Below are 1,153,433 nucleotides of genomic sequence, written 5' to 3'. Positions count from 1 at the left end.
AATCGAAATGTCATTTGCTTGCAACATTGCCACTTTCACTCTGTAATAAATTGGCAGGTAGTTAGCAAACAAGAGTGGGCAAAATTAAGTAAGAGCAGGGGCAGCCGCAGCCAGCAGTGGGAATACCTGCAGGGCGGTGACATGGGGAGGGGGAGGGGCAGGGTGGGGGGTAGTAATGTATGGATTACGGAGTTTTACAGGTAAGTAAACATTTAAATAAATAAAACGAATTTCGTTGAGTGCAATGCATCCCCAAATGCGATACAGTTCGCGCAACAAATTATTTTTATTTATTTAAATGTTTACTTACCTGTAAAACTCCGTAATCCATACATTACTACCCCCCACCCTGCCCCTCCCCCTCCCCACGTCACCGCCCTGCAGGTAATCCCACTGCCGGCCGCGGCTGAGCAGGGGGTGACTTCAAGATATTTTTTATTTACCAATAGATTTGACACTGTTCAATGAATCTGTGTGTAAACTGGCTGAGGCTCAGAGGGCGTTATACATAAATGTAACTTACACTTTCAAGTAAGGTTACTACTGTGTTGTATTCACAAACTGCACTTTTGTATCAATTAAGGCTTGTGTAGTAAATTACACTTTTGTACCAAGTCCAGCATTGCAATGACCAACTACAAGAGCTGCAACACCCTCCCACAGAAAATAATGGAGATAGGGACTTAACATATAACATCACGGGGGCGTGGCTAGCCAGCCATGATGGCGGTCGGAGGCAGCCAGAGCTCCGGTGCCGCCTGGGGGTTGTCGCCCTGAGTAACGCTTCTGGAGGGCCCTAGGAGGTCCCTGCGGACAGGCCTGGACAGGGCTGTTCCCCCGAGGCCCCCGGGTGCCGCCGGGTGCTGCGTAGAGCCGCGGAACACCGCGGAGGAGCTCGGGCCTGCTAGGACCTACTTCCTGAGACGGAGCCGGGGGCTGGCATACTGACCGGGCCGATCTGGGAGAGCGGAACGGAAGTGCCGGTCTCGGGCCTGGTGGTTTCACGTCGGCGCTCGGATTCTCTGAGCGCTATTGGAGCGCGGCGATCCCTGAGATTGGACCACTGATAGCCAGCCGCCGGGTGATAGGACTGCACGGTGGGGCGGTTGCTCCGGAGGGTTTCGGTGGGCGCGGCGGACCGGCCCAGCTGGTGATCAGGCCTTGGGATCTTGCTGGCTTGTGTGGCGCCCTGACGACTGAGAACCGGGGGTGAAGAGACGAGGCTGATAATGCGCCGTGGGGGGCCCTTCTCCTTCTTCCCGGCCCCCCCTCCCCCCTCCTCCTTGCCCCCCCTGCAGTTGCAGCAGCGACGGAGATCCCTTGCTAGCTGCTGATGTCGGCCGCTGCTTGGTAGGACACATCTACGGACAGAGCTGGGGCATAACGGAACATTAACTGCTGCGTTGGAGGGTCGCAGAGTCCCCCCCCCCTTTTTTTTTCCTGCGCCCCCCTGAGGGAGCGCCTTACAGGATCGTAGGCCGGAACCACAGTCGGCCATTCTTCGGACAGCAGGCAAGTGAGCCGAGGGGGGGAGGAGAGCGGCTGTGAGTCTTTGCACGCGTAGTACTGACGCTGGGTTGTTGTGGGGAGCCCTGGAACTGTGCCCTCTGCTTTGACACAACGGAGCCCGTGGTGGGGTGTGAGGAGGTGCTGACCCCACGGACTGTTTTGGTTTACAGCGCCTGAGCCGGCCAAAAATAAACGCGCAGTGCGAGGGTCCTTCAATCGAGCGGGCCATGGTCCGGAAGGGGGCGAGGACGATGGAGAGCCGGGACGGCTCGGTCGCTGTGCAGCAGAAACCGGACTCCGAGGCTGGAGGGGCCCTGTCGGGGGCAACTGCGTTGAACCCCTCTGGGGATCACCAAACAGACAAACTAGATTTGATTCTGAAGGAGATTAGGGATTCCAGATCAGCAATGGAGTTACAATTAGGGGCCCTTACTACCAATCTCTCCTTACTTAAAGCGGACCACAACAAACTGGCTGATAAGGTAAAGGATCAGGGCATTGTGGTGGAGGATCTCACCCCGACGGTGGCGGACCATACTACGTGCATCCAACAGTTACAACAACAGGTTGCCTCCTTGGTGGACGGCGTGGAGGACGCGGAAGTCCGTAATCGCGCAACAACATCCGCATCATTGGCCTTCCGGAGAGCTGTGAGGGGCCCCGCGCTGCGGACTTCATGGAACAATGGTTCCGAGACCACGTCACTGTGGAGGGCCTGTCACCACATTTTTGTGTGAAGAGAGCACACCGGATCCCCACTGGAAGACCTAGACCAGGGTTCTCGCCCCGTCCTCTGATTGTACGGATACTTTACTATCGGGACAGGGATATACTCCTGCAAAAGGCGGGGGAGAAATCCCTTATACAATTTGAGAACCGCCGCATTTCTCTGTACCCGGACTATACTAATGTGGTACAGAAATGGAGATCCTCATACCTGGAGGTGAAGAAGAAACTCCAAAAGGCCAAGTTGAAGTATGCGTTATTATTCCCAGCCCGCTTGAAGATCGTGTATGACAAGAAAACGCACTTCTTCGAAAGCCCCGCGGATGTGGAGGAGTGGCTCGAAGTGATGGGCCTCGAAGGTAGTCAAGAGGCGAATCTGGACGAGGATGCTGGCGGATCTCGGAACGGCTCGGACCGTAGCACTGGACGTTCTCCGGCCCCAGAGAGAAGAGCAGGACGACCCGTACCATTGAGGGAGCAACAGAAAGATGACCAGCTACACGCTGTTGCACAGGTGGGCAACTTTCGGGATAATCAAGAGACGATTAACACGGACACGGACAACAGCACGATTCATTCAGACTCGGAACATAGTGTGCTTTTATTCCCGACTGTAACACCCAGAGCGGCAGATGACATGTTGGACAACTGAGAGTCTCTGAATCCCGGCTGAGAGCAGACAGCTCGCTTGCAGATTTTGATGTCCTTTTTGTGACACATTGCTGCTGTTTGTGAATTTATGATGCGGGGGGACCCGGGGAGGACTGGGGAGTAATTTTTTCTAGTTTAGATCCTATGAGGTGGTTCCCGGAGTACGTTGGGGTTTGCACTGTATGAGTCCCGATGGTGAGCCCACCTTGGCTGTTGGGTCCCGATGGACTTTGAAGTCCCCCCTTAGTAGGGTCCTCCGGAAGATTAATGTGAAGGTTCTCCTGATGGTAATACCCCTGGGCTGGTAAACCGTTGAGCCAGCTGCACCCAAGTGAGCAATTGTGATGACTAAGACGGTGCTTGGCCGCCCCCCCACTGGCGCATGCACCAGTATTTGGATTGTTCTGTTTAAGGTTTTCTTGTTCGGCTCAGCAATGTTCTTATGCTGCACCAAGTTAGTTCTGTTCTTGGGTGGGAAAAAGTACGCCTCCTGGCCGATTTGGACATTATATATTAGAAAGGGGTCGGTAACACTTTGGGTTCAACCCAAACGAGGTTATGGCTAACACAATAGGGTCCTACAGCCTGGCTACCTGGAATGTGCGTGGGCTGGGGGCAATTCAGAAGAGGCACAGGATACATGTTTTCTTACTGTGACACCATGCACAAATTACATTCCTGCAGGAATCTCACCTAACAGCATCTGACATTCACACGCTGAGGAAGAGGTGGAGGGGTACCATTTACTCCACTTCCTACTCTGCCTTTTCTAGGGGGCGACCATTTGGATACGTCATGGAACACTGTTTGTTGAAATAGAGAGGAAGGTTGATGATCAGGGGAGGTAAGTCTTGGTGAAAGGCACACTAGATGGCACGCTACTGGTCCTTGGCAGTATTTACGCCCCGAATTTTGATCATAATACATTCCTGTGTAAGGTGGGACGGGCGCTGTCAGATTGGGTGGATATCCCCTGGATCCTGGGCGGGGATTGGAATATGGTATTAGATGTGGGCCTGGATAGGTCGCACCCTCCACTCCAGATGGCTGGGATAACTAAATTGGCTGAGACATTCCGGGCCTGGGTTGCGGGATGGGGGCTAGTGGATACCTGGCGAGCATTACATCCGACACACCGGGAGTACTCTTATTTTTCCCCCGTACATAATTTACATACCCGAATTGATAGGTTCTTGTGTTCCAACTCCCTAGTAGTGTCCAAGATTAACACATCAGAATACTTAGCTAAAACTTTCTCAGATCACAGGCCTTTAACGCTTGCCTTCTCTGGGGTAGGGTGCCGTCTCCGGTGCCCACCTGGAGACTCAATCCAACGCTTTTGGAAGATGCCCCATTCCGCACATCCCTGTCCGACACTTTAACTAATTACTTTAGAGATAATTGGGACTCAGCGACGTCTAATTTGGTGGTGTGGGACGCTATGTAGGTAGTACTCCGGGGTGCCGCCATCGGACAATTAGTGGGAGCCCGACAAGAAATTCATAGGAGACTCTGTGACGTTTAGAACCGCCTGCAAATACTGGAGAGGGAGGCGAGTGTTGACCCAGAAAAGAAATGGGACCTGCAGGCTGGAAATATAGAGCACGCAGAACTGTTAGAAACGCTGAGGACCATTGACTATAAAGAGTATTTGCGCCGTCAACAAGCTGAAGCCGATAGGTCGGCGCTTTGTTGGCCCACCTGGTACGCAACAGGCCCGACCCCCCGGTAATAACACAGATTCGTAATGGGTTAAGCGACATCGTGGCTACACAGTCTGAGATTAATAAGGCGTTCCATGACCACTTGCAAGAGTTGTATGCTCCCTTCCCCACGGGGGACCAAGGGCGGATTAGGGAATTCTTACAGGATCTGCCCTTCCCGGCACTGTCTCGAGAAGTTCAAGACGAGGTGGACGGTCCCATTATGCAACGGGAAATCCGAGCGGCAATCCGATCCCTTAATCACAATAAGACACCGGGCATGGACGGGCTCCCAGTGGAGTTTTACCAGACATACTCTGAAACCCTGGTGCCCATCCTAGAACAGATATATAAGACATCCTATGCAAGCCCTGGTCACGTCTATACCAAAGCCTGGTAGAGATACGCTCGAACTGACCAATTACAGGCCTCTGTCGATGCTCTCAACGGAGTACAAGATACTCAGTAAGGCCATCGCTCTGAGGATGCAACCCCACCTCCCCGCCTTGATACACCCGGAGCAGTGTGGTTTGCTCCCGGGCAGGTGTACGTCCCAGAACACGCGGAGACTCCACGCTCTCATGACTGCCACACCACAGACACTCCCTCGGTCTGGCTGTATTGCGCTGGACCTTAGGCAAGCGTTTGACTCGCTGTCCTGGATGTTCATGTTTGAGGTACTGAGACGCTTTGGTTTCCCAGACTCTTTCTTAAAATGGGTGCGGTTATTATACACGGATCCCTCGGCCCGAGCACGCACCGGTCGGTACATTTCAGAGAGCTACCCGGTGTACAGGGGCACCCGGCAGGGTTGTCCCCTGTCGCCCATCTTATTTGTCCTAACGCTAGAGTCCTTGGCCATAGCCCTTCGGGCTCGTGAGGAACGGATGGGTATTTCCATTGGAGGGACGCATAACGTGATATCAATATACGCAGACGATATATTATTGTATTTCCGTGATCTAGCGGAGGATCATTCTGCGATAGCCGACATTTTCCTCCGCTTTGAGGTGGTGTCTGGCCTAGCTATTAACCCTGGAAAATATGTTGGCTTTTAATTCAGGGAATTACTGCACCATCCTCTTGTTCACTTCGGGGGGTACCAGATTCCAGTAGCCCAACCCACGTTTAAGTATCTGGGAATTCAAGTTTATAGAACGCCCGAAGACCGGATTGAGGGCAATGTTCGAAGGGCCATCACTAACCTCCGCAGTAGTGTGGGGTTCTGGACGTCCTTGCCCCTGTCCGTCATGGGCAGAATCGCGATCTCAAAGATGGTCCTGCTCCCCCGCATGTTATATTATTTTGTTAACCTGCCGGTCATCCTTCCTCAACAGATCTTCAGTACCTTAAATACGATTTTGATCACTCTTATCTGGGGGTCCGGGCGGAGACATATCAGCCTCCGAAAGCTCCAACTTGATACCAGATCGGGAGGTCTCGGAGTGCCGGACCTGCGAGGATATTATTATGCCAGCCAACTTCAGTGGCTGGCGCGATGGGTGGCAGGCAGGAATCTGCATGAGATTAATTTCACGGCGGACCAACTGGCACGTGGCGAGTTACACTCCCTGCTATTGCCTAAGGCCAGGATTCCCCTAGATTGCCACCCTCTTCTACGCACGGCTCTGATGTGCTGGAGGAAGGCACTGGCATACACTTCTACGACCACGCCATTCGCAGAGAATGTTCCTTTGTTGGGCATTCCGACGCCACAGCGACGACTCAGCCAACGTAGGCTACGGCCCTGGGCGGAAGCTGGAATAGAGGATATAGGGGCTTTTTTGGGGGATGACACTTTATTAGATCATGAATCCTTTCTGCAAATCACGGGGGCTCCCCACCGGTTATACTTATTACATGCCACTGTATCACACTACATAAGACGTACATGGGCCCCACAGCGGATCAAACCTGCACAACATGAACTGGTGCATTTAATCTATTATATGGGGGCGGGTGGCCACTTGTTGCGATGGCTCTACACGGGGATCAGAGAACATGCCACCAAATCCCTGACCACACTTAGAGACACCTGGACACAAGACACGGGGGAGGTCTTATCGGACTAGGCATGGAAGGTTGTTCTTGAGCACCCCAGGAAGGTGTCTAGAAATGTCAAGTTTAAGTTTATTCAGGTTATGGTGTTACATAGGGCATACCTTACACCCAAAAGGCTACAAAGAATGTTCCCGGATTCCCCCCACCATTGTCCTTGTTGTCAGGCTGAGCAGGCTGGCCTCCTTCACATGCTCTGGGCATGCCCGCGATTACTCAGTTATTGGAGGGCAATCTGTCATATCCTACGCACTGTCACCGCCCTGCCGGTACCAGAGGAGGCGTTATATTGCCTGGTGGGGCACCGTAAACGTCAAAAACACCATAAGGTCAAACTGAAATTTCTGGACCTGGCACTGTTACTGGCAATCAGAGCTTTGACAATGCGATGGAAGTCCCCCAGACCCCTTGGAGTAGCGGTGTGGCAATCTGACATGCTGAGATGGGGCAGGGCAGAAGGAACGGCCTTACGCCGGGAGGAGGAGAGAGGACAGCGGAAATATCCCATTGCACAAGTCTTGGAACTTATGCTGTTAGCAGTGGAAGAAATGGAAATAGAGCCATCGCAGGTTAATGGGCTATAAATGGAAGACCTATTGGAGATTATTGGAGTATGCTGGATTAGGGCATAGGATTAAATGAATGCGCAGGTGGTCCCTGATGTGATTCTACACAACATATCAAGGTGACCCGTCATCTGCGGCACGAAGTGTTGCCAGTTGGTACTAGGGTGCCGGGAGACGTACAGGATGAGGGGTGGGGAGAGGAGGGGGTGGGAGGGTTCAAGGGTACCTTTTATTGCTTGATCTGCAGGATACGGCTTCTGTATAATGATGTGGTGCGTAATGATACACCGAATATATGCTCCCAATTCATTTTCCTGATCGCTACAGCCAATGTAATTATACAGCCAGTGTTGTTTAAGCCGGTTTGGGAATAGTAGGGGCGAAAAGTTAAAAGACTATTTCATAACTGATGAAAATGACGAGATGTATGTTATTATGCAGTCGCAAATAAAAAGTAAAAAAAAAAACATATAACATCACAGGAAATAATGGTAAGTTAATTTAAATAATGGAAAATAGTTAAACTTAAACATGAATATAAATTAATGTTACAAAATCTGTTAAAATAATAAATATTTATAATTTAATTAAAAAATATTTAGGTTATTATGTATATTCTAATTAAATATGTAATATTTTTATATAGTTGTTAACATTACTTTATGTTTATGTATATTTTTTACTGTTTAAAATAATGTATTTCATTTTAATTTAAAATTATTTCCGAAGGGCTTTTAATTTTAAGACTCTATCTTCACTATTTTTCACAGGAGGGGTGGATGTTGCAGTACTAGGGGTTGGCCATGTGTAGTGCTGGATGTATTACAAAAGTGTAAGTTACTATAAAAGTTCAGTTTGTGATTTGTGAATAATAAAAAGGAGTTATCTTACTCAAAAGTGTAAATTTACTGAAAAGTGCAGTTTATGAATCAGGCCCGGAATGTGTAAGCATCTCTTTATTTGCTCACTTTGATTCAGTTTTATCACTGGAGGATCAGATTTAAAGGGGGGTCAACAAGTGTTCATTTGCTACTACGTTTTGCACAATTTACTTAATCCACATGGAATTTGGTAGACATATAGCATGTTTAACTTTCTGTTATATCAAGACTTGAGCAGAAATGCTATGGGGGGGTGGGGTGGGCACAAATAAATGTTGGCAATAAAAGACTCAATCATGATTACCTGTGAGACTGTTTGATGAATCTGTGGGAAATTTGGTACAGAGTTTGCAAATTAGGCCCAGCACAAGCTCAGGTGGGCCCTATGACCAACTCTGCTGCGTGTACCCATAAAGGTTGAACGCACGGGCTGGCTTAAGGCTTCAAATAGCACGAAATGGGTACATGGCTTGTAAATGTGGTACATCCTACATAATTGAATTTTATTGTAAATCCAGAGTTCAAGGTTGGTTATGATTCAGTGAGCATAAACTGAACAGGCTTTGACATTCACCAGTTAATGGAATGCAAAACGGTTATCTACAAATAGCAACATATGAAGGAGTATGAGTTATGGTTGGCATTGTATTTTGCACACTTTAACTGGTGAATTACAGGGCTCTTTGGATTTGTGCTTACTGTACCATAACAAATCTTTAACTGTGTTTAATTAAGTTAAAACACAGTCACAGGGGGCGTGGCTTGGATGGCAAAGCAGACGGGTGCCTAGGTCCGTTACCTCCGCATCCCCGAGGATAATTTCGCCGAAGAAACACAGCGAAATGAGCACAGACCAGAGCCTAAACTAGATATAATATCGTCGGAACCCGAGGGGCAGGCACCAGAGGGCGACTGTTTTGACCGCTGCTGTCAGCAGGAGGTCGATTAGGTCACTATCGCTTTTGGAGTCGATTCCGGGGGACAGGAAGGCGGCTACTAGCCCTAGGAAGTCGTGCTGAATTGGGTGTCCCATTATGGTATTTATGAAGACTCTTATGTTGTCCCAGAAAGACTCGAGTTTGGGGCAGTAGAGGATAAGGTGAGCAAGGTCTCCTTTGTGTTTATGGCAGTTCCAGCATTTGTCGTTGTCTCTGAGCCCCATCGCTGTCAGTCGGGCCGGGGTCCAGTATGCTTTGTGGAGGAGCCAGAATTTAGTTTGGGCTAATGTAGAAGATACCTTGTTTTTGGATGCTGAGGTCCATAGTCGGGCCTTTTCTTTCCCACTAAGCTGTCTGGTGAGTTGCGTTTCCCAAAATTCTAAAGCTTTGATGTTTAGTTTTGATGTTACCGGGCTGAGGAGTTTGTATATGTGCGATGTTTGGTGACCAGTCTTATTCAGATTCGCCATATATAGGAGGATTGATGGTACCTGCTTGCTAATTCCTGCTCTTGTGATTGCCGCCTTTATTTTTAGGAAGTTATAAAACTCAATATCTGGTAGTTTGTGCAAGAGTTGTAGCGTGTGGAACGTAAGCGGGGCATTGTTTTTTTCTAGCTGGTTGATCGTCGAGATTCCTCTTTCGTACCAAGCTCTGTTGTTTAGTACCTTGTCTTTGTACTTGATTCTGGTGTTGTGCCAGATAGATTCCCTGTTCATGTTTTTAATGCTCCTTACCATCTTTTTGTCAACCTTGAGCAGGGCGTTTCTGGTGTATTTAAATATAATGTTGTTTGCTTCGGGGTGTTTATTAGCAGTAAGTAGCGCTAAAGGGTAAAGGGTCAAGGCCTAAAATGATTTCTCTCTCTAGTTCCAGCCACACCGGTGTGTACACCTGGTCTGGTGAGACCCAAAATATCCCCTGCTTGGCTAGGCAGGCGGTCTGGAAAGTTTTAAAATTGGTGATGTTGAGACCCCCTAGTGTTTTGTTTAGTCTTAGTCTTTGCAGGCTGATCCTGGGCTTTTTGTTTCTCCAGAGGAATTTATTGATCAGGTTGTCTAGTTTTTTGTGGAAGTCCTCAGTGGCTAAGAGAGGGAGCATGCTGAGCAAGTAGTTGACCATGGGTGTTATCATCATTTTTATTTTTTCCACCCTGCCCCACCAGCTGATGAATTTTGGTGACCATGAGTCTAGTTTCCCTTTTATTTTGTTTAACATGGCATTTTCGTTGTAGTCCAGTGTTGATTTTAGATCCTTACCAAAGTGTAGGCCCAGGTACTTTAGGAAGTTTTTTTGCCAGACCAGTTCCGAGACCCCCAGAACTGCCCTGGTTGTGTGTACGTTTAGGGGTTTGCATTCAGACTGGTCCCTATTTAGTTTATATCCAGAGACCTGCGCGTACTCCTCGATGATGGCCATCAGGGCCGCTATCGAGGGGCCCGGGTCCTGTGTCGTTATTAGTATGTCGTCGGCATAAGCCGCTAGTTTAATAGTCCTCCCCTTGACTGGGATTCCTTTTATATCGCTGTTGTCTCTAATCATGGACAGGAGTGGTTCCAGGCAGAGTAGAAACAGTGCAGGGGAGAGTGGGCAGCCTTGTCTGGTCCCTCTGCCCAGGGTTAGGAGTTCAGAGGTACCCCCGTTGACCACCACGCGGGCTTTGGGTTCTCTATATAGTGCCATCACCATTTTTATGTAGTTTTCTCCTAGGCCAAACTTCCGCATGCATTGCTCATGGAAGGGCCAGGACACTCTGCCAAAGGCCTTCTCTGTGTTGAGGGCGATCATAACTGCTGGTTCCGCGTTGGTGGAGGCATGGTTTATTTAATGACACAGGAGTCTCGTGTTGCCTTGGGACAATCTATTTTTGAGGCAACCCACCTGGGAGTTATGGATTAGGTTGGGAAGCTGTGACTTTAATCTACCCGCCAGGATCTTTGCGTAGATCTTGCAGTCTACGATGATTAGTGAGATGGGGCGGTAGTTTTGCGGATGCTGTAGGTCCTTGCCTTCTTTAGGGATGACTATTATGTTGGCCTTGGTCATTGAGGTAGTCATCTTACCTTCCTGAGTGCAGTGTGTGAATACTTCTTCCATTGTGGGTTTGATTAGTTGGAGAAATTGTTTATAGAACACTGCTGTATAGCCGTCTGGACCAGGGGCTTTGTTGTCCTTAAGCGCTGCTACCGCTTTTTCTATCTCTGCCCCTGTTATATCTTGTTCTAGCAGCGCTCTTTGTGTGTCGGACAGTTTGGGCAGGGTAAGTTTACCTAGGAGGTTAGCTCCCCCGTCCCATTTAAGGTTGGTGTCCTCTCTTTAGAGGCCCTCGTAGAAGTCTTTAAAAACCTTGAGTATACCTTTATTGGATGTCTGGGATTTCTAATTAGTGTCTGTTATTGCTGCAATTGTATGTTGTCTCTGCTTGCATTTCAGATATGTCGCTAGGGCTTTCCCTGCCTTGTTTGCTGAGCATAGGTTTATGGCTTTATATCTATTTATCCACATGCCTGCCCTTTCACCTAATATCTTATTAAGTTGTTATTTCTTTCTGGCAAGTTCAGTGAGAGTGTTCTTGTCTTCTAGGTTTGTTATATGGTTTGTTTCTAGGTGTTTAATCTGTGTTTCGAGTTCTAGTACTTTTTTGTTTCTTTCTCTGTTCATTCTAGCTTTGATGGTGAGTAGTCTACCCCTGAGAGTGGCCTTCATGGCGTCCCAAAGGGTGTCTCTTCCAGTGTCCCTAGTATCATTGAATTCTAGGAATTCTTTTATGGCTCCTTCAATTTCTGCTATATTGGCCGGGTTCTTCAGGATGTCACTGTTGAATCTCCATCTACGGCTTGTTTGGTCATTGTGTCTCCCGCTGAGGGTTAGGGTGACATGCGAGTGGTCTGAGATAGTTCTTGAGCCTATTTCTGTGTGGTCGATGAGGTGTGAATGTGAGGCTGAGATGAGGATGTAATCAATCCTGCTGTATGAGTTGTGCGGGTGTGAGTAGAAGGTGTAATCCCTTGTGTCTGGGTGTTGGAGTCGCCAGGTGTCCCTAAGTTGGAGTTTGGCGCATAGGTTCCTCAGTGTATTGCTCCCTTGGGCGCCGTGTGTGCCTCTCTGTGGGTGCCTGTCTGTTGTGTAGTCTAAGATCTGGTTGAGGTCCCCTGCTACTATCAGAAGGTCCTCCTGGGGAAACATACTCAGTCTGTTCTCAACGTCCTCCCAGAAGGCTTTGTCTTCACGGTTGGGCCCTTAGATGTTAGCTATGTTGATCGACTCCTCCCCCCGTTTGAGGGTCGTTAGAAGGAGCCTCCCATCATCGTCTGCGTGTTGCTCCTGTACCACTAGTCAGGCTTTTTTGCTTATAAGCGTTATTACCCCCCTCTTTTTGTGCACTGCCGGGGAGCATAGGGTCTGTCCTATCCAGTTCGCCCTGAGGAACTGAGCGTCTGATGCTGACGGGTGATCGGCTGTAAACGCTAATGTGGTAAATTCTTTCTCCCCCCCCCCCTGCCCGCCTGGCATAGTGTCCGTACATTTAATCAAGAACAACAAAAAACAGTGGTCAAAGGATATGCTGGAGGGCCTGCTGCTACTTGGTTTTGTCCCTTGCTTGTGGTTGTTGCTGCGTCTTGAGGTAGGACGGTTGATTGAGGTAGCTGATGTGAACTGATGTAGGACGGTTAGAAACTTATTAAGAGGTATCTTATTGGCCGCTCTTGTCTTTAGACAGGTGAGAATCCGGGTATGTTAGCCCTATTTGGCCGTGGCCCCCCCAGTCTCTGTGCTGTCCGCTGAGGCTCTTCGTTTCGATGAGCTAGGGTTTTGAGCTTCCATATCTTCTGGCGCAGGGCCTTGCAGGTACCATCTCAGCACGCTGGGGTCGTGGAAGACTTGTGTCCGCCATTTGTCCGTTATTCTGAGCCTGGCCGGGCCAGGGAAGCTGAAAGTAACGTTGCTTTTCCGCATTCTCTCCCTTAGGGCTAGGAATTCCTTTCTGGTCTCCACTGTTTGCCTTGAGAAATCTTGTGTGATTATAATTTTGTTGCCATTCCAATTTAAGTTCGGGTTCTTACGTGCTACTGCAAAGATTGCTTCAGTTTGGTTAGAGCGCAGTGGTCTGCAGATGATTGGTCTTGGTCCTCTGCCCTGAGGCGGTTTGGCAGCCGGCACTCTGAAGGCTTTGTCAACTTCGAACTGTCTGTCAAAGTTTAGCCCTGTTAGTTTCGGTAGTAACTCTTCTATGAGGGCTGCGCAGGAGCCCGGTTTCTCTTCCTCTCCTTCTGGTACTCCCAGCAGTCTTATGTTGCCTCTTCTGCTGCGGTCGTCCTGGTCCGCGAGCTGTTTTTGGAGGAGGTTGGAGATGTTGGAGACGGACTACAGGGACTTGTTTGACTTGAGATTTTCATCCTCTATGTCGCCGATGCGCTTCTCTGCAGCGTCTATCCTGTTATTTGCCTTGTGTTGGTCCGCCTTTATGGCAGCCAGCTCCAGTTGCATGTTATCTATTGTCTGTTTGGTGGATTTGGCTAGGTCATTGCCTTCATTGATCTTTTTGAAGATCATGTCCAGCGTTATTTCGTTCTTTTGTTTTTGTGGTGAGTCTGTGAGGTCTTTCCTGTACTTCTTTGCCTCACTGGATGATTTGCCCTCGTTTCCTGTCATCGTTGCAATCCCCCTTTTGACTTGGTTGCTGTGAAGTCTGCCGGTTTTCAGCTGTGCGGAGACTAGTTTGGGAGCTATCCCCCTTGTTACTGACCGTTCCTTCTTGTTGTCCTGGCGGTCTAGCCTGAACCAGCTTGGTTCACGTATGCTCCTTGTCCTGGTCTTTTCTCCTGCCAGCTCCACCTTTGTTTATATCGCCCTCTGTGTTGTCTGATCCCCCCCTTCAGCTTTGTTGGTGGGTTGATTTGGGAAGTCTGTTTCGGCTCCTGCTTGGGACCTACCTGGGCACGCACAAACCACCTTAGACAGAGACCACTAGCCTCCCCACAGCCTATACATTGGCGTGCGGCATATGAACGACCACGCCACACTTTCCTGCCTGCTCTTCCCTTCTTCTCTTTCCCCTATCCTCCCCTTTTCTCTTCTTTACTTTCCTCGCGTGAGGGCTGTACGCAGAACGGCCGTGTGCCAATGTAAGCCAGCACCATGCCAGACAACGAATGTAACATGCACCTAACTATGTCAACCTTATGCCCACTGTAACCTTATGGTACATAAGACACCAGTACTGCCTTCCCTTCATATGTTCTGTTAAAATCTCTTTAATAAAATCTTTTGAAATAAAAAAAAAAACACAGTCACACATATATACACATATGTTCATTTAAAAAAATTGCCAAGCTATCCATAGCTTATGACATCACCGTTTTTGTAACAAATGCAATTTCAAATGCCATAAATGACCTTTTTATATATATCACAATAGCATTAACACTATTAATGAGACCACTATGAATGTTGAAGTAGTCATTGTCTTGAGTATGTGTTGTTATTCAATGACATTGTTGTAAGAGATTGGAGTATTAGTTGAGGGGGTTGAGAACCCACCTCAAATAATAATCACAATCCTTGTCAGGGTGACCCACAAAAGTCACTAAATTAACCTGTGCTTAACCCTCTGATTTGGCACAAAATAGTCAGGAATAACTTTGAGTCAATGTGTAAAGTATTCATACAGTACTCACACAGTAATCAAATGAAAATAAAATACAAGAAATATCTGAACCAGTTTTGAGAACATTTCAATAAATAAAAAGACACCAAAACAACATAAATTAAATCAGTAGTACCTAAGTTATTAATTGTTAAAGTTTATGTTTCCAAATAGTGCCAAAAAAGCATAAAACAACAATCTCAGTCATCTGGATTGCACTTGACCAGGACAAAGTCAAAATTTAAGGCTGACCACAATAGGGCGCAGGTTAGATATAGGGACCATCATGGTGAAAAGTTTCACCTTCATACTTACTCTCTGGAATTGAAGTCAAAAACCTTCAGGGGGGGGCAAGGCAGCAGGCTGCGGATGAAGAGGGTTCCACATCGTGGGATAGCAGCTCAGCAAGTTCTTTGTGAAGCTATTGAATTTTATCTGGAAAAAAGAGAGCAGAAGCAATTTGAATTTTGCTCCCAGAGAAGGGCCCTCCCCGGCTAGATACTTTTCACGTCTTCGCCCAGGGAAGATTTCTACCTTTGGACGTAGTCACTTTTTGGGAGTTTGGATTCTTCCACTAGGGTGTGGCTGTAGGCTGTAGATGTAAGGGCTCCAGCAGGCCAGACACCTCCTCGAGGCCATGCTAAATTGGATTTGCTACTATGGAGAAGAACATAGAAGTAGCTACCTAGATCTTGGGGCCCAGTAGTGATGCACCTTTGTTGGATCGAATCAGGAAGTTGGTTCTGGTTCCCCGTCAGTTCTCAGAGCAAAATGTTGTTATATAGTTTCTAAGTCTCAGTTTTCAGGAACCTTCAGGAGGAGTACACTTTGACACCAGCCAGGGGTGCAGGACCTTGGGGATTGCACTTGGGGGTCAAATCTCACTCCTGTAGAGGCCAGCAGCAGCGTTCTGGTCAGGTCCAATTTGGACAGTTCAGTTGAGAACTTGTGTCCCCGGAACACAAACAGGTCAGGCTTAAAATCCTAGGAGTCTACTTATTTGACCTAGATAAAAGAGGTCTAGTCTTCAAAGTTCTTCTCATGTCACAGACAGGTCCATTCCTCCTCTGTTCATACACAGGTGAAGAAATGATCTGAGAGGGAACTGGGAATGCCACATGTATGCACAGTGACAGCATATCAGAGAGGGAAACTTCTGGCAACTCCCTAACCCCTGAGATAAAAGTTCCCTGTGGTAACAGTACCCACTTTTGCAGCACACTCTTCCTGTACCCACTCAGATGTGTGGCTATGATTTTCTATTGCATATATGTTTATTACATTTTTCAATAGATGACAAAACTTCATCACAAAACAAAAGGCACAGCAGGTAATAGTGGAGAATGGTCATATTTTACAGCGTAACTCAGACTCATTACAGAATACATGAAAAAAGATATCAGTGAAAAAGTCTTAACCTATGTCAAGAACCAAACCAGAAAGCCACAGGCCCCAGGCCTTCTGGTGTTTGGGGACACAACTTCTCCATTTATAGATTTCTCTATTTGCCCTGCAGCAATAGTCCATCACTTTTCCCCCGGTCACCATCCTGGGGAGGTCTGAGGACCTTCTCCTCCTGGCAATGCCCCTCTTGGTGATTAAATACTCCATTCCCGCTTGAAAGCATTGATGGCTGGTGTGCCACCACTCCTCCATTATCCTCAGCACTGCTGATTTAGGATCCAGGCTCGCCGTGATCTGAAGGAGGCATGCTATCTTCATATAGACTGCTGAGGTGTGTCTATGATGAGGGCAAATCCTCCCTTGTGGTCACTCTAAACCAGTTCTGGGGAAGCCACTGCCACACACACTTCGGTTTAAAGAAAGGCAGGCTTAGCTGTGGACTACACCTGCCAGTACCAGGGTATGCACTCTTTGAACCCCAGGAAGGGGATGGCACAACCTCCTGGGCTATCTTGCTCAAGGAAGAAAAACACTTCTCCACTGTCAGGGAGAAATGCACATACCATCACAGGAGAGCCATCAACAGTAAGGTGACACTGGATAGTGCCAGAAAGACACATTTGGCAGAGAAAATGCAACTTTCTAAAATAGTGTAATGTCCAAAATAGTCATATTAAATTGGATCTTCAATTAATTTTGAAGTGAGTTGTGGGATCATAGTTCTAGCTGCTCACAAACTGAACTTACGCATTACAAATTGCTATATTGTACAACAGAGTCTTTTATGGCAATGCTGGCCTAGCCACAGTGAAAAATGACTTTGAAAGTTTAATATACATGCCCCACTTTTTAGATACCATGCACACTGCCCTATGGGCATTTAGGGCCTACCTTAGGGATGAATTGGAGGTACTAAAAATGAAGGTTTAGGCCTGGCCAAATGTTTATCTTGCCAGGTTGAAATGGATATTTAAAACTGCACACACAGGCCTGGGAACATGTTGTATAGTGCTACTGCAGTGGGTGGCACAATGAGTGCTGCAGTCAACTTGTAGCATTAATGTACAGGCCCTATGTACATGTAATACCATATACTAGGTGTAGGAAAGTAGGATCTGCTTTTATGATTTCCCCCACTTTTTGCCTGGTGCTATGCTGTTTCTGACTAGTCTGACTGGGATATTGCGAAGCAGAAACCCAGTCTCTGTGCTTTCTCCCGTAAATTGATACGGTAATTACTTAGGTGCATCCCAGATTGGACACTGGTGTACCCGTATCAGTACCTAGTATATGGTACTGAGGTACCCAGGGCATAGGTACACCAGGGGTACCCCATGGGCTGAAGCTGTATCCATTATGCCACCCAAGAGGGACAATTCAAACTGTAACTACAGGCCTGCCATTGCAGCCTGTGTAAGCTGGTGCTAGCACCACTTACGAAATATATAGGTTTCCTTATATCTAAGATCACTGCACTTAAAACCCATAAGTCACCCCTCAAGCAGATCTCTCAATCCTGATGGTAGAATGCTCAGTTCTAAGTGTGAGGGTGCCCCTGCAAGAGCAGGGCACCCCTACAACCTTCGGAGTCTATTATACCGGGTTGTAAGAGCATCAGCCGTTACGATACATAGAGTGGCCATGCGTCATTATGCGATGACCATCTATAAGCTGACTGTAACAAACCCTATCATGTTTGGTATCAAACATGTTGTAATAGGGTATGATTCCATGCACTGTAAAGCTCCTCTGGGAGACCCTCAGTGCTCCCTGTACCGGTCTTCTAGACCCGGACAGCACAACATAGCTTCTGATGACCAGAGACACGATTCTGCACTCCTGCTGCTGAGCCAAGCTTGAGCAGTCGAAGGCAGAACAATAGGTATCCTGTCACAGGGAGGTATGACCACCTCCCAGAAAGGGGTTAGTATATTAGGGCAGGGTGGGAGCACTTGCAATGCCACCTAGTCTGCTTGAAGGGCACATTTGGTGCCCTCCTTGCATAGTCCAGTTCAAACCATCTCAGGAAGCCGTTGGGTTCCACTCCGGCGTGCAACTGGACAAAGGACATGGGAGTACCCTCCCCACTGTCCAAACCCGTCCCCTAGGAGGGAACGCTGAATTGTCCCAACACTTTCCTTAGGATACTCAAGGGCTTACCTGTGAGTAGGTCCCTAGATTCGCCGTGAGACAAGATTCATATCAAGTCACCACTTCTTCTTTGACCTTCTGGGCACTTTGGACTTTGCTGGACTTCACACTGGGTATCGAGGCTGCAACTGGGAAGTCTCCTTCTGCTCCTGGTCTCATAGCCCTGCTCGTCTGCTGCAACATCTGTGCCTGTGCTCGATACAGGAATCTTCCAAAACCTGTGGGCTTCCAAGACACCTGAAGGAATCTCCCTTGAAGTGAAGGAGTCACTTCCCTGCATCTGCAAGCATCGCAACAAAGTTGACCGGTCTTCAGATCCTGGGCTCCCACAGATTCCAAAAGGCTCAACCACACAGGTGATGGTTTTTCACATCCCTCAAGTCCTGCCATGTGCGCTCACCAAGTTTGAGGCCAGTATCACTCATCAAAGCTGCAGAAACCAAACCCCTGTGCACGGAGCCGACTTGCCGCTGCAAAGGCTGTTTGGCTCTCTTCCTCAGAGATCTTCAGGCTCCAAGTAGACTCCACCTCAAGCATCTTCTGAGACCAAAATCTTCATCTCATGGCATCCCTTACACCAGTCAACCCCAGCTGTGCATGGGCCTTTACTGTGCACAGAGACGGTTGGCAAAAAGTTGTAGAGCTCAGTCATTAATAGAGACATTCTTTTTTATAAGAATGTTGGTGGTTCTCAACAGAACTGACCTTCTTATGGGAGGGTTAGGAGTTTTCATATTTTTGTGTTGGTATACTTTTTGTGTTTTTTACTGTTTTTACAACCTTTTTGGCAAACAGCAACTTATAATGTTTTTAACTGTAAAACAAGTTATGTTATTTCCTTATTGGTGGAAATTCCTGAAGATTTCTTCCAGTGATTTCCAATTCTGGAAATGTTTGCCCTACACCAGATGTTGGTTTTGCACTCCATGCACCAGAGAGTGCAAACACTCAGGTAGATATTGCTTTTTTTCTGTTTTCTGCAGCAGTTCTTGAGATGCATTTTTATGTGTCTTGATTTTCTGGCATTCTGGTGTTTCTTTTTTCTTTGCTCCTCAAAGAAACTTGTATTTACCCTTTTCTGATTTGGCTTGTGGTGCTGTTACACTGTGGAAGTCCTTACAGTGTAGTATCTTCTGCCTCCTGCTCAGGGTTTAGTCACACAACTGACAAGTGACCCTTTGGGCATTTAGGGTCCATTCTCTAGAGGGAGGTGAAAAATTCTCACTAAATGGAGGCCTTCGATGTTCCTTTTTTTGTCCTCTGATGTCCCGCAAGTGCAGAGAACATCTCTTTCCTCTTCTGGAACTTGAGAAAAGCAAGGAACTCCTTGAAAATTGTTTCTGCTATTCTTTTTGTTGCAAAGTAGCACATACACTATTTGTGATCTTCACGTGTGTCCACTTCTTCACAAAATGGTGGGTGCGCCTCCTTTTGTGTGGAGGGCTACCTTTACTTTTAGCCAATTAAAAGCTCAAAGTGCCTTTCAAAATGTCAAACAACTCTCAGCTACTGGTCTGCAGATCTGGAAGAACTGCCCTCTTTTTGACTAATGTTCTTTATCTGTTTATGGTTCTTCCAATTGCCCCTTCCACCTCATACTTTAACAAATGCATGCACGTGTGAATGGCCTCTCTGAAGTGGTTGGTCGGATAGGTTGGTCCTGTTTTGTGGCTTTGAAACAAACCCCTTGCATGGAGATGCTGTTCTTTGCATTTCTTTGTATTTCACTAATCACTTCTCATATTGACTTCTCTCAACGTCCTAAGAGGGGTCTTGATTTAATAGTGGTCACCTGTTAGACATGGAGACAGATTGCTTTGAGGGTGGATACTCAGTTTACTTTTGCACCTCAAATGGATTCATAGTGCTTGTTTTTTTTCATGTTTGATAAATTGATCCAGGGCTGATTGGAACACTTTACGGGCCACTGATGAGGATACCTGCTCATTGATGGAGGAGTTTCTAAGGCCACCCTTATCAAGAAGACTGGTGCTGCCCTGCACACCTTTCTTAAATAATAAACAAAATGAGGGCGACTCTGAGGAACTATTGGCTTGACTTCCTTTGGGCCCGTTCCATATATCCTCTATAGTTCCATGTATAACTCAGTCCATCAAAGTAGAGGGTAGTTTTGTCAATGTTTCTAAGTGCAAAACAATAAGCAGATTGTTGAACATCAGGTGTGGGCTCTGGGATGTGGGTATGGAACAGACATTTTCTGCAAGGTTTGGGGCTAAATAATGGCCTACAAACCTATCCTTGAGAGCTAACCTTCAATTAACACACAAATAATAAATATGCACTCAGGCTGTATTATACTCTGGTCTGCCTTCACAGAAATGACCTTTTCTGGTCCAAGTATTGCCCTAGATGCTTTCCCTTCGGCTAATGTCATTCAGCTGGCTTGACACTGCCGACTAGGTAACTCCTTCTAAAGTGCCTTAGCCAATCTACTGTCTGGGATACCCTGCTGCTAGATGTGGCCCTTCTCACTCCCTTCTTCGTTAGTGTAAATTGATGGTGCTGTTCTGGCATGTGTTTGATTCCTCAGATTGAATACTTGCAGGCTCATAGTAAGTCTTGCTTTGTTGGAGACCATGCATGGCACCTTGACTTGAAGCCTGATGGCTAATATCCTTTATTGTTTAACCCCACTGAGAATGCATATGCTGACAGAATTGTTTCATGTATGTTGCACACCTATTGATGTTTGGTTTGAGTTCTGAAGAGTTGGTCGGGGGGGGGGGGGGTTTACCGTCGGTCAATCTGCATCTGACACTTTGAAACTCCTAACTTGTTTTACATACGTTTGTAAATGTCATACCTTTTTATGAAGTTTGAATTGGCAGTTCCCTTAGATGACTACTCGAGAAGGCCCTGTCTTATTTTTGCAGCATTGTATTGGTTGCTGTGCCAAATGTTCAAATGATTCTTCATGCCTAAGGTTCCAAACAAATATATTTGTAAGTACCTTGGCAAAACTCCTTGAGGCACAAGTTGCAAGTGACCACTTCTGTTGACACTTTCTTCTCCCCAGTTGGAAGAGAAAAGAAATTCCAGGCAATGGATACCTCCCTTCTCCTCCTGATGATCTTGCTGTGGTATCTCCACCAGATGCCATGTTTTAATTTTGCTTTTGGTTTAACTCACCCCAAAAAATGGAACTCTCGAAATAAAAGGTCAATGTCAAGCACAGAATTGTCACACACCCATGTGCAAGTTACTAATGAGGTTAATGGGGACCCCCTCCAAATAGAGCAATACAGTCATTTCAACCAATCAGATGTGCTTACTGTGGCTCACAGGTTCTACTGTATTATTTTGAAATGTTACATGCAACTGCACCTGAAAATATGTAAGTTAAATTAACCGTAGAAGCTCACTGAAAAAACAAAACAAAGATTAAAGTTGAACTATTTGTGAAGAAGCTAGTAAGATGATAACTTGCATTAAAAAAATTAAATTAAAAGTAAAAGCACTGTTGTTTAAAAACAATAAAACCAAGGAAATTCACCAGCTATACATAACTGACATAAGTATAACTTGCCCCGCTGTCATGCTCCACTTATGACCTTACATATTACAACACTGATGAGATCTGAAATCTATGGTGGTGCAAATTATAGATGTCAATACTGTATAACTGGCAAATTTCCCAGTTTTTTTGTTTTTAAACTGTAGTGTTTTTCAGTTAATTACTAAGGTTTTTTTTAACATAAGTTAAAATCTTGCTACCCTTCTCACATATAATTCCACTTTAATCTGTGTTTTTTTCAGTAAGTATATAACACACCCACATTTATACATATATATGGATGAATAGATAGATAGCTAGCTAGATAGGTAGATAGATTCCATCCGTTTTTAGCAGTTGAAATGTTATTTATTTTGCTTCCATCCACCACAGTCTCTACAGCAAGGGAAAATGGTCAACCCACTTCAGCTATGTGCTCTTTTCATAGTGAATAACAGTTGTATTTGTATGTGTGCACATCCACGTAGAAAATAGTCCTGTTTTCAATGTTGCCTCATGGATTTTAATTATCTTTTCAATGTGTAATTTTACTTTTTTGACGACTTTAGGCACCCCACGTTTAGATTGCAGTATTTTTACTTTATACTATTTCTGATTTTTTTACGTATACTGCGGATGTTTGCAAAATAGAAAAATAAAAAAAACACTGCAGTCTTCCCAATGCCAGACCTAGTTGCGTTACCATTGCTTGTTTATATTGGATTCGAGTGGACGTTTTGTAGTTTCATCCACCGATTTCTTCCAGCACGGCGTGCTGCTGCAACGTACCAGAGAATACTTTCTGCTGTTTGGGAATCCTGCTGTTATCCTTGGTTTTGTAGCCCAAGCAGTTTAATGTTTTTTTAACAAAAAAATGAATATGTATTCTGCAGCTTTTGATGGGTTGATTGTTAAGAAGCAAAACGCAGCTGCGCGCGCGTCCTCCGAGACAGCGCTAAACTGCTAAATGAACACTTCTAGTGCTTTCGTGTTAGCCAAGACGGCTCTCCATCCAGATGAACCACAATTAGTCAATAAAGATGGCTCCCGGTGCACATGATCTGAACAAGTCAGAGATAGGCTCTACTTGGGACTTAAGTATTGGCAGGGAGAGCCTGCGGGCACGACCCGCTGCTGCTTGCGTGATTATAATATTTCCCCACAAAAGGTTTTAGAGCCTCGCAGTGAGTGAGAAGCGGTGATCTCCGCGTACCGCTGGTTACACAACTATCAGAAGTCAGTCGAGTATATCAAACAACATACCTTACTTTACCGTGTTTTTTTCCCAAAAGAATGCTGAGGTTACCGGATTTTTGAAGAGGCCTCATTTGAAGATTTTCCTTTTAAGTTCACTTCTGTGGAAACACAGCAATTAAGCACTTGGGATTGCTCCTTGCTGCATTGCAGCAGTTAGGGATGTGCAAAATATGTGTCATTTGTTTTCACGCACTCACGCGAAATTAAGGCACAATTACGCGAAATTGTGCAACATGCCAATTCATTCTTTCGCGCTACATTTCAGTGCGCAACCCACCCTCATGTCAATGTTTAGCTCAAAGTTGCATTTATACAAAAGCACCACAAACAACAGCCGCTTGTGTTACGATGTTCTTAGGCATTTGGTGCACATTTTTTACCACGAATTATGCATTCGCTGTATTCAATTTTTACATTGAATGGGGCGTAATTATGCAAAGTGCTGCAATGGTGTAATTTCAGGTGTTTCATGTAACAAGTGTAACGTGAAATTCCTGAAATAATGTGAGTTGCACCAGACTCATTTAAATCAGCCTAGGCGTAATTTTATTCACGCAAGGTGAAACACTCTTGTCTAAAAATAAAAGATGCAAAAAAAACGAAAGCACTGAGGCAATTTTTCAAAACAGTGATGCAACGTAGCCCTGCGCTGCAACTAATGTTGCTCCGCTGTGTCAAAGGGAGAGCATTAGTTATGATTCAAGTTAATGCTTAAGCCTCTTATTTATTGCTGATCCACTTACATTTCTCTGTCACTCTTGCATTTATACATTGTGTACATGCCATGTATAACTATATGGTTGGTGTACGCCAGCTCCTAAAAACTTTTAACTCAGCATTTCTATCCATAGTTGTAAATATCGTATCTTTATATGAAACAATTTTCTACAAGCATTTTACGAACACTACGTAGACTACCACTCTTCATTCTCTTCATCCACGTCCATTTCAGTGTAGGTTAGGTATCCGAGGAAAGTAACCAGTACTTCGCAGAGCATTACACTGTCTGGTTGCACCACATATTGATTACCAATATTCTATGGATAAGTTACATATTGTACATGCATAGAACGTGCACGTGTGCACAGCTTGGACTGCTACTTTTTTAAGACTCACGATCACCTCTGGCTATGTACATCATGACATATTATCACCTAAAATGATGTCCCATTTTAGGGTTTTCATGTGGGAAATGTGGCATAAGCAGCATAATAACCATCACTCTGCTTCCTTGTGCATTGGAGTAGGTAGTACATCATAGACCTCAGTGCAAGAAAGGAAATGGAGTACATGCCATGCTGCTGGAACTTTGAAATACAGCAAAGACCAGGGTTTAGTGGGCCCCTCCAGCCTCTGTTGCCTGGTACCACTGCACCTGTTGCACTCATAAAAGCTACGCCCCAGGCTTTGTACCTGTATTCCCCGCTTTGCTACCTCCAACTTGCAGCTAGTGTTAACAAAACATTGTAATTCCAAGCAAAGTCACAAGATGTGCATGAAAGTCCAAATAGACACAGAGTTAAAAAATGGGGTGACATAAGGTTTCAATTATTTTCATGGATAGCGTGAAACTTCCAATTAACAATTTTTCAGATACAATGTCACAAAAATAAAAATATACCTATCAAACTTACCTTAAATTAATAATAATTAAAACACTATTTGTAAAGATTAAATACATATATTTGGCTCTGTCTTCCCTGTAGCGTCTTCCCCAGCCCTGGAACATGCAGATAGATAACGCCACACACGGAAGCTGCAGTTACACATTTCTGTATTCTCCAAAATCAGTTGCGCTCTGCTCATTATGTCAAACTTCCCAGAACCACACCCTAACACCTTGCACGCATATCACGTAGTTCCTGTCCAGAGTCTGCCCAGAACCACAAGGGTTCTAGTGCGTAATGGCATCAATATGCTACATCTCCCCCTTTGTTAAATAAAAAGTAGGAGGCATCATTTTAAATCACATCTCCTCAATCAGTCTGTGAGGAGCTCACGCTTGTCTGCTGGCTCGGGTGATTGAGGTTCACCCTCAACAGGCAACGGCAGCACAAGCTCAGGCTCTGGAGCCGGACCTGCGGGTGTGATTATCTCCACTGTAGCTTCAGGAGCTAGTGAGTGTTGAGATAGGTGTTTAAAATGTGATGTGTCCAGAGTAATGGATTTTTAAGGACGATGTGTTGTCACCATGTGTTCCTTACACGTCACTCCCTGTAGAGGGTCAGAGGCGAAAGGAGTGTCTGTCTTTCATTCTGTCTTTGATTTACCAATACCCCGTCTCCTTTGTCAGAGACTGTTTCCTGGGCTTGGCACCACTGATCAGTGTACTCTTTCATTTTACTCTTACGAGTAGCGTAGGTCGCATGAAGTTTGCCAGCATTCACGGATCGATCTGGTGTCAACCGAGGTAGTTTTGTTCTTATGGCTCTCCCAAATAATAAGGTAGCTGGGCTCTCACCCGTTGTGGAATGAGGAGTTGATAGATAAGCTCAGAAGCCCTGGCACATAGCTTTGCTCAACTGTATTTCTTCCATGGACGCTCAATGATTTACCCTTTTGAGGATACCAATACATCTTTCAAATAAACCATTGGCTTGGGGCCTGAGGGGTGTACCCTTTTGGTGTTTGATGTTGAGCCATGCAAGAAACTCTACGAACTCCTTGCTGTTTAATGGCAGGCCATTATCAGATTTAAGAATCTTAGGGATACCCCAAGTTGCAAAGATGTCATAAAGCTTTTCTATGACTTTATCAAGAGTCCTCAAGGACAGAGTTTCCACCAAAGGAAAACGTGACTACCATGAGGTTATGTCCTTCTCTTTATGTTCAAAAGAAGTCCACAGCAATCCTCTCACAGGCATGGACAGGAAGGCCAAACATACTCATAGGGTGCTGCATTATCTTGGGGGACAGGCAATTGTAGATGTGGCATGCCTTCCGGTCCTTTTCTACTCACTCATTTAACAGATGGAACCACAGTCTGTCTCCCGTTGCTCTTTTGGTGCCTACAATGGCACAGTGTCCTTCATGGGCCAACTCAGTGACCCGTTGCTTCAGTTTCTCAGGTAAAACGATTCTCGAGCATCTCAGTATTATGCCTTCTTGTGTGAATGCTAGCTCATCTTTTACCTTTTTGAGCTTTTGGAAAACAGTATCATCAGCCAAAGGCCATGCGCGTCAATTCCATTTATAGGGTTTCAATTAGTTCTTTAACAATAGTCCCGTTTTGGCCTGCGCTGGTGGTAGCAATGATTTGGTCCATAGACAAGGCTACTAGTGTGTTGGACTTCACAAAAAAAATGAGATATTCCTGATCTGTCCTTGATGTTCAGCTAGGACTATGGAGCAGCACTCGTGAAAAGTAAGTGGCTGGGTTCAGATCCTTCCTAGTTTGGTGTACAGTCTCATAGTCATACACAAGCAGCCTCAGCCCCCAACGTTTTGATGAGAGAAGTCATCTTAACCTTCAGGTTCCCAAAAATAGTGAGCAGTGCCCGATGGCCGTGATGATCGTAAATCGTTTCTCATAAAGGAATACATGAACATTTTTGCAGGCCCACACCACAGCCAGACTCTCCTTATTTGGCTGAGAATAGGCACATTCTGTATCAGACAGGTTTTGAATATCAAAGGCCCCAATGTGTGTCTGCGCATTCAGTTGGCCATTATGTCATGCATGGATTGCCCCCAACCCCTCCTGGCTCGCATCTACCATGACACTTGTATGCAGCTTGGAGCCGAAGTAGGCTGTTGCAGATGCATTCTCAATTTCGTGTTTGAATTCTTTGAAACTCTGATCACATTCAAAAGAGCATTGAAAAGGACCATTCTGTTTTATCAAGCCTCTCAATGGGGCACTCACTGTGGCAACATTTCGAATGTATCTTGAGCAATAACTGGCACTGCCTAGAAAAGATCAAAGCATGGTGACATCTTGGGGGAGGGGATTGGGGATGACAGTGCTTGTACCTTGTCTAGATCTGGAGTCATTCCCCCATCAGAGAATATTTGCCCAAAAAACCTAAGTTTGATTTTGTGAAACTCGCATTTCGCTGCATTCAAAGTGAGACCTGCATCATCAAGTAACTGGCACACTTGAGTGAGGGCGTTGTTTTATTCTTCCTGGGTTCTTTCAAAGACCAGTACGAGGTCGCAGTAATTTAAATCATGTGCCACAGGTTGGATTATTCTGTGGATAACATCCTGAAATATTTCAGCAGCCGACAGCACTCCAAAACTCAGTCTCTTGTAACTGAACAAACCAACATGAGTGGGAAAAGTGGTAATATATCTGCCATTCTCTTCTAATTCATGTTGGCGGTACCCTTTGTTTAGGTCAAGACGTGAAAAGATGTTAGCTCTATTCAGTTGAATGAACATGTCTGCTATGTGAGGACCAAGGTGTCTAAAATGCTCTGTTTGGCTGGCACATATCAACACAATGCGCATTGCTCAACTACTGTCCTTTCATGGTACAACTACTATGGAGGAAAGCCATGGCGTGGGGCCTGCGGAATGCTCAATGATGTCATGGTTCAAAAGTAATGCCAACTCTTTCTCTACAGCTTCTTGCAGATGAAAAGCAACTCTGCGGTGCCGTTGGGTAACTGGATGAATGTGTTAATTTATATGAAACTGTGTTTTTATTGCCTTTAGTTTTCGCCAGCGATGAAACAACAATGGGAAATGGCTTATAATCTCAGGATGCGCACAGAGGTTGTAGTTGAGAGATTAATCCCATACGAGTCGCTGTGGCAAAACTGAGCAGACATGCACTTGAGGAGGTTCGTTGTAGGACATACTGGTGGCTTGAACCGATGTTGTACCTTTGTGTCTGAAGGAGTGAGGTATGGCACAGGTGAGCGACTGTTGAACTTTTTCACTGGCATGATATTGATTGATGCCGCCCGTTCATAATGAAGGATATGGGGTGACCGTTTACCTTCAATGTAATTCTGGTACAGTGTCCTAAAGAAGTTCTGCGGTCTGTTAGGTGAGTTATTTTTGAACAGGGGTTTTCTTCACAGGCAGCTTAACCCCTTCTCTGCGGGGGTAATTCCCCCGCTGTGCTGGGGGTCCAGGGGGGTGCACACAGCACCCTCATGCTCATGACGAGCTCAGCTCGTCATGAGGCACAGTGCTCCTGTACTCATGACGAGCTGAGCTCGTCACGGCCGCACCCGTTTTCGTGGAACATTCAGCACAGCAGGGTAATTATCCCCGCGTGTGAGCGTTCCAAGGCCCATGACGAGCTCAGCTCGTCATGAGCACAGGAGCACCGTGCCTCATGACGAGCTGAGCTCGTCATGAGCATGCAAGGTGTTAACCCACATCTGTATGATGACGTTTGGTAGACATCAACAGCACGCACCCATCTTCATCGCTGGTGCTCGATTGAGACAGTGAGGTACCTTTGTACGATGAACTTGACAACCATCCCTTTTGCTTGGTCTCCACGTTATGTAACAGACATTAGTGAACCCTATCGAATGTCTTCTCAGCATTGACTGTCGGGAGAAGGAAATCCAGTCTTGTGTGTTCCACCTTATTAAAAAGGTGCAGAATGTGCGGCATGTTGTCACTGCTCTGCCTACCTTGGGCGAAACCGGCCTCATCCGGGTCAATGATGTCCGGCATTATAGGGCCGAGGAGAGCAGCTAGAATGCTTGTAAAAAGCTTGATATCGATTTTTAACAATGATATCGGGTGATAAGAGCCACAGATTTGCTTAACCTTCCCCAGTTTCTTGATTACTACGATAGTTGCTGCCAGCATATTCGAGGGTACTAAGCCAGGGCTCACAAATTAATTAAAATGCTTGCGAGGTCTAGAGCCAGGACCTAACAGAATGACTTGTAAAAACGACCAGGGAATCCATCTAGGCCCAGGGATTTATATGGCTTGAGATGGGAGATAGCGGAGATGACCTCCTCCACCCTGATCGGGGCATCTAACGCAGTTGCCTGGAAATCATTCAAACTTGGAGTATTCATCCCTTCCAAATAAGCCTCTATGTGTTGCATTGCTAGTGCTTAATTCTCGCATATCTTTGCATAAAAAGTGTGGAACTCATTTGCTATCTGCTCATCTCCCACTATCTCATCTCCCACCTGGGATTTCAGTGACTGAACACTAGTCCGTTGTCTCTGGGTCCCAAACTTGTTTGCTAATAACCTCCTAGATTTGTCCTCCCCATGTAAAAAGAGGGTTTCAGGTGGAGGGCAGCATACTCCCCCTTTCGATGTCAATCCCTGCCAGTTGAGCCCGTGCCAAGCATAGTTGGGGCCACACCCTGGAAGTCCCTGTGCGACTATGTGTGCGTTCCAGTTCCCAGACTTGGGCTGTCAGCTGGACCTGTTTCTCTCTACATGCCTTATTATCGGCTGCTGATATCGCTATGAGGTCCAACCAAACTACAACTTTCAACTCCTCCCAGAGTGTGGAGATAGTGATATCAGGGGTATTGTTCTGTGCAAGATAATTGTGGATGGTGTCTGTAAGTTGCTGTACAACTGCAGGCCTTTGCAGCAAGGTCTCCCTTAGTCGTCAGGTCCCATATTGATGTTTCTGCGGCAGGACTTCCAAAGTGAGAATCACTGCATTGTGGTGTTAAAGCTGCTGGCTCTATCTCTATGCCCTGTGTGATGAGTTGGATCTCCCTGGTCCCTAGTATGTAGTCCAGTTAGGCATAGGTTTTGTGGGAACGTGAGTAGAATGTGTGTTGGGTAAATTGTGGGCGTGCTTCCCTCCAGAGGTCTAGTAATCCGATTTCCTGCCGCTACTTGCATCCTCCCTTAAAAAGAGCTTTTGCTTGAATAGACCTTGAGCCAGACCTATCTCTGTCAGTGTCGAGGACCATATTCAAGCTCCCCCACCAGCGTCATGTGGTTGTGTGTGGACATAATCTCTGAGATCGCTGTCTTGAGGAACTGCTCTTGACCCGTGTTTGGGGCGTAAAGGGATCCCACTACACGGTCTGGCCCCCAATTTGGACTGAATGTGCTAAAAATCTGCATTTTACCCCTGCTATTTTGGGGCCCACCTTTCCTTTAAACCCTGCTTTTTTATCCTGGGCAGAGAAGAAGAATTGCTGTGGGAATGCTTGTGCTTTAAGGCGGTGGCAATCTTTGCTTAACAAGTGAGTCTCCTGGAGGAGGCAAATGTCCGCCGGTCAATTTTGTTTTTGTTGTCCTGCGGGGGCCCCTAGAATATAATTGAAGTGTTCCCTTAGATATTGAAAAATATCCGAGCCCTCTGCCTGTGACGGAATTCCTTTGACTCGGATATTATTGTGCCTAGAGCAGTTCTCTATGTCCTCAGTGGGCACCTGTAGCTCAATTTGTTGTTCCCGGAGGCAAATCACCTCTCTTGTTGCAGGGACTCCACTTCCTCGTCTTGTGCATGTTCACAGTCTTCCACAACTGCCACTCTATCCCCTAGGGAGTCTACCTCCCGCCAAACTTCTTTGATGTCACTGGAGAGTTCCCCTCGAAGAGTCTGAATGTCGTCTCTCAGTGAGGCATATTGGGGATCCGGTCCAGCAAGCCGTGCAAGCCCAAAATGCTGTTGCCCTTGTTGAGTGGAGGTTCTTTGCCCTAGGGGAAGCTCGCTAGGGTTCCAGATGGTCTTCTCCAGGTAGACCAGCCACACTCCCTACATCAGCTATGAGGGCCCAGTCTCAGCCGCATTGTCCGCAGCGTTCCTTCTGCCCCTCTGCAGTCCAGTGCCCGAAGTGGTGCAGCCTCTTAGCTCCTGGGCCCTCCGAGGTCCAATAGAATTCTGCAATGGATCGCACTCCGCTAGCCCCTCCTCCGGGTCGCCCCTAAGCACTCTGGTATTTGAAGTGCGTGTAGTTCGAAGAATAGAAGTCAAGTTCATAAGTGGTTCACCAAAGTTGGTGCGAGTAGGTACTCGTTGTTCCCAAAATCTCTAGACCCAAGACATGGCTCGGGTTTCGGGATAGTTTCCCTCATCAGTAGAGAACAAGTATGGGGTGGATGAGAAGGCCGCCAAGTAACCGTCACAGGCCTCAATGCCTCTCTGGCTCGCAGGGCGTCTCCAGAAGCTCGTCAGCTTGGCGCTCAAGGGAGCGATAAGTAGAATTCTGCAATGGATCGCACTCCGCTAGCCCCTCCTCCGGGTCGCCCCTAAGCACTCTGGTATTTGAAGTGCGTGTAGTTCGAAGAATAGAAGTCAAGTTCATAAGTGGTTCACCAAAGTTGGTGCGAGTAGGTACTCGTTGTTCCCAAAATCTCTAGACCCAAGACATGGCTCGGGTTTCGGGATAGTTTCCCTCATCAGTAGAGAACAAGGTCCAATAGCCCCAACTCAGGTTGCTTCGGCCCGGTCTGGGTACTCCTGTGTTTCTGTGGGGCTCGGGGTTCAACCAGCCACTCCCCGGGCCATCTCTCAGGGGACTATTTCAGGATCCTACTTGGGCCTCCCGTGTGCCGCAGATCAGGATATGTCGCAGGTTAGGGACCGCTGCTCTCCTTCTCCACTCCTACTCCCTGGTGTCAGTGGCAGGCCTCAGCTGGCTGTCCCCACCTTCTTGCACGGCCAAGTGAGGTTCCTCTTGGCCTGGAGTGCCCCTCTGTCTCCCTCCGCTAGGCCACAGTGTGCCCCAGAAGCATGGGGCCTGTGGTAGGCCTTGTGGCATCCGGTCTCCCCTCAGCACACACGCGGACGAACACCCCAGTCTGGCTGCTGTTGCTGCCTGCGCTCATCGGCATGTGGCCGCAATGATTTGATGCCTTCTGCTCCTAGAGTGTTGGCCAAGCTCAGCCGCAGCCCCTTGCAGTGCTGCTCTCACCTCCCATGCAGGCTGTATGCCCCGTAGACTCCCTCCACTAGGCTGCGGCGTGTCTTGTTAGCATGGGGTCAACGGTAGGCCTTGTGGTTCAGGCCCGGCGCTCCCAGATCTCACCTACCACACCCATGGGGAAGATCACCCCAGTCTGGCTGCTGCTACTGCCTGTGCTCATGGGTGTGTGGTCACAGTGTTTTCCGCTCCCGGAGTGCTGACTGAGCTCAGCTGTGACTTCTCGCAATGCTGCTCTCACCTCCCATACAGGCTGTATCACGCAGGCCTCGGGGGCACCGCCCCTCCCCGGCTCCATCCGCCCTTTAGCCTCTCGGGTCGCCTCCGCCCTAGTCAAAGGCTCCGCCCCCGGTTCGCAGTAGCTCCAGCTGGGGACGTCTCTTGTGTTCACCCGCTGGGACTCGAGCTGCTTCCTTCCAGATGTGGCCTGAAGCTAGGTGCGGCGGCCACCATTACATCTCTGTCTTGGCTCGATGCAACCGGTCACAATGCTGCAGCCACTACCGCCAGAGACAGTGTGATTGCTTTTGTAGGAGTGACAGATTTGAGAATGTGGGAACGCAGTAGAGATCGGCTGATCTCACAGCATTTAATAAGGTAAGAGCACATGCCTAGAGGAGGCGGATGGAGACAGGGGTGCTTATATGGTCAGTAACTAAGACAAATGTATTTCTTTTGTGTTTTCCAGCTGTTCTGGTCCTGATTAGAACCTCGTTTGTGAAGGGGTTTGAAACACGTCCACCCTAGTGTTGTGGCCAATCAAAAAGAAAAAAAATTCTGCAAAAGTTCAAAGTGCTTGATTTAGATAAACTGTTCCATGGTTGGCCCTGTTGGATATTGAACTTTTTTTGTAATTGTTTAATTTGCAAACTTTTCAAGTCGGGCATGTGTGTGCTGGTTTGTGAGGGTAGTGTATTGAAGGTATGATTGATATGTTCATTTGATAGAGAAGGTGGTTTGCTGAGAGTGCGCTTAAGCGAAGTCTGCATGAATGAATGGATGTCCTAACAGAAAGTCTAGGGGCAAAGGGAGCTTGGATGCTGTTTTTCTAAATTTCTAAATTGTTTGTATTTTGGTGCTGGTAATTTATACATGTGAATTATTACAAACTTTTTGATTAAATCTAACAGAAAAAGAGGTTATCGGTGGCATTGTTTCATTTCGATGCACTGTGAATAGTTGAGCATTAGCATTGGCACTCTGTTGTTATTTAAATTAAGTGGGCTGCACCTTGCTGATCCAGAGCCAAAACCCCTCATTGTTTTTTTAAGCCATTACCGCCAGCACAGGTACACAGACAAAATATCGAAAATAAAATATCGGAAAGACAAAATATCGAAGTTAAAATATCGAAGGTAAAAAATATTGGGAAGCAAAAATATCGGACACAAAAATATCGTAATAGGTAAGTAAGTATAAATATCGAAAATAATAATATCGTATGACGAAATATCGACAATACAAAATATCGTTTAGTAATGGATAAAATAAATAGTATAGGAAAAAATATAATAATTGTACATAAAAATTTGATAAAAAGGTCTATATTACAAAATTACAATATATTTAATAAAAAAATATTTTTAAAAAACATATCTAGTTTTAGTAGCGGGTAATTGGGTTTATAGGGGATAAGGGTGGGGAGTGTATTAAAATGTATGTAAAAATACATAAAATAAGAAAAAATATTTAAAAAAAGATAAAATTTATATTAATATTTAAATTTATAATATTTTAAAAATAATAATAGATATCAAGTTTTAGGAGCGGGTTATTGGGTTTATAGGGGATAAGGGTGGGAAGTAATTTAAAATTAATTAATAAATTAATATATGTATGTAAAAATTTGTTATTAATAATTCATTAGTAAATAATTAATATTAATTAGTTAATTAATGAATATAATTTTGGACATTAATTTATATAATAATTAATTGGTAATTAATGAATAATTAATATTAATTAGTTAATTAATTACTATAATTTTTTACATTAATTTATAAAATAATTAATTGCTAATTAATGAATAATAATTAGTTAATTAATGAATTTAATTGCGTAAATAATTTGTGAAAATAAATCATTGGTAATTAATTAATATTAATTATTAAATTAATTTTTTATTCTAATTTTGGACATAATTTTAAATAATAAATAATTGGTAATTAAATAATTATAAATTGCTAATTAATTATTATTAATTAGTTAATTAATTAATATAATTTTGGACATAATTTTAATTAATAATTAATTGTTAATTAATTATTATTTATTTATTAATTTATTAATATAATTTTTTACATAATGTTAAATAATAATTAATTGGTAATTAAATAATATTAATTAGTTAATTATATTAATTAGCTTCATTTACTTTAATATATATTTTTTTCTTATTGTAAATTAATTTGGAAAAAATAGTATTAATAATTATATTTATTTATTTACAGGTAATGTGCTAATATATTAAATTTATTGTTATTGTTAATTAATAATTCATTTGTAATTACATAATATTTGTTATTTTTGGGTAAAGGAGTATTGTTAGAGTTCTGGGTCAGTTTTCTGTACTTGGTTAAAGGGGTATTTTTAGGGTTCAGGGTCAGTTTTCAGTTTTTGGGTAAAGGGGTATTTCTTGGGTTCAGGGTCAGTTTTCAGTTTTTGGGTAAAGGGGTATTTCTTGGGTTCAGGGTCAGTTGACAGTTTTTGGGTAAAGGTGTATTTCTTGGGTTCAGGGTCAGTTTTCAGTTTTTGGGTAAAGGGCTATTTTTTGGGTTCAGGGTCAGTTTTCAGATTTTGGGGAAAGGGGTATTTCTTGGGTTCAGGGTCAGTTTTCAGTTTTTGGGTAAAGGGCTATTTCTTGGGTTCAGGGTCAGTTTTCAGTTTTTGGGTAAATAGGTATTTCTTGGGTTCAGGGTAAGTTTTCAGTTTTTGGGTAAAGGGGTATATTTTGGGCTCAGGGTCAGTTTTCAGTTTTTGGGTAAAGGGGTATTTTTAGGGTTCAGGGTCAGTTTTCAGTTTTTGGGTAAAGGGGTATTTTCTGGGTTCAGGGTCAGTTTTCAGTTTTTGGGTAAAGGGGTATTTTTAGGGTTCAGGGTCAGTTTTGGGATTTTGGGTAAAGGGGTATTTTTAGGGTTCAGGGTCAGTTTTCAGTTTTTGGGTAAAGGGGTATTTTTTGGGTTCATGGTCAGTTTTCAGTTTTTGGGTAAAGGGGTATTTTTAGGGTTCTGGGTCAGTTTTGGGTTTTTGGGTAAAGGGGTATTTTTAGGGTTCAGGGTCAGTTTTGGGTTTTTGGGTAAAGGGGTATTTTTAGGGTTCAGGGTCAGTTTTCAGTTTTTGGGTAAAGGGGTATTTTTTGGGTTCAGGGGCAGTTTTAATTTAATGTAAGCTGGATTTGGTATAGTAATAATTAAATTATTAGAGTCCAACATATACTCACATTTAATATACAGTGCAAATTTTCTCATAAGATTGTTACATTATAGTAAGATAATGATACAAATAGTTCAACATGATTGTAGAATATATGTGTAGGTGATATAATTATACCAATAGGATATTTTTGACCGATTAATAGTGTGTCTATAGTATTAATGTAAGTATTGTGTGTTTATTTAGATGTGAAAACATATAAAACGTTAATTAATTATGCAAACAGATGCATATAAAAAGTCGATATAGCTGATAATCCAATATTTAAGTGCACGATATTTTTGATGTCGATATTATAGTTAATGTCATTATTTTTTGTAGATAGCGATATTTTTGTTTTCCGATGTTAATGTAGTCGATATAAAAGTAAACGATGTTTTTGTATATCGATATTAAAAAATCGATATTTGTGTATATATCTAGTTAAGTATAGGAAGCCGATATTTTTGATTTCGATATTTTTGCTCCAATATTTTTGTACGTCGATATTGTGAATGTCGATATTTTGTCAGACATTCGCCAGCACACTCTCGCTCAAAGGCATGGCGCCAGATGGTGGTCTCCTCTGGGATTCATCTATTGGGGGGTCACCTTATGCAAGCAGCGGGCAGTGGTGGACCGGGAGCAGAGGACAGACACGTCCTATTCGCTCGCCATCTTGGCCACACACACATATCTTTAGTCTCCAACATCAATTCACACTCTGCTCATTATGTCATACTTCCCAGAACCACACTTTAACACCTGTCCGTGCATATCACGTAGTTCCTGTTCAGAGTTTTCCCTGAACCACAAGGGTAATAGTACAAAATGGCATCAGTATACCATATTCCCTACTTCTTTCAATTGATAATATAGCAGGATGGTATTAATAAGCTAATAACGACGATTCCTTTTTTAAGGCTGCAATGTTTTGCTATTGTGGACCAGCGTTTTTGCATTTCTTTGATACCTAATGATGTCTATCCTCCTAGGATTAAGAGCAACATTTGTAATTGTGTCAGTATGTGAAGTAAATACACTGCAATCAGTGAATGCCAGGTGTTCCCTCTAACCAACATGTATGTCAAACACTTGCTTGTTAAGTGACATACTGTGCACTTTATTGATCATTGCTGCACTTCATAGATTCCTTAAAAATGAGATGCAGCCACTGCTCCAAGCCTTAGCTCAAACGTGTCACTCATTTTAACAAAACCTACTATCTCCAGGTCCACTCCTTCATCCCAGGCATTACACTCATGAGGTTTGCTCTCATGCTTCCCCGAGTCAGGTACTTTCCAGTCCTATCTCAATCTCTAAAATTAAAAAAAAAATACTCCTTGATTTTCACATAGCTAGATAAAAGGACCACCTGGTTAGAAGAGAGGGCTCAGGAGGATGACGGAGGTGGCGTTATGAGGGAGTACGGGCAAGACAAAGAACATAACAGTGGGAAAAAGGAATAATCATGAACATAGATGTAAGTTTGAAGGAAGACTGAGGAGAAATAAGATAATAGAACAGCAGCATAAATAATAGGGGAACTGAGGCAGAGATAGAATAGAGAGAATGAGAAAGGTGGAGATGGTTAAAGAATAAGATATCGGAAGATACCATTGATGTAAAGATAGTGGTAAATGAATGGCAGGTAAAACTAAAGGTAAAAGACGTGGAGGTGGGGGTTATGTCTGCCCAGTTTGTCACAAGTCATCCCAATGAAAATGTCGTATTAAGGGCCTGCCCAGCACATTCAGTGCTTTTTGCTAAGAAGTACCCTGTAAACTGAGCACAAATATGGCCAAATATATTGTAAACTTGGAAGGACTCTAGCGACATATCCACCACTTGCGGGAAAGGTGGGCATTTTGACCTTTGCCCAGTATTTAAACCACTATCAGTCAAAGTCTCATACTATGTATGTTTTTCCATGGCATTGCAGAGGAGGTCCTGTTTACCAGTGTTAAGGCGGTGCCTACAGTGTATTCGGATTTCTGCTAGACCTCTCCAGCATCAATATGATCTAAGTTTCCAAAACCTGTGAAAAAAAAGGAAAATTAGGAGACGAAAATTAAAAGAACGGGCGAATGTCATAAGGTAACACATGTGCACAATACCAACTTACCTGGGCAGATTTAGCAACACTTAAGCACTTTGAGCAAACCTGCAAAAGGAGGCAAAGAACATTTAATTTTTTTTTTGAGTTCAAATAGAATTTTATTAGGAGAAACAAAATTGGTAGTACAAAATTGAAATGGTATACAGTATCAACAACAAGTGTAATAAAGTAGTAGAACACAGTAAATATCAAGGGGGAAAGGACGCGGAAGGGGCGAAGGAAGAAAAAAAAAAAGAAAGGGAAAATAAAAAGTGAATGAGGCTAAAGGCACAAAATGTACATTGTGAGAGGCATAATAATGTGGGAAACAATGCAAATATACGCAAAAAAAATAAATGTTAGAGAAATATAATGAACGAAAGGTTACTCAAGGGGGTTTCGAAACTTCTTGTTGAATTGGGGACATATGAGAGGGACGCTTGGCACAGACATCCAGATAAAGTGTGACAGGAAGCCATAGCGCATGCCTTTTCGGGGCTAGGGTGTGGGGATAAACAAAGGCAGTGTCCAGTCTATGGTTATAACACACATTAAACCACCAAGCTTTGAAAGTAATACTCTTTGAGTCTTTCCAATTCACAGTAATCTGTTGAAACGCAACAGCTAATAACAAATCAATAATATGAACATTCATTTCAACTGCGGACCAAGAAGAAGAAAGGGAGCCAAGGAAGAGGTCAGGAAGAGAAAAGGGGATACAAGTGTGGAAAATAGAGTTGAGTTGATTCCATACTCTAATCCAAAATGCGTGCGTGAGAGGACAGAGAAAAAGCATGTGAAAGAGCGTGGCATTGGGGGCAGAACAGGACCAACAGGTTTCCGGGATCAAAGGAAATCTTCTATGGAGAATAGATGGCGTGTAAAGAAGTCGATTGTAGATAAAGAAAAGGGTTTGAGTAAGGGAGGCAGCTCTAGAGGATTTGCAAAGCTTAGTCCATATTCTATCCCATAGAGAAGTGGGCCAAGAAACGGCAAGGTCAGATTCCCATTGCTCTTCTACTGTGGTTTTTGGCCGAGGCGAAGGAGGATTATGAAAAGAATGATAGATGGAGGATGCTGAAGAATTGGAGCGTAGTTGAGAGTGTAGAGAAGAAAGTGCGGAATTAGCAACGGTAGTAGGAGAAGAATGAGGGAGGGAGTCAAATGCAGACATGACTGCAGTCTTGAGTAGGGCGTACTTATGAATGAAGGAGGGGGGGAGAGAGAATGTACGGCTAAGGTCAGAGAAAGTTATGAAGGTAGATTCCGTGAATAGCTGGGAGACCCAGATTAGACCACGCTGCCGCCAAGTTTTCCAATAAAAAGGTTTCAGGTTGATAAGAATACTAGCATTATGCCAGATAGTGGTGGTAAGAAATTCAGTGGTGGAAGAGGGAGGATCTGGAGTGGAAGCTAAAAGTAGTTTCGCAGTGTATTTATGAATGGGAGAGGATAAGAATTGGGGTTTACGGGAAAAGGAAAGAAATTCAGCGAAGGAAAAGGGGGAAAGAGAAAGACGTTCAAGTTCAGCCCAAAGTGGGAGAGGTTCGAGAGGATCTTTGAGCCAGATAGAAGCTTGTTTCAGAAGGAAAGCTTTGTGGTAAGCAGGGAAATTCGGAAAATTAACCCCGCCTTCCGATTTGGGGAGGCGCAATCGTGATAAGGACATGCGCGGTTTCTTGCTAGACCATAAGAAGGATGATAAGGTGGTATTGATTTTTGCAAAAAATTTGGCAGGGATGGAAACAGGGATATTAGAAATGGTGTAGAGGACGATTGGGGAGAGCATCATCTTGATAGTATCAAGACGGCCCCACCAAGAGAGATAGAGGGGGTGCCATCTGGAAGTAAGGTCCGTTAGTTTCTGGGTACATTTAGTAAGGCATAATGAGATGGTGTCTGGGATAGAAGGGGTGATATGCAAACCGAGATATTTTATGTGGGTAGGACTCCATTTAAAGTTGGACGCCGCAAAGTCCGGCTTAAAGGTGAATTTAGTGAGGGGAAGAATTTCACACTTATCATTATTCAGTTTATAACCAGAAAGATGGGAATAAACGTTAACTTCGGCAAGGAAAGCTGGGATGGAGACAGATGGGTTCGAGATGAATAATAAAATGTCATCTGCGTAAGCAGCTAGCTTAACTTGAGAATGAGGAAGAGGAAAACCATGGATGTTTGGATTTTGACGGAGCTTGGATAAAAAGGGTTCTAGGGCAAGATTAAAAAGAAAAGGGGAAAGAGGGCATCCTTGCCTAACGCCTCTGCGAAGGTTAAAAAAAGAGGAAATTAGGCCATTGGCACAAACTGCTGCTCTAGGATTGGTATAAAGGAAGGAGATGAGGGAAATAAAGTGAGGGCCAAACCCAAACCATTTCAGCGCAGAGAAAAGAAAAGACCATTCGACCCTATCAAATGCCTTCTCGGCATCTAAGGCGATCGCGGCAAGGGAATCATTAAATCGTGATGATTTAGAGAGAACATTAAAAAGGAGTCTGGTGTTATCTGAAATAAAGCGGCCTTTAACGAATCCTGATTGTTCAGGACCAAGGAGATCAGGAAGAAAAGGATCTAATCGGATGGCTAAAGATTTGGCATATAATTTATAATCAATGTTGACGAGTGAGATCGGTCTATAATTCTTGCAGTGTTGGGTGTCCTTCCCTTCCTTCGGTATAATACATATATAAGCATCTGCAAAGGAACCTGAGGAGGCTCCACTGATTTTGAAGGAATCAAGAAGGTGATGCAATTTGGGTAATAATATTTTGGCAAAGTGTTGGTAAAATTCGACAGTAAAGCCATCTGGGCCAGGGGCCTTGTCTTTTTTGAGAGAATGAAGTGCAGTATGTAATTCTCGAATGGTGAGGGGAGTTTCAAGGGAGGACAAGTCAACAGGAAAGTTGGGGGGAGGTTGAATGTTCGTGAAAAAGGAGGAAAGAGAATGATCAGAGGGTTGAGTTTCAGATGAGTAAAGTGTAGAATAGAAACGAGAGAATTCCTCCAAAATAGCAGTATCATTATGTTGCAAAACAGAATTAACATCAAAAACAGACTCAATATTCAATTTGTTTTGTTTAACTTTCAGATAATTGGCAAGGATTCTCTCCGCCTTATTTTTTCCCCCATAAAATTTCGAACTGGATTTTAACAAGTACAACGATGCATCTTCAGTAGACTGTTTGTTATAATTCATTTTTGCATTCACAAGGGCTGTTAAACTGTCCTGGGTATGCGAGGTGTAAAAGGAGTGTTCTAGAGCTTTGATCTGAGATAAGAGGTCAGTTGTGCGCTGACGAGCAAGCCTACGCTTAGCGGCAACATGTCTGATGATAAAGTCTCTGGCCGCCGCTTTGTAAGCATCCCAAATAGTATGAGTAGCTAAGGAGGGGGTGTTATTGATGGCAAAAAATTCAGAAGTAAACTCAATAAAGGAGGCAGTAAATTTGGGATCTAGAAGAAGGGAATTATTAAAGCGCCATCTTTTAGGACCGGTGGATTTGGGTAAAATATCAATCTGAATGAGAACTGGGGCGTGATCAGAAAAAACAATGGGACCAATCTCAGCCTGGGTGAGGGATTGGGAGATATGATGAGAAAGAAAAATATAATCAATACGTGATTGGGAATGGTGAACCGGGGAATAGAATGTGAATTCTTTACTGGTGGGGTTACAAATGCGCCAAGCGTCGACCAGATTGTGCTGGGAGATGGCATGTGTGAACAGCTTATGGGACTTGTTAGGAGTGAAAAAAGATTTGGAGTGTCTGTCCAAAAATGGATCCAATGGCATGTTGCAATCACCTGCTAAAATAAAATTGTCATCAATACATTCAGTAATACGAGAGGCAAATGTATTCCAAAAAATTGGATTTCCGCCTGTGGGGGCGTAAACATTAAGCAGGGAAAGAGGAACACCTTTGGAGGACAGCTTGACAAATAACCACCTACCATCAGGGTCAGATTCGGAGTGCAACACAGAGTGGGAGAAGGACTTGCGGAGTAACAAAGCAACACCATTCCTTTTGCCATCGCCAGGAGCTGAGAATACCTTTCCTACCCAACCTCTCTGTAGTTTAGCAGCCTCAGTATCAGATAAATGGGTCTCTTGCAAGAAGGCGACATCTATATTTAATTTAGCTAAATGAGAAAGGATTTGTTGCCTCTTAATGGGCGAGTGTAAACCTTTAACGTTCCAGGAAACAACGCGTACTGACATCAAGAATAATTAGAAAGTGGAAATGATAAGAAGGAACATAAGAAAGCCTCAAAAGAGAAAAGAGAAGAGAAAAAGGGGAAGAAGAAGGGAAGAAGAATGTAAAAAGAAGGAGGAGAAAATGTTGGAAGATAAGAGAACTCGGAAAAGAGTGCAGCAGAAGTGATACAAGAGAAAACTACAGGGAAAAATAGATACTGTAGGAAAAGTGGAGAAAACTGATGGGGTGAAGAGGAAAGGAAAGAAGAAAAGAGCCAGAAGAAGAGAATGGCAAGAAAAGCCATGGTGAAAAATTTGAAGAAAAAGAAGAAGAAGAAGAAACATATGGTAAGAAAATGGAGTTGTGAGAAGGAAAGAGAGAAAAAGGCGAACCAAAAGGAGAAGAGATCACTAGAAAGAGGAGTGAAGGGAAAACAAATAGAAAAAGCAGCGTAAACAGGACAAGATGAAAGATACAGAACTGACCAAAAGCAGAAAAAAGGGAAGAGAACATGGAAAAGGAACATGTAAGGGACAGAGTCAGGTAAACAAAACCGACTAACAATGATGAAAAGACTGGTAACTAGAGGAGAAGGGAAAAATGGCCAGATACTTACAAGGGTGAAGAATGAGGGTACGAAATCTGGAAGGAGGACGGAAGGGATGAAAACGGAGACAAGACGAGGGGGGTAAGGCCAACCAACGAAGGGCAGGAAACGGGGCAACGATACGTCCAGCCAGGGAGACAGGACGGGGCGCGAAAACAGGGATCTGCAAAAAGAGGGAAAACAGCACAATTAGATGAGAAGAAATATCACAGAGAAAAACAGTAAAAATAAGACAAACGTGTCATAAGATGCAAGAGACATTAAAACAGGGTCTCAAGCAAAAAAAAGACTAAACATGAACCAGGTTAAGGAATAACAATCAGTAAAACGAGAAAAACAGGGCTTAAAAAAGGCAACAGAGCATCAGGAAATCCAGGGACAGCAGTGCAAAAAAGTCACGGAGGAAATTATGATGAAGAACCGGAGCCGGAGAATTCCATGTTACCAGGACCACAGGAGTTGAGAAAACTACGAAGGCGCACTGGATCTTCGTAGGTCGTGGTCTTGTTGTTGTGGGTAACCTTGAATAGGCAAGGATGAAATAGGCCATATCTTGCTCCAATAGAACGAAGTTCTGCTCTCATGTCCAGGAACGCTTTTCGTCGACTTGCTGTGGCTTTGGCGTAATCTTGGGCGAAGAAAAGTGTGGAGTCAGACCAAATTAGGCGTGGAGAAGCTTTAGCTGCCAAGAGGACCTTCAAAAGATCCGTGTATTCCAGAAAATACATTATGACACCCCTGGGCTTCGCAGTTGGAGATTTAGAAGAGGGAAGTCGACCAAGCCTATGGGCCCGCTGAATGTTGAGCGTGGTGTCTGCGGGCAGATGCAGAAGCTTGGGCAAAAGGGACTTGAAGAAAGTTATAGGATCGTTCCCCTCGCTACCTTCTTTCAGGCCGTAAAGACGAAGATTATTGCGCCTATTTCTATTTTCAAGGTCTTCCACCTGCTTCTGGAGGGAGGACAGCTGTGCATCCATGAAGGGAATTTTGATGGCTGACTCTCGAAGAGTTGAGACAGATTTTTCCACAGTGGAGACTCTGGCATCCATTTGAGACCAATTGTCAGTGAGCGTTTGCAACTTGGCATTAGTCTCTTCCATATATGGGCGCAATGCTCTAATCTCCTCAAGTAAAAGCTCCATGGAGATGGTGGAGGGGGGTAAAGTGGGAGACGGGGGATTTTTCTTCAATCTCTTTGGAGTAGTTTTAGAGGAGTTCTGTGGAGAAGGATCCATTGCGGACACCGAGTCCCCAGTGTGAATGGACGTAGAAGCTTCTAAATGAGCGAATTCTGAGAACAGTTTGGAATTTTTAATGTAGTTGCGCTTGGGGGTCTTTCCAGTAGTATTCGCCATGCAAGCGTGCGTGGAGAGGAGTACAGAAGGCGCACGCACAGAGTCTAAACAAGCCAAAAATGGGTTATTCAGGCAAAAAGCGACCAAAAAGCAAGGCAGGGAACTCAAAAAGAGTCAATGTGCAGCGAGGAGCAAGAAAAGCAACAAAATGGCCAAAGGAGAAAGGAAACTCCTAGTGTAGGGCGCAAGAATATTGCCCGTGAGGAAAGTACATCACAAAATGGCGTCTCGCCCTGAGGAGAATGCGAGGAGCCAGAGGTATTGCATTTGTGGATCCAAAGTTCAAATAAAAGTCACCTTAAGGAAGTCACAGCTGTCTCCATACTCGTAGTGCCGAAGTTGAGGATCCTGGAGGCTGCGTGACGCTGGAGAAGAGCTGTGAGGCGTCGATGCGCAGCTCCGCGATGAGAGACAAAATGGCGGTCGCGGCCGCTTCAGAGCCGCGACCGGGATGAAAATGAACTGCTGCGGGAATAATGGCGTCACATCAGCGCAGGAGTCAGCTCGCTTGAAGCCCGGCTCTTTCTCATGCCGAACGCTGTTTCCGCTGTGGAGATTAAGCAGCGCAATCCGCCTGTCGGCCCCGGCGCGGACGGAGCTCTACCGCCGCACCTCCATTCGGTTCGGGCGCTTAGCCACGCCCCCCAGAACATTTAATTTTAAGGTAGGAATACTTATCAATACCTAAGACTTGTGACAGTAATAACAGTAATCGATGTCAAGTGGCATCTAAAGTAATCTTAGTCTAATGAATATATTGTATGCAGGATACCCTCTGACGTCCTGAAGAACATTTTTAAAGATTGAGTTAATTTCGAGGAAAACATAAGGCAAATGAATATGTAAGTAGAGAACGAGATTACAAACAGATTACATACTAAAGCAACAGAAGTATATTTCCCTGTTACATTTATCTAGCATGAGAATAAAGACAAGTGCCTAGTGATGGCCCAGTGAATTGAGGACTCACCAGAAAATAAGTCCTGCAACCCAGTCATCATTTCTCTCCCTCGCTCTCTCTGTCAGCCCATTCCCCTTCCCTCTGACTAACTGCAAGATCACAACTGACTCTGGTGTCAGTTGTTTTGAGAGGGAGGTAGGAGCCAGCATCTTGTGTATCTAGATCACTACTTCAGGATTTATCAGCTCTAACCAGGTTAGTTCTTGGTTCATGACAGTGTGTTAGATGGGAGGAAGGAATGAGAATGATAAAGAGAACCACAATGACATAGGTGCTTGAAAATGTAATCTGCAATACCACAAACACAGTACTGCTGTTCGGTGCCATATTTGTCATGCTTAAAATGCTGTCTCTGTAAATAGCAAAAAACACAGTTGATGGACAGAATGTAGAACAATGTCATACATTCATCCCAGTACAAGGATCTGGGCCTAAATCTATCGTTTTTTTGCACTCCACACCACCCTGGGTTAGACACTGGCTATATGCAAATCAGCTCTGACCCTGTGCCTCATGGGAACAGTCCAGTCCGAACTACCAAGCCATGTCTTTCCCAGACCGAAATCAAGCATCCAAGGACCGGTTTCTGGCTATCAGCCTTCATCAGCCTGGATAGCTTGACTCCAGTGGTGTGGAGAGCCTGGGACTCACGTCTGAGCATACCCAGCCCACTCGGGGTGAAAATTGCAAAAAACACAGTTGATGGACAGAATGTAGAACAATGTCATACATTCATCCCAGTACAAGGATCTGGGCCTAAATCCATCGTTTTTTTGCACTCCACACCACCCTGGGTTAGACACTGGCTATATGCAAATCAGCTCTGACCCTGTGCCTCATGGGAACAGTCCAGTCCGAACTACCAAGCCATGTCTTTCCCAGACTGGAATCAAGCATCCAAGGACCGGTTTCTGGCTATCAGCCTTCATCAGCTAAAGAATGGTGATGGATTAAACCCAGATCTTTTGACTGGGTGTGAGTGTTTGATTGATTCAGATGCTCCGTCCGTCCATCAACACCCCCTTTTGTACCGCTTTTGGCCGCCATAAGTGTGGCAGGGTATGCTCAGACGTGAGTCCCCTGCTCACTTTGCCACTGGATTCAAGCAAGCCGGGCTGAAGACGGCTGGAATGCCAGACACCGGTCTTCTGAAGCTTGTTTCCGGTCCAGGGAAGACATGGCTTGGCAGTTCGGGCTGGACTGTTCCCATGAGGCACAGGGTCAGACTGATTTGCATATAGCCATGTCTGAACTGGGGTGGCAGAGTGGGCTAAAGAATGGTGATGGATTAAACCCAGATCTTTTGACTGGGTGTGAGTGTTTGATTGATTCAGATGCTCCGTCCATCACCACCCCCTTTTTTACCGTCTCTGTAAATAGGCTGCCAACATTTCCTTAGGATTGCTCTACTAATCAAATGTGTGTATGTGTTTCATGTTTATTGCGCCATACTTTTGCCCTATCTATTATAAAACAAATAGATGGCCCATGATGCATATGTCTCACCTCCCGTAACCGTCTAGGAAGCAGAATCCCCATAGTGGATTATTTGTTGCCCCAAAACTCCTTTAATGGCAGCTACCACCTGTTCCTCAAGATAAAGCTTAACCGATTCCTACCTGATCAATGGCTGAGTTCTAAATAATTGGTGTATTTCATCTGACCACTAAACAACTCTCCTGAAGAGTATTTCTCTAGCCTTTTGGTCCCTCATGGTATCATGGTGTTGCTGCATCAGGATATCGCTCAAGGCATTTCCCAGACCCAAAAAGCCATCTGCCTAATCTCAGCTTGGGGGTGATGGTGCACCTGCGTTCGGGCACAGGTGGTTGGCTAGAATTCCATTCCAGAATTCTGGAATGCCAATTTATTTGCATGCATCCTGCTATTTGGAATAAGGGTCCAGTTCACCTTGCAATTTAATTTGGGAAATCATTGCTGAGTCTTGATTGGTGAGTCAGCTGGACAAGATCTGGTAAGCTCTTCTAAAGAGAGCACCACCCCTCCACTGAGCTGGGTTGGTATCAGGAATCATGTCTTTCTTGCTCATGCCAATAGCTATATCTGTCTTGTTATTTAAAAAAGCATAGACTACCAGTAGAAATCCCCTGATTTATCACCTTATAGCTGAAGCATCTTCTTAAATCTCTTGCAAATCCTTAAAAGATCTTTGAGCAGACTTCTTTGTTGTGGAAGGTTGCTCTAAAATATCAACAAAGAACTGGTAATACTCTGCTCAACTTGGATTTTTGTACTCTCCACTAAGTCATTTTCTTGATTAGAAGGCATGTAGATGTGGACGAGCCACTGAAAGCTCAAGCCAAGATGTGTAGCCTGACTGCCGAATATGGCAGCTGAGTGGCCTCCGCCCCAGCACATCAATGCTGCATTAATCCTACCCTAACCAGCGCATTGAACATAATCAGAGGGGTTGGCCTGCACCTTATCTGAGGACAGTGATGTCCCAAGGGCAATGGCGGAGCCCCAAGTGTCATTTTGCCCAGAGCTTGAGTGGTGGCCTGGGCTGAGACAGTGCACAGCTGTATGCCACGTAGTGACCTGAAGGATGAGGTGCATCAGGCAGGCAGGGGTGTGCTTGAGAGAGATGGTGGATACAAGCATTCCAGAGAGTCTGTTGGCTGGTGGCTGGTTGAGGCGGTGGGTCCCCGACACAGATGTTACCATGGTGGAGTGCAGTTGGCCTGTGGAGACATTGCATTGGCCTGCTGATGGGGCTGATGCTGTGAGTTCCCGCAGGTCCCTGAAGCTGAGCTGGCCTGGGCAGCCGTGGATGAGGTGCTGGATGGAGTCATCCTGCCGGGGCACATCACCTCCAGCCTGGTGTGGTCATGAGGCTCAATGGAGCAAGTGGTAGGGTTGGCCATGTGGAGACCTGGCAGAGGTCCATCCTGCTGAGGAACTCTTCTGGGCCTATTGCGCACTGTTCAGCAAGGAGGCCGCACCCACCTTGCACTAGTCTGGTGAGATTGTGCATTAGCACCCGCCTATTCCATCAACCTCCACCCCTTGTGACCTGGGCTACTTAGCTAGGCCTTGGTGACTCACAGACCATTTCTAGGCTTATATGAGCAGGGTGCAACTAAGTATTGTGGTGCAGTGGCCCCTGTCACGCTATAAGAAATACTCACATGACAGTGGGACACCTGTTGACCACCGTACATACAGTATGGCGAAAGACAGGGTGGGGCCAAGTCAGTTCTGGAGGGCTCCTTGCAATCTGAAGAATTAAGCTCCCAGGGCACAATACTCCATGCTATCAAGGGATCTCATGAGGATCTCAACAACAAGTTTGGCGGATTGTGAGTTGAGCTGTCGCTTCTCTGCCAGGACCTGCGAAACCCATTGGCTCATACCAATGAGGCTGAAAGTAGAATGCTGACCGTGGAAGATGAGATTCGCCCTGCAACCTCTCAAATCAAATTGTTGCAGGCACTGACTTACCAACTCAAAAGTACTGCGGAGGATGCTAAGGGCAGGTCATGATACAGCAACCTCAGGCTTGTGGGGTTGTCAGAGGGTGTGGAGGGCCAGTGGATGGAGGCCTCTTTAGCTGACTGCTTCAGATCCTCGATTGCACTGTTTCATCTTTGAATGGGACCACAGGGCCCTTGTCTCTAAACCTTCCCCTGTGGCTCTGCCTTGCCCCATCATGTCACATGGTCAGGATAGGCCTGGCTAGAAACGCTGCCATTCACATGGTCACGTTTGTTAAGATGCCTTCCTTTTAATACACAGTCACATTTGACATACATTGCATGCGTGAACATGCAGGATAATATTACCTGAATCTGCATTGCTTACATTTTCACTTTGTAGGCTCACTATCATGACACCTTGAACATTCACCACAATGGATCAAGTTCACTGCACAAATGTTATTTATGTTATTTTCCAGTAGGCGACAATGCTATCCTGACATTCACTTTTGCGATCAGGTTTGCAAAGAGATTGCGGACTATGCTAAACATTACACCTTCCCTGATATCTGGCACACTATACTCTGTAAAGTGATGAAAATCGTGCTGATTGGAAGAATAATATTATACATGGTGGGGCAGAGACTAATAGAGAGGAGATCTTGAGCGACAATAAATTACTTTCCTAGACAAGGAGGGACAGGACTAATTGATGGCTGTTAGGCAGTTTCTGAAGCAGTGGTTCATTGCTGGCACGAAAACGGTGCTATCTGCAACACAACACAGAATCTATGAATTTACTGTTTATTCTAGCAAGCTTATCTACTGGTTGGCATGCGAGGAAGCTGGGTCCAGACTGGTGCTAATGCTCAGAGATATTGAAGGTAGAGTGGTGCATGATACCCAGGGAATTTCTGAAGCATTTGCAGACTACTATGTGGCACTCTTTATAAAAGAACCCTGTTTGGCTTATTGGAAGATCACAACCCAGGCTCAAGGTATCTGATAGAGCCCATGCTCATCCCGGGGACCAGATGGACATAGACCTACCAACTGAAGAAGAGGAGTTAAAGTTGGGCTTGCAGTCTATGACTGTGGTGTTGTGTGGCGTTTGGAGCTCCGAGTGAATTTTCCCGATTCATACCCTTATATAGGTACAATTCACATTGCCCTTATATAGGCATAGAAATCAATCCCTTATTTTGGCATAGCCCATGCTACCCAAATACAGGCATGGCTACTTCCACCCGTACCAAACGTCACAACGATTTCTTGGGAAATCAGCTTACGCAGTTAGGGAACTTCCCCTTGCTTGAATATTGATTTGTCTAAGAACTCATGTACTTTGCAAAGAAAAACTATTCCCTTGGGGTTCTTTCCTGACGTTCATATGCCCAACTTTACGTCAAACTATGGCATTCCTAAACACCTTCAAGGTATAAATATACCTTCACTTGCTATAGCAAGACACGGTGGTTCGGAGCAGTTCGACTATCTACTTGCCCGATGCAGCTCGCTACAGCAAGTGCAGAAGGAAGCCGACTCTCCAGCTGACGCACTGATCAAGAGGCTGCCCTTCTCCTGCTACGAATCCAGCTCCAGTGTTTCCAAGCTACCCTTGCAGGGTGTTGGGAAATCGAGTCCCGAGACAGAGATACCAGACCTCCTTCATTCTAAACCAAGGTATGGAGCTGATTAAAACCTAGAGAAACCTTTGGTAGATTCTTGGCAAAAACAACTAAACCTATGCTATACAATACGTACTTCTTCCCTCGTACTAGACTTAGTTTAGGTACATTGGGGTAGGCGTATTTTAAAAGCACCAGCTGAGTATTTTAGTCAATGTTATTTATGTATGTATTTTTATATGGCTTATAAACCATACAATGTTTTTACAGTATTATTTTATAATACTATTCTCGCTGTACGCATTATACTTTGGATTCTGCATAACGATTGTAGCAGTTCACTTCTCTTGTATGAGAAAGAAGACTTTTCAATAAACCTTTTTATTGAAAACGCCCGTCTCTCTATTTCTCTACAACTCTGTTGAAACGAAGCATGCATGATTGACTGAGTGAAATACTTATCTATTGTTTCTACGACTCTGAGAGATATATTTCTTATTCTTGGGAAACAAAGTTGTTATGTTTATGCAGTTGTCAGAAACAAATCCCTTCTTGTGTATTCCAGAAAGTTTCTAGTGACCTCTGAATTAGCTGGCACTCACTATTAAGTTTAGTATATTCGATAGAGACCTAGTCGACCTCAGTCCTATGTCTAATCTATAGGATACATTTTTCCAATGCGCAGAGCCTATTGGGAATATAGGAACTACACTACAGTGGGGAAGGCTCCGGGTCCCAATTGATTCCCGGACGAATTCTTAAAGAAATTCGCTGGTGCCAATGATCTAGTGTTGCTTGCTGTTTTTCGGGAGACACTTTGCACCTAGTCACTCTCAACAGATATAAGCCTAAGTGGAGCCACAGTGGTAGCCCTTCCTCAACCTAGAAAACCATCCCATGACTATACGTCCTAGAAAACGATTCCCTTAATCAATAGAAAGGCCATGGTGCTGGTGAAGGTGATGGCATCCCAGCTGGCGAGAGTAAAATGCTACTTTATATCCAGACATCAAGATGGCTTTATGCCAGCTAGGGGAACCAGGCATAGTATCAGATAGATGCGTAACGTTGTGCAAAATAGTGTGTGTCTGTTGTAAAGTGCTTTTATGCCTTTGTGTAAGGTTCACAATATGTATAACTGACCAAAATAAAATGTGGATTCTCTCGATCGTTCGCACTTTCCAGGCATTCGTGACATAGCATTAACCTTTAATACTAGTGGCTGAAATGCACAGTATGAAAATCGAAATTCTGGTATCAATCCCTGTTTCCCTGCTTGGCCAAATTGTGTTATCCTAAGCAAATACTTAGTTTCTCTGAGCTTCTTTTTTGTTTATTATCACAGACAAAAGCACCTTCAAATATTTGACTTCAGGAGGCGCACTGTACAGAAACCTCAGTTGTGACTGATTTTATAGCATATAATGTTTCTCCATCTATAATAAACATCCAAGCAACGAATAAGGTATACGTGACATCTAACTCGCCTCTAAGTGGACTAATAGCATTTTTATCAGGGTGGATGCAATAATTTTTCCAGTTCATGTTTTGAAAATCTCACCTTTATCAAACACTTTTCAAACAATCGGATGTATTAAGGGGAAACACTTCGGTATATTAAAGATGTACACTTTCTTGATTTTTGAAAAAAAAACGTATCATATTCTAAAATGATGCTTGTTGCATTTTTTACATTGCAAATATTTTCGAGGCTCGGCTCGCGCACAGACTCTTAGACCAGAGCCAACGCTTGGCTGGCCTCTGGCTTGGCTGTTCCGTTAATGTGTTGGCTCACCCACCTCTAAATCCATGTAAAACTGTGGGGCATATTATCAACAGAGGCGATAAAATTATCGCTTGCTTTATCGGCAGAAAACTGCCGCTAAAGCGGCTTTAGCGGCAGTTTTCTGCCGATAAAGCAAGCGATAATTTTATCGCCTCTGTTGATAATATGCCCCTGTATACCTAACAATAATGTAAAACCACTCTAAATAAATAAAACACACACACGCACACGCACGCGCACGCACGCACTCACACGCACGCACCCACGCACACACACGTGGAAGTTGCAGTGACTGATTTTAAGCACTTCATCTTTCTTTGAGTAACATGAATACCAGCCGTGCCACATCCGAAATGTGAAGGCGGCATGAGGAGTAGGAAAAGGTACTTGGACACCACCACCTGCAAGAGAGATTCGGTTGCCTGCGCTGTAACCAAAGATCAAAGGGCATACCCAAAAAAATCAAATGAAATTTAAATTCAGCTGTTGCAAAAGTGCCTAGTCTATGTTCTTGGCTGACTTCGTAGAGATATAATGATAATTTGGAAAATAAAAGACATTTAAAAACTCAAAATCTGTCTGTGCACACGGTGTAGAAAGATACCGATGCGCGACCCAAGCATTTTTTTAATGGTTTATTTTTGTGTTATTTATTTATTCAACTTTGCTGGGTGCAAAATGGAGTATGCTCGGCGTGGAATGGAACACTTCAGTACAATTACTGAAAGTAATGTGATTTTTCACTCCAGATACGTAGACAGAAAGGTCAGCGGGTGAGAGCTTTTATAGAGCAGATATTCAAGCTTCCTTGACAAACCTTTGAAACGTACACGAACCGGCCAGGTGAACGAAGTATAGCGTTCCAAAGCAATTAGGAAATTATAAAATGTCCCATTGAGCTGATGCATAATTTGTTAAACATGCAACTATTAATGGCGTATAAGTGTTACAAAGGGAAGCAAGCAAACACGTTCATACACAGGGGAGTGCTCATTTGGAAAGTTATTTTTAAGCCTGGGCAAAGACCTTTCCAAAAACGTATTGTTAAATTTGCAAGTTATTTCACTTTCCTGTACCCGTGTGAAAGTTATGACTTTTGCCGAATTTTACGTCACATATATTCTTACTAAAAAGTAGCGCAATGCCTTTGCATAAGATACACTTAGCAGAAACACTTTAGGACATAATTTAGAGTTTGACAGGATCCACGTACAATTGGCTGTTGTCCCACTCTCCACAGTTCATGGTTACCCAGCCTCGTTTTGAAATGGGGCATCATTTCCTGCCACTGTCAAAAACCATTGACTTGGCCAGGTGTGGTGGCACTGGCACGAGTCCTGTGTCCTTGCCGTTGGTGATGGCCGGGCTAGCAGCTTTCTCTGACGTTTCAAGCCCCTATGGCCAAAGATGGCGTCACAACAGAAACCTATGTCCTGTCTGTCACTCATTTTACGTAAACAGCACCGCCATGCCAGGTATTGTGTCCCCGGCAAGAAAAGAGCAAAATGTTCTTGAGGTGCAGAGAAAGAACCTTTCTTCACACCCGGGACATGTCATTTTTGCTTATTTATTTGATTTTCCAGAAACGAACTTCTACTTTGGAGGTTTATTTTTAAAATGTAAAAAGATTGCAAGGCAGGCTTAAAGAATCCGGAGGCCCACTCAGCTTTTCCATACTAGGGGATGCTCTTGCAGGAAAAAGATCACTGCTAGAGAGGCGGAAATGTCTAAATGATGATTGGCCCACCTCTATAGGAGGCCCTTAGTGTTCTTCTCCTGCACAATGCCACTGTGAATAGAAACATTCCACATTCGTTAACCTAGAGGACAAAATGTCTGGGTACATTTGCCATTGTGAAAAGTCAGGAGGTGAACTTGAACTAAAACATTCTGCATCTATTTCCCATCTTGGCTGGGTTTTACTAGAGTGAAAAAGTGTTTATGCTTTCAAAAAATAAGAATTTGCACAACCAATTATGAAACAAAAGATAGCACATTACTCATGGTGAAAACCGGCAGCATTGCAAAACTCTATGAATTCTTCTCATATGGTCTTTTATAAATGACAGTTTATTCATGTTCCTCATAAACCACATAAAAACATTCATCATCTTACTTGGCTAAACCAGGGCACCTATCTTTTCCACGTGCCCTCCCCCTACTGCCATCTCTTAGTGCCCTGATTTAAAGCACATCTGTATGCCTCACCTCAAGTGATGTTGAATGCTAGTGCTTTCCATGATTCGTCGTCATTGCATGATAAAGCGCTCTATTTATATTAAAATGAAGCCGTTCCTTGGGGAGACATAACATGGAATGAAGGAAGGCACAGAGCTTTAGGGACTGGCAGTGTCAAGTGACAGTGAGCTGGTGGCTCTCATTATCAGAGGGGGGGGGGGCTGGGGGGGGAGGGGGCTGTTGAGAGACTTATGGCCTGAGGCACAGTGGCTACAATTCTGCATCTCTTCACAGGCTTTAGCCCTTGCCAAGTGAACATGTTTTACAACACAGAGGTTAATTGAATGCTGTCCCAAGACCCCCAGACTGTCCTAACTCACTGTCCCAATATACCAGGGTCATTTCTATTTTTCATCAGTGGGCAATGTTGCCGTTGTAACTATTAATGTTACAGTTTGACAATTACTAAAGTAAAATTTATTTTTATTTATTTATTTAATGCGATTTTCTATAGCGCAAACATTACCCGAGCATAATTGGGTACATTTAGCATAATGCACAGCCTCTAGGCGCTACTTGAGTACACAAGTTTTAGCTCGATTTCCCTCACCAAAATTAATTCTCTTCCAGTTGTTTCCATTAATTCATCCTGTAACTCCAAGGCAATATTTTAGGGCAGTGTTTTTGAAAATACATGTATTATTATGTTGTGATCCTCACTTCTGTTTGTATAAGTAAATTGCTTTGTTGTGGGCACCATATATTTGTCACAGACAATACCTGCTTATTAAAGCCCATTCTCACCCATGGCATTACAGAGGCCATCCAGCGATTGATTTTACAATAAATCGCAAAACCCAATTAGGCATCACCAATCAGAGGAATATTACAGAATGCCCATTGTTGGTGATTGATAGGGCTGCAGGAATGTGTAAAAATATATTTTTTCTGTACATTTTTATTATATTAGAGTAGCCTGATCTGAAGAATTTCAGAAGAAATCCTTTACTGGAAATGCCATAGAAATGCAAATGTTCTTTAAACATTCAGGCATACTTTAAGAAGATTTGTCAATATGAATAAATGTTTTTCAAGAGCTAAGGAGCAATGGTCTAAGTCTAATTAATTGAAAGTATACATTTGAAATTAAATGGTCAAGCGACAATTTCACTGAAGGCTGTCCAACAATTTTCATCTTTGTCACACTCGTAGGTAATGTCATGTAATGGTCAAGAAACCTTACGTGCCGTAAACCACAGTTCTATAGGTCTGTCCATAGGAGAATCTCTGGCCCTCGGGCATCAAGCAACATGACTGTTGGTAGGGTTCCAATTCGTAAAATCAGAGCCTTTCCTACCGCAAAATATTATACATTCACCAAACCCAAATAGCAATTCAGTTACATGTTACATAATCTTACCGGTCTCTAATTGGGATTTGGAATAATTATAGATTTGATGGTTGGAAGGGGCATGTTAAAGGCGACCCTTCCAGATAAGGCATCTTTAATCTAGGTATTAATGTTTTGCGACAGGAATTCAGTTGCAAAAGATTAATATTTTACCACCTCCTCTAAAGGAGTTGGCAAATGATTCGCAAATGAGAAGAGGTCTCCATGGAACCCTTTCTCTTTTGTGAATGTTCACAAAAACGTTTTTTATGAGCAAGCAGTGGTCCAGTCTACAGTTGGGCAGCTATAGCAATTTGACGAGGCCCAGGAGGCACATGCTGAGTGTCCACCTCTTCCATTACCATCTCCGATCACTCCTGTGTTACCTTGACCCAGAAGTGGTGCACTTGGGCGTACGTCCAGGCCATGCGTAAAAAGCCAGCATCTTGGTCATGGCATCTGACACATGCTGTGTCCACACGGAGAGTGCAGCTGATGAGGGGTGTAGTATACCTGGTGTAGGTATTTAAAATAAATAATTCTTAAATTGCAGTTAGAACTGAGATGACTTGTTTGTGCACAGCAAAACTCCAGGGCCTCATTTATGAGGTTTTGCCATAGGGAAGCGCAGCAGGCCTTCCTGCTGCGCTTCCCTACGGCAAAAGAAAAGGGCAGGAATGCACTGTATCTCTAAGATACCGTGCATTCCTGTCCTTTTCCCCTGCGCCGGCGCACAATGGGCTGCCTGCACAAGCGCAGGCACCTTTGTACAATGGTGCAAGGGTGCCAGCCATGCGGGGATGATTATTTTTGTACAGGAAGGGAAACCTCTCTGTACAAAAATAATCACAAGCACCTTTTCCTCTTTCTATGTGTGCTGCAGAATGCAGCATACAGAGTAAAAGGAAAAACAAGGAGAAATAAAGATATTTCTCCCAGTTGCGCCTCCCTTACGCCTCCCTTGGGGAGGCGTAAGCTTTTGGCACTGCCTTAGATTTACAATTTCTCGTAAATCTGGGGCAGTGTCAAAAGGGCATAGATGTTGCTGGGAACTCCCCCAGCAACACTCATTGCACGCCCCTTTAACGCAGAACACTGGGTTAAAGGGACTGATATTTATCAGGCAGCAGTACGCCAAAAAAAGTGGCTAAGTGCTGCCTGATAAATATCACGCAGGCTTCTGCGCCACGGAACTTCACAAAAAGTGGGATGTTTGCACGCCCATACCAGTATAACCATGTATGATTGGAGGGTGGCAAAAATGGGCGTCATTAAAATAATGGGTATATTGATGAACAGGTTTAGGACCTTAGGAAATACATTCATCTTCATGGCTGCTATTCTGCCAGCAAGCGATAAAGGCTGTCTCGACCTCTTGGTCACCTAATCCTCCAGCCATGCCATAGTTTTGTCTGACAACAATCTCTGGATCCCGGTGTAACCATATGCCCAGGTGTTTGATGGTTTCCACACTATACTCCAGAGGAAAGTCCAGCTCACAGGGCTCCATGGCCTGCGTGAAGGGGCAAGCAGTTGACTTGTACCAATTAATACTTAGCCCAGAGCACCATGCATATCTGACAATATCTCGGAGTAATGGGGCTAACTGCACAGTTGGGTTTCGAACATAGAGCACCATTTCGTCAGCATAAAGAGATATGGTGAAGGGCCGTTGCAGACAGCATAGTGATGCAGCTGCACGTCTATGTTTTATTAGGCATGCCAGCGGTTTTAATGTCTGTGCAAATAAAATTGACGGCAGAGGACACCCTTGGCGCGTACCCCTATAAATTTGGAAACAAGTCTGATGTAGTTCCATTTATATGCATTTGTGCAGCAGGGTCAGTGTACAATTACCAGATTAAGCGTAGAAACATCTGTGGCATGCCCATGCAGTATAAGACCACAAACATATACCACCACTGTATAGCATCGAAGGCTTTCGCTGCTTCGAGTAGGACTGTCGCTGCCTGTATTGTTGGGTCTAGCTGATGTAATACTGCAAAAAGTGTGCAAAATCCTGGCATCTGTAATAATTAGAGATAATGGTCGGTAAGATTCACAATGTATGGTTTGAGCAGCGCTATAATTAGGGCTTCTCGCAGAGAATGTAGTAGAGTCTGTTTTTCGTAAACTTCTGTGAATGCTGCATGCAAGTGGGGGGGCAATAGATTTATAAAATCCGTATTAAATTCACTCAGGAGCCATCTGTGCCGGTTGCCTTCCATTTCGGAGCATCTGCACAGCCTCGTTAATCTCGTCTATAGGGATTGGTTGTACTAGAAACTCCCTCTGCCCAGGTGTTAGCCATGCCAGAGCAGTGTCTTTCAAGTATGTTGCTATATCCATTTCCAAGGCTGACTCTGTAGTTGCATATAGTTGTGTTTAGAAGTCCACAAAATGCCTTTGGATAGATCCTTATGCAATACTATACTCACTGCATGGTTGTGCATGCATGGCTCTCTTATTTTTGTAGCTAAGTTGTGGCCTGGACAACCCCCCTCGCCTTATGTTAAGGTGCTCCTAAAACTATATAGATGTCTCACTTCATGTGTGGCTGTGTTTTTCCAATTCCGTAACGGGGTCTCTAGTGACTGTGAGTGTGTTGTGGGTAGACTTGTATTGTCTCTCCAAATTTATTTAAGTGGTTTCTATAGCTTATAGTCTAGTCTGGATTGACTTTAAAACTCCTGCTTGGAGCCCCGTGCAGTATCCTCATATTGTGGTTTTGAATGCTTCCCACAGTGTGTCTGCCCCGTCTACGTATCCCTTGTTTTCCTCAAAATAGTGAGTAATGAATGTATGTATGCCATCACAGAACACTGGGTCTAAAAGTTCTGTGGCTTAAAGTCTCCATTTATATTGGAGCGGAATGTGCATGGGGAATGCAAGATCCAATAAAATTGGGGAATGATCGGACAAGGTATTTGGCATATGTCTGACATCTGTCACCCATGTACTCACCCCCCTTGTGGTTGGCCAGTAATCTAATTGCAACCAGGACTTATGTACGGAGGAAGTAAAGGTGCTCTCCCTATCTCCCGGATGGCGCAGTCTCCAAGCATTTACAAGGCCAAAATCCTCCATGCCGTCCCATATTGCTCGGGCAGTGTGTTTGCTCTGCCAGTCCGCTGAGGCAAAATGGTCAAGGACTGGGTCTAGATAGGTGTTGAGGTCCCCGCTCCATATCACAGCTGCCAGCTGAAAAGCATGCAGTCTGCACCAGATCCATGTATAAAACTCAGGGTCCTCCACATTTGGCCCATACGTATTAACCTCTTCGACGCTGATGACGGCTCCCGGCCGTCATGAGTCACGGTGGGCTTATGCTGATGACGGCCGGAGCCGTCATGACCACACCCGCGATTGGAATGCTCAGCACTGCGGCGGAATTCGCGCCGCAGTGATGAGGTTAAGATTAGTGACTGCAGTGCCTCCCAGTGGACAATAACATAACACCCTTGGTCATCTGATACAGTGTGTGCTAGTGTGAATGGAACTCCCTTTTTGATCAGTAATAAGACTCCCAGGGAGTAGGAGGAGTACGAGGAGGCTATGCAAATACTGACCCATTTTGCTTCTATTGACTGCCCCGTTGAACGTGCAAGATGCATGTCTTGCAATAATGCCACTTGGACATAGTGCTGGTCCATGTAGCCAAAAACCTGACTGTTGTTTCTGGGGTTATTCAGACAGCGCACATTCCAAGTGAGGAATCTAATACACCTTGTTGTGTGGGCATGGCGGTTGGGTAATCTAGTGCACCATTGTGTTCAACAGTCGCATGAAGAATTGATTTGGTGATGGACCTAGACATGAAACAATGCACTGATCAGTTTGCCTACAACATATACAACTCCCATCCCCCCTACCCACTCCAGCATCCCAACCATGCTTAAGCCATTTCCTAAATAACAAAGAGCAATAAAAAAACAGACAAAAAAGAGTAGAAAACATGTCAACTAACTGACTGCAATCAAGCCAACAAATATGACTTTCATATGGGCTATACCCTCAATGGGCTGCTAGAGTCCGAAGAACCTCCCCGGAGGACGGGGGTGGCCTGGAAGAAGTGTTGACTATTACTGATTTCGTGCCCTCTCATGGGATGGCCAACATCTCCTGGGATTAGTACTTACATGCTGCTTAGGGAAGTTATTGTCTCAAAGTTTTCCAGGGTAGTGCACCAATGTCCATACAAGGCTTCAAAAGAATATGCCCTGTTGTCAGTTCAGCCAGAACATCTCTTGTGTAGAATGAGTCCAAGGCACCTGGTACGGCAGACACCTTATACTCTATTGCCAAACATATTCCACAGGGCTCACACCTCTCAAAGTCTCCATCTTGCATTGTATACTTGTTCAGCTGTCAGAATGGCTCTGTTGGGATCTCATTGGGCTATGCGGATCCTGCATGATTAATAATCCACATTTGTAAAGCGCACAATCACCCGTAAGGGTCTCTAGGCGCTGGGGGCCGTCGGGAAGATTAGGCAAGCTATTGCCCAGAGTCACATGGTGCTGGGCTAATCTGCCGCCGGTGCCGGGGATCGAACCGTGATCCCCAGATTCCGGAGTCAGTCGCCCTAGCCGCGGCGCCACACCTCTTCCTGATTGACTTAGTGAAGTCCATTGCTGCCTTTGGCGTGGTAAAGATTTTCTGTGTGCCGCCATGATACACTTGGAAGCGAGCAGGAAATAACAAGGCATTTGTGATGTTTGCGTCCTGCAGTCTTTTTTTGACTTGGAAGAACTCTCTCCGGGCCGCCTGTACTGCTTCAGTGAAGTCTGGGTTAAATGCGATATTGTTACCTTGGTACTGTAAAGTTTGTTTTCTCTGGAGAGGCGTAGGATTGTGTTGCGGTCATGATAATTTAGTAGTCTGGCAATGATCGGGCGCGGTGTTATTCCTGGAGGTGGGGGCGGGCCGCCAATATTCTATGCGCCCTCTCCACATTGAGCATCTGGGATAGCCCTTCCGGCACAAAGAGCTCTTGAAGCATTGCTTCAGCATAGTCCTCCAGCCTGTCCATAATAGTGGATTCTGGTATGCCAGTAATGCATAAATTATTCCATAAAGAGCACGCCTCCATGTCCTCATTTTTCACCCTGATCACGTCCAGCACTTTTTCCATATTTAGACATTTAGTAGTTATGACCTGCATGTCATTTTCAACTGCAGATATGCTCTGCGGTTGTGATCCTGACCGTTTGCTTATCGAGTTTTGTTGCCATGTGGTCCATTCTGAGGTTCAAGATATCCATTTTACCATCAATGGGTTGTAGACTTTGCTGCATCACTAGGAGTGTGATCTCCAAGGAGGCAGGCGGCATACTGGGCAAGTCTTGTTTTGTGTATGACAGGGCGTGTTGGAGACGTCTCACTGAGGGGCGCGACTCAATGTCAAATATGGTCTGTTGTTTATCAGTTTTGTCCCTGGTGAGGGGGTTGCTAAATTGTATTCCCCTTCTTGCGTTAGCTAGTCCAATGGTCACTTATTGAGCCAGTGTGTACTTGTGCAGGTGTGAAACAGGGGTGGCGCTTGTGATGTTCTCAGCTTAGGTCGCTCCAATCCACCCTTGCTGGGAAGCAGGTGTGTGCACATATTATTGGTCACTCCTCCTCAGGCATCTGTCCCCTCACCTGAGGGAACACTCACAGAATATCCTCAGAGTCTACCCCAGTGCAGATTTCACTGGAGCCCTCGGGGGCACAGCGCCCTCAATGCCAGGACTTAATCTGGTCCCTCCAAATCCCACACTCAGGTTCTGTCTCTTTCAACCCCCACAAGGCCATTCACTGGTTAGGCCCATGTTGTAGTCTTTTCCATTGCCCACTCACAACCCACCAGGCTTCAGCCCCTGACCTCCAAAGCAGCCATGTAGTGGTCACAGCAACGTTGCAATGGCTATCCACATAGGGGGCCTATATGACCAGAGGCAGTGCACAATGGCCAGTTGTCTACCTCTTCACACCTGGCCTAGTGCACCCGACTGCATCCACCCATCCACCAGTCTTCACTCCAGCGCATCTCAACTCCGGGGCCGTGCCGTTCCTGCCACTGGCTCAGTGAACCACTCGGGCGGCACTGCCTCGGGTAGCTTCTCGAGGTCTCCCACGTGGCTGGGTCACGCAGTCTCTTAGGGTCTATCTAGGGTCAGGCAGTTCCACCGGGCCTCATTGTCCTTTGTCACTCACTGCCAGCCGTGGCAAAGGTCTTTAGGGACTGTTGTTGTAGACCGCTTGGCTTTGGAAGCACGTTTCTCATCCCTGCAGGATTAGCTGCCCTTGGGGGTAGTGGTGACTCCTTCATCGCCTGGGGCCGGTCCTCTCTGCCTGGTGTGAGTGTTGCACCGCTAGTTACAGTTAGTCACCACCATACTGCGTAGGCCAAGGTCAGCAGCAGATCGGCGCTTGGAGCTTTTCTGAGTTCTGCACTCCTTCTAAGAACCAATGCTGTCGGTCATAGCACCCTCCACCTCTTGAGCATGGCTTACCTTTCATTTTGGAGATGGATGGCAGCCAATAATATGGATATTTGTCGGATTGTATAACCCAGCTGCTATATTTCTGTGGCTCTCTAGTGCCCCCCTCCATGTAACGCAAACTTGGTCACAGGGCATATGAGCATATTACAAGAGCACCAGATTATGGTGCATGGTTTTTAGGAAGAAGGAGTGATTTGCCCAGAATCACAGGATGTTGAACTGCGGCTGTGATTCGAGCCTGGTTCTCTAGTTCCAAAGATGGTTGCACCATCAAGACCAGATTCAAAGGGTTGGACTGTGCACCTCTAAGGATCCGCTTTTGTGTTTTTTCTCTTGAAGGCTTGCTGGGTGAGAACAATCTCACACCTGTTATTGATACAGACATGACTTTCATTTTCCATACTAATAATTCAATACACACTCTTTCGAATTCACAAACAAAAGAGAATCATTCTGTATATTTACATGAATTTGAGAAAAAGACCTAAGAGGGGGACAATAAATCCCATACTTGACTTCATCAATAGATTTTATTACGTTTTCCCAAAATATGAACAGACCAACTTCAGAAAGCACAAAATGCAAACCGTCCATCTAGCTTTTGGCCTCCCATATGATCATATTAGTGACAACTTAAAATCATTCACTGTTTTGAGGTAGATGTAAGAATTATACTTGAAATACACAGCATTATTTGCAAGCACTTAAAAGGCCTCATGCCACGCAACCCAAAAAGCTTTATAATACCCACAATGGAGCATTCATATCAGCTTCAACTTGTCTCTTCCTTACCTACCAGAGTATTAAGATGTCCACCAAAGCAGGGTAATGTTTCAACTACGGAGCAGCTAAATTATGAAATTCACCCCTAATGTCTCAAAACAAGATGGGTGTCTATGTATATTAAGAACAGCTCTCAAAACGGTGTTCAAGCAGACTTTTGACTAGTCTTCCTTTCTTTTGTCCACCTCACACTCCGATGAACCAGTAGTGGACATCAGCACCTACTGATGGATTTCGCCATTAAGAGTGGCATGTAAATATAGTAGAAAAACAGTTAGACAGTTAGATAGATAGGTAGGTAGGTAGGTATGTGGGTAGATAGATAGATAGATAGATAGATAGATAGATAGATAGATAGATAGATGGATGGATGGATGGATGGATGGATGGATGGATGGATGGATGGATGGATGGATGGATGGATGGATGGATGGATGGATGGATGGATGGATGGATGGATGGATGGATGGATGGATGGATGGATGGATGGATGGATGGATAGATAGATAGATAGATAGATAGATAGATAGATAGATAGATAGATAGATAGATAGATAGATAGATAGATAGATAGATAGATAGATAGATATGGAATCCAATGGCTCATGGAGCAATGAAGCCAACCAATTGAATGTGTGGGTGATTAATCTAGACAGAGAGGACATGTTCAAGGGACGAGATCTAATTAACAGATCAACAGTGTATGAATTGTGGAATTGTAGCTACATTAGGTCTAATTAACAGAACACTAGCGCATTAACTGTGTAAGAATAACTGTGTAAGAATAACTATATTAAGTCGAATGGAATAGTTGTCTAGGTCACTTCTTTGGACAAGTAGGAGGGGAATTGTAAAATGAAACATGAAAAATGCAAGAAAGGCCCTGACAAAACTGTACCAAAGGACATATTTGGATACAGACTGCTGATACAGCCATACACACTAAACCACGTGGACAGATGGCCGCTTCAATTTCTCAAAAGTAAGCTAGAGAGAAAAAAATGAGATCGAATTATCCCTGATTAAAACGTTCATGGGTGTGAAAGGATTGGTTCTAAACACGCACCATGGACCAACTAACCACACCTCTGCTAAGCATAAGCCGAGGCCGGGTCGAGATGCTTAGAGGATTACTTATTTTCATTTTGTAAAATGGTATTAAATGATCTGCAATATCCCAATATTGCAGATCATATAATAAATATGACAGAGCTGACAAAATAGCATGGATCAAGAGCTGCCATGAAAGTTACGAAATTAAAACAACTCTTCAAAAATATGCTTTATTTCTTGTTTGGGATGAGATGCATTTTTAAGGTCGTGACACTCAATACTCTTATGCTCTTCACACAGGCTTAATTTTCTCAAAACGAACACGACGAAGAAGAAAAATCAGAAATGACCTAATTTTCAGCTTTTTCCTTCAAGGAATAATAATTTCAAGCTTAAACGATCTATGATGGCTTAGTACAAGCTAGCCTTTCAGGCCACTTCGTTTATACAATATGTGTAAGAACTACTTGAAGTGGCAAGTAGATAATTTTGGAACATTGATTTCATCTTAGTTTTGTCCCCTTAACAGCAAACACTAACCCGAGGAAGAATTGATGAGTTCTTCGCTATACAGCATATTGTGAAATGAAAATGAGAAACTGTCAACTGTGAGGAGAGAGGGGTACTTCACCAGAGGTAATCAGAGACTCATTTTTCACGAGTCTCATCAAGGTGCTAAAAGCTGTTACATTTTTAACTCTTTCCCTGACCGTCTGTCTTTTCTCAATTTAAACAAGAAAACCTTGCATTAAGAGAATTACTAAAATATTTTAAAATGCATGGAAAGCATAAGAGACTAAGGGGCATATGTATTAAAATCCCTCTTTGCGATTCTCAAATAGCGATTTTTTTGAGAACCGCTATTTCAGAATTGCAAAACGGGATGTATGTAAAAAAATCACAATTGTTTTGCGATTTCTTAGTATTCCTTAATTGCGATTAGCAAATTGCGAAATCGCATTTAAGGAATACTTTTCCATTCATTTCTATGGGCCAGGAGGCCCTTAGGAATGAATGGGAAGTCATTCCCAATTTGCGATACGCAATTTGAGAATCGCAAATTGAGAATAATTTCAAGGGTGCAAGGGTGTCATAAGGATATCCTGATGCACCCCCTGAAATGAACATGTGTGCGCATATGGCGCACATACATGCCCTAAGGGCATTTATGAGCGCCACATGGCACCTTCACAAATGCCAAAAAAGTGCATTTGTGAAAGAAATTGCAAATTACCACCAACGTGAAGTTGGTGGTAATTTGCGATTTCTTAAGGAGAAATTGCAAAACTTGAATGCTTGCTGCATAGCATTTAAGGAATCACAATTGCAATTCCTTAATTGCTTACACAAAATTAAGGAATCGCAAATTTTGTGTCAAATACATTTTCACATGGCAAATCCTGGCAGAATTTGTGCAGGGAAAATTCTGCAAGGTGCATGTTCCACAGTTAGGGATGGGTCAAACAAATGGTGAAGTCAAAGCAGCCCTGGCAATTTTCTCTGACCAGCCCCTGCCTGGCCCTAGCAGGCTGGAAATGCTCGCTTGTTGCTTTTGTTACTGGGGCCAATATTGCAGCACTGCTGCAAAACCGGTGCCCAGTAACAAAACCGGCCCCCACCACTGTAAAACTGCCCCTCACCCTTCCAGCCTACTGGGGAAACGCGCGATGCACGGTCCGGCCAGTACAGCCCTGATGAAAAACTTAGACTTCTGAGCAAGACGTCTACATGTTTTTGCTTGAAATGGTCTGCAGGTTGTTTGCTTTATATGCTTTGCTTAGCAGGTTGCTAGCAACTACACTGACACTAATCTAGGCATTATATCTCACAAGTTTAGGGATTGGGATAAAAATCATGCAGCAGGTTTCTTTCATCACTCCTCCCCTCTTTGTTCACTCAATCTAGGAGTAATTTTATTTATATTTGGCTTGTTACTTCTGGTGGTAAGCTCTAGCCAACAGGAGACTCTTTCAACAAGCCTTCTGGTCTCTAACAGGACACACTTTGCAGGAGCTGATCTTACCGGCTTCCTGTGCCAGACTTCCCCTCCCCTGACTCCTGGTGCACCGCTCCTGTTGTTGAGGGCACTTGTGCTGCCCCTCCAACAGCAGCCAGCAAAGCACTATCCTGTCCTCTCCCGCTAGGCCACCTAACTGTCTTGCAGAGCATTTGGAATGGCAGTGGAGTCCAGATCTTACACCAACAGGTTCTCAGCTAGCAATATGGGACCAGCACCACTGGTGATTAGCTAGGGACAAACTCCTTAGTTCATCTTGCAGGTATCAGGTGCCGTCTCCTTCCAGCTGTCCATTACTCTGCTGTTGTCACTGCCCAGGTTCAGGATCTTCATCTTTGTCTCTACATTTGGCAAGGGTTTATCCGTGTGGGTGGAAAGCTCTAGATGCCAGGCAACCCTAGCCAATTCTAGGATGCCACATCATCTCTCAACCCCTGTCTCAACTCTTCTGGACTGCATTCTGGGACAATCCAATATGGTGCTGTCAAGTTTTCTCTGGTAAGAGCTCCTTTGAGGGCCTCAGCTCCACCCCTAGATGACATCTCTGCTAGATTCCTTCCCACCTAAATTTCAATGGGGAGTCCCTCCCTTCTTGTCTCCAGATGCCTGGGCTGCCTCCTTTGGAAAATGGGCCTTTGCTGATTCAGCCCACTTGCAGTGTTATCAGCTGCAGGTTTCCTGCATGCCTCCTTTCTTTCGCAGGAAGTGGGTCAATCACTGATATTTGCTCCCTTTATGTGGAGAGACGTTTGTTCCCTTTGATAGGGAGCAGAGTAAATAACTTGGCCCAGCAGGTGGGACAAAGGCATGGAATCTGATTGTGAGCTAAACACAGAGAAACATTACATTTCTTGACATCCCATAAGATGTCTATGTTTGTCATTGGAACCTGCAAAATCAAGCTTGGCTTGCATGATTTGCCCTAGGTTGACATGTTCTTGGACTGTGAAGGCCTTAAAGGAACAAAAATTCTCTTTAAGGCAGATTTTACCTATATGTATAATATTAGTGAGGGCACTACAGATTCTCCAGAAAACCTTACTGACCTATTTATAAGTGCCCACTAAAATTATAAGGCCTGCTCCAGGACAGCAACTGTCCTTACAGGGTCCTGTCTACACCAGGCTACCTGTACATAATCCTTATCACAAATCAAGGTTGAGAAGTTTCTGAGTAGTACGCTTCAACCTCCCCAATTATTACAAAATATCACAGAAAGAACTGGCTGCCAAAACATAAGGGGGAAATCACACTAAAAGTGTTAATCGAAAATTGGTAAGCCTTATAGTTAAAGGACGGCCGCCCTCATTCACCCAATGGTTGGCATGCTTCATCATAGGGCCCCTCCTGACATCACTCCTAAGGAGTAGATGTAAGCTACTACCCGTCAATATATCGCGGAGCTTAGGGGAAATCGCAAATAGATAATTAGCAATGCCACTTGCATGGTCTGTGTGGGGCAAGGGTATTCAAAGAGGAAGAACAGACTGGAAAATAATAAAACTACCTACTAAGTGGAATAATACATTTATTGGATCCCCTAATGGCAGAACAAAAGGAGTGAGGGGATAATTCTACCTGCATGAAGAGGTAGACATGTTTCTGCCTGTGTTGACCCTTAAAGGAGGTGTCAGTGGCATAAGTCACTCTCTCTGCTGTATCAAATGAAGTTAAAATATAGAAATTAAATACTACCTCCGTCTATAAAGTAATAAGATTTCAGCCACCAGCCTCAGTAAACTAAACTGTATGCAAATTAATTTCCTCAAGATTTCTCTTTCTACAAGAATATGATTGTAATATTTTAAATTTTAATTAGAATTGTGATCTACACAAGTTTTTATTCTAGTTTTCTTTTCTTTTCTTTTTTGTAATGTTATTTGTGTAAATAGGATTATGCATCAGGTGGGAAAGTGCTTAACCAGAGGTCATCACAACTAACTTGGCCAAGAGACGACTAAATTGATTTGATCAAACTGTTTAAAGGAATCTAGAATGTTGGTACAGAAAGCCCACTTGGTACAGAAGGCCCACTTGGGCGGGACTCCTAAAAAATGGCAGTTTGTTATTATAATATCCCGCATACGCATCTTTGAAAGATGTGGCATCAGAATTTTGATGGTAATTTTTAGCAAAATACGTGAATTGTATGCGTTTTTCTATGTGGGTATTTATCAAGTAAAAGCCCACTGGGGCTCAATGCTTGTGATAAAAATTGGGATATGAAATGTTAAACCGTTAAGACTCCAAAAAGGTCACTAAGATGTGCATATTTTTAACTTAACCAACAATATTAGCGAATAGCATAAACAGGCTAATATTTAAACAGTATTGGTTGGTTATTGGAATTAATGAGCAATATGGATTTACATTATATATATTATATTGTTTTTTACCAAAAAGAAATTTCTTGTGCAGATAATATCCATTACAAAATGGCGCTTGTGGAGATTGATCAAAGACTTGTATAGCCCATTTCTATGTCAATGCATATAACCCTATGTATACGGAAATGTAACATGACTTGTCGTACTATGAATAAGCCGTAAAGGTGAAATGCATCTGTAGAAGACCATCTGCTATGGAATAAACAGATAAAGCATCCTTGGGTGTCCGTGGCTTCATTTTCTAAAACAAGAAAAAAGTACTTTGGCGATATATATATTTATATATAGATATATATATGTATATGAATATATGTATATTAATAAGTATATATTTTGCATGTCTGTTTTTAATGAGGAAGAGACAAAAGAGAAGTGCATAGCTTCTTAACATATGCAATAAGGTAATTGTTAAACTACAGGTGAGAGAGTACTGAAGCGCTTTATATCGCTACCACATATGCCTTTGTTGAGTAAAGAATGACTTTAAGTCCTCATTCTGAGTTCGGTGGAATTTCTGATTTGCAAGCACATAGGATTTTCTACATGAATTTGGATTCCAAATTGTGTGGTATTTACCACTCATGATAATTACGTTACACCAGCAATGTTCCCCATACTTAACAAGGAAAAACCAGGGAAAAGGGTCTGGAAAAAAGATAAAGAAGCAGTCACTACTGGACAATAGTGTGTCCTTTCAATCCAAATAACAGACTAACATATTCACCACTCAAATTAATTTTATATATTTCCCTAGACTAACTCACCACTAATCCTTTTTGGGTTCCGGAGTAGTGTGCTACTAACGGCAAAATGCTCTTCAACACCTCATCAGGGCTAGCAAGTGCTATATAAATGCAAACCTTTCCCTCTTCTATCCCTCCACTATCCTTTGTGAATCCAAATAACAGACTAACATATCCACGGCTCAAATTAATTTCACTATGCTAATTCACCACTAATCCTTTTGAGTTCTAGAGTAGCGTGCTGCTTGCCGACAAAGCGATTCGACGCCTCGTCAGGGGTAGAAAGCACTATATAAATGCAATTACAATACAATTGTGTGTTATCTGCCAGTCATTCAATGTTGATGCTAAGTACTGCACTCGGTGCATACACTTCTTGGTTGTTGGTATTTACCAGGCGAGGAAATTACTACCCATTTACCCTGTAATTTCGAATGCGCCCTAAGATCCTCATAGCAAGTCAGGGTTAAATCCCAATCCCCACATAAACAGAATGTTGCTCAGTAATCAGAATTCCCAGTTGTGTGATAATTAGCACACCCTTGCAATTTTCCCCTTATAGTTTCTAACCCTGATTATAAGTTCAGGGCAAAGTTCCTATTGTTGTGCACATAACAGTTTGTACAGGATTTGGGTTTCCTCCAGAAAAATGTTGCCAAGTCAAACCAGCCAGAATTCTTTTAGGAAAAGTGCCCAGAGGAAGTGGAAAAACCTGTCAAATTCGTGTTCTAAATACCGATTCTCCAAATTATGCTTAATTTACTAGTTGACTACGTGGAATAGAAGGTGCTTACCAATCTCAGGCCTCAGTTACGATTACCTCCATGGGACAGGTGCTATTTGTCCCAACCATGAGGTACCTATACCCTGGGGTTAGGTGTTTTACAAGTGCAATCTACACCAAAGTCCTTATGTCCATGCTAATATTTACATGGGGAAAACTCTGACCCACTCGTCTTTGTGTATAAAGGAAGCAAGGGCAACCCAATATGCCAAAGGGACTCTGATAATGGTATTGCCGTGTGCAGTAAACACCCCGCCATTTTCCAGCCACCTTGTTATCAGGGCCTAAGAACCCAGAAATATCCACACATCTTTTTCCTTTGACACCATACGCTTTGCTGCTCTCCCTCCGCACTCGCTGCCCATGCTAATGCACACACTGTACATAAGGGGACAGGGCAATTAGTGACTGTGTAGTTCAGTCAGTAAACATTTCTGTGATGTTTGATGTGACTGAAACGGGCATCACATTTAATTTTACACTTTTATCCTTGCAGGCAGCTGACAGGTCTCTAATCTCTGTCTCGAGCTTTCAGGCGGCTTGAACCTTGGCTCGCAGAGGTCACACTGCAGCCACCGGGGAGCACGAGCCACGTCCAGTTAAAGCCCACAGAGTCGATAGACGCGATAATAGCTTCAGGCGCATTTTTGGAACTCAAGGGGCAAACAGACAATTTCAATGCATGTAAAGCCGCGCTAGCTGCAATCTGCTGAATATGGAGGAAATCTCCCAGGAGCGAATCTTCATTTCTCCTTCAGGCAAGAAGGTCTTCAAAAATAACACGTGTTTGTATATTCCATTATAGGTCATCGGCACCACAAGCGATGGGCAGAGACCGCCATCTTGGCTCTCATTCCAACGCTTTGCTACCTAGTTAACACGGAAATGCCTTTGGTTTTCAGATTTTTGTATGTTGGGTAATATTTCCACACATGTACAGACGTTACACCTGTTTGTCGTTTGAAATGGTATTGGAAGTGAGCAAAGGAAGCTCACACCAAAGTCAATGCACACTCAAATGCTTTGTTTTGTTTCCCTGTGCTTATCTTTCCTAGCTGTAGGCATGAAAGTTCACAGCTGATTGTAAGAGCTGTCCCATACTTACTCTCCATGCTTTTTTTGTCTCTGAAATTCATCTGTATTTTTCCCTTTGCCCCTAATCCCAAGTGACCTGCAAACTGCGAATCAGGTGTTGCCAAGCATACACTTTTATTCCACAAGTGACCCAAAATTGGTCTCATACCTTATAGTTTCAAAAGGGTACGGTCCCCTCTTGTCCCTTGGCTCCCAGTTGGTGGCCGCAATTATATATTTTCTGGGTGCAGGGTTTAACCTAGGCTTTGCTTCATGACCAGTAACTGCTTTATAAAGGGATACCCTTGTGTTTATTTTTTAATGAAGAGAAATGTTTGTGGATATTGTCATGAATGAATGAATGAATACTTTATTGTATAATTACCTAAAACATTTACAAAAGCGAAGCATATTACGATCATGGTAAAAAACAGTAGATTGATAAAAGATAAACGTTTAAAAAAACCATTTAAAGTGCAAAGAGATTTAAAAGAAAAAGAGAAAGTTAAAAAACATGTACATTTGCATCGGGTTGGACAGTCAGTGCCCTAATGTCAGATCAACTTAGCTTATCAAGCTTGGTATCGAATCACCGGTGGCCATGAGATACTTTGTTTATTTGTCTGTTCAATTAAGGTGGCAATGTTCATGACCATAGGAATTAGTGAAGCATCACTATTGATACTATAGATGCTCATCGACGTACGGATTGCAGTTAAGCTGTTATTTTTCTGGACTTTGCGTTTGACATAAGATCTGTCCAGCAGTGGCAAAGAACTTCCCGGCAAGTGCAACCTCCATTGCCACTGTTGTCGTATATATGTGTGTTAAGGCCTCCTTGCATGTTCTTACTTTATTAAGATTGAATATTGCCCTTAAGTATTTGCGCCTCGGACTTACCAACGCTGGACAACAACAGATGATATGCTCTGCTGATTCTGTGTGGTATTGAGACAGTCGACATCCTCTATTTTTAGTTGGTATGGTTGACCAATGAGCCCTATAGTCCTTTATTGGTAGGGTTAGCAGCCTGGTCTTCAAGACATTTTGAAGAGCATATCTCCCCAGGCAGGCATTCAGGTATGGTTGGCATTGAGTGGCTTCATGTGATTTTGCGAGTCCCTCAGCGCCACGAATAACTCTCATTAGGGCACTTACTGTCCAACCCGATGCATATGTACATGTTTTTTAACTTTCTCTTTTTCTTTTAAATCTCTTTACACTTTAAATGTTTTTTTAAAAAACGTTTATCTTTTATCAATCTACTGTTTTTTTACCATGATTGTATTATTCTTCGCTTTTGTAAATGATTTTAGGTAATCATACAATAAAGTATTCATTCGTTTGTTTGTGGACAGTGTATGAATGTGTATGCCCAAATGACTAGAAAACTCAGAACATGGGGGCGGAGCTTGTCTCTGCTTATCAATAGTTCTCCATAAGACTGACGCCATGCAATGCATTTGTAGAGGTTTGGGGCTGCTCTAAACCGGCAATGCGACTGAACAGACCTCTGATGTGGGTGACTCAGACTGGAAACCATAGAAAGCAGCACATAAGCCTAGACGCCTGAATTTTATGCAGGGGAATAGAGGTGGATTCAGAAGAAGTGTGGGGAACACCCGTATCCCTGAATGGCTCATAGATGGCGTACATGAGAAAAAAGAATGACAGTGCTAGAAAGAGCACCCATCAACAATGGTCCCCTTACTGTGCTGCGTCATTTCTGGAAGGCGTCAGAGGAAGGGAAACAGAAGGGGGAGTGGCTAGGCTTGACTTCCCAAGCGCCATTACTGTGCAGATGCTACACTGAGGTTGAGAGCAGATACAGGGTGAGTGGAATGACAACCAAATAAGTGAGAGCAGAGAGAGTAAGGACAGTAAGAGGCTTTTGGAAAAGCTACTGAGTAGCCTCAGCCATACTAATGAGACCATCAATCCCAGACTTACATTTGAATTACTGTCACAGTCCCAACGACAGTAATCAGTTACTTACCTTAGCAGGCACTGCCCTGATTAGATCAAACATCCTGTTGTACAGCATATTAAACTGTATGACTTGATCCCTAGAATATATTATTAGCAATAGTACTGATAACTGATGGTCACTCTGGCATTGTTCTCCCTGCTTGCTATGGGCACAAAAACCCTCTAATGCTGTATTGGTGCTGTTCAGCAAGTACCACATCGCCTGTGCTCCAAAATTATTATTGATCTGTAAAACCTTACCATACATATCAACCCAGAACTAAATAATATCGTAATTGTAAGTAACATGCTGAGGAAACTCAAGGAATCCCAGAAATGACCCGCTTTGACCTTCCATTCGCTGCTGCTAATGGTACATCAACCACACAGGCTGCTTGACAACCACTTTTGTGGGAGCACTCACAGGAGTAAAGAACATATATTGACTGGAAACCACGGCAGTGGCAGGAAACAATCTAGATGCAGTGACTCCAGAACTGTCAAACTTTGGCTAGTTTGCTTTTAAAATTGGACACATGTTTTTGCAACTTACCAATGGAGCCAATCCAACAAGACTTGTCCTCATTTAATACCAAGGTGGATACAGTGGAAAAAAGCATATTTGAGGTTGAAGGATGATTAGAAATTACAGCAGACTGGGGCCTTGATGTCTGGTTTTTGAGGAGGAGATTCACTGATCTTGAGGATAGAGCAAGAAGAAATAACGTCAGATGACATGGTGTTCCAGAGAAACAAGAGAACCATGATGTCATATGATTTATGATCATTCTCATTCCCCTACTTCCAGACTGATCATCTGTGAACCATTGGAAATGAATGGGGCCCACCTGGTCATAACACAGCAATGGAGAAAAATGATAATTCAGGTCCAATTATTGTCTGTTTCCGCATCATCCACATGTCACGAATATTTTGATAGCAGCTGAACTGAAACAGACTGCCAATCCACTCCCTTCTATACCCTGCAATACCTATGCCTCCAAGTTTACAGTTTTAGATATAGTGATACGTTCATTACATTTTAAAAGGAATACATATCTTGTTCTTAGTGGTTCGTTAGCATGGTCACTTCCTAATTCTTCCCTTTCCCTCTCCTTCCCTTTCCTTTTCATTAGTATAAGAAACCAAGACCACCACCAACTTGTCTGTGTAGTTTTATGGGGCACTATCTGTCTACCCTCTCCTGATTAAACCTCTTACTGCACATTGGTAAACACACACCATCTCTAGATATGGGCTACATATTGTGGTAGTATATAGATCACAAGACCACACCTTACAGAGTCACTAAGAAAGGAAATGTATGATTAGAGGAACCACAAAGTTCGAAATTGGCACATGATTACACACAACAATTTAACCACTCCATTTAAGCTTGAATCATCAAATGCAAATGGGCTCTCCTGTGTTAATAAAAGGAAAGGATACTGCAGTACTCATGCTGTAAAAGGGCAAATATTGTACTGATACAGAAAACACACCTGTCAACAACTGCATCCTCTAAGCTGAAGAGTGATTGGATGGGATGGGTAATTATTAGTAGTTGACAAGTAGACTCCCTAGGGATACATGGGAACACATTGTGTGCTCTACAAAATGTAGTGTCACAAGTCTCATCAAATATATGCTACCTCAATACATCTTGAAATACTAGGTCGATGATGAAGGCACATATCTATTTGCCCAGTTAAACATATCAAACTAAATAATCATAGTGGGATCGATCTATGCACCCAATCGTTAAAAGAAATAATTTTTATTGCATAATTCCAAGTTTCTGCATGTATTTGGGGGAGGTACAATGATATATGGTGGAGGCTGGGATGTGGGGAAATGTCCCTTACTTGACAAGACCAGAAGCGGCTCCTCCATTATGGCAGAGGAGCTTCACATCACTGCTCTCAGCAAACATAAAATAAATATGGTGACTAGTCAAAATATCGAAGTTAGTAATATCGATAGTCATAATATAGTTGTTAAAAATATCGAATTTTTATAGTGTTTTAAGTGTTAGTTAAAAGTATGTATTATGTTAGAAATGTATGTTTGAATTTTTGTTAAAGTAATGAATTTTATGTTATTTAATTTTTGCATAAAATAATTCCGTAGCGGGTTGTCAGTTTATAGGGGAATAGGGTGGGAAGTAATGTAATTATAGTAAATTAAATATTAATTTTTTGGAATTATTAATTATTTGTAATTTAATTTTGTGTTTTAGTTCTGTAGCGGGTTGTGGGTTTATAGGGGAATAGGGTGGGAAGTAATTTAATTGTAATTAAGTAATTATTTATTTGTATTTATTGTTATTGATAATTAATTTATTGGTCATTATTACTTGGTAATTAATTTTTATTAATTGGTAATCCATTTTTATTAATTCATTAATTGACAATTATATTAATTGTATTAATTTATTATTCAGAGCAGGTTTTGGGTTTATAGGGGAATAGGTTGGTAAGTAATTTAATTCTAATTAAGTAATTATTGAAATTATTTCTGTGTATTGATAATTCATTTACTATTAATTAATTATTAATTGGTCTTTTTTCCATTACCTATTACTTTTCGATATTGAAAATTAATTTGTTGTGAATTATTTATTATATATATATATAATATGTAATTACTTTTTATTCAATAATATTTATTTGTATTTATAAATAATTAATTATTAAATATTATGTAATTGATAATTAATTTAATTACTTTTTTATTGGTATTGATGATTATTTTGTTTTTATTTATATATTAAATCATTATTTTCCCTACTGTTGCACTCACTAGAGTGGGAATAGTAATTCTGACCCCTACGCTATCCAACACTTTCCCTACTGATGCACTCAGTGGAGTGGGAATAGTCATTTTAACCCTCCCGCTAACCAATGCTTTCCCTACTGTTGCACTCACTGGAGTGGGAAGAGTAATTTGTACCCTCCCTCTTTCCAACGCTTTCCCTACTGTTGCACTCACTGGAGTGGGAATAGTAATTTTTACCCTCCCACTATCCAACTCTTTCCCTACTGTTGCACTCACTGGAGTGCGAATAGTAATTTTTACCCCTACGATATCCAACGCTTTCCCTACTGTTGCACTCACTGGAGTAGGAATAGTAATTTTTACCCTCCCGCTATCCAACGCTTTCCCTACTGTTGCACTCACTGGAGTGGGAATAGTAATTTTTACCCTCCCGCTATCCAATGCTTTCATTACTGTTGCAGTCACTGCAGTGGGAATCGTAATTTTTACCCTCCCGCTATCCAATGCTAAAAATATTGAATATTTTCTAATATTATTAATTTAAGATATATATGTATTACAAAATAAAAAATCATGTTTTTTAAAAATTACATTCATTATTTATTAATTGTAAAGTTATTTAAGTATTTTTAAGTATGTTTTAGTTAATTATATTAATTATTTTATTATTTTACATTACTTTTAAGACATTTAAAAAATTCAATATTTTTACAAACTATATTATCTCCAACAATATTTTGTATTCAATATTTTTGTAGTTACCTGTTTGTAGATAGGAAGTCGATATTCTGGCATTCTATATTTTTCCTTGATATTTTGCCAGGTCGATATTTTGCTCCTCGATATTCTGAGGCAAGTCCACGGTAGGGCCGTCTATCCTCGTTGACAGCAGCAGTGGTGCCACTGTTGAAAATGCGCATGTTGGTTTGGCCGGCCGTCTTAGGACGGCCAAACCGACATGCACATTTAGATCTCTCCACAAGCTGTGTTGCACATCTGGGTGTAGACAAGCACAGGCTCCCAGGCCCTGACTGAGCAGACCTATCCTGGTGCTCAGACCAATCATGGGGCTGCTCTCATGCTGGGTATTACCAGAATGAGAGCAGCACCTTAATTGGTATAGGGAGTATGGGAGCCTGCAGGAGTTGAGAGGAGCAGAAGAGTACCAAGATGGTGGCCAGAAGTTATGTGCTTTTTTATTTATATATTCACCCCCCCCCCACACACTGCCCTGTGCATTGCCCATCCACTTTTTTCACAGTAGCTGCTACTGGGTAAGACTGGTAGACTGGATCGGGCAAAGGGAGATTATAGAGCAGTGCTTCAAGACATTACACCAGATTACAATCTGATGTATGTATGGCCCGTTTTTTTGTAATCATTCTTTATTACCTTTCTCAGAAGCAAATCCAATAATACACACACAAAGAGGTCACACTAAGATTGCAACAAATTACATTGCATAAAAAAAGCGTTGAATACACCAGTTGCATATCAAAACAATATCATGAGTAGTCAAGGTGCTACGTGTCTAGGCAGGACCCTCTACTACGGTAAGGCAGGATTTGCAATCTGGGCAACAGAAAAGCAGGGTGGGAGGAGAAAGGTAAGACCCAGTACTAGAGCCAGCGACCTTTGAGCAGTCACATGGGCATGGCTTGGGCACCCTCCACCGAAGGACAGGTTGAAGAAGTCAGTGGGTGGAAATCCAGCAACCTCCCGCACGCCGTACCCAAAAGGAACAGTTAGTACTATAGAGGTATTGCTCCTAACACATCCAATGGTAAGATCTACACCTTTTCACTAAACGTATGCAGCACATCTTCAAGAATTGACTATTGATTAGTACAGCGTTCAGTGTTATTGGTATACTGGTGGGTGGGATGACAGGTCATGCCTCAATCCAATTGATGCTAGATTTCAAGCTGAAAAAGCCTCCCAGCACTGTGATAAATGAGGACCACTCAATACAGGAACCCAGAAGAGAAGCAAAGGTTTAGTAAACACTTCCAAGACTATGCAGATTTAAACACTGACTCCGTCACATCTGCTTAAATACTGTCGGCAGCCAGAAATGTAACCTGGTGTGGAAACTAATAAGGGACTCAGTGAAATCCAAGAAATTCGTCAACGAGAATCAGATACAATTGTAAGGCAAGATAAATGACCTAACCACGCAATGCAGATTATCCTCAACCCATGCAAATGGGCAAAAACATGAGATAGCTTAGATGTCTCTCAACTCTTTCCATGGGCAAGCAACAGAGTAAGCATTAGTCAAACTAAAGCAAAAACACATTGAAAGAGACAAAAATGCGGACTGCCTTCTGACAGCCCAGGTACAACAGGAAGAGACACTGATGACTATTAAGGGTGCAATTTGCTTGCAAGTAATTATGCAACATGTCTGCAAAATGATGGCAAATTAAGTGCAATAATGTGAAATTCAACTCTGTCATTTTGCACTATATTTTAGAGGTTAATGCATCCTTGATTTGATTTTTGCCAGGAGGATGCATTAATACAAAGCACCATGATCAACAGCCGCTCGCGTTCTGTTCTGTTGTTTCCATGCATTCGTGTTTTACCATGAATGGCATGTTTTCTGGTACATTTTTACCATGAATAATGCACACTTAAACGAAGTGGAGTAAAGGCATTGTTTTTGAAATTTTACATAACAAGTGTAACACGAAACTCCTGAAATAACGCAAATTAGGCAGTGCAATTTAAATTTCCCTCAGATCTAATGACCATCCTAGGGAGCAGTGATGTGGGTGGTATTCTCTTGAGACACATGACTGAAATAGCTGAGTGGTTTGATAGTTTCTATGACTCCTTACACCATTCATAGAAAGGAGTCACAATGGACTTAGAGACCAACTTCCTGATACATATAGTCCTTTCATCATTATCTGACAAAGAGAGAACCTTCTTAAACTGGGAAATTACAGAAGGAGGAAATTGCAGATGCCCTCTTGGCTTCACTCACCTGCAAATTGCCAGGGGAAGACAGCTTCCCTGGAGAATTTTTTAAGACAGATAAACCACTGTTAGTACCCATATTTCACTCAGTATTCAAAGAAGCCCAAGAGACTGGGTGCTTAGGACCTATCTCTTATAAGGCAGTAATCTTACTAATGCCAAAGGCAGATGAGGGCAATTTGGAATGTTAGAACTACAGCCCCATAGCCCTCATCAATATGGACATAAAAATATTGGCCACGATGTTGGCCCACCAAATTGCAAAAGGTGATCCCTTCCCTTATACATTCCTTTAAATTGATATTTGTACCTGGAAGAACCTCTCGAAACCATACGAGTACTTTATCCCACCTAAAGTGGTCATTTAAAACTTGAGACAGAAGTCCTATCCCTCTCATTGGATGTAGAGAAAGCTTTTGACAGAGTTGAACAGGGATATTTTTTCTGCACCCGTGACAGGGCTGAACAGTGTTAGAGCTTTGTTGCTAAAATATGCTGGCTATAAAGATCCCTAAAACCATACATAAATTGTAGACATTGTAGAGAAGTCAGCCCATAATGCACCTGATGCCCAGGCTGCTGGCGCAGGTCGCCTCTTAGTTCCCATTTTGAACAATTACCAAATAAAGAGACGGGCGCTGGAAGCAGGGAAACAAGAACAGAGTTTTATTTCTCATGAGGAGAGCCTGTCATTTCGGACACTCGCATAGTGTCTTCAGGAGGTGCTCTAACAAGTTTCTCTGAGGCTTCGTCTTTTATACACATGTTTACGATTCACAAACATTCCTTATTGCAATAAAGACGCTTTGAAGTAGGAAAAACATGCTTGGAATCCCAGCTTCAGGCCTATTCCCATACCAGTCGCTCAGATGTCATCCTCCCCTCCTGAATGTAACAAGAGATTGTGATCTCTCAGCCGGACATTCCTACAGGACACGAGGGCAGGAGGGGATGATCAGATCAAAGGTTGGTCAGGTGATAAGGTCGGACACTTCGGTTGGTGTATCACGGTTTTGTTATGCTGGGCAGGAAAAAGGGGGGGGTGTACATCCACGAGGCTTGGTCTTAGGACTTGGGACCGGGTCGAAAGGCCAAGTGCAGCTGGGGGCTCGTCAGCAGAGGGGAAGGGTGTTCTTGGGAGGAAATGGGGGGGGGGTGTAGGTCAAGCAGGAGTGTTACTTCTAGAGCAGGGTCACGCAGAGGGAGAGGGTCTTGTGGCCGATGCACGAGCAGTGCGCGCAGGGAGGGGTGCCGGGGGTTTAACATACGGGCGGAGAGGCCATGGAGCCTAAAATGGCTGCCGTGTACCTGTGTGCATGGGTCTATGCTGGCGGGATAACACAGTCAGTTGTTCGCAATTATTCGTTCTGCATACAGCAAGGGGTACAGTGAACACAAATGAACGCCGCTTATGTGCATATACATTGCCATTTTCAACAGTCGCCGCTTTTTACATAAGCTTAGTTCATTTCGATGTTTACCCCAACTGACGGAGTGTACATATAGCCATGTATGGCTAATGAAATAGCGTTTGTCAATACTAGCAGATTGCGTTTAACCATATGCAGTCCATACTATCGGCAGAATGCGGTACATGTGAATTTACATTTGTCGGGTTATTCATACAAGTCTAGAGATCGGCATCATACCTAGTCGGGGTCAGTCAAGAAAAAGGGTTTCGACACATTATAGAATCAGGTTTCGACTTTCTCTCCGGTGACATCAACATACAGTAAAAAGTGCTCTAATACCTTTGGGTCTCGTCAGAGCTATATGTGACTTTTGGAAAACTAAATACATGAGCGATCGATGAAACATTTTTTTTGAAAGCAATACAAAAAAATGGTTGAGGGAGGAATTCAGTTCGATACAAGCAATTAGTCAAGGGGTGGGTAGAAAGTTCAGGAAGGGGGGTCTTCGTCACAATGTCTTTTTAACAGAGTCCGTCTTCTTTTGTTGGCGCTGTTGAGCACCGGCGGTGGAGCTATAGGTCCAGCTCGGATTCATCCTTACGCGTTGCAGGGTGCGATCAGTCCTCTGCTGTTAGATCACAGTCCTGTTTCCTAACTGATCTTCTTAGGGGTACCTCATGCTGGGCACCTGCGTGTCTTTCTTTTTCCGTGGCAAAACCTTATTCTATCTAAATGCTGTTCTTCTTTTCTGAGTCAAAAGTTATGCGAAATAGGGGCCGATCAATCACCTGGAGGAACATGGCGGCGGCAGGCTAGCGGCTGCTGCGAGGCTCTGATCCCAACGCCCTAAGATGCACTTCAACAGGTCTCTTCCCCCCTATGAACTCGGATTACTGCGGCTTACCTATCGGTGAGATGGAGAGCTATGTTTGATTGCCGGTCACATTGTTTTATATTAAGTTTTCCCCGCTTTTTCCGTTTCTTTTCTCTCATTGCTTGGGCTATGAGTCTGCAGAACGAGGGACGCTGAAACTGAAGCTGAAGGCACTAGGACCCATTCGGCACATTGTGATGCGAGGGGGAGACCGAGAGTGCGAGCGGAGGTATGCCGAGGTGCCGAGCACGGGTCAGCTGTACCGGATCACAAGCCAAGCAGAGTTTCTGGAGTCGGGCCGAGCAGGACACGGTACTAGTACGGCACTATCACCTACTATCACTTCGCGAGCACTGGAATACGCCGGACTGCGGGTAAGCTGCTATAATACATGGCTGCGCTCGAGAGCAGCTTTCTGGTATCGGGCGGCAGTATTTACATGCCGGGATCCTTTCCTTGCGTCCTGTACCAGCGGCGTTTTTTCTGATTGCATGGAGGCAGATAAGGCTGCACCTGAGTTACAGCAAGCTACCCTCAGTTTAGAAAGTGCCTCTAGCGGTAAAATTACAGTCGGGGGACTCACATCTGCCGGTTCTCTTGAACTACCCCCTAAAGAGGCTGTTAATAGAAGTAGTGAAAAAGGGAGTGTAGCTAAAAATCGATACCAGTTACGTTCTAAGCAGGAACTCAAGAAGAAAGGAGTTCTCAACACTATTGATTTGGTTGAAAGCAGTGGGCCAGTGCCTATCTCACCCTGTAAGCAAAGAAGGAAAGGGGGGGTTAGAAGGGGGAAAGCTAAAGGACCAAAGCAGGTCCAGTCACTTAAAGGGACCCCTTCACTCAAGAGTTACTTTAAGATCATGGAGCAAGTAGCTTCTTCTAAAGCAAACAATATAGATATAAATGCAGAGGAAGGAGAAATAAATAACCCGCATGGATTAGTGAAGTCCACAGTTAATACAGTTAATACATCTGATAAAACAAATACGGTAACCGTCTCCCCCCTTCTAGCTACTTTCCCTCTGAGCAATAAATATGCGGCTTTGGAATTAGCCATTTCCTCAGAGGCAACGGGGGCGGCCGTGACAGTTGGGGTTACAGCTCAATCTCCCTCAAGTTATAATAGTAGACAGCCTGGTGAGGCTTTACTGAACGATGAACAAGCGTTCCATGCTACGGAACCCCAATCTTCTTACACTGCGTCATCACTAAGTCTGGAAAGTAACGGTTCATCTCCTCTCTTAACCGAGGAAGCTGGGGCTTGTGGAGGTAGTGAACCAGCAGAGAAAAGTTTGGGCTCCTTACTACACTCTCTGAGAAAAGACCTACTAGGCAGATTTGAGATCTCCGAAAAAAAACAGAGGGGATTACATGATAGATTTGACCTTTTGGAGGCTAAAATTGAGGGTATCAGTACTAGAACTTGTGCCTTGGAGGGAAAAGTCACATCTCTTACAGAGACCTCAAAAGCTAATTCCCAAGACATAGTAGCCTTAAAAGTTCAGAATCGTTCTTTGACTATGGACTTGGAAAGGTTGGAAACCCAATCACGACGTAACAACCTGAGGATTCTTAAAATTCCGGAAGGGGCCGAAGCAGAAGACATAAAGGGATTTGTTTGCAGACTGTTACGCGAAGACATTCTCAAGGATCGCCCAAATATTAATTTGGAAGCTGAGATTCAGCGGGTCCATAGAGACCCATTTAGGTTACACCCTGATCGAAAGGCATCCAGGAAGATCTTGGTATGTTTTCAAACTTATAGCATAAAAGAATTGGTTCTCACTAGATGTTTGTCTCGTACATCTTTACACTTTCGAGCCAATCCCTACCTCATCAGATCTGATATTGGTTGCAGGACTGCTCAAAGACAATGGGAGCTTGGCTCCAGAATGCCTGAACTACGCTCGATGGGGGCACAGGTGCAAATGAAATTTCCAGCGCTCCTCAAAATAATGTGGAATAATAAAATGTATACGTGCCATTTTCCGGAGGAAGCTGATGCAGTCCTAGTTAGGATGAAAGAGCAGACAAATTAATGTACACTTTGATTGTCATATTGTATTATCTGTACCATTTGCCCAGTTCTAATTGAGTTGGGTGAGGGTGAGAGTGAAAAAAAAAAAAAAAAAAAAAGCACGCTGTGGGGTGTTTAAGAGGGGAAGCAGGGGAAAGTAGGGGTAAAATGGGAAAAAAAATTGGGATTTATTTATTTTTTCTCTGTGTGGTGTGATTAAGGAAAAAAAAAGAGGGGAGGTAAATTAACGGGGAGAAAAAAAAAATGGGGAGAAAATGGGAAGAAACAAAAAACAAAATATAAAAAAAGGAATAAAAAAAAATATATATATATACACATATTTGAGCAGATGGGGATTTAGAGATCTGTAATTTCTTATAGGTTGGGCAACTGGGAGTCAGGGCCTCCAAGGGCGTATTTTCGCCAATCAGGAGGGAAGGGTTCCTCGGGGGGAGGGTGGGAGGGGTTCTCAGGGGTGGGGGAAAAAATCAGAAAAAAAAGTCCTCATGCGCCATAAAATATATATATTTTTTGGGGGGAATTTCATTATAGGTTATTATGCTCTTTGTTAGCCACAAATCAGAGAATAAGATCCTTTTATGTCTCAAGCTAGGTATACTAAAATCCTCTCCTGGAACCTGAATGGTTTAGGGAGTCGTAAAAAACAACTAAATGTTTCTCACTTTCTGGAAAATGCTGGGACTTCTTTAATCCTTTTACAAGAAACCCACTTGGAAGCAGACGAATGTAGAAAAATCTTTATTAAGAACATGTGGGTTCAGGAGATTTTGTGCTCAAAACAATCTGGTACCACGAGAGGGGTGGCTATTATAATCTGCGCCAATAAGGGAATTGTGATGCACGATTGGGCCACAGATCAGTCAGGAAGGTGGTTGGCCGCAATAGTCTCAATAAGTGCAGTTAAATTTTTATGCGGGGTTTACTATGGCCCAAATGAGGATAAGCCTTGTTTTTTACAGAAACTAGAAAACTATATGTTACAATATATGATCCCTATAGTGTTAGGAGGCGATTTTAATTTGCTATTAGATTCTGAAGTAGACCGCACCTCGAAATCTAAATATAATTGCTCTAAGAAATCTCAGTCTGTTCTGAAAAATATTATGAAAGAGCATCAGCTGTGTGATGTGTGGAGAGTTAAGCATGGTACCCACAGAGAGTATTCTTTTTATAGTAAAAAATATCATCAGTTCTCTAGAATTGACTTTTTCTTACTAGATAGATCGCTATTAGCAAATACCCATTCTATTTCTTATATTCCAATAGGGCTCTCTGATCACTCAGTAGTTGAGTTAAACATTAATATCCAAAAGAATTTTTCAGAATACAGGTGGACCCTGGATAGGACTATTTTGTTAAATGAACAGGTTAATATTAAAATTAAGGAAAATATATCAGAGTTTTTTGTGTTCAATCATAAATCAGCTCCAGATCATATTATATGGGATGCTCTTAAATCTTTTCTAAGAGGAATATATGGTTCTCAAATGGCCCTCAACAGAAAGTTAAATAAAGAAATGGATATCAAAGACCTTAGTTCGATCAAATTAAAAGAACAGCAGCTCCTTTCCGCCATCTCTAATGATCAAACTGGTATACCAAGACTGGAAAAAGAACTTTTAGATCTACAAACAAATTTCAGGTTAAGAACTGAAAAAATACTTAAAGATAAATGGGAAGTAAGCAAATTACGTAATTTTGAATACGGTGAGAAATGTGGATCACTGTTAGCTTGGAAAGCCAGGTCGGAGAGGACTAGAAATAATATTAAATCCCTAATACAACGAGGGACGGGTACGGTTCTGTCAGAAGATGGAGAGATTAAGGAAGAAGCTAGATCTTTCTATGAAGAACTTTACCTTGAAAATATTAATCGCCCATCTGACGAACTAGAAAACCTGGCTATTCTGAGAAACTTACCACAGCTGAGCAATGAAGACATAGCCTTTTTGGCAAAAGAAATATCTGAGGGCGAGATTAGATCTCAACTGAAGAAGATGGCAAGAAATAAAGCTGCAGGTCCAGATGGACTTCCATTAGAGGTTTATAAGGATAATATTGATGAGATTCTAGTCCCACTTCAGAAATTATTTAACAACATTTTTATTCAGGGAGAACAAATTCCGTCCTCCTGGTTAGATGCCACAATTTCATTAATTGCAAAACCGAACAAAGATCCTGAAAAAATAGGGTCATATCGACCAATTTCACTTCTGAACTCTGATCTGAAAATTTATTCTGGCATTTTAGCAAATAGATTGGCTAAGGTTATAAAAACTATTATCCACCCTGATCAGCGAGGGTTTATTCCTGGCCGACAACTGAATGAATTAACATTTCAAGTAATCGGTGCTATAGACTACGCAATTCAGAAGAAGAAGCCACTCGCTATTGTAGCAATAGATGCTGCCAAAGCCTTTGATCAAGTAAATTGGCTTTACCTATGGAAAGTGATGAAGAAATTTGGCTTCCCTGAGACTTATATTAAAGGTGTTGAAACTTTATACAGGGGCCCGAGAGCTAGGATTTTAGTAAATGGTGGCTTGTCAGATTGGTTGAACGTCTGCAGAGGAACAAGGCTGGGATGTCCCCTGTCCCCATTATTATTTGATATATATATTGAGCCCTTTGTTTGTTCCTTAAGGCAAGACCCTATAATCTCCTCTTTTAGTATAGGAGAGCTATCAATTAGGACAGCATTATATGCAGACGACCTCCTCCTTTATACTTCTAACCCAATAGAGGCAATCCCTAGACTATTTAGGCTTGCAGAGGACTTCGGTTTTGTCTCCGGTTATTGTATTAATAGGGATAAAACTGATGTTATGTGCTGGAATAATCCAGTCCCCATCCCAGAAGCTAAGCCTAAAATGAGATACCTGGGTATACAATTGACCCATAAATTAGAGGAAATCCCTAAGACCAGCTGGGAAGTAGTGATAAAGGAGATAAAAAAACTTTTGTCTAAGTGGAATGCTTTACCCTTAAACATTTATGGCAGAGTTAATTTAGTTAAAATGATCATCTTACCTAAGGTAACATTTTTGTTTAATTCGATTCCTTTAGTATTTAATAAAAAAGACATCCTTAATTTGCAAGGCAGGATAGGATCTTTTATCTGGGCTACTAAAACTCCAAGGATAGCTTGGAAGAAGTTAAGGAGAGGATTGAAACTAGGTGGCCTAGCTCTTCCGGATTTATTACTCTACTGCTATGCCTTCCAGCTTAAAAATTTCAGGTTATTAGCCAATAAATTAGACTGCACTTCCAATAGTTTACTCTTTCAGGCCAAGCTGCAAGACCTTCCCTACGATGCAGATTTTTTTTTGTTAAAGTTTGGTGATAAAAAATTCTTTAAAAAGGTAAGACTGAAGCTTTTGAAGGCTGCTCTACATTATTGGTCGGAGATTTGTAAGATATTACTCATTCATTACTACCATCAATATGCCCCGATTTGGGACTCCCCTGGCACCCCTGAATGCCTAATGGACCAATTAGCTCTCCCTTTAAAGAGAGCTGGCCTCTTTAAATGGGGGGATTTTTGCGATTCATAGAGAGTTTTAAAGTGGGAATTCTTGGTTGCCGTGACTGGTGGTACTCTTACGAGATTTAAGTTTTACCAACTCTCGGCCTGGTGGGGAAGCCAATACTGGGACACAGAGGATGAGAACCCTTTGTTGGGGTTAATTAATAGTTCTAGAGGAAGGAAAGGGGAGACAGCACAATGGTATAAAATTTTACTAGAACATAAAGATAATCTGGAATCTGAGATTATTAAACTATGGGGTCCCAATATGGTTCAGATTTCAGATAGTTTAGAAAAAATGTGGATAGATTCTTTCTCTTTATCTCAAAAAATAATTAAACCTTCTAATTTAAGAAGAAATCACTTATATACAATGTATAGAGCGTATTGGACTCCAGCGAAACTTTCCAAGATGTCTGCAACCCATTATCTTTGTCCCAGATGTAATTCACAAGACGCAAATGATATCCATATGTTTTATGATTGTCCTAACATAAGTAACTTCTGGGGACAAGTGTGTAAGTTCCTGGAGGAGGTACTTTCACTTTCAATCATATGTACTCCTAGACTGGTTTTTTTTGGTCTCCCACCCGATTATGTTGTCAATAATAATTCATCACAGTTTATTTTCTATGTAATAGTAATCGCCAGAAGAGAGATCTGTAAAGTGTGGAAGTCGGTACTCCCTCCGACATTTGCAGATTGCCTTAAAAACATTATGGCGGTGAGTAAACTAGACACTTTATGTGGGGGTGAAAAGTCTGCTAATCTGTGGTCAGCACTGAATGCCTGGAGTGAAAAATAAACTAATAGTCCAATGATTATGCCAGAGGTCTTGTGGTCCTGTCCTTCCGATGCAGCAAGTAACATTACGAGAGGAAGTTGGACGGGTAACAACCCTACCTCTGGGCAATCTTCAACGGCTATCCACAAACACGAGGGCTGGGAAGGAAGGTTTGTGTCAGTGGCTTGAAGAGCGCCAATTCAGAGTACTTACTAACTGGTGGCATGTATGAGGACACAAAAAAAAAAAAAAAAAAAAGTTATGCGAAAAGGGTGATGTCGTTGAATAATCGAGGGAAGAGAGGGCGGAGTGGGATCAGATCTTTGAACACACCAAGGGACCAAAGGAGCAAAGGATGACGAGCAGGCAGGCCCATCAGTCGGACTCAAAAGGGACGGGGACTTCAGGCACGAGTGGGTCAGCAAATCGAGGGCTTCAAGGCAGCCCTTCATTCCTTTATCTGCCGAGTTTGAGAGTGGTGCCTCGTCCCGCGTCTCGTTGCTCTGCGATTCCACCTTTGGTTGAGGTCACACGTGCGTCATGATCTGTGGCCAGGCTGTGCGTCACGTCCAGCTCCTCTCCTCCGGTGATTGTATCTTTAAATGAGTACAAAACAAGTTTTAGGAAAACTGGCAGGAGAAGACATTTATACACCTCAATTCCGTACCCAATCCTAAGTAGGTGGGGGGCATGTTCATCGATCACAGTCAGAAGTCATCACTTATGGAGAATGTAGGAGGGCATTCCCACTGAATTCGTAAGTCGATTTGGCGTCTCTTTGTGACGTACGGGGGAGAGAAATCGGACTCCTATCAACAGTGTATTATAATCACACTTGAAATCGAGTCCTTAGGTAGAGACTCGCCCTTTTTCTTTTTAACCCAAGTACTGACAATCTTACATTTCCCTTCGGGGTCGGCTAACTTTTGCAAGCAGGGGTGTTATCGTCATGAGGGGGGGGGGGGCAGACGTTAAACATGCTTTTCTTGGGGAGTGATCGTTAATCAAAGTCATCAATTACGCTTCAGGGGTAGCTGATATGGAGCTGGGGCCAATCGGGGGAAGCGAGGACGCTTTGGACAGGGAGCTGGGGTCAATCGGGAGAAGTGAGGACGCTTTGGACATCCGCACGTAAGTGCAGAGGGGTGAGGAAATCTGGGCATTGGGAATTGCACTTCTAACGGACTGAAAAACAGAAGACCATTGACGTTATAGTCCCCCTATAAAAAGGCCAGATTAGGAGACATCAGTCGTCTTACCTGTCCTTTCTTTCATTACCAACTCGGGTTCTATCGTTTTGCAGAAAGGAGAGGTAGTAATATGGCAAGTTACAATAGTTTTAGTTCTTGTCAATTTTGCCGAACACCTTTGTGTTCGAAGAGACCCAATTAGGTGTGTGCCGGCGGGGCACAACGTTAACACGCAAGGGAGGGGGGAACAGGGGGACCCTCAGAGAGAGAGAGAGAGAGAGTCGCCCGTACTCTAAACGAACCATTTGGTACACGTATGACATGGAGAGGGAGAGAGAGAGAGAGAGAGAGAGAGAGAGAGAGAGAGAGAGAGAGAGAGAGAGAGAGACGTGTACAATAATGGGCCATTCAGTGCGCACACAACACAGAACAGCAGGGGTTAAGTAACACGGGAACACAGGCAGAGGGATGATGTAGATCCATACAGTACGTACACACATACTCAGGTGAGGGAGACAGTACATGTATTATATACAAAAATCCAAGACAAAACATAGAACAGTTATTGGCCATAATGATCTCTTCCTGTATGCTGTGCATCCTTAGCATCCTAAGCTCTTTTTACCTTTTTCTTCTCTTTTATCGTCGGCTGCCTTTACTGGTGGCTTTGGTTGTACACACTTACGCCTTTGGCAATTGGTCAAGAACTAACCTGATCGGGCTAATGTGTTTCCAGGCTGAGGTAACAGTGGGTGTCAGTTGGGAGAACAATGGGGTAGCTTTGAGTTTCATGTCTATGAGGGGATGAAAAGGAGGTAGTAAATTTTAAACATTGGCAACATTCCTAGTCCTCCAGGCGGAAGGTACTTGGGTAAACCTCACCTCGGAATATTCCTTAAACTTTCCCTATTTAGTTAAACGTAGGAGTTTATTCATTAATGTACGTCATTCTTGGTGGTATTATTCGGGGTGCCAAGCGAAGTCATATTTTGTAGTTTCTGTTTCAGGCTGTCCTTCCAAGCGTTAAGTTCAGGGAGAGAAATCGTCGTTGCTTGCACGTCATGTGTAGGCACCATAATCAAACCCCTTTTTCCCATCTCTTCGTCCGCTAGATAACCCTTTTTTTTTTCCGTGCTTTAATCGACGTTCCGATGTGACCTGCAGAAAGAGGGAAAAAGAAGGGGGGCGGGGGCAGCATTTAAAAACACATTAGCGCGCATAAACCCGAAAAGGCTTTTACTTACTACATACTCGGCTTATCTCCACGGGATGCAGTCCCTGCCGACTTGGTGTTTAAGCCCAGGTGGACCATTTAGTGTGGGAGAAATTATTATCGGAAGCCTGTAGATGGCATAGGTCGCCCGAGTGTGGTATTATGGACCGTGTGCAGGGGGGGGGGGCGAGCTCGTGCTCTCCTTTGAGGAAGAGGGATAACCTACAGTGGTATGGGGTCGTTGTCGTTCGTACTGGGGGGTCAGGTGGCAGTCCTTCGGGGCGACTTAGGGGCATTTTAAAACAATGTTCCTGATACAGGTAGCATATAAAGTATAGGCTAAATACCAGGATCTTTTAGCGGTTGCTTTAGGCTGTACAAAAATGAAAAACACATACAACAAAAACTGGACTGTTCATATGTGCAATATTTTCTGCGTACTATACTTTTTAACCCTTAACTAATCGAGCTGAACCATTTCACCTGTATTTTAGTTATATTGGAAATAGTGGTCATTTATTCGAAACTTACCAATCTACGCGGGACAACTATGTTTGCTTTTCCCAAAAATCTTTAATAAGAATGTCGGTGCACAAATACGGGCCTACAACCCCGTGGGCCGGCCACAGAGCAGGCTGGAACTGTACATGTGAGGATACTTTATTAGTGGAAAACCCAATAGAGTCGGTGGTCGTTAATTTCATAATAAAAAGTGCGACAAGTGCAATAAAATCGTATCGAAACTTCAGTGTGAGCGGGTATCATAAGTGTTGAAATTCAAACTTTCAATAATCATGATGCGTCAAACTTAACTACAATTCATTGTCCGAATGCTCAATCAGTACCCATCTCATGTCAATTCATTGTCCGAACACATAATCAGTACTCATCCCATATCAATTCATTGTCCGAACACATAATCAGTACCCATCCCATATCAATTCATTGTCCGAACTGACAGTATACATCCCATATCAATTCATTGTCCGAACATATAATCAGTACACATCCTATATCAATTCATGTGTTTAAAAACTGCATACATATCTCTTGACACCAGGGCTGAGCAATAGGGGTACAACAAGGAGTTGAAAGTTTCATTTGTACCGGCGCCATTTTGGGTGCGCCATTTTGGGTGCGGCCAGGCAGATCTAGGCATAGTCAAAATCTCCACCAACTCGTGGTCGGCCCAGAGCCTCTTTCGGCAGTCCAAAAGTTCCGTTTAAAGGGCGACAGAAAGGATCGGCGGTATGAACCATCAGTCAAAAGGGGGAGGGAGGCAACAATTTTTTTCTACCGGGTCATACTGGGTTTTTACCGGGACTGATCCGAACTGTAGTCTGCAGGCCTTTAGTCATTCAAACTGAGGCTGGCGCCAGCATGGGAGCGCCGACGTCTTGCGGCTACATTTTCATCGTTCCGCAGGCAATCATGGCAGTCATTCCCCATCGGGGGTGTCTGCGGGGGTCGGAGGCCCCCGTGGCTCTTATAGAATCTTCAAAGTCGAGGAGAACACTTCTGTTTGTGGGACTCATTTCTTGATTGACAAGCAGCCGGGCCATTCCTTCATGCTGGGCCCGCTCCTGCCGGGTCGACCGCCATTTTGGGAGTTCGGCAGCTACCGGCAATCGCGGGGTCAAATGGGCAGTCGGGCTCCAGCCTGTTGGGCGAGGCGTCGTAGCACCGCCACAGTGGACGAGACCCTGTTGGGTGAGTGGAGCGTCGCTGCACCGCAAGAGCGGACGAACCCTTTGCCGGGTGCGTGGAGCGTCGCTGCACCGCAAGAGTGGACGAACCCTTTGCCGGGTGCGTGGAGCGTCGCTGCACCGCAAGAGTGGACGAACCCTTTGCCGGGTGCGTGGAGCGTTGGGGGTGCAGCTGGGGAGCCTCCACCTGGGGAGGTGGGAGAGGCTCGTTCGCGCCGCCTCTCCTTCCCAGTGCACCCCACGGTGTCTTGCTTGACATTTGTTATGGCCGGACCAGGCGATGAGGAAGAGGGGGGGGTCGGAGGCATGTGCAAGACATCCCCCCCCGTGTTGTCGCAGCCGTTATTGTAGAAAGAAGAGGGGACGCCTGGCACGTTTCGGGCCGGGCCTACAGCCGATGGCGGCCAGACGCTCTCCGCCACGGCCCCAGGAGCGGGTCCCTTGGTTCATCCGGTGGACAGGCATTGGCGCGTGGTGCCGCCTTCGGGCTATTCGCGTAGTGGTCCTTCCACCTCAGGCCGCCCCTGACGGCTTTTGTAGACTTTACGGCGCCCAAAAACTACTAGAAAGTAGCCCAAAGTAGCCCAACATTGCTACTTTGGGGAAGGAGGGACTGGAACGGCGTCAGGCAGACGGCGAAATGCATTGTGGGTTTCGTTTGTCGTTGCAGCCGTTTGTTATGTAAATAGTTGTTTAAATGTTTTTTTTGTTTGTTCAAAAAAATAAAACGTGTTCACCTGTTACTTCACTATAGTGTTGTATATTTTCTATTATTCGCCTAAGGTTTGTCGTTAATTGGGCGGGGTGGGTGGTGGAGCCAAGCTGTCTTGAAGTCATAGCGTTGAGTTCGGCTTTCCTCACTAGTTTCATATTTCCTGAGGGGTTGTTCCCTATGTTTTCATTTCAGCGAGGTCGAAAAAGAGATCTCATCAGCGGCCTACTGATTTCACTCGATTCCTTTTCTTTTCTCTAACGATTTTTATATATATGTATATATATATATATATATATTTTTGCTAGCACGATACAGCGGCTAATCCGCATTCTTCTTTATATTTGTCCTTTTGTATTAGGGGTGTCCTCCGGCCGAGCCAGATGACCTACCTCTAATAAATGGTCCGGGTGGAACTAGTTTACCAATCAGTGGGGAGTAGATAGGCATGACAGATTACAACGGGGGACAAAGGTCCGCATTACCTACCCTTCATTACTTGCAAAGACTAGACAGAATATTTCTATTCCACGTTATTTGCAAACAGAGAATACCTCAAGAGAACTATTCCTTGAACAATAAATGTCCAGACAATCAATCAATCAGTGGGGAGAAAAACAGGCATGACGGATTACAACGGGGACAAAAGTCTGCATTACCTATCCTTCACTATCTGCAAAGGGGGCAGAATATTTCTATTCTTCCATGTTTGTAGACAGGGAATATCTCAAAGAGCAATAATCGATAAAAATCGATAACAAACAATCAGTGGGGAGAAAAATAGGCATGACGGATTACAAAGGGGACAAAAGTCTGCATTACCTACCCTTCACTATCTGCAAAGGGAGACAGAATATTCCTATTCTTCCCCGTTTGTAGACAGCGAATGTCTCAAAGAGCAACAGAGCAACCAATCAATCAGTGGGGAGAAAAATAGGCATGACGGATTACAACGGGGGACAAAAGTCCGCATTACCTATCCTTCACTATTTGCAAAGAGAGAGGAACGTTCCTATTCGTCGCTGTTTGCAAACAGAGAATGTCTCAAAGAGAACCAATACTTCAAGTAGCAACCAAGGCTAAATGAACCAATCAATGAACAATACCAGTATTTAAATACCGATTCCAATACAAACAATCAATCAATCAATCAATCAGATGGATAAAGCCATCCTACCAATCGGACGTAAGGACGTCCCACTTAACCTTACCCGGACCGGACCGTGTGGACAGTTCTTCGCCTTCCCTTTTTCCAGCGCCCGATCGTTCTCTTTTCTCCATGTTTTTACCGCAGCATTCCTGTGGGATTCCAGTCAGGACAGTAGGTCACTTGAGAGAGGTCCGTTCGGAATCGGTGAAGTTCATTAAATCGGCAGCCGGACGAGGGCCCTCTCAAGGCAGGTATACTCCAATCGTTTAGATGTTCACCCCATCGTCTGGACCTCTCTTACCGGACCTTATGTCGCTGATGGACCCCGCGTTGGGACGCCAAATGTAGAGAAGTCAGCCCATAATGCACCTGATGCCCAGGCTGCTGGCGCAGGGCGCCTCTTAGTTCCCATTTTGAACAATTACCAAATAAAGAGACGGGCGCTGGAAGCAGGGAAACAAGAACAGAGTTTTATTTCTCATGAGGAGAGCCTGTCATTTCGGACACTCGCATAGTGTCTTCAGGAGGTGCTCTAACAAGTTTCTCTGAGGCTTCGTCTTTTATACACATGTTTACGATTCACAAACATTCCTTATTGCAATAAAGACGCTTTGAAGTAGGAAAAACATGCTTGGAATCCCAGCTTCAGGCCTATTCCCATAACAGTCGCTCAGATGTCATCCTCCCCTCCTGAATGTAACAAGAGATTGTGATCTCTCAGCCGGACATTCCTACAGGACACGAGGGCAGGAGGGGATGATCAGATCAAAGGTTGGTCAGGTGATAAGGTCGGACACTTTGGTTGGTGTATCACGGTTTTGTTATGCTGGGCAGGAAAAAGGGGGGGGGGTGTACATCCACGAGGCTTGGTCTTAGGACTTGGGACCGGGTCGAAAGGCCAAGTGCAGCTGGGGGCTCGTCAGCAGAGGGGAAGGGTGTTCTTGGGAGGAAATGGGGGGGGTGTGGGTCAAGCAGGAGTGTTACTTCTAGAGCAGGGTCACGCAGAGGGAGAGGGTCTTGTGGCCGATGCACGAGCAGTGCGCGCAGGGAGGGGTGCCGGGGGTTTAACATACGGGCGGAGAGGCCATGGAGCCTAAAATGGCTGCCGTGTACGTGTGTGCATGGGTCTATGCTGGCGGGATAACACAGTCAGTGTTTCGCAATTATTCGTTCTGCATACAACAAGGGGTACAGTGAACACAAATGAACGCCGCTTATGTGCATATACATTGCCATTTTCAACAACATCACCTCTCCAGACAGATCCAGATCACACATGGACATGCCTGGTTGTCCCCTGTCGTCCCCTGTCATCCCCTGTTCTATCTGTTTTATCTATTGGCCTTGAAGACCTCTCCTCAGCTAAAGCCCTTGTATCTGATGGTTTACCAAAGTAGACCTGTAAGACTGTAGCTCTCCCGCCAACCCAAATGCAGCAACATTATGTAATGCACTTTTGGTTGCTAAGGGCACTCTTGTTGGGGAAGCTTTGTAACTTTTTGTAAAGCTGGATAAGAATTCGGAACGCTGTAGTTCATATCAGGCAATCGCATTCCAAATATAAATTTTGATTATAAAAAATTCCTGAAAATAATGTGAATGTGATTGGCTGATGTGATCCCTACACAATCTTCTTGAACAAACATGATTTAATCCTGAACATATCCTGCTTTAAACACTCACACTATCTCATAGAAGGAATTGATATCTGCAATCTCACCGATGCTCTGTTGGCTGCTTTATTGTTGGAGTTTTTGGAAGAAGGACACTATGAAAAGAATTTCCCTCCCATTCAAAGAATTTGATAACCTCTTTGTATCACAAAGCTGAGATCGCCTCTATTATGAGCTGTAAATTTATACGCTTTATGAAAATAGATGGGGAGACTTGTCAGATTGTTGCCTCTTCCTCCTAGTGATCGCCCTCTACTTAGAAGCACTCACTGCTATAATCCGTAACACAGTAAAAATAAAAAGGATCCCAAGACTCAACAGATAGCTGTGTTTAGAGGCAAAAACTTACAATACAGTGAGATTGTTCAATTGGATTGTGGAATATTTGTTGATATCTAGGTATGGTGTCAATATGTTTAAGATAGAAGCTGTTCTATTTCACACAGAAAATACCATATTTTGTTTGGAAATAACAGGGTCAGAACCCTGCTGCATCTATGAAATATCTCTGAATCTGGCTATCTGCAGTGTGTGGAGGGAATGTATTATAAATTGAACTATGGAAGATGTCTGGCGAAAATTGAACAAGATAAAGCAAGTTTTTAAAAAAAATGTAAGAATATCCCACTCTCCCTTGCAGGGTGAATTGGCTTAGTTAAAATGATTCTCTGAGCAAATTCTTTTTTCAAATTGTCACTTTTCTTCTGCAACAGGCATTTATTAAAAAGGTAAATACGATGATCCCCATGAGAAACACTTATATGAATAAGGTGAGCAATGGAAGATGGAGCTGGGCTTTAACAAATTTTAGGACTATTGTTTGGCTGCTGTCCCTCCAGTGCTACATAATTTGATACTTCTGAAATGAATAATCAATTCTTAAAAGGATTGCTGTCAGCAGTGACTAGTGATTATGGCTTATTGGGGTTACGTCGTTAGGCGCTTGGTTACTTAATGCTTCAAGTACTTTGCTGGGAATACGATCTGCAGGAGCTTGGGTGGCTTCTTCTTTGGATAATTTCATATTGTGCACTCTAATTGAGTGATTCCCTTTTAGAAAGGGGGTGAGAGGAACAGGAAGGCCTCTCAATTATTGGGATCTCGTAGGGTGTTTCATTGCCCTTCAAAGTAGAAGATGGCCTTTGTTTGTGGGAGATTTCTTCAAATAGATTCGGTTTACAAGCTGACAGACTACATTGGGCCATTAGTCACATGCTTTGTGACCCTGCCTTGATATTGAGTGTCGTTTCTGCTTGATCTTAATGGAACTGAGTCAAAGGTCTGAGTCTGTAATACCACTTGATCCACGCAGAGACTTTCTATGGTGTTTTCAGGGGTCAATACTCAGAAACAGCACTACTCATCATGAATCTGTTATACATCCCAAATAGCCATACTATTACTCATAAAGGAATTGAAGATCCACAGAGGTCCTTTTAACCTCTGGCTGGTGGGAGAAGTTATAGTCAGTGATGTAAAAGGCTTTATTGCACACTCACAGTAGAAGTGGGTAAATTTGAATCTATATAGAGTCTGCTGTTTACAAAAATTGATCACTTGAAGTGACATTAGAGCCCAGAAGAAGAAGGAAGATGTGATTATAACATCTGTTTAAAATCTGTTTGGAATTTATTGTTCTTAGTGTATAACCAAGTCTACTGGAAGTATGCGATTGTGCGGCTGAAATGTTTTTTGCATAATTATAGATTTACTGCATTTGCCACTTAATCCATCCTCTGCTGCTTAATCTGCAGATTTTAACACAACATTTAGTTTTTAGCTCAAATAGTTCAAAAGTTTTCTAAAAACACAGTCATACGTGTTACCACCCACACTGTGGAAAGCCCTTTGGAAAGCTTGACTGGTCACCTCAATGACGCTTATTGCTATAGTTGGTTGTTAAACTGGTACTGCTAATGAGATGCAACCAATTTCCAGGCAGTGTTAAAAAGTGTAAGAATGTCAAAATAATTAAGTAATACTATCATAAATTGTGCTGCATGATGCTGCATAATTTGCCCTGGCTTGCAACACAATGTACTCCAATACTACATTTTCCAATAAATATCGCACATCCCCTTGATTTTTCAATTACTAATATTTAGCAGGTCAAAATGTATCAGGCAAAATTGTGACGGAAAACTTTAGTGTCTGTGGAATTCAGTGCATTGAATACCGAGGTCTAGATTGCCAAACATTTTGCTCTAGGTTTGCCTCATAAAAGTGATGCAAGCCAGCGGAAAAAAATGTTTTATGTACTTTCCAGTGCAAAACTTGTTTTGCAATGGAAAGCTCTCTGAAAGTAAGGCAAAGCAGCGCAAAGTGCCTCTTTGCATTACACTGTGTCAGGGGGGCATTCCATAGGTTCGACATGAATGTTCCCATTCAACCATCCACGACTTTTTTGCACAAACTCCAATCTACTGGCAATAGTAGACAGGGATTTCCACCCAAAAATGGCGCCACTTTGACACAGGCGTTAAAAGGGGAAATGCTTTTATTTCTCCTAACTTTTTCCTCTTTGCATATGTGCTGCACTATACAGCACACATCCAACGTGGGAACCTTTGCAAAGTTAGTCCAAGCATAGGGCCTCGTTTATGAAAAGTGAGCGATGCGTCACTTTTCATTGCGCCCTCCTTGCAACACCAATGATGCGTCATATTTACAGTATGATGCATCATTGCGCAAGGAGTTACAGATACGTCAGTATTTCTGATGTATATGCATGGCGCAAAAGTGACGTATTGCTGGAGTGTGTCACAAAAGTTACGCAACCCCAGCAATGTGTCCTTTCACATGGGGCAAGCCCCATGTGAAAGGGCCTGCGCCAGTCTCACAGCAGGCGTAAGAAATTGACACATTTGCGTCCTAGAAGTGGCGCAGTGAAATTTTATAGATTTCACTGCGTCACTTCTATGACCTTTTCTTGCGTCAGAACGCCCTCCTGCATACATTATACCTGGCGCAGGTATAATGTGGCGCAGGGGTTTCAAAGTGACGCATCTAGCTAGATGCATCACTTTGTAAATTTGGTGCAACAAGGCACATTTTTACGCTGCTGGTGCGTCACAAAAAGTGACGCACCAGTGGCGTAAAAGTGACGCACGGCCTCATAAATGAGGCCCATAGGATTTTGTATAGTAAGGGAACCCTTCCAGTACAAAACCTATGCAAGACTCACGCAGATACCTTTGCGCTACGGTGTCTCGGGGTGCTGCGCTGTATTTATTCCGTGACGTAAGTAAATCTAGGCCCTAGTCTGCATGCGATTGCTCATTTTGGGATATTTACTGTTTTGACGGTGGGGAGTAAAAATGCCCTTTACCTGACCGCTCATAATCAGGGCCCGAAGTGCAGATTTCCAACTGCATTACAAAAATGGCTGACCCTGCTGCAAAAGTTTATGTGGAGTTACCCGTCTGAGAGAAATGAATAGACCATATGCGCAGTGTTTGTGCATTCTAAATTTGAAGTTTCATATTATTAATCTCCCCCTGGTGCTTTTACTGTTGGTGGATGATATATGTGTACTCTTCTAGAGTCAGAAAGGAATTAAAGCCCAGCTAAAATGCTTACAAACATAAAGTGGATACAATAAATTAGCCAGAAATCAAAGTAAAGCGTTGTGATGTGTGTTGGTAGCCAGCCCAGCCAGTTCATAAATATTTTTGTAACTATATGAAGCAAAACGTACAAGCAGTTCAACTCTGGGACTAACCAGGTCCCACGTAGTGAACATAAGCTATCAACAAGTGGATAAAGGTCAGGTGAGGCTGGAACCTTCCTCAAGAGACCTTCACTCGATGATCATACACTCCAGGAACGTTTTCGAAATGCTTTGTTTTTTTGTCACAGTGGCAAGCTTAATTTTCCTTTCTTAAATCGAGTTTAATTATAGGCATCTATACGGAAATTTAAGCAGGCAATACCATTGCTAAGTGAAGCTTGTGAACCCCTCGATATATTGGATGATCTGTGGTGTTAGTTGCTACCAGAACTTTCTTTTCTCACTTCAGTGATGGAAGCTGCTGTCTGAAAATAGCCTTCCCTTGTGGCAAGCTATGGATTTGAGGATGTGGGTGGAGCAGCGTAATTTAGACTCCACCCTTACACTCCTCAGAAGTGCAATTAGATACATGCACCTGACGTTATATTTGCTGTGTGACTTAACATTATTAACGTGAGTGAAGCATTAAATGCATTACTGAAATGTATTCACTGTAGAAACTAGAGGTTCATATATGTGTGAGCATTACTGTTTAGATTAAACATGAATCATATTCTTCATTTACGTTTCACACTTACATTTCAAGTTATATTTGCATATGTATCGTAATTCCTTTGCTCATTTTTGCAGTTCTTTGAAAGTTACACGTGTGCATTTATAATCATGCATTCAAAGTGCACATTGAGTGTTTAATTAAATGTTAGCCTAGCTTAGCAAAATACATTTCATTTGAGGCCTATGATTTGGTTGCTAGCACGCTTTTTCCTTTTTTGCAGGTTTATTATTTCATTAGCTAGAGAAAGGTTCATTATCTGTGGTAGATGACTGATGGAGTGGCCTGTGAAAGACTTGACATTGAACGCGGAGGAACAATGGTCAAAAGAAGCTTTCAGTTCATTGTGTACTAGGATGGCAAGATGTTCAAGGCTGAGAAGGAAAGCCTTAGTCTGATGCATTGGGAATTCAGAGCTATGTTTCAGACACATTCGAGTGGTGCTCTGATTGGTTACAGGTGGCGGGAACAGAGATAAGATGTGTTTAAATCTCTTGTTAATTTTTAGGTCTCGTGCCTAGCGTTGCAGTGCGCAGCACTGAGACCTCTTGTATGGGGTTCTGAAAGCTGACCACACACTTGTGCGTGTGATAAGGCTTTCGCCGGCTGCCATTGGCTTTAGCGTGTTTCTTTTACCAAAATAAGGCATGCAATTGGGCAAAGGCGGGCGCATGTCCTGCCTTTACTCCGCTCATTCCTATCGGTGTCTAGCACGCGCATCAGTGCAGCACAGAAGACAGGCGCCCCGCTCCTCTGTGGTGCGCGCACACCACTGTTTTTTTGGTATTTTTGGAAGGAGGAGGGCAGTGCTTATAATGGGACGATGACAGGAGCCTTCAACATCTTTTTAGGGGTGCGTTGGGTGGGCTCTGCCGCTCACCCGAGCAGTGCTGGGTTGTAGGGCTGGGATGTGCCAGTACCTGGCGGACCCAGGAGTACTGAAATCAAGCATGTGTGCGGCTATCAGGGGGCATCCCTTCACCGTAGCCTGGTACTTTGAGTGGAAGACTCGGCCTGCAGTAGCCTTTCCACATGCTAATGCCCTGCCCACAAACTACTGGGCAAAAAAGACAAACATCCGCACACCATGAGCAGACTGTGACATCACATTGTCTACAAATGTACGAATATATGCTTCTGCTACTCCAAAGGTTAAGTTAAATAAAATAAATACCATTAAATGTCACTATGCAAACTATTTTTTAGCAGAGAACTATGCTGGGGTACATAGAAATAAAGTGATTTACTCAGGATCACATAACATGTTGATGTGGGAAGATGGAGTTCGAATTTATGCTTTAGGGACACAGACTAGAATGTAACTGTGCCACCAGAGCACACCCCCAGGCACCACCCTCAATAAACCAATGCCAACCTACTGCCGTCACCCTTAATCTACCACTTGAGCACCTTCTGGAGACTCGCTGCTGGAAGACTACCAGGGATGAATTGGCCTTTTTATTGGGAGAAATCCTTTCCCTGTGATTTGCGTATTCCGTAAAACACGCTCCTCTGTAGTGCTGCACATTTTCGGTGCTTTTCTAATATCTCAGTATTTCAGCAGCAGGCGTGGGGGCACGGCCTACTGTTTAAGTCATACAACAACCATTGTCTTTCCATCTTGATTACCTTTACATTACTTGTTGTTCATTAAGATAAATATGTGTGTCCTGTCCCATACACAGGAAGGAATTTATTATCAGTCTCAACAGTTTATTAAAAATAAAAGAAAATAACTTTCTTGAGAAAAGCGGAGTTCAGGAAATAAAATGTAAAAAAAAACCACAAGAAATATGTCGGCACGAATGCTGAAAGTTGTGTAGTTAGTTAAACAGTGAAAAGCGGTGAGCTCAGGAAAAACAACGGCAATGGAGTGTACAGTGAAGATGCAGGCGTGTTGCCCGATGTCATGCCCTGCGATTGGAAAAAGAGTGTAAGGGTCACAAGTTACAACAACATTAATACTGGTGAGCCTCACATCAAACAGATCTCTATGGTGCGGGGTGTCCAACGAATGTCCAGGACAGCCGGATCCATGCAGGATGTACAGGATACTGACGATATATATTTAAATGCAATAAATAAACAACAGTTAGTCGTTTAAGTCAGGCGAGGTCACCTTGAAAACCTGGCATGGACTCCCCCGCCCCTCACTGCGATGGAAACCATCCTCTAACACACATGATGGCGGGAAGTATTAAGGATAGCGCCTTCCCACCAGGCTTCGCGCGGGAAGGAAGCCTGAGGCAGCTTCTATTAAATCCACCACATACAGTGGCAACTTGTAACAATTGCACATATAGGGCCGCACCCCACATTGTCCGCAGCTTGCCAGGCTCTGGGCAAGCACAGGGTTTGCACAGACTCGCACAGAGCCTGCGGGCCACGGTGCCCTCTGGTAGGTGGGCATGCTCGGCCCCGCAGGCACATCTTTTCACCACTCTGGTTCTGTACAGTGCCAGCCCTCGCCAGCCACGGTGCACGTGACAGGGCCTTCTCTTGCGGTTGTGTGCTCTTGTGCAACTAAATAATTGCAAAATAACCTGTTTTATTAAGTGTTTGCTGGCTCAATATGGCACTTTCATTATAGCACTGTAAATAACAGGGATTGATATCACCCGGTTTATTTACCTAATGAGTGAAAAGGGTTGAGCCCACCCTGCTGGGATCGAAGCATGTGACGTGCAAGGCAGGCTCAAATGCCAGACGCAGCACTTTACTCTTGAGCCAGCTTGGTGGCTGCCCATGACTGACTCTGTCCCAGCACACCCCCCCTTTCTGAGACAAGCACCTGTTGGAAAATCTCCTTGCCTCCCAATAGGCTACACCACATCTGTCTCTAATCAGAGACACGGCTCGCTGACGCAGCCCCCCTCTCACCTCCCAAAGTGCCTAGAAACACCGGCACTCTCGAACACAGTTTCAACTCTGCATCTGTATGCTTGATCTGTGACGTCTTCAGGATGCCCTCGCGCCTCCCACATAAAGCGTAGACCATGACGCTCATCAGCACAAGGGGTGTTATGGTTGGCGCACAAAAGCTAGACCCCAGACGCTACCTTATCTACATTGCACTGGTGCTGGAGCAGCCGGGCACCATTGTTTTGGCGTGTTTGCTCTGGTTAGTTAGTGTAAATGTCTTTTTATTTAACACATTAATGTGCTGCACAAGTCAGCACAAAACTGCACCAATATATGAGTTTTTCATATGCATCCTCTAAGTGTCGGTTCAATATTCCGCTAGCGTTGGAGCAATGTAAGGGATCCCACCCCAAGTGGTATTGGAAATGCACGTAAGCAAAAAAATACAAAACACTTTTTTAAGCTCAAACCTCATCTTCACCAAGACTTTCACAGATTTAACAAGCCAATTCACACTCTTAGTTTCTGGGGGGCCCCTTGGCTCACTGTTTCCGTCTAGGCCCCTTGGCCTTCCTTACGTGATTGAGGATTGGTGTAATCATAGGACCGTATTACCCAGAAAAATTATAAAAACTTTGGTTAGTTAATCAAAAACCTCGGTCGTGCCCATCTTGTAAAGGGTTGCCGGATGTTGGGAGGGCCTCCATTTCCAGTGTCTTGTTCAAGTCTTGACATGTTAACTGCGGCTCTAAGCCAGTCTTTCCTACCTGGGGGGGTAGCAGATTTCCATTTAATACAGATCTCTCTTCTTGCTAAGAGTACTAAGTATAACAGGCGAGCTTTTTGATTCTGTGAGCATACCCTCTTAGTTAGATCGTTCATACCAAAAAAGACTAAAGGTAGGTCAACTTCCAAATCGATGTAAAAAATAGATGTTAACGTGTCTCCCACGCCTTTCCAAAAGAGATCAAGACTTGGGCAATGGAAAAAAATATGGAAATCATTGGCATGGATTAAGATACACCTGGGACAGCTTGGTGGAGGATCATGGGCAAATTGTGTTATTTTTGCTGGCGTATAGTATAGCCTGTTTATTACAAAGAAGTGATTTTTTTCAGGGAGGCAGGTTTTACATATTTATATAAAATCCTCAGGGATGTTTCAAATAGTTCCTCAATATTCGGGGCAAATAGTGTTGAGTTCCAAATTGCTGCTGTGGGGGGAATTTTTACTACCTCAGCCTCTTGAATTTGTGTATACCAGAGAGCTATCTCTTTCTTCTTTGGACTCGAATCTTGCAACAGCTGTTCTACTTCCCAATTTCCTGTGATATCTTCAGCTTCTGATTCATACCAGGATTTTAATTGAAGGTATTTAAATCTTGAGAGCTGGGGACCTATCTTCACTTGTAAAAGTTCACAGGGAAGAATACCCTCTGAGTCGACCAAATCTGACCATCTAACCATCCCTGAGTTTTTAATTGGTATCGCCAGACAATCTTTCAAGCAAAGTGGTGTCCCAGGAGAGTCCCAGATTGGGGCAGAATCTGAGAAATACCCCATGCCCCAGATGCTTCTTATTTTATACCAGGTAGAAAGTGCTGATTTTAACACCTTCAGACGGACTCTCCACCATGAATCCCTCCCCCTCCACCAAAACCCTGCTGGGATCGAAGCATGTGACGTGCAAGGCAGGCTCAAATGCCAGACGGAGCACTTTACTCTTGAGCCAGCTTGGTGGCTGCCCATGACTGACTCTGTGCCAGCCCACCCCACCTTTCTGAGACAAGCACCTGTTGGAAAATCTCCTGCCTCCCAATAGGCAACACCACATCTGTCTCTAATCAGAGAAACGGCTCGCTGACGCAGCCCCCCTCGCACCTCCCAAAGTGCCTAGAAACACCGCTGATTGGCACTCTCGGACACAGTTTCAACTCTACATCTGTATGCTTGATCTGTGACATCTTCAGGATGCCCTTGCGCCTCCCACATAAAGCGTAAACGTGACGCTTATCAGCTCAAGGGGTGTTATGGTTGGCGCACAAAAGCTAGATCCCGGGCGCTACGTTATCTACATTGCACTGGTACTGGAGCAGCCGGGCACCATTGTTTGGACGTTTTTGCTCTGCTTAATTAGTATAAATGTCTTTTTATTTAACACGTTAATGTGCTGCACAAGTCAGCACAAAACTGCACCAATATATGAGTTTTTCATATGCATCACCTAAGTGTCGATTCAAAATTCCTTTGGCGTTGGAGCAATGTATGGGATCCCACCCCAAGTGGTATTGGAAATGCACGTATGCAAAAAATTACACAACACTTTTTTAAGCTCAAACCACGCTGCCATGTCTTTATAAAACATTATATGATGTCTTGACAGCAGTGTGAAGGATGCCACGAATTACGGCCTGAACAGGGCCTGTCTATTTCATGGCACTGCCACAATTTTTAAAAACATTTTTTTGTCCTCATCTTCACCAAGACTTTCACAGATTTAACAAGCCAATTCACACTCTTAGTTTCTGGGGGGGCCCCTTGGCTCACTGTTTCCGTCTAGGCCCATTGGCCTTCCTCACGTGATTGAGGATTGGTGTAATCATAGGACCGTATTACCCAGAAAAATTATAAAAACTTTGGTTAGTTAATCAAAAACCTTGGTCGTGCCCATCTTGTAAAGGGTTGCCAGATGTTGGGAGGGCCTCCATTTCCAGTGTCTTGTTCAAGTCTTGACATGTTAACTGCGGCTCTAAGCCAGTCTTCCCTACCTGGGGGGGTAGCAGATTACCATTTAATACAGATCTCTCTTCTTGCTAAGAGTACTAAGTTTAACAGGAGAGCGTTATGATTCTGTGAGCATACCCTCTTAGTTAGATCGTTCATACCAAAAAAGACTAAAGGTAGGTCAACTTCCAAATCGATGTAAAAAATAGATGTTAACGTGTCTCCCACGCCTTTCCAAAAGAGATCAAGACTTGGGCAATGGAAAAAAATATGGAAATCATTGGCATGGATTAGGATACACCTGGGACAGCTTGGTGGAGGATCATGGGCACATTTTGCTATTTTTGCTGGCGTATAGTATAGCCTGTTCATTACAAAGAAATGATTTTTTTTCAGGGAGGCCGGTTTTACATATTTATATAAAATCCTCAGGGATGTTTCAAATAGTTCCTCAATATTTGGGGCAAATAGTGTTGAGTTCCAAATTGCTGCTGTGGGGGGAATTTTTACTACCTCAGCCTCTTGAATTTGTGTATACCAGAGAGCTATCTCTTTCTTCTTTGGACTCAAATCTTGCAACAGCTGTTCTACTTCCCAATTTCCTGTGATATCTTCAGCTTCTGATTCATACCAGGATTTTAATTGAAGGTATTTAAATCTTGAGAGCTGGGGACCTATCTTCACTTGTAAAATTTCCCAGGGAAGAATGCCCTCTGAGTCGACCAAATCTGACCATCTAAGCAACCCTGAGTTTTTAATTGGTATCGCCAGACAATCTTTCAAGCAAACTGGTGTCCCAGGAGAGTCCCAGATTGGGGCAAAATCTGAGAAATACCCTATGCCCCAGATGCTTCTTATTTTATACCAGGTATCAAGTGCTGATTTTAACACCTTCAGACGGACTCTCCACCATGAAGCCCTCCCCCCTCCACAAAACCCTGCTGGGATCGAAGCATGTGACGTGCAAGGCAGGCTCAAATGCCAGACGGAGCACTTTACTCTTGAGCCAGCTTGGTGGCTGCCCATGACTGACTCTGTGCCAGCCCACCCCACTTTTCTGAGACAAGCACCTGTTGGAAAATCTCCTTGCCTTCCAATAGGCTACACCACATCTGTGTCTAATCAGAGACACGTCTCGCTGACGCAGCCCCCTCTCACCTCCCAAAGTGCCTAGAAACACCGCTGATTGGCACTCTCGGACACAGTTTCAACTCTACATCTGTATGCTTGATCTGTGACATCTTCAGGATGCCCTCGCGCCTCCCACATAAAGCGTAGACCGTGACGCTCATCAGCACAAGGGGTGTTATGGTTAGCGCACACAAGGTAGACCGCAGGCGCTACGTTATCTACATTGCACTGGTGCTGGAGCAGCCGGGCACCATTGTTTGGACGTGTTTGCTCTGGTTAGTTAGTGTAAATGTCTTTTTATTTAACACGTTGTTGTGCTGCAAAGTCAGCACAAAACTGCACCAATATATGAGTTTTTCATATGCATCCCCTAAGTGTCGGTTCAAAATTGCACTAGCGTTGGTTCAATGTATGGGATACCACCTCAAGTGGTATTGGAAATGCACATAAGCAAAAAAATACACAACACTTTTTTAAGCTCAAACCACGCTGACATGTCTTTATAAAACATTATCTGATGTCTTGACAGCAGTGTGAAGGATGCCACGAATTACGGCCTGAACAGGGCCTGTCTATTTCATGGCACTGCCACAATGTCTCAAAGACACAATAAGACAATGGAGTTTCATACCTGATCACATTAAAACATTCTGTGGGGTCCCTCACTTCACTCTTACGATAAGGGCAAGCTCTAGTGCAAATCAACAAGAAACTCCCCATATATGTGTCAATGCATAAAACCATGACAACAGGCCGGTGCTGGAGGATACAACAAGTGCACCCAAAAAACACCCAGACACAAAAGCAAAGGAGAGTCTCACATAAGCAACCACCATGGAGCAGTTCGTATATTCTAGTCAATTTACTCACATCTCATCATCTGCACCTTTTCTCTTCAGCTGAAGGAACCAAGACCCGAACAAGTTCAAGAAGAATGTTGTATGTGTGTGAATTGTTTATCTAATTGTATTTTCCATACAACAAATCTCTGTCAATGCCCTGAGGTCCCCGAAGAGGGAGGAGAAGCATCTTCCTCACAAGAAAAAATATTTAAAATGAGTTGCACAGACCCACTGGTAATTAGTCTTTAATTAATAATGCCCACACTCATGATTAAAGACCATACCATGTATTAGACCATTTTAAATAGAAAGGCCAACATGTTTCATTGCCTTTTCTTACTTATTGGCAAGGATCCTGGTGCTCTAGACCTGCTGTTTCCACGCCTTATTTACAGTTGGTTAAACTACTAGGGGCCAGATGTAGGTAAAAAATATTTACCGATTCTTAATTACCGAATTTTACCGATTCGGTAATTAAGAATCGGTAAATATGAAGGGTGGACATGTAGGTCCATCCAGATGTGTTTTTTACCGATTCGGTAAATATCTGTATTTACCGAATCGGTAAATACCGACCGGTAATGCCCCATTCATTCCTATGGGCTTTGAAGCCCATAGGAATGAATGGGGCATTACCGGTCGGTATTTACCGATTCGGTAAATACCGATTTTGACAAGGGTGCAGGGGGTGTCACTTTGACACCCTCTAGCACCCCCAAAAAAGGTTCGGGGGCCATGTGGCAGGCATACCTGCCCTAAGGGCAGGTCTGCCTGTCATATGGCACAGGTGTGCATGCACACATGTGCATGCACACCGGAATCGGTATTTTACCATCAAATTGAATTTGATGGTAAAATACCGATTTTGTAGGCCTTGTGGGACTCAGAAGAGTCCCACCTACATTTCAATTTTACCGAATCGGTAAATATACCGGTCGGTAAATTTACCGGTCGGTATATTTACCGATTCGGTAAAATTACCGATTTGCCCTGTTTCCGTGCCCCTACATCTCAATAGCCAAATACCGGTCGGTAACGGCCGAATTCGGCCGTTACCGACCGGTATTTGGCTACCTACATCTGGCCCTAGGTCTCCTATTGCCGGAGCTTCTGCTGGCTCTGCTTTTAGAACATTTTGACCTGATGGACACTACATAGCTGCCAGATCAGTAGTCAAGAAGGCCAGCCCTATTTAAGATGGGATTTCAAATGCAGGTTTTTTCCCAGCTCAGGAGCACCATGTGAAGCCTGCTACTCTTCGCCATTAAAAGTGTTCCATAGCTTCCACCCACTTTGTGTGCAAAATGATTGATATAGAGAAACAAAAATAATGGCAAGTGAGCCACCATGATATGGTAGCTGATCCAGCATTGCTTTCTTACGTAGATGCTCCAGCTGTTACAGTGGAAATATTTTCCTTTGAAATACTCCACCGGAGCAGTAAGGAACTAAAACTATGAAGGACAGACTGGCGGAATGCTACCATATCTTAAATCATTTCCATACTCTGTTATATATTACCTAAATGAGAGCTGTATGTGTATTGTCTCAGTGAACCCTTCCTGTCCTGCCATTAAGAATCTTGAGTCCCAAAGCTTTTCATGTTTGTAGGTTCTTCTTATGGCTGGCAGTTGTGTCTGAGCTTTTTCTTTTGAGTGGTAATGGATACTTTGGGAGTGTTGGTTTCTAGGGTGTTGTATTATTATTATTAGCCATGCCAATAGCTCAAACTTTAATAATGCGAGACCGATTGCATTGCAAATGCTTGTTTATTGGTGTTCCCATAGTTCAAGTTAGGAGCGATTCCCTTTAGACTGAGAAGTACAGACTTCTCTGCTTGCCCTATCCTTGCAAGTGTGAAGCTATAATGCTAAAACACTTTTTCTTTTCCTTTGGACTTCTACTGATGTCTGATCATGCTGACACCTTCCTCATTCGTGCTCCCAAATTAGAAACCCTTAATAGATGATCCTATACTTGACCATGCCAGAGTAGAGAAGGGCAGTTTTTTTATGGAACACCTGTTCACTTTGACCTGTTATTGTATAATTGTGGCTGTCACAATTGTGTATCTCATTCTGTTACATCTCAACCAACTGAGATATTTCACTTTGCTTATTGTACTAATATAACTTATTGAATTTGCATTTGGCTTGTATATTTACTGGATTGATAGGTAATTCAAATAAAACCCTCTAATCATATTCCATGATTCCTGGTCCTTATTTTGGAGTACACATGGGCTTCACAAGTTAAATTGTATTGTGATGTTTTCTCCCTTTCAATGCTTCATGTCAGAAATAAAGGTTTATCTAATCTATTAAGTAAAACCTTCCACGGCTTGACTAAGAGATTACGCTGCAAAGGCCCAGGACACTCCAGCAAGATGGTAGCATGTCGGATGGTTAGCTAATGAAGTAAAGGGAGTTAGTGTATCTTGTTCAGAAATTCTAGACTTATCCAAGACCAGCCCTAAACCTTAAAGCCTATGTCCTGATTCAGAGGAGCAGTGAAGTTTGGAAAAGAGTTGTAACAGCTGAGGAGTGAGTATTAATAGAGTTGTGCATTGTAATTGATAATGCTAAGCTTGTGGTATTTTGTTGATATTGCGGGGTGCAATGGAATTATGGGGCATATTATCAAGGGGGTTTATCTCCGCATTTTTGGCTTTAAAAGCCAAGAAAGCGGAGATAAAACTATCTCCCTATTACCTAGCTGTCGCTAACACCAGTTAGTGACCGCTAGTAGGAGATAGCGACCATCTTGGGCCCCACTTTGCATGTCAGTGATATTTATCACTAATGACATGCAAAGTGGGCGTGCCAAGATGTTAGCGACTGGAAACAGTCGCTAACATCGCTATCTCCTATTACCAACTTTTGGAGATATTCGCGCTAAGCGCGAATATCTCCAAAAACTAACACCTGCCCTGAGCAGTTCTTAGCCATGTTATCCAATGGGAGGTGGATAACATGGCTAAGAGCATTAGCTCGGTAATGCATGAATATCGCTGACTTTTCAGCAATGTTCATGCATTGCGGCCGTTTTTTATCGCATTTGCGATAAACCTTGATAATAGCAAGGTTTATCTGCGATAATTTCTGACGATGCTTAGCGGTAAAAAATTCGTTGCTAAGCATCGTTAGCGATAAATATCGCTTAACGTTGGTAATATGCCCCTGAGTTTTAGTTGTGGTACTGGTGTGAATGCACTTAATGTTGCGAAGTTGAAGCTGCTATTGAGCTTGATGTAGCCTAAGATCCCAGGATAGAAAGTGTCGAATACACTGTATTGTCATTTGTCTAATAAGTTTGATGGTGTTAGTTGAGAAACGCAGTTGGCTGCATAATTGAGATAGGGACATAAACCTTTGTCTGAGAGTAAGATGTGGTTGGTGTAGTGGATCCTTTTGCACAAAGGAGAAGCTGCACTAATCTAGGTGACACCCGCTAGTCATGGTTTCACTCGAGTGTGTGTCTGAGTATGTCACAAAGTGTCACTGCGGCCCATTTCTTGTGTGATTGAATACTTGAATTTCTTTAGTGGAGCAGGTAAAATGTATTTGTAAAATCAATTTGCATTTTGTTTTGCGTGCTTAGTGTTGAGAAAGAGTGCGCTTGTGACAATTGTAATGGGGGATGAACCAATGCAAGGAGTGAGAGATACGACATAGTTTGCCAGGCTGAGATTGGTGGGTTGGCGTTTGTACCATGCTGTTGTTAGTTTATTTGGGAAATTTATAAAGCGCAACTGTCACCTTACAGGCATCCTGGCGCTGAGGCTCCACAGAGAGTGGCAAACAGAGGGAAGTGGCAGAAGTACCATAAGGTTAAACCTTGGGAAACAACCAGGTTTTAACACGTTTCCTAAAGGGGAGAGGTTCCTCAATTTGTCGAATCTCCAAGGGCAAACTGTTCCAGAGATTAGCAGCAGCAACTCCAAAGGATCTACCCCCTGCCCTGGCTTTCTTAAATCTGGGTACTCTCACCAGTCGCGCCGTTGCTGAGCGGAGTGCTCTGGTAGGGGTGTACCAGACAAATTTAGTTGCATGAAGGGCTTTAAAAACAAGGCAAAGGGATTTAAAAAATATTCTCTGACTAAGGGGGAGCCAGTGGAGTTCAGCCAGCGCCGCTGAGGCAGAAGATCTTCTAGGCCAGCCAAGGGCCAGCTTGGCAGCGGCGGACTGAATTCTTTGAAGTCTGTCAATCAACAGATTAGGAGACTCAAGCAGTAGGGCATTGCAGTAGTCAAGTCTACTCAAGATAGTACACCTGACCACTAAAGCTCGGGCCTGTGAGGGGAGTAGCGGAAAGATCTTTCGAAGGGACCTAATAAGGGCAAAGCAGCAGGACACCGTTTTCGCTACCTGAGCTTCCATGCTCAGCTTGCGGTCCAACATGACGCCCAAATTACGGACAGTAGTAGCCGGTTGAACTTTTATAGATGTTTCTGGGGGCAAAAAATTGTCCGGAAAAGGGAGAGGAATCTGATTTCCAGCACAGAAAAGCACCTCAGTCTTGCTAGCGTTAAACTGCAAGGAGTTATTGTGTAACCAGCCAGCAGTGTCACGCAGACAGTCATGAAGCGTCTCCAGCGGGATCGACTCCTCACCCTCCCAAGACAAAATAAGTTGGGTGTCGTCTGCGTAATTGATTGCATTGATCTTATAAGACTTTATCAATGTAATCAGGGGTTTTAGGTAGGGATTAAGCAAGATCGGGCTAACTGCCGAACCCTGAGGAACCCCCTGTGACACCGGAGAGAATGCAGATTGAAAAGGGGGGAGGGACACCGCCTGCTTTCTGACTTGCAAAAAGGATCGGAACCATCGCAAGGCACTGCCATCTACCCCGGCCTCACTCAGTCTTCTCAGGAGGATCTCATGGTTTACCGTATCAAATGCGGCAGACAGGTCAAGTAGAATCAAGGCTACTGCTTGACCTCTGTCTGCACCCCTTTGAAGAACATCCATGGCCGTAATTAACGCCGTTGATATATATCTGAGTGACTGCTCTTGATTGGTAATGCCGAACAAGAACTGTGGATAAAGACATTTTTTCTGGGTTTCAGGCCCAAACTTTACGTGTGATTGTTGATATTGTTGCCGAAAAATGAAATTTTTCAAGGATATACGAGATCTGTTTGGGGAGATGTGAGAGTCCCTGTTAGAGGAGGAGAAGAGGCACTGCCAGAAGGCAAAGCAGGTCATCATATAGCCATAAATCTGGCGCTCCACATATGCAATTGGTTGAGTCAATGGCATAAGATCACTGAAAAAGAGGGTGCACTGATGTTTCCATGCTATGGCGCATTTAATTTGAGAATTATTGGAAATCTGAGAAGAGTATTGTACGAGGTGAAGCCACCTCCTAAACCCACACTGTACAAAGCACTTAATTCCTGGGAACATGTAGCTCATGTCAGAGAAAAAGAGAAACATCAGGGTAGAGTCAGAAAGGCAGTACGTACTTGTGTCGAAGCTAGATGAGATGCAGAACAACAGAGGTGGGAACTGACGTGATTGAAGAAGCAAGGGTATACCCTACATTAACGAGTGAGGAATCTTCACAAGAGAAAAAGAAAAAGAAAAAGGAGGATAAAGTAGATAGTGCAGTGGGAACAGGCGAAGATAGTGATAGTGATTCTAGTGATGACTTTTTGGATGTGTTGTTGTCAACCCGACCACCTTCTTATAATGAGAACCAATTCGCATAATGAATGGTGTTATTACTGGTGGAAGCTGAGAAGAAGCCACCGCCCCAGTGAATACAAGTCATAATCCTGTAGGAGGGAGTTCAGAAATTTGTGCTCCTGTTAACTCTGCGTTTTCCAATACCCCAGATGTAATAAATGTTCCGGTTACTGTTGGTCCTCCAGTTCATTTGTATAAAACGAAGTCTTCAGAAACCACGACACATGCTTTGATGGTTCCTACTGGAGTAAATATGTCAACTACTGTTCCTATTGCTCATGGAAGGCGAGACATTAGAAGAACTACTTGTGTCCCAAATATGGTGACTTCACCATATGTTGCTCCTCTATCAACAGTAATGAATCAGAAAGTACTTGCCCCGCAAAATCCTCGCATGTCCATTCGAAATTCACTTCAGTGACTTACAAACAGTAGTCCTCAGAGAGAAGTTATGGCCAATGCTTCTGGATTCCAAAATTGTGTTAATTCACAGGAATTAGGAAATTTGATTAGGGTTTTCAATGGGTCCACATGCTAAGCAGAGAGCTCAGAACTGAGCAGAGACATCCAATTTACGTGAAGGGAGAATGCAATAGATATTGTCAAATTAAGATTAGAATTGGATGAGAAGATTTAAGGAAATCTTGGTCTTACCAAATTTGATACTTATCAAGAGAATGAGCTAAAAATATATGTGTAAAGATGATACTAAACATGCACGACAAACTCATGATAAGCTGTCTGAATTAGCCCGATGTGGATTTAAGTAGAACCAAATCCTTGCAGAATAGTTACTGTGTATGTTTTGACGAAAATGACATAAACAGTATGAGAACATCAGGAATAAAATTGCAAATTAGGGAATTAAATGGTACCATTAAAACATGGAGTGAATTAGACAAGTGGGAAGGTAGCTGAGAAAAGAAGAAAGACCCAAAGAAAATAAAAGGAGAGCCGACACCGTCTTTGATAGATGCGAAAGGCACTTGAGTTTTTCCAATGAGAAAGTGCCTGGTGGAGGTTATGTTTATGTACCATGGAGTAGAAGTGACCTTGTGTTATTCACAAATGATTTCTCCAAATTGAGAGATAGGTCGATGGACTGGTACACCCAGGTAGATCATTTCACAGGTATTGTGGAGCGATTTAAACACACTTTTCAACACTGTGATACTGAGTGATTTGAGGGCTGAATGTAAAGCAGCTGTACAGTGGCCAGAAGAAGGAGCCACAGAGAAATCCAACATTGCGTGCCCCGTCGCCTTTGGTGATGAAAAAGTATCAATAGTTGATCACCTTTTTAAAGGGAAAGATACCAGCAAAAGATATTGATTGGGTTAAGATTGACAGACATCTCGGAAAACTAAAGAGACTGTGCATTCTTTTTTATGAGAGATTAGTGCAGGTGTTTAAGAAGCTTAGTCGAATGGAAAATCTCAAATCCAAAATTATGGGAAGTTTTGCGTCCCTGTTTGTGACAAGATGAGACCTGGGTTTAGCCTGAGGATTCGACAGCATTTAATTAGTTGCCACAATAGTTCACTTGATGAGACTTTGAGCTACGCAAAATATTACAGTGATGAATTGGAAATGAAAGAGAAGCAGTTTAAAGGAGTAGTTTATGTTGGTACAGATGAAAACAGCATAGAAAGGAAGTTGGAGTCAACCGTACATGGGGTAGATGATTGTTAGTCATCCATATGCTAATGCCGTCGAGACATTGGCGGAAGTTGGCAAATGTGGAGTCAGAGTGGTCACTGAAGGAGAATATCAGCTGAGTATCGTCAGCGTATCAGCGTAAGAGACCACCTGAATCCACTGGATTCCACCACGGCGGCCAGGGGGGCGAGGTAGACGTTGAAGATGTGCCAAGAAAGTGAATATAATGTCCCATTGTGCAACAAGTGCAGTGATGTAAGTTCCTCAATTCCTGATTCCACAACAAAATGCAAATGTCCCCAGATTTAATCCTAACCAGGTCCTGGATTGTAATCAGAATTTCTTCCAAAACTTGAACACATTCCAGCAGTATCCAATGTTTTACACACTTGAGGGTTATGGCTCAAGGAGGATTGCGATTCATAGAAGGTGAGTTGAACAGCCACACAGTATCATTCTTGATTGATACCGGTGCTACCCATTCCACTGTTAGAACAGCAAAAGTGCCAAACCTACCCCTCTCGGTAAAAATAATCCAAGTTGTAGGAGTTGCAAATAAACAAATGACAAATACAGTAGCAAAGGAAGTGTCTGTTGAAATAGGGTCTCTTGAAGAGAACCACCAGTTTGTGGTAAGTGATTTCCGTCCTGTAAATCTACTAGTATGTGATTTTTGTGCAAGTTAAATTGCATCATTTACTGTACGTCAAAGTGAGCAGAGTTTCAAAGCTATGATTATAACGTTGCTTTTAAATTGGTGAGTCAAGGGCCAACCACTGCATTGAACTCTTTGATGACAAATGATGATTTGCCAACAAATCTCAGAGATACAGTGAAATCAGTAGTTTGTGACTTTTCAGGAAAATACATAGATCTCATAAAAGTAGCTGAGCCTATCTGCATAACTGTCATACCCAATATTGAGTACCCAAGAACCCTTCAGTACAATTTGACTTGCGAAACGATTGCTGGAATTACTTCAGTGATAGAATCAATGACACACAAGCCATTTTTAAAGAGAGAATGGGAAGTCCATGTAACTCATCCATTATAGGAGAAGCCTAGCGGTAAGTACTGTATAGTTTAAGTTTTAAGAAAGATTAATAATATTGTTGTTCCTGTTGTCCTGTGGTACCAAATCCTGCTGTGATCTTATTTCAAATTCCATGCGAGTTTGAATGATTTACTGTGATTCACTTGTATCAGGCATTTTTCTGTATTCCATTGCATGAGGACTGTCTACACCTTTTCGCTTTCTAGTTCCAGAACCATGTTTTGGCCTGGTGCTGAGTTCCACAGGAGTAAATGCAAAGTCCTTCAATTTCTAATCAGATCCTTGAAAAGAATCTTAAGTCTTTAATAATGCCTTATAATTCAGTCAATGACCTCCAGGCCACATCAGATACTCAGGAAGCTTGAAAACGATATACCATTGCTCTGCTAAACTATTTGGCTGAGAATGGACATAAACTGTCCCCTAGTAAGTTACAGTATGGTCAAAAAGAAGTTCTGTATCTCACAAATCATATTGAGAAAGGAGCAGGGAAGGTGTTGCAAGAGAGAATCTTGGTGATTCTGATTGGTGACTCAAATATGTCTCTTTTTTTCCGCTTTCCCTCACCCTGCATGTTGTAACAACGTATGCCATTACCTCGCAAGTCGTAACAAGGACTTGCAGAGGTGGGCGCTGGATGTTGGAATATTATATTTTACTATTCCAACTCCAGTGTGTGTGGACAGTAGGGAAGTTGTTGTATTTTAAAGCTAACACCTTCTACCCCTTTCACAAGTCGTTACAACGACTTGCAGGGTAATGGTATGCGTTGTTACAACGCAGTCATTGTAACGACCACGTTGTAACAACATGTGGGGTGATGAATGCGTACTAAGGGGTGTTTACCTGGTGACACTTACACGCTCTAAACCCCTCACTAATAGTAGATTGGCTATGCACGAACAGATTACTCTCGCAGCAGAGAACGTGCCCCTAAAGAGTTGTGCTACCCAGAATTCTGCAACCCTTTTGCCCCTACCTGAAATTGAGGGCAATGATAGAGAAATAGAACATGGCTGCCTCAATGTCACTGAACTATGCACCAAGCTGAGACCAGATATACAAGATGAGCCACTGACTGAGTCTGAACTCATATTGTTTGTTGATTTGCTTTGCCTGAGGGAGGAACCATAAGAGCTGCCTATGTGCCCTGGACAGTCACAGTAGTAGAAGCCTCCTGGCTTCAAGGAGTAACATTCACACAAGTGGCAGAATTGATTACCCTTACTCGGGTGTGCTGTATTTCCAAACAGTTGAAAGTGACAATTTTCACTGATAGTCAATATGGCTCTGGTGTTGTTCATGAGTTCGGTCAGCTATGGTCACAGAGGGGATTTATGACTTTGACAGGATCCTCGATCTGAAACAGAGCACGTTATCAGATTGTTGGAGGCACTGCAACTGCCTACCAAAATTGTGGTTGTGAAATGCTCCGCCCACCACAGTGGAAATGACTATGTGACAGTTTGCAAAAGATATACCGATGAGGTTGCGAGATATTGTTCCCCTAAGGCTTGCACATTCAATGGTGAATATGTAAATGAATCTGAAGATGAGACCAATTTAAGCATTTTATTAACAACAGCTGGTACTTGGAAGGAAGTGAAGAGGTTAGAGGAGGATGCGAAGAAAAAGGGCTTGGACAGCACACCTCTTGTCACTTTCTAGTCGTCAAGATATGTATCACATTCATGGGTATGAATAACCCCATTCAACTCAGGAATAGAGACATTAACAACAACACTAGTCCAACTCAGGTTTAGAGACATTAACAACAACACTGGTCCAAGACATAAGCATCCAAGACGTATAATGATCTTCATTGTCTTTATTCCAAAAATAACTTCAGTAAAAGCTCCCGGCACACGACTTGCCAACACGCGTTTCATCTTATCAAAAAGTATTTTTCAAGGCAAAGGTAATGTTTAAGTCCTAGATATCCGGACTTTTTCAAGGTAAAGGTAATGTGTAGGTCCTAGATATCCGGACGATGTAGGGACCGAGCCTGGTCACACCTACATGGAAAATTTCACAGAACGGCACCCGGTAAATTCCTGCACCAGTGCCTGCCACATGGTGTAGGAATTTGCACAAACTCCCATGCCTCTATGGGAGCTTGTGCTATGCCCGGTTTGCGGCAGCGGCACAAGCTCCCATAGGGGAATGAGAGTATGCGACTGCACCATGTACGGTCATTTCGTATGAAGGTATGGGGAACCACCAACCCATGGGCCGGCGGTTCCCATACCGATACTGGCCAACATTGTAATAAGGCCCTTAGTTGAGTTATATTTGTGTATGTGGTACAAGTAATTATGTTTTAGTGTGTTTAATTATTTAGCCCTTTAGCAGGTACAGCATACCTCAATGTATGCCCATCTCAAGTTTAAATAACTCAACTTTGTCATGCCTGATCCCTGACAGCTTGAGGCCATGTATCCGGCGACACCTCTGTAATACCTTAAGTGTGACCAAGAGGGGGCAGCAATATACCTTATTGTGTGGTCTTGTGTGGTGCTCGTCTACTGGTGGAGGAAGTCACTAACTATTTAACAGAGTGGAAGGGAGGGAGGCATCTAGGTTTACCAAAGATCTGTTTGCTGAGTCTCATAAACATAACCAAAGCCAACAAGACTACCAGTACGTTCATGAACCTGGCCCCATCTCTCGGTAAATACCATATCGCAATGAACTGGAAAGCAACCATGGCTGCAGGGTTGGGGAAATGGAAAGTAGATCTGTATTGATTTTCCAGAGCTGAGCTGAATGTGTATTCCTGACCTTTGGGTTGCATACAAACACCCAAATGGTCATTAATTTTGGAACCACTTCTCTGGGCTATTACTGCCAAATTGGGCAGTAAACTGCCCTAGAGGACAGATGCTATGATGATTCACATTAGCAATTATTTTCCTGTGCAATAAGTGTATCGTGGAAACATGATTTCTATATAGTAAACCTTACCTCTGTTTTGGGTGCTCATGGATTGCAACTCGCACCAAATATTCCATAAACATGTCAGCCAATACTGGCTGTGTGTAAAACTTTTGGGGCAAGATTTATCAAGATTTTGCATCATCCTTATTCCATACAATGGGGTGCAAAGGTGACGCAAAACCTAAGTGAGATTTATCAAGCCACGCAAGGTCCTCTTGCGGTGCTTCGAATGGCTTGATAAATCTAGAGTAATGCAAGGCAGCACAAATCGCTACCTTGCATTTCGCTGCAGCAGGGTGGAGTTCCAAGGGCAGAGCATGGGTGTTCCCATGCATTCACCTGGGATTTTGGCGCATTTCCAGATTTACCATTAGTGGTAGACCTAGGAATGTGTCAAAATGCTATGACTCCCCAGCTGAAACATAACAAGGAAAAATATTCTTATTTCTCCTAGTTATTTCCTTTTTCTATGTATGGTGCATTCTGCAGCACACATAGAAAGAGGAAAATGCCTCTCAGGATATTTGTTGCCTAAAAAGTGTCCCTACCAATACAAAAACAATCCTGCCTACTAAGCTGGCACCTGCCTGCATTTGCGGTAGAAAGTTAAAAGTGCGTCACCACTAGGAAAGGATGGAATGCCCCACTTGGCACAAAAACAGTCAGACCTACCTTAAGCGCATTGCATACCTTTTTATGCAGTAAGATTCATCGAGCAACCGCTGCTTTCCCGGCTAAGTCATCTGCGGGCTCGGCACTCACAGCCAAGTTGGATCCCTGGCTCAACCTTGGATGAATTTTCTGTCTTCTCTGTCTCTTTGCCTGACTGGCCTCTTCTACCCATACGGAGTTGTTTCTTGTGATGTGTAACTCTGGCCATGCTGTATCCGTTAAGCACTGGTAGCCAAGAGAGGGGAACCCTGCAGCTTTGTCGCGCTTCGCTGTTACTGACAGCTACATTTTATGCAGAGCAACTGAAACTGCATGAATTGAGCACATTGAGCAAGACCAGTTACTGCAATGGTTGTTTTGGAGGTTTTTGGTAAGAATTAAAAAAAAATTAGGATGGTTGAAAAACTGGGCATTTTATAGTATGTTATCTAATTCATGGGGGGTGAAACCGAACTCCGTAGAATCATAAGGAGTTTATATTTGACTCCGCAGAATTCTGTGAAGTACAACTCTGCGAGCTCTGCCCATTCCTAATCATGGGCTGTCACTCAGCGCAAAGATCAGATCTTGCTGGAGCTTTGTGTTGGTGGTCGTCATGAACGATAACTGGTGGCTTCAAGCGCAGGTCCCGCTGTAGCTTTGTATTAGTGGATGTCATGGACAGTCAATGCTTGGCACAAAGAGGCCAAATCATTGTGGCAAGGAGCCCAAAATGTCTGTATCTTCACCTTGAGGTAAGAAGGAAAAGACTCTGTTAACAATCAAGAGTTCACGACTAGGGGGCACCTCTTAAGGCTCACAACTCACTCCAGCAAAGGCCAGCAGCAGGGCTCAGGCAAGTCTAGGTGTTGCTTGTCAGCTGAGCAGTTTGTAGGGAAGCCTCTGGAAGCTTGTTGTGTCCCTGTAGCTTATACATGACATCAGCCCTGTGACCCTTGAAGTCACTACTGGGGAGCCTGAGGTCAAGACAAGCAGGTCCAATCTTTCTTCTTCAGACAGCAGGGCTGTTCTTTTTCAGAATCTTCCATAGGTCCAGGCGTGTTCAAATGAGAGGTTCTGAAGGTGCCACTGCTATACCTGTTTCCAGTCTTTGTGTGGGGGAATTCCTTGGCTGATCCCCAATACTAGTTCTGATAACTTCTTCCCCTTCCCCTGGTTCCAAACTCTTTCAAGTGACAAAGCCAATGGCAGGCTTGGAATCAGGCTCCTTTGTGTGTGCTGCAGGCAGGGCCCCTTGACGTGCAGTCAGGGCAGGTTACTGCTCCTCTCCAGCCACCCTCTCAGGGTGACCCACTTCCCTCACTCCTAGGCCTCTATAGTCACCATGTCTGGAAAGAATACACAACTCACAACAGGAGAGCTATTCACAGTCACATGACCCAGGACACTGACAGGCACAGTTGGTTCAAGTAGAAAAATGCACATTTTCTAAAAGTGGTATTTTCAAAGTTGTAACTTAAAATCCAACCTTACCATTCAAGAGGATTTTATATTGCAATGTATTTGAGTGGAAGAAGCATTTCTCTATCTACTCCCAAACTGAAGTTGTCACTTGTTAGGAGCAATGAGGTAACTCAGTCTTAATTTATTAGAGAGATAGCCTTACAAAAGTGAAAAATGACGTTAGGAGTGTTTTTTAGCTGTCAGGACATGTAAAACTTAAATACATACATCCTACCTTTTTAATACCATGCACCCTGCCATAGAACTGGTTAGGACCTACCTTAGTGGTGACATCTAAATATTAAAAAGGAAGGTTCAGGCCTTGCAAAAGTTATATTTTACCAGGCCGAAATGACAGTTTAAAACTGCACTAGAGGCTGCAGTGGCAGACATGGGACATATTTTACAGTGCTACATTAGTAGGTAACACAATGAGTGCTGTAGCCCACTAGTGGTATTTAATTTACTGACCGAGGGTACATGTAGTACCAATTACTAGGGACCTATAGGTAAAATAAGTGTACCAATTTGGTATACTCCAAGAGAGCTCAAGTAATGTACCCATGCTTAGCAGTGGTAAGGTGTACAAAGTCACAAGGCCAACAAACACAAGTCCACTAAAACAGGATTGAAGGCAAACATTCTGGGGGAATACCATGTCAAGGATGGAATGACTAACAGAGTGTGTTAGCTCGATGTTGTGGCCATGGGCGAAGGAACCGGGTGGGAAGGGCAGTCTTTAGGGAATATTTGGTTCTGAGGAGGTGCTGGAGAGGCTTAAGGACTCTTTACTGTCTAAATTGTTCTGTGCAAGGAGGAATTGTTGATTATGATTAGGGCTCCTGGTTTTATGATATTTCTTTTTTTAACATTTCCGTCTGTATTTATCGATATTTCTTTTTTTGCCATTTTATCTGTATTTATCCATATTTATTTTGTGTTTTGCGTATAGATGAAGTTGTAAAACTGTACATTTCCATGTTTATTTCACTGATAAACGTGCACTCGTACTTTGATATCTGAAGTGATTTAGCTATTTAAGCTGCCAAATATTGCATAACAATACATCCACTGGTAAATACTAGCATTATACTACAAATGTATATTGACGTGATTTAATGAAATTTCATCCTGTTTTTTTATTTCTCATGCTGTCCATCTGCTCAGCTGTTGGGCTATGATTCATGTAAGACAGCACTAGAGTCACTTAAAAGCAGCACAATTTTCTGCATTTATCCACTTTTAAAAATAAATGCAGACAGAAAACACATTGTTTTCTGTCTGTATTTATCTGTAAAAATCCGTAATAACGGAAAAAAGGGAGCCCTAACTATGATTTTAAGCTTTGTGGCAGACTTCTTGTTATTTAACACATTAATCTAAAAATCAATTCAATTAAATTCATTCTTTATTCGTCCTTCCAAAGACAGGACATAAAGATACACATAGATAAAAAAAATCATATAAAATCAATCTTGTCACAGCAAATTCAAACTCATTTTCCATTTAAAAAGGATACAACAGCTCACAAAAACTGTACTTTTTCTAGGAACTAAAGTGACAATGCAAAACGCTTGGGTTACTAAGTAGCAGCAGATATTATCTAATAGGAACTAAAGTGACACTGCAAAATGCTTGGGTTCGTAAGTAGCAGCAACTATTATCTAATAGTGCAACAAAGATAAACAACTGCAGCCATCAATAGCAGCAATTATTATCCAAAAATACATGAATAATAAAATCAGGCCTATAAAGGAGTTAGCAAGATGGGTAAACATTTTAGCAGCAATACTAATGCATTCCATACAGAAAGTGATATAATGCATTAAAATTAAAACAGCATACTCCTTCTCATTGATAGAATACACTTCAAAAAGCTGCCAACAGCAAAACAAACATCAAGATCATTCAGTTGCTGCAAAAAGTACAAAGCTGCTTTGCACTTAGAAAATTTGTGTCTGCACAAGAGAGGTATTAAAAATATCCTGGTACATGGAAGATAAAATGAAAAAAAAATTGAAAATGCAAAATGGTTTGACTCGAATGTTCATCACAAGGGCAAACCGTAATAGATTCTGATGAATACTGACCCAGGGGGAAGCATATCAACCAATCGTAAAGATCCCAGCCTGAATCTAGACAACAGATTCCTTTCATGCACATTGTGTACATATGTTAGATACAGGGCAATGTAGGGAGAAACCTGTATAAGGCAATAATCCCTGATCGTGGGTAGGGGTAGGCGGAATTTGCGAAATTGACTTTCGCAAACAATTGCGAAATTGCGTAAAATCTCCGCGAGCATGCGGAATTTTCGCGAAGATGCAGAGATTATTTTTCCTGCCCATTCGCGATGTGTTCTTGCGTGCTCGCGGGGAAATGTACCTCTAACTTGCCCATGCGGTCGCTAATGGGCGCGGCCATCTTGCTCGCAATGCTTATTTCCTCTTCCGGGTTGAATGACGTGTTCGCGATCGCAAAATCACGTGGGATAGCGCGACCAGTTACCACAATCCAACATCTCGTGGCACACGTGAACGGATAGGAAAACTCATCGGTGAACGCAGGGACTCAGTAAGTTGCTACAGCGCGTGCTAGAACGCTTTTTTTAAGTGCGAACAAGAAAAAACTTCAGTTTCGCGACAGATTGTGAATGTTTTGACATTTCCGCGCTCTTCGCGGAACGCGAACATTTTAAAATATCGCAAATTCCGCGAGCGTAACAAAATTTCTCGCCCAGGCCTAATCGTGAGTTTGGTTACTTCAGACAATTCTCTGGACAATCCTTTGTGTTTTCGAAAACTCACCAAAGCCCGCTGTTGTTGTTCTTTAACAATTTGATCTGGGTGTTCAAACAGGGAGGAAGGAATAACCAATCCGTAAAGCAGGTTTTAATGTATTGGAGCCTGGGGATAGAAAGGCCTCGGTGCAGTTTAGACAATCCCTAATAATTGCCCGGTTAAAATCAGCTTCTTCATTTGTCCAGATGGAACACCAGGTAGCTAGAGTTGCCACATTTATAGTATCTTGAACATACTCGAGGCCCAACTCCAAATGGAGGGGAAAGTGTGGCAGAGAAAGGGGCACTCCTAAAACTCTATGGCAAAATCTGTTCTCCTCCAACTGCATAGCATGTAAGTCCCTACAACCCCAAATGCCCATACCATATGTTAAAATCGGCATACATTTACACTTATAGATCTCTAAAATAGGGGCTATGGGCTTTTTACCTATGGTCATTGCAAGTGAATAAGTGGTACCAACTGCACGTGTAATCTGACAATCAAGATAAAGATCATTGATGAAAAAAGTATGTTTCATTTTCTTTACTGTTTTTTGATTTGGTAATATATTTTAAGATTTTCTTTATTTTATGTGAAATTGGTTTTTTTGCAGGTTGCTGAATTTGTAGGTGAATAGGATGAGAAGTTTTCCTAATATGTATTTTTAATTGATATGTTTTTTATATATTTCAATTTATTTATTTGATACTTATGCAAACATATTTAATACATAATTTAAAAAATATGATAAAACATTTTCAAGTTGTTAAATTATTATTCAGCTGATTGACTATATTAAATATTGAATTGCTTTTAATAATGTTGATATTAAATAGTTATATGGTATTCAAAGTTTTTGTCCAAACATACATTTTATAGTGTTAATTTATTTAAAAATATTGAATATTTGTATTTTATTCTGTTATGCATTTAATTTGTTTTATGGTTTTTGGTATTTTAAAGCAATAGTTTGAGATGTATTTTAAATCTATTTTTTCAGATTTTTTAATTGATATGATTTTGAATAAATTTTTATGTTCAAGTTTTATAGTCTTTAATAATGTATTATTAAACGTTTATGGACATACATATTATGTTTATTCATGTTATTTATTATTATTTATTTTTGAATTTGTATTGTGTTTGAATTGATTTGGGAAAGGGAAAATTATACCTGAACTAACGCTGTGTCTATTATTTGATTAAGTTGTAGTGGGAGTAGAAGTCCTGACCCTTGTAAAATAAACCACTTATCCTTCTGTTGCTAAGGTTTGAGTGGGCATAGTAAATCTGGCCCCTCCAGAGTACAACACTGTCCTTCCTATTGCTCAGGTTGGAGTTGGGATAGTAAATCTGACCCCTCCAAAGTCAAACACTTTCTTTACAGTTGCTCAGGTTGGAGTAGTGAATTTGACCCCTCCAAGTCTAAATTCTTTTATCTATTTTTAAAAATTGTTAACACATTTTTTGTTTTTATTTAAAAAGTTAGTTTAATGTATATTAACTTATATTTATTTATTGTAGTTATTTAAATTAATTTATTATTCATTTTCATGTTGGCATTATATAATTTCGTTTGTAATTTTTTAGTTTTAGTGGTTGTATTTATAATTTATTATTTTTTATTATGTTTGTTTAAAAATAGTTTTAAAATATGTGTTTTTACAATTATTTTAAACAGATATTTCGATTTATTGTTTGCAAAGTTAATTATTATAAACATATTTTTACAGTTAATATATGTATTACAGTTAATAGAGTACTTAATAGTTAAAATCAAATATACTTACCTATTTTGTGACAATATTGCAAACCCTCTTTAAGGACCTAAAGTGGCCAAAAAATGCATTTAGGGAAACTTTTACTCATGCTTAAAATCAATACTTGTGCATTGGGGAGGAGCTTGGCGGGCATCCGAGATGGCCGCGTGAGCACAGCGCTCCCCGGACCCCCGCCGCTCCCGGCTTAATATCCTGATTTAATCCTGAATTTTTGCGAGGATTCATATAGAGGACGTTGGGCTGATCTACCTGGACTTTTCGTAAACGGATTTGGACATCGGGTGCCTGAATTATGTTCACTTGAACTTTTGGGCTCCGCCCTCGAAGTGCGCCCGGGACTGGGTGAGGTTCGGTGGCCGTCTTGGAGTTGAACAACAACGGCAGGGGGATTGGTCTTGTGAGTCCCCCTCTTAAGTTTCGGTTTCGTTTCTGCCTCGGACTGGGACATTGGTGAGAGGGTTGGGCCAGAGCTGCGGCCGTGCTACACGTTGGTTATCTGGCCCTTGGCTGCACTGTTTCTGAAGTGGGCTGCCTCTATCCTGGTGCTACACCTCTTGAAGTCCTTTGGTCCAGGGGCCTCCATTTCTGGTGCCCGGTCTGTCGACCCTGGTGACATTGCTTGTGACGCATCTTCAAAATGGCGGGCAGAGGGGACCGAGAGACGCGCAAGACGAAGGCACCTCTGCGCGGGGGTCCGGTTCAATCTAATGTCATGGATCGTTATACCCACTCTAAGGGGTCCCCCGGAGCTGCCCTGCCCGGTCCCACTGCGTCGGACCAAGTACTGGATGCGTCGCCGGAGCCCTCCTTGCAGGACATCATGGGCGCCATCTCGGGCATGAGAGAATCCATAGGCCACCAGTATGAAACTTTGGCCCACAAACTGGACACTGTGGCGATTGAGGTCAATTTGATTCGAGCCGATCTCTCCAAGACGAACGAAAAGGTGAAATCGTTGGATATCAAATCTTCCAGCCTCACGACGGACGTCTCTGATATTCAGACGGAGATTGGCAATCTCCGCAGGGTGAACGATTTCATGACCCGGCGCCTGGAGGATTTTGAGAATAGGGCGCGTCGCTGTAATGTTCGCGTGGTCGGTGTGCCGGAGAATCCAGAACCCCACTCGGTTGATCTCCTGGTTGAAGATCTTATCCAGAATCACCTTTCACCGTCTGGCCTTATTAAATTTTTCACAGTGGAGCGCGCCCATCGTGTTCCGGGGGGCCAGGGCAAGCCAGGCGCCCCGCCGAGACCGATTGTTGCCAAGCTTTTCCACTACAGAGATCGGGACGCTATCCTGCAGGCCTCGCGGGTGAAGGGCCCAGTAGCCTTTGAAAACGCCACGGTGAACTTTTATCCGGACTTTTCCCAACAGGTCCGGAAGCAGCGGATGGGATTTCGTGGTGCCAAGAAACGTCTTAGGGACTTGGGGATGCGTTACGCAATGCTCTTTCCGACCAGGCTGCGGGTGGTGCATGATGATCGAACTTTCTTTTTTGATCGGCCGGAGGCTGTGAATGACTGGCTGGACTCCCTGCCTAATCGACCTCCTGAGACTGAGTCCGAAACCCACCCGGGCGGTGCTGAAGGTGGTGTTGAGAGCTGAACGTTTTGTTTTTGACTGATGCCTTGTTTTGTATGCTTTTCCAGGGATGTAAGCCTATGTTCCTCTACCTCATATGTGTTTTGATGTATGGTCTTATTCTCGTTATTTATTGATCGGGGGGCGGGTGGAACGGAGCCTTTCCTCCTCCGGGGTCTTCGTGTAGAATAGGGGTTCTTGGGCGACAGGCACACTGCAGGTTGGGGTGGCTTTTTAGCTTATTGCAGGGGTGCAGGGTGGGGGGTGTTTTCTTGTTATTTGGGGGTGGGTGGTTGGGAAGTTCATTGTTTGTGTGTTCTGTGTTCAAGGCGACTTTATTCCATATTTGAATTGCTTTTTGTGGTCGTGCTCATTGATGGGGGGTTTGGGCTTTGTCGGATGGGATGGGGGGTAGCGGGTTGAGATTTGTTTCGTGGAACGTTAATGGTCTGGGAGATCGTATAAAACGCAGTGTGGTGTTGAAATGTATACGACGTTTATCTCCTGACATTGTTTTCCTGCAGGAGACTCATTTGATAGGCAATGTCTGTCATGCCATGAACAGGTGGGGTTATCGCCTCGTAGCACATTCGGGGTTCACCTCGGGTTCCAGGGGTGTGGGTATCCTCATTCGGGCTTCCCTCCCCCTGGCTATTGATGATGTTATACAGGATGACCGGGGGCGGTATGTTGTCCTTGTGGGTCGGTATGAAGGCCGTACCCTCTCCTTATTAACTGTTTATGTGCCCCCCGGTTTGCAGACTTCCACCTTTTCAGATTTGGGCCGTGTCTTGCTGGACCTTCCTGATAGCACTCTCTTTCTGGCTGGTGACTTTAATTCGGTAGTCTCTGGCCTTCATGATCGCCACCCTCCTAGGGATACCCCGGCGGCTCAGCAGTGGTTGGGTGGCTTTTTGGATACCTTCGGCCTAGTGGACTGCTGGAGGCTTTTGCATCCTACGCAGCTGCAGTACACCTTTCACTCCGGGGCCCATGGGAGTTTGTCTCGGCTGGATTATTTCCTGATGCCTGCGGCTCAGTCCCCGGCTGTGCGTGAGATTGTGCACTTGCCCAGGGGTATCTCTGACCACTCTCCGCTCTGGCTTCGTTTTGAGGTTGGGGTGGAAGCAGCGGGCAGGGTGGCTCCCATTAATCCGTGGTACCTTACCTCCCCTGAGACCCGCACCCTTTTACTTAAGTCCCTCGACTCATATTTTCTAGATAACGAAGGGTCAGTTTCATCTGCTGTGTCCCTGTGGGAGGCCTTTAAGACTGTGATTCGTGGGCAGGCCCTCTCCCTTATTGCTGAGGCTAAGAGAGCGAGGAATAGAGAAGTGGTTGATCTTGAGGGGGAAATTTCTGTATTGGAGGAGGGCTTGGAATCTGGTGTCACCCCTGAGAAGCTCCATGCCCTGGGTCTGAAACAATTTGATTATAAGTCCTTGGTCACGGATGCCGCCAAAATGATGTTTCGGGAGCAACAGGGACGTCTGTATGATGTGGGTGACAAAGCGGGTAAATTGCTGGCGTGGCTGGATAAGAAGGAGAGAGCTAATCGTGTGGTACCCGTGATTCAGTCTGCATGTGGTGTGAGTGTAACGGACCCGATTGGGATAGTTGACCGGTTTGCCGAGTACTTCCGTGTTGTGTATGCCCCTGTGTCTGTGAGGGATGTGGTTGACTCTCGCCTTCTGTTGCGTGATATAGCCCTGCCCATTGTTTCTGATTCGGACCGTGTGGCGTTGGACTCCCCCTTTACGGTTGATGAGATAGCTACTGCCATCCGTTCCCTTCGTTCTGGCAAAGCATTGGGCCCGAACGGGTTGCCAATCGAATTGTACAAGTTGCGTCCGGATAAGATTGCTCCGTATCTCCGCGACATGTTTCTGGAGTCCCGGGAACGGGGTGTTCTCCCTTATGACCAGAGACTGGCCACGATAGTTGTCATCCCCAAGGAGGGCAAACCACGTGATCTTTGCTCCTCCTATAGGCCCATATCCCTACTAAATGTTGAACCCAAGGTGTTGGCGAAACTCCTGGCCACCCGTCTCTTGACGGTCATTAGTGACTTGGTCCATCCGGATCAATCTGGATTTATCCCACATCGTAACACGGCTCTGAATCTACGTCGTCTTCATGGCGCGATCGCGAGGGCGGGGCTTCTGACGGAGCCGGCCATTTTGGCATCGTTGGATGCATCCATGGCCTTCGACACGGTGGAGTGGCCCTATCTTTGGGCGGCTCTTGAGAAATTTGGTTTTGGGCCTGACTTTATTGGTTGGGTCCAGTTGCTGTATGCGGCACCTCTGGCGCAGGTAGTGGTAAATGGTAGGGTCTCGGCTCCTTTCACCCTTGGCAGGGGTACCCGTCAGGGATGCCCCTTGTCTCCCTTACTGTTTGCTCTCGCCTTGGAACCGTTGGCTGCCTGGCTCCGGTGGGAACCGTCTCTCAAAGGGATTCGCTGGTCTCCGGACTTTGAGGACCGCGTTTCGCTTTACGCGGACGATATCCTTTTATACCTCACCTCCCCGCGTAAATCTCTGTCTGTTCTGTTTGATGTTCTTGCTTCTATTGGAGCAAACTCGGGCCTCGTTATTAACTGGACCAAGTCCTGTGTATATGTTCTCTCGGGGGTTTTGCCCCCCTTGCCGAGTAGACTTCCTATTCAAGTGGTCCAGTCGGGCTTCAAGTACTTAGGGATTTTTATTACGTTGGACCCGAAGCTCCGCTTTGAGCGTAATCTCCTCCCTCCGTTGCTTAGACTGCGATTGGATGTGGCCCATTGGCGCAAGCTTCCTTTATCTCCGCTGGGCAGGGCGGCTCTGTTTAAAATGATGTCCTTGCCGCGATTCCTTTACGCGCTTCACAACTCCTATGACGCTATCCCTAAGACCTATTTCCAAGAGATTGAGAGTCTTCAACGGCAGTTGATATGGGATGGGCGACCCCGTATCGCACTCGCAAAGCTCACCATCCCCTGGTATGACGGAGGCATGGCGCTCCCCGATATCAAGCGATATTATTGGGCTTCCCAGCTGTCTGCCATTAATCATGTGATGTTTTCCCCGGGTCGTAATCCTGCATTCGAGATGGACAGACTCCAGCTTCCGGGTGGGGACTTTACCGAGCACTTTATTCCCGATCGGCCGGGCGCCATCTTGTGGGCCCATCCAGGATTGCAGTAACGGTGTGGCGGGCCGCGAATGTGAGTTTGGGGTGGGAGGATCGATTGACATTGGCGACACCGCTTTATGCATCCGAACGTTTGGGCGGACTCTGGTCTACCAAGGGTTTCGACCGCTGGGATGTGATTGGGATCTGTAAGGTGGGTGACGTGTACTCGAACGGTGGTGTGAAGTCGTTCCAGGCCCTCCAGGCGGAATATGGTTTGAGTGGTAGGGAATTTTTTCGCTACCTGCAGGTCCGACATGCCCTCGCCTCGGTCTTGGTTCCTGATGAGGCCCTGCCTGAATCTTCCCCCCTCGAGGACCGTGTTCTTGATGGGCATCTTCCCGATAGCACTATTTCTCTGATCTACAAGAAATTGATTAATAATCGGGTGGACTTACTGGTCCGACTTCGGGAGGCTTGGGTTTGCGATGGGTTGGAACTGGACGACGAGGATTGGCAATCGGCGCTCTCTTCTCCCAAGGAGGTGGCCATTCCTGCCCGTCTCCGTTTGGTTCAGCTTAAGATTCTTCATCGAGTCTATGTCACTGGTCCGCGTCTGGTTACGATGGGCTTTTCTTCGGATGGGCTGTGCAAGCGTGGATGTGGCTTGAGTGCGACCTTTTTGCATATCCTTTGGGAGTGCCCGGTTGTAGCTGCTTATTGGACTGCTGTGCTTGAGGTGATGACTGCTGTTACGGATGTGGCCCTGCGGCCGGAGCCTCGCAGATGTCTGTTGAATGTGTGGGAACCCACTGACTATTCTGTGGCCCAGACTAGATGGGCTGCCCTTGGTTACATGATTGCGAAGCGGGATGTCGCGCAACTCTGGGGCGCTTCCAGGCCCCCTGAGGTCTCGAAGTGGGAAGACAATATGGACTGGTCCATGTTTCGTGAGAAGACGGTTTATGTGGCCAGGGGCAGGCCCAGGGCGTGGACGAAGGTTTGGGGCCAGTGGAATGATTATCGTGGGGGTATTTGCACCCCTCCCCTTGAAAACACTGCTGGGATTGTCCCTTCTCCCTAGGCTAGAGTTCCCGGAACCTTTCCGTAAGGTTTTTTATACTTCCGGTTCTCCCCGCTGCTCCCCTCCCCCCCCCTCCCCGACTTGATTGGAGCCTCCGGGCTGTGACTGCGTGTGTTCTCCTGATCGTGGAACCGTCCCCTCCGCTCTTTGGGCTGACCTTCATTATCGTCCATTCGCCTTTAGTGTTTGTGTTTCTTTTTGTAAAATAAAAATGCAAATTGTTCTGTGATGTCTATAGAGTAATGCTTTGTACGTGAGCTATGCCTATCCACGGGTGTACATTTTTCTTACATGCATTGTGCCTTGTTATTAGCGGCCAGCCCGTGAGGTTGTAGGCCCATTCTTGTATTTTTCTATGCTTACTCCAATAAAGGTTTTGAGACAAAAAAAAAAACAAAAAAAAAATACTTGTGCATTGGACTACATAGAACATGAAAATTACTCTTTAAACACAGTTATTGTAGCTAACCCACAGTGTGGATACACTTTCCAAAAGTAAAACAGTCAAATTATATCTACGTTTTTGTTGTTGATATTTTTGACTTTATATACAAAGTAAAGTGCATCCTCCATATTTCTTGGCAATATTTTTGTTATTTATATTTTTGTTAATGATATTTCCTCATATTTCTTCATACAACCACATAATGTAATGGCCAGGAAAAAATTGAAATCCCTAACTTTAGTTATACTGTTTACAAACAGCTCCAGTTGCTAAGGAACAATCTCATATAGCGAGAAACAACCTCCTCTGACAAGGGCAAGTTTGAGGGGCTCTTTATCTGAGATCTTTTGTTCCTGCCAGTTGGTGCATGTGGGTATAAGGGCTTCAGGGGAAGTGTGGACGTGTGTGAAAGTGGTGAAGATTAAAAAAGGTTAGTGAATCCACGGCAACCTTTATTGGTGTGGTTCACCGCCTTGCTAAAAACAGTGAGGTGAGGATACAAGCTGGTGCAAAGATCCAGCAGTGTGTTTTCTACCCGAAGGTCAACATGTTTCATGCTTTGAGAGCAATTCGTCAGGACCTAAAAATGAAATAGTGCTACACAGTGAGTATGGGGCGAATACTACCTTCCTCTTGAAGTGGGAGCGCAGGACGGGAGGTCCTGCTCTGTCTAGGTGGGACCTAAGAGAGGGCGACATGAAGGGATGAGAGTTATCCCTCAGTTTTCTCTTTGGTCAGGAAAGGTCACCACAGCTTGGTTACAGTGTTTAAAACAATGAACAGGGGGCACGGAGGTACCCACTCTGTTCAGTAGAATAGAAAGTGCAAAATCAATGATGAAAAATTAATTAAAATTTAAAAGGTAAGCATAGGCTTGGTGCAACTAACTACTGGTAACTGAGAACTGGTGACATCAATTAAAAAATGTCAAACTGTTACTTGACAATCTCACCCTACTAGGACCAAGAGGAGCGTCACCGGTTTTCTCTGATGTGCTGGCCCAAAAGTGGTAGGTACCTGAATAGGAAGGGGAGAAGTAGTCAGGATCAAAGTCAAAGGCAATGCTGTTTGGTTGCCGTGTGTAGGCCCTAACCAATGGAGAGCGTTAAGTATGCCCTGGTTGCGAACAACCAAACCTACATTGTTCATGTGGTAAGTCTTAGGGAGAACGCCTAATGACATGCACTCAGAGCGGTCGCGTGCAGCAACGGAGGCCCCGCGCCAACCCCATCAAATCCCGGGGGATTAACGGTGGCAGCGCGCAGAACTCCCGGTGCGGCAGCTTCCACCCAATGCAACCCAAGGACGCGCCTGCCATGTACTCACGGGACAATGGAAAGGTGGCGTGCTGCGCCCACGAGGCACCTAGAGCACCGCCCTCAACTGTGAGCGGCGCAAGTACGGCAACACAGAACATACTACAAACTGAAGCCACACATGAGGGGGCCCTCTTACCTGTCCGCAGCTGGGACCACACCATATAACCTACCCGCACGTCGAGGGTCAGGGAGAAGCCGGGGCGATGTGCCATTCGGTAGCTGTGCTATTTAGCTGTTCGCGCTGGAACTTCCGTAGACCCCTGTCACGTGGAGGGGGAGCGTGCGTGGGCCGCGCAACGCGGAGGCGTGGCCAACATGGCCATGCTCCGTTGTAATGCCAGTATATACCCAGACTGAAAGTGGCGGCCATGTTGTAGCGTGTATGGTACCGATAGAGAAATTAACAATAGCCTCAAGCAAGTATCAAAACGCAATCAATAAGAGCTTGGGAGGCTCATCAGTGATAAAGCATACCATAATATTGGACATACCCAGTGAAGGGGGGGAAGAGTTATTAGGCTCCTATGATGTAAAGGCTCAAAGAGAATGAGGCTGATACAAAGGACCGCAGTGAAAGTGGCGGCTATTCCAGAGGGGTAATCTCAGCGGGCATAGGGAGACAGGCGGGGAAATTGCCCATGGATGTGCGCCTGTCTAAGAGAGAAGCGGCTGGTCCCTCTCTTATGGATGATGTGGGATAATGTCCAAGGTGTGTCATGATAGGGTGGGACCAGATCCCAAGGGTAAACGTGAGTAGTGGGCAACTAGTATGATAACTAAAGAAGGAAGACCTCTCTTCGGAGACGAAGGGAGGTCCTTGTAGCATCAAACCAGATTACACTGCCCTAAGTACAGGGATACACGACTGCACTAACAACCACAAGGGTGCAACCCAAGGAGGACAAAATAACTTCAGGTCCTAGTCAAACAACTCCAGGGAATAGAGTCATTAAGGCCATCGGTGTCAGTGGCTAAACGGTGGACCCACCTCTGCTCTATCCTGAAGAGCGCCTGGTGAGTGATCTGCTGGTGTGCTTCCAGTACCGTCCACCGAAGGCTATCTGCTGAGTGATTCATTTCATTTCCATGACACCCCCTGAATGCATCCCCATGGCGGGGGCTGCATAATGGGTGCCCTATTTGGCCCCCTTTGTTTCCCCACCACCAGCCTTTTCATGGCAGGCTCACACCATGAAAAGGGCTGTGATGGGGAAACTCATAATATGCTCAGCATACTGTGGTGGTCCTTCTTTGCATATTGTATTCTCCTGTCCGCTGCACCACCACCAGGGAACAGAAATTGCCTGGAGCAGCCTGTGCAGCGGTGGCGGTCCGATTGTCTGACTCGTACTACTGCAGGTGTATTAATTCCACACCACTGCAAGACCACCAGACTTGTAACCAAGCCCTTAGCTGTGTTTTTACCTCATATGATCGTAGACTGCATGTCTTATTGCCTTAGTATATGTTTTGTCTTAAAACTGAATGGCCAATGTAATAATAATAAACATGAATTACACAATTATAGAATGCATAGAAATGCAATGACTCCCTGGCAGTGAAACAATTCCTAAAAGTAAGGGTGGATGGACCAATTCCTGTTGTAAAAAATTCTGTGTGAATTCTTCATGCAAAGAAGCCATGAAAACATGTATGCCATCTCCTCATTGTGTAATGGATATTATTGAGATGATGAGCTTCATTTAACACATTTGCATTTGTATTGAAAGATGTTAATTTTCCATCAATTTTTGTGGAAAAGGAACATATTTAATTAAGCAACGTAAACTTAAATTTAATATCAATAGGAGGTGCCATTTTTATAACGTGCTATTTATCTTTTGTATTATTGCATTCATGTCTCTTCACTCCATTGAAAAAAAAGCATGTTCATTAACAGACCAATATATCACAGTGTCCACAAACCCACAAATGTATTATCACTCTGGAACCCAAATGAGACACACAAGGATGCAGATAATGCTTACTTTTGGCAGTGCTCCACCAGAAAGGCCTCCCTTGCATTAGCATTTGCAATGTGTTTATTATTCCGCTGCAATATTATTTTTGCCATGGTTTTGTGAAGTAGATTGATTTCATTTCTATAACATTAGGCTCACAAATCCAGCCCAATTTTGAGATTTCTGCATCACAAAACCAATAAAATAAAAACATGTGCATATTAATTAGTCAATTTGTTTTAGTTGCAGAATCATCCATAATAGAAGTATCACATACCTCCCTACCGGTAAACAGTCATAAAATCGATTCCAAAATATAGAATGGACATAATATCGAAGTAAAAATATAGAATGGACAAAATATCGAATGGACACAATATAGTGGTTAAAAAAATCGAATTTAAGGTAAGTAAAATATAGAAGTGAAAATATCGAAGTATACAATATAGGCATTAAATATATCGATTTTTTAATAATATCAATTTTTTTAAAGTGTTTTGTATATTAGTATATGTGTGAAAAGTGTATATTAATTTTTGTAATGTAAGTTTAATGTATTTTAAGTAATGGATTAATTTTTGCGTAATTTAATTCTGTAGCGGGTTGTGGGTTTATAGGGGAATAGGGTGGGAAGTAATTTAATTATATTAAATTAAATATTAATTTTTAGCAATTATTATTAATTTTTAATTAAATTTTGCTTTTTAGTTCTGTAGCGGGTTGTGGGTTTATAGGGGAATAGGGTGGGAAGTAATTTAATTGTAATTAATTAAATATTTTTATTTATTTATTGGTATTCATTTTGAATTTATTGTTATTTTTTAATTGGTAATTAATTTTTATTAATTGCCAATTAATTTGTAATAATTGATTAATTGTTAATTATGTTAATTTTCTAAATGTATTTTCTGTAGCGGGTTGTGGGTTTATAGGGGAATAGGGTGGGAAGTAATTTAATTGTAATTAAGTAAATATTTTTTTCATTTATTGGTATTGATTTTAAATTTATTGTTAATTAATTTTTAATTGGTAATTAAGTTCTAATTAATTGGCAATTAATTTTTATTAATTGGTAATTATTTTGTATTAATTAAATATTTGATAATTATGATAATTGTATTCATGTATTTTCTGTAGTGGGGTGTGGGTTTATAGGGGAATAGGGTGGGAAGTAATGTAATTGTAATAAATTACATATTAAAAATACTTTTTGTGTATTGATAATTAATTTACTGTTAATTTTTAATTGGTAATAATTTTTATTATTAATTAGTTTTTGTTATTGAAAAGTAATTAGTTGTTAAATAATTATGAATAGGTTATTAATTTTTAATAACTAATATGTAGTTGTATTTCTAATTAATTATTACATAATATTAAATTGGTTATTAATTTCAATTAATGTTTTATTGGTATTGATATTTAATTTATTTTTAATAATATATTAAATCATTACTTTCCCTACTGTTAAACTCACTGGAGTGGGAATAGTAATTTTCACCCTCCCACTATCCAACGCTTTCCCTACTGTTGCACTCTCTGGAGTGGGAATAGTATTTTTTACCCCTACGCTATCCAATGCTTTCCCTACTGTTGCACTCTCTGGAGTGGGAATAGTATTTTTTACCCCTACTCTATCCAACGCTTTCCCTACTGTTGCACTCACTGGAGTGGTAAAATTAAATGTTACCCTCCTGCTATCCTACGGTAAAATATTGTACATTTTTTATTAATAACTTAAATTAATTATATCTTAATTTTAAAGTTATTTGAGTATTTTTTAGTATGTTTTTGTTAATTATATTTATTATTTCATTAATTTTAAATTACTTTTAAGACATTTAAAAAAATTCGATATTTTGACTGACTATATTTTTTACAGACTATATTTTGGATTCGATATTTTTGTACTTACCTGTTTGTAGATAGGAATTCGATATTTTGGCATTCTATATTTTGGTGACTATATTTTGGTAAGTCTATATTTTGTCATTCTATATTATGTCAGTGATCCCTTGCTACCAATGCACATATGGGCATGTATCATGTAAAGGGCTCACTGTCCCTGTTTGTGCCATGTCGCTCCTTTAAACAGGTGCACCTGGTTCAAGCAAGGACAGTGAGTCTTATTACAATTAATGCGCTGCCACCAAGGCAGGTGCAACCTTATGGCTGTCGGGGAGGGGGACACAGGGGGGCAGGGGGCAGCAGTAACCATTAGTGAGAGATAGAGCAGCAGCTCTTTCTTTCACTTTACAGATAGTAAGCACCTGCACGCAGAGACAGAGCGAGCAGGGTTCTTACCTGCATGGGGTAGTGTAAGGGCTCCTTTATCTCCTCCAGTATGGCGCCTCTGGGAGGGCAGTGACAGTACACACCTCTTGATGGGACTTTTGTTTCTGCACCTACATCCATAGTACTGTGCGGGTGCAAAGTCAAGTGTTTCTCCCATTTGCATGGGCCACACCCCAATGCAAACGAGGGAACTCCTCCTTAAGTGGCATCAACACTGTATGTGCGCTGGGGGATCCTATTGCAGGAGAGGCTGCAAAAGCATATGTGGCCCTTTCTGTAATACTACAGTGCCCGGGGTACCGAAAAATGGCACACACTTGTTGTGCCCCTGGGTACTGTATGTAATACAGCCCTTTTGTAAGTAGCACATTTTGTTATTCTAGAATTTAATTGTCCCAAACAGCCATAGTTTACCTCTGAATTATTATTGACCAAATTCACTACCTACATAAGTGTTATTTGCATATTACCATAAACCTACAGGTAATTCCTAATACTTTCAGCAGTCAAATACATATGTGTGCATCAGCTGCCAACTACATCGCTCTTTGAATGTTCTTGTCAACAGCAGTCTTTGCTAGCTTCCTTCCTATGATGTGTGTATTAGGGAAAGCACTTATTGAGTACTTTAAAATAAAAGCTATTATTCAGTCTGTTTTCTTATATACTAAATAATGTAAACAACAGCTTTCCCACTTTTATAGACCATAAAGAATAAGATACATTATGGCTCAATGTAATCTTGCCACCAATTCTTATTTATAGCTACAGCTGTTAACATTGGTTGTTACAGACCTCCATTTGTTATTACATTTTATCTAGACATTCCAAAAGATAACTATGTACGAGAGATCATCCGTTTCGTCAAAATTAAGACTCCCTTAAAGATTTTCCAAGTGCCAAAACCAATCAACACTCGTGCTTGAAGAAATGTGTCCGTCCTTTCATATTTTATATATATTGTTTGAGCTAGGTTTAAAACAACCAAATTACAATGTAACCGAACCTTATGGACTACCAAACCCTTTCTTGTGGTGCACAATAATTAAATAATAAATGCAAAGAGCCGATGTAGTTGGCTGTTAATGTAAACATATGTATTTAACTGCTGAAAGCATTAGGATTTACCTGTAGGTTTATGGTAATATGCAAATACCACTTATATAGGTAGTGTATGCATGTAAATGACAAATCGCAACATTTTCATCATTAGTGAATAGCAACAATTTCTCTTTTGTAAATTTCACTTGAAGACCAGCAATCATGCTGAATACATTTTAGTACGTTCATTATTACAAGAATTTCCAATCACTACTAAATGGATTGTCATTTGATACTACACCCAATTACCTTACTAATAACTGCTTCTGTGGTACACATAGATTGATCATTCTGTTCCTCAGTGCCTGATCCTAGAGGGATGCCCTTTACTAATAGTCTTCATCCTCGCATCTTCTAACTACACTGTCACTCTAAGAACCGCTATCGAATCTGTACAAAGGCCTATGCTTCCTCCCCATCCACCGTCCTCCGTACATCATGGCTTTTTTTTAACCAGGCACTGAAAACGTCCAACATACAACTTTTGTTGTATCATCTGTACAGCATTTAGTTATAACAATCCCTTGAAACTCTAAGTACAATTCAAGACAAGGACCTTGTGCAAATCGAAGCGTACATGGCATAATCCTTTAAAATATTAATGCACTAATTCAAACAAATGCTCCATTTTGAGAAGTGTTCTTGTATCTGGTAACTTGCTGGTACCAACATGGCCCCAATTCTTCAAAGAGGTGGTAAAGGTTACCTGTGTATGAAATATCTTCCCAGAAGTGTTGTGGCCATCAAGAGTTATGTTAACCTCAGGAGATGCCAGCAAACGTAAATGTATCCTTGCTCCACTCTAAATCTTTCATTCCTAATTTATTGGTTTGGTAATCTTCTAACACCTTGTGATTTCATTTACATGCAGTGATGTATAGGGTACCTAATACTCATTATTGGAATGGAAAGGTCCTCTGCATGGCAGTGGATGTGCACCCCTTCTCTTCGGTTGGGATGGAAAAGTCCTCTGCATGGTAATGGACGTGCACCCTGGCCCTGAGTGCCCACATGTACTGAGGTCTGGATCCCTAATGCTGGTTTTTGTTGTCATAGGCAAACATGGATCGTGTGTGTGTGCCATGACATAGCTCTGTCTTACTGATTGTGGTCTTGTTAGATGAGGAGGGGAACCCAAAGTGCTACCCTCATACTGGTGGAAGGCTACTGCCTTCGCCAGGAGTTAAGCAGCACAAGAGTGGTGGTGGCAGCATACTGTGTAGTGATCAGTAGGAGTGAACAGGTCCCTTGTAGCCTGTGTCACTGGAGTGAGGCCTACAGGCTCACACACGTTATGTGTTGTATACTTAACGCACCACTGGCTTCATTAGGTGGGTGTGAAATGGTGTACCTACGTTGGGTGTATATGTGCCTGGGAAGGGTGCAATACAGGGACAATGCAGTCCTGAGTGGTGCGTGCATGGTGTATGCATGCACTGGAGGTGCATGTGCATCTGAGTGGTACAGTACCTGAAGGTGCATGTACCTCTTAGTGGTAAAGTTCCTGAGAAATGTCACACTGTGTATTGCATGCAGCATAAATGCATGTGTTGAGTGTATGTTTACCGATAACTGGTACACTACATGAAGGGTGCAATGTGTGCATCATAAATGCATGTGCTGAGTGTATGTGTGCCTTGAGTGGTGCAGTACATAAAGAGCACAGTGCTGGGCAGTGTGTGCATGTTAAATGAAAGTGCTGAATGTATGTGCACCTCTGAATATTACAATACATGAAGCATACTGTACTGTGCAGTATGTGTATGCTGTATACATGCACTGGGTGCATGTGTGCCTGTGAATGGTACAATACATGAGATGAGCCTGGGTTCCATTTTGGGTGACCCAGGCTTGCATAGTGTAACATGGAGTTGAGTTATAGAGAGATCCCCCATACAGATTTGTGAATTGCTACATTCCTGTAAGCTGGGTGGGACACACACTGGTGAGGAGAGGAGCAGACCTGCCCTCTACACTTCAAACTGATCTCTTTGATTCAGTGAGAGGTCACATGGAAAGGGCCTTGGCACTTCTTAGGAAGGAGCTGGGGCTGATAAGACAATCATAAAGCCCAAGTCTGAGTGCCCCGGGCTAACCTTTTGATGCACATATTACCTGAGCTGACGTTCAGGTGTGAACTCACTCTAGTCACTTTCATGGCATGTGCAGTGGGACTATCAACTCCGGAGAGATCCCTGCTGTGACTGACGGCCTTTGAAAAGGAGAAGGGAACAATCAGAGAAGCATGCACTTCAAAAGAAGCAGAACCCCAACATAAGCCTTCAAAGACTCAGACCCCAAACTACTTTCTGTGTATGGAAATGGTCAATAAGGGGGAGGATGAGCTCCCAAAAATTGTAATCTGCCAGGCAGCGGATGGGATGTGTGAGAAGGGGAAGGTCTACAAGACTTCTGCCTGTGACCAGGACTGGGGGTCAATTCCTGCTAATCTCCCTGCTGAGTGAGTGGTCATCACCCAGAGAATAAACGACTACCTGCCCTGGAGCCTGGAGAAACAGCGTCTGCTAGCTTGTCAAGAGCTTTGTGCCCTGTGAGTAATAGGAGAGTGTTAGAGGGTGCAAGGTCCAGTGGTGAGCCCTGTCGAGTGGATTCCCTGTTCAAGGTGTAAGGAAACAGGTGCTGCACCGATTGGGTTGCTGCCCATGTGCAGGACTGAGTTGGTGACCCCTGTATGCCAGAAGAGGACCACCGTGAATATAGCCGGGGAAAAGACTGACGTGCAATAAGGACTGAAGCATTGCACTGTAGCAGTGTGGCAAACTCGTATGCCAGTAGGGGCCACCATGGTAAATGCTGCTGTGCAGTAATATCGAAGCCTTGTGTGGCATTGGTGCGCCAAACCCATATGCAAAGAGAGCCACTTTGGAGAACTTTGTCATGTTGATCGGGCTGGAGACAATGGACAGCAAGCAGAGGTGACCCCATGTGTCAGAGGAGGTCACCGAAAGCACTTTGGAGTGTTAACGGGTTCAACACCATTGGTTAAGTGATGGCGCCATGGGAGCACCATCGCTCAAGTGTGGGATTAAGAACAGAATCGGCACAGTCCTCCCAACATCGAAATTGTGTGAACACTTACGCCGCTGGAGAAACCACAGGAAACCTCAGATCACTGCAAGAGCGCAACTTCGAGGGAGAGAGCGTGCACCTTCCAAGTGAAACCTCTGAGTCTGTGGGCGGCCGACTCAACTGACTTGGACTGGAGCCACCGAGTGCCCACAACGGGGAAACACCAGGGCTCCAAACACTTCCCTCCTACCAGTGTGGGTAGCACTTGTTCGGGCCTGACGCACCCAAGGGGAACTTGCCGCTAAATCAAGGGCGAGTGCGCTGGAACACTATTGACTTTAAATCAGAATCGTAGTGGACTCTTAAGACTCGGACTACTAGTGGGGAATACCCTGGATGTTACCAGTAGTGCATGGGGATTAACCCCAATCACTAACACAAGGGGTGAGTGGGACAGGGAATCACCAGAGAGAAACTAGAGCCCCGAACTTAGGGGAGGACTGTTGTGATGAAAGGCTTCACACAAGTATGTGACGTAGTTTCCAGTTTATTCCATGAGCAATAATACACATCACCGCACCCTCTCTGCCATCTCATCCAATGCATCATCTCCAACTGCCTGAGCTAGAATCCCCAATGCCAAACAACCAGTCACATTCTACCCACACATTCTATGCCCACCATTCCATTTCTACCACACATAACAACTGTGTAATTGTGAAAGTTTATTCTCCTTTGTGTGGTTATCAGTAGGAATAAAATTCTCTCTTTTTTCATGAAAGTGAGTATTTGGCTGAAAAATTATTTATTTATGCTGCAGTGTGCATTTTGAATTGTGAACCTGTGTACACTAATCAGTTTTGAAAACTTTATTTTGGCCTCTAGGGCCATAAAAGTACAACACAAACAAAATAAATATAAATATAACCAATCTATATGCACACCTCTCCCCCTAGGGAACTGTAGACTGCTCGACCATGTTTACCACAAAGAGTTTTGTTATGTTATGTTAAACTAAGTTTATATGGCGCACGGCTACTCTAAAAGAGTGTCCCGGCGCTTTCCACAGGCAGCTCAATACAGAATAACATAACAAGAAAAGCAAATACAGAAAACAGACAAAACAAAACCCACCCAAAAGAAACTAGAGATTAAAAAGCCAGGTTTTCAGGCTCTTCCTAAACTGAAGCAGATTGGGGGATACTGCGTAGCGCCAGTGGAAGAGTGTTCCACAGCTGGGGAGCCTTACAGCTGAAAGAACGGCCCCCAGTGCGGGCCTTCCTCACACGCGGAACCACAGCTGTGAAAAGAGATTCAGACCGCAGCGAGCGGGTTGGGCGAAAGAAGGCCAGCCTACGCCTTAGGTACCCGGCCCCTGAGCCCAAAAGTGCTTTGTGCATCAGCGTCAGGGATTTAAACATAATCCGCTTCCGGATGGGCAGCCAGTGGAGCATTTGCAGCAGCCCAGAAGCTCGTGCTCGCCTATGCAAACCAAAGATGGCACGGGCAGCGGAATTTTGAGCCACCTGCAGGCGCTGGACTAGATAGTCAGGGAGGCCAAGAAAAAGGGCGTTGGCATAATCCAACCTGGATCCGACAAGCGTCAAGTCCAGAAGAGGTTGTTTGGCCCAGTTGCTCAAATCCATAATTTTCTGGGCCCCGGGACATTAGGAGTAAAAGGCCTCAACTACCGCGGTTGGTCCCAGTAGCCCCTGCGTACCCCACTGCCCTCTGAAAGGGGTTCTGATGCTCATTTAAATAGGAATATTATAATATGAAAAGTAGACATCAAAATGTTCTTTCTCTGCCTTTCTTTTTTTCTTCTCTCTTTCTCTCACACTCAGCTCATTCCCTCCTACTTCATCTTTGTCCCCCCTTGGTGCCTGTTTACATATATCCCTCTGTCTGTCTGTCTGAGACAATGCTGCATCCATTCATCCATACATCCATTCATCCATCCATCCATCTATCCATCCATTTCTTTCTACTACGGCAACTCAAAAATGTTTAACATGCCTATTCTTTTTTTTCTTACAGCTTTTACAATAAAGAGACAAGTGAAAAACATCAAATCCTGAAGCACATTTTTCCCATACTTTGTATAATTTCTCAGGTTTTCACACACGTTTTCAAAGATTCCCAGTTGAGTGCTAACATGTTACTTTTAAAATCACAGCCGGCTTGTCTTTTTCTCTCTTTGATTTTCCTCCTCGGCATGTTTGTGATTCAAGTGACGCCTCTTGAAAGCAAAGCATACCCTCCAGCAAAATATTTTATTCCATTTCCCTTGGAGATTTATGCTTCAGGGGAGATAAAGAGGATCAGGAGCGGCGTTAAATTCAATAGTTCAAGGGATATTCCCTCGCGTGATTTTTGTAAACATAATAGTCCAGTGGGCCAGTGCCTGTCAGTATGAATACTGCCAGCAACATGATGTTTTCACTCCTATATTATATTAAATATCAGGTCCTCTCCAAAAGAGATTGCTAACGGTGTTTATTTTAATAAAAACAAGCATTTTCTTTAGACAGAGGAAAAAAGTAATTAAAATGTGCACAGCTCACTAATTCTCATGGGCCTGGTGCACACACTGCATAGTTCACTAATTGCCACGGCCCATTGTACACTATATGAAAACTGAAGAAAGTACATGCTCGTGCTTTTTTGGGCTTTCCACTCCAAAATCATTATGCCCTGGTAAGTACCAGGATTTATCCCAGAGTATATTTTGGAAGTCTTGACGAACTGCAAATGCCCCTGGGGGAAAATACGAGAGTGTGGGTTTTATCGTGACCAGTAATTTCTAGATACAGTCAATTTTGCAAGTTATATTTCTGTTCAGACAGGTTACCACAGAGTTCACAATTAGCTATCCTTCTTCTATATGATGCTACCTAAGGTCTGGCATTTTGATAAGGCATTCCCTATAATTCCTGTGATTTGTGGTACTCTGTTCCGCCTAGAGGCTCTAGTCTATGAGTAATGGTCAGGGCCACTGGAATTATGTGGCCGGGAAGGACCAATTTATATAGTAGGGTTAACTAAATTATTTGGAAAGAAAAGGTAATTCATGCAGCATAATGTTGCACAGATTGTGGTCCAACCGACTAATTACGATGTTGGCTGTCGGAGCGTAAACCGGCCGGTCATTCTGACTCGGTTCCGACCACCTCTCAGAGTCTTCCTGTCGGTCGGAACTGCACCGTAATCACCTATGGACGGCGTTTCTGCAGTTGGGATTACGATGTCGGTTTCTCACAGGCTTTCCGTGCAGGCCTCTCCGACATGGAAAGTCTGTCGGAAAGCGATTTTGGGGGCCCCCAGCAGTCTAAGGTTGGTGGTCGAGGAGGAACCTAGGGTACCCCCTTGAAAACCCTGCACTGTGTGACAGGCACCATGTGATGCCTACCACAGGGTGCAGGCTTTTACACACATACACCCATTTCTTTATAGGAGCTGGTTTATGGCCGTGACACAATCTCCCATAGAGAACAGTGGGAATCTGACCGAAAAGTTTTCGGTCTCATCATAATCAGGCAGTCGGAGCTGCCGACCTCAGGTCGCTCGGTCCTGAGTCCAAAACAGTGTTGGTCAGAGGCAACGCCGACCGACATTGCAAAAAGCCCCATTGTGTTAGTAGTATCTTATTGTTTTGGCTTTTTACACATTAACATTTTCTGGGCAAAGGTCTCACCCAGGGTTTCATTTTTAAAACAATGAGTTCCGGTGCACGAAGCTGTGCTTAGAAGCCGCTGTTAAATGTTTGCATGCCAAATGCCAAGACTGTGTAATCCTCAATCTAGCTCAGGCCTCTTGAATCCACAACCAGAACAGTCCTTTCCCATTATCTCACTCTTGCAGGGACCTCCTTTTCCCCTTTGTGACGTTGTTTCATCTTTCTCCTCATTCTTTCCCCTGTGTGTGTTTTGCATTCTCTTGCTCTGGGAAAATGTCCCCATCCCCAAAAATGAGTGCTGGTGGGCTCCAGCAACTACCGGCTCAAATTAGGCACTGGTTTCACCTCATTAGTACCACTTTGACACCCAAATAAAGAAATACACAGCAGAAAGGTGACCAGTCAACCTTTGCAAAGAGCTTCCTGCTGCGCTGTAACTCGTGTTGTTGCGTAGTTAGTAAATTTTAATCCATTTGAGCTAGAAACAAAATATTTTTTGATGAAATTTGCAGGTTATGCAGCAGATGATGGATTATCTGACAAATGTGGCAAATCCATAATTATGTGGAAAACGTTTCGACCTCAAACTCTTATTCTAGTGGTTCTGGTGATGGTGCGCATTACAAAATAAATACAATAAAATAAATAAATACATGGATTTAGGACTCTTGTGTGATCTCCAGCTTAGACTGGTGATTGCATACTATTATGAGAGTTAATGGCATCTACTTGAATCAGGTGTAACATGGTCATATCAGATGCACATAAGTGCTCACCACAATGCTATTTTTGTATTCTGAGCAGATAGTCAGCACTTTTTTATTAGGTCATATAAGCATCATGGAACTCATGTCTTCCTCTGGCCTGAAATAACCACTTTCATACAGTATACAGGATTGTGAGTCGAAATAAAAGAAGCTTATGGTACTTTGGTTTCAGATTCTGGGACATCAATGCAACTTATGTTGTATCTTTTAATGCAGGTTATTTGCTAGACTGACAGGTACATCTTTATGGCTAACTGTTAGTAAAATCTCAGAGCTGGGCACACAAGCCTGCTAATCCCATGAATTGTAATGCACCTGCCTTGCGGTAAAGAAAGGGAATGAGTGCAAATCCTCGGCGCTAGCACATTCATATCAGGGATAATAGGACAGGCAATTCAGGGATGATATGAAAGCTATTTTTCATCCAGGTCTATTCTTAATGTCTTTCTCGAAAAAAATACATATTTTTTTCAGTTTGCATACCACAGTTTTCTGCGGTATCTGAGAGATACCGATTGAAAGTAAAAGATCATGGAGCTAAAAACAAAGCTGTGTTCTATCAAAGTGTAACAATTCCCGGCGGAGGTGGGGCTTGGATGATTACGTGTATGGGCTTCCGGCAAAGCCGGTATTCAAGCAATGAAGTCCATAAAAGCACCTGGAGGGACCTGTCTTGAGAAACAACACTTCGCGCTACATCGAATAAGTGTAAGATAGGACTGCATAAGCTGTTTATACAAAAAAGCAGCAGCGGACCTTAGAGTGCCGCACCTAAACTCCAGTTCCAATAAATCAATATTTCAATATATCTTTTTTCTCTGTGCTGCCAACCCCGACACCAGCTGCTGTTTGGCGTCGCTGTGTTCTCCAGATCAGTTAGACCATTTTTTTCTCTTGTTCATGGGGGCGCACCAAAAATAGAAGTCCAGAGAAGAATACGTAGAAAATGTTCTTTATTTATCTTTATCCAGTAAAATACACATCATCAATAAAATATACCACGAATTCAGCCAACGCGTTTCACTCCCTACCAAGGAGTTTCTTCAGGGCTGAAAGAACAATAAAAACAAATACTCCCATCAGTTTCCTGCATCTCAAAGTATTTGCACTTTCATCATTTTATGCAGTTACAAGAAAAATGTATAAATAGGTTTTGTGTACAACACTTATGTCCCAAAACATAGGCAGATGTACAGTACCCAGGTATTCACCAAAAGAGAGAAAGGAAAAGACAGATACACAAATGTTATTGATTATTTTTAAAAAACGCACAATTTTCGCACTATTTTTATAGTTTTTTTACAGTTTTTTACAGTTTTTTTACAGTTATTTTCTACACGGTTACCATCACGGAAGGGGGAAAGAGTTGACATGGAAGACCGTGAAGAAAAATACAAACATTAAAAAGTGACATATTGTGATATTATAAGCCCACAGAGGTTTTTTAGGCCTCAACAGTACAAGGACCACGGGGAGAGGCGTGTATCACACGGTAAGGTCATATTTACACAAGTCTCAAAATTTGCAATCACATAAGCATATAGCTAGGTTTTGGTACCCTTACCTCGCATTTGTGGTTAGCAGCGAATTCAACTACCAAGAGCTACAACTAGGTACAACAGGTTTCTATAAATGCCTAGGTCCAGTTTTGCCTATGCACTTAAAACCATAGTTCAACGGGAGAGAGAGACACAATTTCACGAATACAAGATATAGTACATCATTTCTTATTTCACTATCTGAGATACATATCCTATCATTACCCTCTTGTTTGTACTTCCAGAGGTTTGGCCCACATCAATACTACATGGTACATCCTCATATCCACTGTATCTATTTGAGTCCAACTTGGAATTGGGCAAAAAAAGGAAGAACCAACACGTCTGAAAGTATTGGGGCTGGTTTAGACATAAAACCCCTACATATCAATTATGTGGAAAAGAAAACAGTTTGTATGACTAAAATTCTTACCACTGCAATTCTTTTTGATGTCTTATGTTCAGCAGTTTCCACAATTATCACGTTAATGTTGTCTTTTTTCTCTACCATTCCTTTTGTTCACTCCGACATAATTCTATTCAATAAAGGAAAAATAGTTGCTAAGTATCTATATATATGTATATTTTTTTGTTGTTTATAGGGATTTTTAAAAAGTATTTTTTTCTCTCATTTATTCCCTTTGTAGCATACCTTAAAAAGCTGTGGTTTTTATCTCCCCTTATCTTGTCACGTTTTCTAGGACTTGTTATCTCCTGCCCATAGATCAATTCGGGTATTCCACTTGTCGTATTGGCTCAAGGTTGATTGAGGTACTAGGTAAAAAGATGCAGATTGTGACTCTATGCCCATCACTTAGTCATTTCTATTATGCGGTGTAGCATTGTAATTTTAATATCATGGGGAATTTTAGTGCTACCAAACGTAGGATCAAAACTAGCCCAGTTTCCCAATTAACGGGCAGGTAGTTACATACAGGTAACACAAGGGGCATTCTGCCGTGCTGTCCGAGCGGGGTCTGTGCTCAACCCCCCCCTCTCCCAACTACACACTCCGATGTCCCAGGACAAAAAACTAGCCCTGTTTCACAATTAACGGGCAGTTATTTACATACAAGTAATACAAGGGGCATTCTGCCGTGCTGTCCGAGCGGGGTCTGTGCTCAAACCCCCTACCCACTACACACTCCAATGTCCCATAAGCAAGGGAGAGAGAGCGTCCCGCCCATTTTGCTAAACACCGTACGCCACCATTAGTTTAAATGTACCATTTACAGTCGGCTACTACCATTTCGATCTGATCTCTCACCTGTGTCGGAAAGCTGTTCGAATACGGCGTTACGGCATGGCTGGTTCCAAGCTGAAATCGCCATTGCGGGGACCGCCTTATATTCAAACAGCGGGGTTGTCAATTGGTCAGCCTTTTCTCCAGCCCCGTTGTCGATTTCAGTGCCTAATCGTATAAGATCAGGCGCCATCTTTAAATAGGCAACCAGCCTCATACTCGCATAGATGCGGTAGTTCGTTTTTTGTTTAGAATTACGTGTATATAGACTGAATAATTATTAAGTGGAATAGTAACGATAGACTTAATTCCCAGAGCGTTGGTTACGTCGCTAAACAAGTTACTAAGTTATATGCATAACCATTTTAGTCCGATTATATCGTTCCGTCTGTTTATGGTATTTCGCTTCTATATCTGGGCAATGCCCTCTAGTCATATAACCACCGCATGTTAGTTGCCTACGGAGCCCTTGTATTATAACAGACAGATAGTACAATTATTACTATTATTACTAAGTTCCATTTTCACTGTTCTCGGGCGCCATCTTAGAGTGGTAAATTACGTAAGAAGTTCTAGTTGTTTCTAACTTTAATCCATTACTTATCAGTATTTTGTATATCTATGTATACACCGAATGACTACTCAAACCTTAGCAAGTATTGATGACATAATTATTTTTTAGAGAAAAAATATATAGATTTGTTGTTTCACAAGACACTCTAATACTGTATATGTACACAATTTGTTTTTAAAACACGGTGGATCTCTAAGTACGGAGAGATAATATCTTCATACCGGTGATCAGGGGGATCGAGGGGACATAGATATACAAAATACTGAGAAAAAAGACAACATTAACGTGATAATTGTGGAAACTGCTGAACATAAGACATCAAAAAGAATTGCAGTGGTAAGAATTTTAGTCATACAAACTGTTCTCTTTTCCACATAATTGATATGTAGGGGTTTTATGTCTAAACCAGCCCCAATACTTTCAGACGTGTTGGTTCTTCCTTTTTTTGCCCAATTCCAAGTTGGACTCAAATAGATACAGTGGATATGAGGATGTACCATGTAGTATTGATGTGGGCCAAACCTCTGGAAGTACAAACAAGAGGGTAATGATAGGATATGTATCTCAGATAGTGAAATAAGAAATGATGTACTATATCTTGTATTCGTGAAATTGTGTCTCTCTCTCCCGTTGAACTATGGTTTTAAGTGCATAGGCAAAACTGGACCTAGGCATTTATAGAATTTGTAGCTCTTGGTAGTTGAATTCGCTGCTAACCACAAATGCGAGGTAAGGGTACCAAAACCTAGCTATATGCTTATGTGATTGCAAATTTTGAGACTTGTGTAAATATGACCTTACCGTGTGATACACGCCTCTCCCCGTGGTCCTTGTACTGTTGAGGCCTAAAAAACCTCTGTGGGCTTATAATATCACAATATGTCACTTTTTAATGTTTGTATTTTTCTTCACGGTCTTCCATGTCAACTCTTTCCCCCTTCCGTGATGGTAACCGTGTAGAAAATAACTGTAAAAAAACTGTAAAAAACTGTAAAAAAACTATAAAAATAGTGCGAATATATATATATATATATATAGAGATAGATATATATAGATATATATATATACATACTTTGAACATAGACATTGTGCCCACTGGGGCGTGTTTTGTTTGATTCATGAATTTTGATTTAAAAACCCACTAGGGTGGACGTGAGTATAGTCCTTAGGTGGTGACTGTACCTGTGAATTTATTTTTGCCTGGCATCAGCATGGGATGAAAAAATAGCCCACTTGGGCGCAATTTTGAATTCCGCTAAATGTATGAATTTCGCCTTTTGGTTCCTGGTCCTCAAGCTTTTGAGCTGGCCTTTTCTTTAATGTTTATTTGACATTTTCGACAATTATGTGCAATTTATTTAACTGCCTGACAATCGTGTTTACATTTTGTTTAAATCATTTTGTAATTTCAATGTGCAAGATAGCTCATGCCAGCATACCTGGGAGTCTGTTTATTATGTTTATACACATGTGACCAGATTTAAAGCACCAGCACACTGACACTCACGCTCGTGACCAAGAGATAGTTTATCTCGAAACGCGTCAAGTGGAGCTACAATAAAAGCTCGTAAATCTGCATGAAGTTGGCCTGGACATTCCATTCTTTTATCGTCGCTGTGGATTTAAGTTTGAAAGACTTCGGGATTCGCTATCCCGTCTGGGCCCTCCATTGCAAGCGGCAGGGGTTCAGAGCGGCAGAAAGAGTTTTGGATTACCTTGTTTGACCCCCGCCCGCCTTCCGTAGCACGGACCGAGTGCTTGCCGAACCCTAAGGAGCCGCAGCCAGCTGATTGATGTGAAGCGCGAACACACACCCGGAAGATTGATGTGTTGACAGTGGAACCTTCTGAAATACATTGTCGGAGGACGTGAATACTGAACCACACGGTACCGGGTGAGTGCGCACGGCTGCCTGTTTTCCCCTTCTTCTCAAGTGAAGCGGGAGACCGGGGGTTTGATTTTTCACCAAACGCGAAGGCAAACGGATAGATACAACGCCGGCTTAACAACACGGCGTGTGTCTGCAGATGAAAGACGAGCGGGCGCAGAAATAATACGTGCCTTTCTAAGAACAAGCTTACAAATATTCATGGCTTCAACTAGAAACAAAAAAAGAGCGGAGATGGCCGATACTATGTTTCTTTGTGACAACAGTACTGCAAGCTCAACTAGTGGCGAAACACGAGGAAATGCAGGCATAAATGCTACAAGCAAACAAGCGCTTTGGAATCAACTCTGGAAAGCATTAAAAAATGAACAAAACAAATGGTGGGAAGCGCGAGCCTTACAGAAATATCTAGAAGCTAACAGAATTCCTAGAGGTTTACGTATATACATTACTCCTACATTTAATGAGCCTGATCCTCAACTGATTGAAGAATGGGCTGAGAATAGCCATGGCTGCTCCATGATCATGCTGAAATTACTTGTCAAATATGCCTTAATAGAAGTGGATAGATTCTCTAATGAAATTGAAGAACTATCAAACAAACTAAAGGAATTGTACGATGATGTGACCGAGTATGAAATGGATTACAAGGAAATGGAAGCAAGGCTTGAGAAAATAGAGAAAGAGATTCGAGAGAAAAAAGAAAGAAAGTTTAACAGAGATCGAATTGACTACGAAAACGGTCAAGTGTTGACTTTCGCAAAGAAGTACGATCATTTAAGAGCAAAAAATGCAACAATATCCAGTACTACGGTCACCCCTGCCACTGGATCCAACAACCGATCAACACACATTGGAGCGGCAGGAAATGTGGAAACTGAGACAATAGAACAAATAAGAAGTCCGGGCATGTTAAGCCCAAAAGATCAAATTTTAAAGGAGTTTGCCATGGTAGCCCAGGGAAGACTGGAGGCCCAAGGGAAAGGCAATGCCAACGCTCAAAGAGGACGCGGTCGAGGAGGGAGAGGCGCCGCAAGAACAAAATTCGTCGCGATGGACAAGTGCAACATTTCGAGCCCAGTGGGATCAAGAACGAGGGGCCAGCAGAAGGGAAAATGATGGAGACAATGACAGTGATCAACCTATCGGAGCGAGAGCTGAGTGGAGTTGAAAAAGAGGTACTGTCCTTGGGTCTTTCCTTTTGCCCCTCTTCCACCTTTGATTACGCTAAAAGTAGAGTTGACTTATCCCACTTCACTCGTAAACTAAGGTTAAGAAAATGGTTTAGTACCAAAATAGCCAATGCGAAGGTGGGCTGTGAAAAAGAACTAAGTAACATTGCAGTAGATGATTTGGAGTTTCTCAAAACGATGTATGAATTGGGTGATAACAGAGACCCAGTTATCAACCCAATTTTAGAATTTATCTCTGATGACATTGACACCGCCCAGAGCGTAAAAAGTGGTTTTAGACCAAAGTCAGTGTTCCTACCACAGATAATCAATGATTCCATTGACGTATTTGAAAGGGGGGTCATCAGTGAATTGGAGAAAATATCCAGAAAGATGAATTGTGATAAAAAGAATCTCACCAAAATACAATTTGATGCAATTGAACGGCTGAGTAAAGATACTAGCATTGTCATCAAGAAATCTGATAAGGGTGGGAATATAGTCATTATGCCACTACAAATGTACATTGATGAAGGTCTCGCCCAACTGAATGACAGTCTCAAGTATGAAAAAAGTAGCAGATTAATGGATAAGACATGTTGTGAAAAATATCAAAACCAATTGATTGATTGGCATGACAAAGGGTTGATAGAGAAGGAAGAATTGAAGTTCCTACAGTGCAGAAATCCCAAGTTACCGGCGCTGTATTTATTACCCAAAGTTCACAAGTGTCTTACCAAACCCCCGGGTAGACCCATCGTATCATCCAGGGGTAGTTGTTGGGAGAACACTTCACGATACGTGGATTTCTTCCTCCAACCACTCGTACAGAATCTCCCATCATACCTAAAAGATTCAGGTGATTTCCTCAGGAGAATAAATGGCATTAAATGGGCACCAGGGTGGCAACTGGTGACCTTAGACGTAAATAGTCTCTACACTTGCATCCCACACAATCTGGGGATACAAGCTTGTAGACACTTCTTGGGAGGGAGATCCATCTCATACTTGAGGCACACGGAAATGATTTTGGATATGGCACTATCATGCCTTACCCAAAATTATTTTATTTTCAATGGAGAAATCTATCATCAACTCCTCGGGACCGCAATGGGATCCTGCTTTGCCCCCAGCTTTGCTGGACTCTATTTGGGCTGGTGGGAAGAACAGGTGGTACAACAATCCCATGACTTCAAAACTAAAGTCATAACCTGGCTTAGATACATTGACGATATTTTCGTCATTTGGAATGGCAGTGAAGAGGAAGCGCTTAATTTTGTAGACACGCTGAATACGAATGAATTTAACCTCTCCTTCACGTGCCATTCCAATAGTCAGTAAATAGATTTCCTTGATCTTAAAATCAAGGTGGTTGACAATGCACTCACCACTGTGCTGTTCAGAAAGGAGACTGCAGGGAACAGTCTCCTGCATGCCCGAAGCTGTCACCCGAAAAGTTTGGTCAACTCAATACCGCTTGGTGAATTCCTTAGAGCTAAAAGAAATTGCTCTGAAGAAGAAGACTTCACCAACGAAATCAAGACCATGACAGAAAGATTTAGAGTCAGGGGCTACAGCGAAAAGTGCATAAGGTCAGCCAGTGCCAAAGCCAAGACTATAGACAGGGAGAAAATCATACTAGAAAAGAAAGTGACGGAGGGCAAGGCCATCAATACCACCAGATTCATCACTGATTACCATGGTCAGACCAGAGAGGTGAGAAAAGCCTTTGACAAATATTGGAATGTCCTCAAATTGGATAAAGACCTTGCTACAAGCATTAGTTGTTACCCACAGATCACTTATAGGAGAGCCAAATCTCTCAAAGATATGATCTGTACTAGTACCATTCCCAAGAAAACCATACGGAATACTGTTAAAGGATTTTTCGTTTGTGGTAGATGCAAGGCCTGTAAACACAGTTCCACTACAAAATCGATTAAACTTTCTGGAACAATGGAGGCTTTCAAAATCATGTCTCATACCTCGTGCCATACTGACTATGCTGTTTATGCCCTCACATGCCCATGTAAACTCAATTACATTGGCAGCACGAAACTGCAAGCAAAAGACAGGGTATTGCAGCATTTGAGAGCGATCACGAATAAAGACAAGAGTTATCCTATTGCCAGACATTTCGAAGAAAACCACAAGAGTAATGCCAATCTGTTGTCCTTCTGTGTCCTGGGGTCAGTCCCTCAGAGAGAGAGGGGGGGTGATAGACTCCAAGAATTACGCAGATTTGAATCAAGATTAATCATCAAATACCACACAATGCAGCCAGGGGGACACAATCTGGATGAAGAGTTAGAAGTGCACCTGGGTTAGCTGCTATATTTGTAACTGTAACATGGTATCTGATTAGGTCCATCAAGCTTTTTAGATTTTATATAGTATGTGAGATGTTTGTCGTTTTTGTATATCTGATTGAGATACACTGGTTTGGATTCATTTTTTGATCACATTATTTTGTTTCACTTATTTTACCAGATCTCTGAAAGGATGCACAAGAGAATTCACTGCACCAGAATTTTATTTTTCAACACGTATGGCAGTTGAGCACGTATGCATTGGGACATAGGCGGTTCATCACCCTGTTGCGAAGATTATGCCTGAGCAAGTATGCTTTTGGATTGTGCCCACTGGGGCTGAACTTTGAACATAGACATTGTGCCCACTGGGGCGTGTTTTGTTTGATTCATGAATTTTGATTTAAAAACCCACTAGGGTGGACGTGAGTATAGTCCTTAGGTGGTGACTGTACCTGTGAATTTATTTTTGCCTGGCATCAGCACGGGATGAAAAAATAGCCCACTTGGGCGCAATTTTGAATTCAGCTAAATGTATGAATTTCGCCTTTTGGTTCCTGGTCGTCAAGCTTTTGAGCTGGCCTTTTCTTTAATGTTTATTTGACATTTTCAACAATTATGTGCAATTTATTTAACTGCCTGACAATCGTGTTTACATTTTGTTTAAATCATTTTGTAATTTCAATGTGCAAGATAGCTCATGCCAGCATACCTGGGAGTCTGTTTATTATGTTTATACACATTTGACCAGATTTAAAGCACCAGCACACTGACACTCACGCTCGTGACCAAGAGATAGTTTATCTCGAAACGCGTCGAGTGGAGCTACAATAAAAGCTCGTAAATCTGCATGAAGTTGGCCTGGACATTCCATTCTTTTATCGTCGCTGTGTATTTAAGTTTGAAAGACTTCGGGATTCGCTATCCCGTCTGGGCCCTCCATTGCAAGCGGCAGGGGTTCAGAGCGGCAGAAAGAGTTTTGGATATATATATACACATACATATATCTTTATAAACATATATATATCCATACACAAGAGTCCCACCATGGGATTACACGCACTCTCAGGACAAATACACACGAGAAGGAAATAATGCCCAGGAAAGTTTTACTGGCTTTCACGCAACGTGTTTCGGCTGACCTGCAGACTTGTTCACACGTAAATAAGCCATGTTGCAAAAGTTCATATGCATAAGTATGCGGATGACACGCAGCTGATGATTTCTCTTGATGGTGCTCATGCAGATTCACTCAAGACCTTCTACACCTGCATGCTGGAAATGGCATCTTGGTTAAACAAGAACTCACTACAATTTAATAGTGATAAAACCGAGTTAATGCATTGCAAAGTAGGTAGAATCACTAGAAGCCTGCCCGCTGACTTTTGGCCTCTGGAGCCAGGGGAGCAATTAACTCCAGTAAAATCAGTGAGGAACCTAGGGGTCAGCTTTAATGACAGCCTGAGCCTAGAGACCAATGTCAACAGGCAGGTGAGCAGCTGCTTCGCCTTAATGCGAGGCCTCCGAAAGCTGCTGCCCCTTTTACCAGCACAGGCCAGAACCACCATAGTCAGGAGCACCATTCTCAGCCGCCTGGACTATTGTAACGCCCTGTTACTGGAATCTCCTGCCTAACTGATCTCCAGACTGCAGAGCATCCAGGCGGCAGCAGCCAAAATGGCACTTTCCCGAGGACGAAGATCCTCCACCACTCTTGCACTGGCTGAACTACATTGGCTGCCAGTACGTAAGAGGATCCTCTTTAAATCCCTATGCACTGTCTTTAAGGCAGTGCATGGGATGGGCCCCTTACCATTACAAAACAAATTCAAATGGTATGAACCCACTCGACCCTTCGATCCTCCTCCACTAACCTCATCAGTATACCCAGGATCAAGAAAGCCACTTATGGTGGTAGAGCCTTTAGTATAGCGGCAGCCCATCTTTGGAATAGCCTCCCTATTGCTATCAGGAAAACAGACGAACTGATGGCATTTCGAAAAAAGGTAAAAACATGGCTCTTCCCTAAAGTCTAACTGCCCCAGAATAAAATGTCCACCTATCCTACCCATGATGCATACTGTTCCAATTATACTTGATAGCGCCAGGATGCCCGTAGGGTTGCAGAGCGCTTTATAAATACCATAAATAAATAAATAAAATAAATAAATAAATAAATAAGCAGTCGCAAAAATAATCATTAACATAGACAACAGACTCTGATACTTGTCAGTGCATAGAAATACATGGGACAGAATCGGCCATCTTGTAATATGTCGTTAATCATGCATTGACTGGTGAGAAAATCAAAAAATAATCGTACATGGAATAAATCACACAACTAATCTTAGTTCAGAGTAAGAAAAGCATATAACAGTTTATTGTGCAGTTATATAAACCGGCAGGAAAATTACTGTTCAAATGTACATGAGAATATATTATATAACCTCGTTAAGTAACAGTCATAATATGTACATCTCAGTGATCTATAGGCATGGTAAAAGAATATTTACTCATTTGAGACATTGTGCCCATAGTGCGTGGGATATCGCGGCAGCGCTTTCACTGTATTAATGCCTGTGTCAATAAAGTTTGCAGCTTCAAAGCAGAAATAGGTAAGCAATGTGAATGGAGTTTACTAAATGCGCACATAAATGGGAAAAAGCCTCAAATAACTAATGTCAATAAATAAATATATATTGACAAAATCGGGTAAGATCCATCAGTTGCGAATATTAAGCTGGTTCTGATAATGCCCAAGTTGGCAAAAAGAGCCAAAAGGCAATGTACTGATCCTCACAAGTGTGAGTAAGGGAGTATAAATCAGACCAGACGTGATAAGAAAGTTACACAGAGTCAAAAACAAATAACTGTCACCCAAGTGGGCTGATAGGAGACAGAAATACAATATCTTCCAGATATTCAGACATGCCTATAAAATAAACGGCTGAGCCTGATATTGCAATCGTGGGCCTATGCCCGCCGGTACTAGAAATGTAAGAAAACGACTTTACAATGAAGGCTGAACCTTCCAAGTACTGTTTGTGCATACAAACTAGAAAAAAGTGTGTCTTATCCTTGATATGTTCCTACAACGATGTTGTTGAAGAAAAGGTTAGGGGACCCGTGAACGTGATAAAAAGTGCAGGGTGGGCCCCTTCCTTTCCTCCTATAGAAAATGAGAAAAGAGAGAAAAAAACATAATGAATATTTGAAAACATCAATAATTAATACATCACAGTGTACATACAATAAAAACCATGTCATAAACATGTAACCTGCATCAACAACCTGGCGGGGACATATTTGAGGGAGAGAGGGGCGACTTAACACTTAACTTCATCTCTCATGTAAATGAACTCCCAATTCCTCAGCCATGTTAAGGCCTCCCGGGTGTTTGGTCTGGAGGTCGATAATATATTTTCATTCAATCTGTCTCAATTTGGGTGTTCTATTTCCTCCCCTAGGCATTTGGGTGACCTGTTCAATAGCTGCAAATGTCAAAAGTATGCTATTGTTACATTAGATGCTCTTGTGATGAAATAGTTCAAAGTTCCCATGGGACCCCTCCCCCCTTAGGCCCTTTCTTTTCCTTTGTAACACCACTTGCCATGGCTGAATATGCTTTTACACAAAACAAGGGAAAACCCAAAAGGAATAACACTAGGGTCCTTGGGCAGTAGTCTATTATACAGAACAGAGGACCCTAGTAATTTTAGGATCAAACATAAAATAGACATACACTAGATAGTACATATGTCCTTTGTCCAGCCGGACAGGAATTTATTTTTGGAATATTATGTATTGGTTCATATGGCAAACATTTATACACAAGTGGGCACAGCCTGTGACCCACAAAGAACAAGACAAAACAAGTGAAAGCAAATTATGTAAGGACGTTCAAGGCGGTCTGTACTAGTATTCAGTGTTTTACAGACTTAGATTCATTTTAGCAAACCATTGTAAAGCATAATGTGACTTTGCAACAAACATATGGTGCTTTTAAGGTCGACGACGTTTCGATGCAATCTAGAATACATGCATCATCATCAGGACAAAAAATTAAATAAACATTTCATGTTTGTCTTGAGAGCATATTCATAGCCTCTATGACATATTTACATAATGGCTGGGAGAAAAAATGGGGAGAAAGACATAAATCAGTATAGCGTTAGAAATCAAGTATGCTAGGCATGGTAATAGTTCACATTTCGTGAATGGATGCACTTATTAGTGAGGAAGTGGAACAATTGTGAGAGAAGGTTATTACATCTGTGAGTAATAGTTCTCATTTCGTGAATGGATGCACTTATTGGTGAGAAAGTGGAACATGTTATTATATCTTTAAGGTTCATTTAACATGTATTTCCGAGTACTGATCGTGATTGATGTATCCATGCTTTTGAAACGAAAAATAATTGCTGCAGAGTTCAAGTGACAAACCGTGGCGTGGGTAAATAAAACTATTCGGCGCAGTGACAACTATTCGTCGCAGTGATTTATGTGCATAGGACAATTGGGGAGAGGGAAGGAGATGCGGTATACCTGCGTGGGGGGACACGTGAGTTTCCGATAAAAAGGAGCACGAATTCGGGTGTGTACTTCACCGAATCTGTTAAAACGAATATGAGAGGAATTTAGGTATGCAGGAGGCTACATGGATTTAAACACGTTACTCCCGTAATGGTTGATTGTATACTCACTGTAAATATCTATTCAGGTTGGTGCACCGCGTTGGGTGAGATAAAAAACTGCGGGGGGAACCAAGAGTTACTTAGTAGGAAGAGTATTTTAGTGAAGCATTTTAGTGAATCCGCAATATACCCGTAATTCAAGCTGGACTTACGTATTGTAACAGAGTCCGATGTGTACGTGCACGGCAGCACAAAGCTCCGGCGTTAAAGGGTTCTGAGGGATAAAAACGAATTATTAGCTATGGGGATTTATTTCGGGCACACGGGTGCTCCAGGGAAACGAGCAGAGTGCTGTGGTTACTTACTTGATAACGTCTTGCTCGATGGCACGACGGATGGGGTTCTGGCAGTGATGGCTGCCGGGAAGTGGGCTGGGCGAGGTATTTAGAGATTGTGGACATGGAGAAGGGACTCGTAGCAGGGTAGAATATGCAACCTTCTGGGACAGTTAGCTAAATCCAGAAGTATAAAGGCCAGTCAATTAGTCTTGCCGTTAAATTGCTCGACGGCCAAAGTTCCAGCGGCGATGTTACAGGGTATATATGAGCACAGATGATACAAATGCAGGACTCCTGGGAGTTGGAGTCCCGCTGACGCTTCCCACGCGGCCTCGGTTGCGGTAGGTCACAAGCTGGCAAAAACCGTTGCGAGCAGTATGCTATTGGAGAAATGATATCTCTCAAAATGGCGAGCTACAGGGTATTGCTGGTCTCAAGAACACATTTTTTACCATCTGGGTCGTACTGCCCACATATTTGAGTTTACATGGACATTTAAGTATGTAGACAACAAATGGTATGCTACATGTCAAAAATTGTGTTAGGGGCCTTTCTGTGCCATTAAACAGCTTAAGATATTTTTCAGAGTGCTGTTTTTGCAGGCCTTGTAGTGGCCACAGGGAGAGAAGCCTTTCAACCCATGGTCACTGCTTTTAGATCTAGTCGAGATTACACTATGGACTAAATTGTCCCTCAGACTTCGGCCTTAGCGGTAGGTGATGAGTGGTCTGTCCTGTAAGAGATTGCCTATTATGGGATCAATGGTCAGAATATCCCAGTTTTTGGAAATGATCCGTCTGACATCTTGTGATCCCTCATTCTATGTGAGGATGATGTAATTCCCACTGTCACTCTCGCCCTTATCTACACTGGTAGGTGCAAACAAGAGGACCCTTCTTTCTTTCATTTTGACTTTTTTGATTGCTTGGTTCAATACCCATTGAGGGTAGCCTCTCTCTCGAAATCGGGACAACATAATCTGCATCTCTGCTTCGAAACCTGCCTCGGTATTGCAATTCCTTTTTGCCCTCAGTTGTTCCCCGTAAGGTATACTCCATTTGAGAGTATCCGGGTGACTACTGATGTCAGCCGCCAGGCCTCTTGCACCCTTTCCCGGTCCCACCACCCTCTTAGACTACTAGTCCCAGAATGCACTGTGAGGGCTATCGCCTTGTATGCTTTCCCATACTGCCCTAGTAGCAGTTAGCTGACCTGCTCCAGCAGATAGACTGCCAGCTCCTGGTATCAGGTGCTTGGCTTTTCTTCCTGGATTGGACCACGCCCCTTTTCCCTACCTGCTCGAGTTTTTTGGATTTCCTGTCGTGGTTTGTTTTCTACGGAGCTGTTTCTACAGCTAGATTCCCCTCAGTATCAAAACCTGATCGCAAGTTTGAAAGGGAACTGCACGCGTTCTAACGCGGTTTTGCTTTGTGTCTGCTGAGCGCGAGGTCGCGCTAGTGCTGCCCTGTTTGGTTCCTTCCCCTTTTTTCCTGCCTTGGACGCGAGGCGTGCCCTTCTTTATTTTTGCAACTGACTGTTAGGGGTGTTACTGGTCGTCTTACCTAATTCAGTGTAAATTTAAATACAGTATAAGTTTTATTTAAATTTTCATTTTAATTATTGTTAGTGTTTTAAAACATAGGATTTAATATTACATGTAATCCTTTATTTATTGCCATGTAATAGTTAGGTAATGATTTGCCTTAGGCAATGCTTGTTGATTTCCTGGCGATGTTTTTAGCTTGCCAGTTAGATTGTGCGCTCTTTGGAGAGAGGACTTGAGCAGACTCTCGAGATTAGAATTATAAGCACAAGGTGGCTCGCGCTGCTCTCGTGCCAGAGCTGATTCTATAAATAGGCTAAAACCCTAACGGTCGGCGCTTCGTCTAAAGTTGCCGTCCTGACGAGCGCTTCTGTTAATTGAGCCTGGGCACCTGTGAACCGTCGTCATTCCTTCCTAAAACCGCTTCAGCATTCCGCTGAGGTTAATTCTCAGTTAACAAGCCCCGAGTTGCCTTCCCTTTCTTCTGAAGCGTTTCCTGAAGCATTTCTCGGCGAGCGAAGCCGAAGACAAGAGATCGCGTCCTGCGCCTGCGGGTGTGTCAGTTTCACTTCCTGGTTCCCAGCTCCTTGGAAGGCTGTTCGAGTCCCCGGACAGCGTGAGACATTATCAAAGGACAGTAAGATTTATATTTACTGCAGTTTGGATTGATAATTCAAAGACTCGCTCCCTCCAAGAAATTGTTTTTGGAGAACAAACCTTGCTGAACAAAATAGTTAAGAATTGAGGCCAAGGAGTAGTAGTCAAAAAGCCTTGGCAAAAGCAATTTAATTGTCGTCAGCAAGAGAACAGAAGGGTTTCAGAAATTTCTGTGGCTAAGATCAGACTTCTAATTTTAAAAACAAGCCTTGGCAAATTCAAACTTTAATCTTTTGTTTGTAGTAGGAGTTAAATTGACTCAAAGGATTTGCAAGTTCTTTTGGAGGCAAGACTTGACTTGAGGTTCTTAATAGGTCTTGACTCAATCTACAGAGTAGAAGAAATTAAACAAACTAAGAATGTTTAATTAAGACTTGATTGAAATTCTGGTTGTGATCAGAAAGAAGGAGTGTATTGTTTCTTAAGAGAATCTACTTTTACCCTAAAGTTCAGTTGTAATTAGGAGTAGATTGTTGTTTTGCACTCTCTTCCCACTGCAGAATTTCCATTGAATTGAAGAATTGCTGAAGCCTACAGGTATGAATCTTGCATGCCACAACGAGTTCGGTTCTCTAATCAAACTAACCACTAATACATTTCTTGAAAGAGTTTATTCTGAGTAATTACTTATTTACTTAAAGGTTTCTTGAGACTGAGGCAGAGTAATTCCTGGCACAAGTTAAGTGTCTGCCAAGACCGCAAAACCTATGGTCAGTAAATGATTTGTTTAATTCAATTTTCTGAGGTTAAGTTGTAAAACGGAATGAGTAGTAATTGTTAATTTTTTAAAAAACACAGAAATTGTTTGAAATCAGAAAAGCATTTCAAGAAAAGGTCAACGGTCTGGTACACTTCAAGAGAAACAACATTGGAAGACATTCTTTCTTTATGTGTTGTTCGTTTCTCGGTCCACTTCCCCTTTCCCTTGGAGAAGAATTAATTCAGTCAGAGTTGAATTCCTGACTGGGTTGGTTGATCCCTGAGGGAGTTGGGAGTTTGCAGCCACAAGAGGAAACGTCGGAAGTGACTCTCAGGACTTCGTAACAGAAGACAAAGCCATAAAATAAAAAATAAAAAATTCGTTTCCTCTTGGGTTTGCAAACTCGCCCTCATGGATGTCACACAGCTGTCACAGTTAGTGCAGAAAATGACAGAGGAAATGGAGAATTTACGTTTGGAGAATCAGTCTCTTCGCCACAAGTTGGATGCAACTAGAGCAGAATTTTCCGTTTGGAGGGATCCTCCCAGAGAGAAAAAACCAGTTTTAGCGCCCGCAAAATTTGGAACTGATGCTGATCAATCTCATAACTCAGGAGATCGGTCAAACAGTCAACCAGTCCAAGTCACAGTCGCTACTCCAACATCTGTACCTTTGGCTAACCCAGAAAGATTTTCAGGAGATAATAGTAGATTTGCAACATTCCTTAGTCAATGTCAATTGCATTTCTTGTGTAAACCTCAAATTTTTTCTTCCGATACGGCTAAGGTAGCATTTATATTTTCTTATCTTGGGGGGGTGGCTGCAAATTGGGCTATGCCTTTGGTTGATAATAATGACCCTTTGCTTCATAATCTGCAGAATTTCAAAAATGCCATGTCTAATTTATTTGCAAAGCATACCTTGGTTCAGTCTTCTGATAATGAATTATTAAATCTTCGTCAGGGGTCCAAGGATCTTATTTCTTACATTACTACTTTCAATAGACTTTTGACAGAAACTCATTGGCCTGAAGAGAAACGAGTTTCTTTGTTTTATAGGGTGATTTGAAGGATTCTCTGGCTCATATTGTTAATCTCCCTGGGGATTTTAAGGAATTTCAGGATTTAGTAGTTAGGTTGGATCATAGATTGGGTGAGCGTAGGAATGAGAAAGCTAAGACTGATTTTAGGAGTCCACAATTTAAAGGGGAAAAGAAAGAGTCAGAAGTTAAAAATACCTTTGTTGAACCTGTTTCTGGAGGTTTTAAAGGACCCTTAACACCTGAGGAAAAGGAACGTAGGCGTAAAAGTAACCTGTGTTTATATTGTGGCAAGCCTGGGCATTTTGCTAAGGACTGTACTGTTAAACCTACTAAAAAGAAAGCCTTGGTTGTTGAAACTCTTTCAACTAATTTGTCGGAAAACTAGAATTCTCGAAGAAAGCCGAGGTCGTTTCTTCGAGTAAATCTACTTCAAAGATCTCGCAATTTGTCACTAATGTTTCGACACGTATTCCTAAACACTTTACTATTCGGATGGTTTTTATTTTAACTACTCTGCAAAGGCATAGTATTCCTGTGCTTCTAGATTCTGGTGCCACTGGGAATTTTTTCGATATTGATTTTGCCCGTAAATTAAATTTAAAATTTGTAGCTAAGGAAGAACCAGAGCCTGTGAGAGCTGTGGATGGTTCGGTTCTGTCTTCTGGTATGATTCGATTTAACACAGAACCTTTGACTTTAGTAGCAGACAATGGGCATACTGAGAAGGTGATTTTTGATCTTATTGACGCACCTACCTTTGGAGTGATTTTGGGTATTCCTTGGTTGGAATCTCATAATCCAAAAATTGATTGGGTTAAGAGAACAGTTACATTGGAATCACCTTTTTGTAAGTTGCATTGTTATCAAGTGACTAGAGATCCGGTAATGCCCCTTTTTTGTGCTACTATGAATTCTGAAATTGATAGACTTCCAGTTGAGTACAGGAATTTTTCCAAGGTTTTTGATCCTGTTGAAGCAACTAAGTTACCACCGCACAGAATTTATGATTGTAGAATCGATCTAGTACCTGGTGCTGTTCTACCTTGTAGCAGGATTTATGCCTTAACTGAACCTGAAAATGATTACTTGAGAAAATATCTGGATGAGCTTTTAGAATTGGGTTTCATCTGTCATTCCACTTCTCCAGTTTCGTCTCCGCTCTTTTTTGTTGCTAAGAAGACTGGTGATTTGAGGGCTTGTATTGACTATAGAGCTGTAAACAAAGCGACAATTAAGAATAGATATCCTTTGCCCCTGATTCCTGTGCTTCTTAATCAAATTAAGGGTTCTAGTATTTATACCAAACTGGACCTTAGGGGAGCATATCACCTGATTAGAGTCAAGGAAGGGGATGAGTGGAAGACCGCTTTTCGTACGAAATTTGGTCTTTTTGAGTATACAGTCATGCCATTTGGCCTTTGCAACGCTCCTGCAGCCTTTCAGTATTTCATCAACGAGGTCTTGCATGATTTATTGGATGTCTGTTGCATTGTTTATATTGACGATATATTAATTTATTCTAAAAATTCAGAAGAGCATGTGCAACATGTTCAGGCTGTTTTGCAGAGACTGAGGGATCACTCGTTATTTGCTAAATTGGAAAAATGTGTCTTTAATGCCTCCAAGGTGGAGTTTTTGGGTTATTGTTTGTCACCTGAAGGTATCCTTATGGATCCTAAGAAAGTTGAAGCAATTTTGACCTGGCCAATTCCTGTTTCTATTAAAGACACACAAAGAATTCTTGGGTTCGCCAATTTTTATAGGCGATTCATTTCAAAATTTTCCGAAATTGTTACTCCTATTACTCAGTTATTAAAAAAGGGGAAAGTTTTCTCTTGGACTGAGGAAGCAGATCAAGCTTTTACCTTGTTGAAAAAGGCCTTTACCTCAGCTCCTATCTTGGTTCATCCTGATCCTGATAGACCGTTTTTTGTGGAAGCGGATGCTTCACAGACAGCTATTGGTGGAGTGTTGCTTCAAAAGGATTCAAATTCTGGTCATTTACATCCTATCGCTTTCTTTTCTAGGAAGTTGCTATTAGCTGAGCAGAATTATACGATTGCTGAACGAGAACTGTTAGCTATTAAGGACGTGTTTCAGGAATGGAGGCATCATCTTTTGGGGGCTAAACATACTATCACCGTATATTCTGATCATAAAAACTTACAATTTTATTCCACTGTTAAGGCTTTTACCCCCAGACAGATGAGATGGCTACAGTTTTTTAGTGAATTTGATTTCTTGATAATGTATCGACCTGGTAATAAGCAGTTGTTATCAGATACACTTTCACGATTGGTTTGTGAAAAAAATGTTAATTCTGTTAAAGAGCCACCTAGTATTCTGCCCATGGAAAAGATAGTCGCTGAGATCCATTCCGAAAGTTTCTTAGATTCGGTTAAGAAGGAGATTAAATCATTTGACTTTCAGGAATGGTTATCTAAGGAAGGAAATTCTATTAGAAATGGTCTTTTCTATCATGATTATAGACTATTTGTTCCCACAAAGGATTTACAAGATAAGGTTATACAATGGAATCACGATTTGGCAATTGCTGCACATCCTGGTGTTAATAAAACTCTGGATTTATGTCAGCGTCATTTTTGGTGGGAAAAAATGATTTTGACTATTCAGCAATTTGTGAAATCTTGTCCAGTTTGTTCTCGGCAAAAGGCTTTACATGCAGCTCCTATGGGTTTACTTCGTCCAATGGTTATTCCTCCTCAACCTTGGCATACGATCAGTTTAGATTTCATTACTGATCTCCCTAAATCCAATGGTTACACTACAGTTCTTGTGGTGGTTGATTTGTTATCTAAAATGGGACATTTTATTCCTTTACATAAAATTCCATCTGCTGCAGAATTTAGTAATGTGTTTTTATCTAATATTGTGAAACTTCATGGTCTTCCTTCAAAGATTATTTCTGATAGAGGTCCCCAATTTATTTCTAAATTTTGGTCGCAACTTAGTAAACAGTTGGGAATTGAGTTAGCTCTGTCCTCTTCTTTTCATCCTCAAACTGATGGTCAAACAGAAAGAGTTAATCAGCACGTTGAACAGGGTTTAAGGTGCTTGTTGGCAACTTCTTCTAGTCCTTGGGATGAAGTTTTGCCTTGGGCAGAATTTTCTTATAATAATACCACTCATTCGGCTTTGGGTTGTTCTCCTTTTTATTTTCTCACTGGTCAACATCCAAGATCTCTTCCTATTCTCTTACCTGATGATCAACAGTCCATGCCGGCAGTCACAGACAGGTTGACATCTTTGATTGATATTCAGGATAAGGCTAGAAAACAATGGATTAAAAGTAAAATGTCTATGAAAAAAACAGCTGATTCTCATCGTAGGCCTTCACCTTTGTACTCAGAGGGTCAGTTTGTTTGGCTTTCCACTAGAAACGTTCAGTTGGAAGGTCCGAGGAAATTGAAACCTAGGTATCTGGGGCCTTTTCAGATTGAGAAAGTTTTGAATCCTGTGTCTGTGAAATTAATTTTGCCTGGGGAATATGCTATTCATCCTGTATTCCATGTTTCTCTTTTGAAACCTTTTGAACCTTCTACTCGACCTGATAATCCTCCTCCGCCAGTTGTTGTGGGTGATCATGTTGAGTATGAGGTTAAATCTATTTTAGACTCTAAAAGAATGCGGGGTACCTTGTTTTATTTGGTTGATTGGAAGGGTTATGATCCTTCTGAACGATCTTGGGAACCTGAAAAGAATATTCATGCTCCTAGACTTGTTAGGTCTTTTCATGCTTTACATCCTGACAAACCTCGTCCTGTAAGACGACCTTTGGGGGGAGGAACTGTTAGGGGTGTTACTGGTCGTCTTACCTAATTCAGTGTAAATTTAAATACAGTATAAGTTTTATTTAAATTTTCATTTTAATTATTGTTAGTGTTTTAAAACATAGGATTTGATATTACATGTAATCCTTTATTTATTGCCATGTAATAGTTAGGTAATGATTTGCCTTAGGCAATGCTTGTTGATTTCCTGGCGATGTTTTTAGCTTGCCAGTTAGATTGTGCGCTCTTTGGAGAGAGGACTTGAGCAGACTCTCGAGATTAGAATTATAAGCACAAGGTGGCTCGCGCTGCTCTCGTGCCAGAGCTGATTCTATAAATAGGCTAAAACCCTAACGGTCGGCGCATCGTCTAAAGTTGCCGTCCTGACGAGCGCTTCTGTTAATTGAGCCTGGGCACCTGTGAACCGTCGTCATTCCTTCCTAAAACCGCTTCAGCATTCCGCTGAGGTTAATTCTCAGTTAACAAGCCCCGAGTTGCCTTCCCTTTCTTCTGAAGCGTTTCCTGAAGCATTTCTCGGCGAGCGAAGCCGAAGACAAGAAATCGCGTCCTGCGCCTGCGGGTGTGTCAGTTTCACTTCCTGGTTCCCAGCTCCTTGGAAGGCTGTTCGAGTCCCCGGACAGCGTGAGACATTATCAAAGGACAGTAAGATTTATATTTACTGCAGTTTGGATTGATAATTCAAAGACTCGCTCCCTCCAAGAAATTGTTTTTGGAGAACAAACCTTGCTGAACAAAATAGTTAAGAATTGAGGCCAAGGAGTAGTAGTCAAAAAGCCTTGGCAAAAGCAATTTAATTGTCGTCAGCAAGAGAACAGAAGGGTTTCAGAAATTTCTGTGGCTAAGATCAGACTTCTAATTTTAAAAACAAGCCTTGGCAAATTCAAACTTTAATCTTTTGTTTGTAGTAGGAGTTAAATTGACTCAAAGGATTTGCAAGTTCTTTTGGAGGCAAGACTTGACTTGAGGTTCTTAATAGGTCTTGACTCAATCTACAGAGTAGAAGAAATTAAACAAACTAAGAATGTTTAATTAAGACTTGATTGAAATTCTGGTTGTGATCAGAAAGAAGGAGTGTATTGTTTCTTAAGAGAATCTACTTTTACCCTAAAGTTCAGTTGTAATTAGGAGTAGATTGTTGTTTTGCACTCTCTTCCCACTGCAGAATTTCCATTGAATTGAAGAATTGCTGAAGCCTACAGGTATGAATCTTGTATGCCACAACGAGTTCGGTTCTCTAATCAAACTAACCACTAATACATTTCTTGAAAGAGTTTATTCTGAGTAATTACTTATTTACTTAAAGGTTTCTTGAGACTGAGGCAGAGTAATTCCTGGCACAAGTTAAGTGTCTGCCAAGACCGCAAAACCTATGGTCAGTAAATGATTTGTTTAATTCAATTTTCTTAGGTTAAGTTGTAAAACGGAATGAGTAGTAATTGTTAATTTTTTAAAAAACACAGAAATTGTTTGAAATCAGAAAAGCATTTCAAGAAAAGGTCAACGGTCTGGTACACTTCAAGAGAAACAACATTGGAAGACATTCTTTCTTTATGTGTTGTTCGTTTCTCGGTCCACTTCCCCTTTCCCTTGGAGAAGAATTAATTCAGTCAGAGTTGAATTCCTGACTGGGTTGGTTGATCCCTGAGGGAGTTGGGAGTTTGCAGCCACAAGAGGAAACGTCGGAAGTGACTCTCAGGACTTCGTAACACTGACGGCGTGAGTTGCGCCATTAATCACGCCCTGTTTGTTTGCAACCTTTGAGCTGGGATTTCTCTGAAGAAGTACGTGTCGGTTGTACTTTTTACCTGACATGTGCATTTTTTATTTCTTAAACGCGCGTGTGCGCGTTTAAATATTGAGCCTGCCAAAGTCTTACTCGCACTGTTCACAGCGTGAAAACCACTCACTGTATTCCTTTTGTTTGGTGTTATTTCCACCTGACTCCTGCCTCAAGTCAATATATTTATTTTACAACCGCTTATCCTCCTGAAGACTTTTTTCAATCTACAGTTAGTGGACCTGCCTGATTTTTCTTTGGACTCTTTATCCTGGAACACTGCAAAAGGAACAATGCTTATTTTTCACTTCCCCTGAAAATCTTGGAGAGACTCATTTAAGTTCTATGCGGTTAATATGCATGTAAGTATGGGCAAGCATACAATTTGTATTTTTACGATCCTTAGAAGTTTACTATTTGCAAGGCTTTTCATATTTCTATAAATTTCTTTCTTGTGTCTCCCTGTCCCTCTGCAGGATTATCCGCTTTACAATTTCTCTATTCAGAATGTTGTCCAGGTGGTCCTTTCATGTCTCTCCACTCCCTGGGGGTATCAGTATATCTCAGTGTGCCTAATTGGTTTGAGGTGACTATACCCTACAGGAGTGAAGAGGCGTCATCTTCGCTCCCATGTATCTTGGTTCTGCTGGTCTGGGAATTAGAAACCTCGACAACTGAGGGCATGTAGGAGGCTGTTCCCAGCTGTTTCTTTGCGAAACAGTTTAGTCTGGATATGTCCCTCAATAATCTTAATTTTGGTATCCAAGAACTCCGCTGTAGTACTGCTGATATTACATGTGAGTGTGATGTTCCTGGTATTCACATTGAGTTTATCAATGACCCTGGTAGCTGCCTCCTGTGATCCTCTCCAGATAATGAACAGGTCGTCAATGTAGCGCAGCCACACGACGACCTGCTCGCTGTCCGGAAAGTTCACAGTGTGTTTCCAAATATCTTCCTCCCATTGCCTCAAGAACAAGTTGGCAAAGGTTGGGGCAAAACAGGTCCCCATCGCGGAACCGAGGACCTGTTTATAGAGGGTGTCATTGAAAATGAAAATATTGTTAGTGAGGCAAAAGTAGATCATTTCCAAGATCATCTCAGTATGGATCTTATATCTTATATCCCTGGATCTTAGAAAATATTTCCAAGCTTCGATGCCCTGGTTGTGGTCAATGATAGTATATAAAGAACTTACGTCCAGGTTCATAAGCAAAAAATCTTCCTCCCAGGTAACATGTTCTAATTTACCTAGAAAGTCTTTTGTGTCTTTCACTTGGGATTTCATCTTATTGACTGAGTCTCTTAGAAAGCAGTCCACATATTTAGAGACATTCTCTGTAGCACTCCCCTTAAAGGACACAATTGGTCTCCCTGATGGATTAGTGGGATTTTTGTGTATTTTCGGGAGCAGGTATAAGGCCGGTAGAATGGGATAATCTTTTTTCATAAAACAATATTCCTCCCACTCCAAGAGCCCCTTATCTCTCCAATCACCTACGTTCTCCCATATACTTTCAACACTGTCAGAATATATTTGTCTAGTAACTTCAATACAAAATCTCTTGTTTTTAAGTTGAGTGTGTGCCTCATTGATGTACATCGCCTTATCTAGCATCACTATATTCCCGCCCTTATCCGCTGGTCCAATTACAAAGTCCTGTTCTTCTGATAAAGTTTTGATGGCTTGCCTTTGTAAGGGTGTACAATTTTGGGTATTCTGATTTCTACACCATCTCTTGGTTCTACATTTAACTAAATCACTAGTAACAATCTCATGAAAAGTATCAATACTATCATGTGCCATTATAGGGTAAAAAGTGGAGCGTGGTTTGAAGGGGGTTCTGGCTGTACTATCAAGGCCTATTTCGAGGGTTTCAAGTATTCTTTCAACCTCCATATCTCCATCATTCTCCTCTCTTTCATTTTGAAGCTGGTTGTAGGAACTGGGGTCACCAGTTCCCCGGGGGTAGCCTGGCTCGAGCGGGTAGGCACCCGAAAGCTTAGGTGTTAAGTGACTACACAACACACACATCCACTGAAACAATAAATGCACGCAAAGACTGAGACTACACCAGTGAGGCTGATTAAACAATGTACTTTTATCTAGAATAAGATCACGGTTGATAGTTCATTCAGGGTGAACAAGTCATCAAGGTAGCATTAACTCAATTCACATTTCCTTAAAAAGCATACTTTTCATTACTCAGCCATAAATATATAAATACATAAATATTAAATATTAAATAACTGTAGGCCTGGCATCAGCCTTGCTCCTAGTCAGCACCTGCAAGAAATTCATTAGTGGAAACCACCATCAATATCGCATTTAGCATGGGCAGATCTGGTGCATGAGGTCGCAGTCAGCTTCTCAATAAATAAGCAATATGAACATCACATCAGGCCAGGATAGACATTTCCTTACGTAAAGTAACCATTACACTATATAACTGTGGGCATTCAGTAAACCTCTCATGAAGCCAGAAAGAACATCTCATTGTCTGCAGTAGCAAGTACAGCTCTTTGAGTAACCCCTGGTAACATTTCTGGAGGTCACTCCACTAATCCACAGTTACGGGGGCCTACTGCATACTCTGGCACCAGTTCTGACTCATTCGTGGGCTAATTGGGGGCCAACGGGGCCCAGTCACTAGTTTTCCCAGGGGAGGGGCGCACTCGGAGCCTCCCGCCCGCCTCCCCGGGGGTGACCTTTACCTTCAGCCCTCCCGGGCCCTTGCTGGGCGTTACAGCGTGTTTGGCAGAGGGAGGGGGCTCACGCTGACTCCGGAGCCCCCTCACTGGTACTCTCAGCCTTGACGGGAATTAGGCTGATCAGGTGAGGCCCGCGCAGCTCCGGCGCGGTTCCCGGGCCTCCCCACAGCCCCGACGTTGCTCCGGTGATCCGGGGTTTCTCCCGGCATCTCTAGGCCAAGCCCCGATGGTCCCTGGGAGGTGTGGAGCCGGCCGCCAATCCCAGCGCGGCCGGCAGAGGAGTGCAACAGGCCCATCCAATGGCGGGGCAGCGGGGGCGGAGTCCAGGATGCGTCCCCTCACGTGACGCAGGTCGCAGGCTTCAAGGCCTAGCGTGGCCTAGCGTGGCCTAGCGCGGGATAGCGGGCCTGTCAGAAATTCCGGCGGCCCTCTCCTGGCATCGGGGGCCGCCGCGGGGCAAAGTTGATGGCGCTGGCCCCAAGGAGGGAGCGCCGGGCCGCGGCGCCGACAGGGGAAGCCCAGAGGACTCCCGGTCGCAGCAGGGAGTCTGGCCTTGCCGCAGCGCGTCCCAGCCACAGCGCTAAGTTCCTCACAAGGCGGGGCAGCGATCAGGGCAGCGCGGGTGCAGGCAGTATGGCGCTGGTAAATTATAGCGCCTCAGGGACAGTTCACAGCACTTTAGAGGCAATTGACAGAACGGCAGGCTGCAGCGCTTGGGGGACCTGTACAGCGCTTCTCAGGGCACAGTAGGAGAGCGCTGGGAAGGTGGGGCAGCCAGATTAGCAGCCCAGTCAGTTCAGTCAAGGCAGGACAGCAGAGGGGATGATGCAGGGCAGCGCAGGGGCGACCCAGGGGGCATACATGGCACAGCCCGGTACCTGGTTGATCCCCAGTTGTCCTGGATAGCACGGGTGGTTTTCTTCTTGGCGCTTGGTGGTTCTGGTGCCCTTTGAAGGTAGTTGCTTGAAAAGGGGGGGGGGTTGGAGTTGAAGGCTTGAAAAGTTTCCTCAGCAGGTCACTTCAGGTGGTCCCTGGGTTCCCCTCCCGCCGGGCCAGATCAGTGGGCTAGTTCAGTATTCCTTACTCAGCTTGGTGGGCAGTGCCTAAACCCTGTCACCCCCAGTGGTATAGGTTTCTGACTAGGCCCTACCGCCTAAGTCTCCTGCATAGGGTCCCCCAGGTCAATGATGCCCCAAATGACTAGAAAGTTTCCCTCCCTTTTCTTTTATAGTCCCAGGTCAGGTGACCACTCTCTGAGATGGCAGTTGGTGACCACTCCCCTATTCCGGACGGTTCCAGGAGCTTCCTCACTCTAGCTATGGGCAGGGAAGGTAGGCTGATGTCACAACAATGTTTAGGGGTTCCAGCCAGCTCCTGGCTACTAGAATGCATCTACAAAGATCACGCTGCAGTAGCAGGGGTCAGTGGCAGCCATATTGGGGGAAGAGAGCACCTGCACCTTAACATTGATTAGCAATGGGAAGGTGCTCGGAGACCTAAGGTCAACAAAAAGGAGGTGGAAAAAAAATGAGGCAAGGGCAAAAAAAAAATAGGGAAAGACCACCCTAGGGCTGACAGGTCTAACACTGGTGCAAAGCTACCACGGTATCATTATCCCCTATGTTAAGATCTATGTCCGAACCAATACCAGTTCTAAGTGACTTGCTAGAGCCCTCTTGGTTTTTTAAGAAGATGCAATTTTTTTTAAGTTTTAACTTGCGAATAAACTTAAACATATATATGCATGTTTCAGGATAGTTAAAACGCATAGTAGGACAAAAGGATAGTCCAAGACTGAGTGTACTTTTCTCAATCACAGTCAGTTCCCTCTTTGATAGGTTAACAATAGTTCTGTTCACTATTTCGTTATCCATTATGATGTTGTTTTCGAGTCTCTGGTTGATTTTCCCACATAGCCCCTTCCTCTGCCTCTTCTTCAACCTTTGTCGGACTCGTTTTCTTCTGTCGAGGTTTCTCTGTGACCTCTTCCTCGGCCGCGTCCGCGTCCCCTTCCCTGTTGTCCCTTGGGTTTTGCCGTCGGTGTTACTCGGGACGCTTGACGGCCTTTTTGCATGACCCGATACTCGTCTAAAAAATTCCCCAGTCTGTTGGAGATTTCAGGGTCAGACGACTTATTAGATGATGTGTCAGCAACTTCTGGTTCACTTTCGCTGGCATTAGTGATTTCTGACAGAGAACTTTCCCATGTACCAGCCTATGATTGTATCTTGCCTGATTGTGATGTGAAGACATGTTCGTATTTTTTACTAAGTTAAGATCCTACCACTTTCGTAGTCTTCACAATAACGGTAAAGTTTCCATTGTTTTCTTTTTTTTGATATCTTCTTCATGGTTGTTAACTCTAGTTTTAATAATGTCTATTTCTTTTCTGTATGCATGCTGCTCCATAGATATTTCTAGTTCATCTTTTAGGGCTTTTATTTCTTGTAACAGTTTTTCTCTGTCAATCCAGGCGTATTTGACTAAAATCTCTAACATACGTCTCTAACTCAATGCCGAATTTTCCTCTCATTCTTCCAACATTTTTGTGTTGGGAGATTCGTAGGTGAGTATGGTATATATTCGTAGGCCTCTTGGCACCATGCCTTTGTCCACATAATCCTGTAGTGAGATTGCTTCCCACCACTTAGCTACTTCCGATTTCCATATTTTCTCCAGTTTCTTACGTTTCTCTTCCATACTTTTGTGGGTATTCTTTTTCTCAGTGTTCTTAGGAACTGTTCCCGGTGCTCTGGTCAATAATGACTGTGCCGCTGCCCTCCTTTCTGTGTCCTCCTCCATTGTGGTATCAAATATTAAAGTTCCTGGTGCAATTGCAACAACACCCAAGTCAATGTGTCTGTCCACCCGAAACAGTTTTGGGTTCCTTCTGCTGCTCTTCCAAAATACACTGTAAGACAATCATTACAGTGTTTCACTAGCAAGGACTACCTTTGTCTTGATATGAGGGAAAAGCAACCACCCACCCACCCCTGTTTGTATCGAGATGCGATGTGCCGCCTCCGCCGCTCACTGACCCCCCCACACTCACAGGAAATGGGTAATGGTGCTTACCTCCAAGACGATCCGTAGTCTTTCTTGCCCGAATGACAGATTTCGTTGTCCTTGCTTTCGAGCACCCGGTCCTTTAAAGGTCTGTCACATAGAAAGGGATCCACACATTTCTTCCCAGACCACGGACCTGTGGAAGGTGGTGCGTACACCGAGGAAGCTCATCGGCAATAATGTCCACACACAAGAGTGTCAGCATGGGATTACACGCACTCTCAGGAAAAATCCACACGACAAAGGAATAATGCTCAGGGAAGTTTTACTGGCTTCCACGCAACGCGTTTCGGCTGACCTGCAGCCTTGTTCACACGTACATAAGCCATGTTGCAAAAGTTCATATGTACAAGCAGTCGAGAAAATAATCATTAACATTGACAAGAGACTCTGATACTAGTCAGTGCAGAGAAATACATGGGACAGAATCGGCCATCTTGTAATATGTAGTTAATCATGCATTGACTGGTGAGAAAATCAAAAAATAATCGTACGTGGAATAAATCACACAACCAATCCTAATTCAGAGAAAGAAAAGCATATAACAGTCTACTGTGCAGTTATATAAACCGGCATGAAAATTACAGTTCAAATGTACATGAGTCAATATATTATTTAACCTCGTTAAGTAACCGTCATATTATGTACATCTCAGTGATCTATAGGCATGGTAAAAGAATATTTACTCATTCGAGACATTGGGCCCGTAGTGCGTGGGATATCGCTGCAGCGCTATCACTGTATTAATGCCTGTGTCAATAAAGTTTGCAGCTTCAAAGCAGAAATAAGTAAGCAATGTGAATGGAGTTTACTAAATGCGCACATAAATGAGAAAAAGCCCCAATCAACTAATGTCAATAAATAAATATACATTGACGAAATCGGGTAATATCCGTCAGTTGTGAATATTAAGCTGGTTCTGATAAAGCCCAAGTGGGCAAAAAGAGCCAAAAGGCAATGTACTGATCCTCACAAGTGTGAGTAAGGGAGAATTAATCAGACCAGACGTGTTAATAAAGTTGCACAACTGTGTGCAACTTTCTTATCATGCCTGGTCTGTCTTATACTCACTTACTCACACTTGTGAGGATCAGTACATGGCCTTTTGGCTCTTTTTGCCCACTTCGGCATTATCAGAAACAGCCTAATATTCGCAACCGACGGATCTGTTACATGCTTTTCTTACTCTGAATTAAGATTGGTTGTGTGATTTATTCCATGTACGATTATTTTTTGATTTTCTCACCAGTCAATGCATGATTAACTACATATTACAAGATGGCCGATTCTGTCCCATGTATTTCTATGCACTGACTAGTATCAGAGTCTGTTGTCTATGTTAATGATTATTTTCTTGACTGCTTGTACATATGAACTTTTGCAACATGGCTTATTTACGTGTGAAAAAGGCTGCAGGTGAGCCAAAACGCGTTGCGTGGAAGCCAGTAAAATTTTCCTGAGCATTATTCTCTTGTCGTGTGGATTTGTCCTGAGAGTGTGTGTAATCCCATGGTGGGACTCTTGTGTATGGACATCATTGCCGATTAGCTTCGTCCATCATCCCCTTTTGTATCGCTTTGTTCGCCCTAAGTGTGGCAGGGTATACTCAGACGTGAGTCCCTTGTTCACTTGGCCCCTGGATTCAAGATAGCCTGGCTGATGAGGATTATGAATCCGAAACCGGTCCCAGGATGCTTGTTTCCGGTCCAGGGAAGACATGGCTTGGCAGTTCGGGCTGCACTGTTCCCATGAGGCACAGGATCAGACTGATTTGCATATAGCCATGTCTGAACTGGGGTGGCTGAGTGAACTAAAGAATGGTGATGGATTAAACCGAGATCAGTTGACTGGGGGTGAGTGTTTGATTTGTTCAAACGCTCCGTCCATCATCCTCTTTTGTATCGCTTTGTTCGCCCTAAGTGTGGCAGGGTATGCTCAGACGTGAGTCCCTTGTTCACTTGGCCACTGGATTCAAGATAGCCTGGCTGATGAGGATTATGAATCCGAAACCGGTCCCAGGATGCTTGTTTCCGGTCCAGGGAAGACATGGCTTGGCAGTTCGGGCTGCACTGTTCCCATGAGTCACAGAGTCAGACTGATTTGCATATAGCCATGTCTGAACTGGGGTGGCTGAGTGAACTAAAGAATGGTGATGGATTACACACAGATCAGTTGACTGGGGGTGAGTGTTTGATTTGTTCAAACGCTCCGTCCATCATCCCCTTTTGTCTCGCTTTGTTCGCCCTAAGTGTGGCAGGGTATGCTCAGACGTGAGTCCCTTGTTCACTTGGCCACTGGATTCAAGATAGCCTGGCTGATGAGGATTATGAATCCGAAACCGGTCCCAGGATGCTTGTTTCCGGTCCAGGGAAGACATGGCTTGGCAGTTCGGGCTGCACTGTTCCCATGAGGCACAGGGTCAGACTGATTTGCATATAGCCATGTCTAAATCGGGGTGGCTGAGTGAACTAAAGAATGGTGATGGATTAAACCCAGATCAGTTGACTGGGGGTGAGTGTTTGATTTGTTCAAACGCTCCGTCTATCATCCCCTTTTGTATCGCTTTGTTCGCCCTAAGTGTGGCAGGGTATGCTCAGACGTGAGTCCCTTGTTCACTTGGCCACTGGATTCAAGATAGCCTGGCTGATGAGGATTATGAATCCGAAACCGGTCCCAGGATGCTTGTTTCCGGTCCAGGGAAGACATGGCTTGGCAGTTCGGGCTGCACTGTTCCCATGAGGCACAGGGTCAGACTGATTTGCATATAGCCATGTCTGAACCGGGGTGGCTGAGTTAACTAAAGAATGGTGATGGATTAAACCCAGATCAGTTGACTGGGGGTGAGTGTTTGATTTGTTCAAACGCTCCGTCCATCATCCCCTTTTGTATCGCTTGGTTCGCCCTAAGTGTGGCAGGGTATGCTCAGACGTGAGTCACTTGTTCACTTGGCCACTGGATTCAAGATAGCCTGGCTGATGAGGATTATGAATCCGAAACCGGTCCCAGGATGCTTGTTTCCGGTCCAGGGAAGACATGGCTTGGCAGTTCGGGCTGCACTGTTCCCACGAGGCACAGGGTAAGACTGATTTGCATATAGCCATGTCTGAACTGGGGTGGCTGAGTGAACTAAAGAATGGTGATGGATTACACACAGATCAGTTGACTGGGGGTGAGTGTTTGATTTGTTCAAACGCTCCGTCCATCATCCCCTTTTGTCTCGCTTTGTTCGCCCTAAGTGTGGCAGGGTATGCTCAGACGTGAGTCCCTTGTTCACTTGGCCACTGGATTCAAGATAGCCTGGCTGATGAGGATTATGAATCCGAAACCGGTCCCAGGATGCTTGTTTCCGGTCCAGGAAAGACATGGCTTGGCAGTTCGGGCTGCACTGTTCCCATGAGGCACAGGGTCAGACTGATTTGCATATAGCCATGTCTGAACTGGGGTGGCTGAGTGAACTAAAGAATGGTGATGGATTAAACCCAGATCAGTTGACTGGGGGTGAGTGTTTGATTTGTTCAAACGATCCGTCCATCATCCCCTTTTGTATCGCTTTGTTCGCCCTAAGTGTGGCAGGGTATGCTCGGACGTGAGTCCCTTGTTCACTTGGCCACTGGATTCAAGATAGCCTGGCTGAAGAGGATTATGAATCCGAAACCGGTCCCAGGATGCTTGTTTCCGGTCCAGGGAAGACATGGCTTGGCAGTTCGGGCTGCACTGTTCCCATGAGGCACAGGGTCAGACTGATTTGCATATAGCCATGTCTGAACTGGGGTGGCTGAGTGAACTAAAGAATGGTGATGGATTAAACCCAGATCAGTTGACTGGGGGTGAGTGTTTGATTTGTTCAAACGCTCCGTCCATCATCCCCTTTTGTATCGCTTTGTTCGCCCTAAGTGTGGCAGGGTATGCTCAGACGTGAGTCCCTTGTTCACTTGGCCACTGGATTCAAGATAGCCTGGCTGATGAGGATTATGAATCCGAAACCGGTCCCAGGATGCTTGTTTCCGGTCCAGGGAAGACATGGCTTGGCAGTTCGGGCTGCACTGTTCCCATGAGGCACAGGGTCAGACTGATTTGCATATAGCCATGTCTGAACTGGGGTGGCTGAGTGAACTAAAGAATGGTGATGGATTAAACCCAGATCAGTTGACTGGGGGTGAGTGTTTGATTTGTTCAAACGCTCCGTCCATCATCCCCCTTTGTATCGCTTTGTTCGCCCTAAGTGTGGCAGGGTATGCTCAGACGTGAGTCCCTTGTTCACTTGGCCACTGGATTCAAGATAGCCTGGCTGATGAGGATTATGAATCCGAAACCGGTCCCAGGATGCTTGTTTCCGGTCCAGGGAAGACATGGCTTGGCAGTTCGGGCTGCACTGTTCCCATGAGGCACAGGGTCAGACTGATTTGCATATAGCCATGTCTGAACTGGAGTGGCTGAGTGAACTAAAGAATGGTGATGGATTAAACCCAGATCAGTTGACTGGGGGTGAGTGTTTGATTTGTTCAAACGCTCCGTCCATCATCCCCTTTTGTATCGATTAGCTTTGTCGGCGTATGCACCACCTTCCACGGGTCCGTGGTCTGGGAAGAAGCATGTGGATCCCTATACATACATATATATATAAATATATATAAATATATATACATATATATATAATGTGTGTGTATATATATATATATATATATATATATATATATATATATATATATGTATTCTTCCAGCCCTCTCCCCTCGGAAAGGGTTTGAGTCACACACCTGCAGGTGATCCCTTGGTATTTTATTAGTTAAAACGATGATTCTTCTTCCTAATGCATTTCAGTCACGCTGTGACCTTCTTCAGAGGATCGTCACGGCATCTATAGGTTCGCGTCTCACTCACAAGCAATTGCTCCATTTTATAATTATTTTCTGCCCCCTGGTGGGCGCCGTAGTCGGGTTTTTAAAGCATGCTGGTTCTTGTAGTGTGACGCTGGTCTGTGGTTCTTTCCCTCCGGTGGGTGATGCCGTGTTTAATTTCTTCCATCACCTGAGCTCCTTCTCATGCCCTTTTCGCGTGCAGGAGTCCTATCCAAAGAAAAGTCTTTGGTGGCGCACACTGACCTTAACTGCTTTCGCACAAAGTCACTAGGAGATCCGGATTCGGTCAGTGTTTGCTCTCATTGTGAGGTTTCAGACATGTTATATAGTTAGGAATTAGCATTTAAAAAACCTTTGAAATTCACTGAAAAAACCATAGGTTTCAGACATGTTATAGTTAGGAATTAGCATTTATAAAACCTTAGATATTCTCTGAAAAAACCATACTTTTTAGGGATGTTATAGTTAGTCGGACATTTCCCTCGTACAAAACCATTGAAATTCCTCCGTTATAGTTAGTTATACTAACTATAACTCGGGCGCCCGCAATCCACTGCTGATGATGTCACATATTACATCATTCACGACATGGTCCGTGACATCACTGATGACATCACTGATGACATCTCAAATGACATCACTGATGACATCATCCAGTGAATGTGGTTTGGTTCGATATTTAAATAAGAATTCATTGTGTGGCAGGGGACGGTGGACACGGCTCATCAATATATCAATGTTCTTAATGAGAATGATTACCACCTGCACTTCTCGGGTACCATTAGTCCAGTGGCAGTGGACGTGGACTGTTTGGACCTGAGGGTGTTTGTTGACAATGGTGAATTACACACAGCACTCTTTCGCAAACCAACTCCAGGCAACTCTATCTTGTTTGCCAGTAGTAAACATCCGCCTAAATTAATTCAAAGCATACCGTATGGCGAGCTCCTTAGATTACGGAGAAACAGTTCCAGAGAAGAGGACTTCGAGGCGGCTGCCTCAGAGTGCATTACCAGATTTAGTGTGAGAGGCTATGATCGGGGTTCTCATTGTCATTTGAGATGTCATCAGTGATGTCACCAGTGATGTCACTGACCATGTCAGGAATGATGTAATATGTATTACAAAGAACAAGGGTCCTAAGCAGATAAGAAATGAGAAAAGAAATGATATAGACTTAGATAAGTGCTATATATGTATTCACATGCCCAGCCGGGCATGGACATTTATTAATCTAATGCACAGATAGGAGCAACAATATACACACAGATTATAGCAAGGCACAATCCTGTACCTAAAATCAGGGAGGGGAAGTGAGGGGGAGAAATTTTGTTGTGAGACAAACAATAGACAGGCAATAACTTGGAGCAACGGTAGCTTGCACTTGGTATGAAATGATACAACAAGCTCTGCCTAACAAAAAGCCACAAAACAATATACTCAATGGTCAACTTGTGGCTTTGTTAAAGAAAAAGTCGACGTTTCGATCCCAAGCTCCTAATAAAAGGGGATCATCATCAGGACTATTAATGCAATTGCCTGGTGTTTTATGATTGCTGCCATGGGGGCTGGTAATAGGGAAGCACACAAGGGTGGTTGTGATACTTTCTTTTCCGCCGTGGGGTAATTTAGAATACGATTAAATTGAGGCTCCCCATCTGCTGGGCGCAGTTCAATGCGGCAACCTGTTAGGTATGATCAGCGTCACCTTGTGCGGTGTAAGATAAGGTTTCAGCGTGAGCACAGACGAATCTCGGTGAGAATTGGCATCAATGTGTTACTCGCGTTCTGTGCACAATGGCAGGAACCATAATATGTGACATCATCAGCAGTGGATTGCGCGCGCGCGAGTTATAGTTAGTACAACTAACTATAACGGAGGAGTTTCAATGGTTTTGTACGAGTGAAATGCCCAGCTAAATAAAACATGTCTGAAACCTATGGTTTTTTCAGTGAATTTCAAAGGTTTTGTAAAAGACAATTTTAAAATGGATTAATTGTTATATTTTTTTTTAATAATGATTTACTACATTTGTTAAACTATTTATTTTTAGATATTGTATTTTTTTAATTACATTGTATATTTTTAATATAAACTGAAAAAAATGTTTTTGAAATATTGAAATTTTAATATTTTTATTTTAATTTTATATTTTTTAAAATATATTTATAAATATTTTTTTATAGCAGGCAATGATATCCTATGGAAGGAAATTCAAGTTACTGGTAAGTACGGTTAGAATTACTTTTCAGGATCAGTACTGGGCTGAAAGATGCAGAACTGAAGTCTCTCCTGATAACAGGTGAGTAAATCGGAATTCGTAGTTTGGCTAATTTTAGAGGACTATTTGTAAGTTTCAAATATCGACACAGAAACTTTTTCAGCAAAAAGCATGAAATGATATCCTATGGAAGGAAATTCAAGTTACTGGTAGGAACGGTTAGAATTACTTTTCAGGCACAGTACTGGGCTCAAAGATGCAGCACTGAAGTCTCTCCTGATAACAGGTGAGTAAATCAGAATTCGTAGTCGGCTGATTTTAGAGGAATATTTTAATGCTCCAAAACTCCACACTTAGAAGAATTTCCAAGTGAAACCAGTCAATGTTAGCCTATGGAAGGAAATTCAAGTTACTTGTAAGTACGGTTAGAATTACTTTTCATGATCAGTACTGGGCCCAAAGATGCAGCACTGAGATCTCTCCTGATAACAGGTGAGTAAATCATAATTTGTAGTTCGGCTGATTTTATTTGGTCCAGTATATATAGATACAGAAAAGGGGGTGGTGATGAACAGAGTGTCTGAATTAATCAGACCACTCTTACCCAGTCCAAAGATCAGGGCTTGATCCATCACCGTTATTTATCTCACTGCCCCATCCCAGCTCAGAACCTGGCTATATGCAAATTAGTCTGTCCCTGGCCCAGTGCATCATGGGAACAGGGCAGACCAAACTACCAAGCCAATTCTTCACCAGAAAGGAGACAAGCTACCGGGGACCGGTTTCTGGCATTTCAGCCTCTTCGGCCCGGCTTGCTTGAATCCTGATGGAGCAGTGAGAAAGGGACTCATGTCTGAGTATACCCTGCCACACCTATAGTGGCCAAAAACGATACAGAAAAGGGGGTGGTGATGAACAGAGTGTCTGAATTAAGCAGACCACTCTTACCCAGTCCAAAGATCAGGGCTTGATCCATCACCGTTATTTATCTCACTGCCCCATCCCAGCTCAGAACCTGGCTATATGCAAATTAGTCTGTCCCTGGCCCAGTGCATCATGGGAACAGGGCAGACCAAACTACCAAGCCAATTCTTCACCAGAAAGGAGACAAGCTACCGGGGACCGGTTTCTGGCATTTCAGCCTCTTCGGCCCGGCTTGCTTGAATCCTGATGGAGCAGTGAGAAAGGGACTCATGTCTGAGTATACCCTGCCACACCTATAGTGGCCAAAAACGATACAGAAAAGGGGGTGGTGATGAACAGAGTGTCTGAATTAAGCAGACCACTCTTACCCAGTCCAAAGATCAGGGCTTGATCCATCACCGTTATTTATCTCACTGCCCCATCCCAGCTCAGAACCTGGCTATATGCAAATTAGTCTGTCCCTGGCCCAGTGCATCATGGGAACAGGGCAGACCAAACTACCAAGCCAATTCTTCACCAGAAAGGAGACAAGCTACCGGGGACCGGTTTCTGGCATTTCAGCCTCTTCGGCCCGGCTTGCTTGAATCCTGATGGAGCAGTGAGAAAGGGACTCATGTCTGAGTATACCCTGCCACACCTATAGTGGCCAAAAACGATACAGAAAAGGGGGTGGTGATGAACAGAGTGTCTGAATTAAGCAGACCACTCTTACCCAGTCCAAAGATCAGGGCTTGATCCATCACCGTTATTTATCTCACTGCCCCATCCCAGCTCAGAACCTGGCTATATGCAAATTAGTCTGTCCCTGGCCCAGTGCATCATGGGAACAGGGCAGACCAAACTACCAAGCCAATTCTTCACCAGAAAGGAGACAAGCTACCGGGGACCGGTTTCTGGCATTTCAGCCTCTTCGGCCCGGCTTGCTTGAATCCTGATGGAGCAGTGAGAAAGGGACTCATGTCTGAGTATACCCTGCCACACCTATAGTGGCCAAAAACGATACAGAAAAGGGGGTGGTGATGAACAGAGTGTCTGAATTAAGCAGACCACTCTTACCCAGTCCAAAGATCAGGGCTTGATCCATCACCGTTATTTATCTCACTGCCCCATCCCAGCTCAGAACCTGGCTATATGCAAATTAGTCTGTCCCTGGCCCAGTGCATCATGGGAACAGGGCAGACCAAACTACCAAGCCAATTCTTCACCAGAAAGGAGACAAGCTACCGGGGACCGGTTTCTGGCATTTCAGCCTCTTCGGCCCGGCTTGCTTGAATCCTGATGGAGCAGTGAGAAAGGGACTCATGTCTGAGTATACCCTGCCACACCTATAGTGGCCAAAAACGATACAGAAAAGGGGGTGGTGATGAACAGAGTGTCTGAATTAAGCAGACCACTCTTACCCAGTCCAAAGATCAGGGCTTGATCCATCACCGTTATTTATCTCACTGCCCCATCCCAGCTCAGAACCTGGCTATATGCAAATTAGTCTGTCCCTGGCCCAGTGCATCATGGGAACAGGGCAGACCAAACTACCAAGCCAATTCTTCACCAGAAAGGAGACAAGCTACCGGGGACCGGTTTCTGGCATTTCAGCCTCTTCGGCCCGGCTTGCTTGAATCCTGATGGAGCAGTGAGAAAGGGACTCATGTCTGAGTATACCCTGCCACACCTATAGTGGCCAAAAACGATACAGAAAAGGGGGTGGTGATGAACAGAGTGTCTGAATTAAGCAGACCACTCTTACCCAGTCCAAAGATCAGGGCTTGATCCATCACCGTTATTTATCTCACTGCCCCATCCCAGCTCAGAACCTGGCTATATGCAAATTAGTCTGTCCCTGGCCCAGTGCATCATGGGAACAGGGCAGACCAAACTACCAAGCCAATTCTTCACCAGAAAGGAGACAAGCTACCGGGGACCGGTTTCTGGCATTTCAGCCTCTTCGGCCCGGCTTGCTTGAATCCTGATGGAGCAGTGAGAAAGGGACTCATGTCTGAGTATACCCTGCCACACCTATAGTGGCCAAAAACGATACAGAAAAGGGGGTGGTGATGAACAGAGTGTCTGAATTAAGCAGACCACTCTTACCCAGTCCAAAGATCAGGGCTTGATCCATCACCGTTATTTATCTCACTGCCCCATCCCAGCTCAGAACCTGGCTATATGCAAATTAGTCTGTCCCTGGCCCAGTGCATCATGGGAACAGGGCAGACCAAACTACCAAGCCAATTCTTCACCAGAAAGGAGACAAGCTACCGGGGACCGGTTTCTGGCATTTCAGCCTCTTCGGCCCGGCTTGCTTGAATCCTGATGGAGCAGTGAGAAAGGGACTCATGTCTGAGTATACCCTGCCACACCTATAGTGGCCAAAAACGATACAGAAAAGGGGGTGGTGATGAACAGATGTGAGTCCCTTGCTCATTGCACCATCAGGATTCAAGCAAGCCGGGCCGAAGACGCCTGAAATGGCAGAAACCGGTCCCCGGAAGCTTGTTTCCTTCCCAGTACAAGAATTGGCTTGGTAGTTTGGTTTGCCCTGTTCCCATCATGCACTGGGACAGGAACAGACTAATTTGCATATAGCCAAGTTCTGAGCTGGGATGGTGCAGTGAGCTAAAAAACGGTGATGGATCAAGCCCTGATCTTTGGACTGGGTAAGAGTGGTCTGCTTAATTCAGGCACTCTGTTCATCACCACCCCCTTTTCTGAATCATTTTGTCCACCATAAGCGTGGAAGGGTATACTCAGATGTGAGTCCCTTGCTCATTGCACCATCAGGATTCAAGCAAGCCGGGCCGAAGACGCCTGAAATGGCAGAAACCGGTCCCCGGAAGCTTGTTTCCTTCCCAGTACAAGAATTGGCTTGGTAGTTTGGTTTGCCCTGTTCCCATCATGCACTGGGACAGGAACAGACTAATTTGCATATAGCCAAGTTCTGAGCTGGGATGGTGCAGTGAGCTAAAAAACGGTGATGGATCAAGCCCTGATCTTTGGACTGGGTAAGAGTGGTCTGCTTAATTCAGGCACTCTGTTCATCACCACCCCCTTTTCTGAATCATTTTGTCCACCATAAGCGTGGAAGGGTATACTCAGATGTGAGTCCCTTGCTCATTGCACCATCAGGATTCAAGCAAGCCGGGCCGAAGACGCCTGAAATGGCAGAAACCGGTCCCCGGAAGCTTGTTTCCTTCCCAGTACAAGAATTGGCTTGGTAGTTTGGTTTGCCCTGTTCCCATCATGCACTGGGACAGGAACAGACTAATTTGCATATAGCCAAGTTCTGAGCTGGGATGGTGCAGTGAGCTAAAAAACGGTGATGGATCAAGCCCTGATCTTTGGACTGGGTAAGAGTGGTCTGCTTAATTCAGGCACTCTGTTCATCACCACCCCCTTTTCTGAATCATTTTGTCCACCATAAGCGTGGAAGGGTATACTCAGATGTGAGTCCCTTGCTCATTGCACCATCAGGATTCAAGCAAGCCGGGCCGAAGACGCCTGAAATGGCAGAAACCGGTCCCCGGAAGCTTGTTTCCTTCCCAGTACAAGAATTGGCTTGGTAGTTTGGTTTGCCCTGTTCCCATCATGCACTGGGACAGGAACAGACTAATTTGCATATAGCCAAGTTCTGAGCTGGGATGGTGCAGTGAGCTAAAAAACGGTGATGGATCAAGCCCTGATCTTTGGACTGGGTAAGAGTGGTCTGCTTAATTCAGGCACTCTGTTCATCACCACCCCCTTTTCTGAATCATTTTGTCCACCATAAGCGTGGAAGGGTATACTCAGATGTGAGTCCCTTGCTCATTGCACCATCAGGATTCAAGCAAGCCGGGCCGAAGACGCCTGAAATGGCAGAAACCGGTCCCCGGAAGCTTGTTTCCTTCCCAGTACAAGAATTGGCTTGGTAGTTTGGTTTGCCCTGTTCCCATCATGCACTGGGACAGGAACAGACTAATTTGCATATAGCCAAGTTCTGAGCTGGGATGGTGCAGTGAGCTAAAAAACGGTGATGGATCAAGCCCTGATCTTTGGACTGGGTAAGAGTGGTCTGCTTAATTCAGGCACTCTGTTCATCACCACCCCCTTTTCTGAATCATTTTGTCCACCATAAGCGTGGAAGGGTATACTCAGATGTGAGTCCCTTGCTCATTGCACCATCAGGATTCAAGCAAGCCGGGCCGAAGACGCCTGAAATGGCAGAAACCGGTCCCCGGAAGCTTGTTTCCTTCCCAGTACAAGAATTGGCTTGGTAGTTTGGTTTGCCCTGTTCCCATCATGCACTGGGACAGGAACAGACTAATTTGCATATAGCCAAGTTCTGAGCTGGGATGGTGCAGTGAGCTAAAAAACGGTGATGGATCAAGCCCTGATCTTTGGACTGGGTAAGAGTGGTCTGCTTAATTCAGGCACTCTGTTCATCACCACCCCCTTTTCTGAACCAGTATATATAGAGCCACTCCCCTACATCATCCCCTCACTTCCCCACTGTGCAAACATGCCCTGTGGCGCGTTTTAAGTTGGGGAAATAATTCCCCTTCAATCCTGATGGTCCCTAGGGTCCAACTAGCCCACTAGGTACATCCAGTAAGCTCCACAGAGCTGCTTATCAGAGAGATGTAAAAAGGGGCATGGCCTAGACCACCTCTCTGCAATGCAGTGCAGTGGCACTTACTGGAAGCAGCTGGTGGGCTAGTTGGCCCCCAGGGTCCCTCAGGATTGAAGGGGAATTTTTTCCCCAACTTAAAACGCTCCACAGGGCGTGTTTGCACACGTCACCTCAGGGCCCGTCCCCTCCCTTCACCACCGTGTAAACGCACCCTGTGGCCGTTCTAAGTTGGGAGATTAAGTCCCCTTGAATCCTGAGGGTACCTAGGGTCAAACTAGCCCACTAGGTACCTCCAATAAGAGCAACAGAGCTGCGTTACAGAGAGGTGTAAAAAGGGGTGTGGCCTCTGAACACCTGTCTGCAACGCAGCTCCCTGGCGCATAGTAAAGATACCTGTTGGGCTATTTGGCCCTTAGGGACCCTTAGTATTAAAAGAGAAATAGTTCCCCAACTTAAAACGCGCCATGGGGCGTGATTGCACAGTGGTGAAGGAAGGGGGCGTGGCCTGAGGTGACATTTCTGCAAACATGCCCTGTGACGCTTTTTAAGTTAGAGAATGAATTCCTCCTCAATCCTGTGGGTGCCTGGGGGCCAACTAGCCCACCAGGTACCTCCAGTATGCGCCAGGGGGCTCCTTTGCAGAGAGGTGTTCAGAGGCCACGCCCCTTTTTACAACACTCTGCAACGCATCTCCGTGGCACTTACTGAAAGCACCTGGTGGGCTAGTTGGCCCCCAGGGACCCTCAGGATTGACAAGGAATTAATTCCCCAACTTAAACCGCGCCACAGGGTGTGGTTGCACACATGTGAACTCAGGCCCAAACCCCTCCCTTCACCACTGTGCAAACGTGCCCCGTGGCACATTTTAAGTTGGGAGATTAACTCTCCTTAAATACTGAGGGTCCCTGGGGTGCAACTAGCCCTCCAGCTACCTCCAGTAAGCGCCACAGAGCTGCGTTACAGAGAGGTGTAAAGAGGGGCATGGTCTCAGAACACCTCTCTGCAACGCAGCCCTCAAGCGCATACTGGAGGTTCTTGGTGGGCTAGTAGGCCCCCAGGAACCCCCAGTATTCAGGGGGAATTCTTTCCCCATATGCAAACGCGACAGGGGGCTCATTTGCAGAGTGATGCTGGTAGGGGGTGGGGCCTCTGGCGCGATGCCAGACTTTTTGTTCTTTTTCTTTTTAAGAAGGGGGTGTGTGGTCCCCCTTCTTTTCCAATTTTACTGACCCTGGGGACCCCATCCCCAGGGCATCACCCCTATTTTTTTTTAACAATAAAAGTTTGGAAGGGGGCCGCGTGGCCCCCTTCCAAGGCCATAATTGGCCCCAGGGACCCCATCCCCCGTGGCATGACCATTTTCTTTTTTTTCAATTTAAATGGAGTGGGGCTGCGTGGCCCCCCTACGGAGGACATTTATGGCCCTGGGGACCCCATCCCCCAGGGCCGGCCTTTCCGTTAAAAAAAAAACATCTTAATGGAGAAGGGGCAGCGTGGCCCCCTCCTGGGCCACTTATGACCCCGGGCACCCCATCCCCTTGGGCCAGGCCTCTCGTCGGGGACCGTGGGGGGGTCCCAAATCCCCCCACGGTCCAGCCGGCTCCCAGCCTCCTGCGGGAGCCATCATTGCTTTTCCACTTGGCGATCTGCTAAGATGCAGCTCCCCGTGAGGAAAAGCAATTTGGTTTGAATTTTGAAAGAGCGAGCAGGTGATCAAGGCCTCGTGGGAGGCTGAAACGCGTCATGGCGATGGTGTGGGGAAGAAAATAAACGACATTCTGCACTAAAACTTGGGTCCGTTCTCGTCTGTTCGTGTATGGACTGTGACGGTGCTTGTGATATATATATACCCGGTATCGCCGAGACTGTGCATGCTGGGAATGGTAGTTCTCGGGACTTCAATTGAACTGCCCAGGTGTGTCGACTACATAAGGGGAGGAGTATACAGAAGCAGACGAACATTTTTAACAGGATTGAGCATCATTTGGGAAGAACTGCAGTGCAGGGTACTGAGGAAGGCTTTTACCGCCGAAATTCATCTACCGCCACTGCCAGCAACTCATTAAAACCTTCTGTTCCCTTGACACCCCCTCTGGTCTCTTATTTCTTCATTGAAATTATCCGTCATATATTCTACGCCTGCCAGAGACGTAGCAAAGAAGACCCTGCCCACAAGAGTCCCGATTTAATTCTGGCAATTTCGCTGGTCCAGCGCTACACACAATTGAGGAATCAATAAAATCGGAGACCACCCGGACTCTCGGATGGAAACAGGAAGACGGGGGTATTTCACCTCCATTGAGCGTCATGCCTCGCATTTGGCAGCTCCTACCTGGATTGACTCTGGTGAGAAACGGCGGGCAGCTTGTTTGGAGGGGGCCCAGGGGCACGCTCGTGATCTTTGAGGAGCTGCAATGGGGTTGTTTCCACTCACCTGGAGTCTGCACAGACCTACGGTCTTGGACCTGCTCTCCCACGCCACCTATCCAGTATCGCCGAGACTGTGCATGCTGGGAATGGTAGTTCTCGGGACTTCAATTGAACTGCCCAGGTGTGTCGACTACATAAGGGGAGCAGTATACAGAAGCAGACGAACATTTTCAACAGGATTGAGCATCATTTGGGAAGAACTGCAGTGCAGGGTACTGAGGAAGGCTTTTACCGCCGAAATGCATCTACCGCCACTGCGAGCAACTCATTAAAACCTGCTGTTCCCTTGACACCCCCTCTGGTCTCTTATTTCTTCATTGAAATTATCCGTCATATATTCTACGCCTGCCAGAGACATAGCAAAGAAGACCCTGCCCACAAGAGTCCCAATTTAATTCTGCCAATTTCGCTGTTCCAGCGCTACACACAATTGAGGAATCAATAAAATCGGAGACCGCCCGGACTCTCGGATGGAAACAGGAAGACGGGGGTGTTTCACCTCCATTGAGCGTCATGCCTCTCATTTGGCAGCTCCTACCTGGATTGACTCTGGTGAGAAACGGCGGGCAGCTTGTTTGGAGGGGGCCCAGGGGCACGCTCGTGATCTTTGAGGAGCTGCAATGGGGTTGTTTCCACTCACCTGGAGTCTGCACAGACCTACGGTCTTGGACCTGCTCGCCCACGCCACCTACCCGGTATCGCCGAGACTGTGCATGCTGGGAATGGTAGTTCTCAGGACTTCAATTGAACTGCCCAGGTGTGTCGACTACATAAGGGGAGGAGTATGCAGAAGCAGACGAACATTTTTAACAGGATTGAGCATCATTTGGGAAGAACTGCAGTGCAGGGTACTGAGGAAGGCTTTTACCGCCGAAATGCATCTACCGCCACTGCCAGCAACTCATTAAAACCTGCTGTTCCCTTGACACCCCCTCTGGTCTCTTATTTCTTCATTGAAATTATCCGTCATGTATTCTACGCCTGCCAGAGACGTAGCAAAGAAGACCCTGTCCACAAGAGTCCCGATTTAATTCTGGCAATTTCGCTGTTCCAGCGCTACACACAATTGAGGAATCAATAAAATCGGACACCGCCCGGACTCTCGGATGGAAACAGGAAGACGGGGGTATTTCACCTCCATTGAGCGTCATGCCTCGCATTTGGCAGCTCCTACCTGGATTGACTCTGGTGAGAAACGGCGGGCAGCTTGTTTGGAGGGGGCCCAGGGGCACGCTCGTGATCTTTGAGGAGCTGCAATGGGGTTGTTTCCACTCATCTGGAGTCTGCACAGACCTACGGTCTTGGACCTGCTCGCCCACGCCACCTACCCGGTATCGCCGAGACTGTGCATGCTGGGAATGGTAGTTCTCGGGACTTCAATTGAACTGCCCAGGTGTGTCGACTACATAAGGGGAGGAGTATACGGAAGCAGACGAACATTTTTAACAGGATTGAGCATCATTTGGGAAGAACTGCAGTGCAGGGTACTGAGGAACGCTTTTACCGCCGAAATGCATCTACCGCCACTGCCAGCAACTCATTAAAACCTGCTGTTCCCTTGACACCCCCTCTGGTCTCTTATTTCTTCATTGAAATTATCCGCCATATATTCTACGCCTGCCAGAGACGTAGCAAAGAAGACCCTGCCCACAAGAGTCCCGATTTAATTCTGGCAATTTCGCTGTTCCAGCACTACACACAATTGAGGAATCAATAAAATCGGAGACCGCCCGGACTCTCGGATGGAAACAGGAAGACGGGGGTATTTCACCTCCATTGAGCGTCATGCCTCGCATTTGGCAGCTCCTACCTGGATTGACTCTGGTGAGAAACGGCGGGCAGCTTGTTTGGAGGGGGCCCAGGGGCACGTTCGTGATCTTTGAGGAGCTGCAATGGGGTTGTTTCCACTCACCTGGAGTCTGCACAGACCTACGGTCTTGGACCCGCTCGCCCACGCCACCTACCCGGTATCGCCGAGACTGTGCATGCTGGGAATGGTAGTTCTCGGGACTTCAATTTAACTGCCCAGGTGTGTCGACTACATAAGGGGAGGAGTATACAGAAGCAGACGAACATTTTTAACAGGATTGAGCATCATTTGGGAAGAACTGCAGTGCAGGGTACTGAGGAAGGCTTTTACCGCCGAAATGCATCTACCGCCACTGCCAGCAACTCATTAAAACCTGCTGTTCCCTTGACACCCCCTCTGGTCTCTTATTTCTTCATTGAAATTATCCGTCATATATATATATATATATATATATATATATATATTCACTGAAAAAACCATAGGTTATAGACCATATATAGTTAGGAATTAGCATTTAAAAAACCTTATTTTACTCACACAAAACCATTGAAATTCCATATATAGTTAGTTGCACTAACTATATATCGCGCACCTGCAATCCACTGCTGATGATGTCACATATTACATCATTCATGACATGGTCAGTGACATCACTGATGACATCACTGATGACATCTCAAATGACATCACTGATGACATCACTGATGACATCTCATTTGACATCAATGACCACATCACTGATGATATCATTCATGTGACAATACAATGCATCTCCTCACATTTTAATATAACCTCTGTTTCACCCAGTGTTAAATACAGAATATAATTTTTGAAACCATTGACACACCAATACTAGTTACTACATACGCCCTCACTGATTCCTACGTCTACACACACCTTCACTCATTCACCCATACTATCATTCATACATACAATCACTCATCTTTACAACACTATCATATGCACTCATACACCTATACAGACACTCACAGTCTGCCACTCATCCATGGAGTTACTCACACACCTAGTCAGTCCTGTAAAGAATCAATGACACTTCCATTTTCTTGTCTATACAGTTAAACATAGAGCACCTTACATTTTCAAACATATACTAACACATACTTACCTTGTTATACAATCATTGATACAAGTACACATTGATCTGCACAGAGTCACACACCTCCCAGCCAGCCACACACACACTCAGTCTCCCATACAAATACTTGGACAATCAATCAGTAACCCATATAGTTAATCATATAGCTACTGATCAAAACATGCAGCAGTTTACAGAACAACAGACATAATGATGCACAAATTAAGACACTTTAGTCACTAACCCATGCACTCAGTGAGACACATTTAATCACTCACTCGTGCATTCAGTCATGCACCTACTAAATCCTTTGTCCAGACACTTATACTTCCACTCATTCTTCAATATGTAAGACACATTTTAACTTTACAGAAACATACAGTCACTGGATGTTGTCATCAGTGATGTCATCAGTGATGTCATTTGAGATGTCATCAGTGATGTCATCAGTGATGTCACTGACCATGTCATGAATGATGTAATATGTGACATCATCAGCAGTGGATTGCAGGTGCGCGATATATAGTTAGTGCAACTAACTATATATGGAATTTCAATGGTTTTGTGTGAGTAAAATAAGGTTTTTTAAATGCTAATTCCTAACTATATATGGTCTATAACCTATGGTTTTTTCAGTGAATTTTCAAGGTTTTGTAAATGCTAATTCCTAACTATATATGGTCTATAACCTATGGTTTTTTCAGTGAATTTCAATGGTTTTTTAATAGCAAATATCATAAGCTGTCGAATGTCAAGTACGTGGTAAGTGAAAACATTTTCGTGTTTATGCACACTGATCTGCTTTGAATGGTGCCCCCCCCCCTCATTTCTATTAGGAGTACTCTCTCTTTGCAGATAGTGAAAGGTAGTTAACGCAGGTCTTTGCCCCCATTGTAATCCGTCGTGCCTGCTTCTCTCTCCATTTGATTCATTGTTATCCAAGTATTTACTGTTTTAGAATTAGTTCTCTTTGGTTCATTCTCTATTTACAAACAAACACAGAGTCGCAATACTCTGTTTAGTCTTTGCAGATAACGAAAAATCGTGTAAAAAAAAAGAAAAGGAATCGAGCAAAATCAGTAGGCCACTAATGGGATCTCTTTTTGACCTCGCTAAAATAGAAACATTAGGAACAACCCCTCATGACAAATACAAAACTAGTGAGATGAACTGAACTCCACACAATGATGGCTGCAAAACAGCTCTGCTCCGCCACCCACCCCGCCCAAAATAACGATAAAGAACGGCTGCCATGATTGGTTGCGGAATGACCACGACGGAGCTACGAAATGGTGCTGCTCTCATGCTAACCCCAGCTTCAGTCTGAAACATCCAGAAACACTGTAGACTACCAATTCGATCAGTTCCGGTAGCGCCCCAATGTAACCCGGTAGAGAAGAACTAGCCCTCCCCTCTTTGACTGATGGTTCTTGTTGCCTGTCCTTTCTGTTGTCATTTAACAGAACTATTTAGCCTGCTGAAAGGGGTTGTGTTCCGACCGCTGGTTGGTGGAGACATTTTGACTATATTCTGTACCTGCGTTGTCGCGTAATGCGTCATATGACGCGCCGCGTTAGCGCATCCGGAAGTCATCCGGGGCGCGCAGCGCGTAACGTAAGCATAACAAGTCATGTGACTTGTTAATAAAACTTTTCATTGGTTCATTTTACTTTTCTTATTGTAATGATGAAAGGCTTGGTCATATGACCTAAAAATTACGCTTTTCATTACTTCCGAACATTATTTTTTCTTAAATATATGTTATAATGTTCCAGGCTAATGTACTTTCCCGGAAATTTTACAACTGTCCTGCAAGTAAAATATATTCTTTTTTCGAGAAAAAGAGCGTTTCTTCGTCCCATGACGGAGCCGTTGAGCAAAAGAGGGTCGACCTGCTGTCTTAGTCGCCGATACGCCTGAATATGAGATTCTTATCGATCACTTTATGTTGCAGGAATAGAAAACACAACAGCCCTTGACCATTTATCTTTACTGCGTTCCTTCGTATTATACCTTTTACCCTTCATGTAATTGGTCTGCTTTATTTCACTTGCCTTTTAATGATTCTAAAACAGTGACTATTATTAAAAACTTTACCAATGTATATACTACTACCATGTTTTCTTTTAAAAACCTTTATTGTGAAAATTTCATTATACAAATACGAGCCTATAACCACGTGGGCCGGCCACGGAGCAAACTGTAATCGTATATGATGAATAGACATTTACACTGTAGAGGAACGTAACGGGCGGGCCATTAGGTTGCAAGAACTAAGGTGTCTAACAGTTACGGAATCGGTGGACGTACATTTTATAATTAAAATACGACAGGGCCAGTTACAATAAAATTATCTAGCTATACATTTGCGGGCAAGTACCATGGGTGACGTTAATTCGAACTTTCAACAGTACAGTAATCAATAACACATCAGAACTTAATATCAATAGGGATGTCGAAATATTCAATCAATTCTCGTCCCCGCCCGCCATGTGCTTCAAAACTGCATACGTATCTCGTGATTTCAAGGTTCTGCAACCAGTACACAACAAGGAGTTACGAGTCCCATTTATTCTGGCGCCATTTTGGGCGAGGACGGGCAGGTCCAGGATATAGTCAAAATGTCTCTACCAACCATCGACTATGATGATGTTCATATGCTGTATTTATTAGAGTAACACTCAGATGTCCACATGAAATAAATTTGCCACAATCTAAACATGTCATTTTAATCTTTCCAAAGTTCTTCTAAATATTTGGGACCGTTTCCCTTGCCTCTGAAGCTCTCAGTGCCACTTCTTTGATGAATGTACTAGCAGGTCAGGGGTTCTCCTCCAAATCTCTCTTTTATGCAGCACTATAATTAATTGGTGCCACCTCTCCATATGACGATGCATGGTATAGTTACCACAACTATATTTTTTTTCGGTTCCTCTAGAGAGTTCATCGTGGCAGATGAAGCGTGTAACGTACCGGGCATTTACCTTTTTTTGCATGTACAGGAAAGGAAAAAAAAATCGAGCGTCCGAGTTCTAAGGTGTCCCAGGGCCATTTTAGTGGACCAGGCCCAAATCCAAAGAACAGGCCGCCATTTTGAGAGTCCTGTTGCAGCCGCCTGTCGCTGTAGCATCAAGAGCAGCCGAAACTCAGCTGAATGGCAACTGAAACGGTAAAGGGGCGCCCCACTACAGCAGACGAGCCAGGCCCAAATCCAAAGAACTGCTATCTCACAGGCTAATGGGGCGACCCACGCCGAGTTTCAGCATTGTAGGATGACCACACAAGTACAGCAACTTGCTAGACATCACCTCGGTGCCATCCGGATCTCGGCGCCCCACTGCAGATGAAGTGCCTCTCAACTATGAAACCACCACGGTGACATCCGGATCTTGGCGCGTTGTGCTGCCTTCGGCCTATTCGCACATCGGTCCGCTACTGACGCCATCTCACAGGCTAATGGGGCGACCCACGCCGAGTTTCAGCATTGTAGGATGACCACACCAGTACAGCAACTTGCTAGACATCACCTCGGTGCCATCCGGATCTCGGCGCCCCACTGCAGATGAAGTGCCTCTCAACTATGAAACCACCACGGTGACATCCGGATCTTGGCGCGTTGTGCTGCCTTCGGCCTATTCGCACATCGGTCCGCTACTGACGCCATCTCACAGGCTAATGGGGCGACCCACGCCGAGTTTCAGCATTGTAGGATGACCACACCAGTACAGCAACTTGCTAGACATCACCTCGGTGCCATCCGGATCTCGGCGCCCCACTGCAGATGAAGTGCCTCTCAACTATGAAACCACCACGGTGACATCCGGATCTTGGCGCGTTGTGCTGCCTTCGGCCTATTCGCACATCGGTCCGCTACTGACGCCATCTCACAGGCTAATGGGGTGACCCACGCCGAGTTTCAGCATTGTAGGATGACCACACCAACTTGCTAGACATCACCTCAGTGCCATCCGAATCTTGGCATCTCAACGCCTAGTGGTATCTTCCATACAAAAAATATTGTTACGCTGCCTTTGGCCCCATTCGCACATCAGTCCGCAACTTAGACATCACCTCGGTGCCATCCGGATCTTGGCATCTCAGCGCCTTGTGGTGTCAGTCAGAAAATATTGTTGTGCTGCCTTCGGCCTATTCGCACATCGGTCCGCTACTGACGCCATCTCACAGGCCAACGGGGCGCCCCACGCCGACTTTCAGCATTGTAGGATGGCCACACCAGTGCGGCAACTTGCTACACACCACCTCGGTGCCATCCGGATCTTGGCATCTCAGCGCCTTGTGGTCTCTTCTACACCGGAAATATAGTAGAAAATATTGTTGCGCTGCCTTTGGCCCCATTCACACATCAGTCCGCTACTGACACCATCTCACAGGCCAACGGGGCGCCCCACGCCGACTTTCAACATTGTAGGATGGCCACAGAAGTGCGACAACTTACTAGACACCACCTCGGTGCCATCCGGATCTTGGCGCGTTGTGCTGCCTTCGGCCTATTCGCACATCGGTCCGCTACTGACGCAAACTCACAGGCCAACGGGGCGCCCCACGCCGACTTTCAGCATTGTAGGATGGCCACACCAGTGCGGCAACTTCCTACACACCACCTCGGTGCCATCCGGATCTTGGCGCGTAGTGAAGCTGCAGCAGCTGCAAATAAGCTTCAGACAGTGTTACAACCGCTGCTCAGAACTCTCAACTATGACACCACCTCGATGCCATCCGGATCTTGGCGCGTTGTATTGCCTTCGGCCTATTCGCACATCGGTCCGCTACTGACGCCGCCTCACGTGCCAACGTATTTTCTCCGCATTTTATACCCTATGCAGCATAACAGGTCATGTGACTTGTTTATAAAACTTTTCATTGGTTCATTTTACTTTTGGTTTCCTAATGATGGAAGGCTTGATCATATGACCTAAAAATAACACTTTTCATTGGATGAAAACTTTTTTTTTCCCCCAAACGATGAAAGCCCCACCTTGTTTCTGGATGTTTCAGACTGAAGCTGGCGTCACCATGAGAGCACCACCATCTCGTAGCTCCGTCGTGGTCATTCCGCGAGCAATCATGGCAGCCGCTCCCCACCAGAAGCCTGCAGGAGTCGGGGCCCCCAAAACTTTTGATGAATTCTCAAGGCGGAGGGGACGCTTTCGAGAATGGGGTCCAAGACCTAGCAGACAAGCGTCCGATTTCCAAGGTGTCCCAGGGCCATTTCAGTGGACCAGGCCCAAAAAGGAAACAGCCTGCCGCCATTTTGAGAGTCCTGTGACAGCCGCCTATCGCTGCACCGCAAGAGTGGGCGCAACTCAGCTGAATGGCGGATTTTGACACAGTGGACCAAAAGCGGACGGAATGGCAACTGAAACGGTAAAGGGGCGCCCCACTACAACAGACGAGACTCCACCTGGAGAGGCCCGTTCACGCCGCCTCCCCCGGGGCGCTCCACGCCGTTATTCGGAGCAGCATTGTAGGATACCAAAACCAGTGCGGCAACTTACTGGACATCACCTTGGTGCCATCGTTCTGCTGCCTTGGAACTATTCGCACAACAGTTTGCTACTGATGACCCACCCCCCGCGACGCCCCACGCCGTTATTTGCTGGGTGGCAACTTACTAGACATCACTTTTGTGTCATCTAGATTTCGGCGCGTTCTGCTGCCTTGGAACTATTCGCACAACAGTTTGCTACTGATCACCCACCCCCCGCGACGCCCCACGCCGGAAATCTGGACGTTGTGCTGCGTTGGGACTATTCGCACAGCCGACCGCTACTTCGTTGTTTTTCTCTAAAAATGTTTATATGTTATTACTATTTTTGTTTTCTTGTATATATTTATAAATTATTAAAGTTTTATAATCTTACTACTTTGTCGGAGTGCTATATATTTTTAATGTGACACATAATTGTAAAAACTTTGATGTACAAAGAGTCATCCCTGGAATCTTCCGCTTCACGCTCGGTCCCCTCCCCAATCACAATACAGAATGGTTTTCAGATAATAGCAACGCTTCTGCTGTGACGGATCTCATCGAGTGTGGGCCTTGATCTACTATAACTCCTTTGAAGACGGGTGATTCTTTACAGCTGTGGCCATAAACTACATCTGCAGGGCTAGCTGATAGCCTAGGACCGGCCTGGACAATCGGACACAGAGGAAAAGGAGTGTCAGAGGGTGCGGTAGTGAATAGGGCGAAAGGGAGGTGTCGGGCGGGCACAGGGTGTGATTCTCAGGGAAGAACAGCGCAGATGGGGGGAGGTTTATTACCCATGCATAAAACAGAGAGCGGGGGTGACCACTGCCTGGGGGAGATGCTTGCGAGGGTGGGGAGCCATGCTAAGGATCGACAGCGTTCACAGAGTGGATCTGGTCAAGGCATCTAAAATGGCTGCCGTGCACGACAAAAGTGTGGCATTTGAAAAAAGACAAGATGGCGCACACAATGTTTTTCAACAATTCCTGATTTCCTTCGAATCGAACGTTAACAGACGTTGGGGCATATTACCAAAGTTAAGCGATATTTATCCCTAACGATGCATTGCAAAGATTTTTTTACCGTCAGAAATTATCGCAGATAAACCTTGCTATTATCAAGGTTTATCGCAAATACGATAAAAAACGAGCGCAATGCATTAATGTCGCTGAAAACTCCGCGATATTCATGCATTACCGAGCTAATGCTCTTAGCCATGTTATCCACCTCCCATTGGATAACATGGCTAAGAACTGCTCAGGGCAGCTGTTACTTTTTGGAGATATTCGCGCTTATCTCGAATATTTCCAAAAGTTGATAATAGGAGATAGCGATGTTAGCGACTGTTTCCAGTCGCTAACATCTTGGCATGCCCACTTTGCATGTCATTAGTGATAAATATCACTCACATGCAAAGTGGGACCCAAGATGGTCGCTATCTCCTACTAGCCGTCGCTAACTGGTGTTAGCAACAGCTAGGTAATACACATATAATTTTATCTCCGCGAAGCGGAGCGCTGTTACAGATATATATCTTGTTTTTGAACGTTAATTTCTCAAAATGCACTGAAGCACATATATTGAGACATAGCAAAGGCACATCGGGCTACCAGTCCCTAATATTTTACCAAGTTTCGTGCAAATCCATTCAGCCGTTCGATTATTATTATTATTATTTTTTTTTGCCCCGCGGGGCCCTTTTAAAACCTCCACATCAAACCTAGGGGGTCAGCGAGGATCTACTATGCCCCCTTATGGTCATCAGCCGTTCGATTATTATTATTATTTTTTTTTTTGCCCCGCGGGGCCCTTTTAAAACCTCCACATCAAACCTAGGGGGTCAGCGAGGATCTACTATGCCCCCTTATGGTCATTTGCCCCTTCGCTTTGGCCTCCTCTTGTCTCTCGATCCTACCGAGAGACAAGATGGCGGCCGCTACGTACTGTTTGGAATGTTTACAGACACCGGAGAGCCAATCAGCTTCGCTTCGCAAAGCTCCGTAACGCGAAAAGTACGCGAAGCGGTGCGCTGTTACAGATATATATCTTTTTTTGAACGTTAATTTCTCAAAATCCACTGAAGCACATATATTGAGACCTAGCAAAGGCACATCGGGCTACCAGTCCCTACAATTTTGCCAAGTTTCGTGCAAATCCATTCAGCCGTTCGATTATTATTATTATTATTTTTTTTTGCCCCGCGGGGCCCTTTTAAAACCTCCACATCAAACCTAGGGGGTCAGCGAGGATCTACTATGCCCCCTTATAGTTATTTCCCCCTTTGTTTTGACCTCCTCTTGTCTCTCGATCCTACCGAGAGACAAGATGGCGGCCGCTACGGACTGTTTGGAATGTTGACAGACGCCGGAGAACCAATCAGCTTCGCTTCACAAAGCTCCGTTGCGCGAAAAGTCCGCGAACCAGAGCGCTAACCGGTCCGCTGTTACAGATATATATCTTTTTTTAAACGTTAATTTCTCAAAATCCACTGGAGCACATATATTGAGACCTACAAAAGGCACATCGGGCTACCAGTCCCTACAATTTTGCCAAGTTTCGTGCAAATCCATTCAGCCGTTCGGGCTAAAAGTGAGGCCAACCGCCCTATGGAAAACTCAATGTTAAAAACACGTTTTGGGACCCCCCTTTTTTCTCGGCCCCCACTGGACGAACCCCCCCCAAATTTTCAAGGGCTGCTCAGAAACAAAATGTGCCATTTTCCTGAAAATTTCAGCCGATTCCGTCCACAAACGCCAAAGTTATTAGACATAGAATTTTCAAAAAACCCATAGAGAAAAAATCCTAACTATATATACCTACTGGCGACCGCCAGTAGGTAATATATATATATGTATATATATATATATATATATACAGATGCTGCTACAGATGACTGAGTGGTGTCTGGAAAATAACACATCATGTTCAACAAACTTTTGTACAAACAGACACAGGGGACAGCCACAGGTACTTGCTTTGCCCCCAGCTATGTTAATTTGCATATGGGCTGGTGGGAGGAGCAAGTACTCAGGCCAACATACTGCACACTAATGTGAGGGCGATAAAATACAAGGACCCGTGTTACCCAATGGCCACACACTTTGCCCAACATCACCAGAGTGACACCACCCTCTTGAAATATTCTGGAATAAAATTGTGCAAACTTCCAGAACGAGGTGGTGGTACTTTTTCGAGCAGCAGAGTCGCCTGAACACTTTCGTTGGCATCTGAGGAAGGCCTAATCCAGGCCGAAATGCATTATGCCCAACAACAGCTTAATAAATGGTGTCTCCTGTTTCCCCGCTGAGGTCTCTGCTTCTGCTAATTTTGGGAGAAGATGTTGTTTCATTTTGCGCGCATTTCCAGATAATGCGCTTCAGTGACCCCGTTCCACTTTGAGGCTTGGACACATCTGGACCCTGCGTTTGCAGTTTTATAATTAAGCAAGGTATTGCTACTGTCACAAGCCCGCCTCTGAACATCGGTGTTTTCCTGGGCGGCAGCAATGGCTGAACCGTGACTTCACGGGGGACTCACTAGCACTGTTTTGTTGGGTCCCTGCTCGCTACACATCGAGACTAGGAGGCTGGAACGTAAAGGGGACCGGAGGGAGCATGCTGATTGTTTTGCGGGTTACTGACTTTTGCTGCTCGCTACATTGCCGCATCAACGTTTGTCCACTTGGACACACCACCAGCAGCACTCACCTGGCTGTTGCATTATGGACCCTGCAGTTCCTACGAGCGGCAGGCAGCGTGATTCCACTCCATTGGTGGGCGTGGCGCCTATCTACAAATAGGATTGCGGCATGGACTACTTTTTCGAGCAGCAGAGTCGCCTGAACACTTTCGTTGGCATCTGAGGAAGGCCTAATCCAGGCCGAAATGCATTATGCCCAACAACAGCTTAATAAATGGTGTCTCCTGTTTCCCCGCTGAGGTCTCTGCTTCTGCTAATTTTGGGAGAAGATGTTGTTTCATTTTGCGCGCATTTCCAGATAATGCGCTTCAGTGACCCCGTTCCACTTTGAGGCTTGGACACATCTGGACCCTGCGTTTGCAGTTTTATAATTAAGCAAGGTATTGCTACTGTCACAAGCCCGCCTCTGAACATCGGTGTTTTCCTGGGCGGCAGCAATGGCTGAACCGTGACTTCACGGGGGACTCACTAGCACTGTTTTGTTGGGTCCCTGCTCGCTACACATCGAGACTAGGAGGCTGGAACGTAAAGGGGACCGGAGGGAGCATGCTGATTGTTTTGCGGGTTACTGACTTTTGCTGCTCGCTACATTGCCGCATCAACGTTTGTCCACTTGGACACACCACCAGCAGCACTCACCTGGCTGTTGCATTATGGACCCTGCAGTTCCTACGAGCGGCAGGCAGCGTGATTCCACTCCATTGGTGGGCGTGGCGCCTATCTACAAATAGGATTGCGGCATGGACTACTTTTTCGAGCAGCAGAGTCGCCTGAACACTTTCGTTGGCATCTGAGGAAGGCCTAATCCAGGCCGAAATGCATTATGCCCAACAACAGCTTAATAAATGGTGTCTCCTGTTTCCCCGCTGAGGTCTCTGCTTCTGCTAATTTTGGGAGAAGATGTTGTTTCATTTTGCGCGCATTTCCAGATAATGCGCTTCAGTGACCCCGTTCCACTTTGAGGCTTGGACACATCTGGACCCTGCGTTTGCAGTTTTATAATTAAGCAAGGTATTGCTACTGTCACAAGCCCGCCTCTGAACATCGGTGTTTTCCTGGGCGGCAGCAATGGCTGAACCGTGACTTCACGGGGGACTCACTAGCACTGTTTTGTTGGGTCCCTGCTCGCTACACATCGAGACTAGGAGGCTGGAACGTAAAGGGGACCGGAGGGAGCATGCTGATTGTTTTGCGGGTTACTGACTTTTGCTGCTCGCTACATTGCCGCATCAACGTTTGTCCACTTGGACACACCACCAGCAGCACTCACCTGGCTGTTGCATTATGGACCCTGCAGTTCCTACGAGCGGCAGGCAGCGTGATTCCACTCCATTGGTGGGCGTGGCGCCTATCTACAAATAGGATTGCGGCATGGACTACTTTTTCGAGCAGCAGAGTCGCCTGAACACTTTCGTTGGCATCTGAGGAAGGCCTAATCCAGGCCGAAATGCATTATGCCCAACAACAGCTTAATAAATGGTGTCTCCTGTTTCCCCGCTGAGGTCTCTGCTTCTGCTAATTTTGGGAGAAGATGTTGTTTCATTTTGCGCGCATTTCCAGATAATGCGCTTCAGTGACCCCGTTCCACTTTGAGGCTTGGACACATCTGGACCCTGCGTTTGCAGTTTTATAATTAAGCAAGGTATTGCTACTGTCACAAGCCCGCCTCTGAACATCGGTGTTTTCCTGGGCGGCAGCAATGGCTGAACCGTGACTTCACGGGGGACTCACTAGCACTGTTTTGTTGGGTCCCTGCTCGCTACACATCGAGACTAGGAGGCTGGAACGTAAAGGGGACCGGAGGGAGCATGCTGATTGTTTTGCGGGTTACTGACTTTTGCTGCTCGCTACATTGCCGCATCAACGTTTGTCCACTTGGACACACCACCAGCAGCACTCACCTGGCTGTTGCATTATGGACCCTGCAGTTCCTACGAGCGGCAGGCAGCGTGATTCCACTCCATTGGTGGGCGTGGCGCCTATCTACAAATAGGATTGCGGCATGGACTACTTTTTCGAGCAGCAGAGTCGCCTGAACACTTTCGTTGGCATCTGAGGAAGGCCTAATCCAGGCCGAAATGCATTATGCCCAACAACAGCTTAATAAATGGTGTCTCCTGTTTCCCCGCTGAGGTCTCTGCTTCTGCTAATTTTGGGAGAAGATGTTGTTTCATTTTGCGCGCATTTCCAGATAATGCGCTTCAGTGACCCCGTTCCACTTTGAGGCTTGGACACATCTGGACCCTGCGTTTGCAGTTTTATAATTAAGCAAGGTATTGCTACTGTCACAAGCCCGCCTCTGAACATCGGTGTTTTCCTGGGCGGCAGCAATGGCTGAACCGTGACTTCACGGGGGACTCACTAGCACTGTTTTGTTGGGTCCCTGCTCGCTACACATCGAGACTAGGAGGCTGGAACGTAAAGGGGACCGGAGGGAGCATGCTGATTGTTTTGCGGGTTACTGACTTTTGCTGCTCGCTACATTGCCGCATCAACGTTTGTCCACTTGGACACACCACCAGCAGCACTCACCTGGCTGTTGCATTATGGACCCTGCAGTTCCTACGAGCGGCAGGCAGCGTGATTCCACTCCATTGGTGGGCGTGGCGCCTATCTACAAATAGGATTGCGGCATGGACTACTTTTTCGAGCAGCAGAGTCGCCTGAACACTTTCGTTGGCATCTGAGGAAGGCCTAATCCAGGCCGAAATGCATTATGCCCAACAACAGCTTAATAAATGGTGTCTCCTGTTTCCCCGCTGAGGTCTCTGCTTCTGCTAATTTTGGGAGAAGATGTTGTTTCATTTTGCGCGCATTTCCAGATAATGCGCTTCAGTGACCCCGTTCCACTTTGAGGCTTGGACACATCTGGACCCTGCGTTTGCAGTTTTATAATTAAGCAAGGTATTGCTACTGTCACAAGCCCGCCTCTGAACATCGGTGTTTTCCTGGGCGGCAGCAATGGCTGAACCGTGACTTCACGGGGGACTCACTAGCACTGTTTTGTTGGGTCCCTGCTCGCTACACATCGAGACTAGGAGGCTGGAACGTAAAGGGGACCGGAGGGAGCATGCTGATTGTTTTGCGGGTTACTGACTTTTGCTGCTCGCTACATTGCCGCATCAACGTTTGTCCACTTGGACACACCACCAGCAGCACTCACCTGGCTGTTGCATTATGGACCCTGCAGTTCCTACGAGCGGCAGGCAGCGTGATTCCACTCCATTGGTGGGCGTGGCGCCTATCTACAAATAGGATTGCGGCATGGACTACTTTTTCGAGCAGCAGAGTCGCCTGAACACTTTCGTTGGCATCTGAGGAAGGCCTAATCCAGGCCGAAATGCATTATGCCCAACAACAGCTTAATAAATGGTGTCTCCTGTTTCCCCGCTGAGGTCTCTGCTTCTGCTAATTTTGGGAGAAGATGTTGTTTCATTTTGCGCGCATTTCCAGATAATGCGCTTCAGTGACCCCGTTCCACTTTGAGGCTTGGACACATCTGGACCCTGCGTTTGCAGTTTTATAATTAAGCAAGGTATTGCTACTGTCACAAGCCCGCCTCTGAACATCGGTGTTTTCCTGGGCGGCAGCAATGGCTGAACCGTGACTTCACGGGGGACTCACTAGCACTGTTTTGTTGGGTCCCTGCTCGCTACACATCGAGACTAGGAGGCTGGAACGTAAAGGGGACCGGAGGGAGCATGCTGATTGTTTTGCGGGTTACTGACTTTTGCTGCTCGCTACATTGCCGCATCAACGTTTGTCCACTTGGACACACCACCAGCAGCACTCACCTGGCTGTTGCATTATGGACCCTGCAGTTCCTACGAGCGGCAGGCAGCGTGATTCCACTCCATTGGTGGGCGTGGCGCCTATCTACAAATAGGATTGCGGCATGGACTACTTTTTCGAGCAGCAGAGTCGCCTGAACACTTTCGTTGGCATCTGAGGAAGGCCTAATCCAGGCCGAAATGCATTATGCCCAACAACAGCTTAATAAATGGTGTCTCCTGTTTCCCCGCTGAGGTCTCTGCTTCTGCTAATTTTGGGAGAAGATGTTGTTTCATTTTGCGCGCATTTCCAGATAATGCGCTTCAGTGACCCCGTTCCACTTTGAGGCTTGGACACATCTGGACCCTGCGTTTGCAGTTTTATAATTAAGCAAGGTATTGCTACTGTCACAAGCCCGCCTCTGAACATCGGTGTTTTCCTGGGCGGCAGCAATGGCTGAACCGTGACTTCACGGGGGACTCACTAGCACTGTTTTGTTGGGTCCCTGCTCGCTACACATCGAGACTAGGAGGCTGGAACGTAAAGGGGACCGGAGGGAGCATGCTGATTGTTTTGCGGGTTACTGACTTTTGCTGCTCGCTACATTGCCGCATCAACGTTTGTCCACTTGGACACACCACCAGCAGCACTCACCTGGCTGTTGCATTATGGACCCTGCAGTTCCTACGAGCGGCAGGCAGCGTGATTCCACTCCATTGGTGGGCGTGGCGCCTATCTACAAATAGGATTGCGGCATGGACTACTTTTTCGAGCAGCAGAGTCGCCTGAACACTTTCGTTGGCATCTGAGGAAGGCCTAATCCAGGCCGAAATGCATTATGCCCAACAACAGCTTAATAAATGGTGTCTCCTGTTTCCCCGCTGAGGTCTCTGCTTCTGCTAATTTTGGGAGAAGATGTTGTTTCATTTTGCGCGCATTTCCAGATAATGCGCTTCAGTGACCCCGTTCCACTTTGAGGCTTGGACACATCTGGACCCTGCGTTTGCAGTTTTATAATTAAGCAAGGTATTGCTACTGTCACAAGCCCGCCTCTGAACATCGGTGTTTTCCTGGGCGGCAGCAATGGCTGAACCGTGACTTCACGGGGGACTCACTAGCACTGTTTTGTTGGGTCCCTGCTCGCTACACATCGAGACTAGGAGGCTGGAACGTAAAGGGGACCGGAGGGAGCATGCTGATTGTTTTGCGGGTTACTGACTTTTGCTGCTCGCTACATTGCCGCATCAACGTTTGTCCACTTGGACACACCACCAGCAGCACTCACCTGGCTGTTGCATTATGGACCCTGCAGTTCCTACGAGCGGCAGGCAGCGTGATTCCACTCCATTGGTGGGCGTGGCGCCTATCTACAAATAGGATTGCGGCATGGACTACTTTTTCGAGCAGCAGAGTCGCCTGAACACTTTCGTTGGCATCTGAGGAAGGCCTAATCCAGGCCGAAATGCATTATGCCCAACAACAGCTTAATAAATGGTGTCTCCTGTTTCCCCGCTGAGGTCTCTGCTTCTGCTAATTTTGGGAGAAGATGTTGTTTCATTTTGCGCGCATTTCCAGATAATGCGCTTCAGTGACCCCGTTCCACTTTGAGGCTTGGACACATCTGGACCCTGCGTTTGCAGTTTTATAATTAAGCAAGGTATTGCTACTGTCACAAGCCCGCCTCTGAACATCGGTGTTTTCCTGGGCGGCAGCAATGGCTGAACCGTGACTTCACGGGGGACTCACTAGCACTGTTTTGTTGGGTCCCTGCTCGCTACACATCGAGACTAGGAGGCTGGAACGTAAAGGGGACCGGAGGGAGCATGCTGATTGTTTTGCGGGTTACTGACTTTTGCTGCTCGCTACATTGCCGCATCAACGTTTGTCCACTTGGACACACCACCAGCAGCACTCACCTGGCTGTTGCATTATGGACCCTGCAGTTCCTACGAGCGGCAGGCAGCGTGATTCCACTCCATTGGTGGGCGTGGCGCCTATCTACAAATAGGATTGCGGCATGGACTACTTTTTCGAGCAGCAGAGTCGCCTGAACACTTTCGTTGGCATCTGAGGAAGGCCTAATCCAGGCCGAAATGCATTATGCCCAACAACAGCTTAATAAATGGTGTCTCCTGTTTCCCCGCTGAGGTCTCTGCTTCTGCTAATTTTGGGAGAAGATGTTGTTTCATTTTGCGCGCATTTCCAGATAATGCGCTTCAGTGACCCCGTTCCACTTTGAGGCTTGGACACATCTGGACCCTGCGTTTGCAGTTTTATAATTAAGCAAGGTATTGCTACTGTCACAAGCCCGCCTCTGAACATCGGTGTTTTCCTGGGCGGCAGCAATGGCTGAACCGTGACTTCACGGGGGACTCACTAGCACTGTTTTGTTGGGTCCCTGCTCGCTACACATCGAGACTAGGAGGCTGGAACGTAAAGGGGACCGGAGGGAGCATGCTGATTGTTTTGCGGGTTACTGACTTTTGCTGCTCGCTACATTGCCGCATCAACGTTTGTCCACTTGGACACACCACCAGCAGCACTCACCTGGCTGTTGCATTATGGACCCTGCAGTTCCTACGAGCGGCAGGCAGCGTGATTCCACTCCATTGGTGGGCGTGGCGCCTATCTACAAATAGGATTGCGGCATGGACTACTTTTTCGAGCAGCAGAGTCGCCTGAACACTTTCGTTGGCATCTGAGGAAGGCCTAATCCAGGCCGAAATGCATTATGCCCAACAACAGCTTAATAAATGGTGTCTCCTGTTTCCCCGCTGAGGTCTCTGCTTCTGCTAATTTTGGGAGAAGATGTTGTTTCATTTTGCGCGCATTTCCAGATAATGCGCTTCAGTGACCCCGTTCCACTTTGAGGCTTGGACACATCTGGACCCTGCGTTTGCAGTTTTATAATTAAGCAAGGTATTGCTACTGTCACAAGCCCGCCTCTGAACATCGGTGTTTTCCTGGGCGGCAGCAATGGCTGAACCGTGACTTCACGGGGGACTCACTAGCACTGTTTTGTTGGGTCCCTGCTCGCTACACATCGAGACTAGGAGGCTGGAACGTAAAGGGGACCGGAGGGAGCATGCTGATTGTTTTGCGGGTTACTGACTTTTGCTGCTCGCTACATTGCCGCATCAACGTTTGTCCACTTGGACACACCACCAGCAGCACTCACCTGGCTGTTGCATTATGGACCCTGCAGTTCCTACGAGCGGCAGGCAGCGTGATTCCACTCCATTGGTGGGCGTGGCGCCTATCTACAAATAGGATTGCGGCATGGACTACTTTTTCGAGCAGCAGAGTCGCCTGAACACTTTCGTTGGCATCTGAGGAAGGCCTAATCCAGGCCGAAATGCATTATGCCCAACAACAGCTTAATAAATGGTGTCTCCTGTTTCCCCGCTGAGGTCTCTGCTTCTGCTAATTTTGGGAGAAGATGTTGTTTCATATATATATATATATATATATATATATACACACATATATATATATATATATATATATGTATATGTATATATATATATATATATATATATATATATATATATATATATATATATATATATATATATATATATATATTCCAATCGTGAATTTCTTTGTGTCTAAATCAGGCGCTGACACCGTGGGATCAATGTTTCAAAGAAAAAGTTTATTCCATACGATGGACTTGATGCGTTTCAGCGGCAAAACCGCCTTGTTCACAACATCTTTCCACATAACATGACGTGCATTATAAACATGTAACATGTGATTGGCTGGACAGCTGCCTATGTGGGTTGTCATGGAAACCTTCCTAGCACGAAAGGCATGGAAGAGGTGCGCTCCGTGACAGGTGATGAGTCATGGTGCTCTTCATAGTATTTCTTTTAGCATTGTTAAAGTTAAATACTGTGAAATACGTTTTCTTGTTGTTAATAATTTAAATAAACAAACAATTAGGCAAAAAGTAAAATGTGAATCACGAACGTTATATACACATTTCTCATTTTAACTTAAACAAAATAAAGGTATATTTTAATTGATGGCATTTCTTGACACTGGTGAAAAATAGTGCCATATAGACATTGTGCTACTTGGATAATAAGTGAATTTATACTGTGCATTTACCATGGTATGTTGTTACTATATACATTGTGTTGGTACCAATTGTCACCTCAGTTTGTAAACCCTGAATATTTTGGCCGATTGGAATGCTCTGAGTTCCCATTGTTCCTGACTATAATGTTGTAATGTCAGTCTCTCTACCACTGGTTAGGCTTGAGTCCATAGGTATTTTGTGTTATCTGCATGTATATCACGCTAGCGTCCTGGCAATTAAATGAAATCCCGGTTAGCGCATCTGTCGTATTATGCCCAAGTGGGCATGCGGGACATAGATATGCCACGGGTTGGAGACGTGTGGGTCACGAGCACTTGCTGGGTTGATGGAGGTTTAGGTTTGTATGCCATGGTAGTACATTGCACAGTGAAGGGACCAAACTTGAATAAAATGAGAGAGTGAAAAGTAAAGAAAACTATGAAGACAAATACTAGAAATTGAATGTTACATGTAACTTTGCCTTTGCCACCAAGCAAAAAAGAGGGTTAAAAAAGTATTGTTAGAAGCACAAGTGTTGAATGTTTGGAGGAGTGGGTCTAGGAAAAGGAAGAATCAGTTTGTATCTTCATGACAATTTGTTGTCATGTGCGGTGCTTGTGTGTTTTGTAGAGGTGCACACTCATTGCTTCATCTGCATTGAGGCCATTGGGTGTCTTGGAGTCTAGTAGAAGGATGTATCTAGACTTAAATCTCCTGAGCGCAAGTTGTCTGTTGCCGCCCCTGGCAATTCTCTTCACACTGTCAATAACAAAGTACTGTAAGTCCTCTGCCCTGCCACCATGATGTGCATTAATATGGCGTGCCACAGGATATGCGGGATCGTCATTACTGATCGCACGTAAATGCTGCAATATCCTCACATGGACAGGGTGTATAGTGCTCCCTACATATCTTTTGTTGCATGTGTATTGTGAGACATAAATTGCAAAGTCTGTTTTGCATGTAAAGTTTTCTCTTATGTCTAAAGGGGTTTTTCTAAGTGGAAGCTGTACTTTGTTTGTGTTGATGCCATGCCTACAGGCTTTGCATTTTGTGCATTTGTGGAAGCCATTTGTGCCCCTGAGCCACAGGGTGTTCGTCTTTATGCGTGGTGTGTTGGACACTAATTCCTCCTTCATGGACTTGGCCCATCTTAACGAAAATTGGGGCAACTTGGCACAAGAGGGTCCTATGGTGGGGTCGCTACGCACCACTGGGCAGTGTTTATATAAGATTTTACGTAATTGTCTGTGGTATGCATTGTAGCCTGTGATCAGTCGTGGTGTTTCGGCTGATCTAGTTGGCATGGATTGCACAGGTTGTTTAAAAATAAGTCCTTCTCTGCTCTTGGTGGTGCACGTTAGCTCAGCTTTAGTCAGGGTTTTGTTGTTATAACCTCTGATTCTTAGTCTGTCAAACAACTTATGTTTAGATGTTTCAAAACCCTCCTGCGTACTACAATTGCACTTCATCCTGAGGCATTCTACGTAGGGGATGCTGGTGATGAGGCTACTGGGGTGAAAACTATCTACGTGCAAAATTGTGTTGCCTGACGTTGGTTTTCTATATGTTTTGGATTGTATCTTGCTGTTACTAACAAATAGTTCCAGGTCTAGGAAAACAATGGATTCCTTACTGGTTGTACATGTGAACTGAAGGTTCAGTGTGTTTTGGTTGAGCTCTTCTGCAAACTTTTTTGCACTATCCTCACTGCCTTTCCACAGCACAAAAAATTTCATCGATGTAGCGGCAATACAGTGCCACATTTTCTGACATTAGTGTGCAGTATGTTGGCCTGAGTACTTGCTCCTCCCACCAGCCCATATGCAAATTAACATAGCTGGGGGCAAAGCAAGTACCTGTGGCTGTCCCCTGTGTCTGTTTGTACAAAAGTTTGTTGAACATGATGTGTTATTTTCCAGACACCACTCAGTCATCTGTAGCAGCATCTGTATATATATATATATATATATATATATACATATATATATATATATATATATAGCCACAGCTTTCTTCTTCCCACGGTTAAGTAGAATAAAGATCACGGCACAGCAACAGTTGAATTTCAGCGTTTTATTTACACACCAGTGCAAAGAATAACGTGCATCAAATGGACGGTCTACGCGTTTCGGCTCCTGCCTTCCACTGGACCATAGAGTCCCTGGGTCTAGACCTTACTTATATAGTGCAGTTCGTGTAAGTACCCTCTACCATTTCCATGGTCATCTAGACCAACCCAACCCAGCAAGGTTTATACACATGGACAGTACATGTTAAAAGGTATATACACAAATATGTACAATCAACGTAAAGTACATTAGTCAAAATCTATGACTATACATAATAAAGTATTATAGGGTTTCATGATCTATTATACACAACAATGCGCAAATGTAAAGGTATATACATAATTATGTACAATCAACGTAAAATACCTTAAACGAAATTCTATGACCATACACTCAAAATTAAAGTATTATCAAGTTTCATGGTATATAGATAATTTTGTACAATCAACGTAAAGTACCAAAAATAATAAAATTCTATGACCATATACTCAGAGTAAAGTACTATCAGGTTTCATGGTCTCATATTACATTTCAATGCGCAAGTTTGATGTGAAGTACCCCTATATACGGAACCGAGGATTTTTTATATAAATTAAAGTATATACAAAAAATCATTGTCTACAATTTCATCCATCCCTATATGGATATTAATTTTGAGGATTACTTAAGTTTAAGATGGTTATATCTTGTAGAGAAACAGTCAGTTTCTTAAAGTTTTACGAGAAGAGAACTAAGGTCTTTAAACTTAGTAAGTTGTTGCATGATTCACAATAAAGTATCTACAATATATCCAAAGAAATTTATTTTCAAAACAGTATAAGACGTCATTATCAAGGTGCTACATGACCTATCGTATATAGTTTTGTATACCATCTTGACCAATCTTCCTATGCAAACAACCATAATTCGTGTAGGGTACTCATATTTTCAGCTTCTTCTCTTCTAAACATCCAACTATTAATAAACTATAAACCATCATATCCTTCATTCATTAGCTCTTCAAAAGGAGATACTTGGGATCTTAAATGATTTATCGGTTCAGAATCAATTATTCATAACATGTACACATTCCAGTATCGGAGGGGCAACGTTCTCCACATTCTGTGGAGTTCCACAGGTTTGAAACTCAAAATCTCATTGAATTGTCTTCAGATTAAATTACAAATGTACATACAGTTCGGCATCCAAATTATGACCAAACGGTGCTTCAGTTCCCATATTCAGTATCATTCTAGATTCTAGGCGTCTCAATAGTTGTAACTGGTCACCACCTCGTTCTGGAAGTTTGCACAATTTTATTCCAGAATATTTCAAGAGGGTGGTGTCACTCTGGTGATGTTGGGCAAAGTGTGTGGCCATTGGGTAACACGGGTCCTTGTATTTTATCGCCCTCACATTAGTGTGCAGTATGTTGGCCTGAGTACTTGCTCCTCCCACCAGCCCATATGCAAATTAACATAGCTGGGGGCAAAGCAAGTACCTGTGGCTGTCCCCTGTGTCTGTTTGTACAAAAGTTTGTTGAACATGATGTGTTATTTTCCAGACACCACTCAGTCATCTGTAGCAGCATCTGTATATATATATATATATATATATATATATTACCTACTGGCGGTCGCCAGTAGGTATATATAGTTAGGATTTTTTCTCTATGGGTTTTTTGAAAATTCTATGTCTAATAACTTTGCCGTTTGTGGACGGAATTGGCTGAAATTTTCAGGAAAATGGCACATTTTGTTTCTGAGCAGCCTTTGAAAATTTGGGGGGGTTCGTCAAGGGGGGGCCGAGAAAAAAGGGGGGTCCCAAAACGTGTTTTTAACATTGAGTTTTCCATAGGGCGGTTGGCCTCACTTTTAGCCCGAACGGCTGAATGGATTTGCACGAAACTTGGCAAAATTGTAGGGACTGGTAGCCCGATGTGCCTTTTGTAGGTCTCAATATATGTGCTCCAGTGGATTTTGAGAAATTAACGTTTAAAAAAAGATATATATCTGTAACAGCGGACCGGGCAGCGTCCCAGGACGCGTACTTTTCGCGCAACGGAGCTTTGTGAAGCGAAGCTGATTGGTTCTCTGGCGTCTGTCAACATTCCAAAAAGTCCGTAGCGGCCGCCATCTTGTCTCTCGGTAGGATCGAGAGACAAGAGGAGGCCAAAGCGAAGGGGCAAATGACCATAAGGGGGAATAGTAGATCCTCGCTGACCCCCTACGTTTGATGTGGAGGTTTTAAAAGGGCCCCGCGGGGCAAAAAAACCCCAAAATAATAATAATCGAACGGCTGAATGGATTTGCACGAAACTTGGCAAAATATTAGGGACTGGTAGCCCGATGTGCCTTTGCTAGGTCTCAATATATGTGCTCCAGTGGATTTTGAGAAATTAACGTTAAAAAAAAGATATATATCTGTAACAGCGCACCGCTTCGCGTACTTTTCGCGTTACGGAGCTTTGCGAAGCGAAGCTGATTGGCTCTCCGGTGTCTGTAAACATTCCAAACAGTACGTAGCGGCTGCCATCTTGTCTCTCGGTAGGATCGAGAGACAAGAGGAGGCCAAAGCGAAGGGGCAAATGACCATAAGGGGGCATAGTAGATCCTCGCTGACCCCCTAGGTTTGATGTGGAGGTTTTAAAAGGGCCCCGCGGGGCAAAAAAAAATAATAATAATAATAATCGAACGGCTGAATGGATTTGCACGAAACTTGGTAAAATATTAGGGACTGGTAGCCCGATGTGCCTTTGCTATGTCTCAATATATGTGCTTCAGTGCATTTTGAGAAATTAACGTTCAAAAACAAGATATATATCTGTAACAGCGCTCCGCTTCGCGGAGATAAAATTATATCTGTATTACCTAGCTGTTGCTAACACCAGTTAGCGACGGCTAGTAGGAGATAGCGACCATCTTGGGTCCCACTTTGCATGTGAGTGATATTTATCACTAATGACATGCAAAGTGGGCATGCCAAGATGTTAGCGACTGGAAACAGTCGCTAACATCGCTATCTCCTATTATCAACTTTTGGAAATATTCGAGATAAGCGCGAATATCTCCAAAAAGTAACAGCTGCCCTGAGCAGTTCTTAGCCATGTTATCCAATGGGAGGTGGATAACATGGCTAAGAGCATTAGATCGGTAATGCATGAATATCGCTGAGTTTTCAGCGATATTAATGCATTGCGGTCGTTTTTTATCGTATTTGCGATAAACCTTGATAATAGCAAGGTTTATCTGCGATAATTTCTGACGGTAAAAAAATCTTTGCAATGCATCGTTAGGGATAAATATCGCTTAACTTTGGTAATATGCCCCAACGTCTGTTAACGTTCGATTCGAAGGAAATCAGGAAGTGTTGAAAAACATTGTCTGCGCCATCTTGTCTTTTTTCAAATGCCACACTTTTGTCGTGCACGGCAGCCATTTTAGATGCCTTGACCAGACCCACTCTGTGCACGCTGTCGATCCTTAGCATGGCTCCCCACCCTCGCAAGCATCTCACCCAGGCAGTGGTCACCCCCGCTCTCTGTCTTATGCATGGGTAATAAACCTCCCCCCATCTGCGCTGCTCTTCCCTGAGAATCACACCCTGTGCCCGCCCGACACCTCCCTTTCGCCCTATTCACTACCGCACCCTCTGACACTCCTTTTCCTCTGTGTCCGATTGTCCAGGCCGGTCCTAGGCTATCAGCTAGCCCTGCAGATGTAGTTTATGGCCACAGCTGTAAAGAATCACCCCTCTTCAAAGGAGTTATAGTAGATCAAGGCCCACACTCGATGAGATCCGTCACAGCAGAAGCGTTGCTATTATCTGAAAACCATCCTGTATTGTGATTGGGGAGGGGACCGAGCGTGAAGCGGAAGATTCCAGGGATGACTCTTTGTACATCAAAGTTTTTACAATTATGTGTCACATTAAAAATATATAGCACTCCGACAAAGTAGTAAGATTATAAAACTTTAATAATTTATAAATATATACAAGAAAACAAAAATAGTAATAACATATAAAAAATTTTAGGGAAAAACAACGAAGTAGCGGTCGGCTGTGCGAATAGTCCCAACGCAGCACAACGTCCAGATTTCCGGCGGGGGGTGGGTCATCAGTAGCAAACTGTTGTGCGAATAGTTCCAAGGCAGCAGAACGCGCCGAAATCTAGATGACACGAAAGTGATGTCTAGTAAGTTGCCACCCAGCAAATAACGGCGTGGGGCGTCGCGGGGGGTGGGTCATCAGTAGCAAACTGTTGTGCGAATAGTTCCAAGGCAGCAGAACGATGGCACCAAGGTGATGTCCAGTAAGTTGCCGCACTGGTTTTGGTATCCTACAATGCTGCTCCGAATAACGGCGTGGGGCGCCCCGGGGGAGGCGGCGTGAACGGGCCTCTCCAGGTGGAGTCTCATCTGTTTTAGTGGGGCGCCCCTTTACCGTTTCAGTTGCCATTCCGTCCGCTTTTGGTCCACTGTGTCAAAATCCGCCATTCAGCTGAGTTGCGCCCACTCTTGCGGTGCAGCGATAGGCGGCTGCCACAGGACTCTCAAAATGGCGGCAGGCTCTTTCCTTTTTGGGCGTGGTCCACTGAAATGGCCCTGGGACACCTTGGAAATCGGACGCTTGTCTGCTAGGTCTTGGACCCCATTCTCGAAAGCGTCCCCTCCGCCTTGAGAATTCATCAAAAGTTTTGGGGGCTCCGACTCCTGCAGGCTTCTGGTGGGGAGCGGCTGCCATGATTGCTCGCAGAATGACCACGACGGAGCTACGAGATGGTGGTGCTCTCATGCTGACGCCAGTTTAGTCTGAAACATCCAGAAACAAGGTGGGGCTTTCATCGTTTGGGGGAAAAAAAAAGTTTTCATCCAATGAAAAGTGTTGTTTTTAGGTCATATGATCAAGCCTTCCATCATTAGGAAACCAAAAGTAAAATGAACCAATGAAAAGTTTTATAAACAAGTCACATGACCTGTTATGCGGCATAGGGTATAAAATGCGGAGAAAATACGTTGGCACGTGAGGCGGCGTCAGTAGCGGACTGATGTGCGAATAGGCCGAAGGCAATACAACGCGCCAAGATCCGGATGGCACCGAGGTGGTGTCCAGCAAGTTGCAGCACTGGTGTGGCCATCCTACAATGCTGAAAGTCGGCGTGGGGCGCCCCGTTGGCCTGTGAGTTTGCGTCAGTAGTGGACCGATGTGCGAATAGGCCGAAGGCAGCACAACGCGCCAAGATCCGGATGGCACCGAGGTGGTGTCTAGTAAGTTGTCGCACTTCTGTGGCCATCCTACAATGTTGAAAGTCGGCGTGGGGCGCCCCGTTGGCCTGTGAGATGGCATCAGTAGCGGACCGATGTGCGAATGGGGCCAAAGGCAGCGCAACAATATTTTCTGACTGACACCACAAGGCGCTGAGATGCCAAGATCCGGATGGCACCGAGGTGATGTCTAAGTTGCGGACTGATGTGCGAATGGGGCCAAAGGCAGCGTAACAATATTTTTTGTATGGAAGATACCACTAGGCGTTGAGATGCCAAGATTCGGATGGCACTGAGGTGATGTCTAGCAAGTTGCTGTACTGGTGTGGTCATCCTACAATGCTGAAACTCGGCGTGGGTCGCCCCATTAGCCTGTGAGATGGCGTCAGTAGCGGACCGATGTGCGAATAGGCCGAAGGCAGCACAACGCGCCAAGATCCGGATGTCACCGTGGTGGTTTCATAGTTGAGAGGCACTTCATCTGCAGTGGGGCGCCGAGATCCGGATGGCACCGAGGTGATGTCTAGCAAGTTGCTGTACTGGTGTGGTCATCCTACAATGCTGAAACTCGGCGTGGGTCGCCCCATTAGCCTGTGAGATGGCGTCAGTAGCGGACCGATGTGCGAATAGGCCGAAGGCAGCACAACGCGCCAAGATCTGGATGTCACCGTGGTGGTTTCATAGTTGAGAGGCACTTCATCTGCAGTGGGGCGCCGAGATCCGGATGGCACCGAGGTGATGTCTAGCAAGTTGCTGTACTGGTGTGGTTATTCTACAATGCTGAAAGTCGGCGTGGGGCGCCCCATTAGCCTGTGAGATGGCGTCAGTAGCGGACTGATGTGCGAATGGGGCCAAAGGCAGCGCAATAATATTTTCTGAAGAGAAGACACCAAAAGGTGCTGACATTCCAAGATCCGGATGGCACCGAGGTGGTGTCTAAGTTGCGGACTGATGTGCGAATGGGGCCAAAGGCAGCGTAACAATATTTTTTGTATGGAAGATACCACTAGGCGTTGAGATGCCAAGATTCGGATGGCACTGAGGTGATGTCTAGCAAGTTGCTGTACTGGTGTGGTCATCCTACAATGCTGAAACTCGGCGTGGGTCGCCCCATTAGCCTGTGAGATGGCGTCAGTAGCGGACCGATGTGCGAATAGGCCGAAGGCAGCACAACGCGCCAAGATCCGGATGTCACCGTGGTGGTTTCCAGCAAGTTGCAGCACTGGTGTGGCCATCCTACAATGCTGAAAGTCGGCGTGGGGCGCCCCGTTGGCCTGTGAGTTTGCGTCAGTAGTGGACCGATGTGCGAATAGGCCGAAGGCAGCACAACGCGCCAAGATCCGGATGGCACCGAGGTGGTGTCTAGTAAGTTGTCGCACTTCTGTGGCCATCCTACAATGTTGAAAGTCGGCGTGGGGCGCCCCGTTGGCCTGTGAGATGGCGTCAGTAGCGGACCGATGTGCGAATGGGGCCAAAGGCAGCGCAACAATATTTTCTGACTGACACCACAAGGCGCTGAGATGCCAAGATCCGGATGGCACCGAGGTGATGTCTAAGTTGCGGACTGATGTGCGAATGGGGCCAAAGGCAGCGTAACAATATTTTTTGTATGGAAGATACCACTAGGCGTTGAGATGCCAAGATTCGGATGGCACTGAGGTGATGTCTAGCAAGTTGCTGTACTGGTGTGGTCATCCTACAATGCTGAAACTCGGCGTGGGTCGCCCCATTAGCCTGTGAGATGGCGTCAGTAGCGGACCGATGTGCGAATAGGCCGAAGGCAGCACAACTCGCCAAGATCCGGATGTCACCGTGGTGGTTTCATAGTTGAGAGGCACTTCATCTGCAGTGGGGCGCCGAGATCCGGATGGCACCGAGGTGATGTCTAGCAAGTTGCTGTACTGGTGTGGTCATCCTACAATGCTGAAACTCGGCGTGGGTCGCCCCATTAGCCTGTGAGATGGCGTCAGTAGCGGACCGATGTGCGAATAGGCCGAAGGCAGCACAACGCGCCAAGATCTGGATGTCACCGTGGTGGTTTCATAGTTGAGAGGCACTTCATCTGCAGTGGGGCGCCGAGATCCGGATGGCACCGAGGTGATGTCTAGCAAGTTGCTGTACTGGTGTGGTTATTCTACAATGCTGAAAGTCGGCGTGGGGCGCCCCATTAGCCTGTGAGATGGCGTCAGTAGCGGACTGATGTGCGAATGGGGCCAAAGGCAGCGCAATAATATTTTCTGAAGAGAAGACACCAAAAGGTGCTGACATTCCAAGATCCGGATGGCACCGAGGTGGTGTCTAAGTTGCGGACTGATGTGCGAATGGGGCCAAAGGCAGCGTAACAATATTTTTTGTATGGAAGATACCACTAGGCGTTGAGATGCCAAGATTCGGATGGCACTGAGGTGATGTCTAGCAAGTTGCTGTACTGGTGTGGTCATCCTACAATGCTGAAACTCGGCGTGGGTCGCCCCATTAGCCTGTGAGATGGCGTCAGTAGCGGACCGATGTGCGAATAGGCCGAAGGCAGCACAACGCGCCAAGATCCGGATGTCACCGTGGTGGTTTCATAGTTGAGAGGCACTTCATCTGCAGTGGGGCGCCGAGATCCGGATGGCACCGAGGTGATGTCTAGCAAGTTGCTGTACTGGTGTGGTCATCCTACAATGCTGAAACTCGGCGTGGGTCGCCCCATTAGCCTGTGAGATCGCGTCAGTAGCGGACCGATGTGCGAATAGGCCGAAGGCAGCACAACGCGCCAAGATCCGGATGTCACCGTGGTGGTTTCATAGTTGAGAGGCACTTCATCTGCAGTGGGGCGCCGAGATCCGGATGGCACCGAGGTGATGTCTAGCAAGTTGCTGTACTGGTGTGGTTATTCTACAATGCTGAAAGTCGGCGTGGGGCGCCCCATTAGCCTGTGAGATGGCGTCAGTAGCGGACTGATGTGCGAATGGGGCCAAAGGCAGCGCAATAATATTTTCTGAAGAGAAGACACCAAAAGGTGCTGACATTCCAAGATCCGGATGGCACCGAGGTGGTGTCTAGCAAGCTATGCAGTTGAGTTGTGTGCGCACTTGCGGCGAATAGGTCGAAGGCAGCATAACAATGTTTTCTGAATAGGAGACACCACAAGGCGTTGAGATTCGGTTACCACCGAGGTGATGTCTAGCAAGTTGCCGCACTGGTGTGGCCATCCTACAATACTGCTCCGAATAACGGCGTGGGGTGCCCGAAGGGGGGGGGAGCCGGCGTGAATGGGCCTTCCTAGGTGGAGGCTCGTCTGCTGTAGTGGGGCGCCCCTTTACCGTTTCAGTTGCCATTCAGCTGAGTTTCGGCTGCTCTTGATGCTACAGCGACAGGCGGCTGCAAGAGGACTCTCAAAATGGCGGCCTGTTCTTTGGATTTGGGCCTGGTCCACTAAAATGGCCCTGGGACACCTTAGAACTCGGACGCTCGATTTTTTTTTCCTTTCCTGTACATGCAAAAAAAGGTAAATGCCCGGTACGTTACACGCTTCATCTGCCACGATGAACTCTCCAGAGGAACCGAAAAAAAATATAGTTGTGGTAACTATACCATGCATCGTCATATGGAGAGGTGGCACCAATTAATTATAGTGCTGCATAAAAGAGAGATTTGGAGGAGAACCCCTGACCTGCTAGTACATTCATCAAAGAAGTGGCACTGAGAGCTTCAGAGGGAAGGGAAACGGTCCCAAATATTTAGAAGAACTTTGGAAAGATTAAAATGACATGTTTAGATTGTGGCAAATTAATTTCATGTGGACAGATGAGTGTTACTCTAATAAATACAGCATATGAACATCATCATAGTCGATGGTTGGTAGAGACATTTTGACTATATCCTGGACCTGCCCGTCCTCGCCCAAAATGGCGCCGGAATAAATGGGACTCGTAACTCCTTGTTGTGTACTGGTTGCAGAACCTTGAAATCACGAGATACGTATGCAGTTTTGAAGCACATGGCGGGCGGGGACGAGAATTGATTGAATATTTCGACATCCCTATTGATATTAAGTTCTGATGTGTTATTGATTACTGTACTGTTGAAAGTTCGAATTAACGTCACCCATGGTACTTGCCCGCAAATGTATATCTAGATAATTTTATTGTAACTGGCCCTGTCGTATTTTAATTATAAAATGTACGTCCACCGATTCCGTAACTGTTAGACACCTTAGTTCTTGCAACCTAATGGCTCGCCCGTTACGTTCCTCTACAGTGTAAATGTCTATTCATCATATACGATTACAGTTTGCTCTGTGGCAGGCCCACGTGGTTATAGGCTCGTATTTGTATAATGAAATTTTCACAATAAAGGTTTTTAAAAGAAAACATGGTGTAGTATATACATTGGTAAAGTTTTTAATAATAGTGACTGTTTTAGAATCATTAAAAGGCAAGTGAAATAAAGCAGACCAATTACATGAAGGGTAAAAGGTATAATACGAAGGAACGCAGTAAAGATAAATGGTCAAGGGCTGTTGTGTTTTCTATTCCTGCAACATAAAGTGATCGATAAGAATCTCATATTCAGGCTTATCGGCGACTAAGACAGCAGGTCGACCCTCTTTTGCTCAACGGCTCCGTCATGGGACGAAGAAACGCTCTTTTTCTCGAAAAAAGAATATATTTTACTTGCAGGACAGTTGTAAAATTTCCGGGAAAGTACATTAGCCTGGAACATTATAACATATATTTAAGAAAAAATAATGTTCGGAAGTAATGAAAAGCGTAATTTTTAGGTCATATGACCAAGCCTTTCATCATTACAATAAGAAAAGTAAAATGAACCAATGAAAAGTTTTATTAACAAGTCACATGACTTGTTATGCTTACGTTACGCGCTGCGCGCCCCGGATGACTTCCGGATGCGCTAACGCGGCGCGTCATATGACGCATTACGCGACAACGCAGGTACAGAATATAGTCAAAATGTCTCCACCAACCAGCGGTCGGAACACAACCCCTTTCAGCAGGCTAAATAGTTCTGTTAAATGACAACAGAAGGGACAGGCAACAAGAACCATCAGTCAAAGAGGGGAGGGCTAGTTCTTCTCTACCGGGTTACATTGGGGCGCTACCGGAACTGATCGAATTGGTAGTCTACAGTGTTTCTGGATGTTTCAGACTGAAGCTGGGGTTAGCATGAGAGCAGCACCATTTCGTAGCTCCGTCGTGGTCATTCCGCAACCAATCATGGCAGCCGTTCTTTATCGTTATTTTGGGCGGGGTGGGTGGCGGAGCCGAGCTGTTTTGCAGCCATCATTGTGTGGAGTTCAGTTCATCTCACTAGTTTTGTATTTGTCATGAGGGGTTGTTCCTAATGTTTCTATTTTAGCGAGGTCAAAAAGAAATCCCATTAGTGGCCTACTGATTTTGCTCGATTCCTTTTCTTTTTTTTTACACGATTTTTCGTTATCTGCAAAGACTAAACAGAGTATTGCGACTCTGTGTTTGTTTGTAAATAGAGAATGAACCAAAGAGAACTAATTCTAAAACAGTAAATACTTGGATAACAATCAATCAAATGGAGAGAGAAGCAGGCACGACGGATTACAATGGGGGCAAAGGCCTGCGTTAACTACCTTTCACTATCTGCAAAGAGAGAGTACTCCTAATAGAAATGAGGGGGGGGGGGCACCATTCAAAGCAGATCAGTGTGCATAAACACGAAAATGTTTTCACTTACCACGTACTTGACATTCGACAGCTTATGATATTTGCTATTAAAAAACCATTGAAATTCACTGAAAAAACCATAGGTTATAGACCATATATAGTTAGGAATTAGCATTTACAAAACCTTGAAAATTCACTGAAAAAACCATAGGTTATAGACCATATATAGTTAGGAATTAGCATTTAAAAAACCTTATTTTACTCACACAAAACCATTGAAATTCCATATATAGTTAGTTGCACTAACTATATATCGCGCACCCGCAATCCACTGCTGATCATGTCACATATTACATCATTCATGACATGGTCAGTGACATCACTGATGACATCACTGATGACATCTCAAATGACATCACTGATGACATCACTGATGACATCTCAAATGACATCACTGATGACATCACTGATGACATCTCAAATGACATCACTGATGACATCACTGATGACATCATCCAGTGACTGTGTGTTTCTGTAAAGTTTAAATATGTTTGATATATTGAAGAATGAGTGGATGTATAAGTGTCTGGATGAAGGATTTAGTAGGTGCGTGACTGACTGTGAGTGAGTGAATAAATGTGTCGTACTAAATGCATGGGTTAGTGACTAAACAGTCTGAATGTGTGCATCAGTATGTCTGTTGTGATGTAAACTGCTGCATGTGTTGATCATTAGCTATACGAGAGGCTATATGTGTTATTGATTGGTTGCCCAAGTATTTGTATGGGAGATTGAGTTTGTGTGGGGGTGGCTGGGAGGTGTGTGACTCTGTGCATAGATGTGTCAGCAGTTGATTCACTAGGTGTATGAGTTCAAGAGTGCATGTGGAAACAGCTATATGGGCAGTTGACTGTGTGCATGAGTGTATTGATGAGTGAATGGATATCTCAATGCTACATGTCATAGTAAGTACATATGTAAAACACAGTACATGTGAGAGTTGGCATATATAATTAACTGTGCATGAGAGCCACTGAATGTGTGAGTGGCTGTATGGATCATTGTGAACTTGTATCAGGGATTGTGTAAGAGAGTAAATATGTGTTAGTATATGCTTGAATAAGTAAGGTGTGTATAACTGTATAGTTAAGGAAATGGAGGTGAGATTGTTTCTTTGCATGACTGACTAGGTGTGTGAGTAACTCCATGGATGAGTGACAGTGTGTGAGTGTCTGTATACACTGAGTGTATCTAAGGTTATATTAGAGTCTGAAGAGGTTTATCGTATTAGCACAAGAATGATGTCAAATGAGATGTCATCAGTGATGTCATCAGTGATGTCATTTGAGATGTCATCAGTGATGTCATCAGTGATGTCACTGACCATGTCATGAATGATGTAATATGTGACATGATCAGCAGTGGATTGCGGGTGCGCGATATATAGTTAGTGCAACTAACTATATATGGAATTTCAATGGTTTTGTGTGAGTAAAATAAGGTTTTTTAAATGCTAATTCCTAACTATATATGGTCTATAACCTATGGTTTTTTCAGTGAATTTTCAAGGTTTTGTAAATGCTAATTCCTAACTATATATGGTCTATAACCTATGGTTTTTTCAGTGAATATATATATATATATATATATATATATATATATATATATATATATATATATATATATATATATATATGATTTGAAAAAAATACATTTCCTATCTTACTTGTGAGGTAAAATGCTCACAATATAAGGCATTGTGATGTAAATAAAGGTACTCTCGATGTAATAACCACCATGTAATAACCAGCGATACACCAACTGACTTTCGTCTATATCCAGTCTGAAGCCCAACTCAATAGCGAAACAACCAACTGGCACTTCCATAGCACTCCTTCCCATCATCTCTCTTTAACTTTTGTCATAAGAGATGCAAGTATAGATTTACAGAGAGGCAGCAAGAAGGCTTGCCTGTGCCTGCATGTGATTGTTTTGTCCAGTGATAGGTAACATGATGGACCTCTTGTCTCTGCTGTGATCCTGGACACACTTTGAAAAATAAACCCGCACAGGTCACCAAATAAACTCTGTATGCAAACAGAAGCATTAGGCCAAAATGCTCACTTGCTACAACCATTCCTAAATGAGCTGGCTTATTCCTCACTGTGTGCAGAGAGCAGAGCTATCTTTTGCCTGTCTCTGTATACCAAGATACCTCTAACCTGTTTGTGGGAGCCAAGCTGTTCCCCCATTGGCTACAAACATCAGAGTTATGCCTTGTTCTGCTGAGGTATCAATTGGCAAGTATGCACATGTCTGCCTCATTATAGGGCTATTGGTGTACCTGCCTGTTAATGTGTCTGTATAATCTATATCATAGATGAGCCCCTGTAGAAGCTGATATAGAAATAATAAGGAATAATACAAATAACACAAGTCTCTGTGAGCACAACTGTTAGCAAGATTTATTGGGGAACAAAAAATAATGCAAAAGTATGTGCAGCACGGAGGCAGACAATATAGATACTGAATGTCCAAAGATGTGACGTTGGTGACAGCTTTTATAGGCAAAACCAGAAAAGGATGCAGCATCATCACATACGTAGCACAAATAAAGCCCTATATTTGACCAATTAGCAAAGGCCTAGATTGTGCTATATCTTTTAAGGTCCGAAATATACTGTTGCTGACCACGTGTCCCAAGTGGGCAGCTATGGGGACTTTCCACTGTAATGTAATCTATCAATGTTGGTACCTTCCCAGTTAATTATTGCAACATAATAGAAAGGACCAGACATATTGCAAAATGTGCTATGCTGAAATGTCTGTGTCTACGAGAGCATCTTCCCTGTCACGTATTATTCTTGAGCAAACCTTGTGTTACAAAAGCTGTGTCTCTGAAGCAAATTGGAAAAGTACAAGCATTTTGTGCACTGCTTTTTATGTCAATTTAGCAGGGCCTAAAACTTACAGCATTTGGTATCATACAAGAAAGGTGGTTTCTACACCCCTACCTGATAACACTGCCATAGCTGACAAAGGTTATGTGAAAGGATGTAAATCATGAATCCATGATATACATTTTATTCACTAGGATTACGTTTTGAGGGTTGCAAGATCTAGCTCCACCCTGTAACCACCATTGATGTGAAAAAACTTCAAGCAGCCAGGCATCTTGATCAAATGACCACAGCAATAAATGCATGAAATTGGCATTCAGAATCAGAAGAATGAGGGGTAATCTGTCCCATAATCCGTTTAATCCGAAAAACAGAGTCAGATTGGTAAGGCACGCACTCGGGCAATGGACGATGTGGCAGTATCTGAGTTGCAGCTGTGGACCACTTTTTGGGCATCGTGGTAGCTGATCTGGGCTTTGTATGTGCTGTTCAGAGGCCTAGTGGGTGCCTGAGCGGCCTTTCTATAGGCAGATGGACCTTTGATACATCCTTTTACCAACAGAGCGGAAGTATTGTTCCCAGTCTCTCACTGGGCCAGCCCAATACTATATGCAGATTGAGCAGGGACAGGGGGCCTAAGCAGAAGTGGCCTCACTTGTGGTTCACTTGTGCTCACCAGTGTGAACAAAGAGTGCAGGCGACATTTGGATTTTTTTTTACCTCAGCAAGGTTAAGAAAACCTGCCTCTTTTGGAGACTTAAAATATTGAAGTAGAGTTTTGCAGAAAGGCTCAATCCGCAAATGTTGATCACCTTTTTTTAGCGTGCCCGGGCCTATTTCTGATCCCAGTTCAACCCTGAGCCTAAACCTTTGAAGTTACAGGGAGAGAAACAGAGAATTGTGGCAAAGTTACAAACATGAAGTTTCTAACAGCAGGAGTAGACGTGAGAAGGGAAATTCATCTGATACACCGGGGGCCTAATTCACAAAGGTATGTTATATTTTTGGGTTGATTTACAGTTTGTGTATGTTTGCTACTTTTGGTATTCACAAACTTAGAGAATAAACTTTCTACAAAAGTGTAAGTTACATGTCGCCACCCTCAGAGTAAAAACAGTTGGCTTACTCTTGTGTGAGTGGGTGACGTCCCTATCTAAACACCTTCCTGGCCCTCCCTAAACCTATCTTACCCCCTTCTTAATCCCATCCCCTTTAGCAGTAAATCTGCCCCTTTTCGAACTCACTTTCCTGTTCCCTTCCACATTTATTACTAATCTCTATACCTACATGTGTGGAGACTCCACAGTCGAGGTGGAAAACTCTGCACATATACGTATAGACACAATTTACATTCTGTAGTATGTTTTGTAGTACAACAAAACATACTGCAAAGAGCAGTTTGAGAAACAGGTCCTCACTATTCCCTCTCTTAAATCTCTTAACTTCAGCGATGACTCCCAGGACTGGATGGCTTCTCCTAGGTTCGTCTGTACTTTAAAAGAAGCTATAACGGTGGACCCTGTTAGAACTAGTAAAATCAGATGAAAGGTCTATCCTGTTACTTCAGTCCCCATTTCGAAAAGACACAATGGCAGTAAGCATTAAGTGAGTTCTCTGGATTTAATGGAAAGGACAGTGGGTGCTATTATGCAGGAAAGGAGTATGAATGCAGGATTGTTGTAAATGTTTCTATCAACAACTCTTGAGAATCAGATTTAAGGAAGATGTTATCATACCAAACTGCAAATACAAATGCTGATGCATTTAATTCTGCTCACTCAGTCTGTGGTTTACAATCATTTTTTGGGGGAGATTTTCACTTGATTAGCTTCCTACCCAATTGCTGATAAACCTGTCTCAGAGATTGGCTCTTCTGACTAGGTTTAATATCTACAGTGCCAATTACAAGACGCCCTTACAGAGTTGCTTTACTCAGAGTGAGTCAAGAAATCCCATATATTTTCCCCTAAAACTTTCCAAGACCATTGTGACATTAATTGTCAATCTAGATATCTCCCCTCACCCAAATTAAGCCTAGATTATCTACAGAACAGTAACTGTCAGGCTTGAAAAAAACCTGCTACGGAAACAACGGCAACTGGCTGGGCAAGTAGGTCTGACTTGACATCGCTTAAGTCCTGTGGTTGATCCTAGCTACATTGGTGACATGGTGGGTGAAGCATACTGATCTGAACCACAGTCTCAAATATCAACTATATACTAGAGGCAGGATGGTTCCAGGTAACCTTTGCTTCTGAAGATTTCCACTGTTAGTTAACCAGGAATATTTCGCTAAAAGGTACTCCAGTCAAAAACAGTGACTTTGGAACATCACAAATAAGAATTCCTCAGCATACTAAAGGAAGATAAAACTTTCATCCTAAAAAGAATGCACAAAAGTTCTCAAGTTGTTATTAAGAGCCAAATCGCAAGAAGTCGCTGATAAGAGACACCTCAATTAAATTCCTATCTTAAAATAATGTTCCCACGAGCCAACAGCTTTTGCTGCTGCTACACAGGGACTTTGACGTTGGGTAGGAAAATTATTAGTTCCCTCAATTTAAATGGGCAAGTACAACAGATATATCATGGAAGCCTCTTTAAGGCCTCTCAGCATTTGGTCTCCTGGTGCAAGTAATAATATGCATTTATTGGTTGATTAAAACAATACATACCAACATATTTAAAATGCAAGATCAAAAAAAACATCAGTATCATTTAACAAAATAATAATAAGTTAATTTATCAGAGTAATAACCATAAACAAACCAATAGGTTTGGCCATCACAAGCATGAATTTTTTTATTTCATTTTTTTTTTTTGCAAACACAGGACATCCTAAAAAAATACATTGGAGTCCAAAAAATCTAAAAAATAAAAGAAGTGGCATGCAAACAACGCAAGCAGTCCTTGGCACCGCAATGCACTGCTTTTTAGGAAGTTGTGTAAATGTGATCAGGCAAACACTGCCTCTCACAGTACAAGAGAGCCAACGGTTGAAGTGGGCTGACCCATTATGTCATGTGTAATGCTGTGGTAATTACTGAATAATGTATTTTCAGATGTTGCAGTAATGTTATAAATGATGTCATAAAACATGTCATGAGTGATGTCATATATGAGATAATTAGCAGTACATTGTGAGGGTGCAAGTTTTGGGGGCCGATTACGATGGCCGGAAGTCAGCCATCGCCGAGCCGGCGATGAGGACTGCCGGCCCGGTGGTGGCGGACCGCCCGCCATCGACCTGAATATTCCCACCGCCAAATTAGGATGGCGGTGGGAATGGGAATGGTACCGTGGCGGACGGAAAGACCGTCTGCCGTGGTTCCAAAGTCGGTCCTTTTCCGCCCGCCTTGCGGGACACGGTAGAGTGGGGCTATGGCGGCAGTGCCTTGCAGGCACCGCTGTGGGCATTACGATGCCTATATTTTTTGGGGGTGATCTCGCTGCAAAAAGACAGGTGGAGAATGCCTTTGGGGGCCCATTGCGGGCCCACCTGGGGGTGGGGGGGGGGTGCTGCACATGGGGGGTACCCCCCCTGCATCTGCATGTACAAGGTGGTAGGCACCGCACGGTGCCTGTCACTTTGTACATACAAAAGCACAACATGTATTTTAACATTGTGGCGGATGCTGCCACCCACCGCAATGTTAAAATACAGGATGCAGTACATTGAGAGGGTGCAAGTTTTGGGGGGCCGATTACGATGGCCGGAAGTCAGCCATCACCAAGCCGGCGATGAGGACAGCCGGCCCGGTGGTGGCGGACCGCCCGCCATCGACCTGAATATTCCCACCGCCAAATTAGGATGGCGGTGGGAATAGGAATGGTACCGTGGCGGATGGTAAGACCGTCTGCCGTGGTTCCAAAGTCGGTCCTTTTCCGCCCGCCTTGCGGGACACGGTACAGTGGGGCTATGGTGGCAGTGCCTTGCAGGCACCGCCATGGGCATTACGATGCCTGTATTTTTTGGGGGTGATCTTGCTGCAAAAAGACAGGTGGAGAATGCCTTTGGGGGCCCATTGCGGGCCCACCTGGGGGTGGGTGCTGCACATGGGGAGTACCCCCCCTGCATCTGCATGTACAAGGAGGTAGGCACCGCACGGTGCCTGTCACTTTGTACATACAAAAGCACAACATGTATTTAAACATTGTGGCGGATGCTGCCACCCACCGCAATGCTAAAATACAGGATGGACCCACCACACTGGCGGGCACATCCTAATTCGTATGGTGGGACTGCTACACCTATGGCAGGCAGTCCCTTTTGCAACTGCGATGGCGGGCGCCCGCCATGGGAATCAGCCCAAAAGTTACTTCAGTGCACGTGTAATAGTTACTTAACTATAAGTGTTGAATTTCAGTGGTTTTGTTAGTTTACAGCAGTATGTTTTAACTGACATGTTCACCTAACTATAACGTCCCTTTGACCTCTGTTTTTTTCAGTGAATTTCCAAGTTTTTTAAAATGTAAAATACAATGTCTATCGTCATTCGTGGCATGGGTTTGGGTGCAGGACCTGGCTTTCGCTAATACGTAACAATATAAAGGGTGTAATTTTAAGTAAGGCAAGCCTGCTGTTTTTGTCTATGGTTAAAATACCAATAGTGGTGGGCCTATTGGTTTTATCAAGGGTCAGCACATCAATGTCTATAAAGCAGACCTATTTGCTCCGTCCAAAAGTCACCAATAACTATAATGAAATGTATATTTCAAAAATTCACACATTGCAATGTGTAATAATAATGATTGTCTCAAAATATTTTAAATGAACCACTTAAAAAAAGCCACAAAGGGCAGCCATGGAACCAACCAGATGGGGGCCCTGCACTCGATCTCAAAGCATACAGCTCCAGCTGGAGTGCTTTAAAAAATATGCTAAGATCTCCTGGGGTTATGAATTCAATGACCCAGGAGACTTACTGTTTTTTAATGTTGCTAGTGCAGGGGGGTGCATTTCCAGCAGCCCCCCACAACATTAAAAATTAAGGTTGGTGGTGCTACTGCTCCTTCTAGGGGCACCACCAGAAAGAAAATATATAATTTAACAAAGCCCTAGCACATTATGGTGCACTCCCTGCTGGAGAAGTCACTAATAAAAGAGTGGCTCCTGTTGCTCATGTATTATTCTTTTTCAACAATTGTTTAAAACAGTTTGAGTGCACTGGCGCCCATCCAAGGCACCTACCTCATGTGTACTCATTGGTGGCCATGAGCCCCAAGGTACCCGTGGCCCCTGCCGGCTCTCCAGCCACCACCATGGTGGGAGAGAGTCATTGTTTAACATTATTTCAGTGGGTGACCAACTGCTCATGCAGGGCACTCACATGTACATCCCTGTGAGGGGATCCCCAAGGCACCCATCACCTCATCTGGCTCCAGGCCAATACCCTACTGGGTGTTTTTGCGGAAGCCGATTCCAGTACTTTTCTCCCGCCTTGGCGGGAGCAAAGTTCTGCTCCCTGACTGGGAGAGTAAGGGAAGGGTATGCATGTACTGTCCCACACTCTCCCGGCCTGGGAACTCGGGGATGGGTTCCCTGGTACACTGCAAAGTATCGAGCCGCAGGAGATAGCGTTCCCGGGACTGATCATTGGCCTTGGAAGGGAGGCTGCATGCCCACTGCCCTTATGTGAATTATCGATCTAGGAGCCTTTCAAAGGCTTTGGGTGGGGCGACGCCCACCCCTCTCGGGGATCATTCTAGGACCTGCTCACCAGGTCTAGGTTGGCAGGGTATCCCTACAGAGTCCCCCCACATATTATTACCTTTTTTGGGAGAACAGGGGACAAAAATGACTTCTACCACATCTTTGTTGATGTGGTGGCAGCCAGTCAGGTCTTATCTACAGACATGAAATCTCTGCAGATCCTCCGCAGCGTGTAAGATACAAAGTGTGTGAACCGTAATTTATCAAAAACTGCTGAAAGAAATTACATAAAATCACAAAAAGCACGGGTATGTTGGTCACCCATGAGGGGTTGGGTACCTTCGAGGGGCATCTTTGTTTCTTTACTAACTTTGGTGCTGTTTGACAAACCTGCACAAAGCCATAAAAAAATATTTGTCCACTTTGGCTCCTTTTATTGAAAGTTTAATGCAACTTCCCATGTTAATTCCTACAGGAAAATTTGCTCTCAGTACAGAAAAACACCTGAACCCAATTACACCAAATTTGCTAACTAGAACTTTGCTCAGAACGGATGCTATTTGTGATTTGGTATAAACTCATTAAGTCTTTTTTGAGAAATTAGCATTTAAAAAGTGGGTTAGGTTAGCCCTGAAGGGGTTAACACTCAGTTAAAGTTTAAACTAAAAGACTGGCTGTTTAGTCCTGGTGGAGATAGGCAAGTGCACCGTGGCCAACCCCTGCTGCTAATTAGCAAATGTGTGCAACAGGATTGACTGCACTTATGGGGCTTTGCTCAGGGTTTGGTCAAAGGCCAACTCCTGCGGCCAACTCATACTGAACACAATTGAAGGTCATATGCAGCGGGGTTGGCTGTAATCCTGTCTCTGTGGCCAACTCTCATGGCGCATAGCCTACTGATGTGCATTCCAGGGTTGGCTACATGTGGGATTTGGGTGCATGTGCACCCAAATCCCGCTACTCTCTGCCGGCTTGTGAGATGCATGTCCTTATTTAATTAGTGTAGGAAATGAGGTTACTGGTTGAGGGGGATGAAACCCAACTTAAGGAGAAACCACAATTCTTGCCAGGGTGAAACACAAGCAAACCCTAAATTAACCTGTGCTCAACCCCCAGTAGCTTGTCTGAAAAGCAGCCAAGCCTAAATTATAGGCTATGCATAATTTATTTATGCCGTACACAAACATTAATAAAGTGGAAATATAGCACAAGAAAAATTCAACACCAATTTAGAACAATAGAGTAAATTTTAATACATCATTTCACACCAAAATTACAAAATTACAATCAGTAGAACTAGAGATATGAAACTTTGAAGATTTAGGTAAAACTACTGCTTACAAGTACATTAGGCCCACTGAAAAAAGTACCTTAAATCCTGGTTGCGGAGTGTTGCACGGTCCTGCGTTGAGGATGCGCAGCAAAGCGGCGATTCAGAGGTCCTGGGGGGTCAAAAATACGGGATCCTGTGTCCAGGATGCAGTGCAGTTCAGAAGAGCTGTGGGGCTGCAATGTGAGATATTGCATCTAGATACATCATTCAGAGGAAATGATGCCTCACACAGTGGCAGTTCCAATAAGCTGCAGGGAGGTGTGTTGCACTGCATTGGACCAGAACTCAGCTGGCACAGTTCCTTCAGGCCTACTTCCAAGGGTACAGCACAGGGTGGCATCACTTGGGGGGTAGGACGGACAACACACAGAGTCAAGGTGCAGGGCGGAAAGTGGTTACAACATTTTCTGTCCCTAAGGCTCCAATCAGAAGGCCAGCCAACTTGCCCGTGGAGCCACTCTGGTAGTCCTGAGTTCAAGATGCATGTCCAATACTTCTCACTCAGGCAGCATGGCAGGAGAGTAGGAGAGCCGTAAGTAGCAGTTCTTCTTGTAGCAGAACAGCTCAGCAATCTTTTTTCTGAGTTTTCCACAGGCCCAGATGTGTACTGAACAATTGGGTCTGAGGGTCCACTATTCATATGTTGTGCCTTCTTCTAAGTGAGAGAAAGTTCTAGAGTCCTCCCCTTAAGAGGTGTCTGGAATATCCTGCCTCGCCTGCCCCAGCTTGTCTGGGGGCACAAAAAAATAGTCTGAAACCCTTTGTGATGGTGCTAAGGTAGAGTCTTTGTGATGTGACGCGTTCACCCACTTATCAAGTCAGAGATGGCCTATGCTGCAAACACCTACTACCCATTTGTCTCATTGTCTGGCAGTAATACACAAACACCAACTGCCAGCTATAGCTAGTCGTATATCCCAGGATACAGGGGGCAGGCACCAAACGGTTGGGACATAAAATGCCAACTTTCTTAAAGTATCATTTTCAGAATGATGACCTAAAATCTGACTTTACCATTAAAGAGAGATTTACATTCAAATTCTTTAGACTCCAAACAAGACATTCCCACCTGCTCCCAATTGAAAGTCATCACTTAATAAATGTAATATGGTAACCCAGTGTTATCCTATGAGAGAGGTGGGCCTTGCATTAGTGAAAAACAAATTCAAGAGTTTTTTCAATACCACTACATGTAAAAGTTAAATAAAAATGATCCAATGTGTTAAATACACTACACCCTGCTCTCTGGGCAGTTTAGTAAGGGAAACATCACTTACAACGAAACTTTTACAATGCACTACCATTACAACGCTGTCATTACAACGCAAACCATTACAACGCATTGCGCTGGGGGGCGCTCTAGGATAGGGAATAGGTTAATTTACTATCCAATAACCTTCCCTAGTGTCCACGGGGACTGGAGTTGGAATAGTAAATTAAACTATTCACTATCCAGCACCCAAAAGCGCTATGCGTTGTAATGGTATGCGATGTAAAAACCGTGTTGTAACAGCATGCGTGGTAAAAGCATGCGTTGTAACGTCTTACATCCGTTTAGTAAGCCTGGGTGGTAAACTCCACTCCGTTCGCTGAGTTTGAGGAGTATTTTGCACTACGGAGATCCGAGGAGCTCACGAGTTCCCAAAAACTCTGCTCCATGGTGTTTTTCCTCACTTGTGCTCGCCAAGTTGGCGAGCGAGGAAAACCCAACACTAGACTACTTCCCAGAGAGATTTCTCAATGCGGGAAGTCACAGATGTTCGCTACCGCTCGCGTTGACATACCTTCCTTTTGTGTTGAGGAAACAGCCGCTCGAGCAGCAGAAAGAAGCAGTGCCCTTTTGCACTGTGCGAGATGCTGTTCGCACAAAAAATCAGTGCGAACGGTGTGAGGTAACCCACTCCGCCGCTCGCTGAACTCCACATAGCTTCACCCAGGCTTACCGTTTAGGGCCTACTTATGTATTAAATTGGAAGGTTTGGACCTGGCAAAAAGGTCTATTTTACCAGGTCGAAATGGCAGCCTAACACTGCACACTCAGGCTGCAATGATGGGCCGGAGACATGTTTAAAAGGCTACTTAAGTGGACATCACCATCAGTGCTGCAGGACCACTAATAGCATTTAACTGACAGGTCCTGGGTACATGTACTACCACTTTACTAGGGACTTACAAGAAAATTAAATGTGCCATTGGGTCTGCACCGATTTTACCATGTTTAAGGGAGAGAGCACAAGCACTTTAGCACAGGGTACTAAAAGCCAACAAAAACGGATTAAAAACACAGTTAAAAGTAAAAAGTTTGTGAATTATTTGGCCAATAGAGCCAAGCCCAACAATTAGTATATCATCACTAAGGGCCATTTTGTGATGCCGGTTTCATGTTTGACCAACGTATTACAATCACCGCAAGCCAAAAACAATAAAAAAAAATAAAAAATGACTGTTCATAGACCAAACCTTGTGGACTACCAGCATTGTGTGCAGTTGGGGTCGGGTGTATGGTTAACCGATACCTGCCTACTGCTGAAGGCAGGGAGGTTGAGTGCCCCAAGGAATTTGCGGTTGGGCAACCACAGTTGGCTGTGCGCAGAGCTTGTGGGAGGCTAGACCCTGCAGACAACACCCCTGCAGTGCATGACCAGAGGCTGTGCTTATTGGGGGGTTTGCTGCAGGTTATCTAAGGGGTTGGATGTATGCTCAAAAATGCATATGATTAAAAAAAAAGAGGAAGAAAGTCGATTAAAAAAAGGTTAAAGGTACATTATATTTCGGTATGGTAGTAACTTTACAGTTAGATATTGGAATAGGGTAAAAATTGAAGTTTAAAAACACAAAATTGATAACATCACTGGCAACACCATAGTCATATACAGCAAAGCGTTACTGTGTGAACATGTGTGGATGCATAGAATCAAAATAGTTTAAGCACTAGAGGCAAGTGTGGTTTTGTATGTTAAAAGGTATGTGGTGCACCATAGACAAATCACTAAAGTTTAGGGTGAAATTAATACTCTATGCTACACAAGGTAAAGGCTGAGGGTACCTGAAAAGGCTGTAGAGTTGTGATTGAAAGTAGGTTGTGGCTTAAAGCCAAAGGCAACTCCAAAGATTCTATAAGAAAAGTTAAAGCTACTGTTGACATTAGTTTATCCTCAAGTGGACATGGTCACGTACCCATGTTGAAGAGTTGCAATACAATGGTAAACACACTTGTTATGTAAAGAGGACATGTATAAGGTGTGGGTGTTTATATCCAAAACATTTCTGAGTACTTTGAGGAATTGGAGACTGTAGAATAAGATAGAAAGTGGGGATGTCAAACCTTAGATGTGGTTTATCCCGCACTGTTGATGTAAGCATGTGCCAATCTCAGGATCGTGTATGGTATGTTTTACTAAACTGCAGAGGGTTGTCCATAGGGTTTTTTCAGTGGTAAATATATGTATGCCAACCACTTGACCTAAAATTGTGAGTTATGTGAAGTATTTATGAGAGTGAGCCTATAAAATCGAATAGACAGTTGGGCACATGTGTGGCGTGTTAAATTACCTCAAGTCCACAAACCCCTTAGGATGGTGTCACAGTGGTTGTATGATGTTATCGTGATGTCATTAGCAATTTCATTTGAGATGTCATCAGTGATGTAATCAATGATGTAATTTAACATGCCATCAGTGAGATGATATTTGAGGTCATAAGCAGTGTATGGTAGGGTTGCAAGTTACAGTTAGCTCAGTAAACTATGACTGATTAATGTCAGTGTTTTTTTTAATACTCACTCAGCAACTGACAGATCCACTCACAGACACAAAGTGTCACTCATAGAGCCTCACAGAGATCCATAAAGCAACTCATACACCCACTCACAGACCCATACAGCTACTCATACACCCACTCACTGACCTATACAGTCACTCACCCACCCATTTTGAAATGTTAGAGGTTATAACTTGGAAATAAGATTGAAAAATGTATAGAAATTCACCACAAAAAAGTACAGGGACATTATAGTTAGGAAATAGAATAATAAAAAATGAAAACAAATCACTGAAAAAACCAAAGGTTACATGAACATTATAGTTGGGCTCAGAATGTTGCACACACAAAACAAGTGAAATTCAGTAGTTATATTTACTTGAGCTAACTATAACTTACACCACCGCAATGCACTGCTTATGACCTAATGCATAAATCATGACATGGTCTGTGACATCACTGATGACATCTCAAATGACATCACTGATGACTTCTACTCACACATCTATTTGCACACAGAGACAACCACTCATACACCCATTCACTCACCCATACATCCACTCACCGAGCCACTCACGCACCCATAAATTTACTTACATTGCCACTCACTCACCCATACAGTCACTCCCACACCCACTTCCTCGCCCTTACAGCCTCTCAACAGAACTGCTCACCCATTCAACCACTCACATACCCACTCACACAACCACACAACCACTTACATACCCATTCACACATCCATGCAAGCACTCAAACAACAACTCACTCACCCATGCAGCCACTCACACAGACACATAGTCTGCAATGCAGCCACTCACACACCAACTCTGTTAACCAAATACCCACTCAAACAGCCCATCACTCACCCATAAAGCCACTCAAACAGCCATTCAATCACCTATGCAGCTACTCACACACCCACTGAGACACCCATTCACTTACCAATACAGCCACTCACACAGCCACTCATTCACCCACACAACTTCTCACGCACCTGTGTATACACCCATACAGCCACTCACACACCCACTTACACACCTATAAAGCCACTCAGACACCCACTCACACACAGATACAGTCAGTCAAATAATATATGTTAGAAGTAGTATCACTCATTAGTACTACATCTAGTATACTAATTTAACTTTTGCAGCAGCTTAGTATATATGTTTAACAATCATAAACTCTTAGAAAGCACTTACACTCACTGGGTGATGTCATCAGTGATGTCATTTGAGATGTCATCGGTGATGTCATCAATGATGTCACTAACAATGTTATGAGTGATGCAATATGTGAGGTCATAAGCAGTGCATTACGGGGTCGTACGTTATAGTTAGCTCAGGTAACTATAACTGCTAAATTTCACTGGTTTTGTGTGTGTGTAAAATCTGAGCACAACAATAATGTCCCTGTAACCTTTATTTTTTTCAGTGAAAATATATATTTTTATATATATATATATATTCACTGAAAAAACCATAGGTTATAGACCATATATAGTTAGGAATTAGCATTTAAAAAACCTTATTTTACTCACACAAAACCATTGAAATTCCATATATAGTTAGTTGTACTAACTATATATCGCGCACCCGCAATCCACTGCTGATCATGTCACATATTACATCATTCATGACATGGTCAGTGACATCACTGATGACATCACTGATGACATCTCAAATGACATCACTGATGACATCACTGATGACATCTCAAATGACATCACCGATGACATCACTGATGACATCTCAAATGACATTACTGATCACATCACTGATGACATCATTCATGTGATAATACGATGAACCTCTTCAGACTCTAATATAACCTTAGATACACTCAGTGTAAACACAGACTCACAGATTGTCACTCATCCATGAAGTTACACACACACCTAGTCAGTCATGCAAACAATCAATCACACCTCCATTTCCTCAACTATACAGTTATACACACCTTACTTATTCAAACATATACTAACACATATTTACTCTCTTTTACAATCCCTAATACAAGTTCACAATCATCCATACAGCCACTCACACATTCACTGGCTCTTATGCACAGTTATTTATATATGCCAACTCTCACATGTACTATGTTTTACATATGTACTTACTTTGACATGTAGCACTGAGATATCCATTCACTCACCAATACACTCATGCACACAGTCAACCGCCCATACAGCTGTTTCCACATGCACTTTTGAACCCATACATCTAGTGAATCAACTGCTCACACATCTATGCACAGAGTCATACACCTCCCAGCCACCCACACACACACTCAGTCTCCCATACAAATACTTGGGCAACCAATCAATAACCCATATAGTTACTCATATAGCTACTGAACAACACATGCAGCAGTTTTCAGAACAACAGACATAATGATGCACAAATTAAGACAGTTTAGTCACTAACCCATGCACTCAGTGAGACACATTTAATCACTCACTCATACAGTCAGTCATGCACCTACTAAATCCTTCATCCAGACACTTATACATCCACTCAAGACATATTTTAACTTTACAGAAAAATACAGTCACTGGATGTTGCATCAGTGATGTCATCAGTGATGTCATTTGAGATGTCATCAGTGATGTCATCAGTGATGTCATTTGAGATGTCATCAGTGATGTCATCAGTGATGTCACTGACCATGTCATGAATGATGTAATATGTGACATGATCAGCAGTGGATTGCGGGTGCGCGATATATAGTTAGTACAACTAACTATATATGGAATTTCAATGGTTTCGTGTGAGTAAAATAAGGTTTTTTAAATGCTAATTCCTAACTATATATAGTCTATAACCTATGGTTTTTTCAGTGAATTTTCAAGGTTTTGTAAATGCTAATTCCTAACTATATATGGTCTATAACCTATGGTTTTTTCAGTGAATTTCAATGGTTTTTTAATAGCAAATATCATAAGCTGTCGAATGTCAAGTACGTGGTAAGAAAAAACATTTTCGTGTTTATGCACACTGATCTGCTTTGAATGCTGCCCCCCCCCCTCATTTCTATTAGGAGTACTCTCTCTTTGCAGATAGTGAAAGGTAGTTAACGCAGGCCTTTGCCCCCGTTGTAATCCGTCGTGCCTGCTTCTCTCTCCATTTGATTGATTGTTATCCAAGCATTTACTGTTTTAGAATTGGTTCTCTTTGGTTCATTCTCTATTTACAAACAAACACAGAGTCGCAATACTCTGTTTAGTCTTTGCAGATAGCGAAAAATTGTGTAAAAAAACAAAAGGAATTGAGCAAAATCAGTAGGCCACTAATGGGATCTCTTTTTGACCTCGCTAAAATAGAAACATTAGGAACAACCCCTCATGACAAATACGAAACTAGTGAGATGAACTGAACTCCACACCATGATGGCTGCAATACAGCTCGGCTCCGCCACCCACCCCGCCCAAAATAACGATAAACTCTATGCAAATATTCAAATATATACAACACACCAGCAAAGTAACAGGGTAAAACATTTTATTAAACAACTATTTACATAACTATTTTATACTTTTTGTTGCCCGATCCGGCTAGCTCAATCGATCGAGCATGAAACTGATGCACTCTGATGGTTCAAAGTTTTGAGGAGTGCTTGTAACACTGTCTGAAGCCTATTTGCACTTGCTTCAGCTTCACTATTCTCAAAGTAAAGTGGGGGCTGTTTGAGGACGTGACTGCATTTGTGAACAATGTGATGCGGTGCCACCCTGAACCGCTTGACGGAGGCCCCCGAGGGACGGTGTGATGGCGCGGACTCGGAGGGGGCGCTTGGCTCCGGCTCCCTCCCCAAGTCGTGTTCTCCTGGTGTAGCCTGAGATCGCCCCCGACATAGGTGGCCGGCTCCCGGGATCAAGCGGAACTTTTCGCCTTTTGGTAACTCTTCCATTCTTGACCTTGTCCCACAATCCGTTTCACCTAAAGACACGCTGTAGTGGGGCGCCCCTTTACCATTTCAGTTGCCATTCCGCCCGCTTTTGCTACACTGTGCCTCTTCCGCTATTCAGCTGTTTACCGCCCGCTCTTTCGACTACAGCGTCTCGCTCACCATGTAGTTGAGTTGCTCCCGCTCTTGCGGTGCAGCGATAGGCGGCTGCCACAGGACTCTCAAAATGGCGGCCGGCTCTTCAGATTTGGGCGTGGTCCACTAAAATTGCCCTGCGACACCTTGGAACTCGGACGCTTGTCTGCTAGAGATTGGGCTCCATTCTCGAAAGCGTCCCCTCAGCCTTGAAGATTCTACAAAAGTCTTGGGGGCCCCCGACTCCCGCAGGCTTCTGGTGGGGAGCGGCTAGCATTATTGCTCGTGGAATGGCCACGACGGAGCTACGAAATGGTGGTGCTCTCATGCTAACACCAGCTTCAGTCTGAAACATCCAGAAACACTGTAGACTACCAATTCGATCAGTTCCGGTAGCGCCCCAACGTGACCCGGTAGAGAAGAACTAGCCCTCCCCTCTTTGACTGATGGTTCTTGTTGCCTGTCCCTTCTGTTGTCATTTAACAGAACTATTTAGCCTGCTGAAAGGGGTTGTGTTCCGACCGCTGGTTGGTGGAGACATTTTGACTATATTCTGGACCTGCGTTGTCGCGTAATGCGTCATATGACACGCCGCGTTAGCGCATCCGGAAGTGATCCGGGGCGCGACGCGCAGCCCGTAACGTAAGCATAACAGGTCATGTGACTTGTTAATAAAACTTTTCATTGGTTCATTTTACTTTTCTTATTCTAATGATGAAAGGCTTGGTCATATGACCTAAAAATTACGCTTTTTATTACTTTCGAACATTATTTTTTCTTAAATATATGTTATAATGTTCCAGGCTAATGTACTTTCCCGGAAAATTTACAACTGTCCTGCAAGTAAAATATATTCCTTTTTCGAGAAAAAGGGCGTTTCTTCGTCCCATGACGGAGCCGTTGAGCAAAAGAGGGTCGGCCTGCTGTCTTACTCGCCGATACGCCTGAATATGAGATTCTTATCGATCACTTTATGTTGCAGGAGTAGAAAACACAACAGCCCTTGACCATTTATCTTTACTGCGTTCCTGCGTATTATACCTTTTACCCTTCATGTAATTGGTCTGCTTTATTTCACTTGCCTTTTACTGATTCTAAAACAGTGACTATTATTAAAAACTTTACCAATGTATATACTACTACCATGTTTTCTTTTAAAAACCTTTATTGTGAAAATGTCATTATACAAATACGGGCCTATAACCACGTGGGCCGGCCACGGAGCAAACTGTAATCGTATATGATGAGTAGACATTTACACTGTAGAGGAACGTAACGGGCGGGCCATTAGGTTGCAAGAACTAAGGTGTCTAACAGTTGCGGAATCGGTGGACGTACATTTTATAATTAAAATACGACAGGGCCAGTTACAATAAAATTATCTAGATATACATTTGCGGGCAAGTACCATGGGTGACGTTAATTAGAACTTTCAATAGTACAGTAATCAATAACACATCAGAACTTAATATCAATAGGGATATCGAAATATTCAATCTATTCTCGTCCCCGCCCGCCATGTGCTTCAAAACTGCATACGTATCTCGTGATATCAAGGTTGTGCAACCAGTACACAACAAGGAGTTACGAGTCCCATTTATTCCGGCGCCATTTTGGGCGAGGACGGGCAGGTCCAGGATATAGTCAAAATGTCTCTACCAACCATCGACTATGATGATGTTCATATGCTGTATTTATTAGAGTAACACTCATCTGTCCACATGAAATTAATTTGCCACAATCTAAACATGTCATTTTAATCTTTCCAAAGTTCTTCTAAATATTTGGGACCGTTTCCCTTGCCTCTGATGCTGTCAGTGCCACTTCTTTGATGAATGTACTGGCAGGTCGGGGGTTCTCCTCCAAATCTCTCTTTTATGCAGCACTATAATTAATCGGTGCCACCTCTCCATATGACGATGCATGGTATAGTTACCATAACTATATTTTTTTCGGTTCCTCTGGAGAGTACATCGTGGCAGATGAAGCGTGTAACGTACCGGGCATTTACCTTTTTTTGCATGTAGAGGAAAGGAAAAAAAATTCGAGCGTCCGAGTTCTAAGGTGTCCCAGGGCCATTGTAGTGGACCAGGCCCAAATCCAAAGAACAGGCCGCCATTTTGAGAGTCCTGTTGCAGCCGCCTGTCGCTGTAGCATCAAGAGCGGCCGAAACTCAGCTGAATGGCAACTGAAACGGTAAAGGGGCGCCCCACTACAGCAGACGAGCCTCCACCTAGGAAGGCCCGTTCACGCCGCCTCCCCCCCCCCTTCGGGCACCCCACGCCGTTATTCAGAGCAGGATTGTAGGATGGCCACACCAGTGCGGCAACTTGCTAGACACCACCTCGGTGCTAACCGAATCTCAGCGCCTTGTGGTGTCTTCTATTCAGAAAATATTGTTGCGCTGCCTTTGGCCTTATTCGCACATCGGTCCGCTACTGACGCCATCTCACAGGCCAACGGGGCACCCCACGCCGACTTTCAGCATTGTAGGATGGCCACACCAGTGCGGCAACTTGCTAGACACCACCTCGGTGCCATCCGGATCTTGGCATCTCAGCGCCTTGTGGTGTCTTCTATTCAGAAAATATTGTTGCGCTGCCTTTGGCCCCATTCGCACATCGGTCCGCTACTGCCGCCATCTCACAGGCCAACGGGGCGCCCCACGCCGACTTTCAGCATTGTAGGATGGCCACACCAGTGCGGCAACTTGCTAGACACCACCTCGGTGCCATCCGGATCTTGGCATCTCAGCGCCTTGTGGTGTCTTCTATTCAGAAAATATTGTTGCGCTGCCTTTGGCCCCATTCGCACATCGGTCCGCTACTGCCGCCATCTCACAGGCCAACGGGGCGCCCCACGCCGACTTTCAGCATTGTAGGATGGCCACACCAGTGCGGCAACTTGCTAGACACCACCTCGGTGCCATCCGGATCTTGGCATCTCAGCGCCTTGTGGTGTCTTCTATTCAGAAAACATTGTTGTGCTGCCTTCGACCTATTCGCCGCAAGTGCGCACGCAACTCAGCTGCATAGCTTGCTAGACACCACCTCGGTGCCATCCGGATCTTGGCGCGTTGCGCTACCTTTGGCCCCATTCGCACATCGGTCCGCTACTGACGCCACCTCACAGTCCAACGGGGCGCCCCACGCCCACTTTCAGCATTGTAGGATGGCCACACCACTGCGGCAACTTGCTAGACACCACCTCGGTGCCATCCGGATCTTGGCGCGTTGTGCTGCCTTCGGCCTATTCGCACATCAGTCCGCTACTGACGCGAACTCACAGGCCAACGAGGCGCCCCACGCCGACTTTCAGCATTATAGGATGGCCACACCAGTGCGGCAACTTGCTAGACACCACCTCGGTGCCATCCGGATCTTGGCGCGTTGCGCTGCCTTTGGCCCCATTCGCACATCGGTCCGCTACTGACGCCACCTCACAGGCCAACGGGGCGCCCCACGCCCACTTTCAGCATTGTACGATGGCCACACCAGTGCGGCAACTTGCTAGACACCACCTCGGTGCCATCCGGATCTTGGCGCGTTGTGCTGCCTTCGGCCTATTCGCACATCGGTCCGCTACTGACGCTGCCTCACGTGCCAACGGATTTTCTACGCTTTTTATACCCTATGCCGCATAACAGGTCATGTGACTTGTTTATAAAACTTTTCATTGGTTCATTTTACTTTTGGTTTCCTAATGATGGAAGGCTTGATCATATGACCTAAAAATAACACTTTTCATTGGATGAAAACTTTTTTTTTTCCCAAACGATGAAAACCCCACCTTGTTTCTGGATGTTTCAGACGGAAGCTGGCGTCAGCATGAAAGCACCACCATCTCGTGGCTCCGTCGTGGTCATTCCGCGAGCAATCATGGCAGCCGCTCCCCACCGGAAGCCTGCAGGAGTCGGGGGCCCCCAAGACTTTTGTACAATCCTCAAGGCTGAGGGGACGCTTCCGAGAATGGGGTCCAAGACCTAGCAGACTAGCGTCCGATTTCCAAGGTGTCCCAGGGCCATTTCAGTGGACCAGGCCCAAAAAGGAAAGAGCCTGCCGCCATTTTGAGAGTCCTGTGGCAGCCGCCTATCGCTGCACCGCAAGAGTGGGCGCAACTCAGCTGAATGGCGGATTTTGACACAGTGGACCAAAAGCGGACGGAATGGCAACTGAAACGGTAAAGGGGTGCCCCACTACAGCAGACGAGCCTCCACCTGGGGAGGCCCGTTCACGCCGCCTCACCCCCCCCCCCCTGGGGCGCCCCACGCCGTTATTCGGAGGGCGGCAACTTACTGGACATCACCTTGGTGCCATCGTTCTGCTGCCTTGGAACTATTCGCACAACAGACCGCTACTGATGACCCACCCCCCGCGACGCCCCACACCGGATACCGAAATCAGTGCGGCACCCAGGCAACATCACCTGGGTGCCGTCCAGAAATCTGGCCCAAAAAGGAAAGAGTCTGCCGCCATTTTTAGAGTCCTGTGGCAGCCGCCTATCGCTGCACCGCAAGAGTGGGCGCAACTCAGCTGAATGGCGGATTTTGACACAGTGGACCAAAAGCGGACGGAATGGCAACTGAAACGGTAAAGGGGCGCCCCACTACAGCAGACGAGCCTCCACCTGGGGAGGCCCGTTCACGCCGCCTCACCCCCCCCCCCCCCGGGGCGCCCCACGCCGTTATTCGGAGGGCGGCAACTTACTGGACATCACCTTGGTGCCATCGTTCTGCTGCCTTGGAACTATTCGCACAACAGACCGCTACTGATGACCCACCCCCCGCGACGCCCCACGCCGGATACCGAAATCAGTGCGGCACCCAGGCAACATCACCTGGGTGCCGTCCAGAAATCTGGACGTTGTGCTGCGTTGGGACTATTCGCACAACCGACCGCTACTTCCTTCTTTTTCCCTAAAAATGTTTAAATGTTTTTACTGTTTTTGTTTTGTTGTATATATTTATAAGTTATTAAAGTTTTATAATCCTACTACTTTGTTGGAGTGCTATATATTTTTAATGTGACACATAATTGTAAAAACTTTGATGTACAAAGAGGCATCCCTGAAATCTACCGCTTCAGGCTCGGTCCCCTCCCCAATCACAATACAGAATGGTTTTCAGATAGTAGGAACGCGTGTGGTGTGACGGATCTCATCGGGTGTGGGCCTTGATCTACTATAACTCCTTTGAAGAGGGGTGATTCTTTACAGCTGGGGCCATAAACTACATCTGCAGGGCTAGCTGATAGCCTGGGACCGGCCTGGACAATCGGACACAGAGGAAGAGGAGTGTCAGAGGGTGCGGTAGTGAATAGGGCGAAAGGGAGGTGTCGGACAGGCACAGGGTGTGATTCTCAGGGAAGAGCAGCGCAGATGGGGGGAGGTTTATTGCCCATGCGTAAGACAGAGAGCGGGGGTGACCAGTGCCTGGGGGAGATGCTTGCGAGGGTGGGGAGCCATGCTAAGGATCGACAGCGTGCAGAGAGTGGGTCTGGTCAAGGCATCTAAAATGGCTGCCGTGCACGACAAAAGTGTGGCATTTGAAAAAAGGCAAGATGGCGCAGACAATGTTTATCAACACTTCCTGATTTCCTTCGAATCGAACGTTAAGAGACGTTATCTCTACCACACTACCGGTCCCCCTGGGCTTAAACGCCGAGATGGTAGGGACTGCATCCCGTGGAGATAGGCCGAGACGTCACTCAGCAGAAAAAAAAGAAAAAAAAAAGTCTATAAACATACAATAAGTTAAAAGTCAATCATTCTTGTTTCCTTGTAGTACGCTCCCCAGGCCCGCGGGGCCCTTTTAAAACCTCCACATCAAACCTAGGGGGTCAGGGAGGATCTACTATGCCCCCTTATGGTCATTTGCCCCTTCGCTTTGGCCTCCTCTTGTCTCTCGATCCTACCGAGAGACAAGATGGCGGCCGCTACGGACTGTTTGGAATGTTTACAGACGCCGGAGAACCAATCAGCTTCGCTTCACAAAGCTCCGTAACGCGAAAAGTACGCGAAGCGGAGCGCTGCCCGGTCCGCTGTCACAGATATATATCTTTTTTTGAACGTTAATTTCTCAAAATCCACTGGAGCACATATATTGAGACATAGCAAAGGCACATCGGGCTACCAGTACCTACAATTTTGCCAAGTTTCGTGCAAATCCATTCAGCCGTTCGATTATTATTATTTTTATTTTTTTTGCCCCGCGGGGCCCTTTTAAAACCTCCACATCAAACCTAGGGGGTCAGGGAGGATCTACTATGCCCCCTTATGGTCATTTGCCCCTTCGCTTTGGCCTCCTCTTGTCTCTCGATCCTACCGAGAGACAAGATGGCGGCCGCTACGGACTGTTTGGAATGTTTACAGACGCCGGAGAACCAATCAGCTTCGCTTCACAAAGCTCCGTAACGCGAAAAGTACGCGAACTGGACCGCTGCCCGGTCCGCTGTTACAGATATATATCTTTTTTTGAACGTTAATTTCTCAAAATCCACTGGAGCACATATATTGAGACCTAGCAAAGGCATATCGGGCTACCAGTCCCTACAATTTTGCCAAGTTTCGTGCAAATCCATTCAGCCGTTCGGGCTAAAAGTGAGGCCAACCGCCGTATGGAAAACTCAATGTTAAAAACATGTTTTGGGACCCCCCTTTTTTCTCGGCCCCCCCTTGACGAAACCCCCCCAAATTTTCAGGGGCTGCTCAGAAACAAAATGTTCCATTTTCCTGAATATTTCAGCCAATTCCGTCCACAAACGCCAAAGTTATTAGACATAGAATTTTCAAAAATCCCATAGAGAAAAAATCCTAACTATATATACCTACTGGCGACCGCCAGTAGGTAATACATAAATAATTATATATATATATATATATATATATATATATATATATATATATATATATATATATATGCACATTTTACTAGCGAAGTTGCAATGATATAAAAGAAATCCTGTTGTAGTGGCTCTAGATGGTGTGGCTTCAATGTAATGACTCCCAATCTAAAATTCTGCAAAGTAACAACCGGTGTGAATGTTCTATGTCAGTAAAGAGGGAGGCACGCACAAGGTGTGTTGTAACCAGTGGTTGATATGTCCATGCTTATGAATTCACTTCACATAACTATGCACTATTCCCATTCTATGGGAAACATTATTTTTTCTGCTTTTCTTGGAAAAGATATAAATTCTACCCAAAGTTAAGAGAACCTTTAAAGGGTATGTAAAACATATAGCAAAATGCTAAGTGCTTTCTTTGTTTTCCTGGAAATTTCTTTTTATAACAATTTGAAATGGAAATAAGAGTTTTAATACCAATTCCATGTGTGTGTCAAGCTCTAATATAATGCACAGCTGCCACCTTCGTTTACTAAGAGGACATCATTAATGTGAGTAATAACTCTTTAAATGTAAGATGTATGCCCAGGTTCAAAGCTTGTGCTTGTTGCATGCTGGCAGTGACAAAGTACTAGATTACTTATGTGTAACTAGTGCATGTAAGAATTATTTTAAGATAGCAATCTTGGCAGAGGGTCTATTCACAGTACTTTCAGTGTTGAGGATTCCATGCCTAATTTAAATGAAGGCTTCTCATTTCATACAGCTCACGGATTTGTTGTAATATTAATTGGCGCAAAGTGACACAAAGCATCAATCATGTCGAATTACTTACCATTATAAAGGTCGGCGGATGCAGCGGAAATTCTTCAGCGGCTTGCAAACACCCATGGAACCCTTAGTAAGTGGTTCAATTGTTCGATTTCTATTTTTAAGTTACTTCGTCAATGTCCAGCCAATGGTACCAGCGTGACATGTCTGTACATGTTTTGTGATTACTTTTACTATGGTGTTCAGGGATGTTAACCCTCTATTGATAAGTTCATGGACAAACCATGGTTGTTTGTCCATGATTTAACCTTATTTTGCGCTGCACGTTTGTTTATGGTCGTCTCATTCAAAAGATTGAATAGTGATTCCATCACGGATGCTTCAGTCTCAATAAACGCCTTCTATAAACCATTACCTTCTTAACCTCAAACTTGTCACGCAGGACTTTATTTTGAAGCCAGGCGTGTACACACCTCCACTTTACGTGTATGACAGCAACGGTGGCTTCTCATTATTGGACTTGTGAAAATTCTACAACTTTGCTTTTTCTAGAACTTTTACCTATGTCCTATAATCGTCAACAGTCAGTTTCTTTATGTTCCAGTTCAAAGGCAATACCATGAAATGTTTATATATCATTGAATGGAGTGTACAATCTCTAAACCATGAAATAGGTGCTTGCAAGTGCTTGTACAACCTCGGATCCAATGGTATGTGGAGTAATAAAATATTAAGTAGTATGTATGGGATCGAAGACTATCTGCAGAGGGTACTTTAGTGTGTGTAATGTATGATACATAGACACGCGTTCAAAATCCAGGGCTTGGAAATGTGTGCACTTTGGTGCTTTTCTATGGGTGTTGTTAACAGACTCTGAGCACAGCCCTTAAAGTAAAAAAATGCACACACAAATATACTCAATATTGGTTTACTTTTTTCCTATGTCTGGTTGCAGCAGGAATATGACAAGTGCATCAGAAGGAGGAAGTTAGTTCTGACTCCTGCCTGCCTTGCACAATCCTAGACACCAGCGATCATGCATTTTCTCTGGGCTAGAAATGGAAATCAAGCTTTTTAAATGACAGTCACTTTACATCAGGGGCGGGCTGAGGAACCAAAGCAGCCCTGGCAAAAATGCTTAAACCAGCCCCACTCCCTTCATCTCTTCAAGCAGTCTCTTTTTTCCCATCCATTCTCTCTCCTTCTCTCTTCTCCCTCTCTGATTGCTTCCTGTCTTTCTTCGCCTTCCTTCCCTCCCTCTCTTTCTCTGTCTTCGAGCCACCCAGTTTCTGCTGCAAATAACCTCAGAGAGCTTGAGAAAGTGACAGAGGCCCCACGTGCGGGCTTCTGCCCTAAAAACTGACCTCCAGGGGCTGCAACCCACTAGGTAAATGCATGGGGGAGTGAAAGGCCTGTCCGGCCCTGATTTACATTTTTTAGGTCTTGATCCAGCGGCCTATAGGAAATATGCCATAACCAATGCTACCCAACTCTATAACCTGTTACCTAAAATACTACTCTAACTCATGGACCCATTAATCAAACATGACATATTTGACCTACTGAATCAGGTGATCAAATTAAATCTATATACACCTTATTCACAACTTATATACATATTATATACAACCACGGTAAATGTTGACGTCATTTGAACAAAATCGAACTATTTAAATGACCACCATGGCGATGGTATCTAGCTAATAGTAACCTACGCTTCTGAATAACCAAGACCAGCTTGTTTCAAAAGTAAGATTTTATTAACTAATTGTAGATAATTCAAAATATAATTTTATAAATGCAATTTTATTAGCAATATAGTAAGCATGTTTGCAAAGTATCATGAGAAAATACAGTTTAACCAAGGAAATATAAGTTTAGCATTTCTAAAATCCTAAGTCCCTAACTGAGCTAAAAAAATGGAAATAAAGTAAAGTTTCTTTGAGGATTCTTACGTGCTCCACGCAAAGTCCATCAGCACGACACCCTCATCGGAAAGTCAGTAAGCAGCAGCCAGCCCATCCCCAGGGCATGGACTTTTTATACCTTTCTATGCTAGCTAATCTAAGTAAAGGAAAATTTTCTGCAAATAACGATGTCTCATTGGACGAAGGGTGACAAGTGACATGTCACCTACATTTCAAAACTTCCATTCGGTCATATTCTTTGGGACCATTGTCTTTCTTGTACGAGTTCCAAAGCTTCCTTGGTTTGCAACAATTTGAACAAGAGTTCTTACTGACTCCATTGCACTTCCGCGGATGCCAAGTTAATAAAATTGTTCTTTTCTACCGGTTTCTGACCTTGGCCACGTCCGCCAGAATGATGACAACACATCATCTTTGCTGAATGAATGCAATTTAGATGGAAAACTTTTTTCTTTCTCAGAGACATCTCGTGCTCCTTGCAGAATTAAATTCATCGTTTAGCAAACTCGAGCAAACTAGGCCCAAAAGCAGGCAACTTATTTTTCTAGTATAAAACAAACACAAGAAAAGTATTAATGTAAGAATTGTCATTTATTCTGTATCCACCCTTCATTTACTAATTGATTAACCCACCCAATTAGTCTAATGTTACCTAGCACCAAGCAACATAAAAGCAGCATTTTATATCTACCAGTCTTCATGAATCCATGAAACCTTATATGCACCTAGAATAGTAGAAATGACATCACATAGACAAGGAAAGCAAAATAAGCACATGCTCTTTAAAATCTGCTGCAGTTTAGTAATGACAAAAACAAAAACGACAAATTAATTTATTATTTTTGCACGAACAAAAGATGCAACATTTATGCACGTTTATGAGCACACGTGTTACCAACCCCATGTGTAAAGTTTAATCTAGGTTGTGTTAGCAAAATACACCATAAAACGTTAATAATATTATTTATGTTATGGAAGTGTGACTTCACGAGTTTAAACAGAATTCTGTTTTCTATCTCGCTCCATCAACTCCCTCATCTGGTGATTAACAAATCACCACACCACCACCCAAAATTTGGAAATTTAAACTATCTGGAAAATGATTCAAATTCATCTGTGTCAGTATTTCTAAAAATCTGTTTCTGCAAAATCCTTGCAATTATCATAACGAGCTCTGTGTAATTCCTGCAACTCAATCTCCCTCTCTTCTTCTTTTTTGAGTTTATAAATTCTTTTCTTTTCTTTCATTTGTCTCTTTCTCTTATGCAACAAACAACCAATTTTTGTCAAAATGAAAATGAATATTATCACAATCAAAGGTGCCAAAATCTTGCCAAGAACTGAACTTCCAATGTCATGAAACCAATTTTTGATTGATTGGAATCTTTTTGAAAGTCTTTCTGAAAAATCTTCTTCTTCTAACGGAATTATTTCTGAATGCATCTCTGTGATGTTTTTAATGTACATCTCAAGGTTCTTACTTTCATCAGGGATATAGGTGCAACAATGTTGCACATGTAATATGCCACAGACTCCTCCCTCTTTTGCCAGGAGTATGTCTAAAGCAAGGCGATCTTGAATCACCATGGATCTAATTGCAATGACCTCAACGTTCACTAATTGGAAACCATCAGCTGTATCTGTTGACAGTCTGTCAACAATTGTGGACAATTTTCTGATTCTACCTGAGTTTAGGGTCATACCTACAATAGGTATTACTGCTTGAAAAATATCTCCCATCACTTCTGTAAAAGTTCCTCTTTTAACTCTATTTACATGATTATGAATTTTGAACAAACCCTCTGAATCTCTGTCAACATGAAATATCTTAGGAAACACAATCCCAACATAACAGGTTCCGTACCAATGGTCAGGAAGGTTATAATAAGCCTTGTCACCACACACAAAATAAATCCCAGGGAAAATTGGATCTTTTCCACCTTTGAATCCCCAACCTCCCATGATCTGATATGTGTCTTCACAATTACTCGCACCCACAAAGTAGTTATCAAAAAGGGTATTGTCTCTCCTAATGCAAAGCTTACCACTAATTGGTTTGTCTATGTGAATTGCAACATTATCAAGAATTTTGCTATTTACCTTCTCATCCTCTTTCTGCCAAAACCTGGATTTAGTCTGCTTGACTATCTCATTTCTCTTGTAAATTGCTCTCCTTTCTTCAACCAGGTTCAAAAACTTCTTTCCCTCAGCACTTAGTTTGCAAGTTAAATTATTTTTGTAAGCATACTCATAAGTAAGTTCATTAGTAACAAGGAAAAATTCCCTCATCTGTTTTGCTCTCTTATGCTTATTCAAAGCACCCTCAATTTTAAAATTAGCCAAAATCTCGTCAAAATCTGAATAATAGTATTCTAAGCGTCCAGTCTGATAGAACAGACTAGCTAACACACTGCATGTCACACCATATGTAAGAGGAAGCATATTGTATGTTACTCCCTCAGAAACAGAAGCAGGTAACTTGACACAGACATAGCAGTCTTTTGCATCCATTACCTTGACATATTCACTCAAAAGCTTTGTGAATGTATTGCTTGAAAAATCACTAATAGAATTGTCCTGATGAATGTTAGGTTGATGATCAATAACTTTAGCAGTTGCACTATGTTTGTTTTGACCAACTGAAGCATTGCTTGTCATATTGGCTTTGTGAAAATCTTTGTTAATTTCAAATGGAATGATAACAGCTAAAACTAACCAGAGCAGAATTAAACTGAGCAAACACACCAGAGTCATCTTACAGCATCTCTTAAAAATGGAACATCCTGAAGTACTTTGTTCCATAACATAAGGCATCTTTGGTTAATTTTGCCTTAAAAAGAAAAATTTAAAACTATTTTAAAAACTAAACTAAAAGAATTATTTATACCCCCCTTTTAAAATATATATATATTTTTTTTAAAACCCTAACAGTATTTCTTCGACCTTATGTCACAAATGAATTTTCTTCAACTAAACAACTTTTCTTCGACCTTGTGTCACCTAACAAGATTTCTTCGGCCTTTTGCCAAAAATTAAAACCCAAAATTTCTATACTTCAATCATTGTCACTAATTTCTTCAATTTCTTCTTCCTCTTGACTACTATCGTAAATGTCAATAACAGGTGGAATTACTAGATAAGTCCACTCAGGTGATTTGTACTTTTGATTTGGCCTTATAATCCTCTTTCCTTTTCTTGTTACAACTTCAATTTTCCTTCCAACTCCAACTTCCTTTTCAGAATCCTTTTGACTACTGATCTCTTCCACCTGGTCCTTCGGTTTCTTAATCAACCTAACTCTCAATCTTCCACCAGGCCAGTAATCTGCTTTTCTCACAAACTTTCTCTTTGGTTCTGAAGTTTTCGTCTCAGACTTCCAAGATCTTTTCTTTGGACTTCTATTTTCACCATCCACATCACTTTCTCCAGTATCACTGTCTGAAACTTCAATTATTGACTCAGGAACTTCTCTATTCGGCAGTTTCACTCCTTCAGGAACACTTTGTCTTCCATCACTGGTACTCGGCAATTCGTCTTCCTCCTCCTCTTCAATTACCTCCAACTTCCCAGATTCTGGACTTCTGTTCCTTACTTCAGAGTTTAACTTCTGCTTTTCGATACTCTCCTGGTCAGAAATTTCTTTCGGTTCAGCCTCACTATCTTCAATGGAAATCACTCCATTAATCTTCTTGACTGACTCCTCAGTCGTTTTTCCTTCTGATAGATTCTCTTCTTCTCCAGAATCTATTTCAATTATTTCAGAGCTTTTCCTTGTCACTAATCCTTCATTCACAGGCACAAGTTCCAGATGTCGACTTCCCTGTCGATCTTCAGTCTCTGGATTTGTTTCACCTTCTACTTCTGAATCAGAATCTTCTGTAGTATCACTTTCTACATCAGAACTCTCAGGAGTCGGCACTGGAATGGTATGACTAGGATGTATCCACCTTTTCAATCCTCTGCATTTCACTGCATTTGTAGTAACCAGAATTACTTGTCTAGGCTTCTGCCACCTAGGAGCCAGACAATTTCTTCTCCGATGCACTTTTGTTCTGACCCAATCACCAGGTCTCAAATCATGTGTTAGAACTTTCTCATTTGATTGTGCTTCAGTTCCCACCTGATTAGACACAGAAGTCACTATATCAGATAACCTATTACAGTAATCCAAAATAGCACTGTCATTTATACTCAACAATTTGCCTACAGGTACAAAAGCCTGTCTCATGACTCTTCCCATCAGTATTTCATGAGGACTCAAACCTGTCTTTTTATCAGGTGTACTTCTCAATGACATTAAAACAAGTGGAAGTGCATCAGTCCACTTTACACCTGTCTCTAGACACATTTTTCCAATCCTGTTTTTAATTGTTCCATTAATCTGCTCAACCACCCCAGATGCCTCTGGTCTGTATGCACAGTGTATTTTCTGCTCAAATCAAATCAAAAAAGCTTTATTCGATTTTCGAGAAATCATAAAAGCATACAAATAAAATTTATACAAACAATAAAAGAATATTCATATTGACAAAGTTTCCAAGATAAATTCCTCAAGGGATCATAAAACCGGAAATAGAGTCTCTACATAAAGAATATATATAAAAATATTAAAGAAATATTTAATGGAATGCATGATTTCAACAATAGATAATACATTTCTCCTAGGGTGAGAGACTAATTCAGTACTGAAAAGCATGACATCATTTTGCCCTGGTCTATTTAAGCAGCCCATAACAATTTAACTCATGGTATTTCTGAATTTCATCACTGCCATTAAAAAACGAGAGACAGCAAAGATAACATTCACATCTTCTAGGAGCAATAATTTTGAAAATGCAAGTTTACATGTTCTTATTCCTAACCGTTTAAGTAAGGGTAAGAGGAATAATTTTCTCGGGCTAGTATACAGTTTGCAGAAGAACATAATATGTATGTTACTCTGTATAGAGTGGTCATCACATGGGCATATTAGCTTCGATGAGGCCCAATCGTTCTGTATTGGCAGAGTGACCAAACGAAAAAAGATCCCTAGGCGCAGCCTAGTTAAGAGAAAACGAGCATAGGTTGCATTTTCAATCCCTAGGTACAATTGCAAACCTTCCGTTGGAGTAATTTGCTGGTAGGTTAGAATGTTGTCATTGTGTTTCTTAGTGTCCCATCGTACACTCTCTAAGTGTGTGAATAATAATTTTTTAAGGGCAGATCTAGTCATGGTTTGTGTAGACTCTGGTTCGTCATAAAATTCCGGGTGTCCAATATTAGAGAACATCGTTTGAACATATCGTAACCATTTGACTTTTGATACCCCATCCAAGGCCATACAGTCTTTAATGAGGTTTCTATTCAATTTGCATTGTTCTGTGGTCCAGATCTTATGCCAGAGCAAACAGGGTGATATTTTTATGGTATCGCTAAGGTATTTAACACCGACCTCGATGTGGGTCATAAATGTCGACGTTGTTTTTGGCACACCTAATAGGTAACAAATGAAGGTGTTCTCACGTGTTTGAATTGAGGACACATTCTCGACACCCCATATACCTGCGCCATATGTGGCTGTGGCTATACACTTTGCCTGGTAAATCTGCAACATTTCCCTAGGGGGTTTACCCCCGATTTTTGCAGCAAAGGTTCTTAGAGCGCCTATAGCGCGAACAAAGGCAAGATTCCTGGCTGATACTGCATGTTTCCACCTACCCCACCTATCGAACACAATGCCCAAGTAGCAAAAAGAATCAGTAACTGCAATCCTTTGCTGGTCTAAGTATATTGTACATGCTGGTCTATTTTTCTTTTGGGAGCAGGGCATGGAGAAAGTTTTGGATATGTTCACCTTTAAATTTCTTTTACCCATAAAAGATGAAAATTCATTTACAGCCTTCTGCAGGCCTACCTTAGTTCTAGACATGATGGCCGCGTCATCGGCGTATAAAAGAATGGGTATAGGCCTTCCATTTATAGTGGGGAAATCGCATGACAGAGTTGTTAAACTGTCGGCGATAGAGTTTATATACAATGTGAATAGCAAGGGGGCAAGTATGCAACCCTGCCTAACCCCTCTATTTATTGAAAATTTCTGTGAACATTGCCCCTGGGTCCCGAACCTGACTCTGGCCCCTGCCTCTCTGTATAATTCTTTGATGAATGTGAGGATGATATGGTCCACCCCAATGTCTTCCAGTGTCGACCAAAGCAACGCATGGTCCACGCAATCAAATGCGGAGCTGAGGTCGACAAAGGTGACAAAGAGGTGCCCTTCTTTGGCCTGCGTGTATTTAGAGACCAAAAGGGACAGGTTTAAGCATTGCTCCAATGTCCCCAGGCCCTTTCTGAACCCATATTGGCACTCCGAAATAACCCTCTTCTCCTCTTCCCAGTGTTGGATCCTCTTAAGGACTATCCTTCCAGCTATTTTCATAAGGCCGTCCAATAAGGATATTGGGCGGTAGCAAGCAGGATCGTCCCTATTCCCCTTTTTAAAAATGGGTACTACGATCGCATCCGACCAGGTGGGAATGAGGCCACACTTATTTCCCATGTTTAATACATTGGTTAACAGGGGGACCCAAAAGTCTGGTTCTGATTTATAGACATCCACTGGTGTAAGATCCGGGCCTGGGGCTTTACCTGATGGGCTTTCTCTAAGGGCATCTTCCACTTCTGATATAGTAAATACTAAATCAATGGGATAAGGAGATACTGGGGAGGCGGTGGGTTTGTCATCCTGGTTTAAATTATATATGAGGGAGATCCCCTTAGAAAGTTTCAAGGGATTACCCTGTATCTTGTTTGAATAAAGGTTGCCATAGTGTTCTACCCAGAGGTCAGCCGTTATCGCCACCTCTATGGAGTTATCCCTGTCTTTTGAATTATACACGGATCTAATGACTTTCCAGAAAGCATTACTATCCTTAGACCTGGCTGCCTCCCCCAAGGATTCCCATGCCTCTTGCTTCAAAGTCGCCCGCCGTTGATTAATTGCCAGCTTGTAATCACGTCTCGCTTGGCGAATTTGTACCCTGTCTTTCGGGTTCGCAGACAAAACTTTCTTTAGGTTTTTCAGCGTGGAGGTACATCCAGAGTCAAACCACCCTCGGGTCTGGGTCCCCTTGGGTTTGTAGTTTCTTGTCAGTGCATTCTTTATGTGGCGCTGAATGTTAGAGAAAGCAGCCATAAGGCTCGCTGCGTCCATGTCTTCCTGTAGGCAGGTAGATATGTCGGTAGGACAAGCGGACATAAGATTACGGAGGAAGGATGCAGGATCCACTTTCTCCCACTTAATTACATACCCGTTGGTTCTAACTAGAGAAATCTCAATATGGTGTGAGGGCCCACTGGATTCCTTTTCCTTGGTATCAGTCAGGTTTACCCCAAAGGTAATTGGATAGTGGTCAGTCATCGGGTCATCCCCCGTTTCCCAGAAGGTTACAAAATCTGGGTCGGTTGATGATATAAGGGCAAAGTCAATTGTGGATCCGCAGCCTCTGCCATTGAACGTTGGGGCAAAGGGGACCGGGGGGGAGCATACTTGATTAATAAAGTTGAGATCAAAGGTGAAAATAACGTTATTAAGGAGGGACCCCACAGTGGAGTGGGAGAAGTGTAAGGGACCGTCCTCTCCTACATCTGATAGGCCGCACAAACCTAGCTCAGATGACGGACAGACGGTACAGTTAAAATCGCCCACCCACAATATTATGTGTACCCCAGAGGCTTGGTCTCTCATTTTATGGATGTGGTGGATCATGGTATTCAAAGTTGATTCCACTTCGTTAGGCGGCAGGTTATTGTAAAAATTCACGAGGATTACCTTTTGCGAATTGCCCCATTTAAATGATGTAATTTGAAAATATTGGTTAGATATGAATTTACAAAGTTTGATATCCCCTATATTCGAGATATATGTGCACAGGCCCCCCTTATTGCGCCCCTGAACTGATGGCGCCGCTGGTGAATGGAGGGTTCGGTAACCTAGCATATGTGCTTCCTCTATAAGCCATGACTCTTGTAGGCATATAATGCCATGCTTCTGCACAGTTTCTAGCCAAGGTTTATGGGTGATCTTACTGGCTAGGCCTGCTACATTCCAGGAAATGAGAGAATGCATGGGTTTTCCAGTTTCCTTTGAATGTAGCTTTTGCCCACTGGTCCTCCTTGTACCTTTCAGATCTCTCAAATGCATGGGATCTGCCTGTGTAATAACCTGAGCGGGGAGAGTGTGCTCTTTTAATAATTCTAAATCCGTCCCCTTGGTGCTAGAGACGTCGGGTGGGGGGTTTAGTTTTTCATTCCGAGTAGTCTCTGTTAGGGGATCTAGGGTGTTGGTTTGAAGAGCAACAAACCTTTTTCCCAGTCAATCCACCTGGTCGAGACAGTCAAACCTATTCCTCGTGGGCGCTCCTTCCCACCAGTTGTTGGTTGGTTGCCAGCCATCCCCATATCCTTTCCCTCTACGGTTGTGGACTAATGTCCATGTCCCAAATGGATCAATGGTCTGTTTTGGGGGGTAGAAAAAGGTTAAGGGTCTGGTGACGATGGAATGGTCAGTTTCCTGGTTTTCCCATCTAGTGATATATTGGGCTGTATGGGGGTCTGCAAATGAGATCACTATGCAGTCTCCAGGAATAGACTTATTGGTACGACCCACCCATGGTACTCTCCTGGCCATTAAAACCCCTGTCCTGCCGGGGTTGGGAGGACGCCTATTTGTATTGAGCCAGTGAATCACCTTATTCTTTAGAGACCATTGGGTCTCCACAGAATGCGGATCAAGTGGTGGAACACCAGCCAAGATGGCCACATAGGGGCCCGCTTCAGGAGGGAGATCAATATATCCCCCCCGGAAATTCTGACGACCATAGTGCTGGTTAGCTATGTGGTCAGTAAAGGGGACAGAGGTCTTGGTGGACTTAAAGGCAGCATTAGTGGTAGGCTTGGGTGAAGTCTGATTTACTGGGCGTTTTGGCATTGGTATGGAGAGCCTTGGTGTTATTGCAGGAGGGACATTTAACTTAGACCGTGGTTTGGGTATTGGATTTGGTTTTGGTAGTGGTAAAGGTGGAGGCAGGACCGGAGGTATTGTTTGCAGGGGGGGGGGACTCACATTGGGTAGAGGGGCCGGAAGAATTCCATCGTCCTCAACCTGGTTACTTCCCTCGACGATGTTAGGATAAGTTGATTCCAGATGTTTTAGAGTGAGGGTAGCCAGGGAGACTAGAGTCTTATCCATATCGAGTAAGTTATTCTCGATACGCGAAAGTCTCAGTTCTAGAGGTGACAATAGCTGTTTTAATGTGGCCCAGACTTTTTTAAGGAAATCTTCGTCTTCATCCCCCTTGCTATTGCCCTTTCCAGTCTCAGATTGTACGCTCTCAATTTGGCTCTCGCTATGTGTGGGGGAAAGCCCATGGGTGAGGACAGGGAGCACATCTAGTGCAATGTGCGCCTCGGCCCCCCCAGTTGGGTTAAAATCCTGATTGGGCATTTGTGTGGTGTCCCCCAAGATTGGTAGTATTCGCCTTTTATTGAAAAACTGGAGCCTTGCACTTTTAGCTTTTTTACGGGCATAAGCATTTCTTTTACGGGCATAGGCAGATCTGATGCTATTTTTCTTTTGTGAAGTTGTACCGGCAACATTTTTAACATGACCAAAACAGTTGGGAAGTTTAACAGTGTCCGAGGGGTTACTCGCCATTCTTGCTCCAAGCCCACTGCCAGTTCCAGTGAGGGCTGTTCCCTCAAAGATGTTAGGGGATATAATGACCGGGGTGGGTATTGGCTCTAGCGGGAGAGGGGCCAGTAGGGGAACAGAATGAATATCAGCATGTATTATCAATGAAGGAGGACAAGGCGGATGTTGTGGGGATACAGCTGACGCGATTTTCCCTAGGGAAGATTTTTTAGAATTTGCAAAGGTCTGAGAAAGCCTGCGTGCGGCATCAAGCTCAAGTGACACCCTGGTCTGCAGTTTGGTAATCTCATTGTCGATTGCTAAATTTGTCTTTACAAGGAAATCATCTAATGTCCCGCTAGGCTTGCTGAGCCCCATAGCAGTTTTACTACGACTCCCCCGGGTATTCATTTTGTGTTTAAGTGTCAATCCCGGCAATGTACTTACTACTACAGAGAGGAGCTAGTCAGGGCGCACGGTCCAGGGGGAGTGGGCCAGTCCAGTCCTCGGCCGTCCTCGAACGGCCTCAAACGGCCCAGTCTTTGCCCTGTCTTAGCCCGGGCTGCGTCCCGCGCTGCGGGAGTGATGTGTTGTTTTGAAGCCTCAGGAGGGCGGGGGGCGGGCCAGCAGGGAGAGCGGACCGGAAGTTCACACTCGGTCTAGCAGGGACTTCTGGGAATTGAAGTCCCCGCACGCTCGCAGCCCCGCTGCAGCCACACGCCCGGTTCCGCTCCCTCCTTACCGCTTCTGTGCTCCTCTCAACGGCAGGTGTATTTCCCTCCTGGTGCAGGCGATGGGGCACCCGCGAAGCGGGTGCGCCGAGAGGTGAAGTTGCGCTTGGCTGAAGACAGGTGAGCCGCTAGGGCAATGCGTTCCTCCGTTCGCTGTGCAAATAAGATTAAAAAGGTCCCACTTGCTTTGGCCTGTAGGTGTTGTTTTGAAGCCTCAGGAGGGCGGGGGGCGGGCCAGCAGGGAGAGCGGACCGGAAGTTCACACTCGGTCTAGCAGGGACTTCTGGGAATTGAAGTCCCCGCACGCTCGCAGCCCCGCTGCAGCCACACGCCCGGTTCCGCTCCCTCCTTACCGCTTCTGTGCTCCTCTCAACGGCAGGTGTATTTCCCTCCTGGTGCAGGCGATGGGGCACCCGCGAAGCGGGTGCGCCGAGAGGTGAAGTTGCGCTTGGCTGAAGACAGGTGAGCCGCTAGGGCAATGCGTTCCTCCGTTCGCTGTGCAAATAAGATTAAAAAGGTCCCACTTGCTTTGGCCTGTAGGTGTTGTTTTGAAGCCTCAGGAGGGCGGGGGGCGGGCCAGCAGGGAGAGCGGACCGGAAGTTCACACTCGGTCTAGCAGGGACTTCTGGGAATTGAAGTCCCCGCACGCTCGCAGCCCCGCTGCAGCCACACGCCCGGTTCCGCTCCCTCCTTACCGCTTCTGTGCTCCTCTCAACGGCAGGTGTATTTCCCTCCTGGTGCAGGCGATGGGGCACCCGCGAAGCGGGTGCGCCGAGAGGTGAAGTTGCGCTTGGCTGAAGACAGGTGAGCCGCTAGGGCAATGCGTTCCTCCGTTCGCTGTGCAAATAAGATTAAAAAGGTATTTTCTGCTCAATGCTTAATGCCTCACATATCAGCTTCATCAGTTTGTTATCAAAATGGCTTCCTCCATCACTCTCAATAGTGACTGGAAAACCGTACCTTGGGATGATTTCTCTCAGCAGCAATTTTGCCACTGTGATTGAATCACAATGTCGTGTAGGAAATGCTTCCACCCATCTTGAAAACAAACAAACAATTACAAGAACATATTTCAAACAATTATGTAGGGGCATTTCAATGAAATCCATCTGCAATCTAGTAAAGGGACCACCCTCTCGACCAATTACACCTGTACCCACCACTGATTTTCTGTTTGGGTTCATTTGTTGGCATGACAAACACCTTTGACAAAAAGACTCTGCAATCAATCTGAACTTAGTATTGAACCAAGTCTCTCGGAAAAGTCTGATCATAGAATCTCTTCCAAGGTGAGCCGGGCCATGATACAATCTGGCCATATCAGCAATCAAACAATTTGGTAAAACTACTCTGCCATCTTTATAGACCCACACTCCATCCTCATCACGTGGTCTACAATCTGATCGCAACCATAGATCTTTTTCCTCATCATCTGCTTCATTTTGTAAATCTCTGATTTCATTCCATGTTTCTACCACTGTTGTTAGCATTAATGAATTTGAATCAGTTTCTTTACTCTTTTCCCGATTGTATGCACAACCCTTTCTTGCGCAGTATTTTGCTGTCTCATCTGCATAGGCATTGCCTTTCGAAATATAATCCACTCCTTTTGTGTGCGCAGCACACTTTACAATTGCGATTTCTTTCGGCAACTGTATGGCTTCAATTAATCTTTTGATAAAAACTGCATTTTTAATAGGTGAGCCTGCTGAGGTTAAATAACCTCTCTGAGACCAGAGCTGTCCATAATCATGTACAACCCCGTACCCATACTGACTATCAGTAATGATGGTAACTCTTATATCTTTTGATATTTCACAAGCACGAATCAAAGCAATCAATTCAGCCACCTGTGCTGAACGAATTCCTTCAAGACATGATGCTTCTTCAACATCTGCAACTGTACAGACCGAGTATGATGCTTTCAAAACACCTCCCTCTGTCCTCAGACAGGAGCCATCCACAAAGTAAACAACATCTGATTCAGGCAAAGGTACATCTTTAATGTCCTGCCTTGGTTTAGTGCAAAATTCCATGACATCCAAACACTCATGTTCCACTTCATTTTCATCAATAATTTCAGAATCAGGCAGTAATGTAGAAGGATTCAGATTTAAACATCTTGAAATAGAAACATTATCTGCTCCCAGTATGATTTTTTCATACTTTGTCAATCTGCTACTTGTTAAATGTTGAGTTTTACCTCTTGTCAATAATATTTCAACTGAATGAGGTACAAAAACTTTCACAGGAAATCCCATTATGATTCCTTCGCTCTGCTCAAGACTGACACTTGTAGCTGCAACTGCTTTCAAACAACCTGGTAATGCTTTTGCAATGGGATCAAGAACCGCAGAAAAATATGCAATGGGTTTCTTTAGATTCCCATGTCTCTGAATTAGCACAGACAATGCACATCCTTCTCTCTCACTGCAATATAGTTCAAAATCTTTCTCATAATTTGGCATACCCAAAGCAGGAGCTTGACATAAGCTCTTTTTCAGATTTTCAAAAGATTCCATCTCAGCCTCATTGAGAATAATTGGATCTTTCACATCAGATCTTGTCAGTCTCTGTAGTGGTTTCGCAATTACCGAAAATCCACTTATCCATTGTCGACAGTAGCCAACCATTCCCAAAAACATTCGAACTTGTCTCTGTGTTCTGGGTGGTTGCATCGCTTGAATCATTTTAATTCTCTCAACAGTCACCTGTCTTTTTCCCTTTGCAATTCTGTGACCAAGATATTTCACCTCTTGTTTGCAAAACTGTAATTTTGCTGGAGACACTTTATGTCCCTCATCTGCAAGATGATTCAAAAGTGTTATTGTGTCTGTCACACAATTCTCTCTCGTTTTAGCAGCTATCAACAGATCATCGATATACTGCACCAACGTAGACCTACCAGGTAAGTCTAAATTCTCCAAAGATCTTTTCAACAGCTCATTAAAGATAGAAGGACTCTCTGTATACCCCTGTGGGATTCTACACCATGCGAGGGTCCTACTCTGGAATCTGAAAGCAAAAATTTCCTGACTCTCTGGATGTAGAGGAACAGTAAAGAATGCATTGCAAAGATCAATAACAGTATACCATTCAGCATCATGTGGAATCTGATACAAAATAACTGCTGGGTTTGGAACCACAGGACAACATGGAACCACGATTTGAATAACTTTTCTTAAATCCTGAACTATCCGATACGTTCCATTCGACTTTTTAATTCCCATAATTGGTGAATTACAAGAGCTACTCTCAATTTCTTTTAAGACACCTTGTTTAATGAATTTGTCAATCACAGGTATGACTCCCTCAATTGTCTCTGCTTTCATCTTGTATTGAGGTATATTAGGGAACTCTATTCCCTGCTTCAGTGTAATTTTGACTGGATCGACATGTTTCATCAGACCCATCTCATTCCCAGTCAAATCCCAAATTTCAGACTTTACTGTTTCTTTAAGTTCTTCTGGTAAATTTTCCTTTTCAAATGCAGGAAACAATTTTGTTTCCTCTGTTTCCATTAACATCATTGTCAATCTATACAAGCCATCTTCTTCCATTGTTTGTAATTCAACTCCTTCAGGAGAACAATATATTCTGCAATTCATTTTACACAATATATCTCTGCCCAATAGATTCACCGGACTACTGTTACAAACCACAAATCTGTGTTTGTCTTTGAAATTTCCAATTTCAACTGGTACTGGATCAGTCAAATCAGTCCTGATTTGTTGATTACTTACTCCTACTACTTGGATGGTATCCCCAGAGAGAGGTAGGTTTTCAATTTCCACTGATCTAACAGTAGAACGGGTAGCACCAGTGTCCACTAGAAAAGTGATGTCTACATCATTAACTTTCCCATTTACAAATGGACCAGACTGGTCAACCTCAAGAGTGGCTCCAACAACACACTCTTCCTCCTCTCTCGGGCACCGTCAGTAACAATCATCAGAATCACTCTCCTGCCCTTCTGTTAACAAAAACTGTTGTGCGGTATTTTGCACTCTCTGCCTTTTCGATTTTATTACCTGATCATCTCCTTGAAATCCCACACCTGAATTATATTTCTGTGTCCCCCCACAATTTGGAAACGGTGCCTGAGGCAATTGATTCTGACGGTTATTCACCTGATTCACCTGTTGCTGATTTACCTGTTGCTGCAACTGTCGTTGAAGACTCAATTCGTTTAAACTCTGTTGCAACTGTAGCTGTTGCTGCAGGTCAACATCATTCTGCATCTGTGGATTTAATAATGGGCTTTTTAAATTTCTAGGCGGTTTCTTACACTCGTCTTTCCAGTGTCCAATTTCGCCACAATTAAAACAAGGTAATCTTTGTTTCATCTCTTCAATTTTTGGATTACATTTTCTCACAAAAGTATTATTTTTAAACTTTCCTTGCCCTTGGTTCGGATTTGTAGTTTGCACAAAATTTGTGTTTTTATTACCAAGACTGGCAATCTGTTGCTCAGCCACCTTTACCTGAGCCCACATGGCTTTCTCCTTGAGCTTCTTTTGTCTGACTTCCAGCTCATCACTGCAGTATTTTGCCTTTCTCAAAATGTCATCAACAGACAGTGCTTGCCATCCGACAATACTATTCCTGATCATATCTGCAATTTCTGGTTTTAAACCATAAACAAATCTGTAGACGAAATGACTCATATCCTTCTCATCTAATTTTTCATAGCCACTGTATTGTTTAAAAATCAACAGTAACCTTTCATAAAACGAATGAACTGATTCTTTTGTTTCCTGGTTTGTTCTCTCAATTTTAACCCAATCAACCTCCTTTGGTGGAATTTTGTTTTTCAACCAGTAAATCACTTTTTCATAGAAATCCATTACAAGAGGATTTGGAGCACCTGTTTCCTTAACCTGATCAGGTTCCGTTTTTGGCCAACTTATGGATATTTTACATTCTGTCCAAAGATCTGATGGAACAACTATGTCAAAAAATCCATCCAGATCAATCCACAGAACTTTTGAGACTTTGATAAACCTATCCACTTGCCTATACCACTCCACTGGCTTTTCCCTCAGTTTCGGAAAATCATTTGTGAACAGTAGTATGTCCTGTCTTGACCATGGGACATGTACATATCCTCCACCTGCAATCTCTCTCATTGGAAATTGTTTTGACAATTTGTCCAATTTCTCATCTTCCTTCTTTTTAGTCCATTTTACTCTCCACTTATTCAGTTCTCCTAATTTTTTAATGTACACAATCAGGTCTTTTATATGCATTATTCTTCCCATTGAGTTCAAACTTTCAATATCACTTTCTGAAAAGTCTAATCTGTAATGTTTTGCAAAATTCTTCTGCCTGCTCACATCAATTTCTAGTTCAGCTGCCAGTTCTTCCAACTGGTCATATTTGTTTTTCGTTTTCCATTGCATACTCTTGCAAATGAACAATAGTTCATCATCTCGATAATAATTTAGGCTGTCAGGACCAATGGTACCAATTATTAATTCCTCAATATTTGCTTTTAATTTTGCAACATCAAGTTTAGGTTTGGTCACCCTAACTTCAGGACTCTCAGCATCAGATTCTGCACCCATCGGTGTTTTTGGAGATAAATCCTCATTAAAAGTTAAATCAGGCATTCTCGATCTTGAAGAGTTTATTTTATATAAGTCTGAATAAAATTTTTCAGCAACCTTCTGGATTTCTGCATTTAAAGGAACAGTTAACCCTGTCTTATTAGTTTCTCTTTGCTCAAAAACAGGCTGAACAGGACCAATAGTTACTGGAACTGTCACAGCTTCCATACTTTTTGTTATTTGTCGAATTAATTCTTCTTTTGATCGTAAATACTCAGAAGAATCAACAGCCTCAACATTTCTTGTTTCTCTTACATAATTTTTTGGAGCTTCCCTTGCTCTTGGAGTCGCTGAAAAATAACTACCCTCATTACGGACATTTTCAAATTCTGGTCTTTTTGGAGTTTCAACAATTTCACAATTATTTGGATAAAGTTTCGGAGCTTCATTCATTGGAGGTGCACTTGGTGAAGTTTCTGTAGAAACCACCGGAGTAGACCATGACCTAGGAGGTCTCAAAGGCTGATTCCTTTTACTTGTAGTGTATATTTCCTCTAAGACTGCATCTTCCGATTCACTTTCCAAAGGAGCACTATTTCTTTTTTCAGTTCCTTTTCCACCAGGAGAACCTAAAACCATTTCTCTAATTACAAAAAGTCCCTCACTCATGTTTCCCTGTCTCCACATTCGCATCCTGTTTTCATGTGTCTCTCTCTTCCAACTTGGAGGTTTAGAAGATCTTTTAATTCCACTTGCTTCCCTTTGTAATTGGTACATTTCATCTTCCCACTCAACTAAAGCCTCAAATTGAGTTGGTCTCGGCTTGGGTTTAAGAGCATTCATTTTCTCTCGCAAATTCCTCAAAACCTTTACATTAAATGAACCATCATCAGGCCATGCTAAAACACCGTCATCTTTTGTATATTGTTTCCAAGCGTCAAACCACAAAACAGTATGATAACCATATTCACCTTCCATATACGCTGCAGGTGTTTTATACTTATGAAGTAATTTACCACCTCGCGTTTTTAATTTTCTTGTCAGGCGATATAAAATTTTTAAGTTTCTGAAACAACGTTGGCTTTTTCTCAACGTGTTTAAAATGATAACTCATTTTTAAAGTTGTATTTAATTAACAAAATTGTTCGTAAAATATTTCCGGGATGTTCCACTACAACAACCAATCCGTGCGCGAAACACACCAACAGGCCAATGAGGGTTGAGCTACGTCACTTTTCTACTCAACCAATAAAAATGAAGATTTTCTGAAGAACCAATCGGCTTACAGTTCGTCAGAGACTCAAGAACCAATCAGAGCACAGCTTGTGACGTATGTCACCCAATCCCAGCGCGGCTCTGTGACGTACACAGCAGCCGCGGTTTCTAGCGCTTACCCCTCCTTCACAAAATCTTTTCACAGCGCCATTTTGAGAATGTTTTCTCTGTTAAAATTAATTTTTAACAATGACAATAAGGACTCATCTGACTGTTTCTCTAATTAGGATAGTTTCCATGCATTCAAGTATTCATAACTTGGAATAGTCGACGCTATTCTCATAGAATAATTTTTCAATTGCCAGTAGAGCAACTTTTACTCTACCCTTCTATCGAGTAAAATATGAACTCATTTCCCTCTGAACGCACAACTAAGTGACTGTTCGAAAGTTCCACTTGAACATACCTTACAAAACAAACTCGCACTGTCATACGGAAAAATCCCTAAATTCAAACACACATGAAATCCTTACAGGACTCTCACCTGTTTATAGATATCATGCACCGTTAGCAAAATAACGACGTTATCCTTACAGGACTCTCACCTGTTTCCAGATATAAAACATGTACCCCTACAGGACTCTCACCTGTTTATAGGTAATCATGCACCAACGTTACCCTACCCTTCACTCAAGCTCGAATATAACTAATACTCTTATCACACTGAGTTTTACAACAGGCGCTTTGTCCCTATTCTCATGCTGCTCTAATTTCTTAGAAAATTCTCACTATACAAGATTCACACCTAGCCCTAAAACTGTGTTGCACGACCACAACACGTGATACACGACGATATCACTTGTGATACACGACGATATCACAAACAGATCAGATGTCTTGCGTGACTACCTTCTCATCACACAATCTGTACCGGTACAATTCACGTATAGCACGAAAACTAACTCAACATATATTAAACATCGATCCTATTTCTATACCATAACCTATCAATAACACCTTAGTTACCCCTAGCAACGCCTTGGTTACCCTTAGCAACCATCAATTTCTGCTACCAGAAGAATTGATCCAGCGGCCTATAGGAAATATGCCATAACCAATGCTACCCAACTCTATAACCTGTTACCTAAAATACTACTCTAACTCATGGACCCATTAATCAAACATGACATATTTGACCTACTGAATCAGGTGATCAAATTAAATCTATATACACCTTATTCACAACTTATATACATATTATATACAACCACGGTAAATGTTGACGTCATTTGAACAAAATCTAACTATTTAAATGACCACCATGGCGATGGTATCTAGCTAATAGTAACCTACGCTTCTGAATAACCAAGACCAGCTTGTTTCAAAAGTAAGATTTATTAACTAATTGTAGATAATTCAAAATATAATTTTATAAATGCAATTTTATTAGCAATATAGTAAGCATGTTTGCAAAGTATCATGAGAAAATACAGTTTAAGCAAGGAAATATAAGTTTAGCATTTCTAAAATCCTAAGTCCCTAACTGAGCTAAAAAAATGGAAATAAAGTAAACTTTCTTTGAGGATTCTTACGTGCTCCACGCAAAGTCCATCAGCACGACACCCTCATCGGGAAGTCAGTAAGCAGCAGCCAGCCCATCCCCAGGGCATGGACTTTTTATACCTTTCTATGCTAGCTAATCTAAGTAAAGGAAAATTTTCTGCAAATAACGATGTCTCATTGGACGAAGGGTGACAAGTGACATGTCACCTACATTTCAAAACTTCCATTCGGTCATATTCTTTGGGACCATTGTCTTTCTTGTACGAGTTCCAAAGCTTCCTTGGTTTGCAACAATTTGAACAAGAGTTCTTACTGACTCCATTGCACTTCCGCGGATGCCAAGTTAATAAAATTGTTCTTTTCTACCGGTTTCTGACCTTGGCCACGTCCGCCAGAATGATGACAACACATCATCTTTGCTGAATGAATGCAATTTAGATGGAAAACTTTTTTCTTTCTCAGAGACATCTCGTGCTCCTTGCAGAATTAAATTCATCGTTTAGCAAACTCGAGCAAACTAGGCCCAAAAGCAGGCAACTTATTTTTCTAGTATAAAACAAACACAAGAAAAGTATTAATGTAAGAATTGTCATTTATTCTGTATCCACCCTTCATTTACTAATTGATTAACCCACCCAATTAGTCTAATGTTACCTAGCACCAAGCAACATAAAAGCAGCATTTTATATCTACCAGTCTTCATGAATCCATGAAACCTTATATGCACCTAGAATAGTAGAAATGACATCACATAGACAAGGAAAGCAAAATAAGCACATGCTCTTTAAAATCGCAGTTTAGTAATGACAAAAACAAAAACGACAAATTAATTTATTATTTTTGCACGAACAAAAGATGCAACATTTATGCACGTTTATGAGCACACGTGTTACCAACCCCATGTGTAAAGTTTAATCTAGGTTGTGTTAGCAAAATACACCATAAAACGTTAATAATATTATTTATGTTATGGAAGTGTGACTTCACGAGTTTAAACAGAATTCTGTTTTCTATCTCGCTCCATCAGTCTCTCCTAGGCAGCGCATGCACTGTCTCCCAAGTGATGTTGTATCTACAGCATTGGATTTCAGCACGCGCATCAGCATCAATTAGTTCTTATATATGCCTTTCGAAATTCCTTTGCTTTCGTTGGTGAATAGTTTACATCTGTCCCTCCGTTTGCTGTTTTGGTGGCGTCCTGGAGACTGGCCCTGTTACATGGATAGCTTCACTATTGGCCATATAAGTTAGTTTTGGTGCACTACTTTTTCTTTTGCCTGGGCTTGTTTGGGCTTTCCGAAAGCGCTCATTCGAGGGCTGAAAATCATGTCCTTGTCTTGTTTTCCACTGCCTTTAGTATCATAGGCACTTTTTCGGACGGAGGCTATGTTGTTTTTCATCTTATAAAAATTTGGTTTTAGTAGCTCAAATGCCCAAACCCTAAATAATTACTTAACGGCCGACGGGAGCACTCCCTCCCCAGTGCTGCCGTCACCCAATGGCCGACGCAGCCCGGGGCCCACCCCTTAGGAGAGCCCGCACCGCGGCGGAAAAAACTGCTGCGGTTAAGGCATTAAGAAGACAGTCGACAGTAGGATCAACATATTGTATTTTTGACAGCGTGATTATTTGAAAACGATTAAAGAAGTAAACATGGTGTTTTTGCTCCGTTTCATGGAAATGAAAGCAGTTTTAAGTTGCATGCTTTCAACTTTTGATGCTCTCTTTTAAGTTTTATTCATTAGTAAAAGAAAACCAATATCAAGGGATACCTCCTCATGCTCAACAAATGCAGTGTGTGGTTCTTAACAATATATCCTGCAAGTAGACAGTGCAACACCACCGCAGCATCGGCGCACCATCTCCTCAACACAGCACCAACTCAGCATCACTCAGCATCACCTAACCCCCAGCTCAGCACCACCTGAGCACCATTGAAGCACAACCACCTCAGCATTACTCAGCACCACCTCAGCATCACTCAGAACCACATCAGTATCACTTGGCATCACCTGAGCACAACCACAGAACCTGCAGTATGAGCACAGCACCACCTCAGCCTAAGCACAGCACCACCTCCTCATCAGTGCACGACTACCAGTGCAGTACCGCCTCAGCAACAGCACAGCACCACCTCAGCACAAGTGCAGCACATCACTACCTGACTATCTGCACAGCACCATTTCAGCATCTGCATCAGGGAACCACCACCAGCACAGCCACAACTCAGCACCAGTGCAGCCCTACCTCAGCAGGTACTCAGCACCAATACAGCCCACGTCAGCATCAGTTCAGCACCACCTCAGCATCCCCTCAGCACTGCACCAACTCAGCATCACTCAGTACCACCCGAGCACCAGCACAGCGCCACCTAAGCATCAGTGCAACATCAGCACAGCACCAACTCATCATCACCCAGCACCACCAGAGCACCAGTGCAGCACCACCACCTTAGCATGATTAAGTCACAATTCTGAAAATGACACTTGAGAAAGTTAGCATTTCCATGCTTTAGCTTTTGGGGCCAGATGTACGTAACTTTGTGTTTGCGATTACCTAATAGCATATGTTTGTAATTCACTATTAGGTCATTGCAAACAGCGATGTACTTAAGTGTGTTTTACACTGTTTGCGATTCCCTTTGGGCTGCAAATAGACCAACCTAATTATTATTCACGAGGTATGTCACAATTTGTGACCAATTGGGAATCACTAAAATCACAGGGATGGTGGCTGCTGAGGTCAGCAGGCCACCATGTCTGTGATTGCTTTTAAATAAAGCAATTTCTTTTTTTTTTTTTAAATGCAGAATGTTATCTGTTAAGGGAAACGAGACGTGTTTCAGATAAAAAAATGAAAAGTTTCTATCAGTTTTTTTAAGAGTAGGCAGTGGTTTGTGGGACCCCTGCCTGTTTTTAAAAATTGTTTAAAAACATTCAGAAAGGGGAGGGAGTCCCATGGGACCTCATCCCGTTTGCAAATGGGTTACCACCTACTTGAAGTAGTCAGTAAAATGCAAATGGTTTGCGACCGCATTTCATTCACAAAGATTCACACATACCACTGTGAGTCGCTATTAGGATGAGACACCCTTAACATGCCCCTTCCTATTACCAAACCATAGCATATGGTTTTGTACATGCAAAAAGGCTTTTTTGCGGTCGCAAATTACTGATTCTGGGAATCGGGCAGTTTGCAACCTAGAAAAACCTATGTACATTTGGCCCTTGGTGCATGCAGCCTGTTCCCTGGGTTACATAACTAGGTGTAGCAAGCAGTTGGCCTTTGTGTATTAATCCCAGACAGTATCGCAATAGCGGGTCTGGGTGTTAGCAGAATGGGCCATCCTGACTTGATGGAGGGGAGGAGCTGTCACCTACCACACTTGCACTTCAGAGCCACTGGGCCAGCTCATCCACAAAGGACCTCACTCTAGTCTTTTGTGTCCCCAGACAGACTGGGGTCAGGGCTGGGAGTCAGGAATTCCAGACATTTCCATCATGGGAAGCCTCCAGAAGTTTCTTTAACTTGAAAGTGGGCACCAGGTTAATCAAGCATTTACAATGCAACAGTCTTGCCTTTGCAAAAGTTAGAGCTATTGGCATTGTAAATGACAACATTGGTATTTATGTGTTGGTTTTGAAAACAGATAAATAAATGGCATTGTCATTTACAATGTCAATAGCTTAATCTCTCGCAAATGTGAGACCTATTGCATTTGCACCCACACACACATTCAGAGCCACACGCAGAGCCACACACACAGAGCCACAGACACAGAGCCACACACACACACAGCCACACACACACAGAGCCATACACACACAGAGCCACACACACAGACACACACACAGCCACACACACAGAGCCACACACACAGAGCCAAACACACACACACACACAGAGCCACACACACATACAGAGCCACACACACACACAGAGCGACACACACACACACAGAGTCACACACACACACACCGAGCCACACACACACACACACAGCCACAGACACACAGAGCGCCATACACACACGCACACACACACACATACAGAGCACCCCCCACACACACACACACACACACACAGAGCGCCACACGCACAAACACAGAGCGCCACACACACACACAGTGCCACTCACAGAGCCACACACACAGAGCCACACACACAGAGCCACACACACAGAGCCGCACACACACACAGAGCACCACACACACAGATCCACACACAGAGCCACAAACACAGAGCCACACCCACATACACAGAGCCACACACACATACACAGAGCCACACACTCATTAGTAGCACACATGCTTTGTAACCCATTAGCTGGACACAGATTATACAAAATTAGGTAGAAAATTAACATGATAGCTACCCACCAGTACATAAACTATAAAATAAATGAGCACACTCATTGGATGATGTCATTTGAGATGCCATCGGTGATGCCATAGAACCGCATAAGTGATGTAACATGTGAACTCATAATCAGTGCCTGGTGGGGTGCAAGTTAGCTCTGCTAACCATAACTTGTGAATTTTGTGCTTTTTTTTAAAGTTCAGAATGTTAATGTTGTCATTTACATATTCACAGATTATGGGTACATTTAATTCTAATGGACGTCTTCAGAATAAGCAGCAATAAACAATTGGGAAGAAATAGCTGTGTTTGGTTGCGGGGCCATTTCTATGGAAACCCTCAACAAAGACATCCGTTCCCCAGCACGTTCGCTGTTCTTACAGAATCCTTCGTTTATGTGAATGGAGACAAGTGTGATAGTATTTACAGAGGGCAATAAACCGTATCAAAGCCTGAAGCACCAAAGACTAAAAGACGGCGCAGAGATATTTAGTCAATTCAGTGAAGACTGGGAATGGTGAATATGTCCCGTGAGAGGCGAGCGACTTGATTCTTTGCTCCCACATACCGGGAGGCTCTCCGGTGGAGCTGACGTCGCTGCGGTTACCCACTTGCTGTCCATGAACTACTACGGCCCATTGTTGGCTCACCAGCGCGTCCGCCGTGCACCCGTCACCACTTGGTCCAGTCCTTGGTGTGCTTAAGGGGCGGGGATGACACAATACTCGAGGGGGTTGAGGGCAGAGGGAGGCAAGCGTTGCTACAACTAAAGAGCCACAGGCTTTCGGCACAGCCTCAACGTCCCTGGCAATCGCCGGATCCTGCCAGGCGAGTTGTTGGGGCGGTACATAAAAGGGCCAGAGCCACGCCGGGGAGGGCATCTTCTCTGCTCTGCCTGAGGCACGGAACCCATCGGAGGGAGAGGTGGAGGAAGGAGGAGGCAACCACCGCCCGACTCGGCCCTCACCCCAGCAAAGCTCGGAGGCCTCCTATAGACAAGTAGGAAACTCCAACCAGCCATGGGCGACTCCCTCTGGCGGTTGAAGAACGGGGCGCTGTGCAGTTCATGCAGGAGAAACTGGACGACTAGTATCGAGACTACCACGTAAGTCTGACTGGAGCCGCTCGTTTGTGAGGGAAGGGCGGTAACGTGCGCACGCCCCGGGGAGCATGCAGCCGCCTCTGCACCTTTCAGCGTTGCCTACATGCACCCCTGTTTAGGCGACTCCCAATTTTTTAGCCAAAGCTCTTGATATGTCTTAATTCACCTGTTCTCTGTGAAATTGCAACACTCGCCTTGCAGCAAAAGCTTGCAACATAGAACACAACAAGCGCTTGCCATTTGTCTTTAAGCCCCATCCTTTTCAGACTCGGGACGTGTTTTTGACTGTTGTTTACAGCCTAGAAAGAAAGTAAAAAAATACGCCCCCCAATCTGAAAAGGACGGGGTTTAGATCGAAAGAAGAACGTCACTAGGACCTCCTAATCAAGCCCCATTGTTTTTTCCACGAACAAAGTCTTGTGAACTGTTTTACATATTTGCTACATTTTATTAGCTCCATTTCTTTCCTTTAATCACCTCGCTCTCTCAATAGAGACCCAAGGGATTGCACACTTTTGGCACGCCTTTGTATTCTCATATGAGTTTCCCCAGACTCACATAGACGTCCTACCGTACATCATCAGTTAACAATGTTGCCTAGGTAACCCCCGCAGCGCCGCACAGACGCGGGCCACATGACCACGTGGCCGCACCCACCCGGAAGCGATCTGATCTGCTCTTCAACAGCAGAATCACTCCGGTGCAGTTACCACGGGGAGTGACGGTCGCTGTCTAGGCGGAATGGCGGATGTCTAACTAGGGCACAGTGAGTATTCTGTATGTATGTGGGTGGGCTCCGCTCGTATTCATGATGTGAGTGGGCTCCACTTGCACGATAGACACCTCGCCTCATATCAGGGCGATATGGCGGATGTCTAATCAGGGCTCAGTACTCTGAATGCATGCGGGTGGGCTCCGCTCGTAATCTGGATGCGGGTGGGCTCCCCTTGTACTGTGGACTCTTCATTACCCCGAGTCCCCGTTCTTTTGATACCCCTATTTACAATACTCTCTAATTTTTAGATCGTGTCAATAGAGTTAGCATCACGATCCTGACTCCCATGAGGCACACAACACTGGAAATTTGAGTAAGCATTCTGTTTTTATCCCCTTTGTTCTTTGGTACCTCAACTGTTACGCTTTGTTGACTGGCATGCTAGCATGATTATTTACGCCCTCACTTACGTTTTGAGAGCATACTCACCCACTTTAAAAATGTATAGAAGTGGTGTGATAAAAATAGACTCACGGATCTGATTTGATATCGTGTGAGTAGCTTATAACAACTGCAGTTCACAGCAAGACTTGCCTTTTGTGCACAATTACCCACCACAATCAATCAACGAGTGGGTGCCATGTTATTCCCGAAGTGACTTATTTGGTCACATAAACAATATGTACAAATTGTAAATTGTCACTGTCTCTCATTTGAGGAGTCAGACACTGTGAATTATGTATGCGTCATCATTACGTACTGCATTGCACTGGGAGAGCAAGGAGCACTTGATCATCCTGACACTGAGTTACAGGCACGTAATTTGTTTGTTTGTCATTGTATTTTCTGTCTTTGCAGGTTTTTTTCTCTTTCTCACACTGGACGAAAGGGTACCAACTTTAAGTACACGGTTGGTTTCATGTGATCTAGGGTTGGGTACACCTTAGCGTGTGTACACCGCCCAGGTCACGCACACTTGGTCCTGAAGAAAACCTGGAAATTCCTGATACAGGTTGAAACATGTAGACCGTTCCTTTGCACTACTTCCTCACCTTTTACAGATACTATTGGTCAATTAAACCTATACAAGTATCTTAAGAACCTTTTTAACATTGTCCAGTAGTTCCAGAATAACATTTTTCGAACGAGTTATATCTGGACAATTTTTAACTCACTTTTTTCACTTACACTCACCAAAAAAGAACCCGCTCTACTGTAGTCAGGTGTCGCAGCACACCCGGATGGCATTCGGCTGTTCGGGTGGGACCCCGATGATGAAGCATGTCATGAACTAGGTTGGTGAGTGAGGGGTCTTCTTAAAAAAGGACAATTTCCTTTTTTGTGCATCTCTTCTCTCCCCACATTTCTGAGACCTTCTTAGGTCTTGTGCTGGTACACCAGCCTGCAAGTGCCCCAAACTCTTCCCTAGCTTGATGCCACCCTGGCTTGGGTAGGAACAGTAGCCTTGCAAGTGCATAGAGCTCCAGCACGGAGGAACCGTGCCTCCTAGGTAAATGCCATAGCTTCACCCACCTCCCATTAGAGATTACGGATGGTGTTCAGCCTGCAGGAGCCCCAGATCACATCCCCACCCTATCCCTGTATATGCCTTGTAGCTGGGCCATCATATTGGGTTTGTCTCCCTGTTTTTAATTTTTTAAATTTATGTTTACCTGATTTTTTTCATTTCTATTCTGCTGATTGCCTTATCTGTCCCAGAACTCTACTGACAAGAGGAAATTACCCATCTTTGGACATTAGCCTCACTGGCCCCGAACTACTGGTGTAGTTAACTTACAACTGCACTTCACATGAAACCAATGTTAGGTATATAGTAAATCTACATCACCTAGGAGTGTGACGTACTAAAATGATTCTATTCAAGCTGTGGATGCAGATAATACTGCGCAGTTATTCTATCCATTCATAAAAGGCTAGTTCAATCCATGCTTGAAGGTGCAGTGGAACCTCATTGGTACCAGTAGCATACGGATTGTTAATTTTGGGATGCAGGATTTCAGCAGTATTACCAGTGATCCTCAGAGAACTGATAGAAAAAAGCTGGAACCCGTATTTGTGGTTCCAATTCTTGCAAAATATTTCAGTTCTTTGATGTTTCCTCATATGCAAATTTGACCAGGTTTATGATGGTGAAATATGCGCCCGGTGGACCCATAGCAGTTTTACTGTGTTACATTGAATTCTGATTTGGCCAGTTACCTCCTTTACTGTCTTAATTTGGCCTTACTCCGAAATCCAAACTGTGTTTGCATCATACCAATGGAGAGTACCTGAAACTTCCCAAAAGCCTTCTGTTGTGATTAAAGTCTTTCAAAAGTACTAGCATGCACATTAAAAGGTTGACTTCTGCAAGATCCCTTATCACCTGTTATTGGCATCCAATACTGGTTCCCTGATCATATCCACACTGATTTTAAAGTCTTTGTATTCTATCAGGGAAAAGAAAGTCCTTTATCCTGCTTCAAAGAGGTGATTAAGATACCAAGATATGGGCTAGAGCCTTATTGGCTCAACCTAGAATGCAGAGACCTGGATTCTATTTCTGAATTTTGGGCAAATATTTTTGGGGAAAATTCAGTAAAAGCCTTTTGCACCCATACTTTGCATATACTGGAAAATGGGTTGGTGTACAAGAGTAAATTAACATTTGGTATTGACAAAACATGAACTTACAGATTGAAATTTATTTATTAACCTGTAAAATTGCACCACTCATTTTAACTTTATTTAGAAATAGCAAGCATCACAGGTGCTGGAGTTGGCATTCTATAACACGTTTACCTTGAAAACTAGATGACCACCAACAAACCTGCTAAGTTGAGGGTTATTACAAATAATGGAAACACGAATTCCCAGCCTGAATATAGCCAAAGATTTAATTCCACCAAGGATAGGAGCAATTCTGTAGCCACAGTCAATATGGACAAGGAACACTACCAAAATTGAAGGATGCACAGGGGATAGGATTTTTCCAAAGGGGATATATTCCACAACTTTACCATTTATACACCTACCAGGAATTCACAACAGAATTCCTCAAAGGAGTAAACCCAGTTATGAGTGCAGAGATCTCCACCATGGGATAGAAGAGTGACGTGCCTCTAAGGTTTTGACATTCCCAAACTCCGTTCCAACCCTTTCCTATCCTGGAAATGGTTGGGGGCTTACTCCAGCACAAGGATGGAGTAACTCCCCAGGGCAGGAAGGGGAATGGATCTTCCACAGGTTTGCTGGGAGTATAGGAGAATGACTTTTTCCATAGTTAAAAATATTTTCCCAATAGAGGAAATAAGTGCATTTGCACAGTGGATACTATTTCCCTTATGCAACTTCTTCACTATGGAGATCTCCACATAGCAGGAATTTGGGTCTGCTGGACACGTCACCTGACCATCCCAAGGGTATGATTGTACATATGTGCCTGGCATCCTACCGGGAATGTTGGTGCATTGCAAAAAGTAGAAAAGGGAAGTTTAGGTGCAGACAGAGACCTCCGCCCATAATTTCCTACTTTTTTGTGAATCCAGCCCATTATCTCCATTGAATGAATGGAACAAAGTTTAAAGCATGACTGTCACGTCTCCCTTCTCAACGACTACTCCCACAGCTGTACATGAACATCTTTGCCGACTCAGCACAGAGCTCAGCATCTGTATTTAAACACGTGCCCTGACTAAAATGCACTTATATAACCCTATTGGTCTGAGTTTGTACATTTTTTTCAGATTGCACAGCTCAAACAGAGTAAGTAGGGTCTGCCTCTTTCTGTTTCCATGCTGTGCACTCTGAAAATCATGCACTAACTGCAGTGGCGGCTGCCACAAGCAAGGGTGGTGGGAGGGTAGAAGGGAGAGCAGAGGGGATGTATGGGGTGGTCACAAGGGGGGATGTTAGGAATAATATATTAAAAATAAATAGAACTTAACTGAAGCCGCCGGCTGCCTCCGCGTTGTGCTTCCTCTCATCTTCCTGGTCCCAGCAACCCCTGAGGTAGACTACCATCCAATCCCCGTGCTTCAGAGCATCGCCCGGATTGGCCTGAGCGGGCTAGAAAGATGCTGTGGGGGTTTCTCCAGCCCGTCTGTTCAATGCAGCCAGGTCGGAGAAACCTACGTGCGCATGTGTGTTTTGGGCAGCCTGAGATCGCTGGCCAAACACATATGCGTACTTAGGGAGTGCACATAGCACTCCTACTCCCATGCCCTGCCCTGCCCCGGCCCTCCCTGGACAAGCTGGCTCAAAGCCAACAAATGGAAAATAACACGATGTGAAAACATTGTTTTATTTTTCATGTGCTGGGTCTGAACCAGGCAGTGGGGTGACGCTGATCCCCATTGCCGCCACTGACTAACTGAGAGAAATATCAGGTTACATAAATGCACTTTAGATATTGCAAATGGTGCTCAGCTCCGCTGTACGTAAATGCAACTGTTCATGGTAGGACTCCTAGAATATTTTGAGAAGCACAGAAAAATTCTTAATTAGCTACAAGAGGACCTTTATATTTTTTCTGAATCAGTCCCTTTACTCACTTGTACATAACACTGTGGAATGTGAAAACAAAGGGCCAGATTTAGCAAGATTTTCATTCACCCTTGCACACTGGTGGATGCAACAGGATGCAAAACCAAAGTGAGATTTTTCAAGCCACACAAGGCCACCATGCATAGCCCTACATGGTCTGACAAATCTGGAGTAAGTGCTGCCTCACTTTATTCTGCCCCAGGGAGGCACTGCATGGGTGGAGCATGGGGGTTCTCATGCGTCCACCCATGGATTTTGGTGCATTCCCAAATGTACCATTAGTGGTAGACCTGGGAATGCATCAAAATGCCATACCTTCCCAGGTAAGGGTAACAAGGAGAAATATCTTCTCGTTTGTTCCTCTCACTAAGTGCGCTACATTTTGCAGCACACAAAGAAAGAGGAAAATGCCTCTGAGACACCTTCCTGCACAAAAACAACCCTGCCTAGAATGCAAGCACCCTTACACCACAACGCAAGGGTGCCTGTATTGGCACTATGCAGCCAAAAGTACACAAGCGCTAGGAAGGGACAGGAATGCGCCGTATAATGTTAAATAGGGTGCCTTTCTGCCCTTTTACTTGTACACAGACCAACGCAGCAAGCTGGCTTGCTGCATTGCGCTGCCTGAAAAAAATGACATATATGGCCCAAAATCTATAATGTGCTGCTTTTTACCTGACCGATTACTTGCTGACATGCCCATTACAGCTTGTGTCCGTACTCGGACATCAGCTTGACAAACCCACCATACTCTTGTATGAGGGATACATCTTTACACATAGAAATGTTCTTTGCTGCTCCTGGTGCTATGTCTGTGCTATGTCATATAAATAAAAACAAGTACAATTCAACAATGCCCATATCCTGCAAATTCCAATATTGTATAAATACTATAGCAGCTCATATAATATTCCAACCTGGTCCTTGCCTGAGGTCGCTTGGAATAAGCTTTCTTTCCATCCCCTAGAAGCTCGAGATTGTTTCTCCTTGAAACAGTGTTATGTGGTGGTAACAGTTACAAATAGTGCCAGGAGATCAGTTTCTGGTGTTCATACACTTTAAATATTCTGTTAACATAAATTGAATTTCGTTAAACGTAAGATGCTGTGCTGCTTTCTAGTGACCTTCAAACGGCCTCCATTTTGTTCCATCTCTTTCTGCAAGTATGTGTATTAATGTCTTACTTTGTATACAGTGGAATATATTTTAATAAGGTATCGTTTTTATTACATCATCATTTTCATAACATCTAATTTCAAAAAGAATAATGTGATCTTCCCTGGATCGCACAGATTTATGAAGTGGGAACATGGATGAAAACACACGTTCAGTTCTTCCAAAGATGATGATGACGTACCTACCTCTAGCTTGTTTGAGTCACATAACCACCAGACACGAAAGTCAAGTTTGTTTAGGGAAATACAAATAATATTTAAATAAAGACAGTGAAAATGATAAGCATATTAGAGATTCTTATTCAAGAAGAAACTACATCTACCAAGATATTAAGTGCAGATTGTAGTAATTATGTGGTTATTTTTTGTATCCAAGATTCAAATTCACCCTTCTCTTGTCTGCAGTCTCCCAACAGGTCCACATTGGTATTAGAGTTAGGTGACAAGGTGATTTCCAATCAACTTCTATAAATTAACATATTTCAATAACTACAGCAATATTTGTTTGAACACGCCCTGAAGGAGCTCATAGTCGAATTAAGCCTGAACCAATCAGGTTTTGGCTAAGTAGTACTTACACTCACATTGTCAAAGGCAGGGTATCAAGAAAGAGATGCATGAAGGTCAATCAAAAAAGGTGTATTTACATTAAGGAGCCTCAAGAATTGGTCTATTGTGGGTTTGAGGGGGAAGAGTACTGAAGTATTGCTATATCCAGATCTGTGTACAAGTGGAAGTCCTAGTGGAGCCATAGAACCTGCCTTCTGATATTTTGATTTCCCAACATCACTTTAGAAGGTTCTGCCTCCTTACTGACCACTGACACCTAAAATACTTGCATAAATAGTGCTTCATACACAAGATGAGGTGCCGAAGCACATTTGGGAGCAGAATAGCAAGCTGCTCGGTGAAGATTTTTTGGAAGGAGGAGTTTTTTTGGTCATGTGGCCTTTGTGGGCAATGCTTGAATGTCATGAATGTGGACTAGAGCGGTACTTTTATGTTGTATTTCTTGCTACTTCCTGGCGTGTGTTGAAGTAAATAGGACTGAGAGATAGGAGGTTTACGCCTCTGATGCAAGTGTAAGGACGGATAGAGTGTGTGATTGCAGTTTGACCTACACAAGGGTTTTGATGTTGTACCCTGCAGCAGTGAATGTGTATCTTAGCAATGGCCTCTATAGAAGCAAATAGTAGGAGAATATACACTATGGCGCATGCAGACATTGAACTTCTTTTCTGAGGTCCATATTATAAAGTTCAAACCACGTTGACTCAAACTGCACAGGGAACAAGGGTGCTTGGTAGGTTCTGTCTTACAGCAACTATGGTATATACTGTGTGAAGTTCACCTAGGAGTGGCAGATGAACAACCAGTTCGAATGACCTTTATGCAGCCTTCCATGGTATGCACTCTATGGAGTACACCCAGGTGTGGCCGAGGACTATAGGACTGGGCCTTAGACAACTATCCATGTGCTTTCAGGACTCCAACCAGGAGTTGTAGGGAACAACCATAGGCATTTTGTAATTGATTATGGCATGTGCCTGAGGAGTCAATCCAGGAGAAGCAGGGAGCAAGCTACAGGCAAGGGCATTTTTGATTCAGACACAGAATATTCTTTGAAGTGTTGACTCAGGTGCAGCAAGGAGGAACCTACGGAATGGGTGTTATACAACCAGTGACAATATAGACCTGGACGAGTCCACTCAGATAGACAGAGGAGCAACACACACGAATGGGCTGTATACAATAGCCCAGAATGTATGGTCTGAGGGGCAGGTAGGAACCTTGTAAGTGTGCGCATATTACAACTGACCTTAGTATAGGCTCTGAGTCGTCCACCAAAGTGTAACAGAGGAACACCTCTTAGTAATATACAATATCCATCTGGCCCTTGGTATATGCCTTGATGAGTCCACCCGGCAAAGTAGCAACCCAAAGAAACAGACATTATACAAGCAGCCATGATATTCCCTATGTGGAGCTCATTCAAGATTGGCAGAGTTGCATCCCTTATGTTGATGCTCACACGATCACACCCAGGAACAGCTGAGAGGAAACCCATAGTTATGGACATTAGACAGCCAGCCTCTAGGCTTGCAGATGTCCACCAAGTGTGGCAGAGGAGTGACACAATTGACTGGGCAGATTACAAATAGCTGTGGTCTGTGGTCTGTGGTCTGTGGTCTGAAGAATGCAGGGTGAAGGGGCACAAGAGCGACCACAAGAATAGGTTGAATTCTCCAAGAAAGATAAAAGGTAATCTAATCAGCTATAGTATAAGTTCTGAGGAATTCACCCAGGAGTGACAAAGGAGAAACACACAGCAACAGCCACTATGAACTAGTCATTTTATATGTTCTGGGATGCTCCACACCAGAATGGCAGAGGAGCAAACCGCATGCAATCAGGCATAGAATATACTCTGAAGATCCCATCTAAGAGAAGAAGTCCTAGGAATGGACATCACATATAAAAGTGGCCATGGTCTATGGGTTTTAGTAATTATCTATCACATCAGATGAGTTTCCCATAAGAGGGTGCCACTTCAAAAGTCACAGAGTACAAGATCTTAGGAGTCCTCTGAGGCTGACCCAGTTGGTCCCTAACGAGAACCTGGCACGCTCAGGAGCATAGGTGCCAATTAGTTGTAAAATCTGGTGGAAGGAAATTGTTTGAGTTAGGTGAGAATATTCAAAGGGGATCAGGGAGAAAGGTGATTGAATTATACAGAATCTGTCCATGGTTTTATTCAAGAACAGGCTAGTGTTTCCTACAGGAGTTTGAAGTGCTAGAGTAAGATGAGGGTTGACATTCTAGGGACAGATGAAGTTGAGCGAGTAGAAGGAGTTACTTGAGAGATGGAATAGAAGGAAGAAATAAGACAAAAAACTGGCAGGAGTCCTGGCATTTCCATTGGCTCAATCAGGGAAGTCATTTTGCTGCTCATGGAAGTGTTTTGGGTCTCACCCAGGAGTATTAAACAGTAGTTTGCAGATCTAATGTCTTCCAGCCACGGCCGGTGGTAGGTGTAACTGCAGGGCGGTGACGTAGGGAGGGGGAGGGGCAGGGTGGGGGGTTGTAATGTATGGATTACGGACTTTAACAGGTAAGTGAACATATAAATAAATAAAACGAATTTTGTTGTGTGCACTGCATCACTAAATGCGATGCAGTGCGCGCAACGAAATTCGTTTTATTTATTTATATGTTTACTCAGCAGCGGTGCGTCCATTGGGGCGTAGGGGCGTAGCCCCACAAGCCCCATGGACGCGCTGCTGCAGTAAAACAAACTGGTGACTCAGACTGTTTGAAAAGTTTGAGCGAGCGCCGCCGGGAATCCGGGAAGCACCCGAGTTATCCAGGAGTGGGGAGTGCAGGGGGGCTGGTCTGGTCTGCTCCGCAGCTTGAGTGACAGTCCACGACCACGTGACGCACTCGGCTGCAGCAGCAGACAGCCAGCCAAGGTATCTAGCACGCAAGTTATGCGTGGGCAGAAACTTGCCCACACATGCGCATCAGTGTTCCTTCATAGGGGGGGTGCTTGTTTCAGCTGGCCGGGCCCCCGGCTTTACAAAGGTGACACAGGGCGAGCATTCATGAGCCCCCCTAGCCAATCCTGGCCGGTCACCGCAGGGCAATCCATTATTGGATGCCGCTCGTGGGTGGTGCACACACACTGCATAATGGCCAATCACTGTGTGTGACTTCATGTAGTCATGCAGTGATTGGCCATTTTGCGGTGTGCGGCTGACCTCTCTAGTCTCTACTCGCCATTGATGGGTCCTCGCGCCACTAACAAGAGAGTGAGCTGAGCATCTGAAACCACACTTGCCCTCTTCTGAGTCCTCGCACGTCCTTGAAGGCAGAGCTGGAGCAGTCCTTCTCCCGCAGCTGTGCGTTAAAGTTGATGATAAACATACACTGACTATAGGCTATGCCAGAGATACGAGGGCACACCTTAAGTGGCCATCTGCATTACAACATGGCATTGGAATCCAGCTACTTCAAAGTGATCAAGGACTACAATTTCCATAATTCATCAAATGGTTCCTAGTATAGCATGCTAAGACTAAAGCTCCTAGAATGTATGTTATTGTTCTATCAAAATCAGGGGCTGGAATTGTGGGATCTCCCCTGTGACTCGGAGTCTTGCTAAATGCGCTGCCTTTAAACAAATCACTGTGATGAATTACGCAAGCCCCGGAAGTCATTGCGGCTTGTTAAATGAAAGCCTGGGACAGCAGGCTTATCTGACAGCAATAGCAACGTGGGTTTTACGGTATGTAATGTACCTTTATTTCAGTTCGACGCCACTGTTTTGAAACACGAAAAACTCTTCCAGGTTTTTTCATGTCTTTACGCATTAAGTGACTCATCAAGCCAGGGTGTGTAAACATTCACTGTCGCAGATGGAAGTTAGTCAAGTGTACCACATTTTTGATTGTCTAAAGCATGGCAAGGGGTTGTTAAAATGAACCACTGAGCAGACATTAGGAAGGTAAGAACACGCAGAAAAAGTCTCATATAGAGTGGAGCAATAGGGTCAAAGAAAGTGTTTGCCTGTTTTAACATTCCACACCTCTGCTAATACGGAGTGGGTTAATTTAGAAGTAAGAACTACAAAAATGTGTGTTTTCGGTTACCAAAAATAATTTTTGCTTTTAGCGATTTGTTGTTATTTTTTGCAGTTTTATATAGCGAAAAGTCGACCAGAATATATTACAGTGCTTTAAGAGCACCAGTTACATTACATAAGGACACCTTGATTTTTAAGTGGAAGCCTACCAGACAGCACAGCTGCCTGGTTTACTAACGAAATCAGCTCATTGCTTCCCACTGGAAATGAGGTTTTTTACCTCACATGTGCTTGCTTTCTACTTGCTAGCTCTATTTGTTTTAGGCTGTCCAACAAAATGCACTAGTGACTTTTCTGACTGTTGACCAACAGGGCATGCAGTAATTAATACAGTCAATTGATTACATTCTGCTAAAAGTGACATTAGTGGTAAAAGAAAAAGAGAATTGTAGCTTGCGGGGTAATAAAATACAGAAAAGGCTCCCACTGGAAATTGGGTTTAAAATCTAGAAAGAAGGCAGTAAGAGACCCTTCAGACACATTCAGGAAATCACTATAGTGGACATGGGCCCAGTAAGCTTAATTGGGTGTGGACTTAGAAAAATGTGGCATGGAAGCCAAAAAAGACCAATAGCCCCTTAGCCCAATTTGTACCAACAACTTTTGAACATATGATAGCCCCACAATTTTGGCATATTTATCTAGTAGTACAACCTCCTTCAGTGCTCCACGATAATCTTCAAGATCTTGAGAATACTTCAGCCTCCTCCAATAGAGTAACGGCCTAAGTTGGTCCTTATATGTTACAACTTCGACTTGAAGCTTTTCATTTTTGAGGTAGACCATTCCCTTGGCACACTGTTTGAGCTAAATTTTGAAGTTGTTTGAAAGCCACCAAAGGTTGAAACAGATCTGCGGATCTCCATTAAACTGCAAGGGAAGAAATGAACTGACGTCGGCATGACAGGATGGCCCTTAAATGCGGCTCCACTCTATCACTTCCAGGGTGGTGTAGAGTCATAGTGGCACCATTTATCAACGGGTGGGAGCATTGTTGTAAAATTCGCAGGATCCAGGCTGCTGCCTGGGGATATTCTAAAGATAAGTAATCAGTCAGAGTATCCTCCAGAAATAATGTCACTAATATTACGTAACCTGTTCTTTTGTTTAAAATTACTCAGAAAAGGGTGGATTATGTGGCCATTGTGGCAGATTTGTACAGACAGAAAACTTCCATCACATTTTTAAAGTGCTTCAGGCTATAATGTTGTTTTATAAATGGTTATGTTTGACATCATACTTCATTCATGTTAATAGCATTCCATATCTAGTTAACTTGCCTATGTCCCATCATTATGGAAAACAGTAACCTTGTTGTGAAAAGTTGCTTCTACATTGTACTTCCTGTATATTTTATTATGGGGCTTTTCTTGCATTTGATTCCCTTTGAGCAACTGTATAATTTAGCAGTGTTAAACTTCAATGTGCGTTCTGAATGTTGCAAGTAGATGCAAATAATTGTTGTTCTTCTGCAGCCAGCTCTCCTTCAGTCTTGGGTATGAGGTGGGCGTGCTTGTGTTTTCAATGCAGACATGGTCAGCAGTAGCCAAGAGTCTGACACATTTTCAGTAATGTGGCTTAGCTTAGGCTAGCCTCAGCTAAGCATCAGTTTTAACCTCGCACAGCACACAACAACACACACAACCACAAGCACACACACAACCACACACACAACTACAAACACAACACACAACCACGCCCACACAACCACGCCCACACAACCATGCCCACACAGCCACGCCCACACACAACCACACACACAACCGCACACACACACCACACACACACACCACACACACACACACAACCACACACACAACCACACACACACACAACCACACACACACATACAACCACACACACACACACAACCACACATACAACCACACACACAACCACACACAACCACACCGTCAGTGCACACTTTCACCAGGCAGAGACACCATCAGTCGTCAGTGCATGCTTTCACCGGGCACAAACACCACCAGCCATCAGTGCACGCTTTGACCGGGCACACACACACCACCAGCCGTCAGTGCATGCTTTCACCAGGCACACACACACCACCAGCTGTCAGTGCATGCTTTCACCAGGCACACACACACCACCAGCCGTCAGTGCACGCTTTCACCAGGCACACACACACCACCAGCCGTCAGTGCACGCTTTCACCAGACACATGCACCACCAGCCGTCAGTGCACGCTTTCACCAGGCACACACACCACCAGCCATCAGTGCACACATCAATTGTTAACGCATCCACAATTAACTATTGTTGCAATCACAGTATGGCACACTTTACTTTTAAACATATTCATCTAAAGCGCAGTATGCCACCATGCTACAAAAATAAATATACATTTTTTTAGACTACAATTTATAGACTTTTGTTGCATTTGGTGTTGCAATATTTAGCAATGCCAACAGCTCAAACTTAATTAATGCGAGACCTATTTCATTGCAAATGCTTGTCCTTTTTTCAATTACACTAATATAATTCAGTCTCACTACTTTAACCACCGTTAAATCACATGGAACTTCTTTGGTTGCTTGTTTCAGGAGTTAATATGCCTTAGTGCAATCATTGTTGAACCATGAGTGTGCTGAGCGAGCCCTCTGTGGAAAATCAACTAATAGAAAACGAGAAACAGAAGTACAAACTTTCCTGAAATTATCCTGGACCACCCCAGGGTCTACATTTTTCGCTAGGCAGGGCATGGTCTTGTCAGGTCTAATTGAGACAAATTCTGCATGTGCTTTTGATTAGGATCTACATTTTTCAATTTTCTGCGCACCCCTTGATTTACGGAGAAAGGTAAAGGTAATGTCTGAATGGAAGACGGGGAGGGTGTAGGTATAGGTGAGAATATGACAATGATTGGCCGATGGTCATTAAAGGAAGGATGTTAAATTTGCTGACAGATGGAATCAAAGCACCAGAGACTAAAATGTGATCAATGGCACTACCTTTCCCCCTTCCCACAAAAGTCAATGTATTCGCAGCAGCATTGCCACATATTTCTGATGCGAATTGAAGGTTGTTTATTAGCATTATTCTAGTCAGTGCTTTTCCATAGGGAGAGTGAAAAAAATGTGCCACTTTGTTGCCCTGTCCTTAGACTATATCACAGGAAGGACTTCCACTAAAAGTGCATTTAGTAACATTAAAAGCATCTACCCATACTAGGGAGGTGCCTGTACTCTCTTAACTCATTAGACAAGAGATTACTGACCCCAAATCCTCAATAATGTTCACCAGTTGTGAGGTATGAACATGATAACAAAAATGTACTAAGGGTATATTATACCTTTTTGTGGAACAAAGCTCCAAGATGTGTTAGTGGGGATTTGCCATTATCTCCGGAACAGATACATTCCTTCCTAATATCACTTGATACCAGACAACTAGGCATCCCTTAATCCTGCCTACACTTGAAATGACAAATGGAGAACTAGAGGATCTGAACCCATCTTCTATGACATTATCAAAAACCCAAGTTTCCTGTCAACAAATATCATCAAATAAATCTATAAAAGACAGCCATTTGGTGTTACATGGTTTGGAGCATACCCCCCTCACATTCCAGGAAATAAAAACTAAATTGTCACTACGTTTTGTGACAGCATAGTTCTTTCTTATCAAAGACTTCGTATGAGTCATGCTAGATGATTCAGCTCTAGAGGTATATTTATGAAGCATTTATAATTCCAAGGGAGCTGCAGGGTACACAGTAACTGTCCTCGTCCTCTCAAAACCAGGATCGCGAGCAAAGATGTTGGAGGTATTACACATGTACCCACGAACATCCTTCGTAACATCTTTACACAACAGCATATGCACGGCAATTGTAGGGACAATATATGACAGATGGGACCCAGGTTCCTGTAACCAGTTACTCTCAACCACTGCCAAATGGTGGCCAGCGGGAGATTGAATGGGAGGAGAGGAAATGATGGTAAGCCGTTCATCTGGACCTGGCCCTTCGATTGCCGCCATGAATAGATCCTTGACATCGTTTTACTTCTTGCTATGCTTCAATGATCAATGTCCGGATCGAGATGTGTATCCAGTGATGGCTAGTATGTTTTGCGGAGCTATCGAAAATATCTGGTGGGCTTTGCGCAGGCACTGATCCTGTGCCATGTGAGGGCATATGAGGGTTTGACTGAATTCTGGGCACCTGCTTCCAGTTGTTGCTTCTATTTCTTAGGTGAAGATTACACCACTCCGATGTAGCAACTGTTTGTTTTGGGGCAAAATTAGGACAAGCCAGAGTTGCTCCTTAAACACGCCTTTAGATTTTTATCCTAAATCGGAGGCAATATTCCTAATACAGTAGCTATGTTTCCACGGTCAGAAAATGCAATTTTGCCCGATTCAGGACTTTTCTCAGGAATATGTGGAATAAGACGTCGGCGATCATGTTTATCATTAGTTGTCTGTATTGATGTGCAGAGGCGTTTATACCAGTGTTGAGGTGATGTTAATCTCTGCCTTATTTCCATGCTTCACGACATTTTAAGTAGGTGGGTTTATCATATGGACTTTTAAATAAGACTTTCTTGTTCGGTTAAAAGTGAACTCTCTGCACTGTAGAGTTTGCAGGCCCAGGTGCTCCTGTGCTAAAACATGCTTCAGCATTTGCTTTTTTACCCTTGGTACAGCATAGCAAGGTGTGTGAAGGAGTTAAATACTCTGAGTGGGGATGTAGTACTTTTTACAACCCTCCTGATTTGCTGAACAGAGGCCCCTGTCCCATCCTGACCCCTTTGTAATTGTGACCTTAAAAGCTTTGCCGTTCAAGCTATTTTAGTATAACCGAGTAAGTGGCATGACATTTGGGAAGGTGATTTATCACAAGAGCTTCTTGTGTTGCACTGCTGCAATATATATGCGGAATGACACCCCGTCTGGTGCTGGCACGTGACGGCTGGAGGGCCACACTACACCCCGACTGCTACTGTCACATGTACTGCAGCGGCTGAAGGGCCACACTACACCCTGACACCCCATCAGATGCTGGCACGTGTACTGCAACGGCTGACGGGCCACACTACACTTCGTCAGCCCTTTAATGCAGCAAGCTGTACTGCAGCGGTTGTAAAGGTCATCCCACTATCCATGGCGGCCTCCTGCAGGAATGGCACGTGTACTGACACCTGCATTAATATGGCTGCAATGACCAGACCCTTCTCTCCCCCCCCTTATCGGGGCAGCACTTGCCCTGCAGCAGCTGCACCACACTCCGGTGAACACATTGCTGCAGCGGCTGCACAGGTCACAGCATTCTCCCTCGCCCTCCATCGCGGGCACCTCTAATGCTGCAGCTGTTAAGGCCAGACTGCCCATGCCACCCACTTCAGGGCTGACACATGCACTGCAGTGCCGGCAGGAATCGGACACCTGCCCTGGCTCCTGTACTGTAGAGGCACCATATCCTACAAAGAGCACGCTTCAGTTTGTCGCCCTCTGTGTGGCACTGATGCTGCCAGGCGCTGCTTCGACCAGTCACACCTGCGTTGCCGTGCACCATCATCTGCTCTAAAAACAACGTAAAAGGAAGCTTCACTGTGTGCTCCTCGACACCCGGGGCTGGCGGGTGTCGCAGCGGCGGCTGCTGACAGCTTGAATTGACATTGTCAAGTCCTCTTATGCCAGGCAATTCCCCCTGAGCATCCACGCCTTCCAGTGCTCCGAGCTGGCATCACTCCACCCTTTCTACCCTTTCACTTCTTCTGGGAGCCAGCCCTGCTGAGACCCTCGAAATCAAAACCTGAAACTGTGGGAATTTCTTTAGCGCCAGTAACCCACCACCTTCAATGACCTGATCTGACCTTCTTTCTAAAAACAGCTTCACATTGCCCCTCACTCCAATGCCAGTGCTTCGCCAGAGAGTGCCACTATAGTCCACACGTAGAGGAGAAAACTTTCCCCTCAATTCGGCCTATTAATTTCTTTCACTTTCTCTGACAAAGATCTCACAAGCAGTAAATGAAAATTTAACAGTCACATTAGAAAACATATAAGAAAACCTTGCTCCGTTTCCTATCGCTTTTATATATCTAACAAAAAAGCTCAACTATTTATAACTACCATAATCTTCTACACCCCCATTTCTATATCGAAAAAGGTTACATAATAAAACAGCAGGGTTGTAAATATGTGTTATGTTATCAGCATTAGAATTGGCCATTTCTGCCTCACAGATGTTTCAGTAGTACATGCTTGGCTTTCTTCACAGTTTGGGCTTTCCACAGACAAAAGCCACAGTAGTCAATTGTTTTTTGATGGGTCTATGGACCTATAGATTTGTTCTGTGTTGTCCTTATTGACTGTACCTGTTGGATTAAAGGACCATTACAGTATTGCAGTTGAGTTTCCACCGACTCTTTGCAGTTTATATTTTGGGTGGTTGAGGGTGTGAGTGAGCTATAGAACTTTTACATTTATGCCATTCACTGAGGTTGAGCAATTGTCTACTGTTCAGTCAGTTGTGTGTGGGATGCTGAATTCAGCACCAGAGCATAATAGGACGGAATGTATGAAGCTCTGTGGTTATACTGAATAAGCAGCTACCTATGTTATGCCATCTATTAATGTAATAACTGCACTTTCACAATTGCTTTATTAACCTTCCTGCTTTCTCAAATTTGCTTGAAAATGCACGATTTTTCTTCTTTTTTTTCAAAATTTTCTTGGGGGAGTTATCCCCCCAAACCCCCCTTATGGGGTTCGGGCTCGCTCGCTGCACTCGCTCGCTGCGGTGCTGTATGCAAATCACTTTGCGCCTCACCACTTTCAAATGTCACCCACCGCCCCTGTGTTTACTTACCTGTTAATGTCCATAATCCATAGATTACAACCCCCTACCCTGCCCCTCCCCCTCCCTACATCACCGCCCTGCAGTCACATCTACCACCGGCCGTGGCTGATGTCTTCTTGGTGTTGTTACTAAGAATACTAGCTCAGCTATCCTGTTTCCTGCAAGCTCCATCAAAGAGATGTAATGGATGCAGAAGCAGAGAGTACAGCTTTATGTTAAGGGAGTAGCAAATTAATTGCTCTGTAAATAGGTATAACACAGTTATGACTATTGTTCTACGGTTGTGGTACATTACTAACTCCTTTCAAGAGGCCTGATGTGAATTGTCTCTAATAGGTTTTCAAGATGATGTCTCTTTGTATTTTCGTGGGAGAGATATTTCGTGGGAGAGATTAGGCTTGCCATTCAAGGTGTAATGTTTCTGGTTAAATATGGCGAGCCTTTACAGGGATTCGACAATAACCTCAAGCGACCGAAACAGAAGAACATCCGAGCTTTGGGGTTCTTTTGGGATTGTGAAACAAACCTATAACTTGTTACGTGAGATATTCAGATTGGACAGGGCTGGCCAGTCACCATAGAATTGTGTGGGAAATCTTAGAGCACTGCAATGCTCAAACCATGAAGAGCTGACCACAAAGATCCTTAAAAAAACAAGAGCAACCATTTTGTGAAAGCGAGTTATAAACATGGCACGGGCAAGGAAAGTATTAGCAGGCAAAAAAACTATTTTAAGCAGCACAATCTTCAACGTTTATACCAGAACTTAATTTTAAATTAAAAAATACTATTATGAAACAAAATCGAGCAACGTTACATAAAAAACAGGTTAAGCAATGAAAGCGAAAGTCTGTCTGCTCCTTTTAACAATAAAACAGCACATACATGTGTATTTTCACAGAGGGAGCAGAGATCAAGGGAGCAGGAGAGAAATCTCGGTAGAGGCTTCACAGCAATGGAGTAAGGCATGCAACACGGATTGGGTATCTATGCTTGATCCAATAGACCTAGCTAGGTAATCACAACATTGCACAGTGGAAGCAATCAAAGAACACTGCAATGCTCAAATCAGGGAAAGGTTCACCCCAAAAAAGTGTAACTAACCATCACTGGTCCCATTTAAGGAAGCAGGTTACAAACATTACTCATTAAAGGACGTTTTTTAGCTTTAAATGCGAAGTAAATAATTCAAAGCAACTCAGGGGCTTATTTACAAGAGGCCTGTGCTGACAGAGCGTCACTTTCTTTGATGCTGTAGTGGCGCAGGCCTCTCAATCCTATCTATGAGGTGACGCAAATCTACCCTGCGTGGCTTTGCTTGGTCTCATAGATATGTTGTAAAGGCAAGACAGCGCAAGGCACTGTGCTGCCTTACTCTGTGTCAAGGAGGCGTTCGATGGGCGTTGCATGGGTGTACCAACGCATCACCCATGGACTGTGACGCTGCCCCAGATTTACAAAATCACATAAACCTGGGTCAGCGGCAAAACCTTATAGGCGTAACAAAGTGAAATGATTCATTTCTTGTTTTCCCTCTTTCCATGTGTACTGTATTGTGTAGCACACTTAAAATGAAGAAAATGCCTCTCTGGATTGTTTTTGTGCTGTTAGGTGTCCCTTCCTGCACAAAAAACAATCCTGCCAACAATGCAGACATTTTTGCACCATGGTGCAACGGTGCCTACCTGCTAAGCACCAAATTGTGTACCATTGCTACCTGAAAGGCAGAAATATCTTATAAATGTGGTGCATTCCTGCCCTTTCCAATTAGCACAGGGCAGCGCAGGAAAAAGATTTGCAATGCTGCCCTACCCAAATTTGTTGTAACTGGGGCCCTCAATTTTAAACATGTACACCAGCAAATCATTTTTAAATGAATAGCACTTTTCTCCTCATTTGTAATCACACAGGGACACTTTCCAGTAAATTGTGTTTGCATTTATTGTTGTCATTTACTCATATAAAACTGTCATCAATAGGCTTCTGCTATGTCTATGAGAAAGAAGCATACAGATATATGATTGAAAGCTAATTTAAATGATTCATAAGCATCACTACTCCTCACTGCTCCCCAGTTCATCTGATTGTTAGCCTAGGTGTGCTTTGTAACTCATACACTGGTACATACAAAACAAGGCAGAGAAGGTGTAATGAACAAAGAATGTAGAAAGATGCTTACTTGATTCAGACATATCCACAAAGTTGCATTTTAGTGAATCAAAGTTAGCTTCATTGACATACACAATTAAGTTACACGTTCATTGTGTTAATAACAGTGATGCTCAACTGGAGTAATAAGCTGCAAGAGCGTCATGTCATCATTTTAAAACCCCATCCCTACTCACAATAGTAGACTAACACCCCCATTAAAAGCCCTCATTTTATCGCTTCTGATAAAAATCCATCACCAGAGTCACATTCAGATTTTGGTGTTTTTTAATGATATTTAACGCTTTCTAGGCTCATGACAGAGTGGTTTCATCATGAGCAACGGTGGGCCTGTTCTCATGACGGACCCGCTCTGTCATGGCAACCACCCATGGGGGAAGCGCTGGCACTCCCCCAATGGGCAGCCAAACTAGCCCCCACTAAGGGAGATTGCAGTGAAAAGGTTGCCGCTACCACCCCCGACCCAACCCCCCAGGCAATCCCATGACGTCAGCCGGTGCAGCACGCGTCAACATCATCAGGAGCAGCCGGATACACTGGAAGCCATTTGCTTCCAGTGCATCCAGCAGGACACAGGTAAAATTCCTTGCTCTGGTGCGGCGGGGGGGGGGGGGGGTAATTGGGATGCATTGATGCATAGGGGAGAGGAAAGAGTTTTTCCTCTCCTCTAATGTCACAATGCAGGGCATTCCTATGAGGGTCACTTCCTTAAGGTGCACATTATTTTAAAAACGTTTCTGCCCTCCTGGGGACAAATCGGCTGGGTTTTCTGCCGTTTCTGGCCCCAGGCAGGGGGGGGGGCAGAAAAGCCCACTAGAGCCAGGGATTAAAAAAAATGCAATGGAAGCGACCCCTTGGGCAAGGGTTGCTTCCAGGGGGCATATTTTTTTTATTTGTGTATTCTGCCAGATCGGCCTGTTTTTTGGGCCTTTCTGCCCCCGAGGGGGAGGGGGAAGAAAACCCCACCAGACACCAGGGATGTCTTTAAAATTCAAACGGAAGCAACCCCTTGTGCAATGGTCGCTTCCAGGGGTATTTTTTTTATATATGTGTATTCTGGCAGTTTTTTGGCCTTTCTGTCTGAAAACCCCACTAGACACCAGGGACCTCTATAAAATTAAAAATGATGCAAACCCTTGGGCAAGACTCACTTCCAGGGGGCAGATATTTTGTGTATGTTTATTATGCCCCCCGGGGGCTGATCGGCCATTATTTGGCCTTTCTGTCCCCGGGGGAGGGGGCGGCGGAGGGACAGAAAACCCCACTAGGCACCAGGGATTTGGTTTGTGTGTAATGGAAGTGACAGGGTTGCTTCCAAGTGGGTAAAATTTGGTTCATGTTTTTTCTGCCCCTCCAGGGGACAGATCGGCCCCTTTTTTGGCATTTTTCTGCCCTAGGCGGGAGAGGGGAGGCAGAAAACTCTGCTAGGCACCAAGGATTTATTTCTTTTTCAAGGGGGGCACATTTCTGTCAGCAGTTTTCTGTCCCACCTGGGGGGCCTGGCAGACAACCTCACACAATCCCTTGGGCAAGATCACCCCCATTTTTCTCAGCCCTAATTGAAGACCCATCTAGCAGATTGACCATTTGGGCAGTGACATAGCATGTTATAAGTTAATTGTTTTATTTCTTGTGAATTGCAATGGTAATACTTTATTCCTTCATTTATGTTCTAGTGCAAGGCTTTTGCTCTTTAGACTGTTCCAGGTTGCGGTTTCGTTATTGGTGGTTCTGCTGTTTGTGTAGTTGCATGTGTTTGGTAAGAGACTTTTTTTGTACAATGTAAATGAGTTTCATTTCCCTTCATGAATGTCTTTTTTGCAAATGGTGTAATAATAGCAGTAGTATGTTTGGCTTCTGTTTTTTTTGAGTGTCAAAAACTTTTTGCATTTGTGCCTGATGTGTATTTTGTTGTCTTGTGAGTTTCTTTCTAGTGGGATATCTTTGGTTTTTGCTGTGTCTCTGCAGAGTCGGTGCTGGTGAGTGTAGCTATTACTTGCAAGTGACTCGTATAGTTTTTGAGTATATAGATCTTTGTGATAAAGGCACATCTTTTTTTTACTTACTTATTTTGCACAGTGGTGTTTGTTATTGACTTGTTTGTGCAGTCTCCTTTCTTAGTAAGGATAATGGTGAGCTGCAGGATTACTGCTCAGCATGTTGTTTATATGCTTTTTGAGTCTTCCTCTGACCATGGTTCAGAGACTGACTCTGCATCTGAGGCAGAGGAGGGAGTGGAAGATTCAGGCAGTGAGTTATCTGGCCACGAGGAATCATCGTATGATGAAGCTACTCTCAGTGTGGATGAAGCTACTCTTAGTGCGGATGAAGTGCCTGTTTCAGAGGAGGTCATTGATGTGCCAATAGTGCAGCAAGAGGCATCTGGGCTGCAGCCTGGGGCTGCAAGGCTTTCCGTTGGAAGTGCTGCCCTCGGGGTTGCTCCAGGCATGGTGCTGCCAGTATTGTCAGACTTTACTGGTGTTCCAGCGTGTAGAGTGAATACTGAAAACTTTTTGCCGACACATTTTTTTCAGTTATTTATGGACGATGCATTTTTGACAGAGATTGTTGAGCAGACTAATTTGTATGCTGAACAGTTTTTGAGGGACAACAGTGCCAGCCTTAGGCCCCCACTCAAGAGCTACCCGGTGAACTCCCACAAATCTGGAAGAGATGAAGAAGCTCTTGGGTTTAACTTTTTTGATGGGCTTGCTAATGAAGCCATCAATGTCTTCATATTGGTCTACTAGTCCCTTGATGGCAACGGCTATATTTATGGCAGTCATGAGTTGTGATAGGTATTTGTTTCTGCTTCGAATGCTGCATTTTGTTGGTAATGGTTTAGCGTTTCCACGAGATCACCCTGATTGTGACCGTCTTTTTAAGATTCGGCCTGTCATTGATCACTTTGTAGATCGATTTTCAGAGATCTATGCTTCAGGGAAAGAAATAGCAGTGGATGAGTCTTTGGTCTTGTTCAAGGGCCATTTGGTTTTTAGGCAATACATTCCTAGTAAGAGGGCATGCTATGGAATTAAGATGTATATGCTGTGTGACAGTAGGACTGGATATGTCTCTAATTTCAGGGTGTACATCGGTAAGGATACCAGGATTAACCCCCCTGGTTGTCGGTCAACTTTTGGAGTGACTGAGAAAATTGTGTGGGAACTTGGTAATCAATCAATCAATCAATCAGGTCATTTGTAGAGCGCACTACTCACCCGTAGGGTCTCAAGGCGCTGGGAGGGGGGGGGTGCCGCTACTGCTCGAACAGCCAGGTCTTGAGCTTCTTCCTGAAGGAGAGGTGGTCTTGGGTCAGGCGCAGATTGGTCGGAAGTGAGTTCCAGGTCTTGGCGGCCAGGTAGGAGAAGGATCTTCCTCCTGTTGTCGCTCTTCGGATGCGGGGGACGGCGGCGAGGGCGTGGTTGGTTGATCTGAGGAGGCGCTTGGGAGTGTAGAAGTTGATCCGGTTGTTGAGGTAGCTCGGGCCTTGGTCGTGTAGGGCTTTGTGCGCGTGGGTGAGGAGCCGGAAGGTGATTCTCTTGTTGACCGGGAGCCAGTGCAGATCTCTCAGGTGTCCGGAGATGTGGCTGCGTCGGGGGATGTCGAGGATGAGTCTCGCCGAGGCGTTCTGGATCCGCTGGAGTCTCTTCTGGAGTTTGGCAGTGGTTCCGGCGTAGAGGGCGTTGCCGTAGTCCAGTCGGCTGGTGACGAGGGCTTGGGTGACCGTCTTCCTCGTCTCGGTGGGGATCCACCGGAAGATCTTACGTAGCATGCGCAGGATGTTGAAGCATGACGAGGAGACGGCGTTGACTTGTCTGGTCATGGAGAGGGAGGAGTCCAGGATGAAGCCCAGGTTGCGTGCGTGGTCCGTCGGTTTGGGTGCGGTGCCCAGGGCGGGGGGCCACCAGGAGTCGTCCCAGGCGGAGGGCGTGGAGCCCAGGATGAGGACCTCCGTCTTGTCTGAGTTCAGTTTCAGGCGGCTGGTCGTCATCCATTCGGCTACGTCTCTCATCCCTTCGTGCAGGTTGGCTCTGGCGGTGGCGGGGTCGTTGGTCAGGGAGAGGATCAGCTGGGTGTCGTCGGCGTAGGAGATGATGTTCAGGTTGTGTTGGCGTGCGATGGCCGCGAGGGGGCTCATGTAGACGTTGAAGAGGGTTGGGCTCAGCGAGGATCCTTGGGGTACGCCGCAGATGACTTTGGTGGCCTCTGACTTGTACGGTGGTAGGCGGACTCTTTGTGTTCTTCCGTCGAGGAAGGAGGTGATCCAGTCCAGTGCCTTCTCCTGGATTCCGATGTTGCTGAGGCGCTGTACTAGGGTGCGGTGGCAGACAGTGTCGAAAGCCGCGGAGAGGTCCAGGAGGATGAGGGCCGCTGTTTCTCCGTTGTCCATCAGAGTTCGAAGGTCGTCGGTGGCGGCGATGAGGGCGGTCTCGGTGCTGTGGTTCGCTCGGAAGCCGGACTGTGATGGGTCGAGGGATCCATTCGTCTCGAGGAAGGCGGCCAGCTGTTTGTTGACGGTCTTCTCGATGACTTTGGCCGGGAACGGGAGGAGCGAGATGGGACGGTAGTTCTTGAGGTCGGTGGGGTCTGCTGTGGGTTTCTTGAGGAGAGCGCTGAGTTCGGCGTGCTTCCAGCTCTCAGGGAAGGTGGCGGAGTCGAAGGAGGTGTTGATGATGTCCCGCAGGTGGGGTGCGAGGACAGCGTCGGCTTTGTTGAAGACGTGGTGAGGGCAGGGGTCAGTCGGAGATCCGGAATGGATGGAGTTCATGGTGCGGATGGTGTCTTCGGTGCTGATCGGGGTCCAGGTGCGGAGGGTGGTGGTGGGTGGCGTCGTTGCGGTTGTGGCTTGCGTTGGTTGGTTGTTGAAGCTGTTGTGTATGTCCGTGATCTTGTTGTGGAAGTAGGACGCGAGGGAGTTGCAGAGGTCTTGCGACGGGGTGATGTCGTTGTTTCCGGCGTTGGGGTTGGAGAGCTCTTTCACGATGTTGAAGAGTTCCTTGCAGTTGTGTGCGTTGTTGTCCAGCCGGTCCTTGTATGCATTTTTCTTGGTGGCGCGGATCAGTTGGTGGTGTTTCCGGGTGGCGAGCTTGAGGGTGGTCATGTTGTCCGTCGTTGGTTCCCTTCTCCAGGCTTTCTCGAGGGCTCGACAGTTCTTCTTGGAGCACTTGAGTTCGTCGGTGAACCATGGTGTTTTTCTGCTGCAGGATCTGCTGGGCGGGGTCCTCAGAGGGGCGAGTTCGTCCGCGCAGTTGCTGATCCACTTCGTGAGGTTGTCGGCGGCCTGGCTGGGGTTCGCTGAGTTGGCGGGAGGGTGCTGGCTCAGGGAGGCGGTGAGCTGGTTGGCTGTGATCTTGTTCCAGCTTCTTCGAGCAACCTGTTGCTGGAGGTGGTGGATCGTCGTTCTTCTGAAGGTGAAGTGGACGCAGCTGTGGTCCGTCCAGTGGAGTCCTGTTGCGTGGCTGAAGGTGACGTCTTTGCTGGATGAGAAGACGGCGTCGAGTGTGTGTCCGGCGAGGTGGGTGGGGGTGGTCACCAGTTGCTTGAGTCCGAGGTTGTCGAGGTTGTCGAGCAGGGTGATGGTGTTGCGGTCGTTGTTGTTCTCCAGGTGGAAGTTGAGGTCCCCCAGGAGGATGTAGTCGGCGGAGGGGAGAGCGTGCGGGCTGACGAAGTCGGCGATGTCCTCGCTGAATCGTGTGCGTGGTCCCGGGGGTCGGTAGATCAGGGTGCCTCTGAGGGTGGTCTTCGGGTTGGTGTGGATCTGGAAGTGCAGGTGTTCAGCGGTGGTGAGGGTGTCATCGGTGTTGGTAGTGATGCGGATGGTGTCTCTGTGGATGATGGCGATGCCTCCTCCGGTCTGGTTGTCGCGGTCCCTCCGGGTGATCTTGTAGCCCTCAGGGATGGCGATGGCGATGTCAGGGGCTGAGGAGGCGTTCATCCAGGTCTCGGTGATGAAGGCAACGTCGGGGGCGGTGGTGTCGAGCAGGTTCCAGAGTTCTACGGCGTGTCTGTGGACGGAGCGGGTGTTGAGCAGGATGCACTTGAGGTGGGTGCTGCTGGAGTTCGGCTTGGCGGGTGCAGGGAAGGTCCGGATGCAGGTGAACTTGCAGGCGAGGCAGCTGAAGGGTCCGTGGGTGTGCTTCGGGGCGGCTCGGTGACATCCTGGGATGTGGCCGGTGTTGAGTGCGATGAGGTCGGCGGCGCTGTAGGTTCGTCGGGTCGGCTTCCGTCGGTGGGGGCCAGGGGTCCTGGCACTGGGCGCGGTCCAGGCGCGGACGGGCGCAGACGGGCTTACCTTTGGCGCGCCTTCGGCGCACAATCGGCGCGCCCGCTGCGGGTGACCGCTGCGCGTTCGCACGGTCGCCATTTAAGGCGAAGTGCGCGGGTGGGCGGGGCAGCTGGGAGGCGGGAGCGGGGAGGGTTACAGAAGAAAAAGGGGCGGGGACAAGCGGCGGTGGCGGGAAGGGAGGGCGGGGGGCGGAGCGGTAGGCGGACAACCAGGAAGGAGGGTACACACGATACAATACTGAACAGGCACAAAATAGCGACAAAAACGGGGAAAAAGCAGAGAAAACAACAGATCAGTGAGACAAGCACAAATACCTGACAAAACAACCAAAACAAGGGGAAAAAGCGCTCGCAGCGGCGGCAGCCGGCGAACGAGGCAGAAACGAGGCAGCAGCGAGGCAAGGGGCACACGCAGCAGCTGGTGGCCGTGCGGCGCGGGGGTGTCCCACAAGTGGGTCACACTCACCTGCGTCGCACGGTCGCCATTTAAGGCCAAGTGCGCGGGTGGGCGGGGCAGCTGGGAGGCGGGAGCGGGGAGGGTTACAGAAGAAAAAGGGGCGGGGACAAGCGGCGGTGGCGGGAAGGGAGGGCGGGGGGCGGAGCGGTAGGCGGACAACCAGGAAGGAGGGTACACACGATACAATACTGAACAGGCACAAAATAGCGACAAAAACGGGGAAAAAGCAGAGAAAACAACAGATCAGTGAGACAAGCACAAATACCTGACAAAACAACCAAAACAAGGGGAAAAAGCGCTCGCAGCGGCGGCAGCCGGCGAACGAGGCAGAAACGAGGCAGCAGCGAGGCAAGGGGCACACGCAGCAGCTGGTGGCCGTGCGGCGCGGGGGTGTCCCACAAGTGGGTCACACTCACCTGCGTCGCACGGTCGCCATTTAAGGCCAAGTGCGCGGGTGGGCGGGGCAGCTGGGAGGCGGGAGCGGGGAGGGTTACAGAAGAAAAAGGGGCGGGGACAAGCGGCGGTGGCGGGAAGGGAGGGCGGGGGGCGGAGCGGTAGGCGGACAACCAGGAAGGAGGGTACACACGATACAATACTGAACAGGCACAAAATAGCGACAAAAACGGGGAAAAAGCAGAGAAAACAACAGATCAGTGAGACAAGCACAAATACCTGACAAAACAACCAAAACAAGGGGAAAAAGCGCTCGCAGCGGCGGCAGCCGGCGAACGAGGCAGAAACGAGGCAGCAGCGAGGCAAGGGGCACACGCAGCAGCTGGTGGCCGTGCGGCGCGGGGGTGTCCCACAAGTGGGTCACACTCACCTGCGTCGCACGGTCGCCATTTAAGGCCAAGTGCGCGGGTGGGCGGGGCAGCTGGGAGGCGGGAGCGGGGAGGGTTACAGAAGAAAAAGGGGCGGGGACAAGCGGCGGTGGCGGGAAGGGAGGGCGGGGGGCGGAGCGGTAGGCGGACAACCAGGAAGGAGGGTACACACGATACAATACTGAACAGGCACAAAATAGCGACAAAAACGGGGAAAAAGCAGAGAAAACAACAGATCAGTGAGACAAGCACAAATACCTGACAAAACAACCAAAACAAGGGGAAAAAGCGCTCGCAGCGGCGGCAGCCGGCGAACGAGGCAGAAACGAGGCAGCAGCGAGGCAAGGGGCACACGCAGCAGCTGGTGGCCGTGCGGCGCGGGGGTGTCCCACAAGTGGAGGACTTTTTAACAAAGTTCACCATTTGTATGTAGATAACTTCTCCACTGGTGTGCAGTTGTTCAGGGAATTGGCCAAAGTGGACACTGTTGCTTGTGGCAAAATCTGCTCTAACCGTAAAGGTTTCCCAAAAGAACTTGTTTGTCAAAAGCTTGTGTAGGGACAGTGCAGTGCATTGCGTTGCGAGGAACTTCTAGCTGTGAAGATTTCAGGCAGGAGCAATGTCTACATGCTGACTACCGTCCATAATGAAAGCACCTCACCCATGACTGTTTGGGGTCAGGTTGCTGAAGCGCGCAAACCTGTGTGCATTTTAGACTATAATAGGCGCATGGGTGGTGTTGATAGAGTAGATCAGAGGTTGAAACCTTACACTGCTCTTCGTAGGGCTTACATTTGGTAGAAGAAGTTGGCTATCCATCTTTTCCACTTGGCAACCTTTAATGCTTTTGTTGTATTCAATGATTGTTGTCCTGAGTCAAAGATGACGTTTGGTAAGTTTCAGGAGTCAGTAATAGGCAGCTTTGTTGTAGTGGAACAGACAAGTGTACCTAGAGTTGGAATGGTGGGGGATGTGGCTAGATTGAAAGATCGTCACTTTCCTGATCACATTCCTCCCAAACCCTCAAAACACTTTCCCAGTAGGAGATGTAGAGTCTGTTGGTGAAGAGATACGCGGAAGGAGACTCGAATGTACTGCCCTGAGTGTCCTTCTAACCCTGCGCTGTGTGTGTCTGCTTGTTTTAGAATGTACCACACGCAAAATAATTTTTGGGAGCATCCATGAGTGGTACAGTGAACAGCATGATCTCTATTGTTTTATATTTTTTGTTCAGTTTCAAGGTTGGCATTTGTGCAATGTATTTAGTTTCAGATTTTGTGTTAGTAGAGTTGTATCTATTTGCAATTTGTTTGTGTTTTCTTTTTTGTATGACAAAATCCTAAATGTGATGGCGCTATGTGTACGCTGGCACTTGGCTGGTGGTGTGCATGGACTGGCGCTTGGCCGGCAGTGTACATGGACTGGCGCTTGGCCGGCAGTGTACTTGGACTGGCGCTTGGCTGGCGGTGTGCATGGGCTGGTGCTTGGCTGGCAGTGTACGTGGACTGGTGTTTGGCTGGCGGTGTGCGTGGCTGGCGCTAGGCTGGCAGTATGCATGGCCTGGTGCTTGGCTGGCCGTGTGCTAGGGCTGGTGCTTGGCTGGCAGTGTGTGGGGACTGGCGTTTGGCTGGTGGTATGCATGAACTGGTGATCAGCTGGCGGTATGCGTGGACTAGCACTCAGCTGGTGGTGTGGGTGGACTGGCACTTGGCTGGCGGTGTGTGAGTAGTGACTTGCTGCTGGTCACTACACATGCTGGTAGACAAACGCCACTCCACACAATCCATCAGCTGGTGTTGTTGCTGTGTCATGAATGTGGGCATGTGAAAGTGATGGGGCCTTGGATGGCCCTGTCTGCTGGTGTGAGTGTTGTAATGTGATGGTCGTGAGGCTGGCGGCATGAATGATTTTGTATGTGTCACACCTATGAAAGGTGTATGAATGGCCTGTAAAGAGGTTGGTGCTTTATTGTGGCTTTGCAGCTCACAAGCTGTGAGTCAATGGTTGTTTCATCCTTTCAATATTAACAGTGCATTTCATTTTTTTCAAATCTCTTGTTAATAAAACTGTATATACTGAACCATCACTCACCCTTGTGCCAAATCTAACCGGTAGTATGTGTGCTTGTGAAATAGGTGGTTGTGCAGAAATATTTGTCTTTTCTGTCTTTTTCAAGTAGGGTGTACCTTGTCCCTTTTTGTGAATGTTGTACTGTGTTGGTTTCGTGCCTGGTGATGTGAATGGGCTTATGTGTATTACGTATGAAAGGTGTGTGAATGACCAGTAAAGCGGTTGGGGGTTTGACGTGGCTTTACAGCTCACAAGCTGGGAGTCACTGGTTCCGTTTTTTGTCCTTTCAATTATTGACAGTGCATTTCATTTTTGTGAAATCTCTTGTTAATAAAAATGTATATACTGAACCATCATTCACCCTAGTGCCAAATCCAACCAGTATTTGTGTGTGCTTGAGGATTAGATGGCTGTGCAGTAATATTTGTCTTTTTTGTCTCTCTGCCAAGGTGTAAATTCCAAACTGTAGATATTGTCGTAAACTAAACACCTATGGGAGTACATTATGATGTCTCTTGTAGATCCCAACAAGTTATCTTCCCCACAATGTCCTGCAAACCTCAACCGTGACTGTCACATTTTCCATGCATTAATGTGCCCAAATTTTCACGCTTCAGAAAGAAACAGCAAATTTCCTCCCACCCATCTTTCCCCCAATCTTCCTATAAAAATGGTACCTCACTTGCATGGGTGGGTCAAGTACCTGCGACAGGCAAGGGCCAAAAACCTATTGAGGAGACATCAAAATTACCTATCACAAAACAACCTGGTTTTGAAAGAGGGGTCCCATGAGTTTTTGTCCCCATGTTCAGTGGCCATCTAGGGAAACCTACCAAACCCACATATTTCTGAAAACTAGACACCCGGAGTAGTCCAGTGTGGATCCATGCAGATTCCAGAACTTTCCACCATAGAAATATGAGGACAATGTGTGTTTTTGGACACATTTTTAGGTTTGCAAGGGATTCTGGGTAACAGAACCTGGTAAGAGCCAATCAAGTCACCTCATCCTGTATTTTCCTGGGTGTCTAGTTTTCAAAAATGTATAGGTTTGCTAGGTTTCTCTAGGTGCCAGCAGAGCTAGGGTTCAAAATGTACAGCTAGGCACTTTGCCAAAAAAAGGGTCAGTTTTCACTGTAAAAATAAAGTGTATCCACGTTGTGTTTTGGGCCCTTTCCTGTTGTGGGCACTATGCCTACCCACACAAGTGAGGTATCATTGTTATTGGGGGACTTATGGTAACACAGCATTGTAGAGCAACTGTTATTACCTATTGACTTGTGATGCATTTCTGCTTTCCAAATTAAAGACAATGTGTAAAAAAGAAGTTATTTTGAAAAATGACCTACAATTCTCATGCTGGTATGGGTGCTCCCAATTTTGGAAATGTGCAAAAATCTACTGTTTTTAAACTCTATATTTTGTTCCAATTTTAGAAATATATAGGTATCTTTCATACCAATTTCTCTATGTATATATTTTCCAAATTAATTGCTATATACCCAGTCCATAATAAAAAACCATTGCAAGATGCTGCTCAGTTATTGGCTCTGAGTTTGTCGGGTTCTTGGTGAACCTACAAGTCCTATATATCCCCACAACCAGAAAGGTTCAGCAGATGTAACAAAATATTGCTTTCAAACAGCTGTCACAATTAGAAGACGTTACAGGTGAAAACGTTGGCACAAATAGCTGGTTTTTTTTCAACTAATTGTCAATTTTTCCTATATTCAACTGTTAGTTTCTATAAAGAAACCTTGGAGGATCTACACAAATGACCCCTTGCTGAATTCAAAATGTTGTCTACTTTTCTAAAATGTATAGTTTTCAAGGATCCATAATTGATTGTATACCGATTTCTACCATTAACTGGAAGAAGATTGAAAGCACAGAAAATAGCAAAAATAGGCTGTTTCCCAGTAAAATGCCAAAACTGTGTAAAAAATGTTGGTTTTCTGACAAACGTCTGCTTGTCCCTAAAAGCTGGGAAGATGGTGATTTCATACCCACAAACCCTTAGTTGATACCATTTGCAGGGAAAAAACCAGACGCTTTCATTTGCAGCACCTTTTTCCCATTTTTCCCGAAAAAAACAAATGTAACTGTATTTTGGCAAATTTCTGGGTCCCCTCTAGGGGAATCCACAAACACTGTATACCTTTAGAATCTCCATGATGTTGGAAGAAAAGGACGCACATTTGGCATGGATACCTTATGTGGTCAAAAAGTTACAGGGGCCTAAGCACAAACTAACCCAAATAGCCAAAAAAGGATTAGCACAGGGGGAAAGGCCTAGCAGTGAAGGGATTAATAAAGTTACATAGGATGTAATTTCTTTAAAATTAGTGTTCATAAATCGCAATAAGATGTAAGCAATCCTCAACACTCCCCCAACTCCCCTGCTCCTGTACATAGGTTCCAAGATATTAGAATGCATCATAGCTGAGCTAAGACAGGTTAAGCTTTGGCATCTAAGTGCATTGCTTTGCTTTCTAGGACTCAGCCCTCAACCTTATGATCATCTAGCTGGTTCCCAGATGCTACATCCATAGGATTTTCTTTCTAAGCAGGTAGCATGGCTGCCTACGCTCCTAGGTCTACTCCCTGTTTGTCGTCTTCACGGACATGTTTCATCTGGAATTCCTCAGCCGTTGCCCACTCAGAGACATCTTTTAGCCAATCCACATACTTAGGGGGCACTATACCTAGCCATTTTATCGCTGTCTGGCATTTTCCTAATAGCAAGACAAACAGGACAAACTTCCTGCTAAGTTTTTTAAAGACAGGAAGGGAATCAGACCCAGAAGAACCTGCCTCATTTCAGGGCCGGACTGGGAACTGAAACCGGCCCTGGCAAAGTGCTCGGCCGGCCCACCCCCCTCCCCCCGGGGGGTTGCGGGGTGCGACCGCGCTCTTTGCTAGGGCCGGTTTTCGGCCGATTTTGTTACAGTGCCGTTTTTGCAGCTATGCTGCAAAAAACGACCCTGTAACAAAACCGGCCCCCTGGGGCCCAAAACCGGCCCCCACCCTCGCGGCCGACCGGGGGATTGCCCGGTGCCTGCAACGGCCATTCCGGGCCTGCCTCATTTCCAGTTTTATGTGCCAGCCAGTAACTCTGTTGAGATTTTGTAACACCATCTGCCAGTAGGGAGATAAAACCACACATAACCACCCCATATGTATAAAGTAAGTTGCCAGACTCCTGCAGCAGGGCAAGCATCCGACCGGGCAGGATAAATAGCATGCAATTTTTGGGGGAGAGGTATGTTTGTTGGACATATATTTATTGGTTCAATTTAAATCTGGTATTAGATCTAACTGTCAGTTCTCCCTCGTGTATACGTGTCCATTCTTTCCCCGACACCGGTTCACCTAATAATCCCTCCCATTTAGCATGGATGGGGAGGTGTGCCCCTGGGGAGATCACTGCACAGTGCTCTATAAATATATGAAATCAGCTGGTGGACCCCGCCACTCCTAAAAGTGTGGCCAGACTATTGGAGCACAATGGGGCACCCGGGAAGGTAGGCCAAAGCTCCCACGCTGTGGCAGATATTTTAGCATTTGCAGATACTATCCCTCGCCCAAGGCAAATAATTCCCCGACAATATCCTGTGGGATGAATCGCCCCTCAGGATACAAGTCACCCAAAGTACATCCTCCATCTTTCTACCTCTGTACCGACATGGACTCTGCTATCTTCTGAATCAGCTGTAAGATCTACAGTGGCAGGTCTGGGGCATATGGGGCCTGCCCGCTCACCCCCACACATTGGATACTTGACATATAAGATAAGGCGTATCTAGTGGAACTCGGGATACACTCATCACCAACAGAGGTAATGTATTCCCATCATGAGATTCCCTCAAATGGGTCTTCTCCAACGTATCGTCAGGATCTAACCAGTGAACTGTGTGTTGCAAATGTGCCACCATAAAATATGGCGACCTCTGAGGCTCCAAGTCTTTTCAGAGTGGGCAGTCCCACATGTCTTTGCTCATCAGCCCATAATAGGTCTACTGTGAGGCTTTCAATTGTAAGCCCTTGTGTCCTGGCTGCACCCCAAGAAGCGTTTCTCTGGAGTTCCTGTGTTTTGACCACAAGTAGTGTAGAGTGACCTCCTGCCAAAGGGAACTGGGCTCCCTCCACCTCTTCTTTGCCATCAGATCCGCCTCCCGGTCACCAGTTGCCGAGAGGCTTCACCTCTAGTGGGCTGGATACAGCTGTTGCCGGAGAGCCTGATGCATTCCTTCAGTTTCACTAGACAGCTTGTGCCCCCAGAGGGACTCACCAGCTGGGGAAGGGCTTCCTTATGAGGAGCAGCATCACCCCTGGACTTGTTGCCTGGCTCCCACTCGATCAATAGCTGCTGCTGTTCATGGGCCGAGAAACTGGGGGTCCAATGAGGTCTGGTTCGTGGCCCACTAGTCTCTGTCATGTCGAGGGCTGCAGGAATCCTCCTACAGTCTCCCATCTGTCTGATTTGCTGGGGAGGGTATGGCAGAAAAAACAGGAGGATTTGGTCAGGTTTCACTGTTGCTGGGGGGGAGCTCATGCAAGAGCGTCTAGCGGGCCATCTTGCATGGCCATGCCCAGCAGATTTTGGTATTTATTGTACCAAATGTTGCTTTTTTTGGTAAATACCAGATCATTTTCCTCAGATAAATATCAGCAGGTTCAACTCAGAATTGTGATATGTGCAGTAACAACAGTTATCACACATATTGCAATAAACATCAATCAATCAGGGATTTGTAAAGAGCACTACTCACCGTTAAGGGTCTCAAGGCACAGGGGGGAGGGGGTTTCAGGCAGTTCCGGTAATCTGAAGAGCCATGTCTTGAGGCTCTTACTGAATGCTTGCAGTGTGGGGCTTCGTCTGATGCTGAGGGGGAGTGCGTTCCAGGTCATGGCTGCAATGTAGCAGAAGGATCTACCTCCCATTCTGGCTCTGTGGATGCAGGGGATATTGGCCAAGGCTAGGTCAGCGGAGCGGAGCGGAGGTTTCTCTGAGGGGCGTGGAAGGAGATTCTTTCATTGAGGTATTGGGGTCTGGTGTTTTGGAGTGCTTTGTAGGCCTGTGTGAGCAGCTTGAAGGTCACTCTTTTTTCGATGGGGAGCCAGTGGATGCCTCGGAGGTGCTGGGTGATATGGTCTTGTCATGGGATGCTGAGGACGAATCTGGATGTGGTGTTCTGGATGGTCTGGGTTCCGGTCTTCCTGGATTTGGGGGGATCCATTTGAAGGTCTTGCAGAGTATGTGGAGGGTGTTGAAGCATGTAGAGGATACCGTGTTGATTTGTTGGCTCATGGTGAGGGAGGATTTGAGTATGATGCTGAGGTTGCGGGTGTGGTCTGTGGGCGTTGGAGTGTTTCCGAGGGTAGGGGAGCCACCAGGTGTTGTCTCACACGGAGGGGCTGAATCCGAGGATGAAGATTTCCTTTTTCTTTGAGTTGAGCTTCAGGCAGCTGCTGCTCATCCAGGATGCAACGTCCTTCATTCCTTCCTGTAAACTGTGCCTGGTGATGTTGGGTTCCTTGGTGAGAGAGAGGATGAACTGAGTGTCATCGGCGTAGGTTACTTTGTTGAGTCCATGTTTTCTGACGATGGTTCTGAAGGGGCCATGTAGATTTTGAAGAGCGTGGGGCTGAGGGAGGATCCTTGGGGTACTCTGCATCTTATTTCTGTGGGTTCGGAGAGGCAGGGCAAGAGCCTTAGTCTTTGAGTTCGGTCGGCGAGGAAGTAGCATATCCAGGCCAAGGCAGGTCCCTGTATACCGGTGTCGTGAAGTCTGGCAGCTAGTGTTTGGTAGGAGATGGTGTTGAAGGCTGCTGAGAGGTCTAGTAGGATGTGGCCTTGATCGAGGAGTGTGTGGATGTCATCCTTGGCAGCTAGGAGGGCAGTCTCATGCTGTGGTTGCTGCAAAAAACGGATTGAGAAGTGTCGACGATGTCATTGGATTCTCTGAAGTTTGTTACCTAAATGTTGACAATCTTCTCTGTGACTTTGGAGGAGAAGGGGAGGAAAGAGATGGGCCTGTGGTGCTTGAGATCTATAGAGTGTGCGGAGGGCTTCTTGAGGAGGGGTTTGACTTCTGTGCATTTAAAGTCATCCGGGAACATGCGTGTTTCAAGGGTGCGTTTGATTGTTCATTGTAGTTCTGGTGCGATGGTGGAGGTGGCCCTGTGGAAGATGTGCAGTGGGTAGGGGTCAGTGGGTGCTCCAGAGTGGATGCTCCTCATAGTCTTTGTGTTGTCTTCTCTGGTGACAGGGGTCAAGTCAAGGATGGTCAGCTGAGTGGTGTTGCTAGTGGAAGGTGTTCGATCAGTGCCTTGGTCATGTTCGTCGAAGTTGTCGTAGAATGTCCTGATCTTGTGGTGAAAGAAGGAGCTGAGTTTGTTGCAGAGGTCCTAAGAGTGAGGGATGTCAAAGGTTTCGCTGAGGGGTCTGTAAATTATTGTATGATGTTGAAGAGTTCCTTGGAGTTTCGGGGGTTGGAGAGGATTCTGTCCTGGACACATTTCCTCTTTGTAGATCGGATGAGTTGGTGGTGTGCCATTTTGGCGGTCATGTAGGCAGTGCATGCTTTTGGGTTTTGCTATTCCTCCATGCTTTCTCAAGTCGTCTGCACAGCGTTTGGATTATTGGAGTTCCGTGGTGAATCAGGTGGCTTTTGTGGTGTGTTGTCTGTCGGAGTTCTGGAGGGGAGCGAGCGTGTTGGTGCCGTTGGCGATCCATTTGTGGAGTTGTTGGCTGCCGAGTTGGCATTGGTTGTGGTGGGGGGGAGGAGTGCAGTTGACAGCAGAGGTGAGGTGCTCTTTGGTGATCTTGCTCTAGTTTCTGTGCAGGGGGCATGGCGTTGGCTTGTGCGCAGTGGGTTTCGAGAAGGAGAAGTGGATGCAGTGGTGGTCCGGCCAGAGGGGTTGCGTGGTGTGACTCAAGCAAATGTTATTTCCTCCCACAAAGATAGGGACGAGGGTGTCCCACTTTGTCAGTGGGGGTGGTGATGAGTTGCTTCAGTCCCATGTTGGCGAGGTGGTCTAGGAAGGTGGTGGAGTTGGGGTCGCTGAGGTTGTCAAGGTGGAAATTCAGGTCTCCGAGCAGTACGTAGTCCGTGGAGGCGACGGTGTGGGGTGTGGTGTGGTCTGCGATGGTGTTAGTGAATGGGGTGCGGGGTCCGAGAGGTCTGTAGGAGAGAGTTCTGCATATAGTCATTCTGGAGTTGACCTGGATCTGGGAGTGGATGTATTCCATAGAGGGCGAGGAGTCATTCGAAATGGAGTTTGTCAGTCGGAGGGAGCTTTTGTGGATGATGGCAAGGCCTCCTCCAGGGTGGTTGGTGTGGTCTCCCCTCTGGGTCTTGTAACTGTCTGGGATGGCAGTTGCGATGTTGGGTGCGGAGCTGGAGTTAGTCCAGGTCACTGTGAGGAAGGCAATGTCGGGCGAGAGGTGTTGAGGAGGTCCCAGATTTCTACTGCATGTCTGTGCAGGGAGCGTACGCTGAGGAGGATGCAGCTCAGGGGTTTAGGTGTGCTGCTGTTCAGTGGGTTTGCGGTAGCTGTCAGGGTCCGGAGATGGGTGAAGGTGTGGCGGCAGTGTAGGCAGAAGAACAGGCCTTGCGTATGCTCGGCGTCAAGAGCTAGCAGTTGTTGATGCGTCCAGGGTTGAGTGCGTAGAGGGTTCCTGAGTTGTAACAGAGGGGAGTCAGAGGACAAGCATTCCCAGGCTCTGGTCGTGGTCGGGTCGCGGACGGGTGCAGATGGGCTTGCTGTTGGTGCACCAGTGGCGCGGCTGCATAGCTGCCGTCATTAAGTAGGGGCAGGGGGAGGGAGAGCTGCTGGGAGGCTGGAACAGGCAGAGGGTAAATGGGCCACTTGGGTAGCAGCTGTGGGGAAAAAAAGGCTGAAACCGGGCACAGAAAGGGTCACAAACGGGCACAAAAAAGAAGCAAAAAACAGACAAATAAGGACAAATATACAAACAGAACGGCAGAAGCAAAAAACAGACAAAAAAACAGAAAAGCAGAAAATAACAGAAATGCAACAACAACAGAAAAACAGAACAACAACAGAAAGGCAAAAAAGGCAGTTGGAGCGGACCAGCAAAGGAGCAAGGCTCTCTCACTGGACCACCAGGCATAAGGCACAGACAGGAGCCTGTGGGGGAGGAGGGTATTGAACATCTACCTGGAGACCAGAAGGTGCTGGGGCGGTGCCTAAAGGATGGAGCTATACGAGGGGAGAGCGCTTACCCTGACCAGGAGGTCAGAGGTCTTACCACTGCAATTAGAGGCAATGGGTTTCAAGAAAAGCTGGGCAGAATAGGGTGGGGATTTATCACTTGTGGTAAGTGCTATTTCTTCAGTGTGTAGAATTTACCATGTGTGCTAAATACCTCCTCTTCCGAGTTTACAACTTTAAAATAAGGCATAGCATACAGAATTGGTATGTAACACACCGATTTCCATATTTTTTGTCTTTTAAAGGCTCTTTCCCCTATACATTTTGAAGGTGTGGAAATGATCACCCAATTTGTAATTCCAATGCCATTGCAAAGGCTTGTTTTCACAGGGGTCGAAATTCAGCCTTTAACTTGTAATGAGAGCCTATATATGCGTCATTTTGATAGGTTTTCTATCATCCTCTCAACTAAAATTGCCTTCACTTTACCTTTGTTGTGTATATTACTTTTAAGTGCTTTGAAAACGCAATTCAAAATTGCAAAAATGACACCCTTCAAAGAGGTAAAAAAAGAATAAAATCTTAGTACCCAGAGTTAAGCGGCAACGTTTGATTTTTTTTTTCCTCGTGGAGGTTTCACCTTTTAGAAATGTAAAAATATTCACATAATTACAGATCAAACCAATCAGTTGCTATCGTGTAAGGTTAAAGGTCAGTCCGAGCATAAGCAATTAGTTCAGTGGCTGGAGTGATGTTAATACCCACTCACTCCAGGCCTCCCGCTCCATTCCCCAGGATGATTGCCCCCTCTCATATTGCTTCAAGTAATGTAAATTGTATCTTGTCCCTGGGTAATGGAGATCAGCGTTGTCTTGTCTGTCCACTCACTGCTGAGGCCATCTCTGTGCTGCGATAATGGTTTTGGCGGGCAATCAGCGAGGCGGCCTTCTCGACTCATCTCTCATAATGGATTGTCCTCCTCGGGCAGAATTGAATAACGCCCGACAAGGCCTCAAGGCAAGCTCCGAGAATTCAATAAGTCTGAGAGGTCAATGTCCTGTCATATTTTGGCAAGCAAGTAATTATTCTGCACTAACAGTCGGTAATAGCAGCAGGAAACCGTTGGAGACATATTCGGTCTGATGTCCAAGGAACAAACTTTAGAAACGTGTCTTTCCAATATGTTTTTTTTTTTTACTTTCTTTCGAAATGGCCCAGCTAGAAAGTCCGCTTTCGAGACAGATTCTATTGCGCGTGCCTTGCATTTAGCGGGCTGTTTATTCCAGTGGATGGTGTGGGAAAGTTTAATAACTTCACTGACTTTTGTTTAATATTTTCACTTTTATGGGATACACTTGTGCTGTCTTTTTGCTTTTTTTACTGATTTGTGACAGATTTATTGTAAACCAAATACAGCTGTTTTCCCTTTCAGGCACTGGGACCGTTGTGGTACATTTATTTTCCGCTATGAAAATGCTTTCAAATTGCATCCGTCTCCAAAGTCTGCCTGTGTGGCTCTCGTTCAGTCTTTCTACCAACCTGTCAGCCTGAGTATCTGTCACTCTTACTACTTCGCCTCGCTATTATTGCTCAACCTTGCTGTCCATCAGTGTACCCCTCCATTGCACATACCCAGATCCACTGGAATTATCTGGCAGGGGAGGGTCATATTATGTGGCAGGGTTGAGCAAATTATGTGGCACGAAAAAGCAAATAATGCAGCACATTTTCTGACAGTATTCATTATTTTGCCATTTGTGAACTTGTTAAAACTGTCTGGGCATTAGTTACACCTCATTAATACCAGTCCAAGTCCAAAATATAGCAATAAGCTACTGAAAGGTGACTTGTCAACTTTTCCTAAGGGCCGGTGACTGAATGGCAACATGTGCCGCTGTGTTATTAGTAACTTTTGAACTGTTTGAGCAAGACACAATTTTTCTCTTAAATTCTGCAGATTATGCAGCAGATGGTGGATTATGTGGCAAATGCGGCATAGCCACAATTAAGCGAAAATTGCCACAGCCGCACTGTCACATAAATGCAGTGGCCCTACACACACCTCTTCTATGCCGCATTTAGCGCATTGTGTAAAATTGGGCACCAAATCCTCGAGGTTTAATACTATTAGCACCTGCTTTTTTGCCAGGTATTATAACTTGGTTTAGCAATCTTTCTCTGCAGTGAGAAATAATAAGTACAAATAGTGTCTGTGTCTGTTATTGCACCCAGTCTATGCTCCGTTTTGTTACCAGATTACAGATATTAGTACATCAAAGTGCAAAAAATGAGCACACGAGTGCAGTAAGTGCTCACCTAGGTGCAAATGAAAGAACAAGTGCACATTTTTTTGCACTCTTTCTTTTGCTCCTGTACTCAGCTCAAAATGAATCCCTTGGTCATTTGCCATTTGTATGGAACAACAAGAACGTAATTTGAAGGAGCCTGGTTCTCCCCCAAGTCTATGGTTTAGAATGCCGGTGTTCATGGTTATTAAGTGAAATTCCGTTCAGTTCAATATATTTATTTTGATTCAAGGCACCATAAAAGTTCACAGTCAATCACTAATAAATAAAATACAAAAAGAAAGGCAATCACAAAATACATCTCAGTATTGCAATCAGTGGAAGATCCTCAGCAATGGCGGAGGAGTGTTGCCCTACTGCCTTTGAGCAGTGCAAAGTAAAGGAAATATAAAATGATAATAACTTTGAGTTATCATTTTATGTTTCCTTTGCAGGCGGGTGGGTGGGCGTTGCTTTTCTGCTCTCGGAGCAGGAAAGGAGTGGTTTACCCACTCCTAAGTGCGCAATGAATGTTTAGTTGGCCCTCTCACGCCGCCCAGACCAGTCATGTGCACTTTCCCCATTGTCCATGCAGGCTGCATTACAGCCTGCGTGGAGAACATGCCATGGCCCCCATTCCCTGATTGAGTGTCAAACCAGGACACTCAGACCAATCACAACATTGCACTGCAGCGTTATGATTGGTCAGAGAGCCTGGGTGCCTATCAATCACAAGTTCCACAAGGAGAGCGGGAGCAGAGACACGGTACCCAACGGCAAGGTACATTTATTTTTTTCATGTTTTAAAAAATATTTTCAACATGCGCGACCCCTCACCCCGTGAACCCCCCTCACCTCTGACGCGACCCTCCCCGCCCTGCCACCCTCGAGCCATGCCGGCCACCATTGACTGCAATAAAAACACAACTAATAAAGCATGCTGTCCAATAAAGCACAGTGCCTCTCCACCCTAAAACAGTTCCAATAGAAAGGTTCAAAATATATTACTATAGAAGCTACGTACCATCTCCAAACTATTACCTGTGATAGAAATAAGACACTTTTTGTAGCACCCCTGAGGACAAATTTCATGAGACAAAAACCTACAACTCTAACCTGAACCATGCTCTTTATGGATTCTTTTATTCAGCAATAGATTTACTTTGGTTAAATGTCTGGCGTTATACTATGAGTTGTAAAGCTCATAACTGAACAACTTAAAATGTTACTTATATGCATTGATTTGGGATCTTTAATACAATAAGCAAATTATCTACATTTGCCTGAGTCTTTTATTGTGTTTTAATGTTCTTTCCTCAGAAACTATGCCCATAATTATCTGATTTCTTTTTTATTTACTTATTTTTCTAATGTTTACACCCAAGTGTAGATTTAAATACAACAATATCTAGTAAGCAAGAACAGCAGAATTATACATAGTAGATAAAGTACTATGTGAAAATAAATAAGCACATAATATCATATAACATAATTAACCAATGAATTTCATCTAAGCATTTCATTATATAAAACATTAATTTCATTCCGCATATTTAGTAAGCAAAAGCAACAATTATACATAGTAAATAAAGTGCTATGTGACAATAGAGTAACACATAATATCTTATAACAGAGTTGACCAATCCATACTTTTTATCTGAGTACTTCATTAAGTAAAATAATTGAATTTCATATACAGTAAGATAAAGTGCTAAGTGACCATAAATACACAGTTAATATCCTGTAGAAAATTGAACCAATAGATAGAGACATAGGGCCCCATTAGGATAGCTTGCGGAAAACCACCCCGACCGCCATGGAGGCGGGAAACAACCGCCCGCCGAGACCGCGGATAAACTGGCGGTCAAATTAGGATCAACCACCAAAAAAGGCCGACCGCGGCGGTAGCGGGCTAACAAAAAACGCCCGACGCGGGCGTTGACGTCCAAAAACCGACTGTGGCGGTCGGAAACGCAGCAGAAAAGCTACACCCCGCCGCAAGCAAAGCAGAGACACCACACGGGAAATTAGGATATCCCCGATGGTCCCGCGGTGCGATCCCCTGCTTCCGACCGCCGCGGTCGCACACAGGAGTGAATGGTAGAGACAGGGTAAGAGTAGCAGGATAGCCACCGCAGTGGACGGAACATGAAAAACATGGCGGACGATGCCAAAACACCGCAACAATGCCAAACTTAGCACAAATCAAAGTAGCCATGCCCTCCAAATGCACAAAACACATTCCAATGAAAAAACAAATGCCAAAAAAACATACAATTCCCAGGACAACACCCACAACACACCTGACCGCAAATTCCCATTTGGACACACCCGCACAGCTGAGTATAAAACCAGCCCCTTTACTGACCACAAGCCTTTGCAACACTCCAGAAGAGAAGGCCATACACCACATCTGACAGGGGAGGCAAAACAACACAGCATACACACCACCACCACCACCACTACCACCATCACTACCATCATCACACCAGCACCAACAATACCCCAGCACACAACACACCTCACACATCAACACCACACACACACCACACACACCCCTGCACCCTCGAACACTTCAAACACCACGCACCATGGCAGCACAGAAAATGTCCAAATTCACAGAGAGTGAGTTGACAGTCAGGGTAAATGAGATAGTGAGAGTGGAACCACAACTGTTTGGTAGCCTGGTCCAACAGACACCATTAGCCACAAGGACACAAATGTGGGAAAGGATAGTTTAAAGGGTCAATGCAGTAGGGACCACCCCGCGATCCAAGAAGGAGATCATGAAGCGGTGGCAAGATCTCAAGAGGGTTGTCAAATAGAGGAGGGGCAAGAACTGGGAGCTGGCTAACCGGACTGGCAGTGGCCCTCCCATCCCACTGAAAACATTCACACCATGGGAGGAGAAGGTGCTTGCCATACTGCATCCAGAGAGTCTCACAGGAGTATCCGGGGAAATGGAGGCTGGTAAGTACAAACAAATGGCAACCAACACACTGATATGTACTTCCTTGCACAACCCAAACACCATTGCATTGTTCACCCTCACCTAACAGGTAGCTATCATCTTGCTTGGGAGGCTTGTTTGTGGGTGGGAGGCCTGTACCACGACTCCCACTATGCCCCCTGTCCCACACCCCAGCAGCATAGAGCCCTCCCCCACCCATGAGCATGTGTCAGCCATTGCATTGTTCACCCTCACCTAACAGGTAGGTAGCCATCTTTCTTGGGAGGCTATCTGGTGGTGGGAGGCCTGTACCACGAATCCCACCATGCCCCCTGTCCTACATCCCAGCAGCATAGAGCCCTCCCCCACCCAGGAGCATGTGTCAGCCATTGCATTGTTCACCCTCACCTAACAGGTAGGTAGCCATCTTGCTTGGGAGGCTATCTGGGGGTGGGAGGCCTGTACCACGACTCCCACCATGCCCCCTGTCTCACATCCCAGCAGCATAGAGCCCTCCCCCACCCAGGAGCATGTGTCAGCCATTGCACTGTTCACCAAACAAACTTACAGGTAGGTAGCCATCTTGCTTGGGAGGCTTGTTTGTGGGTGGGAGGCCTGTACCACAACTCCCACCTTGCTCCCTGTCCCACACCCCAGCAGCATAGAGGCCTCCCCCACCCAGAAGCATGTGTCAGCCATTGCACTGTTCACCCTCACCCAACAGGTAGGTAGCCACCTTGCTTGGAAGGCTTGTTTGTGGTTGGGAGGCCTGTACCACAACTTCCACCATGCCCCCTGTCCACACCCCAGCAGCATAGAGGGCTCTCCCACCCAGGAGCATGTGTCAGCCATTGCACTGTTCAACAAACAAACTTACAGGTAGGTAGCCATCATGCTTGGGAGGCTTGTTTGGGGGAGGGAGGCCTGCACTCATAGTCCCACCATGCCCCTGGTCCCACACCCCAGCAGCATATAGCCCTCCCCCACCCAGGAGCATGTGTCAGCCATTGCACTGTTCACCAAACAAACTTACAGGTAGGTAGCCATCTTGCTTGGAAGGCTTGTTTGTGGGTGGGAGGCCTGTACCACGCCTCCCACCATGCTCCCTGTCCCACACCCCAGCATCATAGAGGCCCCCCACCCAGAAGCATGTGTCAGCCACTGCACTGTTCACCCTCACCTAACAGGTAGGTAGCCATCTTGCTTGGTAGGCTTGTTTGTGGGAGGGAGGCCTCCCCTACCCAGGAGCAAGTGTCAGCCATTCCACTGTTCACCAAACAAACTTACAGGTAGGTAGCCATCTTCACAGTGAGGGTGTTTGGGGGAGAGAGGCCTGCACTCATAGTCCCACCATGCCCCCTGTCCCACACCCCAGCAGCATAGAGCCCTCCCCACCCAGGAGCATGTGTCAGCCATTGCACTGTTCACCAAACAAACTTACAGGTAGGTAGCCATCTTCACTGGTCCGGCTGTTTTGGGGTGGGAGACCTGTATCACTACACACAGCAACAATTGCATGCAATGAAAATGTAAATCCAGTATTTGTAAAGCGCACAGCTACCCGGAGGCGTCCCGGCGCTGGGAAGATTAAGCAAGCTATTGCCCAGAGTCACATGGTGCTGGGCAGACCCCTGCCGCCAGACCCGGGGATCGAACCGCGATCCCCAGCGTCCGATGTCAGTCACCCTGGCCGCAGAGCCACACCTCTACCCAATGCATCGATACCTGACATGTACGAGAAACTGATGTTCCTCTGCACCATGTATTTACGCCCAGTGTTGCACGTAATAATAATAGTGAAGATCTCTCAATTGTGTAGTGTACAGACAGTCGATGACACGCAGCTAACAGAATACTTGCACAGTGCCCAACACTGAACATTTCCCATCTAATCCACAGGTGATGAAGAACTCACTGCTGAGGACAACAACGACCAGAAGAGCCAGTCTCCATCCCCGGTACATGGACTCTCGGTTGTTGACTCACAGGACAGATTGGACGATGAGCTCCAGGCCAGCCCATCTGGTATGCCAGGGACCAACAGGTCCCAGGCCCCCATCCACCCCACCACCACGTCTGCTGCAACAAAAACAGCACAGAAGACCCCTGCAGTCACGGTCTGTGCCTCCACCGCTGCCACCTCCGCCTCCACCATCACCAGTACCACCTGCAGCACCCTCCGTGTCCCAGGGGATGACCAGGACACACCAACAACTGTGGAGGGCAGGGAGAGTGTGCGTGGACTCACAGTGGTGAGGCAACAGGTCCGTGGCAGCAGGGCAGGTGGGAGGGACAGGGTCACCCCCAGACCCCAGAAGGTTGGCACACCATCCCTGGACCACTTCAGCAGAGTCATCGGGGCATATGAACAGGTCCAGGGACAGAGTGGCCGGTCTGACGAACTATTACGTGAGCTCATCCTTCTAATGAGGTCCATCGACACACACATTGGACAAATGGTGGACCACATGGCCCAGCAAGTGGCGTTACTGAGGGACAGGCCTGCGTCCCAAACAACACCTCCGCCCTCCTCTGTTGTGCTGCAGGATGACAGTGCACCATCCTTCCATGCGGCCACAGAGCGGGGTGAGTCCTCAGACGCCGCAGGCCATGCAGCAGGCCCTCCCGCCAAAGCGATCAAGGGAGCATCCAAAGAAGAGCCTGGGAGTCTCTGGAGGCAAAGCACCAGCCACACACCAGTCACGGAGCCAGCCCTGATGTCAACCCTCTTCCCCACTGCATTGACTGTTTGGACTGTCCTTCCCCACACTGCCTTGTGAATGGCACCTGTCTCTTGAACTGGGTCACCACATCGATGTGGTGTCTACTTTTGCATCTCTTTTACCATGACTGTCAACTCACTGCTCCATCACCACCTTCATGTAAATATGCCCGCACCCCTCACATGTCAACTTTTTTAATAAAATACCTTACACACATGAATTTGTGCAGTTTAGTTTTTAGTGCAATATTTACAGTGTTGAAAATGTCCATGAGGTATCCAAAAGATGTACAGTATGTAGGCCTGGACAATATTGCGGCACCTAGGGAGACACAACAGAATAACAGTCACTGGCGTTAGTGTGGCATCACAGACATAACACTACACCAAACATTCACATAAGTCTACAGGCAGACAACACAATGTGCAGCAAGTGTCAACAAACAGAGTTCTGTATACGTTCACATGTGAAATGTCACTACCACATTTCCACACACACGTGACTCAACATGTGCCTGTCTGTACCATCCACGCATAGCCCTTCACAACAACACCAATCACACCAGACAATGTACAAGTCGTACCTCGTCACCTACCTTCAAGTGAAGTAGCGGGTGATGAGCTGTTGACGCATGTCAACTCCTTCCTCCTCTCCACTGTCCTCATCACTGGACTCAGGGCCCTGAACAGGCGGGTGCCTTGGGTCCTCACCATCATCCAGGAGCAGGGGAATCCCCTTGTGAATGGCCATGTTGTGCATCATACAGCATGCCAAAAGTCTACTCAATGACATGTCGGGTCCTGCCATGGGCCTCAATGTACCTGACGTTAGCCGGGCTCCTGGGATTCCGTAGTGGGCTCAGCAGTCATGGACGGCTGGGATATGCAGAGTCACCTGTGAATGACAAACACACATTGCAATGTTGCACAGGCAGAGGTCAGCAGGTCACACACACAGCACGCCATATCACAAGGCATACTCACCCACAATCCAAGCACGCTTGGGAAGCAGATTTGCCATCATCCGGATCACCATGCTGTTCCTCAGGATGTACGAATCATGGGCTGAGCCTGGGAATCTTGCACACACATGTGATATGGTCATGTCCGCAAGGCACACCACCTGCACATTGATTGAATGATAATGTTTACGATTTCTAACACAGACAAAAACACGATTCTACACTTCAAGAGTTCACATCCCAAAAGTTTAAAAGAGAACCTTCACTATGGCCAGCTGCTACGCATTCGTAGGAATTGTTCATCCAAAGAAGACTTCGAATTGCATGCAGGAGTTTTTTGCGATCAGATGTAAACAAGAGGGTACCATAAAAAGATGCTCAAGCATGCCAGAAAACGGGCGTGGTACACGCCCCGGGAGACATTACTGAAAAAGAAAGACAAACCTGTACCGGACAGATTAGTCTGTGTATCCACATTTGGACCAGGGACGAACAAGTTTAAACAGATAATAATGCGAAATTGGCACCTATTAGAGAACCTTGAGGTCAAGTTCACGCGACCACTGTTTGCGATGAAAAAGAGCAGAAGCATTGGTCAAGAATTGGTAAGATCAGACATTTTCTCTAGGGAAGTGAAAAAAGATTTATTCTCGCAATGGGGAATGAAACCGGTAGAGGGACACCACAAATGCGGGAAGTGTTTTGCCTGCGACAATACTATAGAAGGAGTAGAATTCACACACCAAAACATCAAATGGAAACATACAACCTTCACAAACTGTAGGACGAAAAATGTTGTATATGCTGTTGTCTGCCCTTGCAAGAAAATCTACATAGGGAAAACTAATCAACAAATCAACCAGAGAATAACCCAGCACCGCTCTAGAAATAAAAAGAAAGTGTGTACAGCCCCTATGGTTGACCACTTCATAAAAGAGAGCCATTCTGAACATGATTTTAAATGGACGGTTTTGCAATCTGTGAATGTTTCCAAAATCACCACAGATATTGACTCCGTATTGTTGGCCAAAGAGGCATATTTGATAATGATATTCAACAGTGTCCTAACTGGCCTGAACGAAATGTTTGAGTTGTCAAGAGTTCAATAAATCTAGAGATTAGCTGTCAAGGCTAAAACACCGACAGAACAACTTACGAGAGTGTTTATTCAAGAAAGCACGGTACATAACAATTCCTGCACAAGAAAGGCAGTTGGCCAGCTCTAGCATGCTATAAACAAGTGTAGTAAAAGAAATATATCTAATTGTCCTAAACATAAGCTGTCAACCATACACTAAATCACACGGTCCAGCGGGCTTGATAGAGGTACTTGGCACGTATACAAAAGGTGAATCCTCAGGTGGTATCTCAACTGTGATACAATATAGTCAATTTGTTTAATTATTTATCCTATTTATTTATTTAAAGGACTTTTAATCATTTCATTTGACAATAGCGCTTCACTGTGTGTGCAATATATTTAATTTAGTGCACCACGGGCCGCACTTAGGCAAAGATTTCCCAATGCTCGCAATAGGAATTACATTTCCCATCATCTCTAGAGACGGCTCCGTGGGTACCAGGAAATTATTTGAAGTACATCCGGGTTGCCAGGTTAGAGCGCACTAACCCCACGGTGGCGTTTGGCATTGGTGGAAGAAAGTACTAGTCCTTACTGCACCACGAAAAAGCTCCGACGAAATAGGTGAGACCCGCGGCCAACTGTAGTGATTCCGTTCTCGTGAGCGTATGCAGACAGCGTGGTTGTAATGAGGCTTTCCTTATCCGCAGATTGCCCGAGTTAGAAGCGGATGAAACATTGAAAATGAAGCATCATTAGAAGTAACGAAGGCTCACACAGGTAGGACAGTACAATGTAAAGTCAGATAAAGACTTAATCAAGACCAGAGAGTCAACGTTTAATACACGATTCATTCCTCCAAACAGAGTCAACCCCATGCGAAGTCACACGCATATGAGAAAGAGAGAACCACTTCCACGAGTAAGGTATGTGCCACGTTGCGACGGCATCCTGAATGTCGTACACTTTTAGTAAGAGGTGATTTAGACCAACCTCGATAATTGGTTTGTTTTTTGTAGAGAAATCACAGGTTGTGACGCCACCTGAAGTTAAAAAGTTTGGAGTTACAAAATTCCTTGATACATGAGCCATCCGTAAGGTATTAAGTATGGGAAAACAAATGAGGTTCAGATTGCTGCTGGTAGGCGGGGTCACCATTAGAGATACATATTTATTTTTTTGTTTTTAGATGGTCTCAATATGCTCTTAATAAGAAGCCCTGATGAAAGCCCGCAAAGGAATTAAAACGTGGCTAGAAACACGTCGGCATATTCTTTGATGATATTAATTAGTCGAACTGTTAATTTAGGCTAAGTGCATTGAATGAGTTGGATTCATTTGGAAATTGCTACCTTATTGGGTTGTATATAGTAGCTTTTTCTTTGAATTGAAAGGATTTCATGCACACACATGATTTAATTGTGGAGTTCTTAACAATATTGTGCAATTTTGAACATATGTTTGTTACATAATTGTTATTGAGTTTTGTCCAATGTTGTTTATATATGTTTTTGTGATTAATGTTGATTGTGGTATAACTTTTATGTTTTTCTGGAAATGAGAGAGCTTCTTTTATGAAGTCATATAAAACAATGAAAGAAAAAAGAGGGTAAATAAACAACCCTAACCACAAAAGGCATATAGTGTGGTTTGTTCAAATAAATAATTTGGATCCCAGGTTCTTCCCCCTTTTTACATATTGATTATTGGCCCTACCTGGGTCCTGTCATTAGGGCCTGACCCCCTTCTGGTTTCACTCGCCTGTGGTGGCACCAGACCTACATGGGTGCAATCGATGGCACCAACAACATGGGGGATGTGCCCAAGGGGATAGAAGTCACCCTTCACACCGGCCAATTCTGCTCCCCTGGGGAAATGTATGTATCGATCGTTATATATCATCATGGCTGCAGGAACATCCTTCAGCACCAGGCTGAACATGGGTTGCGACATCCCTGCAACACTGGGCACAGTCTCCTGGAAGGAACCAGTTGCAAAAAAGTGGAGGGCTGCCATCACTTTGTATGTGGGTGTGAATGCTGTTGGGTAGTGGCGACGAACCTGTAGGTTGGTGGGGCTCCCACAGATCACAAAGGGTCTTCAGTGTCGGTCTGTCGAGGCGGAATTTGCGAATGATCGCTATATCCTCCATGTTCTCCAGCACTGGCAGGTGACGTATGAGATCAAGCCTCCTCCTAGTTGAGATGTAAATGGACAAATGTCACTGATAACATCATGAGATGGCCACAGCACATACCGTTAAGGATGTCACGGAAAACCAAAGACTGCCATGAGAGATGTGTGGCACACCAGGTTACATGGGTGGACATTTGACACACACAGAGGGCACATCTCTCCATTTACAATACACAAGTGCCGCAAACAACACATAGGTCAATGTGAATGCACAGATACTGAACCCCTACATTTCACATGTGCACGCCTCGTACCGTACCATCCACCAATGTGTGTAAAATTACCATGACTGACTCATACCCATCTGCTGTACCTGTCACACCTCCATGCATCATGTGAACTTGGCACACATCCACAACCCAACTATCACAGTAGCTGGAAAACTGTCACTTGTGTGCATGAGCTGATATGAAAGCACAAGTAAGTAACAACACCGTACAGTGAGACAAACCTTGCCAAGGTCAGCACTGACCCACAACACATTGATTTGTTACACATTATTGACACCAGCTTAACACTGTGAAGCATCATCAACCATCAAATGCAGAAGTGACATGGCAGGGACCACAGACCAATGTGCGTCACACATAACGTGCGTCCACCTGTGGGTTATATGGAATAATGGCATTGTGTGCCCAATGATGGGCCCTTAACCATGTTGCTGCTGTGTACTGATGCACTGTTCACGATGGACATTGGCATTGCAGGTGCCACAAATCGCGGTAGCTACCGCCTGGCCACAGCGGTGTGACACCAGCACCACCCCTTCACAACTGCGGTAGCCATTGGCATGGAGACATGGGTAAATGGCGGTGGGCATGCTCCGCCACCCAAATCGTGGTAGCTACCGCATAGCCACGGCGGTGCAATACCGCCATGGGGCATTGCCTACAGCCCATGGGAGCGATGATTGCGGTGGCATGATGCAGTTTTGAAAATTGCAGAAGGCGTGCTCCGCCACCGCGGTGGCAGTCATTCGATGGGTTTGAAAGATGCACCATCACGGTAGCACACCCCGGGCCCCTGCGGTGCATCACCGCCATGGAACATTGCCTACAGCCAATGGGAGCGAGGATTGCGGTGGCATGATGCAGTTTTGAAAATCGTGGAAGGCGTGCTCCGCCACCGCGGTGGCGGTGATTGAATGGGTTTGAAAGATGCACCATCACGGTAGCACACCCCGGGCCCCTGCGGTGCATCACCGCCATGGAGCATTGCCAATAGCCAATGGGAGCGATGATTGCGGTGTCATGATGCAGTTTTGAAAATCGTGGAAGGCGTGCTCTGCCACCGCGGAGGCGGTCATTGGATGCATTTGAATGAGGCTGACCTGGACAACCAATTGTTGCAGCTTTGCACCTCACAAACGACCCCAGGGGGGGCATAAATCTGTGGGAGTGAGCCTCTCATTTCCACTGCTCACAGAGCCTGCTGCCTGAGACCCTCTCCTGTTGCTGCCTCAAGTGCCTGCTTCCTGGGACCCTCTACTGATGCTGCCTCAAGTGCCTGCTGCCTGGGACCCTCTCATGCTGCTGCCTCAAGTGCCTGCTGCCTGGGACCCTCTCCTGCTGCTGTCTCAAGTGCCTGCTGCCTGGGACCCCTCACTACTCACTTTCACCACAGGTGTTCCATGTCCACAGGGATGGCAAGGACAGAGAAGATCCAATCCAGTCCATTCACAAGCGAGGAGCTGGAGGTCCTAGTGGACGAGGTGCTGGCACAGTATCCAAGGCTGTATGGTGGCCCCAATGTAGTGGTAAGTCATCATTAAGGGAGCTGGAGGGCAGGGGGGTGTCAGACATGTAGTTGTGCTGCTGCAGTATATGCCTGAGGGTGTGGGATTGTATCATACACTGACAAACACACTGTCTCCAGGACGAGGGAGTGTGTGTGTCCCAATGTCACTGTTTTCCCTGCTTGCAGTTGTATGTGTGAGTGGAGTGTGTTACATTGTCAGTCATACAGAGCCACAGGATGTTGGACATGTAGGTGTCAGGACAGTAATTGCTCGGGTGAATGTTTCTGTGTGCCCCTGTTGTCCGACTCAGTGTGAACCCAGAGACTAGACCCAGTGCCTGCCCACCCAAACGACAACACACCACCGAACTTACATGGTCCTTGCTCCTGTTCATTCATACTGAATAGAAGAAATACACCATCTCAGCCCTCTATAATTGCACACAAATATACTTCTGTAGATGCCTATTATGTTGTTGAGTCCATGTGCCCCGAGGCCATACACATTACAAACACATATGTTCACAGGACATGCTCATTGAATGCTGCCCAGTCATGCACACAGTGCTTCTACACACACACAGGAAGATATGTGAGGTATGTAGTGGGCAGACATGCATGGGACTGGTGATGTCTGCAAGCCACTGAGGGGGTACAGTGCAGTCATCCAGCATGTGTGTGAGATTATCAGGGACCCTCTACGCCCTCATGTATGCATGCAATCACATCTGTTTGGCCCATGCAGAGTGCCCTTGTGAGGAGTCCCCCAGTTTGGGATGGATGGAGATTACAATTGGTCCGGAGTCTGTGTCTTGCTACTGTACTGATAGATGTTGGTACTTGACACTGTGTAACTGGTCATTTACCCTTCTTTTAATCCATACCTGCAGCTCAAGGTACACCAGCGTAAGGCCGTGTGGAGGGCCATTGCAGCAAAAGTGCGAGCCCTGGGGGTATCCAACCGAAACGCACCCACTTCCACAATAGGTGGGACAACATCAGCCGGCTGGCAAAGAACGTGGCAGAGATGGCGTTAGGGCTGCTACCACGCACTGGGCGTTTGGCACGGCGCAACATAACGCCACTGATGGTCCACATATTGGCAGTGACTAATCCGGAGCTGGATGCACGTCTGAAGGACCATCGCCAGCAAGGCAGGGGTGAGTATTTGTGTAGGGGGACTTTGGCTGGGAGCGGATGCATGTGTACAGGGCCTGTGGCAGGGGTGGCCCATGTGATGTTTATGTGGTGGTGCTGTGCTGTGTCATGTGAGTGGCTGCTGGGGTGTGTGCCAGTGTCAGGCATTGTGCCAAACTGGCCTTAGAAAGCTGATCCTCCCTGCTGTGCTTTCTCATAGCCAGATGTGTTAGGATCTACTTGGTCATTCAGCATTGGGATAGTGTGGGGAATCTATTAGGGGGTGAACAGCAGGGTCCACTATCTTTGTGTGACTTCATGTATGCCTACTTTGCATGCACCATGATCAGAGAGGCCCACACATCTGACAACAAGGTGCCCCAGAGTACCACATGGTGCTTGGCATGGCCTACTTGGCATTGTGGACTGTCATGTCCTAATAGGTGTGTGTGTTGTCCCCTCCTGTTTTCTGAAGGTCTGTCAGTGGCAATGAGTGTTGTCCCCACATCATGTCCCTAGGTGTGGGCAAGGCAAGTTGTGTGTCTGGTACACTTCATCCACGGGCAGGGTGTTGTGCTGTGTGGCCTCGAACTTGGCTCAGTCATGGCAGATATTCAGGGTTACAGGCGCTATTGTGGTCTATGTAGTGTGTTGCTGCAATGTGATTGCAGGGTGTGGTGGTCACCATGTTGATTTGGGCATCTCCTGTACTGCATTGATTGGATTGCTTTGTCCTGATGATGACACTAACACATCCCTGCATCTTTCTCTCATGCAGAATCGCCAGTGGACACGGAGGAACGGGAGCCGGAAACCAGTGGTGGCGAGAGTAGCACCACAGCTGCACCGGAGGCCAGTGACACAGAGCTCACCAGCGCATCTGAGGGGGACCGTAGTATGCAGGAGAAATCCATGGCTGAGACACAGAGTACTACATCATCTGATGCTGGCGGTGATGCATCCGTGTTGGCAGGCACAGGGGATGGTGAGTCTGCAACATTATCTACCACACCGCGGCCAGTGCCCAGCCTCCCATCCACTTCATCTGGTGCTGCCTGTGTCCGTGTCAGTAAGAGGGGACGAGTTACATTCACACCTGGCACCGCTGGGCCTGCACCTGTCCCCCCTGCTGCCCTCAGTACAGAGTCTGTAGAGCTCCTGCGCCAGCTTTGAGTGGGCCAGACCGCCCTGCTCAATGCCTTCAGTGACCAAGACAAGAAATTAGGCCTGGTGGTTGCCTACATGGAGGGCATACACTCTGATGTGGGTGGGCTACACCGTACAGTTCAGGCTTTGTTATCCGCAGTGACGTCTGCCCTTCAACAGGCACATGCTCCCATTCCTGCTCAGGTGCCTTTGTCCACTCCCCAGTCAGTGGCCACATCATATGACAGTGACCACGGTTCGCATGTGTCACATACACGATGCAGCACAAGGAGCACACAGCAGAAACAACCCAAGTGGTCCCGCCCACAGACACCATCCCCACAGAAGAGCAGAGCCAGCCCAGAATGCAAAGACAAGAGCCCGACAGGGAAGAGCAAGGCTGAAAAAGCTATGGGGCTGACATCAGGCTCACATGACTCAGAGGCATCACCAGCAAAGGACTCTACTATCCCTAAAACTTCAAGCAGAGCTAGGCGTGCTGTCTGTGCCCACTGAGGAGGTGTTGTATGGCAAGGGTACACCTAGGAAGGGCACAAGCCCACATCCCCCCACCATATCAACTCCAATTCCAAGCCCAGTGAAGCAGGTGGAGGAGGGCACTGTCGGGGCCACCCCTGGCAAAGAGGCAAAGGAGGGCACTGTAAGTGGGACACCTAGCAAGTAGGGGAAGGTGGTCCAGAGGCGTAGCCAGAAAACGCGTTCCACAGGATCCAGCACGTCACCAGAGGGAGTTCCAGTGTCTGCACCTGATGCAGGACAGTTGGTGTGTGTGCCTGTTGTGTCATCACCAGTTCCCATTAACCCCAAGACAGGGAAGCATTTTCGTATTCCCAAGAAGTGGAAGGGCACCCCTTCAACCTCTCCCACCCACACTGTGTTACAGGTCTGCGTGACTCCACCTCCCCGTGCCACTATACCACCTGGTCCAAACAGCCCTCCAGCTTGCCAAACCACTGATAGCCCTACCTCACCTGGGCCTCTGTCTCCCCAGTCAAGTGTTCCTGCTGTCCTCGACACACAGTCAGTTTCAAGTCTGCCTGACAGCCAAATGTGAGTGGCAGTCCCCCTTATACACCTGTCTCTCATACAGGTGTGCTAGTCCTGCCCATTGCTTGGCACCTGGGTGTGTTGCTGGTCAGGGTAGGGTACAGTCAAACACACTCACTGTGCAGCTTTTCATGTCCTGACTCCACATTTCTCCCTGGCAACTTACATTTTTCATTCACTGCTGTGTTGTACTCTCACCTGTGCCATGGCCACTGGCCCTGTTGCTCTGCTGTGTTGTACTCTCCCCTGTGCCATGGACACTGACCCTGTTGCGCTGATGTGTTGGAGCCTCCCCTGTGCCATGGACACTGGCCCTGTTGCTCTGCTGTGCTGTACTCTCCCTGCCATGGACACTGGCCCTGTCGCTCTGCTGTGTTTGAGTCTCACCTGTGCAGCCTCTCATGTACTTGCTGTGCCATCTACCATGGACATTGGCCCTGTTGCTCTGCTGTGCTGTACTCTCCCCTGTGCCATGGACACTGGCCCTGTTGCTCTGCTGTGTTGTACTCTCCCCTGTGCCATGGACACTGGCCCTGTTGCTCTGCTGTGTTGTACTCTCCCCTGTGCCATGGACACTGGCCCTGTTTCTCTGCTGTGTTGGAGTCTCACCTGTGCAGCCTCCCATGCACTTGCTGTGCCACCTGCCATGGGCACTGGCCCTGTTGTTCTGCTGTGTTGTACTCTCCCCTGCTCCATGGACACTGGCCCTGTTGCTTTGCTGTGTTGGAGTCTCCCCTGTGCCATGGACACTGGCCCTGTTGCTCTGCTGTGTTGGAGTCTCACCTGTGCAGCCTCTCATGTACTTGCTGTGCCACCTTCCATGGACAATGGCCCTGTTGCTCAGCTGTGTTGCACTCTCCCCTGTGCCATGGACACTGGCCCTGTTGCTCTGCTGTGTTATGGAGTCTCCCCTGTGCAGTCTCTCATGTACTTGCTTGGCACCTTCCATGGACACTGGCCCTGTTGCTCTGCTGTATTGTACTCTCCCCTGTGCCATGGACACTGGCCCTGTTGCTCTGCTGTGTTGGAGTCTCGCCTGTGCCATAGACACTGGCCCTGTTGCTCTGCTGTGTTGGAGTGTCCCCTGTGCAGCCTCTCATGTACTTGCTGTGCCACCTGCCATGGGCACTGGCCCTGTTGCTCTGCTGTGTTGTACTCTCCCCTGTGCCATGGACACTGGCCCTGTTGCTCTGCTGTGTTGTACTCTCCCATGTGCAGCCTCTCATGTACTTGCTGTGCCATCTGCCATGGACACTGGCCCAGTTGCTCTGCTGTGTTGTACTCTCCCCTGTGCTATGGACACTGGCCCTGTTGTTCTGCTGTGTTGGAGTCTCCCCTGTGCAGCCTCTCATGTACTTGCTGTGCCACCTGCCATGGACACTGGCCTTCCTGTTTGGAATTTGCCTGTGCAGGTTATCTTGCATATGATCAGCATTTTGTGCCTTGCTCTTGTCTACTGTTGTTCTACTGTCATATCTGTGCAATATGTGAATAAAGACAGTTACTCCTGTTGTGTGTTTTGTCAGTGTCCTTGCTGATTAAAGTTATTTTTGTTTGTGTATTTGGTTGCCTGTGCCCCATGCTCTATGTGTCACTTCAACATTGCCAAGCTCTTTGCACGCATCACATTTTTAAACAGGGGTGACAGGGTCTTCAGTCCAAAAAGACACTGATACTTGTGTTATCTGTGTTGGCTCTTTTGCCTGTCATGCAGTTCTCTTTTTAGTGTTTTGCAATTGTTGGCTACGTTGTTGCCATGTCAGCTTGGGGTACACTGCCAGCACAGGGTGTGATGCTGTGCACAGGTTTGCATGTAGGCTGGGCAATGTCATGATGTATGTGGGCTATTCCTGTATATGTGCCCAGCTGTGTATGTGTATGGGCATTTTGTGTTGGTCCTTAGTCCTGGTCCCCTGCCCCACATGAGATGTGTGCTCTTGGGTGGTAAAGAGGTATGCAGTGTGAAGGGTGTGACTTTGTAGTGGTTGTGGATGCGTGTGTGCCCTGGATTGTGATAGACTCACATGTGTCACCGAGGACTGTGTGCCTGTTGTTTGGTTTGTCCTGCCCTGTGTAAATGATTGTATGCACTTGTGTGAGTTGTCTGTTGTGCACTGTGCAGTGTGTTGGTGTGTCCATGCACTTCTGTGTGACTCATCCTTGTTGTTTTGCTCACTTATGAGTGTGCAATGTGTGTGACTTGCACATCAGTGTTGTGTTTGTTTGATCATCAATGTGTCTTGAGTGTGTTTGTGTAGACTGTGTGGCCCTGCTGCTCCTCACTGGCATTGTGTGTTTGTGTTTGTCATGCATTGCAGGCACATGGTGCATTTTCTCCTCCTGTATGGCATGGTGTGTGTGGTGTAATGCCACCACCTATGTGTGCCACTTGTGCCTAGCCATTGTGGGTCTGCACTCCCTCTATTTGTGTATGGTACACCCCTTACATGTCTACTACTGACATGCTAGTCAGTTGACTTGGATGTCAGCTGTCCCCTTGATTTACATGTGTATGTGCCTCCCCATCACTTCACTTCTGACACTGTGCCTTGTGGTGCAGTTCTTGGGCCAAGAGTGATTGTTCCACTCTGGAAATTGCTACAATGGTTTATGTGTGATGTTCTTGAGCTATTTATCAGTGAGGATTGCTCATGTGCACTTCAGCTGTGACTGCTGCCGAGTGCTCTGGTGAAGATGGTTCTGCTCTTGTATCCCAGAGTGGTGCATCTTGTTGTTGTGTTGTTTGTATGTGTGTTGGCTGTGGTGTTGCTTGACTTCCTGTGTGTGCTGCTGTTTTTGTGCTGTGCTGATTTGTGGTGTGTGTGTTGAGGTTGTATCAGTCATGTCTGTGTGTAGCTGTTGTGCTTGGTGTGCACAGACTGCTTGTTGTGCATACAGTGCTGTGTGTATGTGGGCTTGGCATTGCTTGATGTGCATCCCCCGATGTCCTGTGGTGTTTGTTGATTTTTGCATTCATGTGCATGTGTGGTTGGTTTGTTGTGGCAGTGTAGTTCTGTGCAGGTGCACGTCTTGTGTGATTTGTGGTATGTTGTATGTGTTTTGTTCTTGAGTGATGATGTTGTGCACTCATGTTGTGTTTGTGCTCACATTGCCTTTCCACAATTTGGGTGACAGGGCATGTCTGTTTGTGTTGGGGTTCTGTGTGTTTTCCTGTGGTGTTTGTGTGTTGTTTTTGGGCAGGCATCTGTTCATGCTTCCCTGGGTGTGTGTTCTGTTTGCGGCTACACCCAGGGTGTGTGTTTGTTTGTGTGTATATGTGCTGGGAAGTATTGGCAGCCTTCAGTGAGCGAGGCACTGGTCGTGTGTGTTCCTTGTCAGACACTCCTGCAGTGGCTGTCTCCCTGTTTGTTTGTTGTGTGGTGCAGGGTGTGTATTGTGCTTGCTTGTTGCTGTGCTTGTTGCTGTGCATGGGGGTGCACAGGATGGGCACCTGGCCTGTGACTTGATGGGGTGTGTTGATGTGTGGTTGGGGGTGGTGTGGCCCTGTGGTATTTGTGCCCTGCCAATGCCTTGGAGTGGCCCTGCCTTCTGCATTGTGCGCATGTGTTGACCACGGCGGTGACGTGACTGGGAACAGGATGTTGCTGCTAGTCCGCGGTCGATGTGTGTCCCGGATGCAGAGGAGTGACTTGGTGGCACGTGGGTCAAGTGTGGGTGCCCTTGTGTATGTGTTGTGACCCACAGAAGGGTGTCTGTTATGGTTTTGGACGCTGTGTCAGCCTGTGTGTTGTGTGTTGTATTTGTGTATTTGCGTACCTGCGGCGTCATCCGCAGCAGCTCATGTCATGGTAGTGCTGTAGCAGGTACATCACCGGATGCATATGTAGGGCTGGGTCCATGGAGTTCATGACCGGGTGGAGAGGACTGGGTCTGTGCTATCGCGCTCCGCTGTCGAGTTTCCGCCGTCTCTGGTTGGGCGGTGCCTCCGCTGTGGTGCGTCTGCCTGTTTGGGCCATCCTAATTTGTGGAGCGGGGTGGACGTCATTCCGCACGCGGTGAGTCTCCATTGGCTCCCACCGCCACGGTGACGGGCGCACTTTGATGGGGGTGTGCACTGCTCCGCGGCGGATGGGAAATTACCTATGTTTTGCTATACTAATTTGGCGGACGTGAATACCGCTGTTCGCTGGCGGTAAAAGGCGTTTTTCCGCCCCTCAGCACTGTGGTGGTGCCACCGCCCAACATTGTAATGGACCCCTAGGTTTTGTTCTGTCTATTTCTGTGAAATAAGCAAGCACAGTTAATTTTTTTATTTGATAGGCAAAATATGCATTTGTGGCATATTCTATGCTTAGTGTTGTTTTCTGCAAGTTTCTCCATAGGCACTGGTTGTAATGATAATACCAGCCCTGGATGCAGGTATGGGGATGTACTTTTAAGATTGTACTAAGCATTGATTGTTCAAAATACAATATTATTTTTTCAGGGGAGTAGTCATTTGTTTTCTGTTTTATTGTGCTTAATAATTCCATGTATGTGGAATTATTTTTATTTGGTAATAGTGCGTAAAGTAATGGTATGCTGCAATTTTGATATAGGCCGTGTATTGCATATAATTGGTAAAAAGGTTTGGGACAAATATTAAAAGTCCCAGCCATCATCCAATGTTGGCTTTCCTGTAGTTTTATTAGGTTATTAGAAGTGCCAAATATTATTAGTCTTTTGTCATTGCTTTGGTTATCATAAATGACAAATGGTTGTTTGTTTAAATGTATTCATTGTTCAGGACTTAGAATGACTTCACTATAGGTGTTGGGAATTGGAGTGGTAGTTGTTTTTTTGCTACATGAAAGTGTTCTTTTTAGTGAAGCTACACTTGGCATGTGTGTGGTGGCTGTCTTTGGGATTTTGGTAATTTGTTCTTTTAAAATTATACTTGTTGGCTTTTGGGGATCTGTGCTGGCTTCTTTTATATTTTCTAATGCAGATCTTACTTCAATTTCTGTTACGTTCGGTGGGTGGTTATGCTCCCTAGTATAAAGTACAGTTGTTTCTCTAGTTGTTGCTCTCCCGTAACATTTATTTGAGTAATATTTACAACATTTCCATTTCACTTTTAACCCAAATTGTTTTTCATGTGTATAAGTGTACCCGATATAACACAGTAACAGTTTCCCCTTCTGGCTGGTTATGAATTCAGCTCCTTCAGTCATTTTGCTGTATGTTGATCTATAAAAAATATATGTTATAGTTATTTAAAATGTTGTTCTATGCATTTCAATTTAAATATAAACTTTTTTTATATTATATACTTACATTTATGGTAATTCTGTTTTAGAATTTTGCTGGTGTTTCTTTTTTAGTTGTATTTTCGTTCTGTATTTTCTTTCTCTGAAAAATAAAAGTACATTTGTTTCTATTAATTGTTCTTATATTTTTTATAGTTGACAGTTAGTGCTTTTGTTTTTACTTTTAACTTTGGCTGATTTGCTCTATTATTTTATAATGGTTTGGTAAATACTTACTTTGTTATTTGTATCCTTTTTGGCGTTTTCTGTTGGTTGTTTGTTGTTTGTAGATTAAGCTGTAGTGGGAAGAGAAAATAAAAAGAAAATATTCATTACTATTTAGATCATATTTGTGCTTTTTAAACATGTTAGCTGTTAGTATTATTTAGTTTAATTTAATTACTTACTTTTAATGCAGTTTCTTTTCTGTTATATGTTGATTTTCTGTGTAGTTGAAGTCCTCCAGAATTTTCTCTCCTGTACTTTTCTTTTTTTTGGGTGTGGATTGTGTTTCATTTTTAACTGTTTATATAGTGTTTTTGAAGTTGCAATTAGTATACTATTGGTTAATTTGAATTTGCAGTGTTTTTATTGGTTAGTTTGTATATTTTGAAAATGTTTGAGGTGGTTAGTTTCCAAATAAGGAAAACGCCAATTAGTAGTATTGTATGTATAGTTTAATTAATTTATTTGAAAATTGTTATATATTATAAAATTACATTTTTTGGTATTGTTATATGAAAAGTTAATAATATTTATGTAGTAGTTCTTGTAGTGATATTTTTATTATTTATGTGTTATTTAATTTTTAATGTAGTAGAAGTGTTTTTGTAAATTAAGAATTATTTTTGTTATTTATAGTAATAAAATAATATTTTAGTCCTTTTATATTTGTATTTGTTCCTATAGTATCTTGTCGATATTTTTAAATTTGCAATATTAGTGTTGTCGATAATGTTGTTTCCGATATCATTTACTTTGTGTATCTTTTGTAATGGTGGTCGATATTTTGTTATATCGATATGTATATCATCGATACTAGTGGTATCGATATTTATGTATGTCGATATTGTGTATCCAATATTTTTGTTATGTTTTAGTTAAGTAGAGGAGTTCGATATTAGTGTTTTCGATATTTTTGTATCGATATTTCTGTAGGACGATAATGTATCTTTCGAAATTATGTCAGTGATTCCAGCCAGGCGCGCCGCGGAGCTTTGTAACCACTACATTCAAATACAACATGGGTCAATGATTCTCTACCACTCCGACACACTGAACACAGGTCATTTCTAGTTATAGACCATTTGCTAGTAAAATCTTTTAATGGTAGTGTGCCGACCCTGAACTGGAAATAGAATTTCCGCTCAAAGGGGTTTGTAATAAAGTCCCAATAATGCTCAAACTCAGGTATGGGTTTACAATCCAGGAAATGCCCTGTAAGGGATGAAGACTCACCATTTCTCACTGTATTGGTCTGGGCCATTTCCCAATATTTAGCCTTCAGTATTTATTTAGATGGAAAAACTGTGTTTTTGGGGTACTCCCATAGTTGACACATACCCATATTCGCTAGAGTAACTCTAAGCTGTCTTAACCATTTCATTTTGTGCGATGTGTCCATCCTTTTTACATCTTGAAAGCCATCTGCATACTCTGCAAGTTCTGGAGGGATGTATGACGTTACAACGCATACTTTTACCACGCATACCTTTACAACGCGGTATTTACAACGAATACCGTTACAACGCATAGCGCTTTGAGGTGCTGGATAGTGGTAAGTATAATTTTCTATTCCAACTCCAGTCCCCGTGGACACTAGGGAAGGTGTTGGATAGAAAATTAAACTTATCCCCTATCCCAGAGCGCCCCCCAGCGCAATGCGTTGTAATGGTATGCGTGGTAATGCCTGCGTTGTAATGGTAGTGCGTTGTAAACATTTCGTTGTAAACGTTACATACCGCTCTGGAGTAGACCAAAGTCTGCGCCAGTACAAAAGAGGACATCATTTTGCAAATTCCACAATTGGCTTTCTCCCCAGATCAATCCATAACAGGCATTTTGGGGTACTCTGGGACAAACCGGTAATATTTCTGAGAAACGTATTTTCCGAGATAATGAGTTTGGATAAGTTCTCATCACCTCAGAGTTCTGCGCCATATAAGGCAGAACTGACTACTTTCATGTTATAAATCTCCATAGCAGGGCTAACTATCTTGGTGAAGGAAGTGTTGTATTCTTTTTGCAGTACTCCTACCTGTTTTCTATGTTTTAGGGATGCTATATCGACCTGATGTGTCCAGTTAACCCCTCCTGGATGTTGACCCCTAGATATGTGAACTCTCTGACCTAGCATAATATTGTTCAGCATTATGCCCCCCTTAAAGGCCCTATGTGGATTAAAGGCCAACAATTTTGTTTTAGACACATTGACCTCCAATTCCATTCGCAAACAAAACTCTTGGAAGATTGTTAGGGCTCTCTGGAGTTCACTCAGTGTTTTGGAAAGGATCAATGTCTTGTCCGCAAACATTAGTATGGGATCGTTTTCGCCTACCAGAGTTGGTGCGTCTGTGGGGGTTAATCTCATACAGTTCACTATCCCACTAATGTATAAAGAGAATAAGGTCGGGCCAATATGCATCCCTGTCGAACACCCTTCTACACTGGGAAAAATTCTGTGACTTGACCCTGTTTACCCCACCGCATCCTAGCCTTGTTATCCTCATGCAACCTGATGATGTGTCAACAAATCGGGTGGTGGCCCCATTTCTTGTAGCGTCTGCCAAAGCTTTTTGCGTGGTACAAGATCAAATGCTGACCTAAGGTCAACAAAGACGGCATACAAGCTACCCTTACCCAAGGCTACTGTTTTCCAGAATAGTAAAATAAACCTAAACACTTGGTCGATTGTGCTAGTAGAGGTACGAAACCCCGATAAAGTATTGAATTCACCAATCCAATCTTGCACTCTATTGAGCACCAATCTGCCCATTATCTTCTGTAGAGAATCAATAAGGCTGATCGGCCTATAGTTCCCTGGGAATGATGTGTCCCCTTTCTTAAAAACAGGAATGATCTCCGCCTTCCCAGGAATCTGGAACCGGCGCACCCTGAGCTATAGCATTTGTCAGTGAGAGGATATATTTGCCCCATCTCACTTTATCATAGAGGAATATATCCCCCTATATTCCATCTAGACCTGGAGCTTTTTCTGCCAAGATGGATTTCAGGGCCACCTCCACATCTACCTTACTAAAAACTTCCCCCTTAAAAAACTGCTTATCAATGCTGCCCTCCGTTTCTTGCTCATTCGCAGAATATTGTGGTTTAAAGAGGTTTCCCATTCCGATTGTGAGAGGTGATTTTGGGGCTGGGAGGCCTGCCCACCTCTATTCCATTTATGGACATTCCAGAACTGTTCAGAATTCCTCTTAGCACAAATCTCCTTCAACTCGTCTCCCCTTTTACTATCCCAATCCTTCTTCGCCTATTTTTGTGCCCCCCCAATATGTGGCCCATGCTGCTCGTACCAACTCGGGATCCCCTTGTATGATAGCTTCCCCATAGTCTGCACGGGACGTTTTACATTCCGAGCTATACCATTCCTGAGGTTTGGGTGTGGTCATCTTCTTTGGTTTACTGCTTATACTAAAATGCATACGCAATAGTCCAAAAAATTCATTATGTATGCAAATAAAACTCTTTAAATCATTCAGATTAATTACTCTATCCTGCAGTTCACTAATAGCCTGATCTAGCTCTTTTTCAATGCTAGCAAGTACACTGGTAGGTCTTTTAGCTTAGTCCATTTTTGACGCCTTAGATCATTTGATGGGACAACATCAGAGGTAATATAACTGTCTAACACTTCGTGAGGATCTTTGGAACCAAAAAGGTCCAAATCCACACATAAAGAATTGTGGTCGCTTTTCTGTCTCTCTCGAATCGTCATATCCTTCACTCTATGCCAAAGTGCTAGGCTAACCAACACATAGTCTATCCAGCTGGAATAGTGGCCATTATCAAATGTGCTAGCCCCCGTTATATTTGACATTGTAGGGCCATTAAGTGTCAGTAATCCCTTTTCCATGCAAATTGAGTTAGCTTGGATCACCGCATCAGACCATCTTTTTATGGGGTCTTGCTTCAACTTTGGAATGCCCCACTTTAGCTCTTCCTCGATGAACACATTTTCCTCCTAACTTATAAGTGGCTCAAAAGCAGCATTAAAATCCCCCACAACGATAATATATGTATCTGCATGTCTACCCTCGAGAAGATCGTCAAGAGCCGCTAAAACTCCAGACTTTTTCCCCCTTGAGCCTCTCACATAGAGATTATATATTACCACTAACCCGTAAGTGCCCCTAGACACTCTAATGGCCTGAATATCCTGACTATGTGTTGGGAGTACTTGAATGTACAATCCCCGATCTTGCTTCACCCATATTGTCAGTCCCCGTGATGGTCTCCCTTTTGGGCCTTTAAATAGCCGGGATATGAATGTTCAAATACCCAACACAAAAATTGGGGACTTCTGCCCCAGCCTCTTGAAACAGGCTCCCAACTTTGAGCCTAATCCTGCAATGTTACAAGACAACAATGTGTTCATTATAAATGACATATTTGAGGCTGGTGGTCTGCTTGTAGCACGAGGTCTTAAACAGCCCTCCTGTTCTGGCCCTTCGTACAGTACAGTTGGCAGGACATCCTCATTTACAACTGGATTCTGCTCCGTTACTAGACAATCACACCCTAGTGGGCTGACCCCATGGGCCATCTTAGTTAGAGGATGAACCTGCTGCTTCTTTTTCAATTCCATCTCATGTCAATCTATGTTTTCCAGGGTGGATACTCCCCGGAGCCTAATTAAAGAGTTCTCGTGTGTATTAGCGATTGCAGTAGTCCTTGGAGCGCATCTAAACTGGATAGGTGACTGACCTGGTGCAGTTGTACAGAATTCTAGGGCATAAAGATTTGCCGCTAGATCCGCCCTAGCGATCGTCAGCTCGATACTATCCAAGGAGTTTGTAGTTGCTACCAACCTGCGGGCCTTTACTATATCTTCCCCTATTACCGAACGGCATCCTCTCACATGCCGTATCCAATGAATGGATATGTTTATTAGGGAATCCTCTCTTTCTTGTCTTTTATTTACATCTAGCTTCGGTACATTCACCATAACAATCTTTAAAGAATCAGACATTTCCAGAGGATAATAAACTGAGTGGCTATCTTGCTGTTTGTTCACTGGCTGGATAGGTTGAAAAACAGTGTTATTTTGGCTAATGATGGAATTTGGAGTAGGTCTAGGCTTTATTGGAAGCAACCTCAAGTTCTCTGCCTAGGGTCTTCCAAATCGAGGTAAGGCCCCACCAGCCCGAGTTTGATTTACATGTGAGGCAATAGGTGAGGTAGTTCTAGATGTTATCTGAATAGGCAGGATTCCGCCCTTTAATTCTCCTAAGCCTCTACTTTCCCTTTCAACTCCCAGTTGTAGCTGGTCGGGTGCCAATGTTTTTACCAGCGATGTTAAGTCCTCTATCTGGCCTCTCATTAGGCCCATTTCTTGTTTTAGCAAAATAATTTGCCTAATCAAGTCTTGGTATTCCATGGATGAGTCTATCCCCTACCCTTACTCTGTTAAAGAGTAACTGGGGTCTTCTGAGTTTCCTGCAATGGGAGGAATCTATTAGTACACTCTACCATGGTAACAGTGTGATCTATAGTAACGGGACAATCTTTATCTATTTCTTGTACATCAACTTTACTAGCAGCTTTTTTTTAAAGTGTTTTATGAAACATTGCCGGTATGATGGTAGTGGGCGTTCTCTTTACTGGGGACGACCTGGTGTGGAGTTGAAAACAGGTAGCTTGTGTCATAGGTTCTAGTCTAGAATACCCCCACACTCCTCTATCAGGGCATCTATCCAGTCTAAGACGCAATTACTAGCTGCATGTGGCTGGAGCTTCCTAGCCTTTTTGCCCCTTCCACCCCGATTTAAACTAGTACCTCCACCCTCCCCACCATCTTCACCCCCACTTTGTAACTTCCTTTTGCCCATATGTGTTGATAGGGGTCTGACTAAACTTTTACTTTAATCAAACAGGTCCCAATACTTTCAACTTTTACCTTGCTCTGTTTCTCTCTTACGTGGACTATCTCCCTTACAACAACATCAGGAAGGAGACAGTTCACAGCAAAAATAGGCCAGTTCTTACTACCGGATTGAATCACCAGTGTCTTTTACAAATAGTCACAATAGTCACTTCCAGCCACTCCAGCTCTGCTCTCCGTCAAATGCCGCAGACGTCAGAGGGGTGGCCCTGCCCTGTGTCTTCCTGCCACTGACGGGCAAGGATGGGCCCGCCCTTGGCCCACGCACATCCCGCGCCACAGGGGGAGAGGCATCGCTTTAAACGCGATGTCAGGCGCTTTCCCCTGACTAGTGGCATCTGTGTGTGCTCGCACTGCACACTGAGACCTGTAGTCCCTCTATCTGCTGGCTGGTGCTGCGGGGGAAAGCTGGATGATGTCCGACGTTGTCCTGGGACTCCTGTCCCGAAAGGACGAGGAAACAGACAAGGGGGCAAAGTAGAGCTGCAAAGATGTAGGGTTCAGCAGACTGGTGTCTTGCTTTATCCATTCCTTCATATGCTCCAGATATAGTCAATTGAGTAATAGTTTACTATCATATGTGAACACCCCCCTGGGCTTAACTAAGCCTGCTACAGGGATCTCGAGAATCAGTGGGTTGTGGTCTGATAATACCTTGGGGAGTTTGAATATCTTAGCCGCTGTGACTATGTCTTCTGAAATAAGAAAATAACCTGAGAGTGATAATTTGTTGCGCGGAATAGAATAATACATGAAGCCATGGTCAGGGGCTCCCTTCTTATTCCACATATCTATTAATCCATGATCCACCCCTAGCTGCTGGAGAGCTTTAAAAAATGTAGGTTTTCTACCCCCATACTCCTCTTCCCAAATGTAACTGTTCCCCACACTAAATGAATATTTAAATCACCACATAAAACTAAGGAACAGGGCCATAAGGCTAGTCCCGTATTTAATAAATCAAAGGTGTCAGCTTGATCAATATTGGATCCACAGATTGCACATAAGTAAATTGAGCTGATCCTACCTTACAATTCACAATTATTCATCGGCCTACATATCAGATAATCTACGCTCAACAGAGCAGTGACTTTTCGCTAAAACCGCAACCCCACGTCATGTAAGCCCCTGTTGTGTACAGGCCAAGAGATTTAGACCTAGTTTGGTGAGCATCTTGTGTTTCCCCCAAGGGATATGGGTTTTCTGCACACAAGCTATGTCTATCCATATAGCATTTAAACTTAGAGCGCTTCTATTTCTTTCCCCCCATCATTAAAGCAACAGATATTAATTGTACAGGTTCGCACATTATGATCCATTTTTATATATACTCTGGTATTTTCTAGCTAGACACATCTTTCTAATATTATTTATTCTATCCCCCTGCATAATCGTATTAATCAGTCCATAAGTATTATGTGATACACACCCATTTTCCTTCCCTAAATGGTTTATAGATAGATTGTTATCAACATTACTGTCATCTTGCTTACAGACTCCCCTGTATCTCTGTTTTTCCCACCACCCTCTTCCTGTGCCACCCCTTGCCCCACTCACCCCCTGCCCTCTCCCAAAGCCCCTTCACCCTTCCTTCAGTACATCTCCAGCCCTCGCCCCTCCTACTCCCAGAGGCTGTAGGACCAATGTGGTCCATTGCTGATGATGTGTGCTCCTCTCATGCTGGGTCCTAGCCTAATATCTCTATTTATATACATAAATGTATACAGCCTCTCCCTCTTTTCTCCCCAGTCATTTCCTAGAGAGAGAGAGAGAAAACAATTTCTTTATACTATAGTCAATGTTTCAAGAAATGCCCTTGCCTTGATTACTGACATGAAAAATGAGCCTTATCTGTAATGATTTCTTTCAACTTAGCCTGGTTCAGTAAATAAAGCTGTACACCGTTAGATTGAAATAGCAGAATCATCTGGCGTAGCCGCCATCTCCTCGCGACCATGACATGACAAAAATCCAGTCTAATGAACAATTCATGCCCCTTAGCAGCGCAGTTCCTATCCGGGTGAGCCAAATATATAGGGCTTGACGAAGCAGGAAACTTCCCAGGTTTATCAATATTGCTCTTGGCTTTGCGGCTCCTTGATCCCTCCGTGTTTGTTTAAAAGGGAATCAATGTGCCCTCTGAATTCAGAGTCCCTGCTGGAGAGTTTAGGAAAGGCTTCTTTCATAAGTTCAATAATACATTTCTGAACTTCACCCATTTCAAATCCTTCTGGGATAACCAAGACTCTTAAGTTACTCCTGCGAAGTCTATTTTCAAAGTCCTCAAGTTTCCATTGTATGTCAGCAGATTGAGGTTCAATCATTCTGTGATTGTTTCCTTGTAAGCCAGTAAGTCGCTTTCCATTGTCCCAATTCTATTTTCGGCTTCCCCGACTGTACATGATTTAGCTATTCTGCAAATAGCATTCCGCATTTTCCGGCATAAAGATTGAGTTTTTCGGCTCTGCCAATGTCTCATCACGATGAAGCATGATATTCTGATGAATTACGTTCAATGATACTGTCTCAGAGGGCTCATTCATGATAGTCTTTACATCTGGAATAGGCTCTTCCCAACTAGGCATGTCGTTATAATCCCAAAGTAGTTCTTTTGATTTAACTCTACCAAGGGGTGCTCTGGTCTGTTTTACTTTCTTGACCATACCCTCTATTCTCATGCTTGTTTCACCTGGTTGTGATGTTTGGCTCTCATCCAAGCTACTCCTATCACTTAATATGCTATCCATCAAGTTCTCCGTCATGCGGTGTCTGATTAGGTCTAATTCCTCTTCCCCAGAGACACTTGAATGATCTTACAGTGAAAAAAAATCAGTCACCAGAATCTATTTCAACCTCTTTCATCACTGTTGGATACTGCTGTTCCCTCTGTACTTTCTGAGCCAAACCACCATTTTCCTTAACCCGCTGAGTATCCTTGAAGGTACTAGGCCCTGCAGATCCCTGTTTTTGGCCAGTTGCGCTCCCTTCATACCCCTCTTGCCCCCCTTTCATCTTGGCAGCTTGGGGAGTCGGGCTAGCAACAAATATACCAGTCCCCATGTCGACCTTCCTACCAAAAACATCCTTTGCACAACCCGTAGGAGCTCCCTCAGTCACTATCGCAGATTTAGTACTCACATCTAGTGCGTTATACACCCGGAGTTCTTCAGAGGTCCTGAGCAGGAGATTAACTTCTCCATCTACGCTTGTTGCTGATTTCATTAAAAACTTCGCTATTGCTCCTGCAGACTTTGAAGTTGCAGCTTTCTTTCCCACGCCTGGGTTTCGAGGACACTCTTCCCCATCATTGCCTGATTTCCTCCCAGCACTTTGGCTCCCCGTTCCTGCATTCACACCGGGTACTCATCCAGTACCTCGGCCCCCCAAGGATTTCGCAGATTTCGGCATCATCTCTAATGTCCTGTATCTCAAAGGACATCTTGCTTTTAAAGAAGCCCAGCATGCTGCTCCATGAGCAAGCAGCCAGGCAGTGCATTTAAACGGCGTAGCACACCTCGCCTCTTGCTATATGCAATTATCGGGCCACTGGAGAGCAGCAGCAGAGAGCACAACAGCCAGCCTTCCAGCATGCTCCGGCTCCGTATCGAGTCTGGGGCAGTTAGCCATGAGGAACCCAGATCTGGAGGAGCGCCGATCGGCAGCGATCACACGGCCACCATCATCCCAGCCGCGGGCCGTGGAGGGAGTTACGGTGGGGCAGGGAGGCGGGGAGGGGGAGGGGCGGGGTGGAGGGACCTAAAAACTGGCATATGGATAATTGCAGGTAAGTACACAATTTAATTATTAAAACGAATTTCGTAGCGTGCACAGCATCGCATTTTGCGATGCAGTGCGCGCTACGAATTTCGTTTTATTAATTAAATTGTGTACTTACCTGCAATTATCCATATTCCAGTTTTTAGGTCTCTCCACCCCGCCCCTCCCCCTCCCCGCCTCCCTGCCCCACCGTAACTCCCTCCACGGCCCGCGGCTGCATCATCCCCTCCTAACCTTGGCCAAGCCTGATGTAATTATCTGATTTCCAATGCATGATAGAGAGAGTCATAGTCTGAGAGTGGTGTACTTAAACTTGATGACTTTTTTGTGATTTGGCTACTAATTATTGGTCCTCGTTGGGTGGCCAACAGTTCAACTCCCTGATTTCTCACCCCTCACTGCACCGAAGCAAGGTCAATTACAGGAACAATGTCTTTATGTGTATAGTATAGAATATGAGTGAAATGACTAAGTTGAAGTCAGAAGATGGAAACAGTTTCTGCTAAAACAAGCAGAAGCTTTTTCTATTTCTGGGCCCAGCAATGACTTTACAACATAGTCACTGTGCTCAGACTCTATACTTCACCCACAGAGCCATTGGACCTCTGACGGACCTTTCTTCATCGCAGTGAGGGGTGAGAAATTAAGGTGCCAAACTGTTGCCGCCCAATGAGTACCAGTAATTAGTAGCCAACTCACAAATCAGTGATCAAGTTTAAGTACAGCACTCTCAGACTATGAATCTATAAAGTATTAGAAATCAGATAATTATAAGCATATTTTCGGAGGAAAGAACATTAAGACACTATAAAAGACGCAAGCACATTTTGACAAATTGCTTATTATATTAAAGATCCACAATCAATGCATGTAATTAACAGTTTTAAGCAGTTCAGTCATGAGTCTTACAGCTCGCAGTACAAAACCATAAATTTAATTAAAGTAAATCTATTGTTAAATAAAAGAATCCATAAAGAAGATAGTTCAGGTTAGGGTTTCCTACCACCAGCAAAGGTGAGCGGATGGTTCAAAAGAGTTCTCTTAGCATGGGGAATTGGAGCAGATAGGAGTCCAGCGCTTAGAGGCCTGCCGGTAGGTACAAATCACAATTAATATAGCATAACAATTAACATAACATAACTAAGGAAAAGTCCATGGGAAAGGGGAATTCAACAATAATCTGGAAAGTTCAGGTCTGGTCTCTCACCAGACAGCTTCAAATTGTCTAGCATGCAAGTTAATCAGCAAAGGGAAAAAGGCCAGGGGCATAAGAAGTCATGAGGGATTCCAAATAGCCAATATAACCCTCCTCCTCCTTGGTAAAACACTTTTTATACTCCAAATTGTCCATTTGGACATCAGTTGTCACCATACGATGGTCTACTCATCCTATAACCATTCTTCTACTCACCAGGTACAAAACTGATATGAGAAACGATTGTCTATTCCCTCCTCACAGGTTAGTTGACAAAGAGCCTATTTACTTTGTTGCTCTTCATGGATTAAATTGAAGGGTCACGTTACCGTCAATTCACTCACAATGAACTACAGGAAAAAGTGTCTATTGATTCAAGATTGAAAGCATAAACAGAACAGATAAAGCATCATTTGAGGAAATGTAACAAATGTCCATTACACCAGGCTATGAAATAATGTAACAACACAATAGGAGTCACAGGGGGAGAGAAGTGAGGTCACCCCCCAATCACAATCTTATAAACAACAATGGGCCTCACCTATACTACACCAAATCCTAAAAAGGTACGACAATTCAAACAGGTTTTCAATCTCCTTCTCAATTCCCTTGAGTGTGATTACTTTCACTACTCTAATTGTCACTGTGTATCAATCACTATTTTCTAAAAAAGACAACATCCAGGCTAAGTTACACCTATCATTCATAAATCTGTAGAAAAAATGTGAGGGAAGAGAGAGAGTACCTCACGGTAGTAACACCCAAGGGGGCTGCTGACTGATGATCGCCAGCTTACCCACTTATCATCATCGGCCACTCTCTCTCTCTGTGGAGATGAAAGAAAAAGAAAATTGTGTATCCTCCTTTTGAAAGAATCTTAAAGGAAGTAAAGTGAAAAGTAATAGTAAACCTTAGATATAAGTAAACCATCAGTGCCTATTATTTTTATAAGTGCCCATTGAACCCCCGTGAGAATCAATGAACATAATTCTCACCTTTAAAAACCGGTGAAGCTTGCTGGCATGACAATTTTATTAGATGCTGCAAGCTTCCCCAATTAAAAATGGTTTCTGTCAAACCATAATCAGTTCTATAGTGCCAACATGTTTCGTTGCTAGTCCATCTCGCAAAATCTTCAGGGCTAATAGAGGTTCCAATTCTTAGCTTCACTATAGATTCTCCTCAAACCTGTGATGGTACCAATAAAAAACAAATATAGAGACAGTTGTCATTTCCATCTGCCTTCCATGAAGGCATAATGAATTCAAATCTAGTTTCAGCACACCGTTTGCTACATGTAATGTACATACTCTTTACCTGGCAGTTGCGAAGTCTCAGCGTACCTGCAACCGTCTTCACACCGGACACCGCGTTCCAAGATCACGTGCCCTCGGGGTGACTGCCCACTGTCTAGCCCCCTGCAGAGGTGCAAAAACAGGCATCGTATATTATTTGCCTTATTCTCTCACATGTTAACATGCCTTCTTATCAGTCAAAATAAACCACCAGCGTATTTCAGATCCTCTTACTTGTACATATAACATCCGCATTTCCATCAACAGTATATAGTATACGAATATTTAAAATCGCTATAGTGCTCGCATGTCTCCTCTCTCAATGCGACCAGCGAGAAATGCAGAGCCAAATGTGCAAAAGATATATATATATATATATATATATATATATATATATCAATTCAGTTTCAGAATACCCTTTCGTACAAAAGCCACAGGAAGACTGTAAATTCTCACGTCTAGTTTAATGGCAGCATGCACACGCGGGACCTCCCAGCAGTCCCTTTCAATTGTCTTCTTACTCGTACGCCTGACGCGTTTCAGGAAGAGGTTTCCTTTCTTCAGAGGCAGAGTTTGTGGGCATTAATGACAGCGTTTTCATGGCACTCGCGATATTTGTTGAACACCTGTCCATGTGGGCGTGGCCACAACTATGGCCTTCTGGGTGTTGTAGTGCCAATTTTTATCTTTCCCCAGTGGGTGCGGTCACCATGTCCTTTGCAAAACAGTCTTTATCCCAAGTGGGTAGAAATAGGATTTGCTGCAGCCCCACGTTCCGCTTTACTGCTGTCATTGAGTGAAGGCGAGCAACCCCCTGCGTAGGGTGCCGACCTGCTTCCTTCTCCGTGTTCAGATCCCTGGCTGAGATTTGAGGAGATCCGCTATTCGGCAGTGGGCTTCCGTACTCGACCGAGGCCAGCCGATAAACATCAATGCAGTTGCAGAATACCCTTTCGTACAAAAGCCACAGGAAGACTGTAAATTCTCACTTCTAGTTTAATGGCAGCATGCACACGCGGGACCTCACAGCAGTCCCTTTCAATTGTCTTCTTACTCGTACGCCTGACGCGTTTCAGGAAGAGGTTTCCTTTCTTCAGAGGCAGAGTTTGTGGGCATTAATGACAGCGTTTTCATGGCACTCGCGATATTTGTTGAACACCTGTCCATGTGGGCGTGGCCACAACTATGGCCTTCTGGGTGTTGTAGTGCCAATTTTTATCTTTCCCCAGTGGGTGCGGTCACAATGTCCTTTGCAAAACAGTCTTTATCCCAAGTGGGTAGAAATAGGATTTGCTGCAGCCCCACGTTCCGCTTTACTGCTGTCATTGAGTGAAGGCGAGCAACCCCCTGCGTAGGGTGCCGACCTGCTTCCTTCTCCGTGTTCAGATCCCTGGCTGAGATTTGAGGAGATCCGCTATTCGGCAGTGGGCTTCCGTACTCGACCGAGGCCAGATAAAAATTGGCACTACAACACCCAGAAGGCCATAGTTGTGGCCACGCCCACATGGACAGGTGTTCAAAAAATATCGCGAGTGCCATGAAAACGCTGTCATTAATGCCCACAAACTCTGCCTCTGAAGAAAGGAAACCTCTTCCTGAAACGCGTCAGGCGTACGAGTAAGAAGACAATTGAAAGGGACTGCTGCGAGGTCCCGCGTGTGCATGCTGCCATTAAACTAGAAGTGAGAATTTACAGTCTTCCTGTGGTTTTGTACGAAAGGGTATTCTGCAACTGAATTGATGTTTATTGGCTGGCCTCGGTCGAGTACGGAAGCCCACTGCCGAATAGCGGATCTCCTCAAATCTCAGCCAGGGATCTGAACACGGAGAAGGAAGCAGGTCGGCACCCTACGCAGGTGGTTGCTCGCCTTCACTCAATGACAGCAGTAAAGCGGAACGTGGGGCTGCAGCAAATCCTATTTCTACCCACTTGGGATAAAGACTGTTTTGCAAAGGACATGGTGACCGCACCCACTGGGGAAAGATAAAAATTGGCACTACAACACCCAGAAGGCCATAGTTGTGACCACGCCCACATGGACAGGTGTTCAACAAATATCGCGAGTGCCATGAAAACGCTGTCATTAATGCCCACAAACTCTGCCTCTGAAGAAAGGAAACCTCTTCCTGAAACGCGTCAGGCGTACGAGTAAGAAGACAATTGAAAGGGACTGCTGCGAGGTCCCGCGTGTGCATGCTGCCATTAAACTAGAAGTGAGAATTTACAGTCTTCCTGTGGCTTTTGTACGAAAGGGTATTCTGCAACTGAATTGATATATATATATATATATATATATGTATATATATATATATATATATATATATATATATTCACTGAAAAAACCATAGGTTATAGACCATATATAGTTAGGAATTAGCATTTAAAAAACCTTATTTTACTCACACAAAACCATTGAAATTCCATATATAGTTAGTAGTACTAACTATATATCGCGCACCCGCAATCCACTGCTGATCATGTCACATATTACATCATTCATGACATGGTCAGTGACATCACTGATGACATCTCAAATGACATCACTGATGACATCACTGATGACATCTCAAATGACATCACTGATGACATCACTGATGACATCTCATTTGACATTACTGATCACATCACTGATGACATCATTCATGTGATAATACAATGAACCTCTTCAGACTCTAATATAACCTTAGATACACTCAGTGTAAACAGACACTCACAGACTGTCACTCATCCATGAAGTTACACACACACCTAGTCAGTCATGCAAAGAATCAATCACACCTCCATTTTCTCAACTATACAGTTATACACACCTTACTTATTCAAACATATACTAACACATATTTACTCTCTTATACAATCCTGGATACAAGTTCACAATGATCCATACAGCCACTCACACATTCACTGGCCCTTATGCACAGTTATTTATATATGTCAACTCTCACATGTACTGTGTTTTACATATGTACTTACTTTGACATGTAGCACTGATATATCCATTCACTCACCAATACACTCATGCACACAGTCAACCGCCCATACAGCTGTTTCCACGTGCACTTTTGAACCCATACATCTAGTGAATCAACTGCTCACACATCTATGCACAGAGTCATACACCTCCCAGCCACCCACACACACACTCAGTCTCCCATACAAATACTTGAGCAACCAATCAATAGCCCATATACTTACTCATATAGCTACTGATCAACACATGCAGCAGTTTACACAACAACAAACATAATGATGCACAAATTAACACAGTTCAGTCACTAACCCATGCACTCAGTGAGACACATTTAACTACTCTTTCATACAGTCAGTCATGCACCTACTAAATTCTTCATCCAGACACTTCTACATCCACTCATTCTTCAATATGTAAGACATATTTTAACTTTACAGAAATACACAGTCACTGGATGTTGTCATCAGTGATGTCATCAGTGATGTCATTTGAGATGTCATCAGTGATGTCATTTGAGATGTCATCAGTGATGTCATCAGTGATGTCACTGACCATGTCATGAATGATGTGATATGTGACATGATCAGCAGTGGATTGCGGGTGCGCGATATATAGTTAGTACTACTAACTATATATGGAATTTCAATGGTTTTGTGTGAGTAAAATAAGGTTTTTTAAATGCTAATTCCTAACTATATATGGTCTATAACCTATGGTTTTTTCAGTGAATTTTCAAGGTTTTGTAAATGCTAATTCCTAACTATATATGGTCTATAACCTATGGTTTTTTCAGTGAATTTCATTGGTTTTTTAAAAGCTAATATCTGTAGCTGTAAAATGTATTCTTCTTTAAATCCAAAAATATATTTTATATGTTTATTAATAATTTTTTTTTTTTTAATATTTTTTTTTCTTCGCTCTCGGTTCGCGAACCGGGAAGCTTCCCGTTAGCTCATCTTGAAGCCGCGACCCAGTCCGCGAACCGGTAAACGTTCCGTTTGCGCAACTGCCGCGTTAGAAATCAACATCGTGACGCGTCGCGGAAGTGCGACGTATCACGTTGTCGCGTAATGCGTCTTATGACGCGCCGCTTTAGCGCACCCGGAAGTGCTCAGGTACGCGAACTGAGACGCGAAGCGCAGCTCCCCGGAAGCGATCCGCGGCGCGTCGCGAAAGCGCGACGTATCGCGTTGCCGCGTAATGCATCTTATGACGCGCCGCGTTAGCGCACCCGGAAGTGCTCCGGAGCGCAAACCGAGGCGCGAAGCGCAGCGACCCGGAAGCGATCCGGGGCGCATTCCGCAGCGCGTAACATAAGCGTGAGAGGTCATGTGACTTGTTAATAAAACTTTTCATTGGTTCATTTCACTTTTGGTTTCATAATGATGTAAGGCTAGGTCAGGGGACCTAAAAATAACACTTTTCATTGGTTTAGAACTATTGTTTTTCCCAAATGATGAAAACCCCTCCTTCTTTCCTCACTCTGACTTTCATCTTTGTGAGAGGAAGACCTTTTTTCATAGTTGAGCAATGGCTTCAGTAGTTGCTTCAGCTGGTGCACCCCCACCACCACCTCCACCTCCTCATGGGAAGAGAGGACCACCTCCCCAGTTTATCAGCCAGACAGAGGAGGAAGAGGATGAACTAGAGGAAGAGGAGACCGAAGGACCACAGTTCTTACAGGAGGTGCCCCGGGTTTCCCGTCTTAAAGCCAGCTTTATTTGGCAGTTTTTTTCACTCCCTCGAGGGCAAAAAAAAGTAAATGCTAGGTATGTCACCTGCCTGATTTGCAAAGACCGGTTATCCAGAGGCACTGATAAAAAATATAGCTACGGAAACTATACAATGCATCGTCACATGAACAGGTGGCATCCATTGAACTACAGCCGGGCGGAGATACGTGACATGGAAGATAACCCAACAACAACTCCTGTGGCCAGGTCAACATCACTAATATCGTTGACAGCAGCAGAGGCACGGGAAACCGTGCCAAACATCCAGGAGAATTTTGCGCATATGAAATATACTTGTCTGTACTGCGGTGCATTGATATCATGTGGTAACATGAGCATTAATTTAATCAACCTAGCTTATAACAATCACAATTGCCCTAACCGCCCCAGACAGTAATTTTTTTTTTTGCTCCTGTTGAGCCCTTTTCAATGCCTGTTTTTTGTTGTTTCCCCTCCATCAAAAACAAAAAAAAACATAAAACTGTTCAAAAAAAAAAAAAAGAAAAAATGTTAAAAAAAAACAAATATATAAAACAACAAAAACATTTAAAAAAAAGTTATTTTCAGAACTACCTCCCCTTTCAAAAAAAATTGCTAGAATGTTTAGCACTCTGTTAAGCTCTATTTCTTTTAGTTCGCTTCCCAGTTCGCTTCCCGGTTCGCGAACCGGGAGCGAACCCAAAATTTTTTTTTTTTTTAAAAAAAGAAGAGTAAGTATAAGGGAAGTAAACAGAGAGTAATGTTAAAAGAAAGACAGCTATAGGGAGTAAACCAGAGATACTGTTTAATAGATCTATTTACCGAAGAAAATATTTAAGAGGGTATAATTGTGAAAAACAAAATAGATAAGGAAGTGAAAGAAAAAAAAGAGAGTAGAACAATAACAAAGAAGAGTTTCTTGGACAATGTGAGAGAATGTTCAAAATCAGAGTAAAACATGTGGAATACCAGAGAGAAAAAACAGAAAACAAAAAAGAAAAAAATAACAGAAAAAGATTAATTGAAACAGCAAAGAAATGTAAATAACATAGAGCCATATCATCAACATAGGCAATAAAAGTTTTGCAGCTTTTATCGGCAGAAATGTGTCGCTAAAGCCGCTTTTGCGGCGGAAAACTGCCGCTAAAACAACTTTTGCAACACTTTTCTGCCAATAAAAACAGCAATAATTTTATTGGCTGTGTTGATAATATGCCCCTTAGTGTGCTTCAACTACACAGAAGAAGCATAATGAACAAGTAGTGAAAGAGTGATCAGTCAAAGACACTAAGAGTAATAGAGACGGAGTGAGTGAACAAGAGTGAGGAACTATGAGAAGAGAGGGACTGAGAAAAGGAGTGGAAGGAGTAGAGTAAGTAGGTAATAGAGAAAGGAATGAGGGAAGTAGCAAAGGCAGGAAACTGAGGGTTAAAGAAATGAAGCTGTCAAACTACTAGTAGGTGAATGTGATAGAAATGTAACGAAAAGAGTACAAAACATTTACCTTATAATTGTCATTAACTTACCCACTTTTTGTTTTTTTACTTTCAATCTGTGAAAGAGAGAACAAACATTTGAAAAATATTAAAACATGTATTTAAAAATTAGAAAAGACAAGGGAAAAGATTGAAGGACAAACAGTTTTTCAACAACTTTGACACTTACAGAAGCTTCTGCTTCTCCAGGCCCCGTACACAGTCCTAAAGATATACATTTTAAACTAACAGTATCTTGATGCAGATGAAGTGAGGCCTATCTTAAAAAATGGTGCATCTTTTGCACTGCTGTTGTTTCACAAAAGTGTTGCAAGACACTAACATTTTAAATGTTTGTTTCAGGATGCCAATAAGATGTGTCCTATCCAGAGGTTTGTTTGAGGTGAGGCCTACTCAGGGTTCCAAATGAAATTTCGAGTTGTTGAAGAATACAGAGGAGATAATACATGTGAAGGCCTACCAATGAAGTAAGTCATGTCCACTTCACTCTTGAACAAAGGCCAGACCTCTTCTGTGTCCGTGGACAGACCTAAACTTCATCTGCACAATGTCATTCGTAAACTTAGGAAACACAGGTGATGTAATTGAAAAATGTGGAGTTTCTTTTCCTCATTTCACAATCACATCACCTGTGTTGCCTAGGCTAAGGTATCTCATAGTACAGATGTAGTGCAGCATATTAAACAGTACCCAGAAGTGCACCACTGCATGCAACAACTTTGACACTTACAAAAGCTTCAGCTTCTGCATGCCCCCTACACAGTGCTAATTATATACATTTTAAACTGATGGTATCTTGCTGGAGATGAACTGAAACCTATCTTGCAACATGGTGCATCTTTTACACAAAAGTGACCCACAATGCAGCAAAAGAGGCGCACGGCCACCATAAATCTGACCCTAACATTTTAAATGATTGTTTCAAGATGCCAATAAGGTGTAACCTATGCACAGATTTGTTTCAGGTAAGTCCTACTCAGGGTTGCAGATGGAATTTAGGTTTGTTGAAGAATACAGAGGAGATAATACATGTGGAGGCCTACCAACGAAGTGAGTCATGTCCACTGCACTCTTGAACAAATGTCAGACCTCCTCTGTCTCCAGGAACAGGCCTAAACCTCACCTACACAATGTGATGTGTAATGTTAGGAAACACAGGTAATATAATTGAAAAACGTGCAATTTATTTTGCTCATTCCACAATCATATCACCTGTGTTTCCTTTGCTTAGGTATCTCATTGTGGAAATGTAGTCTATCATATGAAAGACTACGTAGAATATGAGCACTGTATGCAACAACTTGACACTTACAGAAGCCTCACCTTCTCCATGCCTCCTACACAGTTCTACATGTACATCATAAATGCAAACAGTACAGAATTAATTATACATGTTAAATGGTTTATTTTTGCTGTTCTCAGAATGTATCAAATTTCACTAAAAACAGTGACTTGAAGGAATTCATCATATAACAGCGGGGAAAAAAAAACACAATCAAAATGATTGTGTTTAAAAAACCCATACAACATAACAAATCAGAATTCAGAACTCCTTAAAGTTAACTTACTTTCCATGACGTCGAAGGATGTCCTATGAACAGCTTACACTCTGTTGTGCTGTTATTACTTTCAGCCCGCCACTTTCTGAAAGAAAACCTCCATCGTTTTGAAAAACATGTTACATACAATAAATGACTTCTCGCTCTCTACCACACGTTTCCACAAGGCCAAATCGTGTCAGAGCCATGTATAACTCTTGGAATTCTTGTAAGCCAATCCCGTCATGTTGTATTTCCGCAACTTTCACAATTAAAATGTTGAAGATCATTTTCACAATCCTGGACTAGTAATATCTTCCCCTTCTTGCTCAGTCATGTTCTACATTTCCTATGACACTGATACTGCTTACTATGAAGCAGACTTACACTACCTCTATGACTACTACAATTATTTAATTCTCTACATCACTTTTAATCACAAAGCAATGTAAAACAGTAGACAGCATTGCAGACTTACTTTCCCTCTACTCTATGTTTTGATTGGCTGCTTCAATTAGCTTATAAAAAGAAACAGTTTTTCTGAACTCATTCAAAGTGCACTTATTTCTCCATGACGTCCAGTCTTATGGTTAGAAGTTATGTCTCTGAACTACACTTATCCTCAAGGCCAAATCGTGTAGGAGCCATTAGAACTTCTTGAAATTCCTCAGAGCACATCCCGAGATTCTTTCCCTAAAATTTTGGTTTTAAAAACACCAGGTAAGAGTTTTTAAGGTCATACGGCAATTTTTTTTTGAAAATTAAAACAGAATCATTGCAGAATGACCAGCCATTTCTAGACTTTAAATAAGCTGTGTAATGTCCTGATGTTATTGAAGGACCGTCATGATATATAATTGCTGCAGTTACAAAAGTCCTTCCTGATATTGACAACTGTGAAGCCACAAAATTTTTAATTAAAGTTGTCAATTTTGTTCCATCAGGCCTACATCGTTGGAACATTAAAATGACATACTGGCCATATGTTCGTATAAATAATGTGGACATCATTTCAGATTTACATTGGCTACACTCCATGTTGTGATCAGCTGCTTTTACTAGCTTATTAAAGGAGACTGATTTACTGTCTGGCAAAGTTAAATATATAAATCTTTCTGAGTCTACACTAGTAGTACTTGATACCCTACAGTTCTCGCAGTCATGCTGCCATTGATAAGAAAGCCCAAACAGCTGATCTACATCTACACCTTCAGCATGCAATACATCAAGCATATACATTAAAAACTCCTGACAATCTTGCTGAATATTTTGAGAGAATTGTGTTTGGCCTGAACATCTGTCTAACAGATTTCGAATTTCAGACACACTTTCTATGTTTGTTCTATCAGTGCTACATTTTTCTAAGACAGAATTTAACAAACTGCAAAATCTTTGATCAGAATTGACCACAATCTCTTCTTTTACATTTTCTAGAGAAAACAAAACATTAACCACTACATTAGCATAGCAGTTGACACCAGAACTGTTTTCAAATTGAAAACCAACAACATCTTCAACAGAATCCTTTTTGTTTCTGCTTATAATTTCAGGTTCATCGACTTTTCGTCTTTTTGCTACAACCTCCCCAGTATTGGTCACATTTCTTCGTTTCCGGCCTACCACACGTTTCTCAAACAAAGGATATTGAGGCAAATGTGGCGCATACTCTCTTCTTAACCTATTGTATTCCTTAACACAATCTAGATCCGCACAAATGTTTGTGACATCACACTCAATCAAGTACAATCCCGATAAAGTTCTAACTCGTGACAATGCCACATATGCCATACCCTCCTTGAACACAGAACTGCCAATATTCACCAATGCACTGTCTACACTTAAACCTTGCGATTTATGGATTGTCACCGCATATGCCAAGCAAACAGGAAACTGCTTACGGCGAACATATAAGTCTTTTACAAGCAAAAATCTAGCAGAACAACGACCAATTAGCTGTACTTCCTCAATGCCATCAAATTTAATTTTTAAAAATTCAATTCCATCTCTATTTCTGTATTTTACAAAATCAACAACATTACCCATTGATCCATTTACCAGACCTCTTTCAACATGTAAATTCCTTCTTAAAATTATACGGCAGTTCAAGCACACATTCAGAGTCTTTTCAAAACCTGCAGTTTTAGATATACTCTTCTCTAATGAATCCAATTTTGTTTTCAGATTCTCAGACAAAATAATTGTTGATCCCATATGCTCTACTCTGTCAATAGCTTCCAGTTTCACAATCTCTTGCTTTTCTAAATGCAACATTTTGTTGTTGAATTTGGCACATTCTGCAAGAGTTGGCATCAAACATATTCCAGATTTCTTCTCAGTAATTTTCTGAAAAATATTCTCAGGCACAACATCTTGTTCTGGATATAAATTTGACAGTAATCGTGCATGTAAAGCTTCTTTCCCATGCTCGGTCACTTTTCCAATTCTAACATCTTGTAGAATAGTCTTGTAAACTTCATCCTTCGCCTGACGCATATTTTCATGCAGTTCAGCATAATTGAAGTTTAACCATATATTGACGTTGCCAATGCTGCCTAGGCACTTCCTGGTATCTTCATGCGTGAGCATTTTGAACACAGGTTGTCCTTTCACTGGTGTCAGCTGCAGAAGATCTCCGAAAACAATGATGTGTTTGCCACCAAATAACACATCATACTCTGTTTTGAGAACTTCTTGCATTCTCAAATGCACAAAGGCAAGCATGACATTGGAAACCATGCTTACTTCGTCAATGATAAGAAGTTTCATTTTCCTCAAGATTCTTGAAACTTCACAACAAGCATCTCCAGATAGCTTGTGATATTGTAATTTGTTGTCATGCTCCACTGGCAGCATCAGTAAACGATGTAAAGTAATCCCTTTAATGTTATGTGCTGCCAGTCCAGTTGGAGCGGTGACAACACAAGACAGCGATGACTCTGTCCTTTCCTGCAAATAACATGAAATTGCTTTAATAAGGAAACTTTTTCCAGTTCCCGCTTCTCCACTCACGTACAGTCGGACAGGCTTCAACGACGTACATGAGCACTCTTTCTTGTCATGACTTAATCCATGATCAATTTGCATGGTAACTTCGTCATATATTTTCCTCTGCTCAACGTTGAGTTGTCTTTCCAACTCTTCTAAGTTAACCGCATCCTCCTGAGCATGTGCCATGGCTCTTTCCACTTCATTCATAGCAGTGGCAGCTTCATTTTCGATAACAGGTCCTCCTAGTGGATCCTGACTCAATGAAGCAGAACTCTGACTGTCCTGAGAACTGTCTCTGGCAATCTCGGCTGCAATCGTTGCTTCCTGCTCAATTTCCGCATTCAACATTTCTACATATTTGGGAAAAGCAGGACATTCTATGGTCTCCTTGGTAGCATTGAAAGAGTCTTCGTAACAGAGGAAATCTCCAAGCAGTTCCTCTTCTGCACGCCAAGGCTTGAAAAGTTGCAAAAGTGCTAAATAGAAAAACTCCTTTTTTTCAGGAGATTCGCCACTCAATTTTCGATGGTTTACCAAGTGGCATTTTCTTTGCTTGACCAGACATCCCTCACTTCCTATTACAGCATACACTCCTTTCTCAGTATCTTCTTTGATGTTCCTCTTGAATATGTAATTTTGAAGAACCTCATACAGACAAACATTCTCGAGGTGACTGCTTCGATTTGGATAATATGTATCCAACATGTTTGTCTTCAAAATGTCGGTACTGTTTGGCTCCTTTTCCGCCAAATACTCAATTTCCCGCACAGGTTTGAGAACTCGATTACGCGTTGCAGCAAGACCAAGACTCGCCCAAACGATACTCCTGGACTTGGCATAGAGACTTGCTGAAGACAACCGGTCAGAACATTCGTAAGCTCCGATTTCTCGATGCGACAACATCTTCAGACTGAAACTGTACAACTTCTTGGTGAGGCTCTTTTCATGGGAAATGTCATCCCACATATCCTTCAATTCTGTCTTCTCTTTTTTGGTGATGTAAGATGTCACATACCGAGCCACAGCCATACAGTTATCAGCCACAAACTGTATATCCATGTTAGCATTCCACATGGACAAAATCACCGGGTTGTAGTCGTTGATGTACTTAGACTCTTCGTTCCTCTTCAAATTGTATGTGTTTTTAGGTGATTTCTTCATCACATTATGTCACATTATGTCGCAGCGAAGACATCAAACTGTTCACTCTTCCTTTAGAAATCACCGGTCGTGGAAAGCCGAAACGACATTTGGTGTAGAACTTGTCCTTGTTTCGGAATTTACGACGAAATCCAACACCTCTCCAAGAGGTGGATTCTTCTTATTCATGATGAAAGACATCATAGCTTCAAATCTATGATTGAAGTACCTACATACATTGACTGGATCCAAAGAGCTCAGTTCTCCGGGTGTCTTGAATTCGATGTTTTCTATGTTAGCATTTGCCTCTCGTAGAAATTCAAGTAAGTCTTCCCAGCCATACTCGGCACAGCTCAGAGTGAGGAACCATGTGGGAGTTCCTAAGTTCCTCAGCATACATTTTAAATCACCATGACGACGGTACCAGTACTCATTAGTACCACGCTGACACGCCATGAGATTAATCAGGTGAGAATCCAAAATACTGTCTTGGACATTGACTTTATCCATAAAGTCACTTGCCGAGATGTTTTGCATGTGTATACCACTTTTCAAGATGTGGTTCACTGCATATGACAGTCCAGACAGATCGCTTTCAAACAGGAGATGAAACAAATAGGGAATGCATTGTCGAAACCTAGCATCTCCTGCATACAATCGCAAAGTCCGGTATTCAGAAGCAGGAATTTGATGAGGTCGCTCATCATATCTTCCTCCCTGACCTGTTGGAAAAATCTGTGGGAAACACCGAGCTTCCAAACTTTCCTCCCAAACACTAATGGGACTCCCTTTGGCTTGTTTCATTTGAAACAACTCAATAGCATTCCCCATGACTTCCTTGGAATGCAAAGGATGAACACTATAATGTTCATATATTTCTTCACTAGAAGAGGGTTCTACTTTCTCAATTTGACCAGCACACAAATCGCTATCCTCTTCCTCACTTACTTCCTCTTCTGCAACATATACATTCTTATAGTATTTATTATTTTTTTTCAAATACAATGTTGCCTTTTTAACTTTCCTAAAATCCACTAAATCTTGCCATATTTTCTTATTCTTTGTCGGAACCCCATTAACTAAGATAACCAGAGGTTCCTCTTCCACTTTTTCTACTCCAATTGTGTTAATGTTTTTCTTCAAATCTAGAGGCAAATAAACAACTCTTCCCTTTAATCCTCTCTGTAAATCTGATGGAGGCAATTTCCCTGTCTTTGGCTCCATTCTTACAATAGCCTGAAAGGGATGGATACTTTGAATCAAAATAGATTCATAAGTATTTAAATCCTTCAATTCAGAAGGAATCTCAACCAATTCCAGATTATTATGAACTGCTCTAGCAGGCATCTGGTTTTGATTTAATTTGTTACAACAATAAGTACACACACGTTGATCCAATCCCAAATCAAAACAATTTTCTACCATCAAGTATGTTGTGAAATCCTTCCATTCACTATTATTTTCCCTTTCACTTTTTGCATATAAATCCACTAACTTAGTCTGATTCTTATAATAAATGCGTCGACAACACACACAAGTGAAATTTGGCCTCTCACTTGATTTGACCTGAAACGTCGCAATTTCCCTCTGGAAATTATCTGTACTGGAAACCTGTACACTATCTACCACATTACCCGCTTCTTCTTGGTCAATTTCAACATTCTCCTCTTTACTTCCAAAGTAACAAAACTCAATTTCTTCACATATATTCTTCACATCTATTTCAGAACCATGCAAAAGAGCAGCGCATAATTGTTTAAGCATAATTGCTGGACTCTTAGCATAATACAACATTCTAACTAATTTCCTCACTTTATTATGATGCACTGCTAGCATCCTGAAATGATGAAAAACACTCTGGCATACTCTCCTGGAAAGACAAGCCAGTGAATGACCATGCAAACCTGTCACTTCTCTCACTCTGCAAGGATCTAATTCTTGCAACAACTTCATTTTCTGCTTCAAACTTTTCTTATTAAATGACCGTACAAAATCACAAAGCAAATTGATGGAATCCTGTCGCACACTGCAAATACTACTACACTTCCAGGTGTACACAGGACCCTTAGGATGTCTTCCTAAAACCTCATTACCTAACACCTCTTCTGCCTCTGTTGTCACAAGTTTTTCTTTTTCAACTGGACAACCATCTTTCACTTCATAAGCTCGACCACTGGTGTCAACTGCATGCACCAAATCATTATCCTGGAAATAACTCTCCTCATTAAAAAATGCCTCACAGCTTGAACTATGCATCCATTCTCCAGAAAAAACTTCACAAAAATTACTACGATTAACTATTCTCTTCCATCTACTATTTCTTTTGAAATCATAAATTGCCTTGTTTAGCTTCCTAATTCTATTGATTATCAAAATAAATAACTTACGTTTAATTTCAAATGCCTGATCAATAACTTTCTCAACTTTTTCTTTTCTCTTATAAAAAACCACTTTCTGTTGACCTTTCTTAATATTTTTTAACAAATTGCCAATTATCCTGTTGCGGAACATTCGTTTACGAATGTCCCTAAACTGTTGTTTCCTTCTACTATCATGCACAGAGTTATCTCTTGCTCTAGCAGTAACATTTTTCATTGGCCTTTCCTTTCCGTTTGAATTGCTTCTCTTTTTCTGGACTGAAACATTTTCTGTAGTAATATTTTTTTTACTACAGATATTTCTTATGAATGTTTTTGTACTCTTACCCGGTGCTTTCTTGGTGACTTGACAAATCTTTTTGTTAGAGGACTGCTGCTTTTTTTCATTGACCTGCTGTCTTTGACGTTTTGCAGCCTTTCTCAGTCTTTCTTTGGTTGGCATGGTGAAATCTTGAAATGATCTGCAGTTGAATCTGTGGTAAAATATATTAAAAAATGTTATTAACCACTATTACCCAACAGTAAATCAATAACAGTAATCAAAAACTTAAAACACTACTTGACATTTTTACATAGAAGATTTTTTAGTGATTGGCAAATTTAGAATACAGAAATAGCAGAAAAGAAATGGAATTTATATTCATTTTACCTGTGCTATTTTATATGTGAATCTGATCTAATTTTATGAGCATATTTTAATATTTTATTGAAGACACTACACATAACCTGTTTTTGAAGGTGTCTTTATTTTTAAATTAAACAGTTTACATTTTTACTTTTTATTTATTATAAATTTTTAAAATAAATGTTTATAGTTCCATAGGCTCAAGCACGTCAGCTTCCCATCCTATGTCATATAATTCTGACAAATCTGCATCCTCATCACGTTCTTCTTCATCCTCAGGATTTAAATCATCCAAGGGATCAACATCCACTGATGTTTCAATTACGAGTTCAATGATGAGGTCGAAATCAACTGATTGCTGATTGTCGCTCATGTTGATGTTGTCTTTATCTTTAAAGAAAGATAACAACAATGAGATGTTGCAGAGTAAGAGACAAATCTCAGAGATTATAATAGTAAAATTGTTTAACAAGAGTAACATTTTGCAGCTATTATTTAGCCATGTCCAGCGATGCTGAGAAGGTGAAGCCTATGTCTAATTTCTCACTGAACAGGACTCATCTCTTCTTAACCTTGGATAAGCCTCACCGACTCTGTGTCCCCTGCACATACTTAAATGTAAAGGGGCAGATTTATGTTAACTGGCACATCCCCAGGCGTGCACCGCTGCTCTGCCACCCATGTGTGCCGCATTTACAATCAGATAGGAGAAAGCTGCGTCAAACCCTGCGCCTGCTTGAAGCAGGCATAGGTCTTGACGCAACATTGTGGAGATGGGGCACCCCTGAGCCTTGCTGGAGCTGCATCGCACTTGCGATACAACTCCAGCAATGCGCCACCTTTACGGCACAGATGCGTCACGCATCTGTGCCATTTTTGCCCCATGCTGCGCCGCATTGTAAATGCAGCACACCATGGGTGGCGGAACAGCGGCGCAGGATGACTGGCACATCCCTGGTGATGCGCCAGTCATCATAAATCTATCCCTAAGCTTCTTATCTTGTTAGAGATAAATTGCCATATGTATCATCAAAATATTTTGCATTTCCTAAATAGCGAATTTTAAGGAATAAATAGCGATTCTTTACCATTCCTAATTTGCGATGAGCAAATTGCTAATTGCAAATTACCCATTCATTTCCATGGGCCAGGAGGCCCATAGGAATGAAGGTGCAATTTGCGATTAGCAATTAGCTCATCGCAAATTAGGAATTTTTCCAAAGGTGCAGGGGTGTCTCAAGAACACCCTGCTGCACCCCTGAAAAAGAAATTTGGGGGCATATGGCGCACATACATGCCCTAAGGGCATGTATGGGCATCATATGGCACCTTTTGTTTTTTGGAAAAAAAGCTTTTTGAAAAGAATTCGCAAATTACCACCAACTAGAAGTTGGTGGTAATTTGCAAATCCTTAATGGCATTTTTTGCATATTTTTTGTTTGATACATTGCATTTAAGGAATCGCAAAATTTGCAAATCCTTCAGTGCAATCGCAAAATAAGGAATAGCAAATTTTGCTATTCCTTATTTTGCATCAAACTTGTTTGATACATACCATTTGTCTAATTAGCATTCGCAAAGGCCGAAATTCGCAGAATTTCGGCCTTTGCGAATGCTAATTAGCTTGATACATATGGCCCCAAGTGAGGCCTGTCTTGCAACATGGTGCATCTTTTGCATCACTGCTGCATCGGTTTCATGTGGCACGTTTTTTTTACACCATGACACATCTGCCTAAATGCATCAATTTGTAATTTTGTCGCCTCATAGCAAATCTTTTGCACCGCCGCTGCATCAGAAAAGTGACGCACAGTGGCGCAAAAGAGGCATACACATATCATAAATCTGTCCCTAGAATTTTAAATGATTAATTCAGGATGACGATAAGGTGTGGCCTATCCAGAGGTTTGTTTAAGGTGAGGCCTACTCAGGATTGCAGATCAAAGTTACGCTTGATGAAGAATACAGAGGAGATAATACATGTAAAGGCCTACCAATGAAGTAAGTTATGTCCACTTCATTGTGCCAGTCATCATAAATCTATCCCTATGCTTCTTATCTTGTTAGAGATGAACTGCCATATGTATCATCAAACTATTTTGCATTTCCTAAATAGCGAATTTTAAGGAATAAATAGCGATTCTTTACCATTCCTAATTTGCGATGAGCAAATTGCTAATTGCAAATTACCCATTCATTTCCATGGGCCAGGAGGCCCATAGGAATGAAGGTGCAATTTGCGATTAGCAATTAGCTCATCGCAAATTAGGAATTTTTCCAAGGGTGCAGGGGTGTCTCAAGAACACCCTGCTGCACCCCTGAAAAAGAAATTTGGGGGCATATGGCGCACATACATGCCCTAAGGGCATTTATGGGCGTCATATGGCACCTTTTGTTTTTTGGAAAAAAAGCTTTTTGAAAAGAATTCGCAAATTACCACCAACTAGAAGTTGGTGGTAATTTGCAAATCCTTAATGGCATTTTTTGCATATTTTTTGTTTGATACATTGCATTTAAGGAATCGCAAAATTTGCAAATCCTTCAGTGCAATCGCAAAATAAGGAATAGCAAATTTTGCTATTCCTTATTTTGCATCAAACTTGTTTGATACATACCATTTGTCTAATTAGCATTCGCAAAGGCCGAAATTCGCAGAATTTCGGCCTTTGCGAATGCTAATTAGCTTGATACATATGGCCCCAAGTGAGGCCTGTCTTGCAACTTGGTGCATCTTTTGCATCACTGCTGCATCGGTTTCATGTGCCACGGTTTTTTTACACCATGACACATCTGCCTAAATGCATCAATTTGTAATTTTGTCGCCTCATAGCAAATCTTTTGCACCGCCGCTGCATCAGAAAAGTGACGCACAGTGGCGCAAAAGAGGCATACACCTATCATAAATCTGTCCCTAGCATTTTAAATGATTAATTCAGGATGACGATAAGGTGTGGCCTATCCAGAGGTTTGTTTAAGGTGAGGCCTACTCAGGATTGCAGATCAAAGTTACGCTTGATGATGAATACAGAGGAGATAATACATGTAAAGGTCTACTAATGAAGTAAGTGATGTCCCCTTCATTGCGCCAGTCATCATAAATGTATCCCTAAGCTTCTTATCTTGTTAGAGATGAACCGCAATATGTATCATCATACTATTTTCCATTTCCTAAATAGCGAATTTTAAGGAATAAATAGCGATTCTTTACCATTCCTAATTTGCGATTAGCAATTAGCTCATCGCAAATTAGGAATTTTTCCAAAGGTGCAGGGGTGTCTCAAGAACACCCTGCTGCACCCCTGAAAAAGAAATTTGGGGGCATATGGCGCACATACATGCCCTAAGGGCATGTATGGGCATCATATGGCACCTTTTGTTTTTTGGAAAAAAAGCTTTTTGAAAAGAATTCGCAAATTACCACCAACTAGAAGTTGGTGGTAATTTGCAAATCCTTAATGGCATTTTTTGCATATTTTTTGTTTGATACATTGCATTTAAGGAATCGCAAAATTTGCAAATCCTTCAGTGCAATCGCAAAATAAGGAATAGCAAATTTTGCTATTCCTTATTTTGCATCAAACTTGTTTGATACATACCATTTGTCTAATTAGCATTCGCAAAGGCCGAAATTCGCAGAATTTCGGCCTTTGCGAATGCTAATTAGCTTGATACATATGGCCCCAAGTGAGGCCTGTCTTGCAACATGGTGCATCTTTTGCATCACTGCTGCATCGGTTTCATGTGGCACGGTTTTTTTACACCATGACACATCTGCCTAAATGCATCAATTTGTAATTTTGTCGCCTCATAGCAAATCTTTTGCACCGCCGCTGCATCACAAAAGTGACGCACAGTGGCGCAAAAGAGGCATACACCTATCATAAATCTGTCCCTAGCATTTTAAATGATTAATTCAGGATGACGATAAGGTGTGTCCTATCCAGAGGTTTGTTTAAGGTGAGGCCTACTCAGGATTGCAGATCAAAGTTACGCTTGATGAAGAATACAGAGGAGATAATACATGTAAAGGCCTACCAATGAAGTAAGTTATGTCCACTTCATTGTGCCAGTCATCATAAATCTATCCCTATGCTTCTTATCTTGTTAGAGATGAACTGCCATATGTATCATCAAACTATTTTGCATTTCCTAAATAGCGAATTTTAAGGAATAAATAGCGATTCTTTACCATTCCTAATTTGCAATGAGCAAATTGCTAATTGCAAATTACTCATTCATTTCCATGGGCCAGGAGGCCCATAGGAATGAAGGTGCAATTTGCGATTAGCAATTAGCTCATCGCAAATTAGGAATTTTTCCAAAGGTGCAGGGGTGTCTCAAGAACACCCTGCTGCACCCCTGAAAAAGAAATTTGGGGGCATATGGCGCACATAAATTTTAACAACATTCCTTTACCTCAAAAACGATTTTCAAGTCATAATTTGAAAACACTGCCCACGGGGAAATGACTTAAAATGTCCTTAAGACACATGAAAGTGTTTTTTTAAAGCCTTTGCAACTTTTTTGGGTCACTTTTAACATGGCTATGTAACTCAAACAGTCAAAATCTAAATTTACCATGCACAGGTGGGACCATATTTACAACGAATGTGCTCCACGGGGAAAGGTCTTTTAATGTAATATGGGAAAAATGACATCAGAGACACTGAAATGCCTTATAAAGAAGCATACACCATTATGTCCTTGTCATAAATTTAAAAACCATTCCTTTTCCCCAAAAACGATTTTCAAATCATAATTTGAAAACACTGCACATGGGGAAATGACTTAAAATGTCCTTAAGACACATGAAAGCGTTTTTTGATTGCCTTTCCAGCATGTTTGGGTCACTTTTAACATGGCTATGTAACACAAAAATTCAAAATCTAAATTTGCCATGCACAGGTGGGAGCATATTTACATGGAATTTGCTCCACAGGGAAAGGTCTTACATTAAAATGGGAAAAATAACATCAGAGACACTCAATTGCCTTATAAAGAAGCATACACCATTATGTCCTTGTCATAAATATTAAAACCATTCCTTTTCCCCAAAAACGATTTTCAAATCATAATTTGAAAACACTGCACATGGGGAAATGACTTAAAATGTCCTTAAGACACATAAAAGCGTTTTTTGATTGCCTTTGCAGCATGTTTGTGTCACTTTTAACATGGCTATGTAACGCAAACATTCAAAATCTAAATTTGCCATGCACAGGTGGGAGCATATTTACAAGCAATTTGCTCCACAGGGAAAGGTCTTACATTAAAATGGGAAAAATAACATCAGAGACACTCAATTGCCTTATAAAGAAGCATACACCATTATGTCCTTGTCATAAATATTATAACCATTCCTTTTCCTCAAAAACGATTTTCAAGTCATAATTTGAAAACACTCCACAGCTCCTATGCACAAAAAAACCCTGTCAGTACTAATACTTCACATTTTCTCCAATTACAATTTCTCAAAGAAACAAAATCTATTTGTAAAACACTTGAGACAAAGCAACATTTGAAAAACACAACTTTCTTCATAATTTTCTCCTTAAAGCACACTATTCTCTATCTAAATTAAAGAAATCTTTTCTCACCTTAGCAAATACTTTGAGTTTCAAAACAGTCTCAGAAACACACCAATTTGTCTTCAGCAGAGCAAAAGGTATGCACTCCAGAGTCTGCAGCTATCAAAAGCACAGAAATGCTGTAATTCTTCACACATATCTCTCATGTCACCCAATCAAAACTCTTCCCTCACTTTTTTTCAAATCAAAACCCTTCCCCCTCTGCCCTTTCTGCCTTTTTTGCATAGCAACCACCTCTTGGAAGACCTCTGGTGTTTGCAAGTTCACACAACAATGTTTCAATTGAACTCTGAACTCTCAGTGCACCTGCATATCCAGTGCATTCTTTCATTTAATGATTTTTTCTTGACCACTCAAAATACATCTTTCAAAGAACTCATCCATGCACCCTAACTTTCTGTTTTCAGCAATCAAAATCCACCAATCACTGTTACTGCTTCATTAACACAGAAACTCCACAGTTTTTTTCATTTTAAACTCTTATTTTTTCAACTGCCATTTCATTGCCACACTTCATCTGACTGCAGGAGAACCTTCTCTCACCATGTTTTCTGTCTGGATTGTTGGACATAGTTACATCTATTTGGCTCAGAGGTATGCTGAGAACAGGAATTTACCTAACCTCAATTTACAAGATGTGGAAATTAAGTGGTTTGGCCACAGAGGATTAAAATGTCACCAATTGATACCATTGGTGAAAACCTTTATGCATTTGCCAAAACCTGACCTGTTAATTGTGCACTGTGGAGGTAATGATTTGGGCACTTTGACTGGGGTAGGTCTGGAAATGCTTTTAAAGGACACCTTTGAGCAATTAATGGCACTTTTTCCTCAGACTGCCTTGGTATATTCAAATATATGCCAAAGACAGAAATGGAGGTGGTCAAACCAATTTTGTCCACAAATTGAGAAGTCGAGGAAGCATGTAAACAAATCTGTTTCAGCTTACATGAGAGACCATGGAATGGGCTCCGTGTACAACAATAACTTGCGTTACTACATGCAAGATATCTACAGAGGAGATGGAGTTCACTTCTCAGATGAGGGCAACAGAATTTTCATTCTGAATTTAAGACTGTGCATTGGTACCTACTTATAAGTACCTAAATGTACCATAAACCCAAAAGCTCTTCTCAGAGCTACCCTACATCTGATCACTCACAATTATTATTTTACTCTAACTTTTTTCACTAATTTTCAACAAAGTACGCTCCCTGGGGCGCTACCCGGTACGCGAACCGGGAGCTAACCTCGCTAAATTTTTAAATTTATTTTTTTTTTTCGCACATATGGGCCTCCTCAGCCACCCTCAGAAAACCTAGGGGGTCAAGATAAGTCTACCGTGCCCCCTTCTACCCATTCTGAACATTATTTGCCCTCCATCTTGTATCTTAATTCGACCGAAACACAAAATGGTGGACTCCCGTAACGCTTCAGGTTCGCGTACCGGGGCGCTCGCCAGTTCGCGTACCGGGTCGCTCCCTGGGAAGCGCACCATCAAAAAAGGTGGGAAAGTAGTTTACAGAAAAGCGACTGGAGACAATTTCACCAAATATAGATTAGCTCATACTACATACCAATCCCTACCATTTTCACAAATTTGATTGAAATTCCATTTAACCATTTAGCCTGTAGACCTCTCTAAATACCCTGAGGTAAATTACTTCACAAAACACATCTGAAGTGTTGGAATTGACAACCAATTAAAATGTTACTTTCATTTTCTACTTTTTTTACCTGACATTTGATTGGTTATGTACCTGAATATATATAAAGGAAGAGAGAGAAACACAGCCATTTTGACTACTACTTCCTGAACTACATTGCAAGATCATTTTCACTCACAACTTAAACTTGTTTTTAGAAGGTGAGATATTATTTTATAAATTTGAAAACATTTTCAGATAGTTATATACTATCCCTCTGTAAGAGTTAGACATTGAGAAAGGCTTCTTTATTATAATTATGGATTGATTTAGGTTTCTGTGGTATAATTATGAATTTACTTAGGCTTCTTCACAGGCACTTTTTAATAGTACTACTTCACGCCTGAAACCATACAGTGCCCATAGATTACTTCTCTGTTATAAACTCACAAGTACCTGTCTGAACTTAAACCCAACAGTGCCCTATCTCTACTGATATATTTATTTTTTATGCAAATTACAGCAAGAAAATGGAAGGAGAGCAGAATATTTCCTTCGAAATTGTTCTGGAGAACAACACAGAAAAAGATATTGAGGACAATGATGACTCAGATTTCATGGATGAATCACGGGACCATGAATTAGTTCAATGTGTAGAATCTGTGGATCATTTACTTCATTATGATGACGGTCAAATGTGGGAAGTTATGTTCACTCAACATGAGGACATATCTGACAGTCAAATGTTAGACATTCTATTAAATTTTGAAAAACAATCCGAAAAATAAAATTATATGTAATATTAAAAAATTATTTGAGTCTTTAATCATTTTTATATGTAATTCATAAACTAGTGAAATGTTAGAAATGTTATTAAATTTTGAAACACAATTACAATAATAAATATTTGCTTAAAAAATTAAAAAATTAAAAAATAATCAACAAAACCAACAATCAATTAACATACAGTATTTGAAAAGTCTATCATTCTTTTTTCCTTATAGTACGCTGCCCAGAACGCTTCCCGGTTCGCGAACCGGGCGCTACCCACGCAAAAAAACAAAAAAATGTTTTATTTTTTTTTGCCCCGCGGGGCCCTTTTAAAGCCTCCACATCAAACCTAGGGGGTCAGGGAGGATCTACTATGCCCCCTTATGGTCATTTCCCCCTTTGTTTTGGCCTCCTCTTGTCTCTCAATCCTACCGAGAGACAAGATGGCGGCCGCTCCGGACTGTTTAGAATGTTGACAGACACCGGAGAGCCAATCAGCTTCGCTACGCGAAGTTCCGTTACGCGTCAAGTCCGCGAACCGGAGCGCTGCCTGGAGCGCGCTTACAGATATATATCTTTTTTTGAACGTTAATTTCTCAAAATCCACTGAAGCACATATATTGAGACCTAGCAAAGGCACATCGGGCTACCAGTCCCTACAATTTTGCCAAGTTTCGTGGAAATCCATTCAGCCGTTCGGGCTAAAAGTGAGGCCAACCGCCCTATGGAAAACTCAATGTTAAAAACACGTTTTGGGACCCCCCTTTTTTCTCGGCCCCCCCTTGACGACCCCCCCCCAAATTTCCAGGGGCTGCTCAGAAACAAAACGTTCCATTTTCCTGAAAATTTCAGCCAATTCCGTCCACAAACGCCAAAGTTATTAGACATAGAATTTTCAAAAATCCCATAGGGAAAGAATCCTAACTATATATACCTACTGGCGACCGCCAGTAGGTAATATATATATATATATATATATATATATATACCCCAAGTCTATGCATAGCACCACCTCCAAAGACAAATTGCGGCCATAACAATCATCTACACATTCCCGTAACTTACAGTACATGTCCCAGTCCGCTGAAATCATCCTTACCCCTGCCGCGTCCCACTGGCGTGTTAGAAGGTGAACAACCTTTACAACGCAACTTTTACACCGCACTACCATTACAACGAAACTTTTACAACGCAAATGTATTTACAACGCATGTTATTACAACGCATGTTTTTACAACGCAAGTACCTTTACAACGCAAGTACCTTTACATCGTAATTATTATGTTTATATATATATATTATTGATATTTTTAAATAATTTTATTAAATTTATTATTTTTTATTGTAGTAGTTTTTTATTTATTGTAATAAAATTTATATATTTTTTTATATTAAATATATTAATTTGAGTATTTAGAAACAATACTGTAGTATTAATATTTCATAAAAAGTATTTATTGTATTAATTATGAAAGTGTATGTAATTTAATATTTATTGATTAAGTTGAAAAATTAAAAATATTATTATTATTATTTTTGAAATTAATTTATTTACTATAAAAATGGTAATTAATACTGTAGTATTTTTATATATTTATACTGTTAATATTAATGTAAATTATATAATTAGTATAAAATGGAAATTAATACTCTAGTATTTCTTTAAAATTATACTGTTAATGTAAATGTATATTAAATATTTAGTTTGAAAATGGTAATTAATACTGTAGTATTAATATTTAATAAAAAGTATTTATTGTATTAATTATGAATCTGTATATAATTTAATATTTATTGATTAAGTTGAAAAAGAAAAAATATTATGATTATTAATTTTGAAATTGATTTATTTACTATAAAAATGGTAATTAATACTGTAGTATTTTTATATATTTATACTGTTAATATTAATGTACATTATATAATTAGTATAAAAATGGAAATTAATACTCTAGTATTTTTTTTTATTATACTGTTAATGTAAATGTATATTAAATATTTAGTTTGAAAATGGTAATTAATACTGTAGTATTTTTTAAATTATACACTGTTAATGTTAATTAAATTTATTAAAGTTGATAAATATTGAAGTATTTCATAAATGTAAATTTTTAAAATATTATTATTGTATATGAAATATATAATTTATATATTTTTTTATTTGGAGGAATAAAAAGTTAATTAAAATTTATTATTATTATTATTTTAAATTTAGAATAATTAAATTATTAAAAAATGTATTTAAAAATATTTCTAATATTATTAAAATTTTTAATAGGTTAAAAAAAAGATAAGTATAATTTTTATTTTTTTATTAAGTTGTTACATTATTTATTATTAATTTTAGAATAATTTTTCCCACGATTTTGCATTGATTGTAATGGAAGCAATTGTCCTTCATTTATTTCCATAGCTGAAGCTGTTCATTCCGCGGAAATGAAAAGGAAGGTGTTAAAGAAGAAGAAAGGAGTGGATTAGAATAGAAAAGGAATAAGGATGAAGGTAAGTATGATATATCATTAATTTTATAGTAGTAAAATATGAAAAAATAGTAACGCTAAAATAAATACATTAATACAATAAATATAACAACGTTTCTTTTTTGGTATTTTTTTATTCCAAAAATAGAGAAAATTAGCATTTATTTTTATTGATTTTTTTAACATTTTTGTAATTTTTTGTAATTTCATATACGATTTATAAAGAATAATTAATATAATCTATAAAGTACAGTATTAAATATTCCTTTTTCTATCTTTGCAGCTTTCTATGACGTATTCGCGTAAACGTAATCGAAAGCGGCCATTTTGAAGAGCATCGATGCAGGAAGCAGCTGGAAGCTGATCTACGTCCAGGTAGGAAACATTTCTAACTTAAAAGATACATGTTTAACTTTAAAAAATACATATATTCTAAAGAAAAGATAAGGAGAGGTTGCCGTTTTTGATTTTAATGTTAAATTTGTAAAACAACATGTCGACGATCGTGTTATTAGTGTATGCCTATGTCGGGTCGCGAAAAGTATATGTTTAGAATGAAATAAATGCAAATGGATTTGTTTTACATTACAATTTTCTTTTATGATATAACTAAATAGTAAATGCATTTTTTTCAAAATTGAATCTAGTTGCGTTCAACTATAAATTTGAAAAATGTTGAAAGAACATTAATGGAAAATGCTTCTTAAAATTTATACTGTTATTTTTGGTTAGGAACACTATCGAGAAATAATTTTGTTTGTATGCATTGTTTCTATAAAATTGTTAGGAATGATATATTTTATAATCTGTTAAAGTTGAAGGAATTATTTGTTTACTTTCTATTGGTTTGTCATTTGGTAAAATGATATTTTTTCGGCTGTTACAAATAATATAGCAGCTGGTTTGGTTTGGTGAATATGTTTTGATTGATTGGTAAATTTCTTTTGAATACAAAAAAAAATTGCAAGTTATTTTTTGAAACACTTTAAACTAGCTAGGGTTGTATAGCGAGAAAATGTTTTTGTAGGAGCTAGAAAACTCTTTTGGATGTTCTTATAGAACTTTTATATTTTGAAAAAATATTTTTTTCAAAGATTTCAAAATGCAATTGAGTGTGAGATATTTTTAAAAAGAATTTATATTCTTCTTTTGGAGATTGAAATGATTTATTATTTCTATACAGATAGTTATGCTAGTTTTTTATGCAAACTAAGGTTTTCATTTCGAATAATGAATGAAAGGGGGTATTTCAAACACATCAGATATAAATTGATGTCCAAAGTTATTTGATATTTTTAACCAATTTAAATTTGAAAATACTATTTAAATTTTGAGAAGCATTTAAATAATTTCTTATAGTTGAAATATTCGTAGATAAGTTGTTGGTTAACTTGGAATGGTTTTGTAAAATTTGGAAAAAATGATACTAATTATTAGTTCATTTGAATTTGGAAACCTTGGGGTTTTTCACTGTTGTACATAGAAGGGTTACGTATAACTTGAAAAAAGAGAATAATATGAAAAAAGTAGGCAGACCCGATAAATTTTTTGGGTTAATTTATAAAAAAAAATATATAGTATAGCCAATTGTAATTAGTTGTTATAAATTTAGGTCAAAGCAGGAAAGTAAGGTCAAATGTTTTTATTAGAAACTTAGAATGTTAGCCACATTTTCGAGGTAGTCCAGAGCCACACACAACGAAAACTGTTGCAATATACCCAATAGTCTTTCAGACATCTCCTTTGTTTTTTTTGTAACTCGTGGGTTTAGACTACCACTTAATGCTTGGGAAAGTCTCATTTATTGGAAACTTTGCTCCTTCTTCAAAGTTTACAAAAATGAGTAGAAATTAGGGTGAGGTTTTCCAATTGTATGATTGAAGGAGTTATGCCATCCCTCAATGGCATTATTTGTTTTAGCTTCTCCCTCTAAACAGCTCGTGTAACAGTTCCACCACTCCACATGGAAACGTGGCTTCCTTCTGCGACCTGATCTGCTTAGGTGCCCAATCCATGTGTCTTCAAAATAATTTAGGATGGGTGCCAATTTGTCTTCATTTTGATTGTAATATTCTGATTCAGTAATGGCAGTGTAGTACTCATCTACACTATTGGGAGGAACAAAACAAAGTGCTGTTAATTTTTTTAATTCAACTTGAAGTTTGCTGTCTGTGGAGTATTCTGTAACCAGGGATGTTTTCTGTAATTTACGCCAGAATGCCTGGGAAAAATGAAAAAAACACCCCTGAATTTGGGTATCCGTGTACATTTTACTGATCACATTGATCATGCTCAATTCAAAATCTATTATTATTTTCCTAGGACTTTTTGTTGTTGTATTTTTAATAACTGATAAAAGTTCAGTGTAGGTTGCAGAAGTCTTATCAGGCAGCAAACTATATACTAAGGGGATCACATTATGGTTAATTTTAGCGTGAATTGTGTACATTTGGTAGAATGGATGGGGTGTACTTTTAAACGTCCCATCCATCATCCAAATTTCACTGTTTTCTAACTTTACAAGGTTGCGGGGAGTACTAGAAATTAATATACGTTTTTGAGGGTTTTCATTGTCATGGAGAAGGAAGGGTTCATCAGCAAAAGAAATAGTAAGTTCATGTGGAATAACAATGTCAGAAAAAGTATGAGGTGTTGTGGTTTGAGTGTTACTTGCCTGCTTTTGTCTTTGAATAATTCTTCTCAAATTAGGAATTATAGGCATATTACTAGCAACATGAGAGGGGACATGTTGTGCAACCACTCTTAAAATGGATCCTGTGGAATCATTGGAGGTGCTTGCTAGTTCTTTCATCTCGTTAATAGTTTCCCTTACATCAATCTCCATTGCAGAGGCAGAGTGGTTGTGATCAGTAGTTTTTACAATAATATCATCATGGGTAACCGCTCTGCCGCTGCAATGGGATGTGTAGTATTGCACACACCTCCAATGATTTCTAGGAAAACTTATCCTTTCTTTAGCATATATGTATCCTGCATGGTTAAGTAGTTTGATTCCTTTCCTGGATTTGATGTAGGAGGCTCTTTCCTGAGTAGACATTATCTGTTGGGGGGAAAAATGTTTTAATAATGTGTTTGATTAAACAAAAATTTATAGATTTTAATATTTACAGTTTCTTTATATCAGAATTTTTCTAACAATTAAACTACAACATCCCACACTTTCCCTACTGTTCTACTTACCTGGAGTTAGAATAGTAATTGATAACCCTACACCATCCCACACTTTCCCTACTGTTGCACCTACCTGGAGTTAGAATAGTAATTGATACCCCTATACCATCCCACACTTTTTCTACTGTTGCACCTACCTGGAGTTAGAATAGTAATTGATACCCCTACACCATCCAACACTTTCCCTACTGTTGCACCTACCTGGAGTTAGAATAATAATTGATACCCCTACACCATCCCACACTTTCCCTACTGTTGCACCTACCTGGAGTTAGAATAGTAATTGATACCCTCACACCATAGTACACTTTCCCTTGCATTATGTGTTTTATATACCTTTTGGTTTGGTTTCTTGCTTTGTGGTCTGGTTTCTGCTATAATTTTGTTCGGTTGGTGGCTTTTTGAGTCGTTGCCCTTTTCAGATATGGATTGCTATTTCGTGATTAGAAGATTTTTGTGAGTTTCTAAAAAAATGAAGAAAGAAAGAAAAGGAAATGTTATTTAAATGCAAAATGTTTATGATGCAGTTAAGAATGTCAACAAGATTGGGTAGAACTTAATTTTTTGTTTACAGTGCCTTTTATATGATGCTAACCTTTCCATGTTATAGCATTTTTCACATGTTGCAATAGCATTTTATTCCCGTTTAGCATTAAACAATTTCTCTACTGCTGTATTTACCTGGAGTTAGAATAGAAAATATTACCCCCTACACCATCCCACACTTTCCCTACTGTTGCACTTACCTGGAGTTAGAATAGTATTTGATACCCCTACACCATCCCATACTTTCCCTACTGTTGCACTTAACTGGAGTTAGAATAGTAATTGATACCCCTACACCATCCCACACTTTCCCTACTGTTCCACCTACCTGGAGTTAGAATAGTAATTGATACCCCTACACCATCCCACACTTTCCCTACTGTTGCACCTACCTGGAGTTAGAATAGTAATTGATACCCTCACACCATAGTACACTTTCCCTTGCATTATGTGTTTTATATACCTTTTGGTTTGGTTTCTTTCGTTATGGTCTGATTTCTCCTTTCATTTTGTTCTCTTGGTGGACTTTTGAGTTGTTGCCCTTTTGAGATATGGATTGCTATTTCGTGATTAGAAGATTTTTGTGAGTTTCTAAAAAAATGAATTAGGAAAAGGAAATGTTATTTAAATGCAAAATGTTTATGATGCAGTTAAAAATATCAACAATATTGGGTTTAATTTATATTTGTGTTTACAGTGCATTTTATACTATGCAAAACTTTCCATGTTATAGTATTTTTCAGACGTTGTAATAGTATTTTATTCCTCTACAACATTAAACAATCTCCCTATTGCTGTACTTACCTGGAGTTAGAATCGAAAATATTACCCCCTATACCATCACACACTTTCCCTACTGCTGCACTTATCTGGAGTTAGATTAGAAAATATTACCCCCTACACCATGAATCTTTTATTTACTAACGATTAAATTTAAAAAATATCAGTAATGTAAATAATAAAATATTTACCTACTTTAAAAGTTGACTTTTCAATTTTCAAAGTAGAGAATAGATGTTTATTTTATCGAAATAGAATTTCTCTGTGGAAATCAAATGAATTATATATGGTATAAAAATGTATTTACGTTTCATTTGTTTAGAATAGTATTTTTAAACAAATACAAAAGTACCTTCAAAATAATCTTGAGGAGGAGTATTGTTTTTGTAGCAAAATCAAATTTTTCTACAGTGGCCTTTTTCGTAGCAGTTTATAGTAGTTCGACTAAAAAAATAAAAATAACATTTTGTGATGTGTGGAAAATAATATATGTTTACTTCATTGAAAATATTTTTAAATGAAACACAATTTTATTTAGATTTTAAAATGCTTTTTAAATGTATGGTATTTTATTTATGGATATATGTATCCATAATTATAGTAATATTTTGGTGTTATATTATTATCTTTAAATAGGTAAAAGAAACTTAATAGGGGCTGCCTTTTATTTGTTTCTAGAAAACATTGCAGACATTAGTTAGTAACTTACTTGTTTTACGAGAAATAATGCTCCTGATATATAATCGGGTATTATCTTCACAAACAGGTCAGAGGGTCAGCTTTTGGCGTCTGGTCTCTCTGGGAGTTGAGAATCAACTGTTTTAAAAATGGTGTCTTGCTCGTATTTATAAGTTTTTCACAGTGTCATTGTTTTTTTGAAGAAACACAGCGTTGGCATTCTTTTTTTAAGTACGAATTACTTATGTGGAAAGTTATAATTTAAAATTTAGTATAAAAAGTAGTTGTTTTCACTTATTCGTTCTGTTTTGGCATCCATTTTGGAAGTAGTGTTGTGGTATTATTTTCATGGAAAGAGTTGTAGGACATATTTAGGAACTACACAGTTTAAAATGGCAACTATGTGTATATATAATGTTGTTGTTTACGAATAATTATTTTAAATCAGATTAATATATTTGTACTTTATATTATTGTAAATATCGTAGATTTTGTAAAATTTTGAACAGTTACGATTACATGAGTAATAATTTTTAATACTCGGGTATTAATTATAATACTCGAGTAATAATTTTAAAACAATTGTTGCGTTTATTTAAATCTACGTTCAGTTTTTCTCTACATTTTAAGACACTTCCCCACCCAAAACCCCTAGTTTCCCTGCATCCCGTGCCAGGTTTAATTTTACAAAAAAAAAAAAATTATGTTATTTGGCGTTGTGTGTATGTATAATGTTTTTGTTTACGAATAATTCTTTTAAATCATACTAATATATTTCTACTTTATATTATTGTTATTTGCGTACATTTTGTAAAATTTTGAACAGTTACGATTACATGAGCAATAATTGTTAATACTCGGGTATTAATTTTAATACTCGCGTAATAATTTTAAAAAAATCGTTGCATTTATTTAAATCTACGTTCAGTTTTTCTCTACATTTTAAGACACTTCCCCACCAAAAACCCCTAGTTTCCCTGCATCCCGTGCCAGGTTTTATTTTACAAAATTTTTTTATTTTTTGTTATTTTGCGTTGTAAAGGTATGCGTTGTAAATACTTTCGTTGTAATAGCATATTACTATTAATAACACTATCTCGCGTTGTAATAGTATTCGTTGTAAAAACATGCGTTGTAAGAGTATTTGCATTGTAAAAAATGCGTTGTAAAACCATGCGTTGTAATAGTATGCATTGTAACGTCATACATCCGTGTTAGAAGCTCCGACCATGAGCTCACACTGCTCCGCGGTTTAAGGGAATTCAAAGCCCCACCCGGCGATCACGTAAACATCCGGGGCCACATCCTGCCGTACGTATACGGCAGCAATCTTAGAACAGGAAACAAGCGCCCACGAAATAAAGTTTTACAATGTAATGTTGTTCACAGTGCCCTGCGTTCAGCCATAACATAAACATCCGAAAACAAATCTACTCGGGTGCCACCTCGAAGCCTAAAGTCATCTTCAGCAATGTATACATAAAGTTTTTAACTGACTATTGAAAAAAATAGAAAGACAAATCTTTCTTCGATCTTCATTCAAATTTACTCGGCAAGGAACAGAAATGAAGGTAAAGAAGGCCTTTTGCTCCTTCCAATCCGTCTTGTCTCACCATTAGCATGTCCAATGATGTAGCTGAATTCCACTCATACTTCCCTTCAACATTGTTACAATGGACACTATATGAAAACTTTCAATACAATCTACCATTCAAAACGGCAGCATATTGAAACTAATTCTGATGGCATAAAGGGGGATAGGTGCTTTCACAATAATTTTTCATGTAATACTGGATGCACAACCCTGACCGCACAGGTATGCTGCTTCACCAGCCCAATGACGGTCATATACCATCCAGAATCCACAAAACCATTAAAAAATGGCAGGAGGAAAGGGATAAAAAACAAGCCCTTTGATGGAAAATCCCACCCGAAAGGAAGATCCACATTGCCCCATGTATCAGTCACATCAATGTGTTCCCTCCAACACTAACTAGAACCTCAATATAATGTGGAAGGGGAATACAGCGGCACATTAAACTGTAGCTAAATACACATGGCCTTAGAATGTCAAAATATGGGTGTCCCAACTAATAGCACCCTCATCAGCGTCTGCTAATCCTGTTCTACTCAATGGAATCATTCAATCCCTCCTGATATGCTCGCTCAGAAAAAATCCATTTGGCTTCTTTCCTCGTCAATATGGTTTTAACATTGCGTGTATCACTTGCACCTTCTCAAGGACGGTCCATCTCAAGTCCCTGGGATCATGTCCTTTTTCACTGAAATGTTGCACCAGCCGTGTGGTCAACTTTTTAGCCTTAATAGTGCTCAAGTGCTCCTGTATGCGCACTTTCACCTTTCGTGAGGTTAGACCAATGAAATGATAACCTAAACTACAGGTCAGTCTGTAAATAACGTTAGACGTATTGCAATTACTGAACCTGTTAAGGATCCAGGTTTTTCCATTATGCAAGATCAGACTTTTGGTCGCCTGAGTAAGAATACATACCGAGCATTCCCCCCACGGGTAATGATCTGTTGGAAGGGAAGTAGACTGTGCTGTTATGGGAGTACGGGTATGGACCAATTTATTCTCAAGATTGGGCGCTCTTTTAAACGCAAACCGTGGCGGTGGCATTTTACAAGTAGCAGTATCAAGGATAGACCAATGTTTTCTCACTATCTGTCTCATTTTTGTTGAAAGGGGGTCAAAAGTGGTGACAACAGGGAGGCAAACCTTTCTCTCCTTGATATTCCTCTCCAGCAAAGCTGCATGTGAAGTGTTCAAAGCACGTTTACGGGCTTGCTTAATCACTTTAATGGGATATTCCCTTTCCTTCAGTTTGGTCACCTGTTCTGCCGACTGTTCCATAAATTTGCCAGTCGTGGATCAATTGCGCCAGTACCGCAAAAAAACTGACCAACCGGGAGATTGTCCCTTAGGGCTCTTGGATGAAATGAGCGATAATGAAGGAGGGAATTTCTATCCGTTCTTTTGTGATGGACATTAGTAGCAAGCCTTTGGTCCACAGCACTGGTGTCCACGTCTTAATATACAGCAGATGTATTGCTGATTGTCCACGTGAAGCGTAGGCAAACATCAGCCTGATTCAACCATATCAAAAAAGCATTGAGATGGTCCTCTGTACCTGTCCAGATACAGAGGACATCATCCATATACCTCCTCCACAAGGAGATATTCTCTTTAAAGGGGTTGTAGGTAAGCATGGGCGGATTTTGCGGATCCACGATTCGCGGATTTGCGTATTCACGGATCGTGGATCCGCAAAATCCGCGGATTTTGCGGATTTGCGTACCCGCGGATTTGGGGCGGGGCTTCCATGCGTGTGCACATGCCTCTTGTGTGTATTAAAGGTCAGAGACCGATCAGAGCAGCAGATGAAAGATTCAAAGGCCTCTGAGTAGATGTATAGTGCTTTTACTACACTACAGCTGCCTAAAGTGCCAGAGAGTTGTCTACAGCGACCAGGTGTGTGTTACTATGCAATTGCGCCGAAGGGCGCAGGGGTCCCTTGAGTGAGCTGCCCATCATAGTGGGTAAATGGCGGGAAGACGGTGCACACCGCGAGTGTGTGGGCGGGGCCAAACGGACGGCGCTTCCATGCGAGTGCACATCCCTCTTGTGTGTATAAAAGGTCAGAGACCGATCAGAGCAGCAGATGAAAGATGCAAAGGCCTCTGGGTAGATGTATAGTGCTTTTACTACACTACAGCTGCCTAAAGTGCCAGAGAGTTGTCTACAGCGACCAGGTGTGTGTTACTATGCAATTGCGCCGAAGGGCGCAGGGGTCCCTTGAGTGAGCTGCCCATCATAGTGGGTAAATGGCGGGAAGACGGTGCACACCGCGAGTGTGTGGGCGGGGCCAAACGGACGGCGCTTCCATGCGAGTGCACATCCCTCTTGTGTGTATAAAAGGTCAGAGACCGATCAGAGCAGCAGATGAAAGATGCAAAGGCCTCTGGGTAGATGTATAGTGCTTTTACTACACTACAGCTGCCTAAAGTGCCAGAGAGTTGTCTACAGCGACCAGGTGTGTGTTACTATGCAATTGCGCCGAAGGGCGCAGGGGTCCCTTGAGTGAGCTGCCCATCATAGTGGGTAAATGGCGGGAAGACGGTGCACACCGCGAGTGTGTGGGCGGGGCCAAACGGACGGCGCTTCCATGCGAGTGCACATCCCTCTTGTGTGTATAAAAGGTCAGAGACCGATCAGAGCAGCAGATAAAGATACAGAAGCTCCTGGCCACAGGAACAGCACGAGGATTGCGCTCGTGAAAGTCAAGAATGCAAAGGCCTCTGCCCAGCATCACACCTAATTTTCGATGGTATATTTAGGAAGAAGGCACATCTGCCCAGCCTTGACAACGCTCACGATTGGTTTTGGGCAGATGAATGAGTCACTGAATTTAAGCTTCAACTAGGGCACATGCTTAATCGGTATCTGAAAGTGCCTGCGGTTGAGGTTTAATTTTTGTGCCAGGACCGTCGTGCCAGAATGAACCCTGCCCTTCATATTTATTCAAGAAGACGCCACCGTTTTGTGCCTGTTGTAACTAATTTACGATGGCGCCGGCAAGCTGCCAGCACCATCCTAAAATAGTTACTAAATTAGCTTCAACAGGAAGCTCTAATAGATAAAATAAAGCAGGCGCTCGATGACCTGCTTTATCTTATCTATTAGAGCTTCCTGTTGAAGCTAATTTTGTAATTATCTTGGGATGGCGCTGGCAGCTTGCCGGCGCCATCGTAAATTAGTTACAACAGGCCAGGAATGGTTGAACTTTTGCCCCCGGAATCCGCCGCTCGCGGATTGCGAATTTTCGGTAAATTTGCGAGAGTTCGCGGATCGCGGATTTGCCGAAAATTCGCAAAATCCGCGAGCGTAGCGGATTTTGCGCTCATGCTTAGTTGTAGGTATGGTAGATCACATTCTCCTCGAACTGGCCCAGATAAATGCAGGCCAGACTCGGCGCAAATGTGGCACTCATTGAAGTCCTCGACACCTGCAGGTACAGTTGATTGTTGTACTCCCAAAACATTTTTGTCAATGCTAATTCAATCCACTGCAGGACGAATGACTGGGGGGTATCATAGAACCATTCAAGGGCCCCAAGAGCCCGCGCTGCTGCCACCAGCGTGGCGTCCTGGGGAATGCTGGTATACAATGATTCAATATCAATAGTGACCAGCAATTGGTTCCTTCGATCAAACTCAATGTCCTTGAGAATGTTCAATATGTCAGTCGTGTCCTGCACGTACGAGCGTTGCGTGATGACTGCCTCCCTCAAGAAAAAGTCCGCAAATTGAGTCACTGGTTCCAAAACAGATTGGATACCCGAAACAATCGGTCGCTCCGGTGGCGGACGCTCTGGCTTATGGATTTTAGGCAAGATGTAAAATGCCGGGACAAGCAGTTTCAGATTGATTAAGAAATCCACCTCTTTAGATGTTATCAATTTCTTCCCTACTGAGTCCGCCACCAGGCTTTTGATCGTCTCAAGAGGTTCAGGTGTGGGACCCCGCATCAAAGGATGGTAATTTGTGCGGACCCCCAACAGTCTCAACACTTCAGCTTCGTAATCGCTCGTATTAAGTACAACTACAGCTCCACCTTTATCGTCTTGTTTTATCGTGACAAGTTTATTGTCCTGTAATAATTTAATAGCCGACCAGTCACTTTTACTCATGTTATTTAAATGTGCTTGCTCATGGGTGCGTTCCAGGACTTCAATGAGTGTAATACACGCTGTTCAAAGACAGACACCTCAAGACTCAATGAAGAGGTCGGAGGACAAAAGCTTGAAGGACGGTGTAGATTGGTAGCAGAAATAGAAAGAGAAGCTTTTTCTTTTTCAGCAAAAAAAGTATGTATTTTGATCTTCCTCATCATCTCAAACAGCTCAATTGTACAATTAAAAGTATCATGACGGGGGTAGGAACAAAGCCGAGCACTCTCAATTCATCACCTGTCCTACATAACACGACAAGTTGACAACAATGTCTTTAGTACAGCTAGGCACGGACTGGAGACTACTCCCATCACTTATCATTGGTTGGTCCTGCCTCTGCTGCATGTGATGCGTGGAGAGTATGTATGCCATGTTTGTTGAAAATGGGCCCTGTCCCTGCCGCGTCCCCTCTGGGCCAGACCTCATCCCCCTCGTTGGCCTCTCTGGGTTTGCCCTAAAAAAGCCCTCAAGAGTATACCCAAATCCTCATTAGTTCTAGTCTCAGGCAGAACCCTATTTTGATGAGATGTAGAAGGTTATTCAGATACCTCTTCCTCTTCACTACTGGTGTTATCAAATGTCCAATTGTTTGGCGTATGCCTCTGCTGTCTCTGACCACCTCGTTGGAAATTCTGACCCCTTCTTTGATAGTTCTGATAACGTGGCTGCTCTAAAGGTGTTTCATAATACATATCCTCAACATAAGGAAACGCCCATTCATGTGAGAACATTTCCAGATTTTTCTTGAGACCCTTGATTTTTTAATTGACCATATACGTTTTATATTCCATTAGATCACCCTGGATCCGTGCCAGTTGGTCTTTGGCATCTGTAAGTGCTGTATCACCTTTTAATGCTTCCTCCAGCTCGAGAATCTCTTTGAGCAACTCCTCACTCAATCTCTTGGCAGTGTTTCTAATTAGAATCAACCAGTCCCGGTACCATCACAGGTTTGAGGAGAATCTATAATGAAGCTAAGAATTGAAACCCCTATTAGCCCTGAAGAAGTTGCGAGTTGGACTAGCGACGAAACATGTTGGCACTATAGAATTGATTATGGTTTGACAGAAACCATTTGTAATTGGGGAAGCTTGCAGCATCTAATAAAATTGTCAGGCCAGCAAGCTTCACCGGTTTTTAAAGGTGAGAATTATGTTCATTGATTCTCACAGGGGTTCAATGGGCACTTATAAAAATAGTAGGCACTGATGGTTTACTTATATCTAAGGTTTACTATCACTCTTCACTTTACTTCCTTTAAGATTCTACCAAAAGGAGAATACACAATTTTCTTTTTCTTTCATGTCCACACAGAGAGAGAGTGGCCGATGATGATAAGTGGGTAAGCTGGCGATCATCAGTCAGCAGCCCCCTTGGGTGTTACTACCGTGAGGTACTCTCTCTCTTCCCTCACATTTTTTCTACACATTTATGAATGATAGGTGAAACTTAGCCTGGATGGTCTCTTTTTTAGAACATAGTGATTGATACACAGTGACAATTAGAGTAGTGAAAGTAATCACACTCAAGGGAATTGAGAAGGAGATTGATAACCCGTTTGAATTGTCGTACCTTTTGATGAAATAATGTAGCCTAAGGAAAAAGGCGATTCGATGCATCTTAAAGTTAGCATTTCTTATTTAGTAAAATAAACTCATAACTAGGTTCAAACATAATTAAATAAATCAAGCATATCATATAGGGAAATAATTGAATGTTTGTCAATGATAATCACATACAAATGTTCAACTCTAATCATGGCCTACTACCACAATTTTAAAAGTACCTATGTGCAAGCTATTCTGAAAAAACTTTATAATAAAAATGTTTTAGGAAATCTAAGACCCTTTTAATGTAAAGCATTTAAGCTGAAAGTTTCAGCCATATACAGTGTACCATGTTTTAGTTGCAACAGTTTTTCATTTACTAAGGTGCACTACAATGAAGGCAATAGAGATGTTAAGTTTTGTCTTTAAAATTATTACAATTGTGTGTAAGACTCATTTTCTACATAGATATACTGCTTCATATTATTACCTTGTGTTATTTTGCATCATAGAAAAGCTTTTCCATGAATAATGACTTTGTTAATAAGGTAATCAGTTAATAAACATGTTAAATTCATTCTAATAATTCTGCCATTTCTACAAATCCAAGCACACTTTTGCGGTGCTAGTACTTCAGCTCTTCTCAGTTTCAGTGTTATTTTTCTAGACGTGTGCAATGTGCATATTAGAGTTTTGTCGCCATATTTGGTTTTTAGGTCGTGTAAAGAATGATGTGTAAAGAATGATCATCTTTTACGCTACATCAATAACAAAATTATGTTTCTAAATATTTTTAAATGGAGAACATTTTAATTAAGAGTTACCTTAATGATTAAGTTAACTTCATTTTAATTTTCTCCCATTTCAAAGTGCTGAATTTACAAACAGCAGACCTCCTGTTCCCAGTAGCCAGTGACACCATGCCATATGTATAACTGAAAAATACAGTATTTTTTTTAAGTTTGTGAAATTCAAAGTGCAGAAAAATGTTCCACACTTTGAACATTTTGCAGAACATTTTTCTGCTCTTTAAATTTCTCCTATTTAAAAAAAAAAGGATGCATGTTTGTGTTATACATGTAACAGCGCCTCAAATGGCAAAAGGGCATGTCCTGTGCCACAAGTGCATCCAACACATGCTCTTAGTCACCCATACAAGTAGATATCCAATTCATACGCACAAATGTCCCCAAAGACCACACTGACACAGATGGCAGCCCTGTCATAGTAAACAAGAAATTGAGGCAGGTAAGCCTCAGACTTGAGTGCACTGCAGGTGCCCGATAGGCGTATTCAAAACTCCACAGACGTAGTCAAAATTTAGTCCTTTTATTATAGGTTTCTTCAACATATTTCTCAATTATACTGGTTGCGTAGTAGACAGTTAAAAGTATAAATGCTTTTACATGGCAGCTGTGTATCAACCTCTTGCTGTCGTATGCTCATACTTTTAAACACATCTTTCAGTGACTTCTTTTTCCCAATGCATTTCGAGCTTATGTTATAGCTCTTCGTCAGGGGATCACTATAAATTTAAGAAAACATGAATGTTAGGATTTAACATGACCCAACCATATAACGATCAATTTTAAGAAATCTTTAAACTGTTCGACAGTATCCCGCTATGCGCCTTGGCGCTACGAATTTACACATGAAAAAAACAAACATCATCGTGCATTTCCTTGACTGTTATTAACCATTTTATATCATAATCTGCTGTAAATCGAGTTAACACGCGTGCATTTCTTCTCCCTACCTTCAATCATGCCCACCTCCTGTTTTCAAAAACTGTCATCATTACCTGACTAACCAACATCACGTGTCTTAATAGGTGTAACACGGGGCTCCTCCCCCCTATGGTAACCAATGTGCGGTGAAACGAATGGTAGACCAAACGAAAAACTACAAACTCCATAATGCCATCCAATGACCCACAGTTTACCCACCCCTCAATGCACATGATTTAGTTCAAACATGTTAAAAAATTCTGTGAGCAATATAAACTCGTTTATCCCACCCTCCCTTGTTGGATTTCACTACTGTCAATCAAAACATCTCAACTTGATAACATCAGTATCCCCGCTTATAACAAGCGATATGGTCGCTACAAGTTAAAGTCCAACTTGTTGAATTGCCGACTGCCGAATGAACGGTGCGAATTAGCATTCTTTGAATAGTGTTCAAATGTTTGTTTCCTCCTTGGTAATCGTGGGTGCGAAGCTTGGTTTAGGACATGGGTATATCAATAACTTGAAAGATCCAAGCGCACTCCATTTTCAATACTGTTTGTGCCATTTTTTGCAATTTCACGTATTCAGCGTGCACTCAATTAGCGGTCTGTCCTGGGACCGCGCGGTTAAATACTAAACAAGAAATTGAGGCAGGTAAGCCTCAGACTTGAGTGCACTGCAGGTGCCCGATAGGCGTATTCAAAACTCCACAGACGTAGTCAAAATTTAGTCCTTTTATTATAGGTTTCTTCAACATATTTCTCAATTATACTGGTTGCGTAGTAGACAGTTAAAAGTATAAATGCTTTTACATGGCAGCTGTGTATCAACCTCTTGCTGTCGTATGCTCATACTTTTAAACACATCTTTCAGTGACTTCTTTTTCCCAATGCATTTCGAGCTTATGTTATAGCTCTTCGTCAGGGGATCACTATAAATTTAAGAAAACATGAATGTTAGGATTTAACATGACCCAACCATATAACGATCAATTTTAAGAAATCTTTAAACTGTTCGACAGTATCCCGCTATGCGCCTTGGCGCTACGAATTTACACATGAAAAAAACAAACATCATCGTGCATTTCCTTGACTGTTATTAACCATTTTATATCATAATCTGCTGTAAATCGAGTTAACACGCGTGCATTTCTTCTCCCTACCTTCAATCATGCCCACCTCCTGTTTTCAAAAACTGTCATCATTACCTGACTAACCAACATCACGTGTCTTAATAGGTGTAACACGGGGCTCCTCCCCCCTATGGTAACCAATGTGCGGTGAAACGAATGGTAGACCAAACGAAAAACTACAAACTCCATAATGCCATCCAATGACCCACAGTTTACCCACCCCTCAATGCACATGATTTAGTTCAAACATGTTAAAAAATTCTGTGAGCAATATAAACTCGTTTATCCCACCCTCCCTTGTTGGATTTCACTACTGTCAATCAAAACATCTCAACTTGATAACATCAGTATCCCCGCTTATAACAAGCGATATGGTCGCTACAAGTTAAAGTCCAACTTGTTGAATTGCCGACTGCCGAATGAACGGTGCGAATTAGCATTCTTTGAATAGTGTTCAAATGTTTGTTTCCTCCTTGGTAATCGTGGGTGCGAAGCTTGGTTTAGGACATGGGTATATCAATAACTTGAAAGATCCAAGCGCACTCCATTTTCAATACTGTTTGTGCCATTTTTTGCAATTTCACGTATTCAGCGTGCACTCAATTAGCGGTCTGTCCTGGGACCGCGCGGTTAAATACTAAACAAGAAATTGAGGCAGGTAAGCCTCAGACTTGAGTGCACTGCAGGTGCCCGATAGGCGTATTCAAAACTCCACAGACGTAGTCAAAATTTAGTCCTTTTATTATAGGTTTCTTCAACATATTTCTCATATATGGTTGGGTCATGTTAAATCCTAACATTCATGTTTTCTTAAATTTATAGTGATCCCCTGACGAAGAGCTATAACATAAGCTCGAAATGCATTGGGAAAAAGAAGTCACTGAAAGATGTGTTTAAAAGTATGAGCATACGACAGCAAGAGGTTGATACACAGCTGCCATGTAAAAGCATTTATACTTTTAACTGTCTACTACGCAACCAGTATAATTGAGAAATATGTTGAAGAAACCTATAATAAAAGGACTAAATTTTGACTACGTCTGTGGAGTTTTGAATACGCCTATCGGGCACCTGCAGTGCACTCAAGTCTGAGGCTTACCTGCCTCAATTTCTTGTTTAGTATTTAACCGCGCGGTCCCAGGACAGACCGCTAATTGAGTGCACGCTGAATACGTGAAATTGCAAAAAATGGCACAAACAGTATTGAAAATGGAGTGCGCTTGGATCTTTCAAGTTATTGATATACCCATGTCCTAAACCAAGCTTCGCACCCACGATTACCAAGGAGGAAACAAACATTTGAACACTATTCAAAGAATGCTAATTCGCACCGTTCATTCGGCAGTCGGCAATTCAACAAGTTGGACTTTAACTTGTAGCGACCATATCGCTTGTTATAAGCGGGGATACTGATGTTATCAAGTTGAGATGTTTTGATTGACAGTAGTGAAATCCAACAAGGGAGGGTGGGATAAACGAGTTTATATTGCTCACAGAATTTTTTAACATGTTTGAACTAAATCATGTGCATTGAGGGGTGGGTAAACTGTGGGTCATTGGATGGCATTATGGAGTTTGTAGTTTTTCGTTTGGTCTACCATTCGTTTCACCGCACATTGGTTACCATAGGGGGGAGGAGCCCCGTGTTACACCTATTAAGACACGTGATGTTGGTTAGTCAGGTAATGATGACAGTTTTTGAAAACAGGAGGTGGGCATGATTGAAGGTAGGGAGAAGAAATGCACGCGTGTTAACTCGATTTACAGCAGATTATGATATAAAATGGTTAATAACAGTCAAGGAAATGCACGATGATGTTTGTTTTTTTCATGTGTAAATTCGTAGCGCCAAGGCGCATAGCGGGATACTGTCGAACAGTTTAAAGATTTCTTAAAATTGATCGTTATATGGTTGGGTCATGTTAAATCCTAACATTCATGTTTTCTTAAATTTATAGTGATCCCCTGACGAAGAGCTATAACATAAGCTCGAAATGCATTGGGAAAAAGAAGTCACTGAAAGATGTGTTTAAAAGTATGAGCATACGACAGCAAGAGGTTGATACACAGCTGCCATGTAAAAGCATTTATACTTTTAACTGTCTACTACGCAACCAGTATAATTGAGAAATATGTTGAAGAAACCTATAATAAAAGGACTAAATTTTGACTACGTCTGTGGAGTTTTGAATACGCCTATCGGGCACCTGCAGTGCACTCAAGTCTGAGGCTTACCTGCCTCAATTTCTTGTTTAGTATTTAACCGCGCGGTCCCAGGACAGACCGCTAATTGAGTGCACGCTGAATACGTGAAATTGCAAAAAATGGCACAAACAGTATTGAAAATGGAGTGCGCTTGGATCTTTCAAGTTATTGATATACCCATGTCCTAAACCAAGCTTCGCACCCACGATTACCAAGGAGGAAACAAACATTTGAACACTATTCAAAGAATGCTAATTCGCACCGTTCATTCGGCAGTCGGCAATTCAACAAGTTGGACTTTAACTTGTAGCGACCATATCGCTTGTTATAAGCGGGGATACTGATGTTATCAAGTTGAGATGTTTTGATTGACAGTAGTGAAATCCAACAAGGGAGGGTGGGATAAACGAGTTTATATTGCTCACAGAATTTTTTAACATGTTTGAACTAAATCATGTGCATTGAGGGGTGGGTAAACTGTGGGTCATTGGATGGCATTATGGAGTTTGTAGTTTTTCGTTTGGTCTACCATTCGTTTCACCGCACATTGGTTACCATAGGGGGGAGGAGCCCCGTGTTACACCTATTAAGACACGTGATGTTGGTTAGTCAGGTAATGATGACAGTTTTTGAAAACAGGAGGTGGGCATGATTGAAGGTAGGGAGAAGAAATGCACGCGTGTTAACTCGATTTACAGCAGATTATGATATAAAATGGTTAATAACAGTCAAGGAAATGCACGATGATGTTTGTTTTTTTCATGTGTAAATTCGTAGCGCCAAGGCGCATAGCGGGATACTGTCGAACAGTTTAAAGATTTCTTAAAATTGATCGTTATATGGTTGGGTCATGTTAAATCCTAACATTCATGTTTTCTTAAATTTATAGTGATCCCCTGACGAAGAGCTATAACATAAGCTCGAAATGCATTGGGAAAAAGAAGTCACTGAAAGATGTGTTTAAAAGTATGAGCATACGACAGCAAGAGGTTGATACACAGCTGCCATGTAAAAGCATTTATACTTTTAACTGTCTACTACGCAACCAGTATAATTGAGAAATATGTTGAAGAAACCTATAATAAAAGGACTAAATTTTGACTACGTCTGTGGAGTTTTGAATACGCCTATCGGGCACCTGCAGTGCACTCAAGTCTGAGGCTTACCTGCCTCAATTTCTTGTTTAGTATTTAACCGCGCGGTCCCAGGACAGACCGCTAATTGAGTGCACGCTGAATACGTGAAATTGCAAAAAATGGCACAAACAGTATTGAAAATGGAGTGCGCTTGGATCTTTCAAGTTATTGATATACCCATGTCCTAAACCAAGCTTCGCACCCACGATTACCAAGGAGGAAACAAACATTTGAACACTATTCAAAGAATGCTAATTCGCACCGTTCATTCGGCAGTCGGCAATTCAACAAGTTGGACTTTAACTTGTAGCGACCATATCGCTTGTTATAAGCGGGGATACTGATGTTATCAAGTTGAGATGTTTTGATTGACAGTAGTGAAATCCAACAAGGGAGGGTGGGATAAACGAGTTTATATTGCTCACAGAATTTTTTAACATGTTTGAACTAAATCATGTGCATTGAGGGGTGGGTAAACTGTGGGTCATTGGATGGCATTATGGAGTTTGTAGTTTTTCGTTTGGTCTACCATTCGTTTCACCGCACATTGGTTACCATAGGGGGGAGGAGCCCCGTGTTACACCTATTAAGACACGTGATGTTGGTTAGTCAGGTAATGATGACAGTTTTTGAAAACAGGAGGTGGGCATGATTGAAGGTAGGGAGAAGAAATGCACGCGTGTTAACTCGATTTACAGCAGATTATGATATAAAATGGTTAATAACAGTCAAGGAAATGCACGATGATGTTTGTTTTTTTCATGTGTAAATTCGTAGCGCCAAGGCGCATAGCGGGATACTGTCGAACAGTTTAAAGATTTCTTAAAATTGATCGTTATATGGTTGGGTCATGTTAAATCCTAACATTCATGTTTTCTTAAATTTATAGTGATCCCCTGACGAAGAGCTATAACATAAGCTCGAAATGCATTGGGAAAAAGAAGTCACTGAAAGATGTGTTTAAAAGTATGAGCATACGACAGCAAGAGGTTGATACACAGCTGCCATGTAAAAGCATTTATACTTTTAACTGTCTACTACGCAACCAGTATAATTGAGAAATATGTTGAAGAAACCTATAATAAAAGGACTAAATTTTGACTACGTCTGTGGAGTTTTGAATACGCCTATCGGGCACCTGCAGTGCACTCAAGTCTGAGGCTTACCTGCCTCAATTTCTTGTTTAGTATTTAACCGCGCGGTCCCAGGACAGACCGCTAATTGAGTGCACGCTGAATACGTGAAATTGCAAAAAATGGCACAAACAGTATTGAAAATGGAGTGCGCTTGGATCTTTCAAGTTATTGATAGCCCTGTCATAGTGCCACTGGTCAAAGTATTTTTTCAAACCATAGTATCTAGCTCTAAGGATATCAGCCTTAAAGTTAATGAAGGTGGGTGTGGGGTGTCTGGTAACAATGGGTGAGTTGTTTAGCCTTCAGTAGCTCACAATGATTTTCACTGATCAGAAGTAACTGTCACTAAAGAAAAGGTTGGAGACCCCCTACTTTTACAGTGCAAGTGTGTCAAGAGAAGATGGCTTTATTGAATGTGCTGTGTTTTGGGACAAAAAGGAATGTATGTGCATGTTGTTGGGGGTAAATGTAGTGCATCAACAATGCACACATGCACCAACATTTGTTGGTGTTCTCCCAACACCAAAGGACTCCATATCTCCCTGAAGGAAATATCCAAAGTAAGAGAACTGTTACCCTGTAAAGAGAGAAAACAATTGACCCATGAACATAAAAAAGAGGACAATCTATAGAAAGCGTGTGTGTAGTCAATGTTTTCGCATTGAGTTTCTTTTTTCTATTAGTAAGATGCTTTTCTTTACAGTAAATGTGAGCATTAATTCTGATGTCCTTGTTAATTTACAGTGTCCATTGTGTTTGCTGAGTTTCTATATTTTGTAGTTCTTACCTGTCAGTGTCCGTGCTGTCAGGATTAAGTGTTCATACTTGTATTTCAAGGCTTAGATTATGTGAATGTTGCGAGGTTCTTGTCAGTATTGTTGTGGAGTGTACAGTTGAGATATATTTGTTTGCAGTGCCATGTTGTGTGCTGTAATCATGCTTATATCTGAAGTGCTGATATTAGTGTATTTTGTGTGTCAGACTGTGCAATAGTTATTCAGTTATCATAAACTACTTCAAGTAGGCATGCAAATGCACGTTGGTCATTGGAAGGTGTGTGAAACTTTGGTGTCAGATGCTACATAACATTGAGGGTGATCGCATGTCCAACTATGGTACATGGTGACAGTTGTGCATACTTTTTGTGTCAAAAACTGCCTATGAATGTGGATCACAGAATGTGCAATATTGGTTTGGAGATGTTCTATCACTTTTTACATGATGTAGGATCCAAGTGGATTTGTGGTCTAGTGGTAGGAAGTGGTGGTGGGTGATATGTTTTTTGTCAGAGCTATGCGGTTATAAATCATAATGTGTATCCACCATTTTCAAGTGATACACATAATTTGTCTTAAATGGTCTAGATGGAGATTGGTGAGAAATTCACAAAGGTCCACTGGCCAGTGTGAAATTTCCAACACCTATTTTATGGCCAGTTCTTGTGTGAGCTGTTCTAACAGGTTTATAGCAGCCGATCAGAATTGTCCGACATATGTTTCTGTTTTATTTGTTGTAAGAGTTTGCTTTGTTAAAATCACTGCGCTATTTAATAAAATACCAACATGGACTGGGAAACTGAGACAGCACTTTTTAATTTCTACATCTGATGTTACCATAGTAGGAGTTTCTTATTTGTTATTGTTAAATAATGTGAAACTCAATAAAGAGATATAAAAAAATTCTGATTTTTACTCGCCACCAGTATGAGTCCTTGCAGACAGTCCAAAGCACTCTAGACCGATATTTTGATGTTCAGGGAAGAGTGGACAGCCTAAACCAGTTTGTCTGTACAGCAGATACGTGTTTTCTACCCCACATTTGCTCTGCAAGCAAAGTGAAAGAGTCGTGGGTTTTGCCCGATTCACTTTTTTCATGTATCTTGACACCCATCTATAGAAGAGAAATCCAGATCTTGTAGGGCCTAATCTTCAAACTGTAGGGAGTCTTTGATGTACATGTGAAACCTAGATATCTATCTATCAATCTATCAATCTATCTATCTATCTATCTATCTATCTATCTATCTATCTATCTATCTATCTATCTATCTATCTATCTATCTATCTATCTATCTATCTATCTATCTATCTAACTATCTCTCTCTCTCTCTAACTATCTCTTTCTCTCTAACTATCTCTCTCTCTCTTTCTCTCTCTCTATCTGTCTATCTGTCTGTCTGTCTCTTTGTCTGTCTGTCTGCGTACAGACCTATATCCAACTACTTTTTCCGGCTTTCTGTCTAAGAGTGTATCTATCAAACCCTCTGTCTCACTTATATCTAACTGTCTACCTACTTGTCAATTCATCTCTCCAACTGTCTTATATGGGTCTGATCAATGAATTGTCATTTTTTCCTCTATCAAGTCAAACGTGATCGAAGAATGTGTAAACTGTTTCAGGGACATGCAGATAGTTAAAATTGTAAATATTTATAACAGAGAGTCATGTAAGGAGTTTTGGGTATTTTCTCTAGGTTTAGACCGGTTTCTTGAGTGGAACAACGTCCATATTTGTATCTACAGGCTTATAGACTCTTCTGACATCACACTGAGGTACTCAGTGAAGCACAGACACCCAGGAAACAAACCATTGATTACATCTTGAGAACATTTTGATTTTCACTTCCCTTACTCTACACGTTCACCTTTCTCTTAAGCTAATATTATTATTCACCTTTGATAAATCCCACAAAATGTTTCCACTGTGCTAAAAATAACCGAATGTTTATGGTTAATGGCTACATTTTACTGCACCAGTTTCCATTAGATTCTGTCATTTGAAGTAAGAAAATATCTATGTATAAATTCCCCGCTCGTGTAAACGCTGCTGTAGACTATTCCATTGAAGCCCTTCACTCTTTTTAGAATAACAAAGGCTTAACCCTTGGGCTATATGGGGAAATCAAAGGTAAGAGAAAAAAGCAGCATTTGGATATAAAATAGCTTCTTCGTTGAAAAACTCGAATGTTCCTTGGGGTGAGCAATGCATGTTTTTATTAAACCTTGTGGACAGAACTACAGCTTTCATTAAAACAGACCTTTATCACCATTTTCCCAAGAGAACAGTGCTCGCCGAATAATGAAGAAGCTCACATGTGTGCGCAATTAGCGCTCTATGACTGATTGACAATTGATTATTGTTTGGAAGTCTCCCCATGGTCACTCATCACTATGCCTTTTTGACAATCGAACTCTCTTCTCAACATGGAAAAATGCTTTAATCTACATCAATTTGGTTTGCTAACTGAGAGAGCTTGGTAGGATCCACTATAGCTGTCAATTTCTATTTACATTCCCCAAGTGAAATATCACACCACAATACATTCTTGATATAGTATAGATTGATAAAACGTGACACAAGCACATACACTGATGTGCATATACGCAAGGGCGCTTGCAATAACTGTATGAAAGCCTTTAGCTAAGGTATTGGTTACAGTTTAGTTGTGACATCTCTTTTCACCTGTAATAAAAAAATGAGATCACTACTCTAGTGTAATAACTCATTAGAGGTGAGATGTGATATCACAATGCCTGCTGCCAGAGCCAAAAGACAGTGTGAAAGTGATGCCAGAGCATTCCTAAAGTTCATTATAGGTAAATACGAATCTATACACATGTTATCTCACATTCCAACTACTGGTTACGAAAGTGACTTGATGAAACTGCTTAAAATATTTGCTTGCAACAAAAAGAAAACTAAGGGGCATATTACCAACGTTAAGCGATATTTATTTTTTATATATTTTTTAACGCTAAGCATCGTCAGAAATTATCGCAGATAAACCTTGCTATTATCAAGGTTTATCGCAAATGCGATAAAAAACGGCCGCAATGCATGAATATCGCTGAAAAGTCAGCGATATTCATGCATTACCGAGCTAATGCTCTTAGCCATGCAGGTGTTAGTTTTTGGAGATATTCACGCGAATATCTCCAAAAGTTGGTAATAGGAGATAGCGATGTTAGCGACTGTTTCCAGTCGCTAACATCTTGGTACGCCCACTTTGCATGTCATTAGTGATAAATATCACTGACATGCAAAGTGGGGCCCAAGATGGTCGCTATCTCCTACTAGCTGTCGCTAACTGGTGTTAGCGACAGCTAGGTAATAGGGAGATAATTTTATCTCTGCTTTCTTGGCTTTTAAAGCCAAAAAAGCGGAGATAAACCCCCTTGATAATATGCCCCTAAATTATTTCGTACATATTTTCACAGCTCAGCGTTCACATTATTCCACATATCTTCAACCAGATGATGTCTTTTATAAGAAGAATCAAGAGAGCACAGGTTTAGAAGTGAGTGTGGAAAAGTAATGTAAATACCCAATTATAAGGGGGTGTTACAGTATTACAGTCCTTTCTATAATTTAAAAGGACATTTCAAGTCACCTCAGACTTGCTTGAAGCTCAGTCACACTCATTCCTCTCGAAGGTCCTAGCACTTTGTGGTGAGGAGTAATAACCTCACAAGCTATTTCGAGCGGGACCGACCCTGCCCCATCTATTTATTATTTACCCTTCTTGCATTGCCATCCAAAAGCGATATGCTAATTGAGTTTAATCAAAGTGCATGTTCGATAATTTGTTACAAAATTATGCTTTATTTTTAATGTTACAAAAGTGTTCCTTAAATGCTACAAGTTTAACACTGTTGTATGCTAGTTGAGATTGTAAACGTATTTACTACCACACAAATTACTGATTGTAGTAGGGAATATTGAATCTAAAAGATTGACATTACAAAATAGTGTGCCCATAATATCAAGGGCCAAAATATTGAATAGGTACGTGCACAAAGGGAGGTATGGAGTTACTATGCTTAACGCTACATCCATATACTTTGAAGATATATATACCACCAAGGTATTTATATGTGGAATTGGGTATAGTAAATGTATACAAATGTACCTTTCGATATCTTGTCCCTCGTTATTTTGGCCATGATATTGTGACCCATGGATAGTGTGGCTTCACTATTTTAGCCAACACCAATTTACTTCTTACATACTTTCAATAAATGGCATTAAGGAATGATGACTGTTACTACTTGTATAAAGTGCTGTGCAGGAAGTACCCTGTAAGAAGAAGTGGCTTGAAATATTTGCTAGTGTTTGTCCTAAGTGCGGTGGGCAACATCATTTGGTGGTAAATGAAGACAAAGGACACTGATCCCATTCATTAAAAAATATAAACTTGCAGAGAAAACACATCAGCAGAACTAAAGTGATAAGAGGTCTCTACCTTTACAGAAAGGCATTTGAAACCACGACTAAGTAGTCTGTACGTGAAGAGTCATTAAAGAATTTGGGAAGTAGGAAGAGGAAAAAGATGAATACATTTTGGGCATATATACAATAACAAGGTCAGATTACAAATATTCTCTTGCTGATAAAAATGAGTCATGTGAAAACACGAATGTAATTATGATAAAAACAAAGCTTCAAAGCGAGCAACACAAGCAAAGGATTATATACATCAGAACATTAGTCTAACATGGGGAATCTAATGGGCATCATACACTGACTTACAAGCGCACGCATACAGGCATAGACTGACATATGAAATAATATCTTGTATGCTGACTTTCATGGAAAAAAAACAGGGAGACAACAGTAACATTCTATCATAACCCAACACAAAAAAGATACCAGACACAAAATCTAATATGGAAGAGGCTGATCTTTTGCAAGAGGCTTGGAGCAAGGCCTCATCTTCTCTGGTCAAGTAGGCGAATTCCTAAGCAATTGGGAGAGGCTTTGGCCTAACGGCTAGGGTGGTCGACCTAGAATCTTGGCACCTGGGTTTGAGTCTTAGCAATGACGCTGAACATCCTGTGATTCTGGGCAAATCACTTAATCGCCCTGTGCCTAATAAAAGTGAATGTGTCCTCATGTAACGCAACTGGTGCTATGTAAGTGCTCTGGTACCCGATATCTTCAGGTCATGTTCGCGCTATATAAAACTCCAGAAAAAAAAATATCAAAAGTGATCCCCGACTGGGCGGGAGAACTTCTAAAAATGATATGCCAATTGCCAAGCTGTATTACACCTTGGCAACCCTGAGTTTGGCGGGACACATGCAGCTCATTTCTGAAGTAAGAGCTAGATGAGGGTCAGTCCTTGAAACAAAGCTTTTCAGTTTCAGTTTATAAACTTTATTTCGGTTGTTAAAAAACCCATAAAAGTTAGTCAACATATACGATGGACGAATGACAACAGCCAGATTATCAATAGCAGAGACATGGCAAACATACATTTGACAAATGGAAACGACAGTAATTTGATAATAAATAAGTTATTTAAACCGTTAAAACCAGTCCATGACAAATTCATTATAAAAAATAAAATCTACCTAATTTTTACAAAGTTGCGGGAAGTTTCGATCACATGTCAAAAATTATTCAATTATTCAATAGATTAGTTTGTTTTACATGATATTAGGAAAACACATAAATGGTTACATAAGTCTCACATGGTTGCGTCTAAGCACCCACACCCATCCTAGGAATTTAGCGGTTCCAACCACTATTGGGCCTTCAACAGAGGATTTTAAAATTCTGAAGCCTCTTGGCTGGATCTAGTGCCCATGTTGGCACACATTGGTTTAAGCCATTTTCTTCTAGGTACGAGGTATGCTTGACAGACGAAAAAGACATGGATTACTGTTTCGTTAACATCGGGACAAAAGGGACAATCGCTAGACTTTGCTATACACCATTTAGAGGTTAAAGAATGTAGAGGCAAAGTTCCAACCCTGAACTGATGAAATAGTTTTCTGTCACAAGTAGATGTAATGAGATCCCAGTAACCCTCCCATTTAGTTTCATGCTTTGTTTCAATAAAAGCCTTGGTCAAAGAACCATGTGAACAAAGTGAAAACCGCTTCACAGTGATCTGATTCCAATAAGCTGCCTTCAGCTCCATTTTACTTGGAAATATACTTCCCAAGGGGGGGGGGTCCCACAAATGTTTCAGCCCTAAATCATGTAACAGGTTTTTTATGGTAGCAAACCAAACAGTTCTATGTTTAGTGTCCATCTCCCTCACCTATAGGACTGCTTGGGCATAATGCGCAAGTTCAGGAGTAACCCAAAGCCGCCTCCAGTAGGCTAACACCCTATATCTGGCCACATCTCTAATTGATTGACAGCCCAAATCCAGGGGGAGAGGGACTGTCGGTGTCGGTTGGGGGAGACCAATGAGGGACCTTAAAAATGTATTCTGGCCCAACACTAGTTTATCCAAATTGGAGTGACCCCACAACTCAACCCCATATAAAATAGATGCGCCAATTTTGTTGTTATATATCTGAAGAACTGGGGCCATTGGTTTGTTATACGAGCGTTTATGCTCTCTAAGCAATACACCTGTAAGTTGGGCGTGTTTAACAGTGAGACAATCTAATTGTGCTTTCCAATTAAGTTTTCTATCAATTAGAACCCCTAAGTATGTGAATGTCTCCAGTTGTTCAAGAGACCCATCTCTCATCTTAACATCCCCGATGTCTGTCTTTGAATGGTGCAGCACCATGTACTTAGTTTTGTCAACATTACCTATTAAATCATGGTCTGCACAAAACTCTTCAAATCTTGTGAGGGCTCGCTGGAGACCCTGCCTGGTTTTTGATAATATGAGAGTGTCATCGGCGAACATTAGGAGAGGGGTCTTATTACCCGCTAAACACGGAGCATCTGTAGGATACTCTTTAAAATAGTTTACCACCCCGTTTATATAGATGGAGAAGAGGGTTGGTGCAAGGACACATCCCTGCCTCACCCTCTTCTCCACCGGGAACTTTCCAGTGGTCCGACCTGCTGCGTCATACCTAACCTGGGCATATTTCTCGGTATGAAATTTAACCACAAGAGCTAGAAGCTCCAGTGGTAAGCCCAGTTTCAAAAGGGTTGACCAGAGCTTAGGACGTGGAACCAGGTCGAACGCTGACTTCAAATCAACAAAGGCAGCGTAGATCACCCCTTTCCCCAATGTAACTGTTCGCCAATATATTAAAATACATTTTAGGACCTGGTCCACCGTGCTAATTGATTGGCGAAACCCTGCTTGAAGATTGGAAATGATATTTGAATCCTCCAACCATTCCTGAATTCTACCTAACACCACCCTGGCAATAGCTTTTTGAATACAATCAATCAGGCTTATAGGCCTGTAATTGCCAGGGTTTAAACGATCTCCTTTTTTAAAGACCGGTAGGATATCCGCACCTGCCCATGAACTCGGGAGAGGTGCTCCTCGGGCAATAGCATTAAGTAACATTTGGATGTACTGTGCCCAAGAGTCAACAGCATGGAGAAATACGTCAGCAGGGATACAATTGATCCTCTTGGGACCTGTAGGAGAGCAATTTCTACTTCCTTTTTGGTAAAAAATACTGTAGGGACAAAGGAGGGCATCACGAAAGGCCCTGAATCTATTTGACTGGCTGTAAACTGGCCCTTATAGTGGTCTATCCATAGTTCGGGGGTCACATTATTAGATGGTATATTGCTATGATCCCTATTACCCCACTTAACTATGTGCCAGAAAGCAGTCATGTCCCTACCCATACAGGAATCTAGCAAATCCCTCCAATGTTCTTCGTCCCAATCCCTCTTGGCTTAAGATTGTGCGACCTTATAGGCCACCCTTTTCTCACGTATCAAAACACCATCCTTACTTTTTATAGCCAAAGCTAGCTGTGCATAGGCAGAGCGACAAGCAGAGTTATACCAGACAGCAGTGTTCTGGACCATAGAAGTATGTCTTGGTTTTGAATGGACAGTAAAAAATTATTTGACTATTAAAAATAATTTCATGGACCTGTGTAGCGGTAGACAAAAGGGTACCCTGTATTTTGTCATCCTGTAGAATAACAATGGCTTCAGCTAGCAAACTATTCATCTCATCCAATTGATCAGCCTTGCTGGCCACAATAGTCCATTTGAGCTGGCGTGTGTCGTTTGTTAAAAATACTTCAGGAGAATCTACCTCTGGTTCCCGTAATAGGTTTATATTAAAGATTCTCACCTGCATATAAAGGAGTAAAGGATTATGATCACTCTCCGGACGTGGAATGACCTTCATGTCTTTCAAAAAATCCCATAGCTCCATAGATAAAAGAAAATAATCAATACGACTAGTGCGCGAGCCTGAGACATACGTGGGTGACCCCTTTTTATCTGATAAGGAGCGACCGTTGGCAGCTCTCAAGCCGTGTTCTAGGCATAATACTTTAAGTTGTAGAGCAGCCCCGGACCATCTCTCTAGGCTCCAGATCAAGAGCAGGAATTGACCACTTGTCATCCTCCTCTACAGTTAAAAACATATCTTGAAAATCCAGGGGTTCAAAAGTACAGTTAAAATCACCAGCCATTAGTATTTGGATTCCTCCACCGTATTTAGTTAAAAATTCATCAAGAAACGCTACAGTTTGTGTGGCCTTCCCTACTTGCAGGCCTCTAGAATAAACGTTAATTAGGAGGAAGTCCGGAAGTACACCCTTACTAACCTTAATAATAAGGATATCCTGGGAGTCTGTGCATATCTCATCCAGCCTCCAGTTTAAACTTTGCCTGACCCACGTTATTAATCCTCCTTTAGGGCGACCCCGCTCACCTTGAACCGCTTTTTTGTAAAAATTAACATAACCTTGGCGAACAACTTGATCTACTGTCCAGGACTCTTGAAAAGACAAAATGGCAAACCCTTCAACAAAAGAGGACCATTCACTTGAGACAGTCTTATTTGCTAATCCCGCTATATTCCAGGATCCAATCCTTAGCCCTGCAAATTGTGTCGTCGACTCAGGAGTGATTTCACAGAAACTTAAGCTATTCCTGATCGAAACCTGGTCCGACACTTGGGACATGTCCTTCTCAGTACATGGTATACCATGTGCATTTGCTAAACAAGCAATGGGCGCATCTGGATTATCGCTCTGTACGGGACCTCCAGCACCAATAGCGAGGGACTGGGCAGTTTCCGTTTGCGATATTTCCATGGAACCCTTGGTCACAGAAATAACTGGTAAAAATGGTACACCGTTATCTATGGGATTGCCCAGTCAGTCATTACTGTCCAGACCTGAGAGTGAACTAAAGGCATTATATGTTGATACATTATATTCATATAAACCCTGGGCTACACGATTAGCCTGTAAGACACCCTGTATAGAAGGCAGTGGTGGACTTTTCCTATCGAAAAAACCCAGGGGTAAGATACTAATATCTGCCTCACTAAAGAGCCTAGAACCAGCTCTTTCTAAAATCGTTTTTACTATGAGAGGAGAACCACAGTTCAGTACCACACAATCACCTCTGCAAGCTTTGGGTGACCTTCCAATCCACAAAACCCTGCGAGCCATTTTAAACTCCCTAAATAAATGGCCTCCCAGCCCTGTTTTGTTATTTAGGTAAAAGAGTGTCTTATTTCTCAATGAAGCCCAGTGTTCGGTGTACAACCTTTACAACACAACTTTTACCACACAGTGCCTTTACGAGGCAACTTTTACAACGCAAACCATTACAACGCATTGCGCTGGGGGGCGCTCTAGGATAGGAATATATTTAATTTACTATTCAACACCTTCCCTACTATCCACGGGGACTGGAGTTGGAATAGTAAATTAAATAAATCACTATACAGCGCCTAAAAGCACTATGCGTTGTAATGGTATTCGTTGTAAATACCGCGTTGTAAAGGCATGCGATGTAAAAGTATGCGTTGTAACATCATACATCCCCAGTGTTCTTCCTTCTCTAATGATAATCTGGGAACATTAGTCAATACCACAGTGTAGGGAGTGGCTTCGGGCACTAAATCAAAATGTTCTTTAGGGCCAACCAAACCACCCCGGTCATTACCAATGTTCGGTTCTACTGTTCTCGCCCCTATGGGGACCCCTTTTGATGTGCTGGTTTGCGGGAGAGAAGGATCATTGGATAGGACTGACACGCTTTGTGAGTGCCCGGGGGCAGAGACAATGCCTTTTGAGATTGCTGCAGATAGTGAACTTACCCCACATACATTCTGACCCCTGATTGCTTGGTTTGTGGGGTTGAGATTGGATACCGATAGTCCTTGTCAAGTCTCTGTTCTATTTTGGACAGCTGTAATAATATTGGGTTGAGAATTAATAGTAATTTTTCTTCAATTTTACCCAATAAACTAGCTGTAGAGTCACTTGACAACCCACAGGCCTGTACAGTATTCTCAATAGCAATAGGTATACATGATTCAATACTTCCCTGTGATTTCCCTCGCACCACTCCCCTAGTCTTAACAATTTTATTAGCCTGTTGAGTGGAATGTGGCATCCCTCGCTTTCCTCTTTTTTGACACAGGGGCAGAGACAGGGGTTTTACTCTTACCCTTACCCTTGGCTTGGCATAAATGCTGGTTCCGAGTAAGAATTTTAGCTGGAGGTGACGGGGAGGGCGTGGACCCACTAGTAGAGGATGTAAAATTAGCTGATAAGGCTATAGGAGGCGTGACAGTCAAATTTTGCAAAGGCTCTATACCTGGAAAAGGGTTTAACAAGGGGCCAGCTACAAGAGCTCCGGACGAAATTTGACGAGGTTCTAGGGACAGCCGCCTTTCTGCAAGTATGATTTCTTTATTTAAAACAGACGCTGCCCTCGTCAAAAAAGCATCCAGTGTGCCTACAACTCTAGATCCACCCACCCCCTTGCGACAATCTTTACTCATGTTGAGGTAGGAGTGAGGCGACAGCAGCAACTTAAATATACAATAAAACAATAGTTATACTGACACCAAAAAGTCACTAACCATGAAGAGAAATATTGTCCAATGAATGCTGAAAGGGGGGAGGACCAGCCCAGCCTCCTCCGGGCTTTGACGGGCGAGGACGGGCCCGCCCGTGACCCGGGCATGGCCCGGGCATGCCTGGGCGCGTCCCGCGCTGCGGTAGTGTGAGTCCGGTCTAAAGGGCCTCGGTAGCCCTGATGCACGTCACGAGCTGAGCGCACGGCGAGGCCCCCTGGGAGTTATGGTCCGGGCCTCGCGAGTGAGTAGCGCTTCGCCCGCTTCCCCCCGGTGCCTCCTCTCAGTCGATACCGGTAATGCAGCAGGGAGTCAAGAGCCTCCCCTGAATGGCCAGGTAACTCTCTCCTAAATCAGCAGCAGCGTCCAAAAGCACTTACTATGTCTCTAAATGTGGTATAGTCAATTTAAGTGTGGTCAGTGCCAGACATCCAGTTTAAAGGAGTCCTGCAATCACCACTAACAGTATCACTCTTTTGGTCAGAAACGTCACGAGAAGCTGCTGGTTACAAATCTCATACAGCCTCCTCATTGAAGACTTAGGGGCTGATTATGACTTTGACGCAGGTGAACCAGCGCGTCGCCAGAAAAGCTGGGCCAAAGCAGTGCAAGACTCCCCGCCTGATTACGAGTTCAACTCATACAGGTTGACGGTCCTTTTGCCTTTCCCACGGCGGAACCCTGAAGAAGGGCACAGCAGTGGGAATGTACAAAATGTTCCAACATGGGATGGACTGTGATGTCCAAGCCGGGCTGGAACTGGGGGTGCAAACAGACAGGGGGCACATGTTGCGCCCCCTGAATTCATCTCCATGGTGGAGGGGTGCCATGGAGTGACCCCTTTTGTTTCCCCACTGCCAGCCTTTTCATGGCGGGCTTATTGCTCTTTTATTGAGCCACTAAATGCCTGATTCACTTCCACAATAGGACGGGTCTTATATTAAAATGTAATTTAAAATATGTATCCGTTATATCAAAATTCTAGTAGATACTTTTATTATCAACAAATCATATATATAAGTGGCAAAATTAGTAATGCGCATAAGAATAGAATTGCAAACATATAACGTATTCTACTAATCTACTAGGAAGTTGCAATCAAGCTTCCTGGTTTCTCCAGTGGAAAATGACTACACAATCTGCATGCCTTAAATTACAAAATAACATATAACAATTCTTTACAATCAGCATTAAACTACTCTTGCTTGATGTCTAGAGATAATGGATATAAGATATAATGAAAAAAACTGATAATTTATACTAGGCAAAAAATTCTGAATAATTTAAATGCTCTAAAACACAGCAAAAAATGAAGGGCCTTATCTAGAGTATGGCAAGTGGCCTGCAATACCAGGTTAGAGGAGGAAATGGCCTCTGAGTACCTGGCCAAGGACTGCCTGCCATATTTAGAGATCCCTACCTGCATAGTGGGGATCTCTGTGCCTTCACCAAATGTACTGAAGCTTTGCAGATCAAGTGAAACATTTGATGAACTCCCTGATCAAAGATTTTTTCCCAAGAATACACTCCCGACGTAGGAGAATATCCTTGGAAAAAAAAATTTAATGACCCAGGCACACAGGGAGTTTCCTTCCTTTGTGTGGTGGGTCATCGAGCAATTTCCCTGCCTTGGACCACCATGTCCTGTATTGCAGTCTCAGGCAGAAAAGCGTAGTGGTGATGTCCCACAATAAATTGGATGGGGTAGTTGTCACCATGGCCTGGAGTCCCAGTGGCAGACAGGATGTCAAGACGCCAAGAGGACCGCCTTCAAGGACCGCTTAGACAACAACGCACACAACATCAAAGGGCTCTTCAACATCGTGAAAGAACTCTCCAACCTCAGCTCCAACACCAACGACATCCCACCATCACAAGACATGTGCGACTCCCTGGCCACCTTCTTTCACCGCAAGATCACCGACATCCACGACAGCTTCCACTCCGACACCCCCGCACCCACCACCGAGTCCACCACCCCTGCGACCACCACCCGCACCAGCCGCCTGACTGCCTGGTCCAACGTCAGCGACGAAGACACCATCAAAACCAAGAACTCCATCCACTCCGGATCCCCATCTGACCCCTGCCCTCACTACGTCTTCAACAAAGCCAGCACAACCATCGCACCCCACCTCCAAAAAACAATCAACAGTTCCTTCGAGACAGCAACCTTCCCGGAAAGCTGGAAGCACGCCGAGATCAACGCCCTTCTGAAGAAGCCCAAGGCGGACCCTAACGACCTCAAGAACTTCCGGCCCATCTCCCTGCTCCCGTTCCCGGCAAAAGTAACAGAGAAGATTGTCAACAAACAGCTAACCCGCTACCTCGAAGACAACAACATCCTGGACCCTTCCCAATCCGGCTTTCGCAGAAACCACAGCACCGAGACCGCCCTCATCGCCGCCACTGACGACATCAGGATCCTGATGGACAAAGGAGAAACGGCCACCCTCATCCTCCTGGACCTATCAGCAGCCTTCGACACACGCCGGAATTCAAGAGAAGGCCCTGGCCTGGACCACATCCTTTCTCTCCGGCAGAACCCAGAGGGTCCGCCTCCCACCCTTCCGCTCGAAATCCACAGAGATCATCTGCGGCGTCCCATAGGGATCCTCCCTCAGCCCGATGCAGTTCAATATCTACATGGCACCGCTCGCCCACGTCGCACAACAACATAACCTCAACATCATCTCCTACGCCGACAACACCCAGCTGATCATATCCCTCACAGAAGACCCCCACACCGCCAAAGCCAACCTCCACAGAGGAATGAAGGCCGTAGCCGACTGGATGAAGGACAGCAGACTGAAGTTGAACTTAGACAAGACGGAGGTCCTCATTCTCGGACCCACCCCATCAGCCTGGGACGACTCTTGGTGGCCCACATCGCTAGGCACAGCCCCGGAACCCACAGACCACGCACGCAACCTAGGGGTCATCCTCGACTCCACCCTCTCCATGACCAGGCAAGTCAACGCCGTCTCTGCGTCCTGCTTCAACACCCTCCGCAGGATCTTCAAATGGATCCCTCCCGACACGAGAAAAACCGTTACCCAGGCCCTCATCACCAGCAGACTCGACTACTGGAACGCCCTCTACTCAGGAACAACAACCAAGCTCCTGAAACGACTACAACGAATCCAGAACGCCTCGGCAGAACTGATCCTCAACATCCCCCGAAGCAGTAACATCCCACCCCACCTGAGAGGCCTGCACTGGCCACCCGTCAACAAGAGGATCACCTTCAAACTCCTCATCCACGCACACAAAGCCCTACACAACACCGGACCCGCATACCTCAACAACCGACTCAGCTTCCACACCCCCACCCGAAGCCTCCTCTCAGCCAACCTCGCCCTCGCCACAGTTCCTGGTATCCGGAAAACCACAGCCGGCGGCAGATCCTTCTCCTACCTCGCCGCCAAGACCTGGAATGTTCTCCCCACCAGCCTACGACAAACTCAGGACCTGCTGGCCTTCAGAAAACTCCTCAAGACCTGGCTCTTCGATCAGCAGGGCCCCTCCTCCCCCAAGCGCCTTGAGGCCCTCACGGGTATGTAGCACGCTTTACAAATGCAGTGATTGATTGACTGATTGATTGATTGATTGATGTCTGTTCAGAGATTTAGGACTTCAAAGCCAGCTGCTGTTCCACCATCAAGAACCCAGCACTTCTTCTAACTCTAAACAGAGTATGACAATATATTGTGAACATATTAAAAAACAAGTGAAAATAATATTTGTGTCATCATCCGCATATTACTTTAATTTTCTGTTAATGCTCAATTTTCTGAAAGGATTGGTGCATCTGCTTATGATTCTTTATGGAATGCGAACGTAGCGATTTACCTTTGCACAACATCTAAACATTCATTTATAAATGCGTAGGAATACATCGGCAACTTTGTTGACTATTCAAAGCTATCCACATGGACAAAGAATGAAGGTATTATTTTTCTTTTACTTAGACTTTTGTCAGTGAACCCCAATATGCATAGGCATATCCAGTCTTGATTGCTGTATGCCTAATTTTACAAACCGTAACATCTGACTCTTTAAATTATGTGGACAAATTATGTAAACATGTGTAACGCTCCATTGTTCCAGATAGACTGGTAAGTTTATCTGTTTCTACATCAGCATTCACAGTGAGCTTATGCATAAATTGCAAAGTGGCTAGAAGCTTTATGAACCAAAAAGTGTTGTGCTGCATGCCATTTACTATGATGTTATGTACCAAGTAAATATGTAGATCTCATGTACTATCCAAATACTCCCCAGGCAACCACATCTTCCCAATCACTGGCATTCAATCAAGCACAAAGTGCCATATGGAAGGGCATCAAGCTGTCATGAATTGCACTAAATCAGGAAAACATGTTAAATGGGCCTCTGCCATCACAGGTAGCTTGCATACTGGTGGACCACCAGCGATGTTAATTGTGATGGGGATATCCAATTCATAAGGTCGGTGTAGTGCAACTTGTGTAGTCAAAGGCTCTTAGCCCCTGTCAAAAATGGAAATGGTATAAAAGTGCTATGCCCACGTTGCCCCTACTGCTTCGACTGTGGCATGGCATGTATAGCTTTTTGTGCTTCGATGCATTGTGACACCTGATGCAATCACCTGAATTAGCAGGCATGTGAGATTCTAGTCTTAAGGCTGCTGGTCTTCTGGAATGACTCAGTAGCCAGGAAGTGCATTAGATAGGATATCTTCACATAAGTTAGGATGGTATTGAGTGGGCTGTGTGCGAAGTTTGCTTAATTCCTATTCTGCTACCATCACCATGGCAAGGATCACTGTGAAAGGGAGCAGTATAATCACAATACCACTCCATTAGCCACCCTAAAGAGTGTGATCCTTCCTCTGAATTTTCTCTATTGACTTCACCATATTTTCATCAAGAGACTGGACAGTGCTATAAGAGTTAAATCAAAGTTTCCCACCATGATCTAAAGCTTACTTTTGACCATGACCACTGGTATTGTTCAACAGTGATTCATTGCAGGTGGGAGAGGGTGTGGAACAGGTATAGTCACTGGTGGACTTTCATTATATTGCTTTCATAATTAATGCTGACTGGGATCCTGCCAATTAGGACCCCAGTCTCTGTGCTTTATCCCCTAAATTGGTTATGGTGAGTGCTTAGGTACACCTCAGATTGGCTACTGGTGTACCGTTGTAAGACACTAGTAAATGGTACTGAGGTACCCAGGGCATGGGTACACTAGGGTCCCCCATGGGCGGAAGTATGTATTGCCACCCATGGGAGATCACTCAAACTGTTACCACAGACCTGCAATTGCAGTCTGTGTAAGCTGATGCTAGCACCAATTAGGGCAGATATGAGTTTGCTTATATCTGAAGTCACTACACTTAAAACCTATAAGTCACCACTAAGGCAGGTCTTTCAATCCTGATGGCAGGGCGCTCAGTTCTAAGTGTGAGGCTGCCACTACAACCTTCGGAGTCCATTCTCCTGGGTTGTAAGTGCATCAGCCATTACAATATATAGAGTGACCATGCGTCATCATGCAATGACCATCTCTAAACTGGCTGGAACTAACCCTGTCATGTTTGGCATCAAACATGTTGGAATCATACCCCCGCACTGTTTACTGTAAAGCTACTCTGGGAGGCCATCAATGCTCCCGGTACGAGTCTGCTAGACCTGGAAAGTAAATTATGGCTGCTGCCGACCAGAGACACGATTCTGCCCTCCTGCTGCTGAGCCAAAGAAAAAGGCAGAATAATAGCTATCCTGTTACAGGGAGGATTGACCACCTCCATTACATAACTTGGTGTATTAGGATAGGATGGGGGTGCTTGCTAGAGCCACTCAATCTGCTTGATGGACACATTTGGTGACCTCCCTGAATACTGCACTTCAAGCCAGCTTAGGGAGCCATTGGCTCCCGCTCTGGCACAAAACTGGACAAAGGACATGAGTGTATCCTCCCCACTGCCCGGCCCCTCTCCTTTGCGAGAACTCTGAATCATCCCAACCCTTCCCTTAGGGTATCTAAGGGCTTACCTGTGGGTGGGTCACTAGATTCATTGTGGGACAAGATTCATATCAAGACACCACTTCATCTTCGACCTTCTGGGCACTCTGGACTTCGCTGTACTTTGTTCTGGGCACCGAGACTGCAACTTGGGTGACTCCTGCTGCTCCTGGTCTTGTCGTCCTGCAAGTCTACTGCAACACCTGTGCCTGTGCTCCATACAGGATCCTTTCAAGGCCTGTGGACATCCAAGACACCTGAAGGAATCTCCCTTGAAGTGAAGAAGTCACTTCCCTACATCTGCACTCACCGCAACACAGCTGCCGGTTTGCTGATCTTGGGCTCCCATGGACTTCGAAAGTCTCAGCAACACAGGTCATGGTTCTGCAACTCCCTCGAGGCCTGCAATGTCTTCTCACTGAGTTTGAGGACAGTATTCTTCGTCGGAACCACTGGAACAGAACCCCTGTGCACCTTGTTAACTTGTCATTGCAAAGGCTTGTAGGCTCTCTTCCTAAGAGATTTTCGGGCTCCAATTAGCCCTATCCTCAAGCATCTCTTGTGACTAAGATCTTTGTCCTGTCCACATCTCATACATCACGAACCTGCATCTTCGGTGAGTAGCTTGAGGTTCTTTTACGACTCCTGTGCCTCCGGCCTGTAGGCCCTCTCGAGGGTCTTCTTTTATTTCTGTAGTATCCCCTGATTGCTCGGGCCTGCTCTAACTCCCCTGCTTGTGGTAAGTCACCTGGACCTTGCTGGTCTGGACACTGCACCATTTTGGCTTGCCACGATGTTTGCAGTTTGCGAGGCTTGTTGATGCTCCTGCCGGACACCAACCCCTCAACTCTCAACATCCAACATGGGACAGCTAGTTAATGGCTCCTGGTCTTCCACAGAATCACCTGGTCCACACAGCTCCAAGGTCACCGGCAACTCTCCGGCAACACCCAACATCGATGGGCATTCGTCTTCTGTGCCTACTGGTCACTCCTGAGTGGCATAGACTCGGTCCCCTCTGTTTACAGGTACTTCTCATCTTGAATCCACCTTTGAGTTCACCCAGACACTTTTCCCTTCTTCCCAAGCGGCATCTTTCTGAAGTCCTCCAATGAGTTTGACTGCAGTTTCCGACGCCACTTCATACATATGCACCCTGCTTCCCTGGTGTAGGTATTCTGGTTCCTAGAGTATCCATGGGTGGGGTGGCTCTCCAACATTCTCTCTTCCACTGGGTTTCTTCAGGGTCTACTGGGACAGGTCCTTCTTCTTTAAAATTGCAACCACGACATACCAATTGGCTTGAATTAAGCATTCTGTTGTGTTCCCACTATGCACACGGCCTCCATGGGGTTACTGGTTACTTACTTCCGGTGGTTCCTTAGGTCCTCAGCACTTCTACGTTTTCTGGGTATAGTCGACTTGAGCCGTGGTTCGCATTTCACTATTTTAGTATGAGGTTTGGTCTACCCCTGGCGACCACTGTGTATTCGTGCTACTTACCTTTTTTCTTTGCAAAGTATTGTGTGCCTTCTGTATATCTCCAGGTAGGAGATATTTGCATGTGTTAGTGAGTGTCTTATACTAAATACATATTTTTATAAATACACTGGGTGGTTCTTTTTCACTTTATCTATACCAATACGATTACGTACTGGTAAAACAATCTGCTTTACACTCCTTCTGGACTAAGCCTGAAGGCTTCCTCCCCCAGCTACCACTTAGAGATCTTTTTAAGATTGCCTAAGACCACTAAAATCACCATAAGGGTTGTCTGGATTAGTGCAGTATGCTACACTTACATAAGTGAGCACTATATTCTAAGCCAGCCTCCTACACCAGGTAGCTGATCGCCCCCAGTTGTTTAACCATCTTTCAATACAAAATCATAAATTGCTGCATTTATAAAGTGCAAAGTGTCTGAAGGTTTACAAAAAACCTGGCCATAGACAACACTATGATATCTAAGTTGTCATGAAAAACATCTAATCCTTCATCCAGCTAGTCTGCACACCTAGCACGCTTGTACCATACATTGAATAATCGAAAGTGCATGAACAGGTTTTTAGCTAGAGGTGGAAAGATGTTGATTAGAAATAATTTAAAGTAGGGGTTGGACTTGATCTCGACAAACTGTTTAGTTAAATGCCCATGTCTTTCACTTTGCAAAGATTTCAAGGGTCTTCCCCGAGTTCTAATAAGCCTAACTTCCTACACCAGTTGAAAACAAACTGCAGCCTGGGGACCTTCATAGCACTATTCGTCTTCATCAGGTCCCCTAAATATTCTCTGTATTCTGATAGCTCTTGCATAGACCAGAGATGTACTCAATATTTTAAAGGTTTCAATGTTGCCACATCTGAAACTTGGTTGATACCTACATTAAAGAATAAAGGCATAAGTGGAGTGTTAACCGGAACTGAAATAAGTGATCCAACAAAATTGTTCTTTGCTGTAGTCAACTTCTGGGTATCGACACAACCCCAGAATTCAGCTAAAAAGAGAGCTGTGCTTTGGGTCCTAGGGCCAGATGTAGGTAATTCATATTTACCGACTCTTAAATACCGAATTTTACCGATTCGGTATTTAAGAGTCGGTAAATATGAAGGGGGGAGATGTGGGTATTACAGATTCTGTAAATACCGAATCGTTAAGATTCGGTATTTACCGAATCTGTAAATACCGAATCGGTATTGCCCATTGATTCCTATGGGCCTTGAAGCCCATAGGAATCAATGGGCAATACCGATTCTGTAATTACAGAATCGGTAAATACCGAATTTTGCAAGGGTGCAGGGGGTGTCACTTTGATACCCTCTGGCACCCTAAAAATAGGCATGTGCGCCATGTGGCACACAGACATGCCCTAAGGGCATGTCTGTCTGTCACATGGCTAGGTGTGCATGCACACATGTGCATGTACACCTGAATTCGGTATTTTAACACCCAATTGGATTGGGTGGTAAAATACCGAATTTGTAGGGCCTCTGGGACTCAGAAGAGTCCCACCTACATCTGGGATTTACCGAATCGGTAAAAATACCGATTCGGTATTTTACAGAATCGGTAAATTTACAGATTCGGTAAATTTACTGATTCTGTAAGATTATGCCCCTACATGCCAATTCTTAAATACCGGTCGGTAACGGCCGAAATCGGCCGTTACCGACCGGTATTTAGGCTCCTACATCTGGCCCCTAGTGTTGTACACCGTAGCTTTGGATCTGTGTGTCTTATATTACGTTGGGGTTCTCATTTGAATTTATCGGATAATTTAGTCCCTATATAATCAAAGCAAAAAACTCTTTTCAGAATTTCGCTACCAGCCTTTACAACACAATTTCTGACTGCACCTTTCCCAAAGACCATCAGCCTGATTCATGAAGCTAAATTGCACTCGCAAAGGGCAAGATTCTCAGAATCTTGCCTTTTGCGAGTGCAATTTTTGCATTTGGGATTCATCATCCCAAATGCAAAATTCGCTATTAAAGAATTCGCACAATTGCGAAGAATTGCATTTAAGGAATCTCTATTTGAGATTCCTTAAATGCAATTCATGAATCATTTTAAAATTACGAAATTGCAATTTTGGGCCGCTATTTACCGAGAGGTCAGACCTCGTGGTAAATAGCTAAAACTTAGAAAAATGCATGCATGTTACACACACACATGTCCTTTGGACATGTGTGTGCGCAACACCAATGTAGATTACATTTCAGGGGTGCTACAGGGTGTCCTTTGGACACCCCTGCACCCTTGAAATCGCATCCTTATTTGCGATTAGCTAATTGCTAATCGCAAATAAGGAACATGTAGGAATCGCAATATTTTTTTCAATTCCTACATGAATCCCGTTTTGCAAGTCCTTAATAGCGATTCCTTATGATTCGCTATTAGAGGCTCGCAAAACGGGAGATTGATGAATCAGGCTGTATATATTTTGTTTTTGTCGCATTCAACTCTAAACCTCTTTCTTTGCAAAATCCCACAAATTTATCAATCACATTTTAAACCCATAGGGGATCTTAGAAGTAAGGAGCGAGCCTTCCGTATAAAGGAATATAGGGTTCTTCTTGCTGTTTAAAACAGGGGAATCGTTCTTTCTGGTCATAAACACATCCACCACATCCTTGGTGTAGAAGGTAAACAAAGTAAGGGCAAGAACACACCCCTGGCATACATCACGGTAAAAGGGAATGCGATTCATCAGCTCACCCCTTTTGCCCCAAAGAACCTGGGCATAGTTCCCGTCGTGTAATCTTGCAATACGTTTAATCATGTTAACTGGGGCTCCCATTCCTGCTAACACTTTCCAAAGGTTAACACAGGGAACAAGGGTTAATGCAGCTGTAAATCTATAAAAGCTAAATATAATCTTTGTTGCTCAGCAGCACATATTTCCAGCAAAAAAGAACAATTCTAAAAACCTGATCAGAGGTTTTTGCATGAAAATCAGCTGGGAATGGGGATAAAATCTGTTCATTATCTATCCAATTTTGCAGCTTGTCAAGGACCTGCCTTGCAAAAACGTTCTGCTATTTATGAATTAGGCCGACAATTTTTGGGACTATAGGCATTGCCCTTCTTATAGACAGGGACTATCTCTGACCTCATCCAGGTCTCAGGGATTTCCCCCCATCAGAAATAGCAATAGCAAAGGTTGATATAACTGGGCCAAACTTGGGGCTCTGATTTATACATATCATTCGGTAGTCAGTCAGGGCTGGCAGCTTTCGCTGATTTTAGTCAATTGATGGCAGTAAGAGTATCCTCTAGACTAAAAAGAATCACCAGTTTCACTTGTAATTGCATTTAATGCATCCTCAGGGGTAGTAGCGGCCCTGGAGGGAGTGCTGCGGGGCGGTGGGGCAGGGTGGGGGAGTGGCAGGTTGGGGGGTAGTAATCTCCGGCATACGGCAGAACGGAGGAAACTACATAAATAAATAAAACGAATTACAATGCGCACGCTGCATCGCCATTTACCTCCTTTCGGCTGCATGCCAGAGTTTACTACCCCCACCCTGCCCCTCCCCGCCCCGCAGCACTCCCTCCAGGAGCCCCTACTGCTCAGGAAGTGTTCTGCTCAAGAGAGCGGGGTGTCATATGTCTTTTGAAAATAAAGCGCAGAGAAGTGGGCAACCCACTTCTCTGGCTCTATGTAATTGCAGTATGTGCTCACAGTGTCAATACTCCAGTGAGAAATGATATGCCAAAAGAATCTGCTGTCATTAAGTTTGATAGCACACAGCAAATCCTTCCAATTCCTTTAGTTGGAGGGAAACATCATTAACAACGAAGGCATTACTACGCGTAACGTTTACAACGGGGCACTTACCACGTAAACGTCTTTTCAACGCGTATGCCTTCAACGATCGTCTTTACCACGCATAAAAAAAACCCCGTAGGATTAAAAAGGGGGGTTAAGGGGGTCTCCCCCCCATGAAAAAGGAACCCGTCGTGCCGAAGAAATCAGCGTCGTTCGAGAGGAAGCGGAATAAACTTCCGCTTCCTCTTTACGACGTAAGAGCAATGTGGTAAAGGTGATGCGGGGAAAACGAATTCCGTGGTAACGCATGCGTGGAAAAGGCATGTGTTGCAACGGAATTCGTAGTAACGACATATAACCTTAGTTGTAATTGCTCTTGGCTTTATCGAGTGCTGCTTTATAATTTTTTCTGGCCTCCACAATCTCTATGCCTATGCACTTTTTTACAGCCTTTCTTAGCATTTGTTTAGATGCTTTGCACTCTGGATTAAACCATTTTGGCTCCCTTATATTGCAATTGTATTTATATAGAGCTTACTATCCCCGATGAAGTGTCGAACATTAGATATTTGCTTATAGGTTGACTTTTTAAATATAAAATACCCAGTATTCTATTGAAAAGTCGTTTGAAAATATCTAAGATGGGGAATGCAGTGGCAGAAAACCTTCATAATCTGATATAAAGGCCACAAACCATTGGTATATTTCTGAGAGCAATTTGTAATTAGACATTACATATGCGTCCAAGAGACTCTCCTGTGGTTGTCGTTTGCTAACATAAGCTCTGGTACTGCAATATGACAGGGGCTTAAAGCCCTTCTAAAGGAGTCCCATGATAAGGCTGTGATCAAAGGGTGTGGTCACTGTCTATGTGGGCTGCAACTTCCATATCAATGAGTAATGGCCAAAGCTTTCGTCTAAAAAAATACAGTCAATAGCACTTGACTAGGGGCCCCTTTTAAGTGTAGGTGTTCTTTCTAAGTCAGAGCGGGTGCACTCAGTAGATACCTGTAGGCTCTTGTCAACCACTATGGATGTTTATTGGAGTGCTAGAGAAATAATGCTGAAATTTACTAGCCACATATGGTACATTCCATTTTTCATCCTGCCAGTACGACTTTTGCTTGCTGCTGATGTAAATCAACTAATTCATCTTGATAAACCAACACAGGTGAGTCATTACTGGCAGGCACAGTCCTTGCATAAACATTGATCAACACCATATACAAACCTGAGGGGAATTTAACCCCTTCTATGCTCATGACGAGCTCAGCTCGTCATGCAGTTCAGTGCTCCTGTGCTCACGACGAGCTGAGCTCGTCATGACCACACCCGTTTTTATTGCTGTCCAGCACAGCAGAGGAATATGTGCAGCAGCCACAGTAGAGAGGCATAGTCAACCCTCAATAGTGTATGAGAGCACAAAACATGATTTTTTACGAAAATTAGCAAAGCCCAAATTGATTTTTAATCATGTAAATATTTTAAAACTGAGTTACTTAAGCTATATTTTAGTTGTGAGTTGCTAGGTTTCTTTGGGAACAGGGTTGGAAGCTGAAATATTATGTAACTAATAATTATGTAATTTCATGTATTATTGTTTGTTTAATTGTTCTAATTTTTCATTTATTTTAACGTCTATTTTCGTTTTTATGTGATAATTAAACATGAATTATAAATGTACAGTGTCTTTATGTTTATTATTTTGCATAAAACAAATTAATTAATTAATGCTAAGTGTTTGTGACGCTTGTTTCTACGATCATATTTACATTTATTTAGGTTTTATGCATTAACTAAAATGTAAAATGAATGATCTCATAAGTGTGTTATTTTGTCCCAGGAGCTTCTCGGAGAGCAAAGAGCTGGCAATAGCCAAAAAGAATTGACCTTGTTTTAGTCTCTGGGGATACATCAGTGCAGACTCCTGACACTATTTATATTGGGCAGAAAAACAAAAGGAAATTGCTTGAATGGCTAATCTTGATCTGGCCACCTTTTTCATAATTTCATTGGTGAAGTACTAATCTAATAGGCTAGTATAAAAATAAATTAGTAATAGATCATCATATTAAGTAACAGAAAGGACCTATCATACCTTGACCAAGACATTTGGCAGAGGACCAATGACTAAGCAAGACTGATTCATCTAATAAAACAAATATCTGGTTTGACAAAAGATTGTAAGAAAGATAAACTGGTGCAGGCTAGTCCAGTACCTGACCAAAATGTTTGCACTATTGTCGTTCTTGCTGGCATGGGGCAAGAAAATGACCTTTGCATTTTATAATAAATGGCTGTAATTTGAGATGGAAAAAGGAAAAGCAACACTGGTTTGTATGAATCAGAAAAGCAAAGGTGGTCACTAGGAATATCTGCCATATTAAGACCTGTGAAGAAGGCCCCTGACCCCATGGGTTTAATTGGGGCTCGGCTTGCATATGGACCTGCCAACAGAGTAAATGATAATTGGGTATGAAGATGAATAGAGTAAGTCTGTGCGGTGAACTCCGCTCCCCTTGCAAGTTTGCGGAGTTTTCCCGCACTCCGTGTTACGCGCATATTGCGGAGTTCCGAAAAACTTTGCTTTGCATTGCAGGGCGGATTTTGTTTCCTCGTTCGCTCATCAACAGTAAGTTGATGAGCTCGAGCATGGAAAATCAACCTCCCGGCGAGATTTCTCAACGCGAGCGGTCAAATTTCTCATTGCGAGTGGTTGCGTATGCTCGCAACCGCTTGTGTTGAGAAACCACATACAGTAGTAAACAATGTGGTCGCGGCAGTTTAAGCAACTAAACATGTATTTACAAAAAACACACAACACAAGTAGAGATGTGGTCATTAGATCCACTTCTGAATCCTTTGTATTGTTCAAAAGTATCAGGTGCAGTACAAATCAAAGCATCTAACAATATGAGTCTTACATATGCTCATTAGATCAAGAATGCAAAAGATCCTTTTGTATATACAGTGCTCAAGGTGACATGGAAAGAAAGGAAGATGGGGATAAAGTGTTCATGTGTGGGTAGGGGACAAGGAAAGGTAGTGGTGACATATAGACATCAATATGATTCGCTGTATACGTTTCCATACATGATCAAAATGTTCCCATTATAAAACATAACTCTGCAGGACCCTGAATTTATCCTGTTTGATCTCACTAGAGTTTGTATTCAGATCGTAGTCGACGTTTCGACCCCTTATTACAGGATAAGTAGTGGTCCTTGTGGTGGAGTCTTCATCAGGACTAAGGTAGCACCTGTCGGAGGCAAACGGTGTGTGAGGGGATATATTTACAATGGGGTGTGTGTTTAAAACACTCAATGTCGTACAAATACCTACGTGTGGTTAAAAACGGGGGACCAAATCCGTCGTATTCAGTATTGATGTCGGGCTGTGCCGAAAAGCTCCTAACGAGACAGGGAAACAAATAGGCCTTGAGTGGGATATGAAATGAATCATCATTGGCTCAGAAAGTATAAGTTTGGGCAAGATTCAATACTTACTTCAATCAAATTGAAGTGGCTAGTGAGTATGCATCAGGATGTAAATCTCCTGGGAATGAAATAACCTGTGGCGTTATTTGCTCGCAGGTCCTGGGAACAATCCCTATTGCGCTGGAATGAAAAACACAGTCTAATTCTACACAGAACTGTTGTGGAAGGTGGTTATCCACAGTGTTAAAGAGGTACACATCTACAAGTCTTAAGGGTAAGCATCTGGGCAAAGTCATCAGGGACGAGCTCATAATCTGAAGCCGTTTGGTGACCGACATTCAGGTAAATTCGATGGGTAACAGGCCAACAAAACTCAAAGAATGAGGTGGAAGAGTACATAATGATTGGGCCAGTGTAGGCCGTGCGTGTACATCTTAAAACAATATCACCACCCTCTGGAGGCCTGCCAGTGTGGGCAGGGCAATAAAATGACTAGAAGAGTGACAAGTCGTCATGCGGGTCAGGTGCTGGGGCCATATTTAGTCATGTATAAGAGGCAGACATGTTTAACTATAGAGCGCTGTATCCACGCTGTGCCTAACTGTACTGTGATTGACATGCACTCCTAGGGTTCATGAGGGCCGTGTCGGAAGCCAGTAGATTACTCAGCAAAATGTGCTTGCATTGTTTAGAACCTCATATATACATCAATGCAACATAAAATAGTCGTGAGTGAGTCATAAATTCAAGTAAATGAGGCCATGGTACAAACAACGATAGATAAACAAGACTGGGATGACGGCCTAGGTGTGCAAAGGGTCGAGTCAAGGGTGCTACCATCACAATACTAAGACGCATTTGTATCTCTAGTCTCTTACCTCTCCCGGCGGCTTCATTGCAAGTCTGGTGAAACGAAACCGAACGGGTATGCCTCTTTTTATGGTCCGGGAAGGAGCGCGCAAGGACGTTAATGCTCGTTACGTCATGCTCGCTAAGTGACGCAGCAGCCTCCGAGTGAGGTCGGGGCTTCCTACATGATGAGCGGCAGCAGCAGTTCTAGTACAAGTTGGGTGGCATGAATACAGTGTGTGGATAAAGACACAAAGCTTTAAGCGGACATATGGAGATGATATTTACAAATCCCACCTGTTTGTGTAGAGCCCTAATGTGTTTCTTGATGTTAGATTACATGGGTGCTACAGCGGGCATATTTACGGTATGATCGTCCATCATAAATATGTGTAGTTAGCACACATATCTTACTGGGAAATTGCAAGGTTTTACAAAAATGTCATATATAAATGCACAATACTCATAACACCATACAATTAGGGCCATGTTGAAAACGCGCTATGGAAGCCTTCAATTTGAGTTATACCATTGCCTCTCATAGTTATTAACAATTATTGCAAAAGACCCGCAACAGTATGTTCTGCACAAATAATAATGACATATTAATTGGATCTTAAAAGCACATATATTGGGCAACTTCGATAGGGGTTATCACATTTTGGGCACATGTTGAAAATGCGTTATAGATGCCTTCAATTGGAGTTATAGCATTGTCCCTCATAGTTATCGATAATTATTGCAATCGACCTGCAACAATATGTAAGGTACAAATAATGACATATTAAATGAATCACAAAATTGATACAAAAAAAGGCATATATATGGGACACATGTTGTGGGCGCGATATTGAAAAGTTCAATTGGGGTTATCACATCTCATATTTGTAACAGATCTGCAACACTATGTTGCACACAGATAATGGTGATATATTGAGTGAATGATGTGACATCTCACTCTCTTGTTAGACCCGCCAACTGCACATTAGTGCCTTCCAATTCATTGAGTCCATTATTAACAGTGTCAAGTAAAAACATCATCTTGCATTCCCTTACATTGAGCAGTGACCCTATGTCGCCCCCCCTGGGTCCCAGCGATACTTTCTCTAAGACTATCCATTTCATGGAGTCAGGAGGGTGAGACTGTTCTTTAAAGTGTTCTACAAGGGGTGCACCTGGGGTGCCACATCGAAAACGACTGCAGTGCTGCTGTATTCTGCTTTTGACTTTCTGTTGAGTTTGTCCCACATATACTAGATTGCAGGGACACAGAATCGCGTATATGACATGCTTAGAAATACAGTTGCTATGTGACTTGATTTGGATGTCATAGTTCCTGTATGTGAATCGCTTGGTTTCTATTGTCATCTCGCAGGCCTTGCAGTGTGAACATTTGAAATGGCCCACTATATTTGGAAGATTCCACATCGATTGGATCGTAGGATTGGGTGGAGTAGTCAGTAAGGAGCGTACAACATGGTCTCGTATATTTTTCGCCTTTTTAAAGGCATGCATCGGTGGATCTGGTATGCCTAATTCATCAGATATCAGCTTCCAATGGTCATTGATGATGTTTTTGAATTTGTTACTTTGTGTACAGTATGTTGTAACACAGATCACTCTGTTGGTATTTTGTTTTGCTGGTTTGGGCGTTAGTAATATCTCACGGTTCTGGTACCAGGCTCTTTTTCTAGCTCGGGTGACAAGTCTCTTGGGATATCCTCTTTCGAGCAAGCGATTGATTAGGTCGTCTGACTCCCTAAAGTAATCTTCTTGCCGGGAGCAGTTCCTGCGGATGCGCAGGAACTGCCCAAATGGAAGATTGTCTCTGAGGCTCCTGTTGTGATGACTAGGGTATCTCAGTAGGGAGTTCCTTTCTGCGGGTTTCCTATAGAAAGTGGTGTACAGGTGGTCCTCAGATGCCCTTATCGAAATATCTAAGAAATCTATGGCGTCTCTGTGTGAAGTGATCATGAATTTGATGTCTTCAGAGCATGTGTTCAACCACTCATAGAAAGCCCTCAGGTCTGCATCATCCCCTGTCCATATCAGGAGGATATCGTCTATGTACCTTCGCCAGTTGGTGACGTTCATCTTGTATGGGTTCCTATCAGACAGAATGTGATGTTCCTCGAAGTCGTTCATATAGAGAATGGCTAGATCAGGGGCGAAGGTTGCCCCCATTGCTACACCTTTAGTTTGGATATGGAACTTATTCTGAAAGGTAAAGAAATTGTGCATCATTGCCACCTCAATAAGTTTCACTATAAACTCTGTGGGTACCTTAGTTGGTTGAGGTCTAGTATCGAGGGCTTTCTTGATGGCCACCAAGGCCTGTTGCTGTGGTATACTTGTGTGTAATGACGTGATGTCAAGGGTGGCCAGTATTTGTGTTTGAGGATTAAAGTCCATACCATCCACCAAATTAATGACTTCCATTGTGTCACGAAGATAGGTTGTTGTTCCTTCTGCCAGAGGTTTTAAGAAAAAAATCAACATACTTACACACGGGTTCAAGGAGGGTGCCAAATCCGGAAATGATTGGTCTCCCTGGCGGTTTCTCCATACTTTTGTGCACCTTTGGAAGGGTATAGATAGTAGGGGTGCATGGTTGGGCATTATTCAGAGAGTTGTACTCAAGTTCGGATATGAAACCTGCTTCTTTGCCTTCCGTGGTTATGTTGTATATGAGTCTTCTTATTTCTTTGGTTGGATCATTAGGGATAGCTTTGTAGCTGATGCCATCGTGAAGTTGTGAGTATATCTCATCTTTATAGTCATCAATGTTCTGAATCACAATGGCTCCCCCCTTGTCTGCCGGTTTTATAACTATGGTCTTATTCTCCTTTAGTGTGTTGAGGGCAGCACGTTCTCCCTTGGATATGTTCTGTTGAACATAGGACTTGGATATACAGGCCTTGAGGATATCTCGAGCTACTACACTCTCAAATGCCAGGATCTTGTGTGACATATTGTAGCTGGGTGGCATGAACGTAGATGGTGGTCTTAGTCCTGTGATAGATGTCGGTAGCTGTGAGGGAGAGTCTTTGTAAAAGTATCGCAGGCGTACTTTGCGGAAAAATCTATGAAGCTCCGCTTTGACATTGAAGCAATTAGGGAATTAAGTTGGTACGAATGATAATCCCTTTGAAAAGATCTTAGTTTCATCCTCTGTTAGAGTATGGTTCGAAAGGTTGATAATGGGACTGTTTTCAGGGCCTATCATCTGTAGGTTTTTCGTCTGGTACTGATCTCCCCGTGGTTCTCTGGTTGGAACCGGACTTGTTTCATGTTCTGACCCCGGAATTGTCCCATGTCCCATGCCTGTTGCTGTGGATTCGGTCCTCGTCTGGGTCCTCTGTTCCAGTTGCGTTCCCTGTCTCTGGGCGGTCTCCACTGAGTGTCCTCTAAAAAAGGAAAGCCAGGGGGATATTGTCCTTGTGGTTGGTACCATGGTTCCTGTGATACTGGGTCCCGCCTGTTCGTTTTTACTTCCTGTGCTACACAATGAGTCTGAAAAATTGGTTGGACGTTTGTATCCCCTGTATCCTCCTCTGCCTCTTTTGAAGAAGCGGCCTTGTGGGTCTTGCTTGACGTAATCTTCCTGGAGGTACGGGTACTTAGCTTTCTTGTCGTAGAAGCGAACATCTTTCGCTAGTTTGTCAAGTTTTTTGTTTTGTGTGATGGTTTCAAACTCCTTGATGGTCTTGTCAAGTCTTTCAAGGGTGTCTTTGGCGTTAGTGAGTGCAGAGTCCCCACTGATTTCCAAACTGAGTTCCTGGATTTCCCTAGTTAGTTTGGTCACTTCTTCAAGCGCGGTTTCTATGCCCAACACCATCCAATGGCGAGAGCAATTATTGGCCACGTAGCTGAAGCCTTCCTTGAATTTCGGATGGTCCACAAATATGGCAGGTTCGTTATGTACCTGCAGACCCGATGGTATAATATTTTCTTGCAGGTGTTTTGAGAAACCATCTGTTCGTGTTGCGAAAGCTGCCGCTCGAGTGAATGTCTACCTGAGCGGCAGAAAGGCAGAAAGGAAGCAGCAACTGCTTGCGCAGTGCATGGTGCTGTTTACGACGATTACACCTGACATTGAAAATCACTGCAAGCTGTGTTTATTTAACGCACTACCCTGCTCACAGAGCTCCGCGTAGGGCAGCCGAGTTTATATTTGCACTTCGCAGAGTTGTGCCTAGTAGAACTCCACAAACTCTGTCCAGGTTTAGAATAGAGCCACCAATGTATCTGAATAGCTGGAGTGGACCAGTAGAGGTGCTGCCAGGTGCCAGACGATGAAGGCTGAGCTGCGAAGAGAAATGTTTCATCAATGAAGTACATATCAAGAGGCACAGAAAGAGATGGTCACTGTTTATATGTGGGCCCATGTTCCCCTCTTACCTGTGTGAGAGAGGCAAATAAAGTGAGAAGGATCCTATGCAAGAAATCAGATAGTCTGTCATTCCAGAGGAAGGAACTGGCAAGATAGTGTAAGGGTGGGTTTGCCTTTTCAAGGAGCTGTGTGGAAAGTGTGTATCCAGGAAAGGATAGAGAACAGGAGAAAGTATTTCCTCTGGTCTTTTTCTAAAACTAGATACACTGTGGAGGCAGAGGGTGAATTCATTTTTGAAGGATTTCTTTCAAGGGATTCTAACTTGAGTTCCTTTGAATATAAAAACGGGGATACATCAAAGTCACCTAACCATTAAAAGAAGTCCAAAACATGGGTGGGGAAAATTAACTTTCAATGCACAAAAGAGATCGGCAATCAGCCATCAGAAAGGCAAAGTTGATGGAGGATCATCTTCATATGAACCCTTACTATGCTCTAGGTACTGATTTGAGAGAAACACTTTAGAGAATTGTCAAAATACCTCAACTCTAAATTTAAAATCCAAGAATCACTGCCAGCCTTGGATCACAGAATGTCCCATTTAGAGACATTTTTAGGCATTTGCAGAGCATTAAAAACTGGCAAAGTTATCCAGAACCTATGTGAATTTCTGACAACAGAGGCACACATTTCAGAGGAACTATAAATTGGAATACAGACACAGAATGGTACTGATTCCTGACATCCGTGAAGATTAAGGATGAGAGAATCTCGGGATCCTTTTGGGCCAGTGGGTGTCAGGTGAACCTCTTATGGGATATGGATATGCCTGAAGGGTGTTCAATACCTTCCAAAATGTATCGGTGATCCAAATAGATGGCACAAGGGGATGTTGATGTATTGAGATCTTTGAGTTATGACAAAGTATAAGTCATGTACAAAAGATATAATGTTTGGGTGGTACTAACTATGTGGTTAGTCTGACATAACAGGGAGGGTTGACTGGGAAACTATTGGGAACATTGAAGAGATGGTCCTTTATTAAGCCCCCAGTTGTGCAGAGAGAATTTTAGATAATGACTGACGTTCAAGAAATAGCAGGACATAGGCATGAAGATTAATGAGTGTCAGTTGTCATGGCTATTTAAGACTCTCCAAATGTTGAACTATTCAAACATTCCAAGTCTACTCATTCTCTTACTCCCTGATCCTGCTTCACTCACTAAATTCCCTCTTCCTTCCATGTCCCCATCATGCTTATAATTCCCTTCCTCATCTATCTCCTTGTTCGATGCCTTATCCCGTTCTCTTACCACTGGATAGGAAAATCAGCCCAGTTTTCCAAATACTGTGTTTGACTGGTTGTCGACACTTCCACTTAAGCTTTACCCTTAATCTTTTCCCACACATTCTCCTAACATTTCTGTTTATTTTGAGTCTGCAGTTAGGGTAATAAGACGGACCTGAAAAATGTATGCTCCATGTCGCTTTTAAAAAGTATGGGAAACTATTCAGAAAAGTGCTGCTTAGTTGCCTCGAAATTTGGGCAGAGGATAATGAAATTCTCCAGTGAAACCAGGAGGTGTTTAGAAATGGTTTGGGAACCATAAAACAATGGTTTACTTTACCATATATTATTTCAATATATTGCATGCTGAGAAAGCCTCTCATTTCTGGTATTCTACTCCTTTGACACCAATTGGGATAATTTGTTGTTGGACTCAATGACCACCTATGGACTCGAGTCAGATTTTCTAGAAATCCTGAGGGCATTTAACTCTGATATCTTCTCTTATGCAAGATATGGCCCAAATTAAGCAATTATTAAAAATATTCCTGCAAGTTGGTTGGTTTTTAACAGAGACAATGGTCCCTAAACAAACAAATCAATTCAATGAATATAGACTAGATAGTTCTATATTAATGTCCAGCCGGACGGTTTTATTCCATTGGATGATTATTCATATCAAAATCTAAAAAATGTAAGTGGGACACCAGCCGGTGCCCGACGAAACACACTCCACAAGAGGGAACATACAACATAAATTGTAGGCAAAACAAGGGGGAGTCTGATTGGCATAAATTATATACAGACAATTCATAAAATACACATATGCACACAAAAATTCTCAATACATTAGTGACATTTGCGTATGTTGTCGACGACGTTTCGAACTTCAAATAATTAAGAGTTCATCTTCAGGACTATTGATCCTTTGCCTAATCTAAATGGCTAACCTAAATTCGCATGCCAATAGTACATTGTTCAATTTGCCAACAAATAGACATACAATTACACAGAGGTAAAAGGAGAAAATAGAAACAATATATTAGAAACTGGCATGTCAAGTTATCCACAGCGTTTGTCACATTTATTAAAACCACTGTATTGGAATTACCAAAGCAACTCTACATCAAATGTAGTGAGAGAGAACCAATAATGACTCCCAACCATGCAACTCATGTGACTTGGTTCACACCATGGTGACAAGAATGGCGAATGGACTAAAACCTTCATATAGCCATATTATGAGGCCAAGGAACTAAGTGCTTGAAAGTGAACACACTGTGTAATGGGAAACTGCCGGCTAAAACCGTGCGCCGTGAAAACCGTGTTTGAAGGGGAAATAACCACCCCATGTAAAGTGGAACAACTGGCTGGCCCGCATGCAGAGAAAACCGTGTTTGTCATGCACATCGCATTTAGCCCTTACTGCGCTATAAGGCTGCCTCATATTTACGCGCTAGATTTGTAAGTATTTAGGGCTGGCGCTTACCGAGCCCGTCACGATGGTAGAGAAAACACGACTGGTCTAGGTTAACAGTTCCGTGTTAAGTTGCCCCGTTACAATGTCTGGAGGCAAAAATAATGACTTGATTACATTTACCCGATATATCAATAAAACTACTCAGGGATGGATTAAATGCACAGGCTTACTGGAATTTATATTGCCAGACGTAAAAATCGGTCGGCACAACACCTAAGAACATTGGAAGGAGAAAAGGTGTTTTAACGTATGTGCGCGTAGCGGCTAGTGGTCAACAGTCTATAATTAATGTCTAATCAGCTTACCGGTTGCCACGGTCCTCAGTAGAAGTCCGGTTTGCTTAAGACTGGAATCCTAAAGGGGACAACGAGTGATAGTAATAAGTGCCCTCGGCCGTGTAGCGTGAGCCAGCGACTTGTTAAAGCGCTGCAATTATTACGCTTACCGGTACCAGTACGGGAGGGGTCCACATTGGGGAGTCCGATTTCCGAAGGGGTCGTTACCCTAAAATCAAGGGAATTATACATAATTACAACCATTCCGACTCTATCTGGCCTGGGAAAAAAAAACTGTCAAGGCAAGTTAGAACTCACCGGGGCTATTCAGAGTAGCAGGTCCTCAATGGGGATCCATTCTGCTTGCGGCTGAACTCGCGCTGAAAACTAAACGCCGCGCATGCTCAATTACTATTAGGATCGGGCAATCAGTGTACTGGATGTAATCGTGGTGGCCATTTTAGAGTGGTTTCCAAAGCTCATATTATTAGTGAAACGTGGTGGATTACTGATCTCAATTTGTATTACCGAGGTCCGTTGGTTGTGTAAACTCGGTTAATGGCCCAGTGAATTCTGCAATTTGTGTTATTATTAACTAGAAGCTTGGTTATTAATCGGACCATTTCAAAAGTGCAAAAATATAATTAAAGTGCGTAAAATACAGAGTGCTTGAAGCGAAAATACAGTGTAACCCTTATATTGCCGAGGAACTAACTCTGCCATTTGCAGAAAAAACATTTCTGACACTGTTTAACATACATATGGACAGGAAAGCAAAAACCGATCTTGCTCTCTAATCTCAATTGATGGAACAGACATTCATTTAACCAATATTAATTACAGGTCATACTGAAAAGAAAGGCTTCAAAGCAATGAGGTCCAGTCCTCCAGCCTGTTCAGTCCTTCATGCAGACCTCGTGTTTTCAAAATCCAGTGCAACTCCTCCTTATTCAAAAGTTGCTGAAGATTAGCACCACGAGGGAGCACTTTGACCAAAGAAATCACAGTCCACTCAAAATCAAGTTCTGTATGGCCCATGTCCACAAAATGGTCGACCAAGGGAGCATTTGGGGTCTTGCATCGAATACGGCTCCTGTGCTGACACATCCTCAGTTTAACTTTTTGCGTAGTTTGTCCAATGTAGATCTTAGAACAAGTACAGATAATAGCAAGTTGGTTGGTGCCCCACGAGTATACTGTATGTGAGTTGTATCACCACTTTTTATTTACCGTTTATGTCAATGACTTGGTCAGGTTTATAGAAACAATAGCTCTGCTTGTGCCTGTTTTAGGCGGAAATAAAGTTTTGGTACTATTATGTGCAGATGAGACAGTTCTTCTTCTTGAACACTTGGAAATTCCTTTAAACATCTAGGTGCCACTCTGTACGAAGTGATTTTCCATCCCAAAGCCTGTGCTTCCCAAAAAGTTCTGTGCAAGTCAGAAAGGTCTTTCCAAATCTCAAACAGGCAGATGCATCAAAGAAAATACCGGGAGCAAACGGGCAGATTCTCAGAATCTGGCCGTTTGCTCCCGGTATTTTTGCATTTGGGATGCATCATCCCGAATGCAGAAATCGCAATTTAAGGAATCTCTAAATAGTGATTCCTTAAATTGCTCTTGCATTTAAGAAATCTCAAAATGAGATTCCTTAAATGCAATGCATGAAACCCCAAAAAATAGCGAATTGGCTAATAGGGGGAGCAAATTACCATGAAGTTGAACTTCGTGGTAATTTGCTAAAACTTTGAAAAATGCACTTTTGTGCATTTTTCAAAGTTACATGTTGCGCACACACATGCCCGTAGGGCATGTGTGTGTGTAACATTTGTGCACAGGTCCATTTCAGGGGTGCAACAGGGTGTCCTTTGGACACCCTGGCACCCTTGAAATAGCGGAACATTAGCGATTCGGTAATAGCTAATCCCTAATAAGGAATGGCTTTCCCATTCATTCCAATGGGCCTTTAGGCCCATAGGAATGAATGGGAAAGCCATTCCTTATTAGCGATTAGCTATTACCGAATCGCTAATAAGGAATCTTTAGGAATCGCTAATAACATTGCGATTCCTACATGCATCCCGTAATTGCGAGTCTTTAATAGCGATTCCTTAAAATTCGTTATTAAGGACTCGCAAAACATAACTTTGATGCATCTGCCAGAAAGTGTTTTTTTTGCAACTCTTATCACATCGCAAAAGGGAAGAATGACAAAAGAGGTGTTCCTCTCTTCATTGTGAATTGCAATGACATGTATCAATACTTTGTGATCTCAATTGTGGTAGCAAACCATTGACATATATGCAATACCAAAAAAATGTTGGTAAAACTTCCACATTTTGAATGGGCCAAAGGAACACGGCATCCTCCCATTGATGTAATTTCCTTCATGCAGGCTTCTTTGAACTATTGCTGCATGTAAATGTGTGTATTTCACATAGATTATTGACGTATGCCTGTCTTTCCTTTTCCTACAGTGCAAATGTTATATATTACAAAAAATGTGACACTCATTGAGATGAAAAACAAAATATACTTTGGCAATGCCAATCAGTCTTCCTTGGCTATAAAGGAAAGGAATGGCTTGAAAATATAGTAGAGAATTTTTAAAATCTGAAATACGTGCAACAGATAGAGAGAGCAACCTCATTGCTCTTCCGTGGCACTCAAGAATGCAGCTTCTCTTGGATGGCGTGAGCATGACTGGTGTTACACTCAGGGCCAGACTGGCTGTTGCAGGCACCGAGCGTTTCCCCGGTGGGCTGCCACGGTGGGGGCCGATTTTGGGCACCTGGGGCCGTTTTTGTTACAGGGCCGTTTTTACATCCTAGCTGCAAAATCGGCACCTGTAACAAAATCGCCCAAAAAACCCCCTTACAAACAGCTCGGCCGCACCCCCAACCCCCAGGGGGGCCGGCTGAGGTCCTTGCCAGGGCAGGTTTTGATTCCCAGTCTGGCCCTGGTTACACGTCTGAGGCGGAGTCATGCCCTTTACTAAAGTAAGCCAGAAGGAGGATCATCCAACTGCAATGTGACACTCTAGGTCTTGATTGTGGGCCCAAGGGCTCTCAGTGCCACTGTTCCCTTAAGAAGCGGGATTGCAGAATGTGTTCACTTGATCCAAAAGACTTTCTTTGTGAGATAGCAGACAAACTGGCAGATGCATCAAAGTTATGTATTGCGAGTCCTTACCTCTTCCGTGCGGCCCCGATTCCCCCCCGGTGCTGAGCCCTAATGAAAACGGGCGTGGTCATGACGGAACCGTTCCGTCATAAGCACAGCTCGACCGATGCTCATGACGGAACCGTTCCGTCATGAGCATCGAAGGGGTTAATAGCGAATTTTAAGGAATCGCTATTAAAGACCCGCAAAACGGTATGTATGTAGGAATCGCAATGTTATTAGCGATTCCTACAGATTCCTTATTTGCGATTCGGTAATAGCTAATCGTTAATAAGGAATGGATTTGAATGGGAAAGCCATTCCTTATTAGCGATTAGCTATTACCGAATTGCTAATGTTCCGCTATTTCAAGGGTGCCAGGGTGTCCAAAGGACACCCTGTTGCACCCCTGAAATGGACCTGTGCACAAATGTTACACACACACATGCCCTAAGGCCATGTGTGTGCGCAACATGTAACTTTGAAAAATGCACAAAAGTGCATTTTTCAAAGTTTTAGCAAATTACCACGAAGTTCAACTTCATGGTAATTTGCTCCCCCTATTAACGAATTCGCTATTTTTTTGGGTTTCATGCATTGCATTTAAGGAATCTCATTTTGGGATTCCTTAAATGCAAGAGCAATTTAAGGAATCGCTATTTAGAGATTCCTCAAATTGCGATTTCTGCATTTGGGATGATGCATCCCAAATGCAAAAATACCGGGAGCAAACGGCCAGATTCTGAGAATCTGCCCGTTTGCTCCCGGTATTTTCTTTGATGCATCTGCCTGAAAATTAGTGTAAAACTGGAGTTTCCACTTTGGGTCTTGAGAATTCTAAGCACATACTCCGTCATAAGGCTAAAGACCTGTTCTCAATTCACTCTCTTAAAGGGCATTCTTAAAGTAAATAAATGCATACATTTTACAGAATGTGTAAAGAACACATTCTTTTTTAACAAATCTGTTTGTGTGTGGCAAGGCTAGATAGCTAGGTTTTTCTCTCTGCTGACTGATATGCCTGTAAAAGGAGAAAACAGAAGCTGAAATTTGTGAGGCTACTGGGGCTGATGGACTAGCCCCATCACCTTAGCTGTCACACATTCTATTAAAAAGAGCATTGGTGAGAGAGCTTTGCTCTAAGGGCAGGACAAGAATACAATATCATGGAAAGCAAGGAATCAAAAGCAGAACATGCAGAACAGACAACAAAGGTAGCCACTGAATGAGCCTAAAGTTGATTAAATGTATGGGATACAGTGTTGTCTGTAACGGACAGCCAGGGTAGTTGTAGAGACTGCAAACATTTACAAATATCTTCTTTTCCTTTTTCCTTTCATGTAGAACTCATTTTCCATGATAATTCTTGCCCATGAAGTCTCTGCTACTCTCTCACATCGGTAAAAAAGGGTTTTAGTGAATGCTGGAAGACTTCCTGTTGGCCAGGTTTGTACTATATTAAATGTATACAACAAAATGTTATGAAATAAAATAAATGGTATATCAAAGTGATGTTTAGCAGTGCAAGGTTTGAAGTTTTTAAATGTGCTTTGTGTGGAGAGAGTACATTTCTTCGTGGTTTTTCAAGGAGTTTGGATATTTTAGAAGACAGGGAAAAATGATCGTCGAAAGAAGCTATGTTTGTCAGATACCTGATTTACCATGGCAGGTCGACCAAGCATCTCTTTATTCCCAAACGAACATATTTTCTTAAGGGACATGCAAGTTTTCAGTTAAATTTATTGTTTTGAAACGTTAGCCAACAGCATTTGGAATAGCAGGAGAGTACATCTGAGCTATACCACAAATCTTTCAGATCGTTTTGTTTTCAGAGCCGCAGTCAAAGGGATAACTTTATATTGAGTGGCAAGTTGGCTTGCTATGTTTGTTCTACAAATGTATTGAATTGTAAGACTGTACAGTGTTTTTTATGGTCTAGTTATTGCAAAAGGAAAACAACATCTTGTATTGGTGGATAACTTCCGTGGCTTTCCTAGCTAGGGCACAATGTTTGAGGAGAAAATATTATTTTATCAAATTAAAATTGTTGACATAACTGCCCCCTTGTGGATACCTACTAGGTGGCTTCACTAGTTGCTCAGAGTATGTCTTCATTCTTGCAGTTCAAATCTTTAAAGCCTATTTCTCTCCTCTCCTCAGACAGCAACGAATCATTTTTTAACCCGAAAGTGACATTGCAAGATTGTGATTTTCAATGTTCTAATATCATTTGAAGACCTTTCTTTACTTGAGCAAAAGTGTACATTTCGATGTGAGCTGGTGAGCAAGTCACAAAGTTTCTTTTTCAACTTGTAACCTTTGCGATGACTATGGAAAATGTGGGAACTTTGAAAAGTTTTTGATTTGTCACATTCACGTGAAAATATTACCTTAGCGAGCTTTTTATTTCATATATATATAATGATTACTTACAAAGTGGTTCTGTGTAGGATATACTTCTCATTTCATCTGAGCATTGCCACACAATATAATAATAATAATCCTCATTTGTAAAGCGCGAACAATCACCAGTTAGGGTCTCTAGGCGCTGTCAGGAAGATTAAGCAAGCTATTGCCCAGAGTCATATGGTGCTGGGCTACTCTGCCGCCGGCGCCGGAGATCGAACCCTGATCCCCAGTGTAGCATCCAGCTACAATAACTACAGACACGTGGGGTTACATTAACTGGAGCTTTATTACACACGCGTCTTGCTCCTACCCTGTCCCTACTCTAACTGCCCCTTCCTATCCTGTCCCCTCCTCTTCCCCTCTGCCCACCTAGCTCCGCCCACCCCAGCTACTGGACTGCTAACTTCATTACATCTCCCCCTTTCTTAATAAAGTAACAAATGAAAGAAATAGAGATTAGTCCATCTCTGTAATCAGTCTCTTGGGAGGCCGCACTTGACGGCGGGGTCTCGCCGGTATGGACACGACATCTTCAGGTGAGGGCTCTTCGGTAGGTGAGGGTCCGATGTCGGGTGCAACAGTCTCAGGGCTGTCCCTGCACACAGGTGTGGGGACCATGGGTGCACTTGCATGGACTTCAGGAGAGCACTTCTTAAAGTGAGAGGCGTTGCGGGTGACCCTTCGTGTCTCTGATTCTGCTGTCACCATGGTGCCCTTTTGTTGAGTGATCGTCAGGGGCTCATCTTTGAAACGACAATCAGTCTTTTGGCGTTGTTCCTGCTTAACAACGACTCTGTCGCCTTCTTTCAGGGAAGGGGACCGGGCCCTTCGCTTGCGGTCCGCATACTCTTTCATCTTGTCCTTGCGGTGCCGATCTGTGATGGCCATGTCTCTGTGTAGTTGATCCGACGGAGATCTTTTCAGGGCTCCGTCCCATGTGGGGATCCGATTCCTCATTGTCCTCCCAAGCATGAGAGTCGCAGGGCATTGGCCCGTCGTAGAGTGAGGAGTGGTCCTGTAGGCACTAAGGACCTCGTTCAGTGCTGACTGAAGATCTTTCTTTTCGGCCGTGGCTTGCTGGAATGTTCTCTTAATGGTGGACATGAATCTTTCCACAGTGCCGTTGGCCTGAGGCCAGAGTGGCGTGACTTTGCGATGTTGGAAGTCCATGTGTCTCGCGAAGTCGCTGAACTCATGACTATTGAATGGGGGCCCATTGTCCGTCTTGATGACTCTGGGGACGCCCCACGTAGCGAAAGCTTCCTCAAGCACCTTGAGGGTGCAGGCGGCACTGGTGGATGATATGAACTGGGCCACGGGGAACCTGGAATATTCGTCCAGGATGACGACTACATACTTCCCGGACTGCAAGGGGCCATAAAAGTCCATGGCAACTTCTTGCCATACCCCATCAGGCAACGGGGTCATCTGTAGAGGAGCAGGTGGATTGCTGTGGCTGGTCAGTTGACAGGGGTGGCAGTCTTTCAATGTGTCTTCGACCATCTGGTCAAGGGCTGGGAACCAGACACGTTCTCTCAGTGCTCTTTTGGTGGAGACGACTCCTCGATGACCTTCGTGGGCCAAATCGATCACTCCTTGTCTCAGTGTCGCTGGTATAACTAGTCTGTGATCTCTGAGGAGGAGGTTGTCACTGGTTACAGAGAGTTCGTCAGAGACATGCCGGAAGGCTTGTAGTTCTTTCCTGACAGCAGGGCTTTCCTCTTCCTCCTGCGGGTGGTATCTCCATCTGTTGGTTCGGGTGCGCTTTATCACTTCTTGTAGGATGCTGTCTTGGTTGGTCGCTTCCCGAATGGCATGCATGGGGATGGCTGGTGGACGAGCATGATTGGTCACAAAGTGAATGTATTCCTCCGCAATGGAGGGTGCAGTCTCTGATGAGTCTCGGGGGTGGCGAGACATATAATCAGCAGGATTCTCATCCTTCCCCGGTTTGTGAACAATCGAGAACGTGTACTCTTGCAGCCGCAAGCCCCATCTCTCAATCCTGGGGGGCATCTTGCACTTGGGATTCCCATAGATCGTGACAAGTGCCTGATGGTCAGTTATGAGCGTGAAGTGTTTCCCGAATATGAAGATGTGGAAGTGTTCGCACGCCCACACGACAGCCAGGCTCTCCTTCTCCGGTTGGGAATATCGTTTCTCAGGGTCCGTTAGGCTCCGACTGGCATAAGCGATGATCCTCCTTTGATCCGACTCGTGGTCGTACTGTGCCAGGATGGCCCCTAAGCCCACGGGGCTTGCGTCCACGGTGATTTCCGTTTTCCTCTTGGGATTGAAGTAGGAGAGGCACTTGGCTGATTCCACGGCGTGTTTAATGTCTTTGAAGGCACGCTCACACTCTGGAGTCCATACAAATTGCGCGCCAGCTTTCGTGAGGAGCCTCAGAGGGTGACTTACGGTGGCGTAGTCACGAATGTAGCGGGCGCAGTAGCTTGCCATCCCAAGAAAGGAACGCAGGTCGTTGACATCAGCCGGGCTCTTGGTGTTGTTGAGCGTGGCGATTTTGTCCGGGTCTGGTTTCATGCCACTCGCCGAGAAGATGTGCCCGAAAAATTTCAGGGTCGACTGATGAAATTCACATTTTTCCTTGTTGAGGGTCAACCCAGCCTCCATCAGAGCGAGGCAGACACGATCGAGGGCGGTGTCGTGCTCTTGCGTGTCCGAACCGTAGACCAAGATATCATCGCTGTAATTAAGGGCGTTAGGGATGTGGTGGATGACGAGACGTATGGCCTCCTGGAAGATCTCGGCGGCCGATGAAACGCCAAAACTGAGCCGTTTGTAGCGGAATAGGCCAAGATGGGTGGCAAACGTCGTGATGGAGCGAGAACTGTCATCCAGCTCGAGCTGATGGTAGCCCTTGTTCAGGTCCAGTTTAGAGAACACGGTTGCTCCATTGAGCGCCGTGATCATGTCACTCAGGAGGGGGCCTGGGTGTCTCTCCCTCTCGATGGCCGTGTTCGGTAGACGCATGTCCACACAGAGACGGACTTTGTTTTGAGACCCTTTCTTGGGGACGATGACCACCGGGGACACCCAGGGAGTGGGGCCCGCAGTGCGCTCAATGATGTCGGCGTCCAGAAGTTCTTGCAGTTCACATTCAACCGCGGATTGCAGGTGAAACGGCACTCTACGCGGGTGTTGAGCCACCGGTTGGATTTGCTCGTTGATATGCAGGTGGATTTGGCGGCCTTTCAGTTTTCCCAAACCTCGGAAGAGGGAAGGGAATTTTCCGGCGCAGTCCGAAATGTCATGGACGTTGAAGAGGATGTGTACCAGCTGAAGACGCTCAGCCGTGGGGAGACTCAGCAGACAGTCGGCCTCAGGTCCTTTAATGACGTGGATAACTGCTGGGATGGAGAGTTTGCCATGTGTGAGGGTGGTGTCAAACTTGCCCAAGCATTGGAGAGGTTTCTTCGCCATCCAGGTGTAGACGCGGACGGGCGCGAAATGCAAACGTGGTTTGGGGTCCATTCGGTCATGTTCGGCAACCGATATGTAATTGAGTGACGCTCCGCTGTCCATCATGAACTTGGCGGCGTGGTTGCCCACTTTGATGTTGAGACGTGGATAGCGTTTGAACTGATCATGGTCAGCAAAGTTGACATATTCGGTGGTGAATGACGACCGCCTGGGGGAGGACGATCTTGAGTCTCTTGACGGAGAACGACGGTCCCACCTGGAGCGTCGAGAGTCGTGGCTGGAGTGTGAGGACGTGGGAGATCGAGGAGGCTCCTCTTGAACCGCTCTGATGTGATGACGCTTGGCCTCCGATCGTGAGGGTCGCTGCGACCCATCGTGTCTGTTACTGTCGTTGCGTTTTTCTTTGTGGTAGTCCCCACACATGGCCTCAAAGTGGTTGGACCGTCCACATTTTCTGCATCGTTGGCCCATGGCAGGGCAGGAGTCGATGTGAGGGTAGTCGTATCCACACCTGAAACATCGTCTCGTGCGTTCAGGACGGCGATCTCTCCTTTCAGATACTTTCCTCCTGTAGTCCGGGCGTCGCCTGGGCGAGTACTTGGAGCGCCGTGATCTGTCTCGCGGGTGACGTCTTCCGCTGTCACGCCGATCCTGTCGCCCTTGCCGTCGTTCAGTGACACGGTTGGCGTGTTCACGGCTGGTACCGGGTCCGGTTTCAATTTCCGCGGCGTTTTCTTCAGCCTGGTCGTACAGTCGGGAGTTCTCTTCGATTTCTGCTAGTTCCTGTGGTTTTCTTAGTAACCGCCGTCTCAGCGATTCCGAATGACACCCAGTGATTATTTGAGATTTGATGGCGGCATCCGGCGAGAAGTTAGTGAAGTCACAATGGTGGGACTGTCGTCGCAGTCGATGTATGAAGGAGCTCAGTGGTTCTTCCTTACCCTGGCGCTGCTGGTGAAATTTGTGTCTCTCATAGTCGACGTTTCTCTTGTGCAGAAAACGGTTATTTAGAACGTCTCTCACTTTGGTATAGGTGTCGCCATCTGCGGCCGGGATCTCTCGTACAATCTTGCCTAGCTCGCGCCCTCCTAGATTGCGAAGGGCTATTATCTTGTCTTTGTCTGGTTCTATTTTGGACCCCTCAATGTAGTCCTCAAAGTCCTCTAGCCATTCTTGCCATTTCAGGCCCATGCTGCTTCCCGTTGTGATTGACAGTGGCTCCGGGGCTCGCAGGTGGGTGCCTCCCTTGACTTCTGTTTGCGCGGGAGGGTTAGACATCCTGGCGATGAGTCTTAGGGCCGGTGTCTGCTCCTGGCTTCAGTGACTGGCGCGCGTTTTCCAGAGGGTCGTCCCTTCGTAATTACCAATGCTTGTTTGTTTCTTGCTGATGCTTGTCCTTGCCGGCACCAATGCTTGTTATTTTCCTGTTAACAATGTTCGTTTGCTTTGTTCTTGCCAAGGCTTGTTCACTTTCTGGCTGTTGCCTGACTCCAAAATGGCCGCCTATGAATTACACAGGGTATGTCCTTGAAGTTTGCCTGACTCAAAGATGGCCGCCGTCACTGCAGTCATACACGAGGCACTCTCCTGATTCATGCACTGCTATCTCACTCTGGACTCACCGGCCGGCGTCCTCGGGGGCAGCACGCATCAGGGCTCACTTTCCAGCAACCACCACTGCTACCAGGTGAGGTTGGGGTGGGCTCCCGCCTTACTTTCTACGTTCCCGCTCTTCCTCTCCGCTGGCATGCCAAACCTCACGCATCGGGCGTGAGGTTTTCCGACGTCCGGGGCTCCGTTTTCAGCGCCTTCAGCTGCGCTTGTTACTGGGCTCTCGGGGACGGCGTCCACGACGTCGGGGGATCCTGGGCTCACTCCAAGGTGCCAGACAGGGTCGGAGTGGGCTCCCGACTCCTGTATGTCTGGGGCTCTAAGTTGCACGCATCCAGCGTGACGCGCGTTTCCAGCGCGAGACAGTTCACTTCCCGAGCGTTTCAGCGCTCGATCGACTGGTTCCCTCTGGGCTCCCACAGACGCTGGGGAAAGCAGGGTCACCTGCTGCTGACCTTTTCTTCCGGCAGCAGCACCACCAGGCAGCAGATTCTTGGCTCACTGCTGCAGGGGACAGGGCACTTCGAGTGGGTTCTGATTATGCCAATCCCACCCTCGTCGCCAGCTGTAGCATCCAGCTACAATAACTACAGACACGTGGGGTTACATTAACTGGAGCTTTATTACACACGCGTCTTGCTCCTACCCTGTCCCTACTCTAACTGCCCCTTCCTATCCTGTCCCCTCCTCTTCCCCTCTGCCCACCTAGCTCCGCCCACCCCAGCTACTGGACTGCTAACTTCATTACACCCAGATTCTGGAGTCAGTCGCCCTAGCCACGGCGCAACAACTCTTCCTTTACACATGGCAACCTTCACTCCCCTAAGGGCAAAGAGTTCTATGTTGCAGACCGACAAATACTACTCACACTTATTTTCATAACTCAAGCCTCTGTATGCTGAAGTACTGACATGAACTTGAAGCATGGGTGTCCCCTATTATCCCTTATCTCCCCCAAACCTCTAATTTTGAATTCAACATGTGATAGAGCAGCACTGAATCAACATATCCCTCTTTGGAGCTCGTTCCATTGCAGAGCTATGAATTTCAAGGTCTTTGAGCTTTGAGCAAGGTTAGAGGACATGTAAAAGGCAACAGATTGATACATTGTAGAGTTCTAGACATCACAGCTTTTTTTTAAATCTTTTATTTATATTTTTAGTTTCAGAAGACAGAAAAAAGGATAAAAGACAAACATATCGGAGATTCCAGCATTATCTTGTTTCAGCGAGTAAACATTGCATCACTGCAGTGGCCCACATGACCCATCTAGTCCGTTTTGCATGTAAAAACAAAGGGGCAGATTTACAAGGCCCTTGCGCCACTTTTGCGTCATTTTTAACATGGGAAAAGTGACGTAAAAGTGGCGCAAGGGCCTTGTAAATCTGCCCCAAAGTATTAATTTCTTTCCGGTAGCATCTAACATCAACAAATATGATACATAAGGGGCCCCGACGTCTTCAGGTCGTGAGGCACGTGGCAGTTCCTCTTCATAACAGTCTAACTGTGCCATGCAATACGCCATGTTGGTCTTCCATGTGTCATATTTGGGCAGAGGTCTTCAAACTTTTGTAGGTTGAGCCCCCCCAGCTCACTTTTTTCAGCTGTTGCCCCCCCCCCCAAAACCTGACAGAAATTTCTGGAATCTGGTACACTACATAATTTACCGCCGCGCCAAATCCGGGGCCATATCCAGCATATAATGTCCAACATAATAAGAGTGTTTAGTTAAGTGCAGGTTTGTGAGTGGGTGTGCTGAAATGACAGATTATTACATAGCTCAAACCACCATTTTCCTAGATGAAATGTGCGCAAATAGTTTTTACTAGGATGCTTTGTTTTACACATGACATCGATTGATAACACCACCAACATAAATGTGACGGGTGTGCCCGTTTTTCGTCACAGACGCTCAATCTGTGGATGGATTTTTGAGAATGAGAAGCGAGTTGTCTGGATGCAAGGTGCATTCCCAGACACTTGAAGTAACTCAGAATGTTATTGAGGGCAGAGTAGGGTTTCAAATGTGTTAAACCATGGGTAGTCACAAACTTTCTCTCGGGGGCCAAATTTACAGTGTGGTTTGTGTCCGAGGGCCGCACCGGTGGGGGCGGGATAAGTGGGGGAGGGGGCTGGGCTAGAGAAAACAAAAAAAAACTGAGGTTGAACAGAGGTCCCTGCAGCAGACGCCTTCGTCCACTGAGCCACCAGACCAGGCATACACACATCTCTCTCTCTCTCTCCATCTCTCTCCCTCTCTCCCTCCCTCTCTCCCCCTGTCTCACTCAGACTGTCTCACTCCCTCTCACTCCCTCTCTCTCCCTCCCTGTCTCACTCACTCTGACTGTCTCACTCCCTCTCTCTGTCTCTCCCTCTCTCTCTGTGTCTCCCTCTCTCTCTGTCTCCCTCTCTCTCTGTCTCCCTCTGTCTCCCTCTCTCTCTGAATCCCTCTCTCTCTGTCTCCCTCTCTTCTCTGTCTCCCTCTCTCTCCTTCCCTATCCCTCTCTGTCTCCCTCTCTCTCCTACCCTCCTCACTCTGTCGCCCTCCTCACTCTGTCGCCCTCCCCCCTCCCTCCCTCTGTCTGTCACCCTCGGTCTCCCTCTCTCTCCCTTTCTCTGTCTCCCTCTCCCTTTCTCTGTCTCCCTTCCTCTCCTTGTCTCCCTCTGTCTGTCTCCCTTTCTCGGTCTCCCTCCCTCTCCCTCTCTTTGTCGCCCTCTGTCTCCCTCCCTCTCCCTCTCTTCGTCTCCCTCTTTCTGTCTCCCTTTGTCTCCCTTTCCCTCCCTCCCTCTCCCTCTCTCTGCCTCCCTCTCCCTCCCTCCTTTCCCGCCCTCCCTCGCTCTCACTCTGTCTGCCTTCCATTCCCTCCCTCCTTTCCTTCCCTCCCTCGCTCTCCCTCTGTCTGCCTTTCTTTCCCTCCTTCCTTTCCCTCCCTCCCTCGCTCTCCCTCTGTCTGCCTCCCTTTCTCTCCCTCCCTCTCCCTACCTTTCCCTCCCTCCCTCTACCTCCCTCGCTCTCCCTCTGTTGCCTCCATTTCCCTCCATGCCTCTCCCTCCCTTTCCCTCCCTCCCTCGCTCTCCCTCTGTTGCCTCCATTTCCCTCCATCCCTCTCCTTCCCTTTCCCTCCCTCCCTCGCTCTCCCTCTGTCTGCCTCCCTTTCCCGCTCCTCTACTTAAGCACACAAAAGCAAGCATGTGCAAATATTTGTTCCAACGGAGACACTTCGGTGAATTGGAAAGCTGAAAGCCTTGCTATATTTAGTACGTAAATATACGGTAAGGTACTTTTAATATTATAATTTAAGCACGCATTCTTGTTAGCTTCCTTAACGTTTTTAAAAATATATTTGTATATTTATCAAAAGTACACTAAAAAGTACATCTATCATTGAGATGCGGGAATTGTTACAGTACTTAGCCGCAACCCTCCAAATAGAGGTGTCCTCAAGGCAGTTAAATACAGCTTTGTTATTGTGCCCATTCAAATGGTGGCCTCTCAGCTGATGCTCCTATTCTGCGGGAGTCAAGCAGCACGGAATGTGTAAATTCGCCCCTAATGCATCTGGACTAGCTTGCCTCAACAGTCAGATGTACACCTTGTAGCACTATCCTGGACCCTTGACTTGCTTTGGCATTTCTCACTCTTTTAAAATGGGACTTTGCCTGAAAGCGCCTCAAGGTCATCGTGATTCGTGTGCGCTATAGCCCAGCTGACCCCTCGTAACTTCTGCCAGAGTGCATGATGGTGGTAGGAGGTAAATGAGCGGGTTCACACATCTGCTGGAGAAACGTCCTCGCAGGCTGCAGAGTGTGAGTTTGAACCCTAGCAGGGCCGGCTGCGCACCGTCCTCCCACTGTCAGGAAAATGACTATCATGGAGATGCGGGAATTGTTACAGTACTTAGCCACAACCCTTCAAATAGAGGTGTCCTCAAGGCAGTTAAATACAGCTTTGTTATTGTGCCCATTCAAATAGTGGCCTCTCAGCTGATGTTCCTTTTGTGCGGGAGTCAAGCAGCACGGAATGTGTTAATTCGCCCCTAATGCAACGTTAGAACATAGTGCTACATAAAACTATAATAAATAATGCACCACGGACGCTTTTAAAAACAAATAGATAAAAAACAATGCCATTTAAAATACCAACAACTTCAAACTTTGCTAATGCGAGACCTGTTGCTTTGCAAATGCTTGTTCCTTCTTCCCTCTGTCTCCCTCCCTCTATCACCCTCTTCATCTCATCCTGCCTGTCTGTGCCCGGTATGAGACAGCTTCAGGGCACACACACACCCCCCACCCAAGCACTTCACAGGTCTTTAAAAGACCATTTGTATGTTAATGAGGCTTCTGTATTTCACCTCTGGGGACAGACAATCAGGAATGTGGGTTAAGGGACCATTGGCAAGCACTACAAATCAATTGCTTTAAATGTGTCAAAATGAGGCTGCAACAATATGTCCTGTTTCATGGTCTGAATGTTGTGACTTTGCCCAATTTCTGGATGATTTTGTTCTTTACGATTTTGTGAACTTGGTATGGATTCACTTCATTTCAAAGGGGGGCCGGGCTCCGTGTCAACTTTAAATGCTTCCTGTTTGCAATTGGCGCTGTTCCCATTTTTTTACGAACCATAATTTGCATTTGGGCTCAGTCCCCTAAAGCAGCGCCTCCCCCGTCACCATGGCTTCTGTGACTATCATCAGAAACCATCACAGACCTCTTTTCCTAAATTAAATGTCCTCAAAAGGCAGTTTTCGGTTTAGCAGAGGAGACTTCCTGCCTCCTTGCTGAAGCTGAATGAATTAACCCCCTCCTGGGAGGGTAAACATAATAAAAGCATGGGCACTTCGTGCCTCGTCGATTTCCCCTCCCTCCTCCCTCGACTTGCCACAGGGAACAAAGGTGAAATTAGAGAGTAGTTGTGAAATTAGAGAGGAGTGCGCGCCCCCCCAAGGATGGTGTCGCGCCCCCCTAGAGGGGCGCGCCCCACAGTTTGAAGAACTCTGTATTTGGGGATCCTCTTCCCGTCCTAGCATAAAGACAACCTCCGGTTTGCAAGCAGCAGTGCCACAGCCACACATTTAAGGTTTACTGCCTGGGGTGACTTAAATAAGCCCAGCAGACACATCAGGGGGGTGCACTCCACTCTTTCCATTACCATGTCTGAGAGGGCCTGCGTCACCTCCCTCCAGTATTGATAAACTGAAGGACAATCCCAAGCTAGGGGAACAAACCCCGCCGCAGGGGCGTGTAGCGTGAACATCTCGCATCTGCCCGCAATCCAGATGTTTGCAACTAAAGGGGAGAGTAGTACATCTACTGTAAATATTTAAAATGTACAATCCTCTGGTTACAATTCTAAGTGAGTGTGCTCATCGAATCACAGCAAAACTCCCAGTCAGCTAATGCATTTGGTTGCTCTAAAATCGTACTCTAACAATACAGAGCGACACTTGGGTGCTCAGGCAATTTGCGCTGTGAGGCATTATATAACTTAGTGATCAACTTTATTTCGGTCAGTACAAGTAAGGAGAATTTGTAGGCACTCTAGTGTCACCAGTTCCTGTGGAAAGGAGGGAAACAGAGCCCACATTGCTAGTCGCAGCTGTTGGTATGTGAACAGCAAAAGTGGGGTTTGTTTGTGTGCATCTACAAAGTCAGTGAGCTCAAGGAAGGTCCCCCCCAGGGTATAAGTCCCCCACTAACCAGGGAGTTCCTAGTGTGACCCATATTGCTGGGTGATGTAGTAGCGGTATTGCCGGAGTATACAGGGGGAGCTTGTTAGTGCGGGTGGCCAGTGCATGCCAGGCACGTGCAGTGCTACGGATTGAGTTTATTTATGTGGTTGAAATGCCCGTTTGTGCATGAGGCATTATAGCTTTGAGGGTAGTGGGATGGGCATTGTCACTTTGAATTGCAACATGTGGAGTATATCGGGAGGAGTGATGCAAGTAGTGCGCAAAGTGAGCCTGTGCACATAAGTAGTAGAGATAAAAGTCAGGGGCTCCAAATCCTCCCCACCTGTATGGGAGCAGGAGTGTTGCAAGTGAATTCAGGGCCTGTTTGCCCGCCCTAGCGAGGGTTATCATATAGGACTGGAGAGTTTTGAAAAAGGTCTGAGTTAGTGGTATGGGATTAATCACAAAAAGATGTACAGACTTGAGAAGCACAACCATCTTCATAATGGCCAGTCTATCAGCCAGGGACAGGGGAAGGCATATCCAATGAGATACCAGATCACCTAACTTTGTAATAACGGTGCTATGGTTTGGTTGGATGATGGTCTCAGGGTCCCTGTGTACCCACACACCCAGGTACTTTACTGGCTCAACACTCCATTCTAGGGGATATTCTAGGGTCAATGGTTTCGTGCAATTGGTTAGTGGAAATATGGTCGACTTAGACCAGTTAATGCTCAGACCGGAGTACCATTCATATTTTATGTGCTCTTGGATGACTGGTGCTAGATTAGTGGTGGGGTCCCGGACGTATAGCACCACATCGTCTGCATAAAGAGATATGGCTAAGGGTCATTGTCGGAAGTGTAAGGCAGCTGCTGCATGTCCCTGCCTTATTGCACACGCTAAGGACTGCAGCACCAACGCGAACAGAATTGGAGACAATGGGTAACCCTGACGTATTCCCCTGTATATTTCTATAATCTCTCGTGATCCTATTAACTCTTTCCATCGCCACGGGTTGGTATATAGGAGTCAAATCCAGCAGCAGAATGGCTGAGACATACCCATGCGGGATAGAATCAGGAACATGCAGGGACATTGTATAGGATCAATAGCCTTGGTGGCGTCCGGAAGCAGTCCACTGCTTGGAGCAAGGGATCAAGTTGAAGAACTGTAAAGAGCGTATGTAGGCTATGAGTGGTGGATTGAGAGGGCACAAAGCCCAGTTGATTTGGCAGCACCAGTGAGTGCAGCAATGGCTGAAGGCGGGTTGCAAGAATGTTGGCAAGCGTTTTGACATCCGTATTGATCAATGACAGCGGGCGGTAGGAGTCACACTTCCCAGGTGGTTTATCTGGTTTTAAGAGTGTTATTATAGGGGCTTCCCTCAAGTTTGGTGGCAGCATACCTTTATCGTATGCCTCCTGGTAGAGGTCTCAGAGATGGAGTGCCAGCAATTCCAGATACATTTTATAAAATTCACTTGGATGGCCATCACTACCAGAGCCCTTCCCATTTGGGAGTGTGTGGACTGCGTCTTTTATTTCATCCTCCAAGATGGGCTGTGGCAAAAATTCCCTTTGCCCCAGGGACAACCCGGCAAGCGTGATCCCATCTAACCATAGTGCTGATTCTCATTCTATAGCAGAGGTAAGAGCGATATATAATTTTGCGTAAAAGTCTACAAATGCAGTAGCGATGGAGGGTGTGTCGTAGTATGTGCTGCCTTCTGCAGAGTCTATATGTGTGGACCCTCTGGGTGCCCTTATTTTAGCTGTTAGGTGATAGCAAGGTTGCCCTCCTTCCCCATACAGCCATGCCACCCACTGTTTGGACATTGAAGCATATTTCTTGGTCTGCTGTGTAATTGTACTCTGTAATTTGAGTTTGTTTGCTGGCTAACGTTTTGGGGTCTGGTCTGGCTTCATACCGCCTCTCCAGGTCTTGTATAGTGGTTTCCAAGGAGCTAAACCGAGCGAGAATGGATCTTACTACTTCGTTCCAGAGCCCAATACAGACTGCTCTAATGGTAGCTTTAAAGGCCTCCCACAATGTCCTTGCCTCCCCAACAGTGCACTTGTTAGTCTCAAAATAATGTATAATTTTGGCACATATCCCATCTTGGAATACAGCATCTTGGCCTGCAGCATCTACTGGAAATGCTGGGGGGTGAGTGCGGGTATCACAGCTGATATCAATACCAGAGAGTAATCTGAGAAGGATCGTGACATATGCTGGATCACAACTATCCATGTGCTCATCTCTTTCGTTACTAGCCAGTAATCTGGTCACATGTTATGAACAAACAAAATAAATGTTCCCACCCACGTGTCTGGGTGTCGTACCCTTCAGGCATCCAGCAGGCCATATTCTTTCATGTCCACCCGCGACACAAAAGCCGATTGCTTAATCTGTCCATCCGCAATAGCGTATCTATCCATATCAGTGTCCAGATAAACATTGAAGTCCCCTCCCCACACTACAGCAGAAGGAGGCAGTCCTTGCAGCCTAGTCCACACCACTGTAAAAAAAACAGGGTAATCTACATTGGGATCATATAGATTTATAAGAGTGACATTTGTAACACACAGATTTCCTTGCACTATCACATATCTGTCTTGATTGTCTGCCTCGGCATGTGTCATGGTGAAGGGAGAGCCTTTCTTGATGAGGAGGAGTAAGTCCTTCGAATGCGAAGAGTATGATGATGCTATCCATATGTCCACCCATTCAGACCCAGCCCCTTTGGCCACCTGTGCTGTAAGGTGTATCTCCTGCAGGATAGATACCAGTATAGCCTGCTGATCTAGATAGGCAAAGACCTGCCAAGCTTTTTGTGGGTTGTTTAGGTCCTGCACATTCCATGTGAGAAAATTAAACTGTCCTATGGGCTGAGCCATTGTGCCAGTGGGCAAATGTGTTGTATTGTGTGCGAAACTGTACTCACAGTGTGGTATCGAATCCTGACGGTATGCGCCATTGTGTATAGATGGGATCTTAGAAAGCAAACCAACAGTCCACCCACCTCCCGCTTTAGCACCAGAACTATGCTAAAGCTATCCCAAAATGAAGGACCCAAGAAAACCCATCTTAATACTAACTCCGCGGTTATTCGCTGTAAGAAAAATAGAAAAAAGTTTAGGAAACATTTGGGGTGCACCCTCACGGGGATAGCCAGAGGGTGGAAAACCCACAGGGTATATGGAGGTGGCCAGGTGTCTAACTCAGGAACTTTGGGAGAAGCAGATCTTGGCCGGTGGAGCATTAGCAAGAGAATATAGAGGCCGTTGAACTCTTATAATAGCGAATCTCAACAGGAATGCATTAAAAATAAATGAGTGCAACATAATATCGAGCTCATCACCTAGTGCCAGTCTAAATATAATATTCAATATTTAGCAATATTGTAAATCAGTGTCAACATCTCAAATAATTCAGCTTCCTAGTTGCCCTCTTTTGGAAGTGGGTATGACAGTCAGATGGAGGTCCAGGTAGAGACGTACATAGTAAAGCAAGAGGATATCACTGGTCTGGGAGGTCTCGTCAGTCATCTGAGCCAGAGTACAGTCTCGGGGAGTTGCCTCTGGATCGCGAAACAGTTTTAACAAAGTCCATGGCCGCTTTTGGTGTAGTGAAGGGTAACTAGACACAATATCGAATAAAAAATACAGAATGACAGAATATCGAATTTAAAATATAGAATGAACATAATATCAAAAGGACATAATAATATAGTGGTTTATCGAAATGCAGGTAAGTAATATAGACTGTCAAAATATCGAAGTACATAATATAGGCATTAACCCCTTCGCTGTGGGGGTTATTCCCCCGCTGTGCTGGGGGGGAGGGGGGCGCGCACAGTGCCCCCATGCTCATGACGAGCTCAGCTCCTCATGAGCTACGGCGCTCCGGTGCTCATGACAAGCTGAGCTCGTCACATGTGCATTGGCTCCCGTGGAACGCTCAGCACAGCAGGGGAATTAACCCCACACCTGAGCTTTCCACGGGCCATGACGAGCTGAGCTCGTCATGAGCACATGAGCATCGAAGAGGTTAAAATATATCGAATTTTTAATAATATTGATTTTTTTTGTGTTGTGTATGTTAGTATACGTGTTAAAAGTGTATATTATTTTTGTAATGTATGTTTCTTTTTTTAAAGTAATTAATTTTATGTTATTAAATGTTTGCGTAATTTAATTCCGTAGCGGGTTGTGGGTTTATAGGGGAATAGGGTGGGAAGTAATTTAACTATAGTAAATTAAATATGAATTTTTAGGAATTATTAATTATTTTTAATTTAATTTTGCGTTTTAGTTCTGTAGTGGGTTGTGGGTTTATAGGGCAATAGCGTGGGAAGTAATTTAATTGTAATTAAGTAAATATTTATTTTCATTTATTGGTATTGATAATTCATTTATTGTTAAATAATTATAATTGGTAATTAATATTTATTAATTGATAATAACTTGTTATTAATTGATTAATTAATAATTATGCTAATTGCATTAATTTATTATTTGGAGCGGGTTGTGGCTTTATAGGGGAATAGGGTGGGAAGTAATTTAATTGTAATTAAGTAATTATTGAAATTATTTTTGTGTATTGATAATTAATGTATTGTTAATGAATTATTAATTGGTACATTTTGTTTTTACTTATTGCATTTTTGGTATTGAAAATTAATTGGTTGTTAATTAATTATTAATAGGTCATTACGTTTGAATAAATACTATTTATTGGTAATCATAATTAATTGATTATTAAATATGTTGTACTTGGTAATTAATTTTAATACATTTTTTATTGGTATTGATAATTAATTTATTTTTCTTTTAAAATTAAATCATTACTTTCCCTACTGTTGCACTCACTGGAGTGGGAATAGTACTTTTTACCCCTACGCTATCCAACGCTTTCCCTACTGTGGCACTCACTGGAGTGGGAATAGTAATTTTTACCCCTACACTATCCAACGATTTCTCTACTGTTGCACTCTCTGGAGTGGGAATAGTAATTTTTACCCGTACTCTATCCAACGCTTTCCCTGGTGTTGCACTCACTGGAGTGGGAATAGTAATTTTTGCACTCACTGGAGTGGGAATAGTAATTTTTACCCCTATCCTTATCAAACGCTTCCCAACTGTTGCACTCTCTGGAATGGGAATAGTAATTTTTACCCCTACGCTATCCGACGCTTTCCCTACTGTTGCACTCACTGGAGTGGAATAGTAAGGTTTACCCCTTCGCTAACCAACGCTTTTACTACTGTTGCACTCTCTGGAGTGGGAATAGTCATTTTTACCCCTACGCTATCCAACGCTTTCCTTACTGTTGCACTCTCTGGAGTGGGAATAGTAATTTTTACCCTCCCGCTATCCAACGCTTTCCCTACTGTTGCACTCACTGGAGTGGGAATAGTAAATGTTACCCTCCCGCTATCCAACGCTGATGTAAATGTATTTTTAGAGATTACATATATTATTTATTCATTTTAATATTTTTAAATTAATTTTAAGTATGTTTTATTTAATTATATTGATTATTTAATTAGGTTAATATTACTTTTAACATATTTTAAAAAATCGATATTTTTTACATACTATATTTTAAACAACAATATTTTGTCTTCGATATTTTAATACTTACCTGTTTGTAGATAGGGAGTCGACATTCTGACCTTCGATATTTTGGTGTCGATATTCGGTCCATTTTATATTTCTGTTGTCGATATTTAGTCAGCTATCCGTAGTGAAGATTTTCTGTGCACCTGCATGCTCCACGCGGAGACGAGCAGGACACAGCATTGCATATGGCACACCAGCCTCCTGGAGTTTCTTCTTCACTGGCAGCCTAGCAGACTGCACCATCACGGTAAAGACGGGAAAGAATGCGGTGTTATTGCCCTAATACTGAATAGTCCCTTTTTCTCTAAAGTGGAGAAGAATCCTGACACGGTCACGATAGTTTAGCAATGTTGTGATTATTGGCCGAGGTGTGTTGCCAGGTGGAGGGCGCTTTGGCAGGGTTCTATGTGCCCTCTCCACGATGAGTACAGGTGATAGGTGATCATTTCTGAATATGCATAGTTTCCACATAGTTTTCCAATCGGCCAGTTTGGATAGACTCTAGCACACCCATAATGCGGATGGTACTGTGGCATGCGTGGGCCTCTACATCTTTGTTCCTGGCCTGGATTATCGCCAATGCCCTGTCCATGTTCAGTTGTGTTGTGGTAAGAACTGTATTTTATCTTCAGCTGATGATATCAATTGCTCTGCTATATTTAGTCACATGGCATGCTTGTCTAGATTGGTTGCTATAGTGGCAATCCTAAGATTCAAGGTATCGATCTTTCCACCAATTTATTGCATACTGTGTTGCATAAGTAATGTGGCGTCTGAGGTGGGAGTGATCTGAGACAGTTGTTCCTACTCAAAGGCAGAATGGGCATGTTGCGACGATCTAAGTGTGCGCAGCGACTCAAACGTGAGTTGGGTCTGCTGTTAATCATGTTTCCCCATTCCGGAAGTGGCTGAAAACACTGCAGATAAAGTATTAGTGGTATATTCAGTCTTGCCACCTAGGAGACCTACAACACATCAGGATCCAGCTCCTAGTGCTCTGTTTACTCCCCGGTTGTACTTTGCACCTCTGAATCATGAGCGCCAATGTAGGGCACACTTCCCTGATGGTGTGGGATCAGTGCAATCAGGCCGCAGCTGCCGGTGTGAGAGAACTGCCAAAACACAATCCTCAATATCTGATCTGAGCAACTTTGGACGTACTAGGAAAATTGCAAGCAGATCTCTGCATCTCTTGCCTGGCGCACCCCGCACCCCGCACAAAGGAATCAGGCACGAGACCCACGTCATTCGAGTTCCAGCACAAGGCCTAGTCTAATCGTTGCAGCGTACAAACTGGAGCTGACGCAGGATCATGAAAGTCCGAGACCGGGTCCCTGCGCGCAAGGGCGTGTGGCAGCCAGGGCAGTAGGGGGGAAAAACACAGCGACTCACACTTTGGGCCATGGCAGATCAGGCAATCCAATTCGAGCAGGAAAGACTTGCACAGGCTTCAGAGGTATGCACCCCAGCGTACAGTTCAGCTACCGTATTTTGGATCCCACTGCACACTAGGCATGTAGCACGGGCCACAGCAGATTGGGCCCACCCAGTCAGGCAGGAGGCCCGTGCCCCAGTGCTCACCTTGGGTCTCTTTGCAGTCCCTCTCACTCAAGTGCGGGCTGTCACAATCTCGAGCCAGGGGGTCTCAGTGATGCAAATAAGGCACCCTACGGCTTGGCATACAGGCATCGGGATCCATGGTGGCACCCCAGGCCCCCGCTGACAGGCCAGCTCAGTGATCTGTTGTCTCTCGCACACTCCCAGGATCAGCATGTCGTGTCTCCTCCAGTAAGGTCAGAATCGCTCGGGCAGGGTTTACTCCCACCAGACTACGTTGCTATTTCAGGATGGTAATATCTGATCCCTTCTGTCAGTAGCACTGTTTCACCCAAAGCAGTGACGCCGCATCGGCAGTCTGTCAGAGCAGCACCGCCATTACTCTTGATTCAGCCCCGACAGGCCTCATGTCCCCAGCACCACCCAGAGTGATATTTTAGCTGTCTTTCAGCTACCAAGAGTAGTGCTGGTGCCACTGTGGTATCAAGCTCCGTATGGTCATGGACGGCTGTGTAATCATAGGATAATTGATGGAATGGCAAGCCTGGCCGGCAGAGCTACCCTTTGGTGCGGCCATCTTGCCATGGGCTCTCCAGCGCCCCCTAGACATCACAACTTAAAAAACATTTTAAACCTCATCATCTTTACTAATCATGAAATTGGTAACTTTAAAAAAAATACCATGGCAGTAAATAAGCTCTGCATGGTTGAGGGAAGATATGTGGTTCCATGCTGGATAAAGGGGTACTGCTTGGAAGCCACTTATGGTTTTTCCTTCAGCATTGCAGCCTAACTCATATTCCTCTCTCTGAGGATCTCCATTGATAATCATAAGCACCATATTGTCCCGCCAATGCTTAATGGTCCCAGAGCAGTTCTTTCAATGTCACATTTTCACAATATGATTGCCTTACTTTGAAAAGGCCAGGAAGTATATGTTTTTTTCTTTTAAACATATTTTATTGATTTTCTTAGTACAACAACTGCCAATTCCAATAGTATACATCTTATCAATACAAAAGACATGTAGTGGTGTTCTACCAGTCATATATTCCAGTGAGTATAGCATTGAATCATTCAGTACTTTACAGTGTCCGCAGAGGAATTGTTATTCCCACATATACAGTGGGATATATTTATGATAATGATCAAAACGACCCGCCCCCAACTAATAACAAACCAATAATGCCCCACCCCTCTCCCTCCTCCCTACAGACTCAGTTCTTCCCTTTTACATGTTAGTTCCAGTCAGCATAAAGGTTCATAAAAATAGTAGTTCCGTTCATTAAGTCAGCAAGTGTCCCCAATAATATAATATAAGAATACATCACCCGGGTCCCCCCCTCTGATTGAGCCCAAGTGTGGTAGTGAGCGGACTGCTTTACCCTTTCTATGATTGATATCTGTACGTCCATAGCTATAAATTCCTCAAGCATCACATTCCATTCCATCAAAATAGGCTTTTTGCGCAATCACCTATGTTCCTCTCGTTTTATATCCGTGCTTTCTGCTTTACCCCATCTAACCACTTCATTATACCAATCTAGCACTGATGGTGTTTTTGCAGCTTTCCACCACATTGTTATTGTTAGATTGGCTAGAATCAGTGGCAGGTTTGCTAACCTATTTTTGGGTCCTCCCTTCTTACACCTAGGATTCAGCTCAAGTATACAATATTCTAGAGGATCTCCCCTCCCCCCAAAGTGACAGCACTCAATATTTTTTTACACTGTTGTCCAGCAATGTGCCAGCCGTGGGCATGCCCATAGCATTATTATTATTATTATTATTATTACATTTGTACAGCGCTCAGCTACCCAAAGGTTTCCCGGCGCTAGAGAACACAGAAGGATGAAAGGCTAGGCAATAGGAGAGGTAAGGAGACTATTGATTGAAGAGCTAGGTTTTTAAATCTTTACGGAATTTAAGATAGTGTTGTTCAGTACGTAGATGATAGGGGAGAGAGTTCCAGAGTGAGGGAGCCAGATAGGAAAAGGAGCGTCCACCCATTCTGGCTCGTCTGATCCTAGGGACTTGGAAATTGTGTTGGTTGGAGGATCGAAGAAGGTGGGGGGCGATAGTGGTGTACTAAGGCCTTTAGATAATGAGGTGCTTCACCAGAGTTAATCTAATGCATGTAGCACAATGCTTTGAATTTGGCACGGTTGTCAATCCAGAGCCAGTGAAGGTCACGTAGTGAAGCTGAGGAAGCAGTTCTATTGGGAAGTTTGCAGAGTAATCTAGTAGCAGAGTTCTGTACGACCTGTAACCTGTGCAGCACTTCCTTACTTGCACCCAGGTACAGAACATTACCATAATCCAGTCTTGATGTTATAAGGGCTTGGATTACAGTTTTTTGGGTGGACAAAGGAAGCATCCACAGAATTTTCCTAAGCCATTTTAAAATGGCAAAGCAAGTGGAGGCTACTTTGACCACTTGTTGCCTCATTGTCAGTTGGTCATCGACAATGATGCCAAGGTTTCGGGCGGATTGAACGGGGAGCGGGGGGAAGGCATCTGCGACGGACAATGTTGGGGACCCCAGAGGGTTTTATTGTTACCGAAGAGGAGGAGTTCAGTTTTTCCACCATTAAGTTTTAATTTATTGGCATGCATCCAGTCGGCAATGTTTATTAGCCCAGATCGGAGCACTGAGGTATTGGAAGTTGTTGTGGAAAAAAGTGAGAAAATGATCTGGGTGTCATCGGCATAGGAATATACCGTAAGCCCAGCTTGCTCAGCTATTCTAGCCAGAGGGCTAACATATATGTTAAAGAGCAAGGGGCTCAGTATGGAGCCTTAAGGGACTCCATACTGAGATACATGAGTTTTGGAATCGGCAGTAGGGGAAAAGACTTGGAAAGTCCTGTACGATAGGAAGCTGGATAGCCACTTGAGTGCTAGGCTGGTGATACCACAGGAGTGGAGGGTGTTTAGGAGGATAGTATGGGAAACAGTTTTGAACGCGGCACTTAGATCTAGTAAAATAAGTGCCACCGTTTCTCCTTTGTCGACCTGTTGACGGATGTTTTCAGTGACACCCAACAGTGTTGATTCCGTGGAAAAACCTGCCCTGAAGCAGGACTGGGAAGTGTGAAGGGAATTGTGAGTGTCCGTAAAGTTGGTGAGCTGGACATTGATATGTTTCTTCAGAATTTTCTAAAAGACTGGGAGAAGGGAGATGGGGCGGAAGTTTGATGGTACCTCTGGATCAGAATTAGCTTTTTTCAACAGGGGCACAACCATGGCATGTTTCCAGGCTGCAGGGACCTTAGCTTCAAGTAAAGAAGTATTAAGTAACTCCATAGTTAGATTAAGTGTGGGATAGTTCAAAGTTTGAAGGACCGAAGGGGGAAGTGGATCGTTTGGGGACCCTGATTTAATACTGCTAAGGATATTGCGAAACGTAGTGATGTCAAGTAGAGTCCATTTGTCTAAGCCGGTGCCATTATTGGCTAGAGTGATTTCCTGAGGGAGATGTTGATTTGGGAAACTGTCAGCTTGTGAATTTGTTAGAGTAGGCGTCTGTTTATCAAAATCAGCATAGATATTAACAATTTTGTTTAGAGTCAAGGCAAGGGGGTTTTGGCTGACAGGGGGCACCTGAGAGTTCTTTGACAACTTTGAAAAGTATTTTGGGGCAGTTTTGTGCACATAAAACGGTGTAACAAATTCGCATTTGAGGCGTGACATCAAGGGCATGTGTCCGCCGTATCTGGGAACATCTTGCTTAGTTTGTGGGGAGTCAAATAAGCACGATGCGCTATCATTAACTGTAGGAATTTGAACTTTGGGTTGTGCGATATCTTCCTCTGGTTTTCTAATAATATTCCCCACTTCTTATCTGTCAACTCGCGGCCTATATCGGCATTCCATTTGTCCCGGAGTACCTGTAGTGAAACTGCAGCATGCGTACGGTTCCCCCGATATATACCCATTCGGTCAGGTGGCTGCCATTTCCCATTAGGTATTGCATGTGAGCTAATTCGTGTGTTGGGGGTTTCGTCCCCTCTGGAGCCCATGTGTTACGAACATATTTAGTAATATTTGCATGAAGAAGAAATAATGTATTTGGGGCCCGGAAGTATATGTAACTTAAAATAGAACGGTGATGCCTTAAGACAGTCTATAGTGCCAATTCCATTACAATTATTTTGACAAATGGAAGAAAAACATGCAGCTTTTTTTTAAATCACTATACATAAATAAGTAAGAGTAGAGCTTGTTTTGAAAACGTCCTTCACAAAGTCTTTTTACATTATTTTAAAGTGAATGATAGGGAAAGATCAGGCAATATAGCCTGCATGGACTGCAGCATTGAGACAATGTTAATAGAACACAGCTCATTCAAGAGCCTCTTAGCCCCCAGTATCCCATCATGCTGTGCAGGTGGCACTTTACTGAGGGTGTTTTTCTGGCTCCTGCTGACTGGATCCTGGAAATATATCTAATTTTTCACACACTTTGATCTTTTTTTGGAAAGTGTGCAGAGCATGGCAGTAAAATGGCAAAAACAGATCCACACAGGGTTGGTATCCTTTGTTTGCCGAACTCCCATGACCCTATGATATGTTTTCACTGTAACCCCCTCTCCATATGCACTTGAAAGGAGAGAGAGAAGATTATTCTGCATGGTCAAGAGGAGTACAGGAAAATACAAGATTCCTTCGCAGGAGCGACATTTGAAGGGTGAGAAGAGACAGTTCCCTCTACCAGTGCCCCTATCTCACCCTCTGAGGACTCCCACACAGGGAGGTCCAAAAGGAGAAGATCAGGCAAGAAATTGTGTTCCCGTCCGATGTGGAGGACATCAACATACTTTTTCACCATTGGGAGCTGGTTCAGCGCCGGCGACACTTACGAGATTGAGGAGGAGGGCCCTGCCAACATTGGGTGAAACTTGGCATTAAGGCTCCATTCGGCAACCAGAATATCGACATTGAGACAGATTTTGATATCCATGCATCACTCCACATCTCAGATGAAGACAAGGGAGTGGCTTGCTCGCATGAAAACTCACAGAATCTCATTTGGATTGGATTCAGTCGCTTTTTGACCGTCCAGACTGGCATCTCCAATCTACATTCCGGATTTGCCAACACCTCCTAAAGCTCCAGTGGACACTCCAACTCCACCTCCTTCTACCCCTCCTTCTTCTCTTATTGCTCCAGCTGTAACTCTGCCACACGATTCTCCAGCCACTTTATAATGGCCATCACAGTCACTTGTAATTGTACAAAACAAGTCCCTAGGCAACCATTATTCTACCCAGCATTATATAATAATATTGCTAAATGGTACTGAAAAAGGCTAACTGTGCACAACAAAGTAACATATATAAACCTTTCATTGATACAAGATTTAAAAAAAAAATCTATGTTGAACACTTCCTGTATGATTACATGACAATTAAAAACAACCTATTTCATATTCTCGTTGACTCTCAGTACATAGAAGCAACAAAATCAAATGTCATGTATGTAGTTTCGGCTGATACAGTACTATCTTTTGAGGCTTAAGATACTAAAATTACAATTTATAAAAACACATTTAGTTTTTTTTAGACATTTTGTATGACTAAAAGGTTTTAAATATATTACTTTCTTGTGCACACTTAGCCTTTTTCCAATCATGTTATACAATGCTAAGTAGAATAATAGTTGCCTAGGGACATGTTTTGTACAATTGTAATGTCCATGCCCAGGGAACAGATATTAGTAGTAGGGGGTCCTTATCCAGACACTCATCACAGTCACTTGTACCCCATCCAGTCCAAGACACCCTGAAACTTGCTCTCATCATACATGACCTCTTAGTAACAGGTCTAGGGCTAAGACAAGATCAAGATCCCAACACATATGGCAGTGTTCCAGATCTCTCAGATGATCACATTCAAGGAGAAGACATTGTTCTTCATTTGGATGAGGCCAACACGATCTCAATATACGACCTCCTTGGGTCTATAGTCCACTACATTATCAGACTCCCCTTCAGCAAGAATACCTCCTACATTTAACTACGCTATGCTATAACCTCTGCACAAGGAGTTAGAGAAATGCAGGCCCTATGCTCTCATGAACACTGCAAAGTATTTCGTAGTAATAAGGTAGTGATGAGGACCCATCCTAAATTCCTCCCTATAGTAGTGTCAGATTTTCATACCAATCAGACTATCTCTTTACCTACATTTTTTCAAAATCTCTCTTCTCCTGTAGAAAGATCCTGCCATACTTTTGATGTTAGAAGGGTTTTGAAGTTCTATCTAACTCAGACAAAGTTTTTGAGAAAGCCAAAGCAACTTTTTGTGAACTATGTTCCTACACCTTGCCTGCTAAGGCAATTCCCGCTGGGTGCTAAACATCATCAATTCCCATTGTTCATGACAAGGTCAACTCGTCATAAGCACAGCTCCAGTAAACTGCATGACGAGCTGACCTTGTCATTAGCATGGAAGTGGTTAAGAACTGTATTTGCCACTTTGAAGCAATCCTTGTCTAGATGGATTGTCTCAAAAGCAAACCAAACCTTACCAGGGTATCCTAAAGCCCATTCTACTAGAGGTAAAGCAGCTACTGACAATTTACTGAGAAGCATTCTGATTTCTGAGATTTGCAAAGCTACAACTTGAAGATCTGTTCACACCTTTACAAGACACTATTCTCATGACTCAGATACGAGGGCAAATGCCCTGCCTGGGCAAACATCTATAAGAAATCCATTTGTTTGAGTGATACTTCTTACTTTGTTATCTCTTCCCTCACAGATTTCCTTGGAAATTAGATAGCTAATCTTTTAACTGTTTAGGATTAGCAATGAAGAGCTGAGAGAGAAGGAATTGTTTCTTACCTGTAATCCTTGTTTTCTCTCTGGGGAATCTCCGCTGAAATCATAAGCAGCCCTCCCTTCACTCCAAGGAAAGAGAGACAGCTTGATTAGATCCTTTTCTAGTACTTACTATGTCAAAATGAACTGGGTAAACTGGCCCCTCTAGGGTAGGATGGAAAACTGGGCGTCAAAAGGATCTTAAAGGTGCAGTGTTCTATTTACATTGTCTCAATGATGAAGCTTATGAAGGCTTTATTGCCTTATCTTTCGCTATCATTCACTTTAAAATAATGTAAAGTGACTTGATGAAGGATGTTTTTGAAGCACCACTCTTACTTATTTATAGTGGTTTAAAAAGGCTGTATGCTTTTCTTCCATTTGTCAAAGTAAATTTAATAGAAATGGCACTATAACCTGTGCTAAGGCTTCGAATTTCTACATTTTTGTCACATATACTTCCTGGCCTTTTTAAAAGAAGGCGAAGATACTGTGAAAACGTGACATTTAAAGAGGTGCTACGGGGTCCATGTAGATGGGCGGGACTATTTAGTGCTTATGATTTCAATAGAGATTCCCCCGAGAGAGAACTAGGATTATAGGCAAGAAACCATTCCTTCCTCACTGATGGAAGTTCTACATTGGGATTTGTAGCAGAGGGAAAAGGTAATGATGCAGTTGCTGGGAGCAAATCTTTTGTTTCTCTGCTCCCACTCAAAGTTGGGCACCATTGGATGACAGCTGTGAAACAGACTTCCTTGAAATTTTGTTCATGTACATGGGAGATCTACTTACAAGAAGTTTTTGAGTGAAACCACGTTGTGTGTAAAGTTGGGGAAATTCGCACTTCTTCACAAAGCGCAAACCTCCCTAGCCTAGGGTGTTCCTTTAGTGAGGATGCTAATTTCTACTGTTTTTAGCACAGTGTCCTGTGTTATACTCTTCTTATTTAGCTGGTGGAGATTAGTGATAAAGATATTTATATAAACTTTCTGCATACGCCTCTTTAATGAAATTAAGTTTTTTTTCTCTGCCTTGGAAAATCACAATTTCCCCACTATCTACCTTAAAAGTCTAACCTTAGTTTAGCAACTAGAAGGTGGGGGCTGGTATTCATTGGGCCTGTCTCTATTGTCACTGAAAAACTGAACAATGACATATACAAGGTTTATCATAAAACTACCAAAATGGATTAACTTTATTGTACCCTTTGGTATTTTTTACACAGCCAGATTAATGTACCGGTCTAACAAGGTAATAGATGAAGCTATTTTGTGGGCCCTGGCCGTGCTTCATCAACAGCTGACTGGCAGTGTATTGGTCGTGGTTGAAGGATCAGGTGACATCCTGAGTATTTCAGAGCTCTGGCCTATGGTTTACTGCATGGGGGACGCAGTTAAAAAGAGTTTCTGACAGCTAATCAACTCGGCCATTATTTTACTGAAGGTTCATTGATTGTCGCTGCCAGTGCATTTATTTTTTAAAGGAGGGGCAGTTCATATGGATGCAGCCACTTACAATGTACATTGAGGCAATTAATTGCATAATAATCATTTGGACAGGTCACTTAGTTGTGGGTGACTGATTACAGGAGTGGGACACGCAGGCGTGGAATAGAAACAAATGAATGACTGAATTAAAGGCAAGTGGCCACTATGCAATTCTACACAGATCACAGAGACATCTGTCACATTTCCACACAATGACAACAGCCCTATACTGTGTCAGCTATTTTAAAAAGGAACTCATGTAGCAAGTTAATCTTGCAAGTAACTATTTATTACTAGTCTGTGTGTATTATTTTGTCCATACGTGCATTATATATATAATTAATCGTTTTGGCTTTAAAGGATAAGAATAGGAATTCCTGGTTCTTAAATAAGCATGTAGCTTGTTTCATTCAGGGAAAGGCTGCAACTTTCTTAGGGCATTCCAGTTATTTGATTATGTAAAAGCAGTGTCTTGTTGTTTGTTAATGTGTAGTTCAGGAGCGACAATTTATTTTTAACCGAGTTTGCATGCGAATTGGAAAATACTACTCTACTTCCCGCACGAGTGCAGTTGAAATGTTTAATGAACTATTAATGTCTGTTTTTTTCTTGACCAGAGGCAGCAATCTATAACCCTGTTCATATGCAGCAGCAGCACAATAAATTGCAGGCACACTTGGAGACAATAAACGAAACAATTGAACGGAGACAGCCAGCGCCTTGCACTGGTGTTCTGTCTTTGGCGATGACACGCGCCCCCCAGGGGGCTGACAATTCTTAGTTGTACCAGTTTGTGACTAATAGGGGGTTTGATGTGACAAGAGACGGCGTCTGGGGAAATTGAGCGATCTTTAAGCTCGATAGCCTCCGTGTCTCACCCCTTTGTAGCTTATTGTTGAGGCGTCCGCGGGGACCGCGTTTTACAGTTTGCACTCACAGACAATGTGCCATCAGCAAAATCTCTGTAGTTTTACTGCCCTTATTGATCGACTGACATGCCCTTCCACAGCTAATTTTCTTGTTAACACTCATTTTGAAGCTATCTTTTCTATATTCCCGAGAAAGCGCTACTTCCCTCTGTGATAGAAATGAAATTGCTCTCAATTGTTAAAAGTTTGCACAGTATATCGAAGGGACTTTGAATATGTTTTGTCATGAAACTGCAAACGGGAAGAAGTTCAAAACTGTGTGGGATAGGGTGAAACGAGGCTTCACAGCCGACATAAATCTTGGCACTTGCTGATTAACTCATTATGAAGTCAAACTCTTCACCTCCCTAGTAGTCATTAGCCATTTATGAGGGGGCGTGGCTGCATATTTAATCAGACCACTATCCCTCACCAGCAAGGATACTAAAAGACTAAGGCTCTAGAGGTGTGGACAGTATTAATGTGCCCTAGTGCCAGGAAGGAAATGGGTCCTCTGGTCACTGAACTGTGAAATCTAGTAATAATCAGGGGTCCGTAGGCCCCCCAGGCCTCTGGGCCCCGGTGCCACACCAACTCCTGCAACAATGGAAGCTACAGCTAAGGCAGACCCTTGTTCTCAACGTGCGAGATCTGCATAGTGATAAATGCACAGATGCAGAAAATTGTATTCAAATGTACTATAGTGAATATTATGCCCTTTGGGCCTATGCTAATTGGGTCACTGTCGGAGGTGAGCTTAAGACGGGCATTCTTCATCCAGTTGGAAACTTCAGACATGCTGGTGGTGAAGGTGATCTGGGTGTTGGGGAAAGAATGAGTTGGTGTCCTTCGCTTATGTGATGATGTTGATTACATGGGTTTGGATGATGCTGGCAAGCAGAGTCATGTATATGTTAAAAAGCGTCAGCTGAGGGAGGATCTTGTGAGGTCTCCACAGATCATGAAGATGGTTGTAAAGGTGTATGCCGCCATGCCTCCTCTGTCCAGGATCACACAAATGTTGTCAGTGGTGGTGGCAAGGAGGGCGGGTTTGGTGCTAGTATTGGGCCCGAAGCATGATTGGGATGGGTTGAGGAGGTGGTTGTTATCGAGGTGGTCCTTTATTAATCCTTTCTTTCGTTTTTATAAGATTTTTACTGGGTAGTGAGCCACAGAGGTAGGTCGACAGTTTGCCAGTATCTTCAGATCTGCCAAAGGTTTCTACAGGAGGGGAGAAATGGTGGCATGTTTCCAGGCTTCCACCTAAAACAGACGCCTAAAAAAAGTCAGGTATCTTGACTTTGCCAGTGGGTGTTAGCTGGGTAATTAATATTGAGAATATTTGAATTCTGATAGTCTGAGATGGAATTACACATTACTAAGGTCTGTGGGAGGGGTAGTGGCCTTTAGAGAGTCTTAAATCCTTTGGTCCCACTTGTTTCTGATATACACCATTTGCATACTACAAGAATCATCTCTTTTTACTTTAGTGCCCTCTTTTCACTATCTCCTGCATGTACCTCCATGCATTTTCGTTACTTGACATCGCTCCTACACACAGACAACAGCCACACACCTATAAGCACTGCATTTCCTTTTACTTTTGCCTTGTCAATATTTTGACAGCAGTCTACCTCCTCAACACACATTTGCAGAGAATCAGAATTGCAATTCGCACATGTGACCATTCCACTGTGCACTCTTTAGAGTGGCCAAGGATTGAATGTCCATGTATTCTGAACACCTTTGACTCCAATGACAGGCACTGTGAGAAAATGGAAATTTGTTTCACTCGCTATGAACACCCTGCACGGTCCCCCCGGAATACCATTGGGGACTTTACTGACTGTCAGCTTCTTTGTCTCTGAGCAAATGTCTATAATATGGTGCAAGTGTTAAGTCAATTGATTCCCTCATTTGCCTGTGGCCATACTCTATGCAAATGAGAGCACTCTCCCTTGAGAAGTCACCAGCCATATTTAGGTCCAAATTTACAAACATGTTGCATACGCTTTGCGTTACTTTTTCAATTCAGACCCGATGCAAAGTGTTAGATTGGTATTAACAATCCAAAGCAAATCACGATTTGCGTTGGATTGAAACCCAAAGTAACACCACACAGTGCAAAGCTGTAATGCACTGTATCAACACAGGATTCATGCGCTCAACTTGACCATTGGCCTGGAGTAATATAAAGATGTATTGAGATGTTTAATATTTTAGGACTTCAAAAACTCTTTGAACTCCACATTCACAAACTGAATGCCATTATCTGACACAAGGTACTGAGGAATACCCTCACTAAGAGAAACATCTTTTAGGAATTCAATGACTGCTTTTGCATTGGGTTCTGCCACCAGAGGAAACCGTGAATGAGAAGGTAAACCATTGAAAGGTCCCATTAAATCAATCTCCACCTTTACCCATGCTTTTTTGGGATACTCAATGGGCTGTAAAGGGGTCTTCCTTACAACCAATGTTTTTTCTGCAGACAAAAATATTACACACTACCCAAAAAATTGGTCAACTTTCCTGTCCATGGCCAGCCACTGGAATGTGTGCCTTATCCATCGTTTGGTGGATGTGTGCCCCAAATGTCCTTCATGGGTGGTCCTGATGATTCTGTGCCTAATCCCAACAGGTGGCACTAACTTTCACTTCTCTCCTCTCATCAACAATCCATCCTTAACTGACAGTTCATAATTGGTCTTCCAAAATGGCTCACAATAAAATTTGTCAGCTTTTTCTGTTGGCCATCCCTTCCTCACGTACAACATAACCTGTTTGAGAATCTCATCAAGCAACCACTCTGCCCTCCACTCATCCTCAGAGGCAGCACATAAGTCTTCTAGGTCCACAGAAGCAGTCAAGCAGCTTTTTTCACTTGAATCATCACTTTCCTCATCCGTCACCTCACCAGAAGCTAATCTGGAAAGATAATAAGCCCTGACATTCTTTGTCCCTTGTATGTGCACCACCTCAAAATGGAATTGGGCAAACTTGGTAGAAAGTCTAGCAATGCATGGGGCTTGACCTTTACTCTTTTCTCCACTCATAATTGACACAAAAGATTTTAATCTTTGAATGGGCTGCCAACATGCAAACATGCAAGCATGCAAGCATGCAAACAATCAATTTTCATTAGTGGAGAAATTAGCTTCAACACAACTGACACCCTGGATGCATAGCTGATGGTATGCTCAACATGCACATCATATTGCTTTAGAATGGCACCTAATTTATAATTACTTACATCAACAGTTATACAACAAGGCAAACTAGGATTGAACTATTTCAATATTTTAGAACTCGCTAACTGTTTTTTGATCCACTCAAAGATTCTTGACAAAGGCCATCCCAAACAAAGGTTATATCTTTTTTTAGTAACACAGTGAGTGGCTTGATGTGTGAGGCATTGTCTGGTATGAATCAAGCATAACATTCACACATACCCATAAATGATTTTAGGGCTACTTTGTCTTTGAGTGCTGAAGCGTCAATTATATCTTCCACTAACCCGGGTATGGGCTCGATCCCTTCACCTGAAACCAAATGACCGAAATATTCAACTTCGTATTTGGAAAATTCACACTTTTCGATCTTCAAAGCTTCATCTTTCTCTTGAAGTATCATAAGCACTCGCTCAAGTATTGCATCATGTTATTCCTCTTTGGATGCAAGAATAAGAACATCATCTTGAAATGCACCAACACCAGTCAAACCATAAAACAATGGGTGCCTGATCCTCTGAAACACCGATGCAGAAGCCAAATCAAATGGCATCCGGCAGTATTGGTATGCACCCATGGGAGAAACATAATCCGTATAATGCCTGGATCCTGGCTGCTGCACCTGATGGTGTACAGAAGCCAAATCCAATTTTCTGAAAGAATTTGCACCATTAATTTGAGCCATTAACTCTGGTATTTTGGGTAGCAGGTGTGAGTTACCCAACTTGCCCTGTTTAGACTCCTTAGGTCAACACAGACTTTTAAATCGCCACTATGTTTATGTGCAACTACCAGTGGTGAGAACCATATTGAAGATTCTATCGGTACAATTATACCTTTTTCAGATAAATACTATAATTCGTTTTCCAAATCTTCTCTAACGGAAAACGGAACACGCTGTAATTTAAGATTCACAGGGATCACTCTTCTTTGACTTTAATCCTATGTTGGAAATCCTTAATGGTACTAAAATCTTTTGCAAAAACAGACAGCAAAATATGTGTGTTTGTTAAGAAGGGGGAAGAAGTAACCTAAGCACCAATCAAACAGGTCTTAGTGAAAATGCACCGATGTGGGTTCGCACGAGTAATTGTGCTAGATGATTACTCATTCACTACAGATAGATTGTAAGGTCATGATTTTATTGTTTTTTTGTTGTGGTTTTTATATTTACTTTGTTTCGTTATATGTGGTATTGAATTGTTGTTTGGGTTGTTCACTTTGTAAAGGGAAACGTAATGTAATATTCCATGCAAGCTGCTAACATTCTCCAGTCTGAAATGTAATGAGGTCAGAGTGGAGGATGTTGTTGGTTGAGAATGTTGACAGTTTGAAATGAGTCAGTTGCAGACGATAAAGCTGAGGAGAGGATCTGGGCAGCCTATGTGGCAACTCCTGTCACATAATAAAGCATTGTACTCACCTTATTTTGGCTCACTCTTCTGTTGGAGACTTCTGCGGCTGCGTCAAAAGCACTGCCTTGCATCACTTTGTATCAAGAAGGCTTTTCATGTGTCATGTAGGGGCATCCCCGTGCATCCACCCATAGATTTTGATGCTAATCCATACCTACGAAGACTTGTAGACATAGATTTACACCAAATTTTCACTCCTTTCTGATCCTTCCTCTTTGCATATGGAGGAAATAAGAGCTAGTTCCCTTTCAGCATAGTTTTTGTGCAGGAAGGGACCCAACTATGCTGACTACAATGCAGACACTCCTGCACCATGTTACAAGGGTGTCTGCATTGGTGCATGGCAGCATAAAGTGAGCCAGCGCTAGGTAGAGAGCAGAACAACTCCACATATTTCCAGATATAGTGCTGTTCTGCTCTTTCCCATTCATGAAAAGCAGCAACTTCACTTGCTGCATTGCATTGGGCTATTTATTTGTAAATCTAGGACTTAGTTTGGTGCAATCTTTATTACAGAACTGGCCACGCAAGTGTCTGCAACCTGTTTTGTGGTTTCAAAGTACTCTGCAGGTGCAAAAAGTGGATGCACACGCACGGGGCACTTTTGAAATGTGGACCTTGACCTCTCTTTTTTTATTAACAAGTAGTTCTTTATTTACTTTTCATGCATGCATATAATACAGGTGTATTAACCAATTAATACTTAGTTTCGAAGTAATTGAAAAATAAATGTGTACAACCTAGGAGTAACAATACTGGGTTCAACAGCAATACAATAGTATAATGTGTTCACACCGTTTATATTCAGGCACCATGTGGGATGTGTAGTTTCCCCATTGAGGGACTGGAGTCCATACATGTCCATTGACAAGAACCCATGCTGTTTGTAGTTGAAAAATAGACATCTATGGCTCAGACCTCTAAACCGTGTTTCCGTGGAGGCAAAGTAATATCTTCTCTAGTGTTGCCGATAAGGCATCGGGACCCTGATCTGTCATTAATATTTAGCCTTTCATTCCATTAGTTCTTCAAAGTAGTATACGTAGTTTATAAGCACACAATAACTTCATGTGAGACACTAAAGCTAGGCACTGACACAGAGGCACTGACAGTGACATTACTGTCATAGTAAATAAAAACAATAGGTCATGGACACTGGGGACCTTAAAATAGAAGCACCAATAGAGTCATGGGAACAGTGACACTGAAACAGTGACACTGGGCACAAAGGCTAATGATGAGACATCTTAGACAGATTAGCGTACAGTTTCACTGCAATGCTGACACAGGCTACTGGGACACAAGGATACTGACTAGAAGACAGTGATGCTAGGGACAGCATAAGATAAGAGACACAAAGTGGTGTATTACATGAGGATACTTACAGAGGCTTTCGCACTGCTATTTGGACACTGTCACAGAGACAATGACACTATAACACTGTCATTGAGATGTTGACATGGGGATAGGGACACTGGAATGTTGATATTGGTTGAAAAACACTGACACCGGTGCACTGAAACAGGGACACCAGCAAAGAGATGGCAATACTAACTCAAGGGCCCTGAGAATGAGTCACTGATACAGGAACACCAACACTGACATGGGGATATTGACTTGGGGACAGTTACACTGAAATGTTCACAGAGGACACACACATTGATGCTGTGACTATGAAATGTGGCGGTGACACTAGGAAACTCACAGAGGACCATTAGTTTATGTGGAAGGCTACCAATGTAGCTGAGCTCTGAGTGTCGATTAGAATTTCTGTGACGTCAACCAGGGAACAGGAGTGATGTGATAGTCAGAATGGTTGGTGACAAAGAATATTGTTTTGCAGACTGCTCTAACATTCTCCAGACAGAAAGAAATCTGTAGATCATTGGAGGTATAAGCCGACACTTCAGTGGTCAGTTAGGCTATGACTCTTGTGAAATTAAATGGTGGGACCTTGAGCTGACCATTGCAGGTTCTCAGTTGCGGATAGGTTAATAAGCATACAAGACTGAGACTGGTTTTCCATCCTATAAAGAGCAGAGCTGCTTTGAGGGGAGAGGAAGAGATTGGTAGTAAAACTGGGTTTAAAAGAAGGATACCCTGTAAATCCGAGGTTGGTCATTGAAGAGATGGAACGACCCTTGCAGCCCATCTTTTCACTTTCACAGGCATCTGCACTAAATTCTTAGAAAGGAGTGAAGCAAGGGGAACAGGTGGGTTGGTCACGAAGGGAACTTTGATGTATCTCAATAGCGGTCATTTCTTTTGTACAGGGAGAATCACTGCTGAAGGATAATCCTTGGGGATACTAGTAATAAAATACCCAAATCAGATGAATCATTCTGATTTTGGAGTGCTAAAAACTTCTTCCTTGATTTAATAAAGTGAAACAGAAAAGTCTATTTACTTCATGGTTTTATAAATGTGAATGATCACATTCATCAACCATCCCTGGTTGGTCATCTAAGAGAAATATACATTGACTGTTTGTATTGTGGAATGCCTACATTTGCATTAACACTGACATGGGTGTACTGACCAAACAAGACCAACAAGTGACACTGAGATGCTACAACACACGGATACTGACTTAAACACTAGGAAGTGACATAACTCAACAGTATCAACATGGAGGCACTGTTACTGGGTCCCTGGCAAAAGAGCACCAATAATGATATAGTAAAACTGCATGGCACACAGACCTGGTGCATCAAGATTTGCACATTGACACAGGGATGCTGAATCTGAGACACTGAACGGTGGTATGGATGCATTGACCCAAGAGCATAGGGATGCTGATAATATTGGAGCACTGATTCAGACATTGGGAAGTCCAGTGCTACCACTGGGACACAGAGTATGGTACCGGGAGACACATACTTTGAGACAGTTATACTAATATTGGCACACTATGCACTCTAAATAGGGTGGCCAAGACGTTGCTGCTTTTTTTACTTATGTTTCTGCAGCCGCCAAAATCTAAATAAGTATTAGAAAGGAAAGGGGGCAACCCAGTAACCCAGGGACCTAGGCCGGACACTTAGGGGTCCGTTAGGATGTCGGGCGGTGGCACCACCGCGGTGGTGGTGGGGCGGAAAAACAGCTTTTTCCGCCCGCGAGCAGCGGAACTCACGTCCGCCACATTAGGATAGGTAAACACAGGTCATTTCCCGTCCGCCGCGGAGCGCCGCGCACCGCCATCAAAGTGCGCCAGCCACCGCGGCGGAGGGAGCCTATCGAGACCCTCCGCCGCGCCCGATGACGTCCGCCCCGCTCGACAAATTAGGATGGCCCAAACAAGCAGACGCACCGCAGCGGAGACACCGCACAGCTGAAGCAGGCGGAAAGTCAACAGCGGAGCACGAACGCCGAGACCCGACATAAACCCCATGGACCCAGCCCTCCACATGCATCCGGTCATGTACCTGCTGCAACACTATCGCCAGATGGGCCGCCGCGGACGCCGCCGCAGGTACGCCACTACACATATGCACCACACAACACACATGCGGACACAGGGCCCAAGCACCACACTGGCATCCTGCTGGGGGGCACAACACATCCACATGGGCACCCACACATCACCCACCTCACAACAAGGCACCCCACATCATCCGGAACACACAACGTCCGCCAACCAGCAGCAACATTCCGGCCACGGTCACGTCACTGCCGCGGTCAACGCATGCGCACTATGCAGACGGCAGGCCACACCAAGGCATGGGCAGGGCACCAACATCACAGGGACACACCACCCCAAACCACACTGCACCCCACCCGAGCTAGCCACAGGCCAGGTGCTTATCCCGTGCACCCCCAGGCACACCAACAAGCACTGTAACAACAAGCACAATACACACACACTGCAACACACAACACACAACCAGGGACACAGGCACTTCAGGATTGGCTGACAAGGAACACATAACACCAGTGCACTCCCCACAGCCCACACAATTGCATACAATCATCCACACCGGGCAAGACAAAACAAACAATAGGCATACAACTCCTGGCTGACACATGTGTGTCTCACACCATACAGGGGCACACATACATACACTACAAACTAACACCCTTCACACTGCACACCTCTGCCACACCCAACACCACACATGCCATGTAAGCCATGCCACCAGGACTAAGGGCCAACACAAGATGACCATACACATACACGCCTGGGCACACAGAAAGGCAAACACACACATACCTCATGACATCACAGAGAGCTACAAAACCACTGAACAGCTGCACACCCTGTGCTGCCAGGGTCCCCCAAGGTGACCAGTGAACAGTGTATGCAGCAATATCAAATCACCAACAAGAAAACTGCATTGCCTGTAAAATAGCCATCACAGAGTACAACATCAGCTGGGCCAGAATGGACTGAAGACCCTGTCACCCCTGTCTAAAAATAAGATGGCCACAAAGAGCCTACCAATGGTGAACTGAAAAATAGAACATGGTACACAGTCAAGCAAATGCAAACAAGAAAAGGACTTTAATCAGCAAGGAGACTGATAAAACACACACCAGAAGTATCTGTATTTATTCATATATTGCACAGATGTAGCAATACAACATTAGTAGACAACAGCAAACCACAAAATCATGTACAAATGGAAGAGACTATGCACAGGTCAAACACAAACAGGAAGGGCAGAGTCCATGGCAGGTGACACAGCAAGTACATGAGAGGCTGAACAGGGGAGAGTACAGCACATCAGAACAACAGGCCCAGAGTCCTTGGCAGGGGAGAGTACAGCACATCAGAGCAACAGGCCCAGAGTCCTTGTCAGGGGAGAGTACAGCACATCAGAGCAACAGGCCCAGAGTCCTTGGCAGGGGAGACAGCAAGTTCATGAGAGGCTGCACGGGGAGAGTACAGCACATCAGAGCAACAGGCCCAGAGTCCTTGGCAGGGGAGAGTACAGCACATCAGAGCAACAGGCCCAGAGTCCTTGGCAGGGGAGACAGCAAGTACATGAGAGGCTGCACAGGGGAGAGTACAGCACATCAGAGCAACAGGCCCAGAGTCCTTGGCAGGGGAGACAGCAAGTACATGAGAGGCTGCACAGGGTTGAGTACAGCACATCAGAGCAACAGGCCCAGAGTCCTCTGCAGGGGGAGTACAGCACATCAGAGCAACAGGGTTAGCAACACACCCAGGTCGCAAACAAGGGTCTTGACTAGCACATCTGTGTGGGTCACATGCGAATGAGGGTGTTGACAACTCACTCCTGGCTGTCATGCGGACTGGGACCTGGCTGTGTGTCAAGGACAGCAGGCCCACTTGACTGGTGTGACAGAGGCCCATGTGATGTGGTAATAACAGAGGGCCTGCAAGGTGGAGGGCTGTGTGGACCAGGTGGCACTGTGGCACGTGGAGGTGGAGTCACGCACACCCCTGACACAGTGTGGGTGGGAGAGGTTGGAGGGGTGCCCTTCCACTTTTTGGGAACATAAAATGGCTTCCCTGTCTTGGGGTTGATGGGAAGTGGTGAGGACACAACAGGCACACACACTAACTTTCCCACATCAGGGGCAGACACTGGCACCCCCTCTGGTGATGTGCTTGATCCTGCAGAACGCTTGGGCTGGCTACGCCTCCGGACCACCTTACCCCCTCTGTAAGGTGTACCCCCTACAGTGCCCACCTTCCCACTCCCCCCAGGGGTGGTGTCTACACTGCCCTCCTTTTCCTGAATCACTGGGCTGGTCACAACAGGGCTCTCCTCTGCCTCAATGACTGGGCTGGTCACAACAGGGCTCTCCTCTGCCTCAATGACTGGGCTGGTCACAACAGGGCTCCCCTCTGCCTCAATGACTGGACTGGTCACAACAGGGCTCTCCTCCACCTGCCTCGATGTACTTTGTTTTGGGGTTGATGTGGTGGGTGGTTGTGTCCCTGTGCTCTCCCCAGGTGTAGCCATGACATGCCACACATCTTCTGTGCCACGAAAGGGGGGTTTACCTATGCATCTTATGAGCACGATTGTGCACGCATTAATCAACCGTACAGAGAAAACCACATTAATTAGTAAACTCTGACAATAATGTCATTTGCATTTAGGCTTTTATGCATTTAAATCTTTAAGAAAAACAAAGAAAGATACATAGTCAACTGTACATTGAGCAAACATCAATTTTGCCAGGGAAAAGCATGAAAAAACATTGTATGCAAAAATTAAACACAAAAGAATTAGTGCAAACGAATTTACAAATGATGAAAAGATATTTACAAAATAACAAGTGTAACAGTATCATACAGTCATGTAGAACAATACGAGAAAAAGTTGCATCTTATGCATTCAATCAAAATTCCTGTCGCTATCTAGTTATCAAGAAACCATTTTCCGTGAGCGCAGGAATGGGAATCAAAACTCAATTAAGACAAAACCAGTGACTGAGTCACTGGTTTTGTCTTAATTGAGTTTTGACTCAGTCACTGGTTTTGTCTTAATTGAGTTTTGATTCCCATTCCTGCGCTCACGGAAAATGGTTTCTTGATAACTAGATAGCGACAGGAATTTTGATTGAATGCATAAGATGCAACTTTTTCTCGTATTGTTCTACATGACTGTATGATACTGTTACACTTGTTATTTTGTAAATATCTTTTCATCATTTGTAAATTCGTTTGCACTAATTCTTTTGTGTTTAATTTTTGCATACAATGTTTTTTCATGCTTTTCCCTGGCAAAATTGATGTTTGCTCAATGTACAGTTGACTATGTATCTTTCTTTGTTTTTCTTAAAGATTTAAATGCATAAAAGCCTAAATGCAAATGACATTATTGTCAGAGTTTACTAATTAATGTGGTTTTCTCTGTACGGTTGATTAATGCGTGCACAATCGTGCTCATAAGATGCATAGGTAAACCCCCCTTTCGTGGCATTTCAATAGGCCCTACCTACCCTCTTTCCCACAGGCCCAAACCCCTCCTTTTCCACACATCTTCTGTGGGCATAGATGAGTTCATTTCTGGTGATGCCTCTGCATCATGTAAGCCTGATGTCTGCCTCAATGATCTTCTGGCCTTGCTCTTCTGTGACTTCACCTTGTCTGTGCATATTGGGGGGGCCCTGCTCTTCTTTGGGGATGGAGTCTGTGGACGGGATTGTTTGGTTTGGGTCTGACCTGTGCTCCTAGTGTTGAAACGTTTAGTTGACGTAGGTCCCAAGTGGTCACTGTCATCTGATGTGGCCACTGAATGGGTGGTCGTCACAGGCACCTGAGCTGCAATGGGACCATGTGCCTGTTGGAGGGCTGACGTGACTGTGGCTGACAATGCCTGGACTGTACGGTGTAGCCCACCCACGTCAGAGTGTATACCCTCCATGAATGCTTGAACCTGGCCTAATTTGTGCTCGTGGGCACTGAAGGCATTGAGCAGAGTGGTTTGGCCAACGCAAAGTTGTCGCAGGAGCTCCACGCACTCTGCACTAAGGGCAGCAGGGGGGACAGGTGCAGGGGCAGCGGTGCCATGTGTGAATGTTACACGTCCCCTTTTAGTAACACGGATACGGCCAGCACCAGAGGAAGTGGATGGGAGGCTGGGCAGTGGCCGCTGGGTGTCAGATGCTACAGCAGACTCCCCATCCCCTGTGCCTGCCAACAGGGACGCATCCCGGCTGGCATCAGATGAAGTGGTACTCTGTGTCTCAGCCACAGATTCCTCATGCACACTCCTGTCACCCTCAGGAGCGCTGGTGTGCTCAGTGTCACTTGGCTCAGTCTCACTCGCCTCCGCTGCCGCTGTCGTGCTGGTCTCGCCACCACTTGTTTCAGGATCATGTACCGCCGTGGCGTCTTGCGAATCTGCATTAGTGAGAGAAACAGGGTTGTGTAAGTGTCATCATCTGGTCACACGATTTCAGATCAATGCAGCACAGTACAGGCCTAGAGCTACATGGTAACCACCACACCCTGCAATCACTGTGCATCTACACCCTATATAGACCACAACAGTGCCTGTCATGTAGACAAACTGCCATGAGTGAGGCATGTCCATGCCACACAGCACTACACCCTGCCCATGGATGGTGTTCCCCCAGCCCACATTGACCTGCCCCATGGACATGATGTAGCCACAACACACATCACCGCTTACAGCCCTACAGGGAACCAGAGGGGACCACACACACCTGTATTGACTACACCTGCCACAATGCCAACTAGCCCATAGCAATCACCATGTGCCAATCAGGGTTCACATTGTCGTTGGATGTGTGGGCCTCAACCATCATGGTGCATGCAAAGTAGATATACATGGTGTCACACTCATTAAGTGGACACTGCATTTCGGCACAATATGGACTCCCCACACCATCCCAAAGAAGAGTGACCATGTGTACACAAAAAATCTGTCAAGGACTGAGAACTGCATGCATGAGCAGAACAGTAAGGCCATGGTGGCCCAATGCCTCATACAGGCAAACATCACAGTTGCCACTCACATCACATATCACAGCATGGCAACACACGCCCATCACATGTGTCACCGCTGCCACAGGCCCTGTACACATGCATCCACTCCCAGACAAACTCTCCCTCCCCAGATACTCACCATCTCTGTCTTGCTGCTGATGCACCTTCAGACGTGCATCCAGGTCTGGATTGGTCACTGCCAGTATGCGTCCCATCAGCGGAGTCATGGTGCGCCGTACCAAACGCCCTGTGCGTGGTACCATCCCCAAGGTCATCTCTGCCACTTGCTTAGCCAGCCGGCTGATGTCGTCCCACCTCTTGTGACAGTGTGTGTGTCGTCTGTTTGATACCCCCAGGGCTCGCACCTTTGCTGCTATGGCCCTCCACACGGCCTTACGTTGGTGTACCTTGAGCTGCAGGTATGAGAGTAAAGAAAGGCAAATGAACAATTACACAATGTCAGATGTCAGCATCTATCATTACAGCAGCCAGACACAGACTCAGGACTCACAGTGACCTCCCTCCCTCCAGAACTTGGGGTACCCTCACAAGGGCACTCTGCATGGCATAGACATTAGTGAATGCATGCACACATTGTGGTTCCTCGTCCCCATGATATTCACACAAATGCCTGATGCCTCAACACAAATGTATCGACAGCAGTGTGTAATTCAGAAATTGTACAGGGCACTGATGAGGTATATCTACTAATCAGTGTGAAGCAACTGTAGCATGTAAGTTGGCTGATGTTCAATGTTTGGCTGTGCAGCCACTGAACCTACTCTGTGGGTCACACTCACTCTGACTAGAGGGGCACCCTGAAATGTCCTCACAAGCGTTCACTGTCCTGGCATCTAAAAGGCTAACAACCGTTGGTTCTGTATGCCCGGGAATGTAACACACCCCACTCACACATATAAGTACAGGCCTAAGAAAGAGTCACATTGCAACACACACACTCCCTCGACCTGGATACAGCTTGTCTGTCAGTGTATGTCATCACCCCACATCCACAAGCATATACTGCAGCATCACGACTACACGTCTGACACCACCCTGCCCCACAGCTCCCTTCATGGTGACTTACCACAACATTGGGACCACCAAACAGCCGTGGGTACTGTGCCAGCACCTCGTCCACAAGGACATCCAGCTCCTCGCTCGTGAATGGACTGGCACAGATCTTATATGTTCTTGACATCCCTGTGGATATGGCAGACCTGTTGCGGAAGTGAGTTGTGAGGGGTCCCAGGCAGCAGGCTCTTGAAGCAGCAGGACAGGGTCCCAGGCAGCAGGACAGGGTCCCAGGCAGCAGGCTCTTGAAGCAGCAGGACAGGGTCCCAGGCAGCAGGACAGGATCACAGGCAGCAGGACAGGGTCCCAGGCAGCAGGACAGGGTCCCAGGCAGCAGGCTCTTGAAGCAGCAGGACAGGGTCCCAGGCAGCAGGACAGAGTCCCAGGCAGCAGGACAGGGTCCCAGGCAGCAGGCTCTTGAAGCAGCAGGACAGGGTCCCACGCAGCAGGATAGGGTCCCAGGCAGCAGGCTCTTGAAGCAGCAGCAGCAGAAGATGGTCCCAGGCAGCAGGCTCTGTGAGCAGTGGGAATGGGAGGCTCACTCCCACAGATTTACAGCCCCCTGGGGTCGTTAGGAAGCTTAAAAGCTGCTACAATTGGTTGTCCGGGTCTGCCTTATTCAAAAGCACCCACTGACCGCCTCCGCGGTAGCGGAGCTCACCTTCCGCGATTTTCAAATATGCATCATGCCACCGCGATCATCGCTGCCATTGGCTGTATGCAATGCTCCACTGCGGTGACGCACTGCGGGCGCCTCGGGGTGCGCTTCCGCGATGGTGCATCATTTAACAACATCTAATGACCGCCTCCGCGGTAGTGGAGCTCACCTTCCGCGATTTTCAAATATGCATCATGCCACCGCAATCATCGCTGCCATTGGCTGAATGCAATGCCCCATGGCGGTGATGCACCGCCAGGGACCGGCGGTAGGTACCGCGACTCATGCGGCGGAGCATACCCACCGCCATATACACATGTCCATATGCCAATGGCTACCTTGGCTGGGTAGATGGTGGTGCTGGGGTCACACCGCCGGGGACCGGCGGTAGGTACCGCGACTCATGCGGGGAGCATACCCACCGCCATATACACCAATATGCCAATGGCTACCTTGGCTGGGTAGATAGTGGTGATGGGGTCCTCAGCAGTGAGTTCTTCATCACCTGTGGAGTAGATGGGGAGTGGTCAGTGTTTGTGTCATCTGCATGTCATCATCTGTCTGTACACTAGTTATATATGCAGTAATCAGTAGTACAATTTATCGCAACACCGTGTAACATTTCATAGTGCAGAGGGACCACATGAAGTCATACATGTTGAATGTCAATGTATTGCGTGCAGTTGTTGTTGGTTTTCTAGATGCAGGTCTCCCACACACACTTCATGAAGATTTACGGTAGGTACGTACCTGTTAGGTGAGTGTGCACAGTGCAATGGCTGACACATGCTCCTGGGTGGGGGAGGCCTCCATGCTGCTGGGGTGTGGGCCAGGGGGTATGCTGGGAGTTGTGATACAACCTTCCCACCCCCAAACAGTGCTCCAATGCAAGATGGCTACCAACCTGTAAGTCTGTTTGTTAAACAGTGCAATGGCTGACACATGCTCCTGGGTGGGGGAGGCCTCCATGCTGCTGGGGTGTGGGCCAGGGGGTATGCTGGGAGCTGTGATACAACCCTCCCACCCCAAACAGTGCTCCAATGCAAGATGGCTACCAACCTGTAAGTCTGTTTGTTAAACAGTGCAATGGCTGACACATGCTCCTGGGTGGGGGAGGCCTCCATGCTGCTGGGGCGTGGGCCAGGGGATATGCTGGGAGTTGTGATGCAACCCTCCCACCCCCAAACAGTGCTCCAATGCAAGATGGTTACCAACCTGTAAGTCTGTTTGTTAAACAGTGCAATGGCAGACACATGCTCCTGGGTGGGGGAGGCCTCCATGCTGCTGGGGTGTGGGCCAGGGGGTATGCTGGGAGTTGTGATACAACCCTCCCACCCCCAAACAGTGCTCCAATGCAAGATGGCTACCAACCTGTAAGTCTGTTTGTTAAACAGTGCAATGGCTGACACATGCTCCTGGGTGGGGGGGGGCCTCCATGCTGCTGAGGTGTGGGCCAGGGGGTATGCTGGGAGTTGTGATACAACCCTCCCACCCCAAACAGTGCTCCAATGCAAGATGGCTACCAACCTGTAAGTCTGTTTGTTAAACAGTGCAATGGCTGACACATGCTCCTGGGTGGGGGAGGCCTCCATGCTGCTGGGGTGTGAGCCAGGAGATATGCTGGGAGTTGTGATACAACCCTCCCACCCCCAAACAGTGCTCCAATGCAAGATGGCTACCAACCTGTAAGTCTGTATGTTAAACAGTGCAATGGCTGACACATGCTCCTGGGTGGGGGAGGCCTCCATGCTGCTGGGGTGTGGGCCAGGGGCTATGCTGGGAGTTGTAATACAACCCTCCCACCCCCAAACTGTGCTCCAAATGCAAGATGGCTACCAACCTGTCTTTTCTGTTTGTTAAACAGTGCAATGGCAGACACATGCTCCTGGGTGGGGGAGGGCTCCATGCTGCTGGAGTGTGGGCCAGGGGGTATGTTGGTAGTAGTAGTGCAGGCCTCCCTCCCCCACACACCCTCCCTGTGAAGATGGCTACCAACCTTTGAGTCTGTTTGTTAAACAGTGCAATGGCTGACACATGCTCCTGGGTGGGGGAGGCCTCCATGCTGCTGGGGTGTGGGCCAGGGGGTATGCTGGGAGTTGTGATACAACCCTCCCACCCCAAACAGTGCTCCAATGCAAGATGGCTACCAACCTGTAAGTCTGTTTGTTAAACAGTGCAATTGCTGACACATGCTCCTGGGTGGGGGAGGCCTCCATGCTGCTGGGGTGTTGGCCAGGGGGTATGCTGGGAGTTGTGATACAACCCTCCCACCCCCAAACAGTGCTCCAATGCAAGATGGCTACCAACCTGTAAGTCTGTTTGTTAAACAGTGCAATGGCTGACACATGCTCCTGGGTGGGGGAGGCCTCCATGCTGCTGGGGTGTGGGCCAGGGGGTATGCTGGGAGTTGTGATACAACCCTCCCACCCCCAAACAGTTCTCCAATGCAAGATGGCTACCAGCCTGTAAATCTGTTTGTTAAACAGTGCAATGGCTGACACATGCTCCTGGGTGGGGGAGGCCTCCATGCTGCTGGGGTGTGGGCCAGGGGGTATGCTGGGAGTTGTAATACAAACCTCCCACCCCCAAACTGTGCTCCAATGCAAGATGGCTACCAACCTGTCTTTTCTGTTTGTTAAACAGTGCAATGGCTGACACATGCTCCTGGGTGGGGGAGGGCTCCATGCTGCTGGAGTGTGGGCCAGGGGGTATGGTGGTAGTAGTAGTGCAGGCCTCCCTCCCCCACACACCCTCCCTGTGAAGATGGCTACCAACCTTTGAGTCTGTTTGTTAAACAGTGCAATGGCTGACACATGCTCCTGGGTGGGGGAGGCCTCCATGCTGCTGGGGTGTGGGCGAGGGGGTATGGTGGTAGTAGTATTGCAGGCCTCCCTCCCCCACACACCCTCCCTGTGAAGATGGCTACCAACCTGTACGTCTGTTTGTTAAACAGTGCAATGGCTGACACATGCTCCTGGGTGGGGGAGGCCTCCATGCTGCTGGGGTGTGGGCCAGGGGGTATGCTGGGAGTTGTGATACAACCCTCCCACCCCCAAACAGTGCTCCAATGCAAGATGGCTACCAACCTGTAAGTCTGTTTGTTAAACAGTGCAATGGCTGACACATGCTCCTGGGTGGGGGAGGCCTCCATGCTGCTGGGGTGTGGGCCAGGGGATATGCTGGGAGTTTTGATACAACCCTCCCACCCCCAAACAGTGCTCCAATGCAAGATGGCTACCAACCTGTAAGTCTGTTTGTTAAACAGTGCAATGGCAGACACATGCTCCTGGGTGGGGGAGGCCTCCATGCTGCTGGGGTGTGGGCCAGGGGGTATGCTGGGAGTTGTAATACAACCCTCCCACCCCCAAACAGTGCTCCAATGCAAGATGGCTACCAACCTGTAAGTCTGTTTGTTAAACAGTGCAATGGCTGACACATGCTCCTGGGTGGGGGAGGCCTCCATGCTGCTGGGGTGTGGGCCAGGGGGTATGCTGGGAGTTGTGATACAACCCTCCCACCCCCAAACAGTGCTCCAATGCAAGATGGCTACCAACCTATAAGTCTGTTTGTTAAACAGTGCAATGGCTGACACATGCTCCTGGGTGGGGGAGGCCTCCATGCTGCTGGGGTGTGGGCCAGGGGATATGCTGGGAGTTGTGATACAACCCTCCCACCCCCAAACAGTGCTCCAATGCAAGATGGCTACCAACCTGTAGGTCTGTTTGTTAAACAGTGCAATGGCTGACACATGCTCCTGGGTGGGGGAGGCCTCCATGCTAATGGGGTGTGGGCCAGGGGGTATGCTGGGAGGAGTGATACAACCCTTCCACCCCCAAACAGTGCTCCAATGCAAGATGGCTACCAACCTGTAGGTCTGTTTGTTAAACAGTGCAATGGCTGACACATGCTCCTGGGTGGGGGAGGCCTCCATGCTAATGGGGTGTGGGCCAGGGGGTATGCTGGGAGTTGTGATACAACCCTCCCACCCCCAAACAGTGCTCCAATGCAAGATGGCTACCAGCCTGTAAGTCTCTTTGTTAAACAGTGCAATGGCTGACACATGCTCCTGGGTGGGGGAGGCCTCCATGCTGCTGGGGTGTGGGCCAGGGGGTATGGTGGTAGTAGTAGTGCAGGCCTCCCTCCCCCACACACCCTCCCTGTGAAGATGGCTACCAACCTTTGAGTCTGTTTGTTAAACAGTGCAATGGCTGACACATGCTCCTGGGTGGGGGAGGCCTCCATGCTGCTGGGGTGTGGGCGAGGGGGTATGGTGATAGTAGTAGTGCTGGCCTCCCTCCCCCACACACCCTCCCTGTGAAGATGGCTACCAACCTGTAAGTCTGTTTGTTAAACAGTGCAATGGCTGACACATGCTCCTGGGTGGGGGAGGCCTCCATGCTGCTGGGGTGTGGGCCAGGGGGAATGGTGGTAGTGCAGACCTCCCTCCCCCCTACAGGCCTCCTAATCAGGGTGGCTGGCTACATGTTGGGTGGGGATGGACAGTGTAATGGTGTTTGGGTATTGCAAGGAGGTAATTCTCATTGTGGTGTTAGACATTTGTCTGTACTTACCAGCCTCCGCTCCCCCGGCTACTCCTGTGAGACTCTCAGGAAGCAGGATGGCAAGCACCTTCTCCTCCCATGGTGTGAATGTCTTCTGTGGGAGGGGAGGGCCACTGCCAGTCACGTTTGCCAGCATCCAGTTCTTGCTCCTCTTCTCCTTGACAACCCTCTTGAGATCATGCCACCGCTTCATGATCTCCTTCTTGGATCTTGGGGTGGCCCCTACTGCATTCACCCTTTGGACTATCCTTTCCCACATTTGTGTCCTGGTGGCTAATGGTGTCTGTTGGACCAGGCTACCAAATATTTGTGGCTCTACTCTTACAATCTCGTTGACCATGACTGTCAACTCACTCTCGGTGAATTTGGGCATTTCTTGTGATGTCATGGTGTGTGGGGGTTGAGGTGTTTGTGGGTGCAGGGGTGTGGTGATGATGTGTGAGGTGTGTTGTGTGGTGGGGGGTTGTTTGTGATGGTGTGATGGTGGTGTTGATGATGGTGGTGGGTGGCTGGGTGTGCTGTGCTCTTTTGCCTCTCCTGTCAGATGTGGTGTATGGCCTTCTCTTCTGGAGTGATGCAAAGGATTGTGGTCAGGGCAGGGGGTGGCTTTGTACTCAGCTGTGTGGGTGTGTCCAATAGGATTTAGGGTGTCAGGTGTGTTGTGGGAGTGGTTCTGTGGTTCTGTATATTTATTATCGTTATTTATGTTTCTGTGTATGTGTGTTGTATATTTTGTGTGCAGGGCTACTTTGTTTATGCAGTGTTAGGCATCAATGCGGTGTTTTCACATCGACCGCCATGTTTATCATGTTCGTCCGCAGCGGTGGCTTTGCTGCTGCTTGACCGCCATTTCTCCCATTAACTCCTGGATGCGACCGCGGCGGTCGGTGTCGGCGGTTCCGGCCGCGACACCCTCGGGGATATCGTAATTTCCCGTGCGGTGTCTCCGCTGTACCTGTGGACGGTTATGTCTTTTCCGCTGCTTTTCCGGCCGCCGCGGTCGGAGTTTTGGCATCACCGCACGCTTCGGGCGGTTTTGTTTCGCCCGCTACCGCCGCGGTCGGTTTTTTGTGGCAGTTGATCCTAATTCGACCGCCGGTTATTCCGCGGTCATGGCAGGCGGTTGTTTTCCGCCTCCATGGCGGTCGGGGTGGTTTTCCACCCGCTATCCTAATGGGCCCCTTAATATCAAAAAGGTGTTACCTATGGGGGAAGTGTAACCTTGGACTTTGGTATTGCCATGAAAGTCCAAGGTTACATTTCCACCTTAGTAACCCAGGGCAGAGAGCTCCGCTCCGCCAGCGGAGTTTACAGAGTTTGGCCTACTCCGTGCTTCATTGAGAATGCAGAGTTCAGGCAAAACTCTGACTCTGTGGTGCGGCGGGGTTACCCGGCTCCCCCACCCTCCCTAATTTAATTCTCTCTCGACATTCTCATCCACGGAAACACCTACGTTGTACATCCTGCGCGCACGCAAGATGTACAACAACCTAGGTGTTCATGTGGACGAGGAGGGCGAGGTCAAGAAGGAGAGAGAGACCATGGCGAAGAGGAGGCAGCCCGGAGACGCCACAGCAGGTAAGTGCTTTTTTAAAAATAATTAAATTGGGAGGGTGGAGGGGAACGGAGCTGATTTCCACTGAGTTTCTTTCCAACTCCGTGGAACCCCGCGTAGTGGCATCGTGCCAGCTCTGCCCGGGCATACCCCATATGGCCCACCTTTTTGATAATAAAAATCTAAATAAGGCCCCATATGCCAATGTGTTTAGAACTGCTGTCAAAATCCATTCACTTTTTGACAATTGCTATTAGTAAAATGTGCCTAGGAAAGCAGCATTTGATACACATTTTCCCAAAGCGCCTTGAGTGAACACATATAACCCCATTTATAAGCGCATTTATTTAATATTCTGTTCCCATCAATTTTGATGTCCTGTGGTTCTTTCAGAATATCATTTGACACGCATTTCCTGAAATTGCCAATGTTCCTGGTTCACTGTCTTTTAAAATGCACAATTATCTGCTATTGATCACAGTTATTTCTAAACATAGACTAAGGCCCTGATTTAGAGAGTTCGGCAGATGGTTTACTCCATCACAAAAGTGGAGGATATCCCGTCTGCAATATTGCAAGTGTCACTGAATATAATGCACTTGTAATACGGCGGACTGGATATCCGTCACCTTTGTGACAGAGTAACCCATCTGACGAACTCTAAATTATGCCCTTTGACTAACAATTTAAAAATACAGAAAATAGATTGCGTTCATTGATATCAAACCATGTGACATTCTTTAAAAGATATTGTTGGGAAATGGATGGAACCACACCCCTGTCTATCCCAAACCCCCATTCGTGATGCAATTATACCTTAAGACCATGTCACCAAAACATCTATACGCAGGTATGCATGCCTGGGCGCTTGCAAATTTCACATAAACATACAAAACCATTCATCCTCCATATCCACAAAGTGTGAAAACTAAAATCTTTCTCAGCAAAAAGCAATCTAACAAGTAGCTGCCACCCCCAATTCATAACAAATCACCACAGATGATGGCAGTCTGTATTGCTGAGCAGAAGCATAGTAAAGATGTATTAAGGTAAGGAAAACTGTCTGGAATGGCGTCACTAGAAAAGTATATGGGAACATAATATGGTTTATATAGCTGTTTGTTGCATTTAATTAATCATATTTTAGGTATGTTTGAAGCACATACCTATCTTGAAGAAGTACTAGAATAATTTACAAGGAAAACTGCATATAAATATACATTTTTACTGGGCCCGTGTTGGCATTTCCAAGGATATTTAAATCCAGCTCAAGGGAGAGGTAAATTCACAGCCATGGGTAGATGTTTTAGGTAGGCCTGGCCCCTTGCAATTGCTGTATTAAACGGTTTTTAGGGTAAGACAAGGGTGCTCCCTGACATTACAATATCTTTTAAAAAGGGCCAATATTATTATAAGATGTCAAAGAACATAGTATTCTTGGTATTTATTCAATTATTTGTATGATTCATCTTTGGAACTATATGGGAACATTAGTGAAAAATTGTGTTTATTAAAGCACATTGAACTAGGAACATTTCCAGGAAATATGTCAAATGGCACTTTGGAAGAACCTTTTGCAAGAAAATAGATGAAAACTGAATAGAACACAATTGAAATTATACTTGGCATGTGTGTTCTCCCTTAATGAGTCTTTGAGGAAATGTGTTGTGATGCAGCTCTAGGCATATTTGTAATAAAAGCCATTGGTAATTATTGAGTGAGATTTAAATGCAGTTCCAAACACATTTGTGGACAGGCAAGGGCATACTGGCATGGAGCATACAAAGACAATCCATGCTGTCAGACTGCCCATAGCTCCTTCAGGAGTGACCTCGATGGAACAGTCAGCTGAATTGGTAGACAAGGTAGACATAGGAGATATGGGGAGCACGAAGTTCAGAGAGTGGGTGTGGCGATGAGCTCACTTCTACAAGTCACAGGCTCAAGACCGCCTCTCAGGCATCATTCCAGATGATCCAGTGCTTAATTTGAGTAGGAGGTGGGAATCAGCATTCATACCAGACCTCAGGCTTATTTTTCATTTTCAGACCAAAAGAGAAAAAAGCAGAAAAGGGAGAAAGAAGAAGGTAATGAAAGATAAGGAAACAATGACAAAGGACGAAAGTAGTGATTAAAAAGAACACAAAAGTATACGAAAATAAGCAGGAAGTTTGGGGGGATGAAAGATAAGGACATGAGGTGGAATCAAAACTAGGCAGTTTTGACAGCTTTGACATTCATACACCCGGGCATTCGCTTGTGCTGGCAGTGGGTTTCTATGAAATACTTTGGCCTCTACACTTATTTTTTTTTTAATTAAGCACTGGTGGAACCCAAGCCGCTGACAGTGAATGGCAGTTCCCCTATCTGTACTGGTCTCTTACTCTCTCTGCCTGCACATGCTTCCAAATTGACCAGTCAGGTGGCAGACAGTGAAAGGTAAGTAATGACTGTGGTGCAAAAAGCATGTGGCCATCTCCCTGTGCTGGAGTCAATTGTATTGCCAGCTGTTAGTGTTCCAGTGATGCTTGAGGCCAAATCAATTTTCTAATGCTGGTGCTCCTGTGGCAGTGTCCCAGTGTTACTGCCCAGGGGACTTGACTAAGTGGCACTGTTGGTGTGTGACTTTTAGTGCTGCTATGTCAGAGTACTAGTGTTAGTGCTGATGCCCTTGTGGCAGTCTTCCAACGTAATTGTTTGTGATCCATGTGAACATCCCATTCACAGTTTTGATTTTCCTGTGCCAGTGTTCTAGTGTCTATGTTCCACTGGCAGTATATCTATTTAATCATGCTTGTTTCAGTGCCCCACTGTCAGTGCACATGTCAGTACTAATTTAGTGTTGCAACCCCCTGGTCTGTGTCACTGTCCAGATGATGTGTCACTTTTCTGGTACTGTGTGATAGTGTTCCAGTCTTATTGTGAGTATTCTTGTGTACTAGGGTCCCTATTCCAGTGTCCAAGTGTAACTGCTCAATTACTGTAGTAAGCATTCAGTGTCAGTGTTCATATCAGTATTAATGCTCCTGTATCAGTATCCCTTGCACCAGGGCCTCATTGTCTGTGATGATTTGTCTGTGACAGTGCCTGTTTGCCAGTGCCCCTGTGTCAGTGTCTTCCTGTTCTTGTCCGAGTGTCTATGCCCCTTTTTCAGTACCTAGTTATAGTGTCCTTTTGCGAGTATCTTTTTGTCACTGTACCCAGGTCATTGTGCCATTTGTCAATGTTGGTACTTCTGTGTCACTGAGTCAGTGAACATGTATCTACCCCCTTGTAATTGACCATCTCATTGCTGAGGCCACTGTGTCATTTTCCTATGGTCTTTGTGGGCCCCCAGCATCAGTGTACTAGCCTTAGCAACCCACATTGTGTCTTTATTTTGCTTATATATGATAACTTATACCATCCAGAATTCACTTTAAAACAGAGAGGAGCATATTTGTGAAAGAGTTAAATCTCCCTTACGCGGTTTGATAAATGTAGATTAACGCAATGCAGTGCAAATTGCTGCATTGCAATTCTCTGCCCCAGGGACATGTTCCATGGGTGAAGCCATGGATTTTGGCATATTCACAGAGTTACCATTACTGGTAGACGAATATGTGAGGTAACAATGCGAGCAAAATGATTGTGGTATGTTACAACGCAGTTTTTACAACGCAAGTCGTTACAACGACTTGCGCTGGAGGGTGCTGGACTTAGGAATAGTAAGATTTACTATTCCAACACCAGTCTACGTACAGTAGGAAAGGTGTTGGAATAGTAAACCTTACTATTCCTTAGGTTATAGCTCCATCCAGCGCAAGTCGATGTAACGACTTGCATTGTAACGGCTGCGTTGCAACTGCATTGCAGTGTACTCACCGGGATGTAAAGGATGTTTCCCCTGGTAGATATGGAAATGCATTACAGTGCTACTCCTCCCCAGGTGAGGTGTAATGTGGAGAAGTATCTTTATATCTCCTTAATACTTTCTCTTTCTATATGTTCTGCATTCTGCAGCACACATAGAAAGAGGAAAATGCCTCAGGGATTCTTTTTTTGCAGGAACATGGCCTTAATGCACAAAAACAATCCTGCTTACAATTTAGGCACCCTTGCACCAAGGTGCAGGTTGCCTGCGTTGGCCTAGGCAGTACAATGTGCCACTGCTGGAAAATGACAGGAATGAGCTATATATTGTTAAGTACAGCGTATTTCCTATCATTCAAAGTAGGCCGAGTAAGATGACTTGGTGCGCTGCATGATTATTTTCTAAATATGCCCCTAAGAGTGCAGAACAACCCTGAAGGCTGAAGGCAATGACCCACAAGAGATCTGCTGATTTAAAAAAGATGGATCTGCAGCGATGAGTGCTTCAGGAAGGATAACAACAATGTTGCAAGAAAACGTTTCCGTTAGAATGAGTCCCCCTTAGAAAAAGGGAGAGTTCCACACCTTGCTTTTTTATGTAGATGTGGAAATTAGAGGCTGCTCCACAAGCCATAAATATGAAGAACAAGGGTCGCTGTTGTGTATTCTAGTGCATTGCAATATTTACAAGCAACTATTATTGCCTGTATATTGCAACCGAGTAACCAAGGCATCATTTTATTATACCACAGAGACCAGTCTAAGAATTTGAATAATACTTTCTTTAATTAAATCACAGTAATTTAGAAAAAGTGTTTGTCAAAAGTGCTTACTGTTCCAGTGCTCACACTGTACAGGTGAAAATACACAAAAGAAAATGAAATTTACAAAATAAGTAGACAAATCAAATGCAAAAAATAGTGCTGGTACAAAGTTGTATGTATCCAACAAGCCTAGTCTAAACAAAACTTAAGCAGGTTTATTTGACTTTGTCTCCATCGATGGCATTTCAACCATAGTATTTGTTAATTGTTCAGCACCTGGATAAATTTGAGAGAGCACAAACAACGATTACTTGTAGAACATGAACAATGTCTTACATTGGGACAATAAAGGTATTTTGGAGGCATTTCTGTAAAAAAGGAGGGGACAGGCCAACTGCATAGCAAAGTTACCTACCGGCCCCTGGTCTATAAAAAAACAAAATTGGTGGAATCATTGTTTAGAACGTATTACTTATCTGGTGTCATGCAGATAATTGTGTAATGTTGCAGAAAAAGACTTGTTAACCCACTTTAGTCTTGATGACCTCGATTAAACTGTTATCTGAATAAAATTATCATCAATTGTCGGTAAATAAATGCATTATTAATGGTAGTATTTAATAAAAAATCAATATAGCGAGCTACAGCTCACAAGCAAGGTACCCAACTATATAGGACAGGTAGCGTAAAAAAGGATCGCTGCATCATTCATTTAAAACATAATAACAATTCTGTTTTAATAGAAAGTCCATCATAGTAATGGGACAGGTCTGCATGACAAATTCAAATTCAAAACAATCAATCTGTTACAAGTAAGCCAGCAGATAAGGGTTGTGGCAATGTCATTCAATATATTGGAAACTATAAACAATTGATATTAAGGCAACTTACTAATAGTGACCAGCGGCTAATAGTATGCCTCCTGAAATGATCGGTTTGTTATAAAGAAGGATTAGGTTCATTGTGATGGCTTTGTAGATTATGCAGTGGGGTTTGAAGCATGTTTATGATAGGACAGTCAGTGTAGATCAATATCTTTATTGGTGAAATGAATGAATTTCCTTTGGCCTCCTATGAGTCATGTGATGTCCAATACTTCAATCAGGAGCATCAGAGATCAGTAAGGATTCATCTTGAATTTGTGGTTCACTAATCAGATTGTCTGAGTCTTTTTAGAGATGCTTTTACATTGATGTTTAGTTGGGAATCAATTGAGGAAACATGGTGAGTTTTTACAGGGGCGTGAAGGTAGCAAAAACATTGAAGCTGTAAGGTATTGAGGCCTGTATGAACATTAGAACCTCAAGTCAGTTCAGTCTGAAATATGCACCCACAGCCATGACTCAGATCTTTTTGGAACATTAGTCAATAGTCCGGATGCCTGCTAGAAATCCAAGTATAATTTAATATCATTTATATTTTGATGTATTGGAAATCTTTGATTTGCGACAAGTCACACAATGGCTTTGAGGCCTCTCTTTTAAGTTGGAAAACATTGTAATAACAATAACACGTGTAGAATAACTTGGAAGACTGATAGGGGAGGGGGAATTAGGGGCAATCATCTACATGATCTAGTCGCTGGCTATGATTAAGGGGGCAAAGCAGTTAAAGACGGTCTCAGTTGAAGAGTGATCTCCTTTTATAACTGTTTTTCCAAGCAATTAGAGGAACAGATAGTTGTCAAATACGTTGTCTTTTGTTAGGGAGGCATCCGTTGTGTGCAGCAAGTGTACATACAACTTATCTAACATTGCCCTGGTGTTTGGAGGAATGAAGAATGTCATTGCCGTTGGTGATGATTGTGATTGGAGTCAGGATTGGAGGCATATTTGATGGTTAGCAAGATCTCCTGATGAGTTGGTTGTGATTTCATACACAGAAACATGCACGTCCACATAAATACACACACACAAACATACACGCATACATCAACAAAACACATACACATGCACACAAAGGGCATGATTACGAGTTTGGTGGTACGGGAAAAGGACCAGCATTCTGCTGCTCCGCTCCGGTACTGCCAAACCCATGTGTGCACCGCCCGCCAGATTATGACCATTTAGTTAAGGTGGTTCTTTGGCTTCCCATGGCGGTGCCGATGAAATAGTCACTGCAATGAGAATGTCAAATGCAGCACCTGCACAGCATGAACTGGTGCAGTCCATGCTGTGCAGATACTGGGGTGCATGCACACAGGAGGGACATGGGGGCACAACATGTGCCCCCCTGCATGCACCCCATTACCCAGAGGTCACATGGGGCCCTGTAGGCCCTCTTTGTTTCCACATCACCACGGAACCGCCATGAAAACCGTGGCAGAGAGGAAACTGGCAATATGCTTGGCCGGACCATGGCTGTCTGGGTAAGCTTATAGCAGCATTAAGACATCCACACCACCGCCAGGGATCTCTGATCACTGGTGATTGCAGAGGTACACTGGTGGTCCAACCACCCAACTTGTAATGGGGTAATCGAACCACTGGTGCACCAGTGGCTGGACCACCACCGCCTTACCACCGTGAGTCTGATGATCAGTGGAGCGCCAGACTCATAATCAGGCCCTAATGCTAACAGACGCACACAAAATGTAGTAATAATTTGTGGAAGTTACGCAGATGCCTTTTTGATAAGTTGGTGAAACGTTGACGGCAACATTATGGAGAATGTTGATGGGTTTTTGTGTTATATGTACATAATGATAACTACTTAGAGGAGCACTTCACAATTTTTTTAGATATTGTATAGTGATGTGAGCTTATGTAATGTTATCTTATGCAGATTTGTAGAGTGTTTAGCTTTAGACTGTTGATCTTCATCCATTTTATCAACAATTTAGAGAGAAACCCCTTTTATAACGGCACAGGGGATAGGGTTCTGACAAACTAATACAAAAGTTGTTCCCCTGGACTTGGTGTCAAAATCTAATCTTTCACTATGTGGATCTAAAAATAACAGATATAACTTTGTTGTGAAAAAAAGAACCAATTATGCTCCAACGACAAGCTTTAGAATATCATAATATTTGATAAAATACACGTAAAATACCAGTGACATTGGTTAATATAATTTATCATCCATGGGACCAGATACACCATCAAAAACATTTGTCCCAAAAATAACATAGAAAAATACTCTATACAATGAAAGTACTAAAAAACTTCCAGTGGCTCATTGACCTTTATCCAACCCTCTTCAGGGCTAAAGATTGAATTAAAACTGGGAGAAAACATAAACTATGTATCTTCTTACAAACAGTTGTTAACCTGATCATCTAAACACCTACGATTGTTACTATAATTCCTTTATACATACCACATATGAAAACTAAAAACATAATTATCTTCATGGTGTATATTTATACATATCAAGCATCAATAGACATTATTTTTTGTATGTTATTCTTTGCCATATCTAATTTCGTACACGTTTAATTAATGTGCTTAGGGTATGTTGTCCCCATGAGTATCAAATAAAAAGATCCTAAGGGACATCCTTAATTTCCTTCCTTTATATTTTAATTTGATTTAACAGCATTTTTACCCATTAATAATCTCCAGTATTTTTTATCATGTATGTTGAAGGTGCCTTTATTTTATTGTCCTTCACCCGTAATAGCATGAACAGTCTGTTTCTTTCCCAATGAGATAAGAAACTGTAGGAATAAAAGTCTTTTTTCATTCTTTTATAATCCATATATGTCACTGAAGAACTTACCTAATATTTTAGACTTTGTTATTTAAAAGCACCCTTCTCAGATTTCACATGGGTAAACCAACTATGGCAAGTCTACTGTTCCTTTTCTGCCACGAGCAAGACCACTGCTATGATAATGCCGAACTCAGCAGGCAATAAATTTCTCCTTAAAGCTGCATTTTCAATTACCTACACAATGTAAAAATCCATTTTGTATCTTAATATGTATTACATGAAGTCAGGTTTTAATGTGCTCTCCACCATAGAAGCACCACCAATTCTCCTTTGTCTAGCTTATTTATAAAAAAATCTCACCTTTCTGTTCTTGTAGATGATGGCAATTCCACTCAGGGCTTGGAAAGTCTGTCTTGCTTGGCGATCTTGAGGCAGGGGAGAAGGGGATGACTGTCGGGAGTTCAGGTGCTGGTACAGTGTTCATCCAGGTTTTCGTGAGGAAAAGTAGGTTCAGGGCATTGTTGTGTAGCACGTCCCTGATCTCTATGGCTTGTCTGGTAGAGACCTGGTGTTGGACATGCATGCAAGTGCGGAGTGTTGTATGGGTGGTTGCAGGGCTGTGCAAGTGCCAGAAAATGGGGTGTTGGGTGCTCTCGGTACAGGTGTGATTAGTGTTTGTTGTGGTTAAGAGTATAAAAACTTGAAGTTAGGGCAGGAGAACTCTCCCTCGGTGTTGTGTGGTGCAGTGAGGCAGCAGTGTCTGGCACGGCAGCCAGGGGTGAGGTCACGGAGGTAGCAGCAGGGTAGTAGTGGGAGGACCAGGCAGTGTGCGTGCTTCCGGCTTAGACATGCATAGACGTGCTTGCCTGTATCTGCAGCCTGTGTCTGCTGCCACCATTAAGGAGGACCCAGGTAGGGGTGGGAGTTTCATAGTCACATTTGAGAGATTGATGGTTAGTAGAAGTGCAAATTCCACTGTTTATGGAGCAATGTATGGCTGTTAGATAGAAATTGATTTCCTTTTTGAGTGTTCATATTATTTTCTGATCATATGGGGCATTTGTGGTCTTTTGGTGATACCACACAGTGATTATGATTGTAACTCTTGTTGGTGTTTTAAAAATATATTTTTGAATATAGTGTTTTTTAATGGCCAGTTTAGAATTATGATTATTTTAATGGGAACAGGGATTGAGGAGCTGAAATAAATTTCATTCCGTCGCCAAGGTTACATTTTACAGAACTGTACACTATATAATGAACTTTCTGGATATGACATATTTTGTGTGTAGAGAACTCCGCCGTGACTGCAGAGATCTCTGCACATGTACACCTACGATTTAGTAAAAAATGGGGGTGAGACAATGGAATGGTGGGAACATGAATAATTAATAGTTTTTATACTGTAATGTATAGTATCATGCTTTTATTATAGGATGTTTTCTCTTTTTTTAATTCATGTACTTTTAAGGATCGAAAAAAGATTCTAAATAAAATTATTTGATTGATTGAATAATCAATAAAGTATGGGAGTATTTAAGTGAGGAGTAAGTGGGGATTTAAGGAAGGTTAAGGAGTGACATGTACCCACCCACAGAAAAACAAGCCCATTGCTATTAACAAACTGCTCTGCAGTAGTTGCTGTAGCCATATAGGATCCCAAACAGTAGTGAATGCTCTCCACTAAAGAAGTGGAATAGGTCCAGCACTACACATGACCAACCACTGGTACTCCAATGCACTAATAATAGAAAATCATGTAATGAGTGATTTAAAATAGAACGTCATAAAAAATAATGTTAGAAAAAATTAATATTTTTATACTTTTTAACAATATATGTAAATGTAATTTAATGTTGAAAATATATAAATAATAAATACATTTTAATATATTTGAAAATATGTTAATAGCTTTTTACATCAAAATATATTTTGGTTTATCAAAAAAAACATTGATTTAAATACATTTTTACATAGCATTTGGTAACTTTCATTACACGATAAACAAATAAAAACATGTTACTATAGGTAGATATTTTGTAAATAAATACTTACAAACAATATAACTTTAATTTAATTTAAACAAATTCATTATTTAATTCCAAATTAACCTAATAGTGCTGCAGAAATTTGTAATTTTTTGTTCTAAATATAAAATAAGTATATAAAATTCATTTATATATAACATAAAGTTATTTTTATTAAACCTATCACAATTTCCCTATATTTTGCCAAAGGGACATCTCCTCCCGGTGGTGGAGATCTCTGCCTGCGTGTTAAAAGTTACTAGTAGTAACTTGACACTCGTAACATATGTGCAACATCCTGAATTCAGGGGGTGTAGGCATGGGAGTCTACACTTTGCAGTAAATATACACTAATGTATGGCGAATAGCCAAAAGTAGTAAGTTTAATACTTAGGGCCTTATTCCGAATTTTTTGGTCCATAGGGCCGACCATAAATGTACTGCAGGCCCACTCACCGTATTTCATGTGCGGCAGTCGGACCACCACCAGACCACTGCGACCGCTGGGGACCCAGGATTCCACGCCATGGTGGTTAGGCTGAGCAATCTGCTGGCGGTGCTGCTGCGACACCACTGAGCATATTAGTAGTTGCTTCACTGCCACCCTTTCATGGCGGTGAGCCCGCCACAAAAACAGTGGAGGTGAGGCAACTAAGGGGGCCCTAACAGGGCCCCTGACACTCCAGGGCCACGGGGTGCATGCAGGGCCCCTCTGGAAATGCACCACCAGTTCCTGCACGTTATGGAATTCATGACATGGGGCATTCATACCGTGCAGAAACATGCTGCAGCGGTGTCACAGCTGTGCCTGTGTAAGGTTCTTTTATGAGGCTTTGACAGGCATTGCTTAACACAGCTGTAGCACCACCTGCCTGCCAAGGATTACTATCATAATCCGGAGGGCATTCACACTATAGGCTTGGCAGGCTTCCTGTACATTTACACAGATAGATTTGGGAATAGGGCCTTATGGGTTAATTTGGCCACGCTGTCTCTCTCATTTTTCATACAACTTTGGGATTGATAGCCCAGGTATTTATGTTTTCGCTCCAGTCACTGGGGTAGAGACACTTTAATATTGCGCAAATGCAGGCACTTGTCAAAACAGTATTTCTGACTCACTTGCCCCTTGTGAAATTGGGTTTTAGTAGATTCTTAATCTAAACTTTATTTCTTCCATAGGTTTGCATTGTTTTAACCTGCTTCCACAAGACCTGCTTCAATTGAATTAAATCTTATAAAGAACACCAAACAGAATAGATTTACCATCTATCCAGCAATGTATTTACTTCCAACAAGGATAATGACTAAGGACCTAATTTGTGAGTCTGGCAGTCTGAGGACTGCTAGACTCATGGTGGCGCGGTGGTGGCAGTCCAGCAACTGCCGCACCAGTGGTTCGACTAGCCTATTACGAGTTGGGCGGTCTTGTGGAAAAGTGTAAATTCAATGTTAGCATAAGCGGCGGCCATTTTGACCGTCGCGTCCATTTAATTTCTGTTGTGTTCATTTTGTTCTCTGCTGCTCGCCTTTTCACCTAACCTGTTTCCTCAACCTTAGCTGACCTCTCTGACATGGTCAATCTGATATACGTGCTGGAAGGCTGCAGCTGTCGGTGCCGGTCCACCTCGTCTCAGATGTTATCAAATGATTGCTTATTGCTGCCATAAACATTCTTACTCCCCCTCCTCATCTGCTGACCACCTGGTCACCCATCTGCCCTTGTTTGCTTATAGCTATTTCTGTGCTTAAACTTGTTGCTTCCAGTTTTTATTCCCATGCGATTACACTGAACAACAGTATATAAGGATGATTTTTTTTTTATTCAATGTACTTCCTCTCACAACACTCAATACAAGGGTATTGCTCAGATGCGGTCCCACTCATGAGTGATTAATAAACTTGGTTTGTTTCACTTCACTCCAGTGCCGATCGCTCTTTTGTTAGTCTTCGGACCCATGGACGAGAGGGTGACCCTGCACCAGTGTTCCCTCACGGTGGTACATTTCCACAATTGGCGCCCAGCATGTGGAGCCCCATCGTAGATGCGGCCGTCTGAAGGAGTGTTCTTGATGGAAGATCGAAATTATCATGGGGGAAGCGCACTACATGAGAAGAATTTTGTCTTTACAGCCAACGTAAACGTTCTGTATTTTTCTGACTTGACCCTCCTGGTGGTGGTTGGTCTTGACTGTGGCTTCTTTGGTGAATTTGTAATGACCATTAGGTCAACCAGAGATCGGCAGGTGTGAATTGAAGACTTCTGTTTGGTAAGGTAGCTGATGCGGCACTCTTGGTTGTTTGGTTTGGTTTTGGCATTCATTCTTTGCAAAGACTGAAGGCAGGTAATGGGGGGATTTTTCTCCTTCTGAAACTGGTTTGGATAGTAATATTTTACATATACTTGTAAAAACATGCCTGTTTTTAGCACGTTTCATATGTGGTGCTGCTGTTGCAGTACCAGGAATGTCCTAGAATAAAGTCAGCTGGCTCCTCCAGGAGGGATGCCGAATAGAGATATGTATATAAAATATGGTATTTTTCCCATAATGTATGGCTCATTGTGGAACAGATGCACATAGAAAGAACATGACCTACAGTGGCCAGTGAATGGGTTATTTGACTTTAAGAAGGTTCAGTACGTGGAACAGTGTCTGTTCAAAAGAAAGAGTAGACAGGATATGTTTGATTGTTTGCGTATGTGGGAAAAGGAAGTGCGAGAGAGAGCAAAGAAAGCGGAAGCTATAGCGAAGAAAGAACAGCGGAAAACAATATATCAGCAACATGTTGAATTAAAAGATAAGGAAATGCAGGAAGGAATGGAAATGAGAGATAGAGAACGTCGATTGCAGGTAAATGGCCAGTACCCTATTATACGTCCTGTCTATCCAATACTTGAGACAGGGTGGTGCTTCTGAAGAGATCTTCCCCTCAAAAGTTACGGACAAAGATCAGTCATCCATGCGACAGAATCTCTCTACTCTGTCTAGCGAAGATAAAGATAAATTGATGAGCAGTTCTAGAGAGGAATCTCACAGGACTACTACAGAGACGATCCTCACAAATATGGTCCGGGCTTTGGATGACGCGAAACAGTTATATTTTTTAGAAACATTCTGTTGGGATGTATTATATATTTGGCAACATATCTCTGATGAACTCGGCCCAAAAGACTTGAATGGAGATTATAAGCAGTTAGAAGATGAGACTTACCCTTTCAAAAACATACCTGAAACAATTAGATGAGCAGAGAAAACAGATGTTCCGGTGGACGCGGATAATCCTAGTGGTAGTGAGCCTGCTATGAGACCAATGCGTGAAGCTGCACCTCTGTATGTTCCCCCGAAGGGTGTGGGAACAAGTGATGATCAGAGTTCCGAAGATGCAAAGGGATACTTATTATATAATTGGGTCTATACTCCTTGGAGTAGAGCAGATGTTCTGTCTCCTAAGGCTGCCTTACCCGACCCTCGGAAATATCCTGCCGCCTTCTATAAGGAGGTGGAAGGATCCATCAGTTCTTGTACAATGACCTTAGCGGATAGAGATATGTTCTTTGGGCTTATTGAAACTTGGGAAAGATTAGAAGAAATAGATGCGAACAGGACACCTACCCAGAAGCCCCTACCGGAGATATTAGATCTTCCTAAAGATATTGTGACTAAATTGAAGACTCTCATACCCCCTAAGAAAATAGATTGGACTCCGTTAGCGTCCTGTAAGCAGAAAAAGGATGAGTCTGTTTCTGATTTCTTTTCCAGATTTGAGGAGACATTCCATGACTTTAGTGGCCACTTCCAGGATGATGAAACGGGTAAAAATCTGTTTGTTGATACATTTGTTGCTAATATGTTACCAGAAATATCTAGTCGCCCTAAACCTAGTCCTCCCCAGTTTCCCTTTTGACAATGGCACAATATTATGAGCAACAGGAACTAGAAGTGAAGGGAAGGGAGGATAAAAAGGTTAAGGATTTGAAAATGAAAGTCATGATGGCTCAAGTGTATGGTCCTCCATGTAGGAGAGGTGAAAGAGGTGGACGTACAGTGCATGCCCCTGGAGTGTTCCCTCTGCTTCGGGGAAATTTGTCTCCTGAGCAGTGTGCCTATTGTAAGGAGACTGGGCACTGACGTTCTGAGTTCCCTATTTTGCAAGGCCAACAATATCAGCATGGAGGGGGAAGTATGAGAGGGCACCCAGGTAACGTAGGGAGCAGGAGTGGTGCAGGTGCTCCCCCCTGGTTTGAGGCCTTTGAACAAGGACTGAATTATCCTAATACTTTTGACAAAAACAACATCAGTACCAAATGACTGATTATTCTGCTGATACACCCGCAGATTCTGATTATGCATAGGGATGCCTAGGACAGGGTGTGGGACCGGTGCCAGTAGATCAAATGGGTCCCTATGCTGACGCAACTGGCTTGGGATCTACTGATCGATTTCTGGTTGATACAGGTGCTACCCGTAGTGCCCTGTCTAAAAGACTGGTTCCTAGGGCTCCCCTGTCTGGCACATTGATAACATCAATAGGGTTCGACAGAACACCTTTACCTAGCCCACTATCACAGCCACTTAAATTCGGACTAGATAGATTCACTGCAACATGTCCATTCTTGCTCTCCCCTAACACACCAGATAACATTGTAGGTATCGATATGCCCCCAAAATTTGTGCTACGATACGCTGTTCCCCAGAAGGTGTACGTGTTATCCTTAATGACAACTATCCATTAGTTGATAGATCTTGCCTTATCAATGAGGACATCGCTCTGGCATCCCTACCTTGCACTTTGTGGGCTAGATCAGACACTGATGTGGGTGAAATGGTTATTCCGCTTGCACAAATTCAAGTGAGGGAGGGTGCCTCGTTGCCTCATTTGCCCCAATATAAGTTATATTGAGATGGCGAGGAAGCATTAGCAGGTATTGTTCAGGATTTGATGAAAGTAGGTGTAGTGGAAGAGGTTCCCTATAATACCTGCAATAGCCCTATCCTTCCTATTTTGAAAAAGGACACTGCTACTAAGATTTACATGATTTGCATGAGGTCAGTAAAATAGTGATGCCCTAATATCTAGTAGCTTCTGACATAACAACCCTCCTCACCATGGTCCCTCCCACTGCCACCACATTCTCCATGATTGATTTGAATAATGCATTATTCTCAATACCTATTCACCTCTATTTAGATTCACACTGAAAAACAGATCAGTCAGGTTCTGTAGAGCTTCACGGGGCGATACAGAAAGTCCCAGTCAAGCATTAAAGAGACAACTTGATTACTTTCTTGTACCAAAAGGGGCGGTTCTAATTCAGTATGTGGATGACATTTTGCTTGCTGCAGATACTCCGGAACTATGTGAAGAAGGTACATTGTTACTATTATCATTTCTTACCTCACATAATCACAAAGTCCCTAGAAAGAAATTGCAATACTGTAGACAGCAGGTTACCTATTTAGGTCACCTCCTGTCTAAGGAGGGACGTGCGCTCACACCAGATAGCATTGGTACCATTCCAGATACTCCTGTACCCCGTACTCAAAAAGATGTCCATGCATTGATTGGCCTTACTTCCTTTTGTAGGGAGTGGATCCCCTGTTTTCGCATATTATCAAACCTTTGTTAGCCCTTTTGACCAAAGACACCCCGATGCCCCTCCTATGGACTGCTGAGTGCCAGAACGCCTTCCAACAGTTACGTCAAGCCCTTTGCTCTGCACCAGTATTAGGTACCCCAGATTACACTAAACCTTTCAATTCAATTCAATTAATCTGTATTCGGATACAGATGTATCCATAAAAGCACAGATCAAAAAGTCAGCGTTAAGGTACTGAAAATGTTAAAAACACAGAAATATAAAAAAACAGCAGCATCATAAAAACAATATCCAATCAATGACCTATGAACATGAGCTAATAGCAGCATAATAGTAAAGCATAATAATAAAATGTAACTATAGAGTGCAATCAAATAAATACCAATACATCCGTTTCACATAGTTACAAAAGGATAAACATATACATTGTGCATATAAACTACCAAAGTAAATATGGAGGTGGATGAATAGATATACACGGACATCCAAATATTTTACTACTTATACAGATTGTAAATTAAGGCACAATACAGGTCATCCATACTCATTGAGGCGTGTGAACGAACTGCCGCTTTAAAAAATGATCCCACTTTGAAACCCAAAGCATCCTCCTCCTCCTTAAGAATTTCTGTATAAGTTACTTTATGATCAATAATGGCAGTTTTCTTGAAAAAAGGAATCAAAAACATTTTTGTATATATTTGATAAAAATGACAGAAGAATAAAAAATGTAACATCAATTGATTGCTACGATTGTCACATGGGCATAGCATTAGGTCGAGCTTAACATTGAACCCTAGGGGAAAACAAAGCAAAGATTTCATAGTGCCTGCCCTTAAGCGAAATAACAAACCTCTTTTCCAGCGACCAATATTCTTTAGGAGATAACTAGATGGCAGATAAGGTAACGAACAGTGTGCATCTTCTAAAGACATCTACCTTGCTACTTAGGTTTTCAGGAGCTCAATTTCATGTCTTGCCCTACTATACTTATCGTATAGCATCTCCTGAAGAATGTTTTTGTTTAATCCCCCCCATGTCACTGGGATTTTAAAAAATGTGTTCAAGATTCAACTTTGTTTAGGCTTTCCCTTACAGCAGCGAGCCAAGGTATGTCCCTACCCTTTTCACATTTAAGGCAATCAGTAATTACATTTCTGGTGAGGGTCGCAGCAGGGTTTTGCCAAACGTTAAGCCAAAATATAGCTGGTCGAGCCCTGATATAATCTTCAATATATGTCAGTCTTAATTCCTTATGACAGATATACTGTGACGAGGAAATCGGGGCCCCCAACAGTTTCCTGCAGAATCTGTTTTCCTCACTTTGTATACCGCTATACTTTGTGAAACCTCAAACTTCTGCACCATAAGTTGCGGCGGGGATACATTGTAATTTGAACATTTCAATAATAGATAGTACCACCTCAGCCTTTTTTAGTTGGAGAGGAACAGGATGGAGTTAATTACTTTTACAAACTTACCCCTGCTATGTGCCACATGATCAGTCCAAGAACCGTTGGCTGCAAATACCAGCCCCAAGTTTGGAAAAGTACAAGTGCGATGTAAACATTCACTGCCTATAGAAATTGTGAAAATAAGATGCTTTTTGGGCCACAGGCCATTAAAATAGATTTACTAAAATGTGTGCAAAGATCTAAAGCGGCCCAAAAAATCAGCAAAGCCCCGGACTAAAGTGCGCAGTGCATTTGGTATGTGGCCCAATAGAACTGCATCATCCGCATATAGGAAGGCGGGGAGAGTATTACCATTAATACTGGGAACATCATTAGTAAGTTTGGTCAGGGAATCATGTAATTCATTGATATATAAAATAAATAAGAGTGGGGCCAATACGCACCCCTTCCTGACCCCTCTACCAATATTAATGTCATGTGAAACCTCTCCGCCTTTACTAATCCACACCCGGGCTTTCCGGTCCCTATGTAAATACGCCAGAAAGTGAACTAAAGCCTCGTCCAGCCCATATTTTAAAAAAATTGACCATAAATGTGACCTGTTAACAAAATCAAAAGCTCTAGTAAGATCCATAAAAGTCAAATAAATAGGAGATTCCCGTATATTTACCAATAATCAATTTAAGGTTTAGGCACTGTTCAACTGTGCCTACTATACTTCTAAAACCTAACTGACACAAATCAGGGAGATCGGTCTGTAGCAGCTAGGGTTGGAATGATCACAGTTTTAAAAAATGCTGGTAGACCATGTGCTGGGACTCAAAGCAACAGTTCTATTATTAAAAACATTAAGTAAAAGGGGTGCCCAAAATTCAGGTTTATATTTAATAAGATCTATAGGTAGCCCATCAGGACCAGGAGTTTTATTGTCCAAACTTTGATGGATAGCATCCTCGACTTCTAACACGGATATCTCAATCCTTGAGGCTCTTTGATAAGATATAAATTCTCATTCCATGATGTAGCTTGATAGATCTTAGAAAAGTGGGATTCCCATGCTTCACTAACAATTTTGCAGCTTATGGGGGTTAGAGTGAGACCCACAGATCTCATGTCCTTGACTGCTAACCAAAAACCATTCCCATTGTTAAGTCTGGCGGCACATCCAAGATTATCCCATTGCTCTTTTAAAACCTCATCTTTCCGCTGTTTTGTAATACATTTATATTGATGCCTCAAAGTTTTACGAGGGCCGAATCCCTTGGATTCATCACAAGTGCCTCACAAAGCTCTCTGTTTGCTCTGGAACAAGCACTGTTAAACCGATGTGGTCCCTTGTTAGATTCCACTATCGACCTAGATATCATTTGTTTGATGCCCCCACAAAGTTGGTTAAAAGCATTAATTACCTCAGGGTTATATTCATATGGTGACAGACAGGTATCGATGAGTATCTAATGTGATTTTATCATTCTGAAAAATAAGGCGTTGTTGTCGACACCTCGCCAAAACCAATCTAAAATTGTTAGTAGAGGGCACTAAGTTACTGGCCCCACACTCTTTAAAAAATTCCGGCTTGGGGGCGAATCTTAATGTTGTTACAATGGGATTATGGTCGCCCAGGAAAGTTGGTATAACCTCAGCCTTTAACAGGCAATCTTCAAGTGCAGCACATATGAACACATAATCGATGATGGAGCCACAACCTTGCCCTCTATATGTTGGTACAATGTAATTATTTTTGTGAGGTATGGCCGCAATTTCCATTACATTTATTAAAATATGGTTGGACAAATGGTCTGTTCCAGCAGTTCTACCCCCCCTATTACAAGGGCTCATGTTGGCGAGGAGATCTGTAGATAGTTTGTTATTACTAGAAATCCTAGCATTAAAATCACCACCTAAACAAATACCAACTAGCTTATCAAACATCTTTTGTCTGTGCAAATTGGAGATAAAATTAAACAGCTTAATGAAATTCATATTTGGGGCGGTGTGGAAATCATTAATGTAAAAGTTAATCAAACAGATGGAAGCCCCCGTGTATAAATCAGAGCCTGAAAGTTTTTATTATCTGTAGCTAGAGCCTTAGCACTTCCACCTGCAGACATATTGACCCAAATTGAGAGTCCACCAGATGGGCGGCCAATCTTGGGAACAGGGACGGTAATGTTAAAACATTCAAACCCTTCTAGATGTCATTCCAGTGATGCCCAAGTTTCTTGCAGCATGAGTATGTCGTATATTTGGACTGTTTTTAGCCAATCCTCAGAGTTGATTTTAGATGTCAAGCCGGCGACATTCCAGCTCAAGATATTTAAATTTCAATCAGTTTCAAGGGTGGCTAAAGTATTGTGGCCAGGAGACATAGGCGTGGCTGGTATAGAAATAATCACATCTGATATGAATGAAGGGCCAGTCAATTCTGGCTATCTAAGCCTGACAGAGTGGAAAACCAATTAAGCATAGTCAGGGAAAAAGCATCATGGGTTTTCATCCCCGGTGCTGGCTTGTAAAAATAGCCCAAGGGCAGTGACCAAATGGGGGTAAAGTACAGAGTGTTGGGCTTCTCTGAAGTCAATAATTATTTTACCTACCGTGATTGCTGGAAATTGATAACTATGCAGTCACCCTTAATGTTCTCCGAGGAAGTACCAATCCACCCTACCCTGTATACCATTATGATGTCCCATATGTTTGCCACCCGAAACCCTTTATGTTTTACAAGCCAATCAGCACATTTATTTCACAGCCATACACCAGAGTGAAGGAATAGTTCTACCACACAAATTGCTTGTGTTAGGGCCCCATTCAGTTGATGCGCTGCTAAACCAAACAAAGACGCAGCATTTGATCAGTGCTCACTTGACAGGATATGAATTGGCAATTTTGGCCCCCCGTATCACGTTGAAAAGATACCTGCCACATTACTGCCATTTCCATCCTTCAGCCTCAGTCACAAGAGTCACATGATTGCATATTTCTAACTGAAGAACAAACAAAAGGTCGAGTTGACCTGTAAGACACTCCCTTCTCCATTACATACGGGGAGTTATGGGTTGACGCTAATGTTTGAAATTGCCCTATGGCACTACATCTGCTGCCTAAGCTATTACGACACTCCAGACAATAGTTGAGAAAGCTCGTATCCCACAGAAATCAGCTCAAGCAGCTGAACTGATCGCTCTAACCAGAGCATGTGAGCTTAGTACAGACCTGATTGTCTATGTCTACACAGATAGTCAGTACGCGTTTGGGGTAGCGCATAACTTTGGCCACCTGAGGAAAGAACGCAGTTTCCTCACTTCACATGGAATACAAATAGTGCATGGAGAACTAGTGCATAATCTTCTTACTGCCTTAACGTATCCTAAGAAAATAGCTATTGTCAAGTGTAGCGCACACAAGAAGGTGGCAGAAAAAATAGGAGCAGGTAATGCCTTTGCAGATTGTACAGCCTGTGAGACTGCTACGCAGCGAAGCACCATGTCTATGTACATGGTTAAGTCACAAGCTGAGTGTTGGCATGATGCTAGACAGGAAGTGTTGGATATGCAACAATCTGCCTCCTTTGATGAATTAACTCAATGGTCTAAGGAGGGAGCATTGGACGATGAGGGCTGTTGGAGGACGAAGATATAACTAAATGGAAGTTGCCCACTGCATACCTATACCCTCTGATTCATATGGCACATGGTACAGCCCATGTTGGTGCATCTTCAGTGGCAATGCAGCTTATGGAAGTCCGGGACCATCCTGACATTGCTGTTACCGCTAACAAGATAGTCCAGTCTTGCCTGGTCTGCCTCCAGTACAATCCTGGAAAGGGAACGCGAACTCCAACAGGAGGGTTTGCAACACCATCTGCACCCTTTGAGGTCCTTCAGATAGACTATATCCAGTTTGAGCGCTGCAATGATCTCAAATATGTCTTAGTATTAGTTTGCGCCTTCAGTAAGTGGGTGGAGGGTAAACATCGTTTACAACGATGTTTTCACAACGCGGTACCTTTACACCGCGGCTGTGACAACGCAAGTCGTTACCACGACTTGCGCTGGAGGGCGCTCAAGGTCTAAAAATAGTTAATTTACTATCCTAACACCTTCCCTCGGGTCCACGGGGACTGGTGTTAGAATAGTAAATTAAACTATTCGAAATCCGCGCCCCCCCAACGCAAGTCGTGGTAACTACTTGCGTTGTCACGGCCGCGTTGTAAAGGTATGCGTTGTGACGGTACGCGTTGTACCGTCATATATCCGGGTGGAGGCATATGCTACAAAAGACAACACAGCCCTCACAACTGCGAAAATAATCCCGAATGAATTTTGCCCTCGATTTGGTGCCTGTCGGATCCTATGGAGTGATAATGGACCCCATTTCATTGGACAGGTCGTAGAGTATGTTATGAAAGGGCTAGGGGTCAAACAGAAGTTCCATGCTGCTTTTCACCCACAGTCAGCAGGCTTGGTGGAATATTATAACTCTACATCGAAACTGAAATTGGCAAAAATACAGGCTTCTACTTCTTTAACTTGGCCTGATGCATTGCCCTTAGCACTGCTTTCCATCAGATCAATACCTCATACCCGCTCTAGGCTTACCCCATATGAGGTTGTGCTTGGCAGGCCCATGAATATTTGGGGATTTCCTAAGCCTCGCCCCAAACACGATGTGCCTCACACATTAATGAGTGATTATCTGTCTCAGTTGACTGCCAGTTTATTTTCTATTCATCAGCAGGTTCGAGAAGCTCTCCCGGACAGGTTGCAAGGTGACAGACATGACTTGCATCCAGGAGACTTCGTTATGATAAAAGTCTTACAACAAACAAATTGTCTGGAACCTCGCTGGAAGGGCCCGGGCAGGTCCTCCTCGCCATCCGAACTGCAGTCCAAGTGAGCAACAGGAGAAATTGGATGCATGCCACCCACTGTAAGAAGGTTCCACTCGCCTTAGTGGATCCTACTGTGTTGAAAGATCACCGCGACATCTTGGTCACAGAGACGGGACAAGCTGCATCACCTGAAAGAACTGAGGATGTTTTTCCGGATCACACTATCCCTGGCACATCCAGGTACCTACTCTGACCCAAGAAGAAAGGTTCTCCAGTGCAAAACAAGACAAGTGAAACGATTTTCCTGAGTGGTTAAGTCTGACTACAAAGGGGGGGTCTGCCTATTAGAGGTTACTCATCTCAGCGTCAGTGAAAAAACAAATGTCCACTCAGGACTCTTAGGGCGCTACCTTTCTTGTCATTTGCCGATAGATGATCCCCCTAAGGAGAAGAAGGGGATTGCTGCGACAATGTGTAATGGCTGTACACTTTGCATCCTTGGTTTGACTTTGATTGCTGCCCTTATCGCTACTGAAATGTGGGTAGTGGAGGAAGTAATGCCTGGAGCTTCTTTGCTCAACATTACTGCTACATCGCCTACTACAACGAAACACCACCATTTCGATTTGCCGCAACATGAACAGGGGTATCGGCAAAATCTGAGAAACAATTAATTTCTTCAAACGTTGCATCAGACACACCAGCTAAGCAATGCTACTGACTGTTGGGTTTGTGGCAAGTTTCCTCCTCACTAGAACATAAGAGGAATCCCATTGCCACCACTGCCATTTTCTCATAATGGCTCATGCCAAGCTTGGTTTAAGCTACTATAAATTAACCTCTCAGAAACATGGGATGTGGGTGACCTCAACGCCAAACTGAATAAAGTATGCTATCCCAACAAAGACAGGGACCCACAAGCAAAGGGGACCGTTTTGGAGATGGAAGAATATAGTAGAGGAAATGCAGCAACAAAATATGTATATCCAAACTCCAGATCGGCTAAAGAAAACAGAGTACAGGCAATGTGCCAGTGGGCCACGGGGAACATCCTTTACAACGCGGATGTTACCCCGCACTACAGTTACGACGCGTCTTTTACAACGCAAGTCGTAACCACGACTTGCGCTTGAGGGCGCTCAAGGACAAGGAATAGTAGATTTACTATTCCAACACCTTCCCTACTGTACGTAGGCTGGTGTTGGAATAGTAAATTTAACTATTCTAAGTCCAGCACCCCTACAGCGCAAGTCGTGGTAACGACTTGCGTTGTAAAAAACGCGTTGTAACGGTACGCGTGGTATTACCACGCATACCGTCATACATCCGTGGGCCACAGAAACTGTACTACAGTGTTGCAGAGGTCTACGAGAGGCCATTGATGTCTCTGTAATAGATCAGACAGAGACCACATGGGAACAATATACAGGCCTTAATAAAGGATTTTTCTTCTTCGTTGGCCCAGTACAAAACAGCAAGCTGGTCCGTCACCTCACTCATACAATGGAGGCACTGATTAATCAGGCAATTGCGGGCTTAGGAAACTTGACGGAAGAACAAACATCAATCCGCATGGTTGCTTTACAGAATAGACTTGTTTTTAGATGTTGTTCTAGCTGACCGAGGTGGAGCGCGCCGTGACATCGGATCCGGCTGCTGTGTTGTTATACCGGACAATTCACCATCTGTCTATGTGGCCATCTCCAAACTACACAAGATAGCCACCGAAATACATCAAGACCTAGGAACATGGACTTGGACTGGGTGGTTTTGGGACTTACTTTCAGCTTGGGGTTTGAAAGTATTATCAGTTCTATTTGTATTAGTAGCCATTATCTTCTCTTGCTGTTTGTGTATTCATTGTGGACCAATGCATTGTTCTCTCTGTACTTCTGCCTGTACTGCCGGCATACTGTCTAAAGTAAATGTCCAAGATTCAAATGCCCGCCTAACAGTGGAATGAGAAATAGATGGACTAATGGCAATAGATGTTGAGGATATATGCTATGCTCTTAAAAGGGACAAAAACTGTCTTAACTTATGCTAAAAGGGTCGTCTGTGGAAAAGTGTCAATTCTATTTTAGCATTAGTGGCATTAGTGGCAGCCATTTTGACTGTCGCATCCATTTAGTTTCTGTTGTATTCATTTTGCTCTCTGCTGCTCGCCTTTTCACCCAGCCTGTGTCCTCAACCTTAGCTGACCTCTCTGACATCATCAATCTGATGTAGGTGCTGGAGGGTTGCAGCTGACACTGCACCTGGTCTCAGATGTTATCAAATGATTTTGTATTGCCGCCATAAACATCCTTACTCCCCATCTCATCTGCTGACCACCTGGTCATCCATCTGCCATTGTTTGCCTATAGCTATTTCCGTGCTTAAACTTGTTTCTTCCAGAATTCCTTCCCATGCGATTACACTGCACCAACAGTATATAAGGATGATGGTTTTTGTATTCAATGTACCTCCTCCCAGAACACTCTAGGGTGTTGCTGGGACACCGTCCCACTCATGAGTGAGAACAAATTTGGTTTGTTTCACTTCACTCAAGTGCCAATCTCTCTTTTGTTAATCTTTGGACCCGTGGACGAGAGGGTGACCCTGCACCAGTATACCTTCACGGGGGTACATTTCCACAAATTGGACTACTGGCTTCGTCAGGGAACAGCCTTTCCCTAATGGCGGCGCGGTGATCTGGGTCATTGTAAGATGCAGGTTGTGCCACTGTAGCACAGCCATGTATATTACAAGTTTCAGAGCCACCAGTCCTCCATGAATAGGCTGGCAGTGCTGAAACAAAGGGGGCCATAAAGGTCCCTCTGTGCTCCCACAGCTTGGGAATGCATGCAGGGGGGCACAACATGTGCCCCCTTACATGTATGCACTCCAATTCCTGCATGGCATGGACTTTATAGTCCATGCCATGCAAGAACCTGTGTGGCATTCCCCTTGTGGTGCCTTTGAAAGGGGTACAGCTGCAGGAGTTACCAAGCCACCTACCCGCCAGACCACAAAATAACGTATAAACTGACGGGTGGCAATGACTCTTGGCGGTGCGAGGGTGTGGCGGTGGTGGGCCGCCTTCCCCCGCACTGCCAAAAGTCATAATCGGGTCATAAATGTCCTTAACATGCACATAACAGAACATATTATCCAGAACATTTCACAGACATAATAAAGAGGACAGATTTGCCACTCAGCCAGCAGGTTTATTGCCCTACAGAACACGGTCCACATACACAGGCTGTATTAAGACAAGACCAAACACCGACAGGAATTTTCATGCCAGAAAGATTGAAATCTTGCACCTTGCGACTGCTGAGTTCTCAACGATTGTTTCATTGTCATGGCTAAGCCATAATAATAAACTTGTTTTTGAAAGTTCCTTATGAATCCCATCAGTGATATCCTTACTAGAATTACTCACCAATGACGCTTCACTCGGTTTTTATTGATCTGTGTTTGCCTTGACATTACCTGGGTATAGTTTCTCAAACTTTGGAGCTGACTTGCTTGGGAAGGAGTAACTCTTCGAGATCCTGTACATTGCATGTCTTTGCCCAAATACTTCTTTCATATAAGAGTTCAGTTTACCTGCCAGAACATAAATAACTAACAATACACACTGCCATCACTTTGAGTCAGTGCTATTTTCAAATGCTCCATAATGATTGCTTCTGCCTGACGCACACCCAACTCACACCAAAATGTAATGATTAGGATATTAATTCTTTTATACTTATAAAAGAGGGATGTTGCTAGTGCTTTAAAAGATTCCAGTAACTAATTATATCACTCTTATTTACACTCCATATATTATTTTGATAATTTCTGGTTGCAATCTCTTCAAAATCTGGAAATCCTGATGACAATTTCCCTGTACAAATGCAAACTCAAGTCGGTACACCTAACTACTGAATAGATGTACAAAACGTTTGCCACTCCTAATGCTTTTTTTCATAGAAAAGTTCTCCATTGGACCATACACTTGGGCCTGATTCACATACTTTTGTGTAAGTTTATTCTTTATTAGTATTCACAAAACTGTGAATTTAATATCATGTTTGCGACTGCGGAGACTCCACAGTTGTAAACTTACTATTAACTCGCAGTTTGTCAGGGCTTAATTGCAAAAAATAAGTACCAGGGACCTCGTCAGGAATCCACTGCAGCTTGTACCAACCATTTCCCCTGCCAGCACTGCCAATGACAATACCAACACAACCACTAACCATCACACTCCTACAAGTGGGATAATTCATAGTATTTCAACACCCCCAAAGATAAAAAAAAATGGCTTGGGCCAGCAAGTATTACACATTTTAATGTATATTGCATTAAAAAGCAACTGTGGCCATGTTCATCTCTAATTTAGACCCGCAGTGCCATCATGTGGCAGACTGTCATAAGTGCTGGGCTGGCAAATAGGTGCTGGTGCCGAGCACCTGACACCACCGGTTCACTTTAGGAACTGTAGCTCATGAATAAAAAAATACTAAACTTACACAGACATGTGAGTTTACCTTTATAAATCAGGACCACAGTGTAAGACAACTACTGAAATTGTTACACCTCATTATACATCTTTCCTGAATGATCATGACCTAGGGTCACTTTCCTACAGTGCTTAGTTTGGGGTTTTTTAAGTGCGGCAGCCCATAGTGTTGCTCAGGTCTCTGACACAGCAAAGCCTAATGACTGGTGAGATGACTAGCTGAGATGGGATAGCTGTTATATCCTGTTAAATCTGTTATATCCTGTTGTCTCCTAGCTCCTTGCAGCTCAGTCTGTGGGAATGTGATGAAATAGAAAGTTCATGAGTGCATGGTTAGCATGAGTGGTCAGTTGGAATGAGTGGGGCTGAGCAACAGGATGCTGCTCCCAGTGGGGCACTTTCTTACCATCTTACTTGTAACTGAATAAAACTACATAAAACTACTTTTATACTACTGGCTACTGGACTGGCTACTACAAGGACCTTACTTTAATTACCATAGTGGTGACGACTAGAAATAAAGAACCACGCGTGTGCAGAAGAGCCGAAGCTGGGGGCACACGGGCACACGGTCCTGGTAAATATGGCATTGGATGATTTGCAGAACTTCTGATGTGATCAGTAGACTTTCCTGCTTTGAGATGGTCTCCAAGTGACTTGCATTCGCTGGTGGTTCCCAATTAGGAAGCGCAAGCCTTGGTGTGTCTGACATTTCCCTGTGTTTTTGCTTGAGAGAAGCAATTGACCAATGACCCCAGTATCATGTACATTGGTGGGCCCATAGGTGTGGGAACTGCATGTGTGGAGAAACCAAAATATCTGAGGGCATGTAATGTGCTCTGCAAGCTCCAAGGCTCTGCTGGTCAACAATGATGCTTAAAATGGTCTCAAACATCATTCCTTGACAGCTTGAAACTGGAACAGATCATTTGAGAAATGAGCTTAGGCTTTGCGACGTCTCACCAGGCAAGTCTGTCCACATCTCTAAAGAAAGCAAACAACAACGTGATGGAAGGAATATGTGATATACTTTCATTCACTGGTGCTCCCTTAGTAAGTAGGTAAGTAACTTAATTGTACTGTTAATTAAAACTCACAATTTTTAAAATTTACAACTTAACAAGAAGTATATATCAAAAGATAAAAATAATTGTCAAAGAATAAAATTCATTGATCGCCATATTTTGCGATAGTAAATAAAATTCATGTTTCCAATTTACTTTTTAATGTTGTTTGTATAAGCTGCAGTCCCAGAATTGTGCTCTAGAGCGCTGTCTGCCTATTAGTCTGCTTCCTCATTTTGCTTATTCTTGAGTCTCTCCGTCACTGTATCAAAGAACTTTGAGAGACAGCAGTTTAATTGGGTCTCCTGCGGGTTAAAACATAATTTGACTGCCTGTCTGCAGGTTCTGATACCCTTCTGGTTCTATATTGCACGTAGTAAAGATCTCCTTTTATCCGTTAAGCCTGGGCAAATACATATTATATGGGTTAAATCTTCAGGTCCAACTCCACAAAGATGACAAGTCTGATCATCTTGATTCCTTTTCCATGGTGCCAGATGAGGGAGGATTGGTAAAATACCGAGCCGCAGCTTTAGAAATTTTTCTTTTATCTTCTGTTTGAATCCATGGTCCAAATAGGCTTGAGGTTTAGGGGCCCGATGTAGGTCGGTCGGTAACGGCCGAAAATCGGTATTTTCGGCCGTTACCGACCGGTATTTCAGAAATGGTATGTAGGGCCCTTAATTTTACAGAATCGGTAAATTTACCGATCGGTAAATTTACCGATTCTGTAAAATACCGAATCAGTATTTTTTACCAATTCGGTAAATTTGAGATGTAGGTGGGACTCTTCTGAGTCCCACAAGCCTTACAAAATCGGTATTTTACCATCAAATCCAATTTGATGATAAAATACCGATTCCGGTGTGCATGCACATGTGTGCATGCACACCTCTGCCATATGACATGCAGACCTGCCCTTGGGGCATGTATGCCTGCCACATGGCACCCGAGCCTGTTTTGGGGGGCCAGAGGGTGTCAAAGTGACACCCCCTGCACCCTTGTGAAATTCTGTATTTACCGATTCGGTAAATACCAAATCGGTAATGCCCATTCATTCCTATGGGCTTCTCCGATTTGGTATTCCAGCACATCTGGAATACCTACATACCGACCCCTCAGATTTACCGATTCTTAATTACCGAATCGGTAAAATTCGGTAATTAAGATTCGGTAAATCAATCCTACCTACATCGGGCCCTAAGTGTTTTATAGTCGTTTAGGACTGTCCATCCATGTGACCTCTTTGCTAGAGCTTCCTTATCTTCTGTTAACGATATTATTTTTGTTACTTTGGTTACTACCTTTTTGAAACTCTTACGATCTACTGGTGAGTCCCAGAGATCAGTGGATGTATGACGGTACAACGCGTACTTTTACAACGCGTACCGTTACCACGCAACTTTTACAACGCAAGTCGTGACAACGACTTGCGTTGGGGGGCGCTGGATAGTAAATTTTTTAATTTACTATTCCAACTCCAGTCCCCGTGGATAGTAGGGAAGGAGTTGGATAGTAAATTAAATTATTTACTATCCTGGTGCGCCCCCCAGCGCAAGTCGTTGTAATGACTTTCGTTGTAATAGTTGCGTGGTAACAGTACCGCGTTGTAAAGATTCGTTGTAAAGGATGTTCACCGAGATCAGTCAGTTCAAGTCTTTCTAATGATTCCATCAGATACTCTCTGGCAAGTGATCGTTCTCATCGTTGCAGCTCAATCCAAAGGTGGGCATTTAAGGTACCTTGCTCAGCGTTTCTGATCTTGTGCCAGCATTTTATGTAGCTGCCCCTTCTTTCCACCGTCTGCTTTTGGAGACCGAATTCGAGGCGTATTTGGGCTGGAGATACATAGCTGGGTAGGTGAAAGATGGATCTGTAGGTTTTGCTGATCAATTTATCGAGGATCGGCGCATCTTTTCCAAGAATTGATTCGCTCCCATATGTCAGCATAGGTTGAAGACGAGCTCTTATTACTTGTAGGAGCGGGTCGAGCGTACAATCAGGCAGGACTTTCTTCAGGGGCTTCATCGCAAGATAACTCATGGTGCCTTTTCGATGCAGCGTCTCTAATTGAGGTTTAAACGAGCCTCTGCTATCTAATAGGACCGCAAGGTACTTGTAGCTTGTTGCATGGTCTAATTTCTGCCCATCCAAGTACCAACTGTTTTTCCTAGCCTTCTTGTAATTCACAGTCATAGTTCTTGTTTTTGTTAAATTGATGATTAGTCCATTGCGCTGTGAGAATGCGCTGGTAGTATTTAGAAGGTGCTGGAGACCAATTGGAGTCCGGCTTATTAGGACCAGGTCGTCAGCGTATAGGAGATTGGACAGCGTGATTTCTCCCAATCATGGGGCATGCGATTTAATGCTGTCCAATTCTCCTGGTAAGTCTGCTAGGAAAAGATTAAACAGTGTAGGTGCTAGAACGCACCCTTGTTTCAGGCCTTTAAAGGTGTTGATCCGCCTAGAGAGGTACGTCCCGTCTCCCAGCTTAATCTTGACCCATGTATTGGTGTGGAGTGAGATCAGCTGCTTCAGAAGGGGCTGTGTTATCCCCCATTTTTCCAACTTTTGCCATAGTTTGCCCCGGTCCACGTGGTCAAATGCTGAGCTGTAGTCTATAAAACATAGAAACAGCGAGTTCTTTCCTGCTTTAGCCGCGTCTGCCAGCAGAGTTAATGCCATGACATTGGTGGTGGTTCCCTGTCCTCTACAGAATCCTGTTTGGTTTACCGGGATTATTTGTAAGCATGGGCGGATTTTGCGGATCCACGATTCACGGATTTGCGTATTCACGGATCGTGGATCCGCAAAATCCGCGTATTTGCGGATTAACGGATTTGCGGATTTGGGGCGGGGCTTCCATGCGAGTGCACATGCCTCTTGTGTGTATAAAAGGTCAGAGACCGATCAGAGCAGCGGATGAAGAAGATACAGAAGCTCCTGGCCACAGGAACAGCACGAGGATTGCGCTCGTGAAAGTCAAGGATGCAAAGGCCTCTGTCCAGCATCACAGCCGATTTTCGATGGTATATTTGGGAAGAGGGCACAGCTGCCCAGCCTTGACAACGCTCACGATTGTTTTTTGGGCCGATGAATGAGTCACTGAATTTAAGCTTCAACTAGGGCACATGCTTAAATGATATCTGTAAGTGCTTCCGGTTGAGGTTTAATTTTTGTGTCAGGACCATCGTGCCAGAATGAACCCTGCCCTTCATATTTATTCAAGAAGACGCCACCGTTTTGTGCCATACCTCGTTGGCTAAATGTATAGTGCTTTCACTACACTGCAGCTGCCTAAAGTGCCAGAGAGTTGTCTACAGCGACCAGGTGTGTGTTACTATGCAATAGCGCCGAAGGGCGCAGGGGTCCCTTGAGTGAGCTATAAAAGCTCCTGGCCACAGGAACAGCACGAGGATTGCGCTCGTGACAGTCAAGGATGCAAAGGCCTCTGTCCAGCATCACAGCCGATTTTCGATGGTATATTTGGGAAGAGGGCACAGCTGCCTGGCCTGTTAACTATTTTACGATGGCGCCGGCAAGCTGCCAGCGCCATCCTAAAATAGTTACTAAATTAGCTTCAACAGGAAGCTCGAATAGATAAAATAAAGCAGATGCACGAGCGCCTGCTTGATTTTATCTATTAGTGCTTCCTGTTCAAGCTAATTTAGTAACTATTTTACGATGGCGCTGGCAGCTTGCCGGCGCCATCGTAAAATAGTTACAACAACAGGCCAGGAAGGCTTGAAGTTTTGGCCTCGGAATCCGCCGCTCGCGGATTGCGAATTTTTGGTAAATTTGCGAGAGTTCGCGGATCGCGGATTTACCGAAAATTCGCAAAATCCGCGAGCGTAGCGGATTTTGCGCTCATGCTTAATTATTTGCTTTGATGCTGCCCAGGATGTCAATTCCTCCAATAATATGCCAGCATAGTACTTTGCCTCTATGTCTATTAGGGAAATCAACCGGTAGTTGCAAGGATTACTCCTATCGCCCTGCTTATAAATTGGGCTTATGATCGATCCTTTCCAGGATTCCGGGCTGCTTGCTAGCTCTTATATGCCCATGAAGACTGGTACTAGTGTGTTGCTCCAGAATTCCATGTCGTGTTTAAATATTGTTGGTGGTATCCCATTTGGGCCTTGAGCTCCTTCCTATTTTCCCTTCTGTATTTGTGTTTTTATCCGAGCCGCTGTTATGTTAATTTTATTTTCATTGCTACTTGATATTGTGCTAGTGTTGCTTGTTCCTCCTTCCTTCTTTTGATTGCGTTTTCCCACTTTGCTTTTGGTGTGATTTCTGGACCCTTTTTTGGTCTTTCCTATATCGTTGTCCCCCTGATTACTCTCCATTTTCTGTAATTTCACTTCAGTGGAGTTGACCTCTTTGATTTTATTAGAGTGATTATACAGATAATTTGCCCAATCTGCCTCTGATATATATGAGCTTATTCCATGGTGCCCTGCCCGCTGCAGTCTGTGAATTGTTTGCCAAAATTTGACGCTGTTTTTTAATTTCGAGTCGTGCTTTATTTTTGCCCAGAATTCGTCGTTCGCCTGTCTTTTTTTTTCCCAGATTGCCCTTTTTAAACTTGCTTTTAAACCGCGAAGGGCTTCTTGCAGTGACTCTTTTTGAGTCTGTGCGCGCAGTTGTTTCAGAACTTGTTTTATTTTCCGTTTAAGTCTTTTTGTCTCCAGTGTACTTATCTTTCCTCGTATGGGCTTCTGAGGTTTACCTTTCAGCGACTTTGGTTTTGTTGCGTGTTTGATCCCGAGGGACTTCTTATACTCCTCCCAGGCTTCTAATGGGTTCGTGGTCAGCTTGCCCTGATGAATTAGATACTTCGCATTTGTAGATAGTTCTTCAATCTTATCTAATTTGTACCTTATTCGTTTGAAGTCTGATGTGTATTCGGACCCGACGCTTACCCTGGCTTCCATAGAACTCTCTCTGGTTATGCTTAGGTCAATTTCTTGCGCCAGATGGTCGCTTTGATCATTAACACCCAGCTTGAATGTTTTGATGATATCAAACAGAGGGAGAGTTGCAAGTGCATAATCTAGGTGCGAGGAGATTGTTGCGGAGTGATAGGTTGATGCTGGAGGGGTATCCTCTTTGAACCGGCCATTCAGCACCCTTAGATTTAATTGCTCTAATTCCTTTAGTAATTGATTTGAGCATTTGGTTTGTTTAATTGGAAGTGCTTGTGCTTGAGTTGGAATACCCCAGGCTCTGTTAAGCTCATGTGCTAGTTCACCGTCTGGTGTGGTTCCAAAGAGAAAAAGATTAAAGTCTCCTGCCAGGATCAAGTTCTCAGCTTCCCCCCTTCTATGATTCTTGCTGTTTCCTTGACCATCTCTCTTGCGCCTTTCCATCTGTGCTTCGGATGTATATAGGAATTAATTATAACGAGAGGGTGGTCCGACTTTCTGGTGTTAATTGTTATGGCAATAGCCTGTATAGCATTTGGGGCTATGATTTTAATCTTTATCTCCTTTATTGCTCCTATTGTAAGGATTGAGGCAAAGATCATCAATCCACCTGAGCTGTGACCAAAGGATGAGGTCCTAGTAGCTGGGACAATTTGCGTCATGTATCCTTCCAGGGCTATCTCACGTTCTTCCCAGGTTTCTTGTAATAGTATCAGGTCAAATGACCTTAAATATTTTAATGTTTCCCAGTCGTCCAGTTTGTCAGTCAAGCCGTTGATGTCCCAGATACATACTCTAAGATTGTTCCGTGTAGTGTGTGATAAAGACTGGGCAGGAGTCCCTTGTCATTGCCCGCCCCTGTTTGTTATTGTTCACTGTATTTTGTCCAGATTAGGGATTGGTGGTTTTCTTATTACCGTTTTGGTGTATAAGAGCCTCCCTTGGGGGCCTGGTGACTGGCTGAGGGCTCCCTTTAGAATTGATGTTGCTTTATGAAAGTGTTCTTTTTTACTCTCCTCTAAAAACGGTGTTGGATAGGCTGGCCTCCTTCCTAGTTCCTGGTGCTCCCTTAGGGCACCATTCCTATCCATCATGTTTTAGTGACTACGTTTCTCTAGACAAAGATCAGTGATATGCAAATCAGTCTTGGTCCTACTCCAATAGGACATATTCAGCCAAAACTAACAGGTCAGGTCCCCCCAGACAGGAACACGTGAGCCCTCACTGGTTTCTGACTACTTTGGCCTTCTTAGTGTGGCAGCGCTTAAGTTTAGTTCCAGAGTAATCACCAAACCCATGTCTGGCATACCTGTCACACGTAAGAGACTTCTGCAACAAACAACACAGTGATGGAATTTATGCTTGAATAAATCTTAAGCACTGGTGATCGCTCTGGTCCCATTCCAGTCCATCATTTTTCTTCCATTATGCTTCTATAGACAAACACCAGCAATATGCAACTCAGTCTCGGTCCTGCTCCATTAGGAACAGTAAGGACCTCCAGAAGAGAACAGCAGTAATACAAAAGCAGTTTCAAACTTCCTAGGACTCATCTGTGAAGTATAGGTTGAGCCCTGTGAAACTCTATTCTTCTTTTGTCTTAAGAGAAGATCAGAGAATGGGAAGGCCCTGCTGGTTCCCCTGTACACTAGACTAGCAAAGAAGCGCTGCTGTTCTGGAATGCCCGTTCAAATAACTGACACCTGACCTTTGATTCTTTCACTTGATTCCAGCTCTGGATGGGATCTGTGGTGAGAAGAAGATGGGCAGGCCACAAGCTAAGTGTATGAACAATTATTTGACAATTAGACCAGGTAAACAGCTTCCCCAATGTACTGATTGTACTGATGGAGACATGCTGCTGTATTAGGATTCCAACTCCCTTTTCTCTTTATCTCTTGCTGTTCTGCAACCTTTGGCTCTACCACAATTCCATTTTTCTCGATTCCACCTGTTGTCATTAGATGGAGCCTAGGCTTTAGGATCAATGTCAACAGGATCAGAAGACAGTGGGAAGGCTCAGCTACTTCTCCTGTGCTCTGTACTTGTGGAGAGGTCTTACCAGTCTGGGGCTCTAACTCCCAAACCCCTCCACTTTCTTACAGTTCTCTGACTTTTGGATGCCACCTGTGATTCCAACTAAGGGCTGGTGGCCCCAAGAAGGTGACTGGGATTCCTGCAGAGAAGGCACATTGCAGGATTGCCACAGGTTTCACTTGTGTTAAGTCTACAGCTCATCACAGGCTATGGTAGGCTCGTCTAGGCCAGCCTTCCTGACCTGAGGACCTTATTCTTCTACCCTATACACCGTAATGTGTTGCTCTGCATGGCTCTTACCACTAAAGTCTGTAATTATGTAAATGCTGGTTTTAGGCGTTAGGTAACTTTATCCAAAGTACATTACTTTTCTTTATCTTGCTCTGTTTTAAAGAATTGTATTCTACATTTAATATTATTTATATTAGTATGTGTATTGCCAACTGCGTTGTGAAAAGTATGGCTTTGATTATATACTATCCCACAGTGCACGAAAAAGAAGTCACTAGACAACTCCTCAAAGGCTGTATCCGAAATAAATGTTTTAATTTGTGAAGAAGAAATTGCTTTGGTGGTGTGCAATGCAGGAAAAGGTTCTGTGAAGTAAAAATGCTCGGATGAAATAATCCATGAGTTAGAAGCAATTAAAAAGCGCTTCCATATAAATCAGAACCACAGTGTAAGACATCGACTGAAATTGTTACACCTCATTTTCCCTGACTGATCATGGCCTAGGGTCACTTTCCTATAGTGCTTAATTTTTTTTTTTTAAGTGTGGCAGCCCATAGGGGGAACATCCATTACGACGCAAACACCACATTACCATTACAACGCAGGTAAGACAACGTAAGTCGTTACAACGACTTGCGCTGGATGGCGCTAGAGACTAAGGAATAGTAGATTTACTATTCCAACACCTTCTCTACTGTTGCGTAGGTTGGAGTTGGAATAGTAAATCGTACTATTCCTAAGTCCAGCACCTACAGCGCAAGTCGTTGTAACGACTTGCGTTGTCATACCTGCGTTGTAATGGTAGCGCGGTGTAAACACCGCGTTGTATTGACATACATCCGCCCATAGGGTGGCTTAGGTCTCGGACACAGCAAAGCCTAATGACTGGTTTGATGACTGCCAAGGCTGCTTGTTCTTCTTCCCACCTCATGCCTCTTTCTTCAACCATCCTACATCACCTGTGTCTTTATCTAACTCTTGCAGGTTCTTTTGTATCACCTCCACTTTCGCCCTTTGCTCCTGTTTTTGTGTCTTTCTCTTCCTCCTTCATTTCTCCTTTTCTGTTTTTCTCTCTCTAACCATATGTAGAATGCCCATTCTGCCTCTTCTTCATTCTAGCTGTTATATCCTGTTGTCTATTAGTTCCTTGCGGCTCAGTCTGTGGGAATGTGATGAAATAGATGTTTATTAGTGCATGGTTTGCATGAGTGGTCAGTTGGAATGAGTGGGGCTGAGCAACAGGATGCTGCTCCCAGTGGGGCACTTTCTTACCATCTTACTTGTAACTGAATAAAACTACATAAAACTACTTTTATAAGCTACGCTACTGGCTACTGGACTGACTACTACAAGGACCTTACTTTGATTACAATAGTGGTGACGACTAAAAATAAAGAACCACAAGTGAGAAGACAAGAAACTACAAAAGAGTCTAAGAGAAGCAAGCTAAGTCTGAAGAGAAAGCTGAGCATGCTCTGGATGCCCCACCAGTGTCTACTACAACAGACAGCCTACACAATTAAAGTTATGGGTGTTTGACCTTCTGCCTTGGAACAGACAGCCTACAGTCAGCACACCGAATTGAAGTTGTGGCATTTAACCTATTTGACAGCCATCTGGTGTTATCTTAAAGTCATTTGAACTGACAGCATCTATTTAAGACTATTTAAGACTAATCGCCAGCCTTGAACTGCAGCCACCTGAGGTTGTAAAACGTCTTTTGAGTGCATGTTGAGGATCATGCCACTTTACTGCAGTTATAGAGGTTACTTGGTGAGAACAGAGTAACTGGCAGCGTTATTTTAGTGCAACCGGACGTCTATACACACTGACCCAGCAGCGTTTGTTTTGAAGGTACCGACTTAACCTGCATAAAGTGAGTTGCCTGCTTTGTGAGTTTTACATTTAGACATTCGTTCGGGGGCATAGTCGGGCCCCTGGGATTGCTCAGTGGGTGAAGGGTCAACTGCTCCAGTGTGACACGCTTGTGGGATGCGGCCTCTGGGGGAAGTGAAGGTCGCAGACCAGTCTACCCCCGGGGTATTCGCGCAACGGCAAAAGGACAATGTGTGGGTGGAATTGGAGGAGAGTAGGAAGGGGAGGGAGTTGGGGGTATATAAGCTCTCTGGAGAGGAATGTCCAGCCTCTTCCTAACACCTGAGCACCACCGGGGGGAAAAGAAAAGTTTATGCCAGTGGGCGGGGTTTGGGCATTGTGGCCGGTTTGTCGACTAGCGGGGGGTTATTTCACTTTAGCGACCTTTTCTCAAGGACAGGTTAGGAAGAGTTACCCTCCATTGTCACTGAGCCTGACTTTCAGCATGGTGGACGTCCATGCGGCCTGGGCATGGCCGAGCAGGCCGAGAGAAACTGGGTCGGCTGGGCGTGGACTGCAGGTGAGGGCTGGGATGGCCTGCTGGCCCAGGACGTTGGCTGCGGATTTGCTGCTGCAGTGGTGGCTTGTGAAGAAGAGCCACCACCGGGTACGTGGACTGTATCAGGTAGGGGGGGAGGGGGGGCAACCCGAGGATGGTGATCGGGAGTGATGTGGGTGGGCGGGGTGTCGGGTTGCAAGTCTGCTCGCTAATGCGATGCAATTCATAGTCACTCGCGAGGGGGGCGGGAGGCCTGCAAGCGGGGCATTGCGCTTTTTGGTAAAAGGCCCAGCGATTTCATGCGGCGGGGAGGAGGTGGCGGGGTGGGGGCAACCGTGCACCAGCCCAACTGGGGCGCTGCCGCCAAATGTGTCCCTGTTCAGGTCCTGCATCTGGGATAGCTGTTTCAGGCTCTGGGACTGGGGTAGGTGTTTCAGCGACTGCACCTAGTTTAAGCTGTTTTAGTGTCTGCAGTCAGAAGTAGCATTCAAGGCTCAGCCACAGGGTAAGTGTTTCAGGGTGCGTACACAGTTTGGGGGTATTTGTGGCTGTAACAGGGATGAGGATTTGTAGCTCGGTATTTCAGTTTGAATTTAGACTCTGGTCAGAGTCAGTGGAAGGTTTTCAATGCACGCTTACAGGCCGACTATGGTGGACTTTAGGAGGGGGAGGCGGAGCATTATGACACCTTGGGATCGGGTCCCCTAATGACTGCGGGGAGCTGGGGGCCACAGGAGACACAGGATCTTCATATCCTGACTATGCTGGCTAACTGGCAGGTTGCTCAAATCAAGCTCTTTTGTCCCCATAACGGGGGAGGCCTGGGGGGTGGGTGGGGGCGTGGGAGAGTGTGGCGGGGAGCCTGGAGCTGGGGTTACTGTGCGGGAGGGAGGTGGGGGCGGCCCGGGGGACTCTGTTGGGGTGTTGGAGGTGGCAATTTCATGGGTGCTCTGAGCGGGGGTAAGGGACTGCCAGTACGGCACGAGGCCCAGTGGTGCTTGGGCCCCTCTGGGTTGGATCCGCCTGGTGAAGGGGGACCAAGGCCAGCGATTGAGGTTGGCAGACAAAGGGGCAATGCCGGCGGGGCACACGACTGCCTCGAGACGCCGTCAGGAAGCAGTAGGGGGGTCCGCGGCGGCCTGCCCTCCGACGAGGGATAGCCAGCGCATCCTGCACTGTTAAGAATCCTTCAATGCTAAATACAAATTGTGAAGGACGGCATGGATGCTGAGATGAAAATTGGGGGACTGTGTCGGTGTGATGGGATGGTAGTGTTGAGTGGATGGTGAAGTGCGGGAAATGCGGCTGCAGAGCGGGGTGGTCGGGGTGGGGGGGCCGTCCAGGTAACCATACTGTTTAGTCATGTCTGCAGGACGCAAGTGTGGCCACAGACGGAGCTGAGGGCACAGAGAACAAAAAAGGGGGATGGCACCTCCGATCAGGAGTAGGAGGTCCCCGACGGACCATCAGGTAAAGGAATAGTGCTGGGGACGGGGGCACATGGGGTGATTGGTAGAACTTCAGCTGGTAGGCTGGGGTATGTAGGGGGCTGGGGGAGAAGTGGTGAACATACAAGGATGCTGCGGCATGCTTCAAGACCACTGTACGGGGTCCAGCGGTGGTTGGGGATGGGTCCTAACGGACAATGTGGTATACAGTGGAAGAAGGGAGTAAGCATTGGGTCATTGATCACTACTTGCCATGATGGAGGAGAGCGACAAACGGGGCTAGGGGTGCCAGTGGGCACACTGGAGGTCGTCTCTATCTAACAGTGAGACAGCGTATGATGGCGTGAGGCTCGGGGGCCAGGCAATGGCTCCTGCAGCAGCCATAGACGACAGTGGATGTCAAGGGCGGATGGTCGTCCCCCCTTCGCAATGTGGAAGGCAGGCTAAGGTCAATTCACAATTGGCTATGCCAGTAGGGCATAGATGCATTATGAGGACTCTATGGGTCAATGTGGCCTAGTGGTCACACGTAGCCATTGACGGCAGAGGAGGTAAGGGGTGGATGGTTGTTCACCCTTAGCAATGTGGGAGGCAGGTTAAGATCATGGCACGCTTGGCAATGCCGAAGGGGCATCGACGCAATATGAGGACTCTGTGTGTCCATGTGGCCTAGTCTCTGACTCGTACTCTAAAGGTTGTGAGTAAAAATCCTGCTATGGATGGGTGCGTAGGTAAAACTATCCTGCAGTCCGAGTGTGTTAGTGGTTTGAGGGGCCCCTGGGCAAACGTTTCACCTACAAAAGGAGAAGGGAGGACTGACCGAGGGCAAGGGGTGGTTTGCCTTGGGACGATAGCTACCAGACAGGCCACTTAGGGGACAGGGGAGACCGAAAGTTCTGGGGCCTCATAACCAATGATGTTCTGAAGGAGGGTATGTGGGGAGGGGGGTCATACGTTAAAGGGAGGTAGAGCTGGGCCACCATAGCAGGACAGAGGATACCCATGTGGGGTTTAGTCAGGGCCAAGAGGCCTTCCCGGTTAGATGGTGGCCATGGGTCCATGGCGCACAGTGTCTCACAAGGGGAAGCCGGGACTGTGGCGACGATGGGTGAGGTTATCTGAAGGAATGTCAGGTATGGACACTCGTGTTACAAGGGCCTAGGGAGGTAGGCGATCTAAAATAAGCTGAATACGGTGAGGGCTGGCAGAGTATGGGGAAAGGGATCACTAAGAGACATTACTGTCCAATAGTTGGGAGTAGTGGAGGTCCCCTGGGGGTTGTGTCTTGGGAGATGAGGACGGCGGTCAGAAAGGGCGTATGTGCAGATGAAGGGAATATGGTTGTACGGCAGGAGGGTTTTGCGTCACGGCTTACCAATTCACGAGGAGGGCTTGACTGATAAGCGTGGCCCATTTGGTGGGGGCTGGGGTCGTGGAGAGCTATGGGGCTCCGGGTTTCACAGTGCCCAGGTGCAAGCGTCGCACAGAGTGATGGGGCAGTAATATGTAGGAGAGGACTTACCTGGGGCAGGGCATACACGGGTGTTTGTTGGAAACTGGGTGGGATATTCAGCAGGGTTTTTGGTCTGGCTGAGTTGTAGGGGCCTTGGATAGCATAACAGTAACTGTGGGCAAGGAGGTACGTCAGACAGGGGTAAAACTGGCCTGGGTAAGGGATGGGTCACTGCCTTTGGGGACTATTCAAGGGAAGGAGCCTTGGCGCAGCAAGATACGATGGGTCCACGGTGGTCTCCTGGGTCTTGGAAGGCGATCATTTTCAAAGGGGACTGTGGTTGTGTGACGCAGTTTCTATATAAGAGCGGGAGGACACTTGAGCCAAGGGCAGGATAGGAGGGAAGCTATACGGCAACAACTAAAGGGTTGGGGAGAGCTTCATGAAGGGTATGCAGGGAGGCGGTACCAGGGAGACAGAGTGCGGACGCCCAGGCATGTCTGGGCAAGTCGGCATTTGTGGCGTAGTTGAGGAGGGGGGAGGTGTGCCAGGTCAAGGGCAAGTGGGGGAGTTGGAGTTGATTAGTTTGGTTGCAGCGTCCGGGGAACGTGGATTATGTCAACAGAGCTGGGGAAAGCGAGGAGGGAGTATGAGACAGTGGTGATTGGTGGCAAGACATGGGAGGCTATTGGCTGGGGAATCTGTTCCAAATGTGAAAGGTAGACCCACAGTTCTGTAGGCCAGTTTAGGTCTCATACGAACGCTGGGTCGAAGGAGTGGGGCTACCTTAAGGAGGCATACGATTTCTGTGCATTTGGGCTGTAACAGAGGCGATGTCAGGGGGGCCTTGGGGGGAAAGAGGTTGAAGGATGGGGGAGATGGGTGTAGAGAAAGGCGTTCTGTGATGATATAGGTATGGGAAAAAAGGGTTTTTGGGATGGGGTTTGGGACGAACTGTGAAGGAGGGAAGCGGATGTAATTCTTGCAGGACTAATCATTCTTTTTATACTACAGGAAGTGGGAGCAGAACGGGATCCAGGGCGGTCACCTGGATAGGTATTGAAAAACATGGAGGTCCCACTAGTAACCCTCTAAGGTGGTTAAGGCTGCTAACAGGTGTCTGGAATTTAATTTTTGAACAATACCAATCACACAATAATGTATTACCAAGTGCCCTGCACTACTTATTCAACTGTACATACGCCAGCCATTATTGAGAACTTATCAATTGATACAGTATGTGTAGAGCTCAGAGTCTAACAAGTCTATAGACAAGGTTTAACAAAAACAGGAAAATTGTCTTTAAAAATATAACATTTGTATATTTATTACACAATTACAAAATAATCACCATAATAACAATTGATTAAAAAAAGGCATACGGTATCGCAATTAAAAACACATAGAATTATGGCTATACAAATATACAAATGTTATATTTTTCAAAAATTAAATTCCAGACACCTGTTAGCAGCCTTAACCACCTTAGAGGGTTACTAGTGGGACCTCCATGTTTTTCAATATTTCTCCCCTGTCCCAGATGTGACAGATAAGGGGGCCTCCTTTACTTTCTTTTTTACACCTGGATAGGTAGCCATTCTCCCGAGCATTGGGCAGCAAAGGAGGCAAAATAGCAGTTGTACAGTCATCACCGGGCGGGGGCACAGTCTTCAGGATGTGATATGATGGGGTAATCGGTTGAATGGAAATGGTGGTGTGTTGCTGCCAGTACGGGTGACATCGCGTCACGAGAAATAGGGAACTGCCCCGATATCGGGATACATGTGGGATAGAGAATTTTCTGGAATATATCAGGCCTGGCTTTTCACAAAGATGCAGGGATGGGGATATGATTCAATGGAATGGAGCTGGGGGCAGTGGGTTACGTGAAAGAATTATGCTTTACAGAGGATGGACTTTGGGGGCTGGTGAACAGGCTTACAAAGAAATGACCCGCAGGTAATGAGACAGTTTTAAGGGGACACAGGTGATCTCGTTTAGAGATGGGGCACTTTTCACGGACGGGGATTGCCCCGCAAATGTTACTTGTTTACACAGGACACAGGTTTTAGGGGTGGATGGTCATCCACCTGGTGCAACATGGTGGGGTGTCGTTGGGTGATCTGGAACTGGAAGAACGAATGGCTCTGCTTAGAATGGGTGCACCTTTTGCAGTCAAAGACTGGCCTAACAGTAGTATTTTTATACAGTATGCAAGTTTAAGTGGTGGATGGTCATCCACTGGGTGCCGCAGGGTCGGCTGACTGGGGGCGAAAGGTGCACAAGACCTAGCGAGTGGTGGGGCAGGGAACCACCCTACAGGGGTTCCCTGGTTGGTAGTACTTTGGAGGGGTGGTGAGTCACAGACGGGCGGATCCACCCCTCATGGGGGGGAGAACGGTACACAGGTGACTAATTGCAGGGCGCGGGAGGCGATGAGCTATAAACGAAATTCAACAGGGGATGATTGGAGGGCAAGTGAAGGGGAGAATGGGGAGTGGAAGGAGGTCACTGAGTGAATGGGGGAAGAGTCAAATGGGTGAGATGGTTTTGAGAATCATGAAAGGAGAATGAGTCAGTATGGGATAGGAAAAGTATATTTATTGCATTTATGTACTGTTCTATAAAGTTTAAATGATTGCAACCTTGTCCTAATAAAATGGCCTTTTACGCTTCAAGTAACAGCGTGGAGTGTGGTTCTTGCGCGATGACCATGTTGTGGACATTTGAATCTTAAAAAAGTCATGCTCATGGCAAATACTGTTGTCATGAGGAGCCACACGTTAGTCTGTCATTATTAGCTTACCTTCGAGTTCTGGGGTGGTATTCACGAGCTGCGTGATTCAAGCTGTAGTTGCAAACTCAGGAGGACATGAGCTGTGGCTACTTGAAAGGAACTACTATGACATCTTGGAAGGCAAGTCAGTGTGGCCGCGCTGAACTGAGGCAGCGCACACACGCAAGCTACTTAGGTTTGGCTGGGTTGGCTTCATAATCATCTAGACATGGTGGCAGTGCCGTATCTTTGCAACGTTGGTTTTGTGGACTGATGCACTGGCCCAATCAACAGCTTGTTGATTGGGCGATAGAAATAACGCCGCTTTAGCGGAAGAAAGCGCTGCTAAAGCGGCGTAATTGCCCTTGCTAATATGCCCCATAGTTTCTTGCTACTCAGCCTGTTTGAGTGTGATGTAATAGAATGTTCATGAGTGCATGGTTTGCATGAGTGGTCAGTTAGAATGTGTGGGGCTGAGCAACAGGACGCTGCTCCCGGTGGGGCACTTTCTTACCATTTTACTTGTAACTGAATAAACCTACTTCTATAATCTACACTACTGGCTACTGGACTGATTACTACAATGACCTTACTTTGATTGCAAAACTATAGTCAAACCAATTTGTTAACTCATTTTACTTCTGCAGGGTCATCAGTATCTAAGATATCTCATGCATGTGCTTGAGCATGCGCATTAACATTTATGTTTAAAAATGTAAATCATCATGTGTTCTGAAAAGTTAATTCCAATAATATGTGTGTGTTCTTGTTTGTGTGTATTCATCTAGTAATTCAGGGACTTGGTATTGAAACAGAGAGACAGCGGTAGGGCTGCAGAGCAACGGAGATTGCCATGTGTACCTGGAGATTTGAAAAGCCATTATGAAGGTTTCAATTTTAATTCTTTTTAAATCTGTGCTACAGAACCAAAAACATCCTCATTGATTTCCTGACAGCTTAATGACTAGCAGCATAAAAAATGTTTTCCCTTTATTAGCCACAGAGCGAAAAACACACAGTAGCAGAGGCACTGCCCCTAAAGGGAAATTAGGGATTGCAACTGAGGAAGGTTTTAAGGCTAGGTTTAACGTCTTCTATAATTTAGTGAGAGGCAACTCAAAAAAGACCAAATTACTTGTAATTTACAGTTTTTAAAATGCTCCGAAAGTCTGATTGTACAGCTTTTTCCAATAGACAGTGACATTTATGGGTTCTCTATGCAAGGTATATTGCACTCGGTAAAGTGCCCAGAGTGTAATTGCAATTCTAACATCAGACACAATAAAATTAGATTTTCCTGTGTGTACCTACTGGTGCTTGAAGGCCCTATTTCTAAGCACTTCAAACAAGTTTTTGAGTGATTGTGTCAGGCAGAGATAGCCAGGATATAGCACTAAGATGGCCGCCACAAAAGCTGATCTTTCACAGTGCACCTCTTATTCGCCAGCTGAATCCTCATGTATACTCTTCTTCTAGCCCTAACACAACCAGTATCTAGGGGTCAAATAGCCATATGACTCAACTGTGGGCACAGACCTCCACAAAATACAAATAAAGCAGTGGAGGCCCAAATTGCAAACAAGTGTGACATATAGTTACTGAGTTAAGACTCAAGAACATGGGCAAATATTCCCATCAGTAACCATTCTGTACCGCCCTTTTTAACATCATTTGGGTTCTCCTTGCCCAAGAGACAAGACAACACAACATGGCCTACTGATGTGAAAATACAGATTTGACAAAATATCTGTAAGCAATATTGCTTCAGATATTTTGTCAAATCTGTATTTTCACTGTATTTTTAAATTTGGACAATTGAGAGATATCATTAAAATTAACAATCTACTCAGTTGATCTATTTTTATCTTTATTCACACTTATTGTTTTTCACTCACTTTTTGCACTGCTTATTCAGTAACCACAAATATGCTTACATTCTTTTGAAATACCACCCTTCTTGATAACACATTCCCTTAAGAACTGCACAAAGCCTTGATCACATCAGTAGGCCGTGTTGTGTTGTCTTATCTCCTGGGCAAGGAGAACCCAAATGATGTTAAAAAGGGCGGTACAGAATGGTTACTGATGGGAATATTTGCCCATGTTCTTGAGTCTTAACTCAGTAACTATATGTCACACTTGTTTGCAATTTGGGTCTCAACTGCTTTATTTGTATTTTGTTGAGGTCTGTGCCCACAGTTGAGTCATATGGCTATTTGACCCCTAGATACTGGTTGTGTTAGGAATATTGTATATTGGGGTATGTATCTAGTTCGGGTCGTTAAACTCACCCTTGGACCCTCCTATTAATTGGTTTGTTTTTGTACTCTTCTTCTAGCCCATCCAGAGGATTTCTCTCCACTATTGCAGCAGTAACGTCATTTGTATCCCATTCCCTCCTTCGTTTTTATAAAACAACTAAGACTGTGTTTTCAACCTTTTTAACTTACTTCTTTGTTGGCTGCGAGGTTACAAAGTGATGCTGTGTGCGGACTCAATATCATATCCCTTATTTCTCCCTAACAACATTGGCGCCACCTCTGGGTTCTGTCTTGCTCTGCTTCACCATGACATTGCTTAATATTTTCAGGGGATTTTCCTAATTGTGTCTTGTCCCTTGTGTCCTGAAGTGTCCTTCCATCCCGCATTTGCCTCTCCCCCTATTGCTTGATTCTGCTATACATACTATCTGTGCTTGGATGTCACAGGTGACCTGTAAGGTCAGAGGTGTTTGACACCTGGGGCTTGTGTTAGGTCTCCAGGTTCAACACAGGGACTGCAGACCATGAGCCTCACACTTTTGGGTCCCTCCAGCTCTCAAGTGCAGTGCAATAAGAGTCAACAGTAGCCATTGGGGTGGTTTTAGCAGAGTCATAGATGTGGGGGTTTGAGGTGTTTGGGCAACTTCTTGGAAAGATTGTGATAATTTTTTATGTAATCTTAGGTTAGTTGGCACGTATTCAAGGGGGTTGTAGTGTAGCTCCTATTTTCCCAATAGGCTCTGCGCATTGGAATAGTACCTACAGCAGTAAAGGCCTAGGCCAGACGTTAACTAGGTCTACTACTGTCGATACTAGACTTAATTTTTTGGGTTTGCCAGCTAAGCTCAGAGTTCGCTAGAAACTTTCTCGAATGTTCAAGGAAGGAGTTAACTCCCCTGATTAGACAAGAAGGGATTTAGTTTCTGACAACCATAGAACATGACAACTTTGCTCTCCCCTAATCAAGAGTCAATCTCGAGAGTCGTGTGAGCACAAGGCAATTATTTTACTCAGTCAGTACGTGCATTCTTAGTCTCATCAGAATGTAGAGAAAAGGAAGAGACGGGCGTGTTCAATAAAAAGGTGTTATTTATTGATCAGTCTCTTTTCTCGTACAAGAGAAATGGATCGATATTATTGCAATACTTATAGTTAAGTAAAGTGCATACATTAAAAGCAATAGTATAAAATAATACTGTAAAAACATTGATATGGTTTCTGAGCCATATGATGTTTAAAATGATTAAAATATATTTACATACACATATACATTTGACTAAACGTACTCAACTGGTGTTTCTAAATACGCCTACCCCGTGTACCTGACCTAAGTCTAATGCGTGGGCGGGAATAGAAAGTTACAGTTTAAGTTAAGTTTGTTTTTGCCAAGTGAATAACTAAGGAATTCTCTGTGAGGGGTTATTCAGTTCTGTACCTGGAAGTTAGGATGAATGAGGAATGGTATCTCTTTCTCTGCTCTCGATATTCCAGGCTGCCTGCGAGGGCTGCCCAGAAGCGCCGGTGCTGGGTCTCTCGGCTTGAGATAGCAGCGCGTCTCTCAGCGCGTCAGGAAGGCGGGGCTGCTGCCAGCGGGGTCTGCTTCTGCTCTCGGCTTCGGCAAGTATGGCTGCTCCGTCTTGTCACCACGCGTGTGTTTGCATAGGGCAAGGTCGGCAATATTTATACCTTAAAGGTGCCGAGATTGACGTAAGGATGGACATAGATACGTCAATAAAGATGTCATACGACTTGCTCGTTAGCACATTCTTTACTAAAGTTCTCTGTGAAATCAAAACAATGGCCGCACGGATTTTCCAGGTTGTCATAGGTTTGATTTGTTATGAGAACGTCGTATGCCTTATCAGGGGCTGGAGGAATGTCGCTTGTCTAATTAGATCTCAAGCGTTATAACCTAATCAGATAACACGTTCCTGTGCCGGAGTGTGACTGCGTCAGATAACGGTATCTGCATCATGGGGGTTTTCTTGCCTCATGGGCTGACTGTTAGTTAACTTGATAGTTAGTTTAACCAGAATAGGGTCAGGAATAGGGGGACTGATTCAGAACCTATAGAAATACACGACACCCACTCCACGCTAACTATGGTCATATCTACTAATCTATGCATAGTATAACATAGTACAACATACTATAGAGTATAGTGTATACCTTACCACCCCAAAATACATAAATGCATTTCGAAATTTTCAAATATACTGAAAAAATTGCAGTCATATATATTGTATGCACTTAAGCTATGAATTAAATGCAAAAGTAAACACGCATTTTTATGCATTATTGCTTATTGGTATATGAGAAATACACATGAAATGGCTCTTAATATGGCTATACAGAAAGGAAGTCCGAGACCATTTCATCACATAATAAAAATATTTGTGAACCTACCAGCGGGCAGCTAAAGTCTATAAAGTATCTAAAAATAGAAATTTTAGTTCTCTAGGAATAGTTTCTTACTTTAAGCAGAAGATCAGTGTCCCGGGAAAAAATATGTAGAAAAATATTTTAAGGGGCATGCTGAAAAAATTGCTGTCCGTGAACTGGAGTGAAATTGTTCATGTGACTTTATTTTTAAAGTTGAAGGCCGAATTCAGGGAATGCCGTGTGCGAGTTTACTCAAAAGTCTCTATTTCTGTTCTGGAGAGAACATCATATCATTCAGGCTTTCGAAAAAACTGTCAACAGCTTCATGGGAAAGTTCCACTAAGTCGGAAATAGGTGTAACCATGCATTCGTGCGCATGATTGTCTGTATTGACATTCTGATTCGCATTGCTGACAGAAGGTCGTACCTGTTCGATGCTGCTTTCATCTTGAACTTCACTACTCTTCAATCGCAGTGGTGAAGATTCCAGGAATGCCGTCATCAGGATTGGCAGCCTTTGAGGGCAGCACAAAGCGTGAACCTTGGTAGGAACCAACAGTGTATCTGCATCCACCGGCGCATCCGATTGTAGCGTCAGACAGGTGTCTAACACGCATTCTTCTCCGCATAGCAGACACCTTAGTACAGGTAAAACACACCTTTGCCACATTGGTCGAAATGATAGAAACCAAGTCATGTTCAGGTCTCTAAGCCGGGAGAGTCCCAGGATTTTTGATATCCGGTCCCGGTATCCAATGGCTAGGATCGTATCTTCCATTGTCGCGAGAGTTTGATCTGTGACATGGGTTGCCATAACGAAAAATAAGGACTATGAATAGGATTCCTGCAATTAGTCCCAGGATCAGGGGAAGTCCGCCAAAAATCGAATGGACGAAATCTGGAAAAATACCCAGTATGGCTTTGAATGGTGTTAATGCCATCGAAAATACTGTCTTAAATACCTTTGAGACCCCAGTGGTATCAGAAATATTTAAGATTTCGCTTAGGATTTCCGCGAAATGTACGGGGGAATTAGTTGATAATAATGTATGTATCTCTGCAGTCGTCCTTGCGACTTGTAGATCATACGTTTCTTTTGATGACGTGAGCCTTGTAGGCGTCCGAAGAAGCACTGTTTTCATTCTGCTTAAAGTGTCTATTCGAATAGAAGTAATTTTCAAACTGGGCCATGCCCTTGCCTCCCTGTCTGGAAAGGAGCTGGGGAATAAAGAGCGTCCACAGCACTTGACCTTCGCCGTTGTAGTTACTAGATAAGGAGTCCCGGGCATAAGACTGCAACATCTGCGGTCTACAATAAGAATGTAACTCCCATTATAGAGTCTTTGAAAGAATGGTTCTATTTCAGTTGCAGGTGCGCCTTGCTGGTGACATGAAAGGTTGTATGAATTCCCTTCACAGGCTCCATGCAAACTAATTCCGTTACACAGAAGCGTGCCGCTTAGTGACATAGCACAATTGTTGCCACTAAGAAACACTTTCTGTCCTTTATTACTGACACATGCATGTGAATAGGGCAGGTTCCAAGTTGTTTTAAGGTACCCCTTTCCCAATTTCTCGTACATGCCAGCCTGTATATATTTTTGGCAGTATTGAAACCTGAAGGTTGAGATTGGAATATTTATGATTCCGTGTATTATCCATTCACTGACAGGTCGTTCTGACATTGTCATTGGTAATCTTTCTAGTTTTTCAATGCTCAAGATTGTATAATCAGCACCCTTTTGCGCCATACCGATTTGTCTATCAGTAAGGTTAAAGATTTGGAATAGTGACGTTGTGTTGATTAAACGCCAAGGCACATAGCCTGAACGCAGATTTTGTAACGTCCAGCCAAGCTGTACAATGGAACGCAATTGTGACTGACCATGTTGTAATAACAGTAAGTCTTGCGATAATATATCGATTGCTGACGACACAATGCTGTCCAATGAAAAAATTCTGGAGGACAGAGTCATTAACCCATTGTCCACTACAGAAAGTGATTTTTCCAAATTAATACGGTCAATTTCCCGTATTCTTTCTGCTGTCTCAATTTGAGTAACCTTCCAGGCCTCATTGTATGCTGCATATACAGAGGCTGCTATGAAACGCTTTTGACGCTGTTTGCGTGGTCCCATTATGAAATCACGCAAGTCAGCACCATCAGTAAGTAAAGTTAGGTGTTGCTTAATTTCAGGCAGTGTGGAAGTCTGTAGCCATTGAAGGCATAATTTGCCCACACTGTAGGTTGTTATTATCCCTGGGTGATGTCTTTGGGGATATCTAGGGTCTGGCCTGGTCATTTTAAAACCCTGTGTTTTATTCAGGAATCTATCTTGACAGTTATTTGTATCTGTGGGCCAGATCAACCATTGTTTCCAATCAGGATGTGTTCTGTTTTTGTTTAATATATGGTTTACGTCTATCTCTTCATCTGTATCAGAGCTATTGCTAAACATTGTTGGCTTCGGAATAGACGGTTTAATTAAATCTTTGATTTTGGCTAAGCCAAGACAGGTGGTTTGTTGAACAGTGTCATTTAAAAATATCATTTGTTCTGGGATCATGCAGGCTCTAAACAAAGCTTCTAAACCCTGTACTTGCCATTCTTTTGTACCCCAAACACTTTTTAAATCAACATTTTTGTCCCAATAATCAAATCCAAATGTATTCATTTTTTCAAAGAATGAATCTGAATATATCAATTTTGTGTTGGTTATCATGGTTTTCATCCCTGTCTTGTTTGACAATTTAAAATAAAATGTTTCAGCATTACTTATGTTAAAACCTGAAAAATATGAATATTTGTCATACACGGTTCTAGAGCTCCCTTTTGGAGGTGTAGCGCAATGTTCCCATTGATTATAATTTAAAACATTTCTAGGTTGTGCAGATTTATGCAAAAAATGGTTACCATAATGGTTATAGCAATACATACTATCATAATTTGTAGAACCTTGCAAATAATCATGTTTTGTAAATTTAGCAGACATTACTAAGTCAGACATCATGTTGTTGATAGTTTCGAAGTCCCAATCATCAGCAAACGAGTTTGGTTTTGCAAAGTCACTCAAAGAGATCTTGATTTGGTGTGGATATTTCAGGATCTCGACCGGACCATAAATTTCATAGTCAGTGTTGTCCCAGGCTACCCCACCAGGTATAGGATTGGCTGTGAAGTTGGCTGAAGAAAGTTCTGAAGAAAGTTCTCTTTTCTCGACGTGTGAAGATGTGTGTGGTTTGAGGACCAAGTTGATGTTCTGACTTGCTGTGTCCATTTTAGCATATTTTCCCTCAATGAAGCGTCCCAAAGTAAATACCATGATGAGCCAAAGTATGAGGATAAATGCACCAAAACCCACCCAAAATTCAATCCATGGAGAAACCAGATATGTTTCTTTCAGATGTTTCAAAAGTTCCTTAGCTTTGTCTTTAAAGGATTTTGATGATGGCTGTGTCTTTGATTCACTGAAGCCGTCAGAGGAATCATCGAAGTTGATGAAGTACCCGGATGCAGTTCTGTCAATTGTTCCAATTGCTTCAGGATTTTTGTTCCTTGCATTTTCACTTGGTACTTCAGTATAGATTGGTGTGTCTCTGCTAAATGTCTTTATTTGGGTTTTCAGAGGTCTTAGTTCTATTGCATTGTTGCATAGTCCTTCTTGTTCTTCTGCAGGCGTTTCGAATGTGATGAGCCTTTTTGATAGGACCTCTGTGCTGGTAGCAAACCTTGGTGTTCTGCTACTTATTGGGAGTCCACTTGGCCTACTGTTTGTTATCGGCCACATGTTGTGGTTTTACCAGGTCGATGGATACAACTCGGTTCTCCTTTTTTCCAGCAAGTGGCGGTAGTACAACTGATCTTGTCCCGTTGACAGACAAGACAGGAACTGCTTTTCTGTAAGAAGGCCCAAATTCCTTCTTTACCGCGATCTTCTCCCTGACTAGATCCCCGACTTTTGGAATCCAGACAGGTCTTGCTGGGACAGGTGGTGATTCTTCAGTGGTTGTTGGCTGTTGTTTCAACTGTATGTTGCTCAGGTCTTTTCTTGTTTTGTTTAAGTCCTGCAAAATAGCCAAACGGTCTTTGACATCAAAGCTTTTTTCTATTACCACTGAAGTCTGACTATCAAGGTCAGAGATCAACATCCTAGTTCCGAATAATAATTCGTCTGGACTGAATCCCTTCAGAGAATTTCTTGGCAAGTTATTTAGACTACGTTGGACACTTATTAGATGTTTGACCCCCCCAGCTCCCGAACCTAATATCCTTTCCATTATAGATTGCTTTCTGCCTTGGTTTTTTCTTTACACCATACCGTACCCTCAGGAAGGAAGTGAGAAGATTCCCGCTGGGCTGTGCTCATTTGGCCATGTTTCCCCCCCAGGCTGGATTGCCTGAGTGAAAACAATGGTCGAACGTAGCATGCTCTTAGCGTATATGCCATTTAGACTCGCAAATCTTGTATAATAGTCCGGACGTCAGCCGAGTGCTGGTGATCTACATTATAAGTGGAAACTAGCCTGTATATGTTAATCGCAAGCCATTCTTTTTGCTGGTAATATTATCTGCCTTGATACGACGAGGTATTAAACTGCTTCTCTCCCCACTGCGATCTCTGTTGCAGTTTGGGCAGTTTTTTACAAACATGGTGTAGTGCAGGCTCATGCCTGGCCACCAGTACCGTGATTGTAATTCTTCCAGAGAATCTTTTAATTTAAGGTGTCTGTGACCCTCGCCCATGTGTGCGTCTGCGATTAACAAGTTTCTCCTGTCCATGTTTGGAATCACTCTATCCCCCACTCCAGGGATTCGAGCAAAAGGGACGGAGTTTGCATCGATTATGTATGTATAATTGAGTGGATAGTTGATCGGTAACGCTGAACAGTCGCCTTTTGATGACGTTTTCACCGCCAGCATTGTTTCACCGTCAATGTATTTTAATGTACGCTTTTTTCGATCTACGGGAGCCGGTTTAGTGGCTGCCGCTGCGGCTGCTTCAGCCAATGAATTCCCCACAACGTGAACGCCATCACGTTGATGACTCAGTGAGTGAGTCACGTGAGTCTTTGGTAGTTCTTTTTTCAAAAGAGCTACTTGTTCCCAGAGCAGTCTCTGCTTTATTGGTGCATCTGTGTCATCTTTGTAACCGTTCTGAATCCATGTCTGCAAATCGCTGTTATATGATTTGACGCAGTAATATGAATCTGACACTATAAGTGTCGGGAATTCGCGATCCGCATTATCTAGCGCCATTTTCAAAGCTATTATTTCAGTTTGTAGTTCTGAATTAGTTTCTACTGAGTGTGATTTTGTTAATAGAGGTCTTAGTTTACCTCCGCGCCACACTTCTTTTGTAATCTCACATGTGGGGTTGTATGCATGTTCTCCCCAAACGGAGGGTTGAGCATGTCCGTCTGTATAGATTACACAGGCGTAATGTCGTAGAGGCAGAATGTCGATTGGCAGAGGATACGTCTTTTCATATTTTAGATTTTTTAATTCTTCTAGTTCTTAAAAAATTGTCAACCAGGCTATACTTGATAATTCATATCCTTCGTATAGAATTTTTAGATGGGCAATTCTGGATTTTTTGAAGTTGAATTTGTAACCCTCTGCAGCGAACCCAAGTATTATGGTGTTCACTCTTTTCAAGTGAGTCTCCAAGTCATCATCTGTTAGGTAAATGTCATCAACATAAGATAATGCTTCATCATCATATAGTTGTAGTAATTCTGTTACTCTCGCTGAGAATACCCCCGGGCTGTTCTTGTACCCCTGGGCTAACCGACAGAATTGTTTTTGAGTGCCATTTACTGAGAATGCAGTTAAATATCTGCTCTCTGGTGCTATGTTTTGACAAAAGAATCCATTGGAAATGTCCAAGGTTGTTTTGTATTTTTTGCGCACTATGTTATTCATTAGTGCAGCACTGTGTGAGTTTTGCACTGCAAAGGTTTTGCAAAAACAACAAGTGATGGACTGAATGTGGATCAATGTCACACATTCCCCCAGTCAAAAGATCTGGGCCCAAATCCATCGTTTTTTTGCACTCCACACCACCCTGGGTTAGACAATGGCGATATGCAAATCAGCTCTGACCCTGTTGCCCCATGGGAACAGTCCAGTCCGAACTACAAAAGCCATGTCCTTCCCAGAACGGAATCAAGCATCCGAGGACCGGACCGGTTTCGAGGTAACACCTCTCTTCAGCCCGGCTAGCTTGACTCCAAGTGGTGTGGAGTGCCTGGGACCCACGTCTGGGCATCCCCAGCGCACTTAGGGCGGCAATTGCAAAAACAACAAGTGATGGACTGAATGTGGATCAATGTCACACATTCCCCCAGTCAAAAGATCTGGGCCCAAATCCATCGTTTTTTTGCACTCCACACCACCCTGGGTTAGACAATGGCGATATGCAAATCAGCTCTGACCCTGTTGCCCCATGGGAACAGTCCAGTCCGAACTACAAAAGCCATGTCCTTCCCAGAACGGAATCAAGCATCCGAGGACCGGACCGGTTTCGAGGTAACACCTCTCTTCAGCCCGGCTAGCTTGACTCCAAGTGGTGTGGAGTGCCTGGGACCCACGTCTGGGCATCCCCAGCGCACTTAGGGCGGCAATTGCAAAAACAACAAGTGATGGACTGAATGTGGATCAATGTCACACATTCCCCCAGTCAAAAGATCTGGGCCCAAATCCATCGTTTTTTTGCACTCCACACCACCCTGGGTTAGACAATGGCGATATGCAAATCAGCTCTGACCCTGTTGCCCCATGGGAACAGTCCAGTCCGAACTACAAAAGCCATGTCCTTCCCAGAACGGAATCAAGCATCCGAGGACCGGACCGGTTTCGAGGTAACACCTCTCTTCAGCCCGGCTAGCTTGACTCCAAGTGGTGTGGAGTGCCTGGGACCCACGTCTGGGCATCCCCAGCGCACTTAGGGCGGCAATTGCAAAAACAACAAGTGATGGACTGAATGTGGATCAATGTCACACATTCCCCCAGTCAAAAGATCTGGGCCCAAATCCATCGTTTTTTTGCACTCCACACCACCCTGGGTTAGACAATGGCGATATGCAAATCAGCTCTGACCCTGTTGCCCCATGGGAACAGTCCAGTCCGAACTACAAAAGCCATGTCCTTCCCAGAACGGAATCAAGCATCCGAGGACCGGACCGGTTTCGAGGTAACACCTCTCTTCAGCCCGGCTAGCTTGACTCCAAGTGGTGTGGAGTGCCTGGGACCCACGTCTGGGCATCCCCAGCGCACTTAGGGCGGCAATTGCAAAAACAACAAGTGATGGACTGAATGTGGATCAATGTCACACATTCCCCCAGTCAAAAGATCTGGGCCCAAATCCATCGTTTTTTTGCACTCCACACCACCCTGGGTTAGACAATGGCGATATGCAAATCAGCTCTGACCCTGTTGCCCCATGGGAACAGTCCAGTCCGAACTACAAAAGCCATGTCCTTCCCAGAACGGAATCAAGCATCCGAGGACCGGACCGGTTTCGAGGTAACACCTCTCTTCAGCCCGGCTAGCTTGACTCCAAGTGGTGTGGAGTGCCTGGGACCCACGTCTGGGCATCCCCAGCGCACTTAGGGCGGCAATTGCAAAAACAACAAGTGATGGACTGAATGTGGATCAATGTCACACATTCCCCCAGTCAAAAGATCTGGGCCCAAATCCATCGTTTTTTTGCACTCCACACCACCCTGGGTTAGACAATGGCGATATGCAAATCAGCTCTGACCCTGTTGCCCCATGGGAACAGTCCAGTCCGAACTACAAAAGCCATGTCCTTCCCAGAACGGAATCAAGCATCCGAGGACCGGACCGGTTTCGAGGTAACACCTCTCTTCAGCCCGGCTAGCTTGACTCCAAGTGGTGTGGAGTGCCTGGGACCCACGTCTGGGCATCCCCAGCGCACTTAGGGCGGCAATTGCAAAAACAACAAGTGATGGACTGAATGTGGATCAATGTCACACATTCCCCCAGTCAAAAGATCTGGGCCCAAATCCATCGTTTTTTTGCACTCCACACCACCCTGGGTTAGACAATGGCGATATGCAAATCAGCTCTGACCCTGTTGCCCCATGGGAACAGTCCAGTCCGAACTACAAAAGCCATGTCCTTCCCAGAACGGAATCAAGCATCCGAGGACCGGACCGGTTTCGAGGTAACACCTCTCTTCAGCCCGGCTAGCTTGACTCCAAGTGGTGTGGAGTGCCTGGGACCCACGTCTGGGCATCCCCAGCGCACTTAGGGCGGCAATTGCAAAAACAACAAGTGATGGACTGAATGTGGATCAATGTCACACATTCCCCCAGTCAAAAGATCTGGGCCCAAATCCATCGTTTTTTTGCACTCCACACCACCCTGGGTTAGACAATGGCGATATGCAAATCAGCTCTGACCCTGTTGCCCCATGGGAACAGTCCAGTCCGAACTACAAAAGCCATGTCCTTCCCAGAACGGAATCAAGCATCCGAGGACCGGACCGGTTTCGAGGTAACACCTCTCTTCAGCCCGGCTAGCTTGACTCCAAGTGGTGTGGAGTGCCTGGGACCCACGTCTGGGCATCCCCAGCGCACTTAGGGCGGCAATTGCAAAAACAACAAGTGATGGACTGAATGTGGATCAATGTCACACATTCCCCCAGTCAAAAGATCTGGGCCCAAATCCATCGTTTTTTTGCACTCCACACCAAAGGTTTTGCAACATGTGTTAAGGTGTCGGTAATCCAAAACTAGACGATATGAATTGTCTGGTTTGGAGACCGGAAACAAAGGATTGTTCATTTGTGAGGTGCAAGTTTCAATCACCCCCTGGTATTCTAGCTGATCTAGTATTTCATTTACTTGTTTTTTAGCTTCTTGCTTAATTGGGTACTGCCTTTGTGCAGTTGGTTGTGATTTTAACTGGATTTTGTGAGGAGGAGAATCCTCATCCCATCCTACATGATTTTTATATAAAGCAGGTGCTAAGGCCACTGCCCACTTTCTAGCAAGTGTGTATTTTTTATGAATCGGTATTTGATTCGAGAAGGCAGGCATAATTACTTCTTCGCCATGAGGGCACTCCCTGACAAACTCTGGTGGCCAGTCTTTTTCAGCTAGAAGGATGTCATAGCCTTTGGAGAGGTTATCCCAAAATAGTCCCCTTATTTTCCTAGTCTTATCTCCCTCTATACGTAATGTTATCTCGTATATCTTGTGGGGCTTGCTAACTCTGGTGTCTGCAGTTTCCACTTGAAGGTATTCATTCGTGTCCACTGTCTCCAGATGATTCATAAGGACTTTGCGAGCTATGCTCACCTCTGCTGCGCTGTCTAGCATTGTCTGAGCCCACTCTCCGTTTTTCAGTTGTGTCCTCAGTATTCTCGGCATTGTTAACTACCTTGATACTGGCTACCTTCTTTTTTGGAAATTGTAATTTCTTTTTTAGCTGAGCAGGTTCCTTGTCTTTGGACTTGGCGTGCTCTTCTGATCGTCCTCTTCTTTCCGATTTCTGCGAGGAATTCTGAAAAGATTGAGAGGGACGTGTATCAATGTCTTGATATCTATCAGGTTTTTTAATATTATCCCTATTTCTAAGGTTATATCTATTCCCAGAGGGGTCACTCTGTGGTGACCTCTGTCTTTGGTTTGGAGATTTCTCTCTTCGCCTCGGAGACCTTCCTCTGGACTGGAATTTCTTTTCTTTAGGATTGGATTGTTTATTTCCATCCCAGTTCTTTTTTGGTGAATTATTATTATTAAAAAATATTTTTTCTGGACTTGTAGTCAGTTGCGGTTTTACTGGTATTCCACCTAGACTATCTCTGCCTAGTTCTTCATAGGATTTTTCTATGATTCTGGCAATTTCAGCTGGTTGGTCTGCTATATCTGTCTCTTTTAACCTCTGGCGGATCGCCACGTTTGCTGCCTCACCTTTTATGTTGGCTAATAATATAGCCGAGACCTGCTTGAAGTCTTTTAGTAATTTCATACCAAGAGTTAAAGCAGGTTCTGGACCGTATTCATCTTGAATTTGTTTTAGCACATCTGGTATTACCGAAATGGATGGAACACCGTGCGTTTTTGTGTAGATGGAAGCAAAGACTGTACCCCAAGTGTCACAGTCCTCAATGTGTGGTGCGATTCCCATTGGGAGACATATAGTCAGAATCCTGTGTTTTTCCAGCGGGGTGGTGTCAGGAAACACCGCCTCTATTTGGGTGATTTTCTGTGCCAACCAGAATGGTATTTGTTCCCGTTTAGCTGGAACTTTACCTAGGCAGGATTGGATGTTCTGTGGTGTAATTTTATTTGTGTTCCCCTGGTGAGGGGTCAGCTGTGGAAGTTTAATCGCTGGCTGAATTGTTGAAGTACGCATTACATACTGAACTAATTGTCTATGAATTTTTAGTAGTTGTTTTAGCTGTATTAATAGCTCTGCTGCAGGCATTCTTTCGATGTCTGGATGTGGTGTGTATCCGGCTAAGACTGGCCACGTTGCTCCTGGTCTTCCTAAAGGACCGAGCCTTGTAATGTGATTATTATGTTTTAGGGCGCCATCAAATAAGAGCAAATGCTCTTGGAATTTGAGTGGTACTTCCACCTCCTCGAAAGGAGTGTATGTTTCAGGAGGTTCCTCTACTTTGTAATAGTGGAAGTACTTTGTTACAGCATTTGCTGCTGGAAAATGTATCCATGAATAGTATACCTCTGTCTGCCGATATTCGTGTGCCTCAATTACGAATATGACTGTGCCACCTCTAGGTGTCAGTCCATTTTCTATAAGTTTTAAGGTTATAGATCTCCTTTTGATGACCGGAATGAGTATTATATCCGCGTCTGCTGCTTGCATGGTAGCATCAGCATCTGCGAGTTCAGTTGCTAATCTAACTGCCTCTCTTTCATCATCACTCTCTGCCATTTTACCGACAGGATGGTATTATGTTTGTTTGCAGATCAGGTTTCTTTATGGAAACAGAGATTAGATGCACAATATTTTGGAACGGTGTATCCTTCAACGTTGACTATACCAAGAACCATACATAGGAGTTCCCTCCTGCGAGGTTTTGGAGGATATTACCTTTCACCCACTCCAGACGTCTTTGGAGTATTTGGGAAAAGGGGTCTGAGTGAGAAAGCACGACTGAGTTACTCTAAATGTCTTACGTTAGTTTTATCGCCCTTTCCAAACGCGTTGGGCGCCATGTAGTGTAGCTCCTATTTTCCCAATAGGCTCTGCGCATTGGAATAGTACCTACAGCAGTAAAGGCCTAGGCCAGACGTTAACTAGGTCTACTACTGTCGATACTAGACTTAATTTTTTGGGTTTGCCAGCTAAGCTCAGAGTTCGCTAGAAACTTTCTCGAATGTTCAAGGAAGGAGTTAACTCCCCTGATTAGACAAGAAGGGATTTAGTTTCTGACAACCATAGAACATGACAACTTTGCTCTCCCCTAATCAAGAGTCAATCTCGAGAGTCGTGTGAGCACAAGGCAATTATTTTACTCAGTCAGTACGTGCATTCTTAGTCTCATCAGAATGTAGAGAAAAGGAAGAGACGGGCGTGTTCAATAAAAAGGTGTTATTTATTGATCAGTCTCTTTTCTCGTACAAGAGAAATGGATCGATATTATTGCAATACTTATAGTTAAGTAAAGTGCATACATTAAAAGCAATAGTATAAAATAATACTGTAAAAACATTGATATGGTTTCTGAGCCATATGATGTTTAAAATGATTAAAATATATTTATATACACATATACATTTGACTAAACGTACTCAACTGGTGTTTCTAAATACGCCTACCCCGTGTACCTGACCTAAGTCTAATGCGTGGGCGGGAATAGAAAGTTACAGTTTAAGTTAAGTTTGTTTTTGCCAAGTGAATAACTAAGGAATTCTCTGTGAGGGGTTATTCAGTTCTGTACCTGGAAGTTAGGATGAATGAGGAATGGTATCTCTTTCTCTGCTCTCGATATTCCAGGCTGCCTGCGAGGGCTGCCCAGAAGCGCCGGTGCTGGGTCTCTCGGCTTGAGATAGCAGCGCGTCTCTCAGCGCGTCAGGAAGGCGGGGCTGCTGCCAGCGGGGTCTGCTTCTGCTCTCGGCTTCGGCAAGTATGGCTGCTCCGTCTTGTCACCACGCGTGTGTTTGCATAGGGCAAGGTCGGCAATATTTATACCTTAAAGGTGCCGAGATTGACGTAAGGATGGACATAGATACGTCAATAAAGATGTCATACGACTTGCTCGTTAGCACATTCTTTACTAAAGTTCTCTGTGAAATCAAAACAATGGCCGCACGGATTTTCCAGGTTGTCATAGGTTTGATTTGTTATGAGAACCTCGTATGCCTTATCAGGGGCTGGAGGAATGTCGCTTGTCTAATTAGATCTCAAGCGTTATGACCTAATCAGATAACACGTTCCTGTGCCGGAGTGTGACCGCGTCAGATAACGGTATCTGCATCATGGGGGTTTTCTTGCCTCATGGGCTGACTGTTAGTTAACTTGATAGTTAGTTTAACCAGAATAGGGTCAGGAATAGGGGGACTGATTCAGAACCTATAGAAATACACGACAGGGTCTTGTGGTCAGGAATGCGGGAGCATTTAAGGATGCTATTTGATTGTGTGCGGGTCATAAAGGGAAGCTCTGAACAGAGCTGAGAGAGCGCCATGTTACTTAAAAAAAATTGTAGGGGTGCATTATAATCGCCTGTAGTCAGCACCCGCATATTTAGAGGATATACTAATGTGCTCTTTTAGAAATGTAACAGTAGGCCGGGGATCAGTGCAATATGTAAAAGAGTATTCATAGTGTTTGCAGATTAATGTAGAGCCTTAACAGGTGTGTGATGCTTTATGTAACGTAGAAATGCCATTAAACGTGTGTATTGCTAAATTAGTAAACGTGCCATATTGAGAGTTGCATGTGTAGGAGACAGAATGTGACGCTTTAACATGGAAAAGAATTACGTATAGAGTTGAAATGTGATGTTGTTTTGTAATGGAATAGAGTGCATTGCTTATAATGTAGAATCATTTAGAAATGCATTTAACGTGTAAAGGCCTGGGACATAGAGAAGCCAGTAGAGGCCTAACTGTGATTTCTTTACTTAGCTTTGGTTATCCTTGTGAAATAATTTCTTGCTGGGAAGGGTGCTGTTCTCAGAGATTATTGAATTGTAACTTTGAATGTGCACAAGATTGCTTCTCACGTATTTCAGTTGCAGGTGCAAGGCCACGGACCTCGTTAGGTAGAAAGATCCATTGTTTAGAAGTTAGGCCGGTAGGAGTGAGGACGAGTAACTGCCAGAGGAATGTCCATCTGCAACAGTTGGCGGAGAAGGTGCCTGGGATCCAAGGACACCTCAACGGACACTGGATGGAAGAATGCCAGGCTGGAAAGATCAGAAAACCGACACCTGCCTTGGGGCGTACATACGATTTTGGGAGTTTTGTATTAGGGACAGTACCCGAGGGTGGAGAGCATGAATTTGTTATGAGGTTGCCAGAGCAGGATGTAAGCAATCCTAGATAGCACTTGAGGGAACTTAGGGCAGAGTGGGGTGTAGGAAGAAGCATCTTAGAACGAGCTTAGTAGTTTAGGCTACTTACCTAAGAAACTTGAATGCACTTCTTAGGAAGTCTTCACGGCTGGCACCTTTACTCTTGCCTGAAGGGAATTTTTAAGTAGGGATGTCACCTCAGAGTTAGTGTAGGGGCAGAATAATCTTTTCCTTTTGTTTTTGTAAATGTAGTCCAGACTTCAAGTAGGGACTGTTATTGGATGCCTGATGTTTCTTGAATTAACATTGCTTTTTATTCTGAGTCGTCTGAGACTCCTTCGTAGGATTATGTGTGTATTAGTGCTCGTTTACCTTTTGAACCTCTTGCTGAGGTGTCTCTATGTCCAATTATTTTTGGCTTTGTAATAAATTCTTAAACTTCATTTCATAGTCAGCGGTTCTTTAATTTGGATTTTATTTATTATTTGTGCAATTTGTATAGCGCACAACTACCCGGAGGTGTTTCGGCGCTGAAAAGACAGTAGAGCAGACTGTTGGAGTGAGTAATTACTGGTTGAAAAGCCAAGTTTTTACTAGCTTCCCAAATATAAGAAGGGAGGGACTAGCCCTGATGTGAAGAGGGAGGATGTTCCATAATTTTGCCGTAGCAACTGTAAAGCGTCTGTCTCCCCATGATGATTTCTTCGTACGTGGGACAGTTAAAAGGCGAGCTGAAGAGGAGCGCAAGTGCCTGTTAGGAGTGTACAGACATAATGATCTTCTTAGGAACTCAGGTCCAGAGTTGTTAGTTGCCCTGTATGCGATACAGAGTGCCTTGAATTTAATTCGGTTCCTGACCGGCAACCAATGAAGTTGGCGTATAAATAGATTTAAACTTGGGCGTGCCAGAAAATATTCTGGCTGCTGAGTTTTGAACTAGTTGCAGCTTATTCAAAACTTTCTCCTGGGCATTTCAGAAGAGGCCATTGCAATAATCGATCTTTGACAAGACCAATGTGCACATGAGGGTTTTTTCTGCGCTCAAAGGGAGAAAAGGAAGGAGTTTCCTAATCATATTGAGGGTGAAAAAGGATGAAGACACCACAGAATTTGCATGGTGTATAAACGAAAGCTTATCATCAAACATCACTCCCAAATTCCTAACCTTAGTGACTGGTTGAGGAGGAGGTCCCAAATCAGTTGGCCACCAAGTTGGGGACCAACTGGGGGATAAACTACCAAAAGTCATTACCTCCGTTTTATCGGAGTTCAACTTCAGGCAGTTGCATGACATCCAAAAAATGATGTCTCGCATCCCTTCTTGAAAATTTGCTGCTACTTCCAGTCCATCATTGTGGACTGCCAGCACCAGTTGGGTATCATCGGCGTAAACCTCATCCCGTGGGTTTTAATGATCCTGGCCAAGTCCAACACGTAGATATTAAATAAGGTCGGACTTAGGGAGGATCCCTGAGGCACCCCACATGGGAGGGAAAAGACCAGAGAGTAGAATTCGCCCAGCTTAACAGAGTGCGATTGGCAAGGTATGAAGTTAATAGCGCTCTAGCCTTTTGTTCAATGCCAATGGCAGAGACACGGTCGATCAGGATGGCATGATCGACCGTGTCAAACGCTGCGGACAGATCAAACAGGATCAGGACTGCCGCTCCACCTCTATCCAAGATCATCCTGATCTCGTCTGAGGCCTCAATGAGGGCCGTCTCCATCCTATGCCCCTTCCTGAACCCAAATTGAGTATCATCAAGCAGATTGTTATTGTCAATAAATTGGGCTAATTGCATGTTCATTATTTTTTCAATGATTTTTGATGGAAAAGGGAGGCAGGCAGGTCTATAATTTTCGGTTCTAACAGATCAAGGTTACATTTCTTGAGTAGGGGTTTGATGATGGCCTTTTTCCAAACTGACGGGTAAACACCAGTGTGAAACATCAAAATACAAATGTCACTAAGGATTGTGGCAATGGGGTCCGGGATGAGTTTGAGAATAGAAGGTGGAGAAGGGTCCACGGGGGATCCAGATTTGATAGAGAGGACAAGCTCTCGTACCTGCTCAAATGAGACCTGACTGAATTCTGCAAATGCGGTGGTGATGGAAGTATTAATTGAGTTGTTAGAGATAGGCGGATCTAAATTAGGCTGAGTAGAAAAATTTGAATACATTTGACTGACCTTATCTTTAACCTCTTCAGTGCTGTGCGAATTTCGCTGCAGTGCTGAAGAGTTATAAATCATATTGGCTCATGACGGAAATGTTCCGTCATCAGCACCGGAGCACCGACGCTGATGACGGAACCGTTCCGTCATGAGCATGGAAGGGGTTAAAAATATTGGTGAGTGAATTACATAGGTCTGGTGAGATTTCAGTAGAAGTACCTGTCGGGGTGTAGAGAGTTTGGTTACCACCTGAAATAGTTGCTTGGTGGAGTTTTGGGCCGATTTCATTTGCCTGAGATAGTATTTACTTTTTTCTGTGACAATAAGATGTTTGTATTTAGTCATTGCCTCTTTATAAAATGCTTTAGCATTATTATTATAATCTTTGCGCCAATGTCTCTCTAAATTTCTGCAACGTTGTTTCTCAAGTCTTAATTCCTCTGAGAACCAAGGTGCGGAATGGACCCTTCGATTAGTAGAGACCTTTTTAGGTGGTACTAACGTAGTAAAAGCATCTTGTAGCCAGATAGAATAGTTGTTAGATGCCATTTCGGGATCTACTGAGGATCAATATTGGGAAGAAGAAAGAGATTTTTGCAAAAGTTGAGGATCAATGTTGTTCCATGCCCGAATCTGTTTAGGTGTAAGGGAACCCATACCCTTAGCTTTGGGTTTCCTGATCTGAATGGTACAAATTATTGCAGAATGGTCTGTCCAGATCAAAGGTGTAACCGAGGATAGAGAAATGTTACTATTGTTAGTAAAGAGTCCAGTGTATGACCGGCCCTATGGGTGGGTGTGGTAACTAACTGATGTAGACCAACTGATAGGAGGTCTGTAATGAGGGAAGAGGATTTAGGGAGGCGGATATGTGTGCTAGGAGGATTGGCTCTACATTAAACATAAAATTTGGGACATATGGAGAGTGGCATATTAAATAGTGCATCCTCGCTGAAAGGGGAGCAGTAATGATTGTCATTAGTGTTGTTTAAATCCATAAGCCGAGAACTAGTGTAGGGTAGTGATTTTTTACTTGGAGTTGTTTTTAAACGACCTTGGGAACAAGCCCTGGGCTCCGTCGAGGCGCGGACGGGCGCAGGCGGAATTTCCTTTGGCACACCAGCGGCGCGCCCGCTGCACACTTTCGATGCGCGTTTGCGCCATTTGCTGGCTTTGAAGTGCCCGGCCTAGTTAGTAGCGGAGACACTAGACCGTTGACCTAGGCAAGATGGCGGCTGTGGATGGCCCAAGCAGGAAGTGAAGCTCCCAGAAAGAATGGCTGTCCCCCGGAGTCACTCTTCACATCAAACAGTCCGCTAATGACTGGCGGTGGACCGGGGAAACTTCAGGCCGCCAAGTGCTATCACGCTGCTAAGGTAAGTGATAAACAAATCTATTTAGTGCGTAAAACGAGTAAAACAAATATAGGTTCGCTGCAGATTAAAAGTAGAATGCTAAGTAATATGCTTTAAAAATGTTACCCCTGGATAATTAGAGGTTAACAACACAGCTCAACCTGCATTCGATGCTCTGATTTGATTGCTGATTTACAAAGCTGTTTTAATTATGAGTTTGGAAACCTCCCCTCTACACTTCTTAGCAGACAAAAAGGTCCAGTTGACCTGTCCTGGGATTCTGAAGAATTGATAAGGTAAAAATCTGGATAAGAATCCCAGCTCCTTCAGAGCTATGGGGATGAGGGGAATATCAGGGTACAGGTTGTAGATGGTTGCTCCCCTCTGGCTTCCACTGCATACAGGCGAGGGTTTATTCTTTTCTTCTTGATGGCCTTCGAGAGGTTGTGCATGGTATGTTGCAGCCCATGGGATGGTTGTGTGGTTTTCTGCCAAGGAAGTCTAATGAAGATCTGATGTCTTGTAATGTCTGTGGTGCAGGAGGTCGAGTTCTGCAGTCACGTCATGGCATAGGTCTGGGGCAGTGTGTGGCAGTATTACTCGTTCAGCTTTGTCTCACTTGAATGTGGAGGGAAACATTCTCTAGGTAAGGTATGCAGTTCCAGCCGGTGAATACAATCAGGTAGTGGTGTTTGAGCTGGTTCTGATGGGCTGGGGTGTGGAAACTGTCATGTGGGACTGTATCCTAGTTGCTGCTTGGGAAGAGGCGGTAATATCTGGGGTATTTTGAGGATGGGCATATATGGGATTTGCAAGTGGTTAACTAGGCATACTCGCCCTGGTTGATGTATGTTGTAAGTCCTGCAGGTTTATGAGCAGTCCTGGTGGGAGGATATTAGTAGTGCTATTGGGGGAGTTTTTCGTTATGGAGTGGCCCAGATGATTTTATGTAGGGATCCCTAGATGGTGCTCCCTGGCTGCCTTTTGAATTGATTGTAATTCCTGATGATGGGAGATCAATCTTCTGGCACTTTCTGGACATTGCCAAGATCTCGGCACCCGTGCCCCGGGTGATGGGTCAGTAACGGATTAATGAAGGAACATGAATATGGTAGATATAGGTTCACTGACGCACTATTGCTGGGATGGTCTGGTGCATCTCTGGCAACCACAAGAAGAAACGTTACATATAAATTAGAGGGATTTCATTTCTCCATTACCTTTCAGTGGAGTAGAGGTTTTTCTTAACAGAAATAAGCAAATTTACCACAATTTTGGTTTAAAAAATAGTGGGTGACCAAAGCAAGCCAGAGGTGTCAGCACACCGTGGTTGCTAGCTGTCCTGTGATGCTAGGAATAGGGTAAGTTGAAGTCAGGATGCATGATGGACTTCCTGTCAATGCTTTATGTCCTCTGGGTGGGGCCCTAGTTGCAGTGGGGACCAGTAGTTGTATCCCCTGATTTGTGAGAGATAGGGGGTGCTGTGGGGCCAGGGTACTGGACCCAGGGGTGGAAGTGTGCTGGTAGTTGAGGTGGTTGCAGTTCAGGGAGCCTCATGCTCAGTTGTCTGCTGATGTCCTGGGTTTCTTCTATAGTGCAAGTATTTTAGAAAGTGTGAATGGGATGTTGAGGTTGGGGTTGGATGACTATTGAATATCAAAGTGCAGTGGGCACAAATCCTGGTAAATATGGCATTGGTTGATTTGCAGAACTTCTGATGTGATCAGTAGACATTCCTAATTTGAAATGGTCTCCAAGTGACTTGCATTCGCTGGTGATTCCCAATAAGAAGTGCTGGCCTTGGTGTGCCTGACATTTCACTGTGTTTTTGCTTGAGAGAAGCAATTGACCAATGACCCTCAGTATCATGCACATTGTTGGGCCCACAGGGGTGGGAACTGCATGTGTGGAGAAACCAAAATATCTGAGGGCATGTGATGTGCTCTGCAAACTCAAAGGCTCTGCTGGTCAACAATGAGGCTCGAAATTGTCTCAAACATAATTCCTTGACAGCTTGAAGCTGGAACAGATAATTTGAGAGATGAGCTTCGGCTTTGCAACGTCACACCAGGCAAATCTGTCCAAATCACTAAAGAAAGCAAACAACAAAGTGATGGAAGGAATACGTGATATACTTTCCTTCACTGGTGCTCACTTGGGGCCACATTCCTATCCATCATGTTTTAGTGACTACGTTTCTCTAGACAAAGATCAGTGATATGCAAATCAGTCTTGGTCCTACTCCAGTAGGAACTAACATGTCAGGTCCCCTCCAGACAGGAACACAAGTGAGCCCTCATTGGTTTTCTGACTACTTTGGCCTTCTCAGTGTAGCAAAGCTTCAGTTTTATGCCAGAGTAATCACCGAACCCATGTCTGGCATACCTGTCACACATAAGAGCCTACTGCAACAAACAACATAGTGATGGAATTTATGCTTGAATTAATCTTAAGGACTGGTGGTCGCTCAGGTCGCATTCCAGTCCATAATTTTTCTTCCATTATGCTTCTATAGACAAAAACCAGCAATATGCAACTCAGTCTTGGTCCTGCTCTATTAGGAACAGTAAGGCCCTCCAGAAGGGAACAGCAGTAATACAAAAGCAGTTTCAACTTCCTAGGCCTCATCAGTGAAGTATAGATTGAGCCCTGTGAAACTCTATTCTTCTTGTGTCTTAAGAGAAGATCAGAGAATGAGAGGGAGCCCTGCTGGTTCCCCTATACACTAGACTAGCAAAGAAGTGCTGCTGTTCTGGAATGCCCGTTCGAATAACTGTCCCGTGACCTTTGATTCTTTCCCTTTATTCCAGGTCTGAGTGGGATCTGTGGTGAGAAAAAGCTGGGATGGCCACAAACTAAGTGTATGAAAAATTATTTGACAATTAGACCAGGTCAACAGCTTCCCCAATGTACTGATTGTATTGATGGATACATGCTGTTGTACTAGGATTCTAACTCCCTTTTCTTTCTATCTCTTGCTGTTCTGCAACCTTTGAGTCTACCACATTTCCATTTTTCTGGGTCCCACCTGTTGTCATTAAATGGAGCCTAGACTTTAATATCAATGTCAACAGGATCAGAAGACAGTGGGAAGGCTCAGCTACTTCTCCTGTGCTCTGTACTTGTGGAGAGGTCTTACCAGTCTGTGGCTCTAACTGCCAAACCACTCCACTTTCTTGCAGTGCCCTGACTTTTAGATGCCACCCGTGGTTCTAACTAAGGGCTGGTGGCCCCAAGAAGGTGGCTGGGATTCCCGCAGAGAAGGCACATTGCAGGATTGCCACAGGTTTCACTTGTGTTAAGTCTATAACTCATCATAGGCTATGGTAGGCTCATCAAGGCCAGCCTTATTGACCCGAGGACCTTATTCTTCTACCCTATACAACATAATGTGTTGCTCTGCATGGCTTTTACCACTAAAGTCTGTAATAATGTAAATGCTGGTTTTTGGTGTGAGGTACTTTTATCCAAAGCACATTAATTTTCTTTGTCTTGCTCTGTTTTAAAGAATTGTATTCTACATTTAATATTATTTATATTAGTATGTGTATTGCCAACTGGGTCCTATAAAGAAAAGGTTGTGAAAAGTGTGGCTTTGATAATATACTCTCCCACAAAGCACAAAAAAAACCACTAGACAATTCCTCAAAGGCTTTTTTACGAAATAAATGTTTTAATTGGTGTGAAGAAATTGCTTTGGTGGTGGGCAATGCAGGAAAAGGTTTTGTGAAGTAAAAATGCTCGGATGAGGTAATTCATGAGTTAGAAGCAATTAAAAACAAGGTGCTTTCATATAATGGTCAAAATGAGGCACTTTGCAAAAATGTGAGTTTGTCTAGTGTTATACTGTACGTATGAAGGACCCTATAAGACCAAGACAACATATCCTCCCTGACACTGTCACACAAGCCTGTTGCACCAATAACAGTGTTTTGCCAATAATCTAGCTAGCAAAGAGGGCTAAGGAAATAACTATTCCCTGCAGTTACGCTTTTGAAGATAGCTGGAATTCTCCATTAATAAAGAAGCAGATGCAGGTATCTAAAGAATATATATAGGGTGAAAAAAAGTGTTCAAGACTCTGATTTTTACAGTCATAAGAGTGTAATAATTTGATTAAAGATGTGTACGTTTGAAAAGAAAGAGAATTTAATGTTCAACTATTGTAAAATGTTTGGTGCCCTGTAGACATAACAGGACATACCATATAATTTCATATATAACTGGAAAACCAGAAACTGAGGGGCATATTCTTAAGGACTTATCGCAGCCAAAGTGGCGATACATTTATTACCCCGTTCACAAGCCGGTGCTAACAGCGGATATCACCAGTTTACCTGCGATAGCAGCCACAAAAAACATCGCCACAGATGATACCAGCAACTAACGCTATTGACATGCAGAGTAGACGTTCCCGTGCAAAAAGCTGCAACAACACCACTTTGCAACATTCTCAACGACCAGCCAGATCGGTAATTAGATACCAAAACAGGCGATAAGGCGCATTAGCAGCAGGAATTTACCACTTGCTCTTACCTGGTGTAAAGTCTAACGACAACCTGCACCATGAAAGGGAGCCCTGCCCAGAGCCACACCTGAAGAACACTAGATGCCATGGAGCTACTGATCATGCAACTCAGAGCCCAAAGAGGGCCACAGCACCCACCGCCACTAACCCCAGGCCCGTCCCCCCTCCCGCATCCCCCACCCGGACAAAGATATGTTACATCAACTTTATGAAATCATGAATGAAACAATTCACCTGATGTCGCACAATTACAACAATCAACATTCGTGTGTGGTCAGAAAAAGGAGAACCATTCATTCATTTTTGAATTTTCAAACAAATTATTTTATTCAAATTAAACTCAAAGCAACTAGTGGGAAGAGACATGGCGGGTCTTCTCTGGACAATCTGTAAGTGACAGCCTGCAAGACAAAAGTCAAGATTAGAAGGCGTGTCATGCGCTTATCAAAGGACAGAGAGAGAGAAAGAGAGAGAGAAAGAAAGAAAGGGAGAGAGAGAAAGAAAGGGAGAGAGAGAAAGAAAGGGAGAGAGGGTTAAAGGAATAGAGGGAGAGAAAGTGAGAGAAATAGAGGGAGAGAGTAAAAGGAAGAGAGGGAGAGAGAGAGAAAGAGAGGGAGAGAGAGTGAAAAGAAAAGAGGGAGAGAGAGGGAAAGAGAGAGAGAGTGAAAGTAAGAGACGGAGATTGAGAGAGAGTGCCGACACTGCGGACCCAGGCCTCACTGCTCACCTGCTGCCACTGGTGTGTCTCCTACCACGTGCCGGTATACACTGCAGGTCCCTTATCTGAAATAGAGTCCAGATTTATGAATGGCAGAGTTCATATAATTGCACACTCCATCATCGCTTGCCCACCCCTGCGCACACAGGCTGCTACACCCCAGCCCCTCCCGCCACCCAGCAGTGATTGCCTGCCCCTGCACACCCAGGCCTCACTTCTTATCTTCTGCCACCAGCATGTCTCCAAGAGCGCACACCACGTGCCGGTGCAAGGTCCAAGCCTGGGGCCCACGACCTTGGCAGACTCCACATCATGCAGTCCGCACCGTGGTCCACTAGGTCACACACTTGATTCTGGGTCTTCATTTTGCAATGGCAGAGATTATATCAGTACACACAGCATCATCACAGGCTGCACACCCGCTCAGCTGTTTAGGTGCCACTAACTCTGTGAACCGCTAGGAAGTGCCACCTGGCGATAGGCACGCACTGCCCGCTGGTGTCAGGAACCAGTACGCTATTGCAGGTGTAATGTCCTGTTCGTTGTGCCTCTGGTCACAAAGGGACCCGTTTTAATCATGTAAATCCCTTTCATGTAATGTGAATCTCTTTCATCATGTCTTAATGAAAAAATCAAACTGTGACCATGAAAAGTTATATTTATTTCATGTTCCAGTTTTGCATTTATTTTGAGGAATGTCTCAAATCTAGCAGCATGATCCTGTTGGTATTCCTGTTATTTTAGTTATTTTTCCTATCATACATGACGGCACGAGTGTTTGGTAAGGTTGCCAGGGACAAGGCACGTGTTCATGGCTCTGCACAAACGTGTGCTTAAAACTCGACCTCACGGTCCAAGCATGCTCTTGTTAGCATGAGCGGCAATGCCCTGAAACAAGTTATAAATAAGGGCCAGCCGAAGATACCGCGCTTGACTTCGCTGGATTCCGACTGAAGTGAGTGGCATTGAGGAGCATTGCGTCACAGGAAGAAGTCCCCTCCCGCGCGAGACATCAAATCAGTGAAAGCTAAGTCCCGTGAATGCTGAAAGCATTCCAAAGCTTCAAGATACCTTGTTTCTTTTATTTAGCTGAGAACACGTGCTCTTTTTGACAACGCTAGAGTTTTAAAGGCGTTCGGTAAAGTTTCGATTTAATTGTGATACTGCTAAACACTGTGGCAGCTTTTGATTTAAAAGACACTGGAACAATCCTTTTTGGGCACAAGACATTTGGGACGATTGTGGTGGAATACTAGCACAATTATTAAGGATGATTGTAGAATACTTGTACAATTGTTAAAAAGATATTTTTTATAGAATGATTCCTCCTGACAGATTACAAGGTATCCAGAGCTGATTAAAGTTAATCAAGGTAGAGCGCTAATCTCTATCTAAGGAATACTAGATCTTTGGGCTAGTATTTTCTCTGTTAAATTCACTAGATGTAGTTTCCTATCTTTTAGCTGTATGCAATCTGAATGAGCATAGATGTTGAGAAGACCGCTTAGGATACAGGAAGTTTGCACTAGAAAATTACTGCGCATTTGAACCTGTGCAAAGTATGGCTGGTGATTAGGCAAACATTCTGTGGTTTAGTTATTGCAGCCATTATAGATTAGTAGGAAGATATTGATGTTATGTTTTTTCCCTTTTAGTGACAGTTAGAAGTAGACAGAAGTAGACGATTCAGCACAGCAGAATCAGACAGGATCTCTTCTCTCTGTTTTTCTCTCATCCCAAAACCCCTTCCACCCATGAATATGTGCCAGTATCACTATCACAATAGCTAGTGGTTCTGAGAGATATTCAGAGAGGGTTGGGATATTGTCATCGCCCCTGTCGACTATCTGGACTTCAGGTGAGTGTTGAGATCATACCAACAGAAAGTCAAGCCACAAAAACTAACGTCGACCTGGGCGATCAACACTTCCACTGATGATAGCGCTTCAGGTCAGGGTTCACTCACAATGCAGGATTTTACCAGAATACTCGCAAGATTACAACAAGAGATAGCATCCCTGAAACATGAAAACTCACTATTAAAAAACAATATTCAGCGTTACAAACCACGTGACAATCCTTAGGAGGAAAGTACAGTTGAGCCCAAAGTAGTTGTTCAACCTCCCCGTTTTACCTTCGGCACAACACCTCCCGATACTTCTGGGGTTCAACCCGTTATCGTCTCTATTACCACTCCTGCTCCTGTTCCCTTAGCGCTCCCGGAACGTTTCTTTGGGAACAATAGTAAATATGAGATATTCATGAATCAATGCCAATTACACTTCTTATGCCGGCCAACAGCCTTTCCTTCCGACACAACAAAAGTGGCCTTTGTTTCTATCATACTTGGGTGGAGTAGCCTCTACTTGGTCCATCCTGTTCGTTGGAAGTGACGATCCCTTGTTACACAATTTCCCACGGTTTAAATAAGAGATGCAAAAGTTGTTTGCGAAGCATCACTTTATTCAGTCTAGCGACAATGAGTTACTAAATTTGCGTCAAGGTAGCAAGGACTTGCTTGACATACATTATGTCCTTTAATCGTCTCATTGCAAGATGAATTAAAGGACGTTGTTGCTCAAATTGTAGATCTACCCAATGATTGCACAGAATTCATTGGTCTGGTCATTCGCTTAGATCATCGTTTGGGAGAACGGGAAGGCAAAAAAGACAGCTCAGAACCTATGCAAATAGCTAGTGTTCGTGGACCACTGTCCAAGGATAAGAAAGATCGCAGTCAGCAATTAAAACTCTGTCTATATTGTGGCAAACCAGGGCATTTTGCTTGCGACTGTTCTATAAGACCAAGTACATCCCGTAAAGTGGTCGGGAATACTGACACATTTGTAGCAAACCCTGAAGAGTCTGAAAACTTGTCAGCTCGATAAGGAAAGAGACCACCTTATCGAGCAGGTTAGACACTAGGATCTCTCGTCACCATTTGGCTAATACTGTCTCGTCCACTTCTCGACGTTTAACTCTTATCGTTGCTTTGATCCTAGTTGCCCAAATGAGGAAATTAATTCCGATTCTCCTTGATTTGGGAGCGACAAGCAATTCCCTGGACATAGGATTAGCTAAGACATTGAATATCTCTACTGTACGAAAAGCAGTTTCCGAACTCGTTCAAGCAATTGATGTTTCTGTATTGATCTCTGGCCTGATACATTTTCAAACTTGTCCTATAACGACGGTTTGTGCTGATGGTCATTCTGAACAAATTCAGTTTGACCTAATTGATACTCGAGTATTCGGAGCTATTTTGGGAATACCCTGGTTACGGGTGCACAACCCTAAAAAATAATCAGGGTAAAAATGGGGATGAGTGGAAGACAAGAACAAAGGCTAGGGACAAGAGGCTATTTCCCACTTTTAGGAGAAGTGGGGAGGTCCAACATAGGGTGTGCCTCGACAAACGCAATATACAAAAGAGTTCTATGTTGTTCCTCTCTCAAAGGAGGAGGGAAAGACAGAAGTAACTGTGCGTAGAAGCCAAACGTAAGGTGTATCCATCTCTGTTCTCGCAGAAACAGATTCTTTTGCGAGATGCTGGGAGATGCTTCCAGGATGAGCCATTTAAGGGAATCAGGAGAGTGTCTCATGTCAACGAAGTGTGTGCACATTTTGGTATTGGTTTTGAGACACCGAAAGTTACTGCGGTGTTCTGAAATGCGCAGTTTGACCGGCCTCGTTGTCATGCCTATAAAGTATATGCAACCTATACTATATAGGCATGACAACGAGACAACAAGACCGGCTCATCCTAGAAGCATCCGCCAGCATCCCCCAGCATCTCGCAAAAGAATCTGTTTCTGCGAGAACAGAAATGGATACACCGGTTGTCGACACACACCAGGGGTATCAATGAGGATATCCCTTGGGGAGCCCTTTAACTCCGCTCTTTGCCAACTACACACAAGGTATCCCCTTGGTCCTGAATGACAACCCACAACATACAACATAGAAAGTTAATCCCTGGGTTCTCAACTATTACGAGACCTACCCATACAGAATGTAAGACCTTCTTAATGTGCCCAGACCAATAAATAATGGCACACACACGGAGAAAGACAACCCCTAGGCTAGCCACTATGCACTGGGCTTATATATATTGAATTTGGCCACCAAAAAAACCCCCAGCTGTTATCCACCACCGTTTGATATGTGTGCGCCATTGCATTCAACCACTTGAGCTTTTTCAATAGAACGTAGACCCCCTAAATGGCTTACCTAGCCTCCCACTGAAGTCCATTCAAGTCGACTTAATACACAGCTATTCTCCCCTCCCCTTATCCTGGGGCACGACACTGCTCCCTGATGATCTCCGCTACACCAATATGACTAACTACCCGTGAGTAGTTAAATTTAAGACCAAGCCTCAAATAGTTACACGCACACGGCCCTTCTCTTTGAATGTGTCCCATATCAAACACACGCCAACACAAGGTGCACAATTCCAGGTGCAGTGTAGCACATTAACATACTCCACTTCATTAGGCACAGCCCTCTTAGTAATGGCCGCCGTGGTATTCATGGTGTGAGCCACGAACACCATAACCCTCACCAGACCATGCCTACCTGAGTCATGTGACTTAACACATGACCCAGACTCCACCCTAAAATAGATGCACCACGGGACACAAGATTATCTCCTGGACCCGGTGGAGGGGGTAGATCGCAAGACGCCCAGACCATACAAGACACGTGAGTACCTGCGCTAACACTGGCTACATTGCTTCGTGCTCTGTCCATTTATCTCTAAAAATTAGACCGTTGGGTTAGCTCCCACTGAGCAGGCATACTCCGTTTGTAGACCTAAGAGACACATCGGTTTGCCCCGGGGCAGTATCACCGCCACCCCTAGCCAACCAGAGATAGGGACACAGGCAAGACTATACCTTTCCACAGGAGGGGCGGGATTCTTGCTACGCCACTTACAAACGCTTATACTAAGGAAGGGATCGTAGGAGCGCTAACTTTGCTTCCCACAACCACAGACAAAGAGGGATACTTCTCTACGCACAGCTGTCTGCTTCCATATTTAGTAGCGTAATTTAGACAGCGACAGGAGGCCGTCTTAAATTGGACAACACACGCATATAACATAACTGCCGAAGGGGCATATTAACAACAGAGAATCACCGCATTTTGGCTAATAACGCACCTGGCAATATCAAAACACTCTACTGGTCAAATGCACTCATATATGCAAGATTAATTAACTACCGACATACCGGAAGGAAGCCGAGCTCATCCACCCATGACTTTTGCTTTAATTTTTAGTGCAGGCTCATGGAACACTACTTGAGCGGCACCCAGCTACGCCTTTTATACTGAGTGAATCGTTCCAAACTACAATGGGCCCTGCCACGCTCCCTCTACGTAACAAACTTCCTTAGAGACATAGACACTGCACTTACAAACGAGTAAAGCACTCGTTGACAATGCATGTACACATGATCCCCTAATGTGTAATACGTATATGAGCAAATTAAGGCGACTCTCTCAACACTGCACGAGGACTACTGTCTACCACATTATATTGTTGTCAGTGTTATTCCACACTGAGGTGGCTGAGTGTGGGAGTTAACAGTGCAAATTAATCTTCCCTGCTTAATATGTACTGTTGAGTTAGCCCATACACTCTCTATATTGTTCTGTTAAAGCTCTTTTTCTCTTGAATGCCATCTTTGCACACATAGGAGCAGAGCCATGTGACTGGCTCCACTGGGCACTGTTGAAGCCTGGGGACCACAAAGAGTGGGTGAGTCCTCATGAAAACAAACTGTTCTAACTATTCTGTCTTACCCACAGGGACTAGAATCACCATAGTTCACTATGGAAGATCACCTGTTTTTAATCACTTTTATTATTCCTTCTTTTTGCATTTGCCCGCCAGTGAGCGGCCACACTGAAACATTAGTAGCATGTTTTGAAGTCACCATGGAACATTGTGAGTGTTAATGAACATCTATATCTATGTTATTTCATTGTCCTTTAAATGCCTCTTTCTATCCTACAGGTAGATCCAGGCAGGTTGAAGATAACATAGGGTAATCTTGTTACCTGTGTTAACAATTATTATTTTTTGTAGATAGCATATATATTTTTACACGGTCCTGAAGAATCGCAGGGTTAATACACCTAAGAGCGAGAAACATGTTGACCAACACACTTTAACATGAGCACATAGACCCACAGAGTGGTACATGATAGCGCCCTGTTACACTTCTTTTAACTAGAACAGGAGACCTCCAGAATACAATTTGCTCATTCAAGGTACTCCCAGCCCTATTTTAATTCACCACATAGCATCCACACTTCTTGGCCCCACACCCGCACTCATCTTACTGCAGTTGGATAGAAGATCTCCGACAAAGAGCCCCTTCTTAGGGAGCCCGTTGGGGATTTCACCGCCGCCCCAACGAGGAGCAGCCCAGATGATGAAGCATGTCACCTGTAATGGGTGTGTGAGGGCATTATGATCCAACAAAAGGATCCCCACGTCCAGGATCCCCTCATTGAGGCACAGTGAGGACCTTACGTTTGGCTTCTACGCACAGCTACTTCTGTCTTTCCCTCCTCCTTTGAGAGATGAGTGGAAGACGGCATTCCGAACAAAATTTGGCCTGTTCGAATACACTGTGATGACGTTTGGACTCTGCAACGCTCCCGCAGCGTTCAAATTCTTTATAAACAAAGTTTTGCAGGACTTTCGGGACATTTGCGTCATTTGCTACATTCACGATATATTGATTTATTCTTCCTCCACTGACGACCACGTAGGGCATTTTAGAGCATGTAGGAGAATAGGATCTGCTAACTATGGTTACCCCCACTTTTTGCTGGTGTTTCACTGTTTTACGACTTTAGTCTGGCTGGGGCCCTGCTATCTATGACCCCAGCCTAGCGGCTTCCTCACTAAATTGATTGCATGTACTTTAGGTACACTCCAGATTGGTTACTGGGTTACCGTTGTGAGTCCCTATTATATGGTGGTACCTTAGGTAATAAGGGCATAGGTACCCCAGAGGCCTACCAGGGGCTGAAGCATGTATTATGCCACCCCTGGGAAGCCTTCCAAAATGGCACCACAGGTCTGCTACTGCAGCCTTGGTAACGTGGTGCATGCACCCCTTACTAAGATATAGGTTACCTATATCTACCTTTAATCACTGACACATATAAACCTATAAGTCACTCCTATGGCCGGCCTTATCAATCCTGAAGGCAGACTGCTTGGTTTTGTGTGAGAGTGTACCCATACATTAGCAGAACCCCCTGCAGCTTTCGGAATCTATTCTCTGATGCTGTTCTGTGATGAACCCAGACCTTATACTCTTAAGTGCATTATAACCTTGCGGTAAATGCTAACTTTGGAATGGATGCATGGAAACATGACCTGTTTGGTGTCAAACACTTTGGAATCCTACCCCCCCCCCCCCGGCTATCCTGGCGGCTGGGTAGAATTCCACCCTTCTAGAGAGAGAGACATGTACACACTGACCTAACTGGTCATCGCTTAAAAGAGCCCTGGCATCACAAAATGGAAGCTGGAGCCAGTGACACGAGTCTGACCTCCTGCTGCTGGACGAAACTCTGGCAGGGGATGCCTGGACAATAGGTTTCCTGTCACAGGGAAGTGTAACCACCTCACAGACAGGCTTTAGTGTATTAGGGCTGGGTGGGTACATTCATAGAATGCTTTTCAGACAGTGCTGGGGGTAGACTTGGTGACCCTGTGAATAGCCCAGTTCAAACCGGTTGCAGGGGCACTCAGCCCCTGCTCTGGTGTGAAACTGGACAAAGGGAAAGGGGTGTAACTACCCCTCTCCCTAAACCCTCCCATAGGTGGGTCCCCAGAGTATGTCCACCCCCCTAACTTAGTACAAGTATGGGACCCCAGTCCTTAGGACTTTAGATTATACCTAGACGAAACTCTGAAGTAGAATCCTGGAACTTCGACACACTATATCGACTAGAGGACTGAAGAATCTCCCGTGGGGTCAAGGAGTGACTCCCCTGTTCAAACAGGCACCAAAGAAGCATCTTGCCGGTCTGCATTTCCAAGGCTCCCACCGGATCCCAAAGGATTTGTGACTCAGGACATGGACTTCCAGATTTCTCAGAGGCCAACACGAGATCCCAGCAAAGCTGAGACCCGCAGCCCTCACGAGTGTCGTGGAACTCCTAGACACCGTGCACATCTGCAAGTGCATCAACTTTACGAGATTTTTTGAAGTTGTGCATTGGACTATTTGTAGTCCAAGCCCAGAGCACAATTTGCACTGAAGATTGTGGGCCTACAGTCGACGAGTTTTCCGTGGGCCCGCTTCTAGCAATTCCGCTTGAGGCTCCTTCGTGATCTCTGGTCCGTTGACTGGTGGGTCCCCACGAAGGTAACTCTTCTGTTTCTTGGGCTTTCCTGGTTGCTCTAGATGTGCCCTGACTCTCCTCCAAAGGGTGAGTCCCTTACACCTTGCTGGTTTGCACCGAAGCCAATCTTTGCTTTCTGCATGGGTTGCTGTTGCCAAAGCTTGTTGAGTCCAATTCGGATGCCGACACCGCAGCACGTGACATCCTGTGTGGGACAGCTCGAATCCAGTACCTAGTTGTCGTCAACGCCTCCTGGTCCTCGTGGCTGAAGAGCCAAGCTTCACCTTCTTAATCTGAAAGCACCCGACATCTGTGGGCATCCACTTATCGCCTTCCTGGTCACTGGCTAGTGACCCAGACTCGGTCCCCTCTGCTGTCAGGTTCTTCAGATCTCTGATCCTCCCTTGGATCCACCGGACACTTTTGACTTGGTCGCCAGCAGCACTTTGCAGCAGTTCGCCATTGAACACGACAACGAACCCCGAAATCAAAAGACACCTATGCACCCGGCTTCCCTGGGTGAGGCAACTCGAGTACTTCGGTGCTTCCATGGGTATTGACTCTCGAAATGTGTTGTTCTAAAGGGGTTTGCTCCAAGTCCTCGTCCAAGTGTCCTTAATCTGTAATTTTCCAACCGCGACTTTCCCCATAGAAGTTAATGGTGATTCGCGGCTGTGTTTAGACACTGCACGCGTCCCCCGTGGGTCCCCTGTGTTACTACCTTGGGTGGTTCCTGGTGGCCCCAGCGGTTCTAAAGGCTCTAGGCTTTGTATCTATATCAGTCGTTGTTCTTATACCACTTTCTTAATATATGGTTTGGTATGCCCCTAGGGCTCAATGTATATTGTGCTAATTTAATGTCAGCTAAATAAGTTTACTGAATGTACGTTTGCCTCTAGCATCATAAAGAGACTAGAGGGATGTGTTTAGAATAAATACATATATTTTATATATATATACCTGGTATGGTTCTCCATTCATTTGGTCATTCATGCGATTATAGACTGGTAAAATAAGCTGCATTATATTCCTTCAAGACTTAGCCTGAAGGCTGTTCTCCACAGCTACCACTAGGATAGCTTTCTATATTGGTTGTCTTTAAACCTACCATCAATAAGGGTCGTTTGGACTGGTGCAAGGTGCCCACTAGAATAGTGGACAGCATATGCCATGCCAACTTCTCACAGACCAGTCTTACAACGCCTACGGGAAAAACCACCTTTTGTCAAATTAGACAAATGTTTTTTCCATGCCAGCACTGTAGACTTTTTAGGCTACGTTATCTCACCTCATGGTATAGCCATGGACCCAGGTGCAGGCTGTTTTACGGTGGGACACACCTGGATCTGTTGAGGACATCCAAAGATTTTTGAGACTCGCTAATTTTTACCGGCACTTTATCCCAAACTTCTCTGCCACTGTTTCTCCCATCACGCAGCTATTAAAAAAGGGGGTTTGTTTTCAAAGGTCAGATGAAGCAGAGAGAACCTTTCAACTCCTTTAAAAGACCTTTGCCGAAGCTCCCATTTTACATCACCCAGATCCTACTCAGCCCTTCTATGTTGAAGCGAACGCTTCTTTGGTGGCTGTGGGAGCCATTTTGTCACAAAGGGATCCGAACACAGGGCAGCTCCATCCGGTAGCTTACTTTTCAAAAAGCCTGTTGCCTGCGGAACACAATTACACTGTGGCAGAACGAGAGTTACTGGCTATTAAGTTAGCGTTTCAAGAATGGTGACACCACCTATTGGGGGCCGTCATACCGTAACTATCAATGCTGATCATCGAAATTTGCAGTTCTACCAAATTGTAAAGGATCTAAACCATGCCAACTCTATTGGCTCCTTTTTTTTACGAATTTGATTTCATCATTACCCGGCAAGGAACAACAAAAAGCTGACACCTTGTCCCGTTTAAACTATCACAGTTATGAGTCAGTCAATGATCAAGTGAAACCAGTTATCCCTGAGAATAAGGTAGTTGCCCTCTGTGTTCCACAAGAATTCTTACCTCAGATACAAAAAGCGCAAAGTAAGACCCCCATGTTACCTGATTTGATCAAAAAGGGAGACCTATTGTATTACAATGATCAGTTATATGTTTCAACCCACGAATTACAACCAACTGTCTTATCTTGGACTCATGATTCGGTTTTTGCTGGTCATCCAGGTGTTAAAAAAAATATCGATTTATGTCAAAGGTTTTTCTGGTGGCCTACGCTTATTGATGACGTCAAAGAATACGTTCAGAGCTGTCCTGTTTGTGCACAATCTAAAACCCCTCATCAAGTTCCAGCTGGTTATTTACAATCTATGCCCATACCATCTGCTCCGTGGCAAATCCAAAATATGGATTTCGTCACTGATCTTCCTGTTTCAAATGGTTACACAATCATCTGGGTAGTCATTGATTATTTAACCAAAATGGCTCATTTCGTCCCCCTAAAAAAGATGCCCTCTGCAAAAGACATGGTGGACCTTTTCGTGCAACACATAATCAAGTTACATTGTCTTCCAATGGCCACTGTATCCGACAGAGGCCCCCAATTTGTGTCAAAATTTTGGCGTAGTTTTTGCTCATCAATAAAAATAGATGTGCGTCTGTCCTCGGCCTATCATCCACAAACAAACGGACAGACAGAACGCCTAAACCAGACCATGGAACAACTTCTACGTTGTTATTCCTCTACTTTGACTACAGAATGGGACAAAACATTTCCGTTGGTTGAATTTTTGTATAACAATTCCATTCACTCAGCAACAGGTATATCCCCCTTTTATTGCTTATTAGGTTATCACCCAAGAATGTTGCCCTTACCCCAAACTTCAACCATATACCCTGTTCCAATTGTGTCTACGCATCATGCTTAGCTCCATAAGATACAAGAACAAGCTGTCTCTCATTTAATCACATATCAACAACAGATCTAAAAACAGGCTGTCAAACACAGAAGGTGTACTCCTGCTTATGCTGTTGGAGACAAGGTGTGGCTGTCATCTAAGGATTTGAGTTTAGAAAGTTCCCGTAAACTACAGCCTCGCTTTTTAGGTCCTATCACTATTAAGAAAATAATTACTCCAGTCCCTGTAGAACTCACCTTGCCCAACGATTATCAAATCCACCCAGTTTCCACATTTTACTTCTACAGCCCTATGCCAAACATACACGATCTGTTCCCTCCTCCTCCTCCAGTAAGAATTAAGGGTCATTGGGAGTATGAGGTTGCTAAGGTCCTAGATTCCAAAAGGGAAGGCGGCATCTTGAACTATCTGTTGGGCTGGAAAGGTTATGGCGCAGAAGACAATTCTTGGGAACCAGCTGCTTCAGTGCACGCCCCTCATTTGGTCAGGCAATTCCATCATCAATATCCTTCAAAACCATGTCCAGTATCTGAGGTTTTGCAGGGGAGGACTGTCAGGAACCATCATGCTTTTGCGCGTGTAATGACCTGTTCGTTATGTCTCTGGTCACAAGGGACCAGTTTTAATCATGTAAATCCTTTTCATGTAATATGAATCTCTTTCATCATGTCATAATGAAAAAATCAAACTGTGACCATGAAAAGCATTATTTATTTCATGTTCCGGTTTTGCATTTATTTTGAGGAATGTCTAAAATCTAGCGAGCGCGATCCTGTTGGTATTCTTGTTATTTTAGTTATTTTTCCGATCTTACATGATGGCACGAGTGTTTGCTAAGGTTGTCAGGGACAAAGCACGTGTTCATGGCTCTGCACAAATGTGTGCTTAAAACTCGACCTCACTTTCCAATCATGCTCTTGTTAGTGTAGCCGTCAACGCCCTGAACCAAGTTATAAATAGGGGCTTGTTTCTTTTATCTAGCTGAGAACACGTGCTTCTCCTGACAACACTAGAGTTTTAAAGGTGTTCGGTAAAGTTTCTATTTAATTGTGATACTGCTAAAGACTGTGGCAGATTTTGATTTAAGACTCTGGAACAATCGTTTTTGGGCACAAGACATTTGGGACGATTGTAGTGGAATACTTGCACAATTATTAAGGCCGATTGTAGAATACTTGTACAATTGTTAAAAAGATATTGTTTATAGAATGATTTCCCCTGACAGATTACGGTATCCAGAGCTGATGAAAGTTAATCAAGGTAAAGCGCTAATCTCTATCTAAGGAATACTAGATATTTGGACTAGTATTTTTTCTGTTAAATTCACTAGATTTATTTTCCTCTCTTTTAGCTGTATACAATCTGAATGATCATAGAGGTTGGGAAGACCGCTTTGGATACAGGAAGTTTGCACTAGAAAATTACTGCGCTTTTGAACCTGTGCAAAGTATGGCAGGTGATTAGGCAAACATTCTATGGTTTAGTTATTGCAGCCATTATAGATTAGTGGGAAGATGTTGATGTTATGTTTGTTCCTTTTTAGTGACAGTTAGAAGTAGACAGAAGTAGACAATTCAGCACATACCATCCTGGCCGGTCCAGACAGCAGAATCAGACAGGATCTCTTCTCTCTGTTTTTCTCTCATCCCAAAACCCTTTCCTCCCTTGAATATTTGCCAGGATCACTGTCACAATACCTAGCGGTTCTGGGAGGTATTTAGAGAGGGTTGGGATATTGTCATCGCCCCTGTCGATTACCTTGACTTCAGGTGAGTGGTGAGATCATACCAACAGCTGGCTCAGGCCTACACTGCAGTCCAGCAGGGCACACACAAATCCTTACCAGTCTGGACCGCCAGGACGGCGCATCATCGCAGGCTGCACACCCGTTCAGTACTTAAGGTGCCCCCACTTCAGTGCACCGAAAGTCACAGTCCCGTGGCGGTAGGCCCGTGTCGGCCGCAGTGTATCCGGTGCCACTAAGTCTGTACAACGCAAGTCATGGACCCTTTATGATTGAGTATTGTCGTGCGGATGCCATCATGTCACCTCCGGGAGTGGGAAATGTGATGTGGTAGGGCCCTAGGCCCTCATGCATAAATATTAACCACACCAATACACCCATATAGACAGTGGAAATGGCTTCCAGCACGTGCGCCCGGCCCTTTTTATTGGCAGGGTCACATGCCCTGTGACGCGTTGTTGGGTGGGTGTGGTGTGGGTGTAAACCAGCCATGAGGGAGTGGCTGTGGCATGCTGACAACTAGACCAGTGATCAGCAGATCACAACAGGGAAGACCTGGGACATGTAGCATTGTCCCCCCCCCTGTGAGTGTAAGCGTAGGGGGCTGGACTGGCATATGCCAGTCCAGCGTAGGGTTGTAAACAATGACCCTGGGGCTGTGGGTGTGGTTCCGTCATGGGCTGGACAAGGAAGTTACTAATGAGTGTGTCTCAGTTGTAGTGGCAGCGCCACCGGGACCGCAATTGGTAATGTTGCACCCTGTGACTCAAGTCCCACAAAATGAGCAAAATGGTTGTAAGGGGTAATCACTGACCCTACATTCATCCATACTTCCACATTTGAATGATCATGGACAGGACACATCTGTGTGAAAATTAATGTTTAATGCACATTCAGTGGAGTGTTGTAGCAGGAGCAGTACAGGGCCATGCAAACCCCACTTTACATTGTTGACCCGTGGAGGGCCAGCCAGAGTCCTTTAGGGAGTGACAAGTTCATCAGAAGAGGAAGAGTTCAATCCGCAGTCTGATTGCTGTGTCATTGGTGACCAAACAGAATATGGCAGTCCATGTCGAGGTTAAAGGTGAATGTCGCAGAGTGTATCGGGGGACAGTGGAAGGTGATGATGCAGAGGGCAGAACCAAGCAAAAACAGGCCATATGGCAGAGATAAACGCTACTGCATCCTTCTTACCACTAAGGCAAAATCATCCGCAACTTTGTCCTCTGCTGTTACATGTGCCTCACATGTTGGTGTTCGTGTTCTGTCTCCAGCACTGTGTGGCAGTGATACCTCAGGGGCCGGTGGTGGAATGTCTGCAGCACTGTGTGTCAGTGACACTTCAGGGGCAGAGATGTGGAGGGAGTGGTACCAGCAGCATTCATCTGCGCAAGGCCATGTGGCAGCAATGCCATGAGGAGGGTCGGAAGGGCATTGAGGAGCCCAGCTACCTCTTGCTGGTGTGCAGCCATGGCAGCCGCTCTTTCTGCTGGCGTCCACTCCATGTTCTCCATGATCCTCCGCATGAGTCCCAACTCCCGGGTGACAACGCTGGAGCCACTCTGACTAGACATTTGTTCTTGTCTCAAAGTCAGGACTCCAGCGATGTCAGCCATGGATCGTTGGAGAGCATGGAGAGGACTGTGCGTGTCCGTTAGGGACTGTGAGTGCTCCCTGATGGGACTTAGACACCCACGTATGACATCTAGTTTGGCTGCCATGCAGTCGAACCCCACCTGCACCTGTTCAGCCAGCATCTCCTGGCACCCAACACACGACGTTGGAAGGCCATGTGTTGTTCATGGGGGTGCTGGGAGGCAGCCGTGGTGGTGGGTGCTGCCTGCTGTGTGGTCTGTGCAGGGGGTGGGGTCTCATCAATGCAGCTGGGCTGCCCTGCTTCCAGAGGTGGGTTGACGGAGCTGTCAATGAATTCTTGGAGGGCTTCGTGTCGAAGGTGTGGTGGTCCTCTGCATCATCAGAGAAGAGAAAATTGGTCTGCTCTGAAGGAGGTGTTGGTTTTCCCTCTGCAATGTGAAGGAAGATGCAGTTTAACATTGTTTTCACATGTATGTTGACGCATTGTACATGTTTACATACAGACTGCATGACATGGTACATTGTGACTGTTTGGGAGGAGCTGCCTATTTGATGCTGGACAGTGGATATTTCGATGACATCACGGATGTGTGTTTGTACCTGTACATTGTCACCTCACATTTACCTGCAATGCCAAATGTGATTGGCCAGTTTCTACACACAAGCAGCCCCAGTTGTGTCCTCTGTTCTGTTGTGGACGTGTTGAGGTTTGTACCACATTGTTGTCAATGTTATTGTGCTCTGCATGTTGTGTGTGTTTGCAGCATTTTGGGGAGTCACCCCTGTAGCTCTGATTTTTCTGCCCCTTCTCCTTTTCATGTGGTGTGCCTTTGACTTCTGTGCTTATACAGTGCTGAGATGTTAAATACTTGGGTACATTGGTCTTTTGGTGGGAGTTGGGGGTCTGGAGCATGTCTGGAGCATGTCTGGAGATGTGTTGTTGACATCAGGGGTTGTTTGTTCTCGTGGATGTGTCAGAGTGTCACCTGCTCCTTTACGGATGTGGATCCACACTCAGCCACCTCAGGGTCACGGCGTGCAACATTCCAAGATATATTGATTGCAGCAATGGTATTCGTCATGTAGTGTCACTTGCATTGTCAGTGTGGGTCACGGACCGCAGCTTTGCTGGGTTCAGCACATGTGCATGGGTTTGTTGTGAGATTAATGTTGGGGTGGGCCTCTCTGGGTACATAGTCGGCGGGGGCCTACTTGCAGTTTATAGGTGTGCTGCAGTGTGGTGCAGTGTGTCAAGGGGATCAGGGACATGCTCCAGAGTCATTGTGGGTGTGCACTGTGCTATGCTTAATTGTGCATGTGTGCCATTGTACCCATCTCTCCCCATCCCCCAGTCCCAGGTCGTTACTCACCCTGTTGCTGTTGTGTCAGGTCATGTTGAGCAGTGTCCGGTCCCCCAACTCCTGCCACCGTCTCCACACTGATGACTGTGGACACTATTTCCTCCATCTCATCCAGCTCCTCCTGTGGTGCTGGACTCCCACCTCCAGTCTGCATTGCTGCCATCTGGTTGTTGCCAAGTTTCTGCTTGGTTTTGCGCTTCACATCATTCCAGCGCCTCTTAACCTCTTCCATTGTCCTCTTCAGCACTCCGACTGCTTTCACCTTGTCCACGATGGACTGCCATATTCTATTTATTATTGCCAATGACACAGAGGAGGTGACGAACAGTAGTTGATGGTGTTCTATCACCTCTGTTATCAGGATCTTGTTTTCCTGCGGAATGAACCATATATTCCTCTTCTTCTTGTCCTTGCCCTTCCCTCACCCCGAGGTCCCAGACTGGGCCCTGGGGGGCTTGTGGGGTTCTGGCTGTTCTCTGTACTTGGTCCGGCTACCTCCATTGTGCTTCGCAGTCGTTTTTCTTTTGGTTGTATTTTTTTTAAACTTTTATAATGATTTTTCCCGCCTGACGTGTTTGACTTGCAGGCAAGGCACAGCTTATCGCAGATTTTTTTTTCGCGCTTGGGCCCATTGCAACTTTTTTCTGTTGGGGTTTAGATTTTTATTGCCGTCCCTGGTGACTTTATCACAGACATTTGACGCTTTATCGGGATAATATCGCATATTACCGCCGTGTTGTGAATAGGACGTTAACACAGAGTTATTTTCCTGTGATAGACGGCGATGTGAAACATTGCGTTAACTGATTTTGGCGATGATTAATCGCAGGTTTTTGAGAATATCCCCCTAAGTCAATAAGTACTGCACACCCACAGAGGTCGCACAGTTTTGACTTCATAGTAACACTTTCAAATATTGGTTTAAGGCAAGGGAAGAATCATGCAATTAGGAGAATGGGGGTTCCTAGTATTGGTAAAGCTTTCTAACTGCACCTGCCAGATCGATAAACAGAACACTGCAGAGAATGTTTTTTTAGGATGACTGAAACTCAGTGCCTATGGATTTTTAGGAATCAATGAAGCCTGTAAACAAACAAGTATATTTACTGGATTAATTCAGTATGGAACAGTTATTCCTTTATCAGTAACGTTATATGTTGTTATCACTCAGGTTGACGTTAAACGATTGATTGATTCAGTAGTCATTACCCAGTATTGGAGGGCACATGAAATGGAATCTTTCACATTGCTACCTGACGTTCAGACTTATAAACTTGGAATTAAAACCATGTCCATAAAGGGAATTCAAATAGAGAACATAGAGTATATCAGATTTTTTAATGCTTATCAGGTACAATGGCCTGTAGGCATCATGGGACTATTCTAGAGTGCTTAGTATGGCATTTACTCTGTCCATCATGGTGACGGAGTACAATACTTCTTTGCCCTAAGGGAAGACCTGTACTGCACATTTAGAGATGTCCGCGGCTGACATCTCTAGTCATTAAGAGAAACCACCATCACTGAGATACCTATACATGTGTTAAAAGTTTGATGGATGGCTCCATTAAACAAGTTATTTTTTTAAAACAAAATCCCCAAAAAGCCAAAATTATTGACCTCCACACCATAGGAGTTGTCTTCTATTGTGTGGGAGTGAATACTTTTTTACTGTCCCTCACCACGAGGATGAACAACAAAAAACATATAACACCGCCCATTCTAAGTCACTCAGAAGGAGTTATATGTAAACCTTCAATGGCCCGTACTCCGTACAGCCATTGTAGCATTATTTCAGCGACTGGGACTGAGTTGGCTTTGTTGCTGATGTACTTAAGGTTTGCCAGCCTGTAAATCAGGCAGTCATATCGAGGATTTGGTGGAGAGGGTTAGAGTGACCAACTGGCATGGGTGCAAATTCAGGACGGTTAATATGTAAAAATTCAGGACAAAGTGTCGAAATTCAGGACAAAAAATCAAGAGAGGAGGTCAAAATTCTGGACAAAACTTCAGGACAAAAGGTACGTTTTACAGACACATCAGAGGAGGTCGCGCAATAGTATATAAGTAATCCCATCTATATCCAAACATATTTATCCATTTGCAAACCTATCCATCATGTATCCTTTCATCCATCATTTCACTCATCCATCCCTCCATCCACATTTTCACTCATCCATCCACCTACCCTTTCACCCTATCCATCCGTACTCTCATCCTCCACTATTCCACCCACCCATCCATCCACTCATCCATCCAGGCTTTTACCTTTTCACCCATCCAGCCATCCTTTTACTTACTCATCCAAGAACCCAGTCACTCATCCTTCCACCCATTCACCTTTTCAGTCATCCATCCATCCTTCTTTCTCTCTCCATTGACCCTTTCACTTAGCCATCCTTCCTTCCATTCATCCACCCATTCTTCTACTCATCTGCGGCGTAGCTAGAGCTTCTGGCGCCTGGGGCGATCCCCCAGATTGCCGCCCCTGGCCGGTAGCGGCGGGGAGGGTGGATCTGGGGAAAAATGTTGGCGAGCAGCAGGGGTGGATTGGCAGGGTTTAAGTTACAATGCCACTCTCTACTCCACTGCCTAAGAAAGGGTGGGAAACTGCGGCGTAAGCCTAGAGCAAACCTTGAAGGTCAAGTCTCAGTTGATGAAGGCCCACCAGCACTAAAATGGTAGCTAAATGCATAAGTAAATGTATCCCTTCCTTCCCTTCCTTCCCTTCCTCCTCTTACACCTCTCCATACTGAACTACTGCTACAAGACCACAGCAGTAAAACCACCCGCTAGACATCAAGCACAACACCAAAACAACTCCCACATAGGTCACACTCTACACCCACACTCTACCAAACAACGACAGTATTTAGAAACATAAGCAAAGCTATAGCAATAGAACAGATTCATTATCTCTTCCATCCATGCATCTATCTATTCATTCTTTCACCCTTCCATCCACCTACTGGCATCCACTATTTCACCTTTAGATTCTGTCATCCATTCATTCTTTCATCCATCATTCAATATTTCCCCATTCTATCCATGTATCTATCTATCCATCCATCCATCTATTATGCCATCCATCTGCTCATCCATACAGTCTAAAAACCAACCAACCACTCTGCCACCCATTGAACTATTCACTCTGACATCCATTCTCTTTGCATCCATCCTCCACTCTTTTATCTTACCATCACCGCTGCCATTCATCGATCAACTGACATCCTTTCATCAATTCATTAACTCTTCTATTCATCCACTCAGCCACCCATCAGCCTACTCTGCCATCCATCCCTCCTCCTATCCTCTCTTCCATCCATCCATCAATCCACTCTTTCATTCACTCTCTCTGCCATCCACGCTGCCATCCATTCACCATCCATTCACTCTGCCACCCATCCATTCATCAACTCTTCTATCTATTCATTCAACCACCCATCCACTCTGCCATTCATTCATCGATCAATCCACCCACTCTGCTATTCAACCACCTATTCATCCACTCTGCCATGCATCAATCCCCTCCACCATCCATCCATTCTGCCATCCATCTGCTCATCCATCCATCCATTTATCCACTCTGCCATCCATCCTGCCATTCATTCATCAATCCATCCGCTCTGCTGTCCAATCATGCATTCAGACACTTTGCCTTTAATCCATTCACGCTGCCATGCATCCATTCATTTACTTTGCCATCCATCCAATCTGCCATCCATCCATACATTCATTCACTTTGCCACCCATCTATTCAGCCTGCCATCCATTCATCATCCATCCACTACGACTTCCATTCACAGATCTTTCGCCCACTCATCCAGCCCTTTACTCTATCCTCCTTTCAGCTGTCCCTCCACCTATTCATTCACTCAACTATTCATCCATTTGTTCTGCCATCCTTTCACTTGTCCATCCACCTATCCATTCACGCACTCACACATCCACCCATCCCTTTACTATACTTTCATGTGTCCATCCATCATCATTCACTTCTTCTTTCACCCACTCATTCATCCACATATCCATTGAACCTCCTACTCCATCATCCCTACTTCCTTTTTTCACCCTTTTCTTCCAACATTCCTTCTTTCTTTCCCTGTTCTATTTACACAGCAGTCGGTTTTCCTCTGTGGCTGTGGGAGTGCTTCCGGTTTCCACGTGAGACATGTTTGGTGTCCTTCTTGCTAGTCCACAAAATGTAATGAACTGAATTTTTGCTTATTGCGGCGCTGGGAGTGAGCCTCGCATACCAGAGCACACAAGGACGGAGACGAGAGCAGAGAGATGGGCGGTGCGAACATAGGAGGATATTTGACTTTTTGGGAGCACTGCAGTCAATGTCGGGCATCGGAATGCTTAAGAGAAACTATATGAACAAGTGCAGTCCTATCCTAACTTTCACAGTGCACTTACATACACGTGACGTGTGCAGTGCTGCTCGACTATGTGTCCAGGTAAATCCTGGGCTGGCCACCAGTACCACGCAGCTGCCGCCCCCAAAATAGTGCCGCCTGGGGCGGACCGCCCCCACCGCACCCCCTAGCCACGCCAGTGCTACTCATCCACTCATGAATCCATCCATTGACCCTATCACTCATCCATCTACCCATTCACTCACCTATCATCCACCCTTTCACTCATACATCCATCCTTTCACTCATTATCCATCCATTCACCCTTTCATTCATCCATTCACCCTTTCACTAATCCATCCAGCCATCCACCCATCCCTTCACTTACTCACTCGCCCATCTTTTCATATTAATTATGAGCAGAGCCTTTGTCTGCAGTGTTGTAGACAAAAGAGGCCCATCAAAATTGTCACCTTTGCTGTAGTTCCTAAAGCAAGGGGTGGGGTGGGGTAGGGTTCACTATAATATGCCCCTGCACATAGACAGTCTGAAAAAGTGGAAGTCATGCATGATGCAAAGTGCCATGCCATGAGGTGACTGTGACATGGTGTTGTTTTCAGGGCTTTCAGCGGGATGAAAAAAGGGGGGGGTCTCTCCAAAGGGGGTGTTTGATGTAATTAAGGGCGTGGCTTAAAACACCTAGGCTAAAAATCTGTGCATAGCATAGTGTGCCACCGGAGTGGTATTTTGCCTCTTCTGTCATTGCATCCAGATATATAACACAAGTAATGTTACACCTACAACAAGCCAGAACTATTGGCTTTGTCAATGGTTGTTAGTTGCATGAAATAAAAATGCAGCAGCCATGGCTTCTTTGAATATAATATTAAAAATGCACTTCTCTAAAATGATGAGACTGAAAGAACTCTAGCCCCTTCTTTTCAACTTGGTTCACCAGCTTCTTTGAATTAACTGGATTCTCACGAAGCAGCATTGGTGTTTTTGTACATTCCTTCCGTCTGACCGAATGCCCTGCCCTAGCCCATGGCAGGAGGAGGCCACCATAGGCAGTAACACTCCAAACTGGCCCATTGTCATTCTGTATGTGGCAATCAGTCCAGAAAGAGTGTGAGGTGGCCCCATTAGGGTGCCGAGGCTTCTTGCAGAGGAACAGTCTGTGACTAGTTTCAAAATAAGTATTAGTGATACAAAAGAAGTTATCACATGTACCCTAACCGCATTTAAAAGGTTTTCTGTAAAAAAAAAATAGGTTGCATAGTAGGCAGGCATGACCTAGAAAAGAGTTAGGCATTAAAAAAGAAGCATATGAGGGCAAAAGAAGGAATATAGTTCACAGACCACACCAGGATCTATAACTAGGGTGTAAAAAAGGCTACAAATGTGTAGGAGCTACGAAAAAAGGCTGTTGGGATCCATTACACAGAGTTTAAATGGCAAAACATATTTTTGCTCTTGCATCATGTGCACCATCAAGAGGTTGTGTTGACGTGATATTCCACAGACTTCTTTTGCTTTTTCGTGAAAGCCCATTTTTTGATTTTACATTTGTATGAAAGAAATTAGAATACAGAGAAAATACAAAAAAAGTTAAAATGTAGACACTCTCAAGTACACAAGCATTCCATTTAAGAAAAAAACACAGAAGAATGTGCAACATGTATAATGTATGATTTTATGCTCTAATCTTTACAGATGTGCATTGATGTGTGATGCATATTTTCCACTATTGTTCATGATAACTTATTTTATTGATAGTGTGTGCTGCTTGACATCCATGCAAAAATAATGGATTATTTTGCACAGCCAAGCTCTTGTGAATAGTCTTACCTGGTCATTATCCACCAGACATAGATAGGTATGTGCTAAAGCAGAGATGTTGGCCCTATTTCTTACCCCTGGAAACGGATTATTTTACTGTGCTTCAGGAATTGAAGAGTTAGGTTCAGTTTCAATTCACAATAAGAGTGCAACCAATTTGGTCACACGGTGAAGCTCAGAGTCAAAAAATAGGATTAAGTGTGGATTCATTACAAATTCAAAGACAAAGTCATGTAAATCAGTCTCAGAAACATAGTTTAGCAGTACAAGATTATCAAGGGAATACCAAATCAGCGAACAAAGATTATCCTCAATAGCAAGTAACAGATGAGGACTTCAGTAGCAATCATGCAAAGGATAAGAAAAACAGTATGGTGGTGGGATTGAAAGTTACAGTCCTCCTGACTATATGGCATGAGGAATTCTAAATTCTATGAACTAACCTACACTAAAGAATGCTATATAAAACGCCAGATGAGGTCCATTAAAATAGAAAGGTGTCACGATATAAGAACATCTGTAGAAGTTCTTTAAAGCCAGAGTATTGCATTGCATGAAGCCAGTCAACAAGAACAGCGCATAGAGGTTTGTACCTCTTCTAGGGCCAGATGTAGGTAGGCTTTTACCGGTCGGTAACGGCCGAATTCGGCCGTTACCGACCGGTAAATGGAATTTGAGATGTAAGGGGCATATTTTTACAGAATCGGTAAATTTACCGATCGGTAAATTTACCGATTCTGTAAAATACCGAATCGGTATTTTTACCGATTCAGTAAATTTGAAATGTTGGTGGGACTCTTCTGAGTCCCACAAGCCTTACCGAATCGGTATTTTACCATCAAATTCAAATTGATGGTAAAATACCGATTATGGTGTGCATGCACATGTGTGCATGCACACCTGTGCCATATGACAGGCAGACCTGCCCTTAGGGCATGTATACCTGCCACATGGCACCCGAACCTGTTTTGGGGGTGCTAGAGGGTGTCAAAGTGACACCCTCTGCACCCTTGTGAAATTCGGTATTTACCGATTCGGTAAATACCGATTCGGTAATGCCCATTCATTCCTATGGGCTTCAAAGCCCATAGGAAAGAATGGCCATTACCGGTCGGTATTTACCGAATCGGTAAATACCGAATATTACCGATTCGGTAAATGCACATCTGGATTTACCTACATCTCAGTACTTCTATTTTACCGAGTCATAAATACCGAATCGGTAAAATTCGGTATTTATGAGTCGGTAAAATAGATTTACCTACATCTGGCTCCTAGTCTGAAAGGAATCTGAACAAACCTAAATAATATTCCATAGTTATACCATCAAAAGACCCTTTTAGAACAGTATCAAAGGTCCAATTGGTGACCACCTTCAAGCAACACTTTTTCGCAGCCACATTCGTAATTCTTCATCTTTGATCCCACATATTCAAAGCAACCGTGGATTTCATCTCCTTAATCCGCACAGAGAGTAGTTCTCCCTTCTGCTCATTTCTTTTTATCTCCTTCCCTATCTCATTCACACAATATGCCTTTCTTCATTCATTAGATCATGCACCAGGCACATGCAGAGGAAAATAATTACTGCACCCTAAGAAAACACTGCAAAATACAAATGCTAAGGTCTTTGGTCAAGTAGGCAAAAGCTAAGATTTCAATACATATTGTAACTGCGTGAATGCAAATACATAGACTGTCATGTATAAGTATAAGATGCAACTCTGACAGTAAATGCAAGATGCCTTTAAGCAAATACGTGAATACATGAAGATTCTTCAATATTATTGAAACACACGTAAATATGTTTAAGAACTGCATTTCGTTTTTTACTGTTGAAGACGCATTAGTGTACACACATATATAAATGTCGAAGTTACATGATAAATTCACTTTCTATTTGGCTTTAAATGCACTTTACTACATTAGTCACACCATACCACATGAATACATAAGGCCCTCGTAGCATATGCAAGCAACTATACATGGTGCCTATGCTTTGTTCTGCTTATATGCTTAAAATGTGAAAAATGACAGTAAAAAAGATTTAAACAAAAAAATGAGTACATAGGGCCCTTAATAAAAAGATATGTGACCTAATCAATAATAATGAGGGTGGAGTCGAAATTACGTTGCTCCATATGTGAAATAGAGGTGATGTGAAAGGTACCTTTTCATATTAATGTTATTTATTCAAAAAACTTAATTTCTTGGAGATTATTTTTGCTGTCTCATATAAAAACGTAGTTGTACTAAAGTAATTTACCAGGGTATGGGATAAGTAACATGAGTAATCAGTGTAAACATAGTTCATAATTATGGATTCCTCATCCAGTCATGTTATTCTATATTAGGAGTAACGTATGTCATGCCAGCTGTAATATTCTGAATACCAGACTGCGTATAATAATCTGCTGTTTTTTGTGGGTTTTTTTGCATTCATTATTGCCCAGTGTTAAAATAGGCTTTCACGTTCAAGTACATCGTTATGGACAGTGGAATCACATTCCCAGCCAAAGCATAACAACTTTAGATATTTTCAGGAGCTTAGCTGTTTAGCCAGAGCCTAAAAGGTAATTGAAAACAAATAGCTTGATTGAAACTTTAGAGCTTGTTAGGCACTGTGGTCAAAGTAGCAACCATGGCAGCAATTTTGTATTGATGTATTTAACATTTCTGCACACTTCATATATTTTCCCATAAGCAATAACAGAAAACACATCTGCTACTAATCCTGTACAGTGCTTAAAGAGGAGCCATCAACTCATCACAGATTGCAGTATGCCTTCTTTAAAAACGAAAAGTCAAAGTATTCATAGATTATTGCCTTTTTTCCTGGCAGCTAGGCCAAGGCAGTATTAAACATTCCTGTACTAGATAGTTCGGGTTTGTTTTTGGCTGAGTTTTGCCAGTGGTACTCAGAATTACTCATTGAAAGCAAGGACCTCTTCTTTGGCCGTAAACTCTATCAGGCACATGCATCAAAGCTTTTTGCGATCGCAAACGGTGCGATTCGCAAAAAATCGTCCGTTTGCGATCGCAAAATTAGCTTTTGCGTGCATGAAACAATTTGTCACTCGAAATTTAAGAAATCTCAATATTTTGCGATTTCTCAAAGTGCAATTGCATTTAAGGAATCGCAAATTGAGATTCCTTAAATGCAATGCAGGATGCCTTTTAAAATAGCAATTTCGCTATTTAGGCCCACTATTTACCCTGATATCATACGAGATGGTAAATAGCAAAAACTTTGAAAAATGCACTAAAGTTCATTTTTCAAAGTTGTTAGTTACACACACACATGCCCTTGGGACATGTGTGTGCACAACAAATGTGCACGGTTCAATTTCAGGGGTGCAAAATGGTGTCCTTTTCACACCTTTGCACCCTTGAAATTGCATGCGCAATTTACGAGTACCTATTGGTACTCACAATTTGCGCCTGCAATTTTCCATTCATTCTTATGGGCCTGTAGGCCCATAGGAATAAATGGGAAGCCAATCCTTATTTGCGACTCGCAACTTGCGTGTCGCAAATAAGGGATATGTAGGAATCGCAAATTTTTTTTGCGATTCCTACATGCATAGGATTTTGCGAGTCCTTAATTGCGATTCTTTAATATTTGCAATTAAGGACTCGCAAAAACCTTCTTTGATGCATGTGCCTGTTAGTCCAGTAATGGGAGGATTAGAACCAAAGTCCAGTTTTTTGTGCCTGTCAAATCCGTGGCTCATCCCATCCTGCTGGCAATGATTCAAGGTTATGATGGGATTTCTTCTTCTGGCCTTTCAAAGTTATATTCAACTTAACATTACAAACAATTGAACAAGTCTGAACACACGCTTTTCCAAAGCTCTCTAGTCATGGTGGTACAAACCTTTCCATTTTTCTCCACATGTAGGCTGTTCACATATCCACAGCCAGCAATCAGCTGACCATCACTACATTGCCCAGGGCCAACCATCCATGATATCCAGAGGAATAGGAGGGCTCTGAATGCTCTGGGGGGGGGGGGGGGACAATACCCAGTCAGGAACCCTAGAAGAGGAATTAATTGGCGTATTGACTGAAGGTGTGGTGAATAGTATGAAATGTATGTGCTCGGCCATGGCAGTGAGGCCAAGGAGACAAAACCAATGTGATGGGCAGGACAAATACACCACAAGCTCTACTGAAGGGGTTAACTTGGGTCTGAGCCAATGTGAGTAGCTTGAAGGAACTCCAGATCAGGATATGGAAGAGGATGCATGGAATGTAATCAGAGCAGACAAGTTAGCAGGTCAAATGTCAAATGTGATGTCGCAGATAGCAAGTGTGCTTACTACATTTTTTGCTGATGATGTGTTGTGCTTTGGAAGAGCATGTTCTCTAGCATGTCTGGGGAGTATTAAATGAGTCTGCGGTGGCTCTATAGAGGGAAATGAGTATTACAAAGCAAGGCAGTGAAGTACAATATGTAGGCTGTGGAAGACTGTAGTTGGGAGATGGATTTGTTTAGGGTAATGGAATGTAAAATTAGGCTGTGTTCAAGTAAATGTGTGATGCCATGTGTTGGCAGAATGCTAAACTCAAGCCACAGGACAGATAGGTGTAGGATATGTTGGACCAAGCCATAGGATGCAAGGGAGTATGTGTTGGTCCATATTTGTGGGTGCATGCATCTGGTATAGTGATAGGAATGAGATAAAGTCTAGCCTCACTTGTGGTGGATCGGTTCTGCCCTCCAAGACTATTGGAACCAACCTTAATATCACTCAACTTATGCATAAAGTGTAGACCACACTGGTGGCAAGCACTACCAAAGTGCTTGGAATCTGTGACAGGATATATTCAAGAAGGACTGAGCTGTTCTGTTTTCTAGATATCTACTCTTAGATACACATTCATACCTAGACAAACAGCTGTGAGTTGGTCTACTATATGTATTAGCTTGCATGTGTATGTGTTAGAGATGGTGCCCCCAAATTAGTGCTCCAAATTAGCAGTGTCGACTCGCACAGGTAACGCTGTGGGGCGGGCACGGCTGGGTGGGGGGGGCTAGAGGAGTGTGACATATGACGGGAAAGTTGAGAGTAATTTATTAAATAAATAAAAGCACTTACTTTGCTCTCGCAGCATTGCCGACTCGGTAATGCTGCGAGCACAAAGTAAGCGATACCAAAGGGGATGATGGACGGAGCGCTTGAGCAAATCAAACACTCACCCCCAGTCAATTGATCTGGGTTTAATCCATCATCATTCTTTAGCACACTCCACCACCCCAGTTCAGACATGGCCATATGCAAATCAGTCTCACCCTGTGCCTCGTGGGAACAGTCCAGCATGAACTGCCAAGCCATGTCTTCCCTGAACCGGAAGTAAGTGCTTTTATTTATTTCATAATTTACTCTCGACTTTCCCGTCGTATGTCACACTCCAATAACCCCCCACCCAGCCCGTCCCACTACCCCACAGTGCTACCTGTGCGAGACACCACTGCAAATTAGTGCTGCTCACCCATGCCTGTTGGTAGTTAGGAGATGCTGCTTTCGTAGTGCTAGCCTGCCCTCCCATGGTAGAATAATGATGGCATAGACCCTGGCAAGGGTTGCTCATTGTCACACAAGATTGGCAATACATTAAGGCATAGATTTATCAACCCAAATTGCGATTGCAATAGCTGCGAAACAGCTATTGCGATCACAATTTCCGCTCCCGCAATTCATGAAGCAAAAAACCACCAAATTGCGAATTCGCAAACATAAATTTGCAGAATCAATGTGGAACCCCCTTTGCGATTCTGTAACAGCGATTTTCCACTTATTCTGCGAATTAATTTGTGAAATAGCAAATAAATCACAAATTCAATTCATCAAACATCGTAAATTGCGAAAAACACCAAAATCGCTAAATGCGAGTCGCAATTTAAGGAGAAGTCAAACCAGGTGGTAACCATGAAGTTCAATTGGTAAAAAAAAAAAATTCAAACAAGAAACAGGTGCGGGGTTAAACAAACACACTTAAGGAGACACAGTAGGAGCATGAGGACATTCACAATGCCAGGTCTCTACATCGTGGCAAGGCGGCTGAGGCTCCAGGCTGCAGCCCGGAACCAATGCAGGATCCAGGAGCTCATATTCCGGCTGCGGATAACACTCCTGGGCCAGACTGAAGAGGAGATCTACTCCAAATACAGGCTGAATGGGGCAATAATAAAGAAGCTCATCAGAGACCTTGACCCCCTGATGCAGCACCCAACAAGGAGGACCAATGCCGTGCCCACCCATGTCCAGGTCCTGTGCTGCCTGCACCTCCTGGCCTCCGGAAGCTTCCTGGGGATAGTTGCATATGCAGGGGGGATCTCCCAGAGCACACTGTCACGCTGACTACGGAGTTTCCTGGACGCCATGCTGACCCGGCTACACTACTACATAACATTCCCAACCACCCAACTGGACTTAAACCAAACAAAGCTTGACTTCTATAACGTCGCGCAATTTCCCCATGTAATTGGCTGCATTGACTGTACCCACATCCACATCTGCCCACCCGCTGAGACAGAATACATGTACCGGAACCGCAAGTCCTACCACTCACTCAACATCCAGATGGTCTGCAATGCAAAGACAATCATCACCGACATAGTGGCCCAATACTCTGGGAGCACGCATGATTCGTTCATCTTCAGGCACAGCGGCATACACACCCGCTTGGTCAGGGGTGACTTTGGCGAAGGACATCTCCTAGGTAAGTTGACATGCCCACATACAGTATGTCAAGACCATGTAGCTGCGCATAACAGGTACTGACCCTCTGCTCCTATCCTTCAGGTGACAGCGCCTACGGCCTCCGTGAGTACCTCCTCACCCCATACCTCAACCCTGCTACACCACAGGAACGGCGTTACAATGCTGCGCACATTCACACAAGTAATGTCATTGAGCGGACATTTGGGATGTTAAAGAGCCGATTCCGCATCCTACACAAGACTGGTGGAGCCCTCAAATACCAGCCTGAGGTCTGCTGCCGCATCGTGGTCGTGTGTGCCATACTCCACAATATTGCTACCAAGCGGAGGATACCTGTGGAGATCTCTGGTAGTGAGTCATAAGGGGACAATTAGCACCTGCACATGTGCATCATGCACGCGGGGAGAATCCTGCAGAAGGACACAGGCGCCGCAACAACATCACACTGAACTATTTCTAGTGCACCCATACCCCTCACACAACACTGCACTCGTGAAATAATGACATGAGTAAGATTTGCGTTCAAAATAAATTCTTATTCTTTGTTGAACAAAATCTATAACTTTTTTGTTTTTTCAAACAACATAACTACTGTATTGCGTCATACAGCCGCTTGAATGCAGAGCAGGCATGCTTGGTACATCAGCATGGCACTGCTGCTAATGTTCAGTCATTCACTGGCGCCTCCTGCCGGACGCACGCTGTCGCCTATCCAAATCCACGTCGGCAGTGTCTGGCAGTGATGCTGCACTGGGCCTGGTACTGCAGCGCAGTTCTGGTACCACAGGCACAGACAGGCTGCTCAAGCTGGATGTGCCCTCACTGGCATCATCACCCCCCCCTTGCATGGCCAGCCATGGCCACACACCTGTTGGTTTTGGACTGCGGTGGTGACCTGCTCCAAGGCCCTTGCAACATCCTTGCAGCATTGCACAAAGTGACTTTTCCAGGTTCTTTTACAGTTTGCTGGACATCATGGTGAGCAAAGTCATCCAATGTATATATCATTCCCCAATACCCCTCAATTATTGCAACACACCAAATTGATGTTCAATACAGCATCCCAATGTCACTCGCTGTTCTATTGGCACACATATTGCCATATGTCCCCCCTCAACAACTGAATACATACACAGAAACAGGAAAAGCTCACACTCACTCAATGCGCACGTAGTTTGTGATGCCTCCTGTATCATAACAGACCTTGTGGCCAGATTCCCAGGCAGCACCCATGGCTCATTCATGTTTCTTCAAAGTGGAATGCAAAACAGACTGGCACTGGGTGAATTTGGCGATGGTTTTCTACTCCTAGATAAGAGAATCGAAGACTCAATTACATGCAGAATGATGATATCAAACCAGGAAGTTTACAAATCTAGGGTATGGCCATCATCAACAGTAATGGGAAAACACAAATAAAGTAATACTCAAATTAAAGTACCAAAACGCTTTTAGGTGTGAAATCACTTTTATGTGAAAAATCACATTTAGTTAAAAATTATGCTTAATGCAAAGTCAGCAGAAGTGTGGAAACTCTTTTACATGGTGAAAAAACATATTTTGATGCAAAAACCTCCTTGCTACAACCTCACCAGGACCTTGGAAACACTTTGAGGGCCACATGTACAACAGGTTTTATCGGTCAAAAACAGAGAATAGGGCCGTTTGCAACCGATAACAAACCTTTTTCCATGTACCTATTTTGTGAGTTGGTAACCTATTACTGCCTCGCAAAGTAGGGTTTGTGAGCTGATATTAGGAAAGGGCATGTCAAAGGCGTCCCTTGCTAATAGCTAGTCGCAGGGGGATGTAAGAATGTTTTGCAACCAGAATGCGGTCTCAAAAATTTGCAGTTTACCGTCTACTTCAAGTTGGTGGTGTGCCAGTCGCAAACGGGAAGTAGTACCCAAGGCACCTCTTGCCCTTTGTGAATGGCAGCAAAAAAACAAATATTTTTTTTTGTTTAACATCTACTTATTAAGTACAAGCAAGTAAAAAATTACACATGTCGCAGAAATGGGAGGGCAAGGGTGGGAGGCAACAAAAAGTGGGTAACAGAAGAAGCAATCAGTTCCGGACCCCGCACAAAGGGATAAATCCAGCTACACAGGATTCAAAACACATATGTAATGAAGGCACTGCAACTTCCTCCAGAACACAAGGGACAGCAGTAAAAAGAAAAAGGCCCTTCGCCACGCCCAAAGGGGAAGCCATGGAAGGGGCCAGAGGGCCTAGGCCTAGCTAGAGTTCCGTTGCCCAGTATAGGGATCTCACAACAACACAGCCAGAGAGTCAAACCATAGGGCAAGGCTAGCAAGGTCCAGTCAAGGCGAGGCTCCCCACCCATTTGGAGAATACAATTCATACTGCGACAATACCAATACACTTTGCTATGTATAAATCAAAAACCATCACAGAACAAGAGAAAGACAGAAAGAGAAACCTGAGAGAGATGAGGACAGAAAGAAAAAGAAAAGAACAGCGGAAGGTACGTCCCACAAAGCGGAAGAGAAAGGAAAAGAGGACAGAAGAGGATATTCCTGGGAGATGGGGAGGAGGGGGAAAAGCCAAAGCCCAGGGTGGAGTCCAGTAATCGGAAGGCCAAAAGGGTTTGCCCGACAGACCAAGCAAAATACTCAGGGGAGACCGGTCTCTTGCCACGAGAGAAGGACACCAGAGGATCCTCGAATAGCTGTAGAGCTCGCAGTCTAGGGGGCATCAGGTGGGAGTGTTCAGTTTTAATGATAAAGTGTATAAGTGGGCGCCAGATGCGGTCAAAGCACGTGTCAGTGTGAGTGAAGCCGCCATAAGCAGTTCCAGTGACAGGACATTCACAGCTGGAGAAACCACACAGCAATAGGAAGAGGGTGGGGTCGCTTCCAACAGGAGGCAATGGACTGTCTCGCTGGTCCCAATAAGTGGAGAATTAAATACCAGTGTGCCGAAGTCATGGCCTTCAATGTGCCGGGCCGAATGCCCGAAATCGCTAGGGACGGGGTAGGAGGTACCGGGAAGCCCACCACCTCATTGATGTGACCAAAGACCTCCTTCCAGAACATGGTAAGACCCGGGCAAGACCACTAAAAGTGCAGGAAGTCCCCTCTATCAGTCCGGCATCGCCAGCAGTTCGGGGGAGTGTTCGGAACATCTGATGGAGATGGGTAGGGGTATAATACCAATGTGTCATCACATCATAGGCAGATTTGCATGAGGAAATGCTACGGTACACCTTAGAAATGTCCTTCCACAAGCAGACAAGCGGTCCCTGTCCTCTGGGGGATGTCAGCAGCCAGATTGGAAGCCCAACGCTCCTGGTAGCCATGAAGCGTAAGCTGTCGAGAGTGTTGAAGGACAGAGTAGGTTTTAGAGATTAAACCCCTAGACCCCTCGAATCTATGAACCAGGGACTCAAAGGGGGTGAGCTGTCGAGTCACCTCCCGGGAGTACGCTGGGGAAGACAGCCAATGATGCAATTGGCAATATTGCAGACGCACGTTATTTGTGAGATGGAAAAATTGTTTGCATTGATCAAAGGTGCGGAGGGCAGAGCCCTGAAAAAAATCCTGGAGAACACGCCGACCCTCTATGGTCCAAGCCGCAAAAGCCTGAGGCTGCAAAGCAGGGGGAATGCAGGGTTGCATGTTTGAGGGGTATTGGGGGAAGGGAAGGTCATTAAGGCCCCAGGAAAGCACCAGTTAATCCCATATCTCCAAGACCGTTCTCGTTGAAGTCGCTAAGTAGGAACTGCGAGGGCGTGCCTCATCCTGGAGCCAGACTAAATCCCAAAATGGTGTACAGGCCACCACACGGTCCATATGGAACCAGTGCTTCTCGCTTTTAGGAACAATCCATTCCGATATAAACCGGAGATGACAAGCCCAATACTATTCAAGTAGATTGGGACAGGCCTGACCACCCCGAGATCTGGGAAGCATAAGTAGTTTAAGAGAGAAGTGGGGTGGGACTTTCCCCAGATAAACTTGGTAAAATCATGTTGTAAAGCCTGAATCTCAGCATGCGAAATGGGAGTAGGAAGAGACTGGAACAGATAAAGAACTTTAGATAGAAGGGTCATTTTAACGGCGTTAAGGCGCCCCAGCCACGCCAGTGGGAGGCCCTCCCATCGATGCGTTTAATCGCGGAGAGATTTCCTGTATCGAGGCCAATTAGAGGAGGACCAAGAAGCGAGCCTAGCAGTCAGGTATAGGCCCAAGTAGCGAATCTACTCATCAGTCCACTGTACTGGGAGCAAGTTCCCCAAACCGTGGACCTCCAAGGTCGAAAGCATAAGATTAAGAGCATGGAATTTTGCAAGATTAATCCGATAGACTGAAGTGTCCTCAAAGGACCTCAAGAGTTCAGCCACCGCTGGAAGAGAGGTCGACGGAGACGACAAGATCAGTATAAAAGGCCATCAAGGTATGAGCCTTGTCTGCTTCCGAGATAGCCCAGGAACCATCGGGCCGTTTGAGCTTTGCAATATGGGATCGGGCAGTCTGAATCCGTAGATGGCACTCTACGCACGCCCCAACCTTATCACCACCCACGTAAAATTTCTGTTTAAGGTTAACAAGAAGTCGTTCAGCCTTATTAGTGCGCTGTAAGCGCAGTTGACTGTGCAGGGTAGCCAATCACCGCTTATTACCAAGGGAAGGACAGGCAAGATCCTCACGCTCCAAGTCTTTAATTTCCCAGGAGAGGGTGGTTTCAACCAGACGTGCCTTCCGTGGTCCGAGCAATAGAGATTGAGGTGATGACTCCCCATACAGTACCTATGAAGGCAGACCAACAGACATCCTCAAGAGTATCAGAGAGAGAGTTAGCCACAAAGAAGGATTCAATCTCCTTATGAATGTCCGCCACATCTACCGGGTCGCGAAGGCTTGTCAGGGGGCAGGCACCACCGTGGGAGGGGATCGCCACGGGCAGTGGGAGATTGGAGCATAAGCAGAACACACGCATGATCAAAAATAGAAATGTCCAAGATATCCACGGTGCACAGAACGTGAACCAAAGAAAGCAAGAGAAAAAAATAGTTAATACACAAATAGGTGCGATGATCTTTATAAAAAAAACAGTAATCTCGAGAGTCCTGATATAGGCATCTCCAGGCATCGACCAAACCGAAGTCAGTAATGGCATTCCTTAATGGCACTGACATTGCCCCAGCAACATGGTGTGCCTGCGCATTGCGATCCCACACAGGGTCCCAAACCAGGTTAAAGTCACCTCCACGGACAACAGGGGTAGAGAGGGAGCGAAGTAGAGCCCCAAGGTGTTGGCGCAAGAACATATCCTGTTTCTGATTGGGGGCATATACATTAACAAAGGTACAGGAGCCCCGACCCCAAACCATGTCAAATTTAAGATATCTCCTTCCCTCATCGGCCACGCACCAGCCAGGTTTAAACCAAATTGCCACACCACTAGTCTTGGCCAGGGAGCATGCCCAAAACTGGGTGGGGTATTTGCCGTGAGACAGAGGAAAGCAAGTGGGTCTCCTGTAGGAAAACCACGTCAGGATCATGCTGGAGTAGATAGCCATACCTGCCTACGCTTGTTAGGAGAGTTGAGTCCCTTCACAGAGGAATGTAACAGTGTGTATCATGGTGTAGGAGAGTAAGGACAAAACACCTCAGCCACATCAGCAGATCCCAGAGCATACCAGACCCCGCATCCAATCAAGCACCCCCCCAAGAAAGGGAAGGGAGACAAACCCCATGACTGGGAAACAAGCAACCCCCCAAGGCCTCACAAGAAAGAGAGAAAAACATGGTGTCAAAAACAGTGGCAAAGAGAGTGAATAAAGCACAGGAGCAAAGGGCCAACCGACCCCAAGCAATTGCCAATATCTCCTCCACACACTCCCAGAGTAACACCACAACCCAGCCTCTGACAAAGGCGCATCTGAAAAGAACCCATAGAAAGGTAAGCAGATAAGAAGAGAAAGAAAAAGGAGATAGAATAAAGAATAAACAGGCCAACTGGGCAAAGTCAATGTAGAGTCTATTCGGAACAGCCCGGGTTTCCGAAGGTGGACCATTCTGGAGAAGTCACTCTCATATAGTACTCTGGAAAGGGAGGGGAGCGGCAGACACACAGGAGGCAAAAAGTCTCCGCCATCAGCATCCCGCGTAACAATGAAAGAAGCACAGCTTGATCCAGCCACCAGGACTGGGTCCGAAGTACCAACACAGCCAGGCACATCATAGTACAGAGGGCGACTAGTTTGTGAGAGAGGGGGAGGCACTCAAGGAGCGAACTTGGTTGATGGCATCCTGCTTGGCTTGTGACGATTCAAGTTCTTTCGAGAGGCATCTGAAATGAGGAGAAGGGACTGTGGACCATTCCAGAGTGGGCCTGTAGGGCGTGTGCAAGAGGATGGGATTTCATCATTGTCAGAGTCTACAGGGAGGTGGAGGAGATGCTGTGCCTCTTGTAGAGACCGGACAACTCGCCATCTACCCTCCCAGGTAAACATCAGAGCAAAGGGATGGCCCCATTGATATTTAACCTCTAGGTCCCGCAATTTATCTGTCAAAGGCTTGAAGGTCTTCCTCCGGTGAAGCGTAGAAGGTGCAAGGTCCTGAAAGATTTGTATGGAGAGCCCATTGTAGGAGAACACCTGAACTCCCTGCACCTTGCGAAGGATGGCTTCTTTGTCCACAAAGAAGTGGACTCTTGTGATGATGTCCGGGACAAAGTTAGGGCTGTTGTGGGGGCTAGGCACCTGATGCGCTCTATCCAGCAAGGGTGGCAATGTACCCTCACCCTCGCGAATGGCATGCAGAAGGTCCACCGTATACAACAGGATGTCTTTCCCTTCCGTTCCCAATGGGACGTCTTGGGTTCGAAAGTTGTTCCATCTACTGTGGTACTCCAGGTCCTCCTGCTTCAATTGTAGGGTGATATTTTGGTCTTTCAGCTTGGATACCTTCTTCCAGAGGCCATCAATATCCTCAGTCCTACCGTCCATTGTCTGTTCGAGACCATCAACCCTGTTGCAAATCTCAACGACCTCTCTGCGGATATCCTCTAATACGGCCCTAAAGTCCTGCCAAAGGGAGTCAATTCAGTCTTGATTTCTTGCAAGAAGGACGACATGTAGGCCTGGGTGATTGGCACCCCAGAGGCGGAGGAATCAGAGGGCGCCAGAGAAGCAGTAGGGTCCTCTTGTGTATGCGAAGGCGTCTTAGACCACAGGGAGGTCACCAGATTCTCGCTGGTAGCTGCAGAGTCAGCCTCTTTATTGCCTCTATGCTTAGGAGGCACGTCTACGAAAACTAGGAACAGCAAGGGCCCTGCAGGAGAAGAACCAGGGCACTCCAGCCGGTGGCAGACTCCGGGTGGGATGATAGCAAGATAGTAGAGGAGCGGATGGCCACTCTGCGTGTGGATGTTATGCCCTGCAACACACAGGATGGAGAGAGGCACCAAGAGCTTCCGAGTGCGTGGGGACGTCAACAGTAGGAGGGAAACAAGCAATCACCACCCTTCGGGCAAAAGAGGAGTGATCAATCAGCTACAGTAGAGGGCCAGCTCATGCACCAACGAGCAGGGGCCAGCACAGGTCGTCACCACAGCCCCGTAGTACCAGTGGGGTCCCCGACCAAAGGGCAGTCCAAGTAGACCAGATGGGGGGCACACAAACTGAAGGGCCAATGAGAGTCTCTGGGGCCCCTCCAAGGGCCTCGCAAGCAGTGAGGCAGTGTCCAAAGCAGAGCAGTCTGTCACAGTGACCGGGAGACCCCCAGGGCCCTCACAGGCCAAAACTGCCCCAGCACGGGGCTCAGGAACCAGAAGAGTCAGGCCAGGCACTGATGGAAGGGTATCTGCAGCGTGCGTGCCCACCCGGTCTGCGCCCTGAAGCCAAAGTCCCAGGGGAGGGGCAGAAGTGGTGGAGCGGGGGCCGGAAATCGTGGGCTGCAGATGGGGACAAATAGGCGGGCCCGGCGCTGAAGAGCCAGCAAAGCTCAAGCAGACCAGTCACCCGCGTGTAAATGCTCCCCCCCTCCAGTACCTTCACCGCCAGAGCGGTCAATCAGGGTCCGTTGCACCCCCAGGACTCAGGGGGGTTGACCGCTCCTACAGCTAGGCGTCTTGGTCAGCAGGGGGGCTGCCATCCGCCTTCGCTAGTGCCAGGGACAAGAGAAGGCTCCAGCAGCAGCTCGGGCCACAAGCAGGTCGGTGGAGGTCAGGGTGTCTAAAACATCTCCTCCGACAGCAGCGCCACTCCAAGCTAACAGATGAGGCCACCAGGCGCCCGCGTAGTCTCAGCAGCGGGCGGGTGGGGCCGATCCCGGCCAGAAGACTTGGTCTACACAGAGCCTCCGAGCGGCCCCCACAGCACAAGGTGTCGCCAAGAAGTCCCCCACAGATGTCCGGGCCCCTCGAATTGCAAAGCAGGCCTGGTGACCAGGAGAAACGCGATTACGGGAGGCGGCGGAATGGAGACTCGATGTAACACGTCTCATTCCATGCGCGCCCAAGCCGCGCCCCCGCAAAAAATGTTTCAAGAGCAGGCAGTGGTTTCAGGCACCACTTCCTACTCGTAGAAAATGAAACTAAAACGTTTCTTTTTCCTTTTTGAAATGCATCCCATTTTCCTTTAAGGAAAACGGGCTACCTTAAAAAAAATACACTTGCTTTATTTAAAAGCAAACACAGACATGGTGGTCTGGTAACCCCAGGAGGCCACCATCCCTATGTTTTTTGTGATTCCCAGTGGGTCGCAAATTGAGACCTACATCATAAATATTGATGAGTTAGGTTAATTGTAACCCCATTAGGAATCGCTAAATGTGTCTCAGGCACATGTGTACATCACATTTAGGAAATTCCTAACTGCGATTCCCATAAAATTGCAATTAGGGATTTATAAAATGATTCGATCGTACATGTGGCTCTGAGTCCGAAAAACAGGTTGAGGTGAACAAACCTAGTTGCAAAACCACGCAGTGGTGTGTAGTGTATTTTCTCACATTTGGGTCACAGCATACTAGAGTGTAAAGGCACGCTTTGTAGAATGTCAACATGTGTGTGGAATCCTTCCTGTCTAAAATCATCTTAGGTACCAAATCTCTATATCCACCACTGATGCAATGTACCAGCAATTGGAGTATCACATTTAGGAGCAAAATCACATTTTGGTGCCAAATCGCATTTAGGTGCAAACTCATTGATAGTGCATCATGAACATCAAGTATGGAAATATTCAGATTTCCTCTGCAGTGCATGGAATTTTCACTTCACTGTCTAAACACTGCAATGAGATGCAATCTTTAGGCATGTGGACTAACACACCTAGCAGCCAATACCTAACAGACTTTGAATGACTCTTCGAGCAGTGGCTGAAGGGACCTTATCAATGGTCCAAGGTGACTAGCCCCTTTCTGTGTATGTATGTGTTATTGATTAAATAAGTTCCAGCTGACACCTAAAACTGTCCATATCTTGAGCAAAGAAAAAAATGAGACTATGATCGACTGTTGGGACCAATAGTATTTTATTTTTTCAATCTTCCAATTAGCTTTGGGCTGTTGGCAATAATGGCAATGAGATTGCATAACATTGCAGGGCTATTATGAGTTGGGCAGTATATTACGACCCTTGCTTAAACCCTGAGTTACACACAGGTCAGAATTGCGAGTTGGTAGGTATTTAATGCATCTGATAATTATTGGATGCATTAAATACCTCGACCGTCGCTAAATTACAGCAGAGGAAATGCATTTGGAATTTGCAGTATCATTCTGATTTTGTTGCTTTAAATACCAGAATCCCCAGGTTATTCCCCAATAACTCACAATTGGTGTTATTTATCAAACCCGTTAAATTACATACCCCATGGTATCATTATTTATCAGTTGTGATAAATAGCACCTACATTCGTAATGAGGCCCAAAGTTGCCAAAGACAGCTATACCAGAACAAACACTGCTAACACAAATGTGTCTGGCAATTTTATAAGTGAAGGTGCTTCTTTATTGATTACTGAGATTGTGTGTGTGTTTGTGTGGCTATGTGAGGGGTGCATGTGATGATGCAAGGATCACTGCATAGAAGAATTGCTGACTTAGTGAGAGTGCATGGATAGCTAAAGGTAAGTTAGTGCATGGTTGGGTGAGAACATGGATTCATTTTGAATACATGATAAGATTTTCACTCAGAAATCTTGAGTTCCGATTCAGATTTGCTCCACCACATAGAAGACCTTGCTGAATAGCCACCTTTCCACCATCATTCAATAATCCTTAATTCATGTTTAGATATGCAATGTCAGGAAAGTAATCCTAATGCTCGTTCATATATGTCCCATCTTTCCTTAATCCTCAGTACTCACTCCCAGTTTGTGCCACCACTCACTAATAATCAGTACTTGCTCAGAAAACGTTGATGTGCCTCAATTTTTTCATCACTGTTCAAGAACCGTGACTCCGTGTCCATATTTGCACCATCACGCATTAATTCTTAGAAACATTTCAGATTTTATTAATTTCTCTGTAGTACTTGGGGCATGCTCAAATTAGCCCCCTCTCTCACAACTCTCTAGTGCATGTTGAGATTTGCATCTTCACATTTCAAAATTCAAAATGATAAAGAGTATCCTACTAAGAATCAGTTGCAGGGAATCAGTAACAAAATTAACTTAACTTGGAGTTAAGCACAACTTTAAGAAATGTCACTAAATCAGTAGTCACTTTGGCCTAGATGTATCAAGCGTTTTGCGACTCGCAAAGGCCGAAATTCGCAGAATTTTGGCCTTTGCGACTCACAAACGGTCTTTTTGCAAGTTTTGACATGCATCAAAATTTCACAAATTAAGGAATCGCAAAAATTTGCGATTCCTTATTTTGCCATAGCATTTAAGGAATCACAATTTTTGCGATTCCTTAAATGCTATGTATGTAGCATTTTTGAATTGCGAATTTTGGTTAAGAAATCGCAAATTAACACCAACTTGTAGTTGATGTTAATTTGCGAATTCTTTTAAAAATGCACAATTTGCCATTTTTGAAGGTGGCATGTGACGCACACACATGCCCATAGGGCATGTATGTGCGCCATATGCACACACATGTACATTTCAGGGGTGCAGCAGGGTGTCTTTGAGACACCCCTGCACCCTTGAAATAATTCTCAATTTGCGATTAGCAAATTGCGAATTCGCAATTTGAGAATTATTTCACAATCAATCCTATGGGCCTCCTGGCCCATAGGAATGCATGGGAAATCATTCCTTAATTGCGAATTCACAAAATGCGAATTCGCATATAAGGAAGATTAAGGAATCGCTAAAAATTAGTGATTTTCTACATACATTCCATTTTGCAAATTCTAAATAGCGATTCCTTAAAAATCGCTATTTAGAAATTGCAAAATGGAATCTTGATACATCTAGGCCTTTGACTCTTACATTTGTCGAAGCAATTGTTGCCCCATTCAAAAGAATAATTTGTACATCTGACTGTGACTAAATTTGAAAAAAAAAATCACACTTGCTCAGAAATAACAGATCTTTATTCAGTGAATTGGGATCTGTGGAAATGTCCAAAAAGTTCAAATTATGAGTGCATTTTCCACAATTGCCTGTTGGATTGTACGCTTATGTGGCCTATATACAATGGTTCCCCGTTCAGTTTAATCGAAAATGGTGCCTAATTTAGGGCTTTCATTGGACAACACTCTCTTGCAGGAAGCACGTATCTCGATAATGGGATTGCCTTTGATTTGCACAATTGACTCTTTGCTTTTCTAAACACTTAGCTTTTCTAAACTCACAAGCGGTTTATTAAGTATGTAAAAATTATTTTTTTTCAACAAGTGTGGTAGATGGAATTTCCTCACATACAAACATGTTTTCCTTATGGAGAAAGAGGGAAATAAATGAGTGTGTAATTGCACATTTACCTATCTACTTCGCTAACAAACTACAGATGTATGGTTAGGTCTCACAGCCGTTTGCCAAGAAAACTACCAAGGTTGTTCTGATCTCTTTAAAATGTCAGAGGCGAATATCAAAAACATGTAGAAAAGTATGCAAAGAATGCTTGTGTGGCTTTCAACGAATTTTGTGAAACTGTCTCTTTTATCAATTTCCTGACAATATTGTAGCTGACATTGTTATATTGTTTGATCAGTTAAATTTGTATTACATTTCCTCCACAGTCAAATGTCTTGCTTTGAAATAGAGCAGTAATACCTGCTCTTACAGTGATCTTTGTGGTGAAAGAGGCAAATTGTAATTCTGCTTCAATATATACAGTGCTTTAAATGGGGAAAAACAAGTGCAGGTACTCATTGAAATAGAGGTCTGGTAAGTGGTCGGGGCTAGGGGCGGGGCTAAGGGAAAAATATAATCATACATAATGACTTCTGTACCAGTTGCAGCACATATTAAAACACATGAGAAATGTGTTTATGACAAAAAACACAGATCAACTCATAATTTAAAATGAAAGGCATAATGGCACTTTCAACCCAATGGTCGCTGTGCACCTGATTGACAGTGCAGGGTCTGTCTAGAGACCCTGTCCTGTTAATCACAGCGTGACACAACCCCTCTCACCCCCCTGCAGTTTGGGGGCATTCAAAAGGGCAATGCTGGAATCTTCACCAGCAACTCTGAAAAAGAATACTTGAGCCGAGTTAATTACAAGCTCCTCGGAAGCAGAGCGGTCTCTGCCCTGCACTGGAGCAGAAACCTAACTAACCTGAGCCTGCGGATCAGGGTACCCGTACTCTCCCTGGCTACAGAGAAGTGCCGGTACTAACAGCAAAAAAAATCGGAAGTGCCGGTACTCAGTACCGGTGAATACCAGCCCATTTAAAGCACTGAATATATAAATTCAATGTTAAACAGTGATTTACATACAATCGGGAAAGTAGTAAGTGTTGAGGAACTTAAAATGTTGGTCTGTTTTAGAGTTAGTTGCTTTTAGGGTCGTGAATCCATTATTTGCTATGGGGTGAAATGTAGGAATGCATAGTCTTTTATGCATGTGTGCACATGCTTGGTCATTTAGATATGCATGCAATGCATGGTCACATAAAATATAGAAAACACTATGCTTTGGCCAATCAATGGACAACGGAGGTCCCAATATAGAAAAAAAAACCTGAAAAGTGCTTTGGTAGAAATACCCATAGACATAAAATGCTACAAAGATCGGCAACCTACCTTCACGCTACTCTACACGCAGCAACTCTAAAGTACATTTTACAAACTCTCTCCTAACCTCATGCACAACAAACAACCACAAACAACCACAACCAATTAATGGCCACCCAAGATATGCACAAAATGGTGACTAGATACAGGATGTGCTACGGCGCCCATATACATAATGGTCTACGTTTGCATAACAATGAAATTACGTTTTATATAAATCCGAACACCATTATGTAATATGAATTGTACTTTGAATAGTTCCCTCAGAAAATCTTGGTACAAGAATATATCAAGAATAGAATATAGAGGAACAACATTTTGAGAGGTAAGTGCAAGTAGAAAAAGATACAGATTTAATAGTACTAACTCTATATCTACGTACTTTGAAGAAATATGCATGCATAGGTGCATATATGAGGAGTTAGGTATAGAAAATCTATACTTACCTATCTATATTTTTCTCAATATTTTGTCCTCAATAGTATGTCCCATCGACATTCTGGGTTAGAAATTCAGATTGCACACTTGTAATGTGTCCAAATAGATTATTAAAGTGTGTCAGCTACATTAAATTCTACACTACATCAAACACAAGCTAACAACATCACTACACCAAATACACACCGGGGGATATTCTCAAGAACGTGTGATAATTACTGCAAAATTAGCTTAACGCAACTCTTCACATCGCAGTCTATCGCTGGAAAATAACGCTGTTTTAACTTTGTATTCTCAACACTGCGGTACCATGCGATAGGGTCAGGATAACGCGCAAAATGTCCCCAATAAAGTCAATGCGGCGCTGCAAAAATGCAAAACACGAAAGCAAAAAAATTAGCAATGAGGCCAATCGCGATTCAAAAATCAGCGAAAACCAGCTACAGGCCTGCAATTCACACACATCAGGCGGGGAAAATCACCATAAAAGTAGAAAAAAACATACAAACAAAAGCCAAAAAACAGCGAAGCACAATGGATGTTGCCGGAGTAAGTACAGAGTACAACCAGAACCCCACAAGCCCCCAGAGGACCAGCCTGGAACCTTGGGGTCAGGGAGGGCAAGGACAAGAAGAGTAGGAAGAAGCGGTTCAGTTCAGAGGAAAACAGGATCCTGATAATGGAGGTGGTAGAACACCATCAACTACTGTTCATCACCTCCCCTGTGTCATTGGCAACAAAAAATGGAATATGGCAGTCCATTGTGGACAAAGTGAATGCAGGTGGAGTGCTGAGGAGGACAATGGAAGAGGTCAAGAGGCGCTGGAATGATGTGAAGCGCAAAACCAAGCAGAAACTCGCAAACAACCAGAAGGCAGCAATGCAGACTGGAGCTGGGAGTCCAGCGCCACAGAAGGAGCTGGACGATATGGAGGAAATAGTGTCCACGGTCATTAGTGGGGAGACGGTGGCAGGAGTTGGGGGACCGGACCAGACACAACAGCACCAAGGTGAGTAACGACCAGGGACTGGGGGGACGGGGGAGAGGGGCACAATGGCACATATGCACAATTAATTAGAGCATATCTGCAGACAAACCATGAGACCAATGTACCCAAGTATGCAACATCTCAGCACTATATAAGCAGAGAAGTCTAAGGGACGCCGCTTGAATGGAAGAATCGGCAGCAAAATCAGAGTTGCAGGGACGACTCCCCCAAAATGCAGCACACACACATAACATTCAGAGCACATCAACATTGACAACGATGTTGTACAAACCGCAGCACGTACACAACAGAACACATGACACAACTAGTGCCACATGTGTGTAGAAACTGGCCAATCACATTTGGCATTGCAGGGAAATGTGAGTTGATAATGTACAAGTACAAACACACATCCGTGATGTTGTTGAAATGTCCACTGTCCCCATCAAATATGCAGCTCCTCCCAAACAGCCACGATGTATACTGTCATGCAGTCTGTATGTAAACATCTACAATGCGACAACATACATGTGAACACAATGTTAAACTGCATCTCCCCTTCACATTGCAAAGGGAAAAGCAACACCTCCTGCAGAGCAGGCCAAACCTCTCTTCTCTGATGACAAAGAGGACCACCACACCTACGACACCGACGCCCTCCAAGAGTTAATTGATAGCATCTGCACCCCACCTCCAGGAGCAGGGCAGCCCAGCTGCATCGATGAGACCCCACCCCCTGCACATACCACACAGCAGGCAGCACCCACCACCATGGCTGCCTCCCAGGACCCCCACGAAGAACACATAGCATTCCAACGCCCTGTGTTGGAATGCCAGAGCAGCTGGCTGAACAGGTGTGTGTGGGGTTCTACCGCATGGCAGCCAAACTAGATGCCATACATGGCTGGATGTCTAAGTCCCATCAGGGACCACTCAGGGTCCCTAATGGTCACCCACAGTCCGCTCCATACTCTCCAACAGACCATGGCTGACATCTCTGGAGTTCTGACTCAGAGACAAGAACAACTGTCCTGCAGAGTGGCTCTAGCGATGTCACCTGGGAGTTGGGACACATGCGGAGGATAATGGAGACCATAGAGCGGACGCAGGTGGAAAGGGCGGCTGCCACGGCTGCACACCAGCGAGAGGTAGCTGGGTTCCTCAATTACCTCAAGACCATCCTCATGGCATTGCTGCCACAAGGCCTGGCGCTGATGCATGCTGCTGCTACCACTCCATCCACATCTCCACACCTTGAAGCGTCAGTGCCACATAGTGCAGCAGACATTTCAGCTCCGGCCCCTGAGCTGTCACTGCCACACGTGAGGCACATGAAACAGCAGAGGACGAAGATGCGCATGAATCTGCCTTACTGGGAAGAAGAAAACTGTAGCATTCATCTCCACCATATGGCCTGTTTCTGCTTGGTTCTGCCCTCTGCATCATCACCTTCCACTGTCCCCCAATACACTCTGCGACACTCACCTTGGACCTCGAAATGGACTGCCATATTCAGTTTGATCACCAATGACACAGCATTCAGATTGCAGACTGAACTCTTCCTCTTCCTTTGGACTTGTCATTCCCTGAAGGACTCTGGCTGGCCTTCCAAGGGCCAATTTTGTACGGTGGGGTTTGCATGGCCCTGTACTGCTCCAGCTGCAACGTTCCACTGAATGTGCATTAAACATTCATATTCAAACAGATGTGTCATGTCTATGATCTTTCAAATGTGATAAAATGGATAAATGTAGGGCTAGTGATTCCCCCTTACGTCCACGTTGCTCATGTCGTTGGCCTTGGGTCACAGGGTGACACATTGCCGAATGCGGTCCGGGTGGCACCGACAGAACAACAGAGACACGTATTTAGTTACTTCCCTGTCCAGCCCAGTACGGACCCATGCCCAGAGCCCCGGCGTCATTGTTCACACCCTTACGCTGGACTGGCATCCGCCAGGCCAGCCCACTATGCCTCTGCTCACAGGGGGGGACAACAAAGCTACATGTCCCAGATCTTCCCTGTAGTGATCTGCTGATCACAGGTGTAGTTGTCAGCATGCCACAGCCACTCCCTCACGGCTGGTTTACACCCCCTCCAAACTCATCCAGCACACGCGTCACAGGACATGTGACCTTGCCAATAAAAAGGGCCTGACGCACGTTGTCAACGCCATTTGTAGAGTCTCCTAGGGTGTATCCATGTGGTTATTTTTATCCATGAGGGCCTAGGGCCCTGCAAGATCACATTCTCCAGGGCTGGAGGTGACATGATGGCTTCCGCACCACGATACTCAATCATGGAGGGTCCATGACTTGCGAGATACCGACTTGGTGGCACCGGATACACTGCGTCCGGCACAGGCTCACTGCCACGGGACGGTGACTTCCGGTGCACCTTTAGTGCTGAGCGGGTGTGCAGCCTCCGATGATGCCCCGTCCTGGCGGTCAGTACTGGTAAAGATCATTGAGAGCCCTGCTGGACCACAGTGAAGGCCTGAGCCAGTGGGCAGTGCTGGCCTACCACCACGTGGTGTTGCCTCGCAGGTCACAGAGTTAGTGGCACCTAAAGGACTGAGAGGGTGTGCAGCCTGCGATGATGCCGTGTGCACTGGTATGATCTCTGCCATAGCGAAATCAAGACCCAGAATCAAGTATGAGACCTGGTGGCCATCGGAGCGGGGCTGCATGATGTGGAGGGTGCCATGTTAGCAGACCCCGGGCTTGGGGCTTGCACCGGCACGTGGTGGGCCCTCTTGGAGACACGTCGGTCGTGGAAGGCGAGCAGCGAGGCCTGGGTGCATAAGGGCAGGGCAAACAAGCGATGATGGCATGTGCAATTCTATGTACTCTGACATTCATAACTCTGAACTCTGTTTCAGATGAGGGACCTGCTGAACTGCTGTGCATACCGGCACGTGGTTGGAGACACACCGGTGGCAGCAGGTGAGTAGTGAGGCCTGGGTGCGCAGTGTCAGCACTCTCTCTCCCTATCCCTCTCTTCTTTTCACTCTCTCTCTCTCTCTCTCTCTCTCTCTCTCTCTCTCTCTCTCTCTCCCCCTCTCTTTCTCTCTCTACCTCTCGCCCTCTCTTTCCATCTTTCTTCCTCTCACTCACTCTCTCTCCCTCTCTTTCTCTCTCCCTTTCTTTCAATTTTTCTCCCTCTCCCTCTCTTTCTCCCTCTCTCTCTCTCTCTCTCTCTCTCTCTCTCTCTCTCTCCCTCTCTTTCCGTCTTTCTCTCTCTCAGTATCTCTCTCTCTCAGTATCTTTCTCTCTCTTTCGCTCTCTCTCTGTCCTTTGATGATTGCATGTCACACCTTCTTAAATGGATTTTTGTCTTGCAGGTTGTGACCTATAGATTGTCCTGAGGAGACCCGCCATGAGTCTTCAAAATTGTTGTTTTGAGTTTATTTTAATAAAATGTTGTTTGGTAATTCAAAGGTGAATGTGTGATTCTCCTTTTTGTGACAACAAATGCATGTTACATGTTGTAATTGTGCTACATCAGGCGAATTGTTTTGTTCATGATTTCGTGAAGTTGATGTAACATATCTTTGACGGGGGGTTGCCGGGGGTGGGGTCCTGGAGGAGGTAGCAGAGGGTGTTGTGGCCCTCTTGGGTGTCCGAGCTGCATGATCGTTGGCTTCATGGCATCTGTTGTTCTTCAGGTGTGGCTCTGGGCTGGGCTCCCTTTTCTGCTGCAAGTTGTTGTCCAACTTTACACCAGGTCAGAGCAGGTGTTAAATTCCTACTGCTAATGCGCCTTATTGCCTGTTTTGGGTTCATATCGCTGATCTGGCCGGTCGTTGTGAATTTTGCAGAGTGGTGTTGTCGCGGATTTTCGCATGGGAATGCCTACTCTGCATCTCATTAGCGATAGTTGCCGGGGTTATCTGTGGCAATGTTTTGTGCGGATGCTATCGTAGGTAAACTGGCGATATGGGCTGTTAGCACCAGCTTGTACATGGGGCGATAAATTTATCAAAAATTATTATTGTGATAACCTGCACTCCTTGTTGATCATGTAATCAAAACCTAAAATCTCATATTCACATTTATAAATGGTGCAATCCCATATCTTGACCAGCTCTAGTCAAGTGAAGCATACAAATAAAAAAACAACAGAAACTGTCTGATGGGACGCACTGTTCACTCGCCCCATTTAGGGTGCTGTGTGTTAGTACACAATATTTCAAAGGTTTTCACAGAGTATTCATAAGTAATCCAATACAATTTCAAGAATATGACATTTGTCTGTGTGAACACGCTCGAAAAAATACAAAATCCAAATCATACACAAACACAAGACATTTCACATTCAATCTTTGTCATTTATTCTTCTTAATTCGTGATGTCCAAACATAAGGTACAGCTCTTGCGTGATAATATTGGCAATATCCCTGGCAACACCCAATGCATTTCGGTATCAACCTTCGTCAGGGGAATAACTGCAAATAACAAATGTAATCTATGACTAATTGGTCATTCATTTGAAGGAAACAACTAATGTACAATAAAACAAGAGATAGACCAAACTGGTTACATCATGCTGGTGTAAAACAGTGTTTATCATGCTCACAAAACACCATAAAAAATCTCCACAAGTGTCTAGTAAATACACTAAATAGTGTATATGCCTTAACTCCCAAAGGTAGAATCATGCTAGGGCACCAAATGCTCACCCTACCTTGCCTTTATACAAATGCTGCCCGAAACACACGTGTGTCAGACACCTCGGAGTCACTCTGTATAAAAAACCGAAAAAGAAAACAACCTTTATAACTGTATCTCTTTGGAGTAAATAAATAATAACCCTCTTAACGACTAACTGCTTCACTCTCTTACCTCGTAAAACAAATGTGAGCCCTCCTGTATGACAGTGGTATCTGTGCGCAAAGTCTGTAGTAATGAGCCTCTACTGAAAAAACAAAAATCAAACGCCTAAGTCAACTGCTCAAACTTAACTCAGTCCTCAAACAACTTCTAGTACTCCATGTATATCCAACATGTAAACCTCCCGTAATCTGAAAATCGAAAATCGAAAACCAGTCTTCCTCCACTCGGCGTTCTCCTCACCACTTCTCAACACTTCCTCCTAGCGCATTAACTCAACACACGAACGACGTGTACGTGCTGCCTACTCAGTCCCCTTTACTATTTCACTCACTCGGCAATGGAAATCAACGATGGACTACAAGTGCCGAATCTTACTCCTTCAAGATGGCCGCCTGCGCCATACTATAGACTGTACTCGAATGTACAAGCTTAAGCAAGATAAGAGATAACAGAAACCTTAAGGTGATGTCTAAACTCCCTCTTAGCTAATTACGAAATGATAAAATTATAAAATAACACCCAAATGAGTGAGATGATTAAAACAAAAACTATTCTAAATGCTGACCAGCAATAATCTAAGAACCAGATGGTTAAGTCTAATAGTCATAATAGAACTAAATATTCACCTCAACTAATGTGTGTCCACCTGGAAATTGTGTGAGTTTGAGAAACCGCGTGTGCAGATGTATAAGTCTGTTTACAGTAATTACAGTCAACAACATTGCAAAAATACGCTTTACACAAGTTATAAAAAACATGACATCTCAATTTTATCATTGAGTCCATAGGGAATAAGTGTTTTCAATGTCCGTATCCAATAAGTTTCCCTTTGTGACAATGAACGGGTGACGTCAACATGTCTAGACTCCAACACTCTCTCTAGTACAGTGAATCTCAACTGAGGTATAGTGTGACCATGTTCTTTCCAATGTACAGCCAAACAAGATTTCATATTAGCTGTTCTTATCATGCTTTTGTGCTCTGTCATGTGAACCGTTACTTTTCTAGTCGTTCGCCCAACATATACAAGCCCACAAGGGCATTTGATTGCATATACCAACATCTCCGAATTACAATCAGAAGTATGTTTCAGTGTTATCTCTTTGCCTGTGTGTGGATGCGTGAACTTATTTCCTACTAAGACGTTCCCACAATGTCCACAATTGTAACACTTCATCATTCCCTTCTGTCCCAAATCAATTGTAGCCTGTTTGCCTTGCTTAAGTATCTCTTTCAGATTCTTAGATCTAGAATGTGCGAACAAAGGTTTATCCGTGAATACATGTGTAAAATCAGGCTCTTGTTCTATCAATTCCCACCTCTTCAAAATGCATTTTTTTATTGCCGTTGCTGCAGTAGAAAATTTCAATACACATACTTCTCTTTTTGCTGATACTTTAGGTACCTTCTCAAGCAATTTCGACCTTTGCATCATACACGCTCTCTCTGTAGCATGATCTAATATAGTCGTGGGATAACCCCTTTGTACATAGTCTTGACGCATGTTATCTATTACCTGTAATCCCTGACATTCATCTGAACAGATTCTTCTAGCTCTAATAAACTGTGACAATGGCAAATGTTTTTTCAAAGCATGCGGATGAAAGCTCTCAAAATGCAAGGCATTGTTACTGTCTGTCGGTTTCTTAAACAAATTCGTGACTAAAGTGTCTCCACTTCTTGATATCACGATATCAAGATAATTGATTTGCTCAGAACTGATGGTATATGTGAATTTAATGGATGTATGGCACTGGTTAAGTGCGTGCAGTAACTCATATAGTCTCACTTGTGACCCTTTCCACACTATCAAGATGTCATCGATATATCTCATATATACCGCTAGATTCTCCTGCCATTCTATTTCTTGTAAAATGTGGGTCTCTTCAAACCTAGCCATGAATGTATTAGCGTATGTGGGCGCCCCCGTAAAACCCATTGACGTGCCCGTCTTCTGAAGAAAAAAATGATTGTGCCACTGAAAATAACCATGATATAGACAAAAGTGCAGTAATTCCATCAAGAACAAGTTATGACTCTCCTCATAATCATGCCTCAAAAGCATCCATTCTGCCACCTCTAGTCCTTCTACATGAGGAATAGATGTATACAATGCGGATACATCCACTGTGCATAGCCATAATTCATCACTAGCGGAAAATGTAATTCCCTGCAATTTCTTAAGACAATCGGTAGTGTCCTGTACAAAGGTAGGCCATTGTTGCACCAACGGTTGCATGAAATAATCAAGGTATTTCCCAAGAGGTTCATGAAGTGAACCGCAGCCGGCCACAATAGGGCGGAATGGTGGGTCTTTTGGGTCTTTGTGCATTTTAGGCAACATGTATATATTAGGCCGCCTAGGATGTTCAGTGGTAAGATATCTCTTAGTCTGTTCATCTATCCAGCCCAAATCAATGGCTTTTGTCAGAATAAGTGTTAAGATCCTTTGAAATTCAGTGGTAGGGTCTGAATCTAATTGAATGTAGGTGTTGGTGTCATTCACATGTTGTTCTACCCTTAGCTGATAATGAGTGGTGTTAAGCACCACAAGTGCTCCTCCTTTATCTGCTGAAACTATAGTGATGTTATCATTAGAGGCCAATTCCTTTAGAGCTACAAACTCCTTTTTAGTCAGATTTCTACGTCTATTCTTTTGATAATTCAATGCCGAAAGATCTTTCTTAATCAATGTCTCAAATGAATCAAGAGTCTTGTGAGAAATTGGTGACATGAACGTACTTTTCGGTTTAAATTGTTTTACATGACGTTGTTGAAAGTTCTCTGAAGATTCCTGCGGTTGCAAAGCCACATGATGAAACCACCTCAACCTCAACTTTCTCATAAATTTAAAGAGAGATACTTCTGTTTCTAATTTGTTACTATGATAAGTAGGCACAAAAGTCATGCCTTTGTTTAACAACGCCAACTCTGTAGTATTCAGTTCAACATCAGATATATTCATAATTAATTCCTCTTTGGGTTGCGACGTGTTGCGTCTTGTTTTTTTGCCCCCTTGTCCCCTCCTTGTTCGTTTGATTTTTGCTGGGACTGGTCGTCCGGGGGATGGTTTGACGTGCGGCCTCCCTCTAAAAAAGCCTGCTTAGGGACGTTGCTATCCTCACCTCCCAAAGTGTTAGTGGCCATTGTAACTACCGTGGCTGGAGGACGAGTTAAAGACATGTCCTGTTCTGTTGCTAAACTTTCTTCCGATGTAGTGGGATCGGGTTTCCTAAAAACACGTCTTTGCGCGTAATTGTCAGCCCATGTGTACACTTCGTCCAATTTATAATCTATAGTATCTCTCTTGAATTTACAAAGCTTTCTCTCATGTACCTCTTTAGAATGTTCATCCAACTTGTCATTCAGGTCTTTCAATGTTTTATCCATTTCCTCTTTCGCCATGCGTTTAGATAATTCAGTTTTCATGTCAAAAATTTCACTCTCTAAATCCTTAAGGACATTCGAAAGCTCTTCTACTATTAAAAGTACTAAATCTAAGGAACATTTGTTTAAAATCGCAAACCAGCGTGCCAAGAATGGTTTGTTGAACTTAAAAAGCATCGGTCTTAATGATATTCTGAGACCCCTAGGAATGCGCTTTACCCTATGGTACTGAATGAGTGTCGTGGCGTGAAGCCTCTGATTGATTTCCTTTTTCAACGTGTATTGCAATTGTTTAATCAATTGTACTGTTGTACCCGGTCTAGTTTGTAAATCCCTTGTTTCTTTAATGAGAGAATAAATGCTTTCTGCTTCCTCATTGGTATATCCTTTAACATCTGCTTGATTTGTGGTCATATGCGCTATCTCTTCAAAATCCATGTTGTGTGGGTGCTGGTTATCTAAATGAGCTTTATCAGTATATTATACCTGGGATTCTATAGGAATTCTGTAAAGCATATTAGCAAGCCCATTATCACCGTTTTATCGGCAGTTTCCTGCCGATAAAACAGCGATAATTTTAACGAGGTTCCTTGCTAATATGCCCCGTAGTTTGTGAATAGAAATGGGCTAATTATTTCTGGATGTATATTTTTCTTTGCATGTCCTCCAAAAACCCTTCATTACAACTTCCTAACCCCCTCCAATTTAGGTGTAAGCATTCCCCATTTTCCAGGCACTCACATATACTGCTAAAAAATATTCCTACTTGTGCGTAGACCAGGGCAAAGAAAATATAGAAGTGTCCCAGGTTGAAGTCTCTGCATGTAGGTTATTGAATGGAATAGCATTTTGTAGTATGTGAGTATTACTACTGTAGTATTACCATATGTACTACAAAATGCAGTTTGTGGATTGGCCCCTGAATGCCTGTTTATGTGGAATGAAGAAACCCTTACGTTTACTGATATTCTACATGGCAAAGTCTGGTTTAGAGTTGAGTGGTAGAAAAAAATGATCTGAATAAAGGAAGGACTAAAACAGAGAAATATCCTGTATTGGAATTTCTTCTGCTGTGTTATCCATATAGCGTAGTAAATTCCAGAGTTTAAATTTCCTCTTTTTTCAATGCGTCATTTGATATTTAAAAAAAATTAATTTGCCTCCAAAATATAAGTCAAACCTACATTGTTTTCAATTCTTTGGTCTGTTAAAGGAACATAATTGATAGTTTTCATGTATTAGATGAGATTAACAAGACACAAATTGTGAAATCTATAGGTCTGTTCAAATCAAATCAAATCAAAAATATCTTTATTTAGCTATAAACATATATCTTTAAAAGAAAATTACAAAGTTCACATTGTATAGCATCTGTTAAAAAGCGAAGAGAGAACAGGTAACAAACAATTAACCAGCCATGACAAAAATAGAAGTTATCCACTCTTGGGCCTCCTTGTTACATAGCAATTTAAAAGGAAAGTAAAAACACAGGGTGGTAGTGATAAGAGAAAGGATAGCTTAAAACATAATGTGCAAGATAACTTTTCTCATCAACCCTTTTATGATAAACCCGTTGTCGATGGTACCGTACATGTAAAAGACAACCAACATTCCTAAACCTCTATATTAAAATTTCATTTTGTCCCCCCTTAAAATCTGTTGTGAGGTACATTAGAGATTAAAAGGAATAGAGGAGGTGCATTAGCAGGACCCATTTTGATTAAAATTACGGTATGCCAGCTGAATGAATTTTGTGAGTTTTATATTTAAACCAGTATTTTCGGGGTTCAGAGCCACCATAATCGCTTGCCTACAGGACCGGACACCCAGCCTATTCCATTCAGCTTTAAGTTTGGACCTGCATTCGGAGTTAAGGGCTGGGCAAAGACAGACCACATGCAGCAGAGTTTCAGCTGTTTTGCCACATCCTCTGCAAGTTAGATCCTCCACCACGCGTCGCCATGAGGGTAGATCTTGCAGGAATCGCCAGTCACCCATTCTGATAGCGGTGAGACTGCGTTTAAGGTACAATGAGTATGTACAGGCCAGGTAGGTGGCAGGGGCTAACCGACTGTACGAATTTAAAAGAGCCCAAGCATGACTGCGTTTCGAAAAGTGTGCTTTATCCATAATGAGAGATTTCATTCTCACACATTTTTTAATCCCCATTTTAAAAGCTGTCTGACTGGGGTTAAGGGCCCATAAGTCGCTCGCTGACACTTGCTGAATTGCGTCCTTGAAAAGGCGACCGAACGTTCCACCTGAATTTTTCTGGGAGATTTCTAACCAGACTAGGGATTCTAATGTGCCAGGGTCCGCCTGCCTCAGTTTGTGACAAAGGTTCAAGTATGCCCCCGTGTCGGAGGCATCATAGTTTAATAGCCCCATCTCTAGTCTTATCTGTGCAGCAGATGCGGACTTTGGTAGCTGGAGAACCTATTTTATAAATTTTAGTTGTGTGCCTATTCAAAGCAGTGTTCATTTTTCCCCTGAATGTCTCTATGCCATATGATAAAGTGGGGCCAATTTTCACTCTCATTACTTCTAGAAGAGGCGATAGGGTTGGGCCTGAGAGTTTTTTTGAGAGCTTGCCTAGTGACACCGCAAGGGTCGTAGCTTTGACTGCGATCTCACTACGCTGTTTTGTGAGATTGCGTCTAGAATCCAGATGGACACCTAGGTATTTATACGACTGACCTGTGATGAGGCTTACGTTGTTAAATAACCACCCGCCACCAGCGTAACGTTTCTTACCAAAGGGGACAACTTGCGTTTTCTTTAGGTTGACCTCTAGCTGGTTCATGATCGTGTAGCTAAGCAATTTGTCCAGGAGCCTTTGTAGCCCGACCCTCGTAAGACTAAAGAGAACCAGGTCGTCGGCATACAAAAGGTTGCTTAGTGCCAAGCCTCCCACCTTTGGAGGATGACTATTTGTATCATCCAAGGTCGTCGGCAGGTCTGCTATAAACAGGTTGAAGAGAAGGGGGGCCAGCACACATCCCTGCTTCACGCCTCTGGTTGTCATAATTTTCCGCGAGAGATGTGTGCCGGACCCAAACTTCACCCGGACCCAGGTGCGGGAGTGTAGTTGGATGATTGCCTCTAACAAATTCTCTGGAATCCCCCACTTCCTTAGTTTTACCCATAAGGCCGCCCTGGGGACTCTATCAAATGCTGCTTTGAAGTCGACAAAGCAGCAAAACACTGACCTAGATGTTAAAAAAGCTTTGTCGACAATGGTTGATACTGCTAACAGATTGGTCCTAGTCCCTGAATTAGCAATGAACCCTGTTTGATTCATCGGCATCAAGTTGTGGTCTTTTACCCATAGCCTCAGGTCCTCCAAAAGGAGGCCTGCATAGTGCTTGGCCTCAATGTCCAAAAGAGCGATGAGTCTGTAGTTATTCGGCGAGGTGCGTGATCCTGATTTGTGAATTGGATGGATGATGGCGCCCCGCCATGAGTCGGGGATTGTTGCTGTTCTCAAAGCATAGTTGAAGAGGTTTGTTAGCGTTCCAGACCAAAAGGCAATGTCCGATTTAAACAGGCTCTGTGGCAATCCATTAGGGCCTGGCGCCCGTCAGCTCTTGCTTTTGTTATACCTTTGACAACCCTTTCTTGTGTTATTTTTTTTTTTATTTATATTTTTATAACCTTTCAAGGTCTGTTATTCCTTTATTTTTTAATTTTTCCTCTTCCTGATATAGTTCATAAAGACTCTGAGCACAGGGTGGCATAGCACTTTACAAAGAAACAACAGTGAACAGTCAAGAAATATGTCAGAGGAACAGGGAGCTAAAGTCTCATAAAGATATTACTATCTTTGTAATGCGTTTTTGAAGAGATCTATTAGGAAGTGCTGCTTAAGGTCCCTTATAAAAGTAGAAATTGACCTAACCTGGCAGATATATGTGGGCAGAACATTCCAGTTGATGGGTGCATTTCCAGAGAATGACTGTTTCAGGATGGAACACTTCCTGAATCTATGAAAGGCACGTTTGAGCAGAGATTTGCTTCATAAACTTCTGTTTCGACCAGAAAGCTGAAATTGTTGAGATAGATACTCAACTTTTTTCATGAGACTCGCCTTATGGGTGTTGCATGCATCTAAATGCAGGGCAAGTGTTCATAATAAACTAGCCTAATGAGGAAAGGAATGGTGTAATGTGCAGAGATCGTTTTACATCACATAAAAGACCTGCTGTAGAATGGCAGACAAACTTGAGGGAAAATAAGTGAGATTTAGGCTGTGTTATCATGCGTGTGTTGCCGTAGTCCATACATTGAATGGCTAAGGCTTGGACAACCAATGTAAGGACTTCTTTTTAGGAGGGAAGGCTTTTTGAATAGCAGCTCAGTGTCTTATCAACCAACATGCAGACAAACCCAGATTCACGGATCTACAAATCCTAATCTCAGTTATTTAATAATGTACTTCATAAAATGCTGCACACTATGGAATCTCTCCACCGTAGACACGTTTCAATGCACACAGTTCAAAAAAGTTCTATAATGAAAAAGCATTCCCTTAATATCTGAGAATGCAGTTTAGTACTTTTACAAAATGGCCAGGGTCCTAGCTTCAGGGGGGTATTCCAAAGCAGGGTTCCATTGTACGTATTCCACCAACCGCCTTTATTTCCCTACAGCATTTCAGTAGTCTTTGCCAACACGTGTTTCATCTATGCTGTAGGTACACCAGCAGACTTCATCAGGGCTACAATACAATAACAATTGCACAAATTTTTTAGTTACTCCAAACCCTGGTATAGATAAAAGCAATCACCTCGGCCATTCTGACCTAATCCCCACATGTGAAGAAATCACAGAGTGGGTTCCAAGAGGATCAACACTTGTATTAAAATGAGATTTAAGTAAAATATAATAATGATTCCCACTCACCAATAAGTTTCCCAGAGAAAAAAAGAGACTCAGCTCCTTGCTGCAGTTGGAGCTGGCTTGAGGAAGGTGGTGAGGGCATTTTCTTGCAGGTTTTCATGTGTTAGTGGTATTTGTTGCGAGCTAGTTTGAAGTTGGCTCAGTTGTTGGGTGTGTTGCTGGTGCGCCAGACCGTTTCAAGCATTTTGCACTTTTGTTTAGTGGATTTAAGATCTGGAGTGAAGCATCAGGAGTGATTGGAGGGTCTGTCTGTTATGGTGGGTTTGAGGGGTGCAACTATGTTGGTGCAGTCGGTGATCCATTTGTTAACGTTTTCGATGGCCACGTCGAGGTTAGAGGTGGTGTCTGGGTGGTAGGTGCTGGGGGTCTTGGTCCAAAGGTATTTGGTTTCTTTGCTCCAGCTCCTGTGGGGGGTTTTGGAATGGTAGGTTGGGATGTTGTAGGTGGATGTGATGTAGAAGTGAATGATTGAGTGGTCAGACAGGTGATTTGGAAGGAGTGGCAATACTTGATTCTGTCGCTGGCTAAAAATATGGGGCCCAATGTGTGTCTGGCAATGTGTGCGTGGGGTTATTGGCTAGTTGCTTGAAGCCTAGAGTGTTGATGCTTTCGAGGAGATGGGTGTTGATCAGCATGTAGTGGGATTATTCTGCAGTGGTGGTGGAGGGTGGAAGTTCTTGAGTGGGGGATTTTATGTTACAATGGAAGGGGAAGTGGAGGCAGGAAAAAGGTCCTGCGGTTGATAGTGGAGAAACACGGGTGCAGTCATTGTTGCAATGTCTGGTTTGGTCCAGCAAAGTTCATCTTCACACTATTGAGTCTGCCTAACCACGAGACGTCAAGTTTCCCCCAACTATATAAGTTCTTGAAGAGGGACATGAGTATAGGGGGAATGTGTCAATGTATAAGTCTTTCGTCAGAGGCAGCAGCTGAATCCCTAGATAAGCAATGGCCGACGACTCCCATTGGAAATTTCCCCTTCGAATAGGGACCTCAAGGCTGTTGCAGGGATCAGCAATCTCCAGACCCCTTAACTTAGTCAACTTAATTTTGAAGCCTAATACCTGGGAGAATGCATTGAGCTCTTCCATCAATGCTAGAACTGTGGTGTTTGGGTTTGTTAGGAAGCAGAGAATTATAGGCGAATAAAGCAAGCTCATGTTCTACACCATCCACTACCATGCCACTAATGTATGAGTTAGCCTGAACTTCAGCCACAAATAGTTCCAATATAAAGGAAATTTTTTAAGGGGGCAATGGGCATCCCTGACAGGTGCCCTATGTAAGCTGAATAGGCTGGGAGAAAGTGCGACTAATTTTAAGCTTGGCAGTAGGGTTTCTAAAAGTTGGCCAGGATAACCGTTTTCATTTTGCATCCTAGGTGAATTCTATTCAGGACCTTAGTAAGTAACTCCAACCTAACCTATCGAATGCCTTCTCTGCATCAAGAGAGAGAAGGGCCACAGGTTGACATTGGCGCGCCGCTATCTTCATAAGGGCCACCACTAGTCTCGTGCTATCATTGTCTGGTTTGTTGTGGAGGAACTGAGCCCAACGGTGTCGATAGATCCTAACAAATTAATAATTTGGGATGTTTTCGCAACGAATCACCTAATAATGTCTCTTTTGTGATGGTTTTAATGTTTTTATAAATTGTTGGGGGGTTGTCAATGTGATTTATGCTTATCATTGCGTTTTAAACATTTTTTTACTTTAATTACGAAAATAAATTTGTGTATTTTCTTAATATCCGGAGCTTCAATTTTGTTGTGCTTGTATCCACAGCTGTGAGGGTGTCCTATTTTGGCATTGATACTGATGTATGGAAAGAATGGTGACTATGATTGATATGTGAACCAAGGGAATTTTTCAAATTACACTTGTTGTGGATGAAACCTGACTGAGTTAGAGCGGTTATAGGAGGCCAAATAATGATGTTGTAAGCTGGAACCAGGATATAAATAACTTCACATCAAAGTTAAGGAGGGCAATAAGCTGATAGGAAGGGCATTTTGAGGAGGGTTTACCTGGTTTTAGGAGGCAAGCATAGTGCTACTCCAACATGGTATCTGTGACTACTCCAGTCATAAAAAATTAATGGAAGACCTGCACTAAAGGCTCTATCAAGAGAGAAGCACAGGCTTTATAAGAAAGTGCGGTATAGCTGTCAAGGCCAGGTGCTTTACATGAGGAGAGGTTGCTGACTGCTGCTTGAACCTCATCCAGAGTAATGCCATTCTCTAGGAGGCATAACTCCTCAGATCTATTCAGGGACACATAGGTGCTCAGTTAAGTGTCTTGATGCTGGGCATCAAGCTGTAAGCCTGATAGAGAGTGGAGTAGTAGTTGTTGAAGACCTCAAGGATTTCCTTGGTTTCTCAACGGCTGTGACCCACTTCATCCACCAGTTCCCCAATATGCTTACAGTTGCACAGATGCATAATTTATGTGCCAGGGGTCTCTTTGCCTTATCCCCTTTCTCATAATAGATTTGGTTGACATACAGGAGCTTTTTAGCAGCCGACATAAGGAGGTCTTCAAGTTCGTCTCTAAGCTGTGAAGATCCCTCAGAGTCCTGTGGCAGCCTCCTTCCCTATGGCATGCCTCTGACTGTTGTATATGAGTCTTTAGTTCCTGTTAGCAAAGCTTGTTTGCCCTTTCAAAGACCACTGTGTGGGAAGTAAGTTCCCCTCAGAAAACTACCTTTGCAGCATCCCACAGGGGTTGCAAGAAACTAATCGCCCACATAATTCTCAGGAAAATAGTGTAAAATTGTGTCTTTAATACGATTGCAGAAATCTGGGTCCTGAAGCATCACCTCATTAGGGACCAATGGCTGAGGTAATAGGCGCTGTGGATCCACCAAATTAAGTGGCAACCAAACCTGAGCATGATCAGAGATAGCGCTAAAATCGACTTTGGTATCCATACGACTTGGCAATGAAGGCCGGGAGATTAGAAAAAAAATCTGTTCTAGAATACGATCTCTGGACATTAGAATAGAATGTGCAATCCCACTCTTGAGGGCGGTCGTGGCACCAGGCATCCGTCAAAATCATTTCCAACCCATCCTTAGTCAAGGCCGGAGACAGGCGAACTTCGTCTCATCAGTGCTGAGAGCTGTTTAAGAAAGAGTCTAGTTGGACATTAAAATCACCTCCGAGCACAATTACACCCCGATGGAAATAGGAGATCCTTGGAAATAGGTCAGTATAGAACTCCTCCTGATCACCATTGGGGACATGGATTGAGGCTATAGACAATCGGGTAGTACCAAATTGCCCCGCATACCTATCTGCCATCCATCATGATCACTGTAGGTGTTGTCCAGGGTAAAAGGAAGGTCACAATGGAGTAAAATAGACACTCCCGTGATTTACTGGTATAAAAAGAGTGAAATTGCATGGGGTACCAATAGGATTGGAGGCGGTGGGTGTCAGCTCGGAGGATCTGTGTCTTCTATAAGAGTACCAAATCCACCTCCTTGCGCCGCAGCCAGTGTATACGCGCCCTTTAAAGCAAGGTCTGGTAACTTAGAAGGCTGATCGTCATCAGGCGGGGATGCCACGTTCAACGACTCTTGGGCTTCCTGGGACATGCGGGCAGCAATTCTCTTGTCCATATGAGTGAAATATAGGTGGAGTGGGAAGTCCTAGCAATATGGGACGTTATTGCTTTGCAAATGGTCAGTAACATCTTTGAAATCCTTACAGCGGGCCAGTGAGTGGGCAGATATATCCTGGTACAAAGATATAGAACCATTGCGGAAGATGATTGGCTCCTGTTGTCCTGCAGTCCTCAGAATCTGTTCCTTTTGATGAAAGCAGTGCACTCGCTTTAGAGTATCTGGAGCAAGATTCTTTTGTTGCTGGGAGGCCGAGTACACCCTATGGGTGCGATCAAGGAGAACCGACTATTCCGGAAGCTGCAGGAGATGGGTAAAAAAGGGCCTGGACATAGGACGTAAGATGAACTTGCAAAATAGATGCATACAGGCCTCAAACGCAAATGTAATTGCATCAAGAATGGTACTCCAGGTCATCTATCTTGGCCTGCAATGCCAGTTGCCCTCTCTCAAATTTTATTGATACAGGCTGTTCTATCAACATTATCAAGAGCATGCTCTGCCACGATCATTTCCACTGTAGTCAGGTGGGTATCCAATTGGCACAAGAACTGGTCGATGTCAGATATGGCCCTAGTAAAGTTTTGAAGAAGGGATGAGAGATCTTTGTGGAACTCAGCATGAAGTAGCTTAATATCCTCTTAGGTAGCTGGCTCAGCGTCACTATCCACCTATCGGGGGGGTCAGACCTTTGGAGCATGTTGTGGATGGAAGAAAAACAACAGGGTTTAGCCTTATGCACCACCATGGTGAGAAAAACATGACAATGAGCCCCTCCGTATGTACCTTTCAACAAGATGAATTCAAGGCCCTCGCCAACTGCACAGTAGGAGACCAGCAGTGTTCGGACAAAGGGCGCAAATGGAAAGGGGGCCTAGTATGTCAAGATCTGCACAGTGAGCCCTCATTAATTGTCTTGGATGCTTACAGCACCAACAGCTCTATTTATATATCATTTATAGAGCGCCCAAATCACCCCAGCTAGGGTATCTCCGCGATATGACTGCTGTTGCTTACAAGGAAGGGAACGCTAAAACAGTGTGGTTTTTAGAAGCTTTCTGAAGACTAAATAATTGGAGTTAAGCCGTAGTTGGGTGGGCAGTTGGTTCCAGTAGAGTCCAAGTTTTTTGTATGCGGGGAATTCGGAGAAGATCCTTGTCTCCAGAACGGAGGGTCCTGGTGGGTATGTATCTGACCAGCTTATCTGTCAGAAATCGTGGTCCCAAGTTGTTTTTTTATTTATTTTTTTATTTCTCAAATTTAAGCATCAAGAACACAAACAAAGTGCAGCACGGGGGGTGCATGCAGGCCCCCATCATACAAAATATCCACAATTGCATGTTAACCATTACAATTATCATAGACAGTCATCAGTATCGACAATAATAGGAACGTCCAGGACAGGTATCAACATTATATATGAAGCATCAAAGACAGAGTGACTGCAACATTCTTCCTCTTCAATCTATTATTCCCATATCTGCCATGTACAAGCATCGACCAGTGGAGCGACACCCCAACCTAAAGAGGTTGAACAGTCCATAGACTCTACAGTGTTATATCACTGTGGATCACCATCGATTTGTGTTAAGATATAGTCAGTATACGGACCCCAAATGTCTCTCGGTCGAGACGCGCCTGGCAGACTTTCCGCGTAGCAGGTAATTTGATCATGACAATAGGCCATATCTCGCAGCCACTGAGTTACCGTGTGGCCTGGCCTACCATCCCAGCGTATAGCCACACGGCGTTTAGCCACTTGTAGAGACAGAGCCACTAATTTACGAACTTTCAGAGGAACCCCGGACACAATGCCCAGCAGACACAGACATCTCGCTCAAGCTGCACACCAGTCATCCTGATCAGGGCCTGCAGTACCTCATCCCAGAAATTACTAATTTTAAGACAGCCCCACGCTAAATGCCCAAAATCAGCCACATCCGCACTACATCGCTTGCAACAGGGAGAGTCTCGTAAACCATACTTATGTAACTATGACGGGGTATGATACAGTTGGTGTAAAAATGTATAATGGAGAAGTCTAAAATTACCATTCACCGCAAAGCACCCAGTCATTCGGCAGCTCTCATCCCATTTCTCATCCGTCAGTTGTTGTGGCATACATGCATCTCACCTACATCTGGAGGTCCGGGACACTGCACCTTCATCAACCTGTGAGGTATGGTAAAGACGGGATAGGAGTTTGGTGGTGGTGATCGCTGTGTAGACTAACTGCAGCGCCCCCAGTGTCTCTGGTTCATCCGGAAAGCAGGGGTACAAGTCACGTAGCGCCGCTCGAAGTCTAGCGTAAATAAAGGTGGGCATCACCCCATTCACTCCAGCAGGCAAAAAAGCGGGCAAAGAGATGAACGTCCCAGCTACAAATACATCCCCATCACCTTTACCCCAGCAACATGCATGACCCTAAGCGCCCCCGCTGCACCCGTTACCGACAGAGTTTCGTGATGCAATAATGGCATTGCAGGACCATACAGCGGCAGACGCTGCGCCCTTCTACCAAGTTCAGCCCACGCTTTAGCCGTGCATTGCACCGTGTCTATTTCCCCACGCTCATACACGGTATGGGTGTTGACTATCATTGCCTGCAGGGCAATCGGTTGCACCGCACCCGCTTCAACAGCGACATGTGGCGTGAAGGGTGGCGCATTCTGCCAATAATACGCAAACTGTGCCTGAGCGCATAAATAATATAATTGCATGTCAGGCACCGAAAACCCACCCAAGTCGTAAGGCGTGGTCAATGTTTTCCATCCTACGCGTGCCTTCTTACCACCCCAGACGAGAGTGATCAACAAGGAGCGCAATGATACAAAAAAATGCTGCTTCAGAAGGAGAGGGACATTCACGAAAAGATATAAAAATTTCGGCAAAACCACCATTTTAATTAAAGCGACCCTGTCCGCAAATGTCAGGGGTTGCCGCACCCACCTAGCCACTTGATCTTTGAGTTTGGACACTGCCACCCCGTAGTTGGCTCTGAGAATTTCTTGCGGGTCCCGGTGCACTCAGACTCGAAGGTACCGCACTGGTTCAGAGGCCCATTCTAACGGGTAGTTCAAAGTGAATGGTACAGTACTCGGGGTAAGAGGTAGGACAATAGATTTATTCCAATTGATGGCCAATCCCAAGAACCGTTAAAAACGGATGTACTCCTTAATAAATTGATCAATATATTGCTCCGGTTCCCTAACATACAGGACCATATCGTCCGCATACAGAGACACGGCTAAAGACCGTTGATGGAAGGCCAACGCAGATCTGGCATGTCTCTGCCTCAAGACGCATGCAAGGGGCTCTAAAACCAGCGCAAATATTAATGGGGAGAGGGGGCACCCCTGACGAGTGCCCCTTTGAATCGGAAACACCTCTGAGACGTGACCATTTACCCGCACCCGTGCAACCGGGTCCGTATAAAGTAACTTTATCCAGCTAGTGAAGAAATAAGGCACACCCATACGATGCATCACGGCGAACATGTAGGTCCATGCAATCGAATCGAATGCCTTGGCGGCGTCTAACAATACTGCCACTGCTGGAAGTTCCGGTTGCACTAGATGTAGGACCGCAAACAACGTTCACAGGTTATGCGCCGTAGACCGTGTGGGGATAAACCCGGACTGATCCGGGACGACCATGACGTTGAGTAAAAGACGTAGGCGCGTGGCAAGAACCTTAGCAAGGATTTTGACGTCGGTGTTCATGAGCGAGAGCGGTCTATACGACTCGCACTTATCAGGTGGCTTGCCTGGCTTCAACAATACTACAATCAATGCTTCCCTAAGCATATCTGGTAACCGCTGCTGTTCAAATGCCTCCTCATACATAGCCGCAAGTCTCGGTATTAACAAATCTGAGTACTCTTTATAAAATTCAGACGGCAGGCCATCCGTTCCTGCTGCCTTGCCGTTAGGTAGTGCAGCAATGGCATCTCTAAGTTCTTGTTCCGTGATACTGTGCATCAAAAAATCTTGTTGCCCCTTAGATAACCATACTAATGCAACGTCAGCCAGGTACTGCGCTATCTCCTCTTCGCTAGCTGTCGGTTTATGGCCATACATGGTTTCATAATAAGTGACAAAGCATTCTAAAATGCCCACAGTGTCAGAGATGGACCGATCGGCTTCCGCAAGCACCTGAATACTGCAATATTTAGCCCAAGGGTCCATAATACGTTCTGCCAGCGCGCACCCAGGCCTGCCCGCCTCACCATAATACCTAGCCTTGCAACGGCGCGACAGATGTCGCACTTCCTGATCAGCTATGTCATTATACTCAGTGACATGGGAGCGAGTCCCAAGTTGTTTAAGGATTTAAAGTAGGCCTGGGCGAAGCACTACGCTACGCTCGCGTAGTTTGCGAAGTTTGCGAAGTTTGCGCTACTTTGCACTATGCGAACTTCACATAGCACAGTGCAAACCCGCGTAGCGTAGCATAGTGCAGCGGTCATTTTTTGCTTGCTCGCGGTCCTCAACGTCAAGTTGGCGACCGTGAGCAAGCAAAATGACATACCAGCGAGACTTTTTCCTCGTTCGCGATCAGTAACATCGAGCTGCTGATCGCGAGCGTGGAAAATAAACCTCCCGGCGAGATTCTCAACGCGGGGAAGTCAGGTTTCTCACTGCGTCTCGTATGCTCGCGACCGCTCGCGATGGGAAACTACCTGTCCGTATTGAGAAAGCAGCCGCTCGAGTAAAAATCTACTCGAGCGGCAGAAAACTACAGCTCGCACTGTGCAAGATGCCGTTTTCAATGATTGCACAGTGCCGGATGGTTGTCCGCACTGTGCAATCATTGCAAACCGTATCTTGCACAGTGCGAACAGGCTACTGCGCAGTTCGCGTAGTGCTACGCGTAGCTCGCGTAGTGCAGAGTGCACTTTGCGTAGCATTGCGAAGCGCCACTTCGCAAACTACGCCCAGCCCTATTTTAAAGACCAGACAGCAGATCTTAAATGCTATCCTGTTGCGGATGGGTAGCTAGTGTAGCTTTTTAAGTAAGGGGATGGAGGCGGGTCTGGGTGGCGCATTGGACACTAACCGGGCTTCCGTATTCTGGACTACCTGCAATTTGTTCAGGGAGCATTCCTTGGCTGAAATCAGCAAGGCATTGCTTTAGTCCAGACGGCTTAGGACCAATGCTTGTATCAGGGTTTTCCATGTAGACATTGGTAAAAGAGGGAAGACACGGCGGAGGAGGCCCCCACTGTAGTGGTGGCATGCTCTTCTAAAGTGAGTTTTTGATCAATTTGAACACCTAGGTTCTTTATCACTTGTTTTGGGGTGGAAGATGGGCCCAGTTCCTCTGGCCACCAGTTGGGCGACCACCTTATTTCTGCTTCTCCAAATAACATAGTTTCGGTTTTGCCTGCATTCAGCTCCAGGAAGTTGTTGCCCATCCAATCGTTGATAGCTTTCATGCCTTCCGAAAAGGTGGTCTGAATGTTAGTGTTATTTTTATCAAAGGAGAGAAGCAGTTAGATGTCGTCAGCGTAGGAGATAGGAGCAAAGCCTAGCTTCCTTAATAGTCCGGCTAGTGGGGTGACATATACAGTGAACAGGGTGGGGCTCAGGCATGAGCCCTGGGGTACGCCTTGGGTTACATTAGTAGTCAGGGATTTGAAGGAGCCCAGATTGATGGTCTAGGTTCTTTCTGCTAGAAAATCAGTCAACCATTTTAACACGTTTCCCTGGATCCCTATTTCTCTGAGTCTCCCAAGCAGGGTCTGGTGGGAGATGGTGTTGAATGCTGCATACAGGTCAAGCAGTATCATGAGCACTGCCTGACCTTTGTCTGCTAGCATTCAGATGTTATCTGTGACTGTCACCAATGCAGACTCCATGCTATGTTTAGGTCGGAATCCTGATTGTGAGGGGTCAAGGCAGTAGAGGATTCAATAAATGCTGACAAGTGATTGTTTATGTGCATCTCAAGAAGCTAACTTCAAAAGGGAAGTAAGGAGATGAGGCGGTAATTAGAGATCTCTTCTGGGGGGATTTTTCCTAATGGGAAGAATCTGTGCTGCTTTCCATTCCTTCGGGAGCTTGCCTTCCATCAAGGAGCGGTTTAGTATGGAACAGATTGGTGCTGCAAGTTGCTTGGCGAGCAGGTTGTTGGTCTTGGCTGGAATCAGGTCTAAAAGGGAGCCTGATTTAACCGCTTTTAGTAATGATTCGTCTCCTCCAAGAGGAGCGGTGGATAGTCCTTTAGTTTGACGGTGCCACGGGACGTGGTACGGGGTTCGGATATGTGACTTACACAAGAGCCATTGGTCTCTGTGATCTTGTTGTAAATGTTATCTATTTTCAGAGTTAGATGTTTTGCGATGCTGTCACAGAGGGTCTGGGATGGGGTGACTTCCGTGTTGCACGCCTTGGGGTTAGAGAAAGATTTTAGGATCTGAAATAGTACTTTCAGGGAGTTATCTGCCTCTTCGAGTTGGCGAGCGATGTGTACTTTCTGGGCGGTTTTCAAGTTGTTGTGATATTTGGACAAAGCAGATTTAAACCTTTCTTTGTCAAGTGGGCCATGTGTACGGCGCCAGCGTCGTTCTAGTTTTTTTCAGACCGAAGTGTAGGTGAGTACCAATGGGCCTGAGGGTGTTTAGGAGCTGTGTGAGATGTTTTTAAATGAACCAGGGTGTCGATGGTAGATTGCAGGCTGGTCCTAAAAGCAGCTAAGCATTCCTCCACACTGTTGGAATCTGAGCGCTGAGGTGGAACAAAAGTGTCTTGGAAGAGAGTGGGCGTTCATTTGTGCCACTGTCTGTACCTCCTAATGGTGTTGTTTCTTGGGCCTGTGTGTTTCTTAGGACCAGTGTTTTGGAACTCAATCTTAGAGTGGTTGGACCATGTGAGAGGGTGGGGTGTTCCACAGACAATGTTGGGTGAGTTGGTGAGGATTAAATCAAGCATGTGCCCTGCCACATGAGAGGGTGGGAAACATCCTTTACAACGCAACTTTTACCACGCAGTGCCTTTACGACGCAACTTTTACAACGCAAACCATTACAACGCATTGCGCTGGGGGGGCTCTAGGATAGGGAATAAGTTTAATTTACTATCCAACGCCTTCCCTAGTGTCCACGGGGACTGGAGTTGGAATAGTAAATTAAACTATTCACTATCCAGCACCCTAAAACGCTATGCGTTGTTAAGGTTTGCGTTGTAAAAACCACGTTGTAAAGGCATGCGATGTAACAGCATGCGTTGTAATGTCATACATCCGAGAGGGTTCATGGTTGATTTTGTTCACCTCAAGCGCGGACAGGTCTGTCAAGAGTGAGGAGGTGCGGGGTTATCCAGATTTTTGCTGTGTACGTTGAAATCACAGAGAAGCAGGACAATTTTTGTCTCAATGACATGGGGAGAAATAAGGTCCATGAGTTGGGTGGTAGTATTAAGGATTGGTCCCGGGGGACGGTATACCAAAGCTCCTTTCCAGCTACATTGTGCGTGCAATTCGATTCTAAACACCAGGGTTTCTAATTTATCATTGCTTAATTTATCTAAGACGAAGACTTTAATGGGTTCTTTATAAATGATGGCTACCCCTCCCCCATCCGGCAAGGTCTGTCCAGTTTTTGAATATGATAGCCGTCAGGAAGAGCTAGTGTTATGGCCGGATTGGTGGATGGTTTAGTCCAGGTTTCCATTAAAAACCCAATGTGGGGGAGGGAGGAGGAGAGCATATCCCAAACATTAACAGCCTGTTTGGGGAGTGATCTAACATTTGCCAGAAAACACTTCCATCCTACATGTTCGAGGGGGGTATGTTGGGTACTTTCGTAACTCACACAGTTACTGGCCCCAGGGGACCATCTGCAGGGGAAAGTCTGAATGGGACATGATCGTTCTGCTGTTAAGAATGTGCCCAGGTTAACTCACCAAAAAGTTGTAAAGCAAGCCAAGAGTCCAGTATGGTGTACCTCACAGGCCTCGGTTAAAAGCATGATCCCCGCCACACACAGTCCCTCATATATTGGGGGTCGCCAAACCCAAGCAGCCTAAGACATAGCTCAGTGCCCAGCCCCATAGGGCAGCACTGCTCCTCCAATTCACTCCCCCTGGGCCTCATCCCCAAACCTACTGGAGTCGCCACATGTCTCGGTCCAAGTCTGCTACCCAGCCCAATCCAGGAAGGGAGCCGCCTCCTCCATGCAGTCACGCCCTGTATCAGAGGCCCACCGCGGAGGCAGAGGAAACTCCAGGTGGCTGCATCAAGGTCAAAGACGAACCACGGGGGATGGCGCGCCCACTAGCTAGGAGCTCAGGAGAGATGTGTCTAGCCAAGTCCTCTCCTTTGCCACACCCTGAGACACTATTCTTCAAGTAAACAAGCAAATACATTTTTAGAGGGCTTTTTACAGAGCTACACAGGCAATAGAAATTGTGGGGAAATACCCTCAATTGGAGTGGGGTAGATTGGGGTAGAATGGCATGAGGCAGAGTGGGGTTAGTTGGAGTCAGGGAGATTGGAGAAGGTTGGGATAGATTGGGTGCGGTAGATTGGCGTAGTGTGGAGTGGGGTAGATTGGAATAGAGTGGAGGGTGTTAGAGTGGGGTCCAGATGGGTAGAGTGTGGTGAGGTAGATGTGGGTAGAGTGGAGTGGGGTAGAGTATGGTAGATTGGAGTGGAGTAGTGAGAGGTAGATTGGGATAGATTGAAGTAGACTGAATATATGTCTTTGTCCCGTAGTCTTTTTCCCAGCAGGGATTCACAACGCCGTCGTTACAATGACCGCGTTGTGATTCCGCATATCATTACTCCGCAAGTCAGAACAACGACTTGCAGGGGGGGTGCTGGATGTTGGAATAGTATAATTTACTATTCCAACTCTGTGTGGACACTAGGGAAGGTGTTGGATTTTAAATCCAACACCCCCCCTCGCAAGTCATTGTTCCGACTTGCGGAGTAATGGTATGCGGAATCACAACGCGGTCGTTGTAACAACCGCGTTGTGATTCCATGCGGGAAAAAAGTTTTGTCATAAACGTTGTTTACAGAGTGGGTTATATTGTGGTAAATTGTAGTGAAGTGGAGAGTGCGTGAGGTAGATTGGAGTGGGGGAGATTGGGGGTAGAGTGGAGTGAAGTGGTGTGGTGTGGAGTATACTGGGGTAAATTCGGGCAGATTTGTGTGAAGTAGATTGGGGTAGGGTGAAGTGGGATACACAGGGGTAGAGTGGAGTGGGGTATATTGGGGTGGAGTTGGGTACATTGGGGTAAATTGTAGTGGAATGAAGTAGGGTGGAGTGGGGTAGAGTGGAGTAGCATGAAGCGAGGTATATTGGGGCAGGGTGGAATGGGGAGATTGGGGTGGAGTAGAGTGGGGTAGTGTGGAACATGGTAGAGTGGGGTAGATTGAAGTGGGGTGAAGTGGATGAGACTGGAGTGGGTTTTATTGGGGTAGATTGTAGAGGGTTGTATTAAATTGGGGTAGATTAGAGTGGGGTAGATTGGGTAGAGTTGAATGGAGTAGAGTGTCCTAAATTGGGTAGGGTAGACCGGGAGAGAATGGAGTGAAGTAGATTGGAGTGGGGTAGATTGGGGTAAAATGTGGTAGAGTGGAGTGGGGTCATTTGGGGTAGAGTGGTCTAGATTGCAGTGGGGTAAATTGGGGTAGATTGTAGTGGAGTGAGGATTATTGGAGTGGGGTAGATGGCAGTAGTTTGTAGTGGAGTGGGGTAGATTACAAAGCAGCAATGGTCACCATGGTAAAAGCTAGGATTCATACAGAGAAATGTGCCTCCTGTATTTTAATGAGGTCGGCTTTCGTGGGTTTGGTGGTTGTAGTTTGGGGTGGAGTGGAGTGGGGTCGGTGGAGTGGAGTCTGATAGAGTAGGGTGGGGTGTGGTGCGGTTGGGTGAGGTGTGGTGGGGTAAAGTGTAGTGGAATATAGTGGGGTTGGAAAGATTGGACTGGGTAGATTGGGGTAGAGTGGGGTAAACTGGAGTAGATTAGAGCAGAGTGGGTAGATTGGAGTGGGGTAAATTGGAGTTGGGTAGAGTGGAGTACAGAGAATTGGGGTAGTATGGATTGGGGGTAGATTAGAGTACGAAAGATTGGGATAGAGTGGGGTAGATTGGAAGAAGTAGATTGGGTTAGAGTAGGGTAGATTGGGGTGGGGTAGATTGGTGTACATTGTGGTGGAGTGAAGTGGAGCAGATTGGAGTGGGGTAGGTTGTAATAGACTGGAGTGGGATAGATTGGGGTAGAGTGTGGTGTGATAGTTTGGGGTAGTGTGGAGTGGGGTAGATTGGGGTAGAGCAGAGGAGTTTGGTGTGGGGTAGAGTGAGCTAGTTTGGAGTGGGTATATTGGAGTGGGGTAGATTGTGCTAGATTGGAGTGGATTGGGGTGGAGTGGAGTGGGATAGAGTTGAGTGGGTTAGAGTAGGGTCAAGTGGGGTAGAGTGTGGTGGGGCAGAATGGAGTGGAATAGAGTGTGGTAGATTAGAGAGGGGTAGCGAGAGGTAGATTAGGGTAGATTGGAGAGGGTTAGATTGTGGTAGATTGTAGTGGAATGGAGTTTGCCTGGGGTAGATTGGGGTAGAATAGGGTTGATCGGAGTAGAGTGGAGTGGGGTAGACTGGGATAGATTAGGGCAGATTGGTGTGTTGTCGATTGGGGTAGGGTGGCGTGGGATACATTGGGGTACAGTGGAGTGGGGTTGATTGGGGTGGACCCGGGTAGATTTGAGTAGATTGGAGTGGAGTAGATTAGAGTAAACTGGAGTGGGATAGATTGCAGTAGAGTACAGTGGGGTGAATTACAGTGGAGTGAGCTAGAATAGAGTGAGGTAGATTGGGGTAGAGTGGAGCACTGTTGAGTGGGGTAGATTGGAGTGTGATGGAGTGGGTGAGATTGGAGTTTGGAGTGGGGTTGATTGAGATAGATTGTAGTTGGGTGTGGTAGATTGAGTGGGGTAGTTTGGGTTAGAATTGAATGGAGTAGAGTCGGCTAGATTGGGGTAGGGTAGATCAGGGTAAAATGGATTGAAGTAGATTGAGTGGGGTGGATTTAGGTAAAATGTGGTAGAGTAGAGTGGGGTAGTTTGGGGAAGAGTGATGTAGATTGGAGTGGGGTGAATTGGGGGTAGATTGTATTGAAGTGGGGATGATTGGAGTGGGGTAGATTGAGGTTTCTTGTAGTGGAGTTTGGTAGATTACAAAGCAGCAATGGTCACCATGGAACATGCTAGGATTCATATAGTGGAAAGTGTCTCAAGTATTTTACTTAGGAAGACTTTCGGTGGGGTGGGTTGAGGTGGAGTGGAGTAGGGCGGCGTGGGGTGTCGTGAGGTGAAGTCTAGTGGAGTGGGATGGGGTGGGGTGGGATAAGATTGGAGTGGGTAGATTGGGGTAGATTGGAGTGGGGTAGGTTGGGGTACAGTGGAGTGGGGTAGGTTGGGTACATTGGAGTAGATTAGAGTTGGGTAGATTAGGGTACAGTGGGGTAGTTTGGAGTATACTGGAGTGGAGTGGGATAGAGTGGAGTTGGGTAGAGCAGAGCAGGGTAGATTGGAATAGTATGGATTGGAGTACAGTGGGGTAGATTGGAGTGCAAATGATTGGGATAGAGTGGGATAGATTGGAAGGGTAGATTGGGGTAGAGTAGGGTAGATTGAGGTGGAGTGAAGAGGGGTAGGTTGTGATAGAGTGGAGTGGAATATATTGGGGTAGAGTGCTGCGTGATGGATTGGGGTAGAGTGGAGTGGGGATAGTGTGGGGTAGAGCAGGGTAGTTCGGAGTGGGGTAAAGTGAGGTAGCTTGGAGTGAGGTAGATTGTGGTAGATTGGACTGGAATGGCGTGTGGTGGGCCAGATAGGAGTGGGGTAGATTGGGATAGAGTGGAGTAGGTGTTATAGTGTGGTAGATTGGTGTTGGGTAGATTGGGGTAGAGTGGTATGGGTATAGTGGGGTAGATATGGCTAGGTTGTTGGAGTGTTGGAGTTGGAAGATTGGGATAGAGTGGATTTGGGTCGATTGGGGTAGAGTGCAGTGCGCAGTTTGGGGTAGGGTGGAGTGGGGTAGAGTGGAGTAGATTGGGGTAGTATGGAGTGTGATTGAGGGGGGTGTATTGGGATTTTGATTGAGGTAGAGTGGGGAAGATTGAAGTGGGATAGAGTGGGGTAAAGCCGGATAGATTGTGGTGGGATATATTGGGGTGTAGTACAGTGGGGTAGATTGGGGGTAGAATGTGTATCTTGAGGAGCGGTAGAGTGAGGTAGATTGTAGTGGGGTAGAGTGGGGTATATTGGAGTGTAGTGGAGTGCAGTAGATTTCAGTGGGGTAGACTATAGTGGGGTAGATTGGTGCAGAGTGAAATGGGGTAGATTCGAGTAGAGTGGAGTAGGGTTGAATGGGGTAGAGTGGGTTAGATTGGCGTGGAATACATTGAGGTAGAGAGGAGTGGGGCAGATTGGGGTAGAGTGGGGTAGATTGGGATAGATTTTAATGAATTATAGTGGGGTAGAGTAGAGTGGCGCAGATTGGGGTAGAGTAGAGTGGGGTAGTTTGGGGTAGACTCCAGGGGGTAGATTGGGGTAGGGTGAAATGAGGTAAAGTGGGGTACATTGGGGTGGGGTACATTGGAGCGGGGTAGTGTGGGGTAGATTGGGTTGTTGTAGGTTAGGGTAGAGTGGAGTGGGGTAGTAGAGTGGTATAGAATGGAGTGGGGTAGATTCTGTATAAAGTGGGGTCGTTTGGAGTTGGGTACCTTGGGGTACAATGTACTGGAGTGAGGGTAGAATCAAGGGTGCATGATTAAGGTAGACTGGAGTACAGTGGGATGGGAGGGGCAGGGTAGCATGGAGTTGGTTAGATTGAGGAAGAATGGAATAGAGTGCAGTGGGGTATACTGGAATGTGATAATTTGAGGTAGAGTAGGGTAAATTGGAGTTGGTTGATTGGGGTAGAGTGGGGTAGATTGGTGTATATTACTGTGGAGTGAAGTGGGGTAGATTAGGATAGACTGGAGTACGGTTAGATTGGTGTACAGTGGAGTCGGGTAGAGTGGAGTGAGGTAGAATGGGGAAGAGTGGGGTTGATTCAGTTAGAGTAGAGTTGGGTGGAGTAAGGTAGACTGGAGTGGAGTAGAGTGAGGTAGATTGGAGTGTGGTTGACTGGAGTGGGTTAGATTGTGGTAGATTATAGTGGAGTGAAGTGGAGCTGAGTGGAGAGGGCTACATTAGAGTAGGGCAGATTGGGGTAAAGTGGAGTGAGGTAGATTGGCATACAGTGGAGTGGGGCAGATTGGGGTAGAGTGGAGGATGTAGATTTGGTACGGTGGAGCGGGGTAGAGTGTAGGAGTTTAGGGTGGGGTAGATTGAAGTGCAGTAGAGCGGTGTAGATTGGAGTTTGTTAGATTGGTGTAGAGGAATGTAGATTGCTGTAGATACAAGTTGGGTTGAGTGGGTAGACCAGAATAGATTGGAGTAGATTGGGGTGGGGTAGATTGGAGTGTTATAAAGTGGGGTAGATTGCAGTGGGGTAGAATGGGTAGATTGGTGTAGATTGAGCTGGGGTAGAGTGAGGTAGATTGTAGTGGGGTAAAGTGGGGTAGAATGGAGTGGGATTGATTGGGGTAGATTGTAGTGGGGTAGACTGGGGTAGAGTGAATTGGAGTAAATGTGGATAGAGTGGGGTGGTGTGGAATAGGATACAGTGAAGTAGATTTGAGTGGGGCAGATTGGGGTACACTGGACTGGGGTACATTGGTGTAGAGTGGGGTAGATTGGAGTGGGGTAGATTGGGGTAGAGTGAAGTGGGGTACCTTGAGTGCAGGGGGCAGATTGGAGTAGGGTGCCGTAGGGCACAGTGGGGTAAATTGGGGAGGATTGGGGTGGGGTAAATTGGAGTGCGGTAGAGTGGGGTTGATAGGAGTAGGGAAGTTTGGGGTAGATCGGAATAGAGTGGGATACATTGGAGTGGGGTAGATTTGATAAAAGTAAGTGTGGTTGATTGGGGTAGAGTGAAGTGGGTAGGGCGGGGTAGATTGGGTTGTTGTAGGTTGGGGTAGAGTGGAATGGGGTAGAGTGGTATAGATTGGAGTGGGGTGGATTAGGGTAAAGTGGGGTTGTTTGGAGTGGGGTAGATTGTAGGGGAAAGGGGTAGAATACAGTGAGCTTGATTGGGGTAGACTAGAGTGGGGTAAAGTAGAGTGCGGTGGGGTAGATGGAGTGGAGTGGGTTAGATTGAGGTAGAATGGAGTGGGGGGAATTGGGGCATGGTTGAGTGGGGGAGTTGGGTGGAGTGGGTAGGCTAGGTAGATTTTAAAGTGTTAAATTGGGGTAGGGTGGGCTGAGATATATTGGGTTAGGTTAGGGTAGATTGGAGTTGAGTAGATTAGGGTAGACTGCAGCGGGGTAGAAGGAGGTAGATTGGGGTGGAGTTGCTTGGAGTAGAGTGGAGTAGATCGGAGTGAGGTACATTGTGGTAGAGTGGGGTACATTGGGGTTGAGTATAATGGACTGGAGTGGGGTAGATTAGGGTAGATTGGAGTAGGGCAGATTGATATAGAGTGGGATAAATTGCAGTGGGTTCAATTGGGGTAGAATGTTGTGGGGTGGAGTGGGTAGCTGGGGTAGAGTGGGGTACATTGAGGTAAATTGTACTGGAGTCAAATAAGGTAGATTGAAGTGGGTTAGAGTATGGGGTGGAGTGGAGTGAGGTAGACTGGTAAGGTGGAGTGGGGTTGAGTGGAGTAGATGGGGTAGAATGGAGTAGAGAGGAGTGCGCTGGAGTGGGGTAGATTGAATTGGGATAGAGTGGGTGAGATTGGAGTGGCGTATATTGGGGTAGATCCTAGTAGAGTGTGGTAGATTGGGGTAGATTGGCGTGGAGTAGATTGAGGTAGAGTTGAGAAGGGTAGATTGGGGAAGAGTTTAATGGGGTACATTAGGGAGATTGTAGTGGACTGGGGAAGTTTGGAGTGGGGTGGATTGGGGTGGAATAGGTTAGAGTGTAATAAATTGGGGTGGGTTAGATCAGGGTAGAGTGGAGTTGGGTAGATTTGGGTACAGTGGAGTGGGGTAGATAGAGATAGAATGGGTAAAGATGAAGTGGGGTAGATTGGTGCAGATTATAGTGGAGTGTGGTAGATTGAATTGGTGTAGATTACAAAGCAGCAGTGGTCCCCATGAAACCTGCAAGAGTTTTAACTGCATGAAATGACAATGTTATATAGATGAAGCTGGTCATACCAACACGTGACTGCAGTGACCCTGTTGTTTTTTGGCCAGTGCAACGCAGACTTCAACTCATGATTTGTAATGGGAAATGTTAAAGTAGACAGGTTGCTTGTTTACAGCTGCTAACTGGAAAACTGCACTTCCTGAAGCCCACCCACAGTGGTGCTCTATTGGCTCAACAATGGCAAGGATGTATGTCATTACAACGCATGCTTTCACAACGCATGCCTTTACCACGCAAGTTTTACAACGCAAGTCGTTACAACGACTTGCGTTGGGGGGTGCTGGATAGTGAGTAGTTTAATTTACTATTCCAACTCCAGTCCCCGTGGATAGTAGGGAAGGTGTTGGATAGTAAATTAAACTATTCCCTATCCTAGAGCGCCCCCCCAGCGCAAGTCGTTGTAATGGCTTGCGTTGTAATAGTTGCGTGGTAAAGGTATGTCGTTGTGATAGTTGCGTTGTAATGGTTGTTCACCCAATGGCAACAATGGAGGGCTTCCATTGAAAAAACAAGCTGCCGCACCTCAACATTTTGTGATTCTGGGAAAATCACGTAATCTCGCTGCATAAAAAATAATATGAACTTGTGTAATGTAACTGTTGTTCATGTAATGCCCCCAGTATGTTCCGTTCAGGTTGAGCTTGGCTATATAAAAATGTTGTTCAGGTTGAATTTGGCAATATAAAAAATGTTTTAAAAAAAATAACACCTCAATTTACAGCAGGATCAGCCGATGGACACTAATTAAGTTAAATCAGTCTGTACTTCCTCCATGCTCCACACAAACACAAGGATGTCATGCTGTAAGGGACGCCTTGCATGTGCTGCAGAATTAGAAGGCAGCAATGAAGAGTGATAAGAATGCCAACAAATTGTAAGTAAGGGGTGGGCTTAAAGCCTCTCTTTAGACCATTTTATTTAGATACAATAGGCTGTTGCCAAGTGACAGGGCATGCACGCTGCCTGCCGGCTCAACCTTAAAATGAAGCTGGAATTGTTTATATGAGGTGAGAATGTTGTGGGTGATGAAGTGAGTGAATCGCCGCCTTGCTCCCTCGTGTCCTCTGGCTGCATGACTATGAGGATTCTTGAAGTGCACAGCTACTTTATTGCTGACATGGAAAGTTTACAATGTAAGAAAGTTAACTTCAATATAATAACAGTAAAAGATATTCCCTACCAAATTTGAGGTCTATTGCTGGTCAAGGTGCCCATTTGGTGAGCAGGAGAAGTTTGAGACCAGTTATTCAAAATATGCATCACCAAAACCCAACCTCTTAAATTTACGTTACAAAGACAGTGTCTGCCCTTTGGTCACCTCCCCATTTTGAGGAGGCTGATCCATGACCTACAGAACTCCATCAACTACAGTTCACAGACCACTTTTAGTTCCCCGTAGTGTCCTCATTCTGATTTGTGTGGAATGGTAAATCTGAATGGTTTGTGTGCAATTTTAATTGGGTACAATTACACATTTTACTGAGGACTGAATTGCTCCTGATAAAACCAAATGCTTTTCCGCTTCCATTTTCCACCTACTGAAAGTTGATGGAAAATGTAGTGGGAAAGGCCTGGAGTCTGGGAAAATCGTGATAAATTATCTAGTAAGCACTTTTTGGGTAGGGGAGATTAGCACAAAAACACAAATGTTGGTCTAAGGGAATGCCTCGTTTGCATGATCACCCCAAAGTTTTAGACTGATGCGGCTGGTTTTTTGACTTTGAGAGTGCACTGAGGCCTGCTAACAAAACCTCAGTGCCAGTGTTTTAACCCTTTACAAAATGTATGTTCGATTAGCTACCTCCAATTGGCATAAGCTAACCTATTTATAAGTCCCAAGTATATGGTATCAGGTGTATCCAGAGCATGTAAGTTAAAGTGTCTACCCAATGCTGCAGCACTGATCGTGCCACCCTGAGTGTGACAAAGTACAACATGGCCCCAGCCTGCCACTGCAGCTTGGAAGGGCTGTTTTAAACTTCTAGCTCAACTTTGCCATTTAAACAAAGGGCAAAGCCTCCACTTCCCTTAAAAGTGTATACTTCTCCCCTAAGGAAGGCCTAATGAGTGATAAGGAAGGGAAGTGTATATTAATAAGTAGGACAAGCACTTTAATATTTCATAACAGTAAAACGCCCAAATTATTGTTTTTACAGTGGAAAGGCTAGTAGCCCCATTGGCTAGTACAGAGAAAACAGACCAACCTCCCAGCTCTGATAACTTCTGAATGGGACTACTACAATGGGTACTGCAAGGTACCAAATTGTTTGTGGCATTAAACCGGTTTTGATGCCCAGGTTGGATTTAATGTCACCTCTCTGTAGCCCAGTTTATCCTGTGGCCGTGCACAGATGCTGGCAACCAGACAGCCTTCTGCCCTCCTGGGGAATAGTGTGAACATCTCCCCAGTTCTGGAACAATAGAGGTCTCCTACAAAGAATGGTGTCACTGCCCCATCGCAGGAAGTCACAGAGGGTGTTGGCCCAGAAGATGATCTTCAATGGAGAAGTCTCCTTTCAAGGGCAAATGGCAAACACACTCAAGAGGTGTTGCCCCTTTGTTCAAGTAGATGGACTGGCAGTGGGAACTGGGAAACCAGTTGCCAAACCATTTTTTCCCTGAGGTGTAGCCCAAAGGTGGCCACATCTCTCCCAACTCTTCACACCAATGGTAGGGTATAGACGTCTTGAGAGTAGGCAGAAGAGCGTGGGGTAGTTGCCAATGAAGGACACTAGCCTTCGCAGAAGGAAACCGTTGGACCTACTGTGAATGGAGACCGGAATCCCAGTTGCATGTGGACTTCTACTGGTTTGAAGAGGGTTTCGGGGGACTCCTGTGACTAGAATCACCCCACCTCAACTGTACACCAAGAAATAACAATTTCCTGACAATAGTGTGGCTAATCCCCCGCCAGCAAGACCTCTCTTGGATTTAGTAGCACAACAGCAAATCACATAGGGCCAGATGTAGGAGGCCATTTATCGACCGGTAACGGCCGATTTCGTCCGTTACCGACCGGTAAATGGGTATTTGGGATGTAGGGGCATCATTTTACAGATTCGGTAAATTTACCGAATCGGTAAATTTACAGATTCTGTAAAATACCGAATCGGTATTTTTACCGATTCGGTAACGGCCAGATGTAGGTGGGACTCTTCAGAGTCCCTAAAGCCTTACAGATTCGGTATTTTACCACCCAATCCAATTGGGTGATAAAATACCGAATCCAGGTGTGCATGCACATGTGTGCATGCACACCTAGCCATGTGCCAGACAGACATGCCCTTAGGGCATGTCTGTGTGCCACATGGCACACATGCCCGTGTTTGGGGTGCTAGAGGGTGTCAAAGTGACACCCCCTGCACCCTTGCTGAAATCGGTATTTACCGAATCGGTAAATACCGATTCGGTATTGCCCATTGATTCCTATGGGCTTCAAGGCCCATAGGAATCAATGGGCATTACCGAATCGGTATTTACAGAATCGGTAAATACCGAATCTTAACGATTCGGTATTTACCGATTCTGAAACATCTACATACCCCCCTCTATTTTACCACTTCTTAAATACCGAATCGGTAAAATTCGGTATTTAAGAAGTGGTAAAATAGAATTACCTACATCTAGCCCCTAGAAACGGCAGGGCCGTTTCTACCATTAGGCAAGGCTAGGCGGTTGCCTAGGGCGGCAAAAGAGCTAGGGCGGCAGAAGGGGGAATTTTTTTAATTTGAACCTATGAAAGTAAAGAGCCGCTTGCCGCTGCTGAGTACGTTACACGTACGAAACTCACTTTCGCGCCACCAGCCTTCCACCAGATCACACAGGACGAGCCTCTAGGATTCTTCAGGGAAAGTGCCGCCATCCGAGCCGCGATGTTATGCTTAGTGCTTGAACTATTCGTCGTCATGCTCAAAGCCGAAGCCAGCGATTGCAAAAGCGTGCTGCTGATTTGTTCGCACATGAAAGTTCATTGTAAAGGTCAGTGACAGTTTTAGGAGCAGGAGCCAGTTTGGGTGCCTCTTGCCTGCCATCCCTTTCCTGACTTCTGGGAGTAAAGAGGTATTGCAGTTCGAGCAGTGTTCCCCGCACGCTCTGACTGGCACTGATCTAGTTTAAGGAGGCCTGGACTTGGCTGCCAGACTGTAGGTGGGTGCTGAAATGAAGGCTTTGTGGCGAGAATGCGAGAATGCGCTCTTGTTTGGAATGAGGGAAGGACGCGTGACGCAGACCCCCGATCATTTTGCTTTAGGATTTCAGAATTGGACTGCACCGGGAGAGAGATGGAATGGCGTGTGCACAGGGGATGTGTGTGTGGGGGGGGGGGGGGGAGGGGTAAGGCTCTCTTCTTGCCTTTTGTGTGAAGATGGAAAAAGGAGGTGATACCAGCCTCAGCAACAAGAGCTACTGATGTTTAATCTCAAAAAGAGTTCTTATTAATGTATTGTCTCTGGACATCGGCCTCTGCTTCTTGCAAGGAAACACAAGACGCATTTTTAAAGTTTCTAAACACACGATTCTGCATCAAACCGAGTGCCCACAGAGAGCTGAGTGTTGATTTGTTTGTGTCCTGTCACTTACGCTGCCAGGGGAGGGTGCGGGGGGGGGTGTTGAAACCCTTTAAGCCCTATGGGCGTTGCGCACCTTACCTAAGAGCTGTCCAGAGGGTCACATGTGCGCCACACTGACCTGCAGGGTTCTCATGGCGCTCAAAAAACAATCCTCCACTTGCAAGCGGGGTTGATGAGCTCTCCCAATTAAGGGCTACAATAAAACAAACTAACACAACAGAGGCCCCCAGGACCCTTCCCTGCTCACCTCCCATCCTAATACTTTACACTGCCCCTGGGGGTGCTTACACTGTGTGATTCTGGGCAAATCACCTAATCTTCCCGTGCCTAAAAATGAATGTGTCCGTCTGTAACGCAACTGGTGCTCTTGTAAAGTGCTCTGATGCCTTCGGGTGGAGTTTGCGCTATATAAAACAGCAAGAAAATACTTGGTAATGGGCCTCGTGCTGTTTTTGGGGAGCATTGAATCAGATGACATACTAAAATACCGAAGAGCACTGCGTAAGAGGCTTTTCTCGTCACCATAAATTCAAAAACAGCCTCTGAAGACGTATAACTAGTAGGCACTTTATACAGCACTATATATGAAGCTGTGTGTGTTCCGCGGTGCGCAGTGTGTCTACATGAGACAGTGGAGACTGGGAGGGATTTATGAGGCCAGGATTCAGGCCCTCGCCCAGAACCATATATGTAGGATGACGAGACCGCACAAGGGCGTCACATGGGGAAGTCCTCGAGGGAGCAGAGCAGGAACACAAAACTGAAAGACAACACACCGCACTCTCCAACATGCAGCAGTCATGAGTGACGACCCCTCAACGAGGAGTGAGGAGTGAGGCAAAGACAGAAGCTGGCAGAGTGCTGCTGCATCAGGGCAGAGGCCTCGTCCTGGGCCGAGGTCTAGAAAACATTAAAAAGAAGCACTTCGAGAATCTGTTCAAGGTCATCTACCAAGGGTCAACGGTCAGCTGCACCTGCGATACTTCAGGAGCACCTCCTGTAAGGAAGGCTAAGGGACCCCTAAGGGACGAGGCTCGGGTAGGATTGAGCACACAAGCATTTTTAATGTGTGAATGAATTAATGGATGAATGAGTTGAATGAGTGCAGTGTGTCTGCTGGAACAGGTATAGTTGGAATAATTAAAGTAAGCTAGGGTGCCTTTACGAGGGGTCGCATAGGACCATGTTACAATAGTAATTACCACACTAATACTGTTCTTCCTTCTACCAAATTCGCAAACATTTATTTTGCACGAGTGCATGCATGGGAACAACGCGAATGGCCAGAATGCGAGAAGCCGCTGTTTGCGGCATTTGTTTTTTGCACTGATTTTTAGCACACAATATAGCACCAAGTGCCGGTTTTGCAGAATTGCTCTAATTTAGCATTTTCCCAAAAGTTCCCGATAGTATGCAGATACAAAATCTGCAATTTTTCGTAAAGGTAACCCAATCTTTCCTCAGCTGACAAAATTAACACTACTGAGTTGGGTTATATTACTAAATATTTGCAGCGAGGGGCTGTTGCAAAAAGCGTTGCAAAGAAAAAAACTGTTGAAAGAAGAGGGGTTTTCTTTATAATGTCGCTCTACATCACAGAATGTTTATTTTTTCTTTCGTTAGTGACCCCCAACGCGTCTCCTCCTAGAAGTGTCAATTGGTAGGCACTTTATTAGGGCAATAAATGTTTTTTGCTTTTGATTGGGGGGGATTGCTGGCAGTAGGCAAAAATAATATTGCATTTCGTATGTGGGCGTTTCATGTCTACATGCATGCTTGGCGGAAGGTTAAGTTGTTTCTGGTTTTGAAAACGAGTTGCACTTGACGCCTCAGTGGTATTTAAACACAAGGCTCCATTGGGCATCCGTGTACATAGTTCTGGGAGTGTATGACTACCATAACGGTCTGGCCTGGGCCTTTCGTTGAGGTCGTTTGCAGGGCTGACTGTTGTGATCGTGTTTCCTGATAGTAAATGAGAGTAACATAGAAGGGTTTGGCGGTAGAGGGTGTGCCTCTCTAGCCTGGATGACAGGGGGAGAGAGTGATGGTAGTTAACAGGAGGGGGCAGTATTTTTCAATTCTCGCCTAGGGTGGCAAAACACCTAGAAATGGCATGTCACAAGCAAACACTAAATTAACCTGTGCTCAACCCTCAAGTAGCTTGGCACAGAATAGGCAGGCTTAACTCAGAGGCAATTCATGAAGTATTTGTGCAACACTCCAAACAGTAACACAGTGAAAACACACCACAAAAGATTTCCACGCCAAATTTAGAATAAAAGAATACTTATTACTAAATAAAACAAGACCAACACAACAAAAATGCAATTAGTAGAGCCAGATATATTAAATTTTTAAGGTTTCAGTCAAAATAGCGCCAAAAAGCAGACAGTGCCAACTGTGGATATCTATCAACCAATCGAAATCCCTTTATTTTGGCCCCTAGGGCCATAAAAGTGCAATCTATTTACAATAAATAAAATGCAATGTGGATATCAGGTTGCATTCGACCAGGACAAAGTCACAAGTTCAGGCCAACTGTGATGGAGTACGGGCCAGCTACAGGGACCTGGCTAAGTTAGTTGATCAAAGAACCTCAAAATCTGGGATGCAAAGTGTTGCGAGGATCATCGGCAAAGATGTGCTGTGAAGTCAAAGTGATGCAACAGTTCAGATATGCGGGGAGGCTGCCAAGCGAGATCCTCACTGTTGTTGAGGATCCCGTCGACGAGGGCTTGCGATGCGAAGTCCAGCTTCAAGGATGTGGCACGCAGTTGATGCCATGCATCCACCCCAAGAACTGTTGCATCAATGCAGCTCTTTGTGATGGGTCCAAACCACGCAGCGCCGGTGAATAGTCAGTTCTGATCGGGAATGCGCCACGCAGCAGAGGAGATAAGTCATTTTTGTACTGCTCATCAGAGTAGATGTGGCAGTTCCGTTGGATCCACAGGGCCTTAGGCCCATTTTCAAGGGTTCAGGACTGGGGTGGCACCACGTGACTAGGTAGACTCACAGACAGCAGAGTCCAGGTGCAAAGTTGTTAGAAGGCTGTAGTGCCACTGGGGCGTCTGATCAGAAGGCCAGCCAACTAGCCCTTGAAGTCTCTCTGGTATCTGGGTTCAAGAGATGCACGTCTAGTCCTTATCACCCAGGCAAGAGGGCAGCAGACATCAGGTTAGCACAGCAAGGCACCAGTCCGTTCAGAGCAGCAGTCTAGCAGAGTGGCAGTCCTCTCAGTAGCACAGCAGTCCTTCCTGGTGGAGTATCCACAGGTCCAGGATTTTTCTGAAGAGTTGGTGTTTGAGGTCCCTATTTTATACACTGGTGCTCTGGTTATGGAGAATGGGGGAAGCTTCTAAATAGTGTTGTCGAAGTGCATGGAATTCCCAATCTCCCCTGCCTAGGTTCCATGCTGACTGAAGTGAAAATGCAGTGTCATTAGGCACTTTGTGTGGAGACAGGACTCAGCCCATTCAGGTGGAAGTGAGGCTGGGCCCAGCTCCTCCCTCCTATCCTGCCAGTGATATCCGATGCAGACACACATAAACTCTCATTGTGTGTGGCTTTTTGGGAGGAATGCAAATTCCTGGTGGTGCAAATTATTTATGTTTTTCAGGAATGCAGTACACAGAATAATGCTGTGTACAAACAGGGCAACCAGCCTGGTGTAACTCTAGTGTTGTCTAGCTGTGTATGGCATGTTGCATTCCTGAAAAACATTAATAATTTGCACCGCCATTGTTTCTTTTGTTCAAATAAGGACTGGTCTATTGTGTTCTGTTATGTTGTGTCATTTGTAAGCATTTGTTAGTTTTTGATGTATTTGTCAAATGTCTAAAATGTTGTGATTATTGTTGTGTGGAATTGTATCACGCAGGATTTTTCTCTAAGACATGAATTAAATGTCTACCGTGTCTGTTCTTAAAATAAATAAAAAGAGAAAAGGTGGAATGAAAACACCATAACTACTTTAGACTTCAAGGTGGTTATTTATAAATGTATTAATTGTAAATGCACGTCCAACCACTTTCTTTGTTTCTAATAATATTGTGGCCCAGTTTGAACGTAGGTATAAGCCCATTAAGTTAAAGCCATTTGCTTTGCTATACAATACCATTAGCAAAGCAAATGGCTTTAGACCTATTGCATTTTCAATGCTTGTTCTTGTATGTGCATTGTCTGTGCAGGTTCGGACTGGGACAGAGAAACAGGTCTGGATACCAAAATAAAAGTATCCGCCAACAGTGAATCAGTAACTGAAATAAATGGGCCTCAATCTGTAGAACAGGACACCTTTGATCTTGGAAAGGCACACTGTTTCCAAGGTGTGGGAGACTGCATGCATTTGTGCTTGCTGCAGGCAATGTTTGTGATAACTTCGGGAAAACAACAGTAAAAATTAACCCCCCACACCATATAACTGGTAGGCCTGGGCAAAGCACTACGCTACGCTTGGGTAGTTTGCAAAGTTTGCGCTACTTCGCACTATGAGAACTGCACATAGCACAGTGCAGCGGTCATTTTTTGCTTGCTCGCGGTCCTCAACGTCAAGTTGGCGACCGCAAAATGACATCCCGGCGAGACTTTTTCCTCATTCAGGATCAGCAACATCAAGTTGCTGATCGCGAGCGTGGAAAATTAACCTCCCGACGAGATTCTCAATGCGGTGTTTAAAGTGAAAGCATGCGTGTTACTGAAATAATAAACAAGCGAGGCTCACAGATGCTCCTCTCTCTGCTTTGGGCGAGCGGGGTCAGCGCGGTCCCGAAAGAGGATCGCGCCGGACCTTGTCTTTATGGGACCATGTGTTTGAAACAAATGGCCCCATAAAGATAAGAAAACGTTTGCGAAGGGAGGAAAGCAGGCAAGCCCTTCCAAGTGGGCCGTCTGATAAAGCCATGGAAAGCTCTTTTGCAATGGCTGGCCACCGTGTAGCATAAACAGTGACGCCAGCCAATGGAAAAGTGGGGCGGGGCTTAAAGCCCTATACTGAAGTGCCTAAAAAACATTAAATCTCGCCAAGCGAGCTACGCATGTGCGCAGCAACGCTAGCCGAGACCTAAAAAAGAAGATTTAGGCCTGGCAAAAGGTTTATTTTGCCAGGTCGAAATGGTATTTTAAACTGCACAGACAGGCTCTGAAATGCCAGGCCTGAGACATGTTACAATGGCTACTTAAGTGGGTGGCTCAATCAGTGCTGCAGGCCCACTAGTGGCATTAATTTACAGTAAATCAAATATGTCAATTGGGTATAAGCCAATATGACTATGTTTGGGGGAGAGCACATGCACTTTGGCACTAGTTAGCAGTGGTAAAGTGCTCAGAGTCCTAAGGCCAACAAAAACGAATTCAGCAAAAAGTAGTAGGAGGAAGGCAAAACATTTGGGGATTATTCTGCAGAAAGGGCCAAGTCCAACTTTAATCCATTGTAGAGTAGTCATTTCAAGATGGGAAGTGGACATTAGTGTCACTTTCTCACTCTTATTTCTCTGTATTTATCATCATGCTTAATACAGCTAAAAGTTATGTGCATGATGCTATGTCACAACAAAGAATAAAAAACCATTGTCCTCCAAAACATATTGCAAACAGAACATCCCCAACCACAATATTGTGATAGTAAGTGTATCTAGGTAAATGTAGATTTAATAATCTTAACACTACATCTATGTGACTGTATAAGGGTTGATGATATACTCGGGGGCATCAAGATAAATATATGTGGTGGGCAAGGTGGAGTGCAGGGTGCAAGTAGTGAATGAAGGGAGCAAGTGTGCAAACATCATTGGTGCACACACAAAGCAGGTACTGCACTGGCTGCAGCAGCAACAGCACACAACTTGTGTAAAATTAGGATCAGCAGGGCAGGATTCTGGACACACACAGAATACATATTATATATGTAGTATCAGTACAAGCTTTACACAAACACAAAACACACATCACCATAGAAGAGGTACCAAAGGTGCATGAGCAGTGAAAGGTTTGGTTGCTCCCACAGACGTGGGCATTGTTGTTGTGAGTGTTGTCTCTGAGTGTGTACAGTCCTGTGTGTTATGGTATGCTTGTGTATGCAAGGGAGCCTGTAACTGACTTTCATTTTATTTCATTTCTTTAATTCGGTTCAAAACAAAACCATAAAAGATGCGTAAACATCACACACATACAATTATACAATACATATAACCATTCTAAATACAATTGGTGGCTCTGCATCATGTCTGGGGCTTAGAAATTCAAGTCATTAATATATTTTTCCGAACCAAGAAATATTATTAAAATATATAAACAATTTAAAACCTAGGCATAAAAATGTAAGAAGTGATACACTTTGTACAAAAGTCATTATTTCTTTTTATTTTTTTATTTTTGTGTCATAATTTTTTATTGGAGATCAAAGATAGGCAATTTCATAGGTTACAAACCAATATAGTAAATATAAATCAGTATGTGACAAATAATATACATCTGTAATATATTAAGGAAGAGGAAAAAAGGAGGGAAAAGGAAAAAGGAGAAGGGAAAAAGCTACATATAGGGAGGGAAAGAAAAGAGAATTTGAATTTCAGGAATCGCGAAGAAAGGGGACCCACACCTGCTGGAATATTTGTTCTTGGTCTTGTATTCTATAAATTACCTGTTCATAGGATGCTGTCTGTATCCTCGTAACCATCTAGTTCTCTTTGGAGGGAGGGCTAGGCGATTGCTACAGTCTTAAAACACATAGTTTAGCAGTAGTAAGTGCAGTGTGTAAGAGCCGACTCTGAGGTCGTGAAATAGTAGGGAAACTTCTAAAGTCATGTAGCAAAATAGTGGCAGGTGTGAAAGGGAGTGAAAGAGGAATAGTTTCTAATAGTGTAGCTCCTATTTGCTGCCAAAATTGTTTTATAAAAGGACATTCAATATTTATATGCAGGAGGTCACAATTAGCTTCAGAGCATCTGCAACACCTAGAATGCGATGATAATCCAGCTTGTTGCAACTTTGAGGGAGTCCAATGCCAATCATGTAAAGTTTGAAAAACACAGAACTTCATTCATGCTTCACGAGTGCCCTTATCCAGGGCTTCCAATATGTCTGGCCAGGTATCTTCGTCTATGGTGATATGAAGCTGTTCCTGCCATTTATCACGGAGAGTAGCAAGAAGTGGCTGCGAATATAACTGGTTAATCAGAGATCTATATAAACCTGACATGACACCTTTATGTCGTCCCCAAGTGCAAAGAAAAGTCAAAATCGGCGAAGTTTGCAGAGTCCAAGGGGGAAGACCAAGACATCTCTTCAGAGAATGTTGAAGTTGTAAATATCTTGAAGCCTGATGTAAAGGAAGATTACATTCTTCACAGAGAATCTCAAAAGATTTCAGTTCACCACCTACTATAAGTTGATGTAAGATTAAGATTCCTCTTGAGCTCCATTCAGGCCAGGAAAGTGCTTGTCCATTAATACGAATGCTTTCATTCTTCCAGATGGGAGCTTTAGAATGTAAACGATGGGCAATGCGCAGTAGACGATGTGCATGTTGCCATGTTTGATATGTGACAATGAGCACAGGATGTGCAGGAGTAGTCCTAGGATTACGAACATTGTATAAAAAATTAAGACCATCCTCACAGTCAAGTATTGAGCGTTCTATTGTAACCCATTGAGGAGAGTCAGTTGCACCTGGGAGCAAGTAAGACAGCTGTGAAAGATGTAAAGCTAGAGAGTAGTGCTCTATCGATGGTAGACTTAGACCACCATGGGAGCGGCGTGCTATTAGTTTAGCAGCGGACAAACAAGGTCGCATATTTCCCCAGACAAAGGATCGAATGCGAGAATCTATGTGACGAAGTGTGGCTAAAGGTATAACAATTGGGAGCTTTCCCAAGACATAAGTAAATTGGGGCAAAGTAACCATTCTCACCGCCTGTATTCTTCCCCACATGGACAAAACTCAAAAGAGACCATTTGGCGAAATCAACTTCCATTTGTGCTATGAGAGGAGAGATGTTACATAAAACCATTCTCTCCAATCCACAATTGATCAGAATCCCAAGATATTTTAATGGAGATGATTTCCAGCAAAAAGGATAGCCATCAATAGAAGCCTTTGTGGTACAAGGAGAGAGTGGTAGAGCTTCACTTTTGTCCCAGGTCACTTTATAACCAGATATCACAGAGAACTGATTAATAATTTCAAGCAAATTTGGTAAGGAACAGGGAAGATCTTTATTAGTAAGAAGAATATCATCAGCGTATAAGTATAATTTGGATACTCCTCCCGGTATTGGTATACCCTGAATCCGGGGCGAGTGACGAATAAGCGAAGCAAGAGGTTCCATCGCTAGTAAGAATAAGAGGGGAAACAATGGGCAACCTTGATGGGTACCTCTTTGAATTGAAAAAGGATCAGAAAGAAAACCCCCACAATTAACCTGAGCTGTTGGATTGTCATATAGCAAGCGAACCATGGTGATAAACTTCTCACCTAAACCAAAATGCCTCATAGTGGCAAACAAATAAACCCAGTCAATGCGGTCGAACGCTTTCTCCGTATCTAGAGAAAGAGCGACTGCATCCTCCTTCAAATCTCTAGCAGACCATAAGGTATGAGCTAATGTTCTAAGATGATTTCTGGATGATCGACCCGGGACAAAACCAACCTGCGAATGATGTACCAGAGAGGGGATGACTTTTCTAAGCCTTGCCGCTAAGATACTTGCCAATATCTTGACATCTCCATTTATTGAGGAGATAGGTCGGTAGCTACCGCAGACTAGTGGATCCTTGCCTGGTTTGGGAATAACCGCAGTTAATGCCTTATTCGAAATAGGACCAAGAGAAGAAGACTAGATAGCTTCATAAAAAGCAGAATGAAGAACGTTAATTGTTTCCTCTCCAGACCACTTGTAGTATTCTGCAGGAAAACCGTCTTCACCTGGAGATTTATGATAAGGCACCTTGGAAAGGACTGCAGCAATCTCCTCTCTGGTAATATCACCACAAAGTAACTGCCTATCCTCATCTGTAAGACACAGAAGATCAATATTTTTAAGATAAGTGGATATATGGTCGTCAGTTACTGACTTTTCGGGAGTATAAAGTTTCTTATAGAAGGAAGCAAAAGTATTGGGTATTTCCTGCGGTTTAGTGAAAATTTCACCTGATTCAGAACGTATTGCTGGGATGGCCATGGAGGCCTCACATTGTTTAAGTTGTGCCGCAAGCAACCGGCCTGCTTTCTCGCCGTGGTTGTAATGTCTCCCTCTTAAACGTTGAAGGGCATATTCTGCTTTGGAGGTATATAAGTTATTGAGTTCCATTTTAGCTAATTCCAAAGTTTTGCGATTACTTACAGTGAATTCAGAGGTATATAGATGAGTTAAAGAGATGATTTGAGCCTCAAGTTCAGTATGGCGTAAAGATGCTGCTTTGTTGGCTAATGCTGTGTCTCTCATCAATTGACCGCGGATAGTTGCCTTTGCAGCTGCCCAAATAGTTCTTGAAGAAGAAACTGATGATTTATTGTTGTTTAGACATTCCGTAAAATGGGAGCGTAACTGAGATTTGCCCTGAAGTGAACGGTACTTATGGATATTCATGCGCCATGGTTTTCGGCCTGTAAAAGTTAGACCAAGTTCTAGGGCAATGAGAACAGGAGAGTGATCTGAAATGGTGGCTTCCAAGATATGGGATTCAGTAATAAGTGTAACTACAGGATGGGAGACAAGAAAATTATCTATCCTAGATTGTGAGCCATGAGCCGAAGAGAGAAATGTATATTCTTGATCTGAAGGGTGACAGAGACGCCAATGATCTACTAATCCAAAGACCACTGTGAGATCCCCCAATAATGCTCTTTTAGCAGCATTACATCTGTCTAAATGACCAGTTTTATTGAGAATTGCATCACAAGCTAAATTCCAGTCACCACCAATAATATAGCTGGATGCACCTATTTCAATAAGTAGATGATTTAGGTTGAGAAAGTAAGAATGCTTAAATCATTATTTCTTATTCTTAATCTGGACTTGTACATGATTTTATACATTTCAATACTATTTCTACATACCAGTAGAAGTATTTTAAAACAGAGGAATTAATTCATGGTTTAGTTATTTAGCGTTTAAGACATAAAGTGCATGCGCATAATTATAATCTTAATCCAGCTTTTGTTATTATAAGACTCATATTAAATAAAAACCTACTGACACTGAAAACGATTTTTTGAGATGTATCTGTCTTCAGTATTCTTCCTGCCTCTGTACAGACTCTAATATTCAAACTATGGCAGATGGGTTTAATCCATTTGCTCCTCGGTTTGCCGTACGCAGGGCAGAAGAATAAAACATGTAAATCATTCTCCTTTGGTGCATTTTGACAGAGTTCGCAAGATCCATTACTATTTCTATCACTATTTGATGCCCAGTTTGATGTTTTTACATTAATATTTAACACACCATACCTAAAATTCATGTACAAGGCCTTAGCCAGTGGCGGATATATCTCATCCATAAAAGGTTCAAAACTGGCTAGTTCCTTGTAAAGAAGAAACTTGGTTGTTAAAGTGCCATTACTTGCACAGTGTAACACATTATTTTGAATGTGCGTCCAGAAGGTGGTTTTTAACAATTGTTTACTATACGTAGTTAACTGCGTCGGAGCTTCCCAGAAATGCTTCAACCCCAATTTCTCGAACCCAAAAGAAACATGTTTTATCCACGGGGTCAAATTCTATAATCTCCTGGAGACTATCCTTATAGCTGGTCAATTCAGGAGTTGACCAAAGCCGTCCCAAAAATAATAAAGGTCTTAATACTGCATGGTGATCTGTGCGTTTAAAATTTAGATCCATTAGAATGAGAGTTAAAGGTGTTCTCACTGGCAACCCCAGCACTCGTCTAATACATTTATTTTCTCCCAATTCAAAACTCATTTTACGTTGTGGTCCCCAAATTTCAGTGCCATACAACGAAGCTGCTTGTACTTTGTGCTTGAAAACCTCCAAAGCAGGAGTCATTGCCTTCGATGTACTGCTCCCATGCATATTTATTATTGGAAACGAGTTATGGAGTTGGACAATCTTATTTTGTTCCAGCTGCTGCTTCCAGGACAGCTTTGTGTCCAACAATATACCTAAGTAGTTAAAATAATGTACATACTCTAATTTTTTACCACTAACTGCTAGGTTCTTTTTAAAAGACTTGTGTGGATTTATTGCCATGTACTTTGTTTTGCCAGAGTTGATTTCTAGGCCCTTTTTCTTGCAATATGTTTTAAAAGAATTCAATAAGGATTGTAGACCTTTAGGGGTTTGTGATATCAGTATGGTGTCATCAGCAAATAAAAGAGCTGGCATCAAATCCCCACCCAGCGTATGCGAATCGTGTGTGCACCCCAGTAAATAACTTGGGATGTCATTAACATAAATCGAAAATAGGGTGGGTGCCAGTATGCACCCCTGACGTACACCCCTTCTTACCTGAATTGCCTCTGTTCGTTCACCCCTAGGGACCCATCTAAATTTTGCAAAATTGTCTTAATGCAATCTTATTATTTGCATTAGGAGCTCAACAGGGACGCCTTGATGTTTCAATACTTCCCAGAGTAAATTTCGGGGTACAAGGCCAAAAGTGGCCTTTAGGGCTACAAAAGCAATGTACAAATGACCCTTTTTTTATATTTATATATTTCCAGCATAAACACAAAAATCTAAAAACCTGGACGATTGTGCTTGTTTTTATTCTAAATCCCGCCAGGAATTTTGAAATCACGTTTTCTTCAAGCCAATCGTTCAGTCTCATTAAGATATGCCTAAATTATATTTTTGGGAAAATATCAATTAAACTAATTGGTCGGTAATTTGCAGGATCATTACGATCGCCTTTTTAAAAAATTGTAACAATTTCCGCCCCTTTCTATGTATCAGGTATTGGCGAGCCAGCAGCAATTGCATTGCATAAGTGATTAATATAGGGCAATTGGGGGCCACTGATACAAAACAAGGTGTCTCTTCCACTTTAACATCTGCATAGAGTTTGAACAAGTGATCCACCCAACTTTTTGCATCCAGAAAGAGGTCCTTAACATCACCACATTTCTTTCTACCTTTAGCTATTATGCGCCAAAAGCCTACTTGGTCTTTGGATTTGGCCGCTTAAATTAGGTCTGTCCAAGTATTATTCTCCCATATTTTTTTGCATGTGCAAGGGTTTGCTTATATTTGGTTCTTTTCTCCCTTATGACTGTTACATTATTCTCTTTTATAGAGAGTATGAGGCCAGCTTTTGCCTCCTGACACTCCCTATTATACCATGGGTTGGCTCCTGGTTTTTTAGATGTTCCTATTCTATTGTGTTCCCGTGGTAATCTTCTCAGTACTGGTGCCAATGCATCCTGCAATAATTGATATACAGTCATTATTGAAAATTCTACTTCAGGGGAGTCTAAATGCAGTTGAACAGTATCTGCAAAGATATTATATATTTGAGTCATAGATTCAACCTTTCCTACTATATTTGTCCATTTTAAGGCACGCCGGTTATTGCTCACTATGCTAACATCAGTAGAGGAAGTAATTTCTTCTTCATTGTCCACAGTTTTACCAATAAAAGAATCATCTGATGTTATTGACAAATGCAGGGGACGATGATCACTGTTGGACCTATCATCTACTTTCATATCTAGTATATCTGGCCATAGATCAAGCGATACTAATATATAATCAATACTGCTCCTGTAATTACCTCTGCAAAAGGTTGGAGTATTTGTTTTATCAGAAGGTAACCAGCCTGTAATATAGGATGGTCGGAACACGCCGAGAACTCCAAGATGGCGCCCGGCTGGGCGCCTTCCAACTCAACACTCAGCAGTCTAGCCTTACAGGAGAGGAGAGAATGACGGTTATCGCAGGTGGGGGCAATCAGGAGCGGCACGCGGAGCAGCAGCGAGGGAGGTTGAGGGAGAGAGGAAGTCGGAGGAGGAGACCGGCGGACCCGAGACAGGAGAGGAGGAGAAAAGAACCCCAACGTACAACGCGCTCGTATCCGGTAGTTCCCTGAAGGCACAGGACACTGAGATACCGAATGCTACGGTCACCAGGGACCGTAGCCCCAGGTGAGTGACGGGGAAGGAGGGGTGGAAACAGAGGTTGGAGAAGAAGGGTTGGTGGGGGTTTGGGCGCAAATAAGGGCCCTTGCTAGTAATGATTCCCACCCTCCTTGTTACCTTTATCTGTTCTTACCCACTACCTTCCTTACCTAACTTCGTGGTGGTGACCTTAGAACACTGGTGAAGGGGAGCACCTTAGAGCCTATAAGTAATGCGGACAGATAAGTGACTGTAGTGTCCTTTCTTTTCTCGGTTTGCCTTGCCTCTTGGGAAGTACCGGCCTGGGTTGCAGTGTAGAAGCAGCATAACCGGAGGATAAAGTTCGTCCTGAGAGACTGTACCCTAAGAGGATTCTACTGGATTAAGTAGTTTTGTCTTTGTTGTGGACATATGAGACACTCCAACTACCTGCTCTGTAATAAATAAATAAGTGACTATTTTTGCAGAAGCGTGTCTCAATGCAAAGGCCATAAGCCAAACCTCTCTATCTCTCTTTGGTTAGAGTAAAAATCATCACAGTGGTGTCAGAAGTGGGATACTGACGTCTGAAACAAGATGTTGCAACCTGTAACAGTACAGGATATGATAACTCAATTGGGAGAGAGACAGAGACATTTGCAATTGGTATTCGAACAGCAGAATGAAAATTCCCGAAAAGAAAGAGAGTCTTTTCAAACAGCAATGAAAGAACAGGCCGCTTTGCTAACTAATAATCAGAAAGTTCAGGATACAGCCATTCTGCGACTCACGGATGTTATTTCTAATACCCGCGTACAGCCTAACATACCCGGGAGTGTGTTACAGAAGTTTCAGGAAGGAGAAAATCCTGATTTCTTCTTCACTATCTTTGAACGGGTAGCTGCTACTGCTACTTGGCCACCTGAGCGGTGGGGCCAATATATAGCACCACTCCTTTCGGGAGAATTACAAGCAGCATATCAAGCGGCTAACCCAGCTGGAGTGACCCCATATCAAGACATAAAGAAGGCAATATTAGAAAGATTGGGTTGTGACCATGAGTATTACCGGTCCCGCTTTAGAAAAGAAAAGTGGGTTACAGGGGACAATCCCCGGGCCTTGTATTATCGAGTCAGAGACCTGGGAAATCGGTGGCTAAAACCTCATGCTTCCTCAATGGAAGAGGTCACTGAACACATCTACCTTGAGCAATATCTGGAAGCCTTACCCACTAACACCAGAGCGTGGCTAAAGCAACATCCGGGACTGACAACTCAATCAGCCATTGAATTGGCTTGTGCCTATCATCGGTCTCCCGTTTTTAAAGCTCCCCCAGGCAGAGCACCTATTGCTTTTCCCAAACCTACCCCGAGAGCTTCCACAGAAAGCGGAGAGAAACGTCCCCTTTTTACACCCAAAATCAGTCCAAAACCCTTTCCGAGAATCAATGGTCCCGTTAACATGAGTCCTCAATGTTTCAGATGTGCCGAGTGGGGGCACATTTCACGTAACTTCCCTTTGAATAATGACGGTACAGAACCCATGGAAGTGGGGTGGGCCCGAGACAGAATACTAGTCACTGGGGTCCCTAGAAGAAGATACAAGAAGACCATTCGTCTTAATGGTAAAACTATTGAAGCCCTACTGGACACCGGTTGTACAAGATTTAGTACCTTTACAATCTATCTGTGAAGAGGAAACCGTTTTAGTTTCTTGCGTACATGGGGACGTCAAAGAGTATCCTTTAGAAGAGGTATTGTTGGAAATAGATGGAGATCCCCAAGTAAGGAAGGTAGGAGTGGTTCCCACATTACCCGAAACCATTCTGTTGGGTACCAACTTACCTAAGTTTGATGAATATCTGACAGCGGTATCTAATCAAGAGGTAGAAACAGAATGGTTACAGGAAGCTCCGTTTTCCAGCGAAAATATAACCAGTCCTCAAGATAGGGAAAAGAAATCTAAAAATGAAAAAAGAAGAGACAAAGAAAGATATACTTCTGCCTGTCAAAATTTTGCCTCATGTCTGCTCTCTTCTCCAGAAAATGGAAATACTCCGGCTCGGAGTTTTCGTGCAGACCAGAAGGATGACAGCACTCTCACGAATGCCTGGAATCAAGTGCAGGAGTTTGACTCAGAGAAGGTAGGACCATATTTCTTTGTAAAAAGCGGATTGTTGTACAGAGTCAGTGAAGGAAAGGGAGTTAAGACGGAGCAGTTACTGGTACCCATGGCCTTCAGAGAACAGGTATTGCAGTTAGCCCACAACAAAGCAGGGGGAGGACACAATGGGCAAGAACTGACATTAAAGTACTTACTAGAGAAGTTTTATTGGCCAGGGGTGTATCGAGAGACTGCAAAATTTTGTACCACTTGTCCACAATGTCAGTTAGTTAATCCCTCGAAAGACAAAACAGTACCTTTACAACCTTTACCAATTATTGATGTTCCCTTTCAACGGGTCGGGATGGAGCTAGTGGGACCTCTACTTCCATCTGCTAGGGGACACCAATACATACTAGTTCTGGTAGACTACGCCACAAGATACCCTGAGGCCATTCCTCTCACAAGTATGACTACAATGGCGGTCGCCCAAGCTATGGTATCTTTCTTTTCTCAAGTGGGGTTTCCTGCGGAGCTGTTGACAGACCAGGGCACTCCTTTTATGGCTAAGCTAATGAAGGAGGTATGTAAGGTTCTAGGCATTCATCAAATTCAAACAGCAGTATATCACCCCCAGACAGATGGACTAGTAGAAAGATACAATAAGACTATTAAAACTATACTCAAGAAAATGATAAGAGAGACAGGAAAAGATTGGGACCGAAAGTTGCCCTTAGTGTTATTTGCGATTCGAACACATAAACAAAAGTCCACGGAATTTTCCCCGTTTGAACTCTTGTTTGGGAGAAAGCCCCTCACTCTATTAGATATGGCAGCGGAACAGTGGACAGAGGAGGAAGATGAGGGCAAACCTTTATTGGGCTACGTACAAACCTTGAAGGAGACACTAGCTACACTGTGGGACACAGTTCACCAGAATATGGAAAAGGCACAAGATAGGCAGAAAACTCAGCATGATCGCTCTACCCACATGAGAGAATTAGCAGTAGGGGACAAGGTACTAATACTTCTTCCCTCCTCAGACAAGAAATTGTTGGCAACATGGCAAGGACCCTATACTGTGATCCAAAAAGTAACTCCAGTCTCCTATAGGGTTGCTGTGCCCCATACCAATAAAATAGGGCAAACTTATCACATTAACTTACTTAACAAATGGGAAGAGCCCACTGTTATAAATACGGACCAGAGACCAGTCCAAACAATCAGTCAGGTGACTATTCATAAAAAGTTAGACTTACCTCAAAGTTTTGAAGTTACTGGAAAAGACGAAAAGCCAACCATGGGACCTAAGCTGTCTGTTGAACAAAAACAACAGTTAGAACAACTGTTGGACCAGTACTCAGGGTTAAGTTCAGGCAACCCAGGGTTAACCTCTTTAGTAACTCATGACATCATCACTCCACCAGGAAAAGTGGTGAATATCAAACCGTACCGTATCCCTGAGGCTAGAAGAGAGGCAGTAGAACAGGAAGTGGAGAAGATGTTACAAGCTGCTATAATCTAACCATCCAAGAGTAACTGGCGCTCTCCCATTGTGTTAGTGCCCAAACCGGATGGAAGCATCCGTTTTTGCATAGACTTCCGCCAAGTGAATGCTAATTCCAAATTCGACAATTATCCCATGCCCAGAGTAGATGAATTGATAGAAAGATTGGGAGCAGCTAGGGTCATGTCTACCATCGACTTGACCAAAGGTTATTGGCAAATACCCTTAACCCAGTCGGCTCAGGAGAAGACAGCCTTCTCAACACCCTCTGGGTTATATCAATTTAGAGTCATGCCTTTTGGACTACATGGGGCTCCAGCTACTTTTCAGAGGATTATGGATGTTATACTACGAACACACCAGAAATATGCCGTTGCATATTTAGATGATATCGTAGTGTACAGCCCAGACTGGGAAACTCACCTAGAGCACCTTAGGAACTTATTCAACACTTTGACTCAGGCAGGACTCACTATGAATCCAAAGAAAACCACACTGGGGACACATCAAATTGACTATTTAGGGTACACTATCAGTGAGGGCACCCTGAAACCACAAATAAACAAGTTAGAAGGCATTCAAAAGATTCCTAAACCTACCACTAGAAGGGAAGTGAGGGCTTTTCTGGGATTAGTGGGGTATTATAGAAGATTTATTCCCCAATTGTCAGAGGTAGCAAGTCCCCTTACAGATCTGTTAAGAAACAAACCGTCCAGGGCCAAAATTCAATGGGGTCAGGGACAAGAAAAGAGTTTTGAACCTTAAAAACCTTGTTATGCCAAGCCCCAGTATTAACCTGTCCTGAATATAAGAAATCGTTTGTTCTCCAAACCGATGCATCAGACAGAGGACTAGGAGCAGAATTGTCACAAACAGATTCCCAAGGCCTGCTTAAACCAGTGCTATTCTTAAGTCAGAAACTATTTCCACAAGAAACCAGATATGCCACAATGGAGAAGGAATGTCTTGCCATAAAGTGGGCCATGGAAGCCTTGCAGTACTATTTGTTAGGACGTACCTTCTTCCTGGTAACAGATCATGCCCCATTGACATGGTTAACCACTAACAAGGACACCAATGCTAAAGTCTTACGCTGGTTCCTGGCCTTACAACCTTTTTCATTTCAGCCTTTACACATGCCAGGAAAATTACAAGGAAATGTGGACTACTTATCCAGGTTCCCTGTGTCAGAACGGCCCGATCGTCCATCCCAAGAAGAGAGGCAATGTAATATAGGATGGCCGGAACCCGCCGAGAACTCCAAGATGGCGCCCGGCTGGGCGCCTTCAAACTCAACACTCAGCAGTCTAGCCTTACAGTAGAGGAGAGGAGAGAATGACGGTTATCGCAGGTGGGGGCAATCAGGAGCGGCGCGCGGAGCAGCAGCGAGGGAGGTCGAGGGAGAGAGGAAGTCGGAGGAGGAGACCGGCTGACCCGAGACAGGAGAGGAGGAGAAAAGAACCCCAACGTACAACGCGCTCATATCCGGTAGTTCCCTGAAGGCACAGGACGCCGAGATACCAAATGCTACGGTCACCAGGGACCGTAGCCCCTGGCGAGTGACGGGGAAGGAGGGGTGGAAACATAGGTTGGAGAAGAAGGGTTGGTGGGGGTTTTGGCGCAAATAAGGGCCCTTGCTAGTAACGATTCCCACCCTCCTTGTTACCTTATTCTGTTCTTACCCACTACCTTCCTTACCTCACTTCGTGGTGGTGACCTTAGAACACTGGTGAAGGGGAGCTCCTTAGAGCCTGTAAGTAATGCGGACAGATAAGTCACTGTAGTGTCCTTTCTTTTCTCGGTTTGCCTTGCCTCTTGGGAAGTACCGGCCTGGGATGCAGTGTGGAAGCAGCATAACCGGAGCATAAAGTTCGTCTTGAGAGACTGTACCCTAAGAGGATTCTACTGGATTAAGTAGTTTTGTCTTCGTTGTGGACATATGAGACACTCCAACTACCTGCTCTGTAATAAATAAATAAGTGACTATTTTTGGAGAAGTGTGTCTCAATGCAAAGGCCATAAGCCAACCCTCTCTATCTCTCTTTGGTTAGAGTAAAAATAATCACACAGCCATTACAGGCTCTAAGCCCATGTCCTTTATTGCATTTTTTACTAGAGGGGGTATTTCACCGGCTATGAGAGTTGATTGTCATTCCACGGCATCCAAAGCAGATAGTGCCTGGAACATATTTGTAGTTAATATTGGAGCATTGTCAATAACTGACATCCTGGGATGTGGTTTATAAAAATACCCCAATGGGAGAGCACTGATGCAAGTATTCTGGGTGAAGGTTTCCTCTCTAGAGTTTAATAGCGATCGAACCATCTGCGGGCGGTGGAAGTTAACTATTATACAATCGCCCTCTAAATTCTTGGGGGACTCACCAACCCACCCTGCTCTGCGGACCATCAAAATTTCATTAGCATTTCGTGGTCTAAAATGTTTGTGTTTTGTCAGCCAACCGTTTTTTAATGCTGGGACTCCTGTTAAAATTAGTACATAGGGGCATGAGGCAGGTGGTAGGCCTAAGATATCAGAACTTGGATTCAAAGATGTGTCTTGTAAACTTATTGTTCTATCTGGGCCTAATCTTTTTTTGGATGGATTTGAGGTTTCATTATTATTGTCCAGACCATATGTTCCCCTCATTATATCATCCCTATTCTGTGGTTTGTCCCATGTGCCCCTTTCGCCGCTATCTCTTCGAGTTGTTGGGTTGGCCATAGTAGTATGTTCTACCTTACTGCTCATGCCAGTAAGGCTCAGTGGATGGGGCTCCTCTAAATTCCTTAGATTGCCTCTCCTTCTGCAGTGCTAGAAATGGTTCCCTCTATTTTGTCTCTCAAACCACCTACAACACTATTCAACTGATCGATCTTTTGGTGCATGATACTACATTTTTTGTCTATCAGACCACCAATCTGAGTTAGCATAAATCTAAGAGCTATTTCCAGTATCCCACCAATTACGTGCTCAAGAGCCTCGGGAGTTCCTTTTCTACCTCGATAGTGGAATCAACAACTGTTTCTGTCTGTGTACTGCATGTTTTTTTCATTACTACACTTTGTTCCTTTATTTGTTGGTTTATCTGGGCATTGTACCTTGGGCACCTTGTTCTCTTAGGTTATAATACCCCCATAGAGCGCTTCTGTTTTGTTCTAGGGACTTTCCCTTTGGCTTTTTGTATTTGTTTTGAAGCTCGGGATCTAACTGACATTTTTCTGCACTGGCTCCTGGCAGATGATTGACTCTGCTCCAGTCTCCTAATCCTTAAAATAAGTACATGTCTTTTAAGTTACTCTGCAACAGTCCTAGCACCTTTTGAGAGGTGTGTCTATGACTTTGCTGCCTCAGCTTACACTATCGAGCCTCTCGGAAATGAGATTAATGGGGGATTTGCTTTTTCTCAGGCCTGTCTGCCTGTCTAAGGTGCATTTCATATGTAAACAACTGTTTCTGAGTCATATTGGTCTTTTAGAGGTGTGTTTGGCATGTTGTTGAGTTCTAACCATCCCTACTGGCTTTTCAGAGGTAAGGCTGACATTCCCTATGCTGCCCTGCCAGATTTGCATCCTGTCTGTGACTAGCTCTGCTTCAGCCTAATGCTTTGTCAGTGAGCATCTCATGTGACTGACTCTGTTTGAGACGTACTGGCCTACACAGAGGTTCATCTGGCATGTGGCTGACTGTGCCACAGCCTGTTGGTTTTTGAAAATCCTTGGCTTGTCGGAAATATTCCTACTCCGCAGGAGGTGAGTCTCTTAATTATATCTTTTATCAAAAGGCTCCCTTTGCTGGTCTGCACCATCTGCAAAGCCAAATGCTTCATTTACAAAGCTACCGCAACCAGCACTTCTACTCATCTTGCAGGCAAGCCCACCACCTCTAGTGATTCTCACCTCACTGAGGTAACGGGTTTTTAGGAACCCGTTTGGTGCCAGGGGATAACACCCGAAGACCTCTGAGTTCTCCCTGTTCTGGACCACAGAAACACGGAGTCTTCTAGTCGAGTCAGAGATCGAGTTTTATTGATAGCTACCAAGTAACAGGTGTCCTAGAAGCACGACAAACACGGGTCATGTGTTCTCAGGAGACTGTTCGTTTTTACAGAACCAGCCTTCTCCTTATATACAGAAATAATAGCTGCAAGCAAGAATTCTTGAGTTTATGATATGGCTATACACATATTTCTACAATAATACGAAAGAGCGAAGTCATGTAGGCAAGCCCGTATTTTAGATGTCCAATGCGTGATAGATTACTCAGCCAAGCCCAGAACTCCCATCAGATATCGATGAAACCCCAATAAAGGAAGGCACCTCCTAGTCATAAAACTGGCCATAAACGGGGAACAGGACAGGTGTGTGTTTGTAGAAAGCATGGTTTGTATGTAGTGAATGGTTTGAGGAATGTTATGTATCGATGCTATCGCATTTGGCCACTGGGCGAGGGGCTGCCCAAACAGGTTTGGCTAAAGGCAATGGAGTCAGTTGGGACAGGTCAGGGGGAAGTCAGGGAAGGAGGACGTGTCCTTTTAGATCAAGCTCGACCTTTAATTGACTTATCATGAGGGCAAGACGTAAGATGGATGCCGTTCACAAAATGGAGTCTAAGGGGTAGGGACGGAAACTACTATTTGGGGGTATTGGCGACCCTCGATTATGACGCAAATGCATGGGAATGATGCCCTAATCATTATCGGTTCGCTGACACCAAATTCGTCATGGTACGTTGATATTTTGTGACACGGGTATTGGACCTCGATATCGGGATGATAACAGGGTCCAGATTTTCAGAACCACAGACCCTCCTTTTGCCCTTATGTAAGGCAATAATTCATATTAATCGGAGTCCAAATCTGTATGAAGGAATTCGTGGAGATGCTGCTGTAACATCATTCTGTTGCACAGTTCGTCTCCTGACACAGGCTTCCGTACACATGACGTAGCACAGAGGCCACATAGTGCAGGAGCGCACTGTATACACAGGCAGAACATAAACAGAAGTGCTAAGATCATCCCAATGAAGATCAGGGTTTTCCATCCCCATGTAGCGATCAGTTCCCAGAACCACCCTAGTAAGGACCAATCTCCTTTTTCCACGTGGAGGGAATCAGATATTTCGTGTAGTTTAGAGATGGCTTGGTACACTGTCGGAGCGTTATCAGGGATGAAAATGCAACAACTGGATTGGATCACTCTACACACACCACCACGATCGGCGAGTATGATATCTAGGGCAACTCGGTTCTGAAGGGTCATAAGTCGATCCGACTGAAGTTCGGTCGTCAAATTTCCAAGGGCTCCGGCCGTTGTAGTCACGGCGGATTCAACTATCCTCGATAACTGGTGAATATTCCTGCTGTTTACCATAGGCCCCCAAAATGGCAGAAAACCCTTTGCGAAGTCAGCGAATTCCTGACCCGCGGTGTCGTCTTTACTCACGACACCTCTAGCTGTCCTTGTCCGATGGTAATCTGCTCTGGCCGTGTAAGTGGGAGGCAGCAGAAATGCGATAAAGCATGTACCTGAGAAGTCAGGGGGCAACCACGTGTAAGCTTGGTCATGGCAGACGAAATACGTGCCTTTGGCTGCTAATAATATAGGGGAAGTTCGGGAAGCGAACACATATGTTTCCGCGCATATACTCTTCCCTAATTGAGCTTTGGGATCCCTGCCGATACCCTGTAAACATAAGTGACCTCGGTTGGGTACTATCCAAACTGGGCGGGATTTCTTTGCTGTCTGGCTCTTACTCAGGTAGACCCCATATTTGGTTACGTTCCAACGAGTGTACGGAGTGAATTCATCTTTGGGAATCGTAAGATAGGTGTCGAACTCTCTACTCATATTTCTTATCCCTGCTATTAGTGCCTTGTTACTGGAATCACTTTCAGTAGAACGTGTCGGGTATGGTTCTAGGGCGAATAGGAACATCGTCTGGAAAGCCCACAGAGAACCATAATAACTGAAAGGCAGGATGAAATATGGGATACCCTTATCCGTCGTGTGTGGCATGAGTCCACATATCCAACAGTTCGATGTGTTCATGATGGACTGGTGTTGGTGTAGGAGTTGAATAAATGAGTTATTTACAAATTCGAGTCTTCTGGCAGATTCGTGTTCAGGTAGAGGGTGAAAGTAGTGTGGAGAGATAGTAGGAGGAGGCTGTGGCTGGGTGACATTCGAAAACGTAACTTTAAACACGAATAGAGTATAACCAGTCAAAAACATCGTTATGCTACACAACATTAAAATACATGTTATCAGAAACTTTCTTTTGGCCAGTACAGTGCATAATTGTCTTTCAAAGTTTGGGAGTCTGGTAGGTCTCTTTACCCTAGGAAACTCCATCCTCTAGTTGCTGCCCGCGGCGCTAGATTGATTCTGCCAGGGAGCGCGCTCTGCTCAGTCCGGGGTAACTCCCGTGGACCAACCAGAACCGTGGACCTAAAACTTCCCAGTTGCACTCCCCAGACTTCAACCGCGACCCTAGCAGCAGAACTGGATGGCGGTTCGAAAATCAAAAATGAGCAAGTTTCCTGAGAGCGAGAGAGCTGAAAAATCAAAAATAGTTCTTGGGGGAAGGGAAAATCACATTCGTTTGTGTGTCTTTTTATTAGTCTGTTTGTCTTGACCTTAGATTATACTGTTCTTTCCCAGGTACGGTGTGGTCTTCAAACAATGTCTCAGGTTCGGTAGTGTCCAACTGCATAGACTGTGGCACAAATCCTTGTAAAATATGATCACTCTCCTTTTCGGTACCAGTTTCTTTTAAACGTGCATCGCTGAAAGGGATGAAGCGAGGTATGGATTCTGTCTCGGAGTCGGCAATTCCTTCGTTGACCCACCGGTCGTATGGAAGGGGCAGAGGGACCCGTTTACAATGGGTCCCGTGCACCCAGTTCTTTTTGCCGTCCACCCGAACCGCTGACCTCGTGGAAAGAAGTACCAGGTAAGGTCCGGTCCATCTCGGCTGTCCGTTGTTGGTGCGCTGGAAGTTCCGCACCAAAACCCACATGCCGGGTGTGATGGAGTGACCTGGATCGTCAGAGGCTGGTGGAGAGGAACTGTGAACCTGTTGTTGTAAAACACGCAATTTAGTTGTCAATTCGCACAAATAGTCAAGCAGTACGGGGTGCTCTATTTCGCTAAGTTTCTTTGGTCTTGGCACGCCCCAGACGTTGGCTGGGCGGCCAAACACTATCTCATGGGGGCTAAGTCCTAATCTGGAATGGACTGTCATTCTCGTTGACAAGAGTGCTAGGGGCAAGGCGTCAGGCCATTTAAGACCTGTACTGGCTTGGATTTTGGCTAATTTGAGCTTTAAAGTGCCGTTGTAGCACTCTACCAATCCAGCTGATTGGGGGTGATTCGCAGAGTGGAATTTTTCCTGTATGCCTAAACATTCACACACTCTCTTCATCACGCGTCCTACGAATTCACTTCCATTATCACTCCAGACAATTCTAGGCATGCCAAACCTCGGGAAGAACTCTTTGACAAGGGCTTTGGCGGTTGACAAGGCAGTGTTGTCTTTAAGGGGGTACGCTTCCACCCACCTGGAGAAAGCGCAAACAACAACGAGCACATACTTCAGATTGTTGCATCTCTCCATGTGAATGAAATCGAGCTGCAAAACCTCGAACGGATACGTTGGAGGCGCAAAATGACCAGCTGGAGTTGGGGTTCCCCTACCGGGATTGTACTTCAAACACACCATACAGTTTCTGACCACATTCTCTGCATATTTCGGGATATTGCTATTTTGCCATACTGGGGCCAATATTTTACAGATTCCTCTCGAACTGATGTGTGCAAATCCGTGAGCCATTGTTACTACTGCAAGTACATAGGCGTTAGGCAATAACCATCGCTGGTGTTCTGACAATTCGACCCAACAACCATTCGTGTCTAATCTACCCTTACTTTCTCTCCATTCATTCACCTCTTTCTCAGTTGCCTCGGCTTGTATAGATTTCACGCTTTCAATGGTGTCCTCACACATTCCTACATCAGTAATCCATCTAGCGGGACCTACAACATACATCCGACTCATTGTGTTCCTTGCAGTCTCTTTCGCAACCTCGTCTGCAAATGCATTCCCGCGGCCAACATCATCCTGAATCTTTTTGTGTGCACTACATTTTATAATGGCAACTTGTAGTGGCAAGGTCAGTGACTGGAGGAGCTCATTAACTAGCTGACCATGTTGTATCTTTGCACCATGTGACGTAAGAAACCCACGTTCACGCCACAATCTCCCAAAACTGTGAGCCACACCAAAGGCGTATTGGCTGTCAGTGTACACATTCACTCGTTTTCCTTTCGCTAACACACATGCTCTGGTAAGCGTAATTAGTTCTGCAGCTTGTGCAGAATTATGGGAAATGCGCGCAGTTTCTATAATGGTGTGTAATGTCGTTACGGCATATGTTGCAGTCGTATCACCATTCGGCAGCTTGAAACATGAACCATCAACCCATAAAGTATCATTGCATTCAGGAAGGGGAGTGTCCTGTAAGTCTACTCTCCCTTTTGTCTCTTCTTCTGTCCTAAAGCAGCAGTCATGTTTATCAATCTCGTCTGTTCCTGTCGGAATGGGTAATAACGTTGCGGGATTCAGTGTATCGCACCTCTTTATGTGGATGTGACTTGCTAGCAGCGTAAGTTCGTAACTGGATAGTCGAGCGCTAGTAAGGTGTTGTGTCTTCGTCCTGTTTAGTAAAATGTCTACTGCATGCGGAACCATAACGATCTGAGTATTATTCATGACTAATCCAGCGGATTGTCGAATGCAGACAGCTGCTGCGGCGGTAGCCCTCAGACAACTTGGTAGGGCTTTAGCCACAGGGTCTAGAGTTGCCGAAAAATACGCGCATGGGCGCTGTCTGTCCCCAAAATGTTGTGTTAAAACTGATAATGCACAACCTTCCTTCTCATGGACATATAATGTAAAAGGCTTACTGTAGTTGGGGTTTCCCAACACAGGAGCCGAACATAATGCATCACGCAACTTGTGAAAACTCGTCTGGCAATCTTCAGACCAAGGCATAGGATTTGGCGTGTCTTTACAGAGTAGTGCCAGCAAGGGTTTAGCTAGTAGTGAGAAATTCGGTATCCATTGTCTACAGTACGATGTAATGCCCAAGAAGGCTCGAACCTCTCTCTGTGTCCTTGGGGCACTTAGTTCTGCGATTGCCTGTATTCTTTCTGGTGTCAGTCTCCTTCCCTCCTTCGACAAGATGTGACCTAAGTAGGTTACTTCTTGTCGGCAAAATTGTAGTTTGGAAAGAGAGACTTTGTGCTTCATGTCACATAAGTGATGCAATAATGATAACGTAGCTTTCTTGCAAATCTCTTCAGTGTCTGCAGCGATCAGTAGATCGTCTACATACTGAATCAGAGTTGAACCATTTGGTAGAACAATCGTGTCTAGTTGTGTTTTCAGGGCCTGACTGAATATTGATGGGCTTTCGCAGTAGCCTTGAGGAGCGCACTTGAAGCGGAAACTTCGTCCTCCTAAATTAAATCCGAAAATATCTCTACTCTCCTCAGCAATCGGGATACTGAAGAAAGCGTTCTTCAGGTCAATCACCGAAAACCAATTTGCTGAGGCTGGAACCATCGTCAATAAAGCAGTAATGTCGGGGACAACTGGAAACTGTGGGATAACTATCTTGTTCACTTCTCTGAGGTCGATCACGAACCTATACACAGGGGTTGTGAAGGATCAGTACGTTTTAAGACGGGCAAAACTGGACTGTTACAAACATTTCCTGTTGTTTCTTCGATGACGTCTTTATCGATCAAGTCATAAACAATCGTCAATAACGCCTTTTCACATTCGCTAGATATTTTGTATTGGGGAATACGTGGCAACCTAATGTTGGCTTTCAACGTTATGACATATGGTGCTATCTCCAAATGACCTACATCATTAGAACCATTTGCCCAGAGTGCATCAGGAAGACACGACAATTCAGTTGCAATATTTTCTTTCGACACATACATTGGAGAAATGACTTTCTTACCGAAAGTAAGTTGTACTCCTAATGGTGAACAGTACAAAGTCGCATATAACCTTTTTAGCAAATCCAATCCTAACAAATTTTCACCACAACCTGTTGTAAGAATGAGGGGTGCCTCTAATTCGCATGGGCCAATAGAAAGAGATACAGGACTGGAGATCGGGTTTCTAACAGGGGCGCCAGAGAAACCTACTGAGACATTCATTTCGCCAGACAAAGGTGCGCCAGGAAGTTTCGAGTGCATCATAGAACTTTTTGTAGCACCAGTATCCAGCAGAAATTGCTCTGACACTCCTGAGGCTATTACCTTGACATAAGGTCCATTCTGATCTACTGGAACTGAAACAACTCCCTCTCTTTGTCCATGGCTGTCCTAGCAATCGTTACCCTCGTATTCATGTTCGGTGTAATAGTCGTCAGCATAGTACTGAGCTGACCTGGTCGACGCATTATTCTGTTGGTCGAAGCTGTTCATCGAATTCTGAGGCGTAAAAGAAGTTGTATTCTGCGTGGAATTTCCACGGCCCCTACCTCTAGGGGCATGTTGAACACCTCTTCCCCTTACACCCAAAGCACCGCTCAAACGTCGCGCAAGAGCCGGACAATTACTTTTAAAGTGACCCTCTTCCTTGCAATATGCACATTGATTCGGGCCATAAGCAATACGCTGGTGGGAAAACTCGTTTCCTTGCGCGTTTCTCGAATACTGATGTTGCGGTTGATAACTGGGCTGACTAGCCGTACGAGGCGGATAAGCTTGCTGGAGAAGAACTTTAGTTTTTAAATCTTTTGTCTTTCTGTCTACTTTATCTAGCTCGTCTTTGCGCCTATTTTCATAGTACTGGGCTGTAGCTAAAATTTGAGCTGACGTAGAGACAGCCCAAGCACTCTCTGAATCTTTCAATTTATTACATAGTTCAGGGATTAAATTATGTACGAACTTGTCTACAAACAATCTTTGACCACCCTCGGTAGCCATATCCTGACCACTATGATCGGTGAAAGTCTCCTCGAATCTTGTGAAAAAGTCAGACACATTCTCATCTTTCTTCTGTTTGCACGCAGATAGCTTGTCCCAGTTTACGCGTACCTCGGGCATTATTGTTTTCATGTACGCGATAATTCTACCGGGAAGTTCAGCTATTAACGGCTCAGGTTTAGAACCACCAATTTGTCTAGCATCTATAGCGGCAATGTTCGCCCATGAGTCACCTAGTTCTTGGGCATGGTTCGTATGGCGTATTTTGCTCCATAGAGGATGTGGAACAACGTTCCCAAACAGCATGTCTATGTCCGCTAAATTCATTATACATGAGCTTGCAGTTTGCGATAACTCCATATAATACCCAGTCGGGTTTTTACGAGGATCAGGCAATGTCTGCTTGAGCGCCAAGACTTCGGATCGTTTCCAGGGGACATGTACCCATACACGCTGGAAATGAGGCAGAATTGGCGGTACTACATTTGCATCGCCTTCCCTCCAAACCGGAGGAGCCTCTCTCATGGGGTACTGTCTCGCTCTTTTCCTATCTGATACGTCGTCTTCGTACAATGATCTAGAGACGTTTCCTTTACTCCTATAAGAGAGTAATAACTCTATCGCTTTCTCAACATCTCTGCCTGTAATCATACCTTCGTGGAACTTAAAGCGTGTACGCCATAGTTCGTTCATTGTGTATGTGGGATCATTTGTCTCCAAATCTTCGCCCAGATATACACACATTTCTTCGAATACGTATCTCTGAGTGGGTGCATTCCATTGACGGAAAACTTCCATAACAGACTGAACATCATATCTAACAGTATCCGTAATCCATTTACGGGCTAGTTCATTTAGCACTTTTCTTTCCTCGTAATCAGGCAGTTGACTACGTAACTGTCTATTTTCTGTTTTAGGGGTCGTCTTAGGCAACCCGAAGAAAGGTGAAAGCAGACCAGTGACGGTACCTGTCACTCTTTGTCTAATAGAAGGAGAAGCTTGCGGAGGAGCAAGTGCATCGGAAAAAACAGGCTGAGGCAAAGAAGAAGTAGAGGCAATAGTAGAGGAAGTTGAAGTAGTAGCAGACGTGGTATCATAGACAATAGCTGGAGCTGTAGGCAAAGTCGTAGAAGTAGATGGGGTAGGTAGTAAAGATGGCGGCCCTTGAGAAGGCTGCGCCGGAGAAGTAGGAACCAGCTGAACAGTAGCTGGCGTGTGTGCAAAAGCTGTGTTTCGTGCGCCAGGGCGTGGTATAGAAAAACGCTTTGGCGTTGTAGTAGCGTCTAACGCATACGGTGGAGGTGAGCTTAATAAGTGGGACATTAATGGATCTTTCTCGGATCTTTCCTCTTGACCTTGTCCTTTATTTGGTAACATCGGGTAGCATTTATCTACTGCTAGTTTCTTGCTCCTAAGTATTTGTTCGCTTTCTTGCTCTTCCTCGTTATCCCTGTATGCAACGGCAGCTTGCACCATCGACATACCTCTTTTATTCTTTTTCGCTAACTTTATTTCTTTCTGTTTGGCTTCTTTGCGCCATAAGCGAAAAGAGTCAAACATCGCCGGCCGGGCTTTTCTCTTAAATAATTTGACCTCTAGGTTATCTAATATTTCTGAGTCGAAACTACCATATTGGGGCCATTTTAAAACACCATCCTTGCGGGTGTATTTTATCCACACTTCATTATACGTGATAGGGCCTACGCCGTGCTTTACGTAGAGCTCATATGTTGGAGTTCCAATCGGAGGAACCGGACAGGAATCCTCTAATCGGGAGTCCTTACTAAAACCAAGACAAAACAAGTTTCCAAGTCTGCTAAAACCAGGCATCTTTGCACACTAGTCTAGCTTCAAACTTCAAAGGATTATCTGTTACGATATTTCTCGTGAATACACAAGTCCTTCGGCTTTGGGGCTTGCAAGTACCAAATCAAGGCGTATCTCAAGGATACCAAAAACTAAGGACAAACTAAGGACTGGGAGACGCTCCACTTATACTTAACTGAAGTATTTGAAGATCGGTGACGTCGCTAGAAGACTCGTCTATCGTTTCGCTCTACCAAGGATCACTGGGTCCAAAACAAGGCGATAGTCAGAGCAGCAGTCCTTCGTAGCCGTCGGGACGCGGGGAACCTCGCAGCAAAGACCTTCGGAACCACGTCGACATACAGGGGTCGCTGAAGTAGCTGGCCGTCCTCCGGAATTTTCACGCGAAGCTCCTCACGAACATCTGGCTTGGACCGTCGCCGCTTGATACCGCCCCACGTTGGGCGCCAACTGAGGTAACGGGTTTTTAGGAACCCGTTTGGTGCCAGGGGATAACACCCGAAGACCTCTGAGTTCTCCCTGTTCCGGACCACAGAAACACGGAGTCTTCTAGTCGAGTCAGAGATCGAGTTTTATTGATAGCTACCAAGTAACAGGTGTCCTAGAAGCATGACAAACACGGGTCATGTGTTCTCAGGAGACTGTTCGTTTTTACAGAACCAGCCTTCTCCTTATATACAGAAATAATAGCTGCAAGCAAGAATTCTTGAGTTTATGATATGGCTATACACATATTTCTACAATAATACGAAAGAGCGAAGTCATGTAGGCAAGCCCGTATTTTAGATGTCCAATGCGTGATAGATTACTCAGCCAAGCCCGGAACTCCCATCAGATATCGATGAAACCCCAATAAAGGAAGGCACCTCCTAGTCATAAAACTGCCCATAAACGGGGAACAGGACAGGTGTGTGTTTGTAGAAAGCATGGTTTGTATGTAGTGAATAGTTTGAGGAATGTTATGTATCGATGCTATCGCATTTGGCCACTGGGCGAGGGGCTGCCCAAACAGGTTTGGCTAAAGGCAATGGAGTCAGTTGGGACAGGTCAGGGGGAAGTCAGGGAAGGAGGACGTGTCCTTTTAGATCAAGCTCGACCTTTAATTGACTTATCATGAGGGCAAGACGTAAGATGGATGCCGTTCACAAAATGGAGTCTAAGGGGTAGGGACGGAAACTACGATTTGGGGGTATTGGCGACCCTCGATTATGACGCAAATGCATGGGAATGATGCCCTAATCATTATCGGTTCGCTGACACCAAATTCGTCATGGTACGTTGATATTTTGTGACACGGGTATTGGACCTCGATATCGGGATGATAACAGGGTCCAGATTTTCAGAACCACATCACCTCCAGCCACAAAACCATCAGACTGCAGACTAAGAAGTATAAAAAAGAAAGACCAACACAGGTCTTCTTCATCTTTGCGCTCAGGATCTGTAACAGCATTCCAGGATCCATCAAGAACGCACCAAAGCAATTTAGAAAAGAGTTGAAGACTCACCTTCATAAAGAACACTACATCACAATGCATTAACAGTCCACAAACCAGCTTCTTCTCTTACCACTTGTTGAATGTACGCTTGTCTTTGACCCAACAGCACTCAGCTGATGTTTTGCTATATTTGCCCTTTAGAAATACTACATCTATACATACATACATTTAATTATGCAAAGGGGAAAATATGTCATGGGTTACAGGTAAAATCAAACAACTGGTAATGCAAAAGTTAATAAATTATGCTAAGAACAACTGGCTTAGACCATAGAGGTCTGTGAGGCATTTCAACTGGTGTGACACAAGCATAACTGTCAGAATATCATGTGACATGAATATCATGACATAGATATTGTTTACATAAAAATCACCCCCTTGGAATTAATAATGGAAATCTACACACACACCTATTTAGGACATGCTGTTTATGTCATCAACTGCAACAACAGCATGGTGATCGATGGAATGCTTGAAATAATCTTGTTAATCTAAGTCACCAGCATTCACTCGGGTCTGTAATCCGGTCCATTATTTTTCACCCACCATGCCATTCTACACAAAGGTCCTCCTTATTCAAACAGTCCATCCCAAACTGCAAATGGAGGCCTCCTTCTGATGGAACCACAAGCAACCCCAGATCGGTTTCTTCCTACACGGTGCTCATCCCTATAGGGTAGCTTTGGTCCTATGGCATAAAGAGCACAGGACCCATGTCTGGTTTTTCCTGTTGCACTTAGGGTTGGAATAGACTGGACTTGAATACAACCCTGAGTGATTGTCAGTTTCTGAGATTAATTCTAGCATTTGGTCCATCACTTTGTTGTTGTAGTTGATGCCCTACGTGCAACGGGTATATAAAGCTATCACTGCTCTTAAAGGCCCTCTCCTGAGTGAATGGCCTAAGCAGCCAGCGTAAGCCCATAACGATGGAGAAGGCCTTTAACAACCCTTATAGCTAGAAGAAGAAGGGCTATTATGCCAATAGATCATTCCACCTATATAGGGTAGTATGCTGTAAAGTGAAAAGGGAACAACAAAAAAGATCAACAATGGAATATTGCATATACCAGCTATTATTGGCCCTGAGGCACTGCATTGTCTTCAATGGAGCTCTCAACATTCCAATGTCCAATTGATATTTTATGACGAGATTGCGTTACTGCCATTGACTCCTGTAATTAATCCCAGGCTCATGTAAACATCACGTGTGTCAGGTTCTGCTCCACAGTGCACATGGCAACTCCCACAAAGCCGCCAGAGTGCACTGGCAGGCGCTCCGATCTGTGCAGGGGCGAGAGCTGTAATCCACAAACCATGACCCCAGTTATCCTTAGAATTACTTTCCACGGATCGCTATGAAAAGGTTTACGACAGTTGAATTAGGCAACCAAATACGCCCAATGCTCAACACTGGTAACCGAAGAAGGCAAATCCGGAACACACCGAGTGCTGTTTAAACTGGAGTGCAGTTTAAAGATGGAACCCCGGCCAAATTGTGCATGGTCTGTGGTGAACATGACAGGAAAGTGCCTCGCTCTGCTCTCCAATTCAAGCTCCGATGTCTGCACGTGAGGGGAGAGTTTATACTAGCCCATTGTACTTTCGTTGACATTTGTAATGTATGCATTAAGATCCGCGGAAGGTGCCAATGACATTTTGCATGTCTCTGGTTCAGAAATGATGGGCTGCTGCGCGCGATCGGGTTGCGCGAGGCTTGCTACCAGCACCGGCGGGAAGATTTCGCATCACAAAGCATCTCTTCTGTGTGGGCAGGCCGCAGGCCTCAACATCTCAACTGGCAAGCCACAAATTGCGGATGCGCAATAAAGAGCAGTGTCTGAGGGTGGCAGGCCTACCTGATAATGTTCCCTTCGCGTGCTCTCTAATAATTATCAGAAGCTGTTCTCAGCCTCTCGGAGTCATCCCCTTTAATTCAATTTAGGCATTTGCGGGAGATAAGACACAGATGGCGTCTTTTCCACCGAGACGGGAACCAGTGGCATATTTTTCGCATTATCACAGAAATACGTCATTTTCTGCCATTTTAACCAGTGCGAGGTCTTTGGAAAACATGTTCTGTTGTTATCTGCTTTCGAAAAGCCTCTGAGCCCTCGGACTCAGACAGGGATTTGAAACCACTTTGCATAGAGCTGGTCCCTCATTTACAAACCTCGGCTGACCAGAGTAGCAACACTAAAGACACTCAGCTAGCATGCACATAGGCTGACAAGGAAAAACAAGCATTGGCAAAGCCACGAGGTCTTGCCTGTAGGAGAGCTATTGGCTTTGTCAATGTTTTAAGCCATGGTGTACAGCATCACAACTACTGTACAGTGTGTCTAAAAGTAAAAAAAAAAAAAAAAAACACGCTACAATGCAAACCAGGATTTTTTTCAGCCACGCTGTTGCTGAGTTGTAGAAAGGGGTCCACATTGGGAATATTTTTGGTAAGGGTCAGGCTGTATGGTGTTAGAGTGAGAATCATTTCACAAATTTTAAGATATTTTGATTTACAATCACATGAGCTAATTCCTGCTGTATTTGGCAGCCTCTGGTCCTATGGATCTTTGCTGTTGTGTTAGAGAAGAGGAGAGCAATGGATTAGACAAATTGTCATCACAATGGTAAAAAGCAAGCAGGTTATAAAGGTCAAATTCTCTGTGTATGAACTCTCAATTACCCCAATAAATGACAAAACTAACCATGTGTTAATAGTGATCTTTGTGTAAGTAGAAACATTTTGCAGGAATATATGAAACTATTTGATTTATTACGAAGAACATGTTCATGGAAAGGTCAAGGAATAAACATTTTATGTGTGTTTAAGCATTCTAAGCAAATCAACTTTTCAAGGAGCGTTACTTATGCCATTTGAGGCCTAGAACATGTAAATGTGACTGCATACTGCAAATTTTCGTGTTTTGAACGCATTGTATTATTAAAGCTTTACGTTAATATTGCACATTTATTATAAACTATATTATTTTGCATTTTATGTAAAAACTCTCACTCAATGACAAAGAATGGAATTTAGTGACTAATCTATCAGCGTTATTTTGATTAAAAAAACAGCGACAACGCCAATAGGCCTGCCTTTGTGTTTAGTAGATTAGTACATTATACTAGGTAATTCATTTTTGTATTGTAATGTTTACTCCATTTTCGATTGTTTAAAATTGGAAAGAAACTTCCAGGTAGAGTGAGCAGTTAAAATAATATTCAAACAATTTATGGTACAGTGAGAGAGCCACTATTGCATTGAAACTGCAAAACTATGGCTAAGAAAATGTATGCAAATTGTGCTTAACATTCTCCTTCGTTTGAATTTATATTTAGACATGTGAAGCATGAATTTAGCTCGGAAGCAACAGAGCGATAAATGAAAAGGACAATTACAAACAGGCTTCGTCTATCCTACCTTCAGTTGGCCATTGTGGGTTGGAGATGTGCATATCAGATCACTGGCAACGGTAGGATAGTCTGTAGAGCAGGGGTGGCTCCTCCACTAAGGCGGAGGAGTGTTGACCCACTTAGTAAGCAAAGGAAAAGAAAATTATAATAACGCAACGTTAAAAACGTTACGTTATTATCATTTTCTTTTTGGAACCAGAAAAGTTAGGGTGGGCTGGGCTTGCCTGTGAGAGGAAGGAGGAGTGGTCCCTGCTGTACTTAAGTACTCAAGACGTCGACAGTAACGGCCAAACCGTCTTACATCCTTTACATGCTCTCCACCCAGGCTGCGTTACAGCCTGGGTAGAGAATATGCTTAGCCACACAGGCCCCCTCTGAGCCCTGTGCCACGGCTCTCAAACTAATTACAACTCTGCCTTAGCAGTGCTGTGATTGGTCAGGGGATTCTTGGTGGCTTTCTGCTTCCTGTTCCTGCTGGGAGGAGGAGAGGCGGCAGATGGCGATCAGCGACAATGAGGAAAGGGTTTCGTTTTTTTGTTTCTAAACCCCCCTTACCTTCATTGTCCACAACCAGTGTTGCAAACCAGCCACCACAGCTGATGGTGGTTGGCCGATGAGATGAGTCATTATTGTGCAAGGTGCTCCCTGTAGTATAGGTTGGCTTTGTGATACGTTTTTATAATGTTGGCAGTGGACAATATATCAGAAAAGTCATACTTGGTGGTGCTGACTGATGCATTGACTTGGAAATTAAAGTCACCAAGGAAGATGCTTGTATAGGTGATGGAGGCTTGTGTGATAAAGGCTGACATCTAGAGGCTAAATGCAAGGTTATTGTCAAGCGGTTGGTTGATGAGGTAGGAAGCAGAAGTCTGTGTGCCAGTCACTGAGAAATGGCAGACAAGAATTTTAAGGTGCTGAAACTTGTTGCAGGAGCAGGAATGTGCATGGAGCATATTGTCCAAGTTATACATGTGAACCCACTACCTTTCAACTTCTTGTGATCTCACTTCCCACAACTGGTGAGGACACTGTATTTGTAGTCTAGCAGGACCAGCCCAACAAGGATGTACATAGTTGATAGACTGAGCCATCGTTCCCAAACAAACATGTCTTCATTTGATGATGCCCTGGACTGGACCACATCCTTCCTCTCCGGCAGAACACAGAGCGTCCTCCTCCCCCCCTTCCGCTCCAAAACCACTGAGATCATCTGCGGCGTACCCCAGGGATCTTCCCTCAGCCCGACACTGTTTAACATCTACATGGTGCCCCTCGCCCGCGTCGCCAACAGCACAACCGTAACATTATCTCCTACACCTACGACACCCAGCTAATCCTCTCCCTCACCAAAGACCCTCACACCGCCAAAACCAACGGAATGAAGGCCGTCGCCAAATGGATGAAGATCAGCCGACTGAAGCTGAACTCAGACAAGACGGAAGTCCTCATCCTCGGCTCTACCCCCTCAGCCTGGGACAACTCCAGGTGGCAAACAACGCTAGGAACAGCCCCAACACCCACCGATCATGCCCGCAACCTAGTGGTTATCCTCAACTCCACTCTCTCCGTGACCAAGCAGGTCAACGCTGTTTGCTCAATCTGCTTCAACACCCTCCAAATGCTCTGCAGGATCTTCAAGTGAATCCCCACAGAAATGAGAAAAACCCAGGCCCTCGTCACCAGCAGGCTGGACTACGGAAACGCCCTCTATGCAGGAACATCGGCCAAACTCCTGAGACGACTGCAACGCATCCAGAACGCCTCGGCACGTCTGATCCTCGACATCCCCGCCGCTGCCACATCACACCCCACCTGAGAGACCTGCACTGGCTCCCCCTCAACAAGAGGGCAACCTTCAAGCTCCTCATCCACGCACACAAAGCTCTCCACAACACCGGCCCAGCATACCTCAACAGACAACTCAGCTTCTACACCCCCACCCGCCAGCTCCGCTCTGCCGCCCTCGCCACAGTCCCCTGCATCCGAAGAATGACCGCCGGTGGCAGATCCTTCTCCCACCTCTCTGCCAATACCTGGAACACCCTCCCCACCAACCTACGGCAGACCCAAGACCTACTTGTCTTCAGAAGACTCCTCAAAACCTGGCTCTTCGATCAGTAGCTGCACCCCCCCCCCCAGCACCTTGAGACCCTCACAGGTTAATAGTGTGCTTTACAAGTGCTTTGATTGATTGAATGCAGGATATGTTGTATATGTGCGTGACTGAGATTGGAATTAACAAGGTTACTTGGTTTGATGGTGCATGTCTGTTGAACAGCATTGCATTGCATGCTTTGGCACAAGAAGGTGGGTATTGCGTAGGGTGAGACAGAAGTGTATGATGTAGGGTGAGAAGCCCCAAGAATCTTGTGGAAAGGCAGGACAAAAATAGGCCAATCCAAATAGGCTATTGAATGAAAGTTGGGACAGTTATTGGCATGAACTTAATATTTACCAGGAAGGCTGGCGGACTGATGGTTGACTGCCAGGAGGCTTGTCAGCAAGCCTTCCTTGCACACTGTTTACTGGGGTAAGGCTGGAAAATGTGCAAAAGAATGGATTTTTTTAATACTTAAAAAAATTCTGTGATATAAACGTTTGACTGAGCGCTTGTTGGCTACTTGGGAATTGAGGGTGGGGTCTAAAGCTATGCGGCTTCCTGGTTTGAAGCTGACAGAGTTTTCACATTTATGCACTCTGACAACTGATTCATTAGGGCACGTTGGGACTAGTCCCTGCTGCTTTTCCACAGTAATTTGAAGCTGGGCACCACAGCTTCAGAATCCCTGAGTGACTGTGAATAAGCATGCACAAACTGCGCATGACAGCCTGGATGCATTTCCCTGTCAGTGTGAGAGGTTGAAATGACTTCATACTCTAAAACTGATCATATACAAAGCATACACAAACTGCATTTGTCTTAGTTGGCAAGGACATCTCTTCCAGGTTGTAATAAACAGTTTGTGTAGTTAGCACACTTACAGGCAGTGCTCTGTTTGAGAGCGGGGGGGGGCGTAAAGCGTGCCTCACTGTTTGTAATGGTGTATTGGCTCTCAGTCCTCAAGCCAACTGCAAGGCTCAGAGTCACACAAACCTTGTGGCTGACAGTGGCGGTCTTAATTGAGCTCTGTCCACATATCAAACTGTATGTATAACTTAAGGCCTCACAATGTAGGAACTTGAGAGGGAGGCTGTGTGCCTGGAGTTTCAATGTCTCAACTGAAGGTGAGCACTGTCAGGCGGCAGAGGATAAGAAACAATGTTAAACTCTGTGTGTGTGTCTGAGAGTGTCTGACTGAGAGTGATGGAGAGAGTGGGTTGCTGAGTGGGAGGTGGAGTGACAGTGAGTGAGAGGATAAGGAGAGTGAGAGGAAAAAAGAGAGCGAGAGAGTGAGTCACAGGGAAGGAATTCTTTAGAGTGTGTGTGAGCATATGCCAATGAGTGACAGAGTGTGTGAGGGTGAGTGAGAGAGAGTGAGTCAGCGGTATGGTGTGACTAACAGTGACTCAGACAGTGACTAAAAGAGAGAGCCAGAGTGACTGAGAGAGCCTAAGAGAGATAGAGTTACACAGAGACAAAATGACATAGAGAGATAGAGTGACAGAGTGACAAGAAGTGACCAAGACAGAGATAGAGTGACTGAAAGAAAGTGACAGAAGGAGTGACTAAGAGTGACAGAGAGCGATCGTGTGGCAGAGAGTGACTAGCAGGGTGATATAGAGTGACTGAGACAGCGTCAGTGAGTGCCCGAGAGTGAGTGACAGAGACCGAGACAGAGCAACAGAGATACACCAAGGGAGTGCCTGAGTGAGATAGAGTGACTGAGAGCATGATTGAGAGAGAGAAATGGAGTGGCTGGTAAGGTGGTTGAGAGAAAAATAGTGACAGATAAGATGGCAGAGAGCGTAACATAGAGAAAGAGAAAAATGACAGAGAGAGAGATTGAGAGTGACTAACAAAGATAGATTGACAGAGAGAGTGAGAGGGAGTCAGAGTGAGTGAAAGCGTGATGGTTGTGGAAAGTCTAAAGGCTGGTCCGAAAATGCTGAGCAATGTAGCTGGGACGCAGGGAAGCCTGTCTCCTGCTCAAGGAAACCCATTAACCGCATCAATGCGGTGCATATTTACCGCTGTGCGCTGAAATATGCAAAAACCCCTTGTGCATGACGAGCTCAGCTCGTCATGAGTGTACGAGAGGTGTACCTCATGACGAGCTGAGCTCGTCATGAGCATCGAAGGGGTTAAGGCTCTACACATTTGGTGAATTGAAGAGAGGATAAGGTGCCCAGAGGTGTACAGGCTGCTGAAGATAAGATGAAGACAGTGCCAGAGGGAGTCATAGGTTGAGTGGGCTAGAAACAGAGGGTATTAAGAAGCAGAGAAAGTTGCTGAAGGAGTTGACTGGGGACTAATATGTGAAGAGCAGGGGGCAAGTCAGAGTTACAAATGGTTACGGGACTAGAGCACAGGCTGAGGGGGAACTGACAATGACAGCGGGAACACCTGGAGCGTATAAATTAAATGCACCACTCGAAGAAATGAAGAATACGTCTGGGTTGCTGAATAGGATTAGGTAGCCTGAAGGATACATAGATGGGCTTGTGGAGGCCGAAGAGTATGCAGGATAGCAAGTAGGGACTGAAAGGGACAGGATCTTATGGGTCCAGTGAACACAGTTGGTAAGCTTGAGAGGGCCTGTCCTTTTTAGCAAAATGTATGGGAAAATTTGCTGTAAAATGTTCTATTTGGCCTCATTTCTCAAAAATATTTTTGAGCGTAGAAAACCACAACTCTACTTTAGCCAGCCTAGCTCAGTTGCTTTATTTGTTTGCTAACTGAGCTTTGTGGAAAGGTGATGCTTCAACCGATCAACCTGGTTCAATGCTACTTGCCACAAAGCTAAATTAGATCTCCTGTCCTCAATTAAGGCTGGCAGTGACAAATCTGAGATTCAGGTCAGAAGGAGGGATTATAAGTGTTTGGTCGCCCATGCAAAGAGGGAATTGGAGCAGGAGAAGTGGGAAAACCTTGCCTCCTCACTAGTTGGCAGGAATTCCCGCAAATTCTGGCGTATCGTCAACACGGGGTCCGAGGAGCCAGTTTCGGCTATCGATCCTAACATCTCAGCAGAGGCTTTGCAGGATCATTTCCAGTCACTCTACATGGTTGATAATGGGGCTCTAAATCAAGTGCAACCACTCACTGGCGGTTCACCGGTTGGGGAACCCTTCACAGAAATGGAGGTGCGAGCCGCCATTGCAGGGTTGACTCCAGGTAAGGCGCCGGGATTAGACGGTCTACCTGGTGACTTATTCAAGCAGGAACCCGACGTGTGGGCCCCTTATTTGGTACTCTTAGTCAATGCTGTCCTGAGGGGTATGGAGGTTCCGAGTACTTGGCTGGGCGCAGAGATTGTGCCGATATTTAAGAAGGGGTCACCTCTGCTCCCAGCCAACTACAGGCCTATTAGCCTCATAGACGTACCCCAGAAAATATTTGGTAGGCTGCTACTCGACCGTATCCAAAGTTGGATAGAGGATTTTGCAATTTTGAGTCCCTACCAGGCAGGATTTAGAAAGGGGGTCTCAACCATGGATCAGATTTTTCGTTTAAATCTGCTGTTTTGGAAGACAGCGGTAATCGAGGGTGGCAGTCTGTACACAGTATTTGTGGACTTACGTGCCGCCTTCGATTTAGTGCCCAGAGCTAGATTATGGACTGTGTTGGCAGAGCTGGGTATCCCGGCTGATATCCTCTCGATTTTGACAAGATTGCATCAGGGGAATTTTGCACGCATCAGGTGTGGTAGGAATGGGGCACTTTCTGGAAGATTCCCCGTTGACAGGGGGGTGAGACAGGGCTGTGTGCTTGCACTGACCCTGTTCTGCCTCTTTGTCAACGGGGTAATCGCCCATCTGACTAGGATAGGTGACATCGATGCCCCAAAGCTCAACGGCAGCAGGGTGCCCGCCATTATGTTTGCGGACGATACCCTGCTGCTGTCCAAATCCCCTATGGGAATTCAACGGGTCTTGGATGGGTTCACGATTTTTTGCGTGGAGCGGGGGCTTGAGATCAACGCCCTCAAAACTAAATACATGATTCTCAACCCCCCCTCATCAGCACGCCCCAATCCCACCATAGGTACCCTGAGACTCGAGAGGGTATCCAGTATCGAATATCTCGGGGTGATTATCAATCAAAACATGACCTGGTATACGCACCGGACTAAGGCAATCATGAAACTTGCACAGTTAACTGGTGGCATTTTCAGGATGGTAAATAGGTCAACCTATAAACCCCTTGGTCCTGTGCTCCAAATCTATAAAATGCAGGCAAGGGGGGCAGTTACCTACGGGGGGGAACTGTGGGGTCATACATCAGCCCAAAACCTGCTGTCCACTGAAAATAAATTCATTAGACAGCTGGTAGCTTTACCCTCTAGTACCCCGCTTCTCCCGTTGAGATTAGATCTGGGTTTAAAACCAATTTCAGAGGAGCTGGGACTGAAACCAATCACTTTCTGGCGTCGAATTTGGAGCACGCCTGAACTTACGAACTACAGGACTGAGCTCCAAGAGATTCTATCCTTACCAAATGCCTTACACATTCCTTGGTTGAGATACATTAGACAAACTTGTGAGAGCCTAGGAAGACCAGAACTATGGTTAGACCCGGGAAACGCACGCTCTAGGATCCCACGTAAACTCCTGTCAAGGGATTTCTATGAGCGAAATTTATATGTAACAGTAGAAAGCATACGGGAGGGGTCCCTCACTGACTTTAAATTTAAAGACTCATATTACCTAGAGCCTGTCCTTGATGGCATTAGTCCCGTCCTGACCAGGAAACTGTTTCTGAAGTGGCGCTATGGTACACTTCCCCTCAAGGCTTTTACTAAACATTGGGGGCAGCCCTCGCCCACAGAACAGTGCCCGGCATGCACACATCCTCAGGAAAATGACTTGCATGTCATATTTTTCTGTAAAACCTACGATAGAGCTAGGAGGTATTGGCTTATCCCACTTCTAAAAAACCTAGGATTTGGTGACCATCTCTCAGCGTACAGAATCTTAAAGACGAATTTATCACCCCCGGTTGTGTTTGCGGTGGCAACATTCCCAACAGCGATGTGGCACATCCGCACTCGTCTTATTAAGTCAGCTACTGACTTATGAAAAATGAAATGTACAGATGATTTTTATTAGACTGCATTGCTATTTCCTTTAAAAAAACATCTACTGTAAGGTTTTTTATAATCTTGTGTCCGACCACTTTCAAAGATCAGCAACTACTACTGCTAACATAGCACTTTATGGTGAAGCAGACATTTTGGATTGGTTACCTTTTTACGGATGGCAAGCAAGCAAAGTGTCTGACGATTTTGTATGTTGTCATTCTTTTTGTGAAAATAAATATTTTTGTATAATTCTTTTTTATGTAAAAAGAAAACAGCATACTTCAAACCTGATAATGCCCTACAACATCATACTTCAAAACGGAAAATGCAATTGGTCAGCATATTGCAAACATGGAAATGTCATACAACAGCCTGTTGAAATTTGCGAATGCCTCAAGTCAATATTTTGCAAATATGAGAATGCCACAAATCAGCATAGTGATGTGACATGTGCATGTGAACATTCTGTAAACTACACACGTGAGGATACTTCACAGCAACATTCTGTAAACACAGGAATCCCACACAGTAATATATTGTAAACAGTGGCGTGCCACAAGTCTGCATACAACAAATATGTGAATTGTGCATCTGAACACAGCAAAATGTGCAATTGCTGCCCATCTACATTATGTGTCATAAAAAAGATGCCAATGCTGCTAATCCTAATACATGAATTATTTATATTACTCACACACGAATAGAACACTATGTGAGACGTATTTGATCTTTTTGAATACATCTTTTACATTTGCATTTTTATTTCAAAGTTCCTTTTTTCATTTAGTTATTTATCATTTCCATATTTCAACAAAACATTTCAAAAAGACATATCAATAACAAAAACATTTACAAATAATTATTGCTCCTCCCTTCCGGACTCATTCATACACACTATCACTAAAGATCTTTTTTATACATACATTCATAAACATTCATCATCCTAACAAGCTACTAACAAACAGCTATATTTTTTACAATTTATATACAATTTATGCAAGGGTTATGTTGGAAAGTATAAGTCTCTATTATTGTATTATTAGGTTTTCTTATGGTTTCAATATGACACAGTCATATAATGGGTCTACGCGTTTCGAACTCCTATAACTGTGGAGTTCTCATCAGGACCATAAGCTGTGAATGACAAAACAAGGGAACCTATATTAATATTCGTTGTTTATCAAAAAGAAGCTGGCATTGGCTCAACAGTCTGCTCTCTGCCTCTTACCTCTCTAATAGTCAGCTAATCTTTAATTCCAAGAATCACCACAAAACCGTGAAGCGGGACCACCTAAGTAACAAAAAGAACCATTCTCATTTTTCTAATCTTTACTCCATATATTCCCAATCACACATCCACTCAGATGTACTCACTTGGTTTAGATGTGGTGGCCCTTCTCTCTGTAAAAGATCACAAATATGGAGGTTTTAGATAGAGCGATCTAAATCGCCGCATGGGTTGAAAAATGACCCGCTAGGGGACTCGGTTTCTTACCGGACGAAATTTTGTTCTGTCCTCATATGTTTAAATGGGAGGGCCAGGCTGATATCTTTCAGCGCGGGGCTCGTGGTACGTCTGAAAAGACGGAAAAGATGTTTAAGTCAGGCAATCTAATTTCTGACTTATTCGGTGGAGGTTCAAAGCTCGGTTGTGTCCGATGCATTACCTTCAATCCGTAGTGTGTACAGACTTGTATCCAAACTGGTCTTGCGGTCAGCAGCATTCTACTCGGTTACCACTAATGTTTTCATGTTTTGAGAAAATCACATGACTATCATGTGTATTACAGGCGCCATTTTGGAGTGGTGGGAAAACTCCAAATTCTCTATGGAGATTATGCATCTTGTTTGTGTGGTGTGACTTTACGGAAAACGATCTTGGTCATTTTAGTTATAATTGGTGGGTGATGTTGGAATGTTGAGACAGTCTTAGGGGTAACTGCCTGGGGGGTTGGTATGTGGTTCGTAACAGTGGCGGCCATCTTGGATAGGGAATACCACCAAAAGTATTTGGCCAGGTGAAAGAGAGAGTCAGGTCATATCCTGATCTGGATTATAATTTATACATTTCGGAGAGCTCATTCAATCCCTCTGTAGCTGTATTAAATCTCACAATCATCATTGCTTCTTTTTTAGAAAGTTTTGCATCCAAATCTCCACCTCTGAAGTCTTGTTCAACTTTTGTAATCACTGTCCATCGTAGTTCATTGTCTCCGTGGTTTTTTATTTGCCAGTGATTAACCAATGGGGCATTCTGAACTTTGCGTTTTATCCGTGATTTATGTTGTTGGATCCTAGTGCGAATCTCTTGATTGGTTTTGCCAATGTATAGAAGATTGCATGGGCACTTAATTCCATAGATCACATACCGTGATTTGCAGTTTGTGAACTGATCGTGTCTCCATGTCGTTTCATTGTGTTTGAACATTGATCCCTCATCAGTGGAATCGCAGGAACCCCGCACAGTAATATATTGTAAACAGTGGCGTGCCACAAGTCTGCATACAACAAATATGTGAATTGTGCATCTGAACACAGCAAAATGTGCAATTGCTGCCCATCTACATTAAGCAAATATGGGAAAGCCACGCATTAGAGTACTGCAAAGCTGGCGGTGTCACATGGCAGCATACTATGAATATGGAAATACTACACATCAGCATATAACAATTATACAATTGTTGGATAAAAGCATATTGTAAAGCTTTAAATGCTACACATGAAAATTCCATTCTGCAGATGTTGGAACCACGTCGACATACTGAGAACATGAAATTGCCACGAGTCAGCATACTGCAATTATGGATTCCCGCACTTTAGCACCCAATAAAGAGAGAGAAGCCGCATGTTCCAAAGGGACAGGGCGTTGCTTAGTCAAAGAAGAAGATAAATTCCCTTCGGTAACCAAATAAAATAATTATTCAACCAATCATCTCAAATATACCGCAAACCAAACATGTCAATCATACAAAACACCCATATACCTATATTTGCAATGCCACAAGACAACCACTGACTAATAATGGAATGCCACCTATATTTTATTTTTAGAATGTTGGAACCATTAAAAATGTGTTCATTATACAGAATTAATGACATCTTCATAATATATAAAACACATATATCATTATACACTTTTGTGTATTACATAGACAGCATATCAATTAATCAAGAGGGAGATGCAAAAATTCATCAGGTATCAAAAATAAATATTATATCACATATATCCAGGACTGGAAAACACTGTAGGATCCAATTGCCTTCAGGAGAGTGCTGGTCCTGCGGTTTGAGATCCTGGAATATCCACTCATAAGGAGGGACAGTGTAAACAGATTGACCTAGAATCCTTGGGCACAATTGAATAGAACACTCATGACAGGATTTTTTAATTGAAATAATTGTATCCCTAGAGTAAACGGTGGACCCATTTCCCTAAAAGGACCATTCACGCCTGTAGGATACTCACCATAGTTACTTGGGTATTTGTTTGAAGAGTCTAAAAGGAGAGGCACATTATATTTGTCTTGATAAAGGTGGCCATTACTCTGCAAACACCACCGAAACCCGTCAACACTTAGGATAAACGTAATCCAGTGTACCGGCCAGTCATTGCGATAAAAACACTTGGACTGCAAACATGACTGGCATTTGAGATTTTTTTTACCTGGATTAGTCCACAAACCACTAATAAGTGTACTGTCATAATTGCTGTCTATCTCTCTCTCTTCTTCTTTTGTTTTTATCTTTCTTTTAGACTATACACTTTTAATTGTTTTTAATACGTGGATATTGTGTATGTACTATTTGTAGGATTTATGTATGTGAAATAATATTTGTTTTTGATACTTGATACATTTTTGCTCCCCCCTTGAATGATATGCTCTCTTTGTAATACATAAATTGTATAATGATATCTGTGTTTTATATAATATGAAGATTTATGAATTCTGTATAATGAACACATTTTTAATGGTTCCAACATTTTTTAAATAAAATACAGGTGGCATTCCATTATTAGTCAGTAGTTGTCTAGTGGCATTGCAAATATAGGTATATGGGTTTTTAGTATCATTGACATGAATGTTTCTGGTATATTTGAGATGATTTATCCCACACTTTAGCACATTGTAAGCATGGGAGTTCCACATATCAAGATACCGGAAATACTTAAAAGCCACACATCCATAATGGTATACTTGGTATCAGAAAAAAACTTATTACAAATGTTTGGAGTTTGGAAATAAGCATACTGCATACAAAGAACTGTCACATATCAGCATGCATCAAATGTGCCAATGCTCTTATTACAGTAAGTTACAATTTTGATGATATTATGAAAGCATATTAAGCATTGGCAAGGCTCAATCTGACTCCCCTTGGTACAACAGAACCTGATGACCAACTATCCTGTAGTAGTGACCCAATGATGGAAACAGAAGTTGATGTCAAGGACTGTCCGGGACTATGTCTGGAACACAATCAGGGACTTGGGCAAGGACTTGCGACTGGGTATAAAACATACACAGAAAGAGGAGTACAGTGCTGCCCAGGGTCATACAGAAAGTCAAAGGAGAAAAGGGATCCAAAGAGGAAGCCTGCACGAAGGAACAAGATGGCTAAGACCCAGAAAGGACAGGTGAGTGCATGTGGTGATATAGCATTCAGATTAACTACACTCAGGACGAATGTGCAAGACACCTATATAAAACAACATTAACAATACAGGGAATGTGGGGTAAAGCACTCGGGAGCTCAGTAAGTTCCTCTCCCACAATTGCTGTTACAGATACTGACTGCAAATACCCACATATAGGACATATATGCAAAGGCATGGTATGTGGAGCTGATACCTATGGTGATGTTGTGGTATATAAATAAATAATACCGGATCTAGGTTTTACAGATAGCTCAATAAATAAGAGTCAAGATTCGAGGTAGTAGGAGTTTGCAGGTTTTAATACAGCATAAAGGACAGGAACAGGACAACCTGCACGGGAACGGGATGGCAGCGCTGCCGGGGCCAGGATCAGAATCGGCGTAACATTTTAATAACATTGCACAAATATATATACTAAAACAGTTACATTACAATGAATTACAGTAGGCGGAGCAGTGGGTGTGGTCAATAGCAGTCGCGAAAGATAAGGGTGAAAATGGGTGTAACAGGGGCGTATACATAGACATGTGATGTAAACGTAACAGAATATGTCATAAATGGGGCGGAAACATGGAGGGGGCTACCTAAGGAGCCGGGACCTCTAACCTAGTGGTGCGCGCAAACTGACAATGACGTGTTACTAGGAGAAGCTGGGGGCTATGAACTCTGTGCTAGGAGCAGAGACTGAAGTCTGGAGAGTCAGGGCGACATGTACCTAAACAGTATCTAGTATCTAATGTTTAGAGAACATGTTGATAGAATCCAAAAGTTATCGGGGTAAAGGCTAACGGACTCTAAGACTGGAGCATGCATTATTCTACATGTAGTGCGTGATGAAGAATATTAAATGACCATTAAATGCAGTATTTCTCTTACATGGAGACGTAAAGGCTAGACAATGACGGAAACTATTGATGCGATTCAGTAGCTTAGGAATGCAGAGAAGGAGGGCTGGACTGATAACTAGAATCATAACATACTCTTGGCAGACTCAGAGGCAGAGCCAGGCTGAGCCGGGCACTGTGAGGCAGGAAGTAAGTGAAGGGTCGAGGATACAGGTGGGGGCTGTATCGCTCCTCAGCGAGGACTCAGAAGACAGGAGCTGAATCTGGTGGCCGGGCCCTTTTGAGGCCTAGAAACGGGGACTTTACAATGAAATAACGTGCACACTGAGAAACGTGGCAACGTAACTTTACATAGGCCTAATATTCGTAGTATTCACGAGAACTGGAAACTGGCATACTAATGATGGACACAACTGTAATTGCGTCTTTAATCAAACATGGGGGATACATATGCATATTTAATCATGCACACATAACATAAGATGGAGGACACGTGGGGACACAGAACATGGCAAAATTTACTTTTCCACATTCCCTCCTTGTCACTACGTTTCCATCAGGAAACATCAATATTCATGATACCATCTATCATTTCATACAGTATCATTTGCTCGTCTCGAATTTTCTTGGAACGGGATTTAGGACAAGACTTGGGACTAGGAATACAAGATGTAGCACAAATGCCGCAAATCGCAGGGCCACATTGTAAACAGAGGCAGCAACTGAATATGATCGCTACTGCAATACCCAGAAATGACAATACTTTCCATCCCCAGGCGGAAATCATATTCCAGAACCAACCGGACCATGTCCAGGTGCCTGGATCTTGGTGTAACATATGGGCAATATTATGGAGTCTGGTAATAGCTGAATAAACAGACGGTGCGTTATTAGGAATGAAAATGCAGCAACTAGATCCGATGACTCTACATGCCCCGCCCCTATCAGCCAGTATGACGTCAAGGACGAGACGATTCTGGAGCACGACAATTCTCATAAAGGATTGTTCTTCGGTTAAGTTACCTAGAGCAGCAGTAGTCTCGATCACTACTGCTTCAAGTGTTCTGGTTAATCTACGTATCAGTTTACTATTTACAACAGTACCTAAGTAGGGGAAGACACCTTTATTGATATCTATGTATTGTTCTAGAGCAGTTTCAGTATAATCGACAATCGGGAGATTTCTCTTGTGTCTAGTATGTACTAGGTGGGAATTCCTATGATAGTCAGGTGGGGCTAGGAAAACTGGTGGCAGTAGGAAGGCAATGTAACATGTACCATCCCAATCAAGGGGCAGACGAACATATGCGGTCTGACCACAAACAAAATAAGAATGACGTGAAGCTTTGAAAATAGATTTCCCACTGTCACTATACTTGACAATAGTAGTACAATCACTATGGCCTACATGTACGGAACCATTATTTCGGACACATAATTCACCTTTGACTGGTAGTACTGACATAGCAGGTAAGTCTGGAGTAGTATCAGACTGAACATTCAGGACCATAAAATTCGAAGAATAATTACCCAAATTATAAACTTCATTTTCTAGATCTAACCCTGTTCTGTGGGGAAGACCTTGCTTGTCTGGGAAACATGTACTGTTAAGTAAAGACATATCTGTTGAGGATGACGTTAACGTGGACCATGCTCCACACGAACCGTTATGTGAGAATGGATAAGGAAAGAGTGGCAGAACTCCCTTCGGTGTCTGGAAAGGGGGGAGTCGACCACACACCCAACAATTTGTGGCATTGCTGGTCTGGTGTGAATAATGTAACATGCGGATAAAGGAGTTATTACGCATAGCAAGACGATATGAGAGTTCATGGGGAGGCAGATCACTAAACGTGTGCTCTACTGTAACATTAGCAGACGTATTTACATGAGAAACTGAAAAACACAAATAAAATGCATAACTGGTGCAGGAAATCATAACGCTAAAATATAGCAGAAAACATAAAATAATAGTGCAACTTCTAGAGTTCTCACTAACTCTCTCTCTGTGGGGGTCTATTATAGACATGTCAGAAACCGGTCTAACCGTTTCACCTAGGGGAGGACTTAGACAATCAAACTGGCTGACTTATTTTACTAGACCTTAGTTTAAGCTTATACTCCTGTTGCGGAGTTTTCTCTAACAGGGAAGGGTTCGTAGCAATGTCTTTTGCGGGACAGTCCTTAAGAATAGTACTTTGGCAGTCTTTAAGATCCTCGGAAATGTTCTTTGAAACAGGCTTTAGTCCAAAAAATCTTTTCACATGTGACAAATGGACCCAGCCCTTCCTGCCTTCCAACTTGACGGCAGTACGGGTGGTGAGGAGGACCTGTCGGGGTTCCTTCCAGCGAGGCTCCAGCGGACTTGAACGATCAAAATTCCGGACAAGAACCATGGATCCGGGAACGATTTCATGCGGTGCCACCTCGGTATTGTCTGGAAATGCGGCAGCAACCTGTGAACGACAAGAGTTGAGGGCAGACATCAAGGAAGCTAGGTAATCTGTCAGCATATTACTTGAAACATCGGTAATACTTCGGGGTCTAGGTGTACCCCACATGTTAGGGGGGCGGCCGAATACGACCTCATAAGGGGACAGACCTGATCTAGAATGTGCGACCATGCGCATATAAAATAGGGCAACTGGCAGAGCTACTAGCCAGTCTACACCTTTCTCTTTACATACTTTTGCAATTCGAATTTTCAGGGTCTGATTATGTCTCTCTACGAGACCGGCTGCTTCTGGATGGCGTACACAATGGAACTTCCACTGGTACCCTAACAACAGGGAAATATGTTTCATAAGCTCGGATGAGAATGGTTGGCCGTTATCAGAATATACGACTCTTGGGAGTCCGTAGCGGGGGAAGAATTCACGAACCAACTGCTTGGCAGTGGTCGCGGCTGTGTAATCTGGGACTGGATATGCTTCTGTCCACCTGGACAAAGCGCATACAACTACAAGGACATACTTGAAACCTCGACATCGCTCCATCTGAATATAATCCATCTGGAGGACTTCAAAAGGGTGGTCAGGAGGCTGGAATCCACCTTGTTCCACCGGAACACTTTTACCTGGATTAAACTGACAACATATCATACAGGTACGGACTTTCTGCTTGGCTGCAGCTCGTAAATGCTTGTTGAACCAAATGTTCTGGATACTATCTAACATAGCTTTTTCTCCTAAATGTGCTGGACTATGTGCGGTATTGATAATGACTTGAACCATAGAATCGGGGAGAAACCATGTGGCTTTACCCTTCGTTACCCATCCCTGATCTGTCTGGACCCCTCCTTGTTCGGACCATTTCTTGATTTCCTCGGGAGTAGCATGTAACTGGATATCTATGACATCTTGAGTAGGGTCCTTAACTGTCATACAGGTAGTCGGATCTGGAGTGTATGTCGGTGTCTTATTAACTGGAATGTCTGGCGTCTGTGCTGTAAGCTTGGCTGTGCGATCTGCTAGATCATTACCTTGAGAAATAGTGTCAGTAACTTTCGTATGTGCTTTGCATTTCATGATAGCAATAGATGTCGGTAAGTGTATGGCATCTAACAGAGCTTGAATAAGGAGACCATGCTGAATCTTGGTTCCATGAGAAGTCATGAAACCTCTCTCCTGCCAGAGCACTCCAAAGTCGTGTACGACTCCAAATGCATAACGCGAATCTGTGTAAACATTAACTTTCAGGCTCTTGGCGTGTATGCAGGCTTGTGTCAGAGCAACTAGCTCTGCTGCTTGAGCAGACAGGGTGTCAATACGGTGTGTTTCAATAACTTCAGTGTCAGTAGTCACAGCATACGCAGCTACTAGTTCTCCTGTACTTGTTCTCATACATGAACCATCCACATAAAGTGTCAGGTCGGGATCTGGTAATGGAATATCTGTCAGATCTTGTCTTGGCTTAGTCATAATGTTAACTACTTCCACACAGTCATGTGTGGCAGTATTTGAAGTAACTGACGGTAACAGTGTAGCAGGATTTAAAACATTGCAGCGTCGGATTTCTATGTGTGGCTGGAACAGTGTCAATTCATAACCTGTTAAACGTGCAATTGTCAAGTGCTGAGTCTGTGTTCGGTTTAAAAGAACTTCCACGGAGTGTGGGACTTGTACTGTCAAGGAATGTCCTAATACTATGGAATCACTTTGTCTGATAGCTAGTGCTGTGGCTGCAACTGACTTGAGGCACGCAGGCAGAGCCTGGGCTACAGGATCTAATGTGCTCGAAAAATAAGCACAGGGCTTGTATTGTCCTGCTTGATCTTGTGTGAGAACAGATAATGCTGTACCTTCACGTTCAGTGACGAAAAGTGTAAAAGGCTTACTGTAGTTCGGTGTAGCTAGAACTGGAGCTTGGCATAGAGCTTTCTTTAATTCATTAAAACTAAGTGTATGTTCAGATGTCCAAGGGAGAACAGTCGATACGGCTGCCTCCTGTGTCGTTAACTGTATCAGTGGCTTAGCTAGAAATGCATACTGAGGAATCCATTGTCTGCAGTAAGAAGTGAGGCCAATAAAAGCACGTACCTCCTTCTGTGTCTTGGGCTGAGGAAGACTCGCTATTAACTGGATACGGTCAGGTGTCAACTGCCTACCCCTCTTGGACAAGTAAGTGGCCTCAATAGATCACTTGCTGGACACAGAATTGAAGCTTCGAAGGGGACACCTTGTGCCCCATCTCGGCTAGGAAATACAAGACTGTAAGGGATGCTCGCTCGCAAGCACGTTCAGAACGGGCTGTGATCAGTAGATCATCGACATACTGGAGCAGGGCAGTGTCAGTTGGCATGTGAATATTGTCTAGTTGTCTCTTAAGTGCTTGACTGTAAATACTAGGACTTTCTGTGAAACCTTGAGGAGCTCGTGTGAACATATAGCTCCTTCCATTTAAACAAAATCCGAAAAGGAACTGGCTGTCTGGATGAATGGGGACACTAAAAAATGCGTTCTTGAGGTCTATGACTGAGAAAAATGTGGCTTCAGAATCAATGGCTGTCAATAGGGAAGAGATATCTGGGACAACTGGGTACTGGGGAATAATACATTTGTTAAGCTCTCGGAGGTCAATCACTAATCGATATACAGGGGGTGCATTTGGATCAGTACGTTTCATGACTGGAATGATCGGGGAATTACATACATTGGAGTCAGTTTCTACAACTACTCCATGAGCCATGAGCTCGTCAATAATTTTGGATAAGGCTGCTACAGCCTCAGGTGGCAATCTGTACTGTCTGATTCGTGGTAACACTACACCTGGCTTGAGAGTCACACGATGGGGTGTGATTTGCATATAACCAACATCAGTTGGACCTTGTGCCCATAAATGCTGCGGAACATTGGACAATCTCGGATCAAAATCTCGTAATACATAGTGACCCTTGAAGTCACGTAGGAACAGTCGTATTCCCTCTGGGGAACAGCAAATAACTGCACCTAATTCTTTCAGTGTTTTAATACCTAACAAATTTTCTGGACATGATTTTGTAAGTAACAGATCAGTAGTACGGGACAATGGACCTACTTCTAGAGTAACTGGCTGAGATATCTCATTTACAATAGGCTTTCCTGAAAATCCAAGGGAAACATTTCTTGAGCCTGAGAGCGGAGCCCCTGGAACTTCGGCGTGACTGATGGTGGTCCTACTTGCCCCTGTATCAATCAAAAACTTTCTGTCTTTCCCTAATACTTGACTATGAACATAGGGACCCTCTTGATCTACAGGTATCTCAATGAGAGGCAAGCCTACCTCCCTCTCTAGGCTGTTTCATGAATATGGCTGATACTCTGGATACTCAGACTGCGCATACTGGTACATCTGCTGTGTAACATGCTGTGTTGCAGCAATAGGCTGCGGTGCTGGAACTGTCTGTTGTGCATTCTGTGGCTGAGAAGTCTGTGAAACTTGTTCTTGTCTAGGCGGACGTGGTCTTTCTTTAGTCTTACCAGTAGCTATGTTGTGTTTCAGAACTGCACACTCGTTTATAAAATGACCTGGCTGTTTACAATAATTGCAGGTTCCTTTAACGGGAACTGCAGGATGACTGGCTTGATTCGTACCCCTCTTCTGACTGTCTTGAGGAACAGATTGTGCAATTAGTACTTTCATTTTCGTGTCTTTCATACGTTTCCTTTCATGATCTTGTTCTTCTCTGATTCTATTCTGGTGGTATTGAAGCATCTGTAACATCTGGGATGGGGTATTAGCTTGCCAGGTACTTTCGACCTTCAAAACTCGATTCTTAACTTGTGGACTTGAATTCTCGACTAATTTAGTAACAAAAAGATGAGGGTATGACTCGCTACTTGTCTTGAGGCCACTGTTGATACTAAAGCATTTCTCGAATCTAGAATAAAAATCACTAGTGTCTTCGTCTTGTTTCTGTTTACAGGCTGAGATTGCATCCCAGTCTTCCTTTTTAGTGGCTAATAATCTTGGCAAAACTTGTATTAACAATTCTGGTAATTCTTTACATTTCTCTCCTAGACCGGTACCTGGTACTCGTATCTTATCTTCAGCTTCGAGAACTGCCCAATCGATCTTTTTCTCTCCCACCTCCCATTCTTTTTCCTTGAGTTTCTCATATACCCCTGCAGGCAACAGGACCTTTAACATTTTAATAATATCTGGATACGTGTATTCTCCCATACGGAGCATGTCTTTTAATTCTCGGTGGAACCCTGCTGGATCTTTGTCATGACAGGGAATTAATTTCTTCATCTCTAAGAGTTCCATCTTTGTAATCGGAGTGTAAACAAACACTCGTTGCATTTCACCATCTGTTGTCCTAACTGGGTGTACTTCTCGTAACGGATTCTGTCTATCTATGTAAAAGGGTTTACTTTCTGGAGGTGAGACATGAACAAAATGCGGGTTCAAAAACGTTCTATATTTGTGGCGCTGTTCTAGGATGACACTAATTAAATCGGTACCTAGACCTTTCCATCTATATTGGAGTAACTCGTTCAGGACATCGTGTAACGGACCTGGATCAGAATGTTGACCCTCATACAGAGTAATGAGGTGCTGGATCATATACATACCCACCAGTCGTTGCTCGGCTGGAGGCAGTTTCAGAAACATTTGTGCCACTATTTCGTCTGGAAAAGTGGTAGAATCAGTAATCCATCGGACCGCTGATCGGGCTAGTTCTTGTTCATGCATAGTACTTAACTCACTATAACCGATTCGTGATTTCAGAATATGATCGGTAGCTTGAAATACTTGTTCCAGAGAACCTTGTTCTGGTGCTGGATGATGTAAAACTGACTTGTGTTCTAGGCGCAAATGGCGATCTGGAAATCTAGATTTTCCTACATACGCTATTCTAGTGGGATTCTCGTCCTCTACCTCTTCAGTAGAGTCATTTTCTTTCTCGCTTACTTGTGCTGCTTTACGTTGTTCGTGTAACTTTAGTATTTCCTTACGAATTTTCTTGTACATACTCTCTATACTACTGATAGTCTTGTGTTTACCCTCGGCTATATTATCACTCCACCTTGTCAGAATTTTCATTTCGGCCGGATCTTTAGTCGGGGAATCTTGTTCTCTTATTAGACAATTAATCAGAAACTTTAATATCATGAGCTGGATCTCAGCTTTCCTTTGAGACATGGCTTCGCCAATACTTTCTGGATCATCCCCTGTACGGATGAAACGATATATTCGGTCTAGATCTCCTTTCATATCTGGTAGGGTGTCTAAATACCCGGTCACCCGTCTTACACGGATGGAATATATTACTGTACTATCATCACCTGCAACTGGATCATAGCGGCATTCAGTAAGAGCTCGTCGGATTTCTGCAACGGACTTATATTTGGGCGTACGCTGTAACGCACATTCATGTAACTCGGCCAACGTTCTACGTTGGTGTGGTGGCGGGGTACCAGGAGGACCTCCTCCTGCGGCCCCTAAACTGGAATCGTCGACTGATACTCTTCGTACTAGCGCGGCGGGAAATTGTAATGTAGGCTGGACCGGGGGTACCGTAGCAGGTACTGCAAAAGGTGCCCCGGTGTCTGGAGGAGCTAGATTTACATTATTTACAGGGACTGGCGGAACAGGATTCGCATATTCTGGGACTGTGTCGTCCAAATAGGACGAGATGAAAATATCAGCTGCGGTCGGTTTGTGACGTAGCTTGGTCGGAACTAGTGGTGGCGGAAAGTTACTGGATGCCTCCGGGGTCGCTTTTGGCAAGCCCTCGGCAAGAAGAGGATACATACCCTTAATAAGGGCATTCCTCTGTCTGTCTGACTGTTCGGTTTTAACTCGTTCACCTATCTCGATTAGTTCCCTTTCTTGGGCTCGTTCCAAAGATTCTCTACTTAGTTCTGACTTTCTGATTTCTTTTTCGGTTCTTTTATGAGATTCTTTGCGCCATAACTCGATGGCATCCTTCTGTGACTGTCTGGCTTTCTTTTTCCATAATGCTTCTTCTACTCTCATGATGCACTCGGCATCCCACGTACCTGATACGGGCCATCTATACTTTTCCTCTAACTCTTTGGTATACTCTACCCATAAATCTAGATATAATATGGCACTTATGCCATGCTTCTGATACATAAAATGACCTGGACTGTCCCTAGGCGGGACAGGAACTGCTGCTTCTAGCAGACCTTTTCTGGTTTTTAACTGACGTAATTTAGAAAATAAAGGCATGACTGAACTGTAATCTAGACACAATACAATACACAATGAACACGATAATTACTCCACATTCATACCACGACATTAAAAATACATGACGAACATTTAAAATAACAGTTCGAACAGAATACTACCTGGAATACTGAAAACAGAATACATGAATTTTCTCGAGAACAGAACTGACTAGAACAGAAACTAGATGCACTGCTAAAACAGTACGAAACTTACCGGTCTCATAAAGAGACACGTCAGGACCCGCATCCACCGAAGTGGACACTTCGTTTTGGGTCTGTGTACCACCAACCCACGGACCAGAGTCAATTAGACTGACCCTGTCTAGATACTACCCCAGCAATGGTACTCACCGGGCAGCAAGAATGGAAGGCCTCAGACTGGACTGGACTGCTTCGACGCCGGACGGACGAACTTCGGACTTCTGTTACGGGTGGGCCTCCGGATACCTCGGACCTTGGACTCTCGGCTTGGGCTCTGGTCGGGACTCGCCGCGTTCCTCCACCGCCTCGTCTGGATGCTGGACCGCCACCTCCGTCTCCTCCGTGGGCCTGAGGGATACTTGAAGCAGAAATATCTGCACGTGCACGGTATGGTTCCGTCACGGCTGCAGAGGGTCAGGGGGCCAGCGTGGCTTCACCGGCGCGTGGGGAAAGGGCAAGTTCCTGTTCGGGCGCCATTATGTGGTATATAAATAAATAATACCGGATCTAGGTTTTACTGGACATAGCAATAACAGATAGCTCAATAAATAAGAGTCAAGATTCGAGGTAGTAGGAGTTTGCAGGTTTTAATACAGCATAAAGGACAGGAACAGGACAACCTGCACGGGAACGGGATGGCAGCGCTGCCGGGGCCAGGATCAGAATCGGCGTAACATTTTAATAACATTGCACAAATATATATACTAAAACAGTTACATTACAATGAATTACAGTAGGCGGAGCAGTGGGTGTGGTCAATAGCAGTCGCGAAAGATAAGGGTGAAAATGGGTGTAACAGGGGCGTATACATAGACATGTGATGTAAACGTAACAGAATATGTCATAAATGGGGCGGAAACATGGAGGGGGCTACCTAAGGAGCCGGGACCTCTAACCTAGTGGTGCGCGCAAACTGACAATGACGTGTTACTAGGAGAAGCTGGGGGCTATGAACTCTGTGCTAGGAGCAGAGACTGAAGTCTGGAGAGTCAGGGCGACATGTACCTAAACAGTATCTATTATCTAATGTTTAGAGAACATGTTGATAGAATCCAAAAGTTATCGGGGTAAAGGCTAACGGACTCTAAGACTGGAGCATGCATTATTCTACATGTAGTGCGTGATGAAGAATATTAAATGACCATTAAATGCAGTATTTCTCTTACATGGAGACGTAAAGGCTAGACAATGACGGAAACTATTGATGCGATTCAGTAGCTTAGGAATGCAGAGAAGGAGGGCTGGACTGATAACTAGAATCATAACATACTCTTGGCAGACTCAGAGGCAGAGCCAGGCTGAGCCGGGCACTGTGAGGCAGGAAGTAAGTGAAGGGTCGAGGATACAGGTGGGGGCTGTATCGCTCCTCAGCGAGGACTCAGAAGACAGGAGCTGAATCTGGTGTACGGGCCCTTTTGAGGCCTAGAAACGGGGACTTTACAATGAAATAACGTGCACACTGAGAAACGTGGCAACGTAACTTTACATAGGCCTAATATTCGTAGTATTCACGAGAACTGGAAACTGGCATACTAATGATGGACACAACTGTAATTGCGTCTTTAATCAAACATGGGGGATACATATGCATATTTAATCATGCACACATAACATAAGATGGAGGACACGTGGGGACACAGAACATGGCAAAATTTACTTTTCCACATTGTTATAAATGTAACTCAAAGAGAATACTAACAGTGAACAAGAAACAGATTGTCAGATGTGCCTGCGGATCCTGGCGATCAAACAAGAACACGCAAGGCAGTAACAGCACAGGGGTAGAACTAAATACAAGCACAATAGACTAGGAACTTAAAAAGAGGAGTGCTTAAAAGGAAAGGAATTAAATCACAGGGGAAACTTGGCAGAAAGCAAGTAACAAAGATACAAGGTAATAGAAGGAACACAGCAGGAATAGAAAGTCTGTAAACTAGGAACTGGAACCAAGGAAATTGGAAAAAAAGCAGGGACTGGAAGAAGATACACAGAAGGGCTACAGGGGTATACTAGAATAGTGCTGGTTCCGGAATCATGAAAACAAAGTAGCACTGTAGGCAGTGCTGGAGCAGGAACTAGAATGGAGCTAAAGCTCAGGAGGCAAGGTAGCACTGCAGGCAATGCTAGTTCAGGAACAAGGGAAACTGCTGCAGCTCAGGAACAAGGAATGCTAAGAATCAGGAGTCAAGGTACCACTGCAGGCAGTGCTGATTCAGGAACAAGGAAAACAGCAGCAGCTCAGGAACAAGGAATAACTAAAGCTCAGGAAACATAGTAAACAAGGTTATTAAAAGGTCAGGAAACAAGGGTCGGTCTCGCCGGTACACAGCTACAATGACCAAAGGTGGACTGAAGTGAACTAGGGCTTAAAAGAGCTCACAATAATTACATACATCAGGTGTTAGCAGGCTAGCAGCAGCCAGCCACAGCTGAACTGGATTCCTCCACCCATCCTTGGCCTCCACGGGTGGAGATGGAGCAGTGAGCAGGGAATTCTAGGTAATTGAGTTTCACGCATGAGGAGGCTGGCTTCAAGCATGAGCAGGCTGGCTTCCACAAAACCCGGCATGGTTTAGGAATGGATGGCCATATCCAAGTAGAGTCCAAATGGCTGGAAGTCAGTATGTGCATGAAGGGGAGGGTCCATCAGCTTATTATAACAGTGGAAAGATCCACAAGTAGGCCTGGTGGAAGGCACAAGAGCACAGGGAGCGAACCATGACAGTTGATGGTATATTTAGTTTCCCTCACACTGAAAAAGATCAGAAAGGTGAGGTGTGAAGTAGGCTTAGGTAAAGTAAGTAAAGGGAGAATGCAACAGAAACACTGAGAAAGATTCTTGGAATCTATAACACAAATTGTTTGCATAATGTTCATGTGTGCTATAGCTCATAATGAAATGCATAATGAACTTCTATGACAATTTAAATGATTAAAGGATAATTTACTTGTAGTCTGGTAAACAAACCTATGTTCTATATTAAATAAGTATTGGGGACTGTTCTAACAATCCCCCTTCCTTTGCCAAAATACCTTTTTACACATTGTTTCTAGTGCTGCCACTATCATATATCTGTTTTAATAGAAGAAAACAATCCAGAGTGGGCATCCGAGGACATGGTCAAGCAATGCTGAATAAAATTAGGCTGAAAATATGTTTGCCGGATATTTTATAATGTGTCATCACTCACAGCATACAGCCTCTGTGCCACTGTAGTTCTTTTTACCTGCTTCCTCTCATCCTTTCATTTCTTTCAAAACTAATGACTTTGACTTTGATTGACTTTGACTTTTTTGGGTAAGTAGCTATATATTGCCCCTTAAGTAGTCTGTCCATGGTACAAAAATTGGTCTGTGGATAGCAGTGCCTGCTTTAAATTTCACTCTGGCTGAGGTAGGGAGTCCTTGCATCTCATGCAGTCAGGACCATCTTCACAGCATTATAGGCCCCAGGCAAAGTAGTGCACTGGGCACTACCTACACAACCACTCACAGGGGCGTAATACAGACCCCCGCAGCCCTCATGGCGTGGGGGGCCCAAAGCTCCAGGGCCCCCCTCAGCACAGTACTCTGGCTTCAGAGCTCCTGATTGAGCCCAGAGGGGGGCCTCCAGTTGCCTTGCAGGGAAGACCCCTCGAGTTTTCTTACACCAGTGACCACTCACAGGAATAAAAATGTTCAACAGAAAATTTGTGTTAAATACTGGTCTGCATGGGGCCCCTGAGGACTGCCCGGTGTGCCCGTGCGTTAATACGTCACTGCGTGCAGTTTGGGTGAAATGTGCTCTCTTTTTCAAGCCCTGATACTGCTCTGGCCGCTGTATTTTGGTGTATGCATGAGAGCCAGACTATTTAAAATGGGACAACCATCCCTCTGTTTTTCTGCCCAAGACCTCCATATAGGCCACAGTTGTCCTGAACAAGGAAATAAAATAATGATCCCAATGTGGAGGAAGAAGTCTCCCTTCATTTGAAGGTTATTGTTTTTCGTTTTCAAACATACTTCCTGCTTTGTGAGTTAAAAAAACAACAGAATAATTTGTAGAGAATTGCCAATATGGCATGGTGCCTGCTCATCAAAAACTTTGGCCTACATTTTGAAGTCTTGGAAGTCAGGAGGGTATGGATACTAAATAGGGTGTGCGTCCTCCAATTGCTTGGGGAGCAGAGGCCATCATCTCCAACGACCTGGTGGGCAGAAAACCCTCCAAGCTCTAAAAGCCTGTTTGCCTTCTGCTTCAAATGTGTGTGTTCACTGTAAGCTCTTTATTACATTTTCTATTGTATTGTGGTGATGTTGTGTGCACTGTCTTCAAGCAGTTTCCATGAGTTTTGCTCTGCTTCTCAGGTCAAGCTACCAAGGCAAGCCGTTACTCTAATCAAATTATGCTTATTTCTGAGGAATAGACGCTGCATCATTACATAACATACCCATTTTTCTTACACAGTACTTATACAGACTTATAGAGACTTTTCTCCTTTTTTCCATTCCACTATTGGGAAAGGAAATTAATTGTTTATTTTGATTACTCAACCAATTTATTTAAGGAGAATTCTCAACACATTTGAAAAGATCAGAAAACGTTTGCTAATGGCCTACCCTATAGGCCCTACTGAGGGAGCTGTAGGGACCTGGCGTTATTATTCTGCGGCCTTGCTACACTGGAATTCTAAAACTGCAAAGGGATATTTTAATCTATCTATGGAAAAATAAGAGAAAGAGAACTCTTGTATTCAGACCATCACTTTTGACTCAAAGCCACTTACATTTTAAATTGTAGTGCGAAGATAAAGGGATCTTGATTCTCTTCTTGCTATTAATAGATTCCATTAATGAAAATTAAAAATTAATTTACTTAGAAAGCTAAATTAAATGTACAATGAAGAGTGTAAAACTTAACATTAAAATTGACACACATTTGAAATGTGCTGATTTGCAATAGTCAGTCATAGTTATCCGTATAGCCCATAGAAAGGCTATGAAACAAGCTTGTTTTAACTAGACATGAGTTTATTAATGCTGAAATGTGCACAAAGTGATTTAGTAGCTTGACCTTACAATGACATGCTCAGAAATGTGATACCAAAGGGGACGATGGACGGAGCGTTTGAGCAAATCAAACGCTCACCCCCAGTCAACTGATCTGGGTTTAGTCCATCATAATTCTTTAGCTCACTCCACCACACCAGTTCAGACATGGCCATATGCAGATCAGTCTGACCCTGTGCCTCATGGGAACAGTCCAGCCCGAACTACTAAGCCATGTCTTCCCTGGACCGGAAAGAAGCATCCTGGGACCGGTTTCGGGTTCATAACCCTCATCAGCCAGGCTATCTTGAATCCAGTGGCAAAGTGAGCAAGGGACCCACGTCTGGGCATACCCTGTCAACTTAGGGCGAACAAAGCGATACCAAAGGGGATGATGGACGGAGCGTTTGAACAAATCAAACACTCACCCCCAGTCAACTGATCTGGGTTTAGTCCATCATCATTCTTTAGCTCACTCCACCACCCCAGTTCAGACATGGCCATATGCAGATCAATCTGACCCTGTGCCTCATGGGAGCAGTCCAGCCGGAACTGCCAAGCCATGTCTTCCCTGGACCGGAAAGAAGCATCCTGGGAACGGTTTCTGGTTCATAACCCTCATCAGCCAGGCTATCTTGAATCGAGTGGCAAAGTGAGCAAGGGACCCACGTCTGGGCGTACCCTGCCAACTTAGGGCGAACAAAGCAATACCAAGGGAATGATGGATGGAGCGTCTGAGCAAATCAAACACTCACTTTATTCTTGAATGTCATGAACTTCCTAATTTCGTATGTCTCATATAACATTTGAATAGACTAGAGTAACTTGCATTTTAAACGATAATGTTTGATTCACATTAGGAAGAATGCATTACCTAACAGTGATTTTGCCTTTCAGTTAGTAGTTCATTGTTCTTGCAGTGAAAGAAGTTGGGATGTAGTAGGGTGATTGTGTTTAAGGCCTATGGGAACCAAGCCTGATGTTTTCAGAATCTAACTACGCAAGACTGTCTGTAGCTAACCTTGTGATAAAAAAATATAAGCTGCATGTATTTCTATGGGAAAGGAGGAGCTGCTCCTGCTTACCAAAGAACCCTGCTACCTGATTGGCCAGTGAAGAAAGGAGCCTGATACAATATTTTTTGCGTGTTTTCATAACTTTATATTTGTGCGTGTTCTTAGGAAATCAACTCTGATTCTATGGTGGATTGCCCCAGACCCTTGACGGTTTTAGCTACTGCTGCTACTGTTTTTCCTCGCTGCTTTACTTTGCTATTTGACATGATAGATTGCTTCTGCAACTGTATGTTGAACCAATTGAATCCATTGAGACTCCAATGAGTCTTATGAACTACTCTTTACGTGGAGTTCGGCTACATTAATTTGGCTTTGAAGCTCTATGTTCCCTTGATTTCACTATTTTCCTTGAATTAGAACTCTTCATGGGTTCTTGAAACTTAAAGTTCTGATCCTGTTTTATAGAACAGGGAACTTATTTCCCTTATGGAACACATTTAATGTACTTTATATTTTGATGCTTTATTCTAACCATTTTTCTTTGATGAAATTTCTGTAAACTTATTTTATTTAGGGACTAACTGAAATAAAGACAAAATAAAAGAAAGAACTTTACTAATCTATTAATGAAAAATACAATTTTGAAAGTACAATAAATCTCTCATCATTGACTGAATATAACTGAAGAAGAAGAAGGATGTTGCGTGAAAAGATGGGCTCACCCATACAAGATGGTAAACTGGTGCTAATACTACTAAAAATATTAAGGCCCAGTCCGCACTATCACTATCTACTACATGGATTATGGTTTTATGCTTAAAGACAGTACTAGACATCCTACCTCCATAAGACAGGTTTGCCAAGCTGAAGGAACTATGTGGCAAAAGAGGCTGCATTATAGCTTAGGCAGGAAACAACAAAAACACAATGGTGTGTTGGTCCATGAAAGCTAAGTGTTGCTCAGAATGAACAACTGGCACTGGATGAGGAAACTCTTGGCATCTCCAAGACTTTCAGGTGGAGCCAATAGTGCTGACAGTAGTACATTAACCATGATTTGTCTGAGGTGCTGTGAAATTATTATTCAGAATGGTGCTATCTAGAAGTGATCCTTGCTTTAATATCATCACCATTGTGGATCAGATTGGCTCTATTACATGAGGTTAGTGCCAATTATAACTGAACTTTGGGTAGCCTTATGTTGATCTCAGTCAATAGGCTCTCCAATAACATCCCTGGTTACTAAAATGGGACAAATGAAATTGAGGTTGACAGCTGACCTTTCCAGAGATCTTGTTTATTCGCGAGAGTAGCAAAGAACCCAAATCTCAGCACTGGGGTTATCACCAAACTGAAGCATCCACACCATGGGTCCAATGAAGTGTAAGGTTTCTGCTCTTGACTGTCATAAGCATTCCAAAATCAGTAATCAGGAATAGACAAAAGGGTAGGCCTGAACTAGAAACGTACTCACCTTGCACAACAAAAACTACAGTCATAGTGCCCCCACCACCACCAACCATATGGCAGTGCTCAACAAGAATTAATCAGCTGCCACTTTCCAGTGGTCAATTTGTAAAAGTATAAGTGCTGGTGCCCAAATCTCTGTTTAGAAGCTATTAAATGTCAGTGCATCGAATACCAAGACTATATGGTCTTGAATCCACCTCAGGCCTCTTTCATCCATTACCAGACACTCCCTGCCTCTTTAGCTCTCTCATGTAGGTTCCGGCTTCCTATCTTTGGGCCAGTTTTTCAGTCTTTTTTTCCTCTTTGTTTTTGGTTTGAGTGTTACTTTTCCCACTCTTTCTCTCTGTAAATAACGTATGTGGAAAAGTAACTGCCATTCCTCAAAAATGAATGCCAGTGGCCCCCACCAGTAACCACCGGCTCAAGTGAAGCACTGCCTCTTGCTAACAAAGTCCTCACGGAATTACTTAAGGAAGTCCGGTCTCCATGCTCCTTTTATCAGTATCTGGATTTACTCCCTCAAGCCATTGGAATGCAGGCAAAGCACTTTTACTGTCGCTAGAACAGTTCTCTTTCTCTATCTTGTGCCATACCAAACCAGGGGCATTCAAAATGGATCTCATTGACCTCAATACTCAGGCTCAGTCATGCACCTGTATAGACACCTGACATTCACTTGGAGTGCCAGCATAAGGGTCTGGGCCTACACATAATGAAATAACTTTATGCAAGTGTTGCAAGTAGGCATCAATCCTAGCGACTCAGATAAAATAGTCTGGTCACACTTTTGACGGTAAGCAGCTACCACTGCTTTTTGCTGCTATACTGTGGACTGAGACAGTAGCACACTAGGTGCAATCCTTAGGGTAGCAGGACATTTCCAGAATCTCACAAAGTCAGGGGCAGGCCTAGGCTTCTGCATACATGCTTAACATGATGCTGGGGTCAATATAAAAGTCAGAATACCACATATATATGCAGATGAGCCCTCAAACCAGGGGGATATGCCCATATGCCATTCAGGGAACATTCCTGATTCACCAACATACCTTGAAGATATGAATTTATTTATTTGGTCGATTTATATGGGGCATGTGTCATAGATGTTGTGTTCATTTATATTGTTTGTGGAGTATTAGCAATGTTCAGTCTGCAGATTTTCTCTAAATTATACATGTATACATTGATAAAGTGCTATTGTCCTTGAAACTTATTTTTTATTTATTTTATTTAATTTTTAATTTATTTATTTTATTTATTTATTTATTTATTTTTAAAGTTTTATAGAGCGCGAACAAGATCCTTACGGATATCAGAGCGCTTTACAAACATAGTGAGAAATAAGCACGCAAAAGAATAATAATTAAATACAGAATTTGAGAATAGAGAGGTGTAGATGGTTCCAAAAAATAGAGAGTAGCAGTATAGGTGGCGACGATACAAAGCGGTCAATATACATACAGAGTGCAATTTTAAAAAAAAATGTTTGGAGGAGGTATCAAGTTATAATATTACAATAGTCAAAAAGTTCAGGTAAATTTGTCTAAGAGAAGAGCTTTTACTTCTTTTTTGAAGGATGCCGTGGAAGAGATAAGTCGGATTTCTGGAGGGAGGGCATTCCATATCCTGGGCGCCATTCCTGAGAAAGAGCGTTTATACGTTTTCTTCTTGTGGAATCTCCTGTGTTTCAAAAGAAGAGTGCCAGCACTTCTTGTTGCTCTCGATCCACCAGAGATTGTCAGTTTCTGCGCCAGATAGCTGGGGGAATTGTGGTGTAGAGCTTTGTGAGTCATACAGGCGATTTTCAGATGTATTCTGACTTCGTAGGGAAGCCAGTTTAGAGTTTTTAGATCGGGAGTGATGTCTGATCTTTTTTTTGATCCTGTGATGAGTCTGGCTGCAGGATTAATAGTGGCTTTTAATGGTGCAATAGTTGATAGGGGGAGACCACATAGGACAGCACTTCCATATTCCACCCGTGGGATGACCAAGGCTTGGACTGCAGTTTTGAAATCCTTGGGAGGGAGGAAAGGTTTCAATTTGTGCAATGTATTGATGTGGAAATTAGCTCCCTTCGTTGCATTGCTGATGTGATGATGCATGTTGAGATTGCCATAAAGGGTTATGCCTAAGGATTTAGCAGAGTCCACAATAGTAGGTTGAATGTTGAGAGCAGTGAGCTGGTTAAGCCAGGCCTGAGTGATGGGTATTTTGGAGGGAGGAGCTATTAAGAGGAATTCTGTTTTTAGCGCGTTAAGTTTGAGGTGATTCTCTGCTAGCCAGGTCTGTGTGTTCCTAAGCGTGGAGTTGAGTATTTTGATGTCATCGAGGGTGTGTATTTTAAGGTAGAGTTGGGTGTCATCAGCGTACATGTGGAATTGAACATTAGATGCTTGGAGTAGGACAGTAAGTGGTTCCATGACTAAGTTAAACAGAGTAGGGGAGAGGGAGGATCCCTGAGGGACACCAAGTGTTACAGTGACTGGAGTGGACAAAGTATTGTTGATCTTGAATTTTTGGGTCCTGTTGTGGAGAAAGGACGTAAACCAATTGAGAACTGTCCCTGAGATACCCATTCTGAGATTCAGCAGATCAAGAAAATTCTCATGTTTGACCGTATCGAAGACTGAGGAGAGATCGAGTATTATGAGGAGGCAAGAACCCTTCTGATCAAGTATTTGAAGTGCATCATCAATGATGTGGGTCATAGCAGATTCAGTACTGTGGCCTGCTCGGAAACCTGATTGATATGGGTTGAGGAGGTGAAAGTGCTCGATGTGTTTAGTCAGTTGAAGGTGCACGCATTTTTCTAGTAGTTTGGCAAGGGTAGGGATATTGGTGATAGGGCGATAGTTGTTAAGTTCGGAAGGGTCCGCTGTGGGTTTCTTTAAAATGGGCGAAACCTGTCCCACTTTGAGGGAATCCGGGATGTATCCTTGTTGGAGTGAGCTATTAATGATTTTGGTCCAAAGGGGGAGAAGTAATGGGATAAAGACCTTTACGGTGTTAGCAGGTAGAGGGTCAGTGTGGTGATTGGAAGGCTTCAGTGTGCTAAGAATCTTGGCAATTTTTTCTTCCGAGTATATTTCAAAAGATGACCACGAGGCATTGTTTTTTAACTCAATGGGCGTTTTACTGTCAGGGTTGGAGTAGAGGTTTAGATCAGTGAGGAGGTCATTCCTGATGTTGTCTGACTTTGAGTTAAAGAAGGAAGAAAATTATTCACAGGACGGCAGTGCATTAGAGGTGTTTGAGAGAGTTTGAGGGACATCTCTGGATTGAGTTTTTATTAACTCGAACAGTTTTTTTGGTCGGTTTTTTGCTTGGTCAAGCTGGTGGCTAAAGAAAGCAGTTTTCGAGCGTTTGATTTTTCTGAAGTAGGCGTTTCTCTTTTTCTTAAGCGTTTTGAGGTGAAAAGCTGACGGGACAGATCTCCAGTTACGTTCTGCCAGTCTCATTGCTCGTCTATCATCATTAAGGATCCCGTCATACCATGGTTTAGAGATTTTTGAGGAAACGTTCTTTAATTGAAGGGGGGCAGCTGCGTTGATAATTGAGGACATAGACTTGAGGTAGTGGTCTGTAAGAGCCTGTACGTCAACGACGTCAATGGGGGGTAAGAGAAGATTGTGGTTGAGGGAGGGTAGTGAGTTGGGGTTGGGTTTCTTCAGGTCTCTCTTCCAAACCGTACGGTTATGATGTGTAGACATATGTTTTCCTAGCTATTGTAAGGTAGGCCACTGTTTAGGCCTGGTAGCCTTCTTTTGTTACAATAAAATTGTTTTTAAGTGAAGATTAAATAAAGAATTGGAACTGTACCATGCTATGGATCATCCTTCAATGTCTTGAGTGTGAAAGAATGGGAGGATTTGAACATGTTTGAAATAATTCTGACACGTGAAGACTTGATGACATTGGACATTAGATTGTTGAACTTATACAGGGTGCTGAGTGATTTCAATTGTATTTCTACTAGGGATGCTGTCTCTTTCTATATTGATTTTGTTGCCCACTTGGGAATTAGGATATTTCTCATTTTGCACTAGTCTGTAATGCTCTCTTTGCTGAGAGCCTACATGGCAAAAACCTGTGCTGAGATTGACTGTAACTTGTGAATTGTTCTAACAAATCCTTTTAATTTATTCTGCTGATCTAGAACACAATCATTGAGTGCACCCTTATTTGCTTTACTGTATTTTGATGTTTTGGGTAGTGCCTCACCTTGGGGACACGTTCCTTCAAGAAATTGAGATTTAACACCATCTTACATTCATGAATCTGTGGGCAAGTTGTTGAGGTAAATTTTGGGGTGTCCAGATTTAGGGGATCCCCTGTCTCCACACATGTGCAGCAAATGGTATGAGTATGCTTTACAAAGTAACACTAACTGCGATGCAAGGTCTTATAACTAACTCAATTTGAACAAATGACATGAAAGACAGGAAAAGTGTAGGGAGACAGTGAAATTAAGCAGAAGGGAAGAAAAGAAGAGTTTGGGGCCTTTCAGCAGGAAACCAGTGTAAAAAGTGGAGAGGCAGGGAAGTAAGATTATGTAAGAAGGTGAAGAGAGGGGTAGGTAGGGAGGACCGAAGAGCAGTTTAAGAACTGGAGGCAAGGCGATGGCCGCCGGGGTGAGGGAAGATCAGATACGGGTTAGCACGAGGAGAAGATGAGGAGGGCAAAGGGTAAGCAAAGGGTGGAGAGAAGAGGACAGGGGAAGGAGGAAAAAAATGGGGAAGGAAGATCAGGGATGAGGGAAGACAAGAACGGAAGGAAGAGTGCAGATTATAGGCCAGGCTTCGAGGGCATAGGAAGACAACTGAATAGTGGTTGGAATTGGAGGGTAAGGAGGAAGTGAGAGGGAAGAAGTAGGATCAGCAAAAGCAGAGAAGGATGGTCAGGGAGGAAGAGGGAGAAGGCAAGTGAGAGTGAAGAGGATGAGAAATAATTCCACAGTAAGACGATGAGGCAAGGAGGGGAGTGATAGAGAAAATTAGAAGGAAAGGAGAGAAAGAAGGGGTAGAAGAAGAGGGAAAGTAACGAAAGGGGAGAAGAAAGGTCTTAGAGCAAGAGGGAGGTGGAAAAAGAGAGTGGAGAGCAGAAAGGAGATAGTTTAGAAGTAGGAAAGGGAGAAGCAATATAAAAATGTAAGTAAGAAGATAGCCAGATAAGGAAAAATGGAGTACAAGGAAAGGCGGAAAGAGAGGGATGAGGTGTGGGTGGGCAGTAGGTGAAGAGTGTAGAGTTGGAAAGGAGTGGATGGAGGTGATGGAAGAGAGAGGTAGTTAACCCCTTCCGCGCTGATGACAAAGCCAGCTCGTCATGGGCGTTACCTACGCTACGCGGATGACGAGCTGGCTTTGTCACAAACCGCGCGATTTTTAAATTTCAGCGCACAGCGGGAAAACCGACTAGCGCGGTAGCGGTTAACGAGAAAAGGTGAAATAAAGAAGTAGGGAGATAAAGGATAGGGCGGTGGCAGGTAGAGGGGGAAGGGATAGAGAATGCAGGTTAGTGGGAATATGAGTAGGGACAGGTTAAGAACATCAGCAACTATGTTACAACAGAGTCAGTGGGTCAGAAGCAGTTTAAAGAGGTGAGCTTTTAGAAAGCAATGACGTTGTGAAGCGGAAAGTGGCAGCTCTAGAGAAGGACTAGAGAGTGACTTATGTAACACATGTAAAGTTATAAATAAGGGGATTTCAAGAAGAAGGTTGTCTTTGTATCTGAGCTATCTCAAACCACCAGAAGTTGTGAGTAGATTGGCCAGGTAGTGTGGGGATCTTGAGTGGGTGGATTCCTAAACTTGGTAACTCAGCTTAAATTTTATTCTGGTCTCCACTACAGCTATTGTAGCTCTATTTGGATTGGAGGGATTATCCTTCTTTGATGAGGATAAAAGTCCGGCTGTGGCATGCAAGGCAGATTGGGGAGGCATAATTGTGGATTGTGAGGCCCCTGCCAGAACTGTGTAACAGAAATCAAGATGAGAAGATATTAGAGATTCAGCTTCAGCTTTCAGGAGGTCAGGCTGCAAGAGTGGTTTTATCTTTTCCAGAACACGTGTGTGAAAGTTATGCATTTTAGCAATTTTCTTTAAGTGAAGCATCTTGGAAAATTCAGGTTCATGTGAAATTCCAGAAGAAAGGGAAGAATTTGGCCATTGTAGATTCCACAGTAGGTAAGGATTGAAGGCTTTTTTGTGCTTCAAACAGAACAGGATGAATTCAGTCTTTTGCAGGCTTAGAATAAGAAACTTCTCCTTCATCCTGATCGAATTGCTCAGAAGGACATCCAGCAGGGTGAGGATGTCAGAGAGTGTTGTGGTCTCTATATATATTGTCAACCAATATCTATGTGGAATTAAGAACAGTGGTGGGTGGGGTGCATAAAATAAATACATAGAAAAAAAAGTTACTTACCAAGCTTGCTGCACGGCACGTCCTCCTCACTAAGGTCCTCTTCTTTTCTTGTGAAGTCACTTCTGGGGCCCTAACCAACTCCCTTAACCAGTGCTGGTGCTGCTCTCATGCTGTTAATCAGCATCAGAGCTGCACCAGGATTGGCGGGAGCGGCCTCTCTTAGTGCTATCAAAAGCACTGGAGGCCTGTGCTTTCTCTAACCCAGCTCTCTAAGACAGCTGGGTGGAGAGGTTTAAAGTGTGCATGTCTGGCTGGCCATCACAAGACGGCCGGTCAAAGAGAAATGTGCACTTTAAACTAGTTCACAGGCAGCTCACCGCTCCTCCCTGCTGCTGCCACTCAGCAGGCCTGTCCTGACACTTATTTTCGTCTCTTGGGATTTTCTGGGGGCAGTTTAGTGGGACGGCCCTCCTCAGCTCTAATGGAGGAACTGCCCCTGGTCCCAAATCTGCTACAGTGTTGATCATACAAGTTCTTAAACTGTGATGCTGTTGGAACCTGAAAAACAGTGCACAGAAAACCCTTCAGTTTGTGAAATCACACTTGTTGTTCATATTCAGTTCCTAACCCATTACCTTTTAGTCAATGGTTTGACCAATTATTTCATTGTCAAGAGGTTAAAAGTCTATTGTTTACGTTTTTATAATTTAGAGTACTGGTCGTACCTGGTACATTTAGTTTTATTTCCTCTTAATCTCATTAGATGAGAAGGGGGAATTATCAGCCAGATTCATGAAAGGAATTCCGGCTCGCAAAGGGCCAGATTCTGAGAATCTGGCACTTTGCGAGCGCAATTTTTGCATTTGGGATTCATCATCCCAAATGCAAAAATCGCTAATTGCGAAATCGCAAATTTGCGAGGAATTGCATTTAAGGAATCTCTATTTGAGATTCCTTAAATGCAATTCATTAACCATTTTTTATTTGCGAATTCGCTATTTCTGGCCGCTATTTACCGCGAAGTCTGACTTCGTGGTAAATAGCGAAAACTTAGAAAAATGCACTTTAGTGCATTTTTCCAAGTGGTATGTTCTTTCTGTGTCATGTAGCTGTTATTTGGTAACTACATGTATGTAGAATAAGACTTCTGACGGTGTGTCTGCTGTTGTTCCCTGTTTTAAGATACGCTGATCCTTTGCTTGTATCTCAATGTCTCTTTTTGGGTTAGCTTGACAGCGCAGCTGTCGCCAGGCCATACGTGATCTCAGACTCCCTTGGTCCGATTCCCAGTATACCAAAGGTAAACGACTCTGCCAATGTGAGTGCATGGTGAACAGTGTGCCTCTGAGAGTTCTGTGTGCCGCACATTAAAGCCAAACTTAATGGAATTGCCAATGCTTGTTCTCTCCATTTGACTCGAGTTAAAATGCCCTTTTGCAGGGATGATAGTAATGCATGGTAAATATTGTGCCACTTGCCTCAGGGCCCAGCTCTGCAAACATGTACATATTAAACGTCGTGGCAATCACAACAAATGCACAACTCTTATCTTTGATGCTCTTGGAACCATGGTGAGGGCTGCTTGATCCCCCCTTAATTACCTCTGGGGCCTCTAACAGTGGGGATGGATATTAACTCAGATCTACAGGCCCACCCTGAAGTACCCAGGGGACTACTCTTCCATAAACAAATTTAGCTGAATTATTCCTGCACATCACCTCAATTTGCTTGATGCTCCACTTCAGATTGTGGTAAAAGTACCCCGAATGATGGAAAACTGAAGAATACAACACCACACGCCAGGGCAAAGGAAAGAAAGACCTGATGGAAAGAGCGACTTCAATGTAAAAGTTCTCGCAGTGAGTGCCTGCTACGCAATATTTGAGAAGCAGGGCTTTGCATGAATTAATTTCACTTTCAATCACGAAGAGAGGAACAAATTGTATAATTTATTTAATAAAAGGGGGGTTTCTGCCGTTGCCACAGCAATATTTCTCAATAGATCATCCTGCCTTTTTAACTTCCTCGTGCACAAAGCACTTTTGCAATCGCAAACCCCTGCGACTGGAGAAAATCAGGAGATTTACAACTTTAAAAGAGCTTCTTTTTATGTAAAAAAAAGCCCTTCGGTTCGTAAATGCCCTTTTGTGATTCTTTTCGAATTACAAATAAGAGGGGGCGTGAGAGCCGCATCCCACTTCTATTTCTGGGTTTGAAAGGAATGTATCAATGTTTTACGACCGCAATTACGATTGTAAACCACTGATGAGGTATTGAGGTGGTAACCGATTCACAATCGTATTGGCCACCACCCTGAAATGAATCATAGGGATAGTGGTTTGCTGTCCCTTACAGGCCACCATTAGTTTGATTGCAGTCAATCACAAGGAATTGTAGATTGAAGCCTGCCTAATGAAGATCTATTAGACAGGTCATTCTGCGAGCCCCTACAATTTGATATTTTGTGAACTAACCTATAAGTATGTAGGTCAGTTTACAAAATACAATTCTATTCACAAAAATGTGATGCACAATTTTCAGCCACTTTTTGTATGGAGATTGTTAGTATATCATCCCCCCAATATTATTTATGCCTTTCATTTTACCTTATGGAGTATCTTAAAATTCTAATTATTGAGGTCATATGTTTCTTATGTTCAGTTTTTAAGAAATAACATTTAGAACATTTATTACATGAATCTAGAATCTTTATTCTTGACACATTAAACACCATAACATTGAGGCAGTCCTACTTTTCCCTATCCTCCTTGAATATCAAAAACTGTTTTATCCATCTTTAGCAAGAGAAAATGTAAGATTTAATTAAAGACAATGACACTAGTGTACTATGCAACTGTCTTTTACTACTACTCCAAGCAGCGGTCAGATAAGAACAAAACAATGAATATACTATCAGCTGCCAAAAAGAACATGCTTTCAGCCAGTCGTGGCAGGCATTAATCGCGGGGTGGAGTCGCGCAGGAGGGTCGCGCGGCGGGGGGGGGTTAATACATTTTAAAAACGTACCTGTCCACAGGTCCTGCGTTTTTCTTTTCTCCTGCCTCCGACAGGAACAGGAAGCAGGCAGCTTCCCTCCCCTCCCCTAAGCCAATCACAATGCTGCAATGGCAGTGTTGTGATTGGTTGGGACACCGACCAGCCAGGCACCTACGGGAAGGCGATTTTCTCCATGTAGGCTGCATGCAGCCTACATAGAGAAAAGGCAGAGTGCTCATGACTGGTATGGTTGGCCCCAGAGGGCCGACCAAATAGTCAGCGCCCTCAGCAGTGGGCAAGCCACTCTTCCCCTGCCCTAGAGCAGACCCGATCACTTGCCCGCCCCAACCAAACCCTTCTGCTTTCTCGCAGTGCGAGAAGCAGAAACATAAAATGGTAGTTCCATTTTATGTTTCTGCTTCTCGCACTGTAAGAAAGCAGTGGGCGACTTTCTTCCGCCCTAATGGAGGAGCCGCCCCTGCTTCCAGCATTCCAGGAACAGATTCATATTGCTGCTCATAACTACAAATAAATTAGACTTATCTTTTTAATATTAGTGCTATCTATTTTATATTTCCTTCATTCCTTATCTGCAATACTCCAGCAAACTATCTTTCTTGCTGCTTTCACTCTCTCTATTAATACAATTTTATGTTTTCCCTTTTTCTGTGGGGATTGATGCCCACCTCCACACAATCGTTTTTGACTCTTTGCCTCACACTGAAAACCTTTGTTATTGCTTCCCTTTTCATTGAGATCACATGGACCCTCTTCAACTTCAGACCCTCTTCACCTTTTCACTCTGTTGCTGTGAATTTATATCCCCTTTCTATCCTTTTGGTCGAATTTCTCTTCCCCCAACCAGACTCTGGGCCTCTTTTGATAATCACCCTCACAATCAGAGCATGTGCTGTTTATCCTTAACAGCTGCGGCATGTTCTGCAAGGTTCCTTGCCTCCCACCTGTGGCCTCTGTCTTCATGCCAGAACAGACAATGCAAAAACTGCTGTGGCGCATTGGAGTGGTGGATCTAAAGACCTAACATTGTCTGCATAACTGCCTTCATGGACAGATGGAGAGTGCGACTCCCCCGACATATGCCTGCGGTCGCTGCTCGGAGGTGAGGTTTGGAATGACGAGGGGACCAGACTGCGTCCACCCCATCAAAGTACATACACCCCTACAGTGTGACTGGGCAAGCAAAGGCCAATTGTGACTTGGTCTCATTCTCTGAACCGCCATTGCAGAGAGGTGATGACAGCAACCTCATCGCGCCTGCACGTTATGCTCAGAGATGCGTTCGGGGACACTGAAACACCAGATTGGACCCACCATGCAGCGGTCATCATCGCAGCTCATTACCTCATATCCAACCCAGAGTGGAGTCTCAAGACTCATCAGATTTTTACAGAACACAGTGAGCCCTCGGTGAGTGGGGAGCGCTACCATGCACCCTCTGGTAGAACTAGGTGAGGGGAGCACATAAACAGTGTTGATTAACTATCAAAGCCCGTGGCCCCCACGCAAAGTCTGTACAATAGGAGCCCTAGGAACTGGGGGTCCCACACGCTGACTCTCTGTCATAGCCATGTGCACCAGTCTCTAATACCATTACCATCCCAACAGGGGGGACATGAGAACAAAACATCACAACAGACAAGGGGGATAGCATTTTTCTGCACTTAGTCTAGTGTGCCTGCAGCCTGTCTCCAATACCCTTCTGGGATGGGTAACAGCTGGATTTTGTGCATTCCCTCTCGACAACCACACACAAAGGGAGCTTATGTGTGACTGATGGGCCATCCACATTACTCTGCTGGACTACTGCTCTGGGAGAATTGCTTTTCTGCTGGGTTGTGCTACCCTGCTGCTTGCTACCCTCAGCCCTGACTGAGAAGGAGTAGACCCATCTCACTTGAACCCAGAGTGACTCAAAACCAAAGCTGGCTTGACTCCTGTTCTAAGTTTTAGGGACATCAAAGGCACCAACTCACACTGTTACAGCACCTGGACTTTGCTTGCTGCAAGTATTGCAGTGCAAGGACGTGCCAACCCATTCCTGCATTGCTGCAGTCAAGAGGATCAAGTACCTTGATTTGCCGACTACTTGACGCATCTCTGATTTAGCGTGGCTCCAAATCGGCAGACCCACATCGACAATGACGCATCACTGTGGCTGCAAGGAAAGAGCACATTGTTTCATCAGCTGCTCACTGCATCTCACCCATTTCCAGTGTATCCCTCATCACAAGGATTGACGACGACACATTGCCTCCACTTCTCCCCTCTTTGTCCTCGATGTCGAGGCAATTAAGGTACTTTTTCAGCAGGGCAGGTTCCTGTATCCGACCCACACTCAATTACGGTTGGCCTGGTCTTTTGGATTTGACCTGGTTGAGCGTGACCAGCCAGCCCCAGTTGGTGCTTTCTGCTTTTACGCACTATAATTCAGTGTATTATTTGAAAATTAATATATCTGGTTATACTTATTGGATTTTTGTCATTTTGGTCTTGTTTTTTTCATACAAATATACGTTTTTTTTGTGATGTTTTCACTGCGCTTGTGTTTGAAGTGTTACACAAATACTTTACACATTAAGTTAAGCCTGACTGCTCTGTGCCAAGCCACCAGAGGGTGAGCACAGGTTAATTTATGGTATGTATCTGACCAACCTTGACTATTGGGTGTGGAAAACCAGCCCCTAAATGTCTCTCAGCTGAGGTGGATGGGGCGGTGTACAGTCTTAATATCGAGTCATTTATTTCGAATGGACATAATATCGACTAGAGAATATCGAGATGGCATTAATATCGAGGTAAGTAATATCGATTTAATTTATATCGATTGTTATGTATGTTAAAAAATATCGATAGATAAAATATCGAGTAAGTAATATCGTTAGTAAAAAATATCGATTTGTTTATTAGTTTAAAAATATCGAAAGTTGTGTTATCGACTGTCATGATATCGACTCTTAATATGGATATATATAATATCTAATAGTTAAATGTACACTGTTTTAATGTTTAATAAAAACATTTTTTGTTAAAATATATTATTTTTATTTATTTATTTATAAAGAATTAATGTAAAAAATAATTAATAATTAAACAAAATTATTAAATTACTATAATAATTTCTAGGAGCGGGTAGTGGGTTTTTAGGGGAATAGGGTGGGAAGTATTTTAAATATAATTAATTAATTATGTAAATATATTAATTGGTATTAATATTTAATTAATTGTTAAATTACAATTTAATTAAATATATAATATTTAATTGGTAAATATTTTAATATAATAGCTTATTTGATAATTATGCTTATTTAAATAATTTATGTCATGTAGCGGGTTGTGGGATTATAGGGGAATAGGGTGGGAAGTAATTTAATTATAAGTAATTAACTATGTTAATTAATTAATTGGTATTAATTATTAAATAATTGTTAATTAAATTAAATATGTTAATTATATATAATGTAATTGGTAATTTATTTTAATAAATTGAATAATTGTTTATAATGTAAAATGTAATTTTTTATGTTATGTAGCGGGTTGTGGGTTTATAGGGGAATAGGGTGGGAAGTAATTTAATTATAAGTAATGAAATATGTTAATTAATTAATTGGTATTAATAATTAAATAATTGTTAATTAAATAAAATATGTTAATTCTATATATATAATTATATATAATTAATATTATTATAATTATATATAATTATATATATTATATATAATTATATAATTATATATAATTATATATATATATAATATATATATAATATATATATAATTGTATATATAATTATATATATAACATATATATATATAATTATATATATATTTATATATATTACCTACTGGCGGTCGCCAGTAGGTATATATAGTTAGGATTTTTTCTCTATGGGATTTTTGAAAATTCTATGTCTAATAACTTTGGCGTTTGTGGACGGAATTGGCTGAAATTTTCAGGAAAATGGCACATTTTCTTTCTGAGCAGCCCCTGAAAATTGGGGGGGGGGTTCGTCCAGGGGGGGTCGAGAAAAAAGGGGGGTCCCAAAACGTGTTTTTAACATTGAGTTTTCCATAGGGCGGTTGGCCTCACTTTTAGCCCGAACGGCTGAATGGATTTGCACGAAACTTGGCAAAATTGTAGGGACTGGTAGCCCGATGTGCCTTTTGTAGGTCTCAATATATGTGCTCCAGTGGATTTTGAGAAATTAACGTTTAAAAAAAGATATATATCTGTAACAGCGGACCGGGCAGCGCTCCAGTTCGCGTACCTTTCGCGCAACGGAGCTTTGTGAAGCGAAGCTGATTGGTTCTCCGGCGTCTGTCAACATTCCAAACAGCCCGTAGCGGCCGCCATCTTGTCTCTTGGTAGGATCGAGAGACAAGAGGAGGCCAAAGCGAAGGGGCAAATGACCATAAGGGAGCATAGTAGATCCTCCCTGACCTCTTAGGTTTGATGTACCATTTTGCCAAGTTTGGTGTAATTCCGTTCAGCCATTCAGGCTGTAGACGTATCTAAATGTCAATAATCGAACGGCTGAATGGATTTGCACGAAACTTGGCAAAATATTAGGGACTGGTAGCCCGATGTGCCTTTGCTAGGTCTCAATATATGTGCTCCAGTGGATTTTGAGAAATTAACGTTCAAAAAAAGATATATATCTGTAACAGCGCTCCGCTTCGCGTACTTTTCGCGTTACGGAGCTTTGCGAAGCTGATTGGTTCTCCGGCGTCTGTCAACATTCCAAACAGTCCGTAGCGGCCGCCATCTTGTCTCTCGGTAGGATCGAGAGACAAGAGGAGGCCAAAGCGAAGGGGCAAATGACCATAAGGGGGCATAGTAGATCCTTCCTGACCTCTTAGGTTTGATGTACCATTTTGCCAAGTTTGGTGTAATTCCGTTCAGCCATTCAGGCTGTAGACGTATGTAAATGTCCTATGGAAAATTGCATGGGGAAAACACATTTGAAAGTGTTGAAATTTAGAACCAATTAAAATGTTACTTTGGTTTTGTATTTGTGTGTGATGAAAGTTAATTGGTTATGTATATATCTCAAATGAGAGGAAACCACAGCCATTTTGTGATACTACTGTCTGAGGTACATTTGTGAGGAATTTTTGGTGGTGAATTTCTGGTGTTTGATTTACACAGTACTAACACTTCTACTTTTAAAAAGGTGAGTTGTTAATTTGTAAGGGGAACTATGTTGTACACTTGAAGATAATTTGAAAAATGTTTTCTGTTATTTATTTGCAGTCCTTCTGTTATACTAAATACTTGATAAAGTTAGTTTTATATTATGTATTACTAAAAACGATAAATGAAAGTGATTATTTTTTTCTGCAATTTACAGCAAGCAATTTCAAAATAAAATGGCTCACAATGAAGAGACCGTGGCAATTTCTTTGTAAGGGGAACTATGTTGTACACTTGAAGATAATTTGAAAAATGTTTTCTGTTATTTATTTGCAGTCCTTCTGTTATACTAAATACTTGATAAAGTTAGTTTTATATTATGTATTACTAAAAACGATAAATGAAAGTGATTATTTTTTTCTGCAATTTACAGCAAGCAATTTAAAAATAAAATGGCTCACAATGAAGAGACCGTGGCAATTTCTTTTGAATTGTCCACTACATTGATTGAAATTGAGAGCACCAATAATGAAATATTGTCACAAGGAGGAGATGACTTGAATGATTTCATTAGATTGATTGAAATTGACAGCACCAATAATGAAATATTGTCACAAGGAGGAGATGACGTGAATGATTCCACTACATTGATTGAAATTGAGAGCACCAATAATGAAATATTGTCACGAGGAGATGACTTGAATGATTCCACTACATTGATTGAAATTGACAGCACCAATAATGAAATATTGTCACAAGGAGGAGATGACTTGAATGATTTTTTTGATCAATCTGTTGATGGCGAATTTATCGAATGTTTGGAGACCATAGAGTTACAAGAATCATCATTGCAGACTTTTAATGAGGAGATTCCAGATGAGATGATTGAAGAGGAAATTGCTGATGAGGACATGTTACTAGTTCTTTCAAATTTAGAAAATTCTGAAGAATAAATTTATATTTAGAAATCAAAAATTGTTTGAGACATTATTCATTTTTATTTTTAATTTATGAGGTTGTAGCGAAGTGATTGTAGTATAAAATGAGACTTATAGTATAGAGTGCAACATTTTTATGTTACATGGTAAGTTTACTCATATTTACTTCCCTTCTCCCACTATATTATCTCCAATGTGTATTTGACATCTCTTCTTCATCTCCGGCCTCCTTTCTCTCACTGTATGTCTCTGATGCATCTTATCGCTGCTATTTTGTGTAATTACAGAAGAGAGTAAAATAAAATAGTTCGGAACGTGAAAAGGGGGCAAAGTAGAGTACCCCTCACCCCCTAGGCCTTCTCAGGCGGTCCCAAAAGGATCAGTTTCTGCTTTCCTGAGAGATTATGGTATGAGTTCCATATACCACAATAATTTGCATTACAACATGCAAGATATATATCTCCTATTACCAACTTTTGGAGATATTCGCGCTAAGCGCGAATATCTCCAAAAAGTAACACCTGCCCTGAGCAGTTCTTAGCCATGTTATCCAATGGGAGGTGGATAACATGGCTAAGAGCATTAGCTCGGTAATGCATGAATATCGCTGACTTTTTAGCGATATTCATGCATTGCGGCCGTTTTTTATCGCATTTGCGATAAACCTTGATAATAGCAAGGTTTATCTTCTATAATTTCTGACGATGCTTAGCGGTAAACAATTCGTTGGTAAGCATCGTTAGCGATAAATATCGCTTAACTTTGGTAATATGCACCAACGTCTGTTAACGTTCGATTCGAAGGAAATGAGGAAGTGTTGAAAAACATTGTTTGCGCCATCTTGCCTTTTTTGAAATGCCACACTTTTGTCGTGCACGGCAGCCATTTTAGATGCCTTGACCAGACCCACTCTCTGCACGCTGTCGATTCGTAGCATGGCTCCCCACCCTCGCAAGCATCTTCCCCAGGCACTGGTCACCCCCGCTCTCTGTCTTATGCATGGGCAATAAACCTCCCCCCATCTGCGCTGCTCTTCCCTGAGAATCACACTCTGTGCCCGCCCGACACCTCCCTTTCGCCCTATTCACTACCGCACCCTCTGACACTCCTCTTCCTCTGTGTCCGATTGTCCAGGCTATCAGCTAGCCCTGCAGATGTAGTTTATGGCTCCAGCTGTAAAGAATCACCCCTCTTCAAAGGAGTTATAGTAGATCAAGGCCCACACCCGATGAGATCCGTCACACCACACGTGTTCCTACTATCTGAAAACCATCCTGTATTGTGATTGGGGAGGGGACCGAGCCTGAAGCGGAAGATTCTAGGAATGACTCTTTGTACATCAAAGTTTTTACAATTATGTGTCACATTAAAAATATATAGCACTCCAACAAAGTAGTAGGAATATAAAACTTTAATAACATATAAATATATACAACAAAACAAAAACAGTAAAAACATTTAAACAACGAAGAGACCGTGGCAATTTCTTTTGAATTCCTGATGAGGACATGTTACTAGTTCTTTCAAATTATGAAAATTCAGAAGATGTTGCCTGGGGGTGGGTCGTCAGTAGCAGTCTGTTGTGCGAATAGTTCCAAGGCAGCAGAACGCGCTGAAATCTAGATGGCACGAAAGTGATGTCTAGTAAGTTGCCGCCCAGCAAATAACGGCGTGGGGCGCCGCGGGGGTGAGTGAGTCCAGTAGGCACCACAGCTATTCTTACCGGCATTGCAGAATTACTGCTGGGGACAATGCCTGTGCTGTAGCAGGGTCACAGCAGAAACAAAAAGGATTCTGTTGAAGATGTTGTTGGTTTTCAATTTGAAAACAGTTCTGGTGTCAACTGCTATGGTAATGTAGTGGTTAATGTTTTGTTTTCTCTAGAAAATGTAAAAGAGGGGGAGGCAGTCCAAAGTTCCATTAAAAGGGCAAAGGAAAGGATCGGTGGTTTGAACTATCACTCAAAAAGGGGAGGGGGTGCAACAATTTTTCCTACCGGGTCACACTGTGCTTTCACCGGAACTGAGGTCTGCAGGATTCTAGAAATTCAAAGTGAGGCTGGCGCCAGCATGGGAGCGCCGACGTCCCGCGGATACAGTTTCGTCACTCCACGGGCGATCATGGCAGTCATTCCCCATCGGGGGTCGGAGACTCCCGCGGCTCCTCTAGAATCTTCAAGGTCGTGGAGGACTACGGTGGTGGAGTCAACCAGTGACCGGGCCATTTCTTCATGCTGGGCCCGCTCTTGCCAGGTCGATCGCCATTTTGAGAGTTCGGCAGCTACCGGCGATCGCGGGGTCACATGAGCGGACGGGCTCCACCCTGCCGGGCGAGACGTTGCAGCATCGCCACAGTGGACGAACCCTTTTCGGGGCGCCTGGAGCGCTGAGGGTGCAGCTGGGAAGCCTTCACCTGAGGAGGCGGGAGAGGCCTGTTCGCACCGTCTCTCCCTCCCAGTGCACCCCACGGCGCCCCGCTTGACATTTGTTATGGCCGGTGGCGATGAGGACGGGGGGGGGTCGGAGGCATGTGCAAGACATCCCCCCAAGTGTTGTCAAAGCCATTTTTGAAGAAAGAAGAAATGTCCCGTCCGTCTTCGGGCCGGGCTTCCGGTGGATATCGGCCGGACGCCCCTGGCTCTGGCCCCATGAACGGGTTCCTTGGTTTATCGGCTGCAGCCGGATCCCGTCGGCCTCGGCCCCCCGACCGTTGGTGGCCGGACCGGAAGAGCATGTGGCGGGACTACCTGAAACTCTCAAGGGCCACCGCGGCCGGACTGGGAGAGAGAGGGGAGGGTCGAGGAGACATTCCCCCCCCTGCAACTCTTCAGCGTTGTAAAGGCAATCCCCTGGCCGGGTCCCGCTGGCCTCGGCCTCTCCTCCGGCTACACCCTACGTTAGGATCTCCTGGCCGAGGCGTGGCAGCAGGACCCGCCTTATATGGGCTGCTCCCGGCTGGGCGTAGCCGCAACCCTGCCCCACCTTGGAAGTTTCCAGAGTGGGGGCGGATGTTCTACTGACTTGCATTTTCCCTAGTCTATCGATTTTTTGGGCGTGGCAGGCGGTGGGACAGCGAGGGGTGATTTGGTTTCTCTTACTGTTTTTCTGGTCTCTCACCACTGGCATATTTCTAACGTTTTCTTGTTTCTAGGACATTAATAGGTTTTATCATTACGTTATGTTATCGTTTCTTTGTTCGTTGTTCAATAAAAGTTCATGTTCATCAGTGGCCTACTGATTTTCGTTTTCCTATTCTTTTCTTTCCAGGTTGTTTCATGCTAAAGTTTCTGTTAACAGGATACAGTGATCACTTTGTTATTATTGCATATGTCCTTTTCACTAGGGGTGCTCTCTGGTCGGGCCAGATGACGTATCTCTAGTAAATGGTCCGGGTGAAACAGGTGCATCAATCAGTGGGGAGTAGATAGGCATGACAGATTACAACGGGGGAGAAAGGTCCGCATTACGTACCCTTTCACTATTTGCAAAGATTTTCCTACGTATATTTGCAAACAGGGAATACCTCCAAAAAGAACCAATTCCCAAACAGTCAATGTTTGGGGAAACAATCAATCAATGAGGATCGAAATAGGCACGACGTGTTAAAGGTTTGCGTTACCTACCCTTCACTATCTGCAAAGGGAGAGAGAATATTCCTATTCTTCCTCGTTTGCAGGCAGAGAAGATTCTTAAGAGAACCAACTTCGAACAATTCAATGCTCGATTCAAACAATCAACAAGGGGTACTGTGAACACAAATGAACGCCGCTTATGTACATACACATTGGTATTATCAACAGGTTGTTCCTAATGTTTCTATTTTAGGGAGGTCAAAAAGAGATCCCATTAGTGGCCTACTGATTTTGCTCGATTCCTTTTGTTTTTTTACACGATTTTTCGCTATCTGCAAAGACTAAACAGAGTATTGCGACTCTGTGCTTGTTTGTAAATAGAGAATGAACCAAAGAGAACAATCAATCAAATGGAGAGAGAAGCAGGCACGACGGATTACAACGGGGGCAAAGGCCTGCGTTAACTACCCTTCACTATCTGCAAAGAGAGAGTACTCCTAATAGAAATGAGGGGTGGGGGGCAGCATTCAAAGCAGATCAGTGTGCATAAACACGAAAATGTTTTTACTTACCACGTACTTGACATTCGACAGCTTATGATATTTGCTATTAAAAAACCATTGAAATTCACTGAAAAAACCATAGGTTAAAGACCATATATAGTTAGGAATTAGCATTTACAAAACCTTGAAAATTCACTGAAAAAACCATAGGTTATAGACCATATATAGTTAGGAATTAGCATTTAAAAAACCTTATTTTACTCACACAAAACCATTGAAATTCCATATATAGTTAGTTGCACTAACTATATATCGCGCACCCGCAATCCACTGCTGATCATGTCACATATTACATCATTCATGACATGGTCAGTGACATCACTGATGACATCACTGATGACATCTCAAATGACATCACTGATGACATCACTGATGACATCTCATTTGACATCATTCTTGTGCCAATACGATAAACCTCTCCAGACTCTAATATAACCTTAGATACACTCAGTGTATACAGACACTCACACACTGCCACTCATCCATGGAGTTACTCACACACCCAGTCAGTCATGCAAAGAAACAATCTCACCTCCATTTCTTCAACTATACAGTTATACGCACCTTACTTATTGAAACATATACTAACACATATTTACTCTCTTATACAATCCCTGATACAAGTTCACAATGATCGATACAACCACTCACTCATTCAGTGGCTCTCATGCACAGTTATTTATATATGCCAACTCTCACATGTACTGTGTTTTACATATGTACTTACTATGACATGTAGCATTGAGATATCCATTCACTCATCAATACACTCATGCACACAGTCAACTGCCCATGTAGCTGTTTCCACATGCACTCTTGAACTCATACACCTAGTGAATAAACTGCTCACACATCTATGCACAGAGTCACACACCTTCCAGCCACCCCCACACAAACTCAATCTCCCATAGAAATACTTGGGCAACTAATTAATAACACATATAGCCTCTCGTATAGCTAATGATCAACACATGCAGCAGTTTACATCACAACAGACATAATGATGCACAAATTAAGACAGTTTAGTCACTAACCCATGCATTCAGTGAGACACATTTAATCACTCACTCATACAGTCAGTCACGCACCTACTAAATCCTTCATCCAGACACTTATACATCCACTCATTCTTCAATATGTAAGACATATTTTAACTTTACAGAAACATACAGTCACTGGATGTTGTCATCAGTGATGTCATCAGTGATGTCATTTGAGATGTCATCAGTGATGTCATCAGTGATGTCACTGACCATGTCATGAATGATGTAATATGTGACATGATCAGCAGTGGATTGCGGGTGCGTGATATATAGTTAGTGCAACTAACTATATATGGAATTTCAATGGTTTTGTGTGAGTAAAATAAGGTTTTTTAAATGCTAATTCCTAACTACATATGGTCTATAACCTATGGTTTTTTCAGTGAATATATATATATATATATATATTTGGGTAAAGAGGTCGTTTTAGTGTTCAGGGTTAGTTTTCTGTTTGGGTATTAAGGGGTATATGTTGTGTGCAGAGTCAGTTGTCAGTTTTTTGGTAAAGGGGTAATTTTAGGGTTCAGGGTCAGTTTTAAGTTTGTGGGTCAAGGGGTATTTTTATGGTTCAGGGTCAGTTTTCAGTTTTTGGGTAAAGGGGTATTTTTAGGTTTCAGGGTCAGTTTTCTGTTTGTGGGTAAAGGGGTATTTTTTGGGGTCAGGGTCAGTTTTCAGTTTGTGGGTAAAGGGGTATTTTTAAGGTTCAGGGTCAGTTTTCAGTATTTTGGTAAAGGGGTATTTTTTGGTTTCAAGGTCAGTTTTCAGTTTGTGGATAAAGGGTTATTTTTTGGGTTCAGGGTCAGTTTTCAGTTTTTGGGTAAAGGGGTATTTTTAGGTTTCAGGGTCAGTTTTTTGTTTGTGGGTAAAGGGGTATTTTTAGGGGTCAGGGTCAGTTTTCAGTTAGTGGTAAAGGGGTATTTGTAGGTTTCAGGGTCAGTTTTGTGTTTCTGGGTAAAGGGGTATTTTTAGGGGTCAGGGTCAGTTTTCAGTTAGTGGGTAAAGGGGTATTTGTAGGGGTCAGGGTCAGTTTTCAGTATTTGGGTAAAGGGCTATTTTTTGGTTTCTGGGTCAGTTTTCAGTTTGTGGATAAAGGGGTATTTTTAGGGGTTAGGGTCAGTTTTCAGTTTATGGGTAAAGGGGTATTTTTAGGGGTCAGGGTCAGTTTTCAGTTTGTGGGTAAAGGGGTATTTTTAGGGGTCAGGGTCAGTTTTCAGTTTGTGGGTAAAGGGGTATTTTTAGGGGTCTGGGTCAGTTTTCAGTTTGTCGTTAAAGGGGTAATTTTAGGGTTCAGGGTCAGTTTTGAGTTTGTGGCTAAAGGGGTATTTTGTGGGTTCTGGGTCAGTTTTCAGTTTGTGGGTAAAGGGGTGTTTTTAGGGTTCTGGGTCAGTTTGGGGTTTTAGGTTAGAGGGGTACAGGGTACAAATAAGGTAAATTTAAATGTCTATTAAATTAGTTAATTTTTAATACATTTTATATAAAATATTTCTATTAATATACATTAAACACAATATTATATCATTATAAATAGTTATGTTATAATGTTATGCGTTGTAAAGGTATTTATTTTGTACAAATATTTGTTGTACATTAATGTGGTGTAATGGTATTTGCTTTGTTAAAGTTTCGTTGTAAAGGTACGCGTTGTAAAAGTATGTGTTAAAAGTTAATACACGTTTTATTTAATTTTATTAAATAGAAAAAAATTGAAAAATATTTTTTAAATTATCTCATAAATTATTGGTAATTAGTTGTAAATTATTATTAATAGGAAAGTAAGATAAATAATGATAGTTATTTAGTATTTTTAAAATATTAAGTATTATGGAAAATTTAATTGGTAATCATTTATTAAAAATATTATATATATATATATATGATTTTTTCATTAATTTATTAATATATGAAGTATTTACTTTCCCTACTCTTGCACCCACTGGAGTGGGAATAGTAATTAGTATGGGTTCAGTGTCCAGCACCTTCCATGACTTTATAATTGGTGAAATGGGAATAGTAATTTGTATGGTTTTAATGTGTAGTATTGTTTTGTGAGTTTATAATTGGTGCAGTGGAAATAAGAAAACAATTTTTAAATAAATACTTATTATTGGTAGGATAATATAATAAAGTTTTTACATTACATAGAACTTTTATTTTCTCATTATAATTATTGTTATTGTAGTACTTTAAATATTAATACATTTTTAAAAATATTAAAATTTATAAGGCATTTTTAAATAGAATATTTCATATGCAATTAATATTTATATACAATAATAAAGAAGGAAACATACACAGGGTTAAATGCAATAAATGAAAAACTGTTTATTAACATATAAAAAAAAATTGTAAGTAGAGATTAATTTTGTATTTATATTGAAATTTTTTAATACACAGTTTTTATTATCCTAAAAAATATATGAAGTACATATATTTGTTTTTAACACATAAATGATATTAACATAATTTTATGTTTTTTTACATATATTCACATTTAAATAGTTTGAGAAACAAATTGGTAATATGTACTTTTTATTTAATAACAAAAAATGTATTCAGATACACATTGAATATATTGTCATTGAAAAATATGTACATTTATTTTGTAACAGTAACATTTTTTTTTTTACCATTTTACCAAGTCATGTTATATTTTTTTTAATTATTATTATTAATATTGAACATATTTATAATATTAATTTTTACATACATAAACACCCCAATTTTTTTTTATATACATACATAATGTTTAAAATAATATTTCCAATTTTTAATAACACATTCTTTGTAACAAACTTATATATGCAATTTTTTTTTACATATACATTATTTGCTAAATGTATTTATAAATCATAAAATATTATTTAAAGTATCACATAACAGTTGAATAATTATTTCAAAATAATGAATATTTATGAAATAATTTTATACAATTTAAATAATTATTTACACTTAATATAATACTCTGTGTATTTTTTTAAGTGTTGGAATATAGAAATTAAAGAGCATTTAGCTGTATACAGGGACTACTTTTTAACCGCGTAATGTTACTTAGGCTTATTTGGTGCTTCAACAGATCGCGGTTGGATGCTGCTTCGCGTTAGAGAGGGTAAGTTTGTTTTAATTGTTTTTTATAAGTTAATGAAGTTATTGTTAGTGTATGTGTGCTGTGTTTAGGTTTATGTAGGTAGAGTTACTAAGAGAAGATTGTGTGTTCGGTGTTAGGTAGAGTGTACGATATTTGATTTTTACCGCGTTTTTGTTGTAGGTGTGTGAGGTGAGGTAATATGTTTAAATGTTACTAAGATAATATGTTTGATGTACAAATATGTGTATTTATATATGTATGGGTGTTTTTGTGTGGGTGGGTATGTATTTTATTTTTTCTAGGTTATCGTTGCGTTTCGCTGTTTTGGAGGACTTCCTTCTTTTTTGATCAGAGCTGTGTGACGAGTATTATATACTCTTATTTTTGCACACAAATTTTTGGGATTTCAAGTTTTCCTGGAGCGTTTTTTTTTCTGCATTACTGTTTTTCGGGTTTTCTATTGTATCTCATGTCTATTGAAGTGGAAAGGAGTCGCTATGGATTTGCTTGTATTTTTGCATTTTTTTTTGGGCTTCCATGGATTGTATGGGTTTTTGGAATGGTGTCGTATGGATTGCTTGGAATTGGATTACGTTTGAAGCTGCAACAGAAATGTAAGTATTTTCAGAACATTTAATGGGTGGGGAAACTGTTTTAAATTTTGCTTTACTTACGTTGTATGTAAAATTTTGTAAATACATTATCTAAATACATTTTATATATGTTAATATTATGTATTTGATAATTTAATTGCAAATTGTTACATGTTATAATCAAGGATTTTAGGAAAAAAATGTTTAATTTAACGTGTTTAGTTATGTAATGTTTTAAAGAATTGTTTTTGCTATCATTGATAGATATTCTAGTCCTTTGCTAGTTGGATAGAGTGTAACATGACTTTGGAGTGTGTTATACATTTTTTTTTAGTTTCTTTGGTGAGTTTAGGTCCGATCAAAGTTACTGATTGCTCCATTCGGAGCTCCTGGTAACTTTGTTCTTTTTGTAAGGATTGTATTAATTTGTGAAGGGTAGGCATTCCTCGGCCTGTAGTTGCTTGGAAGGCATTGTGCCATCCTTCAACTGCATTGTTTGTTTTTTGATTCCTTATTTAGTGTGCTAAGGTAGACATTCCACCAAGCTATTTGGTATTTGGGTTGTCTTCTATGGCCTGATCTGTGTAGCCTTCCTACCCATGTGTCTTCGAAGTAGTCAAGCATAGGGCTTAGTTTATCTTCGTTTCTTTTATAGTAGGGGCTGTCTATTAATAAGTTATAGTGCTCAGTTACATCTGTTAGTGGAACATAGGCTAGGGCGATGAGTTTTTTGATTTGATAAGCAAATGTGCTATCAGTGGCGTATTGGATACTCAAGGTTGATTTTTGTAGATGTCGCCAGATACATTGATTAAAGTGGTAATAGCAACCTTGTATTGCTGTGTGTGGGTATGTTTTAAGGATGCTGTTTATCATTGCTTTTTCAAAGTCAATGATAATTTTTTGTGGAAAATAGTTGTTAGTATGTTGCTTGACTTCAGTTAGTATTTCTTGATAGGTAGCTTGCTGTTTGTTTGGTAGAAGGGCATAAAGGAATGGAATATTTGCATTTTGGAAATGACCATGGATGGTGTATAATTGATAAAAAGGTTTGGGGCATACAGAAAAAGTACCGTCCATCATCCAAGTTTGGCATTGGGTAAGTTTAGTCATGTTGTTTGCTGTGGCAAACACTATAATTCTTTTATCTTTTGATTTGTTGTCATAGAGTATAACATTTTCTTTATTGTGAGTTACAGAGAGTTCAGGGGGAATTTGGACTTCTTCTAAAGTTTTTGGTGTGGGAGGAGTAGTGCATGTTGCTCTTTTTTGTCTAGCTACTGTTCTTTTAAGGGATTCGATAGATGGTAATTGGCTAGAAGCATGTTGGGGAAGTACACTTAAATGGTGTTTCAGAATAGCAGTTGTTGGTTGATCAGTTCTAGTACTAGCTTCTTTAAGGGAATCTAGCATTTGTCTAATCTCTATTTCTGTTACATTGGGTGGGTGATTATGTTCTTTAGTATAAGTAACAGTAGTTTCCTGAGTTATAGCTCTACCATAACATTTGTTGGCATAATATTTCGTACACTTCCAAAACACTTTCAAATCTTTTTGTTTCTCTTGAGTGTAGACATATCCCATGTAACAAAGAAGCATTTTCCCTTTTTGTGAATAAATGAATTTAGCTCCTTCAGTCATGATTGTATTGTAGTGCTAGGAGGTAATTAAAAGAGAATGTCATTATATTTTTAGAAAAAATAATGTTCTAATCACATTATACAGTTTAATACATTTTTATTTTACCTGTAAATGTTTTGATGATTTCAAGTCGTTATTTCCAGGTGTTGATGTTCTTCAAACTGTTATTTTCTGTGTATATCTTTTTGTACCTGTGGCAGTTGAGAAAATGTGTAGAAATATTTTATTACTATTTATGATATTTTGATAGACGTTTTTAGCTACTTTCTATTTAGTTACCTATCTATTAAATGTCGAATTTACATTTCTAATATATACTTACTTATTTATATGTAACTTTTGATGTCCAGGTGTTGTGTAGGTCTTCTGTTTTTTCTTTTTGTCTGTAGGATGAGTGCTAAAAAAAAACCATATATTTGAGGTATTTTGCTTTTAAATTTAGGTGTGAGCTTTGAGAGTTACATTTTCGCTGACTAATAATGTAGTAGTACTTACTTTAGATATGTGTAGCTCTCTTTCTGTTGAAGTCAATCAGTTTTCTTTCTGAAATCCTGCAGAGTTTCGTCTTCCTTTAGTTAGGAGATGTATACTGCATTTTTAGTTTGCTATGATCTCGTTTATATAGTATTAGGTTAATTGTTCAGAAATAGGATTGGTTGTTTAAATTGATAGTCTGTTTTTATTTGTGGATTTGAATTTTTTTCTCTGTTATGCTAATTGCTTTCCTTATATGGGTGACGCCAATTAACGTTTATTGAATGTGTAAGGCCTTATTTTGTATAGGTAATGTTATCTTGATATTTGTAAAGTGGAGGAATATATATAATTAGCTGTAAGAAATGTGTAGTGGGTCGAAACATTGTTTATGTATTATAAAATGTATGTTTGTATTTATTGTGTGTTGTAAATGTTATGAAAATATATAATATATTTTATCTATTTATATTAACAATATCTGAATTATTATGATTAGTATGACTGAATTATTAAATAATAAAGTCATTTATTCTAGGATGTATTAATGGCGATATTTTAAAAAATCGATACATTTGCTATCTATATTTTTGTAATCGATATTTTGACTGTTGTTATATAAATATGTAATAATCGATGTTTTAGAAATCGATAATGTTGTCAGTCGATATTGTTGTAGTCGTTGTTTTTAGTAGTCGATATTGTGGAATCGATATTTTTGATGTTTGTTGTTTAAGTATAGTCAATCGATAATTTTATTGTCGATAATTAGTCATCGATATTTTCTCCAGTCGATATTCGGTCTGTCGAGGTTATGTCAGTGATCCGGATGGGGCACCAGAGGAGGTTGCACTGGAGACCACTGTGGAGGACATTGCCTCCCTTGTTGACCTACCTGAACTTGTTGGGTGGCAAGTAGAGGGGGATCCATCAGGAAGAATTTCTGCAATGTACAGAAGGAATATGCAACCCTGCAAAGCATGAGGCAACAGGCCGAAGCCCAGACAGCAGGTGATGCCTCTGGAAATCACCGCATTTATTTGGAGGGACACCTACTGTATAGTGCTCTAGGGCATCTGTAGATGGGGTAACAAGCGCACTGGTTGTTCGCCAATGCATGTTACTGGAGCTGCATCATGAGATACCCCTGGCAGGACAATACATTTGCCAGGCTTGACTCTCACTTGTATTGGCCCTGGATGAAGATTTCCTCAGATACATACTGTAGGGCTTGCTTGAACTACCAGGCCAGTTGGAAGACAGGGCAGATGATGAAAGTTCCCTTGAATTCCTTACTTGTCATTGGCACTCCCTTTGAAAGTGTGGGAATTGACATTGTAGGACCTATGGATCCCAGATGGCCTCCAGCAACAGGTTTATCTGGGTACTGGTAGACCAAGCCACAAGTTACCCAGAGGTAGGAGGCGTGACCTAACACAGATGTAGAGGGAAGTGATTCTCGGAGCTCCGGCCTCGGAATACCCCATCCAGCAATATCCTGGCCCCCAGCCATAATAGGAGGCTGGCAAACACTGAGAGTGGACAGATTGGGTAAAGGGAATATAGGAGACAGGACCGGACTGCACGGGGAAGGAAGGAGTGAAGAGCCGGTAGGCCCATCGAACCCGAGACCCTGCCTGCAGCAGAAGCAGGGGACAAATGAGAACAGGTCTGGCAACAGGCTGTGGGGCAGCAGTGAGAGAGCAACCAGCTGAGAGTGCCGGCATACTGAGGAGTATCCCCGGGCGACTTCAAGAGGCTGTGTCGGGCTGCAGCACTTATTCCTGCACAGAGAAGACGGGGAGCACTAAGGGAGTATAAAGACCCTTGCAATGTTCCCAAGGGAGTCGTAGCTCCCAAAACAGCAGTAGACAAAGACTGGACAGCCAGGGACTCACTACTGTTGGCAGGCGGAGAACTGTAGAACTCACCGCAAAGGGAGAGCCCTGGACACTGTCAGGCCAAAGGAGGGCAGACAAGGCAAGTCCTGAAAAGTGTGAACTGTGAAGCGGTTAACGAAGGCCCGAGCCGGGTCAGAGAAGAGTTTTAGTAGCCATAACACATAGTTAAAATACCAAACCAGGAGCAGAGACCAACGGTGGAGAGGTGCAGAAGCTGCCCAGTATGGGGAAAGTACCAAAGAAAAAGGTGCACCGCACCATAGCCACAGGAGGTGGGAGCATCCAGACGGATGATGAGGATGACACCTTAGACGCAAGGAAGGAGACAGCACCTGTGCAGGCCACCCTGGCAGACGTTATGGAGGCCATTACGGGGTCTTGTGAAGCTCTTGAAATGAAAATTGATGCATTTGGCACCGACCTCATCCTCCTAAAGGATGATCACCACAGATTGGCGGAGAGAGTAAATGGCACTGAAAAAACACTTGCAGATATCCCAGTGGAGATAACAGATCTGAAGAAATCTCTCTCAGTGGTAAAAGAAAAAATAAAGATACTGGAGGCATGGACGGAAGATAGTGAAGGGATATCGCGCAGAAATAATTTGCGCTTTGTTGGCATACCCGAGAAAGAAGAAGGAGAAGATGTGGTGCAATTTCTAGAGGAATGGATCCAACAGGAAGTGGCGCCTGAGGGACTCTCTTTGTTCTACGTGCTGGAAAGGGCGCATAGAGTACAATCAAAGGCGCCTAGACCGGGAGCTCCACCATGGCCAATAATAGCCCATCTGCTACACTTCAGGGACAGAGACCATATCCTTAAGCAGGCCCGGCAGATATCTGACCTACAGGTAGGAAATAGTAAAATAATGGTGTTCCCGGACTACACCAGAGAAGTTCAAAGACAAAGAACCTTGTTGTCAGCAGAGAAAAGGAAGCTGCGGCAACTACAGCTCCCATATGCAATGCTTTTTCCCGCTAGGCTATGAGTGGTTGCGCTGAAGGGAGTGTGATTTTTTCAGATGCCGCAGGACGCTTGGGAAAGGCTAGACTCTGGCCCGGGCCGAGGTTCCAGAGGCAGCTCACCGGGGTCATCGGCAGGGAGAAAAGCTGCAGGACGTGGCACGTCAAGGGCAGCGACCACATCGGAAGCTCAGGAAGAAAGGCGTAAGGCCCTTGAAGCGGTGGCCGAGCTCAGTCAGTGGGATCCAGTCCTAGATCATCATGTAATGACAGAGAAGATGGTCGGTTAGAGAGTTCTCCAGTGATGAGTGCAGCAGCGGACTCGCAAACTGAGCTGCTGAAAGTGGAGGCGCAGTCTGCGGACGAGCTGGGTTGACAGCAAACTGTCAAGGTAAACAAACTATGGACATTAGCGAACTATAACTTTTCCATGGGGGGTGGAGCTAGCGAGCGACGGCGATGGCTGCCTAGTTGGTGAGCTCCCTCGCTGCCCACACTATCCTACTCATTATTCTTCCCCTGCACGGGACCTGGCAACGAAATTCGCTTGTGCACTCACTCAGGAGTGCAAGCGGCAACCTTGGTGACGATTGGGAGCCGCAGCGGCGATGAGATCCGCGGCTTTCCCTGTGCTGGCCTGGCCGCGCGGAGGGCCTCATTGAAGCCTGCCCTCCGACCGAGCTCGAGTAGCTCTGAGCCCCCGAACAGTGCGCGAGCCGCCGGCGAGAGCAGCGGGGGCCGGCGGTGTCCACGGTGGCACTGACGGGGCAGGGGGAGTGGCGCACTGCCCTGAACGCCGGAACGCCCTTCGGACAGGGCTGGACATTGGTGAGTGCAGCTCAGACTGCTCACTGCGGGAAGGCGAAAAACAGAGTTACGGGTGCCATATTGGGCGCTGGATCCGCACCAGTGCGGCCGCTTGTGCCGCTCCCCACCACGGATCGGTTCAGTTGGAGGGACGGGAGCGGGGCTCCTAGGAATGCGCGCCTTCCCCCCCTCCTCACAGACATTGATCTTGGGGGTTATTACAAGATTGCTCCCGCCGCTGCGGGAAGAAGAAAAACAGAGTGATGGGCGCCATATTGAGCGCTGGACCAGTACCTGCGCTGCCGCTTCTGCCGGCTCCCCACCACGCATCGGACCAGTCAGAGAAACGGGAGCGGGGCTTCTAGGAACGCGCGCCTTCCCCCCCCGCCCACCCCCCCTCCTTAGGACAGTGATTTTGGGGGCTATTACAGAGAACTGTTGGGTGCAACATGAGGCGAATCCCTGGGGTGCTGTGACACTGGCCCTGGGGCCTCTCCCTTATGCAGCTCTCCTAGAGGAAGACACTTGGCTTGGACACTGTTGCAGCGGATGCGGAGGGCCTGGCCCGGTTCTCTCTGCCCTCCCAACTCTGCTGGGACTGCGCTATCAATATTGATACGCTGCTGCTGAGAGGATAGATGGGCGGTCTGGCGGTGGGTCTGGAGCACCTAGGGACACTTGGAAGCGGACTGTCGCCTGTTTGCCGGCCCTCGCCCTGTTAGCGGGGTCGCTGCGACTCTCGTGGAGGACAATTTTCGACTGGACAGAGGGTCAGGTGGAGCTTGGATGTTATCTGGCGGTTGTGGTGACGCTGAGGCCTACACGTGGGGAGCCGCGAACTAGACTACTCTGGTAGGAAAGAAGGTGGTGCGATTGATGGTTGGAAGCTGCCCTTGGACCACAGCCACGGTAAGAAGATACACACCCAAGGGAACCTACTGGCCTCAACGAGCGCCCTTGTTGATATCAGTGTAAAGATGGGACGACCAGACAGAACACAACCGAAATTAACTTTTGCAGGTAGAAGCTCGAAGCCTAGTGAGACTCCGCCGCCACAGGGCACTGGAGGTGAGGGATCTGCGATTGGGGAGCCCATGGCCGAGCCTGACCTCCGTACCTTTCTGCTAGCAATGGAGAAGAGCCTACAAGGAAGTATTGCATCCTTGGGAACCAAAATAGACACACTTACATACCGCATGGACCGCATGGCGGAGAGAATTGACAAACATGCAGAGCGCATAGACATGTCGGAGCGCCTCACAGTCGAGGTTGAGGAGGCGCAGACTACGCTGGATGCAGATCATAAACAGCTCGGCAGAGTGATGCAAGTCCTGCAGGACAAAACGGAGGACTTGGAGGCGCGGTCCCGGAGATGTAACATACGTATTACAGGCCTGCCGGAAAGCACCCAAACGGGCAATATAGAGCATTTCGTGGAGGCCTTGCTGAAGACACTGCTGGGCGAGGAGGCTTTCTCGACTATGTTTATAGTGGAACGGGCACATCGATCGCTGGGGCCCAGACCTAAACCTGGAGCGCCTCCCCGCCCCATTATTGCAAAACTGCTCAATTATAGGGACCGAGACACTGCTTTGAAGCTAGCACGAGAAAAACAATCACTACAGTATGAGGGATCTGTTCTTTCCCTGTTTCCTGATTTTACTGCACGGGTGCAGGAGGCGCGCAGACAGTTTGTGCCTATGAAGCGGCAGCTTCGAGAATTAGGAATAGACTATGCAATGCTGTATCCCGCAAAACTTAGGGTTAACAGACAAGGAAAGTCTACTATCTTCACAGACCCGAGGGCGCTTCAAAAAGCTATGAAAGACTGGAACAGGAGCAAACGACGGGGAGCGGCCGAGGAGGACTCTCATGGAGGAGAGGATTGCCAACTGGACGAACAGGATTGAACTCCTGCTCTACTATGGCGGGGCGGGTTTTCATGCTGGTGGGGGATGGGCACCTACACGGGCGTGATCATGGTATCCCCGGTGCTGTTCTGGCTGTATTGGGATGGAGACCAACAAGAAGCTGGCTTTCACTGTGAAATACGTGGGTTGGTACTTCAACTGTAAGTGGGGCTGAAATACTTGGGGAAAGGTGGGAGGGAAGGACATCAAAATAATGTTGCATCGTTTTGTTGACAATATTGTACCCCACAATCGGATAATAGAAGAGACTGAAGCTTTGTGGTGAACCGTGGCACACGATTCTGGTGTTTCATATTCGCGATTTCAGACTGAATGTGATAATGCAGGACTAGAGATTGGAACTGCCCGCACCTGACCACAAATGAAGAGCTGTATATTCAAATGCTTGCACTCTATGGACCCAACTGTAAACAATCTAGGTATCTGTGCTGAAGATGTTACTGGGGGGCGGGGGAGGGAGACGGGATTGCATCACTTCATTTTACTTGTTATAGTCTTGAACAGCAAAGTACTCGCTACCTACGCCCTGGTGTGTATTCCACATCTGTATTGCCACTGGGAGACTGGGAGTGTAATTTGGGAGAGGCTTTCCTTTTCCTTGAGATTGTTCTGAGATTGGTGGATTCTTTTATTTTGACTGTTTGAGCTATTCTGGGGTGATTGAATGAGTGCTATTTGTGGGGGGGTAGGAGGGACAGTTTGGGGGCTACAATGGGATGTGGCTATGTTGGGGTTGAGCAGGCGTGGGTGGGAGAGGGTAGGGGTTTAGAGGATTGCTCTTTGCGGGGGGATGCCAAAGTTCATGAACGGCTGATGGAGTTGGGGGGGACTGGATAAAGGTTTTATGTTATGTTTGGAGTTTTATTGCTGTGCACACAATATCTAGGACGACAACTTTCGAGAGCAGACTGACACTACTTGTCCCCCTCACACCCGATGCCACCTGAAGAGACACATTTGACACAAGATAGGGACGCTATTACGCTGCTTACCTGGAACGTTCGCGGTCTCAATGACCACAGAAATGTTAGGAAAGTTATACAATATCTATTGAGGCACTCTATTGATATCGCGCTTCTACAGGAGACGCATTTGCGCCCTGACAGCCCTACATTGTCATATAGGGGATTACATAAACACATACACGCCGCAGGGTACACATTGCACGCCCGGGGAGTACTCACATGGGTTAACCCACAGGCTAAAGTGACACTGACACCTGTTGTCACAGACACTGAAGGGAGGTACGTTATATCAAAATGCGAGGGAAAGGGAATGTCTTTCTATGTAGTATGGTCCGAATTATGACTGCCCTTCTTTTTATTTGAATTTAGCCTCTACTATAAGGGAACATTGCGGGGAACAGGTGCTCTGGGGGGGAGACTTTAATATGGTCCGACACCCCAAACTGGACAGATCAGATGGCCCGGTGCGTAGACCAGCGGGTTCGGCACGAACCCTCGAGACTGAGATGATTAGGCTGGGTCTACAAGATGTGTGGCATACTAGAAACCCGGCACAGGGAGGATACACACACTACTCTGCGCAGTATGACATACACATGCGGATAGATTACTGGCTGCTCCCTACCCCCCTACTATCTTCGGTGCTTTCGTGCCTGACTTTACCCCGCACATACTCGGATCACTCACCTGTCCTGGTTAAGTTCAGAGCATTGACAACTCGTCCACCACCTTTTAGCTGGCGTCTGCCTCCATATACGCTACTTGATGCGGCTTTTCGCGACGATTTAGCAAAAGCAGCGGAGGAATTTTTTGATACTAACGTTGATTCCTTCCTCACGGTATGGGAGGCCTTTAAAGCTTATATGCGTGGACTGGTACAGAGAACTGGAAGGGTGTGAATGAATGATTAATAGTGCATTGAGCTAAGGAATTAGAGCAAGATGTGACTGTAGGATGGTAGGGGAGAACGAATGTTTAGGGATGAGAATGACTGTGTGTGACTGACAGTATGTGCTTGGTAATATGCGTGGGTAATACGTGGAAGAGTTTAAGAATGAGAGTATGCGGAGAATGCATGGAAGGCAGAGGAGATTGAGAGGGTAGCGTTTAGGTGTTCTGTGTACGAGGGCACATGTAGGGTTATAAGTGGGATCGTATGCAGCACAATTTAGTTTATAGGAGAAGTAGAGTCGTCAGGCACATAGGGAAACGGTTAAGAATAATTTTGGGGGTTGTTTTGGTGAGGTGGTTTGTACGGGGAACGTGATGCATGGTTACACTGTTTCATGAATTGAAGAATTATAAATATGTTGAAATATACATGTTTTACGAGGAATAATACAGTAATGATGTGTTCTGTCTGATATGATTTATTTGCAGTTTCCCCTGACGAAGGGCTATTTTTAGCCCAAAATGCATTGGGTGTCAATAAAGAAATGCTGTCTTGGATGAATCTTGTGTTCTGATCGTATTCTTGACGAGGTCCGGATGGGCACATTTGAATATGGGAAGCATTCAAAACGCAGGAATAATAATGCTTGTGGATCAGAAAAAGAAAAATCGTAAAAATTGTGATAAACATGTGGATGAACTTTGATTAAAAATGGATTAATGTAAACGTAGAAACTTGAAACAGGATGTTTCATCGCTACGCGCTGTGCGACTGAGAGTGCAGCATAACTTATGTTCCCCACTTTTATTTGCGTGGACTGGCCATAGCTAAACACGCGGGTGTACAAAAATCGATTAGGTCTCGACTCTCCTCACTAGAAGCTAAACTTAAGGAGATTGAGTCGCGAAGAATGCATGACCCTGGGCCTGAACTGGATAGCGATCTGGCTCAAACGCTCCGTGAATACCATGAGGAAGCGGATGCTGAGTTCAAACACCTAGGGAAATATAGCGTAGCCAGATCGTATGGTGAAGGAGAACGCCCGGGCGCTGTACTGGCGCTCATGGCGAAACAGCGCAGACAGGGCACCATGGTGCCCTCGATGACGGATGACAGCACTGGCGAGAGGCTGACTGATGTACAGGTAGCGGCGAGGTTTAGAGACTACTATACAGCGTTATACGCATCGAGTGGTTCAGCCTCGGAGGAACGTATATTGGATTACTTGACACACATACAATTACCCGGGCTGACAAACACACACCGTGAGTTTCTGGTGAGGCCGCTTGAGAGGGAGGAAGTGGTATGGGCGCTCTCCTCCATGAAAGCTGGGAGTGCCCCTGGAAGTGATGGATTCCCTGCTTCTTTTTATAAGACTTATTCTCACCTTATGATACCTAAACTGCTGATGCTGGTGGAGGAGATGGCGGAAGAGGCAATTATGCCGCCGCCGACGATGAGGGAGGCTGTCATTGTGGCTATCCTAAAACCTGGTAAATCTCCAGACGACTGCGCTTCTTACAGACCGCTATTATTACTTAACGTGGACACAATGATCTTTGCTAAGATCATTGCAAATCGGTTAAGCCCACTGATCCCAAAACTGGTAGCCCCTGAACAGGCAGGTTTTGTACCCACTCGCAATCTGACCTACAACATACGGACAGTATTTGCGGCCTTCCAACACAGGAAGCAGGAAGTTCCCGCAGTGGCCGTATTCCTTGATATGGAAAAAGCTTTTGATTCTGTAGAATGGCCTTTTCTTCGATTGGTCTTGCGACGCATGGGTGTGGGGGACCTCTTTATACAACTCATAGACACTCTATACAACTCGCCTAGGGCGAGGGTCCGTATAGGTTCCCTTACTACTGACCCATTTGCAGTGGAGCGAGGTACCCAACAGGGCTGCCCACTATCCCCCCTTTTGTATGCCTTGGTTGCGGCACCTCTGGCGTGTGCGTTACGGGAATACCATAGTCATCGCAGTATTAGGTTTCCTACTTATCAATTAATAGTGTCCACATATGCAGATGACACCTTATTGTATGTGAGGCACCCAGAAGACAATCTTTCTACGGTATTGAGGGAAGTAGTTTTATTCGGCTCATTGTCAGGGATCCATGTTAATTGGGGGAAGACCATAATGTTCCCTCTCACCCCTGCAACCCGCAGGGTGGATTCGGAATATCCCATTCAGTGGACTACTGAACCGGTACGATACCTGGGCATTAAACTGCACACTGATTTGGAAACGGTCCTCAGGGAAAACTATGGCATTGCTGTCTCTAGATTAGAGGATGATTTAGACAAATGGGTTGCGCTGCCATTATCGCTGATGGGACGCATATCGCTGCTTAAAATGATTGTGCTACCCCACTTTTTATATTTTTTTAGCAATATCCCCATGGTCCTGTCTGACACATTCTTCAGGCAGCTTCACGCACTAGTGCTTCGATTGATATGGGCTGGAAAGCAGCCCAGAGTGGCCTGGAGTATCCTTGTACGATCGTATGAGGATGGGGACTTAACGCTCCGGATCTGGAGCTATACTATCGCGTCGCGCAAGGAGCGCATGCCTAGAGCTGGATACACGGTCCTGCTGATACACCGCATGTGTGAATCAAGACACTAGTAGCCTCTCCTGCTCCCCTACCAGCTTTGATGTCCCGACCAAGAGATCGGCGTACGGGCATTCCTGACTCAATGAATATGGTAACACACGCATGGTATCATCTTATGGACGCTCAGGCTTGCTCGCTGCTATACGCCCCAGGAGCTGAGCTGGCGTGGCGTTCGTGGCTAGCCCCCTGCAGAGAGAAGGTGGTGATAGGAGCTTTATTGGCATTGAATGTCAACACAATGGGGGATTTATTCCTCGCTGAGAAGGCTTGTACATGGGAGGATCTTCGGCCTACGGAGGGAGACGGGGCTCAGCTCCTTCCCCGTTTCCAGTTTCACCGGGTTTGCCATGCCCTGAGAAGTTTGGTAGGTGGCAGAGCCACAAACAGTTTTGGCATATGAATATATAGTCAAAGCCAAAGTTTCAACTGAATTACTTACTAATCTCTACCGCATCACCCTTGCCGAGAGAACGATGGACTATTCGAAACCGCGTCTGGCTTGGCAGACTGATCTAGACGTCGAACTCTCTGAGGATGTGTGGAAGTTTTGCTGCACTAATGTACGTAAGGCTTCCCTCAACGGCAGACATAGCTTACTCCATTTCAAATTTGTAAACAGAGTTTATTACTCCCCTGAACGTCTATTTAGATACGGCTTACGGGACAACCCGAGATGCGAGAGATGCCGTGCCTTAACAGCGGACTTTCTTCACCTTGCTTGGTTGTGTCCAGGGGTAGCGGACTTTTGGCGTATGGTCTATAATGAAGTAAACAGAGTCCCTGGTTTGTCACTACCGCCGTCCCCCCTGTTGGCCTTATTGGGGTACTCTAAAGATGTTCCGCCGACTGCATGCCGGTTGGTGGACATGGCCTTTATCGTTGCCAAACGATGTGTAGCTCTGAACTGGATGAAAGGGCCGACACCCACATTAACTCGCTGGTCAGACGATATGTTATACTGTTGCTCACTATAGCGAATTACTACCACCAAGAAATAGGCCTAAAAACTATTGGGCGTTGTACCTAGAGCGCAGGCAGATGAGGGAGGAGGGCACACAGAGAGATACACAAACCCCAAAACATACACAGGATGCATGACAGGCAGTGATGCCTTATGCTGATTGGCCTCTTAGATACAGATAGCGTAAACGGTGTCTTGGAAATGTAAACATATTGTGTATATTGTTTGGTAAGGGAGGAGTGGGAGATTTGACGCTTCTTCAATTGATAAAGTACATGCTGTCCGATTGTTGTACAACTGACGTCCGAAATGCGATTGCACATGCTTTTTTGATTGTATGTTTAAGAAATGCCAAAAAAAATAAAATAAATAAATAACTTCTCCACAGTTATCACAGGTTCTGGCCGGGTGCGGGACTTAAGAGGGACTAGATAAGAAAACTGGGAATGGGGAGGTGATCTCCTGTGACAACAAGACGGAGGATTTGGGGCAGAGGGGCTCTGGGGACGAGGCGACAGCCACCACAACCCCACAACTCAAAGAACAGTTGCAGTTTTAAGGTTTGTATGGGAGGGGGCTACTTCTACCTGTCCTGGGGAAGGGGAGTTGGGAAGTTCATTTGTTACAGGGGTGTTCAACAGGGGCCAGGCATGTCTGGGCCAAGAATCTAGGGAGGGAACACTCAGTGTCCGTGCAATGGGATTCGCCATAGACTACAGATGTATCTCCTGGAACGTACGGGGGATGCACTCCATGACAAAGCGCCACAAAGTACGTGCATTCTTAGAACATAGAGGGGTGCAAATTACAATGCTACAAGAGACACATATACATGCAAAAGAGGGAGCCACACTGCAGCGCTGCTGGCTGGGTCAGGTATATTACACAAATTACTCTGCATTCACCTGAGGGACAATGGTATGGGTGAGGGCAGGGGTTCCCTTCCAGTGTACTAAGCAGTTCATAGCTCCTGAAGGGCACTATGTATTGCTAATGGGTAAGTTAGACAGTAGGGATATTACAATAGGAAGCATCTATGAGCCAAATATAGAATTGGCCACCTTCCTGGCAACTCTCTCTATAACACTCACCTATGCCCTAACTGGTTCTGCGCTCTTGGGGAGAGACTATAATTGTGTAGAAGACGTAAACCTAGATCGATTTCATCCCCCACTACCAGACTCACTGATTTGTAGAACAGCAGTGGCAAGACGGAATTGCCCGCTACAGTGGGGACTAACATATTCTTGGAGGGCGTAGCACCAGGGGGACAGAGCCTATTCATTCTTCTCGCATATGCATGAATTACACATTAGATTGGACGCTATCTTGTGCACTTTAGATGTCCATGAGTGCATTCAGACTAGCGAATATCTGTCCCAAACGATGTCAGACCATAACCCACTATTGAATGGTTGGACCAGGCTTAGAGCACGCATCCCCACATGGCGTCTCAGAACAGAGACACTGGAAGACCAGGGATTTCAGGCCACTATCAGGACGGCTATCGAGCAATACTTTGCAGTAAATGCAGGTACAGCATCGAGCCCCAGCGTAGAGTGGGGGGTTTTCAAAGTGGTACTTAGAGGCAAGTGTATCTCTGAGATGGTAGTGGTGAGGACAATGCGGGACACACATTATGTGTTGGTGAAAACACTCTTGATGTGATGGAGGAAACACACTGGCACAGACAAACTGGAAAACTTGGTCACAAGCATGGGTGAGGGCAGAGATATGTTAGTGTGTGGAATGGGTACACTTTGATTGGAATGCAAAGAGAAAAGAAAAAAGGGCAGAGGGACATAGGGGTAAGAGGTCACGGGAGCATTGCAATGGAGGTAAAGAGGGCCACAGAAGAAGTGTGACAGAGTACCATTGGAACAGCTGGATAGGTAAAAGATAAACTGATAAGGGAAACACAGGAACTGGGAGACAGGCAGACCACACAGCCACATCAAGGGATTTGGGAACCATGGGGGGGGGCATCAAGTTTTCAGATGCTGGATAGATGCTCATCTCTCCTTGTCCTTGAATTTTAGCACACATAAACATTCTTTGGAGCTAGTCTTTCCTCCTTAAACAAAGAAAATGTCTGTTTCAACTTAAAGACTTTCACTTTGCCGTCCAAGTCCTTGTCATAGCATGGTTGGATTATGGCAACTCTTTTCTTACAGGTATTAACAAGTCCACATTAGTACCCTTTTACAGCCCGATTACCTCCAGCGACAGAGTTGTTCAAAGCACAGAAATTCAACCACATATCAATCATACTGTGACTTAGATCTTCTCTTCTATAACAATTTCTAGAAGAGTGACTTTAATGAGTTTTCAAAAATGAGTTTTAATGAATTTTAATAGGACTTAGAAAAGAATAATGCTTCCAATCCCCATCAGGTTTAAATATGTCAATTGCTACACTGGAAAACTTTAATTGATGTGCTGCTATGATCTTTTATGCAATGTCTCCACTGAGTCTCAATGCTGAGTCCAGTTACATGTTCTCAAAGATGCATGTATTAAATGTCTTTGACCTAAAAAGGCTGAGTTATCAAAGCTTTGCAGCAGTAAATTGGGAAGTTCCCTCCACCTCTGGTGCTTTTAAGAGGTTTTCAGTAACTAAACTGTATAAAGAGGTCAGAGGGCATGTAATTGGAAGGAGAGGTAATACCATTTTTGTACAGAACCGGACCTGTGGAATGCATATTCAAAAGCTAGAAGGTGAATTCTCATTAATGGTTCATATGCCACCTAGCATTTTGTTGGTGGGTAAAACACCAGAAAATCACCTATTACATAGTTTAAGGCTTTCATTTCACTACCAATCCTTATGAATGAATTAAATGTGACTTGTATAGTGCACAGTTACTCCAAGGAGTGTTTCAGTGCTCTGCACACAGGTCACAATTACAGAGTGCAGTTAAGCCACCTATTCCTGCTTAAAGAGCCAGGTTTTCAATGTTTGCTCAAACAGTGAGATTGCATCAATTGACCTTAACTCCAAGGGGAGCTTGTTCCATGCAGAAGGCCCCAGAAAGGAGAAATATCTTCCCCTAGCTCTGGTCCGGTGTAACCTAGGGAGTCAGGAGGGTGTTAGCTGACCACAAGTTTCTCGGGAGGACATAGAAGCAAATTCTTGTCCTGAGATAGCCTTCACCTGTGTATTGGAGTGACTTGAGGACAAGACCAAGTTCTTTAAATAAAAACTCATCTTTTTTTGGTAGCCAGTAAAGAGCACACAAATTCGGGGACAAGTGAGCTCTCAGGGAAGGCCCAGGAGAATGCGTGTCGCTTAATTCTGTACTACCTGTAGTTTATTAATAAGGAGGTCAAGAAGACCCAAATATAGAGATTTTAGTTAGTCCAGCCTCAAGGTTATAAGTTCCTCGACAACAAGCTTCCTTGCTTAGAATAGGAGGAAATGTAAAAACATCCTTAAAATACACAGCAGCCAAAAACATGTACCAACTACCATTTTAATCTGTGGTTGAAAGGACAGATATTCATCGAATTTGATGCACAAATTCTTCACTGTTCCTCCCTGAGGGCATGGGAGGAGAATAATATGGCCAAAAGGTTTACCATGGCTCCGGGGTTATAACAACCAAAGAATAGTAATTTGGTTTTACCAGTGTTACATTAAATTGATGGGATGTTAACCAGTGGAAGATGGCTGTTAGGCAGGATCTGATGGATGCGCCCAGGAACTCTGCTTCCCTACTCGAGGAGAACAAAAGCTGATTGTCATCAGCTTAAGAGGTCACTTTTGCTCCCAAGGCTTCGACAGCTGAGCTAATGGGGTAAGGTATACATTGAATAATGAAGGGCTCAATGCCGAATCCTGTGGCACTCCCACTAACAGTTCATGGGACTTCGAAGAGAATGGAGGGATCCAACGTCTTGTCCTCCGCCTTCCAAACTGGAGGCCATCCAGTCCAGGCTTGACCAACTATTATGATGGTTTGGAGACGTGCTAGGAGTTTGCCAAAGGGTACGTCATCAAAGGTAGCTGACAGATCTAACATGATCAGCACTGCCTTCCCACTAGTGTCTAAGGGACCTCTGATGTAATAAGCAACCTTCACTAGTGCCGTCTCCATGCTGAAGTTGGGAAAGCCAGATTGACTTGGGTGGAGCAGGTTATAGTTTCCAAGTACTGTGAAAGCTGCTGATTTACACGTTTTTCCAGCACTTTAGACAGAGTCGGTAGTAATGATATAAGTCTGCAACTAGATTGCTCTCCCGGGTCCGCCTAAGCTTTCATAAGCAGGGGCAAGATTTAGCCTACTTCCAGGAACAAGATACTGTTGCGGTAGACAGTGATTCATTAAGCAGTTTATTAGACAGTGGGGTAATAATGCTCACCCCTAATGCTGATAGGTTTTGGGGGCAGGGGTCAGCAGGAGATCCAGATTTGAGACTACATATTAAATGACAAACAGTAACTCTATGTGTAGTGACACAGTGAAAAACAAAACAATTGACTAGAATGTAGTCCGGAGCAATTACAAGGCCTGAGATTAATTTAAGCATTCCACGCATCACTTTTTCCGAAGCTGTGACCTAGTGCCTGTGGTGAGCAAATAAGTACTTTAGTTCCATACTAACCTAAAATTGCCACCTTGTCTCTGTCCATGCTTGACTGAGGTTTGCTTTTAAGACTTATTCAGTCAGTTCTTCGCATCTGCCTCTAGGAACAATGTGAACCTTCTGGATCCCTTCATGTACATATGGCTGCCCTTCTGTGAGGTTAAAGAAATGAAGATAAAAAGGGTGGCCTGCCCCTTTATATCGTGAGAGGAGCAAAGAGTTTCTTACTCAGGTCAGTCAGTCTTTTAGAAAGACTCACAGTATGAGTCTCAGCCAGTCCTTCAAGCACTTCAACAAAGGGGTGTGCCTAGAGCACAGTATGGTACAAAAGGGGGTGGTGATGGACGGAGCATCTGAACCAATCAAACACTCACACCCAGTCAAAATATCTGGGTTTGATCCATCACCGTTCTTTAGCCCACTCTGCCACCCCAGTTCAGACATGGCTCTATGCAAATCAGTCTGACCCTCTGCCTCATGGGAACAGTCCAGCCCGAACTGCCAAGCCATGCCTTCCCTGGACCGGAAACAAGCTTCCGAGGACCGGTTTCTGGCCTTCCAGCCTTCTTCAGCCCGGCTTGCTTGAATCCAGTGGCAAAGTGAGCAAGGGACTCACGTCTGAGCATACCCTGCCACACTTATGGCGGCCAAAGCGGTACAAAAGGGGGTGGTGATGGGCGGAGCATCTGAACCAATCAAACACTCACACCCAGTCAAAAGAGCACAGTATGAGCAGGACATGGACTCTTAGGCTCTCATTGTGAGTGGCTCAGTATCCCGCCCACTGGGTACAACCCAGCGTTACCACTATTGGGGATACAGTAAGGCTGCAAATCCAACACATAATAGAAAACTAATTTTCCTTCAACATCAGCCAGCTGTTTGAGGGGATTGCATGGAAGAGTTTGCATGAAAGGCAGCAGTTGTACTTTTAGCACTCTTTAAGGTTCCATTTTCCCCACCATAACAGTAAATTTGAAAGAAAACAAACTGTTGGATTTTACCAACAGACATAGCACTTCCATGTGAATGAGTACTTTGTTGTGTTTTTTTTGTTTGTCCGTATACAATTGCACATTACTGCACTTCACAAAACGTATTCATAGAGCTCGCAATCAGAGTAAAAGAAATTAACAGATATTTGCAGCCACGGCGCTTGCGGGTAAGAGCGGTGGGGTGGTGGGGCCGGGTGGGGGGATTTCGGCAGACTGCGATGAGGGAAAATGAATCATTTATTTATTTTCCCGCGTGCCTGTGTGTCGAATCCCCCCTTACCTGGCCCCACCGCTCCACCGCTTTTACCTGCATGAGCCACGGCTGGATATTTGTTGTGTCAAGTTTATTCATGTTCCTTTTCTCAATCTTATAAGGATGAGCACCAGGTGAGACCTGGAGGTATTCATACCTGTTAACCCCACAGTTAAGCACAGGGCCCTTATGAGGGTGCAGTAGTCCACTGAAACACCAGAACCAAGTGAAAGCACAGTAGATAATAGGTGCTGCTATTATCCTTCTCAAGGGGGAAAATGTAATCAATTTTTAAAACAATGTTTGTATGGATATGAAATAGAAACCAACAAATCTTATTTGTCTATCATAACTTTAGTGCATACACTATAGGATACACTTACATTGTTCCTAGTATATGGCCAGCTAACAAGCTGAAAGGTTTGGTTGCTAAGTCAGCAGCAAGATTGTCGAGGTTTCTCAAAAGGTGAGTTGAGGTGAGTTGAAATGAGTACAGCATGTCTTACTATGCTAGTAATACTGTTGTGGTAATGTGTTAATGCACCAGTTGGTTATTTTATCCAAATGTAAAGGGCACACAGTCTTTGAAAGTTGACAACCGCCATTTTAAATCAGCTAGACTTGAGTAAAACTGAATTAAAGCTTGGTGCCAACACACACTTTCATGTATGTCATCTCATATTAAAGGATTCTTCCACCGAGAACCAAATGAAACTGAGACACATGCCTGTCTGGTTGTGGTGGGCATCTTTGCTCACATAAAGGGGTTGAACATTTGTAAAATACTAGTTTACTTGTTCTTTTTTTCAGAGGACTGCCATTCCTTGATCGGATCCAGCTATGCATGCTGGTGCTTGATCACCAACAGTGTGCATAAATGGAAATCTATAAGTGCCAGCGATAAGGGTTCCCATACGTGTCATGGGAATCTGATGCCTGTAACTAATCAAAAGCGTATCCCCAAAGAAGCTGCTTGGGAAAGTGGTTTTTCTTGTTGACTTTTTTGGTTTGTCTAATGGATATCATCTTGTATTTATTGCTGCAATGCCTGCATGTATGTATTTTTAAAGCCAGGACATCGTTTCTTTCTCTTTTTTTCCCTAATAGCCAGTTATAGGTTGGAAAGTAAATTGCTGAAAAGCGTAAACTCTAGACCAATATTTCCCATGGAAAACATAGGATACTTAGAACATAATTTTCAGAACTTGATATGCTGTAACTCTTACTGTAAACAATGTAGTAATGTCGGGATTCAACACTCTTATACTCATAGGAACATAGGCATTTGGCTACAATACCAACAACCGCAGTTATTGCACAGCAATCTAATACAATATATTTTTGGAACCAGTGAACATAGCATTTGATGTGAAAGAGAACTCATATGACAATATTGATAAAATTGTACACATTCAAGTAAACCAGCATTTGGCATAGTGGAAAGTTTTCACATATTTTCTTGACATTTCTTTGAGTTTGAGAATGTTCTTGTGTGTAGGGCTACTGTTGCCTAAATTGTGCTGACAAATCGGATGCCGAAATATGCTTCTTATACAAGTTGACTACCATTAAAGTTGCACTTTTTAAAAACAAACAAACACAATGAAATCATTTTTTCGGCCACAGTTGTCATGAGCTCTTCTAAACCAATTCCCAATCAGACTCATCCTGTAAACCTCCCGCTTTCTTCCTCACTTCCTCTTAATTGCTACAGGCTGTTATAACTTTCTCTTCCACAGTTATCTATTGCACTTCCTAGTTCTTTACCATTTGAATTGCCGTTAGTTTTACTGATCAACTTCTATTTGCAACTAGAGAAAACAAAAATAAGTTAGTCTGTTGAGAACCAGGCTCTTTAGTGCTTTGTCTGAAGCTGCCACTCTTTTTGAGGTTGGCATGAACTGCCACAGCTGTTTCCTTACTTTTTGTCATTGTGTCCACGTGCAAGCCCACTGTGGGCGATGGAGAGCAAATAAACTCCATTCTTGAGTCTTCACCTGGGGCTGATCTGCAACCTGCATATGCTGTTGGACTGCCATTTTGTTTCTCAGTTGATGGTCTTACTCCCCATAACCATCTCATTCCTCTGGAACAGTATTGGGGTTTACATGCATTCTGTGCCTGGGACTCATGGCTTTCTTTACGGTCTGCAACCCCCCAGGAGGACGTGCTATTTGAATACTTAAAAAAAAAATAATCAAGAAAGGGAATTATTTTGACAGGCTGTACATCTACATTGACTTAACTGCAGGACCCTCAAAGTGACTCACTGTCAAATGTGGACCTATTTCATTTCTGGGTGGCCTGCCCACCTGCTACCAGACATAGGCTGCTCAATACTCTTTCGTGCTAGACAGGAAGGAAGGGCCCAAGTGGGCTCTAATGATGTATTCTCCCAGAAAGTGAATAGTAGGAGGCTCATTTGTTACAACCTCTCCAAGACTACATCTAACGAGCAAAGCGCGGAGATACCCCGTAAGGGGTCTATTCTTGCGCTATACAAGAAATTAAATAAATAAATAAATAAATAAATAACCTCAGTGAGTAGCAAAGTGGAATAATTATGAAATCATTAGCAAATATGGCGATTCATTCTGTTTTGGGATCAATATGGATCACATTTCATTTTGCGAATGACAGGACAGAGCTTACGAGGGCTCTCTTCGCCGATGCCACCCATGACTGAATAGCAACACCACTTCATTGTGAGCTTGAAAATATTGATCATAAACAGATGAGGACAACTGCATTTGTTTTTAGAAATAATCTAAGGGTCCAATAGGCCACAGGAGAGATCGCCTAGAAGAAACTCATACTCTAGAACCTATATCATAGTACTTCATCCATTATTGTTAGAGGAATAAGAAATAAAGTTTGTGGTACTGCACCTTGAATAAGTACCATTGGGGACGGAACACATGTTGGATGATGGTCATATACTTGATTGGAAGCATGTAAACACAATGTAGACGACAAAAATATATCAAATGACCTTGGACTTATTGATTTACTTTTCTGGTTATTTGTCATCACACAGTGTTAGTTAAACACATTTTTTGGAGTACTCCAAAGTATCAGAGAGAGTTAAGGACTGCAGATAGGATTAGTAATAAAAGGTTACTTTAAAGGCCAATTTAATTAAAAATAATTGATAAAAAATAAAGCACAGGGCATGTGATAATAGCTAGAATGAGGAGACAAAGATGCGGATGTGGTAAAAAGACAGGCAAGCAGTTGCCACTTGAATGGTACTAAAGAAGAACAAAGGATATGCACAACTGCTGGCTCAGGTTCACCCTTAGAGCTACACAACCTGAAACATGTGCTGAGGCTTGGCAGTGTGGGGCCTAGAGCTGAAGTCACCCTTTAGGGCTCAAGTGGTGTGCTGTACTGCAGCGATGCAGCTTTGGTGCAGGGATGCACCTTTATTTAGTCAAGGATATTGGAAGACCTCTCACCCTCGGAGAGGAAGACACACTGGAGAGGTGCAGTGGCAGGCTACCGTCTCATTGAAACAGTGTGGCAGCAAGACTAAAGCCATGTGTCTGACAAACACATTACCTGACAAAGGAAAACAATGTCCCCACTGGGTGCCTTGACTCATATGGCCCCTATGTGATCTGGGCTTCGCGTTTTGGAAGACTAGACACCTGAAACACCTGAGATTTAGACTATGCGTCAGAGGAATATCTAAACCGTATTATTGTTTAAGTGCTCAATGGTGTACTGTTGTTTTGGATATAATGACCCCTTACTATGATGGGTAGAATAGTGGTACTTACTGGTGGTGTTCCCTAGCTGTCTGTATGTCTTTCAGGGTGTTTCATACCTGATGCCTGGCAGTGGCGTCACTAGGGTTGGTGTCACCCGGTGCAGGTAACTCATGGTGTCACCCCATCACGACTTACAACATGGACCTCCTCCGCTCCGAGTCCGCCAATTTCCATTTGTGTTTACACTATCAATTCTTTCTGAGAATTTTAATCTTGGTGTAAATCAAATCAACCATTTTCACTATCACACCTGAAAATTGTGAGGAAAAGTCCAGAACTGGACAAGTTATGTTGTTGTGGCATTGAATCATATAGCACTGCACTCTGTGTGCCTGGTCTTATTTCCTTTCATAGCGCAAAATCCTCTCAAGCATAGTGTTATGAAATAGTGTAACATCGCCTGTGCCTTTTTAAAATGTTGCCAACATGCCAAATTAATGTGCGCGATGAACCTCGGGATTACTAATGATAGCTGGACTACATTTCCCAGAATCCTCTGCTGCGAGTTACAAGTTTAACGCGTGTTTGCCCACAAACAGCAAAAGCTACAGCAGCTCCTACATCTGTAACAGCCGGTACATGCCAGGCACTTTAAGAAAAGGGTGCGCCCTTGGTCCACATTGCATAGAATTTGAATCTGACCCCTAGTCCAAGAGAACCAACTAAAAACTCCCTCTATGCACAATGCTGCGACATGAAAGTCCAGAACACGGTGATCCGATTAGCCGGGGCTTTAAGTGTGATGAAAAAACTGGAGGGTCTCTCAAAGGGGAGGGAGTGGTCGATATAATGAAGGGTGTGGCTTAAAAACACCTGAGCTAAAAATCTTTGCTGAGCATAGTGTGCCACCGCACTGGTATTTTGATTTTTGCTGTCACTGCAGTCAGTGCAGCCAGATATATGACACACCAAGAAACATTACACAACAAGCCAGGACTATTGGCTTTGTCAATTGTTGTTAGTTGCATAAGATAAATAAGCAAAAACGATGGCTTTGTCCTTTGTTGTATATAACTTTGACAATGATTCAGTTCTAAATTGATGAGACTGTGCATAACGAGTCTCTTTGAAGTTACATCAAAGGCTGTGAAGGATAGCACTGCTGCAGAGTTTTGATTTATTTTTCATCCTAAGTGTGAGGGTAAAAAAGGAGAGCCCGATAGGGACCCATTTTTTGGCACCGCACCTGCTATTTAGAATCGACGGTGCTGAGCACCAGCAGGACCCGGCCGACTTAAAGCCATGCGATTAGCTCATGTGTTACATTAGGATCATCTTTCTCGTCACGGTCAGACCGTATTTCACATTTAGAAATACCAATACCAAGCCAAGCAGATGAATGATTAACTGTAGCTGTGATGACATTTTACAGCGTGCTTTCTTAATGCTGCTTTAAGAAATTTCTTCTGAAGGGTTGCGGGGACGGCCGGGTTGGGCAGCAATTTACGACACAGGCGTACTTCTGCTTCCTGACGTGACGTGTCAGGTAAGAGCTGCGAGACAAGCATTAGAGGAGCGATCAGCGATGGTGTATGCTACGGGGGCAGTGAGTGGACAGGGACGGAGCCCCTAATGCGAGAATGGATCACCAATAAAGTTGTAGAGGGTAGGTTTAAACAGCCTTACTGCAACCACCAGAAGCAGGGCTGCGGTGCCCCCCTCCCGCCTTCCAGGGACAAGAAAGTGCCCCCGGTCGTAGCGCTCTCTCGGGCACGTTGATGGAATAATCCTTGTCATGCCAGCTCTCCCCTTGCAGGGACTGTTCGACTGCCAACTGGTTTATCCCTTAGCATTCTCCTTCTTGAAACTTCTTCCACTGACAAATTATCGGGCAGTTCCATTCCTCTGGGGTGTCTCTCGGAAACATCAAAGATTTTAACCCCTTGACCCTTTCCTTTAAAGTTTTCTTGCCTTTGGCCCGAGCCCTGTAAAATTTGGAAATGACACAAACCGGGTGGGCTTGCACCTTGCAGTAATAACTGCATGTAATGTGTGCACTGTGCCACTGCCGCCCCCAAAATAGTGCCGCCTGGCAGAGCAGAGGCGAGGCTGCAGAGCTGTGTTACACAGCGTAAACAGATTGGTGTCACCCCGTGTGATGGTGTCACCCAGTGCGGTCCGCACCCCCCGCACCCCCCTAGTGACTCCACTGATGCCTGGATGCCTGGATGCATCTTCCGGGAGCTACATACCATTAATCCCTTACATCGGCCAGTGCATGGCCTACAATATAACTTGCCACTATTGAGTTGCCCTATGACAAAGGTTGCCTGGGGCTATCCAACATGGACCCTGGTTAAAAGTAGCACGATACTGTGGTAAATGTAATGTGTTGTGCAGTTTGAGCATTAGCATGCAGTAAATATTTTTGCACCAGTACCACACAGTTAAAAGTAAAACATTGTAGAATAGGGACTACCATGTTGGTCTTTTTTTTAGATTGTTAAACCACATGTAATTTATCAATACATGTGGTTTTACTGCATGCATTTATCACCTGCTGTGATAATGACCTAGAGGTGGGTTGGGGGGTAAAGAAGGGGTGGGAGGAGTAGGAGAAAGAAGTGAAAAGTATTTTTTGTAAGAGAAAAAATGGGAATGAAACGTGGTTACTACTGTAACTGTAATTTTTCCAGCAAGTAAATCAAGTCAGGTTCTCCGACACTTAGAAAAACCATGAACTGCTTGGAATCGGCTGGGGCCGAATTGCATGAGGTAATTCCACTCTGCCTGACTTATAATCAGACCCATGGAGTAATAATGTCTGGCGGCAGAGCTTGAGTATCACCCTGAGTTGCTGGTAAAGATTCTTGGCTGAGAAAGGAGACCAATATGAAGGCGTCGTGGTGATATTGATCTTAAATATCAGTTTCTCGTGCCACCTAGAGTGGAGTGTGGTGTTTCACATCTAGCCTCTTTGTTGTCCCAAGCTTGTTAAAGAATTTCCAAATGAAATGTGAAAACAACACGATTGTGGATCAAGCACCACTGTGGAACCTTGCAGAGTTCCATAAATGGCACATGAAGGCTAAGATGTTGTGGTGGCTGGATCCTGGTTGGAAGATGGTTGGAGTCATCTATGAGGGGAGGCTTGATGTACCTTTTTGCAGAGCCCAGAATACACATGGGAGTGAGAATTATTCAGTTCCTGTTCTTTGCTAGGTTTTGCAGGGCAAAGGATACCATTAAGGAACAAAGGGGTATATTATCAAGGGGTTTTATCTCCGCTTTTTTGGCTTTAAAAGCCAAGAAAGCGGAGATAAAATTATCTCCCTATTACCAAGCTGTCGCTAACACCAGTTAGCGACAGCTAATAGGAGATAGCGACCATCATGGGCCCCACTTTGCATGTCAGTGATATTTATCACTAATGATATGCAAAGTGGGCGTGCCAAGATGTTAGCGACTGGAAACAGTCGCTAACATCGCTATCTCCTATTACCAACTTTTGGAGATATTTGCGCTAAGGGCGAATATCTCCAAAAGCTAACACCTGCCCTGAGCAGTTCTTAGCCATGTTATCCAATGGGAGGTGGATAACATGGCTAAGAGCATTTGCTCGATAATGCATGAATATCGCGGACTTTTCAGCGATATTCATGCATTGCGGGCGTTTTTTATCGCATTTGCGATAAACCTTGCTAATAGCAAGGTTTATCTGCGATAAAAATCGCCGATGTGCGGCGATAATTTTTGTCTCTAAACAAGTTAGAGACAAAAATTATCGCTAGTTGTTGATAATATACCCCAAAATCCTGAGCAGATCCCCGAAATTCAAGAAACTTTTGGAGTTGTTGTCATTGATGCAGGGTGAATAATGTGATTGCTCCTTCTTGTGTAATTGTGAGTAGTTTGGGGCGAAACATCCTAATGCTGGAATAAATTTAGGGAGTGCAGTGTCCACTTGCACTAGCTTTTTTGTTCTGCATTTAGGGCAAAATGCACTCTTGCATCCATTTTGGACTTTGCATCACGTCCTTTGTCAGTTTCTTATGCAGAGTATGTAATGAGGCTCATTATACCATGTACTTTGCAAGCCGCAAGGCAAAATACGTCACATTGATTTATGAGGGAATAAATCGATAAGTTTTCCTGAAACCTGTCTGTTGTTTCATATATATATATATATATATATATATATATATATATATATATATTTATTGACGACCAAAGGTTCTGCGCGTCGCCACTCACTCCCAGCTAGCGCAGAAACACAAAGCATGGACCAAATTTCACGGTGTTCGATTTCTTTATTCACTTGTCGGTTCCATAACGTTTCGGCACTCCTGTGCCTTGCTCACATGACAGCGATAGTGAGTGAGGGTGAGACAGTTAAAGTGAAAGTGCTCAATTTTGATTGGATAAATTAATATAGACCTAGAGAGCGGGCTTATAAGCGGGACATTGACTGTATAATACAAGGGCATATTTGACAAAAAATCATCAAATTGTACTGATGTACCAATATAACGGATATTAATACTTATCAAATATGTAATTGGACACTTTGTGCAAAATATCGCAAAATTACTATAAACAACAAGAGGAACTATTCCTATAGATGAGTCGTTAGACTAAGTACATTTTAGTAACACCTATTAACGACATCTATATAGTTAATCACTGTTGTATATATATATACAATAGATATTATAAAACATTTCAACATGAATAAATATTCCTTACATAATATCGTATATTTCAAAAAAGATTCTCTCATGGTTAAATACCTTTGATAAAAGCACAGTATTATAAATAATTCATATATTTACAATTGGAGAAAGTCAGATAAACCATATAACATTTATAAAAACCATTCCATCTCAAATTATCCATTATGCCAGATTTGAATAAGACATAATCATATACATCAATTCATGATATAAATAACTGCCCTTCCCTGGTCTATTCATTGTGCTGTTTTTTTATATATCCAAGAGTGCTGTATATCCTACCAAAAATAACCTAACAGAATACTGACTTCTCATGACATATTCTGTTTGTGGAAAACCCTAATAGAACAAGTGCTTAGTGCAATTTAAAAAAAGTTTTTTCTTTTTTTTGTTGTTCATTACTGCTGATGATATTACAGACATAGATCCTTACACTATTTAACTGAGCCCAGTTAAAATTATCATTATCAATCAAGGAGACATTTATTTGATTTATTTGTAGTATCCATACAGGGATAACCCCAGTACTTTGAACTGTGCTGGAGTTCCGGAGTAAGATCAATATGATCTATATAACAATCTACCTCAAATGTCCTACCCTATTGGAGCTAATTTATCCCTTTGATTTGATCACAATGTAAAATACATATGAGAGTCCCCAAAAGGAATACCTCAAAATCCCCTTAATCAAAAAGGTTTAAAGAAAAGCCTGAATCCAGATTGATAAATAAGGGAAGGGAACGGAACCTAAATAGACATTGGACTACACATTCCAATATTCCTATGGTTAGCAATGTCAAAGTCCCATAAGCCCAAGTTTGCAGAACGTTGACTTCTCACCCTTTTCCAGTACTCAATTTCAGAGTTATAGCGTTTGATTGTTGATACATCGGGGATTTGTTCTCAGTAAAGGTTTTTGGTTTTTCTTGTGCCAATAGATCTTTTCTAGGCAAACAGAGGGCACTGTTGAATACAACAACAACGAGTTGTCAATAAAACTATTGATATACAAACAACTGTCACAAAACATAGAACATAACAATATCAATAACCCTACATAGTTCAGAACTCGGTTCCCTTAATGTAAACAGGTGTAAAGGTCTTCCGTTACATTTAAACCTCCCGGGTATTTACTGTTAAGTTGTAGTATATATCTAGTTTCAAGTTTTCTTAATTTCGCCTCTCTGTTGCCACCCCTCCTGCTTGCCAGAACAGAGTCCACCACAAAGTATCTGAGGTCTTTGTTGTCACCATTGTGGTGGGTTTTAAAATGACGTGCAACAGGGTATGTATTGTCCTGTGTTGTAATAGCACGTAAATGTTGGAGTATACGTTTATGTACAGGGAGCTTTGTGCTGCCCACATATTGCAATGGGCAAGAGCATTCCAGGACATGTACGGCAAAATCTGTTTTGCAACGTAAGGGTTTTGGTGATTTTGTGTTCTTTATTACTAAACCCATCCTGATAACCTGTACGATTGATCCCATGTGTGCAAGCTTTGCCAGATTTGCACTTATGGAATCCTCCCTTGTTCTGAAACCATACTGTTTTGGCGAGTACCTCCGGTCCTGTATCCACCAGTCTGTCTCTCATATTGGGAGCTCTACTATACGTGATATTGACCCGTTTGGGAAGACTATGCCCAATAATAGGGTCCTGTAAGACTATAGGCCATCTTTTGTTAATAATTTTCCTCACCTCCTTGTGGTGGGAACTGTAGCATGTTATAATCCTAAAGGTTCCATCACCTAGAATGAACCTGGAGTCAGTAGTTGTTTTCTCAGTAGCTATACTGGTGGATATGTTACTTTTAGTCAGTAGGGATTGGCGATTGAGGTTTTTAGATTTTTTTATAGCCTGGTCAATGGTTTTCTGACTATATCCCCTTTCTCTGAATCTCTTGGCACTTGCAGCTTGAGCTTCCATTAAATCATGATCATTGCTGCACAATCTACGTAGACGCAGCATCTCGCCATACGGAATACTCATGATAAGGTGACCTGGGTGTGTGCTTCCTGCATAGAGTGTAGTGTTTCCCGCAGTACATTTACGGTAGAGTTTAGTTTCCAGAATATTGTTCAGTATGTACACTAGTGTGTCTAGAAAGGGTACTTGATGTTGACTCAGTTCAGCTGTAAAGTGGATGTTAAATTCATTATCATTGAGGCAATCGATAAATTCCAATGCCTTCTCCTTTTCCCCCCTCCATACAACGAACAAGTCATCTATGAACCTATGCCAACTGATGACATGGTTCTCCCTTTCATGTTGGTAGCGAGATTGGAGGACCAGTTCCTCCCAAGCTCCCATGTGAAGACACGCAAAGCTTGGGGAGAAACTGGCCCCCATAGCTACACCCTGCAGTTGCCTATAAATCAGACTGTTGTACATAAATATATTATGTTTGAGGAAAAAGTTCAACATTGAAATCAGCATATCATTGTGTTGATGAAACCTATCATCCCTCCTCCCCAAGTAATGCTGTACAGCTGCCACACCATCCGAGTGGCGAATACTCGTGGAAAGGGATGTTACATTGAGGGCTATTAGCCAATCACCCTCTCGTACCTGTATGTTGCTGATTTTCGTCAGGAAATCCCCCATGTCCTTAACATAGGATTTCAATCCTTGAACATAAGTTTGGAGGAAATAGTCTATATATATAGATGTCCGTTCCAATAGACTCCCCATGGCTGAGATGATGGGTCTGCCAGGGGGATTATTCCTGTCTTTGTGGACTTTTGGGATGAAGTATAGAGGGGGTATCACAGGGTGGTCCGTTTTTAGATATTCATATTCGGACTCACTCAAAAGTTTTTGTGACTTCCATTTTTGCAACAACAGATGGTATTCACCTTGCATATTCTTAACTTCATCCCCCTTGAGTCTTTCATAGTGGTCCCGGTTATTAAGTTGACGAAATGCCTCCTTGTCATAGTCCGATCTGGTACGAAGCACAATGTTGCCCCCTTTGTCACTGGGGCGGACGATCACTTTATTGTCCTTCTTGAACCTCTCCACCAATGACTCAAAATCAGATGTTATTTGATCATGTCTGTATTTTGTCTTACTTATTTTACCATGTAGGTCCTTAAGGTCACTCACCAGATTCTCATGAAATACGTCAATTACATCTCGGGGCATGATAGGGCAAAATGTCGATGGAGTTTTGAATGGGGTGAGTGGCATAGTCAAGTTTATCTTATTCGATATAGATGGTGTTGGAGGTAATGTGTCAGATCCAATACTATCACTGATGTTATGACTGATTGTATCATTACCATCGTTCATCCATAAGGTATCAAGTTCCTGGGTCAGTGAGGCATCTTGTTCCGCCTCACGGGTTTCACTAGTGATCCCCCCTTGGCGTATTTTATGGTACTTTTTCAGTTTCAATTTGCGAGTTGCTTTATAAAAATCTACACGAGTAGCTGCATAGTTCAAATTTGTTTTAGGAGCATATGACAAACCCAATCTAAGGATCTCTTCCTCCCTGGTGGTCAGTTGCATTGGTGTTAAATTTATTATTGTTTGCTCCGTACAGTCACTCATTTTTTGTACCACTGACCCCTGCCTCTTTTCTTCTGTTGATTTGTATTCCCTTGACTTTGTCCTCGCCCTCCTCCTTCTTCTGCGGGCGTAGTTTTTCCGTTTTCTTTGTAATTTTTTTCTCGTTCCTGGTCTTAGGGATCGGAGGTGTTCCTCGCATAAAAAAATAATCTCTTCGACCGGAGATGTTTTTTTTGCCACTGCCTGTGACATCGGTGTTCCTAGATTCCAATTCGTTTTCACTTCCTGGTTCTGAACTGAAGTCAGAGGCTGTTGTATCTCCGGTGTTTGGTTGTACACGTTTGTGATTTCTTTTTCCTTGTGTCTTTTGTTGTGTACCCCCAGCTGGTCTCCGCACTCCATCATACTTTCTCGAGAAAGTGAAAATTTGCCCTAAAAGATAGTCCTGTCTGTCCCTTGCAAATTTGTAGGTTTTTCGTGCAATAATTTTCTCTTCTTCCTTCTTTAGACGGGTAGACATTTCCTTTAGAAGTTTTGTCTTCTCCTCAGAGTCGCCTAGTGCATCTAATTCTTCATTCATTGCAGCAATCTCATCCAGGAGCTTTGCCCGATCTATTTCTGCATACTTGATGAGAATCAATACTGAGCGTCTAGATGCCTCCAGGTTATTGTCCGCCCATTCCCGCATTAAATCAGGGTTCGGATTTTCATAGGTGGGTGATGTTAAGATCCAAAGTCCCCTCGGAACTCTATTAACTTCCGCATACTTTTGTAGGGACCTCGCCTCCTACCATTTACTTTGTTCTTGGCGAGATTTTTTCTCAAGGGCTTTAATCTTGTTGTGTAGTGTATCGGAGCTGGTATTTCCATGCATGTCTGACTTATCATGTACAGCAGCGGACGTGGCCGGGAGTTCCTCAGAGAACATGACATGGACTCGAGCCTCCCGCTCCCTCACGCTGTCAGCCGACATAGTATTAATGCAAATTTTCTATGTGGTTTAAGCTGCCGAATGCCCACAATATAACACTCGCGCTGCTTGCCACTTTACCGTATAGCTCTCCGCCTTCAAACACGATAGGGATTTTCCTCCGGTGCCGTGATGCTTATCCCGGGTCTCCCGTCTCTCAGTCCTGCTGCAGGCGCAGATTTTTCCCTAGGGCTCCTACTGCTTCCGGTTGAGCCGTATCGGTTGAAGGGGTCAAACGCTTTCTTCCTCCCGGAAGACAAAAAACGCCCAGGTAAACCCCGGGTAAGAATCCACTTGAAATGGTGTTGACCTTTAAGAATTTTCATTGTTGGAGAGGGTCTCGTGTATAGCCGCGTAGATCCCAGCGGCTAAATATATTGACGACCAAAGTTTCCTGCGCGTCGCCACTCACTCCCAGCTAGCGCAGAAACACAAAGCACGGACCAAATTTCACAGTGTTCGATTTCTTTATTCGCTTGTCGGTTCCATAACGTTTCGGCACCCCTGTGCCTTGCTCACATGAGAGCGATAGTGAGTGAGGGTGAGACATTTAAAGTGAAAGTGCTCAATTTTGATTGGATAAATTCATATAGACCTAGAGAGCGGGCTTATAAGCGGGACATTGACTGTATAATACAAGGGCATATTTGACAAAAAATCATCAAATTGTCCTGATGTACCAATATAACGAATATTAATACTTCAAATATGTATTCGGACACTTTGTGTAAAATATCGCAAAATTACTATAAACAACAAGAGGAACTATTCTTATAGATGAGTCGTTAGACTAAGTACATTTTAGTAACACCTATTAACGACATCTATATAGTTAATCACTGTTGTATATATATATATATATATATACAATAGATATCATAAAACATTTCAACATGATTAAATATTCCTTACATAACATCGTATATTTCAAAAAAGATTTTCTCCCTGTAGACATTGCAAAGTGTGCAAAATTGCAAATACAACCAAAGAGATCGAAATCAGAAAAGGCACAAAATGGAAAATACACCAACACCTGACCTGCAAGAGTACATATGTGGTGTATCTAATAGAGTGTCCGTGCCAGAAGAAATATATTGGCAGCACAACCTTTGAAGCAAAAAAACGAATCTTAGAGCACACAAGAGCAACAACCAATAAAGATCGCTCCAACGCTGTGGCAAAACACATGGAACAATTCCATGACAGCAACTGGGAACTACTCAGAAATTGTGCCATAGAACAAATACCCACAACAGAGAGGGGAGGTGATCGTCTCAAAAACCTGAGGAGAAAAGAATCGAAACATATTATAAACTTCAGAACCCTCGAACCAAGAGAACTGAACCTTACGGAAGAACTGTATGTACATCTTTAAAAACATACGAACGATGCCAAGAATTCAATGTATTAAAACCCTGCAACCCTGTAATCACTGACCCACTAGAGGGGAATGAACATAGTACAGAGACTTAACGAATATAAGCCGGATAAACGCAATGAGACTGATCAAACTTAAAATCTCACCAGAGAGATTTAAGATTATATACTCTCACCAAAGAGGAAAACGAATCTGCAAAAAAATGCGCTTCTTTCTATAATTGTTTTTAAGGACACATACTCAGAACATCCTGGTGGCAATAGTGTAGTGGATACTACACTAACCAGAATGCATCTGAAAGTAACACAGGAAGTGACCTGTGTCACGGTGTTAAAAGAAGGACTTGTAAATTAGCTCAACATCCCGTGAGCAAGCTTCATGAGAAGCGAAACGCATTGCGTTAAGGTGGAAAATAAACCGCTGTAATCACTAGCCAAGACGAGTGTGTGCGTTTTCATTTCCCTTGGGGAGCCGACAATAATAGTTAAGGACTGACCCAGTCGTAGAAATTTCGCACCACGCCAACAACAGAGCGCCAGCACCGAAATTGGGTCACAACTGCTGCATATATATATATATATAGTAGAGGCTATTACAATAATCTAGCCTAGATGTAATTAGGGCTACGGCCACTGTTTGCCGTGCTGAAAAGGGAATCAGATCAAAACATTTCTTTAGGCCTTTTATAATATGGAAGCAGGTTCCAGCAACTGCCAAAGATTGCTGTTTAAATCAGAGTGTGGTGTCAAATGTTATTCCTGACCAAATTTACTGTGTTTGGAGGAGGGGTAGTGGTTGCTGGCCACCAGAGTTTGGGCGAGAACATGTATCATAAACATCGCAAATATCCTGTCCGCACAATTACAAGTGTGTTAGGATATAATTAAGGCTCACAATTTTCCGTTTTTTTATTTATGTTTGCAGATAAATACCGAGAGCATACGTGTTTATTTTTAAAAGCAGAAAAATACAGAACATTGAGCATCTTGTGAGTGACTCTCCATGCTGTCCTTAATGTATTCTAGGCCAACACTTGAGCAGATAGACATCATGGAGAGTTAAAAAAACAACATCAAATTTCCTGAAATATAGGCATATGTTAATAAATATTTCTATATAATGTTAATATTTACCTTTGGGTGTAGCGTTTTGTTATATCTGGCTGCTTAATTACGTAAAACATGACAGGTATCAAAGTATGAGTGCATGTTCATCAGTTAAATACATGCGGCAATATACAATTTTACATCTCCATTTATTCTCAACACACAAATTAAATATTGAAAAATACCAATAAAATGGGCAACAAATAAATATGGATAAATAAAAAATGGAAAAGTTAAAAAAATACCATAAAACAAGTAGCCCAAGAAGTAATGCACTTGCAATACAGTGGATGGGATATCTGCCACATTTATGACGGAGACCAGTTTGCAAAACTCTAAATAAGGCCCTTCATTTCAAAGTTTTTTGTCATGTAAGTATTTGTTCATTTTCGTTTTCAAAATTAGCCTGAAAATTAGGCAGATGTGATACACTTTTCTATATGGTTTCAGAAAATTGAGATGACAAATCCTTTCATTCCCCGGTATCTTATCTTCAAAATGTTTAGACCTTGCTACAGACTGATTTATTTGTCTGTTGTGAGAGCTCTTGTCATCCAAAGAAATTGCTAAGAAATATAGAAAAGAGGACTTCAGGTCAACCGTCTTCGGCCACCGGTGTATGGTTTTTAAATCAGTCTGCAATTATAGCCAATCAACCTGTCAGAGAAGCTTCAACATGACCTACTCGATTAACCTTCTTACTATAAACATCTACACTTATCATTTGTTTTCCTTCTTATATCTGTCGTGGTTTACCATTTCTTTGAGGGGCAGTCCCTAAGGCTTTGGCATTTAAAGGATGTTTACATTTTCGCATTTGTATTCCCATTTCATTTTGGTGATTTGATCAAGTAATCATTTTGCTTAACCAAACATGAAAGATGACTTTGTAGCTTGAAATTGAGACATAGGGCCTGATTTTGAGCTTCAGTCTTGGATTTAGTACCATCACCATAGAATTCTTAAATACCGTTATAACGATGGTGCTCCTCCCACAAACTTTAGGGATGTTCCCCACCCACGGACATCTCTTACATTTACAGGAAGAGCTGTCATGGCAGTCCTGTAAATGCATTGAAGGTTTGATAGGCAGCTCTGTCGGCATGAGGGGAACGTATGTAGAGCTTACAACTTTGTTTGCTATTTTCTAAAAGAAAATCCCAAAGCAGTATTTTCTTTTTGAAAATAAAAAAAAATAGCCCCCTGTCCATGGGAGATTTTTCCAATGATGAGGGTGTAATTTTTCAGTTTTCACTGCCCGTTACCTCCAGGCTTTACAGACAGTGAAAACTGGCCGTGTGTTGCCCCACTCTAAATAGGGAAGTAAGACACATGGCCAAACCTCCAATGGCCCTACTCCATCAGTTCATCGTAGTCCATTGTGTATTGTGGCAATAGAGACAGAAAAGTCTCCACCGTCTACATACTGCATTTCTGCACAACTGTAAACAAGGCAGGCAGAACTTTGCTTTGGTGGAGAGGGTATTCTGTTGCCTTTGCAAAGAATTACCCTCTCAACTAATGTCTAAGTCAGCGCCATAATCTGTGTTCTATTAAGAATTTAATACGCTGCAGTACTTTTTTCTTTTTACTTTGCTGTCATTAGAACAAGTCAGATTTACATGTTGTTTTTCTTCACCAAGTGAGGCTGTGCAGTTAGGCTTTTTCAAGGATGAAACAAAAATGTAGATGCTTTTCCAATTTTAATTTCTTTTTTATAATTATATTATTATTGTTATTATTTTTCAGAAAACTTGCATGCAATTTTATGAATGATAATAAACTACTATTTTTCCTCTTCTCCAGAGTTGGATTTCTTTATGCTTCATGCTATGAATTGTAAGCAACATCTATATATATTACAGCATCAACTTAAATAATTCACCGATCTATATACAGAAAAGTGTGCTTCATTAATATCCTCACATGGGCATACTGTTAAAACTGCTGTGATTTATTAGCAAAAGGTTTAGAAAATATTTAATAGTGTACACTTTTAACTATCTGCCAAAAATGTAATTAAGTCCTACCATAAACTAACCTTCCATTCAGTAGCGGTCGTTGTTGTGGATGAGTGGCAGGGCGGGCGGGTGAGCATAGGGGTCGCAGGACTTCAAAATAAAAATAAAAATAATTTATAAAATGTACCTGCAGCCGGCCGCGTCACGCTCTTCTGCTCCTCTTCGTGCAGGCACAGACTCCCAGACTGCCCTGTGGCTAACCCTGAAGCTGCTCTCATGCATGAAAGCAGCTTCAGGATTGGATTGAGCGCACTCGAGTAACAATCCCAGGCAGACTGGGAGCCTGTGTCTGCTCTCTCCAACCCAGCGACACAGCTGGGTTGGAGAGAGCTTCAATGTGCATGACGGTTTGGCCAGACAAACCATCATGCACAGTGAAGGCAGTGCACTACCACTCCTCCTGTCCTTCACCTGGCCCAGCCCCAAGACTCAGTAGGAAAGAAAAAATAAAACGATAATAAAACGTGTTTATTATTGTTTTATTTTTCCTTTCCTGGTGTTTTTTGGGAGAGTGATGCTCCCCCGCCATAGCGGAAGAGCCGCCACTGCTTCCATTCATAATCTGCCAAACCTACATACCATAATTAACTTAACATACAACATACAATACCCTTTAAACCTAAATACCATAGCTGCCTACTATTTAAAATGTAGCCTACATACCTACAGTAATTACTAGATCTGCAAAACTTGCCTAACATACCTTCATACCATACCATACCTACCTTACTTTACCTAACCTACCCTAGCTAAAATAACTAACCTATTGTACATATCGTTACTATCTATAGTATATAAAGTACAAATAATTGTGATCCTGTATACATACTGGATAATAGGATGCATATTATAATCAAGAAATTGGAGAATTAAATGGAAGTAATGGACATCATGTAATGCTAGTCCTTGGATAAAACATTTTTTAAATATATTGGAGTGCTCTAGTCACAACAGTATATATAGTATTCCTGATAATAGTATTCCTGATATGTGTGCTATATACAGATTCGCAATTTGTTGTATTGAGGCTACTATAGCCTTTATTTTTATTTTGTAAATTTCAAATGCGCATTTTACGTTGCAATCAAATATGAGAATTTATTTTATTTTGACTCTTGATGTGGATGATCTATTCACTCATGTATATAACTTTGGTCATCTAATGGCATAAATCTCACATTTTTGAGCAATCACCTCACTTATTCTGAATTCTTCACAGACTCTTTTAGGCTAGGAAAGCCATAATTCAGTGGCACCATTTTGCTCCAAGACTGTATTCCCGTATAAAAAATTGGAGGTCCACAGAAGACACTTGGAATATTATGAAATACTTTTTTTCTATTTTCATTGAAGAATGATTTATGTAACATAGCTTTTATAAGCTGGTTCACTGATAGACTATCGATGTAACAAACATCAATGTTCTAAATATTGAAAAAAAATATTGACTGCAAAAATATCGACTCGAATACCTTAACAGGTAAGTACAAAACTATTAAATCAAAAATATTGAAGTAAAAATTATAGATGTGCAAAATACCGATTTAAAAATGTATATAACATATAATAATATATAGTAAATATATTACATATTAATATTATTTTTTAACAAAATTAATTACATTTTATATATAATTTAACTAAATATAACAAATAAACTTAATTAAAAAAATATAAACACACAAACAATAATTTATACATATACATATATTTACTTAAAAATAATTTTTTAACTATTATCTTTATTTAATGTTTAAACTTTACAATTATATATAATATATATATATATGTCAATAATCTAAAATAAAAAAAATCTATAATAAATGAAAATATTAAAGTACTAAAAAAAATGAAACTTACATTTCTCAATACAATAAGTGCAACAGTAGGGAAAGTGTTCGATAGCGGAATAGTTACATTTACTGTTCCAACTCCAGTGAGGGCAACAGTAGGGAAAGTGATGGATAGCTGTGGGGTAAAAATTACTATTCCCACTCCAGTGATAGCAACAGTAAGAAAGTGTTGGATAGCGGAGGGGAAGAAATTACTATTCCCACTCCTAAAAGTGCAGCATTAGGGAAAGTGTTGGATAGCGGAGGGTTAAATATCAGTCAAAATATCGAAGTACTTAATATAGTTTATTAAAAATATCGAATTTTTATTAATATCGATTTTTTTAGTGTTTTTTATGTTAGTATATGTGTGAAAAGTGTATATATTTTTGTAATTTATGTTAAGTAATTAATTTTATGTTATTTAATTATTGTGTAATTTAATTCTGTAGCGGGTTGTGGGTTTATAGGGGAATAGGGTGGGAAGTAATTTAATTATAATTAATTAAATATGTTAATTAATTAATTGGTATTTATTTAGAATACATTGTTAATTAATTTTTAATTGGTAATTAATTATTTCTTAATTGATAATTATTTTTCTTAATTGATTAATTGATAATTATGTGAATTTAATTAATTTCTTTTCTGTAGCGGGTTGTGGGTTTATAGGGGAATAGGGTGGGAAGTAATTTAATTATAATAATTAAATATGTTAATTAATTAATTGGTATTTATTTTGATTAAATTGTTAATAATTTTTAATTGGTAATTTATTAATTGTTAAATGATTCTTTTTTATTAATTGATTAATTGATAATTATGTGAATAATATTAATTTATTTTCTGTAGCGAGTTGTAAGTTTATAGGGGAATAGGGTGGGAAGGAATTTAATTATAAATAATTAAATATGTTAATTAATTTATTGGTATTTATTTTGAACAAATTGTTAAATCATTTTTAATTGATAATTAATTAATTCTTAATTGATAATTAATTTTTATTAATTGATTAATTGATCATTACAAGAATTATATTATTGTATTTTCACTAGAGTGGGAATAGTAACATTTACCCCTATGCTATCCACTGCTTTCCCTACTGTTGCACTCTCTAGAGTAGGAATAGTAATTTTTACCCCTACGCTATCCAACGCTTTCCCTACTGTTGCACTCTCTGGAGTGGGAATAGTAAATTTTACCCCTACGCTATCCAACGCTTTCCCTACTGTTGCACTCTCTGGAGTGGGAATAGTAAATTCTACCCCTACGCTATCCAACACTTTCTCTACTGTTGCACTCTCTAGAGTGGGAATAGTAATTTTTACCCCTACGCTATCCAACGCTTTCCCTACTGTTGCACTCTCTGGAGTGGGAATAGTAATTTTTACCCCTACGCTATCCAACGCTTTCCCTACTGTTGCACTCTCTGGAGTGGGAATAGTAATTTTTACTCCTACGCTATCCAACTTTTCCCCTACTGTTGCACTCTCTGGAGTGGGAATAGTAATTTTTACCCCTGCGCTATCCAACGCTTTCCCTACTGTTGCACTCTCTGGAGTGGGAATAGTAAGTTTTACGCCTAAGCTATCCAACACTTTCCCTACTGTTGCACTCTTTGGAGTGGGAATAGTAATTTTTACCCCTACGCTATCCAATGCTTTCCCTACTGTTGCACTCTCAGGAGTGGGAATAGTAATTTTTACCCCTACGCTATCCAACGCTTTCCCTACTGTTGCACTCTTTGGAGTGGGAATAGTAATTTTTACCCCTACGCTATCCAACGCTTTCCCTACTGTTGCACTTCCAGGAGTGGGAATAGTAATTTTACACCTCCGCTATCCTACGCTAATAATATTGTGTATTTTTTATTAATATTATGTTAATATATATATATGTTTTAACAGATATGATTGTATTTTATTTTTATATACGTTAAATTAGTTATTTAATAATTTTAAGGTAATTTAAGTATTTTTTTAAGTATATTTCAGCTATTTATTTTTAATATTTTTTTAATTTTACATTAATTTTAAGAAATTCGATATTTTTATAATGTATATATATATAAACAATATTTTGGGGTCGATATTTTGGTACTTACCGGTTTGTAGATAGGAATTCGATATTTTGTCTGTCGATATTTTGGAATCTATATTTTGGGTAGTCTATATTTTGTCCCTCGATATTTAGGCAGTGATCCGGAAAATACACCGGACATTCCTCATTTTGACACACCCGCATAGCAGGGTATAAAACCAACCCCTTCCCTGACCATCATCCTTTGCACAACTACGCCATTGAAGGGCCAGACACCCCAGCACAGGAGAGGCAAATTATCACACAGCACACCATCACACCCACCTACATCAACACACACCAACACTTTCAACACACACCTGACACATCTCCACCAGCACCTTTCTCCCTGCACTTGTCTCTTATTTGCCCAGCATACACCATATCACAGAAAAAAATGCCTACATTCACAGACAATGAGTTGTCAGTGATGGAAGATGAAATAATTAGAGTAGAACCACATTTGTTTGGAAGCATGGTCCAACAGACACCACTTGTTAGAAAAAATCTAATTAGGAAAGGATTGTCAACAAAGTCAATGCAGTAGGGCACACTGCATGACATCAGGAAGAGGTGGCATGTCCTCAAGACAACAGGAACCATGAGGCGGCTGAGAGAACTGGCGGTGGCCCTCCCATTCCACCACTAATATTTACTGAATAAGAGGAGAAGGTGTTGTCAAAAAGATAGTAATAATTGAGGAACAGAAGTGAAAGGTATTTTTCTGTTTTCCTCCCCCTATGAAGTGATCACCCTCTCCTTGCAGGGCGGGCCTCCTATACCTGAGTTGTGACGGGGTGAGGTGATGTTTTATCCTCGTACAAGACAGGTGAGCATATTACCTGAATGAACCATGTGATTATTAAACACACAGAATCCATAGATATATGAGAACCGAGAGGTTCCTAAATATTAGTTAGGAGTTTTTACAATTGGTTTACCATCGCACCTGGTTTATAATGTGTTTTTCTGTCATAGGTGTCAGAGGCAATCTGTTTGTACAGAGGAATGAAGACTAACAAGGTAGAATTCATTCAAGCTTTATAAAAAGTATTTTTTCACTTAATTGTTAAAGCGGTAGCAATACAGTTTTTGTGTTTAGGTCCTGAAGAAAGCCTATGACCAACAGTCAATAAGGCTGAAACATGTCAACCGTATTGTGAGGCAGCCTATTTGTTCAAAGCTGCTTCTGCACTATTTTTAATCAGGAGGAGGAGAGAGATTTGGAATAAAAGTGTTTTTCTCTTCTAATTCCTTTTTAACTTCACCAACACGCACTGCACAATACATTCCATCATCCAAAAAATCCATCATCCATGTTTGATGTCCAGTACTAGGAGAGTTAGTGGTCTTTTCTTTGCTTCCACCTTGTGTGATTTTTGTGACTGGGTTGAAACCCAATCCACATGACTCTCCTCTGTTATCCAGAGGTATAGTGGTGGGAAGGCAGGATATCCAAATGATGACACTGACCACACTGGAAATTGATGGAAATCCTACTTTTCGCAAAGGTCTTTGCTTTTTGCGTCCAGGTTTTTTGTAGTACTCCTTGTGCAATTTGGTAGTTCTGTCTTATCTCTCATATGTAGACCACAAGACTTAGTGCTGTTTGTAAGAGAAGGTGATTGCCATCCTGCATCCAGAGAGTCTCACAGGAATAGCTGGGGGAGTGGAGACTGGTAAGTACCAACAAATGTATCCCATCACACTGAAATGTACTTGCATAACAATAGCACCATGTAGAACACACTCTTTCCAACACTTGTCTGACATATCTACCATTTCCTTCCTCTAATTCACCTCAAAGGTAGGTAGCCATATGTCTATGGGGGTGTGGGTACAGGCAGCTAGCATTACAACTCCCACCAGGCACCCTTGCCTCACAGCTGAGCAGAATGGAACACTCCCCCCACCCTAGAGCCATGTGGCAGATATCTCCCTCCACCACTCCCAAAAGGCCCTCTGGCATCACTCCCAAACAGCATGGAGCACCCTCCCCACCCCAGAGCCATGTGGCAGCCATCTCCCTCCATAGTGCCTCCTAACAGGTAGGTAGTCAGCTCTTGCACCCTGTCCTCCTTCTCAAACTGCATGGAGCCAACTGACCACCACATCCCTCACTTGTTAGCCAACTCTGTACAGCTCCATATGTCACATCAAGTAGCCACAGCTAAGCCCACGTATATCGCACATAAATCACACTTTGAATCACAAAGTTCAATGCTAATGAATGCTGTTCCCTATCATGCAATGCACACAATGCAATGTGTAAGTCTCATTGTTTCAAAGCATGAAGGCTCATATGAACACAACACATGCATGGACACTCAGTCAAATGAACTAAACCACATGATGTCAAAGCAAAATGACCCACAGAATTTATGACGTTTTGGCATGGCTGAAACAGATTCTCAGAAAAGTCTACAATATCCCAGCCTAAACTAAAGTAGATGAGCAGATGATGACATGTCCTTGTAAACACACTATCTGTACATGTCAAATGGTTGGTATTTACATGTCACACTGCTAAGAAGTCATGTATGTACCTGTACATCATGTCATAATGCCAATAAACTTTTACCAATACCAAGTAATTGCAATGTAAAAAGTTGGGATTCTCAACCAAAACATCCAAAACAGGGTCACCAAAGTTGTGGAGTGTATATAACATGCTGACAATCTAACCTCTGTTCAACAGGAAATTTGCAATCAACAGCTAGCGAGAAAACCACCAACCAGCAGAGCCAGTACCCCCCCCCCGGGAACTTCAGATGCAGGTTCTCTCCGTTTCTTGGATAAGGAGCACCAACCTGGCCCCTCAGGACTGCCAGGGCGTACTCCATCTCAGGGCCTCATTGTTCCCACCACCACAACTCTCAACACAGCAGGAACAACAACTACACTGGTCCCTGCTACAACGACCTGTGCAGCAGCCACCTCCGCCATCACCACCGCTGCATGCAACACCGCCCCTAGATCAGTGGTTACCAACAACACCACCCCCACTGAGGATGCCGGGGATAGTGTGAGGGTGCGTGGACAGCCAATGCCACAGGACAGTGTCAGCAGGGCAGGTGGGAAGGCAATTGAGGGACAATCACAGGAGGACACTGAGACTGAAACCCTGGTCACCGTCGCAGGGCAAACCAACAGAACTAGTGACAGATGGGCCAGGTTGTAGAGGAAATGTGTGGTCTTCGACTGCTGTAGAGGTCCATGGACACCCAAATGGGACAGCTTGTGGATCTCATGGACCAGCTTGTGGGTGTTCTGAGGGACATACATGCTGTTCAAATAACGCTCCCCCTCCAGTGGTCAGCCTGCTGATACTCTCACCATCTCAGCTAGGGCCATAGGAGGGGTGAGCTGCAAGACAATGACTCCTCAGGCACATCTGAGCCTGTAGCAGAGGTCCCCCTGCCAAACATAAGAGGGGATGTCCGAGAAACACCACAGGAGGATCACGTGGCAAAGCACCAAGCCAAGCCAGGTCGCTGAGCCAGCCATTATGTCACCAGTGTTGCACTGAACATTGACTTTGTTGAACATCCGATCCCACATCGCCATGTTGATAGCACGAGTTTGTTGGACTGTTTAATTCCATTAATGTGGTAACTACTCAATTTGACTCTGTTACCATCACTGACAACTGAAACACTCTGTATGCACTACTAACATCTCACTCACAGTGAAATAAATACAATATGACGGGAAATAAACAAATGTTACACCCCTATGCCTTTGTGTCAATTCCATGTTTATCACAATATGTACAATGTAATTCGGGTTCCGATGTACCAAAAGCTCTGAATTTTGACTATTCATTGATATAGGAACCGAGAATGATGCAAGAAGATGACATTGAGTTGTCATATGATGGCATAACAGCAACAACACACCACTAGTGAACTCTGTACAAGATTCATTCCACATAACACTGACCAACACCATCAACATAGACATGAGGTAAGTGTAAACAAAAACACAGTGCCACACACTTTAGCCCTTAGCAGTGTGCCAACAACAGCCAGCATCACAAGACATCATCAATGCTTCAGCACTAACAGCAAAGCAAACAGACACAGTCATAGTTGCTCAATGGTAACTTACACTCAAGGAAATTAGTTGGTGATGAGCTGTTGACGGAGGCAAGACCTTCCTCCTCACCACTATCATTGTCGCTGGGCATGTGCCGATTTGCAAAGGGGGGCACCTGCTGATCATCATCATCCAGAATCAGGCAGATCGCTTTGGGCAAGGCAGTATGTGGAGCATGCAGCATGCAAATATGATCTGACACACCTTTTGGGAAGAGTAGTGCACCACCACTCTTGTCCAGAAACCGAAATCTAGCCTTCAGAGGTCCAAAAGCTCGCTCCACCAAACAACGTGTACTCCCAGGGGCATCATTTAAGTAGACTTCCCCTGGCGACCTTGGATTCCTCAGTGGGCTCAGCAACTAAGGCCGCTTGGGATACGCTGAGTCACCTAGTTGTGAGAAACACAGACCAACAATGTAATTGAACTTTTTGAGGAGAAGTAGGCCAGCATGTCACACATACACCACAATTATTGACATAGCTCACTTACCAACAAACCATGCCAGCAGATTTTCCATCAATTGTGGGATGATGCTGTTACGCAGTATGTAGGAGTCATGTGCAGAACCTAGAAATTTGGCACACACGTGTGAGAAAATCAGATCCGCTTGGCATACCACTTGCACATTTATTGAATGGTAATGCTTCCTGTTACAGTAGATGTGCTCACGTGCTTGTGATGGAACAAGGCCAATGTGGGTGCAATCAATGGCTCCAACAATATTAGGTATGTGACCAAGTTCACAAAAGTCCCCCTTCACTTCTGCCAATTCATGTCTACTTGGAAAGTGAATGTAGCTGTCATTGTAGGTCAACAATTCGGACAGGATATCACGCCACAGCATGCTGAACATAGGTTGAGATACCCCACCTGCGATGGTCACAGTGTACTGAAAGGAGCCAGTGGCAAAGAAATGGAGGGCGGCCATCACCTTTACTGTTGGTGTATAAGCTGTTGGATATGTTCTGTGAGGCCTCAAATGGGGCTCCAACTGAGCACATAGCACTTGAAGGGTAAGGCGATCCAGATGGAATTTCTTAATGATGTCAGCATCCTCCATTGTCACCAGGTCAGGATAAGGCCGATATACAGGTGGTCTTCTCCTACATATTGTGGCAGGGGACACTTGAAAAATGAGTTACAGATGAGATGTGGCTTACAGCTTACATAATGACTAACACAACGACAACATTGACAGGACTGTTAAAACCGCTTAATGCACAAGAGACATGTATAGACACCTTGACCTCCTGTAGTCATTCATGTAACCAGGCTGTACATACTAACTACTGTCAAATCTAAATCAGACTATGTGCATGACATATGGTCCACTGCTACATCATGTGTCCTCAGCCCTGTGGGAAGCTGACACAGAACATGTGGCTTACAGCATCAAGGCAGAGTTGTATGTTGATTCTGTCACTGCACAACCGCAACCTTGAGGTCCATTAAGGACAACATCATTACAAAATGAGCCCAGTGAGAGTAAGCTGGACAGCTATCCATATAAATACAGCACTGTGTACAGACATATATGCACATTATGTGGTCAGTCCATCATGACTGTGGGAGGAGTTTGCATTACACACATTGTCAGATTCACAAAAATGATAGGCAATTCAACATGGAATCTGTATACATGCCCAGATGGATAAAAATGACATGTGAGTACAGACAGAGCAATGCATTTAATCACATTTGTACTGCTATGACATGTGTGGGCAGACTTAAGTTAATTGTCACACTCTCAAATCCCTTTACAAGGAGCTGAGATTGGTTTTGCTAAATGTGTTGGGATCAGTGATGCAATTCGCAAAACGAGAATGCTAACGCACAATGTGTTTATAGGCGCAGTAGGCGTGCTCCGCCACTGCCGTCACAGGCATTGGCAACAATTAAATGATGCAGGATTGTAGTAGAGACATCCTGACACCCACGGTGTGACACCGCCTATGAGAATGACATTGCAGCCAATGGGAACCGCCGTCGCGGTAGTGCCTTTCAGTTTTGAACATCGCGGAAGGCATGCTCCTCCACTACAGTCACAGGCATTGGCCACAATGAAATGATGCAGGATTGCGGTAGAGACATCGTGACCCCCGTGGTTTGACAGCGCCTATGACAATGACTTTGCAGCCAATGGGAACTGCCCTCGCCGTAGTGCCTTTCAGTTTTGAACATCTCGATTGGCATGCTCTGACACTGCCGGCACAGGCATTGGCCACAGTTGAATGATGCAAACCAGGCGGACCAATTGCATCAGCAGAGTACCACTGGAAAAACCTAGGGGCCTATAAATGTCTGTGAAATAGCCACACCTGTCACTTGCATACAGATACTGCTGCCTGCCATTCATCACCACCAACTGCTGCTGTACCTCAACTCTGGACCTAGTCATGGCTCGTACAGAGAACATCAGGGCCCGTCCCTTTACCACAGAGGAGCTGGAGGTCCTGGTGGAAGAGGTCCTTGGCCAGTACGGGTGGTTATATGGTGCTCCAGATGTACTGGTAAGTGAATGTGTAATTTTTTTTAGTGCTCAGAATGCTCACATTATGGAACTATACACTAATGTGTATCTCTGGGTGCAAGCCAATGTTAAATCATTCATATTTTGCAACCAGCATGAGCCATACATGAGGTACAAGTTTTTGCACCTGAGTATGAGGGGAGGATGGCACCATAGACACTGGTCCAGCTCCATTAAAGCCAAACATTACACACGTTGTACTCAGAATGGGTCATGCAAATGTGTTAGACACTGCCTAGCAGACTGACTTCACGTCAATGGGGTGTATAGCTTTATTCCCCAAGATCCTTGACTACATGCAATGATGATATGGACATAACGTGGTTTAGCAGTAGTACAGTTACACTGCTGACTTGAGAAAATCTCACTCTGCACACACATTCCCTGTGACATGTCATGTAATAGTTCATTAAGTGTACATATGATCAATAGTGATTTGCTACCTGTCGATTGGGCATAGGTTACCGATTAATGGGTGTTCTGCTCTGACAGTGAACCTATGGAGATGTGCCCAGTCTGCACAAGAGCACAAGGCCTGTATCTGTCTATATTTGTGGCAACTCACCTCTCACACATCTGCTAAATGTACAGTGGACATGTCATCCTTCTTTTGGTGCCATTATGTGTAGAGTCTCACATGTGAATGCACTTTGTCATCATTCTCATTGTACATGCATGTGATTCTTGTGATTGACCACTATTTTCATCAGTGAAAAGCCCTCAGGCCTGTCAAGAAAATGCACAATGTATTGTGGCCCCCATCACTAAAATGACAAATGTGTAGTCCACCCTCCTATTTATGAAGCAGCAATTAGAGGTCAGAGGAGTACACAAGAAAGGCCTACACCATGTGACAAGATTGGGAGAATGTACAATCAGGTACCTAATTGTGACCTCCATGACACGTATAGTTATTGAATGGTCCAGGACATTAAGGGGTGTGTAGTGTAAAACACAGTGAGTCTGACCACTAGACATCATTTACAATATGTCGTCTGTCATGCTAACTCACATGGTGCATCACATATGAGGCCCAGTTTCACCTTGATTTCTGTGCTGGTACTTTGCATGTGTATGAGATGGGCAGGTAGTCGGTCCATCATCATAGATGTTTACATTGGAATCAGATTGCTTGCTCTGAGTGCACTATGTGACATGGTCTATGGCCTCTGCTGTCCATTGATTTATGTGTGTGGTATGTGTATGCAGACTCCTGGACTGGCACACGATGGTACACAACGCTGTGTAAAAAAATAATCCTCATATTGTCTCCCATGCCTAAAGCTCAAGGTTCATCAGCATAAGGCTATATGGAGGGCCATCATCAGCAAGGTGCTGGCCCTGGGGGTCTCAAACTGACGGCATACTCACTGCTACAAGAGGTGGGATGACATATGCTGCCTCAGCAAAAACATCGCAGAAACGACGCTGGGGCTGGTCCCTCGAAGTGGCAGGTTGACGCACAGGAGCGTGACCCCACTAATGTCCCGCATCCTGGCAGTGATACAGCCAGAACTTGTTGGACGCTTCCGGGCCCAACAGCAGCAAGTTGGGGGTGAGTATTGTGCAAAATATGACTTGGCACATGAGTGACTGCATTAATCCCAGCCCAGAGCAAGGTAGGACATCTGCTGTGTCTCTAATGTGATGCAATCGCTTCTAAGTAGCCTCAGTGGCGAGTGCAGAGGTTCTGCATGTGTACAACTTTTTGATTCTCATTTGAGATACACATGAACGGTGTCATAGCAATTTATCTTGACATGTTTCATCTACCATCTGGTGAATGTTGTCTGAACTGGGATATTCCTACACAAGGGAAGATGATGTGTGAAGTGTGTAGCCAAGTTCATCTGTCAGCATTGTGTGTGTTGTGCGGCTCCCACCATAGTGTGCACATGTAAATGATGTGTATGTGGATAGAGACATGCACAAATGTGGACTCAGGGTGCAGTGAGTTAGCAGAGGTTACACCTGTGCCCGTGGATTGTATTTTTCTAAATGATACAGATGGTCACAGTGTACTGAAAGGAGCCAGTGGCAAAGAAATGGAGGGCGGCCATGACCTTTACTGTTGGTGTATAAGCTGTTGGATATGTTCTGTGAGGCCTCAAATGGGGCTCCAACTGAGCACATAGCGCTTGAAGGGTAAGGCGATCCAGATGGAATTTCTTAATGATGTCAGCATCCTCCATTGTCACCAGGTCTGGGAAAGGCCGATATACAGGTGGTCTTCTCCTACATATTGTGGCAGGGGACACTTGAAAAATGAGTTACAGATGAGATGTGGCTTACAGCTTACATAATGACTAACACAACGACAACATTGACAGGACTGTTAAAACCGCTTAATGCACAAGAGGCATGTATAGACACCTTGACCTCCTGTAGTCATTCATGTAACCAGGCTGTACATACTAACTACTGTCAAATCTAAATCAGACTATGTGCATGACATATGGTCCACTGCTACATCATGTGTCCTCAGCCCTGTGGGTAGCTGACACAGAACATGTGGCTTACAGCATCAAGGCAGACTTGTATGTTGATTCTGTCACTGCACAACGGCAACCTTGAGGTCCACTAAGGACAACATCATTACAAAATGAGCCCAGTGAGAGTAAGCTGGACAGCTATCCATATAAATACAGCACTGTGTACAGACATATATGCACATTATGTGGTCAGTCCATCATGACTGTGGGAGGAGTTTGCATTACACACATTGTCAGATTCACAAAAATGATAGGCAATTCAACATGGAATCTGTATACATGCCCAGATGGATAAAAATGACATGTGAGTACAGACAGAGCAATGCATTTAATCACATTTGTACTGCTATGACATGTGTGGGCAGACTTAAGTTAATTGTCACACTCTCAAATCCCTTTACAAGGAGCTGAGATTGGTTTTGCAAAATGTGTTGGGATCAGTGATGCAATTCGCAAAATGAGAATGCTAACGCACAATGTGTTTATAGGCGCAGTAGGCGTGCTCCGCCACTGCCGTCACAGGCATTGGCAACAATTAAATGATGCAGGATTGTAGTAGAGACATCCTGACACCCATGGTGTGACACCGCCTATGAGAATGACATTGCAGCCAATGGAAACCGCCGTCGCGGTAGTGCCTTTCAGTTTTGAACATCGCAGAAGGCATGCTCCTCCACTACAGTCACAGGCATTGGCCACAATGAAATGATGCAGGATTGCGGTAGAGACATCGTGACCCCCGTGGTTTGACAGCGCCTATGACAATGACTTTGCAGCCAATGGGAACTGCCCTCGCCGTAGTGCCTTTCAATTTTGAACATCTCGGTTGGCATGCTCTGCCACTGCCGGCACAGGCATTGGCCACAATTGAATGATGCAAACCAGGCGGACCAATTGCATCAGCAGAGTACCACTGGAAAAACCTAGGGGCCTATAAATGTCTGTGAAATAGCCACACCTGTCACTTGCATACAGATACTGCTGCCTGCCATTCATCACCACCAACTGCTGCTGTACCTCAACTCTGGACCTAGTCATGGCTCGTACAGAGAACATCAGGGCCCGTCCCTTTACCACAGAGGAGCTGGAGGTCCTGGTGGAAGAGGTCCTTGGCCAGTACGGGTGGCTATATGGTGCTCCAGATGTACTGGTAAGTGAATGTGTAATTTTGTTTAGTGCACAGAATGCTCATATTATGGAACTATACACTAATATGTATCTCTGGGTGCAAGCCAATGTTAAATCATTCATATTTTGCAACCAGCATGAGCCATACATGAGGTACAAGTTTTTACACCTGAGTATGAGGGGAGGATGGCACCATAGACACTGGTCCAGCTCCATTAAAGCCAAACATTACACACGTTGTACTCAGAATGGGTCATGCAAATGTGTTAGACACTGCCTAGCAGACTGACTTCACGTCAATGGGGTGTATAGCTTTATTCCCCAAGATCCTTGACTACATGCAATGATGATATGGACATAACGTGGTTTAGCAGTAGTACAGTTACACTGCTGACTTGAGAAAATCTCACTCTGCACACACATTCCCTGTGACATGTCATGTAATAGTTCATTAAGTGTACATATGATCAATAGTGATATGCTACCTGTCGATTGGGCAGAGGTTACCGATTAATGGGTGTTCTGCTCCGACAGTGACCCTATGGAGATGTGCCCAGTCTGCACAAGAGCACAAGGCCAGTATCTGTCTAGATTTGTGGCAACTCACCTCTCACACATCTGCTAAATGTACAGTGGACATGTCATCCTTCTTTTGGTGCCATTATGTGTAGAGTCTCACATGTGAATGCACTTTGTCATCATTCTCATTGTACATGCATGTGATTCTTGTGATTGACCACTATTTTCATCAGTGAAAAGCCCTCAGGCCTGTCAAGAAAATGCACAATGTATTGTGGCCCCCATCACTAAAATGACAAATGTGTAGTCCACCCTCCTATTTATGAAGCAGCAATTAGAGGTCAGAGGAGTACACAAGACAGGCCTACGCCATGTGACAGGATTGGGAGAATGTACAATCAGGTACCTAATTGTGACCTCCATGACACGTATAGTTATTGAATGGTCCAGGACATTAAGGGGTGTGTAGTGTAAAACACAGTGAGTCTGACCACTAGACATCATTTACAATATGTCGTCTGTCATGCTAACTCACATGGTGCATCACATATGAGGCCCAGTTTCACCTTGATTTCTGTGCTGGTACTTTGCATGTGTATGAGATGGGCAGGTAGTCGGTGGATCATCATAGATGTTTACATTGGAATCAGATTGCTTGCTCTGAGTGCACTATGTGACATGGTCTATGGCCTCTGCTGTCCATTGATTTATGTGTGTGGTATGTGTATGCAGGCTCCTGGACTGGCACACGATGGTACACAACGCTGTGTAAAAAAATAATCCTCATATTGTCTCCCATGCCTAAAGCTCAAGGTTCATCAGCATAAGGCTATATGGAGGGCCATCATCAGCAAGGTGCTGGCCCTGGGGGTCTCAAACTGACAGCATACTCACTGCTACAAGAGGTGGGATGACATATGCTGCCTCAGCAAAAACATCGCAGAAATGACGCTGGGCTGGTCCCTCGAAGTGGCAGGTTGACGCACAGGAGCGTGACCCCACTAATGTCCCGCATCCTGGCAGTGATACAGCCAGAACTTGTTGGACGCTTCCGGGCCCAACAGCAGCAAGTTGGGGGTGAGTATTGTGCAAAATATGACTTGGCACATGAGTGACTGCATTAATCCCGGCCCAGAGCAAGGTAGGACCTCTGCGGTGTCTCTAATGTGATGCAATCGCTTCTAAGTAGCCTCAGTGGCGAGTGCAGAGGTTCTGCATGTGTACAACGTTTTGATTCTCATTTGAGATACACATGAACGGTGTCATAGCAATTTATCTTGACATGTTTTCATCTACCATCTGGTGAATGTTGTCTGAACTGGGATATTCCTACACAAGGGAAGATGATGTGTGAAGTGTGTAGCCAAGTTCATCTGTCAGCATTGTGTGTGTTGTGCGGCTCCCACAATAGTGTGCACATGTAAATAATGTGTATGTGGATAGAGACATGCACAAATGTGGACTCAGGGTGCATTGAGTTAGCAGAGGTTACACCTGTCCCGTGGGTTGTATTTTTCTAAATGATACAGATGGCAGCATCACTGCAAAACATTTAGCTTGATATCAGCAGCATGGCATCACATGGTGTAATTCCCTCCCACGGTAACAGCAAGTTCACCCAGGCCCTGATGGTGTAGATGGTGATGACTGCAGTGATGCATTGGCTGATCTGAATTTGCTAATTGTGCACATGGCTACATGTCTGATATGGTTAGACAGTGGAAGTTTGATGCAATGTAGCTAAACATGTCTATTGTGAGACTGGTATGTCACTAGGCTTGACATGGGTGATGTGTTCCTTGGTTATGGCAAATTGTGATGTGAGTAAGGTGTTGAACAGTAACTTTTCTTGGCTGAAAGAAATGGCACTCAGAGTGGCAGTCCTCAGTATGTGTGCATTGTGAAGGTGTGCGAAGAGAAGTCTTACTGCGAGTAAGAAACTGTCCTCCTGAGCACTCTTAAAGCACAAAAAATGCGTAGTTATGAGGGTAAATCACATGGAACTCATAAACTTTTAGGAAATATTTTATTCCTTTGATAAATCCAAAAGGATATCCATAGAAGCCAAAGATTTGTTATCACGTTTTATATATTCATTTCAAAGCAGATCCATTGCAAATTCATGGAGCAAATTAACACAAGGTGAAATGGAAGACCCCAATGCATTTCGTGCTATGACAGCACTTCTTCAGGGGGATATATTTCTAAAAAGAAAGAAAAACAGAACACTCTGTAGGTCGCTGAAATAACAGGAACTTGAGAACACACAAATGTGCTAAGTGAGAAAGAAAGAAACCTCCACATCTAGGAAACTCCATGTGAAAACATGGTGTTATTACTCCAAAGAAAAGTGAGACAGGTAACTGCTTGTGACAAAAAATAGAAGAAAATAATGAATAACTGGAGTAAACAGACGAACCAAGGTTATTCAAAATCATCCAGTTTGAACGAAAGACACCGTGTAAAGATAATAAAGTAAAGAACCAAAGTGCGCGGGTATGTAAGAAAACGTGCCCCATGTAAACAGAATAAAGACCCAGTGTCATAAGTAATCCATCACGTGAACCAAAGAAGCGATATTGTAAGGCTTACCCATCACCGAAGAAACGAGCGTGTACAACGAAACACGTCTGGTAGCTCGGGACACAACCCGGAAGACGCCAGTGAGAACTGGCACCCGTTAACAAGAAGATAAACTGAAAATAGAAGTAGGACTCAAGGAAGCCAAGCTACGGCAGGTCGCCCAGGATAGCGGAAGGGTGTGATAGACAGAGGACTGCATAGTAAACAAACCCTAAAAGTGAACGGCTGAAACAGGTGGAAAATGAAAATGAACGAACAAAGAAAAACAAACATAGCGCGGCAAGCAGGAGAAAATAGAACAACAAAAAAGAATCTATATGAAATACGTCTAAATGAAAAACGAGCAGTATTCAAAATTCAAAAAATGGACAGATAATCAAATATACACACAGGCAAGTATAAAAGGTGAGACAACACAAAGCACAGCATACACAAAGATCCAAAACCGTTGAATACACAGGTTGAAGAGAGATCAAATGTCCAATGAAATAGGGATAATTACAGATGACAACCAAGTTCGATTTTATCATTAAGCCCCTTGGGTTGAAGGGCTTGTAAAAAGTAAATCCAGTGGAGTTCGCGTTGCAACAAGTATTTACTGTTGTCTCTATGAGGAATTTTTTCAACAATCTCCAGAATTAGATAACGAATTTGACTGGGGTTGTGAAAATGTGACACAAAGTGAGCTGCTAAACATGATTTAAGTTCTTAGTCCGGATATTGCTACGATGCTCGTTGAGTCTGATTTTGATTTTTCTTTCTGTTTTTCCCACATATGGGAGGCCACATGGGCATTTAAGCATGTAGATAACATTAGTGGAATCGCAGGTGGCAGAAACTTTAAGATGGATGGGAGTTCCTTTAGAGGGGTGACACAGAATATTTCCTGGTATAATACTGTTACAATGGCCACAGTTGTGGCAAGGAATGGTACCTTTATGTGTCACCACATTTTGCTGTGGGGGATGTTTGAGAAGAGATTGTACGTTTTTTGATCGTTGGTATGCAAAGATCGGAGGTTTCTCAAAAATGTTATTGAAATCTTTCTCTAAATTTAGCATTGGCCAATGTTTGCGAATCACTTCTTTGATCTTTTTGGATTGGGTAGAAAATTTTGATACAAGCACTGTACGATTCTCATCATCAAGATTGGTTTGTTTGGGTTTTAGCAGATCATCCCTGTTAAGGCACATGGCTCTGTTTTCTGCAGTTTTAGTGATTTGAATGGGATATCCCTGTTGTCGGAATTTCGTGATGATTTTGTTACTGTCTTGTGTGTATATTTCGTCAGTAGAAGCAATTCTTTTCGCTCGTAAAAGCTGAAAGTAAGGCAAATGGCGTTTCAAACTGGGTTGATGAAAACTGCGAAAATGTAAGTAGTTATTACGATCTGTATCCTTAGTGTGTATGGATGTGACAAAACGGTTGTTGACCAATTTAATATTCACGTCAAGAAAAGATATTTCAGTTCTGCTGTGAGTGTGGGTAAACTGAATCCGGTCATTGATGTTATTAAGTGAGGATATGGCATTGATGAGTTGAATTTTGGTACCTTTCCAAATTAAAAAAATGTCATCGATGTACCGATAGTAAGAAAGCAAAAATGGTTCCCAATTCTTGTCTTTCAAAATGTGTTGACTTTCAAAGTAGTACATGAACAAGTTCGCATATGCTGGAGCAGCACAGTTGCCCATAGCGACTCCAGACAGTTGCAGATAGTACTGGTTGTTGGAAGATTTGAAATAACTGTGATGAAGGGTAAATTGCATAAGTTCCAAAATAAAAACCTGTAAATCAAGCGGTTTGGTGGTTTGTAGAAGAATGTTTTCTAGTGCCTCAAGTCCCAAGTTTTGGGGGATCGATGTGTAAAGGGAACTCACATCAATGGTTGTAAGAATGATGGATTGATCCAAAGGAATATCAATTTGGTCAAGTTTTCTCAAAAAGTCTGTGGTATCCTGCAAAAATGTTGACATGGCTCTGACGCTGGGTTGCAAATGTTTGTCGATGTAAAGACCAATGGGCTCATGGATTGAACCACAGGTGCTGACAATAGGTCTGAATGGAGGTTTTGTGGGGTGTTTGTGGATTTTGGGAAGTAGATAGATGTATGGTATTTGAGGATGTTCATTAATCAAATATTTTTTGTCTTTTTCTGTGATTGTGTTGGCACGGACTGCATTGTTGACTATGGTCACCAGGATGATTTTGAACTCATTGGTAGGATCAGTATTTATCTTCATGTATAAATCTTGATTGTTCAAATGAGAATCTAAATTTTCAGAGTAGTAACTGTTGTCAAGGGCCACAATCGCGCCACCTTTGTCTGCTTTGGTGATTTTCAGTTCTGTGTTGGAAGCTAGTTGTTTCAGAGCTTGTCGTTCGTTCATAGAAAGATTGGATTTTATGGGAGTGGTAGATGAAAAGATCCCATGTAGTTCGCGTTGTACCACAATTTCAAAGTTGTCCAAAACTTTGTGGCTGGTTGGAGGAATAAAAGTACTTTTTGGGCGCAAGCCCATCAGAGTGTTTTCTTCACCAGTATTAGTTGGAACACACACATTGGTAAAGAAGTGTCTCAATCGTAATGTTCTCATGAACTTGAAGAACGATATGGTGGTGTTAAGTTCATCAGTTTGGTGAGTAGGTACAAAATTTAAGCCCTTTTGTAGGACTTGCTGTTGAGACATTGTCAGGGGGAGTCTTAGAAATATTTATAATTAAATTCTGTGGCTCCTGGTTGATTTGGCTGGAGGTAACGAAGTGGTGTTTCCTGCGAGACCTCCTGGATCTCCGGACGATGAGTGGCCTACCCCTAAAAAAGGATCGGTAACACTTGAGGTTTGAGAGTTATTTGTGGAATCTCCACTTTGTCTTGATGTTGATGCTTGCTCGGATGATTTCGTACTTTGTTGGGGACCTTGTTGTCGGGGTTTGCCCCGAAATTGGCCGGTGCGTGATGGTTCCTCAGAAGAGGTGGAGTCTCCGTCTGTTGATCTATTTGTCTGAGTACGGTTTTGTCTCCTAGCTGCATAAATCTCAGCCCAATTATACACTTCTCCCAACTTGTAGTTGACAGTGTCGCGCTTGAACTTCCTTAATTTACGTTCATTTATTTCTTTCACATATTTATCCAATTGAATATTCACTTCTTCCAAAGATTTAGCGAGTTCTTCAGATGTTAACTTGGTACTAAGTTCATGTTTTAATTGTTTAACCTCATTTTCCAATTCTTCTAGTAATTTCGACAATTCTTCTACAATCAGAAGTATTAAATCCAAGGAACATTTATTTAATATTCCATACCACTTTTCGGTGAAACGCGGATTGTTCTTGCACAAGGTAGACTTCAAAGGGATTCGCAAACCGCGGGAATGCGTTGTACTCGATGGTATCTAATTAATGTGGAGGCATGTAGCCTTTGATTGATCTCTCTTTTTGCTGTGAACAACAGTTGTCTAATATTTGATTGAACGGATCCAGAACTGGATTCGATGTATTCGGGTTCCTGTATCAGCGAGTAAATACGATCAGTATCATCAGTGTTAAACTCAAAAGTATCCGCTTTATTGTTGGTTAAACCAGCAATATCTGCATAAGACATAGTTGAGGTGGGTGCAAGGGCGGCGTAGAACCAGAGGGGCAAAAATAGAAAAGAGAAGAGCAAACCGCTGCACTCCGATAATGGTGAATCAGTATTCCAATTGTTATTCAAGGTAAAATAGTTTTTAGGTACTCAGAAAAACACCTTCCGGTTCCATAAGGTGTGACACAAATAGTACGAAGAGAAGTCTTACTGCGAGTAAGAAACTGTCCTGAGCACTCTTAAAGCACAAAAAATGCGTAGTTATGAGGGTAAATCACATGGAACTCATAAACTTTTAGGAAATATTTTATTCCTTTGATAAATCCAAAAGGATATCCATAGAAGCCAAAGATTTGTTATCAAGTTTTATATATTCATTTCAAAGCAGATCCATTGCAAATTCATGGAGCAAATTAACACAAGGTGAAATGGAAGACCCCAATGCATTTCGTGCTATGACAGCACTTCTTCATTGTGAAGGTGTGTCCATATGCATCAGTGCATGGTGAAGTAGTGGCTACTGATTCCAATCAGTGAGTGATTTCTTGGGACATTGATGTTTAATGGATGTCATCATTCAGCACAACATAGAGATGTCCGATGCCAGAGCTTAGGCACACATTAGCTGTCCTTATGGAGGCCACTCATAGCTTCATCTACAGAAGGCACTCTCATGCCTTGGATCATTGATGGCTTGGCAGGCAATTTAAATGGTGTTTATATGTGACATGTCACAACACGCAAAAGCCTTGCATCACATTGCCCAAATCATGCTATTGTGCATCGTCTTTGTGACAGTATTAGTACGTGGGGCTTAGCAGTACTCCATCCCCACAAAATATGTGTCCCTGTGACATCTGCAGCAGTGTGAGTCTCAAAGACATCAACTGGCAGTGAACATCAGTGAGCATCATGTTAGGGTGCATTGAAAGATTTGTGGTGTCCACTTCCATGTAATTGATACATCTACAAAGTGGTTACCATTGTTCAACAGTAGTTGTGCTTCAGTGCCAAACATAGTGGATGTAAGGAGGTAATGACACTTAACAATGGATAGGTTTCAGTTTGTATTTATGAGGTTCAGTGAACTCATACTTCAAGTGCAGGCATGTATGTGTGCCTACAGACAATAGGGTGTGATGTTGAGATGTAGACGCATGCACAGAAGTTTGGCTGTGTCAACGCAACATGGAGCATGACTATCCACTAAGCATGTTTCCATGCATCAGCTGAACATGCCAGATTATGCAGAGAGTACATGGAGAAGTTGGATGTGGGACTTTCAGTCCACGTATTTCTGTTTGTATTGCAAATCTGAACAGGCCACTTTACTGAAACTATGTCTCTGTCTCTTACAGCATCTACCGAGGGCAGGAAAATAGAGGGCCCCAACACCATAGGGAAAACTACTCTCATAACTGGTCCTCGGGGGTACAGCGACACTAAGGGGACCAGTGCCTCGGAGGGGGACAGGAGTGCCCTGGAAGAGTCCAGTTCGAAAAACACCTACCTCCACATCTTCACACTCCAGCAGGAACTCTTCAGTGTTGGCAGCACAGGAAGTCCAACATCTGCTTCTTTTTCTGCCGCACACTGTCCTGTGTCCTCCCCCCCTGATGCTCCCCAAAGTGGTATCCGGGCCCGCAACCCTAAGAAGGGTAAAGTCTCCTTCCCCCCAGGCACCGCTGCCCCTGCCCCTATCTCCCCTGCTGCCCTCAGTGTGGTGGCCATAGACATTTTGTGGCAGCTGTCTGTGGGTCAGACTGCACTCCTGAATGCCCTCCAGGATCATGGCAACAAGTTATCACAGGTCATTGCGTTCCTGGAGGGCACTGATTCGGACTTGGGTGGCCTACACAGAACTGTCCAGTCTTTGTCCTCTACAGTGACGGTAGCCATTCTGCAGTCCCAAGCTCCCAGTCCTGCTCCTGTCCCTTCCGCAACCACATTACCAGTGCCCCCTCCTGACCAGAGCACACACACACCAGAGCACTCTGGCACCCAGTCATCCACACGCAGCACAAAACAATAGCACTCCAAGTGACAAAGACACCACACCCCAATCCCACAGCACACAAAAAGCACACATGACCACACCACAACCAGCCCATCAGAGGACACATTGCATACCTCACATTGTGGCGGGTCTGGCCAGAGACTGGCTGGTCTCCTATCTTCGGGATCGACACCAAGTAGTGGCTCTATCGCCTTTTAGATCTGGCACAAAAAGAGTGGGGCAAGGGGTACCTCAGGGGTCGGCCATCAGTCCAATTTTATTTAATCTTTACCTCCGCCCCTTAGTTAAGCTGATTAAATCATTTGGTATCTCGGTCATTAACTACGCCGATGATACGCAGCTTATTTTTTCATTGGAAGGTAAAGAGGCTGTGTCTCAGGAGACTTTTCATCGCTGCCTGACAGCCACTGCGAATGGGCTGCGTACGAACTCCCTTCAGTTTAATGGCTCAAAAACTGAGGTGTTGCACTGTTCCCTGGATCGCCTTCCTCGGCCTTTGCCGGTGGATTTTTGGCCTACTGCTTTCCAGGGTACAGCTACGGCAGCAGACTCCGCCCGTAATCTGGGCGTTATGTTTGGATCCAATCTGCAACTGAATGTTTTTGTAAATAAAACCGTCGCCACATGTATGATGCTGCTTCGCATTTTGCGTAAAATTCTCCCTATGCTTCCGGCTCAAGCTAGACCAGAAGTAGTGCGTAGCATTATCCTCAGTAGGCTTGACTACTGCAACGCACTGCTTCTGGGTGCCCCTGGTATTCGGATTGGTAAACTGGAGCGTATCCAGAACATGCCCGCTAAACTGGCCCTTTCTCGTCCGCGCTTGGCCTCTTCATCCCTGGCGCTTAAGGACCTCCATTGGTTACCTGTCCACCAGCGCATTTGTTTTAAAGCGTTGTGTACAGTGTTTAAGGCCCTCCATGATCAGGGCCCTGTCCCGTTACAAGAGCTTTTTTCCTGGTACTCGACCTCCAGAACCCTGCGATCCTCATCTGCATAGCTGGCCACAATCCCTAAGATTCGGAGGATACGGATGGGAGGCCGTTCCTTTGAATACACTGCGGCCAAACTTTGGAATTCCCTGCCAGTGACCCTAAGGAGCACGGGGGAATTATTTTCATTTAAAAAAGGCCTGAAGTCCCACCTATTCCCCAGGGCAGTGTGGTGATGTGTTCTGTATTGGTCTGGATAAGTCAAAGCGCCAGGATACCCTTTGGGTGACAGTCTGCGCTATACAAGTACGCAATACATACATATATACAAACATACATTCCTCCCCCTCCAAGCACCCTCCCGTCCCCACATCTGATCCCAAATCCACCCAGACACTTGCATTGGTGGCCGTGGACATGGTGCCTGCCACAACTGGCCCCATCCCGCTTCAGAGGGCTATTTTGCCAGAATCTTCAACTCCCTCCACCACCCCTGTGAAGCATGGACAGGGAATCAAAGAGGGGAAAGTACCTCCACAACAGGTTAGGCAGGGGAAAAGGCCACCACCACCCCAGCATACCATCAGGTCAAGGAAAATTGCCACAGGAAGATCCACTACCACCTGCTACACCTTCGGGGAAGAGGAAGGCTGTTGGAGTCACCTCACTTCTCACTTGTGCAAATACACTTGGTGGATATCGGATCCCCAAACAATTGAGACCCAACACTCCACATGCACCATCAGCCACTGAGCCTCCCCGCAGCATTTGTCCCCCTCCCCGTGCCACACCTCCACCAGGTTCAGCCAGCCCTCAAGCCCTCACATCCAGGGATCCCTCTACCTCAGCCAGTTCTCCCACTCCCATGTCCAGTCCTCTGACTGGCCCAGACAGTCATCCCCCTCCCAGTTCAACTTCTCCCCAATTTTGAATCTGAGTTCCTCTTCCCATCCAATTCCTCCCTGAGCGGTGCCTGAATTGCCCATTTGATGCCCCTATCATAGTGAGATTCCCATGGCAGTGTACTGTGTTCCAAGTTTATTGTGCAAGTTTTCATGCACACATGTGTGGACCCAAACTTTTTACTGCCCGTTGCCCTTAATGTTTTGCACTTTTGATGCAGATATAGAGTCTATGTAATAAAAAGATTATTTATATTCTGAGCTTTGTTGCTAGCCTTGCTAATGATGCAGTACAATGTAGGAGTATATGTTAATCTGTCCCATGCTCTGAATGCCACATTCACATTGCCATTTACTTTCTTTGCTTTTGCAGAGGTTCCCAGAGGCTACGTCAACTAATGTGGTTATTGACTCAGAGGGTTAATGGGGCCATGATTCTTGTCTGTGAAGGTCTACTCTTGTTCTCTTCATTCTTTTGTCGGGCTCAACTTTTGTACACAGGTCATATTTGGATGCTGTACATCAACATCAGCTATTTCTATTTATATAATGACTTGAGGGGTGGACAGGATACATCATATCTCTGTGTTCTTTGTTGATGTGTACACACCAGTGTAGATATGTAATAATCTTGGGTAAGTATGGTTTCATAGTCAAATGGGTACATTAGAATGTGTGCACTTGAGTACTCATACAGTGTGATTGTCCTGTCATTAGCTGAAGTATGGATGTGTATGTGCCATTGAGCATGATACTTTCGCACATGTATGATCTAGTTGATAAGTGACTGTTTGTTTACATGATCAGGCACCTGCTGGATGTTTTGGGCACATGTAGGAGTTGTTTCTGGAGCAACGTGAAGTGTGTCGGTGTGACCTTGCAGTCCTGGGGTACACCGACTTGTTGTCCACATCATTTGAGAGTATGCAGAGTGTGGCACTGCAATGTCTTTGTTGTGAGTTTTGGGATCAGCCATGGCTCTTGCTTATCTTTGTTCTTACTGTGCTGTCTAGCTCTAGCAAAAACACATTATATGTGACCTTTCACATACATTGATGCCACAGTACACTTTATTTACCCCACTATGTGGTATTTACAGTCATACCAGCTCCAGGAAGACCATTTGAAGCCTATACATTGTGAGTTACTCCTCTGTGTGTTTTTGCTCTGCACACTCCTCACTTGTACAATACTACTGTATACACCACTTCTGTCAAATATGTTCCACTCCACGCCATGGCAGTGTTTGACCCTCCCCACCACTCCATAGTGTGACACTATGCTGTGGGAGGATGATCTGTATCCAGGATCACTATGCTCCTCAGCACTGTTTCACAATTTGTTATGTGCTATTTGAGTCTACTTGATTTCAGTTATGATTGCTCATGTACAGTACAAATGAGTTTCCACCACAGTCCTCTAGTCTTGTTCCATGCATATGTGTTTGCCTGAGTTGTGCAGCAGTAGGTGATAGCAGAAGTGCATATCTGTTTGCTGAGTTACTACTACCCATCCTGAGTGTGAAGTGATCTGTGTTCTGTGAAGATTTGTGATGTTAAAGTTCATGGTGGTGAAATCAGATAAGTCTGATACTGGTTTTAGTGATGTTTACACCCAGCTTACTGTGTATGCACTGCTGTCAGTGGATGTTGCATTGTCCTTGCCAGGTGTGAGTCCCCCTGATGTCCAGCTGAGATTGCTATGTGATGTGTTTGGATGTGCATTTGTTATTCATTTTTTCTTGAGGGATGTAGTATTTGGCCTGAATTGGCTACATCTACTTACAGGTCCATGTGTGTGTAATGTTGCTTTTGCATGACATTGTGTGTGATGAGTGTGTGTATTTGAATGCATTCAGATGGGTGTTGAATTTGTACTGTGCATTTATTGTGTGCATGTAACATACGGCAATATGGAGTCTTGTTTATTCGCTTGTTTTGTGTGCACAATTATGCTATGACCTTCTATATTTGTACAGTCACTTGCCAGGATTGTGCTTGTGAATGCTTGAGCAACACACTGACACCATGCTCACTTTGTAACCAGTGAGCTGTCTATTTCGGTCTTGTCAGATTTGTTTATTTGGATTAGTTTTGATTATGCTGTCTGTGCAGTTTGCCAGAGGGGAAATGTTATCTATTCCAGGGTGGTCTGGAATCACATTGCCTATCCACTCTTTTGGTGACCATGTCCATGCTTGTTGGACTTGTTTTGGTGTGGTTTGTGATACATGTATTTAGCAATTGGATTGAGTTCAGCATTCAAGCAGACATCCTTGAGTGGACCTCAGACATTTTTAGATACATACTAGGGTGGATCATTGGGTAGTAGGGGACTCATAGGAAGCTATTTTCACCTTTATCAGAGACTGTCCCAGGTGTAGAGCAGTCAAGGGGTGAGATGGGTAGGTGAGGGGTATGTGTGAAGGTTATAGTTCAGGTTGACAGTCAGGGAATGTCACTGTGAGCCATGAGTGTTGTGCTAGTGGCATGCACATGTCATGTTAGTTAATAAAGATGAGAGGTTGGTTACTGTATGACTTGTGACAGGACATCTCTTTCTGGTCCAATGCATTACTTGCATTGCGGAATCACAGGGATACTGAACAGAAGTTACTTTCATATAATTGAAATCCCTGTGCCACACATGCATTCCTTTATGTCCTAAGTGTAGTGTCATATGTGGTACCTCTTAAATTCCATGTACATATTGTACTAGTCATTTTTCCATGCATTTCCTGCACTGTGCCCTCAACTTTTGAATCGTTTACTTGTTATCATACATTGCTGCTGACTTATAGTTGGTATTTGAGGCAGAGTTAGTCTGAGCTGTATCGAGGACTTAATATGTAGAATGACCAGTTCCAAGGTTGTTAATCTGCATGGCGACTCTTCATTTCTTCAATTACTCACATTTATTCACATGAGTGAAAGGCAGGTGTGAGGGAGAGGAAGGTTGTAATGATTCTCATGTCAGGGTTTACTGCTGTCAAGATGGTCTTCCTGACACTTTGTCATTTATTCAATACTTTATAGTTGGTGCTACCTTTGTTGAGGTGTTATGGTGTGGAGGTGTTCTGTGAAGTGGCAGTGTAGTCAGTGCTGTTGATGTACAGGACATACTCACATGGGGTCCTTTAGTGCAGCAGTACACATGTGAGTCAAATGCACAATAGTGTTTACTTTGAGTTTGCTGTTTGAGTCAGACATTTTGTACAGTGTTGCATGGTATGGGCTGTCATTATGTGGTATGGTCTGCCATTGTATGTGATGAGCCTACCAATGTCTGCTTGTCTGCTTGGGGTGGGTGCTGAACTGTGACTATATGGCAGTGGTGGCTATCTTCATATGTTATCTACCTTGGCTCTCTGACTCGTCCAACACCTTGTTGAACTACTGTATGACACACATACACACCCTGTTAGCTTTGCCCTCCTCTGACTGACCCTTATTTGACTGCAATGATGACTATTATCCTTTTGAAGATACTCTTGCCTCATCCATCACTCCTGTTGCTATACAATCGATGATGATCCTACTGAGATGTCACTATGGAGAGTGTGCCTGCGCATGACTCCTTGCAGCAGGTATGTTGTGCTGACTGGAGGCTCATTTTGAACGTTTGTGGGGTGGAGGTTGTTATGAGGATCTTGCTAGCCTGGGACAATGTGCTGGACTACAAGAACATTGTGGGCATGTTTTTTCCACCGCATCACCGCTGCTGTAGCCACCACGACTGGCCTAAATGCCATAATTTCTATGGAGATGGGTGCCCCCGATGCTGAGGTGTCAATGTACCTACGTGCAAGACATGGGTACTTTTGTCCACCAGGGTGTCCGATGTAGACAGAACACATATTACATCGCAACTGTTGTGTGTTGTTGTTGTACAGGGTTTGAATGCAGGGAGATGGTTTTTTTTTACTTCTGGTGTTGACCGCGACAGCGTCTTATCTGCTGGTATTGGATCAGGTACAGCAGCGGCAGGGCTTGTAGAGCAGGTTCCATGACCAGCAGAAACGTGTAGAGGTGTCTTAGACTCGACTTTCTCTCTTCGCAGTTGTGCTTCTGCCATCTCAGGTGAGCTTGTTTTACTGCCGCATACTAATGGTCTGTTTGACGCATCGTGATCTGTTTGGCGGTTTGGATGTCATTCCGCACGATGGGCTTTCTCTATTGGCTCCCTCTGGTATTATTGCGGAACGCAGTTTCAGGCGGATCTGGAAACACCGTGATGGCCGGAAATAGTGCTATCTTTGCCCATTGTAATATGGCGGTCACAATGACTGCTTCCAAACTAACTAAATGGACGTTCTCCGTCAGTACCGCAGAGGTGCCTACGACCGCCATCGGAATCAGCCCCTTAGTGCCATAACCAAGCACCATGCTCACTCATCCAAATCCATTAATCTTAACACTGATACTATATAAAGTCAAAGCGCTTTAAAATTCAACTGCAGAAGAAATACCTCTCCTTTCTTTAGACCAGGAGAGCAATGGATTGTTTAGCCTTCATACATGGAAAGTCGCATCTGGCCTGCCATAGGAGCTTCGCCTTTTGGAATGCCTCTCAAGAGCTTAGAAAGAGCACATTTGTCTTCCCATGAAAAGCATGAGCTTGTAAACAGAGGGAAAGGTTTGTAAAAGGTAAAGTTACACCTTATGTAAATGGACACATTTTTGGGTATTTACAAACTGCAAGTTTAGTTTACTTATAATTTCTCAACTGCAGAAACTCCACACATAAAAAAGCTATGAAAATCCTGTTTTTGAATAGCAAAAAATAGTAAACTTACACAAAAGTGTAAGTTTATATTTGCGAGTCAGGCTCTCTGTATACGTTTTTTAAGTCAGTCTGCAAAAATAGCCAATCAAGCTGTCTGACAAGCTTCAATACTACCCACCAGCTTAACCTCCTTACCATGAGCACCTACACGTATCATTCACTCTCCCTCACCTAAAGTTAACATCTGATATGAGGGCAGATTTCATGTTATATAGGCAGCTATTCCAATTGTCTAGAATCCAAAAGATAGTTTAGTCTACAACCTACTAAAGCCTCACTACAAGTTAGGCGAAATAGGTGAGATACTTGCCACATGTGGTAAATACCATTGCCTAAGAGTGAGGAATTTACCACATGTGGTAAATACTTCCTTTTCCAAAGGTTTAACTTGCAAATAAAGCACAACATATAGAGTCGGTATTCAACACACCAAATTCCTCTTTTTTTTGCCCGTTTTATTAGCCTTTTCCCCTGAGAAATGTTGGCCTGCCGGAATTTATTAGTGGGAAACTGTGAGAGTATGATAATTATCACACAGACAAACACATCCTTGTGCAAAGACATGTTTCTACAGGGATCAGAATTTTTGCACTGAACTTTTATTCAGGACCGAAGTTTACATTTCCCTTTCAGTACTTTCAATTATGCAGTTACTTACACAATTTCCAGTCACATCATGTGGCTGTGTATAGTGATATGTGTATCTGTATAAGATGCACAAAGACATACATTGCACGTCAGTGGTAAAACACAAATTCATGGATCCCCCCCCTGCAGAATGTGATGAAGGGCCCACGAATCGTCCTAATCTCACAGATGTGCATTGGCCTTAGGGTGAATGGAAGACCTCTGAAGTTTGGGGTCACCCAGTGCGCTGCAGGGCCTGCAGGGGCCTGTGTTATGCCCCTGTTGCGAGTGTGAGTCTGTGTGCAATATTCACCTTTTGGGGTGAAATCTGTGTTAGGCGTTGATTAAGGTGAATCTGAAATTCTGACATAGCTGCACACAGGTCCTTGACCTATAGCCTACAAATAGAGCTCTCCCATATAGGCTATCAGTTTGTGTTTATTCACTTTAGGAGATTTTTGGACCTGGCCTTCTCTGCAGAGTCGCCCCAATCATTTTGCCTTTATCCCTCCTATGTTTCTGAATTAATTTATTTTTGCCTTAGGACTCTGCGCAGTTTACCACTGCTAGCCAGTACAAATGTGCTTGTGCTCTATACTATAAACATGGCAAAAATGGCTACACCCATTTGGCACATTACATGTACCTAGAGCCTGTAAACTGAATGCTGCTAGTGGGCTGCAGCACTTGTTGTGCCACCCACTTAAGCAGTCTCCTAAACATGTCTCAGGTTTGCCATTGCATCCTGTGTGTGCAGATTTAAACTGCCAATTCGACTTGGTAAAATATCTCCTTTCCCAAGCCTAAACACTCTTTTATTACATATAAGACACCCTAAGGTAGGCTTTGAAAACCCAGTGTGCATTGTAATTAAAAAGTTGAACATGTAATTTTAAATGTTGCCTGTTTTGATAGTAAAAAACTTACAAATGTGTTTTTCACTACTGTGAGGCCTACCTCTTCAATATGATAACATTGGTCTACCTTGTTACACTTAATAAGTTGTAACTTTTGATTGTGAGCTGGTAGAGCAGTTAAGTTTGGTGCCTAAAGAAGTGTAATTTAATAAAGCTCTGTAGTGGTAAGGTCCAATTTTAAGTCGCAATTCTGAAAATGACACTTTTAGACAGTCTGCATTTCTTGTCCTAACCATGTGGTGTCTGCATGCTGTTTCTTGGGTCACATGACTAGGTGTCTTTGGCAGTTGGCCTTTTTTTCAATTACTCCCAGAAGTCATCACATTAGAATGTCTGCTTGTTGGCAGGATGAGCCATCTCTGGTAAGATTGGGAGGCAAGCCTGTTACCTGCCACACATGGGGCCGGATTCACAGAACTAACTTAAGACAAAACCCTAAACTTACTACTTTTGGTATTCACAGAAGGCATTTAGTAGTAGTAAAGTTAGGACTTTGTCTTAAGTTTGACTTAAGACAAACTTAAGACAGACTTAAGACAGACTTAAGACAAACTTAAGACAGACTTAATACAGACTTAAGTTAGGATTTTGTCTTAAGTTTGTCTTAAGTCTGTCTTAAGTCTGTTTTAAGTCGGTCTTAAGTCTGTCTTAAGTCTGTATTAACTTTGTCTTAAGGCAAACTTAAATCAAACTTAAGACAAAATCCCAACTTTACTACTACTAAATGCCTTCTGTGCATACCAAAAGTAGGAAGTTTAGGATTTTGTCTTAAGTTAGTTCTGTGAATCGGCCCCATGCACTTCAAAGGCATTGGCTTAGCTGATGCACAAAGGACTTTACATTAGCCCAGTGTGCCCCCAGACAGACTGGGACCAGGGCAGGGAGGCATGACATTCCAGACACCTCAGTAAGGGGAAACTCCAGAAGCTTCTCCCACTTCAAAGTGGGTACCAAGTATAAAAAAATGGAAACCACTCATCAGTACACATCTTGACCAATGTATACCACAGAAGAAGGACGTCCAACTGCTCTGAATTGTGTGGTTGACGCCTGCCCTGCTTGATGAGAAGGAAGACTGGACCGGCGCATTTCATCTCAGGCTAAAGTGACTCTAAGGATCAGCCGGCTGGCCTCCTTTTCTGAGCTGTAGGGACAGAACAATCTCCAGACGCCTCCTTACATCTGCCCAGCTGACCTGATGCCTGGACCTGCAACTAAAACTGCCTGAGACCTGCTGGTCTATGCAGGAGTGAGTTCCTGATCCCCAAGAGGTGCACTTCAGGTCCTGGACCCTTGCTGAGGCATCAGTTGCGCTCCTACTTGAAGAAAGGAAGAAATGCTGATGTTTTGTGCTTTCACGACCACGTACAGTTGTGTTCGAACCAATATCTTGCTGCTAGCGCTGAACACCAATGTGAAGCTTTGGTGAACCCGACTCTTTCCTCTACAGAGTCCACCAGAGACAGCCCGAAATGCAAGACCTGCACTTTGCGCTACAGCATCGACAGCCCATGGTAACAAACAATGGGATGCTCCAGCAATGACCACCCAAAAGGCTCTTCGTGCTACAGTGACAACTGTCTGCGACGGTCGGCCTGCTCTTTGCGCTAAAGCGTCAGCCATCTGTGAAAGCGTCAGCCATCTGTGACAGCATCAGCCTTCAGTGACCTGCTCCTTGCTCCTCCTGGCCTCCTCTACCTTGAACTAGACTTTTCAAGCTAGACTCTAGAAGCTAACTTTTTCAGTGGGATTAACCTGGCCCTTGTGCCTGGCCCGCACTCCATCACAGTTAGACTGAACTTGTGACTTTCACCCAGTCTAGCACGACCAGATAACCGCAAGTGGTGCTTTATGCGTTTAGGCACTATTTTTGTCTTATATCTTTAAAATTGCATATCCCCAGTTATGCTGATTGGGTTTTTGCCATTTTTATGTCAAATAATTAATAAAATGTTACTCTATTTTTCTAAATTAGGGTGGGAATTTTCTTGTGTTGTGTTTTCACTTTGTTGTTTGTGTGCTCCATAAACACTTTGCCCTTAATTTAAGCCTGACTGCTTTTGTGCCAAGCTACCAAAGGGTCAATCAGGGATTAAATTAGTGACATTTTGTGGGTCAGCCTGACAAGGATTGTGGCTGTTACTTGAGCAAGGTTTTAGCCCCCCATAACCAACAGCCCAGTTTCTCACAGAGATGGTTGGAGTGTAGGCAGGGACAGCGATTTGTGTGTTTCTTTGTTGAGGGATCCAAGTTATCTGAGGTTTTGTGTGCATCTGTCTGTGTGTTTGAGTTAATCTGATTTATATGCGTATTTCTTTTTTATTTATTAGTAAGTAAGTAATACTTTATTTGATTTGTAAAAATCATAAAAGGGTGGATCTTACCACCATGGGATAAAGCTTTATATCTTTGAATCCGCATAAAAACAACATAAAATCACATAAAGAAATAATATGTTAAAATAACACAAACATATTGCTCAAATGTGCAGTTACTGTGTAAAGTTAAAAAACACAAATGGAGCTAGGCAGGGGGATAACTGTCTCATTACAGCTGCCAGACAACAAATGGGTGTTCTGAGCGGGGGAACAATGCTTGGGGGTTAAGTGTAACTTGATGGAAATAACACATTGTTAACTCAGAATGAAGGGGTTTTTTTTATGCTGGAAAAGTGAAAATAAAGGGTATCCATTAAGAGATTGAGGGAGAGTCCGGACCCAGCCTTGGGGGGACCAATTGACACAGGTCGTCTTTAATTGTTTCCTTGTTTTCCAGCTCTTGGGCAGCATGAGCGAAGAATTTTATAGTTTTGCAGGAAAGTTGAATCCAAGACCCGCTAAGGCATTTTATTAAAGCCGCCCTGCAGGTTCTTACTTGCGCTTCTCTTAGGAGTGGTAACAAGAGCGTCTTCCTTAAATTTTGGAGTGCCGGCCATATACATAATAAATGCAATAATGACTCCACGCCCTTGCCACAAAGGCGACAGTTTGAAGTTGGCCAGGTCCGCAGCCATTTGGGGGTAAGGTCTTTGCTCGAGAACCAACCCAGCCTCAGAAGGCTTAATTTCCTCTTGTAGTGATCCCTAAAACAATCTTGCAAGTATGGCTGACGTTTCAGATGGTTATATGTTGGTAACACGATCCAGGCATAGCTTTTGCCAGCCACTGCGCCTTTGTCCATTATCAGCGATGCTTGTTTGATGGCTTTGTTAGTGATCTGTTTAAAAATGTTATAAGACACGGGTGAAAGCCAGGCTTCTTCCAGCTTTAAAGACTGAAGCGCTTGCCTAAGGGACTTATATGTTGAATTAGAGAACCCAGCCTGTTTTTCGACTTCTAGCCAGCAAAGGTGGGCAAGTGAGTTGTCTTCGGCGTCCCTCATACGCCAGTAATATTTGGCCAAGGCTCCTTGTCTTGCCGGAGTCTGGTTTGTTAATCCATATTCCAGACGTATTTTGGCTTGAGAAATGTGTCGCGGGGTCGAAAAAAGGTGTTTAAACAGTTTGGATTGAGCAAGATTCAGCGCTGTAGAATCCCTAGATGCCATAAATTCTGAACCATATGTGAGCGATGGCAAGAATTTAGCAGCTACGATCTTTAACATGTGGCCGGTTGAACTTCCGCTTAAGTGTTTTTGTATGCTTTTAAAAGTAAAATGCAGTTGTTTGACTTTTGATTTCCCCTGATCTAAATGATGTTTGTACTTTAGTTGGTGATCAAGTATGATGCCCAAGTATTTGTATTTTTCAACCTGTGTTAATATAGAAGAATTTATCCTCCAGACGTATTTAGGTCATTTCTTTCGGGAACTGGAGAAGCATAGGATGTTTGATTTTTTTAGGTTTATTGTTAGTTGTGCTTTGGAGATGTATAACGCAAGTTTGGAGATCAAGCGTTGTAAGCCAAGCGGAGTTTAAGAGAGGAGCACAATGTCGTCTGCGTATTGTAGACTCACTATAGGTGTTTGTCCCAATTTCGGTGGATCCCCCTGAATTGTGCGTAGGTCACTTTCTAGGTCTGCGGTGTAGATGTTGAAAAGGCTGGGGGCCAACACGCAGCCTTAATTTAGTCCGTTAGAAGTTTGATATCTCTTTGTTAGGCATCGTCCATCTCCTTTTTTTATTTGTACCCAGGTGTGTGAGTATAATTCTATGATTAGTAGAGCACTGCTGGGAAACCGGAGTCTATCGGCTGGATTCACAAAGTTAAAGGATATAGAAAGATAAATTCATTCTTCAAACATTCAGAAACAACCTATATTTATACTAATAAATACATGTATTCACATTTAATGATATAGTAGTAGGCAAATATTTCACATTTGATTAAAGCATTATTTTACACAGTCGAATGTTTACTCCTATTAGGCGAAAATCTACATTCAGGGTGGACTGGGGGAGCAAGCACACCTACCATTGGTGGTGGAGTGGGGAAGCTTCTCAACAGGAAAAATATTTTTCATGTGGTAAACAAATTTAACAATTTCAAGAGAATATGCTACCTAGATACACGTTTATAAATGTATATCTGTTTCTCCTGAAATTCTATACTAATTACAAAAAGTCTGAAAATTCCTCTTGAAGTGGCTTTGAACCTGCAGAATATATTTCCATAAAAAAAAAATCAGGCTATCAATACCTTTATGGCTATGCATCTTTTTGAGTAACTCGAAAATTAAATATATTGGAAAAGACACACGGAAATAAACACATGCACAAATCTATGTATTTGTGAGAAGACTATAACAATGCATTTTATTTCATAGGTGAGGTTCCTATGCGTGTATCAAACTGTTTGCTGAGTATGTCTGCCAAGAACACACAGCAGTAAGTTCCCAACGTAGACACAAAGGCAAACACATTCTCAAAGAGTTCCTATGTACATTTTGAGTTCTCTCTCTATTTACAAATTCAGTAAATCCATATTCAAAAAAACATTTTGTGTTTGAAACAGTTGGTGGTTTGAAACCAGGAAATGAAACTGATGACCATTCTTTCAAATAAATCATCTGCAAAATGATCTTTGATAGCTTGGTGTGTATGTGAAAGCCAGTACTGAAAGCCGTAGTGTAAGGGTCGTACTGGGAATACAAATAGACTTGGGCACCAACATAAAAGTGGCCGCCATTAGCAAACCAGATAGTTAAAAAAATGGGTCACATTTGCAAATCAGGCCAGTTTTGAACTTGGAAAGACCCATTGTACGGGTATTTTTTACAATGTATGGTTTTGTGTTTGCTGCTGACAGTGTTTGTAGTAATATCAGGAAATTCAACAGTAAGAACCGGCACACCTGGCTATAAAAATTGTCCCACAAACTGTTAAAAAAAAGGGCCCACACACTGATCTGTCAAACGACACTGCCGGACTGCCCAATCGGCCAATCCAGCACCCTGTAGTGTGTACCTATATAAATGCCAGGCTCATATATCCACATTATTGATCACTTGTGAACATATCATTTAGATGTACCTCCATACCTACAATCTTTGAAATTCCAATGTCCATCCCTTGCAGAGGCAAAGCCTGCATATAGCTGATACAATAGTTGGCAGGATCCTTGCCCAAAAAAATCAACATTTGAAAATAGTACAGAGAAGAGCTTTTATGACAAAAGCAGGCGCGCCTACCACACGGATGTGCGGCTGCACCGAGAGACTGGCATCATGAATCACTCAAATTTCAGAGACTTGGAAAGTCAGTCATAGCAAGCTACCAAGGAAAACAAGCTCTGGCACGTGTCCGACCTGGGAGAAAGATCTCAGTTTGGGAACTGCTGAGTTCTGAAAAGTTGCCTTTCATTCAAACATCCATAGGCAGTGGGCAAGGGGTAATGCTAGAGTTTACAGTGTCACTAAGATCACTATAAGTGTTGATATTGCAGAGTTCCTGCTAATAGCTACGTGTTAGACCTGGCACCATTGGCGTGGGTCTCCCTTTCATTTTTGCTGTTGCCTCGTGTATTTTTGCTGGTGTTAGATGCTTTGGGCACAGTGCCACTGCTGTCCAGTGCCACAGTGCAAGTGCTCCCTATTGTAAATTGATGTATTAATCAGTGGTTCCATGTTTGGCTATTTAGTTTACTTGCCAGAACCTAGTACAGTGCACTGAGTGTGCCCTGAGTGTAAATCCAAATACTGCTGGTCGATTTGCAGCACTGGTTGTGCCACCCACAGAAGCAGCCTTGTAAAATGTGTCTAAGGTCTGCCATTGCAGAGCTTGCGTGCAGTCAGGTACTGTCATGCTGACTGGGCAAGGCACCCACTTGCCAGTCCCTAAACCTTCCCTTTTTTCCCCCCAGTCACCCCTATGGTAGGCCCAAGGACAGGGTGCATTGTAAGTATAAGGTAGGACAAGCCCTGATGTGGGTGGCATGTCCTAATAGTGAATTACAGCCATTTTCATTTTTCACTATTGCAAGGCTACCTGTTCTCCATAGGCCCGAATGGGCTGTTGGATTATTGCATGTTTATAATCCTAACTGTCTCAGAGAACATGGTAGAAATTCGAGATTAGTATGCCTGAACTCAGAATGATAAAATACATCTTTTAGTGAAGTTGGTTTTAACATTCTGTATTTGCAAATACTACTTTTAGAAAGTAGGTATTTGCTTGCCTATCCTTTCAAGCCTGCCTCTGCTAGGTTGTATATTCCTTTGTCTGGCTTTGTGAGTGACAGGGCTGGGGGATTCCAAGAGACAGGATGAGTCAGCCCAGTGGTGAATAGAGAGATCTGCATCTAGATGGGAGGGAGGAGTTGCACCTGAACCTTAAATAGGGCTGTGCCTGCCTTCCACAATGCTTACCCACCTCCTGGGGAGCGGCTGATGTCTCTGCCCTGCACACTGAAAGAAGAGAAGGAGTCCTGTAAACAAAGTGCTGCAGGACTGTACTTGCCTTCCACAATGTTGGCTCCACCTCCTGTCGGGCGTCTGATGTTTCTGCCCTGCACTGTGAAAGGAGAGGTGAAGTCTGGTAAACAGAGTGCTTCAGAACTGGTTTGGACTGGGCAAAAGCCCCTCTCCCCTCAGAGAACAAAGGATTTTGGGTTATAAATATTGGGACCCAGATCCAATGAAATTAGATCACTTTGGACTACAAGAAGAAAGCTTTACTGAGGAGAGGAACATGAGGAAACTGAGTAGAGACTATTCCCAAGCTGAACTGCTGCTTGGGGGATTGGCCTGTAGTGGTTGCCTTACTGCCAAAGGAAGGAGAAAGGAACTTTGTATACTTTGCTTTCAACTTGTGAAGGATCTCCAAGGGCTTGGAAAAGAGCTTATCTCCTGCTGAAGTCTCAGGGACAACATACTTCAACCCCCAGCTCCCCAGAGTTCTTTTGGAAGTGCCTGCTGCTGTTTTGGGCCTACCGAGGAACTGCGTGTCGCAAGGAGCGGGAATGGTTGGGTGAAGGGCAGCAAGGTTAATGATTTTCAAGGTCTCTTTGATTTGATTGCATGGGAGCACTTGTCTGATAATTGTTTTCCAGAGCTGCGCCAGCATCTGATAGATAGCAAGCTGACTAACCCTAGGAAGCTTGCTGAGGGGGTGGACCACTGGGTGAGCACCCGGGTCCACAAGGATCACATGGGAAACTCAGCCAAAAGGTGGGCAGGGTCCCCAGCAGAAGAGTGGGGGGGACAAGGGTAAACAAAAGGAGTTCCGCAAAGGGCCCTAAAATAGTCCCCAAGGGAACCAAGGGAAAGGTTCCCATCCTCCCCCTGAGAGAAAGCAAGGGGCCCGACACGTAGTCCTGTTACCTAGAAGCCCCTGAAATGTTTCAAGTGTGGCGACCTGGGTCATAAGGCAAATTATACCAGGTGCCACCTATTTGGTAATCCTGTACCCACTGGTGCTCCGCCCCGGCAGATGTCTAGTGTAGGCTTGGGGGAGGAGATCGATGTCCAAGGTGGGTGGGGTCCCGCACAGATGACCTTAGTCTCTTTATGAGACTGTGAGATGGTCTCAGAAGCTTAGCTGCCCAGGAACACTAAGAAATATGGGCAGTGGGTGACCATCAATAGCCAAAAGGTGGAGGCTCTTAGAGATACAGGAGCCAGTGTGACAGCTGTCAGGTGTCACCTGGTGTCACAAGAGCAGATTGTCCCGTATGCATTTTGCCGAGTTATTGCCGCCAACAACACAGAGAGCCTTTGTCCAATAGCTCAGGTTCCCTTTGAATGGGGGGGGGTCCTCTGGTACTCTTCAGGTAGCTTTAAGGCCTGCCATGCCTATTGACTGTTTGTTGGGGAACAATTTGGAGAGCTCCCCTTAGGAAAAGGTGGAGAAGAATACTCACTTGAAGATGGTGGGACTGCCTGACTGGGCGTGCGTGACCACCCAGTCAATGTCAGCCAGTAGGAGCGCTCAAGAGGACCTGGAGCCTGAGAGGGAGGCCTAGGAACCTACCTTAGAGAGAAGTGGTGGGTGCCCAGGAGGAGGTAGACCCTGAGGGGGATGCCCTAGCAAGTAGCTGAAATGGGGGACCTGCCTGAGCTGACCCATTATCTCTGCTTTGTTGTAAAATTTTCCTGATCTTGTTCTCTCTTACTTCTCGTGTTTCCCACATTTCTACTTGACATTTTCCATTCAAAGATGGCCGACCCTCTTTTCCTTATCGAGCCAGTCCGTTTTTCTGTTTCTTTTTTTACTTTTCACCGAGCCGTTTGTTTGCACAACTGATTGCAGCGTCTGTCTCTGCTTGCTTTCGCCGCCACCGGGTTCCTGGCAGGTCACCTTTTCAACATCTACTGGTGAGTCGCGACACTGAATTTTCACTCGTAAACCCCACGCACAGTTTTTTATGCGATACTCACGATCTGCACTATTTACTTGCAGTGCAATCTCACTTAACCAGCGAGTATCATCACGTTTGTACCCCCACGAAGACCGCTTTTCGGTAAGCGCCGGTTTAGTTTACTGTGTTCACCTCACGCTAAGTTCATCAGCCTTTTCACTATTTTGCATTTCCTCTTACCAGTTTAATACTCTCACTCACCGTGAAATCGACCCGTCGGCATAGATACATTGAGCTACACGCTCAGTTCAGTAAGTCTTCTCTACATTCATTGCCCACGAGCAGGTTTATTGTTTTTTTCCTATCAGTCTTTCACGTCTTTTTCACTTCTTTATTTTGTAGCATGCCAATCTCTTTTGGTGTCTTTTGTTTACTAGACAGTTTAAATGCCGTGAGCACTATATATTCACCACACTGCTAGTGTCTACATCACCATCGAGCACTCCCTCCCTTTTAACCCAACGTGTTCAACTGAACTCGCTTCCTTTTCCTCTCTTTCTTTATCTTTTCTCCTCTCTTTCTCCTATTCGCCCTCCTCGCATTCTCTAATGTATAGTTAATGTCTGCATTGAAGTTCACTGTCCGGTAATACTTGGTATTGTTTTCCTAGATTCCCCTGACGAAGAGCTGTATGTCAAGCCCGAAATGCATTGGGACTTGTAAATTGAACTGTCATTGAAGAATTGTTTGAAAACCCTACGTTTGGATTTTGTGAATTTTGAACATTTTCCACGGATACCATTTGACTCTATAAAATAGAAACTTTTTCAACGACTGAAGATTACGTCTCATACTCTGTTGACATTTGTATATTGTTTTTAAATACAAGTTTCAATAATCTAACTTTATTGAGCATTGACAAAAACTTTTTGATTTACACTCACTTGAGTGACTTGAGCAGTGCATTAAGTAACCAGACCGATGTCTGGTGATCTCCCACATTGAGCTGACCCATTGGCAGCAAGAAGGAGGCCCCTCCAGGGAAGAATTCTGCAGGGAGCAGAGAGAATGCCCTTCTCTTGAGGACTTGCAGCAACAGGCTGCAAGCCAGGCAGCAGGTGATCAGTCAGGATCATGCTTAATTTACTGGGAGAATGGTCTCCTGTATAGTGAGCCTAAGGTTGCTGAACCCGGGTCAGCCTGTGTGCTGGTGGTACCCCCGAAGTTCAGAGCCTTCCTACTGGGGCTGGCTCATGATGTGCCATTAGCAGGACATTTGGGGCTGAACAAGACCTTTGAGAGGCTTGTTACCCACTTTCATTGGCCCCAAATGCGCAAGAGTGCAGACACTCATTGCAAGACTTGTCAGACTTGCCAGGCAAGTGGAAAGAGTGGGAGGAAGCAAAAGGATCCTCTCCAGCCATTCCATGTGGTCAGTACCCCCTTTGAGCGGGTGGGGATTGACATTGTGGGGCCACTGGACCCCAAGACAGCCATGGGCAACAGGTTCATCCTGGTCTTGGTGGACCATGCCACCCGGTACCCGGAACCCATACCTCTGAGGACAGTGACGGCCCCCGTGGTGGGACGAGCACTGATGGGAATTTTTTCCCGAGTGGTATTCCCTCATGAGGTAGTGTCTGACAGGGGAACCTACTTCATTTACAAGTATATAAAGTCCCTGTGGCAGAAGTGCGGTGTAACTTACAAGTTCACCACTCCTTATCACCCCCAAGGAAACGGGTTGGTTGAAAGGTTCAACCGGACCCTAAAGGGCATGATAATGGATCTTGAGGAACCCATGAGGCATAAGTGGGACGTCTTTTTACCGTGCCTACTCTTTGCATACCAGGAGGTGCCACAGAAATCTCAAGGGTTCAGTCCCTTTGAGCTGCTCGATGGACACCCGGTCAGAGGACCTCTGAGTCTGGTCAAAGAAGGCTGGGAGCAATCTCCCAGGAAACCTCCCCAGGATGTATATATCTACATGCTGGCCTTCAAGAACCAGACTAGGCGTTTCAGGCAACTCGCCGAGGCGAATCTGGAAGCCAGCCAGGAGGAAATGAAGCGATGGTATGACCAGAATGCCACTCTGGTAGAGCTTCAATCTGGTCAGAAAGTATGGGTCATGGCCCTAGTGGAGCCCTGTGTGCTCCAAGATAAGGGGACCGGACCATTTGAGGTTGTGGAGCGCAAGAGTCCAGTTACCGACTTGGTGGACTTGCGGTCTCCTAGCAACCCCTTGAGGTTACTACATGTCAACCGCCTTAAGCCCCACTTGGAGAGGTCTGAAGTGGGCATGCTCTTGGCAACAGATGCTGGGATGGAGGAGGAGCCTGAGCCTCTTCCTGACCTCCTGTCAGCCTCAGAGCAAGATGGGTCAGTGGATGGTGTTAACCTCTCTTCCACCCTGACCCATGAGCAACAGAATGACTGCCGCCAGTTTCTGGGACAGTTTTCTGATCTGTTCTCCTTGGTTCCTGGTGTGACAGATTGGTGCGTCTATGATGTGGACACAGGAGACAGCTTACCTGTGAAGCATAAAACTTACAGGGTGACTGACAGGGTGAGGGCTTGCATCAAAGAGGAGGTCTCAAGATGCTTGTGCTAGGGGTGATTGAGTCATCTAGCAGTCCTTGGGCCAGCCCAGTGGTCTTGGTCCCAAAGGCTGCAGCGCTGGGTGCCACACCCGACCTATGGTTCTGGGTGGACTACAGAGGGCTCAATTCAGTCACAAAGACTGACGCACGCCCCATCCCCGGAGCTGATGAGCTCATAGATCGGCTAGGGGCTTCACGGTACCTCAGCACGTTTTACTTAACGTCTGGATGCTGGCAGATCGCCTTGACTAACGGGGCAAAGGAGAGGTCAGGATTCTCCACACCAGATGGGCATTTCCAGTTCCATGTTATGCCCTTTGGGATGAAGAATGCCCCTGCCACCTTTCAGAGGTTGGTTAACCAGGTGTTGGTTGGACTGGATGAGTTCAGTGCCGCCTACCTGGATGACATCGCAGTGTTCAGTGCCAGTTGGGAGGAACATCTGCGCCACCTCTCGGAAGTGGTGTTGGTGCTGCGGAAGGCAGGCCTCACAATCAAGATGAGTAAGTGCCAGACCGGGCAGGGTTCTGTGGTGTACCTGGAACACCAAGTTGGAAGCAGCCAGGGGGCACCCCTTCAACCCAAAATTTAAACCATCCTGGCTTGGGAGCCACCCAAAACCCAGACAGAGGTGAGAGCCTTTTTAGGTCTCACAGGGTTTTACAGAAGATTTGTCAAGGGGTATGGCAACATTATTGCACCCTTGACAGAGCTGCCTTCCAGGGAGCAGCCCAAGAAAGTGATTTGGAGTGACATCTGTCAGAAAGCTTTTGAGGCCCTGAAAGCTGCCATGTGCACGGCGCCCATGCTCCTGGCACCCAATTCTTAAGAGAGTTTATCATTCAGACAGACACTTCAGAGCATGATGTGGGGGCTGATCTGTCACAGATGAATGAGGAGGGCCCAGATCAACCTGTAGCCTTCATTAGTAGGAGGTTACTTCCACAGGAACAGAGGTGGAGTGCTATTGAGCGTGAGGCATTTGCTGTGGTCTGGGCACTGAAGAAGCTGAGACCATACCTGTTTGGGACTCACTTCCGGGTTAAGACAGACCACAGGCCCCTCAGATGGTTAATGCAGATGAGGGGTGAGAATCCAAAGCTGTTGTGGTGGTCTATTTCCCTACAGGGTATGGACTTTACAGTGGAACACCGCCCTGGTACAGAACACGCCAACACTGATGGTCTGTCCAGATTTTTCCACCTCAGTGATGAGAACACCCAGGATTTAGGGTAGTTCCCTCCACATTTCAGCTGGAGGGGACACGTGTTAGACTTGGCACCATTGGCGTGGGTTTCCCTTCCATTTTTGCTGTTGCCTGATGTATTTTTGCTGGTGTAAGATGCTTTGGGCACTGTGCCACTGCTGTCCAGTGCCACAGTGCACAGTGTATTAATCAGTGGTTCCATGTTTGGCTATTTGGTTTACTTGTCAGATCCTACTACAGTGCACTGGGTGTGCCAGGGCATGTATATCCAAATGCTGCTGATGGGCTTGCAGCACTGATTGTGCCACCCACAGAAGCAGCCTTGTAAAATGTGTCTAAGGTCTGCCATTGCAGAGCCTGTATGCAATCAGGGGCTGTCATGCTGACTGGGCAAGTGCACCCACTTGCCAGCCCCTAAACCTTCCCTTTTCTTCATATCAGTCACCCCTGTGGTAGGGCCAAGGGCAGGGTGCATTGTAATTATAAGGTAGGACAAGCCCTGATGTGTGCTGCATGTCTGTCACAGATGAATGAGGAGGGCCCAGATCAACCTGTAGCCTTCATTAGTAGGAGGTTACTTCCACAGGAACAGAGGTGGAGTGCTATTGAGCGTGAGGCATTTGATGTGGGTTGGGCACTGAAGAAGCTGAGACCATACCTGTTTGGGACTCACTTCCGGTTTAAGACAGACCACAGGCCCCTCAGATGGTTAATGCAGATGAGGGGTGAGAATCCAAAGCTGTTGTGGTGGTCTATGTCCCTACAGGGTATGGACTTTACAGTGGAACACCGCCCTGGTACAGAACACACCAACACTGATGGTCTGTCCAGATTTTTCCACCTCAGTGATGAGAACTCCCAGGATTTAGGGTAGTTTCCTCCACATTTCAGCTGGAGGGGACACGTGTTAGACTTGGCACCATTGGCGTGGGTTTCCCTTCCATTTTTGCTGTTGCCTCATGTATTTTTGCTGGTGTTAGATGCTTTGGGCACTGTGCCACTGCTGTCCAGTGCCACAGTGCACAGTGTATTAATCAGTGGTTCCATGTTTGGCTATTTGGTTTACTTGTCAGATCCTACTACAGTGCACTGAGTGTGCCAGGGCATGTTTATCCAAATGCTGCTGATGGGCTTGCAGCACTGATTGTGCCACCCACAGAAGCAGCCTTGTAAAATGTGTCTAAGGTCTGCCATTGCAGAGCCTGCATGCAGTCAGGTTCTGTCATGCTGACTGGGCAAGTGCACCCACTTGCCAGCCCCTAAACCTTCCCTTTTCTTCATATCAGTCACCCCTATGGTAGGGCCAAGGGCAGGGTGCATTGTAATTATAAGGTAGGACAAGCCCTGATGTGTGCTGCATGTCCTAATAGTGAATTACAGCTATTTTCGTTTTCACTATTGCAAGGCTACCTGTTCTCCAGGAACATGGTAGAAATTCGAGTTTAGTATGCCCAAACTCAGAATGCTAAAATACATCTTTTAGTGCAGTTGGTTTTAACATTCTGGGTTTGCAAATACCACTTTTAGAAAGTAGGTATTTGCTTGCCTAACCTTTCTAGCCTTCCTCTGCTAGGTTGTGTATTCCTTTGTCTGGTTTTCTGAGTGACAGGTCTGGGGATTCCAAGAGACAGGATGAGTCAGCCCATTGGTGAATAGAGAGATCTGCATCTAGATGGAAGGGAGGAGTTGCACCTGAGCCTTGAATAGGGCTGTGCCTGCCTTCCACAATGCTGGCTCCACCTCCTGGTGAGCGGCTGATGTCTCTGCCCTGCACACTGAAAGAAGAGAAGGAGTCCTGTAAACAAAGTGCTCCAGGACTGTACTTGCTTTCCACAATGCTGGCTCCACCTCCTGTGGGGGTCTGATGTTTCTGCCCTGCACTGTGAATGGAAAGGAAAAGTCTGGTAAACAGAGTGCTTCAGAACTGGTTTTGGACTGGGTAAAGGAGCCTCTCCCCTCAGAGAACAGAGGAGTTTGGGGTATAAATATTGGGACCCTGATCCCTTGAAATTAGATCACTTTGGACTACAAGAAGAAACCTTTACTGAGGAGAGGGACCTGAAGAAACAAAGGAGCCCAAAGCGCGACTCATTGAAGAAAAAGCGTGTCGCCGCCGCTGTGCCAGCCGTCGCAACTCCAAAGGAGTGTCTCATCGCTGAAACTGTTGCACTGCACCGCATCGAGAGAAGCGTCTCGCAACGAAGACGAACCGTGTTGCCGTCGCTGCTGCTGTCGTCGCAACTCCCAAAGAAGGGTGTCGCCGCTGTACATGTCGCATAGCACCGCATCAAGAGAAGTGTCTCGCAACGAGGTCGGTGTGTGTCGCCGTCGCTGTGTCTGCTGTCGCTGTGCCTGCTGTCGCAACTGCGAAGGAGGGTGTCGCCGCCGGAACTGTTGCACTGCACCGCATTGAAGAAAAGCGCGTCGCATTCCCGAGTAGCGCGCCACCATCGGAGCTGCTGCCGTCGCATCGTGGATGTTGCCGCTGTAGTTGTCGCATTGCGCGGAGCTGTTGCATCGCTGAATAAGGGTGTCGTCGCTGCAGTCCATGCATCGAACCGAGAACTTCTCGCATCCCCAGAGAAGAGTGCCGCACCTGAAAGATCTTCACGTCTTTATTTCTTTGTACTTGAACTCTGCCGCAGTTCCCTCACTGCGACACTGCTTGTCGTGGAAGCGCAACGCAACATAAGGTACATTGACGCAAAGTGTTGCATCTTAAGAACTGAACTTAACTAAGCTAAATCTACCATCTTAAATTAACAGTATTGTGTAGTTTTTGTTGTTTATGGTCTTGTGGTAACTCTATATAAAGTATACTTATTTTTTAATAAAAACCTTGTGGGGTGTCCATCTCTAGTGTTGTCACTGGGTTACTGTATGTGGTCACAAATGCTTTACACACTGCCTCTGAGATAAGCCTGTCTGCTCGTGCCAAGCTACCAAGGGGGTGAGCAGGGGTTATTTAGGAGTGTAATCCCCTTATCCTGACTAGAGGCAAGGGTCCCTATTTGTCACAGTACCTACCTGTGCCAACTAGAGACCCCCAAATTTAACACTACCCATATGGTAGACGCAGGTGTCAGAGCATGGCTTGAGATCTATGATACTTAGTAAATTGGATTGAGCTACAACTCAAACTTAAAAAAGTACAGGATAATACAGGTGAAGTAAAAAACAACTATCCTAATCTACTGGCATGTTCCAGTACGCCAGTAAGACAATCTGTCTAGGATGTAACTTCTCCACCCTTTACAAACAGTATATATTCGAGCATAATGATGGGATGCAACGTTTTAGAGTCTGACTGCAAGCCCAGCACAATTTGAGTGGATGGCATGCCCAGCCATTATTCACAGTTTAGTAAAGACTCCGCCCCTTCACAAGAGGCAGCATGACTCTAAAGTATTCCAAGAGATATTGCTACAGAGGACATCACCACTACCACTAGTGCTACTACTACTACTGCTACCTTTAGTACAACTTTCAAAAGTCATTATACTGGCACCACAACCACTCCAAGTGCATGTGATGCTATGTTCTGTTCTGTTTTGTTATGTTACGTTACATTATGTTACATTATGTTACATTATGATATTTAGTTTGTAAAGCACACGACAACCTAAAGGTGTCCTGGTTGTAAGACTGTCAGAGAAAAGTTTCGGCGCTGCAGATTCTTTGGAACAAGTGTGTTTTTAGCATTTTGCGAGACTAAAGAAGAAGTGGTTCAGAAAAGCTGCTGAGTGCCGAAGCATTCCAGGCCTTGACGATATTACAGGAAAGGAGCTCCCACCAGTCCAAGATCTTCAGAACCTTGGATCCAAATACAGGAAAGCAATTGATGAAGGCAAAACACTGGAAGGGGAGTGTATTAAAAAAATAGAAGGGATATAGGGCCAGATGTATGAAGCTCAAATGGGTTCGCAAAATGGTATGTATGTAGCAAATTTCAGTGCAAAATAAGGAATCGCAAATTTGCGATTCCTTATTTTGCGATTGCATTTAAGGAATCGCAAATTTTTTGATTCCTTAAATGCAATGTATGAAGCACCCAAGTTGTGCGATTTCTCATTAAGAAATCGCAAATTACCACCAACTTGAAGTTGGTGGTAATTTGCAATTTCTTTCACAAAAGCACTTTTTTGCATTTGTGATGGTGCCATGTGGCGCACATACATGCCCTTAGGGCATGTATGTGCGCCATATGCGCACACATGTTAATTTCAGGGGTGCATCAGGGTGTCCTTATGACACCCTTGCACCCTTGAAATTATTCTCAATTTGTGATTCTCAAATTGCGAATCGCAAATTGAGAATAACTTCCCATTCATTTCTATGGGCCTTCTGACCCATAGAAATGAATGGGAAATTATTCCTTAATTGCGAATTCGCAATTTGCTATTCGCAAATAAGGAATAATGAGAAATTTTTTAGATACATACCATTTTGCAATTCTCAAATAGCGATTCTCAAAAAATCGCTATTTGAGAATCGCAAATAGGTATTTTGATACATCTGCCCCATAGTTCCTGTGTGTGGTGGAATGAACTGCCTTGTGACGAAAGCAAAGCACCTTAAAAATACATCTTTGTTGATTAGGGAGATAATGCAAAGCTCTGATATGCATCGAGAAGCTAGAATGTTTAACAATGGACAAGAGAAGCCACGCTGCACCATTTGAATAATCTGTAACCAGTGTACTATGTAGGAGGGAAGTCCCACATAAAGTATGTTACAACAATCCAGTCGTCCTATAACCGGTGCCTGGACTAACTGTTCCTTGAAAGTAGTGGGAATCGATGGTAAAATCATTTTTAACATCTTCAGAATAAGGAAACAGGTGGAAGTCCATTTTCAGGCATAAACATCAAATGTCAAGGTAGCATTGAAAATGACTCCTAAATTATGTACCAAAAGTCGCAGCTACAGAAAGTCCAAGAGAGTGAGGACACCAAGAGAAGGACTAAATTGTAATGTCTCCAAACATCAGAACTTCAGTCTTATCCATCCTATCATAATTCATCCTCAGTGAGTTTGCATTCATCCATTCATCAATTGACATCATACTGGATTGAAAATGGTCCTGGAAGTCCACTCTGTTGTGCAGGTGAAGAATAAGCTTCATTTCAGATCACAAGCAAAAAACTGAATCTAAAGGGTACAATTAACTCTGCGAGTGGTGCCATATACTCGTTGAACAGAGTAGAGCTGAGGGTTGAACCCTGAGGAACTCCACAGCTTTGGGTCATAAAGGAGGAGCAATATGAGCTGAGCAAAACTGCTTGTGATTGAGAACACAAAAAAGATCAAAGCTAGTGGAGAACTCCCCGATCAAGCCCGGCATGGAGGAATCTATCTAGAAGGATGTTGTGGGAGATCATTTCAAAGGCACTGACAGATCTAATTGGGCCATAGCAGCATAGCTGCCTCATTTGTGATCATTTGCATGCCATTACTGTTAGCGATCAACATCGTCTCTGTACTCAGGGATGTTCTGAATCCAGATTGGAAGGATTTGAGATTATTATTTTCAATATGCCTAGAAAGTTACACATTGAGCCAACTTTTAGGGATTTTCGCCATTGCTAAAAGAAGAGAGATCGGGCAGTTGTTAGAAACAGTTTATGCGTCCCAAAGTGGGCGTGTTCAGCAGAGGAACAGCAAGTGCACATACTTTTAGAGACTGTTAATTTTACAACCAATGGTGCAGTCACTATTACCCTTTGCCAATGGTATTAACAATACCACACCAGGTACTCCAAACTAGCTAATTGACTAATTTTGTCCTACTAAACTGAGCTACCTCTCTGAATCACAACTCCCCTAAACAGTGGTTCTGCCTTTTGTGCACAGGGACTGTGCAGCCTCACATGTACAAATGCAGCCTCACAGACCTGAGTTTTCCCTTACATGCCTATTCTTGGCCTTGTATGTTCATGCGCTGCCAACGTATGCAGGAATAGATTTATATTCTCATGAAAGTCTCAACTTCATTTGCTCAGGTTAAATAATCTTACAGCCTCAAACACTCACCCACCACCTCAGAAACACAAGTTGAACTATAATAATTCTACAAACATCCTCACCTGTAAGAAAAGAGTCTTGTATGTCTAGATACTACCTCAGGTGCTCCGCTGAACTCTCCATGACCAGATGCTACCATTGTATCTATGAAACAGCTTCATACATGTGTCCTCATGCTTCCAGGGTCAACATTTAAATGCCCTAGAACAACCTCAAATATTCATGTTAACGCATCATATGTGCATGTACATCTTCATATGCAAAGAGAAAGTCTTACAGGCCCATCTACATCCTCATCTAGCCATGCATAATCTCAAACACTCAGTAAAACACTTGTATTCTCTTATGATCAGGAATAGTCCTATATACCCAGAAGCAGCCTCATATGCCCAAGTATTGCCTCACATGCTTGAACAATTTTATATGCCCAAATATATCCTCCATTCCTGGTAAACCAATCATATGATTAAGTTGAAGCATAGGCCAATAAAGTGCCATCATATGTGAGGAGCAATAGCCCATGCTTATCTAGAGCCTCATATTCCCATTTGTGGACTTTATGTGCCATATGTTGCTAGGTTCCGCCTCACAATCCATTATACAGTATAGCATACCGTTTTTCAAGCTTCATCGGTCCGTTTAGTGCTGGTTTTATAGTCAACTACGATTATTTCGGAATAGATGCCTCCTTAAAACATCCTGACCAGTAAAAGGCATAAAACACATAAAATACATTTCTTTAAAACAAACAGATACATAAAATCCAATGCAACAATAACTCCTAGCATAAACGGGCATTCGGTAAGCTGGAATAAATAAACTCTTTGATATAAACAATGTAAAACACACACATCGTTTCCAGTAGCAATTAGACTTGCCCCTACTTCACAGGCATGGTGTACCACACAAAGGTCGTGTGAGGTATAACCCAAAGGATATTTGGCCAATTTAGTGCCTCAATTACCCATATAACATAACCATCTGCCGCAAATATTTGAAAGGCCTAATTTCTAATTGACAATTGCATGGATGCCTTGTATCGTCGTATCTTCTCAGGTATACATACACACAGTCTCTCACTCAAAAGGTGTTTGAACCAAGCTTTCTACTTATGATGTCACTTGTTAGGGCTTCTAGAATGGAAGGATGAGAGCACTCCAAGAGAGTCAGTTGACCCTGGCTCCTTGGGGTGGATCCCTTTACATCACTTTCCTTCCCACAAATATGCAATTACTGAATGGAGTGAAGAAGAATCATCCTCCTCTTCTTTCTTCTCCTGATGGGAAATGATTGAATGGGGCTATGGACTAGAGATGATGCATTGTTGTCTTCCAGAGTCTCCTAACACTGTCAGTCCCAGGGCCATCCATCCAAGGCAGGATACTGGAAGAACAGATCAATAGACATGTTTGTGAATGAAGTGAAGATATCAGCACAAGCAGGCTGACAGCATGTGTGAGCACGTAGGCAAAGCAGCAGCACCTCACAAGGTAAGAGTACCAAATCCACCACCTCCTGTACGCTACCAGACTCTACTGTCTGTGAGACACCCTGGCAAACACCTGACTGAGAGAAATTAGCCTCAACATCCATGTCGTCGCCCACCTCCGCTTCCCATGTGAGTTTTGGCAGCTCTGAAGGCATCTCACAGACATGTTTAGATTGTTTCTTCATTCCTATGCACTCAAATGTGAGATATTGGACTGAGGAAGATCGTGTGTGAGTTAATCAGTTGCTGATGAGAAATCAAGGGGAAAGCTCGATCCACCATAATGAAATAAGCACCACTACAGGAAGCAGCATAGGAGGATCATCAAATAAAAGGCCTCAGGGTCCACACTGCATAATATGAGAAGCTGTTTACTTAGAAAGACCAAAGGATCTTTACTCACCTTAAATGCAGAAAGATGAAAGGCCAGAACATCAGAAAAGTAATGTAGGAATATACAGCATTCACAGCACCTGGAAGAGAACTTCTTCATTGCACTGTACTGCTAACCCAAAGCTGGTCAAAGTTACAGTGAGGAGGAAAATGGTTCTGGACACATTAAATATGAACTAGGCCTGAGTATTGCAGAGTGACTGACCCATATCAAAAATACATCAGATCACTGTGTATTTGTTTCAACTTTGTAGTCAGCCACATCCATTAGCAAACTCAACGGCGTAACCCAAAGTGATGCGGCCCCCCCAAGGATGTGGTGAGGGGCCCCTCAGCCTCCCATATTCATAGCACTGGCGAAATGGGCCTCCCTGAAGGATGGGGGTCCCCTATATTGCAGGAGATTAAGGGGCCTGTGTTACGCTCTAGCGCAAACTCCGCCCATTTTTGTTACAAAATTGCGTGATGGATGGCTCCGCCCTTTAACTAGGATGTCCAGCTTCTATCAGGAAGTTACCGACAGATATTACATTGGAAGTGGGAATAGGTTTGACTTAAACTGAAATCCGATAAGGGGTGTCGCTGTTTGAATGTAAGTCACATGTATTACCTTGTCAACACCCTCTTTCTTTTCATGCTGTATGTATTCAAGTTTCAAAAGAACAAGCATAGAGACAATTTGGACTGGGGGTAGACTTGGGGATTGATAACAATCTGCACGAGAATTTATTCTCTACATTTTTAAGGGGGCTAGTTTTGCATAGCCCTACACCCCGACCCCAGATAAGGCTGCTGAAATACATTTGCTTATTAAGTTGATCAAAGTTTAGTTTTCAATGTTCATGCCATAATACATCCAGGGAACTAAACAAGATTGGCTCTCTAACTTTAAAGATTAAAAGGTGAAATATTTTATGATCACAATTGATCACTGCCAAATTTATTATAATTTTGCATCTGGGTTGTGTCACTTTGTGGCGCAGCACCAACGCAAAATCCTTTTTGTCCTTTACTAAGCCACACAAAGCCATCTTGCAGCACACATGGAAAGAGGAAAATGACTCCAAGGAATGTTTTTGTGCAGGAAGGTCTCCCTTTCTGCACATAAACAATCATGCCCATAATGCAGCCTACCTTGAACTGCAATGTAAGAGTTCCTGCATAGGTGCTAGGCAGCATACAGTGCGCCAGCACAAGGAGAGAGCAGAAATGCTCTAAATCGTTGTAAATATTGAGCAATTCTATTCTGTCTTCTGTTCATGCAATGCAGCGCAGCAAGTTCCAATGCTGCTCAGTGTTGTGTGAAATAAAGTAAATGTGCCCCAAAATATCTTACACGGACTATATCTTCTACATACTCCTTCCATCTCAATATCTATATTTTCAGAACAAAGGATCGACTCTACTTACTCATGCAAACATTTGTTGTTGTACTCCTTTATAAAAAAAATATAAGTGCTGGTTCCAAAATGATTTTGGAGTCTACAGAACTCACGTTTCATGACTATGTATTTGGCAATGGCATGAAATATGAAGATCGTTGGCCCTGTAGACACCTTCTGAGCAAAGAGCACCAATATGCTGATACAAAATTCTGTTTGGGATATCTGATTGAACAAATGGTGAATGAACAAGAGCATGTCAGACCACGCAGCCATCAAAACCGCTGTCACCACACACCACCAACTCATCTGAACAACAAAGAAAGCAGCCATCCAGGAACTCATCAATGCCAATGCGCAGAACAGCAAAGAACTCTTCACCGTGGTCAAGGAATTTTCCAAACCCAGCACAGAGGCAGCAGACATTCCCCCCATCAAGCCCTCTGTGACAACCTCGCCACCTTTTTTCACCACAAGATCAAGGAGATCTACAACAGCTTAATAACTCAAGACCCAACCACTCCACCCGCAACCACCGCACCCAATGGCTTCAGACCCAAGCGGACCTTCCCCAACTGGACCACCCTCCGACGACACCCTCAAAATCATGAAGAGTATCCACTCCGGAGCCCCCTCGAATCCCAGCCCTCACATATTCAAAAAAGCCAGCACCTCCTTCACACCCGAACTCTGCTGCACCATCAACTTCTCCGTCGAGTCCGCCACCATCCCTTAAGACTGGAAGCATGAGGAGATAAACCCCCTGCTGAAGAAACTCTCTGCGGACTGGATGGACCTCAAGAACTACAGACCCATGTCTCAGCTCCCCTTCCCAGCCAAAGTCATTGAGAAAGCTATCAATGCCCAACTCTCCGAGTTCATCTAAACAAACCACATCCTGAACCTCTCCCAAATGGGCTTCAGAAGCAACCACAGCACCGAGAACGCTCGCCTCACCACTACAGACGACATCCGCACCCTCCTTGACCAAGGCAATACCGCTGCCCTCATTCTCCTGGACCTCTCAGCTGTCTTCATCACCGCCTCCCACTACACCCTCTGTGCCAGGCTCCACGACGCTGGCATCCATGACAAAGCCGTAAAATGGATCCGCTTCTTTCTCAGCGGCCGAACAGAGAGAGTCAGACTTCCACCGTTCAACTTAGAACCTACGGAGGTCAGCTGCGGAGTGCCTCAGGGATCCTCCCTGAGCCCCACCTTCTTTAACATCTAATTGGCCCCGCTTGCAACCATCATCAGAAGCCACGGACTAAACATCGCCTCATACACTGATGACACCTAGCTGATCCTCTCCTTCACAGGCGAGCCCACAGCCACCAAGAGCAACTTCAACAATGGGATGAAGTAACACTGCCTCAAGCTCACCTAAGACAAGACCGAAGTCCTCATCTTGCGTTCCACCCCCGCTGCCTGGGACTGCTCCTGGTAGTCCGCCGTGCTCGGAACTCCTCCCATTCATGGACCATGCACGAAACCTGGGCATCATCCTAGACTCCATGTTTTCAATTAATATTTTTTTCATTTTATTTATAAAGTTTTATAACTTCATAAAATCTTCAAGTGCATCTCCAACAATGCCGGGAAAACGGTCATTCATGAGCTCATCAGCACCAAACTCGACTGCGGCAATGCACTCCATGCCAGCACAAACCAGAAATTCCCAAAGAAACTGCAGAACATCCAGAATGCCTCCACCAGTCTCATCCTGAACATCCCACGCCGCAGCTACATTGCCTGGCACCTGAGAGACCTTCACTGGTTACCTATCAACAGAAGAATTACCTTCAAGCTCCTCGCACACGACTACAAAGTCCTCCACAACGCCGTACATGCATACCTCAACCACAGCCTCTCCTTCTACACTCCCACCAGACAGCTCCACTCCGCCCAACTAACCCTGGCCATCATCCCACGTATCTGCAAGACCATGGCTAGAGGAAGATGCTTCTCCTACCTCACTGCAAAACCTAGAACTCCCTGCCTCTGCACCTCAGGCAATCACCATTGCTGCCACAATGCAGGCCTGGCTCTTCGACTGAACCACAGATACACCCCCTCCATGCCTCACTCAGCGCCTCGAGACCCTCAAGGGTGAGTGGTCATGCTTTACAACAACCCTGATTTGTTGATAGATTGATTGATTGGACCAGTGAGTTGTGGCAGTACTAATAGGTGCTGTCATGAAAAAGGTACCCCCTGGATATACTTTATAGGTCAAGGAGCAAGGGGGAAAAAGACAAAGGAAACAAGGAAAATTCCCACACGACCTTCTCTGTAGTCTTGCTAGAGCTTTATTGGCTGAAAATTACTGAATTTATTGAGTCATAAGCATGTACATACTGATATTTATCATTTTATTCGATTTTTGAAACTTATTTATATTTTTTCATTAAGAATTTATTTTTTCATTTGATTGTACAATGTTAAAAACATATTTATGAAACCACCAATTAACCATAAATACAAGTGTACGATTCTTGCACATTGTAATACAGCAAGTGTTTATCTTTTAAAAATAAAACAAATTGACAATTATGCACATGTAGTGAAACATATATCAATCATAATATGAAGTCTGCCCCATCTCCAACCACACAAAACCATTCTAGCCTCATGCACAGCAGCACATTATCACACTCTCATCTCATACATGGCTTACCCAACTACAACTACATACATCTCTGGTGCAAATGGAGAAAGTATTTTAAAAAAATATCCATTATTGTGTTGTAGGTTGGGATAAGGACAACCAGGCCAATGCACGTTTTGGTGGGGTTTCTAATTTGTATCCACCTGGACCACCCCTTTATTTAATTTAAGGTGAGTGGTGGGGGTATCATAAAGGTTCCGGTGGCTCGCTTTAAGATGCCTCTAATTGTTCACAGATATTCAAAAGATGAGGCCAAATACGTCTGCCCCGGGGTGAAGAGTTCAATGTCAGTATTTCTGTGGCAAGCTCTGGATAGCGCAGGTGTCCAATACTACAGACTAGTAGAAAACCTAGATCTTGCCAACGGTAATCAGGCCATCAAGGATTTATAAACAGCTCACCAGATGCACAGACTGCAGCCTTGTTTGCTGAGTACAGCAGTTTCGATACAAATGCCTGTCGGCATATTCTGCGATGCCTAGGTCCAGCCGCATCCTATGGCGGACGTATCTCGCAGGGAAGCAAGATCATCTGCCTTTACCTATCAACCCAAATATATAAGGAAAAAATTACTGGAATATAATTCTCAATTTTTATCTCTGCTCTACAAATGTAGAAATTTTGATGCTGAAGACTACATTTCATATATTATGATTTCCAGGTTACATCCCCCAAAGTGTGACAGAAATGACCTGATCTTAATTTGAGTAGAAAAATCCAAGTGAGGTGCAAACTCCCATTTGAGGCCTGCTCAGTTTCCCATCCTGAGTCCAAGTTTTGAATTATGATGATATTTGTCTGGCCGACGTATCCTGTGTCAAACCTGGTGCAAATTGAGCTGGCAAATAGTGCACATCAGCTGTTTCTGCACCTCGGGATGGGGCTAAAATGTGCTGGTTGTGTGTTTGTCCTCATTCGAATGTGTGCAAAGAGAAATCATGTGCAAATTACACACACAGCAGCTACACAAAAGTATTCATTGGGTCGGCAAGTTGCCGCAAGGCCAATGTAGTGTCCTAGGCGGAGAATTTAGCTTGGTGGTACTGTTAACTCCTGGTGATGAGGTGGTAGATGCCCTCTGCCTCTTGCCACCTCCTGTTACAAACTTCTAATAGCTCTGTCACAAGTAGGCCAGCTGCGTTCGATCAGCCATTCGAATAAATGCATTTGGAAACTTTTATGGGAGAACATCGACATTTTCTCCTGCCTTAGGGCCTTATTACGAGTTTGGCGGTCCAATGGACCGCTGAACCCGTGGTGGTGGTTCGCGGACTGCCAGATTGGCGGTCCGCCTGCCGAATTGGACTGCTTCTGTCGCCAGTCCCTGGCAGTGGTGCAGCAGTCTGAGGTCCCTAATAAGCTGGCGGTGCCACTGCGGCACCGCCAAGCATATTAGGAGTTTCCTTATTGCCGCACTTTTTATGGTGGTGCGACCCCCAAGAAATGTGTGGAGGTGAGGAAACAAAGGGGGCCCTACTGGGCCCCCTTGTGCCTCTTTGCCATTGGGGTGCATGCTGGGGGCAAATGGTGTGCCCCCCTGCCTGCATGCATCCCCATATTCCTGCATGGAATTAAATTCAGTATATTGTGCATTTCAGCCTGTGCAGGAACGCACTTTGATGTTCCCATTGAGTTGCCTATTTCTAAGGCACTGCCGTGGGAACACCAATAACTACCTACCAGCGACTTTAAAAGTCGTAATCTGACGGGCTGTCTGTTTTGGCTTTGGCTGTGGAGGAGTAGGTTGGCAGTGTGGCGGGCCCGCTCCCACACCGCCAAAGTCATAATAAGGCCCTAAGTCTAAGGTCATTATTACAAGTTGACTTGAAATACCGGGGTCGGACGTAAATACTCTGCGCTTAATCTTAGTATTCTGAGTTTTGCAGTAATACAAGTCTCCTAAGCATTTTTTCCTGCATAAATTGCAAATTAAATACCTTGCAAAATCTGTACCAGTGAAAGAGATTGGAAGTAGATAAAATAGGTGATAATTCAGTGCATCAACGCTGAAGCAGTGGGCTCATCCTCATTCTCATCTCTGAAACTAAGAAGGTGTGTCTTTCTGCCATGGGCAAGTACCACAAAGTGCAATATCGAATGATATCCTGTGCACAATTACCGGATGCTATTAGACAAAGAGGACCAAAATTGACATACTATAGTAAATTACACCCTTTTATTTACAGCACTAGGTTACTGCATAGGAACATTACCTACATAGTTTACAGTTGTAAAACTAAAATGCCCCAGCACTCCTACACGCGAGAAGATGCCTCCTAAGCTCTTACGTTTTTTAGCTCTGAACAAGACGTCGGTGGATATAGTTTCCTATCACATTCCATTATTTCTATTTTACGCAGCTAAATGGACAGCTGAGTCAGCGCTCGTGTAGATTCTATCAAAAATAATTTGTAGGAGCCAATATTTGTATAACTTTGAATGATATATTTCTTGGTGTCTTAATTACTTGTCTGCTTTCATGAATATGCAAAGATCTTCATCTTAAAATGCATCTGCATATTAAGGGGCCGATTAGGATCGCGGTTTTTCCGCATCCTCGGGGCCGGCGGAAGGCACCGCCGGCCCAGAGGATGCGGAAAACCGCAGCGGACTGACCAAAGACCCACCGCCACATTAGGATGGCTGGTGGGTCCTGGTTTCCGTCCGCAGCTTTTCCGCCGCGGCTGGCTTACAACCGCGGCGGAAAAGCTCTAATATGGTGATGGTGTCTGTCAGACACCGTCCACCATATTAGGATGGCCCGTAAAGTATGCCTTTCCGCGGCGGGTTTTCCGCCGTGGAAAAACATACGGAACTTCACTGCGGGGGCCCGTTGCGGGCCCCCTAGGTGAAGGGGGGGTGGGGGGTGCACATGGGGGGTACCTATGGTACCCCCCTGCATTTGCATGCAGAAAGCGGCAGGCACCGCGCGGTGCCTGCCTCTTACTGCATGCAAATGCAATGCGTGCATTTTTAACATTGCGGCGGGTGCAGCTTGAAGCTCCACCCGCCGCAATGTTATAAATAGAGGATGTGACCGCAACCCTTGCGGTCACATCCTAATTGCACTGGAGGGAACTCCGCATGCCATGCGGAGGTTCCCTCCTGCTCTGGGGTCGCGGACGGACTCAAGTCCGTCCGCGATCCTAATGACCCCCTAAATGTGGTAAAATATACCTTGTAAAGTTTTTTTTCAACATGCAGGAACGTATTCATGCAAAAAGGAAGGATTGGTATGAATAACAACATGAAATTATAAAAAAAAAAAATGAACTAATTAACATTAATAATACGCTTACCCCTAAAGTGATCAATGTTTGCATGCAGTCCTTGGGGGGTTTGCAAGAGTGGTACAGGCATGCCTCTCACGCCATGAAAACGATTGCACTCTGAATCTGTTTTTAGCAATAATAGTTTTGCTGTTTTGTTGGAAATTCAGTTTAGAGTTTTCTTTAGCAAGGATCATAACCTAGCTTCTGTTATCCCAAAGAAAGATCGATTATATTGTGCAATTATTCCAGAGTCTGTGAATGTCGATTGGTAAAGTTCTATAATTAAAATGTCACCATCGCTTCAGTCTGGTGTCTCAGGACAGGTATACCCGAGGGAAAATCAAATTCTCCTATGTAGCATATGAAAAGCACTACGTTTATAAAAATATAAGTGAAACTATTGTGCAAAATATTCCTTTACTGTAACACGAAGACAGCAAAAAAGAATTGGGGGGGGGGGGGACAAATTGTCTTCATGTTCGTGAGAGTAACAGAAACAATTTTCAGATACTAAGGTTTCAACCATTAGCTCCTTAACATAGGCAGTAAAATAAGATGCCATTTTCTTTTTAATGCAGACGCTCACCATTATTGAAAAAAATTACCAAAAAATTGTCTTGTGAATCTACATATATGATTCTGTGAGGCTGCTGGACATGTTTTCACCATTCTTGAAAGAAATTGCCAAAAAATTGTCTTATGAATCTACATATATGATCCTGTGAGGATGCTGGACATGTTTTCTTGAACCATTTTGAAGCTGGTAGGTAGTATTAAAAAATGACAGGTGGCCGAAGGTAAGGCTCAAACATGGCGGTCTAAATCTTCAAAAGATATTTACTTATTCAAACTATGCACCCAATGTACTAAAAACGGTGCATTTGTAAACCCTGTGATAAGCAAAATCACAAGGACTATGAATGCAAATGTGGTATGTGCAATGTACTAAAACCATTTTGTGAGCCAGAAAAGTCTTTCCAACTAGAGTTTTGCAATCCATTCCGAATTACAATACGAGGGGGCATGAAAAGGGCACCTCCTTCTAACTGGGAGTTGCAATGTTATGTATCAGTGGTTTGCAGTGGTAGTTGCAGTCACCAACAATTGACCACAAAGTCAGAGACAAGTCTAAAAAATGTAATGTGCAATTTGCAACCACTTTTTTCAACCTGTCTGTTAGTACTTCGGGCCCCATAACACCCAGACATTTTGATTATTATCAAAAGTTTATAAGCAACTTGCGCATATATAAGATTTGCAGATAGTGTAAACATGATAATAGACTGCTGACATGCTCCTGTTCCACAAACTGTTGGTATGCCTAGTCTTCACATTGCATAAATTGAAGTATTTTTGAGTAACACTGAATTGGGTACCAATACACGTTTGTTATATAGCACCAAGAAACTCTCCGTGTGAACGTGTGCTTCCCAATTACACACTCGGCTGATGATGTCCCAGGTATAGCACCTAACATCGCAGCAGAGGTCTGGGAAGCGCATTTCCATTCCTTGTATTGTGGGGAAAACCCGGCGGAGGATTTGGCCCCCCCAGGAGCTCTACTTGAATCTATTGCCGCAACGACCACCCTTGATTTCTCAGAGGGTGAAATTAGGGTGGCTATTTCTAGGCTCTCCTCCGGTAAAGTCCCGGGGCTGGATGGGGTGCCCGGCGACCTCTATAAACACGAACCAAGGGTATGGGCGCCTTATCTAATGCTTATCTTCAATGCAATCCTGGGGGGCATGGTGGTACCCAGTACTTGGCTGGGAGCGGAGATAGTTTCTATCTTTAAGAGGGGCTCTCCCCTGTTCCCAGCCAATTACAGGCCAATTAGCCTCATTGATGTGTCACAAAAGCTCTTCTCGAGGCTAATACTAGACAGCCTCTTAGACTGGATCGAGGAATCTGATATTTTAAGCCCCTATCAAGCAGGGTTTAGAAAGACGGTATCCACCACAGACCAGATCTTTAGATTAAACATGCTCTTCTGGAAAACGGTGGAAATCGAGGGCGGCTCACTATATACTGTTTTTGTTGACTTGTGAGCCGCCTTCGATCAAGTCCCCCGTCGGAAATTGTGGAGAGTTCTTTCAGAAATGGGTATTCCATCTTCCCTACTGGGTATAATAGTACGCCTGCACACTGGAAACTTTACTATCTAAGACCCCCATGGGTATCCAGCGAGTCTTGGATGGCTTTGTGACCTTTTGTCAGGACAGGGGGTTGGAAATAAACACTCTGAAAACAAAGTTTATGATTTTCAACCCCCCAACAACTACACGTCCGACCCCAGCGATAGATGGAGTTCGACTCGAAAGAGTCCAGACTTTTGACTACTTGGGTCTTACCTTGAATGAAAATATGACCTGGGTCCAACACCAAAGAAAATGCCTAGTGAAGTTAGCCCAAAACGCTGGCGGCATTCTAAACCTATACAATAAATCCTTGGTTAAGCCTATTGGCCCACCGCTGGAAATTTATAAACTGCAAGCCAGCGGTGCGGTCATATATGGAGGTGAACAGTGAGGCCACAAGTGTGTATCTGCGATTTCTGTCGCAGAGAATAATTTTCTAAGACAATTAGTTTCCCTCCCTCCCTCAACACCATTGTTGCCACTAAGGATGGACTTGGGTATTCGCCCAATTACTGAGGAACTAGGTATCAAAGCTGTGACTTTCTGGAGGCGCTTGTGGGCAACCCCTGAACTTATGCATTATAGGCAAGAGCTGATAGAGGTGCTAAGTCTCCCCAATGCACGGAACATCACCTGGTTGAAATATGTCAGAGAGGAATTTGAGAGACTAGGCCTCCCCTCAATGTGGTCTGACCCGGAACGCGCATGTACTGTTTATGCGCGCAAGTAAATTGTTAACTTACATCATCAAAATACTCTCAGTACCACGTTATCGAATACTAATGTTGGTTCACTCTCTGGTATGTTTTTTATGATCAAGGATTTCTATAAACTTGAAACTGTATTAGATAATGTCAGTCCAGTTGTCTTAAGGAAATTATACCTCCAATGGAGACACGGTTCTCTACCGATAAGAGCACTTACGAGTAAATGGTGTGTTCCCTCTTTGAAAAATTGTCCCGCTTGTGCATCTGAGCTTGAAAACGAATTACATATTCTGCTTTTTTTGCCCTGCTTACCAGCTACCCCGAAAGAAGTGGATTATTCCTATTTGCAAAAGTCTGGGTTTCAGGAGTTGCTTCCTAGCTTTCAGAATACTCATGTCTGATCTCTCTCCACTCATTGTATTTGCTCTATCTAAATTTTTAGCAGCCATGTGGAATATCAGAAGGACAGCTGAGAATGCCACTGGAAATAGGATTTAGCAACAATTGGGTCAAGCAAATGGATGTTATTTCCTTCTTGTACTAGCCCAAGAGGTCTTCGGATTTAATTTTATTACATTTTTTAATCATATATTGCCTTTAAAAAAAAAAAAAATTCTTTTCTTATTGTTTTAAACTGTAATCATCGATTTACTGTGAACTCTTTTATGACAATAATGTCGAAATAAAGACGAGAAATAAATTACACATTATGCTAAGCTACATTATTTTGAAAACACTTTTTTTCTTCAAATTATTTAACTTTATACTCCAGCCTCTTTTTCAACAAAGACCTTTTGCGAACGAGAATTGTTAGGGTACTTTCCTACAGTTGTTGTACACCTTACACCTATACTACTCAGAGGTAACTTAAATGTTCAAAAAGCACTGCAAAGTATTTATGAACTCAAAGTAACTTATAACTGATTGGGTGGTTGGTAACCTCCTTGACATTGCATTTCCCTGACCTCTTTGACAATGCACTGGGGTTGGCCACCGTTGTCAATTTCCCCATGTCTCTGGAGACTTCCTGTAACAGTGATGATTTTTGCCTTCTCCTTCCAAGAATTCTATTGAACAACTAGGGAGTTACTCACCAGTTCATTGGCTATGTTGACTATTTTGAGTATTAATACATCTCTGTCATTTGCACCTTTAGGGCATGAGCAATTTGTGCCATTGAATTGCACAAGTTGGTTGCTACGCCTGTAAATCACTGACAGTGCTTGTGAGGTTCTGAATCGCATTATTTCCAAATCGTAGATGGTTTTTGCTTGCCTGGGTAAGATGCTTAGTAAGGTGGCGAGTTAGACGGTCCTTAGTTGGTACAACACTTTGTAGATGACCAGAATATTTTGAATTTGATCTTTGTTGTAAAGGTTAGAAAATATACGTAAGAAAGGGGGGAGGTGTGATCATTTTTCCTTAAGAAAAACACAAGTGCTGAAGTTGAATGGAAAATGGCTTTGAGAAGAGCAAGGTATGATATAGAAAATCTTACTAGAAGAAGTTTTCCAAAGTCCAGACGTGTGTGTTTACAGAGTTATTTTTTCCACAGTCAACGAAGAGCTTTATTGACGCAATGTTTTTTCTTCTTCACCAGTGTCTTCATCTGCCTGACTGAATTTTCACTTTGTAGAACCTAGTTTACTCATTTATACCGAATATCACTTTTCGACATTGTTTATTTCTAGACGTCTAGTGGCCCTATCAATTACAACATGTTAAATATTTTGATCTAGGTAATTAACCAAGCTCTGCACTCTTTTAACTTTCCATACTTAAATTCTCTTGATCCTTAATAGTACTCTCAGATGAAATAATTTATTTTCACCATTCCTGTCAACTAACCTTCTATTGGTTCTGTAAAAGGAAAAAAATAACATAATCAGGCATAAACTCACTGCTAGCTTTCTTCCCAGTGCGTTGACAAAGAAGAAATGTTCAATTTTATTTTAGTACTGGGCATAGTGAAAGTGTCTGCCTCATTCTCTTGCTATATTATATGTCTTCTCTTTTTTCTTATTTTCAGAACGTTCTAATTTTTTAGGTATAAAATACAAGATTTTAATACAAACAAATTAAGAATTTTATAGTAAACTAGTTTGATTAGTTTATGCTTTATTCATTTGTATCCTTTACAACAGCATTCTTCATTTCTATTTTAAAATCCATATCTCATTTTGTTGTGTAATTCTCAAGAAACATCGGACCTGTTCACAAACTGCTGTAGTACATTTAGTAACACTACAATAGTACAACTAATATACTACAAAATGCTATTCACAAACTTACGTATGAATGTTCCACCGCCACATCTTCTGTCATTTTCTATTTGGAGATCTCCACCCCAACTGCAGTGTTTCCACACACATAAGTATACATTTTAGCAATACCTGTGGGAGAGACAGAGGGGAGTGACTTGAAAATGAGGAATACTTATGACGAAATAGGAGGTGGCTAGGGAGGAGTAAGGAAAGGTGTAGGGAGTGTTTGGTGTGGGTTTAGTGAGGGACATGCACACACCCACAAAAGATTAAACCCCTTCCTGTTCACAAACTTCTCTTCTAAGGTTACTAAAACCTAAAAGGACCCAAAATAGAATATCCAGTTTGGAGCTGGAGTTAGTACTGCCAGACTCTCCCAAAGAAAATAATAGACATAGTGACTTGAAATGAAACCTCATAGCAATTAATGTGAAAATATGTAATCTATTTAAAGAAAAAGAAATCAATGAAATGTTCAACACGTTATATAAAAATTATATATATTTTTTTTATTTTAACATATTGCAATACACTTTTCTGAATTTCAAAAGTTAATGTGACTTCATATTTTATTAAAATGTAAGGAAATTACATTTAATAAAGTCTATACATAACTTTCAGTAATTATTAATATTATATAATAGTATTTTTTTACTTTATTTGAAATTATTTTTAATTTAAACAATTGAATTTTTTTTTCATGAAGTCATTAATGCAGAACTGTTTTCTATTCTACATTTAAAATAGATACATAAATATATTAACATTTAACATGAATATCCATTTACATATACATATATATATATTGTGTCTTTGCAATAATGTTTTTCTCTTTAACAATGAGGTTTACCAGCAGTTAAGGGGCGTGGCCATGGGTGCATGCTTCTCCCCCAGCTATGCGTGTTTACACGTAGGCTGGTGGGAGGAGCATGTCCTGGGTCCCGCCCGGGGCTGTAATGGGAACCAAGACACAGGGATTATACATTTATGGCGTTTCATAGACAATGTGTTTTTAATTTGGCATGAGTCTAGAGAAACTGCGGAACAATTTGTGACTGACATCAATAACAACATGCTCAATTTAGAATTCACAGCTACCATCAGCAATGAGAGAGTTGAATTTTTGGATGTGGAAGTTTATATTTTTGAGAATACCATCCAAACTAAGCTACATAGAAAAACAACTGCTGGCAATTCTCTTTTCCATGCTTCTAGTGCCCATCCCCACCATCTTATAAAAAGTATCCCTTATGGGGAATTTTTAAGAATTCAGAGATAATGCAGCATGAGAGGGACCTTGAATTGTGTTTGAATGAATCATTCCAAAGGTTTGTAGTTTGTGGTTACAAAGAGATTGATCTTAAAAATGCATTGAAAAGAATGGTTTTAACTACTAAGGAACACTCTCAGGCAGAGACTGCTGAGGTAGTAACTACCATCAGAGACACTGTGTCTAAAAAAGAGGACACAACAGTCAGACTGATTATGACTTATAGTTGTGATGAAAAGAAGATTCGCAAAATTTTGAAGTCCAATTGGCCGATTTTGCAAACTGACATGACTCTGGCACCACTACTCAGTGAAGTCCCATGCATTACGTTTAGGTGGGCTCCCTCTATGACAATTCAATTCAATTCAATTAGTTTATTGGTTACGGAACTCCAACGGAGGTCCACAAAAATACACCAATGCATTAAAAAAAGACATACTTTATAACAAATACAATTCTAATAAATGTCCAAGAATGTTTTAAAAAATTGAAATATTCTATTGGAGGGGACAACACGAAAGATCGTGCCTCCTGAGCAGAACAAATATTACATTTAACGAATAAAGGTCTCAAAAACATTCGCCTTGCCCTTCGAAGTTCTCGGCACACAAATAACACATGATTAAGATCCTGTATTTGGGAACAACAAAGTTCACAAATTCTCTCCTCTCTAGGAGTGTTTTCCCAAATGCCCGTTACTTCTCTCAGGGGCAACAAGTTAGTTCTTAAGACTAGTATTAGCCTTCTAATTCCGTGTGGGATATTCCATGAGAGATAGGGCTGGGGTCTGCTCCCCATCACACTCGCACAGATCACCCCGTTATGGGCTTTAGGGTAACTTAAAGCCATATCTCTGGCCGTACTAATCGTGCTTATTGACTTCTTTAGAAATAACTTCAATACAGGGTTTGGCATGGGTAAATCACAGTTTAAATTAAGCCCAAATAAATGGTTTGCATTAGCAAATGATCTAAAAAAAGCAGATTTATCTTTTAATTTTGCAAACATTTCCACCTTCAGGGCGGGCCTTAGGGTGCCCTCATCCCCCCTAAAAAGGGAGTTCCCCCACCTTAGAACCGCTGCCAAGGACAAAATGTAAGAAGAAACTAAATGGAATTCCAGACGAAGGACATGTGGGACAGCCAAGGAATTTAAATTACAAATTTGACGGAAAAACCGGCCTTTAGCCTTATCGAAAGAGGGCCAGTAATTCCTATCCAAAACTTCTGCAGCATAAGTGGATGTGGAGAAGTGTGGCTCAGGGGTTAGAGGCAGCAGATCCGGAAGCTGAGATCGGTCCTGGACCAGGGTTCAATTCCCCGCCTCGGCGGGTCTTGGGCTAAAAATTCCACGGACTCGATAATTCTCGCCCGGTGCCTCCTCGACTCACGGGTTCACACTCTGCGACTCTGGGCAATAGCTTGCTTAATCTCCACAACGGCCCCTCGCGGCGGGATGCCTGACTTTCACCTTGTGGATACCCTGCTATCTCACAGGGGAATACCAGGAAGGGTTCCCTAAGCAAGCGCCGGGAAACCCACTGCGGGTAGCTGTGCGCTATATAAGCTCAACTACATTTACATTTACACACATAAGTTAATGTCGGGGGGATTTTAACCTTAAATACTGACAGAACATGATTAAAATGACGTCTCCCGCAGGTCTTATAAAATCTATTTAGAGCTCTGGCCTGGGAGGCGGCCTTGCCAACGCACCTTTCGATGTGCTCTGAGTCACGCCCATTTTTTGAGAAAACCTTCCCCAGATACAGATACGTATTGACCAATTCAAGAACTTCGTGCCCCAACAGCCACTTATACCCTTTCTTTATTGGAAAACCTTTCTTGCGAAAGACTAAAATTTTTCTTTTAGCGATATTGATTTTCAAACAATGGTCCTCCGCATATTTAGTTAAAATATCCAGACGACGCTGCAAACCAAAGGGAGTTAAATCAATGATTGCAACGTCATCTGCATATAGTAGGGAGCCAATGGACATTGTACCAATTTTAGGGACATCCCCCTTCACTGAATTTAATTTCTCGGGGAGGTAAAAAATATAAAGAGAAAACAAAAGGAGGGCCAACAGACAACCCTGCTTGAGACCGTTATGTGTATTAATCCTACAGGAAAGCCCCTGCGAGCCACCCATCATCACTTGACACCAAGTGTCTGTGTGTAATTCAATTATAAGGCCCAAAAGATGGTATGGCATACCAAGAAGAGAGAGCTTTCTCCACAGCGTCTGACGATCCACTTTGTCAAACGCTGTGGCGAAATCAATAAAAGCTGTATAGACTGACATATTTTTTGAGAAAGCATATTTCTCCACAATGGTCTGGACGACCGCGATATTATCCAGCGTTCCATGGTTCTTTCGAAAACCAGCCTGTTCTGGCGGTAAGATGTTCAGGTCATGGGCCCATTGCTGCACATGCTGAAGTATGCTTTTTGCGAATAATTTGCCCGCAGCGTCCAGCAGCGTGATCTGTCTGAAACTAGTAGGTGACATTTATTAGCCCTTTTTATACAGCGGGACTATAATGCTCCCCTTCCAAGATGAGGGAATACTAATTGATTGAAAGCAGTAGTTGAACAGTGGCACCAAGAGGGCTCCCCATGCAGCTGGATCCTTTTTAATTAGCATAATTGGTATACCATCCGGTCCCTGAGCACCGGAGGTTCTGGCGTTCTTTATATAACCCATCACTTCAACCCTTGACGGGGGACCATACTCAACACAGACAGCCTCCTCTATTACAGGCATCTGAAAAGGGACTGAGCTGTTAGATTTATATAGTAATGAAATGTAGTCCACCCACTCCCTTTCTGGGATCGGAATGGGGAGTGCCCTCTGTCTAGAATCACAATACTCTGCGATCAGGTGCCAATACTTTTTTGTATCTTTAGCTCTCGCTGCTTCTCTCAACCCTATCCATTTTGCATCCATCTCATCTCTCTTTGCTCTTAATTTATACCGGCCTCTGCACACATATAGAAAATTGTTTATATTGCTTCCGAACTAAATTGTTAATTTCGTAATTTAAAGCCTTCAGGATAGAGGGATCCTGATTTATTCTACGTCGGCCAGAGGGTACTGAGCTTAAATTTTGTATCTCCCTCATTTGTGCCTCAAAGAAATGCATAGTATTTGAGGAAAGGCAACCATACTGTTCTGGAAGACTTTTTTTCAATATCGCGCCTACCTCAAGGATATTTTTATGTGACCAAAATGAACGACCATTAGATTTATTAAAAACAATCGAGCCCTGGCACAAGTGCCCTTGATTCAGTGTGGATAGGTTAAAGGCCAAAGTCAGGCATATTACACTGTGATCACTCCATACTGATGGAATAACCTCTAGATTTTCACAAGCCCCAAACATTTGATACGAAATCGCAACGTAGTCCAATAGGCTTTGTGTACGGCAGGACTGAAAGGTAAATTGGGCTGTTTTATCAACTGGTATCCTCCCATTTAGAATAACCAAGTCTGTACCTCTAATTCTATCGAGCAGGAGGAATCCCGCTTGTCCGTTTTTATTTCATCCGGTAAAAACGACGCGGGAATGTGCCAAATTTCGTCCTTATCTGGGTTAGCATATAATACCTGTGATGAATTAGAAATTTTTGCATTTAGATCTCCCACTAATATCACTAGAGGGCATTCTTCCATGGTGGCTATCTCATTGATATATAAAAAAAGTGAACTCAACAGATGGTCATAATTTTTCACTGGGGGGATATAGAGATTTGCCACCAGGAAGAAGGAAGGCCTATCAGACTCTCCCAGGCATGCCAACTTCAGGCAAATACAGAGATTAGATGGATGATAAAAAGCTTTCTGATTCCAATTAATACGTTTCTTAAGCAAAATGTCAATCCCCCCACTAGCATGTCCCCTTTCAGAGTGCTTAGCGTAACAAGAGAGAGTAAAAACCCATTACAATCGAGATCTTTGCACGCCCAAGTCTCTTGTAGGCATATAATCAGAGGGTTTAAAGATTTTAAATAATTCAATTTTTCTTCATCTTGCCCCAGACCAGCCATGTTCCAGGACAGAAGTAGCCCCCTCTGGCTACCTCAGAGGAGCACTTCTTTCTACTTCTGGATGGTTGGTATTCAGGGTTTTTGCTACCCAACTCCACTGGGCTAAGTCATCTTCTTTATTAGGGGGATGACATGCAAATACAGAATCAGGCACCAAGTTTATTGAACGGCCCTTTTTAGTTAATGAAACCATAATATTTTTAGCGTTGCCCATAGGAGACTCGAAGTCGGGGCCCATGGCGTTCAACACCACGGGATTACGCGGCCTCAGATCTTGAGGGCGTGGGATTGTACTACACCTAGTAGAATAATCCTCAAAATTTGCTACAGAAGTTATATCTAACCCTTGTTTTAAAAATTGCTCGCTGTTCTGTATGGCTAAGTTGGCCACTAACAGGGAACAAAAGGAGACTCTAGAAAAGGAAACATTCTCGTGATGGATAATATTCACATTTAAAATATCCCTGCTTTCTAACAACTGCAATGCCTCTATTTCTGAAAAGATTTTAAGAAGGAGTCCTCTATTTATCGGAACAAATTCGGACTCAAATAGCCAGATGAAATCCACTATGGGCGATGAAGCGGTCTGCACCGTATCAACTTTCTTTACTGCATTTCTTTGTGTAATCCATAGAGGCACCTTATCGCCATTATTAACCACCTGTTCCTTCGCGTTGGACTCGATCTGTGTGAGAGACCCCACCTCTAGTTTACCATCTAGTTCAACCCCCCGAACTGTGGACCATATTTGGAATGTAGGGTCTCCACCTCCCAATATATTTCTCCACCCCAAGGAATCATCCCCCTCACTAAGCAGAAGAGAATGAGGTACTAAAGGAGACTGCAGCGGAAAACTTGATGATGCCGCTACTGCTCCAGTAGCCCCAACTCTCCCATTAGGAGACGGAAGCACTGCAACTGGGTTCCTGGGTGCACCTTCTCCAGCGAATAGTTGACAACCACCCTCCTCCGTTGCAGTCTGAGCAGCACTCTGGCCATCTTGGATCTGTGGGAAGTGTAACTTTGACCTTTTTCTTTTAGGTAATCGTCTTCTCCTTTTTTGTTTCTTATTCTTCTTTTCTCCTTTGCAGTTTATTAAGAGCCCACCCCCCTCTACTACTTTCGTTCCCAAGTCCACCAGGGGGTTTGGAGGTTGGGCCTGAGGGGCAAATGGATTTTGGACCTCCCCCTCTATCACTCCCACGCCTTTTTGCCCAGCATGACACTCAATATTCTCTGCTTCCTTAATGGCTTCACCGGCCCCCTTTTCCCCTTGATAAATAAAGGGTAAAGTTTTAGTGGGACGTGTCCCAGGAGAGGGCCCACTGCAGCTTCCTCAAAGAGTAAGCTTAAACCTAGCTCTTCATTTTCAAGGTTGCAGGAAGCTTCCATTGGGGACAGTGAGAAGAGAGGTGTACCTGCTTTAACAGACACGTCTCTGTGTTCTACGCAGGGTGCAGATGAAGGGGGACTAACATCGATTTGTTCGTCCAATCGTGAAGGTGTAATGGAGGGGGGAATAATGGTGCCTAATTTATTTACTTTTTGTATTTCAAACAGGATTACGGAGATCATTTCCAGCATATGATCTGAATTAAAAACAGATTTCTCCAACAAAGACAAAATAGAACTTAAAAGCCTTTCAATGCATGCAAAGAATTCCGAAGGCACTCCATCCCTCTCGTTGCTCAACTTTGGTTGTGAACAAGGCAAAAATACATCATGAACATCATGAGCATCATAGACGGACTCCACAAAGTTACCATTCAGGGGACTTGTACTACAATATAATAGGGGCATTGAGAGGCGCCTGCAGGGGGAGTTAATGGTGAAAATGTTCTTCTCCATCGGACTGCTCATTGGATACCCGCTCTTCACAGAGTTCTTCGCAGGGTGTATGTTAATGGCTCCCCACCCCCTTATTTGAACATCAGTGTCAATGTCTGGGAGTGTAAAGTCTTCCCTTAAGTTGGGTTCTCCACTAAATGAAGCGTTTTCCACAATTGCAACAATATCCTTCCTGGCATCCTCCCTAGTTCCTACAACGTCCCCAAACACACCCTCTACACTGGGTCCCTTGACGATGTTCCCCTCCATAATAGCAACATATTTACCCTTGATCTTGCTGGATGATTCTTCTCTGCTCAATGAAGAGGATTTCTGATTCTGCTGGTGAAGAGGATGATCCGAACCCATGACTGCATGCAGATCAGCGTTCGAAGCGACAGGTATACAAACAGAAGGAAACTCCATTTTTGATTGATTCGAAGGGGTGTATGGGCTATGTTGTGACTGTTGAAACCATTGGATTGGATCGTTACCACAAGGGCCAGGAACCAAGTTTGTCCTTGAAGATATATCTAATAAAGAGCTAATTGGTTCATCTTCCGTGCCTGATCTTATCTGGCCCCTTGCTCCTTCTTGGGACATTTTCGAACTCCCCGTGGAACCATAAAGGTTTCCCTGAGCTTCCCCTGTAGACAGGGGGGGCGATGTTACTAAGGCAAACTTGGAATGCATGCTATCTTGTCCCAATATTGCCTCTGCAGGAACGGTCAGGGGAGCTTTCCGAAAGAAACCCGTGATAGTTGATTGAGATTGAGATTTATAGCAAAGATGTTGTAAATTTTTTGTTCCACTGTATGATCTCCTCAATTTCCTTACACAGCTAGGAGATGAGGTAAATACGCGACCAGAGCGTAATTTTTTAGAAGTCATCTTGCGCATAGGGTAGAGACTTACGCCGCTGAAATGTTCTTGAAATATACAGTACAGTTTGTGCTTCACCTGGGGATGCAAAGGTTACTTGCTGGGCTTAACTGGTGCCTGGTGCCCAAACCCGATCAGAACCGGCACTAAGGCTGAGGCTTTAGCTTAGGGTAAGACCACGGTGTTCTAGATTCCGTCCCCTGCAGCTCTACACTCGATGAATCGGGAGGCTTGAGAAAGGAACTCCGCTCTCCTGGCAAGGACCGCTATAGCCCCCTCGCAGCCTCCTGCAAATCCCACGACTCCACGCTGCAACCTCTGTGTGCAGCCTCTGTATAATAGTCCTACTACGATTCGCGGGATCTGCGGCTTGCCGAAACACTGCAGCAGGGAAACTCCCACGCCACTCCTGCTGTGATCCTACACTTTCGCTATAGCTGCAGCACTGTAGTGCCTGGTGCGGCTTGCGGTTTCTCACGTTCGCAGTACCGCGGTTCACCTGGGCTCCCACTACCGCCACCGCTTCAATCAGACTCTGTTTGTGATCCTCCTTAGAGAAGCCCAATTATCCTTGTGCCTCTAAAGTCAGGAGGGTTATTAGCAGATAGTCATACCCCAGAACTTTGTATAGAAATGCAGTACTTAGGCTCGAATGTCTCGAGACCAAAATATCTCTTGTCGTGTTGTTAAATCACACCAAAGCAGAAGCGGAATATCGTTATCATCTCCATAGAATTGATAGCATTCAAAAGGAGACCTCCTGTTACAAGAACAAAACGCTTCTGATTAGATTTGAAAAGTTAAAAAATGCTAACATGGGCCACCATAGCATACAAGTACCAGCACCCACTGCAAAGAGTAAGTAATATAGAAATGAAAGCTAATCCCCGAGAGGAGAGCACCTCCAGGCGCAGTCTTCCACTCTCCAAGTGAAAGCTCAATACCTGTCAGCGGCACCGGGTAATGCAGCGAGGCGTCCAAGCACGTTTGTCAAGTGCAGGCAAAATAACACAGCAAACGCCGGCAGTCAACGCTTGCACCAAACAAAGCGCTGCCGGTTACGTGAACACCTCGTAAAAGGTCAAAGGTTTTGAGCTACGAGCTCCCAGGAATATGCGAGGAAATATGAGACTCCGAGTCTCTCTTCAAAAAGCACCGAGTGATTCCAGCGGGGAAGCACCTTCCGCTACTCGGTCTGGCCAAATTGGCCAGAATGCACTGCTCTCTCGGGATCGGGACTCAGAAGCTCGGAGCCTCTCCGAGGGATGCCCTGTTTAAAACCAGTCCGGAAGAAGTTAAATCGTCTAATTGGCTCTCCAATCGAACATGCTTCTTTAAATGCAATTCTTGCCGAACCTGCAAATTTGGGGTTAACATTCGGGAATACCATGATGCTTTTAGCCATGATGTCAATAAGATTAAGGGTTTGTTTACCTGTAAAACTGACTGTAATACTGTTTACTTTTCAAACAACTTTATTGGTTACTTCTATTTTATTCAGTTTAAAAAGTAAAATTAAAATGATCCGGAGATTAACGATTTAAGATCTTAAGTGTACTTAGGATAAACTGTATTTAATGAAATGTTGTTGTCTTATGCACTTGCACTTTTTTGATATTTAGGCTTCCGCTTTTATGTAATGAGAATGAATTCCCTATGCCTGAATAGGTGATTTGCACTACACTTGTGCACTTTTTGGATGCTACTGTTTGCACTAAACTACAGCTCTAGTAGAGATTGTAATACTCCTATATAGTATATATTTTGGTACCCTTTATGGGGTTATAATAATAAGTTTGGGCACTTGCCCTTAATTGATTGATTCATTTATGTATTCATCATTTTGCATATGGCTTATATAATGTTAGCTATTATATTTATATATTTATTAATTATATATATATTGTCATTTGTTGCAATTTGTCCCTGTAACAGCTGCTACACGGTTAGCTTTAAAGGTTACCATTGTTACTTTTTAAGGAGTATTTCTTCACTGTTATTGCTGATAATGGGAGGAGCATGTGTGAGCAGTTTTTGCATTTAAACTCGCAGTTTTTTGGCCATGTAATGTGATCAAGACCGGGTTTACCCAGTCGAAACGCGTCATGCTGCCATACTGGAGGAATAAAGCACTCTTTCACTCTTCAACACATGGTGTGGTCTGTACCTGATTGTGCACGATCTGCATTCCGTCAGGATTCCTGTTATATATATATGGTATCTCGAAGAGGAGCTGCCGTTTTGAACTAACATTAGCACGAAAGCCAGTCACGTGCAGAGGGACCCGCTCAGAAGAGTCCGAGGGATGCCTGGCAATTTTTGTGTTTCCCAACGAAGTTGGAATATACCTCGGACCGCCCGATGGCTTCTGGGAGTGGTAGTCGACTACATCTGACTACGCAATAGAGACTACATGGTCTCAATGGGGGCCAGCTGAACTCTGATAACATGGGAGGAGCCAAGAAGGTTTAAATCAAGATGTCACCCTATTCCTGTTTGCGAAGGCATCTGACGAAGACAGAGTTCGAAATGCATCATGCCGCTTTATTCTGCAAATAAAGATCTTCCTGACCTATCCCCGTTTGTGTCCCTCTGGTATCTCGAAGAGGAGCTACCGTTTTGAACTAACATTAGCACGAAAGCCAGTCATGTGCAGAGGGACCCTCTCAGAAGAGTCCGAGGGATGCCTGGCAATTTTTGTGTTTCCCAACGAAGTTGGATTATACCTCGGACCGCCCTACAGATAAGTCCAGTAAGAGGTTTCTGCCAGGAAGTAGCCCAGATCTGACGGGGGAACTCAGACACTGAACTGTTGTTCCGTGGCCCTTTTTGGAGAAAATATCTTGGGCAGAGCATTAGGGGACCCAAGGAAGACCGAATTTCAACACAAGGACAATATAAAGGGGAAACTACTCACCTCGAGAATGGCACAAACAGCAGAAACCACTTAAAAGCCCCATAGAAGACTGTTTTCAATCCGATGGCTTCTGGGAGTGGTAGTCGACTACATCTGACTACGCAATAGAGACTACATGGTCTCAATGGGGGCCAGCTGAACTACGATAACATGGGAGGAGCCAAGAAGGTTTAAATCAAGATGTCACCCTATTCCTGTTTGCGAAGGCATCTGACGAAGACAGAGTTCGAAATGCATCATGCCGCTTTATTCTGCAAATATAGATCTTCCTGACCTATCCCCGTTTGTGTCCCTCCGGTATCTCAAAGAGGAGCTGCCGTTTCGAATATATATATATATATATATATATATATTTATATATATATATATATATATATATATATATATATATATATATATATATTACCTACTGGCGGTCGCCAGTAGGTAGTTATAGTTAGGACCTAGTTTCCATAGGAAATCCTCAACATTCTATTTGGATTAACTTTGGCCCTGGTGGATGAATCTTTGCGAATTTCTCAGAGAAGATGGCTCGGCCCGCTGCGCTCCTTCCCTGAAAGTTTGGGGGGGATTGGAGAAGTGGGGGCTGAGATAAAAGGGGGGTCCCAAAACGTGTTTTCTCCATGTTATTTTCCATAGGACGTTTAGACACGGCTACAGATCGAACGGCTGAATGGGTTTATAAGAAATTTGGCAAAACTGTAGAGTCCGGCTCGCAGATTACGCTTTTTTTGGAATGGTGTAAATCCGTTCAGTAGTTGCTGAGAAAATTAAAGTTAAAGTCAATTATATATCTGTAAGCGCGCACAAGTGCGCGCACTCAAGCGGCTGCGCGCGAGCGGAATTATTTTTTTTGCTGCGTGACGTGTGTTAACGTTCGATTCGAAGGAAATCAGGAAGTGTTGACCGCCATTTTGTCACTTCGAGTAAATATATTGTTCATTTGAAAGCGTTGGAACATGGAAAGGGGAGAAGGTAGAGATTGTTTTGCTGCGTAGGTTTTCTCAGGGTGTGCAGTAAGGTCCTTAAAGGCGAAAATATATATATATATTTTTTTTTTTAAAGTTGCGGGGTGCGCGCACTCGGGCGCGCACACTTATTTAGAAGAGTGTGAAAATGGAGATAAATCAGAAGTTTGAGTGCTTTGATATAAGGTGGCTCTGAAAAGAGCCCTTGTGTTAATTGAGTTTTTTCTGCATTTATAAGTAAGTAGCGATGCAGAGCCGGATGTTGCAGAGGAAGATTCTGTTTCTGTCTTCCTTCTTACTTAGTTATGGTTTTTTCACTCTCACTCCAGGCTTTTAGTCTATGGATGGAAATCCATGAACCTAGACTCACCTATGAAAATCATATTATTGATGCTTGACTGAGGCCAAGGAGATCAGAGTGCATGTGTGTGTAAGGTGATGTACCTTTGGGGAGATGATGTTACGTTTAAACGTAGCCTCTGAGTGCTTAGTTCGGTTCTGTTCTCTCACTGTTGTTGATTTAGAGCCCCAAATACAAAGGCTTGTTGTTGCTTGTGAATCCCCAAGTGTATATTTGCTCATACTGATCCATAACGCCCCGGCGTATCCATGTCGTAGGCTGCACGAGTGGGCAAAACTCAGCTGGCCGAGCAAGACTTGGGGAGGGGGCAGGAGTCAAGAGGAAACAAGGAGGGGTTTTCATCATTTGGGATAAAAAATATTTCTAAACCAATGAAAAGCTTTATTAACAAGTCACATGACCTGTTATGCTTACGTTACGCGCTCCGCGCCGCGCCCCGGATTGCTTCCGGGAAGCTGCGCTTCGCGCCTCGCGCACCGGAGCACTTCCGGGTGCGCTAACGCAGCGTGTCATATGACGCATTATGCAACAACGCGATACGTCATTGGGGCTCCACCGGAACTGATTGAATTGGTAGTCTACAGTGTTTCTGGAAGTTTCAGACTGAAGCTGGCATCAGCATGAGAGCACCCCGTGGCTACGTCGTGGCCATTCTGCGAGCAATCATGGCAGAAGCTCCCCACCGGAACTCTGCGGGAGTCGGGGGCCCTGGTGACTCTTGTAGAATCTTCAAGGCTGATGGGATGCTTTTGGGAATGGGGCCCATGCCGTAGCAGTCAAGCGTCCGAGTTCCAGGGTTGTCCAGAGCCATCCTTGCAGGCCAGGCCCAAGTCTGTGGAGCCGACCGCCATTTCCTGAGCTCCGTGGCAGCCGCCTGTCGCTGTACCGGAAGAGTGGGTGCAATTCAGCCGGATGGCGGGTGAGACGCTGTAATAGCAAGAGCAGGCGTATTTCAGCTGGCCGAGCGAGGCACTGTGCCGCAGGAGCGGGCGCAACTCAGCTTGTCGAGTGAAGCGCTGGGGTGTAGCTGAGAAACCTCCACCTGGGGAGGTGGGGGAGGCTCGTTCGCGCCGCCTCTCCCTTCCAGTGCACCCCACGCCGTCTCCTGGCGCAGGTATATGTGATGGTTGGACCAGGGCACCGCAGGACGTGTCTTCAGGTCAAACGGATTGTGGGACAAGGCCCAGAATGGAAGAGTCACCAAAAGGCTAAAAGTTCCGCCGGACCCCGGGAGCCGGCCGCCTATGTCGAGTGAAGTGCTGGGGTGCAGCTGAGAAACCTCCACCTGGGGAGGTGGGGGAGGCTCGTTCGCGCCGCCTCTCCCTTCCAGTGCACCCCACGCCGTCTCCTGGCGCAGGTATATGTGATGGTTGGACCAAGACACCGCAGGACGTGTCTTTAGGGGTGTAGCTGAGAAACCTCCACCTGGGGAGGTGGGGGAGGCTCGTTCGCGCCGCCTCTCCCTTCCAGTGCACCCCACGCCGTCTCCTGGCGCAGGTATATGTGATGGTTGGACCAGGGCACCGCAGGACGTGTCTTTAGGTCAAACCCTCAACTATGGCACCCAACATCCAGGACTTATGACATTTGTGGAAGGCAGTGACATCGAAGCATCTCAGGGACCAAGCATATGCAGAGTCCTTCCTACAGCCACTGCGTTCCTTCTTACCTAGTTATGGTTTTTTCACTGCCACTCCAGGCTTTTAGTCTGTGGATGGCAAACTATGAACCTACACTCACCTATGAAAATCTTACTATTGATGCTTGACTGAGGACAAGGAGATCAGTGAAGCGCTGGGGTGTAGCTGAGAAACCTCCACCTGGGGAGGTGGGGGAGGCTCGTTCGCGCCGCCTCTCCCTTCCAGTGCACCCCACGCCGTCTGCTGGCGGAGATGTTGCAGCAGGCTGCCATGTGAATAGTTATTTAATTAAACATTTTACCCTGTTACTTTGTTGGTGTGTTGTATATATTTATAATATTTGCATAGGGTTTCTCGTTATTTTGGGCGGGGTGGGCGGCGGAGGAATTTCACTGAAAAAACCATGCATTTGGATCAATGTTGCAGCAGGCTGCCATGTAAATAGTTATTTAACCCCTTCGACGCTCATGACGAGCTGGGCTCGTCATGCAGTAGCCTCCTGCTACGCTGATGACGAGCCCAGCTCGTCATGTAAAGTGGTATCTGTAGAATCCCAGCACAGGAGAAAAATCCCCATAGTGTTCAAGGTGTTAATTAAACGTTTTACCCTGTTACTTTGTTGGTGTGTTGTATATATTTATAATATTTGCATAGGGTTTCTCGTTATTTTGGGCGGGGTGGGCGGCGGAGCAAATTCACTGAAAAAACCATAGGTTATAGACCATATATAGTTAAATATCTCAAGTCCATCTCTGCACTCGATGGAGATACAGGTCGTCGATCAAAAAATGTGCTGGCCACCTCTAATGGTAATAGCGTGGCCAGGGCTTTTGTCAATCCCTCTGCAAATTGCACAGGGTGCTCTTGTTTGACATGCCGCACCATGGTATGTATGGAAAAGGAATATTTTTTTGTTGGATTTCCTCTTGAGAGAAACGAGTCACATATCGTGCAGGTTACTTTTGGTGCATTTACTTTCTTTTGATCTTCAGGATAAGTGAAAAATTGCCAGATGAAAGATTATTTTTTTCTTCTTAAAGGTAGTCGATCATTTTGTTCAGATTCGGAAGATGAATGAGATACGGTAGCCATTTCACCAAAGTCTTCCGAAAAATGTAGGACGTTGTTCTCTCTTGAGAGTAGAAAAGATAGTGAGAGAAGTGGGTGAAGTGCTGCGTGTAAATTCCAGAATAGAAACTAGTAAGAACTAATTGGAAGTGTTGTTTTCATGTTGCAGCAGGCTGCCATGTAAATAGTTATTTAATAAAACTTTTTACACTGTTACTTTGCTGGTGTGTTGTATTTATTTATAATATTTGTATAGGGTTTGTCGTTATTTTGGGCGGGGTGGGCGGCGGAGCCGAGCTATCTTGCAGCCATCATGGCATCGAGCTCGGTTTCTCTCACTAGTTTCATATTTCTCATGAGGGGTTGTTCCTAATGTTTCTATTTTAGCGAGGTGAAAAAGAGATCCTATCAGTGGCCTACTGATTTTGCTCGATTCCTTTTGTTTTTTCTAACGATTTTTAAGTTAAAGTTTGCTAGCACGATACAGCGGCTAGTCCGCATTTTATATATGTCTTTTTTATTAGGGGTCTCCTCCGGTGGAGTCGGACGATCTACCTCTAATAACCGGTAAGTGTTCCTCTGAAGGAATGCGTCTTGAAAGTGGCTGACTGTAATGTATGATATTTCACTCAGTGACTTTCAGGCCCATGCTGTTTCAAAACTGTGCATGTGCTTGAAGCAGGCGTAGGTATTGACGCAGCATTGTGAATATAGTGCATTGGTGAGCCTTGCTGGAGCTGCATCACAGTTGCGATGCAACTCTAGCAATGTATTAGTTTTTGAGCACAGATGTGTTACGCATGTATGGTGTTTTTGTACCATGGTGCACCACATTTCAAATGTGGCACACCATGGGTAACGGAGCACTACCATACTGTGGTGCACATTAACTGGTGCATATCTGGGTATGAAGTAGTTAACATAAATCTGCCCCATAGGTTACAAATCCGCGTTTAGTAGACTGTTTGGCCTTTGTAGTTTTATGTTTTTTCTGTTATTCTATGTAGGTATGTAATATTGCAAGATTTTTGTCACGAAAAAGAAGCCATGAGTATTGGGTTTGTGAAAGATTGCAAGATTTTTAAAATTAAAAAGGAAAAATCATGGCATTGTTTAATATAGTATTGTAAATACTTATCTTTAACAATGAGAGAGTAAAAAAAGGTTAACCTGATGTTCGAAAGTTATTCACAGGCTTCTTTAGAGGAAGTATTCTATATGATTGTAGCGTGGGTGTTTCACTTTTTTATAGGTAATAGAATGCATTCTGCAAGCATGTAGTACTCCTCCTGCTACAGCATAAATATTCTTCAGTGCTTATTTTCATTTCGTAAGTGGTATTGAGACCGACACAGAACTTCAATGGATCGGAGCCGCTGTTCCTGTGCATCTGGAGGACTGCCAAGCCGTTGCAGCAGTGGGAGTGAGGCCTCTCACGACAGAGAACTTCAATGGATCGGAGGGGCTGTTCCGGTGCATCTGGAGGACTGCCAAGCCGTTGCAGCAGTGGGAGTGAGGCCTCCTACAGGGGCGTAGCGCAGCTCCTTTTGATGTTCACAATTGCAGATAACAGGGTAGAGATGTGAGAGAAGTGGGTGGAGTGCTTCGTGTAAATTGCAGAATAGAAACTACTAAGAACCAATTGGAAGTGTTGTTGTGAAGTCACATGACTTCACATGCGCGTCTCAGGACGTGTACGCGGTGATAGTATCTGGTCACGTACGCCATTTGGAAGTAGCGGTCTAATTCAGCGAAGTTTCAAAACGTGAAAATGAGTAAATCCAAATATATCCGGATTTAATATATCTTCTGAGCTGGAATCAAGCATACAATTGTTAAAGTATAAAACCTTTTATATTTTTTTTAAAAATACCAAGGTGTGTACATTCGGTCACACACGAAAGTTTAAAAAGACATTCGGCTCCATTTAATGAAAATTTTCATAATATTAAAAAAGAAGCCTAGGTTTAGTCTCTTTGACGTATTATAAGTTCTTTGATGGGTCTATGAAGAAATTCAAAAAGTTCAGATTGCAAAGTTTTCACGAAATATATAGGCGGGTGCGCGCAGTCGGTCGCGCAAGAAAGCCTGGAAATGCGCTATCCATTTTATTGAGAACTGTTGCCGAGAGTGCGCACACCGGGTCGTGCACGAAAGTTTAGAAAGGCTATTTTTATTTACAGGCAAATTTTAACGCGTTGAAAAAAAGGCAAGGTACAGACTTTCTAATTCTGTATTGCTTTACAAGGAGTCTCTATGCAACTTGAACAGTGAAGAAAATGGCTTGTTTCTGAAAAAATATTGCCAGAACTTTATTGACAAAAGTATAGGTTGTATACACGAGATATTTCTGAATTAGCATTTTAAAAACCAATGAAATTCACTGAAAAAACCATAGGTTTTACACACGTTATAGTTAGGAAGTAGCATTTACAAAACCTATGAAATTCACTGAAAAAACCATAGGTTTGACACCAGTTATAGTTAGCTGGAAATTTTACTGATATAAAACCAATGAAATTCCACGTTATAGTTAGTTGGACTCACTATAACTTGCGCGTGTAATGCACTGCTGATGACGTCACATATTCCATCACTCATGACATCACTGATGACACCATCCAGTGAATGTGTGTCTTTCTGAAAAATAAATATGTGTTATATATGTATATATTATTGAATATCTTAGTGAATACATATATTAGTGAGTAATGCTTAAATATTTAAATATATGTATTAGTGTTTCACTTTGTGTATAAGTGGCTGTATGGGTTGATGAGTAGGTACATGTGTATGTATATAGGTTATTAGATGTTTTTCTTAGTATCAGTATGAGTGTTTGCATGCTTTGGTGGGAGTATTACTTAGTACATAGATGCAAGAATGACTGAGTCTCTGTTTGTATGTGTTTTGAAGACAGCATATGTGCAGGACTGTATGGGTGGATGAGTGTGTATATGTCTGTGTTAGTGAGTGAATGACTGTCTTATTAGTGTCTTTATCAGTAACTACATATGTTTTAATCTAGTATATGTGAATATTGATGTATATAAGTGAGTATATGTGAGAGTGAGGGATTGTAAGAGTTCCTGTTTAAATTAGTATGTGTTTCTATAAGTGATTTTTTAAGAGAGTAAGTATGTGTAAGTTTCCTTAGAAGTAAAGTGGTAGTGTGTGTATAGCTGTTTATGCAAATAAATGGATGTTCAATAGTTTATTTGCATGTGTGAGTATGTGTGTGAATAACTTTTGGATGACTGTCGGTGTGTAACAGGATGTGTAGGTGTATCACTACATATGATTAGTGAATATATGTATGAGTGACTATATAGAACTGTTGGTGAATTAGTGCATGTGTATATAGATGGTGGAATTATTGAATTGGTTGTTGTAACTGGTATGGGTATCTCCATTTTTTTGAAAATTTTAGTTTCTATTTTTGAATATGTGTTTCAAGGGTTAGATTACAGTGAAAGGAGGTCTGTCACTGTGTCACAAGGATGGTGTCATCAGTGATGTCATGAGTGATGTAATATGTGACGTCATCAGCAGTGCATTACACGCGCAAGTTATAGTGAGTCCAACTAACTATAACGTGGAATTTCATTGGTTTTATATCAGTAAAATTTCCAGCTAACTATAACTGGTGTCAAACCTATGTTTTTTTCAGTGAATATATAAGCTTCGTATATAAGCCTCTGAAGAAGAAAGAATATTTCGAAACGCGTAAGGCGAGACGAAGGAACTGCTGTTATTAAAGCCTACGTGTGTTTGCTGTTCATACCAAGAATTAAAGGTTAAAGGTCGAACCTTCTCGGCTGTCTCGAGTGCTCCCTCATTCGTGTGGCAGACCTGTGAGCGAGATGTTTAGCGGCAGCCCAGCCGCGAGGAGAGCAACACCCTGCTAAAGTTGGGGGCCCCCGAGGATGGATAACCTACCTCTTTGTGGAGCAGCACGAGCTGGATGAGAACAGAGGCACACGTGGGGGCTCATCCAGAGCTTGGGCTCATACAGAGTGATATGCAGATAAGAAAGTGCATCCATTCAGGAACTGTAAGACTTCAACTCCCACAATGCTGAGGGGCGTGACACTGCCCACTTAGCCAGTGCGTGGGAGTGTGCACGTATTCTTTGTATATAAGCCTCTGAAGAAGAAAGAATATTTCGAAACGCGTAAGGCGAGACGAAGGAACTGCTGTTATTAAAGCCTAGGTGTGTTTGCTGTTCATACCAAGAATTAAAGGTTAAAGGTCGAACCTTCTCGGCTGTCTCGAGTGCTCCCTCATTTGTGTGGCAGACCTGTGAGCGAGATGTTTAGCGGCAGCCCAGCCGCGAGGAGAGCAACACCCTGCTAAAGTTGGGGGCCCCCGAGGATGGATAACCTACCTCTTTGTGGAGCAGCACGAGCTGGATGAGAACAGAGGCACACGTGGGGGCTCATCCAGAGCTTGGGCTCATACAGAGTGATATGCAGATAAGAAAGTGCATCCATTCAGGAACTGTAAGACTTCAACTCCCACAATGCTGAGGGGCGTGACACTGCCCACTTAGCCAGTGCGTGGGAGTGTGCACGTATTCTTCGTATATAAGCCTCTGAAGAAGAAAGAATATTTCGAAACGCGTAAGGCGAGACGAAGGAACTGCTGTTATTAAAGCCTACGTGTGTTTGCTGTTCATACCAAGAATTAAAGGTTAAAGGTCGAACCTTCTCGGCTGTCTCGAGTGCTCCCTCATTTGTGTGGCAGACCTGTGAGCGAGATGTTTAGCGGCAGCCCAGCCGCGAGGAGAGCAACACCCTGCTAAAGTTGGGGGCCCCCGAGGATGGATAACCTACCTCTTTGTGGAGCAGCACGAGCTGGATGAGAACAGAGGCACACGTGGGGGCTCATCCAGAGCTTGGGCTCATACAGAGTGATATGCAGATAAGAAAGTGCATCCATTCAGGAACTGTAAGACTTCAACTCCCACAATGCTGAGGGGCGTGACACTGCCCACTTAGCCAGTGCGTGGGAGTGTGCACGTATTCTTCGTATATAAGCCTCTGAAGAAGAAAGAGTATTTTGAAACGCGTAAGGCGAGACGAAGGAACTGCTGTTATTAAAGCCTACGTGTGTTTGCTGTTCATACCAAGAATTAAAGGTTAAAGGTCGAACCTTCTCGGCTGTCTCGAGTGCTCCCTCATTTGTGTGGCAGACCTGTGAGCGAGATATATATATATATATATATATATATATATATATATATATATAACCTACTGGCAGTCGCCAGTAGGTAGTTACAGATAAAACCTAGTTTCCATAGGAAATCCGCAACATTCTATTTGGAATAACTTTGGCGCCGGTGGACGAATCTTCGAGAATTTCTCCAAGAGGATGGCCTGTTCCACTCCGCTCCTTCCCTGAAAGTTTTGGGGTGATTCGTGAAGCGGGGGCCGAGATAAAACGGGGGTCCCAAAACGTGTTTTCCCCATGCAATTTCCCATCGGACCTTTATCCGGGGCTACAGCCCGAACGGCTGAAAGGAATTACACCAAACTTGGCAAAAAGGTAGAGTTCTGTACGCAGAAGGGCCTTTTTGTTAAATGGTGTAGATCCGTTTAGTAGTTCCTGAGAAAATCAAAAGTAAATTCATAAGTATATCTAGAGGTGCATACGGTAAGCTTACTGTAAGCTTACTGTACTCTGTACCTTCCCGAGCACGAGCTGAATGCTAAACTGGCTGTCAACTGTCTGTCAACACTCTAAACCAGAAAGTGTTGGTAGTAAGCATGGGCTGAAAATTCGTTCCGCTCGCGGAATTTGCGGATTTTCCGCGATTTCGCGATCCGCGAATCTCGCAAAATCGCGGTAAAAGCTGCGAATCAGCGGGGACGAATTTTCAGCCAAGCACTTACAGGGTTACAGCAGCAGGTGCAAAAGTTGAAGCTAATTTTTTGTAACCTTTTACAAAAGGGTTACAAAGAAATTAACTTCAACTTGGGCACCTGCTGCTGTAAGCCTGTAAGTGCTTCCTGGTGCCTCATTGCCTACTTGCAACTATTCTCTGACCCAGCTCTGACCCTTGAAGCAGGGTCAGAGAATAGTTACAAGTAGGCAATGAGGCGCATGTCACGAAAATTAAACCTCAACAGGAAGCACTGACAGATATAAAAACAAGCATTTGCAATGCAATAGGTCTCGCATTAGGAAAGTTTGAGCTATTGGTCTTGTAAATGACAATTTTTTTTATTTATGTGTTGGTTTTGAAAATAGCTAAATTAATAGCTTTGTCATTTACAATGCCAATAGTTATAACTTTCGCAAATGTGACACCTATAGCATTTGTAATGCAACATGTTTTGTATTTATGTGACTTAGCTGTATTGATATTACAAATTACAATGGCTTTTAATTTTTCAAAATAATTAATACTTAAATAAAAGTGATTTTAATTTATAATGGCAATAGCTTAAACTTTTGTAAATAACTTTTGTGAAGATTATGTTCAGTGTATTTTATTGTGATGAAAATCCAAGAACAGAAGTGAAATATTAACATCTTTTTGTGACATTTGTAATAAAGTTTGAAACATTGAGAGCACATATTTGAACCAGTTGTTGTTGAATGGTTGCGCAGATTGATGCTGGGGTGGCGCTGAGTGGTGCTGTGGTGGTGCTGAGTGGTGCTGTGGTGATGCTGAATGGTGCTGTGGTGGTGCTGAGTGATACTGGGATGGTGCTGAGTGATGCTGGGGTTGTGCTGAGTGGTGCTGTGGTGGTGCTGAGTGATGCTGTGGTGGTGCTGAGTGATGCTGTGGTGGTGCTGAGTGGTGCTGTGGTGGTGCTGAGTGATAATGTGGTGGTGATGAGTGATGCTGTGGTGGTGCTGAGTGATGCTGTGGTGGCGCTGAGTGGTGCTGTGGTGGTGCTGATTGGTGCTGTGGTGGTGCTGAGTGATGCTGTGGTGGTGCTGAGTGATGCTGTTGTGGTGCTGAGTGGTGCTGTGATGGTGCTGAGTGATAATGTGGTAGCACTGAGTGATGCTGTCGTGGCGCTGAGTGATGCTGTGGAGGCGCTGAGTGGTGCTGTGGTGGTGCTGAGTGGTGCTGTGGTGGTGCTGAGTGATGCTGTGGTGGTGCTGAGTGGTGCTGTGGTGGTGCTGAGTGATGCTGTGGTGGTGTTGAGTGGTGCTGTGGTGGTGCTGAGTGATGCTGTGGTGGCGCTGAGTGGTGCTGTGGTGGTGCTGATTGGTACTGTGGTGGTGCTGAGTGATGCTGTGGTCATGCTGAGTGATGCTGTGGTGGTGCTGAGTGGTGCTGTGGTGGTGCTGAGTGATAATGTGGTGGCGCTGAATGATGCTGTGGTGGCGCTGAGTAATGCTGTGGTGGTGATGAGTGGTGCTGTGGGGGTGCTGAGTGGTGCTGTGGTGGTGCTGAGTGATGCTGTGGTGATGCTGAGTGGTGCTGTGGTGGCGCTGAGTGATGCTGTGGTGGTGCTGAGGTGCTGAGTGATGCTGTGGTGGTGCTGAGTGGTGCTGTGGTGGTGCTAAGTGATAATGTGGTGGTGCTGAGTGATGCTGTGGTGGTGCTGAGTGATGCTGTGGTGGCACTGAGTGGTGCTGTGGTGGTGCTGAGTGGTGCTGTTGTGGTGCTGAGTGATGCTGGGTGGTGCTGAGTGATGCTGTGGTGGTGCTGAGTGGTGCTGTGGTGGTGCTGAGTGATAATGTGGTGGTGCTGAGTGATAATGTGGTGGTGCTGAGTGATGCTGGGGTAGCGCTGAGTGATGATGTGGTGATGCAGAGGGTAAAAAGCACAAAAAGCAGTCTAACAAAGGGCAGAAGGGCAGAAAAACAAGGGAAAAACGAGTCTAACAGAGGGCAGAAGGGCACAAAAAACCAGTCTAACAGAGGACAGAAGGGCAGAAAAACAAGGGAAAAACGAGTCTAACAGAGGGTAGAAGGGCACAAAAAACGAGTGTAACGGGGCAGAAAGGCACAAAAACGAGTCTAACAGAGGGCAGAAGGGCACAAAAACTAGTCTAACAGAGGGCAGAAGGGCACAAAAACAAGGGAATAACAGAGGGCAGAAGGGCACAAAAAACGAGTCTAACAGAGGGCAGAAGGGCAGAAAAACAAGGGAAAAATGAGTCTAACAGAGGGCACAAGGTCACAAAAAACGAGTCTAACAGGGGGCAGAAGGGCAGAAAAACAAGGGGAAAACGAGTCTAACAGAGGGCAGAAGGGCAGAAAAACAAGGGAAAAACGAGTCTAACAGAGGGCAGAAGGGCACAAAAAAACGAGTCTAACAGGGGGCAGGATGAATCCCGCCCTGCGTGTTTGTCCACGAAGATGCCACCTTTTTGTGCAATACCTCTACCCAACTGGAGTACTTTCTACTGTTTAATCAGTAAGTGCTCCCTCGTTGGCTAAATGTATAGGGGCAGGTTTACAATAACTGGCGCATCCCCAGGGATGCGCCAGTTATTGTGCGTTGCAGCTCCACCACCCATGGTGTCCCGCATTTACAATGCGGCGCACCACGTGGCAAAAACGGCACAGATGCGTCACGCATCTGTGCCGTAAAAGCAGCGCATTGCTGGAGCTGCGTCGCGCTTGCCACGCAGCTCCAGCAATGCTCTGGGGGGCCCTATCTCCCCAATGCTGCATCAAGCCTTGCGCCTGCTTCAAGCAGGCGTAGGGTTTTGATGCAGCATTGGCCTAAAAGTGACTGAGTGAAATCTTGTAGATTTCACTCAGCCACTTTTAGGAGGCGTTCCTGCGCAGGAACACCCTCCCCTGCGATGGAACGCCTCCTGATGGCGCAGGGCTTTACAACGTGACCAATCTCTCAGATGGGTCACGGTGTTAATACCCAGCACCATGGCGCATCTTTTGTGCTGCCGCTGCGTCACAAAAGGTCTCGGTAGAGGGTGGCAGTGGTGAACCAGAGGGTGGCAGTGATGAACCAGAGGGTGACAGTGATGAACCAGAGGGTGGCAGGGGTGAACCAGAGGGTGACAGTGCTGAACCAGAGGGTGACAGTGCTGAACCAGAGGGTGGCAGGGGTGAACCAGAGGGTGGCAGGAGTGAACCAGAGTGTGGCAGTGATGAACCAGATGGTGGCAGGGGTGAACCAGAGGGTGGCAGTGGTGAACCAGAGGGTGGCATGGGTGAACCAGAGGGTGGCAGTGGTGAACCAGAGAGTGGCAGTGGTGAACCAGAGGGTGGCAGTGCTGAACCAGAGGGTGACAGTGGTTAACCAGAGGGTGGCAGTGGTGAACCAGAGGTGCTGTGATGAACCAGAGGGTGGCAGTCGTGAACCAGAGGGTGGCAGTGTTGAACCAGAGGGTGACAGTGCGGAACCAGAGGGTGGCAGGGGTGAACCAGAGGGTGCTGTGATGAACCAGAGGGTGGCAGTGGTGAACCAGAGGGTGGCAGGGGTGAACCAGAGGGTGGCAGTGGTGAACCAGAGGGTGGCAGTGCTGAACCAGAGGGTGACAGTGGTTAACCAGAGGGTGACAGTGCTGAACCAGAGGGTGGCAGGGGTGAACCAGAGAGTGGCAGTGCTGAACCAGAGGGTGGCAGTGGTGAACCAGAGGGTGGCAGGGGTGAACCAGAGGGTGGCAGGGGTGAACCAGAGGGTGGCAGTGGTGAACCAGAGGGTGGCAGTGATGAACCAGAGGGTGGCAGTGGTGAACCAGATGGTGGCAGTGATGAACCAGAGGGTGGCAGTGGTGAACCAGAGGGTGCTGTGCCCATACATGATCGCATGGGTAACTTCACCATGCAAGCGGCCCGCGAACATGCAAAAAACCCAGCGAACACGCAAAAAACCAAAAATCCGCAAATTTGCACGAATTCACGGATTTTGTGGATTGCGAATTCGATTTCGCGTGAATTTGCGGAACGCGAATTTGCACATTTCGCCCATATCTTGTGCCTTGTTAGACTGAGGCACAAGACAGCAGAAAAACAAACGTGTAGAACGCAAAAAGGGGGCAGGGTAGAAACACCCTGACCCCCTAGGCCTGCTCAGGGGGTCCCACAAGGACCCCCAAGTCCCCCCCACTAAAATCACGGGTTACGAGTACCGTACGAGTACCGTACGCGTACCTTTCTGAGTACGAGCTGCATGCTCATTGGCTGTGAACACGCCAAACCAGGAAGTGTTGGCAGCCATCTTGTGCTCGGTAGACCGAGGCAAAACAAAGCAGAAAAACAAACGTGTAGAATGCAAAAAGGGGGCAGGGTAGAAACAGCTTGACCCCCTAGGCCTGCTCATGTGGTCCTACAAGGACCCCCAGGGCCCCAAATCTTTTTTTTAAAACCCGGTCTGCTTTTTTTCAAATTACCCCCCCAGGGGGACCAAATCCCCGGGGCACAGTGAAAAAGAAGTGTGGGGGGGCCCAATCCCCCCCACAATGTCCCGGCGACCACCACCCCGGGGCAAAGCAACGCAGCCCCCTGGCGCATACTGTAGGTTCCAGGTGGGCTAGTTGCCCCCATGGACCCACAGTATGCAAAGGGAATTGGTTCCCCCTCTGCAAACGCGCCAGGGGGCTGCGTTGCAGAGAGGTGTAAAAAGGAGGGTGGCCTCATTACACCTCTCTGCAATACAGCCCCCTGGCGCATACTGGAGGTTGCTGGTGGGCTAGTTGGCCCCCATGGACCCCCAGTATGCAAGGGAAATTAGTTCCCCCTCTGCAAACGCGCCCGGGGGCTGCATTGCAGAGAGGTGTAAAAAGGGACGTGGCCTTATTACACCTCTCTGCAATGCAGGCCCCTGGCGCATACTGGAGATTCCTGGTGGGCTAGTTGGCCCTCAGGAACCCCCAGTATGCAAGGGGAATTAGTTCCCCCTCTGCAAATGTGCCTGGGGGCTGTGTTGCAGAGAGGTGTAAAAAGGGGCGTGGCCTCATTACACGTCTCTGCCACGCAGCCTCCTGGCACATACTGGAGGTTCCCGGTGGGCTAGTTGGCCCCCAGGGACACCCAGTATGCAAGGGTACTTAATCCCCTAATTTAGAACACTCTACAGGGTGCGTTAGCACAGTGGTGAAGGTAGGGGGCGGGGCTTGAGGTAATGTGAGTGCAAACATGCCCTGAGGCGCGTTTTAAGTTGGGGAATTAATTCCTGTTCAATCCAGAGGTCCCCTAGGGGGCTGTGTTGCAGAGTGTTGTAAAAAGGGGGCGTGCCCTTTGAACGACTCTGAAACACAGCTGCCTGGTGCATACTGGAGGTACCTGGTGGGCTAGTTGGCTCACAGGGGACCTCAGGATTGAAGAGGAATTAATTCCCCACTCTAGCTCACTACTATTCCTGAAAAGTAAATTTAACTGTACTTACCAGTAACGTGAATTTCCTTCCATAGGATATCATTGCCTGCTATATAAAATATATATACATTTAAAAAATATTAAATAAAAACAAAATATTACAATTTCAATATTTTTAAAAACATTTTTTTCAATTTATATTAAAAATGTGTAATGTAATTTAAAAAATAAAATATCTCAAATAAATAGTTTAAAATAATGTAGTAAATCAGTATAAAAAATATAACAATTAATACATTTAAAAATTATCATTTACAAAACATTTGAAATTCACTGAAAAAACCATAGGTTTCAGCCACGTTATAGTTAAAAATTAGCATTTAAAAAACCTTAGAAATTCACTGAAAAAAACATAGGTTTCAGCCATGTTATAGTTAAAAATTAGCATTTAAAAAACCTTAAAAATTCACTGAAAAAAACATAGGTTTCAGCCATGTTATAGTTAAAAATTAGCATTTAAAAAACCTTAAAATTCACAGAAAAAACCATAGCTTTCACACACGTTATAGTTAGGAATTAGCATTTAAAAAACCTTAGAAATTCACTGAAAAAAACATAGGTTTCACACATGTTATAGTTAGCTGGACATTTCACTCATACAAAACCATTGAAATTCCCCCGTTATAGTTAATTCAGATAACTCTAACTCCCGCGCCTGCAATGCGCTGCTGATGACGTCACATATTACATCACTCATGACATGCTCAGTGACATCACTCATGACATCACTGATGACATCTGATGACATCATCCTTGTGAAAGAGTGGCAGACTTCCTCTCAGCGTAATATAACCCTTGATACACACATTCAAAAATAGAAACTAACATTTTCAAAAAAATGGAGATACCAATTCCAGTTAGAACAACCTATTCAGTAATTCCAAAATCTACATACACATCCAGTCATTCACTAACAGTTCTATATAGGCACTCATACATGTACTCACTCATCATATGTACTCATACACCTATACATCTTATTACACTCGGACACTCATCTATAGAGTTACTCACACACAAACTCACACATGCAAATAAACTATCAAACATCCATTTACTTGCATATACAGCTATACACCCACCATTACACTTACTTCTACAGAATCGTACACATACTTACTCTCTTAAACAATCACTTATAGAAACACATACTTATTTATACAGGAACTCTTACAATCTCTCACTCTCACATATACTCACTTATATACATCAATACTCACATATACTAGTTTAACACATATGTAGTTACTCATATAGATACTATTGAGACAGTGATTAACTCACTAACACACCCATACACACACTCATCCACCCATACAGTCCTGCACACATGCTGTCTTCAAAACACATACAAACAGTGAGTCACCCATTCATGCATCTATGCGATAAGTAATACCCCCCACCAAACCATACAGACACTCATACTGATACTCTAAAAACCAACTAATAACCCAGATCGACACTCATGTAGCTAGTCATCAACCCATGCAGCCACTTATACACAAAGTGAGACACTGATACAGATATTTTCATATTTAAACATGTATTCACTAAGATACACTTAATAACTCAGTTATACAATCATTTTTACAAAAGAAAACATCCATTTAGACACTTATTTACACATTTTTTCTTCCATCGACCTTCAGATATACATATATAAAACATATTTATTTTTCAGAAAGACACACATTCACTGGATGATGTCATGAGTCATGTCATCAGTGATTTCATTTGAGATGTCATCACTGATGTCATGAGTGATGTCACTGACCATATCATGAGTGATGTAATATGTGATGTCATCAGCAGTGCATTGCGGGCGCGCGAGTCATAGAATTAACTATAACGGGGGAATTTCAATGGTTTTGTATGAGTGAAATGTCCAGCTAACTATAACATGTGTGAAACCTATGGTTTTTTCAGTGAATTTCTAAGGTTTTTTAAATGCTAATTCCTAACTATAACGTGTGTGAAACCTATGGTTTTTTCAGTGAATTTCTAAGGTTTTTTAAAATGCTAATTTTTAACTATAACGTGGCTGAAACCTATGGTTTTTTTCAGTGAATATATATATATATATATATATATATATATATATATATATATATATATATGTATATATTATAAAACAAAAGAGGCGGCACAATCAGATACTTTACTGAAGCCTTTTAATTAAATGGAACTAATCCTTTACTTAATCATGAATCAACAACCTTGCCCATGTGAACCAACATGCGACGCAATGTACTATACAATGGAGAAAAAGCACACCAGTCTTTCTTTTTCCTCAATTTCATTTTTTATAAATTTGTTCCAAACTACGTACCCCATAATGCCACTTTAGGGCTAATATGGGCTAGTATTTAAATGGAAACTGTAGAAGGACTTACTGACCGTGACCAAAGCCTTGTTTGGCTGAAATGCGTCGGTGGGGTGAAGCGCTAATTAAAAGGCTTCAGTAAAGTATCCGGTTGTGCCGCCTCTTTTGTTTTATAACATTTTCACTGGGTCAGGATCCGACCCCTGGGCTGAGCACACACTGTGGAGCGCTCTCGATAGCTGTAGGATCACATTGTGGCAAAATATATATATATATATATATATATTAATTAAAGTTGAATAAACTTTACCTTTTAGGGCTCTGCTACTATGTTAATTAATTTAAATATATTAATTTAAATTAACATTACTTTTTTAAGCTTTATTTAAAAAACTCCACCCTTAAGTGAAATGTATGCATTTATTTATTTTGTTTTAAAAATGATAAAATGTTATGCATAGAACAAATTAAAATGCTGTTATATCTAGAAAACAAATTACATTTATTTTTAAAATAAAAAATGTCTATTCCTCACCTCCTCGACATTTAGCCGTTGGAAATTAAATACGTTCCTTTTATCCGACCCTCTTTTTATCAAAAATGTTACTACCTTCATTAATGAATTTTTTACTTTTAATGATCCCTCGGATACCTCCATTCCCAACACGTGGGATGCTTTTAAAGCCGCCCTGCGTGCTTTTGTTTTATCTTTTGTCTCACAAAAGAAGAGAGTTGCTAAAACTAAATATGAGGCTCAATTACACAATATCAAACAATTAGAACACACATATTTTACCTCTAAGGATTCCGCTGCCCTTACTGCCCTCATTGTGGCAAAGACAGAACTCAATAAATTGGCCACTGTTGAAGCCTGTAACGTTTTACTTAAACTCAAATCTAAGTACCACGGGGGTCAAAACAAGGTGGGCAAGATGTTGGCTAATTACCTAAAAATTAAAGCAGAACGTAAAACCATTGGACCTATTCTTAATGAATCCACTAACAAACTGGTGTCGTCTGATGGAGATATTGCTGAGGTCTTTCATAATTACTATCGATCCCTTTACTCAGATGACACTTTCCCCTCCACTCAGAACCTTGACTCTTTTTTTTCCGGCCTTCCCTTCCCTCCCAATCTCCCAGACGAGTTTGCTTCTTTAGAGAAAGATATTACTCTTCAAGAAGTACTCTCTGCCATCCAAGCCCTGAAACGCTCTAAAGCCCCTGGCCCAGATGGCCTCCCTGTTGAATTTTATTCTACTTTCTCCTCGATTTTTGCCCCTAAGTTATTACAACTTTTTTATTCTTTTATTGCTCAAGCCAGGGCCTCAGGGTCCTTCATGGACGTGTTAATTATTATTATTATCCCCAAGCCAGATAAAGACCACTCCCACTGTAAAAATTTCCGCCCTATTTCCCTGATTAACTATGATTGTAACATTTTTGCCAAACTCCTTGCCTCCCGCCTTGACAATATTATTCCCCTTTTGATTAAAACAGATCAAGTTGGCTTTGTAAAGGGTAGGCTTGCTTCGGATAATGCACGTATGTTTGTTAATATTATCTCCCTGAGTAAGAAATGTAAAGACCCCCTTGCTGCTCTTTCTCTAGACGCGGAAAAGGCCTTTGACCGTATCAATTGGCAATTTATGTTTAAGACTCTCCAATGGTTTGGTTTTGGGCCCTCCTTTATTTCATATGTTAAGTTGTTGTATTCCTGTCCCCGTGCCAGCATCTTTGTCAACAATCAATTTTCCAAATACTTTTCCTTATCCCGTGGAACGAGGCAAGGTTGCCCCCTCTCTCCCTTATTATTTATTCTTTGCCTTGAACCTTTCCTTGAACGCATCCGCAATAACGACATGATTACAGGTTTTCAGTTCTCCTCTGTTCACACCAAACTTTCTGCGTATGCGGATGATATCTTGGTTCACATGTCTAACCCTGTTACTTCTCTGCCCCATTTTATGACTGAAGTCCATCTTTACTCCTCTATCTCTGGCTATAAACTGAATCTATCCAAAACTGAAGTCCTGCCTTTAAACCCTGATTGCTCCCAATACATGTTCAGTGATACTGAATTTACCTGGTGTCCCACCAAAATTAAATATTTAGGTATTTGGTTTTCTTCTTCCCTTAGGGATACCCTCAAATTTACCTTTAATAATTTGATCCAGAAACTACAAGCTCTTCTTCTCCTGTGGTCCCCGCTTTTTCTTTCCTGGTGGGGCAGGCTTGATACTATTAAAATGATGGTTACTCCCCATGTGTTATATACAGTCTCCATGCTTCCTTTCAGAATTCCTAATATATATTTCTCCCGTATAAACTCTTCATGTACAAAATTCCTATGGAATAATAAACACCCTCGTATTGGCTTACTCAAACTCACTCGTCCAAAGACTGAAGGAGGTGTCCGTTTCCCTTTGTTTAAATCTTACCATTCTGCTTTTCTACTTAAACAATCATTTTCCTTAGCTTATGATTTTCAAACCATACCAGTCCCCAAATGGGTTCTTTTTGAACGTGCACTTTTGAAGGATTTTCCTTTTGAACATGTTGCTTTTATGTCCAACTGTTCCTTTATATCTCAATACCCCATTTTGAGATATTCGCATACTCTTATTTCTAGTACTTTTTCTAAGGATGTAAACCCTTTGCAATGTTTTTTGTCTTCCATTGTTTGGTACAATCAATTTCTCAAATATAAGGGTAAATCTTTTTACTACAAATATTGGAAGGAGAAGAATGTTTCCTTTGTATATCAATTCCTTCATAATTTCAATATTGTCCCCTTCCAAGATTTGCAACTGCGTTACCACCTTCCCGATACTCTTTTAGGTGAATACACTATTATTGTTACTGCTATTACATCACACTTAGCTACTTTTCCACTCCCAACTGAATTTCCCGTTGTGACCCCCCCATCTCCCTTATATCCTTTGTTCTCTACCCAAACCCCTAAAGCTGCTCTGGTTTACAACATATTGCTATCTGCTACCCAATCCCGTCCTAAATCTCCTGTTGAACTTACTTGGGAAAATGACTTATCTGTCTCCTTTTCCATTAATTTGTGGGAGAAAATTTGGGCAAAGTTATTTAAAGTCTCTGCAGCTGCCCGTGTGACTCAATCTCTATATTTTGTATATTGTAGAGCGGTTATTACTCCCGTTAGCATTTGTAAATTTTCTCCCACTTCCTCTTACTTATGTTGGTCTTGTTCTAGTGCTCCATGTACGTTAATCCATTTGCTATTTGAATGTACTAAGGTTTATTCCTTTTGGAATTCAGTTTGGAAGGTTTGCATGTCAATTTTCAAGTTTAATAATGATGTATCTTTTCTGCATGTTTTTCTAGGCTCCCTTTCCTCTGATATTGATATAACCCCATCTGCATCTAAGTTGTTTGACCTCTTTACTGCTCTAGCTCTTAAGGTCATTCTATCGTCCTGGAAAGATAATTCCAAAATATCTTTATCCATGTGGTGGAATTTTATTTGTGACGAACATAGAATTGCCACTGTATCCTCGTCCTCCATTCCTCAAAAAATAAAATCTGATCTTCTATGGCTACCTTTTGTTTCCTATCTTTCCTCTACTACTATATCCCACTGAGCACTATCTACCTTTCCCTCATCTCTTCTCTTTTCTTCCTCTTCCTTCCTTTCTCTTTTTCCTTTTCTTTCTTTTCTTCTTTCTTTCTTTCCTTCTATTTTACCCTTACCCTTCCTTTGCATCCCCCGTTTTGCTGTATTTCATCACATAATGCTATCTATGCCTGATAGTATCTCCCTATTTTCGTTCATATGTTTCCAATTTATGGCATGTACTCTGTTTTACTTGCAAAAATTTTCAATAAAAATGTATTAAACAAAAAAAAATGTCTATTCAAATATTTTATCAGAAAATAATATTAATTGCTTAGTTATAAAGTTTGCAACATTAAACACATTTCATATATACGTATATCTATATATGGATATATTAGTTATAGTTAGGTCAGATGTCCATAGGAAAAGCATTCTGTGTTGCTCATAAATTTGGCATTGTTCAACAAATCTGGGGCAATTGAAGGCTGGAAGTTGGTGCTCAAGGGGAGAAGATGGGAGACCGGGAAGTCAGCAAGGCACAGGAGTGGGGGGTGCAGATACTTCCCTACCACTCCACCGCAGCCTGTGCCGAGTCAGGTGAGGTGGCAAGCCCCCCCTTATGCCAGCAGCGGCACCAGCGGAATAGTAGCGGCAGCGGCAGCAGTGCGAGTGTGGCAGCTATAGTAGGTTGCCACAGAGAATGAGCTCATGGCGGCTACAGACGCGGTTGGGACAGTACTGGGTGCAGTCTGCAGCACGACCGGTGAGCTCCACTCGCCACTGTCATTGCCCCAGACCCAGCTACCACAGCTAACACAGCTGAAGGGTACCTCTCATCGTTCCAGCCCACAGCACCCAGCAAAAGAACAATGGTCTGAGACTCACAAAACAGCAGAGTGAGGCAAGGGGAGCAGGCTTAGAAGCCAGCTCCACCTCTGATGACACCCAGCCCCCCCGAGCACACAACCAATTCTGTGGGGTAGGCTCCTGTGAGGAGGACACTGTGGGGGGCAGGTCAACTGGACAGCTGGTCAACTAGACAGCCCCTACGATCCACCCAGCCACTACCACTGCCTACTCTCACACAATCAATTAACGGCAATGACTACCGTGTCAATATCGATCACAACGGATCAACCCATTCATCCTCCTCTTCTTTTCAAACAACTTTTGACACATACCATACCTATTGTAATGGATCAACTGTCTCCAATCAGGCAATGAGGAACCTTGACACCGGACGCACATCAAGTAGCACAAGAACAAGACCAAATAGAGGCTCAATCCACAGCAATCCCAGCACTCGCTTCAGCATCACCCTCAGCCCTAGATGAGGGGTCCGCACATCTAGCAACCAAATTAAAGGCAGGAGGTCTCTGGGAGCACACACAAGGAGCAATCAAATCCTCACAGAACCCTCAATCAGTGAGAGGAGCACACAGAACCATCAGCCATTGCCTCGACTGGAAGTTACTTTAAGCCAATCACCAAACAACAGCAATGCCACCTCAGACTTAGTGTCCTGGTATTTAGGATCCATGCCTCAATTCCAGTCATGGCCTGCCACCCACCTGCACTGATCCACTTTCCACAGGGTCCAGTGTACCAGAAGATCCAACACACCAAGAGGAGGGGCGGGTGGCCCTCTCCTACCTGAACACGCAAAATGGAAGGGCATGCTGCCTCCTACCCGCTAGCTCTACAAAAAGGGGCACCCCTCCCTAAGGGGCCGCCGGACAACACAGCTAGTCACTGCCATGAACCCAGGGAGGGGACTCAGGAAGAGCCCCAGGGGAACGCGAGCACTGAAGCACAGCCCATGACTGCATGGGGCTCCCTTCAGAGTACCATGCAACTGTCTGTGGAAGCGATCCAATACCAATCGGACAAGGTGCACATCCACCTGTCTCTACTGAACACCCTTGCGCTGTTTGTTATGGGTATTAATGAGAAATTGGGGGATCTCAACTGTTTAATAAAGAGAGCCCAATCTGAGGTGCGATTAAGCTGTGGTTGCTACCATATTGTGGACAAGCTATCCACTCTCCCCTCAATGTTAAACACCGTGCTCAAGGACCTGAGGAATGCATTAACATCTGCCATATGTACACCCCCCCACAACCAAGAACATCTAATCAGGCCCACTGTGGAGAAGGCATGACAACCCAAATAACTTAGAACTGCCGCAAAATCATCAACTGGGCGGTTCAGGCACCCCAAACTGCAATGGGCCCATTGGAACCCCTAAGGAACCATCTGCGGCGGATCAAGCAGGAGCACAAAACCCAAAGCCCAATGCCAAGCAATGATGACAACAAAGAAGGAAAGGTCACAACCAGAAATCTTTCTCAAACCAAACAGCTTTTTACCTTATTTTCAGACAACAATGGGCTCAAACAGAGACCACGCCCTGTGATGTAAGCAATCAGAACAGGATTCCGCAATCATCTGATAACCAAACCAGCCCAGGAGGCTCGTCTACTCTCCAAAACATCAGGTGCTCAGTTGCCACAGACATCAGGGTCATGACATTGCACTAGACCACTCCTCACAAAATCAAGCGTTATTCAGATCAAGGTCCAGAATTTACCACTGGGTCCCCTAACACACTTACCTCCCCTGCCCGGACTTGCCCTGCCAAAGCAAGGGAGGAGTATCAAACAGGATCAGTGCCAGAAGTCTCTAGGGGCACCGAGGCAGCAGAGGATACATGTAAATGGCCTGCACACAAACGGGCAGTCAGCATAGATCGGCCGAGCAAAAGTGGGAGATACACTGCTCAAAACTTGGCTGCATCCAACAGTGCAGGGGCAGCTGGCAGCACTCGAGCCAGGTTCAACCATGCAACTCGCACTCTCCCGAGCAGATATCAACAGGATAAACCACAAGCAAATCAAAGGGCGAGAATGTAAGACACAGAAACCCAGGAAAGCTGGAGCAATTTCAACTCAAAGAGAAAACCCAACTCAACTGCCAACGCGTAACTGTGCAGCATGACAGAGAGCTACTTCAGTGAACACAGAGCCCCAGTACTGCACAGCCCGCCATAAACTCCCTACTGCTCCAGCCTGAGTACATCTCAAAAGGGAAACATGACAATCTGCACAGGGGGAACATCCTGAGGATATTATGGGCCATCCCAAATCTTGCAGATTTAAACTCAACTGACTTACTCTCAATAGAGTTTATCCACCCTGCAGCCCCTTCAATGCCTGAGGCCACCAGGGCTACGTTGAGAATAACGGTAATTTCCCAAAAAGTATTAGCCAAGCACCGAATCTTCAAAGCCTGGGGAATTAGCAGCATCCCCCTTCATCAAAACCAGGATATCCATTGCCACTCCTAACCCCTAGCCCGAGGTATGTAGCAACCAACCTTCCCAGGCGCACCAACTCTGTGCTCAGAGGGGCCTTGGGGCAATCAGCACAACGGAGGCCAACCTCAATGGAAAGCCAACAATTCAGCCCTCAGACAGCACCAGCCCCCCGAAACAGGCATCCAGCCCTTGGTATGATTACAAGAACTATAACTGCCCTCCCGGGCACCCAATGACAATACACACAGAAGGAAGTAGGCACCAGGGCCAAACCACCTCTGCTCATGGAACGTCAATGGACTGGCAACCAAAATTTCGGACAGCAGTCACAATCACACTCTCCCTTTTATGAGGACAAGATGAGTCAGTGATAGTCAATGCTTACAGCCATCCAAAATGCAAAGCAAAAGATTCGGAACACCTAAGCAAACAACTATTAAGCTACATAAGCAAGTCAGAAACATCAAACTTTATTCTATTGGGGGACCTGAACCAACACCTTTTAGGCACGTCGAGAGGGAACAAAGTGCGTATCCATCTCTACTTTGGAACATATCGACTGAAAGTGGATCCTCCTGCTGGAAGATAAACAGTAGAAGCAGACATTTTAACTTCAGGGCACTAAATGGAAGATTCCCTGGAGACTCCCCACCAGTAGCTACCCTCTATTATCCTTCAACATGCTCAATGCTAGAATACACGTTTGTTAGTCTCTTGTTTCACTGCATACTCAGGTTTTGATTAGGGGGTAAGGGGGGCAGTGATCACCACCCACAAGAAACTCTCCTCTCAGCAACTGCACCTCTTTTCATCCCCCAAGAGGTTGCCTCAGGGTTGTACTTACACAACAAACTATTAGAGAATCAAATTTGTGCTGACAAACATTGAGTCCCTGTCAGCAACAGCAATCAACCTCCTACATTCTCAAACAATAGCGCCAAAGAGCCATATAGCCAACTGGGAATGCTTCACTGCTAAACTAGCAGAACTGCATGCCTCGTCACCCAAAAGAAACTTCTGCCAGGACCCCAGTCTGGGAAGCAGGATCACGAAAACTCTAAGGGATTAAATAAAGCACTTAAACAAATCTATTAGTGGTACCTTAAGATCTCTGCAACACCATCCGGGGAATCCAACTCTCCGCAAACTCCAGCGACAACAAAGCTAAAAAAACTGAAGTGGGAAACTAATAGAGATGAGACCTGGGAGAACAACAGTGCTCGCTTCTAATAATGCCTTCACAGCTTGGGGGAATTTTTTCTCTTATCTCAGAGGAAACCTGGGTAACCTGTCTAAGCGAGCATTTTAACCATCAAACTGTGGGGGAACATAGAACTCAGACAACCAAGGAGATACCAGGAGAATGCCTCACAGGGGACCCACAAAAGGAGGCAAACACAACAAAAAGGCCAAATCTAGCTGACACACCTGAGTATCCACCCTGCGCCTCAATCTCACCCCTAAAAAAGCAACAGATCGGAAAAGGGAAGGAGCCCCAATCCCAAATGGCATACAACCAGCACACAGAGGGCGACTGAATGGGTAAGCATCCTGCATCCCTTATTCTCAGAAGTCAGATCACTTGGCAGGATTCCAGATTCATGGAAAGGCTCTACGATTGCTCTAATCCACAAAAGCGCAGATAAGGCCTCATTAGGAAATTACTGCCTGGTGGCATTTATTGACAATGAGGCAAAATACTTTATAGGCACTGTGCTAGCAGAACTTGCAGCTTGGGCAGATGACAAAATAAGATAATGCCACTAAATGAGATGGCAATTTCTCTTCTCATTGACGCAGCAAAGGCCTTGAACCTTCCAGTATACCTCTATTTTCTTGATTTCAGCACTGCTTTCGACAATGTTGACATGGCAAGGCTGTGGGGAAGCTGGAGCGATGGGGCATTCCACTAGCTCTTTTAAATATGCTGATACTTCACCACATAGACACTTGGGTGCAAGTGAAATTGGGAGCAGGGACTCACCTCTCCAGATGAGTACTATGATTGGCATGAAGCAGGGCTGTGTGCTGGCTCTCACTTTGTTCAATCTATTCATGGCAGACTTTCTGCAATAACTTAACACCTGCAACTCCCATGCCCCCTGGCTGGGAGGCAAACCACTAACTAGCCTCCTGTACGCTAACGATGTAGTCCTGCTTAGCGACACCCAGGTTGGCCTGCAACATCTCCTCAACAAAACGCAGAACTATGCCACAGAGAACAACCTAAATGTCAACTATAGGAAAACAAGATCAATGACCATCAACAACAAGAGGAAACAGCACAGGCTCTGGCACTTGGGGGACACAAAAATAGAACTAGAAGTGGGCTACAAGTATCTAGGTGTCAGCATAGACAAAGTAGGATCCTTCACTCGACAGAAAGAAGAAATTAGAAGGAAAGGGCTGGCATTAGCAATAACATTAAAAAAACTCATATAAAAACTGACTGGACACGCACTAAGCCCTCTACTGAAGGTACATAAGCCAAAATTCTTCCGACAATAACCTACGCAGAGAATCATTGCATGGCAGAGACGCCAAATTATTGGATAGTGTCTTAGTTAAACCATACAGAATTATGTTCAGCCTCCCAAACTATACCTCACCAGCCCAGATAAGGCTGGATTTCGGCCTGTTAAACAATCCTTGGACAGGCACGGTGTCTACATCACCTGCTGGAATAAGATCAGGACCGCCACTCCAAATACCTTAAACCAACTTCTATGACAAGAACTCCAGCAGAGGGACACATCTCCTGCAAGAAGCTATCTTCAGGAATACCTAGTTACCACAGGGCTCTCTGGTCTCTGGAACACACAGATTCAACACTCAACCTTCAAGAAACTGGTATGGAAATCACTAAAACAGCTCTCACTGGTGGAGAACAAAGCCTCCTTTTCAGCTAGAGCTCATGCCTGGATGTCCTTAACTAATTACAAAACACTTGCACTTCAACAATACTTTAACCAAGGCTACCCCAAATCAATAAAAACAAAATTAATGAGGCACCATCCGTGTCTATTCCCTTGAGCCCCAAACCGCCCACCCTGATTGGGGGTGCTGACTCAAACTTCTTGCCACCTGGGCGACAACACAAACAGAAGATGATTTGCATCTACTTTGTACCTCCAATTAGCTGCTGAAGGAAAGGAGACAGCTGCTAAAGGGGAATTTGCTCACGTAGGCCAGCAGTGCTGGCCTGCTTCGGTCCTGGGGACCGACAGCTGAGCTACAGACTGGTAAGATTTCTTATGCTAGCTGAACAAAAATTCCTCTAGCATCCGGCTGGAAAAGAAGCCAGGTCAATAGCTGAAGACACATTAGATCAACAACTGAGGAGACATTGGAAACTGAACCTACTCAGGCATTGAATCAAGGCCCAATAGTAGCATACATATAACTTGTGAACTCAGCATCCATCCCCTAACAAGTAAGAATATGCCCCAACTGACATTTTAACAGCATGCGCGCTAAGCGGTATCCCGCTGTACGCTACGTTTTTTAAAAACCCGCAGTTCATGACAAGCTCAGCTCGTCATGAGCGTACGAGAGGCGTAACTCATGACGAGCTGAGCTCGTCATGAGCGTCGAAGGGGTTAAACAAGTAAATTCTAAAATTATGCATTCTTATGGTTTTAATGTGCTTGTTCTTAATGCGCCGGATTTTATTAATCATGCAACTAATTTATGTTACTTAGTTTACTTGCTGGGCAGCTTGCACTTCAGTGGGTGGCAGCCCCAAACATTACACCTAGCCCTGATCGACTTCACTTAGGCTGAGCGAATCATGCTGGGAAGGAAACCTTAGATGAGCACGTTAAAAACACTTGAAGCACTTTTTTGAACTGCGAGCACCTACTTGACACTAGGCCAAATGCTAAGAGTCTGGCCCTTAGCTGATAATGCTGCTCTTTTTAATTACATCTAGGCAACTACAAAATGTTCTATGCTGATTTACTTTTTTGCTGCTTCATGTCGGCAAAGTGCTACAATCAGATATGCATACATAGTACTGTATTTTACTGTATACATTTATGGGTTTATTGCTTGTTTTACTGTCTTGCAATGGCTTTCAGTAACAATGCAAACTAAACTTGCAACTCGACATGGCTGCTCAGATGAGGGCAGTCAGCACCTACTGCTTCCACATGTTACCTATCCACAAAAAAATCTTCAGATGGATTACCAAGAGCACCAGGCAGACTGTAACACAAGCTCTGCTACTGGGGAGTATCCTGGCGCGTTGCGGAGGTGACCAAACATAACACAGAGAGACAGCCTAGGCCTGACAAACAAACAGATGGGTCTTGAGATCCTTTTTAAACTTGGATAGACACTGGGCGGTACGCAAATGAAGAGGGAGAGCATTCCAAGCCTTCACAGTTACCACTGAAATAGATTGGCCGCCCAGCCTAGCCCGCTTATAGCGGGGAAGAGTCAGTTTGGCCATCGAGGCCGACCTGAGACAGCGAGAAGGAGTGTAGAAGGAAAAGCGCTTCCTCAGGTAGCCGGGGCCTAGGTCATGGACAGCTCTAAATGACAGCACGAGAGATTTGAACATAATTATCTGGGCTACAGGGAGCCAGTGAAGCGCTCGCATATGTGACCGAGCGCTCTGCCATTTCAGAATGCTAAACAAGAGGTAGACCACGGCGTTCGGGACAACCTGCAGTCGTTTGACCAGATACGCCGGGATACCACAAAACAGTGCATTAGCATAGTCCAATCTGGACAAGATGAGGGCACGCGCACCCGTTTCCCTAGCTTCTCTGGGCAGCAGAGGGAAGAATTTTCTTAAAGCCCTTAGCGTAGCAAAACAGGTCCCTGACAGCTTCTTAATATGGTCCTCAAATCTGAGGTCTTCTCCGAACCAAATTCCGAGGTTCTTAGCCGGGCCTCCCATCACCTTGGGACTAGGAAAATCCGGGGGCCACAAATCATTCTTAAAGTTGGAGGGGAAGGACCCATAGAAGAGAACCTCTCACTTGTCCTCGTTGCATTTAAGCTGGGCCATCGCCAGCCAATGAAACACAGAAGAAAGACAGAGGTGAACAGCCGTTGTATCCAACTGGTCATCCGGCCAGGTAAAGAGCAGCTGGGTGTCATCGGCGTATCCGATGACCTTAGCCCCAAGCTGTTCGGCCAGGTATATCACAGGGGTGATGTAGGCGTTAAACATCAGCGGGCTCAAAGTGGAGCCCTGAGGGACCCCTGTGCAGAGTGGTTTGGCCTTTGAGGCATACGGCGGCATCCATACCTGCTGCGTCCTATCAGAAAGGAAGGATGACAACCAAGCAAGTACCCTGCCGCCAATGCCAATCTCAGACAGTCTAGCAAGGAGGAGATTATGGGGGACGGTATCGAACGCGGCAGAGAGGTCTAAAAGAATCAGGACCGCTCTGCCGCCACCATCCAGGCACTCTCGAATGGCCTCCGTCACCTCCACCAGAGCTGTCTCTGTGCTAAAGGCCGCCCTGAACCCTGACTGCGCCGGGTGCAGGGCATTGGATCTCTCGATAAAGCTGTCCAGTTGGCGAAAAGCCACCTTCTCACAGATCTTCGCCAGGGCAGGTAGCAAAGATATAGGGCGATAATTTCCCGGTACCGTAGCCTCAAGCCCTGACTTCTTCAGTAAAGGGAGCAGCATAGCTTGCTTCCAGCATCCCGGGACCGTGGCAGAAGACAGTGAAAGGTTCACAATCTGGGTGACCTCAGTACATACAGTAGACGCCACTCCAGAGAGAACCCGGGCAGGGCAAGGGTCAGAAGGTGAGCCCGATTTCAGGGACTGAAGGAGAGCCTGAACATCAGGCTCCTCAGCCACTGAAAAATCCAGAAGCTGCTGTGAGGGGCAGTGGACTGTCTGAGAGACAGTAGTCATCAGAATATTGCCTGTGGGCAAGGCAGCGAGCAAATCCCTTTCAATTTTTTCACTGAAAAAACAGGATAGCTCCTCACACCACTGAGAAGTAGAAGGAAGCAATGGTGAGTCTGCCACAGTGGATAAAAAGCTTTTAACAATAGAAAAGATCTCACGGCTATTGTTACTAGCTATAGCAATCCTCCCAGCATAGTAACCACCCTTAGCTAATCTGATGGCGGCATAATATTCCCTCTGGGCAGTCCTCAGGATTGCTTTAGCCTCTGGCTGATAGTCTCGTCTCCAAGCCCGCTCTAATTTCTTACAGCCACGTTTCAAATCTCTTAGATCGGGCGAGAACCATGGCTGAGAAGGGATGCAGCGAGGTCGGGACGGGGCATTAGGCTTTGTGGATTCTTTGACTGCACATTCCATCCACCCATTAAAGCTACTAACCGCCTCTACCAGCTCCCCGCTGATTATTGCTCGGGACTTAATTAAGGCTCTCTCAAAGGAGGCAATGTTGATCTTTGAAGGGAGGTCCAGGACCGGACCCGTGCTCACTCTATCGAGTCCATCCACCTGCCAGGCAAAACTGACCAACTTGTGGTCGGACCACGTCACTCTATCCGACCTAAGTGCCACAATGGGAACGTTGGAACAGACCAAGTCGAGTAAGTGACCCCCCACATGAGTCGGACCTTCCACCCATTGTTTGAGTTGGGCCAGTTCCAAGATCTCTGCTAGGCGGCTGGCCATAGATGAATCATTGGCCTCCATGTGGATGTTAAGGTCCCCCAGTAAAAGGTACTTTGAAAAACTCAAGACTCTGGGCACTATACACTCCTCCAGTGACTCAATAAAGGGACCAGCATATCCTGGTGGTCTATAGACTAGAGACCCCCCCAGGGTAAAGTGAGGATTAATCACCAGGGAGAAGTGGAGCACCTCTCCATCCGCCAAACCACCAGCCTGTTCAGTGGAAAGGCTCCATCCCTCTCTGTGAATAATGGCTAAGCCACCTCCCCTGCCCATCGGGCGGTCCACCCTAACTATTTTAAACCCTCTAGGAACAGCAAGTTCAATACTAGGGGCACACGAGCCATTAAGCCATGTCTCCGTGATAAAAAGGAGCTCCAGCTCGCCATCGCCCATAATATCAAAGATGTCATCGGTATGTTTAGACATGGATCTGGCGTTAATCAGGCCAGCCCTAGCCAAAGTGGGACCAAGCCTGATATCTGCTCGAATGGCTGTTAACACAGGGGCGAAACCGCAGTTCGTGCACTTCTGCACCTCACAATCCGGCCCAGCTAGGCCGCATCGAGCATCACAGGGGGTGGAATTCAGCCTCAGAAGTTATAACATAACATAACATAGCATAACTGCTAATTTCAGCCCACCCAAGTAAATGGGTCTACTTTCTTTGTTTGCTTCATTTAACAGCTTCATTCAGGAACTAAGCTTAGACTGTAGACAACAAATAGCAATGATAGACATTAAAGTATTCTGATTGGTGAATCTAATCCCAGCATTCCATGCGGGACGCACATTGTGAATGAACGCACATAGGGAGGGCTAGACAAACTGTATTATTCATATATTTATTTATTACGAATCCCAAATCGATTTGAAAATCCTCAAAAATGTACTGATGCACCACTGTTTAGAAAGTGCTGTATCTATCAATAGTGCTGGAGATGAAGTGACAACAGAGCCTACGGTTGTCAAGTGCCCTCTCCACCACAATTTTGGCTATATTTTACTACCAAAGTATGACTGGGCGGAGGCATTTTCCTTGTTTGTTTTACGGCCCATGGCACCGTTGCGACTTCATTTGGTTTATAGGTATTTTTTTGCCGGATTTCTTCCTTCAAAACTATTTTTTCAAACAATTGATTTTTTCAAGAGCCATTTCTTTTTGCCAAGAAGCTATTTCATTTTTTTAATGATCGAATTATTTTGTCATGTATAGGCTTATTTTTTTTGTAACAAATCGTCTTTTTTAATATGTTTTTCTATGCCAATTTTTATTATTTTTGCAAGTCAAATTATGAAGCACAACTGAACCATTAGCTACCAAGCGAATTTTAGGCCATGGACTGTTCATTTTTTCTTTCAGACCAATTAATCCGTTCATTCTTTTATACAGATTTAAATGAAATACGTATGTTAACAATTGCTAGAAAGCAAAGACTGATTGGCCCTGCCACATCATCCTCCCTTGTGAACGTATACCTTGTAAAACAGTCACTGTCTCATCATCGTGTTACAGCGTGCACATGGTATGTTTCATGTCTTTCGTTATTGTTATCGTCACTTGGCTCAACTAAACATTGACTATTTGTTAGATTTATGTCAGCACCGGTATCTTTCACAACTGTTTCTGATACTGTGGCATATTGTGTGTTGACCTTGGCTTTTATAAACCATAAAAAGCTTGTTTTACTATTTGTAAAATTAATGATTGTGGCTTTTTCTTATTGTGGTAGATATGTGGAGTTACTGTCAGGCCGGCATCTAACATCATCACAATTACTCCACCATAGGGAAGAGAGCAACTTGAGTTTGACACCAACCTTATTGGGCACGAAAAGTCTATTTCTCTGGGGACTGGTTGGCGGCCACATTGAGTAAAGGACAATAGAAATATCTCGGCAGCCAGGGGAGTGTATCAGTCGAGAGTTCTAAGCTGATTACTATTTATTCATGAGGTTTATACCTCGAGCTGTAAAAGTAGAAACTTAGGGGCATATTCTCAAGGACTTATCGCCAAGTTATTGGCACTTTAGCGCAGCAACAGTGGTGAAAAAATTATCGCCCCATTCTCAAGCTGGTGCAAACTGCCAATATCGCTAGTTTACCAGCGATAGCTTCCTCAATAAACATCGCCACGGGTGAGAGAGACAACTAACGCTAATGATATGCAGAGTAGACGTTCTTGTGCAAAAAAACACGAAAACACCACTTAGCGACATTCTCAATGACCAGCCAGATCTGCAATGCGATCCAAAAATAGGCAATAAGGCGTGATAGCAGCAGGGATTTAACACCTGCCTTTTACTGGTGTTAAGCAGGACGACTAACTGCAGTATGAAAGGGAGACCAGCCCAGAGCAACATCTGATGACCAACAGATGCCATGGAGCCAATGATCATGCAGCTTGAAGACCCAAGAGTGCCACAACAACCACCGCCACCATCCCCAGGACCACCCCCAGGAACCCCCTTCCCGTACTACCACAGAGGCAGCGCAGAACAGGACAGCGGACGTTCCCATAATGGCATGGCCCTTCAGCCACACAATAGCAGAATGTGGGGAGAGGTGGGAAACAAGTATGTGTGAAGGAGGCAAGTCACCCTTGAATAAGAATGCACACAATGCCAAGTGTGGTAGTGATGTGCTGGGCGACCCTCAGTATGCAGAACACAGACCTGTCCATGTGAACATATACTGCTGGTGCTTGTAGTGTTGTGGACAGTGGACGCAACCCCCAGCAGTGGGGAAGACCCCGGTCATGTAGCTGTATCCCCCCCGTAAGCGCAAGCGGAGTGGGTTGGTCCGGCGTATGCCAGTGCAGCGTAGGAGTGTGAATAAATAGGCCGGGGCTCTGAGTGTGGTTCACTTCCGGGAAGGCCAACGCGTCTGCCAGGGTGGCGGCCCGCACCCTGCCATGAGGCCGCCGCCGTGACCGCCTGCCTCCTCGACACAGGCCCGAGCTAACCCAGTGGCACAGCACAGCGGTATTATGTCTGTGCGGACTACTGCTTTCGACCTACACTGTGGACAGCAGGGCTCACAATTCAGATCGAGTCACGATTGCAAATGACGCAGTCCAGTAGGCAACAGACATTGCTACCAGTGCGGCCCGCCCGGATGAAGCATCATCGCTGGATGCGCACCCCCTGAGTGCATAAGGTGACACTAACTCTGTGCACCACAAGTCAACGCCATGTGACTGTGGGCCCCTGCTGACCTCTGGCCTACACTGCGGTCAGCAGGGTTCACCCACATCCAATCCATTCTTGACCTTCACAGACGATGCATCCTGGCTGGCTGCGCACCCCCAAGTGCTTTAATTAACACTATCTCTGTGCACCACAAGTCAACACTACGAGGCTGTGGGCCGCTGATGACTTCTGCCTCTGACCTACACTGCAGTCAGCAGGGTCACGCACATCCAATCCATTCCTGACCTTCACGGACGATACATAATCACAGGCTGCACACCTGCTGAGCGCCACAGGTGCCACTAACTCTGTCCACCACTACCCATGGACCCTTTATGATTGAGTTACGTACTGCGGATGCAACAATGTCACCTCAGGCAGTGTGGAAGACCTGGGACGATGATGATGAAAATAAGGCAGGTGTAACACACCCCACTGTAGCAGGAATATCCCGAGGGGACACAATAATTGACAATTTCTTCACATGAGCATGCTCAGCTCTAGTGCCCCTACCTCAGTGCACCACAAGTCATGGCCCCATCAGATTGAATATTGGGTGACCTCTGTACTTGCTCCAGCTACCTCCATATTTGTGTTATATTGGTGTTTTCTGTTTCCGCTTCAATAGGGATCACTGTTCAAGTTGTTACCAGCACCAACCACTCCCTGAGGGCTGGCTCACACTCACCCCACACCCATCCAGCACAGACATCACTGGATATGTGATCCTAGTAATAAAAAGGGGACGAGCGCATGTGCCCGTAGTCAGTTCCACTACCTATCCAAGTGTGTCCATGTGGTCATTATGTATGAATGATGGCCCGGGCCCTACCACATTGCATTGTGCTGTGGACAATACGACGCAACCATGTCACCTCAGGCAGTGGGTAAGGGCTTGGACATGTAGCTAAGTCGTTCCCCCATCAGCTACAATGTTGAAATGTAGCATGCACCCGGAGGGCGGGCTCACAGGAACGGAGTAATGAAGGAGCACAAGACTGCTCAGGGTCCAGGATCATACATGCCAAGTGTTGTGTGTATCTGTATTGCCGCAGCATGACCCAAATACCTAGCCACATTAGCAGCGCCAGTTCAGCCAGACATGTACTCAACATCTGTGTCCGCTCTATCCTTACCATAGGCCCACACTCACGTGGACCTCCACCTTCAACAGCCAACATCACAGTGTCGTTGTCAGGCTTATAGACATGCGCAGACAGGCATGACAACACTGTGCCGTAGGAGTGCAAGTGATGCAATCGGGCAGCACACACAAGTAAATGGGTTCGGGGGAGGGAGAAGCAGCTGTGAGGCAACGTAACACACAGTGATGCCGCTCATATGCCACATGCAAGACATGTCAAACATGAATCCCAAAGTGGCACACATCCCAAACCCCACCCCTAACAAGTCGCATTACATTTCCTGAATGCAAGCAGATGACAAACTTACATTAGGGATGAAAGCTCCTTTGTTTGAACTATCAGGCGGGAGCACATCTGAACCTCCGATCTCGGAATTCCATGTGCCCGGCACCCCCTGACAGATACCATAGCAGCTGAGGATGACTACCACACTACGCACAGCCCGAGGAAGGAACAACGTATACACACCCCACAGACAAAAGTCCTTGCTCAAAGTTATTTTGCATGGAATGGCCTTCACACTTACTCCCACACCATCCCAGGCGTACAACTGTTGCACACAAAAAAAACTCATTGATCCGAGCAGGGGCATTTCATCCACAGAACTTGCACAGTTCAGAACAGTGCCACTTCAACCAGAGCCACTGACGTAATGGCAGAATATCCTGGACCCATGCACAACCCCTGTCACGTGGACCTGTACCACGCACGTATGCTGCATTTACTGGGGGTGCTGCCATATGCAGTGATGCAGGTCAGTGACCGGCTACGCTTCCGCCGTGCCAACGTCAGCCTGTGTTGCATTGTAATCATGCATATTCGAGTGGTGCATGGATGTTTGCCTATCCAACAGGACGGTAGATCAACTGGATTTTGACATGTGTGTGTGCCCCCTGTTGGCCCACGACCAGGAGTGTCACCGTGATACCCGTTTATGGGATGCCTTGATACTTGGCATACATGCTGACAGCTGGACCTGGGAGATATCCTCGTGTGCAGTTACCACATTGACCGCTCCTCTATTGGGCAAGTTGGTGAAAGGGGGTGAACGCAGCACATCTGTCCGGACCTGCTATTTGATGGACTTGCCTTCCTGTTTGATGAAGTCGACAACGACCTCATGTTGGAAATATTAGCCTACGAACCTGCAAACACTTTCATGGACGATTAACTTAATACCTGCATCCACAACAGATTGAAACACATTGCATATGTCCCAACATCTTGTTGCATCTCGGAGATCTGGCCATGTATCCCACGACAACAGTGAACATGGCTGCATTCGCCTGGACTCCGACTACATGAGAGGAGAACAATGCGGGTTAACACACCTGTGAAAGGTGAGGCACTCCCCCTGATGGACAGCAGTGCTTGGCAACGTTCTTCTTTCTGACATACTGCTGCAATGTTCTGCATGTTGTGGCCCTTATCTTGCCCGTACTGACACGCATATGCTAATGAAGTCTACGCACCTTCACTTGTGATGAGTGTGGATTTAAATGACACTGTGTCTCAATGCCTATCTGGGTCACAGCCATATCTGCACATTGATAGCATTACCCAGGGAGTACATTTTTGTGGAATCACTGTCCCTACATTCATCCATACTTTCATTCTTGATTGATCATGGCCATGATACATATGTGTGAATTGCAATGTTTTATTCACATTCAGTGGAGTGTTGAAGCTGGACCAGTACAGGGCCATGCAAACCCCTCTTTACATTGTTGGCCCTTGGAGGGCCATCCAGAGTCCTTTCGGGATTGACAAGTTCATAGGGAGTGGAAGACTACAGTCTGCAGTTTGATTGCTGTGTCATTGGTAATCAAACCAAATATGGCACTCCATATCGAGGTTCAAGGTGAGTGTTGCTCAGTGTATTGGGGGACAGTGGGAAGTATTATTCCAGGGCATCATAAAGAGGGCAGAACCAATCTGAACCCGGCCATATGGCAAAGATGTATGCTACCACTTCATTCTTACCACAAAGCCAGATTCATCATCATCTTCGTCCTCTGATGAGTCAGGTGCCTCACATGAGGGTGGTGGTGTTCTGTCTGTATCACTGTGTGGCAGTGACACATCAGGGGCCGGAGGTGGAATGTCTGCCACACTGTGTGGCTCTGACACCTCAGGGGGAGGAGATGTGGAAGTAGTAGTAACACCAGCATCCATCTGCGCCAGGCCTTGTGGTTGCAATGCCATGATGAGGATCTGCAGGTCATGGAAGATCACTGCTACATCTCGCTGGTTTGCAGCCGCGGCAGCCATTTGTGAGGCATGCATCCGCTCCATGTTCTCCATGATCATTCGCATGTGACACAACTCCTTGCTGACATTGCTGGGGCCACTCTAAGTAGACAGTTATTCTTGGCTCAGAGTCATGACTCCAGCGATGTCAGCCATGGCTTGTTGTAGAGCAAGGAGCGGACAGTGGGTGTCCGTTAGGGACTGTGAGTGGTCCCTGATGAGACTTAGACACCCACGTATAGCATCTAGTTTGGCTGCCATGAGGTCGTACCCAACCCACAGCTGGTCCGACATCTCCTCCTGGCACCCTAACACACAGCGTTGAAAGGCCATGTGTTGGTTGTGGGGGTCCTGGGACACAGCCGTGGTGGTGGGTGCTTCCTGCTGTGTGGTCTGTGCAGGGGGTGGGGTCTCAAGGATGTAGCTGGGCTGCCCTGCTCCTGGGGGTGGGCTGCCGGAGCTGTCCCTGAGTTGTTGGAGTGCGTCGGTGTAGATGTTGGGGAGATTCTCTTCATCATCAGTGCTGAGTTGTTGGGTCTGATCTGCAGGAGGTGTTGATTATCCCTCTGCAATGTGAAGGGGAAATGCAGATTGAAATTGTGCTCACATGTATGTTCACACATTGTACAGGATTACTTTCAGGCTGCATGGCAATGTACATTGTGACTGTTTATGAGGTGACGCCTATTTGAAGCGGGACACTTGGCATTTCAACGTCATCAGGGATGTGGGGTTGTAGTTGTACATTGTCATCTCACAGTTTCCTGCTATGCCAAATATGAATAGCCATGTTCTAAACACAAGCGGCAGCAGTTGTGTCCTCTGTTCTATTGTGAAAGTGTTGCATGTTTGTACCACATTGTTGTCAATGTTGGGGTGCTCTGCATCTTATGTGTGTGCTGCACTGTGGGTGAGTTGCCCTTTCAGCTCTGATTTGGCTGGCCTTATCTCTTTCAGGCGGTGTGCCTTTCACTTCTGCACTTATACAGTGCTGATATGTTGCAGACTTGGGTGAATTGGGCTCTTGGTCGAAGTTGTGACTCTTGGGCATGGTTTGTCCGCAGATGTGCTATACTTACTTGTGCATGTGTGCCATTGTGCCAATCTCCCCCGTCCCCCCAATCACTGGTCGTTAATCACCCTGTTGCTGTTGGCTCAGGTCATGTTGTGCAGTGTCCGGTCCCCCAACTTCTGCCACCGTCTCCCAAATGATGGTCCCAGGCTGGGCCTCCATGGGGGTTGTGGAGTTCTGGTTGTCCTCTGTACTTGCTCCGACTACCTCCATGGTGCTTCGCAGTTGTATGTGTTTTCTGTTGCTGCTCTTATAGTGCGTTTTCCCGCCACACTTGTGGGACTTGCAGGCGTGGCGTGGCGCTGTTTATTGCTGCATTTGTTATCGTAGTTGGGCCCATCGCAACTTTTTTCTCGTTCAGGTTTAGATTTTTATCCCCGTCCTGGTGATTTTATCGCGGGCATTTAATGTGTTTTTGGGAGACTATAGAATGTTACCGCCATGTTGTGAATAGGACGTCAACACAGAGTTATTCTCCCACGATAGACGGCGATATGAAAGATTGCGTGAACCGATTTTGGGATGACTATCGCACGTTCTTGAGAATATCCCCCTTAAAAGGTAGCTTAGAGGTCTGGACATCCCTAGCATGTGGTCAGTGCCTCCACAATGGCAGAGGAGCGTCGCCACACTTCCTGGCTCAGAGCCAGCAAATGTACAATAAAATGATGTTCTTGCATTGTTTTATTTTACATTTGCTGTCGCTTAGCCAGCGGTGTTGCTAGGGGTGGGGCTGAGGCATGGGAGGGGGAGGAGGAGTGCTACTGCACTCTAGTCCCTAAGGGTTCATGTGTGTTTGGCCAGACATCTCAGGCCGACCAAAACACTTAGGTTTTCTCCATCCCAGCTGCATTGAGCAGCCGGGCTGTAGAAACCCCAGAGACTCCCTAGTTTGAGCAGGATTTATTTTCTGCTTGCTCAGACCAGTCCCTGCGATTGGACAGGGAGCTTGTCCTGTGGCTGCTGGGACCAGGCAGGAAGAGGAGAGACGGTGCAACGAGACGTGACGCTGGAGGCAACTGGCGGCAAAAGGTACATTATTTTAAAAATTGTTCTTCTACCCCTGTGACGCCTCCCGCACAATCCCACCCACGCCACCACCCTTTATTTATGGCACCCGCTGGTGCATGTGGTGTGAGCACAGCAATCACTCCTCCTTCAACTAGAAAATGTGGGGAACATTGACTCGCTCACTACACCATTTGTGGTGCTGTCAGGCGCGGCCAGTCCATTAGGGCTGAGGGGCCACACCCCTCCACCTATTGCCCCTCACGAACAATGTCTGTCAGGCTGAACAAATGTCAGCCTGATAGATACTGTTCATCTTCAGGTCAGGCAGCCAGTAGCCCGACATGCACTAATGAGCAGGCTCCTGGCTGCCTGACCTGAACTTTCCTGGGCTGAGGAAGTCACAGCTCCTGTGGGTGGGACATCCTCGGCTCAGCAAAAGTCCCTGAGGCCCTCCCCTCAGTAACGAGGGGTAGCGTCACTAATTGCCTTGCATCTGGGTGCTTCAGTTTTAAGCCCTGAAGCGCCCTGGGCCGAGTGTCAACCAGTGACACTCCATCACAGAGTGGGGTAGGGCCAGCAGTCACACTGACCCCATCCCACTCTGTGATGAGGTTGGGACTACTGCCTTCCCTCATTGACTGACCTTAGGTCAGCCAATGAGGGAAGGCAGCAGTCCCAAGCCTCCAGGAACCTCCAAGCCGGAGCTGGCTGCAGGTAAGTGTGGGTTTTCCTTTTAAATGAATGTTTGGTGCGTGCATGCATGTATGTATGAATGTTTGGTGAAGAGTGTTGTGAATGGATGTGTTTGTGTGTGAATGAGTGTGTAATGCATTGCTGTGAGTGTGCTGTGAGTATGTGTGCGTGTGTCTCATCGCCTCCAAAACTTACCAGCCGCCACTGGGTGCTGTGATCTAGATGCTGAATGTAACACAAATAAAGACAAGTTTTAGACAGAATTTTTTTAATAGCACTTAGGTTCTTCTAATGGTCTGACAATAAGTCATGTGGTTCTTTATTTTCAGATAACTTCCAATACCACAAGAAACTGTGTCGATAGAGAGCGGTATTACAGCTTTGTTTCAAGTTGTGCATCGCAGAATAGGAGATAATGTAGTACTACCACATTTTCCCCTCATTCTAAGTTTCTACCAGTATGATAGTGTATTTTAAGCACAGATAATAAGGAAAAAGTTATGCTGAGAGAGAGGAAACCAGTTCTGAAAAGGTTTTAGGAGGAATTTTGTTGTATAGCTTCTTACAGAGAATACATGGGCAAAGTGCTGTACCAGGTACAGAACAATCTTACATGCAAGTGCACTAACTTTTATATGTTGTAACGCTTTTAGTCTTTTATAACTTGTCTCATTACCTCAAATGTTTTAGTTTTTTTTTATATTTCACCTTTGGAGTCATATGACAACTTAAAACAACGTTGGCAAAACCAATAGGTCTGGTGTTGGCTTGCATCCATTTAGCTTTGTGAATGCTTGTTTTGTTCCGTCATGGTTTTTGAAAAACATTATAGGGGTGTCTTCCGTGCCCTTGCGTATGTAAAAAATTATAGATAAAAGCAACAACAACAAAAATTAGGCCTCAGAAGGCACTTGCCAGAAGTCATTGCCAATAAAGTGGACTCATTTGTGTGCCGACGTGTCCTTATGGAAGAGTAGGAGGCTGTCACTCGCACTGAAGTTAGCCAATGGCTGAAGTGAGCTATTCCACTGCCCCATGCTGTATCCAACAGTGGCCAAAATAAAATGCGCCTGACATGACTAAAATACAGTGGATGAAAGTGACTGGCTGAGATGCCCTACAATAAAGTATCATATATATATTATTTTCGCAAAATCAAAAGGTCTCGGCTAATTCCAGAGTAAAAACTGTACTCTTTGTCCAAATACTAGCGACGAGGGGCGAAACGCAAATTTCAGTCAATTGATTTTTTGACACGAAGAGGATGCATATCCCTAATCCTCTGGACTTGCCATACAAATCCTAGAGGCACATGGGTTTGGTAAAAAACCTTCAAAAATCCCTGCTCATCCTCAATCTGCAAACACAGATAATAATGTTCATTAGATAAATCTCCAAACACTGTACCAATCAGCTAAATGAAATAAAAATATTAAATGATCTAGTGTATCATGAAGTAAAAATGAGAGTTTAATATTTCTTGCCACGTTCATTATTTACCTTTTTTGAACCGACACATCGAGAATATCTAAATTAAAAGTAGAAATGATCCTTAAATTCAGAAACTGAGTAAATAAAGTGTGCTCAGGTGCTTTCTTCTTTCCTTGTGTACTTTCAGCGCTCCATTTTCCCTTCAGTGCTCTATTTCAACAAGACTGTGTAAATGTCTATAATTGCAAGAGAAAATGTTAATATAACATTTACACAAGTTCAACAGCTTCACAGCTGCAATATCGAATGCTCCTCAAAGAAAACCGAAATAGAGTCTGAGGCATAGAGAGAGAGAAAAAACAGGAAAAATATAAGGAAGTCAAAGTCACCCCATGGAACTGAACAGAGCAAAGGTCAATGAGGTACAGTCTAAGATCTGCTTATGAGTTGAACTAGAAAGAGGTTTAGCATTGCAAACCTTGGAAGAAGTTCATGCATAGTTTCCCATATTTGCCATGGAGCTCAGAAACTGCGGACAGAACTACTCCAAAACACGGTAAAACACAAAAGGGCGATCATTGATGATTTTTTTCTTTTTTTTGTTTTGTTAATTTCAATATATTTTTCTTTTTCTTTTTCCAAACAACATTGAATACAAAAACATATAATATACAGTCATCGTCGTTTTATCAACAGAGCACGCAGTAACTGCAGACGCATAAGAAAAGGCGGTCAGCTCTGAGCTGAGCTAGCACACACACCTGTTCATGTACGTCACGATCACACTGCGATCTCTTCGATGCTTGCACAAACCGCCAAACCTTTATTACTAGCTCCCCGTCGTCACATGTTTGTAAAGCACTGGTAAAAAGGCTAAATGGGCAGGGGCAAATAAAAAACACATATCGCTAAGAAAATATTGCAATAAATTGAAGATAAGACAACAACTACGTCATGAGGAACTTGGTTGGAAATTTTTCGATTTTTGTACAGGAAAGAGCTACAAAAGTAATTTCTTTGACAACTACGTGTAGCAAAGTGCAAATGGGACTTAACAGAAGACTTCCTTTGATGCTTTTTGTTTGGGGACCATTGAAAGGAGAGATTTTTTCCACCGAAAAACGTGCTAAAAGCAAACAAAATCGCTAATGGACGATTTCCAGATTGTCTGTGCTTTACAGTGCGTGTCTTAATAAGAGGATAATAGGAGCTCCGTCTTGCGTGTCACAAGATACCTGGAAGTAATCCCCTGGATTTATGCTTTGTCTGCCACATACAAAGAGGCCACCCATACACAACGTGGCATGGCTTTTGTAGACTCACCTTAGCAGATGGCACCAAGAGGATGGACGTCAAAGACTTATCAGACGACCTGGCGGAGGAAAGTGTACTTGGGAGACAATTTAGGAAATGTAAAACAAAGCAAACGTTCCTGCTGAAAGGTGAGTGATTTCAGTGGACCCAGTTAAAAAAAACACTTTATTTAATCATTGTGCTGAGAGGAAGAGCTGTATGTCCCTGTCCTTTACAGGCCTCTTTTTTAGGTACTTCGCCACATACCTTGCTCTCTCAGTGGCCGTGTGCTGGGAGAAATGTCACAATATCGAGCGACTAAGGCCCTGAATACGAGTTTGTCAGTTTTTTCCAATTTACACACTGGTTGGAATTATGAGGTGTTAGTTATTTAACGCATGCAATAGTTATCAGATGTGTTAAATAAGTCAACCTTCATTACATTTAGGTTGGCCAAACCCGCTGAAATCTAAAAGGGGAATACCATACGATATTTATTGCATTTTACGAATTTTGGGGCGTTAAACACCAAAATCCACATATTATTCACTAGCAACTTGTAATAGGTGGAATTTTTGCTCTCAAAAAATACGTACCCCTTGGAATTGTTATTTAACATGTGTGATCAAAATCACCTATACTTATAAATAATCTGGTCCTAAGTATTATCCTATAACAATATTGAATGCAGGAAATCGACTACCAGTATATGGTCAAGGTAAGGAGATATCAATCAATCAATCAATCAGGGGATTTTAAGCACGCTACTCACCCGTGAGTGTATAAAGGCGCTTGGGGGGGGAGCAAATCCAATCAAATTAAGAGACAGGTCTTGAGGGTCATCCTGAAGATGTGCAGGGTGGGGGCACGTCTGATGTTGATCGGGAGCTTGTTCCAAGTCTTCGCCGCGATCTAGGAGAAGGTTCTTACACCCGTTCTAGCTCAGCGGATGCGCGGGGGTTCTGCGAGGGCGAGGTTGGCAGATTGGAGGTTTCTCTTGAGTAAGTGGAAGGAGATTCTATTGTTCAGATATTGGGGTCCTGAGTTGTGGAGGCATGTGTAGGCGTGGGTGAGTATCTTGAAAGCTACTCTCTTCTCAACGGAGTGCCAGTGGAGGTTTCGCAGGTGTTGGGTGATGTGTTCGTGTCGAGGGATGCCGAGGATGAGTCTGGCTGCGGTGTACTGTATGGTCTGGAGTTTGCAGTGGAGAGACTTGTTGATCCTGGCTTATAGGGTGTTTCCGTAGTCCAGTCTGATGGCTATGAGTGCATGGGTGATGATCTTCCTTGATTCGGCGGGGATCCATTTGAAGGTCTTCCGGAGGATGCAGAGGGTATTTAAGTAGGTGAAGGTGACGGCGTTGACCTATTGGGTCATGGAGAGGGAGGAGTTGAGTACAATGCTGATGTTCCAGGTGTGGACTGTCAGGGTGGGGGGCTGCCAAGGGTGGTGGGCTATCAGGTGTCGTCCCATGTGAAGGGGGAGGGTCCAAGGACCTCTGTCTTCTCTGAGTTGAGCTTCAAGCAGCTGCTGCTTATTCAGGATACAACATCCTTCATTCCTTCCTGGAAGTTGAGTCTGGTGGTGATGGGGTCCTTGGTGAGGGAGAGGATGAGCTGGGTGTCATCAGCATAGGATACTATGCTGAGTCTGTGATGTCTAATGATGGCGGCGATGTGGGCCATGTAGATGTTGAAGAGCATGGGGCTATTTATAAGTGCGCATTAACTATTCTTAAATCCACATCTACGTGGCTTGTACATAGATCATGTGTCATCAGGGTGCATATATCTGAAATTAAGTGCAGCAAATTTAAATGTAACAGTTATCAATCAATCAGTACTTGTAGAGCACATCTTATCTCCCGTGAGGGTATCCAGGTGCTGGGGTGCTGGGCTAGTTGAAGAGCCAGTTCTTGGGTCTTATTCTGAAGTCGACAGCGAGTGTAGTTCGGAGGTGGAGTGGGACTGCATTGCAGGACTTGGTGGCAAATTGGGAGAAGGAGCATCCTCCGCAGTGGCTATGGCAGATGCGCAGTGTCTGTGCAATGGCTAAGGAGGTAGTGTGAAGGTTTCTGGATGGTTGATGGAAGTTTAGGTGGTAGTTCATGTATACTGGTCTTTGGTCATGTAGGGCTTTGTAGGCATGTGTCAGTTGTTTGAATTGGCATCCCTTCTGGATGGGGAGGCAGTGGCGGTTCCTCAGGTGCTGGGTGACGTAGGTCCATTTGGGCAGGTTGGGGAGCAGTCTGGCTACTGAATTCTGGGTTTTTTGGAGCATTCTCCTGAGTTCACTGTTGGTTGCTGCTTACAGTGCATTTACGTAGTCCAGATGAATGGTGATTAGGGCTTACATGACTGCTTTTCTCGTGTTTATGGGGAGCCATTTGAAGATTCTTCATAGCAAACGGAGAGCGAGGAAGCAGGCAGAGAAGACTGTGTTGACTGTCATTTCATGGTGAGTTTGCTGTCCAGGGTGACACCGAAGTTGCGGGCATAGTCTTTTGGTGTGGGGGTGGGTCCGAATTCAGCAGGCCACCAGGTGTCATTCCAGAGGGATGCGTGGTTGCTAAAGATCAGCAATTCAGTCTTGTATGTTTTGAGCTTCAGACAGTTGTCCTTCATCCAGGCTGCAACATTCTTCATACCATACAGTTGTGGAAGATGATCTTGGTGGTGGAGGGGTCTGCTGAGAGCGAGAGAATAAGCTTGGTGTTGTCAGCCTAGGATATGATGTTGATATGGTGGGTTCTGACGATGCCAGCTATAGGCATCATATAGGTGCTGAAGAGGATGGGGCTGAGGGATAAACCTTGGGGGATGCTGCAGAGTTTGCTTGTGGGTTCCGAGTTGAAGGGGGTTGGCGGGTTTTCTGCGTGCGTCCTATGAGCAATGAGACAATCCATCTATATGTGTCTCCCTTGATTTCAATCTGGTGCAGTCACTTGATGAGTGTGTTGTGGGATACGGTGTCGACAGAGGTAGAGAGGTCGAGGAGGATCAGTGCTGCCAATTTTCCCTGTTTAGTAGGGTGCTAATGTCATCCGTGGCGGAAATCAGGGCAGTCTTGGTGCTGTGGTCGGCCTGGAAACCTTATTGGGAGGCATTTAGCAGGCTGTTTCTCTCCAGGTGTTTGTTGAACTTTCTGCTGATGGCCTTCTCCCGGACTTTGACAGGGAATGGGAGCAGTGAGATGAGGGCATCACTTAGGCCTGCGGAGGGTTTCTTTAGGAGAGCTCTAATCTTTGCATGTTTCTAAGCATTGGGAAAGGTGGCTGTGGCGGCGGTAATGAGTTGCTGCTTCCTAGGTTGAAGAGGTGGTGTGGGCAGGCGTTGGGGGTGCTCCTGAGTAGATGGAGTTTCATGATGTCTGTGGTGTCCAGTGTGGTTAGCTGTTCTCGTGTGGTGAGCTGTTGGTCGAATGGCTTCTATTGGAGTGAGGAGACATAGGAGGTGGGTGGGTTGTGGCTCGGAGTTCCTGTTGATGGCGGTTATCTTGTTGTGGAAGTGGTTTGCTAGATCGTTGCAGAGTTTCTCTGAGGGAAGGATTGTATTCTCAGTGGCTGATGGGCAGGAGAACTCTCTGACGATGGTGAAGAGTTCCTTGGTGTATTTGGAGCTGGCCTCGAGGCAGTTGAGGGTTGACTTGAAGGTGGCTTGGTCCGTATCGTCTCTGCTGGTGCACCATCTTCTCTCTAGTTGTTTATGGCTGCGTTTCATTGTGCTGAGTTCTACTGTGTACCAGCTGGCTTGTTTGGAGGATCTGTGGAGGAATTGCTATATAATTATCGTACCAATGTTGTTGCAGACTTTTGTTAAATACTTTAGCTGTAGTGTTAAATTAATACTCATTGTCAAGCAAATAGACCTTCCCTTCAAAAATGGTGATTTGGGTTGGGCACTCTCCCAATCTCCTGAAATTACTATGTGCATTATTGGCATGTAAGAAGACTCACACAAGTCTAATCTGAGAAATAAAAAACCTTTCAACTGCACATAGAAATCAGGTGATAAGGTTTTTGAGCTTAACTAACACCAATATAAAATAACAGAAGCTACAATATCCGAAGAACACCTTTTAACTCATCATTGTAGTTTAATTAGCTTGCCCATATAAGGCTGGGAGACTTTGAAGAGAATAGAGTGAGAGACGCATGAATCACAATGCTACTAAATGTGTCGTTTTCAGGTTAATGCTCAAGGTTTTAATCTTTGACTGTAATCTTCATTCCACTGTCCGTCTATCACCTATTCCATCCTATCACAAAATAGCACAGCTTTTTGGGCAATCTTCTGATGAAGCATGCCCGAGTTAGGCTCTTAAGTTCAGACTAAGTGGCTCTATTGAAAATAATGCCCCGAAAAATATTTCATCAATATCTGAGTAGTAGTTGCTCCTTCTCCAGCTAGTGTTTAGTGATACACAACCTGTTGTTGACAATTCCAGTTAACAACACAACATACTTTTTAAGGGGTATAGTCCTGGTATACCAAAGACAATTGACATGTTTGTGTAATAATGAGTGGTTTTAACTAGGGCCCATAGTTCTATAAAAACAGCTAACCACATATGTATTGGTGGGAATTTGTTTTAGATCATAAACGATGTAGAGCTCCATTAAGCCCAACAAAGAGGTTATCTGTGAGCTGCACAAATCTGGAGTTTGCTAAGAGAATGACTGCTAGCTGTAAAAAGGGGAGCATCCTGTACCCCAACTTAATGCACATCATGTACCGAATATATTCTCTATTTTTGTTTTTTTCTGTATATTCCTTTTAACAGTAAATTCATATGTAATGTAATCTATATATTAAGATTTTGTGCCGCAATTTCCCCAAAAATGCAAAAAATGTAATTGAAATTATGTGGTTGAGTATGCCTATTACATTGGCAGAGTCTACTGACTTGGGCCACTTTTTGAAACAGCCTTCTGCTGGGTCTTTGGGACAGCACAACTTACTGCCTTTTTTCCTCTCCTGGACTTTGTCTTATTCTTCCACAACATGGGGGCCAATTCCGATCCGGGTCGGAAGGGCACCGAACGCGATCCAGCCGGAAAAACTACGAGCCGTACACGTGTTTTCCGCCCCACTCATACAGCTTTACGAGTGAGCAGGTACGATGTGAGCTACTTGAAAATCAACGACCGAGTCGTTTCCGGGTCCGAACCGCTCCGAACGTCTCGGCTGTAAGCTAACAGTGGCGTGGAGTGGATGAGATTTACCACCGAGCCAGTACGATCCACGCATCAGATAGCCTGTGCGAGCCGGAGTGTCTGGCTTGCAAAAGGTCTGGGAAGTTGCCTTTGGGGGTCCGCGTCGGACCCCCTGTCACCCGCAGCCCTACGACTCGTACACAGGGGGAGACCCAAGGGTCTCCCCAACACAGGCATGTACAGTGCGCATGACACGGACGCGTACCCAATGTAGGGGGGACCTTGTACGAGACGTGCCCATTCAGTCAATGGGAGCCCATGTACGCGTCGTACGACCGGCTCCCATTGACTTTTATGGGAGTCTGACTGAACCGAGTCCGGCAGCATATGGCCACATCGTACTCGGTCGGTCGTACTGCAGGAGTCCGGCTCGTCGTAAAACACTCCGGATCCGGATCGGTCAGAAAGCTTTCCGACCCGGATCTGAATCGGTCCCATAATCATAACATTATGAGCTATATCTGGTGAAATTTAGGTAATCCTGTTGAACTCAGACTTGTATGCCGCCCCAGTGCTCACTTGACAAAAAAACTCACTGGGACTTTGATTCCTTTAGCAAATGTTCTTTTTTTTTAAACAACTGAATTATTTTAACTTGTTCTCAAAAGTGCATTTATGTTTACACAAAAAGTAATTTGGATGTAAACATGCTGCTTATCCTTACATCCCACATAGCAATTTCAGTTCATTTATACATATTCAATTAATCCGAGATACTGTCGGTGTCAGCAGTCATGCAGCAGTCTGATGGTGGTCTCACCTCCAGCACCGTAATCCGGCCCTCGGACCACCAGGTATGTAGGCCGTCAGACTACCAGATTGCGACAGCGATCGCAGGACTGGCATAGCTATAATGAGGCCCTTAAATTCTTCATTCACGTTTGCCTATGTATATAGCTTGTCTGCATGGATGGACGCTTCAAAGACTATATACAGTTACTACTGTCAAAACTTGCTGTATGCCTCAATACACTTTTAAGGCTTTGACATGGATGAAACACAATACTGTCTAGAAATTACACTGTTATATTGAACACAGTTCCTTATTTCAATGTTCCTAGTCAATCACCTGGTTGGGTGTAATTGTTTTTCTTACATAAGATTTCTTTTAAATTTCTTGAGCATTGAAATGCAAACAATGGTCTTTATCTGTAAAGGTTACCAAAGTCATTTTTAGTCGGCAAGATTCCCAATGTTTCGATAAAATATCCAACCACAAGAATTCTGAAATTAAATATCAATATTAAAACTATTGCCTCCATATACTTAACTATAAAACCCACAAATATCGAGAATACAAATACCGGTGTTAAAAATATCGGTTTTGAGAGATATAAAAAAAAAATATATCAGAAACAAAAATGTTGTTACCTTTAAATAAACATAGAATATGTCATAAATATCGATCCACAGAATATCAAGTACAATATTACAACAAAAAGAGATTTAAAAAGTCATTATTAAACAACAAAAAACAATTTTCACTTAACTCAATTACTTTAAATAAACCCAAACCTTGTTATACACATATTTAATTTTAACAAAAATATATTTGATGTACAAAATATTTACCATTCCCCCAAAAATCTAGAATATATACAATGAAAAAAACAAAAAAGACCATTAACTACAAACAAGCAAACATCCGCCTAAATGTTACTAAATATACATATATAAATAATTTTATAAACAGAAATGTGTAATATTATATTATACACAAATAGAAAAACACAAATTAGCATTAACCATAGAACATAGACACGCACAAATATTTTCTGAGGGGCCACAAAGTATTGTCTGTGGTGAGCCCAAGGGCCAAATTGATGCTAGCCGGATGGGAGTGGGGCTTTGTGGGTAATTAAATGTTGCAGGATGCTGTATTAGATTATTTCCCTTTACTTCAGTTGGCTTTTAGTTAAAAGCTTGCCCATTTATTTAACATCTTTTTGAGTATTACTGCTCTTTGAAATAAGCAGCAGCTCGGTGCTGCTTTTCTCCTGGAAGCTGCATCTGAAGGTCAGGAGGCCCGCAGGCGGCACATGGTTCGTACTTATGGCTTCAACTAATAAATGATCTCAAACTATAGAAAACCAACCAATAAAATAATCTATAAACAACTTTAACCAATAAAATCAAACAAACAATTAAATTCACAATATAAAAGGGACACTAATTAGAACAACTAAATACTTCAAAAACAAGAAATTTTTCTAGGCACGGAAACTCTGCCGGATTCTTTCTGCAAACCATTAAAGAAGAAAAATATACATCTTAACAACCACATAACCATGTAACTCTTATATTTGAACTACAATGTTACTGTTAACAAATGGAAGAATGTAAAATAGCAAATAAATATTAACACACTTTCCATCTTTTATCTTTTTACACAGACTTCTAAAAAAGAAATAATCTACAACTTGGAAATCAAAAAACTACCAGAAAATATTGACTATAACAAGTCAGCAAAAAGAAATAAGAAAGTATAAATAACTAATTATAAGCTCACCAAATGAGCAAACAAAAACAAAGCTAACAACCTCAACACTTACAAACTGTCAGCAAAGTACAATTCATATTGTTACTTATGCTGTTTATTTTTCAATCAACAGAAAGGAAAGCACCTGCTGCACATTAAAACATCTCCAAGGAAAAAAAATGTAAAACTATGTGAATTATCTCACCAGAACACACAAATAAGTATAGAAAATATAAGTAAATGGATTTTTTTAAGCATGTTAAATGACAAACGTGCAAAAAAGTAAATATATTGCATATTTATAGTATTAAGATACTTACAGATACAATGACAAAGGCTGGCAAATCTATCAATTCACAGAAAGGAAAGCAGTTACTAAATCGCGTGGCTTACTCCTACAGCTAAGAAAGAGTATCATCTGAAACTTTAAACTGGAAATGCACTAAATATTATTTTAATGCTTGCTATGGAAGGGCAACTACAAAAGATGATGTAATAATTCATGTAAGAGAGCGCAACCAGCCCCCAAATGTGACAGAAATAGAAATATTGCATTATATAAGAGAGCCAAGCACTAGCTCCCAGGAACCCACAAGCAAAATCGAGAGTACCCAAACACATAACAGGGCAATTACCACCTATCCTCACTTTAAAAAGATTCATTGTGCAAACTAAAAAAGCCACAAGCAGTACCCCATCTGCCAGTAGAAGACTCCACGACATAGACATACCAGAACAATTACTAATTACACATAGTGAGAAACCTTTCCTTTTACATGACAACCTAACTAATGAGAAACAAATTCTAATATTCTCTTCAGCAAACAACTTATTAAACCAGTGGTTCCCAAACTTTTTTTACCTGTGGCGCCCTTGACCTAATCGGCAGTTGGACGTGGCTCCCCACCATTTTTTTACCGGTGGGTTGGGGGTATGTACTTCCTGTTGTCTTCCTTAAAGTAATTGGGACGCAATGAAGGTATTATAATGGTTGGAATGCTTGAATTATTAATCTCATCCACTGGCAATCACTTTGGCTGCCACTTACAGTCCACACAAATGTGTCCCGTACTTTAAATAAACGTATTAAGACGTTTTATGGGCAGGCAAAATACCTCATCTCACATCGGCAAGGACTCCTCCCTACACTCCCCCCTACGCTGCGGCTGCAATTTCCCAAATCGTGTGCACTAGGGTGAACAACTGGCATAGGTGCAAATTCAGGACAGTGAGTGTAAAAATTCAGGACAAAGGGACTAAATTCAGGACAAAAATTCAGGACAAGAGGTCAAAATTCAGGACAAAAGGTACATTTTACAGACACGTCAGAGGTGGTCGTGGAATCCATTCACCCAGTCACTTATTCTTCCAACCATTCACCCTTTCAGTCATTCATTCTCCCTTTCTCTCTCCATCCCCCATTTCACTTATCCACCCACCCACCCACCCATCTACTCATCCATCCATTCATCCTTTCACTCATCCATCCATCCTGATCCATCCACACTTTCACTTCTTCACTCATCCATCCATTATTCATCTACCCACCTTGTCACCCCATCCATCTGTACAGTCATCCATCCATCCACTCTTCCACCCAGCCATCCATTGACTTACTCATCCATCCACCCATTCACTTACTCATCTATCCGCCCAGTCATTTATCCTTCCACCCATTCACCATTTCAGTCATTCATCCTCCCTTTCTCTCTCATACCCCTTTCACTTATTCATCCATCTACCCACCCATCTACTCATCCATTCATGAATCCATCCATTGATCCTATTACTCATCGATCCTTTCACTCATCCAGCCATCCGTTCACTCATCCAGCCATCCGTTCTCTTCCATCCACCCTTTCACTTCACTCATCTATCCATCCTTTTGTCCATCTACCCCCTTTCACTCACTCATCAATCCTTACATCCACCCTTTCACTCATCCATCCATTCACCATTTCACTTATCAATTCATCCATCCACCCATTCACTTGCACATCATCTACCCTTTCATTCATCGATCCATCCTTTCACACACCCATCCATCAATTCACTCGCCCATCAGCTGCCCTTTCACTCATCCATCCATCCTTTCACTCACCCATCCACCCTTTTACCCATCCATCTACCCTTCCACCCATACATCCATCTATTTACCTTTTCTCTCATCCATACTGCCACTCATTCATTCTTTCATTATCTATCCATTCACCCTTTCATTCATCCATTCATCCGTTAAATAATCCATCCAGCCATTCACACATTCCTTCCCTTATTTACTCACCCACCTTTTCACATTATGAGCTGAGCCTTTGTCTGCAGGGTTGCAGACAGAAGAGGCCCATCAAGAACTTCACCTTGCTGTAGTTCCTAAAGCAAGGGGTGGAGAAGGGTTCACCATGCCCCTGCACATAGGCAATCTGAAAACCTAGAAGTGATGAGTCATGCATGGTGCACAGTGCCAGGATGTGAGGTGACTGTGACATGGTGTTGTTTCCAGGGCTTCAAGTTGTGTAAAAAAACTGGGGGGTCTCTTCAAAGGGGTGTTGGATGTACTTAAGAGCGCAGTTTAAAACAGCTTAGGTAAAAATCTGCGCTTAGCATAGTGTTGCGCCCGACTGGTATTATGTTGTTTCTGTCCTTGCAACCAGATATATAATACAGCAAGTATTATTACACCAACAACAAGCCAGGACTATTGGCTTTGTCAATGGTTGCTAGTTCCTTAAAATAAAAAAGCAGCAACCATGGCTTTGTTCAATACAATATTGAAAATACTTCAGTACTAAAATGAGGAGACAGTGAAAGAACGATAACACGTTCTTTTTAAGTTGTTTTACATCCTTCTTTAAATTAACTGTTTTCTACCGTTGCAGCATGAGCGTTTTACATTTTATCATACAGAATGCCCTGCTGTACACTGAGGCAGGAGGCCGCCACCACATGCTGTCACACCCCCAGACTGCCCCATTGACATTCTGTATGTGGCAATTACCCCCATACAGAATGACAATGGGCGGGTGGGGCTGCGCTTGTGCTCGAGGAGGAGTGCGAAGCGCCAGCATCAAGGGGCTGAGGCCTCTCACAGGGAGCAGCATTGCTCCCTGTGATGGCCAAAATGACAAACAAAAGGCTACGGACGCTCCATGAAATTTAAGGCTGGTTGGTCACCCAAGTGTGCGCGGCGCCCCTGGCACCTCATTACGGCGCACCGGGGTGCCGCGGCGCACAGTTTGGGAACCACTGTATTAAACGTAGACATTGTCAAACCTGGATCATGGATGGAACCTTTAAAATGTGTCCCAAATCACTTACTCAGATATGCACATATATGGTGAATATCAAAACACAAATACCCCTTTTATATAGGTTTTTCTACCAAATAAACAAAGCAGCACACACTACAAGCTCTAAAGCCACATAAAACATGTAACAAATACCTACTACCCCAAAAAATAATCATAGACTTTAAACAAGTTATTATTCAAAAATTCAAAAAATATCTTTCCAACAGATATTTAAGACTGTTTCGATAGTTTCAATCAAAGTAATGTGGAGACATCTCCAAAAATCTGCACTAAGGGACTATTTATGAGTTTGGGGTTCCGGGAACCTCTGTGTCCGCGATTGCGGTCCAGACGACTGCCGCAACCTTGGCGGTCTGACTGCAGTATTATGACTATGAGACGTGCAGTTACATAGGGAAAACCCCACCATGGTCATACTGACACCACAAGCTAAATCTGACTGCGGTGGCCACGAAAAAGACCAATGAGTGAAACTGCAGGCCCAATTATGAGTTGCTTTACAGCCGGCGTAACCGTGGCAGCCAAAACACCACATCTGAGCAGGCAGAAAAGGAGGTATATAAGGGCTAATCTCACCTCTACATGTCCTGTGCCGTCATGTTGCCAATCGTATACATCCTGCTGCAGCTGTATCTGCTCAATCAGGTCCAAAAGCCACATCGTTGTAGATGCACCTGGCAGTAGGTCATACTATTTCTTGTTTCCATACATTCCTCAGGAAAACGAATGACCAGGCAGGGGTTTTGGAGTGGCATGGGCAAACATATTTACTGGGCCACTGTGTGGAATTAATTTAAATGTATTACCCAAATACATCTGTATGATGCCCTTCGTCCTTAAATTGCTGCTATAGCACATGCACATTGGACTAATAAGCAGTGATAGTGATAGAGGCATTAAATTGTGTCACACAACAGCACCTCCTGATCAATATCACACGTATAAATATCAGGGACAACCAAAAGCATAACCAAGTGCCATGCATGTGTAGGGAATGTGTAAGTGGAGGTCAGGAAAGCAATCACAACATTACCAGCATTTGTCAACCATCTAGATAAAGTAGGTGTAAGGTACAAACTAGAAAATTGACACATTTCCAGATAAAACTTCACAAAGTATGATCAATTAACACACGCCATGTGTGGATAAACAAGTATCTAACTTCAACACTTCAAACACATATCCAAACAACATCACAGGGATAAGGCAACTTAAATGTTGTGGACAGTGGCCAGGACAAGCTGAAATATTTACCACATAACATGTCACTCAATGCAGTGTCTGCCACATTTGCTTTTACATCCCAAATTGACATCCATCCAACATTTCCCCTTGTCTTATGTAACTCCTGCACTGGGTCCAGTGTCACATCATACTAACCACATCAACTGCAGCAGCAATCATGGATGGTAAACACACAACTGTAGTCACACATCACCAACTACACAATAACCAAAAATCATTAGAAAAGAAATGGCAGGACCAATGTATTCAAAACTTTGACAAGGTTTAATGAACATATTTTTCAAACACAATTGTCCAATTAAGGCCAGTGGCAGTCCATGATAGAGTAATGTGCAAAAGCACAATGTTGTGGCAACACACTTGCCCTCACTGACACTGCTAGGGAACCCCCTCACAAAGGGGCATCCATTATGCATAGCAGGCACCTCAAAGATAGTACTTGGGAGGGGGCTATGGTTTAGGGATGAATGGGTTGGGGTTTGAGATTATTTTTTTCAGTTTAGGACTGGGTTCAGTGGGTGGGGGTGTACTTTCTCTGGAGTGGAGTGGGATGTGGATGGGATGGGTTGGTCTTTGAGAGTATTGTGGGGTTTGGGACTTGGTTCAGTGGGTTGGGGCGCACTTTCTCTGGAGTAGAGTGGGATGTGGAAGGGATGGGTATACCTGTGGGATGCGTTTTTGGAACTTTGGGAGGAATTGGCTCAGATGTCACAGGGAAACAGGTAGGATATTCAGGATGGAGTTCTGGGTATGGGGTAGAAGGATTTGAAGTGTGAGCTGTATCTGTTGTTTGAACTGTGTGTTGTTTAGGTGACTGTGAGTGTTTGCGTTTTTGGACTGTGTGTGCTGTGGACATTATGGGTGCTGTGGAGGGGTTTGGGTCTGTTGCTGTGGTGCCTTGGGGTATGGTTGCTGTTCTGGAGTGGTCTTGGTCTATTGCTGTGGTGCTTGCAGGTATGGTTCTGGGCATGGAAGGTTCTGTTGCTGTGGTGCCTGGGGGTATGGCTGTGGGTGAGAAGGGGTTTGGGTCAGTTGCTGTGGTGCCTGGGGATATACTGGGCTGGTGGGGGTGGTGAGGGGGTTTGTATGTCTGGTAAGTGCTTGCATGCCTGTGTTTCTTGTGTGGTTTTCTTGTCTGTGGTGCTTGGGTCTGTTGAAGTTTGTGCTTGCTTAGGTGTGGATGTGCTTGGGACAATAATGGGAATAAGGATTTTGGAAGGGAAAGGGGCAGGTGCTGGGATTGAAGATTAGGAAGGGGATAAAGCTTTCGCCAGGGAGGAGGCCTGAGCCTGAAAAGATCTCTGTAGGGCAGACATTGCAGTGTGAATGCCTTCCCGGATAGGCCACCATCCGTGTCAGCTGGTGGCCTTGCCCCTGGATGGCACTTAGGACTGCAAGCTAACCCACGGAGATGGTCTTCAGGAGTTAAATAGCCTCCTCAGTCAGGGCAGTGAAGGAGATATGCATATATATATGAATGTAACAATATAGGGAATATCACACATCACCATGCTGATAGTCACTCTACAAAATGCAATGCCTCATAACCCATTAAAAGATTGGCCTATGTAGGGACTACTCCATTTCACCACACAACACAATATGGTTACACTGTGGAACTTAGAGCCAAATTGCAGCCTAGGGGAACAGGCAGGAAGAAATTGTACAGAGCAAACAACTGCATTTGAGATAGTTACTTGTTCCTCTGGTGAGCCATAAAGCTGGCCCTACAGGGGAACTAGAGTTTCGAGCTAATCTGGAGAGAAAGGATGGCCCTCTCGTCTGCTTGGTCTGGCATGACTGCTCCCAGAGATTACAAACAGGCGCTAAAGTGTAGGAACTGTTGATAGCAGCTGTGTCAGGAGACAAGTGAGGTTCAAACCGCAGCATACATGTACACCACATTTGTGGTCATCAGCGTAGGCACACACAGCCACTGGGCCGCGACCATCACTGTCACCAATGTTAGCTTATGGGTGTGTCCACCATAGTGGCAATCGCCTACCACGCGGTCAACTTTCACGCCCAGTGGCAGTCCCAAATGGTCGATATACACGGTCAGGTATCCACCATTTTAGCGGTAGCAAAGATAGTAATAGGGACTGCGCGTTATCACCACTACAAATGAGGCCTAACTTGTTGACATTTTAAACACTCCCTTCACATGTCACGTCCAGAACAAAACATCATCTGTGTGGTGCACTACTGTGCATATGGCAACATCTGCGTGGTGCACTGTACACCATGGTCAGCAGTTTTTCACATGAAATGTCATGAAAACCTTGATAATGTGCAAATGTAACTTGTCTGAATTGATGATGTGCACAGTTCTGTTACAGACATGTGAAGGTCACATTGGCGATTATTGGTGGATGTTTAAGAGTAGATAATGATGATGTGAATTATGTGTAATGCTTCATGAAGCTGTTATGCCTTTTTACATGACTTTAGGCTTACTCTTCGTATATGTTCCTTTGGACACTGTGACCAATGTGAAGGTTTGTTATAACTCCTCATATAGGTAGCCTGGGAGAGGGAGAAAATATCAGCCTCTAGTGTATCACTCATTTCCAAACCTTCAGACCATGGAAGAAAGACATCATACAGACATTTTGTTTAAATCATCACACAATCCTGGATTTATGTCATCAGTTGAAGCCTGACCTCTTACCTTGCATCACGTATCCTACATCTATCACACCAATTGCTAAACTCATGTCAGTATTGCATTTTCTGTCCACAGGTTTTTTTCAATTCACTGTTGCTATTTCAGGTGGATTGTCACAATCTATGTTCATTTGTGTACTACAAGAGGTGCTTACAGCATTGTTGAGATACGTGGACAGCTACACCCAGTTTCCCAGACGTGAGTATTTAGCCACTGTGACGGCTGATTTCTATAGTTTTGGTCATGCCCCACATCTTGCTGGGTCCATTGATGGCACCCATAGTGCCACAGTACCACCGCAAACCAACAAACAAGTGTACCGCAATAGGTAGCACTTCTATTCTCTCAACGTGCAGGTTGTCTTTTTACCAGCTTTGTACATCTCAAACATATATAACCAGTTTCCAGGATATGCACATGATTCCTTCATACTGTGGAACGGCACCATTACCCAGCTGCTATCACAACTACTATCGGAAAGGGCCTGGCTTGTAGGTAAGTATGATTTGTCTTAACTTTGTGTGGGTAATGCCAGGTAGTATAATCTGAAAATGTGCAACTCATTGTTGCACTTCTGTCTGTCTCCCATCTAGGAGACTCAGCGTATCTCAGCCGGCCCTGACTGTTGGCACCACTGAGGAATCCTACTGTGCCAGGGGAAGTCCACTTCAATGAGGCCCATGTGGCCAGTGAAGAGGGCTTTTGGACTCCTGAAAGCCTTATTCAGATGTCTGGGCACGATGTCTTACTCCTCATTAGTCTCACCATGACTAACATGCACAGCATGAGCTTATGAATCATCAGCATCATCAACACTGACATTCACATACCCACACAACCACTCACACACCCAGTCATATATCTATAAACCCTCTCACACATACATACAGTCACTTATGCATTCACTCAGAGACCCAGAGAACCACTCACACACCCACTCACAGACTTAAACGGGCAGTCATGCACCCGCTCACACAGCTACATACATACCTATTCAGCCACTTACACTTACACACACAGACCCACACAGCCATGTACACACACCCTCACACACCCTTACAGCAGAACCACAGACACATCCAGTGACATACCCATACAGCCAATCATACACATCTCAGAGACCACACAGCCACTTACACACCCACTCATGCACAGACCCATCACATACTCACACTACCATTTACACACCCAAACGGCCACTTACGCCCCTATCTACACACCCATTCAACCACTCATATTCACACACCCACACCCACTTCCACATCCATACAGCCACTCACACACAGAGAGACTCAGAAAACCTTTAACATACCTACTCACACACCCATACAGATATTCATACACTCAATCACACATCTAGACAGCCACTCACACACCCATACAGTCACTGATACACCCACTCAGAGAACTACTCACACACCCAAACCCATACCCACACAGGCACTTATACACCTAGTCAGAGACCCAGAAAACCACTGGCATACCCATGCAAACACTCATACAGCCACTCACACACCTAACCATACATCCATACAGCCACTCAAAACCCCGTCCACAAACCCATAGAGCCACTGAGACATCCACTTCGAGAACTACTCACACACCCACTCACAGACCCACACAGGCACTCATACAAACACTTACACATCCACTCACATACTCACACACCAACTTACACACCCACAAAACTACCCACACACCCACTCACACACATATAGCCACTCAGAGACCCAGAAAAATCACTCACACATCCACTCAGACACCGATACAGCCACTCGCACACCCCATCAAAGACCCAGAAACAACTCACACTCCCATTTACACACTCATACAGCCACTCACACAACTACTGTCAGACCCAGAGAGCCACTCATACATCCACTCACAGACCCATACTGGTACTCACACATCTACTCAAACACCCACACCCATATACACACTCCTACAGCTAGTGATGCACCCACTCACATACCCACACACATAAACTTACACACCCACTCACATACCCAGAACATTCTCACAACACATTGTTACACACTCACACAAACACTCACCCATACAGCCAGTCACACACTCATTCAGAGACCCTGAAATCGACTCACATATCCATTCACATACATAGACAGCCCTTGACACACCCACTTAGAGACTCAGAGAACTGGTCACACATCTACTCACAGACCCACAGAGGCACTCACTCACTCACCCACTCACACACCCATGTGTTCACTAATACAGCCAGTCACACACCTACTCACGGACCCACACAGCCACTTACATACTTATCACACACTCACCCACACATTTACTCACTCACACACACACTCTAAATCTCATACAGTCAGTCACACACCCAGAGACCCAGAAAACCACATGTGTACCCATTCTCACACCAGTACAGCCACTCACACACCCACTTACAGAACCAGAAAAGCACTCACATACCCATTCGAGACCCATGCAAGTAAGATGCCCACGCACACACCCACCACACATTCATACACCCACTCACACATCCATACAGCCACTTTTATATTCACTTACAGACCCACACAACCAGTCACACACGCACTCAAGGACCCACAGAACCACTACACACCCACTGAACCACTCACACACCTACTCACACACCCATACAGTCCCTTAAATACCCACTCACAGATCCAGAAACCACTCATACACCCACAGAGGCGGTAGACAGTTACTCACACACCCACAAAGTCACTCTCACACCCAGTTTCATACTCACACAGCCACTAACACAGCCACTAACACACCCATATAGCCCCTCAAACATATATGCTGTTACTTACAAAGCTATTCACACACCCACATACAGGCAGTGATACAGTTATATAAATTATGATAGGATTTGTTTGTATTAAATGTGTTGTTGTTTTGTATTAAATGTGTGCTTTGGTTGGAAACAGATTGGCGGAGCCATCACAGATCCACTTTCAACATAGCAGACAGACCCCTTATTTGACCAAAGATCCAAACTGGATCCATGGCTCAGAGTAAGAAATTAGAAAAAAGGGTTTGAATACAAAAAGAACCAGTGTTTCGGAAAAAGGTTGGCTCTGAAAAGAGCCTTTGTGTTTATAGTGTATAGATTATGATAATACATAGGGCAAGGTACAGTCTTTTAAGTTGTTGAGGAGCACCCTAATGTCTGTGAAATGAACTCCATCCTTTTCTAATATTCCATCCCTGTCAAAGCGTAAGTTGTTGTGATGTGGCCTCATAGAAATGCAGAAATAGCTTTATTACCATGATTCCTGGTTTTCTCCTCATGTGGACAAAATTGGATCCACCACTACCACTCTGTCTTTGACAAATGTTGGAGAACACCAAGGCAGTATGTAGGAAAAGTGACATAAATTTAGCAAAGGTATCTTTCATTAGGATTTCCAGCCTGCACAAGTAATTGTGCCTAGGTCATTGCCACCACAGTGCACAATCATGAGGTCTGGATGTTGGCAAGCCGTAATGCTTTCAACCAAAGGCAGCAATTGATGCCACTTTTACCCTCTGTCGCCAACCCAAGTAATGTCTACATTAGGCAAAACTAGGTCCCTGTCAATAGCGCTCTTTCTAGCACTCTCTCTGGCCCAAAACACAAAACTATGGCCCAGAGTCCAGACTCTGTACATTTTGGAGAGAAGCAGGAGTAGCACACAGGAAAAGTCTGCACCAGAATGATTCAGATTTGAAGAATGAAAGGCAGTTACAATGGAGGAAAGCAAGCAAAATATAAAAGAAAATATTTGATTGGATGGTGGAGATGTGCAGGGAAATAAAATTAGGTAGTGGCTTTAAGGTAAAAAGTACCTAACTCTTTATTTGCTTTGAAAAAATAAAAAATGTTATATTGTTTGGGAGATGCTTGGAATTGCAAACAGTCAACCACACCTACTACACTTAATGTGAAGCTAGTATGCTGTTGCGAGAAAGTCTTGTGAACTTTTGACCTACTGGTAGCCAGACACTATTGGAAATATGGTTACTATGGAAACTGAGCTAAAAGAGTGTGGAGGGACAGGAACAAAGTGACTGCAGACTGAAATTAAAAAGCAGACTGGTGTACAAAAATTGCTCTGTAGGGAGTGTGTGTCTTGTAATTGACAATATTTTACAAAATATAATATAAATGAAAAGCATTAACAGCAAAGTGTTGAATGCTTTTAAGGGCTTTTGTGTTGATCCAAGGAGCTGCCACAGATTCACACTGGGACAGCGCTGAGCGCCCCTGTGGATCTGTAAAAAACAATCAAATTTGGCTTATTTGCGGGATAGGTTAAAAAACAGTGGCCTCTAGTAGTTAATAATGTTACAGTGAGCTAAGCACTGTACGTCTCTCACCTCTGTCATCTTATTATTAAACACTTTAAATGGTATTTTATGAAGTATATTGAAGTTTACTTTGCTGGATGATGTCATCAGTGATGTAATTTGAAATGTAATCAGTGATGTCACTGAACATGTCATTAATGATGAAATATGTAAGGTCATAACCAGTGCATTGCAGGTGAGTAGGTTATAGTTAGCTCAGATATATCTTATTGTTCAATTGCTATAGTTGTGTGAGTGTAAAATCTGAGCCTAACTATCATGTCCCTGTAACCTTTGTTTTTTTCACTGAATTCTGATGTTTTTTTAAAATTCTATTTCCTAACTATAACATCCCTCTAACCTTTGTTTGTTTCAGTGAATTTTATATATGTATATGCATGAATACATACACGTACACATACACATACACATGTATAAGTATGCACGTGTGTATATGCACATATATGTGTATGTACATGTGTATATGCACATATATGTATATGTGTATATACACTTAAAAAGATTAAAGTGTTGTTATAGTTAGCAATATGCAACCTATTGTTTTAAAACAAAAAAGCACTGAAATGCACCAGTAATAGTTTTCTCAACTCTTGTGTCCCCGCCTTCCACTGCTTATGAATCTCACATATTACATCACTCTTGACATGTTAAATAATCCATTGATGACATCAGTGATGACATCTCAAATGACAACATGGAGGACATCACTAACACCATAATCATAGTCAAATCAAAAAAATACTTTATTCGGTAGTTCATTTGATAAGAACACCATAAAAGTTCATAAAATACAAATTACAAAGTTGATCATGTATTAAGATCACAATTTTAAAATACTAAAAGCAATTAAAATTCATTTAAAAAAGCAGATTTGATAAAAAGGAAGCAGCAAGATATATCATACAATTTATGTTCATCTTAGATCCTAGAGATTTTGTGGGCGTTCATTGTATCTCTCCTAATCAGATCTTATTCATAGGTTGCGACGATGTTGAATACAGAATTTAAGAAAACGTGCAATTGCTTTAGCATATTTTTCATTTTCTAAATGTTGTAATGCCAAGAACGCAGGACGGCATTGGCGAAGCCCCCAGAGTTTTAAGATGGGGAGTAGCCAACGCCTACGGGGTTCCACAAAAAATTTGCAAAATAGAATAGTATGTATGGTTGATTGCGTAGATACCAAATCACATGGGCAGCATGTCCGTGTGGACATCCAGTCGTTTTGGGTTGGAAAGGAAACTAGCAAATGAAACATGTCAAACCTTAAGCGAGTTAGCAGCATTTTTTCATATTGGGTTAGACTATATAACAAATAAGGTTCAACTTCAAAAACAGTCTGCACTAGTATGGCTTTCTGAACAGATTGTTTGTGGATCTCGGTTACTAGGCGTAACTGTCTCAGATGTGTAAGGCATTCTTTTTTTAGATCCGCCTTAGAAATTTCATTTATCCTGGGAGGATTATCAAAATATTTCTTGTAGCCCAAGTCCTCAAGAGTTGCTTTGACGTAGGTTATCCATTTGATTTTTTTACACTGATCGAGACTCAGAATATCTTCAATGATGGATCTCGTTAAATGGCATTGCTCTGTAACCCATATTCTGCGCCATAGCATAACTGGCTGCAGTTTTATGATGTCTGTTATATAGTCTAGTCCCAATTCTAAGTGACATGCATATGTGGAGGTATTCCTTGGAACCGCAAGTAAGTATCGTAAGAAGGAATTCTCAATTTTTTGAATGGCTTCAACATTTACATACCCCCATATTCCTGCCCCATATATTGCCGTAGATATGCATTTAGCGTTATAAATTTTCTGCATTACTTGTATTGGACGTTGGCCCAGTTTTTGTGAAAATGCTTTTAGTGAGACAGTTTCCCTCAAGAAGGCAAGTTTCCTGGCATTAACCGCTGGGGTCCACTTGAACTTCTCATCTATTACTATCCCCAGGTATGGGTAGGTTGCCGTTCTATCTAATGGTTCACCTTTTACAAACAACCTTCGGCACTTCCCAGATCCCTTCCCAGCTTGCATAGTGTAAGTTTTCTTAACATTTAGCTTTAGATTTAGGGTAGCCATGAACGTACAATATCTGTTTAGTGCACATTGGAGTTCATTTGGGGTTCTTGCTAAAATGACAGCATCGTCGGCATATAATAGTGCAGGTATTTGCCGACGAGCTATTGTAGGTAAATCTTTACTGCCTTGGAGCATCGCGGCTTCCAGTCCGTTAGTGTAGACAGTGAATAAAAAGGGGGCCAGCACACAACCCTGTCTGACCCCCTTTTCCACCCTGAAATTTCCTGTAAGTTCCCCCTTGGTCCCAAATCTTACCCTGCCTGTCGTCCCTGTGTACATTTCACGCAGGAAATCAACAATCGCTGGGTCAACGCCCAATTTCAGCACGATGTTCCATAATGCTGAATGAGCGACGCAGTCAAACGCCGCTGATAAGTCGACGTAGACCATGTATAGTGTTGACCCCTTGGCCTCCGTATATTTACCCGCTAGGAGGGAAAGGTTAAGTGCTTGGTCTGCTGTGCATAATCATAGTCATAAACAGCATGGAGGTACTGAGTTTACATGTATGGATCCAATTAGTGTAAGCCCTGGATGCAGACATGATTGCGCATGTTGAAAGTTATGTGCTGCACTGTTTCTAGCATTTTTTTAATGTAAAGTTAGATCTTGTTATGATACCTAAGTACACCATCAGTTTAACCTTTGGGTGTTTTTCAGTGAATTTATGAGCTTTTTTTAACCATAAATTAAGATCTTATTAACATACCTTACTATGACGTCACTTTAATCTTAGTTTTTTCCATGAATTTCTGGGCGGTTTTGATCCTATTCACAGAAATCCCTCACTGATCATACCTTTTGAATGCGTTGAGTAGAGGACTGGATACAGGGCCTGTTCGGCATCAAGGCCCCGCACCCAAGCTCCGGATGATGGTCAGCATCCCATTGCTGGCTAACTTCTTACAGTCATGCAACCACCCATGCACACCTACCCATATTTTATGTATTATTTATTTGCTGCACTGTGGTACTCCCACTGGACTACATGGGGGATCATACTGGGTTAAGCGAGAGTACTGCGCGACCTTCAGCAGAATTGTATTTTCAATTTGGCCTCCGTGACCACTCCACCAGTTCCAGGAGGTCATGGTACCTCTATCCTACCGACTTATGGCTTATTTGTTTCTAAACTTCTTGGACATGAGGCAGAGACCCTTAGTCCAGTAATGGCAACTGCAACGCTTTTGTTCATGGTGCGGCAAATTGATCAGATTGCTCCATATTGCAGGTCCAGACAGATCCCATGGTACTTAAGCAGCTGACTGTAAAAGAAAACCTTGCAGCCACTCAGAATGTTCTATTTTTTTTTAATTTGTGGTGCCACAGGCAAACTGCCTAGATATCTCTAATATTTGAACCTTAATTTCTCGAAAATGGCTGAACAGATTTACACCAAATCACAAACAGCATACTTTCTGAGTAAAGATCTAATCCTCTCCCAAATTGGATGTAACTCTCTGTAGCAGTTTTTCTAAAATGGTTCTTCAAAATTCCTATGATAAATTGCATAGAGAAAGCACATCTTGCCCCCTCACCCTTTTATCTCGCCACATGCTTGATGAATCACCCCAAAGCTTTCAAGGAAGGTGGAGAGATGGATACATTTTTTAGATCACTTTGTAAAGATTTGTCAAACTGTGCCAAAATTATTAGCAAAACAAAAAACGCTGGTCTTATTTAACCTCTATCCAAACTATAACTACCCATTGGAGACTGTGCAGTGTAATATCTATCTATCTATCTATCTATCTATCTATCTATCTATCTATCTATCTATCTATCTATCTATCTATCTATCTATCTATCTATCTATCTATCTATCTATCTATCTATCTATCTATCTATCTATCTATCTATCTATCCATCCATCCATCCATTCATTCATTCATTCATCCATCCATCCATCTATCCATCTATCCATCTATCTGCCTATCTATCTTTCTATCTATTTATCTAAATATGGAATTTTTAAGGTCACACGTCACCGCCCCTGCAGGTACTCCCCTACCGACCGCGTCTGGTCACAACAGTCAATAGTAATTAAACTCAAGAGCTTTTTTCAAGCGATATACTTCACTGACTGGGAGGTGGACACTTGTGAGGGAAAGCTTTGGTAGGTGATTATAGGAGGAAAATCTGGTGTTACAAACACAACGTAAAATTACACATTTTCACGTAGATGACCCCCTTTCCCATCACCTTGAGCTAAGCATGTAATTTGCGCAAGAAACACGCATCCTATGTGGGAAAACCTTTACAGGAATTCAGACAGACCCCCACTGGCAATGTATATTACTCTGAAAAGCAGATGTCATGTAAATTCTTCTACAACAAGGGTAATTTCCACTAGAAAAATCACGGATGGAGAAATCACCCTGCTACTGCATGGCAGGTGTAATGCCTCCAGCCCATAAATTGAAACATAACACCATAACATTCTTATAATTACATCTGTCTGTTCATGGATATACGACCCTTGTTTCTAATGATATCTGTCTTCCAGATTACCAATTTTTTCAAGTGTGTCATGCTGATATGATGTCCCGTGTCATCCTGCCCCCTTATTGGAGTCCTCAGCAGCCCCTCATCATCATATTAATTAAGGAGAGTGGACTTTAGCCACACTATGAGAAGGCTGCTCGTCTTCCACACCTGATCCCCAAATTAATTGGAATCTGCGCGTGGCAGCCGTTTTATTAATGTATATATTTTTCAACATGCGGGCGAGCCTGTGCATTTTAATCTGTCCAAACCACGGTTAAATGTACTTGTGGTGTGCACGCAGGCTTAAAACAGAAAACAGCTGCACGCAGGCATTCCGGTGCGCAAACATCCTGATGACATTGCTTTCCTCCGACAGCGCTTCAGTCATCAATTCCTTCCCGCCATTTTCTGTTGTCCCCATCTCAGCTCTGAGCAAACGAACTGAAACAGCGGTAATTAACGCCTTGATTCCTCTCATTAATGCGCACCGTAATCCACCTGCCAGGGAGCTCGCGGGCGCTGCCATTTCCTTCGAGGAAGCGCTGCTGGGAATCTCGCCGCATTCGTATTCAAAGGGATGGCCACTGCTTCTCATTTAATTCTTGCCTAACAAATGTCAGCGCTGATGCGTTACAGATTATTCACTCAATTTGACGGTTCCAGGTGATGGGGAGCTACACAAATCTCCTCTTTTAGTGTAAAAGGGTCAGCTGGACGACTTTGCCGGCAGGAGCAGGGATGTGACTTGACACGAATCAATCACACGGGCTCAATTTTACAGTTATAGCGCCTAATGCCTAAACATGACCGCACAGGTGAAAATTAGCACCTGATTATGAGCGTACATGATCCTCCCCTGAAAGACAATAATATTGGCATTAAGCTTCTCAAGAGGGAAGATGCTGCTGGTTTTTAATATCTCTTAAATTATGTCAGGAAAAACACTGGAACATCACACAAAAGCCACAGTCAGTGTATATTGCTATCTCATAAAGCTGGAGATCTCTCCAACAATATTGACACAGGAGCAGGCAAGCAAATGTCAGCCAATATAACATATGAAATACTTAACGTAACCAATTTTCAGCTGTCAATCAGGAGGGAATAATGACTGATGTGCGGAATCAATACGCCACAATTGAATTCCAGCTCACAAACTTGTTTCGTTCTGCACTATAAAAGACTGTCAAATGTCACACCCCATGAGATGCAACAGGATTCCAGCGATTTATTTATTTCAAGCTGCGAAGTCTATTAGCAAGAGGTGCTGCTTGCGCTATTGGAAATAAGAGTTCAGGTGACCTTAAATTCTCTGAACTGACAACTCATTGCATCTTCGACCAATTAATTTTGTTTTCTAAGGATTTTTATTTTCACCTTTTTAAGTCACTGGAATGCCTTACGAGTGTCCATTCCCGGTGTCACCCCAATAAAATCTATTGATGAGATATTTTCAGATTTTCTATGCATTGTGTATTCGATTTATGGGTCATACTGCACTGTACTGAATAGGCTTATACAGCTTAAGCTGGGCCACTGAATCAACATTGCATTATATCGGACCGTCGAGGTGCAAGAATGCTGAGGGTTCTTATCCCCAGTGTCTTCTGTGATGTGCAGGTTTTAGAGCCCTTGTCATGTGTATTTCACTCGCTGTTCAGTGTGTGTTAGTGTTATGTTGGGTTTAGACTGCCCTGGAAAAACCTAGGGGGTCTCAGCAGGCTCCAGGAAATCTGATGTACTAGAAACAATGTTTTCCGTCTAAAATAAGAAAAATTATGTGGGAAGAGTGTAAAAAGTGACATTTATTTGTGGGACTTTTATTGGTTATATGTTTATGAATCATCACAAGTTAAAAATTTGAGACAGTCCTAGAGGGACATAGAAATACATCTTCAAACATTTTTCTACCATCAGGAAATGATCAACTGTCAAGGAATTACACATTTGTAATGATCCACCTTACCAGGTGAGTAATAATTAATTCAGAGCCAATTTAGAATTATACTTTACTGCATGCATGAGACTACAGGTATTAGTGAAACAATGAGATATTTGTATTTTGCTCACCATCTCTATGTCCCTATAGTACCTGAATATTGTGGACTAAATATCATGTGACAGTTATATTGTGCCCTAAACATTGTGAACAGAAAGATCTCCCAATTGCAATTAATCATTGAAAAGCTACTTCCAATGGCACAATAATATTGAGAAGAATGCAAAATAAAGATGGATGGACTGCTTCAATTAATCTCAGCGACTAGTAATTACTTGGGCCCACATCTTACTTCATTGTTGTTATACAGCCCATGCCACCTTAGTTTGGACCTAGCCATATGCAAATCAGTCTTGACCCTTCTCCACATGGAACAGTTCAGCCGGAACTGCCAAGCCAGCTCTTCCCTGAACCGGTACACAAGCACCCCAGGACCCGTTTTGCCCTAGTTATGGCACTCATCAGCCGGGTACAGCTAGGTTCCTGTGACACAGTGGGCACAGGACCCACGTCTAGGCATACACATTCCACTTAGAGCGGTAAAGTAAAGCATACAAAACAGTGATGGATGGAATGCTTAACTCCTTGGCCGCGGCGGACCTTTCGCTGCGGCGCTGGGGGGGAGGAGGGGGTCGTGAGGCGCCGCTCATGACTCATGGGTGATGCCGCATGGGCGGAGCGGCGTGACGGAACCACCCCGTCATGAGCACAGCGCGCCCGTGGCTCGTGACGGAGTGGTTCCGTCACAAGCACGGAACGGGTTAAATTAATTTCAGCGACTTGTAATTACCCTTGGCAGCATTCCTATCCATCATAATTTTGAACACCATGCCACCTCAGTTTGGACCCAGCTATATGAAATCAGTCTTGAACCTGCTCCAATTGGACCAGTCTAGGCCGAACTGCCAAGTCAGGTCCTCCCTGTACTGGAACACAAGAAACCTAAGACAAGCTTCTTTTTTCCTTTTAAGTTTCAAAAACCTTTATTCAATTGAAAGGTCAGAATGTATGTTAGCCAATCCATATTTCAGGTGGCACAGCACTTGACCAGGGGCTTAGCTTGGACAATAAAATTGGTGGGGTGTGAGCTACATAATTTCCAACAATCACACTGGCATTAAGCAGGGCACATGACAGGTGCTGAAGAAGCAGTGGAAAGACAGATGAATGTGGATTGGCTGGGCTAGTAAATGAGAGAAAATACACTATTTTGTAAAATAACCAACATTTTCGAAGACTTTCAAAGCAGAAAGGGAAGAGTGTGTGTTTTGCCTGCGTTTGTACAAACATTCCTGGTGAAAACCGACAGACACCTCACCATACCTGACTGAAAACACCAGTACCCAATTATTTGCCAGTAAATATATTTATTAGAGGGGTGTAACACCTAACCCCCCCAAAAGCTACACCCCTGCGTTTGACTAGGTGAAAAACGCACAGTGCCAAGTTCTATACCAGGTTTACTTCTAGATGGTAATGTATTCTGAATTAATAGAAAATTTAGGCAAGAATACTAAAACATATGGAATAAAATGTAAATAATAAGTAAAGAAATTAATAAATCAAATTGGCACACTAATTCATTCCTTTCAAAAATGTAAAATCAGGAAACAACCATTTCCCATCATCACCTCAACACCATTCCAAGTAAGCTTTCACCTTGCCCTTCTGTAATATGTCATTACACATATAATCATGTAGCAAAGATCTTGCTACTACATCAATGCATTTGAATAGCAAGAGATTGTTGGCTCTCCATAGATCGTTTTTTAAACAGTTCACAAGGACCCAAGATGTTTGGCACGGGGAGCTGGATCTGATCAGACCAAAAACCACAACCTCTTTAGATAAAGCCATGTTTGCATTTAGGGAAGATAGCCATATATCTGATAAAGCCCACAGCATCTGTACTGTAGGCCAAACCAAAAAGGTGGTCACAAGATTCTTCTAACAAACATCCCCAAACATCCACACAATGTGTCTCTAGAACATTATTTTCTCCAATTTAAAAAGAGGCAGAGAGGCAGGCAACCATGTACCATGGACCATGCCAGGTCGCGATGGATATTAAACAGGTACCGTACAGAAACATTTCCCCGAATTGCTTTTGACTTTTGATCTGAAAATCCACTGACTGGTAACTGAAGCTCTTCCCCAGTGGCTGCTTTGTGAAGAAGCTTAGGTGACATCAGGCCCAAAGTAATCCCTTTTAAATTGTGCTAATTAATGAACTTTCTGGCATAAAAGTAAGCAAAAGGGCAGGAATCAAAACGAGGCACATTGGTAGATACCACCATGTTCCATGTTGTGCACACAGAAAATGTAACTAAAACTTGTCAAAAAGGACAATATCCCTTATTCATTGTCTTGACATATGCTAACTTTTATCATGTTGCAAATAAACAAGGATTGTAAACAGAAGCCGATGCTGGGAGCATTCTTGTCACCCAAAACCACATGTTTAAACATGACCACACAAGTCTCTCGTTCTTGGTTTCCTACCCAAATGAACTGAAAACCCCACCTTTGTATCAGTGTCAGGCAGTTTTGAGGGATGGTGAAAACTACAGCAACATACAAAAGGCTTCATAGAAATTCTGACTTTGCAAAAATAATTTTACCAGTCATAGTGAGTGACCTACGACCCCAAACTGTGATTTCTTGCTTACCCTCAGACATGCTTTCTGACCCTCTCTGTGAACCACTGCCTCTCTCCAAAACACAGACCAAGAACATGTATGTGATCTTCCACCACTTTAAGGCCCCAATCTATCTTGTCTTTTTTCCAGTTAACATGCAAACACTCACTCTTTGCCAGGTTAATTTGTGATGAGGATGGAAATAAAACCTACTGCAATATCATAAAACCTATTGAAAAGAAATATTGTCGAAACAAAAACAGATATATCATCCATAGAAGCTGAAGTAGTGACAGAAGTCTCAGGACACCCAATTCCTCCTGGGACAGGGATCCCTTTAATCTGTTTATCAGCCAACAGAGTAGCAATAAAGGGTTTGATGGCCAAAATGAACAAGAAGAAGGACAAAGGGCATCCCTGCCTTATTCCTGATAAAATGGGAAAAGAGCCAGTTAATGTGCCAATGACCACGACCTTGCCGTAATAATTTGAGTACAATAAAGTAATCCAAGAGTTGAATTTACGCCCACAATTAATTTGCTGTAAAACCTTGAACATAAATGAGTGATTGAACGTACCAGAGGTCTTTTCTTGGTCCAAGTTGAGTAAACACATTGATAAACCAAGTTCATTAACATATAGCACATCACCAGCTAAACATAAATTGTCAGAGATTTTGCACCCTGGTATACCACATATTTGATCTGATGCAATGACTGTGGAAATCACAGGACTCAATTGAATGAACAAGGTTTTAGAAAATATTTTAAAGTCTATATTAAGAAGACTACTAGGATGCCAGTTTCTAACATCATTTCAGTCACCTTTCTTATTACAGATAAGCTTCATGCACCCACCTCTCAATGAATTTTAGAGCAATCTTCCTCCCATAGAATTCTTAAATACTTTAAGTAAATCAGACCCTATTACATCCCAAAAGGTAGCATAGAATTCTATGGGTATACAATCTGAACCAGGGGCTCTCCCTTTGGGAAGACTTTACATAACTATTTCTAAGTCTTCAAGTACAAAATCCCTTTCAAGATCTTCCTTCTCGTCTTCAGACAAAAACAAATGGAAATGTTGCAAAAATAAATTGTCAGTCACATTGTCTGATTCTTTGGGGTCATCAAGTTCTTTATAGAAGCTATGTACACATTCTTTGATACCTCCAGTAGTGGTACACCTGTTACCACGTGAGTCTAACATGCGATCTATAATTTTCCCACTAGCTTTAACTTTCAGAAAGAAGAATCTAGAGCAAATATGATTTTCCTCCAAGAAATGTGCCCTAATCCAGAGAATCAAAACTTTTGTAAAATCATTGTACAATGAGGATATTCTCTGCTTGCACAACATTATGTCAGCTTGTACATCAAACCCATGCTCTAAAAGCTTGGACAAATTCTGGAGCTGTATTTTTAAATGGATGATACTTCCTCTTCTTTCTCTAGCCTCTGCCAGTTCTGCTAATGATACCTAAACATTTCACTGGCGGATTTGTTTTTGAGTAAATTAATATTTAGTTTCCACAGTGCTTTTCTTCTAAGATGTATATCAGCTATGGACACACCTACTGCAATGAGGTTGTGGTATTAAAAGAAAACTGGAATGAGTGTTGCTGAAACTATCTTTTCTGATGGACTTGCAAATATAAAATCAATGTGGGACATAGTGGAAGAACTAGAACCAATCCAAGTGCATTCTGGATCATTAAGGTGTAACACTTTGTAAGCATCCTGTAATGAAAATCAGCAATGATATTCAGCAGTGATTTGGAGCTACTGTCAAGGCACAATGTAGAGCAAGACTTTTTATCTTTAACATCCAATAAGCAGTTAAAACCACTTCCTACAAAAACATTCCTGTTGTATAAAAGGAGCTGGTATAGCAAGTTCCAAACATTGTCCCTGCATGATAATGAGGTAGGGCAATACACACTTATATGGTGAATTTCATATCCAATCAATGTACCATTCGCACATTATTGGCTCCCTTTAACCGCATTATACCTGCACTGAACGCAAAATAAAATGCCTATTCCTGCATTTTGTTCTGGATTGCAGTCTGATAGATTGAAGTATCAGAGTTCCACATTTTCTGAAATAGCACGTCCTTTGAAAGTTCTAGAATAGCACTTTCCTGTAAAAAATAAAATAATTTTTTTTTGTTTAAAAAAAATCAAACAAAGCTGAACATTTAGCATCATTGCCTAAACATCTATCATTAACACTCCACAAAGGAACCATCAAGAAACATTCAAATGAAAAACACATTGTCACTTCCAGTCCAATTTCATATTTCTTCACATGGTCTTTCTCTTTATCACAGGGGAAAAAGCATTTTCTGCTTTTCCCTCCTGAAATGTACCTCTTTCAGTTTGTGCACACAAATCTCTTGAGTCATTGCTCTCAAATACCGTCCCTACAGCATCATCGTCCTATTTCTCCTTCCTTTTTAATGAGGTTGGCATATTTATGGCTGCTGCAACCTCTTCCTCAATTATGTTGTCATCCTTGCCCCAATCAATGACCATGCCAGCAATTGCAGTGTCAGAAAAATACTAGTTTTCCAGGGCTTTCAGACATAGTCTATCTCAGTGCAAGAGTCTTTTGACGAAAGTGTAAACACTTTCTCCTGGTTATCAATAGCTTTCACAGGATCACATGAAGCTGTTTCTACTGTTTGTTGGCTTAAAGTAGAAAATATCTTTGCAGTAGCATACACACTGCCATCCTTATCAGTGTCGTTTAGCTGAAGTTCATAATGTGGGCCAAGTTACAGATTGGATGTTTAATTGGCTGCACCTGTGCTGAAAATTAGGGAAGATCATACTGCATTGATTACTCCATTCCTTTCAGCTGAACACATTTAATGTTTTTCAACACTCCCACTAGTAGTATTAACCCCTTCGCTGCGGCGGCTATTCCGCCGCAGTGCTAAGGGGCGGGGGGGGGCGCGCGGTGCTCCGACGGTTATGATGGAACCACTCAGTCACGTACCTCGGGCGGGCTGTGCTTGTGACGGAGCGGTTCCGTCATGGCCCGGCCCGCTCAATACAAAACGCCGCGCAGGCGCGCCGAGCGGGCCATGACGGAACCGCTCCGTCACCAGCACAGCCCACCCAAGGGGCGTGACGGAGCGGTTCCATCATAAGCATGGGTGGGGTTAAAAAGTGTTTGCTGTGATTGAACAACCAAACCCAAGTTAGGTGTGGGAGCCATGATTATTTCATCACGAGCACCTGGTGAAGCTCACTCATTGGGTTCAATGCTGCTTCCTGGCTCATTAACAGCACCTGCTTGCCTTCCCTCCACAAAGGTTGTTTATTTTTCCGAGGTTACTTGTTCCAGAGTGATATCCACCTTTTTATCAGACAGCGGTAAACCAGTTGGGAAATCACATCTCTCCTCCTCCAAACCAAGTCTGATTAATTCTTCCTCTTCTGCCTCAACATCTTCCCTTGACCTACCTCTACTTTGGTGGGGAGGGAATGGTTCAGCCATCCGTATAGCTTTAATTTTAAAGGCATATGAAGAGGGACAGTTTTTTCACTCGTGTTCAGTTGAACCACACAGATTTGATGTTTTCTCAGTCTACAATCCTCTGCTTCATGGCTAGTATATCTACACTTTGTGCAGAAAGGTGCAGTACAATCTTTAGCCACGTGCCCCTCCAAATTGCATTTTCTGCATCTTTTTGGATGACCCACATAGAAGACAGTGCCTGTGGCTCCTTCAAGTCTAATAGTACTTAGTGTATGCCTTAGTTCCTCAGTGGCTAGGTGTCTTTTTAAAGTCACTATGGCTTTAAAGTAGCCAGTGTTCACTCCATCAGCACCTCTCACCCTGGCCCCAAGTAAAACAATGCAAAATTGATTCTGCCATTTATGTCAGCGCTCTGAACATATTCATTAAACGTGGAGATATCCACCCATTTCTCTTGAGGTTGAGTTAAGGTACTTATAGCAAAAACTTTCAGAGGTTCGGAATCATTTTTCTCCTTAGAGCGCTTGAGGCATTGTTCAAACAAAGCAACAGTGGTGAAAATCACTTCAAAGACATTAGCTCCATGAAAAGCAAACAGGTAGTCAATCTGATCTTGTCTGAATTCAAACTCCTTTTGCAGCAGTGGCCGCTAAACATCAATCCATCCATCTTGATGTCTTCAACGACTGAGAACTCACAGCATTTCGGCGAGGTTGAGTACCCGCTATCCTCACAGAAACCCTTTCCTGAAGGGTCTCCTGATTTCACACTGAACAGAAGAACTGCAACTGCTGGAATGTCTGGAACCTCCTCCTCAGGTACCTAGGAGAGAAGGACCATGTAAACATGGAGGCTCCCCTGCCAGGTATGTATCCAGTAACCAGGACCTCCCTGTACCGAAACACAAGCAACCAGTAAATTGAAGTGTACAAAACAGTGATGGATGAAATGCTTGAATTATTCACAGCCACTGGTAATTACTTGGGAATGCATCCCAGTCCATCTTTAATTTGCACACCATGCCACCTCAGTTTCAACCCAGCTATATGCAATCAGTCTGGACCCTGTCCAATTGAAACAGTCCAGCCCTAACTGCCAAGCCAGGTCCTCCCTGCACCAGAACACAAGCAACCCAGAAATAATTTCACCCTAGTTACGTGCTCATCAGCAGGGTCCCGCTTTCTTCCAGTGATACAGTGTACAGGACCAAAATCTGGGCGTACCCATGCTACTTGGGTGACAAACAGAAGTATACTATTGTGAGAAGCTGTTCTCCAAGAGTGTGTTGCAGGACGAGAGTGGTGATGAACAGTGGCATGTCCCATGCAACCTGAATAAAATGGACCTTCTTATATATTCACAGCAAATTAAAAGAGACCCGTGTGCAGAAGTGGAGTTAGCCTTTCCCAGACATTCATCGGATGGGCCCCTGTATCCGGGCTCTATAGAAGAGAACATATGTATTTGCATATAGTGTGAGACCCTAATAGGCAACAAGATTTACCTAGTAAAGTATATCTAGGAATGGACAATATAACACTCCTAAGAGGAATGCATACCAGGAGGTGGTGACGGGCACCAGACGTGCATGACTCGGGTGATCCTCCCTAACTAAAAAAACCCTTTTTACCCTCCCTAAGCCAGTCAGAAACACTTAGCTGTTGCTCTTTTTTTATTTTGAGGGGTGTCTGAACATACTGGTGGTCCTGGACTCTGACAACCTACACAAAGGAAGGAGTGGAGACTGTTAAAAAATGACTGGAAACTTATCAAAATATAAACAAGATATTCAATGATTTCCAAAGCTTTGTGGGTTTGCTTGATGATCTGCACATCTATTGATAAAACTAAGTCTAAATGATGAATTTTAACAGTATTTTTTTGGGGGTGCTTAAATGATGCTACAATACCGACCCACCTGGGTATTACTTTCCCAGAACTACAGAGTCTAGAACTACAATTCAACACAATGCATCAGAGCACACCTGATCATTGTATCATTGCTCATGAAATCAGTCGGACCTTGTTACGTCCATTCTGTATATTTCTGTCTGTGTCCGTAGTTGTGACCGGCACAAGGTCCGACTGATTTCATGAGCCACTAAAAAATGAAGCGATCCTCAGTGATGCAAGGTAGCGCTTGAAAAGGACTGTCATCGCGAAAATACTTTTCTACTGCCCGCTTATGGGTGAAACTTCATCCGTAAACCTTTCGGCAACAAACAATACGAAGGCTATTATAACAAAGCGGTACCAGCACCAATCGGACATGAAAGTTCCCAAACTATAGCCTTGAAAAAGCCCAGGGGGCGAACCGTATGTCGGCTGCTGTTGCTCTAGTTGTTTTGAAAAGTGGAAATAAAAGTGAATGAAAAGACTCGATTCAAGATCTTGTTCAAAATTAAATTGAATGGACACCGGATCAGTACTATTGGAACACATTGTGTGGAAAAAAGAATTTCCCATTGCTTTCTCTTCTCTTTGACTTCGTTGGATTATAGATACAACGATCGGGTGTGCTCTGAGGCATTGTGTTGAAAGATATTCAATGATAATCTGGTGTCCGCCTGATAATTGCCTGCTCCTTTTACATACATAAAACAATGATGGATGGAATGCTTGAATTAATCTCAGCCTCTGATGATTACTCAGGCCGCATCCCAATCCATCCCTATGTTGCACACCGTACCACCTCAGTTTGGAACCAGTTAAATACAAATCAGTCTTGACCCTGCTCCAATAGGAACAGTCTGGCCCAAACTGCCAAGCCAGGTCCTCCCTGAACTAGAACACAAGCCGCCCAGGACTAGTTTCACCCTAGTTATATGCTCAGCAGCCGAGTGCAGCTTGGTTCCAGTGACACAGTCTGCATGGGTCCCATGTCTGGGCATACCCGTTCCTTTCCTGCTTGGGGATGCATTGGTGGGAGGAGTCAGTAGCCCTTTAACAACTGCATGCTCCACCACAGGTTGCCTGAGAGGATTTACAAAGGTACAGTGTACCCAAGACACCAAATCTTTGCAAATCAGTTACCACCTCTTTTCAGGTGTCAATAGCTGATTCACAACCGGAATTGCACCCCTTGTCCCCAGCTACAATGCACTTCAAATGAGTGCCGGACTCTAATGTGATTCAGGTTTGAAGTGCCATCGAAACTCTTCAGTACAATAAAGTACAATATATTTAAACTGGTAAAAGATGGAAACAATTTGTGCTACAGAACAAGTACAACTGAAGCAAATTATTTTCAGTGAATAGGTAATATATCACAAGCAAAGTGTTGCATTGGCTCTCCAAGAAGTCCAAGGTCGACCAATTTTGTGTCATGGAAATCATCATTGTTCGGATACTGGGATGGGTGGGTCAGTCACCAAAATCATTTCCTGTGACTGCATTGTAATATATTTTTCCAACAGATGGTGGGCAGGGACTATCTTAGAGCAATTTGCGGGGGAGCAGTGCTTGATGGGAATAGTTTTTTTGCTCCATTTGGGTTTTTTCTACAAGCCCTCTCCACTCCTCTGATTGGAGGTCTGGTAGGAGAGGGTTGGCTAGGCCCATGTAACAGGCTTCACAGGTCGCATGCACTTCCATGCCTCCCCGACCCCATATCTAACCTTAAGTAATTGCTTTAAGCCTCTGTCACAGTTGAATGCACAGGACTGACTGGCCGCAAGGTCGTATGCCCCCACGCCTGAATGTCCATCGAATCTTATCACCACTGATTTTAACACCGTTAAGGTCCTGAGTTGGGAAATTGCAGGAAGGTGGGGTACAGGGAGTGTACCAACCTTTTATGCCTTTACAATAATGTTTGTCTGCAAAAAGCATGGCATATGGAGGGTTGCATTGTTTTAGAATGCTATGCCACGTTTATCTCTCCTCTTTTGCCCTCCCCACACATTAGGCAGAAGGGTGGGCTTACCACCTTCTTCAAAGTAAGTCTTAAATGTAAAATGGAGATATTTGACCCGCCATTACACTCCAGTTTAGGTACAATTCTGAACTTTGCTGACAACTTAAGGGTCTTAGAGGCACATTTTTATCTTTCACCTCAGGGACAGCATGCTGTTGTAAGTGAACTTAGCAGCTTTTCTGCCAGCTCATCCAGTTTTACTGTTCTTCTTTTGATGGGTGACTTTAGCTTACACCCTTGTGCTGACTGTTTTCTTTATGGACGCCAGATGCTAGATGATTACCCAGTGACTGGGAATTAGGCCCATCAAAACAAACACACCCCTAGGTGATACGTTTAACACTCTAATTGCAGACGATTCTCTGGTGAATCTTTTTAATCAATGGGATAACTCCGATTCTTTGCAGACTCCAACCTTTAAGGGGGCTGGCACTTGTTCAGCCATCATCGATTACATTTTTGTTTCTAACTGTCTTTTTGGTTTTCTAATTGATTTTAAAGTAGCTTGGAACCTTCTGAGTCACCACAACAATCTCATGGCTACATTTAGATGGTTCTTATCCATGGTTGGGAATGATGTCTTTTTTTGGGAACTGGTCCTCTTCGTAGCACGGAGATGTAGACTTAAGTGGGCTAATGTGGCCCCAGTGGACTTTCATAATTCTTTACTCTCTGCCTGTTATCAGGATTTTAGTGTTTTTTTGGTGAGGGGGCTTCAGACTCCAACATCTTACATGATTTTATAACATAGTGGATTAAATTAAGTCTGCCCTTACTGCCCCCTTAGCAGTCCATCCAGCGCCACCCACCAAATGGTTTCATAAGGCCTGCTCCAAGGCCCATAGAATACTTATGGCCTCTCTACACAGGTAGCCACAAGACAGGAATGAAATCAGGAGGGCTAGAGCCAGGTATTGAATGCCTCACTGTGAGATGAAGAAAGCTCTTAAGGGTGCGCTTTGGGATAAGTTGCAGGAGGCTTGTGCCCAGCATAATTTTTCCTAGTTCTGGAGGGTAGTGAACCATCCCATTCTTTCCCCAGATCAAACAAGCATCCAGGCTCTGACCGTTCCCCCTCAGGGAGATAGGATCACTTATGGGCTATTTACGATCTCAAACCCGGCGCATGCACGGCATCTGAAGAGTGGATCATACCTGGACTCTACCTGTATAGGGAGGAAGCCAGGAAAGCCATCATATCCCTGCTAGAAGGTAAGGCCTTGGGCCCTCCTGGCATCCTCATCGAATCTATTCAAATAGGAGGTGGATCTTTGGGCTCCTTTGCTGATGCAGTACTATAATGCAGCCAGTAGAGTGAGGCTCCCCATCAGCTGGAAATGCTCCATTATGGGCTTTATTTTCAAGAAGGGCAACAGGGCAGGCCCAGCTTGCTATCGTCCCTTTCTCGCTGGTGGGTAGCGAGGGTAAGGTGCTGGGTAGGGTCCTGTTGGGCCGTCTGTCCACCTGGGCGATAGATACAAATATTCTCTCTGAAGCCCAGTATGGGTTAAGGGTGGGAAGGGGCACAGTGGACCAAGTGCTGAACCTCTACCTGCTGACTGCGAAGTACACCAGGACGAGGTAGGTGGCAGTCCATTTGGTCTTCATCGACCTGAAGTCGGCTTTTGACAGAATTAATAGATCTAAGCCAGTCACGGCCGGTCCAATCACGGTTGATGGGGCGGGGGCGTTGGGGGAGCACTTAATAAAAAGGAAAATAATTTAAAAACTAATTAAAAACAAATAACTTACCGTACCTCTGCATCTGTTCTCCTTTGCTCAGCACCACCAGAAGGATCAGGAACCAGCCCCAGGCTCCTGAAGCCAATCACAACACTGCAATGCAGCATTGTGATTGGTAAGCTCCCAGGCTCCCCTAAGACAATCACAACACTGCCTTGTGATTGCTCCGAGTGCCGCGATTCGATGCTCAGCCAAGAAATGGGTACCTGGTCATGTTCTCTACCCAGGCTGTAATGCAGCCTGGGTGGAGAACATGGCATGGGTGCATGAATGGTTTGCCGGCCCCAGTCGGCTGGCCAAACATTCATGCACACTTGCAAAGTGTGCGCGCCACTCCCCCTGCTCCTGTGTCTCAGCAGCCCACCATGCCCGACCCTGCAGAGCTGCAGCAGCAGGACAAAATAAAATGATAATAACCGGAGTTTTTATTCTTTTATTTTTTCTTTATTTCGCTGTTGCACAGCAATGGAGCAACGCTCCTCCACCTTAGCAGGGGAGCCACCACTGATCTAAGCTATGGGCCTTACTTGGATCCATGGGGGTTGAACCGGCCTTGTTCTCCCATTTACACTGTTTGCATGAAGGGCTAAAAGCTGTTGTCAGATTTGGGCCAGACAGGGAATGTACTCAATCTTTGTAGCTGAAGAGAGGGGTACATCAGGGGTGTATCCTGGCCCCATTTCTCTTCTCCATGTACATTAATGGCCTGGATCAGGCCCTAATGGATCCATGAGTAGATATCCCCACTGCAGGTGGCCATTGCCTGCCTGTTCTTTTACATGGAGATGACAGTGTCCTCATGTCTCGAACAGCCAAGGGCCTTTAGCGTCTGTTAGATCTTTTTTGATTGTTACATGGATAGACTTGATCTCTCCACCAGTTACTCTAAATTGTATGTCATGGTGGTGAGCCCCAGGTGCACCAGATCCAAAGGTGTTTTGGGTTAAGGCCCACCATATCACCAGGGTTGATCATTATTCATATTTAGGGATCCAATTGGATTCCTGACTTTCTTGGTAATCCTTCACAGAAGGCATTTAGGCGTCCTAAAATTAGGAGTCCTAACTTTACTACTACTAAACTAAGAAAAATCCCAATTTTAAGACTTTCAGTATTCACAGAAGGGAATTAGGAGTCCTAAAATTAGGACTCCTAACTTCTGTGAATACCAAAATGAGTAAGTGCCTTCTGTGAATACCAAAATGGTAGTAAGTTTAGGATTTTGTCTTAAGTTAGTTCTGTGAATCGGGCCCTTTGTTTTTATCTGACCTGCTTTTTATCAGGGGTTATGCAGGGGCGGGATTTGTAGCAGGTGCTTTCAACTGGACTGGTTCTTTTTAGCTTGTTTTATGCTGAGATTTTTTGTTATGTCTTTTAACTTTCCATAGCACCTTACTTGTCCTCTCTTATACATTCATGTATTATTAGTAGGGGAGGTGATGTTATGATTTTTATTGTTATGTATTCTTTCGTGTATACTTTTGTGATTCTCATGACAAATCAAAAAAAGTTTTACTGACTGACTCACTGACACTGTGAGCTATATTGCTAGAATGTGCTAAATAGTGCTTAAAATAGTTTAAATGAGACAGCACAATAAAAAAAGCTACAAAAGTGCCACAAAGATCAAGGTTGACCCCAGCAAGGGTAACAGACAGACATTTAAAGGCCGTATGAAACGAAAATAATATCTATGTAGTATATGCATGGGAACATAGTAAGTGAGGCTGTATCTTGCCTGGATTTACATCCGTTTCACACTTTGTGAGTTAAACAAGAATTGTGCATGCATAAATACTGACACCTGGCAAAGCATTTGAGAATCAGGCCACTGCAGCACGATGCGTCATGTGTTACCAGGGAATCATTCAGACAGAGAAAAACAACAAAATAAAAGGCAATAATGCCATAAAGTGCCAAAATGTAAAGTCTGAGTAAGTGCATTGATCTCAGGAGGAACTGTATAAAACATCTCAGGTCTAAAAATGCTATAGAAAGTGCATTGACTACAGAAACCGGGAATATTAACAAATAGTGAAGAGTATATTTGTGGTTATTTAGTCAAAGATACCAAACAAGAACAGAGCAATCCTATAACTTTTTGAGAAAACAGTTGACATAACATCATGCTGACATACAGTTTAGTCCACCATGTTTACGGACTAACTACCTCTGCTAGGAGGGCCGTTGAAAAACTACATTTTGGGTAGTTCGCCAGGGCGGCTGATGTTCTGCCACCAAAGTCACTATATGATACTATGGAAAGGCCCTTTGGTGAGAAAAACGTTGGCAGTGTCAGCCAACGTTCAGTCATGCTGGAAAAACTCTGCCAACAAATGAGGGCCATTGTGAATTTCTCCTAAACTGGGTTTATGCACTCAGTACCTTCCCTAGCACGCCAGGGAATTATGCCAGTATGATCGGGATAATATGCTTACCCTTTCTTCTTCGCCTGCCGCTAATTCTATAGCAGGGTTTCATGGAGTAAATTTGGTAGCCATGATGTTGGACTAGCCTGGCAGGGTCAACCGCAGATCTCGGCAGAGCCAATTAGGAGACGGGGGTCCTCTGTTGGGTGACTTGTCCACCACATATCCAAAATAAGTTGGTTATAGCACAAGAGGTGTGGACAGGGAATCAGACTTTTTCGGAAAATTATCAACCACTCTCTACTCTAAACGGATCAAATAAGGTTAAACCTAAATTTAAACCTAAGTTGAGTATATGGTTTCATGTGCATTCTGTATGCCAAACACTATGCTCTTTAGAATAGTAACTGATGTGTAGAAATCTAGCTACGCTAAAAGCATTCATGATTGGGAAGAAAGAAGCATTGAAACACATTAGTGGCTGTCATAGCTGAATTTTCACAAACCTGAGCTTGATTGGTGTTAATGTACTGTCTGGCCAGACTGCTTTGGCGATATATGGAAAATAATACGAATATATGAGAAATGCTGGCATTTCCAGTCGAATAAACGTCACAATGATAAGCTCTTCCTCTCTTCACATGACATATATTGGCAGTCAAAGTGGTCTAAGACTGAAATAGCTAAAATCGTTTGAAAAACACAGCTCTTTGACCGCTTACCTCTGACACTTTTTGGGCATACTACTTTTCACTTGCTAATGATGCAGCAGCAAATACCACAGCTTATATTTTAATCTGTCCTTAAAATAATAGTTTTGAAAGCAGCCTACGTCAATCTTCATGATGGAGCCTTCTGCAATAAGATAAATATAGCACATGAAAGCAACCTCAGCTGATATTTTTTCAGGCGTATTTTTATTCAGTATTCCCACTCATCCTATTTTATAATGTATGTTTAATTACCTGACTAAGTATGAGAAGGGTGACAAGTAAAGATTGCCTCTGACACCATAAATTACGCATTTACTTTTGTGCAATGTCCTAATTTATTGACATTGTAAGCAAATTCTACTTTTGCGTTTTCTTCAAAAATGTTCAATGGTACACAACAAGAATATCTCAACATCGCTCGAGGATCAGATGCAAAAAAGAAAATGCTCCAATGGTATCTCATTGCATCGCTAAAAACCATGGACCAGACGAAATAAAATGGACAATAGTTAAACACATCAAAGGCAAAAACGTGGCCAATAACTTATCCCGACAGGAAGCAAAAACCATTATGTACTTGGGCACAGTGGATAATGGATTGAATGAACTTGCCGAAATAGCAAACTTCATATGACGTGCAAACATACATGAACCAGAAGACATGGCGTCACCACCTCCAATGCTTAGAATGTTTTCGGAGACACCATTCGACAAATTCCCAGTACGCCGAGCAAAGAACAGGGAGACACCCAGATATCAGGCGTTCGTGCATTAGATTGCCCAGGAATTACCATATCCCCAATTAACCCAGAGACGCATGGAGCGTCATGTATCCAAGCAACGCGACCGCAATACGGCTTACCAACTGGAAAGAAGCTTCCACACCGTGAATGAGCGCGACCAATCAGGAAGCAGCCGAGTCGAAATTAGTCCTGAAAGAACCAATGACTAAGGCTTCTGTTCCAAACCGGAAATATTCGAGCTTGACAGCGGGGAGACGCTGTACAGCGAGCAACACGCCATCCCGAACGGACTGAAGAAAGTTACACCATTCGGAAGGACGAATACGAAAAGAACAGCAGGTACGATATGTGAGCCAGAAATGTGATCTAAAACCGGGCGGGCTCACGCTTGGCCTCAAGCGTAACACCGGACACCGCTCATGAACCACATAGCGCTGCTCATGACGAGTCCACCCAAAACCTTTCCCCAACTCTGCCATTCATCATTCTTTAAGACAGTATGTTAAAATGGAATAAGAGCATCAATAAGGATAAAAATTATTGCTTTTTCTTTCCTTGACCAGCGCAACTTCAATTATTTCAAGTCAAGAATGAACCCCGCCGGTCAACTCAGAAAAAACTTTACGACGCTGGGCTCAGCGATCGTTGTTACTTTAAGACACGAACAGGATAAGAGGAACCCTTTCCTCTTCACAAGGGTACGTGAACCTCATTTCTTTCCCCAACAGTACCTATAAATAGTTTAGAAATTGTGCATAAGACTCCTGATCCCCAATTAAAACATGCACCTTTACACTTCCACAGGTGTAGCATGATGTCCTACAACCACAACAGTGAGCCCTGATGAAGACCATTCACTAATTCATCTCCTGTCATCTTACAGAAGGTCGAAACGCGTAGGCTTATCATTAAGGCCAGGAGCAATGTATGCCTTATGACCTAATAAACCATCAGGACATATAGTGTGAGACACTTCTCACACCACGGCCAAAAAAACTTTTTAAAAGAACTCTCCGACCTTACACAGGACTATATTGATTGTTTCTTTGTGGAAAAGTATCCATACCCAAAGACAGTTAATTTATTGTTCTCAAGTAGGACTCTTCTTTCTTCCATTATCCAATTTGGAAGATTAGTAAATTCGAAAGATTTTGTGCTTTTAGGAGCAAATAAAACACTAGGACAACCAGTCCCTTCATATTTGTATATATGTTGAGTATTGTTTAATGTTGTGTATAGTAATGTTAACATGTCTATGTAATGAATTTAGTGCTATAATTGTTTTGATACATGTTGAATGTTTTTCTATCAAAGGAGATGATTATAAGTAATGTGCTAACACCCAATTGTGTACCATTGAACATTTTTGAAGAAAACGCAAAAGTAGAATTTGCTTACAATGTCAATAAATTAGGACATTGCACAAAAGTAAATGCGTAATTTATGGTGTCAGAGGCAATCTTTACTTGTCACAATTTACCTTGATTCCAGCCTCTGATTACCTTAACTGAATCAGTCCCTGTGATTGTTTGCTTAAGTATGAGAAGGGGCCAGATTCTTAAAGGTGTGTGGCCGCAGACTTGTGTTAGTCGGCGCATCCCATTGCCCCGCCATGCCGTAGAACACTAACCAACCAGGTTAGCGAAAGTTCCTGCCTGGTATGTCAGGACAGGGCCGTGACTGCCTGTTACTCAGGGACGAATTCACAAAGGTAAATATACATACATCAGTATATTTAATGATGTGTATATTTACTATTACACTCAGGTGTAATTCTACACTTTTTTGATATTCACCATTTCTGAGTGAGAGATTTTGCTATTTACCATTTTTGAGTGGTCAGTTACACCTAGGTGTAGACTTACAAGTCTTCACCCCCTCAAATGAGGTGAAGGGGGCTCCTATGATTGAATTTTAAACAATCATTAACAAGCTCAATTATTCTTCCTCACCAATTTTTTTTAAAAATCGGCAAAATCTGCGCAGGATGTGCGGATCCTGATGATAAAAAAAAACGAAGCACGGTCTGCGCTTCAATGTTAATTAGCCCCAGGGGGGCACATCCTGGTGGCATGATGAAAAAAGAGTGTGGGGGGCCAATCCCCCCACACTGCCCCGGGGACCGCCACCCCCGGGGCTTTAACATAATATAGGCGGGGGCTCACAGCCCCCAGCAGCCCCAGGGACCGCCACCCCCGGGGCTTCTTTAAATTTGGTGGGGGGCTCTCAGGCCCCCCTGTCTTGGGGACTGCCACCCCCGGGGCATTACAAAATGAATGGCGGGGGGCTCACGGCCCCCTGCAGCCCTTGGGACCGCCACCCCGGCGCTTTATTTCTTTTTTAAATACCTTGTGGGGGGGCTCAAAATAATATTTTTTAAAAATGGGATCGCGCCGGAGGCCAAGCCCCGAGGCGCGTTTGCAGATGGGGAACGAATTCCCCTTGAATACTGGGGGTCCCTAGGGGCCAACTAGCCCACCAGGAACCTCCAGTATACGCCAGGGGGCTGCGTTGCAATGAGGTGTTCTGAGGCCACGCCCCTTTTTACACCTCTCTGCAACGCAGCTCTGTGGCACTTACTGGAGGTACCTAGTGGACCCCAGGGACCCTCAGTATTCAAGGGGACTTAATCTCCCAAATTAAAACGGACACAGAGCCTGTTTAGTCAGTGGTGAAGGGAGGGGATGGTGTAAGAAAGTGGCTCTATATATAGTGGACCAAAGTAAAATCAGCCAAACTACGAATTCCGATTTACTCACTTGTTAATAGGAGAGACCTCAGTGCTGCATCCTTGAGCCCAGTACTGATCCTGAAAAGTAATTCTAACTGTACTTACCAGTAACTTGAATTTCCTTCCATAGGCTAACATTGACTGGTTTCACTTGGAAATTCTTCTAAGTGTGGAGTTTTGGAACTTACAAATATTCCTCTAAAATCAGCCGAACTACGAATTCCGATTTACTCACCTGTTATCAGAGAGACCTCAGTGCTGCATCTTTGAGTCCAGTACTGATCCTGAAAAGTAATTCTAACCGTACTTACCAGCAACTTGAATTTCCTTCCATAGGCTAACATTGACTGGTTTCACTTGGAAATTCTTCTAAGTGTTGAGTTTTGGAACTTTAAAATATTCACCTAAAATCATCCGAACAACGAATTCTGATTTACAAACTGCTATCAAGAGAGAAGTTAGTGCTGCATCTTTTAACCAAGCACTGTAAAAGTAATTCTAGCTGTACTTACCAGTAACTTGTATTTCCTTCCATAGAAATCCATTGTGTAGTTTTCATCAGAAAAGTTTCTAAGTGTAGATTTTCACAATCTACAAATATTCCTTAAAAATCGCCTGTATGACTTAAAAGCGTTCTTTCAACTGTGCACAGGAGATGGCCCAGTGCTGGATACAGGATCCACCACTGAGTAAGAAAAAGTAACGATAACACAACTTACCTGCTAAGTGAATTTCCTCCCATAGGATAACATTGGTGATTCTATGTGAAAACGTTTTTGTGTCAACTTTTAAAATACAATATTATTCCTTAAAAATCACTACTGTAACCAAAACGCTTTTGCACAACTGTTTACAGGAGATGTCACAGGACTGAATCTAGGATCGAGACCTGTGGTTAGAAAAGTAATCCATAAAGTAACTAATTGCATTTAACTAGAAATCCCTATTGAGCTCAATGTTGCATTGTGTTTGAAATTGTGTTGCCCATTGCAACAACTGTAACTACTGTACTTAAAAGTCTTTCATTCTGAAAAAGTATATTTTGTAATGTAATGTATAATGTAATTATAATGTAATTTAAAAAATAAAATATCTAAAAATAAATAGGTTAAACAAATTTAGTAATTCAGTATAAAAAAATAAATATAACAATTAATAAATTTAAAAATTGTCATTTATAAAAACCTTTGAAATTCACTGAAAAAAACATAGGTTTCAGACATGTTATAGTTAGGAATTACTCTATCGGAAGGTGACTATTTTTTGGCGACATTAGATATTGAGAGCATTTACACTTGTATTCCGCAAGATGCAACAATTGAGGTAATTGCCAATACATTAGAGACTACCACATGGGATTATAAAACATCTAAATCCTTTGTGACTAATTGTGCAGCTTTAGCTCTCAAAAGAAACTTTTTCCAGTATGAAGACCAGTTATATTTACAAGCTACTGGTACTTCTATGGGCAGCACATTTGCCCCCAGTGTGGGGGGATTGTACGTCTTTAACTTCGAGAAACTGTATATCTTACCATCTACCAATCCTTTTTATGATCACATCACACTATGGCAACGGTACATAGATGATGTGCTGCTCATATGGAAAGGAAGTGAAGAGACACTACACTCCTTTTTCAACTGTTGTGATTTCAATCTCAAGTTCACCTATGAATACAACAAATCCTCTGTTGTTTTCCTAGATGTGACCATTACACGAGTAGAAAATCAACTAAAAACAAAAACCTACTATAAACCGACCAGCAAAAATAATCTTCTGCATTACACCAGCTTTCACCCTCAGCCACTGAGGGAAAATCTACCGTTTGGGCAGTACCTCCGCATTCGGCGGAACTGTAGTGACGTAGAAGATTACAAAGAGCAGTCTAAGGACCTAACCGCTAAGATGCACAACCGAGGTTACCCACAACATCTACTAACCAGGAGTTATAAAAGAGCTAGAAACCAGAATAGAGACTCCTTGTTAGAAGAGAACCCACGTATTGAGAACAATGAGCCACCACTGACATGCGTCACTACATATAACACAGCATCTAACGTAGTGATGCAAACAAGATTTTGGTAGTAGTGATCCCAAAGGAAACGTCCGCACTATTCTTTATAATACTGTTGATATCTGCATGTAGTACACGATATGTAAGAAGCAATCATTGATTAAATAAGTCATATAACGGGTGCTACAGAAGCTCAACACACCTACTACCTCAAGGTGTTGTATACATACACAAAAAGTGAATGCCACAAAATTGAAAATTTGAGATTCTAATTACAGCACTCCAGACAGTCACCCTGTATTCAGTCAGGGCTTAAGTGTAGAGCCCTCAGCATAAACGTTCTGCCTGTTGTGGATATTAAAGTAAAAAAACAGACAACATTCCAATCTGTAACAAGGATCCAGACAATCCAAAAGGAGTTCAATCAAAGTCCACTGCAATTATCTTCAAAAAACTTGTTTTCTTTTATTGATATTCAGATTTCATAAAAAGGATTTTCCCAGCATATACAGCGCCAACACGTGTTTCGTCCCACACAAGGACTTCATCAAGGCACGAATGTCGTGGAAAGATATCTTGTTCATTAGCCGGATGGCCGAAAATAAGTTGAAATCTATACAGAGCAAAACACTGATATATATAGAAAAATGAAGATCAGCGTACAAAACATCCGAGTTCTAATGCAATAAATTGATGGCGTCACAGGCTGTTCAAATATGGTGATATGATCTGACCATAATATTTATGATGAGTGTGGATCAATAAGTATATCACGTCGGTTCTCAGCGTGAAGGCACCCGACAGAACAGAATGAGTACGGTGTCGTGGCCAACCAATAAATAAGAAACGGACTTAACGGTATATGTCCAAAGTGTGAGCTCCTCGGTAATATCAATATCAGCAGTCAACCGCCATTCAATGGAGGGTGGTTTACACAACCTTAATAAGTTGTCATCCAAGGATTATTTCGTAACGCTGGTTCAAGAATGGTGATCCTAAGTATTGAGAATCGAACTATTCTATATGAAGTTACCAACGACCAGCCACCATTCACTGGAAATGCATTTTCGCAACCCTGATAAGTTGCTATCAGTACACCGGCAGGACCGCTGTCAGTAAACTCAGGCACCCGAAATGACGTAGTGAGTGGATGTATTAACAAACATTGGAGAATTCTAAAATCCAATAATTTCAACTGGGAAAACCCTCTTTTTCGTATAAAAGGGCAAAAAGTCTCAAAGACTCCCTGGTCCATACTCGGCCTCGTAAGACACAGGAGTCTACCAGATGTGTCCTAAATGCCTGGGGTTTACCCCCTGTAACAGGGCACTACCCTTGTGGTGGTTGCAGTGTTTGTCCTTTCACCACCAGCTCAAAAACTTTAACATTGGAACCCAATAAAATCTGGGAACAGAGAAACCACACTAATTGTAATACAGCCAATGTTGTTTACTTAATTACCTGTCCCTGCGGTTTAAATTACGTAGGAATGACAAGAAGGATGGTTAAACTCCGAATTTGTGAACACAGGAGTAGTATAAGATGTGGCAAGAGTAACACGAAATGACGTCACATTTTTTAGATCAAAAACACTCCCTGGACGACATTCACTGGACAGTGATTGAACATCTGCAACACAGTAATGAGCAGAAATTATTTGAACAGGAACAAAGATGGGTATATCGCCTATCTTTCCATCGAACGGGACTTAATGATGATTTTCCCTGGGGCAGCATACATGGATGATACCCCATAATAGTTTCTTTTGCTCATCTATTTACTAAATCTGTGTACCAGCAGAACTCCCAATTGTGACATACTGACCAACAGAATTTGTGTAAACTCTATTTATTTAGTAGTACAACCAATCCATTTCTTAAACAACATAGGGCCTTTCCTCTCCCTGCGTCTTTATCCTGTAGAGTATTAAACCCTCTTGTCATAATCTGAATTGTGAAGCTAACAGTCCAACCAACAGGTTTACACTGCAGGGAGTGGATAATGATTACTGAAACAACTAGTAGAATTGGGTTAACTGTGTACCTGAATATTTAAGAAATACTATTCTCAGATCGGCTGATCTTGGAAATTTAAATTCCACAAACTTACTATTATTATGTTGATCACTCCTCCAGTTGTATCAGGACATTAACAAAGAATCAACATACTTATCACGATGATATTGTGATTACCTCTACTGCGAGGTTAGCGGTCCAGTAGCCAGGTTGAGACTACAGGAAGTGGATAGGGAGCGCGGAAATAACTGGTAGAATGAAGATAACACGGTGCCCTGCATGTATGCTAAATACTATTCCTAGATCGTTTGATCTGTGAAACATAAATTCTGTTTTTTCCTAGTATACCATACTATTTGCACTCTAAATGAGCAAAGCAGCGAAGAAATACGTCCGGAGTTCACAATCTCTTTCCGGCCACTGTGGTGTTGGGCCTGAGGCCCACATGACGCTGCAATGATAGACGCAGGATAGTATGTATGTAAACTGGCCACGAGCACGTGCACCCGGGCCCTTTTATTAGCGGGGTCACGTGACTCGTCACACCCGTGATGGATGGGTGAGGGGGTGTAGTGTGCCCAGCCCTCGAGGGAGTGGCTGGCTTACAGGAAATGGAAAAACACTAGAACGTGTCCTGCAGGACACTACATTCCTCCCCAACTTTATTGAGGAACAAATAAATTGCTAGTCCAAACCTGTGGGAATAAAACAAAGTTAACTAGTTACCACAGGGTCCATCAGTCTCTAGAGTCAGGTGGCAGGACGACAGCAGACCTGGATTGGTGACTTGGCTTGCAGCAGAACCTTCTCGGCGGGCACCCGTAGTTTAACCTGAGGGCCTCAGGACACGACCGCTGGCTGGGAGACGTCCTCTGCATGCTGACAGTTCGTTGACGGTGATATGTCTTGCTGCCTTGCCTGATTTCCACTTTGCTGACATCCGTGATGGTCCGTGGTGGGTTCTAACAGTTTATTGTAGCGGGCTGCGTCACAAAAATGGATGGAGTCCTAACGGAGAGTTCACAGAGGTGTGGCAGAGCCGACTGTCTTTGTTGAATGGCTGGGTTGTGACCGGAAACCTGTTGGTGGGGCAGAGTCTCTGCTCGCTCTCCCGCCTGGGGAGGCCCGTTGCCGGGGTTGCTGCGGGACTGTAGTAGGGCTGCGCTGAGGGCTGCTTGTGTGCCAGCTGGTGGCAGCTGCAGGGCCGGGGAGGAGCCATTGCTTAGTCGACCTCCCAAACTCCCACGGGTGCATGAGTCGTGGAATAGACTTGCCTTTGCTGCTTCGGTTCCAGTGTATTCCAGGTTCACAGGGGGGGCCTCTGGTTTCTTTTGTCTGCTGGTGTGGTGACGGTGCAGGACTCCTGTCCGCCGATCTTCTGGGAGTGGAGATGTTTGACGCAGGTGATGACGGCTGACGTGATGGCAGTTGCCAGCCATGTGGTGACTTGGGATGACAGGTGGTGGTAACTTGCTGGGAGTGTTGGATGTCCAGATGGACTTGGCAGCCAAGTGCCTCCGCCTTGCTGAGATGGAGTGTCTGTGGCGGCTTGACACGTAGAGTGTGGGGATCCTCCTTTGCCTGGCTTGGGGCCACTGCCGACTCCCTCTTGAGGCGGTGGGAGGACGGACACTCTGTGCTGATCTTCACCCTTTGTACCTGAGGACAGGAGCATGGATGCTGGTTGACTCAGACTGCCGACGCTCGGGGATGGACGGTCGCCTGGGAAAACGTTGGGATGAGACGTGGACTGCGCTTGCTGCGGCTTATGTTTGGTCTATCCGTGGCGCTGCATCCTGGGACGTCGGTCCGCCTTGGAGGCTGTCTGGCGTGTCAGGGTGTGCTCCTTGGCTGGCTGTGAGTCCTCGGTTTCCTCCCTTTGTTGGCTTTGTTCAGCCTACCTGTGCTCATCCGGTCTGTGCTGTCACTCTTCTTCTTTTCTCAGAGGGTGTTGCGTGTGGACCTCGAGGCAGTGCTGTTGTGGCACCGTCTTCTGCCTTTGCTCTGGCGTGCTTGTATGGATTAGTCACTTGGTGACGTGTTTCCTGCTTGCTGGGCGACGTGACGTCCGGTCTTGTGTCGCTGTTTGTTGGAGCACATGGTGCTGTGGCGGCCTGCCACGTGGGGTGTGCGACTCCTCTCTTGCCTGTGGTGGGTCCCTGCCGACTCCATCTGGAGGCAGTGCGAGGGAGGACACTGTTGGTGGTCTTCGGCCCGCCGTAGGGTTTCGCTGTGGCGGTGGAGATGTGTGTGCTCTCCGACCTGCGTTCAGCAGTGTTTCTGTGTGGAGAGGTTTCCTGGGTGCTGACTGTGCCGTCAGGTTCACAGGTGCGACCTCCTGCGTGCTTCTGGCATTGTAATGTCCTTTCAGCGTCTGGTCTCGTTTGTGGACGTTCTCTTCTGGCCATGAGGTGCTTGCGTTGTAGCTTGTAGTTGTCCACCAGTAGGGTGGGTGACGACGACCTCTTCACTGGTGGTGGCTGTCTTGCGTGGTGCTCTGGGCTTCTGGCAGCCAGTGCCTCTTCTATTTCTGATAGGGTCCCGAGGCGTGGGAGTGCTGAGACTGCTTTTCCGTGAGTATCTTGTCGTGCTGAGCCTTGTAGGCTCCTTTGTTCCTGGGTGGTCCACACAAGTCATGTCTGACTGCTTGGGCGTGGAGACGCTTGCGGTGGCGCGATAGAGCCGTGCCTGATAGTTCCTGAGGCACTTCGTATCCGCGCTGTGACAGACTTGTGCGAGTGTTGTGGGCGCAGGGGGGGGCCTTCGGGGTTTTAGGATATTTTCTGCCACCAGCTTTGTTTAGTAGCGACAGTCCCGGTACCAGGCGGGTCACTCTGCTATTTTCACTGCTTGTTGCCTGAGGCGGGGTCGATGATCCTGCAGGTACCTTGATTAATAGGGTGGCGGATACATTTCCTTAGGCTCGTTTGTGTAAACCAAATGCCCATCTCCTGGGCTATGTCGGATATGCTGTGTAATGGGCAGGTGCTATGTGGCTCGGTGGGCTTTTATGGTGGCCCAGGTGGGGCTGCGTGTCCTTCCTTGTTTGGATAGTTGCAGCTGGTTTTCCCTTTCAAAAACTAGTCCTGTGCTGTGCTGTCGTACCCAGATCTCTGGTGTGGAGGCGATGTGGCTGTGGCACTTGGTTTGTCCAATGCTTGTCTATCCCTCGGCCTGCTGTGTGCTTGGCCTGCAGTGTGGCCAACCGGCCACTGGGTGTCAGTGTTGCTTTCTTCTAGTTGTGGCTGAAGTTTCTGCTGGAGCCCTGCTGGGTTCCTCCGTGCTCCAGGCCTCGCGGAGGCCTCTGGGGCCTCTCCTGATCCTCGGACTGCAGTGGCTGCTACTCGTGACAGTCCTTGGTCGCTCCTGGGGGTCCAACACACACGGATCATGGACGTGCCCCTCTACGAGATTTACCGCCGTCTGAGGTGAGTCTAGTCTGCCACTTAGTTGGGGGGCTGTAGTATTGTGCATGGGGCACACATGTGGAGAGTTTTGCCATGTCCTCGGGATGCCCGGCAGCTCTTCACACGCTGTCCGGGCGGGGAAGGATCTGCGTTACCCTCGGCAGTGGTTGCACACTGTCTCTTGGTGCAGTCGGCCTCGTACGGCAGTCTCATACCACTTCAGCCACTGCCTGGGATCGTGTGTGTGTGTTAGCTGTGGGCAGTATTTGGTGTCCTTTACCCCACAGCAGCCTCGTCACACGCTGCGCGGCGGGGGGGGTGTCATTACGGCTCCGACCGGGTGCGGCGAGGTGGGCTCTCGCAGGTGTGTGGGCGCACGAATTGACTGCGGGTGGGCTCCGCTTGCTACAGTCATTGGGGGGGGGGTCGCTTCATGCTCATGCGGCCCCCCAGGCAGTCTAGAGCTCGCGGGCTCACCTTCGACCTACGGGCCTATTCTCTTGTTGCGGCCGTGGCGGGTGGGCTCCGCCCGGCCGGTGTTCCTCTCCGCTGGGGGTCACATCGCGGCCGGCTCAGGTGGGCTCTGGCCGGGCCGCACTCCTTGGCGAGGGATCTCAGTGGCGGCCGACGCGGGTGGGCTCCGGTCGGTCGCTTCTTTCTGGGCACCGTTGCGGCCGGCGCAGGTGGGCACTGTCCGGTCCGCACTTCTTCTCCGGGGCTCTTTTCCTGGCAGGCAGGGCGGCAGGCCTTACCGGGGTGGACACCCGGACGCCACGTCCTCGCAGGCCCAGGGCTCTTCACACGCCCTGCAGGCCATCGGACGTGCTCCTCGCCGGCTTCTGGGAGTGCCCTCGACCCGGGCAGCTCTCACCGGGATCTTCCCTCCCTTCTCCCTCTCACGCGGCGGGGGTGAGGTGCGGCAGGCTCTCACCGGGACAGCGTCGCCTCCCCTCTTTTCCCCGGTGCCAGAGGTACAGCAGTCCCCGGTAGCTGTGCTGGGGCAAAGGGCGGCAGTTTCACGCCCGATGTTTCCTGCTGGCTGCACTGGCGAGGAACGTGGCGATGTGGTGAGGTGCTTGCCCTGGACCTCCGGCCTCCTTAGTCTGCTTCAGACGTCGGGTGGGGGCACGGCTAGATTTGGTGGCCGCTCTGTGACTGCGGAGGGCGGCGATGCAGCAGATCACCCTTACAGTCCCTTTTCTTCCCCCACGAACGACGAGAAGTGGGGTGCTGCATACCAGGCCTAATTCCTCCCCCACGAGGAATGATGAAGCGCCGAGCGGCAGGCATGCGGGGTTAGCTACCCGCCTCGTCGCCAATGTGGTGTTGGGCCTGAGGCCCACATGACGCTGCAATGATAGACGCAGGATAGTATGTATGTAAACTGGCCACGAGCACGTGCACCCGGGCCCTTTTATTAGCGGGGTCACGTGACTCGTCACACCCGTGATGGATGGGTGAGGGGGTGTAGTGTGCCCAGCCCTCGAGGGAGTGGCTGGCTTACAGGAAATGGAAAAACACTAGAACGTGTCCTGCAGGACACTACAGCCACGTGACCCGGGACGTACATCCACCCGTACAAGGTTTTTTTAAAAACAGACACGGCGCCATAGTAAGTCAACATTCGGGCGCCAGCGGAACAGAAATCAGGTTTTCCGTGGCGAGTCGTACCTGTTGAAGTAAGTGTTCAACTCGCCGTTTTATAGAGAGATATGTATTTTGATCGTATGCTGAATAGTGGGCGATTTGAAAACTAACCCGTTCCGTGCTGGCTTCTTTGTATAGATTGAAACGGGGCGTGAAGAAATTGCCAAACTGAGCGTCCATGGGGCACGCTTGCTCTCCTGATTGAGTGAGTGTTTTAAATCTGACTTATTGATCGTCTGTAAACTTTCTGATTCAGTGTCCAAGTTAGCTCCTGATAGGGGGCATCAAGGACTCGAATACTCTATGAGCAACAAAACCCGGTTTTTGATTATGAAAATTCTGAATATAAAGTGACCACTAGGTTTCACATTTTAATACTACATTTTCAAATTATTTTAAACGACTTGAATATGAGTCATATATCTATAGTTAAATAACTATTTGGTAACATGAGTCAAAATACCTAACTAAGATATGTGATTTAATTAATATAGATACAGCTGAGTTTGTTTGTGTTTTTTGTTGTAAATGGTATCCAGGCAAATAGCGGGATCACCGAGTGCGGGTAAAACCGTGAGTTAATTGAGGGAGGTCAGAATTTGAAACTTTTCCTCTCTATAGTCCTAACGGAGTGGGCACCCCTTAGTGTGGGTGGACCCCCGGAGGACTTATTTTTCTATCACTATTGTTTGGTCCTGAAGAAAGCTGAGCTAAGATAGCACAACACAGCAGAAACATGTTGACCACTTACACCAGATCACCAGGGTTATAATTCCATCCCTGGAATGATCTCACTATTTTAATGTGAACAACTGGGCCTTTGAATAAAGTTGTTGAGGTCCTGTTGTGATCTTTTAATGCCACCACTTATTCACTGTCTTTTCACACTTCACAGTTGACATACCAGCTCCGCTGCAAACGCAGGCGTTGAAGCACACAGGGGGGTATTTGGTCCCTCCTGTGTCGAGCCCTATGATGAAGCATGTCACCTCTAGGGTGAGTGAGGGTTCTTTTAGAAAATAGTTTTTTCTCTTTTCCTTGTTCTGTTAGTTATTTTGACCACTCACTTGTTAGTTCTAATCACTGTGTTTTTCATAATTTAGACACAATGTCTCTATAGGAATTCACATCAATAGGCTCTCTTTTGTTGGTAAGAATAGTTAGGAATTAGCATTTAAAAAACCTTAGAAATTTGCTGGAAAAAAAATAGGTTTTAGGGGTGTTATAGTTAGCTTGACATTTCACTCGTACAAAACCATTGAAATTCCTCCGCTATAGTTAGTTGTACTAAGTATAACTCATGCGCCCGCAATCCACTGCTGATGATGTCACATATTACATCATTCATGACATGGTCAGTGACATCACTGATGACATTGTCCATGTGACAATCTGATACACCTCATCATACACTAGTATAACCTTTCAAAACTCATTATAAAATATGGAGTACCATATTTGAAGCCATTGACACACCAATGCAAGTTTCTAAAAACTCACTTAGTGATTTCCACATCTACACACACATCTAAACACTTACCTATAGATTCACTCATACATGCTAACAAAGATCAATAGAACATTATTAAATATACTTATACACCTACATCGACATTACACACCAGCACACATCCTATTCACTTATGCAATCATCCTACTCACTTATGCAAACAATTGATCATACTTACATTTACTAAGCTACACACTTACACAAACACCACTTTATTTATTCATATAGATAGTAACTCATACTTAATGTGTTATAAAATCACTATTACAAGTATACAGTTTTCGATACAGTCACTCATACAATCACTGAGTCTTATGTATACTTATTTATAAACAACAACTGTCACATACACTGCCTTTCATATTTCTACTTTGTTGGACATGTAACATTGAGAAATATATTTACTCATCACCACACCCATAAAGAGATTCACTCACCCAAACAAGTGTATCCACGTGCAGTCTTAACCTCATATACCTACTAAATCAACTTTTTACACATCTTTGGACAGTCACACATCTCCCACCCAACCACACACACATTCACTATCCCATACAAATACTCACTTAACTAATTAATAACTAATATATACTTTCACATAGCTAGTAACCAACTTATGTAGTAGTTTACACAACAAGAGATTGAGTGATACAGGTATTCACACAGTGTAATTACTATCCCAGACCATGACTCACTATATGGGCACTTTAGAGTATTACAATCCCTCGCCCAAACGATAGAAGCATTTGTAGGTTCCCAGGTTAGTATATCTATGATATGAGAGTGTGTTCTAAATCCTCAACCCCACTTTAACTTTTGGTATATTCAGTAAATCTATCTATCTCTCTATTTAAAATGTTGCAGTGATGTTATCAATGATGTCATAGAACATGTAATGAGTGATGTAATATGTTTGTAAATTAACAATGCATCGCAAGGGTGCTAGTTATGTTACCTCCAGGCATGAGTTATAGTTAATACAGATAATTTGTGATTTAAAGGTGTTTTTTTAATGTTTATTTGTTACTGAAATTTTCACCTAGCTACGTCACTTTAAACTTTGTTTTTTATTGTGAATTTCTAGGATTTTATTGTTGTAAAATAATATTTTATTACCATATGTAAAGTCAACCCCCAGTAGGCAAGCAACTCAATAATAATAAATAACATCAACCTCCCCCGTGTATGGTCATCAGCAGCCAACTCTCCACCGGTCAGTCACAAGGGCATGGTGGGAGCCACCATTACCTTATTTAAAAATGTTGGGGTGGGGGCTCAATACCCCCCTCCCGAGCCCTTAGGGCCCTGGAAACCCCATGTCCAACGGCCAATTTATTTAATTAAGGGGAGGGGACATGCACTTCCTCTACTCAAGCCTCTACAGGCTGACCCCATCCCCAGGACATTTTTAATTTAAGAGAACGGGGTACGCAGACCCCCTCACCAAACAAATAGTAGCCCTGTGGAGCCCTCCTCTAGGGGCCTAAACACACACATATATATATATATATTTTTAAAGCATAGAGGGGCGCATGATCTCCCTTCTCAAGCCAATATTGGCCCTATGGAACCCATCTCCAAAGCCTTTTATTTTTTATTATCAGGGGAGCGCACAATCCCCCTGCCCGAGCCACTATTGGCTGCAGGGACCGCATTCCCCAGGGTCCTTTATTTTTAAAAAGGAAAGTGGTGCACAGGGCAGGTGGTGCCCCTCCCTAAGCCACTATAAGTCCCAGGGACCTCACTCCCCAGGGACTTCTTTTTGATAAAGGGGAAGGGGTGCACAGCCCCCATCCACTATCCTCTATTGGCCCTGGGGGCTATCTCTGGGGCTTTATATATTATAACTGGGTGCCCCGGAGCACCCAAAAAACAGAATCTTGATGGCCATGGGGGAAACCTAGGGCCTCTGCAGCCCTAGCCAAATTTGTGCTCAGGAGCCGGCATAGCTGCTGCCCAGCAGGAGTAGCTGCTTTTTCTTGCTTCCACCGGGCAGGAGCAATGTGAGCTTCCCTGCCCACAAGAGCATGGTTACGGAAACCAAAACGTGGTCCCGTTCAGAAGGAGAATTTTCAAAGCTCCCGCCAGTGAGAGCATACTTGTTCTCCCTGTCCACACTCCTGCTGGCAGGAAAACTACTGTGTCCTGGGGGTGGGATCTCTGGGACACAGTGGAAGAATTGGGTGTGGGAATGGGGTTCTTGAGGCCTCTTAAGATTCGGGGAGGAGGGCCATGTGGCCCGTACTCTACAAATGCTTTTTGACTTAAGGGAATGGGGTCCCTGGAGCCTATTTGCACTACGGGATGGGGTCTGAGTGCCCCATCTTCTAATATGAACAATTTCGGCCATGGAAATGGGATACCCGTACATCTACATACTTGGGGATGGGGGCTGTGCACCCCCACCCCAAATAAAAGACTTTGTAGTCCGGGGCATGAGGTCCCTGGGGCCTTTTAAGGTTCAGGAGGGGTGGCATGCACCCCATCCTATTTAAAGTATAGTTGGCTCTGGGGGGAGGTGGTTCCTGGGCCCATCTGTGACTTTGGGAGGGAGGCTGCATGCCCCTTCCCCTTAAATATATACATTGCCAGGAGTCCCCTTGGAAAGCAATTTTAAAAATGCCAGGAGTACCCTGGGATCATGACTTTTAAAAATATATATATTTAGTGCCCCAGGAGGAATCCCCTGGGACCCTTTCCACAGGCCCTAGGTGGGCAGGGTAACCTAAACCTGCCCCTTACTTGAAAAAAAATCTAAACTCGAGAGAGGGGACTAAGTCCCTGAGTCCTGCAAGGGCTGCCTGCATACAGTTTCCTCATGTTACAGGCAGCCACTTAAAGCCTTGCTCATGTGGGAGGAAGATGACCCAAGGGTAAAAAAGTTCCCTGGGCCATTCAGAATGCTCTATTTTTTTATTGATTTGAGGGACTTTTGCAAGAGACCCTTACATCCAACTGTCCAGATATACAAATAGTTTCTAAGCCTAATTTCTTAAAAACTACTGAACACTTTTACACCATATCACAAAAAGCACAATTTCTGGAACAAGATTTAGATTCCACCCAAATTTGGTGTAATTCCATTTTTGCGGTAGTGCTCCTTATAAAAGTCTAAGGAAAATGCATTGGTGTTTTGCGTTTTGGGTTTACGTTTTGGGATTCCCCCTTTTTCACCTCTCCCACCCCCCCAAGGGAAGGATGACCCCCAAAACTTTCCATGCACAAGCTACGCAAAAAAGATCACTTTTAAAAAAAGGTTTTGTGAAGTCTTGTCAGATGGAGTCAAAATTATTAGCAAAACAAAAAAGGCATTACTTGTGGATATGCTGACCTAACTATAACTACCCAGTGGCGACCAGCACTGGGTAATATACATATATGTAAAACTGACTTCATTATTTTTACATTAGCTCCTATGTTAACTTCACTGTTTCATTAAGGAAGTTTATATTGCAGTACCAGTGGCTGAAAACACCTAGTGCTTGACGTACTCCAAGGCTAGGCTGGGGAATATTTACACCTGTTTTGACATCTTCATGGCTGTAGTAACTTTAGAAGGGTGTTGTGTGTACAGCAAGGATATTACTCTTTTCTGGGTTTGTGTTTTGTGTTAGTATGCCTGCCCCAAAGCCCTCATTACATTCTCTGAGCACTCATTTAGTAGTAAGTATTCCCCATTTTCCACCCACTCTCTCTTGCCCCTCGCACATATACTACAAAAATGTATACCAACTTGTGTGGGGATCTCTACACACATTGTGGAGACCTCTGCACAGAAAAGATAAGCGTTTTAGAGACTGAGGTCACTGGCCGTCGGTTTGTAAATTGAATTTTCTAGTATGTGAGCAGTGGTACTGTACTACTGTGGTACTACCTTATGTAAAACGAAATGCAGACTGTGCATCGAACTCATTGTTTTTAATAGTCTCTGACCACAGAGAGGTGAATGGACGTGTCAGCACCTAGGACCTCTTCTTCAGAGTTGGGTAATGTTGATAGTTATGGTGCAAGGAATATTAAAGACTCAGGCAACATTTAATTTGCATTTAGAAAGCATGGGTTACTTTAGCAAAAAAGGTTATTTTGAAGTTGCTACATTCTGAAGGCCTCATGTGTCATAGCCATAAAGGGACTTTCTACAAACTCCTTTAGGTAGTGTCAGCATTGAATGTCAATGCTCTGAAAGAACTTTTACAAAAGAAAAAAAAGAGTTGGGGTGAGGATTTGGCGCAAAAGTCCAAGTTGCTGGATCGGGAGTGGGGATCCAGGTTTGAGTCTCGGCATCGGCTCAATATCCTGTGAGTCTGGGCAAATCACTTTATCTCCCTATGCTCATGGACAGCACCTGGATACCCTCACTACTGATAAGCTGCGCTATTTAAATCTACAAACCTTAACTTTAACAATTGCCGAGTACATGCAGTGCACTACTATAGCCATACATGATTCACCAATGTAGGAAGGTTTCTGAAGTGCACTCAGCCGGCATCTGGTCAGACAAGTCTTGGGAAGAGCAACTGTGTACAATTGTGTGTGAATCACTTTGTAAGTTGGCATACTACATGATGCATTTACTGCTTAATTAATTCACTGGGCAATGTGCAAACTATGTACACATGCGTCTGTGCATTCTTTCATACACATGCAGGTGATATTCATAAATTTTACATATTTCAAACGGATTTTTGCTTTTACAGAAAGCACACACAACTTAAAAAAGTTTTTATGAATTACTATAAGAGTCTACAGTGGTAGTTTCCTACATTGGATTTTTTCATATTTCATACTTTTGCATTTCATTTAGGCCCAAGAAATTATTTCTCCATCTTGTTTTGCATTTAGGTTTTTCTTGAGTTTGTTACTATGCAAAAAGGACTTCAACAAATGTCTGTGGTGAAGAAATGAATGAGAAGTATGGTATCAAATAATTGCAGGTTGAACCAAGAGGTGAGCGAGCCACTCAAAGCTTGAGTCAGGCTTGAGCCTGAGACCTGACTCACGCTCAGCTCAAGGTCTCCTTGGACCATTCAACCCAAGAACAAGCCGAGCCTTCGAGTGATTTCTTCATGACCTCATGCTGAAAAATAAAAGATTTAGGGGCTGATCACATTGTCGTCAGTCTTACCACCATCCTGCCGCCGTGGCCGGACCGAGTACTTTGCCAAGCAGGTGGAGGTACATGCCGCCGCAAGACTGAATGCAATGCTGGCTAGACTACTGACTGCTGGGCACACCCACGTGATTCCACCCAATCAGCCATATGTGTGCATTGTTATAGGAGCTGTAAACTACCTGGCCAGCCGAACAAACGGTATTGGGGTGCTTAACATGTGTACCATTGCCAGTAAACATGGGCATAATCACCCTTTAGGCACATTTTTCGGGCACTTTTACTGCCTTTCCACCGACTGACACATGGCAGTATTGACGCCAGGGAAAGTTCGACAGAAAGGCAGTTCGGAATAATGCCGGCAGTGTAAAGGGTGGCACCATCTCCATGGGCCGCCTATGCCTCTTCCGCCATGGTAGCAGGAAAGTTGGCGGTGGCGGCAGTCTTAAGGCAGTCTTTCCACTGTCTTCATAATCAGGATGTCAGACCACCGGAGAAGTGAGCGGTCGGGCCACCGAAAAGCAACGGTGGTTCCCTTACCGCCATCATCGTAATCGGCCCCAAAGTAATGATCTTTGATGTAAAACGTATAAGAAATATCCATACAGTCACTGTATTCCACAATGTGAATCAGAAAACCTGGGATCAATATTGGTTTCCTTCCTTGACCAAAGTGTGTGATCCTAAGCAAATATTTAATTTCCCCTAACCTCGTTTTTCTTCCCTATCACATATGAGAGTGCCTTCAAATAGGTGAGTTCAGAATGTGCGCTGTACACAAGCAGCTCTTTTGCTTGATTTTATAAACTACAAGCTTACCCGTCGCGCGTTGCTGCGATATCCGAAGAAAGGAAATTCAAGGAAACTCGTTATGATAACATTCAGTTTACATTGTGTTATTTTTATTGAAATTTATTCATTTTAATATGGAAAACATTTCAAAGTGTCGTTTTAATTCTATTTATTTATTCGAGTGCTTGTGGATACCCGATTTTTTGTTTTTCCGTCTGGTGCGTACATCAGTATTCGAAAGAATATGAGGGCTCTGGGGGGCCGATATTTAAAAAGAATTTATGCCAGAAACCTTCGCGGGAGTGTACTCAACAACTTCCCAAAGTTTCATGGCGATCGGATGAATGATGTAGTAATGCATAAAGGACAAACAGACAGACAGACAGACATACATTCGTTTTTATATATATAGACTAGCTTACCCGTTGAGCGTTGCTGCGATCTCCGAAGAAAGGAAATTCAAGGAAACTCGTTATGATAACATTCAATTTACATTGTGTTAGTTTTATTGAAACGTATTCATTTTAATATGGAAAACATTTCAAAGTGCCGTTTTAATTCTATTTATTTATTCGAGTGCTTGTGGACACACAATTTTTTGTTTTACCATCTGTTGCGTACATCAGTATTCGAAAGATTATGAGGGCCCTGGGGGGCCGATATTTAAAAAACAATGATGCCAGAAACCTTCGCGGCAGTGTACTCAATACCTTCCCAAAGTTTCCTGGCGATCAGATGAATGGTGTTTTAATTCTATTTATTTATTTGAGTATTTGTGGATAGACGATTTGTTGTTTTTCCGTCTGGTGCGTACATCAGTATTCGAAAGATTATGAGGGCCCTGGGGGGCTGATATTTAAAAAGAAATTATGCCAGAAACCTTCGCAGGAGTGTACTCAACAACTTCCCAAAGTTTCATGGCGATCCGATGAATGGTGTAGTAATGCATAAAGGACAAACAGACAGACAGACAGACAGACAGACATATATTCGTTTTTATATATATAGATAAACCCTCACCGGACTAAGTTAGTTTTCAGCAAGATTCTAAAGTTTAAAACATGCCATACAACTGCAGGAAACTGGGTACAGATGCCATGGAACTGTCCAATATTTAGGAACTTGTAGCATGATATTTTCAAGGCCTAGAAGGGCAATATCTCAATTTCCAGACTGGGCAATTTTGGGCAGGTTCCACTCCACAAGCAATTCAGGAATGTGTTTGCTTTTAGTTCCTTGGTGGCTTGGTTGATGATCGTCCAGATTTGAAGCTCTTAGGATCTTACTTATTGGCCGTAGTGCAGAAGCATCCCTTCCTATATTGAAAGTGCGGTAACAATTGAATACGCTTAATCAATTAAGGGTTACCGAAGAACCTAAGCAACCAAATAGTTAAGGTATAATACATTTCTTTATAGCCACATGATTTACAAGCACTCTTTTTAAGTCTCCTCTACTTAGGAGTATGGAACCTATCAAGGATACAACTGGCATACAATTGTTACTAAATTCCCTATTCTGGGTGCAGAGGTAAAATCAGGTAAAAAAAATATCATGGTGCCCAAGCATAGAGTCAGCTACTATTTGGATATTGTCTGGCCTAGGAAAAATCTAAACGGTGTCTGATTCATTTCTGAGGCACAAACACATAGTTATATAGTTATAAAGCCAATAAAGGAGCCAGGCACAGTTTGGGGCATATTCTCAAGCACCTATGGCCACAGGAACATCACTTTTTTTTACGTTACCCTGGCGATAGGGCCAAAGCCCTATTCTCAAGGCAGCATTAACCTACTTAAAGTGGCTTAAAGCCACATTAAGGTACTTAACGCTGCTTAAGAATAGGGCCCCTTTCACGCTAAACTTAGGGGCCCATTAGGATGTCGGGCTGATTGCTCCCGCCAGGCTGGCGGCAGCCACCGCCAGCCTGGCGGGGGCAATGCGCCCGACATCCACACTCGTTTTCCCCCCGCCATATTAGTATGGCGGGGGGACCTCGGCAGACGGAAAGACCATCCGCCGCTTTTCCGCCCCGGTCGCCTTGTGGCCGGGGCAGAAAAGGAATAATATGGTGGTGGTGTCTATCAGACACCGCCAGCCATATTATGATGGTTGTTTTAAGGTGCCTTTCCGCGGCAGCGATGCCGCCACGGAAAGGCATGTGGTCTTCACTGGGGGGCCCCCTGCAGGCCCCCAGAGTGAAGGAGAGGTGGGGGGTGCACACGGGGGGTACCTGTAGTACCCCCCTTCATTTGCATTTACAAAGCGGCAGGCACCGTGCGGCACCTGCCTCTTTGTAAATGCAAATGCTGAAATGCATTTTTAGCATTGTGGCGGGCAGTGCAGAGAGCACCGCCCGCCACAATGCTAAAAATACAGGATGTGCCCGCCACTGTGGCGGGCACATCCTAATACCCCCCACGGGACCCCCGCCCTTATGGCGGGCGGTCCCGAATACCGACAGGATGGCGGGCGGACAAACTCCGCCCGTCATCCTAATGACCCCCTTAGTGTTAAAGGGGGCGTGCAGTGGGTGTTGCAGTGGGCGTACCACCGCAACACCCATTGAATTCTACGCTGCCACCTGTTATCAAGGGCGGCGATAATAGATGGCAGCGCCGAACTTAAGACCAGAAAAATCCTGGTCTTAAGGTGGTCACACGAGGAGAGATGCTTAATTTCTCCTCGTTTTTGCGAATTTCCATGTGTGCTGCCTTGTGCAGCACACATGGAAATAGCAAAATGCCATGGTTTGTTTAAGTACAGGAAGGTGTCCCTTCCTGTACGTAAACAAACCTTTTAAAAAATGCCATTTTGTAACTTATATGTGTGCTGCATGAAGCAGCACACATGGACGTTTCTAAACAACATTTTAGGTTTGTTTATGTGAAGGAAGGGACACCTTCCTGAAACATAAACAAACCTCCCTGCTCGCAGACACACTTGCACTCTGGTGCAAGGGTGCCTGCGTTAGCGTTAAGTCATGTGACTGAGCCCCGTAGCAGGGGGAAACGCCAGGCTGCACCACATTCTTGAGAATAGGGTGCAGCCTGGTGTTTCCGAAGTGGCTGTGAAAGGCGTTAAGCCGAGGAGGCTAACACCTCTCACTGCCACTTCCTCGTGAATATGCCCCTTTGTGTTTTCTTTGACTAAGAAAAAGTGCAAACAATGGCTGGTTTCTTTCTGAGGAGCAGGTACAGAGGTTTGGAATATACATTTGGCCTGCAAGGAGACAGGTGCTGTTTTATTTTTATTATGCTAAGACAAAATATCCAAACAGCTTCTGGCTCTTTGAGGTGCACATACACACACTTCTCTGTCCCATTGCAGAGCCCATACTATATCTTAGCTTAAGAAATGCAAAGAGTACCTTACTCCTTTCAGCAACAAATACTTCTGTGCGCCTCAGGAAGGAGCCAGAAGCTGTTTAGACGTTTTCTTTTTCTTACTCAAAATAGAATAACAAGCATTTGCAATGCAATAGGTCTCGCATTAGGAAACTTTGAGCTATTGGTATTGTAAATGACAAATATTTTATTTATGTGTTGGTTTTGAAACTAGCGATATTAATAGCTTTGTCATTTACAATGCCAATAGTTTTAAGTTTTGCAAACAGGACACCTAAAGCATTTGTAGGTGTGGTGTGGTATTTATTTACTCATTTTTGGGGGCCAGTACTTCTTTATCTGCATCAGACATTTACACAAGGAAGAGAGGGGAAAAAATACAAAGCAGAAAGACAAAGGAAGAGACAAGGTTTGTAGTTGAAGAAACAGGGTGGTTGTGTGCAGGTTGTGGGTTAGATATTGGGACAGGTGGAAGGAGGCGAGAAGCAAGACCTATCTTTGTTCTATTTGGCATGAGGTTCTTCTTCTGCATCCACTCCTCAATCATATTGATAAATTTGTTACGGCTAAAGTGTCAGTGAAAGTGTAGGAGTACCACTTGCCTGCAGGTACACCACAGTGCCATCGGAACAGACGTGGAGGGTGAGCTAGACAGATCTCAGAATGAAATGAAAGGGAATGCTGTACAAGTTGAAAATGAAGGCAAATGTTCAAACCAAGAGGAATTATTGCAAGTACATATTTCCATTATAGATGGCTAAGCCAGATTCATCCTACTGAGCTATCTTAATGCATGGCTGTCACGCAATTAAATACTTGTTTTCTAGCTTACATCATACACAATATTTTTTTCATTTTAAATAAACATTGGGGTGACACCCTGATTGGATTGCCCAGCGCGGGGCAAAAGACAATATGCTGATAGCTTAGGTCGAAAGGGACTCTGTACAACAGATTGTCATACTCTAGTTTGCATCCTACAAAAAGATGACATAAAGCGCAATTCTTAGTGAAGCTGCAAAGCAAATCTTTGTGAAGCTGCAATACAGCACGTGAACGTAATCTTTGTTTGACCTAACTGGAGAAATATAAGAACTCTGTGATCAACTTACGACTTACTTTGCTTCTAAGATTAAACAATATTAAGAATGCGCGGCCAGGTCTTGTCTCCCTTCGTCGTTCTGAGACTGCTGAGACGCCGACTATAGTTCTCGCAGCGAGAACGCGCTTTCAGCGCGTTCGTCGTAGCGAGACCTAAAAAGGGCTTCGGGCACATGCTGGGGGGAATGATGTGTTTGTCTTTGATTCAGAAAGGAGCTAAACAAGTATTGAATGTTTTCTTTGGTTAATAAAGAAATCTAGACAGTGTCTGGTGCCTTGCTGGGCATAGATGGACGTCTGTATTCCAGTAAGTGGCTCATGCTCTTTGATTTTCCTTAGCCTAAAGGAAAATCCAAACTGCATCTGGCTCATTTCTGGGGAAAGGACACATGTACTTGCCCCAACAGGAGACAGGTGCTCGGTGAATTTTTCTGAGATTAAGAAAAACTGCAGTCAGCATTTGACTCCTTGCTCTGATACATAATTGTGAGGCACAAACATGTATAGTATTTGTAGTTTGTTGAAAAGCCCCCAAATACCCTAGGCCACCAATTGAGCTATAGTTTACAGTATTTTTCACTGTCTACTAACCATGCATCACATGTCAATGAGAACTCTCTATTTTTAATTGCCTTTAAGAATCTGAATTTAGGGTTAGGGTGCAATTTGAGTTGTTGATTAAACAAATGACAAGAAAATTAAAGGAAGTTTTTTTAAAGAATATTTTGCGGTCACTGGCTTACATTTGGAAGCCAAAAATTATAGGCAAATCCAATAGATAATAGCAAATTCCATACAATCTTTAGTTTCCAAAACTCTGTATGTTACTTGCCTTTAAGAATCAGACTTTAGAGATAGGGTGTCACTTGAATTGTTGATTACACAAATGACAAGAAAGTTAAAGGAGATTTTTTTAAAGAATGTTTTGTGGTCACTGGCTTACATTTGTAAGCCACAAATTATAGGCAAATCCAATAGATAATAGCAAATTACATACTATCCTGAGTTTCCAAAACTCTGCACTTTTTTATTTATTTTTTGTAATTTTTTGTATTGATTTCAGTGACAGTTATACAAATAACATTGAACGATAAATTTCCAAGTAACCCATATCATTACAGTTTCTACAGGGGTCATCATCACATCTACATCAATCAATCACTTCTAGGTCTGCATTTCTGCGCATTTCTAACTCCACCATCGGGTACACACATATGTCTCCACGATACACATTCCATTTGGACGATTTCCCATCCCATTTTTTGGGGCAACCCCTGGGTACAAAGACCTCCGTCTCCGCCATCATGCACCTATCCAATTCTTTCACCCATATGGAAGTGGAGGGTGGATTGGCCCCCCCATCCCCTTGCCAGTTCCCGCTTAACCAGTGTGTAGCCTAGTGTCGCTAATTGTTGTTCAATGTCAGTGAGGTCAGTTGCGGCCAAGATAAAACTCTGTATTTGTAATTTCCGTTAAAAATCTGAATTTAGAGATAGGGTGTCATTTGACATATTGATTACAGAAATGACAAGAAAGTTAAAGGAAGTTTTTTTAAAGAATGTTTGGAAGCCAAAAATTAAAGGCAAATCCAATAGATAATAGCAAATTACATACAATCCTGAGTTTCCAATCTTCTCCTGATTACAGTTGTTAACCAACAAGTGTAAGTTGGCCTATCAACCAGGACATGCCCAAGAATGTGACTACCATGGCCCAAACACAGCATCCCTTAGGAAACTCTCCTAATAAAACTCTCCCTAGTGTCTTCTGTGGCTCCCTGCACAAACTTATTGAAAACCAGAAAATGTCCACTCTCGGGAAACTACAGGAAACTAGAAGGAACATTTATTTGTTTCAACCCGTCTCCCATGTGAGTAAAATTGAATTACCTTGGTTTGGGAAAATATGGCTGAACGTCTAACATTATTTTTACTGCGTTGTTCTAGACAGCCAGTTTGAGCGACAGAGGTCTGGTACCCACCACAAAGAAACTTTAGAATGAATAAGTGCATATTTAAATACATGTTTTTGGTATCATACCTTATAGTGTAGGGGTAATGCCTGCAATCAAACACTGGAAATATAAATGGATGTTTTATTTTCCATTGCTTTCCAAAATGCACTGCAGACAGTGTATCCCCTGTGAGCATACTGAGCCCATTGAAAAACCCTAAAATAGCTGGTACCCCATCCGTAAAGACACCCAGAGAAATACAGATTGTACAGAACCAAAAGGTCAAGCCTTGACAGGTATATGTTTCTGCATGAAGGAAACTGAATAGAATTACCTTGTTTTGGAAACAAAAGTATAAAAAATCAGATAAGGTCACGTTTAGCATGTTCTACCAACCAGCAAGCTTGTTAGGGCAATGCAGATCTGACATGCAACAGTAGATTTCTTAGGTCAAACTGAACTAAAAAATATATAGTTTTTATACTTTTCATATATATTCTTGAGTTCGTGGTCTGTCATCAAATAACAGTGCACTGTAAACAGCGATTGTGCCACAATTTAGTGATTTGTACAAATATTGCATAATAGATGAATGACATTTCCTAGAAAAATCAGTACATATTTGGTATTGCTAGACTCGGGGCAACATTATAATTGTTAACATTCAAGGAACTATATTGGTCCCTTTGAAAATGCAGCAAAATGTTGAGCAAATATGTTACAAAAGGAAAACATCTTCAGATATTTCCATTATATTTTCAGGCTGCCATGAGACATTGATGTGCAGTTTACACATCAAAGTTGCTCACTTTGCCACTGGATTCAAGCAAGCCTGGCTGAAGACGGCTGAAATGCCAGAAACCGGTCCTAGGAAGCTTGTTTCCGGTCCAGGGAAAGCATGGCTTGGCAGTTCGGGCTGGACTGTTCCCATGAGGCACAGGGTCAGACTGATTTGCATATGGCCATGTCTGAACTGGGGTGGCAGAGTGGTATAAAGAACGGTGATGGATTAAACCCAGATCTATTGACTGGGTGTGAGTGTTTGATTGGTTCCGATGCTCTGTCCATCACCACCCCCTTTTGTACCGCTTTGTTCACCATAAGTTGGCAGGGTATGCTCAGACGTGAGTCCCTTGCTCACTTTGCCACTGGATTCAAGCAAGCCTGGCTGAAGATGGCTAAAATGCCAGAAACCGGTTCTAGGAAGCTTGTTTCCGGTCCAGGGAAGGCATGGCTTGGCTTGGCAGTTCGGGCTGCACTGTTCCCATGAGGCACAGGGTCAGACTGATTTGCATATGGCCATGTCTGAACTGGGGTGGCAGAGTGGGCTAAAGAACGGTGATGGATTAAACCCAGATATTTTGACTGGGTGTGAGTGTTTGATTGGTTCAGATGCTCCGTCCATCACCACCCCCTTTTGTACCGGTTTACAACAAAGCACAACCCTGAGGACCATATTCTCAATGTGATAACCATCACAAATTTAGCTTAACGCATCTGTGCATATTGCAATCTATCACGAGAAAATACCACCATCTTAAAGTCCCATTCCGAACCCGGTGGCACCATGCGATTGTAGCATGATAACGCAGAAAACGACCATGCAACATTCAACGCGACTAACAAAAAATGCGAAACAGGAATGCCTAAAAAGATGCGATGCCCCAAAGCTTGATACCAAAATCATCGAAAACCAGCAACAGGCCTCCAATTCCCACGCTTAATGTGGGAAAACGCACCATAAAAGCCAAATCAAAAAACCGCGCCAAAACCAATTAAAACTGCGTAGCACCATGGATGCACCCGGTCCGAGTGCAGAGGACAAGCCGAACCCCACAAGCCCCACGGAGGACCAGCATGGAACCCTGTGTTCGAGGAAGGGCAAGGAGAAGAGGACGAGGAAGATAGGGTTCAGTCCGCAGGAAGACCGGATCATCGTCATGGAGGTGATAGAACACTACCAACAACTGTTCATCACCTCCACTGCGGCACAGGCAACCCAAACGGAATTATGGCAGACCATCGTCACCAACGTCAATACAGTCAGAGTGGCAAGGAGGTCAATGGAGGAGGTCAAGAGGCACTGGCATGATGTGCAAAGGCAGACCAAACAGAAACTCGCTGCCATCAGGAAGGCAGCAACGGCGACTGGAGGGGGGAGTCCTTCGCCACAGGAGGAGATGGATGAGCTGGAGGAAATGGTGGCCACAGTCACCAGTGTGGAGACGGTGGCAGGAGTCGGGGGCCTGGACACAGCATGATATGACCTGACCCAACAGCAACAGGGTGAGTAACTACCAGGGACTGGGGGGACGGGGGAGATGGACACAATGGCACGCATGCACAATCATGTGTAGCACACCGCATACGCACAATGACAGTGGAACATGTCTCTGATACCCTTGGCACACTGCAACACACATACAAACACCAAGTAGGCCCCCTTCCACCATGTGCATATATGGGCCCCCTCCGAATAACCAACAACACTACCAATCTAAGCGCATGTGATGAATCCAGAAAAGCGGTTGCTGTGTGAGCCACACTGACTATGCAAGTGACACTGCATGACCAATAGCATGGCAGCAGCCAAAATACATGACATGGTGCACGAATCGACATGGAGGTGGCCCAGTGTGGATCACATCCATAAAGGAGCAGTTCACACTCTGACATATCAACGTGCACCCACAAAACATGCCGTCCAATACACTCAGCAGACCAACAATGCACAAGGCCACAAAATCTGTCCAAGAGCACAAATGACCCAAGTCTCAAACATGTCAGTCCCCGAAAAGGACCCAATTCAAAGGCACACCACCTCAAAGGGACAAGGGTCCACGAAATCAGAGCTGCAGGATTGACTCCCCCACAATGCAGCACAAACACATAGCAACCACAGAACATCACCATTCACAGCAATGTGGGACAAAGTGCAACACCTACACCACAGGACAGAGGACACAACAGGTTCCGCTTGTGCGTAGTAACAGCCACTCACATCTGGCATTGCGTGATCATATGCGATGACAATGTACGGGGACTACCACACATCCATCATGTACTCGAAAAACCCATTGTCTGCCATCAAATAGCCAGCTCCAACAAAACAGTCACAATGTGCATTGTCATGCAGTCTGCATGTAAACATCTGCAAAGCGGCAACATACATGGGAACCTCTGTTAACATGCATCTCCCCATAACATTGCAGGGAGACAAACAACACTTACAGCAGAGCAGATCACAAATCCCATCAGTGATGATGAAGAGGACAACCTGCACATATGTTCAGACACTCTCCAATGGCTAATGGACAGCCTCTGTACCCCATCCCCAGGAGCAGGGAGGCCCAGCTGCCTCAAGGTGACCCAACCCCCTGCACAGACCACACGGCAGGAAACACACACCACCACGGCTGTCTCCCCTGACCCCCAGGAACAACACATGGCATTTCAATGCTGTGTGTTGGGTTGCCAGGTGGAGTTGGCTGATCATCTGCGGGTGGGTTTTGAGCTTGTGGCAGCCAAACTCAATGCCATAGGTGGGTATCTGAGTCCCATCAGGGACCACTTACAGTCCCTAACGGACACACACTGTCCGCACCATGCTCCATGACATCCTTGGCTGACATCGCTGGGGCCATCTCTCGGATACAAGAACTGTCTAGTCAGACAGGCACCAGCGATGATAGCACAGAGTTGGCACAGATGCGCAGGACAATTGAGACCATGGAATAGATGCAGGCTGGAAGTATGGCTGCCACAGCTGAACACCAGCGAGATGTAGCTGGGATCTTCCATGCCTTGCAGTTCATCTTCCTGCAATTGCTGTCACTGAGCCGGTCCCAGATTACTACAGCGGGAACTGCGACACACACCTCTCCGACCCCTGATGTGTCAGTGGCACACAGTGATGCAGCCCTATCACCATCGCACCCTGATGTGTCAGTGGCACCTAGTGATGCAGCCATTACCCCTCCACAAACACCGGACACTGAGGACGTATCAGAGGACTAAGATGTGTATGGTAATTACTATGTGAGGAAGGAGGTAGTAGCATCCATCACCACCATATGACCTGTCCCTGCCTGGCCAGTTGGATGACTGTGAAGGTGAGTACTAGCTGTGGCCTCGTTGCACTTTAGCGACAATCTCGCAAACCCCCAACATAGGCACACATCCATGTATTGAATAGAGCTGTGTTTAGGAATCACCAAATCGGTAGCAGACCAGAAGTGGTGTCCTACATCACATGTGACACCAGAAGTTCACTTCTCATACCTACGCACACACATCTGTGTGGGCACATTCTGTTTTGATTCATAGCATTGCTCCTCATGGTCAGAGGTTGGACACCATACTCACATTGCTGGAGATACGTAAGTGCACAAGCCTGCCAGCAACTATCCCAAACACAGTGTTGGGCTCACAGAGGTGGAGCAGTCAAAATGGACCCAGCACCATTGGAGGGCGGACCGGGCTAAGCGAAGACACACCCTCTGCCACATTTCCAGCAAACATATATAAGGCCAGTAGCCTGCCCTGACGCGAGAGACAAGACGTGAGTCGCGCTGTGCATGCTGTATCCTTATAGTTACTGTTTGTTCTGTGTAAATATCGCAGCTTTTTAAAAAAAATTCACTTGCTTTTAACATTTGGATTGTGCTGATTTAAAAGCTCATATTTTTCCCTACCTGCGCCGCACGCCTCCCCTCCGACCCCGGTCCACCGCAGCTGAGGCTGATTGAGTGGAGGGCGGACCGGGCTGAGCAAAGACACACCCCCTGCCACATTTCCTGGTATATATTATGAATATAAACAACCTAACAAACCTATGGGTCTATCATCTGAAAATCTAATCAGGAAATTGTATCTCAGCAACTCATTGGTATACTGAGAAGAAATCAGAGACAAGGATTCTGACTCAAGGCGTCATACAGAAGATGGTTAACCCCGTGTTAGCAGAGTGAATAACTGTGTTTGGATTCCCAGCAATATCATGTGTGATCAATATTATCATATGGTCCTCCGTCCTGGGTCTTGTGTCTCTAGATCACCGAGACAGCTACAGTACCCTCCACGAACTCATAGTTCACATGTACCAACATTTGGACAACCATAAGAATCTGATCTGACGGGTAAGTGCAGTGCAGAAAAGAAAAGTGCGTGAAATTTAAAATAGGATAGAGAATCTCATTATAATATTTTATTCAGCCAAGACCTCTTCCTAATTAAAACCAAGAACAGCGCAAAACATTACTCCTGCAGTTTAACAAATATCTGCATAGGGGCCAACATGTTTCAGCCTTAACGGGAAATGGACCCTAGGCTTTCATCAGGGCCTCTGTTCTTCTATCGATGCGACTGCAAAAACTAGTGTTGGTGAAAAAACTCAATCAAAAAGGAAATATTACAGTGATATATTTCTAACAGTAAAGGATATGAGTCTCCATAAACTGTGACTTCTCTCCTCTTGCACCTGGTATCTCTATAGGATCTGTAGAGGAAGAGGTAAACTAAACACACCAAACACGGGGAAACGATCACCTATAAGTTTAGGACCGTTCCTTTACTTGATTACCTTGAATATATGTCTAACTATAGTACATATAACCACTCACCCAGTGTGCCCGGGGAAGAGACCTCACCTCGTCCTGGACCTGGCTCAGGCGTAGTGAGACCCCGCTCTGAAAAGCAAAAGTACACTGGAACTAAACATGGGTTGCAGGACTCACTAGTCCTATATATTCCCACTTCTAACATGTACCAGTGAGTTAGCCTCGCTTTTCAGTCTGACTCTGTGCTATTTAGATCCTACTCTCTAGGACATCACCCCTCCCTCCACACATCTACTGCTCCTCTCATTTTAAAATGCTTCATAAATCAAGGAGACCCTCATTAAGCCTCCAAAAAACACACAAGATGATCTGTGTATATCTGTCTTTTCCATAACCTAGTTTTTCTCAAAAAGGCTTATAAAGTAAAGTGATAGCGGGCCACAGTGACCCCTTACCTGTCCGGCGTTGCCTCTGGCCGTAGCTGAGACAGGGGGAGGCAAAGAGCCAAACAGTGACACTCTATTTGACTGGACACTAGATGGCCCCTCTCCCAATCAGGTGTAATTCCTTCGTAGTTGAACAGATGCTTGTGTCAATATTCTGTTCAAATCTCTGAGTAATATCCCTTGTTACATCTTATTGCCCAGGTTGCTAAAATCCTCGTTTTATGCATACTTTACAGAGATCGGAAAGTTTTACAAAAATAGCCCTCGATCGCGTGTTCTCGCGATATTGTCTTGGACTACAAAATGACGTCATAGCGTCAGATATTGTAGTTCTACTGGCCATTTTAGTTAGTTGTAGTACTAGTTTGTATATTTTTGGTTACGCTTATTCATGGATATTGTGAGTCTCTTACGCTAGCTCTCAGTCCCCGAGACTCACGCTACCGAGTTATAAACCATCTCGGTACATGACGGTAAAAGTCTCGTGGTATCGCGGGATTTCTCAGAACTACACTGTGACGTCACTGTGTCCGCTCCTGTAGTTCATCTTCTAAGAAACTCATCGCCCCCTGAATCTTGACAGGACTACCAGGTGACGTCATGGCGTCCTACCTGGTAGTTCTATTACCTAGCTATGCCCAAACTCAAAATAGACCCTTCGCGAAGGGCATGTATGTCCCGGTTGATAAGTTGGTTAGGCATTCGTATTTAAAGTTCATGCAAACCAACCAGGTCCCGTGTTAGCGCTACTATTATTGCATTTTCACGTTTATACTGTAGAATAGGTGAGACCCTTAAGGGGCACCCAAAGCATCTCTGAATATTTACAAGTCCATCACAAATTTTACCATGACTACCAAAATGCAAAACATTCCCCATTCAGAAAACCAGGTATCGCATACTGTAGGCAGATGAAGAGTTCATGCACCATTATCAAACCATTCTGATAGTATCAGTGGGTAAAGTCATGTATGGTCACTTATATCTAAGTGTGAGTGTGGTCCCTCGTTTCATTTAATGCTTAGCCAGGGTATGTCATCATTCAGCCCCCGTTTGTCCGTACACAATTTAAAAACCCATTTTTGTTCCTTCTTAAAGAGAAAATTAGCCACATCTGTGACATATGATGGTATGAAGGGTTTTTCTAGTACGGTCCATGTGAAGTCTGTTTCTCCATGGTTTTTTGTCAAAAAATGTCGTGTCAGTTTCGAGACATTCTTCTTACATCGAAATGTACTTTTGTGCTCAAGCATGCGTATCCTCACCTTCCTGGTCATCATCCCAATATATTTTTCGTTACAGGGACAGGTGATTTGGTAGATTAAATTCTCACTATTGCAATTGGTGAATTGTCGCAATTCCCATGGTCTCGTAGTGCCAATGTCAATACTCGTAATATTACAGGTGAGGGCGCACATCGAGCAAGTACCACACGGGTGATGCCCTTTGATTGCAGGTAAGTCCCAAAGGGTACCTAGCTGTCTCTTAGTTTGTTCTCGTGGACGGGTATGCACTAAACAGTCTCTCAAACTACTTGCTCTCTTAAACGCAAAGAGAGGATATTCAATCTTCTCTTTACCACTATTAAGTATCCGCCAATGTCGTCTAATGATCTTCTGCACACTGTTGGACTTAGTGTTAAAGGTGCTGACCAAGGTTAACCGATCCTGAGTGGGTTCTTTAGTAGATGCTTCAAGTAGTGCCTCCCGATTGTTATTCGCCGCCCGTTTCCATGACCGCTTTATCAATTTCTTTGGGTAATGTCTCTGCATCAGTTGCTGAGATAGAGTATTAGCATGAATATTGAAAGTTTCTTTCATGGAACAGTTACGCCTCAGGCGCAGAAATTGGCCCACAGGCAGATTTTCCCGCAAATGACACACGTCAAAATATAATTCCCTTTGGGCGAATTATCATGGAAAGGCAAATTCTTACCAGTATGCACATATACACTCAGCAATCGACAATATCAAAATTTGCCGATTCCAGCCACGTTTGCCTACACGCGGGACGCTTTTGTTTTAGCGCCATAGGGAGTGCACGCTGCAATCTTCCAGCGCGACCAATGATCCCCGTATCCTGGGAATCCTATTAACAAGACAATACTATTTTAACTTAGAAGAGATAGTTCGTTGGACGAACATCTTATGAGACTGGAAAGGAGGCAGAGTACCCCTGACCTAGACTGAACGATATATAGCTTTTGAGAAACATTGGGAAACATTTATTTTGTCCTGATGAAGGTGGTTAAACATTAACTACACCACCGAAACGCGTCGATGCTCAAGGAGTAATACTGGGAAATCAAATTAAGGAAAATTCTGTATTCTTGTCGGAATTTAGTCCTTTACCTGTATCTCCTTTTTTATTGTAATGTTGGATATATTCTGTATATAATGTTCCGTTTTGTGTATGTTTCCCATTTTTAACAAACTATAGTGTATGGTAATAAACTGTGCAGATCTACTTTTATTATTGTGCTTTTATTTAAAACTTTTTTAATATTTTTTGCATTGCTTCCTTGTTATGATTTGATATTGTCGATTGTTGAGTGTATATGTGCATACTGGTAAGAATTTGCCTTTCCATGATAATTCGCCCAAAGGGAATTATATTTTGACGTGTGTCAACTGTGGAACCCTATCCCTTTGGTTCAGGGGTCCCTCTCTCTTTTATTAGAGATTTTCCCGCAAAGCCTTGGGGTGTTGGCTTTCATATAGAAGAAGAGAGTTCCTCGCCATGGGCTTTCGATAGAGTTCGCTTTCTAGTCCTGTTTGTGTGGAATAGATGGAGAGATCCAGAAATGCAATTCTCTCTTTGCTGGTTTCAATAGTGAATCACAAGAACTCATTTTGTGCATTAAGCCACTCATGAAATTGAAGTGCTGTATCAGTGCTGCCTCTCCAGATTAGTAGAACGTCATCAATATAGCGTCTCCACCATAATATTGATGTACGAAAAGGATTTGTTGCGGCCAGCACTGTTTGTTCTTCAAATTTGTGGACGTACATATTCGCCAGCGATGGAGCAAAAATACTCCCCATGCTGGTCCCCGAAGTCTGTAGATATAAGGTCTCCTCAAATTTGAAATAGTTTTCTTTCATAGCCATGGTGGCTAGGGCCATTATGAAGGAGACCGGGGTAATGGAGTCGATATCTGTCTCCCCCAGGATGGATCTGATGGTCTCTAAATTCTCATCCTGGGGGATGGAGGTATATAAAGATTCGACATTCAGTGACACCAAGAGATCTGTCTCCTGGTTGAAGTCTATATCAGGAATTACCCTCAGGACATCAGCCGTGTCTTTTAGGTAAGTGGGCATGGTGTGTACTATTGGTCGTAAAAAGTGATCCACAAAAGCAGAGAGTGGCTCTAGGAGAGACCCCTGGCCTGAAATGATTGGCCTCCCTGGTGGTGGTCGCTGTGGCTTGTGCACCTTGGGTAAGGTGTAGAAGTAGGGCGTGACTGGTGATTGTGCTTGAAGGAATTGTGCTTCTAAGGGGGTTACCCAGCCCTCTGACAATGCCTCTTCTACAAGTGCTTTAATCTCACTGGTCAATCTTGACGTCGGATCTGTGGTTAGAACTTGGTAAGCGACTCTGTTGTTTAATTGTTTCAAACATTCAGTCCGGTAATTTTCCACATCTTGTATTACGATGGAACCCCCTTTGTCAGCAGGCTTGATAATAATAGTTTGGTCTTGTGTCAAGGTCCGAAGCGCTTGTCTCTCTTGTCCTGATAGATTTTTAAAACCTTTAGTGTTGTTCGACCACATTTGTTCTATATCGTCCTTGACAGCCTGTTCAAACGTTAATACTTTAGGAGGAATAGAGTGGATAGGAGGACAGAAAGTGGATTTAATCCTTAAGCCTGTATTCACTTCTTTTGCCTGACTAGGATCGTCTAAGTCTTTGTTCATAAAGAAGAAGTGTAATTTCAGTTTACGGAAAAACTGAGCTAGCTCTGTTTGCAGCAAAAAGGGGTCTCCCTCTTCTGTGAAGACAAAACCCAGGCCTTTGTTCAGGACGTGCTCCTCTGTCTCAGTAAGGATTCGATTACTCAGGAAGAACAGAGGCCCTGATGAAAGCCTAGGGTCCATTTCCCGTTAAGGCTGAAACATGTTGGCCCCTATGCAGATATTTGTTAAACTGCAGGAGTAATGTTTTGCGCTGTTCTTGGTTTTAATTAGGAAGAGGTCTTGGCTGAATAAAATATTATAATGAGATTCTCTATCCTATTTTACATTTCACGCACTTTTCTTTTCTGCACTGCACTTACCCGTCAGATCAGATTCTTATGGTTGTCCAAATGTTGGTACATGTGAACTATGAGTCCGTGGAGGGTACTGTAGCTGTCTCGGTGATCTAGAGACACAAGACCCAGGACGGAGGACCATATGATAATATTGATCACACATGATATTGATGGGAATCCAAACATAGTTATTCACTCTGCTAACACGGGGTTAACCATCTTCTGTATGACGCCTTGAGTCAGAATCCTTGTCTCTGATTTCTTCTCAGTATACCAATGAGTTGCTGAGATACAATTTCCTGATTAGATTTTCAGATGATAGACCCATAGGTTTGTTAGGTTGTTTATATATTGGTACAGGGAGATGCAACCTATGCAGGTCTCTAAATGTCTCTCAGGCCCTCCCAAATCCTGTGTGTTATATATATATTATGAATAACCCAAGACCACGCAGCGGACGCGCCCAGCGGGTGCGCCGGCGGCGCACCAAAGGCGCGCCGAAGGCAAGCACGTCTGCGCCCATCCGTGCCAGGACAGGGCCCAGGGCCATAAACCCTGTCCGAATAGACCAAACCAGGGGTAGGAAGAGCTACTCTGCAGAAGAGCTACTATCCCTAAGACCCGAATTCTGTTGCAATCTGCTCTCACCGTTGGCCGAAATCAAACATTGCACCAAATGCCACACTAAGTTTGAATATACATACTGTAGCAATTGGGGTTCACTTTCTCAGCCTTCGATCCTTGAGACAAAATCTTTTAAAGCAGAGCTCATCAATGTGCGATCGTTGATTAAACATAATACCGAAACAGCAGGGCTCATAGATGCCAATAGGCTGGATTTAATCTTCATCACCGAGACTTGGGCCGATGAAGCCTCTGACACAGACTTATTATTGGCAATCCCGGAAGGATACACACTAGCCAGAGCTGATCGGGAAAAAAAACGAGGGGGGGGCTTGGCTATCATTGCCAGACATGATTTAAAGATGAAGAGCTGCGCCTTAGGCAGCACCCTGGACTGCGAAACGCTCTCCTTTCACATCAAATTAACACAAAATTACACCTTTAACGGTCTTTTGATCTACAGACCGCCAAAAGCCAAAATTAACCTGACAGCCCCACTTAACCCCTTCTTAGAATCCAGTGTGCAATACCCCGACTATACCATCTTGGGGGATTTTAACATACACCTTGAAAAAAGTGACAATACTGGGACAGCGGTATTAACTGATACATTAAATAATCTGGGCTTAGAACAGCTAGTCCATACGGACACACATAAAGCAGGACACACTCTGGATGGCATCTTTACCTCCAATAAACACATTAAAATACTGGACTGTCTTCCCGTCCCTTGGTCGGATCACAAGGTCATAACCCTGGACAATATAGAAGGGACTACGTCTGCACAGATACAAAGTACACCTACCTCATATCTAGATTGGTCCAAAATAAACGATCAAAAATTACGAGACCACCTAGTATCACATAAACCGACATTAATTGAGGAATGTAACATGGCCACCGACCAAATCTCTAGCTGGATAACATCGGCCATAGAAACAGCAGTACCACAAAAAAAGGCGGCCTTCAGGAAAAAACAACCATCCCAACCCTGGTTTTCAGAAAATCTTAGGGCTCAGAAGCGAATATGCAGGAAACTTGAAAGGACATGGAGAGTAAATTATAGCCCAGATAGCAAAACTAAATATAGGACCTCCCTGAACATATACAAAAAAATTATCTTTACCACAAAAAGCCAGTATTTCACCCAGAAAATAGAAGAAGCAAAAAACTCCAGTCAGGAACTATTTCGAACGGTAAAACAACTAGCTAAAGTTAAAACTAACACCAATATGCCAGCCACTACAGAGTTTTGCAATACCCTGGGACAATTTTTTATCGACAAAGTGACCCGAGTCTATGAATCATTAAAATCAGCCAACCCACAATCCCCTACACAGGACTTAAATGTCCATACTAAGGACCTAGCTATGAACACAACCTTGAAACCGGAGTTCAAATTCTCTCTCCCTGAGAAGGATCAGTTTCACCAGATTGTTATGGCAACTAAATCTGGGGCATACTCCGACCCATGCCCTCCGAAAATATTTCACTTGTTCCCAGAGCTTTACAGCGAGCAATTGATCAGCCTTCTGGAACTCATACTAAACTCGGGCACATATCCAGATATCTGGAAATCTACATCAGTCCTACCCCTCCTGAAAAAACCCAATCTAGACCCAGAAGAACCTGGTAATTACAGACCAATAGCGAGAATTCCTTTTGGTGCCAAGGTAGCTGAGAAACTATTAAACAAACAACTTGCCCAATTTATTACCGAGGCGAACATATTAGATCCCTCACAATACGGTTTCCGTGAAGGGCACGGTACCGAAACAGCCCTACTAATGGCAGTGGAAGAGCTCAGGAGCGTACTGGACGCCGGGGGGAAGGCCGCTTTGATATTATTAGATCTATCAGCGGCCTTCGATACGGTGAACCATGGTACGCTCCTGGACCGACTAACAGCAGTAGGAGTCCACCAAGAAGCAAGAATGCTATTGGCATCATTCCTGGACAATAGAACTTTCACAGTGGAATTGGGTGAGAAAAAGTCGAAATCCTTCAACTCCCCATGTGGAGTCCCGCAGGGGTCTTCGCTAAGCCCAACGCTTTTTAACCTATATGTGAAACCGCTGGACGAAATCATCAGGGCTTGTGGCTTCCTGCCAGTGTCTTACGCCGACGACACACAAATTGTAGTCGCTATAAAAAATGACACCTCAGCCACGGCAATTAACTTCAATAACTGCATGAAGTCAGTAAGCCGGTGGATGGAGCAAAATTGCCTAAAATTAAATGGGGATAAGAGTGAGGTTATGCTACTGGGAACAAACACAGAAATCTGGTCCCCAGAATGGTGGCCGGCAGATCTTGGCAACTGCCCTTCACCGGTGGCCAAAGTTAAAAACTTGGGCATACTACTAGACAACAAACTCACCTTTGAGGCCCAAACCAACAAACTTGCATCTACGATGTGGTTCATCTTAAAAATGATCAGAAAACTGCTGCCATACATCCCCATAGACTCCCGTAAAACAGTGGTGACCACCTTAGCCATATCAAGACTTGACTATGGTAATGCTCTATATGCCGGGATGCAGGCCCAATACCTGACCAAATTACAACGCTTGCAAAATTCAGCAGCACGACTGATACTAAATATACCGAGATCAGAGCACATCTCGAACCATCTAGACACGCTACACTGGCTCCCCTTGGCAAAACGAATTAGATTCAAATCACTGTGTCTAACATATAAAGCGCTCCAAGGATCGGGACCTCTGTTCCTTAGAACACACCTTAAGCCATACGTCCCCACAAGAGACCTACGGTCTAGCCAGGCAAATTTGCTACAAGTTCCTAGATTTAAACAAACGAGGTGGGGAGGCAGAAGCTTCCGGCTCCATGCAGCCAAAGACTGGAATCAGCTCCCCCTCGTAATTAAAAACAGTACCTCCCTAATGTCATTTAGAAAAGCGGTTAAAACATGGCTATTTAAGTCCGGATAAACTAATTTCACCAGTTTAGGACAACACGTCTTCTCTACAGCGCCAAGACGCCCACGGGCATACGAGCGCTTTACAAAACCACAAATCAAATCAAATCAAATCATTGTACATGCGTCACTCAATCCATCCCTGTGTAGGGACGGTGCTCATTGTGGCACACGATTCGTACATCCAATCAACACTCATCACAGTTGAATAGTAGTGAAGTTGCGTAGACTTTATTGGCATATGTCTGTCAGTACGGACAAGGCAAGGGCCACAACATGCAGGAACATGCTTGAGACACTTACACACATGCCGAGGTGCAAGACATGGGATTGCAAAAATGTACACAAATCATTACGGATGGCAACGGTCTCAGCCCACCTTGCCTTTCTGAATGAGTCATGTGATGTTTGGCGTCTGCCCATTGCCCCATGTAAGGGGATATGACTCACAGCCCATGGGGTCTGCATAGTGCTGTGCCACCGGACTACACCGACTGTCTGTTCTGCTGACAATGATCAGGTAGAAGGGTCCCACAAGGTCACATGTCGTGATACATTGCCATGTGAGTACTCCCCCCAGCAGTATGTCTGATTTGGGAACGTTGCCAAATGACGCTGTGCTGCTTCAACCATGGAAGTGCCTCACCTTGCACAGGTGTGTGTACACATGCGTAGTTCCACGCACATGCATTCAGAGACCAGACGAAGGCCGACATGTCAACTGTTGTGGTGGTATATGTGAGCATTCCCCATGAGGCAACAAGGTGTTGGGACCTGTGCTGTGGGTGACAATCTGATGTGGCTGCATGAACGTAGTTACTCGTCCATGAATGCCAGCGCAGCTACATGGGCAATGTGTTCCAATAGTACGTCATTGTTGGGTTCAAGGAACACCAGGGTGACCCAATCCATTAACTGGTCCAGGCAGATGTGCTCAGTCCATGTTGTTTCCCCAATCCACAACACAGCCCAATAGGGTAGCGCCTCGATGTGGTCACTGCACACAAGGAATTGTGCAATCTCCCATGCACACCTGCCAGCACATACGCCAAAGATCAGTGCATCCTATGCACGGGTATCCCGGTGACACTCTTGTTTGTGGGCCAACAGGGGGTGCACTGTCAGGTCATAATCCAATTCAGCTACCTTTGTGTTGGATAGGCAGACCTCCATGATGCACTCGAATGTGCATGATCGACATTGGAACCAGGGCTGGACGCAGGTGACGTAGATAAGATGGAAACTCAGACGGTAACTGATTTGCAACAATGCCATTGGCACAGATTCCAACAGATGCAGCATTCATGAATGGTACCTTTCCACGTGACAGGGGTTGTGCATGTGTCCGGGAATGCCTGCCATTGCGTTTGTTGGTCTCGTAGCACCGGCACTCCTCAGACCGGATGCAGTTCTGTGGACGATATGCCGCAGTTCAGGGCAATGAGTCATATGTGTGTGCAACGTTTGGACGTATGGGTAGTTTTTGACCAATGTGTCAAGGGCATCCCTTGCAGGTGGAGGTCGTGCAGGGACAAGTGTGTGTGGGGTGTGGGCACGTTGGTTTTTCATTACTGCAGTTTGTGGTGTGGGAGTCGTTGGAGGCTAGTTTGGTATCATGCAGGGTGTGCCAGACACATTCAGAACCAAGGTCAGAGGGTCGGTTGGCCTTCCTCCTTGTGTGTAGAGACAAAGGAGTTTCATACCTAATTTTAGTCTGACTACTGCTTGCATTTCTGAGGTGTGATGTGGCGTTCGTGCTGACTATGATGCAAGGCCTGTGATTTGGGGTGCATGAATTTCGAGACACATGCAGTTGTTGGCATGTTTGCATGAGGCAAGGACCCGATTGGCATTGCACTCCTTGTTGAGGCTCTCTCTCTCTCTCTCTTTCTCTCTCTCCCTGTCCTTTGATGAGTGCCTGACACACCTTCTTATCTTGGATATTGTCTTGCAGGCTGTGACTCACAGATTGTCCAGGGATTCCCCACCATGAGTGTTCACAATAGTTGTTTGGAGACTAATTAGTATGTGACTTTTTGTTTGGTCTTTCAATGGTGCATGAATGAACCAGGATTTCTGTACTCACGTGTGTTGATTGCTGCAATTGTGCAACATCAGGAGGGTGCTTTTTTCATGTTTTCAGGCCGTTGATGTGCAGTGTCTTGGTCTGATGGTGGGGGGGGGGTGTCCCTGGGGTGGGACCCGGGTGGGGGGTGGTACTGGGGGTGGTAGCGGTGGGTGTTTTGGCCCTCTTGGGTGTCCGTGCTGCATGTTCAGTGGCTCCATGGCATCTGTTGTTCTTCAGGTGTGGCTCTGGGCTGGGCTCCCTTTTGTGGTGCAGGCTGTCATCTGACTTCTCACCAGGTCAGAGCAGGTGTTAGTTTCCTGCTGCTAACGTGCCTTATCGCATGTTTTGTGATCTTTTCACCGATCTGGCTGGTTGTTGAGAATGTTGCGAAGTGGTGTTGTCGCGGCTTTTGGCACGGGAACGCCTATTCTCCATCTCATTAGCAATAGTTGCCGGGGTCGTCTATGGCAATGTTTTTTGCGGCTACTATCGAGGGTAAACTGGTGATGTCGGCTGTTAACGCCTGCTTGTGAATGGGGTGATGATTTTATTGCGACTTTGGCTGCGATAAAGTGCAGTTAACTCGACGATAACTCCCTGAGAATATGCCCCTGAATGTGCAAAAAAATTCTATAGTGTGTATGGGTGCACATAGTGGCCAAAGAGAAACGTGTTTCTCATTTGTTTAAAAAAAAAGCTGCACCACTGGGGTGCACAAACACCACTGGCAGTGATACGTTTAAACCACGTATTTTTGTGGCATTCCCTGTTTAACCTGAAGAATGAAGAGTGGATCCCTTTTCACTCAAAATCTATTGAACAGTGATTATAACTGATATTTGGTCTATCTTTTCTGTGTTTAGAATGGCTTTTATAGACTACGAATGAACAAATTAGTTAATGATTATTGAGAATGGTGAAAACATGGTGGCCCTATTTTGCTATTGAGTGCACATTCCTGTTAAAAATGTGTTGACAATGTACTTGAGGCGAATGTGCGCCCTTTAAATACATTGCAAGTCACTGTGTATTGTAATTACAACATTGTGAATTCCAGTGCTCGAATTTACCCACATAATAAGCTTCACCCTACAGCACAGACAACGTATGGCTTCAACACTTGCACTCCAGCATGCAGCCTAGCATTAAGCAAATGTTGTTTTCCTAGTTAGAGAAGGTGGTTATTACAGACAGGCTCTTTTCCAAATAACTATCATTTCAGTGTACCTGCTTTCTCCATACATTCATTCTTTGCTGAATTGTGAATGCTAGTCAATGACCTCTGCCAAAAGGAAGGTCACTCAAGATAAAAAAAATCATATAGTGTGGTCGGAGTTTCATTGTTCGAGTTCGAAATGCACAACTTGTGCTTACTTTATATTTTTATAGTAACATACTGTATACACACCCTCTCACTGTCCTGTCAAAGAAAGGTCTCCTCAAAACATCATTACGAGTGGAGTGTTTGGTGAAAAATGTATTGTACTTGATAAATTGGGGTTCATTATTTATTGGTAGTGATAAATAGCACATGTTATGAGTTTTTCCACTGAAAACTGGATATATTATGAAGATGTTGATGCTTACCACACCAAAATCCTCAGGCTCCCATATTTACAAGGCATTTTCCCCCCAATAAGTATTTTGAATTGTGGAAATGTATATCTGGGGATGTGGTTTTAGTGCACCTGGTATGTAATGGTGCAATAAAGTACACAAAACGTATTATTAAGCTGTGTGTGTTAACAGGAAATATGGCACATATTGTAATTTACTGGCCACGCGTAATGAGGGCCTTTTCTTGTGTATTTTGAAAAAAATATAAGTGAAAAAAATTTAATAAATATAACAACAGATATCAAAAATCATAGACATAAAATGTGTCTAAAAGCTTGTACAGATCCCATGAACTGCCCTTAGGACAGGAAAAGAACGGATCTGCACAAAATACATTGTTTACAGCACAAGTTCAAACTCTGTTAAACTAAATTAGAAGATGAACTGAGGCACAGCCAGAAATGCAAAGAAATGAAAAATGAGGGCATATGTACAAAGTTTTTTTGCAGTCCTGTTTGCGACAGTACAAAAACAATTTCTAATGTGCATACACCACACTGCGATGCGGTAACTTGTTGCCGAATCGCAATTTAGTTTAGCGATTTGGTATTCGGAAGAGGAGTGTTTAGTGCATATCTTCCAAATACCGAATCACAGTGGTATGCATGAATATTTTGTGACTGAATTACGGTTGCTAAACATTAATTTTTTTACCAACAACTCGAAGGAGGTAGTAACCATTCTCAAATAGGGACCCCTTCCCGTTTCAGATTATTCAACAAAATATTTTTTAAGAGCAGGCATTGGTCCTACAGACCACTGCCAACTCTTAAAAAAAGTAACTTTTTATAAATACATCCTGTTTTCCTTTAAGGAAAATGGGCTACATTTTTTTTTAAAAAGTGTATTGCTTTATTTATACCCCTGTAGGCCACCATCCGTGTGATGGAAGCTGTTCCTATTGGGTTCTAAACTGCGACCTACCTCATTAATATTCATGAGTCAGGTCAATTTGCGACCCATTATGAATCGCTATTTAAGACTTGTACATGTTGATACATTAGAATTTGCTATTCCCTAATTGCAATTTGATAAGATTCGTAATTGGGAACTCGCAATCCCTACATTTTGTACATGTGGCCCATGGAGAGGCATCTACAAGCCACCCACAGCACCTCGTTTTTGATCTTTGCTATCTGCAGCTCACATTAAAGGCAAGTGAGTAATATGTGCTGTCCTTGTGTGTAGGTGCAGAACCAATACATGATATGCCCGTAGGCTATTCTAGAGGGGAAACAGTCGGACCACCGCGGCCTCAGCCTCGCATGTTCTGACTATGCAAGCGCTACCACATTTGCCTTAACCACGCATATGCCTTAACCAGGTATATGTGTGGTTAAGGCTGTCTGCAGTCTAGCTGCTGCTAGCGACTGGCTGGCGGAAGCAGGAAGTAGCCACACAGCAGAAAGGAGTGGTGGTTTGTATGGCTGGGGGGGTGGAGGGGGTCAGGGTAGTTTTCAGGGCTGGGGGTTCAGGCTAGTTTTCAGGGCTGGAGGGTTCAGGGTAGTTTTCAGGGCTGGGGGTTCATGGTGGTTTTCAGGACTGGGGGTTCAGGGTAGTTTTCAGGGCTGGTGGGTGTCAGGGTAGTTTTCAGGGCTGGGGGGTCGGGTAGTTATCAGGGCCTGAGGGTGTTGTGAGTTACCGGGTTTTTTAAGAACCGGTATAGAACCGGCAACCCAGCGGTGCCAGGGTACACCCAAAGACCTCGGGTTCTTTCCTGATTCAGACCACAGAAACTCAGAGTCTTATAGGTGAAGTCAAGGATCGATTTTATTGGCTGCAACCAAGGTAACAAGCGTCCTAGAAGTACAACACACGGGATGTATATTCTCAGGAGACTGCTCGAATTCACAAAACCAGGCTTCTCTTTTTATACAAAATATTCAGCTTCAGGCAAACATTCTTAAATTTACAGTATACTATTAACATTTTTCGTTACAATGGGAAAAGCAGAGTCATGATGACATGTCCATATTTCACTTCGTCCAGCCCAAAATAAATTACCCGGCAAGGTCCGGTATTTCCATCAGATATCAGTGGACTCCTAATAGAAACGGGCACCTCCCCGTCATAAAGCAAGTGAGAGAAATGAGCAGGGAAAGATGTGAGCAAGATTCGGCAGGGTGTGTGTGCGATAAGAAGGTTTTATGGCTTGTTGAGCCTTGATGTTATCTTGTTCGGCCACTGGAGAGGAACTGACCTAACAGGTTCGGCCTGGGGCAATGGTTCCAACTTGCACAGGTCACAGGAAAGTCGATTAAGGTGTGCGTGTCCTTTGGGATCGAATTTAGCTGGATTAAAGCCTATGTAAAGGGCAACTCACAAAATGGCTGCCATACATAAAATGGAAGCCGAGGGTTCAGAACGATAATGACGATTTCGAGGTGAAATCGTCACTCGAATATGCTGAAAATGCTTGTACATGGTGTACTCGTCATTCTCGGTCTTGTGATACTAAATTCGTCATGTTACGATGAAGTTTTATTCTCGAGTCCAGAATTATTATACGAGTCCAGAATTTTCAGAACCACAAACCCTCCTTTTGCCCTTACATAGGCAATTAATCTATCCTCATGCTAATCTGAGTCCAGATCTATATTCCTAAAGTCATTGAGATGTTGCTGTAACATCATTCTAGTACTTAGTTAGTCTCTTGATACAGGCTTCCTTACACATGATGTAACACAGAGGCCACATATTGCAGGAGCACACTGTACGCACAGACAGAACAGGAAAAGAATGGCTAGGACCATCCCAATGACCATGAGAATTTTCCATCCCCAGGCGGATACCAGTTCCCAGAACCATCCCATCAACGACCAATCTCCTTTATCCACATGAATAGATTCGGAAATCTTATGCAGTTTAGAGATGGCCTGGTACACTGTTGGAGCTTTATCTGGAATGAAAACACAGCAACTCGATTGGATCAATCTACATACCCCACCTCGGTCTGCAAGTATGACATCTAATGCGACCCTGTTCTGAAGGGTCATAAGTCGATCCGACTGGAGCTCAGCAGTCAAGTTGCTAAGGGCACCAGCAGTTTCAATCACGGTGGATTCAACCACCCTTGTCAATTGCCTTATGTTCCTGCTGTTAGCCATGGATCCCCAGAACGGCAGAAAACCCTTTGCAAAGTCCCCAAATTCTTGACCTGCAGTGTCTTCTTCGCTCAAGACACCTCTAACTACCCTTGTCTTGTGGTAATCTGCCGCTGCTGTGTAGGTGGGAGGCAACAGGAATGAAACAAAACATGAGCCCGAAAAGTCAGGGGGCAACCATGTATAGGCTCTATCATGGCAGATGAAATAGGTACCCTTAGCTGCTAAAACGAAGGGGAAGTCTGGGCTGCAAAAACATACGTTTTAGTGCAGATACTCTTCCCTAACTGAGCTCTGGGATTCGTGCCATTACCTTGCAGACATAGGTGACCCTTATGGGATACAATCCAAATCGGGGAAGATCTTTTAGCTTGCTGTTTCTCGCTCCATATCCGGTTAAGTTCCATCCTATGTATACTAGTGTCTCATCTCTCGGGATAGTCTCATAAGAAATACCTTCCTTAATCATGTCTACTATACCCTTAACTAGAGCACTATTTCTAGGATTGTCTGTTACAGAACGTAGGGGGTAGATTTCGTGTGCATATATGAACATTGTTCTGTATGCCCACACAGAACCATTGTGACTGAATGGCAGGACCAGATAAGGGATACCTTTATCCGTTGTGTGAGGCATAAGACCACACACCCAACAGTTAGTTGTGTTCATTACTAGTTGGTGTTGGTGCAAAAGCTGAACAAAGGAGTTATTAATAAACTCTAATCTCCTAGCTGATTCGTGTTCAGGAAGGGGTTGAAAAGAATGTGGGGAAACAGTTGAAGGGGGAGGTATAGGCGATGAAGTGGGTGCAAATGTTACTCTAAAAGAGAATAACACATAACTTATTAAAAATATCATCACACTGAATAGCATGAAAATGCGCAATATCAAGAAGCTTTTCTTTGTTATTACATTACACGTTCTGTGTTTAAAGTTCATTTCCTTGGCAGGTCTCTCCATCTCGGAAAACTCCATCCTCTCTAAAGTGCTGCCCGCGACGGGAGGTTGATTCTGCTAAGGAATGCTTCTGTCAGTCCAGGGCAACTCCCTCAGACCAACCAGAACTGCCGACCTAACGTCGTCAGCTGCACCCCAAAGACTTTGAGCAATCGCGGCCCTAGCAGCGGAACCCGGATGGCCGTTCGAAAAACAAAAATAAGCAAGTTTTCTTCAGATGGGAGAGCTGCACTTAAAAAAACTTGGAGGGAAAAAGAAATGTATTTATTTGTCCATAGGTCTCGGTCTCAAATTGTAACGTTTTTTTCCCGGGTACTGTCTGATCCTGAAACAGGAGTTCAGGCTCTGTAGTGTTCAATGGGATTGACGGTGATACTGCTGGTTGCAAAATATTGTCACTCTCTTGTTCAGTTAGTGCTCCTTTTACACGTGCATCACTGAAAGGTAGGAAACGTGGCACGGTTTCAGTTTCTGAGTCAGCGACACTCTTCTGGACCCACTGGTCATAAGGCAGTGGTAAAGGAATCCTTTTACAGTGGACCCCGTGGATCCAGTTGGCCTTCCCCTCCACTCGAACTGCTGATCGTGTGGAAAGAAGGACGAGGTGCGGTCCGGTCCACCTGGGCTGGTCGTTCTTCGTTCTCTGGAAGTTCTTGACCAACACCCAGGATCCAGGGTCGATCCGATGTCCTGGAGTCTCAGAGACCGGAGGCAGGGTGTCGTGAACCTGTTGATGCAAAACACGCAATTTAGCCGTCAATTCATACAGATAATCAAGCGAAACAGGGTGTTCGAGTTCACTGAACTTAGTGGGTCTAGGCACTCCCCATATGTTGGCTGGGCGGCCAAAAACAATCTCGTAGGGGCTAAGTTTCACTCGTGAATGCACATTCATTCTGGTGGACAGGAGTGCTAAGGGTAGAGCATCAGGCCATTTAAGACCTGTGCTTGCTTGAATTTTGGCCAGTTTCAACTTAAGCGTGCCATTGTAACATTCTACTAATCCAGCTGATTGGGGGTGATTTGCAGCGTGGAACCTCTGTTGAATGCCTAGCCCTTCACACACTCTCTTCATCACTCGACCCACAAATTCACTTCCATTGTCACTCCAGACCATTCTAGGCATTCCAAACCTGGGGAAGAACTCTTTCACAAGGGCTTTAGCTGTGGATAAGGCAGTGTTGTCTTTTAGGGGGTATGCTTCTACCCATCTTGAGAAGGCACAAACAACAACGAGTACGTATTTTAAATTGTTGCACCTCTCCATGTGAATGAAATCTAGCTGCAAAACCTCGAACGGGTACGTAGGAGGTGCAAAATGACCAGCTGGAGTTGGGGTTCCCCTACCAGGATTGTGTTTCAGACACACCATGCAATTCTTGACGACATTCTCTGCACACTTGGGAATCCCTGAATTCTGCTATACTGGAGCCAACAACTTGCAAATCCCTTTCACGCTGATATGAGCCATTCCATGAGCCATTGTAACCACTGCAAGCACATATGCATCGGGTAACAACCATCTCTGATGCTCTGACTATTCAACCCAACAACCATTTGCATCCATTCTACCCGTACTTTCTCTCCACATGCTCAACTCTTTCTCTGTGGCCTCAGCTTGGATGGACTTCACACTCTCTATCGTGTCTTCACACATTCCAACATCACCAACCCATCTTGCAGGGCCTGCAACATACATGCGGCTCATCACATTCCTTGCAGTTTCTTTCGCGATTTCGTCAGAAAATGCATTTACACGACCAACATCATCAGTCACCTTCTTGTGAGCACTACATTTCACAATCGCCACTTGCAGAGGCATGGTCAGTGATTCAAGAAGCTCATTCACCAACTGACCATGCTGAATCTTAGCTCCATGCGAAGTCAAGAACACACGTTCTCTCCACAATCGCCCAAAACTGTGAGCCACACCAAATGCATACTGGCTATCGGTATAGATAGTCACTTTCATTCCTTTAGACAACACACATGCTCTGGTAAGTGCAATCAATTCTGCTGCTTGAGCTGAATTATGTGGAATACGTGCAGCTTCAACAATTGTATGCAAAGTCATGACAGCATATGCTGCAGTCGTGTCACCATTCGGGAGCTTGAAGCATGAACCATCCACCCACAATGTACCATCACATTCAGCAAGAGGAGTGTCTAGGAGATCTATTCTCCCTTTCGTTTCTTCTTCTGTTCTAAGAAAACAATCATGCTGTTCTGAAGCATCTAATTCCTCTACAATTGGCAACAACGTAGCTAGGTTTAAAGTGTTGCACCTTTTTATGTGCACATGACTAGCTAACAATGTTAATTCGTAACCTGACAATCGAGCACTAGTTAAGTGCTGTGTCTTGGTTCTATTTAACAACGTTTCTACTGCATGTAAAGTCCACATTTGTAAAGCGCACAATCACCCGTAAGGGTCTCTAGGCGCTGGGGGGCCGTCGGGAAGATTAAGCGAGCTATTGCCCAGAGTCACATGGTGCTGGGCTAACCTGCCGCCGGAGCCGGGGATCGAACCGTGGTCTCCAGATTCCAGCGTCAGTCGCCCTGGCCGCGGCGCCACACCTCTCCCACGTGGGACCATCACGACTAGTTTATTGTTCATTACTAGACCAGCAGACTGTCGAATAGAAACAGCTGCTGCCGCTGTGGCTCTTAAACAACTTGGCAACGCTCTAGCTACTGGATCCAAAGTCGACGAAAAATATGCACATGGACGCTGTTTGTCCCCAAACAACTGAGTCAAAACTGACAATGCACAACCTTCCTTCTCATGGACATACAATGTAAAAGGCTTACTGTAGTTGGGGGTACCTTACACAGGAGCCGAACATAATGCTGTGCGCAATTCAGAAAAACTTTTCTGACACTCTTCAGACCAAGGAATGGGATTGGGTGTATCTTTACACGTTAATGCCACCAAAGGTTTGGCTAATAACGAAAAATTTGGTATCCATTGTCTACGGTATGATGTAATGCCCAAGAAAGCACGCACTTCTCTCTGTGTTTTTGGCACACTCAATTTCGCTATTGCCTGAATTCTTTCTGGGGTCAGTTTCCTTCCCTCCTTCGATAAGAGATGACCTAAGTAGGTCACTTCTCGTCGACAATATTGCAGTTTGGAGAGAGACACTTTGTGGTGTAAATCACACAAATGACGCAACAATGACAATGTGGCTTCTTTACAGATTTCCTCAGTATCTGCAGCAATAAGCAAATCATCCACATACTGAATAAGGGTAGCGCCTTCTGGTAAAACAATTGTGTCAAGCTGTGTTTTTAAAGCTTGACTATATATTGATGGACTTTCACAGTAGCCCTGAGGAGCGCGTTTAAAGCGGAAGCTTCGTCCTCCTAAACTGAAGGAAAAAATATCCCTGCTCTCCTCAGCAATCGGGATGCTGAAGAAAGCATTCTTCAAGTCAATCACCGAAAACCAAGTGGCAGAAGCTGGAATCAGAGTCAATAATGTAGTAATGTCGGGGACAACTGGGAATTGTGGCACAACTATTTTATTGACCTCTCTAAGATCAATCACGAATCTATAAACAGGTGGCTGGGAAGGGTCAGTTCGCTTTAAAACAGGCAGAACAGGGCTATTGCAAACATTGCCTCGTGTCTCTTCAATGACATCTTTTCCAATTAGATCGTAAACGATCGCTAGCAAAGCTTTTTCACCTTCACTAGAGATTTTGTATTGGGGAATTCGTGGCATTTTAACATTGGCTTTCAATGTTACAACATATGGTGGTATTTCCAAAAGACCTACATCATTAGGACCAGTAGCCCAAAGAATATTAGGGAGAGATGACAATTCTGTTGGAAGTTTGTCTCTCGACAAATACATTGGAGAAACCACTTTCTTACCCAGTGTAAGTTGTACTCCAGAAGGAGAACAGTACAAAGTCGCATACAATCTTTTCAGCAAATCTAATCCTAGCAAGTTTTCACCACAACCAGAATAAGGGGTGCTTCGAATTCACAAGGTCCAACAGAAAGGGACAAAGGGTCAGAAATCGGATTTCTAACTGGGGCGCCAGAAAAACCTACAGATACATTCATTTCGCCAGACAAAGGTGCGCCAGGGAGTTTGGAGTGCATAATAGAACTCTTTGTAGCACCAGTATCCAACAGAAAAGGCTCTGACACACCTGATGTAATCACCTCAACATAAGGTCCACTCTGATCTACTGGAACTGAAACAACTCCCTCTCTTTGTCCAGAGGCGTAGCTAGAGCTTGTGGCGCCCGGGGCTATCCTTCAGATTGCCGCCCCCTGGACGGGGTGCTGGGGAAAAAGGCCGGCGAGCACCTGAAAGAGGTCCGAGAGACATGTAGTATCGCCACTAATAATCAGGTGAAGCTCACAACTTCTCCTCCACAGGCAGCCCACTGCTAAGCTGAGCTCTAGAATTGGGTGTGAAAGAACTTTCTTAGGACGAAACAAGCAAAAACGAATCACATCCTGTGCTCGCCCTTGAAAAATGTACAGTAGCTTGAGGCATGTTACCTACCTATGCCTTCCAAAGCTAGAAATGGAAACTTGAAGAGCAGGCACCCTGTACCAGAGTACCTGCTTGTTTCTGAGAAGGGCCGGTACTGTGTAATTAAACGTACTACGTCAATCTTGAGAAGTGCCGGTACTCTCCAATTAAACGTATTACGTCACTCTTGAGAAGTGCTGCTACTCTCCAATTAACTGTATTACGTCACTCTTGAGTAGTGCATGTACTCTCCGTCTCAAAATAAAAAAGTTCCGGTACTCTGTACCTGCCCATTTAAAGCATAGTCGCCTTCCTAAAACACAAGTGCTAAGCAAAGAGGGTACACTAAGGTATACTTTAGTCTTCACTATCCATCGAATAGCAACTTAGCTGCTTTGTTATTCTGTCCTAAGTGGGGAGGAGTGGGAGACGCCTTATAAGCCTAACATGGTTTTATTCTGCTGTTTGTGGAGTAGATGTTGTCCTTTTTATTGTATGCACTTGTCAAGCGAAACGCCAATAACATTTTCTTACAAAAAAAGAACTTAATCTGTAGAATCTTTGAGTTTCCATCGAAGGATGGCCCTGCCTCTGGCACCATTCAGTCAGTGCCAGTACATAATATTATTGCCTCACTCTCTATGCAAGCTTTCCCGAAGAGGTAAATTCCACAGAGAGAGCACTGAGATCTTTGGAAGCATTCTGACCTGTTGTGGCACTGTTTATGTCCCTGTCTGTTGTTCTGTCTGTTAAGTCTCTGCTCACCGCCCCCATAGACAGCCATCCCCAAAGAGGAACAGTGGAGGCTTCTGCTCTGGGGCAGTGAGGCCTGTGGTAGTAGGTAAGAGGAGGAGCAGGGAGGGTGTCAAGCTCCTCATGGGAGCGTTCTGTTTTGCCGACACACCATCATCTGCAATAGATAATAATTATTTGTAAAAGAGTTTGAGAGTATAACAAGCTCTGATGTTCCCCAAATGTGCCCGAGGGACACTTGGGATGTGGAAGCAAAATTGGACATAGCATGGGACAAAGAAGGATGCGGTGTTCAAAAGAACCTAATGAGGGACAGTGTTGGCTACTGAAATCTGCGCTGCACCTCAATACTTTTCTTCATCATCTGTGTGTTCATCCCCTCTGATATAGACAGAATGGCTTGAAAGTGACTCTCAAGCATAAAACAGAGGATATTTAGTAGATAGTTTCCAACAAATACTTTGATTCTAGGCAGAGTACTGTTCTAGCTCTAGCCACTGAACACTTTGGAGTTGAAAGGTTTGTAATACTTTTCATGCAAGTGAAGCCGGTATGCTGTGATCCTCTGCACGGCACAAGGAAGAAAGAACATCTTTCACTTTACTGCCTAAATCTTGCCCTTGAAAATAAGTTCTGATCCCCCCACTTCTTTATATAGGACTTGTGAACTGCCACTCACCAAAGATCCTTTCCTCCCCTCCGAAACCTGTTTAAGCTCCCTCTTACCTCACTCAACCTCCAGTGCTCCAAAGTGGTGGCAGCCAGGGTGTCTATATAGGGGTTGGTTCTCTTCTGCTGCAGCAGCAAATCCCCTAGCACTGCCATTGCCACACACTCGACTCCTCATGAGAGCGCATAGTGGTGGAGCATGTGACACATCACTGCTACGTTCTAGTCTGCGCGAGGGCTGGCCAAAGTTATGTCCAGGGCCGTCATTGGTAGCGTTGGCGTGCTACATGATTGACGGCCCTGGGAACCACATGCAAGGTTACGCCGCGCACCGCACCACCACCACTATGCTTGGTGGTGCATGGGTGCCCTGCAGCCAGTGCGCTTGCAGTTACATAACTGCACGTCACATGTGCAGACAGGGCTCCTCAGCGACAGACTTTGGTGAGTCGGGGACGTGTGTGTCAGTGTCCCCAAATAATAAAAGCTGCCGCCACGTGCCACAAGGGCAAAGAAACAATTTGGATGCTGTGAAATCGATCAGGGACAATCGTTTTAACAATAAAGGAAACCTTAATTAATCCCTCAAAAGAGAACATTTCTCCCAAAAAAAACATGTATTCTTAGTATGGACGAACACACACCAGTCAATGAACTAGTTATAAATCAGTATATTTGTCAACAGAAAACCAATTATCACAATGTACAAACCGCAACATAATGCAAACAAATGTTTTTTGTTATACATCGGTACATACATTTAACATATGTAGACACAAGATCACAAGAACATAAACAAACAAAGAATCCTTGTAGCCCTAACTTCTTAAGGGATTGCGAGGTAACACTTTCTTTTTATAAATTATGGTTCGCAACCCATTATAAAGAGAGAGCCCTTAGTACAGCACCAATGGAGCGCATAATTAATCAGGCGCCCTATACACTATTGCAGGGTACTGTATTTCTCAATTACTGAACAATTTAATCTCAGTGGGCTTCTCTTTTATGATAATGTCAACGTGTGTCAGCCCTTTTCATCTGGGCCTCAGCAGGACTTGGGGCGGAAAGGAAACCTAAAACACAATAAGGTACAGATCTTCATCTTTACATATATACACTTATATACAAATCTATACGAAGAGATATAGCTAATCACAAAAACTGACCAGCAAAAAAATCATACCACTGAAAATACTCCCGTGGGCAACACAGAGCATGAAAATGTGCAGAGCGTGTATAAAGACAGGCTGATATTCTATTAACTCATATATCGCCATGTCGGACTACCCGAGTTGGAAAGGCCCAAAGAATAAAAAAGATTCAAAGAAAGAGTGAGTTTAAGACCTTGAAATTCCTAAGTACTACAACTCTTGCCGAAATAAAGTGGTTCTAAAATCATTAGGGTGAAAGAAAAGAGCAAGTTGAAATACAGAGTACTTCTGTATGTAGCTACCTCTAAAAATCGCTGATGGCACTGTTAGAGTATGCAAATACAGGAAGGTTCCAGTGCTGAAAAGCAATAAAGGCAACTCATGAAGGCATGGGCAAAAGTAATTTAAAACGAAAGAAATGTAAAGCAAAAAGGTTCTTTCATAACCTCCGCATATTCCTACTTATTTTAAAACAAGGGGAACACTCCTTCACTTGGCCCGAGTGAAAACATTCACTGGCTGGCCAATTTTAATTGCTCCACTAATCACAAGCAAGGAAAATGTACTTGCTACCCGTGTTAATTTAAATTATTCTGAACTGGGTTATCTGAAAAGGGAAGCTGAATAAGCTGGGGAGGTCAGAGTTAAAACGGCCCGACTTCTATCTGTGAAAACACACAAAATAATGCTTACCAGCCTGGGAGATTAATTCAAAGGCTGCATTACCTCGACAACCGTGGAGAGTGGCGCCAGTAACACGGAAATCAATGTGTGGCATTGTATAAAAGAGTAACCCACGTGTTGGCCATAAACAACAGACTACGGGCAGATATCGATGAGAGCGAAAAAATGCTCCAAAGCGAGAACAGACTCGGACCCGTCTGTCTAAATAATGGTAATTCCAGGACGGCTGAATGAAGCAGGGGACTCCGGGACAGCAAATAAAATCAACTTTAATGACTAAATCGAAATAATAAAAGAGAAAAGAACCACTAGGGTTGTGCTACCGCCCCCGAAATTGTGCCGCCTGGGGCGGTCCGCCCCCCTCGCCCCCCCCTAGCTACGCTGGTGTCTTTGTCTATGGCTGTCCTAGCAATCATTACCTTCCCAATGTTCATCTTCTGCATAGTAATCATCAGCATAGTACTGAGCTGTCCTACCAGATGCGTTATTCTGCTGATCAAACCTATTCAGCGAATTTTGAGGTGAAAGAGACTGTGTGTTCTGGGGGAAATTTCCACGTCCTCTACCTCTAGACACTTGCTGAACACCTCTACCTCTTACACCAGAAGCACCATTTGCACGCTGTAATAAAATAGGACAACTATACTTGAAATGACCCTCTTCCTTGCAATATGAACACTGATTGGGGCCTACAGGGACACGTGGTTGAGTATACTCGACTCTTTGCGAGTTCCTTTGATACTGTTGAGGCTGCTGATAATTATTTTGATAGTTACTCTGACCACTATTATTTTGACCACCACTATTCTGGCCACCACCACCACGTGGCGGATATGCTTGTTGTAACAAAACCTTTGTTTTCAACTCTTTAGTTTTCTTTTCTGCTCTATCTTTCTCGTCTTTGTCTCTATTTTCGGAATATTGTGCAGTAACCAATATCTGTGCTGAGGAGGAAACTGCCCAAGAACTCTCTGAATCTTTTTACTTTTTACACAACTCGGGAAGCAGATTGTGCACGAATTTATCGACGAACAAACGCTGACCACCTTCTGTGCTCATATCTTGACCATTGTGGTCGACAAAAGTCTCTTCAAACCTGGTGAAGAAATCTGAGACTGTTTCATCTTTCTTCTGCTTACATGCAGACAACTTATCCCAATTTACACGTACTGCAGGCATTATCGTTTTCATGTAATCAATTATTTTACCAGGAAGTTCAGCTACTAAAGGCTCAGGTTTAGCACCACCAACTTGTCGGGCATCTGCAGCAGCAATATTAGCAACTCTTTGTAATACCCTGCGGGATTTTTACGGGAATCAGGTAATGTCTGTTTAAGGGCTAAAACTTCAGCTCGCCTCCATGGGACATGTACCCACACCCGCTGGAAATGAGGCTGAATAGGTGGGTTGGCATTTGCATCACCCTCTCTCCATTGTGGGGGAACCTCTCTCATGGGGTACTGTCGTGCCTTTTTCCTACCATGCTCAAATAGCGACTGAGAAGGGCCCCCCTTACTCCGATATGACAACAATATCTCAACCGCTCTCTTGACATCGCGACCTACAATCATGCCCTCTGCGAAATTGAAACGCACACGACACAACTCTTGTGGGTTGTATTCCAGATCATTGTCTTCCAAATCCTCACAGAGAAAAACACACATTTTTTCAAAAACGTATCTCTGCGTCGGTGCTTCCCATTGACGGAAGACTTCCATGACAGACTCTACATCATACTTTACAGTGTCCATAACCCATTTATGCGCCAAACGATTCAGTGAATCTCTCTCTTGATAGTCAGGCAGTTGACTTCGCAACTGTCTTCGTCCCATGTTAGGGGTCGTAGTAGGCGACCCGAAAAGAGGTGAGAAAATATTAGTAACAGTGTTGGCCATTCTCTGTCGAACAGAAGGAGAAACTGACGGGAGAACAGGTGGAAAAACAGGGTGAGATAAGGCAAGGGCAGAGACAATAGCAGAGGAAGCATCAGGAGAAATAGAAGGAGCACTAGGCAAAATCGTAGAGGGAGCATTAGGAGAAGTAGAAAGTACACTAGGCAAAATCGTAGAAAGCACAGGTGAAGCAGATGTGGTCGTTGGGCCTGGAGGAGGCTGCACCGAAGGAGCAGGAGCCAGCTGAAGAACAGCTGGTGGGTGCTGTGGAGGAACAGGAGGCACAGGTTGCAAAACTAAAGGTTGCGGAGGAGGCGTGGCATTTTGAGCATGGGGGGTGGCGAATTTAATAAATGCGACATTAAGGGTTCTTTTTCAAGCCCTTTTGCTGCATCTTGCTGAGGAGGTGGCAAAACTGGATAGCATTTATCTATTACCATTTTACGTTGCCTGTGCAACTGCTCACTCATCTGTTCTTCTTCATTGTCTTTAAACTGCATAGCAGCTTGCATTTTCGAAATTCCCCCTTCTCTCTTATTTTTCTTCGCTAATTTAATTTCCTTCTGTTTGGCTTCCTTACGCCATAGGCGGAAAGAGTCAAACATTGCCGGCCGGGCTTTCTTTTTGAAAAGTTTAACCGCAAGCGTGCGGGCGGAATTCCGCCCGTACGCTGAGATTTTCTAAAGCGCATGTTACGTGACGAGCTGGGCTCGTCATCAGCGTGCGAGGAGGCTACGCCGTGACGAGCCCAGCTCGTCATCAGCATAGAAGGGGTTAACTTCGAGGTTATCTAAGATTTCGGTATCAAAGCTACCATATTGGGGCCATTTTAAAACACCATCTTTTCTGGTGTATTTGATCCACACTTCATTGTATGTGATGGGGCCTACTCCATGCTTTACATATAACTCATAAGTTGGAGTTCCAACCGGAGGAACCGGACACGAGTCCTCCAATCGGGAATCCCTATTATTACAACCAAGACAAAACAAATTTCCAAGTCTAAGACCAGGCATCTTCGCTCTCTAGTCTAGCTCCAAACTTCAAAGGATTATCGATTACGATATTTCTCGTGAATACACGAGTCCTTCGGCTTTGGCACTTGCAAATTCCAAATCAAAACCAACTAAGGACTGGGAGACGCTCCACTTATACTTAACTGAAATATCGATGACGTCACCAGAAGACTCGTCTTAGTATTTCGCTCTACCAAATTTCAAGGGTCCAAATCAGGGCGATAGCCAGGGCAGCAGTCCTTTGTAGCCGTCGGGAAGCGGGGAACCTCGCAGCAAAGACCTTCGGACCACGTCGACATGCAGGGGTCGATGAAGTGGTTGGCCGTCCTCCAGAATTTTCACACGAAGCTCCTCACGAACCTCTGGCTGACTGGTACCGCTGGTATCGCCCCAAACGTTGGGCGCCAACTGAGGTACCGGGTTTTTTAAGAACCGGTATAGAACCGGCAACCCAGCGGTGCCAGGGTACACCCAAAGACCTCGGGTTCTTTCCTGATTCAGACCACAGAAACTCAGAGTCTTCTAGGTGAAGTCAAGGATCGATTTTATTGGCTGCAACCAAGGTAACAAGCGTCCTAGAAGTACAACAAACGGGATGTATATTCTCAGGAGACTGCTCGAATTCACAAAACCAGGCTTCTCTTTTTATACAAAATATTCAGCTTCAGGCAAACATTCTCAAATTTACAGTATACTAATAACATTTTTCGTTACAATGGGAAAAGCAGAGTCATGATGACATGTCCATATTTCACTTCGTCCAGCCCAAAATAAATTACCCGGCAAGGTCCGGTATTTCCATCAGATATCAGTGGACCCCTAATAGAAACGGGCACCTCCCCATCATAAAGCAAGTGAGAGAAATGAGCAGGGAAAGATGTGAGCAAGATTCGGCAGGGTGTGTGTGCGATAAGGTTTTATGGCTTGTTGGGCCTTGATGTTATCTTGTTCGGCCACTGGAGAGGAACTGACCTAACAGGTTCGGCCTGGGGCAATGGTTCCAACTTGCACAGGTCACAGGAAAGTCGATTAAGGTGTGCGTGTCCTTTGGGATCGAATTTAGCTGGATTAAAGCCTATGTAAAGGGCAACTCACAAAATGGCTGCCATACATAAAATGGAAGCCGAGGGTTCAGAACAATAATGACGATTTCGAGGTAAAATCGTCACTCGAATATGCTGAAAATGCTTGTACATGGTGTACTCGTCATTCTCGGTCTTTTGATACTAAATTCGTCATGTTACGATGAAGTTTTATTCTCGAGTCCAGAATTATTATACGAGTCCAGAATTTTCAGAACCACAGTTGTGTTTTTTAGGAGGGAGGGAGTAGTGTTAGGGCTCAGGGCAGGAGGCAGGGATCAGACTACTTTTTAGGGTTTAAGGGGGCAGGGTAGGTTTTAGGGCTCAGGTAGTTTTTAGAGATTAGAGGAGGCAGGGCTCAAGGGGAAGTCAGGGTAGATTTTACGGCTTAGGGGAGGGCGGGATGGATTTTAGGACTGGGGCAAGGAAATTTCTAGGGCTTGGTTTCCAGGAGGGAGAGGGTCATTTAAGGACTCAGGGCGGGGGCAGGCGTCAGGTGCTTAAGACTTACCTGTCAAGTCTTAACCACAGATATGTCTTTACCATAAATGCCTTAACAAAGCATAATTAGTTGCAAAGGCATGCCTGGTGAAGGCACATTCGTGGTTGAGACTTGCGTTGTTGAGACTGTGTGGAGCCGACATGTGTTGCAAACGCATGCGTGGGTCCATCACACAACTTTCTAGAGTTGCTCAGGAGGACATCACATTCACATAATATCTAGAAATAAGGATTCAGATTCACAGACAATGTCAGAAATACGCTCTTACATTGCCAGTTTCTCCAAAAAACTGTAATCTATTTACTATCTTAATTTTTCAAATTTTCAGGATATTCCAGAAGTACTTTCAGAGAGCATGGACACGTGTAGTTCTCCCGGAGTAGTTATAGGATTCTTTTTAAAATTCCAAAATATTCTAATATGAAAGTGTTTCACATGTGCAAATGTATTGGTCTGTAGTGTGCCTAAGGGTAATGCACATGCAAAAGAGATTTTTGGTATTTTTTCTGCACATCATTTTTTAATCAGCTTGGGGTGTTGCGGCTCTATGCCCACCCTGAAAAGGAATTTATTTGGGCTCTTCCCGTACCCAACAATATCCAATGTGGGAATGTAGTTGTCAAATGTTTGTAAATGTCGACAAACCTGCAGGTTTGTTGGGGTTCACTTACTTAGGGTGGTTTCCCCATACTACCAAGCTCAGAATGCAACCTTGCGGGCAAATATTCACGTATGTAATACTATGCTGGCATATTATATTACATGTGAGAAATGTGTTCTCCCACTATGCATTTACTTGGAATGCGCGAAGTGATATCACATTTGTAAATGTGGGTACAAGCACAATTAAGTTCACCTATGTTTTGAAAATACTCTACGAATCAGGCTCTTAAGCTTCTCCTATGTTTGGAACACAGTTTGCAACTTTCTTGGAATCCAGAAAAATTCCATGATGAGGCCATGGAAGTTTTGCACAAGTATTCACATGCATACACATGCATGAATATGGAAAAGCAGCAAATGTATAGTTGTGCATCAAAGAAAAGCAAAAGCCTAATTGCATTGTGTAACATTTGAATTTTTTGTTTCTCCACAGGGAAATTGCTTATCCTCATGGAGAAATCCTTCCTACAATCCAAACGTTTTCAGTGTGCTCTTCCCGTCACCCTCCATAGGCATGGATTTAATCCGGCCCTTGAGTAAGAGTGGACCATTTTCAGGGTAAGAAACTACTTCACGAGATTTTCAGATGCCCACAGAGTTATGATGTTGTGGCTATTCAGCACTTTTTTCCAACGGCTCACCAATAAACTGCCCAAGTGAGGAGATTTACTCAGAGTTAAGGCCTTATTTAGAGTTTGGTGGACAGGCTACTTAAAACCATGTAGAGGATATTCCGTCTTGTGCTGAGGTTTCTTGCTTAAGTACAGAAAATCAATTGAGCCCCCATTATGTGTTACCTGGGAAAGAGGCCTTTATATCCCCTTCCCTAGAGTTACCGATACTGAGTGTACGAGTAACTTCTGGGTTGGAGAAAATAGGGTTCTTTACAAGTTGAACTCTGAGGGTCCACTAAGAAATGAAGAGTTACTGGGGAATCAGTAATTCAGAGTCTACTTCCCATGGTAATTCCTCATTTGAAACTGTACTTTCACACAGAGTTCTTGCTTGTTTTCAGCAACCAAAAATGCCAGGAGAAAGTAAATATTTCATAATTCCAATACAGCGGGTAACTTCTGTTACTACTCCAGTCTCAATTAAATTGCCACTCATTGTGAAGGCCTCACTGTTATCGTTGTGAGTACAGCATTATTCAGACACGCATCAATCTCTGATATATACTTCCCCTAGCTGGAGAACACAATTTACTGTAATATTCATGAATTATACCTACTGTGGGCCTGATTCTGATGCGGTTAGGAAAGCATTCCCACCTAGGGCCTAATTCTGATGCGGTTAGGAAGGCCTCCTAACGGCCTTTGCTCCTTTCAAATCGGATTGGGAACGTGTATTTCCAACCGAGGGCCCAATTATGATGCGGTTAAGAACATATGCTCCCATTGAAGTCAATGGGAGTCCAACCAAGTCGTATTGGGAAGCATCCGGATGCATCGTACTCCGTCGGTTGTACTCTCCCGATCCGAGTGGGTTGAAAACCATTTCCAAACCGATTCGGTCGGGAAGCTTTCCAACCCGCATCAGAATCAGGCCCTTAATAAGAGGAACTAACAGCAACTGATCCATTAGACCTTCATATCTGAACAATAAGATTTCACACCTGTCTCTTTATATCTGTCAAGGTCAAATATTTAGCACATTCTATGAGTCGCGACTACTACTGATGATTTATTTTAATTAAATACACTCTAGTGCCTGGTTTGCAAGAGCTGGCTATAATGTTGACCAGGTAAACAGTTGCTACCCCTACTAGGTGCAAACTATTATCATTTATGGCTGTATTGAACACATTTTTCTGTTGAAAATCTTTCGTTTTGAAATGATGCACAAGTCAATTCCCATCCTAAAAATAGACCAACTCTATCCCAAAAGTGAAATACTAGAAGGTTCAGTGACTAAATATCGAGGTACAAAACATTAGACTGCCCAAAATATCGACTCTAAAATATCGAGGGACAGAATATAGAATGCCTATCTACAAACATGTAAGTGCTCAAATATTGAGTACAAAATATAGAATGTTAAAATATAGTTAACTAAAATATCGATTTTTTTAAATGTATTAAAAATAATATAAAAGTAATTAAATAATAAACACAATTAAATAAAACATAGTTAAAATAATGTAGAAAAGCGTAAAATGTATAAATAATAAATGTAATGTAATTTTTTTTTTACATATATTTACTTAATAATATTATAAAAGAATTATTCATCTTAATTATAAAATATTTAAAACATTATTACAAATATCTTTACATATCTATAGATATATTATCTAAATATAAAAAACAATAATATATAATAATTTAAATAATTAAAGTAACACTTTTTATGTTAATAAATATATACTTTTTATGTACATTAAATATAACAAAATTAAAAACATTACATAGCTAAGGGAATAAAATGAATATTCACACTCCAACAATTGCAAAAGTAAAGAATTTGTTGGATAGTGGGAGGGTAAAAATTATTATTCCCACTTCAGTGAGTGCAACATTAGGGAAAACGGTGGATAGCGTAGGGGTAAAAATTACTATTCCCACTCCAGTGAGTGCAACAGAAGGGAAATAGTTGGATAGCGTAGGGGTAACAATTACTATTCCCACTCCAGAGAGTGCAACAGTAGGGAAAACGTTGGATAGCGGGAGGGTAAAAAGTACTATTCCCACTCCAGAGAGTGCAACAGTAGGGAAAGCATTGGATAGCGTTGGGGTAAAAATTACTATACCCACTCCAGAGAGTGCAACAGTAGGGAAAGCATTGGATAGCATTGGGGTGAAAATTACTATTCCCACTCCAGTGAGTGCAACAGTAGGGAAAGCGTTGGATAGCGTAGGGGTAAAAATTACTATTCGCACTCCAATTAGTACAACAGTAGGGAAAGCGTTGGATAGCATAGGGGTAAAAATTACTATTCCCACTCCATAGAGTGCAACAGTAGGAAAAGTAATGATTTAATTTTTAAATAAGAATAAATGAATTATCAATACCAATAAAAAAATAATTTAAATAATTACCAATCACAAAATATTTAATAATTAAGTATAAATATCAATAAATATTGTTTATTAAAAATGAATTACCTATTAGTAATTATTTAACAACTAATTCATTTTTGATCCCAAAAATGTAATAAGTAATAACAAAATAACAAATTAATAATTAATTAACAATACATTATTCATCAATACACAAAATAATTTCAATAATTACTTAATTACAATTAAATGACTTGACACCCTATTCCCCTGTAACCCACAACCCACTCCAAAAGAAAATTAATACAATTAACATAATTATCAATTAATGAATAAAAATTAATTACCAATTAATAAAAATTAATTACCAATTAAGAATTAATTACCAATAAATTAATTAGCAATACAAACAAATTAAAATCATTATTTACTTAATTACAATTAAATTACTTCCCATCCAATTCCCCTATAAACCCACAACCCGCTACTGAACTAAAACGCAAAATTAAATTAAAAATAATTCATAATTCATAAAAAATCATATTTAATTTACTATAATTAAATTACTTCCCACCCTATTCCCCTATAAACCCACAACCAGTACGGAATTAAATGACGCAAAAATTAAATAACATAACATTCATTACTTAAAAAAAATTAAACATACATTACAAAAATGATATATAATTTTAACACATATACTAACATAGATAAGACTAAAAAAAATTGATATTATGGAAAACGATATTTTAAATTCGATATTAGGGAAATCGATATTTTAAACCTCAATTTCGATATTCTATCCAACTATGGGGCCAAGTAGGATGTAGGGCGGATCGCCACAGCCATGCGGGCGGTGGCGATCCGCCCGACATCCTTGTCCGCCCGCCACCCATTTCCTCCCGCCATATTACTACGGCGGGGGGGGCCTATTTAGCATTTCGCTGAATCTGAGTTAATCTCAGACGTCATATGATGAAAACTTCGAACGTAGGTAATATCAGCTATTTAGACGTCTTTCCCAACGTGGAAAATAGTAAAGGGATACTTATTGGTTTTACGCTAAATTTGAGTTAACTTTAGACGTTATTGGTGTAAATTTTGAATGTAGGTAACAATAGCGGGATACCTCTCCGCTTGTACGAAAGTGTTGAACTAAGATTTACAGTGCTGACCGCAAAATATATTTATGTGTTGTTCGTGCACAAGTCATTTAGACAGGTAGATACTTACGTTTAGTAAAGGGATACTTTCTAGCTCTACACTAAATTTGAGCTAACTTTAGATGTTATTTGGTGTGAATTTGGAATATAGGCAACAATAGCGGGATACTTCTCCGCTAGTATGAAACTGTTGAACTATTATTTAAAATGCAGACAGCAAAATATATTCATGTGTTGTTCGTGTACAACCCATTTAGACGGACAGATACTTACGCTCAGTGGCGCTGTCTAACATTGGTACAATATGTCATTTTATTATGGTGAGTATAATTACTTAGACACTCAAACATGGCGCTGAAAAATATTGGTATAAATTGCCACTCTAAGATGGCGGCGATGATGAACGCCATCCATTTACACGACTCTGTTACGGATGTAAGGTAAGCGTAAGGCTGAATAGTATCTCGCGGATTGAAAGCTGTTACATTACTGTACAGCTAACCTTACGCGTCGATATAATTTCTAATTTCAGATCCCATACTCGGGAGATTCATTGTGCTAAACTTGGAGAAACGGGACGACCAATTATAGACGGATTTAAAAGGTGAGGGATATTGTAGATCCGTGTAGCTTTAAAATGGAGTGATGGAAACGCACAGCACTGATGCAAATATTGTTTTTAAATTGACATGATGGTATCTCAGATTATGAGATTTAGGATAAACGTTACTTTTTCTTTTACTTACTAGTACCAACATGTTATGATTTATATTTGGTAAGAGGATACCGACAATATGGAATGCAAGATATGTTTATAATGATGAAACATAGTGAGGAAGGCTATGGAGTACCTTCTTGGAAAAGAAGAAAAAATATATATTTACTTTTACCATTGGTCGTCACCCGCCTCTATTTTTGACTCGAGACCCAAGGATATTAGAAGAGATACATATGGTGCGTGTCCAAGGTGAGGGCTCGTGTTTTACGTTAACTACCTAAGAGAGTGACTGAGATGTCAATAGCTGGCCATGAAAACATTGGTGTTTTGGTGTTCATTTCATTTACTAGGGTAATCGCAAACCTAAGTGTTACATGACTAGGAAAATTTGGTAAGTTATTGTTTACTTTGAAGAGTGATTATTGACTAATAGTGGTGATGATGCTGGTGTAGTAGTGTTGCCCATAACCATATCTTAATACTTTGAGTAATGTTGATTGACATATCAGCATGCAATTTTCTTTAATATGTGCATATTGGGACGTTTGGTACTTATACACTAGTGGTTTACTTTAGGTCTTTTGAGGTGACTGGGGCACGAAATTGGTGGTGTCCCTGTTATATTATCTTTTAGTATAGAAAACTTTGAAGAATCAAATTTGAGATATTGTTTTACTGACTATGGAGAAAAATGTTAATTACAATATTGTTTGGGTTGCAGCCTTGAAGAAGTGAAAAGTCTGATTTGACTTGACGAAACACGTGTTGGCTGCGTTGAATTGTTTAACAGATTGGATTGAAGACAACAACTTTGAATTAAATTTTGGAAGAAACACATCCAAGACTGAATATTATTTCTGAGTGCTCGGAGGATATATGTAATGTTGATTAAATCACATGTGGTTTACTGTTGGAGGTGTGGTAACCATCCCCGCTCTTCCTGAGCACCACCGAACGAACTATCATTGAACTTTATGACCAGTATTTGCTGTGCGCTATGTGTATAACTGTTACCATTCCTAGTATACATTACAAAAATGATATATAATTTTAACACATATACTAACATAGATAACACAAAAAAAATGTATATTATGGAAAACGATATTTTAAATTCGATATTAGGGAAATCGATATTTTAAATCTCAATTTCGATATTCTATCCAACTATGGGGCCAAGTAGGATGTAGGGCGGATCGCCACAGCCATGCGGGCGGTGGCGATCTGCCCGACATCCTTGTCCGTCCGCCACCCATTTCCTCCCGCCATATTACTACGGCGGGGGGCCGAAGCGGACGGAATCACCGTCCGCCGCTTTTCCACCATGCAACCGGGGCAGAAAAGGGTTCATATGGTCGCGGTGTCCATCAGACACCGCCAGCCATATAATGATTCCAGCTTATTCAGATGCCTTTCCGTGGCAAAGGCATGCAGTCTTTACTGAGTTTCAATATGTTCCTCATATTGACCTCTGACATTTTTCTTCCCATTTTTATTCCCAAATGTTTCACATCCTGCTGTACTTCTAGCCCGCTCTCTGACGATATCCATTGTATCCCAATCTGAGCCATAAACTGTAAGTGACCTGGCAGTTATCTAAATATGATGGAGACATTTCATTATTTCTGTGAACATTAATAGTGAGTTCCATAATAATGGGCTCTACCTGTTCTTAGAATAAAGGTTGGAACTTGGGAGAAAATGGCTCGCAGTTCCATTGGAGGGATGATGAGGAACCTGGCAAACTCAATAACCTGTCTCACTGCCTCCCTGATGTTCACCAGTGGATGGAGAACAAATGGCTTTCCCTCAATGGAGGTAAAACATAAGTCCTGCACATGGGAATGTTCATGTGTGTAAACAAACTCCAGTGGAGTGAAAGGAAAGGATCATGACCAAGGATGCAACTTCCACAGCACCAGAATACTACACAAAAGAGCACCCTAGTCTAAACATATGGACACATTTCATTCTCGGATGTTTACCTAGAGATACATTGAAGGCAAGTCTATTTTCCCACTGGTATCTCCCTATACCAAAGAGTTCTTTTATTTAGGACATTGGACTCTCACCCTTTATAGGTGTCATGCTTTGCCAAGTTTGCTATATGCCGTGGCCTAATGTTCAAAGAGATCTCTTCCTGGGGAACCTGTATGTTTGTTTTGGTCCTTCAAGACAAGCTAGTTTTCAGTTTAAGAGATAGCAATCCATCCGGGTGTGGAAGGGAAGGAGAGGTTGGTTGCTAAAATTGCATAATGGAGGGTATTTTAACTCTGCTTTAGTATGTCCTTCCTGCTACAAGATTAAAAACTAAGTGACTTAAGGTGGAGATTTTTATAACCATACTTTTTTTAAATGTTGCGTCAAAATTCTTCTGCTAATCAAATAGTAGCCACTGGAATTTGGGGCAATCTGTCAGGCCAAAAATAGGCCCCTATGTCAGGAAAATTACATCTTAGGTCCTCTCATTATACGGGAAAAAACAAAAAAGAGGAACACTTACAGCCAAAGAGGAAATGCAAGCTGTCATTCTGCCCTTGGTATATTCTCCAAGGGTAAATAGCTTATATGTTGAAAAGATGCACCATGCATCCGCTTAAGGTGTTAGCCTTTAGCCAGTACACCTATCACTATGTACTAGCCAGGAAGATGTCCTTAAGCTGAAATTGATATTGCATTAATGCAGCAATTACTTCCCCGGATGACGTGTTAACACATTTTACAGTGAGTAACATGCCACCTGTAAGCCCAAAGGTAGTGGTCAGTCATTGGTTATTGGGATTAGTCTTTTGCTCTCAAAGGAAACCATTCTATGTATTTATGTCAGTTTCTTTGTGGTACATTAATGACTTAGTTGTTAGCAAATTGTTGAGAGAATGAATAGAAGTTGTTAGGTTGAAGGGATTTGGTTCCAAACAAAGAGATTAAGACTGGCAGGCATGACATTTAGAGTAGTCTATATACACAAAAGGCATTTAGAAAGTAAAAGTAAAGGAGAGAAGAGAAGAGAAACATTTAAAAAGGGAGGGACAATTGAAAGTTTAGGTCAAGGTGAATTTTTCATGGAGGGTTTCAAGAATATTGAAGGTGTAAGTTTGTGGTAGCATGCAGTCTGTGGATGTAACTCCCTGATTTTCTTAGTTGATACAAGAAGTATCATTTAAACATCCCTTGACACCGAATGAGCATATAGGGTTCGGCACTTGGTGAATTTACCAGCTCAATACTCCAGTTAGGAATCTGGACATGCTCTTGTTAAATAGAGAATGACAAACCACTGGAGGTCTCACCTTCCACCTCCTTTGGTAGATAAATCGTATCTTCTTGTGCAGATTTGCATTCATGTCAAGTAACAACCTAGATTTATAGTCAATTCAGCATCAATTTTACAATTAATGTCACCTTTTTCTTACCTAAAACAAGTCTCTAGTTGAACTTTTGGAGTCACTTTATTCTGTATTGAAATTGTGTAGCACCCTCACATTTCCTTACTGCATGCTTGCCACCAATGGCTAAATATCAGGGGTGGGCGGAGCTCGCAGAGTTGCACTACGTGGAATTCCACGGTGTTGCATAAAAACTCAATGGAATTCTGCAGAGTTCCGCTCCACCCTACTCTCTTCTCTTCTGGCTGTATATATATATATATATATATATATAAATTTTAACATCAGCCGTTACTCAATTCCAAGACATAGATTTCCAACACTCTTCAGAATTACAATAAAGCACTTCATTTTTGCTTTCCTAACTGTGGGATTCATACAGGTAATTTAAAGTCATCTTTATTTAGTGTTCTGAGTTTAAGATCCACCAACAAATCAGCATGCGACCCACCAGTGGGTCACGACCCACAGTTTGAGAAACACTGACCTAGGCTTCACAAGTCTGGCCCTCCCTGGGAACGGCGCTCCTGCCTCAGAGAGTGACGCACCAGCCAGACCACCAATGGTCAACTGGGGACAGGCGGACTTATAGACCTCCCTAGGATGCATTGGGTAGGTGACCCTGAGGCCCACCACAGGAGGCACAACAACCTTCCCTCTTTCCTGAACCGAAGTAGTAGATGAAGACCTCACCTTGAATTACTCCGCAATCCGCATCCATTCCCCGGTGAAGCGCCAGACGTCGTCAAGCTAAGCCCTGACTCCGAGTTTTCAGAATAGAATAGAATGAAGAAGACATCCATGCTGCTAGTGCTACCAGCATGCTCCGGGTCAGTGACCACATGTCAGAAAAAAAGAGAGAGGGACCCAAACCATCACAGGGGTAGGGTACCAAAAGACAAACGTCAAAATGAAATCCCCTTGGGAATCGTTAAAGTAGTTATGTCACACATACCACACCACCCAAACTAAGGTCATACTGAACTTGCACTTAATCACCACACAATGAGCCAAGGAAACTTTGACTCAAGTTATTTATTGGTCCCAATTGCGTCTTTCTGAGAGTCACCGAAGTTGAAGTTTGGTGGGGTGTTCTCTTTTGCAAGAATTTCCTGAGGTAAATGATAGTGTTCTTAAGATTTTGGGGAGGGGGGGGGACATGATTATTAGGGTACGGTCCTAAATATTGAGGCACGGAGTTCCACTTTGACAAGTATGTCTCCCCCACCACTGTAAAATTTCCCTTCTGGTATTACAATTTCCACTTAGTCAAAACTATCTTAAGAGTCAGGTATAGCTAATCAATTATAATTGTTCCTGTTAACAATGCCTAAAGATTTTCAAGATTTCTTAATAATTAGTTTGACTTCCGGATCATTTTCTATTTGTTTTGTAAGATTTCATCATTATTTGGCAGTAGGCATGGACATCAACGATTGTTGGATGATCACTCAGCTCGGAACCTCTCCTCCAGCCCTTCTGGTGGGAGAGGCATGCACTACTTCTCCATAACTTGCCTATCTTACTGAATCTACGACAGCACTCATACGCCATTTATTGGCATGACTCACCAGTGGTATCTCTCTTAGGTGACTTTGACAACTTGCCAGAAACATCTTAATCTGGCCCCACTCTACCCAGCCCTGACATCACCTGCCTGCACCTACTTGATTACTCCATTAGCCTGTCAGACATTTGCCACATTGATCAAATCAACTCACTGGCGCTCAAGAAGCTACATTACAGTTATTTTTACTAGATGGACTCTGCCATATACTCTTCACTCTCATTGGATAAGGATCTCAGTGTCACTACCAGAGCCCTACACAGCCTACCAAAGTCCACCGACCTCTGTTTCTTCCAGACCGAAAACCAGGCACTTTTACCAACAGCTGGTACATTATACAAGTACATAAATCTGCAGAGTAGCTGCAATACTCTAGCAGCTTCCAACCCTCCATGTGCTACATCTAGATTTCCCTTATTCATTTCCTAAGACCCCCCCCCCACTATAACTCACTTGCACAGGAATCCGAGCGTGCATTTTCCTCCTGGACTTAGAAACAGCCTTGAAGAGTCATCTCCTGATGTAAGGAGAAAAATCTTATGCACCGCATTTTTATTCTAAATATATTTTTAGCAATAAATGAACAAACAAACAAATAAATAAATGAATATGTACCATCCCCAAAGATTTGACCAGAAGCCGGTGATACAACTATCGGTACGGAGCGAGGGGGCGGTGCTGAATACGAAGTCTGTACAGTTTTGATTTTACCTCATGCCTCTGTCACCTAACACGAGACAATCTATGACACTTTATCTCACTCCTGCAAGTTCTGTTTTTTATCCCTGCAGTCTCTTTTTTTCGCTGTTTTTTTTTGTACTTTCTCTTTCTCCCACTTTGCTTGTTTTGTGTTTTCTCTCTCTTGCTTCGGGTAAATGTCTAATAAAGAAAGATAAGTGCTGGTTTCCAAAGTGAGTGCAATAACCCTACCTTCAACCCCTGGCTCAAATTTAGCACTGCATATGCCCCTAAGGGGTTTGTGAAAGAACCTCATTATAACTGAAATGAGTATTTCCTGCAAAAAGTTCTGAGAGAGACTATCACTCCTTTATCAAGGAGGAACTGAAAACCTTTCTTATACCTGGGGAAAATCTAGTAATTTGTGGGTTTTACCAGCATTTAACATTTTCCAATGCATACTACAAAATCTTTAAAAAATGTGTTCAATGCACTCGACGAGTAGAATCTTCAAGCTGCTTTTTCCGAAACAAGGGGCCGATTAGGATGGCGGACGGAAACGGGTTCCGTCCGCCATGGTCACGGCAAAATCACTCCCGACCGCACCGCGGAGAATCCACGGTTGCGATTAGGATATTTATGTCAAGAAACTCCGACCCCGGCGAAAGGATCGCATCAAACACCGTCCGCGGCGGACGGAGCACACCAAAGACCGCCGTAAGAAGACGGTACCAAAGAAACACCTTCCGCCGCGGACGAACATGACCGCGGGAACAGGCCCAACCGCCGCTATACCTGCGGAGGGTCCGGCCGTGCGATTAGGATAACGCCGTCATCCCAACGGAACTCACCACCGTCCTCGACCGCCGCGGAAACAATGCATCGCCAAACGGACCATGACTGCGGATGGACCACACAAACACCATACCTGCCGTCAAACCGATTACAAAATGGCAGACGGAAGTAAAGAGAAAACACACTAAACAGGACACCCAACCACCTGAAACACCCACCCCCCGCAAGTACACGCCCCAATGACAACCCCCAAGCACCGAAAAATGCACCAAAATCACCACACCCACAGAACACCTGATTGCCAACAACCATTGGGACACCACCACCACACAGAGTATAAAATGAATCCCTCCCACTACCACAGTCCTTTGCATCACAGCATAGCTGCAAGCAAGAGCCACAATACCACTAACAGCAGACACACACAAACACACATACAACCTGCACACCAACACACCCACCACACAAACCCTCACAACACCATCCCTACACACCACACACCTGCACACCCCACCCCACCACACCGAACACCTTGCACATCACACACCATGGCACCAAAGAAAAATCCCAAGTTCACAGACAGTGAGTTGAAGGTCATGGTGGATGAAATCATCCGTGTCGAACCACATCTTTTCGGCACCCTAGTCCAGCAGCCCACCTTGGCAACCAAAAACAACATGTGGGACAGGATAGTGACCAGAGTGAATGTGTCAGGGACCGTGCCACGCACCAAACACGAGATCCAGAGGCGGTGGCACGACCTCAAGGCAAGGGTGAAAGGCATCAGGGCCAAGAACCACCTGCGGACACACCACACTGGCGGCAGCACTCCCCCGGAGCCCATACCATTTGCAGAATGGGAGGAGAAGGTGGTGGGCATACTGCACCCTGAGAGCCTGGAAGGAATCGAGGAGGGACTAGAGGCTGGTAGTGGTAAGTACAAACCAATGACCACTATCACATTGCCATGGTCTGCCTTGCACAACTGCCAACACACATCTCCCTGGCTACAATCCATGCATGTGTGCCACATAGTCACCCAAATCTGAAGTCCTGTGCTCAGATGCACCCACCATGACCAAACCCAAATATTGCCTCCTACGTTCCCAGACTTGCATGTTGTCAAAGCAGCCAGCACCACAACTCCCAACAGGCCCCCATGTCAAAAGGGAGGGTGGTGGTGGGTGTGGGGTGTGAGAGACCAGCACTACAACTCCCAACAGGCCCCCATGTCAGAAGGGAGGGTGGTGGTGGGTGTGGGGTGTGAGAGACCAGCACTACAACGCCCAACAGGCCCCCATGTCAAAAGGGAGGGTGGTGGTGGGTGTGGCGTGTGAGAGACCAGCACAACAACTCCCAACAGGCCCCCATGTCAAAAGGGAGGGTGGTGGTGTGTGTGTGGGGTGTGAGAGACCAGCACTACAACTCCCAATAGGCCCCCATGTCAAAAGGGAGGGTGGTGGTGGTGGGTGGGGTGTGTGAGAGACCAGCACTACAAATCCCAACAGGCCCCCATGTCAAGAGGGAGGGTGGTGGTGGGTGCGGTGGGTGGGGTGTGTGAGAGACCAGCACTACAACTCCCAACAGGCCCCCATGTCTACAGGGAGGGTGGTGGTGGGTGGGGTATGTGAGAGACCAGCACCACAACTCCCAACAGGCCCCCATGTCTACAGGGAGGGTGGTGGTGGGTGTGGTGTGTGAGAGACCAGTACTACAACTCCCAACAGGCCCTCATGTCTACAGGGAGGGTGGTGGTGGGTGTGGGGTGTGAGAGACCAGCACTACAACTCCCAACAGGCCCCCATGTCTACAGGGAGGGTGGTGGTGGGTGTGGGGTGTGAGAGACCAGCACTACAACTCCCAACAGGCCCCCATGTCAAAAGGGAGGGTGGTGGTGGGTGTGGGGTGTGAGAGACCAGCACTACAACTCCCAACAGGCCCCCATGTCTACAGGGAGGGTAGTGGTGTGTGTGGGGTGTGAGAGACCAGCTCTACAACTCCCAACAGGCCCCCATGTCAAAAGGGAGGGTGGTGGTGGGTGTGGGGTGTGAGAGAGGTGGGTGGGGTGTGTGAGAGAGGTGGGTGGGGCTGTGAGAGACCAGCACCCATGTCTCACCCCAGAGCAAAATTGAGTCCAACCACCATTTGGTGACCAGTGCATCCCCTCCTGCAAACTGACAGGTAGATAGACATCTTCTCAGGGGGAACATCCAACAGCAGGACAGGACCACACATATCCAAGTATTGCCTTCCCAACTCCAAGCCACCATATTGCCCTGTACTGTCAACCACAACAACATGATGACAACAACAACCATGTCCTGATTCCATAGTGATTTGTAATGTTGCTACCAAAAACATGTCATGTCCACAGCATTAATTGTGAAAATTTTGTCCCTCAGTTGATCGCAACTTGACCGGCCAAAGCAGCAACCGCCAGCACCAGTCGCCCCCCTCACAGCCAGGACTCTCTGGGGACAATCACATTGACAGCTCGGGTGCAGAGGACGATGCTGGCCCAAGCAGACTCCCAGGGCCATCAGGCTCCCAGGACATCCCGGCCTCCACCACCGTGGCCTGTGTCACTACACCAACACCTGACATTGTGAGCTGTGCAGCTACCACCACCACCACCACCACCACCACTCCTGCCTGTGCCACCCTGCCTGACCCATCGCCGGATGATGGGCCATCGACATCCCAGGCTAGCAGGGAGAGTGGGCGGGAGACGACACAGGTGAGGCCACAGCTCACAACCAGGAGTGTAGTTGCTAGGCGAGGTCGGGAACGAGACCCACCCCATCTTGGGGCTGAGACCCTGGAAGCCATCGCCAGAGTCAATGCCTCCTATGAGCGGTCGCAGGCACAGTCCGATCGGGCCCACCAAGACTCGCAAGAGAGCAGCCAGCTGTTGCGGTCCATCAACACTCTCATTGGCCAAATTGTGGACCTCATGAGCCAGCAAACTGCTCTGTGGAGGGAGTGGTTGTCCCGCGCCACACCACCACCCCCTCACCCAAGTGCTCAGTGGGACAGGTCACCGACACCACCGCCACCAACATCTGAGGCCACGGACAGGGAGGTGGACCCTGACCAACCTGCCCCCACAGCTGGCTCCGCTCCGGTTCCAAGACAGAGGGGCCGTCCGAGGCTGGATGCAGCTGAGAGCAGTGGAAGTGCACCATCTACCCGCTCGAAGAGGGGCCGCCACTGACTTCACCCTTCCTTGAGCCTGCCATTCACCCTGTCAACTATCCTGCCCCGAAATGCCAAAATTTGGCACACGTCTGTTGGACTAGGTGGATATCACACAATGTGGTGTCCCCACGGTGTGTTCATCTGCCATGACCTTCGACTCTCACTTCCCCCGACACCTACTTGTAAATATGCACCAACATCAATCCACAACTTGTAAAAACACCACGTTAACACTCTATGCTGTGTGACCTCCATGTTTTAATCACATATATGTCTAATACATTTTCATTACCAGGTGCAGGGATAAATGTTCTGGAGAATAATGCCTCTGTGGGAGTGACCTAGGGATAATGACAGAACAACAAGCACAGGTCAGGAAAGTGATTTGCACCCATCACAACACACTGTACTGCAACATCCCACAAACCACACTCATCACCAATTAAGTGGATCACAGGACACACATCAGGGAGCATTGCATGTACAACATCTCACACACACATCTGCAAACAGAACATACCAGAACAGGCAGCATAGATACACCACACCCACACATCACCAGCAAACATACATCATGCATTGTCTAGCTGCACTAGAGGTAGCTACTCACATTCAAGGAAAATAGGGATCAATTAGCTGACGCCTCTGGTTCATACCTTCTTCTTCCCCACTATCCTCATCAGTGGACATGGGTGGGATGGGAGGCGGAGCAACCTGTTGGTCTTCAGGGTCCATGATCAGTTCAATGTTATTGCGCAAGGCCAGGTTGTGGAGCATGCAGCAGGCAATCACGATTTGGCATACTTTGCCTGGTGAGTATGGCAGGGCCCCTCCGGTTTTATCAAGGCAGCGAAACCTAGACTTCAGCAGTCCAAAAGTACGTTCTATCACTCGACGTGTCCTCCCATGGGCATCATTATAACGCATTTCACCAGGGGTAGTTGGATTCCGTATGGGGCTCAGCAGCCACGGCTGGTTTGGGTACACAGAGTCACCTAGGTGGGGGGATTACAGACACAAATATCATTACCAGGATTGGTGGGAACACCATGCCACACATACAACACATTTGTCCTCACAGCACACTCACCTACAAGCCACGCACATTCTGGACGCAGATTAGCCATCAGTTGGGGGACAATGCTGCTCCGCAGGATGTGTCAGTCATGGGCGGAGCCGGGAAATCTTGCACACACATACATGGGAGATAATGTTGTCAGCCAGGCACACCACTTGCACGTTGATCGAATGGTAGTTCTTCCGATTCCGATATACAGGTTCACGTGCCTGGGGTGGAATGAGACCAATATGAGTCCCATCAATGGAACCCACTACGTGTGGTATCTGGGCCATGGCATAGAAGTCCCCTTTGACTGCTGCCAACTCTGCCGGACGTGGGAAATGGATGTAATCATCCTTGTAATGCATCATGGCATTCAGAACATCCCGCAGTACCATGCTGAACATGGATTGGGACATCCCCTCGGCATGACCAACTGTGTACTGGAAAGTGCCAGTTGCAAAGAAGTGAAGTGCCGCCATCACCTTTGCTGTGGGTGTAATAGCTCCTGGATATGTCCTGCGTGGCTGCAGATGAGGTGACAATTGTGCTACAAGCTCCTGCAATCTACGTCGATCAAGCCGGAATTTGTGGATCACCTCCTCGTTAACCATGTCCTCCAGCACAGTGTATGGTCGATGCACATTTGGAGCCCTCCTGTGTGGGAGTAGATGGGAGCAGATGTCAATTGACCAACAACGCATAGCTGTGCCACACTATCACATCTTGACCAACACTATGCAAATAATACATGTTGCAGACAGTGATTATAAGTGTGACGTGACCAATATATAAGGCAATACAGCTAACTACACACACAATGTTCAACCACTAACAACATCCTGTGTGCAAACATGTCCAATGTAACGTGCACACATGTTGAAATATATGGCAACAACACATGACTGAGGGCCCAAATGTGGACAAGCGTCCCCACAGACACACATGTACGTGCACACACAACACGAACATGGAACACACCCTCCTTGTCTTCATGCACCCATGACCCCACCTACAATGCTGGGCATCCTCACATGACATGCATGGGTACACAACAACAGACACGCATACACAGAATGCATGTACACCCCCATCATTGTTACTTGTACACACAAACCACACACTCACAACAGCTTCTAAATGTGGGTACACACCCTTGATGTACTGTGTAGATGTGTACAAATGGAACCGTGTGTCCGCAAAACCAAGACGTCAACACGTTGCCATGCACATCTGACGCAACTTGGGTGCACATCACTAGCCTTTGTTAACCACTGGCAAGGTCAACAGTATGAGCACACATGCAACAAATGGACATGAATGTCACACGTGGACAAGGGCCATTGACTTGACATCATTATTCTTGCAGCATTCCGGACATGTCCTGACACACATGTACAACTATGAACAATACATGTGTGCGGAGACATGCAGTGTGTGTACATACGCCATCTGGGGACGCCTTCCACCAACACAGAAGATGATCATTGACACAGCAGTTAAGCATGACATATGCTGTATGGTCAAGGACCATGCCGGTCACACCCCGCAAAACGCATGTGCGCACTACCGTGACGGTGCATCATTTGAAAATAATCACTCACTGGCATCGCTATGGCGGTGCACGCATTCCGCGGGGGCGGTGCAGGCTAACACATACATTTGAATATGCAATTTGAAATGGCAGTTGATACACCCCTTACAATCACATTGCGTCACCCACCGCCAGTCCTGGCCGGTCACCCACCGCCAGTCCTGGCCGCTCACCGACCGCCAGTCCTGGCCGCTCACCCACCGCCTGGTGCTGGCCGTGGGTGAGTGGCCAGGACTGGTGGTGGGTGAGCGGCCAGGACTGGCGGTGGGTGAGCGGCCAGCACTGACGGTGGGTGAGCGGCCAGGACTGGCGGTGGGTGAGCGGCCAGGACTGCAGTGGGTGACCACCCAGGACTGGCGGTGGGTGACGCAATGTGACTGTAAGGAGGGTATCAACTGCCATTTCAAATTGCATATTCAAATGTATGTGTTAGCCTGCACCGCCCCCGCGGAACGCGTGCACCGCCATAGCGACGCCAGTGAGTGATTATTTTCAAATGATGCACCGTCGCTGTAGTGCGCACATGCGGATGCCGGTGTGTGACCGTGACGGTCCGTGCACATGTAGCCAATGGAAACAGGTTACGCGGGGCGCGTAAGCGCATTCAAAAATAGCAGAAGCTGTGCACAGCCACACCAGGGCGAGTCATTGGCTCTTTTTGAAAGATGCATCCAGGGAAAACCAATTGCTGCAGACATGTGCCACAGATATGAGCTCAGGGCACTATATATGTGTGAAAATCTTCTGCACACATTCACTGCTTCCAGCCACTGCTGCCTGTGACCATCCCCTCGACCTGCTGCTCCTGAGCTATCCAACAACTGCTGCCTGCGACCGTCACCTCGACCTGCTGCTCCTGAGCTATCCAACAACTGCTGCCTGCGACCGTCACCTCGACCTGCTGCTCCTGAGCTATCCAACAACTGCTGCTGTTGTGCCACAGTCCTGGACCTTGCCATGCAGAGAGTGCGAGAGATCCGGTCTCGTTCCTTCACCACAGCGGAGCTGGATGTCCTTGTGGACGGTGTGCTCAGCCACTATGAACGGCTCTACGGTGCCCCCGGACAGGTGGTAAGTGCAGTGTGTAACATGTTGGTGGGCATGAGGTGGTCACGGACTCCTGCATTCTGCAAGCTTTGCGGTGTGCTGTGGGACCTTCACCTGTGTTGTACTGAGCATGGCTGCATGAAGATACGTGTTTCTACGATGTTTGTGAATGTCAAACTGTCCACTGACGTTCCCCTCTTGTCTCCCATCATGGTAGGTCAAGCTGCACCTTCGCAAGACCATGTGGAGGACCATAGCACGTGATGTACGGGCAGTGGGGGTGTGCAATATACAACACACACACTGCCACAAGCGCTGGGACGACATATCCAGGCTCATCAAGAATGTTGCGCAGATGACACTGGGGATTATTCCAAGATCAAGCCGCCTTGCCCGACGTACCATGACCCCTCTAATGCACCGTATAATTGCTGTGACGCAGCCTGACCTGTCCGCCCAGCTGAGAGGGGATCAACAGCAAACTAGCGGTAAGCAGACTGTATGTGTCTGTAACTTGTGTGTGCATGCATGTATTGATGCTCAGACACAGTAGTGACATCCGTGGTGCGTATGTTTTGCAGCAATTGCATGTTGGTGCCATTAGCGGAGTGAACGTTAGCACCCATGTTCGCCAGGTGGACATACCAGTTGATTTGTAGTTGAGGGTTCCAGGACATGCCGTTGAGGTCTGCGGTCCCATGGCATGACATGTGTGGTGGTCTGCATGCACTTGCCCTGTTTGTATGATGTACATGTTTCACAGGCACCCCCGGGTCTTTGATATGGGATGTCCGGTAGGGGTGGCTCGTGTGCAGGATGGGTGCTACATGTCAATCGACTGTAAGGAAAGGTGTGAATTTGTAACCTTCAGTACGTGAGTCTGGCACTTAGGTTAACATCTCTTCCCTCTCTTCCAGCTTTGGCCGAGGGCACTGACACACAGACGACGGAGATGAGTGGTGGCAATGCATCTGGATCCGAGATGACACACACGCAGACTGACACTGAAGGGGGCAGCCCCGGAGAGGGGGACAGAACCGTCCCTGAGGACTCACATGTGGAGACACCATCGTCCTCATCCTCAGACAGTGGTGGTGAGTCAGCACTGTTGTCACAGACAGGGAGTGGGCAATCAACACCTTCAGTCGGTACACAGCACACAGGGCCCACACTGCCACCAACTGCAACAAGTACTGCTCGTGCTCGCCAGAGTAGGGGGAGCAGAGTTGCCTTCGGCGCAGGCACCGCTGCCCCTGCCCCTGTGCCACAAAGTGCACTTTGTGCTGAGGCTGTTGATCTGCTGCGACAGCTGTGTGTAGGGCAGACCGGCGTTCAAGACAGGACTGATAACGGACAGATACCTTGACGAACCTGCTAATCCAACTCACGAGAAACCTTTTCGAGCCAGTGACACCGTCTTTTCCCTGATGAAGGGCACTAGTAATGGCCCGAAATGCATTGGATATATGTAATGGACCTTGTCACGTGTTGGAAATTATGAAAGATTGATAAATGTTATATTTGGAAAACGTTTTCAAAATCTACCAAACAAAAGTATGAATAAATACTAAAGTAAAATTAACGTTGAATATTTTTGTCTTTTGAACCAAAGGCAACAAAGTGTGCACATAAGGATGGAACCAGTGGATCACTGGTTCCACGATTGAGTTATAGTTTCATAGACGTCGTGGGACGCTCGACGCCACTCATGTAGCACCTATAAGAGTGAAGAACATTGTCAAATCAAGCTGTGCATCTACCCAACTAATATCACAGCTGTGTATAGGGCAGACCAACATGATCAATGCATTCCAAGACCACGATAGGAAGTTGGGGCAGATGGTAGCATTCATGGAGGGGATGCATGGCAATGTTGCTGGTCTCCACAGAACAGTTCAGTCATTAGCAAACACTGTGTCTTCAGCCATCTTCAGTCACATGGGCAGGGTGCTGCTTCTGTTCCCCCATCCACACCACTAGATGTCTCAGGGGAGAGTCAAATTTCAGACCAGGCATCATTTACGGGGTATTGCACTAGAAGCAGCCACAGGGAGCAAGGCAGGGCACGGAGGGCACAAACACCATCCCCTAGGACAGGGAAATCTTTCACCCATCACGACATGAGCTACACTGGAGTTGACACACAGGATCCTCAAGGGGTGTTGGGGGAAAGGGATTCACATGTAACAGATGCATCCCCCTCAAAAGGTACTCCCAAGGCATGGGCACCTCCCAAGTCCAGGGACACTCCCAAGGACAAGGACACTACAAAGGAAAGGGCACCTCCCAAGGCCAGGAACACTCCCAAGGACAAGGACTATACACAGGAAAGGGCACATCCCAGGAGCAGGGACACTCCCAAGGACAAGGACGCTTCAAAGGAAAGGGCACCTCCCAAGAGCAGGGACACTCCCAAGGACAAGGACGCTTCAAAGGAAAGGGCACCTTCCAAGAGCAGGGACACTCCCAAGGACAAGGACGCTTCAAAGGAAAGGGCACCTCCCAAGAGCAGGGACACTCCCAAGGACAAGGACGCTTCAAAGGAAAGGGCACCTCCCAAGAGCAGGGACACTCCCAAGGACAAGGACACTACAAAGGAAGGGGCACCTCCCAAGAGCAGGGACACTCCCAAGGACAAGGACACTTCAAAGGAAAAGGCACCTCCCAAGAGCAGGGACACTCCCAAGGACAAGGACGCTACAAAGGAAAGGGCACCTCCCAAGAGCTGGGACACTCCCAAGGACAAGGACGCTTCAAAGGAAAGGGCACCTCCCAAGAGCAGGGACACTCCCAAGGACAAGGACGCTTCAAAGGAAAGGGCACCTCCCAAGAGCAGGGACACTCCCAAGGATAAGGACGCTTCAAAGGAAAGGGCACCTCCCAAGACCAGGGACACTCCCAAGGACAAGGACACTACAAAGGAAAGGGCACCTCCCAAGAGCAGGGACACTCCCAAGGACAAGGACACTACAAAGGAAAAGGCACCTCCCAAGAGCAGGGACACTCCCAAGGACAAGGACACTAGAAAGGAAAGGGCACCTCCCAAGAGCAGGGACACTCCTAAGGACAAGGACACTACAAAGGAAAGGGCACCTCTCAAGAGCAGGGACACTCCCAAGGACAAGGACACTACAAAGGAAAGGGCACCTCCCAAGAGCAGGGACACTCCCAAGGACAAGGACAATTCAAAGGACAGGTACACTACAATGGACAAGTCTGCTCCCAGGGACAGGGCACCGCCCAGGGATCAGGGACATTCCAGAGACAGGACACCTCCTACGTCCAAGGCCCATCCCAGGGCCAAGGGTTCTCCCATGGACACGAGCTCCATCAAGGACAGGCATACATCACCCCTGGCTGCCCTGAGGCTGATGTTGTTGAAGGAACGTAAAACACATGTGTCAGCGGTGGAGTCCCCACATACCTCAACTCCCATCCACACCCCGCAGAAGCAGAATAAGGAGTACACAGTTGTTGCATCCCCCATTACACATGATGCAGAGGGCAGAAGACAGGGCCACAGCAAACGTCAAGCAGGGTCCAGCACGTCCCCAGAGAGCAGACCACCACAAGCACATGATCCTTCTATGATGTCTGATGAGGCCACAACACTTACCGTCCAGTCATGTCCAGGGTGCCCCTACATTTCACAAAGAAACGGAGACACACACCAGTGATACCTGACCACCCCAATGTCGCTCCAGTCCAGCTGTCCCCATCTCCCAGAGCCACCCTGCCTCCTGGCCCATACAGTCCTGTGGCTCATCATTTCAGTGGTCCTAGTGGGTCAGCTGCCGTTCACTCTCATGTGTCAGATAGTGGCACTGTGTCTGTTGTTCGCTGTCATGCCTCATGTAGTAGCACTGTGTCAGTTTTACCCTCTCCTGTTTCAGGTACTGGCACTGTGTGTGTCAGCCACTCTCATGTGTCAGATGCTGGCATGATATTTGTTGGTCACTGTACAGGGACATGTCCTGGCAGTGTGTCTGGGTCTATGGCTCATGTGTCAGTCACTAGAGCTGTGGCTGTGTCTTACACTCCTGTTTCTGGTGCTGGCAGTGTTCCTGGGTCTATGGCTCATGTGTCAGTCACTAGAGCTGTGGCTGTGTCTCACACTCCTGTTTCTGGTGCTGGCAGTGTGTCTGGGTCTATGGCTCATGTGTCAGTCACTACATCTGTGGTTGTGTCTCACACTCCTGTTTCTGGTGCTGGCAGTGTGCCTGGGTCTATGGCTCATGTGTCAGTCACTAGAGCTGTGGCTGTGTCTCACACTCCTGTTTCTGGTGCTAGCAGTGTGCCTGGGTCTATGGCTCATGTCAGTCACTAGAGCTGTGGCTGTGTCTCACACTCCTGTTTCTGGTGCTGGCAGTGTGCCTGGGTCTATGGCTCATGTGTCGTCACTCGAGCTGTGGCTGTGTCTCACACTCCTGTATCTGGTTCTGGCAGTGTGTCCGAGGCGACTAGTTCAAGCAGTCCACCAGATTCTGTGCTGTGAGGTGTAGCTCCCATCACTCACATGTAATTTGACTTTGTGTCTCGATTGTCCATTGTAACCACCCTTGCATTGTTACTGTCCTTGGGACGGGGTGCTTGACCCACGTACTTGTGTTGCCTCTGATGTACCTGTGCCTTGCCATGGACTGTTGATGCACTTAGCCCCTCTCACGTGCTGCCTCAGATGTACCTGCTCTGTGCCATAGACTGTTGATGCACTCTGCCCCTCTCATGTGCTGCCTCAGATGTACCTGCTCTGTGCCATGGACTGTTAATGCACTTAGCCCCTCTCATGTGCTGCCTCTGATGTACCTGCTCTGTGCATGGACTGTTGATGCACTTTTCCTCTCTCATGTGCTGCCTCAGATGTACCTGCTCTGCTCTGAACACTGCCCTGTTGCTGTTCTGATACTGCATTGTGCCCTCTCATGTGCTGCCTCAGATGTACCTGCTCTGTGCCATGGACTGTTGATGCACTTTGCCCCTCTCATGTGCTGCCTCAGATGTACTTGCTCTGTGCCATGGACTGTTGATGCACTCTGCCCCTCTCTTGTGCTGCCTCTGATGTACCTGCTCTGTTCTGAACACTGCCCTGTTGCTGTTCTGATAATGCATTGTGCCCTCATGTGCTGCCTCTGATGTACCTGCTCTGTTGTAAACACTGCCCTGTTGCTGTTCTGATACTGCATTGTGCCCTCATGTGCTGCCTCTGATGTACCTGCTCTGTTGTAAACACTGCCCTGTTGTTGGTATGATACTGCATTGTGCCCTCTCATGTGCTGCCTCAGATGTACTTGCTCTGTGCCATGGACTGTTGATGCACTCTGCCCCTCTCATGTGCTGCCTCAGATGTACCTGCTCTGTGCCATGGACTGTTGATGCACTTAGCCCCTCTCACGTGCTGCCTCTGAAGTACCTGTGCCTTGCCATGGACTATTGATGCTCGTTGCCCCTCTCATGTGCTGCCTCTGATGTACCTGCTCTGTGCCATGGACTGTTGATGCACTTTGCCCTCTCTCATGCGCTGCCTCAGATGTACCTGCTCTGTTCTGAACACTGCCCTGTTGCTGTTCTGATACTGCATTGTGCCCTCTCATGTGCTGCCTCAGATGTACCTGCTCTGTGCCATGGACTGTTGATGCACTTAGCCCCTCTCATGTGCTGCCTCTGATGTACCTTCTCTGTGCCATGGACTGTTGATGCACTTTGCCCCTCTCATGTGCTGCCTCAGATGTAACTGCTCTGTGCCATGGACTGTTGATGCACTCTGCCCCTCTCATGTGCTGCCTCAGATTTACCTGCTCTGTGCCATGGACTGTTGATGCACGTTGCCCCCTCTCATGCGCTGCATCAGATATACCTGCTCTGTGCATGGACTGTTGATGCACTTTTTCTCTCTCATGTGCTGCCTCAGATGTACCTGCTCTGAACACTGCCCTGTTGCTGTTCTGATACTGCATTGTGCCCTCTCATGTGCTGCCTCAGATGTACCTGCTCTGTGCCATGGACTGTTGATGCACTTAGCCCCTCTCATGTGCTGCCTCTGATGTACCTTCTCTGTGCCATGGACTGTTGATGCACTTTGCCCCTCTCATGTGCTGCCTTAGATGTAACTGCTCTGTGCCATGGACTGTTGATGCACTCTGCCCCTCTCATGTGCTGCCTCAGATTTACCTGCTCTGTGCCATGGACTGTTGATGCACGTTGCCCCCTCTCATGCGCTGCATCAGATGTACCTGCTCTGTGCATGGACTGTTGATGCACTTTTTCTCTCTCATGTGCTGCCTCAGATGTACCTGCTCTGAACACTGCCCTGTTGCTGTTCTGATACTGCATTGTGCCCTCTCATGTGCTGCCTCAGATGTACCTGCTCTGTGCCATGGACTGTTGATGCACTTAGCCCCTCTCATGTGCTGCCTCTGATGTACCTTCTCTGTGCCATGGACTGTTGATGCACTTTGCCCCTCTCATGTGCTGCCTCAGATGTAACTGCTCTGTGCCATGGACTGTTGATGCACTCTGCCCCTCTCATGTGCTGCCTCAGATTTACCTGCTCTGTGCCATGGACTGTTGATGCACGTTGCCCCCTCTCATGCGCTGCATCAGATGTACCTGCTCTGTGCCATGGACTGTTGATGCACTTTTTCTCTCTCTTGTGCTGCCTCTGATGTACCTGCTCTGTTCTGAACACTGCCCTGTTGCTGTTCTGATACTGCATTGTGCCCTCATGTGCTGCCTCTGATGTACCTGTTCTGTTGTAAACACTGCCCTGTTGCTGTTCTGATACTGCATTGTGCCCTCATGTGCTGCCTCTGATGTACCTGTTCTGTTGTAAACACTGCCCTGTTGCTGTTCTGATACTGCATTGTGCCCTCTCATGTGCTGCCTCAGATGTACTTGCTCTGTGCCATGGACTGTTGATGCACTTAGCCCCTCTCATGTGCTGCCTCAGATGTACCTGCTCTGTGCCATGGACTGTTGATGCACTTAGCCCCTCTCACGTGCTGCCTTTGAAGTACCTGTGCCTTGCCATGGACTATTGATGCTCGTTGCCCCTCTCCTGTGCTGCCTCCGATGTACCTGCTCTGTGCCATGGACTGTTGATGCACTTTGCCCCCTCTCATGCGCTGCCTCAGATGTACCTGCTCTGTTCTGAACACTGCCCTGTTGCTGTTCTGATACTGCATTGTGCCCTCTCATGTGCTGCCTCTGATGTACCTGCTCTGTGCCATGGACTGTTGATGCACTTTGCCCCTCTCATGTGCTGCCTCAGATGTACCTGCTCTGTGCCATGGACTGTTGATGCACTCTGCCCCTCTCATGTGCTGCCTCAGATGTACCTGCTCTGTGCCATGGACTGTTGATGCACTTAGCCCCTCTCATGTGCTGCCTCAGATGTACCTGCTCTGTGCCATGGACTGTTGATGCACTTAGCCCCTCTCATGTGCTGCCTCAGATGTACCTGCTCTGTGCCATGGACTGTTGATGCACTTTTCCCCTCTCATGTGCTGCCTCTGATGTACCTGCTCTGTGCCATGGACTGTTGATGCTCTTAGCCCCTCTCACGTGCTGCCTCTGAAGTACCTGTGCCTTGCCATGGACTGTTGATGCTCGCTGCCCCTCTTATGTGCTGCCTCAGATGTACTTGCTCTGTGCCATGGACTGTTGATGCACTCTGCCCCTCTCATGTGCTGCCTCAGATGTACCTGCTCTGTTCTGAACACTGCCCTGTTGCTGTTCTGATACTGCATTGTGCCCTCATGTGCTGCCTCTGATGTACCTGTTCTGTTGTAAACACTGCCCTGTTGTTGGTATGATACTGCATTGTGCCCTCTCATGTGCTGCCTCAGATGTACTTGCTCTGTGCCATGGACTGTTGATGCACTCTGCCCCTCTCATGTGCTGCCTCAGATGTACCTGCTCTGTGCCATGGACTGTTGATGCACTTAGCCCCTCTCACGTGCTGCCTCTGAAGTACCTGTGCCTTGCCATGGACTATTGATGCTCGTTGCCCCTCTCATGTGCTGCCTCCGATGTACCTGCTCTGTGCCATGGACTGTTGATGCACTTTGCCCCCTCTCATGCGCTGCCTCAGATGTACCTGCTCTGTTCTGAACACTGCCCTGTTGCTGTTCTGATACTGCATTGTGCCCTCTCATGTGCTGCCTCAGATGTACCTGCTCTGTGCCATGGACTGTTGATGCACTTAGCCCCTCTCATGTGCTGCCTCTGATGTACCTGCTCTGTGCCATGGACTGTTGATGCACTTTGCCCCTCTCATGTGCTGCCTCAGATGTACCTGCTCTGTGCCATGGACTGTTGATGCACTCTGCCCCTCTCATGTGCTGCCTCAGATGTACCTGCTCTGTGCCATGGACTGTTGATGCACTTAGCCCCTCTCATGTGCTGCCTCAGATGTACCTGCTCTGTGCCATGGACTGTTGATGCACTTAGCCCCTCTCATGTGCTGCCTCAGATGTACCTGCTCTGTGCCATGGACTGTTGATGCACTTTTCCCCTCTCATGTGCTGCCTCTGATGTACCTGCTCTGTGCCATGGACTGTTGATGCTCTTAGCCCCTCTCACGTGCTGCCTCTGAAGTACCTGTGCCTTGCCATGGACTGTTGATGCTCGCTGCCCCTCTTATGTGCTGCCTCAGATGTACTTGCTCTGTGCCATGGACTGTTGATGCACTCTGCCCCTCTCATGTGCTGCCTCAGATGTACCTGCTCTGTTCTGAACACTGCCCTGTTGCTGTTCTGATACTGCATTGTGCCCTCATGTGCTGCCTCTGATGTACCTGTTCTGTTGTAAACACTGCCCTGTTGTTGGTATGATACTGCATTGTGCCCTCTCATGTGCTGCCTCAGATGTACTTGCTCTGTGCCATGGACTGTTGATGCACTCTGCCCCTCTCATGTGCTGCCTCAGATGTACCTGCTCTGTGCCATGGACTGTTGATGCACTTAGCCCCTCTCACGTGCTGCCTCTGAAGTACCTGTGCCTTGCCATGGACTATTGATGCTCGTTGCCCCTCTCATGTGCTGCCTCCGATGTACCTGCTCTGTGCCATGGACTGTTGATGCACTTTGCCCCCTCTCATGCGCTGCCTCAGATGTACCTGCTCTGTTCTGAACACTGCCCTGTTGCTGTTCTGATACTGCATTGTGCCCTCTCATGTGCTGCCTCAGATGTACCTGCTCTGTGCCATGGACTGTTGATCCACTTAGCCCCTCTCATGTGCTGCCTCTGATGTACCTGCTCTGTGCCATGGACTGTTGATGCACTTTGCCCCTCTCATGTGCTGCCTCAGATGTACCTGCTCTGTGCCATGGACTGTTGATGCACTTAGCCCCTCTCATGTGCTGCCTCTGATGTACCTGCTCTGTGCCATGGACTGTTGATGCACTTTGCCCCTCTCATGTGCTGCCTCTGATGTACCTGCTCTGTGCCATGGACTGTTGATGCTCTTAGCCCCTCTCACGTGCTGCCTCTGAAGTACCTGTGCCTTGCCATGGACTGTTGATGCTCGCTGCCCCTCTTATGTGCTGCCTCAGATGTACTTGCTCTGTGCCATGGACTGTTGATGCACTCTGCCCCTCTCATGTGCTGCCTCAGATGTACCTGCTCTGTGCCATGGACTGTTGATGCACTTAGCCCCTCTCACGTGCTGCCTCTGAAGTACCTGTGCCTTGCCATGGACTGTTGATGCTCGTTGCCCCTCTCATGTGCTGCCTCAGATGTACTTGCTCTGTGCCATGGACTGTTGATGCACTTTGCTCCTCTCATGTGCTGTCTCTGATGTACCTGCTCTGTTCTGAACACTGCCCTGTTGCTGTTCTGATACTGCATTGTGCCCTCATGTGCTGCCTCTGATGTACCTGCTCTGTTGTAAACACTGCCCTGTTGCTGTTCTGATACTGCATTGTGCCCTCATGTGCTGCCTCTGTTGTACCTGCTCTGTTGTAAACACTGCCCTGTTGCTGGTATGATACTGCATTGTGCCCTCATGTGCTGCTTCAGATGTACCTGCTCTGGTTTACCCAGTGCCCATGCTCTTGGGTAGTGTACGATTATACTCCTATTATGTTTAATAAAGCAAGTCAATCATGTGTCGTGGTTTGTCGTTGTCATTTCTGGTTGTCTACTTGCATTGTTGATATATTGGTGCGATCGTAAATGCAGTTTCTCAAACCTGACACTCCCCCTCCCTACGTCACAGCCCTGGCAGGTATTCCCCTTCCGACAGCAATTGGTGTTTTGGCGTACCTGCGTCGTCGTCGGCGATGGGCCATGACTTGCTGGTGGTGGAGCACGAAGAGTATCGGGAATGCGTGTAGCGCTGGGTCCATGACGGCGATCTGCTTGTGGTGGGTACCTCTGCAATGTGTTGTATCTCCACTGTGGTGAATCCGCCGTGTTCATGCAGGTTGTTTTTCCGCAGCGTTCTGATGTGTGTTTTCCGCCATCGTGATTTGGAGGACGGTCGGAGACGTCATTCCGTACGGCGGTGTCTCTGGATTCGTTACGTCCGCCGCGGGGGTCGGGTGTAGTTCCGCGGCGGTGCGTGCTCTTCCGCCGCGTACGGACATTTGACAGTGTTTCCCATCCTAATATGGTGGACGGAGTGCCCGCGGCAGGCGGACTGAAAAAAGGCATTTTCCGCCTACTCCAGCCCGGCGGTCATCCTTCCGTACGCTATCGTAATCGGCCCCTTAGTGGGCTTATTCCCGGGTACACTTCTGGACTCAAACATTCATTGCTTCTAGTAGGCGATAATTTACGCACAAATGGAAAAGGAGCACCTCTCTATTGGATTTCCGTATGCAGAATGAGGATTTGGCCTGTTGATCTCAGTATGCTTATTGGATGTTTTAGAAGCCATTAATATTCCAGCCCAGTACATCAGGGCACTAGCAAATGTATACTTGGCTTGGGAGATAAGCCAGTAGGTGCAGATATTGAGTTGAGTGTGGGATTAGTCAGAGGTCCAATCTCTCCCTTGTTTGCCCTAATCATCGAGCCTCTTCTCGAGTTCCAATATTTTCCATAAACAAAATAGATCTGGATGCTGGAACATGGCAGATGGTAAAATCTAGAGAGGGTAGACAAACAAATGGAGAGGCCTTGCAGATAAATAAGGTTAGTTATGTATCTTTATTTGCAAAAATCGAGAAAGAACAAAGCAAAATGCATATTGCATAGTGAACTGCCCTTCCGCAATGTGGTGGTTTTACCCTGCATTTAGATTTCTAGCCTTACTATTGGGAATGTAAAGTGTTACATTCCCAATAGTAAGGCTAGAAATCTGCCATTGACACATCTTTCAATGCATGCTATTTGTAGTGATTGAGAATTCCCAAAAGTCATATATTTATTTCTATGTGTAGCGGTCTACCTATGGGTGTATGTGTCTTCTCTTTGTTAATCAGGCCCAAAGGATTTTAAAGAGGGGTGAGGTAATGGAGAGGATGTGACCATGTATTCAGAGGTAAAATATACTTTGCTGTGGACCAGATTACCCATTGGATGGATCGATGTCTCTGGGTTGGGATACCGCATGGCCCGATTATAACTGGCTCTGTGTTCATGCACATGAATTTCCAGAGTGAATCAATCGATCAATTACTGGAGGTCTTGTAGAGCACGGCTACTCACCTGTGAGGGTCTCAAGGCGCCTGGAACACCAGGCTTGACATTAATGTGTTCTTCATCTGGTAGGTAAATTTACATAAGACTCAGGCTGCAAGTTCCGCCCTCCCCCCTCTCTCCCAACTGCTCCCCCTTCTATGGCACATGGGTAGCACAGATTGCTCACTTATGCCAACTGACAGAATCTCATGCCCTCTTATTGCCATCAGCTCACAGCAGGAAGTATATGGGAGTTTTAATCACCATGGAACTTGTAATTCCATGTGCAATTTCACACGGTAAAACAGCTCCTCGTGGTTATTCCCTATGTAATGGGGATTAACTCATAACAGCAGGATTTAGGTGCAGGCATATTGTCCAGATATATCATTTATGGCCATATATCCACACACCTACATCTGCCTATCTCATAATTGAGGCCTCTGTGTTATAAGGACATTGAAAGTCAATGCGGAGATTTACGACCTACATTATCCTATGCAATAGCGTTCTGCTTGAAAGAAGGAAGGGGATCCTGGTAGAACGTGGGTACAAACCTGGGTAGAGACAATACAACTCAAAAGATATAAGAGAAGTGAAGTAGACAAAGTACTTTCAGATAGGAAAAACACTGCATTTGAACCTGCCTTTTCTTAATGCTTGAAAATAAACCTGTAATAGTTTTTAGATGGAAACCAGCCCCGTTTATGATGGATTTACATTGAAAAAACGTGCACTTGAACAGAAATGGCCTGACAAAATAGATGAATCTTCGGGCGCGTTATGATCAAATGTTTCAACAATCCCAAAGCTCCTCCGTGTTCACCCACATTGCGTTAAATCGCATTAAGCCAGAGGACCGAGCCGGGGCCATCAATCAACAGTCTGACCACTGACAGATGTGAGGGAAGGCTCCAGAGCCACCATCCCCACGAGCGGGAGCCCCGCCACTGCCAAAAGAACAGATGCTGCAGCTGGAAAAATGACTTTCACAACTTGGCACCCGCGCGCAACAACTGCTCCCGGAACCGACGCGCTGAAGGCGCGACGCTTATTATCACAGGCCTTCTGAAATGTACGCTTGTAGTGGAAAACCGGGGTTGTTGCACATAATTATGTACACGCCAGTGAACCTGATTCACACTTGAGCACACCAACTGAGAGAAAGAGCCGAGGAAAGTGTGCAGGGTGGTGTGAAATTTCTGAAGGCCCGACTGTAACATGTAGCTTATTTGTAGTTTGTTCATGCTAAAAGCATGAGTCTGATGAAGGATAGTGGAAGGGTTGAGTGAGTTCAACAAACGTATCATTCATTATCTGCTTACTACTGCCCTAGAGGAGCATGTGTTGGGCTTTTGTCCAAGCTCCAATTAGTTGGGCTACAGACATGCCCGAAGTGGGAAACCGAAAGCAGCCTTGGCAAAAATGTTCCAACAAGCCGTGTTTGTGCTGAGAGGGGCCCAGATTCCCAAGAGCCAACTGGGGCGGCCATAGCTGTATTACCTGTAGCTGTGGAATTCGATGCCCTCAAATCTTTTATTTTATCTTAATTTTTTTGAGTTTTTCAACATATGAAATACAGATAAAAAACATGGCAGCAAAGGTACACGTTTTCCATACAGTTTCATTTCTGTTTGTGTGGTGTGTACAGCCTCTAGATGGGGGGACCCAGTGCAAGTTCTCTGTCCTATGGTAAGAAGAAGAAAGGAGAGAGACTGGCACCCTCCTGCCCCTGTACCCCTTACATCATATGCAAATGTTCTGACGATGGGAGGGGGAGAACCCAGCCTTCTTAGATATACCACTATCCGAGCCATTCTGGTCAATCAATCAAGGTCCGCCAGGTAACCCCTGTGAGCCAGGAGCCGCCCTCTCTTCATGTTCCCCATTTGTACCGGTATCTCGTTCCTCATCTCTTCCATCTGGCTCCTCCCCTTCAACCTGTTCCCCATGCTGTCCCCAAATGCATCCAACATTCTCACCCACAACTCAAGGTCCCTTACCACATGTTCATCCAAGCGTACTTTCCTAAGTCTACACTCTTCAGATAATGCCCACTCCAGCAGATCCACCCTCCATTTTGCAAACGGTGGGGGCATGGGACTGGCACAGTATATAGCTACCCATCTGTGGGACAACAGGAGGCCCAGTTGAGCAAATTTATATTGCATCTTTTTTCCCTTCTTGGGGAGGGATAGGAGTCCCAGCAGACAATATCAAATCGTAAGTTCCACTGCTACCTTTGTCACTCTACGCATTTCACCGCTTACTGCACTCCAGTACGAGGTGAGTTGTGAGCCATTCCATGCCACATGACAGAAGTCAGCAGGCGTGGTCCTGCACCTAATAAATCTCAGTGACCTTGCTAAGTAAGCCCTATGTAGTCAAGCTAGGGTCAGGTAGGCATGGTAGAGAAAATAAAAGTCCACTAATTTGAAATGAGCATTACTGGCTACCTCTCATACCTGTGCTCTTGCCCTGCACCACTCTATGTCTGTTAGTGGTGTCACCAATTGCTTGTCCCATGCCTCCTGTTGTGTTGCAATCACTGTTGTCCTATCTGACTTCAGGGCTACATTCAGACAGGCTATAATAACATGCTTGTTGTCATGCCATGAGGCACAATCATTGCTCCGTTAAGGCCGCACACCATGAAATATTTATTATAAAGCTCTTTGAAGAAGGAGCCATCCATGGACTCGTTTGCATTTTAAATATACTTGGAAATTTGAACCCTGTACTCTCAGGCTTGGATCCTTCAACACATGTCCACTTCTGATTTGAGGTTGATCGCGTTTTGGAACTTTATACCTTTCCACCATATACCATATACTGATTCCTTGGTTGGACACTTCTGAGCCCTGACGAAGTTCCCTCTGGCAAGTGGTAACGAAACGCGTTGGCTGTGTGCCAGTTTTATGATCAACTTAACAGAAGAAGTATTTTTTGGACAAAATTGGTCTGATTGATTGACTTTGCATCGACTGCACCTTCCATATTCCTGAACAATTGCTCTGTTTCCTTCAAATACACCAACATGTTATCCGCATACAAAGACACAACATGCTGACTATCCCTGACCGCTATACTTTCAACTGGTCTCTAAGATAGATTGCCAGTGGCTCAATCGCCAAAGCAAATTAAAGCCACGACAGCGGGCAGCCCTTCCTGGTACCCCTCTCTATATCAAAAGCCTCAGTCACCTTGGTTCCCATTCACAAACTAACTACGGGTAATTGATAAAGTAGCTTGGCCCACATCAGAAATTCGATTCCCAAACCCTTTTAAGTCAGGACCTCCCACAGGTATGGCCAGGACAGAGTGTCAAATGCCTTCTCTAGGTCCAGAAATATAAAGACAGCTCTAAAAACAGCGTCCCATGTCTCATGCATTACATGTGTCAGCCTCCTGAGGTTCATATGCGATCCCTGTCTTGGCACACAACCACACTGATCCTCTCCCACCAAACTTGTAAAAACGCACCCCAACCAAAGGGCTAAAACCTCTGCAAGGATCTTTATGTCCACGCTCAGCATGGACAGGGGCCTATAAGATTCATATAAATGAGGTTTGTTAGGTCTAAGGCTCTAATAGAACCATCACATTAAATTTTTACTCATCAAAGGGGTTTCACCCGTTGTGCACGCTAATGATGGGGAGACACACCATACTCCCCCAATTACAATCCAAGGATTGAACAATGATTAACCTCACAAGGCACATGCTATCGATATCAACAAATAAAATCCCAGTATACAGAGTAAAGAACAGAGAAGACTTCTTTTCTTGACTTGTGGGTTTATTTCCGGCTTTTTCTTTCTTGTTAGATCACAACTTTGGACAACACGTGTTTCGTCGTTTGGGGAAAGTGTCCCTATGACTTCATCAAGGCTAAATGCAATACAAACAACTGCTGTTGCTGTGGGATAAATTCATGAAGTTAGCAAAATGAAAGAAAAAAAAGATGTCTAAATGGTGGGATCGTGCCACCCTAAAACAATAATCAAACTAAATAGTATTCCAAGGAGTCTAAGATCACAGCTTATCCCCATTTATGATGATCTTGATGATTGGATTCTGATTTTATGGGAAAAAGAACTAACGTCCACTTCCATAAAGCTAATGAAATTCCTAGTAGAAAATGGGGGTGCTATGTGGCTCATGAGCAATATGTCCACGGGGTGAGGCTCTTGCTGCTGGGCACCATTATCCTTTCATTTATCCTGCCCTTTGGATCTTAATCTGCTCCATCTTGTTCCGATGTGACGACTGAGATCCAGTGCCCTGGCAGAGTGAGTTTTAGACTGGTAGCGCGCCGCTAAATACTATCGCTACGTTACCTTGGTGCAGCCACTGGAGAGACCTGCACTGTCTGGAGCCCTTGCCGGGCTTGGCTCGGTACTCGAGTGCCGCGGCGCCCACGTGGTGACTGGGCCCCATCCTGGACACGGCTGAAGCCCTACGCTGCTGCTACACACCAGGGGTGAGTGATCTTCAAACTACCCCCAACGCTCTCTTGGGAATTCCGTATCCTACACATCCGGAGGGACAGTTATTGGCAAAACACTTGCACACCTGAAGGTGGCCTCCTCCAATAACACCTGGTCTTCTGCGTGCCATTGCTGGAGCTTGCTGCGCGGTCACGCATTCATTGCTCCTGCGAGTGGTGTGGGGATGTCACAGACAGTTCGGAGTGTTGCTGCCAGGCTTCCAGTGAAATCAGATCATAACAACTTGCTACGCCTGTAGCTCTCCACAGCTCTGCTATTTTCTCCCCCCAGGGGGGTGCATTCAACGCCGCACAGGAACGTCATACCGCTGTGTCCACAACTCACTGCATAATAATCCATTAGAGTGGCGCTCACGGTGCAGTACAAGTGACCCTGCTGCACCAGCTTTTTTTTTTCTCAGCCTGCAACCGTGAAGAACAACACCACTACTACCTGCCTGCATCATCGACCTGGGAGGGGGCCTCGTGCCTGATATCTTTATTGCGCCACCACCCTTCTTGAACATTGTTGACCACTGCTTGGGTTTGGCTCTTCTCCACACATATTGTCATGGCCGGGTGGGCTAATAGTTTCTACATCATCAGAACTTTTGCCTTCTCCTGGAGGCTGCATGGTTGCTGACATTGTGGATGGCGACCTCCCCGGTGTTTTGCACTACCCTGGGCTCTTCCTGATGGCGCAGCCAGCCTATGACTTCCCGAGTCGGCACACACCGAGTGACCTGACCACTGGCCCCCTCAGGAACTGTAACAGCCTACGCTATCGGGTGTCATCGTCCCAGTGGTGCTGCATCTCTCGGGAGACTGGCTGATAGACCATACTTCTCTTCTCTTGATGTGGCGGGCCCTATGAGGTGGATCTGGTGAAGAGCAAGACGTAACTCTACTGTCCTTGCTTGGGTCAGTCCAGATAGGCACCTGTGCCACCTACATCCTGCCTTAGACTGCTCAATATCATTCCAGTGTCTGCCAACATCGAGCCATAAGCTATCCTATAAACATCATGGGGAAGGCAGACATCAAGCAACCCCAGTTGAATTTAGAGACCAAGAGAGTTGGTCGGTCTCAGCAGGAGGGATCTGAGGGGAGGAAAATACACAGGGTGCGGCCCCCTCACAGGAGGATGATATGAAATCTCTACTTTTAGAGCTGGGACAGAGCCTAACCTCTACTGAAGAATAAATGGACGCAATGACCAACCGGATGGATGCCATCGTCCACAAGCTGGACGGACACGAGGGACGCATCAAAGAAACGAAGCGCCGCGTTTCGGAAGTGGAAGACAGCACCTCCAACATTCAGACTCATGTGGCGCAAATGGACAAGTTGCTTAAAATCATTGCCGCAAAAAACAAAGATCTTGATGCGTGCAGTTGGAGAAATAATATACGCGTTCTTGGCATTCCCGAGAGTACTAATACATGCAGAAGGGAAAAATACATAGAAAGACTTCTGAAAGACACTATTGGGGGCGCATCCCTTTCCTCCCACTTCATAGTCAAAAGGGATCCTCGCACTCTCAGTCCCAGACCACCCCCGGGATGCACACCGCATCCTACAATTGCCCGGCTCTTATATTATCGCAACCGGAATGTTGCTCTCAAGATGGCTCGTCTTCAAAAGCAACAGGTTTACTCTCTATCCAGATTTAACAACGGTGGTGCAAGAAGAACGGTGTAAGTTCAACCCTGCCAAGCTAAAGCTACGCCAAACCCAGATTGGTTATGCCCTTCTCTACCTGGCACAGGTCAGAATCACACACCAGGGCAAGCAATCCTTTTTTACCAACCCGCAACAGATGGATGACTTCCGGAAACGTCTAAAGCCTCATAATAACACATCCTGTACCCTGGATGCATCGCCTAGCAAGACTTCTACAGCTGCAGACTAATTGTTGTCAGTGTCACGTCATCACAATTTCAATGTAGCTCGTGGATCTGCACCGACACAGCAACAGACGAACTTGACGCACAGATCCGACAGAATGAGACACCTGACGCTACCGGTCAGGCAAGTGCTGAACGAGGGCTCACTAACTAATGTACTGAGTGCCCTCGTCCTTGAAGAGTATGGTCTTTTCATCGTGATGCTACTCTGAGGACGGGGAGGAACAATGCATGCACCTAGGTGTTCCCCCTACAGGGCGTTCCCCCTTTGTCTCTTGCTGCAGACCAGTCTGCAGATCTTTCTTGAGGTTCATGGGTTTTTTTGGGAGGGGGAGGGACTGTATTTTCTGGCATGTTTGGGATGATTCAGTGGGTAGGTGTGGAAACGGGACTGTTTATGATTGTCTCTTTAACACATGCAACATACTGTGACAGACAGATGATATTTAGCTTATTTACCCTTGTTACAGAAGTAAGAAAATCACAACATCGAGCATTAGATTTCACGTTATCACATGGCTAATCCATCACCTTTCCAAGGTCAACACGTCCTCACTTGGAATGTTAGGGGGGTGGGAGATCGGAGGAAGAGGCAGAGGGTCTTGGCATATCTAGATCGTCACCAGGCATAGGTCGTGATGCTCCAAGAAACCCATCTCAATCCCCACCATAACAACACCTTTGCGTCCAAATGGGCGGATCACAGAACATTCTCCTCTTATTTCTCATATTCTAGAGGTACAGCCATACTTATAAAAAGGAATACTCCCTTTGTAGTAACCGGTACAACACAGGACCAGCATGGTCGTTACTGCATTGTATGGGGTAGACTGGGTACCGAATCAGTCACCTAAGCGTGCTGCTATGGCCCTAATATTGATTCTCCAGGAGTTTTTTGCCACGCTGTGGAGGAAAATCATTAAGATCGGTTCCACACACATAATATGGGGGGGGGACTTCAATGTTGCCCTTAATCCCGCTGCAGACAGGTCCAAACCTGCGCCGCATCATTACACTAGAAAGCAAAAAGTGCTGCAAGATATTCAGACCGACAATGAGTTGATAGATTCCTGTCGTCATATGCACCCCCACACTGCAGAAGGTACGCATTTCACAGCGCACTCTGCTTCATGGGCCAGATTGGATTATGGTCTCACTTCCCGGGGCCTTGCCCTGTCGGTACTGACCGTCCCACAGTTAGCACACACACCATGATCACTCTCCTGCAAAAATGACGCTCTCTCCTCCGGGATATGATCTCCCACGAAACATCTGGAGAGTGTCGCCCCTCACGCAGCTGGACACAGCGTTTCATGATGAACTAGGGCAAGAAATTGCTGATTTTTTCAGAGGAATCAAGGCTTTGTTGAGAGTGTCAAAACAATATGGAAGGCCATCAAGGTAACAATTCAGGGGGTTTGTATCTCAAAGAGCTTTGGTGTCTAGCGGGACATCCAGCATACTCTACAGACACTAGAGAAGGAGCTTAAATGTATAGAGACTAGACTTTCTCATGGCACGGATGGACGAGCTCAAAGTGAGGTGCGCGATAAGCTCTCGGATTACACTAACACAGCAGACCGGGAGGCAAAATTCCGAGGGAAGCATTGGGTAGCCTGACGATATGGTGAGGCGAGCGCCCTGGCAGGGCTTTGGCAGAGACAATACGAAAGCCTCGCCTTTCTAACTATGTCCTGGAAGTTGAGGGTCCTGGGGAGGTGCTATACAAAGACAAGGCAGATATACTTAACATATTTATCACACACTACTCTTCGTTGTAGACCTCGGGCAGACGGGATGCCCTTGACCTTGTCAGCTACCTCACCGACGTCATCCTGGGATGGTTGGGGGACTCGCAGAGGGAGTTCCTGTGTGCCCCATTTGAACTAGAAGAAATAAGGGAAGCAATTATGCATATGAAGTCTGGGAAGGCCCCTGGCCTAGACGGACTCCCCATCGACTTCTACAAGGCATACATTGATCAACTAGCTCCCATTCTCAGGAAGGTATATGAGGATTCCCTAGAGCAAGGCACGCTTCCCACCTCTATGAGAGAGGTGCTCATCATCTCCCAACTTATACCTGGGAAATCGTCAGTCCACTGCGACTCGTATAGACCACTGACCCTCTCAATTTAGACACCAAAATTCTAGCTAAGGTCCATGCCAATAGACTGACCCAGCTCATGGAGAAGCTTGTCCTTCCCGACCAATCGGGATTTATCCCAGGGCGTTCGACTACACATAACTTATGCACATTTTTCTCCACATTGCATAACGTTGATCCAGATCTGGCTGTGGCAGCTGTCTTTCTAGTCGCCACCAAGGTGTTTGATCCTGTTGAATGGAATTATCTATTAGGGGTACTACAGCACATGGGCTTCCCTCCACTGTTTCTTTCGTGGATCTGTTTACTATACCGCCTCCCTACTGCCAAAGTCATGATCAATGGCCGACTATCTCCAGCCTTCCCCATAACCAGGGGATCCACACAGGGGCGCCCACTTTCCCCCCTGGTCTTTGCCCTTGCAATCAAACCCCTGGCGGCTAAGATTCCGCAACACCACCAAGAAAAGGCATTGCGCCATATACTTATATCCCTCTATGCTGACGACGTCACCCTATATGTTTGGGACCCACAACACAACATAAACCCACTCCTGCGAGAATTTATTGTCTTTGGGTAGCTCTCCAGGATTCATATTAAGTGGGGAAAGTCGCAAGTATTCCCTCTCACACCCACTGCCACACAATTCCCCATGGACTTCCCACTAGAATGGCGTAACTCTGATCTACGTCACTTGGGGATAGGCATCTCCAGAGATCGGAAGGAATTAATGGGCCTCAATTATGGCATGACCCACAACCATATTGCCAGCTGTGTGACCCGATGGATCTCCCTACCACTTTCCATGGCGGGTCGTGTCTCCCTAATAAAAATGGTTGTTCTCCCGCAGCTGCTATACTTATTCCTTAATATTCCATACCAGCTAGGTAGGCACTTCTTTAAGGTGTGCGTTCCGAAATGATCACATTAACATGGGGGGGGGCAAACAGCAGTGCTTACAAGGGAATGTACTTACTAAGCTCTATGCCGTGGGGGGCTTCTGTGGTAAATAAATAAATAATACCCTATTTTTGACTAGACTTATAGCATAACAGATAGCTCAATAAATAAGAGTCAAGATTCGAGGTAGTAGGAGTTTCTGCAGGTTTATTACAGCATAAGGACAGGATCAGGACAACCTGCATAGGAACAGAATGACAGGGCCCAGCAGGACGACTGGGGCCCAGCAGGGGAAAAGAGGCCCAGCAGCTGCTGGGGCTAGGTCTGGGATGAGCGCGCTCTAACATTTAATAACATAACATTGACTTATATACATAGCGCAAACACATAGCATTACATTACAGTAGGCGTAACAGTAGGTGGAGTAGAAGGCGTGACGCGTAGCAGTCGCGAGAGATAAGAGTAAAAGTAGGTGTAACTGGGAGTTTACTTAGACATGTGATGCAAAACGTAACAGAATATGTCATGAGTGGGCGGACACATTGGAGGGGGCTACCTAAGGAGCCGGGACCTCTAACCTAATGGTGCGCGGAAACTAGCAATGACGTGTTACTAGGAGAAGCTGGGGGCTACGAACTATGTGCTAGGAGCAGAGACTAGAGTCTGGAGGGTCGGAGCGACATGTACTTAAACCCTATCTGGTATCTAATGTTTAGGGAACGTGTTGATATAAACTAGAAGTCATGAGGGGAAAAGCTAACCTGATTCTAAGACTGGACCATGCATTATTCTACATGTAGTGCGTGAAGAATATTAAATGACCATTAAATACAGTATTTCTCTAACATGGAGACGAGAAGGCTAGACAATGACGGAAACTATTGATGCAGTTCAGTAGCTTAGGAATGCAGAGGAGGAGGACTGAACTGATAGCAGGAACTATAACATACTTTTGGCAGACTCAGAGGCAGAGCCGGGGTGCACCGGGCACTGCGAGGCAGGAAGTAAGTGAAGGGTCGAGGATACAGGTGGGGGCTGTATCGCTCCTCAGCGAGGCTTTCAGGAGACAGGAGCTGAAAACTGTGGTCCGGGCCCTTTGAGGCCTGGAAACGGGGACTTTATAATTGAATAACGTGCACACTGGGAAACGTGGCAACATTACTTACATAGGCCTGATATTCGTAGTATTCACGAGGACTGGAAACTAACGTACTAGAGGTGGACACAACTGTAATTGCGTCTTTAATCAGAAATGGGGAATAACATATGCATATTGGTCATGCACACATAACATATGATGGATGAAGCGTAGGGACACAGAACATGGCAAAATTTACTTTTCCACATTCCCTCCTTGTCACTACGTTTCCATCAGGAAACATCAATATTCATGATACCGTCTATCATTTCATACAGTACCATTTGCTCGTCTCGAATTGCCTTGGAACGGGATTTAGAACAGGGCTTGGGACGGGGAATACAAGAGGTAGCACACATGCTGCAAATCGCAGGGCCACATTGTATACAGAGGCAGCAGCTAAATATGATCGCTACTGCAATACCTAGAAAGGACAGGACTTTCCATCCCCAGGCGGAAATTATATTCCAGAACCAACCGGACCATGTCCAGGTGCCTGGATCTTGGTGTAACAGATGGGCAATTTTATGGAGTCTGGTTATAGCTGAATAAACAGACGGCGCGTTATTTGGAATGAAAATGCAACAACTGGATCCGAGAATTCTACAGGCCCCGCCCCTATCGGCCAGTATGACGTCAAGGACGAGACGATTCTGTAAAACGACAATTCTCATAAAGGATTGCTCTTCAGTTAAGTTACCTAGAGCGGAGGCAGTCTCATCTACTACTGCTTCAAGGGTTCTTGTTAACCTACGAATGAGCTTACTATTTACAACTGTACCTAAATAAGGGAAAACACCTTTATCTATATCAATGAATTGCTCTGCGGCGGTTTCAGTATAATCGACAATCGGGAGATTTCTCTTGTGTCTAGTGTGTACTAAGAAAGAATTCCTATGATAGTCAGGTGGGGCTAGAAAAACAGGTGGCAGTAGGAAAGCAATGTAACAGGTTCCCTCCCAATCGAGGGGCAGACGGACATATGCAGTTTGACCACAAACAAAATAAGAATGACGTGAAGCTTTAAAAATAGATTTCCTACTGTCACTATACTTGATAACAGTAGTACAATCACTATGTCCTATATGTACAGAACCATAACTACGGACACATAATTCGCCTTTGACTGGTAGTACTGAAATAGCGGGTGAGTCTGGAGTAGTATCAGACTGAACATTCAGAACCATGAAATTCGACGAATAATTTCCTAAATTATATACTTCATTTTCTAAATCTAAACCTGTTCTGTGGGGGAAACCTTGCTTGTCTGGAAAACATGTACTGTTAAGAAAAGACATATCTGTTGAGGATGACGTTAACGTGGACCATGCTCCACACGAACCATTGTGTGAGAATGGATAAGGAAAGAGTGGCAGAACTCCCTTCGGTGTCTGGAAAGGGGGGAGTCGACCACACACCCAACAATTAGTGGCATTGCTGGTCTGGTGTGAATAATGTAACATACGGATAAATGTGTTATTACGCATAGCGAGGCGGTATGAATATTCGTGAGGGGGCAGATCACTAAACGTGTGCTCTACTGTAGCATGAGCAGACATATTTACATGAGGAACTGAAAAACACAGAAAAAATGCGTAGCTGGTGCAGGAAATCATTATGCTAAGAAACAATATGAAACTTAGAAAAACGATACATGTGATTGAGCTTTGACTGACTCTCTCACTATGGGGGTCTATTTTATACATGTCAGAAACAGTCTAACCGTTTCACCTAGGGGAGGACTTATACAATCAAACTGGCTGACTTATTAGACCTGAGCTTTAATTTATACTCCTGTTGCGGAGTTTTCTCTAACAAGGGAGGGGTTGTAATAAAGTCTTGTGCGGGACAGTCCTTCAAAACAATGTTCTGGCAATACTTCGAATCCTGGGAAATGTTCTTGGAAATGTTTTTGAGGACTGGTTTCAATGGATTGAAAAGTTTTACATGAGAAAGGTGGACCCACCCCTTCCTGCCTTCCAACTTGACGGCAGTCCGGGTGGTCAAGAGGACCTGACGTGGCTCCTTCCAACGTGGTTCCAGCGGACTTGATCTGTCAAAATTTCTGATCATCACAAGGGATCCTGGAACGATCTCGTGCGGTGCCACCTCGGTATTGTCTGGAAATGCGGCGGCAACCTGTGAACGACATGAGTTGAGGGCAGACATCAAGGAAGCTAGGTAATCTGTCAGCATATTACATGAAACATCGGTAATACTTCGGGGTCTAGGAGTACCCCACATATTGGGGGGGCGGCCGAAAACGACCTCATACGGGGACAGACCTGATCTGGAATGTGCGACCATACGCATATAAAACAGAGCGACTGGCAAAGCTACTAACCAGTCCACACCCTTGTCTTTACAGACTTTTGCTATACGGATTTTCAGAGTCTGATTATGTCTTTCGACTAGTCCAGCTGCTTCTGGATGGCGTACACAATGGAACTTCCACTGGTACCCTAACAAAAGGGAAACATGTTTCATGAGTTCGGATGAGAATGGCTGGCCGTTATCAGAATATACGACTCTAGGGAGTCCATATCTAGGGAAGAATTCACGAACCAACTGCTTGGCAGTGGTCGCGGCTGTGTAATCTGGGACTGGATATGCTTCTGTCCATCTGGACAAAGCGCATACAACTACAAGGACATACTTGAAACCTCGACATCGCTCCATTTGAATATAATCCATCTGGAGGACCTCAAAAGGGTGGTCAGGGGGCTGGAAACCACCTTGTTCCACCGGGACACTTTTACCTGGATTAAACTGACAACATATCATACAAGTACGGACTTTCTGTTTGGCTGCAGCTCGTAAATGCTTGTTGAACCAAATGTTCTGGATACTGTCTAACATAGCTTTTTCTCCTAAATGTGCTGGACTATGTGCGGTATTGATAATGACTTGAACCATAGAATCGGGGAGAAACCATGTGGCTCTACCCTTCGTTAACCATCCTTGATCTGTCTGGACCCCTCCTTGTACAGACCATTTCTTGATTTCATCGGGAGTAGCATGTGACTGTATATCTATGACATCTTGAGTAGGGTCCTTAACTGTCATGCATGTGGTCAGATCTGGAATATGTGTCTGATTAACTGGGATGTCTGGAGTCTGTGCTGTGAGCTTGGCTGTGCGGTCTGCTAAATCATTACCTTGGGAAATAATGTCAGTAACTTTCGTATGTGCTTTGCACTTCATGATAGAAATAGATGTCGGTAAATGTATGGCATCTAACAGGGCTTGAATAAGGAGACCATGCTGAATCTTGGTTCCATGAGAAGTCATGAAACCTCTCTCCTGCCAGAGCACTCCGAAGTCGTGTACAACTCCGAATGCGTAACGTGAATCTGTGTAAACATTAACCTTCAGGTTCTTGGCATGTATACAGGCTTGTGTCAGAGCAACTAGCTCTGCTGCTTGAGCGGACAGAGTATCAATACGGTGTGTTTCAATAACTTCAGTGTCAGTAGTTACTGCATACGCGGCGACTAGTTCTCCTGTACTAGTTCTCATACATGAACCGTCCACATAAAGTGTCAGGTCAGGATCTGGTAACGGAATGTCTGTCAGATCTTGTCTTGGCTTTGTCGTAATGTTAACTACTTCCACACAATCATGTGGGTCTGGATTTGAATTAACTGATGGTAACAGTGTAGCAGGATTCAGGACGTTGCAGCGTCTAATTTCTATGTGTGGCTGGAACAGTGTCAATTCATAACCTGTTAAACGTGCAATTGTCAAGTGTTGAGTTTGTGTTCGGTTTAAAAGAACTTCTACTGAATGTGGAACTTGTACTGTCAGGGAATGTCCTAAAACTATGGAATCACTTTGTCTGATAGCTAGTGCTGTGGCTGCAACTGACTTGAGGCACGCAGGCAACGCCTGGGCGACTGGATCTAATGTGCTCGAAAAATAAGCACAGGGCTTGTATTGACCTGCTTGATCTTGTGTGAGAACAGATAATGCTGTACCTTCGCGTTCTGTAACGAAAAGTATAAAAGGCTTACTGTAGTTCGGTGTAGCTAGAACTGGAGCTTGGCATAGGGCTTTCTTTAACTCGTTGAAACTAAGTGTATGTTCAGATGTCCAAGGGAGGACAGTCGATACGGCTGCCTCCTGTGTCGTTAACTGTATCAGTGGCTTGGCTAGAAATGCATACTGGGGAATCCATTGTCTACAATAAGAAGTAAGGCCGATAAAGGCACGTACCTCCTTCTGGGTTCTGGGCTGGGGAAGACTCGCTATTAGCTGGATACGGTCGGGTGTCAACTGCCTACCCCTCTTGGACAGCAAGTGTCCTAAGTATACCACTTGCTGGACACAGAATTGAAGCTTTGAAGGTGACACCTTGTGCCCCATCTCGGCTAGAAAATACAGAACTGTAAGTGATGCTCGCTCGCAAGCACGTTCAGAACGGGCTGTGATCAGTAGATCATCGACATACTGGAGCAGGGCAGTGTCAGTTGGCATGTGAATATTGTCTAGTTGTCTCTTGAGTGCTTGACTGTAAATACTAGGGCTTTCTGTGAAACCTTGAGGAGCGCGTGTAAACATATAGCTCCTTCCATTTAAACAAAATCCGAAAAGAAACTGGCTGTCTGGATGAATTGGAACACTAAAAAATGCATTCTTGAGGTCAATAACAGTGAAAAACATGGCTTCGGAATCAATGGCTGTTAACAGGGAAGAAATGTCTGGGACAACTGGGTACTGAGGAATAATACATTTGTTAAGCTCTCGTAAATCAATCACTAATCGATATACTGGGGGTGCATTTGGGTCAGTACGTTTCATGACTGGAATGATCGGAGAATTACATACATTGGAGTCAGTTTCTACAACTACTCCTTGAGCCATGAGCTCGTCAATAATTTTGGATAAGGCTGCTACAGCCTCAGGTGGCAATCTGTACTGCCTGATTCGTGGTAACACTACACCTGGTTTGAGAGTCACACGATAGGGTGTGATTTGCATGTAACCTACATCAGTTGGACCTTGCGCCCATAAATGCTGCGGAACATTAGACAATCTTGAATCAAAATCTCGTAATACATAGTGACCCTTAAAGTCACGCAGGAACAGACGTATTCCCTCTGGGGAACAGCAAATAACTGCACCTAATTCCTTCAGTGTCTTAATGCCTAATAGATTTTCTGGACATGACTTAGTAAGTAACAGATCAGTAGTACGGGACAATGGACCTACTTCTAGAGTAACTGGCTTAGATATCTCATTAACTATGGGTTTTCCTGAAAATCCAAGGGAAACATTTCTTGAGCCTGAGAGCGGAGCCCCTGGAACTTCGGCGTGACTAATTGTGGTCCTACTTGCCCCTGTATCGATCAAAAACTTTCTGTCTTTCCCTAATACTTGACTGTGTACATAGGGACCTTCTTGGTCTACAGGTATCTCGATGAGAGGCAAGCCTACCTCCCTCTCTAGGCTGTTTCATGAATATGACTGGTACTCTGGATACTCGGACTGTGCATACTGGTACATCTGCGAAGTAACGTGCTGTGTTGCAGCAATAGGCTGCGGTACTGTAATTGTCTGTTGTGCATTCTGTGGCTGAGGAATCTGTGAAACTTGTTCTTGTCTCGGCGGACGTGGTCTTTCTTTAGTCTTACCAGTAGCTATGTTGTGTTTCAGAACTGCACACTCGTTTATAAAATGACCTGGCTGTTTACAATAATTGCAGTTCCCTTTAACGGGAGCTGCAGGATGACTGGCTTGAATCGGACCCCTCTTCTGACTGTCTTGAGGAATAGATTGTGCAACTAGCACTTTCATTTTCGTGTCTTTCATACGTTTTCTTTCGTGTTCTTGCTCTTCTCTGATTCTATTCTGGTGATACTGAAGCATCTGGAGCATCTGGGACGGAGTATTTGCTTGCCAGGTGCTTTCGACTTTCAAAACTCGGTTTTTAATTTGTGGACTTGAATTCTCGACTAATTTGGTAACGAAAAGATGAGGGTATGACTCACTACTTGTCTTGAGACCACTATTAATACTGAAACATTTCTCAAATCTAGAATAAAAATCACTAATGTCTTCATCTTGTTTCTGTTTACAGGCTGAGATTGCATCCCAGTCTTCTTTTCTCGTTGTTAATAATCTGGGTAAAACTTGAATCAATAATTCTGGTAATTCTTTACATTTATCTCCAAGACCGGTACCTGGTACTCGTGCCTTGTCTTCAGCTTCTAGAGCTGCCCAATCGATCTTTTTCTCTCCCACCTCCCATTCTTTTTCCTTTAACTTTTCATACACCCCTGCGGGTAGCAGAACCTTTAACATTTTAATGATATCTGGGTACGTGTATTCTCCCATACGGAGCATGTCTTTTAATTCTCTATGGAACCCTGCTGGATCTTTGTCATGACAGGGAATTAATTTCTTCATTTCAAGGAGTTCCATCTTTGATATCGGAGTGTATACAAACACTCGTTGCATATCGCCACCCGCCCCTTGGACTGGGTGGACTTCTCGTAGCGGATTCTGTCTGTCTATGTAGAATGGTTTACTTTCTGGGGGTGAGACATGAACAAAATGCGGGTTCAGGAACGTTCTATACTTGTGACGCTGTTCTAGAATGACACTTATTAAATCGGTACCTAGACCTCTCCATCTGTACTGGAGTAACTCGTTCAGGATATCATGTAACGGGCCTGGATCAGAATGTTGACCCTCATACAGGGTAATGAGGTGCTGGATCATATACATACCCACCAGTCGTTGCTCGGCTGGGGGCAGTTTCAGAAACATTTGTGCCACTATTTCGTCTGGAAAAGTGGTAGAATCAGTAATCCATCGGACTGCTGATCGGGCTAGTTCTTGTTCGTGCATGGTACTTAATTCGCTGTAACCGACTCGTGATTTCAGAATGTGATCGGTAGCTTGAAATACTTGTTCTAGAGAGCTTTGTTCTGGTGCTGGATGATGAAAAATAGACTTAGGTTCTGGACGTAAATGGCGATCTGGAAATCTGGATTTTCCTACATACGCTATTCTGGCAGGATTCTCGTCTTCCTCTTCAGGATCAGAGATACTTTCTTTCTCGCTTACTTGTGCTGCTTTACGCTGTTCGTGTAACCTTATTATTTCTTTACGAATTTTCTTGTACATACTTTCCATGGCACTAATGGTCTTGTGCTTACCCTCGGCTATATTATCACTCCACCTTGTTAGGATTCTCATTTCGGCGGGATCTTTAGACGGGTAATCTTGTTCTCTTATTAGACAATTGATCAGGAACTTTAATATCATGAGCTGAATCTCGGCTTTCCTTTGGGACATAATCTCGCCAATACTTTCTGGATCATCCCCTGTACGGATGAAACGATATATTCTGTCTAGATCTTCTTTCATATTTGGTAAGGTGACTAGATACTCGGTCACCCTTCTTACGCGTACGGAATATAAAACCATATTATACTCGCCTGGGACTGTGTCATAGACACATTCAGCAAGGGCTTGCCTGATTTCTGTAACGGACTTATTACTTTTAGGAGTACGCTGTGATGCTTGAGCATGTAATTCGAGTGCTGATAAACGCTTGTGTGGCGGTGGGGTTTGAGGAGGACCCCCTCCTGCGGCCCCTATACTAGAATCGTCGACTGACATTCTTCGTGCTTGCAGGGTCGGTAATTGTAACGTGGGCTGAATTTGTATGGCAGGCTGACCCGGGGGTACCGTAACAGGTACTCCGGTGTCTGGAGAAACGGGAAGTGCCTGATTTACAGGGACAGGTGGAGCGCGAACTGGATTTGCATATTCTGGAACTGTGTCGTCCAAATAGGACGAAATAAAAATATCAGCTGCGGTCGGTTTGTGACGCAGCTTGGTCGGAACTAATGGCGGCGGGAAATTACTGGGTGCCTCTGGGGTCGCTTTTGGCAAGCCTTCGGCAAGGAGAGGATACATACCCTTAATAAGGGCATGCCTCTGTCTGTCTGACTGTTCGACTTTAACTTGTTCACCTATCTCGATTAATTCTCTTTCTTGGGCTCGTTCTTGGGATTCTCTACTTAACTCTGACTTTCTGACTTCCTTTTCCGTTCTTCTATGCGCTTCCTTACGCCATAACTCGATGGCATCTTTCTGTGACTGTCTGGCTTTCTTTTTCCATAATGCTTCTTCTACTCGCATGATACATTCGGCATCCCATGTACCCGATACGGGCCATCTATACTTTTCTTCTAACTGTTTGGTATACTCTACCCATAAATCTAGATACAATATGGCGCTTATGCCATGTTTCTGATACATAAAGTGACCTGGACTGTCCCTAGGCGGAACAGGAACTGCTGCTTCCAGCAGACCCTTTCTAGTTTTTAACTGACGTAGCTTGGAAAAGAGCGGCATTCTAAACTTGAATCGGAACACAATACAATACACGAAAAATAATAACAATTGGGAAAACAATTCAGGCATACCACGACATTGGAAATACATTAAACAACATTATAAATAACAGTTCGAACAGAATACTACCTGAAAATACTGAAAACAGAAACAGAACAAAATTCTCGAGAACGGAACAGACTAGAGTTACTGGATGCACTGCTGTAACAGTACGGAACATACCGGTCCCATAAAGGAACGCATCAAGACCCGTATCCACCTAGGTGAACACTTCGTTTGTGGGCTTGGGTACCACCAACCCACGGACCAGGAGTCAATTTAGACTGACCCTGTCTAGATACTACCCCAGCAATGGTACTCACCGGGCAGCACGGAACGGAAGGCCTCGGACGGGACTGGACTATGACGACGAACCTCGGACTTTGGACATCAGTTACGGGTGGGCCTCCGGATACCTCGGACCTTGGACTCTCGGCTTGGGCTCTGGTCGGGACTCGCCGCGTTCCTCCACCGTCTCGTTCGGATGCTGGACCGCCTCCTCCGTCTCCTCCGTGGGCCTGAGGGATACTTGAAGCAGAAATATCTGCACTTGGCCAGTATGGTTCCGTCACGACTGCAGAGGGTCAGGGGGTCGGCGTGGCTTCACCGACGCGTGGGGAAAGGGCAAGTCCCTGTTCGGGCGCCATTATGTGGTAAATAAATAAATAATACCCTATTTTTGACTAGACTTATAGCATAACAGATAGCTCAATAAATAAGAGTCAAGATTCGAGGTAGTAGGAGTTTCTGCAGGTTTATTACAGCATAAGGACAGGATCAGGACAACCTGCATAGGAACAGAATGACAGGGCCCAGCAGGACGACTGGGGCCCAGCAGGGGAAAAGAGGCCCAGCAGCTGCTGGGGCTAGGTCTGGGATGAGCGCGCTCTAACATTTAATAACATAACATTGACTTATATACATAGCGCAAACACATAGCATTACATTACAGTAGGCGTAACAGTAGGTGGAGTAGAAGGCGTGACGCGTAGCAGTCGCGAGAGATAAGAGTAAAAGTAGGTGTAACTGGGAGTTTACTTAGACATGTGATGCAAAACGTAACAGAATATGTCATGAGTGGGCGGACACATTGGAGGGGGCTACCTAAGGAGCCGGGACCTCTAACCTAATGGTGCGCGGAAACTAGCAATGACGTGTTACTAGGAGAAGCTGGGGGCTACGAACTATGTGCTAGGAGCAGAGACTAGAGTCTGGAGGGTCGGAGCGACATGTACTTAAACCCTATCTGGTATCTAATGTTTAGGGAACGTGTTGATATAAACTAGAAGTCATGAGGGGAAAAGCTAACCTGATTCTAAGACTGGACCATGCATTATTCTACATGTAGTGCGTGAAGAATATTAAATGACCATTAAATACAGTATTTCTCTAACATGGAGACGAGAAGGCTAGACAATGACGGAAACTATTGATGCAGTTCAGTAGCTTAGGAATGCAGAGGAGGAGGACTGAACTGATAGCAGGAACTATAACATACTTTTGGCAGACTCAGAGGCAGAGCCGGGGTGCACCGGGCACTGCGAGGCAGGAAGTAAGTGAAGGGTCGAGGATACAGGTGGGGGCTGTATCGCTCCTCAGCGAGGCTTTCAGGAGACAGGAGCTGAAAACTGTGGTCCGGGCCCTTTGAGGCCTGGAAACGGGGACTTTATAATTGAATAACGTGCACACTGGGAAACGTGGCAACATTACTTACATAGGCCTGATATTCGTAGTATTCACGAGGACTGGAAACTAACGTACTAGAGGTGGACACAACTGTAATTGCGTCTTTAATCAGAAATGGGGAATAACATATGCATATTGGTCATGCACACATAACATATGATGGATGAAGCGTAGGGACACAGAACATGGCAAAATTTACTTTTCCACATTTCGACGTCCCAAACTTTAAATTATACTACAATTGCATTCAGGCACACTATGCTTACTTTTGGTTTCACCCACCCACATACATGCCGCAGGTAGTAGTAGGACAATGGCTGGCAGACCCTATCCCACTTGCGGGCATGATTTGTGCCATCCCTCAGCCAAGAGACAAAACATCCACAATTATCACATGCACGGTTGAGGCCTGGCACCGCATTCGTACATAACTACGAGGTACCTTACTTTACCTACCATTACTCCCACTGACATATCATTCCCACAGGCCATTGCTGCAGGAGACAGGATTTCTTAAACTTTTTGAACGGACGAAAATTGCAACTTGGGGGTACCTTTATCTCAATGGGACATTCAAATCGCGGGAGCAGATTTTTGTCGATACTCAGCCCCCTCCATTTGACGTATTCCTTTATGTACGGCTCAGACAGGGTATGCGACACATTTCCCCAGCCTTCCCTCAGAAGCCCCCTATGATGGCCCCTCTGCATCTGGTCTTACAGGCTACTTCCACCTGGGGCATGTCATCTCCAGACTCTATCACACCATTCACACACAACAGGAGAGGGCTCCTTGCCCTTCTTGCGTCCACTGGAACATAGAATTAGGTACTGAGCTCCCAGTCGAACATTGGGCTTACTGCTGTTTACAAACGGAAAAGATCTTTGGCCAGCAGCAGACTCCGTATTACACACTTTACATTTTTGCATTATACCCCTGTCAAAATGTATAAGTAGGAACTGAAAGACTCAGACCGTTGTGATAGATGTGGTTCTGCTGGGGCAGATTTTCTCCTTCTGGCCTGGGACTGCTCAATGGTGAATGAGTATAGGAGGCAGATCTTTGACGCTCTAGAACAGATGACAGCACTTCTTTAGAGCACACCCCACTAGTGGCTTTACTGAGCTACACAGCATTGATAGCACGGCCCCACCGCCGCTTCCTGTCAATTACTCGGTTGATGGCTAAACGCTGTGTCGCCTGCCGATGGGGTAGAGGCAGAGCGCCGATGTTTAAGGATTGGCTCTCCAAACTAACATATTGTCAAGAACAACTGAGTAAATATGCAGAACTACTACCTCCTTACCCAGTGATATCTGGGATCCCAAAAAAATTACCTTAACATACATCGCCCTGGGAAGCGCCTGCTGTCACTGATAGGGGCATAGAATTCTAGGAGTACAATGTACATGGGATACCTCTTTACACACTTCGATTTAACACTTCCCCTCACTCTCTCCACGCTTCTTTCCAGATGTTTCAATGTCGATATGTGGATACTGGGACATGGATCTTCATTGTGATAACACCATATACCCCCTCTGTCCTAACCCAGCTGTTGCAGTTAATGGGGTGTTGATGGCTGCAATGCTTGCTTTATTTGGCAGGCCCAGCATAAACATCAGGACTGCAGTGGTTATTTCCTTTTTTATTGTGAATTGCTTCTGTGTGAACTGACTACGGTGTGCTGATTCACATTGTTACGCCTGTCTCTGATTGATTTTAATATTGCAACTTTATGTCATTGAAAATCAATTAAAAAAAAGAATCCTAGTAGAAAATGTAGACAGGAAGATCTCTAAGCTACAAGCTGAGATTTCACAACTAGAAAATAAGATAAAGATCTTGAATTTACCCGAACCTAGGATTTTGAGATCTTAAATAATATTCTAGTTAAGCACCAAAATGACATTAAAAAAAAGGAAAGCGAGAAGACTTAAAAGAAACAAGATAAATTATAGCTGTGGCAGGATCTTTACATTCTCCCAAAAATATGATAATCTGATACACATGGATACAGACAAACAGGTGCGAGAGATGGTTTCAGCCAGTTCCAGTCCTGCCTCTCTCAGTGTCGCACTTACTAGTGATAGTGAAACTGATGGAGGGGAAGGGACATCATTGCAGCAAATGAACACATCAGAGAATTTCTTTTTTTGGGGAAGTGAGGAGGATAAAAAGAGGAAATCGAGAACAGACCAGAAAGTAGACACTACAAGAAAACCAGTCAAGGGAAAAGAGGAGGAAGTGCCAGGCGAGAGAACAGGAATGAAGACCAGGTTATGGGATGAGAGAACATAGACCACAATGTAAGAAGTGAGGTCACAGTTGTGAACTTATCGGACAAAACTTTGACTAGTGACATGATTTCTCTTCTGAAAAAAGGGTTGGGTTTCTGTCCAGAGAGTAGAGGAGACACAATCAGAATGAAAATTGACTTATTTAAATTTATTCGAAGACTTAAATTAAAGACATTTTTCAAAGTGAATCCACAGGACAATAAACCACGAGCATTACCAGAAACTAGTGTTATGTCGAGTTCATTATCCATACAAAATGTTCATTGCACAGTTACATTCTTATCTATTACGGATTTGGAAGGGGATCTGACCACAGTGGCTAAGGTGCTAGATGATTTGGATATACAGGCAGACCTGAATATTACTAGTGGCTTGAAAAACAAATCTCGATGGACACCCAACCTGTCGAGTGGTAATAACATAGAAGTTTTCCTCAAATTGGTGAGCAGAAACTTAGATGAACTAGCCAAAAAGCAAAGGTCAAAACACCAGAGATGGGGGGATAATTTGAGCCATAAGGAGCGTATGGCTCTAAAACACTTGCAAGAGGACAGAAATGTGATAATCAGGGATGCCGACAAAGGGGGAAACATTGTAGTGATGAACTGTTTTGATTATGATCAGGAAATGTATTCACAACTGCATGACGCACAATGCTGTGGGAAAGTTACATTCAACCCAATGTTCGAATTAACAAGTAATATCAACAGGGCTTTGAAAACATGGCATGAGAATTGTTTATTGGATATGGATGAATATCTGTATTTAAGGGTGGACGGCCCAAGATATTGCTGCTTCTACACTCTCCCTAAGATCCACAAAAAACTTCACTTCCCACCTGGCAGGCCAACTATATCTTACAGTCATAGACTCCAGGAATTATGTGAGTATATTTTTTGAGTCCCACCCTGGGAGGGAGCAACGTAAGAAGTATATGTCAGGAGCAACTCCTACAGTGGAGAAAAGGTAGAAGCGATGATCCCCGCAATACTTCCTCCTTGCCGGCTAAAGGGCCCATTGTAGAGAGCAAGCCAGCTGGTCTCAAGTGCGGCTTGCTTAAAGTCAGGTCACTTGTAAAACACAACCAGGAGATCAACATATTGATTGATACCCTTGAACTAGATGCACTATTCCTCACTGAAACCTGGACCCGCCCTGACTCTGAGGTCGAACTGGTACTGGCATGCCCAGTCGGCTATAAAGTGCTTCACAACCCGCGGGTTAATGGAAGAGGTAGGGGTGTTGGATTGATATTTGAGGATATCTGGAACTTTGTGCAACTCTCTATTGACGATACTGAGGGCACGGAGACTATGGGATTCTCCTTGACGAGCCCTAGTGGACATTTATTTTCTGGTATCATCTGCTACCGTCCTCCTGGTGTAGTGAATTCCCACTTTCAGAATTTTATTAATAAATTGTTTAATCTGGCACTCACACACTCCAACTTGGTTGTTGTAGGGGACTTCAACCTCTGGTCTAATGGAAACAATGGGTCAGCACTTAACGATCTTGTGCAATCATGCAAGACCTTGAGCCTACAACAGCTGATATCGGTCCCTACCCACCAAGGTAGCCATGTTCTAGACCTCATCTTTGCTAAGGAAAATATAGTCAAAATTGAGACTATCTCGGCTTTGTGCTGGAAGGATCACTTTCTTGTTACCTTCTCAGTAAGTATCCCTACAAAAAACCAACACTTTGCGTTTACATCCAACTACCGCAAAGGCAGGGAGTGGAATAAAATGCATGACATAGATAATCAAATGTCCTTATTTTCTGATTCCAATGCTTTTGACGCAAGTAAGTCTGTTGAAATCAATTACTAGGAATTCTGTAAGCAGATCAATAAGACGCTTGATCAGTTTATTCCTATAAAAAATCTAAGAACAAAACATAAACGATCTGCCCCCTGGTTTAACGAGAATTTGAAAGCTCTCAGATACAACTGCAAATTGACTGAACGAAAATGGAGGAAGGGCTATGCCACTGCCGATAAAGAAGTGTTGAAGGTCACCTGGAACAACTACAAAAAGGAAATCTCTAAAGCTAAGGCGGAATTTTTTGCCAACTTTATTTTGGAGGCCCCTAAAAAAACCTGTAGGGTCTTCAAAATAGTTGAAGAATTATCTAAACCTGACTCCCTTAAAAATAAAACAGTCGCAACTCAACAACTTTGCGACATTTTAGCTATATTTTTTTAGGAGAAAATTTCCAAGATAATAACTGGGTTGGCAGAAAAAATAGGATAATTCGAGTAATATGGCCTCTGAAACTTACGATCAGTCATCGGTAGGTGAAATAAATGAAGAGGCTCACGAGTACAAACAAACAACTGTAAGCCAGCTTGTTCTTCCTTCAGACGATGAGTTTTACAAACTGGCTATGAGCACTAAATCTGGATCCCCTTGGACCCTCTCCCCCTCAAGGTCTGGAAGGAGTATGGCAGACAATTACTGCTAAAGCTCCATAGAATCTGCAGTCAATCATTGAGTAGTGGGATTGTTCCTTCTTGCTGGAAACAGGCCCTAGTGACACCCTTACTGAAAAAACCTACCCTTGACCCTCAGTGTCCGAACAACTACCGTCCTATATCACTTCTCCCTTACCCAGTAAAAATTCTCGAATGCCTGGTCAGCAGAGCTTTGTCTACCTTTTGTGAAACCAATTTGAGATTTGAAGATGAGCAATTCGGGTTTCGACCAGGCCACGGGACATAGACAGCATTGGTTGTGGTCTTGGACGAACTTAGAATGAGGGCAGACAGAGGTCAATCAACTGTGTTGGTTTTACTCGATATGTCCGCCACTTTCGACACGGTCAGACACAGAATTTTACTTAGGCGGCTTGCGGAACTTGGACTGGAAGACCTTGCCTTTTAATGTCTCAAGTCTTATTTGGAGAATAGGCAACAGGCAGTACGACTCCCCCACTTCTCATCCAAATTTAGAACGATTGAGCACGGGGTCCCTCAAGGTTCCTCCATTAGTCCGAACCTTTTCAATATTTATTTAAGACCTTTGATCCCCATCATTAAATCCTATAACATCAAGTTGGTGCACTGTGCTGACGACACGCAGCTCGTACTGTCTCTGGAAGGCAGGGAGTCTGCGTCACTCAGTGATTTTCACGAGTGTATGCAGAAGGTGGCGAGTTGGCTCATTGGCAATTTCCTGCAATTTAATGGAGGGAAAACAGAAATGCAGACAGGCACACCCCCCATCCCAGCGGCTGATGTGCGGAATCTGGGGGTAGATTTTGATAACAGAGTATGGAGAAACATGTAAATAAAATAGTTGGCACTTGTTTCTCCCTCATCAAGGCTTTGCGGAAGATCCTTCCCATGCTGCCTCTGTCAGCCAGGGCCCTAGTAGTCAGAAAAGTTATCTTGAGTCGGCTAGACTACTGTATTGCCCTGCTTCTTGGTGCACCTAGTTTTCTCATCAAGAGACTACAAAGAATTCAAACAATAGCCGCCAAGTTAGCCTTAAAGAGGAGATGGGATGAATCTGCATCCGCAGCTCTTATCGATCTCCACTGACTTCCTCTGGCGCAGAGAATCCAGTTCAAAGCTGCATGCATTGTGTTCAAAGCCCTTCATGGAGTCAGACCCCAGCCTCTGCAGAAAAACTTTGTCTGGTACTCCCCTTCACGAACGCTTCGCTCTTCCACTGCTTACCTGGCCTGTACCACCAGAGTACGAACTGCTAGATTTGGTGGCAGAGCATTCAGCTGGACAGCGGCACAGTTATGGAATAACCTCCCATTTAATATCAGAGAATCAGAGGTGTTCGTACAATTTAGAAAAAAACGTAAAACCCACCTTTTTCACAGGGTGTATTGTTCTTCACCTGCGGTGGGCTAACTCTGCGTGTGTATTGAAACTTCTATCTTTCAGCGCCAGGATACCCGTGGGGTGATAGAGCGCTTTATAAATATTGGATACATTACATTACATTACATTACATTACATTACATAGAGCATATGGCCATGTCTGAACTGGGGTGGCGGAGTGAGCTAAACAATTATGATGGATTAAACCCAGATCATTTGACTGGGGGTGGGTGCTTGCATTGTTCAACACTCCGTCCATCATCTCCTTTGGTTCTGCTTTGTTTGCCCTACGTTTGCAGGGTATGGCCAGGCGTGGGTCCCTTCCTCACTTTGTCACTGGATTCAAACTAGCCTGGCTGATGACGGCTGATCAGCCAGAAACCGGTCCCAGGATGCTTGTTTCCAGTCCAGGGAAGACATGGCTTGGCAGTTCGGGCTGGACTGTTCCCATGAGGCACAGGGTCAGACTGATTTACATATGGCCATGTCTGAACTGGGGTGGCGGAGTGAGCTAAAGAATGATGTTGGATTAACACCTTCGCTGCAGGGGTAATTCTCACATGGCGTGGGGGGGAGGGGAAGTGCGGTGTCGCGGTGCTCGTGACGGGCCCAGCTCGTCATGAGTCACAGTAGAGCTGTGCTCATAACTAGCTGGGCTCGTCACGATTCCGCCCACTGATTAATTCGACAACACAGGCAGGAAATCAATCGCACGTGGGCGGACTGCAGCAGTAATGACGAGCCCAGCTCTTCATGAGCACAGCTCCACTGTGACTCATGACGAGCTGGGCTCGTCATGAGCATGGAAGAGCTTAAACTCAGATTATTTGACTGGAGGTGAGTGCTTGCATTGTTCAACACTCCGTATATCATCCCATTTAGTTTTGCTTTGCTCACCCTAAATTGGCAGGGTATGCCCAGATGTGGGTTCCTTGATCACTTTGCCACTGGATTCAAGCTAGCCTTGCTGATGATGGCTGATTAGCCAGAAACCAGTCCCAGTATGCTTGTTTCTGGTACAGTGAAGACATGGCTTGGCAGTTCGGGCTGGACTGTTCCCATGAGGCACAGGGTCAGACTGATTTGCATATGGCCATGTCTTAACTGGGGTGGCGGAGTGAGCTAAAGAATGATGATGAATTAAACCCAGATCATTTGAGTGGGGGTGAGTGCTTGCATTGTTCAACACTCCGTCCATCATCCCCTTTGGTTTTGCTTTGTAGAAGAAAGGCACTTTGCCTTGAATCCACCGGGCATGTCAGGCACTGCTTGCCTGCTACGGATGCCTAGTGAATCACTCACAAGACATTGTGAAATAGGATGTCATGCCAGTTGATGCTTTTCTGCCATATTGAATAACCCAATCCCAAGGAGCTGGCACTTACTCATTCTTATCTTGTTTCCTCTCTAGAGTTTGAAAAATATTAGACTGTTCTTCCTACTATTATGCAAGCCAAAAGGCTACGGAAAGATAAACATCAATGAAAAAACTCAAAAGTGGCATGTGACCAACAGCAATCCATTATCCAACTATATCTCATTTAAAAAAAGCTTTAATAGAGAAATAACACTCTGATAGAAAAAATGTATTATGATTTTTTCATCTAAATAAAAAATTATAAAAACACTTTAGAATTATTTTTAGGCAACTAATGGAGTTGTCCACATACAAAGCCATTGTAGAAAATTGGATTTCTGTTTGAGGGTGAAATGCTACGCATGCAGCAACCACAATTTCAGTTAGGAAGAAACACTAGCAAACCCCACATTAACCTTGCTTAACCCTCTGGTAGCTTGGCACAAAAGCAATCAGGCTAAACTTAGAGCCAATGAGTAATATATTTATGCAGCACTTCAGACAGTAATAATGTTAAAACAAAATAATCTGACATTAATTTAGAAATATAGAGTACAATTTAATAAATTATTTGAGACACAAATGACAATGGGAGACATGCAATTTAAAAAATGTAAGGGAAAACAGTGCTTATAGAAACAAAGCACCAACTGTGGTTATCTGGACTAAGTCACAAGTTCAGGCCAACCACGAAGGAGCACAGGCAATGTGCAGGGACCAAATTAGGCCACCTGAACAAAATTCCTTAAAATCTGGGTTGTGGAGCATGGCGAGGTCCTGTGTAGAGGATGCCTCACACAGCAGTGGTTCCGAGGGCCTACAGAGCAGTGATGTGAGGTCCTGCATTGCGCAGCAGTGGCTCCTATGAGCTGTGGGGCTGCCATGTAAAGTCCTGCGTTGAGGTGCTGCATGCAGTGACAGTTTCGATGAGCTGCGACTGTCATGTGAGGTCCTGCATCCAGATGTGTCACGCATTGGCAGTTCCGATGGGCTGTAGGGTGATGCATCATACTGCGTCGGTTCTGCGGGGACCAAATCTAGGCTGTGGTGGCATCACTTGGAGAGGCAAGACTCACAGCAGGCAGTGTCCCAGTACTGGGTTCAAGGTGGTTGAAGCCCTTTCTGTCCCTGAGGATCTGATCAGGAGGCTAGCAAACTAGCTTTTGGAGTCACTCGGGTGATCCTGGGTTCAAGATGCAGGTCCAGTCCTTCTCAGTCAGTCAGCAGGGAAGCAGAGTAGAAGACCTTCTTGCAGGGCTTGCAATACTACTTCTAACTCGTCCACAGATCCTGAGGTGTGCTGAAGTGTTGGGTCTGAGGGCCCAATGCTTATATCTGGTGCCCACAATGAAGTTTCTAGCGGGATCCACTCAAATAGTTGCTTGAAATTTCTTACATCCCTGCCCTCGTACCAGCTTGTCTGGGGTCATAAAAGACTAGTGTAAAACCCTTTGTGAGTGTGCTCAGGTAGAGGCTTTGTGATGTGTAAGTGTGGTGGGCGACATCTCGGCCCCCCTGTCAAATCAGAGATGGCCCATCCTGCCAACACCTAGTCCCCTTTGTCTCACAGTCTGGGAGCAATACACAAAGTCCAGGTACACCTAGTCATGACCCAGGATACAGACACCAAATGATTAGGAAAAGAAAACGTCAACTTTCTAAAAGTGTTATTTTCAGAATTGTGAACTAAACTCCGACTTTACCTTTAAAGAGGGTTTTAAATGACAGTTCTTTTAGACACCAAACTCAACACTCCTATCAGCTCCCAATTGAAATTTACCACTTATTAAACGTAATAAGGAAACCCAAATGTTATCGTACAGGAGAGGTAGGCCTCACAGTAGTGAAAAACAAATGTAGGCATTTTTTACTGCAAGGACATGTAAAAATTAAAGTACATGTCCACAATTTTAAATACATTGCACCATGCCCTCTGGGCTGTGTAGGGCCAAACCTTGGGGTGACATATATGTATTAAAAAGGAGGTTTTGGCCTGGCAAGAGTTTTATTTTGCCAGGTTGAAATGACAGTTTAAATCTGTACACGTAGACTGCAGTGGCAATCCTTGGGGATGTTTAAAGGGCTACTTAAGTGGGTGGCACAATAAGTGCTACTGACCCACTAGTAGCATTTAATTTACAGGCCCTAGGTACATGCAGTACCACTCAACTAGGGACTTACAAGTAAATTAAATATGCCAATTGTGTGTAAGCTAATTTTTCAGTGTTTAAGGGAGACAGCACAAGTACTTTAGCACTAATTAGTAGGGGCAAGTACGCAGAGTTCTACGGCTAGCAAAACCAAAGTCCGCAAAAACAGAGGACTGAAAGGCATAAAGTTGGGGAAGATCACGCCAAGGAGCCTTTAATAGTAAATAAAGTGTCCCCCAACTCACACTTCTCACACTCATTTTTAAAAATAATCCACAGTCACAAATTGGTCATACACAGTGAACAATGAGTCTATCGAGGGTTTAAATACACTTGTGTCATGACTAGTAAGGCAAGTTAAAAAACGTAGTATATTTCGGAGGATCAACATTAATTCATTCCACCTTCATCAGGACAATAATAAGTAATAACTAGTGTTAGCTGTAGATGGAGTTCAACATCAATTGAGAAAGGATAAAAAAAAAAACAACAGCCAAACAATTTATCCCCCCAAAATTCATCATCCATAAACCATCATACCACTTTTAATATGTTTTTCAAGATTTTGATTAAATCAATAAATTAGATAATAATATAAGTTTGTTCAATTTAGTGGTTGCATGTCAAATAAAAGGGCAAAAAGATGAAAAATATAGCATACTTCAAATTATCAATGTCTCAAAAGAGTGAAATATTGACACCACTACCGGTGAAATGTGATATACAGAAAAAGAACCCTAAAGGGGGAAAAATAATTTGTCTCATGACAGAGAGTGGGCAAGAATGCATACACAAACATAGTAAGCACAAATAATATGCTTACAAATCTATACCGTTCACTTACAGTTTATCTCAATCCACACAAAGCACATTTATCCCATAGAATGACAATTATCAAACATAGGATTCGATCCAAAGTCATATTTCATGCAAATAAAGGGGCATAAAGGTGAAAAATATAGTATATGCCAAACAAAACACTGTCTCAAATGAGTAAAATATTGGCACCACTACCGGTGAATTGGGACATACAGAAAAAGAACAATAAAGGTGGAACTTGTTTCATGACATCTGTACATGGCCAACAATAAAAAATCTGAGATATATTTTGATTTAGAGCCAGCACTGGGGTTCATATACCAATGTGACAACTTATATATTGGTAAAGCACAATGCAAAATTAAGACCCATTTCTATAAATATAAGAGCAATATATGACAGAGAGATCAATAGTAGGAAGATGTTTCAAAGAGACATAACATAATATCAAACAATTCCATTTCCGGTTCATAGAGCATGTCAACAAAAAAAGTGAACAAGATAACCTAATTTTGCTACGAGAGAAACTGTATGGATTGCAAATTGTTGAATATGTCACTTAGATGATATATTTTGGCATTATGGGCCCGATTCACAAAGGGACTTATGACTTGTTAAGTTGCATGTGCGGATTCTCCACACTCTAGGTGGAATCTCCGCACTGCAGTGCTCAGTATGGAGATTCTACCATGACTGCGGAGATTCTACCATGGTTGTGAAGACTCTGCTGCACTCATAATTTTATGAGTCAAAGTCCCTTTGTGAATCAGGCCCTCTGTGAATTGCTGAGTGTGTTTTCCAAAACAGCCAACATCTACATAATAGCCACATTACTATTGAATTTAGTAAGTTGTAGTAGTTATTCTGATGTTAAGCCAATGCCACTCCATTTCTATGAAATGAAAATGAAATGAAATGAAATGAGTCTTATAACACGCTACTAAGCCCAAAGGCATCAAGGTGCCTACCATAGAAAAAATCAGAAATGACCAGATAACCAGCACTACGGGTACGCCTTTGAAAATAGCCACGTTTTAAGAGCTTCCCGAAACTTCAAGACCGACAGTTGGGATTTAATTTCTAGGGGAAGGCTATTCCACAGCTTGGGGGCTACCGTAGAAAACGCCCTCCCACCCCATTTACTTCTTCGAAAACGAGGCACCACCAGCAAGCTCTTAGTTGAGGAGCGGAGGTCTCTGCCCGGTGCATAGGGAAGCAACAATTTCCTCACACCACCAGCCCCCTTACCAGCAAGGGCCCCATAGGTCAAGCAAAGAGTCTTAAAGACAATCCTGGACTCAATAGGAAGCCAGAGCAGGCTTTTCCTAGCAGCCGTGGCGGAGAAGAGTCTTGGAACATCCAGTAAAAATTTGGCCGCCGCAGTCTGGGCAATCTGAAGGCGCTGCACCAGGCCTTTATTAACGCCGGCATACAGAGCGTTGCAATAATCAAGTCGCGAAGGGACAAGTGCAACGACAACCTGCTTGCGAGCCTCAGGGGACAGATAGTGTTTAATTTTCCAAAGAATTTTAATAATGCCCCAGCAGGTAGCAACTGTCCTATTGACCTGCTGTGCCATTGAGAGAGCTGGGTCAGTCATCACTCCCCTATGCATGGATCCTAGAGGGGATTTCAACATGGCTGATTTTTTTGCACGCCAAAGTTGCTCGGGTACCGCAGCCAGAATACACAATTAATGTCATTTGTATCTAACTTTTAAAAAACACACTGTCAAAGCATGGCAAAATGCCTATATTCATCATGTCACATGGTATTGCACAATGCAAAATTCTCCACCAGTCAAAAGATCTGGGTTAAATCCATTGTCTTTTTGCCCACAACACCACGCCAGTTTGGACCCAGCCATATGCTAATCAGTCTTGACCTTGTGCCCCAGGGGATCAGTTCAGACCGAACTGCCAGGCCAGGTCCTCCCTGGACCAGAAACAAGCATCCTGGGACCGGTTTCAGGGTATGTCACCCTTCTTCAGCCATGCTAGCTTGAATCCAGTGGCACAGTGAGCAAGGGACTCACGTCTGGGCACACCCATCCCACTCAGGGCAAAAAGTGTTACAGCAAACAAATGATGGCAAACATTCTCCCCCAGTCAAAAGATCTTGGTTAATCTATTGTTCTTTTGCCCACTACTCCACCTCAGTTTGGACACAGGCATATGGAAATCAGTCTTGACCCTGAGCCACATGGGAATAGTCCAGACCGAACTGCCAGACCAGGTCCTTCCTGGACCGGAAACAAGCATCCTGGGACCGGTTTCAGGGTATGTCACCCTTCTTCAGCCAGGCTAGCTTGAATCCAGTGGCACAATGAGCAAGAGACCCACGTTGGGGCATACCCATCCCACTTAAGGCGTTACGCGTTACAGCAAACAAATGATGGATGGAATGCTGACAATGCAAACATTCTATCCCAGTCAAAAGATCTGGTCTAAATCCATCGTTTTTGTGCCCACTACGCCACCCCAGTTTGGACCCAGCCATATACAAATCAGTCTTGACCCTGTGCCCCATGGGAACAGTCCAGACCGGACTGCCAGTGCAGGCCATTGGGGCTCTACACTGTAACATCTTACATAGAATAAACCTACATGAAAACTACTTGGAACCAGACTATCTTTTTGTTCACTGCATACTTCTTTTTGGTAATGATTATGTGCAAAGGTAAATGGGTCTACAGATGGACAGTGGCTCAGGAGTTTCCAGCAAACTACCAAGTTTAATGGCATTAGCAGCCTGAGTGGATACTTGGTGTGTTACAATTATTGATTGTTATATACTACTGCACAATTAGGAATAACATGTGCTAGTCACGAAATTTGCAAACTTAGTCAACTTTTGCTAGTTTTGTTTTAAGATTTTAGAAATGTATAGATTGTAAAGTGATTCCATAATTGGTTGCCCCTGATGCAATGCCCAGCCTGAAACACAGTAGAACATTGTGGCTGGACAGCTGTACTTCTGATGATTTTTAATAAGTTAAACCAATAAAGGTTTTTTAAATTAAGATGTTTAAACTCTAAATTAATATGTAAAAGTATGACTGAAACAGTAAAACACTGGATGGTCTACAAGTGGCTTTGTATTGGGAGCCACTGACCGGAACCTGACCATTGTGCTTGACAGCCGTAATGGGTATCAGGCCACACACTTTTGTCACAATGTTATGTTATGTTATGTTAGGGTTATTTATAGAGCACATGGCTGCCCCAGCAACAGGGTACCACAACTGTCCGCTCTATTGTAACAAATATTATGTGCTAGCTTTGAATAAACTGAGGGCCTGATTCACAAAGGTAGACATACACTTTTGTGTGAGTTTACAATTAATTTTTCAGTTATTCACAAACTACAAGTTAATAGTAAGTTCAGGACTGCGGAGATACCGCAGTTGGTGGCGGGGGGGGGGCTAGGGTATACAACTCTGTACATAGGACAGGCCAATGTGTGGAGTTCTTTACCCCGACTGCAGAGTGTCTTCAGTTGTAAAGTTACTATTAAATCATCGTTTGTGAATAGCAAAAAATTGTAAACTTAAACAAGAATGTAAGTCTACATTTGTGAATGAGGCCCTGAGTGTGCATCCCAATTTCCATTTTTTTTGTTTGATTAACATAATTTACCCAAAGTTGCAATGTAGAATAACTCTTGGCTCACCCCTCATTCTAGTGCGAAGGGGGCGCCATTCCAAACTTGCTTCGTAATGTATACAAATTACTATAGTGTAAAGAATGAATTAATGAATACTTTATTGAATGTTTAATTACAACGATGGCAGTTTAAAAACATTGATAAAGTTACAAATAGTTAAAATGCAATCTAAAAATAAAAGCTGCAAGTTCAGACCTTAAGTACAAATATAAAATATAGCGAACACAAAGATATTTTCCACAATATTAAAAGTGGAAAGGGATCCCTGCAGTGTTGTTCTTCCCACAGAGAAAAATTATGTGAATGAATGAGTATAAAATGAGTAAACAAGAATTGGCCAATGCTTGTTGAAGATGATGAACAGCATCCACAGTAAAAAAAATTGCAAAGCCAATAGTGCTGGGATTATTGTGGTAACAAGTAACTCTACAGTTATCAGACCATCCCATATCACAAAGGTGACTGTAAAGCAGCCCTGGCATTTCCACCAACCACACTGAGCAGGGAGGGACATTCTTATAATGCAAAAAATAAAATCACAAACCGCGTAATGCTTTTTGCTGCCGACCAAATAAAACAGGGCCCACTGGATGGTGCCATGTCGGTACCATGTATTCTGTACAGCAGAAACAGTATGAAGTGCACATTAACGCTCAGCAGGACTCTGTCAAGAAGTGCAACGCATCAGGTGGATGTTTTAGGAACTGTGCCAAAGCAGTAGTGCTTACAGGGTTTTCAGTGCTCTCTGTGCATGCAGTGTTTGCAGTAGCTGTGTCCTCTGCATGCACAGATGCTTGACTTGCTGTGCATTCATTTGAGAGTCATGTCCAATGTATATGCACTTACTGCAGGGTCCAGTGTTCAGTACTTGCAACATTTTCCTGGTAGTTTTAGGTGCAGAAATTTTAGAGGCGCATATACTATTAATTCATGCAACACAGCGAAGCAAGGAAACTTGAGGCGCTGTGCCTTGTGAAAGGAAGAGAACAAAAATGCTCCATATTTATAAAGAGGTGGAGCACTTCTTCACTCTCGCTGTGATGACGCACAGAGTGCAACCTAGCACCAAACCAAGCAACCTTGCACCATGCTGCAATGGTGCCTGTGTTATGTAGGATTGTTTTTTGAAGAAAGGAATAACTTCCCACACAAAAGCAATCCTTATAGGCATATTCCACTTTATTTTTGGGCTGCATAATGCACCACACATGGAAAGAACTAACAAGGAGAAATACAAATATTTCTCTTCATTATGTCTCTGTTGGGTGGTCGCCCCATTTTGTCGCAAACCCATGTTAGCAAGTCTGGGTTTGTGTTGAAATCTATGGGAACACTCATTCTCCACCCATGTAACACCTATTCAATTCAAAGTAAATCAGCGCTGTGCGGCATTACTTTGTTTTTACAAAACCACACAAAACCATACAAGTGCATGACTTAGTAAATGCCAAAAAGAATTTCGCGTTGGGGCTGCGCCACAAGAGTGATGCAAACCCCACACAAATCATAGTAAATCTGGGTCACAATGTTGGTTCCTGTGTTGTGTATGCAAGGCATCATGCGTTACATATGCTTGGTGCTGTTGGCTGTTTTTGGAATAGAGTATTGTATGAGTGGAAGCACTACACCAATTTATGTGAAGTTTATAGAGGGACAAAGCCCCGAAAATAATGTCTGCAAACAGTGGCGGGTGGTGGTGGGAGTGCTGCCGGGCGATGACGAGGGGAGGGGGAGGGGCAGGGTGGGTGGGTAGTAAACTATGGAATACGGCCAAATACAGGTAAGTAAACATATAAATCAATAAAATGAATTTTGTTGCATGCATTGCATTGCATTTGGCAAAGCAGTGCGCACAATGAAATTTGTTTTATTGATTTATATTTTTACTTACCTGTATTAGGCCGTATTCCGTAGTTTACTACCCCCCACCCTGCCCCTTCCCCACCTCACTTCACTGCCCGGCAGCACTCCCACCACCGACCGCTACTGTCTGCAAAGCACCTGAATGCAGTGTACACAGTGTTCGGTATTAACTGCTTGCAGTGCCCAGTACGGTGTGTGCAATATTGGGCCCAGCAGTGCCAAAGTACAAAATACCCACAATGCTAATAATTCTGGAAATCTGTGACCATTTTGATAGAGTATATTACACTCAGTTGCAAATTCCAGGCTGTCACTTCCAGCAACAGCTATAATTTAATTAATTCTCCAGGCAGAATTAGAAGATCATGATACTGGTGCCATGCCATTCTGGAAGGGTGCCTTTGTGTGATGACATAGGTAATTGCATGCTTCACCACTCGTGGATAGCTATAACTAATATGGCCCTCTATTTTTTTATTTTTTTATTTACTGTACCAAGATGGCAGACACCACTTGCATCAAAATTAATGAGCAAATGGCTGTGTCTCAACCCTCCAAAAAATGTGATATATTTCTTTTTAAGGACTATGAAGAATGGGGGGTGCACCACAGGAGCCTGTGGGAGAAACTCCGGGATGGGCAAGGGGATTAATTGATTTGTTTGAGGTGAGAGGGGAGAGAATACATTAAAAATAATAAAGTTAAATAAAGTCAGAGAGGGGGATGACAGGGACAGGGTGGGTGGAGAAGATAGAAACACAAATCAATTGAGGAGTTATTTGTTAATGTTATTGACATTTGTAGAGCGCAACTGTTACCTGAAGGTGTTCTGACGCTGAACTGTCATGTTCTGAGCATGCTCAAACCATTTGTTACCTTACTAGGTTTAGGGGGTACATATGGTGGCACTGTGAGCTAGCACGCCTAAAAGCCAACCTATCCTAAGGGGGTGCACAGAATCAGTCTGGGACCATCCCAACAATTACGTGTCCAAAACATAAAAAGTTTCTACTGAGAAAGTGAAAATCATACGATAGTACAGTGAAACCACTATGGCTCAACAAGAATGACAGAGAAGATGGTGTCTAACATTAAGGGTTTTATTAATACATTTAATTCAAAAGTGGCAATGGGAAATTCTGTGAGGAAGGTGTCAGCATCAAATGAGCCATATATAAGATTATATGGAAATAGTCTGATTATTCAAGCGTGAATCTTAACATTCTAGGCAGAGGAAATTAGCAGAGTTGAGAAGAGGTCTTCTCTCAGCAAAACAAGGATGGGACGGATCTTCTATTCTAAAAAGTGACAATTAAAGCATGAAGGATGTTTCTAGAAGACTTCTTATCATCTTCCACCTAACAAACCAATCAAAAGACAATGTTCTCGAGGAGCAGATAGACTCCCTCCTTTCCAAGTTTCCATTAAAGAAGCAATTCTCTAGACAGATTTGGATACATCAGTTTAGTCTACCTGGTACAGCATGGTTTTTCCCATCCTCTCCATCTCTAAATCCAAAGACAGAATTTAATTAAAAAGTTCAATTGTTTGCCAATCTATTACAAAGCACTATTAACCTACTCTAAGCTAATGAGATGTACGATAAGACACCTGCAGAAAAGAGAAAAACAAGACACTTGCAAAACACTTTATAAACCGTAACATGTGCACTGAGGCCTAGGTGCATGTCAGACTAACACTGTATTTGACTAGGTTCTAAATTAATACAGTTTGCATGAATGATTATATCAAATGCAAATTAAGAAAAGTATGAGTTAACTATACGGGTGGCTTTCATTAAAAGGAATATACAGCCAATTAGTACAATTGATTAAAAAAGTGCCCTCAGATTAACACATTTAAAGGGTAAACAACGTTTACCACAAAACTTCTTCAACGTAGGGAATCACAACACGGTCGTTACAACGACTGTGTTGTGATTCCGCATACCATTACTCCGCAAGTCGGAACAACGACTTGTGGAAGGGTGGGGGGGGTGTTGGATTTAAAATCCAACACCTTCCCTAGGGTCCGCACAGACTGGAGTTGGAATAGTAAATTATACTATTCCAACATCCAGCGCCCCCCTTCCGCAAGTCGTTGTTCCGACTTGCGGATTAATGGTATGCGGAGTAACAATGCGGTCGTTGTAACGACCGCGTTGTGATTCCCTGCGTTGAAAAAGATTGCGGTATAAGAACACACATTCCATTTAAAGACATGTTGAGTATATGTGTTGCCTATTAAAGGGTTGGACATTATACTATGCTGCTCCAAGGTCTTTTCTTCTCTAAAAGTAAATAAGCATAAATACTGACAGATATATAAAAAAAAAGCTTGAAACTGGAAGCCTTATTTACGATAGTGTGTCCTTTGATCATATATTCATATAATGTATAGTTTATTAGTTGTTGGCACATGGTTTTCCATATGGACATTCATAGGTAGGTCTGTCAGATAGATGTCTTGCTAAATATCTCACACGATGCATCAGAGGGTCAATTTCTCATGACAGTCCCATGAACCAGTACAAGTACTTCACTTCTGGTCTCTTAAGCAGAGAGGAGGATCTTGGAATCCAGTGAGCTTCCTTCTCTACCACCAGGAAATGAAGCTAAGTTTAGCACACACAAGGGGACATGCCTTTACTAAGCAGGTATGTGATAACATTAGGGTCCTCTCTCGATGATAAAAACTCAGGCCTTCATTATGAATACCCTGTGTCCCGTGCTGTTCTAAAGTTTCTAATATCGCCGGGCCCCTGCTGAAACTAAACCAATAGATTTTGTTCCTTCTAAATGTGTAGCCACAATTTCTAGGCCCATTTCAAAATAATCTTGTGTCACTTTTGTTAAATTCCTGGCTCAGTGGCGCAGCAAGGAGAGGGGGGGGCAGTCCACCCTAGGAGGCATGAGTTTTGGGGGCGGTGTCCACCTTATCTGTGGCCGTTGCGCGGAGGCAGCAGCAGGAATACCGCTGCCCGCATCCCCCACAACTGGACATCAGCAGGGCAGCCCCCTTAGTGCCCATTAGTCGGAGCCCCCCCCCCTCTCCGTCAGCCTCGTAGAGGGGGAGGCTCGGGCAGTTCACCTGGGGGAGGGCGGGTCGGGGGGGCGGGCTGGGTACTTAGGCCCCGGCCGCCCAGCATGCAACCTCTTTGCCGGCCGTCTGCCCTCCCGGCTGCCCCTGTCCGGCCTCTGTACCGGCGTCCTGCGCCTGCCTGCCTCGCTGCACCCACCCTATCCTCGTACCCAGCAGCTTGGCAGGTGGCATACTGATTTGGATGTTCTAATGTTTTCTTTTGTGTTGCAAGCGGAGTTACAGGGCGATCTGGAGGCAATCCGGTACAGTAAGGGTACCTCTGCGGCAGACGGGTACAGTAAGGTTACCTCTGCCTGGCACAGTATGGGTGCCTGAGCCAAAGACCTGGAGCCGAAGGGAGGTTCCGGGAAAACCGCGACGGCGCCCCGTTAGTCCTTCGGGCGGTTGGGGGGCCTTACCAACCGGGGGTGCGCCATACCACGCTCCGCCCTGAAAGGGGGGGCGCGAGTATAAGACATGATCACGTGATCCGTAAGGGGATCAGCAAAGGCTGCACTGTCCGGGCGTCGACCCACCGTGCCGGCTGGCTCATAAGGCGGGCGGGACAGCGAGGGGCTGCCTGCCCTGGATCGCCCGTAAGATAACCCACTAAAAAGTCATACTTTTTGTTGTATGAAAATAAACCTGCAGCAGTTCTTACCCATAACAACGTGTCCTGTGTAATCATTATATGGGCAAGTGTATATAATGCAGGGGGGAGCGGATGACGGTGTGGGTACTATCGCCCGCACCCACTCCCATGCCCCCCCTTTACATATGGCCGCCGCAGGGATCCCCACGGGTGGCAAAATGTCTAGCTACGCTGGTGTCCTAGCTTACTCCTGCAATTCAGGAATAAGCAATGAGTGCAAGGAGAGTGATTAGGCTTACCCACAGAATATTTGTAAATCAGGTCACACGACTCAGGGATTATGGGTCTAATGGTCACCTAGGAATATCGAGCGATAAATGCCCACAATTCCTAAACTGTTGAATGTTTTTTTTCAAACACATTACATTGGTATCTTAACTTGAAAAAAAGCATTTCATAAGTTAACGCTATTTTTCTATACATATTATATTTTATAATCCTTGGCTGTGTTTTGCGTACTGTAAGATCGCTGCACCCCAAGCAACTGAGATCATATTCCTTACGAAGCAAAACACACATTTCTCATTTTATGGCAGGAATCTTCACGGAACCCTCGCTGCTTAAAACAATCTTGGAAAAGAAGAAAGGTCTAATTGGATCTGACTTTTAATTTATCATAAGTTTCATGAAGTAAAAACGAAGACTAGCGGAATGGCATAACTGAGAAAAAATGTAAGAAAAGCATGCATTTGCTTAGACAGCTCTAAATAATTTCGATGAATAATGTATTCTTTTTTTTGGTGACAAATTGCTTAGAAAAGAAGGCACTAAGCAGGATTGCTCTGTTTGCTTCATGTATCAAATCATCAACATGTGTTATAAAAAGGTGGGTGTCAAATAGGGTTTTGCCCAACCTGCACAATCACCCAGTGCACCCGGCTGACATTTCAGGAAATTTCAGGAAAAGCATATGAAATCAAGTTAGGTCTGTAAATATTTTAATTTTTTAATTTCAAAGAAATGTATTGATTTTTGTTTTCAAAGATAGAGGAAAAGGGGAGGAAAAACAATACAGTATGTGCATATGGAAAAGCCAAACATTGGCATACATGTACAGGTTTGGTAGGGGGGGTACTAAACAATAGTAAACAGATCTCAACCAAGACGGGCGCATCAAATTAGGACTGGATAAAATATACAAATATACAGAGATAATAATGTATAGTATAACAAATAACAGTAAATCATTTTGACCCGAATTTCATGGGCTTTTGATGGTAATTGCATACCTCACGTAGAAGTTACTCGAGGTACCACAGCAGCGAAACTTTTTCTGTCAAACCATTTCTGACTTTACTCCACCCAAGCCATGAAGATGATACTCAGTGAAAAATGCCTTTGCATCTGGTGCTGTTTGCTTGCAAAGTTCCAGTGTAGATTTACAACTAGCAGTAGAATGACATGTTAAAAAATGGGTGGAGCCTCCTACAAAATAATTTAAGAGTGTACAGTTACTACTGATACATTTGTAGCTTTTAGTGGATATCTCTGCCACCGGGGGAGGAGCTCCCTAAGGGAAAGGAAACATTAATAACGTTTATTATTTTAGAATATCTGCATATATTTAAATGTAAAACAATTTCAGCTATTTAATAATAACATGAAGCTAATAAAACTAAATGCTACTGGGCATTGACTTATCAAACGAAGAGTGTATTTGATAATAAAGTAACCTTAATATATATATATTTATTTCACATTCATTTTTAGAAAATAATTAAAAAAAATACCCACCCTTAATAACATCTTTATATTAAAAAAGGTACGTTTTTAGTTCACCCTGATGACAAATCCTGCATGCATCAAATGTATAAGGTAAGTGCAACATTTAATTAAACTTATGACTCTGGAATTCGTGTAACTAGAATTTGCTTCTAACTGATATTTTTGTCAAACAGGGAAACGAAATAAACATTCCATTAGTTTGAACCTGCACTGACTACGAAGTTTACATAAGAATTAGGCTGTTGGTAAAGCTGCTGGCAGAGCCTGTATATAGGAAGCCAACTTGTGATGATAATTTGAAAACGTGATAGAGCTATTGCCACAGGGAGGGGAGCATGACAAAAGCTGAAAGCTCAGGATGTGTAGTCTTCTACCTGATGTGACTGCTACATTACTTATTCTCTATCAAATAAGAGGTGTGAAGGTGGATGCTCCAAACCAAATTTCTTGAAGGCGTTGACCATCTTGGGTGAAAGTTATGAATGAGGCCTTCAAAGCCTGAACATTCTTGACTACTTAAACTTGTTAGCAGTTTTCAAATAACAAAACATTTTGGACTAGAGGAAAAAGTTGTTTCCGTGCACTTGACTCCTGCTCGATTGACCTTGCCTGCTAAGGGCTGTAAATAGGAGATTCCCTATTTTTTGTAACCATCATTATTGAATTTTGTTGCATCACAGCACAGGTTATACGTACAATTTGCACATACCAAGACACAATGATCCCACCATGTACATATGTCGTACAACACAGGGATTTTTAGGAGCCATTGGTTCATTAAATAAATAAACAGAACATAGAAATAATAAGCCATGACAACTACAGCGGTACACAAAAGGACCTATAAACAAAGAATTGGCCCCTTCTGTTTCCATGTTCAACAGACTCATATGCCCACCCCTTCACTCTCTGCGCATGAGGAGCACAATTCAACTCCAAGCCACCCCCATACATCATCCCTCCCACCCCCAGCAGAACAAACACAAGAAGGAGGAAAAGAGATGCGGTGTCCCAAAGGGCAGTACCTTTCAATTAGCCAGTCTAGCGCCTCAGACCCTCACTAGTGGGTGTTGATCAGGTTCAGTGTCTGTGATTTGCCACAGGCGGCTAAGCTAGGTCACTAACCGGCCATGAGCTAGGAAGTGGCCCGCCAAGAGGACATTATCGATCCGTAGTTGCTCAAAGAGAATGAACACTCCATTCCGGAATAAAGCCGCCAGAGTACAAACACCAGCTGCCTCGAATAGCTCTAATCTGTCTCTCCCAACCAAATCCCTAAACTGTTGAAGAAAGTCAAGCCAAATCTCAGGTGTGTACTGAGGCGTGGCCGGCATAAGGCACAGGCTTCTAAGAAAGCAGGTACATGCCAATCTTTAGAGGCCATTAGCCCCCCAGGGTATCCCCTCATAGCAGAAAAGTCTCCCGTACCCCTCACTGCGCCCGGTCCTCAGAAAGCGCATCCAGTTCCGCCACCAACAACCCTGCCAGCCAATGACGAGGCTTTGCAACTGTGCCACTAGATTATAATGTTCGAAGGTATGGGCCCAAGGCCCCTTCTTTCCACTGGGAGCTGCGTCCCCCAACATGGAATGCAGGGTACAGAAGGTACTCCGAGGTATGCTCACTGGAAGGCTTTGAAAAAATAACAGATGGGGAGTATCACCATCTTCGATAGTGACACCCTGTCTTGCACTGAGAGTTGAAGCATGCACCAGAACACTAACTAGGGATGGAGGGAAGCAATGGCTATCGTCAGGTTGCCGTCAATGAGATCTTGGAAGGCATGATATATTTTAATCACCAAGTACCTAAAGGTGCTTGGCTCCCAATGGAGCGGGTGCGTGTCCACTGCAAATTGCTGTGGTGAGCAGTCCAGGTGTACCAGGAGCAGGCAAATCCTCAACCAGTTCCGTCGTGCCCCTGGGGAGCCTGAAACTCCAAAAAGATATCCATTATCTTAGTAATTCCCTCTTGTATGTCACAGAGATATAGCAGAACGTCATCTGCATAGAGGGAGATGACTTTTGCCACCCCCTCCAACATATGCCCCACATCTGGCCAGCCGCCTAAGCTGCAGTGCCAGCAGCTCTATTGCCAGAGCGAAAAGGAGTGAGGAGAGAGAGCATCCCTGGCGTGTACCGCTGCTCACCAAAAAAGGGGCTGAAACAATCAATCAATCAGGTCATTTGTAGAGCGCACTACTCACCCGTAGGGTCTCAACACATTGTTCTATTTTCACCAAGGCTGTAGGGTCCGAACAAAAGAACCTGATGAGTTGCTGCAACCTGCTCTTGAAACTACTGATGCAAATCAAAATATGTTTTGGCACCCAACGTAACCTTCTCCTGGCACATAGCATAGTATAACTATCCTCTAGATCTGCACAGCTGGGAAAACAGACAGAAATATCACAAACTCCATGTGGGCTTAGTCGCAAGGATGTACCACTGGTGTGTTTTTCTTAGATCTGCCAGGGTGTAATCCGGGAATAGAAACATTTGTGTATTCTCATGCATGATAGGCCTCTTGGTGCGTACTGCTTGTAGGATGGCAGGGGCTTCGCTGGCACTTGGAGGGTTCGCTCCACTAGGTAATGTGGCAACAATTCCACAGGTGCCAACGCACAAGCGACCAATGCTTCAAAGAGCACCACCAGGTCTGAACCCCCAGCACCCTCTGGAAAACAAACAATTCACAGATTATTCTGGCATGACCACCCTCCACAGTCTTCTGCCCTGTTCTCAAACTAGTGAACTTTAGCCATGAGGCTCTTGCCTTGCACTTCAAGTTCAGTCACTGTGGGTCGGAGTTTTCGAACGAGCTTTCAGCCTGCGTGACACAGGTAACACATTTCCTCTGGTTGTCCCGCAACAGGATTAAATCCACATCCACCGCTTGCATTCTGCCCTGCAAATCTTGTCTTGTCCCAACAATGGTGGCAAGGACTTGATTCAACTTGGAGTCCGCAAACGCTGCCAGTGGTTCCCACAAGGTCAACAGGATCAGTGGTCCTGGACTCCTTGCGCACCAGCTGCTGAGAGCCACCTGCACCCCATTCCGACCCCACTCACACCACCCCCAGGCTACAGCCACAGCAGGTCCACAGAGGTACATGGTCAGCAAAAAAGCAGAGCCAAAAACACAGCTAAGTCGCATCACGTGCAGTCCAGTCCTCCAAAGAGTTAACTGCTGGTAATCCCAAGATGGGGGCACTCAGAGGCAAGAAAAACAATGTCCAGCAGAGGAGTCCGTGGTCACTTTGGGCTGGCACCTGTCAACCCTTCTGACTCCCTAAATGACAGCTCTGGTGCCAGGAGGGATATTAACAGTCGAGGTCAGCCCTAATCTCAGAGCCCGACAGAAGCCATCAACCATGCCCAACAGGTAAGTAATCAGCCTCTGTGTGTGTTTCCTCAAGTGTCTGCTTCTTTGTCCTGCTCTCTGGGACACTTTGCTGCACCCCCCTACTCTCAGCACCTGCCTCACCCCACAAGTCTTGTCACATCATATTGAGGGGACCACAAGCAGTTCAACTGTGTTGAATATTAAGGAGACTGCTCTGGCCATCTCTGGCCATATGCCACTCACCACAGGCCTGTCTCACTCCTCAGCACAGCCAAGGTGGGCAGCAGATCAGGCCTTCATTCAGCGGGTGAAATGAAGGGGTTAAACACCCCACAGACCAGTGTCTTTTGTGTGCGGGACGCCACCACAATCACTATTGCTCCCCAGGGCTAACCGCCAATGCTTGGTGGACCGGTCACCATCCTGCAAGTGAGTGTTGGAGTCTGGCGGGCACCCGTTGACTCTGGCATGACCCAAAAGCAGTGCAGCTATTGCTGCAGTCACTACAGCCTTCCTGGGTCTCAGCTGCCCCATGGACTATGGGGAATGGGCCCCCAAAACCAATGTCACAAAGCCCGAGGGGCCACAGATAAGAGGGCATGTGGGATGCTGCCACAATCCCTGAGGCTCCCATGGGCTTACTGCAAATGCCCAGTGTCAGGGTTGCAACCCCGCTGGTGAATTCCACTGCTTTGCTGTCACCCGATAGCCGGGATACGGCAGAAAAGCAATATGGCCGGTGCTGCAATCACTGCAGCTCTCCCGGGCCTCCTCTGCCCCAGCCAAAAGCAGCTTACAGACCTCACGGCCACAGATCAGCACAGGTCACTGCCCTCTGAATTTCATAGCCTACTTAAGAATGGTTCAGCAAACACCATTCATCCCTCATTACAGCATCCTCCTCAGCCAAGGCAGATTCGATGAGGATGGCGGCGAACAATGCCGGATCGTGGATCGCCTGGCTGCAGCGAATCTAGGTTGCCATTGCCATCTTGCCGGGGCTGGCCATGCCCCATTAATAGAAGATTCCATTGCTAAGTCCATGGATAAAGGAGAACTGTGCCTACACTTTTTGCTGCTCTGCCTGGAATCTCATAGTTCTAAGTGCCAAAAAAATAATGGTATTTTTAGGTGTTTAGTCCTGGAAAAACAATGAATCGGAGGACAAGGGGAAGCCTTGAAACTAGTGATGTAAACCAAGATATTTTTTCCACCCAACTAAGACTTCTCCTGGCACAGAGAGTTGTATAACTATCCTCTGGAGCTGCACCGCTGGACAGGAATCTCACCAACTACTTGTGGGCTTAGTCACAAGGATGTGCCACTGGTGAGTTTTCCTTAGATTTACTAGAGACTCTAGTTTAAATTTAGGTAAATGTCATCCCACACTTTGTTCTATGAAGTCATATACAACAACTTTAAGGAAATGGTAGACATCTAACATATTAGTAAAACCTAACAATAGCCCGTATACATGTTTCATATGATATGTCAGAAGTCTAAACCTTCTATTCTAAAAAAACACTACTACAAATAACATTTGCAACATAAGAAATTCCAAAATACATAAAAGAATCGAATCGTAAATTAAAAATATGAATTTGAAATAAATAAAAACAGATGTCTATAACAAATAATAAAACAATAATACTTAAAAAAATAAACCCATACTTAAAAATAAACACAGATACTAATATAAATTAAATCCTAAAACCTTAAACAAAAATATACATGCATTGCAAAAACAAGAAAAGAAAACAATAATTAAAATATACTTCCAAATTCACTACACAAATAATAAAAAAACATATCTTTATAACTTTATGCAAACAAAACGTATAACAAAAGTAAAGGAAAATAAAATGTATTGCTCAAATTCTAACCTAGACAGCAGTAGAGAAAGTATTTCCCTTTGGAGGGGTCTGATTTACTATTCCCATGCCAACGTAAGCAACAGTACAGAAAATGTTGCACTTTAGAAGAGTCAGATATACTATTCATTTTTCAATCTGAGCAAGAGCAGAGAAAGTAGTATTGAACTTTGGAGGGTCAGATTTACATTTTCCACTCCACACTTAGGAGCAGTAAGGAAAGCGTGGCACTTCTGAGGGCTCACATTAATATTGCTATTTACAACAAGGGGTGGTGATGGACAGAGTCTCTGAATTAAGCAGAATACTCTCACCCAGTCAAGAGATCAGGGCTGGATCCAACACCGTTTTTTAGCTCATTGCACCATCCCAGTTTCAGAACCTGGCTGTATGCAAATTAGTCTGTCCCTGGCCCAGTGCATCATGGGAACAGGGCAGACCAGACTACAAAAGCCAATTCTTACACTGGGAAGGAAACAAGCTTCTGGGGACCGGTTTCTGGCATTTCAGCCGTCTTTGGCCCGGCTTGCTTAAATCCTGTTGGTGCAATGAGCAAGGGACTCACATCTGAGTATACCCTTCCACGCTTAGGGTGGACAAAAATATTTACAACAAGGGGTGGTGATGGACAGAGTCTCTGAATTAAGCAGAATACTCTCACCCAGTCAAGAGATCAGGGCTAGATCCAACACCGTTTTTTAGCTCATTGCACCATCCCAGTTTCAGAACCTGGCTGTATGCAAATTAGTCTGTCCCTGGCCCAGTGCATCATGGGAACAGGGCAGACCAGACTACAAAAGCCAATTCTTACACTGGGAAGGAAACAAGCTTCCAGGGACCGGTTTCTGGCATTTCAGCCGTCTTCGGCCCGGCTTGCTTGAATCCTGTTGGTGCAATGAGCAAGGGACTCACATCTGAGTATACCCTTCCACGCTTAGGGTGGACAAAAATATTTACAACAAGGGGTGGTGATGGACAGAGTCTCTGAATTAAGCAGAATACTCTCACCCAGTCAAGAGATCAGGGCTGGATCCAACACCGTTTTTTAGCTCATTGCACCATCCCAGTTTCAGAACCTGGCTGTATGCAAATTAGTCTGTCCCTGGCCCAGTGCATCATGGGAACAGGGCAGACCAGACTACAAAAGCCAATTCTTACACTGGGAAGGAAACAAGCTTCCGGGGACCGGTTTCTGGCATTTCAGCCGTCTTCGGCCCCGGCTTGCTTGAATCCTGTTGGTGCAATGAGCAAGGGACTCACATCTGAGTATACCCTTCCACGCTTAGGGTGGACAAAAATATTTACAACAAGGGATGGTGATGGACAGAGTCTCTGAATTAAGCAGAATACTCTCACCCAGTCAAGAGATCAGGGCTGGATCCAACACCGTTTTTTAGCTCATTGCACCATCCCAGTTTCAGAACCTGGCTGTATGCAAATTAGTCTGTCCCTGGCCCAGTGCATCATGGGAACAGGGCAGACCAGACTACAAAAGCCAATTCTTACACTGGGAAGGAAACAAGCTTCCGGGGACCGGTTTCTGGCATTTCAGCCGTCTTCGGCCCGGCTTGCTTGAATCCTGTTGGTGCAATGAGCAAGGGACTCACATCTGAGTATACCCTTCCACGCTTAGGGTGGACAAAAATATTTACAACAAGGGGTGGTGATGGACAGAGTCTCTGAATTGAGCAGAATACTCTCACCCAGTCAAGAGATCAGGGCTGGATCCAACACCGTTTTTTAGCTCATTGCACCATCCCAGTTTCAGAACCTGGCTGTATGCAAATTAGTCTGTCCCTGGCCCAGTGCATCATGGGAACAGGGCAGACCAGACTACAAAAGCCAATTCTTACACTGGGAAGGAAACAAGCTTCCGGGGACCGGTTTCTGGCATTTCAGCCGTCTTCGGCCCGGCTTGCTTGAATCCTGTTGGTGCAATGAGCAAGGGACTCACATCTGAGTATACCCTTCCACGCTTAGGGTGGACAAAAATATTTACAACAAGGGGTGGTGATGGACAGAGTCTCTGAATTGAGCAGAATACTCTCACCCAGTCAAGAGATCAGGGCTGGATCCAACACCGTTTTTTAGCTCATTGCACCATCCCAGTTTCAGAACCTGGCTGTATGCAAATTAGTCTGTCCCTGGCCCAGTGCATCATGGGAACAGGGCAGACCAGACTACAAAAGCCAATTCTTACACTGGGAAGGAAACAAGCTTCCGGGGACCGGTTTCTGGCATTTCAGCCGTCTTCGGCCCGGCTTGCTTGAATCCTGTTGGTGCAATGAGCAAGGGACTCACATCTGAGTATACCCTTCCACGCTTAGGGTGGACAAAAATATTTACAACAAGGGGTGGTGATGGACAGAGTCTCTGAATTAAGCAGAATACTCTCACCCAGTCAAGAGATCAGGGCTGGATCCAACACCGTTTTTTAGCTCATTGCACCATCCCAGTTTCAGAACCTGGCTGTATGCAAATTAGTCTGTCCCTGGCCCAGTGCATCATGGGAACAGGGCAGACCAGACTACAAAAGCCAATTCTTACACTGGGAAGGAAACAAGCTTCCGGGGACCGGTTTCTAGCATTTCAGCCGTTTTCGGCCCGGCTTGCATGAATCCTGTTGGTGCAATGAGCAAGGGACTCACATCTGAGTATACCCTTCCACGCTTAGGGTGGACAAAAATATTTACAACAAGGGGTGGTGATGGACAGAGTCTCTGAATTAAGCAGAATACTCTCACCCAGTCAAGAGATCAGGGCTGGATCCAACACCGTTTTTTAGCTCATTGCACCATCCCAGTTTCAGAACCTGGCTGTATGCAAATTAGTCTGTCCCTGGCACAGTGCATCATGGGAACAGGGCAGACCAGACTACAAAAGCCAATTCTTACACTGGGAAGGAAACAAGCTTCCGGGGACCGGTTTCTGGCATTTCAGCCGTCTTCGGCCCGGCTTGCTTGAATCCTGTTGGTGCAATGAGCAAGGGACTCACATCTGAGTATACCCTTCCACGCTTAGGGTGGACAAAAATATTTACAACAAGGGGTGGTGATGGACAGAGTCTCTGAATTAAGCAGAATACTCTCACCGAGTCAAGAGATCATGGCTGGATCCAACACCGTTTTTTAGCTCATTGCACCATCCCAGTTTCAGAACCTGGCTGTATGCAAATTAGTCTGTCCCTGGCCCAGTGCATCATGGGAACAGGGCAGACCAGACTACAAAAGCCAATTCTTACACTGGGAAGGAAACAAGCTTCCGGGGACCGGTTTCTGGCATTTCAGCCGTCTTCGGCCCGGCTTGCTTGAATCCTGTTGGTGCAATGAGCAAGGGACTCACATCTGAGTATACCCTTCCACGCTTAGGGTGGACAAAAATATTTACAACAAGGGGTGGTGATGGACAGAGTCTCTGAATTGAGCAGAATACTCTCACCCAGTCAAGAGATCAGGGCTGGATCCAACACCGTTTTTTAGCTCATTGCACCATCCCAGTTTCAGAACCTGGCTGTATGCAAATTAGTCTGTCCCTGGCCCAGTGCATCATGGGAACAGGGCAGACCAGACTACAAAAGCCAATTCTTACACTGGGAAGGAAACAAGCTTCCGGGGACCGGTTTCTGGCATTTCAGCCGTCTTCGGCCCGGCTTGCTTGAATCCTGTTGGTGCAATGAGCAAGGGACTCACATCTGAGTATACCCTTCCACGCTTAGGGTGGACAAAAATATTTACAACAAGGGGTGGTGATGGACAGAGTCTCTGAATTGAGCAGAATACTCTCACCCAGTCAAGAGATCAGGGCTGGATCCAACACCGTTTTTTAGCTCATTGCACCATCCCAGTTTCAGAACCTGGCTGTATGCAAATTAGTCTGTCCCTGGCCCAGTGCATCATGGGAACAGGGCAGACCAGACTACAAAAGCCAATTCTTACACTGGGAAGGAAACAAGCTTCCGGGGACCGGTTTCTGGCATTTCAGCCGTCTTCGGCCCGGCTTGCTTGAATCCTGTTGGTGCAATGAGCAAGGGACTCACATCTGAGTATACCCTTCCACGCTTAGGGTGGACAAAAATATTTACAACAAGGGGTGGTGATGGACAGAGTCTCTGAATTAAGCAGAATACTCTCACCCAGTCAAGAGATCAGGGCTGGATCCAACACCGTTTTTTAGCTCATTGCACCATCCCAGTTTCAGAACCTGGCTGTATGCAAATTAGTCTGTCCCTGGCCCAGTGCATCATGGGAACAGGGCAGACCAGACTACAAAAGCCAATTCTTACACTGGGAAGGAAACAAGCTTCCGGGGACCGGTTTCTGGCATTTCAGCCGTTTTCGGCCCGGCTTGCATGAATCCTGTTGGTGCAATGAGCAAGGGACTCACATCTGAGTATACCCTTCCACGCTTAGGGTGGACAAAAATATTTACAACAAGGGGTGGTGATGGACAGAGTCTCTGAATTAAGCAGAATACTCTCACCCAGTCAAGAGATCAGGGCTGGATCCAACACCGTTTTTTAGCTCATTGCACCATCCCAGTTTCAGAACCTGGCTGTATGCAAATTAGTCTGTCCCTGGCACAGTGCATCATGGGAACAGGGCAGACCAGACTACAAAAGCCAATTCTTACACTGGGAAGGAAACAAGCTTCCGGGGACCGGTTTCTGGCATTTCAGCCGTCTTCGGCCCGGCTTGCTTGAATCCTGTTGGTGCAATGAGCAAGGGACTCACATCTGAGTATACCCTTCCACGCTTAGGGTGGACAAAAATATTTACAACAAGGGGTGGTGATGGACAGAGTCTCTGAATTAAGCAGAATACTCTCACCGAGTCAAGAGATCATGGCTGGATCCAACACCGTTTTTTAGCTCATTGCACCATCCCAGTTTCAGAACCTGGCTGTATGCAAATTAGTCTGTCCCTGGCCCAGTGCATCATGGGAACAGGGCAGACCAGACTACAAAAGCCAATTCTTACACTGGGAAGGAAACAAGCTTCCGGGGACCGGTTTCTGGCATTTCAGCCGTCTTCGGCCCGGCTTGCTTGAATCCTGTTGGTGCAATGAGCAAGGGACTCACATCTGAGTATACCCTTCCACGCTTAGGGTGGACAAAAATATTTACAACAAGGGGTGGTGATGGACAGAGTCTCTGAATTAAGCAGAATACTCTCACCCAGTCAAGAGATCAGGGCTGGATCCAACACCGTTTTTTAGCTCATTGCACCATCCCAGTTTCAGAACCTGGCTGTATGCAAATTAGTCTGTCCCTGGCCCAGTGCATCATGGGAACAGGGCAGACCAGACTACAAAAGCCAATTCTTACACTGGGAAGGAAACAAGCTTCCGGGGACCGGTTTCTGGCATTTCAGCCGTCTTCGGCCCGGCTTGCTTGAATCCTGTTGGTGCAATGAGCAAGGGACTCTCATCTGAGTATACCCTTCCACGCTTAGGGTGGACAAAAATATTTACAACAAGGGGTGGTGATGGACAGAGTCTCTGAATTAAGCAGAATACTCTCACCCAGTCAAGACGACGCCTGAAATGGCAGAAACCGGTCCCCGGAAGCTTGTCTCCTTTCTGGTGAAGAATTGGCTTGGTAGTTTGGTCTGCCCTTTTCCCATGATGCACTGGGCCAGGGACAGACTAATTTGCATATAGCCAGGTTCTGAGCTGGGATGGGGCAGTGAGCTAAATAACGGTGATGGATCAAGCCCTGATCTTTGGACTGGGTAAGAGTGGTCTGCTTAATTCAGACACTCTGTTCATCACCACCCCCTTTTCTGAATCGTTTTTGGCCACTATAGGTGTGGCAGGGTATACTCAGACATGAGTCCCTTGCTCACTGCTCCATCAGGATTCAAGCAAGCCGGGCCGACGACGCCTGAAATGGCAGAAACCGGTCCCCGGAAGCTTGTCTCCTTTCTGGTGAAGAATTGGCTTGGTAGTTTGGTCTGCCCTGTTCCCATGATGCACTGGGCCAGGGACAGACTAATTTGCATATAGCCAGGTTCTGAGCTGGGATGGGGCAGTGAGCTAAATAACGGTGATGGATCAATCCCTGATCTTTGGACTGGGTAAGAGTGGTCTGCTTAATTCAGACACTCTGTTCATCACCACCCCCTTTTCTGAATCACATTAATATTGCCACTCCAAACTGACAACATCGCTGAAAGTGTTGGACTTTGGAGGGGGTAAATTTATGATTCCCATTCCAGCTAATCAATAGTAGAGAAAGTGTGACAAATTGGATGGGCCTTTGTTACTATTTCCACTCCAATCTCGACAATAAAGAAAGTGTTGAACTTCGGAGGGGACAAATTTACAATTCCCACTCCACCTTGAACAACAGTAAAGGAAGTAGTGGACTTTGGAGATTAAAATGTATTATTTCTATGCCAATGTAAGCAACAGTAGCAAAAGTGTTAAAATTTGAAGAGACTAATCTTCTTGTCCCAATTCAACCTGATGAGCAGTATAAAAAATGTAATCCTCTAAAAACCTAAATAATAAGATAATATTGATGCAAATCAAAAATATATATTGGCATCTATATTAAAAAAAAATACAAATATTTGGATAAAACTTAAAAATAAGCATGATGATTAAAATAAACATATGTACAGATGTGGTAATATATTGAAAATGAAAGATATACACAAAAACGAACAACATAAATATAAATTATTTAAGCACTTAAGTTATATTATTATGAGGCAATTTTACAAATTGATGTGGAATAAATTTCAATTGATTGTAAATGTAAAAACTTCTTCCTGATTTGTCTACAAAGCAAATAACCCATGAATATAAACATTTTAAAAATAAATATTATAATGTATTCAACATAATAAACACAAACAAAATATAAATAAGCGCTGACTCTCTGAAACCGAGCCGTGAGGGAAACGGCCAACGCCAGCACCTACCTGCTCACTCAAGGAGACCCTGTCCTTTTCCCATGGTACCACCGCCATGAGGGGAACGGCCAGTGCCCATCTGCGCTCGCAGCACCCGTGCTCACAACTCCCAGGGGGCTGCGCGAGGGCGCTCTTTGCACGCGTCAGATGAGAGTGCCGGAGGCCTTCAAAGCCGGCCTGGCCCTCCCGGAGCGCAGGACGCGCTGACTCTCTGAAACCGAGCCGTGAGGGGAACGCCAACGCCAGCACCTACCTGCTTATTCAAGGAGACCCTGTCCTTTTCCCGTGGTACCGCCGACGTGAGGGGAATGGCCAGTGCCCATCTGCGCCCGCAGCCTCCGTGCCTACAACTCCCAGGGGGCTGCGCGAGGCACTCTTTGCACGCGTCAGAGTAGGGCGTCGGAGGCCTTCAAAGCCGGCCAGAAATGTAACATCTATATATTGGGTCCCGAAACTAAGGTACTGTTGACTATGTGTCCAGTCTACTAAATAACTAGTTCTGTTACCTCTTTGTTCAAACTGGTATTCTGAATATTTTCCACTGACTTTGCACAGAGTATTCAAAGGAACTGTTTGCACACAGGATCTTTTTGATTTAGATAGTGTTTCTTTGTTTTGTCTTGTTTTATTGATATGTATGCAATTTGTATAGCCTATTGAGTCTGATAGTAGGTGTGCTATTTTTTAAATACTCTCCCTGCCCAAATCTAATCAATATTTTGAGGGAGACTTTAATTCTGCATAATGGGGAAACGGGCATGTGTAGAAAAGAAACAGATGCCAGCACCACCCAAATCAATGTCCAGCAAACCTACTTCTATAGACAGAATGTTGAAAAAAGCTCTGGGAGCAGTAGCCACTGAAATTGAGAGGACTGAGAGACGTCTGTCCCTGACTCCAAATCTAGACATTGCATCCCCTGATCCTAGGCCCTTCCAACCATCAGGGGCCTCAGTGATCGAGCTCTCTAGTGATCAACCTCAGCTTACCAAACCAACTAGTCCAGACCGACCTAGGGCTATCACGCCAAAACAACAGGGAAGAAAATGTAAATCTAAATCAAATCTCAAGGCGAAAGTTACAACAAGAAGGAAAAAAACGATAGGTAGAACCCCCGACAATGGAATCTCTGGGGAGGGGGACCCTAGACGAGAGTGTAGAAACCACTAGTGATCAGCCATTGTGGGTTACAAAGTTGGTGGTCGATCTTCAGATCCAACTGAGGGAAATTGTCAAGGATGAACTAAGACCCCTCCAAGACCGAATTAAGGGTTTGGTTACTATTTTTAACGACTGGGTTAGTAGCACAAGAAAGGGTACAGAGTTCCCCGGGAAGAGTGGAAAAGAAAGGGTGCGTGTACTGGAAGAAGGGGGGAATCCCCTTGTTGGAACTAAAACCCTCACACACCCAGAAAACTAGGTGTCATGCTTCATCATATGGGTTTATCCATGCATGTTAACTACTACCCTCTGGTCAGGTCTACCTGACCAGAGGGTAGTAGTTAACATGCATGGATAAATCCAGGGCATTTATCTCCCCTCCCACTTTTTAATCAAGGGAGTCAACCACACGAATAAATTACATTGTGGACTGACCCACCTTTTTTATCATTCACCTTTTCACGCCACGACTACACTTCCCCGCCCTCTCACACGCATGCACCATATGGCCGGAGCAAAAGATCTCCGATAAAGAGCCCCGGTTTCGGGTGCCCGTCAGACATTGCAGCGCCAGTCTGACAAGGAGCAGAACCCAAATGATGAAGCATGACACCTAGTTTTCTGGGTGTGTGAGGGTTTTAGTTCCAACAAGGGGATTCCCCCCTTCTTCCAGTTCACGCACCCTTTCTTTTCCACTCTTCCCGGGGAACTCTGTACCCTTTCTTGTGCTACTAGTTATTGGACTTGTACACTGGACCCCATTAAATATTGTCCTTCCTTAGTCCCTTCCTTGTCTAAATAAATGACTGGGTTAGAACAAGGGCGGCAATCGATAACGCCCCTGGCCTAGAATCCGGGATTAACACCCAGCCCTCTACTAGTAACATATTGGCTAACCAGCATACAGTCAGCACAGAGCAAGCCCTGCTTCCAAAATCCAATGGGGAAAGTTTAGCACTGGAGGCAAATAGAGGTAGTGGGGTAAGTTTAACTCGGGGTAACGCCAATCCATCAACTCTCATGTCAATATCGAGGATAAAAACAGGAGAACTAAAATCAAATAATAAGCAGACGGGGCGACGTATCATCAAACATGGATGATACCAACTACCTTGCCCCTCCCCAGTTATAAACTTACCCCCGCATCAACCCCATATGTCCTCATCCTTGCAGGTACTCCTGAACTTAAAAGGGGCCATTTTGAATCACATCAAGATTTAAAAAACAAATGTGTCCATTGGCTTGTAAATCATACCCCCTTTAGTCATGAGCATGTGGACAAGATTCTATCGACACGCGGGGTGGGTTGGATTGACAGACGGCACAAGACATACATGGCGACTGCATAGTTATCAATTTTTTAAATCCACAGGTGACCCAAAGAGTTTTAGCTAGAGAGGATGGGAGGGACAAGGGTGGAATTGTATTACTCCCCTTAGGTTATTTCTACCCCCCCACTTGACCCCTCATGTTTTACAGCACTAAGTGTTGCAATGGAGACCTGTTTATTATAATGGTACGTTTCCTCGCCCATTCCAACATTGGCAAAAGCAACCCAGTTTTAACATTCCTACTGGAAACAGGTTCAGTAGCCTTGAAGGAGTAGATTGACTAGAACAAAACTCCTCCAATACTAAGGCCCAAATCTCTATCCCACATTCAGAAAGTCAGTAACAGGTTGTCCCTACGGTGACTGGTCACCCAGTGGGGGGGGGTTCATCAGGTGGGAGCATGAGCGGCTCCCCTGGTTGCACCCACCCATGAGGTGACCCACCGCCGATCGATAATCCCAGGGATTGCCCACATGGAGGCTCAAACTCTGGGGATGCTAGTGGATCACCAAAAATGTCTCAGTTCTTACCCATTTTGGCCCGCCAGAAACAGAATCCCACTACCTGTCACAAAAAAAGGGTCCTAGTATGGAACATTACTGGTTCGATGAATAATATAGATGACCCGAAGTGGGATTCATTGACCAGCCAATTTGAGATCTGCATGTTCTACAAAACATGGGCAAGAGTGGAGGTTTTTAAGCCGGGTTTTGCTATTTTTAACATACCCACATCATTGGGGGCAAAGGGAGACCGTCTGGTGGCCTCAGCGCATGGGTAGGAGTCCATTTAGGCTGTAAGGCTAACCAGATCGACACAGGTTCTAATGACATTCTGTGTGTCATACTCCAATTTCCATCTAAGATTTCTGTAGCTCTTATCATGTATATTCTAGACCCATGGTCTTGGGCAAAGACTCAGTCACATTGGAAGCATTAACTGTATTTTTAGGCACCATTGCTGCTAATCACATGGTGATATTAGGAGGGGACTTTAATTGTCATTTTGAGCCCCTGGAGGGAATTCTCCCAGATAGCCTCTCCGATGAGGACAAATTTTGGGCAATCCCGGAGACGCCATGCCCTCCGGTTAAAAAATGGTCCCCCCCTGGAGAACCAGATGAATTGTCTTGTTCTTAAGCACTCGTTAAGAGCTTGCAATGGTAGAACACCGTCCGATACTTCCAATAGTTATACCTTCTATAGAAAAGGCCATGGTTCTCTATTAGATTACATTATAATTGATTCAAAATCCTGGGACAGGCTGATTGATTTTAAAATTGTCCCACGTTTGGACAGCGACCACTATGCACTTGTACTGGAACTCAAACCACTTAATCTTGGGAAAACTCTCCCCCGGTTGAATCTAGCAACTTAAAATTGGCTCGCTCCAGTTGCAGGAGAAGAGTGAGATGGACTCATTTTTGCCACTCCCAAGACAAATTGAGCACCATGTATGAAGATTTAATCCCTGTTCTTTTGGCGGCATCAAATTCAATAGCCGTAAATGGAGTTGGTCATGATATTGAGAAGGTGGCAAAAAATCACACCAAATTAGGAGAAGTCGCATTGACTTTCTTCTACCCTAAAAAAAACCAAATAATAAATCACCCAGGCAGGAAGCCCCATTCATGGTTTAATGACCGGTGCCGCATGGCTAAAAGAATGCTAGTAGCATCAATCAAGGCTAAGGATCGCCTGGAAATTAACACAGCAGCGAAGGCATACAAGGTGGCTATCTATGGAGCCAAAAAGGAGTGGGAACTGGAGAGGTGGGATGCATTGAGAATTGCTCTTGGGGCCTGGGATATGAGGACCTTCTGGGGCATTGTCAATTCTGATAGTTCTGGACCCAAGTCATCGGTAGGCCCGAACTTGGATGAAGAGGTCTGGCGGGAATACTTTGAATCCCTCTACTCCAAGGAAGCCACGCTGCCTGGTGCGCCTCCAGCAGGATGTCATTCGGGGATAGACTCTCCCCTACACCCTGATTCCATTGATTATCCCTATGACAATAGCTCCAGTATTAGTATAAGCTTAAATGAAATTAAGGGAGCCCTAGCGAAAATAGCCCCAAGCAAAGCTTCAGGCCTGGATAAGATCCCTGGGGACCTTTTCCGCAGCGAGCCAGCTGTCTGGGCCCCGTACTTCTGGGTTTTATTCAATGCTATATTGCAGGGTATGAGTATCCCATCCAGCTGGCTTGGTGCGGAAATAATCCCAATCTTCAAAAAAGGCTCACCACTCTTGCCAACCAATTACAGGCCGATCAGCCTGATTGATGTTACTCAAAAAATCTTTGCGCGCATTCTGCTGCTCAGGCTACAAAATTGGATGGAAGAACAGAATATTCTGTCCCCTTTACAGGCAGGATTCAGGGGAAAACTATCTACCCTGGATCAAGTACTCACATTACAGCTGTTGTACTGGAAAACCGTGTGTCTGGAGGGTGGCAGTCTCTTCCTAGTATTCGTGGACCTGAGGTCAGCGTTCGATCTGGTTTATTTATTTTATTTATTTATAAAGTTTTATATAGCGCGGACATGACCCACAGGGGTATCAGAGCGTTTTACAGTACCTGATTATCAAAAGTTATACGTACAGTCATGAATCGCATATATTACAATACAAATGAGGTAGACATTGCTGTTTGATTAAAAGCAGAGGCAGAGTGCAGACAGAGCCTATGGGGTTGTCAGGGGGCTTTACAGGACATAATTATCAAAAGTTGTACATACAATCGGGGATCGCATATAATACAATATAGGTGAGGTAGACATTGCTGTTTGAATACAAGAAAAGGCAGGTAGGCTTCTAGGAGTTAAAGGTTTAGGATGACAATTTGTTCATGAGAAACATTTTCGCTTCCTTTTTGAAGGTGGTAAAGGAAGGGATTCTGCGTAAGTCTGGGGGAAGGTTGTTCAAGATCTTCGGTGCGATACCAGAGAAAGCTCGGCATCCAGTTCTCTTTTTGTGGAAGGATTGAGGTTTTAGGAGAAGTGAGCTTGCGCTTCGCAATTGTCTCCTCCCGACTGTTCTAGCTTTTGTGCTAAATAGCTGGGAGTGTTGCTGTGTAAGGCTTTGTGTGTCATGCAGGCGATCTTTAGTTGTATCCTCGACTCGTATGGTAGCCAGTTCAAAGCCTTAAGGGCCGGGGTGATGTGGTTATTTCTTTTTATTCCGGAGACCAGCCTGGCCGCCGCATTAAGTGATGCTCTGAGCGGTGCTAGTTTGTATTTAGGAAGACCGCAAAGAGTGGTGCTTCCGTAGTCCAGTCTTGGTAGTACTAGTGCTTGGACCGCCATTTTTAGATCAGACTGTGGGAGGAAGGGTTTAAGTTTCCTTAAGATACTCAGCTGAAAGTTGGTTCCTTTGCTGGTATTGTAGATTTGTTCCTGCATATTTAAATGTTTGTCAATGGTGATTCCCAGGGATTTTGTGGAGTCAATGATGTGAAGGGCGCAATCAAAGGAAGTAAGATGCTTCAGCCATGAGTCTATCTTGGGTGCATGATTGGGAGGGGAGATGAGGAGGAACTCAGTTTTTTTGGTACTAAGCATGAGGTGGTTGCCATTGAGCCAACTTTGGGTATTATGAAGAATGGCGTTGAGGGAGATGAAATCCTCTGGTGAAGAGATTTTCAAATAAAGTTGAGTGTCGTCCACGTATAGATGATATAAAATGTTTACAGAGCTAAGTGCATTAGCAAGGGGTTCCATGAGAAGATTAAAGAGGATAGGTGATAGAGCTGATCCCTGTGGGACTGCTAGTGTGACCAAGGAAGGTTGAGAGAATGATTGCTTCAGCTTGATTCTTTGGGTTCTGTTGCTTAGGAATGAGTTAATCCACTGTAAAACTGGATCGGTTAGGCCCATCCTTCGTTCCAGTAATGACAGTAGATTGTCGTGTTTAATCGCGTCGAAGGCGGAGGATAGGTCGAGAAGTATCAATAGGCACGATTCATTGTGATCCAGCATTTTTAAGATGTCATCCATTATGTGTGTGAGGGCTGATTCAGTACTGTGACCTTGACGGAAACCGGATTGGTGATTATCTAGGAGGTTGAAGTTCTCGATGTGGTGGCAGAGTTGAATTTGTACACATTTTTCCATTAACTTTGCCAGCGTGGGGATGCTGGATATAGGTCGATAGCTGTTGAGGTCTGTGGGGAGGGAGTTGGCTTTCTTTAGTATGGGTGTGACCTGCCCTATTTTCAGACAGTCCGGTATGGAACCTTGCCTAAGTGAGGCATTGACAATTTTTGCCCATAAAGGTAGAATGGAGGACTTTATCATTTTGAATACAGATGGGGGTAGGGGATCGGAGAAATGGTTGGCAGGGTTTATTGATAGCAGGGTGCTATAGATTTCTTGTTCAGTGATGGGCGAGAATGAGTGCCAGTTGGCATTGTTCTTTGGTACTCCGGTCGGCAGGTAGAAAAGGTCCTTGATCTGTGAGTAGAGAATTTTTTCTTGGTCAGTAGATAGTTGTGGTTCTTTCTTGGATTGAATGTCGTTTTCTATGGTTCTAGTCTTTTCTAGGAAGAATTTGGCCAGCTCGTCGCAGTTGGGGGTAGCCAGGTTGCTGAGCTCCACTACATTTGCAGAGTTGTACGATTGTTGTTTTACGATTTCAAATAACTTTTTAGGACGGTTTATGGCTTGGTTCAGCTGAGTTTTGAAGAAGTCTGCTTTAGCTTTTGTGATTTTTCTGTTGTACGTGTTTCTCAGTGCCCTAAGTTGGTGTAGATGATCAGCGGAGGGTGTTGCTTTCCATGCTCGCTCAGCTAGCCTTAATTTGCGTCGGTCTAAGTTAAGATTCTCATTGAACCATGGTTTGGAGATTTTGGCGGAGACATTTTTTTATTGAAGGGGCGCTGTGGTATCCAGGATTTCAAGCATAGTGGCGTTGTAGAAATCTGTGAGATCTTGGACGTCGGCCATATCTGCTGATGGTGTCAGGGCGGAATTGCATTGGGACATCAGGGCAGTAGCATCGATATTCCTTATATTCCTTTTCCATTGTTTAGTTTTTGTAGGTTGGTTTCGTTTTGGAGTTACCTCGCTGTTGATGGAGAAGAGGATATTGTAATGATCAGTCCAGTCACATGGGGAGATAGATTCTAGCGATATGATGTTTCTTTTAGCTATGACGAGGTCTAAAGTCTCCCCCTTGTTATGGGTTGGGCTGTCACATAATTGCGATAGTTCCTGGTCTGCCAGAAAGGATTTGAAGCCGCTTACATCGTGATCGCCGGTATTGCTCCAATGGAGATTGAAATCTCCCAGAAAGATCTGCGGCACTTGTGAGTTGGCATTGACTGTAATGACTTCCATTAGCTCATCGATGAACCTCGGATTGTCACCTGGGGGGTGGTATATTAAGTGAAGTTGGCAGATGATGCCCTTGTCATCCGAGATGTTGGTCCAAAGATATTCACAAGAGGATAGGGAGATGGTGTCTGATTGTTTAACTGTGATGGTGTTTCGATGGATGCAGGCAATCCCCCCTTCGGGTTTCTCTGTTCTATCCCTGCGAAATATATCATGACTAGGGGGGACCAGTAGGTCCAGGATGGGAGCAGAGGAACTCTTTAGCCATGTCTCTGTGAGGATGATGATGTCCAGTTCATTTGCAAGAATTAGGTCATAAATGACCATAGCATGTTTGTTAGCCGATCTGCAGTTGATTAGAGCACACTTTAATTTGCTAATCCGGTGGGTGACGATTGATTGAGTTAGATTGACCTTTGTGAGGTTTTCCCTAATTATGGATCTGTGGTTGTGAGTGGGTTCTCTGTGTGGGTTGGGTCTGATGGCTTGGATGGTGCAGTCTATGGACTTGCTATTGCCAGTATGACTTGTGTATGAGGCGAGAAGGTTGTGTAAGTCATTGTCAGATAGACCATCCATAGATCTCATTGGACGATCCGGATCATAATGGGAGGGTATTTTACTCTGTGTTATAGTGACTGGATGTGGAGTCGTGGATAGGTAACTGCTGGTGTGCTGTCTAGTTTGGTTCGCTGTGCTAGTGGCTTTATTAAAGTTTAGGAGTTCATTAGTGATTGAAGATAGATTTTTCATCTCATCCTTGAGCTGGGATAGGCCTAGGGTTAGCTCGTTGAATCGAGCGGTCCTGTCATGGTTAGGGCACCCAATTAGGTGTGTGGTCGAGTGCTCCCCCGTATTGGTAGTTCCTCCATTGTAGTCAGATAGCATGGAGAGCTGAGTATCGGATTGGGTGGGGATATCTTTGTTAGTTTTTGATGGGGTTGGATGAGCAGGGAGGGTAGAAGGTGGGTCGGAGTGGGGGATGATCTTAAGAGGAGCTGCCATGGGAGGGGGTGTTGCATGTGGAGGGGGTATGGGCACTGTATGTAGAGTTTGGGAGAATGGGAAGGGCATCTCGGGTGTTAGGAGTTGGCCGTGGATCAAAGTCAATGTCGGGTCAGGGGGGATGTTTAGCAGATGGCTCATCTGCTAGTTGGGTAGTAGGAGTGTCAGGGAAATCAGTATGGCGGTCGTTATCATCGCTTATGACTGTCCGAATTGAGCCCGAGGGCCCTGGAGAGGTAGAGTAGGCTGAGAGGTACGTGTGGGGAGCATTGGGGGTGTGGTGCATCTTGTCAATGCCTGAGATTGTCCTAACAGTGTCCGGGGGCCCTGGTGTGGTTGAGACAATAGTAGGGGACGTGTAGGCATCATAGGGTGTGTGGTGCTCATTATCTATGTTTATGACTGTCCGAGCTATACCTGTGGTCCCTGGTGTGATAGGGTCAGTTGGAGGGGGTGTGTGGGAATCGTTGAGGAGGGTGAGGCGATGGGTATGGTTCCTTGGAGTAGTTAGTGGATTAGGTCGTGAAGATTGTATGTCTTCTGAGAAAATGGGAGGAGTTGAGTCATGTAGGGAATTTCTCTTGCTGTTTGCTGCTCTTTTAAGAATAGGAAATATCTTGTCTATGAGAGCTAGGTTACTATCGGAGGCTTGTATGAGGATGATGCCATTGTTATATATGGATATGGTAGCATTCGCCTTGCAGACGTCTGAGGCTATAACCGTCAATTTGATAGCATGAGGGGTTTTCCTAGTATTTGAGATTCGAAGCAAGGAGTAGAGGGTATTCCTCCACTTTGCACGTTTTTTTGTGTGGAAGATGAGGTCATTTGAAAGACTGCCCTTGCTTGGGGAGAGATAGGGATCTGATATCAGTGTCTCCGGATGCGATTTAAGGATTCTGTGTTTGTAATTCTTGGCAGCGTTTTTAGATAACTTGGTGGGGGGGTATGAGATGATGAAGGCATGGCAGCCTGATGGCTGTAAGCTTAGATCCATTATATTTAATAATTATTATTTTTCCCTCTCTCTTTTTGAACTCACTTATCTTCCTTGACTTCCTTGTTTTCTTTATCTTAACATTTATATTCTTATTTCTTGGTTTCACTACGTCTTCACTGTTTCCTCCTATCTGCATTCAGGTATTTGCTGGTGTCTATCAGTAGTCCTAATACCGTTCTAAGATGGCCGCCGCTTTTTCCATGCTATGTCCTCTTTTCATTTATGTGATCAATCCTCTCTTCTCCTCTCTTCAGTCCTCTTTTTATGCTTATGACATGGGAGCAGCAAGGCTCCTCGAGGCAGACCTGTTTCACTATTAGGGATGGTGTGGAAGAGAGGCCCCATTTGAATAGTTAGGCTCTCGAGACAGGCGCCATTTTGGGGGCAGTCAAATAGGTTAGAATGTAGAGAGCAGTCCTGTTCCCGTGCTTCTTTCCAGTGATGATGTGTCTCGAGCAGGCGCCATCCTAAGGTCAGGCATCCCGTTTTCAGGCTCCTATCTATTCCAAGGACCTTCGTAATAGACTGTACAGCGCTTCCCCAAAAATAATATCTCACCTCAGTAATTGCCCAGAGAGAACAGCAGTGTTACGATGCGTGGGCAGACAAGAGCTGAGAATCGATGCAGGCAGTGCAAGGGGCGCTATCCGACTGCTGGCTGCTCATGCTGGTTGCGAGACTCTGGAGCCAAAATGAGGCGGTACATAGAGGTCCGATGACCCGTGTAGACCAGGCGATGTGCGCAAACTTTTTTTTCTGCTGCTCCCACCTCCTGCACAGCCCCGAGGCAGGGCTTGGGAGACGAGCGGTGGTTCGCAGGCAGCGTAGGCTCTCCCCTGCCGCGCTTGGAGTGAGTCAGTCGGCGGGAGGTAAAAGAACGAACGAAAGTCAGCGGCAGGGCAAAAAGGACGGGTGGCGATCATTTACCGATCCCCTCCAGGCAAAGATGGCTCCCTTCACGTCCTAGGCGCTGAGATTGACCGCCGCCATCTCTGATGCTGATCGCAACACCCAACAGCAATCAGATCATAACAAATGATCCTCCAGCGGACCTCACAGCGGAACGATTCCCAGTTGTTGAAACCCAGCGTTATGCAGGCAATGAAGGGTCCGGTTCGCTGGACCCAGGCGCTACGAAGGTGAACAGCTCTGGAATCAGGCTTTCCGGGACCCGAGGCTGCCACAGAGGTGAGTTGCCGTCCAATATTTCCTGAAAAGGATCTGTTAGGTTGCCCAGTAGTTGCACGACGTGTAGACAGGAGGTAGGCCGGTGTTGGCTAGGTTTATGCAGGGATATCCACCAAAAGGTGATCCCAGAAACCTGGAGCTCCAACAGGAAGCTCCTACACGGCGGCCATTTTTCACTTTGTGGACAAAAAACTGTGGACATTCCTCCATGAGTTGGGGGTTCCTGAATATTTAACCCATCTCATTAAACGGCTTCATGAGGTTTGGCAAGGATGGTGAGCTAACTGCTCCCGTCCCGATTAAGAGCGGTGTCCGCCAGGGATGTGTCCTTGCCCCCACTCTTTTTAGTTTATATATTAAAGGCCTAGTAGATTCTCTCCTGATTGAAAAAGACCTAAATGCACCTAAGTTAGCCTCCCGACTGATCCCGGCAATGATGTTTGCCGATGATACATTACTAGTTTCCAAATCACCCATGGGGTTACAGAGGATTCTTAATAAATTTGAAGTTTTTTGCAGAGAAAGAGGGTTAGAAATTAACCTGCAGAAAACCAAATTTATGGCGTTTAATAGTTCCAAGAGTGCACGTCCTAATCCCCTACTATATGGCAAACCTCTTAAAAGAGTTTCCTCTTTTATTTATCTGGGGATTACCATTACAGATAAAATGGATTGGGAGGCACACATTAAAAAATCATCCCTAAAAACTTGCACAATCATCTGGTGGGATTTTGAAGGTCTTCTGTAAGTCCACCCTGAAACCAATTAGCCCAGCTATAGAAATCTACAAGGTGCAAGCCCGGGGAGGGGTATTATACAGGGCTGAATTATGGGGCCAATCTGGTCCCGAGAACTTACCACAGGTAGAGGACAGCTTTCTAAGACATCTGTTGAATCTCCCACAGAGCACCCCGCTAACTCCTCTCCGATTAGACTTGGGGCTTATGGCAATATCAGAAGTACTGAATCTTAAACCCTTAATGTATTGGCGCGTTTTGTGGGTAACCCCAGAACTTTCATCTTATAGAGAAGAACTTTTAGAGGTAATGCATCTGCGGGGGGCTGCCAATTTGCCGTGGCTAGCTTACATCAAACACACGTTTATCAGCATGGGGCTACGGGAATTCTGGGATGACCCTGAGCTTGCCTGCTCCTCATTATCTAGGAAACAACTGAAGATTCAGTTTGAGGAGCACAAAATGGCTGAGCTTAATAGCTGCCCACGAATAGGCAAGTTAACCTCAGCATTCCTAGAGATAAAAGACAGGTTCTCATTTGAGCCGGCCCTAGATTTCATTAAACTAGCTGCCGCTAGAAAACTTTACCTTCAGTATAGATATGGGGTGTTGCCACTTCGCTGTTTCAATCACAAATGGAAGGGTCCCCAAGCTTCAAATTGTCCAGCTTGTGACTACCCTGATGAGACATTAATAGAGAAGAAAAATGCCAGGGCTCGATTTTTGAACCACCAAATTTATTTATTCAGCTGGTGTAAACCTTCATTGCTTGATTTCTAGAAGGTATGCAATCGTCATTGTTTCAAATATTTACACATTTCGACAATATACAGAGAGAAAAAAACTTCCCTTCTACTGGGGATACAATGTAAGCAACATTTCAAACATTTCCATTGTTGCAGTGTATTCAAACAGAAATAAATAAAGAAAAATTCAGAAACAGTTATATGGCGGTGCTCTTCATGGCCCTGTATGAGGAGCGCTTCATCTTCCACAATAATCCATTTCACCAAAATATCAGTAAATGGTATCGTTTTATTGATGACATCTGGTGTCAATGGAAAGGGTCTGAAGAAATGCTCACCCAGTTCCACCAGTGGCTTAACACCAGACACCCAGATATAAAATTCACAATGACATCCAGCAGAACATCATTGACGTTTTTGGATGTGGTGGTTTTTCCCTATGAAAATGAGTTGACAACCACTTTACACCGAAAAGACACAGACAAGAACACCATCTTGCACTATGCCAGTTACCACCCCAAAAGTCTAAAATCCAATCTACCCTACGGGCAGATGTTGAGAATCCGACGAAATTGCTCCAGGAAGGAAGACTTCATGATCCATTCACAAATACTGAGTGACCAATTACAACAAAGGGGCTACCCCCACAAGTTACTCAAACATTCCACTACCCGGGCCTGGCACACACCACGAGAGGAACTATTGAAAACCCAAAAGGAAACCAAACCCTTAGAACGGCCTGTATGTGTCACCACTTTCGGGCCATACACTAATAAGTTTAAATCTATCATCTTAAAAAATTGGCATTTAATCCAAAATTCAGAAGTCCCGATGGAACAGCCATTGTTTGCTCTGAAGAGGAACAGAAGCATTGGACAACGCATTGTAAGAGCCGATCTAGGAGTAAGTCAAGCCAAAGCAGACTTACGTGCATTATGGAAACTCCCACCAGTAACTGGTCACCACAAATGTGGCTCATGTGCCTGCTGCCCCAATACAATAGAAGGTGACGAATTCACATTCAAATCAATATAATGGACACACAAAGGATTCTCCAATTGTAAAACAGCGAACGTAATATATGGAGTCATGTGCCCTTGTCCGAAGCTGTACATAGGCAAAACCACACAAAAAGCCAACCAGAGAATAACCCAACACAAATCTAGAATTAAAAACAAAGTTCTGTCTGCACCCATGGTGCAACATTTTGTGGATCAAAAACACAATGAAAACGATTTCAAGTGGACAGTATTACAAGCGATGAAAGTTCCTCCCAGAGGAGGAAACATCGATGCCATGCTACTCAAACAAGAAGCGTATTTAATTTTAAAATTTAATTGTGTGATGGACGGCCTGAATGAAATGTCTGAACTGCAAAGATCCTATCAATAATTCCTCCGTGAACCCCACAGTCGCAGATAAACACACTATTCGAAGAGAGCATAGCTAATGTAGTTTGGCACTTTACCCCCCATACTTCACAGCATCACGTTACATCTCACAGAAGATGCAAATAGAACGCAGGACTACAAATCCCATAATACTTAGCAACATATATAAACAGGAAATCGCGTCCCACCGGGTTAGCAAAATCATTTTGACTATCCACACATCGAGCGAGAACAGCGTGACTTCACAGAAACCCGAGCGCAGCTAGAGACTCTCTGACTAAGGTATGACGCATAGCGCACTAAAAGTTCAAGTATCGACTAACATTATCGTTGAAAACAAATGGTAGACACTGCTTTTAATTTTCTCACAGAACCAGTATTGAAAAACAACCGCCTACCGATTAGGAAGTGGGAAACGTCAGGGTCGTCTGCCGCGCTCCTCCCAAGTAAGCAAACCACATGTTTAACGTTCAGCAAAACACAAAGACAAGTCAGACCGGGACTGATTGTTAATTTTTAAACCTCACAGAATAACCGGGGAACGCGCAAATTAACTACTTTCAAAGAACAGTTTGAGTTATGACAACAACCCACAAAAATCACGTAAGTGCCAGCACATTTTTTACTGGGAACTACTTCTATAAATGGAAGTGTAAAACACATAAATTCCATTATAACCGCCCAACCTTACCTCTGTTTAGGTGGTGGTGTATAAATTCAAAGCTCACTCGATGCCCCATCTTTGAAAAAAAAGAGATACCGTGAAATAAGGTAATAACTTCACAAGCTTCGTCTACACACGAAGCTACTTTTGAATTATAGGAGAAGGAGATATTAAATGTCCCCAATTTCTACACCGCAGGTACACAGCCCAGCCCTGAGGAAGAACCCCATTGATTATAAGAAGGGTTTGGAAACGCGTCGGCTATTTGGCTGTTGAAAGAGACGCAAAATAGCATAGGGCAACTTAATTACAAAACTGGCATACTACAACCTTTTTTGGTGTACATGATTTATTTCTGTTTTCTCGAAAAAATGAACGTATAACTGTTGGTGTACATGATTTATTTCTGTTTTTTCGAAACAATGAACATATAACTGTTTCTGAATTTTTCTTTATTTATTTCTGTTTGAATACACTGCAACAATGGAAATGTATGAAATGTTGCTTACATTGTATCCCCAGTAGAAGGGAAGTTTTTTTCTCTCTGTATATTGTCGAAATGTGTAAATATTTGAAACAATGACGATTGCATACCTTCTAGAAATCAAGCAATGAAGGTTTACACCAGCTGAATAAATAAGTTTGGTGGTTCAAAAATCGAGCCCTGGCATTTTTCTTCTCTATTAATGTTCACATTGTCCAGCCAGGACCCGTAGGACAAAACCCCTCCATTTATAGGCTTAATTGAGCAGGCATCCGCCTGTGCGGGTTTCATTAACATAAGAGTTTAAATAATTCTGAAGCAAGCATCACGACGGGCTATACAATATAACCCGTTGGAACATGTCAGAGGAGGAAACACTTTCCTTTTCTGAGGCACACATTAAAAATTTAGTTTCGGGACCATCTCCGTTTTCCGCAATCAAACTTAGTTCAAATGCTCAGCAACAAAATGAAAGTGACAAACTTTTAAGATTACATAAAAAACATACACGCACGGAATTGCACGGGCATTTCTTGTTTGAGCACCTCAAGGCAGGAACCATACCGTGGGGTCTTCAAATAAAAAACGTGCCTGTGGTGTTCACGGATGATCCCTTGTACAAAAAGGGCTTCAGCTATATAGCGACGAAATGCAGTAGAGACCTCATGGTCCATACTGTAGAGACAGCAAAGAGAATTTGCGATAAAGAAAAGGAAGAAATAGAGGGATTAATTAAAGCTATTGAAGACAACCACACAGTTGATGAAGCTAAAGCTTTACTAGAAAAGATCAATAAAGAAATTGCAACATTCAGGGACAACACCATAAATTTCAGGTCTAATAAATTTGATAAGGACGTCAAGTCGTTCAAAATAGAATCAGTTTACCCATATCTCAAGGAGGACTATTACACCCAAACTGAATCGCGAAGAGCGTTGTCACAATTCCAAGGGAGGTCCAAAAACAGATTTCTAACCTTTTCGGAAAGTTCATCTTCCGAATCAGCTAACGACTCAGACCCCAGGGAGGGATCCTCTAAAAGAAATTCTTTTTTAGAGAAGGGCGAAGGCAGGGGAAGAGTAAGATTCAAACCGCAGCCCCAACCATGGGAAATGCGAACACGAAGAACCCAATACAAAACGTAGATACTACCTCCATAGTGAATATTTCTGACAAAGTACTAACCACACATGAAAAGTCCGTATTAGAACTAGGACTTAAAATTGTACCCACAGCTAATACTGACCTGACACACCTAAAAATCGAAGCGCTGGAGTTTTGCCGTAAATTACGATTAAAGGCTTTTTTTCACAACAGGGAGGACACCAGAGTGAACGAACCCTCTAATCTATCCAATAAATCTACATTTCTACCCCCAACATACACAATCCCGAAGGAAATAATAGCCTTTGAACAGATCATTCTATCCTCCATCACACAATTAAGTAAACAGAAGATGTTCCTCAAGAGGAACATCAGCAGAGACCAAGAAACAGCATTGAACAGTTTACGCAATGACGAATCCATAGTGCTTAAACCAGCCGATAAAGGGGGCGCCCTGGTAGTCTGGGATCGAAATAAATACATTGCCGAAGCCAATAGTCAAATCAAGAATACCGAATGGTATAGAGAAGTTAAAGAGGACCCTACTCCACAAATAAGAGCTGAGATTTTGATCAAAATAACGGAGGGTCGTGACAAAGGGATACTAGGAATGAAAGAGTTCCAATATCTTGATAAAAAAAGTCCACGCATTCCAGTAATTTATTTTCTTCCGAAAATTCATAAAAGCTTATCTGAACCACCGGGAAGACCTATCGTTTCCGGGTGTGATTCAGTACTGGAACCTTTGGCAAAATATGTGGATGTGTTCCTAAAGCCCTTTTTGCCGGAAGTAAGATCATATTTAAAAGATACTAGGGACTTCATCAACAAAATTGAAGGGACCCCATTCGATGACAACCAGGAGCTGATGGTATCTTTTGACGTCGCTTCCCTGTACACTCAAATCCCTCAACAGGAGGGTTTAGAAGCAATGGAATATTATTTAGACACAAGACCCAGACCACACAGAGTCCCAACAGACTTTATCATTGACTTAGCGAGAATAGCACTCAAGAGAAACTACTTCAGGTTCATGGATGCGTTCTACGTACAGGTGAAGGGCACCGCCATGGGGTGTCCTTATGCCCCAGAAATGGCGGTGCTCTTCATGGCCCTGTATGAGGAGCGCTTCATCTTCCACAATAATCCATTTCACCAAAATATCAGTAAATGGTATCGTTTTATTGATGACATCTGGTGTCAATGGAAAGGGTCTGAAGAAATGCTCACCCAGTTCCACCAGTGGCTTAACACCAGACACCCAGATATAAAATTCACAATGACATCCAGCAGAACATCATTGACGTTTTTGGATGTGGTGGTTTTTCCCTATGAAAATGAGTTGACAACCACTTTACACCGAAAAGACACAGACAAGAACACCATCTTGCACTATGCCAGTTACCACCCCAAAAGTCTAAAATCCAATCTACCCTACGGGCAGATGTTGAGAATCCGACGAAATTGCTCCAGGAAGGAAGACTTCATGATCCATTCACAAATACTGAGTGACCAATTACAACAAAGGGGCTACCCCCACAAGTTACTCAAACATTCCACTACCCGGGCCTGGCACACACCACGAGAGGAACTATTGAAAACCCAAAAGGAAACCAAACCCTTAGAACGGCCTGTATGTGTCACCACTTTCGGGCCATACACTAATAAGTTTAAATCTATCATCTTAAAAAATTGGCATTTAATCCAAAATTCAGAAGTCCCGATGGAACAGCCATTGTTTGCTCTGAAGAGGAACAGAAGCATTGGACAACGCATTGTAAGAGCCGATCTAGGAGTAAGTCAAGCCAAAGCAGACTTACGTGCATTATGGAAACTCCCACCAGTAACTGGTCACCACAAATGTGGCTCATGTGCCTGCTGCCCCAATACAATAGAAGGTGACGAATTCACATTCAAATCAATAAAATGGACACACAAAGGATTCTCCAATTGTAAAACAGCGAACGTAATATATGGAGTCATGTGCCCTTGTCCGAAGCTGTACATAGGCAAAACCACACAAAAAGCCAACCAGAGAATAACCCAACACAAATCTAGAATTAAAAACAAAGTTCTGTCTGCACCCATGGTGCAACATTTTGTGGATCAAAAACACAATGAAAACGATTTCAAGTGGACAGTATTACAAGCGATGAAAGTTCCTCCCAGAGGAGGAAACATCGATGCCATGCTACTCAAACAAGAAGCGTATTTAATTTTAAAATTTAATTGTGTGATGGACGGCCTGAATGAAATGTCTGAACTGCAAAGATCCTATCAATAATTCCTCCGTGAACCCCACAGTCGCAGATAAACACACTATTCGAAGAGAGCATAGCTAATGTAGTTTGGCACTTTACCCCCCATACTTCACAGCATCACGTTACATCTCACAGAAGATGCAAATAGAACGCAGGACTACAAATCCCATAATACTTAGCAACATATATAAACAGGAAATCGCGTCCCACCGGGTTAGCAAAATCATTTTGACTATCCACACATCGAGCGAGAACAGCGTGACTTCACAGAAACCCGAGCGCAGCTAGAGACTCTCTGACTAAGGTATGACGCATAGCGCACTAAAAGTTCAAGTATCGACTAACATTATCGTTGAAAACAAATGGTAGACACTGCTTTTAATTTTCTCACAGAACCAGTATTGAAAAACAACCGCCTACCGATTAGGAAGTGGGAAACGTCAGGGTCGTCTGCCGCGCTCCTCCCAAGTAAGCAAACCACATGTTTAACGTTCAGCAAAACACAAAGACAAGTCAGACCGGGACTGATTGTTAATTTTTAAACCTCACAGAATAACCGGGGAACGCGCAAATTAACTACTTTCAAAGAACAGTTTGAGTTATGACAACAACCCACAAAAATCACGTAAGTGCCAGCACATTTTTTACTGGGAACTACTTCTATAAATGGAAGTGTAAAACACATAAATTCCATTATAACCGCCCAACCTTACCTCTGTTTAGGTGGTGGTGTATAAATTCAAAGCTCACTCGATGCCCCATCTTTGAAGAAAAAAAAGAGATACCGTGAAATAAGGTAATAACTTCACAAGCTTCGTCTACACACGAAGCTACTTTTGAATTATAGGAGAAGGAGATATTAAATGTCCCCAATTTCTACACCGCAGGTACACAGCCCAGCCCTGAGGAAGAACCCCATTGATTATAAGAAGGGTTTGGAAACGCGTCGGCTATTTGGCTGTTGAAAGAGACGCAAAATAGCATAGGGCAACTTAATTACAAAACTGGCATACTACAACCTTTTTTGGTGTACATGATTTATTTCTGTTTTCTTGAAAAAATGAACGTATAACTGTTGGTGTACATGATTTATTTCTGTTTTTTCGAAACAATGAACATATAACTGTTTCTGAATTTTTCTTTATTTATTTCTGTTTGAATACACTGCAACAATGGAAATGTATGAAATGTTGCTTACATTGTATCCCCAGTAGAAGGGAAGTTTTTTTCTCTCTGTATATTGTCGAAATGTGTAAATATTTGAAACAATGACGATTGCATACCTTCTAGAAATCAAGCAATGAAGGTTTACACCAGCTGAATAAATAAGTTTGGTGGTTCAAAAATCGAGCCCTGGCATTTTTCTTCTCTATTAATGTTCACATTGTCCAGCCAGGACCCGTAGGACAAAACCCCTCCATTTATAGGCTACCCTGATGAGACAGCACTCCACGTGTTCTTCAGCTGCCCTGGCTACTACCAAGTAAGAAAACGTTGGCTGGCGCAGATTTGTAGGAACCTTGGAACTAGATACTGTATGGAGGCGTACAAAATTCTCAAGCATGACACAAGTATCCCTATTGTGTTCTCAGTCGCAGGTTTGTTATTTTCCATGTGGTGCACTCGTAGGCTCTTTTTAAAATCTTCTCAACAGGCGATAGAAGCCACCGTAATAGAAACTTAACTATTCCACTTTTTGATAAGTTGGGTAGTTTACTTTCCCATGGTTATCCGCTGGTAGCTTTAAATTCCCAGTTCCGGTATTCTGTTCTAACAAAAATTTGTCTACACATTGTTTGAGGGAACTGCGAACAAATTCGTTTATTTCCTTAATTCTTGTAAAAACTCTTTGTGTAGAAGTGACCTCTGGCAGGTACGAAATTCAGTGTGAGGACCGTGCCGACACTTGTAATATAAGATTGTGGTCATCTTTTTATGAACTTTTTTAGAATTAACTTATTTATTTATTTATTACTTGCACTATGCACTTTCCATAGATGAATTCTTGTTCATAGCTTAGTACAACCCTCTGCGATATGATCTGTTGTCCCCCATTTCAGGGCATACAGCACTCTAATAGGCCTGTGAATTTTTGTATGTCTATTGTATGGTATTAATGTATATATTGATATCTACTCAATCCTCATTCTCATAATAATGTGTAAATGCATTATGAGGGTATTTCACTATTTTATTGTAATTTTATCGTCTTTTTCTTGTTCTTAAAATTTATTTGTATGTATTTTGACTGTACTTTTGAGGTCATATTGACCGAAATATAGTTGTATTGATGATGTTGATGAAATATACATAAAAATTATAACTAACATAGATATACAAAATATATTAAATATTTCCACAAAACAGCCACCTACTCTTAAAATATAATATAATTTTATGGCATGAAATCATTTATATATATGTATATATATATATATATATATATGTATATAAATATATATATATATATAGATATATATATGTATATATTAATCAAGTCTTCCAACAGAGATACACAAGGAAGGTGGGGCACTCAGGGCTGTTTCCAAGTGGATTTTATTCACGGCTCACCAACTAAATCACGGTCTCACAGGATGTGTTTCGGCTTCTCGCCCTCATCAATCTCTCTCTCTCTCTCTCTCTCTCTGTCTCTCTCTGCGGTCGCCAGTAGGTATATATAGTTAGGATTTTTTCTCTATGGGATTTTTGAAAATTCTATGTCTAATTACTTTGGCGTTTGTGGACGGAATTGGCTGAAATTTTCAGGAAAATGGCACATTTTGTTTCTGAGCAGCCCCTGAAAATTGGGGGGGGTTCGTCCAGGGGGGGTCGAGAAAAAAGGGGGGTCCCAAAACGTGTTTTTAACATTGAGTTTTCCATAGGGCGGTTGGCCTCACTTTTAGCCCGAACGGCTGAATGGATTTGCACGAAACTTGGCAAAATTGTAGGGACTGGTAGCCCGATGTGCCTTTTGTAGGTCTCAATATATGTGCTACAGTGGATTTTGAGAAATTAACGTTTAAAAAAAGATATATATCTGTAACAGCGGACCGGGCAGCGCTCCAGTTCGCGTACCTTTCGCGCAACGGAGCTTTGTGAAGCGAAGCTGATTGGTTCTCCGGCGTCTGTAAACATTCCAAACAGTCCGTAGCGGCCGCCATCTTGTCTCTCGGTAGGATCGAGAGACAAGAGGAGGCCAAAGCGAAGGGACAAATGACCATAAGGGGGCATAGTAGATCCTCGCTGACCCCCTAGGTTTGATGTGGAGGTTTTAAAAGGGCCCCGCGGGGCAAAAAAAAAAATAATAATAATAATCGAACGGCTGAATGGATTTGCACGAAACTTGGTAAAATATTAGGGACTGGTAGCCCGATGTGCCTTTGCTAGGTCTCAATATATGTGCTCCAGTGGATTTTGAGAAATTAACGTTAAAAAAAAGATATATATCTGTAACAGCACTCCGCTTCGCGTAACGGAGGTTTGCGAAGCTGATTGGTTCTCCGGCGTCTGTAAACATTGCAAACAGTCCGTAGCGGCCGCCATCTTGTCTCTCGGTAGGATCGAGAGACAAGAGGAGGCCAAAGCGAAGGGGCAAATGACCATAAGGGGGCATAGTAGATCCTCCTTGACCTCTTAGGTTTGATGTGGAGGTTTTAAAAGGGCCCCGCGGGGCAAAAAAAAAAATAATAATAATCGAACGGCTGAATGGATTTGCACGAAACTTGGCAAAATTGTAGGGACTGGTAGCTCGATGTGCCTTTGCTAGGTCTCAATATATGTGCTTCAGTGGATTTTGAGAAATTAACGTTCAAAAACAAGATATATATCTGTAACAGCGCTCCGCTTCGCGGAGATAAAATTATATCTGTATTACCTAGCTGTTGCTAACACCAGTTAGCGACGGCTAGTAGGAGATAGCGACCATCTTGGGCCCCACTTTGCATGTGAGTGATATTTATCACTAATGACATGCAAAGTGGGCATGCCAAGATGTTAGCGACTGGAAACAGTCGCTAACATCGCTATCTCCTATTATCAACTTTTGGAAATATTCGCGATAAGCGCGAATATCTCCAAAAGCTACCACCTGCCCTGAGCAGTTCTTAGCCATGTTATCCAATGGGAGGTGGATAACATGGCTAAGAGCATTAGCTCGGTAATGCATGAATATCGCTGAGTTTTCAGCGATATTAATGCATTGCGGTCGTTTTTTATCGTATTTGCGATAAACCTTGATAATAGCAAGGTTTATCTGCGATAATTTCTGACGATGCTTAGCGGTAAAAAAATCGTTGCTAAGCATCGTTAGGGATAAATATCGCTTAACTTTGGTAATATGCCCCAACGTCTGTTAACGTTCGATTCGAAGGAAATCAGGAAGTGTTGAAAAACATTGTCTGCGCCATCTTGTCTTTTTTCAAATGCCACACTTTTGTCGTGCACGGCAGTCATTTTAGATGCCTTGACCAGACCCACTCTGTGCACGCTGTCGATCCTTAGCATGGCTCCCCACCCTCGCAAGCATCTCCCCCAGGCAGTGGTCACCCCCGCTCTCTGTCTTATGCATGGGTAATAAACCTCCCCCCATCTGCGCTGCTCTTCCCTGAGAATCACACCCTGTGCCCGCCCGACACCTCCCTTTCGCCCTATTCACTACCGCACCCTCTGACACTCCTTTTCCTCTGTGTCCGATTGTCCAGGCCGGTCCTAGGGTATCAGCTAGCCCTGCAGATGTAGTTTATGGCCCCAGCTGTAAAGAATCACCCCTCTTCAAAGGAGTTATAGTAGATCAAGGCCCACACTCGATGAGATCCGTCACAGCAGACGCGTTCCTATTATCTGAAAACCATCCTGTATTGTGATTGGGGAGGGGACCGAGCCTGAAGCGGAAGATTCCAGGGATGACTCTTTGTACATCAAAGTTTTTACAATTATGTGTCACATTAAAAATATATAGCACTCCGACAAAGTAGTAAGATTATAAAACTTTAATAACTTATAAATATATACAAGAAAACAAAAACAGTAATAACATATAAACATTTTTAGGGAAAAACAACGAAGTAGCGGTCGGCTGTGCGAATAGTCCCAACGCAGCACAACGTCCAGATTTCTGGCGTGGGGCGTCGCGGGGGGTGGGTCATCAGTAGCAAACTGTTGTGCGAATAGTTCCAAGGCAGCAGAACGATGGCACCAAGGTGATGTCCAGTAAGTTGCCGCACTGGTTTTGGTATCCTACAATGCTGCTCCGAATAACGGCGTGGGGCGCCCCGGGGGAGGCGGCGTGAACGGGCCTCTCCAGGTGGAGTCTCATCTGTTGTAGTGGGGCGCCCCTTTACCGTTTCAGTTGCCATTCCGCCCGTTTTTGGTCCACTGTGTCAAAAGCCGCAATTCAGCTGAGTTGCGCCCACTCTTGCGGTGCAGCGATAGGCGGCTGTCACAGGACTCTCAAAATGGCGGCAGGCTGTTTCCTTTTTGGGCCTGGTCCACTGAAATGGCCCTGGGACACCTTGGAAATCGGACGCTTGTCTGCTAGGTCTTGGACCCCATTCTCGAAAGCGTCCCCTCCGCCTTGAGGATTCATCAAAAGTTTTGGGGGCCCCCGACTCCTGTAGGCTTCTGGTGGGTAGCGGCTGCCATGATTGCTCGCGGAATGACCACGACGGAGCTACGAGATGGTGGTGCTCTCATGGTGACGCCAGCTTCAGTCTGAAACATCCAGAAACAAGGTGGGGCTTTCATCGTTTGGGAAAAAAAAAAAGTTTTCATCCAATGAAAAGTGTTGTTTTTAGGTCATATGATCAAGCCTTCCATCATTAGGAAACCAAAAGTAAAATGAACCAATGAAAAGTTTTATAAACAAGTCACATGACCTGTTATGCGGCATAGGGTATAAAATGCGGAGAAAATACGTTGGCACGTGAGGCGGCGTCAGTAGCGGACCGATGTGCGAATAGGCCGAAGGCAACACAACGCGCCAAGATCCGGATGGCACCGAGGTGGTGTCCAGCAAGTTGCAGCACTGGTGTGGCCATCCTGCAATGCTGAAAGTCGGCGTGGGGCGCCCCGTTGGCCTGTGAGTTTGCGTCAGTAGCGGACCGATGTGCGAATAGGCCGAAGGCAGCACAACGCGCCAAGATCCGGATGGCACCGAGGTGGTGTCTAGTAAGTTGCCGCACTGGTGTGGCCATCCTACAATGCTGAAAGTCGGCGTGGGGCGCCCCGTTGGCCTGTGAGATGGCGTCAGTAGCGGACCGATGTGCGAATGGGGCCAAAGGCAGCGCAACAATGTTTTCTGAATAAAAGATACCACAAGGCGCTGAGATGCCAAGATCCGGATGGCACCGAGGTGGTGTCTAGCAAGTTGTGGCACTGGTGTGGCCATCCTACAATGGTAAAAGTCGGCGTGGGGCGCCCTGTTGGCCTGTGAGATGGTGTCAGTTGCGGACCGATGTGCGAATGGGGCCAAAGGCAGCGCAACAATATTTCCTGAATAGAAGACACCACTAGGCGCTGAGATGCCAAGATCCGGATGGCACCGAGGTGGTGTCTAGCAAGTTGCTGTACTGGTGTGGCCATCCTACAATGTTGAAAGTCGGCGTGGGGCGCCCCGTTGGCCTGTGAGATGGCGTCAGTAGCGGACCGATGTGCGAATAGGGCCAAAGGCAGCGCAACAATAGTTTCTGACTGACACCACAAGGCGCTGAGATGCCAAGATCCGGATGGCAACGAGGTGATGTCTAGCAAGTTGCTGTACTGGTGTGGCCATCCTACAATGGTAAAAGTCGGCGTGGGGCGCCCTGTTGGCCTGTGAGATGGTGTCAGTTGCGGACCGATGTGCGAATGGGGCCAAAGGCAGCGCAACAATATTTTCTGTATGGAAGATACCACTAGGCGTTGAGATGCCAAGATCCGGATGGCACCGAGGTGATGTCTAGCAAGTTGCTGTACTGGTGTGGTCATCCTACAATGCTGAAACTCGGCGTGGGGCGCCCCATTAGCCTGTGAGATGGCGTCAGTAGCGGACCGATGTGTGAATAGGCCGGAACCAGCACAAGGCGCCAAGATCCGGATGTCACCGTGGTGGTTTCATAGTTGAGAGGCACTTCATCTGCAGTGGGGCGCCGAGATCCGGATGGCACCGAGGTGATGTCTAGCAAGTTGCTGTACTGGTGTGGTCATCCTACAATGCTAAAACTCGGCGTGGGGCGCCCCATTAGCCTGTGAGATGGCGTCAGTAGCGGACCGATGTGTGAATGGGGCAAAGGTAGCGCAAGAATATTTTCTGAAGAGGAGACACCACAAGGCGCTGAGATTCGGTTACCACCGAGGTGATGTCTAGCAAGTTGCCGCACTGGTGTGGCCATCCTACAATACTGCTCCGAATAACGGCGTGGGGTGCCCGAAGGGGGGCGGGGGGGGAGGCGGCGTGAACGGGCCTTCCTAGGTGGAGGCTCGTCTGCTGTAGTGGGGCGCCCCTTTACCGTTTCAGTTGCCATTCAGCTGAGTTTCGGCTGCTCTTGATGCTACAGCGACAGGCGGCTGCAACAGGACTCTCAAAATGGCGGCCTGTTCTTTGGATTTGGGCCTGGTCCACTAAAATGGCCCTGGGACACCTTAGAACTCGGACGCTCGATTTTTTTTCCTTTCCTGTACATGCAAAAAAAGGTAAATGCCCGGTACGTTACACGCTTCATCTGCCACGATGAACTCTCCAGAGGAACCGAAAAAATATATAAGTTATGGTAACTATACCATGCATCGTCATATGGAGAGGTGGCACCAATTAATTATAGTGCTGCATAAAAGAGATTTGGAGGAGAACCCCATACCTGCTAGTACATTCATCAAAGAAGTGGCACTGACAGCATCAGAGGCAAGGGAAACGGTCCTAAATATTTAGAAGAACTTTGGAAAGATTAAAATGACATGTTTAGATTGTGGCAAATTAATTTCATGTGGACAGATGCGTGTTACTCTAATAAATACAGCATATGAACATCATCATAGTCGATGGTTGGTGGAGACATTTTGACTATATCCTGGACCTGCCCGTCCTCGCCCAAAATGGCGCCGGAATAAATGGGACTCGTAACTCCTTGTTGTGTACTGGTTGCAGAACCTTGAAATCACGAGATACGTATGCAGTTTTGAAGCACATGGCGGGCGGGGACGAGAATTGATTGAATATTTCGACATCCCTATTGATATTAAGTTCTGATGTGTTATTGATTACTGTACTATTGAAAGTTCGAATTAACGTCACCCATGGTACTTGCCCGCAAATGTATATCTAGATAATTTTATTGTAACTGGCCCTGTCGTATTTTAATTATAAAATGTACGTCCACCGATTCCGTAACTGTTAGACACCTTAGTTCTTGCAACCTAATGGCCCGCCCGTTACGTTCCTCTACAGTGTAAATGTCTACTCATCATATACGATTACAGTTTGCTCCGTGGCCGGCCCACGTGGTTATAGGCTCGTATTTGTATAATGACATTTTCACAATAAAGGTTTTTAAAAGAAAACATGGTAGTAGTATATACATTGGTAAAGTTTTTAATAATAGTCACTGTTTTAGAATCATTAAAAGGCAAGTGAAATAAAGCAGACCAATTACATGAAGGGTAAAAGGTATAATACGAAGGAACGCAGTAAAGATAAATGGTCAAGGGCTGTTGTGTTTTCTATTCCTGCAACATAAAGTGATCGATAAGAATCTCATATTCAGGCGTATCGGCGACTAAGACAGCAGGTCGACCCTCTTTTGCTCAACGGCTCCGTCATGGGACGAAGAAACGCTCTTTTTCTCGAAAAAAGAATATATTTTACTTGCAGGACAGTTGTAAATTTTCCGGGAAAGTACATTAGCCTGGAACATTATAACATATATTTAAGAAAAAATAATGTTCGGAAGTAATAAAAAGCGTAATTTTTAGGTCATATGACCAAGCCTTTCATCATTAGAATAAGAAAAGTAAAATGAACCAATGAAAAGTTTTATTAACAAGTCACATGACTTGTTATGCTTACGTTACGCGCTGCGCGCCCCGGATGACTTCCGGATGTGCTAACGCGGCGCGTCATATGACGCATTACGCGACAACGCAGGTCCAGAATATAGTCAAAATGTCTCCACCAACCAGCGGTCGGAACACAACCCCTTTCAGCAGGCTAAATAGTTCTGTTAAATGACAACAGAAGGGACAGGCAACAAGAACCATTAGTCAAAGAGGGGAGGGCTAGTTCTTCTCTTGGTAGTCTACAGTGTTTCTGGATGTTTCAGACTGAAGCTGGGGTTAGCATGAGAGCAGCACCATTTCGTAGCTCCGTCGTGGCCATTCCGCAACCAATCATGGCAGCCGCTCTTTATCGTTATTTTGGGCGGGGTGGGTGGCGGAGCCGAGCTGTTTTGCAGCCATCATTGTGTGGAGTTCAGTTCATTTCACTAGTTTTGTATTTGTCATGAGGGGTTGTTCCTAATGTTTCTATTTTAGCGAGGTCAAAAAGAGATCCCATTAGTGGCCTACTGATTTTGCTCGATTCCTTTTCTTTTTTTTTTAAACGATTTTTCGTTATCTGCAAAGACTAAACAGAGTATTGCGACTCTGTGTTTGTTTGTAAATAGAGAATGAACCAAAGAGAACCAATTCTAAAACAGTAAATACTTGGATAACAATCAATCAAATGGAGAGAGAAGCAGGCACGACGTATTACAACAGGGGCAAAGGCCTGCGTTAACTACCCTTCACTATGTGCAAAGAGAGAGTACTCCTAATAGAAATGAGGGGGGGGGCACCATTCAAAGCAGATCAGTGTGCATAAACACGAAAATGTTTTCACTTACCACGTACTTGACATTCGACAGCTTATGATATTTGCTATTAAAAAACCATTGAAATTCACTGAAAAAACCATAGGTTATAGACCATATATAGTTAGGAATTAGCATTTACAAAACCTTGAAAATTCACTGAAAAAACCATAGGTTATAGACCATATATAGTTAGGAATTAGCAATTTAAAAACCTTATTTTACTCACACAAAACCATTGAAATTCCATATATAGTTAGTTGCACTAACTATATATCGCGCACCCGCAATCCACTGCTGATGATGTCACATATTACATCATTCATGACATGGTCAGTGACATCACTGATGACATCACTGATGACATCTCAAATGACATCACTGATGACATCACTGATGACATCTCATTTGACATCAATGACCACATCACTGATGATATCATTCATGTGACAATACAATGCATCTCCTCACATTTTAATATAACCTCTGTTTCACCCAGTGTTAAATACAGAGTATAATTTTTGAAACCATTGACACACCAATACTAGTTACTACATATGTACTCACTGATTCCTACGTCTACACACACATTCACTCATTCACCCATACAATCATTAATACATACAATCACTCATCTTTACAACACTATCATATGCACTCATACACCTATACAGACACTCACACTCTGCCACTCATCCATGGAGTTACTCACACACCTAGTCAGTCCTGTAAAGAATCAATCACACTTCCATTTTCTTGTCTATACAGTTAAACATGGAGCACCTTACATTTTCAAACATACTAACACATACTTACCTTGTTATACAATCATTGATATAAGTACACATTGATCTGCACAGAGTCACACACCTCCCAGCCAGCCACACACACACTCAGTCTCCCATACAAATACTTGGACAATCAATCAGTAACCCATATAGTTAATCATATAGCTACTGATCAACACATGCTGCAGTTTACAGAACAACAGACATAATGATGCACAAATTAAGACACTTTAGTCACTAACCCATGCACTCAGTGAGACACATTTAATCACTCACTCATACATTCAGTCATGCACCTACTAAATCCTTTGTCCAGACACTTATACTTCCACTCATTCTTCAATATGTAAGACACATTTTAACTTTACAGAAACATACAGTCACTGGATGTTGTCATCAGTGATGTCATCAGTGATGTCATTTGAGATGTCATCAGTGATGTCATCAGTGATGTCACTGACCATGTCATGAATGATGTAATATGTGACATCATCAGCAGTGGATTGCGGGTGCGCGATATATAGTTAGTGCAACTAACTATATATGGAATTTCAATGGTTTTGTGTGAGTAAAATAAGGTTTTTTAAATGCTAATTCCTAACTATACATGGTCTATAACCTATGGTTTTTTCAGTGAATATATATATATTTAGATATATATATATATATATTACCTTCTTGTGGTCACCAGTATCTAGTTATAGATAGGACCAAGTTTCCATAGGAAAAGCACTTTTGTACTTGCCTATAGCTTTAACCTCGTTTGACCAATCTTCATGAAAATTTCCAGATAAAGTGTCAAGGTAGGTTCTGTTTGTCATTGTATTGTATTGTATTGTAATTGCATTTATATTTACTACCCCATACGAGGCGTCAAAGTATTTTTTCGGCGAGTAGCATGCTACTCCGGGAACCATAGAGGATTTGTGTTGAATAAGTATAGTGAAACATGCAAGTAAATTTTAAGTGGTGGCTAGGTTATTCAGATATTTGGATTCGGAAGGATAGTAGAAGGATAGAAGAGGAAAAAAAGGTTTTTATATTGCGCTTGTTACCCCTGATGGGGTGTTGAAGCACGCTACTCCGGAAACCCATAAAGGATTAGTAATGAATTAGTATGGTGAAATATGAAAGTAATTTGAGTGGTGGATATTAGTCAGTTATTTGGAGTGAGAAGGATAGCGGAGGGATAAAAGGGGAAGAAAGATTTGCATTCATATAGCACCTGTTACCCCTGAAGGGTGTTGAAACGGTTTTCTGGCGAGTAGCAAGCTACTCCGGAACCCATAACGGATTAGTGTTGAAAATTAGTATAGTGAAATGTGAAGTAATTTGAGTGGAGGATATGTTATTCAGTTATTTGGATAGAGAAGGGTAGGTGGCGGGATAGAAGAGGGAAAGAGGTTTGTATTTATGTAGCGCTTGCTACCCCATATGGGTTTTTGAGGTGCTTTTTTTTTTGGGGGGGGGGGGCAAGTAGCACGCTACTCTGGAACCCATAAGGATTAGTGTTGAATTAGTATGGTGAAACATGAATGTAATTTGAGTGGTGGATATGTTAGTCAGCTATTTGGATTGAGAAGGGTTGGGAAGGCTTAGAAAAGGGAAAAAGGTTTGCATTTATATAGCGCTTGTAACCCTGATGGGGTGTTTAAACGCTTTATTGGCAAGTAGCACGCTACTCTTGAACCCATAAAGGATTAGAGGTGAATTAGTATAGTGTAATATGGAATTTGTGAAGTGAACATGTTAGTCTTTTATTTTTATTGAAAAGGATAGTTGAGGGATAGAAGAGTGAAGGATTTGGATTTTTCTTTTTTTTGGGTTATAGCAGTAGGAGGAGGCTTATGGATGAGTAAAAAGGGGTATTGGAGGGGAGGAGTCAGAGGGAAGAGTTTAGAAAGGTTTGTTTTGGGGAATCTGTGTAGTAAAAGAGGTGTCAGATGATGCAAGGAGGGGTAGAGTAGGAGAGAGTCCAGAAAGGGTTATTGGGGATCATAGTAGTCGTATGGGGTTTGGGATAAATGAGAAATGGTACAGGATGAGAAATAGGGTAGTGCATTGGATATGCTTTTTCAGGTGAAAAGTAACAGACACACAGATCCAAGTACATATAAGGTACGTAGATGCACAATGGAAGTAAGTACATATAAACCAAAGATGATTTTTATTTCTTTATTTCTTTATTTCTTTATTTTCAACAACATAATTATTCTACATGTTTAAACAAAGCAATAAACAAAGATAGGTACATATCTATAGTGAAAATAAATGCTTATATACAGAGGGATATGCTGTAAATTTCTGTTTGCATATGGTGCTTATGTGGGGAAGAGACAATTCTTGAGTAGTTTTCTGAAGATGGTGGATCCTATTTTGGGGGGTAAAGAGTTCAATAGTTTGGCTGATTGAAAAGAGAAGGATGTGCCACCCATGTTTTTTTCTTGTATCTTGGGATTTGGAAAGGTTTGGGGTGAACTGTGAAGTGGGGACCGAGAATTTGAGGTGCGAAATGAGGCTACGTTTGCAATGTTACTTCTCATACTGGTGAATGGAATTAACCCATATTTAGCAGGGAGGTAGATGTTGGTGCAAGGAAGTGTCTTTTGCCTATTTGATGTAAATATGTTCAGCAGTTTTTGAGAAATTTAAGCAGAAAATTATAGTGATATCTCTGGCCACAGATATTTCGCAAGGATTTTGCAAGTAATCGCGAATGCAAACGCCAACGAAAAGGCTCTGATTGGCTTAACAGAATCTGAACCGAAAGTTGTGGTTGCCATTTTATTGATCTGGAACAGCTCCCTGGGCTGAAAATTCTCATTGCAAAGATTGGTGGGAATGTAAAAAAATATATCAGTGAATCAATAATAAGCATTGTTATAGAGATGTTGAGATTTTGATCAATGTTTTTATAGAGTCATTTATATAGTGTGTTAGATACTGTGTTGGTTAGAATTAATTATATAGCTATAATTTTTTAATGCACTAGTAGCTGTTGAATTCCTGCTTCCATCGCAATTTCCAGCCTCATAGGGATAACGGAAAATAGGTTTTAGACATGGTCGTTCTAGTTTGAAGTGTACAGTAATAAACCTCTAGGGTGTAAATACTGTAATATGTGTGTTTATGTGTTTTCACTCAATGGAAAAAGCTCGATTATTGCGGTTAACGGCGCTGTCACGATGCCCCGAAAAACCACGGAAAATAGGTCTGAAAGATGGTTTTCAAAGACACTTAGTACAAAAATATGAGTTTAAACATGCTTTGAAAGAAGTATGTATATAGTAATATGTGTAATGCAATGTTCAGAATAGATATTATTACATATTATTTTTGGATGAGTAGGTGGTTATTGAAAGTCTGGTTTTATTTTCTGTTTTCACCAAGTATCAGTGGGGATCGTGACATCACAAAGATTGGCCAAAATTTTAAAAAAACTTTTGAAAAACCTTTAGAAAAAAACTTCACAATATTTCAGGTACTAGGGTGGCTCTGAAAAGAGCGGTTGCATTGGTTGTGTGTATATAGCTACTACACTTGTCTTCATAATATTTTTAAATGATATTAATTTCTACAATATTTTTGCAATAATATTGAAGTTGAATACCTTGCATTAGATAATGAGAAAATTGATGCATGGTCGATGAGTGTGATTAAGCTTAGCAACAGTCTTTCACACATTATGAGTGATAGCAAGCATTAATGAGGTTGACTTATATTCACACATTTGTATCAAACAATTAAAAACCATCATGACCCCAAATAAATCTTTACCAATATGATTTAATTTGCACATAACCATTTAAAATAATCATTCCAGGCAATTGAGATCACAAGTCTTATGTAATAAAGGATGACATTTAGTATTATTTATGTGTTCAAGAGGAGTGAAAGAACCACTGGGACTCATTATTCTGGGGTCCGTTTGGGATCAGTCACAGGTTAACCTGCCTTAAGAGCCCTGCTTCATTTGAAAGGCTCAAAGTCTGCAAAACGACAGTCTGTGAGATTTCCATGAGCAATGTCTGAATTCAAAATTACCTCAATCCAGCAGGAAGGTCTCACCATCTAAAAACTTTGTGAGACCATTGCAAGGCTGTGAGAAAGGTTCAATAGTAGTTAAGCTTCACACTCTTTGACTTTCGCAAATATTTTAACTGCAGTCAGAGCCCTTTAGTTTCAGTGGCCTCTCTGCACTTTGAGGGCCATTATTGCCTATGGGCCATGGCTGAGACAGGGAGCGGTAAAAATTGAAGACAGCCACCGCTATTGGGAATTGTTTTTATTGAGGAAGTATGGAAATCCTGGAAGGTAGGAAATTTGCACTTGGTAGCATATTTCACAGTTGTTGCTGTTATATTATGTTATATTGATTTGTATTGCACACTAATCACCCAAGAGTGTATCCAGGTGCTTTTACAAGTGGGTAGGTGTGTGGTCCCCAAGGTGCTTATACGAAGAGCCAGGTCTTCAGATTCTTGTGGAACTGAAGAAGTGAGGAGGAGGCTCTGATGTGTAGAGGAAAGTCATTCCATCTCTTTGGTGCGATGTAGAATGAGCGACCTATAGTTTTGCTTTAATGAATGCAGGAAATGTGTGTGAGTGAGAGTAAGGCAGAGCATAGCTGTCTCGTGGGTTGGTAAAAGTGTATGCATTTGTTCAGGTATTCTGGTCCTATGCTCTGTAGCACTTTGTAGGTGTGCATGAGAAGGTTGAATTGGCTGTGCTTGTGGATTGGGAACTAGGGAAGCTTCTTGAGGTGTAGTGTGATATGTTTGTGGTGTGGGAGGTTGAGTATGAGTCTTTCAACCGTGTTCTGGACGGTCTAGAGTCTGGGTAGGAGTTATTTGGAGAATCCAGCATACAGTGTTGCTGTATTCCAGCCTGCTGGCGATGAGTGCTTGAATGATGGCCCATTTGGTGTTCAGAGGCAGTCATTTGAAGATCTTTTGTAGCATGCATAGGATGTTGAAGCAGGAGGTGCACACTGCATCGACTTGAGCCGTCATGTTGAGCTTGTCATCTAGGATGATCCCTAGATTCATTGCATGGTCTTTAGATGTGGGTGTTTGTCCTAGCTTTGATTGCCACTAAGTGGAGTCTCATGGGGAGGTCTTGTTGCCAAAGACCAGTACTTCTATCAGAGCTGAACTGCAGGCAATTGATTTGCATTCAATCTGCTACCATGAGCATGTAGAGGGTGAAGTTGGTCCTGGTGGTGGCTGTCTTGTCCATCAAGGAGAGGATGAGGTGAGTATCATCGACATAGGAGATGATGGTGATGTTTTGTAATCGAACTATGTTGGCGAGCTCTGTCTTGTATATGTTGAAAAGGGTGGGTCTAAGGGACGATCTCTGTGGGACTCCCCATGTCAATATGTTGATCTCTGATGTGAAGGGTGGCAGCTTGACCCTTTGGATTCTGCTCTAGAGGAAGGAACAGATCCATTTGTGAGCAGATCCGTGTATGCCAATCTCGTGGAGTTTTATGGAGGCGGTCCGCTTAATCTCCTTAATCCAAGATGATTCGAATGTCATCAGTGGCTGAGATGAGTGTTGTGTTGGTGCTGTGGTTCTTTCTGAATCCTGATTGAGTGTTGTCTAGAAGACGGTGAAGTTTGAGGTGGGTTGTAAGTTGCTTGTTGATGGCCCTCTCAATAACTTTGGCTGGATAGTGGAGCAGGGAGCTGGGTCCGCAGTTGCTCAGTTGATTCAGGTCGGGTGTGGACTTCTCGAGGACGTAGCAGATTTCTGCAAGTTCCCATTCACCTGGAAAAATGACAGACGTAATGGAGGTGTTGATGATGTAGAACAGGGTGGTGCTGATTGGCGATGGTCCCAGGTTGTACATGTAGTGGGGGCACGGGTATGTTGGGGACCCTGAGTGGATGGTCTGCATGACTGCAGCTGCATTGTTTCTTGTCAGGCTTGTCCATTCTGGGAGGTGGCCGTCATGGTTGGTGATGGGTAGTTTAGCAGCGAGTTCTCTGAGATTAGGTTGGTGTGTGAAGTTGCTGTAGATGTTTCTGAATTTGCTTTGGAAGAATTTGGATAGGTTGTTACATAGTTGCTGGGTGGAGGTTATGTTGATAGTGCCTATGGGCGAGGTGAAATCCTTAGCGATCTAGAAAATATTTTTGCAGCTGTTGGATCTTCCTTCAATGTGGTCCACTAGTGTTTTTTTAATGACGATGTGTGTATTACACTGAGGGCTAGATTTTCAAAAAAGCCACACAACACAGTGAAGCCCCCAAAGAGGCCGTGCTGCGTTGAGGAACAGGGAGGGAGCAGGAGAGCGACATATCTACAGAAATATGGCTCTCTCCTTCTCTTTCGCTGGTGCCGGGTGCCAATTTTAGCTGCTGTGCACCAGGCACACACCTGAGCGCCATAGCGCCAGGGTGCGTACATGAGTCTAGCATTGGTTTTGTACAGGAAGGGTAACCTTCCTGTACAATATACTATGCCTAGACAAGTCTAAACACTTTTCCCACTTTGTGTGCGTGCTGCACAGTGCAGCACACATGCAAAGTTGAAAATGAAAGTAGAAATAAAAAACGTTTTCCTGTTAATGCATCCTTTGAAGTGGCATTAACTTTTTGCACTAAACCCTGGCTATAATTGTTTGTAAATAGGGTTTTGCATCAAAAGGCATGGGTGGTAGCATGGGAATGCCACCATGGCGCTAAGTAACGCAAAGCAGTGCTTCGCGCTAATTTGCGTTATTTTCAGGATACTTTCCAACGCAGAAAAAGTTTCGCATTGGAAAGTAAATTAGGAAAAAAAAATTGTGCTGGTGACACTAACCCAAGGGAAAACGTTTATAATTCTACCCCACATTTTGGCACTTGCTGTGGCATCTGGGTATGAAAGGTTGTAGGATCCACTTAATCTACACCAGACTCCAATTTAGAGGGAATTTACAAATTACGAAAATCACAATGCTGCACAGGTTTAGTGGTTACTTTAATTTATTTACATCTATATTTTTCTTTAGACTAAATGATAATTAGGACTGCTTTCATGATCACATTTCCCATAAAGGTAATGTGTTTTCTTCGAGTCATATAAAATATACATTTGAAGTAAAAAACAAAATGGTTTACTAAAAGCCAGATTTTGGAAGCAATGCCAATGTGCCATATTATCAACATAATCCCGAAACATCAATGTTTAAGGGCACCTAAATATATTAAAATAAAAAGAGCAACCGATATGCATGCCCTCCCAACCTACCCTCAATACCATCCTTCCATTTTTGACATTTTCTTTCTCTTCTTTCCTTTGCACCCTTTGAACTTCATATAAATAATAACACGCTGTGACCATTTGACCTTCCTGAAGTGTCTGCTTATTTCTGTGCACTTTTTTTTGGCTGTTCGATAGTGTTAGGTTGTTTCAGCACATGTTTTTTGTGTGGGATGACACTACATAAGATACACAAACCTTTGTGTTTATTTTCTTAGCTCTTCTTGGATACATTTTGTTTTATGAAAACTGTGAAATAGTTTAGTTTGTGAAAGTTGCTCAACGCATACAGAAGAACAATAGTCTGCCAAGAATGGTTTGTTATGAACTTTTAGGTGGGTTTTATCTATGGGAGGGGCATGCCAGACAGGAGGACATGATAAAGTGTAAGAGCTGCAGCTGCAGGCAGGCCTGCCTCCCCCACCATCTGGATCACGCTTCAGACATGGACATATGGAAAATGTTCCAGGCATGGAGTATGAAATCAACCAGGGCGGACAACAGTGCAGGCTTTGGGCCACGAAGGTCAAACAAGCATTAACACAGTCCTTAAGTCTAACCTTTCCGCCATGAATTCCAAATTATTAATACAATGACACTTTTCTGAGTAAGAGGGCACCTGTCGATATTCGTTTATTTTTATGTCCTGTCCTGCGCCTTCCGAGCACACACACTCCGTAAAAGTATTTTACCACATTGTCCTTTACCATATTTTTAGATGCTTTTGCACATTTGCATGTAAGGTTTAAAATCGATCACGCGCAGTTCCTTGACTACAGGCCCTTCTCTGAACTCATTTTGTCCCTGCCTTCAGCAGGTGCAAAATGTTCACTGAAAAGCACTTGGGTTTACCAAGTGCTAGGTGGTAATTCCTCAAAAAACATGCGAGTTTACCGTTTCGTAAGACTTGGACTGGAGGCTTAAGTGTTTCCTCATTTAGAGGGGTTTGGGGTATGGTGACGACAGCATGGGAGGGAGTAGCTCTATCTAGTCCTACTCACTAGAAAATGTATTCACTGTGTCTGCAGAAACTTGGACCTCCTCTCTGCAGATGTTAAGCGATTCCCCATTGAACAGATGGTGTTCATTATGTTTTCCAGGACATCCAACGTCTTGCTCATTATTTTTTCATAAAATTCAAGGTCCTGCTCACTATTTTTATTAAAGCATCCCTCATCCACCTATCTGTCAATTTCTCTTCACCCCTCCATAGTCTTCTACCATCTAGAGTTAAATCATTTGCATACACAATTATGGCTGAAACAATAAACAGTAGCGGTCGGTGGTGGGTGTAGCTGCCGGGCGGTGACGTGGGGTGGGGAAGGGGCAGGGTGGGAGGTAGTAATCTTTGGATTACGGAGGATTGCAGGTAAGTAAACATATAAATAAATCAAACGAATTTCGTTGCATGCACTTCATCGCATTTGGCGATGCAGTGCGCACAACAAAATTTGTTTTATTTATTTATATGTTTATTTACCTGTAATCCTCTATAATCCATAAATGACTACCGCCCACCCTGCCCCTCCCCCTCCCCACGTCACCGCCCTGCAGCTACTCCCACCACCGACCGCTACTGACAATAGATTACTGTTAGTAATTAATCTGTGAGCTATTTCCCATGCAGGCAATGCTATGCTTAAAAATTAATTTATTATAGCCTTATAGCCCCAACTGCTGATGGCTATACCGGTTGTTAAAGTCCCTGAGCCAGCGTTGTCAAGGGCCTGTAATGAAGGAGAGGGCCTTCAACAACCAGTATAGCCAGAGGCCAAAAGGCTATCTATAAGGCTACTACAACATTTGAAACACTGAGGATAGAATGTTCTAAATTAAAAAGGGAGAAACAAAAAAACTAACATCGGAATGTTGGTGCTCTGGGCTTATACCAGGGCTGTACCAGTGTTAACCACAGATGATGAAGAACTTGGTAGTTTTTGCTCTCAGGAATACTTACTAATATAATAAGAACTTGGCACAGACTCTGAAAATATGAAAAAGACATCTTTATTACAATTAATTGTGAGGCTACGTCGCCCAGTCACACCTAAAGCAACTGAATGAGATAGCCTCCTGAATGGTCTGAGCACAGACCCTTTATACCAATTATCATGCCCTAGGCACATATTTGAAGTACATTCCCAGAACGTGCACATAGATGCAAAACCACTTTCAAGATAAGTCCAGGCCATAAACAATGTCCACATAATGAATACATTCTTTAGCTGACAAGGCGGATAACCCCAAAACAGTAAGATCACAGCCCATGTCATAAATAGCTCGTGGAGGCAGGAGCAGGAACAGATGGAAGTAAGATAGGGCAGGGTGTGTGTGCGATTAAAAGGTTTATGGCATGTTGGGCCTTGATGCTATCTTGCTCGGCCACTGGGAGAGGAACTGACCAAACATGTTCGGCCTGGGGCAATGGTTACAACTGGTCCAGGTCAGAGAAAAGTCAATCAAGGTGTACGTGGCCTTTGGAATCGAATTTAGCTGTGTTATAGCCTATGTAAAGGGCAACACACAAAATGGCTGCTGTACACAAAATGGAAGCCAAGGGTTCAAAACGAAAATGACAATTTCGAGGTGAAATTGTTACTGGAATATAACGAAAATGCTTGTACATAGTGTACTGGCCATTCTCGGTCTTTTGATATAAAAATCGTCATGCTACGACAAAGTTTATTACACGAGTCCAGAATTTTCAGTACCACAGACGCCCCTTTTGCCCTTACATAGGCAATAACCTATACTCACGCTAGTCTGAGTCCAGGCCTATATTTTATAAAAATCCTCAAGATGTTGCTGAAGCATAATCCTATTACCTAGCGACTCTCTCGGGACAGGTCTCCCTACACACGCAGTAGCACAAAGGCCATATATGGCAGGACCAAAATAGGGAATGCCTCTATCTGTAGTATGTGGTACAGGACCACACGCCCAACAATCAGTGATGTTCAACTACTAACTGGTGTTGATGCAGAAACTGTACAAAAGGAATATCAGTAAACTCTGACCTCCTAACTAGTCCATGTTCAGGTAAAATCTGGACAGGATGCAAAGAAGTAGAAGTAGGAAGAGACATAGGTTTGGGAGGTGGGTACAGGTGTGAATTGGGCAGCAAAAACAATCCCACCCATAAAAACAATGCCATGTTTAAAAAACACTAGAAAACACGTCATTAAGAACATATAGACAAAGTAGTGACCGCTATTACAAATGAATCACAATTTTTCCACAATCCTAAGCAAAAAGTAAATCCTAAAATTTTCTAGTGCATTTTAGGTCTTCCTATGCATTTTCTTAATTCATTATATGTTCAAGTGAAACAGTGGTGACCCTCGTTAATGCTCTGAGGTGAAAAGGGGATACTTTTTCACAGAAAATGGACTTTATTCTGCTTTTTCTAAACAGAATAATACTTTAAAACAATGCCAGCAAAGCAGCAGAAATTAGTTTCCAAACTCCAATTCTATACAAGCTCACAGAAAATACCCAGAGTCCATCAAAGCCTCTCCTGGCAGGCTTCTATTGTCCATCAAATCCGCTTCCAGTGTCTTCTTCGCATTGGGCCTCTTCATTCAGGCTTTTCATGAAAATGATGTTACTCAGTATCCGTTGGAGTGCCCTCCTGGCAAACACTCATAGCTCAATTACAAAGTCTCAATGTCTCAAGGCAGTGCACCAGTGTCTCTTCTTCGTGGCAGACACTACAAATGATGTGCCCTTCATTGATCAAGGGCACAAAGCATTTCATGCAGATCCAAGCACTACTGAGAAACAACCCAGCAAGATCAGCAGCACTTTCAGACTCTAACACTCATCATTTAGTGTCAGAGGACGCTCAAGCTGCTCTCTCATGGGCACCGGAATGTAGTGCCTTTTTTATCCTCAGGTGCACTGCCTTTCCGCTGGAGCAAAGGAAAAGAGGTGTGTGGGGGGCCAAAAACTCAGGCCAAGGGGATCAGGGGACCGCGCGCTGTCAGAGGTTCAAGCACATGACAGTTGAACAAACTGAACAAACTGGATGACAGCCCTGCCACCAACAACAGGGATCCTTCGCATCTTTGAAACCAGCTCCTCTTTTCTTTTCTTTTTACAACGCCTTCTGATGAAACAAATGGCTTGCTTGGGAGGTACCATTGGGGGCACGCTGATGATCGTTGTCACACTACTTTCTGGTTGCAGGAATTGTAGAGCCAAGAAGTCTGTCTTACATCTGTCACTGATGGAGAGTGGGCTTAGTCTCGATCACAGGTCTGCAGGGTATCACTCTTCCTTTGACTCTGGAAGATCCCGCAGAACCTAGTGATATAGGAAATGTAACACAATTTAGTTTCCTTCAAATCAAGTACAAAAACAGTTCATGGGCTTTGACAAGGGGAATGCAAGCAGATGGCCTGCAATCTGCAAGGGAGTGGCCACACGCCATGGGACAATGTTGGTCTAGAATGCACTGTCATTTTCAAAAAGCAATTCAAACATAAAGGCAGTAGGCAACACAGTGTCTCTATGTTTTTCAATTAGGTTTCCTTGTGAGAGCATATCCTTCATCATCTAAGGGTAAATAACTACACAACAATTCGATCTAAATGGATGTCTTCACATATGGTGGCATTGTCTAATGGTGCAAATACATATTTTCCTCAATGATTAAGCATAGGTCTTCCTAAATTCCTTATCTAACACATCTCAAAATAGAGAAATAACATAATACAGATTATCAAGAACATGAAGAAAAGTCCCTTTAAAAATGTGCATTAAGTGCACTATGCAATACAAAGGCTAATGATCAAATGTGCAGACAAAGGACAAACACTAGAAAGTCCTGGTATTTGCATGATTAGAACACATCTGATCCCACCAAAAATTAAAGCAGCAGGAGCACAAGAGAACTGAAAAATTAAAATAGACATTGAAAATTTGTCGTGTTCAAAAGGTAAACTTAAGATATCTCCTATTGAGATGGAAAACTTGTCTTACTATAATATTGGGTCAGTTAACCAGCCTATCATTACCCCGACAGTAAGTGTGAAAAAAAACATTGAAGTAGGTCTAAGGAAAATTCTTAAAAACCAGTCTGGTCATACAAAAGGGAATTATACATAACATGGGGGGTCCCTGATACATTACTGTAGTCTAAAAAGTGTGAACATAAACAATACACCCATAATAATAAATGGGCTGACTGGTGAAAGGAATATGGGAAAGTGAAACGGAAGTAGGACACAACTAAAATCCCCAATAACTAAGCATGATGCGACATCGGTCAGGGGAGAAGCAACAAAAGAAAAATCTATAGGAAGAACAAGAGTTTGCTTGGGTGCCTCAGGCATGTGACACAGCACCAAGAGTACAGGGGATACACAAAAGACCAAAGTTACACAGATTAACTCTACCGCTGGCAACTACACCATATACGGTAATCTTAGCTAATGTTCCTGTTCTCTCTTCAGGGAGAAAAATGAAACCTGGTTTCCTTTCAAGGGACAAAGCCATATGCTATTTGGGAAACAGAACATGATTAAGTAATGCAATATAGAAATTAGGCCACCTTGAGTCACAGATCTATAATTCCATCCTTAGGTCCAATCAGGATATATAATTTTTAGGGCTGCCTATTCCTTTAAGGGAATGTGCAGTTAGTGACTAACAGCAGATGACACACTTTGATTCTGTATATCTTTTTAGTTTTCTTCAGTATCATTATAGCCAAATTTAGGCATGCACTGGTAAAAGTGCTGCCTGTCTTCCTCACAGTATGAAAACCATATCTGTGAAATTTATCATTTATACCAAATCCATCCAACTGTTGTGCAACAATACGTATCGTCATACGGATCCTTTCACAACACTGGGGAACCTATAATAGTAACAACATAAAACAAAACATACAAAAAATAATGCACGTGTCGACAAGCGGTGACACACAGCAACATGGCACATGTACTTTATGCACTATAAACCTGCAGCCCAAAAACCCAATATTTGGGCCTGTCTAAATTTGTCAGGTCTAAAATCCATACCCTCCTTTTGACAGTAGATCACAATGCAGTGTGAGTCTGCTGTCAGATATAACCAACTAGAATATTTCATGACAGGGCCAAATACACAAACGAAAACATGAACATTTATTTTTTTAAAGAAATTACGCAAAAACACATCTTCTTTTCAATTAACCAAACTCACGTGTCTTGTCAACCTTAAAGCAATCCATGAATAATCTGCAAGCAGAAGCAGAAAAATACACAACACAAAAAAAAACACATTTTAACATATACAAAAATACATTTTCATGACTTAACTGTTACTCTCTTGTAAGTTCACCTCGCAACATCAAGCCTTTTTAACTTTTAGAGGTAAAAATCCTTTCCCTGACACCTAAGTTGTGGCCTTGTGCCACAATCGCCATGATAAAAACTTCTTAATTGTCAAATCGTTTTTACTCATTCATGTAGGCTTCAACATTTTAGAAAAAGGCTGCATCTCATTTTTCTGTCTAAGACGTAATGCAACACTTCGTTTTCTGTCAAAATAAAAACGACTAGCAAACATCATTTTACTTAACGTGGAGGCACAAATGTATTAGTTCTGCAGAGCATTTTAACACTATTTTTTTGGGACTTTTCAAAGAAAACCCTTTTTATTTTCCCTTTTAAATTGAGTTCTTTTATTTTATTGACGTTCTCACGGAGAAACCAGAAACCCTACCTTTGATGCCCGTTCAGAGGTCATTCTGCATTCCTCAGAGGCAAAGTCCTAATTAAAAGGGTCATAAATGTCAACACGACGGCCTTCTCCATTGCCCGACAGGGAAACTAAGACATAACATCTCAGCAGCGCCGCTCGGCTCGAGCCAGCCTCTGCAATTCTCTCGGCCCTCAGTGATGGCCACACTGACGCTGTCAAAGCCAGAAGGCCTAATTAATTCCTAATTCACTCTATTTTGAAAAATAATTTCTCTTTTTTGTTTAGGCGCTAAAATTATCTCTATTCCCATGGTATTAAACTACATTTATTGTCAACAATTCTCAAAACCTAATGACACACATACCAGTTTTTACAGTAAATGTCGCAATCCTATGGTACACACTTCATCAGTCTTAAGTGAACAGACTTCTCCGTAGGCCTAGCTGAAGCTAGAACCTTCAACCCTGATATTTAAAACAAGCCTTTGTACTGGCACATTAACCCACTGACTCATAAGAAGGCACAACCTGCAAATATATATCAAAACCTAAATGTATGCATTTACTTAGGCCTGAGACACTTTAAAAAGTACTCTAAATGAAAGCAAAATGCAGTTTAAACAGTGTTTTTACTCAAAATCGACTTTCATATTTTGGGCATTAAAAAACCAATATCCTAAAATTTTCTTGCATAATATGCATTACTAGAATGTCTATTACATAACCCAAGAGTCAGGCATTTGAAAATATTAACTTATACTTTATAAAAATGAGCTTGCTTGCGCCTATGCCAAGGGGAAATTATTCACACGAATGCTTGTCATTTTAGTGATGCAACATAACTTAAATCAAATTTTAATGCTAGGAGGTCATAGTATGAGTGTTAAGCTTTATAAATATTAAAAAACGATTTTTGTAGCACTTATTTTTTTAATAATTATTTTTCATAATTAATACATTTTTCTCCAAATAAAACCCATTATTTCTTTTTGTGATTGTTCTACATATAAGAGCCCACTGCATCCCTTGCCTATCATTTTGGATGCATTAACTCACAAACCTGAGCGCATATGCCTAACTTAAAACACGTCACATTCCTGCGTCACATTTTTGCGCCACATCTATTCAAAAGGACGGTTATGCAAAATTCCACCCGTGTTTAACTGGAAAAGGTGCTGGCTGAACGAACATTCCTATCAAATATACTGCAGCTGAGATGTTTGCCCGTGACCATCTAATACAGTGCATCTAAGGAAAAATGCTGTAAATTTATTTATTTATTTTTGCAAAAAAAAGACAATTTCGTTTTTTCCTTTTGGGGCCTTATTTATATCCATTGAATGTTTTTCCTAATTTTATCCCTTAAGCGTGTAACGGCAGTTTTGTATATGTGCACAATTGCTCATTCTACAAACTAAAGAGCAACACATACCCATCTTAGCACATTACATGTTTCATTTCTGTATCTTTTACTCAAGTTTCTACTCAACATTAACCAACCAGCATTTTACTTAACAGACTGAAAACATCAAGAAAACCAACAAACACATTGAGCTCAATTGCAAACATAAACAGAAAGTGTTCAAAAAATTCAGGACACGCAAGACAGCGCTGTAGGCATTTCGTTTCAAAAATTCGCGCCAACGCTATTCACAACAGAAGTTACAGTAACGACAAAAACCACATTTAAACACACATGGAACCCACTGGTCACAACACATAGGACTGAAACAAAGGACAGCTACAAAGCCTGTACCCAAAGCAAACCATTTTGTAAATACTAAATGGAAGTCATATTTACAAGAACCGCTTCTCAATACTGGCAGAACACCAAAATTCGTTCTGCATCTCCATTCATAAAATTACACAAAACAAAGGATCCTTACATGTATTATGTCATATTTTAATTCCCTGGGGAGACAAAGTCACCAAGGAAGAAATATGTTTTTAAATCTAAACCTATTTAGATATTTTAGCCGGCTAATCCAAACATATACAAAGTTGGCCAACACAAAGCTCCAAATCTGCTAAGATCAGGCATCTTATAGCTCACTAATCTAGCTTCCAAACTTCAAGGGGGCTATCTCTATCGATACACTCGTAAATTTACAAGACCCTCGGTTATTGAAAATTGCAATATTCAAATAAACTTAAGGACCAAAATACCAAAGAACTAAGGACTGGGCGCGACCCACTTATACTTCAACTGAAGCAGATGGAGAAAAGTCTCTTCATTATCTGCCTACGCAAATTGCAATTCGCATATACAAACCTATACAAACCTATCAAAGCGCAAATAGTTGTCAAAATTCTAACTACCAAGCTCTAACTGCAAAAAAAGAAACACTTAAGCCAAAAAGGGTTCCTCAGTCGTGAGTGACATCTTTTGGAGAGTTTAAGTCAGAAAATCAAAAACATACTGGGCCGCAAAGACAGAGAATCCCCCAGAACCTCTGTGCGCAGAGTACCTCTTTTAGTAGATTTCTGTCTTGCCTTCCCCAGTAGATTTCTGTCCTCCGACAAGATTACTTCCTCCAGATAGTCACTGCTTGATGAGGCCCACTGTTAGGGCGCCAACTGAAGAACTTGGTAGTTTTTGCTCTCAGGAATACTTACTAATATAATAAGAACTTGGCACAGACTCTGAAAATATGAAAAAGACATCTTTATTACAATTAATTGTGAGGCTATGTCGCCCAGTCACACCTAAAGCAACTGAATGAGATAGCCTCCTGAATGGTCTGAGCACAGACCCTTTATACCAATTATCATGCCCTAGGCACATATTTGAAGTACATTCCCAGAACATGCACATAGATGCAAAACCACTTTCAAGATAAGTCCAGGCCATAAACAATGTCCACATAATGAATACATTCTTTAGCTGACAAGGCCGGATAACCCCAAAACAGTAAGATCACAGCCCATGTCATAAATAGCTCGTGGAGGCAGGAGCACGAACAGATGGAAGTAAGATAGGGCAGGGTGTGTGTGCGATTAAAAGGTTTATGGCATGTTGGGCCTTGATGCTATCTTGCTCGGCCACTGGGAGAGGAACTGACCAAACATGTTTGGCCTGGGGCAATGGTTCCAACTGGTCCAGGTCAGAGAAAAGTCAATCAAGGTGTACGTGGCCTTTGGAATCGAATTTAGCTGTGTTATAGCCTATGTAAAGGGCAACACACAAAATGGCTGCTGTACACAAAATGGAAGCCAAGGGTTCAAAACGAAAATGACAATTTCGAGGTGAAATTGTTACTGGAATATAACAAAAATGCTTGTACATAGTGTACTGGCCATTCTCGGTCTTTTGATATAAAAATCGTCATGCTACGACAAAGTTTATTACACGAGTCCAGAATTTTCAGTACCACAATGAGGGCCTATAATGTGGGAGATGGCCTTTTACAACCAGTATAGCCGGAACCAGAAGGCCTATATGGTTATTAGAACATTCCACTCACTGAGGGTTGAAAGTTCTAAATTAAAAAGGAAGAAACATGAAGACAAACATTGGAATGTTGGAGCTTCCGGCTTATACAAGCCATTTTAAGCTTGGATTTACTCCATTGTCTTCATTGGAGCTCTCAACATTCCAATGTTCTAATATAGCCTTAGAGCCCACTGGGCTCTACCGGCCATTAAAGGCGCGCTCCAGTGTTTCCGGCCTTTAACAATGGAGCGGGTCTTTAATGGCCATTAGAGCCCACTACAGAGGGCTCTAAGGCTAATAGAACATTTTGCCCCTAGAGGGCAGAATGTTCTAATTTGTAACACAAAGGCCTAACGGAACTCGAGGAGGTTGAAATCCTCTTGGGCTCTGTGAGGTCTTTGTTCACAGCTGCTGCGGTGAATAAACTTTGGAATGATGAGGCTCCTGGCTTCTACCGGCCATTAGAAGCCCGGAGCTACTCCAGTGTCTTCAATCGAGCTCTCAATGTTCCAAGGTTCTAATAAAGATTATGGATCTTCAGGCCTGCAGAATGTCAAGCAAGTAAGGTAAATATATTCATTTGTACCCATGACAAAGTCAATGGATACTGAATGCAATGGGTTAAATGACAGTTTTAGCCAAAGACTTTTAAGAGGCAAGATTGTTAAATTCCTTTTCTGATGTAATTTTGTAATAGCAGCATGATCTTAAATTAGTGAGGGAAATCTCAACTGAGCACTAATTGTCTAGCAAAAGTTCAATCTTGGGCTATTTCTCCATTGCATCAAGTGGGGCTGTCTAGGCGAATGGTGGAAAAGAATGAGCAAACTTAAAGATATAGCTATGGAATTGGGATTATGAAAAAGATAATTATGGAACTCAAACATTGTCTGATTGAAAGCTACGTGGATGAAAAATAACTGTATATATGTGTCATTGCAAGATGAAGTTTGGGATGGAACTAACAGATCATAACGGAAGATAAAAGCCTTCAACTTTTTGCTGGATTTCATAGTCTGCATTGTGTAAATTAAAAATCTGCAATGGAAAAACCAAACGGGCTCACACCCCCTCTTTCATTGTTTGGTCTTATGAGTGAATGGTGTCACTATATTGTGGTCTACTGATAAGGTTTCATACTTTCATCTATTAGACAGTCCATTGCATGTAGATGAAGTGATCACAGTTTTGCTATGTTTTGTTTCTGTCACACAAACTGCTTTTAGCATTCATGTCCTCTCGGGTTTCAGAGTGGTTGCTGTACACCACAGCAGTAATAGATATCAGGGCATAATGCCTTTTATATAGATTTCTGTGCCTTTATAGTATTTTAATATTGTAGGTACAACTGCTGTACATAATACACATGGGTTTTGTTCAGTGCTGTATAAATCTCAGGTTCATCACTGTGACTGGATATTAATGGATGCGTGACTGAACTCATTTATGACATGTACATTTTGGTATCCACAATGGGCGTCCATCATCATCTTCTTTTGACGTACATGGTGATTTTTCACTTTACCATTGTGTGTACAGTGCCATCCATTTGTTCTGTCGCTTTTCCATAGAAATAGTTTAGCAATGATCAGCCTCTTAGTGCAGAGTGTGGGAAGGGTTTGGGTTTCCCACATGGGAATGCAGCTGACTCTGGAGCGAGTTGGTAAAAGTAGGGTGGTTAGGAATATAAAAGTCTTCTCCACAATTGTGTTCTGTGGTGTGTGAGATTTCCAACCTGATATAATGTATCTCTTTTTGATGCACTGCAGTGGCTATTTTGGTTGTATGGCTTTCCAACTAACCCATCTTTTCTATTGACTTTGTTTTAGCCTTCTAGGGTCATGAAGTCCTCATATTACATGGTCCAAGTACTACTGTATCCAGTATCTGAGTGAATATGTGACTAAATAGACTTATGTGGTGTTTATGGCTGAACTGTTCTAATAGGGATTTTCTATAAATTACGTACCTTCAGCATACTGAAAGTGGTGACCTTTTCTTTTTCCTATCCCAAAATATTGAAATGTGTTATCTGGTAGCAGCATTCCATGAAGATCATGTTGCAATATCCTGAGGTTCCCCTATCCCACTAGTGTTGTCTGCACACTTGAGATGCCCAGCTGTTCAGCTTTCAGGACCTGGTCACTTAGGACTTCATAACCTAGGGCTCTCAGGTCCTTACTTCTTTAAGATCATTCTTACTGGTGTTTAGTGAGATTTGATACTATCAGTTACAATTCCAGTCCTCCCACAGGACGCCAAGGTCTGAGTTTGGGTCTTTGAGTAGCAACTGAGTCACAGACTTATTGTCTCTTTCCAATAAGGGCCTCAAGGTATATATAGCTTGATGCACTGCATCTATTCTACTCTCAACTGCAGACCACCAGTTATTTTTATTCAGCTACAACCCAAAATCATAGGAACATCAAAGACTCTACTTTCCTCTAAGAGTCTATTCAAGTGCCTTCTTTCTTGGAGCGACAGTGTAACCTGTCGAGGATGGGTGCCTTGTGGTGGTGGGAATGCCATTTGATATGAAGTTGTCTACTGAGATGGAACTTTTTGTGTGGGGTATGCTGCTACACAGCACAGTTTATGTACGCAATGTAATGCCCTGTAGTGAGATGCGAACCTGGATCAGATGTACAACCGTTTTTGTGGCCTCAATAGTGATTTCGGACCCTTTGCGACCGCAAAATAGGTCAGCCCAATTTACTAACCCTATTGGCAGTCAATAATCAATTAGTGACTCGCAAAATACGGTTAGCAACTCGCTATTAGGAAGGGGCGTGCCAAGGGCGTCCCTTCCTAATAGCGAGTCCATAATCCATGTATGAATACTTTGCAACCACGATTGCTGTTGCAAAACACTCACAGTTTACCATCCTTCTCAGAAGGCTAGTAAGGCACTCGCAAACGGAAAGGGGTCCCCAGGGAACCCCTTCCCCTTTGGGAATGCATGCAAAAAGATTTTTTAAGAGCAGGCAGGCAGTGGTCCCTGTGCTCCTAAAAAATGAAACTGAAAAGTTTCATTTTTATTTTTTAAATGCATCCCATTTTCCTTTAAGGAAAACAAGCTGATTGCGACTCGCAATTTGTCACAAATTGCGAGTCACAAAATCCAATGGTCGTACATCTCTGTGTGATGAGACATGAGCCTTGCAACAGGCAGTGTGTGGTTTTGTAGCTAGGTGCTTTGACACAGGTTTTAAGTAGAATCTTGGTGGGTGGTATAAAGTGGTGCTATTTCCAGTGTTTTGCTGCTTTTTAGTGTGAATCGGTGTGAAGTGATATGGAGTCAAACTGACTGGTGTAGAGCAGGGTGGGTATGAATGTTAAACCTTTTAAAGGCCCAGTGATATCTGCATACATGAGTGTTGCCTTGTGGCACAGACTCATTAACCTGTTAGGCTGAAAAGCATTGTGTCATCAAGGAAATTACAGATTTACCAGGCACAACTGAATTCAGGCACAGTGTAGCTTGAAAATCGGAGTTTTCGGAAGTGATTATAGTCATCATGTTTCTAACCATCTGCACGTGGTAATAGCATGCTTTGACAACTTCTGTCTACTTAAAGAAGCATTATGATCTATCCAAGCCCCAAGCTCCTTTACAGATGAGTCCTTGGGAATGGGTTCAAACAAAGAGGCAAGTGAAATAGTAATGGCTATGAGTCAGGCTTCCATACTAGCAATATAGCAGTCTTCCTACCATTCAGGACCAGCTAGATTTCCCTCATCCATTACAATATTTAAAATTGATTTTAAAGTTGAGCTTGAATTTAGTGTACTTATTCCATGCTGCATTCATCTAAAGAGGTATCCAGTACAATGAAAAGGGGGCTGGTGGAAGAGGACGACAGCAGGATTGTAAAAGACAGAAACTAGCGTAGGACCAGTCTCAAACAATCCTAGAGGTAAAGAGTACACAATGTGCTTGTTGGAATAGGAGATGATTTTGGGTTGCTTGAAATTGAAATGGAACTTTGTTCCAAACCCTTGCTGTAAAGAAATAAAGGGATCTGCGTCAAAAGTGGGACTGATTGAAGCAAATAATTACAGGATATCAAAAAGTGAGAGGGGGAAAAGCAATGAAAACAATGATAAAGAAAGCTGGTCTCTGCTGCTGTGATTCTTTCTCAGAAAAAAACAACAGGTCAATGCTGTATTCCTCTGAAACGTGTATCTTATCAAATCAGGTGCATAGTGAAGACAAAGGCCCCCATTAGGATGGCGGGCGGACTTTGCCCGCCTGACATCCTCGCGGAAAACGGGACCGCCCGTGAGCTGAGCGGCGGTCCCGCCTTGCATATTATGATGCGTCCGCCACAGTGGCGGGCGCATCATGCATTTATAACATTGCGGCGGGCGGTGTTTACACCAGCACCCGCCGCAATGCTATAAATGCATGGCATGCATTTGCATACACAAAGCGGCAGGCACCCCGCGGTGCCTGTCGCATTGTGTATGCAAATGCAGGGGGGTACCACAGGTACCCCCCATGTGCACCCCCACCTCGCCTTCACCCTGGGGGCCCACAGGGGGCCCCCAAAGTGAAGACTGCCTGCCTTTGCCGCAATAGAAAGGCATCTCCCAAAGCCCGTGCTAATATGGCTGGCGGTGTCTGATAGACATCCTAATGGGCCCCTAAGTGTTCAGAGTTATGTGCAAATTGAACAGAAACTAGACAAAAAAGAAATGGCTGCCTGAGGTAATTATAGCAAGTGAGGGGGGGGTTCAAATGTAAAGTTACACTTAATTGGTCTTAGATCTCGGAAAGCTGCCCAATCGCTATATGTGGTTAACGTTTTGACTCCTAAATAGAAAACGTCAGCAAAGTCTTAATCAGGACTGTGACAGAGTTGCACCTTGATCTGCAAGGGTGAGCACTGGAAAATAATCAGCCAAACCACTGGGTAGCTAATGGCAAGAGAGTATTCTAATAAAAAGTTAGGGGACTCAAGCTTACCCATTGAAATGTCAATGCAGTGTGAAAAGTGACCCTCTGCCACCTTTCCAAAATTTCAATGAGAAATCCAAAGAAAACTACTAAAAATACTTTATTCGAAATGACTGACGTTTCCTAAAAATATAATTCAAGTAGAGTTAAAAGCATACCTTGGGCACATATTTGCATTATAGGATGCAACCAGGTGCCTCCTCTCCATGATGCTATAAAACATCTCAGAGATAAAAATCTAAAGTATTGCTCTGTGAGCCTGTGCGGAAAGATGCTGTGCAGTGGTTGCCCAAACTATTGTGCTGACAAGTACCATATTGTGTGAAGAGGCATGACCGCACTGGACTTCAGTGTTTGATTTCCCTCCCTGCAGGCTAAGGAACATCAGCATGACACTCCCACTGTCTGGGAAAGAAACCTTGACTCCTTTTATGACTGCCCAGGCCAGAAGCTTCCAAAATGACTCATTCACTCTGGTTTGCTCAGGCACTCATGCAATGCATACCAAACTCCACTGATATACATACACACATCCTGGCACTGGATTCAAGTTTCGCCATTAGCAGCAGAACTTTAGGTGAATGGGCCAGTATGCTGTCTTTCACATGATGCATGTAAAAATGCCTTGTCATACTATAATCACTATCAAGCACAGTATACTGCCACCACTCCGCTACATGTGTGAACCCTTGGGAGGGACAGTAGTCCTCTACAGAGGGTCCACTTGCTACATCTAACAAGTTGCAGGGCCATTAATAAGCCTAAGGGGAGGCTTAGACTTTCATGCACATTAGCCTGAGGATGGGGCCAAAAATCTAAAAACCAGGATATCAGATAACTGTAGTCGAGCATGCAGGGCTGGGGTCACGACCTTACCCCATTGCAGGAACATTACCATCCCAAAAACTTATGTTTGCAGACTATGTGGGTAGGAGCATGATCCAGCGCGGCTCCAAACAAAACCTGCAAACTATCACCATCCTTCCTAGAAGCTATTCACACATTACTCATCAGAGGGGCCCATAACACCGCGAGTCATTTATACACACCTCCACCCTGCTTCCAGGATTAGTGAAGACTATGAAGAACCGGGGTTTAACCCAGCGGCGTCAGGGGCACGCCTAAGATCTTCGAGTTCACCTGTCTTGGTATTCAAAGACACGGAATACTTCTGGATGGCGTCAGAGACCAAGTTTATTAGCTGCAGCTACTAACAGTGATCCTAGAAATACATCACGGTGTAAATTCTCAAGAGACTGCTCATTTTACTAAGGCGAGACGTCTCCTTTTATATCCAATATTCACATTATAAATGTACACCCACTGCACAAAATTCTAACTAATAAGATACATTTCAAACAAAGTATCACATAGCAAAAACTCAATTTACAGTATCTCAACCCAAAAGTTAATTATTAGGAATGTCCCAAATTCAATCTCCACAAGCCGGACAAACCTATAATTGAAAGCATAACCCATGTAATGAAGAAACATAAAAAAAGAAAACAGTAACAGATGCTGAACAAGATAAAGCATGTGCAAGGAAACTAACGATGTCCTGAACATTGATTGGCAATCTCAGATAAAGATCGATCAGGGAAATTGGCTTTGCGAGGTCAGTTTCAGGTGAAGAGGTCAGTTTCTTACAGTTCATTTCAGAGTCAAAAAGAAACCTAGTTAATGTATACATGAACTAAGAAGGCCAGGCCACTTCGTTCGTCAGGTTACCTTTACAGGCCTACGTGAGGGCAACACAAAATGGTGGCACAGAACAAAATGGAGTCAGACTCGAGAATTACAGAACCTCAACTAGAGGAGAGCTGCTGGATTCTAACGGAGTGACTTATTCCATACTAAAATCTATACACTATATACATCTGCAGTTTGTCAATATTACCATGGTTTTATTCTTAAGAAAACATTAAAAGGCCCCACCATTTAGTCAATGGATCTGCTAGTAAAAGTTAACTAATGGACAACAAAACCAGCTTAATTCTCCATTTATTTGATTTTTATTTAGAGATTAAATCTCCTAGTATGACCTGACTTTTATTTGCCCTATTTTAATAATCGTTTAAGCATTTTAATAACCTAGAGAGAAAGAGAAGTTAAATTCAAACATTTATATTTATTAGCATAACAGTTCAGAAAAATAAGTCGACATAATGTTACCAAGATTTCAGGACACGGACATCAGAGGAAGGACAGCATAGTTCCCAAAAATGACCTCTCTATTCTTTCTTGATGATCGCCTCCCATCTGGCTTTCGCACCCATCAAAGGTTAAAGTCGCAAAATGTCAAAGTCTTTGCACCATTGGAAAAGTTTGTCAGTCCGACGGCATGTCTTGGTGTGAAAATAAAATCAAAAGCAAGCTTTTTTTCTCACTTCCAAGCGTGCTCTTTCATACCCTTTTTCCCTAACTTATCTATCTAAGATTTGAAACTTTTAGGGTCCTCGTTTATTCTCATTGGTGGAAGTAAGGTGTGGATGCGCATAACCTCATCTCCTCATTGTCCATATTTCCGCCAAGTCATCATTATAATCAAAAAATAAAGTCTTGATTGTTCTTTAACAGCTTTTTTTTCACTTGTGTCCTTTAAATTGTCACTTCAGACCGGTTTCTCATGCTCACGATGCAGACATATAGATTTTTGGCACTTGGTAGAATTTTCAGGCCATGCTGACCTTGACCCACTCTGTACAGGCACAAGCTGCTTGTACTTCTCTCGAGCACGGTCACGCATGCGTAGATCATCACAGTCTCAGAGTCTCGCAAACTTCCATTTTAAGTTAGGCCTCACAGGCCTTTATGGGAACTATTATAGAAACAAACACAATTAAACGTTAGATTTCGAAGTATAGCCCTTCTGTTTACCTCCCCCAATTCTAATGTTACCCTGTTAGTTATTACCTAGCATTTTAGCCACAAATAAGCATGGTTTACTTACCATTCTCCATCATTTTTGCCACAATAAGACATACAAAAAGATTATACACATAGATTTTCGTTACATTATGACATTTGCGTACCAGATTAATAAAACTATTTCACTTAATTAGTAGATTAAAAGTCCGCAACACAAGCAAATTAATATCCCAGGTGTATTTGTGTGTGTGCATTCTATTCTATGTTGGTTAATTTCAAAACCACGCAATTAATACATATTACTGTTATGGGGAAGAAACTTCATGAGGGGTATACAAAAAATGTTGTTTTCATCCTTGCTCCATCAACTCCCCCCTTTGGTGATTTATCACCAAATAACAACCAAAATTTCGTACATTTTATCTCAACATGTTTCAAATTCTTTTAATTAGTATGAATTATACTGTAGTTTCTTCCAGTTTCTTTCTATCTTGATAACGTTTCTTTTTTAACTCTTCCATTTCAATGTCACCCTTTTCACGTTCTCTTTCTTGCCTTTCTTCAAATTCTTTCTTTCTAGACTATTTAAGATTGCTTCTTTTTCTAAGTTTACAACCTAATCTTAAAGTAAAAAACACTGCTATTATTAATGTTACCGAAATGAGTATCTTACCTATTATGGATCCACCTATTTCATAAAACCAATTTCTAACTGCTGAAAAACTTCTACCAAGTTTCTCAAGAACACCATCAACCTCCAGTGGTTCAATCTGTAAGATTTGTAATATATCTTTCAATGTTTTGACTTTTATCTGGAATGTATGTACAACAATGTTGTACCTTCAAAATTCTACAGACTCCTCCTTCTTTTTTCCCAAAATTATATCAAGAGCAAGTCGATTTTGCATTACCATAGCTCTCATTGCAACCATTTCGGTATTTACCATTAGAAATCCTTCTGCTGTATCTGTTGACAAACGATCTACTATCGTTGACAATTTCCGAATTTTGTTTGCATTAAAGGATATACCCACTGCTAGTATCAATGCTCCAAAAACATCACTTAATATTTCTATCACATTTTCTCTTCTTCTACGACTTAAAGGTTTACCTATCTCGTGAATTCCATTAGTTCCTCTGGCTACATGGGAAATTTTAGGAAAGACCAGACCTATATAACAGGACCCATACCAGTGATCAGGCAATCTATAATAAGCTTTATTCCTGCACAAAAATATATCCCAGGAAAGACTGGATCATTACCTCCTTTAAATCCCTAACCCCCTTTTATAATGTATGTATCTTCACATTGACTTGCTCCCACAAAATAATTATCATACACAGTGTTATCTCTTCGAATATATCATTTCCCTATTAATGGTGTATCTATATTTATAGCCAAATTCACATTATGTCCTTCTATATTATCAACCTCAAATGTCCACCTTGTAGATTTAGTTTGCTTTGCTTTTTCTCTCCTTTTATACTGATTCCTCCTTTCTTCTACCATATCCAAAAATGCTTTTTCTTCATTTCTCATTTTACAGGTCAAATTGTGTTTCCCAAAAATATTCCCCAAAAACGTTTGCAGGTTTGATTTGATTCAATTCAGCTACAATTTTCAGTTTTGCAAAAACATCATCAGAATTAGAATAATAACATTCTAATTTACCTGTTCTATAAAACAAACTAGCTAATACACCACTACAAGTAACTCCATATGTTAATGGAAGATGATGGTATGCCACACCCTCTGATACAGATGCTGGTAATTGTACACAGACATAACAATCACTCGCATTCATTGTTCTCACATATTCAGACAATAACTTTGAAAACGTATTACGAGAAAAATCGCTAATCGAGTTATCTTGATGTACTTCAGGTCTATACACATGCGACATTTCACCCTTTGCCTCATAGGTCTTTTCTTTCATAGTCTCATTTGCCTTTGCTTTTTCAAAATCCGGCCTGAAAGGAATTATAATAGCTAAAATCAACCATACCAACATCAATAATCCAGTACATATTAACCACATTCTACACTATTTTCTAAAAATGGTACATTTTGTTTTTGTTACATCATTAGTAGCCATTTGTCTTTTTTTTTTACGCAGCGCTTTCCACAATCTTTTCGGCCCTTATATTGTCTCTTTTAAATCTTTTCTTTGCACTTTAAGTGTCTTCATCACCAGAAATTTCAACAATTTTTGTTCCTTCACCTTTTTCCCTTTTTCACAGTTTCCCAACTTAGGTACTTCTTTTCTTTCCTTTGAATTACAATTCACTCACTTTCTTTTTCTTCGTTTTGGCAACTCAAATTTTCTTGACTGCTATTCACTTCACTTATTGGAGGCAAAATCATATAAGTCCACTCTGGTGACTTGTATTTCTGATTTGGTCCTTTCACTCTTTTTGGCATTTGCACAATTTCTATCTTTTTACCCAACGACTCCCTTTAACTGGTTGTTTCATTTACTTGATCCTCTTGTGTTTTTGATTTATTAACCCGTTTAAATTTCAGTCCATCATTGTCTTTAGGCCAATTATCTCCTTTACAAGCTCTCTTGGTTTCAGGTTCGACAGTGTTACGTTTCACTCTCCAAGCTCTCTTTCCTGAACTTCTTCTCAATTGAGTTTATCTTCACTGTCATCAGACTCAGTTTCAGATCTTTCAACAGTTTCATTTATGCTGAACTGTATAATGTCTGTATCTTTCACTGAGCTGGTTTTCTCTTTGGTCAATTCTTTCACTCTGTTGGGAACTTCTCCATAGCTGGTACTTGGAAGCTCATCCTCATCGTGAGTTATTTCCTTTTCACCACTTTCGAGATTCCAGTTCCTGCTTTCAGAGCTTTCAGAATGTCCTTCAGTATTTTCCTGACTACCAGATTTATCTTCACTTTGCTTAGTGTCCTTACTGGTTTCAGTTCTTACCAAATCTCGACTTTCAGGTCGATCTTCAGAATTTGGCGCTTCAATAGTTTCACTTTCTCCTTCAGACGCAGAACTTGCATCTGATATTTCCAGATGTCGACAAACAGATTTAGCTTCAGCATCTAGATCTTTCTCTTGTTCACCTTCAGAATCTGAGTCAGTTGTGCTTTCTCCTTTGTCCTGTGGATTTTCAGGTTCAGGCACACAGATTGTGTGACTTGCGTGCACCCATCTCTTTACTCCAGCACATTTAACAGCAGTCATGCTAACCAGAATGACTTGTCTGGGCTTCTGCTAATGAGGGACTAAGCAGTTTCTTCTGCTGTGTATCTTTATCCAAACCCAATCTCCAGGGACTAGATTATGAGCTGGATGTTTTTCTTTCGAGCTTGCCTCAGTTCCCACCTGATGGAACACAGAAGTTACCACATTAGACAGGTTTTTGCAGTAATCCAGTATGATATCATCAGTAATAGTCAATAGTTTATCAACTGGCACAAATGCTTGTCTCATCACTCTTCCCATCAGAATCTCATGAGGACTTAATCCTGTGTTTTTATCAGGTAGGCTCCTTAGGGTCATCAGAACAAGTGGCAAAGCATCAGGCCATTTCAGTCCAGTGGCCAAACACATTTTTGCAATTCTGTTCTTTATGGTTCCATTCACTTGCTCAACTACCCCAGAAGCCTCTGGTCGGTAAGCACAATGCAATTTCTGACGAATGCCCAGTGCTTCACAAATCTGCAATAACTCGTTGTAAAAATGTGTTCCACGATCTGTCTCAATTGTTCCTGGGAAACCGTAGCGTGGAATGATTTCTCTCAACAACAGTTTTGCAACAGTCACTCCATCATTCCGCCTGGTAGGAAAAGCCTCCACCCACCTTGAAAATAGGCAAATGATCACAAGTACATATCAAAGTCGATTACAGGGTGGTAGTTCTATGAAGTCTAATTGCACTTGTGTGAATTACCTCGCCTCCCGTCCTATGGTTCCCAAACTCACAACTGTTTTTCTTCTTGGATTCAACTGTTGACAAACAAGACATCGCTGACAAAGGCTCTCAGCGATCATCCTAAACTTAGGATTATACCATGTCTGTCTAAACATTCAGATCATGTCATCCCTTCCAATATGGGCTTGACCATGGTGCATTCGGCCCATATTTGAAATCATGTTATCAGGCATTACTGGTCTTTCATCTTTGTAAACCCAAATTTCATCCTCTTCTCTTTGTCTACATCCTGATTTTAACCAGACATCCTTCTCTTCCTCACTTGCTTCTTCCTGCATCTGTCTCACTTCCTGCCAAGTCTCAACTACTGTGGATAGCATTAAAGGACTTGAAACGTGTTCAGCTTTTCTGTCCCGTTTTATAGTTGCAAGATTTTTGGCACAGTATTTTGCAATTGAGTCAACAAAACGATTACCTCTGGTGACATAGTCATCTCCTTTCTTGTGAGCTGCACATTTTACAACAGCAATTTTATCAGGTAACTGGATTGCATCAATCAACATTTTTACAAATTCAGCATTACTAATGGGGGATCCTGCAGAAGTTAAGTAACCTCTTTGGGACCACAGTTGGCCATAATCATGGAAAACCCCGAAGCCATATTGACTGTCAACCACTATGGTGACTCTTATCTCTTTTCCCAGTTCACATGCTCAAATCAAAGCAATCAATTCTGCTATTTGAGCAGAACGAATTCCTTTCAGACAAGATGCTTCCAGAACGTCTACCACTGTGCATACAGCATATGCAGCACTTACATCACCCTCATCTGTTCTCAGACATGAACCATCTACAAAAATCACATAATTAGATTCAGGTAATGGCTCATCTTTAATGTCAGGTCTTGGTTTGGTACAGTATTCAAGAACATCCAAACACTTATGATCAACTTCATTTCTCACTTCAACATCCATAACATCCGGTAACAGTGTAGATGGATTTACCTTCACACATCGTGAAATTGTCACATTATCTGCACCTAGAATTGTCTTTTTATATTTTGTCATCCTGTTATTAGTAAGGAACTGTGTCTTTGTCCTAGTGAGGATAATCTACACTGAATGAGGTGCATATACCCTCAAAGGATATCCCATTACTATACCTTCACTTTGTTCCAAACTCACACTTATAGCAGCTACTACTTTTAAGCATCCTGGCAATACTTTTGCAACTGGATCCAAAACAGCTGAGAAATATGCAATTGGCTTTCTCACTTTTCCATGTCTCTGAATTAGAACTGATAAGGCACATCCTTCTCGTTCACTGCAATATAGTTCAAACTCTTTTTCATAATCAGGCATTCCTAATGCTGGTGCTTCACATAAACTGTTGTTTAGTCGCTCAAAAGCCTCCATTTTAGTTGTATTCAACACTATGGGATCTTTTACATCTGCTCTTGTCAACCTCTGCAATGGTTTTGCTATTAGTGAAAATCCACTAACCCATTGTCAACAGTAACCTACCATTCCTAGGAACATTCTCACTTGTCTCTGAGTTTTTGGAAGTTGCATTCCCTGTTACATCATAATTCCCTGTATAGTGACTTGTCTGATTCCTTTAGCAATTTCGTGACCTAGGTATTGTACTTCTTTTTGACAGAACTGTAACGTGGATGGGGACACCTAATGTCCTCCATCTGCCAAATGGTTCAGTAATGCAATGGTGTCTGAAACACATGCATCCTTTGTTCTTGATGTCACTAACAGGTCATCAATATATTGAACCAGTATGAAATCTCCGGGCATGTTTAAAGTCTCCAATGATTTATTTAGCAACTGATTAAAGATGGAGGGACTCTCCGTATACCCCTGAGGAATTCGGCACCATGCCAAAATACGGGCTCCAAACGGGAAAGCAAATATTGGCTGGCTATCTGGGTGTAATGGAACTGTAAACAACGCATTACATAGATCAATGACTGTATACCATTCTGCATCATGTGTAATTTGGTACAGGATTACTTCTGGATTTGGTACAATTGGACAGCATGAGACAACAATTTTATTAATTCTTCTCAAATCCTGTACTATCCTAAATGTTCCCATTATGCTTTTTCAATCCCATTATAGGTGAATTACATGGACTGCTTACTATTTCTCTTAGAATTCCTTGCTCAATCATCTTGTTTATCACTGGAGTTATTCCTTCGATTATTTCTGCTGTCATTTTGTACTGGGGAATATTTGGGTAACTCACTCCTTCTTTTACGGAATTTTTCACAGGATCTACACCATTCATCAGTCCAATATCTTCTCCTGTGAAATACCACACTTGTTCTTTGACTAACTCTTCCAATTCAACAGGTGTTTTCTCTCTGTCAAATACTGGAAACATACTACTTTGTTCTGAATTTATCAGTGACATAGTCATTTTAAACAAGCTATCTTCATCTGGTGTTTCAAGCTCAATGCCATCTGGTGAACAGTAAATGGCACAATTCATTTTACACAGTATGTCCCTGCCAAGAAGGTTAACAGGACTACTGTCACACTCTACAAATCAATGCATATCTTTGAAATTTCCAATTTCCACTTCAACTGGTTCTGTTAGGGATGTTTTGATCTGTCTATTTGCTACACCTACAACTACTATATATATAGAGAGGAAGATTTTGAACTTCTACTGATCTAACAGTAGAACGGGTAGCACCTGTGTCCACAAGGAAAGTCACATTTACATCATTCACCTTTCCATTCTCAAAAGTACCAGTAGATCTACCACTAGAGTTGGCCACGTACGCACTATTCTCCCTCTCTTAGGCACCGTCAGAAGCTGTTATACGACTCAACCCCATCTTCCTTCAACCAATACTGCGAACTCACATTCACTCTAGGTGATCTTGTTACCTGTTCTCCTCCGCAAAATCCTGTCTCTGCACTGTATTTCTGTAGATTTACACTGTGTGGAAGTGGTGGATGTGGCACCTGATTCTGTTGGGTAACTACCTATTGCTGTGGCGATGGTTGTTGAATTACCTCATTCTGCACCTGCAGATTCAATTATGTGTTATGTGTTTTCAGGATTAACTCTTCGTTGATACTTACACTCTTTCTCTGAATGCCCTAACCTGCCGCAATTGTGACAAGGAAACTTTTTCATGGCCTCATCCAAATTACCCAACTCTTTTGTTTTATTAACATTTCCCTTCATTCTTGCCTGACCTCCTTCTGAGCTCTCATTTTCTAATTGAGCTACTTGATGTTCAGCTACTTTTACCAGTGCCCACATTACTTTCTCTTTAAGCTTTCTTTGCTTAACCTCAATCTCATCACTTCAGTATTTCGCATGTCTCAAAACCTCATCCACCGAGCATGATTGCCACCCTATTAAGTTATGCTTAATAATGTCTCCTATTTCTGGTCTTAATACAAACACGAAGCGATACACAAAATGACTCATGTCTTTTTCATTCAACTCCTCATATCCACTGTATTGCTTAAACACTAGCAGCAATCTCTCATAAAATGCATGTACTGATTCTTTTGGTTCCTGCAATGTCCTGTCAATCTTTACCCAATCTGTCCCTTTTGGTGGGATTTTATTTTTCAAAAACATGATTACTTGTTCATACTTCCGCATTACCTCAGATCCAGGAGCACCTGTTATAGGATCTCGTGGATATTCAGTTTTTGGCCAGTCCACTGTAATTTTACACTCAGGCCATAGGTCTGCTGGTACTACTATGTCAAACAATCCATCTAAATCTTCCCATAGTACCTTTGAAACCTTTCCAAATCGATCCACTTGTCGATACCATTCCACTGGTTTTTCTCTCAATCTGTGTAAATCATTTGTGAACGACAATATATCCTGTCTAGTCCAGGGAACATGTACATACCCTCCTCTCTGTATCTCTCTCATAGGGAATTCATTTGCTACAGACTCTTTTTCTCTAACTGGGAACGCTAACGTTGTTTTATCATTACTCTCTTCCGATTTCTTTGTCCATTTAGCCTTCCACTTATCCACATCTCCCCATTTTCTCAGCAACACAATTAACTCTTTTATCTGGGTTAATCTTCCAGCAGTATTCATGTTGTCCATATCTTTTTCAGTGAAATCTACTCTGTAAGGCTTTTGTAACATCTTATTCTTTGCAAAATCTACATTGAGTTCTCTTGCCAACCCTTCTAGTCAATCATGCAGGGTTTTCGCTCTCCAAGTAATGCTTTTACACATAAACATTAATTCATCATCTTGGTATGCTTTTAACCTATCTCTTCCAATTGTTCCAATTATTAATTCTTCCATATCAATTTTCAGCCTAACCACATCTAATACTTTGGGTACTTGGTCTCTTACTTTTAATGTTTTAAGCCAATCACTTAATGCTCTGTTGGTCCTACCGGAGCTTGTGACAAATCGATTTTCTCTATACTTTTCTCGGGTGTTGCAGAATCTGATTCCGCACCCGCAGGAAACTTATATGGGAGACTTTGATTAAAAGTCAAGTCAGGCGGTGTCATATAACTAGTATGCCTAACCTCGGACAAATCTGGATAAACTTTTTCCCTTACTTTTTGTAAACTTTGATTCAAAGGAATTGTTAACTATGGTTCTTTTATTTTCTGGTTTTCGAACACTGGAATTACAGGACCTATTGTTACTGGGACAGTTACAGCTTCTATAGTTTTAGTGAGTTCCTGTATCTTTTCAATCAATTCATTAGTAGAACGTACATATTCAGAAGTACTTGGGAGTTCTTCAATTCTCCTCTCTACTCTAGCTACACTTCCTCTGTTTTCATTATTTTGTCTGGGAGTACCAGAAAGTCTGGTTTCCATTAATGAGGCATTAGGATCATATCTCATTTCCACTCTTTCCGGAAGGTCTTTAAATTCATAAAATCGTCTTGGGGTACCAATAAATCAGGTCTCCATTGGCAGAGCATTTGGAGTCACAGTTACAGAACTTGGTTGATATGGAAGGGGTCTTCTATTTAATATCACCTTCAGTACTACATCCTCTGTTTCACAATCCTCATAACCTTTCCTTTCTGACTCCATATTATTTCTTTTCTCCGTACACTTCCCTCCTACCATTTCATCAACTGTCCTCACCGGATACATTCCAACACACATATCAGCATTTCTCCATCTCCGCATTCTACTCTCATGAGTCGTTCCCCATAATCCTCGCAATCTGCCTCTAGGTCCTCTAAACTCTTCGGGCCCGATTCACAGAACTAACTTAAGACAAATCCTAAACTTACTATCATTTTGGTATTCACAGAAGGCACTTACTCATTTTGGTATTCACAGAAGGCACTTACTCATTGCGGTATTCACAAAAGTTAGGACTCCTAACTTTGGGACTCCTAAATGCCTTCTGTGAATACCGAAAGCCTTAAAGTTAGGATTTCTCCCAATTTAGGAGTAGTAAAGTTAGGACTCCCAACTTTACTACTCCTAAACTGAGATAAATCCTAACTTTAAGACTTTCGGTATTCACAAAAGGCATTTAGGAGTCCTAAAGTTAGGACTCCTAACTTCTGTGAATATCGAATTGAGCAAGTGCCTTCTGTGAATACCAAAATGGTAGTAAGTTTAGGATTTTGTCTTAAGTTAGTTCTGTGAATCAGGCCCCAAAAACATTTCTCGCTCCAATTCATGCATCTCATCTTCCCACTCAGCTAATGCTTCAAATTGCGTCAGTCTGGGTCTTGGTTCAAGCTTGGTCATCTTTTCTCTCAAATTTTGCAGTACAGCAGTGCTAAAAGAACCGACTTCTGGGAATGCTAATGTACCATCATTCTTAGTATATCTAGCCCAATCTTCTAACCATATACATGTATGGTTGCCGTATTTTGTCATCATGTATGATACAGGCGTTTTAGGCGGAGGAAGCAATTTTCCCTCTCTCGTCACTATTTCCTTATCCTTTTTAAACACATTTTTCAATTTCTTAAACCATGTAGGTTTTTCTTTTTCCTCCCCATAATAAAACTCAATTTTTCTGACAGTTTCCTGACTTTCAAAACAATTGCACACTCTTCCTCAAACTGCTTCGCTGCACCAACCTATCACAGAGTGGTTCACACTAAAGCACCAATCAGAGCAAGATACGTTTCAATCACTCACAACCATTGCTTGTATACCTTTTGCTAAGCCACCAATCAGCGCTTACTCCGTTCTAGTCACGCAGACCAATCCCAGCGCGACCCTTCTTACGTCAGCCCTGCTCCTGTCTCCGCAGCTTCGGCTTACCCCTCCTTTACAAAATGTATCGGCACACTACATTTACACCTTTATACAACTATAACCGGTTAGTAACGACATAAAACATCTCCATTCGTCTGTTTCGCTAAAACCAAAGTGATAGTTTTCTCAAACTCACAAGTCTTCTATATTTCTGGGAGACAGCGCTTACCTCTTCTCTACCACTGAATTTTAGTTTCGCCGATAAAGTAGCACATCCCTCTACCCTACCCTTCTCTCAAGCTTAGGTGAAAACTCTATCACTCTCTCAGGGATAAGTTTTAAATCAGAATACACAATGATTCCTGTGCTTAAGGCCAAGATTTTATAGGTTGCCTTCGCTATACATTCATCACTTTTACACGCAAAGGTGCATAAACTTGTAACACACGACCATGTTACCACTTTGAAACAGACTATGTGATGTGTGACTTACATGCCACACGTGTGCGACTTACATACCACACGTTCCTCTTCCTAGGCAGAGTAACCAGCTTCCTACTTCCCAGAAGCCTTAAATTCCAGACTACATATAACGCAATACAGACGCAACATATAGGGTTATTCATAAATTCTGTACATCAAAATTCTATACACATTGCCCTACTTATTCTACACATTACTCATCTGAGTTAACCTATAGCAACCAATGCTCTGCTACCAAGAAAAACTGATCTAGCGCGGCTCCAAACAAAACCTGCAAACCATCACTATCCTTCCTAGGAGCTATTCACACATTACTCGTCAGTGGGGCCCATAACACAGTGAGTCATTTATACACACCTCCTCCCTGCTCCCAGGATTAGTGAAGACTAGAGGAGAGCTGCTGGATTCTAGCAGAGTGTCTTATTTCATACTAAAATATATACACTATATACATCTGCAGTTTGTCAATATCACCATGGTTTTATTCTTAAGAAAACATCAAAACACCCCTCCATTTAGTCAATGGATCTGCTAGGAAAAGTTAACTAATGGACAACAAGACCAGCTTAATTCTCCATTTATTTAATTTTTATTTAGAGATTACATCTCCTAGCATGACCTTACTTTTATTTGCCCTATTTTAATAATCGTTTAAGCATTTTAATAACCTAGAGAGAAAGAGAAATTAAATGTAAACATTTATATTTATATTTATTAGCATAACAGTTCAGAAAAATAAGTCGACATAATATTACCAAGATTTCATGACACGGACATCAGAGCAAGGACAGCATAGTTCCCAAAAACCACCTCCCTATCCTTTCTTGATGATCGCCTCCCATCCGGCTTTCGCACCCATCAAAAGTTAAAGTCCAAAAAATGTCAAAGTCTTTGCACCATAGGAAAAGTTTGTAAGTCCGACAGCATGTCGTGGTGCGAAAATAAAACTCAAAAGCAAGCTTTTTTTCTCAGTTCCAAGCGTCCTCTTTTTACCCTTTTTCCCTAACTTATCTATCTAAGATTTGAAACTTTTAGGGTCCTCGTTTATTCTCATTGGTCGAAGTAAGGGGCATAACCTCTTCTCCTCATTGTCCATATTTCCGCCAAGTCATCGTTATAATCAAACATAAAGTCTCGATTGTTCTTTAACAGTTTTTTTTCACTTGTGTCCTTTAAATTGTCACTTCATACCGGTTTTCCCATGCTCACGATGAGGACATACACATTTTTGGCACTCGGTCCAATATTCAGGTCAGGCTTACCTTGACCCATGCTGTACAGGCACAAGCTGCTTGCACTTCTCTCGAGCATAGTCGTGCATGCGTTGATCATCACAGTCTCAGAGTCTCGCAAACTTCAATTTAAAATTAGGCCTCACGGGCCTTTATGGGAACTAATATAGAAACAAACACAATTAACCCCATTCCATGCTGGTGACGAACCCCAGCCGTCACGCTCCACGGTGCTCGTGTGCTGATGACGGCTGGGGTTCGTCACGGCCCCGCCCTGTTCGTGCGGCGGCCGCACACGGGGGGAATCGCGGCCGCACGGAAGGGGTTAAATGATAGATTTCGAAGTATAGCCTTTCTGTTTACCTCCCCCCATTCTACGGTAACCCTGTTCGTTATTACCTAGCATTTTGGCTACAAATAAGCATGGTTTACTTACCATTCTCCATCATTTTTGCCACAATAAGACATACAAAAAGCATATACACATAGATTTTCGTTAGATTATGACATTTGCGTACCAGATTAATATAACAATTTCACTTAATTGGTAGATTAAAATCCGCAACACAAGCAAATTAGTATACCACGTGTATTTGTGTGTGTGAATTCTGTTCTATGTTGGTTAATTTCAAAACCACACAATTAATACATATTACTGTTATGGGGAAGAAACTTCAAGAGGGGTATACAAAAATTTTGGTTTTCACCCTCGCTCCATCAAGCTCAACTAAAGTTTATTTATGTATGCTGTTACCACCCTTTCTCACTCCCTCACTTTGCACTGTGTCCTCTCTCACTTTCAGACCTCAGCACACATTTCAATTAAGATATGCCACTGCCGGTGTTGCTGCTTCTCTGATATTCACAAATGAATACCATGAAACTGGTAAGAAGAAGGATAACCTTGAGCTAACACCAATGCAACCAAAAAAGTGGATTCACTTGTAGGAGACAGCACAATAAAAAACTGACTAAAAGTGGTATAGCTTTTATTGTAAACGATCTTCCTTGCAAGTAACTGGTTTGTGTTAGAATAGCTTAACCAGCCACAACATGTTGTTACCTATGTTGTACCATGAAACAATTATACCCCTTTCAGCGCCTAAATGGTCCTTTTCTTTCAAAGTCTATAATTTAATTCCAACAACTACATGGAGCAAAGGGTATGAACTGAATTAGCATACTAGGGATAACAGTACATTTTGGCACTGTGTAATTAGGCAGGCAATCCGGTTATTATTAAAGTACTATTCACATAGTGATGTTTTACTGCTCCTTTAACTCAGTACAAAAAGGAAATATTCATGTATTTACTTTTAAAAATGTATTTACTTTTGAAAAACATAGTTCTCTTCATGTAAATAAATACTGCCAAGAGGTAGTCATTCCACAGAGGCTGCTAATGAGAAAAGACATAGGGTATCAGGTCATCTATGAAGCTTTATTCGTCGCTCTGACACTTGTTCTCTGGCTAATTCGATTGGAAAGAATATGAAACCTAAACTTATCTTCTGAATGAGGGGTGAAATTTGCTTAGGGCAGATTGTGCCTAGTTGCAAATTGAGAATATTGGGAGGACTCACAAACACCTGCATGTGTGCCATTGCTAAATGGTAGGTGGTGCACAATGTATACTAGACACAAAAAAAGGATGTGTTTTGTCCACAGGCAGTATCGAAATTCCTCTGCAGGGAGCTTGCTCACACTCATCTCCCCACACAACAAGACAGAGACCTACTAGACCTCCTTCTGACCGCAGCAGTCAAGCTGGTCCTGGCCAACTGGAAGGATACCGCTAAAACTTCATATAGGTGCTGGTTTAACAGGGCGATATAAATCAGCAGAGCAGATAATACCGCCCTGCAAAACTCGCCCTGGAAACCTCCATCTAGAGGGATGTGGAGATCACTGGACATCCTCCTCGAAGCATACGACCCACCCTGAATCTTCCAGACCTCTCTTCGGCGGAGCAAACACACAGGCCCTGACACCAACCCAGATGAGGCTTAGAGCGAAACATCTTCAAAAAGAATCTTCTTCTGCAACCAGCTCGTTTTTGTAAGAAAAAAACGTATGACCGAGCGTTCTCTGGGGCAGCACCACGAATTTGGAACGCTCTCCCCCCTAGCATTAGAAGAATTTCATCCACTGCAGCATTCAAAAAAGAAGTTAAATTGTTCTATATGGGAAAATTTCTACAATGAGTACTGACATCATTTACTCTGGATATATTCTCTCCACATCTGTTCCATTCTCACTCCAGCATCTCTCTTCACTAATTTAAGAGGACACATTTGTAACATACTTGATAGGGTGATATAATGGCGCTTCGGATATATCTGTTATACGCTTTCGCGAAATGTATTGCTGTAAAGAGTTTGTTTGTTTTCTGCAATCTATGGTCTTAAATGGTTCTATTATTGAGACATCTCTGTAAAGCGCTCTGATACCCCCGACAGGGTCATGTTCGCGCTATAAAAAACACGAAATAAATAAATAAATAAAAAATCACTTCTTGCACGCTAAATCTCTTTTCTCCTATTTTCTTCCTACTTCACTCTATCCCTAGTTTACCCTCGAATGACAATATAGAGGGCTCCAGAGGAACTAGCTTAAAAACACCAACGTGCACTGTTTGTAACGCCAACTAAGCTCATATGTAACTTCTTCTTGCAATGACATGTAAAGCCCACCTGGAACTCCAAACTGTAAAGCGAATGTACTTTTTGTTTTTCTTTTCTATGTGGAAAAATAATAAAATAATTTAAAATTCGAAGAAATACTTACAAGTTTTTAAAAATGTTTCTTACTGTTTGACTCTCTTCAATTTCTGACTTAAAAGTACAACATGTAACAGAAACACATGACTTAAGCATGTACTCTGCTTTGTGTCTGGAAGTATTTTTGTGGAAGTTACTCTTTTATTGGGACAAATCTTTCACCCCACTTATTTCAATTATTCACAGCGCAAGTATGTGTAAATTACACCATAGTTTTTCTTTTGTGAATCATTTTTTGTGTACGTGTGCAATTTAGCTATTTATATTTGTGCAATGACATTTACAACCAAAAAGTATTAAGAAGATTGATTAATTAATTGTGCAATGTTTACAGCCAGCAAATCTCTATTTTGTTTGCCTGAACTAAGGCATCCAGTTTGAGATGAGTCTTATGTTTAGCGATTATGGGGCTGATTTAGAATTTGAGGGATGGCACTGCATCTGCCATGGTGGTAAAGAACATTACTTTCACCACCATGATGGACTACCAATGTTTGGTGGATGGCTTCCGTCAGTTTTGATGGCTGTCCACCAAATTTTCAAAGGTTTTTTCCCTTTCTGAAATAAACTCTCAAAGCTGAAATTAGTTTCAGAAACCAAAAACTCTGGGGATCTTCTCCCAAGGTGGGGGGTCAGGTTCTTTTATATATCCAGGTTTTTCCTGGCAGTAATGGATAGGGGGGGGGAAGACAACATACCGTCCAAGCCAAATAGGGCACATGGGGTAATGTCCTTTCTTCAATGTCCACTACTCCATTGGGACGTTGGGTGAAGATTTCTGTCCACAGAGCCAAAAGGAGCGCCTTCGAAAACAAAAAATCTTAAGTTTCGCCCCTCTCCAAATGAAGCAGGAGGAAGGACGTTTTAGTGGACAGGGTATTCCATTGTATTTCTGATACAGAACCCTGTCTGCCTAACTCTAAATCAGACCCTAAGTCACAAAACAATTTCATTGACTGCATTCATAATTTCAGAATAGTTTGATGCTAAGTATAGAATAAAAGGTCATGTTCAGCAAACCGTTTGATGCAAAAATATATTGGTTTTGATGTGATCCAAGTTTTGTGCTGGTTTATGAATCACTTCTATTTTTATGGGTTAAACATATGCTAAGGCAGTCTTCATACACAGCTTCCCACCTAACACTCACGGACCACTAGCGTGATGTAATAGCAAACTGGTAACGATGCCCAACTTTTATCCCTGGAAAACGACCCCCTCCCTCCTTCACTCCTGTACAAATGTGATACATATCAGACCATGTGCCATCTAGCAATCCAACCTGGGCATAGGTTGAAATGTGTTCTGTGCTCTGCACATTGTATCTATATGTCATTGGTTTGTCTTGGAGGGGGTGTTGAGAGTGGGTTCAAGTGTACAAGCTTGAAATAGTTCAGACAGGCCAACTTGTTAAATTTAGTGAATGAATGCTAAATAAGGGAGCCCACATCTCTTGATAGGTATTTTGCTTTAATTCCACTGTGAGTGACACTTTTCCATCCTTAGAATGAACCAAAGTTTAAGCAGCCTTCGCTATACATTCATCACTTTTACACGTAAAGGTGCATAAACTTGTAACACACGACCATGTTACCACTTTGAAACAGACTATGTGATGTGTGACTTACATGCCACATGTGTGCGACTTATATACCACACGTTCCTCTTCCTAGGCAGAGTAACCAGCTTCCTACTTCCCAGAAGCCTTAAATTCCAGACTACATATAACGCAATACAGACGCAACATATAGGGTTATTCATAAATTCTGTACATCAAAATTCTATACACATTGCCCTACTTATTCTACACATTACTCATCCGAGTTAACCTATAGCAACCAATGCTCTGCTACCAAGAAAAACTGATCTAGCGCGGCTCCAAACAAAACCTGCAAACCATCGCTATCCTTCCTAGGAGCTATTCACACATTACTCGTCAGTGGGGCCCATAACACCGTGAGTCATTTATACACACCTCCTCCCTGCTCCCAGGATTAGTGAAGACTAGAGGAGAGCTGCTGGATTCTAGCAGAGTGTCTTATTTCATACTAAAATATATACACTATATACATCTGCAGTTTGTCAATATCACCATGGTTTTATTCTTAAGAAAACATCAAAACACCCCTCCATTTAGTCAATGGTTCTGCTAGGAAAAGTTAACTAATGGACAACAAGACCAGCTTAATTCTCCATTTATTTAATTTTTATTTAGAGATTACATCTCCTAGCATGACCTTACTTTTATTTGCCCTATTTTAATAATCGTTTAAGCATTTTAATAACCTAGAGAGAAAGAGAAATTAAATGTAAACATTTATATTTATATTTATTAGCATAACAGTTCAGAAAAATAAGTCGACATAATATTACCAAGATTTCATGACACGGACATCAGAGCAAGGACAGCATAGTTCCCAAAAACCACCTCCCTATCCTTTCTTGATGATCGCCTCCCATCCGGCTTTCGCACCCATCAAAAGTTAAAGTCCAAAAAATGTCAAAGTCTTTGCACCATAGGAAAAGTTTGTAAGTCCGACAGCATGTCGTGGTGCGAAAATAAAACTCAAAAGCAAGCTTTTTTTCTCAGTTCCAAGCGTCCTCTTTTTACCCTTTTTCCCTAACTTATCTATCTAAGATTTGAAACTTTTAGGGTCCTCGTTTATTCTCATTGGTCGAAGTAAGGGGCATAACCTCTTCTCCTCATTGTCCATATTTCTGCCAAGTCATCGTTATAATCAAACATAAAGTCTCGATTGTTCTTTAACAGTTTTTTTTCACTTGTGTCCTTTAAATTGTCACTTCATACCGGTTTTCCCATGCTCACGATGAGGACATACAAATTTTTGGCACTCGGTCCAATATTCAGGTCAGGCTTACCTTGACCCATGCTGTACAGGCACAAGCTGCTTGCACTTCTCTCGAGCATAGTCGTGCATGCGTTGATCATCACAGTCTCAGAGTCTCGCAAACTTCAATTTAAAATTAGGCCTCACGGGCCTTTATGGGAACTAATATAGAAACAAACACAATTAACCCCATTCCATGCTGGTGACGAACCCCAGCCGTCACGCTCCACGGTGCTCGTGTGCTGATGACGGCTGGGGTTCGTCACGGCCCCGCCCTGTTCGTGCGGCGGCCGCACACGGGGGGAATCGCGGCCGCACGGAAGGGGTTAAATGATAGATTTCGAAGTATAGCCTTTCTGTTTACCTCCCCCCCCATTCTACGGTAACCCTGTTCGTTATTACCTAGCATTTTGGCTACAAATAAGCATGGTTTACTTACCATTCTCCATCATTTTTGCCACAATAAGACATACAAAAAGCATATACACATAGATTTTCGTTAGATTATGACATTTGCGTACCAGATTAATATAACAATTTCACTTAATTGGTAGATTAAAATCCGCAACACAAGCAAATTAGTATACCACGTGTATTTGTGTGTGTGAATTCTGTTCTATGTTGGTTAATTTCAAAACCACACAATTAATACATATTACTGTTATGGGGAAGAAACTTCAAGAGGGGTATACAAAAATTTTGGTTTTCACCCTCGCTCCATCAAGCTCAACTAAAGTTTATTTATGTATGCTGTTACCACCCTTTCTCACTCCCTCACTTTGCACTGTGTCCTCTCTCACTTTCAGACCTCGGCACACATTTCAATTAAGATATGCCACTGCTGGTGTTGCTGCTTCTCTGATATTCACAAATGAATACCATGAAACTGGTAAGAAGAAGGATAACCTTGAGCTAACACCAATGCAACCAAAAAAGTGGATTCACTTGTAGGAGACAGCACAATAAAAAACTGACTAAAAGTGGTATAGCTTTTATTGTAAACGATCTTCCTTGCAAGTAACTGGTTCGTGTTGGAATAGCTTAACCAGCCACAACATGTTGTTACCTATGTTGTACCATGAAACAATTATACCCCTTTCAGCGCCTAAATGGTCATTTTCTTTCAAAGTCTATAATTTAATTCCAACAACTACATGGAGCAAAGGGTATGAACTGAATTAGCATACTAGGGATAACAGTACATTTTGGCACTGTGTAATTAGGCAGGCAATCCGGTTATTATTAAAGTACTATTCACATAGTGATGTTTTACTGCTCCTTTAACTCAGTACAAAAAGGAAATATTCATGTATTTACTTTTAAAAATGTATTTACTTTTGAAAAACATAGTTCTCTTCATGTAAATAAATACTGCCAAGAGGTAGTCATTCCACAGAGGCTGCTAATGAGAAAAGACATAGGGTATCAGGTCATCTATGAAGCTTTATTCGTCGCTCTGACACTTGTTCTCTGGCTAATTCGATTGGAAAGAATATGAAACCTAAACTTATCTTCTGAATGAGGGGTGAAATTTGCTTAGGGCAGATTGTGCCTAGTTGCAAATTGAGAATATTGGGAGGACTCACAAACACCTGCATGTGTGCCATTGCTAAATGGTAGGTGGTGCACAATGTATACTAGACACAAAAAAAGGATGTGTTTTGTCCACAGGCAGTATCGAAATTCCTCTGCAGGGAGCTTGCTCACACTCATCTCCCCACACAACAAGACAGAGACCTACTAGACCTCCTTCTGACCGCAGCAGTCAAGCTGGTCCTGGCCAACTGGAAGGATACCGCTAAAACTTCATATAGGTGCTGGTTTAACAGGGCGATATAAATCAGCAGAGCAGATAATACCGCCCTGCAAAACTCGCCCTGGAAACCTCCATCTAGAGGGATGTGGAGATCACTGGACATCCTCCTCGAAGCATACGACCCACCCTGAATCTTCCAGACCTCTCTTCGGCGGAGCAAACACACAGGCCCTGACACCAACCCAGATGAGGCTTAGAGCGAAACATCACTTCTTGCACGCTAAATCTCTTTTCTCCTATTTTCTTCCTACTTCACTCTATCCCTAGTTTACCCTCGAATGACAATATAGAGGGCTCCAGAGGAACTAGCTTAAAAACACCAACGTGCACTGTTTGTAACGCCAACTAAGCTCATATGTAACTTCTTCTTGCAATGACATGTAAAGCCCACCTGGAACTCCAAACTGTAAAGCGAATGTACTTTTTGTTTTTCTTTTCTATGTGGAAAAATAATAAAATAATTTAAAATTCGAAGAAATACTTACAAGTTTTTAAAAATGTTTCTTACTGTTTGACTCTCTTCAATTTCTGACTTAAAAGTACAACATGTAACAGAAACACATGACTTAAGCATGTACTCTGCTTTGTGTCTGGAAGTATTTTTGTGGAAGTTACTCTTTTATTGGGACAAACTTTCACCCCACTTATTTCAATTATTCACAGCGCAAGTATGTGTAAATTACACCATAGTTTTTCTTTTGTGAATCATTTTTTGTGTACGTGTGCAATTTAGCTATTTATATTTGTGCAATGACATTTACAACCAAAAAGTATTAAGAAGATTGATTAATTAATTGTGCAATGTTTACAGCCAGCAAATCTCTATTTTGTTTGCCTGAACTAAGGCATCCAGTTTGAGATGAGTCTTATGTTTAGCGATTATGGGGCTGATTTAGAATTTGAGGGATGGCACTGCATCTGCCATGGTGGTGAAGAACATTACTTTCACCACCATGATGGACTACCAATGTTTGGTGGATGGCTTCCGTCAGTTTTGATGGCTGTCCACCAAATTTTCTAAGGTTTTTTCCCTTTCTGAAATAAACTCTCAAAGCTGAAATTAGTTTCAGAAACCAAAAACTCTGGGGATCTTCTCCCAAGGTGGGGGGTCAGGTTCTTTTATATATCCAGGTTTTTCCTGGCAGTAATGGATAGGGGGGGAAAAGACAACATACCGTCCAAGCCAAATAGGGCACATGGGGTAATGTCCTTTCTTCAATGTCCACTACTCCATTGGGACGTTGGGTGAAGATTTCTGTCCACAGAGCCAAAAGGAGCGCCTTCGAAAACAAAAAATCTTAAGTTTCGCCCCTCTCCAAATGAAGCAGGAGGAAGGACGTTTTAGTGGACAGGGTATTTCATTGTATTTCTGATACAGAACCCTGTCTGCCTAACTCTAAATCAGACCCTAAGGGCCAGATGTAGGTAATTTTTATTTACCGACCTCTTAAATACCGAGTCACACCGACTCGGTATTTAAGAGGTCGGAAAATAAAAATACCGAGATGTAGGTAATTGCAGATGTGCAATTACCGAATCGGAAACAGTCGGTAATTTCCGATGTGGTAAATACCGACCAGTTAATGCCCATGCATTCCTATGGGCTTTGAAGCCCATAGGATTGATTGGGCATATACCGGTCGGTATTTACCACATCGGAAAATACCGACTGTCACAAGGGTGCAGGGGGTGTCACTTTGACACCCTCTGGCACCCCCAAAAGAGGCTCGGGTGCCATGTGGCAGGCAGACCTGCCCTAAGGGCAGGTCTGCCTGTCATATGGCATAGGTGTGCATGCACACATGTGCATGCACACCAGAAACGGTATTTTACCATCAAGTAGTATTTGATGGTAAAATACCGATGTGGTACTGCTTGTGGGACTCAGAAGAGTCCCACCTACATACCAATTGTCCGGAATCAGTAATGATACCGACTCGGTATTTTACATACTCGGTAAATTTACCTACCGGTAAATTTACCGAGTCTGTAAATTACAGGGACCTACATGTCAAATTGCTTTTACCGGGTGGTAACGGCCGAATTCGGCCGTTACCACCCGGTAAAAGCCTACCTACATCTGGCCCCACGTCACAAAACAATTTCATTGACTGCATTCATAATTTCAGAATAGTTTGATGCTAAGTATAGAATAAAAGGTCATGTTCAGCAAACCGTTTGATGCAAAAATATATTGGTTTTGATGTGATCCAAGTTTTGTGCTGGTTTATGAATCACTTCTATTTTTATGGGTTAAACATATGCTAAGGCAGTCTTCATACACAGCTTCCCACCTAACACTCACGGACCACTAGCGTGATGTAATAGCAAACTGGTAACGATGCCCAACTTTTATCCCTGGAAAACGACCCCCTCCCTCCTTCACTCCTGTACAAATGTGATACATATCAGACCATGTGCCATCTAGCAATCCAACCTGGGCATAGGTTGAAATGTGTTCTGTGCTCTGCACATTGTATCTATATGTCATTGGTTTGTCTTGGAGGGGGTGTTGAGAGTGGGTTCAAGTGTACAAGCTTGAAATAGTTCAGAGAGGCCAACTTGTTAAATTTAGTGAATGAATGCTAAATAAGGGAGCCCACATCTCTTGATAGGTATTTTGCTTTAATTCCACTGTGAGTGACACTTTTCCATCCTTAGAATGAACCAAAGTTTAAGCAGTCATGCTGTGTAATCTGGAAGTCTGTCAGAGACCCACAGTGAGACACACTGCCCGGTTCAAAAAGCACCAGTGCTTTTCCGTGGCTCATCTGCCCCATTCCACTATGAAGCAGAGTTGTGTTGCTTGGTATTATCTTGTAGTCATAGGGACATTCAGGCCTCCAGCAAATGTTGCACGCTAAAGGAGTTGCTTTTGGAGGCAGAGTTTTTTACCATTCTAAATAAAGTTATTGATCTCTAGTTGCAAGGACCAAAGGGTGTGCCTAAGAGGCCTCAAAGGTAGGGATGGAAAAATAAATAGGATTTTGGGGAGGATGGTCACCTTTTTGGCTGCTATCCTTCGAAGCCAGGAGAGTTGAAGCCGGCACCATCTATCTAAGTCTGTCTGAACTTGCAAATTAAGTGCAGAGTAGGTGCCCTCCACAGTCCTATCTACAATTCGAGCCAATTTGAATCCCCAGGTATGGTATGGTTGAGCCAGCTCAGGCAATATGGAATGTGGTGCAGAGATACTTTTTGTGTGGCAGAGCAACTGACAGCTTACGTATTTGTGATTTCTTTTTAGATTGACCTTGAACCCAGATATGGCCCCAAAGTGGTGGAGTTCCAGCACTAGAGCTGGTAGTGATGACAATGGCCCAGTGAGTGCTACAATAACATTGTAAACATAGAGGTTGATAGTGTGATTGGCACCTCCAAAGGGAATGCTTGTGCTGTTGGGAGCTGCCTGCATGTACTGGGCCAGTGGCTTCATGTAAAGATCGAATAGGATTGGGGAGAGCAAGAAACCTTGTTGCGTTCCCCTCTGATTAGGGAAGGGCCTCAACAGCACTTATTTGCCCTCATTGTGGCCTGTTGGGAGCTGTAAACACTCTGAATCCATTGCCAAAACATGTCCCCGAAGCTAAAATACTTTAGAGATACTGTCAATGGGCTTTATTCAAAGCTTTCTGTGCATTGATGGCAAGATCCAGTGCCTCTTTCTTGGACCACTGGATTTTTTCAATGAGTCAGAGGATATGTTTAGTGTTGTCTCCACAGTGCCTATTCGGAATGAAACCTCAATGGTCAGGATCGACCAAGTCAGGCATGAGAGGGTTCAGGCGATGCGCTAGGATGCTTGTGAACAGTTTGGCATTGAAGTTAAGGAGGGAAACAGGTCTGTCTGAGCTGCATAATGTTCTGTTTTTGTCAGGCTTAGGTAAGACAGTAATGGAGGCCTCAAGCATAGCTTCAGTATTTGCCCCGTGTCGACAAAGGTGTTAAAAAGTCTAGTCAGAATTGAAGCTAGTGTGCGACAGAATGTTTTTTAAACTAAGATGAGAGGCCGTCAGGGCCTAGAGACTTAAGTGGTTTCAAACTGGCAATAGCGGAAATCACCTCCTCAAGTCTGATTGGTTTCTTCAAGCTATTGGCTTGCACTGGGGTAAGTGTAGTTACACAAACATTTTCCAAGTAGGGGTGAATTCTGTCGGAAAGAAGACTCTGAGCAGTGTATAGCATTTTGCAATAATTGCTGAAGAATCTTGCTAAGTGTGTGTCCATACAGATCTCGTTCACCTCAGTTTTGTGAATAACGTTGATGGTATCCAATTGCGTTTTAGACCATAGATGGTGGGCCAGCATCCAACCGCTTTAGTTGCTCCCTATGTAGAATTTGTTTTCTAGACAAACCAGGGCATACTTTGCTGTGTCGAGGTCCATTCACTTAAGGTGTGTCCGTGCTTTGTCCAGCTACCGCTAGATCCTAGGAGCCTCTGTGCATTTATGTATGGCTTCAAACTCAGTTATTGCCTTTTCCAATTGCTCTAGTTTCTCCAGTCGATGACGGATATCTGGGGACTGCAGTACTTGTGCCAGGGCCCCTTCAATGAAGTGTTCATGCTGGCTGTTAGGCACATAAATAGAGGCAATCATCATACAAAGGAGTCCTATCTGTATGCAATATGCTAGCATACGCCCCTTAATCTCATCAATTTACCCACTACCTCTCCCCAGAAGCCCATTGAGAGCAATAGAGGCACTGCTCCCTTTTTTGCCTGACCTGAGGACCAAAATTGGCGATCAACCAGCAGGACTTCATCCTATGCTCATCCCTGGGCAGTAAATGCAAATGTCACTGCTGCTACGCTCCAAGAAAGATAGCATAGCAGCTTTATTGATTGGATTGTTTAAGCCTCAAGCATTAAGGCAGGTGTACTTGACCTGTATAGTGTCAGTGTGCAGTGCAAGCGATGATGGTGCCCCACGCTATGGCTCCATGGCAGGGAGTATAATAGGGGCTAGAGAACGAGGACTCCAGAGACCTGGTGCCTACATATTGTGCAGTGTAGGTGGCTTAGTAGGAAGAGTGAATGTCATATAAACCCTTAACATAACAATTAACCATAACAGTATGAAAGAGAAGTCCATTGACATTGAAAACCAGCGAAAAGGGTGTGGTCTTGTTAGGAAGCGGGTGAAGAAGATCCTGAGTACTGGAGAGTAGCGGAACTCCTCCACCATCTCAAGCTCAGTTCAATGGAGGGGGGCCCCATTGTGTATGTAAACAGTAGATGGCATTAGCTTAAGTGGTGCTGCAGATTTGGTAGAGCCATTATCAGACTCTGAAGGCAGTCTTTTCAGAACTGCTTGATGTTCCTGGGGGACTTACTTTGGGCTGGAGCAAAGATGTCTACTCAATTGAACTGGCCTCTACCAGTATGAAGTACATTGGAGTGCCCCTGAGGGGGGAAGGGAGGGGGGGTCCAGTTGAGGAGCAGGGAAAGGATTCCACCTGCAGACCTAAGATGCGACCTGCTTTCACAAGCGTTTTGGATTGGTCAAATTGGCTTTCCCATGTGGCAAATAATCTGGAATGGATTTCCCCATCCACATGAGATCTCTTTAAAGTGCAAGAATTCTGTAATTGGTTTGAAGTCCCTGCGGCGCAATAAGGTGAGCTCCAAAATGTCCTGGAAGAGGGACAGGCTATGACCCTTAAATTGGAGAAGATTCAGGTCCCTGGCTTTCCTGATGATTTCCTTTTTAAGCTGGAAGTCGTGGACATGCACCAGGATGTCTGGGGGTCATGCATTGTTGCTCCCGGAGTGGTCTACTCGATGGACTCTGTTGAGTTGCAAAGTGGCATCCGCTGCGCTGCCCAAGATGAAGTATAATATTGCCTGGGTATAACTCTGAATGTCCATCCCCTCAGCATCTGCTGGGACTCCTCACAAGCAAACCTTATTACAGTATGATCTATTCTCCAGGTCCTCTGCATGGGCCTGGAGGTCTGCTTGTCTTTTGTTTAGGCGAATAATTTCCTGTCGCAGCATATCAACCTGCTAGCCCCTTGCTTGCTTGTTCTCTTCCAGAACGGATACCCTGTTGCCCAGTGAACCTGAATCCTGTCTAACCTCTTTCAGTTCATATGGCAGGAATCACTTGAGCACTTGCAAGTGTGCTTTGAGGCAATCAAACACAGATGTGAGAATGGCCCACATCACAGGGGCAGTGTCTTGTGCTGCTTCATGTGTCAGAGCTGCCTTCTGGGACACTTGTTTGACTGTTGTATGTTCTTTGAGGGTGAGGTTAGTGGAGCTGGTGAGCATGTTGCAGATGGTGTGTTCTTTTGACTACTGCCAACGTGAGGGTAACCAGAGTTGGGCACGCAGACCTCTACCCGGGTGGGGATGTTGCGGGCGGCCAGGAGCACCATAGGATATGCACCATCAAGTTCTACTGGCAGCCCCAACTGCATCTTCTGGCACTGTGGGCCAGGGGAGATGGTCTAGTGGAATTCCCCCATGGCTGCTTGTGATCTGCCTGTGTCTCTCGATCAGGGACCTTCCCCAAGAGGGCAGCCCCTTTTCAGTACACAGATGGTTATGTGCCAATGAGGGACATTGCACACTCCCACCCTTCCACTTTTTAGATGTGTGGCCTAGTTCTCACCTCTCCAATGACAGTTTGGTGTCCATACACACAGCTCCCCGGCTCTGTAACCAAGTCCTCAGGCTCCCCTGGTGGCAGGTGTGTCAGCAGTGGAAAAAGGAGGCAAATTCTGGACGGCAGTGGCAGGGCCAGCCATTCTCTCTATCAAGGTTGCACCGCCTGGCTCAGCAATACTTGTAAGACTGGTGCTGATGGGGGGGCTGGGCCACCAGTCCCCAAGACCAGGTCACATGGTGGGAGGGCATATGGGACTGCACCAGTCCTCAGGTCGCAGCTACGAGACTGTTGTGCCCTGATTCTGGTGGATGCACCTTGTGGCTGAATCTGCCCTCCACAGCACTGGTGCCAAGTTCATTCATGCAGGAGCCAGATAGGCGGGGTCCAGTTCCGATCTCCTTCATGTGGCCAACATCTTGTATTGGCCCTGTGCTGAGCCTGCGATCTCCTCCTAGTGCAGCAACTCTCCACTGATGAGAGCCTCCAGGGCAAAGCTCAGGAGTCACTGACTTTCTCGGCCCAGTGGCAGTTGGATTTGGGGCCCTGAGTCTCCACAAATTGCAGCATTATGGCAGTTCAGGCAGCCGAGGAGCCCTCAGCTCGTCTTACATGGCCACCATCTTGGCCACGCCCCATTTTTGCAGGTTTAAATCCAAATGTTTGTTATATTGTATTGTATTATCAGCACCAGTAGTAGCACAATTCAGCGCTTTATTAATTACGCTCCTTGTTCATACTTACTGAGATTTCCAGATCATTAGTTGTGTTTGATTATTAGAGATGTGTTATGAATCTAGTATAATTATTCTTTGTGTTGGGTTGTATGGTTTTTATTTAGATTAAAATATTTTTACTGTTTTATGTGTATGTTTAGCAATTCCACATCATTTTAAAGTTTTTTGTTTGAGCTGGGTGGGTGGGTGGTTGTACGTTACTTGTCCAGATTGTTTTTCAGGCAGGCATCACTTGCATGGTATGTAGTTAAAACCGATGTTGCGGGATGAGGACTTGATATGTTTAAGCTATCTTTAGGTGAATGATTGTAAGATATTTGTTTGAGAGGTGAGGGGGAGTATTGTCTCAATCATTTCATTTAACATACTTTGACAATCAGGTCTTTTGTGCACTAGAAAAAACTAAAGAAAACACAAAACAAAGTTATAAGGTTCATTTTAAAGCCAGAAAATGATAACTAAAGTGTAATCCTTTTGTAAAATGATCACCAAGGGATTGCTCAGGTAAAAAGTATACCAAGAATAAGAATCAAATACAAATGTAATGGAAGTTTAAATGGGAGATACATTATTACAATGCTACAGTGGTTGGCAAACTCATGGGAGGGAGTCCTCTTTGCTACAGCTGAAAATGAAGAGACTTAAAAAAGGGGAATGGTGTGCTCATGTCTGTAAAGGGGGCTCTATAAGAAGCAACATGGAGAGGGGAAACAATGGGAGGGATATATTAATCACCCAGGCCCTTAACAAGGGAGCAGGCTTTGACTATAGTGTTTCCTTCTAAGATTGCAGCTCCTTTCAAGGGTTCTTGGTAGACAGGTTTCTCGTCTCGACTTCCAACAATTAAGTAGTTACTCATGCTGCACCTTTTGCTGCCCGTCGTACATATTTTAGAGATGAGCTTATCACGATTGGTGCGCAGAAGCACATGGCTTTAGAAAGTAGAAGAGAGCCCTGTGGTAAGGTTACCCTTAAAGAAGTTATGTTAAATGACTTTAACTGTGGATTGGTTAATGTAAGGTCCCTTGTTAAGCACTACTCGGAGATTTACTTATTACTGGGAGATCAGAACATGGATGTTCTGTTCCTCACAGAAACCTGGACACAAACAGATAGGGAAGATGAGTTAGGTCTGGCCTGCCCTCCGGGTTTTAAAATATTTCCCAAACTAAGGGTGGGTGGGAGAGATGGAGGGGTAGGAATTATATAAAAAGATACCTGAAATCTTACCCCATTATGCGTAGAGGAAGCCCAGGGTTTTGAGTTACTCGGGTTTTCACTCAAGGATAATAGCGACGCTTTGTGTTCCGGTATACTTTGCAATAGACCACCGGGAGGTGCTGCCCCCCACTATCAAGAACTGATTGATGTGATATATAATTTATCACATTCTCATTCTAAATTAATCCTCGGAGACTTCAATCTCTGGGAGAATGGTATCCTTGACACAGCTCTTAAAGAACTAGGCCAAGCGTGCCAGAACACTAACCTACAGCAGCTGGTGCTGCGCCCTACCCATCAGGGAGGTCATGTGCTGGATCTTATCTTCGCCAATGAAAGGGATGTAGCTGTGAAGGAGATACTCCCATTGTGTTGGACAGACCATTTCCTGGTTCTTTTCTCCCTAAGGTTAGCCACCCCAAATAAACAAGCTCCCCAACCGGTCAACACTCGACTGGGTAAGGAATGGTCTAAAAATCTAAAGTTAAAAGAACTCCCACGGCTTGTTGATAGCAGTAGCTTTGACACTAACAAATCAATGGATGAGAATTATCTGAATCAGTGCGATCAGATTACTAACTCATTAGATCAGTTGGCCCCGCTGAGGAAAGTCAAAAGTATCAAGAAGCCGTCCGCCCCCCTGGTATAATGTGGAGTTGAGGTTGATGAAGACTAACTGCAAACAAGAAGAAAGGAAATGGAGGAGGAAATATCCGGAGACAGACAAAGTAGCCTTGAAAAAACTATTTACATATTTATAAAGAAATGATGGGCAAGGCCAAAGCTAAATATCTTGAGGAAACTATCCTACAATCGTCCAATAAGTCCAAAACCTTATTTAGCTTAGGAAGAGATATGTCCACCCCAGACTGCGCAAAGATTAAGATTCCAGCATCACAAGAACTTTACGATGATCTGGCAGTTTTCTTTGAGGAAAAAATCAACAAAATTCTAACTGGGCTAAAATCTTCCAGGGATGCTGAGTTGGATAGAGAAGATCATATGCATTTATCATCTCGTAGCAAAACTCCTTATGCAGCATCCTCCATGGAACTTATTCAGCCTCTGGAGCTTTTCCAGGTCCTTTTACAAGAAATGTTCAATATAATTGCAGTTGGTATCTCCTCTGGTTCTCCCCTGGACCCGCTCCCACATAAGATGAGGAAAATCTATGTTACTGAGCTTTTTCCGTATCTTTACCAAATCTGCTGCCAGTCCCTAACTAATTAGTAAACACAACAATTGCCAGTGCTGGGGAATTTCTTTAGAACAAACTATTCAACTTTATGGCGTGCATCACAAAAGACATGCACACCTGCTTTAGGAATTGCAGTATTGTTTATTTCTTTTGTTATCTAATTTTTAGATCTGCATCATTTTTTAATTTTATGCATGGGAACAACAAACACTTTCTATATACATTTATATACAAACAACACTAAGTAAACAAGTGATTCGGTATGTACAATGAATAAACAACTTCCATACAACTCATTCATGGCCTTCCATTCATACAAAACATACACTCTGGTCCCAGTGTCAAACAAAATGTTAAATTCAACCAATGAACAGTCTGTTTTTGATCTACTTTAAGTTAAATTTTAACTTTTCAGACAAAAAAGGAAAACAAAACAATTTTTTCTCGTGTTCCTTTAGGGTGGACTCTAGAGGATGACCTGGGACCTGGTCGGTCGACGCGTTTCGAGCCCTGTAATTGTCAGGGTTCTCTTCAGGACCAAACATTTACTGCAAGGGAAAGGAACAAACTAATGAAAGTGGATTCTAAGGGTTCGACACCTAATATGCACCAAATCCTATCTCAGCCTACCTCTAATGTGGGTCATAACTCCAACACGGTGTTCCGTGATGCAGAAAAAAGGAGGAAAGGCTAGAACAAGTAGAAAGAGAGGCAATCAGTGCACTACATTTACACTTGCACATTCAACTAATTTTGGGTGGCATGGTGTGGTGAGCCTACCTGTTAAATAAGTGTTTTCTATTCGGCAGTTGGAATCTGCAAAAAGGGAAAAGGGGGGAAGACCGTGAGTGTTGGCTGTTTAGCGGATAAAGGTTTGGGCTGTGTCGGCAAAGCCCCATGGGCGTTGGCTTACCCGTTGCAAAGTACAACTCCGCGTAGATACGTTAGTCGGCTGTCGCTCCAGTCGGAGTCTGTGAAATCGGTAATGTTGTATGGTCAATACATAATCTGGAAGAAAACAATTGGACACGCATAAGCGAACTGTGTATATATCGCATTCTCTCATGTGAAACGGCGGCCGCGGGGGAGCGGTGGGTCTCGTGGTGGTTGATCTTACCGTTAGTTTGAATGCCGTTTAGAGTATATGCCGCGCTGGTTCTCACTCCTTCCTCTTTGGTCTGTGGAGACTGAGTGTGACTCCTACCAACGAAGCGCGCTGTGGGAGTGGCTGACAACTTGAGGATTCTGGGACCTGTAGTCCACAAAGAATTTTTGGAGATGTTTACGTGCTTGGTCTGTAAATTTCTGACAGTTCGTTAAGTCCATTTACTGCTGCATCATATTTCATTATGAGCATCGCTTCTCTCTGGTTTAGTCTTAATTCAATATTCCCACCTCTTGGGTCATTTTCGATTTTAGAGATTACCGTCCATTTTATCTTAGTTTTGTCATGTTTCATTGTAATCCAGTGGTTGACCAAGGGTGCATTTGCTACTTCCCTACGTATCCTCGATTTATGTTGGGTGATGCGTTGCCTGATTTCTTGAGTGGTTTTGCCTATATACAGCTTCGGGCATGGGCATATTATTGCGTACACAACATTTTTCGTCTTGCAATTTGTAAACGTCTCATGTTTCCAATTGATATTATTAAAAGAAAACACTGACTCTTCAATTGTCTCTTCACAACAAGTGCATGATCCACATTTGTGATGTCCACTGATCGGTGGGAAGCCGAACAAACTTCTCAATGTCGGTACTTTCTCGCTGGGTAGGGCGGCTCTGACAATGTAATTAGCCACACTTTTTTCTTTCTTGTGTGCAAACAGCGGTACTATTTTCAAGTCTTCATGTAGTCCTTTTATCAGGTGCCAGTTTGATGTGATTAATTTCTTCAATTGATTTGATGCCGGGCAAAATGTAAACACGCACACTATCCGTTTTTGTTCCTTTTTGGGCCTTTTCTGTAGGAGAGATTCACGTGGCGTCCACCAAGCTCTCTTCAAGGAGAGTAGGCTGAGATAGGATTTGGTGCATATTAGGTGTCGAACCCTTAGAATCCACTTTCATTAGTTTGTTCCTTTCCCTTGCAGTAAATGTTTGGTCCTGAAGAGAACCCTGACAATTACAGGGCTCGAAACGCGTCGACCGACCAGGTCCCAGGTCATCCTCTAGAGTCCACCCTAAAGGAACACGAGAAAAAAATTGTTTTGTTTTCCTTTTTTGTCTGAAAAGTTAAAATTTAACTTAAAGTAGATCAAAAACAGACTGTTCATTGGTTGAATTTAACATTTTGTTTGACACTGGGACCAGAGTGTATGTTTTGTATGAATGGAAGGCCATGAATGAGTTGTATGGAAGTTGTTTATTCATTGTACATACCGAATCACTTGTTTACTTAGTGTTGTTTGTATATAAATGTATATAGAAAGTGTTTGTTGTTCCCATGCATAAAATTAAAAAATGATGCAGATCTAAAAATTAGATAACAAAAGAAATAAACAATACTGCAATTCCTAAAGCAGGTGTGCATGTCTTTTGTGATGCACGCCATAAAGTTGAATAGTTTGTTCTAAAGAAATTCCCCAGCACTGGCAATTGTTGTGTTTACTACGTAGTATATTGGTTCAGCCTTGCTGTAGTTAGGAGCCAAGACCCTTTCGGTTTCCTAGTCCCTAACTAATGGCACAGTGCCTAACTACTGGAAAAAGGCAGTTGTTTCTCCTTTATTAAAGAAAGCCACGCTGGACCCCCAGTGCCTCTCTAGCTATAGACCCATCTCCCTGCTAACCTACCCGATTAAGAATTTAGAAAGAGTAGTGAGCAAATTTGTGGAAGAAAATAATCTTCTGGACAAAGTTCAATTTAGGTTTTGGCCGGGACATGGCACTGAAACTGCTCTGGTAACAGTCCTGGATGACCTAAGAATGCGGCTGACAGTGGTCAAACAGCCATTTTAGTGCTGTTGGACATGTCAGACGCATTCAACACGGTCAACCACAAGATCCTGATCAGGAGACTTGAGGAGATTGGCATTGTGGGCAAGGCACTAGACTGGCTGCAGTCCTATCTTCTAAACAGATAGCAGGCAGTGACCTTGACGCCATTTCTCTCTCAGAATCGCTCCGTAAAACACGGGGTTCCGCAGGGCTCGGCGATCAGCCCCATCCTTTTTGATCTTTACCTGTGCCCACTAATCTCCCTTATAAAATCTTTTGGCATTGATGTTATAAACGATGCAGACGACACTCAACTTGTCTTTTCTTTCAAGGGCAACAATGCAGTTCCTCTGGAGAAATTCCATAGCTGCATGCAAAAAACAGGAGGCTGGCTCAGAGATAACTCATTACAATTGAATGGGGATAAGTCGGAAGTACTTTGCTGTGCTGCAAGTAAAGTCCCTCGCCCCCTACCAGCAGATTTCTGGCCAGTCTCTGCTAATAATCCTTCGTTGCCTGTTAAAACAGCGCATAATCTAGGAGTACTACTAGACAATAATCTGCAATTGGGCTCTCAAGTAAATAAAACTGTAAATACTTGTTTATCTCTGCTCAGAGCTCTTCGAAAAATACTCCCTTTTCTACCTGCTTCAGTTAGACCTCAAGTGGTAAGGAGCATTATCATGAGCAGATTAGATTACTGCAATGCCCTATTCCTAGGAGCTCTAGTTTCTTGTTAAAAAAATTGCAAAGGATACAGATTATTGCAGCTGAGCTTGCGTTAAACAGACAGTGCAGAGCACCAGCCTCGCTTGCTCTAAAAGATCTTCATTGGCTGCCCATTGCGCAGAGAGTCCAGTTTAAGGAACTCTGTATCGTTTATAGAGCAGCACCTAAAATGGGGCCTAAGCTTTTACAGAGGAAATTCCTATGGTATTCTCCAGTCAGAAGAAGCCTACGTTCATCTTCGGCCAGACTGATAAGCAGTCCCCATGTCACTAAAGTCCAACTGGGTGGCAGAATATTCAGTTTTGTAGCTTCCAGACTCTGGAATACATTGTCAATTGAGATTAGACAAATGAACACTCTGTCAAGCTTCAGGAAGGAATTGAAAACTAGACTCTTTCCTAGAGATTAATCTCCAGCCCTGTTCTTTTTCAGTTACACACAGTGTTTTTGATAATCTCAGCGCCAGGATACCCGCTGGGTGTCAGCCGCGCTATAAAAGTGTCCCTTACATTACACTACATTACATTGCATTACTCTTGTGCATTCACAGAAAGAAACTCTTTTTACCTTGCTCACATCACCCACTTGGTCAGGACGAAGTTCCACTGTGGCACTTAGAGATGAGAGCTCTGACCTGGAATGTGGTGTGTAGGTGAAGAATGTAGAGTTTAGGTCTTGTATGGAAGATGAATGGCATTTTGAATTGGTCAGTAATTTGTGCATTGGAAGTGCGCAGTGACTAACCTTCTGTTCATGTACATGAACCTGTAATTACTAAAAGAAAATGTCCTTACCAGGAGTAGAATGGTGACATTCAGGTCTTCTTAACATCCACCTTTTCATTTTGCCAAGACAGATTCTTGCTGCGTAGCACCTTCCTTGGCTCATATATGTGATATTTGGGGCATTGATGATAACAATGTACCATGCATACATTATTGTAGTTCTACCTAAGAGCCAGCTATTGCAGGCATTCTGGAATTTTTCCTACACAAACTTTTGGGCAAGATAGCGCATTTCAATGACCGCTGAAACCGTAAGTGTGTGAAAAAGGCTGATTCAATGAGACAGGTCTGCATCACATTTAAACAACCTTTGCCATACAAACTAAGGGCCTTATTTATGAGGCCTTGCAACACTTTTATGAGGCCATTGCATCACTTTTTGTGATGTACCGGCTGTGTAAAAAATGCACCACATTGCACCCTATTTACACAGTGACGCATGTAAGCAGATGACCCACTGTGTAAAGCCCTGCGCTACATTATACCTGCATCAGGTATAATGTATGCAGGCTGGCCATTTCCCTGCAAAAAGCCTCGTTGAAGTGGTGCAATTAAATCTATCGGATTTCACTGCACCACTTCTAGGACGCCACTGCATCAAAACCTTAAGCTGCTCCACAGCAGACGTAAGACTGATGCAGGCTCTTTCACATGGGCCTTACCCCATGTAAAAGGACATATTGCTGGAGTTGCATCTGTTTTCAGACACAGCTCAGCAATGCATCACTTTTGCGCCTACAGGCACGTCAGTATTACTGACGTATCAGTAACTCCTTGCAAAATGGTTCACCATACTTTAAATACATTGCATCCATCATGTTGCAAAGAGGCACAGTGAAAACTGTCACATTACTGTTTTTGTGTAGCGATGCAAGAGTTTTCTTAACTGAGGCCCTAAATTTTAAAGCCTCACTAATATATCATATTCCTGAATGCCCCACCTCCGTCCCCTATAATTGTCCTGCTTTTCTTTGTCAACTGTCTCGTAGGAACGCCTTTTTCTATTTGTCTATCACAAATTCTTTTGGCCACTGTGACCTCTTAACCTGGAAAAGACCTTACACTGAATGATCATACCTCCCCAAGTTGATCTGCTCGTACTGAAGCAAAAACATCCCTGCTTCTATCCTTACCTAGAGTGTAAATACCAAAATTACCTATTACATTGCAGCCACTCCGTCTTCACACCACTATTAGTGCCGTGGCCACTGTAGACTCTTCTTAAAGGGTGGATGGTTGGTCTGCACTAAGAAATTGACCATGCCCTACCTAGCTCCTGTAGCCATCATGTCCACACCTAAAGAGGACTCTGCCTAAAGCCTTTGAAGCCCTAGGCCCGCTCATCTAGCTCACCCCTGGCTCACTTCACTTTCCCAAAGACGCTCGGGGGGGGTTGAGGCTCTTAATTGCCTACTCCCCAAACCCCAAACGTCTATCAAGTGAGATGGTGCATTCCAATGACCATTTACAACGTAAGTGTGTGAAAAAGTCTGCTTTAATGAGACAGCGGTGCATCATATTTATACAAACCTTGGCATTGGCCATATAAACTTAACTTGAAAGCCTCACTAGTGCATCATATTCCATAACTTCCCGCAACCCTTCTAAAATTGTCGTTCTTGTTTTTCTCACCTTTACCCCAGGGACACACACCTTCTTCTCTTTCTCAAAATATTTTGCCCAACATGCCCACTTAACCTGAAAGTAACTGTAAACTGAATGACCCCCCTCGGCCCACAAGCTGATCAGCCCGTACCTCAGTGAAACCAACTCTGTTTCTATACATACCTATAGTATAAAACCTTCATCCCAGAAAAGTCCTAAAAATAAATAAATATTGCATCCAACAAAATCTGGATTCATTTAAATGACCACTTTATTATGACCTATACACATCACCAAATACAATAAAAAAGCAGATGGATCCACAATAAGTTAAGAAACATCACAACAGCAAATTAACATTGCACACCCAATAACATAAAAAAAATAACACATAGGATTTCATAAAGTCCTAGTAATTGATTTTGCAATCAAAAACACAATTGTCTAAAATATATCGGTAAAAAAGGCCCAAAAATAGGCAAAAATAAATAACACCTAAACAAACATACAATACAAGTGCAATATTCGAGGGAATCCATCCGATACATGAAAAGTATTAATAAAATTAATAAACGCTCCAAAAAAAACGAAAAACCAAGGAAAAAGTAAAAAATAAGTAAGGTCAAAATCTAACCAACAATGTTTCCTTGAAAAACAAATTTAACAAACACAGGTTCAAAATAAACTCTGATGTCTGGAAAGAAAACTGTAAAGCAAACACATATAAACCTACCCAAAACATTTACAATCCTCATATGAAACACACCACAGTAGAAATGCATTGGAAACAATCATAAAGGGAATTTCAAAAAACACACACAAATAATGCAAATAAATATGACAACTTAAAATTAGAGTACACCAACAAACAAAGCACTAAACTAACATTAATTAACAAACACTAGTTTTATTAACTTGTATCACCTTCCTCCAACACTAAACCCTTAGAAAGTAACTGGTCTTTCTGTAGGGCAGAAATACTATTTCTTTCCAAACATAACCATATTGGGGAAAGTGTTGGATTTCATGGTGGCCCGATGTACTATTAACACTCCTAACTTAACCACATTGGTGAGAAGTGCAGGACTATGTGGTTCAGTGCTATTTTACTATCCCCCTTTGAAGTTTAACCATATTGGGGTTATCCTTGGACTTTTGGGGATGTTGGTCTCACTATACCCACTCCAAACTTAACCACATTGGGTAAAATGTTACAATGTGGGGGTGGGGAGTCAGATTCATTAATCCCACTCCAAACGTCACCACATTCGGGAAAGTGTTGGATTTTGGGGGAGGGCTTAAATTCACTATTTCCACTCCACTCTTAACCACGTTAGTTTTAGACTTTGTGGGGGTCAGATTTACTGTTCCCACTACAAGCTTACACACACTGGGGAAAGTGTAAAACTTTTAGGGGTGTCAACAAAAGAACTATTCTCACAATAAATAAAACAAACTATAAAAATGAATGAATAAATAACACTAGCAAAAAGAAAAGAAAAATAGTAAAAAAGTGCAAAAATAAAAATCACAGATACAACATAATTTACAATACAAATAATTACAAAGTTACCAATATTTCAAAAAAATGAATAAAGTTGAAAAAAGTACAAATGAAATTTTCTAACAAAATTTGATTACCAAATATAAAAAACACATTTTTCGCAAGAACATTTTAAAAATGTAATCTTAAAAAAGGAAATTAGTAAATCGATTTAAAAAAATAAAAGGGAATCAAATGACACCTTGTAGTACTTCAGATATGGTCATTACTAATCTGTTTGAAACAATGGTTTTTTAGTGAGCTGTATGTTTGTGTCATATCTAAAAAGAGGGCTGTGAAAATTACCTGTGCATACTTTTGGCTCATGAATCAATATAGCAACAACCAACACTTTTGAAGGCATCCCTGAAAACGAACACTTGTGTGGAATCAACAAAAAGACATTTAACCATTCCGTCAGTGCTATGTTGTTGGGAACTCCTCATAAAGTCTATGCCTGTGCAGCTGTTTCCTTCTCTTCAACCCATACTTCAGCCAGCAGCTTCTTCTTATTAAATTACCTCTGCACCCTTCTGTCTCTTTAATCAATATCACAACAACAGGCACTTTTTAAATCATCCCTGAAAACAAAAGTATGTTGGAAGGAACACAGATCATTTACCAATCCCTTCCATGCCATGCTCTTGGGGAAATCTCTTAGAGTACGTACCTACATGGCTATGCTATGTTCATTTCTTCAACCCACATCTCTCCCTCATGACCTTGTCCCAGGTTCACAGTTGTGGCCACCCAATCGACAGTTCAGCCAGGAGCAGTTGACTTTTAAGGCCATTTCCACACTGATGCACAAGATTGACTGCTGGCAACCAGCACCCTTCAGCATATTTCTGGACAGAAGACTGTGTAGCAAGTCACGTCAATAATAACTTTATTTCGGTCAATTTGACCTTAAAAGTGCATACGATTCAATTACTTTCAAATCGGTATGGATAAAAAAAAGTGATAAAACGGAATTGAAATGCATACAGTAAACACAGTTAAATAAAACATACAGAGGTATGACCTGGCGCAAATATATGGTGAAATATTTTCACACAGCTCCACAAATGAAAAACATCGGTACATATGTGACAATAAATTGAGCAAAGACTGTGCAGCACAACAGCTTATATAAGCTTTGCACCTGTGTAGCCTGCCACTGTGGAAGGTGATGGAGTTAAGAGTCAGAGTAGCCCTTGTATGAACTAGGTCACAAGCGCTGGTCCAGTTAGCTTAAGCTTGCAGGATCCAGGGCACCTTCACATGAGAGGGGTTCATGTCAGCTTCTTTAATGGCAACCTCACTCCCACCACCAGCGAATGCACTCTACCACAGACTCTGTATGCTGGCCTCCTCGCAGAAAGAGCTGCAACCCCTGAGATCAAACAGTTCTCCAACACTTAACTCAGCAAATCAAAGTGCAAATGTGTGAAGGACTCCAGTGGGCTCATCCATAAGTCAAAAATACTTGAAATGCAATGGCAAGCTACAGCTGAAAATGGATGATAGAAAGCAATCAATGGCTGAAGGGCACTGATCAAAAGCCCCTCTGTTTATTACCTCGGATATCCGGGCAGACTCCCATCCACCATTTATTTATTTATTTATTTATGGGTTTGTACCGCGCTAGAATCGACTCCCGAAGGAGTATCTCTGCGCCCTTGCAAAAGACAGACCAAGAGTGAGGAACAAAAGATCTAGGGAAGGTGCTAAAATTGGAACAGAAAAGTCTTTAGCAGTTTCCTAAAAACCAAATGGTCCGTACAATGCCATCTTTAGACATCTCCACCATCCTTGCAGCCATCTCTGTGCCTTTAAAGGAGACACCGCTACAGCGGCTCCTTTGAAGGGACTGAAGGTTTAGCATGTTGTATGCCACAAGTTAGTAAACTTTTTTTGTTTTCCAAAAACAGACTCCCAAAGTGGAAGCTTAAAAAACGAACTACTAATATTCACAACACCCTGGACAATTTTTTCCCATGGTACAACAATACCTTTTCTTTCATTCAGCTTGAGACGTTTTCCTGGCAGTTCTGAACAGAAAAAAAGAGTACATCAGACCAAAACTCTAAACAGGGTGGACAGTCGAATTTACTTACACTAACAGCTCCAAGTACATTAGTGTAAGGGTTCTACCCGTGTAGCCAATAGGGGCATCACTGGCTAAAACATGACAGTCTGCCCATCTCTAAATATGACAGTGGGCTGTTAGTTTCACAGGCAGAGACCATGCCACATTTCTGGTAATGTACTCTGTCTGCTAAAGTCTAAATTAGCCCCTTAACCTCTTTGGCCTCATCAGACCTAAAAATAAGTAGTCATATTTTTTTTATTGTAGATGTTATCAAGCAGTCCCTAGGGTTTGCAATGGATATCCTAGGGGAAGCACCTGTTTCCCCTGTATGCCAATAAATAAAATCATTCTCTAATATTTCAAACCCAGACATGTACAGCATTAACTGTTACTGCACATGAGTAAAAAAAGATTCAAGCAAATTTATCATGTAGAAGAAAGAGTTTGGTCACTGTTTCTTCTGCTGCTCAGATAATTGAGTTCAAGGTTCATTCACTATTTCTCCGTCAAGGAGGAACAAGATTAATAGATTCTGTTGGAAGTTAATAGTCTCTGGCTCCATGTGAGAAAGAAAATAAAGAATGGAACACGACTAATAGCATTCAGCTGAATTATATGTATATATGTTTTGCATTTAGAGAGCGAAAAATCTTGCTGAATTGCAACCAACTGCTTTACAATAAGGTTGTACTTAGCAGTGGGGGGAAAACGACATAGGGAGTTTGGACCAGGAGTGGGTGTGCGTGAATTCTCTTCACTAATAGCAGCGCAAAGTGCAAATACATCTGCTTTTTGAAGGCCTAAACAGTGTAGAGTATATTTTATATATCGAAAATATCCTTGCCTGTCAAAAAGCTAGGTATTTTCCAAGGTGCCAGCTTACCCTTAGCACAAATCGGTCATCCCTCTGACTTTTCCCCCTCCATCTCCTCTTTACTCATCCCAAAACCCCCTCCTACTGCTATGAACTCCCTCCCCAGTTTTTTTTAGACCCTTTCCTCTTCTCTCCCTCCACTATTCCTCTCATTCCAAATACCAGACTAACATGTCCACCACTCACATTATTTTCATATCTCCCTATACGAACTCCTCTTCACCTCCCCTTTACTCGTCCCAACCCCCCTTCTACAATTCCCCCCCCCCAAAAAAAATCTAGACCTTTCCCTCATCCATTCCTTCACTATTCTTTTTCAATCCTAATAACAGACTAACATTTCCACCACTCAAATTAATTGCCTATTTCCCTATAGTAATTCCTACTAATCCTGATTGGATTCCATAGTAGCACGCTACTCACCTCATTAGGGGTAGCAAGCACTATATAAATGTGAACCTTTTTCTCTCTTCTATCCCTCCACTATCCTTCTCAATCCTAAACAGACTAACATATCCACTGCTCAAATTACTTAATATTTCACTATTTTAATTCACCACTAATCCTTTATGGGCTTCGGAGTAGCTTGCTGATTGTCAAAAATGCAATCCACTACCTCAACAGGGGTAGCAAGCACTATATAAATGCAAACCTTTTCCCTCCATTATCCTTCTCAATCCAATAACAGACTAATATATCCACTGGTCAAATTACTTTCATATTTCACTATTCTAATTCACCAGTAATCTTTTGTGGGTTCCGGAGTAGTGTGCTACTCACAGAAAAAGCACTTCAACTCCTCATCAAGGGTAGCAAGTGCTATATAAATGTAAACCTTTTCCCTCTTCTATCCCTCCACTATCCTTCTCAATCCAAATAACTAACATATCCAGCACTCAAATGACTTTCATATTTCACTTTACTAATTCACCACTAATCCAGCTTGCTACTCGCCAAAAAAAGCACTTCAACACCTCATTGGGAGTAGCAAGTGCTCAATAAATGCAAACATTTTCCCTCTTCTATCCCTCCTCTTTCCTTCTCAATTCAAATAACTGACTAACAGATCTACCACTCAAATTACTTTCATAGTTCACTATACTAATTCACCACTAATCCTTTGGGTTCTGGAGTAGCGTGCTATTCACCGATTAAGCATTGTGATGCCTCATCAGGGGTAGAAAGTGCTATAAATGCAATTACAATGCAATACAAATTGCTGAGATATTTATTTTACCCACCGTGTTTGCATGTGTGAGGTTTACCGAAACGAGAAGACTGTATGTATGTATAAAGTATGTGTAATTCACTTGTCCATACGCATCTAAGTTTCAACAAACAATATATCACTTCTACAGCTTTCTACATGCATATTACATGCAGATTCGAACTTATTCATTAGAGAGGTGGCAAAAGTAGGAGCATGCTAGCATTCTAAGTAAGACAATGCATACATAAATATGTATTGCAATTTGCTAACAGTCGTAGCTGAACTGCATGAAGGAAAATTTGACTAAGCTTAAGTTACTCCTCCACTTACCAATACAATGGATACTATCTACAATATTTGTACGTTCCTAATCATAACAAAGTCAATTTGCCCTATATTGATAATTTAAGAGTACAAAAGAGTTTCAACAATAAAATGAACGTCTGGTTATCATTTATCTTCAGTGACACAATCTCCTTTCAGCAAAATCTCTAATATACTATTATAAACCACTCATAAGGGCTATAAGGATTGTTAAAGGCCGTGAACATGAGCTATAGGCCAGAATGGCAGGCAGGGACCTATAATAACCCAAGGCTGAAAAGCTATACGGCGGCTAAAAAATTGTTTTCACTGAGTGTATAGTCCTGTAAACTAAACAGGAAGAAACTGAAAGATCAGCGTTGGGAATATGAAACAGGTCTATCTCATCATATTTGACTGCCCACCCAATGTTAAAAATACTAATTACTTGTCATGGACAGTTAAACCATCAATCAAATTAGCAATGCAACTTTGCGCTTCCCTCAGATCAAGTCTGTGAGCAAGCATGTGATCAGACTTGTATTATCACATGCGTTGGGGAAATAAAAATTTACAATCCAACCAAGATATGTGGGACTCTCAGAGTCCTGCATTTCTTTGATTCCATGTCTTCTGAACTATGAAGAAGGTAAATGTACATGTTTTTCTTAATTGAGTCCAAGCTTAGGATCAATTCTTACCATAGATGTACTTATCATTTTTAATCACTATTAGCATCTTGTTAAACAGTGATGAAGCAAAAGGCTCAGACTACGCTTAAAAGCGCCCTGGATTAAGGAATTTCTATTTATTGAGCCAAGTTAATTGTAATACTCCGGAGTTTAGAATTTATTGTGTGCAATCAATACTACCTATCATGTGTCAAAGTTTCTAAAATAGGGAATAGCATGCATATTTTGGGGCTTTCCTCGCCAATAACCTCAACACCGGTAATTACAGGGCATTTTCCCCCAAGTAAACTTCTACAGGTTTAACCTGCTCAAAGTGACCAGTGGAGAACGGTGGGGTGTGATCTACACAAGCTCCCTAAATTTTAAAAGGCACTCACAATTAGCCCCTTAGAATGGAGTTATTAACTGCTGTTAATTTCCAGCACTTTAAGCCTTCGATTGAATCATCAGAAGA

The sequence above is a fragment of the Lissotriton helveticus genome, chromosome 2_1 (genome assembly GCF_964261635.1).
Source record: "Lissotriton helveticus chromosome 2_1, aLisHel1.1, whole genome shotgun sequence".
Lineage (NCBI taxonomy): Eukaryota > Metazoa > Chordata > Amphibia > Caudata > Salamandridae > Lissotriton > Lissotriton helveticus.
The sequence above is the reverse complement of the archived record's forward strand: the minus strand, read 5'-3'. Positions refer to the sequence as shown.